The 999,041-nt window shown below is 42.8% G+C and overlaps 3 protein-coding genes, 1 long non-coding RNA gene and 1 other non-coding gene across 8 annotated transcripts; 3 read left to right on the top strand and 2 right to left on the bottom strand.

The window, feature by feature from the left end:
• Positions 1-31,534: 31,534 nt before the first annotated feature.
• LOC126481627 (ATP synthase-coupling factor 6, mitochondrial) lies at positions 31,535-38,369 on the bottom strand. The gene is made up of 4 exons (XM_050105517.1): positions 38,267-38,369; positions 37,873-38,028; positions 31,754-31,890; positions 31,535-31,640 (listed from the first exon to the last, which is right to left on the bottom strand). Exons 2-4 carry the CDS (start codon positions 38,025-38,027, stop codon positions 31,609-31,611), a joined length of 324 nt encoding a protein of 107 aa, XP_049961474.1. The 5' UTR covers position 38,028; positions 38,267-38,369; the 3' UTR covers positions 31,535-31,608.
• A 227-nt stretch (positions 38,370-38,596) lies between these two features.
• Positions 38,597-846,992, top strand: LOC126481625 (ETS-like protein pointed). 3 transcript variants are annotated; one of them, XM_050105514.1, is made up of 12 exons: positions 38,597-38,765; positions 100,018-100,126; positions 255,035-255,176; positions 391,289-391,342; positions 684,364-684,480; positions 730,736-730,936; positions 771,116-771,271; positions 831,388-831,513; positions 833,252-833,566; positions 835,447-835,698; positions 844,174-844,471; positions 844,757-846,992. In XM_050105514.1, exons 2-12 carry the CDS (start codon positions 100,034-100,036, stop codon positions 844,818-844,820), a joined length of 1,818 nt encoding a protein of 605 aa, XP_049961471.1. In that variant the 5' UTR covers positions 38,597-38,765; positions 100,018-100,033; the 3' UTR covers positions 844,821-846,992. The 3 variants fall into 3 exon arrangements, with proteins under 3 accessions (XP_049961471.1, XP_049961472.1, XP_049961473.1); XM_050105515.1 differs by lacking the exon at positions 391,289-391,342 and having other exon boundaries at positions 38,598-38,765; XM_050105516.1 differs by lacking the exons at positions 38,597-38,765; positions 100,018-100,126; positions 255,035-255,176; positions 391,289-391,342 and adding an exon at positions 618,340-618,484.
• Trnap-cgg (transfer RNA proline (anticodon CGG)) lies at positions 385,369-385,443 on the top strand. The gene has a single exon. It is a non-coding gene; the product is annotated as a tRNA-Pro (tRNA).
• Positions 714,481-743,070, bottom strand: LOC126481628 (uncharacterized). 2 transcript variants are annotated; one of them, XR_007587601.1, is made up of 3 exons: positions 742,665-743,054; positions 730,511-730,944; positions 714,481-715,604 (listed from the first exon to the last, which is right to left on the bottom strand). It is a non-coding gene; the product is annotated as an uncharacterized LOC126481628 (long non-coding RNA). The 2 variants fall into 2 exon arrangements; XR_007587600.1 differs by lacking the exon at positions 714,481-715,604 and having other exon boundaries at positions 730,465-730,944; positions 742,665-743,070.
• A 38,696-nt stretch (positions 846,993-885,688) lies between the features above and the next one.
• Positions 885,689-906,591, top strand: LOC126481520 (cell division control protein 6 homolog). Its single transcript, XM_050105323.1, has 9 exons — positions 885,689-886,047; positions 886,140-886,310; positions 892,967-893,166; positions 893,292-893,458; positions 893,536-893,782; positions 895,523-895,694; positions 895,774-895,979; positions 903,708-903,851; positions 906,146-906,591. The coding sequence occupies exons 1-9, from the start codon at positions 885,810-885,812 to the stop codon at positions 906,242-906,244; spliced, it is 1,644 nt and encodes a 547-aa protein (XP_049961280.1). The 5' UTR covers positions 885,689-885,809; the 3' UTR covers positions 906,245-906,591.
• The last annotated feature ends 92,450 nt before the right edge of the window (positions 906,592-999,041 follow it).

Genomic DNA, 999,041 nt, shown 5'->3' with positions numbered 1-999,041 from the left:
ATCATAGGAAAACCACATGCCAATGCATATAGGCTAGAGTACTCTAAAAGTAAGAAGCTATTAGGTCTCAGGAACGTGATTGACCTAAAGAAATTCATAGGTAGTGAATGAATGCTGTAGGGAGGAGGTTGTTCTGTAACCTCTACACAGTGTGGCAGCTATGCAGTCCCAGCTGTGTGAGATCTTCTTTCCCATTTCAGGTCTCACTCATTCTTCCTCTTTTCCTATCCACACAAAAAAAAAAAAAATTCGACCTCTTCTTTCCAGACATGAAAATTTTCTGTCATGACTATAAAGCCATGAGTTATGTAACCATTCTATCTACCGATTAGTGAAGAAAAATACCTAATGTGACAAACCTAATAGTGACAAACAATAGAGAAGTATGACGTAATTAAGATAAAATGTATTTGAGTAACAAGTATGTATAGAACCCAGGTAATATAGTAACTACAAAGTGTTGTTTTATTGGAAATGGTCCACCAACAGTAATTTAAAGAGATATACTAATTCATGTACAAGGAGGATCTGAAGTGGTAGTGAAACCTAGTGTATGCATTAGAGCTAACTAAGAAATAGTAAAAGAGATTGCTTAGTGTTATGAAAAATATGCAGATAAGTTGTAAGAATAAACTCACCTGGTGTAGCAAGGAAAGGCAGTGTAATAGAATTGAGCAGTGTTTGTGGTTGAGACGTGAAGGACACGTCCCTGAAGTATTTATAAGGTTGGAGCTGGCCTTTATTTTAGTGTAGTGTGTGACAGGATACACCTGCACGTATTGAGGTTATGAGTTGGAGGCGTGAATGCGACCATAGGTACCCTTATGTTAGATGAGACAGAGCAGCTCATGGTGTCCTATAGGTTTAAGGAATTTAGCATTACGCTCGTCCATAATTACTTGATGCACTTTAGTGGTAGGTCTGAGATAGACTACCTGAGGTTTCAGCGTCCGATCGAGTGGAAATGGATTGCCACGTGAGCAAACTAATCAGCTGCAATACACTATGAATATGGAATAAATGTGCTATCCTATGCTTTAAATATTAATAGAGTGAGTGTTAAATAAGTATATACACTAGCAAAATAAATAAATAACATACTGTCAGACGTGAAACATTATTTTAGCTCAGCATTAATACACTTCAAAGTAAGTAAGTACCTAATTGCAGATGTGGAACTGACAACAGCAGAGGACCAATAAGTGGATTTAGTAGTCAACTAAACGTAGTGTGTTTTGAACACTCACATCTGTACTATTACCAAAGGTTACTCACATGTACAAAGAAGCTGAGAAAACAACCACTAATCATACTCATACTATCTCTAAGAATAAGGTAATCAAAGATGAGTCAGTTAAGTGCTTAAATACAAATGTATCAGGAATATACCGAGCATGGGTTCAGTGTTCCGGCCCAGAAATAATAAATTCAGATTAAATATGATTTATGATTGTATGCCTTAGGAGCATAAATTTTCTCTAATACATGACTAAAGGCGTTTTGAGCCATTTGTTTAACGATTTTATGACAGTTAAGTAACCGCGACAGTAATACTGAAAAAGGTTCTGTTAACTTTGTTCCAGCAACATACTGGAGGATAAAATGTATATATCCCCATTTCATTGTGACCCACCCTTAGATGTTAAGTGAACAGAGTCTGAGGCACTCTTTTTGTTTGTTCTACAGGACAAACCAGATAATGGCAGCCTGGTAGCTGCGTCAAAGCGTGGAGTGACCTGGGCACAACTCACAGTGACCCCTCCCCTTTCCCCCATGTAATTTAGAGAGAACGTGAAGGACGCACACCATAGCAACTTCCCCTCCTCTACCCTTGTGAATGGAAGTGTAGGACGCCAGCCAAAGCGGCTACAACCACGTGTGTAAAAATTATTTGTGAAATTTTCTTTCAGGTTTAGAAAAGACTGCTAAGAGATAATCATCTGTTTATGTATCATGTTATTTTCTTTGAATTTGTGTATGTAAAAATGTATTTAATGGATCTAAGATTTTCATAAATTTTCAATTTGTATGTGTTTGTTTGTCTATGGCAATATGTATGCCAAAATATTTCATTGACTTTGCTTAAAATTTTGAGTAATGACATTGTTTAAAAGGCAGTGAACATGCCTACAATTTAAATAATTAATGTAGGTAATCAGTTTTCTTTAATGTTTCTACAGGTTTGTATTTCAATTTTGATTTTTCATAGGGAGTTAAACTCTACTCTCGCTTCCCTTTTGTAATTAAATTTTTTTTTCATTCATTAACATTAAAAAAAAAATTAAGTAGAGGGTGATGTAGGGAAGCAGCCTACTCACGCTGTAGTAAATTCACATAAGTTTCCATTGTGTGCCAGCCAGTCTGCTGTAACTAGCTCTGACATCATAAATGTTGCGCAATACCTTAAAAATCAAGCAAATGACCTAAAGCTTTTCTAGCATGTCAGGAATAATACTAAATTAATGTGTGTTAAATATCAGTTCGATAACTTCAGCCATTTTCGAAATTTGGACGTTTTTCTAAAAAAATCATTGGCGCAACAGAAAAGAGCTAGAGACTTCAAAATTTATATTTAGATTCATCTTTCAGAATGATTTAATAAAAACAGTACTTTGGATTTCACAAATTAAGATTTTAGTGGAAATTCATGATTTTGTGGTTTTCGTCTCAAAACTGAAGGAAGCAAGATAGATTAAGTAGGCTAGTAAATAAGGCTAGGATGTTTAGATTTAAATAGGTTGGAGGTCCGCTATGATTATGAAGATGTGTAAAGTTTCTTTTGAATACCTATAAAATTATAGCGATAGCGGATCTCAAAAGGGCCAGTTCAGAGCTCATCTACTGCGTGCAGTGTAATTTAATTAATTCTCTCGCCCAAAATATTTAACTTAGCCACGTCAAAATTTTATTATCATTACTTACCTGCGTGCTGAATGCACGTTTAAATTAAGAGCTTCATCGGCCATCAGCAAAAGAAGCTATAAATTATTATGTAACTTGAAGTGGTGCGTTACTAGCCCAGCGGCTAGTCGGAAGAGCCGATTTGATCAGGCGTTCCCTTAGCCGTCCGCACCGCGGATATGTATATAAGAACACTGCGCGAGGAAGGAAGGCCCCAGTTCTCTCCAGACGCTGAATGACACGCCATCTGCGTCGGTAGTCGCGTCGCATCAGTGTATCTGCTACAAACAGCCTCGGGTGCCGTATTAAGTTACTAGAGATACGCGGAACCATGAAAACATTTCAAGTGAAGTGTTAATTCTGGGATGATTTTCATTATCTAGCTTCAGTTTGCTTATTGTCGTATTTTCACGTGCCGTCGCGGGACAGACATTCTACCAAATATTTTGCATGGCGTTTGATGAAATATTTTCATCAAATTATGGCGAGCAATCTTTTTTAACATTTAATTCGGACATTTATAGTTGCATCAGCGCATTAGACTCTGAACTGCTCTGTTAGTTAGGTTGTAGGGATACTTGTGGTTTTTATCAGTGAATTTCAGAATATACTCAACTATTTTGGAGAACCGTTTTTGATTAGAAATCCCGGACAATCTCCTAATTCCTCAGAGCTATAAGCTGCAGCTATAATAACATTCTCAGGTAAAGTGGGCACTAGGATCTCTAATTACTGGTTCCATGTTTTATTAAATCACTTTCTGGGGGCCAAAAAGTAAATAGAGAGCCAGTGTTGAGAACGGCGAAAGACAGCATTAACAACATTCTAAAAGCCAGAAACTGATTCTACATGCGAACGTTTATACAGCAATAGATTATTTTTTACAACTTAACTGCCGCCCCACAACCTGACCCCGTTTGAAGTCCGTTGGTTTCGTGGAGCACTTCAATCTGCTTTCTCACGATGTCTAATGACTACTGAGGTAACTGATATGGAGTACCTGGCAACAGGTGGCAGCACAATGCACTTAATATGAAAAAGGGATATTTCTGGGTCCGCAGCTCGTGGTCGTGCGGTAGCGTTCTCGCATCCCACGCCCGGGTTCCCGGGTTCGATTCCCGGCGGGGTTAGGGATTTTCTCTGCCTCGTGATGACTGGATGTTGTGTGATGTCCTTAGGTTAGTTAGGTTTAAGTAGTTCTAAGTTCTAGGGGTTGGTTCAAATGGCTCTGAGCACAATGGGACTTAACATCTGTGGTCATCAGTCCCCTAGAACTTAGAACTACTTAAACCTAACTAACCTAAGAACATCACACACATCCATGCCCGAGGCAGGATTCGAACCTGCGACTGTAGCGGTCACGCGGTTCCAGACTGAAACGCCTAGAACCGCACAGCCACACCGGCCGGCTAAGTTCTAGGGGACTGATAACCATAGATGTTAAGTCCCAGAGTTATCAGAGCCATTTGAACCATTTATATTTCTGGGGGTGTCCAGATACTTTCGATCACATAGTGTAGATGCATCGAAACGACTGTTACACATTAAGCTTCATCAGAAACTTCATCAGAAAAGGAAACACACACGAATTCACACAAACAAACACACCTTACACACAAAACCGCTATATCAGGTCCTAACCTAGAAACATGCTTTACTTGCCCCCACTGAATCAACAGTGTCTGTATAGGTGCAAGTACTGTAGAGTCCTGTCTACATAGATACTCCGCAAGCCACCGTACATTGCGTGTTTGAGGGTATGCTGTACCACTACTAATCTTTTCTTTCCTGTTCCACTCGCAAATTGAGCAAGGGAAAAACGACTCCCTGTATGCCTCCAAGAGAGTCGTAATTTCTCATGTCTTATCTTCATGGTCCTTAAGCGCAATGTAAGTTGGCGCCAGTAAAATCGTTCGGCAGTCAGCTTCAAATGCCGGTTGTCGAAATTTTCCCAACAGTGTTTCTTAAAAAAGTACGTCGCCTTCCGTCCAGAGATTCCCATTTTAATTCCCAAATCATCTCCATAACAGTTAGTGTTGGTCAAGCCTACCAGTAGCAAATCTAGCAGCCCGCCTTTGAATAACTTCGACGTCTTCTTTCAACCCGACCTGGTATGGATCCCGAACACCCGAGCGGTACTCAAGAATTTGATCCAATTTGCGATCGTCTTTACAGGTGATCCATTCTTTCATAAAATTCTCCCAATAAACCGAAGTCGACCGTTCGCCTTCCCTGCCGCAGTTCTCACATGCTCGTTCCATCTCGTATCACTTTGCAACGTTGTGCCCAGATATTTAAATGACTTGACTGTGTCAAGCATGAAACTAGTAATGCTGTATCCGAACATTACAAGTTTGTTCCTCCTACTCAGCCGCATTGACTTACATTCTTCCACACTGAAGACTAGCTGCCATTCATCACAACAGGAAATATTGTCTAAGTCGTCTTTTATCGCCCTACAGTCACTCAATTTCGACATCTTACTGTAAACCATGGCATCATCACAAACAACCGGAGACTGATCCTCACCCTGTCCGCCAAATCATTTATGTATATAGTAAACAACATCGATCCTATAACACTTCCCTGGGGCTCTACTGACAACATCCTTGTCTCTTATGGACAATCACTGTCAAGGACGACATGCTAGGTTCTATTACTTAAGAAGTCTTCGGGCCACTCGCATATCTGTGAACTTATTCCATATGCTCGTATCTTTGTTAACAACCTGCAATGGGGCACTGTGTCAAAAGCTTTCCGGAAATATGGAATCTGCCTGTTGCTATATACCATGTGAGAAAAGGGCAAGCTGCGTTTTGCACGAGCGATGCCATCTAAAGCCGAGTTGATTCGTGGACATAAGCTTCTCAGTATCAAGAAATATTATCATAATCGAACTGGGAATATGTTCAAGGATTCTGCAGCAAACAGAAGTTAGGTGTATTGGTCTGTAATTACGAATGTCCGTTCTTTTACCCTTCTTATATACTGGACTCATCTGCAGCTTTTTCCAGTTACTAGGAACTTTGTGCTGGGTGAGAGATTCGCGATAAATGGAAGCTGGATAAGGGGCCAATGCCGTAGAGTAATCTTCGTAAAATCTAACTGGGATTCCTTGTGCACCTGTTGATTTATTTGCTTTCAAATCTTTCAGTTGTTTCTCTAAGTTAGGGACGCTTATTACCGTGTTATCCATACAGGAATCTGTTCGATCCTCAAATGATGGTATGTTTTTTGAACATGAAATTTAAAACTTCGGCTTTCCTTTTGCTATCTTAAACTACCACACAAGATTGGTCAATAAGAGACTGAATGTAAGCCTTAGGCTCACTTAGCAATTTTACATAAGACCAGAATTTCCTCGTGCTCTCTGCCGTCTGTTGCTAAGGTGTGACGGTGGTAAGTGGCAGATCTAAAAACTTTGTGCCCCTAGGCCCAGCGTATTATAAGCGTCCCCCCCGCCCCCCAAGAAAAAAAAACATGTTTTAAATAATAACTATTGCCCGATCACTTCACAACTGCCGTTTTGGGTGGGAGCACCGTGAGCTGTTTCCGTACTCTACTATTCGTTGTTCTGAAGGATGCGTCAGCGGTCTATTCGCGCTCAATCAAAATGCAATATGGTTCCTGAACTGTACTTGGTGTACGGCAGCGAATAAAACAAACTTAAAACTTCGTTGTGTTAACACATTCTGTGGTGTCACCGCCAGACACCACACTTGCTAGGTGGTAGCATTTAAATCGGCCGCGGTCCGTTGGTATACGTCGGACCCGCGTGTCGCCACTGTCAGTGATTGCAGACCGAGCGCCGCCACACGGCAGGTCTAGAGAGACGTTCTAGCACTCGCCCAGTTGTACAGCCGACTTTGCCAGAGATGGATCACTGACAACTACGCTCTCATTTGCCGAGACGATAGTTAGCATAGCCTTCAGCTACGTCATTTGCTAAGACCTAGCAAGGCGCCATAGCATTTGATATTACACTCCTGGAAATGGAAAGAAGAACACATTGACACCGGTGTGTCAGACCCACCATACTTGCTCCAGACACTGCGAGAGGGCTGTACAAGCAATGATGACACGCACGGCACAGCGGACACACACAGGAACCACGGTGTTGGCCTTCGAATGGCGCTAGTTGCGCAGCATTTGTGCACCGCCGCCGTCAGTGTCAGCCAGTTTGCCGTGGCATACTGAGCTCCATCGCAGTCTTTAACACTGGTAGCATGCCGCGACAGCGTGGACGTGAACCGTATGTGCAGTTGATGGACTTTGAGCGAGGGCGTATAGTGGGCATGCGGGAGGCCGGGTGGACGTACCGCCGAATTGCTCAACACGTGGGGCGTGAGGTCTCCACAGTACATCGATGTTGTCGTCAGTGGCCGGCGGAAGGTGCACGTGCCCGTCGACCTGGGACCGGACCGCAGCGACGCACGGATGCACGCCAAGACCGTAGGATCCTACGCAGTGCCGTAGGGGACCGCACCGCCACTTCCCAGCAAATTAGGGACACTGTTGCTCCTGGGGTATCGGCGAGGACCATTCACAACCGTCTCCATGAAGCTGGGCTACGGTCCCGCACACCGTTAGGCCGTCTTCCGCTCGCGCCCCAACATCGTGCAGCCCGCCTCCAGTGGTGTCGCGACAGGCGTGAATGGAGGGACGAATGGAGACGTGTCGTCTTCAGCAATGAGAGTCGCTTCTGCCTTGGTGCCAATGATGGTCGTATGCGTGTTTGGCGCCGTGCAGGTGAGCGCCACAATCAGGACTGCATACGACCGAGGCACACAGGGTCAACACCCGGCATCATGGTGTGGGGAGCGATCTCCTACACTGGCCGTACACCACTGGTGATCGTCGAGGGGACACTGAATAGTGCACGGTACATCCAAACCGTCATCGAACCCATTGTTCTACCATTCCTAGACCGGCAAGGGAACTTGCTGTTCCAACAGGACAATGCACGTCCGCATGTATCCCGTGCCACCCAACGTGCTCTAGAAGGTGTAAGTCAACTACCCTGGCCAGCAAGATCTCCGGATCTGTCCCCCATTGAGCATGTTTGGGACTGGATGAAGCGTCGTCTCACGCGGTCTGCACGTCCAGCACGAACGCTGGTCCAACTGAGGCGCCAGGTGGAAATGGCATGGCAAGCCGTTCCACAGGACTACATCCAGCATCTCTACGATCGTCTCCATGGGAGAATAGCAGCCTGCATTGCTACGAAAGGTGGATATACACTGTACTAGTGCCGACATTGTGCATGCTCTGTTGCCTGTGTCTATGTGCCTGTGGTTCTGTCAGTGTGATCACGTGATGTATCTGACCCCAGGAATGTGTCAATAAAGTTTCCCCTTCCTGGGACAATGAATTCACGGTGTTCTTATTTCAATTTCCAGGAGTGTATTTTATATTATGGTTATAACATGTACCGCCAAGAGAGATGTTCTACAATTATGGATTAAAGTTAAGTATTACAGCAACTGCGTCCGTTTTTCTAAGTTCTCATTTCCTTGTAATGTTCCAGACCTCACGCAACCCTGCGTGAGCTTAAACGCGTGCCTTTCGGCTTCCTCTCATAGTGACTTGGCTGTCTTGCCAAGTCACAACACATTCTTCTGTCGAAAGACAACAGAAACGAACACAAGAGTCCTGTTTAACGTTTAGCTAGTCAAATGGCCTTTAGCTGCCGGAGGCCAAATAAATAAATGCCGATACATGTACACTCTCATCAAATCGCAAGACAAAATAGAGGTTCTTCATTACATTACCATGGCAAGGAAATTCCCAGAGTAGTGCTAGGGTTCTAAGAGCTTCGATCTCTCTCACAGATGAGTTCAGTTTCTTATTCTAAAACTAGTAAAACTGTTTGACAATAAAAAAGGATCATTGGCTATACATATGTATCGTAGAAATCACAATTTACGTTTTCAAGTAAACAAATGACATCGATACAATAGACGATATACCGTAAACAACTAATGGGCAAATCACTTTACTTGGACACAAGTTTTAGTTGTTTATGTATTGCTTTTAATCTAGATAAATGCAATCAGTGTCCAAATTTAATCTCTGTCCTAAAAGCAGTGCAGAGTCAACATATTACCAGAACACTGCAGTGATGAAGTGACAGTTCATGAACAGATTCACGCAATTGTGGGTCAACGTCTGCCCATGTACATTTCGTTTCATCTGGCTGGACCCCACCAACACACAAAAGAATGGTTTATGTACCCACTGCAGCATTCTATCCATGCCAAGTTACAGGACAGCTAATGACGACCATTTACACGAACCATTGTGAAGTGCATAGCAGAGGGTAGTTAGCATGACACCACAAGTGGTTTCTTCTCATTCCAGTCACAATTGAAGCAACGGAATAATTCCTCTGGGCAATCTAATGAGTCTAGTAATGTCTTCACAAGAGTGATACATGGCTGAAGGCTGTCACCAATTCTGCCAGTTTGGGTTCTGTGACACACTCTTGCATGTCAAAGAGACCTGTGATCATTCATGCTGCTCTCCTTTGGGGGTATACACTGGAGCACTAAAGAAACTGTTACAGGCCTGTGTATTCAAATACAGAGATATATAAATAGCCAGAATATGGCACTGTGGTTAGCAACGTCTATGTAAAACATCAAGTGTCTGGCACGGTAGTTAGATCGATTACCGCTGCTACAATGGCAGGTTATAAAGATTTAGGGGAGTCTGAACGTGGTGTTACGGTTGGGGCACAAGCGATAGGACGAACCATCCCCGAGGCAGCAATGAAGTGGGGATTTTCCCATACAACCATTTCACAAGTATACCGTGAATATCAGGAATCTAGTAAAACATCAAATCTCCACTATCGCTGCCGCTGGAAAAAGATCCTGCAAGAACAGGACCAATGATGACTGAAGAGAATTGTTCAATGTGACAGAAGTGCAACCATTCTGCAATTTGCTGCAGGGTTCAGTGCTGGGCCATCAACAAGTATCAGCATGTGAAGAACTCAATAAAACATTTTTGATATGGGCTTTCGGAGCCAGAGGCCCACTCGTGTACCCTTGCTGACTCCACGACACAAAGCTTTACACCTCACCTGGACCCGTCAACACTGGCATTGGGCACTTGATGACTAGAAACGTGTTGCCTGATTGGACGAGTCTCGTTTCAAATTGTATCGAGCGGATGTACATGTACGAGTTGGGAGACAACCTCATGGACCCTGCATGTCAGCAGTGGACTGTTCAAGATGGTGGAGGCTCTGTTATGATGTGTGGCGTGTGTAGTAGTAGTGATGTGGGCTCCCTGATACGTCTAGACACTACTCCGATAGGTGACTTGTATGTAAGCATCCTGTCTGATCACCTGCTTCCATTCATGTCCATTGTACATTCCAATGAACGTGGACAATTCCACCAGGACAATGCAACACCTCACATATCCAGAATTGCAACAGAGTGGCTCCAGGAACATTCTTCTGGGTTTAAACACTTCCACTGTCCACCAAACTCCCCAGACATAAACATTATTGAGCATATCTGTGATGCCTTACAACAGGCTGTTCAGAAAAGATCTCCACTGCCTTGTAATCTTACTGATTTATGGACAACTCTGCAGGATTCATTGTGTCAGTTCCCTTTAACCCTACTTCAGACATTAGTCGAGTCCATGCCACATCATGTTGCGACATTTCTGAATGCTCGCGGGAGCCCTACATTACATTGGGCAGGTGTGCGGTATCAGTTTCTTTGGCTCTTCAGTTTATATCTTTTCCTCTACATACATAAAATGAAGTTCTCTGCTCGCTTCTGTCTGTATGTAAAGGTTAATATTGGGAAGTACTATAGGGATTTTGATACAATGATTTGAGGCAGACTGGGTGGTGTAGTAGCTCACACCTTCCATCATTTCCATATAAATAAGGAACACTTAGCAGTCATGTCTCTTGAGAACTTTCCTGCCTTGCAATGCTTAAATCGGTTTAGTTATATTAAAATGACGTGATTCAGTCGTCTAATGATGTTTTCTGAACTTATATCATAACTCTATACAGTGGCCCTTATGCCAAACTAGTCATCAATATACAATAATGGCTCTTTCAATCTATGTGTACTGTACTTTTAGGCCTCTCTCGTCCAACTCTTACTTGCATACAGCGTATTAACAATGGCTTTTACAACAAATCAACAATACCTGACCAGTTCTACAGATATTATACATTCATACAGTATTTTCTTAGTTTTATAATTTCCCCCCCCCCCCCCCCCCCTCAGTCTACTGACTGGTTTGATGCGGCCCGCCACGAATTCCTTTCCTGTGCTAACCTCTTCATCTCAGAGTAGCACTTGCAACCTACGTCCTCAATTATTTGCTTGACGTATTCCAATCTCTGTCTTCCTCTACAGTTTTTGCCCTCTACAGCTCCCTCTAGTACCATGGAAGTCATTCCCTTATGTCTTAGCAGATGTCCTATCATCCTGTCCCTTCTCCTTATCAATGTTTTCCACATATTCCTTTCCTCTCCGATTCTGCGTAGAACCTCCTCATTCCTTACCTTATCAGTCCACCTAATTTTCAACATTCGTCTATAGCACCACATCTCAAATGCTTCGATTCTCTTCTGTTCCGGTTTTCCCACAGTCCATGTTTCACTACCATACAATGCTGTACTCCAGACGTACATCCTCAGAAATTTCTTCCTCAAATTAAGGCCGGTATTTGATATTAGTAGACTTCTCTTGGCCAGAAATGCTTTTTTTGCCATAGCAAGTCTGCTTTTGATGTCCTCCTTGCTCCGTCCGTAATTGGTTATTTTGCTGCCTAGGTAGCAGAATTCCTTAACTTCATTGACTTCGTGACCATCAATCCTGATGTTAAGTTTCTCGCTGTTCTCATTTCCACTACTTCTCATTACCTTCGTCTTTCTCCGATTTACTCTCAAACCATACTGCGTACTCATTAGACTGTTCATTCCGCTCAGCAGATCATTTAATTCTTCTTCACTTTCACTCAGGATAGCAATGTCATCAGCGAATCGTGTCATTTATATCCTTTCACCTTGTATTTTAATTCCACTCCTAAACCTTTCTTTTATTTCCATCATTGCTTCCTCGGTGTACAGATTGAAGAGTAGGGGCGAAAGGCTACAGCCTTGTCTTACACCCTTCTTAATACGAGCACTTCGTTCTTGATCGTCCACTCTTATTATTCCCTCTTGGTTGTTGTACATATTGTATATGACCCGTCTCTCCCTATATGTTACCCCTACTTTTTTCAGAATCTCGAACAGCTTGCACCATTTTATATTGTCGAACGCTTTTTCCAGGTCGACAAATCCCATGAAAGTGTCTTGATTTTTCTTTAGCCTTGCTTCCATTATTAGCCGTAACGTCAGAATTGCCTCTCTCGTCCCTTTATTTTTCCTAAAGCCAAACTGATCGTCACCTAGCGCATTCTCAATTTTCTTTTCCATTCTTCTGTATATTGTTCTTGTAAGCAGCTTCGATGCATGAGCTGTTAAGCTGATTGTGCGATAATTCTCGCACTTGTCAGCTCTTGCCGTCTTCGGAATTGTGTGGATGATGCTTTTCCGAAAGTCAGATGGTATATCGACAGACTCATATATTCTACACACCAACGTGAATAGTCGTTTTGTTGCCACTTCCCCTAATGATTTTAGAAATTTTGATGGAATGTTATCTATCCCTTCTGCCTTATTTGACCGTAAGTCCTCCAAAGCTCTTTTAAATTCCGATTCTAATACTGGATCCCCTATCTCTTCTAAATCGACTCCTGTTTCTTCTTCTATCACATCAGACAAATCTTCACCCTCATAGAGGCTTTCAATGTATTCTTTCCACCTATCTGCTCTCTCCTCTGCATTTAACAGTGGAATTCCCGCTGCACTCTTAATGTTACCACCGTTGCTTTTAATGTCACCAAAGGTTGTTTTGACTTTCCTGTATGCTGAGTCTGTCCTTCCGACAATCATATCTTTTTCAATGTCTTCACATTTTTCCTGCAGCCATTTCGTCTTAGCTTCCCTGCACTTCCTATTTATTTCATTCCTCAGCGACTTGTATTTCTGTATTCCTGATTTTCCCGGAACATGTTTGTACTTCCTCCTTTCATCAATCAACTGAAGTATTTCTTCTGTTACCCATGGTTTCTTCGCAGCTACCTTCTTTGTACCTACGTTTTCCTTCCCAACTTCTGTGATGGCCCTTTTTAGAGATGTCCATTCCTCTTCAACTGTACTGCCTACTGCGTTATTCCTTATTGCTGTATCTATAGCGTTAGAAAACTTCAAACGTATCACGTCATTCCTTAGTACTTCCGTATCCCACTTCTTTGCGTATTGATTCTTCCTGACTAATGTCTTGAACTTCAGCCTACTCTTCATCACTACTATATTGTGATCTGAGTCTATATCTGCTCCTGGGTACGCCTTACAATCCAGTATCTGATTTCGGAATCTCTGTCTGACCATGATGTAATCTAATTGAAATCTTCCCGTATCTCCCGGCCTTTTCCAAGTATACCTCCTCCTCTTGTGATTCTTGAACAGGGTGTTCGCTATTACTAGCTGAAACTTGTTACAGAACTCAATTAGTCTTTCTCCTCCTTCATTCCTTGTCCCAAGCTCATATTCTCCTGTAACCTTTTCTTCTACTCCTTCCCCTACAACTGCATTCCAGTCGCCCATGACTACCAGATTTTCGTCCCCATTTACATACTGCATTACCCTTTCAATATCCTCATACACTTTCTCTATCTGTTCATCTTCAGCTTGCGACATTGGCATGTATACCTCAACTATCGTTGTCGGTGTTGGTCTGCTGTCGATTCTGATTAGAACAACCCGGTCACTGAACTGTTCACAGTAACACACACTCTGCCCCACCTTCCTATTCATAACGAATCCTACACCTGTTATACCATTTTCTGCTGCTGTTGATATTACCCGATACTCATCTGACCAGAAATCCTTGTCTTCCTTCCACTTCACTTCACTGACCCCTACTATATCTAGATTGAGCCTTTGCATTTCCCTTTTCAGATTTTCTAGTTTCCCTACCTTGTTCAAGCTTCTGACGCCCCGACTCGTAGAACGTTATCCTTTCGTTGATTATTCAATCTTTTTCTCATGGTAACCTCCCCCTTGGCAGTCCCCTCCCGGAGATCCGAATGGGGGACTATTCCGGAATCTTTTGCCAATGGAGAGATCATCATGACACTTCTTCAAATACAGGCCACATGTCCTGTGGATACACGTTACGTGTCTTTAATGCAGTGGTTTCCATTGCCTTCTGCATCCTCATGTCGTTGATCATTGCTGATTCTTCCGCCTTTAGAGGCAATTTCCCACACCCAGGACAAGAGAGTGCCCTGAACCTCTATCCGCTCCTCTGCCCTCTTTGACAAGACCGTTGGCAGAATGAGGCTGACTTCTTATGCCGGAAGTCTTCGGCCGCCAATGCTGATTATTTATCAAAATTTAGGCAGTGGCGGGGATTGAACGTGGGACCGAAGACATTTCGATTATGAATCAAAGATGCTGCCCCTAGATCATGAGGAAAGTTTATAATGACATTAATGATATGTTATCTTCTACAATTTACTATTTCATTACAAACCACAAATGCAAGGAAGCATAGAACATGTGTGTGATGTCCCGGGAAGCATACCACTATTTGCCTGCCCCTTCTAGATACTTCTGCACCACAGAGAGCAGCTTTGCAGCAAAATTAGCATTCATTACCTGTGCAGATCATATGCATCATCATTAACAGCAACGTAAACCATAGTCTACTAGTAATACAATAACCACCAACATGTGATGATGAAGTCTGGCTCAGGAACTCTGACTGCCCTTTTGTGGAATTAATGATTTTATTAGAACACCCTTTTGTCTAGGGCTGTGTTTCCACTTTCTATTTACATTTTGTGTTCTACACATTGCCTCTTTCATTTTTCTTTCCTAGATTTTAGGAAACCAGTGTACATTATAACTTTATTTCTAGTGGCTACTAAGCTTTTGTGACCATATACTTATATTGTCCTACTGTCTCAATTATTTTCAACATTTCATCTATCACAAGCCGAGAGAGAGAGAGAGAGAGAGAGAGAGAGAGAGAGAGAGAGAGTGAGGAGGGGAGGGGGTGGGGGGGGGGGGGGGAGTAAGAGGGAGTAGGGTATGAAGTGATCTTTACATGCGAAGGCAAACATTCTACACACAATTTACATAACTTCATGCAGTTATTTACATCTCATTCAAGAGGTTTTTTATGTCTTATTGGTGCTGAACCCTAATTTTAATTTCTACTCATCTATTTTCTTTTTTACATTAAATTATTATTTTGTTTTCTTCAAAGATTGCTTATTTCTGTAATGGAATACCTTGAGCCATAAGCACATCCTACTATTATTTCTTGTTTGTGGGCTTTCTTCCTTAGTTTATTTCTGTGGAAATAGTTGAAAATGTTTAGCTATCATATTGTTTCCATTCTGGATAAATGTCCACGTAACATCATCTCAGACACCTTCCATCTTGACACTTACCTCAAAACTTGTCTATCAGCCACCGATTCCCTTTCCATTTTACATACTTTCTAAAATTTATAAATTGAACCACTCAAGATGCTGCCTTGTAACTACTTATTGTTCTCCGTAGGTGTTTTCTGCTTATCATGAACACACCTTTCCTATGCACCTCTCCACATTGTCTGACATTTGGTTCTCTGTTTATCACTGTAAGTACTACATTCTTTTACACCGATATCTCCCATGGCGATGATCTTACTACTGCTGAACAACATCCTGTTAAATCAAGATTTCTTCCTTATACAGACGACACATAATATTCCACACTTTTTCCTCTGAATGTAATGCATAGAAGCAGATTCACACCATAGTCACAGGCAGTCAATATCAAACTGTTCTCAACCCACAAGTTGCTTTGAACACAACCATGTTTTACTGGGCACAGTTCTATGGGGTGGTCAGTTCATATTCACATTTCAACTGACACATCCAGCCACTTATGCGAAAATTTACATTTTAATGTGGACACAGAACCATGATGCAACTTTTCATTTTTCACCTATACCAATAATTGTGAGTTGAAAGAAGACAGTGACAGGAACAAATGATGACTGAAATCTGATTCTTTACATGTATAGTCCAATACTAAGCCACTGATGGGCATTCCATCCATGCAACTATTCATGCCTATTTAATAAACTCTCAAAGGGCATTTAATTTCACTTGGTAGAAAGGAAGAGTGTCTTATCATTGTTCCTGATGAGAGCCCTCAATCTTCAGTTTACAGTTTGGAAGCACAGAAATGATTTTTCTCATTTGCTTACAATAGGGGCTGAATGGGCACTCTGACCACCCAATTATTCAGATATGTTTGTAACCTAGAAGAATTCTTAGATCTGGTTTAGATTAATTTATGGCATCATGTGGAAAAATAGTGAACACTTGCAACAAACATATTAAAATGCATACTACTCAACATTTAATTCCAATACCCTGGGGATGCCACCAATACCTAAAACACCTAAACTTTCCACATATAAAGCCTCCCACATACACTGAATTACTGTAGATGCTACATATGTGGCAACAATTATTTTGTATTTAAATATGGTGAACATCTTGCCAAGACTTTTAGTAACAGGAAGTGTTCTCCACAGCTGGTACTTACAAAATCTTCTGTATCAGATTCTCCCATTCCCAATACTCCCTGTACCATTCCTAACAGCCAAGAGACAGCAGCAATCTTCTCACAATGGGCAACTCTGTGTATCTCAACAGATGAATCGTGTCCTTCATCAAACTGTCACCAATTCTCAAGCCGCAGAACGAGGAATCAATATCAGCCTTCCAACATTCCAAGTGTATTCTTTAATCCAACCAGTCTATATAATACCCTATCTTGTTTTTGTCAGATTTGCAAATCTTGTCCAGTGCAATCCTCGACAACAAGTCTTTCTTTCTTTCTCATCCCATCCGGTAAGTTTCCCCTGTCTCACATTTCTGGCTGACTTTTCCGAATTCTCACCACTTCCTAAACCTCATCAGTCCTTTCCCTTCTCACTTCTACCTTCCTCTTCACCCTTCTCCCAGAAGAACGAGTTACTGGTTCTGAAAACATGCAAATTTCAATAACTTTGTATGTGTTTTCCACTGTCGCCACTTTGTGAGTCGGTTATTTAGTTACCCAACTGTTGAAACTTCCTGGCAGATTAAAACTGTGTGCCGGACTGGGACTCGAACTCAGGACCTTTGCCTTTCGCGGGCAAGTGCTCTACCAACTGAGTTACCCAAGCACGACTCACGCTCCGTCCTCACAGCTTTACTTCTGCCAGTACTTCGTCTCCTACCTTCCTGCAAACCTTGCAGAACTAGTACTCCTGAAAGAAAGGATATTGCGGAGACATGGCTTAGCCATAGACTAGGAGATGTTTCCAGAATGAGATTTTCACTCTGCAGCGGAGTATGCGCTGATATGAAACTTCCTGGCAGGTTAAAACTGTTTGCCGGACCGAGACTACCCAACTGTTTCCCACTGTCATTGCTTGGTGAGTAGATTATTTATCTATCCAATTACATTCTATTTTTGACAGTTGTGGGGATGGGCACTTCTATAATTTCTGTTCACGGCAGCTGACATTCTCGGGGAACTTTCTAGCTTTTTTCAATATCATTATCCATTACCGACATCCAAAGTTACCATACTTATGCACATAATACCCAGTCTGAACGGCACAGTAGTTGTAACTGGCATAGTGCACACATGGCAAGGGTTCTGAGGTCAGAAAACTATGTTTTAGTTAGCATTTTTTCACCAATGAAACTTTATGACACTCTCTCTCTGTCTAATGGGCACTTCACTTCACACCGATACAGATTTGCCCAAAGTCGTACTGCAATAACAAAAAATGGGCTAAAAAGGGTCTTAACATGTCAAACATTATATAAAACTGGAAAGACTGCAAATTCAGTAAAATATTTCTAACAATATTTTTCTACTTTTAACACACAAATCATAAGCCAGGAATTTTTGATTAACTGCCTGATGAGCGAAGTATCCAGAAAAAATGATAGGCAAACGATTTTATGTTAACCTTATATTATGCATAACTATTTTTTGTTTATATGTGTTGAAATATATAAATAAACAGTCAAAATTTACTAACCTATAGAATTTGTTTCATACAATCACAGCACATCCTGCTGTAGCAGAGAAAATGGAACCAGCAGAAAAATGCAAATACACTCCTGGAAATTGAAATAAGAACACCGTGAATTCATTGTCCCAGGAAGGGGAAACTTTATTGACACATTCCTGGGGTCAGATACTTTACATGATCACACTGACAGAACCACAGGCACATAGACACAGGCAACAGAGCATGCACAATGTCGGCACTAGTACAGTGTATATCCACCTTTCGCAGCAATGCAGGCTGCTATTCTCCCATGGAGACGATCGTAGAGATGCTGGATGTAGTCCTGTGGAATGGCTTGCCATGCCATTTCCACCTGGCGCCTCAGTTGGACCAGCGTTCGTGCTGGACGTGCAGACCGCGTGAGACGACGCTTCATCCAGTCCCAAACATGCTCAATGGGGGACAGGTCCGGAGATCTTGCTGGCCAGGGTAGTTGACTTACACCTTCTAGAGCACGTTGGGTGGCACGGGATACATGCGGACGTGCATTGTCCTGTTGGAACAGCAAGTTCCCTTGCCGGTCTAGGAATGGTAGAACGATGGGTTCGATGACGGTTTGGATGTACCGTGCACTATTCAGTGTCCCCTCGACGATCACCAGTGGTGTACGGCCAGTGTAGGAGATCGCTCCCCACACCATGATGCCGGGTGTTGGCCCTGTGTGCCTCGGTCGTATGCAGTCCTGATTGTGGCGCTCACCTGCACGGCGCCAAACACGCATACGACCATCATTGGCACCAAGGCAGAAGCGACTCTCATCGCTGAAGACGACACGTCTCCATTCGTCCCTCCATTCACGCCTGTCGCGACGCCACTGGAGGCGGGCTGCACGATGTTGGGGCGTGAGCGGAAGACGGCCTAACTGTGTGCGGGACCGTAGCCCAGCTTCATGGAGACGGTTGCGAATGGTCCTCGCCGATACCCCAGGAGCAACAGTGTCCCTAATTTGCTGGGAAGTGGCGGTGCGGTCCCCTACGGCACTGCGTAGGATCCTACGGTCTTGGCGTGCATCCGTGCGTCGCTGCGGTCCGGTCCCAGGTCGACGGGCACGTGCACCTTCCGCCGACCACTGGCGACAACATCGGTGTACTGTGGAGACCTCACGCCCCATGTGTTGAGCAATTCGGCGGTACGTCCACCCGGCCTCCCGCATGCCCACTATACGCCCTCGCTCAAAGTCCGCCAACTGCACATACGGTTCACGTCCACGCTGTCGCGGCATGCTACCAGTGTTAAAAAGTGCGATGGAGCTCCGTATGCCACGGCAAACTGGCTGACACTGACGGCGGCGGTGCACAAATGCTGCGCAGCTAGCGCCATTCGACGGCCAACACCGCGGTTCCTGGTGTGTCCGCTGTGCCGTGCGTGTGATCATTGCTTGTACAGCCCTCTCGCAGTGTCCGGAGCAAGTATGGTGGGTCTGACACACCGGTGTCAATGTGTTCTTTTTTCCATTTCCAGGAGTGTACGTTCCTCTTTAAATGACTGACAGAAAAGTGGGGAACCAGTTGCCTCAATTATCATTCCACCTTCCTCACCAAAAATTTTGCCATGCAAACATATTATTGCTTTTTTGTGCTGAAAGAGTGTAGCAGAGAGAGAGAGAGAGAGAGAGAGAGAGAGAGAGAGAGAGAGAGAGAGAGAGAGAGACAGTAGTAGGGACAGGAGACAGCATTAGTTGGAGAGAAACAGAGGACACACTGACAATGGGAAAGAGAGACGGATATAGACTATGGCAATGTGAGCCCCTGAGAGGAGATATAGATTGGTAATTGACAGAGTGGCAGTAAAAAAGAAAGAGAGAAGGATGGAGTTAGAAGCAGTGGGAGCAAAACAAAGGAAACAATGGAAATGAAAAATACAGATGAATGGGGACAATACATGAACATCATCGACTTCTCCGCCTGCCTTTGACAAATGCACAGAAACATGCTAGATGACAATGGGGTATGGAACACCACTGGAGACAGGAATGGCATCAGATAGTGTTTTCAGATGAATTCAGGTTCTGTTCGTTTGAAAATGATTGTAATACTTTTGTTCATCACACACAGAGGGAACAGCATCACAGCGACTGCGTTCACAAAGAAATACAGTGCCAACTGAAGGCCTTATGGTGTGGGGTGCTATTGGGTACAACCACAAATCACAGTTGGTGTGTGTCCAAGGCCCTGTAACCAGTGTGGCCCATGTTAAAGACATCCTGTAGCCATACTCTTTCTGCACAGCACCCCAGACATCATTTTTCAGCAAGACAATGCACGATCACATGCTGCATGAACACTTGCCTTCTTGGTGTCACAGGATGTCAGCCTTTCGCCCTGGCCTGCCATATTACCAGACTTGTCGCCAACCGAAAATGTATGGGCTATTATAAAATGATGGGTGCGACGCTGTGGCCCAATGCCAACTGATACAGATGAACTTTGGAACCATGTGGATGCAGCACGGATGGCTATACCACAGGTTGCCATTCACACCTAATACCCATTGATGCAATCACACATGGAACAAGTTATCAGGGCCCATGTTGGACCCTGTGCCTACTAGGCAACACCTAATCAATCGAGGTGTTCTGTTTTTCTGAACAAGAGTGTACAAACTAAAGAGGAATGATTAAGACAACAGTGAGAATAAACACCAAAGCTATGAAGAACAGCATTTGTCACCATAAAAGTAAAATTATAAATTTGACATTTACTTTATCACTGCTAGTTTGAAATTTTGAAGTACTTCTGATTCGTTATTTAATCACTGACAGCTACATAGTGAGAGCACAACTCTGAAAATGCACAATTATATTTACCATTAATCTGCAGCATGCTAAATAAATACAACTGGTTGAGCAACCTATGTCTCAGTTAAGTCCCTAAAATGCTTAATATTAAAATGTATTTCATTTTCTTAGTTTCATATATTCAACTGCACTTGACAGGTCTGGAATTACATGGCCAAGAGTCTGAGGAGAGTAAAAGAACACCTTTGAGGGCGTTGTAGCTCCTACTTGAAGCTGAAAATACATGAAACATTCTTTTTTTCTGAATCTTTTAAAACGTTTCTATAAAATGGTGGGATCTTTACAGGAGATTTATATGAAGTCTTCATGCATGTGTAGGTAATTTAGGAAATCATATTTGTAATTTAAACACAGCCCACTACTGAGCTTTTCGTTTCAAAAGCCAGCTGCATGTCCAAACAAATGTTACCTTTTCTTTTGGTGACAGTCAAAACGACAGTGGAGAAAGCAATTTGCTATTAACAGCATATTACACACAGATCAATGATTATCGATATGGAAGTGCAGCATGGTCGGATAAGTCTCACCATGCTTCCATTAGGCTGCATCAGTGTTTCTGCATTCCTTGTTAGTTTTCATTCCTAGTGAATTCCTCGTTTAGTTCCTTGACTCCACTGTTTGTCCCTTATCCATCCAACTGTCCCCGCTCCTTCCCCATTTCTTTTTTATCTATTCAAATAACAATCATCATTATGGTCTTCAGTTTGAAGCTTCATTTGATGCAATTTTCCACAGTAGTCTACTCCGTGCTAGACTGTTCATCTCTTTGCAAGTGCTGTAACCTCATCCATCTGAACATGCTTATTGTAGCCAGTTCTCGGTCTCTCTATAGTTTTTACCTCCCCACCACCCACATATTTGCTCCATTAACAAATGGAATATTCCTTAATGCCATACGATACACCGTGTCAGCTTATCCATTCTTTTAGGGAAGTTGTGTCGTAAATTTCTTTCAAAACAGTATCTCTTCATTACTTACCTGATCTAGCCACTGACAAGTATTCGCCTCTAGCAACACATTTCGAAAGCTACTGTCTTCACCTTATATGTTTCATCTCCAAATATGGCTACACTCCACAAAAATACTTGCTATCACTTCAGTTTATATTGGATGTTAAAATATCGTTTTCAGAAATGCTTTTGCTGCTTTGGCGTGTTCGTTTTATGTGCTCTCTACTTCAGTCATCATTAGTGTTCTGCTGCCCAAATATTGATCTCATACTTTTGGGGTCTCATTTCCTAATCTGATGCCCTGAGCATCATAATTTTACTACACCTCCATTACCTTGGTTTTTAATTTTGTTGTTGTTCATCTCATACCTTCTTTTCAAGGCCGTATCCATTATTTTTAACTGATCTTCCGTATCCTTTGCCATTACTAAACAAATTAAAATGTCATCAGTTAACCTTGCAAGTTTTTACTCCTCTTTTTCCATAGCTTGTTTATTGTAAACTGAATAACATCCTGGATCATCTACAACTTCCCTTATCATAATATTGTTTTCTAATACCTTTCCTTCCCTGCCACATATTCATTTTACATTTCAGCCTTCCTTTCTTTGCTTAGTACTGGCTTTCCATTTAAACTTTTGATATTCATATGGCATTTCTTTTTCACAAAAGGTTTCATTAATTTTCCCATATATGACAGCTGTCTTTCCCAGTCATAAACGCTCACTCCCTTCTCACCTACTGCTTTGCTTTCATAACCATCGACTGTTGTAACTGGTCTGGTTTCTGTATGTACTCAGAATAACCTTTTGCTCCCAGAGTTTTCTACCCTTCTACTATAAAAATGTCAATGAGTGTATTCCAGTCACAATCATCAAATGTTGTCTCAAACAAAACAAATGCTGAAATGTAGATTTCCCTTTCTTTAGGCTAACCTCTAAGTTGCAGGCCCATTATTGACTAACATTATTGTTAATTTGTGTTAGTATTTTGCAGCCATGGCTTATTAAACTGATCATTTGGTAACAATCACACCAGTTCTTGAAATTGGTATTACAAAGTAAGTGTGGATGTATTTTGTCTGTCTTATATGTCTTGCATAAAACAGACACACACAGAGAGAGAGAGAGAGAGAGAGAGAGAGAGAGAGAGAGAGAGAGAACCACTGTAGATGACAGACTGATCTGGGCACACAGCAGTGGCTCTGTGTGTGTGTGTGTGTGTGTGTGTGTGGGGGGGGGGGGGGGGGGGGGAGGGGGCACCTGCAGAGAACTTAGTCCCATAGCTGATAATATCTACTAGTCTCCTTTCAATTTAACTGTTTGCCGCTAAACACCCATACTATGTGGTGAGTACCAGTCTACGCTATTTAATAGGGTTCAAAAATAATGGAAATTCCTGGATGGAGCAATACGTAAAATAAGGGAAAGGTAACCACTCACCTTTTGCAGACCAGTCTGTGGAGCACATACTAAAGAAAAACGATGTTTTCGTGCTAGCTTTCAAGCTCTTGCTCTTTTTCTAGCAAAGTACACTTATTCATACACACAACCACCTAAATGCACGCTTGTGTGTGAATGTGTATACTTTTGCTAGAAAAGCTTGAAAGCCAATGTGAGTGCTGTATCCTGTTGTGTGTTTCTGTGTTCCATGCATAGGTCCACTAGAGGTGAGTGGATGCCTTTCCCTTGTATTTTCATTATTTTATCGTAGATTTTTCATTATTATATCTTGCAAAAAAGGTAGAAAAGCTTTGTCATGGTCATTTCCCCCAAGGATCTCAATAACACTGAAGATATGTTACTGTTTCTATTGCCTTGTTCCTTCTTAGTTCTTAAATGATTTTGTCAAATTCCACTCATAATCATACCTTCAATTTCATCTATATCTATGGCCTCTTCCCCATTGATAATATTGTCTTGTGGTATCTTTCCTTCCCTTCTATATATTCCTCCCACCTTTTGGCCTTTCCTTCTTTGCTATTAGTGCTTGTCCACCTGAATCCCTGACATTCATTTACTACTACTTTTTTATCCAAAGCTTTCTTCTATTTTCCTATATTATGATAGAATCTTTCCCACAGTCATGCATGCTTTTACAGCCTTGCAATTACCTTCTTGTCATTCCTACTTGGCCATTCTGCAGAACATTTTTTGGTTTTTTGATTCTCTTTCATCTTACTCATTATCTGCAATTTTATATTTTCCCCTTCTGCCAATTAAATTCAATATCTCTATCAACGAAAATAACCAATTTTTGAATACATAATTGGATCCTCCTCCCATGAACCATGGACCTTGCCGTTGGTGGGGAGGCTTATGTGCCTCAGCGATACAGGCAGCCTCACAGACGCAACAACATAGGATATCTGTTGAGAGGCCAGACAAACATGTGGTTCCTTACGATGGGCAGCAGCCTTTACAGTAGTTGTAGGGGCAATAGTCGGATGATTGACTGATCTGGCCTTGTAACATTAACAAAAACAGCCTTGCTGTTCTGATACTGCAAACGGCTGAAAGCAAGATGGAAATCACAGCCATAATTTTTCCAGAAAGCATGCAGCTTTACTGTATGGTCACATGATGATGGCGTCCTCTTAGGTAAAATATTCCAGAGGTCGAATAGTCCCCCATTTGGATCTCCAGGTAGGGACTACTCAGGAGGATTCTGTTATCGAGAGAGAGAGAAAGAGAGAGAGAGAGAGAGAGAGAGAGAGAGAGGGAGGGAGAAATGGTGTTCTATGGATCAGAGCCTGGAATGTCAAATCCTTTAATCAAGTAGGCAGGTTAGAAAATTTAAAAAGGGAGATGGATAGGTTGAAGTTAGATATAGTGGGAATTAGTGAAGTTTGGTGGCAGGAGGTACAGGACTTCTGGTCACTTGAATACAGAGTTATAAATACAAAATCAAATTGGGGTATTGCAGGAGTAGGTTTAATAATGAATAAAAAACTAGGAACAAGGGTAAGCTACAATGAACAGAATAGTGAACCCATTGTTGTAGCAAAGATAAACACAAAGCCCACACCTATTGCAGTAGTACAAGTTTGTATGCCAACTAGCTACCCAGATGATGAAGAGATTGAAGAAATGTATTAGGAGATAAAAGAAATTATTCAGATAGTGAAGGGAGACAAAAATTTAATAGTCAATACCAGGAAAATGAAGAGAAGGAAAACTAGTACGTGACTATGGAATGGGGGTAAGGAATGAAAGAGGAAGCCACCTACTAGAATTTTGCATGGAGCTTAAGTTAAGAATCACGAAAGAAGGTTGCATACTTGGAAGAGGTCTGGAGACACTGGAAGGTTTCAGGTGGATTATATAATGGTAAGACAGAGATTTAGGAGCCAGGTTTTAAATTATAAGACATTTCCAGGGGCAGATGTGGACTCTGACCATAATCTACTGGTTATGAACTGTAGATTAAAACTGACGAAACAGCAAAAAGGTAGTAATTTAAGATGGGGCTTGGATAAACTGAAAGAACCAGAGGTTATAGATAGTTTCAGAAAAAGAACTTTAAGGAACAATTGACAAGAACAGGGGAAAGAAATACAGTAGAAGGAGACTGGGTAGTTTTGAGAGACGAAATAGTGAAGGCACCAGAGGATCAAGTAGGTAAAAAGATGAGGGCTAGTAGAAATCCTTGGGTAAAAGAAAAGAGATTGAATTTAATTGATGAAAGGAGAAAACATAAAAATGCATCAAATGAAGCAGGCAAAAAAGGAATACAAACGTCTCAAAATGAGATCGACAGGAAGTGCAAAATGCCTAGTAGGGATGGCTACAGGACAAATGTAAGGATGCAGAGGCATATATCACTTGGGGGTAAGAAGGATACTGCCTATAGCAAAAGTAAAGAGACTTTTGGAGAAAAGAGAACAACTTGTATGAATATCAAGGACTCAGATGGAAAACCTGTTCTAAGCAAAGAAGGGAAGGCAGAAAGGTGGAAGGAGTATATAGAGGGTCTATACAAGGGCGATGTATTTGAGGAATGGAAATGGAAGAGGACGTAGATGAAGATGAAATGGGAGATATGATACTGCATAAAGAGTTTAACAGAGTACTGAAAGACCGAAGTCGAAACGAGGCCCCGGGAGTCGGCATCATTCGATTAGAACTACTGATAGTCTTTGAAGAGCCAGCCATGGCAAAAGTCTACCATCTGGTGAGCAAGATGTACGAGTCAGACGAAACAGCCTCAGACTTCGAGAAGAATATAATAATTGCAATCCCAAAGAAAGCAAGTGATGACAGTTGTGAAAATTAACAAACCATCAGTTCAATAAGTCACGACTGCAAAATACCAACACGAATTCTTTACAGGCAAATGGAAAAGCTGGTAGGAGACGATCTCAGAAAAGATCATTTTGGATTCCGTAGAAATGGTGGAATACGTGAGGCAATACTGACCCTATGTCTTATCTTAGAAGACAGATTAAGGAAGGGCAAACCTACATTTCTTAGACTTGGAGAAAGCTTTTGACAATGTTGACTGGAATATTCTCTTTCAAATTGTGAAGATGACAGGTGAAAAATACAGGTAGCGAAAGGCTATTTGCAATTTTCACAGAAAGGGAAGCAATGGTTGAGAAGGGAGTGAGACAGCCTGTCCCCGATGTTGTTCAATCTGTATACTGAGGAAGCAGTAAGATTTGCCAATGACATTGTAATTCTGTCAGAGACAAATGGTTCAAATGGCTCTGAGCACTATGGGACTTAACATCTGTGGTCATCAGTCCCCTAGAACTTAGAACTACTTAAACCTAACTAACCTAAGGACATCACACACATCCATGCCCGAGGCAGGATTCGAACCTGCGACCGTAGCAGTCGCGCGGTTCCGGACTGAGCGCCTTAACCGCGAGACCACCGCGGCCGGCCTGTCAGAGACAGGAAAGGACCTGGGAGAGGAACTGAACGGAATGGACAGTGCCTTGGAAGGAGGATATAAGAAGCAAAACGAAGATAATGGAATGTAGTCAAATTAAATCAGGTGATGCTGAGTGAATTAGATTAGGAAATGAGACACTTAAAATAGTAGATGAGTTTTGTTGTTTGGGGAGCAAAATAACTGATGATCGTCAAAGTAGAGAGGGTATAAAATGTAGACTGGCAATGGCAAGGAAAGCATTTCTGAAGAAGAGACATTCGTATAAAAATTAAGTATAGATTTAAGCATCAGGAAGTCTTTCCTAGAAATATTTGTATGGAGTGTATCCAAGTGTGGATGTGAAACATGGACAGTAAATAGTTTAGACAAGAAGAGAATATAAGCTTTCGAAATGCGGTGCTACAGAAGAGCGCTGAAGATTAGATGATTAGATCACATAACTAATGAGGAGGTGCTGAATAGAATTGGGGAGAAGAGGAATTTGTGGGTCAACTTTAGAAGAAGGGATTGATTGGTAGGATGCATTCTGAGGCATCAAGGTATCATCCATTTAGTATTGGAGGGAACTGCGGAGGGTGAAAATCGTAGAGGGAGACCACAAGATGAATACACTAAACAGATTCAGAAAGATGTAGATTGCAGTAGTTACTCAGAAATGAAGAGGCTTGCACAGGATAGAGTAGTATAGAGAGCTGCATCAAACCACTCTATTGACTGAAAACAACAACAACAACAATTGGATGGATAAAAAATTCTGCTCACAAAATGGTGGCAGGGGAAAAACATTACAGCTATGGAAATGTGCAAGTTTTTGGAGCCACTGGCTCCTTTTTCTGGCACAAGGGAAAGGAAAGGGTTGAAGGAAGAGGAGTGGCAGTGTTCAGAACATGGGAAAGCTATGGAAAAGGCACTCAGAAGCCCAGATCAACAGAGACTTACTGGATACGATAAGAAGGAAAGCGAATTATATTATAAATTCAATATCTAATACATTATCCAAGAGTTTCTACTGGCCATTGCCTTGTTGCCCATGTGATCCATGGCTGCCTTCTCAGAAAACTACCAATTTGTCTTCTTTTTCTGTTTCCATTAATCATTACACAATGTTCCCTGTGAAACTCTCAACCACCTCTGGGTCTCTGAATTTGTCCAGGTCACATCTTAATTTCCAAACTTTCTGTAATTTCTTTAGCTTTTTCTGCAATTCATAACTGTTTCACTGCAGTCAAGAGTCCACAAATGCTCCTAGAAATGGGCCACTATTCAAAATTTGGTTTCTAAATCTTTCTTATCACTACATAATCTGCCTGGAACTTTTCACTATCTTCAGGCCTATTCCATCAATACAACCTTCTTTAGTGGCTCTTAAGCCAAGTTTCTGCAATGAGTAAACTGTGCTCTGAGCATAATTCTATCATGCAGATTTTGCTTTCATTCCTTTCCCAAGGACCACGTTTCCAAATATTTATCCCTTCCTTCTTTTTATACTAATTAATTCCAATCATCCATTACAATTAAATGTCTCCCTCCTTCAACCAAACAATATTTTCCTTACTTTAAAAATCTCATCATCTGTAGAGCTATTAGCCACATACACTTTAACCGCTGTGGTGGCTCTTGGGTTTGACAATGCATCTACAACACTTAAATTATCAGACCTACTCCTGTTCGATTTTATATTGACAATGCTATACTGACCTGACCAAAAGTCTGCCTTTTCCTGCTATTATACATCACTAATTATAACTTCAATCTATTTCTCTCTTCATATTCTCCAATCTATCAATCTTTTTAAGACTTCTAATATACCAAACTCTGACCCATAGAGTGCCAGTCTTTTTTTTTTTTTTAAATCTCGCTCAGAGGTTGAAATGGGGAATTATTTTAGTGAAGAGAAAGCAATCATCATTCAAACATACGTTAGAGCTGCATGTCCTCAGGAAATACAATTCCTGACTTTATCCTTACTTTTAGCTGTATACAGCATCAACAGAACATCGCCACGATGGCTATGGTACAAGGCCAGATTAGTCAATTATCCGGATTATTGTTACTGCAAGAACTACAAAGGCTGTGACAACAAGAACAAAATGTGTTCTTATGGTAAATCAGAATGAAACCGGTGGAAATGAGAAGAAGCTGACTGCCCCTCCACTTTAACCTTCCCATAACAAATCTATCTCTCTCCCTCTGGAGACGGAATGAATAATTCCAAAAGCTAGAATTATTTTCTTCCATATTTGGATATGTCTACCGGCAGTACAAGAATTACACCTACAGGGCAGCCACTCTGTCTCTTATTTCTGTTTTTCTCAAGGCATTTTTCATTCTGATACAATTAAGACATTTAGCTTCTCACTAATGAATACAAACTGAAGCATTTTAACAGGCACTACTTTCAAGTGTATCTGCTAACTTTCATAAAAGTTAAAAACGTCCATTACATAACTGGCTGACTCTGTCCTCCTCATTACATGAATAAACTTTTCATGTGCAAAATGAAGATGTCAGAAATTTAACTGGAGACGAGCATGACCACTGCACTGAACTAACAAGCATGTTCAGTGTTATTTCACTCACCATACGACACAGAAATTTCTTTAATTTGAATACTTGGAACCAAGTAAGTGTGCTCCTGCAGATATTCTTTTCCAGACAGGCTCCTTAAGTGGCAACCCAAGTCACCTACCAAGTGCCGCTGATATAAAAGTAACTACACCCAAGTACAAATTCTAACATACAATAATGAAAAGGAGATATCACAAAAGCCCAACCAACAAAAACTTTGTACACATCAAATTTTGAATATCTTGGGAGTTTACAGCAGCAGTAATGGCAGGAAGTATGTCAAAGATCACAGGTCAGTCATCAATACAAGGGGACAGATGCAATACACTCTACCAACAGTAGGAAATTTCAAAGAGTTTAAAAACTACTTAAAGGCAAACCCTCAGGAAGTAAAAAAAATAATACTGGCTAGTTCCACATGGATGACAAAGAGAAAGCATGCAGACAACTTATGGAAGAAAATATGGAAATGCCTACAAGAGGTAGGTAATAAAACAAGGGTGTACCCAGTGAGGAGCTAGGGAGGGAAGCAGGCAGAAAAGTAATCGGAAGCTAAACTCTAATTCTGCTTCACCACACACACACACACTTATATATTTAGTATCAGTTTGAAGAAAGTTGGAAAATGTAATTGATTCTGACTAGCAATAAAAAATATCATGGCCAATTTCTCATGTAATCTAAAAACTATTTCATCAGTCATATCCAAACTCTTCCTTTCTGTGACCTTGGATACTACCTTGAACCAAAATAATCTTTGCAGGCAATAATATCATACAGAAAGCCTGTAACACAGCATTTTCCAATACTTTTGTCTGTATAAGCAAGCTGAATTGGGATTAAAATTTCAAAACAAATTTTCAGCATCTCAATTTTGTAAGCCTCTGTCAAATATTACTTTAGAAAGCTATAGAAATTATGGTGTAACAGGTTGTTCCATCTCTTCCTCACAATCAGATGAAAGATGTTCATGTAAAAATGTTTACATAGTTAGTGCATAAAGAATTTTTTCTGCACACACATAGCGTTTGCCAATGTACAGACTGTGACACAAGAGCACAGAATGTTACCAAGGAACAACACCAACTGAGTGTCTTCACTTCCTGTGAATGGGTCACATATGCTTTGGCAATGCAGCTTGGTGATGTTTTGGAAGGCAGAGAACAAGAGGAGCAGAAAAAAAAAAAAATTACATGACAGAAGCCAAAGTGAGATATATGTCTTTCTCCTGTGTTCTGTTCTGAGATTCACATAAGATATGTTGTTCTGGATAATAAGATATTTGTCACCTAATGCTGTAACTGTTAAACACATGAACAACCAAATACAGAAAAGTTCTTCAGAAGTGGTTACATGATTTTGTAGTTAGTTTATATAGTCTGGAGCTCACTTAGAACCCGTGACCCTCTGCAGACAATGAAGTAGTCCCATAGTACAAGGAGCGGCACTGCATTGCAGGTCCACTGCACCCAGAAAACATGAGAAGGCAACCATAAAAATACTCCTGAACAATATTTGGGTGACAAATTGTTAATGAAGTTGTTGGTTCAGTTACACCTCTTAATTTGAGCCCATTAACACTTCACAGTGCTGTCAGCTGCACACCAAAACAATTACATTATTACTGTAAACACTTGTACCAGACAAAGGCAGCACTCTAAAATTATGCAGTATTACATTTTAAGTACTTTCAGTTAGATATTTAGCTATAATGACACCAAAAGTAATTCCCTTTCATAAAAATGCTGAAATCTTGGTGGCTGAAGCAGAAATATATTGATCCAAACTCCCAAATTATGCTTTACTACAAAACCAACTATCCTATTTGTCATACAATTTAATTTTGCACAACTCAGTGGGTAAGTAGGTGTCAGTTTCAAATCCATAAGCTTGAGATTTGGTTTTCAGTGATTCCTACAAATTTTATCACTTACTTTACCTCTGGGAATACTTTATATACGCGGAAGATGCCTAGCTGCACTGTGTCCCACATTAAGCTGTAAGTCTCCATTTAATTGGATGTGCAAGTCAGTGAAAGCAAGAGCACTAGGTCCACACCTGGTGAAGATCACTTTCTTCAAACCAACTTCTGGATTAATAGCAGCTTTACACTTTGGCCTACTTCCTCTATGAGTCTTCACATTTTCTAATTAACACAAAATAAATGTAATATGATAGGTTTCAGATATCTGATATTAACAACATTTATTTAATCAATATTTACAATGAGAATTAACACTAACTGAGTTGATTTCCATACAATTAGGACATGTTGATAGGATCAATCTTTGGATCTGAAACAAATAAAATAAAGTCAAATATAGTCACTGCTTAAAAGTACCTCAATTAATAACTAAAATGAGTAAGTTTTTCTGCTTTTCATATGAAAGTTACAATTAACACAAACCTGTGAACTTGAAAGCTGGGAATTTTGTCATATCTTCACCAGGCTTGCCACCAAACTGCTTTGCTACCTTTTCCAGTTCTGCTTTCCATTCACGTTCTATTTCAGGAGTCATATCCACTAATTTTCCTCCTGCTGCCCTGTGGAAGTATCAAAAATTAAGAAATGCAATGGCATAAAGCTATGAAAATCCTGGATGAGCTAAAATACACTAAATTCATTAATAAAATCTTACAAATGACTTGCACAATCAATAATAATCAAGCACATACAGGTGACAGATGGTGGTTTAAGTGTCAACTGGTCAAAAGAGACCCAGTTTTTATAAGAAATACTTCAGCAATGGTCAAAGCTTTTATGCAACTGAAAATTGTCATTCCACCTCTCTTCTTAATGCAATTATCTATTCCAAATTTCACACTGTCATTCATTGCTCTCAGCCTTGGTTTCATCTATGTCTTCCATTTTATCTGAAAGAATCAGGAACTGGCTATCAAAGTGCTGGAGGAAACATGTACATTCGCCTGAAGTTGTTTAAGGAAACCACGAAAAATGTTAACCAGAATGGTGAGATATAAATTTAAACATGAATGCAATATGTTAACTGCTGTGGCAATGAATGGTGAGAATGAATGATTTCAGACATTCATACTGTTGAAAGAACTGACTGGCACTGCTTGTAAATCCAGTATACTGAAGTTAAACTGATTAATACAGGGCAAAGCTGCACGACATTCAACATTCTTTGACCACTAACATCATGTCACTGGAGGATAAAGTCAAACATGTGGCATCACAATGTTTGGACTGTTTTTGACCAAGTTTCAGTTTTAAACTGCATGCTATTATAATTCAACAGACAAAAATCTACTGGCTTCACTGATGGATGCATGAGCCCTGGATGCACTAGATCTGATGCCTAACCTGTAGCACTGGGAGGACATTGTCAGGTAACTACTAAATCACAACTATTTAGAAAGCTGCTGCTCTTTACTTTTGTACATGAAAATTTGCATTATTTATTTTACATATAAATGTTTTTAAGTTACATTACTTTTATCTTTATTTTAGGAAATGGGTGTTCATTTGTTCAGTCCTCTCCAGATGTCTAATTACAGTAATGTTCAATAAACATCAGGATACGCTACTATTCCAAATGCTGTCCACAATGTGCAAGATGCCTGTGCTTGGTGTTAATGTCTCGGGAACTTTAGTAACCTATAATTTACAAGCAACACACTGGCATAGGAACCTCTGGTAACCACCTCCCTGCATTAAAGACACAATGGACAATTACACCAGTCATCTTCAACCCAAGTGAATATCTAATCTGGTAATCACACATAATGTATTGCCGTAACTAAGTAACAAAATGAACCTCAGTAAAGGTTTTCAAAAATTATAAAGCATATAATGTACTAACAACACAACAAATAAGATTAAGAATCTCATTTGTGGAAATTTATAAGTATTGTGGAATTCTCTACACCAAATACCAAAGCAAACCATAAAGGAAAGGTAAAGCTGTCATCAAACCAAAAAGCTGGTTTGAACATCACATTGCAATCATTACCCATGGATGGCTCTATTAAAACTGGCATGCTATTGCATTCCTCCTACCATTGAACTTACTTATCCAGGCCAGTTATTTGCCAACCAACAGCAAGATGTGGATGTCAAACCACAGCCCAACTAGTCAACTTTCACATCTACAAATGCTTGTCAGAAGCAAAACAAATGATCAACAAAAAAGAATCCTAAGACCAACTGAGAGCATAAACACAGTTTTCTTAATCTGTAATCTGACACCACCAAGTCACACTGATTTTTACAGAGTATTCATTGTATTTGAAACAAGATACATTTACAATCTAACAAGACATCACCTGCATGTAGTATCTGAGAACAGCCTTATTAAAAGAGGAAGGGTGTAGATGACCTGTTAACATGAGACAGGCTCTATTATTATAGGAATACCCAAATGAAAATTTATCAAGAATCAGGCTAGATCTGTAGTATATTCTGTGTGTAACAGGGATACCATCATTCACAGCCAGTTGAACTAAAGGTGCTATACCTACACCTTCCTGTTTTGCATAAAAATTAGTCAATCCAGAAACAAGAAAATCACACACACACACTACACACAAAGCACGGGAAAAATTTTCACTGCCAGTATTTATCTGGCAAGGGGAGGAGAGGCAGTGGCATTCCTGATCACCAGACTTTGCGCCAATGTTCTGGTTTAAATACCAAACATCTCCGCAGTGTCTCATGAAGTGAAGGCATGACACTATTGGTGGTGGTCCTTCCTTCCACCACACACACACACACACACACACACACACACACACACACACACACACACACACACACACACACACACACACACACACGTATGTAGTATTGCAAATATTGTAACAGAGCATGTTACAAATAAATAAATAAAAAATACACTACAAAGAAAGCGTGACAAGAAGTAGTGAACATCATTATTATAGCATTTATGGTCCAATAATTCATTTCCATACCAGTAAAAGCAGCAGGGGACTGTCTTTGAGGCATTGCAGGATTGTACCTACAACTTGCTTGGTTTTTATAGCTGATTTGTGGCTTGTGTGTAGCTCTGGAATTCCTTGAAGTTTGAAGTCAAACTCTTCTTAAAGACATTTAACATTTGTCTGCAAGCCTGTTGCTGCTTTTAAACCTGAGATATTATTCTCTCTTTTTAACAGCTTATTAATTTCCTCCTTAAACTACAGTGAATCCCCCCCCCTCTTTTTTTTTTATTGCGCTATTATTTTAGTCCATCACTAAACAGTAACATCTACAAATACCTCACAGTACTGTCAGCTATAACCTGAATAATTGGAACTACTGTATTATTAATATTTTTATGAGCTCTCTCAGGCATTAAGAGATTTCAGTTTCTATTCAAAATGCTGCCAACTACCACAGTAATCATTACAGCTGACACACCTGCATTACCAGTAGCCAATTTATCACCCTGCAGAGTGAACTGAAGGTCTAGATAGAGTGGTGGCACTGTCATTTATTTCTAAGCAACAGGGATGGAAAGCATTAATGGCATACACCGAGGTATTCTTGCAAATGAGACAGCACCACACACTACACAGTTATAAGTCAAAGCCTTCAACAGCACAATAATTAAACACTGACTGGCACTTTTGTTTGACAATACTCCCCTCAACACTTTAACATACTAACAGTGTAAAATCTGAGAGCCATTATTAACCACTGACTGCTTCCATTGTTATTTCATTTTTCATAAAAATCAAATGTACCATGCCCATTTTGAAGCATCTCGTTCATGGATATGATGATTCATTTGTTCTGACATCTTTTAAGACCAGATATCACAGTCAGAATAATTTTTCTCAGAGTTCTCCTGTTAGCCTCGAAACACACTTCTGTGCAACAAAAGGTGTTGATTTTAAATACAAAACTGGTATTTCTTTGCACTGTTCAAAATATTGCAAATTAATGCCTAACACACTGGTCCATGTCATCAACGTAATTGATTTTCAATTTCGACCATATCCTTCTCAGCATCATTACCTCGTAATTTTAGTTTGCACAACACTGACTTACTCTACTTAAATATTTTTTCTACACCTAGATGTTAGCACACGCACCCCTTTCTCCTTGGTAATAAATGTAATAAAGTTAACAGAAAGTATTTTCTATGAACAGTTTTCGTCTTTGCATTGCAAGATAACAATGTGCACTACTTTGAAATGGAACATGGTTTACCCAGTCACGTGACCGCGTTAGTTCCAGATGTGGCATAGTCTTTATTCCTGAAAAGCCTAGAAGTATTCTATTTCAAGAGTGTAGGTAATCCTAGTCCCTAGTTCATAAAGTCAATTTCCCAAGACAAAGTAGGATAAAGATTAAAGCACTCAGTCCAAAGGGATGCCTGTAGTTACAGGGTATTTCAATTGCATAACCCTAATTAGTATAGCAAATGCAGACTGAATCCACTATCTTAGTAATAGTTCTTTAACAATATTTTCGTCTAGTTTCACCACTTTTTCCTCACATACTGTTTGTGTACTAGAATTTACTTCATCATATTTGCAGAAGAGAGAGTAGCTCAAGTAGTGTTCATGCAGAAAAATATGCAAATGGTTGCCAAGGATAAAGTACGTGATGCCACACATAAGTACAGATATTGTGCACTGAACATTGGGATCACATCTACTGTCTTTAGGCAGTAATTCTGTGGTGGTGAACATTGTGTTATCAGTAGCCTGATAGTGAATTATGAAGACTTTCAATCCTGCCGATAGCTGTATCCTTTTGGGACTTGTTAGTGGAACAGAGGTGACAGGAAGTTAACCTATGCAATTGAAATGAGTTTTTCTAAGCTATCAGTGGAATTTTCTTGCAACACCTTTACTCTCACAATGAACAAATGTCCCAAACATTGGCTGCTTGGCATTCTTAAGCATGGTAATTCTAAAGACAAGCCACCTAACTCCTAATCATTGCTAATTTGCAGCTTGTGCTTTACAGTGCTATCTGCATTTTATTTGTTATTTAGATAAATAAACTCTGGCCCAACATGCTGGGGCTGGCAGTCATGTGTCCGTGAGATGTGCTTGCTTGTGTGTGTGTGTGTGTGTGTGTGTGTGTTTTTATTGACAAACACTGTGGCCGTTAGCTATATGTGAGTGTCTTTCTTCTTTATGGTAAGTAGCAATCTGTATTTTTTCACATCCTCTGTTATACATCTTAAACTTCAAAGTATACCATTGTTCAATACACGTTACGTGAAAATTAGAAGGCAGACTGGGCCTCAAACGAGAAACACTGTCTGTCAAGAGCAGTGCACTACCAGTCTACATCTTTTCTCCACAAGCCACATTATAACGTGTGACAGATGGTAGTTCATACACCACTGTCATTTCCCCAATTCCAGGCATGAATTTTTCACACAAAGATCAACTGTTGCCAAGCCTCAGTGTGAGCTTGAATGTCTACTTCAACCTTCATGGTCTTTTGTGATACGTTTGTATAAAACAAAGGAGGAAGCAAAATCAATTGTCACCTTTCAATCTTATCAAGACCTTGGGCTCGGTATGCCACTTCAATCCTCATTTAAAAACATAACACAGAGGCAACCAAATGAACATTGAGTTATTTCAATTTCTGATTATGGATGTATGATATCAATGATCAATACATTCTACAATATATTCCTACACAAATGGCATACTTGTCACCACCCAAACAAAGATGTGTAAAGTAATACACAAGGTATTACACACAAACAAAGCATAATCTGTACATACCATACAAGTTAGTGTATATATATTCATTTTGAAGTTCTGTGTAGATTGTTTGGAAATACATCCAATACCTCTGCTAGTATCAAATACATTGTAATTTGGTGGAGGTCACAATGGAAAATCTCAACAGAGTGCCGCTAATGTAAGATACTGGAGGGTGTAAGTCTAGCAAAGGAGGGCAGAGGTAAGCTACGAAATACAGCCCACATAAAATCGGAATATCATATCAAAACTGCACGGAATTTAATCTGAGTAGTGCTTTGAGCAACCACAGGCATTTGCCTTACGCAAATGGAGTTAATTTCACATAATCATAATTTTGCTGTGATCCTTGCACTCAAATTACACTCATGCTATTTTCTTCAAGTGGTTTCATATCTCGATACCCAAAAGGTAAGAACTGACTCCTCTGCAGCTGTTGACACATTAACAAAACCTAAAGAAATCTGGACTTTTTCATATAGTACCTGGAAGTGATAGGATTTCTATTGCTCCAAGAACTGGCTAAAAAGATTTTGTTGACCTGTCTGATAGCTTGGTTGTGGTGACAGACTGCCTGTAGCATATCTTGAGGTCTATGATAGGTTGCAAGATGATAATTTGGTTGAGAGTTGGAGTAGCCAACGAATGTGAAAGCTAGATTTGCGAAGTTCTTGCCTTTACATCCTACAGAACGAAATGCTATTATATTCATTACGTTTCTAATTAATCACTACTCCAGGAACTTGATGCATTAGGGTGCAATGTAATACAAGTACATAATCTAGCTCCTTTCTATTTTAAATTCGTTTAATTTTTAGTACTTACTGGCTTCTCTTGGCATAATCTCTAACTTTATCGATGAATAACTGCTGAATCGGATCTGTAGCCTTCTGGAGGGCAGGTGCAACTATACCAAAATTGCGCCGAAGCAGAAGGGGGATGGCTTTCTTTGAACGCTGCAGAAAATGAGATGTGAGCATTCTGAAACGAGGGCAGAATTTTAAAGTTGGAACTCCTTAATACAGCCATTAGAGTGTAATAATACAAAAGAACGACAGGGAAAGTCTTAAAAAGTATATGAGCTTTATTTCTCAGTGAATTACACAATTTATGATATACAATCGATTTCAGATTGTATCCACTAAAACCCACATCAATATATTTTTTCTAGTACCATACTCTTATTAAACACAAACTAATTTTCTAATAAACTTCTTACGTGCACAACTTATTTATCGCGATCACTTCCACCGAGAACGACCGCTATCAGATGCTCAGGCGCTAATGGCGGACGGGGAGCGGAACCACTCCGTTAGTGGCGTAGCAATTGTAAGAAAGAAACAACAGCTTAAATGCATATGGAAACAAATACAAAAATATATATTATTATTTATAACTCCAAAAATGCGTTCAAAACTGTCAAGTTTTGCTATATTTAGTTACGTCACTGATGTTTATAGTGTTTTCCTACGTCACAAGCAGCGTGGTAGAGGCGACCAATAGGAAACGTTGTTTCCTTTCATTCATCCATTCATTCATTTACTGACTGCGCTCGGCAGCCATAATCTTTGCGTTTTATGTTGTGATCAGTACTACAGAGCAGTGTGTGTGAGTGTGTGTGCGTGCGCGAGCGTGACGTACAAAGGTGGCTGTCATTAGCTGTGAGGACGCGTAAACCTAGAACAGTTCGAGCGACTTGCTGTGTTTGCTACTGAAAGGTGAGGCCGTTAAAAATTAGAACTAATCGTACACAACGTTTTCCTGACCGGGAAAATGGTTGTCATCTATTAATAAATTGAAAAGCCCGTAAGAAACTCGTACCATCTCTGTAATTTTCCAACATTTACATCGTATGTCTTGTGTGATACGTAGAACATGCCTTGCGCGAAGACACGCGGTTTCCGCGTCAACAATGAACATTGTTTATCTGTGCTTCCAGGCACCGGGCGGCATCGCATACTCTCATTATCAAAGGAACTGTATTCATTTTAGTTTCTAATATGACTGTATAGATACCAATTGTAAAATCTGAGCTTGTTGTAAGAGGTTTTTTTCCAGTTGTACACTTTTTTGTGACCTCTTCGAACTTTGGTAAATGTCTATTTCTACTGACGCAGAATTGTAAAATAGATCGGCGAACGTCCACACAGCAATAAATGAAGTAATTTGGTTTTGTATCGCTGTTGGAAAAGCATGTCGTGCACATGACTTCAGAAAAACCTGTTATGTATGGGTCTGAATATGTAAGTTTTATATCTGTACTTATATACGTGAAAACTGTTTTCTGACAATAATAATTGCCGGCTGGCGCAGTCCTCGAGACGCGGGGAATCATGTTCACAGGAATCAGAGAACACATCCGGTCAATATGAATTTTGTTTTCTGTGGTATCTGACTGAAAAGTGGTAGGATTCCTTTATCAGCTACATGGGAGGATCGTTCCACTACTCTTGTCCAACAAATCCACAGAAGCATCGTTAAATATAATGTCGACTTCTTGTGTAAGGTTCATAAAACTGCTAGGTAACTCGAATTTTCATCCCATGTCTTCTTCAATATATTAAAATTTTGTTGCTCGAAAGTAACCAGACACACACATAAAAATAAATTCACAATAAGAAATCTAGAACACACTAATTTTGATGTGGCTAGAGAATTTGACATTTAGGAAACAATGGAAATGATGCGTCCCCGTAAATAAATAAATTTAAAACAAAATGGCAGTGTCTAAGCAAACAGGAATTTGTGAGGAAATGAGGTAATGACGACAATTCGGGATAGACAACTGCTGTACATCTGTGTATATTCCGAGTCATTTATATTGTATATTTATGCACGATATTAATTTTGTCTGTCGAATGTTAATCACCATTAAAGTTAAAACAACGATACGCGAGTTCTTTTGAACAACTGTGTTTAATCAAATGTATAAATATGTGAGAAACAACGGTAGCAGTATATGATGACATGTAGGGACATACCATAGAGACCAATTTTTTTTTTTTTTTTTTTTTGGGGGGGGGGGGGGGGGGGGCGGGGGGCGTGTGGCCAGAAAACTTGTTGAATTAGGTTACAATAGATACAACCATCGATGACTAAACTGTTGGACTACGGTGTCACGTTGCATAACTTTGGCGGTTTTACAATTATCAGGTCAAAAGTCACAGGTGGTGGCTGCTACTGCGTGGAATTCCGAAGAATGTCGATATTCGACGTGATAGAGTTACATCTGCCTACAATACTGCAAGCTTTCGGTGCGCACTCTTGAAGTAGGTTCTGACGCATTATAATTGCAGGAAGCTTTGAAGGGTGTACAACAACACTGATGTTTCTTCTAGCTAACACTCTATTTAAATAATGAATAGTAAAATTGTAATGTCATACAAGCGCAAATAGTGTGTGTGTGTGTGTGTGTGTGTGTGCGTGCGTAAGAGAGAGAGAGAGAGAAAATTCCCTATCCCTAATCACATTGGCTGAGATGTGGGGCGTACTAACGTCCAATCGCCAAAAAGTGAAAGTATCTGGTGTTACCGAAGTTCCGAATATTAAATTACTGATATAGGGAACCGAATCTGTTATAGCATCACTGCAATCATTTTTATGAGCTAACGCTATGCAGCCAATTCGCCCTACCGTAGCCGAAGCTCGTAATGTCTTAACAGGCTTCCTTCCTACTATCATACAGTCTTCCAGTGAATTCAGTCGAAGCATTCTGTGGCACAACTTTGATTTGCGGTGGGCCTGCTTCATATGCTTAACAGTCTCTTGTAGCTGGCTGAAGAAATTGAGGTTCCGTTAAGTTTTCAAAGCTCACCTTCCAAATACCTTGCACTTCCAGTTGATGAATCATCTTATTTCGTTGTAACATGTTTGTTATCTTGCACCTTCATCTATATTCGCCGCCAATGTTTCATCATAGAATGTCGATTCATTTCTCTGGCCCATCAATTTTTTTCTCTCAGTTGCTCCTTCAATTTTTCACTTTAGAATCATAGTTCTTTTTGTAAGAAGTTTCCGATGAGCTTCTTTCCTCAAACATTCTTTATAGTTGTATAGGTTAAATGGCAACTGTCATTTTTGCAACGGTAGCTATGTAACCTATGTAACTTGGATATCTTCAGCTGTGAAAGAAAGAATCCGAGGAACGAAGACGACATGTATTCTGTGTAGTGTCTCTTAATTTCGAGCTTAACGCGCCCACAAAGCTTTTAACATTATTTTCTACGACCACATTTCAAATGTTTCCAGCGTTTCTTCTCCCTTTTTCATGTACACCACGTTTCACTTTTATATAAAGCTCCCCTCCAGGCGTAATTATAGCAACTTCTTACCCAGTTTGTAGTTAATATTGATACAAGCTGTCGTAGAGGCAGTTATCAGGTGGCAGCACTCATGATAAAAGGCATTCTTCGTTTTGCTGATATTTCACTGTGTCTCCAGTACAGCGGCAGTAACCAGTAAACTTCACAGAAAAATTTTGAAAGTAGGCCTGAAAATAAGATTTAAATAACGTGTAACCAATTACGGAAACCAAAAATTATACAAATTAACAATGGAGCCACAGACCAATAAAGAACTTTTTGCATACTGTGCAGCTGTAGTTAACAACTTTGATCGTCAGCGAATTAAATAAACCAAAGAGAAAAAGTTGCCTGTAGTGGTTTCGGTACTCAAGCGTTTGAAAAGGAAAGTTACAGTCGCTTCGTATTACCAACTGTGACTAGCCGCATTGAGACATGGACTTTTAATTCGAAAACCTTTCAAAACCTGAGAGCAGCGCAGCGAGAAATTGCGGGAATTATTAGAAATATGGACTTACCAGGGGAGAGAAGTAGGCAGAGAAATGGACTAGGGGACAGACTAGAGGAAAATGTAATTACTGCTTCAATTAATACTAAAGTGAGCTATGCATTTGGCCAACGAAAGGGTGGTAAATGGACCAAGCTTTTCTTCGCGGGATTCTAGCCTAGGAAATAATAAATTAACAGAGATGCCAATCCAATGGATGGTGAGTGAATAACTACACACGTGGACGTGCGTACCTAAGAGCATTATACATGGAGATGTCTGAAGGGACAAGGGAGTCTTTATCTAACAATAGCTGAAAGACGTCTTAGCCACCATATTCAGTTTTCTACTTACCCAAAAGGAGCATAGTTACCTTGTGGACAAGGCAGAAGTTCTCTACATAGAGCAGTTTTCAAGAAAATTCTCACTTTTTTATGGAAATGGCGTAGGTCGCATGCAATACACGCAGTACATTTCGTTTGCACTTCTGCCACGTGAAGAATGGCGGCCGTGTTCTACAGCTGGTGTAAGAACATAAAAAAGAAGTCTCCTTTCCGCAAGTGCCATTGTGCTATGTCACAAGTAATACTCCCGTTTCCAGTAAGTGATGTTATATCTCTGGAATGGCTTTCTTTGTACCCTTCTCTGAAGCTTTCACGTAGTTTGATATTCTACGTAGTAGCTCAAAATATTGCATATCCAATTTGAATTCATATCGCGGAGTGTTCTTTTCGTGATTTAGTTTTCTACCAGCAGCGATGTTGTTGATGGCGAATTTCAAACATATGAATACCAGGTCAGTAGTCCACTTCAAGAAAGTTATCAGACTTTACCGAGATTGATACCAACACGTCGCTCGGATTGGAAAACAGAGACGCTGCCTCAGGTATTCAGACTCTAGTTTATGCGGACCTTAGAGGGTCCTAAAGTGAATGTTTTCATAGGAAAAGCAAAAGTAAAATTTTGCCAAACGAACTTAAAAAGAAGACCTAAGAAATTTTGTTGTAACATAATGTCAGAGAAGAGATCAAAATAGTCTGTTCATTCGCTCAGTGCCCATATTGACACCGGAGTGGAGAACGACAGAAAAATTGTCGAAATACTGAATTATATCTCCCGAAAATGTTTCGTCGCAGAAGATCATAATACGGGTCTTCCTACCGCTGTCGCACTGACGCCGAAATGGCAGATAATGATAAGCGACCCCAAAATAGAAAATAAAAAGATCTCAGTAGTGGAAAGGCAGTTCATCTGAGAGGTTGTACAGTGGCCATGCGAAAGAACATGCCTCCCCTCCTAGCAGTTGTTTATGGTTGGCCACTGGAGCATCAAAGGATACTCAGCGGTTGGAAAAAAAAAAAAACAGATAAATCCCGTTTTCATGGACGGTCATAGGGTAAATTAGAGACTTATACCGATGTTGTAGAATTATGGAACATTTGTCATTCTCACGCATTATGACGTTTTCTGGGAACGAAAATCTGCTTCCTAAAAGTCAACTTGAACTCCGGAAACAGAGGACCGCTCTGTTCGTCCATGATATCCAGAGCGCCGTAGATAAAGGCGATAAGATGATCCCGTGTTCTTTCACTTCCGGAATGAATTCGATAGTTTCGCGCAGTCGTTTAGTGAACAAAATGCGGCCATTTACCAAATGGTGGAAGAGATTTGTGGCAAGAGTTCCTGACATACAACACGCCATTCTTGACGAAACAGAATCGACAGATGTGGCGGTAATTTCGGGAATACACTGAGCAAGTTTAAATATCTACATCAACATGTTTACTCTGCAAGTCACAATTACGTACGTGGCAGAGGGTTATCGAACCACCTTCAAGCTATTTCGCAACCGTTCCACTCGTAGAACAGCGCGCGGGAAAAATGAACGCTTAAATCTTTCCGAGCGATCTCTGATTTCTCTTATTTTATTGTGATGATCCATTTTCCCTCTGTTGGTGGGCGCCAGCAAAATATATTTTCAGTCTGTGGACGAAGTTGTTGATAGACATTTCATGAGAAGATCTCGCCGCAACGAAATCGCTTTTGCTTATGATTACCACCCCAATTCGCTTATGATATCCGTGACATTCTTTTCCCTATTTCGCGATGATACCAAACGCGATGCCCGTCTTTGAACTTTTTGGATGTCCTTTCTCAGTCCCATCCGCTGCGGATCCTACATAGCACAGTAATGCTCTAGAAATGGGCGGACAGATGTGGTGTAAGCAGTCTCTGTAGTAGTCCTGTGGCATTTGCTGTGTGTTCAGTGAATAACTCGTAGTCCTTGATTTGCTTTCCACACAACATTATCTATGTGACAGCTCCAATTTAAATTATTCGTTGTTGCAATCCCCAAGAATTTGGCAGAGCTTACAGCCTATAGATTTGTGTGATTTGTCTTGTAATCGAAATTTAGCGGGTTCGTTTGAGTAGTTACGTGGATGGACTCCACACTTCTCGTTATCTAGAATCAATTGCCAATTTCCGCAACATACCAGTATCTTGTTTGAGAGTTTGACAGAGCACTGAAAGACCTGAGTCGAAACAAGGCCCCCGGAGTAGACAATATTCCATTGGAACTACTGACGGCCGTGGGAGAGCCAGTCCTGACAAAACTCTACCATCTGGTGAGCAAGATGTATGAAACAGGCGAAATACCCTCAGACTTCAAGAAGAATATAATAATTCCAATCCCAAAGAAAGCAGGTGTTGACAGATGTGAAAATTACCGAACTATCAGCTTAATAAGTCACAGCTGCAAAATACTAACACGAATTCTTTACAGACGAATGGAAAAACTAGTAGAAGCCAACCTCGGGGAAGATCAGTTTGGATTCCGTAGAAACACTGGAACACGTGAGGCAATACTGACCTTACGACTTATCTTAGAAGAAAGATTAAGGAAAGGCAAACCTACGTTTCTAGCATTTGTAGACTTAGAGAAAGCTTTTGACAATGTTGACTGGAATACTCTCTTTCAAATTCTAAAGGTGGCAGGGGTAAAATACAGGGAGCGAAAGGCTATTTACAATTTGTACAGAAACCAGATGGCAGTTATAAGAGTCGAGGGACATGAAAGGGAAGCAGTGGTTGGGAAGGGAGTAAGACAGGGTTGTAGCCTCTCCCCGATGTTGTTCAATCTGTATATTGAGCAAGCAGTAAAGGAAACAAAAGAAAAATTCGGGGTAGGTATTAAAATTCATGGAGAAGAAATAAAAACTTTGAGGTTCGCCGATGACATTGTAATTCTGTCAGAGACAGCAAAGGACTTGGAAGAGCAGTTGAATGGAATGGACAGTGTCTTGAAAGGAGGATATAAGATGAACATCAACAAAAGCAAAACAAGGATAATGGAATGTAGTCTAATTAAGTCGGGTGATGCTGAGGGAATTAGATTAGGAAATGAGGCACTTAAAGTAGTAAAGGAGTTTTGCTATTTGGGGAGCAAAATAACTGATGATGGTCGAAGTAGAGAGGATATAAAATGTAGGCTGGCAATGGCAAGGAAAGCGTTTCTGAAGAAGAGAAATCTGTTAACATCCAGTATTGATTTAAGTGTCAGGAAGTCATTTCTGAAAGTATTCGTATGGAGTGTAGCCATGTATGGAAGTGAAACATGGACGATAAATAGTTTGGACAAGAAGAGAATAGAAGCTTTCGAAATGTGGTGCTACAGAAGAATGCTGAAGATTAGATGGATAGATCACATAACTAATGAGGAGGTATTGAATAGGATTGGGGAGGAGAGAAGTTTGTGGCACAACTTGACCAGAAGAAGGGATCGGTTGGTAGGACATGTTCTGAGGCATCAAGGGATCACCAATTTAGTATTGGAGGGCAGCGTGGAGGGTAAAAATCGTAGAGGGAGACCAAGAGATGAATACACTAAGCAGATTCAGAAGGATGTAGGTTGCAGTAGGTACTGGGAGATGAAAAAGCTTGCACAGGATAGAGTAGCATGGAGAGCTGCATCAAACCAGTCTCAGGACTGAAGACCACAACAACAACAACAACAACAACCAGTATCTTGTTTGAATCGTTTTGCAATTTGTTGTGATCATCTGATGACTTTATAAGACGGTAAATGACAGTATCAACTACAAAAAATCTAAGAGGGCTGCTCAGATTGCCTCCTATATCGTTTATGTAAATCAGGGACGGCAGAGGGACTATAACACTTCTTTCGGAAACGCCAGATATTACCTCTATTTTACTAGATGACTTCCGTCAATTACTACGAACTGCAACTTTTCTGACAGAAAATCACGAATCTAGTCGCACAACTGAGACATACTCCATAGGGACGCAATTTGGTTAGAAGTCGCATGTGAGGAATAGTGTCAAAAGCCTTCTGAAAATATATAAAAAAAGGAATCCATTTGACATCCACCGTCGATATCACTCATTACTTTGTGAGAATAAAGAGCTAGTTGAGTACCACAAGAACGAAACCCGCCCGGTTAACCGTTCAGCCTAACGCACTGCTTTCTGGGCGGGAAGGTCCCCGGCACGAATCCGTCGGCGTATTAGTGTCGAGGTTCGGTGTGCCGGCCAGTCTGTAGATGGTTTTTAAGGCGGTTTTCCATCTGCCTCGGCGAATGCGGGACGGTTCCCCTTATTCCGCCTCAGTTGCACTGCGCAAACACTTTCTCCACGTACGCTTACACAATGATTACTCTACCATGCAAACATTGGGGGTTACACTCGTCTGGTGCGAGACGTCCCCGGGAGTGTCCACAGGGAGCCGAACCGCACAATAACCCTGGGTTCGGTGTGGGGCGGCGGTGGGGTGAGTGGACTGTTGTGGGATTGTGGACCACTGAGGACTACGGCGGTGACGAAGCCTCTCCGTCGTTTCTAGGTCCCCAGTTCCATACAATACCACAGGAACGATATTTTATGAATTAGTGTTGGCTGTTTGCCGATAAATCGTTCTGTTCGAGATAACCCGTCATGTTCGAATACAGTATATGTTCCAAAGTCCTACTGCAAATCGACGTTAGAGATATGGATCTGTAATTCATCGGATTAATCCTATTTCATTTCCAATCTGTATGTAAGGAACTTTCGACGAGCGATCGGTTGTATATGATTGCTAAGTATTGGGCTGTTGTATCAGCATACTCTGAAAGGAACTTAACTCGTGTACAATCTCAACCGGAGTCCTTGCCTTTAAGTGATTTAAGCTGCTTCGCTACACCGAAGATATCCTACTTAGAAATTACTCATGTTGACAGCTGTTCTTGACTCGAATTCGGGAATATTTTCTTTATATACTTTGGTGTAGGAATTTCGGATGGCCATTATTGTTAATGAACTAGTGGCTAACGTTGGAGGTTCTCTGAGGCTACTCGCGGGCGATGCTGCTGTCTGAAAATCGAGAAGTCTTCAGCGAAACGCTGGATGACTTGCCGAGGGTGGACGATTGGTGATGGGCATAAAGAGGCGAAGTAATCAACTACTGTTCGACGGAATGCCCTCTTTTTTTAGCCGCTTGCGTTCCCGTTTGTGTTTGCCGTCTGAGTTATCGGCCGTTTTTGCGAATGATGAGCGGACTGTCGACCGCGTTTTCTTTTTATCCGTCGTAGCAATATGGCGAAGGCCATTAATTTTTAGTTCTGAACCTCCGTTTTTCTATGGCGTATTTTATAGACCTTTCTCCACGTCCCTGTTTTAAGCTGTCTTCTCTTCCATCGATTGGGATTGACATGTAGTCGTTCTTAACTCCTCTCTTCGTTTTCTACAATTTTGACATGTGCGTGTATGATCCTAGTTGCTTTTGCGCCCCAAAACAAAACAAAACTGTTTGATTAAACAAATGCCGACGTATCACTGGAAACAGTACCAACCGTAAAATGCCTAGGAGAAACAATCCGGATCCCCCTATAGTGAAATGACCACATAAATCAAAGCAGATTCCAAGCTGAGATTCATTGGGAATCTTAAGCAAATGCAATTTATTCCCGAAAGAACTTGGTCAGTGGATTGCTGATTATTGCACCTCACCCTGGTACACTTCCCATACTAGATTCATAAAACAGGGAGAAGATCCAACGAGGAGCGGCGCGTTTCGTCAAGAGTTGGTTTAGTTGACAGCAGAGCGTTGCAGGGATGTTCAGCGAACTCTAGCGGCAGACACTGAGAGAGAGGCGTGTGCATCACGGCGAGATTTACTGTTAAAATTGCGAGAGCGTAAATTTCAAGAAATTCCTCCCACGTACAAATCGCGAAATGGCCATTACAGAAAATAAATAAAAAATAAACACGAAGGAATTAGAACTCATTCGGAGCTATATTGATCGCCTTTCTTTTCAGTATTCGTGGACAGAGTAGGGAAGGGTTCAAAGATAGTGGTTCCACAACAACCCTCCGCCACATCGTAAATGTGGGTGATGGGTTACAAGAGTAGATGCAGAGATTCGGAACCGAATATTTGAGGCGCTACAAGGTCCTGAACAGCTTGTGTTTCATAACAAATAGCTGCTTGCCACATAGACATTGGTGTCGTTTCTTTGAAAATCGTCCGTGATGTGTCCATGGTGGAATTTGCAACCTCTTACAGTTCATGACTGCTTGTCGAACATGGAGCATTTCTCGTTACAGGAATTGCGGACATGCATGTAACAGAAGGTGTAGTGCCCAGGAAGTCCAACGAATGTAGGCCTATAGAGAAAAATTCGATTACAGAACACCCGTCAACTTGCCCATGAAAGACGCACTCCAAAGAATGCTGGATGGAGGATACTGGTGGACCGATAATTACACCACTGTCATAAAATAATTGGTGCAACCAAAGAGGCTGACTAAATTTCAGCGTCCAAACCTGTCAACGGATCATGCAGCTCAATAATCCACTGACAAAATAACACAGTTTGTATTAATCACAGATGGCTTTTTTTTTCAAGTTCGATTTTCCGTACAGGATATGCTCAAGTGACGACGTTTTTGATGTCGCAATAGCCACATAGCCAAAATCATACGCCACGCTCGTCTCAGAAAACCAGCAACAATTCTCAAGCAACTGAAGGGCAAGAATCTTAAAAGGTCAACTGACCCACTCGGTTCGCAGTCTCTGCACCACAGCCAAATGTCTGTGCAGTCTGCCTGTGTGATTCTCTCATATTCCTCATGCCAGTGATTCGACTTTAGAAGTCCGGAAGATGGCGATGGCGTCCTCTGGGCCTGGACCTGAAAAGTTCCAGCAACGTTAGAACATACCAAACAGGCATCACATACACCATTAATCATCCGTAGGAATGACTCTTTTTGTACCGAAAATAGCTCGCACTTTTTAAAAGTGACGAGACTTCTGACTGGTTCGATACGGCCTGTTACGAATTCCTCTCTGTGCCAGTCTCTCTTTCTCAGAGTAGCACTTACATCTGATGTCCTCAATTATTTTTTGGATACTTTCCAATCTCTGGCTTCTCCTATAGTTTTTACTCTCTGCAGCTCTTTCTACAGTACCAAGGAAGTTATTCCCTCATTTCTCTTAAAACGTCCTATCATCGTGTCGCTTCTTGTTGTCAGTCCGATTCTGCGGAGAACCTCCTCATTCGGTATATGATGACCACCCAATTTTCAACATCACATCTCAGATGCATCGGTTCTTTATCTTTTCCGGTTTTCCCAAAGTCCATGATTCACTACCATATAATGCTGTGCTCCAAACGTTCGTTTGCTGAAATTCCTTCCTCAGATTAAGGTCGATGTTTGATACTAGCAGACTTCTCTTGGCCAAGAATAGTCTGTGCAAGTGCTAATCCGCTTTTTATGTCCTCCATGCTTCGTCCGTCACGTGTTATTTTACTTGAAAGGTAGCAGAATTACTTAATTTCCTCTACTTTGTGATCCCCAGTCTTTATCTTATGTTTGTCGGTAATCTCATTTCTGTAACCATTATTACTTTCTTCTTCCTTCTATTTACTCTCAACCATGTTCTGTACACAGTAGACTGTCCATTCATTCAACACATCCTGTAATTCTTCTTCACTTTCACTGAGGGCAGCAATGTCATCAACGAATCTTTATTATTGATATCCTTTCACCCTGATTTTAATCCCAGCACGGCAGCTTTCTTTCATTTCCGTCATTGCTTCTTCGATGTATAGACTGAATAATATGGGCAACAAACCGGATCCTCGTCTTACTGCCGTCTTGTTTCTTGTACATATTTTGTATTACCCATCTTTCCCTATATCTTACTCCTATTTTTCTCAAAATTTCGAATATCTAGCACCATTTCACATTGTCGAACGCTTTTACCTGGTCGACAAGTCCTTGGTTCCATTATTAATCGCGGCAAAATTGCGTCTTTGATGCCCTTACCTTTCCGAAAGCCAAATTTATCGTCATCTAATAGATCCTCAGTTTTCTTTCCCAGTCTTCTGCATATTATTCATATCAGCAACTCGGATGTGTGAGCTGTTGATGTGATAGTGCGATATTTCACGCTCATCTGCCCCTGCAACCTCACTAGTCGTTTGGTGTCCACTTCTCCCAGTGGAGTTAGCAATTTCGAAGGAATAGTATGTCCCTTCTGCTTTATTTGATCGCAAATCTTCCAAAGTTCTGTTGAATTTTGACTCTTATACTGGATCGCTCATGCTTCCCGCCCCCTCTTTTTTTTTTTTTATTACTTCGCCGAAAGTCGCTTTGACGATTCTATGTAGTGAATCAGTCCTTCCAACGATCATTTCTTTTTAGATTTCTCCACGTTTTTCTTGTTGCCATTTCACTATGGCTTCCCTGCATTTGTTACTCATTTCATTGCTAAGTGACTTCTCCGAACATTTTTGTACTTCTTTTGTCGATCAATTGACGCATTTCCTCTGTTACCCAAGGTTTCTTCGCAGTTACCTTCCTTGTACCTGTGTCTGCCTCCCCAACTCCTGTGATTGCCCTATTTAGAGATGTCCATTCTTCTTCAGTTGAACTGCCTACTGCGGGATTCATTCTCGCAATATATTTATAGTCTCAAAGAGCTTCAAACGCATCTCATGAATCCTCAGTACTTCGGTTTCCCCCCCCCCCTTTTTTTTCTTTCTTCGGATTTGTGAACTGTGTATTCGCTATTGCTATCTGAAAATTATTGTAGAATTCAATTAGTCTTCCTACTCGCTCACTCCTGCTACCAATCTCATTTTCGTCTTCTCCTACCACGTTCCAATACCTCGTCACTAAGATTATCACGTCATTTTACATACCGAACCACCCTTTCAATATCCTCATACAATTTCTCTCCCTCTTCATCCTCTGCTCGTAACTTCGGCTCCGACATGTGTAGCTGAACTGCTATTTTTGGCCGTGGTTTGCTGTTGACTCGATGAGAACAATCCTATCGCTGCTCGCGTAAAGATGAAATTTTAATCGGTATATCTGATGAGTATAGAAATAACGGAGTGTTCGGTCGAGGTCATCATGGTGTATCACTCTATATTTCTGTCATTGTATATAGGGGAGAAATACAATAACGGCACATGTGAAACCTACACCACGATCGAAGCGGGATGCCAACGCGCAACCTCCAAATTACGAACCAGTGACTCCTTGAACACGGGGTAGTCACCCTCCAAGGGAGCGCTGCTGTAACAAGCCTCCCTCCAAAGAGAATAAAATATATTTTGTAGATTGGCTGGGGAGATCCTTTGCTTTTATACTTTTCTTAATGTAACACTAAAGCGTTAGTGCAAAATGAATTGCGATGACATGTATGCGAACGAACTCTTCTGCAGTCATAGCACAGTAGGAAGGTAACTAACCTCCCTCCACCCTTCCCCCAGCGACATGTGAGCGTTCAGTGCGTTTCGAAGAACGGCCCGAGTAGAGTTAACGTAGTTTTCCCAGTAAACATACGTAATATGTAGCATCATGTTGCTTCGTGAAGAATTTCGCGAAAATTTTTCATTCTCGCATTCAGCGCGCGGTTTCATATCCCGCCGTGTCATTAAAGCTGTTAGGCTGGCAGTTTCCGTGTGCATCACAAAATAATGCCAAGATTCCTTCTGTTTTTAGGAGGAGCGGTGTGCTGCGAAAACTGCCAGTTATTTTTGTGATTTAGTTTTTTCTTGCGGTTTCCCTCAGTTTCACTTCAGGTTAATTGCGTCATGCTACTTTAAAAAGGCCGCCGCAGACGTCGTATTGTATTATTCTGTCTGGTCGATTAAGTCATTTTAATGTTTGGAGGAGGACAAATAGATATCTTCTTCTGTGGCGCCACGCCCAGTAAAGCAGTACCGCTGTGTATGCCCATCTACATCTGTACACCGTAAAATGCACGAAAGAGGGTACTTACTATTGTAAGACATATTAGGACTTCTCCTCGTATATAAATGATGTAGTAGAAAGTGTCGGATGCTCTTTAAGAATGTTCGCAGATGATGCGATTGTCTACAACAAAGTAGCAACGTCAAGAGACAGTATCGATTTGCAGAATGATCTGCAGAGGATTGATGAATGGTGCAGGCTGTGCGAGTTGACCCTGAACGTAAATAAATGTATACACAGGAAAAGAAAGCCAATACTGTACAACTACACTATTGATGACAAACTGCTGTAAATAGCATCTACCGTAAAATACGTAAGAGAAACTATCCAGTACGACCTTAAGCGCAATGACCACATAAAACGAACAGTAGGAAAAGCAGATGCCAACCTGAGATTCATAGGAAGAATCTTAAGATGTGATTCATCCACGAAGGAAGTGGAGTGGCGTATAAGGTGCTTGTTCGACCGATTCTTAAGTATTGTTCATCAGTAGGGGATCCTTGTCAGGTAGTACTGATAGGGGGGGGGGGGGGGAGGGAGGGAGAGAGAAGCGAGAGGTGTGCGTTTCGTCACAGGATCGTTTAGTCGGCGCCAGAGCGTTTCCGAGATGGTCAACGAAGTTTATTCGCAGCCGTTACAAGATAATTGTGCATCACGGAGAGGTATATTACCGAAATTTTGAGAGCGCTTTTTCCTGGAAGAGCATGTCGCGTAATGTCCACGACTTCAAAATTCTAGAAATTAGATTTAATTCGGAGGCTTATTCAGTCTTTCTTCCCACATCCATTCGCGAATGGAACAGGGCAGGGGGGATCAGTTAGTAGAATCAGAAGTATTCACGGCCACACACAATTAGATGGCTTGCGAAGTAAGACATATCTAATGTTTAAACTCCTCCGTGTGCGTTATAATCGGTGTAACCTTCCCTTAGTGGACCCCTGCGAGAGCGAAATATTGGCAGCTGTGGTAAATCCCCAAATTCATTTCAGACATACGTGTGACCATTTTTGCTATCCCCTGTTGACCCTATTTGATGTACGTTCGTACATCCTTGAGCAATGTTGTAGGATGGGTCGCGCGAGTGCTCCGTGAGCCATCACCTTTGTATAAATAATTGATTGTTCCTAGTATCCTACAAATGAACTGAAGTACTACACTTACTTTACCCACTATTGATCCATTTCATTTCATACCCATGCAAATTGCAACACCCAAGTATTTAAGAGGGCGTGCTGAAAAGAAATGCCTCTGAATTTTTTATGTGATAACTCTTGAAACTTCTTGAATGAAACAAATTTTACTAACGATGTACATCTTTGTTCTTCATGTCTACATATTTATTTCTTAGCATAGTCACCCTTGGGACGAACACATGTCTTCTAAAGAGAGACCAGTTTGCCGATGCTGTCAGAGTAGAAAGATGGCTTCGCTGACGGAGCCACAACCTCACCTATGCTTGCACCGCTCCATCACTACCAAAATGAAGTCATCGAAGGTGTTAGAGTTCTTAAAACAGACGAAAATCAGGGGAGGCCATGTAGAGACTATGGAGGATGATCGATGACAGTGAACCTAAGGTGTACGACTGTTGCGGTTGTAACAGCTCTCATGTGTTGTTTGGCATTGTCATGAAGGAGAGGCTGCTCCTTCTGTGGACGAACTATTTAGAATTCGTGCTTTGGTTTCTGGCGCTCTCACAGGACCTCGCAGAGTTTATGGTGACGCCTTCAGGCATGAATTCCGAATGCACCACATCGTGAACATCCCAGAACACTGATCATGACGTTACCTGCTCAGGTCATCAAATGGCTCCGAGCACTATGGGACTTAACTTCTGAGGTCATCAGTCCCCTAGAACTTAGAACTACTTAAACCTAACTAACCTAAGGACTTCACACACATCCATGCCTGAGGCGGGATTGGAACCTGCGACCGTAGCGGTCGCGCGGTTCCAGACTGTAGCGCCTAGAACCGCTCGGTCACCTCGGCCGTCTGAGGTCATCAGTCCCCTAGACGTAGAACTACTTAAACCTAACTAACCTAAGGATATCACACACATCCATGCCTGAGACAGGATTCGAACCTGCGACCGTAGCAGTAGCGCGGTTCCGGACTGAAGAGTGAATAATGGGTGTACAGTGTGAATTGAGTTCGTTCATTCAAAATTTTAGTGGTATCATGTTTCTTATACCCGTAGATCTGTTCCCTCCAGAAGGTTCAACTGGCGCTCCTTCGGCACAGTATTGTTATCGATGTTCGTTAAACACTGGATCGCTGTAGTCTTATAGGTGATCATGCCACCCCTCACTAATCACAAATTACACTTCATACTCCGTACGATCGTACTCTCGGTAATAAACGTAGGTGTGGCACTGACGAGGGACCACGGCATGTGCCATCGCCCGATTTCTCAGGAACTACGCTCAGTGGAAGAGGAGTCAAAATAAGCAAAGACGTGTCTCGGCTTATCTGTAGATACTCGACCGTTTCGAGAGTAACGAGCTTCAAAGTTTCCGGGGTGTCTTGCAGGTACTCCGCGTGTCTTTCACCGCGCGATATCCTCAGACGAAATGGTGACTCAGTGGTCAGCGCTGTGACTTCTTAGCTGTGCACCCAGTGTTCGAAACCCTATTATTGTTTTTATTTATTTTAACCATATCTGTAAAAGGTTACTGCACGAATGTTTACTATTAAATTATAGTAGGCCTATACAAGAGTGATATAGTAATTGTAAAATTACAACTGGCTTTCACAGTAAGTGTCACACACATTATCTAATATATGTGTGTATGGTATGTTGAGAGCTATAATTTCTTTTTAAATTCTCGTATTCCGAGTTTCATTCTCTTCCTATATTTTATTCATATGTTTATTCTTCATGAAGATTTGGTGCATTCCGCCTTAGATGAGACCGATCGTAGAAACATTCGAAGTACAGATATTGTCAACACCACGATCATCGCACCAAGGCAGATTTGCCTCAGTGATGTTTCTTCGTATGATTCTCACTCGGGGAAGAAACACCGTCAACATTGGTGAAGATTTCGCGCGTTGGCAATAATTTCGCGTCAAGTTATGCATAACGGATCGCTTTTCTGGAAACTGAAGCTCACAGCTGATTATGAATAAAGGTATACTACAGGAATTAGACCGAAAACAATTTCAAATATTTTTTTTTTTTTAATTCGTTCATCTGACATACAATTAGTAGACGAATAAGGACAACGTTATCAGTGTATACTGGAAATCATTCCTGTACTAACTTACGGAAGTACGTATATAAATGAAAAACAAAAATAATGGTAATAATTGGATTTCGGACATAATGCGCAAAATTAAGAAGCCGCAACGCTACCCACTGAGCCTCCATTTCTCTGAAGATATCGCGTGGTAAAAGACACCTCAAAAAACTTTGAACGTGGTTCTTTTTAGAAACTGTCGAGTATGTACGGATAAACCGAGATATCTGTTTGCTTATTTACTGAGCGAAGTTTCTGGAAAATAGGGTTATGGGGTTTCCCTTGTTCTCCTTATGAGTCAAACGCCGATGTCCAAACGTCGTAGGCTTTTGTTCGCAATGTCACTGAATCTACAGATGCAGTACTATGCAATATTACTGTCAGTTTCTTCATTCATGTATTCACACCTTCAATGTAACTTTCAAATGATGAATCGATTTTAGAACACAGTACGCTGCCAATTTTGTTATGCATAGTTTATTTATTGAACAATGTCTATACTTCATGTTAAGGGCCAGTATCGACCATCGGCCATGTTCAAATGTACACTGAGTTACAGAAGTCACGGGATAGCGACATGCGCATATGCAGATGGCCGTAGTATCGCGTACACTACGTACACTAGGTATAAAGGAGCAGTGCATTGTCGGAGCTGTCTTTTGTACTCAGATGACTGATGTGAAAAAGTTTCCGACGTGATTATGGCCAGTTGTGGGAATTAAGACTGTTAACTGGAGTGATAGTTGGAGCTAGACGAATGGCACAATCCATTTCGGAAATGGTTGGGGAATTCAATATTTCGATAACCACAGTGACAAGAGTGTACCAAGAGTACCAAAATTTCAGGCATTACTCCATCTCCATGGATAACGCAGTGGCCGGCGGCCTTCACTTAACGACCGAGAGCAGCGGCGTTCGCATAGAGTTGTCAGCGCTAATAGACAAGCAGCACTACGTGAATGAAAGCGGAAATCATTGTGAAACGTTCGACGAGCGTATCTATTAGGACAGTGCGCTGAAATGTGGCGTCAATGGGCTAACAGCACGATATCGTCTGCAGCGCCCGTCCTGGGCTCGTGATCGTATCGGTTGGACCCGAGACGGCTGGAAAACCGCGGCCTGGTCAGATGACTCCCCATTTCAGTCGGTAAAGCGGGTAATAGGGCTAGAGTGTGGCGCAGACCCCACGAAGCCATGGATCCAAGTTGTTAACAAGGTATTATGGAAGCTGGTGGCTGTTCCGTAATGATGTGAGCTGTGTTTACATGGAATAGACCGGGTTCTCTTTCAGCCGAACCTGTCATTGACTTTAAATGGTTATGTTCGGCTGCTTGGAGACCATTTGCGGCCATTCGTGGACTTCGTTGCCAAACAATGATATCGTATCATCGGGCCACTATTGTTCGCGATTGGTTTGAAGAACGTTTTGGACATTTCGAGCTACTGATTTGGTCACCCAGATTGCCCAACATGGACCCCCACGGAACACGTATGAGACATAATCGAGAGGTCAGTTCGTGCTAAAATCGTACACCGACAACACTTTCGCAATTATAGAGGCAACATGGCCCAAAATTACTGCAGGGGTCCTCCAACGACTTATTGAGTCCATGCCACGTAGAGCTGCTCCACTACGCCGCACAAAAGGAGGTCCGACACGATATTAGGAGGTATCCTGTGACTTTCGTCACCTCCGTGTATAGCGTTGGTGATGTGTGTGTGTTTAACATTTGATGTCAGCCCCCCAAAGCACGAAATAGGTATTAAATGTGACACTCACTTCACCAACGCACATTGTGCAATAAAGGCACTTAATATAATAAAACTGACAGCGTGCGACGGTTTAAAATTGTTTCATCATTTAGAATCATATTACTGCTTCGAAGCAGATCTCTAGCAACGTTAGTTGTGACAGCAGCGTTTCGCAGCATCTTGTATCTAGCCACAGGTCGTGGTTGCTCCTTTATACCCGCAGGTGCCTGCGTCCTCACACCCTCGCCGATGAGACTGAGGGCGCCTCTCTGCCCCAGTGTTTCCAATTTGTGTGCGCGGCCGGCAGCTGTCTCGTAGCAGCGGGCCGGGTCGCTGATGGGCGTGCTGCAGCGGAGCCACGAGCTACCGCTGCGGCGCGACGCGCTTGGCAACAGCGCCGGCCGACAGCTGGTCCAGCCCTTGACACCTGTTGCTATCATCCAGAGATCGCGGCCCTCCGCTCGCCAGCCACCCGTGACGTAACGGTGCAGGCGCAACCTCTGCCTCGCCACTGATAATCGTCTCGCAGAGGGTGGTGGCTGTCGCCTGGGGTGTATCGCGCCCCCGTAACGAGGAGTCACCCGTCACCACTATCTCTCTGGTGTAAATCTCCACCGAGGGCTACACAAATCCCGCCCCCATCTAACATTTGTTCTTTCCCGCTAGCTCCATCCTTCTGGCTGGCTAAGATTTCATCCCTGTCCCGCACATTCTCCCGATAAGGTCTCGGACCCTCCGCTTGTGAACTGGTCCTCTTCTTCGAGCCAACATTTGTTTTGGCCCGTTACTTCAAATAACGCAAAGTAAACGTTAATTCTTTTAGCCTTATTGCTTGGACGACTCTCAGAAAATTTCCTGCGATGGCTCGAGCTGGTCACTACCTGAAGCATACACAAAACTCGAACACCAGTGATAATGTTTCCGATATTATTTTAAGTACAGCAATGTCCTGATTATCTGGGTACGGCTTATCTGGTTGGCTGATTATCTGGATTTACCTAATTTTGGGGTGCTGAAGTCAGTTTTCTGTCAAGTCACATTTTCTAAATAAACAGCAGAATCAAAAACGGTACTGGCGAACATGGACTGGATTAATACAAACAGGAAATAGGTATGCAAACGTTCTAAATAGACACCATTTAATGTACATATGCAGTATATTAGGACATGACGCCAATAGACTCCAATTAGTTCACAACATTGTCAACTTATTTGTTCTTTGGTATTCGAAAACTGTGACAACGATGCTCTTCTTTTCTTTGTCATTCTTTTATCACGCTTACCATCTGACTTGTAGATCTGCTACACCTGTACCCAAAAAACAAAAATTTAAAAAATTAGGCATAGACGCAAAACAACATTCAAAGATCGAAATAAAGAAAATAAACAACAAAAACACTAAAAAACGTAAATATGTTGCGTGCTAGAACATTTTGAAAGGTAGATTCGTATTCTACACAGTAAAGTACATCCCAGTTGCAAAATGGCTGTTGTATAGTGTAATTAGAACGAATATTTTTGTTTGAAATACAGATTTATGGTTGTGAAGTGATAATGAGAAAACAACGAAGAGCTGTTGAGCAGCGATGCCTGTGAACCGGGATTTGAGCCGCCAAGTGACGGAAATCAGTGGAAGAATACCACTGGGCAAGAGTGCCTTCCAAAATAAGAAACAGCTTCTGCTGAACAAGCCATCAGCTTTGACTCTAACGAAATATTTGTAAAGACCTCTCTGTGGAGTGTCTTGACATACATACCGGGACATAGCAAAGCGGCAGAAAGCTCGCCTCGAAGCTGCGGAAAAGTGGTTCTGGAGGAGAACTGCTACAACTAACTGGACTGACAGGGAAATGAATGAACTAGTTCTACAAGAAACGGGAGACAAGAAGTAGTAAGAGCTGCAGCCAAAGCAAAGCAGAGCTCTTTGGACACTTAAATTAGACGTGATATTCTTCTGCAAAATGTTTTTGAAGTCAAGATCATAGGGAAGAAAAGCAGGGGACAACCGGGACCATCCTATCTAAGAAATACGATCAGTGAGATGGGACGAAGCTGAAGAGAGGAAGCTGTGTCTGCAGAGACAGTGCTTGGCGTCTTGAAACAAGTTGAAGTGACGCGGATGCAATTAACGAAGTATCTTAGATAAAGAATGACAGCGAAGAAGGGCGATCGAGGAATTAGTTACAAGACACCGAGGCACTGACTGATACGTTATCAGAGTATGCTGCACAACATTCGGTTTACTTTACCATAATTTTGACTCCCTGCAAAACGAAGGCCGCCGTCACGAAAACTGTGACTGAAAAACGAAAACAAAAGTTTGACGATCATTTGCGAATAGTGAACTGAGAATAAATGATACGAAATATTGTGTGTTTTGGGTGTATTTTTTGATAATAATCCGGGAAGTAATAAGTAATCCAGTGGGTTTCCAGCTGTGACATGTTTTGTAAATACAATAAACAGTGGTTTCCAGTAAAAAAAGAGTATTTGGAGTATGCATGTTTTTCGGTTATCCGTGCAGTCTCAGGTCCGCATTAATCCGGCTCATCTGAAACATGCTGCCTGCGGTTTCCGGTGAAGTGTTGGAGTAATTACACTTCATTCGATTTCTCCCTCCATTTCTCTTTGTATCTGTATTGCACTGAAAACATTTGCACAACAGTACAAATGTCAACGATCTATCCTGTGTCTTGATTTGAAAAAAAATTGTGATCTACACTGACGTTGCTTACTGTTTACAACTGTAACGCCCTCGAGCTTGCATTCAATACTGGTCGGTTCTGTCCGTGGTTTGGTTCTGCGACAAGTCGTACGGTAGCAAACGGTATGGACAGATTTACTGCTGAAGGCTTGCAAACGTTTCTGCCATGTGGTTAGCTTCCATATCAGACACAGCGCATATCGCCGACATTTACACTGTTGTGCCGATATTTCCAGTGCATAGCAAATACGGAGCTAAATAAAGGTAAGAAATCAAACGACATGCAATGACGAAATGTAATTATTTTGTAACGTACTACTGGAGACCGCGGGTCTCTTATACCAAAATACTCTGGAAATATCCTGAACAAATTCCGAAAAATCGTCTGTATGATCTGCAGAAGCAATTTACGGTTTCCGGACGATGGTTCGCTGCTTACGCCCGTAACTATCGAAGTAACTCGGAGAAGTTCTGCATTTTAACAGCCAACGGTCAGGTTTGCGGATTTGAAATATCTTTTTAGTCTGTAAGAAGCAATTCCAATTTCGTGCTTCCGGTCGCCATTATACACTGCAAAAAAATGCAATGTTGTCAGAAACGTATGCTGTAACCTACTGCACCAACACAAATAGGAACTCAACTTTCGTTAGTAAACGAATAAACAATGTCTTTCTAGTTGAGTGTTCACGTTTACTTAATAAACCTATGAAAAACTACTGTAAGGCTCCCATTAAGTATGGCGAGTGCAGTCCTTGTAGCAAGATCGGAAGACTAACTGTGGTGCATTAAATATGGATAGCGGACTTTTTAGAGAAGAGGAGGTCCCTCCCCCGGTGGCGAGTTGTTCGTGGACTGTAGGGTGTTGATAAACGTTTTAATATCGAATTGGACCGTTACATTGATTTGCTACCGCTGCTTATGTGTTTGGGTGAGATTGGGTGGGAGGAACCGGGGGGGGGGGGGGGGGGGCTAGAAATACGTGCTACACACCCCACCCAGATTGCAGAGACCGCTCTGCAGTGTCAACCTCACATTTGACAATGTCTGTGCTGTAAGAGTGCTGTGGAGTGTCTGAGCACCGATGCAGAAACGTCATCACGATCTCTGCAAAATTTGATACTATCCAGGACACTTCCCCGGAAAACGTTACGTAAGACCCCTCCAAATAATAATTGTTAAAAAAAAAAACTCCTAATCTTTTAGTGTTTCTTCAGTAGAGAGAATAATACTATGAACTGACTGTTGCATTTTTATCTTCCTTGATTACGTGAATGATCAAATTCATTTTCTTGCGTGGACTTGTTGTCGTCGTCTGGCTGTAAAGAAATTATTCTCATTATAAATGCAAATATTTACCCGAAAAATGGAATAACTATTGACTGTAACCGGGCTCTTTGGGAAGCCGTACTATCGTAATATTATCGAGTCATATTTTGACTTCACATAAACAAAATTGTGTGTGTGATGGTTTGCGTTTATGTGAATTTCTGCTCAGTGAAAGAGGGACTGTTCGTGTAATTAGGTGACAAAAATACTATTTTCTAACATTGACATAAAAAAAAATCTCAATTTATAGTATCCGATTGCAGTAAAACCTTAAAAAACGACTGCAGGGCAAGAGAGGCAGAACAACACACAGGCAAACATAACATAAAATACTAATGTAAATATTTGCACTTGATATTGAGAATAAATTCTGGAAACACGTCGTACTAAGCAGTTTTTTATCGCTTAAACGATGAAGTAAGTGATTGACCGTGCTCCCTTTCCGTATGATGTAAAACAAAAAAGGTTGAAATCCTCTGAAGATTGGTTTGTCTAAGTGTTTTTACTGGGAATCTGGTAATATTGGACGTTCTACGCCGTTGTTTTCCTCAGATTTGGTAACAGTACTATTCGGGCAGTACTAGGGGGAGTACAGTTTGAATTCTGAATCCAGAACATGGAGCTACTTTCCGTTCTTCACTCATAGAAAGCACTATGATTGGTGAAATAACAGACTACTTGCGTTATTATGGCATCAGCCTTATCGAACATGTGCCTGCTCCATAAGCCTCTTACATTCTTTCTATTTCACTGAGCGTCTGTTTCGTGTTGATACCCGTTCTTGCTATGTATTTTTCATCGTTATCCCAACATCTTCTTTTGGGTCTGCTTCTTCCTTGCCTTCTATTAATTTTTCTAGTGAACTTTAGGTTGTGTTTTTCCTGATATCCTTACTACGTGGCCTCGTTTGTTCAGTCTTCGCTTCTTTAGCGTTTTGACGACGCAGCAGTGTTTGTACAGCTTCAAATGTGTTATTTATTTATGGTAATCCATTCCCTGTGATGTTAATTGATCACAGGCCCAAAAATAGTTCTTAGTTTTTTTTTCTTCCAAATATTAATAGTTTTACCCTATATCATTTCCCAAAATTTACTGCTTTAGATTTGTATAATTCTGTTGACCTTACACTTAGTAGACTAACACCTCGAATTTTTAAGTTAGTGCTGAACAACTGTTTTCCTAGGAATTTGATGTTGTATTAGCAGCTGCTAATATTTATTTTTAGATCGAGGAAAATATCTTTAACACTTCACCTTTGTTGTTTGTAGTGTCACATCCACAGAATTAGAAGACAGTAGTAATAGCGTTTTTACATGCTCGTACAAGTCCAACGAACTGTAGTGGCCTACACGCCAGCCACCACGAACTAACGCGGTGTTTTGTATTATACGGTGCACTGCAGTGTTCTTGGCAAGTGAGTCGCGGTTGTATGTGCAGTTCCACGTCCAACCGCCAGGGGCTCTGTGCTTCTTACATTGTATGTTTTCTGTGTGTTCTGTTTATTCTTTGTGAATTTGTTGGTACGGTACGCGCCTTGCCAGTGTTTTGTTGCCTTCAGTTGTGGCCCGTAATAAACTCCTTTTTGTGTCAAGATTTATTAGTTCCGCATTACAGCATTATTTCTGCCCTGTCCACTTTTAAGAGAGATGTCAGGCGTGCATTCATAATAAAGTTTGAGTCACTACATGTGTCGTTCAGTTAGGCACTACGAACACGTCAAGCGAAAGTCGGTTGACCATCAGTAGAGCTGAAACCGACAAAACTGTTTAACTGGTTGTGGTCATGCGTACGCTGTACAACGTATTATCCTATAGAAACACAATCTCCGTGGACTTCTAAAAGTTACGTCGTTTCCGGATAAAACCGAAGCTTTGCAGATAGTGTATCGGCTGCTTACCCTCTTCAACAAAAAATGCTAACGTATTTTCTGCGCAGATGATCATGTATGTCTTATTACTGCAACTGCCCCTAACCTTTCACTGATTTCATTAAAGGCAGTTCGCCCCCCCCCCCCCCCCCACCCTCCCGTAGCTGAATGGTCAGCGCGGCAGAATGTCAATCCTAAGGGCCCGGGTTCGATTCCCGTCTGGGTCGGAGATTTTCTTCGCTCAGGGACTGGGTGTTGTGTTGTCCTTATCGTCATCATTTCATCCCCATCGACGCGCAAGTCGCCGAAGTGGCATCAAATCGAAACACTTCTACCCGACGGGGGCCCCTAGGCACACGATATTTACATTTACATTAAAGGCAGTTTACGTGAGTAATAGAGAAAGGCATCGAAAGAAACGCTTCATATAACAATGAAACACTGTAGAAAGAGATGACGTTTTGTAATCTAGAAATTTATCTCCACAGTATGTCATTATAGAATTGAATATTCAATGATATGCTAGAAATAGGATTATTAATTTTTAAAACATCATTGTTACTGGATGAAAAACATTACATATTTCTGAGAAGTAAAATATTTTTGCGAAATCGATATCGTCAAAGGGACAACGGAAGTAAATCAATGTGCTTGCCTTCACGGTTTTTTTATCTTTGCACTGTTCGGTTATTTCTGCAATAGGCTCTGCGGCTGTTTTAAATGTTGGGAACTATTCCATCGGATTCTGCAGTCATCTCGGAAATGCCCCTATTTTCAATCGCGGAGCAAAAGAAGTATTATATGTGCGGTCGAATTTCAGTTCATAACATAATTGAAATCAGACTTAAAATGCGAAAGCTCATTTACAGAGAAGGTACGTACACGGCATCATTTCTTCGTTGAACGTTAATTTACCGATTAACTATGAAACTTATCCTAACTACCTGCTTATTGTAGTAAGTGGTAACGCAATAGTTCTGTTAAAGGAAATAAAGTAGTAAACAGTAAAACTTCGGCGTAAACAGCTGCTAATAGGTAAAGTGAAATAAAATAAAGCCCACTTCTGCATTGGTTGGCTTATTGCAGCAGAATTAATGCAGCATTTAAAAATTTATTACAAAAGTGCAGTTCAGTAACAGAAGACGACAGGTGGATTTTCGGAATGGGATTTGTACATTGGTTAAATAGATAGAGCTCCATCGCCGGGCAGCACTGGTTTTACTAAGTAACGCCACTCCTCCCATGTAGTCAATATGTGATTAAAGATAGGTACAAGAAACTATCGGTTCTCAGTTGCTTAGGATACCGCCCTCGCAAACTAATTTTAATATATCCTTATCGTGGGTGCCATTAGTTGCGAACTATGATGGGCCACAGTCTGCTGCAGTCCGTAATGTCTCACATAACGTGTTACGTGATTGTAAAATGTTTCTGCCACACCTTGTAGCATCGGCAGTTTGCCTGCAGAAATAGGGGTATAGAATCAATGTAACATTAGACGAATAAAAAAATAGCGAGCGTGTGCAAATAACAACAATGCGAACGGTCACTTATTTTTTTGGTCGCGCCCGATAGTCAAGAAATGCAAAAAAAGTCAACTGACACACATTAAAATAAAAAAATTGGTGAATTTCAGGAACGGGCATACAACCGAAAAATCTTGCAACCTCGTGCTGCCGCGGATATAAGATTAAAATATAAAGGTGATACAATCGCTGCTTCCGTATCATATCCTACTCGTAACAGCCGTCTGGTTTCTTCACTATTTGATAACCTTTCGCTGCACGTGTTTTATCCCTGCTACATTTTGAGTTTCAAAGGTTGTGTTGCTGACCGTACTGTCAAAAGTTTTCTCCAATCTACAAATGCTGCAAATGTTTTCTTTTTTAATATATCTTCTAAAGTAAATCGTAGGACATTAGTGCTTTGTGCTGACCCACATTTCTCTGGAGTCTAAATTGATTTTCACCCAAGTCGGCTTCTACCAGTCTTTACATTCCACTGTAAGTATTTTACGTGAGTGTATTGCTGCCATGTCTTATTACAGTGATGGTTGGGTAACATTATCACTTGTCAAGACTTTCATCTTTGGAATTATTACATTCTTCTTGAAGTCTGAGGAATAATTTCCCTGTATCATATATACTGCTTAGCAGGTGGAATAGTTTTTCGTGAACCCTCTGTCCTTCGATACATCTTAATAACTGAGAGGGAATGTCGTCTACTCCTGTTGCCTTACCTCGACTTAGGTCAATCAGACCACTATCACATCTTCCATGTCACCTCAACCACTTTTTCTTCCATTTCCATACCATATGCTTTCGTAATTCTTAATTGTAATTTTATCAAATGTATCAGTGGACAGTGTTTTCACATTTGTAGAAAAGTGCTTTCCATCACATGGCTGAGACAATGTCGATATCTCGGTCACACCCTCTTTTGAAGCTGTTTCTCCTTTGAAGCATCACGATGTCGATGTTCCATGTAAATACTTTTTGCGTGTGCACACCTTTTCGCCCAGCTTCTACAGCTTTTTGTGAAACTTTGTCAATTTCTTCAAAGTTTTAAACGATGATTGTATTACTTGAATTTTGGTGTAACTATGTTTAGATTCAGTTCGATTGGAGCTAGGTCACCTTTATCTTTTAATATACTGTCCACAGTACTAAGTTGTATGAGGGGGGGGGGGGGGGGGGGGGGAGACGCTATCAAGAAGTTTCCGCTCGAAGGCCGTCCGTACAGACCAGAATCGGTATGGTTGTCACGCAAAATCACTGAGCATTGAGACAATCTTCGTCAAACATTTGATGTTATTGGGCAAATGATCAAAAGTTTTTGTTGCTGCATCTTGAACTCTTCTCTGCGTCACTGACTTCTTTAATAATGGGTAATAAAGGTCAGTTTCCCCTGGAATGTTGTAGGTATGGATTTCACTGTTCTTGTCAAATTGTGATGGATTATTTATGAGAATATCATTAGCGAATGTATGTATTATGTATGACAGCGCAGTTAAAATGCCTAGCATCTTAAAGAGGCACCTCCTTACGTCTGTGGTTGAACACCATATATTATTCTTATTGCTGGTTTTTATGTAGTCAATACTCTCTTTCTAATTGACGAGTTATCGCAGAAAATTATTCCGCACGACATTACTGAGTGGCGATATGCAACATTATGTCAGGATGTTAAGTTTGTTTCCAAGATTAGTAATTATACGAAGAGCAAAAGTAGCTGAACTTAATTGTTTGGGAAGCTCAGTAATATACTTCTTTTACTTTAAGCTTTCATCAATATTACACCCAAAAATTTGGAGCATTTACTCTATTTACTGACTTCTGCTGACGTGCTAGACCAATTATTTATATGATTATTTGTTGCACAGAACTGAATGTAATGTATTTTTTCAAAGTTTAGGGAGAGTCGATTTTCAGAGAACCACTGAATAATTCTCTCCGAAATATCATTTACTGACTCTTCTGTTGCTTTCTCTCGAATGGAATTTGTTATAACACCAGTATCATCTGGAAAAAGTACCAATTTTTCTTTTTGAGTGTTAAGTGGAAGGTCATTCACATATATAAGGAATAGGAGTGGACCTAGAATTGAACCCTTTGGGTCTCCCTTTGTGATTCCATTTTCTTACCAATCACTAAAATTTTCTACCTTTCTGACTATGAATTATTAAAGCTCAATCTTTTGCATTTTGGGCGTTATGTATGATTCAAACCAGCTGTGTGCAAACTACATAATGTACACACAAACACCTTCGAAAGATCACAAAAAATACCAACTGGTGAAGTACTATTATGTAAGGCTTGTACTGTTTGATGAGTGAGTGTATAAACAACATTCTCTGTCGAGCAACCCTTCTAGAATCCAAGCAGTGATATGCTAAGTAAATTTTCCACTTACGTATGCCACTACTCTTGAGTACATTACGTTTTTGGAAAATTAAAAAAATATATATCAGTTAGGAAATTACGCGATAAATGTTTAGCTCTGTCTTGTTTCCTTTCTTATAAAGAGGTTTAACAGCTGCATATTTTAACTTGTCTGGAAAAATTCTCTTGCCAGTGATGCATAGCATATATCACCAAAGACATATTAAACTGGCACAGATTTTCAGAAGTCTTTTCCATCACCCCCGCATGGACTTCTGTTTTTTAGGATTTTTATACTTGAAATAATTTCAGTGAAGGGTGTTGATGCCACTTCTAGTAAATTCTATTGTAACTGTTAGGTCCTTAATTCTGCGATTACATTTCAGCTTTTTGTAAGAAGATTGGTCTCTCATAAACTCTCTTGCACAGTTCGGATGCCAAGCTGCAAAGCAGACAACTCTGGCGACACATGCAAGTTTGGCGCCAACTTGATAAGGACCACTTGGGGCAGGCGTAACTCGTACACAAGAGTAATACGCCAGGGGCACTGCGATTGACTCACTTGGCCATTTGCCACGAGTAGCAGGTAGAGACAAAAGTGTCGCTCCTGTAAAACGGGCTTAAAAATTCTAGTCTGGGTTTATCTGAATGATTTTATTTACACTAACGGTAATCTGTGTTGAGCTACAGCATAGTCCGCCAGTTATCGTGCAGCAGACTGTGTTCGTCTTCCTACAAGCCATGTGGTCGTGTAAAACAGACTTTAGCCGCGCGCGTTGACAGGAACAAGATCTCGGCGCGGCTGTCAGACATCTGTTGTGGGGTTGGGAGGGCTGCGGCAGGTAGCGCGCGGCACCTGCAGGCCCATCCCGTGGGAACCCGCGCTGCCTCTGCCGGAGCCTCTCCGGTGTCTGCAGCCGCTGCACTTTCAGCTGCCACCCCCGCTTGCTCTGTGATTTCAAGATCATCTTCGATGCACTTGACCACCTCAAATAACATTTTTGTCGAGAAGCAAAAATAAAAAAAAACCGGTACTAAGTAAGTGTTGTTTAGCTACCAGGGAGCATAAATATCGTGGCTGCCTTTCTTCTAACATTATTCAAACAGCAGTACGCTTTCGTAGCCAATTAAGTGACAAAGTCTTTCATCCGACATGACAAACAAATACATGCCAGTATGTAGTCTTTGGGAGTAGTAATAAGTAAAATCTCTCAAATTTATATGTATTTCAAAGTCCACCGTGAGTTAATGGTCATACGAATGAATCAGGAGCACTAAATTTGTGCTCAAGAAGTTCCAAAAATGGACAAGAGGGTAGCAATGTCACTTTCCTTTAGTGAACAGATGCCCTCAGGAGGAAGTAGTTCACAACCAACGTTAGACAACAAAATATAGTCCTGGAAAATAGTATTCATACAGCGTTGTTCATGTAGAATAACTTGCCTATATATTAGAAATAAAGATGAAGACCAGAGATGTTATTTTGTAAACCAACAGTATAGGATCTGTACATAAAAATGGATCAACTAAGTTACCCTGCTGCAAAAAGTGAATAAAAATTCTGTAACGGCTTCACATAATGGGGAAAAAAGTAGTCGTACTTAATAGAAAATTTGAGTGTACATCGATGAATGATAATATTAATACTCTCTAATCATTCCTGTTCGATGTATCACTTCTGTTAGCCTCTTTGGCATGGAATGAACCATTTTTTGTTTTTTATGTTGTAGTCTCTGAGGAAAAATTTGGCCTTGTAGCAGACGTCATTTCAAAGCAGTCTTACTTCTTTAAATCATTACCGCCACATAGACTGTTTTTTATTTGCAGTGTTACATTTACACTATCATGATTTCGGCTTCAAAGTGCCATCATAAGGTCTTTTAAGTGTCATAAAGTGCCTAAGATGGTATACTGTCGTATTTAAAATACACTATTAGACACATTGTCTGAGGGTCGATATTTCTGGTAAAGCCTATTGCTTTGTTTTATCATTGAGTATACCATCTTGACTGAAGATGGTATACTCACTGATAAAACAAAGCAGTAGGCTTTACCAGAAATATCGACCCTTAGACAATGTGTCTAATAGTGTATTTTAAATACGACTGTATGCTATCTTAGGCACTGTATAACACTTAAAACACTTGATAATGGCACTTTGAAGCCGAAATCTTGATCGTGTAAATGTAACACTGCAAATAAAGTCAATGGCGGTACTGACTTTAAAGAAATATATTATGACTGTGGCCCCACATTATGAAGAAATTATCAGTCTTTCTTCGTATTTCGCATTTTTTGATAATTCTTTCAAGCGTACACCAAGGATGGTCAACTGTATTAAGGTCTGCGCTCTGTGATGGAAACTTCAGAACATGGGGAGTATGGTACAACAACCACAGCGAACAATTTCGGTTTTGTGATCATGGTCATTGTCTTGTTGAAAATAGTAATGTGTGTCTAAACCACAGTTATCAACATTCATTTTGCCTATTTGCCTTTAGGTTATCTTCAACAAAAAGAAGCTGCCCAACACCAGATGTGACCATACACCATACACCCCTCCCACCCAATCACAGTTCCACCGCCAACCTGCTTTACTGTGGGTTGAATGCGTTTGACATCCAGCTCAGTATTTGGTCGTCTCCATATCAAAATTCTGCCATCATTTAAAGATATGTTAAATTTACTTTAATCTGTGCATTGTCCCAGAAACTTCTGTTCTTGCTTGTATGCTCTCTAGCAAATTCAAACTCAATGTCTCATTCTTCTTGGTGATGTACGGTTTTCTTGTAGGTACCCTAGCTCAATAACCTACACTGATTAAAATATAGCGAACAGTCCTTGGTATGATTTTTTTCCGAACTGATGATTAACATGAGCAGACAATTCAGAAGCTGTCAATTTAGGGTCTTTTCTGACCATCGTTATTAACACAGTTCTTCTTGCGTTATCTTCTGTGATCAACCTCTTCTTTCGCTATTAAAGATAGTGTTTCTTTCTCTAAATCGTGATATTATGGCCTACACAGTTGCCAGGCTTCTTCCAATATCGCCTATTTCTGAAAATGATTTTCCTTTTCATATTGGGAGATAACTGTTTGGCTTTCCTCTACAGTTGTTTCCTTTCCTTTGCAACTCATTTCTCCGTTGCACGGCATTCACCTCGTATCAAAACTAACATGCGCGAGGTGCAATGTGCCACCGAAAGCGTTCCTTGCTGCAAGCGGTTCGTCATTCGTTTCAGTGTTGACATTTGCAGTAACATATGAATACTTTTTTCACCACTGTGTGGAGCTAGCTGGTACAGAATTTTTATTTACTTCGTGTAGAATACTAATTTAGCTAATCCTTTTATATCTACAGATTAGGAAGGAAACCCCATAATGTTAGTTTACCGAATAACAACTGTGGTTGTGATCTTTAGTTTTAATCAATAGTTATTACACATGAATAGCGAGCGGTATATGAATACTATTTTCAGTGACTGTAAATCCACATCTTGCAGCCACTTCAGCATCAGAGTCAGTTCTTCGACTTTAATGAAATGCTTCTTCAAGCACAGGCAAACAGTCTGCCCTACTTGCTGCTTCTTGTACTAGACGCTTCATCCACTGGTCCACTTGACTAGAATTACTGTGACAGTATCTGGAACTGTAGAATCTGAGTCTCTTCTAAATTCTGCCTCTTCTGTGTGCTCTTCTGTAATCTATTCCCAGCACTTCGTTACACGATCAGCCAGACCTTCATCTGCTGTGGAACTATACCAGCTCCGTGACGTCATTCTTATAGAGCTAAAAAAATATTCACGAGTGTCAATATGATCAATTTAATTATAAAAATCAACCGAAATAGAGTAAATATATGCCTACTACATTAAAGTGTGTGCATAAACATGTTCTCATGTTCCACGTTTTCAGTAATCATTGTTGCAGTACATATTATTTAACGGAAATCCTATATGTGCACTGCCAGCGGAAATAATTTATATTATCTTAGCGGCTAACATTTTCCAGATAATTTGTGAAACAATAATATCTGCAATGTTCATTCTTCATTAGAAGTAGCTAGGAACGGATTTACTAAAATCTTTTTATTGACATGTACGACGCGGAAGAAAACTAGCTGCAAATATGGTTGCAAACGACAACCATATTGATGTTGTACTTTATAATACAGGAAGTGGTACTGCTCATTGACTTTACTGTCGTTTTTATCATACGAGTTAACCCACAGATGACAAACGCTAACTCAACACAAATCCAGCTCTGAAGACGAGTGCCTAAAAGGGCATCGGTAAATATTCTTATTACCCACGTGTTCGCTGATACCGCAACTTACCGACATAGAAACAGTAAAGTTGTATTTATACTTGTCAGAGAAACTATTATGATTATATTTATACCAAGAAAATAGATTCTTTGTTGTAAATAAAATAGTAAACGGCGTGTTTTTTATTCAATAATCCACATCCTCTCCTCAAGATCTATTCGAACATATATCATCTTCGCGTATACGTAACGTCATTAAAAACTTCGACTCTTCGCTAATAGCACCCAGTGCGGGTATCCGGTGTAACGTAACACATCCACTTGCTGGATTGATAATAAACAAATGGAAACACAAGAAAAATGTACATTAGTAATTCAATTAACCGCCTTTAATTGAAGTTTCGTGTGATTACGGCATACACAAATAAAGATAAGCCAGAAATGGTACTCATTTATGGAGGATATAAGTTCCTTCCCCCCATGAACGATGGACCTTGCCGTTGGTGGGGAGGCCTGCGTGCCTCAGCGATACAGATAGCCGTGCCGTAGGTACAACCACAACGGAGGGGTATCTGATGAGAGGCCAGACACACGTGTGGTTCCTGAAGAAGGGCAGCAGCCTTTTCAGTAGTTGCAGGGGCAACAGTCTGGATGATTGACTGATCTCGCCTTGTAACAATAACCAAAACGGCCTTGCTGTGCTGGTACTGCGAACGGCTGAAGGCAAGGGGAAACTACAGCCGTAATTTTTCCCCAGTGCATGCAGCTTTTCTGTATGATTAAATGATGATGGCGTCCTCTTGGGTAAAATATTCCGGAGGTAAAATAGTCCCCCATTCGGATCTCCGGGCGGGGACTACTCAAGAGGATGTCGTTATCAGGAGAAAGAAAACTGGCGTTCTACGGATCGGAGCGTGGAATGCAGATCCCTTAATCGGGTAGGTAGGTTAGAAAATTTAAAAAGGAAAATGGATAGCTTAAAGTTACGTATAGTGGGAATTAGTGAAGTTCGGTGGCAGGAGGAACAAGACTTCTGGTCAGTTGACTACAGGGTTATAAACACAAAATCAAATAGGGGTCATGCAGGAGTAGGTTTAATAATGAATAGGAAAATACGAATGCGGGTAAGCTACTACAAACAGCTTAGTGAACGCATTATTGTGGCCAAGATAGATACGAAGCCCACACCTACTACAGTAGTACAAGTTTATATGCCAACTAGCTCTGCAGATGACGAAGAAATTGAAGAAATGTATGATAAAATAAAAGAAATTATTCAGATAGTGAAGGGTGACGAAAATTTAATAGTCATGGGTGACTGGAATTCGGTAGTAGGAAAAGGGAAAGAAGGAAACGTAGTAGGTGAATATGGATTGGGGGGAAGAAATGAAAGAGGAAGCCGCCTGGTAGAATTTTGCACAGAGCACAACTTAATCATAGCGAACACTTGGTTTAAGAATCATGAACGAAGGTTGTATACATGGAAGAACCATGGAGATACTAAAAGGTATCAGATAGATTATATAATGGTAAGACAGAGATTTAGGAACCAGGTTTCAAATTGTAAGACATTCCCAGAGGCAGATGTGGACTCTGACCACAATCTATTGGTTATGACCTGTAGATAAAAACTGAAGAAACTGCAAAAAGGGGGGAATTTAAGGAGATGGGACCTGGATAAACTGAAAGAACCAGAGGTTGTACAGAGTTTCAGGGAGAGCATAAGGGAACAATTGACAGGAATGGGGGAAAGAAATACAGTAGAAGAAGAATGGGTAGCTTTGAGGGATGAAGTAGTGAAGGCAGCAGAGGATCAAGTAGGTAAAAAGACGAGGGCTAGTAGAAATCCTTGGGTAACAGAAGAAATATTGAATTTAATTGATGAAAGGAGAAAATATAAAAATGCAGTAAATGAAGCAGGCAAAAAGGAATACAAACGTCTCAAAAATGAGATCGACAGGAAGTGCAAAATGGCTAAGCAGGGATGGCTAGAGGACAAATGTAAGGATATAGAGGCTTATCTCACTAGGAGTAAGATAGATACTGCCTAAACGAAAATTAAAGAGACCTTTGGAGATAAGAGAACCATTTGTATGAACATCAATAGCTCAGATGGAAACCCAGTTCTAAGCAAAGAAGGGAAGGCAGAAAGGTGGAAGGAGTATATAGAGGGTCTATACAAGGGCGATGTACTTGAGGACAATATTATGGAAATGGAAGAGGATGTAGATGAAGATGAAATCGGAGATACGATACTGCGTGAAGAGTTTGACAGAGCACTGAAAGATCTGAGTCGAAACAAGGCCCCCGGAGTAGACAACATTCCATTGGAACTACTGACGGCCTTGGGAGAGCCAGTCCTGACAAAACTCTACCATCTGGTGAGCAAGATGTATGAAACAGGCGATATACCCTCAGACTTCAAGAATAATATAATAATTCCAATCCCAAAGAAAGCAGGTGTTAACAGATGTGAAAATTACCGAACAATCAGTTTAATAAGCCACAGCTGCAAAATACTAACACGAATTCTTTACAGACGAATGGAAAAACTTGTAGAAGCCGGCCTCGGGGAAGATCAGTTTGGATTCCGTAGAAATACTGGAACACGTGAGGCAATACTGACCTAACGACTTATCTTAGAAGAAAGATTACGGAAAGGCAAACCTACGGTTCTAGCATTTGTAGACATAGAGAAAGCTTTTGACAATGTTGACTGGAATACTCTCTTTCAAGTTCTAAAGGTGGCAGGGGTAAAATACAGGGAGCGAAAGGCTATTTACAATTTGTACAGAAACCAGATGGCAGTTATGAGTCGAGGGACATGAAAGGGAAGCAGTGGTTGGGAAGGGAGTGAGACAGGGTTGTAGCCTCTCTCCGGTGTTATTCAATCTGTATATTGAGCAAGCAGTAAAGGAAACAAAAGAAAAATTCGGAGTAGGTATTAAAATCCATGGAGAAGAAATAAAAACCTTGAGGTTCGCCGATGACTTTGTAATTCTGTCAGAGACAGCAAAGGACTTGGAAGGGCAGTTGAATGGAATGGACAGTGTCTTGAAAGGAGGATATAAGATGAACATCAACAAAAGCAAAACGAAGATAATGGAATGTAGTCGAATTAAATCGGGTGATGCTGAGGGAATTAGATTAAGAAATGAGACACTTAAAGTAGTAAAGGAGTTTTGCTATTTAGGGAGTAAAATAACTGACGATGGTCGAAGTAGAGAGGGTATAAAATGTAGACTGGCAATGGCAAGGCAATCGTTTCTGAAGAAGAGAAATTTGTTAACATCGAGTATAGATTTAAGTGTCAGGAAGTCATTTCTGAAAGTATTTGTATGGAGTGTAGCCATGTATGGAAGTGAAACATGGACGATAAATAGTTTGGACAAGAAGAGAATAGAAGCTTTCGAAATGTGGTGCTACAGAAGAATGCTGTTGATTGGATGGATGGATCACATAACTAATGAGGAAGTACACTCCTGGAAATTGAAATAAGAACACCGTGAATTCTTTGTCCCAGGAAGGGGAAACTTTATTGACACATTCCTGCGGTCAGATACATCACATGATCACACTGACAGAACCACAGGCACATAGTCACAGGCAACAGAGCATGCACAATGTCGGCACTAGTACAGTGTATATCCACCTTTCGCAGCAATGCAGGCTGCTATTCTCCCATGGAGACGATCGTAGAGATGCTGGATGTAGTCCTGTGGAACGGCTTGCCATGCCATTTCCACCTGGCCCCTCAGTTGGACCAGCGTTCGTGCTGTACGTGCAGACCGCGTGAGACGACGCTTCATCCAGTCCCAAACATGCTCAATGGGGGACAGATCCGGAGATCTTGCTGGCCAGGGTAGTTGACTTACACCTTCTAGAGCACGTTGGATGGCACGGGATACATGCGGACGTGCATTGTCCTGTTGGAACAGCAAGTTCCCTTGCCGGTCTAGGAATGGTAGAACGATGGGTTCGATGACGGTTTGGATGTACCGTGCACTATTCAGTGTCCCCTCGACGATCACCAGTGGTGTACGGCCAGTGTAGGAGATCGCTCCCCACACCATGATGCCGGTATTGGCCCTGTGTGCCTCGGTCGTATGCAGTCCTGATTGTGGCGCTCACCTGCATGGCGCCAAACACGCATACGACCATCATTGGCACCAAGGCAGAAGCGACTCTCATCGCTGAAGACGACATGTCTCCATTCGTCCCTCCATTCACGCCTGTCGCGACACCACTGGAGGCGGGCTGCATGATGTTGGGGCGTGAGCGGAAGACGGCCTAACGGTGTGCGGGACCGTAGCCCAGCTTCATGGAGACGGTTGCGAATGGTCCTCGCCGATACCCCAGGAGCAACAGTGTCCCTAATTTGCTGGGAAGTGGCGGTGCGGTCCCCTACGGTACTGCGTAGGATCCTACGGTCTTGGCGTGCATCCGTGCGTCGCTGCGGTCCGGTCCCAGGTCGACGGGCACGTGCACCTTCCGCCGACCACTGGCGACAACATCGATGTACTGTGGAGACCTCACGCCCCACGTGTTGAGCAATTCGGCGGTACGTCCACCCGGCCTCCCGCATGCCCACTATACGCCCTGGCTCAAAGTCCGTCAACTGCACATACGGTTCACGTCCACGCTGTCGCGGCATGCTACCAGTGTTAAAGACTGCGATGGAGCTCCGTATGCCACGGCAAACTGGCTGACACTGACGGCGGCGGTGCACAAATGCTGCGCAGCTAGCGCCATTCGACGGCCAACACCGCGGTTCCTGGTGTGTCCGCTGTGCCGTGCGTGTGATCATTGCTTGTACAGCCCTCTCGCAGTGTCCGGAGCAAGTATGGTGGGTCTGACACACCGGTGTCAATGTGTTCTTTTTTCCATTTCCAGGAGTGTATTTAATAGGATTGGGGAGAAGAGAGGTTTGTGGCACAACTTGACCAGAAGAAGGGATCGGTTGGTAGGACACGTTCTGAGGCATCAAGGGATCACCAATTTATTATTGGAGGGCAGCGTGGAGGGTAAAAATCGTAGAGGGAGACCAAGAGATGAATACACTAAGCAGATTCAGAAGGATGTAGGTTGCAGTAGGTACTGGGAGATGAAGCAGCTTGCAGAGGATAGAGTAGCATGGAGAGCTGCATCAAACCAGTCTCAGGACTGAAGACCACCACAACAACAACAACATAAGTTCCTTCTGTTTCCATTTGTTTACTGCCGACTACAGCAAATGAGAGTTCTGTTGGTTACCCCTGATACCTGCACGATGTGTGTAGGAAAGTCAAAGTGGATTTTGTGTTATGTTTTTAAGAATGTTGTATTTTCGTGAAAGCCACTCTGTGATATGGTTTTGAAGAGACCTTCAGAGAAAAAAGTGATCTTCCGAATAAAAAAAATATAGGATGCTCTTTATTAAAGACGCACTGCTCGTTCTATATTCGTAACAAAAAATTACAAGAACTACAATCGTGCTGATTAGCGTCGCCCTTATAGCTAAACGGCATTTGCATGATAGTTTTTTTTTTTTTAATTTTGCCCCTTGAAAAAAAGTTATATGGATTGTTCAAGCAAATGGAGCACCTTATATATATTAACGTCCAAGACTATGACGAGGGCGATGTGACACGTGGATGTCTATTTACCAGTCTGCAATGTTTTCGTCAGTTGCTTCTCCTGTGTCACATGCAAGTGGGAAAACTGAAATCGTCCTTTTTTTTCTCTCGCCCCACCTCGAATTTCACTGCAATACCTCCTAAATCCGTTTAACCTGTTGTTTGCCAGTAATAAAACACTTGTTTGAATAGTATTTTTCAAGTTCTGTGACATACACGTCGAATTAACTGAAGCAAAAGAACTTTTCGTAGAAAATGTTTTACAATATTTTTGTGTAGCTTTAAATGGAAACCACTGGTAAATCAGAGATTATCCACTTTTTATGGTAATCTGCAAAACAGTTATTATTCGTGCAAAAGTTCAGCAACATAGGTCTCACACATCCCATTCGGTACGATGGGGAAGTCTCAGTTTTCACAGCACTCGCTTTTTTGATGTTCCCTTTGCAAGTATATGTGCTGCGTTGTTTACCAATTTAACTTGTGGATGATTTGTAACAGCTGATGCGCAGCGCTTTATTTGCTATTGTTGACGGAGACATTAATGTCCCCACAAGGCCTGCAGTTCTTCCATAATAAGTTCTACGTCTTACACTGGCAGAAATGCGCACATCGTGTGTGGATACTGAGATCGGCAGCGAGGCCACAGTCTAAAATACAGTATCGTGCGACAGTTACGACTGCAAATGTCGTAAGATTAAATCAGTACCGATGAACTACGCCAGAATCTTGCTAAACAGCAGCACACACAGTGAGAGTTTCAGAGTCAAATGTCCAGATCCAGAAAAGTGAATCAACAATGTATTTGCATCGGTGTAAAGTAGGATTCGATGGCGACAGACGAACAGCCGATCAGTGACATAAACTGAAAATTACCGTTTTTTGACTTGTCACTTTTCTTGACGGGGTAGGATGTATTCCCTGGTCACATTTAATGTGTACATAGCTTATCTTTAGCTACATATCAATAGGTCGCGAAAGACGACAATGTTTCTTCGACACCCCTGTGTTACAGGAGCTGAAATATGTAATAAACACATTGGCAATGCATGACTGTTCTTCACCACGTTCTGGGCTGAAACACTATCACCCAACATCATAAATATTATGATTTTTTAAAATTACAAAATCATACCTTAGCGCTTTACCTTTCGCCGTAATACATCAGTTAATGTAACTTTGTGATTCGGTTTCAGCGATCGACTGGTATGGGCCGACCGCCAATTCTTTCTCGAGCACCACATGCTCTGTATTGCCAGTTCCAGTTACGTAAAACAGCGGCACGCATACAGTTACGGCTACGGTTCCAAGTTTTTGGGAACGTCAGCGTGGCTTGCACAGCTGATAACACCACGCGGTGGTATGACTCGCTGCCTTGAGGTCACTTTTTTTTAAATACTAAAACAGTGCATTGTCAAACCAGTTGTCAATTACAAAGTTATTCGTGTCGCAACGTAGACTTAGATCTTCTGCACCTTCAACCTAAAAAACAATAGTGATACTGATATTCATATTTGATTGTAACGAAGAAACATTCTGCCGTGCGGTCTAGGGCGCCTTGCCACGGTTCGCGCGGCTCATCTCGTCGGAGGTTGGAGTCCTCCCTTGGGCGTGTGTGTGTGTGTGTGTGTGTGTGTGTGTGTGTGTGTGTGTGTGTTTTGTCCTTAACGTAAGTTGGTTGTTTAACTTAGTTTAAGTAGTGTGTAAGCCTAGGGACCGATGACCTTAGCAATTTGGTCCCATTGGTACTTACCACAAATTTCCAGTTTTTCTCCTGTTTTCACCGTAAGATAGTGAAATCGTAGTACAACGTATATCTAAATGATAGCTTCAAAAGGTTTTAAAACAGAAAGCCTGCATAAGAGCAATATTCCCAAATAGGAAAGCCAGCTTAGGCACGATAGTCCTGTAATAATTATGATCCCGTTGGAGATGCTTCCTGCTTCCTTTCTCTTGCCTGAATAACGTTTCACGCAGCCAATTGTAAGGCCTCTCAGCTGAATGCGGTCAACACATCTGCAACAGTTATGACAACGGAATGGCGATTAACATACTTAAGTGCAAAAATAATTGACGCTTGCATCTCATGAACTGTCGGTTTTATTGATTCTCTGGTTTGGTACCAAGCGTAATGGCTCATTCTTGAAGATTGTGGACATGTGTTTCATCCTTAACGTAGTTAATTTTGACACCATCAGTCATATCCGCGTTTACACTAATTCTTCGATGACCTTAGAATGACAGGATGTCAAGCTCTTAATCTCCCTTCTCATTCGTTGTTGAGGGACAATGTTATTATAGATTTTTTTAACATCTGTGCTCCTTATCATGTAAACAAATGTTTGAGGGAACAGATGTGGAAAACCACTGCTTCAGATATGCGAGCTCTCATATTCGCTCGTGCAACTTTTCGAGCGCTTGTGCTAATGTGGCCTCGACTGCAGCGAGTCAGGCCACCGCCTAGTGGAACCAGCTGTGCAAACCACACTGACGTTCCAAGACTCTTGGAGCTGCAGCTGTAACTGCATGCATGTCATTGTTTTATGCTACTGCCTCATCAGTTTTTCAGCAGCCTTGTAGCACAAAAGAATAAACACTCTCGGATTAGGATATCCGTCTCGGACGTAAGATAAATCCCATTATTTGTTTCCCCGATGTGTTACGAACTTGTGGCTGTACTTATTTGTAAAGATATACCTCTGATATATATGGATGTAACGGAATATAATGCATATGTACTGTAATGGAATGTAATCGAATTAAATCAGGTGATGCTAACGGAATTACATTAGGACAGGAGACATTGAAAGTAGATGAGTTTTGTTATTTGGGCAGCAAAATAACAGATGGCCATTGGCAAGAAAAGCAGTTCTGAAGAAGAAAAGTTTGTAAACATCGAATATAGGTTTAAGTGGTAGGAAGGAAGTCGTTTCTGAAGGAATTTGTATGGAGTGTAGCCATGTATGAAAGTGAAACACGGACGGTAAACAGTTCAGATAAAAAGAGAGCAGAAGCTTTCGAAGTGGAGTGCTACAGAAAAAGGCTGATTATTAAGTGGGTCGATCACGTGATCAGTGAGAAGGTACTGAATAGAATTGGGGAGACAAGGAATTTGTGGCACAACTTGACCAAAAGAAGGGATCGGTTGATAGGACACATTCTGAGACATCGAGGTTCAAATGGCTCTGAGCACTATGGGACTGAACTTCTGAGGTCATCAGTCCCCTAGAACTTAGAACTACTTAAACCTAACTAACCTAAGGACACCACACACATCCATGCCCGAGGCAGGATTCGAACCTGCGACCGTAGCGGTCGCGCGGTTCCAGACTGTAGCGCCTAGAACCGCTCGGCCACTCCGGCCGGCGAGACATCGAGGGATCACCAGTTTAGTATTGGAGGGACGTATGGTCGTTAAAAACCGCAGAGGAAGAACAAGAGATGACTACAGCAAGCAGATTCAGAAGGATGTAGATTGTAATAGTTATTCGAAGATGAAGAGGCTCGCACAAGATAGAGTAGCGTGGAGAGCTGCATCAAGCCAGTCTTCGGACTGAAGACCACAAGAACAACAACATCATCTCGTATCAAGTCTTTTTGTCGAGTAAAGAACTGGGTCTGCCTTGTTCAGATCACTTCAGTGTCATATGTACAATATGCTGTTATCGCAACTGTGACTCCACATGTTCAGTAACATGTGACTTTTACGGTCGGCGATTTTGGACACTAGAGCACTGGCATTATTAAACGAGATGGCACAGGTGAGGTAGGATGTTAAATTATCCATTCGCACCTCCTGATTATCTATAGCTGTACTAAGTTACTTTACGGGAGTACCGGAATGGATCCGCAAACAGGGGCACGTTCGGTAACTTTCCTATCCTTCTTTAATGAGATAGTGCTGAATCTCATATATCCTAGATTCTGCTGAGATCTTAACAGGAGCATTGCATGGAAAGAATGGAAAGAGTTCACGTCGGGTGCCACTAAACAACAATTGTTGTTTCCCTCCATACAGCCGCACGCGTGCTAGGTAAGTTGTAAAAGAAAATCAATGCCTGAATGAAAAGACAGACAGAAATATAGAATGGTGTGCCACACATATTTCAGACGTACTTTTGTTCGCTAAATACCGGTTTCATTCTTAGTGCTATGTTGTGAATGAGAAGCCACCACCGAGCGAGGTGGCGCAGTGGTCAGCACACGGGAGGACGACGGTTCAATCCCGCGTCCGGCCATCCTGATTTAGGTTTTCCGCGATTTCCCTAAATCGCTCTAGGCAAATGCCGGGATGTTTCCTTTGAAAGGGCACAGCCGATTTCCTTCCCCGTTCTTCCCTAATCCGATGAGACCGATGACCTCGCTGTTTGGTCTCCTCCCCTAAAACAACCCCCCCCCCCCCCCCCCCCCCCCCGAGAGCCGAGAAGACACCTGTTAATTCCATTATGATACTGGGTTGTAGCTGTGGTAAAGGAAATTTTTTAATCCTTTCTCTCGAATATTTTGATGGCCGCAGAAGATTTCTAAATATAACACTTTATCCTTCATCCGTTTTTTTCGTTTTCCTATTGAAGTGAAACTCTATTCTTATATTTTTACGTTCGCAGGCGACTGACTGGATGATGTAATCTTCTTTACAGCCGTACTACCTTCTCTCCAGTCTTTTATTAAACATGATACGCCTTTACTCTAACGACTTTATAATGGCAGAGCTTTAGCGTGGGTACTCCCTCCCGGTACAAATTTTAGAAGTTTCAACTCTTGCACATAAGAGAAGTGATAAACCACGACCGATGACATTTTCGAGGGCTGGTCGTGCCATCCTGATTTAAGTTAATCGTAGTTCTCCAAAGGACTTCAGTGGAAAGGACGTGGCCATTTATTTTGTTGGTTCCGACCATTGTACTTAAATTAACACAGCTACGCCAAATTAATGCTCATGATCGTGGTAAAGATAATCTCATTTGTCAGTGGTGGTCGTTCATGATTTCCATTCCTTTTGATGTTAAACATTGTCGCTTTCGAAATACGAAGAAAAAATGCTTGGCGTAACGAAAGCAAATAAATAGTCTGAGAACAGTCGAATCTTACTACTAAATGGCTTTACTTCGATTGTCCATTTTCAGATAAAACGGTTGTTAAGTTATTAATCTTCTTTCCGGTTTATGTCTATTTACTTTCATTAGGACTACCACATTGTAATGTAGTTGTTGTTGTTGTTGTCGTCGTCTTCAGTCCTGAGACTGGTTTGATGCAGCTCTCCATGCTACTCTATCCTGTGCAAGCTTCTTCATCTCCCAGTACCTACTGCAACCTACATCCTTCTGAATCTGCTTAGTGTATTCATCTCTTGGTCTCCCTCTACGATTTTTACCCTCCACGCTGCCCTCCAATGCAAAATTTGTGATCCCTTGATGCCTCAAAACGTGTCCTACCAACCGATCCCTTCTTCTAGTCAAGTTGTGCCACAAACTTCTCTTCTCCCCAATCCTATTCAATACTTCCTCATTAGTTACGTGATCTACCCACCTTATCTTCAGCATTCTTCTGTAGCACCACATTTCGAAAGCTTCTATTCTCTTCTTGTCCAAACTAGTTATCGTCCATGTTTCACTTCCATACATGGCTACACTCCATACAAATACTTTCAGAAACGACTTCCTGATACTTAAATCTATACTCGATGTTAACAAATTTCTCTCCTTCAGAAACGATTTCCTTGCCATTGCCAGTCTACTTCGACCATCATCAGTTATTTTACTCCCTAAATAGCAAAACTCCTTTACTACTTTAAGTGTCTCATTTCCTAATCTAATTCCCTCAGCATCACCCGATTTAATTTGACTACATTCCATTATCCTCATTTTGCTTTTGTTGATGTTCATCTTATATCCTCCTTTCAATACACTGTCCATTCCGTTCAACTGCTCTTCCAAGTCCTTTGCTGTCTCTGACAGAATTACAATGTCATCGGCAAACCTCAAAGTTTTTACTTCTTCTCCATGAATTTTAATACCTACTCCGAATTTTTCTTTTGTTTCCTTTACTGCTTGCTCAATATACAGATTGAATAACATCGGGGAGAGGCTACAACCCTGTCTTACTCCCTTCCCAACCACTGCTTCCCTTTCATGTCCCTCGACTCTTGTAACTGCCATCTGGTTTCTGTACAAATTGTAAATAGTCTTTCGCTCCCTGTATTTTACCCTTGTCACCTTCAGAATTTGAAAGAGAGTATTCCAGTTAACATTGTCAAAGACTTTCTCTAAGTCTACAAATGCTAGAAACGTAGGTTTGCCTTTTCTTAATCTTTCTTCTAAGATAAGTCGTAAGGTTAGTATTGCCTCACGTGTTCCAACATTTCTACGGAATCCAAACTGATCTTCCCCGAGGTCCGCTTCTACTAGTTTTTCCATTCGTCTGTAAAGAATTCGCGTTAGTATTTTGCAGGTGTGACTTATTAAACTGATAGTTCGGTAATTTTCACATCTGTTAACACCTGCTTTCTTTGGGATTGGAATTATTATATTCTTCTTGAAGTCTGAGGGTATATCGCCTGTCTCATACATCTTGCTCACCAGATGGTATAGTTTTGTCATGACTGGCTCTCCCAAGGCCATCAGTAGTTCTAATGGAATGTTGTCTACTTCCGGGGCCTTGTTTCGACTCAGGTCTTTCAGTGCTCTGTCAGACTCTTCACGCAGTATCTTATCTCCCATTTCGTCTTCATCTACATCCTCTTCCATTTCCATAATACTGTCCTCAAGTACATCGCCCTTGTGTAAACCCTCTATATACTCCTTCCACCTTTCTGCCTTCCCTTCTTTGCTTAGAACTGGGTTGCCATCTGAACTCTTGATATTCAAACAAGTGGTTCTCTTCTCTCCAAAGGTCTCTTTAATTTTCCTGTAGGCAGTATCTATCTTACCCCTAGTGAGACAAGCCTCTACATCCTTACATTTGTCCTCTAGCCATCCCTGCTTAGCCATTTTGCAGTTCCTGTCGATCTCATTTTTGAGACGTTTGTATTCCTTTTTGCCTGCTTCATTTACTGCATTTTTATATTTTCTCCTTTCATCAATTAAATTCAATATTTCTTCTGTTACCCAAGGATTTCTACTAGCCCTCGTCTTTTTACCTACTTGATCGTCTGCTGCCTTCACTACTTCATCCCTCAGAGCTACCCATTCTTCTTCTACTGTATTTCTTTCCCCCATTCCTGTCAATTGTTCCCTTATGCTCTCCCTGAAACTCTGTACAACCTCTGGTTCTTTCAGTTTATCCAGGTCCCATCTCCTTAATTTCCCACCTTTTTGCAGCTTCTTCAGTTTCAATCTGCAGTTCATAACCAATAGATTGTGGTCAGAATCCACATCTGCCCCTGGGAATGTCTTACAATTTAAAACCTGGTTCCTAAATCTCTGTCTTACCATTATATAATCTATCTGATACATTTTAGTATCTCCAGGATCCTTCCATGTATACAACCTTCTTTTATGATTCTTGAACCAAGTGTCAGCTATGATTAAGTTATGCTCTGTGCAAAATTCTACCAGACGGCTTCCTCTTTCATTTCTTCCCCCCAATCCATATTCACCTACTATGTTTCCTCCTCTCCCTTTTCCTACTGACGAATTCAAGTCACCCATGACTATTAAATTTTCGTCTCCCTTCACTACCTGAATAATTTCTTTTATCTCGTCATACATTTCATCTATTTCTTCATCATCTGCAGAGCTAGTTGGCATATAAACTTGTACTACTGTAGTAGGCATGGGCTTTGTGTCTAGCTTGGCCACAATAATGCGTTCACTATGCTGTTTGTAGTAGCTAACCTGCACTCCTATTTTTTTATTCATTATTAAACCTACTCCTGCATTACCCCTATTTGATTTTGTATTTATAACCCTGTAATCACCTGACCAAAAGTCTTGTTCCTCCTGCCACCGAACTTCACTAATTCCCACTATATCTAACTGTAACCTATCCATCTCCCTTTTTAAATTTTCTAACCTACCTGCCCGATTAAGGGATCTGACATTCCACGCTCCGATCCGTAGGACGCCAGTTTTCTTTCTCCTGATAACGACGTTCTCTTGAGTAGTCCCCGCCCGGAGATCCGAATGGGGGACTATTTTACCTCCGGAATATTTTACCCAAGAGGACGCCATCATCATTTAATCATACAGTCAATCATCCAGACTGTTGCCCCTGCAACTACTGGAAAGGCTGCTGCCCCTCTTCAGGAACCACATGTTTGTCTGGCCTCTCAACAGATACCCCTCCGTTGTGGTTGCACCTACAGTACGGCCATCTGTATTGCTGAGGCACGCAAGCCTCCCCACCAACGGCAAGGTCCATGGTTCATGGGGGAAGTGTAATGTAGTATATTCCCTTTAACTTAGTTGCACACTAGATGTACTGAGAGAGAGAGAGAGAGAGAGAGAGAGAGAGAGAGAGAGAGAGAGAGAGAGAAAGTCAGTGAGCTTACTGTAAGAGTTAACGAAAACATATTCTTAAATCTCAGTGTTACAATTGATCTTACATTGTATTGAAACAATGGACTGTAGCGCTATTTTTGCAGAAATTTACAACTAAGTCCAGTTAGTTTGATATTCGATGACAGCATTTTTTTCAGAGACTTCGATTAATTATCGTAATGTGCTTAGAGGATTAGCAAGTGGGTACTCTATTTGGATTGTTGAATGGGAACGGAAAAAAAAGTTGAGAGAAGGGCAGAGATGTGGGCAGTCACATCCAGAAGTTAAAATACTGCCTATTTATAACGTCCATGACGGATAGAAAGGCCAGATTTGTGGTTTACTGGGTGACATAACTGCTTATCACTATCTTGTTCTGTCAGAACCGAAGTGAGTAGCAGAAAAAGGAGGAAATCAGTCACTTGTACCCTATCATTACATCTCCCTCGCCTCCCCTCCCCCCCCCCCCCCCTCTCCTCCCGCCTCCGCGCCCATGGCCTAGAAGCAAGTAGCTGAATTACTGTGAAAGAGGTCGCCGCAAAATTGTGCTCCAGAAAAGAAAATGAACTGCATTCGGGGCACTTGCAGAGGAGCAGTTATACGGTTTCTGAAGCGCAACTCCAGACCAATCAGTATGCCGTCGTGAGCGAAGCCGGTCTGTTGCTCGCGAGATTGTCCGCTCTGTGGTGCCTGTTCTAATCAGATGCAGTAATCAAACGGAGTTACATCAGAGAAGCCGGGCTGTTTGATGTATTTATTGTGAGCATGGGTCCCTCATAAGGTTCCGTTTGTTCAGTGGCTTTATTCGTAGTGAATGTAAGTTCTTCCTCAGCTGCAGCAAAGACTTTTTGAAAGTCTGTGAGGTGTGAAACTAGCTTACGTTAATATGCATTTCCAACATGTTTACTATAGTTTCCTTTAAACTTCCTGAATCAACGTAGCCTCGTCGAACATAATTTTGCTCACCAACGTTATAAAAGTTCACGGGTCGATTTGGAGGGCTGTAGGTTGTGTAGATTGTAGAACTGTTGCCAGACCGTCACGCGGCCTTCACCATTGACGTAAGTCGTAACAGTGAAGTGTGATTTATGCCAGCACAGTAGGGTAGGTCGTCGTGACAAGCTTGCAGAAAAGAACTATCGTATTTGGACTTAACCATTGAACAAACCATGAATGAAGTAGTTCAATCTCGATTTGTTGGTGTATCAACGTGAACTGTTCATTGTATGTACAAGAAACGGCGATTCACTCGCAGCCAGCTAACGTGGCGTAAGAACGGTAGTCGTGAAAATGTTCTGACCGTCAGGGACCGGAGACAAATGACGCGCCTTGTCAATGACAACGGTTTCAAAACCGAAAGGAATTGCTGCTGTCAGTGAATGCGGATCCATCTCAACGAGTTTCCTAGCGAACATTGAGAAAAGAACTGCATACAGACGACAATTTGAAACATGTACTTCTCTTAAGGCCATTTCTCACAGCGGCACATGAAGCTGCACGTCTTCACAGGGTTAAACAACATAGAAACTGGACAGTACGTGAATGAACTGATGTGTGTAGTGCGCTCCGACGAGTTACGATTTTACCTCCTTTCGAATGGTGCAATGCACTGAGTCCACAGACGGCCTTACAAAAATGGTTCAAATGGCTCTGAGCACTATGGGACTCAACTGCTGAGGTCATTAGTCCCCTAGAACTTAGAACTAGTTAAACCTAACTAACCTAAGGACATCACAAACATCCATGCCCGAGGCAGGATTCGAACCCGCGACCGTAGCGGTCTTGCGGTTACAGACTGCAGCAGACGGCCTTACACGCGCAGTGTTTGCAGGTCGTATATTTCAGGTCAGAAGTGGTTCTGTGATGTTTTGAGGGTGTTTTTCGTCACGTGGCGTGGGCTCATTCATTCAGGTTACCATGCACACGAAGCAGGATGTTTATTACAATATTCTCGGTGATTGTGTGTTGCCCTTCCTTCTACATCTTCTTGACGAATATGCTGTGGACACTTCCGTCTTTCGAGATGATTCACAGGGCTGCACGCATACTTCCCTGCTTCGACGAACATTCGAGCATCCTACTGCACCTCGACTATCCCGCTAAATCGCCCGATCTTAATGCCATAGAAAATGTCTGGAGCTATAGGGATTTGACAAAAATATGGAACACCGCGAAAAATGGATCCTTGAACTTAAATACAGATGCTAACCAAGCCTGCATGTTCCGCATTTGATTTTGGCAACGAACGGCGCATGTGCAATGTCCTCAATACGTTAAAAGTGTAAGTCGTGGTGGGAACAGTGTTATGTGTAGTTGTGAATGCATTATGTCAGAGGTCAGTGCATTCAAACGTGGGCAGGTTGTTGGTGCTCGCATAGTGGGTGTTTCCATAACGAAGATATCTGAAGCGTTTGGAACAAAATCTAATATTTATATCACTTACAGGAATGCGGCAAAACATCATCAGCCAAGGCACAATGCGTACGAATGTGTGTGTTGAGTGACAGTGACGGACGGTCATTGAAGAGGATTTTGACGAAAAATAGAGGGGACGATAGCTGTAAAAGTCATTGCCGAACTGACTGTCGCACTCGCGAACCTTGTCAGCACCAAAACAACACGAACGGAGCTCCATAAGCAGAGAACTGTAGGAAAGCTGAAATTCCAAAATCATTCATCAGTGGTGCAAATGCCTTTAACGGGAAAACATGGTGCCGAAGTCATAAATGAAGTAATGGAGTGCCACGTTTCACACTGTTTCCAGCTTCTGGCAGAGTTTACGTCACTAGAGTGAAACATGGTTGAGGTTCGGTACTGATTTAGGCAGCCATGTCGTGGAATACCATTAGCCCTGCGGATACTCCGCAAGACCGCGTTTACTGCTAAGGATTATGTGTATTTTGGCTCATAGGTCTACCCTATGGTGCAACGTTTGTCCCTCATCGGTGTTTTTGTGGTATAGACAGGGCTCCTGTTCAGATACCTTGCATCGCGTATGACTAATTTTGTGTGCACGAGAATAAACTGTCGCATGTGGCCTGACCATCAAACACGGTATCTAAGTATTACTGAGACTTTGAGGTCTACTTTGGAGAGAAAGGTGCGTGACGCTGTCCACCTCTATGATCGCTACCTGAACTTGCCGGTATTTTGTTAGAAAGAATGATATAAAATTCCCTTGAAAACCATTCAGGACCCGTATTTATCCACTCCGAGAGGACTGTAATCTGTTTTGAATGCCAACGGCTTTCCTACGCCATATTAGGCATGGTAGTATGTTGTGTTTTTGTGTTCCAATAGTTTTGCCCATCCCCTGTATTTGGAACAGCGAGTGAAACGCAGTAATCGTCATCCCTGCAATAATGGCAATTTTACGGATTCGAATCATCAATGAGTGGCTTCAGTAGGCTGTGACATCCCCGAAGATTCCTGTGATCTTTCTTCCTCGCCGAACTTGGGCCATTATCAGGACTGGACGAGGTGTTAATCATCATTAGCGTGATGTATCCTGGAAGTGACTGACATTTTGTCCGACGTGCTTATACATCTTCGTCTCCAATGAACAATGTAGGTTGAATGCCGTATTATGAATGCTGTTGAACTCTATAGAATGAATCAGAAAAAAGGGTGCAAATCAAAGGCTCTATGAGCCCAAAGGTAGTCTTTTAATGTAGTTTATCTATTGAAGGAACAGGCTAAAGATCGAATGAAATCCTCTACAAGCGAGAGACGCTATCAAACTTCGACGCTGTCTAACGAAGTCTTTGTTAAGGTATGCGGGATTGGGTTTTAATAAGGAAGAGATGGCGGAACAGCCTCAGAGCAGCGGGCGCAAACGCCCAGTAGTATTAAAAGTTGTGTTGCGCCACTCCACCCGACTCCAAATCTGCCGTGCTGGGGTGTCGGGCTGCAGACTAGTCGTTCAGGCGCGATATCGAGATTGCCGGGCCGTGGCAAGCCGTCAATAAGCAATTTCCGAGTGGCTCTCGAGGGGCAGCAACGCGCACGGAAGCGCCGTCTCTTACTCCAGGGACGGCCGTCGCCAGCTTTCTGTTTCACTCGCCTTCCTACTGCTTATTTCAAACGGACGGAACTTTCGCTCACCCTCTCTCCTCTCAGTACTACAATCCAAACGTGTAACTGTGCGAAATAAAACATACAAAGTCAATATTGCCGCATGCCGAAAATAAAGCACTTAGTCGATAGATGGGGATGAAATCGGTGGGAATGGAATGACATCAAATGGTATCTATGCAAACCGTTTGGAAATGTATACATGAAAATCTAGTGCTGTAGTAAAAAGTGCACACTATGTGCACTTAATAATGAACGTATTACATTGCAGCAGTATATACAAGTAACATTAAGTATGTACCTACCACTTTCGAAATGCGAACTTTTTGTCTGAAAGGAAAGCATCTAATAAAGTACTGTAAGTGTGGCATAAAATTTCTCCCATGGTTTATATTTTTGCGTGGGGCTGATATATTTATTCTTTATTACTTATGTTTCTATCTTAACGTGACACGCCTATCTTGTCATAATATCCATGTTTCATCCGTTGCTGTAATGGGTTGGTGCATAAGTTCGTAGGGTTTTCCCGTAAGTTTACTAAACACAACAGACACACATAACAAAGACTTCAGTCATCAGTAATATATTCTCTTTCATTATTTACAAGAGTCTGCTAACGCTGGGGTAATTTTTAATTCCGCTATTGTAGAAATTACATGGTTTCGAGGCGAAGAAGTCGTCGAGCCGTGTTCTGAGCACATTTTCATCCGGAAAGGAAATTTCTTGAAAGTTGGTAGGGACAGAGCGGAAAAGGTGAAAATCTGAGGGCACAAGATCAGATGAATAAGATGGGTGCGCAATGACTTCCCAACCAAACTCCTGTACAGTGATATTTGTCAGTCTAGCAGAATGCGTGCGGGCTCTACCGTGGAGTAGCATCACTACACGCAGTCATCTTGACCGTTGTTCTTGGATTGCGTCTCAGGTGTTAACAATAAATGTCAACGTGTTGGTTACATCTCTAGGGAGCAAATCGTAGTACACAACACCGTCGCTGTTCCACCAGATGCACATCATCTTTTGTGGATGCACGCAGCTCTTTGTATGGGAAGCTGCTGTTTTGTTTGTGCTCAACCACTACTTTCTTTTCAGTATGTTAGCATAAAAATACCATTTCAGGCTCACCTTTAAAGATACTGGATAGGAATGGTCGCTTTTGTTCACGAGTCGATTGATGACGAGGAAACTGAGATGCACATATGACCACCCGCTGATTTTTGTGATTTTGGCTTAGAGCATGTGGTACCCAAACACCCTATATTTGAGCTTTCCTCATTGCATGCAAATGTCACACGATGGTGGAATGATTACAGTTCATCACATTTGCCATTTCTCGACTACACTGCCGTGGGGCACTGTGGATTAATGCTTTTAAACGATCTTCATCAAACCTCGAAGGTCTTCCTGATCGTAGAGAGTCACTGACGTCAAAATGACCCCCTCTCCCTTAAACCGAAAAAACCATTTTCTTCCCGTGCTCTGTGCAATGGCATTATTTCCATACACGGCGCTAATGTTTCTGTCTGGCTCCGCTGCTGTCACTCCTATACTGAACACAAACAGAAGAATGTGTCGGAAATGTTACGATTTCCCCAACTAGGCACTCTATTTTCAAGCAGTCCACAACTGCACTCACTATGTACAGATAACTAAATGACAATACGTAAACTCAAATAGCAATAGTGAACTACAAAATGACGATCGATAAATAAACCCATAGCAACTGGATTACCAACATGCAAAAGAAAAACGTTACGAACTTAAGCATCAACCTAATAAATACTGTACGCTCATTTGCGTTAAAGATATGCCTAAAACATCTAACAAAGTAGCCGATATATTGCGAGCCTGGCAGGATGTAGTTACGATATCATGGAAGTGTAGTAATCGGTGCATTATCTATCATATCGAATTAGGAACTGAGACTTCACTATTCGCACACACCCCCTGGGAGAATGTCTAGTAAATGTTCGAAAATCATAGGTAGAAATATCAGTGACCGTAAATATTTGCCAGGGCTGCTGGTGTACTCAGATAATCAAATAATTAGGCGACTGTTCGCGATAGTTTTTACTCTGAACGTTGCGTGAATTCAGCACTATTAAATAGCAAACCACTCAGTGGGTGGAAGCTGATGTACGAACACAAAAAGACAGTCAATTTTATGTGCCGGGAAGATAATGGACAGTGTTTTCTTTGACGTAACTGAGATTGGCGCTGTTAATTTCCCATTAAAGGGTAAAAAAATCTGGCAAATACTACGAAAACCTTCGGGACGAGCGTGATGAAAAATTACGCGGGAGGAGACGTGAATTGCAAAATAATGAGGAAAAAACTTACTCCAGTTCAGTGGAAAAAGAGGGGGATTTGAAGTCAGAATTATTGGCGCATCCACTGTAGTCAGCAGATTTATACCCTCTATTTCCTGCTACTCGCCGTTTAAAGAAGTTGGTGGTTGGAAAACGTTTACAGTTCAGTGATAAGTTTATAGGATTCGTAGTTGGTTCTTTCGCAGACCTTACAGGATCTCTGTTCTGACATAGAATATACTCAGCGGAAAAGGTACATTATATTTGGAGAATAATACGTGTACCCTCTTTTCTATATTTAATGAAACGACAGCTTAAAAAAAATTGTACATCAGATATCGTGTTGCACTGAGCACCATTATTGGAAGAGTTCGTAAATTTGTAGGACATGTTTGCGAATCTAGCTACTAATGGTACCGCATGCGCTTCGCGCAGTATCAGGCAATGAGGATATTCATTTCTGCTTTACCGGCGTATTACTTCCGACATAAAAACGCAACAAATTTTTAGATAAGAGTTCTTTCCTGATACGCAGATGCCCCTTTCCGACGAAGTCGCCCTGTGGCCGTACTCTTTGACAATGCCTTGTAACCAGGGAGCAGCCCACCAATGAGAGTCTCGCCGTCGTGGTTTTCCCCACGTTTATCCCTTAAGCGGCCGCGTTTCGGGATGCCAGTATGTGCCCTGCCGGGGCACGTTGCTTGCCTTTTTCTTTTGGCCGTGGTGTTCGCTTGAGCCAGTGTGTGTTCGCGGGTTCGCCTCTGTGTGCACCGTAGAAGACGACAAAAGCTCGTGCGAGTGGAATGTTTAAGATGTATTACTTGCTTTGTGTAGCAGTTGTAATCATAGTTGAAATTCGTTCGGTGTGTGGTACATGTTATACCTGTTTGAATTAGTTTGTCCGCAACCGTTAGTATTTGCGACATTTCAGCTTTTGTAGCCGTGTTTCTCCTCGAATACTTTCATGGAACATTTATCTGCTTACTGTTTTTATCCACGTGTATTTTGTTGGTGAAATAGATACTAATAACTATGTTGAAACCACGTTTCACGTTACTTCCTGGTAACCAGCTGGTATTTCACCGGAAGGCTGGTTTGATGCAGCTTTACACACAAGTCTTTACTGCGTAAGTATTTTCATATTTCCATTAATGCTGCATCCTACATAAATTTGAAACTTCTTCCTGTAATCTAGCCACGGCCCCACTACACAATTTGTAACCCCCAGAGTGCCCGATATTACCTAATTGACTACTCCTTGATCCTTTGAGTAACATTCGATTTCTCTCTTCCTTTAGCCAAGTTCGGACATAAATTTCTGTCCTCACCGATTAGATTCCGTAGCGCTTCATTAGTTAAGTGATCTACCCGTCTATTCTTCAGTGTTCTCCTCTAGCACCACATTTCAAAAATTTCTATTATCTGTTTATGCTTTTGATCGTCGACATCTCACTTCCATGTAAGATGACATTCCATACCAAAATGTTCCTAGTACTTCCTGACTCTTAAATTTAAGTCTTGTACATGTGATGCTCTGCGCGTCGCAAATACTATGTCCTGTTACTATGTACTAACAGACTTAAGCTGCTCAGTAGATGGCACTGAAGATGGGCATCTGACAAATAGTAGTCTGGGAGCAGAATGAAAATAGTAAAAGAGTACATTGTATTGAACAGCGGAAGTCGTATGTATATTAACGTGATAATTTAAATTTGTATCTCATATTAAGATATTCATTTCTTTAACTGAAACTTTACTTGCTATTGTCGATCTCCATTTTTATATACTCTTTACATCGGCCATCATTAATAATTTCGATGCTCTAAACATAATCTAATTACCTCAGCGCTGTGTGATACAATTCGATTATCCTCCATAGGTCAACTATTAATGTCGCCTAGCGGAGGTGATTCACTGCTATTTAAAGTCGACAATTATGTATGTATATAATATGAAGAAATTGACCTCTCTTCGAAACTGAAGTGAGAAACAATTGAAAACCATTGCTTCAATGTGATGTCAAAGAAACCGCATTAACTGGACAACCGTTGTCTCCTGTACGCTTCTGTCGTCTGTGGGTGGGCAAGGAAACCCATAATCTGGATAACTTGAATCACAGAACCCTTTAATAACTCTGATGACAATTTTAAATAGTGAAAAACTGCGGCAGTTACGATTTATCATGCTTAGCAGAGATGCATTCCAAGTTTCCAGTGCAACCACTTTCATTCGTATTGTTTGCGATGTCTGCGTGTGTGTTTTTAGACGCTAATGTTAAAAAAAATAATATTTTCAAACGTTAGTGTGTAAAACATCCCAAGATTTATATTTTATGGGCATACTAAAAACTTTGCAAGGCGACTGCAGGGCAAGAGAAGCAGATATCATGGAAAATACCAATGAAATAATTGCACTTAGTTGGAAACGAACTGCTGAAGCGCGTCGTTGGATGAAAAATAGTAACTGGTGCAGTGTTTTATTATGTAAATCATTAATTCTATAATTGCAGCCTCTATTATGATGAATGAAATTTAAAAAGGCTGATTTTAAACATGTTGTAGTAATACCAATTATAAGTTTTTATTTTATCCAGCTTGAGTAATTTGCTACTAAATAGAAATATAAAAATGAGAAATATGTAATTAATTTTGGCTGGTTATGGCGTTTTGTCACTGTTATCGTGGTTTTTTTTTCTGTCACACTACTTCACCTCTTCTTTTGTTACCCCTTCGTATCTATCTTGTCCGCCAGTCAAAGCCGTTTAGAACATCTCATAGAAGAAAACATACTCAATTAAGCGAATGCATTGCTACTTACCGAGACACAGAAACATAGCTACACGTATATTATGCAAACCGCTTAATTTATGTAGCGGAAGAAACTTCTTATATCATGTTTTACTGCCTGTTTCTCTACCACTTATGAAGGAAACGTGGGGGCGATGGGAGGAGTCATTGAGTCATGGGCTGTACATGATTGTAACTTCTAGTATGCTCGGTCATATAGATAAGAAAAATTTGCCTTTTTTTTGCAGCTGAGTTGTGTGCCAGTTAGCCGGCCGGAGTGGCCGTGCGGTTCTAGGCGCTACAGTCTGGAACCGAGCGACCGCTACAGTCGCAGGTTCGAATCCTGCCTCGGGCATGGATGTGTGTGATGTCTTTAGGTTAGTTAGAACTAATCAAACCTAAGTTCTAGGCGACTGATGACCTCAGAATTCAAGTCGCATAGTGCTCAGAGCCATTTGTGTGCCAGTTAATTGCAAGATACGAGTAGTATATGCATCTAGGACCTAAAAAAGATAATCACATGGAGACATGAAAAGAACGTAAAAATGAATCCCACTGAAAATGCCTAGCACGAATAGGCGAAACAAATTTGGTTCACACATATAAATAATTCAGATGCAAAGACGTATTTTTTTCTTATCTATGTGAGTGGTCATTATCTCTGATTGCCTTTTGGAGGACTTGTAGGAACTTTCCACTAGTGGGAGGGCTGGAACAGGGTGTAGTCAGCCAGCTAATGCCAGCTGAGAAGTTACTCGAGCGAGTAGTGGCTGCTCCAGGTTTTAAAAACTAACAACGGCCGGGAGAGCGGTGTGCTGATTCCACGCCCTCCATACTGCACCCAGTGACACCGTTGGCTGAGGATGACGCGGAGGTTGGTCAGTACCGAAGTGGTCGCTGAGCCTAGGGATGGAGATAACGTTTACGCTTAATATAGCATAGCTGAAATAGCAACTGAACAGAGATGGCTGCAGATATTAACGATACTGTGACTTCTAGATTAGGGTTACATTTATTAACAATATCTCGTCTTCAGTCACAATATTTTTATTTTCTAATTACTTTCCAACGGGTTTCGGAACCACAGATCTATTTTGAATTACTGTAGAGACATATTGGGCATTATGTCTTGCTGTTTTTCACCTAACACTAACAGGAGGACACAATTGTTAGTTTCTGCCTCACAGTTGCAACAAACTTAACATAAACAACCAGGTGTTAACAATTGACGTGTTCAGACTGCCCCAGTTTTCAAATAGGCATATCATTTGTTAGACGATGTACTGAACACATGTCAGCTCTAAGTTTAAATGTACACCATAAATTTGCAGTGGCATCTGACTTTAAACAGCGAACCCATTCTTCCAGACATTAATAAAGATATCAAAATCTGCTCTAGACAACCCTCAGGCACAAGACTCAACATACTGAAAGCCATAGAAATACACAGACAACAGGTTTTCCAATCCACTGTGACAGGCTAAAGGAACAGATAGTGAATACAATAGATCATTTCCTGTCTGTTAAGACAAGGACCTCACAAAAAATGATAAACACAAATTTTTTTATCTCTGTCTCAGCTCAGGCATAATCTCATTCCACTATCGCGATATCTCTCTCTCTCTCTCTCTCTCTCTCTCTCTCTCTCTCTCTCTCTCTCTCTCCCCCCCCCCCCCCCCTCTGTCCCAATCCTTCCTCCCATTAACCCCCCCCCCCCTCCTCCCACCATATCGTACACACTATCACATTGCAGCGGGTGATTAAAATCACTTGTATGCATAAATTAAAGTAATATGTTATTACTAGGTTACAATCCCAACTAGTGCAAATTACACACTTTGCAAGAGAAGTGGTAAATTGTAACGAGTATTTTGAGTCACTCTTTGTTAATAAGTATGTTAAATCTCGTTTTGAATATGTAAGAATAAAAAAAACTTACATTTTTAACTCCTGTAAGTAATATTTTATTTAAACAAATAGTATGAAATTCATTGCTGCACCACTTTGCTGTAACATAGGTTATACACTGAAGAGCCAAAGAAACTGATACACTTGTCTAATATCGTGTAGGGCCCACGCCAGCACGCAGAAGTGCCGCAACAGGACGTGGCATGGACTTGACTAATGTCTGAAGTAGTCCTGGAGGGAACTGACACCATAAATTCTGCAGGGCTGTCCGTAAATCCGTAAGGGTACGATGGGGGTGGAGATCTCTTCTGAACAGCAAGTTGCAAGGCATCCCAGATACGCTCAATTATGTTCATGTCTGGGGAGTTTGGTGGCCAGCGGAAGTGTTTATACTGAGAAGAGTATGTCTGGGGCCCATTTGTAGCAATTCTGGACGTGTGTGGCGTCGTATTGTCCTGGTGGAACTTCCCAAGTACGTCGGAATGCACAACAGACATAAATGGATGCAGGTGATCAGACAGCATGCTTACGTACGTGTCACCTGTCAGTCGTATCTAGACGTATCATGGGTCCTATATCACTCCAATTGCAGATGCCCCACACCATTACAGAGCCTTCACCAGCTTGAATCGTCACCTGCTGACATGCAGGGTCTATGGATTCATGAGGTTGTCGCCATACGCGCACGCGTCTATCCGCTCAATAAAATATGAAGCGAGATTCGTCCGAGCAGGCAACATGTTTCAAGTTGAACGATTCTCTTCAGTAGTCGTTGGTCCCGCTCTTGTGGGATCTTTTTCCGGCCACAGCGATGTCGGATATTTACCGAATTCCTGATGTTTACGGTACACTCGTGAAATGGTCGTACGGGAAAATCCCCACTTCATCGCTACCTCGGAGATCCTGTGTCCCGTCACTCGTGCGGCGACTATACACCACGTTCAAACTCACTTAAATCTTGATAACCGGCCATTGTAGCAGCAGTAACCTAACAACTGCGCCAGACACCTGTTGTCTTTATATAGGCGTTGCCGACCGCAGCGCTTATTTTGCCTGTTTACATATATCTGTATACGCATGCCACACCAGTTTGTTTGGCGCTTCTGTGTATATACCTCATCTGAGCCACGTAGTGCACTCATAAACTTCTGAATCGTTCAGAATGTAAGTGCATAAGTGGAAGTTTTTCACCAATGCAGAAGGCGAAAGGTAAAATGTAGGTAATATATTAAAATACTGTATTTCTCTCATTAAACCAGCCTGAGAGACTTTTCTCGTAAAGTAAACTTCAGTTCCCTTCTGTTACTGTTAAGTGAGAAACCAACAGTTGTAATGCCCATTACGTCTGCAGGGTCATTGAAAATGGAGCTGTAGCTCGTAAACACGCTGGACAGTAATTGCAAAATAAAACTATTGTGCTCAAGATGAAATATTATTAATAAATGTATCTCCAATTTAAACAGATTGTATGTATTATCTTGGAAACGAGCTGTTGAGTTCATCAAAAAAGACTTTCACAATAATCGGCGTCTTTCTTAGGGTGCCCGGCAGTTCAGATTTTTTTCGCGATATTTCTGGTATTCTTGACTCCTCAAACAAGCCAGTAACCGTGCACTCTCTCCCTCTGTATTCTGCAATGCTCGATGACCCCATTGGTCCATCTTGTCCAAGATCTCTAAAGCTATGCGATATCCCAGTAATTATTGTGCATCCTCAGTCACAGACAACGTAATTCTGGAGAATAACATAAAAACTAAATGTGTAGTGGGAACAGTTCCATGTGGTTATTTTAAACTAGTGACTCGAGTGCCTGTGGCGCGCTTGCTGTTAAGCACCGTCATTTTGAATCTACTATGCAAAGAAATACGAATGCAGCTGCTTGTAGATATTGATCAATTTGCTCCTGAAAAATGATTATTGGTTTGGCTAACGCTTCACACAAGGGTAGTTCACTCATGATCTCTGTCAATATGACAAAAAAATGCTTACTCTCTTTAGTCTTTATCTATGCAGTCTGTTCAGTGCTTGATTCTCCACGCAGGTGAAGCTCCACGAAAGTTTTGTAAAGAAGAGTTTTCGAGTGAATTGGGATTGTTATAACATTGTTACATGGTGATAAAAATGTGTCGTAGTTGCCGGATTAGTTACTATGCAGAAAAAAATGCTAAATTGGAGAAAGACAAAGAGAAGAAAGGAACAGTTTTGTATCACTCTCCCCCCCCCCCCTGTGACATCAGACCTCCAAAACGCTGAGATATCCAGTACTTCTGGAAGCTGCACTTTTTTTTAGTTACACATCGTACAAATTAATGTGCGGCAATTTCTGCATATTTCGCCGTTTCTGCACGCTATCGCGACCCCGAATATTCCGCCAAGAAAAACGCTTCCAACGCCCAAGTTGTAAGGAGCAAAACGTTCGGGCTCACCACGGGTAGTAGCTGTCGTCTCAGCATTAGGCTGACAGACAGAGCGTGTGCAAATAGCATAACTCTGTCGCTCAGTTCATTGAACGATACAACTACATGTGGCAGGACATAACGCAGTCCGCGAGCGCGCTTATCCCTTATCGCAGAGTTTATCAGGCAAAATGTTAGGCTGAGATAGGCGTTGCACAGTTTTGTTAGTGCGTCGCAGAGCTAACGTTCACCGCTTTTAGAACTGTTGCTATGGCGTACCAAGCGAAACAGAGAGGGAGCTATTTTATGGGCACGCCCAGTTCGTTCGAGAATATCGACGTCGATTCGGACACGCCCTTCATATTCCAGAAAAGCGCCAACGATTCCGCCACCCCTCCAGTCTTCGAGAATAACACTGTGAATACTGGAGAGAATAGAATGCTCTTTGCGTTGTAAGTTCCATTCTATGCAGAAGTTACGTTGTTTTTTTTAGGAAACCTGCCTTAACATCGCAAGTGTTCTTCATCTGCAATAGCAAGAATGCTCAATAAATTGTGTGTGTGTGTGTGTGTGTGTGTGTGTGTGTGTGTGTGTGTGTGTGCGTGCGAGCGAGCGAGCGCTTGGTAATGTGATGTCTCTTCTGTAAAAGGACATATAAAATAGCGAATGAAATATATGGATGTGTGTGCATATTTCAAACTGACATTATCCAGCGAAGATAGTGATACCTTCTTACACCGAAGGGGGAAGGGGGGGGGGGAATATCTTATTCCGAATGGGTAATGACTTGTGCCTAATAATTTAACTCGTAGAAGTCATAAAAATGGAGAAACACCGATATGTAACCCTTGAGGCTACTGACCTAGGTCAAGGATGATAAAAGGGAAACATCGTTTTGTGTATTTAACGACTAGAGATCCAATATTGATTATTGAATGGCTAAAAATGGTCTTGCGATGCTATCTTCGCTACGAATTGTGATTGTGCTTAAAGGGTGGAGCGTCATTAAACATTAGACGTTCCATGTAGCGTAGGATATTTTGTTCTGAAGTCACAGTAAAAACAATACTACAAAGGTAAGAAGAGTAGCACAAAGAGCCCAAAACGTGTTATTAATCTTTTTACTGCATATAAATGACCTGTTATTGCCGGTATCCAAGCTATTAAAGAGCTTCAGATTATTTCCTAGTTGTGACGTTGGGGCTGATTGTTTCAGGTCGACTTACTTGATGTATTATATTTTGAATCCTAGATATAATTCCTTCTTTCGGCAGCTTTTATAGTTAACTGACAACTAGTATCTTGTTTGCAGAGGTGGGAGGCCGGATATGGAGCTGGAGTCGTTGTACGGGGACTTCGCCATGGATGAAGAACAGGACTTCTACGCGTCCTCCAGCCCGCTCAAGAGCGCATCAGCCGTGGTACGTCTTGCTTGCTTGCTTGCTGCCCTTAAATTATTTCTCAAATAATTTTGTCCGTAACGCTCAATCATTTGATGCACTGTCTTCGCGTTAAGCGTCAAGAAAGGTATTTCACCGAATTATCGTGGAAATCAGACGTGTATATTTTGTAATGGAAGCCATCACAGTGGAAATTAAAATATCGTGTAGTACCTCTCCTTCTCCCAAGGGGTCGGTTAGATATCATACCCCCCCCCCCCCCCCTCCACCCTCAAAAAACTCACAATTATTATTGGGTGGAATTGTTTGTAATCGGAAGAATAAGAACTCTTCAAAAAATTTGCACTCTTTAATTCCTGTTATCTAATAACTTTATATTTTGCGTGACATAAAATTAAATGTAGGAAAGATAAAAGCAGTAAAGAGAAGAGGCAAGCAAAACAGTACGCATTCCTTCAATCCTTAGGTCACAGCATTTTTTTCTCTCTCTAATCTTGCTACAGCAATACACGGCGTGCTTTCCTTTCTGCGAATAGTAGCAAAGACTGGTGTGGTTCCTCAACTTGATTACGTCTATTTTGTCACTGTCTGCTAGGTAAAACGAAACAGGTCGTTCTAATATTGCAACAATTGTAACACACGCCAACTTTGTAAGACAGTTTTGGCACAAATGTTCATTTTTATCTACCTCATTTTCATAACTAATACGATAGAATATAATTCACGAGGTACTAATATCAAATGCCTATTAGCTCTATTACAAACAAAAGTTTTATATTAGGAAATAGTTTCAAATTTTATTCATATGCTCCAGTTCCTCAAGCACGACTTCAGAAAGTGGTGGTGGTGGTGGTGGTGGTGGTGGTGGTGGTGGTGGTGGTGGTGGTGGTGGTAGTAGTAGTAGTAGTAGTAGTACGAAATTTGTATATAAATTTGAAATCGTCATATTCTTCCATACAATTTGTGTGATGTCCTCAGTTTCTTCTCCTTCCTCCTTCTAACAATCAATCTTGTCACCACTAATTTTCTAACTATTCCTGCCCTTGGCAAAACTTATTGTCCGGTTAACTTCACTAGAACAGAATTTAGCGGTTGCTAACTGGGGACTGTACAACTGGCCCTTAGTAGAGTAGCGATCTGGCGAAAATTTTCTGTCAAAATTTCATTTTCTTGGTTACACCGAGAAGATAATATGTAATCTTTCTTACCTGTTATTTCTGTTAGTCGTTTATTTCCACTTTGTTAGTCTTAATCTACAGATTTCACTAAAATCACAACGACGCTTGTCATTCGCGCAGACAGTCAACCACATAAACAAACAGCGATTGGCATTCACCTGTTGGGGTTTATTCATCTCACCGTCAGCTCCTATAGTCCCGTCCCCCATATGTCTGCGGGAAAGTTTACTTCTAGATGCGACGGGGTTTCCTCCGGCATATACATTACGTACACTATGCAACGCATTTAAAAATCAACTTGTGATTCGTTCAGAAATCAACTTCGAATGTGCTCAAAAATGTTCGAAAACCAAAAGGAACGCGTTTCAAAATCAAATGAACAATCAATAGACCAATGTGCGCTTGATGCTAGACGTTTTGTGAAACAATTTTTTTTTTTTCCTTCTAGAATACTATTTCGGCGCCCCCTAAAACCTAAAATTGCCGGCTGGGGCAGATATCCTGGTTTTGCCCCATTTTAGATCCGGGCCCTTTTCCCTTTCCGCGCAGTAAATCTCTTTAATACTTTCCCAGATTACAGAAATCACACTCGAATGTTCTGAAAAAGAGTATCAATGTGAAACACTTGATACTTTCACCTATAGACGGTGAATTTATAAAACCGTCCTCGAACTGCCTTCATGGAACCATTTCTTTGAAGTTACGTTGTATATCCTCTGTCATAAGCTCAGAAGTTGGAGTTCGTAATCGTGTACAGTTTCCATCTTCTTCTGTCCTCACACCACTTACTTTCCACTCTGTTCCAGTTTTCTCTCCTATTCACACATTCCTTCACTCTAACGATCCATGTGTTTCTCGGTTTTCTTCTAGCCTGTTTCGGTATCTGCTAACTCCCGCTCTTTTCTGTGATACGTTGCATGTGCTTTATTTCATTATTATTTCTCTCGGCGTTTCATGCTGGTCAATCCTGTCCTGCGTCTTTGGAATCATGTCGCAATTCGTACCCTGCAACCCCGCCTTTTTTCGTTACCCAGTTCTCCGACGCTTACGTGTGTATTGGAATAAAATCTGCTCTGTATCACATTTGATATTTGTTTGCTTTTGGTGGCACATCCTTGCTCCAGTTCAGGATTCCTACACTCTGCAGGAATCCATGTGCTTGCCTTTTCATTTCACTTATCTCCATATCATTCCTCCCGTAGTCTTCCATTACGCTCCTCAGGTAATTAAAACTTTCCACTCTCTTTAGTACTTGTCCTCAGATACTTATATCCGTTGCCACTCTCAGAAGTCGGATTTTTGTTACGTTCCAAAATATAACTGTATGAAAAACCAGCCAAGCCGATAGATCGGCGTCTCATTATATTTCTTCAGAATTCTATATTTACTACGGCACCATCACATTTAGTGAAACGAATTCGCCGGTGAAAAGTTTAGGTGATCGTTATTGAACAGAGATAGATTTGAAACTTCCTGGCATATTAAAACTGTGTGCTGGACCGAGACTCGAGCTCGGGACCTTTGCCTTTCGCGGGCAAGTGCTCTACCAACTGAGCTACCCAAGCACGACTCACGCCCCGTCCTCACAGCTTTACTTCTGCCAGTACCTCGCCTCCTACCTTCCGAATTTTACAGAAGCTCTCCTGCGAACCTTGCTGCGAGGACGGGGCGTGAGTCGTGCTTGGGTAGCTCAGTTGGTAGAGCACTTGCCCGCGAAAGGCAAAGGTCCCGAGTTCGAGTCTCAGTCCAGCACACAGTTTCATATCAGCGCACACTCCGCTGCAGAGTGAAAATCTCATTCTGGAGAGATAGATTTGTCTGAAAGTAGAACGCACCCCGCTGGGGACAACGCTTTTCTAGTTGCGAGGATATTTCCCCCTCTGCCGCTGCCAGATGCTGGTGTGGAGGCGCCCGACCCTCTTTGGCTTCCGAAAGTTGTCTCCACGCGGCATTCCGTTCCGTCGCTGCGGGCGGACCTGAGTCACGGAGGAGTCGCCCTCTCAGCTCTCGTCCGCAGGCGCAACTGATTTATAGCGCGCTTAATCAGCCGCAGACGACTGAGAGCCGTCAACTTTTCACTGGGCCCAAGCTATGTAATAGAGCTGGAGGACACTGCTGTTTTCGGCAGTATCCCTAAATCACTCAATGCGAATGCTGGGATGAATACTTTAACAAAACCATGGTGATACGATTCTACATCCTTCCATCAGCGTTAATACTTTATCTCTACTGACCTTGACGAGATATTAAACATTAAAATCCGTTAACATATAAATTTTTTCTAGCTGTGGTACCGCATCTTGGTTCTTTTTCCTGACAGTTATTCCTTATCTTCACGGGTCCGCATCTTAATTCTGGATTTGTTGTTGTTGTTGTTGTCTTCAGTCCTGAGACTGGTTGGATGCAGCTCTCCATGCTACTCTATCCTGTGCAAGCTTGTTCATCTCTCAGTTCCTACTGCAGCCTACATCCTTCTGAATCTGCTTAGTGTATTCATCTCTTGGTCTCCCTCTACGATTTTTACCCACCACGCTGCCCTCCAGTACTAAATTGGTGATCCTTTGATGCCTCAGAACATGTCCTACCAACCGATCCCTTCTTCTAATCAAGTTGTGCCACAAACTCCTCTTTCCCCCAATTCTATTCAATACCTCCTCATTAGTTATATGATCTACCCATCTAATCTTGAGCATTCTTCTGTAGCACCACATTTCGAAAGCTTCTATTCTCTTCGTGTCCAAACTAGTTATCGTCCCTGTTTCACTTCCATACATGGCTACGCTCCATACAAATACTTTCAGAAACGACTTCCTGACACTTAAATCTATACTCAATGTTAACAAATTTCTCCTCTTCAGAAACGCTTTCCTTGCCATTGCCAGTCTACATTTTATATCCTCTCTATTTCGACCATCATCAGTTATTTTGCTTCCCAAATAGCAAAACTCCTTTACTACTTTAAGTGTCTCATTTCCTAATCTAATTCCCTCAGCATCACCCGACTTAATTCGACTACATTCCATGAGCCTCGTTTTGCTTTTGTTGATGTTCATCTTATATCCTCCTTTCAAGACACTGTCCATTCCGTTCAACTGCTCTTCCAAGTCCTTTGCTGTCTCTGACAGAATTACAATGTCATCGGCGAACCTTGAAGTTTTTATTTCTTCTCCATGGATTTTAATACCTACTCCGAATTTTTCTTTTGTTTCCTTTACTGCTTGCTCAATATACAGGTTGAATAGCATCGAGGAGAGGCTACAACCGTGTCTCACTCCCTTCCCAACCACTGCTTCCCTTTCATGTCCCTCGACTCATAACTGCCATCTGGTTTCTGTACAAATTGTAAATAGCCTTTCGCTCCCTGTATTTTACCCCTGCCACCCTCAGAATTTGAAAGAGAGTATTCCAGTCAATATTGTCAAAAGCTTTCTCTAAGTCTACAAATGCTAGAAACGTAGGTTTGCCTTTTCTTAATCTTTCTTCTAAGATAAGTCGTAGGGTCAGTATTGCCTCACGTGTTCCAACATTTGTACGGAATCCAAACTGATCTTCCCCGAGGTCGACTTCTAGCAGTTTTTCTGGATTTGGCAGTGATAAAATGCAAAAAAATCTAAACGAAGCTTGCGTGGCTCATGAGATGAGGATCAGCACAACAAAAACACACTATGGTGACTGGTAGAGGGAGGAGACTTGCAAATATTAATGTAGGACAAGTTTACGAACGGAACATGCTGCGGGTGAAAAATACGCGGTGTTCATAAAGTCTCTCCGCAGTGCCGTATGATTGTTCGCCTGCACAACGATAGTGCAGTGTATTCTGTACCCATTCATAGGAGAACTTGTGTTAAGTAAAATACTGAACCGTTATTTTCAACAAGATGGTGCAACCGCGCATACAGCTCGCGTTTCAATGTCACTGCTTGCCGATGTTTTTTGGTGGTCGCATAATTTCACAGGATCTTCGGCCTCCACGATCGCCTGACCTAACACCACCTGACTTTTTCTTCTGGAGTGCAACGAAAGCAACTGTCTATAAAAACCGTCCAAAATCCATCGATGAACTGAAAACTGCAATATCCACTTTCCCTGCTTCTGTTACAGAAGAAATGTAACAACTTGTGTTTGGAAACATGATTAGACGAACTGAATTGTGTATTCAACAACAGGGGGGACACTTTCAACATTTAATGTGAAAATTTATAAGTAAAAATGAATATTCAATAAATTAATTATTTGTATTTCAGTATGTTTCATTTCGGTATATTCACTGCGGCATACGGCACGCGTGGCTAACAATCATACGGCAATGCGGAGAGACTTTTTGAACACGCTATAGATCCGCAACTTGTCTTGTAATTGAAATATATGGTTGTAGTTTCACGATAAGTTGCATTGAGAAGTGTCTATTTTTTATTTCTTTATGGTGACTAGTTTTGGGCACGTGTGTCAATTTTCAAACCATCCGTGCTGTAAGTGTGACAAATACAGGCGATAGCCCATGTAGCCTACAGAAACTGCACCGACTTAACAACAGCTTAACAACTTTTAAGTCGCCTATATACGCTTTGATTAATGCAGGGACAGTTTCTGTACAAGGGCTATTGCCTGCATTTGTTACACTTACAACACGGTTGGTTTTAAAATGAACACAGGTGTCCGAAATTAGTCACCATCAAGAAATAAAAAATATATACTTCTCAATGCAACTTACTACGAAGTTACGACCATTTATTTCAATTATAGGACAAATTGTTATTAGCCAAGTAAGAGTATTTGAATATCTTCGATGTACGATCAGTGAAGACTTGAGATGTCATCAGTAGGTAAACACTCGCATTACTATAGCGAAGGAGACATTCAATGGAAAGAGGATATTATTATGTGTAGAAAAGGTATGAGGAAAATGCTTGGCAAGTGTTTTGTCTGGGAGTGGCACTATATAGGGCAGAAACATGGACACTGAGACGAGAAGTTGAAAAAAAAAATGCTTGAAGCGTTTGGGATTTGGTTATGTAAGAGAATAGAGAGGATAATCAGGATGGAAAGAGTAACGAAAGAGTGTTGGGTTGGGTTGATTAGAGGAGAAGGGTGTTACAGGCTATAACAGAAAAGAACTGGATGGAACATTCGTTGAGACGGGAGTTCTTGCTAACAGATGCGTTGGAAGTACTAGTTTGTGGGAAAAGATAGAGAGGAAGGAGGAGATGCGAGATGATACACGACGTAACCGACTGCAAGCGGAAATTAGGTGGACCTGAATAGGATTGTAGAAGACAGGAGAGTACGGACAGTCAACATATATAAACCCTGCCTTTGGGCAGAACACTTGCGATGACTGGTAGAGGTTGGCTGTATGCTCTGTCAACGCTACCCCCCCGCCCCCCAACTCCCCTACCGGTGGGATTTATGTACCACATTTGCGTCTAGTGTTAGTGTTTATACCATGTGAAGGTGAACGAACGTTTTGTAAATGTTAGCGAATCGTGTAACTGAGGCAGGGCTTGGGTTACCAGCCTGGTATTCACCGAGTCGGATGTGGAATACCGCCTAATAACCACATCCAGGGTGGCCGGCACAGTGGCTGCTATCGTTAATCCGTCGGTTGGATTCGATCGTGGCCGGCGCTCCTCCCCGAGTTCCAGAAGCGGCGAGTTAACGCGCTTGGCTATCCGGGAGGGTCTGATGTGGTACCGCATCATATTGTGAAATAATTAACACTGGATAAAACTGCCGTTTCAGTCACAGTGGCCTTTCTTGGCTGTACTGGTTACCAGGAGGAGACCACTGCAGTCGTGACTGAAGCATATCCAGTGATACTTATTTCAGAATATTGATACTTGTTTCAGAATGTGACGTCGTTAAGGCCAGCAAACTTTCATGTTACCTGAGTCTGAAGGCGGAAGCCTACGCAATTATTGAAACGTCGTTTCTTCACTTCTGGAGAGGCGCGCATCTCGAGATGGGAGTGAAAACACCACACACACACACACACACACACACACACACACACACACACACACACACACACACACACACACACACACACGCGCGCGCGCGCGCGCGCGCGCGCGCGCGCGCGCGCGCGCGTAAAAGTCGGAGTTCGGAACCCCCGAACGCTTTTCCGTAACTTTCTTCCGAAATGGTGCTCCTATCTTCCTAAGATATCCGAACAATTCTTGCCTCTGTAGTAGCGTGCCCTCTATCGCATTATAAGATCAGTGTAGTAAACGGAGCTCGGCGTATCATTTAACCCTTTAGATGTGATATTAGATGGGACGAACACGTGAAATCACTACTGTACTAGGGAAGGCGTGTGGAAGACCTCGAATTGTGGAAGGGCTACTGACAAGACTGACCAATGCTGCAGTACTGCGCCAGCGATTGGAGATTTTTACTGAGTATCCATGACAGCAGAAATCGAACGAATATAGGGACGCGATGTTAGGATCGCAGCAGGTCGCCATAGCTCATAGAAACACGTGACATATGCTCAGAGAACATCAGCTGGAATCTTTTGAGGAAAGGGTACGTTTTTCTCGCGGGACCTTTCTGAGTTAGAGGATCGGCTTTCGAAGAAGACTGTGTGTTGATTCTGCCACTCCAATCGTTTATCACGTGTAGCGAGCACGAGAATAAGATAAGAGCAATTTGGCCACTGACCGAGGCAAAAAGACTGCACTTTTACGTTCGCTTCACACACGAATGTATTCAGATTGCTTCACGCACGAATGGACGAAACATCCTTAATATTGTTTCTAAGTGCCCTTCGCCACGCCCTGGACTGCATATTGTATGTGCAGACTGTAACACACCTCTTCAATAACGTCTATACAGTGATTCGTCCTATGAACGGACTTTCGTCATTATTCCGAAGAAAATGCCACTGTAGGGAACGTTCACGTTACTAAAACAAAACTTCTTACTTAGCTGATTGTCGTGAAGTCGGTCTCGTTGTCGTCTAATCAGGAGTGTGACTATGGTAGCAGGTCTTGATTGCGCAAAGAATGTGTACAGGTTCTAACATGAATGTTCGATTAATCACTGACTATGAAATAAAATAAACTCTCTCCATTTACAACTTAGGTATTTTCATCTCTTCAAGTATCAGGTCAACAATATTTAACATCAGTTGGCTCCCTTCAGCTTCTAATTCCAGTCTAAAGCATCAAAGCATGACTTGACTCTAATACACAACCACTTCCCGTCAAGTTCGAACAAGGAGGAGGACAAATATTACGTTTGAGGCAAACAGATTTAAATGATGTACATTGTTGTTAAAGACAATGTTTCGATTAATTGATACATAATTTAACAAGATTATTACAAATTTACAGATTTTCAATTTAAAGCTTCAAAATTATCATAATTACATAAAATATAAATAGTTAAGCATGAAATATTGAATTTTAGAGATCAGCTTGTATAAAACTTTTCTACTCATAAATCAAATTACCCGATAACCATTGGTATGGAACGTTTCAGAATATGTATGACTTGATTACGTCACAATATACAGATGCAGAAACAAGCGACAACGAATTTGAAAGAGCAGCTCTGTGATCTGTAGCAGGTCGGTCTGTTCTGGATTGATAGCGTCATTTCCAAGCAGTGTAGAACAGACGGGAGCCGCGGAGTAATACACGGAAGTCATAAGGGTGGAGAACATAGTGATATAAGCCTTGCCTATTGTTATTGTTTCTAGCAGTTCGAAAAATGATTCGTTGCAGCTCTCCATGTCGATCTATTTAACTGTCAGTCTTTTCGTATCTGCATGTACCAATTAGAACCTGGTTTCTGTATTCCGGCTTTGGTCTCCCTCTAAGATTTTTAGCACCACATTTCCCTCTATCAGCAAATCAATTAGCTATTCCTTGATGATTTGGCATGCGTCCCATCAACCAATCCCATCTTCTAGTCAGCTCCTGCGTAATAGTTATTAGGAACAGAGCGATGCTTCTAGATTCCCTTAGAACGATGTACTGACGTTTCGTTATAGGAAATCAGTGATATCTACGATGAGAAAGAAAACATCGCATGAGCAGAAATCCGAATTAGATGGTAAGTTGGCGAAAGTTTTCGTGTTATTTATTCGAGTGCCACTGAAAGCTAATTTGTGGGAATTGTGGTTTATGCGCTCTATGAAGTTTCTGTACGTTTACATTTACGAAGTTTTGAATAAATGATCATACTTTGAATCCTGCTTATGGTTTTTTTCTTACATTTTAGCCGGACTCTGTTAGTAGATACCAAGACACACAACTTCGTCGTGTATACTTACCTTTGTTGGTGGTATTTTCTCCATAGTTAAAATTCTACGGGTTAACTTGATGTGTGAGGTGATAAAAATTGTTCGAATAACAAAGAAAAACATTAGGAAATGATTCTTTTGTCTTTATTTTCTACACAAGTAAAAATATATCTGTATCACACCAGTCTGGTCGCATCTATGTTGCCAGCATAGAATTATTTAAAATGAAGATACAGAACCCTCTTCAGCGGCACACAGAATGTATTAACTGTCCATTTTGCTGTCTGACAACTGTTTCCCGTCCCTGTCCACCGTCAGCTGAGGCAATTAGTTTTATAATGGCGGCCTTTGACTGTTATGACGTCAACCGAGCCGTCTATCGTAATTACACGTCCTATAATTCAAATTAGTTTTTATATAATTTTACTTATAAACTGAACTGAAGGAAAATGTATGCAAGATGAAGTTCATCATAATCCCTCAGAGCACTGCCGGTTCTGTCCGCCTAGAAATGATGCTCATAGTACACTCCTGGAAATGGAAAAAAGAACACATTTACACCGGTGTGTCAGACCCACCATACTTGCTCCGGACACTGCGAGAGGGCTGTACAAGCAATGATCACACGCACGGCACAGCGGACACACCAGGAACCGCGGTGTTGGCCGTCGAATGGCGCTAGCTGCGCAGCATTTGTGCACCGCCGCCGTCAGTGTCAGCCAGTTTGCCGTGGCATACGGAGCTCCATCGCAGTCTTTTAACACTGGTAGCATGCCGCGACAGCGTGGACGTGAACCGTATGTGCAGTTGACGGACTTTGAGCGAGGGCGTATAGTGGGCATGCGGGAGGCCGGGTGGACGTACCGCCGAATTGCTCAACACGTGGGGCGTGAGGTCTCCACAGTACATCGATGTTGTCGCCAGTGGTCGGCGGAAGGTGCACGTGCCCGTCGACCTGGGACCGGACCGCAGCGACGCACGGATGCACGCCAAGACCGTAGGATCCTACGCAGTGCCGTAGGGGACCGCACCCCCACTTCCCAGCAAATTAGGGACACTGTTGCTCCTGGGGTATCGGCGAGGACCATTCGCAACCGTCTCCATGAAGCTGGGCTACGGTCCCGCACACCGTTAGGCCGTCTTCCGCTCACGCCCCAACATCGTGCAGCCCGCCTCCAGTGGTGTCACGACAGGCGTGAATGGAGGGACGAATGGAGACGTGTCGCCTTCAGCGATGAGAGTCGCTTCTGCCTTGGTGCCAATGATGGTCGTATGCGTGTTTGGCGCCGTGCAGGTGAGCGCCACAATCAGGACTGCATACGACCGAGGCACACAGGGCCAACACCCGGCATCATGGTGTGGGGAGCGATCTCCTACACTGGCCGTACACCACTGGTGATCGTCGAGGGGACACTGAATAGTGCACGGTACATCCAAACCGTCATCGAACCCATCGTTCTACCAATCCTAGACCGGCAAGGGAACTTGCTGTTCCAACAGGACAATGCACGTCCGCATGTATCCCGTGCCACTCAACGTGCTCTAGAAGGTGTAAGTCAACTACCCTGGCCAGCAAGATCTCCGGATCTGTCCCCCATTGAGCATGTTTGGGACTGGACGAAGCGTCGTCTCACGCGGTCTGCACGTCCAGCACGAACGCTGGTCCAACTGAGGCGCCAGGTGGAAATGGCATGGCAAGCCGTTCCACAGGACTACATCCAGCATCTCTACGATCGTCTCCATGGGAGAATAGCAGCCTGCATTGCTGCGAAAGGTGGATATACACTGTACTAGTGCCGACATTGTGCATGCTCTGTTGCCTGTGTCTATGTGCCTGTGGTTCTGTCAGTGTGATCATGTGATGTATCTGATCCCAGGAATGTGTCAATAAAGTTTCCCCTTCCTGGGACAATGAATTCACGGTGTTATTATTTCAATTTCCAGGAGTGTATTTCGACTGAACTGGGTTGTCACGTGAATGATAAAACTTAAAACGTGTGAGAGTCGCTACAAAAGTGCAAGATACAGATTGAGCAAAATGTTGTAATTCCAGCCTTGGGTCACAATATTTATTTGTAATCCGGTAATTAATTTTGACGGGTAATGACCATCTTCAGACCTGAGTAGAAACGTGTTGCATTATATTAGATACCACGCCATGAAATGTGATAGTACTGTCATGTAATGACATGTTATGTGTAATGCAACACGTCTCTACTCAGGTTTGAAGATTGTAATTACCGACCAAAATTAATTACCTGATTACAGATAAACATTGTGATCCAAGACTAAAATTATAATAAAACAAATATTTTCCTGGATCACTGAGAACTTCTTAGTGACTGTCACAACTCGTGAAAGAATGTTGTTACGTATATGAAATGCTTTAGTTTAATTAAGGGATTACAGACATGAAAATTTGTCGTAATTGATACGAAGTAAGACATCGTCTTCTATGTGAAACTAGTTAGCTGAGTCGAGGTATTTTGACCACCTGCTTCGCGTGAGAGTCTGCAATTGCTTGAAAGGCTTTTCTAAAATAAAATTGCCAGAAAAAGTTTAGCAGTGGTCATTGAAGCTGCCGCCCAGAAAGCTTAATTATTTTACTGTGAGGAAGAGATGGCGGTGAATTTCAGTAAATGTTAATAATGTCGGATATAATTTCTGAAAAGGAAACCAAGAGCGGAAACATGAATTACGCAATGTGAGTTGATGGAGTAATTATAATTTCAGTGACTGGTACGAAAAGAGACGGATAGTTCCAGCAGTTTAATTTTTGTTGCTGAAAGAGTCTGTCATGTCCCATCAGAACGAAATTAGTTTGCGTTATTATGAACGTTGAGTTTTCCATCTGAATCATTCTCTAGGACGTAGATTGAGTGTTAGCACTGGATCTCAGATTGGTAAGAAGAACTGAGAATTAAGTAGCAACTTAATCATGTAGCTGAATAATTGAAATTATTGTGACTGCAGGAGTTTTCTCGTGGTGTACCTGTAGTTGTTCAGCCGAGTTTTCTATACGATATTTCGGCGACCAACCTCAACAACTCGGCTGAACACCCAAAACCACACCACTGAGTAAATTCCATATTTATACATATGTGAAAGTGACTGGTATATTGCGTAGTGTGGAATTACAAACGGCGGATGCTTCGTGGAGGGCTCAGAAACCCTGTGAGTGAGTGCCCAGTGGTGCACAGGATAAGCAAATAGCCATTTCCGTGACACGGTATGGGTGTCGGCTGCGTGCCTGATGGCTGCTCGGTCAGGTGGCGAGCGACGAGCTGCAGAGTGCGGCCCCGGTAAGCAGATAGCTCGGCGCTGCGCTCAGACAGGTGGGCGTCCCTTCCCGCAGCCGGGGAAGTGCGGCTCGCTGCCTCCTCCAGGAAGCCGCATACACCAACACTCGCCCCTGGGAGGGTGCGCCGTCTTCCGTGTCGCCCAAATCCTGCTCCTGTCCGTCAGATCCTACTATAGACTCGCCCTTCTTCCTCATTTACAGGCCATTCTCTTCTATCCTTTTCTGTGCGCTTCTCGTGTGTTGTGCAGGTCCCGTAGTACAGTATCAGCTAGTTTATCGCACTGGCGCCTTAACATCAACCATTCCAAGACACATGCGATGATAACAGGATGAAGCGCTGGCAGCTTTAGCCTCGGCGATTTCTACGTAACCATTGACAGTTATCCTATCAAACTAATGAAGCCGTTTCCAGAATGAGATTTTCACTCTGCAGCAGAGTGTTCGCTGATATGAAACTTCCTGGCAGATTAAAACTGTGTGCCGGAACGAGACTCGAACTCGGGACCTTTTCTTTGGTAGCTCAGTTGGTAGAGCACTTGCCCGCGATGCCCGCGAAAGGCAAAGGTCCCGAGTTCGAGTCTCGGTCCGGCACACAGTTTTAATCTGCCAGGAAGTTTCATATCAGCGCACACTCCGCTGCAGAGTGAAAATCTCATTCTGGAAACATCCCCTAGGCTGTGGCTAAGCGATGTCTCCGCAATATCCTTTCTTTCAGGAGTGCTAGTTCTGCAAAGTTCGCAGGAGAGCTTCTGAAAAAGTTTGGAAGGTAGGAGACGAGGTACTGGCAGAAGTAAAGCTGTGAGAACGGGGCGTGAGTCGTGCTTGGGTAGCTCAGTTGGTAGAGCACTTGCCCGCGAAAGGCAAAGGTCCCGAGTTCGAGTCCCTGTCCGGCACACAGTTGTAATCTGCCAGGAAGTTTCATAATGAAGCTGTTATCAATCCGAAAGTACAGGGGGATTTGGTCTTATTGTAGGTGGTAAGCCGTTGCGTTCCTTCAACGTTTGGCCCGACTTACCCAACCAATTATAGGGGGACACGCAATTCAAAGTGAACTCCAAATCACAGTGCGACTCCGCATTTTTCACATTAGTAAACATTGTAAATACAAACTACGGATGCTTCGTGAAACGGAAACGCTTATGGAAACCATCTCTAAAGGAGATCTCATGGAGGAAATTTCAGAGCCCATTGAGATAAAGATGTGAGTTAGGCAGGGAAATCGACCATCGCCCAATTCATATCGTCCCGGAAAAGAGAATCAGAACATGGAAGGAAGCTACGTAAGATTGAGTAAAAGCAATCTGTTTACCTCCAGAGAAGCAGGCTTTTAAGGAGTGGTGCCTAGCGTTCGCTGAGCATTTGGCATCGTTAGCCGACGATAAAGAAGCAGCTCTAATAATGCTCGAAAAACTATATGAGATACCAGAAAGAACAGATCTCACGATCTACGAAAGCACAGGGTACTCGGGATACCAGCACGATGGGTAAATTCATTTGAATACAAGGTTTAGAAACACGAGGGGAACAGACAAATTCGAGTATCTTTGTGAATGGGTCCAACCGAATGGGCCAGATAAAGAAGCAAACAAAGGACGATCCAAGAAGATAGAAGTAGCACACTGGTTAATACAGAATAGATATAACACTACGGTTGTTGAGTCAGAATTACTTAACAGTTGACAATGCCTCATGCTGAATAAAAAAGGAGAAATGGAAGAAGAACAGAAGGAAAGAAATTCGGAGATCCTCGGACTGCAAAAAGAAAAGACGGTACATGGGAGATGAACAAAAATGAGTATAAACAAGTAGAGATCAGATACCTTATGCAAGAGACGGAACCTGTTCTAAATGAGTCAATGAATATAGACAAAGAAAATCTTCAACTGCGTGACCAAACAAAATGTGACAACAAAATGAGTAGAGGAAATAAGACATGGAAGAACATGGGATCAATCAGGAAGAGGTGTAGAACAGAGAGATATTTCGAATGTTAAAAAAAATTCAGGGATTTTCAGGAAAACCAAAAGCAAAAGGACCAAGATCATCTGGACAGAGGAAAGGAGGAAGAACCTTAGTGAAAGAACGAATAGGTTCTGGGAAAAGACTAGGCAGAAAACCAGTTGTTTCCCGCTGTACGTAATAGGCCGAAGTCGTGAAAAAATTGTTAAAGGTGAAAGAAGTGACAGATGAAAATCCTAATATCTGTAGTCTGTCGCTTCATCTAGCCAATGCAATTAACACACATGGCCTCATAACCGACGGAACGCCGGGTATTACAACGCACCTACAAATGCATTGCACACAATCGACTGCAACAAGCCACATAGTTCCCTTGTTTTCGCCTTAATTTCATATAACAGTATGCCACTGTACCTACCCTACATTTCTCGCGCCCCTATGCGATCCTACACTACACACCCTACATTTTCTGCCAGGGCATATAGACAGATTCCCATTCTGTGGCCGTGAAATTTGTCCTGAAAGCTATTATTGCTACTACATCAAAGACACTTCCTTTCAATCCTTTCCCTCGTCAGTCCCTTCCCGTCCCAGTCCCTTCTCCCCTTGATGTTTCATTTCCATGAGCAAGGCCCGACTGCCTATCAGTTTTCTTACTCTAACTCTAATGACGTGTTAATACAAATCCTACACATTACACCTGCTCCATCGTCAGTTCTACACCTTACTGCCCCACAAAACCATTCTGCCTCCCCTCGCATAATTTGCCCTGTGCTAGAGCAGACCCTTCCTGTTACGTGCGTTGCTTCTTTTATCTTCCTCTCCTTTGCATTATTTTTCAAAAGACAACAGTTACAGACTAGCTTTTAATTTTCTGTGTTCAAATTGTAACTGTAAATATTTCCTTTTTTGAATATTTCATTTAATTTTTGCTATTTTAAAATAGCGTTAGCTGAAGAACGACAGACAGGACCGCTTCCAGCCTCACTCGCACTGGGGAGAAAGTGAAACTACGTAAAGTGGCATAATATTGATTTCTAACTGAGTGTGACGACTAGAAATCCGCGGGATGCGACACAAATGGCATCCGATGTTGAAAGTCGGATATCGATTAATCTGTGTCGCTGTGCTGTCGCACTGGAGGTTGGAGGTTGTTATTCTTCATTAAACAAAAAACAAAAAAACGAAGTGTGGAGCAGCGCAGGTTGTAGTACGTACATGATGAAGTGGTTAGTAGATTATACAAAATAGCATTTTCACACAAACAGGTCACTGCCAAAGATTAAAAGAAGCGCTAGATGGCAAAGCAAATCCGCAGACCTTGCCTTTTTAACTGGTAAACAAGTTAGCCACTGAGCTACATTCGCTGCGGAAAAAAGATGAAATGCGATTTTCTTATTTAGTGACTTTCACATCCTTTCCATAACAGCCAAACTGAACAGGAAGTACTTCTGTAATGTTACCGATACCAGCATTCGCGCGAAATGTAAGAGATTAATGATATGAGGAGAGAGTTTTCAGATTGACTTCTGCCACGCCAGCAGACAGGTGCGTGGCGGAGTGGGGAACTACATCTCGACCTTGCTCCTAATTTTAGAGCCTGCGGTGGGGAGGGCGGGATGTGGTGCCAGTGAATGCGCGTTGCCAGCCTAGGTCCCAGTAGATCTTCACCCTTAGATGAGCGACGCTGAGGTGTACGGCTTTGCGGACTTCCGCCATTCTCACCCGTCGTGAGAGACTATTCAAAGCAATTATGCGCGAGATCCAGTGAGAATCTCCAATCCTCCCGTCCTTAATAATAAGACAATGATACGCGAATCGTAATTAGACGTGCGTGCCTGGTGGAAGGATTTTAGTCGAATACGCATCCGCACCGTTTGGTAAACTCGTTCGCCCTATTTATGACAAATCATTAAAGTTTCCCAGCGTTTTCATCATTAAGATTGCTGTCCAAGGTATACAGGTGAGAAGATTGGTGTGCCCACTGAAAACCAGACCGAGTAGAGAAGGGGGGGATAATGCGAAGTCATTTAAACCAGTCATTTTGGTATAAATTTAGTCAAATTACTCCAAACAATGACATGTTTTCTAACGAGTTATGTCGTTTCTTTCTTAAGGTAATTTCACTTTGTCACTCATAATTTCGTGTTGATCTTTCGTGTAAAATTCGAACAAAGACTATTGGAAACTTTTGATTGATAAAACCAAAGGTACTACAAAAACGCAGGCTGTGAAAAAGAAAAAATCGAATTGATAAGATTTCTTAGTTTTATATAAAATCCACGCTGTTTTCGTGAGTCGCAGCTGTTTGTGATTTCAAGAGCTTGTCCTAGTACCACAGCGTTTTGTTTTAGAATAAATGCAACGCAGTGGTAACTATGACATATCGTTTAACATTAAAATCGAATTACTAATTCATCCTTGGCGGTTTCGTAGTATACAATGCCTGTGAACTGTTTTAGGCTGTACATAACATCTTCGCATCTATCGAAGTGACGTTCATACTGGAGTCTGCGTTTCGTACTGTTCAACAGTATAAGCTCCAAGATATGCCCCTCTTCCACGACCCTCCTTATTTCCTGACAACTTTGTCACGCTCTCTTCATTCCCCTGTCCATTTGTATAGTAGTACTTGGATCCATGGTATCTAAAATATGATACATAACTTTTTAGTCCCAACTAACACAAACTAAAATCTCTCAAACACTAGCGAAAGTATATAGAAAGAAAGCAAATTTTGCTACAAATATGTATGGAAAAAGCTAATTTTCTACCAGATGAACCTACCTGACATGTACAACGTAATGTCGGTATTTGGTGGTTTTTGTTATGCTTTCTGTGCAACGTCTACTCAATTTACTATTAGTTTATGTGATGCGGTAAAATCATTGAAGTAAACCGGTTTCAGTTGTGTTAAGCGTTTCTAAGGCAGGCAAAAGATTATTTATAAGTATGGTTATCTTTGCTTCACTTGTGTAAGCTGTGCGAAGAATAATGTAGTTAGTACAAAAATCGCTGTTTTCGAAGGAGACGTAGCACTTGCATTTCCTCATTGAAAGTCCGTTAAAATTTCTTACAAACCACATACGACTAGTTTGTGTGTACTGTGTATCATACTGAGATATGTTATGTGAACGTCGCGTGCTGTGGAAACGGTCTTTGCGTGTTAGTGCCGCATCTCCATTATCCTGCTGTGACTATCAGCATATACTGGAAGGCTCTTCCCTTATCACTATTCTCAGATAAGTGCCAAAAGCAGACTTGGGCGGCAACGAACGACTCACTAAACGGAATATTCCACATTATTCTGCTTCTTCTCCAACAAACATTTCAATACTGATTGACAGCTGTGCGGAAAACAGGAATGCGCAACATGGGCTGTTTTCGCTGACGTCCTGTAACTCCAGATATTTAAACGAATACGTAGAATGTAGAATAATTTGTTTCAGCTTGACTGTAGTTGTAAAGAGTGGCTGAACTACAGTTTGAGAGCTCTGCAACACGAAATTATGACCGACAAAGTGAAATTGATCTTAAATAACATAAAAGTTGCTGAATGTAAAAGTAAACTTAACTGAAAGAACCGAATTAGTCTGCAAGAGTGCTCAGGTGAGCCAGTTAACTTTCCTGAGCATCCCCTTACAATTTTTTGGTAAAGTTTATTTAATATCTGTATAATTGTTTGATGTTTCACCACGTTCTCCTGTTGCCTGTGAGATCTGTCGTAAAACTACACACAAGACTGCCGTGTAGATACCCAATGGAAGTATTTTAGACTTGTTTCTGTACAGTGGACGTGTAGATTAAAATTCAAGTAAAAATCTGATGGCTCTTTTAGCCACATGTAAAGTTGTAGATGTGAAACATCTGTGGTACTGCCCCATTGGAGTTATAATGTTATCCTGTTATGATATGGTTGGCAAACAGCGGTATCTTGAACATATATAGCTGATAAACTGGTAACTTTTATTGCCATCTATCCTGGAAATAACTTACCCTTTCCTGCAACAGTGTTGCATTTCGCCCGTTATCGGAATTGGAAAGTGATTTATTTCTGTGACTCGCGACCGGTGTCCGTGTTTTTTTTCCTTAAGCAGTCGATGTAATTTTGTTTTCCTAGGACTCATGGTACGCCATCGATCTTTCTCATTTGTCACTCTTCTGCTTTGATAAGATGTCACTTCCCGTTTCATAGACCATCTGCTACGCACACTGCATGTAGGAATCATGAGGTTGTTACTCGAATAAAGGCACAAGTTGCCGCGTAACTGTTTGCAGCCCGTTAAGTTTTGCAGTTACACTACAGAGCTGTATGTTTTTGAAGCGTAAGGAAATGGGATAAGGCGCGGATGTACTGGCGCACTACGCCGCTTCTCGCTTGTTTTCCAACTCTGCAGGCTGCGGACACGGCACCGAGCCTGATTGGATTACCGTGCGCGCGCCAAGGTCGAGGCTTTTGTTAATCGATAACAGACACGCCACGTTTAGCGACCGCGCACTTTTTATTTTTTCCCTTCGTGTGCCTCAACTGTTTGCGAAATGGCTGCGTCTCGTGGCGGGTCTTCTGTGCGGAGCGCTGAAAATGTCCTTGTGTCCACAAGCCAAGCGAAACGGTGCCCTTAAACTCGTCTGCGTTTTGGAGTGGGAGGTGGGAGCGTAGAATGAACGCTATTCGGAAAGCAGTTTGCTAAGTCAGTGGAAAATCAGCCACTTTGCTGTCACGGTAGACTGCCACCTGCATTGTCGGCCGCTGAGCTCCGGTTTCTTGAAACCTGCATCGGAGCGGGTCTCGAGTTGCATTCAGCGCTCTTTTTGTGGGAACATCTTGCGAGGGCACCTGAGCCGTAGTACTGAGTGCACAGCAGTCTCCGTATACTGTTGATTAGAGCAAGTTTGTTCAGGGCTTTCCTTAGACAGCGTTGCCCTTTATGACGATGGAACGATCTTTCTAGTTAATTTCTGACGGCGATGGCAGCAATAGGTCTGTAACTTTTCGTAAAGATGATATACACAAGCTTCTGCCCATTCGTATGGCTTTCCCCATAGCGTAGGTCTTCGTGTTTGAATGAATGGAGCGAAACATACAAGATTTTATACTTGATAAATATATTTCATGTATCGAGATCGTACAGAATAACAGCTTGAAGGTGGCAGGTACCCCCACGGTCGTCGCCATGATCGAATATATGTGTAGTGACGGTGATTACCTGCGTGCGAGCAGAGCCCTGTACAGCAACAGAGATGGGCATTGGGTCCACATTAAATAATAGAGCACCAGAGATTTGTAGATTAGATCAGAACAGAAACATGATATTACATGGCTGACATCAGTACGAATACTAACAGTACCTTTTCTGGGCGCGGTAACCCATTAACCGGGTCCTAGATGAAACCACAAACGTAATTGCATTATATGAATAGAGATTTCAGTTGGTGCGAGTTAACGGTGTTTGCCAGACGTAAGGCAAACATCTAGAAACAATCGATTTCAGTTTTCATCGCGGAACATGTTTGCACCTACCAAGTCTTCCGTACAGCAGAAAAGTAGTATACTGGGTGTCCCAGGAGGATTGGTCAATGTTCAGGGATATGACAGGAACGAACATTCGAAGAAGAAGAAACCCTAGTAAATTTGGACTCCAAAATGCATGCCTTAAGAGCTATGAGCACTTGTTCATCTTCGTTACTGTAAAACACATCCCTTCAACTAAAAGCTAAAAGGTGCTCATAGTTTTGAAGGTATTTCAAGGTATGCATTTTAGAACCTACATTCAGTACACTTTATTTGCTTCAAATGGCTGTTCCTGTCATATTGCTGAATACCATTCCTCCTGGGACGCCCTGTACATTCAGTTGCTAGTCGGTTGAGCGCGCTGTCTGAACCTGATATACCCCGCAACGTGCGCCAGTTCGCCGTGTCTCCTCTACCATCGTCATTTGACACTGATGTGAAGAGCGTTCTGACCTGTGGCTCATAATTTTGCTATCTACAGCGTCGTGTGAATCTTGTCAAACATCTTTCTGAATATGCGAGTTTCTCATCCGTGTCCAAATATTAAGATTCAGAATGATGTCTTACGGGCTTGTTTCTTAACTGTACGAATTAATCTTCTTTTCACACCTTTACTACGACGGACCATGCTATTAGATAGGCTAAGCGACGTCGTGTACAATGTTGTTGCTGCAGTTTCAGTCCAAAGGCTGGATTAATCCAATTCTCCACGCTAGTGCATGCTTTTGACCTGATTACTATGTGCAAAGCTCGGTCTCTCTCTCTCTCTCTCTCTCTCTCTCTCTCTCTCTCTCTCTCTCTCCAATTTTTGCCTCAAACTACCGTCCATTACCAAACTGACGGTTCCTTGAGGCTTCAGAATGTGTGCTACCAATTAAACCCTTCTCCAAACCGATTCTGTACCTTGACTTTAGTTACTCGATCTACCAATCTAATCTTAAGCATTCTTCTGTAGCACATATCCAATGCTTGGTTTCTAGTTTGAACTGCTTATCGTCCACGTTTCATTGCCGTACAAGGCTACACTTGATAAATACCTTCATAAAACACTTCCTAACTATTATATGTTAACAAATTTCTTTTTTACAGAAACACTTTTCTTGGTATTGCCAGTCTGTATGTTACATTCTCTCTGCTTCAACCATCATCAGTTACTTTGCGGCCCAAATAGTAAAACTTACGTTTCGTATACAATGTTTGGTAGGTATCCGATGTCTGACGCTATACTCTGCTTCGGCCATTACTCCCATAACTCTTTACGTCCTTTGCTGTACATTGAAAAGAGTGTTTCAAACTCTACATTCCGAATTTTGTCTTCGTCACATAAAAATACTTGGTGGCCCTGACCATTAGTGGTTTATGTGAACGAAAATTCAAGTAGGGAAAAGAAAATTAGGGACATGTTTGCTCACAGGACAGGAGACAAAACGTTGAAGTAGAGAGAAGGAATTCGTCATTGGCTGAAGTAATCTACAAAAGCCGTAGTACACTATAATCTCGATGGGCATTGCAACACCGTACCTCAGAATAAAGCTCCATTATCGTAATCAAAGTCCATACCTATTTGAGTGTAGAACTTCGAGCTTTTAGACGCTAATTGAATGGTCGCATTTGCCATTCGACCGTCCAGAATTTCATTTCGATTTCCCATAGTAGTTTCCGCGAAATTCAGGATGATGATGTCAATAAGTCTTCCCTCTCCCAAGTTCATTGTCAAAACTGAGGTCTGTAAGAGTATTAAAGTAACTGTCGACGAATTGCTGATCATAACCAAAGTATTAAAATTAGACTCTCTGTAATCGATTGATAATGTTGACGTTTCAGATTTTCTTTTCCTACAGAAATAATAAAAACAGTAGTAGTCAGGAAGGCGGCTATACCTCTGTACTTCGCAAACCACCTTCCGGTGTGTGGTGGAGTGTTTTTCTGGAGCCACTTTTTGACTTTGTTACACCGTAGGTGGCCGTGTAGGAATTCGCTAGTAAACGTTAAACAAGTCTTAGAGTCCAAGCCTTCATCGCTCAGATACATGAACCTACCTCGAGCTAACATTTACATGCCAACTGGCTCTGAAAAGTTCGTTCAGGTGTTGGAACTGAAACAGGTGTGACGAAGCATATATTTGGACGAAACCTAATGTAAGGAAGGGCTATGTGATAAATTTAACGAAAACTCGCCGAGTATTTTCGAAAAGCGGAAGAAAGCTGAAATAACTTGCCCTAAGTTTATAATATTGAGGGACTAATTTTAGTTTGTAGAGTGCAGATGTAGATGTGTTTGGTGGAATTCTGGAAAACGATTAGTTACGTCTAACGAAACAGAAACTGTTGTAATTGGCTTCAGAAAGACGGAGAGAAGTGAGTCGACGATGCTTGAGTTACGGCGCCACACTAATTCTGTGACTCGGGGCAAGCTGTGCCGTTGCGTTTCTTTCTGTTTTTTGTCGTGGTCCGCTGTACGCAGCGAGCACGGCGCTTGGCTGCGCCTGCGGTGTGTGGTCCGGTGACTAATCTTGTTGGACGCGCGCCACGCCTTGTGCCTCCTACAAAAGGGGCCGGGGGGAAGTTCGCCGTGGGGCACCCGCCTAAAATGCGTATCGCGCTTCCGTGCGTGTGGATGACTTTTGATATTCATAACCGAACGGTCTGCCTAACAGAGCAGAGGGTTCGTCACAGACGGGAAAGAAAGGAATCGTCCGGTAAAACATATGACCAAAGCGAGAAGACACGAAGTGTTATTACACTTGCCGACGATATTTCTGTTACACAAATTTATGCTGGATGCGAAAATTAAATCAATTTTTGGCTGTCGGGCGTAGTTTCCTTGTGACATGCTACCCTTCATCTATCAAAATCTCTGAAAACGGTGAATATTGGTTATTCTTTTGTAGAATTAATTTTCAAAAGTAATCTAAATATATGCAAAAATTTTAACACATTACCCGATGTTTAAAAATGCACCCTCCAACAAATGACACATCGAGGCTCTTGGTCATGATTTCAGTGTAAATGAGCGGCCCGTATTTATATATTCCAGCAATTTTCCACAATAGGAATAAAGTTCCTTTCGTTCCGACTGCTCATGCAGTTAATTTGAAGGACACATGTGAAAACTGTAACTTGCTGCTCACGGTTAACCAGTACGACAAATAAAAATGGCGTGTATGCGAAGACCTCAAGAAAATTGCAATTCTTGTCGTCATGCAGCTTGGCCACACAGAGCGCTGCTGCTTTCTACGTTATATAGAAAAAAAAAACTATTACGGGAAAAATAAGCACCCGAAATGAATTACGGTCTTGACAGAAGATAGTGATGAACATTCCTCTTGTTCTCTGTTGGTTCATCATGGACAGGAGGGGTCATCGGCTGGTTAAGTAATTGTCAATGTTAGTGAGGTTCACCAACATCCGTGTAACCTAAGATGTTATTTTATTTTAAAGGCCACCAGTTTCAGCATTTCATTATGCCATATTCAGGCCCCATGTGCATCTCTCCAAACAAACGAAAATGTCATACAGAGTCATAAATCTCTGGATGTTGCGAATTCAATCGTTACACTAGTGCTTCATTCGAAGACATGTTAGCAACATTTCTTTGCGATTAACCTTGGCAAGAAAAGATATCTTTAACAGAACAATACGCATTTAGTATAGTCATGTTCCAATGACAATCATGCAGACTGACTCTATGTAGGAGTCTTGAAAGGTGCCAAAGATCTGGTCCCACATGTCAGGAAAGCTGACTATGAGGGCTGTAAGAAAAAGACCAAAGGCTCTGTTGACAATGTTTGGTTTGTAGGGCGCTCGACTGCGCGGTCATCAACGCCCGTGCCCAAGCTTTACACAGTCCAATCTAACCACTTACATGAAAGATGATGAAATGATGAGGACAACACAGATGCCCAGTCCCTGGGCAGAGAAAATCGGCAACCCGGACAGGAAACTAACTCGGGATCCCGTGACCAGAGGCATTAACGCTAACCACTAGACCACGAGCTGCGGACGAAAGGGCCTGTGAACTGTCACGCAATTTGTGTTGGAAGATACGCTAGTAAGAGGCTCCTGAATTGTGTGGCTTATTGTTCAACAATAAAAAATAACTTCGACCCAATAGACAATGAGACCAGGTAAGCGTCCAGAAGCAGTTTCAGGAAGAAAACTATCGTGACACATCCACACTGTCGAGAGGGGTGAAAATGAAAGTTTCCAATTTTGTTTGTTTTGTGCCATTATCAGTTGTCTCATATTCACGTTTTAAGTGAATAAATAGGAAAGAGTTTAGAGTATATTTTGTTCATGTTCAGTGATACCTGCATACAGATTACTAAGTTACGCTAAGTTACGTTAAATACTTTTGAAATAACAATGAATCTGGGGAACAAAGTATGTCCAATGTTATTAACGGCTGGCAAATTGAGGTCAAAGTTAGAGGGAGAGGGGCAGGTGAGAAAATTGGTGTCAGTTGTCCAGCTGACACACTAGCTACAGAACATTTAACATAGCTGTATGAGCAAAACGCTCACTAAAAACAGCCCGCATCTCGTGGTCGTGCGGTAGCGTTCTCGCTTCCCACGCCCGGGTTCCCGGGTTCGATTCCCGGCGGGGTCAGGGATTTTCTCTGCCTCGTGATGGCTGGGTGTTGTGTGATGTCCTTAGGTTAGTTAGGTTTAAGTAGTTCTAAGTTCTAGGGGACTGATGACCATAGATGTTAAGTCCCATAGTGCTCAGAGCCATGTCACTAAAAACAATGCCATGTGCGAAAATTTAAGAACAAGATTACGACTGGTTTAACACAAGTAAATATTCCACAATAGTTAGGTATTTTACACTAAGCCACTATGGCAACTGTTACATACGTTTATCGAAATACATCTGATATGTATATGCACATTCTCAATTTTTTTCCGTTCGTGAAGACTCTTTTAACCGAGTGTAAGTGACTAACAACAAAATATTTACGATATAGAATTTTAGTGGGAGTTTTGTTACAGGTATATACACCGACGGAAAAAAATCGCAACGCCAAGAAGAACTAAGCGACATAGACGAAAGATGGAAGACGTGTTTCTACATCTGAAAAATGACGTCTCTTCATATTTCGCGCCAGTAGCGCCACTTTGAGGATGCAAATCAGGTTTGCTTTAAATACGCGCTGTAAGGGTCGTGAGCGTTAGATACCTTTGAGACTGATTGTGGTGAGTTGATGTTCGTCAGGAATGCGTTTAAGGCGACAGAGACGCCATTATAAACACCTCACTGTGTTTGAACGAGGTCGTGTAATAGGAGTACACAAGAAGCTGGATGATCCTGCGACATTGCACAAAGACTTGGCAGGTGTGCAGCCACTCCACATGATTGCTGGCAGCGATAGTCACGAGAATGTACAGTCCCAAGAAGACCAGGCTCCAGACTATCACGTAGCACTACCGGGAGGAAAGACTATCGTGTTTGGCATTGGCTCTGAAGCATCATGCTGCATTTGCAGCAGCAATTTGGAAAGCAGTTGTTATCACAGTGACACAACGAACTGATACAAATCGGTTACTTCAAGGACAGCTCCGAGCCAAATGCCCTGTAGCGTGCATTCCACTGACCCCAAAATCGCAATCTGCGAATTCACTGTTGTCAAGCGACAGCTCATTCGAGGGCAGGGTGGAGGTCTATTGTCTTCTGAAGGAAGCTAGCTCTGCCTCGGTGCCAGTGATGGTCGTGTGTTGTTTATAAGGAGGCCAGTCGAGGACCTGAACGCAGCCTGTCTACGTGCTAGACACATTGGATCTATATCTGGAGTTATGGTGTGGGGGACGATTTCGTATGACAACAGGAGCACCCTCTTGGTAATGCCAAACATCCTGACGGCAAGTTTGTACGTCAGTCAGGTGGTTCGACCTGTTGAGCTGCGTTCCTTGGGTTTTTTCCTAAACGATAACGCTCGCCCACATGCCGCTGTTGTAACCCAACATGTTCCGCAGTGTGTCGACATGTTGTCTCGGCGTGCTGGATCACCAGATCCGTCCCCAATCGAGCTCATATGGACATCAACGGACGACAACTCCAGCGTCATCCACAAACAGCCTGTATTGACCGACCAAGTGCAACAGGAATGGAACTCTATCCCACAAACTGACACGGGGCACCTGTACAGCACAATACATTTACGTTTGAATTCTTACATTCAGCATTCTGGCAGTTACACCGGTTATTAACGTACCAGCATTACACATTAGCAGTGGCTTATCTCACGTTGTGCTCTTGCAATGTTAGTCACGTAAATACGTTACCTAGACAAATGTATTCCATAAATTTCATTACTCTACATAATTTTTTGGTGTTGCAGTTTTTTATAGTCAGTGTATAACTGCAAAGAAATAGTAGAAAATTTGAATATCTGTAGTATACCGCTGCAACGTGTGCTTTGTCGTATCGAAAATGCGTGGAAATTTATGATTTCTAAAACTAACTTTTCCAGCGCTCATTTTCAATTAATTTTCGGAGAATATTTACACTTCGACGTAGCTGTCAGCGTGAAGCTGACATCATTTGAAACATCTTACATGGTGAAGATGCTCAGCGCCTGGTGCAGATGTTGACAGCTGATTCTAAACACAACCAACAGTAATGTAATGCGTGTAAATAGACAAAAGATCAGACATGGCGCTGAAACACAATCGGCGACCAGGCACAGCAGTCGGTCACGACCTTAAAGTTTCTAAGACTTCCAGATCTAAGGAGCACATAAATCTAGTCGCGTTGAAGGCAGATAGTAGGTTCAGATTTCTATGGAGAATCTCGAGGAAGTTTAATTCCCGCACATAAGTTACTCGTTGACCAACGTTGAGTACTGTTGTTCAGTGTGGGTTCAAAATGGTTCAAATCGCTCTGAGCACTATGGGACTTAACATCTATGGTCATCAGTCCCCTAGAACTTAGAACTACTTAAACCAAACTAACCTAAGGACATCACACAACACCCAGTCATCACGAGGCAGAGAAAATCCCTGACCCCGCCGGGAATCGAACCCGGGAACCCGGGCGCGGGAAGCGAGAACGCTACCGCGCGACCACGAGCTGCGGACTGTTCAGTGTGGGATCTTACAAAATTTGATTAACGGAAGAGCTAGAAGATTGAAAAGAGGCCGACAGGATTCATCGCAAGTCAGCATGAGAGTGATACAGAAATATTCAGTAAACTGCAGTGTGATACATATCAAGAGAGACGATGTGCAACGCGAATATCTCACGTTCCAAATATACTTTTTCTCCCAACATACACGTCGTGTAATGACAACGCCATTATTTGGGAAATTCTGAGAGTATTTCGTAGTGTGTTTCATCATTTAACTGAATAGGAAAAGGGAGAGAGAGAGAGATAAGTATATTATATATCCTCCTCCACACACTGCACATTGGCTTGCCGAGCTACAGATGTATTTACGTGTCTAACACGTGATACAGATCACAAAACTATGAAGTTCATACGAAGTAAAGATACCTCCAATACAAAGATATGTGTGGTCATTGGTATGATTTTTCTAAATATACTCGTATTTGGAGGTGATTTGTCATAGGACATGTAAACTAGATCATCCAGAGAAATTACGGAAGGTAAAGAGGTAAGATCATTCATTTTAACGTGGAACCCAAACCATAGTGATGGTCTGGGTATCTTCATCATGGTTTGGATTGGTTTGGTTGAACATCGCGGGCTACTGAGTGGCTGCTGTCAAGGGCTGACGATATTTTTACAGCTATCATTTTGTTTGCGTGACGTGTCTGCATGAAAGTTAGTTTCAAGGATTTATTACCTGTTTAGAGAGACCTTGACACTGTCGATGAAAAGTTTATAGTTTCCCGAAACAGTTTAAAAAAGAGACTGGTAGCCCTTAATTTTCTTAATTTGTGCTTTGAGTATTGCTCTGTAAAAGTATTGACTACCCCACCTACGTTGTCAAGAGGTTTTAGGAAGCCCCGGTTGATGAAGGGTAAAATCTTTAAAAGCAAGGCACAGATTTTCAGCGAGGCGTATCATAAGTTTGCATCACCGCTGTACTGAAAACTGCACCCAGAACTTGAGAACCGGAGACTGTTATAGAAAGGATATTTTCGAGGAACTGTGTAGATTTTGTTTAGTAAACAAAAGACGGCAACTATTGAGAATTTTCTCCAAATACTCTACCTCACTGTTCTATTTAAAGTTCTCAAGGCACCACGTTTTCTCTGCTTCAGTTTCACAATATCTTTTGTTGGTCTTCAGGCCATCTCGCTGGATATAATGCACGCTACTCTAGACTGTTTGACGATATACAAGCTGTTTGTAATTAAAGCAGCGTCGGGGATTATTATTTTCCGAAACTGCAAAGGCAAAATTGTTTGTGTACAGATTTTGATTTATTATATGATGGACTGGTACATTCCAGTTGGCACTGAAACAGTAAAAACAACTTGCTACTTGGTGTGTGTCGTGAATAGTGTTTGTAAGCTTGGCTAACAATCTGAACGATAAAAACACCACAGAGAGAGAACCGGAAGTTACTGTAATGTAAAGAGTAATGGTAATAATTTAGGTTTTAGACCTATAGTGCTTGATTAACGTAAACGTAGAAAAGCGACTCGGAATATTTCCTTAAGTCCACAAAGAGAGGTAAATAATTGTGGTTGGGAAATACAGGCAGCTTTGTATGAAACTATGTATTTCGGATTAAGCTTGTTTTTGTTTCTGAATGATGATACGTGTGTTTTTGCAATGCAAATGAGTTGCCATCAGAATTAGCCAATAATGTTTAGAAGGTTTCTTATCAGAATCACTAGATTTTTATGCTAGTTTTGATGCGTTTGGAAACGATGCTAAGTACAAGAGTAACAAAGACGTAGAAAGGAAATATAGCGTATTTGCAATAATAACTAAACGCTACCATAAAAACTGTAACAGTATAAATGACCACCAACAGAGCAAAAACAGATTCCACTATCTCTCCGGAGAGAACCTCGCAGGGATTACTCTTACACAGAAAATATTAAGACAGTTTAATACCAAAGTATTACATAACTGCACGAGAAATACTGCACAGAATTCAGACACTATCAGATTTCTGGAGGAGATGTAGTTCGTACGTAGAAACTGAATAAAATTAGGTAATTACTCATTTTACACGCAGTCTACACTGTCACCACTTGTAGGATGGAACACACACTCCTTTACAAATAGGAGGAGGAAAGGTTTAAGTAACAGAAACATGAGGGCTATGGAATAAAGCCATCAAAAATGTTCCTGTTCCTGAATATGACGTATGCTCCAGTTGAATCAGCATTTCATGAGATTGAAGAGCTCCACAGCAAAAAAGAGCTACAGAATCGTAAAAGGAATAAGAAAAAGAACAACAAAAAAATGTAAGTCACTGCGAAGCGGTGGTTGGGTAACAATGACTAGAACTAATGTTTTAGTTACTGAACATCACGTGGAAAATCACCTCCTCTCACATTCACAAATCCTTTCCAAGTGCCAATACGGAGTTATCTACTCTCAATCTAGTCAAGAATTCCCTTAAAGCTTCTGTGGTAAAGACGCCTCCTCAGCTGTCTAATTGTAATTGTTAATGGAGTCCCTAATGTAGTCAACTGACTGCCTTTTGCATGCCTCTTTGACGAAAGTACTTGTAGAAATCACGAAATTACCGTCGTTCAGTGTCGTAGTGCGCGCCCACCGTGTGACAAACCTCGTATTTTAGGGGCTCTCCTTACAGTCGGGGTTACTATAACTGTTACCAAATGGTCCACCAGAACTTGAGAGCACAGCTATCACGATCGTCACAGAGAGATGCTTCACAATAGGGGAATTAATGCTGAAATTATAGCTACTTTTACATACCTGTTAGCTACCGAAACAATGATGAGAATCTAGACTAATCCGACAAGAAAGTTAAGGGAGATGTAGTCACACGATTTTAAAATCCACAACTTCCACAGACCATCTAGCACTTCCAAGACTAAATAACTGTCACTTTGGCGTAATCATTGAATGAACCAGAATCGCTGAACTTGAACTGTCACGCAGTCTATACGATAGTAAGTCGCTTCAAGAAATGCAATCTACCAATCACATTCGCAAATTATAATTGTAACACAGTGACATATATTCTTCAAAATTCATGCATAGGCTTTTACAGCGCCATTTGTGTACACATCATCCAGTAGTGTAAATTATTCATAGGCAATCTCAATTCCATATGGCTAGGTGCTGAATAGTTCTCAGGACAGCAGATCATACAAAACAGAACAGTACTGACAATACAATGTAACTTTTTATAATGTCCAGCCGGCCTCGATGGGGATTCGCTGACTCTCCACGCCTCTTGTTATCGTCATGCTGTCGGTTGCTCCCTGCCTTTGCCGGCTGCTGTCAGTCCCCGGTTGTATCATTGGAAGCGTACCTCAATTGAAGTATTCTGTATCATTAATAAATTAATTAATACCTGGACGATCGAAATAAGGCTATCCTTCACAACCGTCAGCTCTTTTTAAGTCAATATTAATGTTTGGGGAGAAAATACGCGGACGCGTATTGTGAGTGTACAGAAGTACGCGTCGACTTGGTCGCTAGCTCGCAGCTTTATCGGGGTACGTCCTTTGACTGCTGGTTCGCCCACGCTTGTCATGTCCGTAACCTGCGAAGGATGCACGCCAACCTGCGCCTGCACGCCTCGCCAAGCACAGCCTTTGTTTTCCGATCTATAGTTTGCCATTGTGCCCGGAGCTAACTGCTGGGATGGCGTGTGTTCCTCCGAACTTCGTACACTTGCCGCATGTCGGAGAAATGCGTTTGGTAATATGATTTAAAAGCCAAAACGTATTTATCAGGTAGTCATTTTCAGAGGCATAAATCCTCACACGGCGGGTCTGGATGTCGTCAGCTATGATTACATTAGCACGAACTTTGTTTGTACTGTGCACGTATCTGTATCACGTGAGTTTTGACTGTAGGGTTTGTGCTATAATGGACGATGATGGAAATTGAAATATGGGGAAAAAAGAAAACTCCCTAAAAGCACAAACCATAACCACGCTTAAAATCACAGAGCGATCTGTACATCTTGACCCTCCCGTCTTTCGGGACCTCACCTTATGACTTCATTGTCTGGTGAGTTGTAACTTTCTGCAGCTACCTCTTGTACTTGTCTAACCAGCACCAACGATGAATACATTCGTAGTCATAGAAAATATCATCAGCTAATGTCAGATTGAGTACCCGAAAGAAACTGCGATTTGGCAGTGTCAGAAATTGAGTTTATAACCACCTCACAATACCGTAACATAAACTACAAATTGTCGTTGTTTGTTGCCGCTGGATAGAAATTATTCATCAGGCAAAAGAAATATTAAATATGGAACTGACAGAAAACATAGTAATTACTTCCATCTACTTTCTTTACAATAACTTGTTTTATTCGCCAATGTCGAAGCACAGCGTCATCTTCAGGGCTCAGTTGGCTCACAATAACTCTTCATTGTGATGTCATCGCGACAGAAACGACCGTGGAAGGTCAGATTGTAATTTTAATTGAAATTCTCGAAGTTACGATAGAATATACCCGCATTGGCGATAGAAAATATGTAGATTTCGTTGAAAAGCATATTTTAGTTGTCAGCTTATATGTTAAACACCACATGTGAGATTTATTTAAAGATTATGTTGTGGTTGTAAGTTTATCGTCTTTGAACATTTAAAACATCCATTCGGTTTGCGATGTTCTTCGAAACTTGTAGCGTCGTTTTTGAACACGATGTGGATACATCAGACTGTAAGCACACGTAGACAATACTTAATTGCGAGGTCATATGCAACTGAAATAAGGAAATTGTCATGGATTCTACCGTAATTTTTATATATTTTACCGTAATTTGCGAATTTCATTTAAAACAGGGCTTTAACCTCCGATAGACACGTTTCTGTCACGTTGACATCACAATGAAGGCTCTTTGATAGTCAACCGGGCGCCGAAGATGACGCTATGCTTTGAAATCTGCGCTGGCCGATAAAATACGCTACTGAATACAGTGTACAGCCTGTTTACTAAATATAATACTTTGCAAATAAGAGCCCTTGTGGTTTCCATTAAATGAAACTTAGGCGTTGAGTGATTTATGGTAATAAAGTCTTATAAATTAAGTCATTATCAGTTCACTGGTTTTAAAAAAAAATCTGTATTTTGTGTGGCTGACAGAAATTTGCCTTAGAGGTGTCATGCATTGTCTCTACAGATCACTGAAGCTTGAGTCGTGTTCAATAAATATGTATTGTTCACCCAGACAACATCAGCAGTCAGCGATATCTCGAGGGCAATAGGTACAGACAGCAGCGCTTTGAAGACTTCGACATTCCTTGCAGCAAGGAGTTAGGCATTGTTCTATTGGAATACAGCTCAAGGAATGTACAGTGCTGACGGATGACGGCATATACCACTGTCTGCGATTCTGCGACTGACAACCCGTCTATTCTTTATCCAAAATGGGTTTCTAAAATGCATTATAAAAGTTGAATCTAACGACTATAACAGCTGCATTTCGGGGGAAACATCACTAGTTGCCAACTCGCGTGTGCATATCCTAACGTGCTCACTGTCTCAAACGTCAATGGTGTAACATTATGCTACAGCATAAGCTTTGGAGTTTGGTAATCAGGTCTAGCGGTATAGAGTGGTCCAGGCCATCAAAGGCGGTCCCGACTTCCTTGATCTGTGGGAACTCTGGCGCGCAGTCTAAACTCCAGTATACACTGATGAGCCAAAGCATTATGACCACCTGCTTAAAAGCGTGTTTGTCACCTCTGGAACGCAATTCAGCAGTGATTCTGCACGCGCCACGGATCTGAAAAGTATTTGGTAAGTTTCCAAAGGTTTGTGGAACAAGTCACACTATTCCCGTAATTTACGGGCGGTTGGTTTGTGGGCGCCTAGCTGGCTCCCGATAGCGTCCCAGCTGGTTTTCATCGGATTCAGATAAGCCGAATCTGATGGCCCAGACATCAACGTGAATTCAACTATCTTGATCCTCAAACCGTTGCAACTCGGTTCTGGCCTGGTGAAGACATCAAGCATAAGGAGTTACAGGGTGGTCCCTAATAGTGTTCTCGTAGTCCACAGCTGTTATCGTGCCTTCGATTACTACCGCCGGCCCCACGGAGGCCCCTGTGAATGTCCCCACAACACAATACTGCACCCACCGGCCTGCCTCCGTGGCGCGCTGCATGTTTCGAGCAGCCGTTCGCCTGGGTGGTGGCGCTTCTGGACACGACCATCGAGCTAGTTTAACAATAAGCAAGATCCATCCAGTCAGGCGACACGATTCTATTGTTCCGTGGTCCAATATCGATGACCCAGTGCCCACTGTAATCATAACTGACGATGCTGTTGGCTCGTTACCGGAACACATATGTGCCCTCTGCTGCGGAACACCATGTTCAACACTGATATGTGCCCTCTGCTGCGGAACACCATGTTCAACACTGTACGCTGAACGATGTGCTCCAAAACACTTGTGTCTGCGCCAGCACTGTTCTCTGTCGTCAGATCTGCCCCAGATCGGCCGCCGAGGCTGCTTTAGAGGGCAGGCAAGCCTCTGAGCCGCATGTTCTGCCATGAGGTACGGACGTCCAACTTCTTGTCGCCTACTCGCGGTTTCAGCGTTCTTCAACCACTTTCCATGGATACTCACCACAGTAGAACAGCCGACCAGCTTCCCCATTTCCGAGATGCACGTTCCCATGCACTGGGCCACAACAATCTGGCTCTTGACAAAGTCTCTTAAATCGCGGATTTCCGCATTTGCCGCTCTTATCGTCGTTAGAATGATTCCCCGCTCGCCTATGCTCCGCTCATACACTTCTTACCGCGTCACGTTCCCTCAGCGCCACCAGGCAGCAAAGAGCCTCGCAGTGGTGGGCAGAGGCCATAATGTTTTTGCTCATAACTGTAGTACTTCCACTGCAAGGCCCTAACACTGTTGGTCGTTAAGCCCCGGTGTTGGTTGCTACACAGCGGATTTTACTTCTTCCCTGGACTCTCCGGCCACCATATTTGTAAGCGATCGTTCTCTTAAGGACTGTTACCAATCGGTAGTTGAGCCAACAGTTGTCGATGAACTGCGAGTTGTGACCGCATGTACATATTTTGATGAATCGCTGCAAATCTGTTGTAGAAACAAATTACTCATTTCGTAACATTAGCGTCAGTGTCGGTACATGAAAGTTTTTAACATTATCAGTGTGCCTGCTAATCGTATACGAGACGAATTTCAGTATTTTACAGCGGTTCCGTAGTTGGTCTGCAATGTTTCTTCCCAGCAGCCACTGTTAGTTCCACACTGCAGAGACAGGAAGATCTTATCTTAAACATTAGGTTTGAAAAGTTTCTTGTCCACTTTCGAGGCCACCAACCTTCCAGCGCAGTCTTCCTCTTATCCTCTTGCGGCTTTGGTCTCATAATGGGGGGCCTTGTGTAAATGACATGCGTAATCGAAAGAACTGGAAAAAAATGAGTCGCCACCTTATTTACATATTAAAACAACATATCGTCCAGTAATATAAAGGAAGATAGCGTAGTACGATGGTTCGGAGAATGTAAAATAAGACAACACCTTGTCATAGATCACTCGTTTCTCCACGTGGGCGCGAGATTTGTGGTTCCCGAGGAGAGTTAACGAGACGAAACGGCCTACGGATATAATGGGCCGTTCGCTGGACATCTCTTTCTCTCCAGTGCCTTGGGCTAAGGATGGCGGCACCGGGTCACGACTGCGTGACAGATTTACTGCCACAGCTGTCAGCTGCGGGACAGAGAGGTCTTGTGCCCAACAAATTTGTAGCCACCTGCGGACCACGTCTCAAATAACAGATATATTCCCACGACACTACGATACGTCCCGAGTTTTTTGTCGTTTCGTGGGCATCAGTTTAAAATTGCGATTTGGCTGAACTGATTTATAAGAGAAGCATTTTTAGGGCCCTCTTTTCCTTGGAATCACAGTTTTCGAATTTCCAAAAAATGTGCTCTGGAAATGGAAAAAAAACAAAGATTTTTTTTCTTCTGTCTTACTAAATGTAAACTGTGTTTCATTTCTGCACTGTAGTAGTTTCTAAACGGTGTATACTACAGGGTGCTCTAAAATTCCCCTTACAAACTTCGATAACTTGTAGAGGTGACTGAGCCATTTGAAAACACGTTGTCAACGCGACCACTTTTACAATTTATTCGTTAGGCGTGACTCAGTTCATCACTTGTTTTTCCAATCCACTCATTATTAACCAAAGCAACATAACACGGTTGTTTACAGTTAAACCGTTTTTGTCCTTTTAAACGAATGATTAACATTCTGATCCGCTACAAGTAAGGTTTGATGTGGCGATCACAAAGTTCGGTGCACACATTGCACCTACGAATGATGTAGTAAACGCGCTCTGTCATACCTGATCCCGCAGCGACCATCCGTATCTACAGGAGTCTAATAAACCAAACTCCTCATTCGATCCCGGAGTAGAAATCCAGTGGAGTCAATTCCGGTGATCGCGGAGGCCATACGATTATACCACGTCGGCCTATCCATCTCTGTGCGAATCGTTGGTCCAGATGTTGCTGAACATGACGTGAAAAGTGATGGGATGCGTCGTAATGCTGAAGCCACATGTACTGACAGACCTTCAGTGGCTGAGCATTTAACAACACCCCCGATACTCGTTGTAGGAAGGTCAAGTAGATTGGATGCGTGAGCTCCGGTGGAAGCATGTACGTCCCAGTCACATGACCATCCAGAATATCTGCCCACACATTTGTATCAAATCTGTGTTGGAATCCCTGGACACGCGTGGCCTGTGGGTTTTTGTCTGCTCAGACGTGGCTGTTTCGAGAATTGATTAAACAACCCCTAGTAAATTTACATTCTTCTGTGAAAATAATGGACCGTAGTAATACCGGGGGCCCGTTAGTACAGCGGCGCAGAAACTGCCTACAGAACTCAACGCGTGGTGCAAAATCAGCTGGCTTTAGTGACTGTAGTCTTTGCAGATAGAATAGATGTACTTGTTGGTCACGCAGAACATACCAGTCGGTGCAGAGAGCAACATCCAGTGCACCCACAGTTGCTCGTTTACTTACTTATCGGTTCTCTTCAACGTGCTGCCTACAGCCTCTTCCAGTTCGGGTATGCGGTGTCTCTTTGAAGCAGCATTCACGCCTGCTTATGGTGAAGCCATTGCGTAATTGTGGCTAAAAGTGTATGCTATGGAATCGGACGTTGTGGATAACGATCCTGATGAAGGCGACGAACAGCTCTTCCATTACCGTGAGCTTCTCTGTACAAAAGAATCATGTCGGTGTATTTTCCAAACACGTACTCAATCACGTTGCTCTGACACCCACAAATACGTGAATGAGGCTCGAATGAGGTCAGAGGGGTAGGATAGACGTCAATTGACTTCAACTGATACGTTGTGAGTACCCTCTCCAAACCTCTCCCGCTCCCACTCCACCATTATTACCCTGTTGAATACCTACCTGGCAAACATGTTTCCAAACGGCTGTTTCCGGACATGGATTCCAATTCAAAATATCATCTACTCAGTCCTCTGTAAAAGTCAGAGAAGTTGCAAGGGGAGCTTTAGAGCACTTGCACCCACAAAACTACGATATGTCCTGAATGTTTTGTTGTTTTGTGGGCATCACAGTTTAAAATTGCGATTTGCCTGAACTGATTTGTAGCAGGAGAAGCATTTTCTAGTGTCCTATTTCTCTCGGAATCGTTATTTTGAAATTAAAAAAAAAATCTGGAAATGGAAAGAATTTTTTCTTGTGGCTTACTAAATGTAAACAGATTTTTTATCTCGGCGCTACAGTAGTTTCTAAACATTGGGTCCTATATAAAATATGACATTCTTATCGTAATAAACGACATGTAAAACATGTAGAATGGTAGATTAGAAGTAAGAGACAGTCTGAAGGCCTCGCTCTTGCCTTATTAAACAAATTACTTAATAAATAAAATAATTTTGACCAATATAAACATTTTTTAAGTTGCTGTGGTTAACCTCAGCATACCGCTCTACAATAAATGGGAATGAGAAACGTCTATAAGTTGGATCTCAGACTCAGGAAGAGCAAAATTGTAATCCTAGTCAGGCCACGAATTTCCGCGTTTATCCTATACATTAAGACTAATGTTTCCTTCAAACAAACCGCTACCGATTTCATTTCTCGTCCCTGTACGAATGAGCTTGGTTTCCCATCCTTCATTCATTCTTTGCGGCTCACAGTACTTCCTTCCATAATAGCATCTCCTGTTGTGTTTTACCTAGTTGTGTGAACCCTACCAACAAATAGTGTCTGTTTACCCCACCCCCCAACCCTTTCAACACACACAGTGAGCTTTCCGGCCTTGTGCTAGACACGAAATACCTTCATAACTGACAATAGCTTGTTCTTGTGCACTACAGAAATCTGTTTTCTACTATGGTCCTTGTCTACGGTCTTACCTAAAAGTTCTTAAGTGCAAGTATCTTATTTATCTCCGGCCGTTCTTAAATTGTTCTGCCTACAAAATAATTGACACTCAGAAATACAGGCTTGTGGAACTCACCAGGAAATTGAGTTTTGACATCAGGGAGATTAAACGAGTGTCACCACGCTATCTATCACTTGCAAGATGCAGTTAATGAATCACATTATTGACCTTTTGACAGTTGTATTGGATTCTCTTAGCATTATCTATGTGCCACATTTCGTGTGGAGGTGCCTTCATAAACGCTGTGAAAATATACCAGTGTATGATACTAAAATTACGCTTCAGCGAGTCTTTTCATGCCTTTCTCTTCTCTGTGATGTACTTTACTCACGGAACGAAGCTTCAAAGCCCGCATCTCGTGGTCGTGCGGTAGCGTTCTCGCTTCCCACGCCCGGGTTCCCGGGTTCGATTCCCGGCGGGGTCAGGGACTTTCTCTGCCTCGTGATGGCTGGGTGTTGTGTGCTGTCCTTAGGTTAGTTAGGTTTAAATAGTTCTAAGTTCTAGGGGACTGATGACCATAGATGTTAAGTCCCATAGTGCCCAGAGCCATTTTTTGAAGCTTCAAATTTCCTTGTGAGTTTCCGCGACTTCTTCAAGCTGAAAATTACCGAACGGGGTGGCGCACTGATTAGCACCATGGACTCGTATTCGGGAGGGCGACGGTTCCAACCCGTGTCCGGCTATCCTGATTCAGGTTTTCTTTGATTTCCCTAAACCGCATCAGGCAAATGCCGGGATGGTTCCGTTGAAAGGGCACGGCTGATTTCCTTCCATAATCCGAACTTGTTTTCCGTAAGCCGGCCTTGGTGGCAGAGCGGTTCTAGGCGCTTCAGTCCGGAACCGCGCTGCTGCTACGGTCGCATGTTCGAATCCTGCCTCCGGCATGGATGTGTGTGATGTCCTTAGGTTAGTTAGGTTTAAGTAGTTCTAAGTTCTAGGGGACTGATGACCTCAGATGTTAAGTCTCATAGTGCTTAGAGCCATTTATTCTCCGTAGCTAATGACCTCGTTCTCGATCGGACGTTAAATGCTAATCTCCTCCTCCCCCAAGCTGAGAATTGTGTATGTTCAACGCAACCAGGCACAATGTTTGTGTTGTTGTTTACAACAGTTTATTTGCTACACGTTTCGAGCCACTAGTGCTGATATTCAGGAACAAAAGGATTGCATAACTTTTAAATACTATCCATGCTAACGAAATGCAACAACTCGACTATAAACTGAGATATAACGTTGCGATTAATTTGATTTGTTGATTTGTTAATATGTATCTTTTCTAATAGTTTTGCATATACTTCATGCCTGTCGATGACCACCATGCTCTTACCTTATCAGGCTGCTTTTTGTTAATCTGTAACACCACGACGTGTCCAATATCCTTCTATAAATGATCCACGGATGAATAAAACTACTACTACTACTACTACTACTACTACCACCACCACCACCACCACCACCACCACCACCATCAAGGAGTCAAGCTACACGTTTCCATTCGATGGACGGATCACTATGAACTCACCACGTGCAGAGACTGGTGGTATAGAACTATTTCTCAGACTGTCAGACCGATTTACAAATGACTCTGCTATAAACTATTTCGCCACCTAAATGTGAATGGGCAGCTCTGTTACCTGCCAATAAAACACCGCTCGAAACAAGTATTGATCAGTCCCTCCGCCGCTCTCCCCAAACTATTCTCATCCAAAGTTGTGCGTAATGGGGCACTGTAATAACAAACCGCAATAGTGCGAATAGAGAGAAGAAAAATAACCTTGCGTTGTTAGTGCAGTTTGGGCAGCTGAGTGCACAGAGGCGGGCGTCCGCTCCGCCCGCACCCGCGCATGCGCATCCGCGTTGGAACCTGTGACCCCAGCAGCCAGCCCCGCTGCTCGCTTCAATGGGCGCACGCGGCCACCAGATGCGCGTGTTGTAAACACTTCTTGTGGACCGCCCAGCACTGCCGCCGAATTTACTCCATCTCAGTCTTATAAACGAGTCGCCCGGAACCTTGTCTCAAGCATGGACACACACACACACACACACACACACACACACACACACACACACACACACACACAATTTTGTGAGGTCGTTCATGTAAATGAAGTCCTGAATCGCACCATATCCACAGGAGCACAAAATTTTACATAGTACGTTTCAAGGGCCTTTTTTCTTCTTTTCGTCCATCTGAAGACCACGATTCAACTTCATTCATTCTGGTCTTTATCCTTTTCCAATATTCTTTCATTCTCATACTTTTGCAACCTTCTTCGCTCTTCTGTCCACTTTATACGTCTACATCTATACTCCCCAAGCCACATTACGGTGTGTGACGGAGGGTACCTCTAGTGACACCATTTTTCCCTTCTGATTTCTATTCGTTCGCGATGGTGCGACGGAAGAACGATAGTCTATAAACTACCGTATGGGCTCCAATTTCTCTGGTTTTTTTCGCTGTGATCATTTCGCGAAACAATTGGGCAACATATGTCTCGCGGAAAAAAAATCAGAGAAATTGGAGCCCGTATGGTTGTTTATAGACTGTTGTTCTCCCGACTCATCATCGCGAACGAATAGAAAAATGAAGGGGAGAATGACAGTGGCACCAAAGGTACTCTCCGCCACACATTATAAGGTGGCTTGCGGAGTATAGATGTAGACGAACAACATGAACAGAAGAGCGAAGAAGGCTGCAAAAGTATGAGGATGAAAGAATATTGGACAAGGATAAAGACCATAAAAATGAAGCTGTGAACGAACTTAGGAAAAACTCCAAACACCCATCATGATCGCTAGTAAAGTATTTACATAGAAAACATACTAACTACCGAGGCTGTCCGTATTTAGCTTTGGTATGAACATGAACACGAACACTGGCAGTCAGCGCGTTAATCTTGTTTTGTATATACAGCTATTTTAATTATGACATGCCGACATCCAGTGTGTTGCACGGTCCTTGTACACACAGTTGTGATATGACACGACACAAAGCGCAGATTGCGGATATTGCGTGAATTGTAAAGTTGAAGATTCCAAGATAGTAACATAGTCTCACTGAAGCCGGTTACCTGAGTAAATACTTTGCTAGCGATCGTGGCTGTGTGGAGCTTTTCCGGAGTTCATTATACCACGGATCGCCTCCATTCTAGCAAAGTTAGGAAATATTTCTTCCATGAACGTACGGTCTCTGAATTTCAGCAGCGACCGCCATTGGAGTTCGTAGAGCTCTCGCGCGCGGATGAATTGAATTTCGCTAAGTCTCACGAATTTATGCCTGCCATCTGCTTTTCCTACAGTTTGTTTTATGTGGTCATTCCAATTCAATTGGCTCCGGACGGTTAGCTCTAGGTATTTTATGGGTGTTACTGTCTCCAGCGCTTTTTCAACAACAGCCCTACCGTAATGGGAATTGTCGCCTATTTAAGATATTAAATATGTAATATTTATTTACGTTCAGGATCATGTGCCTGTTCCTGCACCAATCATCGAACATCCACAGCGTTTCGCTACAGTGTTCTAGCGTTGCAGCCTTCCTGTAGACAACAGCATCGTCTGGAAAGAGCCCCATAGAGCTTCCTAGTGCTCCACTGGTACATTTATATATCGTATAAACAGTAATCGCCCTATAACACTCCCTTGGCGTACTCCAGCAATTACCTTTATACCTGTATGCTATCTCCTGAAAAGTATAGAACCCAGTCGCAAATCTGTCCCGATTCTCGATAAGCTCGTATTGTGTTCACCAACTGCATGTGCTTAACTGTATCGAAGACCTTTCAGAAGTCAAGTAACATTGTATCAACCTGGTGGCCTTTGTCTACGCCGCTAAGGGTTTCATGAAAGAACAGATCCCTGTTTACGAAATCTATGTTGTTTCTACAGATAAAATTTTCATTCTCTAGAAACGTTAAAATGGTTTTACCCTGGGTTTAATTCTGTCCTGCAAACCTACGACAATCTCTTTTTTTAATTGTTGTTTGGAAGTCACCATGTTGTAAATTTGTTTCCCGTATTCTCCTTCTTCCAGATTCCTTTGTACTTCTTGGGTTCAGCGTACTTTGTTTCTCTTGTTCACAAAAACGCATTATCTGATGTGTCAATCTTCCCAGGTCCATTCCAAGGAGATGTCCGAAGAATATTGTGCTTTTTTCCCCCCCAGACGGTGCCAGTGTGTCTCTGTCTCGGTACACGGTACTTGTATCGTCTTCTGTAATGACAGTGCTTCGAGGTCTCATTATGCCCCTAGAACTCCTTCGTTCGCAAGTTGTACCATCTTAAGTAATCCTGTTCTTATGAGGTTCAGACTTTCCGCTGCGAATAAGGCTTCAGGGCGGATCATTATCTGGTAATGTCTACATTTTTCATTGATACAAAAATTCTTCTTAGTCTAGATATTAATAGTGAGTTTGGATGCTAACTTTTTATTCTTCATTTTTGTTTTCATTCTTGTTTTCGCGTGAGACCTTTTTTTTTCAGAGCTTAATGAATTAGGGAGCACTTTTTTACTGGTTGGATACCGGGAACTACGAAAAACATACATTTTTGAACTATCGAAAAATCAATGTTGTGATGAGCCTCTATCTTGGGGTATCCACTGCAGGTCGATCTAGTTGGGAATACAGAGTGTATGCAAAGAAGAACAGCGTGAATGATAATAGGCAGGTTTGACAGTAACATAATTGCTGAAATAGTTCAGCTGGCCAGCATACTCAGAAAAACACCGATTATCTCGGAGAAACTTTCTTAGGTAAACCAAAACCCTGTTTTTAGTCTGGAAACTAAAATTGTCAGGTAGACATAAGTCTCTCAGCAAGTGTGTAGTACTGGATGGGATAAGTCAGCTGTATACAAAGACACCTGCATCCCAACATTGACCTATATCAATAAAACCTAGTTAGTGAGTGCTGCTGGTGTAAGTCATCAGCTCAAAGACTGCATGGCTGTTGCTCATCACGCTAAACTATCTTCTGCAAATTTTTCCATATCTACATGACTACCACAGTCCATTTTAAGCTGCATAATGTACTCATTCTTCGATCTGCCTCTACAGTTTTTATCCTTGCCCTTCTCTCCACCACCAAATTAACTACTTCTTGCCGTCTTAGAGTGAATCCATTCAACCTATCCTCACTTTTAGTCAAGTTGTACCGCAAAGCAATTTCGATCACAGTTAATCAGAACTTCTACAATTGTTATTCGTACTACCCATATAATAGTCACCATTCTTCAGTAATGCCACATTTCAAAAGCTTCTATTCATTTCTTGTTTTAATTGTTTATCGCCCACGATTCACTTCCATATAAAACTACACTCGAAACAAATACTTTCAAAAAAAATTTTATCGTTCTCATATTCCTCTTCCTAGGTATTTTCTTTGTCTTTTCGCAGAAGTTGCACAAAGATCCAGATAATAGTGTACAATAAAAACAGATAACTTTACGACACGTCTATTGATTGGGGATTACGTACAGGACTGCATTTCATACTGTACACAAAATAAAGACGTAGCTATTAACGTTCCCTGTGGTAACATCGCACGTACAGATTACCATATTTAAGATGGAAAATTTGTCGATAAATTGTAATCAAAGGACCGTATCTGTTGATTCTTGCGTTAATGCAGCACATGTTGGGCTGTCGAGATAAGGTGTTATCACTTCAGATAGATATTTGTTCAGGACAACCTTGGAACGCCCTCCGTCGGGACTTCGCGATGTATTTTGATGCGTATTTTCCGATGACTCCATCCCCGTGGAAGAGACAAAAATGTAACAGCGAGTGAAACGTTATTTCACAGATATATCTCAAGAAAACGAGTTGGGTGGTTGTAGAATTTCACTCGGCAAAATATCGCTGAAACAATAAATACTTCTACCCTTACTGTCTATACAAATACTTACAGATCCTATGATGAAATGTTCCCATTTCGACTTTCAGATATTAGTTTATTTAACACTGACGCTTTCATGTAGATCAGCTTGTTTCCGAAGCTCCATTATTCTTTCCATTATTTGTAATTTTTTTCTCGAAGATAAATTTCACCGGTTATATAGTGCGTTATTCTCCATCAGTACTCACTGCAGATTATAACACGGCAAATATTAACACGCGGTCGTGACTAAATAGCTGTCTGTTTCAGGAAAGAGAAATTTTGTAATGTGCGGCTCATAGTTATGGAATTCACAGCGTGTTCGCTACATGTACATCAAGTATTATCAAGAGGTGTCGCTTTTGGCCGGCCGCTGTGACCGAGCGGTTCTAGGCGCTTCAGTCCGGAGCCGCGTTGCTACTGCGGTCGCAGGTTCGAATCCTGCCTCAGGCATGGATGTGTTTGATGTCCTTAGGTTCATTAGGTTTAGGTAGTTCTAAGTTCCAGGGGACTGATGACCTCAGGTGTTAAGTCCCATAGTGCTCAGAGCCATTTGAAGTTGTAGCTTTTGACTGGTCCTAGTAGCAACCGGTGGTAAATGCCGTTCGACGTGTACCGAAGTTTTGTTTTACACTGAAGAGCCAAAGAAACTGGTGCATCTGTCTAATATCGTGTTGGGCCCCTTGAGCACGCAGAAGTGCCGCAACACGACGTGGCATGGCCTTGACTAATGTCTGAAGTAGTGCTGGAGGGAACTGACACCATGAATCCTACAGGGCTGTCCAAAATCCGTAAGGGTATGAGGCGGTGGAGATCTCTTCTCAACAGCACGTTGCAAAGCATCTCAGATATGCTCAACAATGTCAATGTCTGGGGAGTTTGGTGGCCAGCGGAAGTGTTTATACTCAGAAGAGCGTTCTTGGAGCAGCTCTGTAGCAATTCTGAACGTGGGTGGTGTCGCATTTCCTAATGGAATTGTCCAAGTCCGTCGGAATGTACAATGGACATGAATTGATGTAGGTGATCCGACAGGATGCTTACGTACGTGTCACCTGTCAGGGTCGTATCTAGACGTATCAGGGGTCCCATATCACTCCAATTGCACATGCCCCACACCATTACAGAGCCTCCAACAGCTTGAATCGTCCCCTGCTGACATACAGGGTCCATGGATTCATGAGGCTGTCTCCATACCCGCACGCGTCCATCCGCTCGATACAATTTGAAACGAGATTCGTCCGACCAAGCAACATGTTTCCAGTCATCGACGTCGTTGTTGACGGGCCCAGGCGATGCGTAAAGCTTTGTGTCGTGCAGTCATCAATGGTACACAAGTGGGCCTTCGGCTCCGAAAGCCCATATTGATTATGTTCCGTTAAATGGTTCGCGAGCTGACACTTGGTGATGGCCCAGCATTGGAATCTGCAGCAATTTGCGGAAGGGTTGAACTTCTGTCACGTTGAACGATTCTCTTCAGTCGTCGCTGGTCCCGTTCTTGCAGGATCTTTTTCCGGCCGTAGCGGTATCGGAGATTTGATGTTTTACCAGATTTCTACTATTCACGATACACTCGTGAAATGGTCGTACGGAAAAATTTCCACTTCATCGCTACCTCGGAGATGTGCCCCATCGCTCGTGCGCCGACTATAACACCACGTTCAAACTCACTTAAATGGTTCAAATGGCTCTGAGCACTATGGGACTCAACTGATGTGGTCTTAAGTCCCCTAGAACTTAGAACTACTTAAACCTAACTAACCTAAGGACATCACACACATCCATGCCCGAGGCAGGATTCGAACCTGCGACTGTAGCGGTCGTGCGGTTCCAGACTGTAGTGCCTTTAACCGCTCGGCCACTCCGGCCGGCTAAACTCACTTAAATCTTGATAACCTTTTGTTGTAACAGCAGTAACAGATCTAACAGCTTCGCCAGACACTTGTTTTACATAGGTGTTGCCGAACGCAGCGCCATATTCTGCCGTATTCTGCCTGTTTCGATATCTCTGTATTTGAATACGTATGCCTGTACCAATTTCATTTACGCTTCAATGCATTTCCTTTTAAAACCATGCGGAGGTAGACAGATTAAAGGGACTTTGAGTTGTCGAGATGGTGTGATGCTTCATGATATAGTGTTTCGCAACAAATTAATTAGTAATCACTATTCAGGCCCACTGTACGCCCTTGTCTGAGCAAGACAGTAGACCATGTCGGTTAATAGTTGTTGTTCAGTGGTTTGATGTAATGTTGGTTTTAAATAGCGTACTGGTTTTGTTTTGAAGACCTTTACATCTCGTCGTTGCATTCCTATCTTAAACAGTCACAGTCGGCATGAATAACTGCACTATACACGAAATCTTACTTTTTAAAAAGATTATTAGACAACGATAGGATATCTAGATTGCTTAGAGTACTTCTTGTCCTGTTTTAAGTGTCATATGGCCCTGAGATCTTTCATTCCTGAGAAGCATAGATGCACGTAACCTTCAGAAGTGAAGCATACGATATTCGGTTTGTACAATGAGCAAGCTGTACAAGAAACTAAGTAGGAATTTGGAAAACAAATTGAAGTTCCGGGAACAGAAATGAAAGTTTTATGAGGTTCGCCGGTGACGCTGTAATGATGTCAGAGACTTGAAACGATCGGGAAGAACGCAACACAGTAGAAAGTGTCTTGGAAAGAGGTTATGAGATGAAACCAAACAGAAGTAAGATAAGGCTAATGGAGTGTAGCTATTTAAGTTTGGTGATGCTGGGAGAATTAGATAAGGAAATGAAACGCTAAAATTGGACGAGTTGTGCTATTTAGGCAGCAAAATAACTGATGACGGCCGAGGTGGAGGGGATAAAAATTGCGGACTTAGTGTAGGTACCTATGCTTTTCAGAAAAGAGAGATGTAAAGGTTTTCGGTATGCCGTGGGTTACAGCTCTCAAATACTGAGAAAATTCGTTTTTAATTGTTTACACCAAAGATGCTATTTATTTATTGGCTAACGAATTTCAGTTGCCCATTTTCACAAGCCACCTATTACAGAGAAGAAAATTATTATGAGTGGATACTTCGAATGTGGACGATAAAGATATCGCTAATAATTTGCTCCACCCGATGGTAATTACTTACGCATTTTGTATTTGGGGTATATTTGGTATGAAGGATTTTGTTTGTTTTCACACTTTAGATGTAGCTCAGATCTGTGTTAAAACATTGCAGTTGCACCTTATTGTAATATGTCAGTGTATTAGTATAATGTATACGTGTCTTAATTGTGGTACCATCATTATCCAGCATGATCTGACCCAAGTGAGAACAACATTTCATATACGAGTATAATGGAGCAATTTTTCACGTTGGAATAAACATTGTTTCGCTGACTTACTTTTCTTAGGTGTTATAGTAAATTTCGCAGGTGCTGATGCAAAGACTTTTCATTAAATTACATTACATGTCCATGTTATTTCTAGCATTAATATCAGTCAAATTTACTATAGTTGTACTTCTACTTACTCGTAAATTTATTTATTCACATAAGAAAAATAAGCGAGCGTGACGTATAGTATATTCCAACGTGGAGTAGTACACGAAATATCGTTGTCACATGGATCAGGTCATACTGTATAAAGAAGGTACCACAATTATGTCAGATATTATATTATGCTCCCACTTTGACATACCACAGTACGGTATGGCCACAATTGTGACATGTTTTAACGCAGAGCTCAGCTACATTTAAAGTTTGATGACATAAATACAACTGTCCGCGCCAAATGTATCCCAAATGCAAAATACAATTACAATTTGCACCATATTGTGACTGATACTATTATTATCCACATTCGACGTATAAAATCATCGAATATTTCGTTCTTTGTAATATATGACCTTTAAAAATGGGCAAAGCCTGAAACTTGTCATCCAATAAATAAATAAATAGCAGCTTTGGTGTAAACAATTACAAATGCCTTTTCCTCAAATAGAAATATGTTAATATCTAACTCAAATACAAGAGTTACGTAGTATTTTCTAAAATAAATTTTTGGAGCGTAGCCATATATGGGATTGAGACGTGGACAATTAACATCACAGACAAGATGAGAACAGAAACATTTGAAATGAGTGCAAGAGAACAATAGTGATTCAGAAAACCATTGCAACGGTGCTATATTCAATCGGGGAGAAAATAAAATTTATGCTACAACTTGAGGTAGAGAAGGGATGTGTTGATAGGACATACTAAGCATCAAGGAATAGTTAATTTCGTGTTGTTGTTGTTGCGGTCATCAGTCCAGAGACTGGTTTGATGCAGCTCTCCATCCTACTCTCTCCTGTGTAAGCTGCTGCTTCTCCGAAGAACAATTGCAAACTACATCCTTCTGAGTCTGCTTTCTGTATTCGTCCCTTGGTCTCCAATTTTTACTCCCCACACTTGGCTCCAATACTAAACTGGCGATTTCTTGATGTCTCAGAATGTGTCCTATCAATCGATATTTTCTTTGAGTCAAGTTGTGCCACAGATTTCTTGTCTCCGCAGATCTATACAGCGCCTCCTCGTTAGTTACTTGATCTACCCATCTAATCTTAAACATTCTTCTGTGGCACCACATTTCGAAAGCTTCTACTCTTTTCATATCCAATATGATAATGGAGGAAGTGTGTGTGTGTGTGTGTGTGTGTGTGTGTGTGTGTGTGTGTGTGTGTGTGTGTCTGTCTGTCTGTCTGTCTACATCTACACCCACACTCCGCAAGCCACCCGACGGTGCGTGGCAGAGGGCACCCTGAGTACCTCTATCGGTTCTCCCTTCTGTTCCAGTCTCGTATTGTTCGTGGAAAGAAGGATTGTCGGTATGCTTCTGTGTGGGCTCTAATCTCTCTGATTTTATTCTCATGGTCTCTTCGCGAGATATATGTAGGAGGGAGCAATATACTGCTTGACTCTTCGGTGAAGGTATGTTCTCGAAACTTTAACAAAAGCCCGTACCGAGCTACTGAGCGTCTCTCTTGCAGAGTCTTCCACTGGAGTTCATCTATCATCTCCGTAACGCTTTCGCGATTACTAAATGATCCTGTAACGAAGCGCGCTGCTCTCCGTTGGATCTTCTCTATCTCTTCTATCAACCCTATCTGGTACGGATCCCACACTGCTGAGCAGTACTCAAGCAGTGGGCGAACAAGCGTACTGTAACCTTCTTCCTTTGTTTTCAGATTGCGTTTCCTTAGGATTCTTCCAATGAATCTGTCTGGCATCTGCTTTACCGACGATCAACTTTATATGATCATTCCATTTTAAATCACTCCTAATGCGTACTCCCAGATAATTTATGGAATTAACTGCTTCCAGTTGCTGACCTGCTATTTTGTAGCTAAATGATAATGGTTCTATCTTTCTGTGTATTCGCAGCACATTACACTTGTCTACATTGAGGTTGAATTGCCATTCCCTGCACCATACGTCAATTCGCTGCTGATCCTCCTGCATTCGCTGCAGATCCTCCTGCATTTCAGTACGATTTTCCATTTTGTGTGTGTGTGTGTGTGTGTGTGTGTGTGTGTGTGTGTGTGTGTGTGTTTGGGGGTAGAGGGAGACCAATGTTTGACAATAACATACTGGTTCAAGTGTATGTAGGTTTCAGTAGTTACACAGAGAGAGACGTGCACAGGATAAACCGGTGTAGAAAGCTGCTTCGAAAAACCAGTCTTCAGCCCAAAGATGAGGACAAAAACTGTATGAACGAAGAATTCTTCCGGTCTTAAAATACACACAGAGTACAAACGTGGTGTACAATGAACGAGAATGACGAGTTTAGGAAGTAAATTCTCGTAACTTTTACGTGGTGAAGTGACAGTTTGAGCTGTGTGCATACCAAATGCGTGTTCACGTTGGTGATGGAGCATGTGTAGTATCTGGGGAGACGGCAGAGTACTTATTTCTGCGCCGGGCTATCTTTCGCCTTATTCTGGAATGGTCGCTTACCAGATCTGTTCCGTGACTAACGTCGAAGTCTGTCCTCCAGAGGGCTGCAGGCGCCGGGCGTGCCCCACGAGGCAGATCGGAAGGCAAAAATAGCCATCAGCCATGCGACAGCTGGGGGCCCTGCTGCACCCTGCGCCTGGACCTTCTGCTACTCGTAAACGCTGCCCGCTCGTGCTCCTCCATCCAACTTTCACATATTCCTTGTCCTTATCAGTTGTCGTCCCGATCGCTGGGAACCCCAGCGATCATACCACCGAGGAAGAGGCAGATATTTTTCGTGTTTGTGCTTTATTGCGATTTATTCCCCTACAAACTCATACAACTGGACCACATATTTATAGCTTGCTTTTAAAATGGGGGGGCACGCCATAACTGCTTAGATAGTTGTTCTGAAACGACATGCGGCACTTCTAACAAAATTAGAACTACCTCCTTCCCGATTGTGTTGTGCCGTACAGACATTGTCCTGTCTTCCTCAGACCTGAGTTAATGTACATTTTTCACTTGCAGAAAGCATTGGAATGGCGAAACGAGTTAAAACACACAGAAATAATGACATGAGATCGAACATCGAACTAGTGCATTTATCTGAAACTTAACTGTTGCGCCACAGAACCGCAACCAGTTTAGTTTTATACTAAATCAGGCGGTAGTTTCTTTAAACCCAAAGAATTTGGCGGTATCTCATTCCATTCAGAGGAACCTACCCCGTGATTGATAATACACGATTTACTCTACTTAATTTATTTGTTTGTATATCTCCGTTATCAGAGAATCTTTTTAGAGTTATAATTCTCAAGATTTATAATTATAAAATATTTCAGGTCAAGGTGCAGCTTATAGTAGTGAAACGTAATTTTTACATCAATGGGTGGTGTCTGTTCTTTCAGACATGATCGAAAGAACAGATACCACGCGGAATCCGTAGCTGTGATACATGTAATGTAACTGTAGGTGGAGGAGGGGGAGAAAGGACTCGTACCATCAGTTTCTTCCCTTTCCTTTCTCCCCACTCCACCTTTAGTTACATAAAAACACCTGTTTTAAGAGTTAGTTTGAAAATAAACAGTATTTTATTTCAGCGTTATCAACACTAATTTCAGAATTGTGAAGAAGCAGAATTGCTTTCAGTATTGTAAACGAAGAATGGGCGGGTCAGTTGGACTTCAATTCACTTTACATTTGTACGTCGTCACAAAAGTTGTCTGGTAAAATATGATAGTTCTTGTATCTGATTTGCATTCAGCATAGTGCCGAATGCAAAAGAAGCATATGGCTCAAATGGTTCTCAGCACTATGGGACTTAACATCTGAGGTCATCAGTCCCCTAGAACTTAGAAATACTTAAACCTAACTAACCTAAGGACATCACACACATCCATGCCCGAGGCAGGCTTCTAACCTGCGACCGTCGCGGTCGCGCGGTTCCAGACTGAAGCGCCTAGAACCGCTCGGCCACTTCGGCCGGCGCAAAACAAGTATAGCCACAGTACAATTTTTATGATGCCAACTTTAGTAAAAGTTTTACGGAAGAGAAGTGCAAAGAAGACAATTGCAGAAAAAGAAAAAATCGGGTTCTCAAAAGCCGAAAAATCACGAAGGCCGAAAGTATAATAAAGTTTCTTCGATATCAGTTTCTGCTGACAAGGGAGGAAAACTTATGGAGTTCCGAACATGTAGAAAGGATAGTAAACACCAAGGACTACACCTGATGCTTTGTAAATAAAAGCGAAACTTAACTGATGTAAAACACTGTTAAACTGGAGTAGGCTTAAGACGGAGAAAGTAATCGACATTTAACAGCTGCAGCTGAAGATGGCCATGCAACGAAGTTTTCTTCATAGAATGCCATCTATTTTGGGATTCCAGTCTCGTTGAACTTTTTGAATGGCAACATGTTCACCATCAACAGCACCATTTATTATGACTTCTTAAATAGCAGCTTCGACTTTTAAATCATTTCCAAGTGATTAAGGTACTGAGAACAAAGCAGTTGTTAACGTTAGTAAAACAAGTAAAAAGCATAGCTCATGTTCGTCACATACACCATCGGTACGTAGCAGATGAAATTAAATCTCGTGGAACTGGATTCGTGGTCTTTTTTTTTTTTTTTTTTTTTTTTTGTCAGAACAGTACACTGTACTGGATAAACACAAGTGAATACCACCTTCAACCTATATATCATGTGCAAGGACAAAAGTTTTCTTTGTGGTTAGGATTACACGCGTGTGGAGCGGGAAGAAAACGTAATAAAAAAACTGTCAGTAGCTGCATAAATTCGTCTTTATTTTTGACAACCGTCTTCGGCAAATATGACTGTCATCTCCTGGTCTTCAAGAAAATGTTGTTACTAAAGGTGTTCATTGTGAGTTAGAGCCTCGTGTCATTGGCATTATGGTGGCTAAATCATAGCACTTCATGCACAGGTTTGTCAGAAATAAAACATTTACAGTTAAAAAGCATCTCGTGTACATGGCCATGACCGTATATGTAGCGAATTAAGTCATCTGTGAGCGAACACATACGGACATAGCCATGTGCACAAAGTGCTTTTTTTACTGTAAATGTTTTTTTTCTGACAAACCAGTGTATGAAATGCTATATTTTATACACCATAATGACAACATTACGGGAGGCTTTAACTCACAATGAACACTCTTAGTAACAAAATTTTTTTGAAGAACGGATGATGACAGCTATATCTGTCTAACACGGTTGTCAAAAATAAACACGAATTTATGCGATCTTGGTTACTGAAAGCTTTTTACCAAGTAAAACAGATCGCTCCTGATTTCTCAACATGAAAAAATTCAGTCAAGACTTAATACAATGGTAGGAAGTACACTCTGCCACGCAACTCATTGATGTAAGAAGAAAATTGGAGCTACAGAAGAATACTGAATCTTAGGTAGATGGATTGAATAATTAATGAGAAGGTACGAAATCGAATTGGGAAGAAGACAGTTTTATGGCACGTCTTGACTAAAAGAAGGGAGCGGTTGATAGAACACATCCTGAGGCATCTAGTAATCGTCAGTTTGGTAATATGGAAAATGAGGGGAGTGAAAATTGTGGAGGGAGACCAAGGTGCCAGTTGTCAGCAGGTTCAAATGAACGTCGGTTGTAGCAGTTGTTTTTCGATGTAATGGCTCCCACAGGATGTAATAGCTTGGAGGGCTGCATCAAGAACACAACAAATGTAGAGGAGAAGCTTGCCGCAGAGGCGGATACGGGGCGGCAGCGGCGTTTTTCGCGCCGAGTCGGCCGGCGCCTTTGGGCGGGTGCAAAACAGGCCCGGCCGGTGGCCGTGCGGCACGAGTTTGCGGCGGTGGCGACCAGCCAGCCGAAACGGTCGCCGCTCGCCGGTCACTCGCGCTGGCCAGTGCGCGCGGCAATCGACTCGCGGTGGCGGCCGCTCGAGACGCAGCTCATAGGCCAGCGGCCGTTGTTGCCAGCTCTGCAGCGCCGGCCTGCCCAGCTGCAGCGGGGCATCTCCCGCCGGCGGCGTGGGCGTGGGCGGCCGGCGTGGGAGACGCGCCTAATTCACCGCCGCCGGCCAGCCTCAATTGCCCGCCCCTGTCACCGTGCCAATAGCTGCCGCAACTCTGACACATCGGCGCTTAAACGCAATTTTCTAGTCTCGGCGGGCGGCCGCTCGGCCTATGAGGTCATGCATGCGCAGTTAAAAGTGCTGGAATAAGTATGTTTCGGAAAAGGATTCTGCCTCCACGAAACAGGTTTCTTCAGTTTTCACACATGTTTCGCTGAAGTTACAGCATCGTCATTGTTTCCTTTATTTCCGTACTAGCACGTATTGTTGATCACATAGTCACATGTCATCTACAGTAGAGCTAATATTTTGGTACAGTTTGCCCTCTGCAGTTCTTTTGGCCTCCACTGTACGGAGGTGATAACGCATCACGTGTCCAACTCTCTCATTTATGTAAAACACAAGTTTCGGGAAGACATGGTCCCATTGTCAAGGTGATGTCTACGTTGCTATCATTATCAAACCGTACTCCCAAACACTCATTGTATCACTCTTAATGAAATATTCAATGAAGATCTCTCACATTAGTGACAATAATGCGAGTAAAATGTCGGAATCACCAAAATTTGCGTGGGTCGTATTTGTTGCTGTTGCTGTTGTTGTTGTTGTTGTGGTCTTCAGTCCTGAGACTGATTTGATGCAGCTCTCCACGCCACTCTATCCTGTGCAAGCTTCATCTCCTACTACCTACTGCAGCCTACATCCTTCTGAATCTGCTTAGTGTATTCATCTCTTGGTCTCCCTCTACGATTTTTACCCTCCACGCTGCCCTCCAGTACTAAATTGGTGATCCCTTGATGCCTCAGAACATGTCCTACCAACCGATCTCTTCTTCTTGCCAAGTTGTGCCATAAAATCCTCTTCTCCCCAATTCTATTCAATACCTCCTCATTAGTTATGTGATCTACCCATCTAATCTTTAGCATTCTTCTGTAGCACCACATTTCGAAAGCTTCTATTCTCTTCTTGTCCAAACTATTTATCGTCCATGTTTCACTTCCACACATGGCTACACTCCATACAAATACTTTCAGAAACGACTTGCTGACACTTAAATCAATACTCAATGTTAACAAATTTCTCTTCTTCAGAAACGCTTTCCTTGCCATTGCCAGTCTACATTTGATATCCTCTCTACTTCGACCATCATCAGTTATTTTGCTCCCCAAATAGCAAAAGTCCTTTACTACTTTAAGTGTCTCATTTCCTAATCTAATTCCCGCAGCATCACCCGATTTAATTCGCCTACATTCCATAATCCTTGTTTTACTTTTGTTGATGTTCATCTTATACCCTACTTTCAAGACACGGTCCATTCCATTCAGCTGCTCTTCCAGGTCCTTTGCTGTCTCTGACAGAATTACAATGTCATCGGCGAACCTCAAAGTTTTTATTTCTTCTCCATGGATTTTAATTACTACTCCAAATTTTTCTTTTGTTTCCTTTACTGCTTGCTCAATATACAGATTGAATAACACCGGGGAGAGGCTACAACCCTGTCTCACTCCCTTCCCAACCACTGCTTCCCTTTCATGCCTCTCGACTCTTACAACTGCCATCTGGTTTCTATACAAATTGTAAATAGCTTTTCCCTCCCTGTATTTTACCCCTGCCACATTTAGAATTTGAAAGAGAGTATTCCAGTCAACATTGTCAAAAGCTTTCTCTAAGGCTACAAATGCTAGAAATGTAGGTTTGTCTTTCCTTAATCTTTCTTCTAAGATAGGGTCGTATTTAAGCTTGCAAATTAAAAAAAAAAAGTTTTTGTGCAATGATAGGCTTATTACACTTTTAAAAATTTTGGCTGGTCTCTTCCAATTTAATTACAAGGTTGCTGCATAAGTTTGTAGCGTTTTAGGTTAGCTTGGTGGTATTCCGGTTTCTATGAGTTTATTTATCGATTGTCATTTTGTATTTGTGGTTCACTGTTGCAGTTTATGTCTACGTATTATTTTGTGATCATCTCGCCGTCGTGCAACATTCGCATGCAGCGGGGAAGGTTTAAAAATCTGTTATACGGATATCGCCTGCTCTAAGCCATAACAAAAATCAGCGGATGGGCCATATATGCATCTCTCCTTGCTCGTCATAGATAGGCTCATGAATAGAAGCAATCATTCCTATCCTGTGTCGTTGCTGGTGACGGGAAATAGTGTCTTTATGCTAATGCAACGAAAAGGAAGAACGAAAGGAAGAATAGAGCCCAAACAAAGCAGCAACTCTGTACAAAGACATGAGTGCAGCCACAATAGAGGCATTTGGTGGAATAGCGATAGTTTGATGTACTAAGACTTGCTTCCGGAGGCTTCACCATTACTCCTGACATTTATTGTCAACATCTTTGACGTCTTGCAGACGCAATCCAAGTACAACGACCAGCAAAACTGCGTAAAGCGATACTACTCCGTGATAACGCCCGCTTGCATTCTGCTAGACAGACAAAAGACACTACACAGGACTTCGGTTGGGAAGCCATTCCGTACGCGCCTTATTCACTTGATCTTGCGCCCTCAAATTTTCCCCTATTCCGCTCTCTAACAATCTTCGAGGAACGTCCTTTCCGAATGAAAATGCGAGCTTGAACATGGCTCGAAGAGTTCTTCTCCTCAGAATCACGTGATTTTACAGTCGCGAAATCGAAAAGTTACCCCAGTGTTGGCAGACTTGTAAATAGTGGAGGAGAATGTATTATTGACAACTAAAAACTCTATCGTGTGTCTTTGTTGTGTTTATTAAACTCATGCAAAAACTCTCCGAACTTATGCACTAATCCAATACTTTGCAGTTCGTGCTAGAAACCGTTCACCTGTAATAAAATAATAGGTAAAAGTAGTGCTACATGATACAAACAGTGCTGTCTCTAACTCCACCTTGCGTGAGGTTACTTTTACTTCGACCGTCGTTAATCAATGCGTAACACTGCTTTTCGTACTAACAAATACGTATAACAATTGTATTTCAGACTCATGTCGTCAATATTTTTCTTAGAGCTAATTTTAAGCACGTTTTCGTGTATGTGGACGATGATTTCCCATATCAAGACTGTAAATCAGTATAAACTAGAACCTTCCCCAGGAGGTTATCCTAGTCACCTACGAAAAATCAGCAAATCAAACTTGAACGGGTCGATGGAGGATTTTGTAACATCCCCTTTATAAGACATGAAGAAAATTGTAAAATTCGCCAGACGATAGAAGAACACATTGGAGACACGCCACTTGTATTTTCGTACACATTGCTACAACACAAAGAAGTGGCTCAGTCTGAGACTTTTACCGTCCACTGTAAAAATGGAAGTACAGAAGGTCTTCGTTGAATAACAGTATCAGGTGCTTTTTGAAATGTAACCACATTCTCTTGGACACGAAAGATCAGTGTAACTGCCAGTTCGATAAGGGGAAAATTCCAGAGTTAAATGATGGGTAGAAAAGCGTTATCAGTTAAACCAGTTACAGCACAGTGTTTGCTCACCATATCGCACATATCCAAGAGCGAGGGTTTGCATTACACATTTCACGCGAACTAGATATACAATGAGGTGACAAGTCGACGTGTCATGGATTTAACGATTCATTGGAAATCCCGTACAGATATATTGAGCCATCCTGCCTCTGTAGCCCTCCATAATACCAAAAGTGTTGCACGTGTAGGATTTTGTGCACGAAATGATCTCAGTTATGCCCCTGTTAGGTTGGATTCATGTCGGGCGATCTGGACGCTCATTCGCTCGAATTGCCAAGAATGTTTTTCAAACCAACCTGGTGACACGAAACTGCTTTTTTTTGGGGGTGGGGGGATGAAACCCATGAATGGGAGCAAATGGTCCCAAGTAGCCGAACATAACCATTCCCTGTCAATGATCGACTCCGTTGGTCCATTCCCTTCCATGTAAACACAACCCCCACACCATTAAGGAACCGCCACCAGCTTGTCTAGTGACTTGTTGAGAACTTGGGTCCATGACTTCGTGGGATCTTTACAGCACTCGAATCTTACCATCGGCTCTTACCAGTGGGAAATCGGGACTCATCTAACTCAGGCCACTGTTTTCCAATCGTCTAGAGCCAACCGATATGGTCAAGAACCCAGGAGACACGTTACAGGCGAAGACGTACTGTTGGCAAAGGCACTCGGGTCGGTCATTTGGTGCCATAGACCATTAACGACACATTTCGCCTCACTGTAATGACGGTGCTTTCGTCGTTCGTTCCACACTGATTTCTGCGGTTATTTTACGCAGCGTTGTTTGTCTGTTAGCAATGATAACGCAAACTCATACGCTCTTGGTTAAGTAAAGGCCGTGGTGAGAGGTGAGTACCATAACGATTTCTGAAATGGAATGTCCCATGCATCTAACTCCAACTACTATTCCGCGGTCAAAGTCTGTTAAATCCTCTCGTCAAAAACTTTTTCACATGAATCACCTGAGTACAAATGACACCTCCGCCAATGCACACGGTTCAGATCCCCCATCCGCCCATCCAGTAGTACGTTTTCGATGATTTCCGTAAATCGCTCTAAGCAAATGTCCGGATGGTTCCTTTGTAAAGGGCATGAACGATTTTCTTCACCATTCTTTCGTAACCCGAGCTTGTGCTCAGTCCCTAATGACCAAGCTGTCGACAGGACGTGTTCCTTCCTTCATACGAAAACATCAGTTACGATTGGAGTGGGCACGGGACCACCTAGTTAGGACCACGGGTCCAAGAAGACGTGACGCCTGGTCGGATAACCCACGTATCTTGTTACACCAGGTTGATGGTCGTGCCCGGATACGTCGCGTCGACGCCCAGGCAAATGCCTGGTTGAAACCTGTACTGCGCCACAGAGGCAGGCCACTGGGGGCACTCAGTTATTATGTTATGTGGAACTTACAGAAGTTTCACATGGAAGCAGTCACACATTCAATCTCTCTCCACGTGCGATTTCCGTATTTCTGGGGAACTACAGGAAGATATTCGTGGGCGCCGATTTGCTTCGCACGAGGGAAGTGCACACCTTCGTACAATAATAGTTCCATAGGCAACCGCAAGCGTTTTTCCATGAAGGCATTGGCCATATTGTCTCAGCGGGTAAAATGTATTGACGCTTATGGCGACTGCTTTCGAAATAATACGAGTAACTTTTTTCCCATCTGTCTCATTTTTGAGTGTCCCATACAGAAACCGTTTTAAAAAAGGAATTTTGTTATAATTGTTCGTTCTACGTTTCCACTACGTTTGTTGCTTTTTAAGTAGCGTTTCAGGATCACTGTCATTATTGATTGTAGTTTTACCTACCCACTTATGCTGTCTAGGCTCTTATGTGTCAAGTAATTTCAAGACCCCCGGATTGCGTTCCCTAGAGAACGGCCATTTTCAGTAATGATTTAATCGCTTATGACCTCAGCTGTTTTGCGCCCTAAAGCCCCTACAAACAAATAGAAATAAAGGTCGAAGTAGAAGCCCGAAGGGTGGTTTTTTTTCCTACTAGTGGATCACGGGTGGCTGACAATGAGAAGCGTAGAGGAGATGGTCCAGCAGGGAGGGGGTGTGGAGCTGCGGCCGTTCTCCTGGGCGGCAGCCAAGGCCGGCGCTGGCACTCTCGCTGGCCTTGCTGGACGGGACGGACGGCTCCATTCATGGCGGCCGCGACCAGCTCATTCAGCGGCGAGCGGCGCGTGGGACGCCGCGCGGCCCCCACCCCACCTCGCCGCGCCGCCGGCGTCGGATTGCGTCGCGCTGGCACGCGCTCTCACGCCCTGACACGCTCACTTTGCCGCCGGCCATCTGACTGCGGGCGCTCTGCTCTCTCCGGGGTGAAATAGGCAAGAAAATGAGTGTTACGAGCACAACTATAATAAAATGGTCGAGGAAATTGGCGGTTCTTCTCGCCTACTCCAGTCTATATAAATAAAAATGTAAATGTTCGTTTGTTCAAAATCGAGTACCTCCGAACGTTCTTCACCGATTGCTTTGAAATTTTGACACAACCTTGCATTCGAATACGAAAATAAAACACTGGTAGATTTTGGGGATCTGTCGACCAGTAAGATGGCTCCACGTGGTGACGTGACAGAATGGCAGGAAGCTACTACTGTGTTCACATGTGCCATGGCAACACTGCGAATGAAGCATATACTGAAGCGCTGTACATATTTTCGTTTGTTCAAATCTTATATCTTCGAAAGTGCTTCACCAGTTGCTTCGAAATTTTGACGGAATGTTGTGTTTTTATATACTAAATTTTGTAATATATATGTAGTATATGAAGAAATATTTAATACATACAGGGGAAATGTTACAACCAAAAATCTCCAAAAGTTCCTGACAGATTTACTTAAAACTTTTACACAATTCTTTGATGAACATCGGAAGAGAATCAGGATTTGTATTTTTAATATACAAGATGATTCAAAATTGACTGTACACACTTGGTTAGTGTAATTTATGCATCAAAGTATGACTAAAATATTAAATAAAGTTTTGTCTGAAATTACTTTGTTTCCGAGATATGCAACATAAACTTAATTATTCTCAAAAAGCAACGACACGAAGGAGACTGAAATTCACCATCACTACGTATTGTACATTTCCCTATATCTTGCCCGGAATGATGTCCGTGTGGATGAAGACAGTGCCGTGCTCGACGTCTCATCGTTTTCGAAATGTTGCAGGCCCCATTCATCTCGTTCTGCACAGTTGCACAGCCATTTTCATTTCTCTCTTGTAGTTGTACTACATCCTCAGATGCTACTCCATACACGAACTCGTTGAGATGGCCCCAAAGGAGGAAAGAAGTCCAGGGCATTAAGATGCGGAGTTATGGTGGACCAAGCAACTGGTCCTGCATGATGTATCTACTAATCGGGATAAGCAACATTGAGATACTATCTTGCCTCCAGAATGAAATGTGAAGGGGCACCGTGGTGCATAAACCGTAAGTGGATTTGTGTAGCGAATGGCATATCATGAAGAAACTGTCGACACACTCGTCCAGTCAGGCGCTTTGGAATAACATGCGGTCCGAGTAACTGATTGTCCACTATACGACACCAAATGCTTACCGCAAAACGATGTTCATATCCTCTTACTGTAGTTACACAAGTATATTCATGTGCATGTAACGAGCGTTCACTATACCTGCACAGGTAAAGATGCCCTCATCCGTAGACAGTATCAGACGACTGAACAGTGGATAAGCAGCATGGTGCTCGAGTAACCACTGACAGAAATACTGACGTCTAGGTCAGTCGACAGGTGTCAACTCCTGCAGGGTCGACTTGTTGTCTCCCAAGAAGGCGCCATACAATTGATTGAGGAACCCCTGCAGTGGCACTATTTACACGGCGGATACTTATGGTCGGATCATATACCATTTCCAGGATGTTCTCAACACCCATGATATAATGCCTATCGCAAATGACATTATGCGCCATAACTCGGAAATAAAGCAATTTCAGATTCTCTCTTTTTCTCTCTAAATCTGAATGACGAAACGGACAGAGAGACGGGCAAGGAGATTATGTATGTAAATAAAATTCAGATCACTGCATCACGTTTTTGTGACATATTCTATACAGCGACCTTTACGTCACCGGTTTTCCTCAACTCTGGGTATCCACTTGCCCATACATTTACATCCCTATATGTCCCGTCTACTCCCGCAAACTTTTCACTACAATCGTGTTTCCGTCTTCCACGCTAATCTGTTCTCTTATCGATTTATTTGGTTTTCTGTATCGCCAGATTCCCAATAGGTAATCCTCAGTTTATAAATGGTTTTCGCATAGAAAGTAAGTGTGCACGTAGCCGTGAGTCAAAACTGGTAATGCTCTCGGAATCTGAAGAACACACCGGACAGAGAAACAAAGCAAACAGTAAAAATTAATCACTACTGTAGCGCTACTGGCTGCGGTCGCCGACTGCAAGTGACTGTGGTCACTGGCACTTCGGGAAACAGAACGACATGATAACTGTGCACATAGCACACACGTGATGCTCATTCTCTAATTGATTATTGCTTTGGTAAGTGTCCTGTAACAAATTGCTATCAATCGTTTCGTTATTTTGATCCAAGCAAGATATAAGACGGCAGGCAAAACATTAGCACTCGCGCCTCCCCCCCCCCCCCTTTAAAATAACGCACTGGTAGATTTTGGGGCTCTGTAGCACAGTAAGATAGCTCCACATGGAGACGTGACAGACCAGCAGAGAGCTAATACCGTGCCATGGCCTCACTTCGAATGAAATTGACCGATTTGCTGGTGCTCGTACAGCGTACGGAACGATTTGAAGTGGAATGATCATATAAAACTAATTGTTGGTAAGGCGGGTACCAGGTTGAGATTCATTGGGAGAGTGCTTAGAAAATGTAGTCCATCAACAAAGGAGGTGGCTTACAAAACACTCGTTCGACCTATACTTGAGTATTGCTCATCAGTGTGGGATCCGTACCAGGACGGGTTGACGGAGGAGATAGAGAAGATCCAAAGAAGAGCGGCGCGTTTCGTCACTGGGTTATTTGGTAACCGTGATAGCGTTACGGAGATGTTTAATAAACTCAAGTGGCAGACTCTGCAAGAGAGGCGCTCTGCATCGCGGTGTAGCTTGCTCGCCAGGTTTCGAGAGGGTGCGTTTCTGGATGAGGTATCGAATATATTGCTTCCCCCTACTTATACTTCCCGAGGAGATCACGAATGTAAAATTAGAGAGATTAGAGCGCGCACGGAGGCTTTCAGACAGTCGTTCTTCCCGCGAACCATACGCGACTGGAACAGGAAAGGGAGGTAATGTCAGTGGCACGTAAAGTGCCCTCCGCCACACACCGTTGGGTGGCTTGCGGAGTATCAATGTAGATGTAGATGTAGATGTAATGATCAGGTGTCTGCCATGAAAAGCAGAAAAACTGGGTTAGTCACAACCTGATACAAATTTTAAATTCTTATTGCTTACGCATTTCATTTGTATTATTTGATAAACCGTGACACATTATTATGCAAATTTCGGTGGCACATTGCTTAACGACTCCACAAGTCCATTTCGTACGTTTTGAGAAAAATGTGTTTTGCTAACGTCGGAGTTCATGTTCCCCATTTGTCAGCCATTTCATTTACGCTCAGGCGTGGCAAAAGCAACAAAATAAAGGAGTTACTCTTAAAGATAATTCGTTGCAGTACTCTGTACTACGCACTTAGCAATGATTTCACGTACGCCATAACGACACATAACACTGTTGGCATGCCAAATGCACTGGAATACTGCTATCATAGCAATGTGGGGTCTGCATTGCTGGTACTCCCTGTACTAAGTACTCAACAACGTCTGTATTTGGGGAGTGGCTTCAAGGAAACGTTACGAGAGATGTCATTTGTATCGCCTCCTTTTCTAAGACACTATGCGGCTTTGAAACGACGCACGTGTCGCAGAGTATCAGCGCTCCTCTCCGATTTTGATGTTGTAATTGAGAGAGAAGCTACTCAGACGGTTAAGCGTCCTCGGAAAGAACACCTGATTTCGTATCAGGTGCTGCGACCAAGTCTCAGATCGCTCAGTAAGCAACGCAGGCAGCTACTGTGCAGAGTAGTCGCTTGCCGTGTCCGGCAACGATCTCGCCCGCATTGTCCGCAGATTCGCCGACGCCCACCATGCAAGAAACAGATTCGAAGTTTACAAGAACGCGGATGGAATTTGAGAACCCCACTGTTGGATGTTACGCTCATGTACGTTCTTCCTCTGTTGCTCTGCCCATTTCTGAGCTAATGGAAATGACGCTTTGGTTTTTCGGGTACGTACGTTACAGAATGTAACACTACTTGCTAACAGGGCTAATAGGTAATCCGAAATAATCGTTGAATTGCTGCTTTCAGTTCTGTTATTCACTGACCTGTTCGTTCGCTAGATTATCTCAAATAAACATTTATTTTTCGTTCGGTCCTTACAAGGCCCAACAGAGTAACTGATATTACTAACACAATGAGTGAACAACGATGTAGAAAATATATCAGCGAAAACTGCCTTAAAATCCTATATAGAAGCAAGCGCCAACGTTACATTTTCTTTCCGCTCAGTAGTTTCTGTTTGTGAGTGGAAAAAGTCCAATTTAGATACATATACTGTTTACGTAATAAACATTAAACGCTCAGTACGGTAACTTCTTTTCCAGATTTACTGTGCACCGCTAAGAAACTGTAAGATATCTGATCTCGCTAGTAAAATCGTCGAATGTTCAGAGATGGAGGTGTGGGCCGATGTAGATGCCACGTGAACAATGTGTCCCTTTGTGCAGTACGCGTCTTAAAAGGACACAAATTTTGTGTCATCTGAATCGCTAAGGCACTCTCCGAAGTTGGGTAAATTGAAAAGTATGCGCCGCAAAGCCTTCATTCATGTTTCCTGAGGCTAGCGCCGTGTCTGAATATTGACGCGTTATGTAATGTCCTGCTCAGACTATACTATATGTACATCGCCTATTGGTTGGCGCATGTACAGTTGTTAGGGTATATTTGTACAGTTTGTCTTCAGGAAAAGTGTTTCTAGCGATTGGCTAGTGTGGCATCGAAGATAATTGCAGTTTTCACTGAGGAGCAGTAACAGTATCCGAAACGAGAAACTGTAATTGCCATTTAGCTTTGCTTAGTGCACTGCAGAATGAATAGTTAGAATCTTACTGCTCAGCAAACTATGGAGCCTATTTCTTTCAGTACTTGTACCCTATTCACGAACTGCATATTAGATGCTGGACGCGACAAACACAGGAAGTCTTTCGCAATGTAGTTTTGTTTCTCAATGGCACAGAACGTACCAACGTCTTGTGGTACGAAGTAAGGAGTACGTAAGACTTGTTAAGTGACATTGTTCTCACCTAATTGTAACAGAGTTAGAGATAATTAACGTGCTGTGTTCGGTAACGTCATTAAAAGCCAACTAATTTCTTTTGAAGTGACCGCAGGAGTAGCTAAAACTGATAGCTTTGGCAAGCCATCAGAAGCGATAGTGCACACACAAATTCGAAAGCAGCAATTGGAATACTATAATCCATGGTCCGCAGTTGAAAGGTTAAAAAACGCGGCAGTCTATGAAACTTTTATTACACCAACAGCTTTCGTGAAACTAGTCATTAGTTAGGCGTATGATGTTGAGTTTATAGTTTCATATCCTATAACTTCAATTCCTGACCGGTAACGTGAATATGGGCGTATTGTTAAAAATTATGAGCTACCGTTCTTAACTGCTGTCGACTTCGGTATTTCACTGGAAAGCACATGACGCAGATTGTTGTCCCAGTTTCTGTGTATTTACTAACCAACTGATATAACGAATATCTGATCCTCTGTAAACTAGAGGCGGCTGGAAAGCCTCCAAGAGTCTCTTGCTGCCTCCCGTACCGTCAACATGATATCGAACTCCTGACGCAAAGTGAAATGTTTGGTTCATTGATACGGGTCGAGAAATTATAAGTTTCTTCGAAACTGATATGTTTTAAACAGATCTAGCGACAACAAACAGCACGAAACGTCCCGGGCTTGCTCTGGATATTTAAGGATTCAGTTCCCCTAAAGAATAGCGAGGCAAGGAAAAGGTCAACGCTCTCTTCTCTACTTTACATATTATATTGATGCGAGTGTGTATTTCATGATTACTGTACCACATGGGTGAAACGAAACTCGATAGTTTGTAACAAAAGTATTACGCCAACCCTTTGTTTCCAAGAGAGATCTGTAAAACACTAGTAATGACTCTCTCATGCTAAGCAGCTTGCACGGTTCAGACATTAATAAAATGACGAAACAGGATAAATTCGGCCACCAAGTGTCTAACTTCCCAATCCGGATGTGAGAAATGTAAGAAAAGCATCATTCGTAGATATGTCAAACATTTAATAGTAGTCAGTAACTTCGAAAGATGAAGGGAGGGAGACTCAGTTGTCTTCACTCGCTAATGGAATACATCCATTTATGCCGTTGTAATAATTTCTGTCATTAACACTGACGTGTTTCAGGTGGTCAACTCCGCGTGCCGTATTTTCTGAAAATTTGCTAGTTTTCTGAAGCAGATCAGGTTAAATGCAAAAGATGTTTTAGGCGCCAGCATCACATGGATAATCTAATACACAAATTTTTACATAGTGCCTAAGCAGTAGGCGAGGGTTTTTCGAGTGACGTCGGAACTGTTGCAAGAATAACAGTGGGACGTGAACAAGTTTCATGCCACGTATTCTACTCAGAGTTACGGGCCTGGCTGGGATATTACTGGTCACTTAACACTTCTGATTGACTGACGCTGGGAGGTGTAAGAAGTGATGCGCGAACAAGGTTTTTTCATCTCGCGTAGTATCTCGATCAAAGTTGTTATCCCTTTGTGTCTGAGACTGCTTTGCTCATAGCGGGAGCAGGCCGAGCTCTGCGAGTTCTTAACGAGAGAAAGGCAGTTGGTCCTCCCTGTCGTTCCCTTTCATTTTTCCTGGGCTGACGGTGACTCTTTTCTCAGGAGCGATTCATATCAAGACTCACGGCCAGAAGAGAATAGGAGCACTTTGCGAAGAGTGCCTGTCACTGAATTTGGGACCACCTCTTGGGTTTTACCTTTCATCGTTACTAAGGAAACAGATCTCTCTAAAGAACTTCGCGAATGAAATGCATCAGACACTCGAAACCGCAATAGGAAAGCGATTGGCTTTTCCTATTTGATTTCTGCAGTTTCTTGATATCAGTTTCAATGGACAAAATTGTCAGAAGTGAATCTGGTGCTACACTTTCTTCAGTGCGCTAATGGAAACACATTTTGTATGTATCGTAAATATTCAGAAAACAGTTCGCCATTTAGTATTTACGAATCAGTTATTGTTATTCAGTGTTTGAAGAACTCAAAAGTTGAAGTTTCACGCTCATAATGAGTATGATTAACAACTTCCTCTTTTATCTTGACTAAAGTTCAGCCTTGATCACATCATGTATGTTTTAATGATATAGGTAACCGGTTTCGGTTCTTTCTACAAAACTATCATCAGACCCATGGCTCCCTTAGGATGGTAGGCGGAGCTCTCCTCGCTGCTACACAGTCAACCGCAATAGGAAAGCGATTGGGTTTTCCTATTTGATTTCTGCAGTTTCTTGATATCAGTTTCAATGGACAAAATTGTCAGTCAACTGCGTAGCAGCGAGGAGAGCTCCGCCTACCATCCTAAGGGAGCCATGGGTCTGATGATGGCTTTGTAGAAAGAACCGAAACCGGTTACCTATATCATTAAAACATACATGATGTGATCAAGACTGAACTTTAGTCAAGATATAACAATTAATTGATCACTGCTTTCCAAAAATGTTTACCAAAATTGTACTTCCTCTTTTGCTTCTAGTTACTAATTTCCTTCGTAACCTGAAATTTGTGCGCTAGCTGTGTTCTTAGACATAAAAGTGCATGAACCAAGTAAGTAGAGAAAACTACACATTCACTAACGGATTTGCTTCTTGCACGTATTCCACCGGGTGCGTCTTCCTGGCTACATTGTTTTGAATTGGTGTTTATTTACTCCAGCGCCACTGTTAAGACTACGAAAGAGCCTTCCGAATCCATAGCAACAAGGACTGAAGAAATAAACGGCTGGATCTCGTTTCCAGGCGTTTGCTACTACTGACGTGCGACCATGCTTCACTGCCGTCTGCTTTCACTATTACACACCCAGATACGGTACTCTTCGCGAGAACTGTACATCCCTTTCAGACCTGAATTTTTGCCTGGAAGAAGGAAAGCTTTTTTTGTGGTTATGCTCTTAGATGATTTTTAATGAGGCAAGATTTATCCAAAAATACGTTTTCAAACCATAATTCGTACAATTGGCTTCATTTTATGAGCTAAAATAGCCAATCAAGAAATATTTTCTATTGTAATAAATAAAGTGATCATTCAATAACTACCATGCAAAATAACAATTCCGATATTCAATTATACTGTGGAATATTGCGAATAAACCACATTCGGTCACGAGCTGCTACGCACTGCTGCATAGACTTACTGACATTTTGATAATTATCTACATCTACAGCACTTAGGCACGATGAAAACATTGAACATTCGCAGATGTGTACCTCAGGTTTCCATTGGGGAAAAATACTTCTATTTCAGCTAAGACACAGTAAAAATTAATGTACCCAATTATAGCCAAAAGGTCTCAAAGGCATCCATCGTGAGAAAAGATTATTTGTGCCAGACCGGGTTTCAAACCGGGATATCGTGATTATCGCGAACACTTTCTGGAAAGTGTTACCTTAGATTCCATTGATTTCAGCACAGTAAATGTAATTTAAGTCGCAACCCTGCGTTATATGCATTCTCTAATGGCGATATCCCAAAAGGAAAAAATTTTGGTTGTTGTTCAGGAAAATTAGGAAGACAGTGGAAATGACGTGGAGAGTTTGGGTCACTTCTGACGGCGTGATATGATGCATAATTCAGTAGTCGGCAAACTCATTAGTAAGCAGAGCCAGGTATGAGCAATACAACGACTGAAATTTCTTTTGGAACCAAGTTTCATAAACTTCAGCCACATAGGTAGGTACATAGGTATAGTGTTGTTATTGACTTAATAGTGTACTCCTATGCTGTTCCAACTTCCCCATCCAAACTTGCTTTGTATATTTCTTCCACCTGTCTCATTTCGTTCAACCTCTATATATGTCCAAACCATCGAAACATACCTTGTTCGTTATTAATCACTGCATCTTCTTCACTACATAGCGCCCACTAAAATTAACTTAATAAAATGTATTAAAGTTTTAAGTCGTAGTTACATCGAATAAAAATTAATATATTTAAGAAAGATATTATTTACCGACAAAATTAAATCATGACAGTGCTGACAAACACCAATGTGAAAAACGATCTTGTGTCTTCTTGGAAAGTTTGAGTAAGTCAAATTCAATGTTGTTGTGGCTAAAATTTAGACCGATTCCAGGTTCTTATCAATAACACGACTTCTTAATTTACTCTTGATAAGGTTTATGGTGAAAATGATTCTCCACATGAGCATGTAGATCCGACTGAGGAAAGAGCAGCAAATGATAGATTTTTCAGCTGATTACGAATGTCAGTAATACTCTTAAAAATAAAGATATCGTTTCTCCAGGTCTTTCAAAGCGGGCTCCTTGATTTGCGAACAAAGTCCACACTTGGTTTTTCTCTACTATATCTGTACCAGAACAAAGACGTTTAAATTTCGAGCTCCAAAATTTTTCTTTTTTGAATCCAGTAATTGCATTTCAAAGTTTCTAATGTCAGTATTAATTGTAGGGAAAGTTAATTCTGTCACACTAACATCAATAGGTTTTTTAGCAAAGGCTAACGTCACTTTGGTGTTTCTGAATTCCTGGAAGCTTCCCTTATATTTGAAAGTGTTTTGAAATAACCGATGTCGATACCAGAATAATATTTTTAGCGATATTTCAACAGGCTTCGAAAGTGAATCAGTGTTTATCTTTCAGAATCTTGAGTAAAAAGAGATAATTTGTTTTCGAATGAAATAGCTTATAAAATCGACAAAATTGTTTCCTTTCCCTTGTAGTTTACAATTCCGTGATTTAGATGAGACGAAACGTTCACAGTGAAGTAAACAGACTCGCCCAGACCTAGAAACGAGTTCTGTGCATGGGCCACAAAGTCTCAGTATTTCTGAACATATTTCTCTGATATTTCATGTTATTGCACTTCATTGATATCAGTTCCACTAATTTCATAAATTTTTATTCAGTGAATTTGGATCAGTTGATACATTCTTCTCCAGTAACGAGGAGAAAAGTTCCACGAGAGCGATGAGCGCGATAGTAGGTCTAATAAGCGCCGGTAGACAAAACATTTAAAGTAGCAAGTATGGGGAGCTGCACTAAGCTTTAGATTTGGAAGTAGGTGACCAGAAATAACACATTAATAGTAATTAACATGTAATTGCACATTTCATTTGCAATTTTTTTTCATCAAAGCGGCATGTCTCGGCAAACAATCTCAGCTTTTGTTCAAGAGACATATGCATAGTTCGACACAGTTAATATTACCAACCACGCATGCTAAAAGCTTTGAGTAAAATGGTATTTAATTTATGGAGTTCTACTGCGTCTCGTGGCATTGTATCACATAACAATGGAATGAACGCATAAAGCATAAGTGAAAAAAGCAAAATCACTTTTCTGATCAGGCTGTCAGTGACTGAATCATATTGGAGGTTTTATATGATAGATGAAAACTGATACTCTGTTTTGCACCAGTTCTCAAACAGTCCATTTCGTTGCTCTCCAGGAATATGAAACACGTCATTTACGTGAGCGCAGACTAGGGAAGTATTTTCTTTACATTTTCTAGGCTCACTTCATTTGTTGCACAACTATAAGATGATGACCACCGGAGTATAGGGCAATGCGTTTCATCTGAAGAATTTTCTACAGCATCGAAATTCGCACAGATGGAATACTGAGGGTTGCTGCAATACCTCAAGCCCCTTTTACACGGACGACTCCCCTAACGTCAGTCGCCTGTTCGTGGCAAGTGAGTTCTGGCGTATTATTCCTGTACTGCGTCTCGCTTGTCACGAATAAATATATTTTTGCTTACCTGTCAGCGCAATATTTGCGTTTAGTAGGATCAACGTCTGCAGTGCAGTTTGGCACATGAAGGGCGGTTATGAGGATATGAGGAACCGTCCCTACTAAAAGTCGAAATGCGGGAACAGCAGTGATACATGAGTTTATTAATGACGAAGCAAAATTCTTCTTAACAAGCGCCGTATGTTAAAATCTCCACACCGCTGGGAATTGAACGAATAGGCAAGATGTCTTCCAAACATCAACAATTATTTGCTCGAAAAAATTTATACATAGAAACACATGAAACAATATTTAGAAACGCCTTATTATTTTATTCATTATATATATATATTTTTCCCTAAGGCCCACATTACACTCTGAAAGATTTTTGTCAAATATATTTTATAAAAGACGTGTTGTAAAATATTTGATAGTGTACTGTAGTACTGTTATCCCGTCTGTAATTGAAGTTAGACCCCATCCTAGCTTTAATAAAAAGTTAGTCAAAAAACTTTATCATTGTAATACGAGCTTGAGTGCCAAATAACATCGAAAACCGTCTCGTTCACTAGATCTGACCAGTCTTTCATCTATTTACGTTCTTTTGTATGCACAGTGTAGGCGTTTTCTTTGCCCAGGTGTTGCCCAACCGAAATGCTTTCGTACTTTCAAGTATTTGATCTCCCTTTCGAGATAGTATTAGTAGCAAAAATATAAAGTTCACATGCAACATATACTGTGGGTCAGAAAAACAATAAAATAAGTATCAAGGAGGCACAAAAGCGCAAAATACGTTGCCACAACGTGAGAGAACGCTGCGAGATAGGTTAAATTCCATTTGTTAGCAGACGACGCTGATGTCTCCTGTTTCTGCACAAGCGAGCTTACATTCGAGAGAGTCAGCTGATTGTTAACGCCAAAGATCCACTCGCGACTGATTCACGCGCAGGCACGTGACGTACACCCACTATGAGTGCGTTAGGGAATTTTGACCAGAAAGTTGCTCGTGAAAATGGCCTTTGGTGTCGCAGAGGTAGCTGCGCCTACGCAGGTGCAGTTATTCTGACCCGCGGTGCAGCTCGCTGTCCACCCACCGCTCTGTTCATTGACTTGGCGCGCTCCAGCGGCTAGCTCGACGTGTGCGGAATGCCTCTCAACCGGTTTGTGACCACGCCGGACGCTGGTCTCCTCTCTATAGTTGTTCTTATGATATCTACTGTTGCGAACAACCCACTCGTATACACGAACAAGTGTATGGCTATCCTTTGTTCTAGAACTGGTCCCCACCCTGGGGTTAGTTGCTCCGTTGGGAGGGGGAGGGATTGAAATTTTCTGAAAGATGAAAGAAAAACGGGTTTTAGTATCGTACAGTCACGAAACTAAGTAATTATTAATAAATTATGCGTGTTATCAATACTTCGTTAATCTAACACTTACTAAATAAGCAAACAGTAAATACCTAAAATTTACGGATTCAAAGATTGTAGCGAGATTTAATGCGAGAGAAGCCACATCCCTTGAAACGGATCTGTGAAGGACGTTATTTGGAAATCGCATACAGTCAAAGATAACTACAGAAGTCATCAAAAGGTCAAAACGAACTACAAAATGATTTAGACAGGATAATTGCATGTTGCGTGAAGTGGCAGTTGCCCATAAACAATAAAAAGTGAGATGTCGAGTGCTAAAAAAAATCCCATTAAATTTCGGTTAAACTATAGAGCACATAAATTTGAAGATTGTCGATTCAAGGGATTACAGTCGCAAACAACTTAAATTGGAACCGTCACATAAACAATGTTTGCAGGGGAGATGAACCAGAAACATGTTTTATTGTCAGAACACGTGGAAGAAGCAACAAATTTACAATGATACTGCCTACGCTACATTTCTCCGCCCTGTTGTCGAGTATTGCTGCGCGGTACGGAATCCTTTCCAGATAAGGTTGGCGAAGCACGTCGAAAAAATTCAAGAAAAGGCAGCTCGTTGTACTATCGCGAAATAGGCAGTGTATCACGGATATGATAAGTTGTGGTGTCAGTCATTAAAACAAATGCGTTTATCATTACGGCGAAATACTTTCACGAAATTAAAATCACCGACTTTTTCCTCCGAACGCCTAAGTATTTTATTGACTCCCACCCACACAAGGAGAAATGACGATGGTAATAAAATAAGAAAAAATGAGAGCTCGCACGAAAAGATTCAAGCATTAGTCTCTCTTCCCCCCTCCCCCCCCCCCCCCTCTTGGCATTCGAGAATGCAGAATGCAGGAATAGTATGAAATGTCTTCTACCAACCTTCTGCCAACGCAAGTGTGATTTACTGAGTAATCACGTAGATGTAGATACAGGTATTTGTATTCAGCTGCCAAGTTTTTGACAGCAAATGGTAATTTAACCATTGCCTTTCGTTTATCATTGAGCATAATTAGTTAAATTGGTAAGATACACCATTCGTAAACTCGAAGGAATCGAGCTCTTTATCCCTCAAGTGGTACAACCACTCCTTATGTACTCGTACATAAGGAGAATCTACGAAAGTAAAAAGTGACACGAAAGTGTAGAACACTTAAATATCTCTTGAAAAGGCTTATTTGTGGTTTATTCGATAAACTGACAGTGGTGTCCAATTCAAGCAATGAAAACCACTCCTTCACAGATCAAATACGTCAAACCCCAGTAATTAGTAATAAATTCAATTAGTATTATTGTTGTAAATTATCAAAACTGTGTTGTGAAAGAACTAGAGTTCCAAACGCTAATAGAAAGCACTGAAGCTCAAATCGTTACAGATACTGAAAGCAGGCTACAGCCGGAGATGAGTTCAGCCGAAATTATTACTTGGGACCTAATGATATTCAGGGAAGATAGATTAAATGCAGTTGGTGGTGGCATATTTGTTGCTGTTAGACGTAGTTAATCTTGTAGTGAAACTGAAGTAGATTGTTCCCATACGTTAATGTAGGTATAAGTTATACTTCAGCCGGAATAAATAAACAATACATTCCTTTTACTGACTCATCGGCTCAGATGATACAGTTGCCGAAGAGTCAAAGAAAACTAGAGTACCGTCTCAGATAGGTACCCCACTCATACAGTTACAATTGCTGGCGACTTCCATCTACCCTCCATATGTTGGCGAAAATATATATTTAAAGTAGGTGGTAGGTATGAAACATCGGGTCGTAGACATAAAACATCGACTGAAATTATACAGGATGCTCTCTCCGAAAATCAGAGCATTAAGTTAAGGAGTCCGCTCGAAGAGTAAATTGTTGCGAAAACATATTTGACGTGTTAGCAACAATTAATCCTAAACAAATAAGGAGCATCATAACGGCTACAGGGCTTAGTGGCCACAAGGTCGTTGTACCGAGACTTAATACAGAAACATCCAAATCCACCAAAAATAAATGTAAATATATCTACAGTACTTCAAAAAGCATATAAAATTTCGCTTGACGCATTCTTAAGACAGTTTCCTTTCTTTCCAAACTATGTAAACGTAGACCAGGTGTGGTTTGAATTCAAAGAAATAATCATGTTTCATTCCATGGCAATGATTGTGCCCCACGACTATGATGTAATCCAGGACGATGGTCAGCATCGGTCGTAATATAGCTTATCTTTTTTATTGCATATCTAAATTTCAGCTAACAGTGCAGCTATCATCAATGTGTTATCGGTAATCGTGTTGACTCACTGTACTATAACAACATATTCCAGTATAATTTAGGCTTGTACAGGCAGTACGTTGGACTAATGCTTGTGCATGCCTAAGTTGTATTGGAATTTGTGTCGTTATAATTCCGTTGAGTACACATGGCTACCTATAACGCGCTGATGATAGCTGAACTGTTAACTGAAATCTAAATCTATAATAAAAAAGATAGATAATGTTACGACCTATGCTGACGTTCTTTCTGTTCTCAAACGATTACTATCGACGGCAGTTAACAAATAAAAAGACGGAACTGAACCCTCAGCGACAAAAATGTTCCATATTTCAAATAAAGAACAGGCACCAACATGAGTAACTTTGTAGTAGATTCCTCGATGTAGTGAAGCAGTTAAATTACTTTTTAAAGGTAAGTCTTTCACTCCGAATTGTTTACCAGTTGGGTTCCTTTCAGAGTATGCTGACATAATAGCTCCATACTCAGCAATCATATGCAATCGCTCACTCTACGTTAGATTCGTACCTAAAGACTGAAGTAGCACAGGTCACGCCAATACCCAAGAAATAAAATAGGAGTAATCCGTTAAATTACAGACCCATATCACTGACAACTATTTGCAGTAGGATTCTGGTACATATAGTGTGTTGGATGTTGGAGCAGTTTGAACTGCCTCGAAGAAAATCATCTATTCACACACATTAAGTCACGTATTCAAAAAAGTTTTTTTTTTTAAACACAACTAACTCCTTATTCACACTAAGTAATGAGAGCTATGGACAAGACATCTCAAATCGATTTAATATTTCTGCATTTCCAGATGGCGTCTGACAGCGTTGCTCACAAGACTCGTTATCAAATAGCGTGCCTATGGAGTATCGTGTCAGTTGTGCAACTGGATTCGTGATTCCCTGTCAGACGTTCTTGGACGGAAAGTCATCGAGTAAAAGAGAAGTTACATCTGGTATTCCCCAAGGAAGTATTATAGGCCCTTTGCTGTTGCTAATCTAAATAAACAATTTAGAAGACAACCTGAGCAGCTCTCTTAGTTTGCGGATGATGCTGTCGTTTACCATCTATTAGTTTTAAAAAGATGAAAACCAATTCAAAAATGACTTAGACAAGATATCTGTATGATGTGAAAGGTGGCAATTGATTCTGAATAAAAAAAGTGTTAGGTCATTCACACTAGTACTACACGGTCCAGTGACATTGTTACCCCGCTTATGTTCGACGCCAATGTGCAGTAGCCTTTCACAGACGGCAGATGGCAGCACCAGTAGTGGAAGGTGCGTAAAATGTACCGGCGAACGCGGGAAACAGTGCAGCTGTTGTTTTAATGGCCACTGGAGCTATTTATCTGACGTCCAAGAGGGTATGATCATTGGCGTTCGGGCCAAGGGTGGAAGCATTTCCGAAACGGCTAAATTTGCAAACTGCATGGCAAAATGGCCCTAAGCAAAACCGGGGCTGAGGCGATTTTAGTGAAGCAGGGGTCATAGATGACTTGGGTGAACGACGGCAGCGGAGATATGTACGGGCGAACAGAAGTGCAGCTGTTGAGCAACTGACCACCAAGATGAACCAAGGAGCTACCAACAGTATCTCCTCGACAGTTCAGCGAACATTGCTGCGTATGGGCGACCGCAGCAGGCACCTGGTTCGTACAGCCATGTTTATCGCTGTTCATTGGCGACAAAGGCTGGAATTTGCACGCCAATACCGCAACAGAGCTCGTTTCGGATGAATCACGTTTTACCTCCCACCGTGCAGATTGCCGTTGGCGTGTACGGCGTGAAGCACATGAAAGGAAACACCCTGCAGCAGTTAGCCTGGGGAATGTTTTCGTGGAATTCTCTGGGTGATCGTATTATTCCAAAAGTAACAATGGATCAACAAAAGTACGCATTTATTCTTGGGGGACTATGTCCATCACATTCCGTTTATTTTTCCCTGGACACAATGGCATATAACAATAGCACAACACAACGTGTCACACACTGGTATTTGTGTGTTTCGAAGAGCACCAGATTGATTTTATCGTACTCCTATGATCACCAAACTCCCCGGATTTAAACCCAACCAAGAATCTGTGGGACCACCTTGACTGGGCTGTTCACGCCATGGATCCTCAACTGAGAAACCTAGCGCCGCAATGGAGTCGACGTGAATCCACATCCCAGTCTATAGCTTCCGGAACCTCACTGACTTTTCCGGCACATCTCGCAGCGGTCCGCGCTGCAAACCGTGGTTATTCAGGCTTTTGAAAAGTTGTCACATTCAAGTGACCGGACGGTGTAGATGAAGTCTTTTAAATATCGGTTACACGATCAGTTAAACAGATCTGAAGGCTTTCAGTTCAGCTGAATACTTAGGGATTACAATTACGAATAACTTAAATTGGAGTGATCACGTAGGTAAGGGGGGGGGGGGGGCGATACAAAGACTAAATTTTATTGCAGAACACTTATAAGATGAAACAAATCGACTAAAGAGACGGCCTGAACTAAGCTTGTCCGTCCTCGGCTAGAATATTCGTGAACGGTATGAGATCCTTACCAAATTGGATTGACGGAGGACATAGAATTAGGGGCAAGAGTGTCACGATTACGATACGCGGATTGGGGTGGCAATCACTGAAACAAAGGCGTTTTTCGTTGAGGCGAGATGTTTTCACGAAAATTCGGTCACCAACTTCCTCTTCTGAATGCAACAATATTTTGTGTACGCCCCGTACATGAGGAGAAATGAGTCGTAATAAAATAATTCAGAGCAAGCGCGGAAAGATATGTTCCTCCACCCACCCCCTGCACTGTTAGAGAGTGAACGGTAAAGAAATAGCTTGAAGGTGGTTCGTCGAACACACTGCCAGGCACTCAATTGTGAACTTTAGAATAGTCACGTAGATGTGGATAAACTATATTCATGACTTGGAAAAACTATAGGTAAGTGACAGGAATTTAAGATAATTTTCAGCGAAGGTAATATTATGATAACAACCAGAAGGGAAGGGGTCAACCAACATCAAATGTACACTGAGAGAAACGAAACCTAATATAAAAAAATCATTGGAAAATACCAGTACGGAACACCTCATTCGCTCATTATTTGGCTCTGAGCACTATGGGACTTAACTGTTGAGGTCATCAGTCACCTAGAACTTAGAAATACTTAAACCTAAGTAACCTAAGGACGTCACACACATCCATGCCCGAGGCAGGATTCGAACCTGCGACCGTGGTTCCAGACTGTAGCGCCTAGAACCGCTCGGCCACGCCGTGCTCATTATTTATAACTTCAGTAAAACACGTACTGGAAGACGTTGTTTTCATTTGTTTGAACGTTAGCTAAGTATTTCTTGATCTTCATTACTATAAACCTGAAATCTACAAAGAAAATTTTTCGAAGTTTGGTTATGCGATGAACTTTGCTGGCGTTATTGACGGATAACTTACACCGTTTAGGGGTAAAGATCTCTGGTAGGTTGGGAAGCAGGATTCTAAAACGGTCGTGGAAGCACTAGGTTTGCAGAACATGCGCTACAGTAGTGTGTTTCTGTGTTGTCAGAAAGTGAGTTGATCTCGAATATTCAGTTGCGAACTTGGTCGCCTGACTCTTCTTCATCCTGAAAGCCTGAGGAGAGAATAGTTGCGAAAATACACGTCCTATAGATTGCAGTAGATCACATCAGTTTTAGCAGATCAGCAGTTGAGGATTCTTCTAAGAAGGGCTGCAAGACGCCCGACGTCTTTCTTTTAGAGAGCAAGGCACAGTGAGCGTCAGTAATTTCCACAAAGAGCCATTACACATAGAGAGTTGCAGACATAGTAGTGGTCGTTGTGGCTTTAGTTGTCCGAATGTCACGTTATTTGCTGTATCAAAAAGATTGGAAGCAAATTATTCTCTAAACTATGAAAACCTTACCACTGAGACGGAGTGATGGATAAAGCGTTGTAAAGTATAGGTGTCAGGCAACGATCTCAATGATGAAAGTAAAAAACTTCGGAATCACAAGAGCACCTCTGTTATCGCCACTCCACCACAAATGGAAGGGAAACAATGGCAAGTATCCTCTGCAATAAAGTCCAAAGTAAATGTATCCATATGAGTTTACAGGTAAATGGCAATAAACAAAGAATAGCCAGATTTTCGTAAACCATTTTAGTGTTGTTACCGTTGTCGTGGTTTCCATTCGAGGACTTCATTTGCGAAAGATATGGTGACCCCAGTTTGATGTCTGTCACAATCATTTCTTGTTTAATCCGAAAATCTTACAGAACAGGAAACCAGCAGTTGATTAATAAAGTAACAAAAACAGAATATTCTAAATTGATTGACAAGCGAAGTGGTGCCATGCATCCGTGCATTGAAGTATCAGCTATCGTCAGAACGGTAAAAAAGCTAGTGGTGATTCCCGTCGTTAAGCAGATTTGCTGTCTGGCAATGACTGAAAACGACGGGTACCATCTATATTTGGGTACTGGAGCTATTTATCTGACGTCCAAGAGGGTATGAGCATTGACGTTCGGGCCAAGGGTGGAAGCATTTTCGAAACGGCTTTCCTTGCGTTTCTGTGGAAAAGCTGCATCTTGCTACTTCACAATGATTTTCGAATTAATATTTTTTTCCTTTTTGGATCACTCAGTATTTTGTGAGTTTCCTTTCACTACATTGTCAAATAAAGCCAAAAAGGGACATATTCACTTATACATACGTCAGCACTGGTGAATACAAATGCAATACCAGTAGAGTATGTCCGCGCTGCACATACCTTTTTATTTTGTGAGCAAAATAGTCTAGATTAGGTTATTACTTAAATATTGCTCTAGGTTTCGGCCGAATCGGGCGATCTTTGAGAGTTACAACTGAAATACAGGAGCACTGTTGCTACCACCGGCGACAGCTCATGTCTTTTTGCGTACCAGAGCTCTATATTTTACGACAGCGGAATGAAATGTAACGTAATGTAACGTGTCAGGGCCAGCGAAAAATCGACACAGCTGGTGGTCTCTGTGGCCTGCCGTAATGCGGCACTGTCATGGGTTACAAACATTAGTCTCCGAACGTGTGACCGAGATGTGACGGTCGCGAAACAATGCGTGCGCCATTTGTCAGCAGCAGAAAAGACGAGAGAGACTGATGGCGCGGAATAATGCGGAGGCCACTGCGCACTGGGAGCAGTGACCGGGGCTCAGGTATAGCGCCGCAGGGGGCTGGCGCCGAGGGCGTGCGGGCTGACCGGGGGTCGTCTTGACACACAGCTCGCCAAGTGTTATTCCTACATCTACGAGTATACCCAGCAAGCCTCTATTCACTGAAATGACAAAAGTCATGGGATAGAGATATGCACATACATACCCGGCAGGTAGTATCGCGTACACAAGGCATAAAAGGGCAGTGGATTGACGGAACTGTCATTTGGAATCAGGTGACTCACGTGATTATGGCCTCACGACGGGAATTAACAGCCTTTGAATTCGGAATGGTAGTTGGAGCTGGATGCATGGGACATTTCATTTCAGAAATCGTTAGAGGATTCACCTCTCACAGCAGACAACGCAGTGGCCGACAGCCTTCACTTAACTACCGAGAGCAGCCACATTTGCGTAGGGTTATCTTTGCTAACAGACAAGCAACGCTGTGAAAAAAAACAACGCAGAAATCGATGTGGGACGTACGACGAACGTATCCGTCAGGACATAGCGGCGAAATCTGCCGTTAATGAACTATGGCAACAAACTACAGACGCGAGTGCCTTTGCTAATAGCACGACATCACCTGCAGCGCCTCTCCTGGTCTCGTGGCCATATCGGTTGGACCCTAGATGAGTGGAAAACTGTGGTCTGGTCAAATTAGATCCGATTTCAGTGTCTTGAAAGGAGGATATAAGATGAACATCAACAAAAGCAAAACGAGGATAATGGAATGTAGTCAAATTAAATCGGGTGATGCTGAGGGGATTAGATTAGGAAATGAGACACTTAAAGTAGTAAAGGAGTTTTGCTATTTAGGGAGTAAAATAACTGAAGATGGTCGAAGTAGAGAGGATATAAAATGTAGACTGGCAATGGCAAGGAAATCGTTTCTGAAGAAGAGAAATTTGTTAACATCGAGTATAGATTTAAGTGTCAGGAAGTCGTTTCTGAAAGTATTTGTATGGAGTGTAGCCATGTATGGAAGTGAAACATGGACGATAACCAGTTTGGACAAGAAGAGAATAGAAGCTTTCGAAATGTGGTGCTACAGAAGAATGCTGAAGATAAGGTGGGTAGATCACGTAACTAATGAGGAGGTATTGAATAGGATTGGGGAGAAGAGAAGTTTGTGGCACAACTTGACTAGAAGAAGGGATCGGTTGGTAGGACATGTTCTGAGGCATCAAGGGATCACAAATTTAGCATTGGAGGGCAGCGTGGAGGGTAAAAATCGTAGAGGGAGACCAAGAGATCAATACACTAAGCAGATTCAGAAGGATGTAGGTTGCAGTAGGTACTGGGAGATGAAGAAGCTTGCACAGGATAGAGTAGCATGGAGAGCTGCATCAAACCAGTCTCAGGACTGAAGACCACAACAACAACAAGAGATGATGGTAGGGTTCGAGTGTGGCGCACACCCTACGAAGCCATAGACGCAAGTTGTCGAGCTGGTGATAGTTTCCTTGATGGTGTGGGCTGTGCTTTCGTGGAATGGACTGGGTGCTCTGGTCCAGCTGCTCCTATCACTGACTGACTGTAATCAGTTACGTTCGCCTACTTGCAGACCATTTGCAGCCATTCATTGACTTCCTATTTCCAGACAACAATGGAATTTTTATGGATGACAATGCGCCATGTCACCGAGCCACAGTTGTTCGCGACTGGTTTCAAGAACATTCTGGGCAACTCGAGCGAATGATGTAGCCTTCATATGGACCGCAGGACATGTCGGGATCCTGGGCGATGAACTTGCTGAGAGGCTGGCCAAACAGGCTACCGGTAAACCGACTCTAGAGATCGGCACACCGGTGACTGATCTTAGATTGGTCTTACATTGTAAAGGTTGTGGGACCCGGGATACTGAATGGCACACCCTCAGTGCACCAAAAAACTACTTGTTATCGACGAGGCAACGAATGTGTGGAGATCATTCATGCGAGCTACTCACAGGGACTCTGTTGTCCTTTGCCGGCTCCGCATCGGGCGTACGTGGCTGACTCTTCGGTCACGTCATACGTCACGAGGACCCACCTCAGTGTCGCTTGACTGTGGTCCACATCTGGTTGGACCTTCCCGCCACACTGCCAACGGTGTTAGGAGATAATGCCTCAACAGCTGATATAGTTTCACGTTTTCTTCAAGAGGGAGGTTTTTATCACTCAGTCTAAGGGTGGGCGTCTGGCTTTATCTCCCATACCTTCACCCTCCCTCTTTTTTAACTCGCTCTTTCTTTGCTATTTGTTCGCCTTTTCCCTATTTGTGTTTCTCTAGTCTTGTGTGTTGCAGAGTAGTTGACTCATGCTGTTTTATTCTTGCAATCAACCAGCCCAGGCCATCTTCTATGTGGTTGTAATATCTTCCACCGCTTTTTTCCCCTTTTAGTGCACGTTTCCCCCTTTTGATTTGCTTCTTTAGTTTTCTCTTTCAGTGTGGTATCCAGTTAGTTTTACGCCTTTTCACCTTCCCCAATTCCTTTTGGGAATGGTTTAACCCGAGACCTGTTTGCATGAGAAAAAAGGGACTGATGACTCTATAGTTTGAACCCTTTAATCCCCAAACCAACGAACCGAAGGATTTTTATCCATGAGCCTCATTCGCTACCACATCACGATTCTTAGTTGTTTTTCTACACTGGTAAGAATTTCCATAGCATAGCATATGTCCGGAAATTAATGTACAACCATGCATTGCCCTTGAATTACCTACTTGTAAAAATGACATTTTGTGTCGCACAGTAAGTTACTAAGTTCTACCTACATGATATTAATGCTCTAACTTGCTCTTTCTCTGCCTGCTTCATATTACGCGTTTCTAGGGTGTAATTAAATTATTCCACAAAATCAGTATTAGCTGAGTGGATGAAGCAAGGTAGCAGTACCGAAATGAGTATGTGAAGTTTGTTCAACAGACGTCAAACTACAAAATCAAAGGTCCACTATTCGATCCCAAGTTGGGTCTGATATTTTTTTCTGTTACCTGTTTCACCCTCGGCACTGGTTTATATTCGGCAACCTATATCGCCGGTGGAGCCCACTTCGAAATATAGATAAATCTATAACTGGCTGGATCTATTAGCTCATAGAGCAAAGGAAGGCAATAACGTACCACCTTCGACGAGGACAGACCTAGTAAAGAACTATCACGTTCAAATCTATGTTCTGCGTGAGAATAGTTCTATCTTAATTTTGAAAGCCCATTATGTCTGTTGCTGCTTTCTAATTTCTGAATTTCTGAGGAAGTTTTAGTGGAAGAATTTGTAGCATGACAAAACACAGAACGAATCTGATATTCTGTGTGTGTGTGTGTGTGTGTGTGTGTGTGTGTGTGTGTGTGTGTGTGTTACGCTGTTGTAATGCCACTACAGAGAGTATCAGCATGCACATAAAAGAAAATTTGATGAAATGCTATGACAGCAAAAGTACCTAATTTTGATGCAAAAGCACGTTGTTTTTTTTTCGGTAGTTCTTTGCGCCCATTTTCCTTGTGGTTTTTAATGGCTGCCCAGTGTCAACCGCACACAGCTGACACAACAGTATGTATGTGGATGCAATTACCTTTGTTAGAAAACTATCGCTAATGAAATTAGTTCAACGGAAGTCTTTAGCAAGACGCTAGGGGGTAGTCGTATATTTGTTTTCACGCTGAGCTCTTTAGGAAAATGGTACTACTTTGTTCACAGCAGCACACGTTTCTATAATTAACATCAATAAACCCGTGAGATAAACTGAGAGAAAATGTTAATTTATTGCAACTGAACATTCAGCATGAAACAGTATTCTTATCGCACACCGTCCAAACCAAGTGAGCTACTGTGGTGGTTAAAGCATTGGATTCTTATTCAGGAGGAGATCATGCAAAGCATTCTGTGAGTATTGTGATATGTTAGTTTTATCCATTATGCATGCTCCTGAACCCGTGACTTAAATACAGAAACCTGCAACCAGTCACTTTTTGAAATTTTTGTTTATTGCCACAAACTAATTTTAGAGCCTTTTCAGGCTAATCTTCAGATGGAGCACATAGAATTTGATCTATAGTTCAGTAGCGTGATAATGGGTACTGGCTCTGTGACAACAAGATTAAAAAAAGATCATTAACGTATCACGACGCGACAGTATGGGCAACGTTGCAATTATTATCCACCTGGCATCTTCATTTTATAGTTTATTGGCACAGATTAAATACGTGTTTCGGTTAGAAACGATTCCTTGGCTCTTGCGCATCTTATGCAGTCTGGTGGGGGAAAAGATATTGACTTAAATTGGTGTTAGCGTTTATACCAAGATGTAGTAATACAGTAACTAGGGGATCAAAAACTCAGTTGTTTATGGATATTAAATTTACTGAACAAAACTTCAAAGTTAACTACCGCTTCATTACTAATCTTACATTAAAGTGACCTGAAAGATGCATAGATTCAGTTTATTGCAGCTACATGGGTATTAAGTCAGTATGAATGTAATTATGTTTAGCATAGCTGTCAAGCCAGTCATATTTTTTTATTTAACAGTGGAAACATTAGTTATTTAGCTACATAGCACAGGAAGTATACAGCTGTAAGTTGCTGCATGGTAATAACCATATAAGTGCAGTTAAGAAGTGAAGGGGAGGAACGAAGCTGGATGGGAGGCTTGACTGATTACCTGTCGCAAAACAGTAAATAATGGAAATTCTGTAGGACAAACAATGCTACATACAATGTCACATGATGACTTTATGGAGTCAGTATCCAGCATCAGTACACAGAAATAAAGAGAACTAAATTTGCCTCATCAGAAGATCAGCCTCAAAAACTTAAATATGGAAACATAATTCAAAAAGTGCCTGGAGTGGGGTACAAAAGAACGAACGATCTTATCTCAAGGTCACTGATACGATAATGCTTCTGTGATTGTGTCCATGCACCTGAGACAACTGGGTTTGTTATCTTCCATGTCAGGATGAACCCCTATCCCATTGCCTGGGGAATCCCCACATCTCAGGCATTTGTACACAGTACATTCAACGTCACTGAACCTGTGTGTCAGTTACGGCACAGATAAGGATTTAAGCCAACAGGAAAGTATGAAACCTCTCCCCCCTTTTTCTTTGGGGCAATAGGAAGGAGGGGAAATCTCTCCCCCCTCCTGCTTTTGGTTCTAGAGCAATTCTATGAGCCTAATCATTTGCACTCCATAGTGAAAAAATCGGGTTTGTTTGGGTTACATTATTATTTATAACAAGTACCCAAACAAAACATGTTCCTGTCATATAGGTACAAAATGAGGATTGTATTGATTTCAGACACCTAGTTTCAACTACTTTTCAAAACCACCAAACTATCCATGTCCTCCATTCGAAAGACACACTTGTACATGATCACAATTGACGACTTTTTAGGATCCGTCAGCTTAGCAAATAAGAAAACAAATATTCTTGTATGAAAATTTTTCATTTTTGCATGTAAATTTACATACAGAAAATAACTCTTCCTCTATTTGTGTTTGGGGTAGTTTTCACTTGTCAAATTAAAACATTTGAATGTAGTTTTAGGTTACAAGTACAGGAACGGTGTATTCTCAAATTCCAATACATACTTGATTTTTTTCCCTTTAAACCCTTGTTACAGCTTGAGCTATTACCTCCGTTCCTCCTTGCAATTCTCCTAGCATTTGGGAATTTTAATTTTGCCTTTTTTTTAAATTCATTCTCTTCCATTTCCAGTTTTCTTCTTCGTACACATAATTGCATTTAAAGAAGTAAGTTCTGTAATGAAGTATGGCTTAAGTCAGTGCTATACATTCACTTTATTTATTTTTTTTATTACAATGTATGGAATAACATTAGTTGCGGGAACCAGTCCTAATTTGGCAATATCTGTATCTTTGTTGAAGTCTGTGTTAAGGAACTCTACATAGTTTACCCAGGCAAATAGTTAAAACTATATGCAGACTGTCCATAGTTTACAATCTTTCCTCAGTCCTGATTGCCTACAAAGATTACGTGCACACCAATCAATTTTTTGGTATTCTTATTATCCCAGTAAATGAACCACAGAACACAGTTAAACATGATGCAGCAGCTGTTCTGTAAGTTACTTGTTACTTGATATCATATGGCAGTGATTCTCATGGGGTGCAGTGCAGCACACTGTGTATACTGTGTGTTAATATTCAAAACACTAATACAGTCTTCAACAGTGATCAAACACATGATCCATTCTGTGGTTGTATATTGTAGCTTCCAGCCTGGTAATACCATGTTCTTGAGCGAAGGAGGAAATAAGAGTTTCTCGTAAATGCATGTGTGTATACTTCATAAAATCTCACTTATGGACTTGAGATTTGGGATATAAATCTGTTATATATCTTTGTGTGCAACTGTTCATCCACATTAAACAGCCTCTTACAAATGTCTTATCGTTATTTACAATCACATTTGTATTTCCTTGGTAGTCTCCTGTTCTAGGAGATTCGTGGTTTGGTACTTGGCAGTCACACGTCTCCATTTTGTTAGAAACCCAAGAATGTCTTGCATTATGTCTGAACTGACAATGAAATAATCGTCTGCACAAAGCTGCTGCAAAATTCCAAGCAGCTGGTCCACTGGAAAATTTTGGCACCAGTCAGTTCCACGCTATACATGGTGTAGCCACAAGATTTTTATATTTCCTCAAAATGGTTCCTTGCCAGTTTTTCTAATATTTCTCATGCTGTCACAATTTGCTCCCATTTAGTGGAAGTGGTCGCTGCACCTTGATGCCATATCTTGCAGAGATGAACATTGGGAATTTACCATGTAGGCTGCCCACGAGGTGATGATTTCCCGAGGGGGACAGCGGGGTGTGGCGCCAGGGGGGGATGGGAGGGGAGGGGGTTCCTGCAGACCTTGAAGCTGACGAGTTGCCTTGATATAAGATCATTATCTGTTCCTGTTATATCTTTGATACCCTACTGGCTGGTGGCAGTTGTCTGTATTTGTATTTATTGTGATGTAGCTTTTCAGTGGTGCCCTCTCCTGTTGATCTCCATGTTGACAGGACAAACTTTACTTCTGCAGTAAATTTACTGCATTTCAGCAAGATCAACAAGGCAAAGAGCTTCAGTCATTTCTCGGGCTTTTTTTTGTCTACTTTATTTTCTGTACCATAGTGTGGTCAGAAATTTTATACACTAGATTGTAGTTTATGAATGTTCTGCATCCCATTTTATTAGAAAGAGATGGCAGTGTTTAGACATATATAAATTTTTTTTGTTAATTATGAATTTGGCCAACTATGGACCGCATACAACTTAAGACTTATGGTGTTTCTTTTTCTTCCGTTCTTCCCAGTACTTCTTCATTTTCTCGCCAACTGCTCGTCTCTGCTGATCTGTCCACACTCTCTTGGGTCGAGGTTTTGGCGCATCTTCTTCATAGTTTGCTTTTTCTATAAGTAGCCTAAAGTTATTCCTGTCACGTATTATTTCTTCTGTAGCACCTATTTTGTTGGCGTCTTTCTTTACTGCTTCTATCCATCCTACGGTGTTTTTCAGCTTACTAACGTAATTAAAAATTTTCTTTGTAATTCGTGTTTCTTCCATTCTTTTTAAATGTCCATAAAATTTTAGCCGTCTCTTCCTCATTGTATCTGTGATCTTTTCTGTATTTTTGTATAGGTCTTCATTTCTCCTTTTAATCCACCTTTTTTCCTTGTTTTTCTCAGGACCTAGAATTTTTCTTAATATTTTTCTCTCTCTTTTTTCTAGTTCTCTTAATTCGCCTTTCTTATTCAATGTTAGGCACTCTGATCCATATGTTGCTTGTGTCCTAATAACTGAATTATAATGTTTAATCTTTGCTTGTGTGGATATTGATTTCTTATTGTAGTAGTTTTGTGTTAATTTATATGCAAATTCCAACTTTTTTATTCTTTCTTTATTTGTTGTGTTATCCAGTCCATTGGCTTGGATCCACTCCCCCAGGTATTTGAATCTATCAGCTCTTTTAATTTCTCCATACTTTGTTTTCATAAACTTTTCTGTATTATGTTTGTGTTCTATATACACGGTTTTTTCGTAGGATATTTTTAGCCCAGTCTTTTCAGCAATCTCGTGTAACATATCAAGCATAACTGTTGCGTCTGTTCGGTTTTCAGTTATCAATGCCATATCATCCGCAAAGGCTAAACATTTTACTTCAAATTTGTTCTTTCCTTGGCCCATGCTTATACCCTTTGTGCCTCTGTTTTTACGAATAAACGATTAATTTTTAAAAATATTTTTTGTTTACTATCCTGATTACCAGATTTGGTCTTAAAGACTACTGTCAGAGAAAGGCACCAGATGACACAATGAGGCCAATACGTAATACCATCTGGTACCAGTCAGGAACTGCTCGAACTGCAGAATGGCTTTGTGCTCTTGCTTCTCATGTTGCATGGAGCCTTGGTCTGAGGATTTCTAGAAGACCGAAACTGGTAACCAGAATTAAAAATGAACAAAAAAAATTATTGCCATCCAGAATGATTGTTACTAAAATGTTAAGTACGATCTCAGTGTACCGTTAACGATGTCAGAAGTTATTAATGTTTACTTTGCGATCCTAGTATATGGAAAATAGTAAACTGTCGAACTACTGTAATGCTCACATAAATTGTCGATTGGCTATATTGGTTTCCAATATGCCAGTTATTATTAACAACCCGTAAAAATTCCTTCGCCGATGACTGACTCAGTGTGCTAGGAGGCAGTATTTCCCCTGAGGCTACATTGGACGACCGAGTGTCCTGTTAATAATGACTGATCAGTTGAAACCGGTATTTCCATTAAAAACAGATGTGAACATTGACTGAAATAAACGTCTTAGTTAAAAATGTGGTCAGTGCTGCTTATCTTATATTTTCCTAAAACCTTCAACCTTTTTACTTCATCAGATAAAACACTGAAGAGCCAAAGAAACTGTAACACCTGCATAACATCGTGTAGGGTCTCCGCGAGCACGTAGAGGTGCCGCAACATGACGTGGCATGGACCCGACTAATGTTTACAGTAGTGCTGGATGAAACTGTCGCCATAAATCCTGCAGGGCTGTCCATAAATCCTGGAGCCACTCTGTAGCAATTCTGAACTTGTGGGGTGTCACGTTGTCCTGCTGGAATTGCCCAAGTCTGTCGGAATGCACAATGGACATGAATGGATGCAGGTGGTCAGACAGGATGCTTACGTACGTGTCACCTGGCAGAGTCGTATCTAGACGCATCAGGCGACCCATATCACTCCAACTGCACACCATTACGAAGCGTCTAGGAGTTTGAGCAGTCCACTGCTGACATGCTGGGTCCATGGAGTCATGAGGTTGTCTTCATACCCATACATCTCCATCTGTTCGACACAATTTGAGACGAGACTCGTCCGACGGGGAAATATGTTTAGTCATCAACAGTCCAATGTCGGTGTTGACGGGCCCAGGCGAGGCGTAAAGCTTTGAGTCGTGCATTCATCGAGGGTACACGAGTGGGCCCTCGGCTCTGCAAGCCCGTATCGATGATGTTCGCACGCGGACATTTGCTGATGGCCCAGCATTGAAATCTGCAGCAATTTGCGGAAGGGTTGCACTTCTTGGTCCCTTTCTCGCAGGATCTTTTCCCGGCCGCAGCGATGTGGAGATTTGATGTTTTACCGGATTCGTGATGTTCGCGGTACACCCAGGAAATGATCGTGCAGAAAAATCCCCACTTTATCGCTAACTGGGGGATGCTGTGTCCTATCGCTCGTGTGCCGACTATAAAACCACGTTCAAACTCACTTAAACCTTGAAAACCTGCCATTGTAGCAGCAGTAACCGATTTGACAAGTGCTCCAGACACTTGTGTTAAATAGGCGTTGCCGACCGCAGCGCCGTATTATGTCTGTTTACATATCTCCGTATTTGAATACGCATGCCTGTGCCAATTACTTTGGCGCATTAGTGTAGAATATCATTTGATTAATCTCTGTTATAGTATACTCAAATGACCAGCTTTGCATTCATCTTATGAAAACTTCGCTTTATTAGTTTTTGTGAATGGTGTCGGCTCCGTGACATATTTAACTACAGACCGTATCACCACATAGCTTATTCTTCCATCTGCAGGAAGCAATTGATAGCGATGAAGGGTTTCCCTCGTGGATACTACGTTATCTCAGTAACGGCGTCGTGGACTATCCAAATACTCTCAAGTGATTTAAAGCCACTGTGGCTTATCCACCCCGTACTAGAGTGATAATTAAATCAGGCCTTTTCCGAGTCAAAGGCCACATTTTCCCACCTAGTCATTGCGTTCGTTGGGAAGAATTGCAGTGCGTTTTTGTAAGTGTAGAATTTTTCCCACGGTGGACACAACCGTGCGAGTTTGTTTACTGGACCCCGGACGACGTCACCCTGCAACCAGCCGTGGGAATAGCGACCGCTAACTCAATTACTGCTGTTTATGCGGTGGCACAGAGACACGCTAATTACCTACACAATGACTCGTTACCACCTGTCTCTTGCCGCTACTGTTGCCACCTGAAGAGTAATGATCCGCTTCACTCATTTGCATTGAAATCGTATTCCCGGCATGCAACTGTGGGTCTACAGCTGCAAGTGTCCCGAGGGCCTCTCGGCCCATAGCTCCGTGGCAGAGCACCCAACTTTTAATGTAGATTCACTTATCATCGTCATCTTCTTCAGTTTCAGTTTCATGGGTGGTGGTGGTGGTGGTGGTGGTGGTGGTGGTGGTGGTGGTGGTGGTTGTTGTTGTTGTTGTTGTTTAGTCTTCCAGTTGTAGACTTTTCATCTCTGCAAATACCTGCAATCTACATCCATTTAAATCTGCATACTGTCGGCAAGACTTTGTACACCCCCCCCCCCCTCACACACACTATATATATATATAATCAGGATGACCTTTTCTCTAAGAGTCGATTCAGTATGTCTTCGTTAATAATTTGATCTATCTGTCGTATCTTCGGCACTTTTTTGTACCCCTACAGTTCAGAAACTTCTTGTTTGATCTTGTCTGTGCGGTTTATCGTCCACATTTCACTTCAGTGCAGACAAATGCTTTCGAAAATAGTTTCTTACATTTTGTATTAGACGCTAACACATTTCTGTTTTCAGAGAAAACTATTCTTACTTTCGTAGGTCTCACTTTGTATTAGATGCTTAACACATTTCTGCCTTCCACTGTTAGTTTGCATCCCACATTCAAAATTCGTCTGCCACTTGCGGCGTCTTATTTCCTAGTTTTTCTCTTACCATCACCTGACTTAATTCGGCGACAGTCGTAGCCCACTGAACTTGTACTCACACCCCTTTACTGTCTAGCTAGTCGTCGTAGAAAACTTTCAGATCTTTGTCCTGAACACCTTTCGCAGGATTCTTCTATCAAATAGTAAACACCTCGAGATGGAAACGTTCTGTTTATCTGTGCGTCGCTCCGAGGCAAGTACTTTGTTGGGGTGCTCCTACTACCACGAGTGACCGATTATACGCGTGATTCTTCTGCAGCATCGACCAATTTAAATTAGGAATATGTTTACGGCGTTTTCAGAGACAGCTGGCTGTGGTGACTGAGCGGTTCTAGGCGCTTCAGTCCGGAACCGCGCGACTGCTACGGTCTCAGATTCGAATCCTGCCTCGGGTATGGATGTGTGTGATGTCCTTAGGTTAGTTAGGTTTAAGTAGTTCTAAGTTCTAGGGGTCGTATGACCTCAGATGTTAAGTCCCATAGTGCTCAGAGCCATTTGAACCATCATAGAGACACTCTGGCCTCGGCAGCTAGGGACTGGTCGTGTGTGTGTGTGTGTGTGTGTGTGTGTGTGTGTGTGTGTGTGTGTGTGTGTGTGTGTGTGTGTGTGTCAGTTCTGAGGAAGGTATTTCCGGCCGAAAGGTTACTGGTTTGACAGTCTTCTTGTTGTGCCTATCTGCGACTCACTTTATCTCCACTACGTGGTGGGTGGCAACTATCCTTTTCATAATATTGTTCAGATATTTCGGATTCATTACGTGGTTTTTGTGGGAGATAGAAACTTTAAAGCAATTTTCTATTCCTACTGAGCAGTTCAGTAGCAGCTGAACTATCCAAGTAAGCTGGAAGTAGGACTGTAATCAAGATGACAGGTATACTACTAAGTATTTGGGAGACTGAAATGTTACCTAGTGATTGGTCTTCTTTGATTTATGCCTTGCGCAAGAAATGAGACTTGACTGACTTCAATAACTATCGAGAGATCCCATTTACAACTTCACGCACAGTACTCCAACGTAATGTTAAACAGAGCTGAATCTCAACTGGACAAACACAGTAACAGAACGGATATCTCTCAGGAGAATACTTAATTTCCAGAACAAACCATCGAGAAAGAAAGACAGGTGCTCTCTTAACAGAGGAAACGAAGAAACAACGCAGCCAGAGGATCCGCAATCACTGGACGAACATCAAAACAGACCGCAAACAAAATAGTTCAATGTCGTGTGCGTAGTTGACCAATGCGAAAAAACAAGAAGAAATGACAGATTATAAGACATTCTTCACGCATCAAGAAATAGTTAATTTGGTAATGGAGGGAACTGTCGAGGGTAAAAATAGTTGGGGACCAAGACATGTGAATACATTAAGCAGGTTCAAACGGTTTTAGAGTGCAGATATAGAAGGGTTTGTTTCAGATAGGCTAGCAGGGAGAGATACAACAAACCAATTTTCGGAGTGATATCAAGAACTACAAGAACAGACGTGCGGCACATAGTCCAGCATAACATGTAACAGGTCGGTGCTGTGGAACAAGGGTTTTTGAAGGCGGCTGGCTACTTGCACAGGGCGAGCAAGTGAGTGGAAACAAAGACCGCCCTGAGGAAACCCAAGCAGCCCACATAACGGCGGCTGCGCTGGTCTGGCATGGGGATAGGGTGTCGCACGCCGTCAGAGTTGCGCTCACCGTGTGAACCTCTGTACACCGGACAACTGCCCCACTAACTCACACGCTCCCCCATCCTGAACATCTGAAACATGCCAGTGGGCTCTTGGCTCTTCGTCGGTCTGGGTGTAGTAGCTGTCAGTCTCCTCCAGAACTGAAATGGGAAAATGTGTCTCCTGAGACATCGCTCGAAAGAAGCTATAGCGGAGGATTTTTGCAACACCGACATGTGATCGAATCATCTACTTTACATTCGCTACTGCCTGGGTGTCGCTGTATTCACGCGCAAAGCGATTCATATCCTTTATGCTCGGTCTCCAATGACATCAGCCAACTGGAAGTTTTTTCAATACTCTAACTCACTCTAGAAGAAAATAGAACTCATCTGTTACAAAACTAAAATCCAAGAAATGTACAATCCTCCTCGACTAATAACTTGAAAGACATACTGTCAAACTGATTATATCTATTACGTGCAATTTACGTTTCAGCCTGTTGGTCGAGTTGGTGTGTTTAACTTGCAAGCAGACCAGCAGCCATGTTCGTGTACGTCATTATTGCCACATTACGGAGCAAAATTTCAGTTAAGCTAATGACTTACATTAGAGTCCTTTAGAATGAGGGCTCAGGCGCTATGAAAAGTGATCATGCATCGTAGTTGGACGTTTGGCCTTGTTGCAGGAACTGTACTTTACAAAATGGGAGGCAAGACTCTGTGGTGGAACACCACGCCTGCTCCCACACTTCCTCCAACAAGTGGAATCCAAAGATGATGATGCCATACTGTGAGCATCAGACTCTCTCCTATCTACAGCCGTGGATCAGACAGGCACTTTGGGCACTGATTATTGAAGGCTTATCGTGGGGTCACTGTGAATAGGAAGTGACAGTCCACGATTATGAAAATGGGAGAGATTTATGTACCAACAGGAAAACTAATATTATGCTTTCAAATTGGATAGAAAGAGTGCACTAATATTCAGTAACATTTTGCAAATGTGATCAAGCATCAGTTAAAAAGAAAAGCTACAAAATAATACCAAGGAAGTTACTATACTGTTGAGAAGAGCGAGAGAGATATACTAGCAACGAGGAACAACAGTGGAGCACGATGGCGCTTTATCTAGATTCTAGACTGTAGGATGCACAGTATCTCGCCGTGTTGTGCAGACATCTGCCAGCGATGGTCTTCCGATCGTGTCAATCACATGGATTATTTACGCCTCCCGAATAGGGTGAAGTTCATTACCTCTCCTTACTGAGTTGATTACGTCGCTCTCCTCTACCTTTAGAATCAGTATAAAACTCTACAGGAATGTACTGCGTCAGTTATCAAAAATGTGTGCTGCGGAACACATTCACAGAATATTTTACTGTTCCCACCCAACACGGCTGGCACACGAGCTTTAAATTTCCAATCCAGCAGTGTGTGCAGATGAACCGCACGTTTGTTATTACTGAAAGAAAATACTGTGTTTTGAACGGTTCAGGGATTACTAGGCGCTCGTGACCAGTTGACTCGTAACACCGTGGTCGAGTGCGCTCTTTTTTTCTTACCTACAACATCTGACCACGGGCTTGTTCTAATAGCGACTGCGCTTGTGGAGATATTTGAATATTTGCACAGCAGCTCTGTACCAAAATTTGACACAAGTTCATTGATCGGCGATAACTTCACTGAAAGTGCGGCCGAGTGACACAGTTTTAAAAAAGGGGGGGGGGGGGGGGCGGATGACGTTGTTGCATCGACAGCTCTCGTGGCAAGTGCCGGCTAATCAATCATTCTGTGGCAGTAATAACTCGTTGTAACTAGAAGTGGAAATAGTTGGATAAGAAAGCTAACTATGCACTCATATCTTTTTATGTTCACCACAGTATCAACATATGAGACAAGATACTGCGGAATGCACAAACGAACAGTAACGTTCTCGTTAGCTGTTACTTACAACGGGATGACCTCGAGCCATAGATACACCGAGTGAGGTGACGTAGCGTTTAGCACACTGGACTCGTATTCGGAAGGACGACGGTTCAAATTCCAGTCCGGCCACCCAAAAATAGATTTTCCCTGATTTCCCTAAATGGCTTAAGGCGAATGCTGGGATGGTTCTTCTGAAAGGGCATGGTCTGGAGCCAAGTTTACGTTCTTTCTCATCCCAAAGGTGTTCCGTTGAGTTCAGGTCGGCACTCTGGGCAGGGCTTTCCGTTTCAGGACTGTTGTTGTCCACAAACCAGTGACTCACAGTTGCTGCGTCATGACAGTACACTGTCATGCTGGAACATCATTGACTCCGAACTTTTCCTCTATTGTACGCAGTACACTCAATTTTCCTATCGTAACACTGTTTCCTCCGTACTTCACTGCTAACAGGCATTCGCCAAACCCAAACCCTTCCATGGATTTGCCAACGTTGTATAGCGTGATTCATCACTTCAGATCCCTCATTTCCGGTTATTCACTGTCCAGTAGCATCGCTCTTTAAATCACCTCACGCATCGCTTTGCGTTGTCCGTAGAAACGTAAATTATGAGGAGCATTTAGAGCGTTGTATCACATTCTTTTTAGCAATCATAGCGCTAGCTGGACTGCTGTTAGCGTTTTCGGTTTCTTACGATTTTTCGCAACCGCCCTCCTCAATGTTCAGTGGTCCTTGTTCGTGTTTACACGAGGTCTGCTTCAGCTTCGTTAAGCTGCGGTTGTTGATTCGAGTTACCACTTCACAATCGCATCATCAACAGTCGACTTGCTCTGGTCTAGAAGGATTGAAATATCCCTGATGGATTTGTTACACAGGTGACATCCAGTGACTAGTCACTGAGCTTTCCTAACTGACACATTCTGTCTTTTCTCCTTCGGTACTGACAGAACACAATACTCCACGCCTTCTTTTATACTCGTAGGTGGTTCTCTCGTGATATTTGGTGCTCAGTACCGAATTACATAGGCGTATCCGGATGCTTTTGATCAGGTACTGTAATTCGGACTAATTGCAGACACTCAGTTGTATTAGTTAACAAGATAACGAACCACGTTAACAGCAAATAAAAAAAATTCAAGTTGGTGTGTCTTATCGTGAACACAGAGACGAACGAAATGACATGGTAGATAAGAAATTAACATTTTGAATTAGCGTGAAAAGTTTTGTTTGTGACAATTTGCACTGTCCTTTTTTGTATGTCCTCGCCGTCCCCTTTTATTCCGATCTGATTTGGGCCCCCTACACTTGAGCCCAGTATGCAAGTTTGTGTTCTACAGCTTTGGTAGCCAAACTACAGCTTATGAACAGTATTCTGCCATTTGCTATGACTGTGAATGAGCCTATCCGGTGTCAGACTTGCTGTCTTTACTCGTTGTTAGTTTATGGACGTGTGAGATACATTGGCAGCACGAATTGTTGTCCTAGACGTAAGCGCGGTGTATTGCTGGCAGCTGGGCGAGGGGCACGCCGGCCGGCTGGGACCAGGTGTCAGGCGCGGCTGGAGCGTCCAGCGCGGCGCCAGCGATGGAGGCTGCCGTGCGCTCGCGCTGCCCGCCGGCCGCTATTTCGGGGGAGGGTCCGCATTTAGCCCCGTGCTTGGCTCCGGGACCTGCTTCTTCTCACCGGCGCTCCGCACGCCCACGCCTACGCCGTGGGGGTAGCGCCTCCCCGCTCTGTTGCGCCAACACGACCTCGTGTGCTAGTAGACGTGTACCCGCCAAACGCCAGTTTCCGAATATGCGCAAAATCCAGTTTCCACAGACAGCACTATTTCGATGATTCTGACACTAATACGGGCTGCTAGTTGACCATAGCACTTCCCAACAACCTATGCGGCAAATGAGTAATCCTCTGTCACTAACACTAGTATGAATTAATAAATCTACACCTATATCTGTAAATGACTGTCTAGTACGTGTCAGTGGTTTCTTCCCAGTGTACCACTTATTAGGGCTTTACCTCCCTTCCATGCCCGGATTGAGCGCAGTAAGAATAAAGGCTTCAACAACGCCTCTTAATTGTCATTAGGCTAATCTTGTCCTCGCAGTCCCTACGGGAGTGATACGCAAGGAGACGTAGTATAGTAATGGATTCCTCACTTAATGCTGGTTCTTGAAACTTTTTCTAAGCGGACACTTTTGGTGAAGAACGAAATCAGCCGCAAATAATTTTAAAAAACTTCATTTCAGTTCCAGTAACAATGTAGGGCTATCATGCCAATCTTCAAAAGGCCAACTTTTTTAATTACAGTAACGTGTTACTCAGCAATATGACGTCCGCTTGTGCACTGCAGGAGAGTTTTTAGCACCACTTCGTATGTTGTGTGGGTAGCAAAAACATGTTAATGTGCCTGCATTTTGTAAGATATAAAGAGACACAGTCATACGAACTTACTTACACTGACCTGACAAGTCACGGGATACCGCCTAACATTTTGCCTGTCGTAGTGCACGACTCGACGTGGGAAGTCCCCTGCAGAAATATTGAGCCATGCTGCTATGCTGCTTCCATGGCCGTTCATAATTGCGAAAGTGTGCCGGTGCAGGATGTTGTGCACGAACTGACCTTTCGGTTTTGTCCCATAAATGTTTGATGGGGGAGCGGTGGGGGGGGGGGGGATGGGGGGGGGTGGCAAACCATTCGCTCTAATTGTCCAGAATGTTCTTCAAACCAATCGCGAACAATTGTGGCTCAGTGACCTCGCGCATTGTCATCCATGAAAATTCCATTTTTCGGAACATAAACTCCATGAATGGCTGCAAATGGCGTCCACGTAGCCGAACATAACCATTTCCAGTCAATGATCGGTTCAGTTGGACCAGAGGGCCCACTCCATTCCATGTGAACACTGCTCACACCATTATGGAGCCACCGACAGCAAGCTCACTGCCTTGTTGACAGCTTGGGTCCGTGGTTTCCTGATGTCCGCGCCTCACTCGAACCCTGCAATCAGCTCTCGCCAACTGAAATCGGGACTCGTCTGACGAGGCCATTGTTTTCCAGTCGTCTAGGGTCCAATCGATATGATCACGAGTCCTGGAGAGGCGCTGCAGGTCATCTCGTGCTCTTAGCAAATGTCCCGATTGATTCCAATTGTGACTCGTCGATATTATACTCATGGTATACTATATTCTTTGTTTCGTAAATTTTATAATTTTACGTTTTAGAAATTTAGAGCAAGATACCACCCTATTCAGCACATTGAAATTCTGTCAAGATCTGATCATGTTTGTACAGCTCCATTCAGACAGTAGTGTTAAATATCACGACCATCTGTTGCAGTGGTTAGCACACTGGACCCGCATTCGGGAGGACGACGGTTCAATCCCGCGTCCGGCCATCCCTAAATCGCTCCAGGCAAATGCCGGGATGGTTCCTCTGAAAGTGCACGGCCGATTTCCTTCCCCGTCCTCCCCTAATCCGATGAGACCGATGACCTCGCAGTTTGGTCTCTTCCATCAACCAACCAACCATCTGTTGTAAGTCTCAGGTTACTATTAATACTGTCTTCTATGCCATTAGTCACTAAATGGTATTGCGACATTAGCACTGCGAGGACCACCATGTAATTTATTTCACGTTTCAATAAAAACTCCCCCTGCAAATCGTTTGACAATGTCAAGAAAGCCTAGGGCAACTCATCCTACGAGTGACTTCTCGGGCTACGGGCTCATCGTTTTGAAAGAGCTGCTCCACCAAGATGGTTTGTAAGCGCAGAAACAATTAAGTCACTTGGCGCTAAGTTTGGGTTGTACGGTGAATATTTCAGACGCTGACAGTGAAATGTTTGCAATAATCCCTGCGTTTGTTTTGCTGTTTGAAGGCGGGTATTACCCAAACGTATCACGCTGTCAGGAGTACAAGTCGTTGCAGTTCCCTCAATGCAGTGCAGCAGGTTTGGGCATTAACAGCCGTACCATAAGACTGGAATTTCAGCACTATACCAAAACAAACCTAGGCTAAACTGTTCTATTCTACCGGTAACAGGGTGAACGAGTTTGACCTACGCGAAACTAGTCCATCCTAAAATCGGGTTACCTTTCGTAGCCCATTCAAACCATTAAGGTAGTTTGTTTGTGGTAATTATTGGTGCAAACACCAGAGTACACCACTATGTTTTTTTCAGGTAATTATTGATACAAATATCAGGTGCAATGCTATTAAATCAAACATCTATGACACTCTTTATTGTTGATTATGATGTTTCCTAATGAAGAAAAAGTGTTTGCTTGAAAAAACCCAGCACAAAGGTGGTTATAATTTAATAATAAATGAGTGGAATAATAATTGCAACACTGTTATATCTATAAGGAAGGCTGTCTACAATTTAGGGAAAGCCCATAGCGGATTGCCACAGGACAGGTAGGCCACCAATAAGTGATGAAACTAAGCTGAAAGGTATACAAGGGGTTATCCAGAGCCCTAAAAAGTCTATTAATAGGCTATTTCTCGAACTGGATATTTCTGGAACTCCTGTGGTGAGATGAAATTCAAACATCGCTACTGGAAAAGCGATCCTGATCGCAGGCTTCAAAATTGCTAGACAATATCAAACAAATAAAGGGGTGGTGATAATGAGTTGTTTTCTAAGATAATTTGGAGTGATGAGGCAACTTCCAAATTATCAAGTCATGTCAACAGACACAACTGCGTCTATTGGTGTACAATTAGGTTACGATGAGTAGCGACTTTTGACCTATCCTGTATAATAATGTAACTTGGATATGTAATGTTTTTAATATTGTTTATAAAAGGTGCAAACTTGAAGTCACAAAACCATTTAAAGTGAGTTTCAACATTGTTTTGTTTATTAATGTTCAAATTCACAATACTGTGTATTTATATTTTGTCTCGCTTTCCCCCCTGCGTTCATTCTTGACGCGGGAAGTTCGCTACAGTCAGTGTCAGTAGAAGAGTTTTTAGAGTGACATCGTCTATCCTAAGTTTGTGGGTTTCCTGTTTGCTATACATTGCAGGCGACGATTCCACGATTACCTGTCTTTTTAAATTCATGACCCCATCCCTAAGAAAATGTTTTTGTAAGCGTTTCTATTTTTATAAATACCAGTTTTCAAATTTTTTAGCTAATATTCGGAGAATGAAATGGCACGAGCACTGAAGTCTAAAAAACAATATTTTTCGATGCTTTTCTGATAGTCGTCATGGATGCGGCGTGACTGACAGCAGGAATCATTCCGTTCAGAAACAGACATCGATTCGGTGCCCATGTCTCCTACCATCAACGAAAGTGACAAGATTCGTCGGGACAGTGGCAGGAATGGAAGACCACAGGAAGTTAAGCAAGGAAGAACAGAAAGATTTAACGACGTTCTCAAAATTGTTAGAGTTTGTTGTTGTTGTAGTTTTCAAATAAATTACACAACACACACATTTACCATACTTTCGGACAAATGCTTTCCAAATTATATACTACTCTGAATTTAAATTATTACGTGGGTTGTTTTAAGTTATTCAGTCCACCTGGTTTCTTTTTTTTAAATATATATCTCGTATTCTGGCGAAACTACGTAGCAGTTTATCTCTTGACTGAACATATCCCTATCTGCCGGTTACACTGCTGCTATCTGGACTTTCTCGAGATACACTTTTTACTTGTTGAATCCATGCTATATTATTTAATTTTCATGTGTACATATAAAATCTCGTGTGTAAACCTGATTGTTGGGAGGGCCAAGAATTTTTCTCATATATCCTTCGTCCTTCCTTCAGGATGTTATCCAGATCGCCTCTCTGTTGAGAATTAGTTATTCTCTCGTTCAGAGCTTCAGGTTTCATCATCGTGTTGTAAAATCTAACCTTTACGCTTGTGCACTTGCATTTTTTGTTGTAGAACTAATGTGTTCTCCCGTACGCTTGTCCGAGTTTTTGTAATCCAACTATCTGTGCTTTCTTTTCAGGCCCCACGTCAGTCCTATAATCTCGCCGAGATGCTTGAAGTACCCGACCCTTTTGATTTGCCCGCACATCGTGTTTCATTGTTGAATATTGAATTTAGCGCAAGTGAACTCAGGTTTTTCAAGAGAGATTTGTAGGCCAGCTTTTACGGCACGTTCTTCGAAGACATCGGTTTGATTATTGTGATTTCACTGTCCGCTAGTATCGCTAACTCATTGCGAAAGCTAAGTAGGGCATACTGTCACCTTTTCCTCGTCCAAGTTGGTAAGGCTTCTAGAGATTTTAGTTTATCGTATCAAGACGTTTTATACATTTTGTCTTTATTATTAAAATCATAAGCTTCTGTGGCACGTTAAAAGCGGTGTTCATGGCAAGTTATTTTTGATATTTGGAGGGTTGGTGGGGGAGTGGGGGGGGGGGGGGGGGGGAGGCGGAGTGGCCGGGAGAACAACAAACTGTCTCTACTCAGAACCGAACCCTGGATCTACTCTGGTGTGTCGTAATGTTGTCTGAGGACAGCGGAGGGCCGTGAGGCCGAGTACGGCAAGCGCAGGGCGCCAGTCGCCACAGGTGTCCACCACTGCGAGACAAAGGCGCCATCTCCTCGCCGGCGAGGCGTCTGGCCGCCCGCCGCCGACACGCGGGGTCCTGCGAGGCTGCACGCGATCGCAGCTGGCGGTCGCACCGCGGCCTTGCCACCACGCGGCCCCGCTTTTTTATCCGCCGCGCCGTCTGCAGATCGCTCATTCGACCGTGTCTCCCAATGTACAAAGACCGAGCAGCAACGCGTCTGCTCCTTGCCCCATTTCTTGTTCTGCGGTCATTCTGTGGCATAACACTACCCCCATCCCCCTCCCGTCTGCCTAAGCCTGAGAATAATTAAATACCTTATTGCACTTAAGGAACCGCCAAATGCGGAAGGATGTGAAGACATTGTACACCATTGTGTGCTGCGTACAGTATAGGAACAATTCGGAGACGATCACTGTTTTGTCAGCATGACAATGCACCCTGTCATAAATCAGCATCTGTGAGTCAATTATTGGTGAAGAATAACTATCCTGAAATGGGCTGACCTGCCCAGAGGCTCGACCTGCACTTTATTGACGTCGACATCGCTCCCGACCCCAGCGTCCAACGTTACCACCTTCTCAGGTTTCAGCTAGTGAGGAAGGAGGATTACCATTTTTATAGACACATTCAGACATCTCTCTAAAAGTGTCTCCAGTAGGGTTTAAGCCGTCATAAAGGGTGGACACAGTCATACTAATATCCACTATTGTGTGTCTGGGTACTTTCGCTCAGATAGTGTTAATGTTACTCGAGGTTGCTCCGGAAGAGTAACCCTCACACTACTAAAAATAGTATTGACGGAAATGCATGGGATCGAAGGGTAGTAGAGGTGACACCATAAACCGTATTTATAAGTCTTAATTTATTTCTAATAGATTTCTGTGTCACGTAACGCCATGTTCAGGTCTCTGAATACATGAAAATCTCTTCATCATAACTATGCAAAATGCAGTATTAAATTGTTTCTAGTTACCTTTAAAGTTCATCATACATTAATTCCATTAAATTAAAAAGATTCCAGTTTTATATGTGCACGTGACCAGCAAAATGTTTGCCCATACTGCGTCATATTTATAATTATTACTCAGAGATCAAACAGCCTATGATATTAATACAATAATAGTTACGAGGAGTGATGGTACACAAAGTTATTTGATGTACATGAGCTACTCATTAGGATGTAGAAACGTATAGTGCCACATCGGCCTTGGGAGGGGGCTATAGTCTCCTTGTATCAGTGACACAAAACAGTTGGTGTGGCTCATAACGCACAACCTACATGAGATGGTATCTGAATGCATCATAAAGCAGAAATGTAACATACGGGCAATTTTGTTAAATTGTTTAATCGTATGGTAAAACAAAAGTAATATCCAACAAATGGGTCCCAGCTGGAGATGTGAAAGTCAAGGACAGTCTACTAGAAGAGGTCAGTGAATATGTCTACCTTGGCCAGATTATAAATATGAAGGGAGACATAAGACCAGAAATCTATCGACGCATCAAGCTTGGCTGGCAAGCATTTGGGAAGAATTCAAAAGTATTCAGATCAAAAATGCCAGTAAATCTGAAGAAAGCAGTATTTGATCAATGCATTCTTCCTGTGATGACGTACGGATGCGAGACATGGACACTGAACTCATTCACAAAAGGGAAACTTAGGACAGCACAGAGAGCCATGGAGAGATCAATGCTGGGCTATACAAGAAAGGACAGGAAAAGGGCAGATGACATCCGGTCTGTGACGAAGGTTAATGACAGAGAGAGTAGGTTCCTTGAAATGGCAGTGGGCTGGCCACGTCGCAAGAAGAAAAGACAACAGATGGACGAAGTTAGTACTGGAGTGGAGTCCGAGAGAGCACCGGAGGCCTAGAGGAAGACCACCAGACAGATGGGACAAAGACATCAAGAAGATCGCTGGTAACACCTGGCAGAGAACTGCCCAAGACCGTCCCACTTGGAGAAGACTCCTGAAAGCCTACCTGAATCCACGACTCGAAGAGGCCACATCATCTAATGATTGAATTGGCTGATGATGATGATGATGATGATGATGGTAAAACAAATCAGTGCAGAGCAGAGTCATTATTCGTATTCTAATGCCACAGAAAGACAGCGAAACAACCAATGTTTAGCATACACACGGCTATTTACACTGTTCAACACACTTCACGTACACAAGCTAATATGAGATCTAGGAACATAAGTGTGTGTGTGTGTGTGTGTGTGTGTGTGTGTGTGTGTGTGTGTGTGTGTGTGTCACTACATGAATGAAGGAGGCATTTGTAACTTAAGAGGCAGATGATCTTTGTACACTTGACATCGGCAATAAACCGCAGAGGCGTGTCCCAACTTACGCGTAACCTGTGCTTGTATGAGTTGGTGTCTTACTTGAGCTAGTCATGCTTTGCTAATGAATATCAATGCTCGAATTATGATGATAAAAACGCACAGAATTCCAGTCCATAATTTTCTATTTTGTCTGTCAATGAGGTCGTGGTTGTCAAATATTACTAAAATACTACAGTTCTTTGGCTCATCCACATAAAATTCATGGTAAGATCACAAGTCACACAACCCGTTTCGAGAGCAGGCTCTGATCTTCAGCACTGCTTAAATCAGGGTCGGTCCAAGGTGCCGATCAACGTCCCATAGTAAAGCCGTAGGAGAATACACGATGTGAGCTGGTTGTGTCAGCCATGCAAGAAGACGACGTGCAGGAGGAAACAAGGGTGTTGGTTCAGTAGCTGTTTAGCTCGACGCTTTTGCTGTTATTTTAAGTTGTTGAATTATGAACCTTCTTAAAGGTTCTTGTATCGTATTTTACCTAACGACGAGAGCTTGCTCTCGAAACACGTCGTTTGACTCGTGACTTTATCACGAATTTTATGTGGTTGTACCAGATTTTAATATTTTAGTAGCACAGAATTGCACTGAGCGCGGGAGAAACTATAGAAATAATTGCGTCAGGGTTTTGATACGGCACGGAGAGTGCACCTGCACACTCCAACGTCGTTTGCCGGGGCGACAGTGGCCTTTTATGGCTTGCAGCCTCGGCGTCGGAAGCAGACTCATTCTTCACGGAGACGGCCGCACGACAAATCTCCTCTCCAGCACTGTCCGTCTAGGAGGAATCTTTTGTTCCACGACGAAAGCCGATGGCCCTTCGGAGAAAGAAAAACGAATTTAAGTTTCCTGGTAAAGTCGAAGTTGCACGAGCACTTTGAGTAACATTTTCGCCATCTTTTACATAGAGTATGAACTTGTTGACAATGCTCTCACTTCCTGTCCCCAGGAAGCGCCCATTTTGCAAAATCCCTCCAGCGGCAGCCAAGGATTGTATTTCGCCAATGCGTGTCATGCTGTTATCTTTTATCTGTCTTGCTCACGTCATTGACTGTTTTAAAAATATATCTATAAGTACATAATATTGCCTGATTAGTTGGCGTCCGGCTGTGTGGTAACGAATCCAGATGTTCGTATCACATCTTATTACTCTAAGCGTCCAAGAAAATTCGTCGGCACCTGAGATGAAAATCTGCAAGATCGATTTCGCGTTACCTGTATCACTTACTCGTTGACTGTTTCCCAAACCATTTAACCATTTCTACCTCCTTTCTTTTGGCAATAACATGCTCCCCAATTGCTGTTTATTTTCGAAGTGAAACTGAATTACACGTCTATTTCAATAACAGTTTCGCCAATATCATCATCTGTATAAAAAAATCTTGGAGATATGCAAGTGGTCCCGGCGGAGGTTCGAGTCCTTCCTCGGGCATGGGTGTGTGTGTTTGTCCTTAGGATAACTTAGGTTAAGTAGTGTGTAAGCTTAGGGACTGATGACCTTAGCAGTTAAGTCACGTAAGATTTCACACACATTTGAACATAGATATGCAAGTTTTATTGTTGCCCAAGAACTTTAAGAAAGTGTACGAGTACGAGAACATGATAAGATCGCCATCACGATAAATATTGTAGATACGTACGACGGTCTCCACATTATCGTCACGTCTTTCTTTGTCGCTAAGTTCAGATTCACTGAGTTCTATCACTGGATTGAAGATGAGATTCTGCTTATTCATTCCAGTCAGTAAATCATCAGTATTTTCCAAAATCACTTTGCAGTACAATCTTCACTAATACGCGTTCTGCCTGCCACTTTTATACAAACGAAAGTCGCGCGAGAAGGAAATGACCAGTTGCGCACGTCTAAGTACACATTATATAGAACAGACAATTTGACGAAGTTATGCTGGAAATGTGTAATAGATGACTTGACGGTGATGACTATGCTGAACCAGTGATACAGACACAAGATATTATAAAATCTGCATTTACACATTACAAATAACAGTGAAATCCATAACATTCGTTAAGGTCTCAATATACACGGACAGAGCGCTAGAAGAAATAGCCCTTGCACTATATGTAGTCAATCAAAATCTTATCTTGCTCCTCTCTATACGATGTGTGTGTTCATAGCAGATGCATATTCTTGGAAGCCTTCTAGGAAACCCTCTCTTACAACTTTTTAAATTAAATTTCGGGTAATGTATGCTATTTTCCTCTGAGTTTTTGATTTGGTTTTAACAATTTTTTTAGTTCATCTAGTGAGTGAAGCAAACTTATTACTTCTATTTTTCAATCAGCTACTCCGGGAATAGGCGCAAAGGGACGACTGAAGCACCTAAAGTGCCGAAGGAGTCGCCTGGTGGCTTTCACGCAGTTGTGGCTTCCGATGCACCTGATATGTCCAGTTTTTCCAGACCGCATCCAGGTCTTGGACCACAGGACAGGAGGTCGTTGATGGTTCTACGAACCTACCAGCTCACACGTCCTCCTGATACCAAGCTCTGTCTTTTGTTCATATGATGCCTAAAACAGCTCGAACCCGCTCCAATACCGAGGGCCTTTTGCTCCAAAACCCGGGAATGGATAGACTTACGGCATCTTCCTAGTTTTTAGGACCTCCGAAATTATGCAGGTATTGATATGTCGGAGGGAGACAATAGTCTTGTTATGACGGATGTGAGGCGTGTTGTCAACACTCATACCAGGTCCGATGCAGCGTGACAAGGCCTACTGAGTGCGCGGAGGACAGTCAACTACAGTACGGTTCGTGGCACGATCTGTGACGCCAGCCGTCTGAGTTGTGATGATGATCTCAGATCTTTCCAGCGGCTGGCCGAATTGGTGGACACCAATATGCTTCCACGTGTAATGGAGACACTGATTACCATCTGCGTAGTGGTCTACGCTGTCAGTTAGAGGAGTGTGCAGAAGACCGCCGCGAATGTATTCGTTTAGCGAGAGGACGACACTGAACAGTTCGATGAACACGTACAAGCCTCTCAAGAAACGGCTCGTTCAGTTCTTTTTACAATTCCTAAAATATACCTTCCTTGAAGAATCAGCGCCATACATCAAACGCGCTCACCGTCATTTCGTGAAAAAGCTGTGGTTGCTGCAGATACATATTTTTCTGCCGTCAGCATATGCATCATAATGTGCTTTGTTCTATGTTGGCTCAAGTAGTAAAGCATCATTATAATCTACCTGCTAAAGTGAATTCAAAGAATTGTTTCATTGTCAGTAGTCTCTAACTGCAGAGACGTGGGATAGTATTGATTCTGTAACGTCGTAACCACACTCAAGTCCAAATCTGTAAGCAGGGCCGTCAATGGGGTACAATACTTGATACTGAAATCACGTTCTATATTGACACCAACTTTCAGACCGAACAAAACTGACTCCTAGATGGAGAGTGCTACTGTTACTACGAATCTGGAATTTGGGAATATACAAACAAGAGAAACTTAAGAAATTTCGAGAACGTTCTGGATATGATAGTAAATAACAATATCAGCGCACACTGCGCTGCAGAGTGAAAATCTCATTCTGGAAACATCCCCCAGGCTGTGGCTAAGCCATGTCTCCGCTACATCCTTTCTTTCAGGAGTGCTAGTTCTGCAAGGTTCGCAGGAGAGCTTCTGTAAAGTTTGGAAGGTAGGAGACGAGATACTGGCAGAAGTAAAGCTGTGAGTACCGGGCGTGAGTCGTGCTTCGGTAGCTCAGATGGTAGAGCACTTGCCCGCGAAAGGCAAAGGTCCCGAGTTCGAGTCTCGGTCGGGCACACAGTTTTAATCTGCCAGGAAGTTTCATATCAGCGCACACTCCGCTGCAAAGTGAAAATCTCATTCTAAATAACAAATAATTGGTGGTGGTCGGTTTTGAACTGGCGACCCACAGGACACCAGCCAGCAACTCTAACCGTTACTCCATACGGCATGCAACACAGCTCACAGCAGTATGCTCAACTGCCGCAAGCTGTTGGTTTCTACAAATCTCGCTTCAGTGTAAGACTTTATTTTATTTATTTATTTATTTTTATCCTTAGCATCTTCGTGGTTCTGTGTTCGTAAGGTGAAAAATTATGTCTCCTTTTTCTAGCACGCTAGCTTAAAATTTACGCGAAACTTATGCGTACGAAATAACAAATGTTTCTATTCCGTAACTGACAGATGGTGTAGTTCACGGGAAAGCAGCAGGGATCTACATCTACATTTATACTCCGCAAGCCACCAAACGGTGTGTGGCGTGGGCACTTTACGTGCCACTGTCATTACCTCCCTTTCCTGTTCCAGTCGCGTATGGTTCGCGGGAAGAACGACTGCCGGAAAGCCGCCGTGCGCGCTCGAATCTCTCTAATTTTACATTCGTGATCTCCTCTGGAGGTATAAGTAGGGGGAAGAAATATATTCGATACCTCATCCAGAAACACACCCTCGCGAAACCTGGACAGCAAGCTACACCGCGATGCAGAGCGCCTCTCTTGCAGAGTCTGCCACTTGAGTTTGCTAAACATCTCCGTAACGCTATCACCCTTACCAAATAACCCTGTGACGAAACGCGCCGCTCTTCTTTGGATCTTCTCTATCTCCTCTGCCAACGCGACCTGGTACGGATCCCACACTGATGAGCAATACTCAAGTATAGGTCGAACGAGTGTTTTGTAGTCACCTCCTTTGTTGATGGACTAAATTTTCTAAGGACTCTCCCAATGAATCACAACCTGGCACCCGCCTTACCAACAATTAATTTTATATGACCATTCCACTTCAAATCGTTCCGTACGCATACTCCCACATATTTTACAGAAGTAACTGCTGCCATTGTTTGTTCCGCTATCATATAAGCATACAATAAAGGATCCTTCTTTCTATGTATTCGCAATACATTACATTTGTCTATGTTAAGGATCAGTTGCCACTCCCTGCACCAAGTACCAAGTGTCTAATCTTTCGGGGTATCGGCAAGCGCCGGCGGGAAGATGAAGAAGGCAAGAGCAGAGACGGCTGTGAGACGACGTCAGCCAATAGCCTGCTGACTAGGACCGCACCACAACAGGAGCGCCCTCTATGCGAAGAGAATATAAGCGCCGCTCCTGGCAGCCTAGGCCGGAGAGTAGAAGATGCATATTAGCAGAGAGGCCTAGAGAGCAGTGGTGATATTAACGATAGCAGTGAATTATGAGCGAGTGTGAATGCTTAAATGGACGTTGTATGTTGTGAAGGACACTGATAGTGTGCATGTCACCCATCGCTTGCGACAACTCGTTGTAAATCCGAAGTTAAGTATTGTCAATCTTCTTTATTGTAATAAGAAATTGTTAATGTGTTTTGCTTGAATTGCTGTATAGCTATCCGAGAAGGCAGCATCCTTTTGGCGCCCTGTAAGAGAGAGAGTGGGCAGGACCCCACATTTAATAAAGCAATTTCCTGAAACAAAACTGTTGTTACTATCAGATGTTACACTTCTTTTTTGATACCTGATGTTTCCTTAAAATGAGAACTGTTATCGTGTTACTTCAACCAAGATTGCATTCCACTACTATGGTTGTCAGCGTTTTATAGCTCTTTGGGGAAATTAACCTGAAACCTTGAGTTAATTGCAAGCTGTACTTATTTCTATGCTTCAGAAACGTTTTAGGTGCAGAGAACAAAAATGGTGCGCTTAACTGATCTGAATATACGGATTCCTGAGCATATGCTTCCGTACTTCACCCTTCGTAGTGATTCTTTGTGGGACCGCTATTTCCACTACCGGATAACTAAGATTATAGGGAAGATAAGAGGGAAAGAGGGCATGGCACAATAAGTGTACGCTGTTAAACAAAATTTTTAGTTACAAAGCGCTCAGAAAAAAGTTTAAAAACAGTATTCAAGTATTCTGTGCGGATCTGTTACAAATATGGAGGCCAGCGCAATCTCTTTTCGAAGGCAAAAAATTTAAATGTGTCGCAGACAATTCCCGAATCTTTCACCATGTGCAATGCTTATAAAAAAAAGAGAACTTCCTGAAAACAGTAGAAAGCGTCTGCTATCTGCTCTTACGCAAGATGAGAAATGCTTCTTTGCTCCCGCATCCGTCATCTCATAAATACTCATGATTGGAAACTCAATTGAAGACTGCTTAATAGGTTATTGTTAATGAAGGAGAATCCATTCAGGGGCCAGGTCGTGTGTAAGCAGTTCCACATGAGGCATTAGAACTGTAGTAACTCTTTGCAAATAAATGGGACGCAAGCCAACTCGTTAATGAAAGACATCGAAAGCACAAAAAAGCGGGGCCAGATAATAAGCAACGAAAGCTGCTGTGGGGTCACGCGCGCTGTATCGAGTGACTCATTCATTCAGAAGCATCTTGCCCTCGCTCGCTACGGACACTGATTTATCTGGGTCCACAAATTTACTTACCGACAAAAGCAAAGGGCACAAGCTTGTCCGGCCACTGATAGCGGTATATTTAGTCACGTACAGTAGAGCCGACAAAGCCTAGTTAATGAAGTGTTGCGGAAGGCCTTTCTTTTTCTCTTGGCGTGATTAGAATAAGATTGTATTCTTCAGATTGCTGTAAACACAAACGTTGAACGGAGCAGCAAGCGCATTAATATACAGGGAAGTGCGGATGTATCCACTAACATAAAAAAGAAATAAAAAAGCTGTTCAAAGAGCTGAGATATTTGAAAGACAGGGAGGCTGGAAAAATCGCTGAAATCACATAGTAAGTTGTCTTTAATGAACATGGTATGCTTTTAAAATTTGAATACAGCCGAAGGTTTTCCTGTTGTATATTTGTATAGATTTTTTTCCATGGCTCGATCTCAATAAGAGGTATTTATTCAACATCTTTCTGTCGTATCGCTCAGAAACCATGGAAAGTGTATGAATTAAGAATATTGCAATCAGTCAGTTCCAAAAAGAATTATGTTTGTCTTAGAGTGAACTCCCAGTAAGAGCCCAAAGCACCCTTGGCCAGTCGGCTACAAAACAGACCATTTGGGCTTCAGCAAAACATCGCTGTAGTGTGGAATAGACTATTATTATCTTTAACTGGACTGGAGGTAGTTCGCATGTTTATTAACCCAAACATATTTTAGAATTACTGTCATACGAGGAATATTTTTAATGTGAGTTTAACAGTACTGTGAAAGAGGATTGTAAATACACCGTATTGCAGTATGCACTATCAGAACTTCGCAAGGCGACTTCCTTGGCTTTCGTTATTTCTTTGGCATTCGTTATTTTCCCCCTCCAGATTCATTTATGATGTGTGAACAACATTGGTGCACTTGCTCAGATCTAAATAGAGGTGTTCTTGCATCTAGCTTCTGAGAAGAGATGAGCAGCCGTACTTGAACAGTAAGATACAGTCTTTTATCAAATATGTTACACAACAGTTATAAATGAATTATGAAGAGAGCGCAAGTACGTGCTTACGTTTTGCGCCTTTTACACCTCTGCTGATATATAAATGTCACGATGGAATCTCACGTGGGCTTTCCATATATGATTTCTGTTTCTTTCTTTATTCATCCTGACCACCGCTTGTAGCTTAGCGAAACCACAAACAGTTGTAAGAGAAGAGTATTATTTCGCGTATTAAAGGCACTTGTTATGCACATCAACTGAACATAATTCTTGCCCAAGCTATAAGTCAAAATAAAAAAGTAAAACTGTTTCTCAGTACTGCTGCAGAAGTACCAATGATCTTCTCTTATTAACCTCAGAGTGGTTGTTCTGTATGCAATTGTGAAACAAAGTGTCTCATGGATAAGCCACAAGATGGAACTCTAAATGCAGAACAATCCTCACCGATCATAAGAATAAAGAAGCCATTCTAGATTGTCTTCAACACATTGAAGATTAACGACAAGCAGACGACGGTTGTGAATCCAACACATGGCCTAAAATTGAAACTACATCAGCCAAAATTTTCCTGTTGGTTTGAGGTATTTTATAAAATAATGCCCTAGGTACATATCTTGTATAGCGAAATACCCCATCTCAATAAAGCAAGCAATAACATCATCAGAAAACGAAATTTTGAAAATGAGGGCAGTATTGATATCATAAATGAGGAAGAACCAAATGTAGCAAAAAGGTAGGTTGGCTGATTCGGGGGAGGGGACCAAACAGTGATGTCATCGGTCCCATTAAATTAGTGAAGGATAGGGAAAGAAGTCGGCCGCGCGCTTTCAAAGGAACCATTCCCGGCATTTGTCTGAAGCGATTTAGGGAAATCACGGAAAACCTAAATCAGGATGGCGGGACGCGGGTTGGACCCGTCGTCCTCCCAAGTAAGAGTCCAGTGTGCCAACCACTGCGCTACCTCATTCGGCAGCAAAAAGGAGCGAGGGCGTGTCTACAATAAGGAATGTAGCAGCAAAGGAAGTCTGTGACATAATAATTGAGCAGAGCAAATTGAGGTTTGAATTATCCAGCCACTTACTGGCGTCTAATTTAATTGACCAGCAGTTCTACTCTTCACTGAAAAATAAATTTTCTGCTGTTGTAAAGTACTATCATTTTTAAACAAAGCTAAAACAGAACTGTGGTATCGTACAGAGATCGCGTTGCCACACCAAAGTTTGCAACGAATATCGATACCACAGGCACTAGCAAAGATTCACTGCAATCCGCAGCTATGTATAGGAGGCGTTTCTGAAGATCACGCCTTCCCGCTCACTATAGCAGTGGTCATACTGAGGTCAATATAGGGTCGGGCCAGCAAGAACTCTGCTCCCAGTTGGTGACTTCATCTGAAGGAGACATCATAGCATAGGACCAACGTGAAAAATTTCTGATGGTCTTGGTCATTTAAATATGGAACGTTGTACTGAAAGACAACAGTTCGTTAATCTGTGCATCAAGTGATGCATAATAGTCAATAAAAGTTGTAACTTATCAAACACTCCTGTGACAAAGTTAAGTAAATCTTTTATTCATTTATGTAGTAAAGTAAACTAATATTTCATGTGTTACCGTATAATGCGCCAACTCGGCGAGCAAGCGAAGAACCCACAGCATTGGCCGGATGATTGTAGTTTCGTCCGGTCGCAACAAGAACTACAAATCATTTATTCTCGAAATGATTATCTAGAAATCTAAAGTGAAACAGTGTTCCTGAAGTTTCTGATTGAAAATAGCCTGCAAGAATCTTCTGGTGACGTTATGAAATTGTTGAAATTACTAACTGCTATCCCAGTAACAACGTGCGAAGCAGAGAGATCAAGACGTTTCACAGAAGTACCGTGTTTGAATATAGGCTGTTTACTCTTGTTATGCGGTCTATTGAAAATCAAATGATCCACAGGCTTCCAAAGTTCAGCGGTAGAGCCATGGACAGATTCACCACGAAAAAGGAACCGGGGATGAACTTTCTCTTTAAATATATCTCCGCAGAAGAGTCAAACCTATTAACGGCGTCAGGTTCGTTTAACGGTAATTTTAGAGCTACAGAAATATTTTAAGTAATATAGAAAAATTAAATAACTTTGAAAGCTGAATTGCATAATGCAGTAAAAGTGGTCAACCCTCCTTTATTTTGGCACCAGATGTCACTGAAGGTGATAGATTTTTATCTCTGTATTTGAAAAGTTGACACAAAATACTAAAGGCAACTTAACTTTTGTTACGACTCAACAATGAACTCACTGTACTTCATTCGTTTAAAAGATTTAACTGATAAGACTTAACAGCTAGTATGTTCACTGTTGTTTTTGTTGCCTTCAGTTCGAAAATTAATTTGGTATAACTCTTCCCAACAGTCTGTCCAGTGCAGGTCTCTTCATCTCTGCATAACTACAGAAACCTAGGTACCCTCACTCTTCCCCGAATTATCAAACTAACTACTTCTTGGTGCTCCAGGACGCGTTCCATCAACATATCCCTTCTTCTGGTCAAGTTGTGCCAAACAGTTCTTTTCTCCCCAGTTTTATGCTATACCTCTTCATGCCATCTAGCTCTGCAGATGATGGAGATTGGATAAATGTATGATGAGATAAGAGAGATTATTCAGCTGGTTAAGGGAGAGGAAAATGTAATTGTAGTGGCGGACTGAAATTCGATAGTTGGAAAAGGAAGAGAAGGGAAAATAGTACGTGAATATGGACTAGGGGAAAGGAATGAGAGTACGCAGATTGCTACAGTTTTACACAGAGCATATTTAACCATCGCTAACACTTGGTTTAATAATCACGAAAGAGACCTGGAGACTCCGGAAGGTTTCAAATTAAGTAAGTAATGGTAACACAGAGATCTCTGGACTAGATTTGAAACTGTAAGACACTTCGAGGGGCAAATGTGTATTCTGACCGCAATTTGTTTGTTATGAGCTGTGGATTAAAACTGAAGAAATTACAAAAAGGTACTAAATTAAGAAGATGGGAGACTTGGATAGGTTGAAAGAACCAGAAGTTGCTGAGAGTTTAAGGGAGCATTAGGCAACGATTGATTAAAACAGTGGAAAGGAATACAGTAAAAGATGAATTGATAGCTTTGAGAGATGAAATGTTAAAGGCAGAAGAAGCTCAAATAGGTGAAACGACAAGGCTTAGTTGCATTGAATGGAAGTGAAACATGGGCGACAGAGTGTTCATACAAGAAGAGAGTAGGAGCTTTTGAAATTTCCTGTTCCAGAGGAACACCGAAGGTTACATGGGTAGATCATGTGACCACTAATAACGTACTGAATCGGAATGAGGAGGAAAATAAGTTGGTGTCGTGACTTAACTTAAAGAATGGATCTGTTGACTGAATACATTCTGAGAGTTCTAGTGAAAAGTGTGCCGGTTAAGAACTGAAGAGGGACACCAACAGATGAATAGAGTAAGCATGTTCAAACTGATGTAGATTGCAGAAGTTATTCGGAGATGAAGAAACTAGTGCAGGATAGAGTAACGTGGAGAGCTGCATCAAACTAGTCATCGGACTGAAGACGACGATGACAACAACAACAACAACAACAACAACAACAACCATCTTGTCATTAGTCATCTGATCCTCAGCGTTCTCCTATAATACAACATTCAGAACCTAGTCTTCTCTTCTATTTAATATTCACAGTTTGCGTTTCCTTCTTCCCTGTCAGCCCAAAAAGTTTCGAGGGTGTACTAAAAAAGAGAAAAATTACGAATTTGGTTTTAATGCTACAGGTGCTCTGTATAGGCCCCTAATCTACAAGTACTCCAGTGCAACGAACAAAACTTTCATAAGACAATGTGAAACTGTCAAAAATGTCTTCTTTGGGACGTTGTTCAACTCGCGCGTCACGTTGGCATGAATATCGAGTATGTCGGCAGTGTTGTCCCTTCATGTGAATTCTGCACTTAATTCGCTTTGTGGTATGTTCGTGCTGGTAACATAAAGTCTCTCATCTGCGATGTTTTTCCAGTAAAGAATTATCCGTGTTTTGTATTTCAGTGAAGCCGTTGATTTTGTTCTGGGGTCGAAGTGTACAGGACAAACCTGACCTAACACAATGCGTATTAAGCAGCGTGAACAGAGTTAATGAGATGTAGGAACCGTGGAACAACCAGTGTGTAGTTTTATGTTGTTCGGGATTAATTTCTTCTCTTTGGGAGCATTTACGAATCGAAAGTACGTCATACTATTTGATGTGCAGCAACAGGCACGAATAAATATGCTCCCTCATTGGTATTCCAGAAACCTTTTAGCTCGACAGTATACCGCCGTTAAAAAAGACTGAATTCCTTGCCTTAAAAGCGAACTGTGAATGAACGTTGGCGCCGCTTCGTGCCGCGGATTCCTGCACGTGTATCTGATGGATGGGCGACAAGGTGAAACCGGCTGCTGTGGCCGGTAACGGGCGATAAGAAGTCAGCGGAAAAACCGGGCGCCGCGCTGCGACACGAGGAGACAGGAGATGGAACGAGGAGAGACGGCACGGCACGCGCCCGCCCGCCTGCCTGTCCCTAGCCTAGGGGTTGCGGCGGCGCGAGGGCAGTGAAGTTGGCAACGCTGGCAGCGCGGGGCCGCGCCCTCTGGTATCACGTGCGGCGCAACAAGTGAAGCCCGGCTGCGCTGCCGCAACGCGCTCGAATGGCCATCACACGAAATGATACGCTGCTGTTGACATAACCGACAGGTCATAAGTAATGACACGGGAGGGAAAAAAGGGGGGGGGGGGCAGAGACGGACGGAGACTGTACTGTGATCAGGCACGATTCACGGTGCAACCGCACTTCGAAACAGTGGTGAGCACGCTTGTGTAGAGCGTCTACAGAACGTCTTTCATAAATGACATTTCCACCTGAACTGTTGTTAAATTCATTTGGGATCGCAGTTTCAGCCCTTGTACCAATCTCGAGTAACAGATCTAACAACACAAATTACTATGAGACCAGTTTAGTTTAATGGAGCCATTCTATTCTCAAAAGTTTCTAAAATCCAAATGATTTTTTATTAGTTATACCACATCCTGCCTCATTACGAAGCGCGTCGATACATCGTCATGCGTGTTAAGAGGAGATCGCGTTCGTGTCAATCTTGTTAACCTCTTCCATGTGCATAATAGATCTGGAGTTTATTGTTTCAGTTCCCCGCCAATGGAGTGGGTGGAGCCAGGTGGGAGGGGGGGGGGAGGAGGCTGACAGCGGATGAAACTACTCTTCAGCAAAAGGCTACAAAAATTTGAAAGGGGTTTCAAAATAGATAAAACAGACAATAATAAATGTTGTTTAAAAACACACGACACATTAGTCACACACTGAGGTGACAAAAAAAAAATCATGCCTCCAATTATCGTGTCGGGCCTCCTTTCGACCGGCGTTGGAAGTCCCCTGCAGAAATATTGAGCCATACTGGCTCTACTGCTGTCCGTAATAGCGAAAACGTGGCCGGTGCAGGATTTCGTGCGCGAACTGGCATCTCGATTATATCACATTAATGTTCGATGGGATTTATGTTGGGCGATCTGGGTGGTCAAATCATTCGATCGAACTGTCCAGAATGTTCTTCAATCAATCGGGAACAACTGCAGCTCGGTGACACGGCGCCATAAACATTCCATCGTTCTTTGGAAACATAAAGTCCATGAATGGCTGAAAATGGTCTCCGACTAGCTAACGTAATCAGTTCCAGTCAATGATCGGTTCAGTTGAACCAGAGGACCCAGCTCACACCATCATGGAGCCAATACAAGCTTGTACAGTGCCTTGTTGACAATTTGGGCCCATGGCTTCGTGAGGTCTGCGGCACACTCGAACCCTGCCATCAGCTCGTACCAACTGAAATCGGGATACATGTGACGATACCACGGTTTTCCGGTCGTGTAGAGGTGCAACTGATGTGGCCATGAGCCCAGAAGAGGCGCTGCAGACATTGTCGTACTGTTAGCAAAGGCATTCGCGTCGGTCGTCTGCTACCGTAGCCCATAACGCCAAATTTTGCAGCACTGTCCTAACAGATACATTCGTCATACAGTGTTTCCTGTCTGTTAGCACTTACTACTCCACGCAAACGCCGCTGCATTCGGTCGTTAAATGAAGGCTCTCGGTCACTGCGTTGTGCATGGTGAGAGTTAGTGTCTGCAATTAGGTATTCTCGGCAGACTCTTGACACTGTGTATCCCGGAATATTCAATTCGTTAACGATTTCCGAAATGGGATCTCCCTTGCTTCTAGTTCCATCTACCATTCTGCGTTCAAAATCTGTTAATTCCCGTCGTGTGGCCTTAATCGCGTCGGAAAGCTATTCACATGACTCACCTAAGTACAAATGACAGCTCCGCCAATTCACTACCCTTTATACCTTGTGTAAGAGATACTACAGTCACCTGTGCACACCGCTAACCCAAGACATTTGTCACCTCATTGTATAGTATTTTTGAAATTTTTTATATGATTTAATATTACAGTTAAAATATATGATGATAATGTGAATGACGAGAGGGTGTAACGGTGGTGCAAGCATATGATCAGGGTTATGGTGGCGGTGGAATGATCCTTTGACTATGGGGCTCTGTGGAACGACAGGTAGCGACGAAAAGTCATTAACGTGTAGGGATTAAACTGGAAGGATGGTGTGAGGTGGGGCATTGTGACTAGGGCTTGGAAGAAGGGTATAGCTCGTGCTGTATTTTATCGTTGGGTAGTAGGTGTTGGATGAGGTTCCGACATGAGAGGATGGATAATGAACGCATGGAGGTGCGTTGAAAGTGGGATTTCTAGTGGCGCAGCAGGCTGCCTGGATGGTGATAGTGAGTAAGATATTGGGTACCGGGACTGGATTTTGCGATTAGTACATATATTGGGCCAGAAGGTGCTCCAGGTAGAGGATGTGGGAAGTGGATCAGTTGGTATAGGACGCGAGTTGGTGAAGGTAGTCGGATGCAGAAGGCGAAGCCGAGTGCATGTCTTTTTAGAATTCAAAAGATTTATAACATTTAGTTGAGGCGGAGGTCCAGGCAATCTTGCCATGAGTTTACATGGGGTGTATGAGGGATTTATAGTTCAGGATAATGGTAGAAAGATGTAAAACCCAGGTGCGATCTGTTGGTAGTTCGTGGTTATCGGATTTGTGCATTTCATTTTATTTTTCTGTCAATGATTAGTCCTAACACTTTACTGTGTTAGAGAGTTGAGTTGATTGTAGATTGAGCGGTGGAAATCTGAAGTTCCCACATATTACTCCACTCGACGAGGAGACTCAAGTGCTGTTGGATGGAGGCATAGGTGAAACAGAATTCGTTCATCTATATGGAAGTATATAACACTTCACTAAAAACGAGAACGGTATGTCAAACTAGGTGTTGGGACAGGAATTCACTAAGCATATTTCAAATACGTTACTTACAATATTGATTTCTGTCGAATTGACGTCATACTGCACTATCATCTATGTGCGTGCACCAGGTAGGACACGGGACATCTGTAGTTTCAGCGCTGGACACTACATGTATAACGCTTTACATTTCGTTCTAGACTAGAGAATTGCTCCACTATTTGGAGCCCATATGTAGGAGGTAAGAACGAACATCTATATCTTTCCGTACGAGCTCTGATTTCCCTCATTTTATCGTGGTGATCGTGTCTCCCTACGTCGGTGTCAACAAAATATTTTCACATTCGGAGGAGAAAGGTGGTGATTGGAATTTCGTGAGAAGATTCTGTCGCAACGAAAAACGTCTTTCTTTTAATGTTATCCAGCTCAAATCCTGTATCATTTCTGTGACACTCTCTCCCATATTTCGCGATAATACAAAACATGCTGCCCTTCTTTGAACTTTTTCGCTGTACTCCGTCAGTCCTATCTGGTAAGGATCCCACACCGCACAGCAGTATTCTAAAAGAGGACGGATAAACGTAGTGTAGGCAGTCTCCTTAGCAGATCTGTTACATTTTCTAAGTGTCCTGCCAATAAAACGCTTCCCCACAACATTTTCTGTGTTCCTTCCAATTGAAGTTGTTAGTAATTGTCATTCCTAGGTATTTAGTTGAATTTACGGCCTTTGTATTTGACTTATTTTCATGTAACTGAAGTTTAACGAATTCCTTTTAGCACTCATGTGGATGAACTCACACTTTTCGTCAGTGGTAATCTTTGGTAGAAAGGCGATGGTGTTCTCCCGAAACCCTGTTTGGCAAATGTGGAGAACTGGTATTATAGGAAGACTGCACCATTTCAGCTGTCATAATCGTATAACTCGCACAGGCATCGTGAGAATGACATCAGCGCGCGTATAAGGCAAGCTGAACTTTGGAGCTCGTCCACCAGCGTACTCTAATTGTACAGTTAGAAGACAGTAAAGGAAACAAAGGAGTAATTTACAAAAAGAATTGAAGTTCAAAGAGAACAAATTAAAAACGAAAGTTTACCGATGATATTTTAGAGAGAGACGCTCAATACGTAATGGAACACATTTTTTTCTCTGACATCTTCAGATGAAAAATACAGAATTTACATGGATATCGTGGAATATTCCCGCTTCTGCTCCTGTAGATTCATGAAGTTCTGGTAGGTGCTATACGCAGCGTTTAAAATGGCATCTGTGACGTAGGTGTGTTCCAAGCAAAGGGCTGTCATTTATTTTCTTTTGGCGGAAAACCAGACATTCGCAGATATTCATCGGCGCTTGCAGAATGTCTATGGAGACCTGGCAGTGAACAAAAACATGGTGAGTCGTTGGATGAGGCGTCTGTCATCATCGCAACAAGTCTCGCAAACCTGACCGATCTCTCTCGAGCGCCGGGCGCACACAGCTCTGACTCCTGCAATGTTGGAACGTGCGGACTCTCTCATTCGGTGTGATCGACGGATCACAGTCAAATATCTCGCTGCACAACTGGACTTCTCTGTTGGCAGTGCTGACACATTCATCCACCAGTTGGGTTACTCAAAGGTGTGTGACCGCTGGGTTTTTCGCCGGCTAACACAAGAGCAAACGAAGGACGTCTGTGCGGAATTGCTTACGCGTTACGAGGTTGATCGTGACAATTTTTTGTCGAAGATCGTCACGGGCGATGAAATATGGCTTCATCACTTCGATCCGGAAACAAAATGGCAAGCCGGCCGCTGGTGGCCGAGCTGTTCTAGGCGCTTCAGTCTGGAACCGCGCGACCGCTACGGTCGTAGGTTCGAATCCTGCCTCGCTCAGAGCCATTTGAACCACAAAATGGCAATATATGAAGTAGCGTCATATCTGCTCTCTTCCGAAGAAAAAGTTCAAAGCCGCACCCCGAGCTGGTGAAGTCATGGCGACGGTCTTTTGCGACTCTGAAGCTGCTGTTCTGCTTAATTGACTCTCTCATGGTGCAACGATCAACTCTCAAGTGCATTGTGCTACCCTCAAGAAACTGAAGAAATGACTTCAGCGTGTTCGTCGCCACAAAATTGCAAACGAATTTCTCCTTCTCCATGAAACGCCAGGCCTCACAGAAATCTGCGCAGCCGAGAGTAGCTCACAAAACAATACTGGACTGTTCTTCCTCATCCACCGTAAAACCCCGATCAGCACCTTCCGACTTCCATCCGCATGGCTCAATGAAGGATGCTCTCCGCGGGAAGCAGTAAGTGAATGATAGGGAGGTTACTGATTCAGCAAGACGTTGGCACCGATGTCGAGCAGTAAAGTGGTATCACGCCGTCATAGGGGCCCTCCCAGTAAGATGGCGTAAGGCCGTCGCATTGAACGTAGATTATGTTAAAAAATGTGATTTTGTAGCCAGAAGAATGGAGACTATATGATACAGGGTGATTCAAAAAGAATACCACAACTTTAGGAATTTAAAACTCTGCAGCGACAAAAGGCAGAGCTAAGCACTATGTGTCGGCGAATTAAGGGAGCTATAAAGTTTCATTTAGTTGTACATTTGTTCGCCATTTCAGCCAACAAAGTTTTTGGTCCCTTTTTCTTCGAAGGTGCTACTGGAACTGGACTACAGTATCTGGAGATGTTAGAGAGTTGGCTGTTCCCTCAGCTCGAACAAGAAGCACAACAATTCATATTTCAGCAGGATGGAGCGCCACCACATTGGCACTTATCTGTCCGTAACTACCTGAACGTCAACTAACCGAGGCGATGGATCGGCCGCCAGGCAGCCCGTGACAGAGCACTTCATCACTGGCCTCCAAGAAGCCCTGATCTTACCCCCTGCGATTTTTTCTTATGGGGGTATGTTAAGGATATGGTGTTTTGGCCACCTCTCCCAGCCACCATTGATGATTTGAAACGAGAAATAACAGCAGCTATCCAAACTGTTACGCCTGATATGCTACAGAGAGTGTGGAACGAGTTGGAGTATCGGGTTGATATTGCTCGTGTGTCTGGAGGGGGCCATATTGAACATCTCTGAACTTGTTTTTGAGTGAAAAAAAACCTTTTTAAATACTCTTTGTAATGTTGTATAACAAAGGTTATATTATGTTTCTTTCATTAAATACACATTTTTAAAGTTGTGGTATTCTTTTTGAATCACCCTGTATATTGGAATCAAGCTATATAGTATTACTTATTGAACACCCCTCGTAATTCTTTCGGGGGCAACAAAAGACTTAAAAGATTAGTTTAACGGAATGGGTAGGATATTCAAAAGAAGTTGTAAGATGAATATCGACAAAACGAATCCGATTGTAATGGGAGCAGAGGTGAAGGAGAATGAAGTAGATTTAAGACATGAATGGTTACGGACTGTGGAATAGGTGAATAGGTGTACATGCTTGCACACACAGAAATCGAAGAAAGCGAAAACAAATATTTTCACGGTTTTGGCGTCCAGTTCTCCAAATAATCCGTATCGAATTTTGACTGGGCGTGTCTTGTGACTGCAAGGCCTAAGTCTGTGGAGGAGCGTGACGAACGGGTGCCACCAGGCGGCTTCAGAATGAGGTCGCGTCTGTGACGGTGCTCAGCTGGCGCGCCGTCGCCGCTGTGTGGTCCCGCGTGGGCGGACCGAAACGCATTCGCGCCGACGTTAACAAGGGCCCTCTGTTCCAGTAGAGGCGCGCCGCCGGCTGCGATAAGGCTGCACCCATAGCCTCGTGTTCCCGGCCTGTACAATTATCACACGGCCGCATTTTAGCAAACCTATGGACGGATTAAAGCATTGGGTTACACCTGTTTATGCAAAACAGTTAATTATTCTTGTGTTCCTTTGCCTCCAAAACGTTTTTCAGCACACATGTGGGTCGCCAACGATTTCTTATTTGACTGAAATCTGAAAATAAAGGACGTTTGGCAACATAAACTACTAGTCATTAAAATTGCTAAACCAAGAAGAAATGCAGATGACAAACGGGTATTCGTTGGACAAATATATTATACTAGAACTGATACGTTACTACATTTTCACACAATTTGGGTGCATAGATCCTGAGAAATCAGTACCCGTAACAACCACCTATGGCCGTAATAACGGCCTTGATACGCCTGGGCATTGAGTCAAACAGAGCTTGAATGGTGTGTACAGGTACAGCTGCCCATGCAGCTTCAACACGATACCACAGTAGTGACTGGCGTATTGTGACGAGACAGTTGCTCGGCCACCATTGACAAGACGTTTTCAATTGGTGAGAGATCTGGAGTATGTGCTGGCCAGGGCAGCAGTCGAACATTTTCTGTATCCAGAAAGGTCCGTACAGGACCTGCAACATGCGGTCGTGCATTATCCTGCTGAAATGTAGGGTTTCGCAGGGATCGAATGGAGGGTAGAGCCAGGGGTCGTAACACATCTGAAATGTAACGTCCACTGTTCAAAGTGCCGTCAATGCGAACAAGAGGTGACCGAGACGTGTAACCAATGGCACCCCATACCATCACGCCGGGTGATAGGCCAGTATGACGATGACGAATACACGCTTCCAGTGTACGTTCACCGCAGTGTCGCCAAACACGAATGCGATCATCATGGTGCTGGAAACAGAACCTGGGTTCATCCGAAAAAATGTTTTGCCATTCGTGCACCCAGGTTCGTCGTTGAGTACACCATGGCAGGCGCTCCTGTCTGTGATGCAGCGTCAAGGGTAACCGCAGCCATGCTATCCGAGCTGATAGTCCACGCTGCTGCAAACATCGTCGAACTGTTCGTGCAGATTGTTGTCTTGCAAACGTCCCCATCTGTTGACTCAGGGATCGAGACATGGCTGCAGGCTGCACGATCCGTTACAGCCATGCGCATAAGATGCCTGTCATCTCGACTGCAGGTGATACGAGGCCGTTGAGATCCAGCATGGCGTTCCGTATTACCCTCCTGAACCCACCGATTCCATATTCTGGTAACAGTCATTGGATCTCGACCAACGCGAGCAGCAATGTCGCGCTACGATAAACTGCAATCGCAATAGGCTACAATCCGACCTTTATCAAAGTCGGAAACGTGATGGTACCCATTTCTCCTCCTTAGTCGAGGCTTCACAACGACGTTTCACCACGCAACGCCGGTCAACTGCTGTTTGTGTATGAGAAATCGGTTGGAAACTTTGCTCATGTCAGCACGTTGTAGGTGTCGCCGCCGGCGCCAACCTTGTGTGAATGCTCTGAAAAGCTAATCATTTGCATATCACAGCATCTTCTTCCTGTTGGTTAAATTTCGCGTCTGTAGCACGTCATCTTCGTGGTGTAGCAATTTTAATGGCCAGTAGTGTAATTTGCAAATGTAAAACAGGCTTAAAACAATTTCTGCTTATTGCGATCTTCTAGCGTAACTACTAGTTAGTCAGGCTTTGTAGGACATTCATTACTAGAAGATTGGACGACTATTAATTGATACGAGACCGCAACAGATAAAAAATATTTTAGGGGTAATTGGCAGTCACAAATGTTATCACAAAACCTTTTTCCGTGGTAGGAGGGGATAAAGCCACGCAGTATTCAATTTTTCTATCGTTGTAGCAACGAAGGGTAGATTTTTCCCGTGATTTCAAATTGAAGTCATTGGTTGGGCTGTTCCCTATAACACATGCAAATTACAGCTCTATCTAATTATTAATTACAGAGAAATTTACAATTTAGCTAAAACAGATATTGCGGGTTAAATTCCCGCAGTGCGTGTCTTTTCCTCATTTGAGCTAAACATGGCCACAACACAACAATGTCACAAAGGGCTATTTGAAGGGTTTGAACTGAAATGTCTCGTAAATTCATGCTTAAAAATACTTGCAAAAAAGACACGTCTTCGTCACGAAAGGACGATTAGTAGGGCAACCTGAAAGAGTTCAGTTACTGAGGCTAAGCTATCTAAGTACCTAGTAAATAGTGTACTTTGCTAGGTCCTCTGAGTCTTCCTTGAAGCCTCCGATTCTTCTTCTTTTTTTCTTCGTATTCGAATACTTCTTCGCCAAATAATAAGTCCATGTCTATATCTGAGCTGCTGCCATAATGTGAGAAGTCTGAAACTGACGCTGAAGAATAATTAGCTGACTGTTCGATCTGTTACGTGTTTGATTGTCATTGATATAATGAAAAACAGCTTACGTCGTTTTGTTTCTATGCCACACTCTTTTCTTTCATTGGCACGTCATTCCTTCTCAGTTAGAAAACTTCTCTTTTCTCATATCGTGGATTCTTCTTCCATTCGTTGATTGTTTGGTGTCGACGTTAGAAGCACAGATTTCAAAGCTTCGTCAAAAAGTTCCACAATTTTTTTTTTTTTTAGACAGCGGAATTACATCTTCAAGACAGGTAATCTTACTCAGTGCGTGCTGTCATCTTGGGTGGGGATTATCATTGAAGAATTGTTGTTACATTGGAACTGCAGGGATATACCCCCAAAATACCTGCGTGGATTTCCCCATTTCGCTATTTTCTGAGAAGTGTGCTATTCTTGATTTTGAGGAGCAACTGGAACAATTATTTCCACGCGAAAGCGAACCGTAAATGCAGTAGTGTCAACGAGTAAATCGTCGATTCTTCTTTTCAGAACCTACATCAGTTTTCAAGTAAAACTTCAGAAAAGTTAAATGTGAGTCGTAAGAACCAGTGTCACCTAATTTTTTTCCCCTTCGAAGCGACCTGCTGGGACTAACTTTCATGGAACAGTAAGTTGCAGTAAGACAAACCTGACACCTGGTGGTCAACTCCTGAATCGATGGCAGTCAGTTCAAAAACTTGGTGTAGGTTTTTACCCTACATGGGGCTTTACTCCCACCTAACCTACTTTCAGATTGCAACTTCATAAGAACCTACTGGTAATGACAGAAATATGCCAAACCATGTCTGCGCAAGAAAAGTAACACAGGAAGAATTTATGTTTCTTGCAGACATGTGGAACTCAACTGTGTAATTTGTTCTGCAAATCACACCGCCTATCATCGTAATGCTGTTGTGGTCTTCATTCGAAAGACACTTTTCATTCACCTCTGCACTTCAGTCTATCTCATGAAAGCCTTCATCTCTGGATGACTAATGCAGTCTACATCCATTTGAACCTTCTTACTGTACTGAAACCCTGGTCTCTCCCCCCTCCCATGCTTCCTTCTATTACGAAATTCACGATTCCTTGATGCTTCTGTTGGTGTCTTATCAACGTGCTCCTTCCTTTAGTGGAGTTGTACCACAAATTTCTTTCCACCTCAGTTGGATTCAGTTTCGCTTCCGTCACCTGATATCACTGGAAGACGGGGGGCCCTAGCCATACGATTAAATAAATACTCAAAGAGATGCCGCGGAGAGATGCGATGTCTGACATGGGGTTTCAAGCGAAGAATGGTGAGCAGGAACTGTTCGTTCCTCTGCTGGCGAAATCATTGCGATTCAAACATTTCCTCATCCAGTATTCGAACAGACTATCTTCGAGTTGGACGCCACCGCTCAAGCATCCGCTCATCTAGTGGAAGCCTTTGGAGTCGTGCAGTGAAGCGAGTCCATAGCCTTGAACAGATGAATTTTATTTTTAAAATGTTGTCTTGGGATGAAATAGCGGAAGGATGCGTATATGCGAAGCAAATGCTAATTTTCATGTATAACTTCGAACTGCCTCAAGAGATGTCATATCTTGAAAAGAAAAAAAAATGTATTACTGATCGTATTACGATTACTAGCCATCCTCGAACTGCACGGAATAGTCATGGATCTCAGGAACTGCATGTGGCACGTGGTTCAACTATTGTCTGTCTTTAGCTGGCAGCGCAGAATGCAGCTCGGCTGATTGGTGCCGACAGGCAGAAGGCGGCGGAATGGCCTCGCAGTCCGCTTTTTGTAACCGCCTCCTCCGGTAACTGTTCGTAGCAGGGCGTTACGCCACGTCGACTCTTACAGCTCTGCGTCTGGGCTTGCGTTTCTTCACTCGCCAGTGCCTGCCCCAGAGCTAAGTCCGAGTCGTCGGAGTCCTTTCCTGTGATCCCGAAGCTACGAACTGTGTTGGGTGTTATCTTTGAAACGTTTCTTCCGTTCGCCTTCGGAGCTCCAGTGTCGATTCGCGGTCGCGTCCAGAATCCACACACTCTCGGCATCGTGCGACGCGCGAGGGAAATTATGCGATGTACTGCTGTCGCAGATATAATTGAAAACGCGTTTATTGGCGGGCAGGGATTAATTATTTACTCTGCTACATTAACCGTCACTTCTGAAGCGTCACTAGCCTGAATTTGACGTGCGACACTACACTGGGTTAAACTTTTTTGAAATCCAAAGACAGTTATTGAAAGCCCTGTAGCTGTGTTGCTTCCCATTTCTTCGGTGAGGCCTACTTTTAAGCGACGGTAAATCAGTTGTCTCCTTTCACTGCATGGTTTAGATGTGGTGTTACAACATTCCGTCGGTACCTAGTATTTTCGAGACAGATCTCAGATCTAGGTCCTGGTTAAACTTAATATTTGAGTGAAATAAAGAATCAAAAGACAAAGCTACACTGAATCGAGATTTGTACTTAGATGCTTTCGAATAATACCCGTTCTTGTTTACATTAGCAGTATAGGGAAACGTAAAGTTTTACTGATAATGCTAGAAGTTTGCCGTGCTAGGACGTTGGTAGAATAGGTACTCAGTTTTATGGATTGGAAACTGTTATCGGCTAAGGACGCAGGCGGCAGAGGTCTCGCCCATCCCGCGCGCGTGCAGTAATTGATTCTCGAATCGATGCTGCCGTTTGAGTTACTATGCGTGGCTCCAATCCATTATCGAAATATCAGTTATCTTCGTGCTTGCTGTTAGCTCATTTCCTTCACTTTTATTGTTTCCTCGTTTCTATTAAGTAAACACAATGGCGTTCGTCATTTTTATGTCTTACGTTGGTGATTCCACATAGAAATGAATCTGTGTCCATTTGTCTCTCAAATCAAGGGCGGATTAATAGGTTTCTTTTATAAAACACTAAAACAACAACAGGGTATCTAATTTCTGGAAGTACCGAATATGATGGCATTTCTCATTACGCAATTCAACATTTTAAGAACTTTATAAGTATATAATGTCGAAAGCTCAAAGTACATAGAGATATGGTCACGCTAGTAAACTATTGCGAAATGCAGAAAGCTCTGCAGAGGACGGGCGCTTTGTGTTGAGATTGTCAGTTTATCCTCGACATCAACAAAATGTATTTTGCATAAATAGGCGGAAAGACCTATTATTGTAAGATTAGACGATATCCGAACAACCACTGGTATCAGTCACATCCATTTAATATCTTGAATTATGCGTGTGGAGCGATTTAAAGTGGAACGACCACTTAAAACTATTCGTATATTGCCGGCCGGAGTGGCCGAGCGGTTCTAGGCGCTACAGTCTGGAACCGGGCGACCGCTGCGGTCGCAGGTTCGAATCCTGCCTTGGGCATGGATGTGTGTGATGTCCTTAGGTTAGTTAGGTTTAAGTAGTTCTAAGTTCTAGGGGACTTACGATTTCAGCAGTTAACTCCCATGGTGCTCAGAGCCACTTGAACCATATTCGTAGATTGAGAGTCATTGGAAGAAATCTCTGGAAGTGAATACCCGCGAAGGCGATATCTTACAAAGATATGGTTCGGCCAGGGCTTGAATATTGCTCCTGAACCTGAGACCCTTACCATGTAGGATTGAAAGAGGAAATACAGAAGATCCGATGAAAAGCCACGCTGTTCGTCGTAGTTTCGTGCAACCCCAGTTCAGAGTGCAGGACAGGCGTTGTGTATCACGCTGTGGTTTGTTGTTAAAATTTCAAGAGCTTCCGGTCGTAGAAGAGCCAACCAATATATTATTTTCTCTTTCAGACGTCCTGCGAAAAGACCACGAACGTAAAATTAGAGGGCTTCCAACACTAATTAGGCTTGTCTAAAACATTCTCGGACTTCTTGCTGTGACAGTTCAAGGTAAACCCTCGAGCTATCGACGATTAGGTCCATCGTCTTCATCAAGAGCAACTGACTGTCTAAACTGCTGCTGTCGTGGCCTTATATAGCCCATAGACGGCTTCTGATAGTGGCGTAAACATTGTGACGAATAGCTCTGCTTCTTCTCTGCATCGAGAGCTCGCTTCCATGCACTGCTAGGATTACATCCATTGTCACCGTTCAAGTTCGTCTCGCGTATTCGTATTTTTATAATCTCTCTAGTTATAGAATTCCAGTATGTAGCACCCTGGCTCAATAATTTTATTTTGTCAAACAGTATTTTTTGTTTGTGAGGCTGTGTTCAACTGCAAATTTTCGATTTGTAATATGTTGTTGATGTTCTGCACAACGGTCGGAAGCCGTACGGATTACTTAGTTGCCCCTGACGAAGAGGATGGAAGTAACCGTCTAAAGCTCGAGGTATTTTCCTGAACTGACGCAGCAAAAAGTCTGAGAATGTTATATACAACGGTGTCGTCGCGAACTACTTCGTACTGCAAATCAGCCTTACCCATAGTTGTTCTTCCTCTCTACCATTGTCCATTGGCTTTACACTGCGCCGCCTCGCTCATTGGAATCATTCCTGTATTCACATATATGATTACGCATAATTTGAATTTCTGGATCAATATTTTTTCCTAAGTAAGCATAAAACAGTGCACGAAACATTTCAGATAATAAAAAATAACTGCAAACGTAATGTGTTCTCATCACAAAACCGTTTAACTCTTGTCACAGTTGCTTTGGTGTCAAGATGTTACGACATTATAAAACGTGGTTGCAGATATCTGCTCAGATAAGGCACACTAATCGTGAGTTATCATGAGCCCACCAACAGATATGCGCGCAGATAACATTACTTCATTGCACTTTGTTCATTGCGTTATGAAGTTCAGTCGTCGGCAAGCTTTAGAAAGAATCTGGTGTCAAATTTCTGTGTGCGCCTGCAAATACTACACGCTGGTAACTGCGTGGTGTGTACTATTTTCCCCTTTGTACCTTCGGGAATCGCGTGCGCTTTACTTACATAAGGTCATTATCAAGTGAAATTTCTTTCAGCAAACAGCGAAGGCGCATCGTTTGAGTGTCTATTCTGGAACCACTAATTGAACGTCTATTAGAGTTAAACAGACTGAAAAATGTTGAGTTTTGCCGACGAGGTCGCTGGTTTTTGGGTGAGTAAGCACAACAACGGATCACGTTTACCATAAATTTCAGTAAAAGAAATTATGTGATTTCTTACTCACTAGGAGCCGTTAAGTCTTCGTTATGTAATGGATAGTAAACGATATAGTTTATAAGGTTTCTCATAAAATTAAAGTATTTATTTTGAGTTGTGTCTAGTTCTGCGTTTAGCGAACGAGCTCGTTGTATGATTTGGATACACGTCTCCTTTCCTCTGATCTAACCTCCCTCTACAAGCGCGCGTGCGCGCGCACACACAGTATTGATTTCCAAATGCCCTGTCATGTAAAACATAGACGTAGATGAATAGAGGCAGAAGATAGAATTTATCTTACGTTTCGTGGCTGTTCTAATGAGCATCACAATCTGGTGACGATTCCATCTAGTAACGGCATAGATTCTCAGAAAGCGAAAGCGAGAACCTGGAATATCCAGCGTTGCTGAATTCCATCGTCATGCTCGGGAGAATGTAAAACTGTAACTATTGTCATGTGATTTTACGAAAGCTAGCATACAACAGTTGGCATCGGTCCTTCATTTCTCTTCACTGCGACCAAGTAGCGGTGCAGGCGTGATCGGGCATAAATATTTGGGTGCTAGCTTCTTTCACCGCTCAACGCGGCTGTAATTGAAACCTGCGGCTGCCGCAAACAGAAGGGCGCTTCAGCGGTAATACTATCTGACGAGGCCGGTGCTGGCTGAAGCAGAAAAGTGACGCTGCTCCGCGAATACAGCGGGAAGCCAGTTGGCATGGCACGACTTCATTTCCTTGTCCCAAGGCTCTTCCCACATGCTGCGACCACTTTTCCAACAAAGTAGTGATTTATGTAAGACGAACTACCTGAGTACTATTAAAGATCGTCAATACATTCAGAGCTCAAAACATCTATTGGAGTTAGATGTTACGGAATAATCTAGCATGGAGCATAAAAGAATTGAACTCACCACTGTGCGAGAACTTCGCAAATGCTTTTCTCGTGCAGCATTCTGAATTATGTTCGGGCCGAAACTCAAGGATACCCTCAGACGGCATTTGAACTCCCTTGCTAGAAATCATTGTATGTGTATCTGGCTCTGTTGCCAATGTATGCTTGTGCTGTTGGCGCCGGACTCCGATAAAGCCGATTCGAATCATTGTAGCGGGAAAGAAAGGTATTATTTGGCTGGCAATAGGAGAAGTAACACAGTTCCCGACCACCAGAACTTGCAGCAATGACCTGGTTTGAATTTTGAATCCCTCCACAGTGTCTCATGGAGTGAGGGCTTGTGAGGCTGTTGATGGTGGTCGGTTCATTGCATGTGGACGTTCAGCTTGGCGGCTGCCTTGGTGCTGTTCGCGACGGCAAGACAGTGTGCTAACACAGGGTTTCACACTCTTCGTTCACCATCACACAACACGACACTACAGTATACACACACCCATTGCAATCATAGATACATTTAAGAAACAACCTTCGGACTTCACGAAGGCTAGGAGCTATTGTGGGCAAGAGAGAAAAAAAGTTTTCAGTTAGACGACTCCCTTTGGATATGCAAGCCAACAACGCCAAAAGACTACACTGTTGTTGTATCTGTCAGTTTTTCAATACATGTCATCGAGGCCCAATAGAAATGAAAAGCAAACTGGTTGTATACGGTAGACACGTCTAATAAAATTCCGTCGATTGTGTGAAATTTAGCTTTATTCGCGAAAATCACATCTTCCGCCTGTTTCAGGAGCGGAATGAGCTTGTCATGCTGCTGCTACTACTACAATGAGTTATACGTTCCGCATATGATTTGTACGATTTTTATCGAAGTAATGTGGAGTGTTTCAGTTTATAGACTATGTATACATGATGTGTTTGTGACTTTGGCTCCGTGCGAACCACGTAAAACTTGGCATTGTTACAAAACTCCAAGCAAACTAACATTTAATAAAAACGACTCATATAAGTAGTGATACGCTTGAGTGTAGTTTTCTTCATTTACACAGGCTACTAAGTTATAATAAAAAAATTCATCTGTTTTAAAATGGTTCAAATGGCTCTGAGCACTATGGGACTTAACATCTGAGGTCATACGACCCCTAGAACTTAGAACTACTTAAACCTAACTAACCTAAGGACATCACACACATCCATGCCCAAGGCAGGATTCGAACCTGCGACCGTAGCAGTCGCGCGGTTCCGGACTGAGCGCCTTAACCGCGAGACCACCGCGGCCGGCTCATCTGCTTTAGTAGAAGTTATTGTTCAGTATAATGATTTTAGGCCGGATTTAAAATTTGATTTATTCCCTGTCAGGCATTTCATGTTGTGCAAATGATGAGAGATTTTTGTGGCTGCATACCGATCTCATTTCTGAGCAATTATTAGTTTTAGAAATGAAAAATAAAGGTAATTTTTGTTTATAGTTTTGTAGGTGCCGCACCACTTACCTTCTGCTTGTTTTTGCGCAATGAGTACTCTTTGTAAGTGGTGACCAGCCTACGAAAATTATACCATGAGACAGAAATGATTGGAAATATGCAAAATATGTTAAAATGTTGATTCGTTTGCTCCCTACCTACGAGTTATGCAAAGGGCAAAAGTTGCTGAACTTATTTGTTGCATTCAGTAATACGTTTCTTCCAGTTACAGATTTCATCTAAATATCCATCTGAAAAGCTCACAATATTGTACACTATTTACTGAATTCTGTTCATAAGCTACATTAATGGATGATGTTATTCTATTTGTTATACAGAATATACTGTTTTATTTATTATTACTAAAGGTGGGTCAACTCTAGGAAACCAAGCGAATTCTTTGAAAAACAGTAACAACTTCTTCTGTTGCTTACTCTCTCTAACAAGATTAATTACAGAGCTTGTGCCGTCTGCAAAAACTGCAAACGCTGCTTCATGTGTGTTAATTGCAAACTCATTCACACATACAGAAAATATTTGTGGAACCAAAATGAGGCTGTGGGGCTCTCTTAGTGTTTTCCACTCACTCAGTAAATTTTTGTTTTCTTCCAGCATTGTTTGACTTATTCTGCACAACTTTTTGCATTATATTTATTAAGTTTTAGCCAAACCAGTCGTTTGTAAAACCGTCAATCACGTAAACCATATGCATTAAGAGCGCATCATAACCCGTACAAACAAACACCTTGAACAGGAGACGAAAAATACCAACTGATGTTTTTCGTTATTTAAGGCACGTAAAGGTGAGTAAATATATAACTGATCCGTGCGACCCTCCCGTAATCCAAACTGTGATGTGCTGAATAAACTGTTTGTACTTCTTTGTGACACTACTCTTAGGTGCTTTACTTTGTCGTAATACCTGTGTGAAATCAATTAATGGAAAAGGATCATACGCGGTGTCGAGAAGGCATGGGACAACGCAGTGTGACTTCGTCACGGAAAAATCGTGTCCGTCTATATAGTCGTGATGGCCTGCACAGATTCGGTCTCCTTGGATAGAAGTTAAGGGACGTTTACATGGTCCATAAAAATTGCATATTGCCGATAATACATCCATTCTCCATTGCTGTACACGACAAACTCTCGACAACAAATAACTACAAAACATGTGGCTGTATTAAGTATCCTAACTTTTGAACAAAAGCCTACAATGTTGTTTTCGCTCAGACACGTGGCTGCAGCGCTGTCGGTGAGACAAGTAGGAAACAAAGATAACGAGAGGGAAGCATTTAGAGACAGACAGAGATAGTGTCTTGCAGGACGAAATGATCTACGCCTTTGGTGGACAACACTGGTAGTAACTCGGTTATACGTTGCCAGTTCCCAGCAGCAGTCAGCGACGTCAACTATATTGCCCAGCCAAACCACAAAATAGCCGTCTATTGCAGCGATGTTGACAGCAACTCTATTGCGGCCAATATGGCCGTAATTTTTTTTTAACAGGGTGGAGCCCCTCCACGCCCACACCGGCATGATGGCCAACACAAACAGGTCTACTGCCATCTCTGCATATTGTTGTTGTTGTTGTGGTCTTCAGTCCTGAGACTGGTTTGATGCAGCTCTCCATGCTACTCTATCCTGTGCAAGCTTTATCATCTCCCAGTACCTACTGCAACCTACATCCTTCTGAATCTGCTTGGTGTATTCATCTCTTGGTCTCCCTCTACGATTTTTACCCTCCACGCTGCCCTCCAATGCTAAATTTGTGATCCCTTGATGCCTCAAAACATGTCCTACCAAACGATCCCTTCTTCTAGTCAAGTTGTGCCACAAACTTCTCTTCTCCCCAATCCTATTCAATACCTCCTCATTAGTTACGTGATCTACCCATCTAATCTTCAGCATTCTTCTGTAGCACCACATTTCGAAAGCTTCTATTCTCTTCTTGTCCAAACTAGTTATCGTCCATGTTTCACTTCCATACATGGCTACACGCCATACAAATACTTTCAGAAGCGACTTCCTGACACTTAAATCTATACTCGATGTTAACAAATTTCTCTTCTTCAGAAACGCTTTCCTTGCCATTGCCAGTCTACATTTTATATCCTTTCTGCTTCGACCATCATCAGTTATTTTACTCCCTAAATAGCGAAACTCCTTTACTACTTTAAGTGTCTCATTTCCTAATCTAATTCCCTCAGCATCACCCAACTTAATTCGACCACATTCCATTATCCTCGTTTTGCTTTTGTTGATGTTCATCTTATATCCTCCTTCCAAGACACTGTCCATTCCGTTCAACTGCTCTTCCAAGTCCTTTGATGTGTCTGGCAGAATTACAATGTCATCGGCGAACCTCAAAGCTTTTATTTCTTCTCCGTGGATTTTAATACCTACTCCGAATTTTTCTTTTGTTTCCTTCACTACTTGCTCAATATACAGATAGAATAACATCGGGGATAGGCTACAACCCTGTCTCACTCCTTTCCCAACAACTGCTTCCCTTTCATGCGCCTCGACTCTTATAACTGCCATCTGGTTTCTGTACAAATTGTAAATAGACTTTCGCTCCCTGTATTTTACCCCTGCCACCTTCAGAATTTGAAAGTGAGTATTGCAGTTAACATTGTCAAAAGCTTTCTCAAAGTCTACAAATGCTAGAAACGTAGGTTTGCCTTTTCTTAATCTTTCTTCTAAGATAAGTCGTAAGGTTAGTATTGCCTCACGTGTTCCAACATTTCTACGGAATCCAAACTGATCTTCCCCGAGGTCCGCTTCTACTAGTTTTTCCATTCGTCTGTAAAGAATTCGTGTTACTATTTTGCAGCTGTGACTTATTAAACTGACAGTTCGGTAATTTTCACATCTGTCAACACCTGCTTTCTTTAGGATTGGAATTACTATATTCTTCTTGAAGTCTGAGGGTAGTTCGTCTGTCTCATACATATTGCTCACCAGATGGTAGAGTTTTGTCATGACTGGTTCTCCCAAGGCCATCAGTAGTTCTATTGGAATGTTGTCTACTTCCGGGGCCTTGTTTCGACTCAGGTCTTTCAGTGCTCTGTCAAACTCTTCACGCAGTATCTTATCTCCCATTTCATCTTCATCTACATCCTCTTCCATTTCCACAATATTGTCCTCAAGTACATCGCCCTTGTATAAACCCTCTATATACTCCTTCCACCTCTCTGCCTTCCCTTCTTTGCTCAGAACTGGGTTGCCATCTGAGTTCTTGATATTCATACAAGTGGTTCTCTTCTCTCCAAAGGTCTCTTTAATTTTCGTGTAGACAGTATCTATCTTACCCCTAGTGAGATAAGCCTCTACATCCTTACATTTGTCCTCTAGCCATCCCTGCTTAGCCATTTTGCACTTCTTGTCGATCTCATTTTTGAGACGTTTGTATTCCTTTTTGCCTGCTTCATTTACTGCATTTTTATATTTTCTCCTTTCATCAATTAAATTCAATATTTCTTCTGTTACCCAAGGATTTCTATTAGCCCTCGTCTTTTTACCAACTTGATCCTCTGCTGCCTTCACTACTTCTTCCCTCCAAGCTACCCATTCTTCTTTTACTGTATTTCTTTCCCCCATTCCTGTCAATTGTTCCCTTATGCTCTCTCTGAAACTCTTTACAACCTCTGGTTCTTTCAGTTTATCCAGGTCCCATCTCTGCATATTGGTTAGTTTTTACTAAGTGAGGTCTCGCACGATGTCGGTACTGCGATGTTTGTGTACGTCTGGTTATGATTAACTATTAATACGCGCTCACCTGGAGACAGATCAGGTGCAAAGTTGAACAAAGGGTAGCGGCTTGAAGGGCTGAGGGAAAAAAAGTGCCAAGGCACTTTCTTTCCAAGGGAAAGAAAGGCGTGGGCTAGTTGGGTCGTATTGTAAGAGCAGTAGTGATTTTCTTGCTGCCTGTTACAGGTCATGCAAGGGTAGGCTTGTGTTAGTAATGGGTATCATCCAGGCGGATACCTTTGACGTTATGGAGCAGTGTGACTCGGCAGCTGCAGCTGGGTACTGGTGTTAGCTTCTCGGTCAGCATCAGCATGCCTGTAACAGCTGGGTTCATCATCTTTTAGTGTCCGATAAGTCATATATGAGATACACACAGTGTAGGGTAGTGTTGGTGGTTTGTTTGTGCGTTATGTGCGAGCTTGTCGGTTTCCTTCCTGTAGCCAATTGGTCGGCTTTAATAGCACTGGCATATCTAGTCAGTGTTGTTTTGCAGGGGCATGCCGATGTAGCCCGCAGGTGTAGTAAAATATGTTCTATATAAACGCATCTGTAGAGCACTACAGTGCGCATGGAAGTCTCTTTGTCTACTGTTCACTGAGGGCTGAACTGGTTGTAAGCAAGGAATCGCAAACGGCTCGAATTTTAATGGCCACGTGAACCCCAATGCTGGCAGGCTGCGTAGCGATATGTAGTGAAAGCATATGGGTACGATTTCAACTTATCCTCCAGGGATGGCAGTAAGCGTATAAGAGGTTCTCACGATGGCAATAGTCAGGAGAGGTTCGCAGGAGAGCTTCTGTAAAGTTTGGAAGGTAGGAGACGAGGTACTGGCAGAAGTAAAGCTGTGAGTACCGGCCGTGAGTCGTACTTCGGTAGCTCAGTTGGTAGAGCACTTGCCCGCGAAAGACCAAGGTCCCGATTTCGAGTCTCGGTCGGGCACACAGTTTTAATCTGCCAGGAAGTTTAATAGTCAGGTAGTTTGCATTGTTGACGGCGATAACGGGCAAACACTAAGCGCAGTAGTTTAGGACACCACTGGATATAACATGCTATCTTTAATAGTGGTACTACTGACATATATTTATGGCATTAATAGCAATCGCTCCGTCAAATCGGTTTTCGAAACGGAGTTACAGCCCCTGCTTCAGGTAACTCCACATGCTACGAGAGTTGACTGAAAAGTAATACCTCCACCTTCGTAACTCTTCAACAGTTGGCAGCATTGGTACGTTGCAAGTACTGCCTTGTTCCGTAGCCTCTTCTCTACAGCTCCAGTTGGCGGGAAGCCTTAGCATCTAACGGTTGTGTTGTTAGAGTGTAAAGTATGGGATGCTGCGCAGACGGTCGGTCAACGCGATTTAAGCATCGTGCTGTCATTGAATTCTTGACAGCAGAAGGTGTTACCCCAAAGGACATTCATCAGAGAATGAAAGCAGTTTATGGTGATGGCGTTGATGTGAGTACTGTGCGTCGTTGGGGAGTAAGTTTAAAGATGTTGAGGCGGTAGCTTCTAACCTGTGTGACAAACAAAAAGTTGGACGTCCTGTGTCAGCAACCACAGTGTTTAACAAGCAAAATGTTGACAAATTGATTCAGGACGATCGTCGTATCACTAGAGAGAAATCGCAAGCACAATCGGCATTTCACAAGAATGTATGGATCACATTATTGTTTTGCTTGGCTATCGGAAGATCAGTGCACGATGGGTACCCCGGGTGCTGACTCCTGAAATGAAAGCGCACAGACTTGAAATTTGCCAGGAACTCCTCTCGCGTTACGAGAATGAAGATGCACAGTACTCACATCAACACAATCACCATAAACTGCTTTCAGTCTCTGTTGACTGTCCTTTAGGGTGACACATTCTGTTGTCAAGAATTCAATAACTACACGTTGCTTAAATCGCATTGACCGACCGTCTGCGCAGGGTTCCATACTTAACACTGTAACAGTACAACCGTTCAATGCTAGGCTTCCCGCCAACTGGAGCTGTAGAGAAGAGGCTAGGGAACAAGCCAGTACCTGCCTCATACCAATGATGCAAGTTGTTGAAGAGTTCCGAAGGTGGAGGAATTACTTTTCATTCGACCCTCCTTCTAGCAGGACAACATCCACCTACGTGTGGTAAGAAACGTGCAAGGCATCTTCGATAAACGAAGGGTATCGCTACTTCGTTGATGTGCATTTTTGCCTGACATCGACATTACCGAACCTATATGATTTACTGTATGCGCATTGAAAGAAGATTCTCACTGAAGCGGCTGACTGGTGTAGCTGAATAAATCAAAATCGAATAACATGGCCGCTACCGATACGTTTCGGATCACTGACAACGTTAACTAGCAAACAATACTGTCTTCCGTGCGTGTATATATCTACGAAAGCGGAAGTGACACGCGGAGTTAATGATCATAAATGTGTTATTTGAACTTAAGTTTAAAATAATCTTATTACTGATATTGTTGGACTCTTTGGATGTGGCCTGCTAGCTTAAGTAGGTAGCAACCGGAAAGCATTGAGAACCGGTCAACGTAATTGCAAATACATCTAGTCGTGAGTGGGTGGGGCGGGGCGTGTCAGGTGTCATCTTACACTGTCAGTGGTGCAGTTGGTCGGCACCTCGTTCAGTATACTCTTCCACCAAGGTCTGTCGATCCTTTACGGATTCACACGCATTCTGAACGAAAGGAGATTCCGCTCGAAACTTGATTCAGTGCACGATGTGCTTACGTTCTGATTGCAGCCCAAGACAAAGGCCACTTCACAGTCAATTTTAAAAGCCAGAGATCATGCACAGTCTTGAATCCCGATCTTTTATATCTCATCATATACCTTTGTTGCGGTCCATTGTCATACTATCGACTTGGTGTTGCGATTTTCGCAAATATTAATGTATGAAGTTCATTCAGGATATATGACCTGTGCCTTATGTAAGCTATCTTCAGCTCGATGGCGTTTATAGTAGATCAGTCACGATATAATCTGAGGATGCCGGGGACAACAATCGAAAGACATCGGCTGTATGTCAGCAAACGTGCCAGTAAGACTCTTGTATTTGTTTGCTTTTTACCCGGACATTACGAAGAAACAATGTATGTAGAGATTATAATCGGGATCTGACTCTTGTCAGATATTTTCATTGCAAATTATTGTGGGACGGTGATAGGTCAGATGCATCAGATGTATAGTAACGCGATTGCTATTGACTCCTTAAATTCTGTGTATTTGTAATCTCTTCATGAAATTCGTAAATACATAAACCACAACTTATTTGTAATCGCAATTATAATCTGCGAGAATTCCATGAACATTTTAATTTTCATTTTCAGTATATTGTAATACATGTCTATCAGTTGCCTATAAGCGATCAAGTCTTGCACAACAATTAATGCATCACGCTCGCAATTTTTACGGTAGTTTTTCAGCGTTTATAGAAAAGAGTGATGACGTCTAAGAAAACGGGAAAAATGACTCAAAGAACCATTCATATATTTTTTTTTCTCCGCGTAAAAGTACAAGGCTTATCGCATCATTTGGTACTTCGTGTAGATTCGTAATGTATTCTTCTGAGTCCCCAGAACCCAGTTAACTTGTTTGATTCGGCATAAATCGAGCTATCGCATTTCTCATGGACCATGTCCCACAAGTAAAAATATCACTAGAACACACAGATTAATAGCAACCACATGTGGATTGGCAGGTACCCGTACGTAAAGAATGAGATCTTGAAACAAAACCGTGTAAATTTTTTGCAGCAGGCTACATTTTGCAGGTACCCAAAAAGAAGCGTTCGACGATACTGATGCGAATAAATCTTTACCTTGACATTTGAGTATGATTGTTGCTTGTTTCCATCCTTTTGCGCCATGAACATTACTAATTCCTATGGATAGTTCGTATAAATATTGCAGAATCATGATTTTCGAGTAAGACGACAAGAACTAGATCTACTACATTACTACAGCGAAGTGGATATTCGTATGGCACTGAAATAGTGTGAACTACATCTTTCCAACGCTATGCTTTGCTGATGTTATGCAAATAAACAAAGTAAATTTCACGTTTAAAAATGAGTTGTGCTCCTAGTGGACTTTACGTAATGTCGTTATGGAGCATGTCGACAGTTCCAGATCAAATTTTCATTGCACTGATCTGAAACCACTTGGCAGATTACAGCTGTATGCTAACCAGGTCTCGAACCTGGGACCTTTGCTTTCCCGGGCAATTGCTCTACCTACTGAGCACTTATTCCGGATACAACGTCCAGGCTGTGGCAAACTCGTGTCTCCGCATTATCCTTTATTCCAGACGTGCTAGTCCCGCAAGATAAGACTTTCATGAAGTTTCAAAGGCAGGAAATGGGGTACTGGCGGAAGTAAGGCTACGAGGGCGGGTCGGGGTCTGTGCTCGGTATCTCAGTCGGTAGAGAACTTCCCCGCTATAGTCAAAAGTATAGTCAAAAGTCCCAATTAGAGGGCTGTGTTGTTTGGGGGAGGAGACCAGACAGCGAGGTCATCGGATTAGGGAAGGACGGGGAAGGAAGTCGGCCGTGCCCTTTCAAAGGGACCATCCCGGCATTTGCCTGGAGCGATTGAACCGTCGTCCTCCCGAAAGCGAGTCTAGTGTGTTAGCCACTCCCAATTAGAGACCCGGTCCAATACACAGTTTTAATTTGGCAAGAACTCTGATGTTGACAATTTCCCGTGCCTTGTTTGGTTGTCTAATACAGAAGCTGTTTACGCGAAAGTGGTCCGCTGCTTTCTTACTTTTGATCTACTTATAGTATGCAGCGTTGCACTACGAAGTCTAGAGAACGTTGTCTTCAGCTTTCTGTACGTCCCCGTTTTCTTAGTCGTGATGTATGAGGCAAGGTTCAGTGAGTAGCCTGAGGGCAACTGAGGAGCTTCATGAAAAAAGAAACTTAATTGGTGCCCAAGTAACCATATCCGATGTAACTGCTTCGTATTGAGATGACTACTTCGGTACCTTCTCTAACAGTAGCTGTTGTCTGGAATACGTAGCCATAAGGGCCTGGCTGAGTGTTGGCATTCTTGTGGCAGACGACGTGCTTGGCTACAGCTGGCGTAGGCGGATGGAACCACTTGAGATTACGGCGATGCTTTACGTAACGCTGTGTCCTCACAGGTGCCGCAGAGCAAGGGCATATTCAGTCTTCATCCAAACAAGCAGATACTATTTGTTGCCCGATGACTGCGTTTCTCGATAAAGCATATCCTCTCACACAATACCGCCGTTAAGTTACCATTTTCGCAATGTAACTAATCTAATAATAGTGACAGTTTTCGCAAACAAATAAGACCTCCCGCGTCTTCTCTCACATGAGGCTGGACGACGAAAAATGACCTTTATGTCACACTGTTGCTTGAATGCATGGAACAATATCCGTGATCTGGTTCTTGCTGTTGCTGCTCGTTGTTTCCTAATGGTTTGTCACGTTACCTTTAATGATGGATTATATTAGAAATGAAATCTCCCGCTATCTTCGTGTGGTTACAATTAAGTCGGTTACTAATCGTCGGTAGTCGCAGAGAAAAATTAATTTTAAAGGCACTGAAATGATTACTATATTAAACATTCCTATTTGTTCTTTCTACTCTTTTCAATAATTCGAGGGAAATCCTTACTCACATTTATAACGGTGTGATGTTTAATGAGAAATTTGCATCGTATTGTCTTCACTTAGAAAATCGTCTCTAAAGTGCATTTAAAGTTTAAGTTGTTGCGTTAATATCGAGAAAACAATTACATAATGATGAGAGTTGATTGTACGGGTAATAGAAGCGTTACAAAGTGAAATAAATAATTAAATAATAAGACTGTAGTATACGAAGCAGTACATGAAAGAAATATACTGGACAGGTCGTTGCTAAATATTTTCAAAAGAAAAACGTGTGGCTTACTTGAATACGTATTTCGTAACATTTTTTTTAGATCTCGCATCCTACGTAATATTTTCACGACAATGCGATAACGGTTTGTTAAAATCGCTGTGTTTCTATGAGAGGGTACTTTTCATGGGACGTGCATCTTTCGATATTCTCTCGTTTGATACAATTGTGACAAAGGTGATACCTGGGCTTACCACTTATTGAGGCTTGCCGAGAACAGATACGAGAGTCGGTATCTACCACATCCTGTAGACGACAACAAGGTACAAATTGTGTCCAGTTCTTGGGCTATGGTGGGGACATACACGATTTTTAAGAGGTTTTGTTGCGAATAAGAGACTCTTGGAATAGAAAGAGAATTTCTAATTTACAAGCATGGCGCCATGCGGAGTAAGTATGTAGATGTAGAACATAGCAGTCCTATGACACTGAAGCTCTTAGATCCGTTTACATCTCTAGCGCAGCCTCCACAGTCTTTCCTGCCAAGCACGGTGGTGTGTCATGAAAGCGGTAGGCCCCTTTCCATGAGGAGCAGAGTTAAAATCTCTGTCCGGCTAGCGTGGATTAGGTCACCATGGCTTTCCTAAATCATTTTCGCCGAATGTCGCAATGGTTCCTTCGAATAATGTCATTTCTTGTTTCTTTTCCGATCATCCTGCAGTTGGTACAGTCTCCGATGACGTCACAGCCGGCGGGACATTATTATTAGTTTCATATTTTCTTCCGAAATGCAGTGAAAATTAAAGGTACAGGAGAGTGAATGGGGATGAGAATTAGATGCTATCCAATCGCAACAAATATGTACAGATACCTCAAACGCAGAAAAAAAAAATTTGAAGTACAATGCATGGAGTTTTCACTTCTGTTGGACAACCATGTACGGAGGAAATTAGTGCAGTTGACTTCCACATCATCGCTAAGTAAAATTAGTATACCCATCTTCATTCCCAGTTAAATTGATGAAAGTGAGTTTTGGCGAGGCAGAATCATTTGTACGAATCATTCGTTGACAAACTTTAGAGGCTGAAAAAGTTCTCAGATCAAGTTGTGCCAATTCCATCAGTTGCAGACATGTGGCATCTATGAACTCTCATGTAATATCGTGAAGATGTGGTCTCAAGAGTTGACAGATGCGCCGGGCATCCTCTTCAATTATTCACCAAGTGTAAGAGACGTATTCTCCTGTAACAGTTGTTTTTGGCGCTCGGACAAATTTTCAGTGTGAACACACATTCTTTCGTGCCTTAGCTTGTGAAATAAACTAAAGGCCAAGGCCACGACAGGAAAAAAAAGTCAAACTGCAGTTGCTCAAGGCACTGTTTTACATTTCCCCTGTAATCTTGAGAAATCTTCGTGCAGCAATGCTCTTGGGTTAGCCCAATGTCCCAGTAACGACTGGACATTGTGGGGGGCGCGATAATGGAGAATGTTCCGCCGCAACTTAAGTAGCGCGTTGTTAAGCTCGCATTAGTGGATTTGATTGGATGCTGCTATCGATTTACGTTGTTGGATGTCCAACAGTCGATCGAAAGAAAGCCGTTCTTAAGACATGTCACAAGTCCCGACGGCTAATAAATATATACCCTATCCATCAGTGACCTATAGTTGATGAACCACCTAACGCTCCCACCTGCAGTAACTACATAAACTGTTGTCTCTCTAGGAAGCGGTGGAGACAAATGTTGTTTGGATGCAAAAGCTCTATATTCTGACGCTATTGAAAATCACTTGAATGGCACATTGTAAATAATAAAAGGAGCAGTAATAGACATTTAAATGGAACTAAGGTATTTTTTACCATGGAATAGAAGAGATCTGTATGAGACAAATTGAGTGATACTCTTCTGTTGGTAGAACAAGAAAGTATGGAATATACATACATTGATTACGAGGATTTTTGTCCTGTTGCTGCGGTCGTGTGAATAGCCAGATGTTAAACTCAACGCCGAGAGTAGCGTAAACGTCACATATCGCTTGCTGCGGCTGCACCAATTTTCGTGAAGCGTTGGCAACATGGCATTGAAACGACTCCAACGAAGCAGAAAAAATCACCAGTCAGTGTATTTTTACTCAGTATTGTTGCCACAGCTACAAAAGTGTTATATCACAAAATCTGCCTCATACAAGTCTGCTAATTTGGCGTAAAAAAGCGTAGCTCATCCTTTTTTAACAGAATGTCATTCAGGTGATACTCGGTAACGTAAGGAGATATGCCTTTCGGACCTAAACAACTTTTGTATGAGCCAGTTTCTTGCCACACCAAAATTAACATAAAAACTGGTTATTTATTTCAGCTCTTTTGAAATAAAATGCAGTGTAATACGTAAACTTCATGGCTGCTAGTGACAGCCTTCGCATTTTAACGTTGAGGCAGCCATACACCAATGCGAAAACAAATGAAGATGGCCGAAACCGCTAATCAACTGTATTACATCATAATGATTTATAAATTCCCAACGATGGCTGCATCTCCTGTTTGCGCTCATAAAATTAACGTAATTCTTCCAGAAGTCAGAGTTAGATGGAGCATCTTGTATAAATGCACTCTCGAAAACAGATCGGTTTTTCCGAAACCGCGAGTGACCACACAGTATCAGAATTCAATAACGGAGGGAGGCACAGCCTCATACTCTATCGGCAGAACGTCGGCTGCGCACTTTTCTGAAGTTGGGACGTATCAGGTGCTACTGTGGCGCAGTAGTTTTCCGAGAAGAGGCGGGACTTATCGGCGCGATATTTAATTCATGTGCGCCCAAGACGCGCGCCGGTGTGCGGGGGTCATTAATCGCCGGTGACAGCGGACACAGGACACGGCGACGTGCGCGCGCCCACCGGTGCGGCATTCGCCCGCGAGTTACGTCGCCATCCTTCCACAAATCCCACTCTCCACAAAAGGCACGACACACCAACTGCAAAGTTTTGACCTCTTTTACCTCGGCAGGAAAACTGGTGAGTACTGAAGCCACAGGGAACACGTTGAAAGGACACTATCACATACTGTCATTAGCACCGTTACTGGATACTGTAACACCTCCGTTTTTATCCCGACCTGATCTGATCGAATAGCAGCCCAATATTTATCATCAACATGACCGTGAACCTAATGGGGCTGGTAATCGGAATTGACTGCTACGGAAGTTGTTACTTTCCAGTTCGTCCTGTTCAATACTATAACACTGAATGTCTGGTAATAAGGAACACCAACACAGTTTTACTAATTACAAACTTATATTCTTCTCAAAACACAAAAAGGAGACAGCCACTGCCTTCGTCATACATATCTAATTACGGCTAATCTCAGCACAGGCTTTCCTCATTTTCCATTATCGTCACACGCTATTCCATCACTGCATCCAACACTGCAATCCAAGGTTAGTCCGGCGCGGTAGACGCGAAACCAAATATTGGCACTAGTAACGTCACTGATCACTTTCATAATGATACTTCTTCACTTTCCCGGTGTTAATCTATTACTTAGGGGTCTAACCACGGCGATGGTGACACCATTCTCGGTTAAAGACCCTGTATTTCAACAATGGCCTTCACACACACCATTCCCGCCAACCACACTGGCGCATCTCCACTCGCTCTCGCAACACGTCACAATCGATTGTTCGCCCTATCGACCTGTGCCGAGTGCAAAGTTATAGTAAGGGCCTACGGACCCCTTACCATACGAATATGCACATCTCATGGCTTGAACGATGTCAGTGCTCACAAACTAAATTGCTGTCGGGCGTACACGTCATCGAGGTCCCGGTCGACTACGTCTGACACAAGGAGGATCGCCATATTGTGTACCAAGAACATCACAAGCCCTTCACATACGCGCCTGCCATTCGAGGACAAGAAATGCGCTCACTGCAACATTGTGTGTCACCCTGCACCATTGGTCGGAGACAAGCAGCAGCGGACTAAGGAATTACAATCTCATTCGTAGGCTCCCATTAACACCACAACATAAACGGCTGCGACTGGAGTAGCGTCGCATTTGTATTCAGCGATGAATCGCGATTCTGCACTACGTCAACTGACCACCGTCGGCCAGTAGGTCCCATTCTTCCTGTGTTATTGAGAAGCATAGCGGTGTAATTTCTGGCGTCATTGTGTGGGGAGCCATTGGATACGACTTCATATCACGGTTGGTAGTGGCTGAGTGCACTCCGAAGGCACAATGGTACGACGTGCTCGTCCTACATCATGCGTTACCTCTCCTGCGCTAGCATTGTGGTGCCATTTTTCACCAGGACAGTGCTCATCTACACATGGAACCTCTCTCTATGAACTGTCTGCGTGATGTTAAGGTACTTCCGTGCCCAGAAAGGTCTCCAGATCTGTCCTCGATACAATATGTAAGGGACCAACTCGGACGTATAGTCTGTCCCACTATCAGTAACCAGGATCTCACGGACTAGCTACACAAGTTGTAGGCCAGCTTGCCTCAGGAGAGGATAAAACGGATTTACGACGCCTATCCCAACCAAATGAGTGCTAGCATCCATACCAGAGGGGGTGCAACGTCGCACTAACAAGTGGGCTCATACTGTCAAGTTCTTTGTAAATTTTACTCGATGTTGCAGTTACTGAAGTAATGTCAGTCACCCTATCAGCCCGTGAAGTTTTGTTTCCCGCCTCCTCTTATGTATGCTTTCGTTTTTTGTCAGGCGACGTATTTGCGAAAAAGGAGCTAAAAATTACGTAATAAAAGTGCGCCTGACTATGAACGAAACGTAAGTATACAACTCCAAAAACAGCTCAGCGTTCAAAATGCAGTCGTCAAAAACGTTGTATTGATGAAGATACAAATTTGTTTCGCCAGCTGACGTTGGGTGAAAACCCACAACATAAATCTATGTAAAAAGCAGCCAGTTCTGTATTTCTTAAAGATCTTACTCCACAGCCACTAAGCTCAACAATCATGATCACGGATTAATGTTTAAGATGTTCACGGAACGAGGGAGCTCTACTGAGACTCTTTAGGAGGTATTAAGTGATTATATTTCAGGGTCTTAATTTAAATAATCCACCATGCTGACAAACGCAGTGCAAAGTTATTTTGCTGGGTGGTTTTATTACTTTCTTTATTTTTTTGTTTCTAGCAATTTCAATCGTTAAACCATTACAGCATAGTAAGAGAGGAAATGTGGAGGATAAAGGCAGAGTATAGGATACCTGAAAAGCTGATAAAGCTAACTAAAATGTTTATGATGGAATCAAAGTGTAGAGTGAAAGTACAGGGGCCGTTCTCAGAAGCATTTGAAGTAAAAACAGGAGTGAGACAGGGAGATATTATATCATCAACCCTGTTCAATTTGGCCCTCAACAACACGCTGAGGAGAGTAACATATGAAAGAGCAGGAGTCATCATAGGAAAAAAGATAAACGTCCTGGTTTTTGCGGATGATATTGTGCTGATGGGAAAGAACATGGAAGACCTGGAGAAAATGGGGACTGTGCTAATGGAAGAAGCTAAGAAAGTAGGTCCAAGTACAAATGAAAGTGAAACAAGGTTCATGGTAGTAGGAAGAAGAGCTCATTTAGGAGCAAACCATCTAAAAATCGGAAATCTAACAATACAGAAGTCAGAGACATTCACGTACCTCGGTGTCAACATCAACCAACAAAACCTTGTAGAACAAGAGATAGTAACAAGAATTCAAGCTGGGGGAAGATGTCTAGGAGCTATACACATCGAAGTTAAAATAAGAATATATCAGACCACCATCAAGTGCTATGCAAGTGAGACAGAGAAAGAGCTCATCACTTTTGAAAATGAAGTACTGATAAAAATATATGGACCAATGAAAGAAAATGAACAGTGAAGAATAAGGAAATAAAGAGAACTCAGACATTTATACACATTGCCTGACGTCGTAGCGAGTGTGAAAATGATGGGACTTAGATAATACGGACAAGTGAGGAGGTGGAGAGGGGAGAACACGGTAATAAAGGCTGTACTGGATGGAGAGGCTGAAGAAAAGAGACCACTGGGACGGCCGAGAATGAGATGGAAGGATAATACCACGGGAGACATGCAGATACCGGGTGTGGGTGATGATGATGCTGATGGCAGAAAAGTATGGAAGGCTGGACTGAGTAAGTAAGTAAACCATTACAAAATTCGGTGTTGAGTAAGCAAGTTCCTCCATGACAGAGTTTTAGTAAAAATGCACAGCCCCCTATGCAGAGCCCATTTGACGACGTTTCAAGTATACATGGCTTGTCAAAGATAGAACAACAGTATATAAAAGAGTACATAGAACTACAGCAAACAGTCTTTGCAGCAACACAGCGTAAAAAATTAGCATTGACCTATCAACTAAACAGACATTTACTTAACTAATTCCGCAGCGTGTGTGAAACTCGCAGAATAACAATGTTCGGAAACTAAGAGGGCTATTACATTGATGTAGTACAAGAGGCGGCAAGCAGTGAACGATGCGGGAAACGGTACGAAGTGGATGACCAGGTACTGTACGCAGAACGCTCCTCGGACCACCAGTGAATGAAAACGTAGCGTTAGTTGACCGAATGTTTAGCAATGCACGGAGAACGAAACACTTAAACAGCGCTACAGTTGGAGGCGAACGTCTAACAAGAGGAATTCCCTAGCCTGTGTCGCAGAACAGCAACCTTCTCTGCACTACTCCTTCACTAGGGGGGTCATCGATCTGTAACTTATGTGATACCAGGCGAGTCACCGATCTGCAATTTATGATTTATAGTTTGTTTAGCAGCTAAGCCACATATATGTTCTCGCAGTCGCTAAATAATATACTGTGACTCGAATCCAAACGGTACTATTTCAGGCGTCATCGTAACACAGTCGCTCATATTGGAGCCGTTGCCAACTTTAACAAATACTTCGTGCCGTTTACGTTGTCGCCTGCTTGAAACTTTAATCTTTAATTTATATTGTACTAGTCTCATGGTGCACATACGACCCATTTTTCTGAAATTTTGCTTAGTGCTGTTCAGTTTTTCTAATTTTTTACTGTTTGACAAATGTAACTGTGAAATGCAATCTTAGCATCTCAAAACGCTGTAGCATAGGTAAGTAGGAAGTCGGTGTAATGAAGAAATAGTGTGACCTTATATAACAACTGTTTTGACTGGATGCGCTGAAATCTGACCTGAGATAGTGAGCTAAATAGCGCATTAAACTCGGAAAGTGAACATATTCGAAAAATAGCAATTGGGTGTGGAACCTACAAGAAGTGCAATGTGTCTTCATATCAGCCTTAATGAAAAGTACAAAGTCGAAAAATAAGAAACCATAAATTATTTATTTTGTAAGACAAAAAAAGAGTATTTCCACACTGTGAAGAGATCCAGGTACATTCAAAACCTGCATCACTAGTATCGAAACACTTGAACTGTTGTTGGAGGAGCCTTTTAATGCCAGAAACTTAAACAAAAAATTGATCGGTGGGTGAGAGCCTGCTACGTGTCCTTTCCATAAGGAAAACAACCATACTGTGGATGCCGTAGGGCCTTGTGTCAAACTCTCTCTAGGACAAATATCTTTCTACCGAATGAACACAGGTCCAACAAATGCGGTAATATTTCTGTTCGTCGTGTGTCTGTACCTAAAATATAGTAAAAAAAAAATATTTTCAGACTTAGTCACTGGATTCTCCTTTATTCCTAAAAGCAAGCGGTGAAAATAATGAAATTACGTTGGAGAAGCGTGGAATATACTCCAGTAGTGTTATCTGATTGTCGCTTATCATTTTCCTCTAGTAATGTGCCCGAAAGACATAGTCTCCATCATGAATCAGCAACTCCATATCGGTATCGTGAAGTTATGAAAGACTGGTAGGTTATGCCAGGACTCTATACACAGCCCGTTAGAGGGCAGACTTATATGTATACCTTTTTCAGGGAAATTAATAAAAAAGCCCGGATTGTTACTTATTACTTACTTTAATCATGAGGGATGAATCACAGAATTTAGTACTGTTCACCGAGGATTTAATCAAGTTCCTAGTATAAAAAGAGGTGGAGTACGTTTCAAACTTCCAGGACAGTAAAAGATGTAGTAGCATTTCGTTGAGCGATGACGGAAAAACCGTATGTAGTTCGTTGAGGTCGCGCTTTGCTGTTCACTTGCTTCCGTTGGTTACCCAGCTTTCGGTGGAGATTTCAGTCTACCCGGATGCTTAACACGGTAGTAGGACACAGGAGTACTTTCTGTATTCGGAGTTGTCAAGTGTGAAAATATCGTCACACACTTTCATCTCTTTATCGATGCCGATATGTATCTTTATCACTTCCTGTGGAGATTATCATACAGGATGTGACACATACTCGTACACCGAGAATAAACTGTCTTGTATCTATGCTGAACGTATACGTTCATTTTTGTTGAATCGTTTCTAGAATATAGTAACCTACATTTTCAGTTTACTCCTAATAACTCCGACATCAGTATTAGTACAATCCAACACTAGCGTTCTGCAGTTGCTGTGTAAACAATGCTCGCTAATCACTTGCAGTGGAGAAATCCACTCGTGGAAACAAATGGCAGACTGTATATGCGTGAACCCGATTATTTCGCTTAATCACATGATAGAGGACTCTCCCAAGAATCATATTTCCGAGGGACGAGCATATACAATTGCGCCTTGGCGTCGTAAATAATTTAAGCTTCTGAGTCAATTCAGTAAAAAGATACTGCCGTTTATGTCAGTTGTTATGACACAAACTCACTCATCAAAAACCCAAAAGGTGAACGAGCTATGTACATAGTTGTGTATGTCCGAAACCCTCATAGCGCGAATCCTACCCGCATTTGTCTTTTAAATCATGAAGCTGCGCCCTCTCACTGTTCCTGTCCTTGTTGTTTTTGAACCAATTGCCCTTAGAAAATGGCATATTATGTTTTATTTCACTCCACTTATTGTGAGACAAGAGAGAACGAGCTCTATACTTAGGTACAATATACTTGGTTCGTGGTGGATTGGGTAAGACAGGACGTATCATGATCATGCAATTCCCCTTTAGAAGTAACTGTAGCTACTGGGCGAAACTATCTTTCGTCCTAACTTGTGTGTCATATACGATGATCAACATGCTTCTGTGTAAAATCGCATAAGATGTTCAGAATTCGAGGGACTTCCGAAACAATACTCGTGTATAATATGTACGGAAATAACAATCTGGATTATCGGTGATATTAAGTGCTAGTTAGAAGGATTGTAGCGCATTTATGACATTTATTATCACTACTACTTGATGATACGTCGAAAAGACAGTGATTAAAATGAAGTTAAGATCAGGAGAAAAAAGTGAAAGGAAATGAACTGGTCTGTCAGCGCTCACGTGGCATTATGTGGCTGACTAGAAGTTCAAACGACACGAAACACGGAACTGGGCTTCATGAGAATACCGAGAAAAGTTTAAAGATTAAAGAGGCAAAACAATAATCAAGAAAGCACTGAAATTTGGAAATATCTAATAGAACAAACAATGTAATCGTGGTGCTAAAGGAGCAAGATTACGCAAGATCAACGAAGCTATAATCACTAGGGAAAGGTTATTATTTAACAACAGATGACAGAAGAGGAACTAAAGAAATATGTTTCTGGAAACGAACATTTGCATAGTACCATGCATAATTGATCGCCTTTAATAAAATAAAAAAGACACGCGCGCGAAAGGACGAGGTTTGAACAGGCAGAGAAATAGAGTGTAGATTGGGAAGCGTCTTTGCAAAGTGTAGATATAAAGTGCTCTTCGAGATTTTATTGGACAATGTAGAAAGTCAGTGTGATCAAACAGTTGGTGAATATCAAGGAGGATTTCGATGTGGAAGGTTCTGTACTGAGCAGATCTTCAATCTGAAAACCATTCTCCAACTAGAACAAAAAAGGAGTACGAGCATCACCGTGGTTTTCGCCGACTTTACGAAAGCTTATGATTCCATCGACCGCCAAACACTCTTCTTAGTATTGCAAGAACGAGGTGAGGATTACAACACACACACACACATCAAACAGACTATCACGAATACAGCCTCTAAGGTGAAGTTCAGGGGAGAACTACCTCAGAGTTTCAACATCAAAAAGGGAGTACGACAAGGTGATGGTGTATCACCCATTCTGTTTAATCTGGTGTTTGATAAAGTCATCAAAACCTGGGAATATTCGCTGAGGAATTTAGGAATCAAACCAGTTACCATTGGAGCTGGGACCAGAAGAATCGAGATAAGATGCCCTGCTTTCGCAGATGACATTGTAATCTTAACCAACAACTCGAAGGATGCTGCCATTGCTGTCCAAGCCCTGCATGAGAGAGTGGTGAAGTCAGGGTTACAAATATCGTATGACAAGACCAAATACTTTGAGAACCGGCACTCCAGTAACACCCCATTAACGACTATACATGGAACGATTGGGAGGGTCGATCGCTTTCGTTATCTTGGTGAATGGGTCCACCCCAGTGGTGGAGACGACACCTTCATCTTAGAAAGGGGTAACAAACTCAACGCAGCGTACCATCTGTCCCACAATCAGTACAACAAGAAGTGTATTTTGAATAATGCTAAGGTCTGTCATTACAGAACTGCTGTCAGATCACAGTTTGTGCAAGCCGCAGAGACCCTCTCGATGAACAGAAAAGGTGCGATGGATGACCTGGAGAAAGCCGAAAGACGTATTGTCAGAAAAATTCATGGCCCGAGATTGCTCCCAGATGTAACATACCGACTGAAGTCTAATTCTGAACTCTACCAACAGTTAGAGAACACCAGTATGCGACGTAGGAGGCTCAAGTTCTATGGGCACCTACAACGAATGAACAACAATAGGCTTACCAAGAAGATCTTCTCAGTGGTTCAAAGTTACAAGACTGGAAGCCTGTGGCTTAATGAAGTGCTAAAGGGCTTGTATTCGGCTGGGATCTCTGATCTTGAGGTAGAAGATTGTTGCAAATCTTGTGCTGTGGTAGAGTCTTGGTCACCACCTCCTAGAGTCCCTAAACGTCGGAAGCCCCTTTCACAGCAGGGCTCAAGACATAGTGGGAACGGAAGAGATCATCGAAGAAGAACTAGTCATAAGCAATCCTTTGTGGGCTTAAATCAATATATATAACAAGCATATATTTGATAAATTTTATGTTTAAACGACGTAGGTATTCGAACTGAACGAAAATTAAAAGCGAGAAACATTAATGACTGAAACCTGACACGAACCAGCGATCCAGTCTTGAACGCTACCGATAACGCCACGCAGCCATCGAAAATTGTCCTCCCTTCAGTTAATTTAAGTCGCGCGGAGAAATAGAAAGTTGATTTTCTTGAGAATTTTTGAGAGTTGCATGAAACTGCTTTGAGTGATCGATAATAGAGTTGTGAAAATGAACAGCCGCTTTGGCAGAGATATATTAAGGACTAGTTAGTACGTCGTATGTGATGGAAGTGGAACGAATGGCAGGTAGCGAGTGGAGGCAGCTGGTGCAACAGGTGGCAGACGCGGCGGTAGCCGTAGATTTCGTGGCCGGCTGGCTGGACACACGAGTGGACGTCGGCAATCCGACACCCGCCCCCCCTGCCTGCCTGCCTCTCGCTCGCACCGTTTCTGTCGCCGCACGCATGCCGGGCTGGCCGTTGGGTTGGCCGCTCCGCTGCTCGCGCTGCGTCACGCACTCTGCGCCCGCCTTGTAACGTTCAACTAGTGCCCCTTAGCAGCTGCATACCGCTATCGTATTCATTTCTCTCCAGCAGCTAAACGTTACGTCTACAGATTGCTGCTCACATGAAACTAACGATTTGGAACCGAAGGCGCCTCTAGTCACCACTTACAGCTGGAATCTGTGTCTTCACTTATCATCATCATCATTATTGTTGTTGTTGTTGGTGGTGGTGGTGGTGGTGGTGGTGGTGGTGTTTGCTATTATTACTGTGTGCTGGTTTGGTCTTTAGCAGCCGTGCTGTGCGCGCGCGCACGCTCCCACATACAGTGCAGTTAGCCACTAATTGTTATGGCTTAATTCGCAGTTTCTGTGGTGATTCAAAAAAAAATACTAAAATTTCGTTTATAGTTAGAATTTACCTTCCTAACAAAACAGCCGAATATTACTATATCCCGAAAAAAAATTAAAACTGCTTTTTATAGTGGTGAACAATATCGTAGTAGAGTAGGTCAAACGTTTTAATTATGGGTGATTTTATATCAATACCAGTGTGATCACGACATGGACCAGAAACTGAAAAATTTAAAAAGAATTATGGTGCATAAAGCATACTTTAGAACGAGACATACAAAATAACACTAGTTAAAATATTTTTTGGCTGCATACACTACATAGACTACCAAAGTGGGTCGTGAGTCATTTACAAACGACAATAAAGTAAGCTCCAGGCTGCTGAAATGGGATCTTCGTGCTGTGAAAGGCTGTACCAGAGAAGACAGATTTAAAAAAAAAAAACGAGATTTGACAGGAATTACACCAATTTGACGTAAGAAACAAAACTGAATGCAGCAGAAGAAAATGGAGTGGACATTTCGAAAGAATGAAGATCAGCAGACTACCTTACAGAGTCTAATTCAGTTGACCGGAGAAATCTGAGAAGGCCAAGGAAGAGATGGGCATCGTAACAGACAACGACCTGATACTTAAAGTACAGATGCAGAAGAAGTCAATTTTATAACTTCCTATGTAAATGAGAAATTCAGTTTAATGATCTAAAACAGTTCAACCAATAACTGTGGTTGACTGACCACAGGGCTAAAAAGGACGGACCAGCTACTATGCAACACGCTAAATCCTCCTGTGTAAAAGCTTTAACTGCAGTACCGACACTACACAAGATTTTATAACTTTTACCGCACTCCTCTCTTCACCTAAAACAGAGGCCATACCGCAACTTCGATTTGCTTGTTCCATCTTGTCAGAATATAAAATGATGCACACCAGAGGCATCCCAGACTGAGGGAGGGGGGGGGGGGGGGGCGGCTTCTGCTGGAGTATGAAGCAGTGAGTTAATGTGTCGCACTGGGGAGCCACAGCCGGGCTGTTGGCTTCACTGAGTGCAGCTTTTCGTCCGTTAGTCAGCCACATCGCCTCTCAGCTACATGGTAGTCAGATTTAACAGCGAAATGACAGCCTATAGGGAAGTGGCACATTGCACCATGTGTTCATTGCAGGCCTACTTAAAACAACCCTTGATGAAAGTTGCACCTGTGGCCGAAAGCATACGACAGTGATATAAAAGAAATGATTACACGCCATATGTATGTGGATCGCAAATGGAGAAAATAATGTGGAAAAATAGTGCATCGTTCATACTTTCATGTACAATACAATCCACTTCTATTGCTGATTTTACGCGTAATAAAATGTTTTACAATGTTAATAGCCTCGTTATTTGCCGGAAGTTATTCGTCAAGACTAAGTGACGTTATTTGAGAAGAACTAGTCACTGTCACTGATCCCACGCCCGGGTTCCCGGGTTCGATTCCCGGCGGGGTCAGGGATTTTCTCTGCCTCGTGATGGCTGGGTGTTGTGTGATGTCCTTAGGTTAGTTAGGTTTAAGTAGTTCTAAGTTCTAGGGGACTGATGACCATAGATGTTAAGTCCCATAGTGCCCTGTTCAGAAAACACACACACACACACACACACACACACACACAGACAGACAGACAGACAGACAGACAGAGAGAGAGAGAGAGAGAGAGAGAGAGAGAGAGAGTGGGGACAAAACTAAATCATTGAGGAGCAAAACCCCAAAAGCATATAAACTCTTCCTCGATTAGGCCTTAGGATATGTCATCCTTGTAACGGTTTGGTCTCACAAGTACATGTTTCCTAGAACCATTCATATTATCAACTCTCTCTCTCTCTCTCTCTCTCTCTCTCTCTCTCTCTCGGTGCACAGTTATGGGGTGGTCTCAGATTCGGCAAAGGGGGCGGGGTCCAAGCCCACCCCCCAGCGCTCGAGGGTAAGTCATATGTGCGAGCCTCATTCCCCGTGAGTCAGTCGGGGTGTATTCTGCGTGTGTGTTTCAAAAAACTGCGGCAGATTACTGCTTCGCTGAAACATAGCTTGTTATTAGTCTCCAGTGACTTAATTACTGACGAGACGTTAAATCACAATATATTTCATTCTGCCTTTCTCGTTTTGGATCCCGGAGTTCGTTAAGTAACACGCACATCGTCAGTGTCGCAGAGTGTTTTAATTGCCTGTCCGGTACATCAACACATCCGTGTACACATGATTCTTAAGATGTGATGTTCGAATGGTGTTCCAGTTACCCAACCACCTTGTTTGAGTGTTGCTCGAAACATTTTCGTATAACTTCATCAGGCAGTACCAGCGGAACATAAAGCCATTAATTCTTATTATTTAGTTTTTTATTCCTGTATTCTATTAAAATAGTAAATTTTTTTACTTTGCTACTGTGCTTCATTGACAATATAACACTTCGTGCGTAGCAAAAATTATAATGTAGATAGTAATTGATGATGATGATAGTAATGCTGAAATATTGTTATTTTTCTTTGTATCCTTTGCAGTTGCGTCCTGACATGTGTAGACATGTAGATTATTCTGTTTCCGGTTAATATTTCTATTAAATTTTGACTATTGCCGTTAACCTAGTGTAAACATTTGTATTAGCTGTATGGTCGATGCATGTAGCGGTATAGTGATGGTGGTGTTCACGTTGCAGAAACGCGAACCCGTGCCCCTGGTGGTGAAGCAGGAGCGCGTCGATGGCGGAGACTCCTGTGTACCCGGCTCCGGCCCCAATTCGTGCTCCATGCAGAAGGTGCCTTCGCTGTCTGACCTCAGCGACCCCGAGAGCTCGCTCGGTGAGTACTTTGCTACCTACTCTGCATGTCGTATATACTAATAAGGTGCTCTGCCAAGGGATGGAAGCGATCTCGTATGTGGAATCACAGTAGCCAGGAGATAAAAAGCAGCACCGGTTGCTTCAGTTCCTCGTATGATTTGTGCTATTGTGTCATAAAATATGGGGACACAATCCGACTTCACTTTCGGGGTGACACAGTAGGAGAGCGTCTCCCGTAAACGAGAGTGGCGACGAGTCCAAAATGGGGCGTTCTACTTACGGACTTCCCATCGCGGTCCGTTGCTGGTCACACGGATGTCATTCGACCGGCGCAAGACGATCGACATTAGTACCTCAGCGTTCCTTAAGTTGCCGTACATACTTCGGAAAACAATGGAAAGTGCGTCGTGCAAGATACTTAGAACGAGTATCAACCTCTGACTTTTGTGTTACAGTAGCCAACGAAGCGTGCGAAAAATTACTGTATGTGTATTTCCGCACGGCCCCTTACTCCTACCGACAGTTTGGTACACATAAAAATACTTAGGCACATTTTGAGAACCGGATCACTCAATTCACAAAACTGAAAAAATGTCACTGAAAGAGGTTCCGAAATTTTCCGTTTTCGAGTTCATATCAAAAGATATTGGTGTAATCATTAAGAGCTAATCTCGGTGGTCTTCATTGCACTGGAGCCGCAGCTGCGATGAATTATTTGTGATTTAGTGCCGCCAGCAGCAGTCTTTTTCCTTCATTGGTTGTTCGTATATACAGTTTTGGTTTTAGACAATTATCAAGTATGTATACAGCAAAAGCACCATAGATTCAATATATTAGTAAACACTTAAAAATTAAACATAAACAAGTCAGATATTAGGGTACGTTAGTGAAATATAACTTACTTTACAACAAATCCAGTGATGGCACATTATGCCATAAAAAACTCTCTGCTCATGTCTAAATAGCGTTGCCTATGGTTACAGATGTCGTAACTGTTATAAAAATGGAATTACTAACTCAGTTGTCGCGGGAGAACATCATAGTTTTTAAAACTATATGCATTTCGTGTTCCATCGCACTAAACAAAGATGTCAAGGCCACACACTGTTCAACGTGGATATGCGACTACTAACCACAGATCTCTTCCAAAGATCTTACGCTTAGGCGTACACAGAGCCGAAGTACTCAACGTACATAGATGGTGGACAAGGGTGTTATTCTGTCATGTACACACACAGGTTGTGAAATGGATAAAATTAAAATAAAAGCCGACGTGTAAAGTTTAGCTGTCGAATATCTAAAATGCTAAAAATTATGCTCGTGTTCCATGAGCTGGTGACGTTGTGAACAGTTATTGTGGGCTGTAGTTTGTAAATAGTGAACAAGCCAAAGATCTTCAGATAGTGACTAAAACGAGTTTTTTTTTTGTCCTGCCTTTACATGTTTTTACTCTTCATTTTGGTACGAGAATCCCACCTCCAAATTTTGTTTGTGTGTTTTGGTGCACTGTGTATATTGATATGGTACTTACTTGAGATAAAAACTGGAAGAGCAGAATCTATATAGTGTGTGGCTTGGATACTCTGAGTGTAACGAGAGATCGTTGTCCGGTTTCTAAGCGAGATATTTCTCAATGTATTTGAAAGTTTGGTGTCTGCTCTTCCATACACGTCCGAAAGAACAGACATCACGCATTCATATAATCTGATTGGCCTAGCCGGGCAATGGATCGACATTCTTCAGTGAGAATGCACAAATACGTCCGACCTCCTGTGGGAATCTCAGAGAGCGAACATGGAGGAAGAGCACAGGGACTGCAGATAGGTGGCACTCGATGAGAATGTGAGTCGGCCGTGAGGCGTGCCTAGTTAGTCCGCGCCGATGCGATAACGCTGTGTCCCAGATGGCGCAGTGATTAACGCAACAGCCTCGTAAGCAGGAGATCCTGTTTTCGATTCACGGTACGGTACACATTTTCATTTGTTGCTGCTGATTCCGCCTAATGTCCCCGTGCAACTGACAGCAGTGATCCCCTCCCCTCCCTTTCCTTTTCTTTATTTTCTTCCCCTCTCCACCTTCGATTTACACTTTTCTCAACGTATTCGCGCCTTGCAATAATACGTGCGCGTGGTTCCTTTGAAAGGGAATGATTGATTTTCTTTAATATCTTTTCTCAATCCGAGTTTGTCCCTCGTTTCTAAAGACTCTGCCGTTGATTGAACATAATCACCCTTCGTTTTTCCAGTACCACGAATGTTCGGTGCGAGCTGGGCAACTTCGATTTCCATATCCCGCCATTGGTCCATAAGATGTTTATTGCACCATACCAGATACTGTATGCAGAACCACACCGGGCTGTGGAGCAGTGGACGGTCGTCTTGTGGTGATTACCTCATGGGATTCCGACTGAAGACTGTGATTCAACGGAGCCTACCGAGATCAATTGGAATTTCTGCTGCGATACATGCATCCCCGTTCTCTTTCTCGAGGATTGGGCTTCACTCTTTTTGCTCCAAGTGGAAAAGTAAAGGCAGATGGCTTACAGAAGTGGCTGTGCACGATAGCCGTGAGCGGTGTCTGTTCTAGTATGAACACTGCATGCGTCAGTTGGCCGTTGTGGCCGAGCGGTTCTAGGCGCTTCAGTCCGGAACCGCGCGACTGCTACGTTCGCAGGTTCGTATCCTGCCTCGGGCATGGATATGTGTGATGTCCTTAGGTTAGTTAGGTTTAAGTAGTTCTAAGTTCTAGGGGACTGATGACCTCAGATGTTAAATCCCATAGTGCTCAGAGCCATTTGAACCATTTTGCAACCGTCAACTGGGTAATACTGACTGTGTTCACACAGGTAGGTTAGCTTTCATTGTTTCTTCTATCGAGTGTACACTTTGTCGTGGGGAAAATTTTTGATACTAAAATTTCCTCGTTACGACATATATTGTAATATGCGAATACGTAAGATACTGAGCATTAGTATTCATCTTCATTATCGTCATACGATTTTCAGTCGGAGGTGAACATTAATTCTGAATTTCTATGAGATGGTTGACGTCGGATGTTTGCTAGATGGGAACAAGGATGCCCAAGGCGAAAGTGGTGAATTATTCACTCTAAACTATGAGGCGATGCAGCTGCCGACGCACTATTAAGCATGTATTATTCCAAACGGATGCAGCTAAGACCGCGCGCTGCAAAGAGGGGCACTCGCGTATACCGATAGCTGTCAGGAACCGGTGCGCAGCTCAGTTCTTCAGCCAGCGAACCTTACACAATACTTCGGCTGAGTACGATCCTGTAAACAGGACACGTTTAGACAAAATAGCAATCCGCACACATTTAAATACCCAATTTTTACACTTTTGTAACTACATCAGCTCATCGTCGAAATTATTGCAACAAAGATCAAACACTGTTTAGAAATCTCACTTCTCTTCCAGTTTGCGGAATTACCGATTCACCTGTGATATATTTTCTCCGTCATAACAGTACTTGTTAAATGTAGCGTAATGCATTAAGAAGGGGAAATATTTGTAAAAGAACAGTATTTCGGCAGAAACGTCCTGAGGTAGAAAATTGGCGATTCGCAGTTATTTAAATGTAGTTCTTTCTCGGTATGTTGTTGTTATACCTTAGATAATATTCCCACGCAATAGAAACGAATGTGAGAGAATATTAATAAAATTACGTTTATAAAATACTGTAAGCCCTGTAGCATAATAATTGTAGATCTTTCTTCAAAGAATAGGTTCTATACTAGTTTGTTACTGTGTACATGATTATTTCAACGACTGTCGTTGTGTTATACGTGCCACGTGCCAGGTTGTCGCATTTTAACCGTCAGAATTGATAATGATATTTCCGAAAGTAGTTACGAAATTTTGTTAATTAAAATGTTTATCAGACTACACGATACACTTCTCCCTACTTCTACTTACACATTATTAACAATTACGTAAGTAATAGACGTTATTGGCAGGAGAATCTTTCAGAAGTGCTATTAGCCAATTACTATGTAGGTGGACTGTTACAGTTCGGAGAATAATTTTAAAAAATTGGTACGCTTATTGCTGAGATAACCGATGGCTATGACAGCTTGTTATGTGCCTGACCCTCCAAGCTGTTGGGGATTTTCCTCCACTGTTGTTATCGCATAGTCACATTGTCGTGATGTAATAGAACATTTATAGCGAGCAGTGTGCACTAGTTACCTTACAGCTTTTCATGCACTTCTTCCAACAGCAATGTGTTCCTCGATTCGAATTGTAGAGGTTCAGATCCACATCAGACTATCACATTCGCATAGTCCTGAGTGGTCCGTAATTAGTAAATTCAGGTGATGGCCAGAACAATACCGTCAACAAGGTCAGTACCTGTTGCCTTCTCTATTCTCGTTCGTGAAGAGGAAACAGATTTGTATACCAATATATGCCCTGAAATTCAAATATATAAAACTCGGACTTATTTGTATAAGATTTTCACACAAATTTCCCAGCATTCATTTATATCAAAAATTTAGTTTCGAAAAAATGAAAAAAGATGTGTTTATCGGTCAACAGGTCAGATAACTTTTGAACAACACTCAGCGTGATGAGCTCTAAAGGGAAAAAAGAAAACTCCATGGCAAACCTTAAAAAAATGGGTGCAAGTGGCTTTCTGCAACACTTAAAAGCAGAAAATTTCAAAGAGCTTCACGGTTACATGATATGGTTCTACGAAGAGCCGCACTGTAATATACTATGAAAAATGCTTTTATGAAATTGGACTGAAATTCTGTCGCGCCATAATGTGGTTATGTAATTCGACTCTGACATATGATTCGTTTAATGGCTGCAACACCGTGGATCTTTCGGAAGTCGCAAATGACATTGTTTCACTCATGAAACAAATATAGACTGCTGAATTGGGGGCTGCCATGTTAAGTGATCATTGCTGTATGGTAAGAGAACTGCTGGAAGACAGTAAGCCTACCAGAGGCAGGCCAAAAAACTGCCTTAAAATATTTTACTTCTTTTCACCTTTCGCGTCGTCTCTTGTAAAATACATACAATAAGTCATTGTCGAAAAGTGAGAGCCAATCAATAAATTTCAGCCTTTTCTTCGGATTTTGTGATCCAAGAAACTGTAAACAAATCATAGTCGTTGTTGTGTATATTATTATGTATTAGTATAGAATCAAAACCTCAGAGAGAAAAAGTCTTAGTGCCACTGATCGAACCAAAAGTAGCTACAAAAGCAAATCAACGTCCAGTAAAGTCAAGAGACCTCATTGTTGCATAGTGATACAGCCAGAGGCCCTATATGCAGATGAATGGCTCTCTATGAATAGAAAAGATCAGCTCAAGAAATAAGGGAAAGCCAGATCTAAAAGAGAATGTCAGGTGCATTCGGAGAGAATACTCGTGAACTGTAGAGACACGTGGGAAAGATGATAGCGACCACTCCTAGGAGGTGGATTGCTTGTTTGAATTCTACATGGTTGAGCTACCGGATATTCCGCTACTTTCCCAGCAAGAAAACCAAGGAGGTAGGGTAGGTATCTAGCAACGCACTCCGTTTAAGAAGAAACCCCGTGAGCACCACGCTTTCCAAGAAACTAAAAACAGGAGAATCGTGGAATGAAGCGAGGAAGGAACAGGACAGGAAAAGGGCAGTAGGTTAAAGTTATATCCCATGCACGAGGAAGAGGAACAGTACAATTGGCACAGCTTGGTCTGTAAATGACATATACGATAAGGAGAACAGCTTTTCAGAATTTCTAAAGCAGTGATACACATCTTCAAGATGCTACGTATTAAATAAAGTTTACGTAGTTTCACGCATTGTACCTTGTGGTGCATCTGAGCGTACGAACGTCCTCTGGACAGATCGTAGACAGTGTCTGAAGAAAAGCAAGCATCCAGCAGGTGCTGAGGCGTCGCGCAAAAACAAAAATTTCGTTGCCATAGATATTTGCGTGTGGTTTTTTTGCGCTCACTGTGCGGCAGGTGGCGCCGCTTGGCTAGAGCAGGCGAGGCGAGGCCAGGCGTAGCTGGCTGGCATTGATTTAGCGTGTCGCGGCCGCCTGATGAGGATGCTGGCGATTATTCTATTAGGCGGGCGCGGGGCGGCCCCTACCACAGGGCTGCCACCTCACCTATTCCCTGCACAAAACGACGTCTCACAATTGTGGAACGCTACTGTCTAGCAGTAATCCGACCGGTACCTATAACTACAATTTCTACTCCTATGAATGTAACGGTGCAATAGCTCTGTAGTTTCGGCCATCAGCGTTGTGACTGGTTTGTTGCAATTCCCTATTCCTTTAGCTTGCCAGCCATCCTCTTCATTCGGTATAGCTGCTGCGTGGTACGCTGTCAGAGGTCTTTTATATACAGTGGCGGAAAAAAAAAATCGCAACACCAAGGAATTGTACGACATACGCGGAAGTAGGGAGGCGTGTTTCTACATTTGAGAGATGATGTCTATCCAGAATTCGCACTACTTGCGTAACAGTTGTGCTAGTAGTGCCACTTTGGGGATGCAGATCAAATTTGCTGTAAACACACGCTGTAACGGCCGTGAGCGTTAATTACCTTCGAGATTACACGTGGCGAGTTGATGTTAGTCAAGAATGCATTTAACGCGACAAAGACGCTGTTATGAGCAGCACGCTGAGTTTAAACGATGTCTTGTAAAAGGGCTACGAGAAACTGGATGTTCCTTCTGCGATATTGCAGAAAGAATCGGCAGGAATGTAGCCACTGTAAGTAATTGATGGCACGATGGTTACGAGAACGTACGGTCGCAAGAAGACCGGGTTCCGGACGGCCACGTGACAGTACAGAGAGAGAAGACACTCGTGTTATGCGTATGGCTCTGATCCATCGTATTGCATCTGCATCAGCAGTCTGAGCACAGTGACACATCGAACTGTTACTTCAAGGACAGTTCCGAACCAGGCGCCCTGTAGCATGCATTCCACTGATCCCAAACCACCCCATTTGCCAATTCACTGGTGTAAAGCGAGAGCTCATTGGAGCTGAGTGGTCAGCGCGACGGAATGCTATACCTAACGGCCCGGGTTCGATTCCTGGCTGGATCGGAGATTTTCTCCGCCCAGGGACTGGATGTTGTGTTGTCCTTATCGTTTCGTCACCATCGACACGCAAGTCGCCAAAGTGGCGTCAACTTGAAAGACTTGCACCTGGCGAACGGTCTACCCGACGGGAGGCTCTAGCCACACGGCATAAAGAATATTGGAGGACAAGATGGAAGTCTGTTGTGTTTTCTGATGAAAGCTGGTCTCCCTCGGTGGCAGTGATGGCCGTGTGTTGGTCAGGAGAGGAGGCCAGTTGAGGGCGTGCAAACAGCCCGTGTGCCTACACCTGCAGTTATGGTGTGGGGAGCGATTTCGTATGACAGCAGAAGCACTGTCGTGGTTTTCCCGCGTATACCCTGACTGTAAATCTGTACATCAGTCTGTTGATTCGACCTGTTCAGCTGCCGTTCATGCACAACATTCCACGGTGTGTTTTCCAACAGGAAATCGCTCGCCCACATACCGCTGTTGGAACCCAACACGCTCTACATAGTGTCGACACATTGCATGGCCTGCTCCATCTCCAGATCTGTTTCCAATCAAGCATCTATGGAACGTTATCAGACGACAACTCCAGCATTATCCACAAACAGCATTAATCGTCCAGGTACTGACCGATCAAGTGTAAGAGGTATGGGTCTCTATTCAATAGACTGACATCCGACCCCTTTACAACACAGTGCATACACGTTTGCATGCTTGCGTTCGACATTCTGGCGGTTACACCTGTTACTAATGTACCAGCATTTCATCTTTGCAATGTCTTACCTCGCTGTTACATTAACCTATAATCTTCAAATGTTAATCATGTAAATATGCTATCTAGAAAAATGTGTTCCCGGAAGTTAATTACTCTGCATTAATTATTTTTTGGTGTTGCGATTTTTTTCAGTCAGTGTATATTCCTTTCATATGACATTTAATCCATAACATTAAACGACTGCAACTACTTTCTGAGCCTTATTAACAGAAAAAATATAGAAATGAAAGAAAGCGAGAAGAGTGAAACAGAAGCGAAAGAAAAACCCACCATCCCTGGACCCTTTGCAGCCACTATTCTGTTACAGTGGCAATCAGCAACCTTGAAATTCAGTAAGTAACCTAATCATCAGTGTCCCATTCGGTCATCATCCCTACCCGAACTTTGAATGTTCAGATTTGCTTTCTCTTCTCATTGTTCCCTTGTTGAACTCCTCTAGGTGGTTCTGGCGATACAAGGTGTATTGTGTATTATATGTAACAGCGAAAAGTGACATGTGTGAAAGTATAGAACAATAGAAGCAAAAACGTTCCAGTAAATGTGGATCCGTAATGACCCGTTGGCGAGATAATTTAGAATGTGTGGTTATGAGCCGCAACTGACTGCAGCACGAAATACTTAGATTAACTCTTCATCCAACTGGCTGAAGTATCACGAAGGATCCATGGTTGAGGAATGTGCTACAAGCGTGGTGGGGTACCGGTCCATTTTGCTGTTGATGTAGGACGACGTCCAACGCACCAGTTTGGCCCATGTTAGGTTGGTCGAGGTGGACCTGAACGTTGGCCTCCAACATTATCTGACCTCAGTCCTATGGATTTTTCTGTCTAGAGTCATCTCAGAAGTGAAGAGTACAGCACTCCCGTTGATGTCACTGAATAGCTGGAGCAGCGAATTATACAGTCTTGTCACGATGATCCGTGACTTACTAGAGAAGGGAGTGCACTACTGCATACAAATGCAAGGTTGACATATGGAACACCAGTCTTAACATCTTAAAGTGTACAGTAAATTTAAATGGAACGTGCTGAATTAGTATTGTATTCCTTATTTAGGTAAACCACAGCTGAAATTTTAGTCCAGTTATTTGGGAAGTTAATCGAAAGATTTACTAATGAAACATTTGAATTTTGTTACTAACTAAGGCAATATTTTCTGCTGAAACCAGTGGCGGCTCGTAACCATACATTTGCAATTATCTCGCAAACGGCTTATTTGGGGATCCATGTTTACTGGAACTTTTTCGCTTCTGTTGTCGTACACTTCCACCCTTGTCGATTTTCGCCACTAATTATGATACATCCCGTCTAGTCATATTTATGCGTGCCCCTCCAAAAAGGTTTTCGGCTAAGACTCATGTAATGCCTGTCCAAACTTTCTCTCTCTCCGTTTCCTTATGTTCTTAATTGCACGTTTTTTTCTTTGACTCGCTGGAGAAAGTTTTCTTACTCGATCAGTCCATTTGATCATCAACAGTCTCCTGTAATATCGCACTTCAGAGACTTTTCTTCGTTTCATTTATGTCGTCTCCATTGTCCATATTCCGCTCCGATACACAGCTTTGCTCCAGACATAGCTTTGGATGACTATTTTTGAGTTTCAAGGTTTATTTTCGGATGTTAGCAGGTGTTTCTTTTTACAGAAAGCTATTTTACCTTGTGCAGTTCTTGCTATTATGTCCTCCTTGCATGTTCCGTCATTATCTGTTCTATTTCCTCGATATTAAAGTTCATCCTTAAATAACCTTACGGTCTCGTAATTGTGTAAGTGAGGGGTAAAATTTCCACCCGTTGTGATCAGACAACTGCCATATAATCAGTGCGTTCTCCTACTCAGTGTAGATTCATACAATTCGGGCAACGTCCCTACATCAGTGACTGCTCTGGTTTTGGAGCGAGGAGGCACGATCTTTCTTCGGCGTTCTCTTGGTTCTATTTTGCAAGTTATCGCCCCATCATACGTTTCCTGGAATGAAGAACTCTGTATCCCACGGAACAGAATATATCGATTCATTCCTATCTTATCTGATGACCTTACGTATGGACAGTTACAAATGTGGATCAGGCTGTTACTGGGTAACAGGACCATCTGTACTGTCTAGACATCCTGTTCCAGACTAACTGAAACCGTAACATCTCAGAAACACATCAAATGCCTCCCTGATCTTTTGACTCTTATTGCAGAGAGGGATAGGTCCACTTAATACATAGGTTCCGATTAGAGAAGACAATCGCCCCTTCTATTCTTTCTAAAGAACCGTCCACTATTCGCCTTAAGCGATTTAGGGAAACCTCGGGAAACACAAATATGGACAGCTGTACGGATATTCGACCCTCCGTCCTCCCGAAAGCGAGTACAGTGTCTTACCACTACGCAAACTCGCTGGTAATGCAAAAGAGGGACATGAATTAATTTCATCTACAGTATTAACAGCTATGTATAGCCATTTGTTACTCTTTTTGCTAAAGCTAATCTTTCTGGACTGGTTCAATGCTGTCCTTCAAATCTTCTTGTCCTTTGTTAGTCTCTCCATTTCTACATAACTGTTTCATTAACCTACAATAAACATGTCTATCATTGTCGGTCTGCAGAAGTTTTCACCTGTGCTTATTCTTCCAGCGGCATGAGAACTATTATCCTTCCCTTTGTAAGATAATGTTTCCATAAAATTACTTTCCCTCTCATTCTTTGAGTATCTTTGTATTTTGTACCTTCTCTGTCCCTTAATTGTTGACGGTCTTTAAAAAGCATTACATTGAAAATGTTTCAAATTTCTCCTTCTCCGGATTAGTATTCCTGCGGTCATTGATATGCTTTAACGACGTTTGTTTCATTCTGATTTCCTTACCTTTTGTGTCCGTTGTTTACAAGAGTGCATTAAACTTCGCATAACTAAAACTAGCCTTTCACTCTGCAGTGAACGCCTGGCACATTACAACTGCATGCCGTGTCGGGATTCAAACTTGTATCCTTGCCTTTTAGAGGCAATGCACTTACCGACTGAGCTATCGGGCCAAGACACAATGTCCGCCCTCACTGAGAGCGTTGAAAGGTGAGGTTGCGGGTTCGAGTCGTAGTGCGACATAGAGATGTAATTTGCCAACAGTTTTAATTGTGAATATTCTGGTTGCTCAGTATGTCTGGGATGGCTGACCAGATTTTGGTCCAGGAATTTTGTCTGTAATTTCATGACTGATTCACACATATCCATTTTTGTTAGTTCTTACAGTAAATTGTGTCTTAAGACTAGGCTTTATAAACTGAACACTGATTTGAAGCGTTTGTACTACACTAACCATGACTATTATGGACCCAGCTACTGAGAGGTTGCTTGTGTGTCTAAAACGATACAGATAGCCGTACTGTGGCTGCAGCCACACTGGAGAGGTATCTTTGGAGAGGCGAGACTAACAACTAGAATTATTAATTTACCTTTAAATGCTTCCTTGAACTCTTATATTTTGACTGTTAGTTCAAAAGAGAGAAATGCAGATAAGGTAAGGACACTTGGGATCTTATTTCTAAAGTAGTTTAAGTACTTAAGAGTTCGTGAACATTAGAATGCAGCAACAGTTTTGAATGATTTACGTGTGTTGAAAAAATGTTTCTTAACAGAGGACAACGCGAAATAATGCAAAATCTGATTAGATTGTGCGGAAACAGGTCTTCAGTATTTGTAGTGATGAATAACAACATTCACACATTGGTGATTCACTGCTATCAGCCGGAAATTTGAAGTCTTAACCTGTGGGATGGGCATAGCATGTAGGTTACATTGATATGTCAGTGTGAATTGCAAGCTTTTGGAACTTCGTATTTGACTCACGTGATCAGAACACAAGTGCAGTTAGCGTGCACTGACAGCTGCTTTTGGTTCGACGTAAACATGTCGTGCCTTTGTTCTAGTATGTATTTTTCCTCTACTTGCGTGTCTCCTTGCCATAGACACGTCCATGCTCGCCGGATATTCAAGGTACCATATGGAGCCCATCAATACTGCGTTTGTAAAGGAGCAGGATCACGTGTATGTTAACAAAGGAGGACGACGTCTCAAAGTTTCTTATCATTTCCACTAATGTTGCAAGCAACGAACCAGTTGAGTGAATCACTTTTTTTTACTTAGGAACTCTAGTTTTGCATCTTCTGTATTAGGCCTATTTCGTGATTGTGGGAAACTGAAGTTGAACACGACTGGATTGCACGTTAAACGGCCCGTCCTCAGGCTGTATCATCCAGCTTACAGATCAAAGTAATCCAACATAAATACCTCCAAGATGTCAATATGCAGTGATGCACGAGTATTCCGGCCAACATTTGTACTAATGAACGCTTTAATTATTTCCCCATTAGTCACTGTCGTATGATACAAAAAGTTTCCTTCTTAACTCAGCGAATTCTCTTATAATTCTGAATGAATTAAACATCTTCGAATTCCTGCACTGCTCTTATTCTTAGCCATTTTCGAAGTATTATATGTGAAGTTCCTCCTTTTGGAAAACGTGTTTCACGACTGTATACGGCTGTATACGATTCTGGATTTGTGATGAGCTTCTACACATCTATATTTGCATCTAGACTCGCCAAGCCACCCTACAGTGAGTGGCGGAGGGTAGTCTTAATTCAGGGGAGCAACCGGTTCTGTCTTTAGAACGTGTGTATCATCTTTCACTGGTCTCACCGACTGTCTTACATGGTTCGTCGTGTGTGTGTGTGTGTGTGTGTGTGTGTGTGTGTGTGTGTGTGTGTGTGTGTGTGTGTGTGCGCGCGCACGCGCGGGGAGGGGGGGGGGGGGGGGGGCAGGCAGTCTCCTTGCAATCAGCCATGGAAATGAGGTTTCTGCCCCAGGGGATGGCAAGCGATATGCGCTGAACACAAACCATCTCGCCACCTCTCAGGAAGTTTGATATTGACCGTATCTCGGCGGACACTAGTCTCATTCAAAAAGAGACAGTGAGGCTCGTTATTCATCCACGTGTTAAAAGATACTCCTGTCGGACAGACTACACTTATTTACGCGATTTAAATTGGCCGTTACTGATTATCTTTTCAGAACAATGATAAAATGTATACCCATCAATCCCACTGCCCATTTTTGTTCTTAGATTCGTTGCCTAAGTAACAATAGTAACAATTTAAACTACGAAATTTAAGCGTCAAATATTCCCGAGAAGCCGGCCGGTGTGGCCGTGCGGCTCTAGGCGCTTCAGTCTGGAATCGCGTGACCGCTACGGTCGTAGGTTCGAATCCTGCCTCGGGCATGGATGTGTGTGACGTCCTTAGGTTAATTAGGTCTAAGTAGTTCTAAGTTCTAGGGGACTGATGACCACAGATGTTAAGTCCCATAGTGCTCAGAGCCATATTCCCGAGAACAAGTTATCCTCAGCCAGAAAACCATAACGTTGCCATCTAAGAGCTTCTATAATAAATGGTTGCAGACGTTCGGTTCTCTAGGTTACCGCAGATGTACGTGATACGTTTGAGTAAATCTACACGCCATAGCTAATAACAGGTACCTACACGGTCTACGTAAAGGTAACGATTGGTTAGCGTTTTATGGCTGAGTGCAGAATAGCTAAGAGAGCATTCATTACTTACAGGTATCGAGCGTTAAAGTGTCCAGTTGTGTATGAATAACATGTAGTGGGGAAAAAAGCGGAAGGAAAGCAAAAGATTTCAATGTCTCATTGGAGCTCATTAGACACAGAGGGTGGATAAAGATACGAACGCTGTTGAAGTAATTATCTCTACATTGACTGAAGTGTTACAAGGAAACCACAGTCAGGATAGCAAGGCGAAACTATGTTGAACCTTCCCCCCACTTCTACTCATGGAAAATGTGTGTGTTTTAGCACGTCTTATTGTCGAAGATGGGTACGAGTGCGCAGTGGAAATTAAAAGAAATTGTATACTGTTCAATAGGTACAGAGCTGACTACAATGAGATTAGAAGTCCAGCAACGTAGTAGTGTTAGATTTGCACCAGGGTTTGTGGGACGTAAACTTATTGTTTTCGCGGAGTATTTATCGACTGAAGTGGCGAAGAGGTTAACGCAATGGATCTGCATTCTGGAGAAGCGAGCTTCAAATCCTCCTCATTTCATCCTGAAGCCTACTAGAACATATGCCCTATACCTGATGTCGTCCTCGACAGGATGTTAAACACAAAATGTTATTTCCTTTCGCGGCATACGAATCATTATTGACACTACCGACGTATTGAAGCTTCATGTCGGGAGATGTTACATGTCGAGCATCGATGCTTCAATTATCATCGTTTCCCTCGTGTGGTTCGTAACACTACAAGGACTCTTCCACCTAACTCCAACACCTGTCTCTATAAATAAAGTGTGATGAAGAATGGTTTAAGAATGAAGTCTAGGGTGCTGAGATTTAAGGAACCGTTACAACAGTGTATGTTTCACATTCAAATATGGTTCGTCATTTTGTGCCCAGTTGAAGTCACCTCTTCATAGCCGAATAAATATAACTTTTTTTGCTTCATGAAGAGAATAAAATGAGTAGATGGTGCCAAGGACTGATCTACATATGGACACAATCTGATTAAAGATCCTAGACACTTATTGGTACACACTGATGTGAGGTATGTCCACCCTTCGCCTCTGTGATATCCTGAACTTCGCTGGGGACCCTTTAAATCGATGTCTGAATGTCTGAATGTCTGTGTAGGAATGGTATTCCGTTCTACCTTAAGAGTCGAAACCAGAGATGGGAGTGATATTGGACGCTGGAGTCTGGAGAAAAATGGACGTTCTAATTCATCCCAAAGGTATTCCATCGGGTTCAGGTCGGGACTTCGGGTATGCCACTACCCTTCTGGAATGTTCTTGTCCACGTATTATTGCCTCGCAAATGGTGCTTTATGAGAGGATGAAATGTCGTGATGATACGAACAGTCAGCATTTTCGAACTGTTCCTCTGCTGCACGCAGTACACAGTGCTGTAAAATATGTTAATATCCTTCCGAATTTGGCGTTTCCTTAAGTCCAATAGGGGGACCACATCTCAAACACGGAAGACACCCACATACCAGAACAGCACTTCCTCCTGCTCCAGTCTTGGAGTTACACGTGATTCATCACTCCGTATCACTCGTTTCCAGTCATTTCCTGCCCAGTTCGCGTCGCTCTGTACACCACCTCAAGCGTCGCTTAGCATTTACTTGTTATGAGGAGCTGCTCGATGATTATCATTTTTTTTAACTTCGTACTCACGGTTATTGTTTTAGCAGGATTGCTGGTAGTACTTCGGAACTCACGAATGATTTCTCCCGCTGATTACATCATATTTTACAACTACCCTCCGCAGTGCTCGACGATCCCAGTATACACGAAGTATGCCTGGTGGTGATTTACCTGTAGTTGTTCTTTCGTGTTTTCACTTCACAATCACATCACCAACAGTCTACTTGGGCAGTTTTAGGAGGGTTTAAATGCTTCTGATGGATTTGATACTCAGATGACACATAATGAGTAGTCCACGTTAGAAATCACTGAGCTCTCCTAATTGATCCACTCTTTTGTTGCTGCTTCGTTATGGTACTCCCCGCCTCCTTTTATACTGGCGAGTCCGCCTTTCGTGACATCTAATGGTCAGTTTCGCATGACGTATGGTTGTCTGGATACTTTTGATCAGATTGTGTACATACATGCGTGCGTACATATTCCGGAAGCCATTGTACAGTGCGTGGCGGAGTATACATTCTACCATTGTTAGTAATAGCCTCTACTATTCACTCGCAAAGAAAACGAGGGAATAATGATTGCCTGTCTGAACCATGATCTCCTTTTTGTGCTTACAATCCTTAATCGGAGACTGTAGACAAATGGCGCAGTGGCTAGCACACTGGACTCGCATTCGGGAGGACGACGGTTCAATCCCGCGTCTGACTATCCTGATTTAGGTTTTCCGTGATTTCCCTAAATCGCTCCAGGTAAATGCCGGGATGGTTCCTTTGAAAGGGCACGGCCGACTTCCTTCCCCATCCTTCCTTAATTCGATGACCTCGCTGTCTGGTCTACTCCCCCAAACAACCCAACCCCCCAACTGTAGACAGAGGAATCGTGCTGCAATCTGTCGCAAACGCTGATTCTCTTAATTTCGTGAATTGGAAAAAAAAGTCGTAAGATTCCCGTCTAAGGTTACGCAGCATTTCCATAATATTCGCGAACCGGTCGAAACGAGTGATAACAAATCGAGCAGTATACCTCTGAACTGTTTCGATGTCGTCCTTTGATCCCGCTTGGTTGGTAACTACCGCTCGAGCAGTGCTCGAGAATGGTTCACGCAAGCGGTCTCCGTTACAGGTGCGCATTGCAGTTTTTCCAGACCTCCCTCCACACGCTATTGCCGACCAGTCAGTCGTCTTCCCTGCAATGACGTTTCGTGCTCGTTCCATTTAATGTCATTTTACAAAATCACACTTAAATATTTTTGCTCTACGTGGCTGAGTGATACATCACATGTATTTGTTATCTTGATAGTGCCTTAGAACATTCGTGCAATACTTCTTGTACCCATCCGCATTAACTTACATTTTCCGAATTTGAAGCGACCTGTCATTCATCACAATGACTACACTTTCCCTTACACAACAGCGTCATTAACAAACACTGAAAACAGCTGCTTACCCTTCCCAACAGATTATGTAAAAGGGGAACAGGAGCGGTCCATCACGTCTGAGGCCTGATGGATCTTATCGGTGCTATCAGAAATGCCACGCGGAAAGGGAATCACATCTACAAAGAGGATAACGGCCGCGTCAAACGCGACACAAGATTAGAAAGCTTTGCCCTGGCTTGGGCCAACGAGCACGTCGGTGTTGCGTTGCGAAGTTGGCTGGCGATCGTCGCTGTGAGCACCGCCTCGGCCTTGTCGTGAGCAGCCTTGGCTCGTTAGCGCAGTTAGTGTGGGCCTGGAGATGCGCGCCAACGCCGCAGGCGGCTGCTGCTGCCAGCCTCGATCACGGACCACTCCACGACGCAGTATGCCTTCCCCACTCTCTCACTCCTAACACACCATACACATTTCCCCCTTCGCAAAAGTCATCCATACGGACCAAGAGAGAGACAGTGTCAGCCTTGATCAGAGGTGCCCGTTATGCCGATAGTTGTTTTTGTCTCCTTTTTCTTGGTAGGCCCTGCCAGGAAGTCCACCAGTCTCCGTCGAGGCCGGAACTAGTATACGAGGAGAGTGGTGTAAACTTCCGGGCAGCGCTATTCAAACGGCAACAACAATGCACAAAATTCCACAAATTTTTCACATTTTCTTGTCCATATGTTTTGAAATCAGTCTTCTGATTGGTTTGACGCGGCCCGCTCCGAATTCCTATCACCCTGTGCAAATCCCTTTATCTGAGAGAAGCACTTTGGGCCTACACCCAACGTCCTCAACTGACCCATGTATTTCAATCTCCGTTGCCATACAAGTTTCACCAATTAGAGCTCCCTCGAGTACCACGGAAGCTATTCCTTGATGTCTTAACATATGCTCTACCATACTGTCCCTTCTGCTTATTCACATGTTCCTCCTTTGGACGATTCTGCAGAGAAGCTCCTCGTTTCTTATCCTGATTTTCAACGATCTTCGAAACATCCTACGAACAAGTTGCAGGACTTAGTCTTTCACAGGCTTGCTATTTTGATGTAGAAAACACCAGCAAAAAAAGAGCATGGAAGCAAGTGATTACACATAATTGATGTCAGACATGCTTGTAACTGTATGGAGATCCGTTACTGCATTGCTGTGCTCTTCAGCATGTTGAATTGTCGCTGACGGGAAACTACAGCCCACCTCTATAAAGAAGAATTTTATAGTTATTTCTCAGCATCGGCCCTCGGGTTACACAGACAGCATCACGACCGGTTTCGATTTCTTAGTAAGTCATCACCAAATGGTGTGAATACGTTACACAATAACTCGCAATTGACGAGCTACTACATAAAGGATTCACATCATTTAATGGTGACTTTCTTAGAAATCGAAACCGGTCGTGATGGTACGTGCGACTTGCGACACACAGAAATACAGTACAATAATTTCGTTACAGGATGGGCGCTGTGCTCCCTTCAGTCAGTCTGCCTAGCCTTTCAACTCTGGAACGCACTCTCCTTCAAAGCTCCAGCACTGAGCCGATCGACTTCAGCAACAAACTTGTTGCGTACCCTCTGAGCAGCAGCAGCTGGCGCACGCTTATTTTGAGGTTTGCAGTTTACGTCAGAGAGTAGTCGGTGCCACGATTCCGTGTGTACTGGAAGACGGGGCAGCAGTGTCGCGGCGGAGTTCGTGGAAGCGAACGCGGCGATCGAGCCGCAGTGCTCCGCACGGGCTGCATGCCACGCCCGCCTGCGCCAGTGCACGCGCCGTCACGCAACTGCCGCGCTGCCAGCCAGCATTCAGCTCGCGGTCCTATCCACCGGCGACGACGGCTGCGCTCTGCCTGCTCTCGTCATCCTCTAGCGCAAAAAGTTGTGGCGAGGACAAGCGTCCAGGCACAGCGCCTTCTGTTGTACGTGCCTCATTAGCCGCCGACTCAGAGCTTCATATTAGCAATTTTTGTTAATTGTTTGTAACAATAGAGGTTGAACTCTGCGAGCCGCAGCAGAAAGAAAAACGAAAACTGAACTGATATCTAAGCGGTTATTGTTTGTCAGTCGCAACATCTACCGTGATAACGGCGCCTCGCATATTGCTTTGATGAGAAGTTATGAAATTACGAGATTCTAGCTGAGAAGTGTTAACGCCATTTCGCATGTTTCCCCCAACATTGCTCTCCTTGCACAGTATAGACGCCCGCCAAACCCTTCGTAATGCCGGCTCGCAAAGAAACTTTTGACTTTGCGCCAGAGAATTTACTTCCTGCAAATTTCTCATCTGTTAGGACGCAAGTAATCATGCAACTGTTTCACCTCCTTCCCTTAGCTATCCGAGAAATAATAGGTCAAACAAGATACAATCACCACGTTTCGCAGACTACAGCAAATAGCATTACATTTAATTTTCATAGTATACAGTTTATTAGTATATAAAGTAATGTAACTCGCCGTAACAACCTGCATTCCATTGTCATAAATTCTCATAATCCTTTTACTTCAACGTTGCTGTTCAGGTCCAGATTGGAATCATTTCTGGGCGTAGCATTCTCAAAAGAATATTCCATCGCGGACATTTATTTCACACAGCCAGCTGATTTTGGCGCTTAGCGTTTTCAAGTGCTTACACAAATCCTCGTCATTTTACCGTCACTCTGTGTACTTGTATACAATGCATGTCAGTCATTCAGATATTTTCAGATATTTAAATGACACATACACTATATACGCCTACCCAGTGTGATTGCGTAAAATAATGAGTAAGCACATCGCTGAAATCAGTGTTCGTGTGAAATATTTCTGATTCATTTGTAAAATATCTTTCTCCACTTACGGTTTTGTTGCTGAGGATAACTCTTATCGATTTACTGCGGTAATAGTACGCAGCGCATCTGGTTACGCTACGGTCGCAGGTTCGAATCCTGCCTCGGGCATGGATGTGTGTGATGTCCTTAGGTTAGTTAGGTTTAAGTAGTTCTAAGTTCTAGGGCACTGATGACCTCAGAAGTTAATAGTGCTCAGAGCCATTTTGAACCATCTGGTTACTAGACCCTACTAATTCGGTGAAGTCTTGTCTCATGGCTGGCGCCGGGAACGTCCCTAGACCTTTGATATAAAGATTTTGAAGTAATCTGTATACTCCACAATCTAGTATACTGTGTGTCGCGGAGGGTTTGTCATACCAGTGTCAGAGATTTTGTGTCGCAGTCTCTTCCCGAAATAAGCGATTGAAAAAATGACTTTATATGTACTTGCACGCGCCCGACCTCTCGTATCTTATTCTCATTATCCGTAGGGAAAATAAACACTGATGACAACGTTATTCCTCAAATACAGGTTCTCAATTAAAAAAAGGGGATTTCGGAAGAAAAACTTCGCCTTTCTTTGAAAGATTCACGATTTAAGTTCGCCGAGTATCCCTGTTACACTTTCGTGTGGGCTACACCGACTTGTAACGATACAGAGTCCCTTACAAATGCACTACGCTTCTTCAGGACTCTTCCAACAGATCATCGTAGGTGGTTTCCAAAGTTAAACTGTATGCCCGCTCCACCTTACTACTATACTCTTGCGACCTTTTGTTGTTGCATTAGTCAATGCAACTGGAGAAAGTAGGGGCCAGGGGAGGGAGGGTGTAGTAGTAGTACAGTAGTATTATTCGAAGTTCTCTCTGCCATACACAGTAAAGTAGCTTGCTTAATGCGGAGGTAGATATGGTGAGGAACATTATCGTGCTGATACAGATAAGGTCCGACTCCAAGTTGCTGCTACGGTGCGGGAAACGCGCTGTTGTCAGAAATGTTATCTACGTTCGTTTCTCGTTTCGTTTTAAATTTGATTGCCTTTTGGCCTGTATAGGCCTGTATAGCTGGCGAAACGTCTTTTACCTTTTCGCTAGTGTAAATTGCCAGATCCACTATAAATTGGTATATATGAACTGAAGTTCTATCTGTGTAGCGACAAATTTAAAACATGCACCTATGCTCCAAACGGTACTGAACACTGCTTTTCGAGATCATGGAAACTGTCTGTTTTTGTTTGATTGTATTCCGCAACTTACTGTTTGAACCGTGTTCATACACACTCGGATAAACAACGTTTGCCGAGCATCCACGGGCTCCATGCACGTCCAGCAGAGTTCTGCATCGTCTATCACCGCTGATCACTCCATATGTCTTCATCCATTGTTCCACATATAAGACTTCTTTGTTTGTCACGCATCAAGCAACTTCGCTTACTATTTCGTGTAATCGCTGCCTTCTCGACAACAGCATGGCCGTGATAACCGAACCCTATCACCTCTTGGCCGATCGTTCTGTCACTGATCCCCTCTATCTGAGATGCGATGCAAGCCCTCTGAAACACTTGACAATGATGTTCGGCATCTGGTTCGCGCAATACAGTCTAGGGATTCGCGGTCTTTAGCAAATATTTCTAGGCCTACCGCTGCCGTTATAGTGTTTAGTGCAGTTCGTAGTGACCCCATCAACAGTCGACCTCCGCACTTTTATATACGTCCTGTGAAATGTCTCATACAACGCCCCCAGCTGAGTAAATCCCTTATGAAACCCAATTCTCTTCAACTGATTCAAGTGACTCACCCGGGATTGTAAACACACAATTTTGTCACGGCGTCATTTCGACAGTATAATTTCGTCCATACAGAATCATAAAGATGCGGCTATTATGGGACAGACGTCTATCGCTGAAATGTTAATATGCTAACAGTGCCCTTACATCACCAGCTGCCTCCTGCACAGCTCTTTCACGTTCAGCAATGGAGTTCGGATTTTTACCGATTTGTACCAACTGAGGAATCGAGCTAGACGCAGCGGTGGTGGGACCAAGCAAAAAACTGGCGGGGTTACATAGTCTTCCGCAAGGGGCAGGGGGGCGGGAGAAAGGGGCACAGTGGTTTTGTGCATTACAGAATACTGATACGCTATGGATAACCAGAAATTCACTGGGATATAACAACTTTTTAGTGTCGCCTACATAATTTACTACCTGTGACACCACACGTCTTGAAAAAAGCATTTATATAAAAAAATGGCAACCGGTGCTGTCTACATAAAAAGAGATTCGATGATAATCGTGCGTGCCTGATGAATAATATAACCAGAGTTGTCAGTCGTTGTGCCTACAGACAGCTATACTCTGCGTATCTAAGATGAATCCTGATTTTAACAAACCTATGCCCTGCCATTGGTGATAGGCTACAATGATCAAGCAACTGGTGTCGTAAGAATACTGACAATAGGCCTTAACCTATGTATTTGACATTTGGTTGTTATTCTAGCGCGAATGAAACTAACACATGAAGTTCATGTATGTTTCACTTTGCTCCAGATCACATCCCCTACCACACACGCACACACACACTGCAGGCACTGTGAGATTCGGAGTTCCCTCAAGCGCGCCCCGTAGTTGGTGACGGGACGAGACGAAGCATCGCGCATGCGCGGGATGACAGCACACACCCGCGCATACTAAGACGGCCGGCCATTGTTCCGGACGGGACAGCCGCACAACGACCATCGACGCAACCACCGCCGCCAGCATCGCCTCCGCCAACGGCCGCATCCTCACCAGCGGCAACACCGCCGGGCGTTCTGGCTGCCGCCTGCAGAAAAACACGCCCTGCCATGCCAAAAGACAACGAAAGCAAACACTAAATGGTTCGGACACGACTGGAAGACCTCCATTGTCCGCGGAAATTAAGATCCCTCAATTACTTCCCAACGGCCAGCTCCAGTTTGACTGCTTCGTTGTTACCAGTTTCGTCTTATTAGCGGAATCCCGTATTGTAATTCAGGACGTCAGTTAAATAAAACACTCACTTTACTGTCCTTGGCTTTTTGTTGCATTATTTGTTCTGAGGTTCTTTTTGCTTTGGCGGCATCTAGAATTGGAGGTTGGAGGTAGAGGCGCAGAGAGAGATAGAGACAGAGAGAGAGAGATAGAGACAGAGAGAGAGAGATAGAGACAGAGAGAGAGAGATAGAGACAGAGAGAGAGAGATAGAGACAGAGAGAGAGAGAGAGAGAGAGAGAGAGAGAGAGAGAGAGCTGGCGACTAACTGGTTGATTATTTTTCTCTATGATTTCGGAAGAATAGAAAGTGTAACGAGTTTGCAAAACCAAGCCTGATATTGCGCCATCCGTAACGACGGCAATAATAGTGGGTCCTAAAGCCTTCTGGTGGAAGGTACTTAACGTAAACGGCATTGAGTCAGCAGTCTTCATACTATCAAATTTCATTCCATTTGCGTCTGCCATTGCTTGTACTATACCGATTACACATCGATGAATTTAGTGGAATCGGTAGGTTCACAGTGAAAAGCAATAATCACAATAATCATGTATTGGGAAACTGTTGTGCTTTTATTTTGTAGGTCGTCAGAGAGATTTTCTTTGTTGTAACCGTAGGCCTTTTCTCAGTGAACATTACTGCCCATTTTTTCTCAGCCAATAGGTTCCCAAAATGAGGACAGTGGAGATAGAATATCGAACATTATTCAGCTTGAAACACGCTGTTGCCCTGCGTGATAAGTTCGCTCATACAACACAACATAAATGTTTCCATATGTTCCTGTTCTGTGTAGGGCCTGCGGTATATTTCGTAATTTCTTGTTGTGTTCACAGGACGTGGACTACAAGGGAAATTCAATAATTAAGGGAAAAATGTACTAGCAGGAAAACCACTGGGTATATACAAATCGTAATTTTTGTGGAGCAATTTGTTAATCTTTGGGACAAATTCAGTCAGCTGCGTAAAACACGTAAAGTAAACTTGACTTCTTTTAGTTAATTTTAAAACATCGCCCCCTCTCGATATGTGTACATTAGCGGTTCAACTTCTAGTAATATGTTTTCTGCCATCCAAAGACGTGAAACCGTTCGAAATTTACTCAAAAATGTTGACACAGTGTGAATGAAAGCGTTTAATCCTCAGAAACGTATACTAGCTGATGTAAAAGTTTAAATCTGGCAAAAAGTATTAGCGATGTTCATCAGACGCTTGATCGACTCATATATCAACCGTCGTGATACAAAATAGCGTAAATGACTTTATTTCAGAAGACACAAATATCAAAATGTCAACAACTGCCGGTGCGTGTAGTGCTAGTTTCCGAAGTGAATATGTGTGTGTGTGTGTGTGTGTGTGTGTGTGTGTGTGTGTGTGTGTGTGTGTGTGTGTGCGCGTGTTTTTGAAGTTATTTCATCGTCTGCCATCTGTTAACGCTTGCATATGTTTGTTCTGATATGCTGAAATACGTTCATTGACATGCTGTAGCATTCTGCTTCTTCTTCACGCTGAGACATAAGCTGCGTGCAAGAGATTGGTGTTCTTGTTTTCCAGCAGAGGCCCTCCCGAGGAGGCAGCAGTCGCGTTGAGCTCCTCATCTCCGGCCTCCCAGAACCACATCCGCTTCCTCTTCCTATAGTTAGCTGCTCCACAATGCCCTTTCGTTCCCCCTTCCGCTCATCTCTAATCTGTTGCTGTGTCTGCTCTGCTGTTCGTATTTGTCATTTCGGTTGCAGTAACCAAGTTTTCATCCATTATTAAAATCTGTTGGCATGCTACGGTCAGTTGCGAAGCATGTGACATTGGAGTAAAGGACCAAGGAATCACTGCAAATACGATCTTCATTTATACAACGTTATTCAAGGGAGGATAGAACATCAAATAGTCTTATTGACGGATTCACGTAAAACATATTTCACTACTGCATGCCACTGTTGGTCACGCCCCACAGAATGAAGTGCGTGAATAACCCTCTGCTATAGCCATCAGGGTAAGCTTCCGTACGTAACAGATATTCTAACGTGGAAAGTGATGTAGCCTCACGTGTGAACAAAGTGAACACTGACATATTTTAAAGCTTCATGCTGGTTTGTAGCAATCACCCTCATCAGTGCTGTACCCTTCTGCATGTTTGTTTCTTAGGCAATCTACTTACATGCCGAGCTATTCAGACGTGCAGCATACGCGATGGTTCAGCTTGCCCCTTTCTCTCTCTTTGTTATACAAATTTCACAATTTGACATTTCAGATTTTCTAAATGGTGATGATCAGCAGCACTATCATTGCTTGAATAACGAATAACTTATCCTTATATTTTCTTCACTACTTTATGGTTTCAGCTGTGTCGCCATTTCCACTTCTCTACTATAAACCATCAAACGGATATTTGGATTACAGTCAATACTTAACATTGATAAAATGCAGTGAACTGGCGACATTTTTTAAATCCGGTCAACCCACTGCATTTTAACAACGTATCAATAAAATAAGTTATGAATATCCAAAATATGTCCGTTGCGCAGATTGTACTATACACGTATGATCAAAAGTGTTCGTACACTCCTATACAATTGAGCGCTAGATGCTACGAGAGGCGGATCCGATAATATTAAAAGAGGCAGGGTGTGGTGTGTTGCCAGTAGAGAAGCAGTAACAATAAAATGGGTCGGTCAGAACAGTTCAATGACTTGCAACGTGCAATGGTCATTGGATATCACTTAACGTAACAGATCTATCAGACATTTCAGACCCTCTATACGTCTATAGCTATCAAAGTCGACTGTTGGTTATAAGAACGAGCGGTTCTAGGCGCTACGGTGTGGAGCCGCGCGACTGCTACGGTCGCAGGTTCGAATCCTGCCTCGAGCATGGATGTGTGTGATGTCCTTAGGTTAGTTAGGTTTAAGTAGTTCTAAGTTCTAGGGGACTGATGACCTCAGAAGTTAAGTCCCATAATGCTCAGAGCCATTTGAACCATTTTGGTGATAAGAATGTGAAGTAGAAACTGCGAAGAAACAAGTACAGTTAAACAAAACCAGGCAGACCTGTTGTACTGACGGACGCGGGCAGACAAGTATTACAGAGGACAGTTGTAAAAAGTTGCATGAAATCAGCGGAAGGAATTAATCGTGAGACTGCTACCAGCAATCCAGCTGTGTGTAGTACTTAAAAATAATAGGGTACAATGATCGAGCAAATCCTCATAAGCCACACATTTCCGTACTCAGTGCTAAGCGACGCGTGAATTGGTGTAAACATCGACGCCACTGGACAGTGGGTGATTGGAAACAAGTGCTTTGGAGCGATGAATAATAACGCTGTACCTTGTGGCATTCCGAGGGAAGGATTTGGGTGTGTCAAATGCCTGGAGGAAGTTACCTGCCGTCGTGTGTAGTACTAACAGGGAAGTACGGAAGAGGTGCATGGTATGGAGGTGCTGTTCGTAGTTAGTGAGAGGTGCCCTATTGGGCATAAGATAACGCAAATGCCGAAAGATATGAACACACATTACAGCATTGTTTACTGCGTACAGTAGAGGAATTGTTCGGAGATGATTATTGTATCAGCGTGACTACGCTCTCTGTCATGCAGCATCATCTGTGAGTCAGTGGTTCGCTATCTGTTATGAGCATCATCTGTGAGGCAATGATTTGTGGACGAAAACATACCTGAAACGGAATGATTTTCCCAGAATCCGGCCAGAACACAACTGAACACATTCGGCATGAGTTAAAACATCGACTTCGCTCCATACTCCAGCGTCCAATATCAGTACCTTTTCTGGTTTCATCTCTTGAGGAGTAATAAGCTGTCATTCCTCCACAGGCTTTGAGACCTCATTGAAAATGTCTCCAGCAGAGTAAAAGCCTCATAAAGGCGAAGGGTGGGCACACCTCGTATATGTGTCCACTGATAAGTGTCTGGATACATTTGACGATCAGATAGCGTATGGTTAAAAACGGCTGTGCAGCCGGAACTGTACAGTAATGAAGACGAAGAATTGTAATCCATGTAACGTCAATCGGTTCGGCAGATTGTTAGTCAAAGAAATTGTTGTGACTGTGGCCCCCACTGCAACTAAGGTATTAGAATCTTTGCAGAATTAATGGGAGAAAGAATATCGGGTAGACTGGTATTGGCAAGGTTTTGTACTGTGTGAAGTTTGGGAATTAATCAGACTTGAAAGCGTGTCTTAACATTCGATAGTTGAAAATGATCAATTTGTACTTGCTAATTGAGTTTTCTATAATCGGAAAAAATGCATTTTAAAGTTCCTTGAAAAACAGGGATAAATTAACATTTATATGGTCACGACTCCATTGTCCTGTAGCGTTGCTTGACTGCAAGGGTTTTTTTAAAGTTTTAAATCAAATTTTGCTGGGATTTTCTTGTATTCGTCCACTAAAGACATGGTCAAACACTGCCTATTATTCTATACAATAGTGGCAGTTTGAATGAAATTAATTTATTACCTGGAATAGAGAAACTCGAGCTAAAGAGTGATTCAACTTCTGTTTAATATCAAGACTTTCACAGTATTTTGCAAATGGCTGCTCCCTTGGCGTCGGGCTACACACAGTGACACCATGAAAGTCGAACCACATAACAATATATGCTTAGCTTCTATGCCTACAGGGTGATTCCATGATGATGATACAAATTTTCAAGGATGATGGACAAAGGCAAATGAACCAGTTTGCGGTAATGGATCCCGATTCGGAAACGACATAGTCGAAAGTTACAACCGAAAATCGATGTGATAGCTTTCACAGTGAACCTCTTCCACGGCAAGCTCTTTGCTTTCCATATTTTGAGTGGAAGTAGTATGATCCAAAACCAGAGAAAAAGTCCGGTAAACATGGGCTCTAAAATGCATAATTGCTACTGTAAAACATCACTTCTACTGAGCAAATGCTCACGTCTCTTAAGGTATGCATTTTAGAGTCCATGTCTACTGGACACTTAATCTTGTTTTGGTGTATGCTGTCTCCTCCCAGAATATGGAAAGCAAAGACCTTGCAGTAAAAGGCATGCGCTGTCCGAGGTAACGATTTTCCCTTGTAACTTACGACTAGGTCGTTTCCGGACCACGGTTCCTTACCGCAATTTGATACGTTTACCCTTCTCTATCGACCCTGAAACTTAGTAACATCATCACGGAATCACCCTGTAGGTATCTAACAAGGCTCATAAGGCAAGATAATTGACTACTGGCGTAAGTTTTCTGTGGGTGCAAAGCGAAGATATTGGCGACCAGTATTACGACCGTGTGGCGCACGTGAGACCTTGTGGGAAGCCCTGCGAAGAATGTGCAGAGGCTCGCAGGAGTGCGATTACGAGTTGTGCGTGGCGCCTCAGTGTGGTATCCTGAGACTATCGCAGTTATGCGCTTACGCTTCAGCGCCGGGGGAGTGTAGGTACTTACGTCATGCATGGAAAAGCAAGATCAATCAGATATTACGAGTCTGTCCGAGCTTGCATTGTTGACGTTCCATTATAACGACTTTAGTTTGCGGCCACGTATGAAGGCTCGGTGGCCAAATACGTAATTGTCATTAAGGGGAAGCAAAATTTTCGTACTGTGAAAAGTTCATGTCTTATAGCAAGTCGCAGACACGACGAAATTCCGAACTCGTCTCTGCCTCCGTATCCTCAAGGCTTTCCGTTGCTGCCTCTAACTCGCTTCAAACCAGTTCCATTACGGCTGCTAAAACAAATGTCGACTCCCTCGTCCTTCTTTTCCAGATGAGATAGTGTTCTGTCTCTAGTTCCCTCTGTTTCAGGCAAGTAAACTATTTACCCTCCTCTTGCTCTCGTTTCTCCACAACCACCCGAACAACTGCGCATTTACGCAGGTCGAGGAATGATCGGGCAGTAAAAGTTCAGAGATAAACTTCTCGAGTTACATAACTGATCGTCCATTTTATCTTTACTGTATAAAAAGAAGCGGCAACTATATTAAATATATGCCGTTTTAACACTTTCTACTACCCGAGTTAGACTAGTGTATTAACAAGCAAAACACGGAAAACATAGTCTACTCATACTTTCCGTACTCTATGTACTTATGCCTTTCATCGATACGTTCCATATGGGGCCCTTTCCGCGTAGAATAATCATGTGTCTTTGTTTTGCTGCGTCGTTGAATATATGCAGGAGCCCTGCAGGTCAGGTTTGTTTTCTGGAACGGGAGGACCTAGAGTTGCCACAAGAAGAAAAGAACTCCTAGTCAAGGACAATGTGTTCAGTATTTGTTTGCTTCTCTATAAAATTTCACGCGTAGCGATAAGAGCTATTTTCTCTCCGCAATAAGATTAGAGATGTCGTCTCTGTTAGATAAGCTTAAGATATTTCACAGCCGCAGTGAGATGCATACTGAGCGTGGGTCAGACCAAGTGTTATCAGTAATTTGCGAATATTCTCCACTGAGCTATTTCTTTACAAACCACCTCACATAAATGTCTCACTCACCATGCCAACAGCTGCAAGAACACTCTCTTCTCGGAGAATACTGAACTGCTAACGACATGTGAAATATATAGAGTCGAATATGTCCTCAATGAGTGAAAGTCTAATAAGAGTTGTTTTAATATTACATTTCATCACTAAAATATCACAATGATGTCGCCTGTAGGAGCATGAAATAACGGTAACACGTACTCAGGGGGCTACCTCGATTACAAGTTATGAATTATTTCGTGTTGATGAAAAGTGTGAGGTTTCACAGGCTTGTTTCTGTTTAAACCTAACTGAGATACTACCAGTGATCTGTATTTCTGGTTAAGTAACGCACTAGTATTTGAAATTCAAATTTCGAACCACGTGCAGCATCCAATAATATTGCGGGAATTTGGAATGCGAATAAAGTACTAAATATTGTGGTTTAGCAAAAAGTATCTTTTTATTGTTACGTAGCTACGATAAAATAATCAGGAGCTATTTCGTAAAGTGTATAATAATTGTTTTGCTGGTGCACTGGTGGCATAACCTATTGAGACTACACTCACAAGAACGGTAAGGAAATATGCTTTATGTACAGACCTAATAAAATAACCCCGCGAACGACTTCTAAGCTTGATTCTGGAGGGAACATTAAGTGCAGCACAAGAGAAATAATGCATAAAACGTCTTTTAATGGTGCGTCCAATCTGAATTTCTCCAATTCTATAGTAAGTTTACATTGTATCGGAAAAATGTTGTACGGAAGTAGATAACAGTACTTTCACAAAATTAGCTACTTCATTGGTTTACTAAGTCTGCAGTTCTCTCGCGGGTTTTAAGTGTCAGCTTATTATGATCCATATGTATTATATCTGATCAAAGATTTGCTGACACACAGTGGTGGTCATCAATAGGCGGTGTGTCCGCCCTTCGCTTTCATTACGGCTTGAACCCTGCTATGAGGACCTCCATTGAGTTGTCTGAATGTCTGTGGAAGAATGACGGCTCATTCTTCTTCTGGAGCTGAAGCCGTAGAATGCAGTTGTGTAGGACGCTGGGGTCTGGAGCTAGGTTTACTTTCTAAATCATCCCAAAAGGTGGTCCACGGTGTTCATGTTGGGACTCTGGGCAGGCCAGTCCGTTTCAGGAATACATCTGTTCGGAACCCATTGGCAGACAGATGCTGCTTTATGACGAAGTGCATTGTCATGCTGATACAGTCAACCATCATATCCAAACTGTTCGTCTACTGCATGCAGTACAACATTCTGTAAAATGTTTTCATATCCTTCCACATTTAGCGTTTCCTTAAGCGCAATGAGGTGTCAACACTCTAATCACGGAAAACACCCCCAAACCGTACCACCACCACCTCCCCTTTATTTCACTTTTGGAATTACACATGATGGCATGTAAAGTTCTCCAGGCTTTAGCGAAGCCGAAACCTTTCCATCGGCCTGCCACGGTAATTAATCACCTCAAATCACTCGTTTCCAGTCATTCACCGTCCAGTGTCGTCACTCTTTACAGCACCTCAAGCGTCGCTGACTACAGAATTGTGTGCCTTATGAGAAGCTGCATGACAGTTGTATTTCATTCTCAACATAGGATTTATACAGACAACCGGTTTCAAATAACTATTTGGTACAATGACCTAGGTTTAGACACCTACTAAGGGAATCTTCATCATAATGAAATTTTGATAAACCCTATAAAATAATACATAGAAAATGCACTATGACGAAAAACATTAACCAAGATGACAATTGTCGTGACGTACAAAGGTTAATTACGTAAAATTACATTGCGAAAAAACAATGGTCAGAATTTATAGCAGCTATGCTCAAGTTAAAAATAAAATAAAACGTCCCAGCCTTTTCCACGTGTGCCTCGCTAGGGACATCGTCAGACTGATCGGCCCAGTGGCTTACATTGCTGCCACGTAAACAAGACAAGTTGTGCTGCTTATCGGGCGCGGACAGTGACATGTGTCCATTTAAAACATTGACAGAAATAATTGAAAAAAAGACAGTTAATTTTAAAAAACAAAATGTAAAGGAAGAGAGCTTAATGTATTGTTGAAAATACACAATAGTCAAGCAGATTAAGTGTAACTAAGAACCATCTGTTAGGCTTTACAGAAATTACTATTACGTTAAGGATAGGATAATACAGAAATATTTTACAGTCAACTGTACAATCTAGAAAGTATTTGCATGAAGGTAACTTTTGTAATACATATCTATGAGTTTCGAAGAAAATGATGTTTCAAAACCAGAGGCAGGAAAATATAGTAAAAATAGGGGAATCAAAACTTCGTGAGCTGTGGATTGAAACCATTGAAAAAATTTTTATTACGTAGTTGTAACTGTTCGAGGATGAGGCCATCGTTCTTAGAAATATGCATGGAAATCTCCAGCTCTTGGAGTACATCGAGCCTACGACCTTTCTTTTCTCTATGTGAAATGGAAATGTCTTAGGCGTCTTTCGCTTTGTGTCCGGAAATTAACAGATGATGAGCAAAAGTGGAATAGTGTACAGTAATGCCTCTTTTTTTCCAATAAATGTTCCTTGTACCTGACACTAAAAGACTTTCCAGTTGGTTCTGTATAACGGGATACGTATCACAAGTGATTTTATACTTTCCTGGATTGTGTGTAGGAGCAATTGTGGTCTTAAGATTGTGACTGAGATTTTTTTTTCTTTTTCAACTTATTGTTCGTGGAAAAGCTAACTTTGACTCCATATTTTTAAATCAAAGATGACGAATTTTATGCGAAATAGGGCCTAAAAATGGAATCAAGAAAACATTTTTGTACGCGTTACTGTGAGAAACCGCGCTGCTGCCTAAAGTGGTCACTTTAGCGTCTGTTTTAACTTGGAAGATGTCAACTAACGTGGGTTCTTTTTAACTTCCTACGCCCAGTCATTGTTTCACAAGGACTGCGGGTAGCACTTTGGAACTAGCGAATGATCAGTCGGCTGATATTTTTTATAACCACTCGCCGCAATGCTCGACGATCCCTATCCGTCAGTACATGAGGTGTGTCTGGTATCGCTTTAGCTGTGGTTTGTTCCTTCGCGCTTCCACTGGTGATGTACCCATCACCTGCAGTCTAGAAGGTCTGAAACGCCGTTGATGGATTTGTTGCCCAAGTGACGTCTAATAACTAGTCCACATTCGAAACCACTAAGCTCTCCTGGCCGAGCTATTCTGCTGTTACTGCCTCTCTAATGACAACACAATACTTCTCTCCTCCCTCGTCTCTCGTGATGTGGTCAGTCCCACATTACGTGAGGGTGTCCGGATACTTTTAATTAGAAATCGTACAGTTCGCTCCTAGCTCCTCACAGAATTGGTCCGTACTTGTATAGGTGTCAGACACAGGAGACAGTAGTTGGTTTGTGGGACGATGTTGATCTGCCTGCAGATCTCGTCTTGAGAAAATTTCTCTCTGACCCAAAGCCACCGTGATATCAGTAACATCTGAGGGCTATAATGATGACGAGAAAGACACATTTATCTATCCCTGTACTCTGTGTGTTACCTTCCAGATGTGGCCGGGGTTCTTCTGTTATCGTTATCATTTCTCTCCGTTCCCTGTTCTATTCGCAGTTGGCGCTCTTGAACATTGAGTATCGATAAACCTACGCATGAGCTCGGGCTTTTTTTCGTCGTTTTTAAGATATCGTATCTTAGTTGGTAAAAACGGAACCCTTATAAGGATCACTTTGTTGTCCGTCTGTCTGTCTGTCCGCAGTATCACGATCAGGGTACAGGGAGAAATCCGAAGGCCCGTCAGCACCAGCCATACGGGGCCATGAAATTCTGAACATGGCTTGTATGTAAGTCGAACCTGGTCAGTAAAGATATATTAATGCGATCTCGTGTGTTCATTTTAACTTATATATTTATTATCATATCAAACATCATCCCTGTGATGTATAAAACTGTTAAAAGAGTTATTCCTCAGCATTTTACGATTTTTGCTATTTGCAGTGATTTATTACCAATAGTGGAATTGAGCCGTAATGGAATTATGCGTCTAGTTATTTGCAGTACGTTACATTTGTTTACGTTCGCATCAACTCACAGCCTCCACACCACTTTATATGTAATAGTATCGACCGCAAGCAGTGCTTCCTACATTATCAACTATATATAGTGAACCAGAACTGCACTGACAAACTTTCGGAGGAAAGTGTCCAATAAACTTGGACTCTAAAATGCAGGTGTGGAAAACATCTCTTCTACTGAGCAAGTCCTCATGGTTCTTAAGGTATGCATTTTACCATGTTTACTGGACAGTTTTTTCTTGTTCTGGTCTGTAGAATCACCCCTGAAAGTTTGTCGGTGGTGTTACGGTTCACTCTGTATATTATATCGTGAACAGTAATGGCCCTATAGCATCCCTTTGGAATACTCGTGAAGCCTTGTTCTTGTAGAGGGGCTGCCACAATAAGCATGCGTGTGATGCACACCACGATAGTGATGCGTCTCGCGTTATCGAATTTCCAGAGAAGTTGATGTGTCACCGGGAGCGGCGCCTAACGTCATTTCAGGGAACATCCTTGCTTCCGGTCTCTGCTCTGGTCGCCTCACAGCTACAAGTGCTGACTGAGCTCCGTCTCAGTAACGTTGCCATTGTTTTACGAGGACATTCTTGCCAGTTTGCGGCGCTACGTTGTCGAAACAGACCATCTCCATACTCCCAACAGCCCGAAGATTTTTATTGCAGTTTTTTGTCCCTAAAAACGTTAAAAACCCACAAATTTAAGTAAGTGACGGCTGCATGTATGATCGTCAGGTATGAAGGTCACTGGTTCGATTCTAGCACCGCATATGTCCCTTCTGTAACTTGATCTTCACAGAACTATAGTAAGCGGTGGTGCTGCAAACGCGTAAAATCAGTGAAATTGTATCCTAGATGGGTGTGACTGAAATGAGGAGTTGCAACATAAAGGTTAAAGGAGAGATGCTAGGAGAAAGAAGGCCTCACACGTCCATCTCATTGGTGACGTCGTAGCTCCCATCCTCCATAATGCGGAAGGGCGCTTGAAAAGGGTACTGAATTAAGAAGCTATATCAAACGATATCAACGAATCGTTGCTGAAGATATTCTCGAACTTACAAGCCTGCTTTGAGTCGGAGAGCGCGGAAGCAAAACATAATAATTCAGGACCTTTAAAATAACGCGACTCATTAGAAATTTCAGAAGGGATGTGTGTAGCAATCCTGCATTTCTTACACGCTTTCGTTATTTAACCGTTAATGTTGTCAATTATTGTTGTTCTGTGACCATTTTCTACGGGGACAAATAATGCCACGCATGAAACTAGTAAAGATTATTTTACCTTACTATTTATTAAAATACGTAGTTTGGTGTATGTTACTTGTTTGCTATTCCATGAGATGTTAAAAGTGAAAAGACTACAAATATGCTGACCGAAAGGGCGATTGCGTGATGCAGTGGGTGGAGGACACGATGAATTTCAGTGTCGGAAAGATAACCTGCTTCAACTCCTTCGTCTAGCTGTACACCCATACTCTGGCTACAGTAAGGTGCATGACAGAGGGCAGTTCCCACTGTTCCAGTTCTTAAGGCTTCTTTCCGTTCCATTCACTTCTGGGGCCGGGGGGCGATTGTTATTTAAACACCGCTGTTCGCGCTGTAATGCACTTGGAGGAACAACACATACTAGCCGTAGCATGAGACATAAGACTATGAGCTATAAAATGTACACTGCTTTTGTTTGATGTTGAGATATAAAAGAATATCTTACTTAATACATATATAGAAAAGCTGCTGCTTTACCAGTCACTCTATTCGCCTGCCATTCGCAAACCGTTAGACGCAGTAAGTACTCAACGCGTGGTTAACTGTATGGATTCTTGCATGATAGAAATGTAAATAATAATAATAATTCAGTGTACCGGGAGATTCCTTATCTTCATTGTGTTAAGGTCAATGGACTAACAACGTAGCTTTTTTTTTGAAAATGAAAATGTGAGTAGGCTTTTAAACATTCGCTAATTTCACCTCACGTGCGCGATTACCTCTAATATTGTTTATTACATCCCTTTTGGAAGGACGAGTGCATCCCGGAGCAGACATAAGAATTTTTATTTCGCATCTTATATCCGCCGTTTTAGTACTGCTGGGGTGTAAGCCGATCGTGTCAGTCATGCGTACGAAACACTTGCTACTAATGGCGTCAAGTATAAGCCTCATAATGCTTAAATGTTCCGCGTTCACGATTGTGTGCAGCAATAAGGAAACGAGATAGCTGACATTAGTAATGGTATTAGCGTTAGTGCATGGCTTGTGATATCGTTCAACAAAACAGATTCTCACTGGCGACGGACGAGTAGTTTGTAGTAGACGTGTTGTGTTCTTGGTACCCGCCGGAAGGCAAAAACGGCGGGGCGCTTCCGCAACCTCACTATGACCAATACGCAGAAATGTTATGAGCAGTGAAAATAACGAATACAGACGCCTACGTTAACTCGAACGTCACTAACGGAACATATGTGGGCACGAATTTGCAGCATCAGTCTCGTGTTATTTGTGCTGGACCTCGTACACGTTCTTTGGAGAAACGCAAATACACGTAGGAAATAAATTGTTCGCCCACCAACATTGATTTGATCGAGCAAGTTAAAACTTTTCACAGTGTGAGGACGACGCGCCCTTACTTAAAAACATCTTAAGAGACGAGTGCGTAAAAAGGTAAAACAATTTTAAAAATTAAACCAGTGTTTAAATATAAAATTCTCTAAAACAATGTGTGTACACCGCGATTTGAAAGGACTAATCAAATACAACAGATAAATGTGTCTGGTTGATCATTGGACTAAAGAAGTCTGGAGCAACCATCTTGAGTCACACAAAAAACCCGGCCTAGGAGCTAAGGCGGTAGTCCACACGGTTCAAACTGTCGATTGGTAGTACGATCCGACAATTAATTCTGTAGTGGCGCTAAAAGACTCGATCCTTTTTGTCAGTATAAGAATTACCGGGATTGTTGGAAGACTGTAACGCATACATTTAGTAACGACAATAACGTTGGAAGTTTCCATGTAGTGTAAATACTTGCGAAATATGGCATTGTTATGCACTAGAGAAATACGGAGCATTTCAGCTTTCGGTGAGCGCACTCCTAACGCTTCGTGCGGCTTGCAGCTATCGCTTTATCGGAATACTGAGTTGGTCCCAAAACATGGGCACTAAATGGTCCTTGCGTTACCTGTTCAAACGATGTAGCTTTCCTTTCCTTATGGCGCCGTTACTACTGTGATATTCAACAGAAATTAAATTTAAGAACCTCATATCAATGAAGAAGGAACAGCACCTCAGTTCCATTACCAATGCACCTACTACATACGATACATGGAACTAACAAAATAAGTTGTAATGAATGGTTTTCCTTTTTAAAAATAAATGGCTGAATATAGGCCGATTAACATCATCGTTATAGGCTCAAATCTTTCATTGTTTTTTTTTTTTTTAAATAATCACTTGGACGTGGTCTAAAAGCTTTATCGCTGACTGAAATTCTGCGAGAATACGTAGTCTGTTGCTCACGAGCGCAGGTGATCACGTAAGCTCAGAACAGCTTTATCATTCTCTCCACTGCCTGCTTTAGCAAAGTGTTTGAAATAAGTATTTCACATGTAAGACTTTCCTCTTTGTGTCCGAAAAAAGATTGCGCGTATGTTTGTATTGTCATAATACACTAGATTATTTCGAAACATCTTCAAGGAAATCCTGTGGTATTCTTTGTAATATATTATTTTTTATACTAAGAAAAATTATAGCAGAAGCGTCTTGGTAGCCGTTAAAAGTTAGGATCGAAGGTTTCTTCTTATTACTCCCTTGAACCAGAACTGGCAGGCTCGACGCAATAACAAGTACCCCCGCATCATACATGACGCCTGACTGATTTATAGTCACTGAGCGACTTATCAAGAAGTGCCGCAGAAACGATGCATCTGCGAACGGGAATTCAGTAGCGAGCTTTATCCGAACTAAACTTTTGCGCGAAGTAATTATTTAGACTTGCTTCACATTCGGACTATTCATGGGAACAAGATGCTCTGTGTATGCTCGTCTCTATCGCTAAATTTGTTGGCTACTCTGTACATCTTGTCGTATTTCCTTTTTATAACGAACTCGCTCCCGAGACGTTAGCGCCAAGCGGCAGCTGGAGATTCTAAGTTTGGCTGCCAGAGGGCAGCAGGAGACGCGCAGGTAGCGAGGAGTTTCACAGAGGGACCGCCAGGTGGCACTGGCTGCTGCAACGCCAGTTGAGCGGACATTTACAGCGGGAGGCCGCAGATGAGGCAAAACGTTAATGCGATCTTCAGTCGCTTACGGCTCTCCTGACCTACAAACAGTGTGCCCGGTAACTAATTTTGGACTCCCAGGTGTCCACAGGGAAACGAGAGAGGCTGCCAAGTCTCCTCACTGTATCTCGCGTCGCCCTTATCTGCTTGGCTTTAAGACGTCATGCAATTCTCGAACAAACCAAATAGTTGCTGTCACAGATTTCTGTGTGTTTTGATGTAGTATGTGTGTTTCTTCTTCGTCTAGCACCTACGCTGCAGTAGGGCTCCTGCTGCAAGTGGTACATTGTTTCGTTTGAGGATTAGCATATTCATGAAAACCTATGAATATGCAAGTGAACAACCCGCTTTCATGGCCTCTGTACTGCCGTGACCGTAAAACTGGAGCGTGGGAAACGAGCAAGTGGTATTATGTTAATGACTTGCCGTCCCTTACGACGCACTGTACTGCTCGAGGCAGCTACGTTCGTGAAGAGAGACAATAGAGAAACTCTCCAAAAACAGTTACACGAATGTAGGAGTCAATCGTGTTGTTGGTTCAGAGCAGTTAGTTCCCCATCTCATTGAAACTAACGCCAGAGAAAAAAGGTTGTTCACTTATTTTCTCTGGCGGCAAGGACACCGATCAACTGTCTTAAGTCCAAAAAAAGCGAGAAATGTAATGGTGATATTCAGACAGGAAGCACTGATAATTAAGAGAACTGAGAGATTATTTTGTTTCGAATAACTTATTGTGCCCGCGTTATCGGAATGGTATTTAGTTTTAACAACGTGAACACCCATTTTAAGTTAATAAAGAAAAGATGTTGCTACGATCGTTTTTTCGTTGTTGCTACTCAACTTGCTCCGTTACACATGATCTGGATTGTATAGAACGCCCCGGAGATACTTCCCAACGTTACGCTAGGCAAGGTGTAGATAGCAGGTAAGTGAAATGTCATGGTCATCGTTAAGTCTTGGGACAACAGAATGAAGATAAATTTTTTACGTTAAGACTGGATATGTGATGTGTTCGGAATTCCTTCGATCTCAGGGCACAGACGAAATGTATGGGCTGTTAACTAATTCTTCTCAGTACGCAATACTGTACATTTTTTTACTTTCTGAACATCTCCCATCATTGCTGCCTCAGGATCACGGGGTCCCGGGTTCGATTCCCGGCCGGGTTAGGGATTTTGTCTGCCCGGGGAATGGGTGTTTGTGTTGTCTTCATTTCTTCAATTTGATCATCATCATCATTCGTGACAGTGACTCGATTGGATAACGTGAAAGAATTGGACTGGGTAAAAATTGGGACTTTGTACGGGCGTTGATGACCGTGCAGTTGAACGCCCTAAAAACCAAATCTGAACATCTCCCCCTGAGTCATTAAAGATTGCTTTTCCGTTTATAAATGTCAAATGCACGACTTTGCGAGAACCTCCTACAGGTCACTATGAGAAGCTAGTGGAATAGGTTGTTTGTATGCGTTAATTTAGAAGGTCTAAACACGATTACACCTCTAACAAGGGAGAAAGGAATATTACCATTTAGCGTCCCATGTAAGAAGAGGTCATTGAGAGGAAATACTAGATCAGGTCCAAGTCCACATGAATACTCTTTTGTTGGTACTAGGCATCCTTATTTTTCGTAAATCAGACCAGAGAAAAGCTGAAGGCCATTCTTGTCCAGCTCGTTAGATACTTTGTGTGGACGTTGATGTGAGTAACTTGGTCGTGTATTTCTTCTTTTTTTACGTCGTTGAAGTCATTACCTCCATGTAGTCTTCATGAAAACTTCCTAAAGGTGTATTCATTTTAGTGTTTTGTATTGGTTACTGTCTAGGAGCACTATAATTTTATTGAGTAACTCATGCGTCTACGCACAAATTCACGTTTGTGTCTTGACCAGGAATACTGTGGTATAACTTGTAACAACAAACATTGAAGCTTTCCTAGGATTGGCAATTTCCTTGAGCTCAACCACTCATCTTTTTGAAGAGTCATAGAATACGAAACGGTGTTGTTTGTCGAGCATTTAACACATTCTGCAGCCACAAAGCAATGCTGCAGTCTTTTATTCCATATGCATTAAGTATCTTCTTTAGAAACAGGGTGGGAGACTGTAAACGTACAGTAAGTAATTGAGTAACTGAAAGTATTCACTGCTTTCTTCCTGACTCATAACTTGGATTTTGGCTGTTTCAGACAACAAACCCAAACGATGTGGTTGCAGTCGTCTGTCGACCATAAGAGTTTTTCTGGAATTTATCTACTCTGTCGCTCCTTATAATTTATGTGCAAAAAATCCCAAATTATATGTTTGTGCCTAGTCGACGTTAAACTGTGATATCCAGCTGTATGTGTATGAAAAAACGCTGGAATTAGACGAAGCTTGCCATTGCAGATAAGGAAATAATCGATGTTCAGGTGTGTGCGAAAATTATACCATTACAAAGGATTTTTTTGCAGCTAAAATCAAAAATTATACTGATACTCATTGTAAGTACAAATAGGGAGATATTATCTGTAGCTACGTCAAGCAAAACGAATGCCTGGCGGTTAGGGCGGAAGTTCTTCGCGTTGTATTGTGATGTAGAGAGGAAGTTAGCCCCGTATTCAAAATAATTTGAAAATTGAGCAGTCTCTTGTATTCTCTCTCACGAAAAAGAAATGCAGTTACAGTATGTTCCAAAGCTTTAGGATGAAAACCATACAGACGATAGGGGATCCTATTTGAAGCAGTGGTAGGTCAGGAACTAGTCTTCATAGTTGACTACTCAATTTCCTATTGACATAAACAGTCACAGCAACAACGAAACTTCAAATCAATTTATTGTTTCTTACTGAAGTCCGCGAAGTTGGCAGATGCTTGCTGGAGAACCTTCTCCACACGATTCGACACTGACTCTCAAATTCTACAGTGCGAACACTTCTTCGTCGGCAACTATGACCAGCTCCCTGTGACGTAAACGAACGAGCTTCTTGTTAATTTCTGTCCACGGCGATGTCGTCCAGCTAGGAGGAGGTCTGCTGCAAAACGTTCCTCTGCAGCCCCACATTCTTTCGGCTTTACGGGCAGTCCTACACACATTAAATACAGGGTTACAAATTCATGTAATGAGTAATGATGCGTCATCTTAGACTAGTTATGAACTGTAAACAGCGGTTAATTAGACCACGTATAATGTAAATATTTCGCTGCACCAGCTGATGATAAATAAGTGATAACGCTGTAAGTTAAAATTAAGAATATCTTTGGAAAAACTCTCGAGAACATGTGAGTATAATTAAATGAATGAACAAAAACAGGACAAGTGTGAGTAAGAGGTCGCCGTGCAAACTTAATTACGCAGATAGATAGTTAAGTTAAAAGTTTTGATTAGTGAGTTCGCGAGTATCAAAATATGACACACAAATGATAGTATCATTTGATTGCATTGACTTACAAGCTTAAATCTTTTACATCACCAAGGGACCGTAGACCTTAGCATTTGACATGAATTTCAACTTGATACCTCTAACCGTGTCTGAGAGAAAGATCTGTTAACAGACGGACAACAAAGTGATCCTATGAGCGTTTCGCATTTACCGACGTAGGTAGGGAACCCTAAAAATGAGCGTTCAGCGCTTCGATTAGTTGTATCATCAGATGGACACGCAGCTGTCACACTACAAAAGTACTTGGAAAGTCCCTATGACGTTTCTGATATGTATTCAGTAATATCAGTTGAATTGTTTGAATGAAATAATTAGAATGTTACGTAAATTTATTTAGTATACCTAGTAGGACGAGTAATTTTTGGTACGATGCAGCTCAGATGATGATGTCAATCAAATGTATATCCGGACTCTTTATCTGACAAGGACAAAATGGTGGTTTTTCAATAGAGCATTTTATTTTAATGTATTTCATAATGGAATGAGGTAAAAGAAGGCTGACAGGGATTCAAAATCCACTCCCGGAGCGTCGGATTATAACAATCGCTACGGCAGACATTATTTTAAGCTTCCGGGATTTAATTTAAGCGATGTTAAACATGGATACATGACTGAAGACTTCGTATTATTTTTCAAGGTAGCGCTACAATCATCTGTGTGGAAGTAGTTGTTCCATGAGATATAAGCGTTTCATAAGCACGTGCCTCGCAAGAATTTCTCATTCAGAACCACATACCACCTGAAATATTAATTTTAGGACATTGGTTCCCGATCTAAAAATACGCAGGTTAGAATCCGCTACCGTTCCTTTTACTTTGACCCTGACGATCTGTGACACCCTACATAAGTGACATGTATCTTTGGAGTATGGAAGACACTATACCAGGGACCTACTGTGTATTGTTGATGGCGCAAGGCTCCAGATGCAAGTTATGTGCTTAACAACTTCCGGCGGAGACAGAAATTTTATTTTCAGTGTTAAAACATTTTAAATGGTCTCGTAATCTACTTATTAATAGGTATAATATTCTGTTAAATGCATAACACAGTAAGAGAAGTACTTTAGTTGGAAACCGTGTGTATGGCGTGAGACAATCTTATGCAATCGGCGAAAAATCACAAAGACCGCGTTCATCAGTATTTAAGAATGAGAGCACTTAGGCCCTGCAACAAACTTTACACGTAATCTCATACATTTCGGGAACTTTTTCTCACTGACACCCTCTACAAAAATGACTAAAGGAAAAAGTTTGTCCCTTACTACATTTCCGCTTTTCCTGCAGTAAAACTGCCGCATTAGGCCTGTCTTTTTAATTTATTACTTCTTCACTACTAATTCTAATCGCAACACATTTTGCAGTCCCCTCATGATACCTACAAAAATTGTATCATTGTGCGACACACAGTTCAGGAGAAATAACGTCATGAACATTGAGATGCTGCCTCGGGCATGGATGTGTGTGGTGTCTTTAGGTTAGTTAGGTTGAAGTAGTTATTAGTTCTAGGGGACTGATGACCTCAGCAGTTAAGTCCCATAGTGCTCAGAGCCATTTGAACCATTTTTCGAACATTGAGATGCGTGAAAAACTAGCGCAAATTAGTTAAACTATAGTCATTCAGTGTTTGATAATAGGGACACTTAAATATTTCCAACAAACCTTAAACACAAGTTCAGGCCATTTCTATGAACTTTTCTCGTTTACATGCTTTAATATTTAAAACATTAACTCAATTTTAATCAGAAGTTTGAAGCTGTTTATACATGGGAGTTCGATCTTTTACAGAATCGGTGCTCTGCTGGTGTATACTGAATACACTAAAATGAAATGTTTCTGACTTGTTAAAGTGCAGGCGCAAATGCAAAACAACAATTGTCCGTGAACTGTCTACAGTGGATGCGCATCAGCAAGCTGGTTTGAAGACGCACAGTCGTCACTACAGACACTCTCCTCGCTCGGGCGTATCGTAAAAGAGGTTTAGAAACTGTGCAGAAGATGCGGTATTTGGTGGATGTCAACATGGTAGGTCACGCCAGTATATGAAGCACTTTATTTGCAGTAATATGTTGAACACAGAAGAAGATGCAGCCTACACCCTGCTGTTCGCGCGCTCTGACAATACTTTGGCCTAGGTTACTGATAGGATTACCTAAATCGATAGGTATCGAATGACATCACTCGATAGAAATTGCTTTTCGTCGCTGTCAGCATTCACTGTCGTGCAACACTGTGTTAAGTGTGTCAACGTCTACTAAACCCTGATTAACGGTGGCCGAAATGTTATATGCAACGGAGATTATATCTTATTGATTTAATTTCAGACGACTTAAAGGCTATTTTATATTCTGGGTAATGCCTGTACAGCTGGAAAGCATTCAATACCATTCACCGTATTTAGATTTTGGTCGATCCCCTATCCCTATTAGCCACGTCGTCGCAAGTCTTGATAGAGTGCGCCGTGGTATCCAGACGAACAGTAATGTTAGTGGAATGTAAGCGAGAAAAATGAACCAACCATCGGATATTAATTTCATGTTTCCGCCATTTCAGGAGCACCACTTGTCTGCGTTCGAGGGCTGGCGGATTCTAAGTTAACGCAGGGGTCGGAGGATGAAGAGGTGCTGCACCGCGTGCGATCTTGGTGCGCGAGGTGCGCAAGTTGGCACCCCTGGCGCGTCTTTTATGAATGGAGCCGGGCAGGCTGTATCCCCGCTCCCCCTCCCCCGCCAATCCCCTCACGATGGGGTCACTCACCGGACGCGCTCGGATGAATGAACGTGGACCGCGTGGCGAAAGTTGTCGAGTCTGCATATGCATGAGCGTCCGCGCTGCCCTAATCTCCGCTTCCTGGTTCGCCACTCTGCCAAGAATGCCATCGATTTCGATGTTGCTAATAACACATCCGGTTCAAGTTTCATTCAGGTAATACAGGACGCGAACTAACGTTTCGCTTTCCGCTGTAGAACAGCAAAGGGAGATAAATGGCTAAGTACTGCTTAATTGATAGAAGACATGGCCTGTGAATGTAATGTATGGGAAAATGAATAACAAACAAGAAATTGCAATTTAACAGCGACTGTAACATTAAGTGTTGGGTTGCTAAATCATAAATGTACTAGATACGTATAATACTACAAATTATAAGGGGCAGTCAAATGAAAACGAGACAGATGGACAAAAAGTGCGTAAACTGTTCATTATTTCGAAAGTAATCGCCATAGTTGTAGATACATCCACCCCATTGTGAGAGAGGACTGTCAACGCCTTCATGGAAAAATGTTCGCTTTGGCTATGGAACCATGATTGCATCCAGGAGTGCATTTCTTCATCTGGAAAAAATCGACGGCTATGAATGTCTTTCTTCACATCTCTAAACTATATGGAAATCGATTGGGAGAGTTCAGGACTGTATTGAGGATGCGCAAGGGCTTCCCAACGAAACTTCGCGTACTAGTCGAAACAGCCTTGACAACATGTGGGAAAACCCCTTTCTGTAGTGGATTTTTAAGCCTTCCTTCTGCTTTTAGTTTCTCCAATTTTATGACTTTCGTTCCCATTGCTGCTGGTTTTCATTTTCGGTTTTTTACTGTTTCCTAAGTCACGGACCGGGCGCTAATGACCATAGCAGTTTTGCGCCCTAAAACCAAAATAAAACCAAAAAACAACATGTGGGCAAACATTATCCTGCAGCAGAATTATGTCTTCTGTCAACATTCCTGGGCGTTTGACATGATGTCGCGCTTAAATTTTTGCAAAGTTCTCACTTAAATACATGTATGGACCGCATGACTAGCTACATAGAACTCATACAGAAACCTATATACCTTGAGAAACTAAATGATACTGACAGCTGGTATTATCTGCAGTGGAATACACTGTGGTAACAGGGTGCAAACATATTCGTAGCAGGTAAGGCATATATTATCCTAAGATCGTATGAATCACATCGTAGAACTTCCATCTCGATAAGTTTTACTTGACTTTTCTAAATTATATCTGGCGAATTTTAGGATAGGTTCTTTAATAGTGTCACGGCCGTTCCCTAACCCTTGTCAGACTCAGCTAGTGCTGCAGAACGAAGTACTTACCCCTGGCAGTCCTTCCTTCGCCATCCTGTCGGAATGCTAGGCAATTAATATGGTGCCGTTAAAGTCTGTGCAGGGTTTTAATCTGGCCTCAAAGCACGTGTGATTAGTTTATGTTTAGGCAGCCTATTGATAAAATTGGGTAGAACCAATTCAGCACGAACTTTAGTTAGTGGAAACCAACGAACGATGTCGTTGATGGTGAAACGTAGGTCTGTCACTAGGCTGCGAAATGTACACTTACGATTTTTCTTAAAGGATTACAATTGCAGATAGTAGATGTTGAAATGTAAACAAACTTCTATGTGCTTCTTCAGTGGCATAGTAAACAGAAACGACCACGTTTCGTCAAAATCCTTACAACCAATGTACCCCAGGTTGATATGAATGGGCGATACGGTAACTATTGTCTAGTCCTCTGCAAAAAGCGTATCCAATTTTGCGTTGCGGTGCTATAAATCCGGGCTTCCTTGATCCGAATAACTCCGGAAACTATCACTGCAAAGGTCTTAAGTCGCGAAGGAAGCACGCCGTGCAGTTAATTCGGTGAGTCACGGGTTATTGCATAATTTCCGCAACGTTGCTGAGCGACCACTCAAAGCAGACACGGTTAGGAGTTGGAGAAAGGTTGTTTCTTCTGTTGTACATTCTCCTCCTTCCACTTCCCCCACCCCCTGGTAGTCTCGTGGAAACCTTTCACATTTTGGGTAGACCTTGGGCTTATAAAGATCTTGGGAACAGTATGATTTCAGTGATTCACCACAACCTTGCGCTGCAGACAGTATTAGAGGGATCAATTAAGATCTACCGCTCTTCAAATGCACATGCTGTATTCGTCGTGATTCTAGCTGGGCGTGAAGAAAAATGTAAAAGAAACAAATCCTCGCTCTGTTCTCGTGCTGTTATTAACAGATACACGCCTTCAAGCCTAAAGCACTGTAGTTTCAGGGCTACATTCTAGCATGTGGTGCCGAAATTGTACCTCTTCGTCGGTTCAGCTGTCATTTTACCCCGACAGGCAATAGCTAAGCACAGTTTTTCTTTCCATTTGTAGCTGAATAGGTACTGCTTTTTATTCGGCCAGGCTTTTTATTCGGCCAGGCAGACTGTCAAACGCAGCATCGTTTTCACCATTTCTTCGTAAGTAGAATATAGTCACGCACCAACCTTCCAGTAGGTGTTCTGAAATAGTCATTAGCTGCGTACTCAAGGCAGCCAGAACGGTGGAGGTCGTCAAGTTGAGGCTACATGATGCATATGGTCAGGGGGACTCTACGAAAGACTGTATCAGTTCATTTGTACCAGTGATGTGGTTGTGCTAGTCTTAACGTTTATTTGTAATTCTGTATCTTATAATTCCATCATGGTGTAGCAGTACACATTTGTTTGGATTTATTGTTCTATCGACGCCGAACACCTTAGAGATTGAGCTGGGAATGAATGTTCTTATTTAATTCGGGGAAAGTCTAAATCGAAATTAATGGAAGGAATTTGATTCACTACTGTGCCGTCAGTGTCCTTAGCACAACGCCGCCATCTGTCGGGAATGCTGTATTAGCGTTGGCAGAAGCAAGAGATTTCACTGAGGGTCAATGTTTATGGGACGCTGTCCGTAGATGGAACACCTTAATATATTGATGGATGCTTGGCGTTTTTCTTGGGGATAATGGAACAAAAGTATGCATCTAGACGTGTCGATCCCAAGTTTCAATCTGAAGTCCAAAACACAATATTTTCGTGCTGTGCTTTGTGTAGCAAAAACCGGTGATCCAATTGATAAATATCACTAATAAAAAAAGAATGGACAGACATACGTAAGGTATGTAGGGAAATAATAGTGTGAATTACCTTTAACTTCTCCGTTTTCAAGGTACGTTCTAGTTGCTAAATCCTGTTGTCGTATATGTCTTAGTCTTTCAGTCCACATTCTTTTCTTTTTGCGTAATATTGGACATTGCAATATCTTATATTTCCAAATTCGTTGCTTTACAGCACATTTACGATTCACTACTTTAACCTAATTTTAAAAAATATCTCAAAGCAAGAGATGATGTTTTATTTATCTAAGACGCTATTTCCGTAATGTTGCACTCCTCGAGGTTAAGTTCTTCGAGAATATGCACACCTCATGCCATAGTATCATATGATTATATTTTGTACGAAGATCTCATTTTAGTAAAGCTGTCGTCGACACAAAGAATGGGTTGAGCACCATAATATTTTAGTAGACATGGTGCTATGAGAGGTGGTATATCCTTTTGTCTTCCTCCGAAAGTTGAATTGATTTAGCCAGTTACAGGGGAAGGAGTAGCGATAGTTTATCGTGGACTCCAAACCATTAACAAATAATTGACAGAAGTTAAAGAAACGATAAGTGACAGACAAAATCCTTGCACTGAATGGGTATCGAACTCTAGATATTTCGATTTGCAGTCTCGTGCTTACCAATGAGCCACCTCTATCTTTAACCTCACTCTATACTTCTTCTGGTAGTTATATAAGGCCTTTCATTCTTCCTGCTTTGCATTATTAGCCTTTTGCGACTATATATCTACCCGAAAAACGCAGGCATAATGAAATACACGAAGCAGCCATGAACAAACACAAGATAAGATTTATTCGTTATAACTACTTCGTGTATTTTCGTATGCTTGTGTTTTTCATATAGTGATATATGTTAATCATAAAAGATCACATATCTTTGGAAAACCATATTTATACAGCTCTAAACAGTTGGGTTGACTGTCTGTCTAGGCTTAAGTTGTTTTTAGGGTAGCCTAAAAAGCCGAAAGCTGGTCCACAATGAACTATGAAATACACATTGTTGTGGAACATCAGCATTATGTCTGTATTTTAATATAATGGGCAGTCAACTGAAAAAGACAGATGGAAAAAAATAAGTTGCTTATTATTTTAAAAGTAATCAACATATCAGTTAATGCACTTATCTCATTGTGACACAAGACAACCAACGCCTTCGTGAAAAAACGTTTGCGGTTGCCTACAGAACGATGATTATTCCCAGGCGTGCACCTCTTCTTCCGAAGGAATATCTACAGCCACGAATGTCCTTCTTCAAGGCTCCAAAAAATTGGGAAATCGCATGGGGGGGGGGGGGGGGGGAAATCGGGATTATACGGATGATGTTTAAGAACTGCGCTGCCCACCGAAACTTCTGCAGGCCCGTCTCGAAACATCTTTGGAACATACGGGCAGACATTTCGTTGGCAGGTTGTTTAGACTACGCTGCAAAAGTCTCACAGGGAAACTCTTACACGCCCTCTGTGAAGTCCCAATATCTTTCCAAGCGTTTTCCATATTTTTTGTATCCTAAAAAAATACATTCGTGGCAGTCGATTTGGTTCGGACGAAGACGTGCATGCCAGGATACAATCATGGTTTCGTAGGCAACCGCAATTTTTTTCCGTGAAGGCACTGACCGTCTTGTTCCACAGTGGGGTAAATGTAGTAAGAATTATGGCGATTACTTCAGAAATAATGAACAGTTTACTTACTTTTCACTCACCTGTCTCTTTTTCATTTGACTGCCCCTTGTATGCCTGTGTTCCTCCAAGTGCCGACGAAATTTCCATAAATGCTTAACCAATTGGCTTTACAACGAAGCTTTTTACATTCCGTTTCTTCAATGGGGACTATTATATATTCTTCTGTATTTATTCACGGAAAAAATTTCTTCAACGTCTTCTAATTGTGAGGTATCTTCATTGTTGCACTTAAGTGGTTGCGACCCTGTGTCTTTTTCTTCGGCGTCATGGTCTTTCTCCTCCTGTGTGCGTCAATCTTAATTCATCATTCAGTAGGTGGTGCATTCATTGTAATACTTCTACAGGCTGACTACAGGAAAAGTTTCAAACAGCAATTTTCAGCCGTGATTTTGTTAACTGCTTCTGCCTGTAACGTCGTCTTGTACGATTCGGGTTGTAAGTCACTTATCACTGACAGGAACCAAGAGGAAGTGCGAACATTTAGGGGCGAGTGTCTCACTAAGGTGATTATTCACGACGCAGTGGCGGGCAGTAGGAAGCGGGCGCGGCCGGCAGTGGCCGCGGGGCTCGAAGCCGCGACCGGTCCGAGGCGGCGTGGAGGGGGCAGGCTGGAGGCTGGGCGGCCTGGCCTGGACAACACCTGACCGTGAGAACGGGCCGCCTTCCTGCCGCTGCCGCTCGCCAGAACAGGTTCAATTAGGCGCTTATAAATAGCAGCAGCAGCAGCGGCACCGCCGCGCGCTCACGTGACGTGCCGGAGATCCTCACCCTGTCGCCAGCTGGTGTGTTGTTGGCCATCCGAGGAGTTTCCGATCCAAACGTGACCTCGCTGTTTTCGAGAACTGCCTTCCAGTATGTGAGAACAAGACTTCACGTCTCACGTTGGGTATCTGCTCATGCCGAAAGCACTCGAGAACAGTCTTGTACGTTGTTCTCGTAAAAGGTCTCGCTTCTGGAGTGTGTTTTGATTTCCATTTGCTTCTACCTTCCTCTTAGCATGCGATATCGGGCAATGGTTTTCATTTGTTCACTTATTGTACAAAAATGCAAATGCAAGCGGCCTGGATGGAAAAATATTAGCTTTTATACACTGCCTCCAGTAGAAGATAGGAAAGTTGGTTTTATGACCATCCACCGTCAACACATACACATTCACATTCACCACTAAGTAATTGCTTTACCACTCAAATAGAGTTTTTATCTTGGAGTCCCACTCCAAGTTCTGACGAGCGACCCACTATTCCGTTACTTTATATCGGGGGGTCCCAACAGGATCCCAACACACTCTTTCCGCGGCAGTCGCCATTGATCGCGCGCCAAAGCAACTATGAGGACACTAACGGCGGATTGTCGATCCGTACGATGTGCAGCTTACACACTGAAAGGTGTATAAAAGCTTACAAAACACTCTTTTCACCAATATTTGAATACTGATCGTCGGTGTGGGATCCATACCACCCAGGATTTACACAGGAAGTAGAGAAGATCCAAAGAAGAGCAGCACGTTTCGTTACAGGTTGCATTAAGCAAGAGCGGAAGCGTCACAGAGATTCTCAGCCAATTTCAGTGGTACAAGCTGCAAGAGATGCATTCTGCATCGCAGTATGGTCTACTGTTAAAAGTTCCGAGAGCGTTCGTTCCTAGAAGAGTTAGCCAATATATTGCTTCCTTCTACGTACATCTCGCGAAAAGACCATGACGATAAAATTAGAGATTCGAGCCCACACGGAGACTTAGCACCAACCGATGACTGGAACAGGAAAAGGGGAAGGTGACAGAGGTTTACAAAGTACCTTACGCCACACACCGTAAGGTAACTTACGGACTACAGAGGTAGATTATCTCAAGCAACTGTTATGTTTGCATTAACATAAAACAATGATACAATTTTGCTACGAACTGCTCCATTAAATTTCAAAAAAATAGTATGAAAACAGAAGAAAAATATTTTGCAAACAATACTTTATGAATATACTGTAATATTTCGGTATGGTAGCTATATTTTGTATGCGTCAGTGAATTACGTAATGTGAACCGAACATGAAGTACTGTGGCTAAGATTTTAATTCCAAATTCTTCGTATTATGTGCAGTGAGGTACTTGGTTTCGGAGCATTATAATAGCTATGACCAATAAGAAGAAGATTCATATGCAACTGGCAATGTGAAACTATAATAACCCGTTGTTGCTGTGGTCTTCAGACAGACGACTTGATTTCATGAGATTTATGGGCTCCTGGTGACATCATCCTGAGTAGTAGTTCGCGCCTGGGCAACCGAATAGGGGACTGTATTATTTCTGGAAAAGTTTACCCGGGAAAATACCATCATCATTAAGCTATACAGTTGACATGCATGGCCTAGGAAAAAGTAAAAGCTGCAATTTCCCCTTGCTTTCAGCCGTTCGCCGTTCAATGTAACAAGGCCATTTCGGCTAATTCCTTACGTTAGTCAGTCACTCAAACCGGTCGTCCTGCAGCTACTGAAAAGCTGCTGACCCTATTCAGAAAGAACAGTTTTGTATGGCTTATCCATAGGTATCCCTCCGATGTGGCTGCACCTTCGGTACGGCTATCTGTACTGTACTGTAGAGGCATGCAAGCCATCGCACCTCGGCAAGGCCCATAGTTCGTAGACGGATAATAAGCTAAACACTCAATTTCCTACCCTAATAATTTACTTATAAATACGCTAATCTAAAACAGCAAAAAGTAAAATATTATCTCAAAACTAACTTCATCTAGATAAAACTGTTTTCATTATAGGCTCAGCTGATGAAATGAAATCCCACATTATGGATGCAGGCCCGCTGGATACTATTCAGAAGACCGAGGACAATATTAAATACTTTATTACTCAACCATGTGGTACCCATAGTAGCTAGCCTGTAATTGTAAGAAAGTCTGAGTTCTTGAATGTTTGTTTTGATTTTCGAGAACAGAGTTATCGACACCTTGAAGTTCTCATTTTTGCCCAGCACTACCTCACAGCCAATCATACGACAGCCATATATGCGATAGACCATATTTAGGTCGAAGAAGGAAGTAGCGCACCACTTTTATAAAGTTGTTGTTGAGGACAGCAATGACAGTTTCCATCATTCTCCACAATTCTCGTTGTCTGGGGCTTGCTGGACAAACTTGTATAAAAATCGGTAACCGACGTTGTCAGCGGTGTAGTTCTTCTGTTTTGTACTCACAGATACAATAACTGAAAGGTAACATAAGTCGTCACAGACAGATGTCTACGTTCTAGACTCCAATCTATCTCTAAGGCGCGTAAGAAAACTTGATGCCCTTAGACTACTACTAACAACGCTAGCGAAAATTCCATGACGGACTCCCGTTGTTGATTAAATGAACAGTGTGTTTTACGTTGTAAAAGCCGCATTGAAATATGAAAGTATCTCTACGCAGGTAGCAACTCCAGTTTACTTCCTCTCCACGAAAATGCCACTGTCCTCCACACATGTTTTTCCTGCTAAAATGATGTGGATCGATGATGATGAAGATTATTCCTTCGAAACTATAGGTCAAACTCCTGGCATACTATGCAGATGTGGTTACCTGTTTACTGGAGGAAGGAGGACTTGCAACAAGCATTGGCTAGACAGACTAATTTACTGATTAGCTGTGAAGAGGCTCCCTGACTGTGTAAGAGAAAGAAGGGTAACTTTCTATAGCCTTGTTACAAGATTGCTTCCAAACAGATTGACCAACCGTATGTTCATCTTCTGGCAACACACGAAGGTTCGCGCTACCTGGCTGACAGAAACTGAGAAGGACATAACTGGGAATAACTGATCTCCAGAACAGACAGTCTGTGAGACATACCCTGAGGGAAGTTCGAGGATTTCAGGAAAAGCCCCGAAGAAAAGTTACCCCTGGACAGAAGAAAGGGAGTAGTTAAATCAGCAGAGGATGCAACAGTACTGGGCAAAGATCAAAGCCCAACAGTTGAACAAGCGTGGTCCAAAGTAGGCCCATTCGAAACGAAGAAGAAGAAGAAGAAGAAGAAGAAGAAGAAATGCCGGCCGCTGTGGCCGAGCCGGTTCTAGGCGCTTCAGTTCGGAACCGCGCTACTGCTACCGTCGCAGGTTCGAATCCTGCCTCGGGCATGGATGTGTGTGATGTCCTTAGGTTAGTTACGTTTCAGTAGTTCTAAGTCTAGGGGACTGATGGAAGAAGAAATCACCATCATATGCAGTAAGAGCTGTAAACTCGAACTAATATGCGTTGGCTTTTAGCATTGAGCAGTGACTTCGAGATACATAACTGTTTATCATGGAACTCCGAAACGCAAAAGAGGGTCCATACTGGACTGACGTAGCGAAAAGTAATATCCAGAGAAGGTAGTAGGAGACATGGTAATACGAAATACTGTTCCGACACAGCCCAGTACCTGACAGGATGTCGTTGATAGTAAGAAAGTATCTCTGCTTTCTCAGGTTTTTTGGGAAAGTCTCTTAAAATGGATGTGGATAACGTCACACACATCACCAACAAATGACTAAGGAGCTGTCAGCAGTTATTCTGATACAGACTTCTAGGTATATCGTTAACTTTATAGTTTCGTGATATGTCTAGAGGTGTTTACTGAAGACAGTATATTACAGCGTGTTCAGAGATGAGCGGAGCTCTCCATCATTAGCATAGTCCATTTGCTCTAGGCAGAACAGTGAAACGAAGTCACTGACAAGGACTGCGAAGGCAGTACCAAGCATGTTGAGGAAACGGAAACAGCAGTCGGGGAAGTTCGAAGTTGTATTAAAGAGAGAGAGAGAGAGAGAGAGAGAGAGAGAGAGAGAGAGAGAGAACTGCGGAGGAGGAAAGGCTGGCAGGCGTTCAAGTTTCTGTGATGTAAAACAGAGACGTTTTCGCAACTATTTTAGCATGTGTACGTAGTGTAAACAAATACATAGAAATGTCTGGAAATGATTAAAATAAGCCTCAGAGATACAAATGTAAAATGCTTAGGAAGGAATTTCGATCGCGCTCTAACAGACTTTTGAAGGCAGTTTACTGTGTTAAATGTTGTATTGGTAAACGTACTGTGTTGTCGGTTAAGAAAGTTTAGAAAATATATAATGGAAAGGGGACGGTGAATGAAATTAAATGTTCTAAAAATTAAGTTCGCCACATCCTTTCACCTTTTTATTACTTCAACGTTGGAAAGGGATTACGGAAAAAATCCTTTTCTATTGCTCCGTTATTCTGCAGTCGGCGTAAAGGAAAATTATTATGATGAAATGCTTTCGACGAACTCAGATGTTACTTCTGCCTCTCTTTTAGAGGGGCTCATTAATGACTGTCTCACAACTCATGAATAGTGTCGTTGAAATTTAACCCGCCGTGGACTAATGAGAGTGTATAACGAAAGAGGATGATCTGCATCTTCGGCATCACAAGATGTAGTTCTTAGGCACTTAACTAATATTACAGCATTAAACTAAGAGTTGCGCGTAATGAAGAGAGGTTGCTGCCTATTTGAAAAGGACCGTGTGTACAGGAGTTCCTGCGAAAAAGAAGAAAAAAGATCGGAAAAATAGGTAATACTCGCTATAGACAGTCCAAATCATTTTATTACAAGAAGAAGGAAATGTGACTCATATGTCACAAATATAAGTGGATATAGTGTTTTGTACTAACTTGATTTATTGTGCTTCGGGGAAACGCACTTATCCAGTGCATGTAACGGGACAAATGAAAAGTCTGGTTGAAGACAAATACTTTTGTATAAGTCTGTGCAAGTGCATATAGCTTCCAGATCAGCCGTTGACCGAAAGTTGCACGCTCTGTGCATGAGTCTAGGAAAGATTGCGACACCCTTGTCATACACTACATTTTAACATTTGTAGAGATGGTGCTTTTTTATCTTATACTTAAATAAGATACATGCCAGGATATTTATGTCTTTTTCCCTTTGCTTCATCTCGTGTACTCACTTATTTTGATAGATTCTCCTGTATTTTCAGATCCAGAGCCATTATCACTATGGTGATAGATATAGTTAAGGTTCAAATGGTTCAAATAGCTCTGAGCACTATGGGACTCAACATCTTAGGTCATAAGTCCCCTAGAAGTTAGAACTACTTAAACCTAACTAACCTAAGGACATCACACACACCCATGCCCGTAGCAGTCCCGCGGTTCCGGACTGCAGCGCCAGAACCGCACGGCCACCGCGGCCGGCTATAGTTAAGGCAGTGTAATTTTTAGTGCCAGAATTTTCCTTAATTATGTGTTAACATTGTGGTGTCGTGTTTCGTTTTACTTTGTCAAATCATGACGAAAGCTTTCCTTTGACAACGTCTGGTTCTCCTAGCCAGGACGGTTTGTCTTCATAGCATCACATTAAGACTTCTTACAGGCAACAAATATGTCGTGACAAATGATATGTATCATACTGGTTAAATTGCATTCGGAAGGGCTATGTCCGTAGGGTATTGAATATGTCGTGACAGATCAAACTCTATGCTAGACCAGGAATCGAACCCGAATCACTTGCTTATCACGAAACATTTACGAAAATTATTTCCTTTGATTTCATTCACTTTATTTCAAAGAATTTGATTCAAATGGAACAACCTACGTATATCTCGCGAAGAGACCATGAGAATAAAATCAGAGATATTAGAGCCCACACAGAGGCATACCGACAATCCTTCTTTCCACGAACAATACGAGACTGGAATAGAAGGGAGAACCGATAGAGGTACTCAAGGTACCCTCTGCCACACACCGTAGGTGGCTTGCGGAGTATGGATGTAGATGTAGATGAGCCAAAACATTATGAGTACCTGCGTAATAGCTTGTTTGTCCGTCTTTGGAACGAAATACATCACTGATTCTGCGTGTAAGGGATCCAACAGTTTCCTGGTAGGTTTGTGGAGCTATATGGGACTAAGTGTGTACGCACAGGTCATTTAATTCGCATAAATAACGGGCCGCTGATTTGCGTACGCGGTGATGGCGCCAGATAGCGACCCAGATGAATTCCATAGGATTTACTTCAGACGAATTTGGTTGCCCAGACATAAGCGCGAGTTCACTATAATGGTCGCTCTTTTTTCTGGTTTTTAGATTTGGTCTCACCTTTTATGCCTTTTACTGTGTGTCGTACTTCGTTATTTTATAATTTGACTCCCCTGACTGAATCCGTCCTTTTTTAGCGGACCCTCTTTCTTCTGTGAGTAACTTGGGAATTGCGGGACTGATGACCTCGCCGTTTGGTCCCATAAACCCACTGAATCAATCAATCACTATAATGCTTCTCATTCCAATGTAGCACGGTTGTATCTCCGAGACACGGACAATTGTACTACTGAAAGGTGACAACGCCGTCGAGAAAGGCACCAAGCATGAAGGAATTCATGTGATTCGCATCTGGCGGTGTGTCTTCGATTACTACCACAGGTCCTATGCAAGCGCAGGAGAACGTCTCCCATAGCATAATACTGCTCCCACCAGCCTACGTTCGAGGCGCACTGCACGTTTCGAGAAGTCGTTCAACTCGATTGCGGCGATGAACAATGGTATAATGTAGCAAAAGTTTGACTCACCCGAAGAGGCAACACGTTTCAATTGATCGACGGTCGAATCCCGATGGTCCCGTGCCCACTAAAACGGTATTTGACTATGTCATTTGGCCAACATGTGAACACGTTAGTGGTGATGTGCTGCCGAGCTCCAAGTTCAGCAATGTACGATGAGGGATGCGAAACACTTGCGCATGCGCCAGCATTGTGTTCTTTCGGCAGAGATGCTACAGATCACCATCTGTCCTCCTTTGCACAGCAGACATTCCTCCGAATCGAAGTTCTGAGAACAGTCGTGGACGTCCAACGTTTTAGCGCCTAGTGGTATTTTCACTCTACCTCTTTTGTCGATGGTCACGACAGTAGAACGTGGACATTAGATCAGCTTCAACGTTTTCGAGATTTTCGTTCACAGGCTCTGCGTAATAAGAATCTGCCCTTGGTCAGAGTCGTTTGTCTCAACGGATTTCCCTATTTTCAGCCCGTATCTTCGCCAGGATGATCCCTCGTCCCTGTTTACACACGGGGTGGAACAAATAAAAGTACAAATAAAAGTAGCCCGGAGAACAGAGTACCAAGGTACAAAGAAACACCGCACAGGAAAGGAAATACAGTACTAACAGGAGATGTTGACAGTGACCACCATTCATCCCTTAGCACTTCTGAGCCATGTTTAGCAATTTGCTGAAGCCGGATCACAGCTGGACTGCTGATATTGCTGCAGTCTCGTCCGAAATGTCCGGCTTCAGTTCTTGTTCTTGCAGACTTTGAGGGTTGTTGCGATACACCTGAGACTTGAGGCCTTGCCCACACAAAGTAAGCGCAGGCTGACAGATCAGGTGACCTGGTTCGCCAGCTGGAGTCGCGACCAACCTGACCTCTACTATAAACTCTGTCAGGCGTGAAGATTGTGTAAATGTGCTCAAAGGTTCGGCAGGCTGTAGGGGGAGTTGCTCCTCCATCCTGTTAGAAGTAACTGTAAGTCTTTTCCTCCTCCGTTAATGCTGCCCTAATGGTATTCACTCGTTCGAGCCGCATTTATGTGCCGCACCCGGTACGTTTGTCACCGCTTAATGTGTCGGCAATGCCACCAGGCGGCATCCAATGTCGCGGTGGGCAGCGGTCATAATGTTTTGGCTGATCAGTGTGTATCCCTGCAGTAGGGTAAATCACAGTACTCAATCAAATAATTGGTACTTCTATGGGAGGATTTCTGATTGTAGTTTTTCTTAAATTATAAGAGGAAACTTCAGTGAGATTGGAAATTTAAATCAGGCTATGATGCCTGCTCAGATATCGGCTGGAAATCAGGTGGACTCCCGGTCTGGAGAAAATTTTCATCACCACGATATATTTATTGCATTGTAAGTTTAGCATGTTACTTACACAATTTCATCGCATTGCGTTTAATTAATTTCACCACCGTTGATTCCATCTATTTCTTATCAGCGATATTAATTCACATGGTGCGTCCCCCTTTCATCGTGGTGGAATTGCACTCAAGTACAAAAAATGGACGTCCACTGAGTGGCGACAGGTGGCCTTTTGAGCTGAATCAAGTTTTTTGCTCCATCAAGTAGACAACCGTTGGCGTGTACGGTGTGGATCGTCTGAAAGCAAACTCCCTGCAACCAGGGGAGAGTGTCAGGGTCGCGGGAATGTTTTCGTGGCATTCGCTGGATGTTATCATCATTCTGGAAGGCACAGTGGATCAACAAAAGTGTGCATCTATCCTTTGGGAACATGTCCACCCCTATGTCCATTTTATTTTTCGTCGACACGATGGCATCTACCAGCACGCCAATGTAACTTGTCGCACGGTGGGTGGTTCGAAGCGCACCAAGTTTAGTGTACTGTACTCCCCTGGCCAGCAGATTCCACGGAAGAATTAAACCCAAATGAGAACTTCGTTCGGGCTGTACTCTCAATGTATCCTCAACCGAGAAACTAGCACAGCTGGTCACGGCACTGGAGTCAACATGGTTCCACATCCTTGTCTGTATCTTCCAGAACCTCACTGACTCTCTCTCCGCACGTCTCGCAGTGATCCGCGTTGCAAAAGGTGGTTATGCAGACTTTTGGCAGCTGGCCACATTAATGTGACTGGACGGTGTAGTTTAGAAAAGATTGCCACGCATATTTAGTTTATTTTGTTAATACCTCTGTTGTGTGACTCGAATAACCACGTTTCAGATGTCGACTCAGGAAATTTATGTATGTATTGGGTTCTCATCTCGTCTGCTCTGTAGTGGGAGACGCACTGAATATCGGACACTTTCTTTTCACTGAAAATAAAAAAATAAATAAATAAAGCTTTAAAGATCTTTACCTTATTCGTGTATCAACTGGAGATCAGGCTGGTAGTCTGATAGTGACGAACAACCACAGCCACACCTGCTAACACAGGAATACCTATTCGCTCCCGAGGGATGACCAGCTGCTGCCGAAACAGTGGATTTATGTAACATCATGACGCTTCATTGTGCGCATGAGAGTCGCACAGACGAGCAACTTGTTGCTTTTGTAATGATACCTCACCTGCGGAAGGCATACATGATTTATGCGTTCGCCTAGCGTGCGCCGTGACGCGCTGGTAGCGCCTTTAAAACTCCTGAAGTGGCCGGCGGCAAGACCACTTTTTGCGCCTGCTTACATCCTGGCCCGGCTTTGCGCAACGGGTCCACTCGCCTGCACCGCCGCCACCGCAGCCTCACGCCGTCTCTCGCGCTGCTGTGCCTCTTCCTCCCATCCCTATTCCCACTCCATCTTCATTCCTCCTCCTCCTCCTCGTCCTCGTCCTCCTACTCCCGTCTCTTCCCATTTGCCTCCATAGATAAGGACCATGGCCGATTAAGCGAGGCCCCAGCGAATTAATGGTACTGAATGAGTTGTCCACTCCCTTCCCTTCCCTTTCCTGTCCTTCTTTCTTGCTGGCGCGCCGTTTGAATGGGAGCTAGGAGGCTGCTTTCGCGGCGTGGGCCGTACGTTGTGCTGGTCGCGGTGCGTCCGGCGGGCTCTCCCGACACAAACACCATTCATTTCAACGCTGCGAGTGACGTGTCCTTGGCACCAGCACATCCGGATGAACTTCCCCCTGAAAGGTAATGTGATTTGGAGGAGTGAGCTTGCAGGATGGCCAATTTTTTCGCCAACAATGGAAGCATCAGTCGATGCATGACGGAACTGTGTAAAGCAGATCCAGCTCTCAGCTGTGTGTGTGTGTGTGTGTGTGTGTGTGTGTGTGTGTGTGTATGTGTGTGTGTGTGTGTGTGTAAAAAAAAAGTACCCAACTGAAAGTAATTAAACGGAAAACAGAAAGAAACCAACCACGTTAAGGATAACAAAACTTTATCCGAAGACAAAAACTGATAATGAAACTTCTAATGCAAAATAAACTGTCATGTGAAGAGAAAACAAAAGAAGAAAAATCTAACCTACAGATTCGTCACCCACTGATTATGTCCTGGAAAGAACTTCATACCAGCCCACACTCTCGCAAGGACTCTACTCCTAGTGTTACTAGTAGTGACTACATCTGTTGTTAGTACAACTACGTCTAATACCAGTGGTATTTCATCAAATCCGTGGGATTTCCGAATGGTTTTTAAGACAAACCATGACTCTAATACCACATGCTCTACGATGATGTATTTTCTAGAACTAAACTGCTGCAACCCGTTAAAAGCACAGTTACATTAAAATGTGAAGTCATGTAGAATCATATTGTAAAATACTTTTCAGTTACTAATTCCGTTCTTAAGAACTTCCGAAGCTTATTTAAGAAACCTCCATCGGCAGCCATGATACGCCACGGCACTTCGGAATGAACCCTGAGACCCTCTTGGGCGATTTGCTACAATCTTTTAGAGTCAGTGTTCTATTTTATGACATGAAAGACAGTGAAATAACGGTGCAACCGAAAGTTAACTCTCCATATTAGATTCCTAGTTTTAGCCTGTGATGGACATTTCAGCACAGCGTATACTTTGCGAGAAATAAAATAAGGCAGTATGAGCTGTTTCATCTACTAACGCAAGTGCTCTGGTGATCTCACGAAGCTGGGGATATTAACGGCAAGTTCTCATAGCACCAGAAAGCTGCTGAGCCTTTACATAGAATTAACTGCGAGTTGGGTGATCGCAACTAGCAGTAATAACAATCAGATCAGTAGGCAGTCAGGCAGTCACCTGACACTTGTACGCCCTCGTTCGGCCTCGGAAAACTTGCTTTAGGCGTAAGTCTCAACCATCGCCGTATCGTTGACGATTCGATTCGAAGACCGAAACGCTCTTCATACGAGAAGCAGGAAGGCATTATTCTAAAATAAGTGAGGCTGAATTGTGCAACTTAGTTTGCTGGAGAATTAACCTGAGACAGCGAGAGCGGTTGTCAGGCTTGCGGATGGTTCTGTAAGATTGAAGAACCGTCGGGCCTCCACTTATGGTTATCTAGAGGTTGCTAACGGCAGAAAACTCTCTTTTCTTTTGGAATAAGTCTCTTCCGATTTAAGTGATCCATCGATTAATTATTCGTTTCCTCTTGTGAATGTTTGCGCCAGTGGATACCTGTTAAACACGATGTCATAAACGGTCAGTAGGAAACGCTGGTTACGTTACCTATGTAAAAGGAGATATAAAAACGGTAAGTAAGTAATCGCGTAATGAACATCTGTGTTGCTACGTTCCCGAGTGTATCTGGATTGTTATAGCTGTAACGCAACAGCCATTTGCGAAAACCTCGTAATCCCGTCTTCTTATCTTATTCTTCCAGGTCGTCAACAGCTGTTTGTGCGAAAGTAATTGTAGATAATGCGTACAGTTAATTTTCTCTGTTCCTTCTTCTAATGCTGGAACAGAGCATTTTTTAGTTCTCGAAAGAAACGCTGGGCGCTAGCACATTGTATAATCCTCTCTAACAGTGCCGTGGGTAACCGCCGCACTTAACATCCACATTCAATGGGAAGATTCATCGTCAACGATGTCTCGTTCCCTATCTTCAAAGACACTTCAGGTATTGCGATTTAACCCAGGAAATAGTTGCCAAGCCTCGCGACCAAGAGCTGACCCCACCAACCGTCCCCTCCCTCCACCCCTTGCAGGCTGGAAAATGGTGACTAAAATTACTGTCAGCGCCAGAGCTCGAACCGAATATGTCCTGTTCGTACGATAACTGGTTACAAACACGGGTTTCATCAGAAGTACGTTGAATTTTACCTTTATCTGATTGTTTTGAGTGATAGCACTGGCTATTTTGCTAGGACTAAATAATCCTTTTATTTTATATTGTTCGCGACTACGTAATTTCATCGGCGTAGCTATTTTCAGGTGTATTCAAGTATATACCAAATGTAGCATAATTGAAATATGAAGCATAAAGCAACCATTAGTTGTTTACTCGGCGGAATAAAAAGAGAATTCACGAACCACGTACTACGGGCTAAAGCCCGTAGCACACAGTGTTCACCTTTTCCCTTGCCCCCACTCATATATTCTAGAATGTTAGTTTTGTGGTTAAAGAATATAGTACTTCCACTCCTGTTTCTCATTGACCAAACAGGCACTAAGTGTCTTTGTCATAGTTCAGTATTCCCGTACACTGGTTAGGTGACCGTGCTGTGTAACTATTGGTTTTTAACACCTGGAGTTATTTCTGTAATTCTAGAGTCCAGTAATGTAACTAAATTTTTAGTTGTATGGTATCTTCCCTTTGTGTCTATTTGTTGTTTTAATTAATTATTTATTTTACTTAATTCCTGTTCATTTTGTTGTAGGACTATATCAGGTCTCCCACGCTTTCATTCTAAAATTGTGTAACGTAAAGTATGCTGACAGTAACGCAAGTATGTGCGTTTAACGGTTTATACTCTACAAATTCTCGTGTTATTCTGTCGACTAAAGAACCAATGACTGTTGTATGCTTTGTGTTTTAATCACGGTGTATATTATATATATTGCAATTACTTCAGAATGACTGCACAGCCGAAACTACGTATCAGTGAACAGTATAGAATAAAAGAATTGTTTAATTCTAACAATAACAGTCAGTGTGGCAGTCTGATATAATTTAAAAAAATTGTAATGGCTGTAGGCTCCATTGCAACTAAAATATTAGAATTTGTTCGTGGGGCATAATTTTCCTTACTAATTGACGAAATGCCGGCCTGAAATCCCAAATCGCCGTTGCCTGTGAAATACAACCACAACTAATGGCTAAGAGATCATGGTGCGCCGAGCGAGGCCTCAAATATAAATGCTGTATAGGGTCGAAAAATTTTTACGAGAATTTGATGGCAGCTAGGACCGGAGCGCCTTTTGTCTGACATTCCAGCCGACGGCCCGCCGGGAATGAAGAATGGCCGCCCCGCCCCCGCAGCTGGCGTGACGGGGTGCGCGGTGGCAGGGTTTTCTCGCGCGCATTGTGCTCGCAGCGGCGCGGAGAGCTCGTGACAAATCGCCGCATTGAGTCCGCTCTTGTCGGCCGCCCCAGACGCAGACGAACCCCCTCTCAATGCAAACATCCGGCGCGCCGCGCCGCAGCAGCCCTTCCGTCTCTACACCTGCAGGCGGGGCCCGGGCACGGACAACCACCTAGCCCTCGCCAAGTGGATCTACTCCCCGTCGTCGGTGCGCGCCCCTCTCCCCGGGGCACCCTTGAGATCCCCCTCCCCACCTTCCCAACAGTGGAAAAATATTTTCCTGGGGCTCTCGTCAAGTTACTTAACCTACAAAGTAGATTACCACAATGTAAACGTGGTGATGTTTTCAACAAAGGCTAGGCTCTTGTCGACTGTGCTTGGGAAGTGTAGTCACCGGCGATAATGGGAGTCCATAAAGCGTAAGCTGTAGGCGAATAAGGGACTGAGCGTTTTTGTGTATACAGGTGAAATTTAAGTTGTTCTTCAGATTTCTGCTCTCTAAGATAACGATGACCCGTGCAATTAAACCCATCTCCGAAATAGATGTCGCTAACGCATAGCTATGCGGTGTCACTCGACTCTGAGGCAGCTAGTTCCAATCATGGTAGAGGAAGAAATTTTCATAGCCTGTATTTGCTCGATAATGGGATGAGAGTGGCGTAAAGTTCCTTATCACTATAGTTTGCGCCAGTGTTCTGAGTTAAATTCACCTTTCCGTAGTGTCCCATGGCATGAGGGCATGGGGATGTTCAGCACACGGTACCCTCGGTGCGACTGCAGTGGAGTAGGGCATGCTACTCAGGTGGACTATGGTGTGTCCCGACATCGGGTTGCCGGCCGCTGTGGAATCTACGGTCGCAGGTTCGAAACCTGCCTCGGGCATGGATGTGTGTGATGTCCTTAGGTTAGTTAGGTTTAAGTAGTTCTAAGTTCTAGGGGACTGATGACCTCAGGGGACGCACGCGCACACACCTACACCTACACGTAACTACGCTCACGCTCAACAGAACCACGTAAGACACCACTAGGTGACATTCGCGCGAAGAGCAAAATTTCTTTGTTAGGTGTCATAGAGCCGGAGTGAGTTAGACTTACCTTAGAACAGAATATTACTCTACAGCCAAACCTTGGTTTTACTGTGACAGGAGAGCACACACAGAATTTTCTTATATCCCTTCAATACACCAAGTGCTTCATACAAGGTCTTTCCCCCCCCCCCCCCCTCCCCACTCCTCACCTGGTGTTTTTTTATTATAGTCGGATGCTATTTCTGTCGCCTTATAGTCTCTTTCAAAATACGCTGGAAGGAAAGTCTTTGAGATTATTGGGTTAAATGCTTTGTTAATGGCGTAGGTGGTAAATCGTTGCCTGTTACATTGAAACATTTTCTCCCGGAGTCCTGAGTGGCTGTTTGGAGATAATTCAAAGAAAAAAGTTGCGTGGAGTTAGTGAAAGAGTTGGGCAATATCATTATTAGTTAGGTGCTCGAAAAAAATTGGATATTTTGTAAGAAGTGCGTCGCGATAAGATCCATCTTTGAATTCTTTCCTGTGGTCTCAGTCAAAATAGAAATTGACAGCCGCCGTCGCCTCCCCCTCTTTTGTAGTTACATCGCAAAGGTGTAGACGAGAAATGTGGGCATATCTCAAAATGTCGAAGGGAAAACGAAGGCTTAGCTTCTGAAGCAAGCCCATATTGAGTAACGAAATGTTGCGTCCAGTCCCTAATTTCGGCTGATGCTCATGCGAATGGTGTGCACTGCACTGTGTTCAGCAGCCCAGTGTAGAAAGCTTAAATATTGGGGTTCAAAATCTCTAAAAGCGTTGTTCGGATATTCGTGAAAGGAACAGAGCTCCCCATGGCAACTTTTCGCTACGCCGCTGCTTATGTAATATGCCACCTGGCTCTCCGCTGGGGATTCGAACCCGCGCCGCCTGCTTGCGTAACTTGGCACCACTTCCCTCGCTCCACCTGTCCACGCGCGGGGCGTTTTGCGTAACGTTTAGCGCCACTCTCTACCGCTTACACTTTCTCCGCCCTCTCCAAAAGGTCATCATATGCCGCCAGTCTTCGAATTCAATTTTCTAAGTTTTGCTGTCGACTACTTTGCATCATACTAAGTGGGTCGCTGGCGCCCTCAAATTGGCGACCCCACGGACCAAGCTAATTATCAGGTGTTCCCTGCACGATGCTTCCGCCGCGGTGTGTCTTTTTGTATGGCTGGTCTGCTCTGCGAAGGACAAGGAGGGCTGAAAAGAATGCTTGATTATATCTCTGCTAGATGGATGTGAAAGGTACCAATGAGTTCTGCCGATTTACGGAGGCAGTTGCCATATAAAGTGATGAATCATAACACTACATAACAGTTGTTTGTTGCACTGATTACGTGTCTGAGACAGACGTCCGCAGATTAAAAAAAAAAAAAAAAAAGAGGAAAAGGTGGGGCAATCTACAACGCCAGAGTTTCAGTTGCCAGTTAGCTGTCGGTTGAAAACGTTGATATATTTCCGTGACTTATTTTTTTCGCCGTGACGAAGAGGATTTGATCAGTTGTAAATTAAATTTGTCCGCATTATAAATGAAATGAATGATCTTATCGCATTATTGCTCGGGAGATGCCGCCTGTTGCAATTCTTTCTATTTGCCACCACTTCGGAGGAGGCTTACGCGTTGCAAACACACAGTCCACGAGTGAAGGAAATCGAACCTGGGACTCCGCGATTTAGAAGCAGCAACACTAACCATTAGAACACAAACTGTGGACATTATAGATGAAAACATCTGTAGCGGCGTTCTCATCCTGTACAAATGAAAGAATCCGCAAGGAAAAATAGACATAAGCGCTAGGAAATTCCCAGTCATGGTTCGTAATCATGTATCTAGGATATTTATTAGTTTATTAATTTCTTTAAATTGTATCTCACTCAAAGTTATGAGTTCCAATCAGTGTGTCTGATGTGCATAGTTTTATTCTTTATCTGTGTGGCCATAAATTCATTTGTGTGGCCATAGTGTCCATAGTTGGTTTATAATTCTTGAGGGTATCTTTGTTCTGTCGTTCCAAGTACAAAAATGCGTTATTATTTTCACCAGACGAGTTTCACTTTATCGAGGTAAAGCATCATCAGTGGTCTGTAATTAAGTTATTTACGTTTTGATTTGCTTTTAGATCGAAAAATAGTTTGTTAAGAATAAATTGATTTGTATTTACGGTGACTTTCGGTTGATTTCTCGCCTACATCGGGAAATGCCGTCTGCTAGGATGATGCTCGAAATTGTGTACAGCAAATGAGGTGCGCCAGATGTTTGTCTAATCTATTCTCTTTGTTGCTGTCGGATATGTCATTTCACAAAACTTTTGGCCAACTTTTTCTAATTTTTTAAAAATGTTTTCCTCTACTCTGCCTACCATTACCTCGTTTCTGTCGTCGATAGTGTCCAGATAATACAGCTAAGGTAAGGGTCGGGCGTTGGCTGTAGTAAGTCTTCAAAAATCTTATACATGGTAGTCAGAATCGCAAACAAATCATCCCTGATACGTCCCGGACTCGAGAATGAGATTTTCACTCTGCAGCGGAGTGTGCGCTGATATGAAACTTCCTGGCAGATTAAAACTGTGTGCCGGACCGGGACTCGAACTCGGGACCTTCGCCTTTCGCGGGCAAGTGCTCTACCACTTGCCCACGAATGGCAAAGGTCCCGAGTTCGAGTCCCGGTCCGGCACACAGTTTTAATCTGCCAGAAAGTTTCACGTCCCGAACTATTCAGATAAACCAGCTCCCCAAATTTAAATGAACTACCCTGCTTTATACCTTTCTTAATTTTGGATCTGGGTGACTATTGAAGAAAAGAGAGTGGATCACACTGATCCGTCCGAAATGTCTCATAAGCTCTCTACGAAAGGATATGTGATAGCTTTCATTGGCTGTGAAGCGTTATCTGTGTCCTGTCAGTTTGCTGGGCGTGACGTCTCAGTTAGTGCTGTGTGACTTAATCAGTTCTCAAGGGAGTAGTCAACAAAAGGACGTGTTGTTCCCCTCTGTGTGGCTGCGTGTGGGGACCACCCACCGGCCGACTGTCACAGGGGAAGAAGCCGTCTGTTTAGCTGGGGCTGGTGCCTGCAGATAGCGGCCGCTATCTGGCAGCATTGCGTGGGCTGCGCTCGCCGATTACCCGCGGCCGTGCCTATCGCGGCCTTCTCGCCACTCTGACAGTGGCCTCAGATACCGCCAGCTGTCAACAGTTATGGCGCCACACTAGCGGGACGGGTCCAGCGATTCTTTCTTCTCCCACTACACACACACACACACACACACACACACACACACACACACAGAGACTTCCGGTGATTGAGCAAGCGCAAATGAAATTAAGGGTAGGTCTGGAAAGATAGTTAAGTTGCAGGGAGGTATTAAATTACTATGAAGCGTATGGCAGCGGTTGCTTTGAATGGTACCTCATGTTGGAGTCTCTTCTCATTCTAGTGGCGTTTGGAGCACGAGAAATGTGACCACTTCAATTCCTCTGTGCACACAGTAGTTGCGTTGTCTCCACAGTCCCTGCTGGACTACTAAGTAGGGGCTCGTAGTATATTCCTAGATTTATCACTTCAAGCTGGTTCTTAAAACTTTGCAAGCCGGCTCTCTCGGGATAGACACAAACTATCTTCAAACAATTTCTGTGACGTTCACCCATGGGTCAAACAAACCTGTAATCATGTGTGCTGTTTTTTCTGTTGTTCACCCTATTTGGTACGGTAGGATTGATCACATGAGCCTTTGCGTCTCCTTTGTAGACAGACTGCGTTCCACTAGTGTTCTGCCAATGATCCAAGGGCTGCCACCTGCTTTACCAACGACTTAGCCTAGGTGATAGTTCAATTCCCCTACAAATTATCACACTTATGTACTTTATGAGTTTCCAGTTCACTGCCCAAACGTATGAAATCAAAATTTTTGCTCTTTTGTTCGTCAGATTTCATTAAAAAGCGAACGTTTCAGGACACTAAAACCAGGCTCGTATTGCCTAATGAACTAAGAGGTTGAAGTTTAATGTAGTGACAGGCTTCCAAAAACTGGAGGGAAAAACGATATGGTAAGAAAACAGTCTGAGGTTGCAAGAGGTTGATAATGGAGGGAAACGTGGGGAAATGGGTAAAAATAGTAGACGAAAATCATCTTCGGACTGAAGATTGTAACAACAATCCAAATGATATTATTGTCTTTGATTTAAACCACTGAGAGACGAATTTTTCGAAATGACAGGTAACAGACAATGGCTGACAGTGTGAGGTGCACGACCTTCGTTGTGAATGAACAAAACTGAAAGAATGAGATTTTCACTCTGCAGCGGAGTGTGCGCTGATATGAAACTTCCTGGCAGATTAAAACTGTGTTCCCGACCGAGACTCGAACTCGGGACCTTTGCCTTTCGCGGGCGAGTGCTCTACCAACTGAGGTACCGAAGCACGACTCACGCCCGATACTCACAGCTTTACTTCCGCCAGTATCTCGTCTCCTACCTTCCAAAGTTTCAAAACTGAAAGATATTGCTGGATTCTCGAACACTGTTTGCTTGAACAAATTTGTGTTACGTTTCAAAACACAGCTTGGGAATGTTTCATTGCGGTGATTTTTCGCATAAACCACACTGCCGTTTGCGGACACAAACATTAGAAAACAAAGAATGATCAATAGCGATATCAAGACGAGTGGACTATTTTGTAAATACAGCCGAATATTCTTTCGTAAATGTGTAGAATTGAACTTAACATTGACAGTGATAAAATAACCGTAGCGGAACGCATCGAAAACTAAATGAGGAAGAGAAATAGTAAGGGCAACCACATGTTTGACGTTGCCATCTGTTGGACTAACAGCTACCAACAGTGGCAGATTATTTTACAACTACAATGGAACGGAAGATGTTCTGAATACGAACGAAAGCAGTTATCATTGTGAAGACGAATGCGAGAATTCACTGTACTAAATACTCCAATACTCTAATACTTTATTACTGGCTCCTGGGCGAAGAAGACTGTCTTCATTATAACTTCCCTTATTTTGCCGTGTTCATCATCACGTCCATTTTAGGTCAATGTTGTCTTTCGCCGTTAATGTTCAGTCTATACATGGAAGAAGCAATAACGGAAAGATTCAAAAGTGGATTTATAATTGAGGGTGAAAGGATATCAATGATACGAGACACTGACAACATTGCAATCATCACTGAAAGTGAAGAAGAGTTACAGGATCTGTCGAATGGAATGAACAGTCTAATGGGAACAGAAAATGGTTGAGAGTGAAACTGAAAAAGACAAAAAATAATAAGAATAGCGAGAAAGTTAACATCAAACTTGGTGATCACGAAGTTGAGGAATTCTGATACCCTGGAAGAAAAATAACCCAGGATGGTCAAAGCAAAGAAGACATGAAAAGCAGTTTAGCACAGGCAAAGAGGGCACACCTGGGCAAGAGACGTCTAATAGTGTGTAATACAGGCCTTAATTTGAGGAAGAAATTTCTGAGAATGTGTTTTTTTGAGTACAGTATTGTATGGTAATCATGAACACAGGATAAACTGGGTAAAAGAAAATCGAAGCGTTTGAGATGTGGTGCTACAGAAGAATGTTGAAAATTAGGTGGACTAATAAGATAGGAATGAAGTCGTTCTCCGCAGATTCGTCGAAGAAAGGAGCGTAAGGAATAAATGAAAAGCACCAGTTTGCTTTTGTTCTACCAAGAACCGACGGAAGATTCAGTTAATATGAGCGTAAGGAAAATAACGCAAGAAGTGACAGGAGGTGATAGGTATTAAGACATCAGGGAAAAATGTCAGTAGTACTCGAGGGAGCTGTAGAGGGTAAAACTGTAAAAAGACTGAGACTGGAATACATCCAACAAATAACTGATGACGTAGGGTGCAAATGCTACTTTGAAATGAAGAGGTTATCGCAAGTAGGGAATTCTTGGTGGATCGCAGCGAACCAGTCAGAAGACTGGTAACTCACAAAAAAAAAATTCTTTAATTATTGGGGAACTTGTACGTTATCGATGAAGATGATTTTCACTGTCAGTTTTCGAAATTGGTACACGCGCAGCACCAGGATGTAGCGATGTCAGCGGCAGTGATTTCATAGGGTTCGGTTTTTGTCTGTGAACAGTCTGGTAGTAATAATTACGAACACTGAGTCAATTTGTTGGAAGTAAGTATATCCATCTGTCGAGATGTTTTAGTATAAAAAGCGGAACGGGAAATACTGGAGTGTAGCTTCTGGTTCCACTACGAACTGTGGGCTGCCTAACGCTCAGCCTGGGAGGTAGTTTTCCCTTCTCATACTCGCCACCAATCAGTTCTACCCCTGTTGAAAGTGAGTGGCTTCCCTATGTCGCATGCAGATTTTGACCGCTCTTTTAATTGAGAACAGTATTATCAGGCTGATTCTCATATAGGGGAGAGGGATCGATATTATCGGAAATGACTAATAGCATTCAAGAAGTTTCAATTAAAACTGTCGATATATAATCTGTCATCAGAATAACGCCCGCAGCAAAGTAGCTCTTCAAGTAAATCAAAGAGGGTTTAATGCGGTTACTTTTGTTTCTAAATTCTACTATATAACCCATGCGCGAGCATTGAATTTCTTGTTTTATGCGACCTGAGTAAGTCTACGTAGCTGCAGCGTGCGATATAGCTGGCGTTTCCGTGTGATATGATACGGAAGGGATCAGGGCACTATTGTTACACTGCAAGAAAATTGACTATAGTTAATTTACACGGGACGGACTTTTGCCGCAAGGTCACGGACTAAGAATATCTGAGAAATTGTCTAGGCGAGAAAATGTAGCGCTCAGTATTAACTGCTATTACATGCCGAATAACCGATGATGGGATCTGATCTATACGAAGGGACGTTAAACAGAATATAAGAACGGGATTGGACACTTAGTTTTGTGAAAGTAAAAGCGTACGAAGTGTATGACCGTATCGAAATATATTAATGGGCCATAGTCCTCGCTGTATCTTTGAGTGACGAACTAAAAAAAAAAATCACGATTTTAGTTCCCGTAATTGCTGAGAGTAATTGTAGGATCAACCCTCATTTTCCCTATATACAAAACGCAATCTATCAGTCATGATTATTTAATTATTATTAAGTATTGTTAATAAAAAACTAGTGAGATTTCCATAATAGCGTGTGTATTAATCAACGATATTTATAAGAAAGCTGCAAACTGTATCTCTGGATTACAGAAGGTTTGAGTATGAAATATTACCAAACGTCAATTGTGAGTTAAAAGCTAATCAACATTTCATTTCCGATCGGAAAGAAATAATACAAAACCAGAAACAGAGCGGATAAAAAGTAACGTCGGAAATAGGAAGTTGAGATAATAACTAATATCCAAAGACTTTATTAACTATCTTGTCTTCTGTAACGCAGCAACAAATGAAGGGTAATCGACTGTGTAAAAAGTCAACATTAACTATCTGGAAACCCGTAATTTTGTCGCTGTTACAGTGAGGATGTTTGTGGCTGGTCCATCTGATGTGTAGATGTAACGAAACGTCGGACGTATAACGTAGATAACAAAATCAATGTCTTACGTCAGAGAAGTCGACGACAGCAGATCGACGGAGGGTGGCTACAAGATTTCTGGTCCAACTTGCTGAATGCAAGCCTCCAACTTGTTTCATACCTAACCTCCACTGCAACGGGATTTTCCCTTTGTTTGACTAACTTTTAACCACCCGCGATATGACTGTAAGTGTGTGATTGCGTGTGTGCGCGCGCGCCTTTCAGAACCTCAATGATTCATAAGATTTGTCTATTTGATGATCTTAACGCGCATTGATTTGGCTCGAGAAACAGGAGGGCATTTCGTAATGCCTATACTACTCGCCCCGCTGCAGCCGTCGACTAATTGGAAACATAAAACATTTCGATCTGATCGGCGGCCCTCTAGAATAGTTTAGATAGCAAAAAGCAGATGTTCTTTGAAAATGTCACGCTGATACAAAGTAAGTCCATGAATAACACCCCATAGCGGTAGGTGTTTATGATGTAGTTTTCGCATTGTATTGATAACTAATATTGAAACTCGTGACGTGGCGAGGAAACCTGCTTTGCCAATGGTGGATTATGATTACGTTGCGTGTTGCTTGAAGAACTTCCTTTGTTTTACACTGATGGCATTTGTTTGTTTTAGTGTGCTTAACGTATAAAGTACTGACGGAATCTTATATGTGTCACCCCTTTTGGCTCTATTGAACGCGTATGGCAGTCTACGTCTGCATACTCTGATGAACCAAAACATTATGACCACTTCCTTAGTAGCACGTTGTTCCACCTTAGGAATCGAATGCAGCAAGAATTTTGCGTCGCAGGATTTGAGTAAGTCCTTTATAGGTTTCCGGAGGTATGTGGCACAAGACGTCTACGCAAAGATAATGCAATTCGAAAATTACTTGCGGCGTGCCAAATATGTCCCATCATGGTCATATCAAGGGAATCTGGTGGCCAAGACATAAATTTGAGTTCACTATCATGTTCCTCAAATCGCTATAATACGATTCTGGCTAGCCTGCAGGAAGATACTATAGCCGTCGGGGAAAAGACTTCAAGGAAGAAGGAATGCAGGATGTCTCCAATGATGTTAACGTTGTCCAAATTAATGGTGCCTTCAGTTATTCTCACAATTTTCATGGAAGCCCAGCTGCATAAGTCCCATAGGATAATATTGCGCGCACGCACGCCTGCGTACGTGACGCGGCGCATGTGCATAGCCGCAGTTTGCCTGGATGTCCGCGTATCCGCACATTGCAATCGACCTGGTGTGATGAGACAAGTGATTCATTCGACCAGGCGACACACTTCCATTGATCTGCCGTTCAATTTCGACGGTCCTGTCACCATTGCAATCGAAAATGACAGTGTCTTTGGTCAATCTGAGAACGCATAGCGGTCGTCTGCTGCGGAACCCCATGTTCAGTGTTGGTTTCTACCGAAAGAGCTATGCACCAGCATTGTACTCTGTCGTCACATCTGGTATATACCGCTCTACATAGCGGGCAAGCCTCCGACTTCCATGTTCTGGGTTGAGGCGTGGACGTCCATCTTGTGGCCTACTCGTGTTTTCACCCTCATTTTACCATTTTCCGTAACTGATCAGGACAGTAGCACCGACCATCTTCGTCGTTTCCGAGATGTTCGTTTCCAGGGGGCCAGGACATAATAATCTACAGTTTGTAAAATCGCTTATGTCGATGGATTTCCCTATCCTAAAATGATTTCCATTTATCTTTGCTCAGCGTATATATCTTCCTTACCGCGGCATGTGCATTCAGTCTCGCGGTAGGCGGTAGCAGTGTTCATAATGTGTTGTCTCATCAGTATAAATTACAGTGCTAATATCTCTGAATGCAACTTAGCTGGAAGAGTAGGGGGAGGGAGGGAGAGGGAGGGAGGGAGAGGGAGAAAATTTGATTGGATATTTGTTGTAACAAAAGGAATAAAACACCAGTTGGTACACCTTATGCGGATAATTTCATGCCTCTGATTTTACAACGTACATTCCACTGAGACTGATGTGCTTGGGGCTGGAAACGTTGGAAGTCCTGTACAGGGTGTTGGGAAATTCCCCTTTCAAATTTCTAGCGAATTTCTAGCGTCTTAGAGGAGAGTGAGTACATAATTTTTTGAATAGGAACCTGTGTCCAGAAACGTTCGTTTCCATTCTACCACGCTTTCAGTTTGGATGTATAACGCGTCCACGTCTCCTGACGGAAAGAGAAAAATCTCAGAGTTACTTGTGTTGGTATACATTAGCGTAGACAGAATGACATGCACTACTTATATGGGTTATTCTTGTGGGGTGGTATGCCAAGTCTAGTTTACGGAACTTCTGTAGAAACAGAGAAAGATCTGCTGACATGCATTCTGACCGCTGCATTGGAACTGGAGAGAGACCAGGTGGGATGGAGAATGTGTATCAAAACATGCTTCCTAGGTACGATGTCTGCAACAACGTTGGTGGTCGCCGCATCGAGCCGCTGTTGTTGCTGGTTTCGTTGTTGTTTGGAATAATGTAAACACATGATGTTAAAGTGTTAATACAAGCCAATGTGCTTGAGTAATTAATGGATTTGTCGTAACGCCAAATTCAGTTCCTCAAGCAAAAGTAGATGAGTTAAACATCCGAAAAGAAACTGTCGTCGAACGGAAACCCTACTTCCCGGACATGGGTTAGATTTCAAATTATTACGTACTCACTCCCCTTTACAAGTCCTACAGGTTTGTAACGGGAATTTCCGAACACCCTGTGCATGCGAAATCAATGATGAATGTATTCTGTACATTTTTAGCAGCGGTTGATAATCTGTGAACATCCTGGTCTGTATCTCCCGGCATCTGTTAACTTCCGAATATAACGGCAGATTCATTTTATTCAATAGCACTAAGTATTGCATGTGGACGAAAACATGTGCGTATGTGTTCTTGGGAAAATAAATACTCATCCATGGTATCATTACTGTGTCGATTAGCTAGCTCACAGTGTCTGATTCTGGATACCATTCTATCCTAAAATAAATTTTTCACCGTACTCACCTGTGTGGGAAATACAAACATGAGAAACTGGTCGAATGGTCTTTGAATCAGGAGTGACCGCAAGCAGTGTTGCTTTATAACGAAACTTTCAGCGAATTTCGCAAGAATTTATAAATTATGGTTCCATATTAAAATTAAAAAAACAAGTTCAAAATGAGTGACAACTCAATTACGCCTTTGTCGTTAACGCAGGGTTCTTGTTGAGTTGTTGGTGTCACTTCATGTGAAAGAGGGGATTGTGTGTGGAAGGTGTCGTCGCTCAGGATGAGCGGGCGGGGGCTGGCGGTGACGTCATCCTGGCACTGCGGCTTTGTGAATGAAGCCCTGGCCGGGTGACGTCACATCCGGTGCCGGCTGGCGGGCGCTCGCGCCTCGCAGGCTGGCCGCCTGGCGCTGTAGGCGCTGCCATCTGTCAGCATCCCCAGCAACTAGGTCGCCGGCCGACATCCGGTGTGGGCACATAAACACGCAGAAATATCGCAGGATTGTTGTCGCTGCAAGCGGAGACGCCCGACCTGCAAGGGAACTGTTAGCGCGCGTAATGGGATACGCCCGCAGCGAACAAATATACCTTAGTCGCCGCTGCCGATTGGTATTCCCATTCTTCAAAGGCAGGCACGACTTTGGGAGAGACCTCTCCCTGCATGTGGCCATTTATTTGCCAAGCACCGAACCGTGTCAAGTAGTGCGTAGTTATTTATTGTCATTGGCAAAATCGCACAGTTCTCAGCGACAGAGGTTATCTACTAATCTGATCTGCCACTAACAAACATATGCTAGAAATTGTATTCTTAAGTACGTACCGAACGACGATTACAAACAAGTTTGTTTGTGTGGCCATTTCTGAAAAGATTGTTAGGAATCCACAAGCATGAGTGGAGTAATGTAATCGTACCCGGGAACTAAAGTTCAGTTCATTGCCTGGAAAAATTCTGTATTTGTAATACTGTGACACATTGGATATTTGAGATACAGACAACGAAGAATGCTTATAATGTTAAATTATTTCAGCATTGTTTCTCACAAAACTATTTAGCTGTTTGCCAAAACTTTTTCCCGGCTGCATACTCCGCTCAGCTGTTCACGATAATCCAGAATTACGATAGAAAGGATAGCGTCTTTCTAGGGAAGCACACAATTTAGTAGAGAGAGAGAGAGAGAGAGGGAGAGAGAGAGAGAGAGAGAGAGAGAGAGGTGGGGGGCTGGTGCGGCTTGTAGCTCATTACTTTTTCCATGTCTCTGTAGATTAACTGCAAGACACATTTCAATTAATGTGAGGCTTGGAGGCACTCAGTGCATGTTCTCCCGTAATGGCCGCACGTTCCATTCGAGGAGTAGCGGCAGCAACTGCATACTGCAAGATCTACATCTTTAAGCCCATCGCATCTCCGCACTTCTCGGCGAAAAGCTGCAATCTCAACAGGACAATGACATGGCGTGCTGTAGTTGTATACCAGGAGAAACACTTTCTATTTAAGTGACAGTACATTAACGGCACTGCACTGGAATAGCCTAGCTCCACGTAAGGATTACCTGCCTGAAATTGCGCCTGACGCACCGTCGGATGCTACCCGCCGCTCTGCTTTGTGCGCAAGTTTGCGGTTGACGCAGGCGCAGTGAGTCGTCCAATAGATGTGTAGCGGGCGTGTGCTATTGTTCTTTCCGCTGATACGTAATTCGCCTGTACCTTGCGCATGCTTCGACGATTCGGAATGTGAACATATTTAGGATGTAACATTGCATCATAAGTAATTCAACTGATTTGTGATTGTCACAGTGAAAGAATGCTATTTGTCATATATTAAATCACATTTTAAGCATCTTATGAAACAATGGATATTTTAAATGACGGTTACTGTAATTTCTGGGAACATTAACCATTTCTGAAAAGAAATCCATCTTCAATATAAGTAAAATGAAACAGACTTTCTATTTTCATTTATGTGGGGGAAAGAGCACATTTTACTGTCGACAATAACTGACTCGTAAAATAGTTAATACAATATCCCACTTGAACGTCGAAATTTCAAAACCTAGGATTCACGGGCGTGCTGTACCCTTACTGCCATAAGCGGTGTGCATCACGAACAAATGTGTGTATTGAAAAACATTCTGCTAGATTTTATTTGTTATGAAAAATATCTGATCTGTCTGCTTATCCAAATGCAGTTAAACGTATGAGGATAAAAGACAGTGTAGAAAATTCGAAATTTATTTTTGAATTGGTCGAAAGAGTACGGATACGTCCACCTAACGGGAAATGACAAGTGTTACCTCCTGTGCGGGAATGTTAAGTATTTATCGGAAGCAAATAAGGCTGTAACAACATAATACAGCAACACATGGTATTGAATTTTTTTCGAGTGTCGCATTACGCATCTCCAGTATCATGTTGTCTGTTTCAAACGTAAGGCGATGGCGTCGTTAAAGTGAGAGTTTTTACGAATATAACATCGCAAAAAATATACTGGCAGCCAACTCCTCAGAATACCAAAACACGTTGTAAACTATCAGTCCATAATTGTCAGTTGTTGTTCCTCAATATGGCTCTATCTTTCAGTGCCACAGTGGAAGAAGAAAGATTCATTTGTCATAAACGCTGCGAGCGGTGTGCATGGAAGCTGGAGACGTGTGAAGCACTGTTTATTTCCTATGTCAATGAAGGCGAATGCATCGTTTATGAAATTCGCTGTTTTACGATAACTGCCACATAACATTGTAAATATGCTACAACCATTAATACCTGTATACTTTAATCTGGAAGACAGAAGAACTCTAACTATGAAAATTTTCGTTTCTTCAATCTTAGAGCGCAAACCGATGTACTTATAGCTCAGAACGACTGAAGTATAGCCTTATTTGTTTTAACCACGTTGTAAACGACTTTAATATGCTGCAACTCGGCGTGTACGTGTAACCAGTAAGAGTGAGAGTACAAAAAATGCATTACAGTGACACGTTCAAAATGTATGACTCGACTTAGTCATATTGGATAGACCAGACGCGGACTGAACCTGAAATGTGGCGCGATGTCACACCTTGGCGGATAGATACTTGATAAGCAACAAGTTTCGTGTAATAGCAGTGGCTTACATTGTGTTCAAACGAAAAGTAGGGCCGACTCTTACTCTCAACGTACTGGAAGCTACTTCTCTCTCTCTCTCTCTCTCTCTCTCTCTCTCTCTCTCTCTCTCTCTCTCAGCAATGTTACTAATGGCACAGATCATCAGAGCCTTAATTCTTTGTGTACTGTCTCAGTATTTCCATGTTTCTCCTTAACTATATGTAGCTACAGCATGCTACGTTGTTCCACAGATCAATCACTTTTTAAGATAATACGAAATTCCGAAGTGTTGTATGGAAAAGAGTGGGTGTGATAACCCATGAGCAGGGAATTTGTGAATGTGTGTGTCAGTCAGTGCTACATCGTCGTTATTTTCTTTGGAGAAAAATCGTTTTTGGCGTCGGTTTTTTTGTGTAGTTTGCATTCGAGATCTTCAGATTGGTTCTGAAGAGCTTATGTTATTATGGTACCGCGAAGAATCAGTACAGTGTTGAAGTAATTCGATGAATGGCAAATACAAGCTTTATTTGATGTGCACCGAGCTAAAACTTGATAGTATATACTATTAAATGTGATTGAGCATTTGCCGGAAGCCATTATGAGTTTCATATGAACCTAAAATCCACAGCGATTGTAACAAATTACCGCTTCAGATCAGCTCATTTTCTCTAAAATGTTCGACGTAACCGTTTATTTAAGTGATACCGGTAATTATGCATACCATTGCTTTTAAATACTGCCAACGGCCTTGACGCAGTGGTTACACAGGTTCCCGTCAGATCACCGAAGTTAAGAGCTGTCGGACTTGGCTAACACTTGGTTGGATGACCTTTCTGGTCTCCTGAGTGCTGTTGGCAAGCGGGGTGCACTCACCCCTTGAGAGGCCAGCTAAGGAGCTACTTGACTGAGAACTAGCGACACCGGTCACGAAAACTGACAGCGGCCGGCAGAGCGGTGTACCAACGACATGCCCTCCGTATCTGCATCCGGCGACCCCTAGGAGCCGAGGATTACACGGCGGCCGGTCGGTACCGTTCGGTCTTCAATGCCTATTCGGATTGTGTTTGTTTGCTTTACTGGTTTTAATTTCTGTTGATTACTTTATTTACAGCAATTATTTTATTGGTATAAATATATTCACGATAGTTTCTCTGATAAGTATGTAGCCTATACCATTTTTATTTTTCTAAGCCAGTAGGCTTGAGATGTCTGCGAACAAGTGAGTTATGGTGTGAACATTTACCGATGGCCTTTGGGCCACTGGTCTCCAGAGCTGGGTTTGTGTTCTACTAGCACTTCTCATCTGTGAATTCACTCTTCTGACATACACGACGATAATTTCAATTCACAGAAACATTTCCTAAATTACAAAGTATGAAATGAATGATGGAGTCGTTTGTAAGAATATTTACGCCTAGTTTCCATCATTGCTTTAAATGTAAGCAAATAGACTGTCGCGATTTCACTGGTTATATGCTGTGAAATCATTCTCTTAATGAAGAACAAACATTGCAAATAATGTTGTTTCACAAATTATCTCGGAAATGTTAGCCGCTGAGATAGTATAAGTTATTTCCGCCGACAGTGCACATTTAGGATGATTATTGGAAATATGCAACATGACGAAAACAGTTTATTCAAAGACTTGAATGTCATAGGCATATTATTTACTCATTTTGGTTGGATTTTGTAATTAGATGTATCATACTGATATTCGTGAATATTTCTTTTAGATCTGTAAGAATGACATCATGCAGTTGGCTTATTTCCGTGGTGTATGAAGTCAAGGCTGGTAGTGTAATGGGACTTTTGGAAAGAGGCTTAAGAACAGAATGCAGACGATTCAGAATTTGGAGGTATTTCTAAACTTTCAAACAATTCTACATTAAATGATGGTAGCCTCCGTAACAGTGCCAAGTGGAAAAGTGGGTGAAACGTTTAATACAGCTGCAGCTGGCAGGGCAGACTGTTTGCTTTTGAAGAGGCATTTCATGCAAGTCGTAAAACTGACCCAAATATGGAAGGGGCTGCAGAAGTGCATTTATGTGCTTGGTCTAAAGTTGATTGTGAACCCCGAGCCCTTTCGGGAGATGTTTTTCTTCTTACAGCTTATTCTGTAATTCGTGGTGGACTTGGAAATATATAATTAATGGAGCAGTTTTATTGATTACTGTTCCCAAAGAGTACATACGAATTATGACTTTCGTTGTTATGCTGTAGAAGGCATTATGCCACCCAGTGGTTAAAGAAACATCATAGCGAACTATATCGTGCGCAGGGTTTTAAATTTATCAATTGTGGCATATTTGGTAATCCTATAGAAGTTGTATGGGACGACTCCCCGTCAGTCTTCTTCTTTTGTAAAAATAATAATAATAATAATAATAATAATAATCTGAATACTCTCTAAAATTCCTGTTTGTCTGTATCAATCCAACAACGGCAACAACAAAAACAAAAAAAACTGAAACTTCCTGGTAGATTAAAACTGTGTGCCCGACCGAGACTCGAACTCGGGACATTTGCCTTTCGCGGGCAAGTGCTCTACCATCTGAGCTACCGAAGCACGACTCACGCCCGGTACTCACAGCTTTACTTCTGCCAGTATCTCGTCTCCTACCTTCCAAACTTTACAGAAGCTCTCCTGCGAAACTGCAGAACTAGCACTCCTGAAAGAAAGGATATTGCGGAGACACGGCTTAGCCACAGCCTGGGGGATGTTTCCAGAATGAGATTTTCACTCTGCAGCGGCAGAAGTAAAGCTGTGAGTACCGGGCGTGAGTCGTGCTTCGGTAGCTCAGATGGTAGAGCACTTGCCCGCGAAAGGCAAAGGTCCCGAGTTCGAGTCTCGGTCGGGCACACAGTTTTAATCTGCCAGGAAGTTTCATATCAGCGTACACTCCACTGCAGAGTGAAAATCTCATTCTGGGAAAAAAAAAACTGATTTAAGGTGCTAATTTCCTCAGACTTCTCCAAGGGCATGCAGCGTTTCTTTAGCATGTGTGGGCGTAAGGATGCAGTAAGGTGATTCTCGTTCCTTCTTTTTGTAGCAGTGAGTTTAATTTTACAAAGTGTCTGGAGGTTTGGGACCGGAACGTCGCGAGATATCATAGTTAGAAAAGGCTGAGAAAGGGCGCGTGGTGCAGGCGGTAGCAGGTAGCTGGTAGCGGGTTGCGAGCCAGATAGGATCGGGCGAGGTCCCAGTCCGCATTGGGCACGCTCCGTCAAGGATCTGCAGTTAGACGCGACGTATCCGGCCGACCTGGAAGCACGCCTAGTTACTCGCTTGGGCGCTCTCCCGGCCTTATCACCTGCGACCACTTGTTTCTGCGCTCACTCGGCTTGCAAGTTTTTCTTTCATGGCAATCTCCCTATCAGCCTCCCATGGTGCCAAATTCCATGGACAAAGCATCCATCTATAAAGATCTGTCTCTGGAAAGAACGGCAAACGCTAACAAAAACGAAGGGGGTAAGATCCTTCACCTTAAGGAACATCTTAGTAGCACAGTAGAGAACGGCTTAAATAGACCCACGGGAATCCTTGAGATCATATCTTCTACATGAATGAAGACAGAAAATCTGTATAATTTTTAACTTACACATAGGAGGGCTGCAGCACTTTTATTTTCAACAGAACAGTTCAATTTTAAAAGGGTATACCTTTTACATGTACACGCATACAACATTAGGGTACACTTTGAAATTGCCTTAGCGTTAAAATTTTCGTATCCCATTCACAATGTTCAGTGGGCAGTACAACACACGCGCGGGTAAAATCCGCACGGCACTTTCAGTGCTTTTGCTATTCGATGTCGCAATTCTCTCAAAATCGGTGTAAGGGGAGACACATAGGCGGAGTATTTCACAAACTGCGGAGGAAAAAAGTCACTTATCGTGAGATCAGGCGAATCATAGATGAGCCAGCTCGTTAAGAAATGCTCTGACGCGAGGGTACGTGCACTGTTAAATAAATAAATATGGCATATTCTCACAATTGTGGAAGAATCCAGATCTCCAACACACTCCTAAACAGGTTCCTCTAAGCGTCTTAAAGAAGACAAAAAAGAAAAACTCCGTCATTTTTTCTGAGAAAATGATCCAGAATACCCGAAGCTTTGTGGAGTCTCCGGTGCACGGTTAACCGTATGTGGCTGCTGTGCTCCCAGTATTCTTACGTTCTGATGGTTCGCTCTCTCTCTTTTTTTTTTTCTCTCTCTCTTTTCAGTCTACTGACTGGTTTGATGCGGCCCGCCACGAATTCCTTTCCTGTGCTAATCTCTTCATCTCAGAGTAGCACTTGCAACCTACGTCCTCAATTATTTGCTTGACGTATTCCAATCTCTGTCTTCCTCTACAGTTTTTGCCCTCTACAGCTCCCTCTAGTGCCATGGAAGTCATTCCCTCATGTCTTAGCAGATGTCCTATCATCCTGTCCCTTCTCCTTATCAGTGTTTTCCACATATTCCTTTCCTCTGCGTAGAACCTCCTCATTCCTTACCTTATCAGACCACCTAATTTTCAACATTCGTGTATAGCACCACATCTCAAATGCTTCGATCTCTTCTGTTCCGGTTTTCCCACAGTCCATGTTTCACTACCATACAATGCTGTACTCTAGACGTACATCCTCAGAAATTTCTTCCTCAAATTAAGGCCGGTATTTGATATTAGTAGACTTCTCTTGGCCAGAAATGCCTTTTTTGCCATAGCGAGTCTGCTTTTGATGTCCTCCTTGCTCCGTCCGTCATTGGTTATTTTACTGCCTAGGTAGCAGAATTCCTTAACTTCATTGACTTCGTGACCATCAATCCTGATGTTAAGTTTCTCGCTGTTCTCATTTCTACTACTTCTCATTACCTTCGTCTTTCTCCGATTTACTCTCAAACCATACTGTGTACTCATTAGACTGTTCATTCCGTTCAGCAGATCATTTAATTCATCTTCACTTTCACTCAGGATAGCAATGTCATCAGCGAATCGTATCATTGATATCCTTTCACCTTGTATTTTAATTCCACTCCTGAACCTTTCTTTTATTTCCATCATTGCTTCCTCGATGTACAGATTGAAGAGTAGGGGCGAAAGGCTACAGCCTTGTCTTACACCCTTCTTAATACGAGCACTTCGTTCTTGATCGTCCACTCTTATTATTCCCTCTTGGTTGTTGTAGATATTGTATATGACCCGTCTCTCCCTATAGCTTACCCCTACTTTTTTCAGAATCTCGAACAGCTTGCACCATTTTATATTGTCGAATGCTTTTTCCAGGTCGACAATTCCTATGAAAGTGTCTTGATTTTTCTTTAGCCTTGCTTCCATTATTAGCCGTAACGTCAGAATTGCCTCTCTCGTCCCTTTACTTTTCCTAAAGCCAAACTGATCGTCACCTAGCACATTCTCAATTTTCTTTTCCATTTTTCTGTATATTATTCTTGTAAGCAGCTTCGATGCATGAGCTGTTAGCTGATTGTGCGATAATTCTCGCACTTGTCAACTCTTGCCGTCTTCGGAATTGTGTGGATGATGCTTTTCCGAAAGTCAGATGGTATATCGACAGACTCATATATTCTACACACCAACGTGAATAGTCGTTTTGTTGCCACTTTCCCCAATGATTTTAGAAATTCTGATGGAATGTTATCTATTCCTTCTGCTTTATTTGACCGTAAGTCCTCCAAAGCTCTTTTAAATTCCGATTCTAATACTGGATCCCCTATCTCTTCTAAATCAACTCCTGTTTCTTCTTCTATCACATCAGACAAATCTTCACCCTCATAGAGGCTTTCAATGTATTCTTTCCACCTATCTGCTCTCTCCTCTGCATTTAACAGTGGAATTCCCGTTGCACTCTTAATGTTACCACCGTTGCTTTTAATGTCACCAAAGGTTGTTTTGACTTTCCTGTATGCTGAGTCTGTCCTTCCGACAATCATATCTCTTTCGATGTCTTCACATTTTTCCTGTAGCCATTTCGTCATAGCTTCCCTGCACTTCCTATTTATTTCATTCCTCAGCGACTTGTATTTCTGTATTCCTGATTTTCCCGGAATATGTTTGTACTTCCTCCTTTCATCAATCGACTGAAGTATTTCTTCTGTTACCCATGGTTTCTTCGCAGCTAGCTTCTTTGTATCTACGTTTTCCTTCCCAACTTCTGTGATGGCCCTTTTTAGAGATGTCCATTCCTCTTCAACTGTACTGTCTACTGCGCTATTCCTTATTGCTGTATCTATAGCGTTAGAGAACTTCAAACGTATCTCGTCATTCCTTAGTACTTCCGTATCCCACTTCTTTGCGTATTGATTCTTCCTGACTAATGTCTTGAACTTCAGCCTACTCTTCATCACTACTATATTGTGATCTGAGTCTATATCTGCTCCTGGGTACGCCTTACAATCCAGTATCTAATTTCGGAATCTCTGTCTGACCATGATGTAATCTAATTGAAATCTTCCCGTATCTCCCGGCCTTTTCCAAGTATACCTCCTCCTCTTGTGATTCTTGAACAGGGTATTCGCTATTACTAGCTGAAACTTGTTACAGAACTCAGTTAGTCTTTCTCCTCTTTCATTCCTCGTCCCAAGCCCATATTCTCCTGTAACCTTTTCTTCTACTCCTTCCCCTACAACTGCATTCCAGTCGCCCATGACTATTAGATTTTCGTCCCCCTTTACATACTGCATCACCCTTTCAATATCCTCATACACTTTCTCTATCTGTTCATCTTTAGCTTGCGACGTCGGCATGTATACCTGAACTATCGTTGTCGGTGTTGGTCTGCTGTCGATTCTGATTAGAACAACCCGATCACTGAACTGTTCACAGTAACACACCCTCTGCCCTACCTTCCTATTCATAACGAATCCTACACCTGTTATACCATTTTCTGCTGCTGTTGATATTACCCGATACTCATCTGACCAGAAATCCTTGTCTTCCTTCCACTTCACTTCACTGACCCCTACTATATCTAGATTGAGCCTTTGCATTTCCCTTTTCAGATTTTCTAGTTTCCCTACCACGTTCAAGCTTCTGACATTCCACGCCCCGACTCGTAGAACGTTATCCTTTCGTTGATTATTCAATCATTTTCTCATGGTAACCTCCCCCTTGGCAGTCCCCTCCCGGAGATCCGAATTGGGGGACTATTCCGGAATCCTTTGCCAATGGAGAGATCATCATGACACTTCTTCAATTACGGGCCACATGTCCTGTGGATACACGTTACGTGTCTTTAATGCAGTGGTTCCCATTGCCTTCTGCATCCTCATGTCGTTGATCATTGCTGATTCTTCCGCCTTTAGGGGCAATTTCCCACCCCTAGGACAAGAGAGTGCCCTGAACCTCTATCCGCTCCTCCGCCCTCTTTGACAAGACCGTTGGCAGAATGAGGCTGACTTCTTATGCCGGAAGTCTTCGGCCGCCAATGCTGATTGTTTGTCAAAATTTAGGCAGTGGCGGGGATCGAACCCGGGACCGAAGACGTTTTGATTATGAATCAAAGACGCTACTCCTAGACCACGTTGTGTAAACGAAACGAAGCTTCATCACTGAACACTAAACTCTAAAGGAAATCATCTACGATCTCCACGCCTAGAATGAATTCGCGGGTCTCTGTGTTGTTGTTTCTCACCATCGTAGAGGGATTTTAGCAATTTGTAGCCTGTATTTTGTATGGTTCGAAACAGAAACAACAGCGCTAATTCTCCAGACAGGCGCTTGAGAAATGGTTAGCATTGGACTTGAACAAAGAGTAGACTTCTGCTAACTATGTGCCAAACTCTGGTGGATGCGCTGTTCGTCGTGGACGAGCACAGGTGGTTCTTTGGATTTCGGTGTCTTGAAACTGATTGCACCTTATTAGTCATGGCTGAATTGGATAATGTAAGGTAACTGAGGACTGAAATGCTTGTTCACTTAGTGTCCATGATGGACTTGGTGAACCGCTTTCTTCCGAGCAAAATAATACTCTAGCCATCTCTCACCTATAAACTCGAATTACGATTCATAATTTATCACTGCTGTAATTCCTCTAGCTTTGGGTCTTTAGTGTACTTAGTCCATTAACAGCACCATATAAGGGAGCTACTTTAACAACCTGATTATTGTAATTAGAACGCTTTGGTTAAATTAAATAATTTTAACGAAGTTCGTATGTACATCTGCATTCTGATATTAGAGGTAGACGTAATGAAGCAAATACAAACTGTATGAAAGATACCTTCAGTGAATCCTCTCTTAACTGCTGTGTGATCCGCGTTTCTCCATCAGCTCTTAGCCATTAGTGTCCTAGCTCTTCACGTCATATGGAAAACCTGCCTGGCTTGACTGATAATACTCTTCCTCTAAACGTCCCAGCCGCCAAAAGAGTATGATCTTTTGCGGCTTCATTTGTTCTAGACGCTTGTCTTAATGTTGCTAATGAGTTTTGGGAAGCTCTGACAAAACGAAAGTAGACATGGAAACAGCGTTATTCAAACAAGAAAGGAAATTAGTTTTTAAAATTAAAGGAAGTTCGGCAACACATAGCAAAAGTGATGAGAAATGTTAAGCGTGTGTATGATAAAGACAGACTCCGTCATACTAAAAATGATTTTCAGGAAAGCAAGACCCGAGACTACTACAAAATGTTTAAATATAGCCTCGCAGGGTATAAGTCCTCAAAACTTTGTTTTCAAAAAGAAAATGGAAAGGTAGCCTTATCCAACAAAGAAAACAAACGTTTCTAGAAAATATTAATCTTTGACGAACTGAAAAAGAGATTTCTCACCTCAACTACTGAAGTGATGTTTTCAATATCGAAGCCTCCAGATACGAAGGAACTTAATAGAAATCATTCAAGAGGTGAAAAACAAGAAAGCAGCAAGTGAAGATGGAATTGGCACAATCGTGGAAACTGGCTGATATAAATGTATAACAGACGTTGAAAGCGAATAATGCGGAATGTATGACCACCAGAAGTAATCCCAGAGGACTGAAAGTGCGCAGTAATCAGACCTTCATATAAAACGGAGATAAAACTGATACCAACAAATGCAGAGGAATATCACTACTACCAATTACACACAAGTTCATTTCCAAAGCGGTACAGTCTAGAGAAGCAGGTACACAGCAAGATCGGGGAGTATCAAGTTGGAGTTCGGAAGGGAAGGTTGTGTGTTTAGCAGAGCCCAAGGCTTAATCAGAGAGTCCAAGATAGAACAGTAAGACGCATGCCCTAAGTCGCTTTGTTCGTAGACTTCAAAAGTGATTGCAAATGTTGACAGAACGTCTATGTTTCAAGTAAAGGAAGAGAGTTGTTTGGATTAAAAACAAATAAGTCGGCAAACAGTAATAAAAACAAAATATAAATTTTTGGAAGAGAGATCTGATACTTTCGAGGTGCGAACGGGTATCAGACAAGAAGTTCGTTTATCTTATATTTTGTTCAATTTTTTCCTTGATAACGTGATCCGAGGACAGGAAGAAAAACTCAGAATGTATGGAAATAAATGGCGAAGTGCAATGGGACTATGGAAACATTAATAGTAGCATTCAGTGTTTAGCTGTTACCGACGGTCTTGCAAAACTGTCCAGGGACATACCAGTGGAAAGAAGAAAAAATCGATATTTTGAAAGAACTGCAGATAAAAACGGGTCCTCGGTGATGTAATACAGATGAACGGCTGTGAAAGAGAGGGTGATAGATTCATGGTAGGCAAAATAGAAATGGCCCATCACTTGATTTAAAATGTACACTTACAGAGATCTATTTCATCCCAAGAAAGTTGCTACACTTAGTCGGGAATGGGCGTCTAGCTGTAAACGCCTGTCTGGAAACAGAGAGGTCACGGGGTCGAATGCTGGCCGGGCCACGGTTTTTGTCAGTTGACATTTTAAACTATTAGCTTTAACCTTTTAACGATGTGACGAGTCGCCAGAAACGGTACATGGTTCCAATTCCACGTTTCCCCGTTTCGATAACGGAGGTAGGCTAGGGACACGTTAAGTCGCTGAAGTGGCGTCCGTTTGAAAGACTTACACCAGGCCGTTGAGCCACACGAAATTATTATTACAATATTGTGTTAGAATAATAATGGTTAAAATGGCTCTAAGCACTATGGGACTTAACATCTGAGGTCATCAGTCTCCAATTAGAGTAATAAAACCAGAGTATTTGTACGCAGTCGAATGCATGGATTCTACTAAGAAAAGAGAAATAGAAAACATGTAAAAGACAGAGGAAAATTCTAAGAGAAATACGAGGACAGTAAAGCACAACGGTGAATACAGGTCCAAGAAAATTAAGCAACTAAATGTAACGATGAGATAACGTAGGACGATGTTTCACGGTCTTGTGAAAACAGGATATGGAAGAGAATTTCTGAACGTATCAGCTGCAAGAAATCTCCTTGGTGCAAGTGGATCCAAGAAATCAGAAGTGACCTGAAAGAGATGAAGGGTGAAGAACATGTAATTATGAACAGAGATAAGTTTCGAAGGAAGGCTTTAAATTTACATGTACGGAGGAAATAGCTAAAGAAAAATTGAGCAAAGTAGTCAGAAGTTCGGAAACAACACTGCCACCGTATGAAAATTCATTGGAAAAACCGGAAGTTAAATCAGAAGTAGTTACTTATGTGGTGTGTCGGGAGCCTAGGTGTCGCACATAAATTTCATTTTTCTTAAACAGCAGTCTCCCTTATCTACTTCTGTAACAAATGTAAGCTCTCCTGAATCTGTTGGTTGGTTTGAACATCACAGTACTGTACTAAACTTGGTCCTTTCGCCTTTCAGCGACCGTCCAACTCACCAAGCCAGTTACAGAGGGAACTACAGTATAAGGGACGCTGAACCAGAGTACAGTTTGCTCCTTTTGACTTTACAAACTCATTGCTGAAGCGAACGGAGCAATAAGTGATAGAAAAATATTTAGAACTGATTGTGGTTCGAAGTCCGGACGTTTATATTTGTTTTCTAGCACTGAAGCATTGAGCCACACATTACGTACTTTTTGGTATTTTACTTTTCTGGAAGATAGTCATTTCATTTCCTTTACCATCATTTCGATGTATACCTTTACTGGCGAGGGAACTGGGGCCTAGTGTGAGCGAGTTTTCGTAACAGTCATTTTCTGTGCGAAATTGCGTGGCAACGGAAAAATTGCTCCAGCGTAACCAAGCGATTTGCGCTGCGGGTCGTTGCAGGTGAATGCATCGCAGCTGTCTTTTTTGCTGGCTTTTTCAATCGGAACTTCGGTTGGCAGGGAGCGGCTCTGCGATCTGCACTGCTAGCCTCCGCCTTTGCCGCCCGAGAGGGGACAGGGGACGGGGAGGGCTTTCCCGGATGTTCACTTCAATTAGCGCTTTCTACGCCAGGAATGCGGACCCCGCCCACGCTTGCGTTTCTTTATTGCAGACACTCAGCACGCGCCACTTCCGCCGCCCTTCTAGTGCAGCTCTTGTGCGCAACCAGGCGATCTATGCGTCTCTCGTCTGCGCAGCTTAGCGCAGTTTCGAAAGAAAGTATTTAGCTTGTAAACGAAAGAAGTGAAGGGAAACGGTATTCAGTACAGATTCCTAATCACTGCCACTGTTCGCAGATTGGAGTTGATTACGTCTATTATTATTATTATTATTATTATTATATTCCTGCTGTTAAATCTACAGTAGGCTATTTTGCAAAACTTGACGAAAGTAACTTCCGCATGATGTCTCACTGCCAAGTAACATAGCTCGATGAAACTTGGACCATGCAGCTACAGTATAGAGCAGTAGGTAACTGAAAGAAATAAGCGATGAGGCGAACAGAAATGACACTTTTATTCAATAATGTTCGTCAGTGAGTGTACCGTGTTCAAAGATTTGTAGGTTAGTACGTTCATGCAACATCACGCCTCCACACACAGGTACTCCGCAAGCCGCCGTACGGCGCATGGCAGAGGTTGCCCTAATACTAGTGATACCCTTTAATGTTCCAATCGCAAATACAGCGAGAGAAAAAAGACTCTATATGCCTCCGTATGAGCCCTAATTACCTTGGTGGTCGTTATGCGCAATTTACGTTGGTGGCGGTAAAATAGTTCGGCAGCCAGATTCAAACGCCGATTCTCTAAATTTTCTCAGTAGTGTTCCTCGAAAAGAAAGTCGCCTTTCCTCCGAGGTTTCCGATTTGAGATCACGTAGCATCTCCGTAGTACTTTTGTGTTGATGGAAACCTACCGGTAACAAACACAGCAGCCCTCCTCTGAATTGTTTCCATGCCTTCGTTTAACCCGAACTGATACGGATCCCAAACACTCGAGCAGCACTTAAGTACAGGTCGCACCAGCTTCCTTCATGCGGTCTCCTTTACAAATGAACGACACTCCCCTAAAATTCTCCCAATAAACCGAAGTCGACCATTCGCCTTCTCTACCACTGTCCTCACACGCTCCTTCCATTTATTACCGCTTTGCAACGTTACGCCCAGATATTTAAACGACGTGACTGTAAACCAACTACACTACTGATGCTGTATCCGAACAATACCTGTTTGTTTTTCCTACTCATGCGCATTACATTTTTCCACATTTAGAGCTAGCAGCCTTTCAACACACCAGCTAGAAATTTTGTCTAAGTCATCTTGTATCCTCCTTCAAACACCTTACCATACGTCGCAACATCATCAGTAAACAACCACTGATTGCTGCCCACCAAATCAGTTACGTATGTGGAGAACAACAGCGGTCATATCACACTTCCTTGGGGCACTCCTGACGGTAGGGTTGGAACGTGTGCATTGAGTGACATTTGCACGGAGCCTGGTGCTGACTTTTCACAGGTACAGGCGCTCTAAGAAGTCTAGAAAGTCAGCACAGCTTGTCGCACGAGCTGGCTCGCGCTCACATCACAGCAGTGAGCAACCACGTATCGCTTCAGGGTGGCCTATTAACAGGTTTCGTGGCAAATTTATTTTTAAGACTGTTGTATTAATAAGAACTGCCAATGTAATTCAACATATCTTTTAACATTATGCTGTTGCAAGGAATGGGGAACAGCAAAGTAAGAAACATGATATTTCTTAAGGCGGTTGCAGCCATATGACGACTGCCGTTTTAGGCAGAAATTTAAACTGACGAATTTATTTTTCGTTACCATTTTATTTAAACATAAAAACACAGAATGTCAATGAATATTAATTGTTTTGCTTTCCGTTAAAGGCTTAGTGTCTAATACCATTTTTTTGATTAATGCTAATTCGAGAACAAGCTCTTAAGGTGAAGTGTGCCCATGAGCTTTAGTGGGTGGAATTGGTTCTCTTAGTTGCGAGAAAAAGCAGCTTGTACATGTGTGCCTAAACATTGACATAATCGTAGCTGCAGACTTATGAAGTCGTGAAAATTCGCATTGAGGGAACAGAAGTCTCTGATTTGTGGTAAGTTCCTATGGGACCAAACTGCTAAGGTCATCGGTCCCTAGGCTTACACACTCCTTAATCTCGTTTAAACTAACAACAACACACACACACACACACACACACACACACATATATAATCTCCGCGCCCCAGGGAGGACTCGAATCGCCGCCAGGGGGGGGGGGGGGGGGAGCCGCGCGAACCGTGGCAAGGCGCCTTAGACGCAAAGCTCTAACTGTAGCAAGAGTTTCAACACTGCCAACATAACCTGGAAATCAGTGAAACTGCGCAACCCTTTTCAAGCTGAAACTCAGCATGGTAATTTGAATTAACTGCAGATTCATTCTTTGAGTGTTCCTCTAGAAAATAAATGTGTTTACTTAGAGAAAACGTTGGGAAAATTATTGAGATGTTTATTTCTCTGCTCTCCTATTATAAATACTTTCTTCAGTGATATCACTTACAAGTTTCCCACATTGGCTTCTCACTGTTCATCTTCAAAGTGACTATAATCTTTTGCATGGAATCTGTTGTAATGTTGTTGTAAACTGCATATTTTCGTGTTTTGAAGCACATCAATAGAACACTAAACACATCAAGACATCATCACGTACAATAAAACACAGACATCCTGCACTGACGTGTTGTTGTTGGTGTATCTAACCACTTTGAAGTTCCTAACCCAACCACCATGCTGCTTTTCATCCCTTTCAAAACAGCTACTCTCCATTTTAAAAAAGGAAGAAAAAAGCGTAGTTCACGTCTTTAGTGTGTGTGATCTTAATTCCCCAAACGATTTGGCTGTATTTGGATTACAATTACGTCTAAGTAATGTTTAAAATACAGATTGCGTAAGGCACTGTCTCACACCGGAAGATCGCAAAGGTAATTTTTGATTTCTATCACCTTCAAACGGAACCATCTTTACTCCGAACTTGGCTTAAAGTCAAACTGGAAGAAACAAGTTGCAAGATTTCCAGGAAAACTGAACCGAAACAGTTGGCAGCCAGCCGTTGAAAATCAATTGCTTTGCCTGTTGACTGTGTGAATCAACAAGCTCTAAGGAAACAGACATTGGTTTGCAATCAGATATCCCTGCCACTGCACCTCCTCAAGAAGACGTTTAGAAAATTTGAGAAAAAGCCTACCCTGCTCTTGAAATTACAAGAAGTAGCCTCATGTAAGCAGGAAGGGAAATATTTATGGTGCCGGTGAATTTTAAAGGATATGTGTCTTCTAGTAACACTCATTTTTTGATAATATGTAAAATACATTTGTTTTCCTAAGCTCGGTGCTAACTTTTTTATTATAAATATTAACTAGTCTGAATGAAATTTTTGAAGGGAGGAGACTTAGTATGTCTCCTTACTTACAATCATTAATATTATCGAAAATGTAACTTGTTTATTTTGTCATAAAGTTTATGTAATGGTAATTAAAGACTTACAAAGCTTATTTTTAAATAATCAGTGAAAACAGATTACTAATATTTCTCGTGAAATGAATGCACAGAACCATTGAACTATGTATGTCTTCTGAATGTACACTGAAGATCCAAAGAAAATGATACACCTGTGTAGGGCCCCCGCGAGCACGCAGAAGTCGCGCAACACGACGTGGCATGGACTCGACTAATGTCTGACGTAGTGCTGGAGGGAATTGAAACCGTGAATCCTGCAAGGCTGTCCATAAATCCGAGAGTACGAAGTGGTAGAAATGTCTTCTGAACAGCACGTTGCAAGGGAGCCCAGATATGGTCAATATTGTTCATGTCTGGGGAGTTGGTGGCTGTCGGAAGCGTTTAAACTCAGAAAAAAGTTCCTGGAGACACTCTGTAGCAATTCTGGATGTGTGGGGTGTCGCATTGCCCTGCTGGAATTGTCCAAGTCTGTCTGAATGCACAATGGACATGAACGGATGCAGGTGATCAGGCAGGATGTTTACGTTCGTGTGACGTGTCAGTCGTATCTAGACCCATCGGGGGTCCCATATCACTCCAACTGCACATGCCTCACACCATTACAGAGCCTCCTCCAGCTTGAACAGTCCCCTGCTGACATGCAGGGTCCATGGATTCATGAGATTGTCTCCATACCCGTACACCTTCATCCGCTCGATACAACTCGAAACAAGACTCGTCCGATCAGGCAACATGTTTCTAGTCATCAATAGTTCAGTGACGATGTTGACGGGCCCAGGCGAGGCGTAAACCTGCTTGGATGATGGCAGTTTCGAAGCATCGTCAAAGAGGCAGGATTCCATCCAGGCACGTTAGTTTTAATGGCTTTAAAAATTCTCGTATATTTCTCACTTTTTATTTGGCAACAAAGCGTAAACAACTGAAATGGTGTTTGTTTCCTCCCTATAACTATTAAGGTCAGCAAGGAGTATTAACAACTGTCCAAACTGCTTGCTCGAATTCTTGAACGTTCCGTCCAGAAATTATAATACGCAGCTTTATAAACACGCTTTTCCTTTTTCACTGGCAAACGCCAGTATTCTGTCATTCGGTCCCCTGTTATCATCTGCAAGTTAAAAATTACTACCATTATTCATCAGTAAATTATTTTCTTGGAAGAATTTTCCTCCAGAATAAGTGGGATGTTGTGTAGTTCCCATATATTTTTGCCTAATAATATGTAATGATTGTTTAGCACTTGTGTGTGATGGTAACGATGTTACTAAGTCGTGGCCTCGACAGAAGACCTGCCCTACTTCTTCAACGTAAACTGATGTAGCGTCTGTTTCTTTTGCCCACATCTTGGCCTGACAAAATGCTTTCGCACTTCATTTGCTGCTTCATCTGGAATACAAAAGTGGCTGCCTTCCCCTACAACTGTTCTTTTTTGTGGACAGTTTTCCTTTGCATTTATTCTTTTTAAAGTTTACACAACGCCATTAAGTCATTTCTTGTTGTTTGTATAGTCTGCTGTATACTAATGTCCGTTGTAAATCAATAAAGGCTTCCCCTACGTGATCTCGGTGAATTCAGTTATCTCGGCAGTAAAACACGCAACACTACTTGCGAGTCAGAGATCAGCAGCAGTACTAGCTCTGTGAGAAAGCCACTCACACTACGAACTGGTGCGGGGACAGGGAACTTAGTGCAGAAAATGGGCTTTGGCCTCCTCCAGAATACGTCGCAGGTAGGCGCGGATAGGCTGGTGTATCCTACTTTTGGAAAACCACAGTGTCCTGGTCTCCGTGCAAATATCAACACATTCCCTCTCCGTACAAGTGTCACTCCGTGCAAGTGACACAAACTCCCTGACGATACCCGTGTCTCTGAACACTCGCCGTCGAGGACAAAATACTGGATTCTGTAACTTAAAAATCTTTGAGCCACTCACATTTGTGAACCTGTTCTGCCTGTTCGTAGTTTCGTTAACAGCCAGAAATGGGACACCGTGTCAAATCCTTTCCGGAAATCTAGAAATCTAGAATCTGCCTGCTGCCCTCCATCCGTAGATCGCAGTACATCATGTGCGAAAAGGGCAAGTTGAGTTTCGGACGAGCGATGCTTTCTAAATTCATGCTGATTCGTGGACATAAGCTTCTTAGTGTAAAAAATGTTTAATGTATTCGAACTGAGAATATGTTCAAGGATTACGCAGAAAACTGACGTTAGGAATATTAGTCTGTAATTTTGTGGGTCCATTCTTACACCGTTCTTATATTTAGGACTCGAGTTATCTTTTACAAATACGGCTTAATCTCCCTTATTTTCTTTTAAAAAACTTTGGTCACCCTATATAGGGGCCACCAGGAATTTTTTTTCCCAGTCGCTTGGGTTTTTGCGCAGAGCGAGAGATTAAAGCAAGCTAGGTAAGAGGCCAGTGTCGTCGATTACTCATTGTAAAACTAAAGTGGGATTCCATCTGGTCCTGGTGACTTACTTGCTTTCTAATGTTTCAGTTGTTTCTCTACTCCAGGAATGCTTATTACTATGTCGTACATACGATAGTCTGTTCGATGGTCAGACGACGGTATGTTTGTACGTTTCTCCTGCGTCAACAATTTCTTGAAGGTGAAATTTAGAACTTCGGCTTCCCTTTTCTATATTCAGCTACCACACCAGATTGGTCAACAGAGGACTGAATGGAAGCCTTAAACTCGCTTAGCTATTTTGCACAGGATCAGAATTGTGTCGGGCTGTCTGTCAGATCTTTTGCTAAGATAAGACGGTGGTAATTGTTGGATGCTTCGCGCTTAGGTATTTTCATAGACACACGAATCCCGACTAACCATAACACCAGGACCACCAAAACAATCATATTCGACGATGTTGGACATACCTTCACATGGCGACAGGGGAGATTACGTAATGCACGTTGGAATATCGTCGTCTTAGGGGTCGTGGTGTTAGGATGTGGGGAGGCGTAATGTTGGATGGGCGTACTGACCTCCAAATCTTTCAACACTATACACTCACTGGTCAACTTTATTGTGACACTCCTTCCCCATCTACGACGTCGCAGGGATGCATTTGGCTGTGACTTTTATGGATGACTGTGCGCGATCGCATCAAACAGCACAGGTGAAGCTCATGAACGAGAAGGTAATGAGGGAATGCACTGGCCTCCCGTTCCCCACATTTAATTTCCTTTGAGTAATTGTCTGATGCGCTGGGGATGCGAATCGCAGCAAGTCCACATACATCGATGACCATTCAGCAGTTGTCAACCGCTGTAAACCGAATGGAACGCCTTTCCATTAGTAACCTTGTGGCTTGTATGGGAGCACGTTGCAGAGCATGCCTTGCCGTTTGTGGTCTTCAAACACACACACACACACACACACACACACACACACACACACACACACACACACACACTTACAATAAGAACCATTTCTCGCCTTTTGTAATTTTCGGGGGGCCATCATGAACTACAGTGTCTTAAGTACTTCAGTGTAATTAATGTCTTCGAGTAAAATTGTCATGTCTGTTAGTTTCATTGCGTATTTTTTTCTGCTAACTTCTGCAGTGTGCCGGCCGGTGTGGCCATGCGGTTCTAGGCGCTTCAGTCCGGAACCGCGAGACTGCTACGGTCGCAGGTTCGAATCCTGCCTCCGGCATGGGTGTGTGTGATGTCCTTAGATTAGTTAGGTTTAAGTAGTTCTAAGTTCTAGGGGACTGATGACCTCAGATGTCGAGTCCCATAGTGCTCAGACGATCTGAATCGTTTTCTGCAGTGTAGTGTAGCAGTTCGTTATATGTACGGTCCAAATATCATCGAGCTATATTACTTGGCAGTGACATATCATACGAAAGTTACTTTCGTCCTTAAGTTTTGAACACCAGTGTAAATTTTCAGTGTCGTCGTCCCAGTTTCTGCATGGTCTAAACAGACATGCATTTGCTCGCTATCTGATTTGATACTTCGTTTTCCTTTGGTGGATGTCCATCTTCTCGCTGCAGCACATAATTAATCTGGTATACAAGGGAAAGGCGTAGGGTGTAATAGTAGTATATAGCTTTTCGCCGAACTCTGCGATCATACCTCATGTGGTGTTTATAGATTCCTATATGTGGCACAGCATATTCGGCAGAACATTAAACCACATTCAAGTTGGTGGGTGTAATAGATCCTTTGCCGATTGTGTTGTGGCCTGATTAAATCAGGATGTACTGTGGTTTTTATTGCTGACGCTCTGCACGTTTCTCATCACGAGGATCTCTTTGCTGTCAGGGAATTTTGGCTGTCTTTGAGTGTAATGTGCTGTCGCGTAGTTCACCTAACAAAGACAAATAAAGCTGCAGGAAGTGGGGAAGAGAAAGTCGGCTCATGGTGACTGATAGGAATTTCTTGAGCTGTCTGTTGGATATGTGAATAAAGTAAGGATAGATAGCAACACGTTGGGCCATAGAGTGAATTGGGGGTAATATTTGCGTTTGCAGGTGTGTTCGCTATTTTGTCGTTTTAAGTTTGAACCTATTTATCTGGTTGCTAAAATTTACGTTGTGACTAACAATTTGTTGTTAGGGCCCCAAAAAATCTAAAAAATTATTTTGCTCAGATGGTACTCAACAGCTTCTAACAACGGCATGACCACAGATGTCAAGGAGGTGTTATAGACTGACGTGTCCGACGTATTAGTGCAATACTGTGGCATTCTGACATGTCAGTTCACAACAACTCGCGCACAGCGGGTGAAGCTTCGACTTGACAGCCTTGGAGCCCACAGCGGATCAGCTTGGTTTGCGGTACTGTGTGAGATGGGACGACCACTTTTAATGTAAGACCCACAATCCAATTTATTTTTATTCCATTTTATTTTGTGAGTACCGCAAATATGTTGGTAACACGTTTTAGTATTTTGACCTTATGAGTTGAATTTGACGACTTGCTGATGACAGCATTCTCTAGAAACACGTTGCGGAGTTGTGTGTAGGGCATAAAAACTGTTGAAGACTACCAGTTATTACTGTTACTCAACGACTAGTTTTCGTAACATGTCACAATCATCTGTACAGCGCAACGGTGATATACTGGCTAACTACGGTGCAGCGTTATCATGTGCCATGAGTTATTAACGATTGCTTATAATGTGTAGTGACTGGGATGGTACATCATAATGACTCCGTTAATAGCACTCACGCCACAACGTTTCCTGCTACTCCAGGAAACAATACGTGTGAGTGGATGCTTCGCGTATATTTGAACATTTACGTCGTCCGAAGCTATTTTCAGTACTGGAGAATGCCAGCAGGGTTCAGACTACAATGCAGTCTCACTTCAGGCCACCCACCGGTGTTGCAGTTTCTCTCAAAATTCTTGAGCATACACAACACGAAAGCAAAGTAATGGACACTTTGCGAGGTGGCGATCTGAGGACAGTCTCACATGAATTTAACGTGAAGCGGCAGCGAGGAGGCAACCTCTTCTACCGGGTCAGCACTGGCAGAAATCAGAAGAAGTCGGTGACAGGAAATGACCCCAGAGTCCCGGTGTGAAGCTGCGAGCGGGCAAACGAGAGAAAAACCTGTTTAGACTTCCGCTCTCAATTGCTCGAGGCGGCGGCCTCTCGCTGGCGCCGGGATGTGCGTCACTGCCGCGGCGCGGCCAACCTGCACACACTGGTCAGGTGCTCCCCTCACATGAGTCTATCCTGTCCGTCACATAGGCGACACCACACACACAGTTAGCCCGCAAGGAAGGATGGAAAGGACGAAGGGTTCACTAGAGACTCAGCACAAACTCGGACGAGGGAAAGAAATCGGCTTAGTGATTTCTAAGGTACTATCCTGGGATTTGCCTTAAGCAGTTTACGAAAATAACGAAATCTTAACTCAGGATGGCTGGATAAGGATATGAAGTACCATCCTCGCTAATGAGAGTCCAATGTGCTAACCACAACACCATCTCACTCGGTAGTTAGCTTGACGAAACTGCAACTGTGGTTGAAACTGATATTCCTGGGAGGTTTTATCGGTGTGACAAAAACGGGGCTGCGAACTGGCGCTGATGCGCCCCATAATTTTCTCCAAAACGAAAAGCCTAAGACTCCGTGCTGGGATCACCTCGTGTTCCCGAGCGATGTGTATCATTGCTTAAGACACAACAGGCTTAAAACTGCCAACAGGCCATCCTTACTCGAGTTTTCCCGATATTTCCTTATCCAACTGAACTGGATTAAGCGTATACACCGCACTGCTTCAAAACTGCAAGTGAACAGATGCCTTCTGGCGTTTCAGCAAAGGGAGACAGTCTAGCCATGGCGTTGTCAACTCTAGTGGGACTTTCAGGGTGTGAAGTCTCAACTTCTAGTTCTTCGGTTCTCCAGTCCATTCTGGATCTTTACCTCTTCAACGATTTTCCGCCAGATGTCCCGATTCTTTGCTAGTGCTTTCCAATTCCTGTATCTCATTCTCCATAGCATACCTTTTACCCACATCGTTTTCAGTTGGACGCGCTACCTTTCCCTCCTGGATTTACAGTTAGTATCTCCTTCAGCTCCTAGATTTTAACCTCCGTGCCACATGCCAGCCCACATCAGGGTTGTTGTCTTCACTGTTTTTGTGATAGCTGGCTCCTTATATTTGGTATAAAGATTATTGTTATACTATCTCCTTATCACTCTTTCGCAACAGGGGCTGTTAATCTCCAGAGTAGCTTCGTCACAAAGGCATCCGACATGCTGACATCCTGTACTATTAGAGGCCATGTTCGTGGGACATGTTACCATTGGAGATATTGCAACTATGTCTACATTATCGACTTACATTTGCATCGATTTGTGGAAGGTCGCCACCCTTTCTTATCACGTTTTCCAGTGCTGCATCAAAAAGAAGATATGCCAGCGCCTTCCCTTGGCGTAAACCACAGTGAATATCCCGTAGCTCCAACAACACTCCTCGAACGATGACTCTACTTCTCACATTGCTCATCATAATCCTCACAACTCTCCCAGGGCAGCATATAATTTCTCCCGATTTATGCTATCATACACAGCTCTAAAGTCGATGAATAGATGACATGTGTCGGTTCCAATTTTTTTTCTCTCTAAGATTTATCTCAGGGTGAAAATGTGATCCACGGCTAACTTCAGTGGGAGAGGTCCACTTTTATATCGCCCTGTGCCCATCTGAATGATTGGAAGGAGGCGATTAAATAGGAGATAGAACACTTTACACCACAAGTATCGGATTGTAAGCCCTTGATAATTCCCACACCCCATATGATCTCCTTTCTTGTAGCGTGTGAATGTAACTCCTTTATTCCACTGTTGTGGCATTTTCCCGCCTTGTCAAATAAAAGTCATTATTTTTAAAAGGAGCTGTTCGAATTTGTGATTATGCTGTTTTTGTAACTCTGCAGGGTTTTTGTCTGTTGCGGACGCCGTGTTGTTCTCCAGTCGTTCCATGTCAGATCTTACTTCTCCAGGTGTTGTAGGAGCAAAAGTCTCTTCACTTGCTTGTTCTTTCTTATCCATGGGAACTGTTTCTGTGAACCTCGAATTGAACAGGTTGTTAAAGTGCCTGCACTGTTGTTACTGTTGTGGTCTTCAGTCCTGAGACTGGTTTGATGCAGCTCTCCATGCTAGTCTATCCTGTGCAAGCTTCTTCATCTGCCAGTACTTGCTGCAACCTACATCCTTCTGAATCTGCTTAGTGTATTCATCTCTTGGCCTCCCTCTACGATTTTTACCCTCCACGCTGCCTTCCAATCCTAAATTTGTGATCCCTTGATGCCTCAGAACATGTCCCTTCTTCTTGTCAAGTTGTGCCACAAACTCCTCTTCTCCCCAATTCTGTTCAATACCTCCTCACTAGTTATGTGATCTACTCACCTAATCATCAGCATTCTTCTGTAGCACCACATTTCGAAAGCTTGTATTCTCTTCTTGTCCAAACTAGTTATCGTCCATGTTTCACTTCCATACATGGCTACACTCCATACAAATACTTTCAGAAACGACTTCCTGACGCTTAAATCTATATAACTCGTATATACCTTTCTCTCCGCTTATGATGCGTCAACTAGCAAGTAATTTTAACGATACCGTAGTATCCAGTCTGTTAATGACCACGTCGTCGACGAGACAAAATCCTCATCCTCGTCCCCCCCTCCCTCAACCACTGGTCTTTGATGATACTCGCAGATGTGGATATTAGACTTTGGAAAAGGAGAGAAAGAAGTGCAGTGTCGATTGTATGGCGTGCTGAGAGCATTGGACCTGTAGCGCAGTGCCAGTGAAAGACATAGCTAAAAGTTTGTTTTCACGTCTGTAACGTGCTTTAATCTGTAGGGAGATTCAATCGATGAATGCATTATTCCACTTATATTGCTATATGTAACTAAGTATTAGTGGGCAATTTATTTTTTAAGTAACTCATTAGTAAAGCGTTTCTCAGCACTGGTATTTTCTGTACGAGGTAATTCTCCCATGGGCTTCTGCTCTGAATGAATTGTACTCTATCGACGCTAAACCCTCCCCCTCACGAACACCTCACTGATCTGGTATTCAGACTTCTGGAATTACTCCGATCTGTTTCCTGGTACATTTCAGATTTTTCTGCTGTACGTTGCCTTGCAGTAGCAAGTATTCAGCCGCTGAGATAATGTATAATACTGGTTGAATGTCCCGTGTTCCCATTTATTGGCTTAGTATTATTTCTCCACCAGTATGTATTTATTTAAAATTGACACCGCTTTCTGAAATTTCGATGACAGTGCGTGGAATAGACTTTGACAGCATGAATAGCTGGAAAATACAACGTGAAATAACTGCTCTTTGACATAAATTGGCTGTAATTCCTTTTGTATTTACATCGTTTTTTGTCATAAATTCCCAGATTCGTTCTGTCTCGTAATTACAGATGAAAGAAGACACCCCAAGACGACTAACGTTTTCCTTTAGAAATAGTGTTTCGTAACTAGTCAGGTTAAAGAGTTACTTCTACGAAAAATTGTAAATATTCTTCTGCGTTTGTAACGCAATAAAATTTCAAATCATTTGCTTAATGCAAATTTTTTGTTCTCTTACTTCGTCTCAGACTTGGACGCTATTATTTCAGTTTCGTAAAGTTGATATATTTCTGCGGAAAAACAAAGCCGTCTGTGTTAATTTTTTAAAAATAGTGTCATCTTGAATTGTAGTACATTCGTATTGAGTTTGCAGATAACTGTCACCAACTGACCAGCATAGATAAAATGTAAATATGAACTACATCTGTCAACAGGGCAGGAAATACGAACTTTTTCGTGCGTTGGCTAACGTTGAATATATATGATTTCTTTTTTATTTCAACAGCAATGGCCGCAAGATAAGACAGCGCGTCTGCCATCATCTGGCGGCCGCTGGCTGTTAGCTAAAAGATCAGAGTTGTCCGGCGCTGCGAAAGGCCACGTTACCTGAAAAAGACGATACCGCGGTTTCAGGAGTCCCGCTAACTTCTCATGAAACGAAGGTAGACAGATCCACTGCATACATAGACACAAGAATATTGTAAATACATTAAAACATTACAATATGAAAATCTATCTACCTGTCATGGCTCGGACGTAAAAGAGAGCATTGTTGCCAGCAGTAATTCGTAACTTTACAAATGCTGAAGGTGTGGCATCCCATTTCATGCATTGACAGTAACAGCTTCAGGCTGCAGATTACGTTTTGTCATTGGCCTACCTGAAGGCACCAGCTCTGTTACGATGTCCTCGCCTCATTTGTCCTAGCTCACTAGAAGGGGTAAGAGTCCGATTTTGCGCTGTCCGCTCCAGGCAGTTACATGGGCAGCCATGTGTAACGGTTCGCGGGCGGTGGGCGCCGGAAGCCAGTGCGAGAAGCCGGGGCAGGTGTTGACCTCAGCTTGTTCCGCCTGCCCCAATGTTCCCCTGTCGTTAACTTCTCCAGTATACGTGCGTTTCTAACACTCAAGTACTTCAGTTGGCGTGTTCCAAACGGGCACTTTATCAACGTGTTAGAAAGCCCACGACTAGGAAGCAAAACGATGCGTACAGTGGACATTTATCAGATCGAGGAACATATTTTGACAGTTTAGCAGCGAAGGTGTCAATTAAGTATATATGTATAACTAAGGTAAAAATGCTGAAAAATGCTTTTCGTTACTTAAAGACCGACGTGCCGTCGAGAATACACCCTAGTGCGCTGGAACACGAAACAAGATTACCCGAGTAACTCTTGATAATGGACGAAATTTTCGTCATCGGTATTTCGCCAAGAATGAAAGACGTGGTAGCGAAAAAGTTCTTGAGCACCGCACCACACCTCGCACCACAGCTCGCATCACAGTGTCCCATGGAGTGATACCACTTGATACTGTTGGTGTTCTTCCCGTCATATGGAGACGTTTACATTCCGAGGCCCACATGTTGCTATTGCAGAGGAGTAGGATATGTAGGAATCAGATTTGACTCTATCGTTCCCTTCCTTTCATAGGAAGCTCATCCATGACAAAGAACTATAAGAAAAGGACAAATGATCTGTGCTTGGATTATAATACCGCCTAAATACTTCATGCACCCGAGGGTAGTTGACAACTTGGGAGATTGGATAGTGGTATAAGTGAAGAGGAAACGTAAAGCATTTATAAATCAGAAAATGTCTTTGAACTGAAAACAGTTTTTCATTGCCTGACTACGTTATCAGTTAGTTACAGTTGGATTTAGCTCATGCAAATTCCTGGTTGATACAATTTGTAGCAATGTGAAACAGAGATATCACATAAGCTCAATCGTAGGTGAAGCATTACACAGATTTCGGTTCATTGTCAGGATACTGGGAAAATGCAGTTCAAAGCGGAGATTTTTACAAAACGCAGTTAGGACTCTTCCTAAAATATTCAAGTGTATGAGACCCATACAAAGTAGGACTTACGGAAGATATTGAACACATACGAAGAAGGCAGCACGAATGCCCGCAAGTATGTTCCACTCATGGGAGAGTGTCGCGGAGATGTTGGAAAGTGTGAATTGACAGACGGTGGAAGATAGACGGAAACTATCCAATGGAAATCTAAATCCAATGTTTCAAGAACTGGTTTTAAATGAGGATCCTAGGGAGATACTACAAACCCCTATGTACCGATAGCGTAGAGACCGGAAAGACAAGTTTTGCCTAATCACAGCACGTAGAGGCATTTCATCCTACTCGCACATTGCTGTATAAGTGATGCCGCGCCGCGCCGACGTATACATCGCGTCTACAAATGGCGTCCTATTTTAAGACTGTTTTAGATGTTGAGACCGAGTATAGTACGAATGTTGATGCTGCTAAGCTTATGGGTATTTCGCATAGTAAAGACTGGTTTTTGACTTTGCTTTGACTGGTTGTTAAATTGTTCGTAGACAGGCGTGGTTAACGATGGCTATTGTTCGTGTCGATTCAGCATTACGACATAGTGTTCCATGCGCGAATGGAACGCTAAAATGTGCTGTAAATTCAAGGTACTCTCTACCATGCATTTCACAGTGGTCTGAAAAAGATTGTATATGGATGCATAATTTTTAATAAAATAAAGTAAAAGACTATAAACATGTTGCAGAAAGTGACTCTACCCGTCAACGAGTGCAGCCACGGTGCTTTTTCAAGTCTGTTCTCCGAAAGTGAAAGGAGCCTACCAAGTTTGTGCTGGGAAATGTCAGAAAGGAAAGTAGAGCTTATGGGAAGTGTGGACCGGGGCGGTTTGGTGTGGGTAGGAGTCAGTGTGTGGTGAGCGAAGTGCGAGTGTAGGAGGGAAGCGCCGGCGCGGGCGCGGGCAGCAGCAGCTGCGGCACCTGCGGCTGGGCCGGCAGCCGGCCTTGACACGGCGTTCAGTGACCGGCCGGCCGGCGCAGCGCTGCAGCCTCCGGTTCCCACGTCCGCTGAATGGACCGGCAGGTTCTCATGAATGGAGCGCCGCGGACCGGTCGCGTGGCACTGCCCCCTCCCTCCGGCCGGCCACACGCGCCCGCCGCGCGGCCCGGCGTGGGCGACCGGGCCTGCTGCGCCTCGCCTCGCCTGCTCCACTCCGCTCGTTAGCCGCACGGCTCGCCGCTTCCGGGGTACACACACACACACACACACACACACACACACACACACACACAGCAAAACTCAACTGCGCAACTTTCACCGTCTTCCTGATCACCACTCCACTCCCTCTGCTTCACGGTGTTGTTTTGAATGACACGTACTGCCTGACAAAAAAATGAAACGCACAGAAGACATGATCGGATGTCAGTGTAATTTCGTAGACGTACACACTATCGCAGGGTATGTAAATAATTAGAAATGCAACCGTCTGTGACAGAACAGCTGCCAGGTTGGTAGGGTATACGAGGCGTGAACAGAGTTAGATGGTGAGTCATCACTGTGAAGGACGCAGAGATTCCGTGTACTCGTATGAGACAGCATTATCTGCATGTAATAGTTCGAATAGGATCACGTTGTGGATCTCCATTTCGCCGACTGGTCGAATCGTGCAATGTGCATATTTGTGGGGCTTTCGAAGGTGGAAGTGGCACCAGGGAAATGTGAGAGAAGGCAATATTCGATGTCAAGGTCACAGTGGACCACGTCTGACCGCCACACGGGAGGATCGCCATGCTGTAAATTAAGCACATCGTAACACCTTCATATATGCACCTGCCTTCCGCGAAAAAGTAATTGAATTCCCTGCAACATTCTGTGTCACACTGCACCAATAGTCGCAGACTATCTACTTCTACATCCATACTCCGCAAGCCACCTGACGGTGTGTGGCGGAGGGTACCTTGAGTACCTCTATCGGTTCTCCATTCTATTCCAGTCTCGTATTGTTCGTGGAAAGGAGGATTGTCGGTATGCCTCTGTGTGGACTCAAATGTCTCTGATTTTATCCTCATGGTCTCTTCGCGAAATATACGTAGGAGGGAGCAATATACTGCTTGACTCTTCGGTGAAGGTATGTTCTCGAAACTTCAACAAAAGCCCGTACCGAGCTACTGGGCGTCTCTCCTGCAGAGTCTTCCACTGGAGTTTATCTATCATCTCCGTAACGCTTTCGCGATTACTAAATGATCCTGTAACGAAGCGCAGCGCGCTGCTGTCCATTGGATCTTCTCTACCTCTTCTATCAACCCTATCTGGTACGGATCCCACACTGCTGAGCAGTATTCAAGCAGTGGGCGAACAAGCGTACTGTAATCTTCTTCCCTTGTTTTCGGATTGCATTTCCTTAGGACTCTTCCAATGAATCTCAGTCTGGCATCTGCTTTACCGACCATCAACTTTATATGATCATTCCATTTTAAATCACTCCTCATGCGTACTCACAGATAATTTATGGAATTAACAGCTTCCAGTTGCTGACCTGCTATATTGTAGCTATCAGCAGCCGGACTAGTGAATTGTCGTTCCTTTGATGGGTGGCGTCCTACTTTGTTCAGGGATAAATCGCGGTTCTGCAGTACCCTGCATGACAATGTTCGCATATATGGCGGCGACATGGGAAGAAATCCCATCATCCTCCCTCTGTTTCGGAGAGGCATAGCGGTATTACTCCTGGCGTCATGATGAGGAGATGGAAATCTTACCGCACAGTTTAGTCGTGCCATTTTTCAACAAGATAGAGCTTCTCCACGTGTGGAAAGTGTCTCTGAACTCTCTGCGTGATGTTGAGGTCTCCAGTGGCCAGCTAGATCTCGCGATATGTCCACAATAGAACAAGTGTGGGATCAGTTCCTGACGTCTATTCCGTTTCAGTGCCAGTATCCACGATATCAAGCACCAGCTGAAACTGTTCCGGGCCAGATTGCCTCAAGAGAAGATGAAACGGCTTCCCAGCCGAATTGTTGCACGAATCCAGACCACAGTGGGTGCAACGTCATAGTAATAAGTCTGCATATACTTCAGAGTACTATGTAACTCTGACTCGATTTTGTAATCACTGCAGTAACATCATACAGCCCTACCCGCCCAATTCGTGGAGTTCCATTTCGTTTCTCTTCTCCCATTCTGGGTGCTTAATTTTCTTTGGCAGGCAGTGTAGTTATTTTGAAACACACGAAACTTCATAAATATGTCTTTAAAGTATACATTAATCAGTACGGAAATTCGTTTACGTCAGTTCCAAAAACTCGGAGACATTAATCACATTTCGCATTTGAGGAGGCCAGTAGGAAGATGGATTGAATATCGGCCAGCATAAAACAAAACAAATGGCTACTAGAAAGCACGCAGTGAGAACATGAAACCCACTACAACAGCTTTTGGCATTTATACTTCTGAGAGGGTTGATCAATGTAAATACCTGGGATCGACAGTCCCCCATTCAGATAAAGCCTTTCATGAAATTAAATAGAAAGCTATTGCATCCAACAAGCCTATTTTGCATTACAAAGCTACTTTCCCTCAAGACTCTAACTTGTATCACCAAAGTAACGATTTATGAAACTAAGAAAATGTCTACATATGTATCGGGATCTTGGTCATTAGCATCTAAGGTGTTGGAATGCTAGGTGCCTGAGAGAGGAAGGAACTTCGAAAAATCGGTGGCCCTTGTGTTAAAGACGAAGCCGGAGGAGGAGAGACAGCATGATATATATAGTGTGGATGAAGATCCACCTATTACAAGAATAGTGACTGAGAAGGGCAAGGCGCATGGCACGGATGAGCGATTCGGAAGTGTCTGCAATTGAATTAGATGGAAACCCATGGGGAGTGTGGCGGGGGGCTCAAAGAGAACTGGGTCGACATAGAACCAGATTATTGGGCGGAGACTTGGAGGGCCTGCAGAAAATGAGCGTAGGCGATGAAACCTCGGGCATTTGTTATTGAAAACTGGTGGAGAATTGTTGACGAGACCAAGGTTTACAGTGAACTGTAGAACCACAGGGATCCTCATTGTACATTAACCCTCAACAGTTCAGCCTCCTTTGAACAAGGCCTTTGCTCTAGCGCTTCATTATGGTAAAGCCACATCCACATTATGACAGAAGCAGATCATACAAAAAAGTAGCCACCCGTAGAAGACATTATGCTAATATCGTCTGCCTCTAGCCTTCATAATGGCCTCAGTTCCTCGAGAAAGAGTGTCTACAAGTTTTTTCAGCTGAAGTCACTCAGTTGATGATTAGATCTTGTCTCGCAACCAAACTTCAGGGATGTCAATTGCTGCGTTTCACCCACTCTTCGGAATACCTCAGTACATTTTCTTTGGGGCTACGGTCAGGTGATACAGCGGGTCATTCGAGATGCGATAGAGTATCTGAGTGTTCCTCAAACCAGGAAGGCATGTGTGCAGTCCTGTGAACATCTTTGAAGACTACAGTGTACACGGCATACTCACCATGAATGTGTAGAAGGAAAGGCAACATTTGTTCACCGAGACTGTTGAAATGTACAAGGGTTGCCCAAGAAAAAACGAATGCGAAACGTTACGTATGTATTATTTGAAGTCTCCTGAGTGAGCGCGCCAAGTTTTTGTCACTTCCGACAGATAGCGTCGCTGCAGGACAGTTCCAAAACGGCGTCTGTAGAAGATATATATTACAAGTAACGTGTCGACATTGGATTTCTCCCTGCAGAGAAAGAAATTGCGGAAAATTCACAAACGCATGTGCAAAGCCTGTGGAGCATCTGCTGTCGATATAAGTACAGTTAGTCACTGGACACGGAGGGTGAGGTCATCAGAAGGCGGTTCGGCGGAGCTCCACGATTTGCAGCAACCGGGGGAGACCATCTAAGGCTGCCACACGTTACATGTTGCAGCGAGATGCTGATTTCATTCGCCAGGACAGACACAGCACGACTCGGCAGACGGTACTGCATCTGGAGGTGATTCACACAGTGAAGCACTGGCCTCGTCTCCAGGACAGTGATTGATACCGACATGGCATACACGCCCTTGTTTCGCGCTGGAGGAAGGCCATAGAACGGGATGGAGATTACGTGGAATAATAGGGTGTGTAGGTAAAACACCATTCTTTCGTGTGTAATTCTCATTATGTTCAATAAAGAATTGTTGAAGAAAAAATGCGGTGCATTACTTTCTGGGCAACCCTCGTATGCACACTGCCATCTGGAGTTTGTTTTATGTAGCTCTCTCGACACTCACGAGTTACTTCCCAGCATATCTCACATAGAACTCCTTAACTTGTTGTTTGCAAGACCACACAATATGCCCGCTAGACTGGCAGTTCCGCAGCGACATTCTCTTGTGGATGCCGCTGTGTGTGTGTGTGTGTGTGTGTGTGTGTGTGTGTGTGTGTGTGTGTGTGTGTGTGTGTGCGTTGCATGTTGCTACTGAAACACGACATAGGACTTTTTTGCCGCCTGGTGGCGCTTTGTGGCCAGCGGAACAGGTCTGAGAGAGTGGCTTGCGTAGAACCAAAGCTTTCTAATGTTGTAAGAGCATGAAAGAATAGCTAAGTTTTACAGCTTTTGATTCGGGCAGTACCATAATGACACTTTCTTAAGAAAATATTTCCCTATGGTATATCTAGAAAGGTTTGCGACCAGACAATTTGCTGACAAACAGAATACAACGCGTCATCTTTGATGGGGAATCGTCTACAAACACTGAAGTAACAATATCTAATACCTTGCTGCGTACATCACCCATTAAGAACTTAGGGGATAGTACTAACTGCAGTCTTAGAATTTTCGCACACGAGGATTTTTGTTTATGAGGATGTTCCATCCAGTACAAATTTCACTACGATCTTTACAAAAACCGGCCTGGTGCAAAGGCTGGGAACTTCTTCATGGTGTGGAGAAATGCAAAGATATGCACATCATGAAAAGTGAAAGCGTGGTCCTCTTTGACAGCTGGATTAATGAGTGACAGGCAGAATTAGTCGTGTGATACAACTGTTCGGGAGTAATGAATTGCAGAAGTATGAATTGGAGCAGCCATATACGAGGGGCGTTCAGAAAGTAAGCTCCGATCGGTCGCGAAATGGAAACGACTATGAAAATCCGATAAAGCTTTGCACAGATGTGTTGGGTAGTGTCTCTAGTATAACCCCAGTTAGCATCACGTCGCTCTTCTCATTTCTGAGCTCGCAGTGAGTGCGTAAAGATGTCTAGAAAATAGTGTCTGCCGCCAAGTACGAGGGCCTGGTGAGAAATTTCGCCTGAAGCTATGCAGCTAACATTACATAACTGTCGTGCTGTTTCGTCTTCACGACAATTCTCAGCCGCATTCTGCAGGGGCAATGAAGATGCTCCTGCATCGTTTTCAAATGGAAATGTTAGATTACCCACAATACAGTCCGCAATTGTCTCCCCCTGAGTTTCATTTCTGGTCACATGAACCGCTGTCTTTGAAGACAACATTTTGACACAGACAACGAGGTGTAGGCCAGCGTGGAGAATTGGCGGAAAGCACTGGCGGCTGCCTTCTATGATGAGGCTATTGAAAAGTTGGTACAACGCTATGACAAAAGTCTAAGTCAGAACGGCGACTACGTAGAGAAGTAGCTGAAAGGTGTAGCTAATTGTTACAAGTAAAACATTTCTGATGTTCACTGTGGTTTCAATTTGGCAATCAATCGGAGCTTACTTTCTGAACAGGCCTCGTATGTTCAGTTCTTGGCAGACTATGATACGCTAGTAATAGGCTGCAAAAATGCAGTTCGTCTATAAAAGAGACGGCATCCAAAATACTTGCACTCCTCATCCTTTATTCTGATAAAATGTGTGCGATTCGTATCAAGTCACACTAGCAGTGGCTATCGAGCATATACGTAGAAGGGTAATAAGAATGGTCGCAAGAGAGAGAGTGTCTGACGGAACTGTTGAAAAATCTTAACGGTCAGGCACTCAAAGAAAGACACCGTACATCTGCATAGACATCTCTACTCCGCAAACCAGGTTGAAGAGCATGACAGAGGGTACGTCCCATTGTACCAGTTACTAATGTTTCTTCCCATTTCACTCGTGTATGGAGCGCAGAAAGAACGACTGGTTAAAGGGCTGTGTACGCGCTGAAATTAATCTTAGGTGATTGTTGCATGCAGGTATTCATACGAGGTGAAAAATTCGAATTTTTTTTACTCTTAAGGTAAAATGTGGTTGCAATATGTGAAGAGCACAGTTTTACATATCTGAATTTTTAAAGAAACTCCAAAGCTTTGCACCCGTTTATGTTTTATTAAAATGAGACTAAATATTTGATACACCGTATAGTTTGTTTCGTTAATAAGTGTTGGTTTAGTATTGTACCTAATACTTTCCAAAGGGAGGAGTACCCTGTTGATTTGCTGTATGGCTTTCAGGATGTCCTCTGTGAAAAGCGTGAGTAGGATTTTTTTTAAAGAGAGGGAGAGAGAGAGAGAAAACATTTATTTTGTCTAGAATTGATGCGAGAGGAAGTAAAGATACTCTACGTTACAGAGTTCCACATTTTGTCAAATATAACTGCAGGTATGCGAAGCTCTTGCCCTTTCCCATTCAGATTTTTACACAGAGCAATAAACTCGAATCTACTTAGAAAACTTCGAAAACAGAAGCCACATGCTTTAGTTCAACAAGAATTAGCCCCGGATTTTCTCTCTCCTTATTTAACCGAGTCATCAATTGGCCTTTTTTATTAACAATTGGCGATCGGTTCTGCCATTGACCTCGTAACTCGATGAACGTAATTCAATTACTGGTAAGCAGCCTCCATTTACGTTTCATTTATAATCATGCTTATGCCCGGATACTCACTGGATGAATGCTTTAGTGACTACAAAACCTTCTTTCTCAACTTGACGTTAAGGTCGGGAAAAAAAGTTCATGGTACTAATATTAAAGAAATTTTTGTTGTCGGAATGTCATGAATATGTACACAACTGTATCTGGATTCGGCGAATGTTCTCCACAAATTTCCATTTTTTGTGAGATGCGGTACTCCGGTACTCAGTTATCGCCTTGACAGCAGTTCAGCGCCAACGTAGTTATTCGGTATGTTACTGCCTTTGTCCCTGTTTATGCTGTAGTTCAGGTTGGAGCAATATGAAATTAGACATAATGAACTGTTCCGAAAGCACCTACACCTGGCGATGTCGAAAGATACCACTCTGGGGCAAGAAAATGGTGACTCAGGGGAATAGCAACGATTTTGTGGTAAGTCAGGTTTATGGCTGTCGTAAAGGCCGCGAGGGGCAGAAATTGTCCTGTTGCAGGGAAAGGAAAAGGCTGGTATGTCTGACGTGACTTCAAGCAACCAAGTGCTTCTCTCTCTCTCTCTCTCTCGCTCTCTCTCTCTCTCTCTCTCTCTCTCTCTCTCTCTCTCTCTCTCTCCACCTCTCTAAGAGTTCATATATCTTTAGAATACTGCATAATGTTCGTTGACTATTCTTTTGAGGGACATTTCTATCACGATGAATATCCTGATCGCTTGACCAGAGCCAGTAAATTCGCAAAAAGACAGCGGAATAAATTGTAGCTTCCAGTATTTTATCCACAACTTCGTCGAATGCGGCTGCACGTACTTACTGTGGACGTGCAACACTTTGTTTCGGCGTTTCTGGCGGCACGCTTCGATACTTAATATCAGTTCTGCAGACATGTACCTAGGATCAGCTCACAATGAATTACATGACTTTATTTTTTCGAGCTTACAATCAAAAGTTTGACTAACATCTACAGCTACATGATTCCAGTTCACACTTAGATGTTGGACAGTATGTTCACAAAACCAATTTTAGACTCTTTCTCGACTATTCCACTCTGGAATAGAACGTGTGATTCCTGTTTGGTCTCAGTTTATTACAATGGTTATTTTTGTAGGAGGGAGTCATAAAATACTTTGACATGCCGAGGAAAAAATTTGTAATCAAATTTCGTGAAAATAGCTCGCTACAGCTAAAACACTTTAGCCTTAAGTATTGCCTTCCCAACTTTCATATCTTATCCGTGACACACTCTCCCCTGTTTCGCGATGATATAAAATAGGCTGCCCTTCTTTGAAATTCTCCGATGATGTACTTCAATCTGGTCTAGTAAGGGTCCCAAACCGTGCATTAACACTCCAGAAGAGAACGGATAAGCGTATTGTTGGCAGACTCTGTAGCAGATTTGTTGCACCTGTAAGAATTCTACCAATAAACACAGTCTTTGTTTCGCCATCCCCACAATATTTTTATGTGATCTTTCCAATTCGGGGCTGTTCGCAATTGTAATCCGAATATATTTAGGGGAGAACTACGTACACTATGTGATCAAAAGTATCCGGACACTTGGCCGAAAATGACTTAAAAGTTCGTGGCGCCCTCTATCGGTAATGCTGGAATTCAATATGGTGTTGGCCCACCCTTAGCCTCGATGACAGCTTCCACTCTCGCAGGCGTACGTTCAATCAGGTGCTGGAAGGTATGTTGGGGAATGGCGACCCATACTTCACGGAGTACTGCACTGAGGAGAGGTATCGATCTCGGTCGGTGAGGCCTGGCACAAAGTCGGCGTTCCAAAAATCCCCAAGGATTCAAGCCAGGACTCAGTGCAGGCCAGTCCATTACAGGGATGTTATTGCCGTGTAACCACTCCGTCACAGGCCGTGCATTATGAACAGGTGTTCGATCGTGTTGAAAGATGCAATCGCCATCCCCGAATTGCTCTGCAACAATGGGAAGCAAGATGGTGCTTAAAACATCAATGCAGGCCTGTGCTGTGATAGTGCCACGCAAAACAACAAGGGGTACAAGTCCCCTCCACGAAAAATACGATCAAATTATAACACTACCGCCTCCGAATTTTACGGTTGGCACTACACACGCTGGCAGATGACGTTCACCGGGCATTCGCCATACCCACACACTGCAATCGGATCGCCACATTGTGTATCGGATTCGTCACTCCACCCAACGTTCTTCCATTGTTCAGTCGTCCAATATTTACGCTCCTTACATCAAGCGAGGCGTCGTTTGGCATTTACAGGTATGATCTGTGGCTTATCAGCAGCTGCTCGACCATGAAATCCAGTTTTTCTCGCCTCCCGCCGTTCCGCCTGTCATAGTACTTGCAGTGGGTCCTGATGCAGTCTGGAATTCCTCTATGATGGTCTGAATAGCTGTCTGCCTATTACACATTACGACCCTCTTTAACTGTCGGCGGTCTCTGTCAGTCAACAGACGAGGTATTTTGTGCTGTACGTGTCCATTCACGTTTCCACTTCACTATAACATCAGGAGCAATGGACCTGGGGACGTTTAGGAGTGAGGAAATCTCGAGTACAGACGTACGACACAGGTGACACCCAGTCAACTGGCCACGTTCAAAGTCCGTGAGTTCCGCGGAGCTCTCTCACGATGTCTAATGACTACTGGGGTCGCTGATATGGACTACCTGGCAGTAGGTGAGAGCACAATGCAGCTAATATGAAAACGTATGTTTTTGGGGTGTCCGAATACTTTTGATCTCAAAGTGTAGACTATATTGTACCGGCTCCTAATTAGTGCCACTACTATAAAATTCATACCTCTTGTGCTGTCCGATATTTAGAGAGGTCAGCGTGAGCTACGCGTTTCTTAGTGCCATATTGCGAGCTGTAAGTTTTGTGTATTGAGAAACAGATCGTCTGAAGACAGCGTTTATTTTGTTGTGGTGTTCATCTATCTTTTTGTGTACGTGGCGAAGAGAGTTGCTTGTATAAGGTAAGTGGCAATGTAAGGTTTTATTTACGGATGAATATTCTTGAAATAATCTTACTTTTCACAGAGTAACGAATCAGCATTCGTTGTGATTCGTTTGTAAGTAATGACATTGCCTATAATGTACCCCTCTGATAAGTTTCTGATATTGTATCGCCTTATGTTTCTGATATTGTACCGGTACAATTTAAGAAACTTACCGATGTAGTGAGCTTCAGAAAATGTGTTTAGCATTATTAGTGCAACATAATAGTTAGAAAGGATACTGTGTATTTTCTAATGCATTCTCTATCCTAATTTACGAGGGTTGGAACTTTAATAGTGGCAAGTATTAATATACAGGTCGTACAAAATATATACGTGTTTCAAAGTTGTACTGACCTTCAAAGTAGTCACCAGCATTGTGCATAATCCGTTGCCAGCGATGTGCAAGTCGTAGGATACTCTTAGCAGTGCCAGTTGTGTTGACAGTTCGAGCGGCGCGGTCTATTGCCCGACGAATTTGTAGCAGTTCTGAAGCGAGTGCCGTGAAGTGTTTCTTCAGTTTAGAAATAGAGTTGAAGTCACGAGGGCTTATGTCAGGGGAAGTGCAGTCGGTGGTATAGCACTTAGCAGTCAAACAATACAGGAAGAGCTTGCACTGTACGTGCTTGAGTACTGTCCTGCAAAATGATGGTCAGGTCCTGCAGAAAAAGTCATCACTTCTGTCTCTATGCCGTTCATTTTTGGAACACAATTTACGACCAGCTTAGAGTATCCTACTACTTCCACATAACTGGCAACGGGTTGTGCACAATGCTGGTGACTACTTTGAAGGTCAGTAAAACTTTGAAATACGTATCTATTTTGTACGAGCTATAAATAAATAGTTGCCACTATTAAAGTTCCAACCCTCGTATTAATTAAATCATTATTTTCTATTACAGTATGGCAACGGAAAGGCGTTATGGAAAGTGGAACGCTGATGAACAGTTTTTAGTTGTAACAGTATATCCAAATAAGGATCGTGGGTTAAATGAAAGTACATGATGTAAAAAGTGCCTTAGCCAACAATAAGAGGACATGCTGAAAATAACAGTGCAAACCAGGTTGCTAAAATTTTTGGCCGCAGAAAATGTTTCTCAACGAAGTTGAAAATGAATTGTAAGAGCATATTCTTACATTTGAAGAGACGATGTTGGGTTTATGTATATTGACATTTGCATTATATAAATTATATTCTCATCAACTACGCAGAAACAAATTCTATAGAACCGCTTTAACAATTGTTAAGCTTTCAGTTCTCTGCAACCGTAGAGAAAGTTATATAAATTATGTTTTTTATATTATTTGAAAAAGCGTTAACAACTGTATAGCAATAATACTGTAATAATAATAAGTGTTTGCTGTTAGATTTAAAAGCATCCGACCCGACATTTCAAGGCGGTGGGTTCCTCTGTCCTCTTAATGAAATAAATAAATAAATAAATAAATATCGGACGTAAGAAAACTTGCTTACGACATTGCAGAAAGAAATGTATCGTCCCGTAATTTCTGGGGCGAAACTACCACAAAAAACTCATTCTTAAAACAGAGTAATGGTATTGCGAGTTGTGCGAGGAAGATAGAATGGTGAAGAAAATGTCCAGATGCATGTAATGTAAAACTGGAGTCGTAGAAAATGGTCAAACGTGAGGAAAGGGGTGAGAAAATTCTGTCGCAGTTCCTGCAAATAGTGATGTAAGAAGATGAGGAACATTTGCTTAAACTTAGACTAGTACATATCTTTTAAGGTCAGAGACTTAGTTCATAAGAGTGGTATAATTTTAGGACCCATTGGTACCAGTTAAGAAACCAGATTCTTAATTTGTACCGCTTGCGGATGTTTAGAAAATCATACGTAGCGTGTTTACTTTTCTGTAAATTTCCATCCTTTTAATCTGATATCAAGAACAGCATCCTAACGTTGAGAATGGAATAGGGTAAATAATTTTGTAACTTACTGTTTATTAATCATATGCAGTTGATATTCCTGAGACATATTAAGTCTCACCTCTGTCTATGATAATGGTGTAGACTGAAGAAGTGAATTAAAATTAGTACCAGAGTCAGGATTCGAACTCTGGTCTCCTGCTTACTGATAAATGCGCTATCAGCTGCACTACTCTGGCAGTTCTGCTACCTTGCAGTCCGACTACTATAGCTGCATGGAATAACGTCGTATATCTCCCTCGCTGATAATTAATTCCAATTCATGCCTTAGCCCATTGCTATTCCCCTTCTAAACACTCATCAGTATTGCAGAGGCTTTCCGACATTGGAATACTACCTCAGCAATGAGCGAAAAGGGTTTAATCCTACCCGTGCCCCAGGTGTAAATGATATATTGATCATACACAGTTGATAGTCTGAGACATATTGAGTCTCACCTTTATCTACGATAGTGATGTAACCTGCAGCAATGAATTAAAATTTGTACCAGTGCCTGGATTCGAAGCCGCGTCTCGTGCTTGCTCTGGTATTCTGTACAGTTCTTGAAGGCAAAGTGCCAGCGTGGCGCATCTGCCTAGTAAGCAGGAGACAAGGGTTTGTATCCTGGTGCTCGTACAAATTTTAAGTCATTGCTTCAGCGTGCATAATTATCTGACTTACTGTTTCAGTTGTAACTCACAAAATCTCAAAAGTGGTACAATTTAGGCAACTCTCCTTTAGTTGAAATGACAGCCGTTAGATTAGTGTGATTTTTTGTGTAACGAAAATTTAGCGGATTCCTTTTAATATTCATGTGGATGACCTCACATGTTTTGTTGTTTGGAGTCAGATGTCAGTTTTCTCACCATACAGACATGTAAATAATTTTACAATTGGTTTGAGTATTTTCATGACTTTAGAAGACGGTAAACGACAGCCTCACCTGCAACCTGTCGCTCGGTGAGATTGTTTTTATTTGCTGGAACGAGTTTTGCGTTGTTATTGGTTGGAATAATGCGTGCTCCGTTAGAAGCGGGGGCGCAAGACGAAACGGCCCAATTTCGACGCCGGGACGGGGAGGCGCGGCAGTGTCACCGGTCGCGGCCGCTGCCGCTGCCAGTATGCTAATGAGGGCCGCGTCCGGCGCCCGCGACGCGGCGTTCCCAGGCCGCGGCATCTCAGGCGTTTACACGGCGCCGCCTGTCAGCGCCGACGCCGCCGCCGCCGCCACCGTTTCCGCCTCGCTCCCACCATTAAGCCGCGTCTTCGGTAATGCTGCCTTCCGACGCAACGGTCGCTTTAGTAATGCGATCGGCGAAGGAATGCAGCAGTGAAGTGCGTCCCCTGTTTTTCCATCCAGAGTTAATACGAGAAGACACCAAACAAATTACAAGCCGACATTGAATGAATGGACTGAGAGCGAGGAATTTCCAACTAAATGACCCCGGAAAGGCAGTATCAATGGCGCTGTAAAATGTTAGGCGTCCTGGAACGCAATGGTTCTCTTTACATTTACCAGCCCGTATCTGGGTGTTTCTGCGCTACAGTTAATTCTGCCCGAACAGGCCTCGGAAGGCCGAACGGTACCGACCGACCGCCGCGTTATCCTCAGCCAGTAAGCATCACTGGATTCGAATATGGAGGGGCACATGATCAACACACTGCTCTCCCAGCCGTTGTTAGTTCTCGTGATGGGAGCCGCTACTTCTCAATCAAGTAGCTCCTCTATTGGCCTTACGACAGCGCTCGGCAGACCAGGACGCTCACCCACCCAAGTGTTAGCCAAGCCCGACAGCACTTAACTTCGATGATTCCGGCGGGAACCGGCGTTAGCATTGCAGCAAGCCGTTGGCTGCACTAAAATTACGGAGGGAGTAATTCCTTCACGCCGATGACATTATAGTTCTGTCAGAAGACGGCGAAAGTGTCGGAAGCTGAAGTGAACAGATAGATTGTCTTGAGAAGAAATGTCCGCAGCTCGTTGTCTCGCGGTCGCGTTCTCGCTTCCCGAGCACGGGGTCCCGGGTTCGATTCCCGGTGTCAGGAATTTTCACCTGCTTCGAGATGACTGGGTGTTTGTGTTGTTCTCATCATTTCATCATCATTCATGAAAGTGGCGAGATTGGGCTGAGCAAAGGTTGGGAATTTGTGTGGGCGCTGATAACCGCGCAGTTGAGCGCCCCACAAACCGAACATCATCATCATTGAGAAGATGAACACCGATAAAGTAAGACAAAGGTAATGCATCTGACACATTTGAGAGTCCTAGTTTCGAGTTTCACTCGAGATATATTGAAAATCGCTATGTCTCTATGCCTCCCTTTCATCAGTCTTTCTCGAATACAAAAGTTTTGTGCATGAGCACGAATGTGACATAGTACCTTCTGCTATAGATGAAAACGTGTGGAGATGTTGGTGTTTTAAGAAATGAAAAATGGAAGACGTAAGTATTGCATTTTACTATTTATTTACATCTCTGAGCGGACAGATGCCACAGACATACTCCCACTCATGTTGTTTCAAAACGGTCGAAATGTCCTTGCAGCTTCACACTTAGCTCGAATGGGCTATTTTGGTCACAAATTGGCAAGAGTGCAGGATGTATCTTTGTGAGGTCAGTGTTATGGGAAGCCGCAATCAAAAGAATATGACGCACCTACGCCAATGCTTGCGCGAAAGATACGCAGATTAAAATTCTTGATACTGGAACCAACGAACCTTTTTCGACTGTCTGGTAACTGTTGCGTACCCACTGTTACGTTTCGGTTTGCAATTATAGAAAAAATTGATTAGTTGGCAGGGAGCGTTACCAATGAAGCGTCTCTGAGGTAAATGTCAGAGCGAGTTGAGTCTGCACCCGCATTTCTGTTTGTCAGACCATCCTTGCTGATTCAGAATAGCTCTGTTTCCTATCAGCTAGACACCGACATGATCTCATGTTCAGATACTTGTCAAAGTAATGGTAAACATGCTTCGTTCCTAACGGTACTGCTGCTGGCATAATACTCTTTAACACAAAGAAAAGAATAAAAGAATGGTACGAAAATTGGTAGATGTAATATAAGTATACAGACAAACAAGTAATTACAATTTCAGGAAAACTGGATGATTTATTTAAGAGAAAGAACCTTACAAATTTAGCAAGTCAGTAATGAGTTTGTCCACCTCTGGCCCTTAGTCAATCAGTTATTTGGCTTGACATAGATTTATAGAGTTTTTGAATGTTCTCCTGAGGGATATCGTGCCAAATTCGGTCCAATTGGCGCGTTACATCGACAAAATCCCTAATGTTTGGAGGGCCCTGCCCGTAATGCTCCAAACGTTTTGAGTTGGGAAGAGATCCGGCTACCTTCCTGACCAAGGCAGGATTTGGCAAAGACGAAGATAAACAGTAGAACCTTTCGCCGTGTACAGACCGGCATTCTCTTGCAGAGACGTAAGCCCATGTTGGCTTGCCACGAAGGGCAATAAAGCGGGACGTATAATATGGTTGACGTATTATGACTATGCAGTAAGGGTGCCTTGGATGACAACCAAAGCGGTCCTGTTATGAAAAGAAATGGCATCCCAGACCATAACTCCTGGTTGTCGGTTCATATGGCGAGCGACAATCAGACTGGTGTTCGACCGCTGTCCAGGTCGTCCCCAGACACGCCTTCGGCCTGAAATCTCATTGACTGGAGTAGAATTGTCGTCAGTGACGGGTTCCGCTTCGAACTGAGCCCCGATGACGAGAGAAGAATTTGGCACGATATCCCTCCAGAGGACATCCAGCAACACGACTGATCAATGCCAATCCGAATATCTGCTGGCATAAGGGTCATAGGTGGAGCAACGCGTTATTGGCTTGTTCAATTTGTGCGATCTTTCTCTTTAATAAATCGGCCACTTTTTCTTAAATTGTATTCTTTTGTTTGTCTGTGCATGTAATTAAGTCACTTCTACTGATTTCTCTCCCTTTTGGAAAATTCCTTCGTAATACGTCGGATTTCTTTTGTTTTGTTTTTCTTAGACAACTCTCTAAATGTGGAGCCCACTACAGAGGAATCACGAAGGAAGATAAGCACACTGAACATGAAGTTAGTCAGTCCCAAGAGACATCACGCTGTTACCGTGTAACACCACCTCTGGCTCTGATAATGGTCTCAGTTCGTCGAGGAAGAGTGTCCACAAGCTTCTTCGGATGTGAGATATCCAGCTGAAGCCACTCATTGATGATTAGATCCTACAGTGTTTCCAAACTACAGGATGTTGATTCCTTCGTTTCACCCGCTGTTCCAAATAGCCCAAGACATTTCTTTTGGGATTAAAAAAGTTCGAATGATTTAACGCGCCAGTAGAGGTGCGATAGGATGCCTTAGTTATAATCAAACCAGGAACGCTTAAGTGCAGCCCTGTAAACGCGACGTTTCCGTTCTTGGAAGATCCACCCACAGCATACACATTGCAAATATGTGGAAGGAAGAGCAAGACTTGATCCCCTAGAATGAAGTAAATTTCTTGCTTGATGTTCTTCTCATCCTGAACGAGTCATGGTACGGAAAACGCACCAAAATGTCACAGAAGCACCTGCACCATGAATTGCAGATGCCCCACCCTCTCCCTTTATGGGTTAAATGCTTCAATCGTCCAACTTGTCCTCGACACCTTGCATATTTTGAGGAGAAACACGGACCACACTACACGCTTCCAGTTATCTACTGTCGTGTGTTGTTTGGCCCATTTTGTTGTGAAGCTTCTTGTGCTGCGGGGAGCAACGGTTTCTTTAAGGTACCGCACTCCAAATGACCATTGCGTGTATTTCCTCTTTGTGTTCACTTGTAAACTAGTTGAAATAATTTCGCATTTATTTACAGTTCGTTTCCGGTTTGGAAACGCTTTGTCATTGACAAGGTGTCACACACTTGGCCGGTTCCTGTCTGTCTGGATCTTCTCATCCCATTTCTTGTAGCCACGTTGAACAGCCCGCGTTGAAACACCAACAAGCCGGGCAACTTTATTAATGGTATAGTCATTGATACGTCCAAACACGATAGCTCCTCTCTGCCATCCTGTCACATCTCCAAGTGGACCCATGGCACTGAGCTGATTGCATTAAATTGGCTGGCACGTGCATACCAGTTGACTACCACGACGCTGCACTAAAGCCACACCACTTCACTACCTCGACGTAATTTAGCGGCGGTGGGTCGTATGACAGCCTGGTACCAGTCCTGCATCTACAGCGTTCCAAAGTGACCTGTGTGCTGTTTTAAGGTGGAGACCAATGTTTTGTCCGTTGAGCTAACTAACTACGGCACGGGATAGAAAGTCAAAAACTTCTTTACTTAACGAAGAAGAACTGTGGAGAACTAGTGTCCAGTCAGTCTACAAAACAATAAAACGAAGAGAAGAAAATACGGGAACTGCATAGGGCGGGTAAGTTAATCAGGTGATGTCACGTCCTGCAGCGCACAGCAGGCGGTAAGTGGGCCTGGGGCACAAGGCAAACAATCGCAGAGCGCCTGATGGTATCTGCGTGCTGTTAAACCTGGCGCGGGTGGCCTCGGGCGCGTGAGTCACGCCGTTGCCGCTGCCGCTGCCTCTGGGCTCTCGGACCGACTCTCGTTAAAGCGTTTCATAACGCCTCCCCACAGTAAACAGGTACGAGCCAATGTTGGGCTTGTACAAATTGCTCTCAGCTTGTCAGATATAAAGACGTCGCACCTCACAAAGTGCACTACCTGAAGACGAATTTCCGTCTCAGCTCGTTAACTATGAACCTTATGTCACATATGTAAAGCCACTCTTGATTTCACTTACCGGTCTGCTTCTTTCTCATCCACTGGGTGTTTGACTATTACTGTTACAAACGAAAGGGACAAGTAGAAAACAGTAAAACACGCAAATGAGGGGCTGAGAGTACGTTGACAATTCACAAGAAATTGCCGTACACCGTGATGGTAAAGTCTGAGATCCAAGACAATGTTTGGACTGCATTTAGAATACGACTAGTATAAGTGAAATGGCGGACGCAAGGAGAATTGCTGTTATCGTTAAGGCCAGGTTCTCATTCAAATGAGCAAAAAATAGGCAAAGTTTGTAATTTTTTTAAGAAAATGAAAAGACATAAAAAGGATGCATGGGGATTATGATTGCTCCTACTTTGAATTTTCTTAAGAATTTCAATACCAAAATAAAAGACTGACGCCCGTACTGATGATCTGAACAAGAACCTGCGAGTTTAAAGTACGAGGACTGCGTGCAGTGTAGCCCCTTAGGAGACACCTGAAATGAAAAATGGATAAATTCAGTCGATACTACATTAAATTTGTGGTAGCTTATACGTAGTCACAATGAAATAACCTTAAATTTAAAGATGTGCTGCTAACTCGAACTTTGAGTTTAATTTTTTTCACTATTCAGAGCTTTACAAAAAATAGTTAATATTAACAAATGTAATATATTATAGATACAAGATCTCAAGAAAAGTGATTACTTTTCGGGGTCAAAGGTAGAAGTTAATAGATTCAACGGTTTTTATTTTATGCTGCAGGCAGTTTTGAAAATTCCTTTCTCGAGGAAAACCAGTCTGAAGTTCAGGAAAAACTTTTATATGTATTATTTTAATTTGCGTAAAAACTACATGTTCTATATTTTAATGTCGCTAAACACAAATCTGAAGTTAGATACTCAAAATGGCTAATCCAGTATGGCGGACCATAATTTGAGCAAAAAAGTGTTTTCGTTACTAACATTGAGTCCGCAGTTCCAGGACTGTATATCAACCCTTCCTCTAACTATAGTTGTTCCTGGAGAGTTGTTTTTCGTGGCGAGAAAAACCGATCTGACTGAGCTGGATATGCTACGTTAGGGACACTGCGCAGATTTTTCGTCAGTTGTTTCGGCGAATATGTTTGCATGCATACTGCAATGTAAATAGATATATTTATATGCGCATATTATATACCCTTTCTGTCGAAAATTTCTCTTCTTCATACCTCCTCTGTGTTGCCACAGATAACATGTCACTGATCTCATTTGTACTGAGATTGCAGTTACACGCGAGGTGCCTATTTGCTTCTACCGCTTTGAGTGGAATGCGTAAGTTCTAATTAATGTTCATCAAACTGCAGTCTTCTACGGTTGTTGTCCCCTGCGCAGAAAACAGCACGTAGATAGTGAATCCGTTATCTTGAGGTTGTAAGAAACTCTTAGCGAGGAACTGATGTTATGTGAGAAATTAAATTTCGAATTAGTTTGTTTATATGGGATGCCACTCGCTTTTTATTGGCAGAGCAGGAGAAACGGCACAGTTGTATTCCACTTTAGAGTCACAAATAATTTCCATTCTTCAACAAGATAATGAACTGCGCATTTCCATGATTACTATCACACTGTATGTCCAAATAACCAGAGACTACTAATAGTCTTAACTGACACAGACCACAGCGGACATCTCTCTTATCATACACTGCCGAGCCATCTCTGATCTTCCAGTCGAACCACTTCGCCCGCCAACAAAGTTTAAGCGCGATCCGAAGATCGCCGAAGTGCTTCGTCTGCCTTTTCGTTTAGCAGTTGTTTATCATTGTGCTGGTTATAAATACTTGTGAAATAACGGAATGACAGCACGCTGTTGAGAGATGCTTTAATATTAAATCCAAGTGAATACGCTTTATAGTTTGTCTAATATCAATAATAGAAGATTACCATTTTGGCGCGCATATCCCGAATGCAGCAGCCAATCGCGAAGAGAACCACAATTTAGGCGGTCTCACGATACCCATGCCGAATAAACCATCTGTCACGGGTACCTCACACCACATTACGTCATCTTACCACTGCTACCTTCTCAACTGCTTTAAGAAGAGCTTCTTGTCGCCGCATATGATGGCTGTCAAGGCAGAAATGTTACACACGGCACGAAAAGTTTTCTACTTGAGGCAGGCGTCTCCGGCTGAGAGCGTCCCATGGCGGCCGAGACACTGCTACGAACTCTAGAAACGTTCGTAACGCACGGATTAAGGAACCTTTTCGTCCCATCATTGTAGAAAAACATATCTTTGAAAAAGTAAAATAAGAATCGAATTTTCAACCATTTCGAATGAGAACCTGTCCTTAAGTAAGGTTAAGGTATGTATTTTTTGAAAGTAATATGTGTGCTTTTAAAAGTATTTACAATAATATTTAATGGATGTTTAAGGAGACAATGTTTTGAAATACCAATTTTATATCTCGACGCAAAATCGACATGGAACTTAGGATCTTGTATGTCGATTGTCTTAGATTCAGGCTATACGTACGTGGAATGTGATAAAGATTTTGGTCTCTCAGAAAAGGCAAAGTAACATATGGAACATGCACTTGTTTCCCAAGACCGAATGTAAGCAGTGAAGCAGGTCGGCAGAAAATTCACCTTTATAGAGATGCGAACAGAAAACTTTCTTCCAGTTATGGCATGACTGCCATAGCAAAGAATAAGTAGCTAAAGACAGAAGAAAACAAAATACAGCGGAGAAATACCAGATGGATCTGAATCAGCAAAGAAAATTCTCTAACAGTGTACTTCAAGTAGTCACTAAACGGTGATCTTGAGTTTATAGAAGCGGATTCTAGGAGACCAAATGTTGGTTCTTAATCAATACCTCTTCTGTAGCCTTTGAATCAAGATGGGTTTGAAATAAAATTTGAGACGTACATAAATCTGCAGAAGATGAACTACATCCCTCCATCTCACTCCCAGGGAGCAGTTATCATGGGTGTAACAAGAGGGAATGGAGAAAGACGAGGACGTGGTCAAAGAAGATGACGAGGAAGACCAAAAAAGGAACAAGCAATGGTACAGCGTCATGAGTGTTGGCCGGGACGGACGTTCATCAAGAGATGCCACAGAAGAAGATGATAATGATTCTATAGACACTGAGGGGATTATAGAAAGCAACTATGGATACTGTGTCATATGCGTTGGAACCACACCAATATATTTTCGTTTAGGTTTATTAATTGTCTTTGCTATTTACATACTGCTTTTCTGTTTTTATATTAATTTCGCTTTAATTACTCACATAGCCTTTTTTATAATGAACATTTATATTACTATGCATGTCATTTATGGTGTTCCGAAAATCCTTCCAAATATAGCACAGTAAGTAAACGCTTTTTGCACTTGTACCTGTTTTACGCACGGAGTTAAGTATTTAAAAAATAATACAGGAACACTACGGTCTCTAACCATACCTACAACTACACATAGATTAACTGACAATTAGGAAAAAAAAAATCTGGTAACTCAATTTATAAATAGCGATTTACCTTTGGCAGTCATTTACTTAGTTTGTTCCGGCAAGTGCTTGTATCAACTGTACTGTCAGCCCCTCAAATAAACTTAGTATACAAAGGTTCGGAAACCAGTGGTTCCCGCTACTACTCACACATTCCGTCATATTCGGTGCCCACCTTAAAAATAAATGGCAAGTAAAACGCTACTAGATCGGTGAATGTTATTCATAATGAAATTAATTGAGCTGGATTGAATTAAAGTGACTAGACTGATGACGGGGATGAAATCAGTGAAGCTGGAATGACATGAAGTAACTTCAGTGCAAACCGTTCAAGTATTGTGTCACCACTTATTCATTACATTCCAGGTTCATCATATCTGAACTGTTTGCACTGATATTTGGCGACTGTGCAGCTGCATTGCTTTCATCCATGTTGATACATCCGGTTCATTTCCGTACATTTAATTCATTTTATATATTTCACTTGTGGCAGGGTCTGTCCAAGGTGCTTCACAGACTTCGTTTACCTGGATGCTGTTCTCTCAAACCCCCCTCCCGCGGGTAGTGCTCATCAGGTGGAAATATCGGTGACCAAGTTTGAGCCAGGCCTAGAGCTGTTCTCAGGTTGTTTAATGGTCCAGGCGATTGCTAGCATTGAGAGGGTGCAAATTTTAGATTACCACTATGTATTCGTTATTCATAATGTAGCCAACAATGAACTCAAAGTAACTTGTAGCAAACGTACATACGAACTTAATTACCAAATTTTGGCTGCCATCCTCTCCCGTTTCGCGCGACCGTCCGTTCAGTGTCGATCATCATTCCTATCAGTTCTCATAAATATCGAATTTTTCATTACAGTAAGAAGCAGCATGCAGACATTCTTCACCGGAGTATTTCGAAAGTGAACATTGCTTGATATACCCCTTGGACCTCACTGTATTTGTTCATTATTTGGTGTAAAACAATTTTTTGTTTCTTTTGTACTGTAACTTCATTATCACAAACTTACTTTACCTCCATAATCACACGCCTGTTGTGGCGCTCAGTAGTGGTGATGCCATTGGGTCTTGAAATGAGTAGCTGGTTTGAATCCGAATAAAATTTTCATCTGAAGAATATAGACAGCAAAGGAAAAAGAGCGGGATTGCGGCATACAGTAAATGAATACGCCATTTAGCACCAATCATTTCTTCTAAATTCCAACTTCGTAGTTTAGTGGAATGAAAGAATCTCTTAAGGGGCTCCGGAAAGGCTCAAAATCATGAAAAGTTCAATTTTTACTTTTTTGCGTTTTCTGAATCTGCAGACTATTAGATGTATAATTTATTCAATTCCGAAGACTACAACTATTTTTAAATTTTTTTTGAAATGTGTTCTACATGGGCGTGACCCACTGTGGCGCTGTTAAACTGCTGTCAAATGGTGTTATTATTAACGTCCGTGTTCATCAGGTACATTTTAGTGATGTGAGATAAAGTATGTGTTGTGGCTAACCTGTGATGGTTCAATATATATCGCTGGTGTGATTGTCGATTGTTTCATGTATATTTACTCTGTCGTTATCTCGAAAATATTCGTAATTAATTCTGTTTCTTGAGTCTCTGTTTTGTTGAAGTTTAATAATGAGTAAAAGTAAAGTGATTAGAAATCCTCTGAAGGCTTTTAAGAAAAGGAGAAATGTTGGAAAGCCAAAGGTATGTGTTATTACTGTAAACAATAAAGACGATAACCAAGTGAGTGAACCTAACCTCTCAAGTACACCTGCCCATAGCAGTCAAAGTGGGAAAGAAAATACTTCACGGAAGAAGCTTGGTTCAATGAGTGAAAACTATGAATGTTTTATGGGCGAATCGGATGTGAATGAAATATTTGATATGTCGGTTCTCAAAGGAATTTTTTCAAACTGTGTAAGATGTATTCATTGTAGTGAAATTGGTCTGGAACTCTCCATAATAAAGCACGTAGGACTTGCTAGTGAAATACAACTGAAATGTGATAAGTGTTCATACATGACCACCTTTTGGAACAGTGTTGCAGTAACTGCAACTGAAGAAAATGGTAGCAAAATCTACGAACACAACGTTAGATTTGTTTATTCCTTGCGTTCAGTTGGTAAGGGTGCTACTGCAGGTGCAATTTTCTGTGGTGTCATGAATCTTCCAAATCCCCCAACCAAGTTTACGACCTATAATAAATTAATAGGGTCTAAAGTAGAAGATGTCTATATAGAATCTATGAAGAACGCTGTGGAAGAGGCAGTAATGGAAAATAATGGTAACAGAGATTTGACTGCAGCGTTCGATGGTACCTGGCATAAACGGGGACACACATCTCTTCATGGTGTAGTATCTGCCACCAGTATGTATACAGGGAAAGTTTTAGATGTAGCAGTAATATCAAAGTATTGTAGATGTCCACAAAAATATAAAGGTACACATGAAAATAATTGCAAAGCTAACTATAGTGGCAGTAGTGGAGGAATGGAAGTGGCTGGTGTTGCCAGTATATTCCAGCGTTCTGAGGCGTGTGATAAAGTGCGATATGTTAATTACCTTGGTGACGGTGATTCTAAAAGTTTCAAACATGTTCAAGGACTGAAGCCCTATGGTGATGATGTTGTAGTGCAGAAATTTGAGTGTATTGGACACGTACAGAAGCGAATGGGAACAAGACTTCGGCGACTGAAAGCTTCGTACAAAAAACAAAAACTCAGTGATGGTAAAGGGTTGCATGGGAAGGGAAGGTTAACTGACAGTGTAATTGACAAAATACAGAACTATTATGGAATGGCTATTAGGCAAAATACACAAAGTGTCGACGAAATGAAGAAGGCTGTTTGGGCTCTCTTTTTTTCATACTTCTTCAACCGATGAAAATCCCCAACATAGCTTGTGTCCCAAAGAAGAAGACAGTTGGTGTAAATATAACAAAGGATTGCTAACTGGTGAAGTGTACACTCATAAGCATAGTCTGCCTCATGCAATAATGGAGGTGATAAAACCTATTTTCAGACACTTAGCAGCACCTGAACTGTTGAAAAAGTGTATTCACGGAAAAACTCAAAACCCCAATGAAAGTGTAAATAGTGTTATATGGTCGAGAATCCCCAAGACTGTATTGGTTGGAATAGAAACACTTCACTTTGGTGTGTATGATGCTGTTGCGACTTTCAATGATGGCAACATTGTAAGGTGCAAGGTATTTAGAAATATGGGAATGAAGATAGGTTCTAACATGGTACGAGCGATGCTTGCTTTAGACAAGGAACGCCTTCGGGCTGCAGACAGGGCTGTAAAGAGTCTAGAAATACAAGCAAGAGTAAACAGGAGGAGGAACAAGAGGAAGCTGGAGGAGGAGTTTGCAGAGGATGAAGATAATCCATCCTATGGACTAAAAAGTTAATCCAATCTTTGTCGCTCGATTCCCAAAACTTTTATTTTCTCATACTAATTACATGTTTTCTAAGGATCTTCCAAACATATTTGTTTCAAACTTTCAGTAAATGTTACACAGTACTTTCTGCATAATTTAACACAGCCTTTTTCCAAAAAACTGTATATTTTTGAATATATAAATAAAAAATTGCAAAAAAAAGTTGTGAATTTTCATTACAATTGAAAAAAAAACATCTTTAATAACTGAACTAAAATTTTGTAAAATCCCTGTGTTAAGTTGTAGCCCATATTCCAATAAATAATCTGTAAAAAGTTCAACTTCCTACCTCAAATACTTTGTGAGGAAAGATGTAATTTATAAGCGTTATTTTAACATTGCAAGTATAGGGCGTTCCGGAGCCCCTTAATATCTAGTACACGACAGTTCTCCTCGACGATACGGGTGCTCTGCTACTGACAACTTCATGAATGTTATTCAAGTTGTGCATTAACTGCCATCCTCCCTTACGCATATCAGACCATCTGATGGAAATTTACATTTCGAGATTAGTAGGGTTTGTGCCAGCACCTGATTTCACACTACTCTTCATTTTCATCTTATCTCCTAAAAATATTCATGGAGAGCGCTTACTACAGTCAGCTGCAAACAGAATGTTTATGTGGTGGCAAGGCGGTCACCGTGGTCGGGAGGGCAGCGTCTTGTCTGAGTCTCGATTCGATTTCAGCCACAGCTTATTTGAATAAAATCCCACAACAGCGATGGCCAAAGACTTCCGGTACGAGGAGTCAACCTCATTCTGCCAGCGACTTTGTCAAAGAGGACACAGGAGTGGACAGAGGATCATGGCAAGATCATGACAACCTCTTCCCCTTGATTTGAGAAACTAGCCCTGACGGCGGAAGAATCAGCAACGGTCACTGACAGGAGGATGGGGAAGGCAATAGAAACCACTTTATTAAAGGCACATCATGTAGGCCTGTATTCACAGGACATGTCCTCTGTAACTGAAAAAAAAGTGTTTCACAATGTTTTCTCCATTGGCAAATGACACAGATTTGTCCCCCATTCGCATCAGAGGGGGTGGGTTGCAAGGAAGTGACCAGGAGAAAAAGTTTGGAATACAAACGAATTAGCGGGCCGCATACACCAGTCAGAAGATTCACGATTTAAAAAACACTTTAAAGCATGACGGAAGAACCTCGATCCGGAAACACTCTAGTCAAAAGGATTACCTCAAAATCGCGTCCGACAGCTAACAAGAGATGGTAGTAGCTTCCACGCAAGCACTAGAAACACGTTGGTATTCATTACCTGTTGAAAGCAAAGATATGAGGAGATCTAAACGAGTATGCCCGTCGTTGGTCTCTCGCTGCGGCGCTGCCAATTAGCGCGGAGGGAGGCGTCCGCGTGGCGCGGCTGTCCTCGCCTGGCCGGGACACTGTCACAGCGGCCCTCGGCCCGCGCCAGAAAAACACCGCCTTCCGGCGCTTCCCAGAAACGGGCGCAAATAGCTTGTCCGGCGCATGCGGCTACACGCGTCTCGCCGTGCTCTGCCCTCCCGTGCCTCGACCGTCACCTAGCGGACACAGTCGCTGCCCGCCGACCGCTGTTGCTGCAGACTCCTCTTCTGTCGACGGCTGAGAGCATGTCGCAGAGTTACGGCGAGGTCATCACGTAAAAGTGACTACGAGCGAATGGCAAGAGAGTAAGGAAGTGTTGTAGGATTGAAACTTCCTGGCAGATTAAAACTGTGTGCCCGACCGAGACTCGAACTCGGGACCTTTGCCTTTCGCGGGCAAGTGCTCTACCAACTGAGCTACCGAAGCACGACTCACGCCCGGTATTCACAGCTTTACTTCTGCCAGTACCTCGTCTCCTACCTTCCAAACTGTGAGTACCGGGCGTGAGTCGTGCTTCGGTAGCTCAGTTGGTAGAGCACTTGCCCGCGAAAGGCAAAGGTCTCGAGTTCGAGTCTCGGCCGGGCACACAGTTTTAATCTGCCAGGAAGTTTCATATCAGCGCACACTCCGCTGCAGAGTGAAAATCTCATTCTGTTGTAGGATTGTTACCGACCACAACACATTTATTTAAATATTTTGTGTAGACGGTGTTGAAATTTGGTAGGGTTAAGAAATGCGTTTTAAATACACAGCTATACTGTTTCTATGGAAAACAATCGATTTCGGTCCAACCTCTGACCGCCTTCGGGTCTCTTGCACCAAAAGGAGAAAACCAAACAACAAGTGTGTACAATGAAACTTCCTGGCAGATTAAAACTGTGTGCCGGACCGAGACTCGAACTCGGGACCTTTGCCTTCCGCGGGCAAGTGCTCTTCTACCAACTGAGCTACCCAAGCACGACTCACGCCCCGTCCTCACAGCTTTACTTCTGCCAGAACCTCGTCTCCTACCTTCCAAACTTTCAGAAGCTCTCCTGGGAGGTAGGAGACGAGGTACTGGCAGAAGTAAAGCTGTGAGGACGGGGCGTGAGTCGTGCTTGGGTAGCTCAGTTGGTAGAGCACTTGCCCGCGGAAGGCAAAGGTCCCGAGTTCGAGTCTCGGTCCGGCACACAGTTTTAATCTGCCAGGAAGTTTCATATCAGCGCACACTCCGCTATAGAGTGAAAATTTCATTCTAAATGTGTACAATGTGTAACCATCGAGTATATAGACGGTGTTCCGAAACTATTCACTCAAATTAATGCAGGATATAGAGAACATAAAAACAAATATGTTTCGACAAGGAGCATTTGGTCTCTGATGTCAACTTGTAATGCTAGGGAACACTTTGTTGGTGATTCTGACATTGAAAACTGCTCTTTGTGCGGATGCTTGGCTCTGATGTGTCCTTGGAAACACACAGATTCAGTCGCAGTCATAACCGCCTTGTAACAACAGTGAACGTGAAGCGGTTTACGTACACTGAAACGGCTGACATACATCTGGTATACGGGTCTGGGAATGAAAATGGACGAACTGCAGTGAGACAGTATAGACAGCGCTTTCCTAACCGGCGGGTTCCACAACACCGAACACTCGGACGTCTACATCGCCTGGTATCTGAAACAGGCACCCTTCGTGCAAGTGAGCGTAATACAAGTCGGAATCAAACTGTGCTAACTCCCGAAATAGAAGATGAGATGCTGCGACGCTCTATCTAAAAGTACACAACGTGTTTCACACATCCTTGGCGTCAGACATAGCGTTGTTACACGACCAGAAATTGCATCCTTTCCAGCTTCAGCGCTTGTCAGCACTAGCACCTGCAGATTTTCCTCAATGTGTGCCGTTCCCAAATTTGTTTTTAAAACAACTACCCTCCACCCATAATATTCGGCCCATGTCCTGGACACCGACGAGGCTTTGTTTAATCGCGAAGGCTGTTTCAGTATACACAATTTGCATGTTTGGATACACGTAAGTCCACAATATACTCGATCTCCTGCTCATCAACAGAGCACAAAATGGTACTTACAAATGCAACTAATTTGTTCATTGTCACAGTTTAAATGCCAAATGTAGCTTATAGAATCTTCCATTACTATTATTAACTGTCGATAACAGTTACGCCTTGACAACATCAACGACGGTTATGACCACCCTGTTCTCACATTTTTAACTGAGTAGGCCAAAGACCCTACGATGGAAGTCCCAAACATTCCGGAGATATAATGACGATCGATCTAGTCACGTATAATTAAATAACCTTGAAGATCAGGTCAGAAGCTCCAGGAGTCGGTTGCAGATTATACTGATATCAAGGAAGACCTGCAAAAGACCAACACTTGGCGCCGTGTTTGACATTTGACGTAAACAGATGTCTTGTATTGCGTATAAATAAGAGAAAAGATACGTTATTGCTGAGCAGTCACTGAAAGCACTGACATACATTAAATAGCTTGCAGAAATGTTTCGAACATTTTAAGCAAGGAGTATACACGTGTGTGGATTGAAGTGAGTGCTATTTTTAAATCGACCGTCATTAATTGAACATAATATTTTCTAAGTACACAAATTTACTGCTTCATCTTCGTGGTTTTTCCCCAGAGCTCCTACATTTTTTTTCCACCTGCAAGAACGTCATATTTCTAGTGAATTTCTTGTTCACAGCTGCTGAACTGACGGAATATTTTGAAATGTGCAACAGTGTAAGGACGCAGCTCATGGAACAGAATCTGTCACAAATTTGCTTCATCAAATAGTCATAGTAATGCGAAGTCTCGTTTCTTGCTTATTACAACTATACGACCCAGATGTGCTCTACTCGATCGATAAAAGCTTCGTGCATCGTGTAATATTAGCTTCAAAATTTCCACTGAAGATGTTCCAACCAGTTATATTGCAAGAATGCCTAGCTGAGGATCTACACGTAGAGCAGGTACCGACAGTTTTACGCAAACAGTAACGTATTGCGCGTAAGTAGGCGAAAAGACCAGTTATTTATGATTGCTTTCTTTTATTGTTCTGCAACTGTGTAGTCACAACCGTTAAACACCCAGGAGTATCCGTACGGAAAGATTTAAAGTCGAACGACCACATACATAAAACTAATCGAAGGACCGGCAGATGGCGAACACATCAATTGGAAGGATTCTTAGAGGTAGCAAGTAGCACTTTCTACCGATTACGTGAGCATTGCTCGTCAGACTGGGATCCTTACCAGACAGAAATGACACAAGAAATAAAGGGTATAAATGATATAGGAAATTAAGCAGACCCAAAGAAGAGCCGCGCCTTTTGTCTCAGGTTTGTTTGGTAAACGCGAAAGCGTCCCGGCGGTGCTAATCCAACTACAGTTTTACACGCTACAAGAAGGGTCTCACTCACCAGTACATGGTTTACTGTTGAAGTTTGAGAGCATACATTCCTAGAAGAGTGGATCAATATGTATATTGAAAAAATGCCATGAATGTAAAATTGGAGAATTAGAGCTGACACGGAGAGCTACCAACAATCGTTCTTCCCGCATAGCATTCGTGACTGGAGCAGGAAACCGGGAAAGTAACAATAGCACACAAAGTACCCTCCGCAGCACATCAGAAGATGGTACATGCAGATGCTCGAGACGACCCCCCCCCCCCCAAAAAAAAAAAGCGCTTAACATAATACCGTTTCCGTTAAATACTGTTGCTCTCTTACTTCGAGATTAGGTTCAAATGGCTCTGAGCACTATGGGACTTAACATCTATGTCATCAGTCCCCTAGAACTTAGAACTACTTAAACCCAACTAACCTAAGGACATCACACACATCCATGCCCGAGGCAGGATTCGAACCTGCGACCGTAGCAGTCCCGCGGTTCCGGACTGCAGCGCCTAGAACCGCACGGCCACCGCGGCCGGCTTCGAGATTAGGGGCTAAGTCTGTAGTGGTGGCGGTATCTGGACGTTTAGTCGGCCTGCCCGCTACGCGCCCCGGAGATCATTAGGGCGACTGCCTGGGGAGCAACCTGTTGTGCGGGACTCCCTCGCTGTTTACGGCAGTGGCTCGCTGGGGGGTTGCTGTCACAACTGGCACCGCGCAGCAGGGAGCGCAGTCGCCCCACACAATTACCAGCCACTCTTTCCAGGGGGAAAACAACCCCGACTGACACGCTTCTGCTTCCTCTTTGGTCTTATCTTCTCCCTCTCACACCACAGATTTGACTTCCCGAGTTCTGAGATACGTGACGCAACTGCTAAAATACTGGACTAATGTTTAGGAGGAACACCACTCAAACCCGATACGCTTATTCTTACTTCTGCTCTTACAAAATCATTTCAAAATAGCCTATCGTTAATTTCTTCACACTTCAGTGTCCGTCTTAGTTGGCCTTATTTATTACCTCTACCTCCCTACATGCAACACTGACGTCGTCATCTTTCAGGACACATTATTTTACTCTTTTCGTAACGTCGCCCGTAACGTTACTTCAACGATCCAGATGTTTGTTTCCGCCCACGCTCTCAAATTCTTATAAAACATGTTTCTCTTATATTTTCGAGCATTCCAAATAGCTCTCCTGTCACTTCCATTAACAATATTTAATTGTTGGGTAATGTACGTATGTAGCCCCACAGTTACTCTTCAGCATCGTAGCTTGAACCACGACGAACAACAACGCTCACACACCGTCTACAAATTTGCAGTTTAATTCTGAATTATGACGCACGCTATGGTTATCAGGAATGTAGCTGCGAACTTACCTCGATTGGCTGCTTCATCACCATCATGATGTTGACTTATTTCGTTTAGCTCCGCTAGCAGTCTGACGCTTTGGTCGTATCTTAACTCGGACGATGTTTTCCTTAGACATATCAATTTGTCGACAGTGTGAAACTCGTAGCAGGCATTGCGTTAGTCTGTTGGAGGTGTTCCCTTGTGATGGAACTGCAAATGTGATTGTAGGACTCACTTGTCGGCAGTTGTGACGGCCACGTAGCGGAAACGTTGCGTAGAGTCTTGCCACTCGCTGGGCGGAGTGTGTTCGTTAGCGGAGATGTGTCGCCACACGTCAGACGACCGAGAAGTCGTGTTATCGTTGTTGGCTTCCTGTTACTTCACTTCCGCAGCCTGCATCTTCAGTACCTGCAAGGGCCTCGCTGTTGCGGTAGTAGCGTTGTGAAACAAACCTACTTTTTTCAGGTGTGATAAAAAGAATGTATTAGCAGGAACCCGGCACTTGTGACAAAGTACTGTAATGTCCTTTCGATTCTAAACGAAAAACAGGTCACAGATTAAACGTAGCTAGCCATTTGAAAATATGTTGACTTACGTGGCGATGAAAATGCATGGACGTAGTTTTCTCGTACGATGTCCTAAGAATCATGGATGAAGGGAAACAGGGAGATTCCTAGATTTCCAGAAAACGTTTGACATAGAGCCCTACTGCAAACTGTTAACGAAGGTTCAATCATATGGAATAGGCTCTCTGGCTGTGAGAGTCTTGTGAAAACATTTAACCGCAGAAACCATTACGTTGTCTTGGACAGTGTGTGTTCATCAGAGGCAAGGGTATAGTGAGGAGCGTCCCAGCGAAGTTTGGTAGCACTGCTCTTGTTCTTTATATACATAAACTGCCTGACAGATAGATTGAGCAGCGATATGGCAGTCGCGTCGTTGAGTAACTGTAGGAGGATGCAATGTGAGTTAATACCTATTCCGTGTGACTAATAGCTTTCTCTAAATAAGGTACTGCAGATGAGCAGGCAAAACAATCCTGTACTGTTCGAATATAGTTGTAGCGCTATGCTGCCGACACAGTTACATCTACTAAATATCTAGAAGTAACTTTGCAAAGGGACATGAAATGGAACGAGCAGTTTAGATCGGTTGTAGGGAAGGCGAATTGTTGACTTCAGTTGATTAGGGGAATTCTAGAAAAACTTAGCGTTTCCATAAACGAGAGCGTGTCCATTCTCGAATACTGCTAGAGTATTTCCGACCTCTGTAGGGTCGGATTAAAGGAAGACATCGAAGCTATTGAGAGGCAGCTGCTAGCTTTCTTACTGGTAGGTTTCGTCAACCAGCATTTACGACTGACGGCAGAGTGATTATACTGCCACCTACTGAGACGCCAGTTAGAAGCTATCGGTAGGGGGAGGTGAAACGAGCCGCCACGGCTTAATGGGAATTGTCAGAAGAACGGCAACGGACTTTCTCAAAAGGTTACTGTGTAATTTTAAATATCTATATTGTCTATGAAACTACGCTGCAACCTCGATTGTGTACTTCACCTAAGGCCAATATAGATGTATAAAAGCGAAGCTTACAGAATGTCTTATTCCCATCCACTCTGTAACTAGATAAATGTAACAAGAAAGGAAACAACTCGTAGCATTATGGATTTTCCCCGGCCATGCACTGAGCATAGAGATCTGAAATAATCTCATGGATGTAGATGTTGGAATCTCACAAAACCAGACGACCAGCCTGTCGTTAACTGAAATATCCCAGATTTTTCTCTATGCATTCGAGCACTCTAATACATTAATAACGGCCCTGCATCGTTAAGTATTAAAAGTGTGTATTTTTTTCATTTTAATCATTAAGTAACGTTCTGTATATCGAGGTTCTTTGATCCGAAATGGCTATGTATTTTCTTTCGTGGCTGGATTTTTGACTTTGACACCTGTGACTTTGAAACAGAGGAAATGGCAAGGAAGGAGCGTTCTGGAGAACAGTTTCGTAGTGGTTGTGTGCGTAAAGTAAAACAATTTTTCCTCCGAGTGATGGGGAAGTAGGCGATACGGAAGACATCCATTCGAGGAGTCATCACCGATGAATTTGTTAGCAGGCTTTAAGAGTCTCGTGGGTCGCTTCCACCCTCTACGTGTTTTCTTCGCTCGCCGGATACTCTGTCTGTGTGTGTGTCCCTTGCCCGGCCTGCCATTGGCCGGTGGCGCTCTAACGCCCTCTGTGATTGGCTTGTTGCAGGGGAGAACTCGCGGCGTGGCCCCTACCAAAGCGGTGGCGTGCAACAATTAAAAGGTAGGTAAAAGCTCGGGCGCCCACGGCTCCTCCCGGGGGCTTTTAAGAGCAATACAATTAACCCCTGCGCCCCGTTTATTAAGTTTGCTCGCGACTGGTAATTCTGTTTGTCTGTCCTCAGCGGCTAACGCAATATCGCAGACGGCGACGGAGACATTTTTTTTATCCCTCTCCTCCACGTCTCTCCACACGCAATTAGCAACGTAATGGAGTTTGGGCGGGTTCCGCACCACTTGCGGCCGATGGCGCTCCGCTGGCGATTCGGCCCACGGGCGACGCAGCTGGCGAGCTCTCCGCCGTTCACTAGGGCAAAGTCCCCCCCCCCCCCCCCCCCCTAGTTCCTACTACTAGATTCTCAACATTCCTCCAAAGTCGTCGCACGGAAAAAGATTATTGCCAACTCCCAAGGAGTTTCCAAACTCTGTTGCCGTATACGAACGCATGCCGATGTCTCAGTGAACTTCTCTATACTGCACTTAAAACTTCAGTAAGTCCTTTATCTGGTAAACAGGGCGAATCATTTTTTGGTGGTAAAACGAGTCTCTTTCTTGACACCGAATCTTGATTTTTTTATGGACCCCTACTGTTCAAGGAATCAGAAAACCTTACAAGGGAACCTCCCCATCGCACCCCCCTCAGATTTAGTTATAAGTTGGCACAGTGGATAGGCCTTGAGAAACTGAACACAGATCAATCGAGAAAACAGGAAGAAGTTTTATCGAACTATGAAAAAAAAATAAGCAAAATATACAAATTGAGTAGTCGATGTGTAACATAAGCCACATCTTGGACAATATAATCAGAGGAGCGTCGTGGTCTCGTGGTTTGCGTATGCAACTGCGGGACGAGAAGACCTTGGTTCGAGTCTCCCCTGGAGTAACAATTTTAACTTTTTTATTTTCTAGCAATTGACGTGTGTCAATTATCAAAGTTCAGGCATTCACACAATCAACTTCGCTCTCGAAAATTCCAGGAGATGTTCAGATTTGCTTGGACATATGCAGGATTTGACGGTCTACACACGGAAAAACTTGGAAAACGTTAAAAACATATGTTTTGACAGAGCACAGGGAAAACTGTGTGACTGTGAAACTGTTGCATTCATTTGTTGCAGTTTATGTGACAAACTCTTATGTTTTCATCACTTTTTTGGGAGTTATTATCACATCCACAAGAAAACCTAAATCGGGCAAGGTAGAAGAATCTTTTTACCCATTCGCCAAGTGTACAAGTTAGGTGGGTCGACAACATATTCCTGTCATGTGACGCACATGCCGTCACCAGTGTCGTATAGAATATATCAGACGTGTTTTCCTGTGGAGGAATCGGTTGACCTATGACCTTGCGATCAAATGTTTTCGGTTCCCATTGGAGAGGAACGTACTTTCGTCTACTAATCGCACGGTTTTGCGGTGCGGTCGCAAAACACAGACACTAAACTTATTACAGTGAACAGAGACGTCAATGAACGAACTGACAGATCATAACTTTGCGAAAATAAATAAAGTAAAATTTTCACCTGAGGGAAGACTTGAACCAAGGTCCTCTCGTTCCGCAGTTGTTCACGCTAACCACGGGACCACGGCGCACCTGAACTGACATTGTGCTTGATATGGCTTATCTTCCACATGGACTACTCAGTTTGTATATTTTACTTATTTTTTCCATAGTTCCACACAACTTCTTCCTGTTTTCTCGATTGATCTGTGTTCAGTTTTTCAAGGCCTGTCCACTGTGCCAACTTATAACTAAATCTGAGGGGGGTGCGATTGGGAGGTTCCCTTGTTAGAAGTAATTACTTTTTCTAATTATTATTAATAATAGTAGAAATACTGATGATGATAGAGGTAGTATCGTGTAGGTGGTAGTATTGCATAATTTATGTAAGAATCTGTATAAGGATGAGTACAGCTGAGTTTAAGTTTAAAGTGACAGGCCACAATGGGATAAATAAATGTTAAAGAAACACCGTGAAAAGTGACTGAAAGACACCAGTCTAGTATAAATGAGGAATATTAAGGAATATCCGGCTAGGTGTACAATGATAAATAAAAAAGTATGATTTTTCAGTTTGATTTCTATAGTATAACCTCTGTTGAAAAGAAATAAGGTAATACTGACACACTATTACGAATGTTGGCAACAGCTTAGAATTAATTTTCTACAGTAGTTATACGAGAGCATACTGTTATAGATAGGTGATAAAAAAACTCGGTTATGAGCACCAAATTACGAGTACGTCCTCGTGTTCAAGAAATATGGTAAACTCCTAAAAACTGAAGGAAAACTTTTATTGCGTACATTCATCTGAAACGCAACGCTGATGACTTGGGCACGAGCAGATTTGATTTTGCCTTCATTTCCTTGTCAAACGTTCTCACTCTATTGCGTATTTTATTTTTTTGTGTATACTATTCAATTTATTTTCGGCACGATAGTTTATTTTCTTCGTTTTTTTATTTTTTTGTAGCTCTGAACATAAGCTACATTTCGATTGTATCGGAAATGGTGATAGAGTTCTTTCGCTGTCTGTTGGTCGGCTACATCAGGAATACCGGAAAAAAACATATGCACTTCTGCCGTCGTCGACGTAAACACTTTGTTACTAGTCAATAAAATGAGCTCCATCAGTGATGATGTATTTGCATTAAGTGATTGCAAGATAGTATTTTATTGAGTGCACTGGAACTGAAGAATCTAAAATAGGTTGAAAATCTTTTGACTAGTTCGTAATGTTATTCACGTCGAATAGATGTAATCTCGGTTTTGTATCGTTAGATTGTTGTTGTCATGGGTGTGCCATGTATGTTATTCCCCACATGCTGCAAACGACACAACTTAATATTCTTTCCACCTGCCTGTTTTTATGTTTGATTTTGTATTGAAACATGTTTCCTTGGCGGATCCGTGGCTAACTGAGCATGGATTACTTCTGGTAAGGGAAAGGAGTAAGAGGATAAGGTGAGAATTAAACAATAAACGGTAGTACCTTATTGCGATCTACAGTACTTAAGCGCAGCGGAGTTTCGGATTAACCATAATCATAACATGCTTCACTCAGCCTGCAGTGCCACTTTGTGGATTCAAGTGTAATATTATTTTGCTTTTAGTCCCAGGTTGTATCAGCGACGGTAATTTATTACAGCTGACACAGCCGATGAATGTTCCTAATAAGATGTATACTGTCAGTCCTCTACAAGCGCTCCATACCCAACACACTGCTGACAATTGTAGTAGATGTATATTTTCCTGTTTTCCTGCGAGAGACATAAATAAATAAATAAGCAGGTAGGAGAGAGAGAGAGAGAGAGAGAGAGAGAGAGAGAGAGAGAGAGAGAGTTGCATTCGGCCCTTTCTCAGTGTCTGGCACAAAGCGAACGAAAGTTGGTGTACTACGGAAGAGGAGAAACCGAACAATTAAAAAGAGGCGCGTACACAAGACGTAAGAGTACAATCTGCCTGACGTCACTCATTGCTGATCTTCCATTGCGTCGTTCGCCGACGGACTTTTTACAAGGATAGCCATGCAGGGACCGCATTCTGTCTACGATGAGCACTGTTTCGAACTACACATAAAAGTGCTTTCATGAAAGAATGAGCCCTTGTTTTAAAATAATACGCGGTGTTATGAACAAGTGTCCCGTAAATGTTGAGGTCATTCTAGATGAAGCATTGACGTATTTTAGTAATACGGGGGAAGAACTGTGCGTGATCTCACTGAACCAGTCATCTTGGGATTCGACTAGATTGGTTTTAGTGGTATTACAGAGAGTTACGTGAATGAAGAGTAAGCTTTTAATCGACTCGGAGGTAGCAGATTCGAATCTTGGCGGAGGGAATAATTATCATTGCCCGTATGTGGCTGGTGAGGAGAGGATAGGTGGTGTATAGGTGCTGTGCTCATCAGACATTGCGCCAGTATCCTCGGTTAAATTCCAGACCTCTCGGCAGTATCGTGGAATGAGGACATCCGACGCTGTTGATGGTGTCCGTGCATCGGAAGGAAAGGATAAGCTCGGGAGCTCCTTGGTCGTATTGGAGCAGACGAGACTATCTGCCCTTCCTTCACACAGTCGGCCGTAACACAGACGCGACACAAGAGCGCCATACGCTTTCGTCACAGTCACCAGCAATTTGCGAAGGGAAGGTATCAATGTGCGCGAGGAAGGGAAACGTTTCCAATTAGGCGACTGAATCTACCCCAAGGCGTTTGCTGGCCGACTTGTCATACGACTTCCTTGCGCATAATCACTGCTCTCTCTCTCTCTCTCTCTCTCTCTCTCTCTCTCTCTCTCACACACACACACACACACACACACACACACACACACACACACACAGTCGTTCTTACGTCTTTAATTTCTCTGTGGACACACTATCTGCATTAGCTAACATACTTGTGGAGATGAGAAGGGGAAACCTCCTGCTTTTGGTATTTTCTTTTGCTCCAGTAAACGATGATGGAAGGGGGAGGGGGCGGAGGGGCTGCGGTCTTAAGTGTTTTCTTCTTATTCACGGAATTACTATACAGTTCCACCTGTGCCCCCGGGCATGAAGTCCAAATCTTACTTCCTTTAATTTGAAACCTATGTTTGTCTACATGTTATTCGTCCATATCACCTACAATACACAGACTGACTCTTTTCGTTTTGTGTATCCTCTCCTGGTATCGGTACGGAGGAGGCAGAAAGAGAGAGTCACGGGGCACACATTTCTCCCCAATTCGTATTGGGAAGGGGGAGGGGGGGGGGAGAACCTTTGTCACCCACTTCCTTCCCCTATTCAACCTTCACCTTCACCTTTGCGTTTACTGTATCTTCTTTTAACAAGACTCATAGTTCATCGTTATGTTTTTGTCAGTTTATCTTCTATCGTCACAGTATTGACCCGAGTGACTGTACATTAATCGTTAGTTGATTATTAAGGTAAAGGGACTAATAACCACCCTGTTGAATCCCGTATTATTATCACCATCATTATTATTATTAACTGTATATTTCAAATCTTGATATCTTCACCAGTGCATGAGGAGGGACTCGCTTTTCGAGACAATATACTATCTTGAGGCGTATGCTTAGTTCACGGAAGGGGGGGGGGGGTATAAACCATCAGTAAAGGGCAAACTTAGGTATGGATGTGGGATTATTGTCCGCCAGCTGTTGAGTGGCTACTGACAAGATGTTAAGCTGTGATTTGAAGTGCGTCACCACGTCGTGGCTTGTTCACTGTAGTCGTCATAGTGAAGGCCCCTGTAGGGTGACAAAACTACGACCTGTGCGGCGTACGGAAACTCGGATCAGTGGGCGCTGGCAGCCGAGACGCGGCCGCGTGGCGTGCTGTGAGCAAGAGCAGCGCAACTCTCGGTTTCTGCGGCAGGAAGCGCCGCCGTTAGCGGCGCCGGAAACCCTGGGGCGGCCAGCGCGCGGGCCGCGCCTAGCTCCCGTTCTGCGCCGCCAGGCTGGCGCACACCTGCGCGTGCGGGGGGGGCTTGCTCTGTCTGTGGTCTCGTGGCGCTGCTACCACACACTCTCTGATCAAAAGTATCCGGACACACCTAGGTAATTCTGAACTGACTGATAGACGTCGCGAGAGGAGCAGTAACAGCACAGGAGAGCTCAAGGACTGCGAACGTGGACTAGTCACCTGAGTAACAAATTCATCAGGGATATTTCAACCCTTCTAAAGCTGTCCAAGTGTTGGTTTAGCTGTGGTTGTTCATTTGCCTTTCCTCTTCACAAATACGTCACCAAGACCAAGCAGATCTCATGTACTGATGGACAGCGATTGTCGAGGGTTATGGGGGGTGGTTATAAAACGTCGCAAGAAATCATTCGTGGGTTCCAAAGTGCTGTCAGCAGACCTGTTAGCACAATGATTGTGCATAGTTTCTAACATATAGTCTATTAGAGACTATATATTAGAGACTATCATTATATTATATAGTCTCTAAGAAATCTCTAGTTACCATATGCACAACAATAATAATTTCTCTTATGTCATTACTTTAGGATAGGCACAGTACGTAATGCCCCATTTAAAAATACGGAACCTTAACCGAGGCGGGATTCGATGTCTGTCATCTCTGCTTCGCAAGGGAGCATTGTATCCTCTATTTAAGTACCATGATTTTAGTGGAACAATTAAGGAACAAACTCGAAGAAGTTGAAGGGAGTTATTAAATTGAAGTCTCGGAATAGGTGGTATAGCGCGAGTGATCAAACTGCTTGTATTGCAGTTAGTGCAATAACGATGCCATCTCGTTCATGTGGACACTGCACGCAAAAGAGCACCAGCATCGCAAAGCACAACAGACTATCTTTAGACTACCCAACCAGGAAAGCTGTTAAGGATCTTGTAATCGAAGTCAGGTCTGTTTTGAACGAAATATTTATTTACTCCAAAGTTGAACGAGATGAGTCAAATTGTAATTTTTTTGCTTTTAACTGAAATAAAATTAATAAGTAACCTGCCTTTCGCAGGATATTATTTCTTCGTAAAAGACGCAAATACTAGCCAGAAATTAGCAGTGAAATAAAATCAAGTGAACCTCTTATTGGGTATACAAAATAGATAAGACTAACACTGTGGGAGGAATACTATGGAAGGAAAACTGCATGGAGGCAACAGCGCCAACATATCTTTATTTGTGCAGCTCGCTGTTGCAAGATTTACGAATCCAAATTCAAATTGGAGCTACATCAGGAACCTCGGCTGTACATCCAAAACATATGAGAAGTAACTGCTAAGATTCCGGATCGCGCTACTGCGGAATGTGAACGCTTAACTCTGCTCAAAGTCAGCAGAGTGCTGCAAAATAGCCACAGATGGTCGTCAGACACCTTCTTTGCCCATCTCCGACCGTGTGGCTCGAACCTCTCTCCCCGACTTCCAGAAAAACGTTCCTTCTCCCTGTCCAACTTTCAACCTGTACCTACCTTACATCCAAGGGGTGGCGAGGCTGACTAGACATCTTTGCCCGCCGTGGTGACGTTCGCCGGCACACAAGCTCGATGGTGTGATGCGTTCAGACTGACGCCAAGTCTGGGCCACACACACTGTGAGCGCGGTTGACGAAGTGAGTTAACCGACGGCTCTCTCTCGCTACAAAAGGCACGCCACCCGAAAGCGAAGCATTTCTTTCCCCACTCACAGTCCAAAAGATAATTACGTGATTGAAAAGTATGCTGGCCCTGGCCCGCCCGGTTAGCCGTGCGGTGTAACGCACTGCTTCCCGGGCGGGAAGGCGTACCGGTCCCCGGCACGAATCAAAAATGGTTAAAATGGCTCTAAGCACTGTGGGGCTTAACATCTGATGTCATCAATCCCCTAGACTTAGAACTACTTAAACCTAACTAACATGACATGACACACATCCAGGCCCGAGGTAGGATTCGAACCTGCGATCGGCTCGAATCCGCCCGGCGGATTAGTCTCGAGGTCCGGTATGCCGGCCACTCTGTGGATGGTTTTTAAGGCGGTTTTCCATCTGCCTCGGCGAATGCGGGCTGGTCCTCCTTATTCCGCCTCAGTTACACTGTGTCGGCGATTGCTGCGCAGACACTTTCTCCACGTACGCGTATACCATAATTACTCTACCACGCAAACATTGGGGTTACACTCGTCTGGTGTGAGACGTTCCCGGGGGGCTTCCACTGAGGGTCGAACCACACAATAACCCTGGGTTCGGAGGGGGGGGGGGGGGGTGAGTGGACTGCTGTAGCCTGTTGTGGTTGTGAACTACTGAGGGCTATGGCGGGGACGAAGCCTCTCCGTCGTTTCTAGGTCCCCAGTTCCATACGATACAATACTGGTCCTAAAATGAGTACATATGACATAGCTATATGTGACAGTAATGTGACAAAGTCTAACGGAATACGATTGACGAAACAGTCTAGCGAATCCTGCAATCAGCGTCGCATGCGAAGTTTAACTTCGCAACTACTCAAATCATTTTTGCAGATCCATGTTCGCTTATTGTGATCACTTTCACAGCCGTGTACTTCAACGGGTATAATCTTTGTTATGACGTCTTTTCCAATTGCAGTAGATCTCGATTTCAGCAAATGCGTTTAACTTTATTCCAGCACGCTACTAACAACTGTAATTTCACAAACAATTTAGTATAATGAGCCCTACAAGATGTAAAAGCCTTACAACTAATGCAGCAACCATCATACCATGACTTCGTTCTCGGCATCCGTGGAAGATATCACTATGTAAAATTTTTTCAACTTATGCAGCTATCATCATACCATGACTTCCTTCTCATCTTACGTGTAAGATGTCAGTCTTCTATGACAGAGAGTAACTTCCCACTTGTTTAAGGTCGAAGTTGTAAAACCTTGCAAAATTTGACAAAAATGGCTGTCGTCACATATTAATGAAGCATTTAGCTACTTTAATTGTATTGGGCGAAATTATTTTTATATTTGATCTGTGGCGTTAGTTAACTTTGTTAGACATAGACGACACATAAATGTGCACAGTAAAAAAGTTCAGCCGTATTACTAATTCCAACGACTGCTGCGCTATGTCGTCTCGCACAAACAATTCTGTTCTTCCTGATACATGAGACTAGGGCACACTGAAAAGAAATGCCTACGAATTTTTTATGTGAAAACTCTTCAAGCATTTTAAGTAAAACAAACGTTATTAACATTTTACATCTTTATTTTTCATGTCTCCATATTTATTTCTCAACGTAGTCATACTGGTGACGAACATACATCTTCCAACAAGAGATCAGTTTGCTGATACCGTCACTTTAGAATGACGGAGCCACAACTTCGCCTCTACCTGCACCGACTCATCGTTATCGTAGTGAAGTCATCGAAGGTGTGTTCTTTAAATTTTGGAAACAGATGAAAATCAGATGGTGCCAGGTTGGGATTGTATGGAGGATGGCCGATGACAGTCAACCCAAAGCGTCGGTTTGTTGCAGATGTCGCAGCTCTCGTGTGTGGTTTGGTATCGTCATGCTGAATGAGAGGGTGTTCCATCTGTGGACGAACTCTTCAAATTCGAACCTCGATTACAGCACGCTGTTTCTCGTGCACCGACACAGTTACGTTACTCAATGCCGTGTTCCACACTACAATGCGGAGCCCTCAAGCGACATACGGCTCCAAATACTTAGACATGAAGAATAAATATGTCGAATGTTAATAACGTTTGTTCAGTTTAAAAAGCATTAAAGAATTCTCACATAAAAATTCGAAGGCATTACTTTTCAGCTCGCCCTTGTATTCTATGACTCTTCAGAATACTCGAAAAGAGATTGTTTGTATTGTATATCAATGCTATCGTGAGTTGTTGATAAAAATTACACTCATCGTAAGTTTTGTGTCAGGTTGTTATGTATGACGCAGATATTTGTAGTGATAAAATGTAAAATTGGTTCAAATGGATCTGAGCACTATGAGACTCAACTTCTGAGGTCATTAGTCCCCTAGAACTTAGAACTAGTTAAACCTAACTAACCTAAGGACGTCACACACATCCATGCCCGAGGCAGGATTCGAACCTGCGACCGTAGCGGTCTCGCGGTTCCAGACTGCAGCGCCTAGAACCGCACGGCCACTTGGGCCGGCGATAAAATGTAATAATGAGACTGCTAAGTGTTGCCGCGTTAGTTGTGCGTGAGTTATTTATTATTCACCGTGTAGGGTAAAAATTGCTGCATATATCTCAATGTTCTTCAAAACTAGTAGGAAGCCAGCAGTGCTAGAGAATATAACATAAAGAGTCATCTGTCATTCGCGTAAAGGTCTCGCTTCTCCGTTGAAACCACCTGCCTCTTATTGCGAGAATTTGAATAACGATTTTCACTTGTTACTCAGAGAAGATCGCTGCATTGAAAGATAAATTTAAAAAAAAGCATGGAGCGTGCACAGTATGTTATTTTTGTTGGTATATCCCCTTAGCAAAGAAAACATTGTAAACTAACAACTATTTTTTTTCATTTTCTTGCAAAAAATAAAATCTTCTCCGAAAACTAAATTTCTCTTCCCATTTACACGTACACGCTTACTCTGCAATTCACACTTGTGTGTTTGTCATTGTATCCGACATCAGAACGATCGAGAAAAAGTTTGAAAATAGCTCTGAGAACACAATGTGCGGAAAAATAAGCGCCTAAAACTTGCGTGTCAGCTTTGATTTCTGATATTTTATTACGATGGTTATTTCTCCGTGTTCAGTTTGCAAAATACCTTTGGGAGCTGGAGGAGAAACTTGGTCATTGAAATTTCGTAAAAAGGGTCCCACTGCAACGAAAACGGCCTTTGTTTTAATGCCTGCCATCCCATCTCGCTTATCACACCCGTCGCTCTCCCCCCCCCTGTTTTGTGATACTGTAAAACAAGCTGCCATTCTTCGGCCTTCTTTAATGTCTTCCGTCAATACTTAAATATGCCATACCGCTCAGCAATACTCCGTAAGATGACAGACAAGCGTAGTGTAAACATTAATTTATCCATTTTACTGATTGTAATAAGCAGAGTGTTGGCAGTCTCTTAAGCAGATTTGTTGTCTGATCGAAGTGTTCCGGCAATAAAACATAAATAATCCTTGATCTCCTTCTCCACGACAATTTTAAGTGATGGTTCGTAATTGTAATCCCTAGATATTTAGTTGAATCGACAACCTGTAAACTTCTAATATTTAACTTGCAACAAAAATTTAACGTCTTTTTATCATTTTGCTATTCGTTTTGACCTTCCAGTGACTTCGCTGGAGGGTAAAGGGCAGCTTGATCTGCAAAAAGCCTAAGAGGTCTCATCGTATTGTCTCCTACATCGTTTATATAAATTAAAAACTGGAGACTGGCGAACAGCAGATATCACTTCGGTTTCACTAGCACTTACGACGCGGATGTAGCTTTGCTTCATTTACATATTTACGGTCGCAGTAGCTGTAAGAAATTCCACGTTATGCAGTAGACACACATTCGAGAAACGCGAATTTTAAAAGTACAGCCGGCTCCGTGGTTGAAGTGTTCGGTGCCCTTGACAGACAGGCTTTAATCCTAAAAAGTTTTCGGTAGGTATTTATTTTGTTTTAGTTTTTAGTAACATTGTTCTGGATTACTACAAGTTCTCTGTTCTTCGATCAATATCTTGAACGTTAAAAACATTCTATTGTGATTTAGTTGGGCTGGAAAGTTACAGAGAATGTTGAATATTCCGTTGTCAGAAGCGACATACGATCTAATTTTGCGGTCTTTGCGATAAGTTACAGCAAAACTGCAGAGCAGACGTATGTTTTAATTACGGGCTGCTCGCCACCGCAAGCGGCCCCTGCTTTCTGCGGTGTGCCTCTATTTGTCTGTAGGGCGGGGGACACGTCATTACGCGTGACGTACTGGCGGGCCGCGTCCAAATTACCACTGCCGAGAAAAACACACGTCGGGCTGGTTTCACATTTCATTCTAACAGCTATTCCACCAGGGGCTGATCTGATAGCGGTGTCAGGAGGGGCCGGAAAAAAAGAGGGTAAGCCGTGGGCGCTGGAGGCCGTTATCCGGCGCCTGTCGGCGTATTTCGTGGCGGCGCGAGGCGCTGACTGAGTTAGGAACTGTGGCGCGCTATCGGCCAGCCAGATGTGATTTACTCGTCGCTGCAGCCCGGCTGCCCCAGGCGTTTTTGCGTCAAGCCGCTGAGGAGCGAAGGCGTGCACACCACACAACACAACACCGCTACCTTTGGGCCCTGCTTTCTGACAGCTACAAAACTAACCTGTGACATTCTTCTGATGGGTGTAATTACACCAAAAGTTGCGTTGCCCCGCATACCAGAAACATTGTTTGCATTGAGTTAAGTAAAGTTTAGTGGTACAAATAGGAGTTCCACAAATCTCAGTTCAGGGTTCACGTCTATTCCCTTTATTACCTTCAAATTTTCATACTTGCAAACAAAGTTAGCACTGAAAGTTCTTGGTAGATTAAAGGTAAGACAGCAGCACAGGCTCATGGCACGACGCGACCGAGTACTGTTTATATGAAATCGTATGAGAAGAACGTACTGCACGGCGAAGTACTGCGAAGCAAAATATTGACTAGCTGGCCGACTGTGACACCCCGTGCGGCGTCGCGTAGTTCTGTTTTCGCTTGTACGGTAAGTGAGGCGACACTGCACGTCATTCAAATCTTAATTGTTTTGACATGCGAAACAAAAGTTTGTTTACCAAAATGGCGTAAGACGAGGAAAAGTTAACTGTATGTAACTGGATATCCAGAGTTATGACCTTCAAAATGAACATTATATGAATAGTACCAGAAAAAGTAACAACTGGAAAGAAATTGGCAAGGAAATGGGAGTAAGCATAACTTACGAATACCTACAAATTACTTTTTTATTTTGTGAAACGGACTATTAGGTCTCCATTTTTTATGAGTACATGCTTAGTATTACATTTTTACTAGTTATTTTCTCTTCGACGACATTCCTTTTTACCTTGTCGCTTTTCCAGACCAAACTGTCTTACGCGAAATTAAAATAATCTTTGAATCTATCCCGTATCTGGATAGCATTATTTACGAAATTGCCTCCTATTTGAGGAAGGTCTCGTAATTGTATATCTTCAGTCTTGTCATTGTCTAACAACACTATATCATGAGTTAGAAAATAATGCAATACAGACGTGGCAAGACTCAAGTTCTCTACGTGTTCATTTGGCTCCTCGTCGATTGGGAATATTCGGCGTGTCACGTGATGCTAGGGATATCGGCAGACCTTGTACTAGCTTTCGGCGCGACATTAGTCGTGCGCAGGATGGAACATGCGCCATCGCTACCAGATCATAAGTCCCCAATGCGTGGGACAACTTTGAATCCGTGCGAGAACTGGGGTTTCCTCGTGTTATAGTCTAAATGTCGTACTAGAAGATTAAACAGCTGCTGTCAACACCGTTCTGTTGACAGGGTTCGCCGTCGACCGGACCTGCGGAATGGCACGACACAATGCAGCAAGTCACTCACCAATATAACTCTGGAGCCGACGACGACGACGACGACGACGACAACATTAATAATCAATCAATCAATACCCTGCTATGTTACTCTGAACCACCACCTCCATATGACGTACTGAAGCGATCGCCCCAACTGTGCATTTCTGGTTACGCACATCACAGGACGTAGGTAATATGAACGCTGTAACACCGCCATTGGAGGTGCCAACATATGGAAAAAGATGTCTCGGCCTGACTAGGCGCAGTACACATTTATTACCAGGGTGCGACTACATTGAAAATCGAATGAGTCAATGCATCTAGCTTGCCAATAGGTCTCCATGGTACAAGTATTGTCGTGTAGGGAATGTTCACACGGCATGAAACGCAGGCCCTGATACATCTGCCTTCGTCTCTCACCACCGAGAGATGCAGAAAGATCCGAAACAGATGAAAGGCTATTACATCTGATGGAATACTTATACGATTCTACATAGAGTATGCGGGTGAATATGCTTCTCTTCTAGTAGCAGTGTACCGTAGGTCCGTGGAGGAGCAAAGCGTTCCTAGTGATTCGAAGAAGTGCGGTCATTATCATTTTCAAGAAAGATTGTCGAACAGATGCACAAAATGATAGGCTTATGTTGCTGACAGTATTTAGTAGAATTTTGGAAAGTGTTTAATGCTCGGGTATTACGGCATTTCTTGAGACCGAAAATCTTCCCTATAGGAATCATCATGGATTCCGAAAACAACGATCGTGTGAAACCCAGCACGCTCTACTCTTACACGAGACCCAGAGAACAGCAGATATACCAGCGCCGAGGTTAATGCCACGTTTCTGACTTACAGAAGGCGGTCCATACAGTTCCACACTGCCACTTCGCGAATAAGAGCGCACGGAATATCAGACCATCCTTGTGACTGGACTGAAAGGTTCCTGGCAAACCGAACACAGCATGTCATTCTCAAAGGAGAAAAACTTTCAGACGTAAGTCACCCCGCTCATACTCCAGTGGAGTGTTATGGAAGCAGTACCGTTCACAATATGTATATAAATGAGCTTCTGGATGACTAGGATTTTCACGAATGTTGCTGTTGTACACAGAGAACTCGCAACGCTATCGAACTGCAGCAGAATGCAGGAAGGATGAGGTGCAGATGTTCGATATTTGGTTCAGGGATGGGCAGTTATCCCTCAACATCAACAAATGTAACACATTATGTATAAATAGACAGGAAGTCCTATTCTTGTTTGGTTAAACGATTGCAGAATAATCATTGGAAGCAGTCACATCCATTAAATATCAAGGAGTAAACATACTCACCAATTTAGAGTGGAATGTCCACATTAAACTAATTGCAGGTGAGGCCAATGCTGGACTGATATACATTGGAACAATCCTCGGGAAGTATAATCGACTCACGAAGGAGATAACTTACAAAACACTCGCTCGACCAATGTCTGAATATCGCTCGTCAGTCTGGGATCCGTACCAGATAGGATCGAGAACGAATAGAGAGCTGATCCAAATAACAACAGCGCGTCTCGTACAGGTTGTTTATTTTTTTAGTAACTGCGAAATCCTCACGGTGATGCTCAGCAACTGCAGTAGCAGACGTTAAGAGAGAGGCGTTGTGCATCATTATGTGAGTTACCGTCAAAATTCAGAGAGCGTACGTTCCTAGAAGTGTCGTGAATATATATTTATTTCTCCTATATTTACTAGCGAAAAGACTATGAAAGTAAAATTAGAGAGATTGTAGTTGAGACGACAGATTACCAGCAATTGTTCTTCCTACTGACCATTCGTGGATGGAACATGAAAATTGCTAACTGACAGTTATACTCAAAGTACCCTCAACTACACACCATAAAATGGCTAGCGAGGTTTACAGGTAGATGTGTGTCTTTTTGTTCGGCTATGCAGCAACCTGCAGGCGACCTGCACTTTCAACACGGTCCATTTCAGAACGGTTTGAGGAACATACCAGCGATGGTGGTTGTCTCTAGAGACCCGCCTCTATCCTTAGTCTACCCGCCCCTCTTCCCTCTCGTCTTCGACCACTTGATCAGAACCCTGTTGACAACAGATGAGAAGCTATCAGCATTATGTGTGTATATTGGACGTAGCTCCGGAAATTCTTCTTGCGTTGTGGGTGAAGGTTGTGCGCTAGTGGACATAGTATCTCCAACAAAGCATTCATCATCTTAGGGAGTCTATACTACAAAGCTTTGCCCGTCATCTTCAGGTCGAAACCCATTGCTACACGCTGATGGTGGGTGCGTTTAATTCAGCTGCTCCTAAGTCTGCGTGGAACGAAGCAGAAACAGTCGAAGGGGTGTTCGTCCTATGGGCTCACGTCGAGGGAACCTAGTTCCTACTGCTCGTTAATGACCCGCAGCATCTGTCACTATCGTTTACTGTCCTGACACAGTATTATTCTCCTCGAACGAGGCACCGGTAAATTCTGGAAACTTTTAAGTCGTATATTAAGGGAGATGGACTATGAAATTTTTTCGTTTGTGTATTGTGGATGTCGTTCGTGTGTTTCATTTACAAAATGTTTACTTCTTCCGGATGGTAGGCTGCATCGTGTTGTTCACCAGACGTCTCTCAGATACTGAAGTAAGAGACCCATTAAGGAATAGATGACTAGGATCTTGTTGTATATGAGAAATATATACGTCAATTAAGATGACAGCTGTACTTAAATTGCAATACTGACATTCTGCATTGATCATTGGCATCACTGTAAGTATATACACCGACGGAAAAAAATCGCAACACCAAGGAGGAGTTCAAAATGGTTAAAATGGCTCTGAGTACTATAGGACAACATCTGTGGTCATCAGTCTCCTAGAACTTAGAACTACTTAAACCTAACTAACCTAAGGACATCACACACATCCATGCCCGAGGCAGGATTCGAACCTGCGACCGTAGCGGTCACGCGGTTGCAGACTGAAGCGCCTAGAACCGCACGGCCCCATGGCCGGCTAAGGAGGAGTTGTGCGACATAAACGAAAGTTGGTAGACGTGTTTCCACACTGATGACAGATGATGTCTGTTCAGATTTCGCGCCTGTAGCATAAGAGTGGCGTCACTTACGAGGATGAAAATCAGGTTTGCTTTAAATACACGCTGTAACGGTCCTGAGCGTTAGTTGCCTTTGAGATTAGACGTGGTGAGTTGATGTTAGTCCAGAATGCCTTTAAGGCGACAGAGACGCCATTATCAACACTTCACTGAGTTTGAATGACCATCGCCATTTGCCACTTCGGTGGTGTCAAGCGAGAGCTCATTGGAGGGTAGGTTGGGAGATCTGTTATATTTTTTGATAAAATATGGTTCTGCCTCGGTGCATATGGGAATCTCCAACCAACCTGTCTGCGTGCTAGACATAGTGGACCTACACCTGGAGTTGTGGTCTGGGCTGTGATATCCTATGACAGCAGGAGCACTGTCGTGGGTATCCAACGCACAGTGACTGCAAATTTTTACGTCAGTCATGTGATTCAAACTGTTGAGCTGCCATTAATGATCAGCATTGCAGGGGGAGTTTTCCAACAGGATAACGCTATTCGACATACCGCTTTGTAAACAAACATGCTCTACAGTGTGTCGACATACTGCCTTGGCCTGCTCGATCGCCAGATCTGTCACCAATCGAGCACATACGGGACTTCATCGGACAACCACCCCAGCGTCATCCACAAACAACATTGACCGTCCTGTATCGAGCGACAGAGCGAAACAGTCATGGAAGTCCACCCTAAAAATTGACATCCGGCACCTGTAAAGCATAATGCATGCACCTTTGCATGATTGCAGTTAACTTTCTGGCGGTTGCACCGATTATGTACTAGCATCTCACATTTGGAATGGCTTATCTCGCCGTTACATTAATATGTGATTTTTGAATGTGAATCATGTATGTTACCTAGCCAAATGAATCCCCGAAATTTCATTACTCTAAAAAAATTTTATTTTGTGTTGCGGTTTTTTTTTCGTCAGTGTGTAATTGTAGTCTGTGTATTTATTTATTTTATTTTTATTTAATGGTGGTTGTGGTTACAGACTGATATGTTGCATAACACGAAGTTTGTTGTATTTGAAAAGTCATAGTTTGGTTGTTAGTACCATGAAAATCGTTTTGTTTTTAATATGTTGCAGTTATATTTACGTGTCTGTTGAAAGTCCCTGGACTCTCATTTTAAAGTTTTTAATGTGTACGAAGGCGTTAAAAAAAAGACATCCATACTCCCGTGGAGGCCCGCTTAGTTTTTCAGCTGTTGTTTGGGTAATGTGTTCATATTCTTCGTTACGCCATCATCGATCGTATCTCGAGACTCTTGTACCCGTCAAGTTGACGGCATCATCGATCAGTCGAATCGGTATCGCATTGGTTACTAATACCTTCACTTATTACCTTGTTGAAAGGATAGCTAGAGAGCTGTGTTTAGTTTATTGGGGATATTCTTGAATTAGAAGAAAAATAATTTTAGCTGTTACGGAAGTAGTACCTGTGGACAGCAGGTCGTGGTTACGGCGGCAGCATGTTTGGCTTCCGCGAGACAAAGAGGTGCGGGCGGGGTCCAGCAGGTAGCCGGTGTTTTGGCTGGCGCCGCGCCGGCAGCATCCGGCCGGGCCCGGCCTGGCTGTTACGCAAAGCGCCGCCGGCGGGCCGGGTTTTTTGCGGCCGCTCTTGGGGCCCCGGCTGGTCCCCGCTCCCCCATCCCGCCCGGCCTGGCCTGCTCTGGTCTGGCTGGAGCTGCACCACGGAAATGTGACCCCGCAGCTCGGCCCGGCCCGTTCATTCATAAAGCCGTCCTGAGCGCCGCCCGTTACTCTAATGGACGTCCGGTGCGGCGGCTGCGCTGCGCCGCGCCGCGCCGTGCCGGCGGTCGTTCACCTGCGCCCGCCGCGGTCCCGGGTTCGTGCACCGCCGCTGCCTCTGACTCACACACCACTCCCCTTCGCTGTTCGCCACTTATCGCGCTTCCTGGGTACTTGCCCGGCGCTGTTTCGCTCGCGTCCGCGGCTGTGCAGTTGTCAGGTCCCTTCGGCGTAATCTTCTTAATTGAATTTGGCACATGTGACGGCAGCCACGTCCATCCATCAGACTGATTTGTCTTCCATGCGCGTCCGCCGCGCCCTAGCCGGCTTATCTGCTTACCGTCAAGTGACTCGTCGGTAACATCTCGCGTATTTACCGGCTACCGCCTTTATTTATTTGTTATCTGTCCGTTTCACTTTACGTTGCTTCTTCTGCACCTACGTACACTCCCGCAAGCCACCATACGGAACATGCCAGATGTTACCTTGTACCACTGCTAGTCATTCCCTTTCCTGTTCTACTTGGAAATGGAACGAGGTAAATCGAGCCGTTACTTGTCTTACCCTGTCTTCAAAGTCCTTACGCGATATGTTCGTTGATGGCAGAAGAATCGCTTTGCAGTCTGTCGCAAATGTCAACTATCTAAACTTTCTTGTGTTCCGCGAAAAGAGCATCCCGTAATATCCGCATGTTGTTCGAACATACTGGAAGCAATTTCGAAGCGTATGTTTGAATTGCTTCGATGTCTTCGTTTAATCCGATATGGTGGGGATTGCATCCACTCAACCAGTAGTCAAGAATGGGTCGCACAAATGTTCTGTATATGATCTCATTTATAAATGAAGTATGACACCTAGAATTCTCTTTATCAACCGTTGCCACCATTCGCAACCTACAACCGAGCTCACGTTGTCACTTCATGTCAAGTGGTTTTGCAACGTTACACCTTGATATTTAATCGAAGTAACTGTGTCGATAGCACAGCACTAAAACTGTATTCGAACAGTACAGGAACGTTTTCGTAATCATTTGCATTTGCTTCCATTTTTCTGCTCCCTTAGCTAAGTGTCATCGTCTCTGGCTGCCATGCAGTTGGCGCGGGTTCGATTCCTGGCTGGGTCTGAGATTTTCTCCTCTCGGGGTGTGGATGTTGTGCTGTCATCATCATCATTTCGCCATCATCCACACGGAAGTCTCACTACGCGGCGTCAACTGAAAAGGCTTACAACTCGGCAGTCGAACTTCCCTAGGTGGCGACTCCTGGCCATCAATACCATACTATCATTTCATTCCATTTTTTCTGCATTTACAACAATGTCATTAATTACACCATATAGAGCTAGTGTACATCCTACTGTACCCTCATACAGTCAATCAACAACGATACTTCACCGCACACTACAGCGTCATCATCAAACAGTCGCAGATTGTCGCTCACCCTTTCCGTCAGATCGAGAGAACAAGAAGTGGTCCTGTCACACTTCTGTGGGGTACTGCGACGAAGTGTTGTACGATGTGGTGTCGCTACAGATGAGATGTAGAAATCATCCTGGTACCAAACACGTTTCTGTCAAAAAGCTGCAAAGGCATTGCCGAGTGTGACGTCCCAATCTGACGTACAGAGCGAAGTTCATTGTTTCAGAAGATATGAGGTCAGAGAACCTCACCTTCTCCTCTGTATATTGCCCAAGAAACCTTCGCATGTGGCAACAAGTCAAAACTAAAACTGTCGCACCAGGCCTATCACTCCTGTAATCGGTGAGCAGACACCTTCCACCCTTTCGATAAAGGGCTCCAGATCATGGGCCTACCAGCTGTTACGCAGCTGTCTACAGAGGCTTTTGTGGACTCGATGATCAGACGGACGATCTTAAGTGAATGACGCAGTAGATTACCTTCGGCAAGACCTTTCCGTACCCATAATGTCCACCTTTAACGCAGTGCCGATCCTCCCTATTGTCTCTACTGTGACCGACAGACTTTTCTTTGGATGTCTCCGTTCAGTCGTTTTCCGGAGGTGGCGACCCCCAAGCTGTAGACCACAGAAAATCCAGCCTATACCTCTGCGTAATTGACGATGTATATAGTGCTTAAACAATTCGCGCAAATACCTCCCCCCTCCCCCCACCTCCCTTATAATTCCAGTACGCCTTCACATTACTAGAATTCCATGGTGCTTTATTATTGTAGTGCAGTGACAGCTGCTCAGTGTAGATTGCCTTTCTAATGTGTGTGCTCCAGCAAAGATTTTAATTTCAAGACTGAATTACCAAGCCTCTTATTACACTCCGATAAATCTGACATAATAATGTTTCCCCCAAACCCATTGCTATGGACTTTCTTCCGACACTGAAGTACGCCCTTTTACAGTAGCATCTGTGTCATTTATCAGGGTAGGATATGTGTTTGAGCATGTGAGTGACTTAGGCGCTGTAGCAATGAGTTTTTGTAGCCATGGATTGTTGTGAAAAGTTAGGAAGCAAGAGATAAACACAGCTTCGACAAATAACCTTGTTTCGGTTTGCACCAAGCTTATCGTCTACAATATCGCATGTTCTTACTCCACGAAACTGTAGAGAAGTTAATCACGTACATCTCACATTTGCATCTACTTTGATTGTGTCAGCTTCTCCTCAGATAGACCGCTGATGATAATTACATACACTACAAGGAAGAGGCTGTTGCGACGTGCAAACAGTGCTTTGAAAAGTTGTATTCTGGGAATAACAACAGAATGGACAGCCAAGCAGTTGAGCAACTTACATTGGAACCTACAGCGAAATAGAGAACCCAGTTCAACATCTGAAGCACTATAAATCCCCTAGTCTAGATAGTATCTTTGATGAGATGATCAAGGAAATGGGCAGGAAGATGTTGATGAGCTGCATTCAACGTGCTCAATATGGGGAACTGGGGAGCGGCCAGGAGACCGGAAGTCTCTGTTCACCTCATTTCAAAAGAAAGGGTCAAACACTAACTACTCCAGCTACTGAACTATTGTTCTCATATTCCATGCAAGCTAACTTTTGCTCCACATCTTGAACCAGTGTTCGAATCCATGCATTCAGCCTCAAATATCCACAGAACAACCAGGTTTTGTTGAAGGAAAAGGAACTCGTGAACAGATACTCTATATAACACAAATATTCGAGAAATCGCCAGTTCTGTGTTCCTGTCTTTAGCTGCTTCCTTGGCTAAAGGAAAGCCTTGTCTGGGAAAAGTTGTGGCAGGTGCTTGCAAAGTTCGGTGCCCCACCAAATTTGACAGCACACCAGAAGTCTATACAACAATCACCTCACAGTTGTGAAGACAAGTGCTGGCGCGTCTGGTTGTTCTATCCCCCTCAACTTTAGAACATCTATGCAGAACTTGTCATTATGAATGCTCTTTATGTTTGGACTAAAGGCATCTCAATGGTAGTAGAATTCTCTGATTTGCTGATGACACAGTGCTTTTAGTCAGCATTGAAGATGAACTTGCTGAGCTACTAACAAAAGTAAAGGGCATTAGTCTATAGTGTAGACTGGGTCTCAATGTCAGATCAATAATCGATAGAGGAGCATCTGTCAACTCACAGATCGATTAAAGGAAACGGAAGTTGTGTATTATTTCATCTAGCATTGGAACCAGTGAAGATGAGATAAGAACACGGATCACTCTAGGGCGAGTGGCTGTGAAGGAGCTCACCAGGATCTGGCAGAACAGAGCAATAGGAACAAAACATCACTCGAGTTTTCGTTCTTCTTTTGTAGTTGCGAACACGAACCCTTCAGGCCACAGACATGCTGCGCGTCCTAGCGTTTGAGCTTTGGTGCTGCCACAGTGTGCTGCGCATAAAACGGTGTGAAAGAACAGCAAATGTGTCCATTATTAGGCAACTCATTATCTCTGATCTCCTTTCTTCTCGTGTCACCCAAAAGATTCACAAGTTCTTCGCCCATATTATGAGGAGAGAGAGAGAACCCAGAGAAAATAATCATGGAACGGAAAATCAAGGGCAAGAGACTGAGTGGAAGAGCAGGGAACTGGTGGATGGATCATGTCAAGATAATTTCTGATCGTCCTCTTCAGCAGGCTCTAAGAGAAAGTGGTAACCGTTCAGGATGGAGACGCTTAGTTCATGGGATCACGACGCTCAGCAACGAGCGCGAATTTTGGTGGTGGTCGCAGCCAAGCATTCGAAGTGACTGCCTCTAGGTGGAGAGCGACCGTGGTATTGTGCATTGGTGATTTCAGCATACGCTTACAAGACCACAACGGCATGCAGAAAATTGTTTCCACTTTCCAGAGCAAAATGTTTGAGTTTCGTGGCACCTGCCTTTACGAAGACAAAACTGTCAAGATGACGTGTGTGTGTGTGTGTGTGTGTGTGTGTGTGTGTGTGTGTGTGTGTGTGTGTGTGTGTGTTTTCTGAGAACTATTCATTGTTTATGAAACGATGAATAGAGAAGACAGAGCAAATTGCTACATGTCAGCTGCCATGTGTTTAGTTTTACTCTTAGAGTTAAGCAGTATTTTGTTGGAAAATTCAACAGAATATGAAGAAGAGTCCATAGCACGAGATAAGTGACAGCAGTCATGCGTTTGGTTTTAGTATGATCATTGGTTTATTTAAAATATGAGGGAAAGACGTGGCGGTGATATTACAGAAGGGTGAAAGACTGGAGTTCTTCGGTCAGGTTAAAGCACCGACAGAAGTCCTTCAGTACGATATTCCAGTGCCTGTGTTATTCTAATCACGGTGCAAAGAAGCATGTCCAAAGGAACAGGCCTTATGAAATACATTAAATGTTTTGGTAGTTGCGAATAAGGACAATCGTCAGCTGTAGAATGAAATGACAATGAAAATTTGTGCCGGAACGGGACTCGAAACCGGATTTCCCGCTTATCGCGAGCGGTTGCCTTACCATTTGACTATCTGTGCACGACTCACGGTCAGACCCAAACTTCTCTATGTCGTCAGTCATGCGTCTACGACTTCTACTCTTACATCCATTATGTATATTCTCGTGCACGTCAGACGTTGTACTTAAGTCTCTTGTCTGGTATCGGCAGATAAATACTATATTGTAGTGCCTGTGTTATTCTGATCACAATGCAAAGTTCCTTCGGACATGCATGCATCGTAATTCAGATTAACACTGGCACTGCAGTATCGTATATATCTGCGGATACCCGGCAAGTGTCTTTAAAGCATAACATCTGACCTGCACGGGAATATACACAATCGAAATAAGAGTAGAGGTCCTAGGCGCATGACTGACGAAACGTGGAAGCTGGAGTGTGGCGTGAGTCGTGCACGGATAGGCAAATAAATGGTAAGGCGACCGCTCGCGATAAGCGGAAAATCCGGTTTAGAGTCCCGTTCCGGCACAAATTGTCATTGTCGTCATTCCATTCTACAACTGGTGGGCGTCCTTATTCACAGTTGCGAAAACATGTAATGAAGTGTTTCAGAGCTCTGCGGACTGTTTTCCTTGAAGTCAGCGCAACTCAAATGTTTCCCAAACCGTGGTATACGAAATATTTCTGTCGCCATACATCAAACACATCTCTCTATTCAGCTTGATTTAGTAGACACACAGAACATTCAACCATTGCAGCTGAGTAGTCGAAGGTTTGTTTAAACGAACCTCCATCTGCTTCGTTCCGCTGCAGAAGTCGCGCGACGTTGAGCGAAGCCAACAGATGGCAGCAGCGCAGCGATCTGAGCGTAGCTCCGTCCGGTCGCGCGAGAAGTGCAATTACGTTTTTTCATCTGCCGTGTTGTTAAAATAGCGAGTTCCATTCTATTCTTAGCAAGCCCCATTCACAGCCCGCGTTGGCTATATATAGGTATTGTTTTAATGAATAATTTAATTAAAGCGCACCTGCTCCGCCCCCAGACGGTCTGTTTTGTAAACAGGGTACTCACGGGACGCACTCGTTGGCTGGCTACTCAACATCGCCTTCCATTATCCCAGCCCTGTAACCAAAACACACAACAGCACCGTAGGTGAATGAGCGAGTAGACACGAGCAAGAGTCTGATTCCGTGTAGGGGTCCACGGTAACGAGCTCCTTAACTATTGCTCTGAGTTTACATTAAACGTCGAGTCTAAATTAACAGGAAATTGTTCTAACCGTTTGTTGTGACTTTGGAGAGACGTCTGACGATATTGGTGCCAAAGCTGGTGCGGCAGGCATTGGCACTGCGCTAGTAACGTCACGTAGCGAAATACTTCCATTACCCTCGTGGCACAAATTGGTCGCTGCGCTGGTAGCAGCTGGTTTGGCACAGCATGCACGTCATTTGTTTTCGCCGAAGTGCGCAGTGTTCCATATTAGTCGTCGCTGTCTTGTGTGTGTGTGTGTGTGTGTGTGTGTGTGTGTGTGTGTGTGTGTGTGTGTGTGTGTTTTCTGAAAACTGCTGTGCCACACATCGTGCACAAAGGCGTCCACAGTGATGACGTAATGTACGGAGAACAACGTCAACGAATACAGATTAGTCAGGAAAACGCAGTAACACTTTCCACCTTCCACAGCAGTTAGACTTGTTCGCGTTGCCTCTCCTTCCTGGCCAATTCCGTACAGTATATTGCGCACCATGGAACAGTCGGACTTTTTTTTTTTGCGGTGTGCTCATTGCAGGCTTTTCCCTTCGTTAAATGTGCTCTTAACAGAACTACTAATGCGCCTCGCAGGTGGAAACTCTCGCTGTTAAAATGCGTACAGCTCTCCCCGCCACCACGGTAAGTTCTCGCAGTATGCATGTTGTCGCAGATCTGATCTAAGCTTCGTGTTTGACACAACCCTCGTTTCGCGATGCGCTTTCCAAGGATCGCCTTACACATGACGTGGCAAGAAAAAAACTTTTCGCTGCAGAAAAATTCAAACTGCAGCCTACAGTTTAACTATATCGAAGTATTTTCATAGTCAAACTTTACTTTTGCTGATAGCCTGAAGTTCGTAAATAGGGAATGAAGTTGTTTCACGCGTGGAATTTGTTTTAGAAAGCTGTATTTTTTTATTTCTTCTCAGTTAGCAATAAAACTTTTCTCTTTACTTTAAAGACATTATGCGATGACTAACATATCGTTAACTGCAATACCGTTACACGGAACACGCAAAGCCTGTTCCAGGCAATGAACTATGGTTGCATAGTGGGACTTCGCAGTCCTTCCTTGGTAGATGGCACAGCATGGCCGCCTTACAGGACGTTGGGAATGTGTCAGGAGCTCAACCCGAAATCCACACCCCTCCCTCTCCCACTCGCGTACGGAAAGGACATTTTGGAATATCTCAATTTTCCATGCTATAAGCTACAACTTGGTTGGTCGCGAAGTATCACCTACTCCCTTCTCCTGAAATACGCTGAGAATACACCAGCTCCACCACAGAGCTGACACGACTACCACACTACAAGAGGGCTGTCGGCCGACTCCTCGATGTCGCGGGCTCCCGAGCGCGCCACGAAATTGTTTAATATTCGAGGCTTTCGACCAGTCAGAATTAGCAGCGGCACACAGATAATTTAATTGGCCAATCCTCGCTCGCTATAATAACTCTACTGCAAAATACCGATTGCTGCCAGGCATTTATTTCCAACAGATGCTTCAAAAGACGTGCCATCCTAGGAAAGTCAACCGCACTTCAGCCAGCGTAGTCTGTTCCGACCAATATCAATCTAGGAGAATTAAGGAAAGACCAGCTCATTATATCTTCAGATCGGACAAAGACCCGCTTTCTCCTGTAAGAGGAAATTGTCCGTGGCGACCATAACAACGCAAGGACTAGCACCCTTGCGCGGCCACGAAATATGTTATACGGTATCGTACGTGTAGCACACTGCTCAGTGAGTGCTGAAGAAGTGCCACGTACCGCCAGGTGCTCCACCTAGACGCCAGAGGCATACCGACTAATGGCTGCGCTGCAGGAGCAAGGAGAGCGGGAACCTGGACGGCGGCGGCGGTGACTCACATATTCCGGCGCCCAGAGCGAAATAAAAAGTGGGCAGCATCAGCGCGTTTGTGTTTTGCTGCGACTTCCCACGGCGCCGCCGCCGAGCGGCGCGACGCGAGTGGTCAGAGAGAACAGGTGGCGCAGATGTTCCCACGCGTCGCGCTGACACACCTGCCGGCCGTCTCCTCCCGCGCCCGGCTCTACCACCACCTCCGCCGTCAGTCGCGTCATCACCAACACCGCCTCTCGGGCCGTTAAGATCGCGACAACCAAGTCCGTCTGGCAGAAAATCGCTCATTGCTCCCACTAATAAAAGGTCAGGTTATGTGCGATAGAGGGTGGCAACATGCTAAAAACTCCACAAATTTCAACTGGTTTAGACAGCTGTAGGCCGACAGATATTTGATTTTGTGTACGGTTATAGCGAAGAGTGTTGCTTATCAAACAAGACAAATCTGTACGTTTACATGGAGCACAGAAATGGCATATAGCCGACAACATAACCCGGCAATGTTGTCTCACAATATTGGTGGCCACAAGAATAGCAGTCATGGTCGGCAACATTAAGAGCCGCTGTTGCCGAGCAATGTTCGGCAGTAATACATTTTCGCTCCAGTTGTGTTAACAAGGTCCACATGATCGTTACGGAAAATGAGTGCTGCTTTCGTCCATGAACAATAAAAGTCAGTGATAAAAAGAGGAATTGGGTGTGCTGGATCCGTTCTTCTTTAAGTAGGCGAACTACTTCGGAAAGTTTAACTTGTGGACTGATATTAAATGCATACTTATTTCACTTTGTTGAAACGTGAGTGTAAAATAAAGGCAACTGGTCTGAGATGCGGTAGAATAAGAAAGACTGCATACTAGTTTAAAACTAGATTGGTGATTTGGTTGCCGGCGATTCATACAGGAGTTTGATTCTCAGTTCTTCAAAGGGTACTTTTCATCGTTATGCGTCATTGTACTACACATTTGTAACGTTTTAGTGGAAGAACTCAAGGAATTCATAAAGTAGTTTGAAACAAAAATCAGGCGTTTATGATAATCTCTTACTGATTTTTTTTGTTTTTCGCCAGTACTACGAGAGAATTACGAATATCATAAATGCGCTGCATCTACGATCAAAGTTGTAGGACGTGAAAAGTAATCTCTGCAAAGGTCGTAATAAAAAAAAAAAGACTATTTGAAAGTTGCAACCCATGAACGATGAAACACGTAATGAAGTTAAAACAAAAAGAGTATAGAAGTTTTATGAACGTGTCTTATAATACAGTTATGATTCAGTGCTCCAGATCTCCGCCTACGACAGTAGCATCCAGAATGTTATTCTTCTCCTTTGTATTTATTGCTTTTCATGTCCCGTAGTTGTGGTAGGATACACGTATCACATTTATTTATTTTTATTTATTTATTTACACGTAAAGTTCTGTAGGACCAAATTGAGAAGCAAATCTCAAAGGTCATGGAACGAGTCAGTACATGAAATTATAACATAAAAGTAATAAGAGATAAAAGTAAAATGTTTATGAACCCAAAAAAAGCCAAGCCAGAAGTTTAAGTAAACGCAGTCAACAGTACAACAAGAATCAGCTTAATCTTTTAAGGAACTCCTCGACAGAATAGGAGGAGTGACCCCTGTAGATACTCTTCAATTTCGATTTGAAAACGCGTGGATTACTGCTAAGATTTTTGAATTAAAGATTATTGAAAATGGATGCAGCAGTATACTGCACACCTTTCTGCACAAGAGTTAAGGAAGTCCGATCCAAATGCAGGTTTGATTTCTGCCAATTACTAACTGAGTGGAAGTTGCTTATCCTTGGGAATAAGCTAATAATGTTAACAAGAAATGACAGTAAGGAATATATATATATATATATATATATATATATATATATATATATATATATATAATTTGTTGTTGTTTTTTTTTTTTTTTTTTTTGAGAGGCCAATGTCAAAATACCCAGACTTGTGAACAGGGGTCGACAAGATGTTCGTGAACTTACGTCACGTATTGCCCAAACCGCCCGTTTCTGAGCCAAAAATATCCTTTTACAATGGAAAGAGGTACCCTAAAATATAATATCTTGCGACATAAGCGAATGAAAATAAGAATAATTTTCGTGTCGAACGACCACTCACTTAAGATACCTTTCGAATAGTAAAAGTGGCAGCACTAAGTCTTTGACAAAGATCCTGAACGTGGGCTTTCCACGACAGTTTACTATGTATCTGAACACCTAGAAATTTGTACTGTTTAGTTTCACTAATCATATGCGCATTCTCTGAAATTAAAACGTCAGGTTTTGTTGAATTCTGTGTTAGAAACTGTAAAAACTGAGTCCTACTGTGATTTAGCGTTAGTTTATTTGCTACAAACCATGAACTTAGGTCATGAGCTGCACTATTTGAAACCGAGCCAATGTTGCACACGACATCCTTTCCCATCAAGCTAGTCTCATCAGCAAAAAGAAATATTTTAGAATTACCCGTGATACTAGAGGGCATATCGTTTATATAAATAAGGAACAGCAGTGGCCCCAACACTAATTCCTGGGGTTCAGTGGGGATTAACTCATACTCAGGTGTACTATGCTTTCACATCTAACATACACCTCCAGTGTACCGATACTTATTTTTTCTTTTGATATTCAGCGGTTCTGATGGGGATGTATTAAAAACATTGCCATACGGATATGACGTGGTACATAAATATCACCCTTCGTAAGTATTAGGTTATATAACCCCATGTATCAATTGCTTTTATTCCATGCATTTCTGGTTGTTATACACTGAAGCGCCAAAGAAAATGGTATAGACATGCGTATTCAAATACAGAGATATGGAAACAGGCAGAATACGGCTCTGCGATAGGCAACGCCTGTATAAGACAACAAGAGTCTGGCGCAGTTGTTAGATCGGTTACTGCTGCTACAATGGCAGGTTATCAACATTTGAGTGAGTTTGAACGCGGTGTTATAGTTAGCGCACGAGCTATGGGCCGGTGTGGCCGACCGGTTCTAGGCGCTTCATTCTGGAACCGCGCGACTGCTACGGTCGCCGGTTCGAATCCTGCTTCGGGCATGGATGTGTGTGATGTCCTTAGGTTAGTTAGGTTTAAGTAGTTCTAAGTTCTAGGGGACTGATGACCTCAGAAGTTAAGTCCCATAGTGCTCAGAGCCATTTTGAACAGCATCTCCGAGGTAGCGATGAAGTGGGCGTTTTCCCGTACGACAATTTCACTAGTGTACCACGAATATCAGGAATCCAATAAAACATCAAATCTCTGACATCGCTGCGGCTGGAGGAAGATGATCCTGCAAGAAAGGGACCAATTACAACTGAAGAGAATCGTTCAACGTGACAGAAGAACAGCCCTTTCGCAAATTGCTGCAGATTTCAATGCTGGGTCATCAACAAGTGTCAGCGTGCGAACCATTCAATGAAACATCATCGATATGGGCTTTTGGAGCCGAAGGCCCACTCGTGTACCCTTGATGACTGCACGACACATAGCTTTACGCCTCACATGGGCCCGTCAACACGGTCACTGAAATATTGATGACAAGAAAACATGTGGCCACATCGGACGAATCTTGTTTCAAATTGTATCGAGCGGATGAAAGTGTATGGTTATTGAGACAATCTCATGAATCCATGGACCCTGCATGTCAGCAGAGGACTGTTCGAACTGGAGGAGGCCTGTAATGGTGTGAGGCGTGTGCAGTTGGAGCACTGATGGGTCTAGGATACGACTCTCACAGGTTACACGTACTTAAGCATCCTGTCTGATCACCTGCATCCATTCATGTCCATTGTGCATTCCGTCGGACTTGGGAAATTCCAGCAGAGCAATGAGACACCCCACACATCCAGAATTGCTACAGAGAGGCTCCAGGAACACTCTTATGAGTTTAAACACTTCAGCTAGCAACCAACTCCCCAGACATGAACAATACTGAGCATATCTGGGATACCTTGCAACGTGCTGTTCAGAAGAGATCTCCACCCCCTCGTACTCTTACGGATATATGGACAGCTCTGCAGGATTCATGGTGCCAATTCGCTCCAGAACTAGTTCAGACACTAGTCGAGCCCATGCCGCGTAGTCTTGCGACACTTACGCGTGATCGCGGGGGCCCTACACGACATCTCGTTAGAATGGTGTACCAGTTTCTTTGGCTCTTCAGTGTAATTTTTTTTTTTACACAGACACCGTGACAATGGCTGTTGGGCGCAACAGGTAATGACAATAATTGAGATCTGTATGTCATGTTCTTCATAAAATACTTCATATTAGATTTCGGTAACAGCCTTCAAAAATGTTTAAAATTATTTTTAACTGTTGGTCTGCAGAGTTCCGTTATTGTATTTTACGTAATCACCGAATAAGTCCAAAACTGATGGTTTTCGGACGTCCTATAAATGTGATTCCTTATTTCCAGTTTGCTACCCTGTGTGCAGTAGTTACGAGGTGTACTGTAGCTGAAAATCGGCAATAATATACCGAGCGCAACAGTAGAAGTGGATCCTAAACACCCAGACGGCGACTCTGATGTCGGGCGTTCGTTCAAAACCACAAACTTGTAAACGGATCTGCTACACTTGGCTGCACGAAACCGCAAGACGAGTGGCGGAAGATAGGACTGGGCGGCTTAGCGCAGGCAACGGCCGCGGCGGCCTCTGGCTAGGACGTGTTAGCGCCGAAGACAACAGATGCGCACACTGCTTCATAACGGCGCGGCGCGCCGCTGTAAACACTGTAAAGCGGGCGGGACACAAAGCAACTGTTGCAGTATTTCTGTCTTGCGGGACAAGTGTGGCCGGACGCGCCTACAGCGGACACAGAACACGCTGCGCGAGAGGAAGTCTGCAGCCCGCCAGTTCCCTGTCTCTGCCTCGGGCCGTTGCCCCTATCCGTGCTACGTACGCAAACCGATCGGGTTCCTGGTTCCCTCTGTCATAATGAAGCACCATTAATAGATCTATTTACACACGGTTCACTACTCGCCTAAAACATTGGCAGTTAAACAGGAGAAGTCTTCGACGTCACGGTTTTGGGCGGAGGGTACGTCGTGTACAACTATAAAATGCCCCCTTTCTCGTTCATTTTCAGCTTGTGCCTGGAAAGGAGGACTAATTTCTCTGATTTTTTTTTTCCCCAGCATGGTCATTTCACAAGATGTGTGTCGTAGCAAGTAATGTGACTACATGCATGCCAGATGGTACTTAGGACTGTCCACATCTCAGGATTTCTTCCTGTTCCATAGACGTATGGAGGGAGAGAAGATTCACTCATTAATACCTTTTTGCGCACTGTGATTACTCTAATCTTCTCTTGGCCGTCGCTATGGGAGCGACACGTAACGGGAGACATGTAACGGGCTGAAACCGGCCACGGTGGCCGTGCGGTTCTAGGCGCTTCAGTCCGGAGCCGCGAGACTGCTACGGTCGCAGGTTCGAATCCTGCCTCGGCCTTAGGTTAGTTAGGTCTAAGTAGTTCTAAGTTCTAGGGGACTGATGACCTCAGATGTTAAGTCCCGTAGTGCTCAGAGCCATTTGAACCAATTTGAACGGGCTGAAAAAATATCTATATTCTTTTCTTAAAACTGTTTCTTAATTCGATGTAAGTAGGCTTCGCGGGGTAACTAGCGTATAAACTGAGGTGACAAAAGTCATAGGATACCGATATGCACATATACAGATGGGGATAGTATCGTATACACGAAATGAAAAAATGTATTGCATTTGCGGAGCTGTCATTTGTACTCACGTGATTCGTGTGTAAAGGTTTCCGACGTGCTTATGGTCGCACGACGGGAATTAACAAACTTCGAACGCGGAATGTTGTTTGCAATCAATCATTTAATTATGTATTTGTAATTCGTTTATTACGTTAACTAATAGTATGTGTGCAGTTTTACTCTGTAGATGCCATACGCTAAATAAAACAAATAAAAAGTTGGAGCCGGCCGAGGTGGTCGAGCGGTTCTAGGCGCTACAGCCGCAGGTTCGAATCCTGCCTCGGGCATGGTTTTTTTGTTTGTTAGTTGGAACTAGGCGCATAGCACACTCTATTTCGAAAACCGTCAGGGAATTTAATAGGACCGAGTGTATCGGAGTTTCCGTAGAGGTGTCACTGCTAAAAGACAAGCAACACTGCGTGAAATTACCACAGAAATCGATGCGAGACGTACGACGAATGTATCCGTTAGGACAGTGCGGCGAAATTTGGCGTTACTGGGCTATGGCAGCGGATGACCGACTCCAGTGCCTTTGCTAACAGCAAGAAATCGCTTGCTGCGCGTATCCTGGGCTCGTGACCGTATCAGTTGGACGCTAGACGATTGTAAAACCGCGGCCTGGTCAGATGAGTCCCGATTTCAGTTGGTAAGAGCTGATGGTAGGGTTACAGACCCTACAAAGCCATGGACCGAAGTTATCTAAAAGGCACTGTGCAGGCTGGTAGTGGCTCGATAATTCTGTGGGCTGTGTATACATAAAGTGAGTGGGCGCTCTGAACCAGCTGAACTTCTTGGAGACCATTTGCAGCCATTCATAGACTTCGTGCTCCCAAACAACGATGAATTTTTATGGGTGAGAATGAGCTATGTCAGTGGCCGCAAGTGTTAGCGAATAGTCTGAAGAATATTCTAGAGAATTCGAGCAAAGATTTGGCTACGCATATCGCCCATCGAGCATTTGTAGGACGAAATCGAGAGGTCAGTTCGTGCACAAAATCTTGTGCAATCATAGACGGTTATAGAGGCAGCATAGGTCAATATTTCTGCAGGGTACTTCCAGCGACTTGCCATATCGAGTTGCTGCGCTATGCCGGGCAAAAGAAGGTCCGACACGATTCACACGTCTGCCACTTAGGAGTTCTCTACATGTCCTTGACTCTCTCTGTTGAGTCAGGCAAACCTGTCACCGTTCTTACTGCCTTTCTTTATATACAGTTAATATCGCCTGTTAGTCCTAATTCGTATGGAGCATTATTCTAAGATGAGACGCGCAAGTGATTTGCAAGCGGTCTTCGTTGTAGACTTCTTTTTTCCATTATACTGCCTATGAACCGAAGTCTGCCGTCTGCTTTACCTTCGATTGAGTCTATGTGATTATTCCATTCCATATCCGTATGCTGTCGTACTCTTCTTGGAACGCACTTTCTCGTAATGTTAACATCAGTTTCCTCCTTGATACACAATCCCTCTCTTGCATTGTGTGCCACCGCAGATTGATGAGCATCTCGGTATCGCTACCACACAGCTTAAAATTCCTGTTAAGAAAGATGCCGCTTTTCTTTGAATATTTCCAATTTCTTCTGCCAATCCTACCTGGCAAAGGCCCGAGACCGACAAGGAATATTCAAGCATCGGAGCAAGTAGTGCTTTATAAGCCATTTTTTCTCATGAATAATTAGCATTTTTGTAGGATTCTTCTGAAGAATTTCTGTTTGGCAACTGATTTTCCTGCAACTAGTTATACGTGACCGTTCCACACACAGGATACCTCTAGATACTCTGCGGTAGCTACTGGTTCAGTGATTTTACCGCCAGTAATGTAACAGAAAAAATAATTGGTCACTTTTCTTCCCTATCGTTACCCAATACGAGCTAGAACTTCGTCTATAACGGTCTCAGTCCAGATAGGGTATTAAACTATAACCTTCCACTCATTCAAAATGGTTCTTCATAACGTAAATATTCATTTAAAAATGTCTCTCTTTAACGACCGTATTTTTCACTTTGTTGGACTGTGAAGATCACGAATCGTTCTGTACAAGGGAATCTTCGCATTCACCAAGTTCATTACAACGTTGTAAAACATACTTCACGTTTGCTTTCTGTGCGATATGTAATGTTAATACACTGGCGGAAATGGAAAGTGTTACACCACGAACACGTCAGCCGAACGCTCACAGACGTAATACTCCAGTGTTTGCTTGCCTTTGGTATACGTTGATTGCTTCATCCTTACGCCATCTTATTTTCATTACAGAAAAGTCATGGTCAGCGGGACTGATTTGATAACTTTTTAACTGGATGCTGAATGCTGCCTGTGTATGACACCGTTGGTACACCCTGTTGTCATAAGCTTCATGACAAGAGTATCAAATAGGATATTCTAGCAGGTTAATGCAAGACCCAACGCTACAGTTTCACACCACAGCCACTTTGAGGAATGTATGGATCCCCGATTGTCCTGCCTGGTTCCCAGAATTGTCACCCATGGAGCATGTCTGGGATGCGATGGCAAGATGTACACTTTCATACCATCCTCCACACACCAGTCATCATGAACTGACACAGCATGTTTTTCAGGCATGGCAAGAAATTCCTCAAGACGAGTTTCAGAGGCTGTTTGATTGGATGCCATAACAAATAAAAGCGTGTGTCAGTCGACCACAGTATTATTGCACCTGGCAGTGAGGGCGTTTCGGGCGGCTAATCGTGAAGTTTCATTCGGGAGGACACGCTGAACACTTTATAATATATACACTAGCCTCCCGGAAGCAAGGCGTTTTCGTAAAAACACCACTGTACTTGTTTTCTGTGTTTCACATAACAGTCACGGGAAGGCAACTGCACTTGTATCGTGGTCGGGTCGTGCCTGTGGATGTCGCACCTCATGCCGATGTTTATGATAGGCGTCAGTTCGGAATGAAATAAAAATTTATTCATTTAATGTCCGTTGTGTAATGATATCTTCATGAAGTTTGATAAATATTGGATAGTTGCTTCATGGTGTAGCACATTGTATCCCATCAGTTGTGCATAACGGGTCTGCAGCTGCATTATGTGGTCTTGTACAGTTGTTACAGAATAACATTCAGATGATTGTAATGCCACGTTGCGGGAGACACGAGTTAGGTTGTCGCAGTGTGCTGGTGGACGAGCCAGCACACAACGGGCCGGGGACTGCATTTAGCGGTCGCGCGCCGCCCGGCCGCCGGCGCTGAACAAATACACGGAGGCGGGTAAACACCCGCTGATAGGGAGTTAACTGCTATTGGCGAAAATATTTACAGCCACTCTCGGCACGGCGGCGCGGATTGCTCAAAACACTTTCATAAATCACCTGCGCCCGCCGCCGCACCCGCGGACACCTTACTAATGGCACTAAAACTTATTTTCGGCCGTCCTTTGTCCGGGTTCTTCTTTTTTTTATTTACCTTTGCCCTTTTGCCAGTGTTTATTTGCACGGAATGGCGTATGTTTTGTGATGCAAAGAATAGCCGGCTTCGACGTTGGTGCTCTTTACTAACATCGTTTACGTTAGGCACGTGTTCTGCAGGCGTCGGTGTTGCTTTATCCACAAACGCCGACCAGCGTGGCGTCTCGTTAAAGTGCTCGTCTCTCCTCGTGCAGCAAGAGCTAAGTTTCACAGCTGCGGTGACAGGTCGCAGGGCGAGACAGACTGACATCCATTTTTATGTGCGTTACGAAAAACTCTGCTTATAATAAAACTCTAGTTACTGATCGCCAATGCACCTTCCTCATTATTGCACGATGACTCAGAGCGAGGTCTTACCGTAATTACCCACAAACGCTGAATGAAATCGCGCCCCGTTAGGCGTTATGTTCAAACTGCCATTTTGTTCATTTGAATGCTTGTATACCAAGCAAAACAAATTTGGCAAGTCTATTGCCCTAAGTTTTCCGTTTGCATCGAAAATAAAAAGCCTTCATACAATTAGAAATACTGTGCTGACACGTAGGTGGTAAACTGTAACTGAGTAATTCATCAGTTGCAGTATTGTTTCGAATGGTACATTTTTTTCCGCAAGTTAATGGAAGTTATTTGAGCCTGAAGATTTTGATATAAATCAGACATTTCAAGTTGAACATAAACTAAAAATTACTGATAAACGATGGGTACGTCGCAAAATTTTCCCATGCTGCACGTGGTGTTCATAATCGCGGTCTCTACACTGCGCCACAGGGGGAAATGTCGTCCTGGCTCATTCCGTCTCAAATGACCAGAAAAATGGCAAAATGCAACCCATCAACTCAGCTTTTCATGAAATTTGATGCACATGCTTTGTTTACATGTGCGACATGTTTAAAATTTGAGACATCTCTCTGTAGGCATATCAGAACTGGAGCAGCCTGATTTTCAACCATAGAATACTAAAAAAAATTCATCCGTTACTGTCGCGAATTCAATAATTAATTTTAAATTTATTTAATGCCTCCTGAAATTAAAGTAGGAAACATTTGAAATTTTCCATACTTACGTAAAATTCGTACCACATTCTGAAGGCTCATTTGAGCCTACCAGAATAGAAATATTGCTTTCTTTTAAATGTCCACAACTTAACATACATATTCCTATGTAGGGTACAATTGCGTTAATCGTACCACGGCCTACCTCGTACTCTAGTAATATCAGATCCCACGTTCATAACATGGAGCATCAAGTGTTTTAAAATTGATAGTCGTGCGAGTAGGCAAAAACACGTGAGCTGACCGCTGGCTGTCGTGACAGATAAATAATTAACAAGTAAGTTTGTCTGAATGTTTTTATAACATTCTTTCACTCATTTGTAAGTAGTTTCAGAGAAGCACATGATAAAGTAATTGTTTTGTATCACGTCTACTTTCGTGGTTATCTGATATTCACAATTAACCGATAGGAAACTTACAGGTTATACCTGTAGTTCTGGCATGAAACGGTAGAGGTCTAACTGCCTAAGTCGTACTGACGGTGAATACGTTAATCGTACTGGTACGACTTTGGCGTTGATGGAAATTACATACCATGCACAGCATACAACTAATCTAGTCTAGTTTCTTCGGAGAAACCACTATTGAATTAAGAAAACGTGCCTACAGACTTTCTAAGAAATATCATCTATCGCGTCACTTCAAAACAGAAAAAAAGATAGTCGGTAAAAAATATAACAGGTTTATGAAAGATCATCCCACTTTGTCCTTGAGAGTTCCCGAAGCAATATCGATGACACGAATGAGGCGGTTTAATAAAGAGCATGTTAATGAGATTTTGATAAATATAAAGAAATGCTAGATGAAAATAAGTTCACTGCTGACCAAATATGTAACCTGGAGGAAACTGTGTTATCCACTGTTAACAAACCGTCTAAAGTAATTACCCGAAAAGGCAAACACCAAAAGGGCGTAATCACAAGCGGAGAAAAGGGTCTTACAACGACTGCAATGAATGTAACAGGAGAATTCATATCTCCGATGTTAAATATTTGGCGCAGCGAAATGACGTCCCTAAAAGAGGAGCTGTATCAGACACAGCGTTTGGACGCTCACAAGTGAATGGATAACATCAGAAATGTTTGTACGATGGCAAGAACATTTTAAAACGTGTATAAAGTTAGCAAAAGGGACCAGAGACAAGTTTTACTTTTACTGGATGGAGATAGCGCACACACCAGAAATTTAGAGGCACTTCAAGTGAGTCGTGAGTATGGTATATTCATGCTATCATTTCCTGGCTCACATGATCCATCGCCTACAGCCGTTCAACAGATCGTTCTTTAAAACACTAAAAAAAGCTAAAATGACGCGGCACCTTCGTGGGTACGTTCAAATCCTGACAGTGTTATGAAACCTGCTAACATTGCACAACTTCTGGGTAATGCATAACCAAAATCGGTTGTTTGTATGCTAGCAGTTTTGTGGCCATTTAATGGAAATGTTGTCAAAGAAGAGGCTTTTGTAGTGTCCACTGTAAATATTGCTGGTCACTCAGGCCAAGAATCGCTTGATAGAACTGAGGCAACGACGCGAAAATCAGAAAGGCCGTCTAACGTTGGATCTCCACTTCCTACAATGTCTCAAGAATATGGATACAAAACCAATATTGCAACAGTTGCCGAAATTAACACAGTCTTACTTGAATACTTCATTTCTTACCCCATGTATAACAACAGTTACCAAGAAAAATACGAGATGACCTAAACCAACAATGGAATTAAGACCAAATACTTGCTGAAAAGAAATAGAAATCAAAGAAAAGGCAAATAAAAAGAGTCCTTTGCAAAAAACCTATAAAAAAGACAGGCGAATGAAAACTTTAACAAGGATGAAAAATAAAGGACAGAGTTAATGGGCTACGTCAACTGTGTGAGGAAGATCGAGAAGAAGACGTAATAACTGCGTAGAAGGTAAAGGTTTCGTTATGCCAACTGAAACAGCTTAATTTGTAAAGAATTTATATTTTGTTTCATATGTGTAATTACATTATGTATAACTGTGAAAGTAACATTACGTTTAGAATTTGTAATTTGTTGTTGCGATGTAACAAAACGTTATTCGATTGATTTATTGCGTCGTCGCTGACTTCGTTTCCTAAGTACCATTTAGGCTCTAGGGGATACATGCCAGGAAACCAGGCGCCTTAATCGTACAGAAGGTACATATTTCAAAAACGTTGAAAACCCACCTTCAGAAAAGATTTTTGTGTTTGTGTGGAAGCTGGTTGATAGCTTAAAAAATAAGAATTCTGTGTATGCAAAACAATTTTTGTCATTTAAATTACCTTACCAAATACAGTAACTCTACCGTAATGGGTGCTGTTTGAACAGCCTTTGCCTGCGGATTGCAGTTACAGTGCACCAGTACTATGGCTGATACCACCGGGAAGAAAAGTCCTGTAACACAGACTTTAAAAAATCTTTGGAGAAATGACAAGTACACTAGTAGTCATAAAAAGCTATATTTAGGGCATATTAACAAATTGATCCGCTTTTACACACAGAAACAAAATTAATTCAAAATAACATCCAAATTTACATGTACAGAAATTTAATGATGGGATGAATTTCCTTAAATATTGCATACAACTCTTCTAAATTACTAAATATGAAACGTTTCTGAGCATGAACCTTCTTTTTTATGCTGACATAGTCTTTCGTACCGGGAATTAGTCAACTGTACTCATCATTGCCACAAAAATTCCTTACAAGTAATAAAGTTTCATTTGACAACTTTCTGCCTTGCTTTGGGTCAGGCAGTGAACAGATACCCTTTCACATAAGAACCTCACTAACTTCACGCACAATTCTTCGTGATGCACAAAACGTTCGTTAATTGTTTCTGTTGGCCGTGATGGAGGAGCAAAAGTAAGAATACGAATACTTCCCTGCTTCTTTGCAGTTGGTAATTTTTCTTTAATTAATTAAACCAGTCTGTCTAAATTTTAACTCTTTCGTTTTTCGTCGCGCTTTCTTGGTATACTTTGAGTCGAATGTATTGTCTTCGCGTAGTTTTTCTTCTGGAAAATGAAGCACACGAGGCATATTCTGTCGGAGATTTTGCTTAGCTGCCTTTATTTTACATTTCCCGTGGCTTACTTTTTGGCGTGGAGCTAGAGAATTCATTTTCATTGGTGAGTGTTCTATGCCTGTTAATCTAATATTAACTTTATCCAGTCCTTCTGTATTGTATCTTCTGCTGCTTCCCCTTTTTAACAGTCTTCATCGCATGTAGTCTTCCCTTCACTGTTGTTTTCATAACTGCTGTGTTTGTTTGGCTCCTCCTGATCTGGACTTGAAATTTCACTTAAGGCATGCTTGCGACATGTTGAACACAACTTCGACCCTGAAATTACAGTGGGTCTTACATGTAATGTCTCACGGAACTGCTTAGCGAAATCAAGTGAAAAAACTCGCAAATCATGCTTTATTGCTTTTGTGTGCCTTTTAAATGGATCACATCAAACGCACATGAGCGTAATTTTCATTCTGATTCAGGTGCTAAATTTTATGACGACTGCAAACATTAGTTAAATTAACATGTTACTCAATTCCTGTTCTCCAGACCAACAGTTCATTGGGTACAGCAGTGAAGGTGTTAGCCACAAAGTTAGTCGCAACAGGTGAGTAGACAGTCTTAGGACAGGCACTCTCCCTGCAGAAAAGTATGAATGATGGGTAACTTGCGCCATCTACAGGTCAACTTGTCACACTCCTGCAAGTAAGTTAACTTTTTACATGGTTTACTTCTCCTATAAAATGAACACAATAAATTAAGCATTCTTCTTTATAGGTATTCAAATTGTGTACTAACCACACTAGCTGCAACTTCTCATGGCAGCTAGCTGGGAAAATGCACTATCAGTAGTGACAGCTGGTGTGGAAGAAAAATTTGAAAAGTCTCCTATGATGATTCTTTCCAATGATACCAGCCATAATATTGGGACATCGTATACAGTATATACACGGAAATTTGCAGTTTAAGTTGTGGGCATTCAAAAGAAAGTAATATTTTCATTTTGGAGGCTCAAATGAGCCTTCATATTTGATACATATGAATTCTGCAGAAAATTTTACAGGAGTATGGAAAATTTAAAAACTTTCCTACTTCATTTTTAGGAGAAATTAAATAAATTTAAAACTATTTATTGAATTTGCGAGAGCCACGGATGATTCTTTCAAGTATTTTAATCTGAAAATCAAGATTTCCTATTTCTGAAATGGCTTGTGAAACCATGTGTACCAATTTTCATAGAATTTCGGGTCGATGGATTGCGTGCCGTGGTTCACTTGATATAGCTTGACCCCTTTACGAATTAAACACGCAACACGCCTGTGTACTGTAAGTTGCATAGATGCAGGAAGTACAGAATAGAAGTCGAGCCACTTGCAAATACTACCTGGGATCAAAATTCGAAGCTGTATAAGTGTATATATTGAAGAATAGTAGCATGATTCCTACGAGATGGAAGTAATGCATTCAGTGAGAATGATCCTTGACACCAGGCATAATACCGAATTGTTGGAGTACTGAATAAAGCTTCTCTTATTTTGTATATTCCAGTTGAAAATATTAGAAAGTTTTTTTTCCTTAATCCTTTGGGGTCGTTTTCCCCATTGTGACGAAGAGCTGTGAGGAACTCTTGCCTAGATTTTGTCTGATGAAGGGGATATATCACGATGACGTCTGCATTAGAGTATGAAACTAAGCAAACAGATATATAATTAAGTCATTGTATTCACCCTTGTGAGTAACACTGCTGCATACCGTAGCGCTTATTATTAATGAAACACGTTATTACATAACTTTTATATTGCTCGTTTTTGCGATTACAGGTTAGACTCGGAGGAGGTGACTAGTGAAGTGTACTTGCTATTCCGATTGGCAATGTTCTTACGATTAATTTTTTCTCGTGCCACCAGTTTTTAGTAGAACGTACTAGCTGTAATTTGCGTCTGCTACGTAAGTGTAATAAAGCGTTTTGTAACGTTGGTTTAGTTTTTAAAAAAATTTATTCGTGCTGTGGTGTCTACGATTAACAGATGTTCAGATATGCAAAATTAACGGAAAATAGTCGACATGATGTAAAGATCCCTCTGAACGGTTTCGCTCATTCTGACATTGCTTCGAATGAAAGTTCGACCTTTTGGTGTAATTATGTAGCAATTTAGATAGGTGCCCTACTTAGTAGATGAATTCTGCGCTTCTGTTTTCGTAGTATCGTTACTTGCCACTGGAATTCTGCAATCTTGTGCACACCTCTAATGTGTTTATATCATAGCGAGTCTTGGAAAAAGCAGCTCCATTTGGGTGGATGAAACACTCAGCTACATTTTCAGCAAACAATTCCAGGCTCCTTTTTCCGCTCACTTTTCAACAAGACGACCTATCATACTGTTTTTGTTCACGGGAACCAACATTTATTCTGTAGTGCTACTGTCCTGATGTATATTTCTATCCAAATCCTCTCCTCGCAGAACGAAAACGGCTTCTCTATGTACAATATAAAAGTAACAGCTTCTCTTACTTGGAGAACACGGCCGTTTTGCCGTTATGTACCTGTTTCGTAAGGAGCTTTATACAGATCGACGAAATGACTCTATAGTGAAAACCCATAAAAACATGAAGTAACCTTGATACACCAGCGTCGTATTGCGAACAACGCTGTTCTGCATCGCAGAAAATTTACGTTTAGTATTAGGGATACGGTGAATGATGATGAGTCTTGCTTAATTTAGTGATAAATTGATAATTCTCCTACTTACAAGCTATTTTTTGTACTTCCAATGATTTCTTTAACAAAACCATGTTCCGCCTCTATTGCTCTCGATGTCCTTTTGTAACTCAGGGTGTTCTGTTCCCTCCATAAAGACCATTTGGGTTCTTTAACCCACATCGGCCGTTTCCTGTGAAAGTGTAAAAAAAGGCCGTGCTGCAGGTCGATTGCGCGATAATGATTCTTAACAGCCACGTTCTCCCTTCGCTTTTTATGAGCCTTACTTTTTGCACTGCTTTGGGTACGTAGCTGAGGACGTAATTCTAATTGCCGTATAGCGTAGCAGAATTACGGTACAGCGTTGCATCGGCGATTCAGAAAATATGGACCGGAAATGACTACATGTTTTAGTTTAATAGCGGTTCTAGGCGCTCAGTCCGGAACCACCCGACCGCTACGGTCGCAGGTTCGAATCCTGCTTCGGGCATGGATGTGTGTGATGTGCTTAGGTTAGTTAGGTTTAAGTAGTTCTAAGTTCTAGGGGACTGATGACCACAGATGTTAAGTCCCATAGTGCTCAGAGCCATTTTTTTAGTTTAAGCCGCACTTTGTATAAGCGGCACTTAGTGATCTCCGTTGACTATTCCCTTCAGATAAATCGTCTGCGTTTTACATGCTTGCCACCACAAAAAGTTTATCTATGACGTATTCTACAGCTGTGTCTAGTCGGTAAGGTTTTAAGGCATAATTTTATAAACTGTGAGAATACAATTTTTGTCATGTCATCGATGAGGGAAACATTTCTACGCTATATACGTCGCCAGTTACACTGACAAAATTTCATCAAACAAGTTGACACTATGGGCAAGATGTCAGCCATCACTATTCCGTCAGGACGTGCTTGATGGTCGCAATCTTAGATTGCTCGACTTTACTTCAACAGAGAATTCTCTTAGATTATCAAACCAATGTTGGGAAATTATGAAGTATTTTGGTGCTTGAAGTTCCCACGAGAACCCCTACTCACAAAAACATCATCTTAGGATTAAGAAATTTAAACTGAAATTCGTTTTTGCACATCAGACTTACGATTGCTTTAATGCAGCACGGCACAGTTTTTCGCTTTTGGACCAATTTTTGCATATATAGTAGTACCTACACCCAATATTCTCAGTTACTTGTTGTATGTATCCTCCTCCTACAGTGCTCTTACTGCTCCATGCCATGGAAGTTATTCTTTGATGTCTTAACACGATACCATCATGTCCCTTCTTATTGTCAAGGTTTTCCACACATTTCCTTTCCTCGCCGATTCTGTGGAGAACACTCTCAGGTCTTACTTTACGAGTCCACTAAATTTAGAGCATTCTACTGCAACACCTCTTTTCAGACGTTTTAATTCATTTCCTGTTATCCCACAGGCCATAATTCACTTCCACACAAATCCTTGTTCTTGACGTTCATTCTAAGAAATTTGATTCTAAAATAACGTCTTATGTTTAATACTAGTGACTTCTTTTGGCTAGGAATGTTCTCTTTGCTGTGTTAGTCTAATCGTCCTCCTCGATTTGTCTGTCGTGCATTATTTTGCTTCCAAAGTTGCAAAATTAGTATAATTCCTATCTACTACGTGCTCCCCAGCTTGATGTTAAATTTGTTGCTAATCTCTTACATGCTGCTGCTTAGCACTTCCATCTTTCTATGGTTGACACCCAGTCCGTATTCTATGAAAGATCCCGTAATATTCTTCACTTTCACAGAGGGTAGCAATGTCATCAGCGAGTCTTATTATTGATATCATTTCACTCTGAACTTTAATACCACCTTTGAAAGTTTTCTTCATTGCTTTCTCGACATAGGGGAACTATTTCATCCCTGCATTACAAGCCTTTTTAATCTGGAAATTCCTGTCTTGGACTTTCATCTTATTACTCCCTTTTTGTTCTTGAATATATTCTGTTTTACCTGTCTTTCTCTGTAGCGTATATCTTTTTGAGCATTACAGACATCTTACACCACTTAATGTAGTAGAACTCTCTTGTAGGCCGACAAATCCTTTGTTTGTTACTTCAGTTTCCGACCATAACTTCAGAACTTTATAACACATCTTTAAAGCTGCAATTAATAGTGATTAACCCATCGTATTTGTAACTAGATCGCCCAGTTGATCCGGCACCAAGCTAGGCGTATTCTTTTTTCAAAAGCAAAATATAGTATTTTACTGAGGAATTCTGTCAGCTGCAATACTCACCCACATGTATCCCACCAGATTAACCAAAGAGAATAATCCAACATAATCTTCTGGCCAGGAATTAAATGTCAGAAAGCCTTAATTAAGTGTTGTGAATGTTTCGTAAGTGAACAAAGTTTTCTTGGCCGTTGCAATCACACGACATTCCTGCGACAGCATTCTCTGTCGCATTCTTCGGACGACACGGAGCAAAATGTGTTGTAAAGAGTAACGTACATAAAAACTTAAGATGTAAATTATAATTCATACCAAAAGAGCTTCACAAATGTTTCAGAGGCATTCAGCGAGCAACACTGAAAATATTTTTGCCGTGTTGCGCAGTGCCGCGAAAGGCGTAGTGGGCCTACTGCTTCGGCGCGGATGACTGCACGCAATTACATAGAGGGTCTGCAGCCAAGGTCGATGAGTTGAGGAGGCCTCCCCCACATCCTTATCTGCTGCAGTCGAAAGGGGCCTGTCGTCAATAGAGACGTCTGGGGACACACTCTGCCGACTTCAGCTTCAGCTCTTACCATATGTACACCAGTAACGGACACATATGTAGGAATGACAAGCAGAATGATCTTGTCGACCTACCGAAACACGGGAATCAGACCTGTGTTCGTAACTATGATGTACTGCTAGTGACTGATGACTGTTCAGTCATTGCCTAGTGACATAGATTAGTTACTGTACTGTCGAGCAGATACATGTACTTTACTGCTTAAAATTCTTCCCTTTACAGCCATTTTCGTAGTTATAAAGCAGGTTACAATGAGAGATTCAGCTTTTCAAGTGTCTGTCGTGAGTAAATTGACTGTAGAAACGTTAGCTGTTTACGACATGTTGATAAACAATAGTGACAGCAAAGAGTGCACTAAATCTTCTGTATCTGATCAGAAAGGTTAACATTGTTTGATAGCTAGTGGATACGTAAATACCAGGAAATCAAAAAGCATTTTGATCCAGTAGACCGGGCGAGGTGGCATAGTGGCGAAGTACTAGACTCGCATTCGGAAAGATAGCGACTGAAATTATCACCCGGCTATTCAAATCTAGGTTTTCTGTGATATCCCTCCTTCACTGAGGACGAATGCCAGAATGGGAACTTTGAAAGGGCACAGCCAATTTCCTTCCCCATGCTTTCACAATCCGAACTTTGGGCCAGTCTGTAATGGCTTCGCCGTCGGAGGCATATTAAACCCTAAACTACCTTATATTGATTCCAGTAGAAGCGGCATCTAAATTTATAGTTAAGAAACTCGTTGCTCTAAATTAAGCGACGATTGCTAGGATCGGCATGAAAACAAAAATAAGTAAGAATAAGGAGTTTAGTACGTTAACCACATTCATATCGACAAACGTCATCGTTTCAAAATCCGTCTGTGACTGCAAATCATGGATTCTGAAGTAAGTCAACTGGATAAAGTTGGTGCATTTGAAATTGAGTGGTGTCGACTTTTCTCAGAATGTAGTACACTCTCGCAACCATTTTTAAGCTGTGCTAGAACATAATTTGCTAAAATATCCATTGTAGGCGTAGTGATTTGGTTAAATCTTCTGTGTTTCGGGAACATAATAATTTTGTTCTCGGAGAAGAATGTGAGCAACAGCAAAAGAGTAGAAATATAAAAATAGCTTTGACAGGCAGCATCAATCATTGTAGTAGTTCATCTCGAGAGGGTACCTGAAATAGACAGGGATGAGAGATGCGCAATCCATAGAAAAGTCGCGTGACGTTTTCGATTGAACTGTTCAGCAGAGTGAATAGTGGAGCTGGTCAATTACAGAAGGCTGTCCGTTATATATGACATTGTATGCAACAACCCTAGGGTACCTTCTTCAGTCTGTTACTCATGAATGTCTAGGTATCCAGATCGAAAATGACCGGCTCAACTGCATTTCCAAAAGAAACCCTAACAAAGCACAATACAACTGACAATCTCAATACAGAAAGTGTATAAGAACCTAAAGAAATAGATCACTTAGAAAAATACAAATTTAAATCATCGGCTATTTGACACATCAAGGTGGCATTGTTGGTGGTATCTCTGCAATCGAGTTTAAGGACTTCGTTGGTGCTTCAGTGTGTAAGATCACTTTAAAATTTCCGTCACGACTTTAATCTGTCATGAATAAGTTACAAAATACTGCTATTATCGATACCGTGAATCAGTTTCAGTTCTTTGCTTTTGTGAAAGAGAACCATGTGAGACCCTAAGGTGCTCAATGACCTGGTGTTACCAATGTTACAATACAGGGAAAGTGGCGTAGAAGTTAACATACTGGTCTTTTATTCAATAGTTAATTGATGTAATTCCCCAATATAACACACACAAAATAAGGGACGAAGGAAAAAAATACCAGCGCAACTTCAGATCTCTGGAAATCGGAATAATTTTTCGTCCTTATTGTTAGTGTGTTCATAATTGGTCTAACGACACGAAATGGTGTACGTCCTCATTCATTACTGAGAGTAGACCTTAATTACATATTTGTAACGCAATATGAAAGCATAGAAGTTAAGAACAAAATACCCAGAATTTCATGTATTTTATCCATAATGGATACCTTTGAACTGCGTGACTCTTTCTGTACAAAGTGTAGAATAAGATTAAGATCAGTTTCCGGTCACGAATGACGGTGATTTATTAAAAATACGACGGGTTTTGGGCATGGGGCCCATCTTCAGGTAATACATTCATTTCCATGTTTCCACAGTCTGTGTTAGTGATGATTGTTTACATAAAATGCAAATTGTATGATGTCGACTGAACAGAAACAAGTGAAAGAATTGGATGTAGCGAAGTAACGTATGTTGAAAATATTAGTTTGCTTACATATAAGTGCAGTAACCAAATCGTAGCTACACATTTGTCACAAAGTAAATGTGATTTTCACACATTCACTGCGCGTTTGTCACCATTGTAATTATTTGAATTTCCATATTATGCTATTAACACAGTAATGGCACTTCATGTGTTAAGAAATGCATATGAGGCATAAAATCGCAAAATCAAATGTGTTTACATTGGAATATAGAGCTTATAATCAAATAACATAGTTATAAGAAGTACAGAGATGTTACACACATAAAGCATAGCATCTGCTACAGAAATTCTTTGATTTTTTTCATAAAAACAGCATCCATGAAATACAGAATGACCTCACTTTCAAAGTTTAGGCTCAGTTAAGGAAACAACTGAAATATTCTGAGTTCCTGTTATCTGACTCTGATGTCCTAAATTGCTTTGTTATGAACTGTTAGCACCAAAACTACATTCACAACCAAAAACTCTCAATCCAGATTGACCTATACATCGTGTAATTAACTGAAGAAACTGTCTTGCGCATTTTATCGCCAGGAAGAATAACGACATTCTCACAATTTCTATACTTACGAAAAAACGTTCTCAGTTAAGAATAGCACTGATTATATACAAGATATCAAAACATCAATAGCAGAGGGTGCCAAATTTGCATCAACAGAAATAGTAAACATTTACAATAACATACCTATTCATTACACAATTCCTACAATCAAAAATAACAGACTACAGCACAAAAAGTTATCCGAAGCTGATATACATGTACTCCGTGGATTGCCAGAACTAATCCTGTGACAAAATTTCCTGTGTTTTAACAACAACATTAATATTGAAGAAGATGGTCTTGCAATGAGCAGCAGTTTGACAGAAATCCTTGCAGATATTTACTCACTCAAAAAATAACTTCTTCAGGTCAGATTGTTTATAAAGATGAAATAATTTATTGTAAAAGGTAAATGAATGATACTATTGTCCTGTAATATGGCACAACTGATGAGATTGAAAACTTGATAATTCTCTCTGCACAACGTTGTTTGATCTTACAATCTCTAGCGTAAATAACAAACATGCTTCTCAAATTTTCTGAAAATCCACCACCAATGATGTAGTCGTTAACAACTTCGCCTGTTATCCCACAGCCGGCCGCGGTGGCCAAGCGGTTCTAGGCGCTTTAGTCCGGAACCGCGCTGCTGCTACGGTCGTAGGTTCGAACCCTGCCTCGGGCATGGGTGTGTGTGATGTCCTTAGGTTAGTTAGGTTTAAGTAGTTCTAAGTCTAGGGGACTGATGACCTCAGATGTTAAGTCCCATAGTGCTTAGAGCCATTTGAACCATTTGTTATTCCATACAAATGACATTCTTCAGATCTATACTTAAACGTGTACACCAAGTCTCAAACAGAAAGAAGTCAAAACATTACAAAAAAACGCACAGAGAACGGATACAACCCAGATATAATTGATAAACTTCACAACAAAATTAAACGACAACATTTCACTCTTTGTAAATGAGGCTCGCAAGACCAAGTACACACATTTGGTCATATCCCCTTTACAAGAAAAAATTTCATACCAAGTTGCCAACCCTTTTCGTAGATGTGGTATTTAAAAATCCTTCAGCACAAACAACGAACTACAACAGGACGTGATTCACTGCAACAAGGCAAATCGCTATTGTCAGCACAAATCAGATATTTGCAAGCTCTTAGGTGACAATTTCCCAAAGTTCTGCATAGTCCAGGCAGGAAGGAATTTCACTGTACGATACTAGGCCTTCTGGCTAAATAACTTAGGTAAATCCGCTTTTGCAACACATCCGAAACAACGTGGCCATTCTGTCACAGGTAATGAAGACAACCAGCAGATACTACACATATTCAGCAAAAGAAAGACAGTGAGTCCCCTTTAAGAGCTCGAAATTTACATCAACACCTCATTCTTAATAAACAAGTATACGCTACAAAAAGTCATTACTAACATATTCCATTAAATATTTAGAAACAGACATTGTAACTCATTGCCCCCCATCAAAAAATCCTGTATGATAACCGCCTTAAACCTAGAAGAATCATCTAAATGCTTGGTTTTAATAAGTCTTATGAAAATCTGTTGTATGAAAATGGATCACTTTACACTCTCGACCCAGATATAATCGACATATGAAGGGCTTATTTCAGTAGTGGTGCAAGTCCATTTATGTTCATTTTGAGATACAGAGCCATAAAGTTAAATGAGCGCTGAAAAATCGGCAGTTGAAATACCAGAAATATTGAAGCGTATGGCTTCTTGCTAGAGATGACCCTTTCTTTCTGTTTGTTTGGATCATTAATTTCAGAAGCATTAAGGCAGAAAAGTGGAGGTAATGGACTTGTACCACTATTGAAATAAGCCCTTCATGTATACTATTTGACAGTGACTATTTACTCTCACATAACTTGGCAGCAACCATTCTATAGATTATAAATGACAGTGTGCTTCCACAATCATGTAACAATTTTCGTTTTCGTATTTTGTAATATCTGCTGTGCTTCAGTGTGTGTATTCTCTCTGTACTTCTCCTATGTTTTTTACGCATCCTTCTGCATGGCTAAAGTGATTCCTTCCTAAGGTAATTTACAGTACCCCGTAACAGTGCTAACGATCACGCTTTTGACTAGGTATTACAACCTTATAATGTCAAATATCCCTCCCAAAGAATGTAACTACCTTTTCCACGTAGATATTCTTTATAGCAGATCAGTCACAGGTCTCAACAGTCGTGTTCCCTGCATGAGCACGCCTCTAACTTGAATTATAATCGAATCTTATGATAGACTGGAAGTAGTAGCAGCATCTTTTGTAATGATGGTCTATAACGAAAGCGAATGGATGATTTTTTCTTCTTCAAGGTGTAAGAGCTTAGGCACAGATTGTGAGTAGAAACAACTACTAACAACGTGCTGATTTCTCGGAAAGGATGTTCTGCACTTACTGAAAGCGCCATAAACTGACCACTGCATAAGTGAAATGTGGGTGTTCCTAGAACCTCGAAACCGGTCTGCGTGTACGCAGTTGGCAGGCTTGTCGCGGGTGCGATCGTAACCTTGAGGGGGTTCCCACGGCGCGCCGGCGAAGCTTTTCCCGGTCAGTGGAACGACCAGCTTAATTCGCGCATTAGGACAACGTGCCCCGAATCGTTATGCTGGTTCGGGAAGAGTGATGCGGGTTTCGCGCAGTTGTTCCCACGCCGCGAGGAAATGACCCTTTCCGAAGTCAGTGTCCTGTCATCAGTGACGTTGTGGAACACTCATTTTTATTCATAAGTTGTTCAATAGAACTGACGTATTACTGCAATAAAGTTATAGAGAGAGTACGGCTATGATGTGTGGTTTAGGATAGTCTGCGGACTAGATCTTGCAGGCCTTATCTTTCTAATTACACAAATTTTAATAAAACCTAACTTTCTGTATATCATCTGTCACCTAACGTTACCGCTGGATATATTTCGTAAACCACATCAAATACTGACGAACCGATTCCACAGACCGAACGTGAGGAGAGGGGCTAGTGTAATTGTTTAATACAAACCATACAAAAATGCACGGAAGTATGTTTTTTTACACAAACCTACGTCTTTTTAAATGGAATCATGTTAGTTTTGTTAGCACATCTGAACATATAAACAAATACGTAATCAGTGCCGTCTGTTGCATTGTTAAATGTTCATTACATCCGGAGATATTGTAACCTAAAGTTGACGCTTGAAACCTCCGACGTTCAGTTGCGGTTTGTAACAAGCACGGGCCACGGTCGGCGAGCAGCATCTGCGGGGACATGTTTACGATGACGACCGTGTTTACGAGTGTGGCTGTAGTGCACTGTTGTGGTTTGGTCTAGCTGTCGCAGTGTCCGCATGTAGCGCTTGCTGCTATTGTTATTCTGCATTCGTCTCCGCACGCAGACCAACTGTAGTACACCGTGTTACCAGACGTCTGTGATAGTGTAGTGTTGTAGGAACTATGACCATGGTGTATTCGAACTCTGAAAAGGCGGAGATGATATCTATGGCGAGTGTCGACGAAATGCAGCTGAAGCCTGCAGGGTGTATGCAGAACGGTACCCGGACAGAGAGCATCCAACGTGCCGCACATTGCAAAACATCTACCGCCAACTGTATGCAACAGGTATGGTCGTAGCACGCAAACGGGTCCGTAACAGGCCCGTCACAGGAGAAGCGGGTGCAGTTGGTGTGTTAGCTGCTGTTGCCATGAACCCACACATGAGTACACGGGACATTGCGAGAGCCGGTGGACTGAGTCAAAATAGTGTCATGCGCATACTGCATCGTCACCGCTTTCACCCGTTTCATGTGTCGCTACATCAGCAATTACATGGTGATGACTTTAATCATCGAGTGCAATTTTGTCAACGCATTCTCAACAGAGAATGCGTTGCAGTTCTACCTGTTTGCCGATGAAGCGGGTTTCAAAAACCACGGGGCAGTGAATCTACGGAACATGCATTACTGGTCCGTGGACAATCCTCGCTGGCTCAGACAGGTGGAGCGACAGCGACCGTGGACTGTAAATGTATGGTGCGGAATCATTGGCGACCACCTCATTGGTCCTCACTTCATTGCAGGGGCCCAAACAGCTGCAACATACATCGCGTTTCTACAGAATGATCTGCCAACGTTGCTCGAAAATGTCACACTGGAAACGCGTCGACGTATGTGGTATCAGCATGATGGTGCACCTGCACATTCCGCAATTAACACTAGGCTGACCCTTGACAGGATGTTCGACGGCGTTTCATAGGACGTGGAGGACGCATAAATTGGGCAGCCCCTTCTCCTGATCTTACACCTCTGGAATTCTTTGTGTGGGGTACGTTAAAGGAGAATGTGTACCGTGATGTGCCTACAACCCCAGAGGATATGAAACAACATATTGTGGCAGCCTGCGGCGACATTACACCAGATGTACTGCGGCGTGTACGACGTTCATTACGCCAGAGATTGCAGTTGTGTGCAGCAAATGATGGCCACCACATTGAACATCTATTGGCCTGACATGTCGGGACACACTCTATTCCACTCCGTAATTGAAAACGGAAACCACGTGTGTACGTGTACCTCACCCCTCATGGTAATGTACATGTGCGTCAGTGAAAAAGACCAATAAAAAGGTGTTAGCATGTGGACGTAATGTGCTGTTCTAGTCTCTTCTGTACCTAAGGTCCATCACCGTTCCCTTTGGATCCCTACGTAATTCGGTGCTCTCCGATACACACGATCGAACAGCGGAGGAGTGGTACTCAAGCGTCAACTTTAGGTTACAATATCTCCGGATGTAATTAACATTTAACAATGCAACAGACGGCACTGATTACGTATTTGTTTATATGTTCAGATGTGCTAACAAAACTAACGGGCTTCCATTTTAAAAAAACGTAGGTTTGTGTTAAACATACTTCCGTGCATTTTTTTATGGTTTGTATTAACCAATTACACTAGCCCCTGTCCTCACTTTCGGTCTGTGGAATCGATTCGTCAGTATTTGATGTGGTTTACGAAATATATCCAGCGGTAATGTTGGGTGACTCATATATATATATATATATATATATATATATATATATATATATATATATATATATATATAGAATTTGTGTGTAATGGTGTAATGGGAGTGATAAAAGATATCACCTCTGCTTTTTCAATACATTATGTTTTCCGATTGTAGAGTGAACATAAAAAGACGACTGGAGTGGAAAACACAGAATTAAACATTTGATTTAAAAAATGTAATATCCGAAAATGAGAAATTCTTGAAACTTGTTGAATTATTTGTAGCTCAGGCATTAATTCTTTTATTCAAATGAGTACTGATATAGTTTCCGGAAACAGAACCAGTTCAGTCGAATGCCAGGATGGTCCCATAAAAAAGGCCACCACCTATTTTAATCCCCGTACTTGATGAAACCGAGTTGCATCTCCAACTGTCTCAACATGGTTGTTAGTGTTGTTGTTGTTTTAGTGGTGGTGGTGGTGGTGGTGGTGGTGGTGGTGGCAGCGGTGGCTCTCCACGCTAGTCTGTCTTGTGCAAGCCTCTTCATGTCCGAATAACTGCAGTTTGAACATTACTGCTACCTACATCCATTTGAAACTGGTTATTGCGTTTATGTCTAGGTCTCCCTCTTCTGTGTTTATCCCCAAACACACTTCACTCCATGACCAAACTGACTATTGCTTGATGCCTCAGGATATGCCCTATCAAGCGGTCCCTTCTTTTAGGCGAGTTATGTCATATATTTCCTTTCTCCCTAATTAGATTCAGTAACTACTCATTAGTTATCCGAACCAGCCATCAGAATTCTTATGCAGCACCCCACTTCATAAGTTGCTAATACTTTCCTTGTCTGAACTGTTCGTCACCAAACTTAACCTGCATGCAATGATACGACACAGGCAAATAACGCCAGAAAAGGCTTTCTGACCTTCAAATTTACATTCATTGTTAACAAATTCATCATTGTAATGTTTATTCCATTCCATTATTGCCTCTAGCCGCTTCTTCTTATAGTATTATGCCTAGATTAATTAAGTTTTACCACAATACCGCCTTCTGTTGTTTTACTGCACTATTAGCGCGGACAACATGGCCTTTCTCTGCACTCGAGTTTCAATGTAGCGATCTATTAGACCGTTTAGTCGCCTGATACCCATAGTCATTCTATTACGTATGGCTCTATGCTGAGCTTCACATGGCGGCTCTCACTATTTTAAGGTATTTCCCCTTCCTCCGCTTTGTGCTTGCCTTTATTTATCCTCTGTTTTATCCTTTTTAAGTATATACACTTGGTTTTGTTCCAGCATCCTGTTCGACGATACTTCCTTTAGACGGTTCATTGCCATCGTTCTGACTAACCGTCCTACCACCCGGTGATTCGTAATACTTTGACAGTCTTTCGTTGGTGCTAATTATTTTCCTTAATTTTTTAAAATTTCCAATATTTTAGCGCAGCTTAGAACCATGTCCCGTGACTTATAATTTTGTATAATTACGTCCTTGCTTTTCCTTTTCTCTTAGAGAACTTGAGGAAGCCTTAACCAGGCGAAACGCGTTATATGTGGTAAAATAACTTTGTGACCGAAACTGTCACTTTATATATATTCCTCATTTTCAGAAATAATTTTCTCGCTATTGACAGTGTTTCATATTGTCTGTACTTCAAGCATCATTCGTTATTTTTGGCACCCAAATACCAAAATTAACGTGCTAATTGTAGTATCTCATTTTCTTATCTAATTTTGACAGCATCGACAGATCGAACTTGTCTGCACTCCATTACCTTTTTATGATTCCTTATTGTTCAACGTATAAGGTTAGTGGTTGCGTTTTTTATCTGTAATATTTTAATTTTTGATTTCTAAACGTTGTATTACACGCTTACGGAAATAAATGTAATGTAAAATATGTAGAATGCCTGTTAAGATGCAATATGCATCTTCCAGGGTAAATAAATAAAGACCAATTTCGTACGTTCTCGGCGCGGAACGTACGTTAAATCCTCATCTTCTTTCCCTTTCCTTCGGTTCAAGTCTACAACAGTCTCAACAGCGAGACAAGTAGATCTGTGGCGACACAATAGCAGCCACGTGTGTTGTCTTCCCACGCTCCCCGCTCCGCGGTCGCAGTAGCCGCGCGAAAGCATTGCCGGCGGTGGCTCGTCCACGGTCCAGTCGAGCGCCAGCGCGGCGATTAAGATAGCTATCGGCGCCTCCCGCAGGCCGCGTTTTTATGCCTCGTAATTGGCCCCGAGCAGGCCGATCGGGAACAAATTGAAAGAGAGCACGCGGCTGCCGTTACAGCGCCCTCGCGCTGTCCGCTCCACGTAGTCCTTCCGCACCTGTATGTGCCTCCAAACAAGTGTGCCAGCGGTAGCCTGTTTACTCCACAACTAGCAGGACCCTGTCTGAATACCTCACACTGTCTACATGTTTCTTGGAAATAACAAAGAGAGGTATAGTTTAGCAAGTCTGTAGCTATCTGCATTATGAGACCGCCAAAAGGCAACATAGTCCCATACTCCGGGAAGGATCATAAGGGAGCAGAAGCAGGGATCGTCCACCGCCCCTCACGGCAACGTCCTTACTGTAAGTGGTTTGCCATTACCTTCCTCTGACCTGTTGCGAAGTGTCAGTTGTGTACTTTCGTCGTGTGGCTGACTGTGATCAGTTTTTTACTGTGTAGAGCAGCGTTTCTATTGAAACTTCCTGGCAGATTAAATCTGTGTGTCTGACCGAGACTCGAATTCGGGACCTTTGCCTTTCGCGGGCAAGTGCACTACCAACTGAGCTGCCCAAGCACGACTCACGCCCCGTCCTCACAGCTTTTAATTCTGCCAGTTCCTCGTCTACTGCCTTCAAAACTTTACAGAAGCTCTCCTGCGAACCTTGCAGAACTAGCACTCCTGAAAGAAAGGATATTGCGGAGACTTAGCCACAGCCTGGGGGTAGGTTCTAGAGTGAAATTTTCACTCTGCAGCGGAGTGTGCGCTGATATGAAACTTCCTGGCAGATGAAAAGCGCACACTCCGCTGTAGAGTGGAAATTCATTCTAGAAACGTCCCCTTGCTGTGGCTAAGCCATGTCTCCGCAATATCATTTCTTTCAGGAGTGCTGCAAGGTTCGCAGGAGAGCTTCTGTAAAGTTTGGAAGGTAGAAGACGAGGTACTGGCAGAAGTAAAGCTGTGAGGACGGGGCGTGAGTCGTGCTTGGGTAGCTCAGTTGGTAGAGCACTTGCCCGCGAAAGGCAAAGGCCCGAGTTCAAGTCTCGGTCCAGCACGTAGTTTTAATCTGCCAGGAAGTTTCATATCAGTGCACACTCCGCTGTAGAGTGAAAATTTCATTCTAGCGTTTCTATTGTTTTGGATGAAAGGAAAGAAGGGGGTGAAACCCGGTTCCGGTACTTAGCCTATTCCTCTACAGTAGCACATAGGGGGCCACCGAGCTTAACATCCCCATCCGACGGACGGATGACGATCAATACTATCGAATGAACTCACTTCATCAGAAACTGCGGAGTTGTTTAGAATGTAATACAGCATATTGGCCCGAAGACTGGTGATCACGAACTTTACGCCACGACTTCCCCTCCCCTTTCCTGTCAAGTGCTGGCAGTGAACATTTTCAACCAACAGGCATGTTCACGTCATAGCATTGCAAATACATAATAATTTTAAATATTAAAAAGAATTCCGCGCCGCGCCGAGTGGCCGTGCGGTTTGAGGCGCCATGTCACGGACTGCGCGGCCCGTCCCGCCGGAGGTTCGAGGCTTCCCCCGGGCATGGGTGTGTGTATTGTTCTTAGTTTGTTAGTCTAAGTAGTGTGTAAGTCTAGGCACTGATGACCTCAGCAGTTTGGTCCCTTAGGAATTCACACACATTTGAACATTCGAAGAATTCCGCAGGTTATAGCAGGTGCTAGTATTTTTTCCGCTGGAATACGATGGACTAGTTTCTAAAAGGTCATTATTAGCTACATATTACGAAATATTAGAATGTAACCTTGCAAATAGTTCCCAAAAAAAAGAAACTTACTTTACAAGTAACATAGAGTAACGTCTTTTACAACTGTAATAAGTCTTGCTTATGCCAGATCCGTTTCGCTTTATTTCAAAGCATTTACAGTGATCATTGCAACAATAAGATTTTTCTTAAAAGTCTGTTTGCCAAGATATTAAACAGTATTAAATTGTAATCTTGTTTATCGTCTTGCCAAACTGATTTGCAAGATAAAAAAAACGGGTAGTTACAGTGACCCCGCAAGCTGCTTTGAAATAAAGCGAGACGCCTATGATCTAAGTAACAACTATAATCACAGTCGCAAAACACGGTATATAACTTACATTATTTGTATAACTACGACTACGGAGAGTAGGCTTACCAACAAAAATGACAACATGTCAGCCAGAACATCATGACCACTTACTTACTATCGATATAAACCCGTCCAAGCGACAGGATACGAATGATCGCTAGTTAGACACACGCACAGTGCATGTAGTATCAGTGAGCGTGCTGTCCCTTTGAAGAATGGGTAAGGCCCGCGATCTATCTGTGTTTGACCGAGGGCGGATTGTGATCGCCGAAAGCTCGGCACGAGCGTTTCGGAAACCGCACGACTTGTCGCGTGTTCGCGGAGTGCTGTGGTGAATGTCTTCAACACGTGACGTAAAAGGTATAACCACGCCCAGACCTCGCGCTGTTGGGCGGCCGTAGCTCATTACAGACGTCGGATGTCGTACGCTGGGCAGAGTGGTAAAACAGGACATGCAGTGAACTGTGGTGGAAGTAGCATCAGACCTTAATGCTGGTTGAATGACAAGTGTGTCTGAACACACACTGCGCCGAACAGTCCTAACGACGGGCCTGCGCAGCCTACAACCCATGCATGTGCCAATACTAACACCACGACATCGGCAACTACGACTGAAATTGGCACGTGACCATCGGCACAGGACGTTGGCGCAGAGGCAAAGCGTTGCATGGTCTGATGAATCCCGATACCTTCTTCACTATGCCGATGGGAGGGTGCGAATCCGTCGTCTTCCAGGGGAACATCTCCTTGACGCTTGTACTGCGGGACGGAGACAAGCTGGCGGCGATCCATTATGCTGTGGAACATTCACTTGGGAATCCATGGTCCAGTGGAACTCGTGCAACGCACCATGACGGCCAAGGAGTATCGTACACTGGCTACAGACCGCGTACACCCCTTCATGACAATCATGTTTCCCGATGGAGGTAACATTTTTCAGCATGATGATGCGCCATGCCATGCCATGAGTCCGTAGCTCTTAAACTTATAGTACGCCCCAACTACAAGTCAGTCAGATGGGTTATAGAAAGAGGGAAAAATAAGAATGGAGGGCAAAGAGTGAAGTGGCCCGTTTAAAAATGGTGTAACGCGTGGATGCACTCTTTCGCCCCCCTGTTGTTCAGTCTATACATGGAAGAAGCAGTGACGGAAATAAAAGATTTCAGGAGTAGAATTAAAATTCACGGTGATGGGATATCAATAATAAGACTACTTTGGTATTCTCAGTATGAATGAGTGTACGGGCAGGAGACCCTGTCTTGGGTAGTTCGACCGCCTGGCGCAAGTCTTTCTATTTGGTGTCACCTCAGTTACTTGAGCGTCGTTGTGGTGAAGATGAGATGAAATGAAATGTTTAGGACGACATAGTGCTGACTCACGGTGCGAAGTGGTGCCAACCGGGAATGGATGTCGGTACCTTGTGATCTAGAGGCAACGACGCTAATCGTTTCTTTCCATTTTGTTAGTTATCGATCTCATCTTTTGGTCTGGGCGGACGTCACATTACACGCCTTCAAGTTCATTGTTGAATACTTCACTCAGTTTTTTTATTACAGCGGTATGCCCTCTGACCCAACACGCAGTGCTACCCTGCCGTCGCCACTAGACCACGAGCTGCGGCGCTATTCTCAGTGAAAGTAAATAAGAATTATGGGACCTGTTAACGGGAATGAACAGGTTGATGAGTGTAAATTTGATGAGAGTAAACCGAAGAAAGAAGAAAATAATGAAGGGGCATGTGAAATGAAGTTATTGGAAAACCTAACTTAAAAACGGATGACCAACAACTAAGTGAAGTGAAGGGTGTTTGCTACCTTGGAAGCAAAATAACCCGTGACGGATGAAGCAGTGATGACATAAAAAGCAGATTAGATCAGGCAAAGAGGGCATTCCTGACTAAAAGAAGATTAATAGTATCAGACTCCGAATCATGTCAAGGCTAGATCGAAAGCTCATCTCTAGATACAGAAAACCGACCCTCTGGTCCACAGTAGCCAACAAGGACGAGCATACTTGCGCCGACATCAAAAAGGCTCCAGGTGCAAAATCTGTAACAATCCTGTAGCTCCATGCAGCAACTGCTGTGACAAGTACATCTGCCGACAAACGACAACGGTTGCACGTCGCACAAGGAGTACCTCAAATAAATAAATAAATACAAAACAAACACATGAACTATACAAAATATCCTATATACAGAAATGACGCACATGGCCGGTATTTAAACAGTGTAACCTTTAAAATAAAATTAATTATCGGCTTGCTTGCTCATTTATAGACGACCATATAATAGAAAACTACACACGTCTACTGCTTATTGGAAAAACCTCGTATTTACAGGGTGACAGTTATTGAACTATATGGTAAAACGTAAGTTACTTGCTAACTACGGCGTGCATACACTTTATTCAACATGTAAACGAAGCTACAGATATTCGGATTTAGGTTATGAGATGAGATGTTCGATATGCCTACCTTCATTGGCGATGAAATGGCGCAGACGAACAGCGAAATTCTGCATAACCCACTGAAGGGTCAGAACATCGATGCAGGTGATGAACTCCTGAATGGCTGTTTCCTGCTGAGCAATGGTTTTGGGGTCATTGTTGTACACGTGTTTAATAGAGCCCTTCGAAATGGAGTCCCACGTGTTCAAATCGGAAGAATATAGTGGCCAATCGAGGCCCATGCCAGTGGTCTCTAGGTACGCCAGAGTCAGAATTTGGTCCCCGAAGTGCACCTCCAGGACATCAGACATTCTCCTGCTTCGATGGGTTCGACCCCCGTCTTGCATGAACTACATCTTGTCGAAATCAGGTTCACTTCGGATGATGGGGATGAAATCATCTAAAACCTGTATGTACTGTTCGGTAGTCACTGTGCCGTTAGGGAATATCACACCGATTATTTCGTAACTGGACTTTGCACACCACACAATCACATGTTGAAGGTGAAGAGACTTCTCGATCGCGTAATGCGGATTCTAAGTCCCCCAAATGCGCTGATTTTGCTTATTGGCGAAACCATCCAAATGAAAGTGGGCTTCGTCGCTAAACCAAACCACACTAATTCCCGTCATATCTCGCGGCCAACCGAGCCTTCTGAACGTCCTAACGCAAGCGTTTCAGATGTTATGACGATTTTATTTCATATAATTCAATAATTGTCACCCTGTAAATCGGCAAAAAATCGGTATCGTCACAACAGGAATGATGCGTTACACATATCATTGCGTACGTGAAATAAAACAGAATAGGAACAAGTTATTGCGGTACAAGTTACACTTCGATACCCAGGTTACAGTTATCAGATGTGCGTGAACGTGTGGTTTAACATTACGAATAAGTTCAGAACGAAATTTTCTCTTCAGTGCGCTGATGTAAAACTTCCTGGCAGATTAAAACTGTGTGCCTGCAGCCAAAGGTAAAGGTCCAGAGTTCGCGTCTCGGTCAGAGTGACAATTTCATTCTGGAAACATCCCGCAGGCTGTGGCTAAGACATGTCTCCGCAATATCTCTTCTTCAAAGAGAGCTAGTCTTGCAAGTTTTACAGCATAACTTGTGCTACATTTAGAAGGTGGCGTAAATCTGTTAAGACGGATCGTGAGTCGTGCATGGGTAGCTGAGTCGGTCAATGATTTACCCAGGAAAGGCAAACGTCCAAGTTCGAATATCGGTCCTGCGGACAAGTTTAATGGCTCAAATGGCTCTGTGCACTATGGGACTCAACTGCTGAGGTCATTAGTCCCCTAGAACTTAGAACTAGTTAAACCTATCTAACCTAAGGACATCACAAACATCCATGCCTGAGGCAGGATTCGAACCTGCGACCGTAGCGGTCTTGCGGTTCCAGACTGCAGCGCCTTTAACCGCACGGCCACTTCGGCCGGCCAAGTTTAATGCGCCATGAAGTTTCACGAATGATAGTGCAGCAGTTAACCGATGACAATGTAGAATCAGTGCTAAGACGACAGCATTATGAGGGTTGTTAACGGAGATTACTTCACTTGGTTGAAGACAAAATGACATTGAGCGCTTTTCAAAATGAGTTACTGTAGTCAGGTAGTGGCGTGAAGTGCAGCCCGCTCGTCAGCGGGCGGCGGTCACGCCCATTGCCAGCGGGGTGCCAACCCCGCACAGGCGCACTGCCGCCTTCACCTCGTTCCCTTTGCGCGCTTCGCTTACTCTTTCACCTTTCTCCTATCTTTCATTAAACGCAGCATTTAGCTGCGAACTCAGACTCAGCTCCATGTCGTCGTTCACACATGTCATCCCGACTAGATCCTAAACTAGACTGTCTCAACGATTACACTGCTTCAGTGTCGGTGTATTGCAGATAGCACCAGATATCAGTATATGGAAGTCACCTGCTTACATTCTAATGATTAGAACACTTTCTACATTCGATTTAACGGAAGTGCGAAACCGAAGGTAAACCACAAATGAAGAACTTACGAAAAAAGTACTTATCTTTATGTCGACGACGAGGTCATAACAACAAACGGATCACGAGATCAAATTAGGGAAGGGAATCGATTGCACACTTTCAAATGAACCATCCCGGCACTTACCGTAATCCATTTGCCGAAAACTTGAATTACCTTAATCTACACTGCCGGGCGTGAATTTGAGTCACTATTCTCCCGAATGTTGTCTTGACTACATCGTCACATCCTGGTTCGCGAAAGTTTTCGTGTATGCAATGGCATGCACTATTCTGCAAGAAATACAGTTTCTTCGTGAATAGTTCGTACGTCGTTCTGTTTCAGCACCCTTCCCACCTAAGGCAATAGGAATGAGGTGCAAATAGATAAGAATTCCTGGAAATCATAGTAGTATATTAATTACATTACATATCTTTATGTGATGGTATTGAGTAACTACTTTTAGAAGTTGTGTCTACACCTACATATATACTCTATAACCCACCGTACACTTCTTGGTGATACGTCATATTGGAAGCCGCTCAAGAAGACAATACTTTCCACAGACAGTGTACTTCAGTCGCGACCAAACCAGCACTACCGCTAGACTGTAGCCTCTTCAGCGATACACTGCAGAGGACAGAAACTTTTGTAGTGTCTTTCCGCGTCATCTGAGTATCCTGCCGAGCGGGCAGCCACAGTCGTGGTAATTCTTCCAGCTTCCATTGCACTCAATCTTGCAACACTACCCAGCTTTTAGTGAGCATACCCCAAATTCTGGATATGCACATTCTGGAAATATACAATGGTATCACTGGATCTACATGAAGACGAGAACATTCGTTAGATCGACACACGTCGACGCTAAACGCACCCAAAACAAATTAGATCATGACAACATCGCCCACTGCCGGTCTCTGGACTTTCTGATGACACGAGTAGCTTTCGCCTTAATTGTCCTCTTCCTGACGACTATACTTTTTGGAACGTCATGTTTATAGTATACTGTGTGAAACAACGTCGCCTGTAAAGTCTCCAAGACTGTTCAGAGGCCACGGAAAGTAATTTTCGGCGAGGGAGCTAGGAGCAATAAATTGAGATAGTCGAGCGTTGATTGCCATTGAGAATGTTCTTAGGGCCAGTTTGACTTTTACGTGTGGAGCATAGCCAGAAATTACCGCTCCATGCTTAATGTTAATGTGTCGTCGTTACCACGGTCGTTAAAGGCGGAACACTTACTCCGCACAGTCGGCAACTGTGAAAGGAACAACGGGGCCTTGCGTGAAGAAAAATACGTTCATTGGCATGGCGCAACGGTCGGAAACCATTAGCGGGCTATACCGAACGAAATTCTAACATCACGTGAAAGTATCACTCGTGTATTGAGGACATGACCAGACTGCCTGCCAGCATCATACTCCAGATGGGTGCTCCAAATACAGTTAATTTCTTTTATCCTCTTGCTCTTGACCAGAGTACGTCATAGCGGAACTCGTCCATTCCAGACAGGAAGAATTTGCTCTGCAACATTGTTTTCGTGATTTTTATCTACAACACCGCAGTATTGATTGCTGTCTGAAAAGGTATTGAAATCTGATGTATTAGTGTAGAGCTAACACACACACACACACACACACACACACACACACACACACACACACACACGGATACGGAGAGCGACTTGAAAAAACTTTGAAAATTAGATTTGCGACCACCAAGGATTACAAAACTTTTAGAGCTTATTATCATATTAGCCAGTAGTTGAGTGCAGCGTTTAATGTATGGACGCTGGTACAGAAGATCCTCGCCTGTTACTTTCGTGCCGTGGCTCTCACGATTGACACACGGCTCCTCCTATGTCCGGAGAATACATACTTCCCGACGGCCAAGACTCGCGCTCTTATAGGGTTTAAAGGCATGTTCATTTACTATTTATTAGTCCGCCCGGTTAGCCGTTCGGTCTAACGCACGGCTTTCCGGATTGGGAAGGAGCACCTGGGCCCCGGCACGAATCCGCCCGGCGCCGGGGCCGGGGGCCGAACCGCACAATAACTCTGAAAGAGTGGTTCGGCGTGGGGCGGCGGATGGGTGAAGTGAACTGCGGTAGTCGTCGTGGGGTTGTGGACCACTGCGGCTGCGGCGGGGACGGAGCCTCTCGGTCGTTTCTAGGCCCCCGGTTAACATGCAATACAATACTACTTATTGTGCCATGATGAGAGGGTGGTTCTTGACTATTGGTAATATCTCCAAGATAATCACAGCACACTTGGGCGCACTCCTCGCTATCAACAACTAACTCTTCACAAATTACTTGCGCAGTATCTTCATAAACCCTGCTTACAGTTGGGATGTACCGGGCAGAAGACGACCGTCCTACTAGTGGACGTATAAGGCGAAATAGTTATCGACTTGGTACCAATCAACGTTGTCCACAGTGGAGAAGCACAAGTGGAATGTTGTGAACGATTTGTTTTTCCTCATTATTTTGATTTTCTTTGATGGTGTGTTCGTTGTTTAAGCAATATAACTGTTTTCATTCACTTATTTGTTCTTAGATGTTTTGTGTTTAATCGTGTCTTGGAAGATGGACGGATGAAATAAATGTGATATTTTTTAATGTGAAGATCATTTATGTTATTTACACGTAATTTGCTTACACTGCTTACTTACTAAGGGAAACAATTTGTGTTACGCTTATATCCCAACTTCTGGAGTTGATCTACCTGCCATTAATGATAATAGTATGTCCATAGATATTTAAATATATTTCATGGTTTTTGAACAAAACTTGAGAATCGAAAAAATTTTGAAAAAAAAAGTCATGTTTTGTCTAAAAGTAGGAAATAAAATAGATTAGAGAAACATTTAACGCGCCTTTGGATGATCAGCATCATCCAGAGGCACGTTAAATGTTTAATGTTCAATTTAGAATATCAGAAGTTTAAGGAGTACTTCAGGATGTTTGTCGGGTGAAAACTACCCAATTTTATCGTTACGTGATTGATGCATGAGCAACTCAGCTGCTATTTATGTTTCAGAACATCATTCAAATACTCTCTTACATTTATACAAATCATTTCACGAAACATTTGATGATTTTTCAAAATTTTTATTTAGAGTTTTTTGTAGAATTTCAACGTACTTATTTAGGGAATGGATGTTCCGTCAGTGGCCTTCAAATCGTGATTAAGGCGCGTAGACAGAGAGCGACTTGCCACCAGCACTGTCAATAACCTTCTATCGCCGATCATTCGGCAAATGATTTTTCCGACGCCATTCGACTAATACGGGTATCTCCAATAGTCTTATCTCACTCGCACAACATTCAAGTGGAGCTCAAACAGAAAAGTCGCATCAGATAATGTTACGTGGCAAGCCTCAGTAAAGGTGAATTGCACACAGAGGCTAGAGCGACGGACGTGCAGAGGTGATGCACAGCCCTCGACGCGAGCGTTTCGCTCTACGTACGTCACACTGCCATGAATCAACCGCGTTCGGAGAAGATCCCAAGGACGCTGCCGCGAAATGTGGCTCGAACCGAGACCAGCTGCAACATCACTGCGGCTTTATCTCGCTGCCTCGCGAGTCTAGTTACCGTAATTGCCTGTTCCTAGCAGCGGCATCTGCCTGCAGCACCTGGCGCTGGCGTCGACTCACTCAGTCCGGGGCAGATTCTCCCACGAGATATTCGTTACGAGCGCCCACACCTGGGCTGGTCTGGCCCCACTGCCGTGTAACTGCCAACTGTGCAGCATGCTGCTACAGACCGTCTGCAGAAGAGTCGAAAACAACTTGACGTACCTGTACATTTACGTTAATTTCTTATAGTTACGGCATTGTTACTTAAGTTGTAACTTACTGATTTTCAAACATATACTTATGAATATGTTTTTTAGTCATTTGTAATTCCTTAAAATTCTAATAACAGATGAACTGGAACTACTGAATTTTTTAATCATCATCCTTAAAGTTTTTCTTTTTCATAAAGTAATATTTACTAATCGTAATACAAATGATAAATAGTTTCAGCTTCATCAGCACACAACTAGTTTCCGTTAAGAAATGGAATAGATATGCGTTGTAACAACTGCTTCTACACAACACATTATTGACTAGAGATAATTCTGGATTTATTGAAAACCTATAGTTTGTAGCTAGAGAGTGGCAGCAATGCCTAGCAAACGAATTCGTCGCATATTCAGTTGGCGACGAAACAACTGGCATACGATGCTTGCGGAGCGTGTCGTCAGTAATCTGCATAGTATTAAAGCGACCTCCACAATCATGCGGTTTGTTACTTTGTGGTTTTTCAATATAATGACATCGTTATGTTAATCATCGTTTCTCGTATCTAGTACTTAATTTGTGTTTACTTCTGCCTTCCCCCTCCCCGTAATATTTTACTGATACTCGTACTGACAGCAGATGAAGTCCTCCGCATCAGTTATAACAATACCAGTGAAAGACGGTTAACATCATATTTCTCGGCAACTGAAAGTCCTATGCATACGATGGTCTACCTGATAAGTTAAATTTATTCCAGTTCTTACAACGGAACGCTGCACTTTATTCAATTTGCTGTCTGTATTTACGAGGGCAGTTCAATAAGTAATGCAACACATTTTTTTTCTCGGCCAATTTTGGTTGAAAAAACCGAAAATTTCTTGTGGAATATGTTCAAACATTCCCGCTTCGTCTCGTATAGTTTCATTGACTTCCGACAGGTGGCAGCGTTGTACGGAGCTGTTAAAATGGCGTCTGTAACGGATGTGCGTTGCAAACAACGGGCAGTGATCGAGTTTCTTTGGCGGAAAACCAGGGCATCTCAGATATTCATAGGCGCTTGCAGAATGTCTACGGTGATCTGGCAGTGGACAAAAGCACGGTGAGTCGTTGGGCAAAGCGTGTGTCATCATCGCCGCAAGGTCAAGCAAGACTGTCTGATCTCCCGCGTGCGGGCCGGCCGTGCGCAGCTGTGACTCTTGCAATGGCGGAGCGTGCGAACACACTCGTTCGAGATGATCGACGGATCTCCATCAAACAACTCAGTGCTCAACTTGACATCTCTGTTGGTAGTGCTGTCACAATTGTTCACCAGGTGGGATATTCAATGGTTTGTTCCCGCTGGGTCCCTCGTTGTCCAACCGAACACCATAAAGAGCAAAGGAGAACCATCTGTGCGGAATTGCTTGCTCGTCATGTGGCTGAGGGTGACAATTTCTTGTCAAAGATTGTTACAGGCGATAAAATGAAATGTCGTGTGACGAGGGCCTCCCGTCTGGTTACAGGCGATGAAACATGGGTTCATCACTTCGAACCTGAAACAAAACGGCAATCAATGGAGTGGCGCCACACCCACTCCCCTACCAAGAAAAAGTTTAAAGCCATACCCTCAGCCGGTAACGTCATGGTTACAGTCTTCTGGGACGCTGAAGGGGTTATTCTGTTCGATGTCCTTCCCCATGGTCAAACGATCAACTCTGAAGTGTATTGTGCTACTCTTCAGAAATTGAAGAAACGACTGCAGCGTGTTCGTAGGCACAAAAATCTGAACGAACTTCTCCTTCTTCATGACAACGCAAGACCTCACACAAGTCTTCGCACCCGAGAGGAGCTCACAAAACTTCAGTGGACTGTTCTTCCTCATGCACCCTACAGCCCCGATCTCGCACCGTCGGATTTCCATATGTTTGGCCCAATGAAGGACGCAATCCGTGGGAGGCACTACGCGGATGATGAAGAAGTTATTGATGCAGTATGACGTTGGCTCCGACATCGACCAGTGGAATGGTACCGTGCAGGCATACAGGCCCTCATTTCTTGGTGGCGTAAGGCCGTAGCATTGAATGGAGATTACGTTGAAAAATAGTGTTGTGTAGCTAAAAGATTGGGGAATAACCTGGTGTATTTCAATGCTGAATAAAACAACCCCTGTTTCAGAAAAAAATGTGTTGCATTACTTATTGAACTGCCCTCGTATATCGAGGACAGAGACTCATTTTGGCCACATACACCTACAGTACTCTAAGACACTGGTCTCGCTTTGTGGAGGCCAGTGGCTCACATCGACTTCCCACCATCCATGTTTAGGTTTTTCCTGGTTTCCATAAATCGACTGAGCAAAATGCCTGAATGTCCTTTGAAAAGGACGCAACTGATTTCCTTCACCATCTTTCCCCAATCTTGGCATGTGCTCCGTGTCTAATGAGTTTCTCCTGAACGGGACTTCAAACCTAGTCTTCCTCTGTTCCTTCCTTCAGTGTGACCATAGGCGGCAGGTAGAGCAGCGGTCGGACTGCATGCCAGTTTCCTACAGAGACGATAACTCCACAGAATTAAGACAACTTACTGTGTTAATGTTTAACATAATCTCCATGTCGGTAAATGAAATTTTACTAGGTATTTGAACATGTATGAACTCGTACATAAGATATTGTTTGATTGGATACGCAACAGATTTTAATCCGCACGTCGCCGTCATTAAAATGAAAAGTTTTCCTCACTTAGATAACTTAGGTCGGTATGTTTTGTGATATGAATACAGGCAATTGTTATTTAGGTCATCTAAATATGACGTGCTATGCTAAGGAATACATTTTCCTAAGACGAAACCAGTCCATTTGGTGGCGATGAGTCGGGCTAAGTCTACAGCGCTGCAAGAAAGCCGTCAAATTGTAGCGCTTACTGCCTACTGTCCACGTCGTTCTTGCAATTTAGGAGTCAGACAGATATTGCGACGTTATTGGCGAGACATTGTTAAGTTAGAGCGTATGATGCACAAAATAAATTGACAGAACATCATGACTTTAGTTTTAACATCGCCTTAGACTTATTGAATTAGACTTACTGAATATTTTCTATAATTACGCCGAATCTGTAGCATATGTCATAAGAATCGTACCAATTGCCAACTTGTTTATTCCATCTGTATACTTGCAGCTGTGGCTAATGTCATAATTGATGCTTAAAATCAGAGAAAATTTATAGTTTCACTGATAAATATTGGAGCAAGAAACATAATTAAATCGTGCACAGTGATAGCTTCATTTGTACTTTGTCTTTGCATGTACACTCTCCATTGCCAAGGGTAGGAGGCACTTTCCATATCTATCAACATTCAAATTTACTGGGTAAAAGCACAGTACCATTATTTTCTTAGAACCCAACATTTTCGTTAAACGCCTGTAATCATCTCTCCTTTTGAAATATGTTAAATACACTGGAATGAAGTGAAATAAAATGGTAAATATGCATGAAATCGGTATAGAAGATTTGACGTGAAGTAGTATCAATGCAAACCGCCTAGACATGCCTAAATGCAATGCGATGAAATTGTAGTGAAAATTGAAAATTTGTATCAGGAATGGATTCACATCCAGATTTGCTCTTTATTGTGAGCAGTCGCCCTAACCTTTAAGCGTCTTGGGCACGCCTGTGCGCCTGACTCGAAACTTTCATTTTCACTGAAGTTTCCATCGTCGATTTCTGAGCACAAATTCCAGAGGTTCTTCTACGGGGTATGTGACAATAGCACCACTGGGGCACGAGGTCGGTGGAGGATCGTGGCTTAACTTGCCTTAAGGGATCTCGATGAAATGAATTAAAAGTCACTGAACCAAACTGAACTGATGGATAGGGTTCAAACCAATAAAAATTCAATCATATGAAATGATGTCAGCGCGAATGTGCTGTCAGATACATTAAACCTACAGTGTAATGAATATGCAGTAGAGATGTGATGGTGGCCAATCATGTATGCTGATTTAGATTTCATTGTCGACGTCTAACCATCTACAGCAGATAATAAATGACACCAAAAGCTCGATGTTTTTAACAACGATGTTAAATTTAGAATGTATTCAATCGCACAAAAGCAACGTGCAAATGCATGTAATATTTTTATTAATCGATAAATATAGCAATACTTAACGTTAAATTTCCCACAACTATGGACTGTAATGCTTTGCTGTTACATGTTGGTAGTTACAGTGATGCTTCAGTTACAAAATGTTTCTAACTGTTCACTCTACATTTCAAATAACTCGAAATTCTCTATGTTTATAGCAGGTTTCGTAACAACGTAAGTGTTAAATTATGAAAACGAAGTATCAACCGCTGACATCACTTGTCGGGAATACGGCTTCCTATATAGACATATAATGTCGATATCATACGTAATGTTAACAAGAACCGACTGAAAATGAAAGCAAGTTAAAAGTGTTGATTACTCGTAATAAGTAACAAAAGGAAATAGTAAAATTATACACAAACTGACAAAATGCGGAACTGCTGGAAAACCTTAACTGTGAATATGGTGTTTTCTTTTATATAAGCACTTAAATTTACCTGGAACAGACGTAGTCTTACGCATCACAAACGGAAAATGTGATTATAAAATTCGAAGTTTCATTTTCAGCAAATGGAAAAATAATTGCAGAGTTCAGAGAACAGAGGTACACACTACTTCATACCACGAAGACACTGATTGAATAAATAATGAGAGGCATTAGCCCACGCTGAGCTACAACGATATATATTGTTTCTGCCTTCGCCATTTAACTGTCGTATTGTTTATTTAAGTACAACTCAGGTTTCGGTCTTTCATGCCATTTTCAAGCATTTGATTTTATGCCTTTAATATATATTGCAGGACACTTAACATGTTGTCAAGCTCAAAGTTGGCGAAATTAAGAAAAATATTGAGTCCCCAAGAAATGACAGATGTGAAATCACCATCTTGTAACAGAGTAACAACATCAAAAACTTTTTCTAACTTAGTTTGTTCAAAAACATTGTACTCCCGCCCTCCTTCATGATCGCGTTTGTTAAGTAGCAAAAGTGTTCATTGCTGTTGTTGCCGAGATATATTTTCACCAAACGACTCGTTTAAATGTCTAAAAAATTAACAGTGGTAACAAGACCCCATTTTTTCTTTTCGGCAGCGAAAGTCTATGTTTTGTTTTTATCGTTTGGTATGATATTTCAAAAACGCCTATATCGACATTAAAACATTGATTTTTACAATCCGAAAGGTAATATTGTGTGTATTTGATATGTAAATACCGATGATCATCGAACTTCCCTAATACGTAGCAACAACTGAAAATTCGTGACAATCCAGGACACGTAACCAGCCTTCGGGCATGGTCAGACTTGGTGTTGTGTGATGTCCTTAGGTTAGTTAGGTTTAAGTAGTTCTAAGTTCTAGGGGACTGATGACCATAGATGTTAAGTCCCATAGTGCTCAGAGCCATTTGAACCATGGTCAGACTGCCCGGTATGTAATGCTGCTGTTCACGACAAGCAGTGAATCTTCGTTAGATTTCTCCGGTCTGGCGCAAATATCAGTTGTCTCTACACATCCGTTTCCTCGTATCGACAGTGTCGAGTACGCTTGACATTATGGGCTCTGTAAGTGGAACGTGACTATGGAGTGTGAAGAGCACGAGTTATTTTGAAAACAGCGTGAGCGCAACAGTTAGTCTCTTTGAGACAGCAACAGCTGTCTGAATGATGGAGGCCCTCTGGAACCTCCGGCTTCGCGGATTTCACAGTGGACTCCGTTGACGAGCAGATGTCGGCCAGAGTCGTACCGACGCAGAGGCGCAGATGACGCACTGCTGAAAGCTGACATATTGCTCGCTGCGACGACGGACACGCGAGGGGGCCGGCCGGCCGTCTGTGGGAATTCCTACCAGGTGATGTGGGCTCGTCTGCGCTCGGCCGTGACTAGTTGCTACAGCCGTGTGGGGGAGGCGCCCGTGCGCGACCACAGCACAAGTGATGTTATCTCCTGCCTGGCGCGAGCAAAATTGCGTTCCTCCAGCACCGCAACAACACTGCGTATTTATCCCTCCTGTGTGATGCAGTGCGTGAATTGCTGTGGGAATTTCATGCACTGTTGACAATATTCTCTCTCTGTCTCTCTCTCTCTCTCTCTCTCTCTCTCTCTCTCTCTCTCTCCCCCTCCCCCTCCCCCTCCCCCTCCCCCTCCCCCTCCCTTCCTGTTGAAACCGCATGGACAAACAGTTAACCTGAAGTTAATGTTCAGTAAGTAAATGTGACCTAAATAGGAACAATAATCAGAGATCGAACTATTAAATCACAAAGAAATATTACCTGATACTGTGACTGCAAGGTTGACGTAAAAGTGAAACAATACCCGGTTGGCACGGCACTGCTTCCCGCCTATCGTGGAACTGTCACGTGCTGCGGGACGGTATCTGCTCCTGCGAAAGCTTGGCTCACCTTGCCTGCTTGCGTCGGGTAGTGCTATTGAAAGCACCGTTGTTCCATCACGTTAGGCGGTTGATAACGGAGTGAGACACGGTTGTCCCCTATCCTCGATTTTGTTCAGTCTGTATACTGAGCAAGCAATTAGGGAAACCAGAAATTTTGAAAGAGAATTAGAGGTCATGGAGGCGAAATAAGAAGTTTAATGTTTGCTGACTGTAAGCATGTCAGAGATGGGAAAGAACTTGACAGAGTATTTCGGAAGATATTATAAGATTAACATCAGAATTAAATCAGGTGGTGCCATGGTACTTAGATCAGAAGACGAGAGACTAAAAGCAGTAGATGAGTTTTATTATTTGTCAAAATAACTGTGCATGGCTGCAGCAGAAGAGATACAAAATGCGGACTATCTGTGGCAAAAAATGCATTCCTGAAACAGAAGACTTTAATATGTAACCTGAATTAGTGTTACGTATTCGCCGTATAATGTCAAAATCATATCTAACTACAGAGACTCTGAAGATTTCAGGCGTCAGTTGTTTCCACCAGAAATATGAGCTCTTGGGCATTGTATCCATAGGCCACGCGGTTTGTGGCCATGTTTGTATCCATGCGCCACTCCCTGTGGACGATTTTTCCCATTGAGCCTAAACAAAATAATTATATTTCTTTTAACAACAGATGAAATTGTCACTAAAAGCCATACTAATCCGTTTTGAATTCCAGAGCGTATGAAATTTGCAAAAATGGTCATTTTGGAGGGGCCTACTTTCTGTGTTGGGACTGTTGCATAAGTAGCACGGATTTTGGAGGTCCCAGACATATCATACTTGGCGTCTTCCCATTGGAGTCATGTAGAAATGTTCGGAATAAAGTGATTTTTTAACAGAGTTTTCTTTTCCCAGCTAGCTACTTATGTTTTAATAAACCAAGTTTTAACGCCAAAACTGGCCAATCAACGAAATGAACGTAAATAATCCCCTAGAGATCCAAGTAAACAATAACCTATGTAAAGATTTTGAAGCCAGCAGTATCGCACGGTGCTATAATCTGCATTGTGGCCTTGTACGGAAATAAAATGTGAACGATAAGCAGCTCAGACAAGAAGAGTATATAAAATTTCTTCAATATAATGCTACAGGAAAATGCTGAAGATTAGATAGGTGCAATGATTAATGATGTGGTTGTGAATGGGATTGGGTAGAAAGAAATTTGTGCCGTAACTTGACTAAAAGAAGAGATTGGTTGATAGAACACAGCCTGCGACGTCGAGGGTTGGTTAGTTTGGTAATTAAGGGAAGTGTGGGGAATAAAAATTGTAGGGGGAAATCAAGTATCGAATACAGGACGCAGGTTCAAATGGGCGTAAATTCTAATAGATGTTAGGAAATGATAAGGCTTACACATTATAGATTAGCGTGGATAGCTGCGTCAAACAAGTCTGTATACTGTAGACCACCACCACCACTATCAACAACAGCAACAACAACGACGACGTCAGGCATGTACGAATTGTTCTTAGATTACCATTATAAAGGCGATTTTGACAGTCACAAAGGAAATTCTATCTTTGATGTATTTGAGAAATATAAGTGATCTGGCGCATAAAGTACGTAGTCCCGTGTGGCCGTTCGTAGACATTGCAGTCGTGTGCAGCGAACAGACAACTTTAAAACTATTTTAGAAATCTGTGGGACTACCAGTGCCTGATGCAAAGATTGGCGGACCACCACCATCACCAATAAATGCAATGAAATGCAGTTTAGTAGACAAAGGGATCCGATGTCGTTTGACATCGCTATCGGAGATTAGTCGCTACAATCGGTCACAATCTTAAAATATTTCGAGAGTGTCTGTCCGCTGTGATTTAATGTTGAATGAGTACCTGCGGACGGCAAACATCAGCTTCGATTTTTTTGGGAGAATCGTAAGGAAACGTAATCCACGCAGCAGGGAGGTACCTTTGAAACGGTTGTTCGACCAGTTATTGAGTATTATTCGCTAGGTGTGTGTATTTTTGGCGGGGTGAGGGTGAGGGTGAGGGTGAGGGTGAGGGTGAGGGTGAGGGTGAGGGTGAGGGTGAGGGTGAGGGTGAGGGTGAGGGTGAGGGTCAGCAGTGTGCTCCGCCGTGAACTGTAGATGTAGATTCGAATAGGTGCGCGATTCACCACGAGTTTGGTAATCAAACGTGAGAAATACTCCATTACTACTTCTTACTTGTACGTACCTCGATTAGACGCTAAAAGTAGAGAAATTCGGCGTCGGATCCGCGCTGGCAGTGTTTCTTTGTACCATCTGCGTATGGAGTACGAAAAATAGAAAAGAATACTCTGCACTATATAGCCTTCGTCACACTTCGTTGGATGGCTTTCGGAGCACAGATAAAATTTACTCAGCAAGAACTACTTTAATGAAGCAACTACACACGTGTCTGCCGTATCCACGTAATAAACGGAGGTCTTAGTAGTGAATACCAGGCGATTGAATATGAATTTAAATGCACAGTGTCGACATGTACATTGATAGTGAAAATATCAACGAACAGACGGTAACTTGTAAGATAATTACGAATCACCCGATATTTGCTCTGTAAAACCGGTCAATCGTACATTCGTCCTATGAATCAAACAGCTGTGAAGACGAACTGATTGTAAGTGAGAAACACGTAGATTTTAATGAATCGATAAACTAATGCCGCTCAGCTCATGAAACCATTCAAAGAGCACATGAAAAATTTTAAAACTGATCAGTGCATTCAGATTCTCGGTCACCGCCCTCCCACTCCTCCTTTTTAGAAGACTACTCGCGTTTAGGGATTGAAGGGAGAGACCGGTGGCGGGGACGGCGGGCAGGCGGGTTGAGATTGCATAAACAACATAGTCTTTTCTTGTGCAAACTAGGAGACAGTGGTTGTGCGTCGCCATTTCTGTCTTCCAGAAAAAGATAGTCCCATTTGCACCATAACTCGCAATAATTTTTGCTGAACTGTTCCAATATTTTAGTGGAACTTCGAACTGCACAGTGATGGTAAGCGTGGAGAAAAATCAGTTAAGATGCCTTTTAAATGAAGCAACTTACTCGGTGTGTGAACGGAACGCCGTAACGTAGTGTGTGTGGTGGAGGGTACCACTGTTATTCACCCCTTTCTTTCCCTAGTCGCGAATAGTCTGCCGTGAGAATGATTGTTGGTCAGCCTGTTGTGAGCTCGAATGTTTTTAATTTTAGCTTCCAGTCTTTTTCGCGAGACATGCGTAGAGGGAAGCAATATATTGTTTGATACTTGAAGGTACGTATTTTAAAAGTAAACCACACCATTGTCCACATCGCCACTCTTGAAGCGCCTGCTATTTATAACGAAACGCACTGTTCTCCTCTGTATCCGCTATCTGATATGGATTTTACACTGACAGACAGTACTCAAATTATTGGGCGAAAGTGTACCTGTTTTGTGGCTGCACTACATATTCCGGGGATTCTTCCAATGAGGCAGTCTGGCATATGCCTTTCCTGCGATTGGTTTTATGACGTGGACATAGCTGTAAGCCGGATTCATGTTAGGAAGCGACGACACGCATTTTGCGCTTCGCCATTTACGATGTCTGCGCCCCGCCGAGCGTAGCGATGGTCGGCGTTGGACGTTGAAGGCATAGCGCCCGCATGGCGGGCGTTCCAGCAGTAGTGTGGCCACCAGCTGCGGACCTTCCCATGGGGCCACACGTGCAGCTGCCTTCCACCTCCCCCATTTCCCCCCCCCCCTCTCTCTCTCTCTCTCTCTCTCTCTCTCTCTCTCTCTCTCTCTCTCTCTCTCTCTCGTGTGTGTGTGTGTGTGTGTGTGTGTGTGTGTGTGTGGGTGGGTGTTTTTTTGTCTTCCAACCTCTCCGTTAGACTCGATATGAAGGTCATTGCAGAAATTAAGCAAATCATGACACTGACTTCCCTTCAGCAGTTCAATGGTAACTTACTACAATAAACAAGACATTTTTAGAAAAACAGAGGCTTTTCTCTTGTCTTCTTTGCTTTGCCCACAGACTGCTTATTTTACCAGGGCTCGGTTCCCTCTCACCAAAGGGACAAAGGGATTAGAAGGAAGATCATCCCTTATATTTTTCCTCTCTGTGAATAATGAACGAGCAGAACTACACATGGTCCCAGGAATTTTTTCCTCAATCATAGTAGATGAAATTGTAGTTTTCGTGTTTGTGTATCAGTTTGAGCAAAACACAATATGTAGAATTAAGTACACGATAATTAAAATCAAAAATTGCTTCCATGATGCTATCAGAACTATCGCTGACGGGCTACTGATGCTTGACTCATTATTGCAAATATCAAGGTGGATTTACAAAGAGCATAATTTAGTCTGAACTCTGAACCAGTTTAAACTATACCATTTAAATTCCTAATTCATTAGGGATTACCAGAAGCTAAGATCATAGTCAAAAGCCTTTTAACTTCGCTGAAAGTTAAGTACATTCACAAACATTATCTCAAATAGATATAGATGGAATATCAAATACTCGTACAATCAAAATAATTACAGGATCATGACAAGGTGACGGTTAATTGATCTTCATTTCCCTCCACTTGCGCTCTGGAGAATATCATATTGAAAATCAGAACATTAAATGATACAAGTGATACTGGGTAACATGTTAAACTGCCAGGTGTTAGCTAATAGCTTTGTATACTTTCTGGAAATCTAACAATAGACGCGATGTAAGTCAGTACGTTACTGGAGGTTGTAACCAAAACAGATATATGGATCTCAGCACATTAAAAGGATCGATTCATTACGAACATTAAATATTCCCAAATTTTAATGTCTGATACTGGTCCAACAGCGATTATCTTGAAGTATTTTGGAGAAAGAATACAAAAAATAGTTTACAAATATTTGCTAACGCTATGGTTTCACAAGGAATGTTTACAACAGAAATTGCTAATGCAAAGAACTTACAGTAAGGTTAACAGTACGGTAATGAAAACAAAGTATTTGGTGCAGTTGAATTCATAGTATTGACTATTTTATATGTTACATTAATCAGAACTTTCGGAAAGTAGTAGTTTCAAGACGATACTGAATCCACTAAAATTGACAGACTTCTTGAAATTGGGAAGAAACATGAAAAAAAAAGTTTTGAATGGGTTTCATTGCTATTTGTGTTGACATTATGCTGATTTCCTCACCCATCCGAACTGCCCAAAAATATCTGTAATGTGTTTGCACATGATGGGAACCTAACGGTGCATCATCAAGTGGCGGATTGTTGCTGCACATAGAGCAGCGTCACTGAGCAGCTATGGCCCAGCGAGCTAGTGCAGTGGGCGGGACACCCGTCTCTCATGCGTGAGGATCGAGCATTCAATCCCAGTTCGACTACGCTGATTCAGCTTTCCACTTGTTTTAGTAAACTGCATCAAGTGAGCACTGTGGTAGTACTTAAAAACAAAGCAACGCCGCCTGCGTACCAAAGCCTTGTCCAACTTCATCTGCTGATCCGTCTCTGCCTCTCGACCGTTTCCATCCAGTTGGCCGTACATAAACACCATCTTGGCTGGTTCTCGACGTGAAAATCGGACCATCCTGTTACTTACTATACGCTACGTCAAGCATACAGCCTGCATCACCCAAGGAATACATGACACGTGGGCAGAGTAACTTTCACTTGTCAGCGTGCTATACCGTGACAACGATGCATTTCCGGACACATGTTCATAGGACCTTTTTCTCTCCATTTCCAGTCATGAATCGTCCCTGCAGTTTGTGTTCATCAATGTTCACCCGGTATATTTATTTGTTTATTTAGTGAATGTACCTCGAAGTTAGCCATTCATCGCGAAAGTAATGAGAGTCGTCGTCGTCGTCGTCGTCGTCGTCGTCGTCGTCGTCGTCGTCCCCCCCCCCCCCCCCCCCCCCCACACACACACGCCCAACGCCCTCTTGGGTAGGCTCTTGTAGGGATAGGTAAAGATTAGAATGTAGATGGTAGGCAATGAAGATATCGTGTTTCCAATAACCAGTAACTACATTATCAAAGAGAGATTTGAAAGTGCATGGATATCTCTAATCTGTTAATAACCGGACTTCTGCTATATAGTTACACATGTAGCAACTTCATCTGTATTACTTTACATTATTTTTAAGAAACGGTTTTTGTTTCTCCTGCAAAATTTAACAAAATGGAATTACGAGGTTTTCATTACCTTCTATCGATATGTAAAACAGTACATCGAAAAGTTTTGGGTCGAATGAAAATTTAGATATTAAACGATTAGCCCAAATTATTAAGGCTGTAGGACGACACGAAATTAGCCAAAAGATTAATGACTAGGCTGTATAAAAAGAGAACGGTATTAAGAAGACGCGTCAGCGAACGCAATAAAAGTGTGGTCGAACCCTTTGTGAGGCAGTGCTTTAGTAAAGTTGGCCTGTGACGCGCAGGGTGCACACAAAGCGGGCAGGAATGCTCGTTCCCAGGACCGGCCTTTTGTCGGGAGCGCGCTCTCTGGCGAGTGATCCGCGATTACGCGCGTCCGGGCACAATGTCATTAGGCGCGCCTGCGCGGAAGGGGTGGCGAGCCGGCCGGCCGGAGCTGGCTGTGATTTTAGTGCCGCCACGCGTTAAGCGGCCAATATCGCAAATTAGCAACTCCGGCCGGCCTGGCCAGGGGCCCGCATTTGGGAGATTACGGCTTTTTCCCGGGCTGCGGGCATCAGGCGATGCGCGCCAACTTCATTAAAGTGTCGCGTACGGGGCCAGGGTGCCGGCAAAAAGGCGGCGCACCCACAATGGCCGCGGAGGCAATTAGAGCACGCGTGCATGCGTGAGGCGCCGACCATTGTGGGGCCCGCCCTTTGTGGCCGCCACTGGCAGGTGCCGCCACGTCGTCCTCATCTCCTCCCCCTTCGCCTGTTCTGTCCGGCTAAATATTGTCCCTTTTCAGCTGGACTTCTTCCTTCTCCTTTGTTTGGTAACGAAACGTGCGTCACAGCATCAGTTACGTTTTTCGCAGACTTCTACATCAACTCTCAAACATTTCGTCTGTGCAACCTCCAGAGGGTTGTGTAGTGTACGATAAATCGGAATACTTGACGTAGATACAAAACTACCAGGAAACGATTTGCAACGTTGGGAACGACTTATAATCTTGTAAAAATATCAGTTATATGAAACTCTACGTCACGGAAGCGTTAGTTTCCAGAGTAAATCTTCACTCTGCATCGCAGTATCGACTGTTTTAAAACTTTCTGGAACATTAAAACTGTGTGCCGAACTGGAGTCATTCCCAGAATGCTTCTTTCTCGAGCTAAGACCTATATTTGATACTTACTAAACTTATGTTTTGCTTCTGATGACCTTCTCTTCAAAGCTTACTTTATTCGTCCGCAATGCGTTACTTTGCTTCCGAGGTAGCAAAATGCCCTCACATCCTTGTAGCGGCAGGTTAGTATTGGAGTACGTAAACCAGAATATTTGATGCCATTAGAAGTATATAATCACCTCTATTTACGCGTGTCTCACATCTGACTACAAACCTTAGAATGCCCATGTCGTAGTTGTCTGCCGCCGTCTGTTTACAGCATTATTCAGCTCGGTATTACTTTTAGAACGTACCCCGCCTAGGAACTCTTTAAACTCTGTGAGAAGTAAAAAATCGCACCAGAGAGTAATTTACAATCTTCCAACCACATTGGTCCAGCAAGCCTCTCGTTGCAGCGGCTACGGTTGCTATGTACTATAGAGTTAAATGTTGCAAAGAGGGAATCCTGTATTATTTAATATGGTAGCCTGGACCAACTGCAACTCAGCCCATGTATCCTCGATAGTTAGGATTGCAAAAGCTGGGCGCCTCCTGAGGTTTGTGTGACTTGCTATTCGGTAAATATTATCTATTGTACATATACATACAATTAATACCTCTTGTTTCTACCTTTAGACTTCCTAATAATACGTCTGTCTTGATTAGAATTTCTCTCTCTCTCTCTCTCTCTCTCTCTCTCTCTCTCTCACACACACACACACACACACACACACACACACACGTTTGTCTTGTATCGACAGCGAGGTGCGGACACCCCCCACACCCACCTCCACCCCCTCTCTCCTCCTTTGTCCCTGATGTTAACAGTTAGGTGCTCCACCAGCACTTGCCCGCGAAAGGCAAAGTTCCCGAGTTCGAGGCTCGGTCCGGCACACAGTTTTAATCTGCCAGGAAGTTTCATATCAGCGCACGCTCCACTGCAGAGTGAAAATCTCATTCTGGAAGTGTTTCAATTTTCGTCCACTAGACGGAGGACCAAGGCAGGTAAAACCTTTTGCTAATTCTGGTGAGCATAATCTGAAGCCTCAGGGAATGACATCGTTGTGCCACCCATAAAAAAGACTGCACTGGCTAAGTAACTTCGCCACATAAACTAACATGAAAATCAACGCCAAATGTCCTAGACGCACCGCAACAGTACACGCTACAGCTAGACGCGTCAGAATGACACTACTGGCTGGAACATTACGTGGCACACTGCCCTTTGTCGCTGCGCATCGCCCCACCACTCGCTACCTTACTTGTGCGCCACTATAACCTAAGGTCGTCGATTTTCTGATATAGATTATTCCGAGACTGGACACCGACACGAGAGTGGTAGCCATTGAAATGGCACCGCGCGAGGCCAGCGAGATCTCGCCGTCGAGTGGGCGTTGGCCTGGGTCACCAGCGTCGCTTCCTGGCAAACCTGCCGCCTTCCGGCCGCTCCCGCTGCACGCCGCCGCCATTACAGCTTCCGCCCTGCACTCACCTCCTGCTACCTGCTACGTGTACTTGCAGGTTTCAAGTAGTCAGGTGTGGCCACCTTAGCATGAGAGGGAGGTGGGGGTGGGGTGTACCTTTGTACTTCTTGACACATTATTCTTATTTTAAATTAAGGATTTTCTGCAGGAATAAAGGCAGTGCGAAAGTCAATCAGCTGCACACGATATGTGCGAGGCCGGAGGAGCCATCCTAATTTTCTTACCGAGCGTGACAGTGCAGCGATATATGCAGGAAATTTTGAAATTTGTGGCAAGCTGCTGTAGGACCAAACTGCTGAGGTCGTCGGTCCGTAGACTTAGAGACTACTTACTAACTTACGCCAAGCACAAAACACGCCCGCTCGCGCGCTCGCCCGAGGGAGGACTCGAACCTCCGACGGGGGTAGCCGCGCAAACCGTGACAAGGCACCCTAGGCCACGCTGCTGCGACGGGCGGCGATGTATGCAGGATTAACCCGAATCCCCCGAAGGTTCGGCAGGGATTTCTTCTGAATATTTTGGTTAAGAGACTTGATGTCTCCGATGGTTCATTTCAGAAGTTTTGTATGGTACATACACGAGGAAAAGTACCGGTACTTTCGTATCTGTGCCTATTGTAACCCTTCATTAGAAAACCTATCCACACTGCGTTTTGTCACTGTTAACATGCAGTTGTCACTGCGGGACAAACAAACCAGAGACAGAACCAAGCAGTCCCGAACACAAGTTTCAGGGTGATTAGTAAAATGAGTATTACTGCTGTCAATAACAAGTGAATCGAACAAGTTTGTCTCCAAACAAGAGACACATAATTTGCACTGCTCTTCAGATACTTTTAGCACAAGACAGATACAAAGATAAATTTCGGTAAGAAATCTAACGAAATTGAAATGGGCCCCTTATACCAAAATGCTCAGAAAATACCGCGGGATAAATTCCAAAATTTTGTCGGAGTTTCGGTTCATACTGTAGATTTTGGTATTGCGTACTAGAGGAGAGAGAGAAATTCGTATCTGGTCTTCATTACTATGGTTTTACTAGCTACAAGTGAATCCAGATTGTCTCAACAACACTTCGAATTATTTGGCCCCCATAATTATGCCCGAATGAAATAGTCCGCTAGCAATAACTTCGGTATCTTCCACAACCTAAACAATAAACTTCCTTTTGTCGTTATTCGATTTTGACTGATAAGAGGATCATAAGAACACATCAGAGGGTTCCTAAGCTTTTGTCGCTGCCGTCCGTCGTCATTATTTTTTCTCCACCTGTCCTTCGTTTTTAATACTCCGTTTTTATCGTCGACATTATTCGTTGAAGCCAGCTAGAGATAGTGTGTGGCGTTGCCTTGGCATAACTTAAAAAAACGTCTACATGTTCGCCAGAACGATCACTGACACGCCCCGAACAGTTCGTATGTACTAGCTCTCCGAATACCGAGCAAGAGATGTTACTTGATCAACTCAGCATCTGGTAATGTTGAAGCGTACATTGCTAAAATAGAAACTCTGCTGTTTATACACGAGTTTGTTTTTTAATCAGGGTAAGCAGCTGTATATCCTATTACCGTATACTCGGTTTCCGTAGCTGCCGTTTCAGTTACCTCTCGTAATATACTTCAATATTTGTGTACGGCTTCCGCCAAATGTAGAATTAGTTTTTAAAAGTTATCGAACTTCCTGTTCTGAGGGCCAGTCCTGTTTTCTCTTGACTTTTCACACGTCTCCTCGACGCGCCAAACATACCTAAATGTAAAAGAGTAAGTTTTCTTGCTATCTGTTTCGTATTTGGCTATGGATCTTCAAACCAACCTGCTATTTGATATATGGTTTATGGCAAAAAATTAAAAAAGTTCTCGCTACGAACAATCGTTGTTACATCCAACCAAACCTGGAAGAAAGTAGACGAAAAAATGAGTAGTCCTATTATATTCATAGGGTCAGTTGTATTTATCTACGCTTAGAGAAGATGGAATACCTACAGAATCAATAACTGAGAGAACATGGAATTCAATTACTGTCGCTGATTAAATGTTTGAGTGCAATGACATCAGACAAAACCGACTCAGGACGCGGTGTCTACATTATTTGTTTGCCATACGCACAATAATAAACTGAAGAAGTTCGTGGAAGCTCATAACAGACTCAAACTCTGCGTACGATCGTGTCTCTAAGATGGAACCTTACCTTCTGCAGGCAGTAAGAGTGCTGGTCGTCACTAGTGCCTGGATAGCTGAGTCAGTAAGTACGCTGTCTGCAAAAGACAAGGTCCGACACACGATTAGAATCTATCAGTTTCAAAACAGCACACATACCTTTAAAGACTTATCTGCCAAGTTCTTGTTCAGCTGTTTACAACGCAAGCAGGAGTGTGAACACATTGAAGATGAGATTGACTGCACAAGTCTCTCTCTTGTTCGACATCTCTGAACTCGAACTCGCGCTGATCCGCCCGTGGGAAGAAGACGCAATCAGCGTGCGGAGGATATGAAAGTGTGGGACAGGAAACCAGTAATGCTTACGTGCGGCTGGATCAATCTGCTGTGTGTGGGAACTGGAAAAGCGGAGAAAGGGAAACGAACCCAATTACTCGAAAGTAAAATAATCATTACTGGAATGTCCGAAAACTCACTGACCTCTGACTGCCAGAGCGACTGCTATGTGTTGCATACTGTAGGTTTTAAAGTTCGAATCCTAAGGGACTCATATTAGTTTGATTACAGTAAAACAAACAGAAAAGCACCCGTGAATTCTGTTTTCCTTCGTTTCCTAGTTATCATTATAACTGAGTTGCAGAACTGGATGAGTTTCTGACAATTAAAGACGACGTTCAGGGTGACCACCCGCGAATAGAGTGCCGTCACACGATTGTCGCCCTGCAGAATCATGCACTCACTTTAGCCAAGTAACTACACGTGCATTTCCCTATTATATTGATAGATGGCACGAAACCAACCTTCAAATTCGTTTATTATTTCTTGTGAAGGAAACTATTCTGAATCCATTACCACGACTGAAATACTCCGTCAACGTTTTACGAGTATAACATCGTTCCCAGCGAATAAGACAAATAAATGTTACTTTCGGAATCAGTTCCATTTAAATGCAGCGTGAAAGAGAGGAAGGAATGAGAATTAAGAACTGTTGAGAGAGACCCTAATGAATCACATTAGTGTTTCCCTCAGCAATAAGTGAAATGGTTGGCAGTCCAGTGCTACCAGATGAAACGACTAGTATCATAATCATGTGAAACAGAGAATCTCAAGATAAATTGCAGATACAGGAATGCAAATCAGTTATGAGGTAGAAAACAGGCATGCTTTTCAAGTACTTGTGGGCACCACAGCTAGAATGACAGCAGTAGGGCCAACGAAAGTTGAGTTGGACTAGACGCGGTTGGTGGGTGGTGGAGGGGGAGGTGGGGGGGGGGGGGGAGCGTCGTGTACTCTCTGGCCTGTCGATCGGCCGGAACCATCTTTCTTGCAATTATTTATGTCTAGCATAAAAATTGCTCTCAACACTTCAATATTACCACACCTTTCTACTATCAGATTTCTATATCTGTGGTGTCTGTCCTTCGGAAATTTCCGAAAGAACAGTCGCTACGTGTATAATAAAGGCGAGAGCGGCCAATGATCCATTCCGTGCTAGTGCTCAGCAGGCTCGAACTCTTACGGCAATCGACGAAATGCCGCGAGTAATGAGGATACTGGGCAACGGCACATTAGTAGTGTGTGGATAAGTTGAGAACTTGGGTCTGACGGAAGGCGTGCTAGGGTAGTCCGCGCAGTTGCGATGACCACTATATCCGGATTCCGCAGTGGTCAGCGCATCTGCCTGGTAAGGACGACACCCGGATTTGAATCCCGGCCCGGCACAAATTTTTAACTTTCCCCATTGATTTAAGTCAGTGCCCATAGTCAGCTTATGTCTTTAATTCCTTTGTGTCTTGAATCAAATTTCTAGCTGACGTCACTAATTCCAGATGGACTTTCCCATGAACGAGGGGCTACATCTTGCTGTTTAGTTCCTTACTCCCAACTAATCAAACAAGAGGTGCGACTCGGTCGCCTTCGGCAGCGTCAGCGTCCACTTGCCCGAGGACGGCACGTCCAGCCAGCGTCGCAACGGCGCGATGCGCCTGTATAAGGCGGCGGGGGCGGGCGCGCTTGCTAGGCAGGCGGCGTGCGGCGCGCCGTGCGTCACCGCATTGTTCCGCTGCCGGTGCTTACCAGTGTCACGGCTGTCGCCGACACGTGCGATCAGCATCCAGCCGCTGTGCTGGCCGGGCACGGTCACTGCGGCCAAGAAATGTACCCAAGCGAAGCGCAAGCCATTGTCGCCTGTCACATTACCGGAAATACACAGCAGAACCGCTCTGTTCTGTTGTGCAGAACTTGAATCGAGCGTTCAGTGTCATTGCAGTGCCTATGAATAACTCTATTTGTCTTCAGTGTGTTTGATTTAGCTTAAAATGGCGACTCATTACAGTTGTACAAGCTCCATCTACTGCCGACGTTGTGAAGTCAAACGTGATGAGTTCATACTTTATAAAATGAGATATTCTACTTAATCGGAACACAGCGAACGTGTTGAAACGATATTCTTTCGTTGTGTTATACGGCCTTGGCGTAACTAAGGTTTCACTTCTGGTTTCGACTTCTTGTCAAGCAATGATCAGATGACGTTTAAAAAGAAAGAAGGGAGATAGTGATATATGTCTCTTTCCTAGCGTGATCCCATTGAGGACGAGCTCCACCTTTTCAGTTTTGGCTAATTTTATTTATTTTTATTTCTTTTAGTTTGAGGCCAGGTGCCCACCCGACTCCACAGAGGTCAAGGTAACCATCTGTCTCTGAAACGTGTAAACTTTGTTCTGTGTGTTACATTTTAACTGTATTGTATTCTCTGAGGCGAAATTCGAGAACCAGCACAGGAGCATTTGCCTAAATAAACGTGGAAACCGCCTAAAACGTACATTCAGAATGGCCGCTGTACCAGCGCACGGTCGATAATCCGTCGCGAGGATTCCATCCTGATCTAGGTCTGGCTCACCTCCTTGTCTAGCAAACTAGCGCGCTGCGCGTTAAGCTTAATTAGCAGGTCGGACAATAAAATACTGTGAAAGTAAATTACAAATTAGACTGACTTCTACACACAACCAAACGCATCTGAGTACTTTAAATAGTAACTTGTCAACTTAACAGGCCAGGAAAGGCTCTCAGAACGAGACTGTATTTGCGATGTGACCGTTGGAAGGAAATGGTAGCCGCCAGTTTCAGCAAGCAGAACTCTGATCTGTTCACATTCTGGGCGGCTCTCCTGGCTTCTTCAGTTGACGAATTACTATGTAATGTATTCAAATGCGTATAGTTCTGTGTAGAAGTTAGTCTCGTTTTTAATTTAATTTCCCGATTTATTAGTATACCTCCTTACAAAAAAATGAAATCAGCAGAATACATGGTCGGATGTCAATGTTAAGCCGGCCGAAGTGGCCGTGCGGTTAAAGGCGCTGCAGTCTGGAACCGCAAGACCGCTACGGTCGCAGGTTCGAATCCTGCCTCGGGCATGGATGTTTGTGATGTCCTTAGGTTAGTTAGGTTTAACTAGTTCTAAGTTCTAGGGGACTAATGACCTCAGCAGTTGAGTCCCATAGTGCTTAGAGCCATTTGAATTTTTGTCAATGTTAACTTCGCACATGTACACACCATCAGCTGGTGCGAAAATGATTGAAGTTCCAATTACCAGTGACAGAACGGCAACCAGGTTGCGTTGATGTGGTGCATGTTTATTGTCGTTGCCAAGTCCGGTAGGGAATGAAGGGGCGTCAACAGTGTCGGATGTTCATCACAGGAAAGGGCACGGAGTTACCGTGTGTCCGTGTGAGACAGCGTCATCAGCACATGACAGAGTTTGAACAGGGTCTCATTGTGGATCTCCATTTGGTCGACTGGTCAAATAGTGGTATATCCAGACATGTGTGGCATTCGGATATGACATGGCCCGATGTAGGACTGCACGGGAGCGTGACGGCATACATATTGTCACGGTTCTGCTAGGTCATGTCCAATCACTGCAAGTGAGGATCGACTTGTGGTGCACCAAGCTCATCGTAACCCCTTCATGTATGCGTCTGCCGTCAGAGAATAAGAATTGGACTCCGTACCACATACTGCGTCACCCCACACCACTGGTCGGAGATAAGCAGCAGCCGGACTAGTGAATTACTGTACCTTGTGCAGGCTGCCATCAACATCACAGCTCAAACGGCTGCGTTTCGAGTGGTGCCATGACCGAGGAGCATCAACTGCTAACGAATGACGTCAAATTGTTTTTTCAGCGATGAATCGCGGTTGTGCACAACTCTTCATGACCATAGTCGGCGAATATGGCGGCGACCAGGAGAAAGTTCCCCTTCTTCCAAAGTTTTGGAGAGGCAGATCTGCGTTACTCCTTTCTTTATGGTGAGGTGAGCCATCGGATACGCCCTCAGGTCACGACTGACAGTGATTGAGGCTCGTAACGGACAGCGTGCGTCCACATGTGTCATGAGACGGAATCATAGTACCATTTATCAAAGGGACAGTGCTCGTCCACACTTGGCAGGTCTCTGTAACAAGTATCTACGAAATGTTGAGGTACTCCTGTGGCCGGCAATCCCAGTTCTGTCTCCCGTCTGGAACCAGCTCAGACGTAAACTCCGTCCTAGTGCCAGTATCCAGGGAGCAGTTGGCCAGCTTCCCTCAGGAGATGATGAAGACGACATTATGACGCACTTCCAAACTGAATCAATGTATGCATTCTGGCAATAGGGGGTGCAAAGTCATACAGATAACTAAGAACCTACGGCCAAGTAATTTGCAAATCTGACTCATTATTGTAATCACTGAAACAACATCGCATACCGTTTCAACACCTGAAGTTTCATTTCCTCCTCCCCATGTGGGTGCTTAACTTTTTTTGGCATGTATTATTATTATCATCATCATCATCATCACCATCATCATTCATCATTATCTTTGAGATGTTTGCCGTCTAAGCAGATTCAATTGCCTTTTGCTTCCTTTTACTGAGGAAGCATATATATATACTTTTCGTAAGTCTGTTATTATTTGGTAAATAATAACTTTGCCGTCAAAAAGCTCTTACTTATCTGACAATAAGAGAATAACGAAAAATCTGTAAAATTGTAATATATATGGAAAGGCAATTGTAATATGCAAACAACAAACATGTATTACAGGCCACTGAGGATACATAGAAAAAAAATGAAAGTGCAATGCATACAGTGTAGAAAGAAAACTTTCATTTAGTTGCTTAAACGGGGCCGCAACTCCAAGAAGCAACTAAGGAAGACAGAAAACAGTAAAATGACGATACTAGCCTAGAATTTTACTATGCTCCTCCTTAATTTTTAAACAGGTCAATAGTCGATGACTCGCTATGAATTCGGAACTGGCGGTCAACTTATTTGTGTGACACGAGGCTGTAAAATTAATAAGACTGTCAATGTATTGAATATTTAGTACTGGAAGAGTATTTGTATATGAAGTGGCGGGGACGTGAGTGTGTGTGTGTGTGTGTGTGTGTGTGTGTGTGTGTGTGTGTGTGTGTGGAGGGAGGGAGGGAGAGAGAGAGAGAGAGAGAGAGAGAGAGAGAGAGAGAGAGAGAGAGAGCGAGACAGTCTAAACTGATAAGTTACTTTTGGGTACAGTTTCTTACAGGTCGTTGGTTGCATGGGCATCTTCTACCAAAAATCATACTGGATTCCCAGTTCACTGGTGTATTCGTTTGTGATATCTGTCGGCTCACGCTGCTCCGATAAAATTCCAATTAAAATTTTATTTAGAAAGCAGTTAGCGACATTTTTAGCCACGTACACAGGAAGAGAGACGATAAAAATTACAGATCTTGATTTACGAAGATTATGCCTTTTTGAATTAACTACATTCTCCAATGACGCACTTAGTTTTGTCATTTGTAAAACTGAGTTTACTTGTGCCCTGTGAACGAACGCCGTTACGGGGAATGTATTTTGTTAGCTGCATTTCCTGCTGTAACCTCTTTTGAACTTCGTGCGGCCGTGTGCATCCATTACGCTTACTTCACCGGCTACCTGTGTGTGTAGGCAGGCACCTGCGCGTCAGTTGTGTAACGGCTGGCGACTAATTCTTGCCACGTGATACCTTAGGTCGGTGCATCGTTTCTACGCGGCTACCGTCTCTTTCTAGTCTTGGGCGTCCAGCTGATTCTTCCTAAAGTGTCTCACAATGAAATGTTCTCTTGCTTCGTCGAAACTAAAGATTTCACATCTGTTTGTGTTTCGATATTAGTTTCAAGAAATACTGTGACTGTTGTTTTGTTATAATGAAATTCAAATGGCCGGCCGGTGTGGCCGTGCGGTTAAAGGCGCTTCAGTCCGGAACCGCGTGACCGCTACGGTCGCAGGTTCGAATCCTGCCTCGGGCATGGATGTGTGTGATGTCTTTATGTTAGTTAGGTTTAATTAGTTCTAAGTCCTAGGCGACTGATGACCTCAGAAGTTAAGTCGCATAATGCTCAGAGCCATTTGAACCATTTTTTGAAATGCAAAGACAAGAAACAGAACTTTTGTATCTGTTTCACTCCAGATCTGGCAATTTAATGACGTTTTCTGGTGTATTCTTAAACTGAGAATCGTTAATATTATATCTATTCTTCAGAAACTTCATCCGACAATCTGCTGATAATTATTGCAGTGCTTGTTCATGTTGGCAGTGTTATCAGCGAAATTTTTGAACTCCTGGTGGAAAAATTGGAATCCTCATTTTATGTCTGCATGAGGAAGACTGAATAGTGAACCCTCACGTAATAACTCTTATCAGATCTATGATAAATATCGCAAAACGGCACATATAAAAGGTGTGAGTAGCTAGAGCGAGAACATACATGAACTTTTTGATGATACACAGAAGTACTTACATTTATTGGCGAGGGAAAGGAGAAGGGACTTCCTTCTGTGATATGCATAGAATATTACTATAACAGTTAAAACCGCTCACTCCATGAATTTGTTATTCTTGTTGAGAATTGTAAATACTGTCGCCAAACTAAACGCCTTAGATTTTTCATGAGTATTCCCATGTTTTCAGAATTGACGTAAAAATATCCAAGGGTAAATAGTGCTGCGCTACAACTCAGACCTATCGGGAAACTTAAGATATTTGTCGTATTCTTCGTCCGACATTGCTATAGCCATACACCTGAGAGATGATTATGGCCGGCGACGTGTAGTTTCCTTTTGCAACGGCGTCTCTTCACTCTTGCTTGTGCAACTGAACAAATCTAGCAGTCGTTAATGGATACATCTCACGGTAAATACACAGTACATTTTTTTTAAAAATGTGAACAGAATTTCTTCGGTCGGAAATTCAGTTACACTATCGGAATACATTTATCTGGACGGATGAATACATTTATAGATAAACACACGGATGTTAAAACCCGTGACCTTGCCTCTAATACCTTTTCCATATTCCTTTTTCGATTTCAATACGGTACAACAATAACTCATATTAATTCAAAATAACGGTTGTCAGAGAGGTGTATATTCTGTAATTTTGAACAATAGAAGTACCGAATACAGTCACTGTTCATTTTATAATCATAAAAGCTCAATCTGAACAGTTTATGTTTACCCTCGCACTTTTCGGTTTCAAAATGGTTCAAATGGCTCTGAGCACTGTGGGACTTAACATCTGAGTCATCAGTCCCCTAGAACTTTGAACTACTTAAACCTAACTAACCTAAGGCCATCACACACATCCATGCCCGAAGCAGGATTCGAACCTGCGACAGTAGCGGTCGCGCGGTTCCAGCCTGAATCGCCTAGAACCGCTCGGCCACATGGGCCGGCACTTTTCAGTTTCTTTGCAGTACAACTTTCACTGCGGGGTATGCCATTCTGGTCTCTCACCAAATCATTTTTATAGAAGGTAGTTTACTATTCTTGTCTCATTAAATATTTACTTGCACTATTAAACCCACGGGGTTTAATTTAAATATTATATGTGACAACTTGCAGTTAGTTTAAATTCATGCACTATTGCTAACCTTAATTATTTTTACTCAGTCGTAATTACATTGTTACTTCTTCGTGCTTCGTATCACAATCTCTGCACTCGTTTTAATATTATTCCTTCCTCTCTTCCCAGTTTTCTCTTTTACACCCATCATCTACACACATCATCTAATATGCGATACTGCACGACACTAACGCATCTGTCACGACGACTCAAAACTGACTAAAATTAGGAATGCGCACCTGTTCTTACCAGAAGTCCCCATCGTCAAAACTGCAATGACCAACGAATACTTGTCCAGTTACAGACTAACTTGGACGAGCAGATAAAATACCCTTGCATTGTCCATATGAACTAATGCGACGTACAAGTATTTTATTACGTCGACAAGATTTCAAGTGTTTAATCTTATTTCGTTCCTAAAACATATTATATCAAAGATGCAAAATAAGACATTGACATGAACGTAATTAGAATAACGTGTGATTCAAAACAAACTGTTTTCTCGGATGGAGAGACTATTTTATGCCCTGTTATGAAATGGGGAATGGCTTTTCGACGGGGTAGTCATTAAATTTTAACTATCACTCCTAAAAAAAGATGAGTATAGTTAGCTAGTAGATTTTTATTTAGTTGCAGGTGCACGCGGAAGTTGCAGCGTACTACGATACTGTTGCTTAAGAATTTCATGTGTACATAACTGCAGACATGTACCTACAAACAAACAAAGAAATTAATTATAATTAAGTTTGTTTGTACGACGGACTGCCGGAACAGCTGTTAGCGTTTTGCTTTTATTTACAAATCTTCAGTAATCGCTCTGGAAATATGGTATGCACAAAATGTTTCTACATTTTGCTGTTTATAGATTAAAATCAGTTTTCCTTTGCACGCTGTCCACTCACATTATTGTGAACACCTTTAAAAGCCTGAATAACCACCTTTTGCAGCACGGACCGCCGCACACGCGTGCGCCGTCTGTGAGTAGTTATTGCAGGATGATGTCGAACATAAAAAGCGGCGGTCACATTAAAGTCACTGGGTCGTGATAATGTGGTGTGCGATTTGCTTACGGTATTTTTTCCCCTTTTAACCTTCTTTTTAATTTTCATATTGACGAACTAGGATCACGTAGCAACTTCAGATCGTCATCTTTCCATGTTGTTTTGTTTTTCTACAGTACGCATTCATCTTCTCCCCGTGTTGTATTTTCCTTTCCATTGTCCATGTCGTTCCCTATTTCTCTGGACTTGAAAGCCTTATAAATTTAGTATCTTATTCTTAGAATGGTTTGTCTTCAGATTTTTTTAATGTTGTTTCTTTCTATTTTTTTCTAATTTCCGTAAGCCATGCTATTGTCGACTTCCTCTTCCAGAAATACATGGATATTCAGATGTTATTTTATCCGTGTTGGCCGGCCGTTTCTAGGCACTTCAGTCCGGAACCGCGCTGCTGCTGCGGTCGCAGGTTCGAATCCTGCCTCGGGCATGGATGTGTGTGATGTCCTTAGGTTAGTTAGGGTGAAGTAGTTCTCAGTTTTAGGGGACTGATGACCTCAGATGTTAGGTCCCATAGTGTGCTTAGAGCCATTTGAGCCATTTATCCGTGTTGGATCTTGTGAAATTCGCGGCCGTTAATGGTAGTTGGTGAATGTGGCTGGTTGCGTCTGTCACCCACAGGAATATTTGTTTCATGAACCTGTTCTCTTTCATCCGGTAGACGTGTCCAAAAAAGATAAATCTTTTAGCCGTTGCTTCTGATATTTTCTGTTTTCTGTAAATCTACTCATTACTTCTCATTTTCCAGCTGTCTTTAGTTTCTGTTACACCCATTATTTTTCTAACAATTCGTCTTTCCAATACCTCTATTCTTTTCAGCTTATAGGCATTGTTAGGCATTCACATCCATATGACTATTCTCGACGTACCACTGTGGTACAGTGTTTTAGTTTTGTTTCTTTAGATCTGCGTTTCTTGTTGTAAATGGTCTTTGTCAAACCGTATGCGCTCTCCGTTTTGTTAACTATTACATCTACATCACATTATTATTATTATTATTATTATTATTATTATTATTATTATTTACCGGTTTCAGGCAAAATCCATTTCATGAGATACAATTATCTCACCTGTAAAAGATGCAGGACAATTATCCAACTTCATTACAAAATACTACTTCATTCTGCAAATAGTAAAATGTAGAAACATTATGTACAGACTATCGTCTTTACAGAATGAGCACTGAAGATGCTTTGTAAATAAAACCGATACTGGTCTTGTCAAAAGCTGAAATTTCAGTAAATTTAAGGGGCAAAAAAAACGATAACAGATGATAAAAATTAAATACTTAACGTTACTTTGTAGAGGTAACCAAAGCTCGATGACTGCCCCTCGTATTTGGTAGTAGAGTTCATAATTGACGCGGCGGTGAATAATTTTGCGGATTGACCACGTATTCGACTGTGTATGTAAACTGGTCTCCAGGTGGTCGCAGGGCACAAGGGCGGCAGTGATGCCTTGGGGGACGATGGGAGGGGTACATACAGACAGTCGTGTAGGACAAGACGAAAGCCGGGCAACGCCCCTTTCTGGACTGCATCGGGTGAATGTGATTACGGAGGCGAGGCGAGACGCTCTCCTCGGGCAGCGGGTAGCGCGTGCTCGCGATTGGCGGAGAGGCGGCCCGCGAGGCCCACCTGGGGCGGCGGCCGCCCACTTCCGGGCGCGCACAATGGACACCGGAGCGGCGCGCACGTGCAGGACCGGCAGATGCGCCTGCGGGGGGCGGGGCGGCCGGGCGCCTGCTCTTCCAAGGGGACCGCCGCCTCAGCTGCCGCCTTTGTCCTAGCGGAATCTCGAGCATCCACCCGCCCTGCTCTACCGGTTCGACTTCTAGCGTCGCACAGTCGCAGCCCCCAGCCCCTCCCGGCTTCGCGACGACAGCTGCACGAAATGAGTGCGGCGCGCTCGTTGCGGACGTACAGCTAGCTTTGCCGCGAGCTCGCGCGCGCACACGTAGGCCCTTCCCGTGATGCGAGTGACAGAAACGAGAAGTTTCAGAAGACGACACCGTAATACTGTTGAGGCTGAGACTCTGATATCGGTTATCTTGTTGTGTTGGCGCCATCACATTTATGCACTGACAAAGAAAGGAAAAAAGAAAAGAAAAATCTCTCAGCACCAAGAGGGAAGTGTACGATGTAAACGAATATGGATAATCATGTCTCTACATCTGAAAGATGATGTCTATTTACATTTCGCGCCAGTCGCATAAGAGTGGCGCTAGAAGCGCCACTATGAGGATACAAGCCAGGTTTGCTTTAAATACACGCTGTAACGATCGTGAGCGTTTAGGCTGACGTGGTGAGCTGATGTTAGTCCAGTACACCTTTAAGGGGACAAGGTTGCCATTTTTAAGACTTCACTGAGATTGAATGACCACCGTCATTTGCTACTTCAGTGGTATCAAGCGAGAGCTCATTGGAGGGCAGGGTGGAGGTCGAATTTTCCGATGAAAGCAGGTTCTGCCTCGGTGCCAGTGATGGCAGTGTTGATTGGGCTCTGTAGAGCATGTTGTATTACAATAGCGGCATGTGGGCGAGGCGTTATGTTGTTGGAACACACCTCGTGGAATGGCAGCAAACTTCAGGCAAGGGTCCCATGTGTCTAGCACACAGACATGTTGGTTGCAGGCCCCACTGTTCAGCCACATATACTTCGTAACTTTTACCACTTGTCTTTCATACAAACTGAAACATATTAACATTATCATCATACTTCGCCCACATACGGGTATGTCAAACATATTTCACATATATTCAACACGTTTTACACTTCCAAGTATTTGCTCCGACATTTCATCTATATCTACAATCCAACATACTTCCAAAGTATTAATGGTCAAGAACCAATCCATGCTTTGCCTCTGTGCCTGATCTTGAGTGGTTCCAGAGTAGGCCTATTAAACCATGAAGATCCACGTTACACGTTAAATAATTCTTTTTTAATTTCCAGACCCCAAGTTCCTGACAATGAGTCCATGTTCAAAAGAGCGGGGTTCGGATACATGTGCGGTCATCGAGATAAAGTTTTCCTGAAACCACTCCGAGCAAATTTCGGAAGGATACCTCGATCAAGGCAGATTTTTTTCCCGACATTCTTCTCGAAATATCCTCGTAAGTAAAATTAGCTGTCATCTTGTTACACATGGAAAAAAGGCTAACGAACTTAGTACGATGTAATATCATATCGTGAAGAAGTAAGTATTTTGCGCTGTAGTGCTACAACCGCACTGAAAGCATCGAACAGCATTTGAGAAAAAAATGACTTGCCGTGTTTGGTGACATGAAATGGTCAGCAGTTGCTGGCCAGCGCGGCGGCGAAACCTCGGTCACTGTAATGAAGTGTTTGCAGGGAGGCGGAGCGTGACGTAGGCAGTGGGGTGCGGCGCGCCGAGCAACCCTCTGCTCGACAAGCGCTCTCTTATTAAGTCTGCTAAACCCTCTTGTTAGACTCTACATTAGTCACATGTAGCCAAGGGGCTGGCTGTCACGAAGTGGTGCCACTTTACCATAATTCCGTTGTTCTCGTTTGCCCTATCTCAGTTTTCTGCAAATTTTCGTGAGAACAGGTTCTAAAAATTTTGAACATAATCTTACGACAGCTACATTAAATAGTCCACCAATAGGAGTTAGAGTTCTTTGTTTACGGTGAACTGAGAACAGTATCTGTTCATTGACGCGAAATGTTTTGTGTGATGAGCCATTGGGGACAATCTATATAGCAGAGTAGGTTTCCGTTTAACGCTAGAACACCAGTGACGATAAGACTACGCTGCCACAATCTAACGGAGGCTGTTGTTTAGCTCTCTGAAACACAATTGGTATCATAGAGTAGTGGAGGAGCAAACATTTATTTACTACTCGAAAATAATATTGTGCCACAGTTAAGTACTATGAAAAACCTTTATTATTTCGACCAATTTACATTGAGACAGTTCATCGTCAGACACCACGGATACAAACCGGCGTAGACTTTTTGATGAAAAAAGAAATGGATAATAACTTCACAATTTTATAGCACTGAATGATGAACAGAAATTTTTCCAGTAACATTATTTTAATGTATACATACGTGATATGCAACCAGTCGAAAACGTAATCTGAAAATAAGCACCTGACAGGTAAAATCTAAACAGTGTTCACAAGAGACAAACACCTGAACATCATTAAAGCGTTGGAAGACATCTCCATCAGACGTCTGAATCATGACTGAAAGCACACGTACTGCTGTACTTGCGCACTGATTGCACATTGTTAATTTTTTTAAATGTTCGTTTTTCGTCGCAGGAACCTTAGTGTTTGTAATAATACAAATCGCTAACTATAATAGAAGTATTCATCTTCTGGTTGAAACTCCCTTTTTTCACTCCATGCTTGCTTCTTATATTTCCATAATAAAAAAGTTTTTCATAGATGCCGATGGGTTTCAATAAATATATACAAACCGCGTAGCACTTAGTTACTGTGAGATATGCAACGCGGTGCTACACTGCTAAGATATTCAAATTTGCGCAGGACAGCCTGACTTTAGTTTCCAGTGCTTTCCTCTGTCATTTTAAGCTTCTGAAATGGACTCGTACATCAAAAGTGGCTTTAATTTCTTTCCATAATCACGTTCATGATGAATATGATGATGCCAGTCAATCGCTGATGGGTTGCATCTGAAAATAAGTTGTGAGTAGGAGGCTGTTTTAGAAACATAACTCATTGCAAATCTCGGAGAGACATACTGTGTTGACAGTAAATTCCGAGGGTCAAATGCAGCATGCAAAAAAATCGTTAAATAGCAGCTGGACATAGCTACCGCACGGAAAGCGGGAGAACACCATTGATGAACCAGCTGTCGTGCGGGATGGATGCTACTAGGCGCGAGCAGAGTTCTTACGCGGAACTGGTCGCTGGCAGAGGCACTAGGTAGGCTCTGGGCCACCACAATACACGAGCGTTTTCGTTTTTTCTTTTTTGTTCCCGTAGTAACAGTGCGCCACTGTATAGAACTTTTCCGACACTTAGAGGGAAGGGAGGTGGATTACACTATAACGTACTGTTCAGGGCGAGATCATTACATTCGGAGCTCAAGCTCGAATACGTTATCAGGCTACCAATGTTTTGCGTATGACCACAGCCACGAAAATAATAATAAGGATGGTGATGGTGATGATAATGTTAATATGTTTCAGTTTGTATGAAAGACGCGTGGTAAAAGTTACGAAGTATGTGTGGCTGAAGAGTGTGAGGAAGATGCTGTTCATACATTCCTTTCAAAAGCTCTAACCTCGCCACACTTCGTCGTGCGTTAATGTCAGTACTTGAAACAAAAAAACGTAATTATTGGTAACATATGTAATCAGCATTACAAAGTTATAAAATAGTGATAATGTTAATGATATTTTAAAAATATTGTAATTTCATGATCGAAACACAGTCGAACCCTTTTGTGTTTACCACTTCACATAATTTCGTTTTACCCTTCAGGGCGTAATTACCACAGGTTGGGGTAAAGAACGTTTTCATCTGATGAACCATGCAATTGTTGCCTCCACGCCCGCCCCATGTTATAAACGTTCTTTATTGTTGGCGCCAGTATGACGCCATCAGCGAATAGGATCGTTGTTTGCTGGTTATTTTTGCAATTTTCTAATGTGTGACTGAATTAACGATCCCATCAAGTATGAGGTTCGTAGTGAAATACATTTTCTTTCTGAAAAAAAATTACCTTCTAGAAATTTACAGGCAGGAAGCCCAAGTTTTAGGAAATGTGATGAATCAGGCTTCAGTTCGTAAGTGGTGCATTATGTGTAATGGCGGACGAGTGAATATTCATGAAGAAGACCGATCAGGTCGACCCTCAGTTGTGACTGACGAACTCAGATCGAGGGTTGAGGGGAAAAAAATCAACAGGATAGACGTTTCATTACGGGCAGACTGAGACTGTGCTCACCGGAAATTTCGCGATCGGTTCCTTTTCGCATTTTAACTGGTGATTTCGGTTATAGGAAACTGCTTGCCAATTGGATTCCTCGACTTCTGACGGATAAACACAAAAAAAGGGTGAAAACTGCTCACTCGGGACGAGAATGGAGTGGAGTATTTGAACGACATTGTTACTGATGATGAGACCTCGGATTCGCGTAAAAGTCCACAAACAATGCGATAGCCGTTGAAATTGCATGTCACGATCTCCACCAAACTAGAAAAAAAAAGACAAACGCTGAGCACCAAAAAGGTAATAGCCACAGTGTTTTCCGATTGAAACGGCGTCCTACTCATCGTCTAAGTCTAGAGAACCATAAATACAATGGCCTGCTGTCATACCCTTCACCGATTATGCCGCGCCGTTCAAAATAAACGGTGTCTGTTGTTGTTCAGCGGCATCGTTCTTCAAGATAACGCTTCTTTCCCATTCTGTTGCGCTGACGAAGGATTTTCTTCGGCAGTTTAAGTGGGAAGTTCGTGAACATTTGTGTTAGTACTTGGCCCCCGAGTGATTATCTCCTTTTCCCCAAAGTAATGAACGGTGACTACGTAGGAAAACAGCTAAAATACCAAAATATGTTTTAAAATATTTTCTTCCCTTGCCTTGAATATCTGTTGAAACACAGGTTCTTTATCTTTAGGAAGACCCACGTACCGTGGTGGAATTGAGCATACCTTGGTGACAGGTGCTGAGTAGCCGGTGTGGTGGGAGAGCACTGGCGGCCGGCTCATTGAGAAGAATCGCCCCCACGTGGGCCGCGCGCGTCGGCGGCGGATGCGGCCAGCGCCGCGCCGCGTCACGCCACGCCACTGCAGGCGGCCAGACGGCGCCTCTCTGTCGCTGCCCACAAATTAGCCTGCACCGCATACCTCCAGCGCAAGTCTCCTTGTTGCGAACTCTTTAAGCCTTACTTTGCGCACCAACAAAACTGCAGGCTGCATCGGAAATCGTTACAGAAGTATTAGGAACTGCTTGCGAAAACATGCTTCCGAAAACGCTTCGTCAGGGTTCTGTGCATCGATTTGTAAAAAAGGAACCCCTATAGGATCGCTTTGTTGTCCTTGTGTTTATCTGTTCGACTGTTAAAACCCTTTTTCTCAGGAACGAGTAGACGTGTCAAATTCAGATTTATGTCACATATTAAGGTACACCGTCCAATGACGCTGTAGAAATTTTAAGCTTCTAAGGCAGTATAGTCACCAATAGGGTACTTACCGTTGACTGAGAATCATGAAATTTTGCAAGAAACAATATTTCACAGTGCAAGTAAAGGGGAAAAAACCAAAATCGTTAATTTATAATTATTTACACGGAAAACTTGAAATTAAAATATTCTCGGAAGTCTTGGAATCCCTGGGACTGACATCTTGCCAGTATCAATGTCGATAACAGGCAAAAATCGTATCATCGATTCCCGGAATGGATAAACTGTCTGTATACTTAATACACTGATCACTTTGTTGGAAGGAAGGAAGAAAGAAAGAAAGAAAGATTAGGGTTTAATGTCTCGTCGACGACGGACACACAAACTCTAATTTGGAGAAAAATGTCGCATCGTATATCTAGCCAGTATATGGGCTGGATCAGAACTCCACCCTACAAAATTTCGGAGGTTGTTCGCGGACACTTTTTGCTTCGGTGCAAGGGACCTGTGGTCTTCGGTGGTCACGGTTTATTCGGCTTTGTTGCAGAATTATCTTTGTTTGTGTCAACATACTTTCATAACAGTTGAAATGCCTGTAGTACACAACCACCAAAACGTAGTAACACCAAAAGATGTTGCTCATCGGTGCATAAGGACACATGCAACACTGCTGTAATATAGTTGCAGTCGCTGCGAGAACAGCTGAGCACAGTGTAGTCGTGGCGCTTTTCCACTGCATTCAGTCAAACCATACACGAGCAGCATATCGGTCAACTACTCTCCAGTTATTTGCATGCTGTTGTTTATTTCTGCAGCTAATGCTGCCGTAAAAACAAACGCAAGACACAACCGAACAGTGCTGGATGCAGTCTTGAGGACAAAGAGTAAAGTAAGCATTTCTGTTGTCAGCAGCAAGTACTTTGAGTGAATGGAACACATTTCTTTCCAGACAAGACACGCAAAACATATGCACTGTTCTACACGTATCATCAATGCAACGACGATATGAGACAGTAAGAAATCAAACGAAAAGTAATTACTCTCTAACGAGACATTAGAGGCCACAGGTCTCTAATAATAAAGTACTTAGAAAATGTCCATGAACAAGCTCCGAAATTTTGTCGCTGGAGTTGTGGTTCACACTGAATATAGAAGCGATATAAAAAGGGTACGCGAACAGAAGACAGAGATTTGTTGTAAGGGTTCTGGGAAAATGCAACACACCTGTTACGAAAATCCCAATCGCATACAAGGCGTTTGTGCTTCTGATACGCGCTGCTAGGATCGTAACAGGTTGATGTAACTTGTATCAAAATATAACATAGATATTCGTGGAACTTGGATGGAAATTCTTGGAAGAAAGACAGTTCAGTTCTTGTTAACATAACATTGATGTTAGTTCGAGTTACCTGCTAGAAGATTCCAGCATGTTTCGGCTATTTAGAACTAGAGTGCTATTTTCTATCGCTCCAAAGCGCTCGTCGTACCATTGCAATCATTCTTTTTTTGTCACAGACTTTTCTTGAATATGGAACGGGCGAGGGGCGAGTCCTAATTGTCTGCGACAGGTTGATACTTTAAACACTGTAAAGCTGCTACATTTTTCAAGGATTAATTTAAAGAATGTAAAGCCGGCCGCTGTGGTCGAACGGTTCTAGGCGCATCAGTCCGGATCCGCGCGCCTGCTACGGTCGCAGGTTCGAATCCTGCCTCAGGCATGGATGTGTATGATGTCCTTAGGTTCGTTAGGTTTTAGTAGTTCTAAGTTCTAGGGGACTGATGACCTCAGATGTTAAGTCCCATAGTGCTCAGAGCCATTTGAACCATAAAGAATGTCTCCTGTTGTTATAATCATGAAGTAGCTATTGAGCGAATGGGTGAAAGCCAATGGGAATTTTTTTAAAAAAATAATGTTCTTTTCCTTCAACTAGAATCTTGTTTTGCAACTGGTACACATTATTTAACCCTTTCATGGTTAAAAATCATTCTATACATATTTCAAAAATAAAAGATCGAAAACTTTCTTCCTTTGCGATCAGTATTACACTTTTCGTATCAAAGAGAAGTTAGACATCCACCAATCATCGTGGTGGGACACGTGTCCCACGTCCTAACCAAGTCCACATGTTTTCATTAGACCCTAGGATCTTCAAAGTCAAATTTCTCTCTTTAGAAGGACTTTACCAGGATGGTAAACGTGGTAAAAGTGTTACAAATATGTGTCAAAACATATTTATTCTCATTAAAATAAAACCATGAGTAATATGAATGTGTCGTGCTGTTCTTTCGGGCATGTCCGAAAACAGACACCAAAAATTCATATAATCGATTCGCCTCGATGGACTATGAATCCACGACCTTCAGTGCGGATGGTCATTTGCGTTCGACCTCCAGTGGGAATCTAAAATTAGCGAGCATGGGGACATTATTACTTTTTTCATTGTAACAAATATACTGAGACACATACATCCCACTAACAACAAATCATGTTCAAAAGCGGACAGTTACTTGAGAGTGTGGTAATGTTTCAAGATAATGCCTGCAATGCATGAAGGAACCTACTGACATAAGACATTCCTGTAGCAAAGAAGATAGTGATTCGATTCGTATTCTTGAGAAAGCTGAACTATGCGTATTCTAAACACACACCGTACCACTTGCTCGCTCTTAGAGTTCTATACATCCAGCCTATGGTCCACAGTATTTTCTCCAAGTTCTGAAAGGTACTCGCAAGACGGTAGCACTAGATAGATATAGGACGTAGACGTCCCAACACTTAAAATTGCATATTCCTTTGGTAAACCACGAAAGGGTTGAATAAACTGTGTAAGGAAATACTGGTGCACATACTAACTGACAGCAGATTATGACAGCACGCAGAGACGGGGACGTAAATGAGACTGGGCCACCCTTTAAAAGTAGACCGGGCGACTGCGCTGGCGCCGCACCGGCTGCAGCGCTCGCGCCGCCTCTTGCTGCCCGCTCCGCGCAGCTCCCGCGTGCCTCGCCGTGGCGCATCTCTCTACTCCCGCCTCTCGCCGACTCATGAATGAAGCCGCCCGTGCGGCGTGGGCGGAATGCGGCCTTGGACGCCGAAGAATGTGTGTCGCGGATCGCTCATTCCGCTCACACGCGTCGCCGCCTCCCTCGCGCCTCCTTCCTGCCCCCCTGGTGTCGCCGGACGACTTGGCCAGGCACAGCAATCCTCCACGTCGCCGGTCCAGCAGGAGCATACACTGTCTGATCAAAAGTATCCGGACATTATTACGGAGTGTGTCCCCCTTCAACTCTGCTGGGGACACTTTCAGCGAGGTGTCTGAATGTGTTAGAGGAGTGGCAGGCCATTATTCCTCGTGAGTCGAGGCCCGAGAAGGTAGTGACGTTGAATGCTCTAGTCTGGAGCGAAGCCCACATCCTGACTCATCCCAAAGGTGTTATATTGGGTTCAGGCCAGGACTTCGGAGAGGCAGTCCATTTCAGGAATCTTATTGTCCACAGACCAGTGTCTCAAAGATTCACCTTATGACAGGGTGCAATATCATGCTTGTACAATGAACGTCTCCGAATAGTTTCTCTACTGTACGTAGTAAAGACTGCTGTAAAATGTATCCGTGTCCTTCCGCATTTAGTACACACACTAACCACGAAAAACACTCCTATACGGTAACATCACCTTCTCCATACTTCACTGGTGGCGCTACACGTGATGGCAGGTAACGTTCTCCAGGCGTTTGCCAAAACGAAAACCCCTGTCGGATTGCCACAGCATGCGTGATTCACTATTGCAAATCACTCGTTTCCTACTGTCCACTGTGCAGTGGCGTCGCAGTTCACGCCACCTCAAGCGTCGCTTAGCGTTTCCTAGAGCAATGTGTGGCTTATGAAGAGCATTGCACCTTATTCTTTTTAACTCCCAACGCGCGGTCGTTGTCGTAGCTCTTTGGAACTCAAGAGTGATTCCTTCCGCTGATTTCATCTGATTTTTTTTTTTACTACCACGATCCACAATTATCAATGGTGCCTGTGCGTCAGCGCATGACGTCTGCCTAGTTTTGGTTTAGCTGTGGTTGCTCCTTCACGTTTCCACTTTTCAGTCACATTACCAGTTGTCGACTTGGGCAGCTTTAGAAGGGTTCAGGTTTCCCTGAAGTCAATCAACTCTCCTGACAGACCCATTCTGCTGTTACTGTTTTTCTATTTACACCTGTTTGTCGATTACTCATTCCGCAGAGTTATCTGGTTGTTTTTGATTGGATAATGTACATCTCCCTATACGAACCCATATCCCAACGAGCTCTGCCGTTCTCAGGCCGTCCGCACTCGGAGCGACTCCAAAGCATCGGAACGGGCTACCGATCTCAATCGGTCACTGGTTACCAGGATACACAGTTCTACACGCGGCGACAACTCTGAAGTAACAAGCCGTTGTTGTCATTTGTGAGCGCGGAAGAATATCGTTTCTTGCGGCTTGCATCCTTTTATTTCATTCGACATGTACAGTATAAATAAAGATATGGTACTCTGTTATAATTACAGACGAATGTGGAAAAAAAAAGAAAATTCTAAACTCATCTATACGCCTAGAGAAACATAAGCTGCTGAATGTTGGTAGCAGACAACGAGCTGACACAGGCACATTCGAAATTCTCTCTCTTGGTCTATGAACACAATTTGCTGTACACTTAAGAGGTTTCTGCCTTTTCTGTTATTTTCCCGCCGTTTTCACCGTTCGTTTGGACACGATAATGTAAGTTTACAGAACGTGACCACCGTTACTCACACAACATAATACTCCCGGTATGATTTTAGTTTTTCTTGTGTGCTTACTTGCATCAACGTATTTTTTTTTCAAACAATAAATGCTCAGTATATTACATACCTGTCATTTGAACTTATTTTCCCCTCTACAAAAAAACATTGTGTGTCAAATCCTTGCTACAGTAGCCTCAGAATAAATAATTGCATAAAACGGATGTTTCTTTTCCACTTCCGTACAAAGTTACTATTCAAAACCTGCTCATCCATATTCAAAATAAAACAATACAGCACTTGTTCGAGGAGATGACGCATTTCATTGTAAGTTCGCTTTACAACGCCGATTCCCAAATCGTTGGCAATTGGTCGATAACACTCTGCGAACAATGTACTTTTGAGTCTGTACAAGGACGCACAGACTACGGACACCTATCCAACTGCTTGGGAAATAGTTTGCAAGTGACCAGTTACCACCCATATCGTCTACGAGCCTGAGTTTTTCTCGTGCGGAAGGCCTCACCTAATGAGTCAATGCTTTTACTTATCTCTCGCACTTAAATGCTTTAATCTGATCTGGCGAATGTTGACGCACTTGTAAACCACCCTTCCCCCGATAAATCTGACACCCACGAATGAACCCACTCAGTGGTGACACCAACTACAACATACAGTATCATATTGCTCTAACAGAGGAATATTTTTTCCATGAAAAATAAATAAATTCTGTTTCGCACCAAATGTTAGACCAGATTTATTACTAAGTGGGAAATATTCCCAGGACATCGTGTTTTAATCTTCCGTGACGGCTAATAACCCGTAAGTGCAACTTGGTTCAAAGTAAATTAAATATTATGGTCATATGGCATGAAGCTTTTAATGTGTTACATGCAGTTGCGTCAGTGCTAAAGATTCTCTTACTGATTGTGAGAAAGCTAAATAAACTTGTATTTTTCTTTTCAGGTGAGTAGCAGCCAGCCCAGACTGAAAGTATTTGCGGTACGTGATTCGCCACAGTAGCGAACTGTCTACCACTTTATTAATTCATTGCACGAGGTACAGTGCATTTTCGCATAGCTTTGCACGTTGGAATGAATCATGTGTAGATGTTGATTTGGTATTAGTTTGGTTCATGCCCTTAGCACAGCTCTGTCACTTCATTTAATGTCGACGCCTTAGCCGGCCAGTGTGACCGAGCGGTTCTAGGCGCTTCAGTTTGGAACCGCGCGACTGCTCTGGTACATGTTCGAATCCTGCCTCGGGCATGGATGTGTGTGATGTCCTTAGGTTAGTTATGTTTAAGTAGTTCTAAGTTCTAGGGGATTGATGACCTCAGATGTTAAGTTCCATAGTGCTCAGAGCCATTTGAACCATTTTTTTCGACGCCTTCTTGTTTAAGTGTATTTTAAGTTACGCTAATGCGGCTGTGGACTCGTTTTATAATATTTATAGGCAGGGTCGATTCGCTGAGCTACTGAGACACAAGAGTTGAAGTTATGGGTGACTTGCAAATTGTAGGTACTACGCTGTCTCACGAGGTCATTAAATTGGAAGACCTGGACGTGACATCTAGTTAATGGCTGGACGGAAGACCTCTGAAATAAAACGATATGCATCGGTTTAAAAAATGTATGTTCATGGTTTGTTGGTACTTGTAGATAGAACGTAAGGGGCTCAAATACATACATTCCCACCAATACTTAAAGTGCTACATTGTGTTCGCTCTATCCGAATGTAGAGCTGCGGCATGAACAGAATTTCTGCAGAAAATTCATAACAAGAAGTGTTTCTGCATTTTTTTTAGCAGCTGAGCGATTAGCATGTGTGACGGCCTCGCTGAAGGGCTGATTTCAGTCCATAGGAGCAGTGAGTTTCCTTGATAGGACTGGAATGCTGCCTCTATTGTGGGATGAACCATTATCGGCCCTGACCCCTAAGAAGACATAGGAGACGTTCGAATTTTAACCCAAAACACTAGTGTAATCTGACGAATTACTGTGCTTATATGGATCGAGCGCCACAGCACTAATGTTTATAGGTGATTATGAGTACGAAAGAGTCTGATACTGTTGCTATATACCAGAACTCGAAAATACTGACAGGTTTCACGGTAGAGGTTTTGTTAGGATCCTGGAGAAATGTTGGAACTACTGATCCTGTGACGTACTTTCGAAGATAGGTTTAACAGAGACAAACCTACATTTACAACGTTTATAGATTGAGTAAAATTTTTTGACCGTGGTGACAGTAATACACAAATTGTAATTCTGAAGGGAGAGGGTATGAAATACACGGTGGAAGGTTATTTACAACTTGTACAGAAACCAAACTACGGTTATGAGAGCCGACATACATGAAAGGGAAGAAATGGTTGAGGAGGGATTGAGACGTGTTAGTACCATACCCCAACATTATTCAATATGTACATTGAGCGGGCAATATAGGAAACAAAAGAGAAATTTGGAAAGTGATTTAAAGTTCAGGTAGAAGAAACAACAAGATATTTTTCTGGGCTGTTAATCAGTGGGGAACACCTGAATAACTGCTTGGGAGGCCCCGAGGTGTCCTTGAGGACGGCCTGGACGTAGCGTTTGGGTGTGGGCAGAGGCAGGGACCAGTGACCGGCGGAACCGGGCACTTCTGCCCATTACCCGCGTGTGCCGTCTGCCGCGTTAATGGGCGGATGCGTCCGTCGCCACGGCCCGCGCCCCAGACTGCTCGACACACTCAGATTTATTCACACACGCACATGCGGAGCATAGATCGTGGGTTATTCACTCATCTAGCCCAACACAGCTGCTGTGCGTTATTCAGTTCCAAAGTTCGTAACGGATATAGTAACACAAATAAAACTATAGTCTGCAGCAGTTCGTGTATGATAAATGAAGCCCCACCCTGTAGTCTACCCCCCTCCCCCCCCCCTCTGGTCACCCTTCCCAGCCACCGATATGCCATAAACGCTCCAAGTACCCAAAACACCGAAACAGGGTTTTCAGCCTATCGTAGAGTGCAGAGGGCGAGTATTTTAATGTTTGATTATTAGCTATGCTTCTCTCGTGTATGTACTTAACCAAGCGAACCCTAAGTGTACAATGACTGCATGTGCAGAATGCCAGTTGTTGTTGTTGTTGTTGTTGTTGTTTTCAACATGAAAATTTGTTTAATGCAGCTGCCCACGTAAGTCTATTCTCCGTGAGCCTCTTCATAATTATTGCAACCTACGTCTACTTGTACCTGCTTACTATAGTCAAATCTTGAACTCCCTATACAATTTTTACCCTCCACACTTCAGTTCATCACCAAATTGACAGTTTCTTGATGATTCAGGAGGCGTCCTATGCACTGATCACATCTTGTAGTGCCATAATTTTTTTCTCCCCGTTTTCGATTCATTGGTTATTCGATATAACTGCCCAGTCTTCGGCATTCTCCTGCAGCATCAAATTTCAAAATCTTCTATTCTCTTCTTGTCTGAACTGTTTAGCGTTCACGTTTCATTTCCGTACAAGGCTAAACTCCATACAAATCTATACAAATGCCTTCAGGAAAGACTTCCCACCACTTAAATTTGTATTCGATGTTAACAAATTTATTTGTTCACAAACGCTTTTCTTGCTATCACCAATCGGCATGTTACATCGTGTGCACTTTGGCCATTGTCAGTTGTTTTGCTGTCCTAATAGTAAAACTCGTATACTGTCATTGATTATGTATAGATCGGCAAGAGACAAAAAGAGTAACATGGCTCTGAGGGACAACTCCAAGACCGAGAAAATTCTGTGACTAGGGTAATAGAAGTAGTGTGTTGGAGTTCACACACAACTCACTAGACGTGTCGGTATTTAGTATCGGACACACCTACAATGAAGTACTGTGCCGAAGCCAAACACAGTGAGTTTCAGATCTATGACTCAGTCAACGCTCTTGGCACTACTGAACTCAGATTACTGAAGTTTCTAGTTTAGATTCCGATAACGTCTAAATATTCCTCAGAAATCGTCGTAAGTGCTTTATGTATACTAACAGCATATATCGACACAGCTCGAGCTAATAACACGCAGTTTAATGTTCACAGTGTGGTCATCTCTACAGAAGTGGTTTTAACAATAATTCTTACTGTTCGCATCAGGTTTGGCGTCTGAATCAGCGAGCAATTACGGTGCATGTGGTTAGATTCTTCATTATAACGTGGCCCAGATACGATATTTGGATGACTTCTCATGGGTAAGAATCATCGGGAAACCGGACTAAGGACGAGGTGCGATGGGTGTAGCCCAGTAGTGTGGTATTGCACACAGGTTTGTTACACGAGCATGGAAAACGCTGCGAACCACAGGCACTGCTGCTGGGAGGAGCAGATGACCGCTCGATTGTGCAAAAGTCAAAAAGGATCCTACGTCAAACAACGGGTGCAACGGCAACCACATTTAACAGGGCTCCACAGTGGCATGGCGACTGCGCGGGGACGGTCTCTTTGCCTGAGGTACGTTGTTTTCCGTTGCCACCCGCACCATTTGCAATTGTGCCAAGAGCGTAGGTAGTGGAGCACTGCTCGCGTGCTCTGCTCGATTGAGAGCAGGTTCTGTCTAAGTAGTGATTCTGGAGGTTCCGGCGTATGGCGAGAAGTGCGAACACGTAACACACCCAGGAACATTCTCGAAAAATACTGTTTTGGTGGACGAGATGTTACCGTATTGGGAGTATAATATTTCATGGGCACACTGATCTCCAAAGCTTCGAACCCGTACACCCACCGGTGAACGTTAATTGAGACACAGCACTCCTTCCCCACGTGCGTCTTTTCAGGGGTGCATTTTGCCTTCACTTAAATTTTGTGGATGACAATGCGACCGCATCGAACACAGCAGATGGAGGTGCTGTTGGAACGGGAGGATATTTGTCGAGTGGACTGGTCTGCCCGTTATCCCCCCCTCCACCTCCCCCCTTCCCACTCCCTCCCACTTGAATCCTATCAAGCATATCTTGGATGCATTCCCCCTTCCCACTCCCTCCCACTTGAATCCTATCAAGCATATCTTGGATGCATTGGGGGAAATGTATTACAGCACATTTACGTGCACTAACCATAGTCTAGCAGTTGTCAGCTGAGTTAGTAGAGGAGTTGAACGCCTTACGACAAGAAATCTTTGCCAGCCTTGTCCCGTCCTTGGTGATCACGCATCCTATTAAGAACCATGTCCCGCCTTTTGTATCGTCCAGGGGACCATCGTAGACCGCGGGGACTTCAGTGTAACTATTGTCTTTCAATAAAAATCTCATTTCTTGATAATCTCACTGCGCACTTCTCAGTTACTGTACTACACTGTGGCAGTATATGGTCCAAGTTCCATCAAACTGCGTTAGTTCGCAGTGACACATCATACGATAGCTACTTTCGTCCTTACGTTTCGCACACTAGTGTAGTTCTGTCATGCAGACCTCTGACGAGGTCAGAGGCGTGGCAACTGCCTCGCGCGGCACACTCCCGCCAACAGGCAGCGCGCGTAACTGCCACGGCGCGCAAGTGCGTCGCCAGTTGGCCACATTAGCGTCGCCGGCCGGCTGATGGAATACCCTTGTAGGAGCGCGGGCATGCGGGAACGGGAATTTTTCGCGGCTGCGCGACCGCGGCAGCAGGTGCTGCGGCGCAGGTGCGGGTCAGCGCCAGACGCTTCCCACCGCCGCCGCCATCGCCGGCGGCCGCCACCTGCGTAGGCACCGCCGCCGCCGGAAGCCCCCGCCGATCAGTATCTGCAGCGCCCTCTACCAACTAGGTTCGCTACTTTATTGCGGGCCGCGCTGCCCTGCCCAGGGTAGCAGGGGAGCATAGGTAATTTCCTCCCCCTCGTTTCAATTTACCGTCCAAATATTGGGCCTCTTTTTGTGCCGCCCCTATACCCGGTCCGTAAACTTTGCTGGCTGGTGATCGCGTGGGAATGCTAGCTTGGGTCGCGAGGTCTCTCCTGGTACCCTGTTCAGTTTTTGTGTAGTACATCTGAGCTCTCTGAAAACAAGTAAGGTTGGACTGTAAAGTACCAACAATGGGTCACTATTTTCCATAGCTCAGGTGCCCCGACAGTCATGGCTCTGGGTGAGAGTTCAAAGAAAAGAATCACCTCTATAGTGGTGCTGAATAAGTGATAAACCTGCATCGAGGTTGGCTTGAGTTTCGTGAGGATTTACCATTTATCGTTTCTAAATACGTTGTTGTCCATAATGGAGTGCTTCTTAAGGGCCGCGACTGATGTGGATACAAACGGTTATTGGTAAACTGCTTCAGTAACTTTCATTTTAGCGCGACAACGCTTTTCGATGATAATGCCATCATAATGAGATGGCTTAGGTCGAATTTGTTTGTTGCATAAATCTGCGTTTTTTCTGTTTGGGAGATAGTACTCTGGCAAGGAGGTTGTGTGTCATCTTGCATTTGTGGAGAAGCATTAGCGTTATTTACAGCGCTGAAATGGTTTACACACTTTTCTCTATATATGTCACAGCTAAACCTGCTGCATATCTGAGCGAACATATTTCTTCTGCACTACCATACATGTGTTCGTGACCCGCCTACCTCCACGCGTATAGTAGTATACAGCAAATATATGCACTCGGATATGCAGAAAGTACCGCTTCCATGTATGGATTGATAAGTGTGTAAATTATTTCACTGCTGTAAATAACGCTAACGTTTCTGCACTAATCCACTACGACACATTGCTTCCCAGTCACAGAGTTGTCTGCCAAGTAAACGACTTAGGTATATGTCACAAAGAAGTTCAGATATGTGAAAGACACCATCTGATGATTATGGTACGATAATCGAAATGCTTTTTAGGCTAGAATAAGTGTGACTGAAGCAGTGTAGCAGTTGTTAATAATTATCTTGGTCGATGACCAACGACTGAAGGAATTTGGCTGGGAAATGATCCAGCTTCATTTTTTGGTCGCCTCCACGGAATACAGAAAGGGATTAACAAACTAATACGGGCAACCTATCGGGCCTCCATGTGTTAATGAGTAGCAATAAACTATTACCTTGATAAATAACGGGAACTTTTTCTTTCAACTACTATTTACACCAGTACACATTATGAACAAACAAAAGAGCTTAGAGTCTGCTACAGACTTAACTTTATGCATCTCAATAAATCGTTCCAGTGAATGTAAATAAATAGTAATCTGTTAAGAAATTTCATCTGCCACAGGGAACTCAGATATTCTTGCATGGAAAACAAAATCTTCAGCCCCGTGCTGAAAGCACTGTTATTTTTCTCATTTTGAGTCAACCTGATGTTGAGGCTATCCTACTGATCGTGTAGAAATCGTTGCATTCGAACACCTGTAACTCAGGCAATCATTATGTGAAATCAAGAGCAGTTCGAATAAAAAATATTCCATAGATAACCGCTGACTTCTACATTGTAAAACACAAAAATCTTTCACACGCTGTTAGGTACTGCGAGCTATTATGAATACGCGTGCATTATCAGTGCTTAAGTTGGGCGGATCCTGTTAGGTTAATGGTCGTTAGTCATACTATCCACCAGTATTACAGAGTTGGCTAGATTACGTTAACTTGTAGGCACCCTGCAACGGCCCTAACTGTTCCCGAAACTGCCGAAATAAGTCTAGTGCGGAAATTAGGTTGGCAAGGAGAGATCTTGTCTCGTGCTGTTGCTCATACATAGATTACAAACGCGTCATTATTATGAAAGGGAAAATACTATTACGGAGACAGACACTAACACAGTGGGGCCATGTTCTTGTGTTATTACCAATGTCTTTCCTGGGTGTGGATCGTTCTGGCTTTCTTCCAAGGATTCAGTAATAAAACGCAGTAAGCTCAATAGTGTAGCGTTTGTGCTTGCCATGAGCGCATGTAGAACACGTGGTGGTAACGTAAAATCATTTTGTTCAATGCATAAGCGCAAATGGTGATACGCTTTTAACTGTGTGCTTTCATAACTGTGTGGTTAAAAACACGCAACGAAGTGACATCGGCATGTTTATTCAATATAATGTTTCGCGCTACACAGACTAAACGTTAACCTTCAAAGAAACTAGGACATATTCACTGGCACCATGGCATTCGAAGCATTCAACAGCTGAATAACTGTTCGTTCTTAAAATACAATGCACCGATCTGATGATCAGCAAAACGTTCGAAAACTGTAATGGCAAGAAACAATAAAGTATATTGAAGAAAGATATGTTAGTGGTTGGTAGCTGTTTTGCGACATAATTCGGCCACGGAATCCTTATACACTGAAATAACAAAAACCATGGGATAGGGAATGCACATATGCAGATGGTAGCAGTATCGCTAACAAAAAATATAAAAGGGCAGTGAATTGGCGGAGCTATTATTTATACTCAGGTGGTTCATATGAAAAGGTTTTCGACGTGATTATGACCCCAGGGGATGGGTATTAAGATACTTTGAACATGGAGTGGTAGTTCAGGCTAGACGTATGGGACATCCCATTTCGTAAATTAGGGAATTCAGTATTCCGAGATCCACCGTGTCAAGAGTGTACCGAAAATACCAAATTTCAGGCATTATCTCTCACCACGGACGACTCGGTGGTCCACTGCCTTCACTTAATGACAGAGAGCAGCGACGTTTGCGTCTAGTTGTCAGTGCTGTCAGGCAAGCAACACTGCGTGAACTAACCGTAGAAATCAATGTGGGACGTATGACGGACGTATCCGTTAGGAAAGTGCAGTGAAATTTGGCGTTAATGGGCTATGGCAGCAGACGACTGACGCCAGTGCCGTTGCTAACAGCACGACAGCGCCTGCAATGAATCCCCTCGGCTCGTGACCGTATCGGTTGGACCCTAGACGACTGAAAAACCGTGGCCTGGTCAGATGAGTCCCGATTTTCCATTGGTAAGAGCTGATGGTAGGTTGCGAATGTGGCGCAGACTCTACGAAGCCAGGGATCCAGTTGTCAAGAACGCACCATGCAAACCGGTGGTGGATCCATAATAGTGTGGGAATGGACCAGTGCTGGTTATATTCAGCTACTTGGGGGCCATCTGCAGCAATTCATGAACTTCATGTTCCCAAACAACAACAACAAAAGAATTTTTTGGATGACAGACACAGTTATTCGCGGTTTGTCTGAAGAACATTCTGGACAATTCAAATGAATGAATTGGGCATTGACATCGCCCTACATCAGTCCCATCGAGTAGTTATGTGACATAATCGAGAGGTCAGTTCGTTCACAAATTGCTTCACTAACATTTCTACAATTATAGATGGCTATAGAGGCAACATGGTTCAGTATTTCCTCAGGGAACTTGCAACGACTTGTTGAATCCTGACACGTCGAGTTGCTGCACTACGCCGCCCAAAAGGAGATTCGTCACCATATTATAAGCATCTCATGACTTTTGTCATCTCGGAGTAATGTCATGTACTAAGAAATAGCTTTAAAACACAAGTCTTGGTATTCATATAGAGGGAACAACGTACTTCGGTGTCACTGCATGCGTTCTGTTACAACCAGAACAACTGCAAATTCTATACTGTCTCTCAAGGAAGTATTCAGTATACTCCATATTCTACGTGATCTTACATTCTGTTTAAATAAAGTGAGCGACTACTACTGAATTTTCTGACTCGTGATTGCTACACTGTTGCGATGTATACTGGATTCCTTTCCGAAGGGGGGGGGGGGGGGGGGGGAGGGGGGGGAATCTCACAATAGGGAACGAATGCAACGTGGGGCGCGCGCGTGGGGTCCTTACCTATTGCTTTACAAATCGAGAGCAGGAGTGTTGCTGTTCGGTTGTGCGTTACCGGTATTGTGCCTTCAATTGGACGACTATTCCTCAAGGTCGACAATATTGAGTTTACGGCAATTTGTACATGGCAGGCGCGACTCGAGATCGAAGATGGAAAATCGCATTTCCGACGACTCTGGAAGTAAGCCGCCCTCTGACAGGGCGGAAGGCTACAATCCGATTGTCGCCCTAGCGTAGAGGCACTTGGCGTTGACGTGATTCAGGGCGCTCGTCTGCCTACTGACCTACCTGCTTCCTGTCGGGGAGCTGCTCGCGCGTCTTCCCGTAACGTGACGCTGAGTCGAGCATTTCTAAATATTGATACCGGTTCTCTCTTTTTTTATCTAAAATTTTTACTCTTTTTTCTTACGTCTTGGAAGTATTTTTGAGTTCTGTATGTTTTTATTTTAATTTTTAAATCCCTTCTGACAGAGCTAAGTGATCGAAAAAGAATGTAATTTTTCTCTGTACATAGAGGCATGTCATTTTTAGTCCGATGTAGATTACACATTCCCGTAATCACATACACATAGATGTAGTTGGTGATCAATATATTGGGATACTACATTTATTTGTTTAGGGAATTAAGTTATAAATTTAAATAAAAGGACCTCGATTAGAGATTGTGTGTGTCCCCAAGACAAGAGTGAGCTGGGATTTAAATACGAGGGGCGTTCAATCAGTAATGCAACAATTTTTTTTTCTCTAAGCAGGTAGGTTTTATTTAGGATACCAGTACACCATATTATTCCCCACTCTTCTGGCTACAAAATCTCTCTTCAACATAATCGCTGTTCGTGTATCTTGCTGTGGTTAATAATTGAAATTAAATTATTCAACTGCTGACAGACCAAATATCAACGCCGTGAAGGAATCTCGAGATAAATGTGAGTTATCACACGTTACCAATTATAATCTACATTTGTTCCCGAGTCATTTGTTTCAAAGACGCGTGGTCATGCCAAATACTTAAGTCCAGTCTCTCTTATTTTTACTATGCGTAGTCTGTGGAGTAAGAACATGTGCTTGATGAACGACTGTGGTATATATTCGTACAGAGAAGCACTGTTCAGTGGATTGCTGTGTTTGTATTTTAATGGGTGCCTATTTGACAAAAAGCTAGTCAGAGTTAAACATGAACTAGTACGTAGTCTTCTGTTCTTGTAGCGGCCGGACTAGCGTGCCACCTTTCGGACGGATCACCATAAATAGTGACCCTTGCCCTCACTCAGAAAGACACTAAGGAGAAGATTCAGATTTAACTCCTGTCATCTGCGCGCTGTTGGGTAATCAAAAATTGTCTAGCTCTCTTTCGATTGCCGTTCAAAGGAAAATTTGTTCCACTGCCAGGACCTGACACGGCTACACCGCAACCGCACGCGACCGTGTTTTAGCTACATCCGCTGCTGAGCTATGCTGTGGCACAGGTCAGACTGATGTACTCGCATACTGGCATGAAATCGATGTTCGACACATTTACAGCTCCCTGCAGCGATATTCGCAGCTGTGAATGTGGTGCATAGGGATACAGCCTAGTGTAATTGAGTATAGGTGTGAGGCTCGTGGAAATTCTACACTAAAACCGCATGCATTCTGGACCAGAAGAGCAACTTTTGATTTACTACCCTTACTAAGTATTTGTCAGAATTTTTGTACGGGATAGTCTTCATACAATCATTGGCAAGTAATGTGAACTCCTTGAAAATTACATCGTAAAAGCAACTGAAACACTGGACTCGGTGCAAACAAGTGATTTTATGATGCTTCAAGAAAAGTCAGATCTCATAAATGAAAGGTTACTAATTTGGATTTTACAGCAAGAGAAAAGATAGTAAAATATTTGTGCCCTAGAAGTCGATTGTGTAGTAAGAGACATTTTGCTGTCAAGAGTGACGGTCTGATTACTTCACAAAGTTTTGAGGAGAATTTCAGGTCCCAGAGAATCGTCAGAGGCCTTAGGAATGCCTCCACCTTTATTAGGTTACAAGAAAAAGGGGACTGGTTGTGTGGGACATATTAAAACTATGTGCTGGAAACTCTGTCGTTCTTCTGTATCCACACGTATGGCTCGTGTAACATGCTTCACGATGAGTGGAGGAGTAGAAGTGCACTAAGAAAATTACTTTTCCTGTTTTTGTATACTGTGTGTTACATATGGTCGCAAGTTTGCGTTCGTGGCACTGTGAGTGATCCAGACATTTCATTCGAAGGGGTAAATGTTTCAAAATGTTAGGGACAGTCAGATGTACGTCTGGTGTATTTTGATGTTGTCGTTCTCAATCTGAAGACCATTTAAATGGCCCTCTCCATATTAATCTATACTATGGAAGTATCTTCACCTCTGCGTAACTATTGTATTGTGTCATTAGTGGAGGTGGCCAACAAACACCATCATACATCTACAGAAAGGTAACATGTTAATAAGTGTATTTTCAAAATGGTTCAAATGGCTCTGAGCACTATGGGACTTAACATCTGAGGTCATCAGTCCCCTACAACTTGGAACTACTTAAACCTAACTAACCTAATGACATCACACACACCCATGCCCGAGGCAGGATTCGAACCTGCAACCGTAGCGGTCGCGCGTTTCCAGAGTGACGCGCCTAGAACCGCTCGGCCACACCGGCCGGCTAAATGTATTTTCAATGAGTATAAATAACTTGGAATGCTAAAGGTTCTTCCACGGTTCTGAGGTGTATACAGAGAGAGTAAAGTTCTTGGTTCTAACAAGTAGCCTTGAATGACACTGGATATTAGTAATCTATAGTGCTACGACGGTTTATTGTCCTCACTGCAGTCTGCGATACTAATGTTTATAAATCTAAGGATACACTAAATCTGGGTACAAAGCCCTGGAGTACGGCTGCTTAAAAAAATACGCCGAACAATCGAAGTCGCACGCAGCGAGCTTATGTCAATTTATCTTTCTCTGGCAGCGTGCATGCGTGGCGCTATCCGACGAGAACTGTGAGCGATGCCTGCCCGGCGGTGCGCTAGCGGGAATCTAAAAGTGCCGCCTCACGCTTAGCTGTTAAGCGGCGCGCCGGGTGTGGTCGACGAAGATGCCATCGATACCACATAATGTGCCTTACATCCTTTTCATCCTGCTTGTTGTTTTGAATCCTTGGTGTCCATCCACAGCCGGCCGCTGTGGCCGAGCGGTTCTATGCGCTTCAGTTCGGAACCGCGCTGCTGCTACGGTCGCAGGTTCGAATCCTGCCTCGGGCATGGATGTGTGTGATGTCCTTAGGTTAGTTAGGTTTAAGTAGACCTAAGTCTAGGAGAGTGATGACCTCAGATTTTAAGTCCCGTAGTGCTTAGAACCATTTGAACCATTTTTTGTCCATCTACAACTTCTCGACAATTCTCTCCTTTTCTAAATTAACTATTATTTGATGCGTCAAGATGTGTCCTGTCAACCTGTATGATCTTTCGGTCAGTTTGGGTCACAAAACTGTTTTCCCTCCCTTTAGATTGAGCACGTCTTCATTATTTACTTGATCTACTCGTCTGATGTTACGCGTTTTTTCTGTTGCACTCATTTGAAAACTTTCTTTTGGTTTCTGTAGTGTTGATCATCAATTTCTGTATAAGGCTACACTCGAAAAAACTGCTTTCCGAAGGAAAAAAAACCCTTAAATTTATATTTCCAAGATGATATTCGACTTAAAAAATTTTTCTTTTATTTCTGGAACGTTTCCTTTGTTATTTCCTTTCTATCTTTTATATCCTTTATACTTCTACCATCATCAGTTATTTTGCTGTCAGAATAATAAAAACTATCTAGCACTTTCATTTTCTCAATTGCTAATAAAGCCATATCCTCATAACCTGGTTTAGATTGCTGCCTGTAACTCCTGTTTTACTTTATTTATTTTCTCCTACAACTTCTCTTCAAACCACTAACCATCCTTTGCTGCCACAGACAGAATAATAATGTCTCGGGTAAGCTCAAAGTTCTTGTTTCTTGTTTCTTGTCCCTGAATTTTAATTGCTTGATGTGTTACAGTTTAGTTTCCTGTGTTCCCATTAATAAGAGTTATCTACGAGAAGCCGTTTTGGTGGGGAATCAAATGAGGTGCGGCAGCGATTGACGTATCGGACCCGCAACAGAAATTTTCTAATCTGCACTGAGTCATACTGATTAATGGTTTCCCCATTTTCCTAATCTGCACTGAGCTATACTGATTAATGCTTTCCCCATTTTCCTAAATCACTTCAGATAAAAACCTTGACGGTTCTTTCAAGAAGGCAATATCCGACACTCTTCCCCCGACGGGTGCCCGAGCCAGAGTCGGGCGTGATGTGATGTAGTGGTAAAGTTGGAGCCTGGAAACCATTAGCTCGCGCGATCGAACCTAATTTTTCAATCTGGTTTTACGCAGCCCTCAATCTCTCAGTAAGATGAAATATACCAGAAAAGACAGGTGGATCAGTTCAAGCTTAAACTCAGACCTTATTTCCCTGATAGGATTGTTGGGGAGGGCCAAGGGTGTGCAAGTCGCTGAAATTATATCCAGTTGAAAGAACTTACAGACAGGCAGTTGAACATCCATCTTGAGGTACTCCCAGCCGATCTAGCAATATGAATTTCTTTTACGTGAAACAGAGCTGCGTCCATCATGAGCGGGACGCAGAGAGGAACGTAATTTTTAACGTTCGTCGGTGCCCCGAGAGCGGGTGGACGCGGCTTTCCCACGACCTGCGGCAGCACAGGTGCATCTGCAGCGGCTGATAGGCGCGCTGAGCCGGCGGGCGCGCCGTGTCCGGCTTGCGTGTGGAGTGCGCGCCGCTGGCGGGAGGCGCGCTTGTTGGAGCGCGCTTCCGGCTGGGCCGACCTTTGTGCCTGCGCTGCCGTGACGACGCGCCCTGCCCTGCCGTGACGTCACCCGGCAACCCCGCTCATCCCGTCACCACCGTCTCCCATCCCGTGTCTTATGAGACTGCTAAGAGCCGTCAGCGCAGTAAATACCACTCGATCTTCCATTTTCCACCGAACTGCCGGCGTGCACCGAGGACCTGCCTACTCATCGCTCTAATATATTCTACAGACAGACGACTTTCTCAAACTATCCCCTTCTGCATTTAGCTTGGAATACGAATCACTGAACTACCGGCCCACAATCTTCTATCAGCCCAGAGGGTCGGATCGAGCTTTCACTACTTCTACGGGCTTTTCCCATTTGACTGCGTTAACGTAGCTCTCCTGACCCTACGACTTGCCTTAGAAGCTAGATTAAGGAAAGGCAAACCTACGTTTCTAGCATTTGTAGACTTAGAGAAAGCTTTTGACAATGTTGATTGAAATACTCTTTCAAATTCAGAAGGTGGCAGGGGTAAAATACAGGGAGCGAAAGGCTATTTACAATTTGTACAGAAACCAGATGGCAGTTATAAGAGTCGAGGGGCATGAAAGGGAAGCAGTGGTTGGGAAGGGAGTGAGACAGGGTTGTAGCTTATCCCCAATGTTATTCAATCTGTATATTGAGCAAGCAGTGAAGGAAACAAAAGAAAAATTCGGAGTAGGTATTAAAATCCATGGAGAAGAAATACATTGAGGTTCGCCGATGACATTGTAATTCTGTCAGAGACAGCAAAGAACTTGGAAGAGCAGTTGAACGGAATGGATAGCGTCTTGAAAGGAGGATATAAGAGGAACATCAACAAAAGCAAAACGAGGATAATGGTATGTAGTCAAATTAAATCAGGTGGCACTGAGGGAATTACATTAGGAAATGAGACACTTAAAGCAGTAAATGAGTTTCGCTATTTGGGGAGCAAAATAACTGATGATGGTCGAAGCGGAGAGGATATCAAATGTAGACTGGCAATGGCAAGGAAAGCGTTTCTGAAGAAGAGAAATTTGTTAACATCGAGTATAGATTTAAGTGTCAGGAAGTCATTTCTGAAAGTATTTGTATGGTGTGTAGCCATGTATGGAAGTGAAACGTGGACGATAAATAGTTTAGACAAGAAGAGAAGAGAAGCTTTCGAAATGTGGTGCTACAGAAGAATGCTGAAGATTAGATGGGTAGATCATATAAGTAATGAGGTATTGAATAGGATTGGGGAGAAGACATGTTTGTGGCACAACTTGACTAGAAGAAGGGATCGGTTGGTAGGACATGTTCTGAGGCATCAAGGGATCACCAATTTAGTATTGGAGGGCAGCGTGGAGGGTAAAAATCGTCGAGGGAGACCAAGAGATGAATACACTAAACAGATTCAGAAGGATGTAGGTTGCAGTAGGTACTGGGAGATGAAGAAGCTTGCACAGGATAGAGTAGCATGGAGAGCTGCATCAAACCAGTCTCAGGACTGAAGACCACAACAACAACAAACGTAGCTCTCATCGGTCAAAATATTCACTGACTGCTCCAAAACAAGAGAGAGCACCGAATATGCTTGCTCCTGCGAAGATTCACCGTCTTTGGCTGTGTGTCGGCTTCCGACAGAAGGCAGCCTCTGCACTGCCGAAGTTCTTGCAATGAAGGAGACCCTTTGATATGCCGCAAATCAGTTCGATGACGTTCTTATTGTCACAGATTTGATGAGTGAACTAGAAAACCTGGAGAAGTAGCAGTGGGGCTCCAACACTAACCGCTAAGTGCTTCATGTAATTAAGTTAATCTATCAGTGTCAAAGTCAACATAAACGTGTCCAGTTATCATGGATCAATGGACACACTAGTAGCTCATGCGGACCACCTGGCGAAACAAAGTGTGATTAATGGCCCACCTTACTACAATTCCCTTCCACCTACAGAGTTTGTTACTGGCGTCGAAAAAGAGGTCCATCAAAAATGGTCACACGCATAGGAGATCGCGCAGCAGTCCAAAGGAAGACATGATGCCGCAATACAGCCGAGCATTCCGCGAGAAACGTGTTTCTCCGATATCAAGCTATGTAGACGTCATACACTGCTATAACGCTCATCCGGCGGTCTATCTGGATCACGGTCATTATTCTTCACATCTTTATGGGATGAAAGTTCAGCCTTCTCCTTACTGCGAAGTCTACCCAACTGAGATTGCAGACCTCAAGCGTGTGGTTTATTTAATTTAATCGTATGGCTAGGTCCCCCCATCGGACAGACCGTTCGCCGGGAGCCGGACTTTCAATTTGACGAAACTTCAGTGATATGCAGTCATTGAGGATGATAGGATAATGATGATGGCAGCACAACACTAAGTGCCTGGGCGGAGAAAATTCCCCGACCCAGTCGGGAATCGATCCCGGGCCCAGAGGATTGACAATCTGCCACGCTTACTATTATTCAGCTACCAGGGGCGGACAAGCGTGTGATACTACGTTGTCACGCTATGACAGACAGCGCCGCAAGTTTCTTAAGGCCTTGATCAGAGCAGGAATTCCCAACCTACATCTCTGAGGGACCGATTTCGAAAGCTGTCCACAGTGGACTATGTCAGTAGTGCCCGGTTTCTGCAAGAGGATGACATCCAATTATAGATCTGACAAAAGGATCCAGCGTGAGGGGTTGTGATATGGAACTGTGTTGTGTGAATGTACAAAGTGTACCATGAAATTTACCTGGAAATAATGTAATTTTTAGTGCCTATGCTGTATATGTGATATTGTGTACCAGATCTGTTGTCACTCACTTCTCTGGCTAAACAGTTAATGCCAAAGTACAATAAATTTAAAAAATCCCTTCGTGTGTTCCTACTTCTTACTTCATCATGCAGACAACACATCTTTCTTTGCTGTACAGCCCAGTCTCCATTCGTCTCAACGATTACTCCGTCTGGTATAACCAGTTGTACTTCTCCATCAGCCCTCAAGCAGGCACGACAGCAGACATCGAACGAATTGATAGACGGGCTGCTAGCCGCCCGCGGTGGTCTCGCGGTTCTAGGCGCTCAGTCCGGAGCCGCGCGACCGCTACGATCGCAGGTTCGAATCCTGCCTCGAGCATGGATGTGTGTGATGTCCTTAGGTTAGTTAGGTTTAAGTAGTTCTAAGTTCTAAGGGACTGATGACCACAGCTGTTAAGTCCCATAGTGCTCAGAGCCAACGGGCTGCTAGGATCGTCATAAGTGGATGTAGCCCATACGGAAGTGTATCTCCACGGGCTCTTTAATAATGGAATCATAAAAAGAGTTAGTTGTTTGCAAAAATCGTTTTTTATCGTAGTGGCAGCCCACCGAACTGCTGAGTTTAGCATTTCCGCTGGCTGCAGGCAGTGTGGTCAGTTCTGCAACACAGTCAGGACACAGGAGCTAAATTTACAGAGCGTCTTACTAACTTTTGCGATGCGGGTAGCTGATGTCAGTCGTCTACGGCTCACCTGCAGATGTCTGGCAGGCGCCCAGGTGAAATATTGTGCGTGGCTAGAGAGAGACGAGTTAAGTTTCATGCTGGGCTACAATATAGGAATATCCACATGAACTTTCCATCCCCAATATCTTTAAATCATACCCCAAAACAGTCCAATTCACTTAACGAAAACTCTCCAATACCTTACACTTGATCAGAAGCTAACTTTGAAACACTACCTACTAATTATCCAAGAGAAAACCCACAGTTGACTAAAACTACTGACCGAATGAACTTGAGGATAAATCTCACGACTATCATAGATACTTAAGACCCTCACCGATCTCATGTGTACCTATGAAAATGTTGAATGTGCCTCCGCTGTCGTCCCCCCTCCCCCCCCCCCCCCAATCTCTCTCTCTCTCTCTCTCTCTCTCTCTCTCTCTCTCTCTCTCTCTCTCTCTACATACTACAACCCATTCTCAGTCATCGCATGTCAAGCCCTTCACCTTCCATTCCGTAAAGGCCCCATGTTTTCTCTTTGATACCCGTGTCAGTCTTATATTGCTCGTGCGATCAAATCCCAACACCGCACTGTATCGCCTATCCATAGTAACCACGTCCAATCGTCATATCTCCAGACATTCGTGTCCATTCCCTGGTAATTTCTGGCGCCTATCCAGACTATTTAAACGTTTATGTAGTCTAGTCATTCTGTTAACTATCCCTATCGTATCTTTTACATTCCAAACGAGAGCTCCAGTGAGTCCATTTCTGCTTAACCGCGATCGTATCCACCTATCTTATCACGTTCATTCCTCCTCTTGAAACTTCGCAACACTCGTCTCACATCCATTTATCGTACAGGGTGGGTCAAATAAAAGTGACCCGGAGAACAGATTTCCAGGGTACAAGGAAACAGAGCAAAGAAAATATAGTATTAAACTGACTATATCAGATGTTGAAAATGACCACTATTCATCCCTTGGCACTCTTGGGGTCTGGTCAGCAAGTTGCTGAAGGCGGATCGAGGCTGGACAGCTGGAATTGCTGCAGTCTCATTCGAGATGTTCTATTGCAGTTGTTGAAGACTGAAGGTTGTTGCGAACACCTTAAACTCGAGAGTTCCCCACACAGAGTAATCGCAAACTGACAGATCAGGTGACCTGGGTGGGCGGCTTTGGCCGCGACCCGACTGTCCTCTGCTTACAACTCTGTAAAGCGTGAAGGTTGAGCAAATGTGCTCCAAGGAACCGGTGTGGATCACATGGTGGACTTACATATGTTGTGTGCGTCACGGGGCGTTGTTATATGCATCATCTACGTCCAATTGTATCCACTTTTATTTGTCCCCACCTTGTATAACTTCTTCCTTTAAAATCCAGTCTGAATCTGTATTACCTACCCAGAACGTTACCAGGAGCTCAAAGCACCAATGTCTTCACATGATGAAATCAACATACATTACCAACATGCCACAAAGCTTCAAATCATTTTTAATTCTTATTGATGATAAGTATTTTTAAATTCACAAGCTGAAAGGTACAACAAAGCCCTTGGCAGCCGGCCTTCATCACTAATATGAGAAAAAAACCTACCTTGTGTTGATGTCAACACTTACTACACCAAAGTTAATCTCACACACACACACACACACACACACACACACACACACACACACACACACACACACGCAGAGAGAGAGAGAGAGAGAGAGAGATGGTTCAAATGGCTCTGAGCACTATGGGACTTAACATCTGAGGTCATCAGTCCCCTAGAACTTAGAACTACTTAAACCTAACTAACCTAAGGACATCACACACATCCATGCCCGAGGCAGGATTCGAAACTGCGACAGTAGCAGTCGCGCAGTTCCGGACTGAAGCGCCTAGAACCGCTCGGCCACCACGGCCGGCAGAGAGAGAGAGAGAGAGAGAGAGAGAGAGAGAGAGAGAGAGAGAGAGAGAGAGAGAGAGAGAGAGAGAGAGAGAGAGAGGGGGGGGGGGGACAAATAATTGTAGGTGTGGCATTAGACAAGCTTCGGGGGATGATGTGTTCGCGGTGATTTCTTATCTCCTTACTGCTTGTTACACGGAACTGTCGTTACTCGAGTACGCTCGCCCTTCCTCGTTACGACACGTTCTCTCAGTACTAGCGTCCCGGCCGGGGTAGCACAGCGAATAACCGATCTGGAATCAAATAAGACGGCATAGAGCTTAGTCGACAACTGAAGTATCGTCATCAATGTAGTATCGACTGGACAAGCGCGGTGTCCAGTTGAGGGCTATTACGGGGGCTTGGATCCTCAGACTCTACTGGCGTACGGCAGATGGATGAGAGTGGAAACTGCACGAGCGCAGCTCTCGACGACATTTTAGAAGTAATTTCTTCACAGCAAGGTTGCCGCGCTGAAGAATATTTCCAAGGTACGACCACGTACTTAAGAACTTTGGCTTGTATTTAGAAACACTGCAACTTATTTAAGTCAAAGAGATTAAAGTTGAGTGCTTGTAAGTTATCAGCAAGTGTGACACGCTTGTAACTAAATTTTAAATAACATTCGTGGTCCAGTAACTCAAGTTCTTTGAACTGACTTCAGTAAAAGCAGTTTTGCATACATATGTAACAGAAGCGTCATGGATGAACTGCAATAGTAGTTCACAGAAATTTACTTACGGGAATATGTTGTAGATGTCCCAGGAAATGTAACTGACGACTTTGAGATGACTTAATGAAATGACGACTAGAGCTTGCCACCATTTTGTTTTCAGAATGATGCCAGTTCACTCTACAAGCGGTACCACACATTTGGTGTCTATTAATGCTGTGAACGTATAGATCTGTAACTCAGTGTGTTTATGATGTGACTAATGATGCTAAGTCTCAGCGCTCGATACCCCGTTGTTTTAAATGTTTTGTTTGTCAGAATAACGCGATTTTTGTCCGTTACTTTAGGTTGAACGCATGAATAACGTCATCAGTGTGATTTGGAAGCAACATTAAAATAAAGTAGTCCCTCCACATCCCACACCCCACACTTCCCTCAATAGTTGAGGTCCAGTAGTCAGAGGAACGCAACACAGTATGACTCTCAGTAGGACCATGTCAGTAAAATACTGGTGTATTCGAAGAATGCTCTGGATAGTCGACAGAGGTACCGACATTTATCTGCAGGAACACCGAGATTAAAAGTAGTATCTATGGTAGGAGACACAGCCGTTGCTGTCGTAGGATGAAATGCAGTACAGATAATGTTAACGTGGGCCTGGTGCTATCATTACATTCGCTAATATCTTCTGCAAAAAAACATTCACTTTGAACATTATGATACAAGCAGTGGCTAAAGTAAATTGTTAATCAGAGTTTCTGTTGTGTCCTCTGGCAGTGTTGTAAATAAAATTTTCCTAAACAAATGTAAACTTCTATTATTTAGTAATCAATATAGTTTCAATATTTGCCCAAAAAGCACAGACTGCAAATAAACATTTCAAAAGTTTCCGTGCAGTCCTATTAAATATACTTTCCGTCGTCCGTCTATATATAGCCTGATTGTCCTCAGGGACGCATAACACTGAATTCGACGAACAGATTTCAAGTATATGATTAGACGGTAGAATTGCTTTCAGCTGGCGCAGTGGTTAGCACACTATGCAAATGCCAGGATGGTCCCTTTGAAAGGGCATGGCCAACTTCCTTTCCCATCCTTCCTTAATCCGATGGGACCGATGACCTTGCTGTTTGGTCCCCTCCCCCAAATCAACCAACCAACTTTCCACGTCGAAGTAACAGCAATGTTGAGATCAAATTTTCGAGATTCCGAGAAAAAAAGTAAACACGTAATGTGCAGAGTTATTCGAACTGTGGAAAGTAAAATGTTCAGTAAAATATAGTAGCGTATGCAGTACCATTTTCAACATTTGCTGAATATGTGTCAGTAAAAGAATATGACATTGCCGTCATTTACCCGCAGAAGCTTTATTGAAGATGAGAGTGAACATTCACCAATATTACGTCTTTTTCGTTACACCTAAAATTAATTGTTTTATAATATTGCGTGAGATCGCTTTTGCTTGAAAAATAATAGTTGTGACGACTTTGACGGCAAATATTAAATTACCGGAAAGGAACTAATGTACACCTGTTGTTCAATGTTTGCTTGTGTTGGACGTTTTTGTTTTATTCTGTGCATGGTATGATTTAAAAAGCCTTAAATGTCAATACAATTTTCCGTAATTGATTGTTCTCATGTGTAACATTATTGTTTGTGGCTGGTCGTGTATTTCATTGCTTTTGTCATCCATCATTGTGTTATATTAATCGAGAGAAAAGATAGAAAATAATACTGTTCGCGCTTCTAAATACTGATGACGATAATCGACAGCCAGTTCTCTCTTAGTTTTTCGGTTATTAATTCGTTTCTTTTGCTAAACCGTTGATATCAAAGTAGTACTTGAATTTTACGTCCCCAATTGTTTGCTGAATATATTCCAATCTCTGTCTTTCCCCATAGTTTTTATGTACCAAACAAGTTGTTCCCTGACGTCTTAACGTATGTTGTATCATTCTGTTCCTTCAGTGTTTTCAACATACCCCTATCTTTACAGGTTCTGCAGCTCCTAATTCCTTACCTTATTTTCGACATCATGACATAGCACCACACCCCAAACGCTTTGATTCTCTTCTTTTCCGTTTTTCCCACTGTCGATGAATCACAACCATTCAACGCTGTGCTTCAAACGAATATTCTTAGAAATTTATTCCACAAAATTCCTATTTTTTTGTCTCCTAGTTCGTCCTTCATATATTACGTTGCTTCCAAGTTTGCAAAGTTCCTTAACTTCGTCTCTTTCGTGGTCACCAATTTTGATCCCGAGTTTATCGGTAGTCTCATTTCTGCTACTCCTCATGAGGTTCATCTTTCATTGGTGTCCTCTCAAGCCATGTTTTATAGTCGATAATTCCATTCCATTCAACAGGTCCTGCAGTTCTTCACCACTTTCACTGAGAATAATATCGTCAGCGAATATTATCACTGATATCCTTTCAACCTGAATTTTAATTCGTGTCCTCAACCTCGCTATAATTCTATACGAGTGAAATAAAAATGCCATAACAAACGGCTTCATGGCTAGTGTACGACGAATTTGCGCTATCATAGCCACATCGAGTCCGTGGCAACTGCGACCGGCATTGCGGGGGCCGGGGCCGACACCTCACCTCTGCTCGCCACGGCTGTCCCCCGCGGGGGCGGCTTCGGCTTCCGGCGTGCCAGCGGCATTTCCGCGCGACGCTCGATCTGTACAGAGGGCGCGTAACCCGAGCCTGTTGGGGTAGGTTCGTGGCCGAAACACCTGGTGAGCCGACCACGTGCGGAAGTCTATTGATCGCGGGAAGCGGGACACTCGAAACTGCGAGCCGCTGACGGAGACAGAGCACTCGCGAGCCGCGAGCGAACGCACGCACGTCCTTTGCGCACGCCACGGGCACGTGTACTGTTTGCCTTCCTGCTGCGTCTTGAGCGCTCGACGTTCTTAACTCCGCGCTGTGCGTCGAGACCAGCTGACTGTACGACAGGAGGGGGTAGCTGCCTTTCTTCTATTAGCCCGAACAGTCTGGCAGTCGTCCCCGTAACGCCTGAACTCGTAGAGTGCCCCTGTACGGAGCACGAGTACGGTAATAGAGTGCCTCTGAATTAAAGTACGGTCGTCCTTAACTGTATGACACACTGCCTCGTTGCATTGGGCGCCACAGGTTCTTGTTTTGTATCGGTGATCTGCCACTAAACGTGACAGATGACTCATAAATTTTTCGCTTTTCATATGTCGCAATCGTAATTACGAACGATGTGGAACGGAATATAAATGATGTAGATAACAGGGTAATGCAACGCAGGTTTCGTTGGGACTGGTAGGTGGCCGTAGATGTGGTGTCGTAAATACTTACCAACTTCAGTACTTTATTATTTATTAATTATGGTGACGTTCCGATAGTGGAGGTGGTCAATAAACACAAACAGACATATACAAAAAGATAACACATTTAAAAGTTTATTCACACTATCTGCTCTTTTTGAAAATTGCGTTTGAATGCTGTTGATTCTTCTGTGTAGCTGGGTTATACAGGGTGAGTCACGTAACACTTAAATATTTCGGGCATGGAAAGCACTGTCGATATGCGGTTTCTACAAAAAATGGAATTGTAGGCAAGGGCGTGTATTTGCGGCCAGTACACAAAGACGTTGATGAAATTGCAGTATTTTACAATAGCTACAAAATTTTAAATAGGGCGATGGTTATTGACAATAAAATCTTAAAACTAGCTTCAATGAGAATGTCAGTGGCGTTTGTTGCAGGAAGCAAGTGCAAGTAGATGAAGAGTTATCATATTGTGGACATTGTAAACGCTGAAAGCTGTTTGTTTCGTCTTACTGCATAGATGCTAGGCGACAACGTTACGTTCGTTTACAATATGTTGTGTGTACACTGCAACTGCATTGCGATGCTTCTATCACTTATTGTATGATAGTGGACGTAGTAGGACGTGCTTGGAAGATGGTATTTCCCAATGCGAAAAAAGCGGACATATTCATGGTTTATGGTGAATGTAACAAGTTTGCCGTTCGTTCGTGTACCGTGTACGCCGAAAGATATCCCAGTTTACGTCAACCTCTTCAAACAATTATGGCGTAGTACTGCTGCCTGCGCTGCAGTTTCCGCTGAAATGCTAGAACGTGTGCAGCAGTCATTGTATAGCAAACTGCAAGCTTGTATTGACGCTGTTGGTGGGCATTTCAGTAAATGCGTTCGGGACACCTTAGTTCTTTACATGTCAGATACTACAGAGGTACTGTATTCACCTTTGTTTGTCTTTCGTTTGTGGTAGGCAATGTCCAGTTTAACAACACGACACCTCCGGAGACGTATTAACTTCTGTGTAGGGCTGCACACACGCACCCTTCTGAAGTTCGCATTCGTTTGTACTACAACTTGGAACAAACAGCTGTCGTTGCTTACAATGTTCAAAGTACGATATCTCGTAAACTACACTCCTGGAAATGGAAAAAAGAACACATTGACACCGGTGTGTCAGACCCACCATACTTGCTCCGGAAACTGCGAGAGGGCTGTACAAGCAATGATCACACGCACGGCACAGCGGACACACCAGGAACCGCGGTGTTGGCCGTCGAATGGCGCTAGCTGCGCAGCATTTGTGCACCGCCGCCGTCAGTGTCAGCCAGTTTGCCGTGGCATACGGAGCTCCATCGCAGTCTTTAACACTGGTAGCATGCCGCGACAGCGTGGACGTGAACCGTATGTGCAGTTGACGGACTTTGAGCGAGGGCGTATAGTGGGCATGCGTGAGGCCGGGTGGACGTACCGCCGAATTGCTCAACACGTGGGGCGTGAGGTCTCAACAGTACATCGATGTTGTCGCCAGTGGTCGGCGGAAGGTGCACGTGCCCGTCGACCTGGGACCGGACCGCAGCGACGCACGGATGCACGCCAAGACCGTAGGATCCTACGCAGTGCCGTAGGGGACCGCACCGCCACTTCCCAGCAAATTAGGGACACTGTTGCTCCTGGGGTATCGGCGAGGACCATTTGCAACCGTCTCCATGAAGCTGGGCTACGGTCCCGCACACCGTTAGGCCGTCTTCCGCTCACGCCCCAACATCGTGCAGCCCGCCTCCAGTGGTGTCGCGACAGGCGTGAATGGAGGGACGAATGGAGACGTGTCGTCTTCAGCGATGAGAGTCGCTTCTGCCTTGGTGCCAATGATGGTCATATGCGTGTTTGGCGCCGTGCAGGTGAGTGCCACAATCAGGACTGCATACGACCGAGGCACACAGGGCCAACACCCGGCATCATGGTGTGGGGAGCGATCTCCTACACTGGCCGTACACCACTGGTGATCGTCGAGGGGACACTGAATAGTGCACGGTACATCCAAACCGTCATCGAACCCATCGTTCTACCATTCCTAGACCGGCAAGGGAACGTGCTGTTCCAACAGGACAATGCACGTCCGCATGTATCCCGTGCCACCCAACGTGCTCTAGAAGGTGTAAGTCAACTACCCTGGCCAGCAAGATCTCCGGATCTGTCCCCCATTGAGCATGTTTGGGACTGGATGAAGCGTCGTCTCACGCGGTCTGCACGTCCAGCACGAACGCTGGTCCAACTTGAGGCGCCAGGTGGAAATGGCATGGCAAGCCGTTCCACAGGACTACATCCAGCATCTCTACGATCGTCTCCATGGGAGAATAGCAGCCTGCATTGCTGCGAAAGGTGGATATACACTGTACTAGTGCCGACATTGTGCATGCTCTGTTACCTGTGTCTATGTGCCTGTGGTTCTGTCAGTGTGATCATGTGATGTATCTGACCCCAGGAATGTGTCAATAAAGTTTCCCCTTCCTGGGACAATGAATTCACGGTGTTCTTATTTCAATTTCCAGGAGTGTATTTGCACTAGACTTCTGCAGCAAACACGTTGTAAATTAGTTTACTTTGATTGCGATATTGTCAGTAGGCATTGTTGCATTAAAATATTATTTGTATATAAACATATATTTGGAACTATAACATTTTGTATACGCGTTTCAAAGGTTGGCCCCTACCGAGCAGTCCTATATGTGAAATCCGCATATCAATGGCGCCTTTCATTATAGAAATATTTGCGGTGCAAGTTTTAGCTGATTCTCCGCGTGTACAATGAGAGTAATATTCTTGATGGGAATAGATGGTCTTAAATGCTGACATACTTAGTCTTTGAACATTAGCAATGCTTAGTAGCGTCGTGCTACGACGATGTATTGTCCTCAGTGCAGTCTTTCGTAGTACTGTCGGTAAGTCTGCAGATGGATTGAATCTGCTTAAAAAGACGCGCCGGCCAATGAGGGTCGCAAGCGGAGAGGTCATGTGAATTTAGCGCCCTCTGGTGGTGTGTGTGCGTACCGCCACCCATCGAAGAGCAGCGACCGATAAAACAGCGACATCGCCCGCGGCGGATTGGCGGGAGGTTTAAAAGAACCGTCTCCCGTGTAGCTGTGAGCGGCACGCCGGGTTGCGGTCGAATAAGACGTCGTCGATGCCGCAAATACAAGCCAGATAATCAGAGCACATGAACTTGAAAAACAAAATAAGGAAATACTATTTGCGCTCGCTCCCAACAAACAAAACTTGAACAGTGTATCTGTATCTTACATTAAACGTCAACTTGACAGAATCTTGGGACTTTAAACAGACGTTGCTTTAACAGTAAAAGAAGAGCACATTGTAAATCACGAGGCTATAACTAAATAACTGCGCAATCTGGAAAAGAACAACAATAAACAAAGGTTTCTGAATATAAGCTCAGGCACTATTTCCCAAATAAAGTACAGATGAGAGATGACGACACGTTATAGCGAACGCTAATTCTGCTAATCGAAACCAAAAACAGCAAGAAACATTCAATTTAAGCAACATGCTGCTAGAATATGAGGGAAAACTGTTCACGAATGCAACGACGCTAAGTCCACAAACAATATAAGAAAAAGTAACCAATTAAACATAATAATAATAATAATAATAATAATAATAATAATAATGCAAGAGCACTCCAACAAGGGGCTAATTTAAGATGGAACCTTCCACAACAGCAATGTATTTCAGGGAAGCACAATGTAATCTCCCAAGACAATAGTAAACAAGGAAACCCTATAACGGCTTAAAGATGAATCACAGTCTGACCACAGGTGACTGCACAACCGATGTTTTTGTTGAGCACACCGGAACGACGGGTACAGCCAGCACGGTCTTCAGTCGAGCCAAGATGTTAGGCACTGTCCACTCTCGGACCAGGAGCCAGTGACCGTGTATTGATAAGTTGTCGCTCGTTCAGACCTGGACTAGACACCAGGCTGCCCCCTGCTGGCCATGTGAACTGTAGCTCCGTCCGTACTGCCCACACTGCCGTCTCTGTTGCTCTCTTCCTAGTTGGTTTTCCACAAATTCACTCACTGTTCCATTCCTCCTTACATATGTGACTACTATCATAGGTTGTCATGAGCCAAAGCCAGTGTTTTTCGCAGGCCCATGTTATCAGACTTGGCGGCTCCACTGGTACCCCCAAACAAACAACACCGGTCGGCCCGTACTCCTTGCAAGTGAAACAGAGGGACTTTGGCTTCTATTTCAGCTGCTGATCGCGATTCGTCTGCCCAGGCATACACTCAAAGACCAGTGTTGCTGCTTGCCTACCCACTCCAGGGCCAAGCCATTCCTGGACAGAACACCGGGTAGCTGACACCTTCCATAAATTGACGTCACTCACGAAGTGTTGTCCCGCCGTTGCTGCCCACGGACCGCGGCGATGGCTCCAGGTTGTGACCACTTCCCTATCACACACCAGACCGCCTTCGGTTGTCTTTCAGGGCCATTCGTCGCCTCGCTGTTGCGTTGCGCTCGGTTACTTTGATGTTTAGTGTGTCGCAGCGGGGGAAGAGATCTGCGGGACTTAAATTGTATAGTATGCAGCTAAATCATGGCACATTAGTCAGTAAGATCAGAACGTTGCTTCGAGAGAACAGATTAACAAAACGCTTGCATGCATGCATGCTATTTCTGACACGGAACTCGTGAAAGCGAAATGTTACTGTCCAATGTAGTCAGTCAGTGAATACGAGAATTTTAAATTCTTAAGACTAAGGTGAGATGGAAGACTTTTTTGAAAATAACGCATTCAAGACTTTATGCAGAAACTGAATGCTGCGGTCTTCACTATAAGAAGGACCTCTACTGTCTCTGACACTGAAAAAGCGAACGGTTGTTTACTTCGCTTACTTTCGCTCTGTTGTCTCGTGTAGTGTTATATTTCTGGACAATACTGTTCACTCCACAAGAACATTCGTAGCCCAGAAAGAAGGCATTAAGATTGCTACGTTGTGTCAGTTCGCGAACTTCGCGTAGTACGTTGCTCAGGTGTCTCGCAATTCCTACTCTGCCAATCCTACACATATTCCACCATGCGGTTTTTTGTTGTCAGTAGTGACTTACACAGAAGAAACTGCAATATTCATTCAGAAAAAACTTGGACAACACTTCCGTAAACATTGTACAGAAAGCTGTGCACGATTCAGCAGTTTCAATTTTCAGTAAGCTTCCAGCTTACAGTGAGTGATTAAACCTATGTATTAAATTCAAAATTGAAAGGTTCCCTTTTATCTCTATCCTTGTATTTTGTACTGGAGTGTCTCGAAATAGGTGAAATCTTGTCTGTTAATTGTTATTCATCTGTATACTATCTCTTTATTCTTTCCGTCTTTGGTTCAAATGGCTCTGAGCACTATGCGACTTAACTTCTGAGGTCATCAGTCGCCTAGAACTTAGAACTAATTAAACCTAACTAACCTAAGGACATCACACACATCCATGCCCGAGGCAGGATTCGAACCTGTGACCGTAGCGGTCGCTCGGTTCCACACTGTAGCGCCTAGAACCGCAGGGCCACTCCGGCCGTCTTTCCCTCTTTTATTAAATCTTTAATTATTTGCTTATAAACTTTCTAATAAGAATTCTATAAATTGAGTACTGACCCATTCCATGACCAAGTAGCTTTGGCTTACAAGATCTCAAGGAACCTGATAAATAAGTAAACGATCATATACTGACATTTTCGAAATGGAATATGCGACCCATGTAGTACGTTCCAAATGTATTCTCTCTCGAACTTAATCATTTTTTACAGTCATTATTTCTTTATTTATTCTCTATTACACACTTTTTTTCTACGAATGTTTTCAAGCGTTTGGTAGCTATGTTAGCCCAGTCAAGCCTACCGTTTCAAAATGAAGTTACGTGAAAAGAAGTTGTTTTACATTTGCATCAATATTCTCAAGATTCTTAGCGTCCAAAGTGTGCTACGTCTTCTAGTTCTCTTCAACATAAGTTTTGACTTGTGTCTAGTACAGTTGTTACTTATAAAGCTTTATATGCTGTACATTTCTTTTGTAATGATACACGATGTCCACGCCGTGTCTTTGTCGTTTTCATAGGGTTTAACAATTGTATTCAAGTAATAAGTATTAATGCTCACCGTCCGCAGCTCGTGGTCGTGCGGTAGCGTTTTCGCTTCCCGAGCCTGGGTTCCCGGGTTCGATTCCCGGCGGGGTCAGGGATTTTCTCTGCCTCGTGATGACTAGGTGTTGTGTGATGTCCTTAGTTAGGTTTAAGTAGTTCTAAGTTCTAGGGGACTGATGACCATAGATGTTAAGTCCCATAGTGCTCAGAGCCATTTTTTAATGCTCACCAGTACTGCTACCTGGTGGTCTAGCTGTTTGCCGCGTGGGATTAGCCGATCGATCTAAGCGCTGCAGTCATGGACTGTGTGGCTGATCCCGGCGGAGGTTCGAGTCCTCCCTCGGGCATGGGTGTGTGTGTTGTCGTTAGGATAATTTAGGTTAAGTAGTGTGTAAGCTTAGGGACTGATGACCTTAGCAGTTAAGTCCCGTAAGATTTCACACACATTTGAAGATTTTGTAGCTGTGTTCCTGAACGGGGCAAGCGTCGCAATGAAACAGTTTTGCGTAATCTCATGAACGAGACAGGTGACTCCATACCCATGTATGACGTGTCACCCAAACCCTGGTATGATTTCGTATTGTACTTTGATAGGTTTCCTGTGTTTGTTTATTGGTCTATAACTATTATTTTGCGCTATATATTATTTGTGGTATTTTACGGATTTTTTCAGATTAATCTGATGATATATAAATAGAAAAAAGTAACTAAAGAAAGTAGTCACCAAACGACCTGTGACTTCCTTGTATTTTTTATACTGTCCGCTACTGCACTGATACAATCTTCAAATTATATGAAAATCGATGCATACCTCTTACGTTATTTTGTCACACCTCTTACTTATTAAGTAGGCATGACAACAGACACCGAACGAATCTGGAGATGCGCTGCTAGGATCGAAATTATTTGGTAACTTAAATGGGAGTCCAACGAAGAATGACGACATAGCTTCCCCCGAGGTTTTGTTGGCTAAATGTTCAAAATCTGCATTATTCCAAGAAGACTGTGCGACGATACTATTGCCACCATCGTATATCTTCTGCAGAAAGTTTCTCATTCAACTTTCGGAGAATGAAGTAGCATTAAAACTAAGAGTATTGAAAATACTTTTAAATGATATGCAGTATTTCTCTGAATTGCAGTTTCTTGGAAGTCATCTACATCCATATCTGTAAATAAAAATTTCAATTAGTAAGAGGAATCGCACACATTCTCTAACAAAGTCCATTTGGGACTAGTACATGTACAAGTGGTCTTAATGCGTTAACATTTACTGCACTGTAGATGGCCACACTGGACCGAAATCTCATCATTTACGACTGATAGTTGTACCCTGTACTACTTGAAATGAACACAGTCGACGGGCACAACTGTTGCCGTATGGAATCAAACCTGAATATTCTATGTACTTCGTTGTTACTGTTATTAAAAAATCCTAAACCTGGGCCTGATAGAAAATACAGGAAAATCGATAATAGGCGTACAGTGTACCCTCCGCTATCCACTGTGCAGTGACTTGCGTAGTGTATGTGTAGCTGAAGATGTGGAATTTTCAGATGGATGACCTGTCAACTTTCATCCAATGGACACACTGTGCGTTTCTGAGACGTTTAGCAAGACAGTAATACGAAAAGGTTATGGAGCAGCAGGTATCAGTGCGTACCCCGCCGCACATGGCACTGCCGCAGGGTTTGGTACCGCAGAGCGCGGGCCCAGCCATTGTGTCCGATCGCGGGCCGAGGGGCCCTGAGCTTCCGGTCACCTGACCGCCACCGCCTCACGGCGCGGAGCCGCTTCCGTCTTTATTCTGCGCGCACCACAAAACATCCACTCGTAATTGCACTTTATGAGCAGCTGCACCTTTGCGTCTCCTTTTGTGGCTGTCACGAGTTCTAAGGAAAACGTCGTCGCGGGGTCTCAGTCCTCCGCCGCCTAGTGCGTCTCTCGTCACCAGTCATCGCACCGCCTGCTCCCGTTGCCTAACGCTCGCTTGTTGGCAGTACCGCTGTTCAAGCCACGGCTCGTCTTCGTATCGTGTAGCGCCGCATAGAATTCAGCAGTCGGTGGCAAACAGGACAGCCAGTGTCCTTACATGACTTTTGACCACTCAGCGTACATCTGCAACAAAAAATTAATATCATCTCGGCATCACTTTCGTTGTTATACATGGTGTCGCAGGAGGCATGGTCAATATTCAGAGATCTGGCAGAAACGCTCATTTGAAGCAAAATACTTGATATGGCTGGCTCTGAGCACTATGGGACTTAACATCTGTGGTCATCAGTCCCCTAGAACTTAGAACTACTTAAACCTAACTAACCCAAGGACATCACACACATCCATGCCCGAGGCAGGATTCGAACCTGCGATCGTAGCGGTCACGCGGTTCCAGACTGAAGCGCCTAGAACCGCACGGCCACACAGGCCGGCTACTTTATATGGACATACGCACTATTCCGAGTGGTTCCCAGGATAGAACACATTCGATGTACATTTGTTTTCCGACTAGGGATGCGCACGTATATGTCTTACCCGACCGACCTCCGTGACGTTTTATTCTAGCCCAACCTCCAGGTTGCTTTTAATCTCTTTACTCGGAATGTCTTTCTGCAGTTAAAATAGCCTGTTGAACGCGCTCTTGATTGTGCTATTCTGACACTGAAGTAGCGGAAGGGATTGAGCTAGTATCAGAGAGAAGGTAACTGTGTTCGTACTCGAGCTGGATAAAATGCCACACTTTTACACTAATGAAGAATATGCAGCTATGATGTATGTTTATGGCTTCTGCGATGGTAGTGCTCCTGCTGCTGTCGAAGAATACCGACGGGGTTTTCCGACTCTTCGAATTCCTGATTGTAGAGTGTTTATCAGAGTTTCCAGCACATTGAATAAAAAAAATGTATTTTTCCAAGATCCTGTTATCTTCTGAACGTGTAGTTCAACTACGTGTGCAGGAACAGTAACACATTACTGAAATGGTGCACAGTATTTCTGTTGCCAGAACACAGCTGTACTGTGACGCGTACGATAATGCTTAGAAGTGAACGTCTTAAAAATACGTATTTTTCAATTGATACTTTGTAAAACTCTTGTATTGTTTAGCAACTGTTTTACATGAGTGTGTGTGTTAACCTGACAATGAATTGAATAACACAGAATATAAATAACAAAAAATGTCTCTGAGCACTATGGGACTTAACAGCTGTGTTCATCAGTCCCCTACAACTTAGAACTACTTAAACCTAACTAACCTAAGGACATCACACACATCCATGCCCGAGGCAGGATGCGAACCTGCTACCGTAACGGTCACGCGGTTCCAGACTGAAGCGCCTATAACCGCACGGCCACACCGGCCGGCTATAAATAACAATATACACTAAACATGCTCTATCTCGGAAACATTTCGGAATAAGGCATATGTCTATATTAAATTTCGTGCTTCAGATTGTCATTTTTGTCATGTCCTTGAATACTGTCCATTCCCCCTCGGATACCCTGTATGTGCTTAGAACTAATTACGTAAAATATTCAGTAGCCTGTAATTTCACGCTGAAACGAGCAAGTCGACATCGCACATGCCAAAATAAGCCAGAATAAGTACGTTTGGCATTAGTAAGTAGTACTGCGATTATACCAGTTTAGATGTCGCAATCGGCTCTATACATTGTTTTCATCTTGCCACGGTAGACAGTGGGCAGCAGTCATTTTAATGAAACTACTTTGTTGACGCAGTTAGGGGAAATAATCAGCGCTTAGACAAGGTTACTAGAGCTTTGAGCAATGTACTGGAGCATTCATAGCACCAGAACCAGATATTTATTACCGCCGGTTCTTGCATTAAAATAAATATTAACTAGGTTTGTTATCGCTGTAGTTGTTTAAACTTTAATAACGAGCAGTAGTATATTATAATTTCCCCCCAACACATAATGTATAGCTAATAAATAAGTTAAGAACCGAAGTGAAAGGAGCTGTGACGAAGTCTACTTCATGCCTCATCCAAAACTTTGGCAGGTCGGCGCTATGGAAAGGCCAAGTCCGTCTCAGGAATGTCATTGTCCACAAAATAGTTGCCTCACAGATGCTGCTTTGTGACAGGTTGCGTTGTCGTGCTGGTACAATCAGCATCGTCTTCGAATTGTTCCTTTGTTCTATCAGTACACCGTACTGTGAAACATCCTTTCCTGATTTAGCGTTTTCTTAAGCGCCATAAGGGAACCAAGCCCTAACCACGATAAACACCCTCATACCGTAACACCACCTCCTCTATACGTCACTGTTGGCACCGCACATTACGGCAGGTAGATATTTGCCAAAACCCAAACCCTTCCATCGGACTGACACAGCATATCGCGTGATTCATCGCTCCAAATCACTCGTTTCCAGTCATCCGCTTCCCAAGGAGTTGCTCTTTACATCACCTCAAGCGTCGCGAAGCACTGACAACAGAAACAGAGTATACATTTGGGTGAAAAACAGCATATCTACGTATAAACAAGTGATCAAGACTCAGTATCTATATTTGCAGGTGCACCTTATAAAGTGACAAGACAATGCCACTCACAATTGTTTACTCTCAAATCGGACGAATTACATAATCGCTTCCGCTCGGTGAAGAAACATTTTCATTCGTCTATCTTTTCCCAATTGTTACGGAACCAGAGAAATTAGATTACGTTACCGGAGACGGCAGCTCTGTTAAATGTCGCACTGTAATCATACACGTCGAACACGGGTCCCTGGAAGCGCGGCAGTAGCCTCGAGCGTGCGCGATCCCCTACTGCTTCCGGTCGATGGAAAGGGTGGGTGGCAGGCGGGGAGGGGAGGAACTTCCGGCGCGCGAGTAGGGACGCCACGCAATTAAGCGCGCACCTGTGACAGCGTGCGCCGCTCCATGGGAATGCCGGCGCCGGGCCTCCACCTGCCTAATGTGCCGAGCGTGTTGCTGCAGTGCCAGTCGTTGTGGTGGGAGCTGCTGCCGTGCCAGGAATTGGCAGAACGACGACGATGGCTGACAGGGACATTTTTATTCAGTGGTTTACGTTGGCACATTTAGGGCCGTCAGGCCCTCTCTTTACAGTTTACCAGCCATTCTGTGTGTTTTACATCACATCCATTGCACGAATCATCCTTTAACTTCCGTATAAATGAACACGGTTAGAAAAGTCATAGGTCAGCGATGTGCACATGTACAGATGGCGGTAGTAGCGCCTACACAGGGTATAAAAGGGCAGTGCATAGTGTGAAAAGGTTTCCGGCGTGATCATGGCCACACGACGGAAATTTACAGACTTTGAACGCGGAATGATAGTTGGAGCTAGATGTATGGTTCATCCCATTTCTGAAATCGTTTGAGGATTCAATATCCCGACATCTGCAGTGTCAAGAGCGTGCCGAGAATACTACATTTTACGCATTACGTCTCACCGCAGACAACACAGTAGCCTATGGACTTACTTAACGACCGAGAGCAGTGCAAATGGAAAGCAACATTGCTTGAAATAACCGCTGAAATCAATGTAGGACGTACGACGAAAGTGTATCCGTTAGGACTGTTCGGCGAAAATTGGCGTTAATGGGCTTTGGCAGCAGATGACCGACGTGAGTGCCTTTGCTAACAGCACGACATCGCCTACACCGCCTCTCCTGGGCTTGTGCCTATATCGTCTGGACCCTAGGCGACTGGAAAGCCGCGGCCTGCTCAGATGAGCCTGCATTTCAGTTGGTGAGAGTTGATGGTAGGGTTCGAGTGTGGCACAGACCCCACGAAGCCATGGACTCACGTTCTCAACAAGGCACTGTGGTAGCTGGCAGTGGCTCCATAGTCGTGTGGGCTGTGTTTATATGGAATGGACTAGGTCCTCTGGTTCAGAGAAATGGCTCTGAGCACTATGGGACTTAACATCTGTGGTCATCAGTCCCCTAGAACTTAGAACTACTTAAACCTACCTAACCTAAGGACATCACACACCCATGCCCGAGGCAGGATTCGAACCTGCGACCGTAGCGGTCACACGGTTCCAGACTGATGCTCCTAGAACCGCACGGTCACACCGGCCGGCTGGGTCCTCTGGTTCAGCTGAACCAACTGAGACCATTTGCAGCCATTCGTGGACTTTATGTTCCCAAACAACGATTGAATTTTTATGGACGACAATGCCCCGCGTCACTGCCCCTCAGTTGTTCGCGATTTGCTTGAATAACGTTCTGGATAATTCGAGCGAATCAGTTGGCCACCCAGATCGCCCGACGTGAATCCCATCGAACATTTATTGGACATGATAGAGAGGACATTTCGTTCAAAAAATCCTACACCAGCCACACACGTAATTACGGACGACTATAGAGGCAGCATGGGTCAGCATTTCTTCAAAAAATGTTCAAATGTGTGTGAAATCTTCTCTAAGTTTACACACTACTTAACCTAAATTATCCTAAGGACAAACATACACACCCATGCCCGAGGGAGGACTCGAACGTCCACCGGGACCAGCCGCGCAGTCCATGACTGCAGCACTTCTTTTTTATCGTTGTGTTTGGTCGTTGCGGACGTCGCAAGACATCCTGTTCAAGTTCGGTGGTTGATCCTTCCACTCAGTTTTTTATTACAGAGGCCAACCGGCTCTCTGGCCGAACACGCTGAGCTACCGTGCCGGCACTTTAGATCGCTCGGCTAGTATTTCTTCCACGGCTTGATAAGTCCACGCCACATTGAGTTGCTGCACATCGCCGGGCAAAAGGAGGTCCGACATATTATTAGGGGGTATCACGTGATTTTGTCACCTAGTGTATATTACAAGAAGTGGAAATGACACAATTAGCGCAGGAAAACGCAGTTTACATTCGTCCATGAAAAGTCTAAGGATAAATTCAAATTCTACGCAGATATAAGGTGTGAGCTCTGACAGCAACTGACACGAAAGGAGGGCGGAAGAGGAAGAGACAGAGAAACGTGTTCGTACACAAATAATGAACGGAGTGGAAAATAAAACTGCTTCACTGACTGAGAAAGGAAAAGAGAAAGGTGCGTAACAGGGGGAAGTGGCAGCATTTGCTTTATCGTTTGACGGGGGGAAATTTGCGATATATTTAATACTTCTAGGGAACAGTTACGAGATTGATAGTTATTTTTAAATGCAGCAGAGCATTGGACTGCGCTCAGAGTGCAGGCTAGCTTGTTCAAGAGGCGTGCCGAGAAGGAGTTTATGACTGTGTTTATGGAAGCCTACAGCTAAGATAAGTGAGACATTGAGCTGCGATTTTGGTGAAACGGTAGGTAAATCTCTGATTCCAGGTACCGAGGTGCATGCGCAGTTTGTTTTCAGCTTACAATTATTTGATTTCTCTAAGAGATAGTCGGCGGAGGTGAGGAGTCTACAGTGATTGGAAAGAAAAAGAAAAGGAATAGACCCTATATGAAATCAACTTGATGCCCAGCCGAACTCACTCATTACTTCGCGCGAATAAAGAGCCAGTTGAGTTCACAAGAATGTTATTCTCTGAAAACGTGATAGTTATGTGCCAACAGATGGTTTTCTTAGCGGTATTTCGTTATTTTGAGACACACGTCCCCCAAGTCCTGTGGTTGTCGTGTTTCCCCATATTCGGAATGAAGTGGTTGTTCATCTTCGTGTACATTGGTGCTTACCTACCGATCGGAACTGGACGATTGAATGAGGGCAGGGCTGCGTAGTGTCGCGCGGCTGTGCTCGGTAGTCTGTATGCCCGTGGCGACTGCAGTCATTGAGCGCGGCTCGTGGCTAGCAGCTAGGAATAGCCTTGAGACGCGCGACGCTCTCCGCACATCCGGCGGCGGTGCCAGCGCCAGCCCAGTCGTCGCAAAACAAACACCGCCGCCCGCACAACGCCTTGTTCCTCCGCGCTCACCTGCCCCCCGCCCCCCACCCCCACACACACTCTAACAGGCAACACGGACTGACCAACCTGCTATAAAGACGGTCTTAAAAGAGAGACGTCCTGATCAAAATCGGATACTCGTGGTGGCTGCGCTTAGCAAGTGGGAAGTTGCGCTGCACAAAATCGAAAGCGATCATCGACGGCATGGTCCTGCTCTCAGCTGAAAGTTTGTCGTATTACATTATGAAATAATGTGTTCGTAGCTTGTACAGTGATTGCTGTTGCGAAATGAATCAACAGTGTGACACTGGCTTTCTACATTATTAAATACCTTCTTCGTAAATCTGTGATGTACACTACGGATAAACTGACTGTATTGATCAGACAGGCCTTGTATCCGGCCATCCCGATTTATTTTTTCCGTAGATTTCCTAAATAAATTTCTTCGACAAATGCCGGGATGTTTGCCGGCCGGAGTGGCCGAGCAGTTCTAGGCGCGACCGCTATGGTCACAGGTTCGAATGCTGCCTCGGGCATGGATGTGTGTGATGTCCTTAGGTTAGTTAGGTTTAAGTAGTTCTAAGTTCTAGGGGACTGATGACCTCAGATGTTAAGTCCCATAGTGCTCAGAGCCATTTTAACCATTTGAACCGGAATGTTTCCTACTACAAGGCCACGGTCGCTTACCTCTCCGATCGTTGTCAGACTAGACCTACAAATACTTAATACCCAGGAATATGAATTATGTTTTCTAAGTCTTAAACTTTAATATTGTAAGATGTCTAAAAGTTCTTGTAAAAGTGATTTACAAACGAACAGTATTCTTGTAAAAGTGATCCACGGATAAATATAACTACTAGTAATCCTAGTATCGACGACGATGACGATGATGATAATTCAGGCCTGCTTCTAAATCAACTGCTAACGATGTCAAATATAGGTCAGTGGGGTCAAGGGTAGAGTTCTATGATTATACACATTCACAGAAACAGGGAAGTATGCCTTCGTCTGCTAACGTCGGAAATTAACCTATTGTGACCGCCATACTTACGTTGCAGTAACTGGTTTTGTGGACAGTGTATGTTTTTAGTAGTGTTGTTAAAATTTTGTCAGAGCACCATAGTTCGGAGTTAGTCATTAGTATCTCAAACAAGGAAGACCGAAACTTCACATTCTGTTGTTGTAAGAATGATATCTGATCAAGCAGTACCATTGCGAGACGGGGGTGATGGTGAAACTCGTTATCTGCAGCATAAATGGACTCTTTAACCGTTAATAGCTTGCGAGAACATCATCAGAGGCTCTCGGATCCTACGGAAGTTACATTTTGTAATGTTCAGTAATTAACCCGAGGCATCGTTCCATTGTAACATAATCTTCATAAAACATTACAATACAATGCTTCCTTTCACAACCGAGGCACTCATTTAGGGTAATTTATACTCTTCGTTTTGTAGATGATGCAGATACCAGCGCGAAAAAAGGATGCAATTGCAATGGAATGGTATTAGGGCACCTCCCGCTTGCTCTGTTTCTAGAAAGAAAGATGGCCATTGCATTATTGAAACGTATTGGCTCCAGAACTTTTGACTCCATTGCACGTGCTGCGAAGAGTAAATACTGCAGGTTCCTAGTGCAGCTCAGTCCAGAGCCTTAGAAGAGTGTCAGCTATTAATGCACCTACATTTTTTTATGATTCCATAATACATTTCTGTAGGTCTCTGAAAATTAGTAACAATGTAGGGTATTTTCTAAAATTCGATTTAAAAAAATAAGGAAACAAGACGAATTCATACAGTCGTGGAAGGAATGTCTGTTTTACATTTAACATGGTATTTCTGCATTACTGAGGAAGGTAAGATCTCATCCGATCCGCGATGTGCAGGTTGTCTGGTTTGGTCTCTAAATGTTTTCCTACGAATACGAGATGATTCGCTCATCACATGTTCAACTCACATATTGTACACATCTCCTTTCTCTGTGTACACCTCTTCCTCCAACCATCTCTTTTCCAACTCATCCTCCACTCTATCTGTCCATCATCCCCCCCCCTCTCTCTCTCTCTCTCTCTCTCTCTCTCTCTCTCTCTCTCTCTCTCTCTCTCTCTCCATCTCCCCCCTCTCTCCCCCACCCATTCCCTCCCTCCCCCCTCTATATCCACCCCCCCCTGTATTTGCCCATCTCCCCCTCCTTCTATTCATACCGTTTTCCCCTCTCTCTGTCGATCTGTTTCTCCCCTCTCTTCCTTTTACATGTGCCCATTATCCCTATACAGCTTTCTTCCCTTCTGCATTTCTCCCTATTCCTCATCTCTCCATGCATCTCCTCTACCCTGTCTCACTGTCTGCCCCCCTCCCCCCCCCCCGATTTTCTCTCTATCTATCTACCCCCCATCCATATATCTGTCCATTCACCCCACTGTCTGTCAAACTCCTCCTTTCTCGTTTCTCTGTCCCTACCAGTCTTCCCCCCTTCCCATTCCTATACTCATGTCTCTCTTTGTCCTTCAGCACCTCTATCTATCTTAACTTTCCCCCAGCCATGACCATCTGTACATACAATCCCCCAAGACAAGTCAATAAAGCAGGACAGCCAGCACTACTCCAACACAACACTCCTGTCATGCAGGGCAATCTACACATCAGAGATTTGAAACTGTTTTTTCCCTCTGACTTGCACGCTGCCCTGCAAAGCAGGCCAATAAAGTAAGCTGATACTATGGCAACACAACATGCCTATCATGCAAGACAATATATAGGGCAGAAGCTCAAAAAAGACGTTTTTGCCTGTATTACCGCAACTATTCTTTTACGGTGTGCTGTCAGGTGTATCTTGTACACAGATTCACTATTTCGCATACCCGTATTGAAACGAAAGCAGACATTTGATTTTTCTGTTGGACACTGCTCTGTGATCATCAGAGCACTGCTCTACACTAATCAGTTCATGATGAGTAAATTTCTTAGACGGTACGTTCTCTCATAAGCGCGCGTGTGATCCAGTGGTAGTCTACTGTAAACGAGCCGTCGACGTTTCTGGTGCGAGAGGTACGTGCCATTGCGGCGGCAAGTCTGCTGACGTGGCGTCGCCGCCAGGGGCTTCTTGGGTGTCGTTTGATGTGGCGGCGACTGTGGCGCTCATTAAAAGTATCGACTCGACTTGACCGCCGCGGGCCGCAATTACCGTCCGCAATTAGGGGCCTCTCTGCAGTTCTCTCCTTGCGGCGTCGACGGCGACGCCAAATCTCGGCAAACAGGCCGTCGCTTCGCTTCACGGCGCCCCCTTTATTGGCAGGGGCTTCTGCGCTGCGGGGAGCAATTAAACTTGCAGGATTGTCTCGGCCGATCAAACAGCGCCGCCCGATCCCCTCGGCGGTTAGCGCTGCTGTCGACCTCAGCCTTGTCGCTGGCTCAACCCAAAGAGATCCCCGTCTTCGGCGCACTTTAAAAGTTGCTCACATCTTCCAAACTTCTGCCAGACTTCAGACATTTATTGCTCGAATAAACTGGTTTGTTATACAATTAGTCGCATCTTACATCCTTCTAACTTCTTTATTTTTCGCTCGAGTACTGCCCTGCCCTTCCTGTCCTGTATCGATCGACTGTTGGAACGAAGCAAGTAGCGTCTGCAGCAGAGTGCAACTGTAGTCATAGCGCTCACGAATCGGCCTGCCTAGCTACTTCTCATCCTTTCACACCTTACCAGGCTTCTCTTCAGTCAGCCGACCGGAGTGGCCGTGCGCTTCTAGGCGCTACAGTCTGGAACCGAACGACCGCTACGGTCGCAGGTTCGAATCCTGCCTCGGGCATGGATGTGTGTGATGTCCTTAGGTTAGTTAGGTTTAAGTAGTTCTAAGTTCTAGGCGACTGATGACCTCAGAAGTTAAGTCGCATAGTGCTCAGAGCCATTTGAACCTACAGTCTCACCTAAACCTTTTAATAGGATGTTCGGAACCTGCAGTTAGCCGCCAAGGAAAAGTCCAGTCTTCATCTTTAGCCTCATATCGTGACTTTTTCTTAGCTCAGACTTTCCACCTCTCCACTTTATTTCCATGAATATTTCTATTTTAACGAAGATTAAAAAGTCATCGAAGTGCTTGTGTGAAAAAAAAGTACATTTAATTTATCGATGAATGTGTAATAGATGCCATTATAAAAACGAGTAAGTTATCGCCAGCGGAAGTACTACGTGAACGTGGGACAAAGTTAGTGAATGAAATAAATTTTAAATGGTTATGATGAAATAATTCGACAAGCAAGTAAGGATTCTATGTAGAAAGTACGATTTATGTAGCTCTACAAAAGGAATTCAGTGCATTCAAAGGGAAACTAGCTTCATTCTTGTTGAGGGCAACACTGTACAGTGCCGCTGTTTGGAAAAGACTTTTCATTTGTTGAGAAAAACTGAAAAAATAGAACGTCTAGTAAGAAATTTGAAAGCGCATATTATTCTCCTTTCTGCAGAATGAATATAAAATAGTAAGAGGCAAATACATCCTGTGCTTCTTAAGTAGCTCCAAATTGCACCGCTATTCTTACAGACAGACATGTTGCCTGATCGTACTCTTGCTCCGCATGTCACGAGCAACAACTACATACGATGAAAGACGCCTTCTTTACGCTGTAAATCAATAACACCATCGGCTGCCTGTGAACGTAGTTTCCCTTGAACCCATGTACTGTTCTTACATACAATATCAGCTCCTTTGTGGTGAACAGTGAATATGACAGTTTTCTAAGAATCGCCGTGATTTCAACGAGTGACAACTTTATACTCGAAACCTTGGAATCAGCTGACATGGCAGTTGTGTAAGTTTGGTTACTATGTTCAGAGTATTCTAACCACAAAGAAATTGCACACTCAGAATACAGCTTACGGTGAGCAGCTATTCCTGAAAAGAAGAGTTCTGTCGAGGGTGCTCTCTACAGCCTGTTCGTTGCATGGGCTGGAGCGGAACCATATTCTTCCGTAGATGACAGGTATAACTTTTTTGACTGGTTATTGAGAGAGCCACAGACGGACGGGGAATTCAATTTGTTAATCTGGAAAGGCAATGTTATAAGCATAGCAGCTGACACGTGACTACATTACGCATTCGCAGTAATGACAGTATAGCGTCCGGTGCCTTGTCGCTAAGCTACCCTTCATAATACTCCGCCTGATGACTCTAGGCTGAACCCAGGAATCGCTCATAGAATCGTGACAACTCACTTTTGCCAACTGATCTTTCGTGGTACCAAAGTAACAGGACAGTTAAAATAGCAGCAGACGACCTGAGAATGAGACTGATCACGCCTTCGGTTCAGTTTAATATACCTGAAGTACCAGTTGCCACACTTAGTGGCAGACGCCGCTTGCTGACGGCGACGTAACATTCGTGACTAGTTTCCGTTATTCGCATCGTTTCCTGGGCGGCATGTTTATTTTACGTTACATAATTTCATATACATACACTAGTTGCAAAAGTTCTAGAAAAGTGATGTGTTTTACTACTATGAAGCAAATCCTGTATTGCTTGTTAAATGGCTGCGTGTCCAGCTGTTGCTGCCAAGAACACATTGTGTGCGCAGCCAAACGTGAACCGACATTATCGGCCCCTCCTATTCGCATCTTTCGACTACTTTGTTTATTGAGGAATAGTACTCTTTCGGAATCTGCCAGTAGATGCGACAAAGAGCAGACACACTCGCCTTTTAGACTGTGTAACAGCCAGCGAAGTCTTATTTCATTGTGGATGTGTCATTGGTGTTCGCCTCCGTAACCGAGTGGCCGATGACGGAGTTTGGTTTTAGTTTTTGTGTAATAGGTGATGGCCAGAAAAGATTCAGTGAGTCGATTACAGATGTGCTGAACTGGTGATCTTCAACAAAAATTAAGAACGTTCAAAGCGCAGTACTACTCTGCGTAAGGAATGTTTTATAACATTTGATATAATTCATTGCTGAAATAGTGAAACAAGGTTTCGCACAACCAACCGATGGTGAAGTAAATAAAATTAGTGTATGCTGATTCATATGGAAAATAATGTGCGATTGAGGGCAAAAAAAACTAAAAGCACGTTGTTTAGTGTATGCTGCAGCTTGTAAGAAACAAAGGGAAAAGAATAATCGCATGTCTTGAGATTGAATCTTACAGAAACTTGGTGCTCGTCATACAGATCGCACTGTTGTCGCTCTCATGTGGTACCAGGGTGTTAACAAATGAAGAAATATTACAATACTGTTTCCAGAACAACTGAGAATTCGAATCCAACACACAGGTAACATCTCACAAGGGTAATGGAATAGCAAATTTGACGTAATTGTATTGATTACACTTTTGTAATATTAATGAACACTATGTTGCGGTCAGTAAAAGCAACAACCGTACCACTAACACAAGATCAACTGCTCTTCTGGTGCCTCTGAGAGTGTCTTTGACATGTAAACTCCTTCACTGTGAGATGACATGCAGTGTGCACATTTTGGTACTGTGTACCTTCTTTACCGAGCGTGGTGATGCAGTGGTGGGACACCAGACTCTGATTTATGAGAACGGCAGTTCTCTGCGATTTTCATAAATCGCTTAAGGAGAATGTCGGAACGGTTCCTCGGAAAGGGTATGCCCCCTTCTATCCCTATTCTCCCCAAACCGATGTTGTTCTCCGTCGCTAGCGATCTTGTCGTAGACGTGACAATAGACTATTAGTCTGATTTGAGGGCAGTCTGTGTACTTCCTGAGCATTTGCTTTCTGTTTTGAGTACCGGTACGCAAAGTTTCAAACGCATTTTCATTTCATTACAAGATTGGTTCTATTACGTGAACCACTAAAATTTTTCCATACAGCAGCTATCTGTACATTTATGTGTACTTTTTATGCACTTCTGTAGTTCACCGTTTTAATTTACATAATTAGTGCTGGTACATTTCGATAGTATTAATGTACAATGTATATCACTAGCAATGTTTTTTGCTTCTGTATATAAAGGTTAGTTACAACTATGTTGTGATCCTGAAGCCGAACACTGGGAAGCATTAATGCAGCACGGCATCTCGTTGTGTCTGTCCTCTTCAGAACCTGGGGCGGTGAATTTCTGAGACTATCTGTGTGCCGCGGGGAGACTTGTTCGCGACGTTCCAGAGAGGCTGCCAGGGCCTTCTGGGAACGCCCGGCCGGCGGCCACGTGCGATTTCTCTGAATTTCTATTTTGTGCCGACTCCGCTTCGGAAGAGAGGTACTGCCAGATACCGCGCGTGTTTGAAGTATTGGGAACGGAATGCTAGGCGGCCGTTTTGGGTGATTTAACATGTTTTCTGACCCTAAACTGCTGGCGGCGGTGATCCACTGGTGCAGCTAGTGGCTGGGCGGCGGAACTTCAAAGGGACGCGTCAGCTCGCTTGTTCCTGTAACTGGATCGCAACGTTGCCACATTACTGTTGTTTTTGAACCTCCATCACTGCGGCGCAGGTGCTGCCGTGTGACCTCCCATGTCTGCGACGGCGCAGTGGAATGAGAACAGTTCGCCGAAGGGACTGAATTACGTCCCCAATGGGGCATTTTTATACTGTATCCAGATTTGCCTTGAGCACTGTCTGCCCTAATAAATATAGCCAGCATTATATTCTGTCCGTACAGAGTATGTCGTTATCTGCTATTTTTAATTTATGGGCCTTTATTGATCTACACATACAACTCAAAGCGTTCATTTCCGGTTGGAAAACTGTTCAGGAACAGATTTGTTCAGCGTGGACTCGATGGATACTTGGTGGGAAGTTGTAGGAGTGACAGATAAACAAGTAAATGGACGATGGAGCAGACTGAAGAGGAAGCTATAATTATGATATTAATTTGACAATTATTACTTTGGATCCGTCGAATTACAACTGAATATAACGAATTTTTTCTGCACTGCCACGTTTCTCCTTTATTATTTGCAAGGCATCTTCAGTGACCTGACGTATACACGTATTTGTGTTAATACTATTTCGTTTTGTGTATTGCACATTCTAAGAGATAAGACAAGACCTGGAAATGCATTTGAAGGATGGTGAATGGATAACAGTGGACAAGAGAATATCCAGGGCCGAGATGGGTATGTATATCTGAAGAGTGCAGTTTATGGAGTCTTAGAGTGGTGGATGGGGTGAGTTTTATCCATCTATTGATGAGAAATTGATGATTATGATTCATTTTCGTTGTTCATAACGCAAAGTGATCCCTAACGTCTTCGACTTGTCGCGAGTTTTACGTCACTTGGAGGTAAAATGGCTGAATGTCTATTCATGGATCCCGATTCAGTGCATAAGAGCAGCTTTCGAAGGGATAATGACATCCCAGTATTAATTGTTCGCCTTTCAGACTTTGAGTTCATCTGTGCCCCATACATCTTATCTACAGTTTAGACGAAAGAGGGAGCAAATTTTCACTGTGAATTTATCAAGTACTATATGATCAGTTTCTGTGTGCACTCTATGTGCTAAGAAAATAATATACCGTGTAGCTTCCTTCGATATTCAATTCCGGCGATAATGAGCGACAACCAGCTGTAGTTCCTCTTCAGTATATTTTCATGGAAGGTTTTTTCAGATCTAAGCACTCATCACGAGGTAATGGTTTCGCCTTTATAGCTGTTATATTTATCTGAAATCTTTTTCTTGTACTGCAAAGTAAGGAACTTTTCTGCCGATTAGTAGACACTTTTGTGAGTAGACATTTTACAAACGAAAATGACAACATATACGATAACACATCTTCAACTAGTTCCCTCTTTAGTCTAAACTGTAGGAAAGATATGTGGGGGCACCGATGAAAAAGTCTGAGAGACGGAAATACAGTACTGGGATCTGTCATTATTCCTTCGAAAGCTGCAATTGTGCACTACTGCTGTTACTTTTGGCCTCGTAATATATTTGTATTAGGAATAAATTAACAAAACGTAGAACGCATGGTTACCGAATGCGCTGCGTCTATGGAGTTATGAAAAGAGGGGTAAGGGGGGGGGGGGGGAGAGTGGTACTAAGTAGAATACTGTTTTGAGGTTTGCCTATGTAGCTCTGTTCGTAAGAACATTGCCTGCGAAAGACAAACGTTAGGTTTAGAGTCCCACCCAGCATGCTGTTTCAGTCCGCCAAAAAACTGCGATAAACGAAATTGTCGAACTCGAACAAATGGATGCATGATGTAGAACACAAACTTTCACGTTACGTCCTGCTGTTCCACACGTACAGCCATAGCGTTACCTTTCCGACCACGGAAATCAAGTCGTTAAATTGCCCGGACAGTAGATAACACAGTCAAAACGATTTGTACTACATCGTTATTGTAAGGCCATATAGTATACAGTCCTTCGGGCAAGAAAGGTGTTTCAAGCATGGGCATTCGTTGTAAATACCGATCCAGCAGAGACTTTATGTCCAGTTGATTTGCTACTGGGCAATGGCTGAAACTGAGGAGGGTGGGAAAGCAGGTGGCTGTGATCATACTGGCATTCGTTTGGTCTGATCGAAATCACGGAAAATGGTGATCTTGATGTCCGACGCACGAGGTTACAGATCGAAAGAAAGAGGTGAATACAAGTTGTGGGACGCAGCAGAAAAGTACATTTAGAGCGTTTGTAACACTTTTCGACAAACAACAGAAAAAGGGCAAGTAAATATGTACGACACAGAGCGTATTGTTAACTGACACGAGGTCCCCGAGTCTGAACTGGGTAGGGCAATCAGAACAGGCATACATGTTTTCGGTAGTCTTGATTTCACCTCAATTTTACGGATTATGAGACACTTGTTATATTCATTTTAAGGAATTAGCTGTGGTTCGTACAGTTCATGTTCGTAATATTTTAAGAAATTTGGAGACCACCCAGTTTTCGAGATGGTTGATAACATTTACGCATTAGACAGCATTTGATAGTTGGTCCATAGCTGCTGTGGGAAAGTTGTCTCTTGATTTTAGGCTTCGGCTAATCATTCTAATTCCAGTTCAGCAGATGGTCTCGCACGTGGAAGACTTCATGAAGAGCGTAGTGTCTAACCACCGTACTGATCAGTGCGAGTGAGTGGCAACGCCTGCTGCACGACGTTCACCTCCAATCTGGAGCCCATCTCCATCTCACAGCCATGGGACTTTCTGAGTCTAAAAAGTGAGAGCTATATTTCCTCACCCTGGAAATTTTTTCGGTGTGAAAATAGTTAATACTACGAATTACAGTTTATTTTAGTACAGATATCCATCTTTGAAGCTTGAACGCCTGACGCAAGCCATATTTAAGACCAGGAATGAACCAGTTCGCTGTTGATGTAGCTGGTATGTTTGTCCTTCACACTTACGTTGTTCTCGTTACTCTATTAATTGGCATCTATTGCTACGATCGGTACGTTTGCGGTTAAGCCTTCAGACAGAGGAGAATTGTTGAGTGAGGTGCTGGAGCTATTAAAGGGCCATCTGCAGTATTGGCTTTGGGGAGGCGCCGGGGTGTGGAGTAATTAGTCCCCCCTTTGTGGCGGCGAGCTTGTTAATTAGGCAGCCGACGGGCGCACAGCCACAGGCAGAGGCAGGGGGAGAAAAGCCAGTCACGCGGCGCAGACTTGCCACGTGCGTTCTGCCCTCCTCTCTCCATCCACTCGGATTCGCGAGCTGTGTTTCGTGCTCAGGTGACTACTGTGGAGCTTAACTGTTTCGGTGTGCGTGTGCGCTTATAGTAAGCTAAGACTCGGCTTCATCATAGGCTGTTCTGACTCTCTGGTAAGAATCGTGCAAAATCTAAATCGACAGACACGAAAACGTCTAACAATTCGCGGAGAACGTTGTAGAAGATGACAAGAACTCGAGTGATGCCGTCATAGGATCGTGTGGAAGATGGAATGGCGCGCCGTGGTCTTCAGAGATAAAAGCGGACTCTGCCTGCACGCAAGTGATGGTCGTTTGCGCGTGCGACGTGAACTTAGTGAATGCTGTCTCGTAGAGTGCGTTCCTTCGGGGCTCACTGGCCCCACCCAGGCCTTATGGCCTGGACTGGGATGAGCTACAGCTCCCGTTCACCTTCGTTGTTTCCGGAGGGGACACTAACCAGCACCCCAGTACGTGCAGAATTGTTAGACCCATTATCTTGCTGTTCTTGCAGCTGGAAAGTAATACGATGTTCTAACAGGATAATGCTCACCAATGCACTGCCTGTGACGCTCGACGTACTCTGCAAGACGTGAAGCAACGTCCTTGGCCAGCACGCTCTCCGGACTTGCCTCCAATCGAGCACGTATGGGATATAATGGGCTCGTCAAGCCAGCCGGGGTGGCCGAGCGGATCTAGGCGCTACAGTCTGGAACCGCGCGGCCGCTACAGTCGCAGGTTCGAATCCTGCCTCGGGCATGGATGTGTGTGATGTCCTTAGGTTAGTTACGTTTAAGTAGTTCTAAATTCTAGGGAACTGATGACCTCAGAAGTTAAGTCCCATAGTGCTCAGAGCCATTTGAACCATTTTCTGTGCTCTTCAACCAATAACTCTTACAGAACTACATAAACAGGTCTAGTAGGCGTAGCATAACATGTGCCAGGGCAGTGTACGCCATCTTAACGATCGACTGGATGCCAGAGTCACCGCCTGCATTGCCGCCGGTGGAGGCTGCATCAGTTACTAATATGGGTGCTGGTGCTTCAGCTTCGGTCCATACCTGATACCTCATAACTGCTTGTATTATTGATCTGTAAGTGTAATCATTACGTGTTCTCCATATGCACTATTGCGACAATAAATATCGAGTGAAATGGAAACCTCTACAAGGGTGTAACATTTTTTTCCGACAGTGTATGTTAACATCTACACCAGTGATTCCCAACGTGGTGCAATTATCCCTTGAGAGGTAACATCTGATTTTACTGAAGAGTAAAAACAAAAGGAGTCAGTCGTATTTCAGCTGTGAAACTAAATTATTTTTGAAAAATCATTAGCACAAGGAGTGTTTAAATGGAAAGGTACGAGACTTCGCGACAACCACACAGGTTGAAATTTGCATATCCTGCTTTGGGATAAGATAGTGAGTTATCTAGGGACGCGATGTAGAGTTTTCATCTCCCCCTAAAAACTTCAAAGCTGTGCCCTTAGCAGGCAAGGTGATGCTCACCGTCTTTTTCGTCGTCTGAGATCCGATCTCATCGAATTTCCCGAACACGTAGAAACCATTAACAGTGTCGTGTACTGTGAGACCCTCCTTAGCCTACGTGCAAGTCCGTCAAGAGCAAACAACTTGGACTGCTCACATAGAGAGTGATTATGCTCCACGATAACGCGTGTCCGCACGTCCTGAAGGTCACAAAAAATATAATGGCAAAGTTCAAGTGGGAGCATGAGCCCTACAACCCAGACATGTCGCACTGAGATTTCCATACGTTTGGTCCGCCAAGGAAACATCTCAAAGCGAAGCGCTTTAATTCGGACGACGAACTGAAGGACACAATGGAGGACTGGGTCTTCTTGCCACAAGAATTCTGAGAAAAGGGACTCCTTCGGCTCGTGAAAGAGTCAGATCTTTGGTGACTTTTGAATAGAGAATTCATTTACACTCAGTGTTGTTTCGTATCTTTTCTTTTGAACACCCTTCATAGTATTATTACTTCGAAAGACAGTAGTACTCATTACAAAAGTTACCAGTAATTACTTTTTTCTCCAAGTACTAATGTTCACAGGTGACACGGTGTGATAGGCGTTAGTTTCTAAAACAAAACTTTGACCTTCATTTTCCTCACATTGTCCACCCCCTACACGTATGCTTTCTACTTTGTACACGCATCACACATGCTTAAATATCTCACGAAAATACTTTCTCCAATTTATACGTACTTCCCACAGTAGACTAGAAATTGCTTCTGTATGCTCTTCGCAACAATAAATGAACTAATTGACGGCATAAAACAACAGTATGTATGTAATGGATACTACACTGCTGTACGGCTTACACTGTATTTTATTATTATTATATTATTATTATTATTATTATTATTATTATTATTATTATTATTGCCAGTAGCGAAATGCAAACCGCTGGCAGCCTGAAGCCTTCCAGTTTCCGCCAGTTCAAAAGTGAAAAGTCCAGCAGTCAAGTGATTTACAAACACAAGGCCACATTTTAAATTGCGTGACTTTAAATGAGGATGAAGTCTGTGGGTGAAGCAAATGTCGCTGGAGACGGGAGTGGCACAGAGGAAGTGTGTTTTGTAAGAAGTGTCTACCCTCAATGTAGATAATTAGCTCTCTCTCTGAGCAGAAGTTGTAGGTAGGACTCGTGATGCACTGAGAATTACTTGATCATACTATAAAAAGATTATTAGAAATAAGTAGTACCAATTGTCTCATTGACTCATTAGTTCGTGAGTTATTAAAACATCTACAAAAAATTGATATTATTTATCCTTCGTCATTTTAAAACTGAGGTGTTGAAAGAAAATTTTTTCATCGCGAAGTTTAGTTTCGTTAGACGCTAATGATGATGGGGGCGGGGTGGGAGGGGGGTAACATCTCATTACACTAAGAGGCAATGGTCTCCAAACGTTGGGAACCACTTGTCTATATGTACTGTAAATGATTCATGAAGAAGGTTTGTACGCATAGTTTATTACTTCGACGGCACATGGGAGTACTTGGTGGTACCCATGCGAAGCCGGGGCAGGTCGTTAGTCGTATATTAATTCAAGGGTTAAGAATAGTTGCTCTATATGGAAATGAAACCTGGACGAAGAGCAGTACAGACAAGAAGAGAACAAACGGTAGCTTTTGACTTGGGGTGCCACAGAAAAAACCATGAAAATCTGGCAGATCCAGTAATCAATTAAAAGAATAAAACTGCCAAGAAAAGAGCTTTAGGATAAACCCCACTAAAAGCGGGGTAAGTTGATGGGACACAACCTATGGGATAAAGGAGTAGTTTGTAACAGAAGGAAGTCTGTGTTTCTGGGGGAGGGGGGGGGTGTAACAGTTACAGAGGGACGCCAAATGGCGCGTTCAAATGGATGTACTGTAGTCTGCAGTTGTTGTGCAGATATGAAGAGACTCGCGCGGGATGAACTAGCGCTACCGGCTGCAGCAGCCCAGTCTTGGGGCCCATGAGCACGTCGGTAACATCACTCACTCGGTTCGAAGCCATATGATCATAGATTCTTTCCACTTTCCATCCGAAAGTGTAACTGGAAAGAACTTCTACAACCTTACATGACTGAATAAAATCTTTGAGCTATTTATTTGCGTTGTTCGCGTTTTTCAATAAACAATCTTTGCATTTGTACTACCGTGTCCTATGTGTGATCCTGTAACTGACGTCCACTTTTGCTTGTGCGAGAACAACTGATATGGCCACAGTTGAAAGGTATCAAGCTGTGTTACATTTCAAAAACTAAATTGCCTTTCCTGTCTATAAACAATTTTCTTATTTTATGAACGTTCCAGCAATTTTGCTACAAGATGAACGCATACCTCATCTTTGTTAACTCTGCCTGCAGGTATATAGAAAAAAATTGCAGGTACAGTAATGACTCTGTCCATACTTTTACAAGATATATTGCTTCATGCCATAGACAAACATAACAAAAAGTAATGGCGCAAAATTTTTTGGCTGTTTGTAGTACGCAGTATAACACGAATATCAACCCGGCTGTTATTAACCTGTGTTAGAATAAAAGCCTACGACTGTTATTTCAGAGGAAATGATACTTCTGTAAATAGACAGCTATTTGTCGCTGTCCAATTACAGGTATGAGAAATGGATAAACGTGGCCCTGGTTACATCGATCGTTAGGCAGTTATGATGGAGGCTTCTTTCTAAGCAAGTAAAGTACACGTCGCAACCTTAAATTGCAAACTGCTTGAAGGACATTGACACGGGATTGCTGATTTACCTTCGGAAAATTATTTTGTGGATCTGTTTTATATTGTTTGCTGTACTTCATCTGACTTCGACAGTTGCATTCGTTGGGTGGCAGTCGAGAACTTCCGGAAGTTCAAATAGCATATTTGTAGCATATGAAAATTCAAATCTGAATTTATTTGTTTTTGTTAACTTTCTTAGATATTCGGGGATGAAAATGGGCCATTAATTTACACATGTATTCGACATTAAATTTTAATGGAAAAAACCATCAACGTTCTTGTAACCTAGCGTTACAATATTCATCGTAGATAGGGGCCGGAATGGTCGTTTTGGCGAACTATTGCGTTGTTTATTCCTGTACACGTGTTCCCATTCTTTGTTGGATTTCGAGAAAATCTGTAATGGTATCCTGTTAAAATTTCACACGAAACGAAAGATAAAAGAAAGCACGTCAATTTATTAGTCGCTTTCAGCTGTCGATTCCTTTAAATATTGAAATATTATCCATTTTAAATAAATTGCTTGCAATTTAAGTTAGCTATGTAATTTAGTTGGGTAAGCTGCAGATCTTCGTTTATCAATCTACTTTCCAATTTGTGGCGCTTCCGAACGGACTCAGCAGCTTTGGAAGAAAGTTAACAAGGCGGAACCGTAACGGTCGGCGGAGGGCTTTTGCAGCTGCTCATCGGCTGTCGGATGAACGAACGCCCCCTGCTGCACGCTGCTACGTAAGGGGGGAGGGGGGGGGGGCAATGGGCCAACGGCTAGGTGTCTGTCTATATTTCACAAGAACAATTCAGCACTTTTTGTTTTAGTAGGTTCTCATTGTCGTTGAATACATGTCTTTGGATTCTCACCATGGACGTCTCTATTACAAGATGCTAGCCAAGGTATTCAGACTCCATTTCATTCCCTCGCCTGTGAGAACGATGAACGGGAAGTCGCCTTTTCATTGATTCGTCTGTCGGCCAATTAAGGGTTTCTGAATTGCAATTTTTCAGCAGAACACTGGCTGTCACAGATTGAAGTAAAAATTCCCTTTATTTTGCTTCAGTTACTGTACTGTGTCGGCTGTGAGGCCATTTCCAATAGTATGCTTAATAACAATCCGTCAGAATCGCCATACTTGGATCGGAGTGGAGCAACTTACCAGTTCACGGATGTAATATTTTAATCGTACGTGGCTAGCGACATTGTTAGACAGTTTGTTGTGGCCATGGTCCCTTTCGCATCAAAATAATTAAAAACTTACTTTTATAAGTAAACACATCATGTGAATCTCTTAAAGTGCAAACTTCGCGAAACAGGTGCTTGATATGAACATAGAAGACAAAATCCTGACATAGAATACAATGCAATATGGAGAAAAGACAACAATGGACGTGTCTGATTATAAAGGTGGTATGTAGCGTCGTAATGTCCCCCCCCCCCGCCCCAAAAAAAAAAATGGAGGGCGCGGTTTCAACTGCTCTGCTGGTCAGACTTTAATGCAATAATGAAGACCTAGATTGTGTAAGGGATGGCAGATGTCACTCGCGACAATCCTACGTGCAGAAATACAGAAAATGTCGTTTTGATTTGCCTCTGTGATGCAGCAGTTACAGATATTGGAAACTGAGCGTTTGCTCTGTTTGACTAGTAGACGGGAGCAATCAACTATATACATCTTAAGGAAACCGCTCCTCCTAGTATAAAGTCGTTTAAGAATACTACGCAGTTTGTTTGGGTTGTTATCTTCCGCATCAGCTATAATATATCAAATTATTATTGTTTTCTGCGGTCTTAGGTTTATTGCGGTTTGAGAGTGTTTTTCACCATATGCGTTTCAATTTTATTTACAGAGCATCTTCTGTGGTCACTATAAATATGGTATAACTAATTTGTTTGTTATTTATAGATTATTAAGAAACAACTGTGCTTAACCTATAAACAGCAAAATGTAGAAACACATTTTGTATACCATATTTCAGAGTTACCACAGAAGATACTTTGTAATAGTAAACGCGCCGGGTGAAACACACTTTCAAACTGCTGAAAGCTTAAGACGAAAAAGCAATAATTTTTTACTTTCTTTGCACATGTTGCAATATTTATTACCGTAGAGAGAGGAGGTCCTGAGACAAGCAGAAGTGGGTAGTAAGAGATTTGTATGATCTTTTGATCAAAGAAAACAGACCCGAATGATGTATTTGTTACAATAATTTTTATTTCCAAACACTAACACATATTACCGGTTAGACCTTGGCAAACGGTCAACTTTATACTAGTGTACTGTCCAGTTGTACCATGCATTTGATTGACGGTCGAAATCGGAAATTAAATCCATGCACGTGACTGTGTCTCGGAATAAAACTGGTAGCCTACCCACAAAACTGCTGCTTGTTAATTTTGGTACCTCTGAAAGAGCAGTTGTGAAGACTGCACATATTAAGACTGACGGTTAATGTGCTGTTGCATCAATGGGGATATGTCGTTGACTTCGCGCCGTCCTCGAACCGGTGCGTGTGAATAGGCGGAGATAGACGCGGCACCTGTTGCCGCGGCCGCTCTCCACACGGCGCCGCCGTGATCAGCAGCAGCCGCACACGTGATTGGAGGCTCAAGACACCTAGTTAATAGACTGCTGCTGAGTGTGTGGCACTTGTTTACTTCACGTGTACAGCACAAGCAGTCAGAAAGTTATTACGTACAAACCGTACGCACTCCTTCGTGGCTTGTACAGCGAGGTCGCACGATTCCGCTGTCCTCTACCCTGAAGTGTCCATGAGTAGGATGTTCTTAGCTGGAAGTTGTCCGGTGAGAGAGGGAGAGAGAGAGAGAGAGAGAGAGAGAGAGGTTGTGGTAGGAAACTGTTCTCAATTACCAGATGCATTGACACTCTTTAAATTCCAAATTTCCCCCGCAGTACAGTGCTGAGTGAAAACGTACACTGATGAGCCAAAATATTATGACCACTTGCTTAACTTGTTTTCCCCTCTCTGGAACGAAATGCATCACTGATCCTGTGTATCAGGGATCCGGCAGTTTGTTGGTAGGTTTGGGGGGGGGGGGGGGGCTTCGAGAAACGGACAATTACATTGCTGCAACATGACATCACCGTCGAGGAAGACCTCAAGCGTAAAAGTATGCAGGTCGCTCGTATCGACCGGCGTGTCTCTGATTTCTACCACTGATCCCATGCAGACGCAAGAGAACGTTTCCCATAGCACAATATTGCTCCCACCACCCTGCGTCTGTGACGCGCTGCACCTTTCGAGGCGTCTTTTACCTCGATGACGGCATTCGTGGAGACGACCAGCGACCTAGTGTAGCAAAAATATGATACACCCGAAGAGCCGACACGTTTCCATCGATCGCCGTTTGAATCCCGATGATCCCGTGTCCACTGCAGTCGTAACTGAAGATGTCGTTGGATCAATATGTGAATACGTAGGGGTGGTCTGCTGCGAAGCCCTATGCACATCAATGTACGGTGTACTCCGAAATAGTTGTGAGTGCACCAGCATTGTGCTCTTTCGGCAGAGATGCCACAGATCACGTTCTATCCTACTTTTACAGCGCAGAGAAGGCTCCGAACCTCACGGTCTGTGAAGAGTCGTGGATGTTCAACCATTTAGCGCCTAGTAGTTTCACTGTCCTACGAAAAGAAATGTCGTGTGACTAGGGCCTCCCATCGGGTAGACAGTTCACCTGGTCCAAGTCTTCTGTGTTGACGCCACTTCGGCGACTTTAATTTCATTTCACTGTCCTACACATCTTTCCATAGATGCCCGCGGCAGTAGCATGTGAAAATTCGACCAGGTTCTCCGTTTTCGAGATACTAGTTCACAGGCTCTGCGTAATAATAATAATCTGCCCTTTGTCGAAGTCGCTTATGTCAAGGGATTTCCCCATTTGCAGCCCGTATCTCGCTATTGTGATCCCCGCGCGCGTTTGCTCCGCTTACATACTTCTGCTATCGCGTCAGGTGGCCGCAGCGCAACCCGACAGCACCCAAAGTCGCGGTGGGCCGTGGTCACAATGTTTGGGCTTATCAGTGTAATTCTGATAAGACTGAACCGTCTGTTAATTTCCAATTTTAATCGCCCTCGATACTTCTGAATAAGAGCGGCTCTTTAGTTGTGGTGATGAAGTAACGGACATTCTGCAGGCGCCTATGAATATCTGCGATGCTCCGATTTTCTGCCAAAAGAAACTTAATGATAGCTCTCTGCTTGGAAGGCACCTGCGCTACAGGCATTTTGAAGGTTAAATACAGCGCCGCCGCCTATCGGAGCTTCATGAAACTTTTAGGGCTTATGCGGGAATGTTCCACGTCGTCCCACAGAATCGAAATTGGGCGAGAAAGAAAGTGTGTTGCATTATTTATTGAACGCCCCTCGCTACTTCTGGAACGGAGTTAGTGCGGACCCAATCCGAAATGACACAGGAATCGAGTCTTGGAAAGACCGTGCAGTGGGTATTAAGATCATCCTTCCCTCGCATCGCCTTCCGCGTGGCTGTAGCTGTAGTTGCCGTTGGTAGGCGGGCCAGACTGTGTTAGTCGCGGGGAGCGTCAGCGCGGTGCGCGAGTGGTGCCAGCGATAGCGCGCGTGGCGTGGGCGCGGACAGCCGCCGCCGCCTCCTGTGGCTGCAGATAGAACGCCGCTTCCGGCCTCGGGGTGTCACCGGCCTCGCATCGCTGCATCTTGTCCGCCGCTACCACCGCCTCTCGAGATAGCGATACACTGCCTCGTGCTACTAAACACCCATCCAAGTGATAAACTTCTCCATTTGTCTAAAGCTAATTATCTTATACACTAAAGAGCCAACGACATTGGTACACCTACCTAATATCGTGTAGGGCCCTAGCGAGCACGCAACACGACGTGGCATGCCCTTGACTGATACCTGAAGTAGTGCAGGGGGAAATTGAATCCATGAATCCTGCAGGACTGTCCATAAATACGTAAGAGTGCGAGGGAGTCGAGATCTCTTCTGAACAGCACGTTGCAAGGCATCCCAGATATGCTCAATAGTGTTTATGTCTGGGGAATTTGGTGGCCAGCGGAAGTACGTAAATTCAGAACACTGTTCCTGGAGCCACTCTGTAGCAATTCTGGACGTGTGGGGTGTCACATCGTCCTGCTGGAATTCCCCAGTCCGTCTAAATGTACAATGGACATGAATGGATGCAAGTGATCAGACGTGATGCTTACGTATGTGTCATCTATCAGAGTCGTATTTAGACGTCTCAGGGGTGCCATATCACTGCTCACGTCCCACACCAGCTTGAACTGTCCCCTGCTGACATTCAGGGTACATGGATTAAAGAGGTTGTCTCCATACCCGTACACGTCCATCCGCTCGATACAATTTGAAACGACGCGGCCGACCAGGCAACAAGTTTCCAGTCATCAACAGTCCAATGTCGGTGTTGACGGGCCCAGACGAGGCGTAAAGCTTTGTGTCGTGCAGTCGTGAAGGGTACACGAGTGGGCCTTTGGCTCTGAAGACCGTATCGATGATGTGTCGTTGAATAACTCGCACGCTGACACTTGTTGGCGGCCCAGCATTGAAATCTGCAACAATTTGTGGAATGGCTGCACTTGTGTGGCGTTGAACGATTCTCTTCAGTCGTTGTTGGTCCCGTTCTTGCAGGATCTTTATCCGGCCGCAGCGATGTCGGAGATTTGATGTTTTACCGGATTCCTGATATTCGTTTTACACTCGTGAATAAAATCGCCACTTCATCGCCACCTCGGAGATGCTGTATCCATCTCCCGTGCGCCGGCTGTAACACCACGTTCAAACTCACTTATATCTGGATAACCTGTCATTGTGGCAGTAGTAATCGATCTAACAACTGTGTCAGACATTTGTTGTCTTATGTAGGCGTTCCCGACGGCAGCGCCGCGTTCTGCGTGTTTACATATCTCTGTAGTTGAATACGCGTGCCTATACCGGTTTCTTTGGCGCTTCAGTGTATATAAGGCAGTGTCCTGACTGACTAACGAACTCTCACACTCACTCACTCACTATCGTCTAGCCCAAACTGCTGACGATAGAAGCCTGGTATTTGGAAAGGGTATTCATCTTATACTGTAGGCGTCATTTATGAAGCGATTTTACGAAATTCCACTCCTAGGGAGAGGTGTTAAATAGGGCATGAAATGTTTTTTGAATGTATGTTAAGGCAATTTTGAAGCTGTAACTACGAAAATTAGTTTTTGGCTTGTCCGTTAGAAGTAAAAATACGTGTTTCAGCGTTTTTGGAAATTCAACCCCTGTCAGGGTGAAACGGGGGATGAAAGTTTTGAAAACATTTCATTGTGAAAGCCTTTTTGAAGCTAAATCTGTGAGAACTGGTATTTCACTTCTCTGTTAGATATAAAGAAATGTCTTACGGGATGATAGTTTGCCGGCCGAAGTGGCCGTGCGGTTCTAGGCGCTGCAGTCTGGAACCGCGAGACCGCTACGGTCGCAGGTTCGAATCCTGCCTCGGGCATGGATGTGTGTGATGTCCTTAGGTTAGTTAGTTTTAACTAGTTCTAAGTTCTAGGGCACTAATGACCTCAGAAGTTGAGTCCCATAGTGCTCAGAGCCATTTGAACCATTTGAACCATTTTTGATGATAGTTTCTGTGCAAATACCACCACAACAACGCAAAATGCATGACTAACAAAAACGTTGCATTCCCATTACTAGAAACGCTTTTTGGTTAATTGGAAAAGGCCATGGCTCTACGGTCTTCATTGGCGTGTAAAGTTTAGAAACTGTTGCAATTTGTTAACAACATAAAAATTCGATTGTAGGGAAACAAAACAAAAAAAAACTTTTCAGATCATATAGTCTACGCCTGCGAAGCAGCAGGCGTTGAGCTAGTAGTTAATATAGATCGCCTCTGGTGCAATGTCTTTCATTGAAGCCGTACCTGTTTCGGTAGATTAATCTTCCATCTTTAGTCATCTATCAAATATGAAAACACAGTTCAACAGTCGAGCCAGAAAGTAAAAAAAAAAAAAAAAAAAAAATTATGTTAAATGATAATGAAATATATTTACCCAATTATAATTCACTGTACCGTGCATAATTATCATTACGCGGCATAGTGCTGGTTTCTAGCCTCCAATAATACAAGTCGCACAAACTGTTAAGAACAATCACTGTGCCAGTTAACCTTCAACCTCTGTGACGTGCCGACACCTTTGAACATAAAAAACTGAGTAATCCCACCCGTACACAGTATTAAAATGTTCCAATTGAACGGTATGTCTAAAACATTCATACCCGAACTGCGCAAGCCTAAGGGACAACCCCAAAAGGACCTAGTGCTCCAGTTGATCGTAATTACTCGCTGACAAGTATAACTGCACATAAAACGCCATCTATCTAAAAACGTGGTCAAACCACTCGAAAGTCATTCTTTTGTCAAACGTGACAAATAAAAGGTTAGGGGCAGATTAAAACTGTGTACAGGAGCTGGACCTGAAGCTGGACCTCTTGCTTCTCGCGGGCAAATGTTTAACCGTCATAGCTACCCAGACACGACTGATGACTCGCTCTCAAATCTTTACTTCCAGAGTACCTCTTCTCCAATTTTCTAAACATCACTGAACGCCTGCTGCATTCCTTGCGGAACTAGCAATTCAGGGAGAAAGAATACGGCAGAGAAATCACTTCGCCACATTTAGGGAATTACCTGCACAATGAATTTTCACTCTGCAGTGGAGTATGCTCTGATCTGAATCATCCTGGAAGACTAAAACTATGCCGCACCTGCAATAAAACGCTTTGCCTTTCGCGGGCAAATGCTGTACCGATTGAACTACGTACGCTCAGTTTGTCCAGTATGAGGGTAAACATTTATACGTTTCGGTAACATCGCACAAAGCGGTATGATACGGATTAAAGGCACTAGTCACGGCATTCCATGAACATTCTTTTCCATGGTTTTCGTACATAAGATGTGGCTAATGCTGGAATCTTTCTTTGAAAGAGCTGGTCCCGGCGGAGGTTCGAGTCCTCCCTCGGGCATGGGTGTGTGTTTGTCCTTAGGATAATTTAGGTTAAGTAGTGTGTAAGCTTAGGGACTGATGACCTTAGCAGTTAAGTCCCATAAGATTTCACACACATTTGAACATTTCTTTGAAAGAACCTATGATTTCTTATTGTTTCCTTGTTCAGTGGTAAAGCTTGTACCTAGTCTTTCATGTTCTCGTTGTCAGCATGACATTAAATCCTGACCTCCCTTTTCCCCTTTGAGAAAGCAGCTATGTGCGTCAGCTCGTTATTACTTTCCAAGCGCACTGTTTTTGACTAGTGTTCTCTCTTCATAGTACTGTGTCCCACTGCTCAGAAACATTTTCTGTTTTCTATCTTTATATTCGACACTTATCATTGGTTTTACACTGCGACTAATACTTCATACTCCGTTTGATAGTTGTTCTAAAGAATATCAGGAAGATATCAAAATCTTGCTTCAAATGCACTTGGTTTGATCGGTTAGTGATATAAGAACCTTGTGCCACATCGGCGCCACTTTTTTCTACAGCATGCATATTTGTGAGTATCAGTTTGTCTGACATGGGAAAGCCATTTTTCTAGGTAAATACGCAAACAAAACAGCTGTAGGATCTATCTGACTTGAAATCGCAACAAATATTCAAGGTTTCTAATTTGTTTATGATGGTGGTCCGTCTCTCCTCGCCCAGCACAAAAAAGAACGTCTCTACTCTGTGTTCCCTTAATGAGAAAAAACCAGAATGGTATGATGAAAGCTTTATGACTAATCACAGCGGTAATTAAATCCAGCCTTTAATATCGCAGTGGTGACCACATTAAGCGTCTGAAACAGAGAACGGGCTTTAGAGCTCTGCTATAAAGCGTCTCCCACACGACCAGCTGTTTGGAATATTCAGTGGACCTTCACCCTGCACGAGCATGAAGACTGTTACCTCTTTGTTAGTAGTTATTGAACGTTTGTTTCAGGTTAGCATCAAATAAATAAGTGGTAAAAATAAACCAATACAAATAAAACAAAAGAGATTGTCCAGCGAGTTTTCCTATTCTTATCTGACATTGCGAAAATTCGTAATATATAGACGTGACTCATTTTGTGATGCAAGAGCACTTTTGGCACAGAAAAACTTGGTAAAACTTAGCGAAAATTCTGTGAGTCTGCGAAATGTATTTTCGTACCATCTAAAATTCATTCAGTTTCCTTCTTAATCGTAGTACAGCCTACAAACCATGGAGCACATGGCACACGAGATGACATTGTGTGTCAAAAGCCACTGGTGACCTAATTTGAGCCGCCCCTGTCACCACCGAACGAGTTTGTGGATCCGTATGCCGACAAGCTCATTCTAGATAATTGTATGGCTGAAATAGGCAACCGAGTGAGGTGGCGCAGTGGATAGCACACTGGACTCGTATTTGGGAGGAAGACGGTTCAAATCCCCGTTTGGGCGTCCAGGTTTAGGTTTTCCGTGATTTGGCTAAATCGCTTAAGGCAAGTGTGAGGATGCTTCCGTTGAAAGAACACGCCTGATTTCTTTCCTCTCCTTTCCTAATCCGAACTTGTACTCCGTTTCTAACGATCTCGTTGTCGACGAGACGATAAACTCTATTCTTCCTTTCTTTGCCCCCAGTTCTCCTATTTTCATTTACCTTCAACTTTCCAGTTCATGTTCCACGACGATGGTGACTGGCAATTTTCGGAAAATCGAGCTATCCCTCAATATCTGCGCGAGTATCATACTTATTGGATCAACTGTAAGTTTGATGTTCCTCTTCCAGATACGGGTCTTGTGAAATTGGAATTTTATAGGCATAAAAATAATAAATTCGACGTCTTTTAGAGGGAACTCAGGAAACTGATGCTTTGTCACTGTTGACTAAAGGAGCAGAAAAATTTGGATTTCACACAACTCCCATCTAATAATAAAAATGTGATCGAAGTGCATGAGATTAAAGATGCATTCTCTGCGTTATATTTCTTTCCGGGCGGTAATGAGATTTTCATGTAGGAAGACGTGTACTCGAAAAACGCAAAATCACGCCATCGTTCGGTTTCCTTGTTACACCGGCTTCCTTTAAGTCGGGAATAAGACAAGGCCACACCACATCCAGAATGTCCATGACGAGTAAAGCACTGTGGTTTTCATTTGAGCAAACTGGTGGCCGTTTTGCTTGGTGCACCACACGCATACACATGCTCAGCTGTGACCGACATCTCGGCTAGGTGGATCCCCAGTCTCGTTTGATGCTTGCTCGTTTCAAGGCGCGAGACGGCGCCGGTGACGACGCGCGGGCGCTGGCGTCCCGTCCCGTCTCGTTGCGCTGCGCCTTCCTGTTTCTGACCCGGCAGCGCGCACCTTGTGTTGGCGCAGTGACGTCACGCGGAGAGCGGCGTGGCGAGGAAGCGGGAGAGAGCGGAGTGCGCTGATGGATCGCTTCCGGCCGGCCGGCCCGACCGCCGTCAGCTGGAGCCGCGCGGCGCCGTCGACGTGCGCGCTGCCAGCGCCGCCGCAGCGCGCCCAGCCCTGGCATCTGTAGAACTGAAATGTCTTGTGTAGTGTTAAGCAGCACATTCAGTCAACAAGGACACTATGATACATGCACAAATGCCTGAAATTCGGACCTCCTGAGTACGTTCGAGTTGCAAACGACTGGTTAAATGTATAGGGGAGGCAAGAGGGGCTGTCAGGCTGTGACCCATTTCGAGACTTCTAATCAGAAACAGCATTTACGTATTGTCTGTCGGGGCTATACTTGCCAGATCAGAATGACGAGAGAGACAGAGGATATTCAAGGAAGATGACAAAATTCGTGATGAGATTTCGGTCAGTTAGAAATTCCTATCGAGATACGCAGTAAATTCTCGATACATGCAATTCGTCAGTCGTCACTATCGTTGCTCATCAGAGTTGAAGAAAGTATGTTCAGAGAAGAACTGAAAGAGTGTTGCTATGTACTACGTGCTATCCACACACCTGACACACTGATAATATATAAGAAATAGAGATACGTTTACAAACTTAGAGACAATCGTCTTGGCTGGTTCAAATGGCTCTGAGCACTATGGGACTCAACTTCTGAGGTCATTAGTCCCCTAGAACTTAGAACTAGTTAAACCTAACTAACCTAAGGACATCACACACATCCATGCCCGAGGCAGGATTCGAACCTGCGACCGTAGCAGCCGCTCGGTTCCGGACTGAGCGCCTAGAACCGCTAGACCACCGCGGCCGGCAACAATCGTCTTCTCTGAGTACTTCGCTCAGTTACAAATGGCACTAAGAAAATGAGTACTATGTACCTGCCGTCTTGGACGCACCATTGTGAGATGGAATATAGTACTTCATCATCATTTTCTAGAGTTTCCACTCCTGGCTGTGTCTGCTTGTAACATAAGCCTCTCGTCTTTTCCTGACCTCCCATCATCTTTGCGTCTCCACTCCGTCACAGTCGTCTACTCTCTTCTTCGCCCGTTCCTTCACCCCAACGATCTGTGTGTTTCTCGGTGATTCTCTAGGTCTCTTGCCTCCTGTTGTCGTTTCATTAACCTGTCCCCGGTATCCTGCCAACTCCCATTCTTCTCACACTCCCATACTATCTTAATCTTGTCTTTCCTATCCTCCCTTTTCCTTACTGTCCATTCCCGTTGGTCCTATCCTGCGTCTTTCAAAATTCATCTCGCAAATCTGGATCCTGCTCACACGTTTTTTCTTCATTACCGACGTTTCCGATGCATACGTGTATGTTGGAGCATCATATGCACGATATAACGTACGTTTATTGTTTGGTGGTACATGGTGTGGCAAATAAGTGACCAGGATGCGTGGGTATGATTGGACGTGAATGTATGCGTATAACCGCAGCCCGTGACACGTACACCATGTGTACGCTCGCCACGAGATCCACACCGGTCCAGAGCGTAGTGCGTACTGTGTCAGTGTGAGGGGAGCAGTGCAAAGGGGACGATGGTACTCACAGTGGATCAGTGGGTATTCGTTGTGAAACGTTGTGTGGCAATAAAGTGCTGGAAACAGTGTGATCAGCTATTTGCTGAGAAGTTCAATGATGATAAAGTGCCAGCAAGGCAACGCTTAGTCTGAAAATAGCGTCAGACAGGAGCTGTTTTGAACAAGTCAAAAGCATTCCGAAACGTGCCCAAAAGTGCCAAGAGATGAATGGTGGTCGCTTTCAACATGTGCTATAGTCAGTATTTTATTTTCTTTCCTCTGCTGTGTTCCTGTGTATCCTGGAACTCTGTTCTCCGTGCCACTTTTATTTGCCCCACCCTGTACATCCTTGCTCCAGACTAGACTTCTTACGCTCTTCAGGACTCCATGTGCTTTCCATCTCCTTTCACTAATCTTATCATCCCCAGGTAATTCAGACTTCCCCTTTTCTCTAATACTTGTCCTCTGATACTTACAGTATTATTCCTCGTAGCCAATCAAAACAAAAAAGTGAAACAGTCTACTGTCAACAGCGTATCTGAAACGGATATCTACTGTGAAAAGTCCGCATAAGAGACAGCAACATAGTAAAATCCAAAGTTCGATAATGAGGACGAGAAAATGAAAGCGAGCGTGTTACAAATACGCTATACAATTTATAAATAGCAAACTGCGCCAAATAGTTTTGTAAACCAAAACTCGACGAAATTTTACCGATGCCGACAGGTAAATTTAAACATAAAAAAAATTACACATTTAGCAGGCAAATAGTAACCAAGAACAGTTCAAGACAGATCAGTTACAGCAATGGCAAAAGTCTGCAAGGGGGAATATGCCACGATTTTACTTGAATGCGTAGTGTAAACAAAATTAAAGTTAGACGCTGCCCTAACATCACTGTATTTCAAATGACATACTACATTAATATACACTTCTGTGATTGATTTCTGTTACCTGTACAAGGCATAAATAATGTTAAAAAAAGGTTAAATACGTATGTAACCAAAGAAATAACAATCTTATGTCAGAATATTGTTAACATACATAAAAATTTGTATGTACAGTTTTCAGAAACAGTACAAGAAAAACCGACTGAAGATGCCACAGTTGTAGTGAAAAATGTTTGCGGGTTAAACAAAACAAAAACAAAAAATGTTCTAGTAAGAAGACAGGACCCTATTTAATTCATTATCAGATAGCTGTTATTTTACACATCGGATGTGTTCCGTCTTGTATTCTTAAGGGAGCTGATGAAGTGAGTGAGTTGTTTCAGTGGTTTAGCAAAGCGCGTGATTCTGAGAACTACCACTGAATATATCAGATTGATTAGAGCGAATAGAACTATGGAAAAAGTGCTCTTTCACACACTGTCCTTCGTTGCAGTTACGTGATGCTAACGAATAATGCAGAAAAGTGCTAAAACAACAGATTGATATTTGGAAGCAGTCCCAAAGACATCCTGGCTCCGACATAGGTTCCCAGCCAGCTCCCTAAGTGATTTCAGACTAATGCTGGGATGTACGTTTCTAGGTGGCTCTGACCGGTTTATTGTGACCTCGTCGACAGTGAGAGCTTGTGTTCGACGCCGAGCAGCGTCGCCGCCGGCGTAGCTAGCTACCTCTTCAAGAACAGGAAAGAGATCGTTTGATTGGCTAGTTGGCTGTACTAGCGGAGAAGGATGTTGCCACCCGCGACGTGTGTACGTGCGTGTCGTTGCATTGCGAGCGGCTGGTCCATAAAATCAGCCGGTGGCTATTCATAGCGGCAGCGGCAGCAGAAATAGTGCGCGCACGCGAGCCCAGCCTCTGTGGGACGACTTGGCGACATCCGTCACTCAGTCGCTGCGGCGCGACCTGCTCATACTCCAGAGCCAAAGCTCGCAGCCGCCAGCAGCCCTTCGCCCTCGAAAGCTGCCAGCAGATCTTGTGTGCCACTCTCCTCTCCTACTAACATTTCACTGAATGCCTGGCGTGAAGTGTTTCCGCTAATTTGTGGTTATTGTTTTTTACTGGATTTCTCGGAACACTCGTAACTTCCAAATAAAGATGTAAAGATGAGGTTTACTTACATTCGCTTGAAAAGGAAAAAAGAACCAAAGAGGCCTCTGCAATGAATCAGAAGAGTAAATAAGTGCGACGCTCGACCTCGACCTTGCGACGCGACGCAGGCTATAACGACCGTCAGAACCTTGTTGTGTGAAGTTAACACTTTGGTGGAAAAAAGGCAATATGCACGAAAAAGCGTAGGAGGCTGGAAAATCAACTGCAATGCAATTTGCTGATGGCATGGTACTGCTTGGAGATTAAATAATATCTCTTCAAAGAACGCAAACTACTACTCTACGGATTCGATGAGTGCGGAATGAAAATCAACGAAAAGAAAACTGAATTTATGGGAGAGCATGTGACAAAGAAGATACGAAAATGAAAACAATAGAAGGTCAAATTGAACAAGTTGCACAGTACATTTTCGGGGAGTGTGCTAAGAAATAAGATAAAGAATTGCAATGGCAAAGAAAGCTTTCGAGAAACAGAAACCGTTATTATGCAGCAAATTGGGGTTTGGGTTAAGGGAAAGGCTGTTTAAATGCTTTGTGTGGAGTGTTTAATTGAAGGAGTTTGAAGAAAGTAGAATGGGTGGCTAAAAAGTAACGAAAAGTGAAGCAATGGAGATGGTAAACGAACGAACGGCTCCCGTGAATCTGTTTAAGAAAAGGAAAGCAGGCTGGATGGGACATTCTGCGACGAAAACGAATTCTAGCAACATCTGTTGAAGGTACAATAGAAAGACAGAAGAAAATAGAAAGAAAAAATTCTAGATGAAGTGAAAAGAGGAAGATACCACAATACGAAGCAGCCGGCCTGGAATAGCATCGGACGCAAACAGCAGTAACGTCAGGAGCCGTCCAGTACGAGGAATGCTGTAATGATGTATGTGGTGGTGTTGACTAAAATCGAGTTTCTGAATTACACGAATTTGGTTAATTTTTTGGGTGTAACACTCTGTGGCTTCTGTAAACATTCAAATTTGTCTTGGGATTATCCAACTCCGTGTGTTCCGCGGCGGGCACCCCTTTATCAGTTTATGCAAAGCTGGACGCTATTGCGAGAAAGGAAAATGGTTGTGCTATATTTGGGTTTTAAAGCTACAGCGAGGGTGAAAATGGAGTTCTGGGGATGTATCTGAATACTGTCGATCTCGTTACCCCATCCTTGTCCTCATAATATTTCCGTGTTTGTATCCTCCTAACAGTAATAGTGATCTCAAGAAAAAAACTTAATTGCGTCATTATCTCGGTTTTACTTAGCTTTTTACGTCGTTGTCGCAATTTCCCTCCCTCAATTGTACACCAGTTTCAGTGTTAGGCCCGATTTACACAGCTGGGTAGGCTTTGGGGAGTCTTTCAGATAGCCGATGTTAGGATGCCGAAAGTGAATTCGTAGAAGATATAACTTAACGTAAAAAATTAGCACACGGCCAGATTTTCTCTGTCAAAAGAGTAAAACAAATCGTTCCATTTTTCTCCAGTTACACTTCGTTCTCTTTTCGTATCACAGTGAATTATACTATTTCGTTCTCCCTCCCCTCATAACCTGTGTTCTGTCACGTACCTCTCTCTTCCTCTCTCCTACACCTTCTCTCACTAACATTTCTGTCAGTGTCCTCAGCTTAAATCTACCAACATATAACTTACTTATTTCTATCTTCATGAACTAACATGCACTCTAATTTTTCCCTACTACAACTGCTACTATTTTCCTCTGTTTATATAATAGTTATTTCTAAATGTTGTATCCCATATTAAATTTTTTTGAAGAAATGTGTGTTCCACTGAATAAAATACAAAATAAGTAGAATGCTTGGTCAGAGGTAAGGGAGGGCTTTATGATCTTAATCTTGCCAGGATAAATAAACAAATTAATTAACTAATTAGAATTTAGTGTAACCAAATTTTTGTAGGCTATTTCCGTAACTGTTTAAAATACAAATAAAACATAATCAGCCACTAAATTTAGTTTTTAAATTTACGACGTATTCCTATGCTTCTTCGTTACGTACTTTTCTCAAGAGCGCTGCACTTTGTGCGCGCACGCGCATAGCGAGGGGGAGAGGGGAGGGGGAGGCGGTGGGAGTGTGTGTGACGGAAGGAGGTACTAAGAGACTGAAAAGACAGAAAGTACCGTCTGAAAGACGGTGTCACGCTGTTCGACGTTTAAGAAATTTCGTCACTGTGTTTAACCGCCGGAGAAGTGTGTGTTGGCGGCTGGTGGGCGTTGCTGCATCAGGGGTGTGAGGCGGCTCGGCTGTCTTCAGTGGCTGTTGCCTCACCACCTGCGCAGCTGACAGCGGTGTCCAGCTTTTCATTGCCAGCTGCTGCAAGCGACGAAACAAGCAGTCTCGCGGCTCCCCGCCGCCTATTCCGTTGTGACACTAGCGATGTTTGCCGGCCTGTGCTAACGCTCGGTCTCACAGGGCCTCACAGAAGCGTCCCCTCTGAGCGCCAGCTTCCAGTGGCCATGAGCCGCTTACCTACTACCTTACGCCTAGTTCACAGTTGTCGTGCATTTCACGAAAACGCGTTGCTCACACTCCAACCTCTTCACGTTTCAGATATATCTCCTTTTTTAAACTTTTGAAAAGCACTTTACTGTACTACTAAGGAAGGGAGCAGGAACCTTAAAAAAAAAGTACTTAAATTAGGAACTGGCGACCGGATTATACCTTATGATTCCTTCATGAAATATATTTTATTCACGACGTCCGAGTAGAGGACGCTAACTGTGCCTTACAGAAACCAAATACATAGGCAACGCGAGGGCAGTGGCGGTGCTAGAGATCAAGTTGCGACTTTCTCACGCAGTGTTGGCACTACGCACGTGCTTATTGGTTCCGCACGGCAGGACACTACACGGCAGTCTTTGCTTAATGACTACGGTACGCATAGATACTTTATTTTTTTTTTTTTTTAGATCGTCGGTGTTGGCAGCGGCCGGGCACAAATTTGATAAGTAGAATTCTCTCTGAAATATTAGTTAACAGTGGAGGCAAATGATTAATATTTTCGCACTTTGATTTTTGTTTTATGTATTTGAAGTTAATATGTCTAATGAATCGGATGTTGTTCCGGAAGCCAAGCCAAGGCAAGGAGACTGGGATGCGCTGGCCATGTCTGTAGAAGAGAGGAGGGATTAATACTGAGAGAAATGCCAGAAGAAACCCTAAGGACGAAAGGCTGTAGAGGAAGCCGAAAATCGATTGCGGTTTGTGGGGCCATGAGAATAAAGGTAATAGTAAGACGATCCACATAAATAAACTGAAGGTCACACCAGTTTTTCAGACTAAATAGCCAAAAGGAGAGATTTCCCGTACTTTCTCGTTTATGTTCTTTATGAATTAGTAGCGCCGCGCAAACTGGTGCCACAATTCACGTTTAAATTGTTGTTGTGGGTGTGCCACGTATCTGTCGGATGTTATCGCAGTATCCTTACAGATATCTAGGCAAGTCTACTGTTACCACTCTAACACTCTTCACACCTCCGTTTCGTCTTCACAGACAACTCCTAAAGAATTCCCACGAGAGCAAAATGTTTTGCAGAAATCTTGCCAACTTTCGTGTTCAGGAGATTAGCATTGAAAAGAAAGGAAAAATTCTGCTAGCACGACAGTACTATCAATACAAATAATGCTAATCGGATGAACATTCAGTTTTCAGTAGAAGATTGTGTGAGTTACTACGATTGATCTGCAGCGTAGGACTCTTAACAAAATGTATGATGAATTTTTCTTGCACATGTACAACTCAACTGACCCAATAAGTAGACAGCTGCAGGAAAAATATAATTATGTCGAAGTCCTGAGTAGATTCCGCAGAACTACAGGGGGCTGAGAAAGCAACGTACGTACTCACGTCAAAATTTTGTATTCTTACAAATAATTATCTTGTAACTACAACTATAGTATCTCCAACATTATCGGATACCATAGGCACACAAGCTATTCCATTCTAGCTTGGCTTCTCATAAGCTGAAATCTGTTTCGTGCATTCATGCGCCACCGTTGAGCTTCAACACGAAAGAGGAAGTAGCCTCCAGTATTTCTCACAAATCGCCTCCGTGCCGGTCCCTGAGAACTGCATCATTAGGGAGGTAAAATACGAACGCCTGGAGCCTTTTGAGAAAGTAATAAGTTTCTACTCCACCGGATAATATGAACTTTTAAAATGAGAAACGAGATATACAGTAGCCCAGAAAAAATAAATACAGGATGCGGCGCTAAATGTGTAGGGCAGTTCTGGATAACAATAGTAAAGATCAAGTACAAATGCTGAGTTGGATCGCTTTATACAAGGACCAGTCACAGATTAACAAAATATAGAAGAGCCTGTCTTGGACATGTTCAGATGCGTGCCGGAATAACAATAAAAAAATTTATGACTGAATGCCAACTTGAAGGAGGAGGGGGGGAGAGAGAGAGAGAGAGAGAGAGAGAGAGAGAGAGAGAGAGAGAGGGGGGGGGGGGGGGGTCCACAAAAGCGGGGGATACACGTCTGAAGGAGGGTATGAGAACTATTCCTGTCACCGTCAGATCCATTCCCATTTAATGGTTGCCACTTTCACCCCTTATTGCTTCTCCAGATCTCAAAATAAAATCTGCAAATTCATAAAAATGGTAGATCCCATAAGGACTTGTTTAGAAATAATACTGTCCACAATCCACCAGGTATTCGCCTGACATCACGCTAACCACTTTGGGTCGACCTGAGTATCAGAAACTTCTTCGACACCAAATAGTGGAAAGAACGCTGTAATGAACAGCCATAGCAGAAGCTTGCCTAATTCGAAACTTAACGACGGAGATAGCAGAGTTGATCTTCCCTGTCACTATTGGTCGAGACTGAATTGCACTTCTAGTGAACGCAGGTATGGCAACAGCTTGAATTGAGTTATTGTGAAAGTGCTGCGTGTGACTGGTGCTTAAAAATTGACAGCAGGACCTATTGTACCCACTCCATGCTTTTAAAGGTGGTCTGAAAGACTTGTATGAAATGACACAGAGTTCTAGGCGATCTGGTTGTCAGTTTTAAACACTAAACTGTACTCTCATTGCTTATGTACACTATCTGATCCAAGTATCTGGACACCTAGAAGTGGACATCAATATGAAGTGTGTTCACGCTTCACCTGTATGACTGTTTGAACTCTGCCAGGAACACGTTGAAGGACGTGTCTGAATATCTGTGGAGGAATGTGAGCCCGTTCTTCCTCAAGAGCAGAAACCAGTGAAGGTGTCTGGGTTCTGGAGCGAAGTCGATGTTCCAACTCATCCCATAGTTGGTCCATTTGGTTCAGATAGGTACACTGTGCTGGTTAGTGCACTTCAGGTATGCTGTTGTTCAGAAACCTTTGCGTCAGAGATGCTGCTTTATGAGAGGCTGCATTTGCATGTTGCAGAATGGGTTCATATCCTTCCACATTCAGTGTTTTCTTGAGTGCGATAACTAATCACACCCTAACCTCTCTAACGCCTCTATACCGTAAACCCACCTCCTCTGTACTTCATTGTTGGCACTACACATGATGTTCTCCATGCGTTCACCTTTCCATCGCATTGCCCCATGGTACAGCGCGATTCATCACACCAAATCATTCGTTTCCACGTATCCACCGTCCACTGGCGTCGCTCTTTACACTGCCTGAATCGTTGCTTGGCACTGACTACAGAAATGTATGGCTTATGAGGAGCAGTTCGACCATTTTATCCACGTCCGGCCATGGAGTTTAAGATTTTCCGTGAATCCCCTGAATCGCTACAAGCATGATTCCTTTAAAGGGCACGGCCGATTTCGTTCCCTATCCCTGAAGCATTCCGAGCGTGCACTCCGTGGGACCTCGATGTCGAAGGGGCGTTAAACTTTAATCTCCCTCCCTTCGACCGTTTTATCCCACTTTTTTTAACTCCCTATGGACAATAATTGTTGTGGTTTGATAGCTGGTAGCACTCTGGAACTCAGGAGCGATACTATCCGATGATTTCGTGCTATTTTTTATAAACATACTCCGCAATGCTCGACGGTCCCTGTTCGTCAGTACATGATGTGTGCCCGTTAGTTTAGCTATGGCTGCTTTTTCGCGTTCCCACTTCACAGTCGCATCACCAATAGTAGACTTGCGCAGCTTTGGAGGAGCTGAAATTTCCCTGAAAGATTTCTCAGGTGAAATCCAGTGACTACTTCACAGTAGGGGTCACAGAGATCTCGCGATCGACCCTTTCCACTATTACACCTTTTCTACTAACAACACAGTCCTCCTCGCCTCCATTTATATTGGTGGGTCCGCCGCTCGTGACATTTGCTGATCAATTCCGCACTACGTAGGAGTGTTTGGATACTTTCGATCAGATAGTATATACGTGTATGTTCTGTAATGCCATACTGTAGTACTAATACCTTTATTCTTTTGACACCCACATCTAATTGTTCATTACTTTGATCTTATATAATTTACAAGCCTATTGTCGTAGTTGATCTGTTCACCAGTGCGTATAGAATATAGCACTACATCTCCAGCAGCGAGGAAACTATTAGTCAAGGATACGCGAATTCCGTAGCGAGCTCTCCTAGGTGGTTCCCTGCCGCTAGATAGGAGTACTTTTTGACGGGCGATGACAGCAGAGGAACGAGGCCACCAACCTGGCGAAAGTCTTTCTCGAGCGTGGCCGAGCGGTTGCGGGAGTTGGAGCTGGTGTGGGTGTGTAGGAGAGGAGAGGAGGCTATTGAATCAGCTGGTGCGGCGACGCGGCCGGATGCGGCCCAAGGACAGCCCACAAAAACTGTTCGCTAGCCTCGCGCGGGGCTCCGGCCGCTTCCGGTGCCCGGCTTCCGGCCGCTGCCGCACCACGCCAGCCAGCTCTACCTGCTGAAGCCGCGCCGCGCCGCGCCGCGCCAGCCGGGACTTCCCCGTACTGCGAGCGTGTAGCAAAAGTTGCTGCCAGCAGGTTGTCCCGTGCAGAGAAAGACAGTGATCCCTCATTAATCCCGGGTTGGGAGAGCTTATCGTAATTCCTTCAGAAAGTCCGTAGGATCCACCGTTCAAACAAGAGATTAGAAGCTTTTGGAATGTGACGCTACAGAGGAACGTTAATGATGAGACGGGTAGAGAGAATAACAGCTAGACTACAATAAGGGATCCATTGATACGACGCACCCTGATGGATTGAGGAATTAATTTCATAATGGAAGAGGGAAATGTGGGGGTATACATTATAAAGGGAGGCCAACGCTCGAATACAGTAAGGAGTATCAAATAGAGATTGGTTACAGCAACTATGCAGATATAAAGAAAATTGCACATGATGGACACGCGTGGAGAACTGCATCAAATCAGTCTTAGGAATGAAAACCAACGACAACAACATGACACTGACGAATGCTCTGCAATTCCGACCAAATAAACAGAAATTTTAACAGTACACACCGAAAACCGTAATTGCTATATTCGTTCCCTCTCAGGCGAAACTAAAATCGAATTTGAAATTGTTCAGTGACTAGAAACAAGCGAGCTGGCGCAGTTAATTAGCGGTCGGTTTGATCAGTAAAAGAGTATTGCGAAATGTTCCGTGAGCTTAGGCGGGAATCCTGGGAGGAAAGATTACGATCTTCTCACAAAACCTGTAGAGCAAGTTTAGAGGACCAGCGTTTGTGATAGACCGGAGATCGAGTCTGTTGCCTACAACGTTCGTCTTGGGTAAGTGGAAAGTAAGGGATATTATGGCTCGTGCAGATACATAGAGCCAACCACGCTCCATTTGCGAGTGGAGCAGGAAAGGGACTGACTAGATGTGGTACAAACCACGTTCCGCCAAACGCTGAACAGTGACATGTAGAGTACGTATCTAGAGGTAGTTAACTCACTGGAGTAACCTGAGGATTATCAGTATTCAAATCCTCAACAGACTATCCTGGCGTAAGTATTCAGCGATTTCCCTATACTTTCATATGCGCAAGCTATAACAATTGCTTAAAAAAGACCGTCACTTCCTAGTAGAGTCGAACTGAACTTAAGCTTCACACACAATGCCCTAGTTAGTACGTGAAACTTCCTGCTCGATCAGGAGCCATATCTACCGAATAGGTAGATCACATAACTAATGAGGAGGTATTGAATAGAATTGGGGAGAAGAAGAGTTTGTGGCAGAACTTGACAAGAAGAAAGGACCGGTTGGTAGGACATGTTCTGAGGCGTCAAGGGATCACAAATTTAGCATTGGAGGGCAGCGTCGAAGGTAAAAATCGTCGAGGGAGACCAAGAGATGAATACACTAAGCAGATTCAGAAGGATGTAGGTTGCAGTAAGTACGGGGAGATGAAGAAGCTTGCACAGGATAGAGTAGCATGGAGAGCTGCATCAAACCAGTCTCAGGACTGAAGACAACAACAACAACAACATCTACCGAAAGACAGCATTGTTTCCCAATCATCAGTTGTGCAACCCTGCACGTATCAATAACTGCACAAGTAAATTAAAATCATGGTTCTACTAATTAAATTCAGTGTATAGAAACTATTAATAAAATTGTCGTGTCACTTCAGCCTATGGCTCAGTAGCATGGTCGATTACTTGTAAAAGCAATAAGCTAAGGTTATTACAAAATAAATGGCTAAATAGGATCCAAATTGTCTCCTGATTCACCAAAATATAGTCAAAATGCTCGATGCCTGTACGCAGAAGCATTAGAATAGAACTAAGACATACGCATCTTCACATCAAAATAGAAACATTAAAACTCTCAAAAAGACATTAGAATACGCAGGCTAAGTCTTCCTTGTGAAATGGAACTAAAGAGCAGCGCAGTACGAACAGGGAAGGCAGAAATAACGGAAATCGAGGAAAACTAAAACATTTATTCAAAAAAGAGACATCTTTAAAGGCGATTCATCACTATCAAAACAACAGCCAATTTATGGTTTTTATGTAACAAGGAAGTCGTGAAACCTCTGTCCAATCCAGAAAAAAATAAAGCTTTCGTAACGTATGTAGGGTAACGATGCAGCTAGATGCGATAAAATTCGGTGTCTTCTTTATATGCATTCTTAGCAGCCAGCACTATTGAAGAGTTCACTTTAGAATGATGTATAGTAATCCACTCCCTAATAATAGAAAGTGGAACTCTCTTCATTGAGTCACGTATTATTTCGTGGTTGCAGCTTCACATACTTCATAAGAATCGCCCAAAAAGTTTTCAATAAATATGGTCTTTGCCCTTTCCCGATGTTGAAGGCAACATTTCGTAAACTGGTGTCCGAGGCGTGCGACTAGCTTTAATGTCGTGCCACCCTTTCTCCACGACTGCTCGTTCGGCAGACTCCCCGTTTCGAGTGCGGCACTGTGCCAAGTTTCTCATTCACCAACTCTTGCACCTGCGCTCAATTTGTCGGTGGTGCTACAAATTATCTAATAAATATTTGCAACCGTGCTGCGTGTTTCAGCAGTAATAGCAACAAGAGAACCTACTAACAAACTTAAAACTACAAGGAAATTCATCACATATTACTAACGCGGGCACCACAGTAGAAAACTGGTGTGCTACTATGATAATATTTGTGTACTTCTCTATATTTGCCGAGCTTACAGAATGTCATCTGCTCCCTTTTATGACTAATAGCTCCAAACGCCTTTCTGGATTATTTCTAGTGTCCCTATAATGAAGCTGCGAGGGCGTGCTGAAAAGTATGGCCTCCGAATTTTTTATGTGAAAACTATTCAGACATTAACATTTTGCATCTTTATTCGTCACGTCTATAGATTTTCATCCTTCCTGCGTGTCACGTGGCACTGTGTAACGTAACTACGTCGGTGCGCGAGAAGCAGTGTGCTGTAACCGATTTTAGAATTCGAAGAATTCTTCAACACATGGAGCACCCTCTCCCTGAGCATGGCAGTGCGCAAGATCACACACGAGCGTTGCGACATCTGCAACAATCCGACGCCGTGTGTTCGCTGCCTTCCGATTCTCATTCGTTTCCAGAACTTAAAGAACACCTTAGGGAACTTCAGTTTGATAGTGGTGAAGCGGTGCAAGCAGAGATAAGGTGCAGCTCCGTCAACTACATTAAACATTCTACGGTGACAGTAACAACAACCTGAAACTTCCTGGCAGATTAAAACTGTGTGCCCGACCGAGACTCGAACTCGGGACCTTTGCCTTTCGCGGGCAAGATAGGAGACGAGAGGCAGAAGTAAAGCTGTGAGTACCGGGCGTGCTTCGGTAGCTCAGTTGGTAGAGCACTTGCCCGCGAAAGGCAAAGGTCCCGAGTTCCAGTGTCGGTCGGGCACACAGTTTTAATCTGCCAAGAAGTTTCATATCAGCGCACACTCCGCTGCAGAGTGAAAATCTCATTCTGAACAACAACCTGGTCTGGTTAAAAGAAATTTGTTCATTGCCAGGGTGACTGTGTTGAGAAATAAGTATGTAGACAGGAAGAATTAAGGAGCAGAATGCTAATAACTTTTGCTTTCTTTAAAGAAGATTCCGAGTTTTCACAGAAAATTCGGGACATTACTTTCCACTACGGCCTCATAGTTGACTATCTTCACGATGAGATGTTTGTGTCGCATAGGATACGTCTCGAATACAAAGACCGCAAGAATCACCTAGCGTGATCAATGTATGTCCAGAGATATTTCGCCCACTCACTGAATAAATACCATATGGACTTCAAGCACTTCATCGTGTTGGAAGGGGCATATACACGATGTTACGCACCTGAATCTTTTCTCGTACCCTACACATAGAGTAGGAATACCTAAGGAGGCAGCGTTCAGATGCAGAGAATTGAATTTTTGTCGGAAACACACAGCAGATACAACAGTGACGTGTCTGGTGCAGCGTAAAATTTGTCCGTAAGTGTTACGTCACCACTAGTATAAATGAATACCGATCAAAAGTACCTTGTAACGTGTACATCCATTTCACAGGTATTTTAAAAACTGTTGTCCGACATCTTGACTCTACTTGGGTTCGTGCCATACGTTCAGTATTTGCTCATCCTTAAATAAGCTAAACTATGAGACGCACATACTTATTTTAGTATCATAGACACTTTAACTAAAGTCTTCCTGTTAGTTGCAAACAAATGTAATGTTTCGGAGATCTTTATAATCGGCAGGTAGTAACTCAGACTTCCATAAACAAATCTTACATGCTGGCGAAAATTGCTCGAAATGTATATACATTAGACTGATTGACTGGCACCTACGCCATCGTAAATATAGGGAGATACAATCGCGTAGATCAGCCCTACAATATTAACTCTATTTTACTTATTTATTTAATCGTATGGCTAGGGTGCCCCCCGTCGCGCAGGCCTTTCGCCGGGTGCCGGTCTTTCAATCTGACGCCACTTCGGCGACCTGCAGTCGATGAACATGATATGATGATGATGACAGCACAATACCCAATCCCTGAGCGGAGAAAATTCCCCGAGGCAGCCGGGAATCGAAGCCGGGCCCAGAGATTGACAATCCGTCACGCTGACCATTAAGGAACAGGGGCGGACTGTATTATAATGGGTGTCGATAGTGATCAATACATAAAGCTCCTCTTACTACTACGATAACAACAGTTACAGCTTCGTGGCACTACCTGTGAAAAGTAAATTTTCCTCCTTTGACAAATTTCGATTTGCATGTGTTGCAGCGACACTTCATTATAGTTGCTTTCACTAATAAATAAATGTGTGAAAAACTGACAAATGCGTGTAACATGAAAGTTCCGGTCCTGACGCAAAACGTCTACAGCGCCATGTGACTACCTTAGCTTGATGTTGGCGACATGCGCAGTAAGCTGTACGTACGTCATATATATTCCTATTTTTTGACCCTGAAAGTTATCCGTTAAACGAATGCCGGCTTCCGCGTTCGCCGAAATAACTGTCGCGGCCAGGCGTATACCACCTCCCAGCACCCTACCGCTGCACACTACGTATGGGAGTTAGGAACCGGAACAGCGACGCGGTGCTGGCGCCTGGATTACGAGTCGCACTGTCGCCTGCTATCGCGTGCAATGCTGCGCCACCTTATTTTTTTCCTTTACCCTGCGTGTCGGGTTTCGTCAGACACTCGGGCTGTGGAAGCAGGAGAGGCCCTTCTAATACGAACCGGCCGTTGTGCGATACACCTGCTCCTTTCAGCATACCGCGTGGATTAGTGTTCGTGCACTCTCTCCTGTAAACTGAAGCAACAGCTTCACTGCCGTTATGTTATGCTTCTAAGTCATTTTGCTGCATTACTTTTGAGAGACGTACAGTACGGCTCATGTTTGCAGCACCATTCTCTCTTGTTAAACATGATGGAGCGCATCCTTCTGTTTGGTCCTTTGCTTCACAATAGTTACTTGCGCTCGCCAATAAATTGACGCGGAGTCTAGATTGAGAGCACCAATGCCACGTACGAGTAAACAGCGTGGCAGCGGCCCTAATGAGGCAGTAGCTGTGTCTCGCCCAGGCAGCAGGTTTTCTCGCAATTACTGATGATAGGGGGAAAGGGAGGTGGAGGAGCCCTTGATGGCGTCGGCAGCCCTAATGACGCGGACGTGCCCTGCACAGCCTGCGATCATGCCGCTACCGACTTCGTTCGTTCGCGTACCTCCACGCGGTAGCCGCGTTCTGCCGGGCCCACGTGGAGCGACTAATGGGATTTCACCTGCCACCTGTAGCCAGGCACATTTCTGTTGCAGGCGCAACGAAAAAATGGTTGAAATGGGACTTAACATATGTGGTCATCAGTCCCCTAGAACTTAAAACTACTTAAACCTAACTAACCTAAGGACATCACACACATCCATGCCCGAGGCAGGATTCGAACCTGCGACCGTAGCGGTCACGCGGTTCCAGACTGAAGCGCCTAGAGCCGCACGCCCACACCGGCCGGCTAGGCGCAACAGCCACTGTTACATTAAAGTACAGTTCCCGGTTTCTCACCCTCTCCTGAGACAGTGTGCAGTATCTAACACTCATAAGTAGATGTAGAACACCAGACACTTTTGTACCTGCATCCGGCTTAGTATACTAAACGCCGGGAGTCGCTTAGCTTTTCGTGTCGAACTAAAAGCAGCGTGTGATCGGGATTCAAATGATAGCGGAATAGCGCGGCAGCCTACTGCACGAATTAAAATACCATTCAGCACTACGCTTACAAGAACCACGAACCACTAAGGCTTAAAATCAACTCATAATCCTTTTCAAAATACAGTGTCAACTATCAACGCTGATTGCAATATTTTCTCTTAGTAGGAAAGACGCCAACACTAATGTACCACAACAGCACACGTTATAGACGGTGGCTAACATTCGGGTAAGCAATAACGACTCATACATTTTATGACCAGTTTTTATGGTTATACTGCATCGGCACTGTCTCCATTTAAAAAGTACTGCCGTATACGAGATAGTTTAGTGTCTGTGTCTGCTTCAGAAAGTCCTTGAGAGACGAGGTGTAAGACACTGGACTGACGCTCAATGGTTAGGTGGTTTTTAACACCGCCCGATCATTCACACTCAAGTTGTCCTTGTTTTCCGTAGAGTACTTACGTTCGATGCCGAGATAGTTACTTAAGCGAACCGACATTCGAATTTATTTCCATCCACGTCCAATCTAAATGAGTACAGTCATTAATGACTTCGATGTGAAATCTTTGATTCTTCATTTCGATGCTCCTTCATTAGAAACAAAATTGTTTCATTTTTTCCCATATACTGCTTCGTGTTGCCCCTTGTTTACTCAGTGTACTTCTCAAACGAAATAAATTTAAAATAACCAAAACACGCGTGGCAAAGAAACAAAGAACCTTCTTTATAGACATACCTTGGACGCTAGCAAGGTATCCATAATTAAGTTATCGACCAAGGAACAACAAAACATATTTTGTAATTGGGTTGGCCTACTGGGAAATTCATGAAAAAATCTTAAGTCGTCTGTTTTTTCTCCTTTGTTTCTGTCCAGTAGTTTTTCATCCTTTCCCTGCGTTGTTCTCTTCTTTCTTCTGTCCATATTGCGCGTCTATTTCTTTGTTTTTCTCCTGGAAACCCGTGAAACTTTTTAATTTTGTTCTGAATTTCTCTGTTTCTCCTATTTCTTCCCCCATTATTTCCATTTCCGTCAGGTCCGCCTTAACTTCCTTCATCCACGTCATAGATATTTTTGGATTTCTGTCAAAAAAGTTAAAAATTCTTGACGTTATTCTTTTTTTCATCTGGCTTTTCTTGGTGTCCATAGAATACAACTCTTCCTCATTGTGTCTAGTATTCGTTTTATTTTATCATAAACTTCTTTACCACTTCTTATTTTCCATTTCCTGGTTTCATATTTTGGTCCCAAGAATTTCCTCATTGTTTTCCTCCTCTTGTTTTCTATTTCACCTAATTGTTTGGCTGTATTTATAGAAAGGCATTCCGGTCTAATGACAATGGTGAAGTGCTGCAGTTTTGTGTTTATGGACGATTTCTTGTTATTGAATAGCCACTGTCATTTTCCTTGCCCTTGGCGCAGTTTACATTTTTGTCCAAAGTATTTGGTTTTATTGTTTCATCTACATATTTCAGTTATATAGTCTTTCTTTATTCTTCCATAATCAGTACCTATGTATTCTGGTGCCTCTTTGCATCTGTCATATACTCTTTCCTTTCTTAAGATGACACGTAGGTCTGCTTTTGAAGCTGTCCCTTGTAGGAGATTTATATGCATGTTACATCTTCTATACATTCAGCTAAGATGGCAAGATCGTCTGCAAAGCCAATCAATCAGTTCTCAGATTATCCCTCTCCTCCCAGTTATGCTTTTGTTGTTGTCTTCATGGTCTTCAGTCAGAAGACTTGTTTGATGCAGCTTCCCATCCTATTCTGCCCTGTGCAAACGCAACCTATATACTCCTGAATGTGCTTACTTTATTCATCGTTTGGTTTCCCTCTACTATTTTTACCCCCCTCCTTCCCCCCCTAAACACACACACACACACACACACACACACACACACACACACACACACACCCCTCAACATCTTCTCATTAGTTATGCGATCTATCCATCTAATCCTCAGCAATCTCTTGTAGCACCACACTTCGAAAGCCTCTGTTCTCTTCTTGTCTGGACTTATCATCCATGTTACACTTCCATACGTGACTATAATCCAGACAAATATCTTCAGAAAGATTTCCTAATACTTAAATCTATATTGGATATCAACAAATTTCTCTTCTTCAGGAATGCTTTTCTTGCCAAAGTCAGTCTACATTTTTAATGCTATTAGATTCCATTACCCTTTTTTTGCTTTTGTTGTTTTTAATTTTATATCGTCCTTTCGAAACACTGTACGTTCGGTTAAACTGCTTTCAGTATATAAATGAGTAATATTGGTTTTTGCACATAAAGTCCCCGAATGGCAGCGACTAACTTTCCGTAAAATGATCGAATCTCTGTTTGTAACAGAATTTTTTTCCTTATCATTGCCGTATACATTTCCTTGCGTTGTTCTGAATACTTGGAGCACACGAGTAATAAATGATACAGATCTGCAGTTTGTAGGTGATATTCTTCAGTGCTGCGTGTGGTTCCTGGCCAAAACGCAGATATACAAACGTTAAAATGTGTGGACAGAAAAATGTTTTACAAAAAGAAATCTGTCTGAAAACTTCTTGATTGTACTATTTTGATATGATTCTCCATTTTTATTCTATTCCTGTGTTCTTCCCTGTTTAAATGTTACATTGCACGTTCTCATTAAACTTTACTTCATCTGTCAGTCTTTGACATCTTCAGGGATACTAGTTAATTACGAACATCATTATTGCATTGAATTTCTTCCTCCCTGTCATAGCCTCGAGTCGGTTGCTGCCAAACCATATCCTAGTGGGGGGCTGTTTTGTAAGATGCAATCACACCGCATCTTTCGCCCTGGGAAATAAAAGAAGTGATATTTACTATAGCCAAGGCCGCTACAGCCTCATTCTGAAGATCATCTGACACTTTTGCAAACTCTGCGTTTTGCACGGCAGTCATGGCTTCGTCGCTCTTACTTCGTTTTGCACGGTACGCAACACAAGAACGCTCCCATAAGACGTGGACGGCGAACTATGTGAGTGCCGTTTAGTGGTTGTTCTGTACACTAGGTTTACGTTATCTGGAGTTTCGTGTCGTGTGGCAAGCATCGTCAGCGCGTTGCCGCTTCCAGTGCGCACAATATCGCCAACAGCAGCTGAAACAAAGTCAACAGCCGGGAGTCGAATCAATTATTATTCATCCGTGCACGGGTAAATCTCGCCGTGCAGCTGGTTGTAGCATGTAGTATCAACTAAAGGTAATCATCTCATCGAATCGTGTGGTTATTCAGTTCGTCATTTCTGGTAGATGCAAACACTCGTCTACGACACATTTTGACTGTAGTTTTTGTCCGGTTACGTCTTTGGATCCTTCACATTTAACGGGTAAGTAGCCTGTGAACTTCACCCAAGTCCGATACCTAATATATTCCTCTCTTATGACTCAGTTGTTGATGAATTATTAATAAATAGAAACACGAAACTTGTCAGTTCTAATATAATGGACATGTACAACGAAAAATTGTGGTAGAGACGATAGTGGTTACCTGGAAATAGTGCGTGGATGTCGGCACAATGCTGCTAAACAACAAATTTTAGCAATAAAAGTGGGTCTCGTAAACCATAACATTAAAACAAAGCAACTAATAAATAAATTCATCTTGTGGTAACATTAATTTGGAATGCAGCTAATTTCAGTAGTGAATTTGTTTGCCATTTTCAGTGCTGTAGTACTTATCCGCCAGCAGAATACATGTTGCGAAAATGATAAATATCAGAAATATTTTAGACCTTTTTCGTGGTTATAGGTTCGTAATTGTTTCCTTTATAGCGATTTTACAACCATCTAGTTTACCATACCAAACTTAAGTATAACATTTCACTTTTTCCCGAATAAACACAAGTTACCCAAACACCAGAGACAAGTATGTATGTGTACAAGTACATTCCATATAGTATAAGAATATGACTCGGTATTGCTTTTTTCGGTGTACAAGCATAAAAAATGTAATTTTTACGTTCTATGTGTGTAGCAAGTGTCAGATATTTGCAAAGAGTTTGATGTAATCCTTTGACGAACCGCCTTACTTGAAGTAGAGGTATTCCTGTGAGTAAGAGAGACAAGAAAACTGCGACAGTCTCTGCCAAATATGTTGCTAAGTGCTGCCACGCCTTGGGATCAGCGTCATTACTATCACAGTAACCACAGCAGGAGCAAAATAAAGAAATACATATCATCAAGCAAGAGTTCAATTTTGATTAAGCTCAAAACCTCCCGCTTGGTCAAAATAAAACTCTCGTGTTACCTATTTTCTTTGTATTCAGGTGCAGAGTCTTCGATGGGGAGCAGAAAAGCTTGGTGACGACGGACCCTGATAATCTGATGTATTGCAACGGAAAACAGATACTTCGATTGCAAGGTTTGACTCCCGAAAAATACGAATGTGCATCTAATGGCGCGCAATGAACACGTCATCCAACCAATCGCCTTCCAACATTATTAAAAAGCTGAAACAGAGACAAATTCAGAACACATCACTATTAAAAGGATTTGTGCTGGATTATTATGAAATAAAGATATAAATAAATTTAAATACTATCATTATTATTCGTAAAATTATAATTAACAGGAATGCGTACTTACATGAAAGCAGACGGAAGAAGAAATGAGATGCGAGCGTCAATTATTTTTTAAGTCGGAGAACAAAATTTAATCGACGATTTTAAGCAGTGACAGTATGTAAATTATAAGTGGTTCAAAATGGCTCTGAGCACTATGGGACTTAACATCTATGGTCATCAGTCCCCTAGAACTTAGAACTACTTAAACCTAACTAACCTAAGGACATCACACAACACCCAGCCATCACGAGGCAGAGAAAATCCCTGACCCCGCCGGGAATCGAACCCGGGAACCCGGGCGTGGGAAGCGAGAACGCTACCGCACGACCACGAGATGCGGGCAATTATAAGTGGATTCTTCACTTATCGCACCAGGTTAATTTATTACAGTAAGGCATAGTCATTAAAAGCTTCAGTTTGGTAATGTGTGTGTGTGTGTGTGTGTGTGTGTGTGTGTGTGTGTGTGAGTCGATTATCTACGTCGGGAATAGCATATCAGAGTGAATAAATAAAAAAAAAAAAATCAGCATCCTAGCAGCCAGTCACATGTCAGAGTTCAGTTGCCAAGTTCTAGATTCCCAAGAGAATGAAGGAGAGGTATAATGGGATACTGAGTCTTTGATAATGAGGTCTTTTCATAGACTTCATTGGTCTCATACTGGTCGTTTAATGCAGCATGATGAGCGCGTGCTATTTCGATCTTGAGGGAATAAGGCCTTTCATGCCTACATCAGACGGATGTCCGGCCTTCAGAAGCATCTCCTGAAACTGACGAACTGGTTTCATGACGTGTACAAGGCTAATGGGGAGTGTGACAGGTACCTGATTGATGTCTCCTCATCAAGACACAACTTGCATCTTCTGTTTCCAGTTCCCGGGTCGGTGGATCTCTGTTAGCTATTCGAAAATAATATAACCTCGCTTCTTAATTTGAGTCCATTTGTCTATTTAATGCGACACAAAATGCAAATTACGTGGGAATTTTGTGTAACATGTGACTGAATAAGAGATGCGGCTGCTAAATTACGCAAACTGTTTCTTCGGGCTACTTACCATAAAATTTCTCCTCATTTATCTTCCTGACGGCCGACAGCTACGTTTTGTTTGCCGTATCACCGCCCTGTTGCCATAGGGGGTTAATCCTTGTGAAGCACGGTTGCTAGAACAGTCTTGTAGTACAACTGCACTACTTACCTTTCAGTTTTATAATCCTGGTCTCTACGAATAATCAGCACAAATTGACTTTTTCAGTCGTTATAGTTGTATAACTGAATTAATTGCAGTGCGGTCTAGCGTCATGTCCCTATCGTCGTCGATCTAACTTTCGTGAAATACAACATTCACAACAGAATAACAATATCTGCTCACTTAGGCTGTACAGATATTGTCATGCTGATGTCAAATATTGCATCTAACGCAGGGAAGATATCCTCGGGACTGCCCAAGAGAAATGTGTTAGTACCGCTCTTGCTCTGTATACAAACTATCTGACAGATAGGATGAGTAGGAAGCTGCGAATGTTTAGTGATGGCGCTGCAGTGTACGGGAAAGTGGTCGTCGAGTGACTGTAGAAGGATACAAAATGATCTAGGCAGAATTTCTGTTTGCTATGATGAATGGCAGCTTGCTCTAAATATGGAAAAATAGAAGTTAAATGCATATGAGTAGGAAAAACAATCCTGTAGTGTTCGAATACAATATTAGTGGTGTGCTTCTTGACACAGTCACGACTATTAAATATCCTGGAGCACTGTTAGAAAGCGAGATGAAATGGGACGAGCACTTAATGTCGGTAATGGGGAAGGTGAATGGTAGATTGCAGAGTTTTAGGGAAGTGTAACTCAGCTATAAAGAGATCCATTCTTGAGTGCTGATTATGATTGGGATGCCCACGAGGTGCGATTAAAGGAAGACATCGAGGCAGTTCAGAGACGTGCTGCTAGATTTATTACCGGTAGGTTCGATGCGAGTATTACGGAAATGCTCCGTGAACTCACATGGAAAATGTTCTTTTTGCGAAACACTGTGAGAAAATTAAGAAAACTGCCATTTGTGACAGGATGTAGAACGATTCTACTACCACTCACTTACTTCCTGCCCAAGGATCGGGGAAGAGAAGGCAAGAGAAACCATGGCTCATGCGGAAGCACATAGACAGTCGTGTTTCACTCGCTGCATTTGCGAGTGAAATAAGGTACTCCCCGCCATGCAGCGTTTGGTTTGCGAACTATATATGTAGATGTGGATTATGACTCCATGGCGTCGAAACTGATATAATTAGCAAAACGTATTGACTAACATACCAAAATGTGTTCATGTCTTGCCGGCTGTAAAAGCGGTCGCGATCCTCCATTCTGTGATTTGTAAGACATCTAAAACGAAGTCGGCGATACAGCGGTCGACGGCCGTCTCCTCCGACGCATCCGGTGATTCATCTGGAAGCGCTATTTATAAAGCCATCCACGGGTCACCTGGACAGTCCCCCACATACTATCCATGTTGCACCGTTCTGCCTAGATATTCCGGCTAGTACTATTTTGTGCTGGCATTTTCAGTCTTTCTGCAGTACTTTTAATACTTTTTCTTGCTCAGTAGCACTCACTGAAAGAACTGAATACGTACTGCTCTGCTTTAAGAGACAAAGACATGGTGCGTGTTTGATGTGGACTGACATGTTTCTACTGAGAGCAGATGGTACAATTTATAGTTCCTGCAAAATTGTCATATTATAATAGTATTATCTAAAAAAGACACAAGAATATTCAGCGTTTTTTTATAAAAAGAAAACCTCTATGCCCTTTGTAGTTTTAACTTCTTTGCCGATATCTACCCTGTTAGCGAAAAAACTTTGGAGATTGCGTTAGTAAAGAATAGAGAAGTTGGCGTTCTCCCCACTTGAGTACAAAGCACAGAACGTTCATACGTACAGAAAAGTACTGTTTTCGGAAATTGCTCAACTCGCGCGTCCCTTTGGCTTGAATACCAGTTATGTCGCCTAAGCGTTGTTCCTTCATGTGAATTTCTGCACATTATACTTTTTTGGTAGACTCGTACTGATAAAGCCAAGCTTCGATTTTTTTGAGAAAAGAACTGTGCACTTTTTGTACTTCAATCGTGTCGTGTAAGGCGTCCGTGCGTCGTTGTTTTTGTCTGGTAGTAAAGGGATGCGGGAAAAACTTTGCACACACGCTTTCCTCTTCTTCAAAACATTCTGGAGTATGTTTTGAACATTTGGCTCTGAGCACTATGCGACTTTACTTCTTAGGTCATCAGTCGCCTAGAACTTAGAACTAATTAAACCTAACTAACCTAAGGACATCACACACGTCCATGCCCGAGGCAGGATTCGAACCTGCGACCGTAGCGGTAGCTCGGTTCCAGACTGCAGCGCCTAGAACCGCACGGCCACTCCGGCCGGCTTGATTTAGAGATATTCGTGTCGTTGCCCGATTGCGATTTGTGATAATAACGTTGCGAAAGGATGGCCTCACGTGCACTATTTAACACTGCCTGCTCACAACTGACTGCTCGAATGAACATTTGTCGTTTACAGATGTTCAGATGTGTGTGAAATCTTATGGGACTTAACTGCTAAGGTCATCAGTCCCTAAGCTTACACACTACTTAACCTAAATTATCCTAAGGACAAACACACACACCCATGCCCGAGGGAGGACTCGAACCTCCGCCGGGACCAGCCGCACAGTCCATGGCTGCAGCGCCCTAGACCGTTCGGCTAATCCCTCGCGGCTGTCGTTTACAGTTGTTAGTTCAAGCTACTACTTCAGTGACTGTACTGACGTCGCTTACACGCAAGGGATAAACTCGGCCTCTGAACCTTTTGGATGGACGGAGTGTGATACGAGTATATCGCTGCATCTTCAATAGGAATGAAATACGTTCGATAAAGCAAAAAAAAAGTGATATTCCATACTTCATCTCCGGAGAAGAACGTCTCCGTCAAGTGCGTCCCCTTCTGATGGTTATGATCATATCGGTTTTGTGGCGAGTGAGGGAGACATTTTTCTGCAAGTTGTATTACATATTCGTCACGAATGTGCAATAAATGAGAAAAAACACATTTTATAATTGCTGCCTTTGAATAAACTCATTAGCTACTCATGACAGATTACACATCATGCCCACTAAAGAGTTGAGAGCGTCTATAGTGATATTCACGGGCTGGTGCAATGCCCTTAACGATCTTGCAACTACAGATGCTGCCCTGCAGTCCGTGTGCTTCCCGCAACATCTTGTTACCTGTGTTAGCGACAAGTATTAGTCAAAAAGAGAGCACGCGTGTGTGGTTTCTCAGGAACAAGACTATGCCGTCCGTGCCTTACTGTGCTCTGGGAGGGAACGCCGTCGGCTCTACCAGGAAGGTGCGTGTAGGCCCTTCTGAGAATAGCTCGCCGCCGCTTCTTGTGAGGGACCTGCTGTTGACTGCGTAATGCATTACTGCGCAGCGTTTCAAGGTTATCACTTGCGCCAACCGTCCCGAAAAAATCCAGTCCCTGCCAGTTGCTATGGGCTGTAAGAGTAAAAGCAGCTGAGGAGTCAGCTGATCTTTTATGATTGTCTTGGTGCTCTAACTATCTTGGTGCTCTAACTAGCTAGTGGGCGGAGAGCAACTGAATCAGATAAAGAAAGGCGTTACGAATGACGGAGCGTTCGGGGAACTCGTGCGAAGTAATTCGACCCGAATTGATTCCTCGGGGCGTCACGGCTCTTATGCCCGGTCTGGTGTCCATGAATCGCTCCTTGTGTGTTGAAACACTTCACAAATTAACGGAAAATTGTTTTTTTTTTCAGGCATCTGCCATTTCTATTCCACATCCATGGTGGTACACTGTGAATGATATGATGGACTGTTCTACAAGAAGTGGAACTCTATGGAGACAACATAGCGACACATGGGTACTCTCTAACTTCTTTTCTACAGTGTTTTGGTGGACACACTCTGTCAGAGTACAAATACAGAGATTCGAGATTTAGCCTTTGGTGTTTTTTCATACTGTAGTTCTCAAGCTAGACTGATTTGATAACAGCTTTACCTTTAATGTCTTGGCGTTACTGCTAAGTCGTCAGTGAACGTTCATAATTGACTAAGAGACTAAGGTCATGCAGTGTACTTCTAATATTTGGTAAACTCTTTGAAATATGTAAACAGTGTTTCCGGACTGATTTCTGTAACATCGGGGCAATGACACACACAGCTGAGGTCGTGGGTTCGAATCCAGCATCTGTCATTGGTGTGTTTTGAGCGTTCTCTTACTTCGCGTGCGTCATTAAGCTAATGACAACTTTTTCATTTTAGTTCAGTCTACCCATTTGACTCTTTGTAACGGATCGGTGTGTTGGAATTAGTACGGCGTAACTATTTCCATTGGTGTTCTGTTCTGACACCCGCTGTTGGTGCTCCATTGCAGTCAAGAACTTAGTTCGAAGGTCATGTTGGGCTTTTTACCTGTGGAGCATCCCGACAGCTTGAGACGAGTCAGCCTCCACCTTCCGCCTCACGCCATTGTCTGGGCCACGGAAATTCCGTGAGCGTTGCACGCGACACGTGTCTGGAGCCGGGAGCTGTTTACCAAATTTCTCCGTGGGGCAGACATCCCATTGAGGCGGCTGACGTAGTACAAGCGGTCTCTCGCCGCCTCTCCGTTGCTCTCCCGCGTATTGTATCGCGTGGCCTCGTTCCAACCTGCCGTGTGGCGGCTTTTGTTCCATCTACGTGACAGAAAGATCACTTCAATGTTTCTGGTACTAACGAGAAAACAAGCGACATCTGTCTTCTGATGCAAACCGTACCGATGTTTCAAGCTTTTCCTCGTGGCACTGTTTCATTAATTGGCGGAAAGTTTTTGATGAAGGGCTGCTTCTACACAGTAGCTCTTAAGACAACATACACGGTACGATCAGTTAGTATTTTCATCATATTCGTCAATCATCAGTGCCATGTATATTTGGGGAAACGTCGATTTATCAGTAACTGTAGGATCTGTGCACGAAGGATGAAAATTAAAACAAGTAGTGTCACAACATCTAAAGACATTCCTTTTTCCCATTCTCTTTGATGAAATAAAAACCAAAAAGTTACACATAAAATTAAACTGCATGAAAAAAAGTGAAGCACCAACAAGGGGAGGAAGACACAGATTCACAGGGTATGTTACGTTGTTTCATTGATTACAAAATCAAGTCAGGTTGACTAATAGTTGCCCAGTATGGGCCACCTTATCATTATGTAGTTTTACCCCCCCCCCCCCCCCCAACCCCTCTGTTCTGGATGTTGTTAATTGACGGTTTTTTTCAATACTGACCCGTAAATTGCATGAAATCCATAAGAAAGCGTCAAATCTAATCAGAATAAATTACTCCCCACTGGACAGTGAAATGTGAATCAGTATCAGTGATTGCCAACACTTTGCTGCATAGATCACAATTTACTGTGTTACGTTGCATACATAGCTCAATGAGAAGCCATTGTGGAAGCAAGTCGGACTCCACGGAGAACAAGGGAAGCGCGGCAGGGCCATAAATGCAGGGAGTCAGCTCCCCACCCCCATTCGCAGAATAGCTGCTCGCCGCTGTTTGAAGGGACCTGCCAGACATTTATCACCCGGCTGTGTTTTGAAAGGAGGCCGCCCTGGTACCGACCGGCCAAAGTCATACAATGCAGATTACAGCTCCAGGACGTGCGGGGACAGCAGAGACTGTTTTTAGCGAATGGTGTGGCCACGGGGTGCGTACTGCTTAGCGGCAGACTCCCGGAACATTTACCATTGTGGAGACAATCAGCAGGCAGTCAAAATTCGCTCAGAAACACGTGCTCTTAAGATAACATCTTAGAAAGTGGAATGCGAACAGGCCCCCTCTGAAGATCGTGGGATGCCGAGAGCTCGCCCAGGTACCACAAAGAAAAGTAATTAAAGAAATGTAAAAACGCTTACCACTGATTCACGTAAATAATTTAGATCTGAGAGTGGGGAGTGTGACTGTGCTTATAGAAATCTGTCACATCGGCTAGTCCACAAAAGCAGGCAGACAGAGAGAGAGAGAGAGAGAGAGAGAGAGAGAGAGAGAGAGAGAGAGAGATTCGGATACATTTTGTAGCGCCAAGACCAACAATTTTTTTAACTGGTTGACCACCGGAAACGTGAATACGGGAGGGAGACCAGTTTCTTGTAAGTTAACATAACTTGTTACCTGTTGGCACTCACAAAATTTATTATTTCGCCAATCACAAATTACGCGAGACTGAAAAATTCATAGCTCAAAATTTGTCTTGTCGGAAGTGCACTGCAGAAAGTTACTTCTGGGCCAGGTTTAATCCCAGCAGCCATCTTGGTGGGCAGACTTCACTTCTAGACGACTTCCTCAGTCTCATCTGGGACGAGGTGAACACAGACCAAGCAGTGAGGCGTTCTTGGTACAGAGCCAGTGGACGATTCATTTTTCAAAGCGAACCGTAGGGAAAGACGAAATATTTGTAACGATGTACAATAATTTCAAGCTTCATTCTTAAGACTAGTTTGCACTAAGAGGTTCAACATGCTTTCATCTGCGGCAATTGATGTACACACACATCCTTCTGTATTATTTTCTAACTTTATACACTAACCTTCGGCAGTCACGGCATGACTCCCGCATATGCTAATTTTTTGTCCAGAAAAGTGTTCACAGTGTTCACTTGAAAGACATTCCAAATCCCCTGTCCACATTGCCGAGTCATTAGTCTATTCATGTAATGTTAGTTCCATTTGTTTACTGTGAACGTGTAATAAACTGAATTCATTCAAATCCTTGTTTAATTTCATAGTCAGATGAATTCCTTTATCATTGTTTTGCTGGGTGATGATTTACTTGTCAAATATACAGGGCTACTTTAAGATATTTAATTAAAGATTCCGATCATAGTACTCTAGCCATAAGGCACACGAAAGGTGTAAACTTAAACCGCACACACTGACTGGGTTGGGAAGGATTTCATAAGGCTGTAACTCATCTTTGATATGCAGGATACTGGCACTGGAACAGAGGTCATCAGAGATGGTTCCACACACGTTATGTGGGAGACAGATATCCGGATCTTACTGCCGATGGGAGAACATCATGATCACTCGAGACAGTTCGTAGAGGCATGTGCAGAGGAGCATTGTCCTGTTGGAAAACGGTATCACGATACTGTCGCATGAGAGGAAACACAAGAGAAAGCAGGGTGTTCGGGACGTACTGTTGTGCCGTCAGTTCCCTCAGTCACTATCACCCATGGCATGAACTCTTACGCGATGGCTCCCCTCACCTTGATGTTAGGAGTAACACTGTGGTGCCTATCCAAAACTTTGGGAGAAGGAGACCTCTTTCTTGTCGCCGCTATACTCGCCGAAGATGGTCATCGGGGGGTAGCGCCGAACGGTACTTCATCGCTGAACACAGTACGACGCTATTCATCAGCTGTCTGTGCTTCCCGGTCGCGGCACCACTCCAAAACGCAGCTGTGTGTTGTGGCGTTAATGTCACCCTACGCAAGGGATGGTAATTTCCTTTTCCGCTTCTGCTAATCTCGGACCAGTGATGTGGGATGACACAGAATGTTGCAGGGAGTCCATAACTTGTTCTCGGATGGCAGGCGGAGATGTGCAATGATTAGGATGTGCTTGGTGCTCAAGAAGGCGATCCTTTCTTGTGATGGTCCGACGTGGTCGAGAAGAACCTTGACGACGAATTTGTATGCCCTCACTTTCCCTTGCAGTCCAGTATTGAGGCACTATCACATCCAAATTCCCCACAAATCACAATATTGTAAGTTTCGATCAGGCGACGAAATGGAGACCCACAATGAAGTCCCTTTCAATCCCTGTCAGGTACTGATAACGCTGTCTCACACGGATATGCGGCATGTTCGTGACTTCTATAGTAACCACTTAACATATGACGCAGTTCACGTTCCTGACTTTTCGCGGATGATGCTACAATACATAGAGAAGTCGCAACGCTAGAAAATTTTAGCGAAATTCAGGAAGACCTACAGGGGATAGACGCTGGGTAAAGGGAGTGGCAATTGGCCCGAAATGTAAAGTACAACGGATACATAGACACAAAGATCCTTTATTTTGTGAATACACGATTGCAGAACAATTACTGGAACCAGTTACTTCCATAAAATATCTAAGAGTATACGTATGGAGCGACTTGAGGTGGAACGACTACATAAAATAAATCGCGGGTAAAGCAGATACCGGACTGATTCATTGGAAGAGTTCTCAGAAATCGTAATCCGTCAACAAAGGAAGTAGTTTACGATTTACAAAACACTCGTTCGACCAACACTTGAATATTGTTCGTCTATGTGGGATCTCTACCGGATAGGATTGACAGAGGAAATAGAAAAGATCCAAAGAGCAGCAGCACATTTCTTGACAGGTTAATTTAATAACCATGAAAGCTTCACTGCAGAAATTCCGAAAACATGCGTTCGTAGAAGAGTCAACGAATATATTTCTGCTTCCTATCTCGCGAAAAGAACATGAAGTAAAATCAAAGGGATTCGAGTCCACAAGGGGAATTACCAGAAACGGTTCAACAAACCATAAGCGACCGGAACAAGAAAAGGAGGAAGTGACACTGGTATATTGGTACACACCTGTAAGGTGGCTTCCTGAGTACAGATGGGAGCCGGCCGCGGTGGTCTAGGGGTTCTAGGCGCTCAGTCCAGAACCGCGCGACTGCTACGGTCGCAGGTTCGAATCCTGCTTCGGGCATGGATGTGTGTGACGTCCTTAGGTTAGTTAGGTTTAAGTAGTTCTAAGTTCTAGGGGACTGATGACCACATATGTTAAGTCCCATAGTGCTCAGAGCCATTTTTACAGATGGGATGTGGAGGTGTAGGCCGTTATACCTGTCACAGAAAAATTCAGCTCTAATCATTCACATAATCGCCGATGGCGTTTAGTGTACGGAGTTACGTTGACATGCGACCATGTCTTCTAGGTGCTTCACTTTTCTTGATGAGGAAGCGTATTTGTGTCCTGGTTGCAATAAATGCCTTAGTCTGCAGGTACTCGTATCTCGTTTTGGTTGCTATCTTCCTATCGGCATTAGCATAACCGGAGGAGTTATTCAGACTGAGTAAGTACTGTAGCTGACATCAGCAACTGCATCTATTTAGCAACCATTTACGCATTTTCATGGACGGAGTTTAGTGTAGGAACGAACGTCTTTCGCGACTCATTGATCACTGGCCTAGTTACTTGGTTTCAAGATATGTGCATGTTATCATACAAATTCCTATAGAATTATATTGAAATACCTGAATACTGTTGCTGATGCTGGTCGGTTGAAAGGCTAAATGTTAAACAACTTCGTGAAATAAGGAATCGTCCAGTAGTCCTTGTGGGGTGTAGAAGGTCTGTGGCCCCTGGGGCAGATGTGGTGTATTCGTAGTGTAGTTGGTGACACTTTGTGGTCAACAAAGTTGTTTCGTGCCGTGCGGAAAACTGAGAGACCTCTGTTCCTTTGCGCGGGCGTGGATTTCTGGTTGGGTCACTTTTGGTATTCTAAGCGAGTGCAGGCAGAGACCTCAGCATTGGTTGTGGATTCAAGTAGCTAACTAGACGGAGGTGTTGATGAACGAGACGCACGTGGCAAGGGTTAGTTGATGTCAACAAATCATTTCCCTTTCCCTAGAAATTTGTGTACAGTAATATGACCTTCTCCCTATTGACTTTAAATTGTAATTTTGTTTTGTTGTTGTGGAGCTTAAAGGCGGTAGTTGCTGGAGCCAGTGTATGAGCTGTTAACGATGTGAATTTTTCGTCGAGTGGTCCGATCTTGGAATTTTTCTGGAAGTAGTTTGTTACTGGGTTTTAATTATTTAAACTGAGTAATGCGAAGTTTAGCTCTGTCTCACGGCTCGAAACGAGGTTAGCGCTCTCCCCCCCCCCCCCCCCCCCCCCGCCACTAATATTCGGACTGAAGAAGGTTAATTCGGATCCGACAGTAAACATTTCAGTGTAAATCTTGCGGATCGATACATCGCGTAATTTGTCTCTGGCGCCGCACGTTGCTAGAGACGCGAGTCCAATGCGACGGCCAAAGACGTGTACAGCCACGCGATCCGGTACATCTGATCAGAGCCGCACGTTTCGAGCCGACTTCTATTCGCGGCACACTGCCTCAAAAACAATAAACAGGCCGCGGGACTGCAGCATTTGAAACATACGCAGGTAAATAAAAATAGAACTGACGATGAAATGACTGTGCAATACAGTACGCACATTTAGAGACTGAAACTGTCCAGAATGTTCATCAAACCACTCGCGAACAACTGTGGCTCCAAGACATGGTGTATTGTCATCCATAAAAATTCCATCGTTATTTGGGAACATAAAATCAGTGAATGGCTGCAAATGGTCACCAAGTAACCGGTTCAGTTGAATCTGAGAACGCCGTCCTTTCCACTTAAATTCAGTCCACAGCATTATGGAGCCACCACCCGCTTGCATAGTGACATATTGACAACTTGGGTCCATTGCTTCGTGGGGTGTGTGCCAGACTTGATCAGTTTTTACCAACTGAAATCAGTACTCGCCTGACCAGGCGACGGTTTTCCTGTCGTCTAGTGTCCAACCTGTATGGTCACGGGCCCAGGAGAGGCGCTGCAGGGGACGTGCTCTTAGCAAAGGCGCTCGCGTCGATCTCTGCTGCCATAGTCCATTAACGCTAAATTTCGCCGCACTGTCCTAACGGACACCTTCGTCGTACGTCCCACATTGATTTCTTCGGTTGCTTCACGCAGTGTTGCTTGTCTGTTAGCACTGAGACCTCTGCGCAAACGCCGGTGCTCTCGGTCGTTCGGTGAAGGCCGTCAGTCACTACGTTGTCCGTGGTGAGAGCTAATGCCTAAAATTTGGTATTCTCGGCACACCCTGGCGCTATGGATCTCGCAGTATTGATTTCCCTAACGATTTTCGAAATGAAATGTTCCAAGCGTCTAGCTCCAACTACCATTCCGCGTTAAAAATCTGTTAATTCCCGTCTTGCAGGCATAATCACGTCGGAAACCTTTTCACGTGAATCCCCTTAGTACAAATGACAGTTCGCCAATGCATTGTCCTTTTATACGTTGTGTACGTCATACTACCGTCATCTTTATATGTGCATATCGCTATCCCAAGACTTTGTCACCTCTGTGTAATTTTCGGACAAAAAACGGAAAGCCCAATTTATGAGAATTTTTTCGTATCTTAAGAGTGCGCGAAGTTCAGCGACATCTGTCAGTGCCATTTCGTACTACACTACGTTAGATCCGAAGGCGGACGAAAGGAAAGTTTCAATTTTTCGTGAGGTTTGTAGGTTGTCATAATGAACGAAAATAATAGTTTTAATAGGATTAGGCTTCTACCGGTTTTCCAAGCAGTACCGACTGAAGTTAGCGAGTGCTTGCCGTAAGTGTGAGAAGGCGCGATGAGGAACTGTCTGCTGTCGACCGGTGACCAGACGCGGCGCCGCGAATGGCCAGGCTGCGCGATGCTGGAGACTGCGCGGAGGGGTGGGGTGGGGGGATAATTGCGGAGCAACTGCGCGTCGCGATCTGTGCGCCGCCGCGCCGCGCCGACCCCTTCTCCCAGGGCCGGCTGCCGGCAGCTCAATTGAAGGGCGTTACGACACGCCGCCCCGGGCAAATGCCCTCCGCCAGGACTTTCATTGAGTGCGCCGGAGACAATGAGCGAGCGCCGCGCAGCGCCGCCAAGAGAGCAGCTCGCGGGACGGCCTCTGGCCAGCTGCTGCTGCTGCTGCTGCCGCCGCCGCTGCTCCTCTCGCCCTGCTTCTTGAAGCCTCTATCCCGCTCTGTCCTTCTCTTCTACATATGGCGTCACTCTACTGCAACCGTACCAAAACGACCTAGCACCCGTGACAGAACTGTCCAAGTTGCCCTCTCCCTTCCCCTAAAATTATGTTTCTGCAATTTTTATACTCAGATTTAGCAGATTTTCTGTGTCTTTTTAAGTAGGCTTACTAAAAAATGATGCAGTATGGACCAATATTATTTGAATTATAATATCGATAAAAATATTGCACACAGCGAAATCTGTAACTTCTTGTTCATGGCAGGTACTGTACATAGTTTTTAGTGTTAGGTTACGAAGGTAAGGCACAGGTTACTTTTTGACAAGATTGAGTGAGATTATGGCTTCGGTTACTGAAGGGATTGTTTTATCCACCGTGTGAGAAGGCAGAGTGGTGAAGATATATGTAGCAGAAACAAGACTGGAATCTCTGTCCTTGAAACAGGCTTTCTCTGCTTTTCCTGTGTCACGTAAGGCCAATAGCGGAAGAGCTCTTATGACAAGCCCATAGTGGATTTCTCCGTCGGTACTAAGTCAGTTCGGAAAATGTTAAATTTCTAATGAGTATGATGTTGTCATGACATTAACACTCTTTCCTTCCTTCCATTTCTTCATGTGGCTAAAATGTTTCGAGCAAAATTTGGAAACCTTGACCCGGAATCACTTGATGAGCTTCAGAAACATCCTCATATGATTTTGATTCTTGTAGAATTTCCAAAACTCAAAATGTAAACCATCGCTTTCCGTACGGACCTCGTCGTCGACGGGTTGTCGTACATCTGAATAAAACACGTGAAACAGTTGTTTAAAGACTGCCTGTGATGTAGTACTTTTCATAGTTACCTTCTGAAGAAACCAATCAAAGTATCGCAGTTGTAAGACATTGGACTCGCATCTGGGAGGACTAGGCCTCAGTTTCCAATTCGCGTATTCAGATTTCCGCGTTCTTCCCAAAACCACATAAGGAAAACTTAGGGATTCCTAAAACGACTTGAGGAGAACATGGATACGGTTCCCTCGAAAAGAACCCAGGCAATATCCTTCCTCAATCCGGGGGTTTGTCTCTAATTACCTCGTCATCGACGGAACCTTAAATCCTTATCTTCTTTCTTTCCCTCCTTCTTTCTTTCCCTCCTTCCTTCTTCAGAAACCACTTGGTCTGAGACGGCGGAATGTGTCCACTGCTACATATGGGAGTCAATGGCTGAAAGCCTCCAGCCGATTTTAAGACCCATTATTGTATGATTACATTGTTGCAGAACATTCGCTGGCAGCAGTCGTATCTATAAAACATCAACTAGTATGCTTACAGAGCGACTAGATATGGAACGACCACATAAAGGTAATTGCCGATAAGGCAGATCAAAGACCGAGATTCATTGGAAGAATTCTCAGGATTCCATTCTCAGCTTTATCAGGAAAGTGACGTCTGTACACAAGCCCACAAGATAATCTGTGCCATATACCATGAGGTGGCTTCCGGAGTAAAGATGTAGATGTAATATAGTAACTTCTGCGTTGCTCACTGTTATGAAACAAAATCAATTGTGATAAGTTCTTTTAAATCGACCTACCACTGTTTGTATGGTGGTAAATGACGTGCGTCTAACAAGAAATAGAAATGTTAATGCATCAGTAGAAGTTTCTGATGAGTCTTCCTTTCTTCAACAAAGGGCTGTTTTGACCAGTTTTACACTCTTACGGTCTCTGCCTTAATAATCGTGTAAGGTCTTGGAGAGCGAAAAGTGCTTGCAACTGCCTTGGATGTTAATCCCTGTCTTTTACATGAACTGTATCTACACTCTACCCTCGTTATCTTCTGTACCCTCCCGACTCCCTTGCACACTTGTCTCTGGGCGGCAGATCTGATTTACTTGTATTATAACCGTCCACAGGAAAAATATTTGACCTCCGGCTTGAATTCAGTTTCACTAGTTTGAGCTTACTCCATGCATTGTTGCCTGAGCCTTCTGAAGGGTCTTCGGAGAACAGTTCTACAACGTATGTTTCATTGGTTGTTAAGAGTGCGCAGTCACAGTTGGCGTGTTGTCCCAGCGAATTCCGCCAGCGCTCTCGGCAGCACACGCACTGCGCAGCCGCTCTCCCACCTCGTCCCGTCGCGTCCAGTTTTGTTTTGTTTCGCCGCTGATGAGGCATTATCATGTGACTCACCCACTGCCAGAGAGAAAAACAAAAGCAACAACTATTGTCCGCGCCGCTTTCATTCCACTTCCTGCCATCTCTCAATCGTCCACAGTGGATGCGGTCCTGTTGCCGTGACGGGATCGTTAGAATAGATTGTACTCATTATTTGCCACTTAGCCTTTTCAGACGGGTAATCTGATGACAGTAGTTTCCAGGGACTATTTGCCCCCTTGCAGGTATTTGTTCATTTGTTACGGGATTTGCACGTGGTAATTTTGCAGTTGCGTCATGTAGTCTAGTACCGAATAGAGCCTGTTCTTGCGTTGCATTGCTCTTGCAAGAACAATCATCATTTTTTGAGTGTTTTTTAAGTGTGGGGACTGGCTAGTTGATCAGTTTTGAAGTGTAGTGACGAGTGGTAACGGTGCTCGTTGTGGGCAATTCGCAAATATTTCTGACATCAATATTTTACATTTCACGCATATATATCATCATCATCATCCAGTTGGTAATATGGCCTGTTTGAGTTAGCTCGCAACATAGGATGCGTGGAGGTTCTTTCCATTTCTGGCGATCTTGAGCTTCTCGTTGCCAATTTAATCCGGCTGTCTTTAAGTCCCTGTCTCATCTGTCTTCCCGTGGATTGGCGAACTGGGCTCCATTCTGGTACTTCTTTTGACCAACTGCCATTTTTTTCTTTGAACGATATGACGAGACCAGAGCCATTCCTTATGTCACTGACCTTTGCTGTATATGAAACAGCTATTGAGTGGTCCTCATATTGTTACAAAATGCTATTTTCGATCGGTTCTGTGTCAGTTCATCAGCTTCGCTAAAAAGTTTTAGGATTTGAGAAAACTACTAGATAAGTCGATAAAATTTTGTAATCAGTAAATATATTAAAATGTATATGGCTGTAAGGATAATTCGAGAGTATCCTCGGACTCTTTCTCTGTCCCATGCTTCAGTAAAATCTTCTCGGTTTACAAGCCGCCTTATGTGGAATAAAACACTCAAGCTTTCGATAACTATCTCCTCCATCGTCATCAGCAATTGAACTCACTCACTACCGGGGCTGCAACGGTTTTCTACTTATATAACGGGCAGTTATAATTAAACTTTCCCTTTAAAACACGTTATAACACGGAAACTAATTACCGTACGAGTACCAAACGACGTCAAGAACATGGAGAAGAGAGATAAGGCAGATTTAATTTAATTGAAACACTTTCAGTGTGGTGCTACGGTACATCATACTACTACATACCGGTATCATTACTGCTACAAAAGGGACGCAAGATGGCGCCCGTCAGTGTCTAGAAGAGTCTGAAAGCGCAGGATTCCATTCTGCACAGCAGAACGAAGCATGTCCGTAGGTATGCTGGCTACCTCTCTTGATATGCTGCGTTTCAGATCAGCACATGTGTGAATGTTTTGCTAGTAAACCCTTTCCTTCAGATAGCCCCACAACCACAAATCACAGGGAGTGAGGTCGGGTGATCGTGCTGGCCAAGCATTTGGAAACGACCGGCTGATAACTCGATCATTTACAAATATGTTTTGAAGAAGCAGGTGGACTCAACGAACGACGTGTGGTGGAGCCGCTTATAGCATGAAAAATGCGTCTCTCTCCTGTAGGGCGGGTATGACGTGCTGGCGAAAGATATCGCAGTAAAACGCTAGCCAGTCACACTGCACGTCTTTGGTCCTTGAGCGCCAACCTGTTCAAAAAAGAATGGGCCAATGATGAACGTAGCCGTGAAACGACGCCATGCGGTAACACGTTCACCGTACAGAGGAACTTCATGCACGGTGAATGGAGATGAACATCCCCGCTCTCGGCATTTCTTCGTGTTCACCTCATTCGTCAGAGAAAAATGTACTTCCTCTACTCATAGGATTTGGGAGAAACTGGAGAGCGAAGTCAGCACGTCGTTGTGCGTCCTGTGGTGCAAGCTGCTGTACGATATGGATCTTGTAGAGATACCATTTCAGAATGGTTCGATGCACGTTCCGTACAGTGGACACGGGATGTTCAACTGTCGCGACATAGCACGCCCACTGCGTGGCGACCGGGAATTGCGCGCAGCGTTGTCTGCCTTAGCAACAGTGATTCTATCAACCACCTGTGGTGCAACCGGTCGTCGGCCTCTTCCTGGAGGGACGCCCAGTTCTCCAGTTGATTCGGACTTCATAATCACGCTCCCCACAGCAGGTGGAGAAAGATGACCCTTCCGTAATCCTTTCGGCCGGAGATATTCTCGAAGTGCAGCTGCAGCATTAGTGTTTTGATAACAGAGCTTCATCAATAATGCCGCGCCGCTTTTGTCCAAGCTCATGTTGACACGTCATGAAGTGCACTGCGACTGGTCAGGTGTGAGAGACTGTGAATCATGATGACTGATCACGACACCTGGTGGCCATAGTCGGAACTGCACGGTGGCGCTGTGACGCCTGGAAATCATGTACCCCATACCCTGGACATTAATGCTACCAAGTTTGATACTCGTACGGAAATAAGTTTCCGTGTTATAACGTGTTAAGTAGGGAAAGGTTAATTATAACCATGCGTTAGATGTAATGGCAGCATCTGGAACGTTCCAGAGAGGACTGCAGTCGCATATATCTGTGACATTTAAAAAGTACTCGTCCTCCAGCATTAAATTCATAGTGAGACGTTTTAGCAGTAGTTGTTCATTATTTAGATTACTCTTATATAGCAGCCACTCACAGTCCGTCAGTACTATCTGTAGAACGTATATGTTTCCAACGTATGGCTAAAACGGAAAGTAGTAGCTCATTTAATACGAATTGATGTCAACTTTCTACGCTAATGCATCTTTTTTGTTGTTGTACTGCAGAAAACTTTTACTTCTTGGCTTCTGTAGAAATTACATAAAGCATAAATGCCCTTTAGCAATCTACTATTTCAATTTCAGCCTCATGTTAAGGACTATTCGAAAATCCCTTAACTGGTTCTGGGTTCTGCAAGTCACAATTTACGGATATGTCGGCGCGGAGAGAAAATTAGCGAAGCAACTACATTCGTGAATCACCTGTAAGCGTGTCTCTGCTGAATGAGTTAATCGCTTTGGTTGTTTTGCGCCTACAACCTGAACTCAGGAAATGAAGACACAAGATTACAGTAGTTAACTTCCTTGCCATCCATTACGCCGTTGTCTGTTTAAAGCGTAACCAAGAGCGCGAGAGGCAATTGAAAAACTTGCTTTTAATGTCTTGAAAGTCTTGGGACGGCTGTTTGTCAGTTGTAGTGTTGGAATTCTGCGGCGTAAATTCATGGCTTCCTTTCACAATTTCCTAGCGGATGAGCAGTCCACCGCTGGGCTGGTGCACGTTTACTGCCGATTCACCCAGTATCAGGTGATATTACACGAGTGTAATGAAATTCTCTTTCGTCTGAGATGGCCTATTTCTTACTTTTTTTGCTCATACATCTGTTGCGCCATTCTTGAACGATAGCCGGCCGGTGTGGCCGTGCTGTTCTAGGCGCTTCAGTCTGGAACCGCGTGACCGCTACTGTCGCAGGTTCGAATCCTGCCTCGGGCATGGATGTGTGTGATGTCCTTAGAACTACTTAAACCTAACTAACCTAAGTTCTAGGGGACTGATGACCACAGATGTTAAGTCCCATAGTGCTCAGAGCCATTTTTTTCTTGAACGATAAACAGTTGCGTTAATTGCTACATGAGATATGTGTTTGTTAGGAAGTTGGAGCATCAAGAGAACTGTTGATTCATAGGACGTTAGCGGTAGGGTAATTTCTTGCTTCTTATCATTCACCTCGTTCCATCTCCGCAACTCCATCCTACAACAGGTCCCCTCTCGCATTTTCGTAAAGAACGTTTTCTTAATGCACCGTTTTTTTACTTTATTAATAATGTGACTAAAGCATGGGACACGGTTACGTTCAGTGAATGTATTTTAATGATTTAAAGGTATAAGTTAACGTAATTGTCAACGTAATACAGTCGGAAAGTTCAATATGTCGTCCATTAAAGTATTTCAAAATTCTCATATTTCTGTGGTCGGTGATAATAAATAAGAATTAACAGTGAAAATGTGACTTGATTCATTCTCCGTGAAACACTACGATGTGTAGGTAATGAAAACGTACCAGTCATATTTACGTCAATTCTTCTGTTTGATATGTATGCCCTGCCCTTGTTTATTTTTCTATCGGTGTTAAAACTCTATGTTGGAATAAAGTGGTTTAGTCGTGTCAACGTCTGTTCTTGTCGGTATTGAATTAATCATCTGATGAGGCAAACTGGAGCGTCAAACGTCAGATAGTACATAAAATATTTAAAAAGTCTAAAGTTCCCTGCTATCCTCTTCCAGAATACCGATTCGATATATAGACCATTTTTTATTGTTACCATTTGATACTGATTTTTCTTTTATTCGCATTATTGCTCTTAACCTGAACAAATTTTGTTCGGGTATAAGTACGCTCTAGTCTTATGTTTACCAGTTAATTCGTAAAGTACGGGCAGATAGAAGCTAGATTGTTTGGGATTTACTGAGGGAAACACCGGCACGTCATCACACACCTCTGCTTACGTAGCGTCTTCCGAAGCCTGATGTCTCTTGGTCAAGGAATCGCAGAACCAGTACCAGAGCCAATTTCTTACATGTGCTCGTGACTTGAAGCCCTAGGAATAAGAGGCCAAGGGAACACTAATATTGAGAAACTCAGGCAGTGCTTGTCCATACTCCACAATTTTTTCTGTGAACTTGTTGTTTATGAAATGAAATGTCTTGCCTTAAGGTCCGACGCATCACAGGTAAGGCGATCGTATGTTTCAGTAGCCAAGACATTTTACTGCCCGTGCCACTTCCTTGTTCTCGCCAGCATTTATATTAATACATTATCGATTATTTTTCGGGCGAAACGTGTCCATCAGTTTACTGGGTGCCGCAGAAAAAATAGGACACGTCTCAAGAAAAAATGTTTCAATGGTGATCAAAGGTCCAGTTCTTGTCATTGCCACGAGATGAATGTTTCTCGTAGCGGCTGCCTTTGAGAATAGATACAGTATGTGCCTGTATCGACGCTTCCAATGCAGCAGTTCCTCGTGTGTTCGTCGTATGCTCTCACGAAATAACCAGGTAATTTTTTGACGGTGAAATGTTCCACGTTTGCATCTGATTTACGTCTTCGTAATCTACGTCTTCCTTTTTCATTGTAGACAGGTAGTGCTGTAAAGGTAACACAGGGTTATGTTTACAGTTGATACAATTTGTCCTTTGAGGACAGATTTCTACCACAGCAACGTCCGAACAGTTCTGGCACAGCTGTTTGAGAAGTCACATTGGCAACGAAAGGGATCTAGATATGAATGTAACTATAGATTCCGCACAGACAATTGTCGAGTCCCCCAATACACTCATCGCGCCAGCTCACAGCACGTGACATACGTCATCGGCTACGCGAGACTGATGCCAAGTGCAAGGAGGTACTGGTAATGACGAGTCTGTTCTGTGCTTTTGATCTCGGAAGCAAAGTGTTGCCACTCTGTCGGACATTACCCCCCCCACCCCCCACCCCTCCCTCCCTCTCTCCTGCATTTGTCGGGCGGCAAAGATGCGGCACCGACGATTCCGTTCCAAAGTAGCGAATACTGCGAGACGCGGCCTGGGCCCAGGCCCCCGCCCCCGCCATCGGAATGCGCGCGCCGTCACGCGCCTGCCTCGCGCTTCGCCAGGTGTCGGCCAGCCGGCCACTGCTAATAGCAGCACGTACTCCGTGACGCTTCTCTGCGCCTGCGTGTTAGGCCGCTCAGTCGACGCGCCGCTGGGCGCCGGCCAAGTGAGCGGCCTGCCCGCCCCGCTGCCTTCCCCATATCGCTGTATGAATGCGGCGCGCCCACACTTCAGGAGACGTGACTCAGCCGAGCACTTTACATCGGAAAGATGCTTGAAATATGCCTCGTACGAAGCGATCCGTCTCCGTTCTGGAGTTTCTTTGCGAATAGCCGAGTTCCCGTAACGTATATCTGTAAATGGTAAGACTTGGCGTCGCTGATAATCAAGGGAGGTGTATCTTGGGGGCTACCAACCTGTCGCTGTTGAAGAGTTGCAATTCTCAGAATTGTCCTACCCATCTGTCAGCCTTTCACAAACAGTCAAAAATGATCTGGTTGTGACGTTAACTCGCAGCTTCCTAGACGGACAGGTGAGTCTGACCGGGGTCGAATCGAAGCGGCGGATTGACGAGTCTTTGTCCGGAACACCAACCAGCCTGAGTTTGGTTTCTGAATGGTCTTCCATGCATTTAGGCAAATGCAGGTCTGACTCCTAATCTTCACCTGCACTATAGGTTGCATAGTGCAAATTCGCCTCGGAAGCAACGTAATAAAGGAATGTCTTTTAAATTAAAGGTGAGTTACCATTCTCTAGTATTTTGCTGTATTCATTCTGAATACGGTTCTAGGCGCTTCAGTCCGGAACCGCGAGACCGCTACGGTCGCAGGTTCGAATCCTGCCTCGGGCGTGGATGTGTGTGATGTCCTTAGGTTAGTTAGGTTTAAGTAGTTCTAAGTTCTAGCGGACTGATGACCTCAGATGTTAAGTCCCATAGAGCTCAGAGCCAAGCCATTCTGAATATTTATGATAAACATTCAAAGAAGAGAGCACGAAGTTACTGAGAGCTGCTGATGTAGGTCTATTTCACGCACACGTATGAACGAAAACATTTCAGTTTACCATATGTTGCCCGCTACTGCAACAAACTATGTATTCACTAAGAAACTTTGTTTTTACTGCTATAATTAGACATTTTTGAACTTGGTGTATAGATAAAAAAGAATATTTTGCAGAAAAATACGGGAACTGGCTGTTTGCACGTCAGTTTAAAAGTAAAGTAACCATCATCGTGCCTCGTTCGGTCTATGTTATTCCATTTCTCTGTAAGACAGTAATATGACCACAAGTTGAGGCTGGTTGAACGTAGCCGTTATTACAATGTGCGGCGGAGCAGGTTCGACACTATGATCGCTAGCACTGAGTGAAGCAAGCTGCAAAATTAATGCCCACCTACCTCAGTATATAGCCTTCGTTCACCATCCGTTACTCTGCATTCGTAGGTATTATGCAGACGATGTTAAAAGCAGCGTTGAACAAAACCGTCGTCCATACTTACGATTGCACAGTCCGCGTAACTCAGGTAACAAAATAAACCTGAAAATCTCTAGTAATAACGAGCAGAAGGGGATGCTTCCTTCCTTCCTTAACTGAAAATGTTTTTGTATTGTCTTTTAGCTGTGGTGTGTCCGCCCCCGGTAGCGGAGTGGTCAGCGCGACAGAATGTCAATCTTAAGAGCCCGGGTTCGATTCCTGGCTGGGTCGGAGATTTTCTCCGCTCAGGGCCTGGGTGTTGTGTTGTCTTAATCGTCATTATTTCATCCCCATCGACGCGTAAGTCGCCGAAGTGGCGTCAACTCGAAAGACCTGCACCCGGCGACGGTCTACTCGACTGGAGGCCCTAGTCACACATGTACATTTAGCTATGGTGTCAACAAGCCCACATTTACGTCGATAGCACATCCACTACTAGTTCATGCAGCTTATGTCACACGCAAGACAGCCAGAAAGTCCAACCGGAAATATTACGAGATTAATACAGTCAATACTCTGCTACGAAATGAATTTCACACTAGGTCCTTTTCAGTAGATTCTTCAAATGAAGATGCTCGCCAAAAATGTTCTGTAAGTGCATACTGAACACGCCACGCAGAATTCTTTACAGAGGCCGACAGTTTAACACGCAGTTTTCTCTACAACAAACACTCCAAAATCTCCCAAACTTCTCAGAACTGTTCGTAATTGCATCTACTTGCACGGCGATACAAACCGAACGCGATATAACAGTCTTTTCTTCATTTTACAAATAATTTTTTTGGACACGTCTAACATGACCTCGTCCGGCAGCTAGTCCACGACTGATTGACTGACTGACTAACTGATTGCCTGCCATTGCTTTCAGGACGTATAACTCATCCCAGTGCGCGGGAAAGACTTTCCTGTCTTTGGTTGATCAAAACGAACAGCCAATCACATTAATCTTTCATGATATATTCGCGCTCAAACGACTTCACTCCAATCAACATCCGCAGATGCATCTACGTCGTTTCATGCTGCAAGTATTAACAAAATGTTCCACCGAACCAAACGAAACGAAAAAGTAAGAGAAAACTGTGCTTGAAATATACTTTAGAACTCATTATCCTCTTACTACCTTTCTGGCTGCCTTATTACAAAAGCAAACGCTCATAGACATACATCATCCGCCAGTTAGGGGGATTCACAGTTTTTCATGACATTCTGGTGGCGTAACACTTGCTAGTTACGTAAGGTGTAATACAATATAGAATTGAAATTTGACGTATGTCCCACATACATACTCACACTCACTCTCATTTACTCTCACCCTAACATAAAATATAAATATTAACTTTTAAACTGTTATTTCCATCACGAATGAAAATTTATCGAAAGTTTAGAACCGAAAATCTTTATAAATTAAATCATCACACTAAGAATGTTATTACTGTTTTCATATAACAAAAGAAATATAAACTGTTGTTATTACTATCTGAATTTATTTTGTTAAGTGTCGGTTAAGTACTTTTTTAATAGGTTTTTTATATCTCTGAAACTATTATAGGTAGCGGTATCAAATTTCGACACAAAGCTTGTCTGAATAACAAAAGGTCATGTACCAAATTTGGAATAAAATAGCTAATATTTAACGTAGTTATTTAGTTTTTTAGGTGAGGTGAATAAGTGATTTTAGTACTCACCACAGTGAGCATTTTCACGGTCCGCCTTAGCGACAGGCGGGCCTATGACGCATACGGCAGGCCACATGCCGCCCGCCACCGAACGCTACTATACTGCAGGCTCCCAAAACAGCTTGCCATAACGTAACAAACTTACTACAAAAATCTGCAGTCGCGTAATAGCTGCGACGCTGCAAATGTACGTGTAGGGGCCTGTGCCGAGCGCGCTTGTGGACACTCCACTTCGCAGCGTGTCGGGGGACGGGATGAATGAAGACGGTCTCCCTACCTGCCTCGTCGCAACAATGCAAAGGTTCTTGACCCACCTACCGGCGGGGACACCCGGGCTATTTGACACTTGCTACATCCGGAGACATCCGTTCGTCGTCGCATTCGTATTCATGCCTCCACTTTCGGAGCTTCTGGAACGCTGTTCCCCTGTGTGAATCAGCCCTTATTCGGAGTGCCGTGGTTCCCATGTTTTAAATTTGTTCACGAACATTTATACCTGTGAAAGGATGAGGAACACATTTGCGGCAACTGCGAGGAGTCTAATCCTTGCATTCCCGGTGGCGGCAACATAAATGGAAACGAAGAAAAGAAATAAGTAACTGGTGGCACTATCGCTTCGTCTCTGTGTACAACGTTCATTTTCAGGAGTAGACATCGAACTCGATACTTAAGAGACCACATTCCAGCGATATATGCTCCTTCTTTATGTTGATACATTATGAAGTAACGAAAAAAACTGAAAGTTTTCCCGTTTTGATCTTCTATAACCTTGGTTTCCGTCGCGCGTTAAAAGTTGAAAGTTCCTATTTTGTAGCGTGCACTTAAATAGCTAAATGCAGGAATACTTCATTGTATTGAGAACTGTGCAGCAAATTTTGTTTGCTTGTAGTCTTCGCACAAAGCTAAGAGTCCACTATACGTTATGTGCAGAAGAAGAAAGCTATCTAAATATTATCCTTTCTTGTTCCACTCGGAAATGAAGCAAGTCAATATTAATCATTTTGCGCCTCTTCCATCTTGTTATCGAAAAAGCGTAAACATTTATGCGACACCACTACTGTAAAAGGTGGTAGTTTTATACTTCCGGTGCTCCTTTACGGATGTCCATATTGTCCCTTCGGAATAGGGATACGAGTGCCGCAATAGTTCACAAGTGCGATCAGTAGAACAGTTTCTAAGGTGTAACTTCGCAGTTGATCTTCGACGTCCTAAAATTCACGCTTTTCACGTCACACCAGTTTGGCTGGATCTTTCCACTTCATGTCGGGAAGTACAAACGCTGATGTTCTGACAGAAAGCTTTGTACTTCTAGACGTAGTTGCCTTCGTGTGCACAGCGCATGGATCTTTCTTCTGGATAAATCGTAATTGTTATTCGACATTTTGCCGACGGGATCATTTTAGACTGTATCGGAACACAAAGTGAATAATGTAGTAGTTCTGTCTCTCTGACAGAACAGATAGGAACTTGGCGTCCTGAGCCACATACTAAATTCAGTACGCTAAATGGACTTTCGTTCTGCCAGACGTGAGGGTAGACAAGGGCATGAAAGGCCCAAGCGATGCAAGCAGCCGCTTGGGGCGCCAGGCTGAGAGGAGGGCCAGAGGCTCCTCTAGTACAAAATGTGTGTATATAGGGTAAAAAGTAATTTGCAGCGCCGCGCGGCTTGAGGCGTCATGTCACGTACTGCGCGGCCCCTCCCGCCGGAGGTCCGAGTCCCCTCTCGGGCATGGGTGTGTGCGTTGTTCTTAGAATAAGTTAATTTAAGTTGTGTGTAAGTCTAGGGACCGACGGCCTAAAGCGTTTGGTCCCTTAGGCATTCACACACATTTGAACATTTTTTAATTAGTAGCGTAAACTGACGCGATTGAAAGGAAACGATAGTATTCGCTACAGCAAACATATTCCAATGAACATGGGCCAGCGAAAGAGCCGTTGGCGAAATAATTGCGGACGTGGGCTACTGAAATATTTCGGTATAAAATATGAATACTTCGTGGTTGTATCCTCATCCACTCTGGCTCAAATTTCGCCTAGGGCTTACCTCGACAAGGAACAAAATGTTACTCCAGCACGTTGCACTCGTGTCCCAGGATCTCAGCGTAAAGGTTGACAAAAGTGTGCAATTCACTGCTCCAGTTCTTCAGCCGTATCAGCGGTAGTGCTTTACACTTCACTTTTGAGATGAACACAGACAGAAAAATCTAAAGAATTGAGATCAGATGGCCTTGAAGGTCAAGGTACATGCTGTATTCGACCTATCCGTCTTGGACCGTATTGGCGTTAAAAGTCAGTAACAAAATGTCCCTGTAGTGTACCATGCACGTACCACATTCACCAACGTTGGGCAAGGTAAGGTAGTTCTAGGGTGAAACTGGAGTCCAATTAAATGGGGACTTACTGGAAAAGTTTCGTTTCAGGTAGTTTTGTACTAACTAGAACAATGCTGCGTGGTGGCACATGCATAATTTTCTCGCAAACCGCTTGTTTGCAGACCCATGTTTACTGGAAGGCTTTTCCTTGTGTTGTCACATAGTTCCACAGTGTCAGTTTTCACTATTAAATGTGATCCTCCTACGTAGCGGGGTAGATAATAACAGAATTTTATTCAGTAAAAGCTGTTAAAGATCTCAGGGTTTACCTTAAATATAAATGGTTACTTCTCGTAATATTTAGCACTGGACGCAATTTTTTTTTTTAATTCTGTTAGAGGGAACCGTCTGTGTAGTACTTATTTTAAAACAAACAACAACTCACTTTCACGACCACTGTATTTAGAGTTTTTTAAAGATTTTATGAAGAGCCCGCTTGGAATTGGGGGGGAGGAGGAGGAGGAGGTCGCAAAATGACACATAGCTTGTGGGGAAAAATGTTCTCGAACTTGCCCTTAGTACAGAATATGATAGTACTTCCAGTTGGCAATGAGGGGTACGTCCCAGACACATACCTAGAAACCTAGGGTTACATGACAGACGAATGAATGACTGAACGAGCGGTCAAACGACACAACAAGGGTACTATTCCTGGTTTATAAACTGACCAGCGGATGCGCGCACTCCGAAGACTATTGGCTTGTATTCTGGAGGAAACACATGTAATCCTTATCCAACCATCCTCATTTAAGTTTCTGTGGTTTATTTAAACCATTTCTTTCTCCGAGGCGGTAACAGTCCCATTTTCTCAATCTCTAGGTGCACAGTGCTCCGTCTTGTATGGCATCTACGTTCACGCGACGTTAAATTTTTACCTTCTTTCCAACAGATGTATAGTTTGAGCTCATACATGCTTGGTAGTTGCTGTCCGCCTGTGCTAGGCCTGTGACAAGAATATGTAAGTAGATGCATTAGAGACTAGTGAAATCGCGCACACAGTCCACTCTCCGAGATAGCAAGTAACGGCCCAGACGCACACTGGTAACTGGAGAGACACGGGCACATAGACCGCAGGGTGGTGCGGAAGCATACGCACCGCTTGGCGACGTATTTAAATTGGAGAGAGGCGGGCGGGCATGCTTCGCTGTGAGCGGGGCCGGGGTGCAAGGTCGAGTTACAGCGAGTTAAGATACTTCCGGCGGCGGCAGGGTAGCGCCCGCGCCTGCGCCCTCCCACGCACTGCGCCGCCGCCACCGCCACGGCAGGTGCGTCCTCCGGCCACTCTTTGTTAACTGCTGCTGCTCGCTCCCAGCCATCGTCTCCACCTCTAGTCCGCAAAAAACTATTTTTTTTAACGCATAGCGAACTTGTATCCGAATCCATGGCCTCTACCTTCCTAGCCCACTCATGACTTGGGCTTACCTCACACGACGATGAAGGTAGTATTTCTTGACTTCCGAAAAGCATTTGACTCAGGCCCATGCCTATGTTTGTTGCTGAAAGTATGACCATACGGAATATGGAGCGAAGTTATGACCGGATTCAGAATTTATTATTAGAAAGTACACAGCTTGTGTTCTTGGATGTAGTCGTAGAGAGAAGTAGAAGTAGCTTCAAATGTGCCCAGAGAAGTGTTTCGGTGCCCTTGTTGTTCATGTCATATACGAGAGGCGTTCAGTGAGTCGTGTAATACATATTTTCAGAAGGCAGAAGCACGCATTGAACCACTCTGCTGGTCGACGTCGGTGCCAACGTCTTTGCTGCATCAGTAACTTCCCCGTGATCCATGTACTGCTTGCCACGGAAGGCATCCTTTATTGGGCCAAACAGATGGAAGTCGGAAGATGAGAGATCCGGGCTATAGGGTGGACAGGGAAGAACAGTACAGTGAAATTTTGTGAGCTTCCTTCTGGTAAGCAGACTTGTTTGAGGCCTTGCGTTGTCACGGAGAAGGAGAAGATCGTTTGCATTTTGCTGGCTCCGAACACGCTGAAGTCAACTTCCTGAGGGTGCACCATATACTTCAGAGTTTATCGTTCCACCATGAGGGAGGACATCAAATAGAATAAGCCCTTCATAGTCTCAGAAGATCGTCGCTATAACTTTATTGGCTGAGGGTGCGGCCTTGAGGTTTCTCTTCTGACAGGTGTCACTCCTTGGATTGCCGTTTTATTTCCGCTTCGAAGTGATGAACATGTGTTCCATCGCCTGTGACAATGTTCGAGAAGAAAAGCCACATGCAAGGAATTTTGCACAGATTGTTCATGGTTACTCTTCATGGCCTTATGTTAGCGGCAAGGTACCACATTTCTTGAGTGCCCCAACTGGTGGACGAGTGTGTCAGCACTACCAAAGAGCCGCGCGGAGTGGCCGCGCGGTTTAGGGCACCATGTCGCGGACTGCGCCGCCCCTCCCGCCGGAGGTTCGAGTCTTCCCTCGGACGTGTGCGTGTGTGTGTGTGTGTGTGTGTGTGTGTGTGTGTGTGTGTGTGTGTGTTTTCGTAGCATAAGTTAGTTTAAGTAGTGTGTAAGTACCGATGACCTCATACATATTTTAACATTTGAAATACCAATAGAGATGTCCAGTTGAACAGTGAGGTCTTTGATTGTAATCAGTCGATCACTTCGAATGAGAGACCGAGCGAGGTGGCGCAGTGGCTAGCACACTGGACTCGCATTCGGGAGGACGACGGTTCAATCCCGCGCCGGCCATCCTGATTTAGGTTTTCCGTGATTTCCCTAAATCGCTCCAGGTAAATGCCGGGATGGTTCCTCTGAAAGGGCACGGCCGACTTCCTTTCGCGTCCTTCCCTAATCCGATGAGACCGATGACCTCGCTGTCTGGTCTCCTCCCCCAAAACAAGCCCCAACCTCGAATGAGAGTGTCCGCACGTTCTATCATTACAGAAGTCACGGCGGTCGGCACGCAGGAGATCACAGAGGTTTGCGCGACCGTGCTGCGATGATGACAGACACCTCACCCAACGATATACTGTACTTTTGTTCACTGCAAGGTCTCCGTATACATTCTGGAGGCGCCTATGAATATCTGCGATGCTCTAGTTTTCCGCCAAAAGCAACTCTGCTTGGAACGCTCCTCCATTACAGACACCACTTCGAAGGCTACGAATAGTGCCACCATTTATAGAAACTTTACCAGATTGGGGGAGGAGGGCTAACAGAATTTAGCCAAATGTAAGGGTCTGTTCGTATTTTTCTCAAGCTGCCCATAAAAATTTAAATGTGGTCCGACCCGAACGAAGAGTTAAAACGGGAAGGAAGATTCTCACACGGCGCAGTTGCCGTTCTCCAAAGCGCAGAGCACTCATCTGTGAAAGAATATATAAGCGCTCTTATATTTTTTTTATTGTTATTATCTCAGGCTCGTATTCAGTTTGTGTACTGCAGCGGCTTGGAAGCGAAATAAAAAGATAGCCAATAAGATAATTATATGTGGTCGTATAATCGATTACTGTGAGGAGTGCGTCTGCTTAGTGATGGGCCACTCCGGGACAATGAACGTTGGAGGGAAGGCCGCCGGTGTGCCGGGAGCTAGGAGGGGCGAGTGCGGCCCGTGAATACCTGAACGTGCGGGCCCGTCTGTCCGCGCCCGGGCCCGGATGCTGCTCCTCCGCGCCGGGCACTTCACGCGCTCGCTCATTCACCGCTGAGGCGGCCAGGGCGGACGGCATCCAGCCGCGACTGCCAACTCAACGAGATTAACGGAGTCGGGCAGATTAAAACCGTGAGCTATGAGCGTGAATCGTGCCTGCATAGCTCAGTCGACGAATTACAAGAAATAAAGTTAGTGAATGTCTTTCTAATACCTAAAATTAATTACGTGGTCCGTGTCCCCTCACCACCCCGCAACACCGCCAAAAGAATTATGTCGGCGCTAGGTCACTTTACAACCTGTGGTCCTATTTTTAAAGTACAATAAAACAGGCTGACGCTAGCAACTAAAAAAAGGCGGTTCAGCCTCACCGACGTCTACAACAGACCAGTGGTCTTGTACATCGGCAACATGCTTAAGAGTGGAGAAATATGCCTCCTAGCCTCACCGCACGTTTACTAAATGAGATACCACTGGCAAGCCTTCTCAACTTATCAACATTAACCATATAACGAACGGATTGCTGTCATTTAAAGTACTTTCTCTTCGCATACAATTATAAACAGGTGACAGAAGTCGTAGCGTACCCCCTAGTATTTTGTCGAACTTCTTTTTTCCCAGCGCACTGCAGCAACTCGACGTGGCATGACCTCAACATGTCGCTGGAAGTCCTCTACAGAAATATTGAGCCTTGCTGCCTTCGTAGCCGTATGTAATTGTGAATGTGTTGCCTGTGCAGGATTTTGTGCACGAACTGACCTCTCGATTATGTCCCGTAAAATGACCGATGGAGTTGATGTCGGACGATCTGACCAAATCATTCGCTTGAACTGTCCAGAACGTATTTCAAACCATTCGCAGACAATATGACCTGGTGACATGGCGCATCGTTACATCGTTCTTTGGGAACATGAATTCCGTGACTGACCGCATACCTATTTCCATTCAATGATCGGTTCAGGTGGACCACAGGACGCAGTCCATTCCATGTAAGCACAGCCCACACAATTCTAGAGCCACCGGCAGTTAGCACAGTGTCTTGTTGACAACTTGGGTCCATGGCTTTGTGTAGTCTGCGCACACCTCCCCCCTACCTCCAGCTCTACCAGCTGAAATCGAATCACCGAGCGAGATGGTGCAATGGTTACGATACTGGACTCGCATTCGGGAGGACGAAGTTTCAAACCCGCGTCCGGCTATCCTTGTTTCTAATTTCCGCGATTTCCCTAAGTCGCTTCAGGCAGATATCTGGAGGATTCCTTTGAAAGGATACGGCCGAGTCCCTTCCCAATTCTTCCCTAATCCGATCTTGTGCTCCGTCTTTAATGACCTCGTTGTTGACGGAACGTTAAACTTGAATCATCTACTCCTACTCCATGGTTTTCCATCCGTCTAGAGTCCGACCTATGTGGTTACGAGCCAGGAGAGGCACTGCAGGCGATGTCGCCTGATACCATAGCCCATCATCATCAGATTTCACCAAACTGTCCATACGGATAAGTTCATCGTATCTCTCAGTCTGTCAGCACTGACAACACTACGCAAATGTCACTGCTCTCGGTCGTTAAACGAAGGTTGTCGGCCACTGCGTTGTCAGTGATGAGAGATAATGCCTGAAATTTGGAATTCTCGGCACACTCTTGACTCTGTGGATCTGAGAATATTGCATACATTAACGATTTCCGAAATGGAATGTCCCATGCGTCTAGCTCCAACTACCGTTTAGCTTTCAAAGTCTGTTAGTCCCGTCGTGCGGCTATAATCACGTCGGAAACCTGAGTACAAATGCCAGCCCCGCCAATACGCTGACTTCTATACCTTGAGTACACGATACTACCGCTATCTGTATACATGCTACCTCATGACTTTTGTCACTTCTGTGTATGTAACTGACAACGCCCGATGGAAACTAACATACGTAAATTAATTACAGTATAAATTAATGGATCACAAAGCTGAGAACATGATAGAAGGTAAATAGAAGACCACAAACTGGCAAGGGATATGGAACAAGATTCATAACAGACATTTACCCACAAGAGTGAGAGTCCAGTTCATACACCACGGTCAATTCGAAAATTCCAACTGATTCCAAACTATACACAGTACACCTCACCGGCTAACCCTTGTGTTCCCCATGTACCGCTATAGACAGTGAGGAGCACAGATTTACATGTGCAAACGCAAGAGCAATATGGACCACAAACAGAACGATGGTGTCGAGCATCAAAGGGACTGCACCTCATAGCATGACAACAGCGGTCTTCTTCAACCAACCATGCCCTTTTTTCCCAAAATAAAGAGAAACGCAGTGAATTGGCTAGAAGGTCACACCGTATATTACATTCCGGGGAACGAAAAAAAAAAAGAAGTGAACAGGACCGATGAGAGTTCCTCACGACAATGCACCATAGACTTCAACGGAGGAAACTTATGGAAGAATTTGGCAATTTTTTTTTACTTTTTTTTTACTTCTCATTGTCTTAAGGAATAGGTTTAGGTAATATCAATGCTAAAGACAAATGTCCTTTATGTTACATAAAAAAAGTCTGTAAGAGCATTTCCCGCAGAAGGTAAGGTTCTGGGTCCGAGCGCCGGTATGGTACACACTTTTAAATTATAGTGTTAATAAAAACTACCACATCTATATGGTACACACTTTTAAATTATAGTGTTAATAAAAAGTACCACATCTATATTTCAGATGCGTTTATAACACCACAACCAGTTCGTGACCTGCAGTTAAACAAGCGAGACACACAAGCGAGGAACTAAATGGATGATAAAGGGAACGACTGGGAGAGGAAGAAGAAGACATCAACTAACAAACAGTTGAGGCAGGAAACCAATCAACTAAACAGGAAAACACAAGACAGCAAGAGATGGCGAAGTGCCATATCTGAAATCGCGGCAAGCAGAACAGATGTTCTCCCCAAAGAACGAAGATCAGGTTTTAATGTCTCGTCGACGATGAGGTCATTGGAGACGAAGCACAATCTTTGATAGAGCAAGAATATCAACCTTGTCCTTTACCAATAAACCATTCCGGCATTTGGCTTAAGCGATTTACGGAATCCATAGGAAACTGGATAGCGGAAGTGAAAAGGGGACTGTCCAATCCGACATATTGAAACTAACCATGACATTTTTTATGCAGGAAAAATGCACCGAAAGATCCAGTGTCAAAATTTTACCTGCTAAGACTCACTGCAATGAACGCCTACTTATGTGTTATTTATTAGTTAATTTCTTGGACGTTCATTCAAATAATGTCGGCATTCCGTTAGAAACTGTGGAAACATCAGAAGAAACAGGAAATAAATGGAGCGATTCCGCGAACTGTGGCTCTAACGATGATTGTTGAGCTAATTGAAGTCCAGAACAAAAACACTATACCTTTCAAGCCTAAAGAAAACATCCACAGTAATAACTCTCAGCGAGAAATAAGACTGTCAAGTTTTTGGTTGAACGAAATAGGGGGAAAACGTTTAAATTCGAGCAATGTGCAAAGCCGGTTTGATATCGTAAAATTTGAACATGAATTGTACAAGTGGAAGAAAGATGTACACAAAGTACTAAATGCGCGACAAACTGAAACTCGCAAAAGTCTGAAAGAAAAACTTAGAGCAAATTGAAAAAGAAGCAGGGAGAAGCGGGTGAGATATATACGTGCGTTTGACGAAACCCTTCTGTGGAAAATTGCTCTCCTTCATGCCGCCTCTGTGTTACCACAGATGACGTGTCACAGATCCCACTTCTACCAAGATTGCAGTACGGGTAAGGTGTCTATTTCCTTCCACCACTCTTCGAAGAAAGCAGCACGTAGGTCGTTAATCCGCTATCTTGTGTCTATAATAAACTCTTAGTGAGGAACTGAGATTTTATAAATAAATTGCCAATTAGTTTGTTTATACTGGATGCCACTCGCTTTTTATTAGCAGAATACGAGAAACTGTACAGTTATATTCCACTTTATGAGTCACAAATAATCTCCAATCTTCACACTTTCATACGAACAAAACACTGAACTGCGTATCTGCGTGATCACTATCATACTGTTCTCAATTACATGTCCACATAACCAAAAATTGCTAATAAAATCTTAATTGACACCGACCGCGGCAGACAACATGTCTGTCCCCCGAGGTTGCCGAACCAGCTCTGATTTACACATAGGCATTGCTAATTAAGTCTTAACTGATACCGACCGCAGCAGACAACACGTCTGTCCTCCGCCACTGCCGAACCAGCTCTGATCTTATAGCCGGACCACTTCGCCCGCCATCAAAGGCGCGATCCGAAGATTTCCGAAGTGCTTCATCTGCCTTTTCATTTTTCTATTTTTTTATACTGACGGTATTTAACGCTTTTGAAATAATGGAATGATAGCCTGCTGTTGAGAGATACTTTTACATGAAATACTAATATATTCACTGTTTAGTTTCTTTAGCATTAATAACAGAAGATTATAAATTTGGCATGCATCTTCAGAAAGCAGCAGCCGATCGCGGAGAAAGACCACAATTTAGGCGGTCTTTCTCACGATATCCGTGCCGAACAAACCATCTGTCATCGGTACCTCACACCACATGACGTAATCTTCCACTGCTGCCACCTCAACTGCTCTAAGAAGAGCTTCAGGTGCCTGAATATGATGGCTGCATAACGAGAAATATTACAAACTATTCGAAAGGTCTCGCACTGCTCGTGAGAGTCAATGCGCCATTACCGAGGAAGGTTCACGACACTGGGCGCTCTGAATTTCAAATGAGCTGAACATTACTGATTTCCAGGGATCTCCGACGTGGTTAAACAGGTTAAGGAAATTATAAGGAAAAGGAAGTCGCAAAATTACGGAGTTTACTTGAGGTAAACGTGTCGATGAGATGTCAATAAATAATACTACAGAGAAATCCATAGCTGACGTAAAATGAAGCTTCTTGTTATCTCCTAAGATGCTGTGTATAAACCCATGTATCATTTCGAGTGAAAGAAAGAAAGAAAGAGAGAGAGAGAGAGAGAGAGAGAGAGAGAGAGAGAGAGAGAATCGCTTGTGTAATCGATGACTGCTATCACATTCGTATACTGCTATGACATTCGTATACAACAGTGCCAGTAGTAAGTATCAGTGCATTACTGTTTCCACAGCTTTCTCTCTGTTTTCACGAACATCAACGCAAATTAGGACCAAAAACAAAAAATAAAGAACTGTTTACTTGCAAAAATCTTGTTATCGACTTAGCAAATGTTCAAATGTGTGTCAATTCCTAAGGAACCAAACTGCTGTCATCGGTCCCTAGACTTACACACTACTTAAACTAACACACACGCCCGAGAGTGGACGCGAATCTCCGGCAGGAGAGGCCACGCATTCGTTGACTCGGCGTCTCAAACTGCGCAGCCACTCCGCGCGGCGAATTAGCAAAAATCTGGAAAGAATGGAAGAGAAGAATGGTCAATCTTATATCCGAAATGTCCTCTTACCATTTGCGGGCAATAATGTCTTGCTTTTGTTGGTCTTTTGACCTGGACATAAAGACATCCCTGTCATTACGAGGACGACGAAATACACACACATCAAAAAAAGTTCTGCATCCTCTCGGTTCCGAGAATTCCGGATCCTGTACAGAAAATTGGAATAGAGATCAACACAAACATCATTTCCGCCCTTTTTATTGCTCATCAGAACAACACATTGATTGTTGGACCACCATACAGCGAGATCTTCAGAGGGGGTGGTCCAGACTGCTGTAATTAACAGTACCTCTAATACCCAGTAGCACGTCCTCTTGCACTGATGCATGCCCGTATTCGTTGTGGCATTCTATCCACAAGTTCATCAAGGCACTGTTGGTCCAGATTGTCCTACTCCTCAACGGCGATTCGGCGTAGATCCCTCAGAGTGGTTGGTAGGTCACGTCGTCCAAAAAACAGTCCTTTTCAATCAATCCCAGGCATGTTCGATAGAGTTCAGGTCTGGAGAACATACTGGTCACTCTAGTCGAGCGATGTCGTTATCCTGAAGGAAGTCATGTGCACGATGGTGGCGCTAATTGTCGTCCATGAAGACGAATGCCTCGTCAATATGCTGCCGATATGGTTGCACTATTGGTCGGACGTTGGCTTTCCCGTACCGTACGGCGCCTTCCATGGCCACCAGCGGCGTACGTCGATCCCACATAATGCCACCCCAAAACAGAAGGGAACTCCACCTTGCTGGACACGCTGGACAGTGTGTCTAAGGCGTTCAGCTTGACCGGGTTGCTTCCATACACTTCTCCGCCGATTGTCTGGTTGAAGGCATTTGCGACACTCATCGGCGGAGAGAACGTGATGCCAATCCTGAGCGGTCCATTCGGCATGTTGCTGGGCCCATCTGTACCGCCCTGCATGGTGTCGTTGTTGCAACGATGGACCTCGCCATGAACGTTAGGAGTGAAGTTGCGCATCATGCGCACAGTTTGAGTCGTAACTTGACGTACTGTGGGTGCACGAAAAGCATTATTCAACATGGTGGCGTTGCTGTCAGAGTTCCTCCGAGCCATCGTCTGTAGGTAGCGGTCATCCACTGCAGTAGTAGCCCTTAGCTGCCTGAGCGAGGCATGTCATCGACAGTTCCTGTCTCTCTGTATTTCCTCCATGTCCGAACAATATCGCTTTGGTTCACTCAGAGACGCCTGGACACTTCCCTTGTTGAGAGCCGTTCCTGGCACAAAGTAACCATGCGGATGCGATCGAACCGCGGTATTGACTGTCTAGGCATGGTTGAACAACAGACAACACGAGCCGTGTACCTCCGTCCAAGTGGAATGACTGGAAATCTGTGGGCGGGTTTAGTGACATCTCTGAGCACTCAAAGGGACTGTGTCTGTGATAAAATATCCAGTCAACGTCTATCTTCAGAAGTTCTGGGAACTGGGGTGATGCAAAACTTTTTTGATGTGTGTATATAATTCGGATTCCACCAGGAACTAATAGTGTGATTCAGCACCTCGATAAAAAAAAAAAAATTTCAACAGTGTAAAGCATTTTTCAGAAAATTCTCGGGCAATATAATTTGCAACAGCTCTTTGTCACTTCAAATTTATTTGTGGAACAGAATTGTTTAATTTCCGTCTTTTCTGCACTGTCAGTTTCCATCATAGCTGTCCATATGAACTGCAAGTTTCTCAAAACGGTTATTATATGAACATTTTTGGTACGGTTTATGTGCTTAAAATTCACGTGTGTGATTTGGACTTCTTGTCACGGCTGAGTCCGCTTATCCGCCAATCCGCGCACTGGGCATGAAGGGCTGTACAAACTGCTGTTATAAGTGGTTCTTCGTGCGGTAGAAATTAATAACTTTAATTTTTTACATACTCACAGTGCGCCTTAGCAGCTACAATTTTGACAGTGCATTTGTTTCTGTGTATGCTTCCTGCTTCCAAAATGTCATGGACCATTCCGTTGTGAGTGCAAGTCCAGTGTCTCAACTGCATCACGTCGCTCTGTTTTGCCTCGAAGAATCTGTCTAGAGGTCTTTAGAAATTATGCGATGAGTTTTTATCCACAGTTCGGTAGTTACTACATTTACCACATGTAGATTTTCGTCCTGATATTTTACTGAATCAACACGATAAATTAGATAGAGAGGAACTAATTGCTACAAACTATTACACCTAATATTATTCAATAAGAAGGGATTGTAATGCCACTGGTCCGAGATAGTTGTCCGTTCAAAAACAGCTGAAATAAGAATTTGTTTACAATTGTCTGTTGTAGTTCTCACCCCAGAAATTATCTTCTAGACCCACACCAAACACTACTGCCTGCGTAGAGTGGTCTCATTATTAGGTTAATGCGAAAATGCAGTTACTCTACAAAAGAAACTGCTCACTATACATTTCTGCGAACCATGATAGAGTATTGCTAACCTAAGGACAGCACACAACACCCAGCCATCACGAGGCAGAGAAAATCTCTGACCCCGCCGGGAATCGAACCCGGGAACCCGGGCGTGAGAAAAGAGGCTTTGTATATCTGAAGATATTCATCACATAACAACACAGAAGCAGTTGTTGGAAAGGACACCTTACGTTTCTGAATGTTTCGTAGTAAATGAGTTTATCGAGCTTTGAAGAAACTGCAGGAAAACAACAAACAGCTTACACCTCTTTGTTTTTCTTCTGACACGCAGAAAGGGATGTCCTTGATGTTCATCGGAAGTAGGTAGGAAAGAGTTGAATCACGGTTGATACGCATTCGTACCATGGTAGTTATCAGCTTCCTGCTTGCCTGAACTTTTCAAAACCAAGGAGAACTTCGAAGCAGCGGTTGGATCAGAGTGTAGTATTGTTCTTCGTGGCAGATGGAAACGCGCCTATCCTCTACCCATAGGTTGCAGCATAAACGTAACCTAAGACAGAATAGGACATGTATTACGACATCAAGAAATAGCTTCCGTGATTCTTGTGGAAGTTGTAGGAGGTAAAAACTCTAAGGGTAGGCAGAGATTGACGTTCGTCGTCGTCGGTGGTGGTGGTTTTGGTGGTGGTGGTGGTGGTGGTGGTGGTGGTGGTGGTGGTGGTGGTCTTAAGTCTGGTTTGTTACAGTTCTCCGCGATAGTCCATCCTAATCAAGCCTCTTCGTCACATCGTAATGTACATCCATTTCAGTCTGTTACCTGTACTCGAGTATTGGTGTCCCTCCTCCCACCCACTTCCATTACCAAACTGACGATTCCTTGATGCCTCAGGACTCGTCTCATTAAACGATTCCTTGTTTTAGTCAAGCTGTGCCATAAATTTCATTTTTCGCCAATTCGATTCAATACTTGTTCGCTGTATCCGACGTTTGATCGATGATTTTTCTGAAGTTTTTGGCAGCACGAGTAGCCGGCATTGATAAAACTTCACAAATTGCCTGTTGGCCTCTGTCTCGGGTTCTTCAGCCGACATTTATTTGAAGGTTTTTGAGACGTTTCTTCAGCACGAGAGACTGGCAGTCGTGAGCTCGACTCGGTCCACCACCAGCAGTGGAGGATGAAGGTTTGAGAATGCCAGTCACTCGTGCTGGAGAAACGTCAGAAAAATCATGGAACAAACATCGGCCTAAGAGCGCAAGACAGAAGGCATCAGGCACTTTCTCAAGAAGTGGCCACGAAAGCAGTACCAGTTTTGTACGTTCTCGTTAGTTATTCTCTTGCATGAACTCTTCATCGGTCGCGTTTCACATCTGACAAATAATCGAGGACGTTGGGTGCAACTGCTACTCTTAGATGAAGAGGTTGGCACTGGTGAGTCGTCAGACCACTGAGACGAATGATGGGTGGCCCAAAAGATGAATCATCGCCGTATTTCGCCGTACACCTTTATCGCAAACAACAACAGTGGCAGCAGCAACAAGAAGCGACTGTTGTGGTACGCCTGTAATGAGCAGTCCCGGCAAGGATGACCGCATCCTTACGTCCGCTGTGAGTGGCGGCAGGCTCCCCCGCGGAGTGCGAGCAGCGGGAAGGCAGCGGCCCAAAGGCGCAGCACATCTGAATGGGCTGCAGCCCGGCGCGGCGTGGTGCGGCCAGCGCTACGTCGCGCCTCCCCACGGCGGCGCCAGGTACTGAGCGCTGCAGCCCATTCATGGCGGCGGCTGGGGGCGGGCGCTGGCGGTAGCCGCCGCCGCGCCGCCAGTCTGCCGCGGAGCGCGCTGCCGAGCGGACCTCTCCACGGCCGGCATGTGGGTCAACCTCGTCGACCTCTACCGGCAGCTACGCATCGCATGAGCCGGACACGCACAGCCGCAGCATGGGAATTAAAACGATGAAGTCGTTCGCCAGGCCTAGAGGTGAGACTCGAGACGACGGCGACAGATGCCTCGGCGGACACGTGCCGCGCCACGGAAGCCGCAACTCCGCACGTGTGCCGCCAGCCGTTTTCGGCTTCTCCCTTTTTTCCTTACGCTTCGGAAAGACCGGCTGACGCCGCCGTTTAAAGGTCGCGCGCGCTGTTTTCGTAGTGACACATGGCGCTCGTGTGTTCGGTGCTGGTGCGCGGAAGCTGAGCGAAGCCGACGGCGCGGCGTGTGCGAAGCTTGATGGCGTAGTGGTGTTCTGTCCTTGCTGCGTTACATTCAGCCCCAGGACGGATGCGTTGGAAATTATAGTGTGCTTGTGCGTTCTATGATTTATGTGAGGCGTTGTAAAATTTATGTGACGTGCCAATTTTCTTTTTCCTTTATTTTTCTTTTATACACCCGTCGCAATTTCAAGACGTCTGAATCACATGTGGACTTTGTCTAGCGTTTGTTAACACTCGTTGTGTTTGGTCCTTTTACCATGATGTGTCTTCCACGAAACACGTCATCAGCTCTGTGTGACTGCGTTGTATTCCTTGGGTTGACAGCTTATCTCATTCATTGCCAACCACATTCTCCCACTCCTACTTTCAACAATACTGTGCAGATGTAGGCCGTACACAGCGTCAGCCCTTCAAAACTGTTTCGTATGAGGGGCTTTCTTCAGATGTATTCAACACTTGTACTTTGTACAAGAAAGGAGAACACGGAAACTGTAGTCAGCATCTTGGCTGTTACGGTACAACACAATTTTTTTCACTTGTTTTTGAAATGTGTTGCCTGTACGATAAAGTTTTGTTTGTTATCATTGTCGAACCTGCACTTCATGCGTCACATATGTCTTTCTTTATTTCCAGTGCTTTTGTAAAGAATCGGTGACCCGGTATATTATAGTGCCCAATGCGCTGTCGGATTACGTGGCTTCACTACAGTTTGCGTTATTGAAGCTGGTTGCTGCCATGACATATTTTATACAGAGCTCTGCTGTTTCGTTCTTCTTCTCGCTGCCGTACACCCACGCGAGAAAACTTTGTGCTTCTGAAAGTGTGATAACATTTTTGTAGATTGTGCAAAATGGTTCAAATGGCTCTGAGCACTATGGGACTCAACTGCTGTGGTCATCAGTCCCCTAGAACTTAGAACTACTTAAACCTAACTAACCTAAGGACATCACATACACTCATGCCCGAGGCAGGATTCGAACCTGCGACCGTAGCAACAGCGTGGCTCCGGACTGGAGCGCCTAGAACCGCACGGCCACCGCGACCGGCTTAGGTTGTGCAAATACCTTTTTTTAAAGTGAGCCCCTCATAATAGCGTAAACCATTTGGGATTGATCGGTATGTAGAAATAATGGGAACCAAAATAGATAAAGTGAGGTAGTGTGCGTGTACCTAGAAGTCACACAGTATTATTATTATTATTTGTTTCTGCTGGGTGATAGAAATTATCTATCACAATGTAGGCTATTAGTTAAGTGATGAATTTGTAACTGTTGGCCGTATCGGTTTTAAGTAAACCATTAGTGTGCAATACCTGCTGGAATAGTACCACGACTGAACGTACTTACGGATGAGGTGTATTGTTGCTAGTCGAGATGCCGCTGTACGGCAGTAGCAGAGCTAAACGTTGTCAAAGCCTTGTGATTGGTAGATCCTCTTTTCCACTGAGAGAAAACTTGCTGTGCAGAGCATCTGCAGCAGTGCCTAGCTCCGCACACGGCACGTAGCCCATAGCGTGGTGGGCTGGTCACCCATCAGCGTGGATGCGTACGGAAAATCCCCACAGGCCCGGTTGCGAAAGCGGCGAGTAGAACATCTGGCCGGTCGGCTGTGCTGAGCGCTTCCGCCGAAAGCCTGTGGACGCCGCGAAGTGGCCGGTGCGCGGCAGCGCCGGCGGCGGCGCGAGTGCGGGCAGTTTTTGGCCTAGGCGGCGGCGGCGGCGGCGGTGGTCGACGCCGTGGCGTGGCGTGCGGCAGCCGCACGGCGCAGCGAGGGCGGCCGCAGCCGCAGCTACAGACACAGCCGGCCATTACCTAGCAATTGCCCTGAGAGGGTAATTGGGGCCCGGCCGGGGTCGCTGATTACGCCGTCGCCTCGCCTCGCGGCACACATTCGCCGTCGCCTTTGACGCGCCTGCGCCGCCGATTTGCGAGACCGCGCGCCTCTTAACCTGCCTGCACTCCCACACTCGCAGGGGAGCACAACTGCACTGCAATGCACTGCACGCTCACTCCGTCAGTTCCCTCCAGGCGCTGCATCCGTGTCCATGCATGGACAGCAAAATAAATGACAATGTCCGTAGTACAAAGAATGTAAAATGCAGGCATGTAACAGCAAGAAAAAGTTTCTGAAAAGAGGCAATTCTTAACATCGAATATAAATATTGGGAAATATTTTCGAACTGTATTTATCTGGAGGTTAGCCTTCCACAGAAGTGCAATGTCAGTGCTAAACAGTACAGACATGGTGAGAATAGAATTTGAAGTGAGATCCCACAAGAGAATGCTGCTGAGGATTACATCGGTGGACTGGATACCTAATGACGCGGCATCGAATCGTATAGGGGAGAATAGAGCTTTGGACCACAACGAGATCCAAGAGAAGGGATAGGCTGAATGGGCACGTCTTGATGCATTTACGAATAGTTTTTTTTTTTTTAATGAAGGGAACTGTGGAGCGTAAAAATTGTAGAGGGAGACCAAGGTTTGAATACAGCAAAACAGGGGCAGATGGATGTAGTTTCCTCAAGTGCGACTGCACACTCTCTGCGTAATTTTAGAGTGCAAAAACCATTTTTTATGTCAGTCGTAGATTGTCGGAAATGTACATTACTGGCTAGTTTCGGCGTGCGACCCTTTTCAATTCTTGCCATGTCAAATGTCAACGATCTCATACCAGATAAAAAGGAAACACTTTTGTAACATTGTTATACTTTATGCAGATTTTCGACGTGTATCAGGTGAACGAGTGTCAGTTCTCAATTAGCATTAACTCTATCAATGTTATAAAGTCCTCTACCGCGTTTTTCTGTCTGTACGTCAAGGCTAATCTCAGGAAGTACTGCTGGGATTTTGATTCGGTTTTCACTGGTAGATCGAATCGCGAGAAAGGTTTCTGTGTATAATTTATCATCACTACGTCTAACAAGTCGGCCGGCCATAAGTACTCAATGCTAACCGATCAAAGCAGGGGCAGATCGCTAATAAATGTTTGATACAACGGCATAATTTACTGACCCAACTGTAAATAATGTAACACCAGTCGTAATTTCCAAAGTATGACAAAGTGAAAGAAAGTACTGCCTTTTTCCCTTGTATCAGCTCGCTGATATTTGATGATGCGGAATTTGAAAGTGGCCACACCCTGAAACTGGCCATTAATGTGATACTTGATGTGATTAAGGTCATGTGTTAAAAATTTCCTACAACCTATGGTGGACATAAAATATGGTTTCAGCGCTTAGAAAGTTGATGTTACGGTAGGTATCTAGAGATGTCTGCACAGGGTAGACAATCGTGGAGAGCTGCATCAAACCGCTCTGAGGACTGAAAACGTCGTCGTCGTCAACAACAACAACAACAACAACAACAACGTCTGTGATTGTATTTTGTCACCGTACACATTCTCGTCTTTCGACAAGAAAATTCACCAGGATGTAGTGTTTACGGAATAACACTCACATGCATCATGGTTTAATGTCTTACGTTTTGTATGCTGACATTAGAGAGAGGCATTTGGTATAGCAGTGATTACGAGACGTTACAAATTAAATTGCTCATATTTTGTGTAGCATCAGTACTGCTCCCCCGATTCGATCGGACGGATATTTTAGTGTGTTTCAGAACGGCTATTCATTTACGTACACATACGTGCTTAGTTGTTTTGTATTTGTTCAACTTGTCTTGGCCGAATTAGATTTTTAATAGGCGCTTTGTTCGTGGGACTCATTACTAACTCGGTGCATCGCCGTCTGTAGAATGAGTATCTTTGGTAAAATGCTGTTATAACGTACAAAATCCAATAATTAAAAGGTTAAATCTGGTACTGGAAGAAGGGTGCTTCATGTATTTTTGAATTTTCAAACGCTGAAGTAGAGTAACAGTTAAAAGTGTGTCAAGTTACGTAGACATTTCTATGAAGGAAAAGTAATTAGAAATAACTCATTTCAGTTTTAGTTATTAATGTAGGAATATTTAATAGTGGCAGTGGCAAAGCGCGATTATTATCTGTGCAAACTTCTGTTTACCAAAACTACGAAAATATTTTCACACATTTTGTATTTTCGTGTTTAGGTACAAGTTCGATGTGATAGAAATGCAGCGTGCCATTGGTTACCCCTGAAAAAATCGGGCCGTAATAAATTTAACCTGAAAAATTACTGACTTTTAGATTTTTTTTCTTTGTACGAGTATGTGTTTAATGTTCGCCACGGCGTACGTCCGGTAAGTCTTAACGTTGTATTACATTTCTCTAAATAAGATTTTGTGTTTAAGGGAAATGATTTTTTTTTTCAGTCTTCAGTACCAATAACCTCACTAGCCTGCGAAGCTACATTTTGTAGAAGTGTAGTTCAGTATAGAAGAGCTTCACATTCACTTTCGATTACCGGTAGTTTTTTTTTTCACCTTTACGAAAGTCAATAGTAGTAAGTGATATAAGCGAAACAGAAAAAAGTGAAAGAGATTGTGCATAAATTACCGCTGAAATGAATAAAACCATAGAAATAACTTCGTGTCATTTGCCAGAGAGTGAAAAAGGAAAATGAGACACTTGCCGAGGGTTTCAAGAAAAATTCTGGAGAAGAATTCTAAGAGAAAACAAATTTTGGAGTATGTCCGAAGGAATATTTGAGTGTAATATGCGAAACTCAAGATCTGGTAAGGGATAGGAAGCTCGCGAAGAATCACAATAAAACAATCAAAATGCAGTATGCAATACAATGAAGTTAAAATAGTTACGGATGTTTCGGAAGCACTGTAAAACAGAACTCCCTATCAAGCATCGGTGACCTGCGTGTGCCGTAAAAGGCTTCGGCTACCCAACCGTTAACCTGCGTGGTCGGAAATTTTAACACTAAATGCATTGCTAGCCGTGCGGTCTCAGGCGGCGCCTTGCAACGGTTCGCGCAGCTACCACCGTCGGAGGTTAGAGTCCTCCCTTGGGCATGTGTGTGTGTGTGTGTGTGTGTGTGTGTGTGTGTGTGTGTGTGTGTGTGTGTGTGTGTTGTCCTTAGCGTAAGTTAGTTTAAGTTAGATTAAGTAGTGTGTAAGCCGAGGGACCGATGACCTTCGCAGTTTGATCCCATAAACCTTACCACCACAAACTAGAGCGGCAAAATCTGAAACTAAAGCTATTACGAAAGTAGCATAGTCTTTTTGTTATATCTATTTCCCAAGAAAAAAACTGACAAACGTTATTTTTCAAATACACACTTGGTAAGGCCTAAACTATAAGAAACGAGCATACATTTACTTCCATGGGAACACTATGAAATATTGACAACGCATCTAAAAAGAGGTAAAATTTAGGGGTCTTGTAGATTTGCAGTGCATTGACACACAAGTTTCGTCTTCAATTTCAGTAACCTACATCTCATAAAATTCACTTGGTGTTTCGTGGTCACTTGGTATATTATTTTCGATGGTAATGTTGTTCTCGGGATCTAAATACTCAGCATTACATTCCTCAGTCCTTCTTAATACACGTTCCTCAAAGTTAGGATCTGTAACGTTAACTTCTTTTTGCAATCGCCGACATGCTCACTAAACTGAAAATATTACACTAACTGCGCTGCGGTGTCCCGGGGACTCCATAAGATCGTTGTCTACAATGGTTGTCTAGATAACAACTGCAGTCGCCTGAGCACGCGATGTGCCTCCCTACCATGGGAAGGTATCGAACAGAGCACGCTCCCTGATCAACAAATACGAAAGTTTCTACAACTTCATACTTCCCTGGAGTCCCAGAGACTCCGTAGCGCCGGTCAAGAGTTGATACGGAATGCTACTCGCCAATCATAACTGATCTAAACACCCAACAGGCATGACATCACGTTGGGCCCGAATCGTACCACGCAGTAATTATAAATTTGCAGTATTATCTGTAGCACGCTGTTGCTTCGTAGTGACAGTTGAAGGTAAACTCGCTTCCCTTGCCTTTGCTAGCTGAGACAGCCGGCCTGGTCAACGCACCCCCGACAGCTACGTTAGCGGGAACTTTCGGTGTTTACAAAACAACGTGAAACGGACATTCCGAGATACGGCGGTGGGCCTGCGCTGTCCGCGGCGGCGTGCGCGTTAAACGGCCGGCACTATGGACGGCGCCCTATCTTTACGAGACGTAATAGGCCATTTGTCGCCGGCTGTGGCTGCTATCGCCGCCCAGATGGGATTTGCGCGTCTGCTGTGGCAGGCCGGCTGCGGCCCCAGCCCCAGCGCCCACACCGATTGCCTCAAGTGCCCTTAATCTAGAGACTCGGCATTTAGCAACCCGCTCGCAGCCCGCTCAGCGGATCGTCTGCCCGCTTTCGGTTTCGAAATCACTGCCTAATGAGCTGCCGTCGGCACTCACTGGCTACGTTGCGTGCGCTGGGGCGGCCACTTCGCGGTACTTCTTTTTCTCTCCCGGAGAGCCTTATATATGAAGCCTAACCGTTTGAGTCTTAGCGAATGTTGCTAATGAATTTTGCGACTGTTTCGATCTTTCCAAGCCGTAACTTCACCGCAATGTATAACTCAAATGATAACGTGTCCTTTTCCAGCAGAGACTTCCAATTGGCTTCTACATTCTCACGAACGACGGCAAAAAATTTATCTGCGAGGGATGGGGGACAGGACTCATTCTTTATATATATATATAATCGCAACGTACCATGCCACATGAACTAATTTTGTCGTTGAGACTCTCACTTCAATTTCTCTAATGAATAAAAACTGTACTCCAAATTCCGGATGGGGGAGGGTGAGGAGGGAGGTGCAGGCATTGCGGGCGCCTATATTCATTTTCATGCAGAATAGCGCAGAAAATTGCTCACATTGCTACGAACTACACTCAGCCACGTTGTACAGTGGCTTGCAGAGTGAACTAGATGCATACACCCTGTTCTGTTCCACAAACCACCTTAAAGTGTACGTTAGAGGATTCCTGCTACAGAAATCTTTTCCATACAAACTTACTTCTGACGTGCGACTGAAAGAACCGATATTTTAATCTTTTCTCATCGTATGTTTTATAAAATTTTTTGAGTTACCTTATCGCATCTCTGTTTCTGATAAACTTGTCGAAATATTTAACTATCTTCTGTTAGGCAATGTTTCAAACTTCCTCTGCATTTGTAACACTCTTGCAAATTACGAGCCCACATAGCATTTTATTTCAAATACTTCAGTTTTATTAATCACAATTTTCCTTATGTTACTTCTCTAATTTCATCACGATAAGTCCTAGTGCTACATACGCCAGAGAAAGAGCGTTCTTCGAGTATCTCCCATACGAGGACTTGACGTTGTGTATTTCATGTGCTAGAATTCTGCAGTATTTGCAGAACATCGGAACAGGTTTTCCAGTTAATGTTATTGTTACGTTCTGTCAAGCACCGACTAACAATTCAGGAAAAATTTTGACAAAAGACCGACATTTGAGCCTATTTCCCTCTTAGTCAGACACGCGTCTGGTTCCCTATTTGTCTGTTACGTGGGTGGTTCAGGTTTTTTAAATATATCGCTGAGACAACACATTTGTAGCGTTCTCGGCAGTGGCTGAGCTGCATGTACGATTACACACTGAAAGCTGTGCCACTAAACCACACACAACACCAGCCCGCCCACACACACTCTGATCAGCCGAACTGGAAAAGCCCTCTGTGCGCGGTGCATTCAGTGAATCAGCTAGTCGATTTACTTCTACTTTCCGCAACACCGCTACACAGCTTCTTCAACAACACCTCTCCCTCCCCCACCTTGTTTTAGTGTTACTGTCATTTGAGAGTAATTAAAACAGATCATAACGGTGTTGTGTAATATTCCTCCTACGAACTACGTGCCGATGGTTTATTACTGTGATAAGTTAATATCAGATACAGACCCCAACAACCATTTTTAACTTTTGCTCGTTTTCGAGTCTTCGTTCTGGTGCTGATTCTTCTTATAACTATTCTCAATCTGTAGATTCATGTTGCAGTATAGCAGTTTTTTTTGTAAGAAAATAGTCCCTTTCCATTATAAAATGTTTGCTTGAGCTATAGGTATTTTGGCCAGTTGCAGTCGTTTTGAATACAGTATGGGTTATATTGGCTTTGACGCCAGTATTGTGTTAGTGAAATTTTAAAACAAAATAGCATCAAGGACTTCTTATCAATTGCGAATGCATAACGAATAGTCTGTGCCCATATTTACTGGACTTCACAGGACGAACATAAAGAATTTTTAGTGTTTTGATATACAGTGACAAGTTTCCTTAGTTACACAGTTTTGTCAGTCGTGTTAGATAAATACTGGAAATATTCACATGCTTGAGCGAAAATGATCATGATCGTTTTTAGCTTATAGTGCTTTTATGATAAATTGGCGAAGACCATTTATGGAACTGTAGATTTCGTATGGAGGAGTAGAACATACAAAAACACTGCATTCACTGTTCATCTCATTAACCAGAATCCCTTGCAAAATCCGGTTTGTTTGTAGTTTTTCTTACTGTATCATTTTTCTCTACTGTTAAAGACTGAAATAATTCTGAAGTTGTACTAAGGAAAGTGTTCAACATATTCATTCAAAACGTAATATGATGTAAAGAAGTGGTTTCTTAATAAGTACACATGTTTTACGATGTGTTGTTCTATTATACAAATATGAAAAATTAGCTAAAATTAAACATTTTAGTTGTGTTCCTGCTTCAACTGATTGCCTGATTTATATACAAAGTTCTATTTAGACCGTTGAAAAATTAAGCCTACTGCTTGAGTTGATACTTGCGATCTCACTGCTCTTATAATACATTTATTGCGGAGCTATTAAAAACTTATTCTTTGAAATTTTACACTTTTCAATGTACCTCATCGAGGAAAAGCAGGAACTGAATGGATATTCGGTATTTACAAAAATTTGTACGAAACACTTCAACATTAATTTGCGATTGCTCTTGGAAAGCGCACCCTGTTAAATTTGTCATGTAACTCAAACATTTCTCAACAGCTTGCGGTTAGTGGTTTGCATTGTCGTTATCTTATAAGGAACATGCTTCACATAAATATACTTTGTTTCTAATCTCACTTACCTGTTGCATCCGAGACTGAAATTTATTTGCGAAAAATTACGTTTATCGGGATGCAGCGTCTCTGATACGCGTAATTGTATTTGAGAAAGGGTGTTCTGAGCTTGAATTGATTGTAAATTGACATGTTTCGACCTGTCTGTGGCAAAGTGTTGGTTTCCTTTCAGAAGAAAAGCGTGTAGACTAAATATTCTCACATTACTTTCTTAACTGAAGGCTTATTTTTATTTCACGTTTTTGTGTAACAAGGAGTTGCCATTTCACTACATATTCTTCTACCTAATGTTCAGGAGTGTTAATCGCACAGAATCAGTTACGTAACGACAGCACTGAGTTTTTCGTCTTGGTGTGCAAGTGAACTGGCAGTCAAAGTTACTTGCCTGCTGGTCTGCGAAGGGATGTTGGTGGACTATGATTATAAACCATTGAACTTGGGAATATAGTAACGTCTGCAAGTGGCTTATTTTAGTAGTATAGACGGCAATTATCTGTTGTTATTGTGAGCATACATGGGGCCGAATTCTTTTCGGGCTAGCCTACCTGTCCTGTTGTTGCTGTTGCTCTAAAACTGCGTCTTAGTTACTCCCCAGATACCGATGCTTTTGTCTAACTCGGATGGTAGTTAAGGATTTTCAGCTGACAATGTTTTTATTTTCTCTTACATTTTTTTTCTTTCTGGATGATTGTTACAAGTCACCTGTTGTTATTAAGTGATCATATAGCCACAGTAATCTTCACCATAAAAAAGAAATTGTCCTACTATTTTGTAACAGATTTTACGGAGAGCAATACGGCGCCCTTTTTCAGTACGTATTCGCATTTTGTTTTTATGGCTGCTTTCGGGTCGAGTTTTTTTCTAAATCGTGTTCATTATATTTCTTAGCTGTTCCTGTTTGGTTTTAGGGTTTATTATTGTTCAGCCAATTTTAATCACACTGATCTCCAGTTTATTTTATTGTTAATGACCTCGCTCCCTAAAATAATCATCAACTTTTGAGACACATGCAATATACGTAAACGCTGTTGAATATTTCTTCTAGAAGTGGCTACCTTTTAAATATAGTTCTTTATCTCGAGAAATAACTTTCCTAAAATCAACTCCATACTCTTGCGACATCTAAATACTCTGCTGCACTTTGACACACTTTGCTAGATTGGTACTCCTCATCGATCTTCCTTAATCTATTCATAGCGTAATAGCTATTTCGAATAGTAAACCGCGCATTACTGTAATACACTCGTCAAGGTCCAACAAGGGATGGTTGCTGTGTGGCCATCTTTGTGATGCTTCATTTAAAAATAAATTCCCTATTTTAGGGTGTATTACCATTTACGACAGGAACTAAACATCAAAGACAATATAGAATTTTTTTTTATAGTGACGTGAGGGGAATCCCTGTTGCATTTGGACTGGCTTTCCTCACTCGCGGATTGCTGACATAGATTCGGAATAAATTTTGATCTGCTTAATCATCACGCTCATCATTCAACACATCGCCCCATACGGAACCACATGCGCACATACAAAACATGAACGACATTGTCTCAGGAATAAATTAAAATAGTCCAAATACCCCAGTTCCGACAGTTTCCGGGAGGTTTTCCTTGGACCAGTTCGTCTGGTATTGGCTGAAAGATAACCGCGACTTCGCAATGGAACTGATTCTAAACAGCCCGTTCTATTCCCTGTAATGATGTATGTTTCTTTTTTTCCGGACATATATTGTACCCGTACCATCCAGACTCCTGCGCCATCGATTCATAATCGGGCATACATCTCAACACAAAAAAAAAAAAACAGAAAAATTAGTTACAGCACGTCTTTACGCTTTTTGCTCCAGATGGACGGCGATAACCACATTTTGAATTTCTGTTGTAGGAAGTGGGTGGTGTTGCTGCTCTCCAGGCATTGCGTGTGAATGATCGCCCAACCTCTTGCAGCCGCGCGCTCCATTTCGTCAGTCGCAAAAGATTATTTCGGGAAGTTGGCCTCATTGGCAACTCTGATGTTTATAGACGACGAGAGGAAGGGAGAAAATGAGAGCGTTCCGCTCTTTTAATTTGCAGTGAGGAGAAAATTGCCAAGGTGCTGTGTTTTTGTTTCATACAAGAAAGAATTTGGTTCGCCGGGAAGGCTTGAGCTCACACAACAGAATTTCTCGAATTTGGGTGACACGATTCTCGATCTGTGTTTCCATGTGACTTACCTACCTACATACATCCAGACGGCCGTGTGGCTGATTCTAAGGAGCTTCCAAGAGTGGAGGGGCGCGTGGTACAGTCGCGTGCTTAGTGAAGAAGCGACATGCCCGTTCTGGACTGTAGACAGCTTGTCAGCGGCGTTACTTGCAAGGTAGTGTACAGGCGGGACGCCCTGCAGACCCCTCGGCACCACCTCTGCATCGGCCGCCATTTTGCGAGATGAAAACCTGCTGCCGCCCTCTTCCATGACCTACTGTCTCTGCTTCCTAGGACCAGCGGAGAACCTGACTGTCGTCCTGCTACACAATAGGCTACTACTCTTCACTTTACAGTGCGGTAACTTCCATTGCGTGAATATGGTTCGAGTCTTCAATTCAGATGACTGTGGGCGTGCAGTTACCAAACCACTATCGCTAATTTGGATTTTGTCTATGGAATCTTTCTATCGATACTGAACAGCGGAGATAACCACCATGTCGATTACCTTTATGCATGTTTTATCATATATATATAAAACATCACGTAGATTTATGCAACGTGATTGATAAAACACTAATAAATGTGCAGTGAAAATATTATTACGTAGATAATATCAACTCTTCCACAGTACATTTATGTCAGGAGATAGGCTATGACCTATTATTCAGTCTCGAGAGTAAAATCAATCTCCTTGTGGCTTCGAACGAAACTGATTGGCGGTCTTTTGTTTGCCATCTATTTTCGACAGACGACAACCCTTCTATAGGAGAAATATAAACCCATTCGAAAAAATGACAGAGTAACGGGAAACGGGACATACAGAGCTACTAGATACATTCCGCGCGCGCGCGCGCGCGTGTGTGTGTGTGTGTGTGTGTGTGTGTGTGTGTGTGTGTGTGTGTGTGTGTGTCTGTGTCTGTGTCTGTGTCTGTGTCTGTGTGTGTTTCTGTGAAAAAGTCTAGGTGTTGGTAGTAATAATCGGGGTTTTTATAATTGTAACAGTTGCGTTGTTTGTCATAGTACATGCTGTTGTATTAGCACTAATAGCAGTAGCTGATAGAAGTAAATGTAAAATTGTTCAAAATAGATTGAAATAACGAAAACTTATTGCTCTTTTTCTGTCGCAGTAGAGGAACACCGACTGAGAGTGGAAAAAGATACCATAGGACAACCACATGTGGAGTAAACTATAGATAGCCATCTAAAAGTTAGAGGGATAGTAATTGAAACAGGGTTAAAGAAAAATAGTATAGGCGCTGTAAACTGCTTTCAATTTTCAGAATAGAAAATAAAATCGTTTGTCATAAAGATACACATAAACGTAATTTTGTGTATAACGGTCCATTATTGTCATCAAGAGAGTGGATCCTAGTTAATAGATAAAATAATAAAATAAAAGAACAGATGCCAATTGTCATCCAGGTGCCCGCAGTGTGGAGGTGGGCTCTCGGATGTGTAGCAGATTGAAAATACGCTACATAGTGTCTGGGTTGCTCCTGAGCGCACGTTTCCGAGAACTTTACCGAAATTGAATCCGCAGTTTGTGTCGTTCCCAGGATAGACTTACCATAATATTTCTTCCTTTTTAGTGCTGTCAAAACATTTACAACTAAGGATATCAATGAAAAATCTACACCACTATGGAACAGCGTTATCAACAATAGTTTCTCGAGAAGCAATTATATCTCTTCTATATCCATTCAGCCTATCAAAAAGGCTTCTTGGGATAGAGATCGTCAGAGCCGATCAGAAAATGGTCATCGAAACTTCATCTAAATCTGCCTGACTCCTCTAACGGATGGCGGTGATGTTAAAAAGCCCACGGAATATTTTATGATTAGAACCGGTAATACATTCACCTCACTCAGCAAGACATTTCTTGAAGACTGGTACAGAATTGTCCGAATACTTCAGTTTTATGATACACTGACGCTTGAAATATCTACTGGACAGGTACTACAAACACTGGTATCTGCTCAATGTTGAAATATCAAAAGTACTTTGTTTGCTGCCTCAGGTATCACTTATTTTAGAAAGGTCCTTTCCTATTTACTATGGACACGTCATGTGTGTAAAACTCGATCCTGCAGCGTGCAGCATACCTGTTGCTTTCACTTTTTGACTCGCCTCTGTTTAAATTAGTAATGTTCAGCGCTTCTAGGAAAATACGGAAATAATGTGCGGCTGACGTGAAAAAGAAGTTGATTAAGCGGGACGTCATTGGCATGCTACAAGAAAAAAAAAATGTTTAGTAGATAAATGTGCTCGCAATAAATTCGACTTAGGGACATCTCAAACTCACCGAATGTTATGTAATAGTACTCTTTCATACAGAGAGTCTCACTAATAACGTGAACAGTATAGAGTATATCTTGTGATCCCACAAGTTATCTGAGGGATGTGAAGAGAGTAGCTGTGTAACTATGTGACTTAAGTTATGCAAGTGTGCCGGCCGGAGTGGCCGAACGGTTCCAGGCGCTACAGTCTGGAACCTCACGACCGCTATAGTCGCAGGTTCGAATCCTGCCTCGGGCATGGATGTGTGTGATGTCCTTAGGTTAGTTAAGTTTAAGTAGTTCTAACTTCTTGGGGACTGATGACCTCAGAAGTTAAGTCCCGTAGTGCTCAGAGCCATTTTTTATGCAAGTGTCTGTATAAATAACAATTTCAAGCATTAAAAGATGATGTGGTTTAGCGGTTTAGTTGATGCCTGATTAGCGTGCCGCCCCCATTTTACGCGTGTGCTCACACTGGTTTGCGCACGTCTCGCAGATTACTGCTCCACGGCAGCGAAGCCATCGCAGACACGCTCTTTACGTAACAGCAACAAGTATCAGAATCGATCACGGCCGCTCGCTCACCTGTGGGTGCTGCTTCCTCGGCTTCACGTTTACTGCCGCGAAGCTTGTCATCTGCGTGGAAGAGCGTTCTGTTTCGTGTATTGCCGCCGAAACAACGCAACTAGCGTTCGTAGCCGGTACTCGATAATTATGTAGACAAAACAGGCTTCCGTTATTTGAATCTACAATTGTACAGTTACCTTCATCAGCTACTGCTGTTAGTGCTATTACAGCGGCATGTACTATGAGTACAATAACAAACAACACAGCTACTATATTAATGCGTGGAGTCTGTTCTTTCGGACATGTCCAACAGAACAGACACCACGCATTCATGTAAGTGAGTCGCCTCAATGGGTTAGGAATCCACCACCTTCAGTTGGAATGCACAATCACGCTCGACCTCCTGCAGGAATCTCAAAGCAGCGAGCACGGAGGACGTGGAAGGGGACTGCAGGTAGGTGTGGATGTGGGTCGGCCGTGGGGCGTACCCAGATACTTAGCGCAGTTGTAGTAATCACCGTGTCCAGGTGGCGCAGTGGTTCACGCAACTGCCTAGCAAGTAGGAGATCCCGGGTTCGAGTCTTGATACGGCACACATTTTCACTCGTCGCCGCTGACTCCGCATCAAGTCCCTATGCAGCTGTAATCATGAGTTCCTCCCCTTTCATTTCCTTTCTCCCTCTCCGCCTTCAGTTTACATAATACGTACTAATTTCTCTACATTTCATTTTACGTCTCCGACGATATTATCCCGAGATGAGATCGAAAGGCAATGAAATGAGAAGAAGATAAATATAGAACACTTTCATAAATACAAAAAATTTGACTGTGTAATCCGTTAAGAAGTTTCCATTAGAGATGCGGTACTCAACTTAAGTATATCCATTTTTTCCAGCATTAAGAAGCGTATGAGTGATATCTTCGTACAATATCGTGAGTCATGTTAGCAATTCGGGAGGCAGGGAACAGTTAATGCCACAGTTGTAGCGAATTTAAATGCGAATCGTGGCAGAGAAGAGGAAAAATCAGGCAGCCATATTAGCTGTAGGAACATTTGCAGGCTGTTGGCTATTTCCAATGTTCAACACATGTTGTTGTTGTGGTCTTCAGTCCTGAGACTGGTTTGATGCAGCTCTCCATGCTACTCTATCCTGTGCAAGCTTTTTCATCTCCCAGTACCTGCTGCAACCTACATCCTTCTGAATCTGCTTAGTGTATTCATCTCTTGGTCTCCCTCTACGATTTTTACCCTCCACACACATAAGACGATAAAAAATGGTTCAAATGGCTCTGAGCGCTATGGGACTTAACATCTGAGGTCATCAGTCTCCTAGAACTTAGAACTACTTAAACCTAACTAACCTAAGGACATCACACACGTCCATGCCCGAGGCTGGATACGAACCTGCGACCGTAGCCGTCACACGGTTGCAAACTGAGACGCCTAGAGCCGCTCGGCCACACCGGCCGGCATAAGACGATCCTTCCAGAATCATGACACAATCTATGTAGCGTAATGCTGACTGAGGCAGTTACACAAGTCAGTGGGTAAGGCCAGACTACAAAGTTAATGGTTCGGGGTTCAAATACGCTCATCCAAATAGAGTGAATCATATCGATCAGAAAACTAAGTCTTGTATCAAAGTTAGTTTGAGAAAACTTCCTTGCGCAGTTCGCACAACTCTCCTGCAGCAGTCAACAGAACAGGGTCTACTTATCGCAGGTATCAAACGCGAATGTGCTAAGTCGCTCCAAACGATACAACAACAATAGCAGCTGAGCCATTTTATGTGATGGCGAGGTTGTTATCGCCTCAGAACACGAGCAGCAGTATAGATGGTGCGCATTGTTCGGCGCCTGGTTGTGTGCGAGCGCGCGCTCCCATACGGCCGCGTATAGCGCAGCGTAAAATGCCCCGTGTTGCATTCATTACGGCGATGACTTGGGACGTAATGGCGTTGAAAATATAGTCTCCTCTTTCAGTACCGTTTTTAACTTGTCTCAGGACAATCAATCTTAACCATTTGTTGATTCGCGGAGCACCAGAAACAAGCGAAATAGTAACTGGAGTATGGCTGTCGCTAATACAAGTTTTGTACAGAAAAGTCAAGGATGCCAGTAGTGCCGCCAGGGGCATAAGAGAACATCAAATCAGGCTGCGCTGAGCATCTCGTCTTCTTTGAATCTATGTCAGTTCTTTTCGAAGTATCTCCAATGTCTGCCTCAAGCTGCAAATAATAGTCGTATAATTCAATTTACCCGTAGTCTAACCAAAGATTGGTCTGATGAATCTCTCCACACTAATCTGTCGTGTACAAGCCTCTTCTATTGCATCCACTTGGAAATTGCTTGTTGTAGTTCTGTCTTGATTTTGCTGTACAATTTTTACCCTCACAGATACCTCTGTAACCAAATTACCTATTCCTCGATGCCTCGGGGTGTCTCCTGTCAGCCGATCCTTTCTTATTTTAGTGAGTTTGCGTATAAATTTCTTTTTAGCCCTGTTCGATTCAGTGTCCTATTGTTCATTATTCAATCTACTTATCTGATCTTCAGCATCCATCTGCAGCACCGATTTCCAATATCTTCTGTTCTCTCTTTGTACATACTGTTTATTATTTTAGTTTCGCTTCCATCTGACGCTACATTACAGGCAGTTATTTCCATGAAAAAATGTTCCTAGCATTTAAATTTAAATTCGACGCTAACATTTTTTCTTTCTTTTTTCTAAAATCCTTTTCTACTGTTGCCAGTCTGGATTTTATATCCTTCGTGCTTCGGCTATTACCACTTACTTTGCTTTCCAAATCTCGGAACTAATTGACTATATCTACACCTTAATTTAATTTCCCCCACATTACCGAACCTAACTCGAATGCACTCCATAATCCGCGGTTTCCTTTTGTTGACGTTCATTCGTCAGCCTCTTCTCAAGACCACCATCAGTTCCGTTCAACTGTTCGAAATCCTTTGCCGTCTCAGAAAGAATTACAATGTCATCGGCAGATCTTAATGTTCTTATTTCTTCTCCTTGTAATTTAATTTCTCTGCCAATTTTATCCTAGGATTCCGTCGCACGATGAACGAAATGTATTTGTCGAGTGAAGATTTAGAACCGCGTGAGTAAAGATATGCGTGAATATTAATTCGCCACACAGTTTTCTTTTAACTGCTTTCAATTTCCGCTCTAATTGTTATCGTATACTTCTTAAACGGCTGAGATAAGAATTCTATAAAATATATGTGCCTGGATATAATTTTTTAGTGCCATATTACGCACAGAAGCGTTAAAAAATGGTTCAAATGGCTCTGAGCACTATGGGACTTAACATCGGAGGTCATCAGTCCCCTAGAACTTAGAACTACTTAAACCTAACTAATGGACATCACACACATCCATGCCCGAGGTAGGATTCGAACCTGCGACCGTTGCAGCAGCGCGGTTCCAGACTGAAGCGCCTAGAACCGCACGGCCACAGCGGCCGGCCCGAAGCGTTAAGGAAAACAGCGATGTTGCGTTGTTAAGCACTAGAATGATCTGTGATAGGTTGTCTGTTTCTGCATCGATTGCGACGCACGGTATGGGCAGACGTTAAAGTGCAAGGTTGAATCCAACCAACCAACCACTCCTCTCCTGGAGTTAGGTAGCTGGCAACGGGAGAGCCGAACATGTACGGTGCTGGCCACGGGACTAGCATTTTAATGCTGCATCATCTGGGGCTGTGGCGCGGTGCTGCCGTCCCCACTACAGTCTTGGTCGTTCGTAGTATCTCACTACGAATCTGAGTGCCCGCGTAAGAATCTTTTGTATTCGTACGGTGTTGTACGTAATGAGGCGTTCTTTCTCTGAAATAATTGTTCCTCTCTGTTTCCGCTGCTTGCAGTTTAGTGCGGCAAGTGGAAATTACTTTTTTGTTCGTATCTATGGGTCACAGTTCTTCAGTAACTAAACTTGAGTTTTACAGTATTTGCCTGCCGTATGTTCATGCAGCTTAATTATAACGATCCAAGACTGCGATCTGTCTCATGTGACGGAGGTAGCTGCCGGGGAGGGGGCGGGACATGATACTCTATCCCTCATATTATCCAAGTTGGCCATACAGTGAACAGTAAACTACAGAGAAATTGGAAAAAAAGAAATTAAAGTTCAGATAGAAGAAATAAAGAAATTGTAAACTTTGTCGATGACATTGTAAGTAACGTAAAGAATGTGGAAGATCTTTTGAATGGAATGGGTAGTGTCTTCAAACGATGTTATAAGATGAACGTAAACAGATACCAGGGTAATGGACAATTTTTAAATCTGATGATGCCGATGAAAAAGGTTGGTAAATGTACGCTGAAAGGAGTAACTAGTTGTACTATTTGTGTAACAAAAAAACTAACGACAGCAGGAGTGACAGAGCATAAATGGAGCCTACCAGTAACAAGAAAAGATTACCGAAGAAAAGAAATACATTAACGTCGAGTACCAATTTAATTGTAAGGAAGTCCTTGAAAATATTTGTGATGTTCAACGTTATGTGAAAGTGAAACGTGGACAATAAACAGAAAGGGCAAGGACAGAAGGGAAGAATTTGAAATAAAATGCTACAGTAGGAATCTGAAAGTTATATGGGTACGCTGATTATGTGTCAGAGAGAAAAGAGCTTTGTCACAGATTCAATAGAAAAAGGGTTTCCTTGATAACACCAATCCTGTTTCATCAACAAATAGTTTTATAATGGAGGGAAGTATGGCTGATAAACATCGGTGAGGAAGATCAAGTTTCGTATATGGCAAACACCTTCAAATATATATATATATATATATATATATATATATAGCTTGCAGAAGTTAGGCAGACTTGAAGAGACCTGCACAGGATACATTAGCGTGAAGAGCTACTTTAACAGATCTTCTCACAGAACACGAGGACAATAACGACGACGACGACAACCCAACCTTCTGATAAAGATGGTTTTTAAATTTTTGTATTTGCTATTGTATTCATCGTGGACTGAAAATAATGGATCTTCATAGTACACAACACTGCGGATAATTCTTGTGAGAGTGAGTATCAGTAAAATATAGCGTTGCTTCAAAATTGTCTACTATTTCCTCATCCTTATGTGTTTGTCCCGCCATGACAGGGCCTACTTCCCAGCCGTGATGTGAGAAATGTTATAATATAATTCTGTTCCTAGATATCCTTCGCGTTGCTTCAGTCGTCTTTTGTTCCAAGGCAGGAATGCGCTACATATCTGTGAATGGTGAAAACGATCCTTTATGCAAAGGATCTTTATGCAAAGGATTGTCTTCTTATTTCTGCTGTTTATATGATATTTTGCTGAGGCGGAAATGTGAAGCTGGCCAGCGTTCGTGTAGACTTGCCTAGTTAACCGTTTGAAATCTACGCGCAAACTGACCGCTGTTAATCTAGAGCGCGGATTCGATTAGTTGGCTGCTTCACCACCCTGTTCCTGCCCAACAGCTATTATCAACTTTAATTCCTTTACCAAAGAAGAACAATGTGCGAAAATATGAAGATCCTAAACTCATTAGGCCTACTAGTTATTCCTTAAAAATATTTCTCAAAGTCATCCATCAGAGGTTATATGAAGAATTTGGGAAATTCATTGCTGAGACGCAGTTTGAGTTTAGGTACAAGACAAGCAATAGTTGCACTACAACTTCAAGTGCAAAACTGCTATGATCAGGGTAAAGATGCAGGCCTTCCTTTTATTGATTATGAAAAGACATTTGATAGAGTGCATCATCGTGAACTTAAGGAAATTGTAAAAAAGGTGGATGTAGGTCAAAAAGACAGACATTCTATAGAGAATTTATTCTGGAATCAGACAGCACAGCTAAGTTTGTTAATGAGGACACAGACTTGGTGTTATATTTGTAGAGTAGTCCGACAAGTATGCATTTAGTCACCTCTACTGTTGAATTTCTATTCACAGAATCTCTTTCAGGACGCATTTGGTGGTACATAAAATGGCATTAAGTTTAATATAGTGTTTACCAACAACATTCGCTTTGAGGATGATACAATTTTTATTGCTAATAATTTGGATGATAATCAGCAACTAGCAAACCTAGGAGGATGATATAACAATAATATTGTCGTGAATATCAACATGAGAAAGACGCATTATATGATTGTCCCACGACAACCGACTCCTTTACAAATGCAAAACTGCCATTAAATGGCTCCTTTACAAAACGTAGACAAGTTTCAATACAAGGAGAAGACACGTTTAAGCAAATAGGGACGTTGCAGTGTAAATATTGTAGATCAGACACGGAGATAAAACATCTCAAAGAGGACACACGTAATGCTTTCATAAAATTTTCAGAAGTAGGGCCAGACCTAAACCTTAGAGCTCGATTTGTAAGATGTCACATCTGATCTGTCCTATACGGTTCTGAAGGATGGACGCTAAACATGACAACAGCGAAGAATATCGCGGCGTTTGAAACGTGGATTGACCGCAGAATGTTTAAATACCGTGGAGAGCAAGAATAATTAACACAAAAGTACTGTGACGAATACACCATCAGCGAGAAATATTAACCACTGTTAAAAGAAATAAATTGCATATCAGGAGATTTCTCGCGGAACGCAAAATACATACTTCTACTGTTGATAATATGTGGGTGGTTGTTGTTTTGGTCCAGAGACTATTTTGATGCAGCTCCACGCTAATCTATGCTGTGCAAGCCTCTTCATCTTAGAGATGGGTAGGTCGAGAAAAGGGTGAAGAATAATACAAGAATATCTTGGTTCGATAACGCAAAGCAGTAAACTACTACATAGGTCTATTGCGATTCACAGCTTCAGTTGTTGGACAGGAAGAAAAAGAATGAATATGTTGCAACAATTGAAAGGTGAAACATAGTACTCCCATCATATCCGTTCATCTGGTTGTACTGTTCTGGAATGGACATCCATATATGGCCTATATTTATTCTGACTTAATGGGGGAAAATTCATTAATATTGACGGTTTGAGTCAGGAGCTCAGATAGCGTAATGGATATCGCGACTACTCAGGAAAAGCAGGAAATCAGAGCTTCGGACGGCACAACTTTTCAGACCTCACAACATGTTAAATATTTCGGAGTTTATCATTTCTTAGCGTTGCTTCGCTGTTATCATTTAATAACATTACATGTTCACTGATTTCATCCCGTTACTGTAAGGAACTTATAAAGGCATTCCATCAGCATGAAATATTGTGTTCAGTTGGGACCATGGGAAAGAAAGGAGGAAAGAAACAGAGAGACACGTATGATAGCATCACGCCGAAGTTGTCCACAAGTGTAAGTTCATTGACTGATAACGCGTGTTAACAGCGACATTGCTCACCGTGTTAACTTGGCGATTAGCGGTTTCGTGTGACTAATCAGTATCTCTGACAGCCCGGAGATACCTCTTTACTGGGTAACGGGAGTGTCCGGTGACAAGAAACGCAAATATGCAACCAGCGAAACGAGCTTTAATCGGTGCTGGTGGAGACTGCTAGTTCCCAGTTTCTGCGTAAAGCACAAAAGGTTTTGTTACGAATCATTCTTGGAGAAGCCGACGGGGGTGGGAGAGTGGGGGAGAAAAGAAGAAAAAAAACCGACGAACTGTTGTAAGGAACTTTGTAAAGACGTTAAGGTAATTTGGTATAGCTGAAATGGCGTGCAGCGGCTAGTCGGCACGTGCTAATGATGGCATTCGTAAGGGAGTGATTACTGGCTGACACAGGCGTGCTAATTGCATCAGGTAGCGGGGACTTTAGTGCTGTAGGCGGTGAGGCGCATGGGGCGTAAGATTTCACGTATTAAGAATTAAATGATTATAATCACTTTGGACAATTTCTTACATTATTTCAAGAGAGATTGAGGGTATTATCCGATGCCTAAATCATTGGACGAGATTTGGCGAGAAACGGGATTTGAGTCACTATGGGGCTATCCTAATCAGTTTTAACATGTTTTCCCAAAATAATTCAGGCGAATGCCCGAATATCTTCTGCAATGACACTGAAACACGATTTCTCCGTACGTGTCGAACCGTGGTACTTTTTGGTTTCCAATTATCCTGTTGTTAAGTGAAACTTAAACGATAATAAACGTTTATTACGTAAAAGGCAAAGCTTGCGCGTTATGACGCACACCCTCATTATTTTCGGGAAAATTACAGGAAAAACGTCTCTTCTTAGCACAGAATATTGTCAGCCTCATCGTAGCTGGAGTTCTCGTGTCATGTTTCGATTTGTTTTGTATATACATATCTTTCTGATTTTTATTTATTCTCTTAACTGCTCTTATTAAATTTGTTGTATTCATTATAGTGAAAACTACGCGGTGTAAGTCTTTAATTAAAATTAAAATGTATAATCTGCCTCCATGGTGAGCGTGAAAATTAGTCTATACGACTGCAAGCCAAACAGTGGTGGATGTCGATACGAATGTGACAGCATGCGCTACCTAATATGTTCGAAAACGTCGCGCATAAAAAGGGGATTCTTCCGGGGCTCATACCTAAGGGTCTGTTGGTGACAGAAAGGTAGGACCAAGTGTTTTTGATAACCATTGGGCTAGGTGCCATTTGTATACCCAACAGAAGTATCGTCTTAGTAGCGCTATCCTACAGTATAGGGTCAAAGTACGAATAGCATACTTCCTCATGTTTAGGCAAATGGAGCAAATCGTTTGGTTCTTTCTTTTCTTTCTTTTCCATTTGACATGGTCTTTGGTGAGTCTTGGGCCTTAAGGGACTATGTGGAGGCACCATTAGTTCAGGGGCAGTTCTGCAGAAAATCCCCCAAAAAAGAATTTTTTACCACTTTTTCGAAGCAAAAAAAGAGGGTCGGATTCCAAGACGGCTATGCACAGCAATTGGCTGAAATATTGACAATATATGTCGCTAAAAACCTTGAAAATTTTCTTGATATCTTATGCTTTTCGGGGATACAGAGGTACAAAGTTACCTTATATGTACACATAAAATACGCACATCAACTCAGTGTAAGGCGAAAACGTAGTTTATGAAGTGACGTAGCTGTAACACGTCACCGTTATCACCAGAATGGTTCTGGGATCCCTGTATTGTAGTACTGAAGCATATGCGAAATTACTGTGCACGTAAAATCTGGTCTGCGGTGTAATTTTACTTTTGCGTTGTTTTAATGTTCCGTAAGTATATTATCAAAATCTTTCTGACCCATAAAGTTCTTTTCATATGAGTGACGTGCTGTGCTGTGGTAGGAAAAAGAAGGGAACCAGCGGAAAAATGCTTGTATCGGAGCACAAAAAAGGCTAATATGCTCCTATTTAAAAGACTAATTGAAAAATGGGATACCAGCTGCCGGATTCTACCTTCCTCAGCACTTTTAAAAATCTTTCCCAAAAATTTTGACATGCAGAAATGTTCATGCTTTTTTATGCTGAAATAGGAGGAGACAGTGAAACAGGGAAAGAGACGGACAACTAATGAATACTGGGTAGTAATAGACGGCGGCTGTGGTATAGAAAGAGCGATGGAGAAAATGGCAATGTGAGAGAAAAACACACACACACACACACACACACACACACACACACACACACACACACACACACAGTGGCATTAAATGCAGTGGACAGTGACAGAACAGTGCCAAGGAAAGAGACTGATTCAGTGGGACAGGAATAAATTAAAAGAAAAAGTGGAAGTGGGCGAGAGCTAGTGTTAGACAGTCTGTGACAATCACAACTGAATTTTGCTGCTGTTGGAAGTAGTTATGTTCCATAGTTAGACATTATCTGGGTTATTTTCTTGATTTTTCAATATACCTGTTCTGTGTATGTCTTGTGCACAAATTAGAGCATCATTCATAATCTACGTTGGCTTTGAACCTCATGTTACATGTAAAATACACACAAAAAATTTACAAATGACAAAATTTTCTTAGGATTTCATCTTTGATATGCTGGGTATATGGTCAGAGTGACAAAGGAAAAACTCATTAGTTGTGAATAATCCAGAAAAAATTAAATAAATAGAGTGTGGTCCGCAGCCTGGTCCTAGGTTTCCATTTGACGCCTTTGCTTGTAAAGTTTACCCTGTTACTTGCAGTTGCGCCACGACATGGCGTAAGCTTCAGGAAATGTTGCATGGACGTTGTAGCAACAGGGGGTTACCCCTATGTGACGAGTTGCATCTGTCAGTTTTCATCGACACGTTTGTACATAATCGTACGCAATTCTTCCTTTAGTTGTAGTGAGTTAGTTTTCAGAAGTGCTTAAGAGGTTTTTCACCTGACGAGGAGAATCGTGCAAAACTTTTCTTTCTTGTTTGTTGTCCAAGATCAGATGCGAGAGTTAGTGTTAACAACATTAATCAGCCAACTAGGGACAATGATTCTATGAATTTCCATTGTCGAGAGCGATTTTTGAGAGAGTAGTATCGGGGACATTCAGATAACATGCGGATGCCATCGATCATACTGAAGTCGATTCTACCTTTACAAGAATTTGTATTTTCTGAACTGAGTGCGGCCCAAGATTAATATTAATCTTGGTGTATTTTCGATTTGATTACCCGAGAGTTAAATAACTTTATTTTAGTTACGCCTCTTCCACTACCTAAAATATTGTGTTTCATAAAAGCTATAGAACATTGTTTAAAATTTTTGTTCTTAGGAGACACCTTTTAGCACATCATTATGGGTAACTCGCTTGCCGCATTGTATTTTTGACGCTACTTGCTAGAAAGTTGGTCAAGTTAGTTTTGGGATTAGGACCCGCAACCGCTAGGTTATTAGCATCCGGGCTGAAAGGTTACCCTTTTTAACACTTGTTTAACAGTAAGCAGAGGCACGTGGTGGCGGCGGCACAACTTACCAACGATTGCGGCTATTACACATGTTGTTGCACATACTAGAAATTTTCCTTTAAGATTATTGATATTGGTAACAATGGCATCATGGGACTACCAAAAACTGTCGTATTCACAGAAAGCTTCGGTTAAGCGACCATCTTCAAGTACAGGATTAACACTGCTTCGAGTTAAAGGATGTTTCTCGGCATCCAGTAGGTACATTAAGTTTTTTCCGTTGCAGTAATTTACGTACATTAAGACGGAATGGAGAGGTGCGCTAAAACACGCACAATATCTAATTTGTGTGTCATCTCTCTCGGTTTGCATCTTGAGTTGTCTCTATTAAAGATGGTCGCCTAAGAGGACGGAAAAACGAGAAGTATCCTATGCTTGAAAGCTGTGTATTGTTTACATATTTGTTTACCGTAGTTTCTTCCTTTGTGGCGATTGTACTGGGCTCGGAAATTAGAAATCTATCAGCATTGTGCTCATCGAACGTGAAGGAGAAATGGAAAAAGTATCACAATTCGTTACTATATACTACAGTTACTGCCCGCATCTCGTGGTCGTGCGGTAGCGTTCTAGCTTCCCACGCCCGGGTTCCCGGGTTCGATTCCCGGCGGGGTCAGGGATTTTCTCTGCCTCGTGATGGCTGGGTGTTGTGTGCTGTCCTTAGGTTAGTTAGGTTTAAGTAGTTCTAAGTTCTAGGGGACTTATGGCCACAGCAGTTGAGTCCCATAGTGTTCAGAGCCATTTATTTTTTTTACTACAGTTACTGACAACATTCTAGAAGTAACTGCCAGTTAATGCCACGGAAAGTCATTGTCATTTCGTTTATTATTACTTCGAAGGGAAGCGTCAAAGCTTGTTTCACGGGTACCTCCATACTAGCACACAGAAGCAGCGTTTTCTCTTCCGTTTCTTGAGACCAAAGCTAAATTTAAAAGGAGTTTAATGATTAGCCGTTAATTCGTAATGTGTTTCTATAACACTTTTTTCGGGAGTGGCGGTTCTTCCTGTTTCGTCTGCGGCGCGGAAATTAAGTGTGTCTGTTTTTTCGGCGAGGCAGGCTGTTTTTAAACGTCACAGAATAATTCACTTTAAGCAGCGGCCGGTGAGGACGTGTCAAAACAGCGCCTGCTGCGGCTTTGCCGAGCGGCATTGTGAACGAGCGGGAAATATATGGGGCAGCGCAGCAGGAGCGGGGCAGGTACGGGCAGATGACAAGTCCTTGTGGGCTGGAGAGGCCTGGAGGCCTGCTGCCGGCCCGTGTCGCTTGCCAGATGGCGACTGCGGGGGCTGGACACAGCTGGAGGGGAGAGGCATTCCCTGCTGCGCCTCACCTGCGCCTTCCCGCGCCCTTATATCCTAATTACCAAACACTTACTCTGCAAGCTCTGCGCCCTTTGTTGCTAAGTGATGTGGCACAGCTCGCCTAGTTCATAAGGGCCAGTCTATCGGTATGCTGCTCCTTACATAAGTCGGAATTCTTCAGATACTAGCCAAGACGCTGGATGTTTAGGTATATCTTTAGTGTTAGTTGGACAGCAACCAGGGTTCTACTGAGGTAATTACTTTGATCTGGGAAGATAACTGGAAGACATCAACTTTCGCTACTTCTCAATTAGCAGAATAGCATTCCCTTGCACAAATGGAAAATTAGGCTTAGGGACTGGATCTAGACGCAGACTTTGATCCATGACATGGTGGCGTGCGTCGTCATACATGAGCAAACATAGGTCAAAATTAAGATTTTTTTAACTCTGATTGTGCAGGCATACTTGATCTGCAACGTAGCAAGAGGTCTAGATTAGTTGGGAAGGTTACAGCTTTGTAGTGAGTTCGCAAAGTCAATAACCGTCATGAAATAACTGAAATTATTGTTGTGCTCGGTATTTCAAGCATGTTAGATTTCGACGAGCGGTTTACAGCCGCCATGTCGTGGATCAAAGTAGACGGGTGGTATCGACCAGTACAATATTTCTCCTTTTCCTACCTGGTATGCACCCTCATGCACGATGGTGCTTTGTAATTTTCAAGTTAAAGTGCCAATCCGTGAAAAAAAAGTTGCATTAAAAGTTTACTGAATTTCGAAATCTAAGTGAAGATCAATGCTGAAGCTGTCTTTTAAATAACTAAAAATTGGAGGATAACAGAAAATGTTAATATTTTCGTTGATGCTGCAAGGCAAATGTTATGCTAAAAACTAAACAGTAACTTACACAGAACCACCCTGACTTTCTCTTAAGCTGATTTGACTTACCGCTGAAGTTACAAATCGTCGTCTGTGTACACCAGGCAGCGACTTAACCGACGAATATGGTGGGAGGTGAAATGGGCACCATACACAATATCAGCAGAATGCAGTCATGTGTAAAACTAAAAGAGCTGGCATCCTGAATGGAGGAAAAAATGCTTCTCATTCAACAGCTTTTCTGATTTTAATCGACGAAATTCTTCGTGATTAGTGTAGTGATGTATTCTAACAGTATCGTGGTAATGTTATTTCACTTTTAAGTTTGAAAATGGAAAAATTCACTTTTCCTTATGAATTCTAATTCTGATTTTTGCCTACATGGTACCTAAGTGTAGGTTACGTAGGGGTTACAAGTTTTGTTACTAGATTCCTCAGTGAACACGTATTCTGACACTTTGTTAGTAGATCTATATTGTTTGGTTGAGATTCCTACTAGGTTGGTTTAAACTTTACAAACTCTGGAGAACTATTTTCCAGTCCACCGCAGATCGGTTGACTTCATAACGCTTCATGACTGTAAACATACCATTTGGGTAACCTATGAATAATCTATTTGAATGCTGCATTTCACATCTCCACGAATGTATGCACACAATTTCATATACCTTTATGCCTATGGTACATAGTTTCAGAATGTTGAGGAAAAGCCATAGGGGAGTAATAAGGAAAGTCGATGTTTCTTTTATTTTTAATTCTTTAATTTAATGTCAGACCCCAAGTTGTAACAGTCACTGGATATTTTTTATGGCACTGACAAGTCTTCCAGTGACGATGCAGCAGTAATCGTCCCCCTTAGCGCTAGAGATACTCTTCCAGTTTATGGCTGAACCTTTGGTATGAATGATGAGTGGATTTTTCACTAGACCACGCTGAAATAAATTTTTATTAAAGATAGTTTATAAACGACCTTTTATAAATATTTGTCTGTGTGTTGAAGCGCTTTTATCGTGCATTTATAATCGTTTTGGCGGAAATGTCCGCCAAATTTGAGATGTTCTTTACAAAATAGTTTATCTTGACCCGTGTACCTTTTCGCATATACATTTCTGCCATTTGCAGTGTAGTACTAATTAGTTATTCGACAGCGAGTCGAGACGAGAACAGAAGAGTATATGATTGTATATGCAACGACCTACGAAGAACACCCGAGAAGAAACAATGGGTGGCAGGCAGTGCTGTGATTGGAAACGAAATGAAGCTGTGGGAACGGAGCCGGTCTCACGTGCGGACCGTCCCAGCAGAGCACAGCACGCCGGTTAACGGCCGCTGTGGAACATTCCTCCCTGCCGCACGAGTATACGCTACTGTAGAGCCGTGAACCCCGTAAACGTTGCATTCAGCGATGCTGTCTAAACTGAGTTTACTGTTGATCACAAACCACTATTGCGTCATTTAATGTCGTGTGCCAGCTAAGAGCAATAATGATACGTAGTACTTCCCCCATTCTTAGCAGTTTGTATAAATGCATCGATGTAGATGAACGAAATACCTAATCAAAAAGTTATATGACCGATAAAATATTGAACTAATAATAATGAACGTTTCCGTCAGTGAGGAACAGATTTCACGAAATACTCTTATATTGTGTGTGTGTATTGTTTATTGAACCGGGGCCCTAGAAATAACGGGGAGGCTTCGTCCCGCCGTAGCTCTCAGTGGTCCACAACCCCACAACAGACCACAGTGGTCCACCTGCCCCCACACCGAACCCAGGATTATATACTCCTACATAGTATAATAGTTTACTAGCTTCATAAAAAGAAATTATCGAGACTATCAATGATGTACGTACATTGTTCTGAATTTTACTCTTATAGGCCTACATTGTTTTGTCTTTATTTTTCTGCGCTAGCAGAATAATTTAGGGATGTAACTGTATGCACAGTTATGACGAATTGAACAAGTTACCAATGAAGACACGCATACACAGCCCAGAACAGTCCACCAGACATAAACGGAGCAGAGGAATCGCACTAGGTAAGAAACTATGTCGGGGAAGTTAACAGGTTAAAGAGAAAATTGCAGGGAAAAGGTGAAAATTGTGCTAGGAATGGAACTGCTACCATCCACATTAGATGAGCATTCTCAGTACGAGGCTCTGTCCCAAATTGAGTAAAGTGCAGCACACTATGATATTCAACAGTTAGTGCTTCATCGATTTACGTTTTCTTCGTAATATTGTCTCTCCTTATCGTTATTCAATCTGCCAGACGTATAACTAAGTTACTGAATCCGTAAAGTAAACAAGAAGATTAAACACTTCGAAACTTGCCACTATGGGTGTGAAAGAAGAAAGCTATCGGAGGTATGAAGGAGAAATTCACTTCTGACACATTAGGAAAGGAGGACAGGGAATAGTATACGCTTATTCATTTATTTAAAAAAAGGTGTAAGTGTAGCGAAGGTGCAAGTCTGAAAATACATTATAAGAGTTAAAAAATAAGTTAGTTTCTGTTTGGTGCCGCGCGGGGTAGCCGCGCTGTCTGGGGCGTCTTGTCACGGTCCGCGAGGCTCTCCCCGTCGGAGGTTCGAGTCCTCCTTCGGGCATGGGTGTGTGTTTAAAGTTAGATTAAGTGGTGTGTAAGCTCAGGGACCGAGGACCTCAGCAGTTTGCTCCTATAAGACCTTAACACGAATTTTCTAACTGGTAAATGTTAGTTTCTAAGTGGAGAAAGCAGCCACTGTGAGGAATGAAGAAGGTAAGGTAAGAGGGTTCAAATGGCTCTGAGCACTATGGGACCTAACATCTGAGGTCATCAGTCCCCTAGAACTTAGAACTACTTAAAGCTAACTAACCTAAGGACGACACACACATCCATGCCCGAGGCAGGATTCGAACCTGCGACCGTAGCTGTCACGCGGTTCCAGACTGAAGCACCTAGAACCGTTCGGCCACTTCGGTCGGCTAAGGTAAGAGGGAAACATTTCGTTGGCGTAGGGAACATCAGTCGGAAATTTGATACCGGGTCTCCCAAAGTATGAGTACAGTATCGGGAAGCACATGGCGACAAAGGAAACCTAGTTATTGTGTTCATAAGTATAGATAACAGAGGATGTAGTCTTTTGTGTGCAGCCAGAATTTTACGCCGTACCCTGCTGAAAATGTTAAACGCAAGGATTGGTGTAGTGCGAACACATGAGGTAACGTCCATGCACCCCCGGATCCAGCTGACTTGCGTTATTGTGTTCAACGAGTCATTGGTATTGAAGGTGCTTCCACAATATTCACAGGTCGTTATAATTAACCTTTCGCTATTTGCAACGACCCCTATGGAAAACGAGCAATCATAGGGCAATGAAACTTTGTGAAAACATTTAACAAGCAGAAGAGAAATAACGAATTAATCACTCAAAGAAACACACCTTGATTTCTACATGAGAGGGTAACATTTGTTAATTGCACACTATGTTTACGTTCCAGGTTACATATATTGCTCAATGTGACGACCATCTGCAACCACGACAGCTTCGAACCACACTAGAGATACCATTTCACAATTACTCGTAGCCATTTTAGAACGGTGGACCATCCAATGTTCAGCCGTTACGACACAGCTCGTGCACTCTTTGGAAGTTCGAGCACTGCGTCAAGCAATTTCAGCCATAGGAACAGTAAACTGTCCAACAATTTGTGTCGCAGCTGACTATCGGACTCTGCCAGGAGTAATTTTCAAGTCGCCAGTTAATTCGATCCTCCGAATCATCTTCTTCAACCCTGTTGCGGAAAGAGGACCTCTCTGTATTGTTTTAAGGGGGGTAGGACGTCAAACGGGCCGACTTGGAGCAGGAGAGGCACCACAGCACATTTTAATTTCCACTGTCTATACTTTTACAAATTAATTCATAAAATTTTAACATCATGACCAGGAAGGTTTCAGGATTCATATTCATAGCGGTGGAAGCTCAAAAACGTAACAAAACACTTTTTTTTACATGTGAAATTGCATCATTTTTTCACTCACTACTGGCTGCATTTGTTGCTGTAGGTACACTTTTCTTCCTATGTAAGAGAGATTCTTCAATGTCTTTTGCACAGCATACAAACCATAGTTACAGGTGTATGAAACTCTAGAAGTTATTTAATTTATGAAAATATGAATGAACTGTTACATTTTAAACTTCATGTTTAGAAAAAATTCAAGTTTTATAGTTAATTATCTCAATTTTTTTCATAGTTTTGAATAGATTTGGAAAATTCTAGAGTTTCATACACCTGTAACTACTGTTTGTATGCTATGGAAAATTCATCGAAGAATCCCTTACTTAGGAAGAAAAGTGTACCTATAGCAACAAATGCAGCCACTAATAAGTGAAAAAATGATGAAATTTCACATGTAAAAAAAGGTATTTTGCTACGTTTTTGAACTTCCACTGCGATGAGTGTGAGTCCTCAATCCTTCCTGGTCATGGTGACAAAGTTTTATGAATTTATTTGTAAAAGTATAGACAGTAGAAATTAAAATGTCCTGTGGTGACACTCCTGCTCCAAGTCGGCACGTTTGACGTCCTACCCCCCTTAATGCGTCGATACTCGCAAAGAGGAACAGCAGTATTGCTGTTGTTTTGATAAAACAGCTTCACGAGTAAAGACCAGATCACCTCTTCCAGACACATCTTGACTGTCTGCAACTGTAATGCATATTCATGCTTGAGTTTCAACGCTACTTAGCCGTACCAGGGCGGCCGCCTAACGGTAAGTCATGAAACTACCGCTACTAACAACGCAAATCCTGCACAGCCCTGTCTGAACATCATCCCTAGAGAGTTGGATACTCCTACTGCAAATTGTTTTTCCGTCTACACTGGCTCAAGTAACGAAGGTTTACTTATAACTCCATGTATATAGCGTTTGAACTGCGACGGCGATATTCTCAAAAATGGTAGCATTGACACGGTAGCCCAAGTAAAAGCCGAGATCTGTAAAGCGTTTCTATTGTGTCTCGATCGCTTTCGCCACTTACGAGGCGCACCGGTTGGGGTAAACAGTATGAAGAGCCACGGTGCCGGTGTGCTCGCTGGGGGCTTGTGCCCGCGCGCTTGATGCAATAGCGGCAGACGGCAGCAGTCTGCAGGCGACACGCACGTTGCATGCTGTTCTTCGCTCTGCCGCAGCTGCTTTCAAAATGAAACGTCGCTCTCACTGACTGATGTCAGCTGACCGGGTGGCTCCAGCGATCAGAATTACATTACTCAGAGACAACAGTTCTTTGTAACATCTGTCGTGGTTGACTGTCCTATAAACATTTATTCGCCGTTAATTTCTACAGTAAACCGGGATCAGCTGATATCTTCGTTGTTATCTTTTGTACACTTTGAGTTTCACCCTGTTCTGTCTGTGGTTGTTACGTACATGTTTCATGTCGAATTCGTAAGAAGTGAAATGAAGGCGTTAAATAATTTTCATTTAGTGTGCAGTGAGCTGACAAAAGTCGTGGCTAGCGATATGTACACATACAGGTGGCGGTGCTATCGCGTACACAACGTGTAAGAAGGCAGTGCATTGGCGGAGCTTGTGAGTTGTACTCGGATGATTCATCTGAAAAGATTTCCGACGCGAGATGGGAATTAACAGACCGAACGCGGAATAGTGGTTGGAGCTAGACGCATGGGACTTCCATTGCGGAGATCGTTAAGGAATTCAGTATTCCGAGATCTCCGTGTCAAGAGTGTGTCGAGAATGCCAAATTTCAGGCATTACGTCTCACCACGGGCAACGCAGTGGCCTACGGCCTTCACTTAAAGACCGAAAGCAGCGGCGTTTGCATTGAGGTGTTAGAGCTAACACGTACGCAACAGTGTGTATTTTTCTCCAGGGGACTTGTTGAGTCCCAGCAACGTCGAGTTGCTGCACTACGTCAGGCAAAATCACGTACGATACCATATTAGGAGGTTCCCTTGACTTTTGTCACCTCGTTGTACTTCTGTCATCTTCTGACAAGTTTTCTGCAGAAATTTGTCGTGCAAATATATTACCAATACTGTGCTGGTAACCAATGGGCGCTTTTCTTAACAATTCAGGAACAGTCACAGAATGGTACAGATACATTTTCCAAGGGCGAATGTTCTGCCATGTTAACAAAGGTGCCGAAGGAGATGTATAAACACCTATAGCACTTATCTCCAAGTGATGTCATAGCATTATGTGAATGTTTCCTTTTCGGCTATTTTTCACAACTTTGAATTACAATAAGCTTTTGTCCTTCTACGTACTTAACGGGTCGTACGTGAATACGGGCCTACAGCTCTGGCGTTCTGGAATAAATTCTCGTTTCGTTGGTTTGACTTTGCCATTTTCAGAGCTATTATTGTTGCGTTTTCATATGTAATCGTGGAATATTTGTGACTGACGCTGTGAAACTAAAATGTTTTACGTGTCCTGTAGAGAAACGATGAGGACGTCTCCGACTTGTTAATTAGAAATAACAGAAACGGGGAAATGTTTTTCCGTATGCTTTTATTTGCTGGCTTCAAGTATCAGAGAACGTTGGTTTAAAAGAGTCGTCCAAAACGGTATTGTTGACCTGTCGAGTCCATCGCGATTTCTGTAGTATTAGCTAAGGGTAGATACCAGACTACATTTCTCTGTCTACGGATCATTCAAATGTAGTTCGTTTGTGATTGATACTAGTGTTCAGTTACCGTTCTTGAACAGCAAGCGATGGTGCACTGGTAGCAGAAGGTAATCTGTACTACCAAAACAGTAAATCACGCATTTATAGAAGGCGAAGCCGCTCCATGACGGTGCACTCGTTACTCAGCGCTCCATGCACTTGGGCGATCGCCCTGTTTAATTAACAGTCCCTTAATCATTTCGCCTTCCATAATTGTGGCAAAGACACACAGTTTTGTTGGTCTTGTGTAAGCCGATTCAGTCTCACTTGTCGCTTTGGTTTGTTAAACTGTTTACAGTGTATTCGGCAAACAGTCGGCAGCGAAGGCCTTTCCCTATAATTGCAAGGCAACAACGCCTTTTGATTTGTTACATATCACCAGCCTGCTCTCGTCTTTCATTATTTTGCGACCGATCGAGGTAGCATAGAAGTAACACAGTCGACTCGTATGCGGACGGCCAGGGTCCAAAACTCATTCTGGCCGTCGAGATTGGTATTTCGTTGTCTTGCCTAATGTCTTAAAGCAAATGGCAGGACGGTCCCCTTGAAGAGGACATACACCATTTAGTTCCATTTAGTTCCATATTGTTCTGTAATTCGAGCGTGTCTTTCATCTCTAAAGACTTTTCGTCGACGGGAATTCAAACCCCTAATCTTCTTCCTTCGTTCTTTCATCATTTCTCCCGTCCATTGACGATTTTATGTCACAGTTACAAACGCTCTAGCAACAGTTATGCAGTATAGGGTACATGGGATGAAAGTTTATATTTACATTTACACTTCATTTCAGACGCACTTAAACAAGATGTACATTATGTGATCAAAAGTATCCGGACACTCCAAAAACATATGTTTTTCATATTAGGTGTATTGTGTTGCCACCTAGTGCCAGGTACTCCATATCAGCGCCCTCGGTAGCCATTAGACATCGTGAGAGAGCAGAATGGGGCGCTCCGTGGAACTCACAGACTTCGAACGTGGGCAGGTGACTGGGTGTCACTTGGGTCATATGTCTTTACGCGAGATTTCCACACTCCTAAACACCCCTGTGTCCACTGTTTCCGATGTGATAGTGAAGTAGAAACGTGAAGGGACACGTACAGCACAAAAGCGTGCTAGCCGACCTCGTCTGTTGACTGACAGAGACCGCCGACTGTTGAACAAGGATGTAATGTGTAATAGGCAGACATCTATCCAGACCATCACACAGGAATTACAAACTGCATCAGGGTCCACTGCAAATATTGTGACAGTTAGGCGGGAGTTGAGAAAACCTGGATTTCATGGTCGAGCGGCTGCTCATAAGCCATACATCACGCCGGTAAATGCCAAACGACGACTCGCTTGGTGTAAGGAGCGTAAACATTGGACGATTGAACAGTGGAAAAAAATTGTGTGGAGTGTACACAATGTGGCGATCCGATGGCAGGGTGTGGGTATGGCGAATGCCCGGTGAACGTCATCTGCCAGCGTGTGTAGTGCCAACAGTAAAATTCGGAGGCGGTGGTGTTGTGGTAAGGTCGTGTTGCTCCTAGAGTGGGCTTGCACCCCTTATTGTTTTGCGTGGCACTATCATAGCACAGGCCTACATCGACGCTTTAAGCACCTTCTTGCTTCCCGCTTTTGAAGAGCAATTCTGGGATGGCGATTGCATCTTTCAGTCCGCAGCTCGTGGTCGTGCGGTAACGTTCTCGCTTCCCGCGCCCGGGTTCCCGGGTTCGTTTCCCGGCGGGGTCAGGGATTTTCTCTGCCTCGTGATGACTGGGTGTTGTATGATGTCCTTAGGTTAGTTAAGTTTAAGTAGTTCTAAGTGCTAGGGGACTGATGACCATAGCTGTTAAGTCCCATAGTGCTCAGAGCCATTTGAACCATTTTTTTTGCATCTTTCAACACGATCGAGTACCTGTTCATAATGCACGATCTGTGGTTACGCTAACATTCCTGTAATGGACTGGCCTGCACAGTGTCCTGACCTGAATCCTATAGAACACCTTCGGGATGTTTCGGAACGCCAACTTCGTGCCAGGACTCACCGACCGACATCGATACCTCTCCTCAGTGCAGCACTCCGTGAAGAATGGACTGCCATTCCCCAAGACACCTTCGAGCACCTAAGGGAATGTATGCCTGCGAGAGTGGAAGCGTCATCAAGGCTAAAGGTAGGCCAACACCATACTGAATTCCAGCATTACCAATGGAGGGCGCCACGAACTTGTAAGTCATTTTCAGCCAGGTGTCCGTATACTTTGGCTCACATAGTGTACCTCCTTGGGAAAGTTCTTCCGTCATTAGTTACCCCTCGTCAGAAGTCCGTAAACATGGAAAAAGAAGTATATCTAAGTAACAGAAGGATGACAAAAGTGACAAAAAAGGATAATTGATGTTATTTCAGTGACTACAAAATTACAAAAGTCAAATTTACGAAGAACTTTGAATTGTAATAAGACCATGTAGCAGTATGGCGTTTCATTCTCTCTGACCTTCATGGATCGGTTGGGAAGTGTGTCATAAAGCAGTTGCAGCCTCTCGTGAGCCAAGATGGCTCACGTTTGCTGTAACTGGTCGTTGGTACTGCACTGCGGCGGAGTTGACGTGCGAGCTAGTTGCCGATATGTTCTGTCGCGGATAGATCTGGGGTTCTTGGTAGCCAAGGGAGCACCTCAGCAAGACGACGACACTTCATAGATACACGTGCCATGTGTGGACGAGTATTTTCCTGTCGGATCGCAATTCTGTCGCATGAGAGGTGACAAATGCGGACACAGTGTGTCCGTGACGTATCGTTCTGTCTGCAGTCCTTCAGTCATTGCTAGCCGTAACCTGAAGTAATACCCGATGGCTCCCCACACCGTGACGCCAAGAGTAACACATTTGTGCCTCTCCAGAACGCAGGAGGAATGGGACGTTACCGCAGGGCGCCGCTATAATCGCAGACTGTGGTCGTGCAGGTTATTGCAGAACCGAGATCGATTTCTGAACACTATGCGACGCCATTCCTCAGCAGCCCATGCTTCCAGATCATATCGCCGTTCCAGACACAGAAATTTGTGGAACGTTATTTGCTTGGATCACAGTAGGGCGATCTTTCCCTGAGGTGGTCAGATGTGGTCGACCGAAACCTTGACGAAGAGTGTGCCTGACCTGACGTTCACATGTGAATGCCTCACAAGTCTGGATCTTTCATGATTCCACCGGCCGGCCAAATGGAGAGCGACAACGAGGCTTCTTTTTAACTAATAACGCTGTCTCACACGAGTATGCAGCATCTCGGTGTCAGGGAGTAATCACTCAACATTTGACGTTGTTCACGCCGCTTATCTACCCTGCCAGTCTTAGAAACAACTCCGAACACGAGCAACACTAATACACTGGTAGCCGTTCTACCTGTCACAGAATTGTAATTCTAATCATTCACATACCCGCAGTGGTGTGCACGTGTACGAAGTTGCAATGACTTCTGACCATGTCTATGGGTGCTCCACTTTTCTTTTCAAGCGGTATATATTTCCTAATTCAATAACCTGTATCTGTTATCTGTCCTGTTGAATTTTGTCGCAGTCGTTGACCTGAGTTCATCAGTCACAACTGTACGTCGGCCTATTCATTCATCATCTTGAATATTCGTTCGTTCGCCACTAAATATGATGCACCATTCCCAAACTGGAGCCGAGCTCTCGAACTCAAGTATTGTAACGGAACACTTCACTCACTGCGCTAACAGGGTAGCACAGCTCTGGCGTATTGAATGAAGATACGCGACGGACAGTGTTGCCAAATTTCTTTGCTTTGACACCCCCATTCTCTACCGAAAACAGGCTGGATGAAGTTTTGTAAGAGATTTTTTCGTACTGTTACTGTGCTGAGAATCGCGCACTGGTGTCAAAGAGTGCGCGAATTTTTGTTCATACTGGATTAGATATCAAACCTGTATAATCACGCAATTACATAATACGGAATTGGCATTTGTACTGCGAATTAGAGAGAGACCGTGTTGAGAGTTATTGTGGGCGTGACCGCTTATTGTGGGCGTGACCGCGTTCCACCAGAAACAGTGCGCCTTTACCAGGCCGCTTTTCTTGCGGGCACTTGGAGAGTGAAGGCGGCTTATCTGCCAGTTAAACAGTTAATGACAGGCGGTTACTGGGGCGTTCAGGCGCGCGAATTACCCTTCTGTGCAGTACGTCTGCAGTTTACTCCTCTTTAACGCCTCACCGCTGTCGTGAAGCGCCAGCTAGGGAAAGAACATAAGAAGTTTTGCAACGGCGCCCAACATAAAATTTACCCCGTTATTTGTAGGTTACTGGCGTCAGAATGCCGGAGTTGGAAGTACAAGAATAGGATTTGCATTTCACAAATGCTTTAATTCAACAGAAACTCCAATCTACTGTTTTTATGAAAGGTACAGCAGACTAGATTAGAGATAAATTCACGTAGATGTAATTAACTACATCTAAGTAATGTTGAATACCACATGGTATTTTGCTCTACGTTTTTCCTTATAATGGCTCACATGGGCGAGATGCACAAACCAATGTTTAGTAACGGATAATAACGTTATCAATATCATTCGCTCTTTTTTTTCTTTTGTCAGTTCGCCAAACTATGTCAAATGAAACTAGCACGTCGTACTTCATTTTCTGTATCATCTTCTCTTTACATTATTGTCGTCGTAAATATATAAGCAGCAGAACTCGTACGACGCCGGGTTTTCGTAGAGTACTTGGCAATCTTTCTTGAAAGCAACGTTGCGTCACCCTTTCCCTTTTCCTATAATTTCCCTTTTCCTCTAATTTCTTCACTTACTGCGGTCGGATACAAATATAGTTGCACATAGTAGAGTCCTCTCGATCTGCTCCTTGGGTCTGAACTAATAATACAGCGATTGCACTGTATCATAATTCAAAATGAGTTCGTGCGTTTGTACCTAATGGTCCCTCTGACACTGTCCCACACTTACTGTTTCCTGTAGAAGCTATTTCCTGTGCTCGGTGTTCTTAATACTCTAATATACCTATTTAATTGTTATACTGAAGTATAGGCTCTATAACGTCCATCAGGAGAAATGATATTGCAGACAGGACTGAAATTTCTCACAATTGAACGTTAAAGATGGTTTGCCTTGAGCGATTAGATAGTGATGGCTAAATAGGTTAACTGGGAGAATCGTCAATGCCTTTGGTCTGATGCCATCATTATTTGATAAAACCTAACACTGTTCAAAACGCGGACTACAGTCCCCTGTTTCTTGTGCGTACTGAACGCTTAACAGTATAACAAGCTGGATAGCACGCCCTTCAACTGGTAGAGCACAGATATTATCAGTTGAGGAGTTGGTATCTAGCTTCTTCCGCAAAAGCTGTGGTAGTTATCCGGTTTACGTACCTGCCATTGGTGCGAGATGAATTTGATCTGCAACAGAGGAAAAAATTTCCTCGTAGTTCATGTTCCGCCGACGCCGTGGCCCATTTGGTCTGGACTAGAATGTGAAAGAAACCCGGCAGCAGCTCGCTGAAAGGAACCGTCGCGACATTCGCTTTATTGATTTACGAAAAGAAGGTGAGTTGTAAATCTGGACACTCTAGAGGGATTACAGCAGAGGAGCAAGCATGATTGAGCTCTCCACAAACGTGTGGCGATCGATGCAGGTTCCCCTTATTCTACAATAATTGCTTTATTCATAAGTGTTCATTATCTAAGACGCCACACATTGTAGTGTTGTCATAAGCTGAGACTAGACTTACCCTTACTTGCATGAAAGTGATCGAAAGCATTAGAAAAAGGGGGGGGGATATGCAACAGGACGAACGCCGTAATGTACAGATAAGTTATCTTTCTGGCCAGTTTACGATTGCTAGTTGGTGCTAAAAATCTGTCACAAATAAGTACTTACGGTGGCTAACTCGTCACATAGCTCCCCCCCCCCCCCCCACACACACACACTCTAGACCTCCAATGGGGACCGTATTGGTGTACCGTTGAAGCTCGCCACTGCACCTGACTAACGTCCGATACGTGGCCAGCCGCTAGTCTTTCGCCTGGCAGGTGAACTGCTTCATTAGGCGATGGACGGTGAGATATACTTCCCAGGAAATGTGTACCACATCAGGTAAAAAAGCCAGCGAAAGCGAAAATTCTTAGTACTCTGTAAGTCTATTACTCACCATACGAAGCAGACGAGGAGAATTTCATCACCTACTTCAAGAATTGAAGAGGGACAGGGCAAAAATTCTGCTGTTCGACGTCGAACGAGGAAACATTTCAGTATATCGTTATAGCAATTCAGCACGCTATTACGAAGTTAACGAATTTCACCTGACGAATGTCTGGCATTAACGCTGAGGTAAGCTTGACACGTGGTTCGGTACACAATAATTCGTGAACACAAATGAAAAAATTGTCCACAGAGCTAGTAGTATTATTTTAATGATCCCAAACCTGCATTACAAAATAGCTTGGGGAAAAAAGTGTAATAATGTAGAGCTTGTTGTGTTACCTATAGCGACCGCACACAAAACAAAGGAATCTTTTCGTCTTAGAGGTTGTACTACAGGCTGAGAAACGTGTCAAGTCAGTGGCCGCAATGCACATATGGTCTATTGCATTTAGGTCTGTGGTAGGACCAATCAAGTAAATGTTTGTTGTATTTCTATTGTTATATCGTTGAGAACAAAAAGAACTGTTTCCAGATCATAGCCAGAACATTCAACGCCCTACAATCGATTAGATGTAATGTGAATTAAGATCGTGTTAGTTACAGCTCTTAATTATTCCTCAAGAACAACTTTTTGTAAATTACATAAGAAGTTTTGCAACGGCGCCCAATGTAAATTTTCCCCGTTATTTGTAGGTTACTGGCGTCAGAATGCCCTAACCACATTTTCTGTGGATAGGGACATAATTTAAGGAAAGGTAGGAGGCTGATGAGAAATTGACAGTCACTGTTTTTCGCAACATAGTTGCTGCGAAGTAATTTCAACTTATCCTTTCGTACTGCAAGAAATGAGACTGCGCATGTAGCTATACAAGCTTGCATACTAACACACCGACGCAAACAGCAACAGCCGCCCGCTTCGGACAGAATGCGTCGGATTAAAGTATCCGCCAGCCGTCCGTGTTCGGCAGAGTTGACCGCGTGCAGTCGACGCTTAAAATGCCTGTACCTACCTTTCGATTCGGCAGTCTTCTGGTGACCAGTGAGTCTGGCTACGGGATTGTGGTTAGGAGCGTAATATCTTACGCGGTATAGGCGGCGACGAGTCGGTAAGTAGGAGATGTGGGCGAGACGGGGCAGACTGCGGAGTGTTTGAGGAGGCAGCTGGTGGTCAGCGCAGGTGGCGGCGCGTGCGGCGGCGGCCAGATGACGGCGACAGGTGCCTGCCCGCAGACACGCGACCGCGCGGTCGCCGCTCTCTTTCATTTCGACCGCGCAACCACGGCAAGAATAACTATCCTATCGAGCTGCCGAAACAGACTTGCACCTAGCCGGGACCACATGGCTGGTGGCTTTTCACGTTCTTGTCCAGTACTGCCAACGTCTCGAAACGCTCGTCCGACAAACTGAATTCATAAACCAGAAATATCTGGAGTTCGACTTGTAGCTAGACTGAACACAGAAACGTGACGAATAGGGCCATGCATACTACGTGACAGCTGTGTACTAAGTCGGTTAATCACTGCTTTATTAAGTTATTTACGTGCTCTCTAGTAGTTCAGCTTGCATTTTCTGTAGGGATCAGCATTGCTCATGCTGTAATTAATACATCTCCTGACAGTCTCTGTTTGGCATTACGTTGGATACGATGAACCCCAAACTGAACTGGGTAGATAAAAGTGTAACATTTCAGAGTACAGAATTAACGCTCTTAATAAAAGAGAAAAGTGATCTCTTCTGCTTCTTCGCTGGTCTCGTAACGTGTATCTGCGAGGCTGACCCAGTTTGCACCGAAAACGAGCCATGTCTGTGCGATAGTTCTATTTTCGTAGCCGGCCGAAGTGGCCGTGCGGTTCTGGACGCTACAGTCTGGAACCAAGCGACCGCTACGGTCGCAGGTTCGAATCCTGCCTCGGGCATGGATGTGTGTGATGTCTTTAGGTTAGTTAGGTTTAATTAGTTCTAAGTTCTAGGCGACTGATGACCTCAGAAGTTAAGTCGCATAGTGCTCAGAGCCATTTGAACCATTCTATTTCCTTGAATACCGAGATAAAAATCACCTGTGATTGTTGTCGTCGTAGCCGTCAGTCCGAAGGCTGGTTTGATGCAGATCAATCGTATGCCACTGTTTCCATAATTCAAGGCTTGATTTCTTCGTACACGTTTTACCGCCCAAACTTCCCTTCGTTATCAAATTAACTATTCCTTGATATCTCAGGATGTGTTCTACCAGTCTGTCCCTCCTTTTACCAAATTGCTCTCTGAAGGTCGTGTCACTCCGATCGAAGCATTTCTCCTCTCTGTCGTCATACGTTACACTGCTGCCCAGACTGCAAAACTCATCTACTACTAATTTCCACAGCATCAGTTTTCTTAAATTGACTACACTCCACTACCTTTATTTTTCCGTTATTCAATTCAATCATTTCACGATACTTATTAGTTAGACTACTCTTTTGAGTCCTTTGCCGTCTTTGACCGTAACACAGTGTCTCAGACAACTCTCTTCTATTTTTTTCTCCCATAACTTCCATTACCTTTCAGAATTTGACTATAGTTTTCTTTAATGTTTGCGGTGCTTTCTCAGTGTAGAGATGGAATAGCAGAGGTAATGGACTACAACACTGTCGTACTCACTTCTCAATTACATTTCATACTCTTTACTTCTTGGATAACTGCAGTCTGGTCTCTGTACAAATTGTTGGTAAACTTCCACCTAATCTATTTTTGACACCTGATAACTACCGAATTCTGAAGTGTGTGTTCCAACCAACGGCTTAGATAGGCCAAAATAAAGAACAAGAGTTTAAAAAAGTAAGTACGTTCTCAAGCAACAATATCTGAAATTAAATTGAGGTGACGAGTTGACACACATACAGATGGCGTATGCAAGATATAAAAGGGCAGTACGCTGACGGAGGTGTCATTTGTACTCAGGTGTGTCACGTGAAAACGTTTCCGGCGTGATTGTGGCTGCACAACGGGAATTAACAGACGGGGTAGTTGGAGCTACACGCATGGGACATCCCATTTCGGAAGTAGTTAGGTAATTCAATATTCCGAGATACAGAGCGTCAAGAAGGTGCCGAGAATAGCAAATTTCAGGCATTACCTCTCGTCACGGACAACGCAATACCGATGGCCTTCACCTGACGACCGAGAGCAGCGGCATTTTCGTACAGCTGTCGGTGCTAACAGACAAGCACCATTGCGCGAAATAATGGTAGAACTCAATCTGGGACGTACGACGAACGTATCCGTTAGGCGTTGACTTTGATGAGCTATGGCAGCAGACGACCGACGCGAGTGCTTGTGATAAGAGCACGGCATCTCCTGCAATGTCCAAACCGCGGCCTGGTCAGATGAGTCGCAATTTCAGTTGGTAGACCTGATGGCAGGGTTTGAGTGTCGACCAGACCCCAGGAAGTCCTGCACCCAAGTTGTCAACAAGGCACTGCGCAAGCCGGTGGTGGCTCCATAATGGTTCAAATGGTTCAAATGGCTCTGAGCACTATGGGACTCAACTGCTGAGGTCATTAGTCCCCTATAACTTAGAACTAGTTAAACCTAACTAACCTAAGGACATCACAAACATCCATGCCCGAGGCAGGATTCGAACCTGCGACCGTAGCGGTCTTGTGGTTCCAGACTGCAGCGCCTTTAACCGCACGGCCACTTCGGCCGGCGCTCCATAATGGTGTGGGCTATGTTTACAGGGAAGTGAACCTATCATTGACTGGAAATGGTTATGCTCAGATACTTGGAGACTATTTGCAGATAATCATGGACTTCGTATTTCCAAACAGCGATGGAATTTTATGGCTGACAATGCGCTGTGTTTTAAATAACGAAGTGCCGTGTCACCGGGCCATAATTTTTCGTAACTGGTTTGAAGAACATTCTGGACAGTTGGAGCGAATGATTACGTCGCCCATCGAACATTTATGGGACATAATCGAGAAGTCAGTTCGCAACAACAAAAAAAAGTATCCTCCACGGCCTTAGAAGTAGGACTTAATTACTCTACAGGAGATTCCAATGGCTTGTTGGGTCTATGCTGTGTCGAGGTGCTATACGACAGCAGGCAAAAGGAGTCCGACACAATACTAGGTCCCTGTCTTTTGTCGCCTCAGTGTACGACCTACATGAAATAAGAACCCAGCGAACGAGCTGTAAAAACAACTTAGTATAGTGCTCCTGAGACGTGTCAGCGGAAAACGTGAACCACGTAAGTAGGCAAGGACGCGAGTGCAGTGTGGTGCAGTAGAAGGAGGCAGTGGCAGAGGTAGGCAGTGGAGCGGCGCGTGCCGGCGCGGGCCGCAGCTGGATGCGTCTGTGCTAGCCACCTGCCGGCACACACCTGCCGTAATTAACGATACACTCCCCCGGCAACCGTTCCAGACGTGACGGCCCGTCCTCCAACTGGCCCCCTCCGTAACGGAAACACCCGACACCTACGTTCGCGCCTTTTCTCGCTCACGTTTCGTGAGTAAGAATTGTCGTCCTTTCAGTAGACAGCTAGTCTGACTGTAGGACCTCTAACAGCATTTCTCTGTATTAGTCCACAATGATGTCCAGTTTACAATGGAAGTGTGAAAATGAGGCTTAGTGGGAACTGGATGGGTTTTTGGGTCGCCGAGAAGTCATCACTCTTGGCCGGCCGGAGTGGCCGTGCGGTTCTAGGCGCTGCAGTCTGGAACCGAGCGACCACTACGGTCGCAGGTTCGAATCCTGCTTCGGGCATGGCTGTGTGTGATGTCCTTAGGTTAGTTAGGTTTAATTAGTTCTAAGTTCTAGGCGACTGATGATCTCAGAAGCTAAGTCGCATAGTGCTCAGAGCCATTTGAACCATTTCATGACTATTTACAAACTATGGGTGTCCTAAAAAGGTACACCGGGCACATGTTGTGTCTGATGGAGACAACCCTGCAAAAGGAGCTGGAACACTTGCAATTTGTGTTCAGAGATTATCGATATTCTCCACATAGCATTAGCGCAGCTTTAACCCTTGGATTAATAACAGGGGTCTTTGAGAGCCGGTAACGTTTCGTTTTTCTGGGAAATTCCTTTATTTGATGTCCTTTGTAACTGACTTTCTTGAGCTGGAACAATATTTGCCTCAAGTCAAAGTAATTACATTACATTACTTTATGAGTTTGGTAATCCTGCATATATAATGCATGGCAGGGGTCTTTCAGACCCCTTAGCTTATAGAACCAGTTTATAGTTTACCTGAATGAAGCGTTAAAGTACCTAAATTACTGTTAACAGGTATCAGTCTGGCACAGTTATACGCTTTGATGAGAAGTCAGAAACAGTGTACAAGCAACATCCCAGTATGAAACTTCTTGGTAGATTGAAGCTATTTGCCGGACCGAGACTGGAACTCGGGACCTTAGCCTTTCGCTTGAGAACTCAGTTGGAGATGACTTCCCGCGAAATACAAAGGTCCCTAGTTCGAGTCTCTGTACTGCATACAGATTGAAGTTGCCAAGAAGTTTTATATCCGCGCACACTCCGCTGCAGGGTGAAAATTTTAATCTGGGAACATCCCAGTACTCAGCTGAATATGTGTTTCTCAAAGCCAAATTACTTTCTGATGATCATGTGTTTTCTATCACAAACAGAATAAGTACTTAAGATAATATTATTCCTTGCTTTAGAAAATACATACCGAAGTACCTGTAAGGAACAAAACGACAAAATCTGAAGGTAGCGCAAATGATCAAAACTTTAAATCAGTTATTACTGAATGGCTCGAAGAGGAAGCTCTCTTTGACAAAGGAGATGGCAGAGTTTCAGACAACGACGATCACCAGTATAGTGAACTCACGTCTTCTACTGTCCTTAGTGAAGCAAGCAGTGAATAATTAGATGATACTGACGTCGGAATTAATGATTTCCTTATCGGTCATGACTGAACTCAGTAGAGTAAATCACTGTCACCAATGAGCAAATTAGGAATCCACACTGTCATGAAAATTCCACTTTTTCCATCTAAGTAATCAAAGAGGAAAATCCACTCTAAATCAGTTTTATAAGCATCATTTTCGTCTAAAGACAAGTTGACAGTCGTGCCTTGTGACCAAAAAGAACAAATGTGCGATATTGCTCTCTGCAAAACACCACCACTGTAGATGAAGGACGTAAAAATATTATTCTGTAATGAATGTAAATCAGGAGTTGAATTTATTGACTAGAAGGCACGTACATACTTGAAATGGACAGTCAGAAATATGATTTTTTGTCTTGTGGACAAACATATTGGATATTGTAGGAATAAGAATCCTGTGCTTATTTTCACAGTAACATCCAACTACATGGAAGGTCGATCTGACGAAAGCAGAACTTTGATCATATAGAGAGGAGAATCTACAATCCACGGCACGTTGTGGAATTGCTAGCCAACAGACGAAGATTGCGGCTAGTGGAAGACCACTTGAAGGAAGATGCTTCATTTGCCGACGTCGGTTAGACGGAAAAGAGGTCAATCATTCTGCAAATGAACAGAAACACATGCAGAAAACATTGCGAATTTATTTGTGAAGAGCAAGTATTCCACTGTGGATCAGTAAAATTGACAGTTAGTTATTGAACTCTTGAAAACTATAACGTAATTTTAAAGCCACGCTACCGTAATACCATTCTATGTCATCAACCCCTTCAAAACTTTGTAACATCCCTTTTAATACTAATAATTAGTACTTGTTTTAAGGTACGGGTCTTACAGACCTCTCTTACGAGTTTTTGTTTGTCCAGTCACTTATGAATTCTAGGATTAGGAACTGTTGAAGTCCAGGGCGTTCCATGCGTTGACATCATTTCATCGATATTATGTAGGCTCCTAAGGAAACATTATGTTGTAAATATCTTCTAGCCACGTACAAAGACCTGTGCTCTTCTCGGTTCGTTTTGCGGATGGCTGAAGTTAGCAGTGTGACAAAGCTTACATTGGTCAGACCACACGCACAGTGCGGGAAAGGTGCGTAGAACACGATCGCCACACGCGTTTCACAGCCGAGTAAGTCAGCTATAGCCGAGTATTGTATCCCCACATTCCGTGGACTATTCTTCTACGGAAGTCCTCCTGTGATTCAATTATTAAAGAATCTGTCGAAATATATTTGGTGGAATATCTTATTAACCATGATGGCAGCTTTCATCTGGGTAAGGCACGAGGCGCAATAATTTATTTAGTGTGTCCAGAAAGAAAACATCTTGCGTCTAATGACGCGTAGTGACTAATAATTGTATTTGTTGATTCCTGGATTTTGTCTCCACCGCCGCGGCGAAGATGAAAAAGTGCTCATAGTTTTTCAAGTACCATTGTAGAGCCCATGTTTACTGGACTTTTTTTTCGTGTTTTCGCCCATATTAACACGTCTCAAAGTTGCTTATCCTACAATCTTGGCAACAACAGTTCTGGAAGAAGTATTCTACTGTCAGAGGAATCAGAACGATTTTCGTTTATAATTTTAGACTCGCTCGTTTCCGCACCAGGGTCCCTCAACTCAAATTGTTATATTTATCGTTCGCCATCATTCCTGAAACTTTGACATCATCATGGAATCAGCCTGTATAAGCACACATTGTCAGCCTCCAGCGCCTATAACTTCGACGCTGTGTAGCGTAGTTGGATGGCGTTTCTGGAAACGGGTTCCTATCCTCATTTTGTTCCTCGAGATAACTTCTACACGTCCTCGAAGTGTGTCGATGTAATTTTGAAACACCCTGTATATAATCAGGAAATGACATACCGGGGGCGATATGACGCGACTTTTTACCCAGTACTGCATTCGTCTGCGTTAAGCAAATGCAGCTTGGTGGAATCCCTCTCATAATCAGTACAGAAGCCCTCCATGCAGTTACTCCTGCGTTGTCGCTAAGCACACGACGTTATCTGCCGGTACCGCCGAGCAGATTCGCTTACGGAAGTTTTGCTTCTGCTGGAGGCACGATGGTTTTCACCACTGGCAAAGCTCCGTTTGTCTGTCAACAAAGCCCGCGACAGCAGCGCGACGCCTACTTTCGCACACTAAATGAAAGAAAAGAAGGGCGGTGGTCGTGGGAAGCAGAGGTGAGGTGAGGTAGGATAGGGGAGGAGAGGAGAGGCACAAAGAACACTCTGCCTTCCCGAGCCAAGTGGGAACTGAGCGAGGCGTCACTTCAGCACGGTCGTTCTTATGTACAACCACCACAAAGCTGCTAAAATGTCTTATTGTCCGCATTACTTTCAGCAGTTTGTCGCCATCTGGTAGACTTCAGAATTTCTAACTGGTGTATATCGTACGTCTTTAATGCTAAAAAACATCCACTTACCACTGTTACAATAAGAGGGCCTGGAGTATGGCATAACATCATGTACTCAGTGCTAAATAGATATAATTTAAAATTACAGATACATGACATAAACATTTTAAATTTTCAGAGCCTGTCAGACGATGGCGTACTGTCGAAACTAGTTGCAGAACAATAAAGGTTTGTTAGCTTTTTAGCGGTTATATATAGAAATTTCTTATATAAAGCCTGCCGAGTACAGCTTCATCAATACTTCAACACAGTGCTTTAAACTACGCCGATTAATTTCTCCTCCTCGTTGTTCTTTTAGAAACCGTAAAGTGTGCCACTCTCATGGTGAAACTTCCTAGTTTGTGAGTGGTGCTTTAGATTATGTACATATATAAAAATAAAGAAGTGCATCATACAGTTTTCGATGGTGCAAGATCACAAGCAGTCTGCACTGGAACGTACTGGGGCGGGTTTGAAAATCGGCACCTCTATTCCAAGGAAATTTTATTAGTTGGGAAAACAAAAAGCGAAAGCTGATGTAAAATTCATCTTAACGTGAACGAACTATTTAAATAAATAAATAGCATTGTAAAATGTGGCTGGTTAGTGTTATCTTCTATGTTAGAGTCAAATGGTTCAAATGGCTCTGAGCACTATGGGACTTAACATCTATGGTCATCAGTCCCCTAGAACTTAGAACTACTTAAACCTAACTAACCTAAGGACAGCACACAACACCCAGCCATCACGAGGCAGAGAAAATCCTGACCCCGCCGGGAATCGAACCTGTTAAGAGTCAATCTGTATCAAGTAGTCTCAGTTTTTATTACATGTCAGAGCGCCCAAAGCTGCGGATAACATCTCTAAATGTGTCTAACGTTGGAAGTGCAGACAGCTTGTTCGCTGACTGCCAAGTCGCTGAGTAAAATTATCTCCACGTTGGTTCTCTCTACTCTTTCTAATGCATCGCTGAAGTACTTTGTTCGATAATTATTTCGTTCGTTTCTGTTGAAGCTGTGTTCGTAACAATGAGGTTCTTGCCAGTTCTTACGATTCTAATAGGTTGTTTTGCAAAGCTTTCCCCAGCACCTTGACTAAAGAAATAATGATACACGTCAAAATTAATGTAAAAGTAAGAGAAAATCCTGTAAACAACTTTTAAATTTAACTTAACTCACGACAGTAGGTAGCTCTCTGTAATGATAATCTACTAGGAAATGAGGTACGTCAATTTATTGAGTTAGTAAGTATGTTACATTGATGCCGCTCAAAGCAGATGGCTCGCGTGGACGCACCGAAAAGGATCGCCACGCTAGTTTTGCAGGTAAAATACACTAAAAACGCTAACGTTGAGAAAAAGTTCAAGGATATAGTGGTTATACAGTTAGTATTGGCTACAAAAGCCCTTTTCTTTTGGAAGACAATGTGATGAACTTTACCGAGTGCTTGTTTGTCGTTAGGATACGTAGTAGTCTGCTGAAGTAGAGTATTATCCGTTAGCAGCGGTTATTTATCTGATTTCAAGGTCAAATTTCATATTTTATTACATGCAATGATAGTTTGAAAGTGCTCTTACTACACGAAACGCGGTAATTGTGGGATACATGGTGGGATCGGTTCTTTTTCCACACTATGCACTCATTTCGGTGCTTTGCCGAGTGAAGAACGCTTCTGAGCTGTCCGTTGACGTCATGTCCACTTGCGTCATAAATAAGGCAGCTGACACATTTCCAAAGAACTCGTGTTTATAAATAGAGGTTCTCTGTGAGGCGCACAGTGTTTTTATTCACCGGTTTGGGGCGGTGTCAAACAGACCGCTCTGTTCGAGCACTGGCAACTTACTGACTGCGGTTTGCGGAGTCTTCTTTCGCACTCAACCCTGCTAGAGCGCTCCCTGACTGATTGATGACGTCTTATATTACTGTCTCTCTTAGTTAGGACCTCCCAAAACTTTTAGGAATATACTCAATTCTTAACAGCTGCTATCATTTTGGACAGTTTTCCAAAACCCAATAATGGTTTCATCACAGGAAAAGGTACCAACCTTAGAAAAAAGTTTCGTTTCTTTCGGAGTGGTTCGGATGTTTAACGCAGTCCTTGCCTCTTCCTGAAAATGTAATGTGTACCAACAGTTAAATGCTGGCGAGCAGTTGTTTGTCACAATTACGGCATCAGTCGTTTGCAACTCGTAGCATTTCTGTTTACCCTTGACCGTGGTGTCTAGTAGACGATTATTGATGTAACTCTGGAGGACGGGAACGCAGACAGTGCTTCTTCCCTATAAGATACTATCATAGAAAGGCCAGCAATTATTCAGATAAAGTTGTGAAGCTCCTTTGTAACTTAGTGTCCACACCACCTAGTGAACCAGATACGACATTATATTTAATGTTTTATGGGTTCAAAGTATTACGGAAGAAATGAAATGATGAAGAGACTGTATTAAAATTACATTTGTGTACATACTGTCCACGAGGGAGAAATGAAACAAATAGGCAGTGCTAAACCCTGTGTCTCACTGGCAGAAAACAGTGGTACAGCTTTTACGCCGTAAATATGTGAAGGTGCTGTGTAATTGTGTTGCCCAGTGAACGCATCACCCCGCACACCCCACTCTCCAAATCGTCGTGTTCTGATATTCAGTCAACAGCTAGTTACTGAGGTGAGAATGCAGCAATGAAAAGTCTGAGAACGTGTGTGAAGTCTTTGCCATACGAAATGTATTAAGTGACACAACAGTTACTCACACGCCGTTTACAGGTTTACTGGTTTTGGACCCCACCCTCTACAAATTTATGAACCTGAACTGATGCATGAAAGTGAAGTGGTATTTGGGCGGTGTCAGCTGGAAACCTGGAGCCGGCCCCATTCTGCGAGAGTTTTAAGCAGGCGGTGGGAGGCATTCTGTGCCCCGTGCCAAGTACGTTATTTTGGTTTCCTGACATTCGGCATTACGATACAGCCGTACACACGAGAGAGATGGGGCCCGGCCGCCGGCCGCTTCTGGGCGGATGCCCGAGGCGCGCCTGCTCGCCCCACCCGCCAACTCGACGTAGCCCCAGCAACTTACTTCTGACCTGACAATACTATCACGTAGCTAGTTTTGGGGTGACATACTTTTTAACGGGAACTGCGCAGCACCATGTGACATCTACACCTATATCCAGATTCCGAATACCACAGAGAAATATGTAGCAGAAGGTACTGCCCGTATCAGTTATTAGGTCATTATTCCCATTCCATTCACGAAAGGAGCGGGAAGAATGGTCGCTTAGACGCCTTAGTGCGCGCTGTACTTACGTAGGGGTTTGTAGTATATTCCTAAATTTGCCAGTTAAAGCTGGTTGTTGAAGTTTTGTAAGTAGGCATTCACGGGATATTTTGCGTCCACGTTCAAGCGCCTGGCAGTACAGTTTTTTCAGCATGTCCGCGACGACCTCCCATCGGTCTAACAAACTGGTGACAATTCGTTCTGCTCTTCTTTACCTGCTTTCCGTATCCCCCGTTAGTCCTATTTGGTGTGGGACCATCATACTTGAGCATTGATGTAGGGTAAGTCGTACGAGTGTTTTGCGAGCAATCTTTGTTGACAGATTGCACTTTGTAGTATCCTACCAATGAACGAAACTCTTCTACGCTTTATCTACGACTTAGTTAATGTGATTGCTCCATTTGTTACATACAGGTGTTTGTATGAGATGACCAATTCGAATTGTGGCTCACTAATATTGTAGCCACAGGATATAAAATTTGTTGAGTTTTTTCGTTTCTGAACATTCAAAGCAAGTTGCCAATCTTTGCATCACTTATAAATCCTTATCAAGATCCGACTGAGTATTTGTGCAGGTTTTTTTTCAGACGAGACTTCATTATAGTAGCATCATTAGCGAAAGTCTGAGGTTTCTTTCAATATTGTCTCCAAGGTTATTAACATATAACACGAACGGCAAGGGTCCATCACACTTCAGTCTGGCACACCTGAAACTACTTCGACATCTGTCGTACACTCTATATTCAAGATAACATTCTGCGTCCTCTCTACAAAGAAATCTTCAGTCCTGTCACAAACTTCGCTCGATACCCCATATAATCGTATTTTCGATAATAATTGTATTTTCGTTAACAATCGTAGATGTGCTGCTCAGTCGAACTACATTTCTTTCACATGGCAACCATGACCAGAGCTAAAGTATACTATGACCGGTTTCAGTTTCATCGAACCATTATCAGATCTTATTTCGTCCGGTATAAAGACGGTTTCACTGAACAGAAACCGGTCAAAAAAATCAGAGATATATGCAATCTAGACGGACAACGAAATTTATTGTACCGCCATTTATAACAGATTTTCTCCAAAAATGGCAGTATATCAATTTTGCATAGCTAAAGTCCCGCGAAAAAATCATTGGACCTTTTGGATTGCTCACCTAATATCTAGCACCGTGACATCCGCTTTATATTCTGTCGTCTTAGCTGTGATGTCAAACACTCACCTCTTTTCAACATTTGGAAGACAATATATTAGTAAGTAAAATGAAGTTGTTTGTGATTCTTGGTTGGAAGACACCGAGAGGCATGCTCTGACGTCTAATTCTTCCTTCGCGAACAGTGGTACCTTTTCTCATTCGCGAAGAGTGGGAGTTCTGCTTTAAGTGTATCTGTTGTGCGTAGGTCATATGCAGAGTGTTTCATGTATGCGAATTTTCCCTGCAATTTACAAAATAAGTGAAAGAAATATTTGAAATACTGTAGAAAGGCAACATGTCCACATTTCCTACTTTTACGTTGCATATGCAGTTTATCTCCTGGCAGGTATTTGAATAATATTTGAGGTTTTACATGATTGCATTTCTTAGTTATTTCAGCTAGATGACGAGATGCCGTTGTTGTCGGTCATGGGGCGACTGAGTTCCAAAACTGCTTCTTGCCTTGATGGGTATAGACCAAAGATTTCTTGATGTCATCCATTATTTATAAGCAGTACAGATATGTAGGCTCTTATTAAAGGGAGTTCCAAAGGTTGTACAGCTTTTCTCAGACTGAAAGTGTCCGTCGCCGCCGGCCGCGGTGGTCTCGCGGTTCTAGGCGCGCAGTCCGGAACCGCGCGACTGCTACGGTTGCAGGTTCGAATCCTGCCTCGGGCATGGATGTGTGTGATATCCTTAGGTTAGTTAGGTTTAAGTATTTCTAAGTTCTAGGGGACTGATGACCACAGCTGTTAAGTCCCATAGTGCTCAGAGCCCTTTTTTGTCCGTCGCCAAGCCAGCAATATGAATGTTGCACTATGCAGATTTTCAGCTGAAAGTGTTATCTCACTGTATTTTGAAATAGTGGGAACCCTTTTCAGGCATCTAGGAACGAACTTACCATGCAAATCATCGCTCAGTTGTAAGAGGTGTGAAAGGCGATATCACTACTTCAAAGTGTATCCACAAGTGCTTTTTTTACATACCGGTACATTTCTACGTCTGCCATTATGCTGCATGTAAAGCTGCAAAATGAAAGCTCTGGGCTTCGTTGTAGATAACTCTGGTCTAGGCTTCTGTCTTTCTCTCGGAAAATGTCCCTGACTAGTTCCTTACCTGCAGTAAACAGAAAACTGACGTCGTTGCTAGACCCTTGTTATAGCGCAAACAGGTTTCCTATTTGCGGTGAACAATGCACTAACCCACTCAGAATAATAATCATCAAAAAATAGAAATCTGTAAATTTCGGACTAGTAGCCTTTCTACAGTAAACGATTCATTTATTTAGACAGGTTAACGGAATAAACGTTTTTTATGTGGAGTTAGGAAAAAAATTTTAGTTCCTTTCCAGAGTGCTACGACATAGTTATGTTTTAAATAGAATTTTTTGTTAAATCGTGCCCCTGATGTGTTTAAACCAGCAGTGTAGAAATCAATTTAAATCAAATTACTATCAGTTTTTGTTACGGAGTTTGATACGCTCAAAGGTTTAGGGATGGATGCAACATCCTGTGTATGATTAGCTACGTTCTATAGGTGTACTGGTGGTGGAATGTGCATTTATTCCAGTTGCTCAAATGATTGTACACTTTCCTGAACGCACATTTCATTTACGCACACTGACGTAAAGCTGATACCAGTGACTGCAACAACTTCTCGTACGCTGATGTTGGGATCGTGGTGTATTGCAGGTAAAACACACATTTCCTTATCGTCACTTCTTGCTCGTCTTCGTTTGTTACCGCCGCGCCTTCTTAATCGTAGCCGTTGATAGAGCTATTGAACCACGATATCTCAGGGCATTATCCACGGATGCTTCATAGGTATCGTGCCGGTTGAAATGCCTGGGCTAGCAGGACAGAGCGGATTAGGTTCAAGAAAGGGGCCAAAATGAGTTCCTGTCAGTTACACTGAACATACAATATTACAACAAGGGTGCAAAACACTTAAAACTTTAATCGACCTCATTTGATTAACTTAAGATCAGCTGGAGGCCACATTCAAAATCCAAGACACAAGGCTTAAGCAAAATTGAAACACAAGGTTCTTCTGGAGGTTTCACCCAAGAATATATTCTAAATCTTCAATCTAATCGGGTGAAGGCCTTAGAAATTTAATTTTAATGGAACTAGGCTGGAGGTCCCATTTAAAGCATAACAATCTTATGCCTTAAGGGCAAGACAAGGACATTAATTTAAGAGATATTGATACTCGGTTGAAAGTCACACAGCAAACAAATAATTAAAATCCAAACAGGGAAATTACTACGTAACAAACAAGAAACGGCGATCAGAAGTTTCCAAGGGTCAGCCTTTGATTGTAATACTAACCCCCGTTTAGGGGAGACAGGCAGCCTGACCCACGATCTCTTATTCGGAAGGCAACCCAACCGACAGACGGCCGACGAACCAACCAACTACCTGATTTTGGTCACCAGACCAAACGGCACTACAACCAAAATGCCAGCGAGGCGAAGAGACGAGTAACACTCGTCATCAAATGTTGGTGTGTCAGTAAGCCAAAGCACAATAACTACTGGCATACACGAACATCGCAACGGCTGTGGAACTACACGCCGTGGCGGACAGCATCAACACGATAAGAAAACACTCACTCGCTGCTCTTTCGCAACCGATCAACTGGCTACTGCAGTACGCAGACAGCTTTACAGCATTTAAAGCATTGCTCAGTCGAACTGACACAGGATACACAGTGTTGCACGAAACACTGCCACGAGAAACTCGAACACTCGTAAAACGAATCACTGATGAACAACTAGAACAAATCACCTGCGGATACACACACACACACACACACACACACACACACACGAAGGAAGGTCTGTGACGAAACACACGTCATCTGACCAGATGACCGACCAACAACCAACCAAGGTCGTTGGCACTCAAACCATGAGCGTCCGTTGTCCGCCGGGAACTGGGAGACACGGCGATCTGGACACACTGGCTCGGACCAAATCATGCAGAGGTAACTCTTGCCAATTGCCACGACGTCTCCGCACAAGAAGGAACCCAGCCACGTCCAGTAAGATGATCCAGTAACGCGGCCCAGAAACGGTCAAAAGACCAAAACACGTCGCCCAAAGAGGCGACCCACTGAACCCGCTGCCATCTCCGTTCATCGGACAGTTCATCCTGTGTCGCGAGCGGTCGGCGAGTACTTGCTGTCCGCGCCTCCCTAGCGCTCCGTCCCCGAGTGCTGCTACGTCTCGACTGCACTTCTGCTGCGTTCCAACTCTAACCGCTCCAGGTGCGATCTCTCTTCACAACACAATCGGGAAGTAATAACCGTCCAGCAAAGATAATACGGCAGGGAAAATATCGATACGCGCTGCTGCTGCTGCCACTCACGGGCAGGCAAGACAGTAATTCTGTGACACCAGTAATTGAAATTTAAAATGACGTAGCGACCGTACGGTAAAAACAAGATAATACATAATAGATGGCACGAACATGAACCACGCACGGCTCACCGGTATTCACCGAGCATCAGCAAAACAGTGTCAGATTAAAAGCATCCGGACACCGCTATGTAACTCGGAATTGACCACTAGTTGTCACGAGAGACGAACGTCCGCAGCTCGTGGTCCCGTGGTCGCGTTTTCTCTTCTCTAGCACGGGGTCCCGCGTTCGATTCCCGGCAGGGTCAGGGATTTTCACCGAGATGACTGGATGTTTGTGTTGTCCTCATCAATCTTGAAAGTGGCGAGTTTGGATTGAGCAAAGGTTGGGAATTTGTACGGGCGCTGATACCCGCGCAGTTGAGGGCCCCACAAACCAATCATCATCATCATCACGAGAGACGAAACCGGCATTATAAAACGAGGCGGAGTGTAAGGTATTGTCATCAGAGAAGCAGCAGCAGCAGCAGCAGAAGAATTAATCTGCCAGGAAGACTCAGTGGCTTCGAACGTGGACTATTCATTGGATGTCACTGATTAACAAATCCATCAAGGACATGTCAACCCTTCTAAAGCTGTCCAAGTCCATCGTTGATGGTATGATTGTAAAGTGGAAAAAGCGAAAGAACAACCACAGTTAAAGAAAGGACAGATAAACCTCGTGTAATGACGTACAGGGACCGTTGAGCATTCCGGAGGGTGCAGCAGAAGGAATCTCCCGTGAGCTCCCAAGTGCTGCCAGCAGTCCAGCTAGCACAATGATGGCGCATAGGGTGGAGTACAATGATCGAGCAGCTCCTCATATTTCTGTAGTCAGTGCTAAGCGACACTTGAGGTGGTCTACTGAACGAAGCAACTGGACAATGGAGGGCTCGAAATGAGTGATGTGAAGTAACGAATCACCCTATATGGTGTGTCAATCTGATGGAGGGGTTTGGTTGGAGAACATTGGCTGCCATCACGTATAGTGCCAACACTGAAGACTGGATGAGGTGGTTTTACGGTATGTGGGTGTTTTTTGTGTGTAGGGCGTGGTCCCCTTATTGCTCTAAAGAAAGCGCAAAATGGTAAAGATATAAACATATTTTACAACATTATGAACTGCAAACGCTAGAGGAACAGTTCGGAGATAAGGATTGTATCGCCATGACAATACACAATGTATTGTGTATCCCACTGATTACAGGCCGCTGCTCCAGTGCAATGCAGGTCGACAGTGGGGCGGCCGTCTTTGCTGTGACACAGGCTGTCAACTGTTGGTCATTTTTCACAACTCCTGCCAACTGTCAAAATGGTAGTATAATGTTTTAGGAATTTTATTGCACTTTTAAGATTTTCATATGACGCTCTCGTATAATCTCTCAAAGGATGTCTCCAGATAAGACATCGATAAAAACTTATCGATACCTTTCAGTAGTCTTCAAAAACCTAATTTTTATTCTTGAGGTGAAGGTCTTTGATGAATCAAATTAAAAAAGGTACACAGCAGTACGAAAGACTAAATTATGCAACATTTTTCACTCGGTTCATGTTTCACGAAGATGTTTCTGCTCAAACAACCGTGATGCTGTGACTGCTCCCTGAGAAATGTTTTATTCTTTTAACGATGCCATCAGCTCTCCTGAGACGCTTCTCACCCTACACGGATTCGCCAGCTGTTTCGGAATCCCTACTGTTAATCCGCCACCCTCAAATGCGGCATTTATCATGAATACGAAGCTGGTGGAAAGCGCCTGATGTGATTTTAAACTGTCGATTAGCTTGGCCGTGACGTCACCGCGCCGGTTATTTATACCTAACGCGTTGCGCCGCCGCCATGTTGGAGGAGAGGAGAGTTGCGCTAGGGAGTCCCCATCGTGTGCTAGACGGCGCACGTCTAGGAGGCTGGGGGGCGGCGACTTGTCCACAGTATTGGCGCTCCCAGCTACACGAATTTGGCGTACTTTTGACAGTCTGGAATAAACTTTGTTTCTTGCAGTACATTTAACCACAGGGTCAAGTAAAATGGAAGGGCTGAGGAGACGTTATGATTACCGTATGTACCTGAATATTCTTCGTATTATCCACGAGGAGTGTCAAATGCACGGAGGCATCCCTTTCCCAAGTTATCGGTTACATGTGCCTTTATGTACCATGCGGATTCCTGCTTCGCACGTGTTTTTCTAAACAGATAATTAAATGTTAGTAATTTGACGTTTCATGTCAATGTTCCGAATTTTCTTTATTGATTGTGGTGTTTCTGGTTTTTGCAACAACACTATTCTAGCTTGCGTACAGTTTCTAATGCTGTGAATAATTTTGCGGGACTAGGAATTCACTGAAGGGAACTGTTATAAAGTTCTTTAAATTTGTGCTTTAAGCTTCGTATGATCTATTTTGTGACTGAAAACACGAGAGCTGCTATTCCATATCAGTATCAGAAATATCTGGTTTCAGACTCTGATAGCAAGAGAGACACCACGTACGCGAATGCGCGTATTTGTCCGTCAGATCAGCATTTATATTGTTGGAGAAATAGGTTTGACTGTTGCTTAACTTCAGGAAGAGAAAGCAGATACCCCATTCCTGATAACGTAATGAGTTATCCACTTTATATTCCTCTGCTCATCTGAGTTGACTAAGATTAATGGATGATGTATGAACTGAAGGGAAAAGCGAATATTGAATACGTTTGCTGTATAGGCAGTACAGCTAAGTGTGCTCCAGTGTCGAAACACTTATTTGCCGTGGATATTTATCACATCACTTTCGCAGTATTTATGTACGTGTGGAGCGATGGGAAACCGGAATCAGCTGTTGGAAATTATGCAGAATCGCAGCTACATTTTCAGCGCTGCCCTGTGGGAATATCTTCTTGTAGCAGTCTTCAGTCACAATCGATTGTTTACGAATCGAACTTTTCTAGATTGACCTGAGCCGTATATAACCGCTAAACGTCCTTAACAATACAGCAACGACAATACAAGTCAACACAAAGTGCAGTATCGTATGTTCCCAGTACCCAAACTCTTAACAGACACAAACAAATTGTGCAGTTGTGGTAGGTGAGTGATTAATGTGTGACTAGAATCTCTTCATAGTAACTATCTCATGACATTGTAATGAAAAGTTAACGTAGGAAAGTATCAGATAGCGCTGGAACATGCTTCCCAAGCAGCCGATCGCTGATTCCTGTCTCACGAGCCAAGTAATTGACCTTCAATGTAACTCACAGCGATGATGGAAATGTAACAGTGTTTACTAAGTTGGTCAGTCAGTTTCAAAATGCAGTGAATAAAAAAGTCCTACGTGTTTTCTTAAATTTTTAAACGTCATTCGTGTTGTAGTCTGTGATGGCAGTTCACGTTTTCCGTAATGTTAATGATTGGCACAGGGTTTGATTTCCAACATTACTGATGGTAAATATAAGATCCAAGCTGTGTTTTTATGATTGTTGTGAATTCTTTGAGACCAGCTGCTAATCTTTGTTGCATACGACGTTAGTTCAGTTACAGAAATACACTCCTGGAAATAGAAATAAGAACACCGTGAATTCATTGTCCCAGGAAGGGGAAACTTTATTGACACATTCCTGGGGTCAGATACATCACATGATCACACTGACAGAACCACAGGCACATAGACACAGGCAACAGAGCATGCACAATGTCGGCACTAGTACAGCGTATATCCACCTTTCGCAGCAATGCAGGCTGCTATTCTCCCATTGAGACGATCGTAGAGATGCTGGATGTAGTCCTGTGGAACGGCTTGCCATGCCATTTCCACCTGGCGCCTCAGTTGGACCAGCGTTCGTGCTGGACGTGCAGACCGCGTGAGACGACGCTTCGTCCAGTCCCAAACATGCTCAATGGGGGACAGATCCGGAGATCTTGCTGGCCAGGGTAGTTGACTTACACCTTCTAGAGCACGTTGGGTGGCACGGGATACATGCGGACGTGCATTGTCCTGTTGGAACAGCAAGTTCCCTTGCCGGTCTAGGAATGGTAGAACGATGGGTTCGATGACGGTTTGGATGTACCGTGCACTATTCAGTGTCCCCTCGACGATCACCAGTGGTGTACAGCCAGTGTAGGAGATCGCTCCCCACACCATGATGCCGGGTGTTGGCCCTGTGTGCCTCGGTCGTATGCAGTCCTGATTGTGGCGCTCACCTGCACGGCGCCAAACACGCATACGACCATCATTGGCACCAAGGCAGAAGCGACTCTCATCGTTGAAGACGATACGTCTGCATTCGTCCCTCCATTCACGCCTGTCGCGACACCACTGGAGGCGGGCTGCACGATGTTGGGGCGTGAGCGGAAGACGGCCTAACGGTGTGCGGGACCGTAGCCCAGCTTCATGGAGACGGTTGCGAATGGTCCTCACCGATACCCCAGGAGCAACAGTGTCCCTAATTTGCTGGGAAGTGGCGGTGCGGTCCCCTACGGCACTGCGTAGGATCCTACGGTCTTGGCGTGCATCCGTGCGTCGCTGCGGTCCGGTCCCAGGTCGACGGGCACGTGCACCTTCCGCCGACCACTGGCGACAACATCGATGTACAGTTGAGACCTCACGCCCCACGTGTTGAGCAATTCGGCGGTACGTCCACCCGGCCTCCCGCATGCCCACTATACGCCCTCGCTCAAAGTCCGTCAACTGCACATACGGTTCACGTCCACGCTGTCGCGGCATGCTACCAGTGTTAAAGACTGCGATGGAGCTCCGTATGCCACGGCAAACTGGCTGACACTGACGGCGGCGGTGCACAAATGCTGCGCAGCTAGCGCCATTCGACGGCCAACACCGCGGTTCCTGGTGTGTCCGCTGTGCCGTGCGTGTGATCATTGCTTGTACAGCCCTCTCGCAGTGTCCGGAGCAAGTATGGTGGGTCTGACACACCGGTGTCAATGTGTTCTTTTTTCCATTTCCAGGAGTGTAGTAAGCTGAGGTGCATCATACAAAAAAAATTTCCTTGTATGAAGGTTCTACAGATAACAGCGGACATATTTGATGTGACAACTTATTTTAATATGAAACGTATCTATGACTGACCTTGAAACAGAAAGCTCCTTGCCTGTTCACTCAAAAGATTCGTTAGGCGCTATAGTACTAACGTTTAGAACGAAGGGACGATAAAGCTGGCCCAAGAAGGCACGGTGATTGACCCAAGGGGAAAAAAGGAAACGATGTCTGCCGGCTAGAAGATGGTTGACAGATGTCAAGGAAGCTACGCACACAAGCAGTCTTCAAGAGGGCATTGGAAGACGAGAAACTATGAAGTTGGGAAGGGAGAAGCACCATCAGCTGTAAACTTCTAAAACTAAATAAATATACGCACATGTTGAGTTTAAATGCGGCTCGAAGTCCCAGTACTTTATCGTATTTTAAGGGACGTAATTGTCTACTGGACGCCTTATTGACGTTTAGGTTACATTGATTTGGTGTCCTATTTGTGACAGGCAAATTAAGCAGAGGGACGGAGCTAAAATTAATTTCGTGAAGAGATTCATTCTCTAAATCTTTGTGTTAGAGAATTGAACAGTGATACAATTGATTGTAGTAGTTGTTTACATTGCATTGTGTTACTTGCTGCTGTTGTTTTTGTTGTCCTAGTGGCTTCCTGTGCAAGCTTCTTCACATCCGCAAAACAACTGCAGCCTACATCCATTGAACCTGCTTACCGATATCGAGCATTGGACTCCCATATGCGGTTTTTAACGCCACACTTCCCTCCGTTACCAAACTGACGATTGGTAGATAGTCCAGGATGTGTCCTATCAACCGATCCCTTGTTTTACTCAGTTGTGCCGCAAGCTGTTCTTTCCAAATTCGATTCGGTTCCTTCTCATTCGTTATTCGATGTACCCGTCTAGTCTTCAGCCTTCATCTGTAGCGCCACATTTCAAAAGTTTCTATTTTCTTCTTGCCTTAACTGCTTATCGTCCATGTTTAACTTCCGTACAGTTCTATATTCCTGCCGGCCGGTGTGGCCGAACGGTTCTAGGCGCTACAGTCTGGAACCGCGCGACCGCTACGGTCGCAGGTTCAAATCCTGCCTCGGGCATGGATGTTTGTGATGTCCTTAGGTTACTTAGGTTTAAGTATTTCTAAGTTCTAGGGGGCTGATGACCTCAGATGTTAAGTCCCATAGTGCTCAGAGCCATTTGAACCATTTTATATAGTCCAGACAAATAGTGTGCTTCAGAAAAGACATCTGAATACTTAGCTTGATATTAGATAAAAAATATCTCCCTTTTTCGTATTATTGTCAGTCTCCATTTTATACCCTATCTACTTCCGCCTTTTTTGCTACCCGAATAGCAAAACTGGTGTATTACTTTGTGTCTCATCGAATCCAATTTCCTCAGCATCACCTGAGATTTGATTCAACTCCATTCAATTACCGTACTCTTAATTTTGGTCCTGTTCACTTTATAGTCTGTTTTCATAGTTACCAGCAATGGATTCTTGTATCTAAAGGACTTCACTGTTGTTAGGCTACTGGGCCACAGAGATGTATCTTCATCGTATCTTGTCATTCTACTAATGAGTGAGCAGCACGCAAACACCACGCTGGTCGCTGCAGGATTCACTTATCCTCGCGTGACACTTAATTGCCGTCGAGGTTGCCCACAATAACCAGCACTCACGTATAGCGTGCGGCAGAGGGCGAGCCACAGGTGGCCAGGAGAGCGAGCAAGCGGGCAAGGGGAATTTGTTTGCTGCCGAAACGTAGCGCGGGCGCCTCCTGTGTCACCGGCAATTACCCGCTGTCGCTGCCAGGATTATCCGGCGCCGCGGCCATAAAAATGCGTCTTTACTAGGCGGGTGCCAGGGGCGCGCCCCCCGTCAGCCGTGGGAAGGGAGCGGGCAGGGCCACTGGTTGGCAGGCGCCCGCCCTCCCCGCCCAAAATGCCCCGTCCGCGTGGGAAGTTTGGGCAGACGCCGGCGGTTGGCAGCGCTGGCTCGTCCAGCCAGTCGCCGCTGCCGCCGCCATGTTGCGTCCTTGGTCGAAAGCAATTTGGCTGCGCAGCGGAGCGCAACCGGCAGTCTGCCGCCCACGAATGCTAGAAACAACGGCGGGCACGCATCATCCTGCGACTTAGCCAGACAATCCTCCTTACGCACTCCATCTCAAAACTGTGCTCAGACAAAATGTCTTACGCTAAGGGACAACATATAGCTCGGTTTGTCCCATTACGCACTTATATGGGGTGAAATACACGGAGACAACCCCAAATTTACATCCCTGTACATCGCTTATGTTGGTAGTTTCATGTGAAGGCAGTAGACGTCACTGATAGATCACCAACATTTTCTTCTGCATTTGGGTGGAAAAATATTTTTCTCGAGAAATTTTTTGTGTAGTATCTTTCTAAATATGCAGAGCATATGACGTGCAGTGGCCGAAGAAAACGAAAAAATAGTTATCCTACTCCCAAAGTTCAAAGTATTTCTGGTTCCAATTGTATAAGCCAATAGAACGACATTTCATGTCGCTTCAGTGGGCTATTACAGAACATTACATGTAGAATATCCTCTTTACTTCGCCCACCGTTCGTATCTTGCTATGCAAATAGTAAAACTTATCTACTGCTTTTTAGATTCCATTTCCTAATCGAATTCCTCTCTAAGTCACCTGCTGTAATTAGACTACACTCCATTGCCCTTGATTTGCTTCTTTCGGTTTTCTTCTTATAAGCTGTTTTCAAAAAATTATCCAATCTGTTCTTTTGCAGTCTCTGACAAAATAATAATGTCAACGGGAAACCTGAAACATGCTACTTCTTGTCCCTCAATTCTCTTTCCAAGTTTTGCATTGGTTTCCTTTAATGTTTGCTAAAAGTACCGTCTCCTTAATCCGTGGTATTAATATATAAATCCCGCTCTTAATTGCTGTTTACAAAGCTACAAACTGCATGTAGCCAAGAGATTTTAAATCTAAATTATTTCCCCTATGATACCAAGACGATTTGTTTCTCAAGGTTGCAGTTCGAGTTACTCCATTTATTCTAATATTCGCTGTTTCATGTGGCTTTCGTAGCTGCGTGTAAGTTTTCATCAATTTCAGTGCTGCTTGATGCTGAGATTGCGACGGATGTCCTCCATTCTCTGAGAGTAACCTACTATGCCCTGTTATGGCCATGGAGTTGATTTGCGAGGAAACCCAGTAAGAACTGTCTATATCTTGTGCTGAATTCTATAGTGGAACCGCTGTTTATTATTTTAAGACATTCATATTTCGATCATTCGTTTACAATCTGATGGGAATCAAGCATTGTCAATTTCAGCCAACTTTTCAACTGTTGTAACACTTCACTAGTTTGCTTCGTATCAACTTGGTTCGGTTGTTTATCTGTTTCGCTGTTTTTGAGTTGAGAAATACGTTTTTTCAATATTCTAGGTGTGTTCCAAACGCAACACTGAATATGTTTATCTAGCGACTATTTTCCTTCTAAAAACATTCTAAGATTGTTACTTCACGTCGTTCTTTTCAGTCTGGGAATTTCGACTTCTTACCTTTCGTAATTTGCGCTGCTTTGTGTGTAATTCTATCATTCTAGTTGTATGGACCTTTGAAGAGTTTTGTTGTGTGGTCGTTCTTGCTGGAAGCGATGGCAGTAGTATTCTAAACGACATCCTCATCGGTATGTGAGGCGTAAACTGTGACAAAGCGTAGCTCGCGATGAGTAATGTGTACACCCGTGCGGGCTCATTTGCTGCATAAAGTATTACCTTAGGATGACACTGCAAGCGTTTGCATTATTCAGTTGCTTTCTTCCACGATGAAAATATTACATGGCCTTATATTGAGCGTGCAGTACTTGGTAAACATTCTCTTTCAGATATTGAGTGTCTCATAATTTCCGGGTAAACGCAATATAATGCTCTATATTTGTATAAATATTAGACAACTCTGCGGGAAATGAGTGTAGGCTCACAACATCTGGGCAATTCTTATACGTGGACTTCCACTAGTACGTTTGGTGTTGCTTGCTGAACTTATCGACGAGACTTCTTCGTTAACTAGCCTTCGACTTAAAAATGCTCTTGGCAGTCGTTAATATTAGACTCTTCAGACAGACGCATATTTCCGTATTTCACGTTTGTGTGTACTGTAAATGCCTTTGTATAGTTTTGAAGGAAGTACTTCATATGAGATCTTTGTTAATAATATTTATTATGCCTGCTTTGTAGAGGCGTCTTTGAGACCTATCGCAATCTGTCATTATTAAAAGTTATCTCATTAGTTTTAGACATAAAGTCCACACTGGAAGGACCAAAACATGTACTGATTCATGTAAATGACATACATTCCGAATGGAAAATATAAATGACTAAGGCAAACTGATATTGACTATAGCAAATAATTGAGTCTGGCGTTTCCTTTCAGCCATATCTGGTAAGTTAGGGAATTGTTATAGTATAAGAGTGCCTGTCAGACTCGTCTCCGTTTCTCTGGTGAAGTGAATTCTCAGTTTTGTACGCACAATTGGGATATTCCCAGCGCAGCAGCTCGCCGTGTTACTGACCAGTTGTTTTGTTTGGTTTTTGCAGACATGCCGACTCAAGTGCCCCCCTTGACGCCGGGCACGAACAAGAAGATGACGGAGGCGCTCAAGGCGTCCTTCGCGTCCTGGGAGAAGGAGCAACTGCGCCTCAGCATCGTCAAAGGTAGGCTGCCCGCACAGCGCATGTGCTAGCGCCTGAGTCAGCGGTGGAAGCAGTACGAGACTGGAGCAGCTATAACAATTTGGTTGCCTCCCTACAGCCTTTTGTGGTCCCCGTTGTAATGAACTACTTTGCCTTTTAATTAGGTGGAATTAACCACAGTGTCCGCCAGTTATATATGAAGTGCTGTTCCACTTACAGCCACGTACTCACACAAACCAGCATGACAGTCTCTTATATAAGCGAGTAAACAAAGAGAGGCAATGAATTGCATAGCTGTTCAAAACGAGCATTTCCAGTCCTCTTTGTCTGGACAAAATTTTGTCACATTGCCAGCAGTTCATATCAATTATACACTGGTGAGTTGCTGTATAGTTTTGAAGCTCTTACACGATTAATACTTCAATATTTACCTCAGGAATTGCGAATTACTGTGCACCTAATTTTGGAAAGACATGTCACAGTCACTTAGCTTGTGCTAGAAAAGGTAGAATGCTGATCATATGTCTAGAAGGTGACAGTGGCTTATTGTGGAAAAGTGAATTTCAGGTAGTCATTAATGCTGAAAATTGTTATATCTTGTTCTGTTGTTCAGCTTAAAACGTTAAACCAGTGGGCGCTGTTTATGGTGTTACGCTAATATTCTCCGCTATTCGCATCACAGAGACTTCAGCAGAAAAATATATATCTTTTTCAATCTGATAATCTGCCGATGGCTGGAACAGGAAGGTGCAGTGCATGGATTTGAGTGACTTATCGTCGGTTTTTAGTGCTCCTGGGCCGATTCCCAGTCGGCTCGCAGATTTTTTTCGCTCGGGGACCAGATGTTTGTGTTGTCCTAATCATCATCATCGACATGCAAACTTCCGATGTTGGATCAAATAGAAATATTTGCACCAGGTAGCTGAACAACCCAGGCAGGCACGCCCGGGCAATAACGCTATAAGACCATTTCATTTTTTCTATGTTTTAACTAGAAAGAGACATGGTTCGTCGATATCAAACAACTTTTCTGTTGAATTCAAGAGAACTATGTATCTCGGTGACTCAGCAGTTAAGTGCCAGACTAACAATTCAAAGACCGAAGGAGATGTCACGTCTGGGAGGACAGCGGTTCAAATTGTCCACTGGTCAACCAGGTTAAGGTTTTCCGTGTTCTTCCTTAATTTCGTAAGACAAAAGGACATAACAGAATTCCTTTCTCATCCTTTACATCCGAGTTTTTGACCTCTTTAATGACGCGACGTTAAATCCTAATATTCCTTCCTTCTTTCCTTCAAATGAAACTGTCAGAAGGTTCGAGCCCTAGTCTGGACGAGAATCTGATCTATCGTGTACAGTGTCTTCCACTTTTGACAGTGATTTGTTATTGAATAAAATACTAAGTTGGACCGTGATTCCGGGTCCATGTTAAAAAATAGCTGCCAGCCGCTGTGGTCGGGCGCTTCTAGGCGCTTCAGTCTGGAAGGGCACGACCGCTACGGTCGCAGGTTCGAATCCTGCATAGGTCATGGATGTGTGTGATGTCCTTAGGTTAGTTAGGTTTAAGTAGTTCTAAGTTTTAGGGGACTGATGCCCTCAGATGTTAAGTCCCATATTGCTCAGAGCCATTTTAAAATATAGCTCCTCCTATAACGTGCCGAGCCAGTTAGTTCAAAGGCCAGAGGAAAGCAATACACTGTCTGATCATAAGTATGCGGTCATTAGTTGACATTAATATGGGGTGCGTCCACCCTTCGCTTTTAGGATGGGCTCAACTCTGCCGAAGAAACTTTGGGTGAGGTGTCTGGAATCCTGTGGAGGAATGGTAGCTCACTGCCCAGTGGCGTCACTCTTTCCACCGCTTAAAGCGTCGTTTAGCTTGAGTGTCGCGTTTGAGGAGCTGCTCGACCATTGCGCCCCTACGCGCAGTCATTGTTCTAGTTAGACTGCTCGTAGTAGTTCGCATCTCACCAGGGATCCTTCCGCTAGTTTCATGCGATATTTTACAATCACCCTCCGCAACTTTCGACGCGCCTTGTCCGTTAGTACCTGAAATCTCCCTGATCTTTGCTGAGCTGTCACCAACAGTATACTTGGGCAGCTTTAGGTGGTTTGAAATGTCCGATATGGACTGTTACTCAGGTGATATTCAACGGCTAGTCCACATTCAAAGTCAATGAGCGCTCCTGACTTATCGATTTTGCTGGTGCTTCTTCTCTATTGACAAGACGATATCCCCCCCCCCCGTCCCCTCCTTTTATACTGACTGGTCCGCTTCTCGTGACATCTGGTTGTCAGTTTCTCATTACGTAGGGATGTCTTGATACTTTTGATGAGATACTGTATCTGTCTTACTTCACCCCGTCATCCAATTGCAAAGTAGTTGCCAACACAGAATTTATTTATTTTTTTAAACTTTCGTTATGTATTTTCGAAAATCTGATAACAAATGTGCGATATTCATGTAAATATCACACTCTTTGTCGAAGAAAGTGCGAAGACTTAATTGATAACTGAGGAGAAATTCTGTTGTCACACTTGCGCCCAACTCATAAACGCACGTCAATAGTTTCGAACTCTGCGCCGTTACGTGTAGCTCTCTCTGTGCTACTTCCCTTCATACATTGACTATAATTTAAGCTGTACACTAGTTTAGTTATTCGTCGGTAAACTGTCCTTGACAAGAATTGTGATCCTACAAAAAGCCTTCTTTGTTTACGCTCCGATGTAGATTCCGCCCAGTGATGACCTCCCGCAGCACGGCAGTGTTTTAGGGAAACAGGTGCATAAAGTGGCGGCAGGCGAACGTGCCCTCCTTGCGGCCAGAGCTCGCGTGCGGCAGGCGCCGTGCGCCGGGCCCGTCGCTCAGTCATTGTTGACAGGACAATACGCGGCTCCCCGGCCTCCGGCGAACACAATTACAGGAAGTGCCGCGAGTCAAAGCTGATCCCACTAGACCAGAAACACATCTCGCTGGCGCCACACTTTGCAGCTCCGAGCGGCGGATCCGCTCCGCCAGAGGCGCGACACGCTCTCTGCCGGGCCAGACGTGTGGGTGTTCGGTGGGTCCACACTGGACCAGCCCTGGCGCTTTCGGGTAGAGCTTGCGGTATTCGCTGATCGAGCTGGAAACTAGGGTGTACAAGGCTAGGGCATGTCGGGCAGCTGTTTCCCCCTCCCCTTTTTTCTAACCCTCTGCTTCTAACAGAAAGAAAAGTAGTCTTCACAAACCGAGCTCATGTTCTGCTACACCGCACAGGCAAAAGTCTCATTTCAGTATCATTCCATTCAATTTACCCTCGATGTAGAAAAGCACGGATGCCGTTCTTGTATGTACTGGTTCCTTATAAGAAAAACGGCACCTTGAGACATAGGGTCTTCCGCAAGCCAGTAGATACGGATCTCTATCAGTGAGCGGACAGCTGTTATCATCCAGCACAATCCATTGGTGTCCTCAGTACACTTGCACACAGAGCACGTATGATTGCTGGCAAGAACCGTCTACAGGAAGAACTCTAACATCTCAAGAAAGTTTTTGATAATAATCGTTATCTACATTGAAAAATCCGGAAGGCTTTGTAGTTCATACCAAAGATTAGTATTATACCTCAAGAAGCTGAAGGGGAAAGATTAAAGTCTCTGACATTCGTACCATTCCTAAAACCGCATGAGCTTTTACAGATTTCTCTTTGTCATACGACACGTCTCGAAAAAGTGGATGATATGCAAACTACAGCAAGCAATTGCATGTAAAAAGATGACCAGATTAACCCATAATATGCTTCGTGAAAGAATAATTACAGTGCATTTTAATGACAGATCCAGTTCTACGCGTTCTCTCAAAAATTAATTAATTAATTAAGTAAGTCTACCCCAGGGGTCAGTCCTGGCACCAGTTCTTTTTAATATATAAGCATGAAGCATCACCTAGAACATCAATGAAATTTACTTATGCTGATGATATGACACTGACAACCCAATATCAAAATTGGAGGAAGGAAGGGACGAGCTATCGGGAGACCTAGAAATAATGCACAAATAGTACATGAAATGCTGACTCGAACCTAATCCCCAAAAATCAGAAGTAAGTGCTTTCCATCTTAGTTGGCTCACAAAAGACTTTGTTTACTTTGGCGGAGAAAGTACGGCGCAACACCTGCCTCACTCTGGACAGATCATTGCAGTATAAGCAACATCTGACAAAAAGTACTCTGCAAGTGGTTGAAATGGCTCTGAGCACTATGGCTCTGAGGTCATCAGTCCCCTAGAACTTCGAATTATTTAAACCTCACTAACCTAAGGACAACACACACATCCATGCCGCCGCGCGGGATTAGCCGAGCGGTCTAGGGCGCTGCAGTCGTAGACTGTGCGGCTGGTCCCGGCGGAGGTTCGAGTCCTCCCTCGGGCATGGGTGTGTGTGTGTTTGTCCTTAGGATAATTTAGGTTAGGTAGTGTGTAAGCTTAGGGACTGATGACCTTAGCAGTTAAGTCCCATAAGATTTCACACACATTTGAACATTTTTGAACATCCATGCCCGAGGCAGGATTCGAACCTGCGACCTTAGCAGTCGCGCAGTTCCGGACTGAAGCGCCTAGAACCGCTCGGCCACAACGGCCGGTGACAAAAAGTGCCCAGAATATAAAGACTAGGAATAAAATTCTCAGGAAACTAAATGGAACCTCATGGGGAACAAAGCGCTGCGTTGGCCTTTAACCTACTAAACACTGCGCTCCGGTGTGGTATAGAAGCCGTCATGCCAACAAAGTCGACGTCCGGCTAAACGAAACAATGTGGATAGTAACAGGCACATTGAAATCCATTCCCGTTGCGTGGCTTCCGACCCCAGTCCGTATCGCATCACCTCAACTCCGTAGAACGGCCACGGCTCAAAAGGAGTCATTAAATGTAACCAACCAGGAGATGTACTTTGTGGTGTCACCGCCAGACACCACACTTGCTAGGTGGTAGCCTTTAAATCGGCCGCGGTCCGTTAGTATACGTCGGACCCGCGTGTCGCCACTATCAGTGATTGCAGACCGAGCGCCGCCACACGGCAGGTCTAGAGAGACTTCCTAGCACTCGCCCCAGTTGTACAACCGACTTTGCTAGCGATGGCTCACTGACAAAATACGTTCTCACTTGCCGAGACGATAGTTAGCATAGCCTTCAGCTACGTCATTTGCTACGACCTAGCAAGGCGCCATTATCAGTTACTATTGATATTGTAAATAATGTACAGACAAGAGCTACGTTCAACATTAATAGATTAAAGTTAAGTATTCCACAAGCTACATCCTTTTTTCTAAAGTCTAAATTCCTTGTGCTGTTCCAGACCTCACGCCAGCCTGCGTGAGCTAAAACGCGTGCCTTTCGGCTTCCTCTCATAGTGGGTTGGCTTTCTTGCCAATCCGCAACATACTTTTATCTTTGTTCTTTTACTGCACTTGTTCAGACTAGGTATATTTCATTTCCAAATGTTTACATTTTAATTGTCTTAACAGAGTCTGTTCATTTTAATTGTCATATATTTCATGTAACGTCTATGTTCTTTACGTGCACCTGCTTGGTGCTAGTCATTCTTGTTATGTAATGTTTTGTGTATTGTAATTTATTTATTGTAATTTATTTATTGTAATTTATTTATTGTAATTTATTTATTGTAATTTATTTATTGTAATTTATTTATTGTAATTTATTTATGCTTCTCATAATAAGTATAAAGTTAAGGTCATTTTTCTGCTCGTTAGTTCTGTGAAGTCAGGAGTGTATAAGAGTCCCCGTCGGTACTTCACATACAGCTGAAGATCGCACGTAACATAGACGTTACATCCGCCTGTTACAGCCTGATAACTCTGCCGTGTCTGAGCGCTGTATACAGGCAGGTTGCGAAATATGGACAACGCGAACGTCCAGATTTTAACATCTGTTCCATCCTACTGGGATAGCGTTTTCAGGGCAGGTATTGAAATAAGTTTGGCGAATGATTTAATTAATCTTGATCATGGTTTTGAGCTCGACAGAATTTGGAATCTGACATTGGCAGTAGTAAATTCTCACAGACTACGGACCTGATCCCCCTGTCTGCCAGAATATGTGAAAAACGAGCTGTTACAGAGGGATTACGGTAGCATATATCTCTGCCGTCTCTGTTTTATTTTTCCCACTGTGAGTTGCCCTGTCCACAAATGCAGTTGGCTCGCTGTACTGTTGTATCAGGTAAACGGCAGCGCTTTACCGTCGGTCTGTTCCGACTCGCTCCGAAAATGACTATTGGTCTGCAGCCGAAATGTTAGCAGCAAGCAAAGTTTGGTTACGGCTGAACTCCTACAATTGTATGAATCGATACAGTATCAGTTTGAAGAAAGACTGACTAGTAGCAAGTGTACTTTGAAGCATTTGTCGTGTAATCCCAAAACTATTTCGCTATCCAACGCGAAATTGGGATTGGTGTGTAGCGTACAGGTAGGATCTTGGGGTCCGGCTACGCTCTTCAACCAGCACCTTAAACTGGACGGCGAATGCACAACAGGAATGGAAGTAACACCGTGTGCCGACCAAAAAAGTATAATAGGATCTCTTATAGTCTCGCTGTACATAAACGATTCATCAACCAGTGTCGGTAGCATCATCAGATCGTTCGGCTACCATGCCATTGTCTACGGGGAAGTACCATGCTTGTAATTATACGATCGTAAGGAAATGCAGACATCGGGAAAACGTGACATCTTTTAAATATTTTGAAGTAGCATTAAGAAGTGGGAACGCGAATGGAAGACTTACGACGCGTTGCAGGATTTCTAGGAAAGTGCAGTGAATCTGGTAAGCCAATACGAGTAGAAGTCGCTTGTTGGTTCAAATGGCTCTGAGCACTATGGAACTTAACATCAGAGATCATCAGACCCCTAGAACTTAGAACTACTTAAACCTAACTAACCTAAGGACATCATACACATCCATGCCCGAGGCAGGATTCGAACCTGCGACCGTAGAAGTCGCGCGTTTCCGGACTGGAGCGCCTAGAACCGCTCGGCCGCTCCGACCGGCGAAGTCGCTCGTGCAACCAGTTCAGGAGAACTGTACTAGCGTTTGGAGTCTTCAAGTAGGCATGACAAGAAGACACCGAACGAATTCAGAGCTGCAAACCAGTGTAGCCCAAAACAATGTGTAATAAGAATGTTCGGAGAAGTTAAATGGGGAATCTTAAGAAGAATTCAGAACTGTTAGTTAAATTTAGAGAAGCGGTAGTCAAAGAAAATTGTACAACTGTTAATCTGCAACCTTCGCATATCCTATGTAGGGATAATTATGTCAAAAGAGAGAGAAACGAGACTGCCAGGGAGTGGATTAAAGTGCTTACAGAGGCAGATAGGCAGACATTTTTCCTCGGTCAAAACCGAACGGGTTAGGACAGTAAATCGCAAATACTGGTACAAAGTGCCCTCGGCCATACACTAGGCAGTGGCGTAAGGAGTATTTATGTACATCTCAACCAAGCAACGCGCAAAAGCACTTACCGATGAACTGTAAATCTGTTTCTGCATATTCCAGTAAGCAGAACCCATAAATATCATTTGACAGTGACTGTGTTACGGAGTTTCGGTGACAAACAAAAAGCTGCCCCAATCACGGAATATATATTTTCCCTATACGCGTGCCATTTCTACTCAATACTGCACGTTTTTCTTAAAATGAACCCGTTTCTATTCAAAAAGTTTCTGTAATCGATCCGTTCGCTTTTCTGTTCTCTTTTCCAGAAATTTTCAGTTGTTGTAGAGATGAGTCTTATTATACCTGTACAGCATATATTTTAATGAACTTTGAGTCCTGGACGACCACGTTTTGAACAGGTCGATATTAAACATCTATAATTGAGAGATCATACAGCCTTTTAGAGCACGGTATTTCTAAAAAAAATAATTAGATACTTGCAGTTTAGTCTTGTATCAGTTCGTATTTTATTTTGGAGTATCACTTACCTTCAGTTCTTGCAGCAAAAGGATGACTCCGTAACTTGTGTTTTCCCTACATTTTGTGTGTGTCTAATTGAAGATAGTTTCCTTATTGAAAACGACAGTCTTAAATATTTATTTTCGGAAGTAAAGAAAGCGAAAGACATTTGCGAACCATTTCACCTGAAGGGTTCTGTACGACTTGAGTTGCAATTATTACTGCCAAGCACGTAGTTACAACCTTTGTTACAGTTCTTGAAGTCCCGGTGTAGCACAATGCCCGCTGTTTAACACACCCTACAGTTGCGAGTAATGCATCGTTTCCGGCAATTGGGGGCAGTGCCAAGTGGAATTCCACGCGCTGTCGGGAAAGCTGTCCGACGCCGGACACGGCAGGGTCGGCGTTGATGCGTGGCGCTGCTTTACGGCCCGGCAATGCGGCCCAAAGTAAACTGTGCGTAATCTGCGTTTTACGACCGTTTGTGCATTGAGTAGCTCGCAGCCGCCGTGACTCAGATCAAGTGGCAGGAAGCAGCAGGTCGTTGACCCGACATCCGAGCAGGTAACCTACAACATTTAGAGCGCAGTACCTCTCTCCTAGAACCGAACGAGCCCCCACTGGACACGGGTAGTGTAGGCCGTGACATGAGCTGCAGACTTCCGTATGAGATCTCATAGAAAATTCCAGGTGTTAGACTCGGTGCAGTATGTAATGACAAATACGTTCAGGCTGCCAACGAAAGCCACTGAACTTTGGCCGTGGCTCTGGGTAACATGCGATACCTGTAACGAACGCTGATGCAATGGTCTGGACCCATCATTCCATGCTTAAGATGCCACCGCTGCCTTTAGTTTGATTTAAACTGGTTGCATCCAACGTCGTCAAGACCGCTTCATAGACTGTATCTCCTGCAAAGATCATGTGAAAGAGCGGAAATTCATACACAGAATTTATCTGTAAAGTGCCTCTAAGAATGTAAAAAGAAATTCTTCTTGATTTTAATTAGGATCACAGTTGTGTTAATTATTTTTAAACATGTGAAATTTTCCCATCCGAGAAAGAACGTCAAACTTATCATGTGACGTCTTGGAAACCATTGAACTCGCTGAAATAAAAAGGGAAGGAAACGCCACAATCAGGCCCTGGAGACCATGCGACAATCTACCGATCGCCATGTGCTTCTCAGTCAATCATCATCGGATGCTGTATGGAAGTGCACGAAGTCAGCACACCGCACTCCCTGCCATTGTCGACGTTTCGACCTTGGAGCCGCTACCTCTCAATTAGGTAGCTCTTCAGTTGGCATCCCGAGGCTGCGTACACCCCGGTCCAGTCCTTCTACCAAGGAAACATCCCTAGCTAGCAGTACCGGGAACCAAATCCGTGTCCCCCTACTGGAGGTCTATCGCTTCGACCACTCGGCTATGGAAGCGGACACTGAATTCACTGAAATACTTCTTTTTTCGTTGATCATCAATATATCTTGCTCTTCACTTGATGTCTCGAATGTTGCGTACCACATTGTGTTTGCTATGTACGACAATAAGCTTCGGAGAACGCAGTGTTCTTTGTAAATCTGTCAGCGTTTAATTCTTAACAGTTATGAAGATTAAGGCCTTTCTTTCCCACAGTGACGTAATTTTTTACACATGTTATCCGGCCGCTGTGGCCGAGCGGTTCTAGTCGCTCCAGTCTGGAAACGCGCGACTACTACGGTCGCAGGTTCGAATCCTGCCTCGGGCTTGGATGTGTATGATGTCCTTAGGTTAGTTACGTTTAAGTAGTTCTAAGTTCTAGGGGACTGATGACCGCAGATCTTAAGTCCCATAGTGCTCAGAGCCATTTGAACCAACACATGTTATGTACAGCGTCTCTAAATCCACGAAAATTTTGCTCTTAATTTTAATTACTTTTCGAATTAGGTTTCTTTCTTGAAATAGGCTAGATTTTACTCTTTCAGACCTGACAGGAACGAGCTGTGTACAGTGAAAGTGGCAATCCAATGGGACCCTATAATGCCAGGCTCCCATTGGTGTATCGCTGACGGAAGTAGAGCTATCAAAACATAAATATAATGGACAGTCAAATGAAAACGAGACAGATGGGAAAAAAGTGAGTAAACTGTTAAATATTTCAGAAGTAATCGCCATAACTGTTCGTACATCTTTCCTACTGTGAGAAAAGACTGTCGCTCCCTGCATGGGAAAATGTTCATTGTTGTCTACGAAACCATCATTGCACCTAGGCGTATACCTCTTCGGTCGGAGCAAATCGACGACCACGAATGTCTTTCTTCAGGGATCTAAAAATATGGAAATCGCATGGGGTCAGAGCGGGACTAGATGGGTACACCCACAGGTTGCCAAGCTTGTTTAGACTACGCTGCAGGAGTTTCACCGGAAAGCCCTTGCGCATTCTCCATATCTGGCCCTGAGTATCATTCTAAATAATAGTGTATTGTATTCATTATTGTATTTGCATTAATATACCGTGCATATATTGTCAGTTCTCCAACAAGGTGTGATTGTAGTGCGTAGCGGAAATTACTTATAATCTTTTTTAAGTACATTGATTTATGTGGGTGTCGAAATGCACAATGTAGGCATATTGGCAGTGAAATACAGTGCACTAAGAATTAGTTGTTGTATATGATTTTTATCTTTCTGTTCGTTCATCAGTGGAATATTTCATAATTCACGTGCTTCTTTCTTTCATTAGAAAATAACTAAACGCACTAGAGTCAAATACTATTATACTGTCAAAATTAAACAAATCAGTGACAGAAAAGGGATGATTAATACAATTTTGAGATTCTGGAACTACCTCGACAGCTATTTTCAGACCGTTTTTTTAACCAAAAAAGAAAAACAAGCCATAAGACAGTTCTTAATGTCTAATCGGCCCTTCGGTGACATTGTGGCAAGTCTACCTCTGTGACTTTCCAAGTGCTTTACCTTTCTTTTTCCATCATTAGACGCTAACTACATGTGAGGTATAAAGATGTAGCTGAGGGGATCTCGCTGAAAATCTTTCTCAATTCTGCGATATGACTTGTCGCCTTCAACAGTTCATGTTATCTTCCACCCAAAACTATTATGAAAGGAGAAACTCTTCTTTATACTTTATTTGGACACTTCAGACTAGTTGACTAAGGAAAATATAAATTCTGTATTTAGATTCCTTAACGTTTCTATTTTAGTTGAAAAGAAACACTAACACTAGTAAAATACGACAGATACGCTCCGAAATAAACCCTGCCGTTCACTGTTCTGTTCCAGCAGATGAATAGTATTGGTAGAGAATATTTTCGTAGCGAACTTTCAACAGAAATAAACATAACCCATTCATACCTTGTCATAGCGTGACGTAAGGTAGTAGGTACATTGCCTCACCGACTTTTGCGGATGGTAAAAAGCTGTGTGCCGTTGCAGACAGACACCTTTAGTTTTCTTCAGAAGCTGAAGAATCTGTAATGAGATTCCTGTAAATTTCGTAACGCGATATTCCTTGAAACTGCGTATGTTCTTGTATGTTTTTAATGTCCACTTCAGATCTCAGTTGTGCTGTTACAAATAATACGGAATCTGTTCGCCGGGTAGCCGCCAGCCAAGGGGCGCTGCGACGAGGTTCGGTCTCTGGCGTGCGCCACGGCTCTGGTCTGTTCTGCAGGCAACCTATACGTTATTGGCCAAATTCAGTACGACTTTTCTGTTAGCAGTGGATGCAAGATACGAAAGACTGTATCGGCACGTACGTGTGATGCGACACAGAGTTCTCTCTGACAAGGCTTTAACTGAGACCTTCATATTTGTTCACAGTTACCGGACTCTGAAGATGATAGCCGTCTTAATGCTAGATTGTCGTTCGTTATTTGGCGCTGGCGACTTTCTGCTTCACGGAACTGTAGCAAATGCTATCAGTAGTAAATGTAACTGCGTTCTCTCTCTCTCTCTCTCTCTCTCTCTCTCTCTCTCTCTCTGAGTGAGTGAGTGAGTGAGTGAGAGAGAGAGAGAGAGAAAGATGGCTGGGCTATAGGACGGCCACGGCCACGTTTCGTGCGGCGACCGTTATGTTAGCAGCTCTAGGAGTCTACTTCCGGTCCACTTCCTCGCGGCGCAGCACGCGCCCTCGGACACAGCGGACGCCGCCAGCGCAGTCGCCACACGAGCACTATACTGACGGGAACGTATCGTAAACTAAGCAATCACAACATTTGCGTCGAGTAATCCACCTGTCACAGTGCTTGTATTTTGCCACCTTATCTCGCAAAAATTAAGTGACCTCTTGCTTCTCACCTTCATGCTTTATTCCTTTAGTTGATCTATCCCAGAACTTTGCATCAAACCTCTCTTACAAGCTTGTTCATACTGTACTTGATTGCCGGTTAGCGTCTTAATTTTCAGTTAATTTATTTCTCTTTGTAACATGTTCTTTTCATTTTGTGGCTTTCTGTATAATGGATTTTCCTACAAAGATGAAAAAGTTCATCGGCTCAGTCGGCAATAAAATTCATTCATGAGGAAGTCGAACATGATTATAGTAAAAAATATAATGACCTAATTTTTAAGAAATATTGGAATGCAGTACAGTCTCGAACTCAATTTTTTCCCTTTATTTTATGACCCAGTTCAATCTGTGAGCTTATCAGATGCGTCGGTTTTCCCAAACTAGTATTCAGAACACAGAACACTTGTAACCAGGATGGACATCAACAAAAGAAGTAAAAACATTACTATACTTTGATAAACACAAATGACCCATAGTGAAGGGTCACCGTCAGCGTACTGTCTATATCAAAGTATTATAATGTTTTTATATTTTTGACGACGCCCATCTTGGCTTCAAGCCTTTTCGTTTTGTTTACAGGTTTAAGAATAAAGGCGCATCTGATGATGATCTAACTGATCGAAACCGATCGTAAAATAAAATTTAAAAAATTACGATCAAAGATTGTTTTGAATTCCAGGAGAATTTATTCAAATAAAACTTGTCTTTTCCCATTTAAGTCTTCAATTCAACGGCGGAGAAGTCTTCCTTTAAGCCTCAGTTCTGCATTTTTATGTGAAAAGGTTTTTCCGCTTGTATATATTGTGACCTGCGCAAAACGCCTAGATTATCCTGTGGGATTTTTGGTGGTAGCTTCCCGTTGTCCGTTCAGAAAGATTATAAAACTCTTAGATTATGAGTGTTTTTGGCTGAGTTATAGGAAATTTGTAAATTGTAATCTGTTGTGTTTGAGCTGAGGCCGGATGATACACACTTTTTTTTAATCACGTGGCGATATGATTTACATTCCTTTAAATATTTTAATTGACTTCATGACGTCCGAAGGGCCTAATTGTTTTTTTTATATGTCAGTAAAAAGCTTTTTGTAGTTTTTTCACATCTGAAGATCGCAGCTATTGCCGAAACCGTTTTTTTATATATATTCTGATCAGCTAAAACATTACAATCACTGCCTGCCGCCACGCTGGTTATATGTAAGTGGAGCAGACACGGACGGGAGCTCACACTATCGAAGATATGGGCTACATATGGGGAAATCCATTGAGATAAGCCAATTTCACAAAGGTCAGATTATTATTACGCAGAGCCGGCCGGAGTGGCCGTGCGGTTCTAGGCGCTGCAGTCTGGAACCGAGCGACCGCTGCGGTCGCAGGTTCGAATCCTGCCTCGGGCATGGATGTGTGTGATGTCCTTAGGTTAGTTAGGTTTAATTAGTTCCAAGTTCTAGGCGACTGATGACCTCAGAAGTTAAGTCGCATAGTGCTCAGAGCCATTGTTACGCAGAGCCTGTGAACTAGTGTGTCGAAAACGGCAAAGCTGGTCGAATGTTTACGTGCTACTGTCGTCAGCATCTACGGAAAGAGGTAGAGCGACAGTGAAACCACCACTAGGCGCTAAATGGTTGAACGTCCACGACTCTTCACAGAACGTGCGGTCCATAGGCTTGTCTGCTCTCCAAAGCAGGATGGTTGGTGAGCTGTGGCATCTCGCCGAAAGAGACAAAAAGTGTTTCAGAGCACATCGTTCATTTGAACATGGAGCTCCGTGGAAGACCCACCCCTACGTGTTCGATCGTCAGTTACGATTGAGTGGGCACGAGACCATCGGGATTCGACCGTCGATCAGTGAAAACGCGCCGGCTCTTCCAGTGAATCATAGTTTTGCTACACTAAGTGGGTGATCGTCTCCACAAACGCTGTCATCGAGATGAACGGCGGCTCGAAACGTGCAGCGTACCGTGGACGCAGGCTGCTGGGTGCACTATGGAGACATTCTCCTACGTTTGAATGGGATCTGTGGTAGTGATCGAAGACACGCTGACAGCTACGAGCCGCCTGCATCCCTTCATGCTTGATGTCTTCCCCGAAGACGATGTCATATTTCAGCAGTACAATTGCCAGTGTTTCGGAGCCAGAGCCGAGCTACATTGGTGTGAAGAGAAATAAAATGAACTCAAGTTGATGTCTCAGCGAACAAATTCGACTCATTTAAATCCTATGGAACCCATCTGGGTCGCTATCGGGCGCTATCACCGCGTACGCAAATCAGCGGCCCGTTATTTACGCGAATTACATGACATGTTCGTAAACATCTAATACCACATACTTCCACAAAGCTACGAGCAAACTGTCAGATCCCTGATACGCAGAATCAATGATGTATTTCGTTCCAAAGACGGACAGACAAGCTATTAAGCAGGCGGTCATAATGTTTTGGCTCTAAGCACTATGGGACTTAACATCTGAGATCATCAGTCCCCTAGACTTAGAACTGCTTAAACCTAACACTCACATCCATGCCCGAGGTAGGATTCGAGCCTGCGACCGTAGCAGCAGCGCGGTTCCGGACTGAAGCGCCTAGAACCGCTCGGTCACAGTGGCCGGCTCATAATGTTTTGGCTCATCAGTGTTTATATATAAGCGATCATGACGTAATAAATTGTAGTAAAAACATGGACGAAGGACGCTTTCTTCCTGTTGACAAAAAGTCAATTTAAAAAAATTATCAACGTGCTGATTGTTTTCGACCTAGCAAAATGAGCAATTAATGCATCATTGGGACATTCGTTTTTAAACTGGTGAATCCATATAAAATTTGTGCGATTATTTGCGCCACGTCGTATTGGAGTGCCTTAAGAATCAAAGTTGTTTGTCGTGAAACAGTGAGGTGACCTGGTTATAGACCCGCACGCCGAGAGCAGACGAGAACACGGGCGCGCCTACCTGGTCCTTGTCGCATGTGGCGCTCTTGCGTCACGCGGCGTCTTCCCAGCATTCCCCGTCCAGGAGTTGAACAAAGGGCACGTGTCGGGGCACCGTAAGTGTGGCCGTATGTGACGCAATGCCCCGAAGCGACGTTCGCAGCGTCACGGAGCGCGGTCGCTTCTCTCACAATCGGTGCTAACATTTCCCACCTTAGCTTCGGAGCACGTACCGAACTGCATAACGCCTCCAGATTTCTGATCCACACCATTGCATCTGTGCTCCATTCGTGTCCTGTATACGTGAGCGAGAAATATAACATTTCAGTTCACACCAGGCTATATGAGTTTGTGCTTGAACTTCAATTCTTGAAGTATCCGTTTTCGTGCCAGTTTTACGATGAGACTGTGTAGTTCTGAACTGCAGTAAAATAACGTGTTATCCATAAATGTCAGATTTTGTGCTGTATTAGTAAACAAATCGGCAATCGCATTACACGCTGATTTCACCAATTGTGCAAGTATCTGAAATTCTGTCGCCATAGATACTCACAAGTGGGAACTGAAGCACTGCTCGGTCTTTAGCCGCAGTAGCAGTCTAGTTAATCATCGTGAACATCGGCACTAAAATCAGTTTCGTTTTTCGTCGCGAAGGAAGTATCGTAAAGTTTGAATTACCACTGCGAAATAACCAGTCTGCGATCATGGAAGCTGGCGGTGATTTTATTCCTTCTATATGTAATCACCCTTCAGTGCGAAATTTTTTTCCTGATTATGGATGGCTTGGCGTAGAGCTAGTTTATAGAAGTTTACATTTTGACCGTACAGGAAACATTGCAGCTAGAAAATGTTATTCTGCAACGCCTGCCACGCAACAGTTTCTTCATCTGAGGAAAGAATAAGAAGTTACCGGGTCCCATGTCTGGAGAAAATGGAACGGAGAATGCAGTCGTGCAAACTGATTAATAAGTGATTTTCAGTTTTTCCGCTCTCGCCTCTTAATGTGTCACGTCGGTATCGTATACCAGTGCCCCCCCCCCTCCCCTCCTCTTGCTGTCCCCGGTTCTTCGTTATCTGCCATTTAGATTATTTTGATGGCAATAGAAGCGTCTGCGTCGCCTAACCATAGCGCCATATGTTGGTTCATTGATTCTGTACATTTCACCAATTCGTGTGGGTTGTTACAGTGTTGTTTTCCTTCAGATTCAGAAAGCGGATTATCAGACGATACTCGACTTTTATCAGCGTGCCGCACAAATTTGGGTTTGGGTCCTCTAGCGGCGTGTTGCGGTACTGTGTCGCAGGGATTTCAGTGTGCTTCAGGACTGCAGTTACATACCCGCAAACAAACAAAAATAATAATGCAACATTATTTTTTCGAGGTGATAGTTAGAACCCTACTGTGTGATTAACAGTGTGTTGCATTCAGGCTAACGTGATTTGGTTTTTCAGATTTTCATGTCTGCGTGGTTCTTTGAACAAAGCCAGAACGGCTGAACACCTCATTTATTCGAGATCAAGCACTCCTATCAGTTTAAGTTGGCAGTGTGTTAAACGTCACCTTTCTCTCGTTCAGTTACCACAACTTAGCTTTTTTAGAGTTCCTAAATCAGTATACGTGAATGATCACTGCTGATTCTCCGCCAGTCGTTTCCATGTTTTTAGCTTTCCCTATCATAGAGGAGTTAATGGTGTTGATGTTTCTTGTGGGCTTCATACAACGTAACCAGTTTGGCGAAAATGCCAAGAAGACGCAAGAGAAACAATTTAGAGACGAATGAATCCATACTGACACATTAAACAAATAATGAGCGAAAGAGTATTACCTCGGTGTTTGGAGTAGGCATAAAAACAGACAGCGAACGAATACAGAGACGCATTGATATCATCGTAACAGACCGGTACAGCCCATACAAAAGTTTAATTAAAATGCACGGGGAACTTTTGGAAGAATTGGAAAGTAATTATAGCGAAACTCTATCCCGTTAATTTACAGAACCTGCGTTCGAAAAGGACTATGCGACCATTATCTCGCAACCATCGTATATCTCGCACAGCGGCCAGAAGAATAAGATAAGAGAAAACTCAGCATGTACACACGCATTTTTTCCTCACTTTTTACGCGAATGGGATAGGACAAGTGTTCACTTATATAGGTACGAGCTGATCTCCGACTATACAGTGGCTTTCGGAGGATATATGCAGCTGCGTAGCCACTCTTTTCGATCACCAGGGACAACTGCTGCAGAAATCTCAAACAAATACTAGATATTGTGTAACGTCACGATAAAAGAAGTTTGTGCCTCTAAAAAAGGGGGACAGGCAACATGCTGGGTATTGATCCGTCAGTATGAAGAAATTGTTCGTAAACTATGGTGTTATACGGATGACTGTTCCACTTTTACGTAAAAAGCGAGCGCGCGCGCGCCCGCTGAGCCGCAGTGTGTGTTCAGAAGCTGTGACGTCACGGGAGAGGCACGGGCGCAGTCCCGAAAGCGAGCGCATGCAGCTTGACGCTCTCGCAATTACGCCACTTTCGCCTAATTAAGAAGGTGCGTTGCGAAACTCGCGAGCTCTGTATTGTTTGGCGCCTCAACTGGGCTACCGGAGCATCCTCGTCGCGGCTCCTCTCTGCAAACGAACGTCGCGAGTGAAGTGTTCCACACCTCTCTCTCTCCCGGTCTAGTCTATACGAATGACGCCCACTGTGGAAACAGCAGTCCTTTCTGAGTGCAGTATGGCACATTTCTCTGTCCAATTCGCTGCTTCTGGTTGCTAATATAATAACAGCGTATCATTTTATTGCAAGGCTATGCTGCTCAGTGGATGGCCAGGAAATGGAAGTGCATAGCATTCCTGTAAGTAATAGGTTTTGGTGCAAGTGACAAGTGAGGCGTAGGTTATGGTCGGAGAGGGCGACAATAATCATAGTGTTGAGCGTGAAAGTAATAAAATACAGACTTTCGCAGCGGGAAAAGTCTCGCTTACTAAAATGTTATGGGATGTTATGCCGTACTTATGTGACTAAGTTGGAGCAGCCTGACGTTCAGTCCTCATTTGCGGAGGACAAGGGGGAGGGGACTGCGGGGACGGGGGTTGCAGCTACTATGAAGGTCTGATGCAACTGCGAGCCTGGGTGTGCGTCGGATCTTCACAGAAACAACACCCACGCCCACCTGACCCCTTCCTCCCCTGAACAACATCCTCTGCGGAGAAATGTTGTATTTCTTCAAGAAATTCATTCGATCACGAAATAGTATCCCGTATTATTTTAATGTTTATGTTCCATTAACAGACGACGATTTTATAATTTGCACGCTTAACACTATAATTATTGCTGCTTCTCCATAACATAATCTACGCTTCAAGGTCTCACTTGTATCAGGAGCGGTGACTTACAGTGCTCATTTAACGTCCATGATGATGTCCTCTGGTTCCAGATTTCTTGACCTTTCTATATTAGCTGAAGTATCTGGATGTACTCGAAACTATACCAAACACAGTAGAATCACGAGGACCGTGCAGCTGAATGTTTCCAGCTCACCGCAGTGGAGATATTGGTGAATACCATTTGGCATTTAAATACTCGTGTTTTGGTGCCACACAGTAAGGAGCATTACGATAGGAATGGGTTTGTATGACTCGATAAATGTCTCGAGAATGTACAAGAATGTGAACAGCCTAGACGATAGGAGGAGGACGGTGAGCATCTTGCGGAAATCTGTCTAAACATTTAAAGGATGAATATTTCCGGGAGAGTCTAGGAAAATTTTTGTTTGAGCACCGTTACGAGTAGCAATTCAAAATTTCTGTAAAGAGTAAAATTTAATGTGTTACATTTAATGTGTTACACTTATTCCTTCATCAGGTATATCACGTTAGTTAATACGACATCGATGCATTGCCAAGTGCGACTTTGGGGTAAACAGTTGCACTGCCTGGCGGCAGAAGACAAACAAGAAATACAGTTTTAGTGCAAAGTTCAATGTCATGTGGATGTTTTGATTACATTGCTTGAACAGTCATATTAATATAAACACCTTTTAGTGGTCAAAGGCTCGTTTTTATTTTACTGTTCACCTATGTAATCAAGCGGTCCACGTAACTTAGCTTTTCACCAAAGTAATTCTTCTTTTGTGTTATGCAGTTACACAGTTCCAAAGGTTACCCACTGTCGTACAATACCATACTACTTGACAAAAGTCTACGTGATGATGGAGGGCGTGTAGTGGGAAGCTGAATGTAATAAATCTGACTAGTTACAACAATTAGTATTTTTAAAGGAGTCTACGAATACTGCGCACTTCCTTCCCCCGCCCCGTCTTCCTCCTCCCGCCCATCCTTCTTAGCAATCTAGCAGTATGTCAAATTGAACTTGAATAAAACGGCAAACAACTATTAATTGATGATTATCCACACTACAGGTTTCGCTGCTTTAAAGCAACCTCTTCAGCTGATAATTAGTATCACCTACGTTAGCACAAGGAGACAGCCCAAACGTTCATAGTCACCGGAATCCAGCCCATGAGGGGAAGTAGTCAACTAATAATAATCGGCAGAGCATTGGGGGCGAACGGTGCAGTGGACGAAGCACCTGTAGTTGGTTATCACGAGGGTAAAGCACTGGAAGCGACCAGCTGTATACCCTCTCATGGGCTGGATTCCGGTGACTACGTCTCCGTGTGCTAGTAGAAGTGATAATGCTTACCAGTTGAAGAGGCTGCTGTAAAGCAGTGAAACCGGTCATTTGGATAGTCATCAATTAACAGTCGTTTGCCGTTTTATTGAAGTTCATTATCATGAATTTCAAGAGCTGTGACTGCCCTTGTTATGAATAATACAGTAGTTATCCTCAAGACAAGTTGAGGCTTATTTTAGTATGGCTCACTCGTTCCGCGAACTATCTCGTGGAAGATACACTTTGTACAACGATTCTCAGAGTTAACATGAAAATGTAGGTGAATGCTAATTGCTGTTCCTGCCGCTAGCTCCTCCCACTGAAACACCTGGCGACGGACTCTGAAACCGCGCGTCTGTTGTGTGGCGAGGCCCGCCCCGGCACTGTCACTCAGCCGACAGGTAGAGTCGCGTGCGTGAACGGTGTTGGCTGAGATCGGCAAATACCGTTCGCCCTGAGCAAACATTAAACACGACCGCCGCTGTTGACACTTCTCCCTGAAGAGGGGCGCTCTCCTCAATGGGTTGCCATCACTCAATGAGGGGACCGTCTCTCTCTCTCTCTCTCTCTCTCTCTCTCTCTCTCTCTCTCTCTCTCTCTCTCACACACACACACACACACACACACACACACACCTTAATGGTATATGAAGTGTGTGTGTCCCTGCACACCACCAGACCTACATGGCTCATACTCGTTCGTCTGATTCCACTTCCCCCCCCCCCCCTCCCGTTCCTCATTTGGTCCTTGTCTTTCGAGAGGAATACGTGGAGCAACTATTTCCATGATTCTGAACTATCAGTACCGTGGGTTGATGATGTTAGATAATTCGAGAACTTTCCAAATTTTACAATATGTGGTAGGCAGTTCTTTTGCTTTTTAACAAGATGAAATGTATTTCATAATATACGCAATGAGCGTTTATATTATTTGTGTACCAAGCATCGTACATCACAGAAAAATTGATCGAAGTATAGCTTTCTATTCTACCTTCCAGTAGCAGTTTCGCCCATTGTAGATTCCTTTGAACAATTCATTATTCTTGGCGGCTGTATCCGGTGAATACCGAATACAGTGCAAAGCGACTTAAAAATTCCCATGGTGCTGTGAATGACTTACGTTATTGTGGTAAAAACAACTTCCTTCTTATTCCGCAATTCTGGCTTTCGTGCGAAATATGTTGGAAATTTGTGGTAAGTTCCTATGGGAATGAACTGCTGAGGTCATCAGTCCCTAGGCTACTTACGCTAAGGACAACACACACAGCAAAATCTACGAAAATAGTAAATAACAATGATGAAATACGGATTTGAATACCCTTTTTCGTAGGCAACTGCGTAATAAAATTTGATACGCATTTCACGTTCGCAAAGGAATTAAATGAATGTGGGGCGAGACGCTTGATTTAAATAAAAATCCACCAAATAATACACGGTACGTACTTTCTTGTGTAAAAGTGCAAATTTTCATCTGTGCCAGTAATTGTAATGTGTAAGTGTAATGATTTGGCATTACTTTTGAATTAACCTGCAATATTTGTATCAGGATGATATGAGACACCATTATTTCATTTTTTCTTGTCCATCGAACCCTGTTGAACATTTGAAGTGTCTTTTTAGACAGTGGGCTAATGTTTGGAACGTCATTTCGTACCTAGACAATATTACCGACGATAGTCAATTTTCGACGTGGCAGTTACACTAAGATGTATAACATGTAGGATTTCTAACGTACTTAGCAGTGGCAGTCCCTGCCTGTCACCTAATATTGCCGATATTCCACATTTTCAAATTTGCAAACGTTCGTTTGTTTCTCTCGCATTTTCCATAGCATTACTAAAGTCAGTCGACCAGGAAAAGTTTGTCGCTTCGCTTCCAGACCTTTGTGACATACAATCATAATTATCGCGCAATTCTACTGTACATGTTATAATTATTCGTTCCTCGCGTATCGCGATAGACATAATTGGTAACATTGATCTGATGATAAACTAATTGCCGTTAGCTGCATATTGTATAGCTTTCGCACAACAAATCCGATTGTCATGTTCAGAAGGCAAGCCTTCATATGAGACAGACCGAGTCCAGTAGATACGGAATACGGTGAAACATCAGACTTTACTGAGTGCTATATCCAGTCGTCGCTTTGCCCTTCTCAACCACGACAAATGCTGCTTTCGACCAACCATCTGGTCATGCTTTCCGTAGAACGGAGCAAATAAAATGTAAAACAAATGAGTTGGCCACTCAGAATGATGGTGTTCCTTCGGCCCGCTAGAATTTTATTTTGTGCCTACCTGTATGCGCCAAGTTTTGTGGAATGTGGTGCGGGCGCCCTTGGCGATGTCGTAACCACCTGTTCAAGTTTTCTGAAGCCACGCCGCGACCGAGGAGAACTGATATTCGCGAAGTCATGCCTGTCATGCGATGAGATTATAAAATAAAATACAGGAACTAATTGTGTATATTTCCTTGTTTCAGGGAAGATGATGTCAGTACTGACTACGGTTGTTGATGAAAATACGTTTTGTAGAAGCGAAATGAAGCTCGTGATTAGTCATGCATTTAATATTTTTTGACAGTAACGTGTTTAATCTCAGAGTACCAAACTTGAGATAAGAGGAGGAATGGTGGAGAGAGGGGAAGTCAGATTTCAGAGAAAAAATCACCCATGATCTTTCAAAAGAACTCCCCCTGTACACATTCTATGGTGGTTTGGGAAAAGAAAAAACAGGAAATCTGTATCATAACTTCAGTTTTACATTGTCGTTCTTTCCATAGTTCACTTACACTATTCTGCGTTCGTGGTCTCTGAGAATAATTGTGAGAGTCCAGGACATCTTGCGCAAGCACGAACATTAGGTAGTGAAGGTAGTTGATAAAATTTTAGAATCTAACCTGACACTGCAACAGAACAATTGTTAAGCAAAACTTAAGGAATAACAATAGTACAGTAAGTGAGAAGAATGTCAAGCATAATAAAATCATTAACGGAAGCCACTTCACATCGGAATGTCTTCTATAACTGAGTGTGATTATCAAGTGTAACGCAATTATAAATGTTTAGCGACGTATAGACTTCCCAGATGTGACTGATCTTTGATTTCATTTAGGGTGATGACGAGGTTACCAAAACCAATGGATTTTTTTGAGACGAGCTTCTAACTGCGCGTAGCATTTATTACCTGTACTAAGTTTGTCAAGAAGTGACCGTTACATCTTTACATCGAGGGCCTGTTAGGAGTATAGTAACAGTTGTGTGTCAGTTCTAATATTTTCTAGGTGTCTTGACTGTAAAGATGAAAGCAAGGAAATATCAATAGTTATAATTAAAATAGTGTGTTCTTGAAGCTGACGATGTTAGTAATGTATCACATTACTTTTTAACATATACCTCATGACTCGTTCTTGTTTCTATCATCAACTGGAACTATGGTATAATATAGCCCCCTGTTCACGTCCCTTACAAACTATCCTCTTTATTTCCCTATTTGCCTAACTTACGTACCTCTAGGACTGCTCCTGCGAGTCTTTAGTTTAACCAAATATAAGTTATGGTAATGTTGTTATTAGGGTATACATTGTGTGACACACGGATTTTAATACATTATCAATATTTAAATTAGACCAAATAAAAGTACGAATAAACAAAAGTGAACCCTCATGATATTCGTTCTTGCTACCTTCTCGTTTGTTTTGAGTGATTTTAAATACTTTCCGTAGTCCATTACTATGCTAGCGAAAAATTTCCATATCTGCAGTATCTCTTATGTCACTGAAATTGCAAATAAAAGATAAAATAATACCAAGGTTTTAACTTCATTTGTGACAGAACATGGATGGATGAATTTTTGCTTGGACATAGCGCATGGAACGTGATAAATTACAATTTTACCGTAGTAAAGACGATTTATAGATTCAACGGATTATTTTCTGTGAATCGTTGTGCTAAATGATTGAACTGATAAAATACAATTCCTTTATATGTGTCCTGCATAGGGTACATTTGCCAGCACAGGTAGAAAAGAATTTGGAAGCGTAATAGCTTTGGTGCTTCATGTTATTCCAGTTACAGTTGAAAAAACACAAAGCGCTTCACGATTAATCGATGTGTGAAAATTTCATCCCGATATTTGCCTGCCTATGTGCTGTGTCAGAGAAGACTTCAGTGCTTACGCCTGTTGGAGTCTCCAGCTTTTTAAAACAAAAAGGCCGTCCACGTGCCGGCGCGATCTGTTCGTTTTGCGGGCACCTGCATTGTCGGAACGACGGCGCGTGCAGCCGTCGCCACGGCGGGCAGTGGTGCGGTCCAGCGCTCTCGTCGGGCCCAGTCAAAGGCGGCTGCAGCGAAAGAGGAATGCACGGCCAGAAATATTTCACGGCCGGCGTCCGTCAAAGAGGATCATCCCCAGGGCCAGGGCCACTTTTGTGTGTCGCAAGCGACCGGTGAAACCAGAAGCCGGTTGCCCCGGTGACGCGTCCAATTATGGCGTCACTACTGCCCACCACAAAGGTTGCTGCTGTTCGCTGTAACTCTGTGTAGATCTATACGAGTGTCAACCTCCTTCGCGGTATTTTATCCTCACTTTCCCTCTAGCTCTTCCCTCTCCCTCCCCGCTCTCCCCCCTTTCGCTTCCCAGGGAAAAAAAATGGCTTCCACACATCTGTGTACTAGTATCAAGATCGATACACAACGTGTCCAGTCTCATTGGAAACATTTGGAAAGTCGTTCTCAGCTCTTTCGGGCTGAGAAATAAAAGTTGATAATTTGTCCGTAACTAATGGAAACCTGATGGTGTATTAGTTATGACTTCGTTGTGTATTTACTTAGGTCTGACGTCGTTCCCAGCTGGGCACACGTGGTAAAGGCTAGAACGTTTCATTTTACGATTTATCATAATTTCATTCTGATGAAGACCCCCTCCCCCCCCCCCCCCCCCAAAGCCCGCATCTCGTGGTCGTGCGGTAGCGTTCTCGCATCCCACGCCCGGGTTCCCGGGTTCGATTCCCGGCGGGGTCGGGGATTTTCTCTGCCTCGTGATGGCTGGGTGTTGTGTGCTGTCCTTAGGTTAGTTAGATTGAAGTAGTTCTAAGTTATAGGGGACTGATGACCATAGATGTTAAGTCCCATAGTGCTCAGAGCCATTTTCCATTTCCCCCCCCCCCCCCCCCCTCAAATAGGTGTCGAAACCTAGGTAATATACCTACTAGTTACATGCAACCGTTTGGCTGTGTAATCCTATGCTGAAAAATCAACTTAGGTCTTATAAATTTCAGTGTTATAGCTGGTAAATTCAGTATCAATGATCAGTAATCGTTTGTGTCAATATTGTAAACGACAGGACTTTATTCTCCTTTTTTAAAAACTTGATTTGTTGTTTAAGACAGGATGTAGCAATAATCTCGATATCGTGTAACAAATCTGTAATTTGTGTTGCTCGTAAGGTAGACGAAAATAATCATAATTACTACACAGGAATACGACGAAACATTACACATCCTTAACAGAAATCTTCAGGGCATTTGTTCGCATCTTGTAAACTGTTCCACCGTTTGTCATTTACCGCCATCCAGAAATCTTTATCAAATTTATAACTGCTGTGCAACGCATAGTTCACAAAATACTACATGTGTGAGAAAAGTATTAAGAGCGAGAACGCTGCGAGCGATCTGGTAACGCTGCGTAGTGCCACTTACGTACACCGGTGTCTTCATCCCGTCCAGACGCTCAGTAGGAGTTTCAGCTCCGTACAGCCATCACGTGATTTTTGAGAGCGCCATCAGTGAATTTGTTTTTTTATGGAACTGGAATAGCGGAATTTAGAGCAACATTATGCCATCAAGTTTTGTATTTAACTTGGGGTATCCAAGAGTGTGACCTTCGAAAAGTTGAAACAGGCTTGTGGGGACATCTTGTAACAATAGCACAAGTTTTTCGCTGACTCAAATCATTTTTCGAAGGTCGAGGGCACGTTGAACGTGGACCTCACTCAGGGAGAACGTCGAAAGGGTACGTGAGAGATTGTTCCTATGGGACAAACTGTCAACCGAGTGTTTCATAAAGACTTCCTTGAAAAGCCAAGGAAAAGGGTGAATCGAGTTAGACTGGACATTGTAGACAAATGGATGCTGCATCATGACAACGTCCCATGACATACTGACACTTCCACCACGGAATTTTTGACCTCAAAAGGTAGTCCTGTGGGTCCAAAGCCCCCCGCCCCCCTCCCCCCCCCCCCACCTCCCTATTCATCTGGTCTGAAACATTTTTCCCCGAAATTAATAAATGTCTTAAATGGACGTCATTGTGGTACTCTGGAGAACATTCAACAGAATGTAACCGACACGTAAAAGGCCAGGCCCTACCGGTCGAAGCCTTTCAGCGCTGATTCCAAGGCTGAGAACAACGATTCCGCCGCTGTATAACTGCTACAAGGAATTACTTTGAAGGCGACAATGTTGTTTGAAAAAAAAAATGAAAGCTTTGGTAGATGAAAAATTAGTTTCAGTACTTTTCTCACATCTCTCGTACACTGACGAGCCAAAATATTATGAGAACTTGCATGATAAAGTTTGGTCCACCTATAAAACGCATTACAGCAGCGATTCTGCGTGACATGGATTACACACGTCCTTGGTAGGTTTCTGTTGGTATGGCATCAGATGTCCATGCAGAGATCACGCAATTCACGCACACAGCGTCCCAGATGTGTTCCCATCAGACTGAGGCCAGGAGAATTTGGTGGTCTAGATCTCAATGTGAATTCACTATCATCGTCTTCAAAACACTGTAGCACGATTCTGATCATGTGACACGGACAGTTATCCTGTTGGAAGAGCCATCGCTGACTGGGAAGATATGGAGTGGGAAGATATGCATGTGGTCTGCAACAATGGTAATGCTGTCCACAGCTGTCATGGTGTCTTCGATTACGACCACAGATCAGGTGGAAGCCCAGACTAATGACCCTCTTAGCATAATAATGCACGAACTGGCCTACGACCTTAATGCAGTGGGTGTTTCAAGGAGTTGTTCGGCTGGATGACGGCGTATCCTGACACGGCCACCGACCTGCTGTAACACGAAACGTGATCTGGTCGATCAGGTAACACATTTCCATCGATTCACGGTCTCATCTCAATGATTTCGCGCCTACTGCAATCATAATTGAGGATTTGGTTGGTTCAGCATGAGAACATACACAGATCGTATGCTACGAGTCCCCGTGTGCAACAACGTGCGCTAAACGGTGCGCTTCGAAACACTTGTAGGATAAGTTTGCTGATGCGCAGTGACCGGTTTACGTCGAATGCGTTGCACAAGTTCATACAATTTGTTCGGAAAGGGAGGCCGACAGTATTTCCCTCTATCGGCCAGTCGGTGAAACGCTGCGATGACAGAGTCGAGGCGCACGCCCTGCAGCCTATCTCAAACGATTTTACAGACACTATCCGGTAAAAAAATCATTTTTTGCGTTAGTTACAGCTTTATATGTCAGCTTCATGATGACGAGACCATCGTTTCGTTAATGGCCATAGTTACTGCGATATTTGCACTTAAATAAGACACCGCGAAATTCGAAATAAATTGCAATGAAAAATAGAGGTCGCTGTAATTTTTGCGTTCGGTGTAGATTGCATGATATGTTGCTGTGTACGAAATGTAGCTAACATATTGAATTTCTCTATAGACGTGTGTGGTGGTCCCTGTCTGTCATCAATATCAAGAAAACTGAGCTGATACAGTACACTCATTTGCGATCTCACGCGCCAACGATAAAGCCAGACTGAAATATCCACTACATTCCTTTTATTCTGTTCTTCCATAAACTGTTTATCGTTCACGTTTCACTACCGTCCAAGGCTAAACTTCAGATAGTTGCCTTATATTTGACATTAATAAAATTCTCTTTTTCAGGAATACTCCACGTGCTATTGCCAGTGTGCGTTTAAATGCCCTCTACCTCAGTCACAATCAATTATTTTGGTACCCAAACAGCAGAACTGGTCTAGTGTCTCATTTCCTAATCCAGTTCCCGCAGTATAGCCTGGTTTAATTTGCTATCATTCCGTTACCCTTGATGATGATCATCTTATATCCGGTTTTGGAGACCAATATCCATTCCTTTCAACTTCCGTTTACGACGTAAGTACAATGTCATCGGCAGACCTGAGAGTTTCGTCTTCCTCTCCCTGTAATTTAATTTCCTTTTCCAATTTCTCCGCGATCTCTACTTGGGAAATGACGTGCATGAAGTGTTCTTACTTCTACCCTACTGTATCTGACCCTCAAATGAAAGCAGCATTCAACATAGAAGACAGTGTTAAGAGTTCTGTCTGTCCGTGTGTGACACTTGGATTTCTACAGGACAGTCGCAGACGCACATTCGCTGTCGACAGCTAGTGCCAGCCGCATAGTCTGTGAATGCCAGTGCCGCGTTATTCTCCAAACGCTGTGTCGTAGTGTAGTGGACGAAAGGCGTCGCCGCTGAAAGAAGGCCGGCGTGACCTGGGGTATGGGACAGTGGGAGAGCGCCCCGCCGCGTACCTGCCAGATACGACACTTCCGAGAAGTCTCCGGCCGGCACTGTTTGCTCCCTCGACCCGGCAGACATCAAAAACCCTGAGCCGCCCATGCTTGTCAGCTCGCGAACACATCTGGGTTCTTGCGTGTCTGTCGCCTTCAGGCTGGAGCCGCAAGAGCGGTCTAAGCGTTTATCATCCTCTTCGAGGATTCAGCTCACTCTGCGCTCACCACGTGGGGGTGCGTATTCGCAACTATCCAATCCAGTCCGTGCAGGTATTAGAAGGGAGTGAAAGTGCAGGCTGGAGCAATGATTTCTGTTTACCAGGAAATCTCCGTCCCGTTGCGCTACTGTCACTTGACTGATATTCCGTATACAAACAAGGCAAGCACGTTGTCAGGATCGAGTTGGAGTGGGGGGTGGAGGAGCAGCTCATGTTGCTTTCGCGGTGACTGACGAAATACTTTGGAGTTTTCACGGCAAATGGCTCTGGGTACACTTGCTACTAATGAGTGTCTAATACTGATACTGTGTACGCCCTTGACACAGAGTGAGATCGAAATGAGCGTCCCCATCACTCGTTCAACCTACACACTATAACGATATCTGCTTAATTTGATTCGCAGTGCTGTACTGAAAAATGAATCTCCGCAATGTGTATGACCTAACACAGTCTCGGTCTATCTTTCGTTTCCAACAGCAGCAACACTGTTACCCACAGTTCCCTTTTTCTCGTTGATATACCAGTACTTTCGTTATATGACGGGCGTACGGTTCCAAGCGTTCGCATTTTCATTGAGAAGAGCTTGTCCAGATTTTGTCATCGCCGCCCAGTCTTCCGCTTCACACACTACAGTTCAGCACTACAGCAAGTTGCTGCTCTACTTACCGCAACAAAAGAAGTAAAGCAATGACTTGGTGAACAAAAGTGCTTAGGTAGACATCTGGTCTGACACTTCATGATCGGGTGACAAATGACGAAATTCGTAGACTCTACGGAGTGTTAACTATCATTGAGAGGTTGAGCCGTCTACGACATATCGGCAGGTATTTCGAACAAATGAAGAAAGATAGTGGAACACTGGTTTTCTTTGTTGTAAACGTACTAAATTAGCTAGATACCCACCCTCCACGCATATCTCAAGATAGTGGGTCTCCTCTCTTACAACGCACTAGATGACGTCAAGTGGAGATAGAGCCAAAAGTATGAACCGGAGGAGGAGGAAGAGGAGGAGACGACGACGACGACGTCGACGACGCCGCACGACAGTTCACCAACAGTCCCATGGTTTTTTCCTTTAAAATTTTATGTACCCGAAAACTATTAACCATCGCTGATCCGTTCACGTTGTGTTGACACTGTCATACGAAGTGATTGACGCAAGATACTGAAATATTTTTGTCTTCTCGTGTGCTTCATATTCTTCGTCCATCGGAGTTAGATAGCAGTTAGACATTTTTCATGTTTTGATTTCCTAGATACCTCCGTTGCTCTGTAGTGGGATGCTCCTCGGCTGTAGCTCTCGTTATACTTTCAGGCAGCTGTTGCATTCAAGGACATTGTTAGTGTAAAAGAAGTGTAGGCTGGCACTCACTATATTATACAAAGGGCGTTAAAAATGTTTTGCACAGTCGTCTCTAATTTTTTTATTTTCTGCAGGAGGAGAATGATATTTTTTTAACATACTAGGAACATTTAGCTAGAGATTGAGCCTACCCAATGTAGCCTCCAACGGCTGTGATGCATGTGGCCTAACGTTCTTTCCATTATGTAAATGCACTTTGGTATAATTCTGGGAAATGACTTTTACACCATCGCTTGACACAGGAAATAAAGTATTTCTCACTATGAAATGTTTTACCGCGCAGGTGGGCCTACAGACTACCAAAGAGGTAAAAATCAGACGGAGCCAAGTCCGGACTGTGGGAGGATGAGGAAAAATTTTCCAACCCATTCTCCTGATTTTCTCCTTCGTCAGAAGGGCTGTATGTGGTTTGGCATTGTCATGGTGTAGTCTGATGAGCTGATCCTTAAGATGTGGTCTGTGGGTCTTGATGGCACGTCGCAGTTTGTCCAATGACGAACAGTAACGGTCCCGGTTAATTGTCGAGCCAGGTTCCAAAAATTCAATGAAAATATCACACTGATCCCAGAAGACGGGGGCCATCACCTTTCGTCCTGCTGTTCGTGAAAGTCTTGGTCTTTTCTTCCGAGGGGAACCCGGATGACGCCACTCCATGGATTGGGCTTTGCTCTCAGGTTCGGACAAAAACAACCATGTTTCATCCTGGGTGATGACGCCTTCAAAACACTTTTCCACTCTTCAGTAAAAGTCTTCATGAGACCCTCAGACTTATTCTTCCTCGTCGTTTTCATTTCTCTTGTCAATAATCTAGGCACCCAACGTCCACAGATTTTTCTGTACCCTAGTGACCATACCAGTGATACCACACCACCCAATGACAAACGAGTTATTTCAGCAAGCTGCCGTGTCGTCACACATTTGTCATTTTGGATGATTTGATCAATGGTCTCGTTATTAACATCACTCACTGCCGTCGATGGTCTACCGCATCGTGGATTGTACAGTAGAGAGAAATCACCTTCTTTAAACCCTCTGCAACCATCGCTGGATACTGCTGCGATCCACCGTGTCCGCCCCATAAATAGGGAGCAATTTCCTGTGAATCGATATGGCAGTCATCGCCTGTCTTGAAGAGGAACTCCATCACTGACCGTTGTCGCAACCTGACATCTACTTCACGGTCCATTATGGCGCACCTGTAAATAAAAGAAAATACCTTTAAATACCAACCTATAGGTGAATGTTCCTAGTATGTTAACAAAAAATTTCATTGTCCTCCTGCAAAAAATAAAAAATTAGAGACGACTGTGCAAAACTCTTTGTAACGTCCTTTGTACAAACGCTAAAAACCAGTGAAGAGAGACAACACCGTTGGTGGAACAACTCTTAGATGTATTTGTCGGTTTGTACGCAAGCGTTGGCATCGCTTTGGTTTCTGGACTCGCAAGGGCGTCGAGTTGGCGGGTTCCAAGTGGAAACCGATTTCTACGTCCGAGCACGAATCGTGATATGCTAGCGATCCTCGGCAACGTGGACTCGCTGGTCACGGGCCATGCGCCGTGGGCTGGTTCCGAAGGGGGCGTTGCGCCTCTGAGTGGAATGAGTCGTAGACTGGCGGTCTCCTTGACGAGATAACTGCAACAAGGCGGCACTCCGGCGAACCTGGCTACAAGCGCGCCGACCGCTCCGGCGCTGACGTCACCTTCGGAGGAACAAAGGCAGATAGCGTGGCGTGACTAATTCGCCGGCAGCACGAGGACAGGCCCAGCCAGCTCTGTTGACAGTCGAATTTTGCCAGTCTCCCCACGGCATTCTTCTAGCTTTGCACCACGTACCGAGGAACAAGGTTCTACTGGGTGCAATTTTGAAGGAAGATTCAATAATCTCTCAATTGTTGTTCCTTAGCATTTAATATCTCAGATAGAACGAGAGTTGTTCGCGGGTGACATATGTTGACGACACAAAACATTATGACCACTGCCCGCTACGAGATTGAATGGCGCCTGGTGGCGTTGCGGACACGTGTCGCAGTAAGAAGTCAAGCTGGCTTTGAGTCGGTTGAGAAGAAAGCTCATCTGGCGGAGCACTATTGACGTAAATTAGAGGCTTAGCTTTGACTCAAGAGTGCGAACACGTCTTTCGTTTCATACCAAAGGGTCTTTTTTGGAGTGACTTGATATAGCTGGATCGGTTAACCGTGCTATATTGGCTATTTGTAACCACCAGTAGTAGTGACCTACTGTGTGTGTGTGTGTGTGTGTGTGTGTGTGTGTGTGTGTGTGTAGGAATGGGTCTTTAATGTGTTACGTCTCCGATTACCTTCCAGTGGAGGCTACGCGTAATATAGCGAACATTATCATAAATTTTAGATAGCACTGGGGCTACCATAAGTAAGCTCAGATTACGGTAGGTTTCCTAGTAGCATTGGTTCAAATGGCTCTGAGCACTATGGGAGTTAACTTTTGAGGTCATCAGTCCCCTAGAGCTTAGAACTACTTAAACCTAACTAACCTAAGGACATCACACACATCCATGCCCGAGGCCAGGATTCGAACCTGCGACCGTAGCGATCGCGCGGTTCCGGAATGTAGAGCCTAGAACCGCTCGGCCATTCCGGCCGGCCTAGTAGCATTGGTCAGTTAAAGTTGTACCTTCGGTACCTGTGCGTTAGGTGTGTTGCATACCTATAGGGCGGTTCTTCGCTCTCTTCATGTATGCGATTAGTGTCTTAAAAGATTCCCCAAAAACCTGGAAGCGGTGAACAGTCTAGAAATTGAGTGGTGATATATGAAGCGCTAGGTAACCTACAGAACATTTTTGTTCTACATAGCTATCCTCCGGCCTGTTACTTAAAAATAAACAGTACTTACAGCAAAATTGAAACTCTGGTGCTTAATTCAGGTGTTATTCGAAACAGAGGGATGATGCTGTAAAAATAAACGATACAGACTTATCATACAGCACTAGAAAAGTCATTTCCTCAACAAAAAGGTGAAATTTAAAAAAACTCAAAACAAAAATGTAGCTTCAACACTTCGTCGAACTTACATAAATTTGTTAATATTACCCATAAACAACTTTCGCATCAATCAATAATACCAGGAAACTCTTGCCTTTTCTCATGATGAACATTCTACTGAGTACAAAATGACAATAATAATTACGTATATATTATTACTGTAAACTCTACTTGTATCAAAAGTCATTGCTTTGGGAACATAAAAGTGCGGAAGTTAGGTGACAACTAATTTTTATACTCATAAAATGCAGTTTATATTCTGTAAGGATATAAATTACACAAAGGACTAATATTAAATAAAGTGCGGCTCTAATTAATTACATGCAAAACAAACAAAAGAGTCGTCGGCCCCCAGTTTCTCTCTTACACATCCATTTATGTGCTTTTCTATCAACGTTACCACTGGTAATCCGATTTACGTAATGTCCCAAAACTACCGAACCGCAGTTTTTGCAGAGCACAGCTCTAGTTAACGCCAAAGTAAATCAAGCTGTCGGTATCGAAAAATGCGAAGCGAGATGACGAAAGATGATGATTGGGCAGGTATCGCACTCATTAAAAACGTTATGGCTGCAAGGACTGATTTGGAGGTAAAGTTACAGAAAAAGTTCTTTGGCACTTTGCATGGTGCAAGATATAACATTCTAGTAACACTTTCTGTAGTCATGAGTGTGTTGCGCAAAAACTCGGGAAAGCAAGCACACGTTTTCTCATTAAAAGCTGTTTCGTGATTCTACCAACGTACGACTTGTTATTCTGAAGAGATGATCTTTGGAAAAATTGATGAAGTCCTGTTAATACAGTCTAGCAAAGCCCGGAACTTTCATGATGGAAACAAGGTCGTCGTCTGTGTGCAGACCACAAGGCGACTCATCTAACGACGCTTTCCAAATGCTGCAGTCAGCCGAAGAATATGCTGAGTTTCAAGAGCGGAATCTTGCTTGTAGCACGAGTATGCTGGCGAGCAGGAGGACTCGCCGTAAGGAATGCCCTGAAATATCTATTTGTTCACAAAAATAGATAAAAAAGCGTCAGAGAGGCTTTTTTTAATCGCTGAGAGCGTAACTAGTGTTTTTCTCGACACCAATAGAATACTGAGCTGTATCAAGATGAGTTGATGTAAAGAGGTATTTGTTGCCGTTTTCCTCGTGATCGTACGATGACATTAGATTTTACACCTACACCTGTCCACTCTCTAATAGCATGCGGAAAAACGAACACCCGCAACCTTCCGTATTCACACAACAACATGTGCCACAAGCTACTCTTCCCTTCTACGGGAAAGGCAATTCCTGGTGCCAATACCCGGCAGGTAAAACTAGAAGCTGGACGGCAAACCGTGTATGTAATGGTTATAAACAGATTTTCTGCACCTGCAAAAGTTCTCAACAGGTACTAAAAAAGATCATTCTTTCCATTCACAGATATGTATAATGCGACGTGCAGTTACGCGCCCTCACATTTCGCTGTCTGCTGTACTTCCTTAAAGCTTTCTTAATCCGCCTCGTATGATTCTGCTGTCGACGAGACGTTAAATTCAACAGAAGACGTGGGAAAATAAATTTCTTCCGCAGTAGGATTACCCCTGACGCAAGCTGTCCTGCGGGACACTATGTAAATGGCGAGCCTTGACCGTCGCCCGTGTTGCGACGTTAGCCAGCTAAATATATCGCCATTTATCTTACTCCGTATAAGAAACTGCCTTCAACCTTTGTTTTATTTTGACGGAAACGAAAATTTTGTTTAATATCCGTTGAGTACTATCTTCCAATGAACATGTTCAAATGTTGTAAACCCAATTCTGTTAGGACGTCACAGCAGAATATTATTTTCGTACGATAATTGATAATGTATGCAGATGTAGTTCTTGACTATTTGACATTTGAAAAAGTCTTATTATTCGCAAAGTTAATGTTATAGCGCCAAAGTAAGATTAATTCAAGTAAACTAGTAGTGTAGATTTAGAAGGGAGTCTGTAGTATTTTTTGCTGTAGCCTACTTCCTGAATAACTTTACGAAAAGGCAGCATCAGTGTATGCAGCTGCTATTTACTCTCCTGCTCACTTTCTGCTAACTGTATCGGAATTCGGTACGACAGGTGCTATAGTGAGTTACCATCTTTTCATGCCTAACATTATACCCTACAATATTTGTCGATTTCCACTCTTTCGTACGTAGATCAGTCTAAAAAATTGAGTATCTAGCGTTTGGGCAGTTCACTGTTTCTTTGTTTAGTTCCTTACGAGGCACCGACGTTCTAACCATGCAAGTCTTCTTTAAGGAATCCTACAGCGCGAGGTGGAGCAGTGGTGAGACACTGTAGGGGAAAGTGGAGGAATGGTGCGCACTTAAGCAAAGTTATTATTTTGGAACAGCCACAGTAAGTAATCTAAAGCCAACGCTAAGAAAATTTGCTGTATTTTCTCTACTCTCACTATAGTAAATCAAGTTAACTGCAACTGAAAACAGTACAATGAAATATAACTGCAAATATCACAAAGATGCGACTACGCACGATTCCCAACCTCGTGGTAGGGGAATTCTGCGAGAAGGGAAGCTTATATTAAATATACAGGAATGAATATAATCGCCACTTAAATTATCTGCCAATATCTGTAGTGGATTGTATTAAACAATAAGATGAAATGTGTAATTTCTTTCATTTTCACATTTCACCAAGTTTTCATTTCTTGGATAAGAAGTCATCAGTAACATAGTCTTGCAGTGAGAGTATATGCAGCATGATTCCCAACATACGTTACCACACTTCTTTGTCTTTACGTACTTCTCCCCAGATGCAAACGACTCAGCAGGTTCTTTACCACTTTCAGCTAGTGATTTCAATGTTCCAGTATACTGGTCGTCGTAATCTGCTGGAAACATCAGGTACGGCCGATGACTGGTGTTTCGTCCTTTCTTCTTTCCTGTTTGTTCAGTAAAGCACCTACGAACAGCTTTCTTCATCTTCGTCCCAGTCTGTTGGTTCTGTTCATTTGTTGGCTTCTTTTTCACAGGTTTGTGCACGTTCTCTTTCAGCACTCCATTACCCCAATGTAATATTACGTACTAACTCGATCAGATTCTCTACGTTGAACGGTTGTACTTAGCAAGCAAAGCAAAGCAATGCAGATAAAAAGAAATCTGCAGTAACTGTAAGCTTACCTTCTTATTTGCTTCCGGTTGAAAATAACTGAATCTGTCCTGTTTTACACTCATTCCTCAATTCAAATGGGTTCTGTCTTCTTGTTCCAGTTTGTTACTTGTATGAAACATAAGAGGGACAACAGTAGTCGGAAGTCATCATTTTTGTCGCAAGCTTCACATATTGAATGCGTGCGATTACCCGCTTCCCACAATTACTTAACTCCCCCTTACTTGCATTCGAGGACGGCGGTTCAAACCTTCGTCCACCGTCCCGTATGAAAGTTTTGCTGGTTTCTCTAAACCGTTTACAGGAAATTTCGAACTGCCTCGTTCCCTTCTCCATCTTTACCAAAGGCAAGACTGTGCTCTATCCCTAATGACCTCCCCATCGACGGGACGTGAACACTAATCTCTCTCCCGTCCTTTAACAAAACCCGAAACGCTACTTGTACAAATATAAAATATTATAGTTACTTTCACATTGTGCTAACAATAAGGTTCCCGTTCCAATGTGTATGATCACAGCAGAAGTATCTGAAAATGTCGCCTGTGCGTGTGATTTGTTAGGTTGTTGCCATGAATGGCTAAGGTGTGACTTCAGTGTCACTTCTTAGTTCTTCATCTCCACCCACACTTTAATACTGTAGTGTTTATTCCGTCTTTTAGAAGCAATGGAATGTGGCACGGCTAGTGAGGCAGTTTGATATGCCGTACGATGGGTTCACTGTGCCGGCGATTGTCGATGTCTCATTGGTTACGTTCCGCTTCTCAATTCGTTCGATCTCTTCTCAGAAAATTGGTTTTTCTACATAGCTTAACCAATTTGCAGACGGCGTAAGTATTCCCTCATCTAGTAGAGGCTAACGTTCTGAACATGTGGAAATAAGGAAATTCAAACCAATACGCTTGTGCAGTTTTCTTAAATGTAAAGTATTTACGTCGGAGAGTTATTTTTCGTCTTAATACGGTTGTGTCTGTTGCAAAGAAAGGAACAGTATACGTCCAGCGTGAGTTATAGTATATTAAAAAAAAAAAGTCTTGCATAGCCCCCATGCTACTGTCCGTGAAATACCAAAACTAAGAGCGCTGTCTCGTCGTACAGCGAACTAAAATGCTGCTGCTCATGCCGCCAGCTATGTTGTTCGGTTCCGCATTCTTAAGCAGACAATTAACTTCACCTTTTAGAGTCTCTCAGCGTAGCTGCAAAACGTAATTGGTACTCAGGTAGCCTTTATGACAGTTTATGTGCTGCAGAATGCTGCCCTGCGACCGATTTCGCAAAACCGTGGTAGTGCAGTGGTGCTCACTCGGATGTAGCGGTTGAAAGAAATTTCCTTGTTCGGAATTTGCCCTACAGGGGAAGGAGAGGTTGCCGCCGTACATTTCCAGATGAACGCTCCGCTCCCCGAGTTGTCAGTGGTAGGTAGGGAAGAAGTTTGCACATTCAGAATTGTACAACAATATCTGCATCCCGAACCTTTCGAGTTGTGCCGTAATTATTCTTCGCGGCGTTCGCGTTCCCGAGTACATACGCTCCTGTGAACCTATTTTGCGGAAAATGTTACCGACGCGATAGGGCAGTTACGGCTCGCGAGGTTTGGGGAAGGCGAGCTCGCACCTCTGTGTGATGTGCCAAGCCGCGTCCCGCGGCTGACAGGCGGCTTTTAACAATAGGCGGCGGCGGAGGCGGCAGGTAACTCGAGCCGCTGGCAGGCGCCCGCGGACCGCGCCGCGCCGCGCGCCGGAAGTAAGACGCCCGTAGACGGGATGGCCGCCTGCCTCTGCCCCCACAAATACGCGCGCGCCAGCATCGCCCAAAACTTAACCCACCTCTGTCATCAGAAACGTCTCCAGGCACGTTGACATTTCCTGGATGCATAGTCCACTCAGTAGCACCGGTGTTAGAAGTGTGTCTCGAGCCACTGTTTGTGCACGCGTTTTCGGTTAACGAAGCAGTTACTAGTTAAATACGTATCAGCAATTTATTGCTTGCTGTGGAGCCTTCTGTGGCGTAACCTTTAAAAAAACCCTTACTTGCGACGCAAGGCCATCCGCTGTACCACAAGCCAAAATTATTTTGCAAGTCCATGCAAATATACACTGATAAATAATCGTCCCCTAATTTTAGTTTTCTTCCACAGGTTCATCTTTGCTGACAATACCCGAATGAAACTACGAGGGTCGTCAATAAGTAATGCCCCACATTTTTTCTCAGAACACATTTATTGTTAAGTCAGAATTTGGTTAAAATATACACCTACATGTCTTGTCCATGTCCTGTTTTCCTACGTAGTCTCCACCACGTTCTATGGCCGTACGCCAACGTTGTGGAAGAGCATGTAGTCCCTGCTGGTAAAAGCTCTTGTCCTGTAGGCGTAGTAATATTTTCACTCATAATTGACACTCTCGTCATCTTCGAAATGTGTTCCCCGTAGAGAATCTTTAAGCGGCCCAAAGAGATGGAAGTCCGAGGGTGCCAGGTCTGGACTGTAGGATGGACGAGTCAATGATGTCTAACGGAATTTGATGATGTGTCCCCGGGTTCTCGGACTTGGATGTGGGCGTGCATTATCGTGTTGGAACAAGATTTCTGCTGGATTCTTGTCCGACAGCTATAAAGCCAATTGTCGAATTGTGATGGACCGGTTGGCACGAATAACGGCGTCCGCATGGTTCAGCATGTCTGGAGCAGTGGCTGTAACAGGACGTCCCGAGCGTGGCTGATCATGGAGCTCTGTTTCTGCGTCTCCTGAGGCTGTAACTTTCTTTGCCCATCGCCAAACAGTTCTCCTATCAAGTGCAGCATCACCATACACTGCACACAAACGGTTAAGGATGTTCACCACGGTTTCTTTTTCTGCACACAAGAATTCAATACAGCATGCTGCTTGTAACGTGAGTCGTAAGCAGACGCCATTTTGACGCTGTATTACGGTTCTGCCCACCGTCAGAACGGTTCGACACTTCACCGGCCCGCAGAAAAAACATCAAATGTGAAGCACCAACAAGGACGTTTGCCTATGTATATTAATGGCTTTAAAAAAAATGTGGGACATTACTTATTGAACGACCCTCGTAAGATGATGTACAAATCTGAACATTATTATTGACACTGGTCACGTGCAAGCATGAACAGTTACTGGCAGTCTCCTTCGTTTTGCTGTCGGATCCTTAAATCAACATGAGTCGGTATTGCAGCGATCCATCTGCCGCCACATTTTAGGCGTCAGTTTTCAGTGGAACTCAGCGGCGGTGGCGGCCGCAGCAGCGACAGCAACCTCTCTCCTGAAGATAGCGAGCTGGTTGATAGCCAAAATATCGAGTCATGTTGATTTTAGGATCCGGCAGCAAACCCGACGGGGTTACCACTGATTACTATGCCTCATTATTGTCAAACACGAGGCCTTTTTTTAATTTTTTTACGAACATCAGATAGGTTGTGAAATTCAAACCAAAGGGAAAATTCGGTGAAGCTTTGCGCAGATGGGTTGCACAGTGTCTCTAGTACGCCCGTCTGTAGCGTCACGTGTGAAGTCCTGCTGAGGGCTTTTGCCCGATTTCATCCAGCCCACAAAACGTAACCGTCGTGCGTTTCCTTCTCCACGGCAATTATCGGCCTCATACTGCAGGTGCAACGAAGACACTCCTGCAGCGTTTACGGCAGGAAGTGTTTCATCACCCACCATACCTTCTGGACTTAGCACCCTCTGATTTTCATCTCTTCGCTCACATGAACCGCTGGCTAAGAGGGCAGTACTTCGGCACAGACAATGAGCTGCAGACCAGCGTAGGGAATTGACGAAAATCACATGACTTCTATGGTGAGGTTATCGCAAAGTTGGTACCACGCGCTACGACGTATGTCGTAAGTCGAAGCGGCGACTATGTAGAGAGGTAGCAGAAAGATGTAGCTAAATGTCTCAAATATTTATTTTTCTGTGGTTTCCTTTCCGTGACCAATTGGAGTTCGGAAAAAAATACCACTCGTTTATTAACTTCAGCAATGAATATTTTTTTACTGAAATAAAACGGCTTAATTGTTTTTCTTTGTGATGATTAACTTCTTGTCTAGTTGCCACTAAATAATTTACAAGAGTGAGTGTGTGTGTGTGTGTGTGTGTGTGTGTGTGTGTGTGTGTGTGTGTGTGTGTCATGAGGTGTATTACAACTTTCGTTCGTAATCCGGACAAAAGTTCGTTCTGCATTCTCAACCAAATTTTGCTTTTCCCTGAAGACGTATATACGACATTGGTAACTAATTCCTATTACCATGCCTGTATGGCCTGTTTAACGACCAAAATTGTGTAAATAGTTTTTTTTCATCATTTCGTAGGACTCACTTCCTGGAAATAAACTTACTTCTCAACTTTCACAATAGTTTGCTCCATCTCTAATTACGTCGCCGGCCGAGGTGGCCGAGCGGTTCTAGGCGCTGCAGTCTGGAACCGCGCCACCGCTACGGTTGCAGGTTCGAATCTTGCCTCGGGCATGGATGTGTGTGATGTCCTTAGGTTAGTTAGGTTTAAGTAGTTCTAAGTTCTAGGAGACTGATGACCTCAGAAGTTAAGTCCCATAATGCTCAGAGCCATTTGAACCATTTCTAATTACGTCGTTTCCTGTAACCTTCTGAGACACGGCTAGCGCTGTAGGCTTACGAGGATTTCACTAAATCCAGACATCAGCCATCGTATGAAAACAGTCTTAGTGAATACTGAGTTGACTCGACAGACACATGTGCAATGACTACCACGAGCCATAAAAATTTCCATCAATACACCGACTCAGTGACGACATTCAGGATGCGGCATTCAGAAGTTTCATCCTCCTTTGCCCCTGCCCCCCCCCCCCCTCCTCGAACCTCCCCCCCCCCCCTCCATCCCAAAAAATTGAAAGACTCAGAACTAACACCAGAAAAAAGTTTCAAATGTCAAATTGCTGGAGTCTTCACATATCCACTCGAATACCCCTAGATCTTCATTGCAGAATTACCTAATGTCAGTGTTACCCATCGTAAATCTCACTTTTGCACATAAAAATGAAGTTTTGAGTACCAACTGACAACCGCAGCGACATTAGGCCTGTGCGATAAAACCTCGCGTACTGTACGCGCATTTGTCAAAGTCACTCCGCGTTAACAGTGGGGCTGTGATTCACGCGCTCCAGTAACCAGCCGCTCCCGTGTGATAACAACGGTTTGTTTGTTACGTGCTGCCGGGCGGGAGCTGACGGGCCGGCGGCGTTATCGCCATTCCTCGGGCCGTCCCGTAAGGCTGGCGCTGCCGATAACGCCGCAGATTTCCAGCTCTGGGCCGCATCAGGTAGCAGCAGGCCCTCTGTGGCTTAGTCGACGGTTTCTTCGGAACAAGAACTTTCAAAGGAATTTCTTTTGTTGTGGAAGCTTCTCATCCTAAACGAAAACTTCGATGTGGTTGCAGCTTGCGACATCGGTTTCACCGCAAAAGATGCGGGAATAAGGGTTCTTGCTCTTTGCGTCATTAGTAGACTAATAAGACTTGACCATTAGTATGATCTTCAGAAAGGGGCAAACCAAGCATTAAAAAAAGAAAAAAAGCCATACCGTTCGGCGGTCCTGGTTGACATTTTCCGTATTTTATTTTTTTAACTCTCCTAGTAAACCGCCGCTGGCCCGTTCTTACCCTTTATGCCTTTCCTGTAACTTGTGTAGGAATTAATGCTTTATTTTATTGCTTCCATCGCGATGGAAATTGAGGATGTTAGTTGCGAAATATTCGTATTTTGCTACGGACCGTAAAGGTTACTCTCGCACTGCTTTTCCACTCAGTCAGCTGTGTTTATTGCTGTAATTTGTCTGCAACCGATTTCAGAGTGCCGGCCGGAGTGGCCAAGCGGTCCTAGGCGCTACAGTCTGGAACCGCGCGACCGCCATGGTCGCAGTTCGAATCCTGCCTCGGGCATGGATGTGTGTGATCTCCTTAGGTTAGTTAGGTTTAAGTAGTTCTAAGTTCTAGTGGACTGATGACCTCAGATGCTAAGTCCCATAGTGCTCAGAGACATTTTTGATTTCGGAGCAATTACGGCTACATCTTCACCCCTGTAATCGATGTAAAATCCCACTACAAATGTGTCCTGTCAATGTACCCCAGCAACCTCTTCTAGTTAGCACGTTTAGAAGATGATGGGATGCATCCACAGGATATACTGTAGTACAGTCGAATACTTAACATAGGGGTTGCTAGAGTATATGAAGAGGATACACGAGGGTGACTAACTGGAAGTCATAAGAGAGTAACTTTTGAGCTCCATAACAAAATTAATGCTTTGTCTTTAACGACATGAATATCAACAGAAAGTTCATTCTTCCGAATAAATATCCGACTACCGAATACACGTACTGACAGACCTGATTCTTTAAGTCGAGGCAGATACAAGAATTACACAATATCGACATTATTTCTGGTCTGTCATTTAAACGATTGTTTTACGGATGGCCTCGTCGTCCTCCAACAGTGATTTCGCTCCGTTTATATCAATTTTATTGTAAAGAATTAAATAGGTGTCGTAAATGATTAAAATGAAACTAACTCAACAAGACTTTGTTGCAGCTGCTGCTCCTGGTGCTTGAGATTGCGAAATTCCACCGGAGGGATAAGTACTACAAAAAAGCCGCAGCAAATATCACACATCGAACAGATCTCAGACCAGTAACCTGATTTACTGCTTTCCACTGTGAGCCAAAAGTATGAGGACTCTCTCGCTTCCCCTGAAGTTAATTATCTTACAGTTGTCATTATACTACATAACATTCTCTATAGACGACGTTGCATTTAATTTTGGTTCTTTGTTCCAAAGTTAGAATACTTTGCAAACAAACACAATTAACGATCTTCATTAAATGGTTGCTGCATCCGGAAGACGACCACACTCGGCTGTAAACTACTTTTGTTCAGATTTCTTAAGCAGTATGAACTCTGTTGCCTTCCCATTAGAAAGTTAATGACTCTGTGGAAGGAGGGTCAAGATCAAAAAGATATGCAATAAAAGAAGTATAGGACCAGAGAACTATAAAACCAAATAGTAGTTGTTGATTTCACCAATAAGGAGGTGGTCCTTTTTTTTTTTTTTTTCCTTGCGGCATCTACAAGAATTTGCACTCAGGATATGTTAGGTTATTAACTGTGGACCCATTAACCATAATACTATTTAATTCCAGTTATAGCATCTGATAGACTGTTTCTTCATAAACGTATTCCCTGCCAGAAGTGGTAAGTGAATGTGCGTAACACAGTATTCTCCAGACACCCTCGGCAGTCCCTTTAAAGAGAATGCTACAACGGCCCTAGTGTTAATCACATACAGTCTACAGTATATTCCTGCGCGGTAAAATATAAACGATTAGTTACGCGTAGGAGATGAAACATCCATTAACAAGCAGAGAAAAAAAAAAGCAATCCTTATTCCTGAAGTACACTGCATATTAGGACAACGTACAGCACACCTCTCGAAGCGCTAAAGTTCACTTCCATCTGTGTAGAAAATTTTTCTCTTGGTTTCGTCACATATGTTTTTACTCGTATTATGAAAATGCCATCAAGTATCGAGCGCGTGATGGAAGGACGGAAGACAGGGAGGTATTGGAATGGTGAATAGTAGATGCACGTCCGACCGGTGTGTTTATCAAATTTGAACGAGTTTTTCACTTTATCGCTTAGATCAATAACGATTCTATCCGTAACTGTTATGTTTAATTGTAGGAGAAGGCTGAAGCTTTGGCTTCAAAACGGGATCAAGGTACTTAATACTTCTAGCATGAAAGGTAGACTACACTAACAGATTGGAAGTGTAGCTATTGTCTGAATTACGCAAGTATGACGCTGTATTTGGTGCGCTTAGACAAGGTGAAATTAAATCATAGTACAAAAAATAAGGAATTCGTTTCGTAGTTGCCGGACATGTCCTCAAGGGCAACCTAGCAGCAACCGTACAAGCAACCGTGTGGCCTAACGAAAGTGTGTACGCTACGACTTTTACACGGACGTGGACGAGTCGAACCTTTGAATCTCCTTGCTTTCCTTTTCTTCAGCGGATTTGGAGGGCACTTTCATTTGCACAGCTGCGTTACTTAAGTCTCCTTGTGACAGGCAGGAAAATCTGTCACCAGCACAGATAACAATCTGATGGTACCACTACTGCTGTGCCGCCGATCTGAGCTCGATGAAAGTGTTGTGTTCCTGTTGGTAGCCTTCACCTTGAATGACGAAGTACCCGTGTGAAGGCAAGTGGGAAACTGCTTGGCTTGCTAGTAGCCACAACCAGGCCACAAAAACGCGTATTTCTCCACAATTCAGAGGGGTCCCAGCAAGTGAAAATGTCCAGTCCAAGCAATTATCTGCATTCGTGCGAGCGACAATTTTATATCCCCCACATTAATTTCACATGACCTTCTCGGTAATACACTTGATCAGATTTAAATTTCACAGGCAGTAACGACGCTTCCTTACTGTATTAAACTTGTCATAATATCTTTGTCAAGCTATGTAAATTTTAAGGATAAAATGCGTAATAAGAATTTCTTCTGTTACAGAAGAATTTATAAGAGTTCTTCAGTATTTAATGCAGGAATATTCATATCTATAAAGTGTAACATTTGTTGAAGCGAACGAAAGGAAAACCATAGTTGAGAAAGGAGTCCAACGGGGCTGCAGTCTGTCCCCGATGTTACTTAGTTTGTGTATTGAGCAAGCAGTAAAAGAAACCAAGGAGAAATTTGTAAAGGGAATTAAAGTACAGGGAGAAGAAACTAAAACTTTGAGGTTTGTCGCTGAGATCGTAATTCTGTCAGAGACAACAAAGCAACTGCATAGTGCTTTGGAAAAAAGAAAACTAGAATGTAGTCGAAATAAATGAGGGGATGCTGAAGGAGTTAGATTAGGAAATGAGATAGATTAGGAAATGAGATAATAAAAGTAGTAAATGAGTTACTAAAAGTGGTAGATGAGTTTTAGTATTTGGGTATCATAATAACTGTCGATGGTCTATATAGAGAAGATGTAAAATGCAGTCTGGCAATAGCAAGCAAAGCATTTCTAAAAGAGAGAGTTTTTTTCACCCCGACTATACATTTAAGATTAGGAAGTCTCTTTTTGAAGATATTTGCTTGAACTGTAACCGCGACAGTGAAACGTGGAGGATAAACAGTTCAGACAAGAAGCATGCCGAAGATGATTAGATAGGTAAGTCGGATAACTAATGAGGTGGCACTGATTGGAACTGGAGTGTGGAAGACGGAAGAAACTGACGGCATAACTCCACTAAAAGAAGAGATCTGCTGATAGGAAACATCCTGAGATATCAAGGAACCATCAGAAGGGAAACGTGTTGGGTAAACATGTGTAACTGTATCATGCAGCTACTATATTTCGCCACGTAGATCTTCTACTTTCACCAGAAATAAAAGCTTAGGCGGAACATATTTTAGGAAACTTGTTTTAGCTTTACATGAAGAAAGTATTGGCATGTCATAAAAAACACGGCAGCAACATTTGATACATGATAACGATTTTTCTAATGTTTCCCTTGTACGTAGTTGAACAGTGTTCGGGTGAAAATTTTCTTTTGTTGGACTGATAGTCAAATTACTATGCTTACACGAAATTGAGCTCACATCGAAACTAAAATATGAATCTCTGTAGCCGGCCGGGGTGGCCGAGCGGTTCTAGGCGCTACAGTCTGGAACCGCGCGACCGCTACGGTCGCAGGTTTCAAATCCTTCCTCGGACTTGGATGTGTGTGATGTCCTTAGGTTAGTTAGGTTTAAGTAGTTCTAAGTTCTAGGTGACTGATGACCTCAGAAGTTAAAGTCCCAAAGTGCTCAGAGCCATTTTTTGAATCTCTGTATATTTAGAACCGTCTACTATTGTTCAAATGTTTGGTTTATTTATTCACTTAATGATATGATACCTTGCTGGCTAAGGAAGCAGGAGCACTGTGTTTGCTGTTATCGGCTCGCAGTTATTCCTCACCACATCGACTACGAGTATCTTCAGTATCTTTGCCACAACTGGATCTGTTTACCCATTTCCTTTAGCTCAGGTTCTCAGCTACATTCCGTCGACAGCAACGTGGGCTAGTGTCAGAATCGCATGATAACGTGCTAACTGAAACGTTGGTTGCGCTGTGTTGCAGACCCGAGGCAATGGTCGGAGGCGCAGGTGGCTCACTGGTTGTCGTGGGCCATCCGCGAGTTCTCGCTGGAGGGCGTCACCATGCAGCACCTGCACATGCGCGGCAAGGACATCTGCAACATGGGCAAGGAGGCCTTCCTCGCCAGAACGCCGCCCTTCATGGGCGACATCCTCTGGGAGCACCTCGAGATCCTCCAGAAAGGTACTCGTCTGAAACACACAACAAACAATACATCTTCAACATCCACATCCAGAAACATTCACTTGCTACATTGCTCTCCATTCGAATCCTGCCTCGCGTATGGATGTGTGTGATGTCCTTAGGTTTACTTAGTTCTAAGTCTAGGGGACTGATGACCACAGATGTTAAGTCCCATAGTGCTCAGAGCCATTTGAACCTTTTTGAGCGTCCGTACCAAAACAGCACTGGAGCTTCAGCCAAGCATACCGAAAGCCGCACATTTTCTGTCCTTTTAAACGTTATACACACTTTCATGATTAATGCTGACGAGTAATGATATAAAATTTTATTTTAGGGAAAGCTTACACTCAGTGGATCGTCGATTTTAGCCATATTCCCTACGACTATTGTATATGCTTTAGTGCAACAAATTCTGCTCTAGCGTTTTCGAGAAATGGCGCTTTACAGTTTTACGAGACTGTTGAATCCCATACCAGACGGGCTAGTGCAGTAGGTCTGGTCGTATTGCGTTCAAGTCTTGCCTTTTTTCTCCATTCTTCTACCAAATACAGTGAAGCATATTCTTCGTAAAGGAACAACAATAAAAATGGCAATCATAGAAGTAAAATTGTATCGAGGTATCATAAGGAATCGTTAAACCGTTACGTCTGCTGTGCAATGTATACTTCTATACAAGTCAAAACTTTTCTGAAGCGATTCCAGAATGCGTCTGCATTGAAGTAGAGCCAGAGTGATATCATTGATCGGAAAAGCTTGGCACACGTCCTCAGCGACTCCTTTAAATCAAGTTTGAGATTTTGTTAGCGTATTCACAATGTGGTATAGAACCAAATAATTCCGTATGTAGGACTGTCGTTCCCCCCTGTCCAATTGTTCTTCCGATAAGCGGACTTGCTGCTAATTATCGCCAAAGATTTTCTTCAGTTCGGTCTGGAATTTACCCTATCTACTGAGTGCTCTTCGTTGTTCTTGAACCACTGCTCAACTGTGCCGTCTCAAGTAAAAGTACACATTTGCCAAACACATCATGTCGTCCCATCTGCTGTATTTGACGATCCGGGCGAATCCTTTGTCATTTCGCCGTGTCATGACCAGCATCTCGAGACAACACTGGTGAATGCCTGATGTGCAGCTGACCTTTTGCTGGCTTGGAATCTATTGGTGTCCTAAATATACCGACCATGGGAACAACGTACTGCTTGTATTCCGGGTCGCGTCCGTGTATGCGGCGGCTGTTACGTTACCTAATTGAAGCCACGGCGATGGTAGATGTTTTGAAGTGCCCGGCGTCTCCGGCAAACACTGTCATTTCTTAACCAGAATCGAGTACAAATGCGAAAGTACAGCCAGAACAGAAATCAACTTGAACGGAGAGTACTGCTGTTTATATAGATATCAAATATTCCGGAATATACAAACATAAGAACTTCCGAGAACCTCTCAGAAACGATAAGTACTAAATAACAAATAATTGCCGTCGGTCGGATTTGGACTGGCGTCCCGTAGCACATGAGCCTTGCGACGCTGCATACGTCACACCTTGCGGCAGTATCAACTGTATGAAGACTGCATTAGTCTTCACCCCCTGGTTCTGTATCAGTTGATAACTCCAGAATTCCTGCTATTCGTACCTACATTGAAACGGCCACGTACATTCAAGTGTTAATGAGGTGTTTTGTTTCCCTCTATTATTATAGAAAATAAAATGTTGGTGTCAAGAAGTGGCATTCATAAAATATTTTTGGTGCTAGTCTGTACCATGTTTTTCATGTTTTTAGAATTAGATTCTAGTCTACCAGTGACTACGAAGAATTGAAAGTGTAATGACGTAACTGCGATAACTTTGTAAGATAAAAAAAGTGTTAATTTCACCACTATTCCTTATTACATCTCAACTGTGCCTCGCCACGTATGTACCAAAACGATTATTTTTTATCTCTTTCCGAAGAAACGGGATTTGTTGTTACGATATAAGTATTTGGGGAAAGATTATAAAGGAAAAATATTCATGTCTCGAACGCAGTTCGGGTCGACTTCCGATCTGCTGCCTTACTCGGTTATGCAAACGCCACTCGTCGAAGACTGGCTCTCTCGTGTGGCACTGAAAAGGCTCGTAAAATTTTGAACCTTGATTTCTCGTAAACGCTAGAGAAGCATATCGTATTAGAGCAGTTGCCTTTTACGTTGATGCATAGGTACGTACTAACATGGTACGAAATACGACCGAACTCGCCGAGCGTTTGAGTATATGCTTCCTTTGTTAGAGATGGCAATTGTCAATTGAAGAATTTTGTACTCTTCTGTCTCAGGCGCAGAACTGTGCCTATCGAGATCGAAATTAAAAGAATAGATGTAATTAACTAATTAGATCCGCACCCTTGGTCGAACAGAAATCATGATTGTGAGAGCACAACTGTAAAAAGATAAACAGACTACTTCCGACAGTACGCTTAAGTTAAGTATCCGAGAGCACATAACATGGTCATTATTAATTCCAAATTTATGTTCTCCAGACATTGGCCAGAAGTACCTTAAAATATAGTTCAGCGTTAGTGACCAATCAAATGGCAAACGATAAGCAGCTTCACTACTTTTGTTGTTGTGGTCTTCAGTCCTGAGACTGGTTTGATGCAGCTCTCCATGCTACTCTATCCTGTGCAAGTTTCTTCATCTCCCAGTACCTACTGCAACCTACATCCTTCTGAATCTGCTTAGTGTATTCATCTCTTGGTCTTCCTCTACGATTTTTACTCTCCACGCTGCCCTCCAATACTAAATTGGTGATCCCTTGATGCCTCAACACATGTCCTACCAACAGATTCCTTCTTCTAGTCAAGTTGTGCCACAAACTTCTCTTCTCCCCAATCCTATTCAATACTTCCTCATTAGGTATGTGATCTACCCATCTAATCTTCAGCATTCTTCTGTAGCACCACATTTTGAAAGCTCCTATTCTCTTCTTGTCCAAACTATTTATCATCCATGTTTCACTTCCATACATGGCTACACTCCATACAAATACTTTCAGAAATGACTTCCTGACACATACTCGATGTTAACAAATTTCTCTTCTTCAGAAACGCTTTCCTTGCCATTGCCAGTCTACATTTTATATCCTCTCTACTTCGACCATCATCAGTTATTTTGCTCCCCAAATAGCAAAACTCCTTTACTACTTTAAGTGTCTCATTTCCTAATCTAATTCCCTCAGCATCACCCAATTCGACTACATTCCATTATCCTCGTTTTGATTTTGTTGATGTACATCTTATATCCTCCTTTCAAGACACTATCCATTCCGTTCAACTGCTCTTCCAAGTCCTTTGCTGTCTCTGACAGAATTACAATGTCATCGGCGAACCTCAATGTATTTCTTCTCCATGGATTTTAATACATACTCCGAATTTTTCTTTTGTTTCCTTTACTGCTTGCTCAATATACAGATTGAATAACACCGGGGAGAGGCTACAACCCTGTCTTACTCCCTTCCCAACCACTGCTTCCCTTTCATGTCCCTCGACTCTTATAACTGCCATCTGGTTTCTGTACAAATTGTAAATAGCCTTTCGCTCCCTGTATTTTACCCCTGCCAGCTTTAGAATTTGAGAGAGAGTATTCCAATCAACATTGTCAAAAGCTTTCTCTAAGTCTACAAATGCTGGAAACGTAGGTTTGCCTTTCCTTAATCTTTCTTCTAAGATAAGTCGTAAGGTCAGTATGGCCTCACGTGTTCCAGTATTTCTGCGGAATCCAAACTGATCTTCCCCGAGGTCGGCTTCTACTAGTTTTTCCATTCGTCTGTAAAGAATTCGTGTTAGTATTTTGCAGCTGTGGCTTATTAAACTGATTGTTCGGTAATTTTCACATCTGTCAACACCTGCTTTCTTTGGGATTGGTATTATTATATTCTTCTTGAAGTCTGAGGGTACTTCGCCTGTTTCATACATCTTGCTCACCAGATGGTAGAGTTTTGTCAGGACTGGCTCTCCCAAGACTGTCAGTAGTTCTAATGGAATGTTGTCTACTCCCGGGGCCTTGTTTCGACTCAGGTCTTTCAGTGCTCTGTCAAACTCTTCACGCAGTATCGTATCTCCCATTTCATCTTCATCTACATCCTCTTCCATTTCCATAATATTGTCCTCAAGTACATCGCCCTTGTATAGACGTTCTATATACTCCTTCCACCTTTCTGCCTTCCCTTCTTTGCTTAGAACTGGGTTTCCATCTAAGCTCTTGATATTCATACAAGTGGTTCTCTTCTCTCCAAAGGTCTCTTTAATTTTCCTATAGGCGGTATCTATCTTACCCCTAGTGAGATAGGCCTCTACATCCTTACATTTGTCCTCTAGCCATCCCTGCTTAGCCATTTTGCACTTCCTGTCGATCTCGTTTTTGAGACGTTTGTATTCCTTTTTGCCTGCTTCATTTACTGCATTTTTATATTTTCTCCTTTCATCAATTAAATTCAATATTTCTTCTGTTACCCAAGGATTTCTACTAGCCCTCGTCTTTTTACCAACGTGATCCTCTGCTGCCTTCACCATTTCATCCCTCAAAGCTACCCATTCTTCTTCTATTGTATTTCTTTTCCCCGTTCCTGTCAATTGTTTCCTTATGCTCTCCCTGAATCTCTGTACAACCTCTGGTTCTTTCAGTTTATCTAGGTCCCATCTCCTTAAATTCCCACCTTTTTGCAGTTTCTTCAGTTTTAATCTACAGGTTGTGGTCAGAGTCCACATCTGCCCCTGGAAATGTCTTACAATTTAAAACCTGGTTCCTAAATCTTTGTCTTACCATTATATAATCTATCTGATACCTTTTAGTATCTCCAGGGTTCTTCTATGTATACAATCTTCTATCATGATTCTTAAACCAAGTGTTAGCTATGATTAAGTTGTGCTCTGTGCAAAATTCTACCAGGCGGCTTCCTCTTTCATTTCTTAGCCCCAATCCATATTCACCTACTATGTTTCCTTCTCTCCCTTTTCCTACACTCGAATTCCAGTCACCCATGACTATTAAATTTTCGTCTCCCTTCACAATCTGAATAATTTCTTTTATTTCATCATACATTTCTTCAATTTCTTCGTCATCTGCAGAGCTAGTTGGCATATAAACTTGTACTACTGTAGTAGGTGTGGGCTTCGTATCTATCTTGGCCACAATAATGCGTTCACTATGCTGTTTGTAGTAGCTTACCCGCATTCCTATTTTCCTATTCATTATTAAACCTACTCCTGCATTACCCCTATTTGACTTTGTGTTTATAACCCTGTAGTCATCTGACCAGAAGTCTTGTTCCTCCTGCCACCGAACTTCACTAATTCCCACTATATCTAACTTTAACCTATCCATTTTCCTTTTTAAATTTTCTAACCTACCTGCCCGATTAAGGGATCTGACATTCCACGCTCCGATCCGTAGAACGTCAGTTTTCTTTCTCCTGATAACGACATCCTCTTGAGTAGTCCCCGCCCGGAGATCCGAATAGGGGACTATTTTACCTCCGGAATATTTTACCCAAGAGGACGCCATCATCATTTAATCATACAGTAAAGCTGCATGCCCTCGGGAAAAATTACGGCCGTAGTTTCCCCTTGCTTTCAGCCGTTCGCAGTACCAGCACAGCAAGTCCGTTTTGGTTATTGTTACAAGGCCAAATCAGTCAATCATCCAGACTGTTGCCCTTGCAACTACTGAAAAGGCTGCTGCCCCTCTTCAGGAACCACATGTTTGTCTGGCCTCTCAACAGATACCCCTCCGTTGTGGTTGCACCTACGGTACGGCTATCTGTATCGCTGAGGCACGCAAGCCTCCCCACCAACGGCAAGGTCCATGGTTCATGGGGGGATTCCACGCTGAAGAACTATAAAACTGATGCTTGATTGAATACCGTAACTACCGTTTTCGCCCTGTGCTATGTTGTAGCATGACACTTTATTTGAATTATGTGGTTACCTCCTATAACAGAACCTTGTGAAGCAAAATGAGATACGTGCAGTTTGTGATAATTAATCCCAAGTCAAAAGCATCGTGTTTAAAATACGTGTCCGGCGGGTCGTTATACGCGAACGTAAAATTAAGAGCACAATCTTCTTCCCCACAGCTGGTTGTGAATGAGTACTGAACAACACTGTAGCACACGAATTTATGGAAGTAATTATCCTGAAAATGACCACGGACAAAAAGAGGAGATTTTACAGCCCTGCGTCTCCACAGTGTTTTATTTTGCATCCCGGCGTAGGCTGCTGCAGCCACACGACTTGCTCTCCAACGAGAACAGTAAAGCAGTGGGCTGTAGTTGTTCCCGAGCGCTACAACTCTAGAAGGCGATCCGACAGCTACTGGTGTAATTGCGGTTACAGGAAGGCTGCAATCTTTTGTTATTGAGGACGGCAACCGAGTATCAGCATCAGGCAGTTATTACTGCCCGGCGCGGCGTGCGGCTGTCTGACGTGGGGTAAGCCAACTTTCTCTCCTGCTGATCTACTTTCCTGCCCAGGGTGATGTCCCGCCACACAAGAGTGCGCTGTGGGGCTTAATTTGTTTCCGCCGATGTCGTACCAGCTCTACAAAAACCGCCCCTTCATGTAGCATACAGACGGTGTCTTGTTACAGCAGTTTTAAGCAGAATTTTATATCCATGTTTGAGGATCAGCCATAATTATATTTGATTAACATCCACTGAGCCAGATCTACTGCAAAATGAGTGTGATAAGGAAGCACTAGGTGGAATACTTTATACAGAATCTACAGAAACACTTCAAAGAATTCCGTGAACAGTTTACGTGAAACTTTAACGTGTATCCACGGAGACTACATATACAAATGCTTGTGACGAGTTAATACTAGTTTGAAATATCGGCACTAGAGAATTTTGTTGTAACAAAAAAATACAAAAGATGAGTATCATCTGTTAATAAAAGTATTTATGAAAAATTACAATTTTCAACTTGCTGGTATGCTAATTTCCTTTGTTGATAACTTCCTTTAAAATAAAAGGAATATGACAAATGTGTGTATACTAATAAATGGAAAAAAATGTTGGCTCTCTCCCTACCCCCTATAATTTATTTTCTGTAGCATTATGGTAACATCTGCTGACTAAAATACTTAGTATAGAGTTAACTGTTATCTACAGCTCCGATGAGAAAATTTATTAGACATCATTGTTAGTATTTTTAAGTGAAGATTCAAACAAAAAATAGTTGAAAGGAACAGCAAGAGGGAAAATGAAACGAATAGAAAACATATTGTGTTTCCTGCATGATCTGAAATCATTCATCACTACTAGTAGAGGCTTCCTGTGATAAGTACGACCACGCAAAATGTATACTATTGACAACCACCTTTTCAGGCTGACTACAGAACGATTCTTCTGCCATCAATGCATATTTCGCGCAAGGACCACGAAGATAAGAGAAATTAGGGCTTGTACGGAGGCATATAGATAGTTGTTTTTTGCCTCGGTCCATTTGTGAATGGACAAGGAAAGGAAGTGACCAGTACTGGTACATGGTACCCACCACCATGCACCATACGGTGGCTTGCTGAGTACGTATTTAGATGAACATGTATCGCCCCGCATTACACGATGTCTTGCGGATAATCTAATGTACTTCTTATTCATAGTTTGTACCAAAATCAGTTACTCCCATTCAGGTCCGGAGCGAAGAAAAAAACGCGACCTAGTCTCATTTTATTCTCATGGACCAAAGGGGATATACGAGGGTCACTCCAAAAGAAATGCACACTATTTTTTTAAAATCCATCTTTAATTCTACATGTTTGAAAGTTTTGCAGTGTGTAGATACATCCTTTATGTACAATATTTTCATTTCTCCACATAATTGCCGGCCGGAGTGGCCGAGCGGTTAAAGGCGCTACAGTCTGGAACCGTACGACCGCTACGGTCGCAGGTTCGAATCCTGCCTCGGGCATGGATGTGTGTGATGTCCTTAGGTTAGTTAGGTTTAAGTAGTTCTACGTTCTAGGGGACTTACGACCACAGCAGTTGAGTCCCATAGTGCTCAGAACCATTTTTCCACATAATTTCCATCCTTCTCAACTGCCTTACGCCGTCTTGGAACCAGCGCCTGTATACCCGCACGGTAAAATTCTGGACCAACCTGTTGGAGCCACTGTTTGGCACCGTGCACAAGGGAGTCATCATCTTCAAACCTTGTTTCACGAAGAGAGTCTTTCAGTTTCCTAAAGAGATGATAGTCACATGGAGCCAGGTCAGGACTGTAAGGCGGGTGTTTCAGTGTTGTCCATCCGAGTTTTGTGATCGCTTCCATGGTTTTTTGACTGACATGTGGCCGTGAATTGTCGTGCAACAGCGAAACATCTTGATTTTGCCGATGTGGTCGAACACGTATCAGTCGAGCTTGAAGTTTCTTCAGTGTCGTCACATATGCATCAGAATTTATGGTGGTTCCACTTGGCATGATGGTCATAAAAAAGAGCCCTTCGGAATGGAAAAACGCCGTAGCCATAACTTTTCCAGCAGAAGGTGTGGTTTCGACTTTTTTTTTTTTTTTTTTTTTCCTTGGGTGAATTTGCATGGTGCCACTCCACTGATTGCCTCTTCGTCTCTGCTGAAAAATTATGGAGCCATGTCACAATTCTTCGAAGAAATTCATCTCCACGATTCTCTTACTTTTCCAAAAGTTCGCTGCATATCGTTTTTCTTGTTTCTTTGTGAGCCACTGCCAACATCCTGGGAACCCACATGGCACAAACCTTTTTTAACGCCAACACTTTCAGTATTTTGCAAACACTTCCTTCCCCTATCCCAACGTAGCGTGGCAATTCGTTCACTGTGATGCGCCTATCAGCAGTCACCAGTTTGTTAACTCTGCACATTGTCTGGAGTGTGTGCAGTACGAGGCCTGCCGCTGCGAGGACAATCCTGAATATTGACGTGCCCGCTTTCATCACGTAACCTGCTTGCCCACCGACTAACTGTACGGCGATAGACAGCAGCATCTCCATACACCTTTTTCAACCTCTTGTGGATGTTTCCCACTGTCTCGTTTTCACAGCACAGAGATTCTATGACAGCACGTTGCTTCTGACGAACGTCAAGTGTAGCAGCCATCTTGAAAACATGCTGTGACGGCGCCACTCACGGGAACTGGTTGGACTAAGTTTGAAAACAAGCGGGAAGGATGTATCTACACACTGTAAAACTTTCACACATGCAGAATGAAAAATGTATGTTTACAAAAATAGTGTGCATTTCTTTTGGAGTGACCCTCGTACCTAGGAGGCATCAGAGTTGGTGCCCAATCCACTTCGAATAACTGTTCCCTAAAGTTATGCGACTTGAGTTTTAACCACAGCATTGACACCTTTCTTCCTTGTCTGCTATACAGACTTCTTGCGATCCGTGCAGCGAATTTTTTCCACGCCTCCCTTCGACCCCATAAATGGATCCAGAAATTACAACAGCAGCTTAAAAAAATCGCACTAGAATTGCAGAGCAATCTATTCGCGTTCCCTGCAATTCATTTTAGTGTTCGTGCCCCTTCGTATCTTTCGTAGGTATTTAAATCTGTAGCTGATGCAGATATTTCTCACCTAATACGTAAGCTGATACTACGTGGCTCTTGCTGTTGTTACACACGCAGATTGTTTTATTATGTATCAGTGGTACTGCGATGGATCGAGCTGCGGTGCTCACCTTGAAGCGGAGTACAATCAACCCTGCGACGTGCCGTGTCTAACGGGACCGGCACGTGGGCTCCCGAATAAGGGCTGCGGCGCTGACGTCAGTACGTGGCGAGTCGTTCAACTGTGCGGCGGCGGGGGCGGCGGTGAGCAGAAGTATTGCAGTGACCATTACTTTCGCATGGTGACATGCGCCAGTATGGAGAACGAAGAATTGCCTACACTATCATTATTAAATAAACAGCAACGGCTTCACGACGGAAGAATATAGGGATCCAGGACGTGGCCTGGAAAAACTCAAAGAATCGTTGGAAAGAACAGCGACTGTACAGTGGTACAACAAGCTTGTCCCCAACTGTACTCGCGCCTTCCGGCGACAAGGCGCACTTCCCGAGACCACCGCGGATTGCGATACTGTGCGATAGCAGACCACCGCTATCTGTCCAGTTCCGCCGCAGTCAGGGACCGCTGCAGCACACGCTAGCTACAGCTTCACCACAGTTCTGCACTCATCAAACACCATTACCCAGCCGTTGTAACTGTAGAATAGCCAGGCCACTTTGATCAAAGTGCAACAGGTACACACACTCAGAAACCATTTTGACTCCTAACCAGTTTACATTCTCCGGATGCAACCTAATTATTGTTGTTACCATCATTAACAGATGCCATTTAATGCCTGGGAAATCAATAACTGCAACACAATCGTGGCAAGTGTTTCTTTAGAGTCACTCGATTTCTCTCCGAAGCTCACGGGAAATAACAGAATGAATGCTTCTACGCTCTAAATTATACACTAAACTATAATATTTCTTCAACATGTGAATATCGATTCTCCGATGATTGAGTACTGGACTGTTCAAATCACAATGCACCAATGGCTCTCGCATTTCAGTATGAAGTTTAATAACGAGTTTGGTAAATACCTTTATAGAATAAAAGACAAAACAAAGAACAGAAAGTTATAGACCGCTAAGAAGTACAGGGATTCGCGTTGTTCCTTCTTTTGACTGCTTTCGAAACCCATCTTTTAGTTGTTGCAAAATGCCTAATCAAAAATTATTCGGAGGCGTGCTAAATGCAATAACGCACACTTAGATAATGAAAAAACTCAATGTTGGTGAAAATAAAAATATATCTATGATGACAAATTATGTTGAAGTGGCACCATCTGTTTGCGTCGTGAAAATAGTTATTTTCTGGCAGTATTGTAAAATTACTGTTATTTTATTTAAGAAGTAACTCAAACTCCTGATCACCCTATGGGAATTAGCGAAGAACAAACAAGGAAAAGTTATAATAGAATGTTGTAGAACGCCGAATCGTCTGGAAGACAGCTACGTGGGCTGTTCATACTGCTGTTAACACACATCGTCTATAAATGTATATAAACCTGAAGGCGCTAAGAATGGGTTGCAAGACTGTAATACAGAGCTACGTTACGGCCGCACCATTGGCTGTTGTCTTCCGCCCATTAATCACAGAGGCGTGAAGGCTTCTGCCTATTCGGTACAGCCAATGTCACATCGAACGCGCGTAGCTTGCTTTGCTTGCTAATAGCCGTAGCCTACAAGAAAGACGTGCGTTTTGTTGTTCCACTCATTTCTTTTCTGCTTGTTGCCATTTTACATGAAGTACAAACGTCATTTATATCATGAAATTTAATTTTATAAAAATTATTGTCTGGTATGCGGAATGTTTAAATGGGGGAGGGGGGGGGGGATTAAGTTTCACTCCGCGCTGAAATACGAGACTAGCAGTTATCCGTGCTGTTGTCCAATTTCCAAATTACCCACATACCGAGAGAAGAGTCTTAGAAACAACGAAGAAACCTGAAATGTTTTATTTATTTATTTAACCTACATCAATGCGGCGTTCAAGCAGTCATTCTATAAATAGTTTAATAGTTATTGAGTTTGTTTACTTATGTACTTAGTTTCTGCATGTTTTTTATCTGAATACCATCATTGACTTTTTAAACTGGTGATATTTTTTAAAACGTTTGCTTGTATTTTTGCAGTGTAGGAAGTAGGAAATGTGCAAGATAGGCTACCTGTCACGACTGGCGACTATAGGAAATCAGCGTTGGGCACTGAGGTGCACCGTGAGTTCGAACCGGTTGCATGTAGACATCTGCCAGTACTGCGTCTTCCGACGGAAGCCGGCAGCTGTTTGCCTTGGGTATTGGAAACGTTCATGAACCTGCAAATGAAGATAAAACAATATGACGGACTGATTCAAAAACACACATTATGGGCAGTCAGGTTGCAGTAACAGATGCTAAACTGTAGAGGAAAAAGCAGATGTACATAATGGATGCGTTAAAACAATAACTAGGGACTTGGGGACCGTTCGTGGTAGGAAGAATTTGAATGCAGTGACCTCCATACAAAGCAACAGAGAACTGCTCTGTGACGATAAAGCGACCAGCTAAAGCCGTCGTCACTGAGGAAGGCATATCCAACGACATAAGAAACAGCGCCGTCGGCACATGGGACTAGCTGGTTATCGTGATTTTGCGCTCTCCAGCGGCAGTTGTCTGCTTTATTTGGCTCGTAAAACATTGTTTGTTCACGAAAATTTACGAATGTAGAATATCTGCTTTAAATCTGTTAAAACCAACATTTCCTCTCATGTCCATATGCTAGTGATGTCGTTCTGTCTGTGGTATCCATAAATAAAAACTGCAATGTCCGTGAACATGTAATAAGACGAAAACATACACGCCCAGTCAGTAGGAGCATCAGCTTATAGACTTTCACAAAATCGAACAAACTACTACTCACAGAGAGCGCACTTATATTTACGTAACATCAGACATTACAGAAATTATTTCTATTAATTTCATACGAAAGCTCCACAACCTTTTATAAAACATGAAAGTGAAGGGAAAAAAATTGAATGTAGAGGGATGCTAGCCCTCTACCCACTGTTCAGTAATTTGGCGCCCCTGCAAACTACACTACACTGAAGCTCTGCAACGAGCGACCTCGTATTTTACGTTGCGAGCTCCCAAAAAGTTTAATCGCCGATACATAATTAACTGACCTTTAATTATAACAAATCCTAATAAGAACGACACGTTTTTCATGAATCTTCAATGTGTCGTTGCCTTAAAATGGCGTACTTTCAAAAAGACGGGTTATAACATAAAAATAACGGAACATTACAATTCTTTAACTATTAATATGACGCTTCGCATCTTTCAGCAAATCGTACCAATAACAGCGAGACAATCAATATGCGGATGCTTATAAACAGCATATATTCATAGGGTGTAAGTTAGAACGAATGTGGGCTTCTACTTAACATGAAAAATACAATGTGACGTCTCGCAAGTTGTGCTTGTCATGCAGGGAGCGCTCTCTCTTCCTGTAGGTTCTACTGTACGTGGCACTTTGCCGAAAAATTTTGCATTTTACCTGACGAAATCTCTTCTCAACGTGATATAGCAGGAAGTGACGTCACAAAACTTGTAGATCTCCACGTCAGCTTTAGCTAAGACGTTAACACGTGGCGACCGCTTTAGTCGTTGCCCAGAGCTTGGTCACTATTCCTTGCGGTGCCCGGCTTTCACGAAGTTGTCAGAGTGAATTGCCGCTCTATAGCGAGTGCTATATCTAAAAGAAGTAAAGTTCCTTCAAAAACTGCTCATTCCAGTCTCTAGGAAACACCTTCTATTTGTCACAGTTGCATTCTTAGTTTAATAACTGCTCTCCGAGGCTGACTTTGGAACGGCATAAATGTTGTCCATCCTGTTAACAAAAATGCGGAATTAATTGTAATCACGTCATAAACGGACTAACAAAATGGGAACCTTTGGCTATAAACGGTATTCACATTCTTCAATAAAGTAAATGTTTTTTCCCTCTTTCCAAGGAAATTAATGGACACTTCAGTAAATTGCACTTTCTATTGAAACACATTTGCGTACAAGAGAGTGCCGCTCATAAATCTGCATTGCATACTGAACTTGTTGGTAAAATGATGTCGACACGGAGTTGTCGTACCGGTAGCAGACTTTGAGTGCCTGGCAGTACAGTGAGAGGTAGTGTGAGAACGTACAGTGAGTGGTGGGTGTGGTGTGTGCGACCGGTTGGCTCCACCCGGCATTCGTAGCCAGTCACAGTGCGACAGCCAGGTGAAAGCGTGCGGAAACCACCTACCTGAAGCATAGCGCACCTCCATCCCGTCAGCAGCTTTCGCTATTTGCTGGTATCATCGTTATGGCTCGAGTAGGGCACATCTGACGGTTTGCATTTCACTACTTACGGGACTACTCTCGATCTTTCTCTTTTGATTCTTATATTTAACTCTTCTTTCACACTCACGTCCCGCAACCACCCACTTCTCTTGCCATACTAAAGTATTTCTTTCCCTTTTGTTCAGCCGGCTACGCTGGTATTCCGTGCGGATAGCTAGTAGCTAGCTTTGATAAGGATCCCAATGAAACGCCTGACATGATTTAGGGATAACAGCGACAATTAATATTGCAGATGGCGGCACCATAATACGAAGTAAACGTTTGCCGCATTTGATTTAAGTACCTTAACAGCAGCAACGTAATGTTTTTTTCTCAATTTTCAAGCCATACCTTTCTCCACCACTTGTAGATATCTTGCTCTCATTTCTGGCCGAATTTATTGCTTCATGTAATTTATTGCCGTGCGGGATTAGCCGAGTGGTCTAGGGCGCTGCAGTCATGGATTATGCGGCTGGTCCCGGCGGAGGTTCGAGTCCTCCCTCGGGCATGGGTGTGTGTGTTAGTCCTTAGGATAATTTAGGTTAAGTAGTGTGTAAGCTTAGGGACTGATGACCTTAGCAGTCCCATAAGATTTCACACACATTTGAACATTTTTTTGTAATTTATTTTCGTCATACCGACTAGTACTCATTAATTATAACTAAACTTAGTGATTTCTACTTCAGTTATCTGTTGGCGTCCTGAGAGTAGGACATACTTTTTTCCCAAACTTCTTTATCGACACGCCGTAAGTCAGCCCTTGTTCTCGTTTGTTCTTATTGCAACTTGTCAACTTTAAGAGTGTCGCCATTGCAGATAGATATCCCTTTCGGACTTCAGCGATTTGATTACTACCTGTAGTGTGACGTTACTTATAATTCCACAATATTTAATGTCCATATCATATTGGGAATTTTCTTATTACGACAGCGTTTAATACTCTCGAATTTCACTAAGTTAAAAGATATTGGGAATATGTCTCCACCCTGAGACCGTTTGCGATTTTACTGCGTACGGATTATGATACAGTTACGCCTCAAGTTCAGATTATCTCAGCCTTGGCAGCCGAATACAAAATAGCTGTGAAGCGATTATCGGAAAAAATAAGGCAACGACAAGAGAGTACACACTGAATCCAAACTGCTCGCAGATCTCTGCGTTCTTGGCATCCAAGAACAACTGCCGTCGCAGCTACCTTCCTGGCTAACATTTTTCTGCTTCTCCTTCAGCTCCAAACGTTTCTCGATTTCGGGAAAGAAGGCAGTGTAAAATGGTTTCAGAACTCTTAGTAAATCCTGTAAAACACTATTTTTTTCATTTCGAGAAGTGGACAACCACTGGCGTGGCGCCCACGTGGTGGTTGCAGAATTAAAACCGCGAGACTCGTGTTCCTAGATATTATTTCCTTAGAAACCTGGAGTGGCCCCAGAGAAGCTGGATGTGACAGTGGCAGGCGGTGGCGTTCGTTAGCGCCGGCGCCGGCGTGTGGGGCGTAGGGCGTGTCGGTAACGAGCTGGCTGCTCGCCTTGTTACGCGGGGCAGTGGGCGTGCCTAATACGCCGCCGGACATCGATCGCTATTGTTCATCTTCGGTAGATCTGCAGGGGACTCCGGTCGGAGAGGCCTGGTGCTGGCGCCGCAGCTCGTCATTGTACCACACGTTCCAGATGCCGCACCTCAGCAAAATGCGCAGTTCACACAAGGCACAGTAATTATACGATCGTAATAATAAACTAAAAGGCTTCGAGTTTGATTAGTTTTCTGGATGGGAGAAAAGCTATACTGAGATTACCTTCTGTGTGCGTGCTCCTGAGTAGTGGCAGTCTGTGCCAATGGCAGCTACTCCACCCCGAATAAAGCACGGAGCATACGTCTGTTGTCTAAACTACGCCACAGGGCGGTTGCTTCATTAAGACCCAGCTACACGGTTAATGGACGCGTAAGTCACTAATGCGATCTTTTTCTCAATGCAAGTCAGAAGGGGTAATTCTGAAGCGCTCTATGATGTTTGATGAAGACTCTACTGTCATTAAGAACATTTCCCATTTATTCTGATGATTGTGGCTAAAGGTTTGAAAATTGGGAATGTTTCGCCGAAGCTATTTGCAGTTTGCTTTACAGTAAGGTGCGTATAGTGATTCAGACAACAAACTGCTAATCGACGTGTCTTCAAAATTTCCGTCACGAACCTTACTTCGGATTTTGTTAATCACTTACGGTTAATTCTTGGATCCATATTCTTATCCAGCAATGTATGCGGTACCAGACGGAGAAAATATATACACACATACTGGGTGGTTATAATTAAATTTTCCCTTCACCGTAATTCATAGTATCACACACCTGACTAGCCACATTGCCCTTGTTAACGTGTCAGGGGTAGCCGTGCAGTCTAAGGCGCCTTGTCACGGCTCGCGCGGTTACCCCCGTCGGAGGTTGGAGTCCTCCCTTTGTGCATGGGTGTGTGTGGTTAGCGTAAGTTAGTTTAAGTTAGATTAAGTAGTGTGTAAGCCTAGGGACCGATGACCTTAGGATTCCATAGGAACTTACCACACATTTAAACCAAATTGTTTAACGTGTCAACTTGAGCTTGGACAAAAGGAACAGGGCATTATTGGTTAAACTACGTTATCAAAACAACAGTACTGCTGCAGCTGCACTTCGATAATATCGCCAACTGAAAGGATTACGAAAGGATCCTCTTTCTCCACATGCTGTGCGGAGCATGATGATGAAATTCGAAAAAAACTGGAGAACTGGGCATTGCTCCGGGAAGAGGCCGACGACCGGTTGCACCACACGTGGTTGATCAAATTGGTGTTGTGATTCTTCCATTCCTCCAGGCGTATTTCATGACGAATCTGGTGTTGGTATACTGCGCGCAATTTCTAATCTTCAGGCAGTTCACGTGCTGTGTCACGACAGTTGAACATTCTGCGGTACACAGTACGGAAAATGCTTCGAACCATTCACGAATGGTATCCGTACAACATTCGTATCGTACAGTAGCTTACACCACAGGACGCACAACGACGTATTGACTTCGCTCTCCACTTTCTCGCAAGGACTGAAGTTGACGAGGGCTATCCCTCGGCCATCCTATGGACAGACGAAGATCATTTTTCTCAGACGGCTGTGCTGAACACACAGAATTGCCGAGTGTGAGGCTCTTCACCTCCTGTCACTGTTCCTCTGTATGGTGAACTTGGTACCGTATGGTGTGGCTTCATGGCTACGTTCATCAATGGCCCACTCTTTTTTGAACAGGTCGGCGCTCAAGGACCAAAGACGTGCAGTGTGACTGGCCAGCGTTACTGCGAAATGCTTCGCCAGCATTTCATTTAAAGCAGAGAGACACATTGAACTCAACAGTTTTCGTGCAAGGTGGGGCCCCACCGCACGTCGCTCGTGAAGTCCACCTGCTTCTCCAAAACACATTTGGAAACGATCGACTTATCAGCCGAGCGTTTCCAAATGCTTGGCCAGCACGATCCTGCGATTTCTGGCTGTGGAGCTACTTGAAGGATGGCGTTTACCAGGGAAACATTCACACAAGTGCTGATATGAAGCGCAGCATATCAAGAGAGGTAGCCAGCATACCTACGGACATGCTTCGTTCTGCTTTGCAGAATGTAATCCTGCACTTTATGGCTCCTCTGGACACTGACGGGCGCAATATTGAGCGCTTTGTGTAACAGTAATAGTACCAGTATGTAGTAGCATGATGTACCGTAGCAACACATCAAAAGTGTTTCAGTTGCTATTGCGCCGAGAAGGTGGATGTGTATTTACATACGTTCCTTCCTGTTGACAGCAGGGTTGGCGTGTCTCTAGACAACCAAACCAACTTCACTGTTCGCTCTAAGCAGATATAAGAAATATGAGTGTTAGTTTATCTGATCTGATGAATCCTCCTGATATCACACAGGAAGATAGGGCTCTTTAGCTACTGGATTTAGTAATATCCGTATACGTTAACGAAAACAATACGAAACAAGATTAGAAACATCAAAGCATTCAGAATAATGTCCTTTTACGTCGGCAAGGTCCGTACTTCGTAATGATGAAATGAAAACACAGTGTGTCATTGTTTTCTGTCATCTGTGGACAGATATGTTGAACTATCACAACCAAAGAGTTTTCTGTACCACAGTAATGATAGACTGGCGTCCAGACAGGATGACAGTACAAGAATTCAACTTCATGCTGTTTTATGACTCCAGAAAGTGAACGGGACTTTTAAGTCCTGTCGGGCAGCAAAGATTTAAAAGTACCCTGCAACAATTCACAAAGATTTTTAGTAAACGCTTTGATGTAAACACATATTATCTTCCGATTACTGCCTATGTATAAATTTTGAGCATATTTCAAGCCTTGGCTGCTTATGTTATGCCGTCCGGGCAGGAGGAAGATGCAGGAGACCGTGCTTCGAAACGTTTACCTCAGATCTTGCCGCACTCTGTACACTAATTTCGTAAAGCAGATCACGCTGGTTTGTGGATTATAAGCGAAACTGTACACCTCAGTGCCGAGAGAGAAATGTGGATATGTATTGGCGCCCAGCAATATGTCGCCGTAAATTGGACTTCAAACTCCTGTTTGTTGGGAGAGAAGTTAAAATCCCTTTGTGTCCACCAAGTTTTGATTTTCTACTGCTTCAAGCAAGTGTAGAGATGGTTATAAAGGGTGTTTCAAAGCCTTCTCTATAAATATCTAGTGGTGACAGATAAAGTCAAGGGGAAAAATTTTTGTTAGAGATAAAATTTTCACTGACTCCTTCCAGCAACGATCGGAGACCTTTAGTATCCCCCAGCCATGTGTCAACGAGGTTTCACCAAACTAGCAGGGTCTTCTGTACAGAATACTACCTACTCCCAAAAATTGACAGTGATTTTCAACGGTAAATCCATAAGAATGTAAGTCTCTAAGTGAAGGAAGATATTTTAGAAGCGAATCAAGAACTTCAATTTTGCATAGCTTACCGGCTATCACAAGGAGCAAGTGACTGGGTGATAGGCAACGTACATGCATACGAAAGCCCCAGAGTACCTACGGCCTGCCGCCTCTTAGAGGCCTAAACAGTCTTAAACGACACCACAGCAATCAGTTTATCTCTAACAAAAGTTGTTTCCCATGACGTGATATATTACGAGACATTCGTCGCACAGCTTTGAAACATCCTGTATGTGTTTAACGCGCACTTGCAAACGTATACAAGGGACGTCAGAGAGTAAGTTACACAATATTGTGGAAGGCCGACCAAGTAGCTTTTATTGAATGCTGCACTGTAGTTTAAAGTGATACAGATATATGATACTATTTCACTTGATAGTCACCATGTCTCTGCAGCAACAGTTGAAACTTTCTACCAGTCGTTCTAATTCGTTGACGACAGAAATCCACTCCCTGGCCACGTAGCGGAGCCATTCGAGAACCACTGTGACAGTGTCGTCATCGTTGGAAAACATCTGTCCCCCATCAAGTTATTTCAGATTGCCGAAAAGATGGAAACTGCACCGTGTGATATCTGGACCTCCTGATCGGCACCATCCACTCCCGCGCAGCCCTGGCAAAACTGTTGGCACGATTTCACCACGGCTTTACGCGATATTGCATTTAGTCTATATACCGGCAGATTTTCACAGCGAATCTGTGTGCAATTGAGACGTTTTGCCCACAAGAATCGTGCTGTTCCACTAAGTATAGCTTTGGAATACGTTTCCAGTTGTCGCGCCATTTCAGTCGCGCAGTGTGATGCGCCTTATTTCCGGACTGCAGCAGAACTGTCTGTGCAGGAAACCCGAAACATGTAAACTCTTCTGACAGTGCGCCACTCCTGATGCGCAATGGTCTTAGCGTGTCACGACGTTTATAACTTACTGTTTGAAGTCCCTATGTAAGAGCACCATTCTCTCTCTCTCTCTCTCTCTCTCTCTCTCTCTCTCTCACACACACACACACACACACACACACACACACACACACACACAGAGCTTTATACTTGTCCCACATCACTTGACAACCAATTGTAGAGCAATATATAAAAAAGCTGTGGAAAACTAGCCACAGTTGTTGTGTTCTTGTCACTCAGAAGTCTGCTAGTATTCCGTTTCCTGTACAGAAATTAAGCGGAGAAACATGTTAGTGAGTGTAGCTGCAAGTGGAAGCTTGACGGCCTTTAGACAGTAACAAGCACAGGAGTGAAAATTTCGCATAAATAAGCATAAAAAACTGTATTAAGAACTCTTGACCGCGGCAGCACCTGTGTGGTAACTTTTAATCGTTCCATAAAAGAAATGCCCTTTTCTTATTGATGAGTGTCCCATTTATTTCACTGTGTCGGCTTTGCCAAGAACAGGCACTGTGGCCGCTACGAAACAAACAAATCACATACATTGTTGATCAAAAGTATCGAGGTGCCTATTAATGGGCATTAATATGGGATCTGTGTCCACACTTCGCCTTTGTGAAGGATTGATCTCTGCTGGGAACACTTTCTATGAGGTGGGTGACTGACTGTAAAGGAGTGATAGACTATTCTTCCTCAAGAGCCGAAACTAGAGAAAGCAGTGATGTTGGAAGTTGGGATCTGGAGTGAAGTTCACGATCTAACTCATACCAAAGCTATTTCATTGTATTCAAGTTTGTACTCTGGGCAGGCCATTCCACTTCAGGTTGTTGTTGTCCACAAAATGGTACAAATGACTCTGAGCACTGTGGGACTTAACTGCTGTGGTCATCAGTCCCCTAGAACTCAGAACTGCTTAAACTTAACTAACCCAAGGACATCACACACATCCATGCCCGAGGCAGGATTCGAACCTGCGACCGTAGCGGTCGCGCGGTTCCAGACTGTAGCGCCTAGAACCGCTCGGCCACTCTGGACGGCTGTTGTCCACAAACTGGTGCCTCGCCTCACACATGCTGCTTTATGACAGGATGCATTGTCATACTGATACAATCTCAGAATTCTTCTTATGAAGAGCTGCTCGACCATTGTACCCCATACAATGGTGTGCCAGTTGGCCTGCTGGCATCGCTTGGAACTCGCGCGTGATTGCTTCCTTTGATTTCATGCTGTTTTTTTACAACCTCCTCATTGCCCGATGGTCCCTGTTCGTCAGTACATGATGTCTACCTGATCCCGGTATAAGTGTGGTCGTCCCTTCGCGTTTCTACTTCAGAATCGCATCATCAACAGTCAGTTTAGGGAGCTTCAGGACGGTTGAAGTATCCCTGATGTGTTTGTTTTCAGGTGACATCCAACGACTAGTCTACGTTCAAAGTCACTGAGCTCTCCAGACTCTCTACTGACAACACAGTATCCCCCTCACCCCCTTTTCCTTTTATATTGGCGTGTCCGTCCCTCAGGAGATCTAGTGGTCAGTTATGCATTACGTAGGGGTGGCCAGCTCCTTTTGGTCGGACAGCGTATAATCAGTCAAGCGATTAACTTACATTCAGCGGAAGCACCAATTACACACTTTATGTTTGAGTTGTGGCCGTAACAAAGTGTTGACGAGGTGAGGAGACAGGATAGGCACCAGAGCTGAAGGGCGAGGAGCGGGGCTGGGATGACCTCGACCGCGGGGAAACGACCGCGGAACACGCCGGCGGCTCCCACGCCTGCGGCAGCGGCGCCGCTGCGCCCGGGTCAGGGTGGGGCGGATCGCTCCTGTAGCGCACGCCAATGTCGTCCAGCAAAGGCAAAGGACTGCTCTACGCGTATTATCTCAGATCACCCGCCTTGTCAACCACCAGTGTCGCTCTGACTATTAACGGCCAGAAGAAACGGTTTCCATTTGATCGAAACGTCACCTCTTCATGATGCTCCATTATATGCAAAAGCTTTTATTTTCTTCCAGGTTGACACCGGCTGCAATCACCTGCTCATTTACCGACAGATACTTCATGTTCTGTTAGTTTGGCAGTCTCATTGAAGACAGGCAAAGCCTATGAGAGTTTTTTTAGTATACGTAGAGACAGTTCAGAAAGAGTCGTCTAAAGGCAGGCGTTAACGTGTTGGTATTTAGCCGTTATTTGAAGCAGCAGTAACATCACATAAGACAGAGAAAATACAAAAAAAAGTTAAGAATGAAACACGCTTGCATACATGAACATCAAATGGAGTGTCGGATTCGTTTTCACTCTTAACACTGGGGATTCTTCTCACAATGCTACGACCGATGACACATCAGACTTTCCATTTTATGTGCCTGTTTACAGTCGTGAGTGTTGACCGTGTCAAACATATGGCGCATCGGCTGTTCCTCTCAGTCTGTGACATATGCTCTAAGGCGCCTCAGAACCACTTGAAAACGGTGGCATACCGAAATCGATGTGGGAATAAATATAATATAGAACAAACTGTGGCTCGGTGAAAATATTGTTATTTCATGAGTACAATTCAACCGTGTCATCTAGTGCGCCATAAACTACTGGTTTTACTTCTTAATTACACTTCGTATGAAAAGATAACTTCAGTATTTTTTAAAAAAATCTGTCAAGCAGGACAGCTAGCACTGCACATATTGAATTATAGAGTAATTTGGCGACTAAGTAAAGTATTGTACGTCAGTGTCAATGATATAGTATACTACAGCAACATAGCTCTTTTTCTACGGCAATGAGGGGACTCATTCCAGACAGCTTATTTACAAAACTAACAGGGACGCTCATATCTCGACGTGCCCACTGTCTTTTCCAATGTCAGAAGTTTCCGTCTTCTATTTGTTCAAACGCCGGATTGCTACTGTCCGTTCGAGGTGTCGTGTTGTCATTCCCAAATTGCATCACGGATGTCCGAAAAAGGCCAGAATCGGGAACTCAACTAAAACGAATGGTTAATCAGTAGGTAATTGATGTCATTCTGTAGATTTTAATCCTGGTTACGTAAAGTCAAATCAAAACTCGATGCCGATGTAATTCTACATGAGACAAAGTTTAAAAGCAAAACATTATGGTTTTGAATGTAAATAGCTCGTGGCTTACTATACTGACGAATGAAAACTTCTGGGAAATTCGCACTAGTGCTTGAAATTTAGTCTTCATGTGGGTTCTGTCACACGAAAATAATAAACGAAACCTTTTGATACCTTTTTCCTTTAGGCGAGAATCCGTTCAAAATCTTTGTTGTCGTTAAGACATTACGTATTATAATCTGACCAATTATAATGAAGGCAGTTGCGGCGTAGTCGTTAATTAATTCACAACGTCGATCGTGACATACGGCATAGTTCTTTCTTCGCTCTTCCCTTTGAACTTCGCATTAGTCGAATTTATGTCGCAAATATCTCAGAGAATTGCATGGTTTTCAAAGCAAAAGCTAACGAAGTATCAGAATCTCAATGCAGCAAAGGTTTCTTCGCTGCTGAATTGAAATGAAAAAGAAAAAAAAATCGAGTTATCTGTTGTACATACGCAAAGACGAAAATTGTTTTGGATCTGAAGCATAAGTTAACAGAAGAAATTTTAATCAGTCAGAGTACGGCAAGGTTGCAAACTCTCAACGCTCTTCAGTACTTATAGAGACGATATAAGTAGGAACTGGTAGGAAAATGTGCACCCCGGAATCAAATTTTGTAACGATGTGTACATAAATACTTGGCTTTTTGCAGAAGATCAATTAATCGTACAGGGTGCTGAAGATAAGTTTCATAAATAATTACTTATGGTAAATATCAGTTGTAATTTTCAGATATCTAGGAGAAAAACGAAAGTTATGGCATGGTAAGGAAAATACTGAATCATGCCAAGGGAGTAACTGCCGATCAATCAGCAGAAAAAATGTCAAGCTAGACTCATTGTGGTTGTGATTCATCTTTTAACGATGGCGACGTAACGAAGAAAAGCGTTCGTCCATTTCAATATGTGCGTGGAACAATTATGCGAACACTGAAGGGTGAAGTGGGAGAAGAGACTTTAATTTTGTAAGACTGTGCCAACATTGATGCGTGGAAGCGTGGCTGGATAAAACGTATGTTCGTCGACCCATAAAGTGTTGGCAGGAAAACTGAGGTCGGAATAGGCTAATAGCCTAATCCTGAAAGAAGACATAAGTATAACTGCTGTGTTATTAAATGAGTTCGCACCAACTGTTCATAACTTTTAACTCAATCTGTTTGCAAAGTATACGCGTGGCGTTACTTTTGTATACAGAATGGAGTCGATGATCGATATCATAGGCTAGGAATAGTTCATAGATGATGATCTTGATAAGCCTTTCACTAATATGCAAACAACAAATAATTGAAAAATATCAATAAAATACACCAGGAATTCTCATTCCTTCAGTTACTGCTTCAGAAACTAGTCTTGTTGAAACACTTGCTTATTACCGAGTCTCTAGCTTGGATCTTGCTCCATTTTTCCCATAACATCGGCGTTCTGCCAACATCTTAAAGTTCTTTGAGTGCCGAAATTTGATTATTCCCTGTAGGGGTGTCAAGAATGCTTCGACACGGAAAGGTTCAGCTGGTTTACAAAATTAGAGTTTGGCTTAACAAACATGACAGTTGATAGTTCATCCAAAAGACGATCCGCGGCCAATATCAGCATCGCATATTCTAATAAAAAGACGACAGTGTGGTGAGCTGTAGTGAGGTCAGTGTCGGCCATTGCAGCGTTGTAGAGAAATGTGGTGCAGCGGTGGCCGGCGTGGAGGGAACGCGTCAGACGGTCTGGGAATGGCCACCGTAAATTAGGAGGGCTGCATTGTGTGTCGGCCGGCGGACACCTGCGCGTTCCCACGGCGCTACCTTTAACCTGCATAATGGCGGGGCCTGCCGCGCCGCGAGCTGCTCGGCCTTCGCCGCGTACGCGCTTACACGCCGCTCGACCAACGCCGGTCTACACAAAATACATGCCCACTCGTCACACGCAGGCGCGCACGGTCGTCCCACTGTAAGAACGAGCCCGCCACGCTACAAATAAATCTCGTCGTTTTCGTACACCCTCTGATGACAGCACCTTCACGGCAGTACTACTCGTATTTGAAATCTACATTACGTGGTGGTCTACAGTCCCAATTGGGAGACATTAGTAAAAATCCACCCCTCCACCCCCCCCACCCCCCCCACCCGTGTCAGTCAATAAAGATGTGAAAATGTGAAACAATACAACCTTACCTCGTTGGCTGAAAAAGTGCTAAATCTTCAGCCTCTAATAAAAGGAGGGAATCAAATGTGCTAAAAAAATTGCATTTCATTATTAAATATAAATCAATAATTTTGTGATCGAACAAAAGCCCATCATCGCGCATAAAAACTGACCGAACGTCCGTCCAGTGATGATCGTTTGCATGTAGACCAACGTCATACATTAAGGGCATCAGAATTACAGCAGGCAGGAAAGTACTTGATTTATACGTTAAACAATATGTTAACAGCGCGAAGAACATTGCCAGACTTATTTTGGCCATGCCCTCCAGCCTATTAAGTAAAACATAAATCGGATATTTTCCAGAATTCTAAGTTTTTGACGCGGTTAATATGTTAAGTTACTGTAGATACAAATGCTAATGATTTGACGCATGTCCTCTAATTAATGTCGTTTTATTATATCTGAAGATGGTTTATTATTTGACTGAAAATGATAGTTTTAATACAGCGACATACAGTTATTCTATCCAATCATGATTTCTGAAAAATATGTAAAAGCACCTCCTTACAAATAAATAAACCATATAATGTTAATGTCCAGTTCTTATATCACCTGTACATAATTGCCGTAATTATATGCCGTTTATTACTCCCCCTTTTGAGCATTTCTCTTTACGATGTACTGTCATTTGTGAGCTGCAATGCAGTCACCAGGAAGCCGCTTACAGGTAACAAACCATACGAATCCTTTGGTTACTTGAGGCGAAAGTGTCAGCAAAAGTGGTTATTAGTGAAGTACGGTTTGACATCACCATCACTAGCGAATGAAACAGGTTTTCTCACGGACCTCACGTTAGGTAATCGGGCTGAATCCTCTCTTACAGATCGATTTCTATTGTTAGTTTTTCTCCGAAGCCCTGCTAGAAGCAGGCCATTGGTCATTACGCTCACCTACTCGCCTTTAAAAAGATTTATGAAAATCCAGTGCCCTGCTATAACGTAACATTACCAGTTACTTGGGACATGATGGTCTAGAACGTGGAAGTTAGACACGGTCATGCAATATATACATTTGGCTCATTCGTTGTTCCCATATTGGTTGAATGTAAGGAAGGATACGCATTTGTCGACAACAACTTACAAGTATTGGGAAGTGTTTAAAACATCTCGGTGCAAGATACAGGTTCCCATCCCACATCAAAAAATGTATGCCACAGAGTTAACCAGCGGATTTCGGTCGGTGAAAGTTCATGGTCCTTTCGTTCACTTGTTTTAAAATACTGTTTTCTTTTTTGATTTCTGTGCAAAAGAAGTTGAGAGATTCAATAGCTCCATTGTAAAACTAGAGTACTCGTAATTCTTCTAACCAGCTTCAGCTTCGGCTTCGGCTGAGTTCGCTTCACCGTCCTACTCTGACTGAAAGAGTGCGCTCTCTCTGTGACCACACCATCGGCGGGATACAAAATTTTAACCCACATTCCTCTCTTCCAGTGTGGTGTAGTGAATAATGAAAGTACGTACTTCAGTAAACCAACACATGCAGTATTACTCTTTGTAATGGAACATGATAATAAACATAATAACATGAAAACCAGGTACGTAGAACAGAACACAGAGGGGCTTGATGCAGCAAAGCAACAGGTAAGCTCGCTTTAAGCAAAAGAAATGCGATCTGCAAGTCTGTATGGCGAGGTATCTGCAGCACCAAAATAAGATGGATAATTTTTACATAGTTTTATATCTAGAATGTTACAGTATACTACTCTGATGCTTTTTGTATAGCGGTAAAGGCTAAATTACCAAAGTCGTGAATTACTGATCATGTTAAAATTGAATACTAAGATATATCTATATATTTCGGCTGTAAGTAATGGTAAGGGACACTCGCTGAGAGACAGAGTTATTGTAGGCAAAACTTGACACATGGTATGCTTTATTCATATCAGCTGATGGCTCCACGGTAAGCCGAGAAATGTCAACTGTATCTTCAATTTCAGATTCTCACTATTGGTAACTTCGTCAGGATGAGAGCATGTAAAGACTGGTAAGTGCCAAAAACATGGCTTCCAGTACGTGAAATTGTACGGTGTTCCTCGTGCAGGAAAATGCTTTTCACGGACGATTTGTACAATTTTGAGGAAGATGGCGATGACGACGACTCAAATAAGGATCCTGAGTATGGTCCTGAATGCCAATGCGCTTCAAAAGTCGATGCTAAGGTAAATGCGAATAATTCTTTAAATAAGTACACAATGTAGTGTCCTTTACCACTGTTTATATGAATTTCCGAAATAATGTGGTGGCAGGGACATCCTTAACATTCTTTATGTGCTGTAGTAATGCGGCAAGTTAATGTTTATATTGTGCTAAATTATAGATTCATTTTCTGAGGTTGTCATACGTCATTGTTTTAAAAATTGGTAATCTTAATCTTAGTATCATAAACTGAAACAGTTCGGGCCTTTTAAATTTGTAAAGTTTCGTTAACTCATCCATCACAATAGTGAGCAGAATCAGACAGCTCTAGGTCATTTAGCGAATTCCCGCAAACATGACCTGCTGTAAGTATCAATGATTGTTATCATCGCACTTTTCTACGACCATTTACAATTTCTTTTAATGCCCCGTGAGAATTCAGATAGTTAATTTGGCGCCCAGAGAGAGAATTTTCGATTTCATTGAGTAAGCGCATAATCTACCAAAATTAAAATAGTCTATTTGCGAGTTGTATCTTCTGTTTCATTGTTACACCACAGAACGACACTCAAATGGCACTGAAATTATGAAATACGGAGTGTTCAAAAACTCTCTCCGCAGTGCCTTATGATTGTTAGCCGCGCGTGCCGTATACCGCAGTGAATATACCGAAATGAAACACAGTGAAATAAAAGTTATTAATTTATTGAATATTAATTTTTACTGAGATAAACGAAACAGTGGAATGTTGGGAGAGTCCGCTTGAAGGGAAGTAACCCAGGCAGGCGAACAATCATACGGCACACGCGGCTAACCCCAAATCATACGGCACTCCGCACTCCGGAGAGACTTTTTAACACCCCGTAATAGCATATTGCGTGCACCAGCCTCACGCACAATTTCACAGTTCACACAAAATGTAAAAACCTCAGGGACAGCAACTACACTGACAGTATTTTGGGAAAATAATCTCGCAGTCTGAAGTACTCCTAACAGAAGTTGAACATAAATATGCGAAGTAACTGCGGCAGATAGAAACACACACGCAAAAAAGGTGTCTGTCGTCTTCTATTTACTCGGAAGAAGACTTAGAAAATGGAGGGGAGGACAGCATGGGTGGAAATTCGTCAGCAGGGTTAGTCTAAATGAGCGCAGGGCCAGGGCTGGCCTAAGTTCGTGTTCTCTTAGGTGCCATTCCATTCCCGAAAAGAAATACGCTGCTGGTCCTTAAAGTATGTCGAAATCTGCGCATGCCGAAGCACTGGAAGAATGCTAATAAAGAAAACTGACTCATTCCATTCGAAGCTACGATGACAAAGATTATGTCTTGTATGTTTCAAGGTTCCTTCTGTAAGAATGAAGTTGTCGTTCAGTAACTATAAGACATTTTGCCGATTTCTTCTGAAAATGTTTTGTAAGAAAAGTGCATGCATTAGTTTCTTTCACTCTAATATGTTGTTCGGTGATCCTTAACTTTTACATCACTGCAACCTTTTCGGCTTAATAGAGTTAACTGGTAAAGAAGCATAGGTTTTTCCTTCTTAATGACGTACTACTTTTTTTTAAACTGAGTATTCCGTAGATTTCTTATTACCGGTCTTTCAAAAATACTTTTACAAATTTTGGGAACAGGTTGTTTACATAAAACAAGAAAAACCTTTCTATAAATGTATGTCCGAAAATTCTTCGTCTTCGAGTCATTAATGAAAGTTTACTGGTTAAGTGACTGGAGCACATCAGCACACAAACTCTCATAATAAATGCTCAATATTCCCTGCTCTGGCTTCAAAACACGCATGCATTCGCCGAATCCCGGACTGTCGCACTATTTCAAATAGTCCCTGACGGTTCAAATGGTTTCGCGGGCTTCCATGCGACGTCGATGAATAATTTCGGGATCCGGATGGTCTGCTGCATAGATGAATGGTATGAGGTACCTCCAGAGATAAAATTCAAAGGATTGAGATCGGAGGAACGCGCAGTCAAGGAACTGGCCTTGATCTACGTATCCAAGATGGTTCAAATGGCTCTGAGCACTATGGGACTCAACATCTGAGGTCATCAGTCCGCTAGAACTTAGAACTACTTAAACCTAACTAACCTAAGGACATCACACACATCGATGCCCGAGGCAGGATTCGAACCTGTGACCGTAGGGGTCACGCGGTTCCCGACTGTAGCGCCTAGAACCGCTCGGCCAATCCGGCCGGCTACGTATCCATCTGTGATTGTAGATACCACCCAGTACATCTCGCACACTGAGACTGAAATATGGTGGAGCTCCATCATACATAAACAATATGTTTCTTGATAAGATTGAAAATATCCGTTTCAGTTGTGACTTTGTTGTATTCTCATCTTCAAATGCACTGTAACGTCCGCCTGTTCTACAGTGCAGTCTGATCTCTACGGTATGCAACCACCTCGCAGCTGACTACTAAATTTGTACACCTGAAAATGGGAATATAATTTTCCGGAAAAAAGGCTTGTTTATAACAAAACAAAGTTACAACTGAAGTGGATATTTTCAGTTTCACCATGCACCTCAGTTGCGAATGTTATGTTGTGTGAAAAAAAATCACATTTTTCTTCCAATTTGCAAAGGAACTTCTTGTGGTAGGTCTTGTAGGGTGTTCTGAGTAGCTACAATTCCAGCCCACACATTAATCGTAAAACTGATGCTGCTGTCTAGTGTGCGCTGTAGCATGAGGATTACGATCGGCCAGTAGGTGTATGTTGTGCAGTTTTATTGTCATGTCTCTTCAAACGTTGTTTCGTTCTTAAACAAAGCTGAAGTGACTAACAATGGAGTGGCAGTTTGTGCAACAAATCATCGGCAAAAATTCTCCCGTGGTGGGTGATCGGCAGACACAAAGCTCTGCACACATTGATGACGGTACGGATACATGAGTTGCTCGTGTAGTATCCCCCTTGCTGAACTTGGAGGTGGACGACACGTCAGGGGCATTGTCTAGCGCTAATACCTGGCTCTCCAACAGCCAGTACAGAGTGCTCTTCAAGGTGAGTCGTACGAGCAACACTCATCTCGATCAACAGTCTGCGGTGCTACGGATTCTATCTCAGCAACGTGACGATAAACAGCACCGAAGATTGAATGACGCGGCTGTCTTCGGTATGAAAACACCGACTGATACAGCCCTGCTGCCTCGTGTCCACCGCACCGCTGTACATAAAAATTCATGTCTGCCAGCTCACGAAATGGATATCCTGCCATGTTTGAACGAACGGTGCGCTTTCAGTTAACGCACTGTCTGTAGTACAATTACACAATTGACACCTTGAAGACAGACGAATGACAATGTAAACAAGTTCCCTTGGCAACACGGCACCATCTAGCATACGATGAATCAAACGGGTACAAAGATAAGTAAAGTTGTTGGGTTGCACCTGAAACGCCATTAACGTCGACTCTAAAACGAACACTGACCCAATTCAGAAATGCAGTACTTCAGAAAAATCGGCTTAATGACTTCTATGAAACTTGGCTGCATTGAAACAGTGTCAGCTTCGTTTAAATTTCAAGTAAGTATCGTTGGCAGTTAATTCCAATACATATTTCATGTATGTTGGGGCACTTTACACCAATTTTCGTATTTTTCAGTTAGATACAGATAAAACTGCCATTTTTCAACTTGGGTCACTTTTCGTGCCGGGGTAGGATACGTTTATATCGGGGCCGGCTACGGCGTGCCAAACCGTATGAGAGCTGGACGAGAAGCCTGAGACTTTGCCGTGCCTCGGCTTTGCTAGGCCCTTCCCAGAAGTACCTCGTGCAGTGCGACATGTCATTTACAGGTGCGGTGTGGCAGTACTCTCTTCAGTACGGCAGAATCGTGGTGTCAACGCTGTTTACCCTTCGCTGTTTGTTCTTCGTATGGTGGACGTTCCCAGGTTCAGTGGCAGTTTGCGCAAAAGGGGCAATCTACTGATCTTTACAAATAAATGGGAATGGCAGTGAAGACGGATGGGAACTCTCAATATCTATTATCCAGTCACCTAATCGAACTGTTCTCTAAATTTGCTATCAAACGACATGGCAAAACCATGCAAAAAGAATTTTATGATTTAGTTTAAAATGGTAGAGCAAAAAATTTACAACAATCGACAGACGCAATTCATTGTTCTGTACATCAAGAAGCATTCTGTGCTAAATTTACAGGCATGGAGCATATGAAGAAATTGGTAGTACGAATAGTAAAATTTCTGAAGTTGCATACGTTATTTCACTATCAGTTCGATAGTTTTCGATGTAACTGAACGAAGGGTATGCAGACATTACGTATTGCTGAAAAGTATGTTGGTTAAGTTAAGACACATGATTGGAACTATTTGAAAAAAAAAAGGCATTAGACAATGGCGAGAAGCCGTTAAAGGTAAGCAAGTTAAGAATCAACTCAGTTACCGAGGGTCGAATAGTTGTCACGATGGAGAGTGCCTGTCATTTGTGTTCGATATTATCTTAACACTCTTAGATAAAGATAAATAAAACTCAAAGCTGCAAAGAAAACCGGAAAAAGGAAAGAAAAGTAAGAGGTCTGTTGAAAAATTACCGGTACATTGGTAATTGCGAGACAATGGTGGATTGGAGCGGAATACGGTTGACATCTCTGTACACGTCTGTGTTTAACGTGTAACTGCCGGAAGTTACATTGTTGTATGTCTGTTATTGTTCAGTGCTGCATTGAGTAGAACGTTGTGTCACAAAGTTCGAGAATTTCGAGATGACATAGTTAGAGGAGCAACGCGTCTGCATTAAATTTGCGTGAAACTCGGGAAAACGTTTACAGAGAGGCGACAAATGATGCAGGAAGACTACGGTGATGAGTGCTTAAGCCGTACTCGGTGTTGCGAATGGTTCACATCGTTTAAAAATGGCCGGACGGAAGTTAAAGATGACCCGGGTTTAGAGCTTCCTCCAATGACTACGGACGACGCTCCTGTCAGGAATGTCAACGAAACTTCGCGTGCGAGTCAAAGACTGAGTGTCAAAGAGGTTGCAAAAGAATGTAACATTTCAACTGGATCATGTTACGAAATCCTCACAGCACCTTGGAATCCATCGTATTGTCGCCAAGTTCATCCCACGGCTCGTGAGTCAAGATCAGAAAGACCTTCACCTAGCAATCTGTGAAGAGCCTTTGAATCGCGCAAATGAGAACGAGATGTTCCTTAAGAGAATCATAACCGGTGATAAGCCGAGGGCCTACGCGTATGAAGTAGGTCTATGGTTATGATGTTGAGACCAAGGTTCAACCTTCACAATGGGTCGGGAAAGGTTCTGCAGGACCAAAAAAAGCTCGTCAGAGAAGGTCATATGTCAAAGCCACGCTGATACTTTTCCTTGATTTTGAAGGATTAGTTAATCCATCATGAATTCGTGTCACAGAGACAAACTGGTAATCGATGGTACTATCGGAACGTGTTGCGACGCCTGCAAGAATATATGAGAAGGAGACGACATGAAGTGTGGCGAGGCAGTTCATAGCTTTTGCACCAAGATAACGCGCGCACACTCTCACATTGTCCCTGTTGGTGCGTGAGTATTGCACAAGATACGAAATCACTATTCTGCCTCATCCTCCGTACTCGCCGAACGTGGCCCCTGTGGTCTTCTTTTTTATTTCCAAAGTTGAAAACCCCGTTGAAAGGACGAAGATTTGCAACAATAGATCAGCTACAAGAAAATTCGCAGGCGGCGCTTCGCACGATCCAGCAAGAGGGTTAGCAAGACTGTTTCCGGAACTAGAAACTGCCTTGGTGGCGGTGTGTCAATTGCGGAGGAAAGTATTTCGAAGGAGACCATGTGCAATAAGTGAAAGATAAGCGTAGAAAAATTTTGTGGTAAAAGCTGCGGAATTTTTTGAACAGACCTCGTGTATATGACCAACATCAGGGACAGTTTGAGCAAATAACAACTCAGGGTGACACTCTACGAATTGAAGCCTTCACTACAAAGGAAAGTGGCTGGGCATAAGGAAAACCGAGAAGCTAGGCATGAATGAGAGAATAATTAACATAAATGTTTGCCTATATCTACAATATACATATATCTACAATAAGAAATCACTATCAGTGGAACAGAGATGTGACGGTACCAGGCCGTTGTAAGGCTAGATGTTCTGTGTGCATCAGAAACACAAAGCTTGAAGTGCAAAACTGGACAATGCTTTAAAACAATGCATGGAATACAGAGGAATGACGAACTACATAACAAAGTAGTAAAGGTAACAGATACCATCAAGAAAAGATTGGTTTCCTTCGGCCATACATTTCACATGATTGCAGCAGGCTGAGAAAACTTGACACGTTTGACGGAAAGACCTGGTTGCTGATCAGGAGCCAAAAATATATTTAAACGGAAAGTAATTGACTGAATATGACATCAAGACTGTCAACTGACAACCATTGACAGAGGACAGTAGAAATGTCGCACAGGCGAAGAAAGACAGGCAGACCTTGCTCTCAACTGACATAAACCCAATGCAACGATACAATGGGAAGAAATAACTGAATGCTGTTGACTAATTGCTACGTAATTTGTGTTTGTTTCTCACGCTTCGTGCTCGAAAGTCAGACGTACGGTTACTTCATCCGAGGTTCGATATTGAGCCATAATCCCATTACTGCTCCACGCTACAACGGAAACGGAAGTGAACCAGGACGCGATTTACGTGCCGAAAGAAGGCGCCGATCAGTCGAATGAGAGAAGTGAGACGGAGGTGCAGTAGTGCGGCGGCAGACGCGCGATAAGCCGGGAGCAGGTGGCGGGTGTTGCGCGCGAGTGCCGCCAGGCGGCTGGGGCCCGCCGCGCGGCGGCCAGTGCGAGGCCTGCCGGCGTCCAGATGGCCGCCGACGGCTCTGGTGAGTACGTGCACCGCGCCTCCACCTGTTGCTGCTCCGGGGGGCCGCTACCTGTTGATCACGCACACGACGTGCCAACTGCGTTGACCAAGTCGTTTGGCAGGATAAGCCTGACAGTGGAGCTACAGAAGGCTTCGGGGAACTTATATCTCGTGACTGCAGCTAGGAACGCCCTAAATAAATACCTCAAAAAACTTTTTGCGGTGGAGAAGAAGACTAACATCAAATGTTGACACAGTGTCAAAAAAGTAACCACCTATATTAGGCATAACTTCGCAACGTATTGGAGACGCAGGTGCTAAGCTTAATGTAATAATTGCCAGGAGATAGTGTCACCTCTCACATGATCTGACATGTTTTATATTTCCGAATTACTCGCCAGCGAGACGTCGTGTCATATTACTCTAGCTTCTGTTTGCCATTTTTCCTCTCAAGCACCGCACAGCCCTCTCTGCTGCTTGTATGTACATAGATGCAGTTCTTCTCGAGGCACGGTTCAACCATTCATCCTGACAGAGCAAACACTGTACGGGGGCGTTGGCGTTGGTGGCGGCACTGAGAGGGAACGAGAACAAGAGCTGATATATTACCAAATACTATCGGAAGAAAGTGTGGTACATCAGTTATGAGACTTGATGTTCTGTAGCGCTTAATACAAAGCTCTAAAAGAAATGAATTCGTCCGTTAACGTACTAGCCTGCGAGAGGCTTTACCGTCAGGCTCTTCCTACACACCACACGAAATGGAGATAACCCAGAACATTTGCTTTGGAAATTGCTACTTACCCGCCTGCTTTCCATAAGCAGCTAAACAGTCACTTCTCGTGTCTGTAGGAGTCAATACGCTGAGGCAACCCGCGTATATTGAGAGACACGTTCCCGGATTTCGCATGTATTCTCCTCGAGCCACTGTGTGTAACGGAGGGATTCATTGCAATTCGCGCTATCTAGTGTTAATGCTTGCAACAAATTTTGTCTCCATTTATTTTTTGGAATAGAACTCTACATTCAGATATTTTATCTTTTCTCCGTACATTGTTTTACCATTATAGGAAGGTCACAAATTGTGTATTTTATCCTTTTACACACAGTATCTGAGAAATAAGTAAATGGACGCTTGCAAGTGTCAAAAATCTTCGTGTCCTTCCATACGAAGTCAAAGCGACGCGAGTCGAAGCAATATTTTCAAACAATCTGATGGTCAACATTTTCGAACATTTAAGGCACCAGATAGCAAAAAATTAACTGCAGAAAAATTCCATATAACAGCAGACAAACGAAATAAGCCATTATCTGAGTTATAAAGAACTAAATTGTGATTTTGTGTGTTCGTGTGCGTGTGAAAGCACATCATTCGATCAAAGAGTTTTCGAATGACGCAAGATACGGTTACGTAATAAGTACTGCGGGAATCAGGGATTGCACGTAATTCGTATCAACAAAAAGACGTTTTTCGGAGCGTGCGAATCAGGAACTTTCACAATCTTTTAGTAGCTTATAATTGCAAGAGAAGCAGCACCTGACACTGAGTGGGACGCAGCGACACAGACGCAAAGCTAGGACACACGATTTCGGGGAAATTGGTGTGAGCGCAGTGTGGCTGCGTGCGGCTGGCGGCACGGCAGAAGCGCGACACTCACCCCGCCGCGGCCGGCGTCCCTCGCCGCTCGCCTCGTGCGTGACCTGCGGCGTCGGATCTCCCGCGTCGCGTCCGTCTGGGCAGAGTGTCGGGCCACAACTGCGTGCTGGCGGCGCGCACCACGCTGACACACATCCCCCGTATTGACTGCAGGATTTCCTGCGGGGCTCAATAGCAATCGGCAATGCCGGTCGGATGCTGGCCGTCCGGCCGGACGGAGCGGCTGCCGCTGCTGCTGCCGGCGGCGCCTAATGAGAGGAAACGCCGCGACAATGACGCTTCCGTCGCGCCGCGGAAGTGTCGCAGCGGCAGCAGGAGCCGGCACGGGAAGCCGGCCCCGGTCCCGCCGGCGGCCGGACGCCACCCCGGGCAGCCGCCGCTGTGCTGCTACTACTGCTGTCAGTCGTTCGCCGTGTCTACGGCCGCGAGTGCGGTTGTCGCTACGGAATACACGGTGCAAGCTCCTACATCACAAGGTTGCAGCCGAGACTGCCTCTCCCCCGTGGGACTGCGAGAACACCGGAATGTACCCTTCTGACAAATTGTCACCAGTGTATGAAGGCGTGAGTGGGGAATACACTGTGATGGCCACTGTGTGTGTCTGGCTTCTACATAGGTGGGTCAAATACAGGCTGGCTCGTGAGTGACTACAAGCACACCGAAATGTATCCTTCTGCCTAGGATGAGCAGTTACTGCACCTTGGAAACGTAATGGGAAAATCGTAGTTAACGAATTGTGTGCGTTGGACACTCCCCTGCCCATCGCTCGCGAATAGGAACAAGGGACCGCTGTTCAAGCTCCGCGCCATCGTGTGTTCCCGAGGGGGCGTCCATTCTCTGTCGACTACACGACCCGAGCTGCACAGTGAGCCAACAGGGAGGCTTCTTTCAACTCTTCGAGCACGCTAACTGGTGCCCCTGAATATGTGCCTCGTGTTACACGTAGAAGAGCGTAGTCCGTGTGTTTGTGATAGGACACGTGAAAATTCCGTGTTGGACGTGTGGGCGCTCGTGCAGCAGCCTTGCATCAGGACATGGACTGAATGGAAATTACGCTACCTCGACAGCAACGTCGTCCGATGTGGTTATTCTCTGCAGACGTCACTAAAACTGAAAGTTCATTACGTATATTAGGAGCTCCACTACATGGCTACAGTTTTTCATTGTTCCCGTCAATCAGTCACCATAACTTTCGCGAAGTGATAATTGTTGTGTAACAGGGAAACTATGAGTGAATAAGTTTTTGTTGGTGATGACAGCAAGAAGGAAAACGGAGAAGCTCGGTGCCGCTACGTAGCCCACTGCTGTCGAATAGCACCATGGGTGTCACCCAGATTAAGGTCATCAGCAGGTGCACGGATCACCAACATGTACCTTAACTAAGGGAGACATTGCAGAGAATATCTGGATTTATTCCAGACTCTGGACTCAGTCTTTTGGTCAAGAATGCTGGTGAAGAATTTTTCTTCTGCTACAAGGATTCGAATCGACTGCGTCCAGCTCCAGCTTCAACGCACTAGTCAAGTCGTCACGGCTATGGCATGTGTTTGGAATAGGTGAAGTTTCAGCTGGCTATTATTTTGACTACTCATTTCTATAGTTATGTATGTAATCCTCTTGAGTAAATTTATAGAACCTGTATTCAATTAATAGTGCTGCCACTACCATATACCTCGCGTGGGGATCATGAGAAAGGAAAGAGCTAATGTTAGTGCGAAGCACCCTCCGCCGTGCACTATGCCCTGGCTTGCGGAAGGTCTGTATATCTGTATGTTTTAAATCAAAATTTTCATACATAGTTCATGGGACAGTCAATACGTTCCTGCTTCCATGTCCTCCAAACAAAATAACAAGAAAACATTTTCACTTCGTTGCATAGAATGTGACCGGTTATCCTATTAGTACACATGACGGCTTTACGTAGAGAAGAAAAGCAGCGCGTCCAGGTCAGGTGACCTTGAGGCACGTTAATAGCGCAGCCGTGCTCATACAGGGTGTTCTCGCCTTATAAAAGCTTTCCTGTCATTTGCATTATGTGGCAGTTCGATTTTTTTCACCAGTCTTCTGGTTCGATGTGGCCCGCCAAGATTTCCTACCCTGTGCCATTCTCTTCGTGTCAGAGTATCACTTACACTCAACTTCCTCAATTATTTTGTCAAATATATTCCAGTCTGTTTCTTCCCTCAAAATTCTTCCCCGCTACAGCTCGACCTAGTGCCGTGGAAATTATTCCCTGGTGCCTTAACACTTGGCCCATCATACTGTATCATCTTCTAGTTAGTTCCTTTCGTCCAGAGATCGCATCCTCCCATACCACATCTTAAACACTCCGATTACTTGTTTTTCTTTTTTTTCTTTCTTTCTCAGTGTTCCCGCAGTCCATGGCCCACACTTATAATGCTGTGCTCCAGACGTGCATCCTCGAAAATTTCTGTAACGAATTAAGCCAGGTATCACATATAGTTTGGCGTGTTTTGGTCAACAGTGCTCTCTTTGCCTGTGCTAGTCTGATTATTATGTCTTCGTTTCTTCGTCCGTCATGGGTTGTTTTGCTTCCAAGATACAGAATTCTTTCCCTTCGTCTACTGCATGGTCCCCATTTTGATGTTAAGTTTGTCTCTGATGATCTCATTTGTACTACTCCTCTTTAACATGAATTAACTTATGCTCGATGATCCCACGGAATCGTCTAATAAATCGAGAAAGTGCAGGAATTCGCTCCCTTGTAAGCTTAAAAACAATTTACGTGCCCACAGCGTTATTCGAAACAAGCTAACAGACATCGCCCGTGTATGTATTTATTCCAGTCTTATGTTAGTCTGTCTCCTCCTTCCCCTCTCCCTGTCCATCTCCTCCTTCGCCCTCTCTCACTCCACGTTATCACACTCACACGAATAGAACTCTGATAGTTCTTACTTCCTCAATATTTCTTTCCATATCGTAACTAATACGTATACTAACTTTAGTTGAAATCGTTCCAGGGTTCCAGGATGAGCTGATAACCCATGACTTTTCCCGCCTGTGCATATGTAATATATATTTAACACATTTCAGACGTATTTGTACACGTATTTCACGTTTATCTCTATCAAATTTCTCTCTGCAGTTTTATTTTCAGGTAGCTCAATGTGTATGGCATCGTATGTCCTGAACTATTGTGTTGTATAACGGTATATTTTTTTAGGAACATTCTAGTTTTTTATTTATTTATTTTTTATTTATTTATTTATTTTTTACGCATCGCAGTATCTGACGTCATATCTTCTGAAATGTGCGTCGTAAAATGATACAATTTTGATGGTACATTCAGTGGTAAATGTGAGTACTGCCCGCAAAATGTGCCGCGAATACAGTTAGTAAAATTAAAACGTCGTGCTTGATGCAGCATCTTTACTGCACTAACAGTGAAAATGCAGAAAGCAGTAAACTTTTTTTCCCTTCCTCATTGTGTAGGAGCCGTCGCCGAGGAAAAGTTTTGTAAACGTTTGCAGTTATGTGCAAAGTGCACTGAGTGCCCCCATTTTCAAGTGAACAAAGTAGCCGCGCTTCATGGGCTGCAATGCTTTTCCACTCCACTCCACCCCGACCTCTTTGATATACAGTGTGGTCAGCAAATGTCTGAAACGCTTGTAGGGATGTTGCAGGGCAGGTTGTACTGAGATATGAATGTTACAAAAAAAAAAAATCGATACGTTGCGCCGTTTCCGAGCTATTTAGCATTGAAGTTAGCCAATCAGATTGTCGCGCGCGTAAATACAAGTTTCAGCTAACGAGACAAAGCACTCGTTGGGCAACACCGCCCCCTGGCAGACCGCTTGAATGCGAGCGCGCGGCTCCCCGATTGGCTAAATTCTATGATAAATAATTCGGAAACGGAGCAAAGTATCGAATTTCTTTCTTAACATTTATGTCTCAGTACAACCTGCCCTGTAACATCCCTACAAGCATTTCACACATTTTCTGACCACCCTGTATGAGTTGTACTTACTCACATAGCGATTCTTTCCAGGCAGGAAGTGATACACGTGTACTAAGTTTGGTTGAAATCGGTCCAGTGTTTAGGAGATGATGTGGAACATACATACATTCATATATACGTACATCCATTTTTATAATATGTATGCACGCGCGCTCGTATGTGTGTGTGTGTGTGTGTGTGTGTGTGTGTGTGTGTGTGTGTGTGTGTGTGTGTGTGTGAGAGAGAGAGAGAGAGAGAGAGAGAGAGAGAGAGAGAGAGAGAGAGCACTTAAAATAAGTGCAAAATACGTCTCAAGAACACGTCGCAGAAGGTTGCAAGATGTTACGAGAAGATTGCTTTGTGAAAGTTGCTTACATCTATGGGCGTCTGCGAGTATTTTGGGCATAAGAGTAGAACGTAACACTGGGGGCTTAGCGGGGACACGTTGTTTAGTCGGAGGAGTGACCTGATGGCGCGTTGTGTTGCAGAGGTGGAGAAGGAGCGGTCGCTGGGCACGGCGCCGGCCGGCCTGTACGAGTCGGTGTGCGTGCCGGACCTGAGCGAGTACCTGGGCAACGCCGTCGCGGGCGGCGCGTACGGCGCCAACACTCCGCACGGCCAGCAGGCGGCCTTCCTACACGACGGTGAGTACCCGGCCAGGCGCAAAGTCCACACTGCCTCGTCTTTTACCGCATTTAAGCCTGTTGCTGTAGCTATCTGATCTAAAGGATCCGGACTCTGGGGTATGTCCACTTTTCGCCTTCACCGCATATACTTTCAGGAGACTTCTGAATGTCTGTGGAGGAACTGCAGACCATTCCTCCACAAGTGCTTCTTCTTCTTCCGTATCCGGATGCACCAATTATACCTTCCCTTCCCAGTAATTAGCAACGTAGGTTGCTTTGTCATTGACTTTCAAAATATCGTCTTTAGTGCAATCTATAGACATATCTGGGCAAATCAATAGGTGGTCCAAGTCCTGTATTGCTCCGCATTCACACCTATCGCTATCGCTGTAGCCCCACTTAAATAGGTTTGATTTGCACCCAGTTACTCCAGTGTGCAGCCGGTTTAATGACCTCCAAGTTGTAAAAGGTAGTTGAAATCCTGCAGATCCCTTCTCAAGTAGTTCCATTGTGGAGTGTGGCACCATTTCTTCCCAAAGAGATAGCCGCCTTGCGACGGACTTGGTGGCGAGCTCTTCAGTAGTTTCAATGAAACTCCTGCGAGATTTCAGCCGGACACGTTGTTTTCGGTGCATATGCATCGGGTGTAGAGGATCATTCTTTTGTTTTGATCTTTCGATCCCGGCGGCTACTTGTCTGCGGATAGTGGGTGGCGCTATGCCTATGATGGGATAAATTTTGTCTTTGGGAGTTGGTTTGAGGCACCCTGTGGCAATACGTACAGTTTCGTTTACGGCGACGTCAACTTGCTTAGTGTAAGCAGAGTTCCTCCAAACTGGCGCCGCGTATTCCGCTGCAGGAGCCTCCACGAAGATTGCATTCACCACACGAACAACAAGCAATCGGGCGTCCCCTGGAAACGACCTAGTCGGCCAATCCTGTAAACACCGCAGCACCAAAACCAAAGATGCCAAAACAGCTCTCCACAAGTGCTGAAACTAGAAAAAGTAGTGATGTTGGACGGTGGGATCTGAAGCGAAGTCGACGTTCTAACTCATCCCTAAAATGTTCGACCGTGTTGTGCTTGGGACTCCAGGCAGGCCAGTTCGTTTCAGGAATGTCATTGTCCACTAACCATTGCCTCATAGGGGCCGCCTTATGACAGGGTGCATTGGCATACTTAAGCAGCCCTCGTCTACGCTGTACGCAGTACACAATACTGTAAAAAAAATTCACATCCTTCCTCTTAAACGTAATAAGACCACATCCTAACCTTGAAAAATACCTCCATATCGTAACACCACTTCCTCTGTACTTCACTGTATTGGATTTTGCCAATCCCAAACTCTTCCATCGGATTTCCACAGGGTATATAGTTTCGCCACTCTAAATTACTGGTTTCCAGTCGTCCACTGTCCAGTGACGTGGCTCTATACACTATCTCTTACGTCACGTAACACTGACAACAGGAATGTGTCGCTTATGAGGAGCTGATCGACAATGTACCCCATTCTCTCTAACTCTTTACGGACACTAGTTGTGCTAGCTGGACTGCTGGTAGCACTTCCGAACTCACGAGTCGTAGCCTACCTTTCCGCTGACTTCGTGCGATCTTTTACACCCACTCTCTGCAACGCTCGACGGTGCCTGTCCGTCAGTACACGAGGTCTGCCTGGTTTTGGTTTAGTTATGGTAGTTCCTTCGCGTTTCCACTTCCCATTCACATCACCAATGGTCGAAATGGGCAGCTTTAGGGGGATTGAAATGCCCCAGATGGATTTGTTAGTCGGGTGACATCCAGTGACTACTCCACGTTCGATGTTGGCGAGCTCTCCTCACCTACCCTATCTGCTGGTATTGCTTTCCTACAATCAACGCAATACCCCTCGCCCGCTTGTATAGTAACAGGTTCACCTCTCGTGACATTTAGTGGTTGATTCCGCATTGCCGGCTTCTGGGGCCGAGCGGTTCTAGGCGCTTCAGTCCGGAACCGCGGTGCTGCTACGGTCGCAGGTTGGAATCCTGCCTCAGGCATGGATGTATGTGATATCCTTAGGTTGGTTAGGTTTAAATAGTTCTAAGTGTAGGGGACTGATGACCTCAGATGTTAAGTCCCATAGTGCTTAGAGCCATTTGAACCACTTTTGATTCCTCATTTCATAAGCCTAAGGGCGCCCGACATTGTTGATCAGTGTACGTTAGAAATAACATATAGCGGAGGACTGCAGCAGTTCCTAAGTTTTTAAGAAACTGATAGTATGGAAAAGAGTAAATACACTCAAGGTCTTGCAGCAGTGAGCACAACATATTCTTTACCTGTGGACTCTCAAGACTAAAATCTCATATCAAGTCACTACCGTAGGAAATTTAAATACGTGAACCGCAGCCACTGAATGTCAGTTATTTTAGTTCAGCGGTATTTCGTACATTTTCCGCTGCTATGTCTATTTGACATGATTACTACTGTCTCCTAACTTTGATTACTGAACACTTTCAACATCGAACTGAATATTTCTTCCATTGAAGCCAAGCCAGTAGCTTGTGTTTGGACACCAAATAAGAAAAAGAAAAAGAAAATTCGAAATGTTTCCATGTTTAGTGTTCTCGTTTCGTTTTTCAGTGAGATACAGACCGGCTGGATAGGTCGAGTGTAATGTGACACGTATATTTCATTTAGTGGAAGAAGGTATGACAGTTTTTCGAGGTGAGTTGTTTCCCAGTGGAATATTCTGTAAGGTGCCGGAAAAAAGAACAATGACTTACATGTTGACTAGTCTGCTTCATATATAGGGCGAACTCGAACTCCATCAAAAAAAATTCGGAGGATGTATAGTGAAATTTTAAAAGTATTTTGTAATGAGGGACATATGGTGTCCGTGGACATATTTCAGGGTAACTGATTTCTTAAAGCCGTTTAGCTTTGTAATTGTATTACACTGGAAATGTCTGCACAATAGTGCAAAAGTAGTGTCTTTCTTGAAACAAACTTGTTTTATTTGCTTACGATTCTTGCCGTTGACAACAGTAATGCCTGCGGCCGTGCATATAGTACTGATCAGATCTCTGTCGGGCTATTTTTTTCAGTGGTGTTGGTTTACTTTAAATGATACAACTCGTAATCAGTAGGTTAAACCTGTCCGTATTGCTATGTAGCGCTGATGGCGTACAGGTAACACTGCCGGAAAACAACCAAACCGTAGACAGATCGGAGCACCATTGAGTGCAAAGCTGAGAACGAAGCGTAAAGTGAACGGAAGTGTTGGCCACGCCAAGTATCGTGCGTGAATGGAACTAGTCTGCAAATAACGCATGCATACCGCATAATGCCAACAGGTGACTGTATTGTAGGTATTTTCAGTGCACTAAAGATACCAAGATAAAAGGGGACAAGAAATTGAACGAAATGCAGTCACCCTGAAACAAGCCACTGTAGACCTCGCGTCCCTTATTCCGAGATACTGGAAAAAATATCCCTGAGCAACTTGCGTAATTTTGTCGGTGGAACTGGGCTTTACCCTGTAAATGTGGTTACCGAGAGGCGGTGACAGGTCTGGAATTCCGCTTTAGATTCACGCACTAGTGTCTCGGTGTAGAAGGGTTTAACATTCACTTCCTCAAACATGTGAGCGAAGTGTCAATGTCACATCTGTACCGTGTTTAAGACTGTATGAGTGTATGTATTGGTGTCCCTGTTCATGATTATGGGACCGAATTGGTGTAAAACTAGATGCCAACAAAAGGCTCTCTGCGTTTGAAAAGAAAGAATAGTCCGCAGAGTTTAATGTCGGTGTCACAGAGGTGAATCACAGTCCCTGGTGTGTTTGTACTACAAGAAACTGAGTAAATGGTTGTTGACAAACTGCCTGTTGGCGTCTGTGTCTGGTTCTTCGGCTGACGTTTGTTTGATGATTTTTCTGCCTTTTCGCCAGCATGATTGGCTGGCATTCTCACAGCTTCACCCTCCATTGCTGGTGGTGGACTGGAGTCGAGCTCGCGACCACAAATTATATGTACCTACTGCACCAACGCCCAAGAGCTTCTCCGAGGTCATTTCCGCTGCGGTTCTCCCCTTGCTACTTGGTGGCAACAGTCGTTCGCTGCATCACGAGAATCCAGAATCCGTTCATCTTCAGGCTATCTTCTCTTGTTGAAGCAGTTGTCATATTTGTGTATTTCTATAGCTTCCCTGAACAAACGAGTGCGACAGCTCTTCTGTACAGCCAGAACATCCGTGTCGTCGAATTTCACCATGTGATGGGTGTCACATAACGTGTCCTCCGCCACGGCTAATTTCTCCAGCTGCCCCATCCTGCAATGCCTCTTATGTTCGCTAATCCTAGTGTTGCTTGATCGTCAATTCATTCCAACATGGACTTTTCCGCAAGTCCAAGGTATGAGGTATATTCCCGACATTGTGGGTGGATCCCTAGTCTCCTTTGCCGACCTGAGACACTCTTCGATCTTCTTTGTCGGTTTAGGTCTTTACGCTGTGTTTCCTCAATATACGACCGTTTCTTTCCGCTACTCTGTGAATGTATGGCAGAAAGGCCGTATCCGGCATTTCTTTTTACGGTGTGTCACTTCACATGATTGATTCTGTGAACTTCTTATGTAGACTAATTCGTGAAATACCCATTTCTCCTCAGATCGCTTTGCAGCTGCTGCATCTCGCGTGTTGCGGCTCACATATTCGTCTTGCTCGTGTTACGAGCGTATTAATCATGCCTCTTTACTGCTCAGGTGATGATTTGACAGTTGGTGCAGGTATCGGTCCGTATGTCTCGGTTTCCGATACACGCTGTACCCCAGGTTTTCAACATATCATGTGACCAGAGCATCTGGAAAGGGCAGCTATTGGTCCTTTTCCACCTCCATGATAAATTTTACATGCTTGGAGACTGTTCAGGTGTTTTACGAAATCACCGAGCTGTTCCACACCATGGATCCGCGCAATGAAGGTAATGTCGACCTCATGTGCCTGTGCTTCGAGATGTTCCACGAAGAAGTTGGCCACCAATGGACTAAGTGGACTGCCCATCGCGACGCCTTGGAAGTGTTAGTAGAAGTTGCCCTTCCACATGAAATAATTCGTGCTGAGACGTACATGAGAGAGCTTGGTGACGTCTCCCGGGAAAATGGAACAAAGAGTCATGGAATGGCACTTGGGTAAACAAAGAAGCAACATCAAAGCTGCGAGGCTGTCGTTTGGTCAATGAGGCACAGGCGCTGGACTGGGGACCCTGTAAACCTAAGGTGTGCTATAGATACTGACGTTGCGTGGATCTGTGGTGAGGAACAGCTCGGTGACTGAACAGCCTCCATGCACGTAAAATTTACCATGAAGTGGAAATGACCAACAGCTGCCCTTTCTAGGTGTTCTGCTCATGACATAGGGTGAAAACTTGGGACACAGAGTGCATTGCATCGGAAACAGGCACAGAGGGAGCGATACCTGCAACAAACAGTTCAATCATCACCGGAGCCAGAAAAGAGGCATGATTAATACGCTGGTAACGCGAGAAAGACCAATATGTCCGCAACACCTCAGACACAAGGTGCAAGAACTGGAAAGTGATATGAGGAGCAATGGGTACGTCACCAGTTAGTCTACATAAGAAGTGTCGCAGAATCAAACAAGCGAACTGACGTTGTATCGTTAAAAAAATGTGTCCGGTACGGCCTTTCTGTCACACATTCGCAGGATAATGGACAGAATAGGTCGTATATTGCGCAAACACACCTTAAAGACTATTTATAAACCGACAAAGAAGATGAAAGAGTGACTCAGATTGGCAGAGGAGGAAAGGGACTCACTTTTAAAGTCGGGAATATTACCGAATACCGTGGACATGCGGAAAAGCGTATATTGGAATGACTGGACGATCAATCAGCACAAAACTGCAGGCATTGCAGGCTGGGGCAGGTGGAGAAATCGACGCCTTATGTCCGACACCGACCATACAGTAAAATTCGCCGACACGCTGTAGAGAAGAGATATCATATCCGCTTGTTCAGTGTAGAAATACACAAACATGACAGAGAAGAAAGCCTTAAGCTGGACGGATCCTGGATTCCCGTGCTGCAGCGGACGACCGCTGCAGGTAGCAGGGGAAGAACAGCTCCGAAAATGACCACGAAAAACCCTTGGCTGTTGGAGTGCCAGGTATATATAATCTGTGGCCACGAGTCCACCACCAGTAATGGAGGGTGAAGCTTTGACAATGCCAGCCACTCGTGCTGACGGAACGTCAGAAAAATTTTCCATCAAACTTTGGCCGAAGAACCCGAGACAGTAGCCAACAGAAAGTCTGTTAACAAGTGGCCAGGAAAGCCTTAACAATATTGTAGACGGTTGTTTCTTTCGGGTTAGCGCGACCGGGGAGTGCGTGGTACAGTAGAGTAGGCCGAATATTGGGCATGAAGGAAGAGCAGTCTGGAGTGGAGCAGTAAGTGCAGCGGAGCGTGCCTTGCGCTGCCGCGGCGTGCCGTGCGGGTAAGGCGCGGGCCGGCGAAAGTCCGCAGTCTGGCGCAGCCGCAGCCGCGGCCACCTCGCCGCCACGCATGCTCTTCACAGGTAGGCCCGCTATGTAGTGCTCGCGCTCAAGCTCACCTCAGCCGCCTGCTCCCCGGAAAACTGCCGACACCGCAGATTAGTAGTTGAAAGTATGTACAGCAGTCACTCTTAAGACGCTCTTCATATTAAGCGGTTGCCTACAGCTTTAGCCGATTCTCACCAACCAAATCACTGTACACGATAGTTATCATCTAGTGGTGCGTCATGTTGATGAGTTACAGCTCATTTGTGATGCCTCATGGTTCTAATGGCTCTGAGCACTATGGGACTTAACTTCTGAGGTCATCAGTCCCCTAGAACTTAGAACTACTTTAACCTAACTAACCTAAAGACATCACACTCATCCATGTCCGAGGCAGGATTCGAATCTGCGACCGTAGCAGCAGCGCAGTCCCGGACTGAAGCGCCTAGAACCGCTAGGCCACAACGGCCGGCTGTGATGAGTTATTTCTTAGGTGCATCCTCACATGTACGGTGAGAATTTTGTATCTTTTGGTCGCTATTTAGTCAGTCGGACGTTGGAAAACCGCTTCTTAAAATGATGGGATGTTTAACTGGGAAATTTACAGCACATCCACGTCCATTAACCCTTTCGTTGGTGAGTCTGTGGCAGCAGTGCACTTTCTGTGCGCGCCTTACGCTAGGCATGGTTGTGCAGTGCTGGTCGTTTCTGCCCGTTCGCTACCACTGGAAACTATCCACAGACATAAAGGGGATCTCTTTCGCAGTCTTCATTGTCTCCCTCAACATCGTCATCAGTTTCACTCCTGGAAGTCGAGCACGGGAAACGCGAGGAACGATTTTCTCGGCCCTGAGATGCAGAAAGGGCAAGATCGACGATACTAACAATATCCTCACTATGAGACGAACGAAAATTAAAGTAATCCTCATTAAATTCATCCTCACTGTCACTATTCATAACACTCGACCTTTCACCTCCGCGTTCGATAAGCCGCGCTTGCACATCTTCTAACTGCTTCGTAACACGCTTCTACACTGTAATCGCCAAAATGTGCCTCAGACAAGTAATATTTGTGTGTGAATTCATGTTGCATTAAAACATCTTCTGGCGCTGTTGACCGCTGCCGCATATAATCGTCGTTAGCACTGAGCCCACGCAGGTTTTCTATGTACATCTACGTCGCAACTAATCGTTCCAACTAATATGCTTCCGTAAAAAAATAAATAAATAAATAAACAATTATCTGCTGTAAAATGGCTAGCACAATGAACTACCCACCTGTACATAATATTTCTCGACACATTTCTGCTTCCATTAGCCCCTTCCGAAGTGCGAAATCACATTCAGTAACTGTTCAACATGAATGTTCTCTCATGTTCATTTAGTATTTTAGAGTTCTTCGTTTCCATTTCTGTAATGATTTATGCTATTTGTCCTTTGATAACAGACTGCATCATTCTCCAAGTCTGCATGTCGCCTCGACTATCTTTCGCCATTTCCTATTCCCTGTCCAGTACTTAAAGTATCACGTGTCGTTCCGTTCCGCTCATGGTGCTGATGGTTATCTTTCCTGGTAGCCCGCAGTTTCTCCTGTTATTAAGGCTTAGAATTGTTCCTCGTATTTTTTTTTTGTTTGTTTGTGATGTCTGCTGTAAGGTCCATGTAATGTGCAGCCTTGCGTCATTGTATCTAATCCGAAGAAAGAGATTTCTGATTATAGCGTACGAGTATCTCTATAACATTTCTGCCTTCTGCTTGTTTTTCGAAATTTGATCAACCGCGTTTCTCTGTGGTACTTTAATTACTAGGCGATGAGGTGTAGATTCGACCCGCTCGAATAGTATGATGCTCTGACCGCTTATTCCCGAAAATTCTTTGATAGACACACAAAGATCGATCTCGCGAATCGTACTTAAGACCAGTGGTCTGCAAAACTGCTCTCTTGGTCCTTTTATTCCTTGCCATATTGATAGTGCCCAGTCTGCGCTCAAATCTCCTCAGAAACAGCTTAATGGAAACATGAACTGCGGGCAACATTCATTTAGTTCAAGTATACCTTTGCTAACTCCATTGTTTCTGAAAGAATGTTTTGTGACATAAACCACTGCTCAGCATTACACAAAGGCTTCGTTGGTAAAATAGGTTCAAAACTGTTATTACATGTTAGGAAGAAAACACAAGATAGAATTTAGCTTAAAACTTATCTATGTCACTGATTTTGGGATCAACTGTAATGTAATTCTTAGTGTTTATACAGTTTCCTTGTCGGCAATAAGCAGCTTCCTTCTCCGTATGAAGGTCAATTGGGGCAGCTGTCATAGTTCGCCTCAAGCCTCTTCGTACTCTTCTTTTAACAGTCACATTTGTTTTCACGAAACATTATCATTCGCAAATTGCCACCATTAGTTATATAGCTTCCTCACATAACGTGCATCTCCAACTTGTAGCAACGGTCACTAGATGCCACCGGAAAATTCCTCTTGACCATGCCAAGTTTGATCTTCCATCGGAACGTAGTAAATACTATTTTGGCTAGTCTTCTACAACTTACATTTAAAACAATAAAAAATGAAATCATTTATTTTTCTGTTTTTTGCGAAGATCCTGCCCATTTTGACATATAGTCTATAATATCAGCAAAATATTTTCTTATAATAAGTAATAACAGAGAGACTCACTACGGCATTTTATCGGAATGCAGCATTTTTGACTAACAAATATTAGAGTTCAGGCAGATTCTTCCGCGACACGCTGCTGATCGTTGCAGACAGCAGGCTGATCGTTCCCGTCAGCAGATTTTTGCTTTTACTGTGGTGAATATTCCCCCCCCCCCCCCCTCTGCCCCTCCTTTGTGTGTGTGTGTGTGTGTGTGTGTGTGTGTGTGTGTGTGTGTGTGTGTGTGTGTGTGTAACTAACTCTAATTCACTCTATTCACAACGCACAACTGTCTCGCCAATCGCCTAGATACTCGCAGTGTTTGGAGCTAAGAGTTAATACCAGTTTCAGTCTGTCTCACGTGCCAGAAAAAGAGGAAAACCGTACATGTAACAACTACGTTAGTCCAATCCAAAAGAGAAACGACGTTCATGTTCCAGTTTGTTTCGGTCTCCCCACTAAAAACCGGTTACATCCGCTATGTAAATACGTTCACTTAACGCAAGCCACCAGTTTACATTAAGAGTTCTGCTGCAACACTATATAGGTACTAGATCAATGTTTTAGTTGATATATTGTCCCACGTGTTGCCGCCCACTGTGGTGTCAGCGTGGGAAGAAATTCATCGTCCGGCAAAGTGACGAGTTTGTTTTTAATGTCGCTTGATCATCGAAACAGATTACGTTACTTGTCAGCAATTCCTCGACGTGGGCTTTAAAAAACAATGCGTTCCCTGAAAAAACCTAACAAATTTCAGTCACGTTATTAATAATGAGTTCTTAAAGATTTGCATAATTTTTGAAAACAAATTAAGCCGTAACTTTCGGAAGTGTTGCCTTTGTTGGATGTTGTAGACGTATACAGTCGTCAGGTGACTTTTCTCTGGTATTTCTGTATATATTTGCAATATGGTTTTTGCAATGTGCTCATGGAGTCAGCTCAAACAATACTGATCATCACGTTTTTCTTGTGACGCCCAGTGTCGACCGAAAACGCCGGTTTGCTTCCCTTTGCAAACAAAATTATTTTTAAATCGAAATTTTGTGTGCCGATTCGATACAGCGGTCTCAAATTAGTGACGTGCGATATTCATTTTGCCGGTATGACTACAGCATGGGCAGTAAAACACAAACAATGACAAGTACTCTAACAGCGACTGAGCAGCGGTGCTGCATGGCTGTAGCAGACGGCGCGGGCCATGGCGGTGCTGCTGAGGTACTGGTTATTTTCCGCGTTTTACTGTCCCTGTTAACACACATCGATAAAACATATATCCCACTAGACTGCCAACTTATAAATTGCAAATACCTGCCGAAACATCACAGGAAATTCGCTTGGAACATGAAAGATGCTGGAGTCACACGTGATCTTCATCAATGTATGTAGATGTTGAAAAACTGAGTCCGTGTGCTGTAACGACTGCGTGCAAGCAACCTGAATAATCTACTTTAGTTCCATATGCAATATTACTTCTAGAGATTTTATTAAACCATCGCTCACTATTCCTATCAGACCAAAATATATTGCAGAGGTCTTCATTTGCCATGTGTCGATGTTAACACCAGCACTGCTTAAGCGTACCTGTTTCATCCCTCCCCTCCCCTCCCCCCTCCACTCCCCTCCCCTTCCCCCCCTCCCCCCCCCCCCACACACACACACAATACTCAAATGGATTTTTCGAAAACTGTGTGGCCACACACCTGGGGGTTCAAACTAGACCATAACCTCTGTCTTCTCATGTGGGCAAAGACATAAACGCCACATAAAGATAAACGGTAACATTAATTTTGTAGCTACCGTTTATTGGCTCGTTAGAAATATTTATCTGAGCGCAGGTAACACGGATCCCCTCCGGACCTATTTCCCTCCATCAACGTTCCGAGGGCTCCTTGGGAACGCACGCCGGAAGCTCAAAAGGAGACTGTACATTTTACTGCCAGGTCTCGTTTCTTCCTTTTATTGGCGCCGTAAACTACTGCTTACGAATAAAATCACTCGCTCATGTAAACCGGTTATATAATCTTTAGCAAGTAACTAACTTCCCTCAAGATATGACTCACTTGTTGCCTGCAAATAAAAGATGTAAAATCGTGTTGTGCAACCGATTTGTAGTTGACATGAAATTAATGTTTCACTTCTATTCCCGTAGAAATGAACGAGAGAGAAAATTAATGATGGCGTGTTTAGAGTGGGCTTCATCTCAGGTATATATCTTTCATGCTGCTTCGGTCTTTGTTATAGTAGGTTCTCTCATTTTTCGAATTCAGTATGCACTGAAAAGTATCCCTGCAAGTACAAACCTAGTCTATTACTCGCAGGTTCAATACTTAAGTTGTATAATACAACGGGCATTGTCGCTCTGATTTTAAACAAACACGTAAAGAAATGTTTCGCAAATCTTAACTGTTCTTCTAGCTGTCGGAAGGTCACACCCTGACGATGTCTGTAAACATACATATGGTTACCATAAGCGCTACCTACGGGCAGAACGCCGCCCTTGAATGTATTGCAGCATTTCAGTTGAAAGTAAAACACCAGTAGGGATGTGTTAGTCATCTGTGGAACAGTATAGTGAACATCCATCATACTATGAAAGACAATCGCGACCAATTGTCGGATCCACATCATAACATTAAGCGCAGAAGACGTGTGCTCTGGAGTCAAGGTAATATGATGCGGACATGTGTCTAAGACTTTTGAGTCAAAGGAACCATAGGCTGAGTGCTCCAAAATTTAATTTTGTGCGAAGAGGATCTCCATTCGCGACGACCACGGCGAGCAACATGTCGTACATCACTATACCACGTACTTCGTTATAGATGGGCAAGAAATTATGCAAAATGGGAGCCCCAAGATTGGCCTCGGGTGTTGTTTACGGATGAAACTCAGATTTGTTTCTAACATCATAACCGCAGACATGGTGTCTGGAGACAACCAGGTATATCAAACGCCTCCACATCTGTGTCTCACATGTGCAACAAGGTGGTGTGGAGTGATTTTCTGGGGTGTCATTACATGGGCTCACCGTAGACTTCTCGTGGTCGTTTAGGGCAGTCTCAATGCTCTGTGGTACAGAGACGCGATTCTGCAGTAAAAAAATTATTTAAAAATCATCAATTCTACGTCTAGGATTCTGAGCCAAAATGACGGAGTTAAATTTAATGTCCAATTCAAAATCCGTAAAACTGTACTGATACGTGCACATATTAATCCGTGTATTTACGCTCCAAAATCAACACACCAGTCATGCGTTCCTTACAAGTTATCGCCCTACCACTGGATTGTTCAATCATCGAAAAAATAGTTCTTTCATAGCAAAGATACAGATCCAGGAATGTATTGACTCCCTAGAGCTATACCTTTGCAATTGTAAACAATTTAATCTGTCGACGGTTAAGAAATTCCACTGTACCTCAGGTTGTCCGCTGTTAAATTTTCTGATCCATTAAAACCGGAGACGAAAAATGAGACTAGAGACTATTTTGGGAATTTAAAATTTTTCGAGAACTTGAACTGCTTCTCGTGTGCTTAAGTTAATAAGCCGAATTTCGCCTGTTTATGTAGGTCGTCCTTACTGGGCCGTGAACCTACTTGAATGCGACAGAGGACGAAGTTTGTAATTAGCTTACAGCCTTAAAAATATAGCTCTCGGTTGTAAAAGGAATAATAAATAAATAAATGAGTGAGGGGTGATGGCGATGGTGCTAATACTCGTAAAAGCGAGCAAATCGAAAGCCGCTTGCGAAGAAAGCTATAAAAAAAAAAATTAACGTAAACGCAGTATAGAAGTGATGATGCGCGTCTTTATGTGGACAAGTAAGCTGTATGGATAATTCTTTGGTCGGTCTTCTAGGCGGGAAATATTTTCCTATCGATTTATTCACGATTTGTACTACTCCTGCAACTAAAATACACTCCTGGAAATGGAAAAAAGAACACATTGACACCGGTGTGTCAGACCCACCATACTTGCTCCGGACACTGCGAGAGGGCTGTACAAGCAATGATCACACGCACGGCACAGCGGACACACCAGGAACCGCGGTGTTGGCCGTCGAATGGCGCTAGCTGCGCAGCATTTGTGCACCGCCGCCGTCAGTGTCAGCCAGTTTGCCGTGGCATACGGAGCTCCATCGCAGTCTTTAACACTGGTAGCATGCCGCGACAGCGTGGACGTGAACCGTATGTGCAGTTGACGGACTTTGAGCGAGGGCGTATAGTGGGCATGCGGGAGGCCGGGTGGACGTACCGCCGAATTGCTCAACACGTGGGGGGTGTGGTCTCCACAGTACATCGATGTTGTCGCCAGTGGTCGGCGGAAGGTGCACGTGCCCGTCGACCTGGGACCGGACCGCAGCGACGCACGGATGCACGCCAAGACCGTAGGATCCTACGCAGTGCCGTAGGGGACCGCACCGCCACTTCCCAGCAAATTAGGGACACTGTTGCTCCTGGGGTATCGGCGAGGACCATTCGCAACCGTCTCCATGAAGCTGGGCTACGGTCCCGCACACCGTTAGGCCGTCTTCCGCTCACGCCCCAACATCGTGCAGCCCGCCTCCAGTGGTGTCGCGACAGGCGTGAATGGAGGGACGAATGGAGACGTGTCGTCTTTAGCGATGAGAGTCGCTTCTGCCTTGGTGCCAATGATGGTCGTATGCGTGTTTGGCGCCGTGCAGGTGAGCGCCACAATCAGGACTGCATACGACCGAGGCACACAGGGCCAACACCCGGCATCATGGTGTGGGGAGCGATCTCCTACACTGGCCGTACACCACTGGTGATCGTCGAGGGGACACTGAATAGTGCACGGTACATCCAAACCGTCATCGAACCCATCGTTCTACCATTCCTAGACCGGCAAGGGAACTTGCTGTTCCAACAGGACAATGCACGTCCGCATGTATCCCGTGCCACCCAACGTGCTCTAGAAGGTGTAAGTCAACTACCCTGGCCAGCAAGATCACCGGATCTGTCCCCCATTGAGCATGTTTGGGACTGGATGAAGCGTCGTCTCACGCGGTCTGCACGTCCAGCACGAACGCTGGTCCAACTGAGGCGCCAGGTGGAAATGGCATGGCAAGCCGTTCCACAGGACTACATCCAGCATCTCTACGATCGTCTCCATGGGAGAATAGCAACTTGCATTGCTGCGAAAGGTGGATATACACTGTACTAGTGCCGACATTGTGCATGCTCCGTTGCCTGTGTCTATGTGCCTGTGATTCTGTCAGTGTGATCATGTGATGTATCTGACCCCAGGAATGTGTCAATAAAGTTTCCCCTTCCTGGGACAATGAATTCACGGTGTTCTTATTTCAATTTCCAGGAGTGTATAAGATTATAAACTTGTGGGGCTCTCCTCTCTGCCAAAATCGATATAGTGAAGTTCATGACTTAATACTGTTTCTCCCCTGTACGAGACAAGTCGTGTTGATGTCATTTGTTTCCGCACCGCTATTCAGCACCGCTGCCACCAGCTAGTGCCGCGCCAGTTTAGCGGCCTCTGTTGCAGGGACTGCTATAGATACTGTGGTTTTAGTCTTGCGGCCCTTACCAAAAGCTCTTTGTAGTAATTTGCTTTTGACGTACTGTAGCCACTGACGAGTCATAAGCTTTGGCAGCGCCGATGTAGAGAGGCGCCGGAATAATGAGTGAGCTACGCGTAAATGCAGATGAGATGTGGGAAAATTGAGGATTCGCCTGTCGGCAGAGTCGTGCAGCAGACGAGCCGAGTGTTGCACAAGCGCGGCACGGCACGCGCCCTTTGCAGCGCGGATGGCTCATCCAATAAAAGAGAAACAAGACAGCGCGGTGCGCGGTTCACGCTTTCTAGGCGCCGCGCCGGCTTATTACGAGTATAACGCAAGCGCCTCGCCGTTGCCGGTTCCGGGGCGCGACCCGCTCGCCAGCGCCCGGACCACCTCCCCCGAACCCCGCCTGCGTCACTTCCGGCCGCGCCGACGCGCTTCCGCCGACGCCCGCCGTCGCGCTGGTCAGTTGGCGTCCGTCTGCGGGTACCAACCTGTCGACCGCTGCTCCTCCGGCTGCCAGTCTCCTACCACAATGTTTTCACATAATATGTAAATTTTCTTCTGCACGCTATCAGTTATAAGCTTTGTTTAATACGTTTTTTCACTAGCCTACAATTGCGTTTCGAACAAAATTATCATCCTCGAAACGTCATGTTTCCTCTTAAAAGAAACGCATACACAGAGACAGACAAACAATACGAATATTAGTGGTTGGCAACAAAGCGCTAACTCTCAACTTTGTAACGAATCGTCTGATGACGGATCTGTTCTGTTTCCCAATGCATCATATGCTGATAACAAGAAGTTTCCATACATACTGCTAGCAACCGCTGTCTGCTACATTAATTGTTTTGCGTTAACATATCTACGTCATCGTCTTAGAACTGGCAGCAGTGGCCGAGCGGTTCTAGGCGCTTCGGTCTGGAACCGCACGACCGCTACGGTCGCAGGTTCGAATCCTGCCTCGGGCATGGATGTGTGTGATGTCCATAGGTTAATTAGGTTTAAGTAGTTCCAAGTTCTAGGGGACTGATGACCTCAGAAGTTAAGTCCCATAGTTCTCAGAGCCATTTGAACCATTGTCTTAGAATTTGATAACTCAAAATACGCTCTTGAGCGACATCGCTGATCACTGTAGTTCTACTGCCTTATCTCAGTGGTTTCATGGTGTCTAAAATCCGTACGAATCAGAATACCTGTTCCTTGTGACTGTGGTTCTTCTACATTTTTTATTCTCATAGCCCTAACAACAAATACGTTCGTATATTTTTGTACCTTGTGACGATGTCGCTATCGGGGAAAACGGAATTATTCTTGGTGAGTGATCTAGGAGTCCATCAACCTGCCCAGCCCTAACCCGAATGCAGTAAGATTTTGTCATCGATCCAGGTCAAATATCACCCGAAGGGGGCCTAAATGAAATCCCCTCATCCCCTCATAACCGCTATTTTCAGCATCTGATAAGCCCTGAAACGTTCTGGTATCTGGCTGCGGGCAGTTGGAAAAGAGAGATGGCGAATGTTAAAATTACAGCTTCCTACAGGTCGTATAGGAGCTCAAAAGAATAAACAATCAACACAAATATTTCTCACACCAAAACAAAATCAAAACGCTCGATATTAAACTTTGTATCGAGTAAACGCACTGATGAATACACTCCGATAAACTTCAAGCCACTAATCACAAGTCACAAAATTCTGTAACTAAAGCACGATATATTGTTTCGAATTCCAAACAAATATTGCACCCCTTGGTATCCTTAATCCACATTAATTTCATTCCATTAACACATTGAGCAAACCTGACCTGGAGCAGACATGTGTCTATTGTACTCGTACATTTCAGTACACGAACTGACATAAAATAATATTGTAAGATATTTCATTTCTTCAGTGAGCTTAGGCTGACGCTCCTTGGCTGCCGCCGCCGTCTGAGAACACAGTGCCACCGGCAAAGTGCTTCATGTACGCCGGTCGCATCGAGTACAGCGTGACTCGAGCAAGTAACAGAATCCTGCAACATTTTCGTCTTTATAAGCATACTTACAATCCGCCATACCGCTAGACCGGTTGCCCCTCGGCAGTGATGTTACACAAAAATCCTGGTAAGTAGACCGTACTCGTGAAATAACCCTTTAACGGCGGGCACCGGGGGCGTAGGGCGCGACGCTGTCGACGGGAGGCGCGGCTCGCCGCTTGTTCCCGCTGAATGGCTGGTTCGCGGCCGCGTGCAGCTCAGTTTGGTTTTGTCAGTCATTACCATAATGATCGCTGGACTATTTGCTAGTTGTTTGCTATTTTATGTTGGTTTACTTTTAGTCTCCCTTTGAACAGAAGGAGTGATTCTTCCACGTAAAGGTTTTCACATCGGCATAAGTGCTTTTTGGAAACAATACGAAAGTGATCCAAAATAGGATGAAGTCTGAACAAGTTGTCTGTTGTATTCACAGTGTTATCATTGAAGTGTAAAAATCGTAGGACAAATATGTAGCTTGAGAAAGCAATAGTGAGAAAATCGGTGTTTACAGAAGTGGGTGTTTTGATCAGTACTCCGATAAAGACAACGTTTTTACTCTTGCCATAATTTGAGACATAGCTTGCAAAAATAAAGAATTCATTTGGTGTCGCACGGCCCACTCTTTCTTCATCTGCCTGTTAGATGTCCAAAGCGTTTAGTAAAATACCTATTTGTTTCGTTACAAATATGAACCACAATTTCTTCACTTACAAACAGGGAAAACAAGCTAAAGAAACTTGCTGTATCAACTACATTTTTCAGTCCAGAGTCTGATGTTTTCGTGGTGTTAACATTATTACTTGTCCATACCAGGTTCTGTTTTATATCCAAAGGCGTGGTTCCTTCTCCATCGTTCTCCTCGTCTTCTGATGAGTCATCTGATATTGCGTCTGGTATTGTTGAAGGGTCAGGAAACACCGATGTACCTGAAGACCTCGGTATATCCCAAGTCATGGAACGGACTGCAGAAGGTAACTTGTGCTGAAACACTTGGTCGTGGTAATGAATCATTGTCAGATCCACTTTCACTGCTGAGCTCGAAATCACTAATAGCAACTTCAGGTATTGTTCGGCTGAGTAAACAAGTTGCTCACATTCAAACTAAAAACCTTACACAAAGTGAAACACCTACAGCCAAGAAAGCAGACAATACAGATTCTATATATCGACAGCAAAAGTGTCTCCACTCGCATTGTTCTGCTAACTGAATGCCCAAAGCCTTTGCCGGTAACACAATGCAATGTGAAATCCCTTACAGCTCGCTAGATAGCTCCAGGAACGTTCTTTCAATAACACTTTAACTTAGCAAGACGGTAAACACGCAAAGTAGGCTGGAGGGAACGTCTGTTACCCAGTCAATTTCAACAGCAGTTCACCGTATGCAAGGTCCGATTACTGACGTCATGCTGACGAAAAGTTGAAGATAAATTGCTATACCATGAACAAATCACAGGTAGTGAAACGGCTTCCCATCACTATCTTAACTGTTGACCTATCATTCGCTTCGTGAGAGAGATGGCCCTGTATGTATCTGGAACTCAAATGGCGGCAAATATCAGCAGCGGCAGAATGGGGCATGTGCGACGTTGTTCGGTATTAAACCTCATACCTCTCGCAATAACTCACATAGTAGTTGTAGTAGATACTGATAATGACGAGCCACTTGTCGTATGTAGGGGTTACGGAGTTTCTATATTGCTGCTCAAGGTGTGTATGATATAGCAAAGGGTTGCCTACCGTTTCTAAATCCACATCACTGGAGCCGTATGTTTCGTACAATTTGATACCAGATATATCAGAATACGTGGAGCCAGAACTGTTCCAATTGGACCTAGCCCAGAGGCATAGTCCCCAGCGCTTCACTGATGAGTACTGTAGCAAACAATGAATGTTTTCACGTTGGCCACCGTCCTGGGTGAATTAGGTGTAAGTTATTAAAGGCACTTTAATGGCCTCGCTTCCTATTACGCGTGGTTGTGGGAAGAACTACGTTCCATTGTAGCCCTGTGCTCAGAAGGCTGCGATATGTCTTTCACTTACTTGACTTAATTCCTTTGGCCCCTTGGGATCATAGAGCATCAGGAGAACACGTCATCTGTCTTTGGCCATTTTCCTCAGTTTCAATCAGGTCTTGCCAACTCACCTTGCTTCCTCTTCCAGCATTCTTCTCAATGGGCCTTTGGGCCTGCCTCTAATCCCAGTTTTCTTGGGATTCAATTCCAGTGCCTTCTTTACGATTGCTCCGTCTGATTTTGTCGATGTGTGACGTATCTTTCGTGTCCCCAAAGTTATTTTTGTCGTGAGAAGCGAATTCCTACCCTTTCATCCCTCTATCACCCTTCCCACCCTTTGTCAAGGGAGTGATCAGATTGTGGCATTGCTGTCTTCCCCCGAAATTAACTGCCGACCACCCACGAATCCTGAAAGCTTTGCAGTCTTGTTTTCTCATTCATGCCTGTCTCGCGTGTGACTTCATACGTGTGTGTGTGTGTGTGTGTGTGTGTGTGTGTGTGTGTGTGTGTGTGTAGTCGGGGAGGGGAGGAGACATATGACATTATATGTGTATGAGGGAAGGAAGGATAATACGCGTAACGTGTGTGTGTGTGTGTGTGTGTGTGTGTGTGTGTGTGTGTGTGTGTGTGTGTGTGTGTGGTGGGGGAAGCGGGTAGAATGTACCGGAAACGGCTAAGGTGGAAGCAATCGAAGCATCTACAAAGATAGAGGAAGAGGCGAAAAGGTTGGCCAACATTTATTATTTGGTGGCACCTTAAGATGGAGCTTCAAACTTCAAAACTGGTCGTGTAGTATACAAGAAATTACTGGTAACTGTAGCTGGGTTTTATTATATTAGTAATCGGTAAAAAGTTCATATAAATATACATGCTGATTTTTCAGTTCGGAGCTATGACTTTAGGTTCCTGATTCCATTTGTCTCATCCGTTCTCCTGCCATCAGAATGAGGAGCCAAGCCGGGGAGTAAAACAAAAAGCGACAGAGAGAACAGGGGGAAGACCGTCACAAAGAGAATAACACGCAGCAGGGGTTGGTGCGTTCGGTGGTAAGGGGTTTATCTCGTATCGCCGACGCAGAGCTGAGAAGTCTGGCGCAAGCGGAAACTCGTATCTCGCACTCCAACCGCCGAGGAAGCGGAAGTGGAGACCAGCTGCGGCACATGTTTTCGTCGTGTCCCTGGGACGTTTATCTAGTGGTCAGCAGATTTCACAAACAGTTCCGCGGGTACGTCTTATTTTAATCCGACTGCGGTGAACTGCACGGTGTACTTCTGGGACTTGTTTCTTATATCCGGTTGACATTTCTTCCTTATGCCCTCGCCGTTAGGTCAGCGTGAATTAAAATTCATCATTCGCTCGCTGATGTTACAGGTTGCATTTTCTTGTTTGAGGTGGCTTTAGTTAGTGTACACCTGCCTTCTGGTCGACGTGCACACTAATCGACGAACTTTCGTGTATCGAAATTTGCAACCATTTCTTACGTCCTCTGTGGCTGAGATGGCGCGGTTTTGGCTCCCCTCCACGTGATTCAGTTGTTTGGCTGGTGGCGAAGGGAAGCGACGAAACATGAATTCTGTGCAGTACGAATTTTCGGGAGTCTTGTTAATATGGCAACAGCAGCGTATGAACCCATAAGACGCGAAGTGTCAGCGGGGCGATGTGTGCGGCTGGTTTGGGGCAGAGCGCGTCCACCCAGTGCCGGCCACCGCGCACGCCGGCAACCAGCAGCCGACAGCGGCAGCCGCGTTCCGCACCGCCGGAAACAATGGCAGGCTGAAAGCCGCGCGGTCCAGTTGGCGCAGTTTCCATTACGGCCGCTCTATCAGATGCCGCCCCTTGTGTTGCCCGGCGACGCCATTTCCATACGCCCGGCTCCGCGCCCGTTTATTAACATCCTTTTGTGTCCGTCCTGTTATCTGCCAGAAGACGGGGGTAATGATGGAGTACGGGTGAAAGCAGTGCACGAGTAACGGACCGGTGTCGGCGAACCGAGCCCGTTCCCGTGCTCCGTACAGCCAGCAAGGAGTTTCGATTCGCCGACTTAGGATTCGCGTGTTTTTCTCAGATTGTCATGGGAAAGTATACACCGCGCTATTCAGTATGCAGTTTCCCAGTCGATCGGGGATGCGATACCTACTTTCTTTCGAATCTCTTGGTGGATCAGAAATGAGTCCTAATCGGCTTTTTGCATGTACTTCAACTGATTCTGTAGCTCTTCTGATGTCGAACATGTATGATATATTCTTCATGTAACATTTCCTTAATAAGCTACTATCTGGGTTATTTTTGTTCATCTTATGTAATTTCAACAATGAATTGACAGAAAATTCCAAGGATAAAGAAAAAGAAAACTATATGAAATGGGCGACGCTTCAGTCTTTTCCATCGCTAATGCTTCGTGTACTCAATTTTATGTGCAATAAATCGGTATTGGTTATGCCTTCAGTCCGAAGACTGGGTTTGGGTTGATGCATCTCTCCAGGTCTGTTCTGTGCAAGCATCTTTACCCCACATCGAGCTGAACCTGCTTACTGTAGTCAAGCTTTTGTTTCTTTCTCCATTTTTAACCTCGCACACTTTCATTACCAACTCAACTATTCCTTGATGCCTTAGGTGTGTCCTACAAGCTGGTCCCTCCTTCTAGTAAAATTCTGCCTTAAGTGTTTTTTGTCCACTACTTGATATAGTAGCTCTTCATTAGTTATCCGGTCTACCCATATAGTCCTCAGCATTCTCTTGAAGTATCACATTTCAAAAACTTCTGTTCTCTGTTATGTTTACCTGTTAACGACGTTACTGTAACAGTCGGAAGTTCAGCTTTATTACGAGCTATTTATGTTTTATTTTTCCTTTATATATTAATTTTTTAACGAACTGATTGGCGACTGAAAACATTTTTTCCAATAGGGTGCATATAGGGCCTACGTTACTTCTTTTGAAACGAGACGAATCGCCGATTTATCGTCTTTGAGTTAATTGTAGGCAGCAGTGGGTCCAGTTGATGATGTAATGTCTGGAACCGACGCTGATTGTGTTAACAGATTATGTGTAATCTAGGTTCGATTTTCTGTACACTCGAGGACCAACAACTTTCACGCAGTTTTTGCAGGGCGAGATCAAAAGATGCTATTACTCACAAAGCACTCTTAATTTCATATTTGAGCGAAAATAATAAAATAATGGGAGGGAATTTTGCAATAAAGTCTGCCGCGTAAGGATGCGAGTAGAAACGAAATTCAGTGAGCTCTACAAGGCCCAAGGTCGCGGGAGGCAGCAGACCATACGTTTGATAAGGCGTCTACAGTTTGAACTCATTGAATTCGCTTTTACTGTTTGCGATGCGCGGTGCAAGGTAAGAGACAGGGACGTCGACTCGTCGCAGGCGCTTTAGAGAGATTTGGAGCAAGGCGGCAAAATTCGTAATAGCCGTTAGAGTGTGGTCCTGGACGGCGACACGCAGAAGACGCGTTTCGCCAGAAGCGCCCTCTCGCTGGAGGTGTGGAAACGGCGTCCGGTCGCCGGGAGGCGGCGTCGTTGACGCAAGCGAGGCGGCGGCCGAGGAGCGGGCAGCGCGCGCGCCGCGCACAGTGCGGCCGCGCCGGCGTGCGATGCTGGCGCTACACGAGCTGCGCTGCGACCCCTACGGCTGCCTCTGCTGCGCCGACGGTAAGCGCCTCCAGCCGCGCTTCGTTTTTGTTCTCTCAACATCGCTCGGAAATATCAGCGCAACACGTGGTTCGCCACAATCGAGCGGAAACATCGATCTGCTCGTAATCGGAATTCTTCTTCTTCCAGCGTATCCTCAACTCCCCCCATCATCATCTGATTTCTCTTCGTTTAACGTTAACGGCCATAACAGCTTTTTTATGACCTTTTTTAAGTTATATAAATTTCTTGCTTCCTCCCCCCCCCCACCCCCCGCCCCCAAAGTAATTTACCTATGTTTGACTCATTGCTTTCCTCTTGTCTGTCGTTTTGTCTCGTATTTCTTCTTAGTGAATTGTTGAAAATAAAAACTGATGGCAGTGATATCAGACTTCGTGCTTGTCTTACTTTTTTAGCTATTTTACAAGCATTTTTAAAGTAACGAATTTGTTGGTGTATATTTCGTTCCTGTAAAAACTACTGTTGAGTAAATTGTACATAAAATTTGTTAATTTTTTGCCTTGGGGTAAACTCTATTTTCTGTAAACTGATTACTGATATGGATTCTGGAATGTTACGCTGTGTTACATGTGCTGCTTCTTCTTGTTTTAATTGTGAAAGATTTATGACCCGTTTGCTTCGTAAGGCAGAGTGAAAATAATTTTGTACTATTTATTTCGCTTGCTTTGAAGGGAAATACTCCGTTCACGAAGAACGTGTCGGCATGGCCTGAGACTGATTAGAAAATAGATAAACAAAATCATCGATCTGCTGCTTCATCCACTTTTATTTTGACTTTAAAATCAATTACGCTTAGCAGTAGTCACGGCATTATTATCATCAGCTAGATTTTGTTTTCTTTGCACCATGCAATATACTTTTAGTGTGCACGTCTCACGTCTACTTGTCAAACAGCGATCTGTGAAGAAAAAAGTAGAAGTGATTCGAGTAAGAAAGCGATGACTTTTGTTTGCGTGTATTCACTGACATACACTCGCCCCAGCATTGGATTATCGATAACCAGAAGAACAGACAGGCCCTTACCTTAGGGAAGCAGCAGTTGTTTGTCGCTCAGTGTGGAGTGCAGACCGTTACATAGTGCCGTGTCACGCTGACGTGCCGGGAGGCCCCTCGGGTAGCCTCTGGTCACCCACGGCTCCCGTACATCACGCTCGCTACGGCTCTCAGCTCCCTGCTGATCGCGACAGTATTGTTCGATGCTCAGCGTACAACGGAATTTCTGCACAGTCGGACCACACACGACTTTGCTTAGCTACGAACACACCGGAGATTTCTTATTTTGCCTCGTCCTATCGTTGCTGAAGTGCATTTTGAGGTTAGACCGCAAATTGCCGGCATACCTGTGAAACCTTGCGTGATAGTGTTAAACTTTACTGTATTCATTATTGAAGTGAAATTAACCGTAATATGGTTTAATGATTTTTTACTAGAACAGAATGACGCTAAACTGGATCGATATTTTGTTAAGTCCCTTTTGACAGCAATGAAATACATGTGAAAATCGATTTTGTTTTGTTTGTTTTGTATATTATTATGAAACAATAAGAACGAACGATTAACACACATTAATTTATACGTTCTCCATTGCTAATTCGTTTCCGAACAGGTTTTGAGAAGCTGTACTATACTTTTTTAACCATTCCTTTATCCTTAGCAGCTGGAGAACAGATTCTTCGCCAAGGACTGAACTTGCAAATAAACTGTAACTAAGCTTTGGTACCACAAATGTGACTTGGATTAGAGTAGGATGAAGACACGCATGTAAAACAATGGTGCGTGCGTGCGTTGCTTCTGCACGTGGCAACACTCATCGACACTTCCCGGATGCTGATAGTGGCGTAGCCATTCAGCTGCGGGAAATAGTGTGACGGTTGCGCGCTGTGACCAATTTTATCGCCTTCACAAACTTCCAGTTCCGCGTGAAAGACGCAGCGACATCTCCGCGTTGCCCCGGCGGTCCGCTGAAATGACAGTATAACATCTCTACTGTACCATAGTTTGATGTGCAGAAACTGATTATCCTCCGTAACATGTTAATAAATACAGCTCCAGCGCTGCCTTGGCTGCTTAGTTACGTTAAGGACATTTAATAACAACATGACGACAGAATAGTTGATCAGTTAACAAATTTTGATATTTTCGTTTCATCGTCGACTATCTACGTTAACCAGTGAGGCGGTTCAGTAGTAAAACAGCGGACTTGGGTTCAAGAGGACGGCGATTCATATGCTTGTCCAAGTTAGTCACATTTCGGTTTCTGTAAGTTACTTAAGACAAATGTCGTGACGGGTCCTTAGAATAAAAGGACACGACCGATTTTGTTCCCCATCCACAACTCCGTCTCTAACGATCTGGTCGTTCACGGGGCGTTAAAAACCTTGTTGCCTTCGGTTTTGTCGATTGGTGAATCGCCGTGACAGGGATTTATAGCTCCGGACGTCCCAGTCTCCTGGGTGTTTAATCAGCAGAATGGAGCAAGCAAGAGACTTTTGCAACAACAAACATCACTGTTAAATCACCAGTCCCATAGCACAGCGTCGACGTGTATGTAAATGATTAGAGTTGCAATTTCCTGTGACGGGCCACCAGAGCGCACAATTTTGTTCGTGTTTAGTGTTTTTAGCAGGCCTGCTAGGGTATGTAAGGGGCGTGAAAAGCGTGACATGTTGAGCGATCACAGTGAAGAACACGGAGGCATCCCGTACTCGAGTGAGGCAGCGTTCTCGGCATCTGACAGTTTGAAGGTGGCCTCATTGTGTGTCTGCATTTAGACGGCGCGTCTTGCAGTGTCCAGATTTGTGAGTTATTCAGGTGTGACAGTTGCCCTTTATTGGAATGCATGGGAACGTGAGGGCAGACATACTCGTCGACAAGGTTCCAGTCGAGTATGTTTGACCACCACAGTGAAGGAGCGCCATATTCTGCACCAAGCACGTCATAATCCCTTCATGTGTGCGCCTGCCATCAGAAAAGAACTAACGGACTCCTTGCAACGTACGGGTCATCCTGCACCATTGGTCGGAGACTGGCTAAAGCTCGGAGTCGGGAATTACCGTACCATGCGTAGGCTGCTGTTAACACCACATCTAGGCGCTTCAGTCTGGAACCGCGCGATCGCTACGGTCGCAGGTTCGAATCCTGCCTCGGGCATGGATGTGTGTTATGTCCTTAGATTAGTTATGTTTAAGTAGTTCTAAGTGTGGGGGACTGATGACCTGAGATGTTAAGTCCCATAGTGCTCAGAGCCATTTGAACCATTTGTTAACACCACAACACAAACATTGCGTTTGGCGTGAAGCACTAACCGGAAGCATGGACTGCCATTAATTGGCGTCACATTTGCGTTCAGTGGTGAATTGCAGTTCTGTGCCAGTCCAGATGACCATTGTCGACCTGGTGAGGGGTCTTATTTTACCAATGTTTTGGAGCAGCCCGGCCTTGTTCTGACACCACAATGTTACGTTACTCACGTCTTGCGTACTCGAGTGTTACCTCTAATGCAACAGTATCGTGGTGCCATTTTTCAACTGGACAATGGTCGTCACACTGCGTGTGTATCTGCGAACTGTATCCGTCATAAGGTAATCCCTTCGCTAACAAGATCTCCTGATCGTTGCCAGATAGAGCATGTGCAGACGAGTTCCGACAACTCTTGTCAGTGCCGGTGTCAGGGATATGAAGTTGTGGACCAGCATGCCTCGGGTGATAATACTACTGTTTGACACCATTCTCAACCGAATGTGCGGATGCTTGCAGGCTAGAGATGACGCAACGTCACATTGATAAATCGGCTCATACTGCTGAGTTCTTTGTAAATTTCAATCAAATTTGTAATCGCTAACATCACATAACCTCCAGCTCGTGAAGTTTCATTTCGTTTCCTCCTCCCCTTCTGGGTGTTTCATCTTTTTGTCAGACAGTGTACATGGCTCGGAGGCAATCCAACGTCGTACGGTTATGAGGTGTCATCTTGCAACAGAGTAATTCTCTGGCCGTCGAAATTTTTGCATTGGGCCCAGCCCGTAAATATTGACATTTTCAATAGAGTTTGGAGTAATACGAAAGATAGAGCTGGTTGTTATCGATGTAACAAAAAATGGCTCTGAGAACTATGTGACTTAACTTCTGAGGTCGTCAGTCCCCTAGAACTTAGAACTAGTTAAACCTAACTAACCTAAGGACATGACACACATCCATGCCCGAGGCAGGATTAGAACCGGCGGCCGTAGCGGTCGCGCGGTTTCCAGCGGCTGGCATCGATGTAACAGCCCAGGATTGGTAGGGAAAAGGGAGGTCATTGCCGCTTTGCCAGCGGGCGCTCCCGATCTCCGAGATGCAGGAGCGACGAGAAATGCCTCCGGTTCGGACAAGGCCGCCCCGGTCGCGAAGGCGGCTGTGACCTGTGCGACAGCGACGGCGGCCCGTGGAACCCGAGCCGTGCCGCCGGCGGCCGGCCGGAAGCGCGCACAAAGCGCCGCTGGACCATATATAGGCTTCCGGTGGGCCTCCCCCACCCCCCACCCGCTTTTGTCTGCCACCGGCACGCACGCCACTTATCAGCTGTACCACTGCCACCTGTATGTGTGTGTGGCCACGGTCCGCCGCTGCGGAAAGGAATTTCTCTGCACTCGTGTAATCACTCGTCGGGCCAACAAAGGAATGCGACCTCGCCGTGCCTGGACACGAAACGAAATGCTCGGCTTTCCGGCTACGTGCCACTCGTACTACTGTTGGGGCTATATACAGTTGCTTTCCAACTGGTGGTACTTAATGAGTTTTCCAGGCACATGAAAACATGGTAAAGTTGTAGCTTTTTTCAGCGATAGATTCTTACTTCTCTAGCTTTCACTGAAATTGACGAGAATGAAATTCCATTATTTTAAACTCTTCCTGAGGGAAACATAAACAAACAAATCGTGTCGTGGAAGCTGATGCAAAGCAATTACTAGAAAATTGAGTTTGGCAATGTTCCGGGAACGGTGCAGCGTGCTATCTGCAAGTTAAAGGACCAAGTGCTACTTCTGGATAATCATTTTCCCGTGAAAGGGAGAGTAATGAATGACTAGTTACCCGATGTGCATAGGCCAAATGAGTGGCAATTGTCTATAATATTTAAGTACTTTTACACCTATGACTTTCATCTTCACTGCCGCTGAATAAAATGACATTAGAAAATTTACAGCACAGAGAGCAGTGGTTCCCAACCTGGGGGTAATTGTCCCCTGAGGGGTGAAAACTAAACCATTCGATTCTGTTTCAGTCACGAAACTAAGTTATTTTCAAAAGATCAGTACTATTATCATAATTTTGTAAGATTCTAATAATAATTATGTAAGGTATCAATAATTACTTTCTCTCAGTTATTAGCATTAATGCGGTGGAAGTTACAAGTTCCTCACATAGTCCACCCACTATACACACATATTTGGTTTGTCCCGTACATCGCTGATGACAAAAGTGAGACATATACCTAATAAATGCTAAATATCTCAAGAAAATGTCTTCTCCGTGTTGTAGATGGTACCTGCAAATGTCCAGAAATTGCTTCATTTCACGCTTCGAAACATATAAATCAATTAACAGCACCACACAGCAGTAACTACATGAGGGCTACTATAGTGTTGTACAAACAATTACTATTATGTTCATTATTATTATTATTATTATTATTACTACTATTAGTGGCTGTGGTCGGACACAAAGCATTAACAGCCTGAAATCTCCAGTTTCTGCCAGTTCAGAAGTAAGGACCGCAGCAGTCAAGAGATCTACGACACTAAGTATAGTGCACACGTTTTAACGTGGTTGACTTTAAATTGGGTTGCAGAGTGCAGATCAAGCAAGTGCTGGAATAGAGAGGAGTAATGCAGGGGAAGTATGTTTTGTGACAAGTGTGTACCATCACCGCGGATAGTTAGCTTTCATATCTGGGAAGAAGTTGTGGGTAGCATTTGCAACGCACCACCAATTCCTTCGTCATTCATTCAGTCTCTCTCTCTCTCTCTGTCTCTCTCTCTCTCTCTCTCTCTCTCTCTCTCTCTCTCTCTCTCTCTCTCTCTCTCTCTCTCTCACACACACACACACACACACACACACACGTACGTACGTACACAAACTAAATGTCATTCATCTTCCATCATTTTAAAAATAAAAGTGTTCCAGTTAAAGTCTTTGATTGTACGGTTTAGTTTGGTACTAAAGTTGGTGATAATGTGGGATGTGGGTGATGGGGGGGGGGGGGGGGGAGGGGGATAGGGACCAGGCAGCAGGGGGGGGGGGGGGCACTAGCTAATGTCTAATTGTACTCAGGGGTAATGGTCTAAGAAAGGTTGGGAACCACTGACATAAAGGGTACAGGGACACGTGGATCCTTCTGCAACACAATCATTATGTAATAGATGACTATTTTTCGATTATTCCTTTTATTATAACGCAGCAGCGAACTTTTCATTTTGTCGCGTATTTGAACGGTTCTCATCATTACTACAGTTGTTGCCGTAACATCAGTTGATCACACAAAATACGATATCATGTACGTATCATACTCCACACATTTTTCAGATACAGTTATTTTAACGTACGCATTTCGACGTAGTTACCCATAATAACTGCTCCCTAGCACACTGGTGCAGAAATATAGTGCAACATATTATACATGAAATTTTTAGTCAGACGTATTCGTACTTGTGTGTAACTGAAACCCAGTGAGTGAATAAATTTGGACGGAGATGGTGTGCAGAAAATTTTGCACGCGCAATAATTAGTGCAGACCTAATCCTCGTGTGTCATAAAAATTCCAGAAATTGCGATTATCGTTACTCGAAATGTAACTTTCACGGTCAGGACTTTACTGTAGCTTCGCAAACTCTGACCATTTCTCGCAACCAACGACTTTCTTAAATGCATTTTTTTTTTATCGTGAGTCTTCTGACGGTATGTTACAAATCGTTTAACAGCTAAAGTATTGACACATATTAGCATTCTCAAAGCATATTTCAATTGTAGAAGTAGAAATGAAAAGTGATCTATAGATCCTTTGTGGCTGACAAGATAGGTTAATAAAAAACTAGAATTTGAAAGACTTTTTCGTAAATGGTCTACACGCCGACAGTTACACAGCTGTGCTGAGTAAGGCACCTCTCGGAAATTAGCCATCTGTAGTAACAGGAAGCGCTACGTAACAGCTACTTATGTGTGCATCCGTTAAAATAATCGACGGCTCGAAAGTCGCACAGGTTGAACCTTCTATTAAATTTTATCGTATTCCTGCCTTTCCTGGTAGTGTTTAAAATAAGTTAAAATAGTTTTGCTAAATTCAGTTCAAAATTGATGTCCCGTGTTTTAACGACGCGAATTTATGGTGCGAGCTGTATTGTATCATCACATGACAATAGCACTATATAATTTAATTTTTTATAGAATAAGCTGCACTACTGCTCTGCGAGTGCATAACAAATAGTAGTTTCATTTCAGAATATTTCAGCAATAGCAGCTAGATGGGACTGAACTTTGGAACATGCGTCTGTCAACAAGTTGGAGGATATGAAGAATAAACGAATACTTGTAATCACACTGAGCAGCAGGGAGCCCCATGTAGCATCGTGTTCTTTGGACCTCATTCGTACCAAAGACGAAAATACAACTCGGAGAAGGAACAGGCGACCGTTGTCTAGTTATTGCAGCCTCTGTGCCATCCGCGAGGAGCGATTTATCGAAGATACGGGAAACTACGGGTCGGGATTTGGCACCGGGATCCGAAAGCGTTCACTAAGAAAACGAACGCAGTGCTTGAGTGGTTCCGGTTGTAGAGCCCGGCGGCAGCGGTGGGCCGGAGGCTGCAGCGGCAGCGGCAGCTCCCAGCTTCCGGAGGCGGCGCTGACGGGTGTCAGCTGGGCGCGGCACCTGCGTCCTGTGCGCCGCGCCGACAACCTGACAAACTTGTGCGCCTGAGTTACGGGCCCTCCTTACAAATGGCTGCTCACCTCCCTGTGGCCGACCTGGCCGAACCCAAATAAACGCCCCCGCATAACCGGAAGGGCTCTCTCACTGGCCGCGCCATTGTTTTCCGTTCCGTCACGCTGCCCCGTTCGGCATAAACACACGGCTGCCTCGGCCATCCGGCAGCTGACGGATCGTCGCTTTTGAGCTCTGGCTTTCACACGCGCAGAAACCACAAGCGGGCGCAATGCGTGTCCCATCACGGCTGCCGCTCTCCTCGCATGTGCTGCTCGCGTCGAATCGACTGCGACTCTGACAGTCTCAACGAACTACTATGAAAGCGGCGCGGAGGCATACGAACGGACTAGTGCACCTACAAAATTCTGATACCGCAATCGGAATTATCGGATCACATCTCTAATCAGCCATACGACATCACGTTTCCACGCACCGGAATGATTCGTCCATCGAACTCACAGCCTATTCTTTCTCTCTCTCCGTCAGAACTGGGTCTCTACTATGACCACCTGTACGAGGTGCTTAAAATGACACTGGAAAACTCTTTAGGGAAATTCCCACGGTACCCGTGATCACGAGACTGTAGACTTGTAGTGTGTTTACTTGAGTGTATGAAATCTGATCCACAGATAGTGAGGGAAAAACCTTAAACTGTAATTTTTTTGTCATTTCCTCAGTTAGTATCAGTTTACAAGAAACCTATGTCAGCACGAGTACTGTGAAAAAAATGGTTCAAATGGCTCTGAGCACTATGGGACTTAATATCTCAGGTCATCAGTCCCCTAGACTTAGAACTACTTAAACCTAACTAACCTAAGGACATCACACACATCCATGCCCGAGGCAGGATTCAAACCTGCGATCGTAGCAGCAGCGCGGTTCCGGACTGGAGCGCCTAGAACCGCTCGGCCACAACGGCCGGCAGTACTCTGTAGTTCACAATTAAGTGCCTAGCAGAGGGTTCATCAAACCAACTTTAAGTTATTCCTTTACCGTTCCACTGCCGAACAGCGTGCGGGAAAGATGAACACTTAATCTTTTTGTGCGAGCTCTGCTTTATGTTATTTTATTATGATCATTATTTCTCTATCTAGGTGAGCGTCAACAAAATATTTTCGCATTCTGTGGAGAAGGTAGTTGGTTGAAATTTCATGAGAAGATTCCGTCCTAACAAAACAAGTCATTGTTTTAATGATTGCCACCTCAACTAGCTTATCATTTCAGTCGCACTCTCTCCCCTATTTCGCGATAATGCAAAACGAGCTGTCCTGTGAACTTTTTCGGTGTCCTCCGTCTACCCTATCTGATGCGGATCGCTCACCGCAGAGCAATACTCCAGAAGAGGCGGACATGCGTAGTGAATACATGTCGCTTCAGCAGACCTGTTGCATTTTCTGAGTGTTCTGCCAATAAATCGCAGTCTTTGGTTTGCTTTTTTATCTATGTGATCGTTCCAATTTAAGTTACTCGTTCTTTTAATCTCTAAGTATTTAGCTGAATTTGCAGCCGTTAGATTTTTGTGATTTTTCGTGTAACCGAAATTGTGCAGATTCCTTTTAGTACTCATGTGGATGAGTTTACACGTTTCAATTTTTAGAGTTCATCAATGTATTACGACCTATGAATTGCGTCGCCATAAGTCTGACACACCTGTAGAGTTACTAGAAATATCAAATTTGATATGACAAATACAGCGACATTAGCAAGTAGTCACATATTCATTTCTTTCTGTCTTTGTATTTGTGAAAATGCTCTGTCGCACGGCCGATTTCTTCAGTATGTTGCTTAAGAAGTCATAGCAGGACGCTTGCGGTTGTTTTATCTTCTTGTGCGGTATAGGGAAGTCACAGGAAGTGGGACACCGAACGGAAAGTCTTGCGAGCCGGTTTACTGTAACTAGGCTCTTTTTTTTATTGTACCTTGTAATAATGAAACGAATTGGCTGCACTGAAATGAAGTGGATGGATCGATGGGGATGAAATCTCCGAAGATGCAACGATACAAAGTAGGATCACTGCAGACCATTCATATATGCTGCACTTGATTTGTAGTAAATATGTAATAACAATCGAAAAAATTGACTAACACCTGGAGGTGGACTCAGATAACTTAATAGTTATGACTGCTGCTCGCGATCAGCAGCAAATCTGGGTTCGAGTCCCGGTCTGGCACAAATTTTCAGTTCACTACATATTCCTTGTAATAATTTTCAATTTTGCTTCAATATTTTCCTTACCGTTCGATTACAAGACCGTTCTTTAAGTTATTACTGTAGACAGATAGCCGAGAATTAACGTTAGCTGTTTCAGTAGCCTGTTTCTCTTGATATTGTTACCTTCAAAATCGAATAGCTCGTGATACCTTATCCGCAACTGTCGTACTTACTTGTAAGCTCCTAGTGAAACGCTCTCTTCAGTCTGCGAGTTAAATGTCATCGTATTCATATTGGACAGTGCCTCCTTTATATAAAGATCCAAGCTGTGTTCCCCGTTTTATTTTCTGTTATCTACGCGTAAAGATGTCAATCAAACACATTCGTTAAGTTATCTGAATTCATCACACATCATTATTTTCCAGTAAGTAAGTCATTTGGTCAAGAAATTTGAGACATCTGTAGCGCTCTTATAGTCTGTACTGCCTTATTTGGTCCATCTGACATTGTCACGTCTGACTTTTCCTTTTCATGTACCTCATAGCATCGTTTGTTTCGTGCGTTTAATCTAAAAGTTCTGATCATCTGAATTACGCAAGCGCGTTTGTTGCTTTCCGAGTCAGACAGATACCTTATACACAGAGTCAGATAACACAGCAGACGTTACCATGTATCTGCATACGGGCCTACTACAGGGCGCCTTGTGGTGGGTGGCAAAGAGTACTTCATTTACCCATACCATCCGCTCCTCTCCTCCCATCTTTCATCTTCCGTTTGCGAATCGTGTCCAGGAGGAAGTCGGTAAACCTCCGTTAGTGTTCGTATTTTCTTGATTTCACACTTATGGTCATTTCTTTTATGAAATATTTTGCTCTTAGCTTAATAATGTTGCCTGTACAGAGTGCATTTGATGCGGCAACATGGAGAAAAGGAAACTACAGTGCTGCACGTTCTCTCAGCAAATTAACGAATCGATCGAGGTAGCTGGATTGAAGTGCTAGTCTCCCATTTGTGAGATTTAGGCTTCCCGTTGTTCCTTCTGGCTGTCGACAGCACTAAAGCACAAAGTGCACGCTCTGAACAAGATTTCAGGTACTGATTCCACGAATGAAAATGCCTTTCTTAACACAATTTTTGGGTAAGCATTTCTCTCTCTCTCTCTCTCTCTCTCTCTCTCTCTCTCTCTCTCTCTCTCTCTCTCTCTCTCTCTCCCTCCCCCCCCCCTCCCCCTCCCCCCCTGTGGGTGAGATCGAATCAGCGTGCTGAAGCGACGCTAACGGTTCTTGACGCATGAATCTGGTAACTACCTGCATATTATTATCTTTTAGCTCGTAAACGTACGCACAATACTTTTACGAACTGATGTTTGCTTGGTGAGATTTAGTGGCAGTAACTTACATCTCAACAAAATAATGAATATGATAAATGTGTGGCTCATGTAGTACTATTGGAGGTTGACCTACTTTACGGTTTATCGTGCATTGTGCAAACCGTTTTAATTTCTGTCACATTTTCTTCCATATGCTTTGGCCACAACACAAAGTTGATTCTTAGATCATACAGTTTGGCCGCAACATACGAGTCTTGAAAAGTTGTGAAGTTAATGTGAATTTCTTTGCTCTCACCGTTGTGTATGTACTGTTAGGCTCTGCTGACAGCGCCGTGCGTGTTCTTGTTTCGGAAAACAGTGGAGGGGAAATCTCCGGAAGGCGTGGGAGTCCCTTCTAAGAGATTCATGACGCGCGTCATATTACAATTTCATCACCACAGGAAGCCAAAGACAACGTTTTTACAGCAGAGCACCGCTTCCATTCATTCCTCGTTTCCAGTTATTATTAAAGGGTTCTCGTTTTAGATTTATGAATTGTAAGTGACTTCTTACCTTAGTTTTACGTCAGCTATGCTAGAGACAGTGAGAACTAGTTTTATTCTTTGAATGTGAGCTTAATATACAATTCACAGTTGTTATCTACAGCCATTAATTACCGACCTCTTCACAAACTTGTTCTGATATTTCGGCATATAACACAGCAAAAGACTGTGGAGGATGTGGCCCTACGAGACTGAGTAAAAAAATGTCAGCCGAATCTGAGGGAAAACTTTTTTTTTCTGATACGCTGACTGGACCGTGCAACAGAGGAAACACTTGTCCCGAAATTATTAACCAATGAGTTGGTACTGAACTGGGCCATATCGCTACCTATCGTAATGCGCAAAATTTTCTAAATAGCCAGCTTAGGGCTGTCTTTTATGTCATATATCCCCTCACATAAGCATTGATGTATAGTCGATAGGAGTATCCCCCAGTGTTCTCCTGTCACAACGTAAATAGCTGGCACATGTCTAATTAGTTATATTTCAGATGTTTTTTTGGAAACATTCGTCCCATTTGAGGCTGCCGCGCGACAGTTGGCTACATCCCATGGCACGTGAGGTATCCGTTTCTTGTGGGTGCTCTCGCCGACACTAATACACGGTGTTCCGAAGTGAAGGCCAAATAACGCTTGACGCGGCGCAGCTCCCCCCCCCCCCCCCCCCCCCCCCAACAAAGAAGTCGCTGAGAGCAGCGCCACCTTGTTAGTTGGGTCCTCCGCCGCGTGAGGCGCTGCCGGTGTAGCGTCCCCTCCCGCCCACCGCCAGCCAAGGACTGGGTGCTCGCTGGCTTCAGTTGCGAGTTCGGCCCCGAGGCGGAAGGCCGCCGTTAGTCGCCATGGTGCTTCAAGTTATAGACCTGGTCGCTGCGGCGCATGAAGCCTTCTACGCGGATAGTCCTACGTTCGAACATCCAGACACAGGTACGCTTCGTGTGACAGCAAAAAAAAGTTTTGCTTATTTGCCTGATTCTTTCCGTAGTTTTGCGATTGGAATTGCGTGTTTCTCACGAGCTTGCTGTGCCTCTGCAACAATGCTAGTTTAGCTTAACTTTTTTATTGTGATTAATCTATATGTGGTTGCAGTTCGTTAGCAGTTTCATTACTACATCACATTTACAAAGATTACTGCAGAAGAACAAATTACAGAAGATAGAGTAGTATAGCATACTGCTGCAAAATTACACGTCAAGTTTTCGAACTCCTAAGATACGGGCTAGATGTTAAGAGAGAGGTTAGATGCGTGTTACGAAAAATCAACATTGTTTCTGCATGTTTTTGCCAGAATGTAGGATAGGTGTGAATGTTTCAGAAGCTTAAAGTCTGTATGTCATATATCCAGTACAGTAAGAGAACCATTCGTACAGGAACGGTTGTTACTTCGCCAATAGGTTGCAGCATTGAAGAATGCATTTCTATTGTGTGACAGGTGGCGGCATTGAAGATTGCATATCTATTGTGTGACAGGCGGTAGAATTGAAGAATGCATTTCTGTTGTGTGGCTAGTGGCAACATTGAAGAATACGGGTCTGTTGCGATACAGTTCACTAGTGCATTACTGATTTGAACTGGAACCGAAGGCAGTGGATCTATGTACTGCAGAGGTTTTAAAGAAGAAAACTGAAAAAGAAAAGCAAGAAGGAAACCGGAGAAACTGACATCAGAGAAGCCATAATATTTTCGTGTAACACGGACCCAGAGAGAAGTTGCAAAAGACAGAATAGCAACAGAAACATTCTTTCAAGAAAGTAAATACAATACTATACTATTCCTGTGTAAGTTTTTAATTGACTGCCTGTTGCCCGAAAGGACATACCTTAATTATATGATTCAAAAGCAGCTCGATATTATTAGAAAATCCCTGTTTTCAGTTCATTCTGTTCTCCCTTTTTCGAATCTACATCACTTTGTCTGGATTCAAAGGGCGGAGTGTACAGACTACCGATTGTAAAAGAAAGCACGGATTAGAAGATTAGGCCGAGTCGAGTCGCAGTTGGAAGGAATTGAACAGAGTAGGGTTTCATTCGAAAGGGATAATAACCACCCAATCCATTTTCATTGCGTAACACTGCATGCTGAAGAAGTAGCTGTCAGATAAAGATATTGTTATGTATTTGTTAACTGCGAAGACATAAGGAGCCGTGTTTGTTGTATGTTATGTTAAGGGATAAATATTGGGAATCGACAAATGTGTGGCTCTCGGTGCGATTATCCATTTCGCAGTACGTCCTTTGGTAGATGGGTGGAAGACAGAAGCCTGATACAATACTAATAAAACCGGTGCTCTCGAACGTCTCTAGCAGATTGTTGAGGAAGAGTGCTGTTATTTTCTGAAGTCTGTGACAGTCCCAGAAAAAGTAAGCCACTAAAGGGTTGGCGATACGAGTGGTGTGTTGTGAGGTAGGAAAAGAGCAGCGGCAGCAGCAGTGGAGAAGGGAACAGGTGGCGGGCGCCGGGAACAAAGGTGAGCCAGCGGCCACTCGTAATTGTAGCAGTTGGCGCCGCACCTGCCCGCCTTGCCACGCGTCGCCTGCATCTGCCGCCCCGTGTCTCCGGCTAACCGCCGGCCTCCAGTCATACACCACGGCGCCAGCTCGATCCGCGAAAAGTGCAACACTCGAATCGTGTCGGTTTAGTTGTTCCCGTTCCCGATTGTCGCTAGACATCTTTTGCGAGATCTTCCTCCGTCCTTGGCGTCTCTAATGCTCTAACTGAAGGCGGCAGCTAATCTCTGTTTTAGTGTAACACCTCAACACTTTTTTAATTTCACGTTTGAACGCTCATTGCCACAGAACTTCATTATCTAAAATTTTTGAAATACGTGTATGAAAGGTTTTCTCCATGAAGTTCATTTTAAGTGGCATCGTGAAATGATAGATTAATGGGCAAGGTGGTCAGTATAGTCAACTGAAATTAGCTCATAATGCAGATGCTTGTTTGTTTTTAATACAAATCAATTCGAGATAATTGTAAGTCTGCTTTGATAAAGCCGTTTTTTGCTTCGGAATCGCGAAAATGTGCAACGTCAATATAATGACGCGTACTAAAGGAGAAATTTGTTGTCTCCTGACTATTACTGACTAAGCAGCACGAGAAAGCTTCGATACCTTCGGATTATTACACGTATTTTGCGTAATAATTGCAACCGTTCATTGCGCAGCGAATGGGAGATCCCTCCCCCCCCCCCCAAAAAAAATTATAAAAGCAGCGAGCTGTATCAGCCGCAAGTATGAAGTATGTCCTTTTCACTTGAGTTGTTCAGCTATGAGCTAGAGACCACATGTGCAGAGCATGAGGGTGTGTTAACCGACTAACCGAAATGAGAGAGCGAAAGGGCTATAATACAATTTAACAGTCAAGCCACGCATACCGCTAGAAAGACAAATTACGGTCGTAAACTGAACTGCGGAGTTTGTGCACTCGCACACAAATAGCAGCCTGTTTTTGTTCCTTAAAGGAAAACTACTGTCCTTAAGAAACGAGTACTGGATGTTGTTGCTATACACCCCACCCCCTAGTAATCACCGAGTTCCAAAATTGGAGAAATTCGGACTCGTGTGGAGGAGAATAGGTGTTGCATTCACGATTTGAGATTTTCGTGGTTGTAGCAAACTTTTTGCAGTGTAATGGGTTTTTAGAGAATGGAATGCGAAACGGAACTGATAGGTTGTAGTTTTTTAGCTATCAACATTAACACCAACTGGCGAAGTTTTGAGATGTATAAACACGTAATATTACAGATAAAGACGAAGGATACAATTTGCTATTTGTCTCTGCAGCATCAATCGTGAGGTGAAAATTAGTATCCAACTACACCAGTGACCCCTTACCTTACGTAATTGGTCTGGGGACCAACCGACACGCAACTTAGCGGCCTTATTTTAGCAGGACGGAATACGTAAGATGGAGTAAAGAGTCCATTTCCCCTCTTTCATATTTAGGTCATTGGAGCAGTACTTTATTTTCCAGAAGCGCCACCACCGTGCCAGCACTCAGCATCCTCCATTACCACCTTCATCGGACCACACCCACTAGACCTGACTACGTCAGCAGTGTTTAGGCAGGCTCCAGGGAACAGCTTTTCCCAAATTGAATTAGCTTTAGGGAACAACAGCTAGCATTTCTATCAATGCTGTGATTTCTGACACTTCTGATTTAATGTCGACCAGTTGCATCATTAAAAACCACACTTGGGAAGAAAAATTAATCACTGAGTAAGAGAAACTGAAAATTTTAGATTTTGAATCAGTTGTCATTAAAGGAAAATATCGCGTTCTGATTGATTCATTACAGGTACAGTAGGTTATGTTTCGTTAATCGTATTGAAAAACGAAAGCAAATCTGTTCACTTCATGTGGCCGCATTTCGATCAGTAGGGTAATATTAGCACTTGAAGAAAGCGCATTAAAAAAGGAAATAAGCCGCAAGGCAAAATATCAACGAGAAAATGGATTACAGTTTTGTGAAGTCTTAATATAAACATAATTGCAGTTCTGTTTCATAACGTTCCAAGGCTGCAAATAACAGATGGAAAGGAATGCTACGCACCTCAATCCGGAAATTATACTTTGTCGTGGAATTCGTCGCATCTTAACTGCTGAACCAAGCGAAAAGAAAGATGTCTCGGTGTAATTTATCGGAGAACAAGAGCTTAATTGTATCAGCACATCGCGAATAAACAGCGAGCAAAACGAAAATAAAGCTAAAAATTGATTGGTGATACACTCTGTGTGTGACAATGTTGCAATTAAGTTGGCAGACAATACGGCCAGAAGTGGTGAGACGTTTGCTATAGCGGTAACATGAGGGCCACAGGGAGCAAGGCGAGTCAAGGTGAGGGCGGGCGCCCGCATGGGCCGTGAACTCGGGGCCCGCATCGGCCGCCTCAGCCTCGCGCCTCGCGCTCTGACCACGTGCTCAGCACGCCGCCGCCGCCGCCGACACACTAACCTTCCTACCAGCCCAGACCGGCACATGTCTTCTCCATCCGATTAGCCGAGCGGTCTAAGGCGCTGCAGTCCTGGACTGTGTGGCTGGTCCCGGCCGAGGTTCGAGTCCTCCCTCAGGCATGGTTGTGTGTGTTTGTTCTTAGGATAATTTAGGTTAAGTAGTGTGGAAGCTTAGGGACTGATTACCTTAGTAGTTAAGTCCCATAACATTTCACACACATTTGAACATTTTGTCTCCTCCATCCGTTCTGCAACAGCCTACACGTTGCTCGTGAAATACGCCCTCGTACGCAAGTGCTGTCTTGAAATGTAATCGGCGCCAAATATTGATGGGCACTTTTGTTCCGAAAATGTCCGTGGCGTGTCACTTCGTATGAACCTGCGCTCGTTAAAAAAGGTATGTACTATGCTGACGCCAATATTCGCTCTCTAGAAGTGAACGTCTATCAAGCAGACGATTGTCGCGATGACTCAAATAGGAACCCTACTGTTCAGTACCGGTACATCTGATTGGTGTTGGTCGGCACGCAGTGGTGTTGGAAGGCCTCTCAGGATTTCAGTTGGCGATGTCACCATAAATGGGGAACAAATCAACAAGCATCAGAACAGCAGTCCGAAGGTCACACTCAAAACACTCCATCACCCCTTCCTCCCTCCACAAAATCCCATTACGCTGCAAAAAAGTTTGCTACAATCACGAGCATCTCAAATTGTGAATGGAATCAACAAGGGCTGGCTGTTCTACTTCGCGAGCTACGAAAAAAAATTCAAGGCGGTTGGGGAAACGAAAGACACCGACAATAAGGAAAAAGTTTAAAACTTACGATGTACGATTCAAGACGAGTCAACAAACATGTTACAGTCATCATCTCGCGTGTAAGGATGGCAGTAAAATTACGAAATATTTTTGGTCTTATTCAAAGCTTTAACTGGCTCTCACGATAAGTGCCAGTGTACAAATCGAAAGATTCTGGGCTACATCGGCAGTCGGTTGTTTCACCTTTGGCAATGACTTGAAAAACGCTGCTTTAATACCTTGGTACGGAGTGCAGATGGAACTGTATATACTCCTCTAACTCTCTGCTCAAGTCAGTGCAAACGACGGAAGAATGGTATGGCATACCACCTCCAAAAGGAGCGTGTCTAGTAAAGTAGTGCGGTATTCGGGCTTAGCACAGATTTACCTTCTTTTTACAGAGGTGGATGGCTTTCCTGTGTTCAGTCGGTGACCAAAATAGAAACTGAACTGAAACAGGCACAGTGTGCGTGCTTGGTGCCACTCACTGTATCACATTGCTTCACGGCTTGTTGCAATAATATCTGACGGGAAGGCTCCTTCTTGGTACACCACCATCAGTCCATTTCATTCGTGTAGGATCTGCTCAGTGCTATGCAAAACATGGCAGAACGTGATGCAAGCTATAAAAGTCTGCGTTTCCTCTGAATCGATATACACTCACGACCGGGGAAAGTTTAGTTGAGGAGGGGGCCGCCACTTCCATTTTAGTGTTAGTGTTGGAAGCGTCTTGTTTCGGGGTGCGCGTGACTCTTCTTTCACTTACAGTCGTGCCGCTTTTCTGTGGCGAGCGGCCTCGTGCAGAGAACGGCGTGGGCCAGCCGGGCAGCAGCGGGCGGCGGGCGGCCGCCATCTGTTGGCGGGCAGGTGCGCCTCCACCTGCCACCTCCCGGCCCTTTATTTGTTCCCTCTTAGCGCCGCCTCATCTCACCTCTTCGTCATCTTCATTACAAGACAACAAACTGTTTTGGCGAGCAGTCAAGTGATCTCCAACTTGTAAGTGGTTCGACTGCCGAGGAGATGCCTGAATAGAATTACGAGCGGCAAAAGGATTTGCTCTGTGGCTAGGCGTACATTACACCAAACGAAAGACCGTCAGCAAAGAGAGTAATGAGAAATAAAGCTCCGAGGATTCGTACTGTCTCACCGAGCGAGGTGGCGCACTTGACTCGCATTCGGGAGGACCACGGTTCAAACACGCGTCTGGCCATCCTGACTAAGGTTTTCCGTGATTTACTTAAAATCGCTCCAGAAAAATACTGGGATGGTTCCTTTGAAAGAGCACGGCTGGTTTTCTGCTCTATCCTTCCCTAATCCGAGCTTGTGCTCCGTCTCTAATGACCTCGTTGTGGACGGGACGCTAAACACTAATCTCCTCCTCCTCGTAACGCCTCATTCTCCAGGCGAAACCGCCTCCATACGTGCCCTTGTGTAATTGCTTGGGGAGCTTCTACAAAATGTAGTCGTCAGTGTGAGTGTGGTGTTGGGTCGGGCTCAACTTGTGTCATTAATTGGCGCCGCATCAAGTGGACGACCGCCCCATCTTTCTCCAACTGTGATGATGCTCCGCCTACGATTTCTTTGACGGATTGCTAAACTCTATCTTCATTAGTTATTTATTTTTCCAGAGAACTGCGCGTAAGAGTCAGTGATCGGTGAGCTGCTTCAGTCTAGTCACGCCTTTGTCTCCCACATTATTACCCCCCCTCCCACTCCACCCGCCAGATCTCATCAGAGCAAATGCTCCTTCATGCCTCGGGATATGTTGAATCAACATACACGTTCTTTGAGGTTCTTGTGCCACAAATTTCCATTTTCCGGATTCGATGCAGTACCTCTTCATCAGCTATCAATCTTCTACAAAATGAACTAAATGTCGGAAAACCATTGTAGGAAATCGTGTAAACTAGTGGGTTGGTGCCCCGGTTAGCACAGAACATTTGTGTTTGGAAGCAACGGTCTTTACGTCAACTACCTGTCATCTTCATTTTTTTTCACCTGTGTTTGTGTGTGTTTTTTTTAATCACTTCAGGTAAATATCAGGATAATTCCTGCTAAAAGTCCATGTACGATTTCAGCCCCTCTTCTGCATTGTGAGTTCTTGTTCTGCCTCTAATGACAAAGTCGTCGACGGAACGGTAAGTCTCGAATATCCCTTCCTTGAAGGGTGCCTATACGATATTTTGCATGGGGGTGGGATTGACCTGGGGATGTAGAGTATTTTTAGTATTTTGGAAGACGAATGGCGACTTGTAAGTAGCCATAAAAAAAGTTCTAGTTCCAGTTAAAAGCCTGCATAATAACGATTTGCAAAATATTTTCTTGCCCCCGGGCATGAGCGCCCTTGGCGTTCTTCATTTCTCTAGAGGCCCAAAATTTTACTGATCCCCTGCCGGCAAGTCCAGAGTATTATGTGCTTCTGCAGTGAAAGCAGTCCTCAGTGTCACTATGAATCATTTCAAAACACTGTTAATTCTGCCTAATAGGCACATTCGCGTCAGGAGAGACTCCGCAACACAGACAGCCGCATCTTCTGTCGGTATCCGTGACGTTCCTTATGATTTAGATATCGTTCTGGCAGACCACAGTAACCTTGAAGCATTTTATTTCTCTTTCTCGTTCCTGTAGCAGCAGTCGTTTTTGCTGAAAATTTGCCCTTTTAGACGGCATAAATTTTGGCTTCCTACGGGTTATGACGACAAAATGCTTGGCTATGGCTTGTAACAACAACATTACGTACCTTGTACGAGCGAGATGACGCAGTGGTCAAGATACTTAACTCGCGTCGTGGTTCCTCATTTTTTTTTTAAATTTCTTTACATTAATAATGACAGGAAGTAACTCGTCCGCCAATCAGCGTCTTCCTTTTAAATTAGATTAACGGACACTGCAAGTTGTAAAATAATTCAAAGCAGTAACATTGAAAATTTTAATAGGTTTTGGCTATAGATAATTTATTTCAATTATGGTTATGAAACTAAAAGAATACTTATTCGAATTCTTAACTAATAATGATATTTCTATAACTGCAAACAGAAATGTAAAATGGATCAAGAAGACACATCGCGAAAACTCTGCATAGTCGGGCTTGCCCCCCTCCCCCCCCTTCCTCACCCCTGCCTCTGCTGTTTCCATGACTTGCAGATGACACCATCGATAATAGTATTGCGCTTCCTTACAGCAACTCATTAGTATAGCACTATCTTAGAGATACCCACATAAGGGTAGGTTAGATTTTTTCGTTTAATTTGGCTTAGCCTTCTCCATATCACTTCCATTCTTTAGCGCCTTGTAATGCTCTGTTTGCGCAGCGTTGAATAATATATATTTTAGGCTCCATTCACGTGCCTGCTTATAGAGCCGTTCATTTCGGTACCTAAAACCGCTCCTTATCTCCCGTCCCATGTTTCTGGCGTATTGTACTGTACTGCCCTCCTGCGCTAACATGAACCACTAAAAATGTGCGACCGACTATTATTGGGTAAGATGTGGGTTTCGGATCATCGTCCGGTCATCCTTACCATGGTTTTCCTGAATCTCTCCAAGTGGCTCCAAGAATGAGAATTTATTTAACAAGGTTACCGACAATATTTTCTCTCACTGTAATCCAGCAGCGACGGGACGTTTGAAATTTCTTCCAAAATTGTGCCCTTTTTACCCGTCAGTCAGTCTCAACGTTGAATAACGTGCTGACAGGAAACGAACGTTTGTTCGTGACTCAAAGATTTCTCAGGCTGACTTCCTGTTGGACGAAGAGGATTCATACCACGCTACGCGCTTCAAAAAATTAGGTCACTGTTCGCGGTTTCGGGATCTCCATCTCCATCGACGTTTGTGCGGCTTTTTCTCCGCAGAATGAAATACTTCCTTCCGTCAGGTCACTAACAGAGGTGAGGAAATTTGAACTATGCGTAGGCACTACAGCCTTATTGTGGCAATGGAAAAAGGAACCGGGGTAAAGCCTGGCATTTTCTCTACTTGCAGTCCGGCGATGAAACGTTCGCCACTCTTGCAGGAATCGGAAATATAACTTACGGTCTTACACATAACACTAAACAAATCTCTTATTAATTGCTTAGTTAATGTTGCGATAACCATGTGAACATGTTGTCCATATTTTACGAATATTGCATCTTCAAATCATTGGGGCCTTGCGCTAGCCTAACATACAGTGTGTGTCAGGTGTGGGCCTGGGTAAACATGTTTTAACCAGTTGGATACGATGGCGAGTAGCTACTAGACAAGGGCACGGATCTCGCTGCGAACTGCGCTCGACTGACATGCCTGGCTAACATCACAAGAAACTTACGAGAAGGTGTCAGTATTATTGCTCCCTTATAATACAAAATAATTCCTTTTGTTCGTACTTAGAGACTTCAATTCATCAATAGTGAAAAAGAGATGTAAGGCGTATATCAGTTAAAAAAAAAACACACACACACATGTGGATGCGAATTAAGGAAAGATCGATTTTCTTATACTGAACTGCCCAAGTGTAGTCCATTCGATACCTGTGTGTATTCCATGCTCCCTTTACAATTTTGTACCACCTTCCTCACAGGGAACATTAAGTGCAGTCTGCATTATCTGAGTAAGTGCACCTAAGTCACAGCTTCAGCAATACAACAGTTATGAGTTCAGTAAAAAGGCGTAAAAACTTGCAGTTTGCAACATTTACATCTCTGTTTCATGTGTAGAACAATAACACGCAAATGACGACGCATAGGATCCTTGCTTGTGGGAGAGTATCATTCCTGTGTTTTTCTAGTGCCGCATCACTCGATGTTTGGTGACTTTCAGTGCGTATCTCTGTCACAATGGCTCCTTTTTTCTTGCCAGCATCTAGCGAAGGAGAGCGTGGTAAGACACTGGCCTCGTATTCGTGAGGACGGCGGATCAAATCTCCGCCCGGTCATCCAGAATTAGGTTTTCCGGTCTTTCGTAAATCGCTTAAGGCAAATTCCCCGATGGTTCGCAAAACAGAGCTTGTCCCCCCGGCTCTAATGAAGTCGTCGTCGACGGAACGTCAATCTTTAATCTTCCTTCCTTCCTTATTGACAGCACGTGCAGCAGGGGACCCACAAGTAGCTTTTGTCGTGCGGCCCTCCCCTCAAGTAGCCCTTGCGGCTGTGGCGTCGCCCACCTTATTGATCGCGTGCAGAAAGCAGCGGGCCGCTGACACCTGTGGCGCAATAGCGCTCCTGCCTCAACTCGTGGAAAAGCTTAGCTTAATTCTAGCGAATCCACACTTTGCCTGTCGCTAGCGGACACGAATTTCTACGAAGCTGCTTTGTTGTTATCGCTGTTGTCGGCAACCCCTGTCTAAAATAATGGAACAGCAGTTTGTTTTTCTTATTCCTAAGAGAAAAAGGTGTAATTTAATTACGATTAATTCAGTTAGGAATAAAGTTTCAATAGTCAATACTAATTCGTTTCTTCACTTAGTATAAGTACAAAGCTTTCTTGCTGCTGGAGAATACAAAATGTTTGACAAAAGGAAATTGAGACGGCTTTACTGCAGGGGGAGAGCGTAAGATTTTAATGCCCTACTAACAAGGACTGTTGAGGGGATTGTCCTCGTACACGCCTGCAGTTACTTAGAGATATCCGAATTTTTAAACTCGCGCACTAGTCAAGTTCTGATCACTGGGCCCTGTCGTTATGCTTCACAGCTAGCGAAGGAAAACGCTGAATGATTGACTGTAAGCTCCACCACGTATAGATCTTAACAGTTTTGTTTGGCATAACCGCGCAGGTGGCGGGCTACTTGAGTATCTTGGTAAATCTGGTAATAGGACAGTACCTTAAGGACGTTGTTTAGGGATAATACTTCAAATCGTACATTAAGTGCTAATGCTAGTATTTCCTCTGCATGCACAGAGAGCGAACAAAAATATGGAAACGCGACAAATATGACACATTACCATGCCTAATACGGTGCAGGAAAACCGTTGGCGTTCAAAACCGCTTCCAGTCTTCTCGGAATGAATAAATACGCCATTTTTCCTGCAAATTAGTGGCAAGTTCATTTAACGATGTTGGAGCTGATTAGCGATGACGCATCCTTCTCTCCAAAGTAGACGACAAAGGCTCAACAATGTCGAGATGTGGTGACGGTGGTGGTTAGGGGACATGCGACAGTTCATCCTCGTGCTCACAAAACCAGTTCTGGACGATGAGAGTTGTGATACCGGGGCTCCTGTCGTTCCAAAACAGGCAAACTTCGAATCGTGGGATAGATCTGATCAGCTAAAACGGTCACACAACCCTTGGCAGTAACGATACCTTGCACAGTAACCGTGTGACCCATGGAATACCACGATATGGCTCTGCCTAAATCAGCACTGAACCCCAACCATATTTCACTCTTGGGAAGTAACCTCGGCCAGAAATTGGACCAAATGACATTGCTCCAATGTTCCATAGTCCCCTTTTGACCGTCTGTCACGACCACTCAACACACACTTTCGTCCGCTTTGTGACTTAGCTGATGATGTTCGTGTTTCCCTGTGTGCGGTATAAATCTTCTATATGATGCCTCTTCAAACACAGAACATTTCGGCTACCTCAGTTACGGAATCGTCCACCATTCAAGCACCAGCAATTTGCCCACGTTCGAATCCACTCAGCTCCTACGTAATGGACTCACAACTGCACAGAACACTGTTCTGACCACAACTGACATTTGCAACGCTTAGGCCGAGCGTTTCTAGGCGCTTCAGTCCGGAACCGCGCGACTGCTACGGTCACAGGTTCGAATCCTGCCTCGGGCATGGATGTGTGTGATGTCCTTAGGTTAGTTAGGTTTAAGTAGTACTAAGTTCTAGAGGACTGATTCTAGGGGACTGATGACCTCAGATGTTAAGTCCCATAGTGCTCAGAGCCATTTGAACCATTTTGCAGCGCATTGAGGACATTGCACAAGTTCGTTGTCAAATACAAGAGCCCAACCTGCCGGGTTAGCTAGCATTGCATTTACTCGTGAGTTTATGCACGCATTTGTCGCGGTGTTTTCATATTTTTGTCCCGCTCCTGTACTTCCACCAGTTCAACGACGTAGGCGCCTGTTCGTGCTCCAGCACGCCTGCTTATCGATGTAGCTTTAGGATCCACAGCACGCAATTAGGATATTTGCTGCATCGAGGGACTTGTAAGAAGACGTCTATCCGAATTCCGCATCTCGCCCCCCTTACTTAGAAGAGTGTGTACAAATTTGGGCAGAAGAATCTTTCGACCATTTGGAGAGTTCCAGCAAGAATTTCCATTGTCGTTTTAAACTCCTTGTTTAATGGGCTCACCCTAACATCTGCATTTTATGAATATTTTGAAAAGAGTCCACACGGATTATTACATTGGGGTAAATGGTGTCGGCTGTAGTTTCGTACCAAAACTGGTAAGACTAAAGAAAGACAGGTATCAACACAGATCAAAAATGTGCAATTGCAAAATCGTAAAATGGGGGATTACACTTGTTGTGTCTAGACAAGACAGCCTAGACACAATGAGAGGAAGCCGAAAGGCACGCGCTAAGCTAAAGCAGGATGGCGTGAGGTCTGAAACAGGATACGTAATGAATGCTATAAAGAAAAGTACGTAGCTTCTGGAATACTTAACTTCAATCCATCCTTTTGGTACATCTGGAGATTGTGGCGATACAAGTGAGACTCTTTAGATACATGCAATGTTACTAATGGCGCCTTGCTAGGTCGTAGCCATTGACTTATCTGAAGGCTATTCTAACTATCGGCTCGGCAAAGGAGCGAGGCTTCGTCAGTATAGTCGCTAGCTACGTCGTCCGTACAACTGGGGCGAGTGCTAGTCCGTATCTCGAGACCTGCCTTGTGGTGGCGCTCGGTCTGCGATCACACAGTGGCGACACGCGGGTCCGATATGTACTAATGGACCGCGGCCGATTTAAAACTACCACCTAGCAAGTGTGGTGTCTGGCGGTGGCACCACAACACTCACTGAAGTGAAGTGTTTCGTGCAAGTTTAAATGGTATAGTAGGCTTAAAAATAGCTTGCCAACAAAATTAGCTGGAAATGAAGCTCGTTATTAGGTACTTTTTCGTCATCCCTCTGTCAATTTGGCAATGAAAATGTAACAGTATTGTTTAGCTTAACATTGCTAGAGTCGTACAACATTGCTTACCGACGTGTTGCGGAGAGTGGCCGAGAGAAAACCACGGGTCTGCTGTGAGTTGCGGGGTCGGTGTGTATTGGTGTACTGGAGGAGTACGGACACTGAGCAGGTGTAAGTGGCGGAGTCGGTGTGAGCCTGTCTGTAGGTAGTCTCGCGGCGCCCTTTGTCCGCTGTAGCCGGAAGCCGCACGGCGTCGCGGCGCCTGTCTGCATTCGGGAACAGCCGGCCGGCGCTCGGCCGTTCATGAAGAAAACACACTATTTAAAAAATCCAACAAGATACGGCAATGACATTTTGTACCATGCTTTACGTGAAACTGACACTTTACTGTTAAGTTCCTTTAAATTTTTATTTTCAAAAAATATAGGCCTACCTTTTTCTCAGAAACTATGCGAGAGATTTCTACAAATTTTCTCTATTTAATCTCTTTGCATGTAATGAGATTTTTTTTGAACATATCGAATAGAAGTTGGGGTCTATTGTAAAAAATTTTAATTATAATTCTGTAAGTATAATATAAAATTCATGCAAAATTCCTAGCACTTTGCCTCATATCTCAGCTCACACTCAGAATTTCAAAATTTGCTCTTGAGGCAACATCTATTTGGTTTATAGAAATAAGTGTACAAAATTTCATAATTGTAACCTTCATAGACTGTGAGAAAAAGATACACAAACTTTAAGAACGTATTGTTTAGAAAATGCAATTTAAAGTTCAACCCAACGTTATTTTCTTTTGCCACCTCTTCAGAAGGCCCCAGATTTGTACTCAGTGCCCTCTTTAAGACTTCTCTTTTGGTTTCTTGTTTTCTGCCTTCTTTCCTTTACTAGGTCTACAACTGACTTCTCAGCCGCAGAGAGGCGCTGTAAATCTATTTTTCTCAAGATGTCTTGAGTGAAATTTCGCATCTTAAAGCCCATTCTTTCTGATTCCTTCAGTCTCCCTAGGGTCCCAAAATTAAATATAAGAACTGCATCGTAAGTTCTAATTCTGACAACTGTAGCAAATGAAAATGTGGTTTTAGGGCGTCGCCTCCATACGAGACACATTTGGATTCTGAGTTTTGCTACGAACACACTTTTGTAGAAGTTCAGATTCGTCCAGACACCCTTTACGTGGGGCTGACAACACCCAGGATACAATCTGGAAGGCTTTCCTAGTGAATGTAGGGATTGTTATCCTTCTGAGACTGTAGACATTAACAGCAGCTAATGTGGCACAGATGATGAATAGGCTGTTCATCTCTTGACACCATATGGAAATATGTAGCCCATACTGCACTTTTCATGTGACATACACTGAATAGTTCTGTCTGATAGCTTTGCCATAACAACTTGAAGATTGTCTGTCATCTTCTTTATGAGTGCGTTTTGTCCACCAGTATCCTTTCGATCTTTCAACATCTTGCCCTTCTTGTCACTGACAAGTAAGAGATGATAAAGCCAAAGACCACATATCACGGCCTTCTAAATATATCCGCAAGCTTGCTTGCCAGTAATCAACAGAATAGTTGTTCACTGAGTTAACATTGAAGTGTTGCTTCAAAAAATGGGCTTGGCAGGTAGGTCGCGTCACACATTTTATTATTTTTCAGGCACTTCGGATGCGATTTCATTGGGAACTTATTGTTCATGAGTGCTACTAATAAGTAAAAATAATTTGAAAATTGACATTTTCGCTCAATTTCACGACACTTTCTAGACGAGTGGTGGTCCATGGCCATAAACCTCATATTTCTTGAACTATGAGTCGTAATATGATGTAATTTGGAGGTCCATTCAGTAGTATATGTGGAAACTGTTTGCAAACTGTGTTGCGGGTAATATGTCATACTTTGAGACTCAGGCTTCGTCTGGAAAATATTAATTGAAAACAAATAATCTGCAAGATACACATCCTGTTGGACTGTGTACTACACTTTTATAGTACAGGCATGCGTAGATATACTGGCGGCACAGTTAATTTACTGATTCGACGAATCACTTACCGCAGAACAATGCACTTACATGTTGGATTCTGCTGTGAAACAACACATCACAGCGTGCAGGATGGAACATCGCGGATGAATATCGCGAACATTTTCAGAAAACTGCTCACGTAATTTGCTGCCACATAAATCACCCTGAGCTCCTTTTCAAACTTTAGAGCGCTGAAATGCGAGAGCGTATATAGTATGGTAGCGTGTTCAAACAGTATGGATTCAGCGTTAGCATAATTTTAAATTTAAGAGTATAGCGCAGTGGATTAGCGATTCGTGATGCCTTGATTATCTCACTCCATATTGAAGTCCGAGTATTCTGTCGCAGATTCCAATTTTTTTTTAAATCATTTATTCTGTGTTTTGATACAATGTTAACTGGTCATACGACTCGGGATTCGACGAGAAATGCGGAGCCTTCTACATTTGAACGCGTGTCTGGTTTCTCTCACGTAACATGCAACAGTGTTGTGCAGTGGTTAGAGCAGCATGAAGTGAAGTGAAGTGGATAGACACGTGCGAATAACTGTAACAGGCAGGAGACTGGCTGGCAACAGGTATCGCTCCTAATATACTCGCACTTTTTCCCCTATAGCGCTCCCTAAGATTGGCAAGAACAACATGTTTCATGCCTTCTTTTACGGTAAAACAATACCTAAGTGCAGTACACAGTGGCAGTGTTAAACGCAGCGACGTTCCGTTTTGCGAGAATAGATTTTTATGTTTCAATGTAAACGATTACGCAAAACTGTTAGTTCAAGACTATTTCAGTTTTGGATAAGTGAAATAATTAAAATCTGTGTGTCATTTATGCTGTTCTCAAGTGTTCCTCGCGAAGTGTGAGACAAGAGTCTCATTTCCATTAGTAAAACTCGTCTCGTCTCTCATCTATCAGCACTCCTTTCGGAAGCACCGGATTAAATGTTTGCAAACTGTTCCTTTGTCTAATGGCTGTTAATGATTGCGATATGATTGCGATATGATCAGCGATACTGCACAACCCTGTTCCTGAAGAATGTGATAAATCTGTCAGTATACAGTGGCAATGCCCACTCCCAAACAAAATCTTTAGTTTAAAAGCTACCTTAATCGCAAAAAAGTTTATTTCACACAATAAATATCACTGGAATAGCAGACGCACGCTAGCAGAACGGGCTTTTCCTTTGTAACGAGCCACTCTGATGAATCACGTTTGCAGAATGTTTCATTTACGCAAAGCCTTAATGCAAGTCACACCACGTGCTAAGAAGGTTTGAGTTATTTGCGCGTTATAAAACCAATTACCACACAGGCAGTTTATTTTTCTGAAGTGATAAAAAGTTTTCCTCAACCTCGGCATCAAAACGCAATGCTGCACGTTGCCGCAGTGGTATGAAATGATGTAGATGTGTAATTCAATCAGAAATTAAATGTACCGGCAGCTACTTCTTTGTACGTTATTTCGTATCAGAAGCATTTCCACGCTATCCAAACCGAAAGAACTATTGTCATGATTTACATCGAAATCTTGTAGGGCCTTCAAGAGATTAGTGCCCACCAACTACTATCTCGAAACGTAGTTGGCATAACATTGCGATGCATAATGTGACCTAGAGTCCAGTGACATTATTGATGCAAAGTGCCTGCAATCAAAAGAAACTGCTAACTCCATGGTTATATCCACCATACGCGTTAGAAATTTTGTTCCAGATCTTGTTTTATCCGGAACATATACTGATTATTTTCGACTGGTGAGCAGTTGTAGTAGTCAGAAAGAGTGACTGTACTCACAGGATATCTTGTTTGTTCCTCTTTTGATCTGCAGAATTACAGTGATGTACATTGATCAAGGTGAGGAGTAGTTTTCTATTTCTTACAACACTAATAACAGCGATGGAAACGTCATTTGGCCAGAAGACGCGTTAAAACGACGAACTTCAAGTTGCGGAGAAGCAGATTTGCTCTTTTGACTGGGAAAGAGAATACAAAACAACCCATAAGTTTTATGACGATTTATTTTTCTCTAGAACGATCCCATTGACCACCACTTAATTAAAACTGCAGTTTCGTCGGCCCGAAGAATAGCTAAGCAAACCGATCGAAGCTCGACTCTCTGTTTTGTAGTTATTTAGTTTTCCCGTATGGCGCAGCCTAACTCTCAACAGGATCTTAATCAAGCTGCCGAAGGCTAATATACCGTTACCGTACGGAGGGGTAAAATGAGAAAGTGCGCCTTCCTCAGTACGTAAGTCTCAGCACAGAAGACGAGCGCTATGGTAATAAATCCTACATCGGATTCTATTTCGGACATGAACTTTGCAGGCATATGATGACCTCCCTTTGGTAACGATAAGACACTGTTCAGCGCGTGACATTTTGTGGAGCACACGGGGAAGTAACTTATCCATTTGAGAATTCAACAAGGAGAAAACCGTTTATCTGACGGCCGCTCAAACTCTTTAAATCTGTGTAGTCACAGACTCACTAGTCTGTAGCACTTTCTCCTTGTACAGAAAGAATCTCGTTTCTTTCTTATGTTTTCCCTCTAAACTTACTGAGCATCTGTTGATTACTCAGTAATGGTCCAAATGACTAAGTGGTTGTGACGCGTCTTCGAATCCTTTCGATCTCTTTACACACGTCCTGCAAGGTTCGTACACGAGCTATAATATACGTCGAGAAGGACCACATGATATCATTACACACAACAGACGAGGTGCCGTATTACTTCATGTACTACCCAATGTTTCTCGTAGACAAGTAATCATGCCCTTTAATTAGGCAAAGACACTGCGCAGGGGCGACGAAAACGTTTCGCAGAATTCGCCGACGCGATCACTACTTCGTTTCCTTTGTTCTGTGCTGTGTGAGTTGTCTTCGCAAGAAACTTCTGCTTTAGGTGAGGCGGATGCGAGGAAAGGCATGAGGTCGCGCGGCTGTGGAACTTCACCGGTCGGAGGCCGTTCCAGGCGAGCGCGCGCCAGTCCCCGCCTTCCACTCCGCCGTCTGTTTACACTTTCCCGCCCGAGCTGTTGTCCGGTCGGGCGGGGCAGGACGCTATTGGGGGGAGGCGTGACACTGCCAGCCAATTGGCGCGCCGTGGGCTCCGCCCTGGCCTCCATTGGCCGCCGCTGTTGCGTAGCCACGCCTCCCGCTGTCCCACCCGGCCGCGGGTCCAGGGAACAATGGGCTGGACACGAGGTGGGCGCAGTCGGCCGCCCGTGTGCCATTAATCTGGTCACTGATGCGGCCAGTTTTAATTAACATCGCTCGGCCACTAACGAGCAACCGGCACACAATGAGCGGTCGCATTGAGCCGATACGTTGAAACTGTGCTCTCTCCAAATAGGGTCACTCATTAGCGGGTAAGCTTGCCTCTGCTGATTAGATAATTGCGACAATGGTCACAACGAAGTTGTATCGGATTACGCTACACGCGTGCTAAACTAGGGTCTGTAATTTCGTTTGCCCATTTCACTGCACGACGTTTAGTCCGTGTACGTTGTCGTCATATTATTCGATATACACACATTTTCGTTGCCATAGGCTGTAACTGTCACACTAATTCGAGTTAACGTAACTGTAATTGAATAAATGTGGATGTGGAGCCACAACATACTTCTCTTCTTAGTTTGCACAGTTGGTTTTATGATCTCGATGATACTTTAAAAATACTGCGTTCGGAAAAAAAGAATGTCTGTTGTCAGCGAAGCTATAGCTAATTCTCCTGCCTGCAAAGATGTATGTCGCATGTTCACAAACTGACACATCCTACAATGTTATTACATACACTAGCTGAATTTTCGCTTGCGTGTAGGCAGCTGTATGTTGCCAAGGTGAAGGAGGACTCTAACGAGCCCCACGTCGTTTTGAGCGGTAGGCCTCTGATTAAATTTATATCATTGCTTTAGTATGTCACCCAGCGTCGAAAGTTCGCGGAGGATATTAGCTCATGGAAGGTCTCTGGCAGTCAGAAGCTTGCCAATATACTAATTTTAGCTTTCACCAGGTCGACTTTCTGATTCTCCGACAGAAGAGATGAGCGTCTGATAAATCACCCGTTTTCTTTTTCGTAAATCACTTGTCTTGCTTTTTACAGCACACTGATCCACAAGTCTCATACGTCAACTGTACAGGTGAACTGACTGTCATTCGGGTGTCTTATCACACAATTTACCACGGTATTTCGAAATTTGCCACGGCTTTAGCCCATTCTTCGTTTATATGGTAACCTCTTCGAGTCACTACGCATTCTAGCGAACTTCAAACTCTCAGCCCATCTCCTTGTTGGTCTTAATACACCATAAATACCGTTCGGGGCAGTGCACGACCTTGGAAGCCACACGAGACATTTACAAGCTCAAGAAATTACCTGCGCCGCTTGTCGACATACGCACGCCACATCATATAAGCATTTAAGGATAATACTAATGAGCGATATGAAATAAAACGATCATGCAGAATTCAAAGCCATTATTGGTGAAAGCAAATGGAAGACCAAATTTGTTGGAAGGGTTCTGGGAAAATACGACTGATCTGTAATAGAGATCGCATACGAGACGCTGGTGTGACGTTGTGGAGTTCTGTTCCAGTGTTGGTGTCCTCATCAAGTAGGCACGACAACAGACATCAAAAGATCACAGAGACGCGCTACTAGGACTGTCATACGTTGGTAGGGTCCATACGAATGTGTAACAGAAAAGCTGAGGAACTTAAAACGTGGATTCTTGAAAGCAAGGCAAAGTAGTTCTCGCAAAACCCAGTAAATTTACAGGACATTTATTCAAATGTGCGACCGCTATGCTGCTACGAGCATATGTCTTGCGTAGGGATCCTCAGTATACACTACACGATTAAAAGTATCTGGACATTAATATGGGGTGTGTCCAGCCTTCAACTTTTTGGCGGCTTGAACTCAGCCAAGGACACTTTCAGTGAGGTATCTGAATGTTTGTGGAGAAGTGACAGCCCATTCTTCATCAGGAATGAGACCGGGTAATGCAGTGGTTTTGGACGCTGGGGTTCGGAGAGAAATCGACGTTCCAACTCATCCCAAACGTAGTGGGTTCAGCGCGTGATTCTGGGCAGGCCAGTCCATTAAAGGAATGTTATTATCCACAAACAAGTGTCTCGCAGACGGTGCTTCATGACAGGGTGCATTATCATGCTGATAACAATCATAGACTCCGAATAGTTCCTCTACTGACCGCAGTACATAATGCTGTAAAATGGTGATCGTATTCCTCCGCGTTTAGCGTGCACTATGAGAGGACAAAATATACCATTACATCACATCCTTCGTACTTCTCCACTAGTACTACACATGATGGAAGGTGAAGTTTTCGAAGCACTCTCCAAACCCAAACCCCTCCATCGGACTGCTGCAGGGTATAGCGTCATTCATCACTCCAAGTACCTCTTTCCAGTCATTCACTGTCCAGCGGCGTCCCTCACATCAAGCGTCGTTTAGCATAGACTATAGAACTGTGTGGCTGTAGAGGGGCTGACCTGCCATTCTTTTTAACTGCCTTCAGGTAGTCATTCGGCTCGGTGGGACTTTTACGAGTGATTGCTTTCGCCGATTTGATGCGATTTTTTACAACCACGTTTCGCAATGCTAAGCGGTCCTTCTCCGTCAGTAGATGAGGTCTGCCTGGTGTTGGTTTAACTGTGGCTGGTTACATTTCACACCACATCAACAACAGTCTACTTGGACGATTTTAGAAGGGTTGAGATGTCCCTAACGGGTTTGTTACTCAGGTCCACGTTCGAAAACACTTATCTCTCTTCTGACCGACCCATTCTGCTGTTCCTGCTACTCTGCTGACAACACAGTACTCCGCGCCATCCTTTTATCCTGGCGTCCGCCTCCAGTGACATCTAGTACTCAGTTCCAAATTACATAGGTGTGTCCGGTTACTTTGAACAGACAGTGTAAGAGAGGAGAGAGTAGGGCGCGTACAGAGACGGCATTTTTTCCCCTTGATCATCACGCGAATAGAGCAAATAAGAAAATCGATAATAATGGTACTCCGTGCCATGCACCGACGGTAGTTTGCGGAGTACGTAGACGTACAGTCCTTCGGTATGACCTCGATGCTGTCGCACAGTTCTGTCGCCAGCCAGAATGCCATTCCCCTTGGTTGAATTAGAGACCTCTCTGCAGCGTCCTACAGCAAAATTCTGAAGGTATTATCCATCGAAGGTCCCGTGATGATGCTGAAAACGTGAAGATTATTCGTCGACACAGACATTTGCCACCGGTCTATGCCTCATTCTTGTCACGTGAGGAACAACTGACATAAGGTGTGAGGAGCACAGTGGGCGCATTGTGAGCAGTTGCACATTGCTGCCAGACTTTGGCACTGATAAAGTCACTCCCTCACAGTTTTTGGCTCAAGTGCGGAGACCAACCTGGCTCTCTTGTTACAGCATCCAGTACGGAGTATACCTTCTTGTTGTCCCCATGTAACAGCTTCCCGGCCGAACACAATGAATAACGAAATTTCTGTAACTGTCTTCACAGCGGAAGCTCAAAAGCAAACGTCATTTCAACAGTTCCATTCTGTAACGAGGTGTTTTATGTGGTGCACTATATGTCTGGCCCTCGGCTTTCCGCGTTTGCAGTAAGACAAGCGCGTTACAGAGCAGTATTACGCGGCGTCGGTGTTACGAAACGCGCAATTAATGGTGGCAGGCAGAGCGAGGAGGCAGCCAGGAGAAAGCCGCGTGTGGGCGCGCGCCTCGCTGCCCATATGGAACGCCGAGCGACCACCGAACTTGGACGCACCGAGGCAGTGTTTCCCAGTTTGCGAAATATACGTTGTATGTACTCAGAATTCTTTAATTTCGGATTAATCTTTGCCACGTTTGAAGCAGACAGTACAAGGATGTTAGGAAATAATACGTTCTCGTTGGCTAAAGGATAAATAGTGCATGCCTTTTAAACGCTTTGAAACTTGTAAATATCTTCTGGCACACGAGTACATAACATCTGGAATTTCTTTCCGTAGGATTAGACGCTTAAAAATTGTGTGGGGTGGTGAGAACAAGCATGGAGTGGAAATACCTATGGAGTAAGCACTCGGATACGCAGAATAGGATTTGTGTCGACAGCCTACATTGTCACCCACGTCACGTGACTGTGTGACCTGTGAAAAATAAGTGTTCCTTCTTTCAAGTATTTCGATGTTCATCTCTAGCACTGAAGGCGATTTTAAAGTTTCGTGTGAACAATACTGCTATACCAAAAGTCATGTGCCATTTCTCGTTTGAAGTTGGCGCCACCGCAGTAAGCTGCCACTCCATGCTCCTACTCTGTAGGCACAACGGAAAAAAGTAAAAATATTGCAGTTTCCTGTTCGTTGTTTATTGATTTAGAATCTCATTGTTGCCGGCCGGGGTGGCCGAGCGGTTCTAGGCGCTACAGTCTGGAACCGCGCGACCGCTACAGTCGCAGGTTCGAATCCTGCCCCGGGCATGGATGTGTGTGATGTCATTAGGTTAGTTAGGTTTAAGTAGTTCTAAGTTCTAGGGGACTGATGACCTTAGAAGTTTAAGTCCCATAGTGCTCAGAGCCATTTTGAATCTCATTGTTATAGTTAAGAATATGCAGATGTGTGTAGTCATTCAATACCACCCTTTTTAAACATTATTTTTTTAAATGTAGCTTTATCGATATGCCAGAACACCCAGCGACAAAACGTGATGAACTTACATTTTATGTAGGTTTATTTTTTCCATGAGTTTTTCTTTATTAGTAATTCATGTCCGAACTTTTCCCAAGTGTTGAAATCAACCTTTTTAACGCTGGAAGGCCATTGTAGTAAAGAATTCTTACAAGATGTTTTCAACATGGACAATGGAGCGCAAGGAACTTATTAAACTAATTGGACGTCTTATAACCGATTGTCCGTATATGAACGATAATGTTTCTGTGAAGTGAGCAGTGGCGAGGTTCTGATAGTTATTTGTTTGCCGCAGGTCAACGCGCCCAGATTAGAAGTACAAGCAGTGGACACGGATTATTTACATGACGGTAATTGTGAAGACTTGGCGCGCGTAAGCTGCCATAGGTCTTAGCACTTTACATCACCGACTTAGGCCTACTCTTTACGGAACACCACATTGTCTTTTACCTTGTGCTTACAACGCCATTATTTTGCACTACAAGTTCAGGGCCATATTCTTGAAGGTTACGCGTCTATTACTCTCGTGAGTTTCCTACAGCTGGTTACTCTCAGTTGCAAAATTCAGGGAGCTTCTCACTTGTAAGCGAAATTATTTGTAACATACACTCATCGATTGGTACATTACTCTTTACATAATGTCTATGTTTTGGCTTTTTTCAAAGAAAGCCTGATTGAGAGTAAACTCAGCATTTGAACAATCCAAATGAGACTAGTAAAATATTTAATATTTGGATAGTTGTAAAATGTCTCAAAACATTGCAAATTATGCAAAAGTATATAGTTGGGTGTTTGCGAGAAATGAGTGTTTTATTACAAGTTCCATAACTACTGCAAGAGTCTGAAAATTGTTGGTGTGCAATCGTATTGTGGAAATCCTCGTTTTGTATCAGTAATATGTTTTCACTGTTACATATGGCAATAGTTGGATTTTACTAGACTGCATCGTTCTCCCAGAGTATATGATTTGATCTGTCTAGCACTAGGTGTTAGCTGTCTAGATAGGATTGGGCGCGGCAGGGGCGTCGAAATCGCGAGAGATCAGCTGCTTAATCAGGGTATAATTTTAGGCGGACTTTCACACCCGTTGAACAAAATGCCATCACAGTTTCTTCTTTCCGTCTTACATACCCAATCTCCTTACAATTCCAAAACATACACCCCATTGATGGAACAAGATACTTTGGCAGTGAAGCCTGACAGGGTACTTTCCGTCTCCAAGAAGCAGTAGGATTAAGTAGATGGAATGCAAAAGATAGAAAATCTTGGGCAGTCAGCGTTACATGCTTTATCTCGGAATAGTCCCTTTGTAGTCTGAAGTACAAATGGCAGACAGGAAATTCAGTTATCTGGTTTAATAAAGAAAGAAGCATTTAAAGTAAAATTTGTACGTTTGTTTTCTGAGTGTTTCTCATCGGGCATTGTTAGCATTTCGAGATTGACGAGGGCTTTTGGTTGTCGAGAGTGGAAGGGTTATATAGTTCCAAGAAACTCACCTGTGAGAGCGTTCAGTAAAATCATTACGAAGGACATCTGATTTCACAGAAGGATGTAAAAATATATTACCGTGCTGGCGCAGGTCACACGACAATCACACAGAGTAGGAATATCTATGGAATGAGCATTTATTTTCAACCTACATTGCCCTGTATGTCACGTGGTGACTTGGTATTTTCCCATGAAATTTACTGTTGCTTCTTTCACGTATTGCTATTTACATCGGTAGCAGCAACAATTATCAACCATTGCTGTTACTAATAAATAAATGTGTAAAAATAGGATACTTACAATACTGAAGTTGGCTTTAGAGCAAACTGTAAACAGAGTGTGACGATTTCGTTCTAATATCGGCGACAAGCGTAATTCTGTGTGTTCACTCCTACTGTATAACGAATCATAACGATAGAATTTGAAGAGCATGACACCAACAAAAACCTATCAAGAGGTACACTCCACATGTAACGTCTGCAACTTATGTGCAGTCGTTTGTCTTCTCGTAGCACGCGTGAACGAACTGGCAAACGACAACGATACGAGGTACAATTCGCCTTGTGTGCGTTAATGGTAAACGACAATGGCATCGCTGAGGAAAGCGTTCGTTTAAATTTGGGGGGGGGGGGGGGGTGTAGCGACGTTACTGGTGGGATGACAAGCTGTACGCAAGTGCCGTTGTGCTAAACGCTGGTGTTGTGTTGTGTGCAGGCGGGTACAGCCACCTGAGGTCGCCGGCGGTGCCGCCGCGCGACGCCGACTGCGGCCGCGACGAACCGACGCCGCCGCCCGCCTTCATACACCTCCGCCCGCCCGCCGGATACCACATCAAAGACGGTGAGTGCTGCGGCCGCCACCTACACCTCATTACTGCTCGCTCCCGCTTCCCATTGCCTCCTCCTCGTCTTCCTGAAATCGAGAAACCGTTGGCGCTTCTGGTCATACCACCGCAGTCTGAGACCTTGACCGCTCAGCCAGGGACAGTGACAATATCTTATACGACAAGCTAAACGATATTGATCTGAAAAGTTTTGAACGTAGCTCGTAACACGCGGTGTTATTTTACGTCAGTTCGATACCTCAGTTGCAACAAAACTGGACTAAATGGTCCCTCCAAAACGGGCAGAACTGGTTAAACAGATAGAAATCAACGATAGCTGGCAACGTATCACCATGCCTGTGTACTTAATTCTTGCTAGTGGCTGAAAACTTTTATGGTATAAACCGATGATGGCAACGAGTGATTTTTATATCACGAATATGGATAGAAACGGCCGTGACGTTTTCCAACACGTATCACTATTAGGCACTACTATGAAACGGTTAGATCCTGCACGTAATTACGAAGTTCATACTTTTGGTGTAATGTTGTGAATGCTGGGAAATATTGACAGTGTACTTAGAAGTATGTAATAACATTTTGTTTGTGCAATAAACCTCTGCTGTTGCAGGCCTGTTTCAGGAATTATATACCTGGTAGAATCATATTACTGGGCAAGACTTATGTCTACATATTTTATATCCGTTTGACTCGTTCTCTACCAATCTGTGTCTTAATGTTCTCAACTCCTTTTGCATCTATTAGTCTTGTAGTTTAACTGCAAGTATTGACACAGTCTCCTTGCCATCTCTGTGTTTCTACTGAAATGTTATCAACAGCACCACTGCTCGTTTCCATAACTCTTGTAAAATGTATGACGAAGCAGTGTATGAAATGCCAAGGGACTGTTGTATATCTGTAGAATAGTACGCCCTAAGCATTTAAATTAAAGCGGTCATTTAATATTATCTCATTCTGTTTAGAAGTTAAAACGTTTAATAACATGTTTAATCGTTCGATAAGTAACTAAAAATCACCGTCTGGAGCTCAGAATATCGTATTACTAAGAACTTCCCCATGAATTTCTACTTTGCAGATCAGCTTCAATGTGGTAATAACTGTAATATCTAAGGGTATCAGTGCTTTCAGATTAGGATTTGTTCGTAATATAAGTGACAGCACTGCATTCAAGTTCACTTTTCAGAGTGGCCAGTCCTCCCTAAGTAATTATAAATTCCGACGAAAAGACCTTACTCCGCTTGCACATAGCGAAACGAAACAAAACTACACAATCACGCTCAATGACTAGACAAATGACTCGCAGCCATATTGCCACACATAGATGATTCGTCACATGCGATTCATCACACTTTACGAGAATTCCGAACGATCAACAGTCGATCGCTGCAGCCGGCTGTTTTTCCACATACATGCAATTCGCCCACGTACTGCAGTCTATGGGCAGATCGCGATCAAGATTGAACTATTACTGCGATCTGTCACTCTCGTATGGGGCCTGTTAGAGTACAGTAGTATCTTCGTCGTAGACTTATCTTCTCGTTCTGGAATTTTAAACGGTTACTAGGAGAGCTCATGCAGAGATTTGAACGTAAGAGGGACGCACCTTTGAGTTCGTGAGGCTTTCTCAGGTGGCTTACACGAAAAACCAGGCTTGCAAAAGAAGTGTGAATGTCGAACTGAGTTGGCCAGCACGGCGGTCTGCACGGACCGTGACGAGTGTCCCCGTTTGCGCAGGCGGCGCATTCGGTCCTCTGGAGCCGACGCTGGGGCAGGCGCAGGCGGCGGCGCTGGGCAGCGCCGACGACGGGTTCGGCGCCCCGCAGCAGCCCCCGCCCCCGCAGGCGTCGCAGCAGCCGCCCCCCTCGTCGCAGCCGCCCCCGCAGGGCCAGCAGCCGCCGTCCGGTCCCGCGCACTTCGATCACGACCAGGACTACCACTCGCTGGACGCCCACCAACCACCGCCCTACCTCGAGTCTTCCCCGGAGTTCTACTCTGCTGCGCCTCCGCTCTTCGACAAGTACCAGCAGTACGTCAAGAACTTCAGCCGCGGTGAGTAACGTCGTAGCACTTCTTTATCTAACTGCCTCGCAACGTGCTGCGTATCAAACAATTTTCCTCTCCGAGGAGGAACGCTGCTATGACCCCTGTAGTCTGTTTCTGTAGATGAACGTTACTCATATGGGAAACAGCACACTTCCTCTCGAGTAGTGAATAACAGTGCTTGGCTTGACACTCGCAACTAGCATCTTCAACTTTTTCACTCTCCTCTCCTTTTGTGTCCGTTGCACTCTCTTTAAATCGCAGAAATTTAACAATTTGCTGGTTAAAGCAGTTTCTGGGTTCGAGCTGAGAGACGGCAGATTGTTAGGTAGTTTTATACGCACTGGGTGAAATGAAATGTCTCCTACCCTTAAAAGTCCAGCTCTTCTCTTTTATTCGTTGAAATAACTACCATTCCAAGTAAAGATCTCCCGTGAGTCTGACTACAACATCACTGATGCAACAACATAAATTCACGATTATCAGCTGTTTCCGTTGCAGTTAAATCACCTATTAATTTAGTATTTGATTGTACAAATTGCTTAAATTATACGTAAGGCGTGATTCCCTGTCGTAGGTAGGCTAGTTCCGTGCATCTCTTCGTGTTAGCGCATTTGTGCAAGTCTTTTCATATCATTTTACACTAACTGCTGGACATTCCATACATTTGAACCTCCTTATTATATTTGATCTTTGGCCTTCCTGTACAATCACCCACTAGCCAGTCACCAAATTATTCTGTGATGTCTCAGGATTTGTCCTACTAATCGATCCATCGTAGTTGAGCCGCAAATTTCTTTTCTCCCCAGTCTCATTCAGTATCCTTTCATTAGTTATTCAATCGACCACCCAATCTTCAGTATTCTTCTGTAGCACCATATTGGAAATGCTTTCCCTTATTGTTTGTAACGTTCATTGTTCACACTTCACTGCCATATAAAGCTACGCTCCAGTTGAATGCTTCCAGAGAACACTTATTTGTATCCGACTTCATCGGACTACTACTTTCCAGAAAATCTTTTCTTGCTTTTGCCAGTCTGCATTTTATATTCTCTTTACCTTTTGCATCGTTCATCATTTTGTTGTCCAAATAGGAAAACATTTCTATTGCATTTCGTGTTTGCTTTTGCCGTTATCCCGCATTGTGCGCAGGGTCGGCAGGATTAAGAACGGAGTTGGCATGGTTAATTTTAAGGGGTGGCCGGATGCCCTTCCTGCCGCCACGACATACCCCTCAGGACGGAATTCGTGTACCCCAGCTGTCTGCGTCTAGTGTAAATCGTGAAATAGTGTGAAAGTTTCAAATGTCTGTGAGTCGTGTAACTGAGGCGGGACGTGGGGACCAGCCCGGTATCCACCTAGTAGGATGTGGAAAACCGCCTGAAAACCACATCCAGGCTGGCCGGCACACCGGCCCTCGTCGTTAATCCGCCGGGCGGATTCGATCAGAGGCTGGCGCGCCACCCGAGTCCAGGAAGCCTGGCGGGTCCTATTGCATTTCCTGTCTCATGTGTTAATAATTTCCCTCCATATATATTTTAATTCGACTACCTTCCACTACCTGTGATTTACTTATGTTGGTGTTCATCTTATAACTTCTTTTCATGACACTATCTGTTCCGCTCAGCTGGTATTCCAAATCCTTTGCCATCTCTGACAGAATTACTGTGTCATCAGAAAACAACGCAATCTTTTATTCGTTCTGTCTATACTTGACTAATGCTTCCCTTGTCGCGTCCTCCTTCTCTTATAACTGCACTTCATCATCCATAATAACCAGAGAATCTCGAAGGGTGTGTTCCAGTCAACATTATCAAAAGATATGACCCGTAATTGTAGAGTGTGTGGCGCGACAGAGGCTTCATCTCGACTTCCCTCGTCGGTTGCAGCTCGCTACGGCGGCCACCACGACGGGTATGCCGACGCGTACGGGTCGCCGTACGACGCGTTCCAGACGGTGCCGACGAGCGGCGACCACTGGGGCGGCGGGGGAGGCCCCGGCGGCGAGCACGCCGCCTTCCTGCAGCACGCCCACGCACACGCGCACCACGCGGCCGCGGCGCGCGGGCCGCAGGACCTGGCGCACAGCGCGCCCGACACCAAGCCCGTGCTGCAGCCCTCCATGCTCGCCGGATACTCAGGTCAGTGTCTAGCCGCTCACACGATGCCTTCTACGAGGTGTGATCAAAAAGTAACGGGAATTTCTTAATTTCGCGGGCTTTACACATCTCATTTCCAAGATCTTTTATCTCGTTGGTGCACGTGTCCCCGATGTGTGTGTCTGTAATTTCAGCTGTTTTGAATATTTACTTTATTGTTGTCAGTTATATGCTTTTTTGAGTGCTCGCCGAATTTTTAATTTGGAAAAAGATGGATCAGAGAAGTTGCATTAAATTTTGCGCGAAAAATGGAATTAAGTGCAGCACCGCAACCAGAATGTTGACTGTGGCTTTTGGCGAACCTATTACGAGTAAGGCAAGAGTTTACGAGGGTTATTAAACGTTTCAAAGGGGTCGAGAAGACATTCAAGACGACTACGATGTCCTGGATGTCCTATCACAACAATTATTGGCGACAGCGTGGAAGAAGTAAAGAAAATGGTTCTGGAAAATAGCCAAATCACCACTAGAGGGGTCGCTGATTTTTATTTAATCGTGTCAGAAGCATCTTACATAAAATCAGAATAATTGACACATACATATCAAGTATATAACAAATACAAAAAGTGTAAAAGTATACAGATATATAAGTGGGGTCAAGTAGTTTTTTATTTTATGAAGTCTTGGACCAGAATCTGGCCACGTCCAGCGCTTCTGGGGTGGCATTCGTCAAATCCTTCATGGTGCAGGTACTTGGGCGCAGCACACACTGCGTGAGGTGGGTGGTGGTTTGAGTGTGTCACACAGCGTCGGTTCATTTGAGAGGCCCCATTTGCGCATATTCTCTTTGGATCGTGAGACACCAGAGCGCAGCCTATTAAGAGATTTCCATGTCGTCCATCCTTCCATACGACCGGGAAGAAGTTCTTCGTTTGGGACTGACCATTCCCTGAGGTGCGTGTTTTCTTCTCGCCTTGTTGCCAGCGTCACTTGCTGCGGTGTCCCGACGATGTTTTCTGCACTTTAGTCGACGGCGGGCTGGCTGGTGTTTGTGGAGCAGGTGGGCTGGTGAGGTCAACGCCTTTGTCTTTTCCTTCCTGGCCACTACTTTCCTTCTAATATCTGGTGGGGCCACGCCTGCCAGGCAGTAAAATTTATGTCAAGGTTGGGGTCGCTGATGATGTCAGCATATCCCTTCGCTCGATTTTTTTTTATGTTTTGGGTACTGAACACATAGCAGCAAAGTATGTTCCGAAATTGTTGCATTTCGATCACACGAGACGTCACACAGACACCGCGTGAAAATTGCCAAATGAAGTCCACGACGACCCAGAACTCGTAAAGAAGATTGTAACAGGTGACAAAACGTGGGTATACGTGTATGATGCTGAAACTGAGGCCCAAACGTCCCGATGGAAACTGGCTGAAGAGCTGAGACTGAAGTCGACTGGTCTGAGTGCAAGTGAAGGTGCTTCTCAATGTTTTCTTTGGTAACTTCTTACTGATCCCGAGGCCGAATAGAACCTCGAAAGAATGTCGTTTTGTTACTGTTGGTGAGGTAAAAACAGAATCGTGGGAGGAGCTGAACACCGTAACAAAAAGTTGAGCTCTAGAAGTGCTTCCGAGATTGTAAAGAAAACTGGCACCAGTGTATTATATCTGAGGGGGATTACTTTGAAGGGCACAAAGTGATGTTGATTAATAAATAAAGATTCTTTAAGGGAAATGAAAATTCCTGTTGCTTTTTGTTCACACCTTGTATACATAAATGATCTTCCGCTTACAAATTTTGCCTCTTTTCGAGGGAATATGAGAACAGGTATAGAAAGTAGTACCAGTACACTTAATGAGAAAAAAGACAGGTAATGACATACCTAAATCATTAACAGATGGTTAAAGGCAAACGTATTACTGTTATATTTCGACAAGACTCGGTACGCACAACCCAGTACTTGTCATTGAACTTAGTTTTTGGAGTTACATGTCGATCAAAACTTTAACAGGAAAACCCACTGCCTAGAATTCATAGAGATGTAGTTCAACTACATTTACACTGTGCATGATTAGTGCTATATGCAATTTATATATGAAGAAATAACTTTATTCTCCATATTCCCATTTACTAATGGGTTGTGGAATACTTTCCTTGTGAATGTGGACTTTAAAGGAGAGTAATTTCATTATCTTACGCCTGTTATAAGAATTATATCTGGCGTCAGTTTGCAGAAACTTCTTCCAAAAACTTATTTTGACAAATGCGTTATGATACTTTTTTTCAGTTTTTAAGTCCATTGTCAATAGCAATATTTTTCTTTTCACAAAATCAATAGTCAGAAACAAGAACACAACACAGTAATCGAAAAACACACTCTACAAACACTTAGAATTTACCATTAGTACACACGTATTCAGCATTCTGCCAGAGCATGTTGCGGGTGGTGCAATGAGTTTTGAGATTGAATTAAAGAATTTTCTGTTGGCAAATCCTGATACTTCATTGAAGTGTATCTTCATAGAAACTATCAAAATTAATTTATATAAACACTGTTGTTGTTGTTGTGGTCTTCAGTCCTGAGACTGGTTTGATGCAGCTCTCCATGCTACTCTATCCTGTGCAAGCTTTTTCATCTCCCAGTACCTACTGCAACCTACATCCTTCTGAATCTGCTTAGTGTATTCATCTCTTGGTCTCCCTCTACGATTTTTACCCTCCACGCTGCCCTCCAATACTAAATTGGTGATCCCTTGATGCCTCAGAACATGTCCTACCAACCGATCCCTTCTTCTGGTCAAGTTGTGCCACAAACTTCTCTTCTCCCCAATCCTATTCAATACTTCCTCATTAGTTATGTGATCTACCCATCTAATCTTTAGCATTCTTCTGTAGCACCACATTTCGAAAGCTTCTATTCTCTTCTTGTCCAAACTATTTATCGTCCATGTTTCACTTCCATACATGGCTACACTCCATACGAATACTTTCAGAAATGACTTCCTGACACTTAAATCAATACTGGATGTTAACAAATTTCTCTTCTTCAGAAACGCTTTCCTTGCCATTGCCAGCCTACATTTTATATCCACTCTACTTCGACCATCATCAGTTATTTTGCTCCCCAAATAGCAAAACTCCTTTACTACTTTAAGTGCCTCATTTCCTAATCTAATTCCCTCAGCATCACCCGACTTAATTAGACTACATTCCATTATCCTTGTTTTGCTTTTGTTGATGTTCATCTTATATCCTCCTTTCAAGACACTGTCCATTCCATTCAACTGCTCTTCCAAGTCCTTTGCTGTCTCTGACAGAATTACAATGTCATCAGCGAACCTCAAAGTTTTTATTTCTTCTCCATGAATTTTAATACCTACTCCGAATTTTTCTTTTGTTTCCTTTACTGCTTGCTCAATATACAGATTGAACAACATCGGGGAGAGGCTACAACCCTGTCTTACTCCCTTCCCAACCACTGCTTCCCTTTCATGCCCCTCGACTCTTATAACTGCCATCTGGTTTCTGTACAAATTGTAAATAGCCTTTCGCTCCCTGTATTTTACCCCTGCCACCTTTAGAATTTGAAAGAGAGTATTCCAGTCAACATTGTCAAAAGCTTTCTCTAAGTCTACAAATGCTAGAAACGTAGGTTTGCCTTTCCTTAATCTTTCTTCTAAGATAAGTCGTAAGGTCAGTATTGCCTCACGTGTTCCAGTGTTTCTACGGAATCCAAACTGATCTTCCCCGAGGTTGGCTTCTACTAGTTTTTCCATTCGTCTGTAAAGAATTCGTTTTAGTATTTTGCAGCTGTGACTTATTAAGCTGATAGTTCGGTAATTTTCACATCTGTCAACACCTGCTTTCTTTGGGATTGGAATTATTATATTCTTCTTGAAGTCTGAGGGTATTTCGCCTGTTTCATACATCTTGCTCACCAGATGGTAGAGTTTTGTCAGGACTGGCTCTCCCACGGCCGTCAGTAGTTCCAATGGAATATTGTCTACTCCGGGGGCCTTGTTTCGACTCAGGTCTTTCAGTGCTCTGTCAAACTCTTCACGCAGTATCATATCTCCCATTTCATCTTCATCTACATCCTCTTCCATTTCCATAATATTGTCCTCAAGTACATCGCCCTTGTATAGACCCTCTATATACTCCTTCCACCTTTCTGCTTTCCCTTCTTTGCTTAGAACTGGGTTTCCATCTGAGCTCTTGATATTCATACAAGTCGTTCTCTTATCTCCAAAGGTCTCTTTAATTTTCCTGTAGGCGGTATCTATCTTACCCCTAGTGAGATAGGCCTCTACATCCTTACATTTGTCCTCTAGCCATCCCTGCTTAGCCATTTTGCACTTCCTGTCGATCTCATTTTTGAGACGTTTGTATTCCTTTTTGCCTGTTTCACTTACCGCATTTTTATATTTTCTCCTTTCATCAATTAAATTCAATATTTCTTCTGTTACCCAAGGATTTCTACTAGCCCTCGTCTTTTTACCTACTTGATCCTCTGCTGCCTTCACTACTTCATCCCTCAAAGCTACCCATTCTTCTTCTACTGTATTTAATTCCCCCATTCCTGTCAATTGCTCCCTTATGCTCTCCCTGAATCTCTGTACAACCTCTGGTTCTTTTAGTTTATCCAGGTCCCATCTCCTTAAATTCCCACCTTTTTGCAGTTTCTTCAGTTTTAATCTACAGGTCATAACCAATAGATTGTGGTCAGAGTCCACATCTGCCCCTGGAAATGTCTTACAATTTAAAACCTGGTTCCTAAATCTCTGTCTTACCATTATATAATCTATCTGATACCTTTTAGTATCTCCAGGGTTCTTCCATGTATACAACCTTCTTTCATGATTCTTAAACCAAGTGTTAGCTATGATTATGTTGTGCTCTGTGCAAAATTCTACCAGGCGGCTTCCTCTTTCATTTCTGTCCCCCAATCCATATTCACCTACTATGTTTCCTTCTCTCCCTTTTCCTACACTCGAATTCCAGTCACCCATGACTATTAAATTTTCGTCTCCCTTCACAATCTGAATAATTTCTTTTATTTCATCATACATTTCTTCAATTTCTTCGTCATCTGCAGAGCTAGTTGGCATATAAACTTGTACTACTGTAGTAGGTGTGGGCTTCGTATCTATTTTGGCCACAATAATGCGTTCACTATTCTGTTTGTAGTAGCTTACCCGCATTCCTATTTTCCTATTCATTATTAAACCTACTCCTACATTACCCCTATTTGATTTTGTGTTTATAACCCTGTAGTCACCTGACCAGAAGTCCTGTTCCTCCTGCCACCGAACTTCACTAATTCCCACTATATCTAACTTCAACCTATCCATTTCCCTTTTTAAATTTTCTAACCTACCTGCCCGATTAAGGGATCTGACATTCCACGCTCCGATCCGTAGAACGCCAGTTTTCTTTCTCCTGATAACGACATCCTCTTGAGTAGTCCCCGCCCGGAGATCCGAATGGGGGACTATTTTACCTCCGGAATATTTTACCCAAGAGGACGCCATCATCATGTAATTATACAGTAAAGCTGCATGCCCTCGGGAAAAATTACGGCTGTAGTTTCCCCTTGCTTTCAGCCATTCGCAGTACCAGCACAGCAAGGCCGTTTTGGTTATTGTTACAAGGCCAGATCAGTCAATCATCCAGACTGTTGCCCTTGCAACTACTGAAAAGGCTGCTGCCCCTCTTCAGGAACCACACGTTTGTCTGGCCTCTCAACAGATACCCCTCTGTTGTGGTTGCACCTACGGTACGGCTATCTGTATCGCTGAGGCACGCAAGCCTCCCCACCAACGGCAAGGTCCATGGTTCATGGGGGGGGGATAAACACTACAACACAATAATATTTCATTAAGTTGAGTAATTTCACTGTATTGCATTTATAACATCTACACCTGTCCACAATCTGGAGAGCCCACTCCACAAGATGTATAGCATCCAATGTAATGTAATGTGATAGCCGTTCGTGACTGCTCTTCATAAACAAAGTTGCAATTCCATAGCAAATGTCAAGAGGAGGCAGTATGTTAATTTTTTTTTGGGGGGGGGGGGGTCCATCAGTGAATACATCTCTTTGGCCATAGAGGCTACACCAGGTTCTTATAAGACTTTTAGAGATTGCACACTGCTCATTAACAAATACCCAACAAGACAAGCCAGTCTGCAGTGCTTGCAGTGTAAGTCACATTTGGAGAGTGGTCACATAAAACTAATGGGGCCAGTCTGTGATCTTCATCTAAACCTGCCCACATCTTATTGTCTAGCATTTACTAAATATTTGTTCATTGTGACAGCTTTTACACAGAGTGTTGAGAAGTTCACTAAGTTGGTCTGACTTGTTCTGTAAATAGCAGCTTTGAACTCTCGATTTTTTAAAACCAGCTTTTGAACTTTTAAAACATCCTTTTGGCCACAGCTATAGCATTTTCACCAACGACTGATTTTATTGCCGTCTTTGGCTAATTTAATTTAATCTGATTACACATATAAACTCAGTTAGGCCTTAATGACAGAACTTTTGTGCATCCTTAACTCAGATGATAACTAGAAAAATGATTGGGTCATAGTCACAAGCAGTTCTCCATTTCTTGGCCCTCTTCATTATTACAGCTGCTGAGAGCAATAATTCAACTCTTCTATTCCAGTTTCTGTGACCATTCCTTTTGTTACTCATTAATATCCTGAAAAAACAGCCACAATCTTAATGATGTGTTAAAATGTAAACTGCTGTGGAATAAATGTGGCTTTCTGTCTGAGTATCGGACACTTTCATTTTCACGGCAACAAATAGCTTTTCTTGAGAGCCTGAGAAGGTTAAATGATATGTTAAATGTGACAAATGCAATTGGCTGTCTTAAAAATTAAACTTTGTCAGTTGACTGTCAGCGTATGTCATTAACAGCTCCATCACCGTGCTTCAGATTACTATGGAAGAACTTCAGTTCAGTGCCAAAGTGACAGTAACATTTGTCTGTAGAGACAGTTTGTAGAGAATTCCAGCTGTAGATATCAGCTAAGTACAAAACAACAAAAGAATTATTTGCTGTGAGAATGGCTTAAACTTTAAAAATTTCACAGTACGTGCTGCAGTGTTTGCATTAATCCTGTAATGTTCAAATGGAAACTTCTTATGAAAATATTTTATTAAAACTGTTTGACTCCTGCAGAAACACCCCTCATTTGCTGATGAAAGTAAGAATGTATTATTCTAACACACCATTGGAAATGAATATTCCTTCATGCCGCATAATCGCATGAGGATGTAATATGACATTAATGGTCAGCATTTAGAAAAATAAAAGTAAAAACGTGCAGTGCATAATGATTACAGTATCATCAAAAGCTTTAGAACAACTGGACAGCTTGTGTATAAAGTGAAGTTCTTTGAAGCTGCATGATTACCTTTGACCAAATATATGTACATATCTGGTGCATACAACTGATAAGTAATAGAGAAAAACAGTGTCTAAATGTGGCTGTACATTTACATATTTTAATTCCACTATAATATTTTTCTTTCATTTCTAGTTAATGGATTTTGCTCTGATGTTGCCATTACATCCCCTCCATAGTGAACTAAATACTTGATAATAGAGCTTTGCTTTGAAATGTCCACTACCTACCAACAACAAAGATAATTTTGAAAACAGCTTACTCGATTTGGCATGAATATCTTAACTACTGTTTCTGCATTATGCTAATACCCACAACCTTTCTTTTTGTGCTATATGTGAAACAACTTTTCTTTATTTGCTTGAAGTGGAACAAATCCCAGTTCACAAGAATCTCAATGTCAAAAAATGAATTAATTGTAAAATATGACTCAAATCTGAGATGATATCATTTTCACAAATTTCTTCTGGTATCTTTAGAATATGGTACTACTGGTAATACAGAGGGGACACAATGAACTATATAAGGAAAAGACAGGTTGCTACACAATGTAAAGATGATACATTGAGTTGCAGATAGGCACAACGAAAAGACAGTTACACATTAGCTTTTGGCCAAAGCCTCCTTCAGAAAAAAAACCCACACACACACAAAATAAACAAAAAAATATTTTTGGCATCAAAAAAGCTCAAATTGATATCATTGTGATACTTTTTGGAACCTCACAATCAGACTGTTAGCTTAATTATCAAAGAAGTGAAAGCTGTATATGTAAGGGTTTCCTTTAGGACAAATGGAATGTATGGAAGGAACTGATTGTGATTTTTCTAGTAATTTTTTTTAAACATGTTGTCCGATGGTTTTGTCTCCTGTTTCTTACTGCATTGTGTGTAATATTAAGTGCCATAACACGACTCTGTGTAAAGCGTTTACTTGGGTAGTAAGTATTGGTTTGCGCAATGATGGCATGAAAAGTTTATTGTAACAATTTGTGCATTACGCTTTACAGCACAATTCAGTTTACAAAGACAGTTACAAATATTAATGTGTCAGAATAGTAGGTTGTTGTTGTGTTGTTTTTCTAATGAGTAATTTGTTGTTGTCAGGTGGAGGCCCTTGTTTCACTGGCTCAGGTCCAATCCAGTTGTGGCAATTCTTACTGGAGCTGCTTACTGACAAATCGTGTCAAACATTTATCTCGTGGACCGGAGACGGTTGGGAGTTCAAGCTGACCGATCCTGATGAAGTTGCTCGTCGCTGGGGCATTCGCAAAAATAAGCCCAAAATGAATTACGAGAAGCTGAGCCGAGGCCTGCGTTACTACTATGACAAGAACATCATACACAAGACAGCAGGAAAGCGCTACGTGTATCGCTTTGTGTGTGATTTACAGTCTCTTCTTGGGTTAGTGTTTGTACATATGATACTATAACTCGAGTAGGTTTGTAAATGGTCAGATTCTGTGATTTAATTCAGTTTTAAAATAGTTGGTAAAATGTGAACAATACAGTAGATTTAAATTTTTGTAGTGTTTCTACACCCTGAAATATTGGAAATATATGCTTGTGATGCATATTAATGAAGATTGTTGGATATTTCCTTCTTCTTGAGCTCCATTTAATATTCCAATAAAGTTTTGTCCACTTATAAGATTGCCTGCCATTTAATGAAATAATTTTGCAATTTCAGATGCTCTCCTGAGGAAGTTCATGCTGCTGTAGAGTTGAAGCCAGAGAAGAAGGATGACGACTGAACATTTGGAAAGGATATACCAAGTCAATTTGAAGGTTGCTGGTGTAGCAGTAAATTAGGGAGCAAAGAAGTGTACATATCCAATCAATCAGTAATTTAAAATAATTGTGTCGGTCATAGTATTTGCTATGTCTGTCCTGAAGGTGTCTCGTTTTAAGAGATACCGAACTCCGGCTTGTTCTTTAAATTTCTCCGAGGATATGTACAATGGGAATTATCAATGCTTGTGTTGACTACGCTCTCTCCTGACAACACGTAACGAACCATGTGGCACAGATACCAGAGGTATACTGCGAGTGAACTAATCGTATGTAAGTTGTTCAAACTGCTGTTGTGTTGTTAGGTAAGAAGAATTACACAGTTTGTTATTAAATGTTTCTAATTAAGTGGTCACAAATAATTGTGAGTGTTTCAGTTTTATCAATAAGTGCCTTGTAAATATTCAATAAACATTTTTTACTCCCCTGATGCGGGATGCTAACAGATTTTTCTTGTGATTTTACGCGATGATAAATATTGTGGTATCAACTTTTTTAATTGTAAGTTGTAATTTTTCATTAATAGAGGAAATGTAATATATTGTTATGCACACTGTAACTGTTATGATTGTGCAAATAGGAAAAATGTAAATTCAGCAATTTTTTAGCTGATATGGAGTGATGACTCCCAAGGTGCAACACATTAAGTCTGATGGCACAGCTAAAAAACAGCTGTTTTGCCTACACTATTTTCGTAACTTTTACCTGTTGCATACTTCTTTAAGTAATATATGGATGAATTGCTTTTAGAAGAAAAAAGAAAATGTTGACGTCTTGTGTATGATGTTTTTACAAGTGATCATTATACCAAATACAGATTCCATTTAGGCTAATGTTGCACTGTCAAATTTGTATGCTATTATGAGCATATCTTTTTAGATGTACCGTGTGATCTAGTAGCTATCGTCATCAACCAGGATGGTGCTACTGTTCTTTTATGCTGAAGTATAGCAAAATCACAAAAACAAATCATTCAGTTTATATCTTGTATTAGTAATAGAACGTTTATTCTCTTAGTTTTCCAAACATGGCAGATATAGTGATCTATCTTTGATATCAAAATTTTTCTAAACTGCATGGTACTATGTAATTTAATTATGCAATTTCTCTGATTATCAGTTCACTCATGTATACATAACGTTATGAAAAACATCTTTGTGAAATTATTTTCTCCAGAAATAATACTATAATACTGTTTTGCTAGCAAAAGTATTTATGAATTCAGACTTACTTTAGAAGGATTCTCATTGAGGACTGGACTTTTTTCTTTTTTTCTGCCTATATGAAATGCCCATTAAGCAAAGTTTTTTTTATATATATATATTCTTCAAAAGGTGATGCAAATTTTCCTATGCTGTCTGTGTTGTTAACATATGTGACCCTTTACATTATCACCATTAAAAAAAATGCTTATGATTTTTTGGAAATGCCAGGTGGTGAAAATTCATTCACTTACCTGTCATGTCTGGAGGGGGTTCAAAAGTAATACAGTTTCAACTAAATTCAAGTCATTTCTGCTAAATATCTACCTTAAAGTATAGAAGGTAAAGCATCAGTTTTGTATTCATTTAGAAATTCACTTCTGTATGTTAAGATGTTACTTACATGCAAAAGAATATAGGTATGTAATGTTAGTACAGAAACTGTCTAGGAGAAAAATACTTTCGACATGTGAATATTTTTAACATCATATGATTGCATTTTCCTCAATGAAAATCTTATTTTTATTATTGCATGCACAAGAGGCCAAGTATTATCATAAAATTTAAATTATTAACCCACCTATTCCAGCCAAGAATGGAAAAATATCCTCTGTACTATTAGAGCTAAATCAGTATTTGGTTTTTTGTGATTTTATATAAATGAAGACAACCTATGCGCAGAAGTCATAGTTGCTGCCTCAATTCTTTTTTTACACCAAAGGAATGAAAAATATATATTGGTAAATTCAAATTATAAATATTATCTGAATGTTTGAGAGAATGACTGTGCTTGATTGAAAGGTTAGAGTAAAGCTATTTGGGACAGCATTGTAAATTTCTATATATGATGGTTAGAAATAAATTATATTCATTTAAAAAAGCTCTGTACTTACAAACTGAAGAGCAAAATAAAGTTGTTTCTGCAGCTAAAAATCTGATGTTCATTGGAGCCTGAATTACAGCCATGTTCCCTTTAATTAGGCTTGCTTTTTTATCCATGAAAATCAAAGAATATCAGAATACTTCTATTGTATTTTTATCTTTTTCTGCTGCCTGCAAGCCCTGTAAAAACATTGTTAACAGTAAGATAACTACAAGAATCATGAATATCTTTAATTATTCATTTATGTTCCATTTTTAAAATAGTTTGTTCCAATTCAGTTTAAACAGAAATACAAAATAGTGTCTCAAAGGCATAAACTTAGTTCATAAAGTAATCATATCTACACCTGTGTGTGTAAATATCTTGGACTTCCAGACAATAAATTGTGTACTGACAGTGTTTCAAAAAACTCTTATCTCTGACATCACACAATACACAGTAATGATATGGAGATTCTATGGAACACCACTTGTCCTTCGACTATAGTATGATCCTGTCTAACACTGAACTTTTCATCTCTTCATGCCTACTACATTCAACGACCTCAATTATCTGTTTGAAATATTGAGAACTTTTGTCCTTCGTGAACATTTTGTTATGCTACAACAACAACCGGAGTAAAGTTACCCATTCTTACATCCCTTATCATATGACCCACAAACCAGTCCCTCCTTCCTGTAAGCTTAATTGCACCCTTGGCTTTGATTTCATGATTTCAGAAGTCTTTCACAATTTATACTGAGTTTATCTCAATTTCCAATTTTGATTTTTAGAAATCACTATCTTTACGTTTTACTAGTTTCACTCTGGTTTCTATATCTTTAACACAATTTTTTACCATTTTTCAATTTTAAATCTTCCTTACTTTTAACTAGCAAGTTTATTGTCATAAAATGCTGATTTAAATCTTTCAATGGTAAAAGCCATTCTTAGTCATTTTCAATGTCCTACAGATCATTCTTGTCTAAGACTACCTCATAACTCATAATATGCTGGGGCAAGAAGGGCCGGTGGGGGGGGGGGGGGGTTGCAAAGACTGCGCGTGAATAGAAAGCCAAGTTGGACAAGCATGTAGAAAATTAATCACTGCTCTTCAGGCTACACGGTCCCTCTATATTGTGAAAGAACAAGAATAGTAAGAAGTTGTATAGTACAAAATCCTGAAACATAAATGTATGCATTCTTACAACTTTTTTTTGTATTTTTTTTTTTTTGTATTTTTTTTTTGTATTTTTTTCCAAAACTGCTTTACCTGGAGATGCTGAAGGCAGAGCTATTAACTACACAGACAAACGATCGTCTGCAGTAATTTATTACAATATTTTTAGAAATGTTACCACTTAATTCAAAATTATATGCTGCACTAGTGGAAAGCATCACATAAAGAATATAGCTAAATTAATATACGAGTTTATGAGAAAAATGTGAAAATATGTACAGAGAAATTGAAGTTACCTAGAGCAAGGCAGTGAAACGGTAAACTAAACTTATCACAGATACCACCAAAATTTTGAATAACGTTAAATAATTGCAAGTTATTGCAGATTAGCCAAGTCTGAATATCTCTTATGTGATCAAGTGTACACAGAAACTGGAGTAATAAGAGGTACATGAGTATCAGTTAAATAATCTCTTATGAAACATTTTGCTGTGGACAGCTCATTTATTAGAGTCCTTCTGGTAAGGACTTTATGAAAGAAACAAAAACAAGGTCATATCACTATAACGCTGCAGTATGGATTCACATGTTAACAAAAGAGAGTACACTAATGGAAAATGAAAGCTAAGTTTTGCATGAACAAAATTTTATCTTGTTGGCCAGTTTAACTGAGGAACAACTCGGAAAGGGCATTGGGGAATGCGTGAAGACTGTGTACAAGTATTGTTTTTCAGGTGCAGCACATCTCTGTAACATTGTAGAAATGGAAAAAAGAATTTGATTGGCAGGACATCGCAACTGAGCATCATGGAATCAGATAATAAACTGCTTCAGCTGTAAAAGATTTATTTGTTCAATCATCATCGGTTTTGGGTGATTATAAGCCTATCTTCAGGCGACACAAGACTGTATGTAATGAAACATGGAGAAACTATAACAAAAGATCGGAAACCACATAACACTTGGTTAGTTATAATAACAGGAATTCATTTCCCAACTGTAAACATGAAGTTGATAAGGTCGGATTCGTCAGAATGGAACATAGGTTATGTTTCATATAATCAACAAAATTACCTGAACAAATGGGTGGTCAAAGGGGGAACTTACACAATAAGGCGAGTAGCCACTGCACTGTAAACTCCTGTCTGAGGGTTGGTGACAGCTGCACACGAAGATGAGATAGAGGAAGATGCAGCAGCAGAAGGCAGGTGCGCACAAAAAAAGTGACCAATTTATTCCAGGGGAAAGTAAAGTCATCTAGTGGTGAATAGTGCCAGGGCTGACTAGCCCAATCGTTAACAAAGATGGATACTCGTTATGTAACTGATAAAAATGCTAAACTGTCAATCATCAAAATATATTTTAAAAATATGTAATAATTGTGTTCTGGGGCAAAATCACTGAGTGCCCAACCATCTGTTAAAAATAATGTAATGGTTTAAATTAAAAAATCCACAAATTGGCTAACAGTGGAATGTTAGATAAAATACTTAATATAGTGCCATTTGAGTATCCATAAGGAGAAATAGTACCAGTTGGTGATTAAAATTAAAGGGATAAAAAGAAAATTACAATTCTTCCAAGAGGAATGTTTGAAATTGTTGAGGTCTGAGCACTATTTAAAACAAGAATAACTACTTAGAAGGTACATGTGCTTCAGTGTGGTTCACTTATTTAGGGTTGTTGAGGGGTTCTTGTTCAGGCTGTGCGTAATATCCATTTCCCCTAATAAATTAAGGATATGACATTCGTAGTGATGATGAAGGATACTCAGATTGGTATTTGTTACCAATAGAGTGCCCACTGACTTGCAAATGACCGGAAAAAGTGGCTTTTAGAATTATTAAGATCTTGATATTCCTCAAATCAGATGTTAAAAGTGTGCCCTGTCTGCCCAATGTAGAGGCACTGGCAATCACTGCACTTAATTTGATAAATGCCTGAGGCCATGTTGCATTTGTGGGTTCTGGCTTCATAACGCCTATACTGAAACCCAACTTTAGCTGAAATAGTACCTAAATAGGATATTTCACTGTGCAAATTACATTAAATGTCTACATCAATGGGTGTCAGGGTAATTCCATGGTGAATACAGGGTGACAATTATTGAACTGTATGGAAAAAAACATAAATTAATTACAAACCACAGCATGCACACACTTTTTCAACATGTAAACATCACTACAGATATTCAGATTTACTTTATGACATGTTCAATATACCTGCCATCATTGGTGATGATGTGGCGCCAACGAATAGCAAAATTCTACATGACCCACTGAAGTGGTGGACCATCGATGCTGTCAATTGCCTCCTGAGCGGCTGCTTTCAGCTCAGCAATGGTTTTGGGGTTGTTGTACACCTAGTCTTTAATATAGCCCCATGCAAAGGAGTCACATGTATTCATCTGGAGAATATGGTGGATAATGGGGATGAAATCATCTTCCAAAATCTTCACATACCATTCAGTAATCACCATGGAATCAAAGAATATTGCACCACTTTTTCTGTGACAGGACATTGCACACCACGTACTCATCTGTTGAGGGTGAAGAGACTTCTCGATCGTGAAATGTGGATTCTCAGCCCCCTAAATCTGCCAGTTTCGCTTATTGATGAACCATCCAAATGAAAGTGGGCTTTGTCGCTAAACCCCCATCATGTCCTGTTGCCAAATTTTTAGTCTGAATGTCCTAATGCAAACCCTTCAGAAGTTATGACAATTTTATTTCATATAGTTCAATAATTGTTGCCGGGTACTAGTAAGTCCTTAACATGTCATTTACTGCATAAGAATGTCCACAGCCTGAACTGTGTAGCCATTAGAACTTGCAATGTACCTGATAATTTCAAGTTCATTTTTATCTCTCTGTGTGCCAAGGTGCACTTTAGCGACATGGTGCACATTTGCGTGCAATGCAGCCATCTTATATTTCTGCGGGTGATTCAATAAGCTGTGAGTTATATTGTCAGTTGTGATCTCTTTCCTAAAAGTGTGATAGGCAATGTTATTGTTCTGCAAAATGATTTCTGATCTAAAAATGGTAAATTAAAATTAGTGTGGTGCTCTAACATAAATTGAATATTAGGGTGCATCATATTAAGATTTTTGTGAAGCTGCTGGGCTTGTTCTTTACTACCACTGTAGAGAAGTGAGACATCATAGGCATAATGTTTATAGCAAACAACATTCTGAAGGTGTTGGAAGAAATGATTGGAAGAAATGATGTTCAATGCGGCTGACAAAAATATTGACAGTAACACTAACTAAGGGTGATCTCATGGCTAACCCTTCTGTCTGTCTGTAAATGACATTATTGAAATTAAAGAAATTGTGGTTTAGAACCATCTTTAGGAGAGCAAGAAGTTCATCAATTATTTGGAAATATAAATTAGCATGTTGACTTAACTGGATTTTTAATCAATATTACTTCTTTATTCAGGATATTTGTAAACATATTGGTGACAGAGAAGCTAGCTAAATAGTTATCAGGGGAATCTGGTTTTAAAGTCTCATGAATTCATACCTGTTTTTCACAGTACTTATACTGTTGGTTGGAAAGTAAAAATGCCTCTGTGGGAAACTATTTAACTCTTTAGCTAAAAGTTAATCACGAGAATCAATTGTGTTAACAACCACGCCTTAAGTTGGTCACACAAAGTGCATTTTTGAGTACTCATAGGTACATGGGTCTTTTTTTTGTTAAGGGGTTAAGAAAGTTCTGATTTTTAATTACTTTTTTATTTCAGCAACAAATTTAGCTAGGATTAAGCACAATGATGGCCAGGGCCTCTACATCGGGTGGACGGGGCACACTTGTAACATCAATTTAAGGAACATCGGAACCTTAATAATTCTAAATCCAGTTTGTCGAGCCATTTGAAAAACAATGGATACTCTACTGGTGTCATAAAAACCAATTTGAGATAAGATTAGATTAGATTTACTTTGATTCCAATTGATCCATAGTGAGGAGGTCCTCCAGGATGTAGAACATGTCAGAAAAACAATAATACATGACAAATATTTACAACTGAAACAAATAAGCTAATATACCTTACACAGGCCCCAAGTGGAGTGATCATCATTTTTTTTAATGAACGCTATATGAAATAATCAATTTACAAACACTCATTTACTAAGATCACATTGATGCACTGAATAAAAACAAAGATGAGGTGACTTACCGAACAAAAGCGCTGGCAGGTCGATAGACACACAAACATACACACAAAATTCAAGCTTTCGCAACAAACTGTTGCCTCATCAGGAAAGAGGGAAGGAGAGGGAAAGACGAAAGGAAGTGGGTTTTAAGGGAGAGGGTAAGGAGTCATTCCAATCCCAGGAGCGGAAAGACTTACCTTAGGGGGAAAAAAGGACGGGTATACACTCGCACACACACACATATCCATCCACACATATGCAGACACAAGCAGACATATTTAAAGACAAAGAGTTTGGGCAGAGATGTCAGTCGAGGCGGAAGTGCAGAGGCAAAGATGATGTTGAATGACAGGTGAGGTATGAGTGGCAACTTGAAATTAGCGGAGATTGAGGCCTGGTGGGTAACGGGAAGAGAGGATATATTGAAGAGCAAGTTCCCATCTCCGGAGTTCGGATAGGTTGGTGTTGGTGGGAAGTATCCAGATAACCCGGACGGTGTAACACTGTGCCAAGATGTGCTGGCCGTGCACCAAGGCATGTTTAGCCACAGGGTGATCCTCATTACCAGTAAACACTGTCTGCCTGTGTCCATTCATGCGAATGGACAGTTTGTTGCTGGTCATTCCCACATAGAATGCATCACAGTGTAGGCAGGTCAGTTGGTAAATCACGTGGGTGCTTTCACACGTGGCTCTGCCTCTGATCGTGTACACCTTCCGGGTTACAGGACTGGAGTAGGTGGTGGTGGGAGGGTGCATGGGACAGGTTTTGCATCGGGGGCGGTTACAAGGATAGGAGCCAGAGGGTAGGGAAGGTGGTTTGGGGATTTCATAGGGATGAACTAACAGGTTACGAAGGTTAGGTGGACGGCGGAAAGACACTCTTGGCGGAGTGGGGAGGATTTCATGAAGGATGGATCTCATTTCAGGGCAGGATTTGAGGAAGTCGTATCCCTGCTGGAGAGCCACATTCAGAGTCTGGTCCAGTCCCGGAAAGTATCCTGTCACAAGTGGGGCACTTTTGTGGTTCTTCTGTGGGGGATTCTGGGTTTGAGGGGACGAGGAAGTGGCTCTGGTTATTTGCTTCTGTACCAGGTCGGGAGGGTAGTTGCGGGATGCGAAAGCTGTTTTCAGGTTGTTGGTGTAATGATTCAGGGATTCCGGACTGGAGCAGATTCGTTTGCCACGAAGACCTAGGCTGTAGGGAAGGGACCGTTTGATGTGGAATGGGTGGCAGCTGTCATAATGGAGGTACTGTTGCTTGTTGGTGGGTTTGATGTGGACGGACGTGTGAAGTTGGCCATTGGACAGGTGGAGGTCAACGTCAAGGAAAGTGGCATGGGATTTGGAGTAGGACCAGGTGAAACTGATGGAACCAAAGGAGTTGAGGTTGGAGAGGAAATTCTGGAGTTCTTCTTCACTGTGAGTCCAGATCATGAAGATGTCATCAATAAATCTGTACCAAACTTTGGGTTGGCAGACTTGGGTAACCAAGAAGGCTTCCTCTAAGCGACCCATGAATAGGTTGGCGTACGAGGGGGCCATCCTGGTGCCCATGGCTGTTCCCTTTAATTGTTGGTATGTCTGGCCCTCAAAAGTGAAGAAGTTGTGGGTCAGGATGAAGCTGGCTAAGGTGATGAGGAAAGAGGTTTTAGGTAGGGTGGCAGGTGATCGGCGTGAAAGGAAATGCTCCATCGCAGCGAGGCCCTGGACGTGCGGAATATTTGTGTATAAGGACGTGGCATCAATGGTTACAAGGATGGTTTCCGGGGGTAACAGATTGGGTAAGGATTCCAGGCGTTCAAGGAAGTGGTTGGTGTCCTTGATGAAGGATGGGAGACTGCATGTAATGGGTTGAAGGTGTTGATCTATGTAGGCAGAGATACGTTCTGTGGGGGCTTGGTAACCAGCTACAATGGGGCGGCCGGGATGATTGGGTTTGTGGATTTTAGGAAGAAGGTAGAAGGTAGGGGTGCGGGGTGTCGGTGGGGTCAGGAGGTTGATGGAGTCAGGTGAAAGGTTTTGCAAGGGGCCTAAGGTTCTGAGGATTCCTTGAAGCTCCGCCTGGACATCGGGAATGGGGTTACCTTGGCAAACTTTTGAGGAAGAGGAGGTGGGTCCCGCTGTGACGGAGGACGGAAAACTGTTCCAGGCAGGGTTCAATTTGGATGGTTGTCTTGAGGAGTCGGATCATTAGGAGTAGGATTAGGATCATTTTTTCTTCGTGGCAAAGTGATACCTGCTTCCAGCAGTGGAGTTACGAGTGTAGGACAGTTTTAAGAAGGATTGAGATGCAAGGCTGGAAGTCAGAAATTCCTGGAAGGTTTGGAGAGGGTGATTTTGAGGAAGAGGAGGTGGGTCCCGCTGTGACGGAGGACGGAACTGTTCCAGGCAGGGTTCAATTTGGATGGTGTCTTGAGGAGTCGGATCATTAGGAGTAGGATTAGGATCATTTTTCTTCGTGGCAAAGTGATACTTCCAGCAGAGAGTACGAGTGTAGGACAGTAAATCTTTGACGAATACCCGTCCTTTTTTCCCCCTAAGGTAAGTCTTTCCGCTCCTGGGATTGGAATGACTCCTTACCCTCTCCCTTAAAACCCACTTCCTTTCGTCTTTCCCTCTCCTTCCCTCTTTCCTGATGAGGCAACAGTTTGTTGCGAAAGCTTGAATTTTGTGTGTATGTTTGTGTTTGTTTGTGTGTCTATCGACCTGCCAGCGCTTTTGTTCGGTAAGTCACCTCATCTTTGTTTTTATATATAATTTTTCCCACGTGGAATGTTTCCTTCCATTATATATATATATATATATATATATATATATATATATATATATATATATATATATATATATATATATATATATATATATATATATATTACTTAAGAGGTAATAAACATATAATAGAACTACAACAATACTTATTTACAATGAACACGTTACTGCACTGGAATGGTGCAGAAGTTAGATTGTACTTCACACACACACCAGTTGGTTTTCGACAGTTCAATCCCGTCTCCAGTCATCCTGATTTAGGTTTTCCGTGATTTCCCTAAATCGTTTCAGGCAAATGCCGGGATGGTTCCTTTGAAAGGGCACGGCCGATTTCCTTCCCAATCCTTCCCTAACCCGAGCTTGCGGTCCGTCTCTAATGAGCTTGTTGTCGACGGGACGTTAAACACTAACCACCACCACCACCACCATCAGTTGGTTTTACTGAGAAATTCATCAATGGAGTAGAAGGAACTGGCCACCAACAAATCCTTTAGGCTTCTCTTGAACAGAATTTGATGGTTGTTAAGCTTTTTATGGCTGCTGGCAAGTTATTGCAAATGTGTGTTCCTGAATAATGCACACCTTTTTGTACAATAGTAAGTGACTTTAAATCCTTGTAAAGATTATTCTCATTTCTAGAGCTCAAGAACAGATACATGCTTCAATGCTAATGCAATCTTTGCCAGGTCACACTCTATACTGTATCCAGGATCTCTGCCAATACTATTACCTGGCCCACCCACTATAACCACGGTGTTTTCCTTAGTGAAATCTTTGCAAAGTGATCCTAAATCCTCTGTCACCTGCTCCAGACCAGCACTAGGTTAAAAACAGTTGATAACCTTGTATTCTGATCCTGGTTCATCCTGCAAAAGTTGGCCAACACCTCTTCCATGGGAACTACCTAACAACAACACTTTCTTTCTCTTTACTGATTTCCTTACGTTCTTACTTTTCAATTTGCTGCTGAAAGCTTTTTGTGCCCTGTCTACACCTGCAACTGCTTGAGGGTCACCAGCTTCTAACTGAAGCAACAGGTCAAATCTATTTTGCACCTTCACCATGAAGCTGTCAGACAAAGTTCTAGGCCTGTTCCTCCTGCTGCCTGTTGCCACTTCCCACCTCTCTTTATCCTTCTCCCTCCTTAGCCTGTCAAGCTCTCTTGTGGCCTTGTCTAACTCAGCCTGAAGGGCAGCAATTTTCCCCTCCTGTTCTAATATCTTCCTATCTCTACTACATATCCTACAAAACCACTAATGAGTCTCATTTACTTCCCCTATTCCCATGCCACTACAGTCACCCACATGGGAAAAACTACAGCATCCGTCACACCAAAGCCCTGACTTAACAATTCTACAGCAAGTCAGGCACTTTTCACTCGTGATAAATGTAATAGTTTATTAAGGATAAATCAGTTAAACTACAGATAAACACGAAAATATGATTCCACAAATTTGGCCTATACGCAGCTGTATGTAAACAAAAACAACACCACAATGTTTCTGAAACAACTTAAACTTTACACTACTTTCTGACAGTTAAATTGCTGGAGAAAGCAAAGAACAATTAAACAAAATTCTATAGATTTGCTGTGGCAAAACGTAAAAGAATATATGACTGTAACCCAACTGCACAATCTTTTCGCGTTTTCTGCTATATTGCGTAAAGAAAAATGAAACCTTTAATGGCATGCTTAAAAAGCACACTAATACACCTATTTACCATGTAATCAGTACTAAACTAAATGTTGTTATTATCTAAAACTACTTATCTTTACGAGAACACCAAAACTCGCACTAGTCGCCTGGCTCAATCAGTGTCAATATCCTTCACCATTACCACAAAGTTCACATCCTTAATTTATTAGAGGAAATAGAAATTATGCACAGCCTAAACAAAAACCCCTCAAAATGTTTCAATTGACTCTAAGCACTATGGGACTTAACATCTGGGGTCATCAGTCCCCTAGACTTAGAACTACATAAACCTAACCTAAGGACATCACACACATTCATGACCAAGGCAGGATTCGAACCTGTGACCGTAGCAGCCGCATAGTTCCGGACTGAAGCGCCTAGAACCACTCGGCCACAGAGGCTGGCTAAAAAACCCTTCAACAGCCCTAAATGAGCAAATCAGGCTGAAGCATGAATATCTTCTAAATAGTTATTCTTTTCTGGTACAGCACTCAAACCTCAGCAATATTCTTTTCAAAATTCTCTGTGCAAAGAATTGTAATTTTCTTTGTATCCCTTTAATTTTAATCACCAACTAGCGCTATTTCTTCTTGTGGACACTCATATGTCACTATATTGAGTTTTTTATACAACTTGCCACTAGCAGCAATTTGTGGCTTTTTTAAATTTAAATTTTACCTTTATATCATTTTTAACAGATGGTTGGGCACTCACTATTTGTGCCCAGTTCATAATTTATACATAATTTTGTTTTAATATATATTTTGATGATATACATCTAACCATTTATAATTTATATATCCATCTCTGATGTTATTCACAACTATATTGCTTTACCTCCTTCTGCAATATGATGGTCAATAGTTTTTGGACACATCTGCCTTCTACCACCACATCATACCATATCTAGACTTCACATGTGGCTGTCACCAACCCACAGCTTGGAGTTCAGTGTGCAGTGGCCACACAGCTCATTGTGCAAGTTATCTCACAGTGTTCATTTTTCTTGTTTCCCTCTTTTAACTGCCCATTTGTTTAAGTAATTTTGTTGATTATGTGACACATAACCTGTGTTCCATTCTGACTAACCTAATCGTATCGGCTTCATATTTATAGTTGGGCATGTATTCCTATTATTATAACTAAGCAGATATTAGATTGCTGACAATCTTTTATCACAGTTTCTCCATGCTCCTACTGCAGTCTTCTTTCACCTGAAGATGGGCTTCTAATTGACTGGAACTAGTTGTGATTGAACAAATAAATCTTTTACAACTGAAGTGGTGTATTATCTGATTCCATTGTGGAAAAGGCTACAGAATGAGCTACACAATGTTCCACATGCACTCCATACCGCCGTGTCCTCTCACCAAACATGGGAAGTTAATGGTCATTGTAGACGGTGAGTTCCCTAGTTCATGATGCTCTGAGTTGGTCTGCTGCATCATAGTATGACACACTTCCACAGTTCCTGCTTTGCTGGTCAGCAGTTACTGCTGATGCCAAGGCAGAATCTGCTCTCATCATTAGACTTAACTTGGCATCATTCATCCTTCCTAATTTGTGCTGGTGTTACTGTGTGATCAGCAATCAGATTGCCTGATGTGGAGGTCTAGGCTGAATGTATCCCATTGGCACCTGGAACTAGGATGATTTGCAAATACACAGTCAACCTTTTTGCATCCAATGTGTTAAGTAATTCTTCAGACTGACCTTACAGCTAAGTTTACTGAAAATATGTTGACTGCATACTGTGAAGGGAGATTAGGATTTAATGCCATGTCGATGATTTCATTAGAGTCAGGTCACAATCTCAGATAGATAAGGATGGGGAAGAAAGTAAGCCACAACCTTTTCAAATGAACCATTCTAACATTCACCTTAACTGATTTACAGAAATCATATTGAACCTAACCCTCAGACTTTGTAACTCGTTAGCTAAAAGGTAATGTAGAGAATCGATTGTGTTAAAAAGAGTTTTGCATGCCATTCCTTCAGAATGTGAATGCAGTGTCTTAATTACTGCCCTAGCTTGCTCACTGCATGAATTGGGCTCATAGAGTCTCTATTGACATGTCGACATCATTGCTGTTCCAAAATGGTGTCTGAAACAATGAAGCACTCTTCAGAGTTTTCATGCTCCCACTGCATTTAGAGCACAGTACTGTTAATCATTGCTCTTTCTGTCCTTAATCAGCACTCTATCCTAATATCGTGGTCCTGTGTCAAACCTTTGAAAGTTTTCTTTTCCCACAAGTATGTTCCATTACACATGGTACCATAAACATTTGATATTAAGTACTGGATCATCAGAAGGGAAGTTAGCTCTTATCCTTTTGCTTTCACTTGCTCTCTGAAAAGAGCTGACTACTAAATATTTTTTGTGTAACTTAGGCATTTGACTTCACATACTATTGCCTAATATATTATAGAACTATAAATTAGTATATAATGGGACAGGAGGGGTGTCATATTGTTTGGTTCAGTCCTACAAACAGTCATCTCATACAGCCATGAAACAAAACAGTGGGTGCTGTGTTACACATAAAAGACTACTTTCCCTAATGTATGTTCATGATATATCAGTGAGAGCAACCAAGGCTCGATCTCTTTTTTTATCTGCAGGCTATACTGGTTTATTTTCCAACGATTACAAAAAACAAAAAAAAAAAACAAAAAAAGCTGGATTACATATATAGGACATTCAAGGAAATCTCTATTTTGTTTGCAGATAAAACTGAATGCAACAATCTTCAGAGGAAATCTCGTAGTGGTAATACTATACTAACATTTAGAAATGAATTCACCTGTAAAATGTAGGTATTAGCTTAGGATTGAATAAAGGTCTGAACGTTATGTGGAAGACACACACTCATTACCCTTCTTAGAAGATTGAATACAGTAGCCCCACTGTTGTGGGAGTATTTTACCCTCACCAACATGGGCGTAGTTTTAGCTGGTTAAATGTGGTTATGTTCATTCTTTTAAAGTACTGTCACAAATTCAAGAACAAAGACTATTTTTATTGCTAAGTGAGTAAAACGGTTGCTAGAACTGTCTGAATTCTTCAACAGACATAATCAATTAACTGTTAAAAGCATGTGTCCAAACACAACTCTGAATTTATTAAGGAACCATAAAAAAAATAAATTGTCTGTTTAGGCACAATTTTTAAGAGCAATTCAAAAACATAAGCAGTGTCTTGCATCCCCTGTCCGTTCTAAATGGAGATAATCAGTTAATAGCAATCACAGATTTTGAACCCAAACTGGAACCTTTTACTTTCCTGCACTTCAGATATTTGTACTATAGCTGAAATATCTCCTGATCAGTTTAATAATATTGCTTGCGGAATTGTTAATGCAATCTGAGACTAAGGCATCATTATAGATTAATGGGAATGAAGTTTCTTGCGATAACGTACTTGTACGACAGTCACCCAGAAAGTAATGCACCGCATTTTTTCCCTCCAACAATTCTTTATTGAACATAGTGAGAATTACACACACGAAAGAATGGTGTTTTATCTACACACCCTATTTTTCCAGATAATCTCCATCCCATTCTATGGCCTTCCTCCAGCTGAAACGAAGGTGTGTATGCCCTGTTAGTACCAATTCTTGTCCTCGTGGTGGAGCCAGGGCTTCGCTATGTGAGTCACCTCCTCATTATCCTCAAAATGTCTTCCACAAATGGCATCCTTTAATGGCCCGAACAAGTCGAAGCTCACTGCAACATGTCTGGTGTGACAGCCACGGATGGTCTCCCTGACCGCTGAAATCGTGGAGCTCCATCGAACTGCCTTCTGATGGCCTCGTCCTCTGTGCCCAGTGACTGACTGTACTTCTGTTGACAGCAGATGCTCCATAGACTTTGAATAAGTGTTTGTGAACATTCCCCTCAGTTTCTTTCTCCGTAGTGAAAAATTCAATGACGGTACATTGCTTGTAACATACCTCAGTTACAGACGCCATTTTGAAACTGTCCTGCAGCTATGCTACCTGTCAGAAGTGACAGAAACTTGGTGCGCTCACTCAGGAGACTTCAAATAATACATACGTAATATTTCGCATTCATAGCGTTGTTTTTGGTTGAGAAAAAAATGTCGTGCATTGCTTTCTGGGCAGCCCTCGCATAAGAGTGTCACTGATCAGATGGGTAACCACCTGCAGTGGTTTCGTATCCAGCCCATGCTCTACAACAGCAGCAGCAGTAAGATCCAGGATGTGCTAGGTTCCACCTAGAACAAGGTAGATGCTCTGCACACTGCAGGCATGTACAAGATGGAATGAGAGTATGGAGAAGTCTACATCAGAGAAAATGGCAGGCCAGTAGCAATATGCATACAGGAGCACAAGTATTATATTCAACTTGGGTAGCACAACAAGTCTCCAGTGGCCGAACACCAAAAAAGTGCAGAAAGGAAACCAGTATACTTGCCGTGCCATGGTGAAATGTGATATCAGAGAGCGAATTGAAATACTGAAACAAACAGTACTATTCCCAAAAAACTTTCATGTCTGCTGACTCTGGCCATGGGAGCCTATAACTTCTACCCAGCTAACAATTTGAGTCTTAGTCTCATTAACACTTGGGTCCAGAATAGACACTATGCACAAAGTTACTGCATAACAACCTAAACAGGAGCTCATACATAAGAAAACCAACTGAGAAACTGTATTTCTTGCACTTTATAGTATTTTTAATTGTCTTGAGTTGAAGATCAGAGTGATGGCTTATTTTGCATATTTCCTCTCACTGCTGCTTTTGGAATTACTTCTTACAACATTCAGTTAAAGTACTGAAAATATTTAGGTAGGAAAAACAAGCAGTAACAAGCATGTGTAAAATAGATAACTTCCCATTTTGCAGAAACTTTTTTAAACATCTTGGAATTCTTACAACCGCTTTCCAGTAATTTTATTCTGTAGTAGTATCCATTGCTGATAATATAAAACAGTCTCAGTCGGTTCATTATTTATGCATTCACAATGAAAGATGCAAAACTTATTTTCATTTAGAGTTTGATTCATTGTTTAGGGTTCAGATTAGAATTCTACATTACAGTACAAAGTTGTTCTTCATGCTTCCACTAAACATTTGGAATCTTTAAATATTCAAAAGAAAATTTAAAAAGTGACTTATTAGTCACTCCTACAAATTATCTGATTATCTAGATGCAATGATTGAATATTCCTACTGGCTGCATGCAAGAAATAACAATGATCACTGTAAACAGGCTTCTCTTGTTACAAATGTATAAGGTGTACAACATTGCTTCCACTGTTTGCCAATAGGTGGTGACAACGGTAAATAGCGGTCTAAAGAAACAGATCACAGACATCAGGCAGTTAGCTTGGACCTCGGTCAACATAACATCATTCAAACATTAGTCGATTTGTGTCTGCATCATAAAGCTGTTCTTGATTGAAAATGTCAGTTTACGAGCCTAATTCTCATCATTTGGGGGAGGTGTTACTGTTTTGTTTCAATATGAAGAAAACAGCAGCTGAGTCTCATCGAATGCTCTCAAGTACGTATGGTAAGGATGCTACTAGTAAAAGAATGTGTCATGGGAGGTTTCAACACTTCATGAGCGGTGATTTTAAAGTTGTAGACTGGCATAGTGGTGCAAGAGATAATGTTTTCAAAGACAGAATTGGAGACATTGCTGAGTGAAGACTCACATCAAACTCAAGAAGAATTGGCACGATTAGTGGGACTGATACAGCAAGCCATTTCGAAATGTGTCAAGGCTATGGGCATGATTCAGAAAGAAGGAACTTGGGTCCCGTGTGAGCTGAAACCAAGAGATGTTGAACAGTGTTTGTGTGTTTGTGAACAATTGCTTCAGAGGCAAAAATGGAAGGGACTTCTGCATCGCATTGTGACGGGGGACAAAAAATGGGTTCATTACGATAAACCTAAACGCAAAAAATCATGGAGATATCCCAGCGATGCTTCCATGTCAACGGCCAAACCATATATTGACGGCTCCGAGATCATACTCTGCATTTGGTGGGACCAGCTCAGCATCGTGTACTATGAGGGATTAAAACCAAGTGAAACAATCACAGGTGCTCTTCATCAAATGCAATTAATGTGTTGGAGCAGAACATTAAAAGACAAACGGCCGCAATACAGTGAGAGGCATGACAGAGTGGTTTTGTAGCACGACAATGCTCGACCCACATTGCAAAATGTACTTGGAAACATTAAAATGGGAAGTCCTACCCCAGCTGCCATATTCTCCAGACATTGCCCCCTCTGACTATCACCTGTTTAGATCAATGGTGCATGCCCTGACTGACCAACACTTCCAATCTCATGAAGAAGTCACAAATTGGATTGATTCATGGATCGATTCAAAAGATGAACAATTTTTTCGACACAGGGTTCGTACACTGCCTGAAAGATGGGAGAAAGTAGTGGCCAGCAATGGAAAATACTTTGAATTATACATGTGTAGCCAGTTTGTTTCATTGAAGCCTCAAATGTTGGGGGAAAAAATGGTGGAAGCAAAGTTGTACATCTTGTAGGTAATCATTATTTTTGAGAAATATGACCATGGTCAAATAAATATTTAGCTTCTTTGAAACTGCTGCAAATTGTCTTTGTTTTCTTTATTTTGTTGTTAGGCCTGTGTATGCCTAGGTCACTTGCACTAACATAGTGACGTTTAGTGCAGCATGCGAATTTAATTTCTATCTGCTATTTAATGTAGTCCTTTATTCATACATCTAAGCCAGTTCTCTACAGTAGATGCATGGAAGATAGAACATGACGTGATGAACTTAACTCAGAATATTTCTTGAGGTTTTGGAATTGCAGCTGACAACGATTCGACCATAATCAGGTGAGTGTTTTACATTAGAGATGTTGGTGCATGTTGCTAAGTTTATGCCAGAAATAGGAACAGAGATGCATGCGTATAGGTTACCACTGCATGGGCACCCTCTGTCAAGCATAGCAACCTGTTTGATGATAACTCCATCTGTCGTTCTCAGATACATGTGTAATGGTGATATTGTGCCATGTGTTGAATTACTTGCCCACAGAGTTAAAACTGTTGGTTCCAGGGAGACCGATGGAAGTACAAAAGAGTGGGCATCATTTTTCAGTTGTCGCCTAAGCCAACAAAATACCTAGCAATGGTCCTGGTTGAAACACTTCAATTATTTGAAAAGTTTGTTGAGTGTTTGCAGCCACTAATGATTGAACTGAATAGAAAGAAGGAAATTACAGGCACTCAGTGCCAAGGTTATCAGCATTGAACAGAAAGAAACGTTTCGATTTTTTTAATTATTTCTATAAATATTAATGATGTAAGCAGCTCTCTACAGCTACATTCAGTAACTGATAATTTATCAAAATTGTTAGAGCAGACGTCCAACCTCTCTGGGAATTGCTAGAAGTTGGTGCAGGACACATCTGGCATAATTGCTTATATTAGTGAGTGACACAAAAACTATTCTATTTGTACTGTATTCCTTTATTAGTTGCAGCCCACATGACACAGTCCATTAGGAACAAAAAAGTTATGAAGGAAAGAAAGAGAATCCTTCGACAGTTTACAAAAAATCTTTTACTGCCTATAGGCCCTACTCTGATAGCATGTTGAAAATGTCTCAAACGACTTCCAGTACCAGTGCCACAGTAAATGTTCTAAGTGATAATGAAAGCCACCAGACTTCTAATGCTGGAAAAATTGAAGATGCATTAGCTTGTCTTTATTTGAACCATAACCCGTCCATGTATCTCTTTTTGAAAAACACTGGATCACCATCACAGGCACCCCTAACTTTGCTGCTTGACTATGATAAGCAATTTGCCAGATGACCACTAAACCTTCAGAAGTATGAAATTATGAAGTTTTAAATACTCACTGGCATCTGATATATTCCAATGAAAGTAATTCACAAAATCCTTTTTATACCGACCATCCTGATGCACTCAGTTACATTTCATAGGATGTAAGGTGGCATTTGTTGCTCCATTCTGAAATACGTTTTGGGGATTAGTAAGAATTATGATTCAAACCCAGAAAGTTTCACAAATACATGTCATGTTGTTTGTAATAGTGATTAATAGAATAACATCCAGGAGCCCTGTACAAAATCAATATTCACAGACAACTTCATTACTTCTTCTTTTTGCTTTGCAGCTACTACCAGGCAGTTGTGACTCAGTATTACGAAGTTGACAGAGTGGCTGAATGCTAGTTGTTTAATGTATTCTTTGGAGAAAACAGATTGTAAACAATTTTATGTAATGTGTTAACTGGTTGAATTAGTGATGGGGTCACTATTAGCAATTTTAGCAATTCAGCTAAGGTTTCGGGGCAGTATTTCAAATCTTAGTCTAACATGACAGCCTTGCCAAAGGAAAATTGGGGTTGGGGGCAGGGGGGGGGGGTAACACAGGTAGTCTGCTCGAGTTCTACAACCTTTCAAAACAGTCCCTGCTTGATTATAGATATGCATGGTATATGAGTTGGTGATCATTAAAATCATTTGACAATGAGATGAACAGGTTGCCAACATGAGCATTTAAGACCAGTACTACATCCTGACTCTTTACCAAAGCTGGTAAGCCTCTGCTTGTCCTGTGAAAGCTCCTGATTGTATGCCAGGCATACAAACCATCAGTCAGCCCGCAGCCACTATTATTGCATATCCTGTAAGGGCGTGCACCTTGTCAAGCTAACCATGAACAATCCATTTACATAGTTCTCTTGACTATGTTGACAATATTTGACACTTTGCTTTGGGGAGCAGGTGAATGGAGCACAAACTGAAGCAGAGAAAATGGAATTATGAAGTGCTAACAGTAAGTAAGCATTCCTGTTTAGTACCAATCACTATTAAGCAGAGCATTTTTCTTTCTTTCTTTCTTTTTATCAAAAGAGAAATGATGATCATCTGTAGGTCAACTAATGTCTGTAGAAGGAAGGTCTCCAGAGATTGGATTCCTTGAAACATAAATTTATCCACCATAAGGTGGTGTTCACAATGGACATGCATCTATACTGCTTCCAAGAGGAGAGCATTGATTGGTCTGGTACCGCGCACTGCGGAATTTGAATCCCCGCCAGTCGTCATGGACATCGAAGACCCCTAGAGGTCTCTGCACCATCGCGCTGTAAGCTGTGGTGGCGCGCACCTCCTGGCCCGCACTTAGTGTGAGGGCGCCACAGTGGAACACGTGGTTCCAGTGGCCAATAGCAACACCCCCGATAGATTATTTAAACTCCTGCCTCTCGCTCACCCAGGGTCCCCCCCCCCCCCCCATCTGCCTTTGGCTCGGGAGTGTCATCTTTGTGCTGCCACTTTCGTGCAGTGTTCTACAGTGAGTGTTCTACAGTACGTGTCTTACAGTGAGTGTTCTGTGTTGTGTTTTTTGGGACTTGTTGCGAACGGCCATCATACTGTCGCTGGGTGTGCCTTTTATCTCTTGCGAACAGAAACCAGACTGTCACCATGTTTTTTAATTGTGTGTCTACTATGTTACTTGTCTGATTCCTGTGTATTTTATCTACATTGCCAACCCCTATTGCTTTCTGTTTTAACTTTCCGCAATTTTACGCCATTTTACACTTTAAATCACCATTTTATCGCCTGTTTTTCCTTGCTTCTTTCTTCTTCCTTTATTTAAAGAAAAGTCTGTAGGCTGTAGAGCAGCGTAGTAAGCTGCTGCCAGCCCGTCCCCTTCGGGGGGAATTGAAAATCAATAAAGAAAAAAGAAAAAAAAGCTCACCCAGCGAGCGTGTGTCTTGACATATCGCCTCGACAACAGACAGCACGTTTACTGTTCTTTGTTTTCATTACTAGTGGACGTCTCACATTCGTTTGGTTGTCTCTGTCACTCAGTTGCTTCATGCGTGTTTTCGTCGTAAGGTCTCTATCCATATTCCGTCATTGTTTCGTGCCCATCCTTTCCGTTCATTTGTTTGTTCGCGGGCCGCTCTCCATTTGGTCCCACCGCGCTTTCTCGGCCACTGGAACGGTCGCGGTTACAACAGTTGGTGTTGACAGTATCAATATGATACAGATTTTAATGTGGGCATAACACATTAGCCACAGTTCTGCTTAGTTCCATAGCCCTAGGTTACTGAACTCTCAGGGTCTCCTAAATCCATATGCAGAACAAAATGCTGCACACATTTGTACTGTTTGTTATCTGTAAAACAATATTGAAACTCCAGTTTTATAGCCCAATCATAAAGATGTATGCCAACATGATCTATACTGGAGAGACATGGTCTGCATGTTCTGTTTTCAGTTGGCAGCAGATATGTTTCAAAATCAGCAATACACATGGTGATTATAATTAAAGTTAAAGTTTCAAAACACTGTAGAAATAACATCACTGGTCAGAATGACATCAAATTGCAAGAGAATATTATTGGAGTAGGGGGGGAAACTTATGGCTGAAGAAAGAAAATAGTGTGAAAATTGATGACTGTTTCGTAGTAAGGGTAATGCAGCTCATAAAATGACAAAACGTTGTGGTGCTTCTGTACCCACTGTATATATAAACAGTGCAGTAACATCAGAACAGTCCCAGCACCTGATTCCCCCAGAAGAGCATAGAAATCTATGATATTTGACGACTTTTACAAAAAGTTAGAAAGTAGAACTGTATTACTTTAGTATTACAGAGGATAGTATCCGATGGCTAGAGAAATGCTGAGTAATGTCCGTGATAAAACTGATTATTCTCGCCAGTCACTTCAATGCACTGTCTTCTCCGCCCACTTGGTTTTTAATTCAGAAACTGTAATGATGTATGAAATTTGTAACAGAAGACAGGGACATTGCAGTAGTAATAACGAGGTTTTTCTGCACCAAGCGCGTATTGCATGATGAGAATAATGGGCTTACAGAAAATTTTAGATAAAACTTAGGTTTCACAAAACCTTTCTAACAAACATTTTGCTCGACTTCAGTGAAAATATTGGCTTCAAACTAACTGCAATTACTTTTGCGTAGCGTATATTGGCATTTTGATTGATGGATGCAATGACGAAGGATACGTATTAACAGCCAGTAAAATATTTTCGGGAAGTAGGGAATATTCTCGGTCATATTAAAGCGAGCCGTCCGAACCCAACAGAACTCTTGGCGACGGCCTACGACTCGCGCGCTGCTGTGCACGCAATATCGCGGAAGTAAGTTGCCTCTGTCCGTGATACGATACAATTATGATGTTTGAAATGTTACTGATGAAGAATATTATTTTAAAGGCATTTTATTAACTTTATAATTACACCCTAGATACGAAAAAAAACACAGAAGTTACACAAAAGCAAAGAATAAAGATATTGACAGCAGAGTCATGGAGCAACACATAAACATAGACCTCAAGATTTTTTTCTTTTCTTTTAACACTTCCTCCAAAAGAAAAAAATCCATGAAATTATTGTTTTGTCTCTTGCATGCCAATTTCTGAACATAGAAAATTCTTCCTTCTCGTTTGAATGCAATATTTCTGAAAAACAGTTTGGATCTTTGTATTCAAGTGCATCAACCTTTGTTGTCATACAAAATTCACCACTTTCCATTCACGTTGGTTTTCTTCGTTGTCTTTTATTCTTCTGCTGCTCTTCATTAAAAGATTCAGCAGCTTCTGCTTTTAGAAATTCTGTTAATTCTTTATTTTCATCAGATTCACTCGACTCTTGACTTTCTCTAGAATCGAGTGTGCCAATTTTTTTCTTGAGTTTGACTTCCTCCAGAAGTGTACAGCCTAGGAGATTTACATTCGGACTATTAAATTCTTCCTGAGGGACTTCAAATTCAACATGATCACTATGTAAATCACAAACAATTTCTGGCTTAAATGTCACATCGTGACTCAACACCGCTTTTCTTTTAGATGGCCAAACTCTAAACCCATCCTTGTCATTAACATATCCAACAAGTCGTCCAGAAACTGCCTTATCATCAAACTTGGAACGGAATTGTTTGTTAATGTGAACATAGCAGCCTGTGCCAAAATTCTGAGATTATCAAGTTGTCCTACTGGACGATTAAACCATAGTTCATAAGGGGTTTTATTTTCAACTGAAGATTTTCCAGTACGATATATTAGGTAGACTGCTGTGTTACATGCCTCTGCCCACAACCCTTTAGGTAATTTACTCGGATTTAGCGTTGACCGGGCAGCTTCAACAATGGTCCTATTTTCCCGTGCAGCCACAGCATTTTGTTCAGGAGTGTAAGGAGGAGGAATCAGAAGCTCTATTCCCCTGTCTGCAAGCAGTTCACTGACATTCTTATTGTTAGAGTCTTTGCCATCATCATATCTAAATTATTTGACAACATGTCGATTAATTCGTGCTTCATTAAAAACTGCTCAAGCACAGTACACACTTCACTTTTGTGTCTTAAAAAGAAAATTCGACGAAATTTACTAAAATCATCTTTGAAACATACATAATAATGCTTACCTCCAAAAGATTTTGTGCTCATTGGTCCATTGACATCCATGTGGATTAATTCACCAGTACTGGTAGAGTGTGTTGTTCGTGTTTTGAATTGCAGCCTATGCATCTTTCCAACCGCACAGCCGTCACAAAATTCACTCTTACCATCTTCCACATTAATGTTCATTCCTTTTAAAATATTCTTCACATGTTGTTTATTTTGATGACCAAACCTTTCATGGTACACTTGCAATGTTTCGGATGAAGTCATCAAGTTCACATGATGCGTTTTTGCATTTCTAACAACACGCATGTTCAACACATAAAGTCCATTTTTCACATAACCTGTCATAACAATATTGCCGTGATTTCCCTAAATCACTCCAGGCAAATGCCGGGATGGTTCCTCTGAAAGGGCACGGCCGACTTCTTTCCCTAATCCGATGAGACCGATGACCACGCTGTCTGGTCTCCTTCCCCAAACCAACCAACCAACCAACCAACAATATTGCCATTGACTTGTTTTCGAACACAGACATTATTATAACTAAAATTAGTACTGTAGCCTCTGCAGGCAATGGCTCCCACAGAGAACAGATTAGTACTTGCATAAGGGACGTACAAAATATTGTCCATTCTAGCATTGTACCATTTATTGTTTCGTCGAATTTTGATGTAAGCTGTTCCTTGACCGTACGCACACATTTTGACATCTTGTTTTCCCAATGAAATTACCTGAGGAGCATCAAATTCACTATACAAAACAAAATACTGTTGGTTGGGAGTGATATGATTTTTAGCGCCACTGTCACAACACCATTTATTTGGGTCACTGTGATTACTGGTACACACACCCATAGCGTATGAAGTAAATGCAGCGTATTCACGTTCTCGCTTCTTCTCTTTTCTTTTATTGCTGTCACAAGTGTTCTGTGGACACTCTGCTGCCCAGTGACCTAATTGTTTGTATATATTACACGGAAACTTCTGTTTTAATTGTGACTTCATCATCTTTACTTGCTGATTACTTGTTTGCCGTTTTCTTGTTTTAGAAACGACGAAAGCTGCACTTCCATTAATGTCTTGTTCACGCAGTTCAATAGTTCAGAGTTTTTCAATTAATAAATTCAAGCTTTGCTTTTCTGTCGGTATCTTATCCCCAAGATCCTTAAAACTGTCGTAGTCTTTTCCCAGTGTAGACAAAATTCGACCATTTAAGATTCTTTCAGATAGCGTATTTTCTTCATGTTTTGCTAATTCATCGTTCAGGTCCACAAATAACTTTTGCAGTTTGGCCACATGTGCACTAATATCTTCCGTTTCATCACGTTTAACACGAAAAAATTTTTCAATCAACATACTCAAACGCTGAGTACTGCTACGTTCAAATCGGGCGCGAAATTTGTCCCAGATTTCTTTAGCATTCTTGCACGTTAAGACGAGTGCTGCATCAGGTTTACTTAGCACACTTGCTATAAGACTTGCTGCCTTTGCGTCGTCCTCGTGCCATTCCACGTACGCTTCTTTTTGTGCACTTGTCGCATCTTGCGGCAACTCTACACGTTCACGTGTACCGTTAATAATATCTTCTAATCCACATGAATGCAGCACCATAGAAATATGCCATTTCCATTTGGCCCAGTCCTCAGGTACTTCAAGCTTATCAATGCTGACCATATAATCGCCGTTAGCAATCACGTTTCTTTACAGACATAGGCTCATTTCAAATATTGTTTTAATTAAACTATGTTTTTTGCCTTTACACATGTACTGGGCCCATAACTCGATGAAAAATATGATTTTAAAGGCATGAAAACATTTTATTAACTTTATAATTACACTCTGGATACGAAAAAAACACATTTACTGAAAAAAACACAGTAGTTACACAAAAGCAAAGAATAAAGATATTGACAGCAGAGTCATGGAGCAGCACATAAACATAGACCTTAAGGATTTTATTTTCTTTTCTTTTAACAGTTACCAAAAATAATTTTGTAGTTGTCTTAACAACTTTCTCGCGGGAAGTTTCTTCACAGTCCTATAGAACGAAAAATTCATCAGCGACTACATTTTTCGCTATGCAGCCGGCACAATTTGACACCTCTTATAATATTTTATTTGATATCTCAGAATACTTTTATGTTTCCAAAACAAAAGACGCAGCATATGCATCTTTAAACTTTGAGGATGTTCTTTTTTTTCAGTCCAGTTACATTAGTGATTCTGTTACCACCACAGATTGAAATAAAAAATTATTTTTCTCCAAAATTTTTTGTAATGTTAGTTTACATTTTTTCATAGCGGCTGGTGAGAATTTTCTTTTGGAAAGTACTCCATCATATTCTAGAATAAAAATAAACTTGCCCAATATCTTTATTAAAAATTTTTACAAACATTTAAAATTATCGCTACAAAAGAACTGGCAATGCTGTAAGATGGAGAGATGACCTTGAAGTCATATTTTCGTGCCAGACATTATAGCTGATATGGGCGCAATAACTCCATTACTTGCAATTCTTTAAGTTCAGCAGCGACTTTGCCCCATAATGCAGTGGGAACAGTTCTGGCCCAGCAAAACTTTGGCTGAGCATTGTCTTTCAGCGTAATATGTGTAACAAAATTGTTAGCTTTGCCAAAACCTTCAGAAAAGAGTTATGGGAATTCTTTTAGCAAGCTAACTACACTGTCTTTTGCACTGAATTCAAACACTGACAACACATTGTCCTGAATGTTAAAGTCGAACAAACCAAGTGAATGAAGACCAAAGATGTTCTCACACTCGCATGATTGTAGCACTATAAAAGTCACTGTTCACATATGCGAGCGATACATAGCAGGCAATGTACATGTTCCAAGAATGGGAATGTCTTGTCCATTATAAGCCATCAGTTGTGTGCTAGTTTTAGACAGGCATGAGGAGCCTAACGGTTCACATGTGTGATGATTTAGCGATGTGGCAGAGGCACGCTTGTCCAACTGAAATATCACATGTTTCCCACAAAGAAGTAAATGAACAAAAAGTTTGTTTGGCTGGCATATCATCAAAGAAACTGCACACTTGCTAGTTTTGCTAATGTCTGTTGCAGGCTTGGAATATACTACATTAATGGCATGGACCTTGTGACGAGAGTTATGTAAGTGGGCTGAATTCTTATGTTTGTTCCTTTGCAAACATACGGATTGCACATGACCTTTCCTACCACAAGCTTAACACTGAGCTTGTTGGGAGGGGCAGTCTAGGCGTCTGTGCCGTGAATAACACCTAGAGCAAGACTTAATTCTGTTTGCCTGTGATGCCTCCTGTTTAGCAAACTGCTTACACGACGTGGAAAGTTGTTTACTTGGCATGGCTAGCACACGCCGCCAGTGCAGAATGGGGCAATCGCAAGGGATTCAACCCGGCAAATAGCTCGCTGCACAAATGTATAAGCCGATAAGGCACCAGAATCATACTGATGTAGTATTTGCACTTCCTGCTGAAATGATGGATTGGACTGTTCTCTGGGTTTGAAATCAGGTACATTGTACACAATCACATCATACAACATAACATCTGAATATAAACCACCACAAATACATTTGAATTTACATTCCTTGTCATACCCTGGCAATATGTTACCCATTCACGATACGGTTGTTCTGGTCGTTTTTTGCAATTGAAGAATTGATACCTAGCAGCTACAACATTTACTTGTTGGTCATAACAGTTAGTTAGCGAAGCAAGTGGCGTTAGGAAAAAGTTTTTGAATTAATCTGAACACTTCACTTCCTACTGTGGACAGTAGGTAGGGAAGTTTCACAGTACCGGCAACATTGTGGGCTATTAGGGTGCCTCAAATTGGTGTAACCACTCGAGCCATTCTTCTTCTTGTTCACAAAACTGTCAAAAAGGTGGTATAGCGGCTGTAGTAGGCAGTGCTTGTTCCATCGGACGTGTTGCGTTGATTAGTAGCTGCTGCACTATGTTGAGTAGTGCAAAAATCTGCTGCATCTGAAACTGAAACATCTGCATTAGCTGTGTGGCATCTAATGCTTGTGGCTGTGAGCAGGGGGCGGGACAGGTGGGGTGGCCATGTTGGAAGACAGAAATGTAACAAATAGACAAAAATATGTGCAAAGAAAGTTCCTGCAACTCCTACCTGAAAACACTGATTAGCAAAAACGACAAGAAACTGTTAACGCAAATGAGTGCCGCTGAAAGTAAAGACAAGAGAGAATTAAGGCGCCAGCACATCAAAAAAAAAGTCTGTAGCCATCAGGCACGGGGTTCAGAGGAGGCTCGTCACCAAATGTTGAGTCCTCATCGCCAAATGTGGGGTCCTGCCCATTCATCTCGTATAGGGTGCCTAAAAGATGTTGCATTCTCGAAATGCTACACAACAATTCAAGCAGATAACATTAACAGTTTTATTTAAATTGATTGACAATACTTTAACTTTATATTCAGAAGAAGTGTCGCAAGTGATGGGCGACATACAAACAGTAATGTTCTTCGCTATAAACAAAGTCCAAACAAGCAGTGGACATCGATCACTAATAACTGATATTGTAGCACTCTCTGCTAGGGCGTGCTAATACTGTCCCTTAATGTCTGTCTGAGGCTGGCAGCAGTGGCGCTTATATTCACTTAAGCTAGATGCCACTTCTATCGTGGTGATGTCCTGGTCAGTGCGCTATTGGCCCACATCGTTTCACCTCCTTCTCTGGTCTTGCATTCTTCTTCGTTCCAGCGCTTGTGGTTACGCCAGAACAGACAGAATCATATTTTCGTTTTCTCCGTGCTGTATCGCTTGTTACTGGACCATGTGGAACTGTGTAGCACAGGCCATAGCAATAGTACTTTGTTGAGGATGAAATAATGTTTTTTTACACATGTGGAAGACTGCATACATTGGCTGAATAATGATATTGTCTAACCATTCTGTCAATGAATATTAAAAAAAAATCACTATTCTTTAACACGCATCAGGAGGCGTTAAGATCACAGTGTAACCATAGCTATGGTATTAAGAGGAGACCTAAGTTTAACTGAAGTAGTAAAAAACAAGGAAAAACGCTTTCAGCAACAATGCTTCGTTTTTCACAATGTGTATTAACAGTGTATAAAAATAAACCATAAATTAATAGTATTTCTTACAACATCGCTGTTTTCATCAAAAAAGCTCTTCCTCTATCTAAAACAGATCTCTGACACACAGCATACAAGGAAAGGGGAGATTCACATTTAACATGAGCAGCAATATATATGTAGGGTAAAACAGTACTCCCATTTCTTATCAGAAGAAGATTTTACACAGGTGAGCATTATCATAAGCTCTCACAATATTATGGTTTACTGTGATGCTGTCAGAACACCTGATGGATGTTTAATATCAGTTGCATACATTGCAGTAACTTCTGCATCTCTGATCTGACAAATATTAGCCACAAAATCCCTAACCTTCACAAGTTGACCAAACAGGCATTTGGAAAACCACACAGCATGTTCAACCCATGGTTTAAGAATTTCATCCCAGTATTTCAACCCTCCACCGAATGGAAGGACACATTGGTGTTTGTTTAAATATACATGTTGTAATTATTCGCATACTACCCCAGTTGTTTGCATCCCTAAAATGCAGAGCAACCCATGAGCTAGAAGTGATGTCCATATGCTAGGTACATGCGAACACACACATAGGCTCACCTCCCACCCCCAGCCTAGTGTGGTCTTTGTGAGTGAACATATGTTCCTCTGTAGAAACGCTTCAGCAGTTATTTTTTTAGCATAATCACAAAATTTAGGGGACCTGATAGTTATGTCATGCACAAAAAGAGTGGGGAATAAATTTTCTAATGCTGCATATCTGTATAATTTATTATATTACCGCAATGTGGCAATTGATTGAGTGACATTTTTATGTTGGTCTTCCTGGAGAGGATAGCTATTTGTAGACTACTAGGAAAAAAATTTTAAACTATACATACCAATGGTGTGAAATTTTTATACATTCACAGCTAAATTTTTAAGTGTGTCCTCTCGAAAAATCGGATAAATTACCCCAGAAATATAAATAGTGTCATACATTGAGGTGCCAGCTAGAAATATATGGTGGTGGTATTCTGCAGACCCATATCAGTGAAATATCCGCAAAACTTGTATTTATGTGTATCTTCTTGGAAAATCGATAAAATTGTCCCAAACATGCAAATAGTGTCATGCACTGAGGTGCCTGTAGGATATGTATCGTGGTGGTATTCAGAAACCTAATATTCACTTGTATATTGTTAAAAAGTGTGGAGAATCGGTAATCTAGCGATAAATTTGTGTCTTCCTAGAAAATCGGTAAAAATTAGCCACGAAACCGTAAATACCATTCATTGTGTGTTGCAGAAATACGGGGGTTGCCGAAAATTCGTGAAAACTAGGCCAATTCCGGTAGGTGCTCTTACCATGCTGGAAATGTGGAATAGTACTTGAATTTACTGATGCTGATGCTGCTCCAGTGAGGTACTGATGAAGAATAAATGTCAAGCGATGGCGGGAGGACACTAAGAGGTGGTTGGGGTGGTGTTGGGGACATGGCCGATAGATGGTGGTGAGCTTCATAAATTAGCAACATAAAAATGACAGCTGTCACTTTAAGCTAAAAGCTTTGAACACCTGAGTAAATATGAACCAACACCGCCCTCTTGCTTATAAATTACAGTAATTATCTCGACAGTTATTGACCATTAACTGACAGTATCATGACAGTACTTGCCATTAATTATGTCATAAATAAACAAGACCGAAACTAGGGCAACTGAACAGTTTATTTACCTGAGGAGAACAGTAGGTTCTTTGTTCTGAAATGCATTTATGTCCACTACTAAGAGTGACCTAGAAGCAGAAAATAAAGAAAGAGCAGAAAAAAATAAGAAGGAAACATGAAAAGCAGCAGAAGAAAAGGAAGGCAGTAAAAAAAACTGTGTGAAGAGCATGAATCTCAATCCTGGAAAAGCTCATTTCAATGATAACAGTGAAGACAGAGTGTGCATGTACTGTGAAGAAAAATTTTCAAATTCAGGGTCAGAAGAGCAGTGGATTCATTGCTAATTGTGTTCCCTTTTGGCTGTACATGCATTGAGAAACACAGTTTCACTTTTATTTGTGAAAAGTGTAAATAATTTAATTTGAATCATTTTTTACAATAACATTTATGCAGTTCTTCGTTAAAATCGTTTTTATCCCTTATTTTTGAGTTTAAATCAGAATGGCCACTTTGCCCACTCATGTTGGATAAAGTGGCCATTTTGCCACTTTCTGAAAACTGAATTGTTTAAAGTACTTAATTTGGTCCTCAAGAATTAAAGTGTTCGATATTGTACTTCAGCAGTTACCAATTATAATCACTGACGTTTATGCATTTCTGTCTATTGTAATTCAGGTTAAAAAAGAGAAATATATTAGCCTGGCGGCTTTGCGTGGCTGTCCCCTACATTAATGTTTGCAAAACATACTCAAAGAGCGCAGTCAAGATACCTAGTTCTTAAATACCTCAAGTGAATGATCTCACTTATGATTTTTCGTTATTATTATAAGAACTTTCTTTCATAATTTGATAATTATTCCTACATTCTGTCTGTTTGATGCCCAAAAAATTATACCTAGTAACTGAGTAAACATATGTGTGATAAGTTACTCTAAGGCAATTATTGTTACATTCTTGTGCTAGAACCCTTAGATCGAGCTCTTCCAACAAGTGCCCTATGGGCTGAAGCACTCACGCTTTCTGAGGGAGCTGTGGTAGTGAACAAGGCTGGCATCAAGCACGCTAGTACTCTGTGGACACAAGTAGACAGTGGTGCCTCTGTCTTCTCGTGGATTTGTAGTTGTGAAGTCAGCAAAAATGTCTAGTCACGGAAGCCTGCTGCCTGCATGATTAGAAGGAACATATCTCCTCAGTGAAAGTGATAGTGTGTCATGAAACACAATTCAAACCATAACTGCAATCACCTTCATGCAGCTGATTACAATCGTATTTAAGACAAAGCTCGCCACAAACTGCTTTCCAGTTTGGAGAGCAACATAACGTAAGTTAAAAAAAATACTGCAATACTGCGATTGAGGATTATTTAGGACTGTAAAAATACTTCTTGTACTACTGTAACACGTTTATTCATTTCCTCTCAATGCTGCTGAAAAAAAACCTGAATGAAGCAGTAATTTGTGCAAGTTATAAAGTAGCTCATGTCGAAGCACTGAGTGGCAAACCATTGTCTTTGATACCTCTAGATAAGTCATGTTTGGCAGCAGAAGCAGAATGTTTAGTTCCACGGAGTTTGTAACCTTTGAAGGCATTCGTCTCTCAAAGAAAACGTCTTTCTGTCGAACCCCGAACATGGGAGCTTGTTTAGAGGCAAAAATGGAAATGAGCGTATGGCATCGTTGGCCAGGAGGCCCCATCCGGGGAAGTTCGGCCGCCAAGTGCAAGTCTTATTTCAGTTGACGCCACATTGGGCGACTTGCGCGCCGGTGATGAAAAATGAAATGAAACGATGATGAGGGCAACACAACACCGCAAAACTCAGGAATAAAACCGGAAGTTTAGTAGCATGTTCCCTCGCACTCTAGAAGAGCAGTGATAAATCTGATTGTGTGGAACTCATTGTTTTTGTACATAGTATGGACAAGCAAATGCAAGTTATGGAGTTGCAGCTAGCATGGTATCACTGGATTACACTAAAACAGGGCTCATTTTTTGAAGCTGTGATGTGGACAGAATGAACTTACGTGGAAAACCCTCATTCTGTGGCCACAGGTGGTGCACCACAAATAATTGGACCTTATGAAGGTTTCGTATCTTGCTTAAAAATACACTTAAAGGCGCCCTTGGAAAGGATACCTGCAATTCACACTGTTTCCCTCATCGGGAGGCAATGTGCACTGAAACTATGGAACTTTGTCACGCAGTGGACATTGTGATGAAGTGTGCGAATTTTGCATGAAGGCTCAGTGTCAACTGTCGTCAGTTCAAAGAGTTTCTTCGAGATACTGAAGGAAGTTGTATATTGAGATATGCCTTACCACACCACTGTTCACTGCACCAGCAGATTAAGGTTCTTGACCCTTTTTCAATTCGTGAGGAAATTCGTTTCTAGACAGAAAAAGAAAAGAAACTCCTTGCCTCAGAGAACCAAAATGAATATCAGATCTTGCTTTTCTGGCTGCTATAACGATGCACCTAAACACACCAATTGTGTCATTGCAGTCGAAAGATTTGTTGATAGTAAAAAAAGTAAAGTTGTATGGCTTGGATGGCTGTAGGACCCTGAAGGGCAGCAGGTTCAACTGTCTGAGTGGAAAGTTTTTTCCTACCCTCCACGCCCAAAGGCACATTTCTTCACAAAGTTAGCTCCATTTATTTGAGATGCAAACAGGGAAGAGAAATCTGAAGTTCTTCACCCACCTTCGTTCTCTAAATTAATCTGCTGATATCTCGTTTGTAAATTACGAACCTATAATTAATCAGATAATAAATAATTTCGAGTCACAGCTCGAAGAACAGATTTTTTTTAGAGAAAGAATAACAGTTTCTTAGTACTCTTTTACCTGACTTACAAAATTCAATGTTGCTAAAGGACAGGTACTGCAATTATTTGAATTTGTCCCAATAGTATCCCAATTTAAACACAGAAACATATCTGAGGCCATGTAGGAATTCAGCTGGGATTATGTCCACGTTCGAGTCAACATACTGCTGTGAGCAGCCATTCTCTGCGATAAAGACGACTGAAAACAAGGAATGGTAATAGCTTCAGGAAACTTAAGTGAAGAGTATGCTGCAGCAAACAAGATAACAGCTAACAGCAGTGCACTTACTTCACAAATAGTTCTGTAAAAAAAAATAAAAAGCATCAATAAATTATTTGACATTTTAGCATCCTGATGCTGCCCCCTTTGCAGCAGCAGAACTCCACGAAAAGAGGAACTAAGAACGTGGACATGGGAAAGGAGCTCCAGACAGTGCACCACTACACCAAACTTAAAATGGAATTCAAAGGACACTGATAATAGTGAGCGTGGACCACAGAGGGAACATCTACGAATAGAACTCCTCCAGGGCGAAAACTGAACAATAGTGCACAAATGGGTGCACTGGACTGAAGAGGGAGCACTTAAGAACGTTCCTGATGGGACTGCACCTGCAGCAACATGGACCGACAATAGAACGCTAGTACATGGACATATGCACTGGTCTGAATACAGAACGACTATGGACACTACAAGTGGGACTGGAATGCAGCCTGTATGCCTGGAACTGGCCATGGTGGGGCCTGGACTGTAGATATAAATACTGTACCCGTTCTACTTTGCAAACGTCGCCAGACACTCTTGGGCAACGGTAGCTAGGGCATCTTTGCTGCTGAGTCCTCCACTGTTTTATGCTGAGAGATGTGTTTGCCCAGTGATGTTTGCATGACTCTAGCAAATTTTCGTGTTGCTGTTCTAACAGCGAAAAGTAAATTTGTTATATTGACACTGTGCTTACCATCATGCGCAAGGGCAGATGCAACGTTAAGAGGAGAAAGTTCAAGTAGATGAAATGTCCCTCGGTGACTCTGCCTGAGTCTACCAAATCACTGGACGATCGATGAACAGTCACCGGCGGAGACGCTATCGTTAGCGTCTTCCAAGTTTCGTCTATCATCGGGTGACCATCCAGTGATTTGGTAGATGGCTCTGAGCACTATAGGACTTAACTGCTGTGGTCAACAGTCCCCTAGAAGTTATAACTACTTAAACCTAACTAACCTAAGGACATCACACACATCCACGCCCGAGGCAGGATTCGAACCTGCGACCGTAGCAGTCGCGCGGTTCCAGACTGTAGGGCCTAGAACTGCTCAGCCACCCCGGCCGGCAGTGATTTGGTAGACTCTCTCACTATGCCTGCGATGATGATGAACCACCGCACACAGAGACGTTGATTCCCCTTCTCTCTTTCTAAATCCAATACCATGTTGAGAAATGCATGGAGCTCCTTGGCACAATGTAGGGTATTGCAAGTAGTGATATCGGCATAAAGTGCCCAGATAACGACAATCTTCGCGAGGTACAAGTCGAAAACTGTAGCGATTATAAGGCCCTCTCCTCGATTAATACGTCCCTGCACCGGAGAACTTGTGGCAGAAGAAGAAGATGATGATATGTCAGGTAGGGTACTTCTCAGAGGGTTTCTGTGGCTATGCAACGAAGAAATGGTCAGCAAAGGATTGCTCCAGGCTGGGTTCAGAGATGTGGTAGTCCAGTTACACAACAGGGCAGTAAGCAGAAGCCATTGCTGTTCATCTTGGCGGTGGACAGAACGGAGAACCGACGACGGAAGAAGGATGCTGACAAAGTCTTCGTGCTGCACAAGCTGCGTGGCTGCCATGTGCAAGTAGAACCGCCCCCCTGTGAGACTTGGTAAGAAGCCTCAGTGCTTCAGGCCACAAAAAGAGAGGCATATGGCCAAATATTGCGACAATCAGGCAAACAGGGCAGTCACGGTTGCTCACTGAAGAAGGATGATTGACCAACGTGTGCTCGCTGTTGTAAACCCCATTTCATAAACTGGTGAAGTTGCGAGGCCTTCTCAAGCCTGATTAGCACCAGTAAAATGACGCAGTGTACGTCGCAGGAGAGATCAGAAGAAGCGCGATCCTCCGAGCTCTGGCGGCAGCCAGGCGAACTACGTAGCCACTGGCGCTGTATGTAGCTGCAGCAGCTAAGTTAACACAGCCATGCATATACACCCACCCACCTCCCCAGGGGTTGTAACCCCTGCAACCCACAGATTATTTATGATGAATAAATATTTAAATAATAATAGATGTAAAAGATAAGAATTTTAAGTGAAAGTAGAAGTATTCTTTAAAAAAAAAAAAAACTCACGAGATAGATAAGGATGCTTCTCAACTTTATTCTAATGAATAAAATAAAAACAAATAGATAAGAAGAAAAACTAAACCATTTCAAATAAGTCAGACAACTAAGAGAATCAAAAAGACGCCTAGAGAAAATCACAGAGTGACCCAGAGACCATCCCAGAGTGACCCAGAGACCATCCCAGAGTGCCCCTGAGAGCTAAAACACTAAGAAGAATCGCTTCTCGGCTTTTGGCAAGATCAATGTGTAGTATTGTTTAATATAGAAAAAAATAACCGAGAAGAAATGTTCACGAAGACTAGGAAGACGAGGCAAAACTGCAGCTTTGCCCCCAGAGAAGTAAATGGCAAGCCGAAGGTTTCGTGTTGGTGATATTGCGGCTATGGTTCTGATTACTTAGTTTTATGTTCCAGTTGCAATCTGATTAAAAAAGTCATCATCCTCCTAGATTCAAAAAGAAATGTTGGACCACATTTATGTGGATATGGACGACTAAGTAGTGGTATAATATCTACCTTATTCCGTTCGTTGTATAATCCAGTGATTTTGCCACTGTTGATCAAAGTGGCGAGTAAAAATTATTTATTTTGGGTGCCCTGAGATGGATATATAGACAACCGGAAAACTCATTAAGAGCCTCTGTTTAGATTTTAGTAAATTCCGCTATTGATGTTTCTGTACTACTTCTATATCTGAATATAGATTGGGATTTCATAACCGTTTCTGTCTTTGAAAACGAAGATACTAAATTATGTATTCTATGTCTTCAGTACCACACTTTCTGTTGTCTGACAACACTCTGGCTTGCTTTAAGTACTCAGGAAAGATGCCTGATCTGAATGACTCATTTATAATATCTTATGCTATCTATGCATTTCTTGGGCATACACATTGGATTTTTATATAAACCTGAGGATTTTTTGTTATTTAGCCTGCACACTATGCTTCTGACTTCCTGCTCTTTTAGCAGGTAACAAAATCATTGAGTTGTTTAAGTTGCTTCTGGCATGCAATTTATATGATTATGGAGAATTTTACTGTAGTTTTGTTGCAGTTTTCGTGAAATACCTGTTTGTACTATTGATCAGTTTTTTGGGTTACAAATTATTGCTCCTCTATCTTTTATTTGGAATTTATTTCCTTCTGTTGCAAGTTATCAGAACAGTAATTGCAATTATCTTTTCTTATTTAAAGTATGGGGACATGTGGGAGAGTACTGTTGTACTTTTAAGCTACATGTTATGTACATTATAGGCAGCCCTGTTTAAAATCTACAGCATCATAACTTTTCTTTAATTGTGGTTGAAGGTAGGCATAATGTTGCTCAGTCAGAGGAACTTTGTAGAGTGTGATACTAATTTTATTTGGTAAGTAATACAATGTCATGTAACCTGGGAGGAAATGTTGAAGGTGTTCATCCATGATTGAAGGCAATAATTCTGTTCTGTGCACCTGAACACTCACTCCATATATATATTCCTATCCATCACTTACCATGCGGTTTGATATTAAAGAGCCATGATGTGCTAAAAATTTACCCCCATGTAGCTGACTTTCTTCTTGAAATAAATGAATTCACTAAAGGGAAGATACAAATATAGCATTCAGGGATATTTTTATGTCTTTGATGTTTTTAGCTACTATTCTAGAGTTCCTTATTGTATATTTTTTTGTTATATGTATAAATATTAGTAATTGTATTAAATTTTTAATTTCTTGCTTATGTAGTATGTGGGATGATTAACATTGTCTACTATGGGATATGTAGGAACAAATTGTTTGTGTAAGTTAGACTGTCCACAGAGCTTTGGTGTTCTAGGGTTCATTGGGATACATGTCCTTTTTTCATATTCTGTAAGCACTGTGTGACATCTTTTTATGATTTTCTTGGTGGGGGCTACAAATTTGTTTGTGGCGTTTCTATTGATTTTTGTGATAACATAACTACCAAAGAAATCGTTAACTTTTTGTATGCAGACATTTTTATTTATGATAGCTAGACTGGGCCACTGTTATTCGTTAATAGTAGCTTTTACCAATTTTGAGCTCTCTTTATGTTGTGTTCACTATTATGAGAGTGATTTCACTCTGTTGCTATATATGTAAGTTTGTTAAGACTAGTGGTACTTTTGCAGATGCAATTAGTTGTTTTTGTTGAGTACTGTGTAATCTAGGTTCGATGGTATGATAAAAATGGAAAGGAGATATTATGTTGTTAGTTTTTGAAACGGGGTATTATTTTTCCATGAGGCATTTGATTTTATTTTTGTATGTGGATCTGATCTTAGGCCGATCTTATGAACATAGATATTTATAAAATGTGACATAATGTGAAAAATTGATAGAGTAGTATTGTTACTTAATTTTAGGTGAGCCACATACATGTTTTGATTTAGGTGTTCCTTATAAGACAGTTTATTGTAGATTTCTCGTTGCATCCATAATTTTGCCCCATATTGTCTGATGTGAGGTACCAACCTTGGTTCTGCTGAAATCTTAATGTTGATGTAGGCTGGGATGAGTTTCTTCTGTAGGCAAACCTTACTGAAATTCACACTTTCGATGAATTTTACCATTTTTATTCTTATCCTTAAGCATTTCAAAAAGTTACCCCATATTGGTGTATGACATTTAAGTCCATAACTTTTGTTCTTTGGGTTTGCAGTGCAAAATATCTCCTCTAATGACATGATTATTAAAAGTATCAGGCAGCTACACTACTCTTTAAGTGGTTTATATTTTATAAATTACTCACGATGAAAGGGAGTTTTCCAATTGCCTATATATTCATCTCAGGGCACCCAAAATAAATAATTTTTACTCGTTTTTACTGCATTACACAACGAACAGAAAATGGTGGATGTTATACTTAGTCGTCCATATCCACATAAATGTGGTCCAATAGTTTTTTTTTTAATTTAGGAGGATGATGACTTTTAATTAGATTGCACCTGGAACATGAAACTGCATAATCAGAACCAGAGTTGCAATATCACCAACACAGTACAGACAATCAGTAAAAACCAGCAGAGTCCTCTAACTGGGGAAGTATCAAGAATGGAGTCCCACAGGGTTCAGAGATGGGTCCTTTATTGTTCTTAATAAAAATTAACGACTTGCCACTCTATATTCATGAAGATGCAAAGCTAGTTCTTTTTGCTTATGATACAAGTACAGTATTCACACCCAACAAGGAAGAATCAGCTGAGGAAATTGCAAATAATGTCTTTCAGAAAATTATTAAATGGGTCTCTGCAAATGGACTCTCTCTAAATTGTGGGAAAACGCATTTTATACAATTCTGTACAGTAAATGGCTTAACACCATTGATAAATATAGACTATGAGCGGAAGTCTGTTGCTAAGGCAGATTACTCAAAATTTCTAGGTGTGTGCATTGATGAGAAATTGAATTGGAAGAAACACATCGATGATCTGCTGAAACGGTTCGGTTCAGCTATTTATGCTATTAGGGTTATGGCAAATTTTGGTGATAAACATTTCAGTAAATTAGTCTACTATGCCTATTTTCATTCATTGCTTTCATATGGCATCGTATTTTGGGGTAATTCGTCATTAAGGGAGAAAATATTCATTTCACAAAAGTGTGTAATCAGAATAATAGCTGGAGCCCACCCAATATTACCTTGCAGACATTTATTCAAGGAAATCCGGATATTCACAATACCTTCGCACTATATATATTCACTTATGAAATTTGTCATTAATAACCCATCGCAATTCAAAAATAGCAGCGAAGTGCATAGCTACAACACTAGAAGAAAGGATGATATTCACTATTCTGGATTAAATCTCACTTCGGCACAGAAATGGGTGAATTATGCTACAACAAAAATCTTTGGTCATTTGCCAAATAGAATTAAAAGTCTGACAGATAGTCAACCAACATTTAAAAGAAATAAAGGGGTGAATTATGTTACCACAAAAATCTTTGGTCTTTTGCCAAATAGAATTAAAAGTCTGACAGATAGTCAACCAACATTTAAAAGCAAATTAAAAGTATTTCTGAATGACAACTCAATCTACTCAACAGATAAATTTTTAGATATGAAGTAGTAACTGTAAAAAAATTAATCAATTAATTTGTGTAACGAAAACTTATGTTAAATGAGACGTTCCGCATCACTGCGCAATGTCACATTCATGATCTATGGAATAAGGTTTAATGTATGTATCTACGAAACTGTCGATCTGAACCAGTTACGTCATGGGAGGTCCAAGTATTCAGAATAACGCAAGAGACGATATACAGTAATAATAGTAAGCAAAATTTTGCTACCGATCAGAGTTTTGGATGTTTAGAGATTGTCTAATGCTGCTATTTATTCTACACGTATCTACATGTGTTCTGCAAAATACAACCCAATCTAGGCAGAAATAAGAAAGTGTCATTGGGAAATGTGACGTAATGAGTAAAGAACAATATTATTTACTTATGCACTAATAACAATACGCTGTAATTGGAGCATTCAAGGGCCAATAATAATAATATTAATAATAAATACAAATTTGAAAAAACATATCCAAATGTTTCTTCCTTTCTATCGATACCGATCGTTGATTCGGCTATCGATTCAAGCGTTACCGCGCGTTTTTCGCGCCAAATCTAGTGTTGCTTTCAATGTGGACGTGAAAGTGTGTGCTCTTAAATCAACGGCATAATTCCTGTGTCTGTTATACGCTTATCAGTTTGTCTGCTTACGAACTGAAATAGAAAACGAAGTCCACAGAAATGGCAATGGTACAGACGAATCTGAGATTTAAGGTGAGAAAGAATCCCCAGAGAACCTTGGTTGTGAAAGATTTCTACGGTTCATGCAAAGAAAATACTGATGCATCACGAACGAGTGTATGTGGAGAGGATGACAGTAACTCAAAGACAGGAATTGCTAGTGAAAATCCGCAGCAAGATACAGAGAATCGTATTGCGGCAAGGAAACGCTATACTAGCAATGAAGTGAAATCAGCTGGTAAGTTCTTCCCCCCCCCCCCCCCCCCCCTTTTTTAAAAAAAGTGATTTATATGTATGAAAGACGTTAGCCTTAACATGTGAATTTTTCAGGTAGTCAAATTGATGGCGGGAGTCCTCCAAAGAGAGAGAAATGCGTATCAGCAACAACCCCATCTACTACTCCATCCCAACTACTGATGAAACTGAACTTAACTAGTCCAAAAGCCAGAAGTGATTCACAAGACGAGAAACACTTAACCCCAAAAAAATTGTTCGATTCAGGTATGTTAATATACTTTTCCTTTTCATTGTGTTCCGTATACACTATCACGAGAGCAAGTCGACATAGAAACGATAAAATATAACTCCTGTTCTTTTCTTTTCACACACATCTGAGTGTAAATTTGTATGATTGCTGCGTCAGTTGCATCGTGTAGCTGATTATTTGCTGCTAGTAGCCTAATATTTACTTGATCAGAATGGTATTTTTCAAAGAAAAATTTTTGTACATCTAAAAATTTTCGGTTCATCTTTCAGTACTTGGCTGCTAGTCTTCATGTTTCATAATAAAACACTACTCTCCATGTAGCTTCACAATAATTTTCAATCCACGAATCTAGGTTTGCGATAATTTATTGAAACAGTGATTAGTGAAAATGTGTTTTTAATTTTCTTTAAGTTTGCTAGCATTTTCCAATATCTTGCTTTATGTTAGATGTTATCTTCATGATCTTTACACGAAATATATGTTATCGGCAATATGTTGTCAGCAGTAGAATGCCCTGCAGTCAGCTTCAAATGCGGGGGTCTAAATTTTCTCAATAGTGTTTATCGAAAAGAAAATCTTCCCTCCACGGATTCCCATTTGAGTTCCTGAAGCATCTCCGTAATACTTGTTTGTTGATTGAACATACTGGTAACAAGTCTAGCAGCCTGGCCTTTGAATTGCTTTGATGTCTTCGTTTGATTTGACCTGATGGGGATTCCAAACATGTGAGCATTACTCCAGAACAGGCTGCTCTAGTGTTCTAGATGTGGTCTCTTTTACTGATGGAACATGCTTTCCTAAAATTCCCTGAGGAAACCAAAGCTGGCCATTCACAATCCTTACATGATTGTTTCATTTAATATCGCTTCGCAGCATTGCACCTAGATATTTAATTGATGTGATTTGTCAAGTACAACACTGCTAATGCTGTACGCACACATTACAGGATTGTTTTTCATACTTACCTGCATAACTTACATTTTTCTACATTTAGAGTAAGCTGCCCTTCGCATCACACAAATTGGAAATTGTTTAAGTCATCTTGAATCCTCCAAGAGCTGCAGAATTGCTGCTTTCTCTGTCCATCTGATCATTTATGTATATAGAGAATATGTAGCCCTATCACACTTTCCTGTGCTCTCATGACGATATCTTTGGTTGAGGAACACTCGATGTTGTGGATGAGGCACTAGTTTCTGTTACTTAATCTTTGAGTCACTCACATGCCTGGGAACCTATTCGGTGTGTTCGTACATTCATTAAGTCTGCAGTGGGGCATGTCACTTTTCAGAAATCTAACAATATGAAATCTACATGTTTCCTTTCATCTGTTCTTCTGCAGGATATCAAATGATAAAAGGGCAAGCTGAGTTAGATGGTCACTTGCTGAACAGCACTATCTTACTACCATGAACCCATGATAAGAAGTGTACTGTTTAGATAAGACATAGACGACCTTTGGTGACAAGCTGGCCTGATTCACATATTTAAGCTCTTGAGTGAACTTGGCATTTGATGCAGCAGTGCTCCTAGTAAATAAAATCAAAATGTAAATGTTTGTGGGTTAACGCACCAATATGAATGGCATCCCTAGCCCCTTATAGGGCACATTCATTGCGTGTTCATCCGGAATATCTTCCACAGGCTGGATTGGAACCAAATGTGGACCACCGCATGCCCATCCTTGGTTTAGGTAGCCCTGTGGTTGTAGCCACACAACAGCTGGATTAATCGACAATCTTTTATTGTGTACGGGGTTGGTTTCAAACACAAAAAATTGTCATCTAGTGTATAAAGTAAAATCATTTGACCACATGCCCAGGTGGGCTTAAACAAGGCAGACTGGGAAACTTTCACCTGTAATGTCACCGTTGACTCTCTCCCTTATGGTAACATCGATGTGATGGTTGAGGAGGTGACTACCGCAATCGTTTCTGCTGCATAAATGCGATCCCTGACTCTTTAGGGTGCCCCCAGCAAAAAACAGTCCATTGTTGGTTGCCTGAAGTCGCTGAGGCAATTAGTGTTGGCAAGCTCTCCAGCGACATAAGTGGCACTGTTCCATAGAGCATGTTATAGCCTTGAAACAGCTCCATGCCTGTGTATGCAAGCTTATAAAACGACAGAAACAGGAGTGTTGGGAGAGGTACATGTTGACCACGAGGCGCTGTACATCACCTTCCGAATTCTGGACGAAGATCAGACGTCTTTTTGGGTACCAGACCCCAACAGGTGCCACTGGCATTACCATCAGTGGCGTACTATGTACCAATGCAAACGTGATTTCTGAGTACTTTGCTAAGCGCTATGCTCGAACCTCTGCATCGGAGAACTACCCCCCCAGCCCTTCGCACCCTCAAACAGCGAATGGAAAGGAAAGTTCGTTCAATACATGCCACAGTGAATCCTATAACGCCCCATTTACGGAGTGGGAGCTCCTCAGTGCACTTGCACATTGCCCCAACACAGCTACGGGGCCAGATCGGATCCATAGTCAGATGATTAAACATCTCTCGCCTGACTACAAGTGCCATCTCCTCATCTTTAACTGGATCTGGTGCGATGGCATCTTTCCCTTGCAGTGGCGGGAGAACACCATCGTTCTGGTGCTCAAGCCTGGTAAAAACTGCTTGATGTGGATAGCTATCGGCCCATGAGCCTCACCAACGTTCTTTGTAAGTTGCTGGAACGTATGGTGTGTCGGCAGTTGGGTTGGGTCCTGGAGTCATGTGGCCTACTGGCTCCATGTCAGGGCAGCTTCTGCCAGGGTCGCTCTACCAGTGATAATCTTGTGTCCCTCTAGTCTGCCATACGAACAGCCTTTTTCAGACGCTAACACCTTGTTGGCATCTTTTTTGATCTACGCAAAGCGTATGACACCACCTGGTGACATCATATCCTTGACACATTATACATCTTGGGGTATCCAAGGTCCAATCCAGATTTTTATCCAGAATTTCCTGTTGTCGGTCCGTACTTTCTGTATCCAAGTTGGTGCTTCCCATAGTTCCCCCCATATCCACAAGAATGGGGTCCCGCAGCCCTCTGTATTGAGTGTATCGCTATTTTTAGTGGCCATTAACAATCTAGCAGCAGCTGTAGGGCCGTCCATCTCATCCTCTCTGTATGCAGACGACTTCTACATTTCGTACTGCTCCACCAGTACTGGTGTTGCTGAGCAGCGCCTACAGAGAGCCATCCACAAGGCGCAGTTATGGGCTCTCGCTCACGGCTTCCAGTTTTCGGCCGAAAAAAAGTCGTGTGTTATGCACTTCTATCGGCATCGTACCATTCATCCAGAAACAGAACTTTACCTTCATGACGATCCACTAACTGTAGTGGAGACATATCAATTCTTAGGACTGGTTTTTGATGGCCGATTGACTTGGCTTCCTCACCTTCGTCGGCTTAAGCAGAACTGCTGGCAGCACCTCAATGCACTCCACTGCCTGAGCAACACCAACTGGGGTGTTGATCACTTTACATGCTGCTGCTATACAGAGCTCTTGTTTAATACCGCCTTGACTATGGGAGTCCGGTTTATAGTTCGGCGGCACCCTCAGCGTTGCGTTTCCTCGATCCAGTGTACCATTGTGGTGTTCGACTAGCGATGGAAGCTTTTAGGATGAGTCCGGTGACCAGCGTCCTTGCGGAGGCAGAGTCCCTCCATTGCAGGTCAGGCGTGCACAACTGTTCGCCAGTTGCGTTTCACACGTTCGTTGTTCTCCTGCTCATCCGAATTACCGTCTCCTTTTCCCACCCACGGCGGTTCATCTCTCGCATCGGTGGCCCAGGTCTGGGCTTACAATTGCAGTTCGCATGCGATCCCTTCTGTCTGGAGTCATTGTCTTTACCACATATACTCGAGGTCCAATTGTGTGCACCTCCATGGTGTACACCTAGGCCGCGGATTCGCCTGGACCGTTCACCCCGCGGCTTTCTGCAGTCACTTCATCTCGATTCTTGACATGTACTAAGGCCATGAAGTGGTTTACACCGATGGCTCGATGGTGTATGGTCATGTCGGCTTTGCATATGTCCATGGAGGACTTATTGAACAGCATTCCTTGCTCGATGACTGCAGTATTTTCATTGCAGAGCTGGTGGCTATATCTTGTGCTCTTGAGCACATCCGTTCATGCCCTGAGTAGTAGTTTCTTCTGTGTACAGACTCCTTGAGCAACCTACAAGCTATCGGCCAATGCTACTCTCGTCATCCTTTGGTAGTGACCATCCAGGGGTCCATCTATGCCTTGGAACGGTCCGGTTGTTCAGTAATGTTTGTGTGGACCCCAAGATATGTCGGAATCCCAGGCAATGAACTTGCTGACAGGCTGGCCAAACAGGCTATATGGAAAGTGCTTATGGAGATCGGCATTCCAATAACTGACCTGCATTCCTTTTTACGTCGCTAGGTTTTTCAGCTTTGGGAGATGGAATGGCGTAGTCTCAGTACGCATAATAAACTGCGTGCCGTTAAGGAGACTACGAATGTGTGCCAGTCCTCAACGCTGGCCTTTCGCAGGGACTTTTTGGCTCTTCCGGCTCCACATTGGCCACACTTGGGCGACCCACGGCTACCTCCCGGCTCCGAATTGGCCACGCTTGAGTGACCCACGGCTATCTTGTGTGCCGTGAAGACCTGCCTCAGTGTCGATGCGTCATCCGGTTGACAGTGGCCCATATTCTGGTGCACTGTCTCACTTTGACTGCCCTGCGACGAAATCTTGGGTTACCGGACTCGTTGCCGCTAATGTTATTTGACAATGCTTCATCAACTGATTTAATTTTTCATTTTATTTGTGAGGGTGGGTTTTATCATTTGATCTAAATTTTTGTGTGTGTCCTTCCTTCACCCTAATGCTTTTAGGGTGGAGGTTTTAATGTGTTGCAGAGTTCAAAATTCTGAAATTTTGGAACAAATTTTTGCTGTCACAAGTCCCACACCAAAAACATCTGTAGCTTGAACCAGTTGATTGTCAGCATTGTCAGAAACTTCTCGAATTGTGATTCAGTCAAAGATCATAACCATTTTTCAGAAGAGTTACTGGTGTTGATGTGGTACATGTATGGTCTTTTTCTGCCATTCCATTGGAGACATGAATACTCAAGTGTGTTTCAAAACATCCTCACTAATTCTAAGTTCAAATAAAAAAACAGGTTGATCAAAATATTAACATAAATGATATCTGTGAGTAAGTGAGAAGTTTTGTTCACGCACTTTGCTATAATGAAAGGTTGACATAATTATATCAAAATGAGGACTAAGACATCGAATTGACATTAAGCTAGTGCGTACTGTAATCTTGACGAATTCCAACTGTGGAGGGATGAAGATTGTGCTTATGCTGTGGAATCATTTCTGGCAAACGGTTATTTTCTGTTGTTGCTTGCTGCCCAGCATGCTTTCAGGAGATGCTTCCACATTCCCCCTGTGGGAAGAGAAGGAAGGCCACATAACATCCATACCCCAAACAACATTAACACGGTAGGGTGTTTATTTCAGCTGTCAGTAAAGAGAACTGCTCAGAACATGTTACACCTCTTCAGTTGATTAGAAGGTGCATCAAATTTTTCAACAGGACTTGAGATTTTACCTGTACAGGGGTGGACAGAATGGTTAACTTCTTGAAAAAACACTACATAATGACCTTATTACTACTGTGTCATGTGTGGTTGGAAGATTTGGGATGATTTGTATTTGCTTTTTTGAAGAGCAAGTGAGACAGTAAACTCTTCAATCATACATGCTTGATTAACACTTTTTTTTTTTTCATTAAGTCTCAATCAGCTGCAGATTTACCAGATCTGGTTTTAGCAAGATGGAGCCACTGCTTATGCAATTCAGATTTCTCTCAAAGTGCTGAAACAGAAGTTTCCTAGATGCTTAATTTTTTCATGTAACATCACCTGACCAGCGTGATCGCCAGACCTTACTCTGTGGGCCTTTTGTATTATGGCATTTGATGGCTGAGCTGTTCAGAACATCAGCTGAGGTCTTCACTTCCCTAAAAACTGCAATACAGGAAGAAACTAGTCTTACTGCTAAAGAATTAGTCATTAGTTATGCAGAATTTCCGAAGTGCATTTGACTATACATTGATGTGGAGGATACTATTTGACTGAAACACTGTTTAAAAAATGAAAATTTCCACTGTATAGATACCATTCAATTTAATATAGCTTCTTTATCCTGATCCATCTGATTTTTATTTAAACTTGAAATTAGGTGTTTTGCTCCACTGTGTGTATAACCCGCAAGATGATCCTTTTCCCCAACCCACCTCTCAGTGAGTCTAACTTTAGTATATTACCAGAGAGTTAAGCTTGCCTCTTTAACCATGGTCTCATTAAAAGCTATGTGGAAGTGTAAGATGCTTTGTGGTGGTGGTGGTGGTGGTGGTGGTGCACTTGTGTGAGGTTAAATAATTGCATTATTTTAAATTATCGCAATTTTTGCATTCCCAATATTCTTGTATTTTCTATAGTTTTGTTTCTAGGGCTTCATCCCCACAGTATCTGTGTGTCTCATCACTAAAGTTTATTTGACCTTCTTTGCATAATGTTACTCAAATTTTGAAGAAATGTAGTAATTTGTATTAGTTTATTATCACCTGGCATACTAACAGGTACAAATCTACTTATATTCATTCATTTTCCCCCTTTTCAGATCCTGCCTTTCATCAAGCAAGAAAGGCTCTCCATTGCACGTCCTACAATGGATTACCTGGAAGGGAAGAGCAGCTGGAATTCTTCCAAAATTATCTGCAGGACCACTTACTTCAGAGAAAGCCAGGAACTGTTTATGTGTCTGGTCCTCCAGGTACAGGAAAGTCAGCTTGCCTGAAAAAGATAATGGGACTGAAAGAGGTGGGCCTAAAAGCAGTGTGCATTTTTAAATTAATAGTACTGCTTTTATCACGTGATTTGAGTTAATGATGGTAACAAGTTTAACTGCTCTGTTAGTTTTCCTAAAATTTCTTCCTTTTTTGTAGATTAATGAAGGTTACAGAACAGTTTACATAAACTGCACGGCATTAAAAACTTCACAAACAATATATTCACGAATATGTTCTGAGCTGAATCTGAAGACCTCAACAAAAACTGTTAAGGAATATGTAAAGATCATTGAAAAGTTGCTCTGCAGCAGCAGGAAAATGATGTGAGTAAGATGTAATGAGAAAATAACCTATTATTTTTTGGTTGTGTGTTGATTTAACATCTGTTTTTCTATTGCAGATTATTTATTTTGGATGAAATAGACCAGTTGGATAGTCGAAATCAGTCCGTTCTGTATACATTGTTTGAATGGCCATCAAAACCTGATTCAAAACTTGTCTTAATAGGTATTGCAAATGCACTTGATTTAACTGACCGAGTACTTCCTAGGTTACAAGCTCGTGTGGAATTGAAGCCAAAGCTTGTTCATTTCCCACCATATACAAAACAGCAGATTGTAACTATACTGTCTTCAAGGTTATCAGAGGTAAGATTTTAATATTACACAAATTTAGTTAAGTTAGTAGGATAAAAACAAAAGCAGTGATTATTTGACTGAAAGTAGGCTCTTTATTGGGTTGACTCCCCTCATCAGTGGCTTACGTCGTTGATGTGCACAACTGAGCCCCAAGTAAATTAAGACTAATCATGCAGTAGGATCATTAAAAGGTTGGGTGTCAATGTTTCCCATATATTTATTAATAAATTCGTTTAATAACAGCTGATTCAGCAAGAAGTGATTTAATTATTTGAAAATAAAGTGGATGTAACAGATTAGTTAAAATTTACTGTAGATCATTTGACCAAAAAATCCAGTATCCTTGGCATCTGTTTGTTGCAGAGTCAGAGAATATGTTACATGCTTATGTGTAACAAGGTATCTAAAACAGAATGAATGTAATTGTGCTCATAGAGCAAATGTGTTAATTTATTGGAAAATTTCAGGAATTTGAGTCTATATAAACTCAGAAGAATTTAACATGATTTTCAAGGAGTCCTTGTGGTTGTACAAAAGTTTCTATGATGTCCTCCAGATGTGTAAACATAAAGGAGAAATGTGTAGAGTAGAAATGAGGATGTACAGTGCAAATGGGGGTGGCAAAACAAGGAGATAGGAAAAGAAATGAATAAGAGCAAGACGAACTAGTATAATTGTGGACACCTGTGTTTTTGAGATTGTGTTGTTGAAAATAGGAATATGAAGTACCCGCATGACGAAACTACCATATCTTCTACATGATCCTCTTCAGAGCTGAATGTTTAAAGAATTCCTTATTGAGATGCAACACTACTCCCTCTTTATCTAGGTGCTTCTACTTGTTATAAGTGCCCTTTGTACTTTCATAATCATTGTTGCTGCAGCTGCCTCATGGTTACTGACACAGTTCTGCATGGATCTTGGGGAAGAGATCACGTCTGTTGCTATTAGATCCAAAGTATTTGAATCAGGAGTGGGATTCTGAACAATCTGTTAAAGGTAGTTATCAGGAAATGCTTTAGTATTGTTTCATAGGACATCTTGACACATCCACCACTTATAAAACTGTTATCCCAATTGATGGCTGGATTGTGAGTCTCCTGTAATGACATTGGTTGGAGTGGGGAAGGTACGTGCTAGTGAACTTGTATTTCCTCTGTAGTTTTTGTTACATATGGAGGTGAGTCTGGTGGTAGACAGAAGGATCAAATTAAATTTTTATGCACACCCATTGTATTGAGTTTTGCCCAGACAGTTGCACATACAGTTTCAGTTATTGTCTTGGTGGATTTGTATTTGTCTGCTGTGACAAATACACCACCTCTGTTTACCATTAGCCTATCTTTCCACTATATGATTAAATTTTCCCCAAAAATCTCACTGTTGTCAATTTATAGTTTTAAGCAGCTTTTTTTCACATCAAATAGCAGGAGTGTACAGTTGCTTGATGAGTTATTGTATCATTACTACTACTACTACTACTACTACCATGCTAGGTACTTCTGAGTAAGGAAATGAAATGCTTATGATAAGGATTCAACTCAACATTTGTGCTGATTGCTTATTAACAGATATGTAATTTTTTTTAAGGATTATTTTATGTAATCTCTCGAAGCTTTGAAGCAAACATTATTTTGTGGTCATCTAAGTGTCATTGTGTTTCTTTTTAATTACAGTTTGAAATCTTCTACCGTGAGCCAGGCATTTTTATTTTTATGTCTTCTAATGTCCACATTTCTCTTCTTTCAGTTCAATGTAAACCAGATATTCAGTCCTGCTGTAGTGCATCTTCTAGCTGCAAAAGTTGCATCAATGTCAGGAGATGCAAGACGTGCTTTAGACATTGGACGGCGAGTAATTGAAATTGCAGAATCTAGACTTCAGGCAGACCCATTGCCATTACAGCCAATTGCACAAAATGGTATGTAGTACTGAAAACACACCTCACATTTGAAAATGCAAATAATTTTCATGTTCTAAACTAAGGTGTCTTCCAACAGAATCAAATTCAGCCAATCCAAGATCACCACGTAAAAGCACTGGAGGTGTTGATACTAAACTAGTTATGGATGTTTTGAATAACATTTATGGGACATCACAAACCCTTAATGAAGAAAGTGCATTTCCTATACAACAAAAGGTTCTTGTTTGCACATTGTTACTATTGTTGAAAAGTGGACCAAAAAAGGACATTTCTTTAGCAAAGGTAAGCATTTATTATTTATATACCCACAGTAATTCTAAGTTAAACAATGTATTGTGCACTTATACAGCACTGGTAGTAATCGGTAGATATTTCTTTATTGCTACTGAAAAATAGGCAATTTTTGTAGGGAAAAGTGATACAAGTGCATTCCTTTATATCACCTTCATCTTGACAAATGTTTTGTAATCAAGTAAAATTGTCATACAAAGCAAGCAGTATTTTGCTAGTAGTAAACATTGTAAGTGACAAGTGATACTTTTGTTATATGGTGATTAAAAAATAACATTTGCTGTTACCAAGTTTGGAACACACAGTGCAGTTAAGTGCCGAGTTCTTGCTTTAAGCCAAAATATTTTTGGAATTATATTGTACACCTAAAATGCTAAATTGTAGTTCTGATTTTGCAGCACATAGGTAAGTGTTAATTCTCTTGTTGCAATGTATCATAAGTGTTGATATTGCCATGAGGTAGTCAGACAAGGAGTGGCGTGTGAAGATTGTCGGTTGGAGTTCCATTGGGGCAGTTGTAGTGGGGAATTAAATGGGAACTCAATGAGCCTCATGCATGGAAATGTGAGCTCTGCAAAAAAGACAAGAGAATTGCTGAACAGAAAGTAAAGATTCGTGCCTTTATGCTGAATTAGATTTTGTCAAATTTGAAGGGGAGGGGGGGGGGGGGGGAGTAGGAACTGGATAAAGGTAACCAGTAATGGGCAAAAGGGAACAGCTATCTACTTGAGCTTCCAATATCCAATAAGTTCGACTTGTTGCCTGTATTAGGAGGGGAAGAGCTTCATATAGCTGCAGATGACATTAGGGTGCAGAAGACTTCCAGCAAAGAAACTTAGTGCCAAATGATATCAAGAGATAGGTAGTCAAAGCAAGGGAGTAGACCAGATGGTACAGAAAACATTAGGGACATGGTATTGTGTCAACAGTATTGTAAAGCAGATTGCTAGTCTTACCTAGATGATGGAGGACATACAAAATTTGTGTAAGGATTTTGTTTGTGGGGTGGGTGATCATAGTTGGTGCAGGGAACAGCCTGACTAAAGAAAAAAAATACTACTTTTGGGGGTGACATTGATGGAATAAGAGTAGCAACTGCACCCATAGGTGAGTTTCATAGAGGTCCTGCAGCACAATGACCAGCGCTGGCTCAGCACTGCTGTGAGCTGTATGACATGAAATAGAGCAGTCTGCTGTTGACTGAAATGAAATCTTAAGTGCAGTGCCTGTTTCTACAATCGGAGGTGGGATGTGTTATTGGTGATAGAGATGTCAACCTTGTTCACTAGCTGCATTTTTTCAAAGTGTTTGAGAAGATGGTGTACTCTAGAATAGTAACCCTCCTGAGCAACAATTTCTTAGTAAATCAGTGTGGATTTTAGAAGAGTTGCTCAACTGAGAATGCCATTTACATATTTGCACACTAAATTTTACAAGAATTAAATAATAAAACAGCACCTATTGGTATTTGTGAGTCGCAATAGCCTCCTAGATGAACTGATGTTCTATTTTATGAAATTGGTGGTATAGCCAACCAGTGTCATACCTAATCAAAAGAATGCAGAAAGTCGTACTGGATAATTCAACCAATTTAAGTGGGGGACTTCTCTTCTGGCTGGGGAGAACTTCCAGGTTCCACAAGGCTCAATCTTAGAAGCACCAATGTTTCTCGTATATATAAATGACCTTCCACCTTTTGTTTGCAGATGATACTAGTACTGTAATAAATCCAGACAATTTTAAACCCAGTGATGAGAAGACATGCAGAATATATTAATTCAGATTTGTACAGAGTAATAGTAATTTTTAGTAATTAAGTACTGAAGAATGCTAAGTGGGCAGCTTGTTTGTGATACATAACCCACATACTTCATTGCCATGCAACCATGAATATACAAATACTGAAAGATCTGTAGAATGGACTGTGGTGTAGTTAACTGGTTATTGTAAATGGATATATAAGTATGTCAGTTATGTTTTATGTGACTGTTATGCATTGAGAAAGTAAATAGAGATGACATACAGCAGTGGAAGAAATGTTAAATAATATCCTTTAAAGTATTATTGAGTGCTTTTCTGCTAATAGCGTCCCAGTTTCAAAAAGACACAACATGTTCACTTCTGCCCCCCTCCCTAGATGTACTGCACTAATGACAAATGTAACACATTGTGAGGAAATACCTTGCGTGGAAATTTCAAATTTGTTTTTGACATGGAATAGGTGACAACTGTCAGAGGAGGTACTGTTAGTGGTTGGTGCACTTGATATGAACCTATTAATTAACCTGAATCATGCAAGGGGCTTCAGGTGTTGACTGAATGGGAAGGATTCCTCCAGGTGCCACATGAAAAATTTGGCATAGGATGGTGCCATGCAAGTAACCATGGCAGCACAACAGATTCCTTTATAGATTTGCCCTGTGAAAGTGAAATAATTATGGATCAGTATGTGGTTAACTATGGACAACATTGTGAAAGATAGTATTCCATCATTGTGGGACAATGGGTATGGGGATGTTGGTGTAAAATGATGTTGAAACCAGACATCTGGTGGTAATGGGACAGGATTTGGGCAGAGGAAGTGAGTAGTGTCTTGAATGTATGTGGGATGTTACAGACAATGGTTTGGAGATGTTGGGCAATGAAGGCAGAGGTCGTTCAGCAGGAGCTTTGTACCCAGCCACAATGGGATGACCAGAGGGGAGATATTTGGAGCTGGGTTTACGGAATTTGAGGAGTAGGTAAAAGGTAAGTCTGGGAGGGAGGGGGGGGGGGTTGTTGCTGGTATGAGGAGGGAGATTGATTCACGTGGACTTGCTTGCGATCCTGATCATAATAATTTGCATGCAAAAGTTTCCGAAAGTTGGTGGAGACCTGCAGCCACCTTGTTACCATAATTCATGACCACTGTGGTGGAGCCTTTGTCTGTAAGAAGGATAAGGTCTGGATTGATTTTGAGGTTATGGATAGCTGTGTGTGCAATAGGAGTGATGGACACACTGGGAAAGGGTTTAGAATGGAAGGCGAGGCCAGGTTTGAAGTGAAGAATTCCTATAAGATAACTGGGGCATGGTTGGATGGAAGCAGAGAGGATCAAGTTTCGTTGTAGTTTTGAACTATTTTAAAGCAATGCTATGTGGGATTTTGGTTGATTGTTGTCAGTGGGATGCGTGGCAAAGCAATGTTTCCACTGCAGAGAACGGGTGAAGGAAACATCTTTTATAATTATGGAATGGTTAAATTTAGTTTTTGCGCTAGATTTGAGGCCTTTGCAAGGTACCAGGACTTCTGCAGGGATCAGTACTTCCACTTTGACAGCTGTCACCCATTTGATATCAGGAAGTCTTTTCCATCCAGCCTTGCCACTTGTGGCTCCACATCTGCAGTGGACAGCAGTTGTTGAAATATAATAACCTTACTGACAGACAGTGTCCTATCCAGCTCATCCATAAATGAATTTATTTTCCAAGTTTTAGGTCAACTTGTTTTGAACAAAAAGCAGAATGTAAGGCCAGAAAATAAATTTTTCACTTAGTGTCTTCACGCGGCAACATATATAATTGTGGTATTCCCTTTATAGTCACTCCACCAGCCAGTGAACATATCGTCATATATTTCTCATTATGTTTGTAGGTTTTATCCATAGAAACTTGAAAAGTGCTTACATGCTGTGTATTAATCTCTCTCATAAATCCTTACCAGGACACAGCACTCAGGTTGGAGACTTTTATACTGATCCACTTTCATGTATTTTCTTTTACCTTTATGCTCTGAAACACTATCTTCAATATTATCAGTTCAGCATTGTTGTTCAGACTTTAGAAGTTCTAGTCTCTGTGATCAGCTGTTAACAATTTGTTGCTGTCAACATTTTGTTTGATGTTCCTTTGCATGTATATGTATGTCTAACTTTCTAAAGAGCTATTGTGCAGTGACTGTCAGCAGTTGCTATTTCAATGTAAGGCAAATGGCCCAGTTACAGAAAACAGTTTCAGCGTTACCATCCTTTCGTAGTTTGCAGACAACAGTGTGCTTTATTGTAAATGGCAGCAGACATATTTTAACATACAGGGTTAGAGATCACAGAAATGTTACATGCATTTGCATTTGAATTTAATTTAACAATATTATGACAGGGATAGTTGCTACTCACCATATAGTGGACATGCTGTGTTTGGCTCCAGCTGCCAGACTCTGTGGTCTCGCGCGTGCATGCATGTGTTGTTTATTTTTGACAAAGGCCTTGTTGGCTGAAGGCTTACTTTCTGACAGTCTTTGTGTTGTGTCTGTCTGTGACTTATCTCCACTACAAGTTGAGTGGCAACTATCCTTTTCATAATATTGTTACAGTCCATCATGGATTTTCCATTGTTTGAATTTGATGTAAATTTGATATGCTCACTGAATATACTCTTTGCTATGAAGTATGTAGCAGATACTGCACAAATGAAGGTACTTGAAACCAATTTGCAAGTACTAAAAATATACGTATGTTTTTACCTAACAGTTTCTGTTTCACTCTCTTGAACAATGTCAATGGCAGCATTTTTTGTCTGATTCTCTTTCTGGAAATGTCATCTGCTTGCATATTTATCACTAGTTGGTAATATGGATTTAAAATACCATTACCTTATAAAACAACTACAAACACAGTGGCCAAATAGAAATTGAAATCAAATCTAGTTGAGGCAAATAGTTAAAATTTACAAAACACGTTTATTTTTGATTTTTCTGAAAATATGTATATTTGATCCCTAAACGTTACAATAGATTAGCTCAAGCCTGTCCTTTCCACTCACACTGTCAGTAACACTTGTTCTTTCAGGAGTGTTCTGATTCATCACCACTTGTTGTGTCCACATTAATAATTTTCATCGATGGCAACTTCCATGGTGCTATTGTTCATTCAGTACTAATTGTGCCACCTTATTGCAGTACCCTCTCCAGTGACACTGTGGAGGCAGGTGTTTGCAAGCTTCTGTAAGGTTTCACTGGATATTTGCCCAGTGACATTGCATTCTCAGAAAGTCTTTGCTTTTGCCCAGGTGAAATCAGTTGCATTGAGGTTACATTTGTATGGCAGCAGGTGGACGACTTAGGTAATAGCCTAGACTTAAAGACACTTAGTCAGTGACATTGCAGTTAATCTTGCTCTTCTGCAGCCATTCCATCGTTGCCACTTCCGTATTGCTTCTTATTGGTATCTTGTCAAGCTGCCTGTTGTGATACAGCTCATTGCCCATGACAATCACTGAATATGAAGGATTCCTGATACTTGGTACAAGTTTTTGGACAACTTAAGTCACACATGGTGTACAGTATCACATCCTTTCTGAAGTTTTAGATTTCACAGTGGACTTAACCAGCAACTCTAAGGAAAGGAACAATTTACTGGAGAAACTTAGACAGCATTGTACATTACATCAGGCAAAAGTATATCACATCAGTATGTAGTTGTACTTCTATATAAAGTGATTTGGCATGTACAAGGCAGCAGTTACTCAAGGAATACTTAGGGAATTGCTTTAATTAAAAAAAATAGTTCTAATACTGAGTCAAGTCTTTACTAAAAGTTTTCTCCCAGAGTAACTTTGGGTGTGCCTACATGATCTAACGTGCCTGCCTTTCAGAAGTGAAGCAGTTCTGTCTGGTTAAAGGTGCTCTCTGATGAAGTTGCTAGCGAATTCATGCCATCAGTTTAACCAGTAGCATGTGTGGGAGGCATGTAGTGTGTAGACTCTGGGAGGGGGAGGGGGGGTCTGTAGAGCAGAACACAGTTGCTTCTCTCATGTGATGCAGATCTAGAGTAGAACAGACATCTTTCTTGAGAGACAGAGTGTCTGGCTCTGTGCTCGATGACTGGCCACAAACAGTTCTTAACATGAACTGCCTCCTCTTCCACTGCCTCTCCAGTCATTTGACGTCAGAGACTGATCTACACTTGGTAACTTCCTACATGCCCCATGTATATATACATTTTATCTGAGTTCCTTTTCTATCATTGAACATCAGCCCTGGACACCCACTTGATCAGTCCTGACTGCTCGATCACCTGCGTATTCTCAGAAGCTGAATATGATGACACCCTCCCTCTCCTCGCAGATATACAGGCAATAATTGAATGCACATATTAAAATAATTTTCATGGACTAGGACTGTCAAATAAAAGAATTACTGAAACTAACTTCTTTGGAGATTCATCAGGATGAGTATTTGTGAACGTGAAGAGTCTCGTTAGCAGCTTGCTTTCTTGACTGAGCAAGTGAATGTAGCAAATTCATCTGTTATTTTTCCTTGTCGCATATTTAACAACATTCACCGTCATTGTGTGAGTGTGGCTGCAAATTGCTGTTCTTTCCATGAAGAGGACTGGAAGGTGCCACCATCATTGAAGCAGCATCCTCAGACTCACTTGTTTTTGAAGCAGTAAATTGCATTGCAAAACACAAGTCACAGCACAGTGAAATTAAGCTGGAAACAATATTACTGCTAGAATATCAGAACTATGGTTGTTGGTAACAATCAGAAACAAGTGAATATTCCGGAATGAGAGTTTCACTCTGCAGTGGTGTGTACACTGATATGAAACTTCTTGGCAGATTAAAACTGTGTGCTGGACCGAGACTTGAACTTGGCACCTTTGACTTCCACAGGCAAGTGCTCTACCATCTGAGCTACCCAAGCAAGATTCACGACCTGCCCTCGCAGCTTCAATTCTGCCAGTACCTGCCTACCTTCCAAACTTCGCAGAAGCTCATCTGTGAAGGGGGTAGGAGACTAGAAGAGTTTGGAAGTTAGGAGACGAGGTACTGGCAGAATTTCTGCTGTGAGGACGGGTTGTGAGTCATGCTTGGGTAGCTCAGATGGTAGAGCACTTGCCTGCAAAAGGCAAAGGTCCCGACTTGTGGTCTCAGTCCGGCACACAGTTTTAATCTGCCAGGAAGCTTCAAGTGAGTACTGTTCCAAAGACACAGTTTTTAGCGGTAATATCGAAACAGTGGCTGTTGACAGTCACTGCGCATGGCTCTTTAGAAAGTAAACAGACAATAGCTAAACTTCGTTTCCCTTGATATTATACAGTCCAGACTACTTTGTGCTGCTGGCATGCACTAAACAATATTTTAAAATGCAGAAGGCCTCATTTACATTACTAATTGCTTCTGGCAGCTGTCCTGTTTTATTGTGCCTCAAGATGATTTTTACACTTTAGGCATTGGAATCCATAAAATGAAGTGGGCCCACAAGTGATGCTGAACAAGTAGTACTCCATTTCAATTGTCAGATAGTAGTATTACAGGAATTTCTTAAGTAAACTGTTTCATGATGAGCACTTGGAACTGAAATTTTTCCTTCTTGAATAGATTCTGTTTATGTTAAGTTTCTTAATAATGGTTACCACCAGAGTACCTGAATGAGCCAATAAAGATCCATAAATAGCATACAGGTTATTCACATAGTTTCATTTTAATTAATGTATTAATATTGATCATCAGCATGTGTTTTCTGTTCTTGTGTAAGCCAGCCTTAATTTCTTTTAATATGTTGTGAGTTGCTCCTGTGTTTGTTGAATTGTATGGTAAGATCTTAATAAAATTAAATGCCAGAATAGCAGCATTAGTCACACAGCATTCTGTTATCCTTCTTGAGATCTGGAATTTGTATGACATAAAGTTTTTCCTTTTTGTAAATCATATTTTCAACACAATATTTCAATTGCAGCTGCATGAAGTGTACCGTCGTGTTTGTAGTAGAAGAAATATTTTAGCTGTGGATCAGGCTGAGTTCAGGAGTTTGTGTCAAATGGTTGAAATACGTGGTATTATCCGGTTACAAGGTGCTCGTAAAGAAGCGCGGCTCACAAAGGTAACTTGAACACCTTTAGTATGTCTTAAGAATTTTGCTGGGTACAGACTAACAATCTTGTTTCTACTTTTTCTCTGTTGAAAATTTTATATGCTATTATTTTTTCGGTCTTTTGCTTTATACTAACCTTTCAGGTGTTACAAAGTCTTCACGTCAGTCTCTCTCTCTCTCTCTCTCTCTCTCTCTCTCTCTCTCTCTCTCCTCCCCCCCCCCCCCCCCCCCCTCGGTGTGTGTGTGTGTGTGTGTGTGTGTGTGTGTGTGTGTGTGTGTGTGTGTGTGTGTGTGTGTGTGTGTGAAATATAACTTCCAAGTTTAGAAGACAGAAATGTTACTCTGGGATGACAGGCATCAGTATATAGTTAAAAGAAACCTTTTTATGTTCAACTTTATTTTTCTGTGTGAAGAATGTTTTGTAATTTGTGACCTGCAGTTGTAAGTATTGCTGCAATTCCTTCAAATGTCTGATGTCTTGAGGGGGGCTAAAATTTGTTCACACATTAATTATGAAGTTAATCCTTCAGATTGTAAAATAACACTAATTAATCTGTAGAATTTAATAGCATAATTCACAAGTATAATACCCTTTATTTGTATTTTTCTGCTAGTAGTCATTTATTTATTTTATGTTTAATTTAACACATTCAACATATTTAAAGCATGTTTTGCTCATCAGGTGTTCATGCATACAGATGACACATAAAGACAACATCATAGTATAAAATTACCTAGAACAGTTGTTTTCACTCTTCTGTTGCTGTAGTGATTATTGGGTTATTGGAGGTGGGTGGGGGGGAGGGGCAGAGGGTGCCCAGAAATCTGTCAAGTGTTGAAGTATGCTGGAATACCATCAGGCTGGAACCAGAAGGTGCTTTGTATCGCAACTGGTACCGTGTAAAGTTTTCCGTGCAGTAACTGACACTAAGTAGCTCCAGTTAAGTACGTTTGCAGGTATACAGGTTCTAGAAGATTAGCAATCATTCCAGCTCAAATGTTTATGGGAAACTTATTTTGATAGATCTGCCAGCAACAGCATGTTGGTGGTCACTCTACCAAATGTGACTGTTCAGAGTGTTAAAATAGGTGGCACACATGAAAGCCACATTTATGGAAGGCAGCACCATTATCATTTTGATGAAGAAACCACTGCACAAATTCCACGTATCGTGTGAAATATGGTTTGCTCTAGTGCCTGCATATTCTAGTGGTGTACCTTCCAGATGCTTAAGTGATGTATGCCCATTACCGGTTCCACAACATGTATGTGGATGAAAATCTATTGGGAAAGCTATGTCATAACATCCTCAGAATCTGATGTATGTTTATGGAATTATTTCAACAAAACTAGTTCAGTTGATATTATAAAGTTAATATTGTAATACTGTAGTGCTCGAGAACCACATAATAATATATATAGTAATGAATATAAAATATTTCAGAAATGTCAGTGTAATTAATGCTGTGTTATTATATTTTTCTTTATGAATGTGAGTAATCACAGCCAGAAAATTCATGGCAGCACTATAGTGTGAAACAAATCAGGAGAAGTTGAGTGGTTGGAAACAATGAGAAGTAATGAGATAAGATCAGGAGATGAATAGGAGGAAATCGATAGGGATATGAGCTCTGGAATGGACAGAATCTGGAAGAGGACCAGTTGGAAGACCATGAACAAGCTGGAGAGACCAAGAGAAGTGTAATTTTAATTGGAGAAGAAGAAATGCTGTACGATTGACTGTGGGAGAAAACAGAAGATTGGAAGAGGCTTTGTGAATGACTTGACTAAGCATAAACATATCAGGGAGAAGAAGATAGGAATTAATGTAATCACATGTCATCCAATGCCAACAAGCTTACGTGTAAGGCTCACATTTCACAAATTTACGGTAGTGATGTCTACTGTGAAAAGACAAATTCTTGTTACACATTTATTTACAAGTGGTTGTGTGTGGTTGTGTGTGGTTGTGTGTGGTTGTGTGTGTGTGTGTGTGTGTGTGTGTGTGTGTGTGTGTGTACACCAGTGACACTCAATGATCCAGCAGTGAATTTCAAATGGCAGATAGAAAGTGGTGGTATAACAAATTTATCTCGAGGAAAATAATTTTATTTCCTCTTAGGCAAGCAAGACTCGTCATGTATTTAAATGTTTCAATAGTTACCTCTCTATCGCCCTTTCTCCCCTTTTCCTCCCCTTCATTGCCCCCTTCTTACTTTTCCCTCCTCGGCACTTCATTTTTTGCAGCATTTGTATTATCTGCTAAAGTTCATTCTCAATATTTTGTTTTTTCACCTTCCAGGTTTGCTTACAGTGGGATGAGGAAGAAGTTGCTGCTGCTCTAAAGGACAAACAACTTCTTGCAGCAATTATGAATGACAAGTCTGCTGTCTTACCATAACAGCATTATTAGCATTAACAGAAAATGCATTGTAATTTATTTGTGGAGACTTCCTTGTATTTTTTGTGCCTAAAAATTATTGGACAGGCAGCCAATGATAAAAGTGATTGTTAAAGCAATCAGTGTGTATAAATTAAAGAGTAAACTTCATGTTGAAGTTGTCCCAAATATTGTCTGGAATAACTTGTTTTGTGATGTTGGGAGAAATGAAGTTGGGTAAACTTGTATCATGAAAATCGTTGATATTTTTCATTGCATGAGATTTTATTTTATTTCAGGGTTGTGTGTTTTGTACATGGACTTTTCCTGTCAACAAAGGAAATTAAAAATATGTTGATCTTTTTTAATTTATTTATTTTTTCTTAAGTCTTAATCCTTTTAACAATACTATAATTACCAAATCTGACCACAATTGACTACATCATTTTCTTGCAGCAAATGAATCTACAAAATAGGAAGCTATTTCTTTTTAAATCCTGTAAAAAAAATTTGAAATGCTATATTTTGAACTGAGGAAATTGAAGGGATTAAAAAAGACAAAATGTGCCACTTTTCTTCTATTTAGTAGAGTTAGTTGGGGTAACATTGACACTTCGCAGGTAGCGTTGGCCCAGAGGAAAACAATATTCTGTGCTATGCAGCTCTAACAGATTAAATTACAAAATGCTACTTGTAGCAATGTTTTTTGTGCACTGTTTCCGTAGTTCACCAGTCTGCTGCCACAGGAGCACTTAATGTAACTGGTGTGTCAATCGAGGTAGGAAATAGTGATGGTCCAATTTGCATCTGTCACAGAAGTGAAAATCGATGTGTAAAACAAGAAATTTCAATTTCTGACAATGGAAAGAGCAGAACTGAATTAAAACAATATGAAAGGAAGGTGTGCATGTGCATGATATTTCAGGACGACTTCTTTTGTCCAAAAGCTTAAATATTTAGCAGTGTTTTCATCCTGCCTGTCTGCAACTCAGTGCCTCTTGTATGTGATTGGTACGAAATATAGGCTTTATTTCCGTTGGAGTAATTTTGTACAATGTTTTGGGATAGCTCCGGCCCAAACAGTTTTAGGCATATGTTTTGTTAATTTTTTTACCTACTAGTGCTTATTTTTTTAAATCTTACTTGTTTAAACAGTTTTTCTATCTAGGCTGACAAGTGTTTCTTGCACTACTAAATGAACGGAAGGACTTAAAAAGAAACCATGGTCCAAAACCTTATCTCTTGGTTCAGCGTGTGCGGAGCTGTCCTGCTAAGCAGACAAAAGCTTGAATGCTTGTCAATGAATAAAAATTGAGATGGTAGGAGGGGCTGTCTTAGAAAAGTTAGAGGTAAAAAAAAAAAGAAGTGACTTTAACATTAGTAGCTGATGCTAAGAGGAGGAGACAGAAGTTAGACCTCAAACTGCTTGCAGCAGGTATCTATCGCCTCTCCATTGTCCAAGCCTAACAAAAGAAGACAAAATTAATTGCCAAGTTGCTCAGAAGATGGTAATCCTGATCTACATCCATACTCTGCAAATGACTGAAGGGAATGGCAGAGGGGTGTCCCATTGTACTAGTTATTGGCGCTTTTCCGTTCCTTTCATACATGGAGCTTGGGTAGAATTACTGTTCAGATGTCTCTGCGCATGCTGTAATTAATCTTGCCCTCTGTCACTATGATAGTGATATGCAGAGGGTTGTAGTATATTCCTAGTAATTCAAGAGCCAGTGCTTGAAATCGAGTGTAAGTTGACTTTCTCAGGCTAGTTCATGTTTCATCTCCAAGTTGCCAGTTCAGTTCTGTCAGTCATCTCCACGACATTACCAGTAAACCAAAGTCAGCTACCTGGTTTACCAATGACAACCTGTGTGTGTGTGTGTGTGTGTGTGTGTGTGTGTGTGTGTGTGTGTGTGTGTGTGTGTGTTTCATGTCCCTACATACAAAGTGTTAAACCTTGGTATTTGTAAGAGCTGACTGATTCCAACTGATACTCATTGACATTAGAGTCATAAGTTTTTCTCATTTTGTGAAGTGCACAATTTTTCATTTTTGAACATTTAAAGTGGATTGCCAATCTTTGCACTACTTTGAAATTTTACCACAATTAATTTGTGCAGCTTCTTTCAGACTACGTCATTATAATTAACTGCATCATCTGTGAAGAGTCTGAGACTACTATTAATATTGTCCACAATGTCATTAATATACAGCAAGGGACCTAACATACTTCCCTGTGGCACATCCAAACTCACTTTGTCTGTCGATGACTCTCCATCCAGAATAACTTGCTACATCCATGCTACAAACAATTCTCTACCAATTTTGCATGATACGTCATTTGATCTAATTTTTGACACTAAGCTAAGGTGTTGTACTAAGAGAAAAGCTGTCTGGTAATAGAGAACTACTGCACCTAGGGATTTCTTTGATCAGGGGCTTTCAGTATGTCGTGATAAAAGTGCAGGTTGCATTTCACATGATTGAAGTTTTCAAAATCCATGCTGGTTGGCAAGGAGAAGGTTATCCTGTTAGTTATATCTAATTATATTTTATCTCAGAATATGTTCTACAATTCTGCAACAGATGGACATCATGGATACTGGACAGTGGTTTTGTGGATCACTTCTGTTATCCTTGTAGACAGGTATAGCCTGTGCTTTCCTTCCAACTACTGACAACAATTTTTTGTCGAGGGATCTGTGATGTGCCACTGGAAGAATCAGCAGAACAAAGCAAAGAGCTTGCAGATCCTGAGCAGTATCATTGAGCTCTAATGGGAAAATAAACATTGAAGACTGTGCTATTAACGATTCTCCTTTTTAATGGGGAAAAAGTACCCAGGAAAAACAAGAGGTTAACAACACTGGCTGTGTTGTTGACAGGATGGAGAAAAGGTAGCCTGAAAGCCCAGATCAAGTCATATATTGCTAGAAATCTGTTTCTGTTTCTGAACTGAGCAACATTGTATAATCAATTTTGTTAGAATTTGTTATGCTGTGCTTTTAAAGTAAACTAATTAGTACTTTCTGTGTTCATTTTCTCTTTAATTTGGAAATAAGCAATTAATTGAGCTGCAGTAACAATCTATTAAAAATGTAATTGTTTTTGGTTGGTTTAACAAGGACTCGGTGCATTTTTAACTTCTGAAAATAGATTTGAACATGAGGGACAGTTATCTCAAAGATAACATTGGAACAATTTTTTCAAAAATATTGCAGTCATAAACAGTTGTCAAAAATGGTAGCACCACATGGATTTAGTATCACATGAGATATGCATCCTAAAATAAATATTACAGTTTATGAGCACTGTGTCAAGTAATCAGAGCTTAACATGTGAAAGAAGATGGAAAAGTGGGCCACCACAGCTGGCGGTACAATTTGTGATGAGCATTTAAGATGGGTTAAAAGTTAGTTTCAGAATAAAATTGTCGTCACTTGCACAGATATTTTTATTTTGATTTGCCGGTTTCAACAGATTATTTTGTCATCTTTCAAAGTTTACAACATTAGGGATGTTGCATCACAGTTTGTGCCACACTGGGACTCGGGCCCGAGCCAGAATGTAATTTGGAACATTTACTGTGTAAGATCATTAAAATTAACGTACTAGTGAATAAAGAAATATATAACTTATGAGGTGTGACAATAAAGTAATGAGACTGATTTTCTTTGCAAGATGTGGCAACCCTCCAGGTTTGCATAGGCACAATATCTTTGACCTTGGTCTATAAGCTGCTTCTAGTCCAAGCGGCACATCGATGCAACTGCTCAGTCGTGAGTTGTGCTGTAATAAGTTAACACATGTTTGTGTCTCTCGTCATGGAAATGGAACCGCATAATATTGCCCAACAGTATGCCATTTCTTTTTGCGTTAAATTGGGTGAAAACGTGCCGACAACTTACGGTAAGCTTCAGAAGGGTTTTGGAGAGGAAGTGTTGTCAAGAGCTCAAGTTTTTGTTGGCATAAAATGTTAAGTGAAGGCAGAACAAATGTTGAAGATGAAGACCGCAGTGGACGACCATCAACCTCACGGACGAATGTCAACTTGACCAGGGTGCGTGAACTCGTATGATCTGATCGAAAATTATCTGTGAAAATGATTGCAGAACTGAACTTCAGTCAACAAACGGATCGTCTAACAATAACTGAAGATCTTGGTATGAGAAAGATTGTGCAAAAATGGTCCCCAGAAATCTCAAACGGCAACAACGAGAAACAGAAAAAGATGGCAGCCGGTCTGGTAGAGGAAATGGAAATCAATCCAGAATGAACTTTGTTATCACTGGTGACGAAAGTTCGTTTTTTAGTACGATCCACAGAAAAAAGGCCAAAGTTCGCAATGGTGCTCAAAGGGATCACCCAGACCAATAAAAGCTCACATGTCAAAGTCAAAAGTGAAATGCATAATTGTGAGAGGCTTTGATTCCAAGGGAATTGTTCATAAAGAGTGGGTGCCTCCTGGACAAACAGTTAACCAATATTACTACAAAGAAATTTCAGAAGTACTTCGTAAAAGAGTTCTTCGTGTCCATGCCAACATTGCTGATAATTGGATTCTGCATCACGATAATGTGCCATCCCATACTGCTCTGTTACTACAGCAATTTTTAACCTCAAAACAAATTTCAGTACTACCACAGCCACCTTATTCACCAGATATCGCTCTGTGCGACTTTTTTTCTATTTCCAAGAGTCAAAATGGCGGTCAAGGGACACCTTTTTCAAACAACACAAGATGTCCAAAAAGCTGTGACGAGGGTCTTGGAGGATATTACAGAAGATGAGTTCCATAAATATTATCATTAACGGCAGAAGCACTGGAAAAAGACTGGAATCAGAAGGGAACTACTTTGAAGGAGACAACACTAAACTTGACTAAAACAGTAAGCAACATTTTTTTTTCACATCAGTCTCAGTACTTTATTGTCGCACCTTGTATATGCATTCAAGCAAGTTCTTGGAAATGTTACGTCCTTTGTCACTTGGAACCAAATTTAACTACATTTGAGTAAATATTAAGTTCTGAGTTACAAAGTTGCTGGAACAGTACTAACTGGAGGAGGATTAGCACAAAGGGATCAGACTCAATGGTTACTGCTATGGTGTGTGGGGCAAGGTTGAAATAATCATTTCACTCATTTTAACATTTTATATGGCTTACATATTATGCTGTGCAAACGAAGGCGTGGTTCTTTAAAAAGGGCATGAATGATTTCCTTCTGTGTCTGTCTGGTCCAAGACGGAATAAAAACTTGTGCTGAACTTTAAATGAGAAGAGATAAGAAGTCTGTAGTAGCGTAGTTTAAAATGAATCATAGAAAGTTTGGTAAACAGTAAAGGAGATAAATTGCGTGCTCAAAATGTCTTGCTTCAATTATACTCTGCTAAGTGTTTTTCCTGCATTTATGTTCATTTCAGCTTTGGAAGTGAATGTACTATGAGAAATTTGACTGCATTGCATGGCTTAATAAAATTCTGCTTTCCAAAAACAACCAATCTCTTGAAAGATTTGTGACTTTGGTATGCTTGTCACTAACCATACATCATACTTGCCAAGTGAGAGATTACACAGCACAAGACGCTAATGAAACTATCTGGCATATTAAAACTGTGTCCCTTACAAGGACTTGAACCTGGGAACTTAGCCTTTCGCAGGAAAGTGCTCTATTGACTGAGCTATTTAAGCACGATTCATGATGCCCTCATGGCTTTACTTCCACCAGTACCTCATGTCCTACCTTTCAAACTTCGCAGAAGTTATCCTGAATACCTTGCAGCACTAGCACTGTTGGAAGAAAGGATACTGCAGAAACATGGCAAAGTCACAGTTAGTGGGATTGTTTACAGACTGAATTTTCATCCGCTGCAGAGATTAATTCTGGTGAGAAGGTAATGTTGCATCAGAGTATAATAATTATTAGATAACTTAAGTCTTGATTTATGAACCAACAACATATTTTTGATAGTGTAACTAAAACTTAATATTATTATTAATAATAACAACAACACTAATAATGTATATTTCACTATTAGAAAACGTATTTATTGTCTAGTGACGAATACGCCACTTATTATAAAAATTTTATGTATGAATAAAACATTGAAGCTCGACAGGGGTGACGAAATAGGCCCCCGCCGAGGGTGCATCCAGAGAGGGTGCAAAAATCGGCGAAAAAGAAAACAGTTTAAGAATTAACTGGAACAGATAAGAGAATTCTATCCTTTGTGTTGCTATTTTCTGCCCACACTTTTAACCTCGGGCTGCCACAGTAAACATACACTGTTCTCACTGTTATTTCACCCCAGTAGCATCATAAAGATATGATTATTATGCTTGGTGTCCACTGGATGCTTAAATATGCGATGGACCGTTGCAGGATGTAATGTGTCACATCATCACGGGATGACACCACTTACTCATGATGTCATTCGACAAATCAATGCATTCGGCCTTGTAGCTAGTAAGGCTGTCATGTCTTTCTACAGAGGCAGATAGCAATATTCATATCTATGGATATGCAGCTTTACATTTGAATTAATCAACACAGAAGGCAGAATTATTTATTATTTCATGATTCCAATGATTTGTTATTGTGTCTTTCAAACACATACACCATACAAGAATGATAAGAATTCATGTGTTTTATTCAACATGTGATTCCCCATAAAATGTTACCGTACCTTATCTCATAAGTATTCAAATGAGCCCTATGATACATTAGTAAACACAGTAAATGGTGGAAATGTTGACTTTTGTAGCTTCCGAACTCATTCGCAACCAGTGTCATACAAGCAAGTTCAGCTGCTAGTGGCCACAGTCCACACGGGGAAAAAAGGAAAAGAAATGACCCTGGAGGAGAGAACAATCATCTTGCATATGCATGAACTTGTAAAGAAATTGGGAAATCTGTACAGAGATATCTGACACTGTGTGGTGTGTCATCCAACACTATAAAACGAATAATATCATAGTGAATCAGCATAGGGCAAATGCTACATTGAAACTTATTCCTAGAGTTAACAGGTGCTGAAAATGGTGGAGTTAAATCCCTGAGTAACAGCAACACAAATCAGAGCGCATATGGAAGAACATCTTGGGAGGTGGTTCATGAAAGAAGAACTTGTGGGGTTGTGAGCAGAACAGGGTATAATTCCACAACAGATAGAAGGAAACCATATGTAAGTTAAGTAAACATGAACAAGCGTTTGGTATTTGTCAGTGAGTATGTAATGAAGAAAGTCCAGTGGACTTACGGGATTGTGTGTTGTGGCCAGATGAGAGCAAGTTCATGGTCTATCAGAGTAGGAGAAATGTGTTCACAGTTGCATGAGTTGCAGTTTTAAACAGATTTGCTTTACTGCAACATTAAACACCATAACTGTAACTAGGCATTTCAGTTCAAGCAACAATATGCAAACAACAGTGGAATACTAATTACAGCAAAGAATAAGTGTATGTCAGGAGTTATATATTATTCACTTTATGTTTGGCTCACATATGTCACTACATTGCACTATCAGTTCACCACTCCCCATTAACAGTACCTTTTGTCAAGGATGTAGCCAAAGGGGAGGTCCAGGGTCCGGATCCCTCCGTCACATAAATGTAATTACACATGACCTGGTTTACATGTTATGAAACTGAAACATATTTGATTTTCAATCTTCTGATGAAAATCAATATGCACACTTGATAGTCAACAATGGCATGGATAGATTTAAATTATTGATAGCACTATCAGCTGTTGCCTATCCATACTTCATCCAAGACCAACTACAGCACATTGTTGGCCTTACTTGAGCTCGGTTGTTTTGTTTTGTTCATCAGTTCAGTTCTTATACTTGCAGTTGAATTTAACGCAAATGCTGCCGTTTATTGCTTTTGTTCTATGTTGTTGCAATAGTTTCTAATTACAGGTAAGTGTGTAACAAGAATGAAGAGAAAAACCAATTCTGATTTGTTCACTTGTGTTATGATAAGTTAAAAATATGTACGTGCTACTATAGTAGTCTAATTACTTATCTATAGCACTGGAGTCTTTATTTGGAGACTGGTTTGCAATGTTTCAGTATTTCAGGAGGCAGTGGAACAATAAACATAACTACAAATAACGTTAAATTAAAATCAGTGCAAAAAAATGCACTCGTATTTGCCTGTATTGCCCAAAAATTGCTTTGATTAACAAAAATGTCACCCAAACGGCAATGGTTCCATTTCTTTAGAAAATGTGCTCAAAATTCTATCATTAGTAGCCCAAAAAGCAAAATATTGTCCAGTCTAGCCACAGAGGCGATACTTAATTAGGAAAACCAGTCACCGTATAGAACAATGGGAAGGGGTTTGCAGACAGCAGAAGGGGTATATGATGGCAGCATACTCTATAGTTTGCTTGTTTATAAAGATTTTTTCAACAGGTTGCTTGAATTTGTCCAAGTTGACTGCGTCTTGCATCCCCACTCTTGCCCCACCCCCCTCCCATCCCTTTCATCCATAGTTTATTTGCACTCTTGTGACACTATGCTAATCAAAGTATTTCCAGATGTTCTATGATTATCTTCAAACTGTAATGATTTTAAGTTGTAGAAACAATTATATAAAAATACTTTTTCATTGCTTTGTACCAGTACTTATCCCGATTTGGGGAATAGTTGTAAATTTCTCAGGCAAACAGTATTCAATTTTAATGTTGGTTTGAGTAAGATTTCAGCAATATGCTGAGCTAAGTGATACTTACACTGGAAGGTAGCTAGCAATTTTAATTTTTACTATCTGTTTATGCATAAAGAAGACTCACTAGTGGATTGGTGATATATTATATCTTCAAGTTTTACTACAAGAAAGATGTTCTACTGTGAAATGTCTTATTCATAATACACTCCTGGAAATTGAAATCAGAACACCGTGAATTCATTGTCCCAGGAAGGGGAAACTTTATTGACACATTCCTGGGGTCAGATACATCACATGATCACACTGACAGAACCACAGAGCATGCACAATGTCGGCACTAGTACAGTGTATATCCACCTTTCGCAGCAATGCAGGCTGCTATTCTCCCATGGAGACGATCGTAGAGATGCTGGATGTAGTCCTGTGGAACGGCTTGCCATGCCATTTCCACCTGGTGCCTCAGTTGGACCAGCGTTCGTGCTGGACGTGCAGACCGCGTGAGACGACGCTTCATCCAGTCCCAAACATGCTCAATGGGGGACAGATCCGGAGATCTTGCTGGCCAGGGTAGTTGACTTACACCTTCTAGAGCACGTTGGGTGGCACGGGATACATGCGGACGTGCATTGTCCTGTTGGAACAGCAAGTTCCCTTGCCGGTCTAGGAATGGTAGAACGATGGGTTCGATGACGGTTTGGATGTACCGTGCACTATTCAGTGTCCCCTCGACGATCACCAGTGGTGTACGGCCAGTGTAGGAGATCGCTCCCCACACCATGATGCCGGGTGTTGGCCCTGTGTGCCTCGGTCGTATGCAGTCCTGATTGTGGCGCTCACCTGCACGGCGCCAAACACGCATACGACCATCATTGGCACCAAGGCAGAAGCGACTCTCATCGCTGAAGACGACACGTCTCCATTCGTCCCTCCATTCACGCCTGTCGCGACACCACTGGAGGCGGGCTGCACGATGTTGGGGCGTGAGCGGAAGACGGCCTAACGGTGTGCGGGACCGTAGCCCAGCTTCATGGAGACGGTTGCGAATGGTCCTCGCCGATACCCCAGGAGCAACAGTGTCCCTAATTTGCTGGGAAGTGGCGGTGCGGTCCCCTACGGCACTGCGTAGAATCCTACGGTGTTGGCGTGCATCCGTGCGTCGCTGCGGTCCGGTCCCAGGTCGACGGGCACGTGCACCTTCCGCCGACCACTGGCGACAACATCGATGTACTGTGGAGACCTCACGCCCCACGTGTTGAGCAATTCGGCGGTACGTCACCCGGCCTCCCGCATGCCCACTATACGCCCTCGCTCAAAGTCCGTCAACTGCACATACGGTTCACGTCCACGCTGTCGCGGCATGCTAACAGTGTTAAAGACTGCGATGGAGCTCCATATGCCACGGCAAACTGGCTGACACTGACGGCGGCGGTGCACAAATGCTGCGCAGCTAGCGCCATTCGACGGCCAACACCGCGGTTGCTGGTGTGTCCGCTGTGCCGTGCGTGTGATCATTGCTTGTACAGCCCTCTCGCAGTGTCCGGAGCAAGTATGGTGGGTCTGACACACCGGTGTCAATGTGTTCTTTTTTCCATTTCCAGGAGTGTATCTTAAGAACAATGAGTCCAAACCTCACGACTTAATGTATTTGTAAATAAACATCATACAACCAATAACATATGTTGTACATGGCAGAGGAGTTTATTAGCATCAAAGACATTATAACCATTTTATCATGGATAAATCCAAACTCATTTGTGGTGTCTCATATATCTAGTTGAAATCAATGTTAAGGTTCCAAACTGTAGCCCGTAATACCGGTGTATTCTATTTTCTTTTATAAATAAATCTTGGTTGCTATAGACTGTTGAAATAATAATTTTAAAAGAAGTTCTTGATCATTTAAGGAAATTGAAGGATTTTAATTTCAGATTCAATTGAGGAACTTGGGATGCTTTGATGTGTTGAAGAAATTCCGACTTGATTTTAGATAAGTGGAAATTTAAGACATGAGTGTTTTCGGAGAAAGATTGCTATTCTCAAGAGAGGTTTAAACACTTTAACTTTAATATCCAACCCAACTTTAGGAAATTTTGGAAGCTTGTGATAAGTTCCTATGGGACCAAACTACTGAATTCATCAGTCCCTAGGGTTACACTCTACTTAATCTAACTTACACTAAGGACTACACCCATACATGCCCGAGGGTGGACTCGAACCTCTGATGGGGGGAGCCGTGCGAACCGTGGCAAGGTGTCTCAAACCGCTCGGCTACACCATGCGGCCAATGTTAGGATTAGTCTGCCTCAATAGTGAACTTTATATTAGAAGACCGAGCTGTGTATTGTTAGCAAAGAGACAATACATTTTATTAGAGTTTTACACAAACACACTCACTCTCTCTCTCTCTCTCTCTCTCTCTCTCTCTCTCTCTCTCTCTCTCTCTCTGTGTGTGTGTGTGTGTGTGTGTGTGTGTGTGTCTCTCCCCCTGTTGAGAATAAATATTATACTTATACTTTTAGTTGCGAAAAGTCTTTGTGGGCTAATTTTACAAACCACATACTTATTGTATGAAGCAAATTATGTACATAACATCAAGAAATAAATAAATTTTGTACCAGAATAAATAAAAACAAGAGAATTTTTAAGGAGCTCTTTACAGTTTGAACCATCCCTTTGACAAACTCCTTGCTACATCCTCCCTTTTGTTAAAACAGACATGATGCCCACATTGCATAATGACAGGCTTTGTGCAAACTGCCATTGAATCATCAGTGTAGGCATAGGACGGGTGGTGGAGTGGCAGGCGAGTCAGTCCTGTCTGTGGAAAGTCTATCCAGTGATGCATTTGTACCAGTGTAGGAGGTGCTGAAGGCGAGTTTGAATTGGTCAATAGATATGGTGGTTGGTGTTTCCATAACATTCTTCTCCCTGGTGATAAGTGGATATGGTCTGTCATATGGTGGCTGCAGTGGCTTGCGTACCACATTGTGTTGGACTTGATTACAGTTCCAAAGGTCATTGAAAATGGAGGGACAGCAAGTCTGTTGGCACTCAGAGCAACAGAATACAGCTGCTGAATTCGTGAATGCAGCTTGTGGACTAAATCTGATGCCTCAGCTAGGTTGTTCGGCACAATGCCGAGGACCTCAGTGGGCAGCCAATTCAGTTGGCCATAGACAAGCTCTGTGGTTGTTGCTAATAGGTCTTCAACGGATGTGCGGAGGTCCAGGGGCGGAATGGTATTGATTCTGTCAACTATAGTGAGTCATGACACCAAAGGGATACTTTTAATTGTCTGAGCATGCATTCTACTAATAAGATCACTGCCATATGGTACACTGTAGTCCTAATACACTTCATGCCCAATAGGATGACGAGTGTTTTGAATAGGTACAACTCGAATTGTCTGCCTAGTCAGTTGTAAGACTGAGCAGTGCTCCAAAATGGATTATCCATCCTCAAGAATGTGATCACAACTGTTTTGATGTTTATGTCAACCATGGGGAAAACTTCAGGCCAGGGAGTAAAGCAAACAGTAGCTTCGGATGGTGGGAGAGGGCCGACAATGTCCAGATGTACATGCTCGAATAATCATTTCGGTGGGACAAACGTGCCAAGGAGTGAATTGACATGATGGTAAATCGTATTCCATTGACAAGCCACACATTGATGGAGAAATGTCTGCTGCCAGTCTTTGTCCGTGCTTGCCCACACAAAAACTCGCTTCACTAGGTGTGTCATACTATGTAACGCAGGATAAGACAAATCGTGCAATGATGCTATTGCATGTTGACAAAAGTCAATGGTCACAAACGGTCATGGTTTCTCTGTAGCAACTGCACAGTATAACAGTGAGCTTGACAGCAGTACTGGGACATGACAGAGTTGCAGACCTGATTGTTGTATCAGCAAATCTCGCAGGTCAGTGTTAGATTGCTGTGCCAAAGCAAGTGCTTAAAGATCTGTTGCATCTGTGATCACTTCTATTTGAAGGAGAGCATCCACTCACACATTCAGTTCCCCCTCAATGTGTATAATGCAGGTGGTGAACAGTCCTATGTAATCAAGGAGGCACACTTGGCATGGTGACACTTCGTCTGGTCACTGACAGAAAACACATATTAGTGCCTTGTGATCCATAACCTGTGTAAATTGCTGCCCCTAAAGCATGTAGTGGTGTGACGTATGCGTGCTTTATTTCCTCATTGATGGTCCTCGGTGTCGATGTACTGTGTTGCTACACTGTCTGAAAAATGGGGGGTGGAAGTGAAACATTGACTACTTTAAATGATGTAGCCAACAGGTGCACATTTGCGTTTCACAGTTCTTTACTTTCACTGTTATAACCTCCCCAATAATACACAGCTATAGGGCCAATGCACTATTGTTTAACTTTTGATGAACCTCATTAATAGTTTGCAGGTAAACATCCACATACTGCTACAGTAGTTTACTGTTGAACATCTATGAGTAGTAAAAGCCTAACCACATATTTCACGGTTCTTGAATAATAAAAAGGTACGTATGTAACAGACACTGTCATTTTTTTAACACACAGCCTAATTGTGTTACACTTATTTCACAGTTAAGTTGAGACATTGCTGCTGACGTAACCATTATGGGTTTCTCGTCTGAAATTCAGCTCTGGACAGACTGTCTCATGACCAAAAAGTGGGCCTTTATATATTGGCACAAAAATAGGCACTGAAACTACACTTTGTTTGAGGTTTAATTTACAGAAATTACAATTAAAACTTAGCTCATTAAATCAACTGTATAAAAAAAAAAAAAAAAAAAAAAAAAAAATTGTTCTTTTTAACAGTTTCTTCCACCACAAGGATTAGGTCAAATTATTTGTTTAAATGATAAAATTAACAGATATAGTTACACAAACAATACTTTTGATGAAACTATGGATTTAATTAAGGGTTGGCTTTGCTAACATGTTTTCAAATAGAGCCAAATAGATCCTTTAAGAATACTATGAGTTGTTCCTCCAAATTTTTATAATTAGTACAGAATTTATATTTGCTTATAAGTGAACAATAGAATTTAAGTTACAAAACAATTACTGATTTCAGCCTATAACAAAAGATACTAACTATGAATAGTCAAAATAAATTAGAAAATCAATTACATACATAAACTAAGCACAAAATTAGATCTGGTGTTATATTCTTTAAAACTGAGGTCCAACCTTCCTCTTTTACAAAAGTGCAGATTATACTCACATTTGTTAATGATAATTAGTTAAAACTGAAAAACTGAATTTTAAGGAGGCAGATGGCAAAACGAAAGGGGAAGTAAAAATATCCCAGCTTGCTCCGTCACAGTGGAACTTCTTGATAGCAGCATATGTTGCATACAATTTATGTGTGTAGGTTGCCCAGCTCTGTTTTGATGGGGGATAATTTCCTACTGAAAAACGCCAACGGCTGCCCGTTTTCACCTACTTGTTGCATTATAGCACCAACTACAGCAGCTCATACATCGACCATTGGAGCTGAACTACATGCGCTAACAGGGTAGCCTCTGCAGTGGCGTTTTTCACTTTGGTAAATACCATATTGGCCTCGCTAGACCACAGTAGTTTAATATTACATTTTGCTGAACCTCATAGCAAGTCGTTATGTGGAGTGGCTAAGGGTGAATGGTGGTGCACAAAATGGCAATAAAAGCTGACGGTGCCAAGAAATCATCACAACTCTCAAACTGTTGGGCTGTGGAAAGTTAGTTATTGTGACCTGGTAGTCAAGGGAAGGCAGGATTCAGTTACGATTGTGGATGGGGCTGTAATCAGTTACTATTGGTTGCCTTTTACAGTTACACACATTTATTTTTATAACAATAATTCCATACTCAACAATACATAAAAAATATCCACACGTTATTAATGAAGGAATAAACAACACTGTAAATAATAGTGTTTTCAGTGCGTTACAATTTAGCAAATCACCATACAATACAATTAATGTTTTTTTTTTTTTTTTTTTTTTAGAAAAAAAAAGAAGAAGAATAAGCAATTGCGATCACGGCTGAAGGCCTTACACACCAAGAATGGCAATAAATTAAGAATGTTTAAGAACTTGCTAAAATTACAACTTAAAGGTATTGAAATATTAAAAGGTAAGTGGCCACAAACACAGCAGAAGGTGTCAGATGCCAGGAATGGCAGTAAATAAAGTTTTAAGGCTTACTGCTAAAATACAAATATCGAATTATATTTTTAAAGCAAATGAACACAATCACGGCTGGAGGCCTATCACGCCAGGAACGGCAATTATACAAAAAATTTAGAAACCTGCTGCAAAACAGCAAATACAAGTAAAGGTTAATTAAAAGAAACAAGCAACTGACCACCAAACAGGTGAAATATGATGATGGTAACCTTGTAACACAACCCTTACACTGCTAGATTTATTCCAGAAGGTGACTGGAACTATTAACTAGACGAGTTCGAGTCTCGGTCCGGCACACCATTTTTAATCTACCAGGAAGTTTCATATCAGCACACACTCCGCTGCAGAGTGAAAATCTCATTCTGGAAACATCCCCCAGGTTTGGGCTGAGCTATGTATCTGCAATATCCTTTCTTTCAGGAGTGCTAGTTCTGCAAGGTTCGCAGGAGAGCGTCCGTAAAGTTTGGAAGGTAGGAGATGAGGTACTGGGAGAAGTAAGGCTGTAAGGACGGGGTGTGAGTCATGCTTGGGTAGCTCAGTTGGTAGAGTACTTGCCCGCGAAAGGCAAAGTTCCCGAGTTCGAGTCTGGGTCCAGCACACAGTTTTAATCTGCCAGGAAGTTTCATTTCAATGCACACTCTGCTGCAGAGTGAAAATCTCATTCCAGAATTCTACCTGATAACTTACACCTAAAGCAAAATGAAAATGTATCCAGTCCAGTATTTGATATGTATGCAAGGTTCCATGCTTCCTACTGTGATGAGGAAGGATGTCTACTCTGTCCATGGGAATTCAAGCACCTAGCAGCGATCAGCATACTAGACTGCTCAGAACACAATGGGACTGTTAATTCTGGACCTATAGAAGTGCAAGTTGAATTTCAATGTTCTGCAAATTTCCCCAAACAGACAACAGCTTATGCTCTAGTTCTACATGAACGTGTGATTACCTGTTGCCCAGTAACTGGTGTCATGCAGCGAGTAGTATAAATGAACAAGTGTGGTCTCATACTCGAAGCATTTCTTAATGACATCTCAAGGTGTGAACATCATTGCAGAAGTTCAGATTTCCATGATGATGAGAGTGAACAGTTAATATTTAAAGATGTTGCATTCGTAACATACACAGAATATGCTGGTATAACAGAGACATTCTCAGCACACTTTCTATCACCAAGGTCTTTCAAGGAAGTGAAGTGTGCTAAAATACAGAGAAGTGCATGGAAATCACTAGGATGATCCTGGTAAACCCTATAAAGGAATGGTGATGTCACTTTGATTATTTGACCACACTGATATCATCATCTATGCCAAAGGAGAAGATCAAATGGATGCATCGAATCTTCGAGTTGGCTGCCATTCAGGACCTTGAATTCTATGGATGCCCTGCTCTCCATTGACTCAAGAAGAAGAAGTTGTGTTGCTGTGGCTCCCTATGAAAACGTAAAATTACTTTTAAGCTGGGTTGAACTAGTTTCGAAATTAGTTGATGAATATAATAACACAAAACATTCAAAAATAAAAATGAAGCCAAAAGGTGTACACAAAGAAAATGTAAAAATCTTATTGAAAACTGTTTATGTAATAAATTTGTTAGATATTAATGCTAAATATAAAATTGTTGATAAAGTAAGAACAAGTAAATCAAAAGGAATATTCTAAAATGGATGCTCAGCAAATTAGTCAACAGAAATGTTTCAAATGGAAGATTTTATTCATTTTAATACAACCACATGTAAACTGAAAGACTTAAATGGTGAAGAAACAAAAGGAATTTTTTATCAACAAAAACTATTGAAAATGAAATTCTCAGATCTTGTTGAAAAAGTTTTGAAACAGAAAGGTAGTGAACATAAGTTAAATGGTTAGGTTTTGACAATTCACACAACAGTTGGGTAAATAAAAGTAATGTAACTTTTTAAGACATTAATAAAAAAATTTATGTATAAATGGAGAGAGACTACATTTTGATCTTCAAATAAAGGTTAACAAAATGTTTTGATGTCGGAATTATTTGAAAATTTTAAATTTGAATTAATGGAATCATATAGTTTTAATGAATTTAGTTTACTATATCTAAAAACAAAGATGATGTGACTTACCAAATGAAAGTGCTGGCAGGTCAACAGACACACAAACACACACAAACATACGCACAAAATTCAAGCTTTCGCAACAAACTGTTGCCTCATCAGGAAAGAGGGAAGGAGAGGGAAAGACGAAAGGATGTGGGTTTTAAGGGAGAGGGTAAGGAGTCATTCCAATCCCGGGAGCGGAAAGACTTACCTTAGGGGGAAAAAAGGATGGGTATACACTCGCACACACACACACACACACACACATATCCATCCACACATATACAGACACAAGCACACTCTGTATATGTGTGGATGGATATGTGTGTGTGTGCGAGTGTATACCCATCCTTTTTTCCCCCTAAGGTAAGTCTTTCCGCTCCCGGGATTGGAATGGCTCCTTACCCTCTCCATTAAAACCCACATCCTTTCGTCTTTCCCTCTCCTTCCCTCTTTCCTGATGAGGCAACAGTTTGTTGCGAAAGCTTGAATTTTGTGTGTATGTTTGTGTGTGTTTGTGTGTCTGTCGACCTGCCAGCACTTTCATTTGGTAAGTCACATCATCTTTGTTTTTAGATATATTTTTCCTACGTGGAATGTTTCCCTCTATTACAATCATATGAATTTAGTTTATTAAATATATATAAAGATCGTTATGAATCTTATTTAAATATAATCATGAGAAATAAATTTATGTTCTTAATAAACGTTTGCTGCATTAGTTATAATACAAATGTTCTTGTGCATAATTATTCAAAGTATTGAAATAATTTTGACAACAAATAGTTCTTAAAGTTTCTTTCATTCATTGACATAAATTTACGGAATTTGGTACATAATTAATTCTTAAAATTCTTCTCAACATGGATGTTATTTATTTGTGTTTGAACATTTTAAAATTGTGTTCGAATAACTTAGTAATCATAATTATAATCATATAATTTTAAAATAACAGAGGTAGGTCTTAATCATCGTTCAATTGTTTGAAGAACAACATGTGTTAATAAACTATTTATTCATTCAATTCCTTCATGTAAAATTTCTAAAGTTCTATCATATATTTCATCTGATTTTTTAAAATACAATTAACCTTAATTTTATTGAGATCTTAAATGGTTTATTTGAACCTCATACAACTGTTTTACATTAATCTTTATTTTATATTCACCATGTTCTCTAATTGATGATAAACCTTCTTCATGAACTAAATCTTGAAAAAATGATTTGTCCATTGTGCAATCAAAAAACAATAAACTTGTTAAAAAAATAAAAATAAAAAAACGCCTTCAAAAATGGAATATACCGATTGCATAAAAAAGGATAAAAAAGAATATAGGGAAAAGGGATATGAGCATATAAAAGAACTTGTTAGTAATTCGAACGAAAAACATTTATTTGTGAAAATTGTAAAAAGGGAATTAAAAATTCTTCTAAATATATTCATAACAGTGATCATAATCAATCAAAAAAACAGAAAATAGGTTCCAATTATCAAAAACATAAAGAAAGATATTTACAAAAAGTTTATTGTTTTTGTGGAAAATTTGTTTTTAAAATGTATCTGAAAACAAATCAGAGATTACTGCATCATGAACATATATTAAAAAGTGATTAACTTTTTATTTTATTATTTGTTTTTGCTTAATCTTCTATACAATTGTTCAATTTTTGTGAGAAATCATTGTCATCATTTATTATTTTATTTGTGTGTAATTTGTAACTACATATGGTAATGTATTAATTCCATCTTGTAATATAACACGTTTATCATCACCATCAGAACTTAAAACTATTTTATTACATTCAACTGTATACAAAACATGAGCCAGTGTTTAAATGCTCCAATTAAATTCATTTTTCTGTATTGCGCTATTTTGTTATCTAAATGTTTTTATAATCATCAAAACTAATTTCGCTTTTTACAACAGTTTTTTAACTCCTTTAGATTTTTCTCTTCTTCATCACCAACTTTATAAATATACATAATCGATCTAAACTAACGTGCTCCAACATAATTTTTCCACAGTTTTCATCTTTCATTTTTCCTAAAACTTTCTTATTTATTTGTGGAATTCCATAAATATTATCTTTTGACTAATCACTTGTGTTAAATTCATGTATCATTGAATTCATATTTTTATAAAAATTTTCTGTTCTTATATTATAAATAAATGAATTTGTACTCATGTAACACAAATAAATAATTTCACCATATTTTGGTTTCATAGCGTTATAATGAAAACCATACATTTTTATTTTGGAAATATCTAGAATACACAACCCAATACTTTCATAATTATTGATCCTTTCTACATGATCATTTGCTGCAGATAGAACTGATTTTATTGAATAAAGAAAACATTTTTGATCTGTGTTTTTTTATATATTAATTACAGCTTTTTTATCTTTAATTTCTTTTGGTAAATAGTTTTATGTCATAGTTCTCTCTTCTTCATTTGTTTCATATTAAAAAAATCAATAAATTCAAAGAGATCTTGTCTAGTTACATTTGAATAACCAAATTCTTTACAATAATTTTCTAAATGTGTATAGCTCAGTCCTTCATTTTCCTTACAACAGTTTTCTAAGCTTTTAATCAGTGAGCCATGTGTGGCTTGTGTTCCCACCATCATGTATTTTACACCCTGTTTTTAACATACTTCTATCTCACTACGTTAATTTAAATGACTACTGTCACTGAGTTGCTGCTTTGCCTGACCATGAGTGGCGTTAGCAGCGTGTATCGATATGTCCCCTCTCGTAGTATCTTTGCTCAACTGGTATTACTTCCCAATCGTTGTCGGTAGTAAGGAGTTTGGGTTGCGAGTTTGGGTTGGCCAGTCAGTTGGAACGTGTCTGGAGGGCAGTCCGGAACTGCCAGTCGGGGAGTTGCAATGTGGCACTAGTGAAGTCGGATTGGAGCACCAATGAGTTCTGCATTGACATGGCTCGCCCAATCATTGATGCCACGCATCACTTGAGCCGGGTCACAGTCTTGGTGGATCGTCAGACAGTCGTCCTACCGGACAACGCGTTTTGGCTCGCCAGTCGTTCATGAGTTGTCTGTCGGTGTGTGTGTGTGTGTGTGTGTGTGTGTGTGTGTGTGTGTGCGCGCGCGCGCGCGCGCGCGTATCTACTCCCTGTTTGTTTTCGTGCGTGCTTAGCTACTGTTGGGTATCGTTTCGGTCTTTGTGCAAGTGTTTGTCAGGTTGTGTGACTAGTTGGTGTTATTTCCTTGACAACTTATTTTAAATGTTGTCGGCGTATTGCATCTGAGAGGTCAGTCATCTCATCGGGCGATGTGTAACTGGTTGTCCGAGTGCTTCTGGGCCCCTTCAATTACTATCTTGTGGAACTTGGGTTGGTCGTTTCCTACTGCAGGGGTGTCATTTAGCCAGTGGGCATGTTCCCTCTGCATGGTTGGGTCCGAGCCAGTATTTTCGCCGTTTTGTGTCTGGAAGTGAGTGGGAGACGCAACAGCAGTACAGTCGCGACGGAGCAGCAGTCACGGACGGACCATCAGGCAGTCAGTCGGTTGTTGCCGACGAGGGAAGTTATCTCCACGTGGTGCAGTTGGCTGGGACCGCTGGCAGCCCCTGTGCAGTGTTGGAGCATGTGTGAAACTGTCCGATCACTACGAGATTCGTGGTTCACCGACCCACGACGTCAAAGTTGAGTAGTTGTTTCAACTACCCAAGCCACGTCTATTCATGTTGTGATGGCTCTTTTCGGTGGTTTGCTGTTGGGGAGATTTTCCTGTGAGCAACACCGTGTGTTTCTACTGCTGAAATTTAGCCGCCATACGGTGCAGTTAACTATTTTGGTCTACTATAATTTGAGTGCACCAATGGAATTTTCTGTCTTGTGGCCGTTAGTGTTCTGGTTACCTGCCATGGGCACTGACGTAAATTCAGGCAGTGTTCTTTTGAGTGAAGTTAACTATATTACCGTTTTTCAAATCAAATGTAACAGCGGAATTTTCTGCCAAATGACAGCGTTCCGGCTACCTTCCCTGGCCACTAACGTATTTCAGGCAGCGCCCTTTCCTCACCTGTTGTCACTGTCCAACATGGTGTGTAATTTTGACAGCCAATACATCCTCCATTGTGGATTATGACGTTGGTAACCTTCCGGTTTGAGTTCTTATGCACTGATTGACGGGAAGCAAGTCATTATGTCGGTCGGTCCATGGCTGTCCCCTGGTTGGGTTCCGACGGATCAAGTATAGTTGGGCTCACCACCTGTCTCGCCTAAGTGAACGAGGGCAGACCGACCTCCCTGGAGGCTTCTGAGTGCCGCTGGTGTTTAATTATCTGTTGTCGGCTACTTTAAATTCAAAGCTTATGGTTATTTTTTTTAAATCGCGAAATTAATTTTTAAATTTATCGTTCAAGCTTAAACATTGTGGACTTCTGCCTTTAAAAGATTATGGTAATATATTTTAAAATTTTGAAACTTAATTGTGGCCTTCAGCCATTGGTATTGCACCTTGCATATGTATGTTCTATTTGCTTAGCCTTAAGGCTTTCCACGTAGCTGTGATACGTTTCTTTATTTATTTGATTTGCCTCTTTAATTGCGTTTTAATCTTGTTGATTTTAAAGATTTGTTGCTGTCAAACATTCTGGCCTTCTGCCTTTAAAAATCTACGGTAATATATTCTAAAATTTTGAAATTTAATTGTGGCCGTGAGCCATCTGTATTGCACTTTGCATAAGTTTGCTGGTTTTTAAATTATTTTATTGCTATCTTAATTGGATTTTTATCTTGTTGATTTGTGAAGATTTCTTGTTTGGAAGCCCTCAGCCGTGAAAGAGTTGGTTGTAAATGTTATTAAATTACAATAAAAGACAATTAGAAGGAGAAACTAACGTCAACCTTTGGCCCTTTCCACAACCCTATTACCTGTTCTGCCCAGCGGGTTTAGCGGGCATCTCAATCAGCTTTGGAATATATATACTGTTTCTACTTAAAATTATATAGAAAAAATTTAGGTTTTTTAATTTTTAAAAGTGCTTATGGTTGAAAATTTCAAACAGTGATATAGATAGATGAGGTTTGACAGAGTTTATTTATAAGGAGAAAAATTTATTAGTTTCTTGTTTTTTAAATCTATGAAAATTTGATTGATCGATATAGTTAAACACAATCTCAAGAACTTATTTATACAGAAAAAATTATTATATTTTTATTTTTTAATTAAATGATAATTTCATTCGAAGATATATAAATTTTTAAATGGGGGAAACAGTGAAACTAAAATCGTGGTTTTAAATCTGAGAATTTAAAAAAATATGCTCTTTGGATCACAATCGGCATATGGATACCAATCAGCTCCTTATATATATGGTCCAAGTTTCATTGCATTATGTTACTTGACAGTGACGCATCACGCAACAGGTACTTTTGTCCATACCTTTTGCACACCAGTGTACCTGGTTTTAAGAAATGATGTATGTTAACAGACGCATATGTCTACTTGCCTGTTTTCATAGTTTCCGCCTGTGGCTAATATCATTAAAATGAGGCAGTTAAGTTTTTCAATGACATTTTGTAATGGCAATTCTCTTCCGTTTCCAGTACAGCTAATGCTGATAAGAATTTTATTCAAAAGACAAATGTAAGAAAAAGTCCAGTGTACAAGACTTAGCAGAGCTGATGTCGAGATACGCTGACATATGCACAACCATCCTGATGTATCTAATAAATGTTACGGCCATTGTTAAAACTGAGTGTTCTTTCCAAGCTATTTTTTTTTAGTACTTACGTTCTACCATCACACAGGCACAGCTATTTGGTCTGGCAGTATTATCAAAAGGAAGAGGCTGGCGCGAATTGTTGGAGGCCTGATGAGAGACAGTAACAGGAATGTTGAAAAATCTTCACTAACAGAACTGGATGCAAGACATCGTACATGTCAGTAATGTCCTTTTTCAGTGCAGGAACCACAAATGTCCTTCAGCTCCTACATAACTGTCCCGTAGAGGTCATGCAAATGACATCAGGCTCATAAAGAGGCACAGAAGCAGTGGATCTTCACATGTCCCATCTTTAAATGGAAGAGGAACAGATTTTAACGTATTTTTCTGTAAAAAGTATCCTCTGTCACGCAGTTTACAGCGATCTGCAGAGTGGAGATGTAGCTGCACATAATTTATGTATAAAATGAAAGAGTGTGAAATACTGATTTTCTAAATTAATTAACCATTTTGCACGTACAGGAACGAGGAAAAACTCCTTTAAGTTATTTTTGTTGTATGGGCTTTAGGCCATGGTCGAAGCCATATTTCTGTGCTAACGTTTCACCTTCCAGTACAGGAGTCATCATCAGAGGCTATAAAGACTTAGACATTGGTTTGTAACTTGACGATATTAGTCTTACGAACCTCTTTGAAATTATCTACTCGTTCTTGTTTTGTCCTGCAGTGCTCATCATTATCATTAGCAGCAGTTTCTATCCTTAAATTACGGCCTCGCCAAGTACTGAGTTCTTCTTTCATGAGCAATGGTCTTCGACGACATTCAGCCAATTAGCTCCAGATGTCTTCTACAGGTCTTTGTCCCTTTGGTCTGGTGGTCTCCCTCGTAGCCTGTTTCTGTCTCTTGGACTCCCAGCACTGCCTTTGCCCAGCAGTCATCGTTTCTTCCAGGGACATGGCTGACTGTTTTCCATTTCATAGTGACTGTTCTGTCTAAGATGTCTTCTGCCCCCTTTTTTTACTTTGTCTTTCCTTGTAAAGCCCAATGTATAATTCCATCCCTCGCTGTGCAATTCCAAGTTTCCATCTTGTATATTCTTGAGTGTCCATGTCAAGTTTTACTGCCACGTTTGCCCTGAAAATAATTTAATGTCTTCCAAACGTTTGCCAGCCTAGCCTGATGCATCGAAAAATTTCACATCTTGCGTCTTCAGTCATATATACAAGCTGACCAAGATAGATGTATACTCTGATAGTGTCCAGTAGTGTATTTTTGAGTTTTAAGTTTCCTACCATGCCCCATTTATTAGACATAAATTTTGCCTTGGACAGGTGTACGTTCAGTCCCACTACCTGACATTCCAAGGTAAGATCCAATACTAGTGTCTGTAGTTCTTCAAAATCGTTTTCCAAAAGCATGAAGTCATCTGCAAATCTTTGGCTATTAAGTCTCTTCTCACTAATTCTAATTCCTTTTCCTTCCCAATTCCATTCTGACACTGCCATTTCCGAGACGGCAGAGAACAGCTGGGGGGGGGGGGGGGGGGGAGGGAATGTGGTCAGGGTCACCTTGTTTCACTCCTCTGGGAAGTGGAAAATGGAAACTTTTGAGTTGGTTCTCTGACACTTGGCTGTAGCAGTTTCGTACCTATGGTGCAGGACTGTATGAGGTTCATTCAAATGAAATCTGGTCAGTGCGTCTACTTTTGCCTTACACATAAGGAGGCACCACATAACTGCAGGTATGGTGGAGTCATCTATTGGTAGAGAGACTGGCGTGTGCACACCATTTGATGTTGCATAGCGCCAGTGTGGTTTCACGCCTAAGAGAAGGTGGTCACGTAAGTTATCGTCCACTACCGAGCGTGCAGGCGAGTAAGCAGGAACAACGAGGATGATTCGAGTTTTGGCAGTTGGGGGAGTTGGAGGCCGTGAAATGTATCGAGGGATGAAGACTGTATATGGTGAGTACAGTCTGAGTCGTTCAAGTGTTGTGGAATGACACAAAAGATTCCTTGAGGGGCGCGAGTCACAGGAAGACGATGCTCATCCTGGACAGGCTCATCGTGTCATCACACCGGAAATGGTTGCAGAAGTGAATGCTTTAGTGTTGGACAACCGCAGAATCGCCATCTATCACCAAGCGAAAAAAATGGCCCAACTAAAACATTTATATTTCTTTACGTACTACACGAATATGTAATAAAAAATAGGGGTTCCTATTGCAAAAAAAACGCAGTTAATATCCGTTTGCTAGATAAGTTTCGTTCTTTGTATATATAACGTGATAATGAATTACTCCAACATGTGCGACATGATCTTCTTATAAGAAACATTATCTGCAATTCTTATACTCTCTGGGTTACAAGACGACGGTCAAACATGACTTCTACGGCATTTTGGGAGAGGCTCTCTGAGTTCTGGAATACAGGCACTATGATGTCAGAGACAAAGGATGTTTGTGTGGGTCCAGACCTGTCTGCTGACATATTTGACATGTTTTGTGTGGCTACTATTTACTCACAGATGTATGTTCACTGCTTCTCCTAACTCTAAATTTAGTTGTGTCTTTATTTGAAAAAACGCCAGAAGGGACAGAACTTCTGGATACGCCCCCATTAATTTATTGCCCTATGTTAAAGTCCAAATTGTTCACTGTTTTGTAGGAACACATGAGTCTTTATTTAAACAAATACTTTTCTTTTCAGAAAGAGCCCCCTGTCTGCAGTTGAGAAGTCTGCCACCACACGCCATTGCGAGAAGGTTGGGTTGAGCTCTCAACCCTCAGGGTCCCGCTCACCATCTTTCAGTGGCAGCTCACGGCAGAGAAGAGCACCACATGCATACTACCGATTCGATAACCCATGGTACAGTAGACACTTGTTCAGTGGCTCTGAAGCTTAAAAAATAGTGTGCTAAGGTGCTATGTTTGTAAAATTCACCACAAAAAAATTGTGTGTGGAATGGACGGTGACTATTTACTGACAATAACATAACTAACATTACAGAGCTGTCAAACACGCGAACTAATATGTACTAGGCATGTAGCAGCAACATTTGAGAATGAAACACATTTATACTTGTTGAGAGTCCGCATCTGCCCCTTGAAATGTCTTCTAGTTTAAAATGTCGTTTTGTTACCTCAGTCTTACCATTATATTATCAGTCTGAAACCTTCAAGTGTCCCCTGGTCTCTTCTTTAATGTATAAAACATTCTTGGACTTCTTGCTGCGTCAATTCAGAGTAAAACCTCGAGCTTTCGACAATCACCTCCATCGTCTTCGTCAGGAGCACTTGACTGTCAAAACTGCTGCTGTGGTGGCCTTGTGTAGCCCCTAGTTCGGTCGGTAATTACGTAAAGCAGTCGCAGATGGTGTCAATGTCTGCTCTGGTGGTGCCACTACTCCTGCCAATATGTAAACACCGCGACAAATATCTCTGGGTCTTCTCTGCAACAAGAACTCGCTTTTATACACCTTTCAGGTTATATCCACTGTCTCGGTTGAAGACGTTCTCCCACACATTGTTAATTCTGTAGCCTCTTTAATTACAGGATCCCTGTATGTAGGACCATAAGACAAAACATCTGTTTTGATAAACAGTGTTTTATGTATGCTTGTGAGGCTGTGCTCAGCAACTGCAGATTTCTTCAGTTATTGATTTTTAATATGTCGTTGTCTGCACAGTGGTTGGAAACCGTGCGGATGGACTGACTGATGTAATTGCTTCTGCACTCAGGGATGTTGTAAATTGCAGGGATCTTGAGGCCGAGACTGTCCTTAACAGAGTGTATCATCTCCTTTATCGTCATAGGAGGTCAGAAAATGAATCTTATACCTTGTCTTCCCAATACTCTATATATTTTACTGGATGTAGCGCTGCAGAAAAGAAAGAAGGCAATCGGTGGTTCATCACGTGAATATTCAACATTTTCACGTTTTCTTTCCTAGGAAAACGCCGATTTCATATGTGAGCCATAGTAATTATTTTGTAATATACTTCAGATCGCCACAGCAGCTGTTTTGACAGTCAGCTGCTCCTGAGGAAGACAATGGAGGTAATCATCGGAAGCTCAAAGTTGTACCCTGAACTGAAGCAACAGTGCTGTCGTGAAAGACTTCTTTTTCAACCTTCTTTCACGATTCTTAAACCAGGTATTAGCGATGATTAAATTGCAATCTGTGCAAAACTGTACCAGGCAACTCTGTCATTACTTTCACCCAGTCCAACATCTCCTACTGTTTTTCCTTCTTCCTTTTCCCACCATCGAAATCCAGTCATCTTTCTTCTTTTGCTGGTGCCTTGTTCCGGTTTTGCAGGGCCAGCATGGTTAGGATGGATTGGACAGGGTGGTTAAGGGTTGGCCGGATGCCCTTCCTGCTGTCACCCCACAACCCCAGGACAGGGTTAGTGTACCCCATCTGACTGTGTCTAGTGTAATCCATGGAAGAGTGTGAACGTGTTCAAATGTCTGCAAGTCACGGAACTGAGGCGGAACATGGGGACCAGCCCGGTATTCACCTGGTGGGACGTGGAAAACTGCCTAAAAACCACATCCAGGCTAGCCGGCACACCAGTCAACGTCAGTAATCCACCAGATGGATTCAATTCGGGGCGGGTGCGCCTACCCAAGTCGAGGAAGCAGCGCATTAGCGCTCTCGGCTAGCCTGGCAGGTTGAAAGCCAGTCATGCATCACACTTAAATTTTCGTCTCTATTGACTGTCTGAAAATATCATTTATCTTACCATACATTCCTTTATTCCTTCAATCTGTTCATCATCTGCAGAGTTGGCATATAAGCTTGTACAGTTGTGGTGCACGGTAGCTTTGTCTCTATCTTGGCTACGACAATGCGATTGTATGCTGTACATAGTAGCTTAACCACATTCCTATTTTCTTGTCCATTATTGGGCCTGCTCCAGCATTAACCCTATTTGATTTTATATTCATAATCTTGTACAAATCAGTACAAAGACAGGTAGATCTCTGGCCCAAAATATGTCACTGAAGACATCATCATCAGTAACATAATAGATGACATCAATTAGCCATCTCGTTTTCCCACCCCACCCCCTCCACCCCTTTGACATAGACCAATTTCCGTATATGTAAAATGGCGTTAATTCAAAAATTGGTGGGAAATTCAAAAATAGCTAAGTTTTTTCTCCAGTGCTATGATGTCACTGTGGAAGAAGGGCTCTTGTCCTACATATAAATTGATGGGAAATTCAAAAAATATAGAATTCAAGATGACCTCTGAGTTCTTCCCGATGTCACTGTAGAAGTAGGTTACTTCTATTAAGTAAAGAATCCCCTGCGATGCTGACACAGTTTCTTTGATGTCAGAATTCCGGATGCTATGATAAAGGGAAGTAATCAGTCTGCTGACCTACTTCACATGTTTGCCACAGGCTATTTTTCAATCTGACATGTTTGGCTACTTGTAGCAGTCAGGTCACTTAGAGAATTCCAGGGTGCTCTCCTCTAATGTCACCATTTAAACTGTTGCCACCCTGAAGTCCAAGTGCCCAACACATATATCATACACAACATCATGTTATTTACATTCAAAAACCTGTAAGCTCACTTCTCCCCTAAGTTTAAACAACTGTTCTTCTGACAGCACAGTTTAAACAAGTTGTTTTGGAGAATACTGTAAAACTATGTGGTTGCCACTGTCATATTGTGCAGTAGGAGCAACTGAGTTTATATTCAATACCACATTACGAGAAAGTGTCCTCTGTGCTGCTGCCTCATGCCGCCTTCTGCAGCATCAGACAGCCTCATGTGGTCTGCGCTGCAGGAGCTGCACACAGAAGTGTGGGTCACCACTACTAGGCTGCTGGCTCTGGCACAGAGGTAGCGCTAAGTGCATCTGAGGTTTAGATGTAAGCGTTCATGTTTCAACAGTTTTACCAAATTGTAATTGCATCTCTCCTTATAGAAATGTTGGGTGTAATGCGGATGTCACTGGTTATGGATGTCCTTGGTTATTATTTAAAAAAAAAAAAAAAAAAAAAAAAACTGAATGCAAATGTATGTGTCTGTCTGCAGTAAGAAAGTTTAAGTGTAATTGCACCTATTCACACACACACACACACACACACACACACACACACACACACGACAGAAAGATATATACAGGGTGTTACAAAAAGGTACGGCCAAACTTTCAGGAAACATTCCTCACACACAAATAAAGAAAAGATGTTATGTGGACATGTGTCCGGAAACGCTTAATTTCCAAGTTAGAGCTCATTTTAGTTTCGTCAGTATGTACTGTACTTCCTCGATTCACCGCCAGTTGGCCCAATTGAAGGAAGGTAATGTTGACTTCGGTGCTTGTGTTGACATGCGACTCATTGCTCTACAGTACTAGCATCAAGCACATTAGTACGTAGCATCAACAGGTTAGTGTTCATCACGAACGTGGTTTTGCAGTCAGTGCAATGTTTACAAATACGGAGTTGGCAGATGCCCATTTGATGTATGGATTAGCACGGGGCAATAGCCGTGGCGCGGTATGTTTGTATCGAGACAGATTTCCAGAACGAAGGTGTCCCGACAGGAAGACGTTCGAAGCAATTGATCGGCGTCTTAGGGCGCACGGAACATTCCAGCCTATGACTCGCGACTGGGGAAGACCTAGAACGACGATGACACCTGCAATGGACGAGGCAATTCTTCGTGCAGTTGACGATAACCCTAATGTCAGCGTCAGAGAAGTTGCTGCTGTACAAGGTAACGTTGACCACGTCACTGTATGGAGAGTGCTACGGGAGAACCAGTTGTTTCCGTACCATGTACAGCGTGTGCAGGCACTATCAGCAGCTGGTTGGCCTCCACGAGTACACTTCTGCGAATGGTTCATCCAACAATGTGTACTACATCTTCATTTTTTGTCACACAATATAATCTCCTGGTATGACTGGTGTGACGTGGCTCAATGGCCACGAGAAAGTCCTTTAATTGGACTTTGAGACACCCTAACCTACAGCCTTTATTCAGCCAGGGAAAGGAGACGAGGCGCCGTTCCTAGCGACTCCTCACACAATTGAGTGTGGGGGGCTAAATTAAAGGTAAACTGAAAATTTCAGTATTGCGTCCAAGACGCGATGCCGCGACACCACTCGGTTTCCAGGCACGCACTTTACCATTACAGCACCAGGTCCGACTATTTCCTGGTGGTAGTGTGGTTCTGTCGCTCTAAGAAATTTCACACTTCCTCGACAACCCTGTCACTGTGTTGTGCAGACTAGGGAACAAATTTGTCGGCAGATTGGCTGCAGGTCGTGACGTAGTCGATAGCAGAACAGCAAGCGCCATTCCAAAAATATCTTTAATGGAATCGCGTCAACATTATGTCAGTTATTTATTTACATACAAGCGACGTCAGTACATGAAATCATCACATCTTTTCAACGTAGTGATACTTTCGGAATAATAACGGTTAATCCTTTACTTACCATCGGCTCTGCAGGTGCTATGTAAATAGCTTGTGGTGTGCATTCAACTGCTGACGCGTTGTTTACCCATGACACACGGTTCGTCTTATTCCGTCAGTTTTTCTCGACAGTTTCTAATGCGCAATGAGATGACCAGTGGTGGCTCCAGGATTTTGTTTTGGGAGGGACTTGACCCAACTGAGCGTAGGCTATCTCAAGGTAAACATTAATATACTAAAAAGCACACATAATTTTATTTTGCTCATTTAACGCACAGCGAGTCTCCTCGCATAACGCTTTGCAAATTCTTCAATGATTTCGACAGGTTGTAGGCTGCCAGATACATCACGGGGAATAGACATGGCAGCCAAACCATTCAACCTGTCATCCGTCATTGTCGTACGAGTGTACGACTTTATCAGTTTAAGCGAAGAGAAGCTACACTCCACACTACAAGTAGATATTGGTAATGTAGCGAGAATTTGTGAAAGAATTTTTATACTACGGAAAAATTAATTTGTCTCTTGATGTGGCTCTTCTGCTGTTCGGAGGGGGGGAATATTCCTGTCTCTCCAGAACTCCTCCAAAGAGTTATTTCTCCCAATAAGGAGAGAGGATGAGGTAAGTCGCTGCTGTAAACACGTGCAGCTGCCACTAAAGAGTTCAGATTTTCTGTTTTTACGATGGCACTTGGTAGAAGGGTGAACAGGTCGAGAACTGAAGAGTGGTCTGCTCTCGAAAAGCGACTTCTCAACTGTCCCAATACAAAATCGATGAAAGGAAGGAATACATTCAATCTGAAACAAAGCACAACATGACATTTTTCGCGAGCTCGAAACAAAAGAAAAGAAAGGAATGCTGCAACAGACAAAAAGCGCGTGTATGTATTAATGGTTTATTTTGCCTGTAGTATTCCTTAGCATCAGGTGCTTCTATATTTCAGCGATGAGCACAACGTTTGGCGATTCCGGGCGCCTGCACTTGCATGTCAAAAGGTTCTACAAAATGAGACGCCTTTTGGAAAATTTCTTCATATTTCGTTTCTCTGTATCGTTCGAGTGTTCTTATTACACTGTCCACCATCTCATAGCCAAGGTTGAGATCTAATGCAGCTGCCTGAAGTTGCCGTGAAAGCGAAACAGTAATTTCAAATACAGCGGCGGTTACCGGCAAAGCCATATCGTTGCACTTTCCGACGACGGAGAAGTTCTGTCCATTCTTCAAGGACCTGTACGATAGACTCAAAGAGCTCTTTGAACTGAAGGAGTGTACCATGCCTTAGTGTTTCACTAGGACTTTGTAACCTAATTCTTTTCGCCACTGGGTGTTTTTCAAGGGCAGCTGGCTTGATAAGTTCCTCTCTTTTTGCTGACTCGCACACAAAATTGGTAACACGTCTTACAACTCCCATCATATTGCGAATATGAGACAAGCTGCAGGCCCTCACGGTATCTGCACGATGCACGTAAGTCGTTAGCGGTTGGGGCTGCTTTATTCGCAATTGTACGCCAGTGAACTTCCAGACATGTTGGCACCTGCATTATAACCTTGACCTCTCAAATTCTTAACTTGTAGGCCGACTTGATTTAATTCTTGAACGATTTAATCGCTTAATGCAGCACCAGTCATGTCAGTTGCAGATAGAAAGCATATGAAGTCTTCGTGTATTGTGCTTTTTTGTAAATTCTGATACCTAATACATACACTGAGTTGTTCTGTACCACTGGTATCCGTTGTTTCGTCGCCAAGGATAGCATAATATTTTGCCTCTTTGACTTTGTCGAGTACCTTTTTCATAATGACAGAATGGCAACAATCAGCTAATTTTGAGTTGTTTCGCTCAGATATGTAGCATTTTTTGGCGTTGTCTCTAAATGTTTTTGGAGAGACGAATCGCCTGAGTCAACGCAAAATTTTAAAAGTGCTCGAAATTTTCCTTGGCTGATTTCATCACTCAGTGTACCGTCATCTCTGTGGCCTCTTAACGGTATGTCTTCTCGATGACATAATATGATAGTCTTTACTGTAGGAATCAGCCGCTCACTGTTTGATTTAATGATATTCAGTTTCTCAATTTCTATTAAATTATTCACAGATTTTTCAAGGTTTTCATAGGAAGTTTTGAAATGTGTGCTTTTCAAAACTGCCATTTTGTGCTAATCTGTAGCAGAATGGTTTCTGAAGATTTCTAGTGCTTTTTTGTATTTGCGAAGTGGACGGGTGACTAGAGGTCTTAGAGCCACAGAGTGCCTACCCCCACTATCTGGACCAGAAAATAGTACGGAAGGCAAACAATATGCAACGTTATGTTGTTGGCTACAGACTAGCCAAGAGTATTCCTTTAGCCAATCAGAACGGAACATTTTTTGTCCACCCTCTGTCTACTCCGGATATTCATAATTAAGAAGTTGTTCTGAAGACTCCGTCAGAAGTTTATACTTTTCCTCGTCACTGAGTACTTTTTCTACCACATAAGAAATACCAAAAGGATTTTCAGTGCAAGTAGTCTATGTACTACCGACTCCCACTGACACTGGTTCCGGTTCTGTAACAACAGCAAACAAAAACTACAACTTGTACGTGAATCAGAGAATAATACATAAGCAAATCAACAACCTACCGACAACTAAAATAACTCGTCCGAACTATATTACAGGGTTATTTAAAAAGGCCAATAATCATTTAAGGGTTTAAAATAAAACTCATTAATATGAAGCTTTTCTTTTATTATGGGGCAAACTTCAAATCAGCTAGTCCCTGTAAAAGTTGCATAGAAACTAACCTACTCGACGAAAATGTATGAAACAGGTGATTTTTCGCGATTTTAAAGCTGATCCCATAGTGAAGTCTGTTCTTATTGATGAGTACTTTAACCAATTAAAAGATTATTTACCGATGTTAGGTAAATAACGCAGTGTAAAAGTATGAAATTCACGGCAACACCGGCATGCGCGCGAAGAAAGCTAGTTTAAAAAGGATTCAAAACCGAACAAACCCGATGATTAATATTACATTACATCATTTACGCTAAATATTACTCCACGCTGTCCATTGTAGGGCAGGCAGAGAGGATCCAGTGCTCAGAGCATTTTTGTTGCCAACAGTGAAATGAGATTTCCCGCTATAAGAACTTATTCAAAACTATTGTAAACCGCTACATTTTTTATCGTGCCTTTAACAAAACCATCAGATTATTACTTTTTAAGCACTGAGTGTGTTGAGTAACCAAAAGTATGAGACAATCCAATTTAACCCTTTGTTTAATGCTAGAACAATATTACGAAATGTGGCACAGTGAACTTACCTAAGAGAAAATGAAGAGCTCGGGGTTATCAACGTCTTCCTCGACAGAAGGTTCAACACCAGAGGCAGAGGTAGCAGCGGATGAAGTATGTTCAGATGCTTTACATGTCGCCATCAGATCACATGAAATTTAATGAAACCGCAAACAGCTGTTAACTGATGGTCTATTTAACACGATCGGATTCGCTGCGTTAAAGCAACATCTTCAGGTGTAAGTGGTGTCACATAAATTACCACATGAAGACACCTCAACGTTCATAGTCAGAGAATCCAACCCCATGAAGAGGAGAAGTGCTCAACGAATAAAAATCGGCGAAACATTGGGGCGAATAGTGCAGGGGATGCGGCAACTGTAGTCACTAGTCGCAAGGGTAAAGCAGTAGTGGATTCTGTGACTACGAACTTCGGGAACCTCTCCATGTTTGAATATATGTGACACCACTTACACCCGAATACGCCGCTTTAACGCAGCGAAACCGGTCGGATCAATAAACCATCAGTTAACAGCTGTCTGCGGTTTCATTTAGTTTCAGGTCACCATGAAGCTGTGGCTGCCCATGTTACAAAGTTGTAAGTTCCTACCTGCGTCAGCACTTCTGTTGGCAGTTCATTATTATGGCAACACTGTTTCTTCCTTCCGATTCCTGTTCGAACCGACAAATGCGAATTCATCATTTCGTATTTCATTTTATTTCTGGCTTTAGTTTTAATAATGTTCATCTGGCTAAAAACTCTCTCCACTTCCGCATTCGGCCATGGTAACATTTATCGTGACAGCGCAAACTTTATCAGTTCGTGAAATGGGTTGACGTCATTTGCATCCCTGTGTTGAAGCACTTCACACCAGAAATTAACAGCGTCTGTTTCGGACCATTTGACAAGAGCTGAATCTTGTCACTGAAAATCAGTTTTTGTTACTGTGCCACTATCAATATTACACGATTCAAGGAGGGGAATCAATGACTCTTTAGAGACACGAAGAGCTTTGGACACTGAAAGAAGTGAAATTCTCCTCAATATTTCATTGTTGTCTGGAAGTCGTTGCAACAACTGAATTATTAGCTAGTACACAAACTGGATGCATCTCAGACATAGGAGATGTTCTTGTTCTGGGTATAATTAAGGTTTTCTCAGTTCATTAATCTTATTTTCGAACTAATATCCTAGATATGTTTTGGGACCTAAGTGGTTTCAAAGTCTAAATTTAATTTTCTTTGCATAGGATATGAAGGGACAAAAACTTTTTTTTTATTAATGATTCTGTTAGCACAACGTGGTTATTTAACAGCCTACACGGATCCTCTGCAGTGTGACAGTTGTCTTCGGTTCGCATTATTTCAACGTGCGTTCTAGCCTCCAACCGCTGGTCTGTAGTTCTTGTTACCGCAAGACTGTATGGACAACTATCGCATATCACATGCGCGTGGAATTTTAAGGGGTTCTGCTCCTTTGACAGTCTGATAAATATCACTATTCAACTGTTGCCAAGTTGAAAAATTCAAAAATCAATTATATGTTTCCCTAACTAAGAAGTGCAGATTTCCTGGAGCGTCTCACTTGCAGCAGAAGTAGCAAGCTGAATATAACAATCAAATCCAGAACTACGTTGTTCAAAATTTGATTGACACCACTGTGAATACCTACAATACATTCGTATTGTCTGTGTCTATACCCTGCAGCATGTTTAGATCTAATTTCAATTCTTGAGTCGGCTGTGCATTATAATGTTCGAGATCGGCTAATTTTAAAAACGTTGAAATGATCACATTGGATGCAGCACTGTAACACATTACTGTTATTCCTAAAAATTTGGTCACGCTAATGTCTGTTGATTCATTAATAATAATGATATACATGCTGTCACCAATGTTGGTGTTGTGGTCTTCAGTCCTGAGACTGGTTTGATGCAGCTCTCCATGCTACTCTATCCTGTGCAAGCTTCTTCATCTCCCAGTACCTACTGCAACCTACATCCTTCTGAATATGCTTGGTGTATTCATCTCTTGGTCTCCCTCTACGATTTTTACCCTCCACGCTGCCCTCCAATACTAAATTGGTGATCCCTTGATGCCTCAGAACATGTCCTACCAGCCGATCTCTTCTTCTAGTCAAGTTGTGCCACAAACTTATCTTCCCCCCAACTCTATTCAATACCTCCTCATTAGTTATGTGATCTACCCATCAATCTTCAGCATTCTTCTGTAGTACCACATTTCGAAAGCTTCTATTCTCTTCTTGTCTAAACTATTTATCGTCCATGTTTCACTTCCATACATGGCTACACTCCATACAAATACTTTCAGAAACGACTTCCTGATGTTAACAAATTTCTCTTCTTCAGAAACGCTTTCCTTGCCATTGCCAGTCTACATTTTCCGATATCCTGCCGCAAATTTTCCACAAAATACCGCCGTATTACATGTTTTATAGCTGCACTACATTTTGTTCTACGTGTTTTAAGTTTTCTGGCAATATTACTGTGTGTGAATTTATTCTTGCACAAATCAGTTACGTGATGACATGACATGATCGGACAATGGGTGGAAACAAATAATACAAGGGAACCGTCAGCTTGATTCACTTCTGAATACTTTTTCACTATTTTGAAAGATATTTTTACTTGTTGACAATTATGCTGCCGCTGCCTTGTGTTTTTTTACGTCACTGTGACTTATTATTGCAGCAGAACACGCTAACAAAATATTACGGCAAAATTTACAATACGTTCTTGTGTCATCGCCTCGAATTCTTCCTCGCCCGTCTGCAAATTTACTGTCGCGTAGCGATACTGCACGAAATTTCTGGGTATACCATCCTCAGTCCTGAGAAAATTTTTATTTAATTTTTAATATTTCTTATATAATTAGTTTGTTAGCAACACTAGAAACACAAAAAAATGTTTTAAAAATCATTCATTGCTCCCACAGGAGACGTTAAATCAACATGTAACGAAGTTCCACAAATCATATTTCATTAAGAAAATTATTTTTAATTACTAAAAATACATTTTATTGTTACAAAATTGTACCTAGGTATGTCACATAAACAAAAGAAAAGTAATTAGAAAAAATTCGGAATACAGTAGGTCTATCATAATCATTTATTTCTGATGACCAATTTAATTCATTTAGTCTTCATAGCTCATGATAAAGCTTGAAGCAGTTGTGTGTATCTTGCAGGCAAAGGAAAACTCTGCAGGTGGAATATCTAGTGCGTGTCTCATTAGTTGAACACCCTGAAATCGACAGCGATTTTTGGTAACCAGTTGAGGAAATTCTGGTAGATGAAGAACATTTTTGTTTCGAAGGGCATCAGGAGGGTGATCAACTCTAGATTTTGAACGCTTTGGCGCTGGATTTTCGAAGTCAGGATCATCATCAGATATCACTTCAGGTGCCATAGATATTCTTCACACTTTTCTCTGAAGTGGAGGCAACTTAGAACGTCATTCTTCAATGCACCCAAGACAGATTGATCACATCTGTATTCTATCCATGATGCACAAATAGCGAAATCAATGAAGTGCATGATAACTCTCACCGTCCGCTACTTAGTTCTGGCACTTATTCTGTACTAGCTGATCAACCTGTCGAGAAAGTCAGCACCTCGCATATTTGAATTGTAGGTGCTTACAATTGCGGGACAGTCCACTTGAATGTACTTTTTTTCTTTCCTGAACCAGCGGCGACATTTATCAACTGGATTTACTCCTTCTGTACTGGACATGAAAATAACAGTGCGATTGTCGAACCACTTCACTACACAAACTTCGCCATCACTTCTCAAAGACTGATCAATGGATCCCCTACCATATTTCTTCATATCCTTGTCGAATGATAGTTTGGAAGCTTTTCGAATTCTGGAGTTCTGTAACGTTCCAGTAGCTTGACACTTAGCTTCACTGTAAAATTTGTCTAAAAGGGACTCCGATGTGGAATAACGGTCCATGTACATGGTCACTCCAGGAGGAAGAGTGGCTGTCAGTTTTATAACAGCTTTTCCACCTACATCGAAATTTTGGTATTGATCGTCGGTCACTTTAGGAGGAGGAGGAGGAGGAGATTAGTGTTTAACGTCCCATCGACAACGAGGTCATTAGAGACGGAGCACAAGCTCGGGTTAGGAAAGGATGGGGAAGGAAATCGGCCGTGCCCTTTCAAAGGAACCATCCCGGCATTTGCCTGAAGTGATATAGGGAAATCACGGAAAACCTAAATCAGGATGGCCGGACGCGGGATTGAACCGTCGTCCTTCCGAATGCGAGTCCAGTGTGCTAACCACTGCGCCACCTCGCTCGGTGGTCACTTTAGGATCACCTTCCCCTTGGTAAAATCTAAATCTAAAGGTAGGCCATCAGTTGCAGCCAGTACAAAATTCTTTAGTCCACAAGGGATAGGTTTCGATTTTATGACTTGTCTTGCTGGACTGTGACCCCAAAATGGAATCATCTGTGCATCAACAGAAACGTTAGTTTCCCTGAGGTTCAATCTGCAACCATTCCGTACACTTTCAAGAATTGGTTGTATATTCCAAAATTTATTATTTTGTTTTACTTTGGGGGTCACTTCATCATCAACAAGTTTCAAATGTTTACTAATTGTTAAATGTGTCACCGCAAATGTTTTTAGCAATACCTTCCACCCTAGTCTTTTTGGCCCAATACATCCTAATCCTAGGATAGCACAAGTATGACATCATCACTATTGCAGCGATAAACCTTTTCGTTTCAGTACATTTCAGCTTTCTCCCAGTATTTCTAAGATACCTTCTGTTTGTATATTCTATTCTGCCTGGCAACAATGCGATTCAACACAACGATGATGAACTGCTGTTGCATGAGGTCATGGTAAGTTCACACCGACTGCCACTTGTTCCTCATGTTCAGGTGCAGGTGTCAGGGGAAAAATCCAAAGTCTTCTTCCAAAATGTCCTATCGGTGGTAGTGGTAGATGGACTAGGGCAGATTCTTTCAAATCTGCTATCGTTCCTGTCTTCAGCTTCATCTTCATCTTCATCTTCATCTTCATTAGCTATATCTAATTCCCAGTAACATGGTAATCTGGATCTGTAGAGATATCATCATCATCATCGTCACCATCCTCAGAGAGCTCCAACTCACTAACATCCCCTTCAAATAATTCATTTACAAAATCTTCAAATGTCTTTCAATCAGGCGTAAAAATTGTAAAATTGTTCACCTGGAGATTACAATTTCCTGAAACATAATTGATATTGATGTAATATTCACTACAGAATATAAAAAGAACAATTAAAATACTATTTTTGCAAAAAAAAAGATGAAATATATTTTGTTGACAAATCACATTATACATCACACTAAGCCCAGATGTCCCCTACGGGGTACAGTTTAATTTCAATACATTTTTCAAACACAGTTGTAAAATTATTAAAATTATAATTTTAAATAATAATTTTAAATAATTATTCCATATAAATTATATTGATTAAAACAGAATTAAGTAGTAATAAAATACTTACAAAGAGCCTCTCCTCTGAAAACACGATTTTTTGTCAGGCATTTTCTATTCTAACAAGTTTGTTTGTGTGGGCATCCTCTGCAGCAAGCATATACATACTTGTTTTGTGATTAAAAATGCCTTTACCTGCTGCTTTCTATTCTGCCTGGCAACAATGCGATTCAACACAACGATGATGAACTGCTGTTGCATGAGGAGCTACCATCTCTGAACTTTCTTCAGAATCACTTTTCAGTGTTGCCAACATGATACGAGCTCGAGGAACAAATTTCAAATAATGCTGTGTGTTATGTCCCCATAGGGGACACCACGTCTGAGGAGGATACTGTCCCTTTACTTTACATATGTTTAGCGCTAAAAGAACAGCAAGTGATTTAAGAAACACCATATTACCACCGGCAATAAAGAAATGCATTGTGCATGCAACTGCAGATTTATTAATACTAGAGGGCATAGCAAAACGGGTGCATAATAATACGGCCACAAAACAACACGGAAACGAAGACTAAATACCGTGTATTATAAATGTTTGGGTGATATAAATTTAAGAGCTACTAGATGTCAGCAAATTAAATAGTGCTGTCTGCTGTATGTAGAACAAAATGTTCAAATGTGTGTGAATTCCTAAGGGACCAAACTGCTGAGGTCATCGGTCCCTAGACTTACGCACTACTTAAACTACCTTAACCAATTTACGTTAAGAACAACACACACACCCATGCCCGAGGGAGGACTCGAACCTCCGGCGGGAGAGGCCGCACAGTCCGTGACATGGCGCCTCAAACCGCGCGGCCACTGCGCGCGGCGTATGTACAACGAATCAAGTTATTTTAAAAAATAATTTTACCTTAAACAATCGAAATCTTTTTAAAATGCACCATAATTAACACCAGCCAGTAGATGCAAAATCTGCACACTAGACAGGTAATCAAAACCGCCAAACTTAGTGGGACAAATCACTAACTTCGCAATACTGATCCAGAGTCCAGTCCCAAGCCACCCACACCACAGCGACCGAAAGGTCAACGAGCTCAACCCAATAAAAAGTCACAAACTCGACTAATCGTGTTTGTATGAATTTCATTAAGTTCATACAAAGCTCCCCTGCTGAACGTTGAGTCGACAATAAGTCACCGACATTGTGTCCAGGTAATACTGGTTCGAAAACCTCCTTGTCTATGTTTCGATATTGTTTTGAAAATCTGACAAATACAAACAAAAGCAAATCTTGATTACAATTTGAAACCACATGAACAGCGCATTCTATTGTGTCTGAATCGACAATGGAAATGGAAATGATAGTATGGCATTGATGGCCGGGAGGCCCTATTCGGGGGAGTTCGGGCGCCGTAAGCCCTTTTTAGGTGACGCCACATCGGCGACTTGCGAGTCAATGATGATGACTCTCCTGCCAGGAATCGAACCCGGGCCCCCTGCGTAGTAGGCGGTAACGCTACCGCTACGCTACGGAGGCAGATTGATTCGACATTGTCCTATGTGTACAGTAGTGCGGCGCGCGCACTCGTAGCGGGTGGGCGGGTGGCGGTGGCAGTGGCAGTGGTTTGTGTATGTAGCTGCGTTCCGAATGGGTGGCGAGATTTGAAAACTAGTCACATAAGCACCTTCTTAGAGAAATGTAAAATTTGAAAACGTACTACACCTACCTAAAACGGATTACGCAACAAGTGATGAAAATTGTATGAGTATAGTACTAAGACGGTAGGATAATATCAAGTTTAATCTGAGACTTGTCAGGGGGAAACCAGATGCTTTTTCGGGCGGAGAGGGGCGGGGGGTGGGGTGGGGGGGCTTGAGCCTCTTAGTCCCCGACCCACTGAATCCGCTACTGGAGATGACTATTTGCTCATTCATTGTTGTTATTTTTCGCGATGATGCTGAAGAAAAAAATGGTAAAAAAAACAGGTGTCAAAGGAAAAAATTATGTTAAATGTGTTACTGGAACATGTACGAACAAGCGGTTCATACAAGTATTGATGAGCTGGTATTCGTAGTGACACATACCATTTTCACTCGACCACCATTTACTAAATGTCACATTACTGCCCACAAATGATTAAATAAATAATGTTTCTGTCCTGCAAACCGAAAGTTCTTATGCTCCCCACGTATTTCGTTTACCAAACTTCATTTTTCGCGCGCCCAAGCAAAATTTACCTGATGCTAGGACACCTGTTCCATTTGCAATAACCTCCTTAATATGTAGACAGACAATGGAAATACTTTCCTTTTCCTCATCGCTATGAGGAGCTTTGTGCAGCAGGAAGTGTCGTCTCTACTGAGCGGATATGTGTTATTGTGTGTCTATCACGTCCGTATCGAAATTATCACAGTGAAACTTGCATTTTTCATATCTCGGATATATTTTAGCAGAAGTGCAAAGAGGACATTCACCAACAGGAATTTTCTTTCCGAGCTTTTGTATTCGTTTCTGTAGACACTCTAGCTCTGCTTTGCTTCACCATATATTTAAAATTTCCTGCCCAAACTTCTTGATCATTCGATTTCATGATATTCCTCATTATTTCCATAACGTCACTTATAAATCGTCAGCCCTTCTTGCGCTCTGACGACACTGTACAGGCAGACCACCAATTTACCAGTCACTGAACCAAGTAGTACGAAACAAAACAGCAAAACAACACAGATATAAATAACTAGAAAAGATAACTTACTAAATAAAAAACTGGAAAGCTTACACGCCTAATAATGAAACACGCCACAGCAAGTCAGATAAGGAAGTCTACGGGTCAGTTAATATTTTTGGGACGACCAACACCACAGACCATTGGCAACCGCGGTTGCATTATCCATTGAAAAGTAGGAGACTGTTTTTCCCATTTAGAATAGACCTCCTGCGTAATAAACGATATAAGGCAGCTAATACACTGTTTGCTTTGTTCACTACGTCAATTACATATTTGGTAGAGTCAGTCCAAGGAATGCTTTCACTGAATAGCGTCTGTGGAGTTTTGTAACTCCTGTCTTTTTCTTGTATCAAAAGTAGCTAAACTTATGCCCACATTCATTTTGACCCGCCATTGCGTAAACCACTTTTCAAGCAGCTCTAGAGCCCATTGGAGTTTGTCGTGAATATTCGGTACGCTGTATCATCAGCGAAGGAAGCTATGATTGCTGAACACAAGTCTGGTATGTCAGATGAATGTGTATTAAACAGTGTCGGACCCAAAAGGGAACCTTGTCGTAGGTACATACGAGAAGCAGTATCACCAAGAAAAACACTAAAAGTACCGTCTTTAAGATACGAACTAATTAACATACTGTGAGAATTTTAATATCATTAACTTGCACAGTAAAACATTGTGCCATATGCTATAGAAGGCTTGAGCAATGTCCAGGTATATAACTGTTGTGGATTTAGCATCATTATAGCCAATTGCGATTGTTAGCGCCACCCGCAACAACCATGGTGGGCCTGAATGTTTTGGACACAATCCGAACTCGGTATGTGGTAGGACTCATTTGTCGTTGCATGTTTTGCGGAGTCCGTTCAGTTCCTTTCGAAACTGACGATAAAAGATTAATTTGCTTGCGATTTTTGGGCTTGACTGTCGTGGATTTAGCTTCATATAGCCACTTGCGATTCCTGCCGCTAGTCGCAACAACTGTAATGGACCTGAATGTTTTGGACACAATCCGAACCCGGTATGTGGTAGGACTGATTTGTCGTTACATGTTTTGCGAATAAATGTTATCCGTTCAGCTCCTTTCGAAATTGGGGATAACATATTGATTTGCTTGTAATTTTTGGGATATCAATGGTCTTTGGTTAGTTTGGATATAGCAACTACCTTGGCATGCCTTATTTTTGGCATTAAATTAACAATGGTGACCAACAATCTTCTGACAAAGGGAGACAAGTTTCTTAACACTGGGGTACTTATTCCATCAATCCCCGGAGATTGAAGCGGTTTTAGTTGGTACAGAACATTGTTAATTTTCCGCAGATTAGTGAAATAAACGCGCTCTTTGCCGTTATCGACATGACTGACGACAGTATTATTACAGCAACAATGTCGTAGTGATCGAAGGGGGCAATATTTTGAGTAAAGGATGATGCAGTTTCTTTTGGCAAAGTCTGTGCTTTTTTCTCTTGGTGAAGTAGCGATAGTAGGTACTTCATGTAGTGGTGGAATAAGATAATAATGATATTTATCTTACCTCTTTTTAAGACACTAACCAACCTGTTCAACTGATCTTAATTTGGAGGTCTCTGGCAGAATTTGCAATGTCGTCGGCTAACCTTCAAACATTTCTTCTCCAATTTTCAAACTTCATTGGAATTTACTTTATTGATTGCTCAAGCATAGACTGAATAACATTGGGGAGAAGCTACAACCATGCCTCACTCCCTTCTCAACCACAGCTTCCCTTTTATGTCCCTCGATTCTTACAACTGCTGTCTGGTTCTGTGGAAGTTGTAAATAATCTTTCACTCCCTGTATTTCAAGAGCTCCCATACGATAGTTTGCAGGGGGGACACAAACCGGAAAGAAGGGGGGGGGGGGGGGAAGGGTATATGAACTGTTTTTGATTTTCTGGAAGGCGAATGGCAACTTGTAAGCAGTCATATAAAGTTTCAGTTCCGACCCTTTTAGAAGCCTCAATAATACCGACTTTTAAATTATTTTATCGAGAGAAAAATTCCTAGATAAATTATATTTCTTCCTTTCACTGAGATCAATGGGGGGAGGGGGGAGGCGGCCACTCCCCCTTGCCCCCAGGCATGGGCGCCCTTGCTGTAATGTATCCCTAATACATTCAGAATTGCAAAGAGTGTTCTACAGCCAACATTGTAAAAAGGTTTCCCTAAATCTACAAATACTATACATGCAGATTTGCCTTTCTTCAGTCTATGTTATAAGTCGTTGGGTCAGTATTGCCTCAAGTTTCCATTTCTATGGAACCCGAATTGATCTTCCCTGAAGTCGAACGCTACCAGTTTCTCCATTCTATAAATAATTCGTGTCATTGTTTTGCAACCGAGACTTATTAAACTGAGTGTTCGGTTGTAATCACACCTGACAGCACCTGTCTTTTTTGTTATTGGAAGTCTTATATTCTTTTTAAGGTACCGAGGTATTTCTCCTGCTTCATATACAAGGTATCGTAAAATGATTAAAGAGGTTATGAAACAAATTACTAGTGAGCAACTTTAATGTTGGTCCACTTTTGCGCTGTACAGGAAAGCAGTCCTCTTACTGATACTGCTTTTAAAACATACGAAGCAGAAATTTTAGAAGAAGGTTTAAATATAAGATTCCGGCTCAGTTAAATACAATAAATGTAAAAACATTAACAGCACACACAAAACAGCAACTGATTCTATTAAAACGACTGTTGTTGAACATAAACATAAAATCAGTAACGTTTCGTAAATAGTAGGGGGAAAATTAAATTAGTAAAATCCTTAAATAAGCAGAATCCTATTAATTTAACTGAAAAGAAATTCATGACAAATTACATCACCACAAAGCATTTGCTTTAAAGGCTGATACAGGAAATGCTGAAGTGATAATTGAAGAAGATACTTTTAAGATTCTTTAATGAAAATAAAATAAAAGCAATGAGTTGGGATCTTACTGATACATTCCAAGTGACTAGTAAAACACTATTCAAAACCACGATCTTCCATTCACAGAAACAGAAACAAAAGTCTTGTGTTACCACGAACCCAAGTCCATCTAAGCTAAGATCACAGTTTAAATTGTCATCCTATCAGGCTGGTCGTCAGCTATATAGGCAGTCCTCGTTATTTACTTATTAAAACACTAAATAACATTATTAACAAACATTACCCTTTTACAAACCGTTATTCTATTAAAAAACGTGAACGAATTAGTGGAGCTAATCGCAAGTATTTATGTAATAAGATGGAACACCTACAGCCGTCCTTACGATGTTATTTATTACATGGCTACAGTTTCGGCGCTCCAGTATACCATATTCAGGCCTTAACGGACGCCGAGGGGGTTAACTACAATAGTATATACGATTCACCAGTGTCCAACATCTAGCAACTGGTTTTCGCACTATCTGGTAGGAGATAAAACAGGGTCGTTATAGGTTATCCGTGAAAACCAGTGAACAGCTGAAGTCCCTAAAACATCCAGTCAGGAGGATGTACCTACATAAACATTAGTATACCAGGAAGGGCCAAATCCATATCCCTGAATGTAGTTAATTTATTATACACAAGTGTAAATGTAGACGAGATAATAAATCTCACTAAAAGTAACCTATTGAAATATATGCTAAGACAAGCTGTATTACAAGATAAAACAAAATTGGTTATGTGGTCACACTTGGCAGCACTGTGTCGTATTTACGGCCGATAAACACGGAGGGGGATGTAGTACAGGTGTATATTCCAGTATTCTGACAAGAGGAGCACTGTCAGAAATCATCTATCATCATATTTACAGGTGGCACAACTTGCAGGAGAAGAAAATCTAATTTCGAGATCCGAATGCGATGTTCGCTGTCGTGTTTGCGGATAAGGCTAACACGACCAAATATCCGTTTCCGAGTGTCACTTGTCTAATACAAATGGATTATGTTAACCAGCTGTTCCGATTTAGACAATTTCGTGAACTGAGATTTTTAGTGCCTTCGTAGATTTTTTTAATGAGTGGAGATTGTCCAAGAAGAGTTGTTTAAAAATCTTATCCACAGAGACTCATTTATTACACACGCTTTTTAGAAAAAACTGAAGTAATCCCTGGTTGAACGTTATTGTTATCAAAAATTCTGAGCACTTCGAATGGCTAGAAATATTCTGAATGGGGAAAGACACATTCCTGTTCCAGAGCACTGAGCTAGCGAATGTTTTTGTCACCAGCAAATTATTATGGACGGAAGCGTTTGACAGCAAGAGGAAGTGATTATCATGGTTTCCACTTTTGACAGCTACGAAGCATAATACGTTTGTTGCCAATTAGTTTGGTTTCGCTAATCCAGAAAATATTTCAGCATTTGTGTATTTTGTTTCGTTTAAGCAAGGTAAAATGCGCTTCTCTTCAAGTAAATAAAGGCTTCATGGTCAGCACAATACCTTTTTCCTTCACCCCATACAAAATCATTTCATCCAAATAACCAACAGTTTATAAAACAATGCCATAGAGCATTTTCAGAGTGGATACTGGAGTGTTTACATGACCAACCAGAAGACGTTTTGGAAATAATTTACGTAAAACAGAATTTGAGAGCCCCTTTAATCGTTGTGGATACGGTACGTCAGTGCCCTGCACAACGCCTAGGTTGGGCCCACACGGGCGGAGTGCCTCCGCAACGGAAGACACGGCAGCGAGATTGCACGTTCTGTCCTGTAGCTACGCGGCTAGCTGCGGAACGAAATGCGGAGAGCCAAATTTCGGGTCAGCTGCTGTCCTCCTAAAAAAATTGTATTACGTAAATGAAGCAGAGCTACATCTGTCTATGTAATTAGTTTCTCTACAAAACTACTTTTCACGTAAAATATTAAAAACCATTGTTCTGGGATTCGCGTGTTTTCTGCGCTATGCAATCTTTCTCATTCGATTCTGAGGAAACTATTCGATAAAAAATTTGGTTCTTCTGCATCTTACAGTCATATATAGCAGCCTGGTAATGAGCTGACTCTCTTTTCTAAATTGCTCACAGTTTTCATCATATTCCAAAAATATGTAAAACATCGCGCGCTTTTCGAAAAGTTTACAGTGAAAATGTACTCGCTGACCAGTTTACGTCTGGTTCATTTTACGTCATACATCCCTGTGTACGAATTATACCTGGTACATCGAAATTGTTTTAATACTGGCAGGGCAGTCTCTTTTTCAGTCCCGAGTAAAGAAGTGATATGTACGAGGTCTGTTCAAATAATTCCGGAACATTCGTAATTTCGCGCCAATGGTGTCTTGAAGCGAAATGCGGTTGGCGTCCCTGCACACGCCTGTGGCAATGTGTAACTGCCGGAAGTTTCATTGTTTATGTCCGTTCGTTATCGTTCAATTTTGTATTGCCTAGAACGTTGTATCGCACAGTCTGCGAATTTCGAGATGACTGAGTTACAGGAGCAACGCGTGTGCATTAAATTTTGCGTGAAACTCAGCAAAACCTGTACAGAAACAAACTAAAAGATGCTAGAAGCCCACGGCGATGAGTGTTTAAGTCGTACTCGGTGTTACCAATGATTCACACGGTTTAAAAATGACCAGACGGAAGTTAAAGATGACCCTCGTTCAGGACACCCTTCGACGTCTAAGAACGACGCTCATGTCACGAACGTCGACGAAATGGTGTGTGCCAATCGTCTGTCCGAGAGATTGCACGAGAATGTAACATTTCAGTTGGATCATGTCATGAAATCCTGACACAGCTTCTTGGAATGCACCGTGTTGCCCTCAAGTTCGTCCCACGGCTCATGAGTCAAGGCCAGAAAGACTTTCGCCTCGCAGTCTGTGAAGAGCTTTCAGATCGCGAAAATGATAACAAGATGTTCCTTAAGAGAATCATAACTGGAGATGAGATGTGGGTCCACGGATATGATGTTGAGACCACAGTTCAATCTTCACAGTGGGTCGGGAAAGATTCTCCAAGAGCAAAAAAAAAAAACTCATCAGGTCAGGTCAAATATCAAAGCGATGCTGACAGTTTTCTTTGACTTTGAAGGGTTAGTTCATCATGAATTCGTGCCACAGGGAGAAACTTTTAATCGATGGTACGTGTTGCGACGCCTGTGAGAAAATTAGAGAAGGAAATGGCCTAAAATGTGACGAGAAAATTCATGGCTCTTGCATCACGATAGTGCACCCGCACATTCGTCTCTCTTGAGAGGTGGCAGAAGCCCCCTCTCATATTTCAATCTTACTCTGAGTAATTCGATTTTCCTCTCTAATTGCATGCGGTGAAAAGTTGCTATTCCTTCACACGCGGACTTCCCACGCAGCGTCTCTCGTCACCCGGGTGGTCCGGTGACAGGCGAGTTCCGCTGATCTTGGAAGGGTTAAGCCGACGGGTGTGAGGGAGTCGAGTGGATGCTTTCCAGAAGCCGACGTTGTCATAAGAGCGGGAGCGACACGCCCAGATGCGCCGGAAGGGGCGGCTGGGCTAGAGATTCCGTTACTTCGCAGAAACTTAGTAAAAACCATTTCTGGCGGGCTACCAGCGAGGCGTGGGAATGACTTGTGTTCCCAGGCAGTCTTGGCGCGCAAATTTCCGCGTTTTCTGCAAAATCGTAACTGTGATTGGCTTCCTCAGGGCATAGCTCCGTGACGTAGCAAAATCGGCGCAGAAATTGGCACCAAGGATCTCCATTGGTGGAATGGTAGTGCTTCGGCGATAGAGTGGAACTTTCCGCCGGTTTTCGAGTTGCTGATTGGAACGTTTAACCATGGCCACTGTCGTGGGAGCGGGAATGTTCTGTGTTCGGCTTGTATGGGTGCTCTTGAGAGAGTCGGCTCTCACCTTTCGGTCGGAGTAGGTTACAAGACTGAGCTCACGCTGCTCTGGACAGCCTGCCTTCCGTTGGCTGTCTAGTATACTTTCATTTAATTGTAACTGTTTGACGAAGTTGCTGAAGTTTCGACTTCAACGTAACTTTCCGAGTACAGTTGGCTATTGAGTATTCTGCGTACAACTGGCCTATGTTGTCTGTCTTGGGCAGTTTTGGCTAAAGTTGACTGTATTGGAGTTACTGTGTGACTTCGCTTGTTAAAATCAATCACTGTACCGACAGTGATTGTGTGGCGAGCCTTCTTCGTCTCCCTCAGAGGCGCATTTGTATTGATAGGAAGTCTTTATCTGGAACAACCAGACCAGAACAATTTGTTTCGGGCTATACTCGCGACATTATCATCACCACAACGGGACGTCGAAGCAACCAGCCATCGCTTCCGGTACGCCAGATCGTGTCCTTTGTAGTTAAGAAGACAGTTTGGTAATGTATGTCTGCAGCACCGGCAGATTGGGGAATTTGCACTGTGATAATCAGAGCTCAGCAGAACGCGCCTGTTCGTCTTTTCTAACTTTGTTCTGTCTTGGGTGTTCATTGTCTGAGTTATCACTACCGTAGCAGCAATTAATGTTGAATTGGCTGGGTGTTTCTCTTAAGATTTGAGTTGCAAGGAATTGGTTCCACATACCACTTGGTCATAAATGTCACAAACTAGTTTATGGACAACTTCACCTTCACAACATTTAGTTGAGAATCCAATTTGATGTCTTGTAAATGTTTCGTGTGTTTTGTTTATTATTTTGAGTTTAGTCATAATAAATCAAATTGTTATTTTGGACAGAACTTTCATTCTGTTAATCGGTAGAGCAACCCTTTCATTTCTCACTACGTTAATGAAACTTCCCTTAATTTCTATCCAATTAAATTATTGCAGGTGCCAAACTCTTTTCTACTCCACTTGCTGGGTCGATTACCCTCAGTTCGCGTTTCTTCTTAATCCATGTGCAACAGCAAAAGTAGGAGTTAGGAAAGGGGGGGCTTAAAGCGACATTTCCATATGAAGATTCGAGAAGAATTTAGTGTTAAATACACTGCTAGCCCTGGCACCTCGCACTCTTGATGCGTGACTATTGCACAAAAAACGAAATCACTTAGCTCCCTCATACTCCATACTCTCCACATCTGGCCCTGCGGACCTTTTTTTTTATTTCCAAAGTTGAAAACCCCATTGAAAGAACGAAGATTTGCAACGATAGACGAGTTACAAGAAAATTCGCAGACAGCGATTCGCGCGGTTCAGCAAGAGGCGTACCAAGACTGCTTCCGTAAATGGAAACGGCGTTGGGAGCTGTGTATCAATTGTGGAGGAGAGTATTTCGAGGGAGGCCATGAACAATAAGTAAAAGGTAAGCATAGAAAAATTTTGCGGACAAAGTTCCGGAATTTTCTGAAAAGACGCATTGGTGGTTTGGCCGCAACGGCCATTACGCAGCATACTGGGCGCGCGGTATGAGTAATGAATGCCTCGTGTTCTTATTTTGCATTGTGTTTACAGTTACAGTCACACTTTATGTTAACATTGCATTAATAAGTTTTTCATTTTAAAAGCAATGACAGACATTCGCAGAACCACCGGCAGAGTTAGCTGTATGCTGTATATATCACTTTTCTTGTCTATACAAACAGTTTTAGCTGCAAAACATTCAGTAACTATTATTGTTAACAAAGTTTTTTAAAAAAATAAAGTCGACCTGGTAATTTACCTTGCGATTAAATTACAATAGAAATTCAAGACAGAAAAAATACACTGTTCATTGTAGAACAACGAGAAATATTCTACGATGATGGCTCGCTCTGTAGCTGCGAAGAGTTCACGCGAATAGTCTCAATTTGGTTTCTTCACTTCTTTTTTTACATGTTAGTCGAGATGGATTCTCGACGCCGTGCAGTAGTGGTGTCCGTGGGCTGAAAATCTTGAGGAAAAAAAGATACGCTGAATGGACTCGGTGCATACAGTAATGGACTCGGTGCATCCAGTAGTTAGTACTCGGCTACTGTAAACTTTTCACATTTTATTTAACGACCTACGAGAAGATAAATCGAAATTTTTCAATTATTTCAGGATGTATTTATAAAGCTTTGATGGCTTACTTTGCTCGCTTAGAAACGCATAACAGAAGACACATTGCTGTACCTGTAAATTCGTCTCAAACATAAAACGGATACCGTTCCTCACTATCCAGAAGCCCGTTTTAGAGCAATGCTTACCAAATGTGTTTTGTTTAAGGGGCTCCGGAACGCCCTATACTTGCAATGTTAAAATAACGTTTACAAATTACATCTTTCCTCACAAAGTATTTGAGGTAGGAAGTTGAACTTTTTACAGATTATTTATTGCAATATGGGCTACAACTTAAAACAGGGATTTTACAAAATTTTAGTTCAGTTATTAAAGATGATTTTTTTCAATTGTAATGAAAATTCACAACATTTCTTTGCAATTTTTTATTTATATATTCAAAAATATACAGTTTTTTGGAAAAAGGCTGTGTTAAATTATGCAGAAGGTACTGTGTAACATTTACTGAAAGTTTGAAACAAATATGTTTGGAAGATCCTTAGAAAACATGTAATTAGTATGAGAAAATAAAAGTTTTGGGAATCGAGTGACAAAGATTGGATTAACTTTTTAGTGCATTCCAGGTCCATAGGATGGATTATCTTCATCCTCTGCAAACTCCTCCTCCAGCTTCCTCTTGTTCCTCCTCCTGTTTACTCTTTCTTGTATTTCTAGACTCTTTACAGCCCTGTCTGCAGCCCGAAGGCGTTCCTTGTCTAAAGCAAGCATCGCTCGTACCATGTTAGAACCTATCTTCATTCCCATATTTCTAAAAACCTTGCACCTTACAATGTTGCCATAATTGAAAGTCGCAACAGCATCATACACACCAAAGTGAAGTGTTTCTATTCCAACAAATACAGTCTTGGGGATTCTCGACCATATAACACTATTTACACTTTCATTGGGGTTTTGAGTTTTTCCGTGAATACACTTTTTCAACAGTTCAGGTGCTGCTAAGTGTCTGAAAATAGGTTTTATCACCTCCATTATTGCATGAGGCAGACTATGCTTATGAGTGTACACTTCAGCAGTTAGCAATCCTTTGTTATATTTACACCAACTGTCTTCTTCTTTGGGACACAAGCTATGTTGGGGATTTTCATCGGTTGAAGAAGTATGAAAAAAAAGAGCCCAAACAGCCTTCTTCATTTCGTCGACACTTTGTGTATTTTGCCTAATAGCCATTCCATAATAGTTCTGTATTTTGTCAATTACACTGTCAGTTAGCCTTCCCTTCCCATCCAACCCTTTACCATCACTGAGTTTTTGTTTTTTGCACGAATCTTTCAGTCGCCGAAGTCTTGTTCCCATTCGCTTCTGTACGTGTCCAATACACTCAAATTTCTGCACTACAACATCATCACCATAGGGCTTCAGTCCTTGAACATGTTTGAAACTTTTAGAATCACTGTTACCAAGGTAATTAACATATCGCACTTTATCACACGCCTCAGAACGCTGGAATATACTGGCAACACCAGCCACTTCCATTCCTCCACTACTGCCACTATAGTTAGCTTTGCAATTATTTTCATGTGTACCTTTATATTTTTGTGGACATCTACAATACTTTGATATTACTGCTACATCTAAAACTTTCCCTGTATACATACTGGTGGCAGATACTACACCATGAAGAGATGTGTGTCCCCGTTTATGCCAGGTACCATCGAACGCTGCAGTCAAACCTCTGTTACCATTATTTTCCATTACTGCCTCTTCCACAGCGTTCTTCATAGATTCTATACAGACATCTTCTACTTTAGACCCTATTAATTTATTATAGGTCGTAAACTTGGTTGGGGGATTTGGAAGATTCATGATGCCACAAAAAATTGCACCTGCAGTAGCACCCTTACCAACTGAACGCAACGAATAAACAAATCTAATGTTGTGTTCGTAGATTTTTCTACCATTTTCTTCAGTTGCAGTTACTGCAACACTGTTCCAAAAGGTGGTCATGTATGAATATTTATCACATTTCAGTTGTATTTCACTAGCAAGTCCTACGTGCCTTATTATGGAGAGTTCCAGACCAACTTCACTACAATGAATACATCTTACACAGTTTGAAAAAATTCCATTGAGAACCGACATATCAAATATTTCATTCACATCCGATTCGCCCATAAAACATTCATAGTTTTCACTCATTGAACCAAGCTTCTTCTGTGAAGTATTTTCTTTCCCACTTTGACTGATATGGGCAGGTGTACTTGAGAGGTTAGGTTCACTCACTTGGTTATCGTCTTTATTGTTTACAGTAATAACACATACCTTTGGCTTTCCAACATTTCTCCTTTTCTTAAAAGCCTTCAGAGGATTTCTAATAACTTTACTTTTACTCATTATTATACTTCAACAAAACAGAGACTCAAGAAACAGAATTAATTACGAATATTTTCGAGATAACGACAGAGTAAATAAACATGAAACAATCGACAATCACACCTTATATTGAACCATCACAGGTTAGCCACAACACATACTTTATCTCACATCACTAAAATGTACCTGATGAACACGGACGTTAATAATAACACCATTTGACAGCAGTTTAACAGCGCCACAGTGGGTCACGCCCATGTAGAACACATTTCAAAAAAAATTTAAAAATAGTCGTAGTCTTCGGAATTGAAGAAATTATATATCTATTAAAAGGTAATAGTCTGCAGATTCAGAAAACGCAAAAAAGTAAAAATTGAACTTTTCATGATTTTGAGCCTTTCCGGAGCCCCTTAACATTCTGTTTTTAGTCATGTATCACTCTTTACAATAAGGTAACTATCCGAAGCAATCATGTGGCTTTATTAATTTGATACAAAAGAATCTATAATATTATTGCCGAAACCGAGCATGGGAATAGTATCCTTTGCCACACCTTGTAAGAGATAATAATGTTCCGTTTTAATCGGTCATTCATTACAGTTGTACTGCATGTTTACAATAAAATAAGTATCAGATTAAATATTTGTCTTTTTACTAGTAATAAATATATTATACATGTGTCCCGATGTCCAATCATCGATTAATCACGCCGGGAATACTTCAGAAATCACATCATTACGAATTTTCGTAAATATTTGACCTGCTTTCTCCATATTTTTTAGAACTAGTTATTGAATTCCATAATAATTGCAACTGCATTAGTCTTCTAGGATGTGTCGGAAGAAGCAAGCTGGAATTAGGATCAACGAACATGCTGATGAACTGGCGAAAATGGTGCAGCATCTACTTCCCATCAACATATCCCTACCATGTAGTGGTTTTCATAGTAGACTCGCCAGTCAATCAAAAACAGAATGGCCAAAATCAGTAAGCATAGACCTTAACATCAAAGGAACATGGTATTTGTCGATTGAGAAAGAGACTCCACATCAACCTTTGTTTCTGAACTTGGCACTCACGGGAAGAGAGATTGCTACTCGTAACAGATTGAGAGAAGCTCATATAAATGTGAATAAAACGGGACATTTGTTAATCTTTAGCTTCCAGGGCCTTCTTTTTGCCACATCTTGTCCCAGAGGTGGTCTGACAGACCGCTATGTTTAAATAGCCATAAAAATTGCATCAGAAGTTTCTGTGAAACAGTTCAGTTTTCTTGTAAAAATTTACTTAATACCACATAAAAAATATATTCAAATAAATTTTAAAGTTTATATTCACGCAAAAAAGGCATTTAAACAAAAAATGGCAGAAATGAACACAATATTATATGATAATGTCAGTGCTATGAAACTCAAATATCCTGCACTCAAAATTTTACTTTTTGCCATATTTTTATTGTTTATTATACATGTAATAATAAAAACATAAAAAACTGCCACAAAACATTCAAAAAAATGAAAATTACGCTGGACTGGCTTCTTGCAACAAGAAAAATATAAGACGTCTTCCTGTTCTTTTTTGGGTCACAGGTGGAGCATGTTTTGAGTTTTTTCAGTCGTTCTAGAACGACTTCTACTCTAGGTTCTGATAAGGAAAAACATGGTGAATGGGCAGACGAAGCTGACTTGCTTTTATCTGTGGTGTCATCAACGAGTTTGCAAGCTTCTTCAGAAAATTAAAGCGGCTCATCTGTGTACCGTTTTTGTAGGAAATGTGAAGCACAAACGCATTCACACCACTAATGGCCAACATGCGGAAAAATAGTGCCATTGCTCATCATTGGAAGAGGCTTCGACGACCAGTGATATTTGTTTCAACTAAATATATTTCTAGCAGAACCCTTAGCTAAAGATTCAGTGTCTACAATTCTGTCTTCGTCAGTTTAATCACTTGTTTCATTCAAGGATTTCTAAAGAGGCAAAACAAATTCGTCTTCACTTTCGCATTGCTCCTATTCTAAATTATGTTCACTTTTAGTTTCGTATTCACTGTCTAATCCAACATCACTACCTAAACCATCCTCAGACCATTTTAAAAAAGTATCCTCAAAATCAGGATCTGTAACATGAACAGCAGATGAAGTCTTGGTCACGGAATCCATAACGCGAAGTCCCAGTTGCGGTTCAAAGACTGCTAGCACGAAAGAAGCAGTGATGGTATAGGTTCACATCCACTTTAAAGTAGCGACAGAGTAACAATGTACGGCATCGGTCTCTGTATGTCCGCCGGCAACACAGAATCCCTACCACCTCGGCTTTATGGATTACCCAAGATCCATAAGAACAACGTTCCACTGAGACCGATCGTTAGCGCTCCTGGATCACCGTCATACACTCCTGGAAATGGAAAAAAGAACACATTGACACCGGTGTGTCAGACCCACCATACTTGCTCCAGACACTGCGAGAGGGCTGTACAAGCAATGATCACACGCACGGCACAGCGGACACACCAGGAACCGCGGTGTTGGCCGTCGAATGGCGCTAGCTGCGCAGCATTTGTGCACCGCCGCCGTCAGTGTCAGCCAGTTTGCCGTGGCATTCGGAGCTCCATCGCAGTCTTTAACACTGGTAGCATGCCGCGACAGCGTGGACGTGAAACGTATGTGCAGTTGACGGACTTTGAGCGAGGGCGTATAGTGGGCATGCGGGAGGCCGGGTGGACGTACCGCCGAATTGCTCAACACGTGGGGCGTGAGGTCTCCACAGTACATCGATGTTGTCGCCAGTGGTCGGCGGAAGGTGCACGTGCCCGTCGACCTGGGACCGGACCGCAGCGACGCACGGATGCACGCCAAGACCGTAGGATCCTACACAGTGCCGTAGGGGACCGCACCGCCACTTCCCAGCAAATTAGGGACACTGTTGCTCCTGGGGTATCGGCGAGGACCATTCGCAACCGTCTCCATGAAGCTGGGCTACGGTCCCGCACACCGTTAGGCCGTCTTCCGCTCACGCCCCAACATCGTGCAGCCCGCCTCCAGTGGTGTCGCGACAGGCGTGAATGGAGGGACGAATGGAGACGTGTCGTCTTCAGCGATGAGAGTCGCTTCTGCCTTGCTGCCAATGATGGTCGTATGCTTGTTTGGCGCCGTGCAGGTGAGCGCCACAATCAGGACTGCATACGACCGAGGCACACAGGGCCAACACCCGGCATCATGGTGAGGGGAGCGATCTCCTACACTGGCCGTACACCACTGGTGATCGTCGAGGGGACACTGAATAGTGCACGGTACATCCAAACCGTCATCGAACCCATCGTTCTACCATTCCTAGACCGGCAAGGGAACTTGCTGTTCCAACAGGACAATGCACGTCCGCATGTATCCCGTGCCACCCAACGTGCTCTAGAAGGTGTAAGTCAACTACCCTGGCCAGCAAGATCTCCGGATCTGTCCCCCATTGAGCATGTTTGGGACTGGATGAAGCGTCGTCTCACGCGGTCTGCATGTCCAGCACGAACGCTGGTCCAACTGAGGCGCCAGGTGGAAATGGCATGGCAAGCCGTTCCACAGGACTACATCCAGCATCTCTACGATCGTCTCCATGGGAGAATAGCAGCCTGAATTGCTGCGAAAGGTGGATATACACTGTACTAGTGCCGACATTGTGCATGCTCTGTTGCCTGTGTCTATGTGCCTGTGGTTCTGTCAGTGTGATCATGTGATGTATCTGACCCCAGGATTGTGTCAATAAAGTTTCCCCTTCCTGGGACAATGAATTCACGGTGTTCTTATTTCAATTTCCAGGAGTGTATAAACTGGCAAAACACTTGGCCTCTCTGCTCCAGCCACACGTGGGGAAGACCGACACATACATTAAGGACTCAGGACATTTCATTGAGAAGCTGAAGAAACTGAAACTTGCACCAAACGACATCCCGGTCAGCTTTGATTTTGTTTCGCTATTTACAAAAGTGCCACTCAGTGACGCTCTGGAGCACATCGGTTCCATTTTCCCGCAAGACATCAGAAAGCTCTTCCATGCATGTCTCACCACGAGCTATTTCACGTGGAATGGCGATTTCTACGAACAGCTGGAAGGCATGGCCATGGGTAGTCCTCTAAGTCCAGTGGTGGCCAACTTCTTCATGGAACAATTCGAAGCACAGGTACTGGACTCGGCGATTTGCAAACCTAAGGTGTGGTACAGGTACGTCGATGATACTTTCGTGGTGTGGAGCCATGGTGAAGAACAGCTCGGTGACTTCCTAAGACACTTGAACAGCCTCCATGCCAACATAGCATTTACCATGGAAGTAGAAAAGGACAAGAAACTGCCATTTCTAGATGTGTTGGTCACAAGGGACGGTGAAAACCTGGGACACAGCGTGTATCGAAAACCGACACACACGGACCGATACCTGCACAAACTGTCAAACCACCACCCGAGCCAGAAAAGAGGCATGATCAGTACGCTCGTAACGAGAGCAGGACGAATATGTGAGCCGCAACACCTCAAACGAGAAATGCAACACCTGGAAACTGTCCTGAGGAGCAATGGGTACTCCACAAATTATATTAGAAGTGTAACAGAGCCAAACACTCGGCGAAGTAAGGAACCAGAAAAAGAAATGTCGGGTACGGCCTTTCTGCCCTACATTCCCAGAGTGACGGACAGAATCGGCCGTATATTGCGCAAACATGGCGTAAAGACGATTTTCAAACCGACAAGGAAGATCAAAGAGTGTCTTAGATCGGCGAAGGAGAAAAGAGACCCACTTGCAATGTCGGGAATATACCGTATACCATGCACATGTGGAAAAGTTTATGTCGGAATGACTGGACGATCCGTTAACACCAGGATCAAAGAGAATAAGCGACATTGCCAGTTGGGGCAGGTGGAGAAATCGGCCGTGGCAGAGCACGCACTCAATGAGACCGACCACGTAATAAAATTCGCCGACACGGAAGTTCTGGCTGTAGAGAAGCACTATCACACGCGCTTGTTCAGAGAAGCTGTGGAAATACAAAAACACGCGAACAGTTTGAACAAGAAAGAGGAAAGCCTTAAGGTAAACGGATCCTGGCTTCCCGTACTGCAGCGAACGACCGTCGCAGGTAGCAAGAGGAGAACCGCACCGGAAATGACCCCGGAGAAGCCCTCGGACGTTGGCGCGCCAGGTACATATAGTCTGCGCCCGCGAGCTCGGCTCCAGTTCACCACCGGGAATGGAGGGTGAAGCTTTGACAATGCCAGCCACTCGTGCTGGCGAAACGTCAGAAAAATCGTTAGATGAACGTCGGCCGAAGAACCCGAGACAGAAGCCAGTAGGCAGTTTGTCATTAGAACCTACATATGATGGTCTCTTTCCTGCCATTTCAAGACATGAAAAATATTTCACTATTAAAAGGAAGTGCAAACACATAAATGTGTCAGTGGACAGACTCAAACTAGCTTATCTCCTGCAAGAAAAATGGGAATCAAAGAAGGGACTTCCAAACTTTTCCAAGGACATTGAACCACAACATCCCACAGAGGAACCATCTCCAAATATCAGAGTATCGAAGTCACGACGGATTATAAGGTTCCCACCTCGATTCTTAGAGCAGTTGTCTCTGTGGAGAATTAATCAAATATCATACCAGACATAGTAAAAAGTTTTTGTAATTATTTTGTATCATATCTTTTGTTATTCCAATATGTTTTTTATTGTTTTTGTTAATGTTGCGCAGATTTTTTTTCAAGAAAATTCCTTCATCACAATGTATTAATTCGTTACTGGTGGGGGAGTAGTGTAAAGGCAACAGTGATGAAATCTAAATGTAATTTTTATATTTTATGAAGTTGCCAAAACCGTTAATAGTTATAGTTCATTACTGATAACATGATATAATATCTTTAAAAAAATTTTTTTTTTGTTTATTCTTTGGTAGCAAAGATGCGATGATTCTGGGATAGCTGCTAAGTAAAGTCATTAAAGAAGTCTTAAGCAGGCCAAGTGGCGTGTATTCTTGGTGATTTAAAATTAGACTAAATATCGTCAAGCAACATCTTTTGGGAACTGCTGCAAATTTGATGTTACAGCAGTTCTAAACTCCTTAGGAACACCCGGTCGGAGAGATCGGCGAAAACTTAACACTTTTAGGAACACGCGATCTGTCAGCAGAGAATGCACATTTTCGGATCAGGGTCTCATATACCACAGTATGCAACAAAAAATCTACTTAATGGAAAACAATGAAAGCGCCGACAATGAGCTGCCGTTCGAGACCCGACTGAGGGTTACTCAGCTTCTTCCCTCTCTCGGACGCCATGCAGCGGCGTTAGCATTGTTAACGTCAACTTTAGCGGTATATCAGAACGAAGTCCCGTTCAGAAGCTTATAATCCCCTTCAACGCTTTTGCTCGCTTCCACCGTAGACGCGTCTCGCTCGTCATCCGGCAGCAGAAGTCGGAAGCTATGGAGCATGAACGTGCTGCACAGGCAGCAGCTGTATCAGAGAAGAGCACTGTATGCCACATAAACCATGTTAGCGAAGTCCGTTTGTTACTAGCCGTTTCTTTATGATGCTGCACGGACGATATGACGCTGTGACAGCCGTGCGTTTACAGTCCAGTTGCAGGCCGAGGGAAAGGATACTTCCCTTACGCAGAAGTTAGGAACCCAAGGAGCAGGAGAACTTGCCTACCTCTTCTGGTTAATTCTTTTCTTTCTCGTTTTTGTTTCTGTCTGTTTTTGCACCCTTCATGGGGCCATGTCAAGCCACCCAGTCGCCAAGGCCTTGGCGCCAGCCCGCTAAAAAAGAAGACCGGCGTGCGCAGTGGGAGCAGGGACCCTGTGTCCGCCTTTGCCATTATACCTGTTGTCACCTGCTGTTCCTCGAACGGCTACCTTCCCGTCAGCAACCATTAAAATTCCACAGTGTTTCTAGGCGCTGCAGTCTGGAACCGCGCGACCGCTACGGTCGCAGGTTCGAATCCCGCCTCGGGCATGGATGTGTGTGATGTCTTTAGGTTAGTTAGGTTTAAGTAGTTCTAAGTTCTAGGGGAATGATGACCACAGCAGTTAAGTCCCATAGTGCTCAGAGCCATTTGAACCATTTGTTGGTCAGACACAAAACACTGGCAGCCTGGAGTGGTCAATTTCTGCCATTTCAGAAGCAACGAGATCAGCAATCAAATGATTTACCAACAGTAAGTATAGAGCAAACATTTTAAGTTGGTTGGTTTTAAATGGGGGGAGCAGGGTGTAGGTGAAACAAGTACTGCCAGGGAGAGCAGTAGTGCAAGAGAAGAATGTCTTGTAACAAGTAACTGCCCCCACTGTGGGCAGTTAGCTTTCTTAGTATAACACACACACATACACACTCTTACCGAACACAACAAATGGAAAAAGAACTGTGGTATTTAATATTTGTAGATGTCATAGTAGATTTTTGACCATGATGGCAATGAAAATAAAAACAAGAAACTGAATGGACTTTGAGCACAACTTATGATTGTACTGGCTGAGAACCACTCAAATACGAGGATGAAAAAGGTTGTTAGACATAACCAGTGCCAACCGTCTGTCACTCGTTAATTCCTAGCTTAAGGGGGGATGTAATGGATTTTGGTCCAAAAAATAGATTTTTCAAAAATATTTTCTTGATCTGCACAGTGTAACCTATGTCGTATGTGAATTTTATCTTGATAGCAGCTTTACAAATGCCTTTAAATTGCGAAACTGATTAACTCTGAACTGGTGACCACTGCCACCTTTTCTGACATTTGGGAAATTGCTTGCTACGGCGGAATTATTGTCAGTGTGAAGGCAATTTTCTTTCGATATCTTTGGCTGACATCTATATCTCTGGCTGAAATCTATATTTTACCTGAAAACCTTTTTGCATGTGGTTTATTTATGTTTTGACAACACTAACACATATTACTAGGTGGAAGGTTGAATTCTCAAACCTTTACGTGGAAGTCAAGATTTATGCATAATGAATGGGTGGTGGAAAAATTGTGGTTAGGAAAAGGAGATTTCATGGAAACCAGTTTACCAACAAAAAAGAGGAAGCAGCTCGAAATGAGGACCATAAGCTCTCAGCTTCAGCGTCGGAACTTGGGACAGGAGAATTGTACAGATGCGTGAATGATGTTGATATGGATTCCACTGGATTAAGACTTATTGATTTACAGCTTCTCTGCCAAGTTACAAAGCTTTCATGTTCATGTGTTAGCTGTAAAAATACGGAATGCATGATTGTTGTTGAAGAAAGAAGAGCGGGAATAGCTTGTGATTTTAAATTAATTTTTTATTCGTGTAGCTATGAATTTTCATTTTCCTCCTCCAAAAAATGGACGCTGGTACTTACGAAAGCAATTTTAGTTTATCACATGCTCTGAGATGCCTTGGACAGGGCAGGGAAGGAGGTAGTTTATTGTGAGGTTTTCTGGACATGCCTCCGTCTTGTGCAAGGTTTGAAAAAATAGATAAAGCTGTATGCGATACTGCCAAAGTTTTTATGAAGAAAGCAGTGGAGGAATTGGTGGAAATAAACCAAAAAGAAATAGATCCTGGGATAGATATCATGACAGATAATCTCCTACAAATGTTACTGACCTGTGTGTGTCTGTAGATGGGACCTGGATGAACAGGGGTCAAACATCTCTGTATGGAGTTGCATCTGTTATTGGTATTGACTCAAGTCAAGTTTCAGATGTATAAATTATGTCTAAATGCTGCCACCAGAGTGCAACAAGGAAAAATTTTATGTTTGTGCATTTATAAATATGGCTGTAATAACGTTTTGATGATAAGAGTGTTCAAAGAAAAATCTTTTTTATTCTAAAGTTTAGTTTGACGCTAAAGTTGGTGATTGTGAGTGTAGCAGCCAAGAGTGGAGGGAGTGTCAGGAGAGGGATGGCAGGGGAGGGGTACTGGCAATATCTGATTGCACTCAGGGGTAATGGTAACAAGAAAGGTTGAGAACAACTGATGTACTTGAATGCTCTGTGAAATCAATAAATAATTCACAACAGATGCCATGACATGTCATGCAGTATCTTTCTTGCTTGTGCACTTGTATTCATCGGACCTTAGGTCCCAAATGCAGGCCCACTCCTTTACATCCATTGTTAAAATCTCTGTGTCGATTTTCTCTGTGACCAGAGGACAGCCGGCCGGTATGGCCGTGCGGTTCTAGGCACTTCAGTCTGGAACCGCGTGACCGCTACGGTCGCAGGTTCGAATCCTCACTCGGGCATGGATGTGAGTGATGTCCTTAGGTTATTTAGGTTTAAGTAGTTCTAAGTTCTAGGGGACTGATGACCTCAGATGTTAAGTCCCATAGTGCTCAGAGCCATTTGAACCAGAGGACACATTGTGGAAGACAATTTATAGTCTCACACACGCAACGGAGAGTCCGCTGCTCGTGGTCTCGCGGTAGCGTTCTCGCTTCCCGAGCACGGGGTCCCGGGTTCGATTCCCGGCGGGGTCAGGGATTATTCCTGCCTCGAGATGACTGGGTATTGTTGTGTCGTCTTCATCATCATCATTCATCCCCTTTACGGTCAGAGGAAGGCAATGGCAAACCACCTCCACTAGGACCTTGCCTAGTGCGGCGGTGCGGGTCTCCCGCATCGTTCCCCGACGCTCCGTCACGCAGTATGGGACTTCGTCATCATCATCACGCAACGGAGAACGCAACACAGCCTGCTGTCAATAACCATCCCGCTCCCAGCCTTTAGTCAGCTGGCTCCTCTTCCGTACCCGCTACACCGCCCACGTGAACTTGGCAGTTGATTCTCGTAGCCCATAGCACTGCGTCTGCCGACGCAAAACGTCCACCTCGCTACGCGCAAGCGGCGTATTCCGCAGCCACAGACGTCACGCGTCGTGTGTATTGCTGCATCTACGCCGTGCACCATAGCGGTGCGTCCTTTTAAGCTACGTTTTCCTTGCTGCGGGAATTTGTCGCAGCGTGCTGCGGAATATGCTTGCGACCTCCGGTGTCCGTTCTTTTTTAGAATTTGGCAACTGCTTCTGATAGAGTGATACTAGAACTACCTCCTGATACCTTTTTTTAACTCAGTGTAAATTTTGTGCTATTGAAATAGATAAATATTTAAGATTTTAAAAGAAGTTTTTTTCGCGCAACTCGATATTTATCACGTCATATCTCCTAAACTAAATATCGTACTACAACATAACTTTATAGTTGCCTTCAGTAGTATATGTCAGTATAGGAGTCAGAAGAATTTGTAATAGAGCACGGACTTAAGCAGGGAGATGCCCTGTCTCCGCTACTTTTTAATTTAGTCCTAGAATATATTGTACGAATGGCAGCAGATAATTCAGAGGGTGTGGAGTTAAATGGAAATATTAAGATATTAGGGTATGCAGATCATCTAAACATCATTACCGATAGGAAAGAATCTGTAACAGCAAATGCGAATGCGTTAATCAAGGCTAGTGAAGATATAGGTCTAAGGATAAGTGAGGACAAAACTAAATACCTGGTTACTACTTGAATGCCAACAGCAGTAGATTAGGAGATGTTAAGAGTTGGAGACATGCAGTTTAAAAAAGTGAACACATTTAAGATCTAGGCATGGATATCACTTCGAGAAATGAGATTGAATCAGAACTGAAGAAGAGATTTCGGGCGGGAAATGCGTGCTACTTCTCACTGAATAGATTACTTCCATCACGGATATTGTCTAGAAATTTAAAGATTAGAATATACAAAACTATTATTCTACCAGTTATGCTGTATTGGTGAGAGACTTGGTCTCTCACTGTGCAAAATGAAAAGCCGTTTCGAGTATTTGAAAACAAAATTTTGAGGAAAGTTTTCGGAGCAAAAAAGGGATGACATTAGCGGAGAGTGGCGAAAACTGCATAACGAAGAGGTTCACGAACTCTATTCAAGCCCTGACATAATCAGTATTATTAAATCACGTAGGCTGCGATGGGCGGGTCACGTAGCTCGAATAGATGAGGGCAGGGCAGCGCGCAGAGTACTGGTAGGGCACCTAGAGGGAAAACGTCCTGTGGGGAGACCGAGGCGTAGATGGGAGGACAATGTGAAGGCTGATTTGAGGAGCCTAGGTATTGAAGGTGAATGGAAGGAAATAGCCCAAGACAGGGACAGATGGCGAAAATATGTTGCTGCTGTAATGGACTCTCGAGTCCGGTATGACCAGTGTGTGTGTGTGTGTGTGTGTGTGTGTGTGTGTGTGTGTGTGTGTGTGTGTGAGCATATGTCGACAACGTGTGCTGAAGTTCTGACCACTAGAGTTGGTAATAGTGAAGTAATAAACTAAAACGTAACGTCTGACGCGAAAGTTTTACCAAACCACCGTCCAAAATGTAGTAAGCGACAAAGTTTTTCCTGTTACACTTTTTGTGTGGGGTAAAAGCGAGAAAAAGTTTCGGAAAGGCTTGAAATAATTTTTACAGTTTGTCGGAAGTCGCTGGATGCTATAGTTTCTCCCAGACGGGAGCAGTTTCGTACGGTTCGTTGGCGCGAGGTTATTTCCTGCGCGCTGCGAGGAGCTTCCTGCTAGACCCGGGCAGTGCAGCGCGACAGTGGCAGCGGAGGCAGTGAAGGCCAAGCGCGCAGCGCAGTGTTAGAGCTAACAAGGGAACCTCCCCACCGCACCCCCCTCAGATTTAGTTATAAGTTGGCACAGTGGATAGGCCTTGAAAAACTGAACACAGATCAGTCGAGAAAACAGGAGGAAGTTGTGTGGAACTATGAAAAAATAAGCAAAATGTACAAACTGAGTAGTCCATGGAAAAGATAAGCAACATCAAGGGTAAAGTAAGGCAAGGAGCGCAGTGGTCCCGTGGTTAGCGTGAGGAGCTGCTGCAGTAGAGGTCCTTGGTTCAAGTCTATCGTCGGGTGAGAATTTTACTTTCGTTATTTTCGCAAAGTTATGATCTGTCCGTTTGTTCGTTGACGTCTCTGTTCACTGTAATAAGTTTAGTGTCTGTGTTTTGCGACCGCACCGCAAAGGACGTGTCTCTCCAATGGGAAACGAAAACATTTGATCGCAAGGTCACAGGTCAACCGACTCCCCCACAGGAAAACACGTCCGACGTGTTCTATACGACACTGGTAACGGCATGTGCGTCACATGACAGGAATATGTTGTCGACCCACCTAACTTGTACACTTGGCAAATGGGTAAAAAGATTCTTCTACCTTGCCCGATTTAGGTTTTCTTGTAAATGTGATAATCACTCCCAAAAAAGTGATGAAAACATAAGAGTGTGTCACATAAACTGCAACAAATGAATGCAAGTTTCACAGTCGCACAGTTTTCCCTGTGCTCTGTCAAAACATGTTTTTAACGTTTTCAAATATTTCCGTTTGTAGACCATCAAATCCTGCATATGTCCAAGCAAATCTGAACATGTCCTGGAATTTTGGAGAGCGAAGTTGATTACGTGTGAGTGCCTGAACTTTGATAATTGACACACGATCACGTAAACAATACTGCTCTGTGTACCTGTGCAGCTTCGCAAAATAATTGTCTGAAAATTAAAATTTTAACTAGAGGGATGACTTGAACCAACGACTCCTCGCTCCGCTGCCGCTCGCGCTAACCACTTGCCCCCGGCGCTCTTGAGCTCACAGTATCCTTGATGTTGCATATCTTGCTCATGGACTACTCAATTTGTATATTTTGCTTATTTTTTTCATTGTTCCACACAACTTCTTGTTTTCTCGATTGATCTGTGTTCAGTTTTTCAAGGCCTATCCACTGTGCCAACTTATAACTAAATCTGAGGGGGGTGCGATGGGGAGGTGCCCTTGTAAGAAACTGTTAATTTTGGCACTCCGAAAGCACATGGAAGTTAGGGAAAAGGAGGAGGACTGTATGTTATTGGAAAGAGCACTCACGAAGCGCAAAGCAGTGAGGCAAATGCTCTTGCATCGTGAAGAAAAAGGAGCAAACAAAATTTTAGTTACAAAGCATTTGCTCGACGATGCGGAGAAGTTCAAGGTATTTCTCAGATTCATACCCAACCAGTTTCATTATCTTCTTTCGTTAACTGAAGACAAACTGGAAAGTAATGCCTATAACCGAGTGGCAAAACCGATTACACCAGCAGAAAAACTCACAGTTACATTAGGTTTCTCTTTGCTTTCCGGGAACCAGTTCGACAAGTCGCTCATTCTGTGAGGCAGAGAAGCAGCGGTCAGCCGACATTTCTGGTGATTGTTTCTATAACAACTCTGTTAAAAATTGTCTATTGTTGCGTGTGCGCGCGAAACAAACTGTGCAACTGTCGTCTGGCTGCTGCCCGGTTCGACTACACCCGCTCCTCCGGCCAAGTAAATCGCTGCGACGTGCGGGACAGACTCCTCCCGAGGCACGCAAGCGTTTCTCGCAGGCGGAGCCCGCTGCGGCACTGTACCCTAGGAAAAAGGTCTCGTATGTCTGCATTAGTCGAAACAAGGCCCCGGGAGTAGACAACATTCCATTAGAACTACTGACGGCCTTGGGAGAGTCAGTCCTGGCAAAACTCTACCATCTGGTGAGCAAGATGTATGAGACAGGCAAAATTCCCTCAGACTTCAAGAAGAATATAATAATCCCAAAGAAAGCAGGTGCTGACAGATGTGAAAATTACCGAACAATCAGTTTAAGAAGTCACGGCTGCAAAATACTAACGCAAATTCTTTACAGACGAATTCAAAAACTGGTAGAAGCCGACCTCGGGGAAGATCAGTTTGGATTCCGTAGAAATATTGGAACACGTGAGGAAATACTGACCCTACGACTTATCTTAGAAGCTAGATTAAGGAAAGACAAACCCACATTTCTAGCATTTGTAGACTTAGAGAAAGCTTTTGACAATGTTGACTGGAATACTCTCTTTCAAATTCTGAAGGTGGCAGGGGTACAATACAGGGAGCGAAAGGCTATTTACAATTTGTACAGAAAGCAGATGGCAGTTATAAGAGTCGAGGGACATGAAAGGGAAGCAGTGGTTGGGAAGGGAGTGAGACAGGGTTGTAGCCTATCCCCGATGTTATTCAATCTGTATATTGGGCAAGCAGTGAAGGAAACAAAAGAAAAATTCGGAGTAGGTATCAAAATCCATGGAGAAGAAATAAAAAGTTTGATGTTCGCCGATGACATTGTAATTCTGTCAGAGACAGCAAGGGACTTGGAAGAGCAATTGAACGGAATGGACAGTGTCTTGAAAGGAGGAATAAGATGAACATCAACAAAAGCAAAACGAGGATAATGAAATTTACTCGAATTAAATCGGGCGATGCGCAGGGTATTACATTAGGAAATGAGACGCTTAAAGTAGTAAATGAGTTTTGCTATTTAGGGAGGAAAATAACTGATGATGGTCGAAGTAGAGAGGATATAAAATGTAGACGGGCAATGGGAAGGAAAGCGTTTCTGAAGAAGAGAAATTTGATAACATCGAATATAGATTTAAGTGTCAGGAAGTCATTTCTGAAAGTATTTGTATGGAGTGTAGCCATGTATGGAAGTGAAACGTGGACGATAAATAGTTTGGACAAGAAGAGAATAGAAGCTTACAAAATGTGGTGCTACAGAAGAATGCTGAAGATTAGATGTGTAGATCACATAACTAATGAGGAGGTACTGAATAGGGTTGGGGAGAAGTTTGTGGCACAACTTGACTAGAAGAAGGGATCGGTTAGTAGGACATGTTCTGAGGCATCAAGGGATCACCAATTTAGTATTGGAGGGCCGCGTGGAGGGTAAAAATCGTAGAGGTAGACCAAGAGATAAATACACTAAACAGATTCAGAAGGATGTAGGTTGCAGTAGGTACTGGGAGATGAAGAAGCTTCCACAGGATAGAGTAGCATGGAGAGCTGCATCAAACCAGTCTCCAGACTGAAGACCACAACAACAACATGTTTGCATTGTACGAGTGTGCAGCGGGGTCTCGCACGCGTTTTACGCAGCACGCTGCGGGAAATTTCCGCAGCTACGAAAACGCAGCTTTACCGCGCAGCTGACGTTCCGCACATATTCCGCTCGTGTGGCCCCGGCCACAGTGAATTTCCGTCGTATGACAGTCGCTCGCCTTGCATCTCCTACCTCACCCCCATCCCCATCCCCATTTCACATCCGCGTGCCTATTTGACACTGCCTATCCTGTCTGAGTTAAAAGACAGCAACGGCCGGCACTACGGAGGACAGTGCTGTACGTGTCACTGAATTAGGTGCCTGTGTAGATCAGAAACGGGTACATGAGTGCCTTCCTTACCTTAACTTCGCTGCTCACGGATAGACTGCTTCCACTCTGGTCTCTTAGTCTTCCTCAACTGTCTGTCGCCGCACGGGATTACCCGAGCGGTCTTAGGCGCTGCAGTCATCGACTGCGCGGCTGGTCCCGGCGGAGGTTCGAGTCCTCCCTCGGGCATGGGTGTTTGTGTTTGTCCTTAGGATAATTTAGGGTAACTGGTGTGTAAGCTTAGGGACTGATGACCTCAGCAGTTAAGTCCCATAAGATTTCACACACATTTGAACATTTTGAACTGTCTGTCGACTCGACGTCCAGCTGATACAGTTGCTGGCGATAACGACTCTTCACTTGAATCCATGCCAACTGATATATTTTCTATTTATTTCTTCGTCCATCAAAGCATCTCTCCAACAGCAGTCGGCAGACGCTTTTTTTTACGTGATAAACCTCCTTTCTCCAGTCTTCAAACTACACAGCAAACAAAATCATCAGCCGTTTCTTTTTTTTCAGCTCCGAGAGAGAGAAGCTGACGTATTCCGACTATGGATCTTTTTTCTTGTAGGATTCTAGGTCAATTCTATAGGAAGAGGTCGAGAGTTCACGAAATCTTGGACCAAATATAGAGAAACTCTTTTTCAGGAAATCAAAACGTGCTAGGTTTTTTCTTCTTCAGAAAGCCCATGAGAAATACTCGTATTTGATCCTGCTATGGTCACCATGTGGTAAAAAATAGCCAACGGCTCCCTTCTTGTTTTACGAGTAGCAGAATAAACACTCCGTATCTAGTGTGTGTATTCCGCTTTTGTGGCGTTATAAAAAGATTTTATTTGAAGTTTACCATTTGAAGCGTCAGTGTAATTGGAATGTTGCATTGATGAAGGAATCAGGGCTGTCTTTTTTTTTTGGGGGGGGGGGGGGCATAAGAATGCAAGGCATGTCTTTTGTAAAGCCAAAAGGCTAGATCCAATGTATTTCAACGAAGTTTTAATGCGGACAAAAAAATGGTTCAAATGGCTCTGAGCACTATGGGACTTAACATCTGAGGTCATTAGTCCCCTAGAACTTCTAAGGGCATCACACACATCCATGCCCGAGGCAGGATTCGGACCTGTGACCGTAGTGGTCGCGCGGTTTCGGACTGAAGCGCCTAGAACCGCTCGGCCACCCCGGCCGTCTTAATGCGGACATTTGAGTAGTAAATTAGAATGTGTGTGTGAAAAACTAACTAGAATTAAAATTTAAAAATGGGAATTTTTACAGTTTTTTCGTTACTTCTGAATACAAAAGTACCAACGCTAGTGTGCTAACAAAACTTTCAATTAAATTGATCAAATGTTTCGGCCAAGAGAACAAAAAAGCTCGCTCGCTTAAGAAGTCTAGCATTTCAGCACAGCCACTCGCGCCCACACCACAGCAGTGAGCAACCATGTATTGATTAACACGTTTCGTGCCAAATTTATTTTTATGACTATTGTATGAATGAGAACGACAATGAAATTCAAGGTCTCTTTTTAAGATCTTGACCACGAAAAGAACGGGGACAGCTAAGTAAGAAAATGATATTTCATACGACTGGTGCAGTCTGATGACTGCCGTTGCAGGATAAAATTTAAATTGACAAATTGATATTTCACTACAATTTTATTTAAGCGCTAAACATGAAAACACATAATGACAATGAATATTACTTCTTTTGCCTTTCACCAAAGGATTAATGACTGTCCACTTTTCGAGTAATGCTAATTCGAAGACAACTTCTTACGCTGAAGTCTGACAATGAGCTCATGTGGGTGGATTTTGTTCTCTTCATTGCGTAAAAAAGCAACATGTACACGTAAGTCTAAACATCGACATAATCGTAGCTACAGACCTGTAAAGTCGTCAAAAATTACTTAGGATCAACAGAAATCTACGGGACTAGTTTTGCTACAAAACTAATCACGCAAACGTCACACAGTAGGTGTATAAGTTCTAAAAAAAAATAGCTGTAGCAGTTTCCACACTTAAACATAACGCGAAAACCAGTGAAAGTGCCCAAACCTTTGCAGCCTGAAAAGCAGTATGATGTAACTGTAAACTCATTCGTTGAGTGTTCTTCCTGAAAACAAAAATGTATTTTCATAGTGAAAATGTTTGGAAAATCATTGAGACATTCTTTTCTCTGCTCCTCTATGATTAATATTTTCATCAGTCATATTGCTTATAAGCGTAGTAGTGCCTTTTCTTTTTTAATTTCTGCACTTCACATTCTCGCTGTTTGCCTTCTAAATGTCCATAATCTTTTGCATGGAAATCTATTGTTGTTGTAAGATAAATGTTTTCGTCGTGTTCAAAGTTCTGAAGCACACTAATAGAACACTAGGGGTATCAAGACACCATCGAATACAATAAACATATAGACTACGCATCCTGCACTGATACGTAGAGGGTATAGGCAAAATAATGTGAACAGTGGTAGTCATGGGATGGTTGTGTTCGACAGTCAACGACGCACATAGGCAGTTAGGCACGTGTCGCGCTGAACTATGCGTGTTCAGTACGGACTAGACATCCGTGCAGGTTGTTTACGCTTAATGCGCACTTCGTATTTGCATTCAGGGGCCGAGGTCGATGTGCAATTGAAAGACTCAACAGAGCTCCAAAGAACGCATATTGTGGGGGCCCGATTAGCTGGAGAATCAGTAACCAAGACAGCTAACTTACTGAATGTTCGAAGAGCAACTGTTTCAACAGTCATGACAGTCTACACCAAACATGAAAAGACACCGTCGTAACGTAATAGTGGGCGCAAATCAAACCTAAATTACAGAGATCGTCGTACGCTAACACGAATCGCGTCTAAACAACACAAAACTACGGCCTATCGAAACTGTCTGCCGAGAACTCCATATAGCGAATATTCATGGACGAGCTCCTATACCGAAACCATTAGTGACGACAACCATCGCAAAGAAGCGTAAAACATGGTGTCAGGAGCATAAATCCTGGACGGCTGATCAGCGAAAACACGTCATATGGTCCGACGAGTCAACGTTTTCGTCATTTTCAACATCGGACCGGGTTTACGTCTGGAGAACACCAATGAAGCCTACAGTCCTGATTGCTTGACTCTAACGGTTAAGCATGGAGGGGGAAGTGTAATGGTGTGGGCAGTCATATCATGGTATTCTGCTGGTCCCATCAATACTCTCAAAGGCCGTGTTACAGCCAATGATTATGTGAACATTTTAGGTAATCAGGTGCACACCATGATTCAAATGTTGTTCTCCAACAATGATGCCATATTTCAGGACGATAATGCACCCATTCACACAGCTAGCAAAGTATAGGCGTGGTATGAGGAGCATGCAAATGAACTGCAGCATCTTTCCTGGCCAGCACAGTCTCCAGACTTTTACATTATCGAACACTTGTGGGCGGTCTTGGAGCGCAGACTCCGGAGCAGATTTCCGCCTCCCTCGTCACTGCAAGAGGTTGTGGTCGATGAGTGGCACAACATTCCACTAGAGACAATACAATTATTACATGCCAGTATTCCAAGAAGTGTCGAGCTGTATTACGGGCAGATGGGGGCCCAACCCCTTATTAAATAACCATTCCCGAGTAAGTACAGGTGTTCACATTATTTTGCCTATCCCTTGTAGATTTTGATGTGTCGGTCCGCTTTGAACTTCCTAACCCGACCATCATGCTGCTTTTCATCCTTTTACAAAACAGCTATTCCCCATTTTAAGGGGAGACTTCACCCCAAACCTTAATTTTTTTATAATAATTAGTGCCTATTTCACATCTTTGGAATGTTATTACTCTTACGATCCCAAAACAGTTTGACTGTGTTCGAATTAAAAGTATGTCCAAGAAATGTTTGGAATACTGACTGCATAAGAGGCTCCGGCACATCAAAAGATGCCAAAAATAATTTTTGATTTCTGTCACCATCGAACAGAACCATCTTTACTCCGACCTTGGCATAAACTCAAACTGGGAAAAACAAACTGCAAGATTTCCATGAAAACTGAAGCGAAACAATTAACAGCCGGTCGCTGGAAATCAATTACTTTGACTGTTGACTGTGTAAATGTAAATTTGGAGAATCTACTCAAGTCACGTTCAGTACAGTTAACAAGCTCCGAGAAAATAGACACTGGCTTACAATCAGATATCCTGCCAGTGCACCTCTTCGGGAAGACTGTGCGTAGATTTTTATTCAGAAAATTCAAGAAAAAGGCTGCCCTGGTCTAGAAATTACAAGAAGCCTCATATAAGCAGAAAGAGAACACAGTATGGTGCCGGTGAATTTTAATAGGTATGTATTTGGTAACAACATTCATATTTTGATAAAGTGTTAAAATCCATTTTGCCATAAGTTTGTCTTTTTTAAGTTCATGGCAAACTTTTTAATCATAAATATTAACCAACATGTACGTAATTTTTGCAAGAAGTGTCTTGATGTGTTTACATCCCTCTATGCATTAATATTATCGAATATGTAATTTGTTTATTCTATCACCACATTTATGTATCGATAATTAATGAAAATTTGAGGCTGAAATTTGAAATAAACACTGAAAACAAATTATTAATATTGCTCAGAAAAGGAGTGCACAGAACCGTTAAACTATGTCATGTTAACGTACTTACAAAATCTTGCTTGTGAAAATTGTGGTGTGAGTACCAAAAGCTGGATTTTCAAGTATATCATTAAAATCACATTAAAAATTCAAGCCTCGAAAACCAAAAAAGCTATGGACTTCAAACCTTGGGTACTGCTACATCCTTGCATAATAGACACTATTTTAAAATTTGGTTGCTATCGGCAAAGTGGAAGAAAAGTTAAATTTTTGGGGTCAACTGAAGAATCGGATACAACCCGTCGGCTTTGACCAATGATGTCACAGTTTACTCATAGGTATTAATGTCTTTATTTTCGAGCCATAGATAGTAAATCAATTATCTTCTATGGCGAGGTGTCATCACTGTAAACTGAAATAAACGAGTGTGTTTTCAAAAGAGCTCATTGTTCAAATGGTTCAAATGGCTCTGAGCACTATGGGACTTAACTATGTGGTCGTTAGTCCCCTAGAACTTAGAATTACTTAAACCTAACTAACCTAAGAACATCACACACATCCATGCCCGAGGCAGGATTCGAACCTGCGACCGTAGCGGTCGCGCGGCTCCAGACTGTAGCGCCTAGAACCGCTCGGCCACTCCGGCCGGCCCGGACTTTGTGTACGATTTTTGTTGCTTGTATTAATTTAAATCATTTGTTCGTTCCAATTCATTCGGTATTTATTTTTATTCTTAGTGATTTTGAGATATTTTGAAAGAATCGTGTTTCATTCTGGACAATTTTTACTTTTTGATTTTCGTTCGTAGGTATGAATTTATCTATTCCTGCGAATATGGACGACTTGAAGCAGGGTCAACTGCAGTGCGGAATACAAATTTTACAGTTGTCGCTTTTTTTTCGCCTTTGCTGTCACTAGTATTACCACGATATTTTTCAGTGGAAAAGGCCGACAAATGAAAAAAAAATGGTTCAAATGGCTCTGAGCACTATGGGACTTAACTTCTGAGGCTCTGAGCACTATGGGACTTAACTTCTGAGTTCATCAGTCCCCTAGAACTTAGAACTACTTAAATTTAACTAACCTAAGGACATCACATCCATCCATGCCCGAGGCAGGATTCGAACCTGCGACCGTAGTGGCCGCGCCGTTCCAGACTGTAGCGCCTAGAACCGCTCGGCCACTCCGGCCGGCCGACAAATGAAAAATTTATCCCATAGTTCACTTGACATGTATATATATATCAACTGAAGAATAGAACAGAAGCACTAACTAAGACGAGAAGGTCAACATACGTTAAATTTGTATCCCATACAGATCAGCTGAAGTTCGGGATACAGCTCATATGTCAACTGAGGTAACGTTACTTCTGTTTCTTTTTTTTCTTTTTTGCACTAGAATTCCATTCGTCGGTTGAGCTATATAAGTCAACTGAGGAATAGGATACTTGGACTCAAAGAAGCAATATACCTAACATTATGTTCGAAATATGAATGTATGTGATATACGCCTACTGCCTGCTTTCTCTGTCCTGCATTCCTTTGTTTCTCAATATCATCTGTGATGTTAAACCCATGCAATACATCATCTGTGGTAACTTGTGACGTCATTGGTCAAAGCCGACGGGTTGCATCCCATTCTTCAATAATCCCAATTTTTGGGTGGAGTCAGCCCGTAAGCACCGAGCAGTATAAACTGTATGGCTACGCCGAGCCTAACTATGCTCTTTCCTCTGAATGTCTATTGTTCGCACGTCTGCGCTACCAGTCGACCGTGCTCCTGTAACGTCATCTGACCGCCCCATTTCACCGCGAGCGCTCACAGCCCAGGTTGCGAGCGTTTGTGGTCTTGCTCGCCTAGAAGGTAGAAGGCTTTGCTAGAAGCAACTTCAACAGTGATGCTGTCGTCACATGTTACTAGAAATTAGTTTTAACGCGCGTTGAAAAGTTGCAAAACTGCGACCAGTCACTTTTATGATAATTTATTTTGTCTTTACCAGTTTCGTGCAGGTTTGCTCAACTTCTAACGGAGGGAGAAAGTATGGATTTAATTGCTTGTCATTTGCCTGCGTTTCTGCCGCAAAGATATTGTATTCAGTGTCCATCCATACAGTTTTTGATTCTAACAAGGGAACCTCCCCATCGCACCCCCCTCAGATTTAGTTATAACTTGGCACAGTGGATAGGCCTTGATAAACCGAACACAGATCAATTGAGAAAACAGGAAGAAGTTGCGTGGAACTGTGAAAAAATAAGCAAAATATACAAACTGAGTAGTCCATGGGTCACATATGCAACATCAAGGAGGACGTGAGTTCCGGAGAGCCGTGGTCTCGTGGTAGCGTGAGCAGCTGCAGATGAGGAGGTCAAAGTCCTTGGTTCAAGTCTTCCCACAAGTGAAACTTTTACTTTCTTTATTTTTGCATAGTTCTTATCTGTCCGTTCGTTCATTGACGTCTCTGTTCACTGTAATAAGTTTAGTGTCTGTGTTTTGCGACCGCATCGCAAAACCGTGCGATTAGTAGACGAAAGGACGTGCCCCTCCAATGGGAACGGAAAACATTTGATCGCGAGGTCATAGGTCAACCGATTCCTCCACAGGAAAACACATCTGATATATTCTATACGACAGTGGTGAGGGCATGTGCGTCACATGACAGGAATATGTTGTCGACCGACCTAACTTGTACACTTGGCGAATGGGTAAAAGGACTCTTCTACCTTGCCCGATTTAGGTTTTCTTGTGGATGTGACAATTACTCCCAAAAAAGTGATGAAAACATAAGAGTTTGTCACATAAACTGAAAATAAAAAATTAAAATGTTCACTCGATTGAAGATTTGAACCAAGGACCTTTCGTTCCACAGCTGCTCACGTTACGACGAGACCACGGAGCTCCTGCGGTTCCAGCGTCCTTGATGTTACCTATCTTGGCATGAACTACTCAGCTTGTATATTTTGCTTATTTTTTCTCAGTTCCACACAACTTCTTCCTGTTTTCTCAATTGATCTGTGTTCAGTTTTTCAAGGCCTATCCACTGTGCCAACTTATAACTAAATCTGAGGGGGGTGCGATGGGGAGGTTCCCTTGTAAGAACCTCTCAAGACGAATGCTGCGACTGTTTCCTACAAAAGGCTTGTCCTTGGAGATAGTCTTGTCAGTCTTCGTTAGAGAATATTTTACAAATTTCCGAAGACATTTAGCCCACTTGGTATCGTTTCCGGGGAACAGCACGAGAACATAGTCTCTTCTTGTTTCCTATTACATATATTTACAATATTTACAAGACTGCCAATGCTTACATTAAACTACTTCCCGTATTTACATATTTTCAATGATTCTGACGTTTTAGTCGTCATTGTAACTTCTGCGCATAGGCCATACAGGACAGAAATGATTTGAAGGTCCCATCAATTCGAGGTTTATTTAAGGCTTTTTCAATCGTTTCGTCAATCTTGATTGCTGACTTTTCTCTTCTTTTCCCATTAAAGTTTAAAATTAGTCGGTCAAACTGGTGTCCATGGTACTTCGCATCTTCTCGAAGATTTTTCATCAATGAGTAAACATTCGGATGAACTTTTGATAATAATGTATTTCTTCTTCCGTTCCATCCTTCTGGGACGTTATTACTGCGATGGCGCCTTCCAGTTCAATTCCACGTTTCTTGGCATGTGTGTCATCGAGCAACTGATCCACTAAATAAGCATAATAGTCCTGCAAGTTTTTGTTTTCAGGCGTGATCTCCTGAAAAAACAGCCAACCATCATCCAACATTTCCAGAGAAAGATGTGCTAGAAAAGAACAAATTCTTATGTGACAGCGTATTGCCTCAACCTCTGCTCCAGGAAACAAACTGTTAGCTGCTTGGACGATGGCAATTTCGAAGTCCATCATCAGATCTGCACGTTTCCACCCAAGCAAGCACTATAGTTTTAACAGCTTAAAAAAAAAAGTTCATATGTTTCTCACTTTTTATTTAGCAGCAAAGTGTAAACAACTAAAAAAAATGGTTCAAATGGCACTGAGCACTTTGGGACTTAACATCTGTGGTCATCAGTCCCCTAGAACTTAGAACTACTTTAACCTAAGGACATCACACACATCCATGCCCGAGGCAGGATTCGAACCTGCGACCGTAGCGGTCACGCGGTGTAAACAACTGGTATGGTTTTTGTTTCCTCCCAAGAACTATTAAGGTCGGCGTGGAATATAAACAACTGTCCAATCTGCTTGCTCGAACTTTCCCTTTTCGCTGACAAACACCAGTATGCTGTCATTACCTGCAAATAAAAAACTGCTGCCATCATTCGTCAGGAAATTATTTTGTTGGAAGAATATTCCTCCAGAATAGGTGGGGTCTTGTGTAGTTCCCATAAATTTTCGCCTATTGTTTAGCACTTCCATGTGATGGTAATGGTGTTATTGAGTTGTAGCCTCGACTGGAGAACTGCCCTACTTCTTCAATGCAAACTGATGAAACTGTAGCGTCTGTTTCTTTTGCCTGCTTCTTTGCGCTGACAAAAATTTTTCATACTTCGTTTGCTGCTTCATATTGTGTACAAACAATGCTACCTTCCCCTAAACTGTGATATTTTTGTGGATAATCTTTCTTTGCATTTATTGTTTTTAAAGTTTACACAACGCCAGTAAGTCACTTTTTGTTTGTTTCTATATACCACTAATACCGATGCCCGTTGGAAATCAGTAAAGGCTTCCATTTGTTGGTCTCGGTGAATATTATCTCAGCATTAAAACACTAAAACACGGAATACAATTTGCCAGTCAGATGTCAGCTGCAGTACTGAGCTCTGGGAGAAGGCCACACACACACACACACTCACACACTCACACACACTCACTCACACACACACACACACACTACGAACTGTAGCGGGGACAGGGAAATGGGGTTAAAGCCCCAGAATACTTCGCAGGTAGCGGCGGACAGGCCGGGAACACCCTGTCCACTACCTACAGTGTCCTCGGCTCTGTACAAATGTCAACACATTCCCTCTCCTTACAAGTGTCAAACTCCTTAGGAACACCCGGTCGGAGAGACCGGCGAAACTTCACACTTTTAGGAACACGCGATCTGTCAGCAGAGAATGCACATTTTCGGAACAGGGTCTCATAAACCACAATTGTTGTTGTTGTGGTCTTCAGTCCTGAGACTGGTTTGATGCAGCTCTCCATGCTACTCTATCCTGTGCAAGCTTCTTCATCTCCCAGTACCTACTGCAACCTACATCCTTCTGAATCTGCTTAGTGTATTGATCTCTTGGTCTCCCACAATATGTAATGAAAAATCTACTTAATGGAAAACAATGAAAGCGCCGACAACGAGCTGCCGTTCGAGACCCGACTGAGGGTTACTCAGCTTCTTCCCTCTCTCGGGCGCCATGCAGCGCCGTTAGCATTGTTAACAACTTTAGCGGTATATCAGACCGAAGTCCCGTTCAGAAGATTACATATCCCTTTCAACACTTTTGCTTGCTTCCACCATAGTCGCGACTCGCTCGTCATCCGGCAGCAGAAGTCGGAAGCTATGGAGCATGAACGTGCTACGCAGGCGGCAGCTGAATCAGAGAAGCCACATAAACCATGTTAGCGATAGACGTCTGTTCGTTACTAGCCGTTTCTTTATGATACTGCACGGATTAAATGACGCTGTGACAGCTCCGTGCGTTTACAGTCGCAGGCCGAGGGAAAGGATACTTCCCTTACGCAGAAGATAGGAACCCAAGCAGTAGGAGAACTCGCCTACCTCTTCTGGTTAATTCTTTTCTTTCTCGTTTTTGTTTCTGTCTGTTTTTGCACCCTTCACGGTGCCATGTAAAGCCACCCAGTCGCCACGGCCTTGGCGCCAGCCCGTAAAAAAAAGTACACCGGCGTGCGCAGTGGGAGCGGGGACCCTGTGCCCACCTACGCCATTATACCTGTTGTCACCTGCTGTTCCTCGAACGGCTACCTCCCCGTCAGCAACCATAAAAATTCCACAGTGGCTCCCACCAAAAACAACGGCGAAAAAAGCAGTGGCGGCTCGTGAGTATACATTCGGTGTGTTCACAAATTTTTAGATTCAGATAAATTGGGAGTGTGCAATTAATAGCGTCTGCTGTATAAAGCCAGTGTTACACCATCATATTTCTTTGACAAAGAAATACGATCAAATATTTGTCAAATTTCTTTGACAAAGATCTTTGACGTGGCGCTGAAAAGGGGTATTACACTATCATCATATTTTTCGTCAAATTTCAAGATGGCGGACGACAACTTATTATGCGCTGCAATTGCTATACAGCTATTGCATTGTGTGTATTTGGAAGAAAAGCGGCGGAAAAAAACATACTTGGATGAAGCGCTAAATATTACGTCGAGATATAAAATCATTCAGAAAAATTTCTTACGAGAGCTGCAAGTGGAGGAAGCCAAGTCTCAATACATAAATTACTTACAAATGGGTGAGTGTATTTCAGTAACCGGCCGGAGTGGCCGTGCGGTTCTAGGCGCTACAGTCTGGAGCCGAGCGACCGCTACGGTCGCAGGTTCGAATCCTGCCTCGGGCATGGTTGGGTGTGATGTCCTTAGGTTAGTTAGGTTTAATTAGTTCTGAGTTCTAGGCGACTGATGACCTCAGAAGTTAAGTCGCATAGTGCTCAGAGCCATTTGAACCATTTTTTGTATTTCAGTATTTGCTCAGTAAAGTGGCTTCTCATATTACAAAACAGAATACGCTCTTGAGAAATACTATATGTGCAGAAGACAGGCACACTGTAACCCAGTGATTTCTTGATACACGCGAGAGTTACTCTATACTTTGTTCATCGTAAGAATAAACCCGGTGTAAAGATTACGCCATGTATTCTTCCGCGTTTGCTTGAATCCAACGAGTTAAAATTTCATAGAGTGGCTGAGATACTAGTTACAGCGCTCCTAGCGGCAACCAACGCTAACTCGGCCGCCATGTTCTCCTTAGTCAAAACATTAGGAAAGCGTTATTGTTGTTTGTGTTGGAAGTGTGTCAGCTGTTGTGATATTACTGCAATATTTAACTTTTCTAGTTGACTTTTTTGTTACAAAATATAAAGTCAACATGCCTGCAGTGTGTTCAGCGTTAAACTGCACAAACTCGTTGCTTGAATCTCATTGGATTTCGTTTCACGTTGAGCGGAAGCCAAACTGTGACCAGTGCAGTCGTCAAGTACGATCATAAGGATACGTTTCATGCTGTGTTCACGCACATAGACTGAGCGATGAGCAGGACAACAGCTTGACCGGCGCATTAAACTTGGACAGCCAGCGGTCCAATTAACCTGCAATGATGTGCGTAGTTGCAGTTCAGACGTAAAAAGAGACGAGCAAAGATACAATATAGCTTCGGATGTCATTTAACCTTTAAAGAGAATGAAATAATGTTCGCAGAAACTCCAGCACTACCGCGCTAGGTGATCAGACAGAAAGCATAAAATGCACTCCTTGTCACCTGACATAGTATTCTAATTACAAACAAGTGTGATGAAAATTTCTAACTGAAACATAGGGTAATTTTTCTGAGGGAGCTGTGTGTAATGCAAAACATACTGTAGGGATTTTACCGTACTGTTAAATACTGCAGCCACTTAAGGTATTAATTATAACAGTCAGTCGTCTGATAATCTCTTAGCTCCTTCCTTATCTGAATCCGAGAAATACATTTCAATTTTGGAAGTGTCATTTGCTACGTAGATAACGAACCTGTCAACAACAGAATTCACAAAGCCAACCAGGCTCTGCATTTTCTCTTCTTTTTACGTGACGAGCCGTTCTATATCCCGCCCGCGTTCGGCAGCGACATGTGAAAAAACTGCGGGCGTTAGTTCCAGTACGTCTGGCAGCTTAACAGTGTTGTTACTTCTCAGGTCAAATACCGCGACTTGGCTCCAGATCAGTTCTGTCGGGTTAATATTGTAATAGTACAGAAGCAAACGCAAATATGCAGCATTTGTATGATGTGCTCGATGTTGTGAAAATGTTTTTCATGTATCTATGTACTTATCTACCTCTATGGTATGAATAAAGAGGACTTGGTTTTTTTATTTTTACCTTAAAAAATTAAATTATGTTTTCTTAATTTAAGCAACTTTTGCGAACAGTCTTTCATAAAACATCGATAATTAAGAATTTGTATTTGAAGTGAAAACAGGAATTTCGCGTCCAATATGTAATTAGAAACAAGAAGACCTGCCTGATTCATAAATAATGATGATGAGTTTTATAATTAAGAGATGCAGATATTTCAAATTGAACAAGAAAAAAAAATGATTCTGTGGAGATTTGTTCAACGAAGCATTAACTGTACCTTCGTTATCATTCCATTACGTTACCGACTGCACTACCTGTATGAGATGGGCGTGTGTATCAACTGTATTATGTACAGTGGCTGAGAAAACTTCAAAGCCAATTTATCTCCGTATATTTATGAAAAACATTAAGAACAGCCTATTTCTTGGCACTTTTTAACCGTATTCCACACGCGTTTCACTACGTAACAGAAAGCAACCTCAGCCATTTCCATACTGCGCATTAGCAGCGCGACGATCAGACCACAACGCTGCAGAGGCTGTGGCTGTAAACGATTTTTGAAACAAAAACTACGTAGCTAAAGCGTGATTAAGAAAAACGTTGATGGCTGTTAATACATTTGAATATCTTAAAGTTTCATTTAACGTAACTTTGTAATAATATATCTAATACTTACGTAGGATCTACTTCCAAGAGCGTAGCAACACCAGCGTACGTGTGCTACGGCTTCTGATCAATCATCGCGTTTGTATTCGTCTACATTAGGTTTATTCTTATGATGAACGGACTATAGTTTACAACACAGCAATCGAGTATCACATCGCACATTAATCAAAATAATTCCAGGAACGTGTGTAGCGATTTTTAAAGCACTGAAGGGGGAATATGTGCAGGTAAATAAATTTTTAGTACACTATATGGGCAATAAGAATTTTAATTTTGAATAATTTAATGAATGGAGTTAGTGTTCCAACAACTACAAAATTAATAAGAAGTACGAAATAGATTAAGCACTTTTTAACATGTGGCATCCAGAGTTAAAAATAGACAAAGTGGGATGGAAAGCTATTTTTTACTTTAGAGTGCGACCAGATCCTCTATCCCAGTAGCTGAAAAGATGCCTGGATGTTTCCAGATGGCTGTAGCTGTGGTTGTGGACTTTAAGTCGCCTGCAGCATATTTCACCTGTCCATCAACACACAATTAATAGCATGCACTGTGCAACTTGCTCACCCCCGCCCTAGACCAAGCAAGTCGAAGGAACATACCAGCTTTGAAGCCCCGTTCACAAGGACACTAAGGAAATGTCAAACAGTTGTAGCGACGCCAGCGCTCGAAGCGGTTACATTTCACATTGCAGTGAACAGAAGACAAACGACTTTTATGATCATATCTACATCGAGGACCTAATTTGATCGTATTTATTTGAATATTTGACACACCAACTTTGACAAAGAAATATGACAGTGTAATACCGGCCTAACAGTTATGCTTATCAACATATTTATACAACTAAAGCTGCTGTCGATAATTTTGTTGTTGTGGTCTTCAGTCCAGAGACTAGTTTGATGCAGCTCTCCATGCTACTCTATCCTGTGCAAGCTTCTTCATCTCCCAGTACCTACTGCAACCTACATCCTTCTGAATCTGCTTAGTGTATTTATCTCTTGGTCTCCCTCTACGATTTTTACCCTCCACGCTGCCTGGGCTGCCACTTCTGGGCTGAAAATCATTCTTAACCTTGCAGCCAAACAAAAACGTTTATTACATACTTCTTTGTGAAATGTTTGCTTGTAGTCACGCTTATTTGATTTCGTCACTTTCTCAGTCAACGGATTTGATCTCGGAGCCCTACTTCCTTTACCGCTAACTTTTCCGGTCATTTTCATATCTGTTAGCGCTTAAAACAGATTCAACAGAGTTCATGTTGACACTGCACACGAAAGCCGATTCCTGCATCGTAAACAACCAACTTCAAACACAGACTGCGGTTTGTGGAAATGATTAATTTCAGGTAGTACAATCTACTAACATAGTCACTTGACTAGAATACAAATGCGCTGAGAACCACAAGGGCCGAAAGCGCACCGTCGTCGATGCTACATTTAAATGGATGTCAGAGAAACCAGAGAGACAGCTTTTTGTGAATATTCATACATGCAATACAACTAGACCCACCATCAACAGATGTCAGAAGCATGAATAAATGCAAGTCTTACAATCGGCGATGATGTTCTTCGTGGTTCTCAGCGCCTTAAATTGATTACTGTATGATAAAATTCAGAACTTAATATATTAAATCTCATTCAGATTCTCACAAAATAGGTTTTTATGTCAGTATAAAACTGACGTCCGACCTAATTTTTCTATTGGTGCATGTGAGAAGTGTGCTACCGTCTAGCGGGAATCTGCCAAGCGAACAGGGATGCAGGAGTGCTGCACTGTGCTATTACCTGGTGGCACTGACGTAAACCTGTAGTTGAGCGGTAACGGCTAGCTACAGAGTACAGGTAGTTGTGCAAGCTGTAAACCGTGTACGTTACTTTCAAAACTGTATGAATTTGACCCGTAGGGCAATTACGCCAAGCCAATTGCGCATGCGCAAAAGCTTCGTAAAACGTGCACAACTGAAGTTTGGCTCACGACAAAGACACCAAGTTTCACGCAGTCTAGAGGAGCAGCAATTGAACATAGTGCGGTAGATTTAGTGCCGTATACTTCAGATTACCGTATCTACATGACGCTTAATAGCATTCAAAGAAAAATAACCAATCCGGAAGGCGTCAAAAGTTGAATTGTTCACGTGCCTTTGTGTTCTTACACAACGACCGCCACTGGAAAATAGTAAACGGCGAAGCAGATAGAAACACAAACACTAGTCATTATACAGAGGACAAACATGGACGAAAGTTATAATTAAGATATTAAGCACAACTTGTAGCACTACAAAGTAATAACTCGCACAGCTCCTTAACAGCACACGATCAGCACCCAGCTACAATAGATACAGATTTAAAAATTCTAAAATCCAGCCACAGCCTATACAAAAAACTTAACGCTATATGATCAAAAGTATCCATACGCTTGTTAGTGGACATTAGTGTGGAACGTGTCCACCCTTAGTCTGTATGACAGCTTGACCTTTGCCAGGATACTTTCAGTGAGATATCTGATTGTCTGTGGAGGAATGGTAGCCTCTCTCTTTTTTTCCCCTTCACGGGCCGAAATCAAAGCAGGTAGTGATTTCGGACGATGCGGTCTGCAGCAAAATCGACGTTCTAACTCATCATAGTGTTCAGGTCGGGATTCTGTGGAGACCAGTCCTTCTCAGGAACACAAACAACTATGCTGACACAAACAATCATCGTCTCCAAATTGTTCCTCTACTGTACGCAGTACTCAATACTTTTATTGTGTTTACATCCTTCTGCATCTTAGAACTCATTGCGCTAGCTAGACTGTTGGCAGCATCTTGGAATTCAGTAGTGCTTTCTTCCTTCCATGTGAGTTTTTACAACCACCTTCCACAATGTTCCACGGTCCCTGTAAGTACATGAGGTCTGCCTGGTCGTAATATGTTGTGGTAGTTCCTTCGCGTTTCTACTTCGCAGTCATATCATTTGGGCAACTTTAGAAGGGTTGAAATGTCCCTGATGGATTTGTTACTCAGTTGACAGTCAATGACTGACCTATTCTGTCGTTACTGCTTCTCTACAGACAACAGAATGCTCCCACTCTCCTTTTTATACTGGCGTGTCCGTCACTTGTGACATCTAGTCGTCAATTACGCATTACGTATCTGGATACTTTTGACCAGATAGTATACAACAGAAGAAAACCTCCACATAGACGAACGCATTAGCAGAAGGATAACAGATAATAAACGACTACACTACACAATGGCACACCACAGTATCTAACTCATTAAAGGAACTGCAAAAAGAAAAAAAAAGACGACACACACACACACACACACACAGATACACACACACACACACACACACACACACACACACACACACACACAGAGAGAGAGAGAGAGAGAGAGAGAGAGAGAGAGAGAGAAAGTAAACTAAGTTCGAAATTGGCGCCAGACTGGTATAAAAACAAGTGAACCTCAACAAGTGCTGATCATACAGCAGCAACGCAAACACTGTGTTTTGTGAAGTGCTAATGTGTAATTAGCGAGCGAAACTTCTCGAAGCATGTATCGTGTTTCTGTGTATATTTTCACGAAAGAGGAGCATACACAAGAGGACGGATACTACTAATATAACTGCAAGTAATTGCAGTATATTGTCGCGAAATATTTTCGCGTGACAAAATTACGTTTAGAGACAATATGATTTGTTAACTGGACAGCTAACCGTACTTTATTTAGGGGCAGATGACAAGCTATCGACCAAGCGAGGTGGCGTAATGATTAACACACTCTACTCGCATTCGGGAGGACGACGGTTCAAACACGCGTCCGCCCATCCTGATTTAAGTTTCCCGTGATTTCCATACATCGCTTCACATAAATGCCGGGAAGCTTCCTGTGAAACGGCACGGCCGACGTCTTTCCCCATCCGTCCTTTAGCCGTTGGGACCGATGAAACCTCGCTGTATTGTCCCCTCCCCCGAAACAACCAACCAACTAACCAAGCTACCGGTATACAATAATGTCCGGATGGTTCTACAGAACCCGACAATCAAAATTCTGGGCTTACTTTCGTTAGAATAAGCGGTACTTAAACCATGTTTGCTTTTTGCAGAACTGAATAAAAGTACGCACAATTGATAATACAAAAGTAGTGAAACAAGTTTGGGTATTAATAAACATGATTTGTTTTGCATAACAAACGGAACTAAATTTCCGTAATTTAAACACTGTGAGAATATTAACGCACTGAAGAAGGCTTCTCATGGGGTGAAGCTCAATGGCAAAGACCATTACATCCCGTGACGCTCGAGCCAATAGCATCATTTTGCCGCGCCTATCTGTGGCACTGTTTGAGGTGCACATAAGATGCGTCCACACGATGCCTGTCTTGTGTTCAACTTCGCGCTTGACCGTAAATTTCGAACAGCGCAACTACGCATGCGCATTTGCGCATGCGTAATTTCCTGGAAATGGAGGTCGTGCGTTAAGTCTTCGGTCGGAATCTTTGCATTTTTTAGCAGACGACAGGTAGCTGAAGCTCACGTGTGTTTAAGTATGTAGTGTGTTGAGATTATGCTGTGATGCGAATTATGCGCAATAATGTATGTTGACTACAAAGGAAGGACCCGTAAGTTTATAGATGATTACAAGTCGTATGGAGTGCCCCTTCTAAAGATTATTTGAATAAAAGATCGAGATTTGTTGCCCTGAGCGTCAAGTATTATATAAAAGGTCTACGATGATATTTTTGTAAAGCATAAGGCACCGCAAGTTTAGAAGTAGAAAAACTGAGAAGAATAAGCAAAAAATTTATGAAAAGTGTTGGTCTATATGAAAACATGGACGAATACTCACGCTACGGCGACTTAAAAGTACACCATCCGGGGGGCCTGACAGTTGAACAAAAGAAGTGAAGGGGTATGTTTAGCTCCTCAAAAAACTACTAAAAATTGAAATTAAGTACAAACACAAAACAAAAATAGAACCGCCGTTGTAGTTGATTCTGGCATCTATGAGATTCCCAAATTTGTCGAGTGCTAGCTAGACAACAACTTTCATGATTAAAGCTGTGTAAACAAATGAAATACGAATGACGCATTCAAGATTAATTAACTTTCACATGACAACTAAGAATCTCCCTTCAATATTTCTTTGCTTCAAGAATAATCACTGAAATGCTTTGTTTTGAAATGATAAATAGATCAAACTGGTATGTAAGTCGCCATTCACTAGCTAACGAAATTTTATTGCCTTTTCACTGCAGTTTGGCAAGCAGAAAATCTAAAAATCTTGCTGTGACCTCCTTTAAATTTACAGAAAAAACGTTGTCATCGCTTCGCATTTCTCGCACCTCTGTTATTTAGGTACTTCTTTACCTACAGTCGCTTTTTTGTTGTCATTTTCTGTCGCCTTGTCATGACAGTAAAAGCAAAAGCAGCTCCCAGGCAAAGAAGGGAATGCTTAGAAGATGAGGCAACGTGTGGACACGAGAACGCCCATGTGTACATGCGTTCTTTCCACAAACTTTAGTGTATGCCCTTTTATTCCCGTGCTTCTGCGATTACGCATGACGAAAGAGCCATCGTGAGGACATACTGTAGCTATGCAGCTTGATCGAAAAGTCGTGCACATAAAAAATAATCAAGCGTATAAATATAGAGTGTTTGTTTTAACTAAAACTAAAAGCTAAACTTCGCCCGAACAATCCATGAAGGCCCAACGGTACCGACTGGCCGCCGTCTCATCCTCAGATCCAGAGGCGTCACCGGATGCGGATATATCCGGTCTCAGAAACTGACATACGCCCGGGAGAGCAGTGTGCTGACCGCATGCCCCTCCATATCCGCATCCGGTTTGTTTTAACTGGAGACTATAAAATATCTCGAAAACGACGCATCATACGAAAAAAAGTTCTAAGTGAAAAGTTACTATTAGTAAAGAGGACATATGTCTGTGCTACAACTGGCCACATCCTAACCCCCCCCCCTCCCCCCCCCTGCGTGAACGGGGTCAACTTCGTATTTTCAAATGGGACAACCCCCCTCCCCTCCGCCCCTCCCCCTCCCCCCCGTTTAACTGCATATTCGCATTCTTCAAACAAAAAAAGTAAAGTTTACTGAAACCATTGTTTTCCACACGTGGTAGATGTCGGTGTAATCGACAAACATCAGTTGCGCCTGTTTTTGCAATTAGAACTGCCTCATTTGATCCTACATTTCCTTTAGATGTAAATGTTAACCTTTGTGTTCCAACGAACGATATTAATGATCGAAATTTTCTTTAGTGTTGCAAATTTGGCTGTGAAAATACAATATGGTTAGCTGTTTGAATGTCGGACACAAAGGTTTACATATACTTGTACACCGTGAACGTGTAGAATCAAATGCGTCGGTTCGTGATTGCAAAAACAGGCACACTTGATATTTGTCGATTATAGTGCCTTCTGCCACGAACGAAAGACAATGGAGTAAACTGTACGTGTTTTTGGCGTAGAACCCAACTACGCAATAAAAATGGGGTTTATCGTTTGAAAATTAAAGTTGACCCCGCCCACGCAGAAGGAGCAGTTAGGAAGTGGCCATTTGTAGCACAGACACATGTCTTTTTCACTAATATAAACTTTTCATCTAGAAAAGTTTTTTCGTACAATGTACCGTTTTCGATATATTTTAAAACAAGTACTCTGTATGTAATATGTGTTTTAGTTCGTAACCTCACACGTATTGTTGCCGGCCGCCGTGGCCGAGCGATTCTAGGCGCTTCAGTCCGGAACCGCGTGACTGCTACGGTCGCAGGTTCGAATCCTGCCTCGGGCATGGATGTGTGTGATGTCCTTAGGTTAGTTAGGTTTAAGTAGTTTGGAGTTCTACGGGACTGATGACGTCAGATGTTAAGTCCCATAGTGCTCAGAGCCATTTAAACCATTTGAATACGTATTGTTCAAGACATACGCGCAGAATGGCTGCCCTGTTCTGTAATGCATGCCCGAACTCGTTTTGCCATGTGTGAGGACACTTTTCGAACACGTTGACACTGATGTTGTCAATCTTTCGTTAGCCTGTGTGTGTGCGGCTTGTTTTATTGGCCCTTTCTTTAAGGTGGCGCCACAGGAGAAAGTCTTGAGGTGCCATATTGGGAGAACGTGGGTGCCATGATGATAGAGACAACTCAGTCGACATAACAGTCGCTTAAGATATGAATTGGTTCAAATGGCTCTGAGCACTATGGTACTTAATATCTGAGGTCATCAGTCCCCTAGAACTTAGAACTAATTAATCCTAACTAACCTAAGGACATCACACACACCCATGCCCGAGGCAGGATTCGAACCTGCGACCGTAGCGGTCGCGCGGTTCCAGACTGAAGCGCCTAGAACCGCTCGGCCACAGCGGCCGGCATGATATGAATTGTTTCACTAGACTAGCAACCAACTGCAACCAACAATAACGTTCACTTGTCTCCAGAGGCAGCTGTGTACTGATGTCTTGAGGTTCAATACTGGGGCCCGCGGCCCGACGACGTGATACAACACGCTATACACCAGTTCCCTGACAGTGCAAGGTGTTTTCAGCAAATACACGTGCATTTTCGCTTGCCTAAATTCTTTTCTTTTGATTATTCGCGTATGCTCTAAGGTTAAACCACGTCTCATCAGTGAGTAAAACACGGCCCAATGCTACGATTCCAAGGAGGCAACAAATGACGGAAACCACTTGCAGTACGCTAGTGCTTTTCCTTATCCGGTGCCTTCAATTCCTCCTCACTACGAATATGAACTTCTGCATCACTTTTTGCTCAACACCGTCCGTCATCTGAGTCAGTTTGGCGTCAAAATGGGCTTTCTCCTCTGACTTTTAGCTGAGCTGCATTCCTGGAAACGGGTGATGTAATAGTTGGCTTGTTCGGGAATACGGCATCCGAGTATTTCCCATGAAATGCGTCTACAGCACGTGCATACGAAGGATTGGCACAATACTGTTCATTAAAGAAAACTTCGTTGCTGTTGGGAAAAATAGCAGTGAACTGCACAACGTCGCGGATGTGTGACCTGTATCCGTTACATTTTTTTTTTTTTTTTTTTTTGTCGGTAATAGCTGTGGTGCTATCTTGCGGTGGCTGATGGAACGTATGCAGTGCAGATCTCATCTAGACACTTGTATTTTCATGCGCGCAACTTTTCGATCACACTGTGTAAGGCTGACTTCACACACCACCGAAAACCTGGCCTTCCCACGGCGTGGCAAGGCAAGCGGCCACTAAGAAGAGGTGCAACTGAAATCACGCTGGGCAGCTGTCGTGCTGCAGCTACGATCCTTTGACGAACTTTTTTTAACGTACTTCCGGCATTCTTGCTAACAAATGGAGAATTTTTCCTTGACTTTAAATGTGTTCCAGAGCTTGCTCAAGATTTATCACAAGCTGTGTGTTACACAATTACATATGACACCGAGATGGATACAGATTCGAAGACACTTGTGTTGTACTTGACACTTCAACGGAGTCAACAAAAGTAGAAAGAAATGTGAACAGTGTTTGTGACAAATTTTCCGTCTAATTTATCAGCGCAGAGGGACAACTACCATGGCAGTTTGATAAAATATGTGTTCACCTCGCTCAAAATTTAAGTTACATTAAGTTTTGTTTCCATATTTAATCATGTAATAAAATAAAAATGTGGTGTATTTTTAGTTTTTTAATCACTTTTATAACAGTCACCAACTGCCTTCTTCTCTGAAGCGTTCTTGGTGACGACTTGGAAAAGAATGTCAACTACTAATTAATCTTCTCCAGTTTATTTGCATATTCCTCACTTTCCATGTTCCATACAGGTATTTTTATTTAATTTCACAGATGAAATCATTAGTACGGACTCTGTCTCTTGCCCACTGCCAAACTTGGATCATGACTGGGATGACTGGTACAAATTTTACACGAATGGTTCCAAAATGTCTGCCTCTGCAGGAGCCGCATTTTTTTTTTGATCAAGCAGGGTATGGATAATCTTTCTCGTTGCCAACCGAAATGTCGATATTACGTAATCGACTAATAAGTCGACAAAGTCCTAATATGTAATGACGCGACGTGTGCCCTGTAGTCTCTTGCGAGGGCGGCTGAAAGAAGAACTGTAAATCCATTGGCAGGCGATATACCAAGTCTCCATTGAGCAAGGTATCTGCGTCAGGTAATTCATCTACAATGGTTATCGTGACATGTTGGATTTAGGGATAACGGACGTTCAGACCAGCTGCCTAAAATTGTGCAACATCTACTTCCCGCTGACACACCCCCACGATACAGCGATTTTCATAGTAGGCTTGCCAGTCAAGCAAAAACGGAATGTATAAAGTTAGCGGACATAGACCTTAACGTCAAAGGTATATTGGTATCGGGCGATTCAGCAGTAGATCTCACGGCCAAACTTGGTTTTCCAGTCGCCGCTTCCGAGAACATAAACGAACATTAATAAAACGAGACGTTTGTTAAAATTAATTATCTCTCGAAGCTGTGATCCCTGTCTCTTTGATGAAGACATTGCACAAATATCATATAAAGTGATAAGTAGAATCAGCCAAGAACAATTACACTGTACAATATCCTGAAAATTTCCTCCTAGAGTAGCCCTTAGTTCCACGAATAGGACCTTGCCAGATGCATTTGCAATTTCATATGTCTTTGTAAAATGCATTTGAGGATCTCTTTTTATGTTTCATATACAAGGTGAGTCAGGAGGATAGGTACATGCTTTGAGGGATGATACTAGTGGTGATTCTGAACAAATAACTCCTAATAAACAAACGCCCTTTTCGTAACCGTTTCCGGGTAAACCAATGAAAACAGCTAGGAACGGGAAACGTGTAGCGACATCCTTACTAACCGTGTCAGTGCGCAGTTCACTTGCGCATGGTGCAGTTGTTTGCCTCAAGACTCAGTCCGACAGTGCTTGTCGTAGTGCACCGCACTACAGTGTTGTTACGTGAACAACAAATACAGTTTTGTGTAGTGAAAATGCCACGGATCTTCACACGTGCAGAGTATGCTGACATGGTGTTTGTCTATGGTTTGTCCAATGGGAATTCCAGAGCTGCTGTGCGAGAATACCAACAACGATTTCCGAATCACAGAGTGCAAGATAGTAGGGTGTTTAGTAGGGTATTCCACGGATTGTGTGAGCGTGGTACGCTTCCCAGTTAAATGTTGTCAATGAACGTTCGGTACAACAACTTCTTGAGAACATTCTTCAAGTAGTGAACGCAACCCTGGTATTAGCTCTAGAAGAATTGCTGCCCAACATGGTATCCCACAAACATGAGTGACACGCACAGTACACGAGCAACGTCTGTATCCCTTTCATCAGCAGAGTGTACAACATGAAGGAGATGCTGCCGCCCAGCACGAATTCTGCCAATGGATCATTGCCAATGAGTGATTAATTCCACGTATTCTGTTCACTGATGAGTCAACAATTACCCGCAATGGAATCAACAACACGTGCAACTCTTGTGTATGGACAAATGAATATGTTCGCGATACTGTGGAAACGAATTTTCAGTGACGTTTCTCAGTCAACATGAGTAGTGGAACAAAGTATGTGCGGCCCAACTCTCCACCGCCGCCAAATTTAGTCAAGATGGCGGATCCAAGATGGAGGCGATACATATGGTAATGTCACAATGACGTCATGGTGGGAATTTCAAACTTTGGCGGGAAGATAGGTCAATTGGGCTACCTCCAGTAACCTAACGCCATCCCTTCTCCCCCCCCCCCCGCCCCCCTCCCCAGAAAATGGTGGAAAGTTCAAATTCCAGCAGGACAATGCAACACACAGCTACCTCTACTAACCTAAGAAAGTGGCGGGAAAAATAGGTCACTTGGGCTACCTCCAGTAACCTAAGTCAACCGACTGCCACCTCTTCCTAGGAACTGGCTGGGAAAGAACTCAGCCTGTGCTGGGCTGCTGGATAGGATAGACATAAGTCTTTATTTTGCATGCAGTGTTTATTTAAAGAATTTGAGGCAGTAGCTCCATCCAGTGTGTCCACCATGAGGTCCGGAGTCCAACTGATATAGTACGCAGTACTGCCACCAGAGGGCGCTGTCGTCCCTCCCGTGACATAATTCAAGATGGCGATCTGGGGGGGGGGGGGAAGTGGTGGGAACCAATAGGAATCCTTAATCCAGTCATGTGTTAGACTTCAGCCAGTAGGATGGCGGTATCTGGTAATGTCATTGAAGGGTATACAGGGCAGGCTCAACAGCTCTGGGACCTCGGTCTTGCTCAATCAGTCAGCAGCAACAGAAGAAGGAGAAGAACCATTGAGTGTGCTCCCTGCCGCCGGTGGATAAGCAGCTGCCAGCAGCAAGTCGTATATTCCTAGCTCACTTATTTGTTACATGATTTAATTCTTAATTTCTTTGCATGTTTTTGGTACTTGCATTGTTTAATTCATAAATTTCGGGCGTATTATAGTATTTGAGAGTTGTAGCATCGCGTTTTAGTA

This window comes from Schistocerca serialis, chromosome 5, assembly GCF_023864345.2.
Source record: "Schistocerca serialis cubense isolate TAMUIC-IGC-003099 chromosome 5, iqSchSeri2.2, whole genome shotgun sequence".
Taxonomy (NCBI): domain Eukaryota; kingdom Metazoa; phylum Arthropoda; class Insecta; order Orthoptera; family Acrididae; genus Schistocerca; species Schistocerca serialis.
This window is presented reverse-complemented; position numbering and strand designations above follow the sequence as displayed.

Bases quoted from the DNA above. Each gene is read 5' to 3' on its own strand.
- LOC126481627 (XM_050105517.1), bottom strand. From the start codon at position 38,027: ATGCTCACATCTCATTTTCTGCAGCGTTCAAAGAAAGCCATCCCCCTT. The intron at 31,891-37,872 runs GTAAGTACTAAA...ATACTTCCACAG, and splicing joins GATTATGCCAAGAGAAGCCA to GGCAGCAGGAGGAAAATTAG. The intron at 31,641-31,753 runs GTTTGTGTTAAT...TATTTGTTTCAG, and splicing joins CCCAGCTTTCAAGTTCACAG to ATCCAAAGATTGATCCTATC.
- LOC126481625 (XM_050105514.1), top strand. From the start codon at position 100,034: ATGGAGCTGGAGTCGTTGTACGGGGACTTCGCCATGGATGAAGAACAG. The intron at 771,272-831,387 runs GTGAGTACCCGG...TGTTGTGTGCAG, and splicing joins GGCGGCCTTCCTACACGACG to GCGGGTACAGCCACCTGAGG. The intron at 844,472-844,756 runs GTTAGTGTTTGT...TTGCAATTTCAG, and splicing joins GATTTACAGTCTCTTCTTGG to ATGCTCTCCTGAGGAAGTTC.
- LOC126481520 (XM_050105323.1), top strand. From the start codon at position 885,810: ATGGCAATGGTACAGACGAATCTGAGATTTAAGGTGAGAAAGAATCCC. The intron at 895,980-903,707 runs GTAAGCATTTAT...TTTCAATTGCAG, and splicing joins AGGACATTTCTTTAGCAAAG to CTGCATGAAGTGTACCGTCG. The intron at 903,852-906,145 runs GTAACTTGAACA...TTCACCTTCCAG, and splicing joins AAGAAGCGCGGCTCACAAAG to GTTTGCTTACAGTGGGATGA.